At 43.2% G+C, this 1,026,920-nt stretch overlaps 2 protein-coding genes and 2 long non-coding RNA genes across 18 annotated transcripts; 2 read left to right on the top strand and 2 right to left on the bottom strand.

The window, feature by feature from the left end:
- Nucleotides 1-217,503: 217,503 nt before the first annotated feature.
- Nucleotides 217,504-768,910, top strand: LOC130283012 (tenascin-R-like). 4 transcript variants are annotated; one of them, XM_056532114.1, is made up of 22 exons: nucleotides 217,504-217,780; nucleotides 491,694-492,213; nucleotides 507,371-507,841; nucleotides 590,478-590,753; nucleotides 592,870-592,985; nucleotides 608,875-609,025; nucleotides 609,430-609,699; nucleotides 622,973-623,158; nucleotides 664,565-664,654; nucleotides 672,548-672,811; nucleotides 688,369-688,635; nucleotides 688,759-688,878; nucleotides 689,589-689,732; nucleotides 694,498-694,617; nucleotides 694,860-695,003; nucleotides 719,060-719,190; nucleotides 720,836-720,968; nucleotides 722,286-722,437; nucleotides 725,594-725,690; nucleotides 729,938-730,099; nucleotides 732,481-732,644; nucleotides 738,371-738,614. In XM_056532114.1, exons 2-22 carry the CDS (start codon nucleotides 491,733-491,735, stop codon nucleotides 738,380-738,382), a joined length of 3,951 nt encoding a protein of 1,316 aa, XP_056388089.1. In that variant the 5' UTR covers nucleotides 217,504-217,780; nucleotides 491,694-491,732; the 3' UTR covers nucleotides 738,383-738,614. The 4 variants fall into 4 exon arrangements, with proteins under 4 accessions (XP_056388089.1, XP_056388090.1, XP_056388087.1 ...); XM_056532115.1 differs by lacking the exon at nucleotides 738,371-738,614 and adding an exon at nucleotides 737,637-738,316; XM_056532112.1 differs by lacking the exon at nucleotides 738,371-738,614 and adding an exon at nucleotides 766,154-768,910 and having other exon boundaries at nucleotides 217,506-217,780.
- On the bottom strand, nucleotides 364,123-463,459 carry LOC130283014 (uncharacterized). The gene is made up of 4 exons (XR_008846591.1): nucleotides 463,388-463,459; nucleotides 369,259-369,327; nucleotides 368,374-368,512; nucleotides 364,123-364,377 (listed from the first exon to the last, which is right to left on the bottom strand). It is a non-coding gene; the product is annotated as an uncharacterized LOC130283014 (long non-coding RNA).
- Nucleotides 527,792-530,017, bottom strand: LOC130283013 (uncharacterized). Its single transcript, XR_008846590.1, has 3 exons — nucleotides 529,774-530,017; nucleotides 528,923-529,013; nucleotides 527,792-527,906 (listed from the first exon to the last, which is right to left on the bottom strand). It is a non-coding gene; the product is annotated as an uncharacterized LOC130283013 (long non-coding RNA).
- A 114,813-nt stretch (nucleotides 768,911-883,723) lies between the features above and the next one.
- Nucleotides 883,724-982,846, top strand: KIAA0040 (KIAA0040 ortholog). Of its 12 annotated transcripts, XR_008846586.1 has the most exons (6): nucleotides 907,816-908,006; nucleotides 921,570-921,696; nucleotides 922,860-922,984; nucleotides 944,959-945,015; nucleotides 976,875-977,543; nucleotides 982,602-982,846. XR_008846586.1 is itself a non-coding variant. In XM_056532103.1 (5 exons), the coding sequence occupies exon 5, from the start codon at nucleotides 977,021-977,023 to the stop codon at nucleotides 977,315-977,317; it is 297 nt and encodes a 98-aa protein (XP_056388078.1). In that variant the 5' UTR covers nucleotides 883,724-883,801; nucleotides 921,636-921,696; nucleotides 922,860-922,984; nucleotides 944,959-945,015; nucleotides 976,875-977,020; the 3' UTR covers nucleotides 977,318-979,143. The 12 variants fall into 12 exon arrangements, 11 of the variants coding, with proteins under 11 accessions (XP_056388078.1, XP_056388086.1, XP_056388079.1 ...); XM_056532103.1 differs by lacking the exons at nucleotides 907,816-908,006; nucleotides 982,602-982,846 and adding an exon at nucleotides 883,724-883,801 and having other exon boundaries at nucleotides 921,636-921,696; nucleotides 976,875-979,143; XM_056532102.1 differs by lacking the exon at nucleotides 982,602-982,846 and having other exon boundaries at nucleotides 976,875-979,143.
- Nucleotides 982,847-1,026,920: the final 44,074 nt, after the last annotated feature.

The raw sequence follows: 1,026,920 nt of genomic DNA, 5'->3' as shown, positions 1-1,026,920 counted from the left end.
TGAGCTGTGTATCTAATCCCCCTATGTCTGATACTGGTTGCTGAGCCCCTGTATCTAATCCTATAATGTGTGATACTGTCTCTATCTAATACTGTTACACTGTCTGCTAAACAGTGTGTCACCCCAGTTGTAAGGAGATTACATGAGGAGGAGATTTGTTACAGTATGTCACCCCAGTAGTAAGGAGATTACATGAGGAGGAGGTTTGTTACTGTGTGTCACCCCAGTATTAAGGAGATTACATGAGTAGGAGGCTTGTTACAGTGTGTCACCCCAGTAGTAAGGAGATTACATGAGTAGGAGGTTTGTTACAGTGTGTCACCCCAGTAGTAAGGAGATTACATGAGTAGGAGGTTTGTTACAGTGTGTCACCCCAGTAGTAAGGTTGGGCGAGTCAAAGGGCAGAGCCAATGTGTGGGGTCAAGGGCGGCAAAATTAGCTTTCGCCCAGGGTGCCAAAAGTCCTTGCACCTAATGTGGGGGAACTGTACTACTAACCTAATGTGGGGGAACTGTACTACTAACCTAATGTGGGGGAACTATACTGCACCTAATGTGGGGGAACTATACTGCCAACCTAAAGTGGGGGAAATATATTTCCATCCTAATGTGGGAGATTTATACTGCCAACCTAATGTGGGGGAACTATGCTGCCAACCTAATGTGGGGGAACTATGCTGTCAACCTAATGTGAATACAAAAATATAAAATTGTACTATTCTGATCCCTATAGCACTTTTATTTTTCTGTATATGGGGATGTATGAGGGTCATTTTTAGCGCTGTGATTTATAGTTTTTATCGGTACCATTTTTTTTTGCTTTTTAGATATTTGTTATGGTATTTGAAGTGACCAAAAATGTGCGTGCGCGGAGTGAGTTTGTGCTTTAGGGTGCGCACCCTAATGCAATAGGCTGCGCACGCCTATGACTGCACCTAATGTGGGGAACTATACTGCACGTAATGTGGGGGAACTATATTGAAAACAGTACAGGAAACTGTACTGCACAGTCTTGTGCAGGGGGGCAGGGTCTTGTGCAGGGGGCAGGGTCTTGTGCAGGGGGGCATGGTATCTTGTGCAAAGGGGGGCATGGGGTCTTGTGCAAAGGGGGCATGGAGTGTTGAACGAAAGGGGCATGGGTTCTTGTGAAGGGGGTCATGAGGTGTTGTGCAGGGGGGGCATGGGGTCTTGTGTAGGGGGCATGGGGTCTTGTGCAAAGGGGCATGGGGTCTTGTGGAAGGAGGGCATGGGGTCTTGTGCAGGGGGCATGGGGTCTTGTGCAGGGGGGGCATGGGGTCTTGTGCAGGGGGGCATGGGTTATTGTGCAAAGGGGACATGGGGTGTTGTGCAGGGAGGGCATATTTTTTTTTTTTTTTTTAATGCGGCCCATATAAACTTAAACCTTGTTTTTTTGGCCCATGTTAGCCTTAGAGTTTGACATGCTTGCTGTACAGTGTATGGAGGGGGAGCAGTGACAAGTACAGAGGGAGCTGTCAGGTGTTACACTTGTGACCACTTGTGAACCCTCTATCTGCAATCTGATTTGCGCTTAGTAAACCAAGGTGCAGATTCTTAGGGCGATCTTGATATTCACCATTTAACCCCTGGGCTTCACTGCAGGCAGTGCTGAGGTTGTAGCATTTATAGCAGTATTAGAGGAAGTGCAATGGTAATGTAGTATGTATACATAGATTTTGGTCTACTATACATCAGTGGTCTCCAAACTGCCGCCCTCCAGATGTTGAAAACAGCTGTTAGCTGTCCGGGCAAGCTGGGGTTGTATTTATCCAACAATCATGGTTTTGAGGCTATTGGCCTAGGTCACTTCCAGAGACCGACCACAAGTACCGTGCAGCCAGTCCAAAGGAGAAGGCAGCCAGAAAATAATACAAGCATGCAAAGTAGCTTTCCTTCAAAAGAAAGAAAAAAAAAGAAAAGGCTTGTTCTATTTTTCCTCACTGCCAACTTTTTAAGGTAGGATCCGCCCCTAGACATCTTATCTCCTATCCAAAGGGGACCCCTGCAATCTCCCTGCTGCACCCGGCATTCGTTTAGAGCATCAGGGGCAGCGCAGAAGGCTTGTGATGTCACGGCCAAGCCACCTCAATGCAAGCCTTGCATTGAGGGGTCGTGACCGTGACATCACGAGCCTTCGCCCCGCATTCCCAGTCATCCGGCATGTAGCGAAGTGCACTGGATGCCAGGGGTACCGCAGCCAAGATCGCAGAGGTCTCCAGCGGTGGGACCCCCGCGATCAGACATCTTTTCCCATATTGGATAGGGGATAAGATGTCTAGGGGTGGAGTACCCCTTTAAAAGAGTGCTAAGCTGATAAGGAGCCTTGACATATGACTGGGGATTGTTTACCAATTCAGAAAGGGAAAGTTACTTCTCTGTAGACAGCTGTTTTGGAGTTTTCCCCATATCCGTACAGTGAAGGCTGCTAGGTGAGAGGCCTATGATGTACAGTTGAATCGGGTTTTCTCAAGGACACTCATTGCCCCCTCAGTCCCAATTGCGAATAAATGTTTTGCAAAATTACCCAGGAGCAAGGCCAGGAACTGGTTCTGAAGCATTCGCAAACAAATTAGATAAACATGCAAGGAAGGAACCAGAAATAATTACCGTATTTTTTGCCATATAAGACGCACTTTTTCTTCCCCAAAACTGGGGGGGAAAAAGTCAGTGCGTCTTATACGGCGAATACACCCCTATCTCGGCGGTCCCTGCGGCCATCAACGGCCGGGAGCCGCGGCTAATACAGGACATCACCGATTGCGGTGATGCCCTGTATTAACCCTTCAGACGCGGCGATCAAAGCTGACCGCCGCGTCTGAAGGGAAAGTGACACTAACCCGGCTGTTCAGTCGGGCTGTTCGGGACCGCCGCGATTTCACCGCGACGGTCCCGAACAGCCTGACTGAATAGCCGGGTTAGTGCTTACAGGACACCGGGAGGGACCTTACCTGCCTCCTCGGTGTCTTCTCCGTTCAGGGATCCCCTGTATCGCCGGCGCTCTCCTTCCTCGTCATCACGTCGTCGCGTACGTGCGTCGGCGTGCATAACGACGTGATGACGGCGACGGAGAGCGAGGATACCCGGCCGGCAGCAGAGACATTCTGGAGCGACGGGGACACGGCGACAGCGATGGAGCGACATCCAGGGCAGCGGTGACGGGTCCGGAGCGGCGGGGACACGTGAGTATTAAATCCTATGCAGTGGTCTTCAATCTGAGGACCTCCAGATGTTGCAAAACTACAACTCCCAGCATGCCCGGACAGCCAACAGCTGTCCGGGCATGCTGGGAGTTGTAGTTTTGCAACATCTGGAGATCCGCAGGTTGAAGACCACTATTGGGTTCAAAATCTTAATTTTTTTAAGATTTTGCACCTATAAATTGGGTGCGTCTTATACGCCGGTGCGTCCTATAGGGTGAAAAATGCGGTAACCATTGCTCTGTTGCAGAAGAAATTATGGACCTACACAGAAACCTGGACAGGCCTATTCAACAGCTGGTCTGTAGAGATGGAGATTGGGCTGTAGCTCCATTGAATCTGTAACTTGGCCGGCAATCATCTTTTTAAAGGGGTACAGATGAGATACTGTTGGGTACACTTTATGTACTACTGAAAATCTAGGATTAAATGACAGGAGTTTATGCAGAAAAAGAGTAACAGGAAATGGGATTTATTAATGACCTGCATTTTAGATGTAGTTATGATCGGTAGATGTGTAGGCTTTAGCACTAGCAAATCCTAGCGCCTCTGCCGTGAACAATGAAAATCTAAAGTGTAGTCGTGTCCTGGATAAAATAAACATGTACAACGCTAAAGGTTGTATAGGCACCACCAACATTTCCGCTGATCAGGTCACATTGTAGTAAAATTAGTGTTGCTCGCGAATATTCGCAATGCGAATTTTATTCGCGTATATCGCATATTCGCGAATTCGCAAATATTCGCGAATATAGCACTATATATTCGTAATTACGAATATTCGTTTTCATTTATTTATTTTTTTTCAATCACAGTACACATCACAGTGATCATCCCTCTCTGCTTCCAGCTTGTGTGGTGTAATAAAGGCTCTAATACTACTGTGTGAGACTGGCATATGCGAAAATTTGCACAATTTTCGCATATGCGAAAAAAATTGCATATGCTAATTTTCGCATATGCGTGTTTTCGGTTATGTTAATTTTTTATATGCTGATTTTCGCATACGCGAATTTTCGCATATGCAAAAATAAAACGCGAATATTACGAATATCTGAATATTCGCGAATATATGCCGAATATTCGTCCATATATTTGCGAATATTCGCGAATTCGAATATGGCCTATGCCGCTCAACACTAAGTAAAATGTGGCAGTAAATATTCCTTAATGGCCAGTAAAGGTTCTCAAATCTGAACCAAAATCTTTTTTGGGGTGTTATAACCACCATATAATATGCAAAAGGGCAATGGGGGAGATTTATCCAAACCTGTCCAGAGGAAAAGTTGCTGAGTTGCCCATAGCAACCAATCAGATCACTTCTTTCTTTTTTGAAAAGGCCTCTAAAAAATGAAAGTTGCTATGGGCAAGTCAGCAACTGTTCCTCTGGACAGGTTTTGATAAATCTTCCCCAATGTGTTGTAATGTCAACATCAGCATCACACAATCTTTAGAACAGGGTTCGGACTCTCCCAGCTAAATGTAGCAGTGGCTTGGCAAGTGCTCTATTCACTATGTATGGGAGCGTCTGCAGTGATTGGATGAAGAGACTCAGCACAGCAGACTCAGGGAGGAAGTGAATGTATGCCTCGGACACGCCCCTTCCTGAGCAGTGGATGCCCCGACCATGTCAGAGAGCACCATATTTTAACATTGCATAACTCGGAAAATGTGTTCTTCCTTGAAATGAAGCAAAGAAATAGTGACCAGTCCAGGAACGTGGGAACGGAATGCTTCTTTATTGCAGGAAATTCACATGGAATCACAGGGACATACAAGCCAGGACATATGACACGTTTCGGCACATCAATTTGCTCTTACTCATACCTTGAAACAGACATATTGCTTTACAATTGAAGATTTTAAGATCAAATTGTTGTATTTGCTGTCACTTGCACGCCAAGTAGCGAGCCACAAGTAAAGGCTGTATCTGCATCCACTACAATGACTACATATTAACTACATATTAACACAAAAGTCATCGTGGCTCAACTCCTCAACATGGGGGATTGTAAACTCTGATGAACTTATAAGCACGTTCCGCACAGAGTTGACATTGAAATGGATCTAACGTCCCATTCGTCTATGCCGTGTTAATTTTCTGCAGAATACGTACAATGTGGAGTCTTGAGATTGTGATTTATTTACGAATTAATTAAATTTCTTTCCGTCCTGACCTTAGGTATCACTGGTGTAAGTTTAGTATTAATTGAAATTCCCGATGTTTACTTTCCACTTAAGGTTCCTCATGCATGGCATTTTGTAATGATCTAACTGCCCGTTTCCATACGTTTCTATGGAGACCTGTATTAATGAATAAAGTGTCAAAATAAACACAGAGCAAAAAACTATTTTCTAATTTATTTGCATAATGAAATATTTAAGGGGAAACTGACAGCAGGATAGAAGAATCTAACCTGCTCATATGGGCGGGGGACACTCATAAACCGCACTATAATTGCTAGTTTGGTTCTGTGTGTTCGGTGCACTGGGGGCGTTACCTTATGTGCACCGATCCACCCCCTGATGCTGTACCACCGCCTCCTTGAATATTCATCCAGTCCTTTTGGTACGAGTCTGGTATGTACTGTAGATAAGTATACATGAGTAAAATATTAAATTCATGCGTTCCTTATTTCTACATTTACATATGTCAGAGCTGTCTATACAGTATTGATAACAAGTGGCTTTACAGATGCAGATCTCTGTTTAGGAGCTCTAGATACAAAACAATAAAGAAAATTAATTAAGGTTTTTTTTTTCATTGTCTCAATGGAATAGTTAAAAAAAATGGCTTGGAAAATGGACATGTTAAACCCTTAAGAACACAGACACTTTTGGCCTTAAAACAAATGGTGGAAAACAAATGTTTTCAAATCAACTGGTGCCAGAAAATTCTACAGATTTGTAAATGACTTATTTTTTTAAAATTGTAATCCTTCCAGTACTTATCAGCTGCTGTATACTCCAGAGAAGGTTGTGTAGTTCTTCCCAGTCTGACCACAGTGCCCTCTGCTGCCACCTCTGTCCTCCTGTTCTGGGCAGTTCCTGACATGGACAGAGGTTTCAGCAGAGAGCTCTGTGGTCAGACAGAAAAGAACAACTCAACTTGCCCTGTAGTATACAGCAGCTGATAAGTACTGGAAGGATTACAATTTTAAAAAAGAAGTCCTTTACAAATCTGTTTAACTTTCTTGCACCAGTTGACTTAAAAACATTTGTTTTCCACTGAGGTACCCCTTTTAAGGAAGCAACCAATTTCATTTTTGCATTTTTGTTTTTTTTTCCTACTCGCCTTCTAAGACCCATAATGTTTTTTTCCTCCACAGACCCCTATGAGGCTTGTTTTCGCACAACCTCACTCATTTTACCATGAAAGTATAGTAACTTAAAAAATGTTATTGGGAAATTGGGAAAATTGAAAAAATTTCATTTTTACGCTGTTGAATTATTGTTTTGCTTTAAGAAAAAGATGGATCTTTTTAACAAACTTAGTATTTTAAAATTGCATTTTCTGATTCCTGTAACTTTCTCATTTTTCCTTATATGGGGCTGTGTAAGGGCTAATTTTTGGGGCCGTGATCTGTAGTTTTGTGATCTGTGGATAAATGTGCGTATACATTCTATTAAATTTTTCTGGATGTGATCTAACCAAAAAAGTCTCAATTTTGGACTTCATTTTTTATTTTATTTTTTTAACGAATGAACATTTTCGAGGCCTTCTTTAGGGGGCTACTGCCTGTCACGATTCGGCTTACAGGTTGTGGATCCACTGTGTCAGCGAGGGATTGGCGTGGACCGTGCTGGTGGACCGGTTCTAAGAGGCTACTGGTGTTCACCAGAGCCCGCCGCAAAGTGGGATGGTCTTGCTGCGGCAGTAGCAACCAGGTCGTATCCACTAGGAACGGCTCAACCTCGCTGACTGCTGAGAAGGCGTGGGACAGAAGGACTAGGCAGAGGCAAGGTCAGACGTAGCAGAAGGTCGGGGCAGGCGGCAAGGTTCGTAGTCAAGATGGATAGCAAGAGTTCAGGTAACACAGGCTTGGACAACACTAAACGCTTTCACTGGCACAAGGCAACAAGATCCGGCCAGGGAGTGCAGGGGCAGTGAGCAGATATAGTCAGGGAGCAGGTGGAAGCCAATTAAGCTAATTGGGCCAGGCACCAATCATTGGTGCACTGGCCCTTTAAGTCTCAGAGAGCTGGCGCGCACGCGTCCTAGAGAGCGGAGCCGCGCGCGCCAGCACATGACAGCAGGGGACCGGGACGGGTAAGTGACTTGGGATGCGATTCGCGAGCGGGCGCGTCCCGCTGTGCGAATCGCATCCCCGACGGCCATGTCAGTGCAGCGCTCTCGGTCAGCGGGACTGACCGGGGCGCTGCAGGGAGAGAGACGCCGTGAGCGCTCCGGGGAGGAGCAGGGACCTGGAGCGCTCGGCGTAACACTGCCTATGGAATGACATGCCTGCCTTCACATAAAAGAAGAAAGGGGAGAATTTCCTGATCACCAGTCCAGTTTCTGATAACTTCGTTCTCACATTCTGGCACATGCGCTGCGCCCTGTCCAGGGATCACGCTGCCCCCTCTTTGGCATCGCTCAATGATGTGGACGCACACAGACACTTACAGGCGCATGGAGAAGACTACTGGACTGTTCAGACACAGAGCATGTATACTAAGAGAACAGAGTTGCTCTAGTAGCATATTTTTGGGTTTCTTCTAAATACCTATATATATATATATATATATATATATATATATATATCTAGCTGTTTTTATTGTTTAAAGGGGTTGTCCAGGAATTGAAAAACAGATCCATTTCCTTTCAAAGACCGACCCCTGTCTGTCTCCACTTTGGGTGTGGTATTACAACTTGGATCCGTTCACTTCAATGGAACTGAGCTGCAGAACCACTTCCAACCTGGAGACAGACAGGGAGCGGTCTTTGAAATAAATGATCTCTGTTTTTAGATTCCTGGATAACCCCTTTAAAATAAGGTTGTCATTTTATTTTATCATGAGAGACTCAATGTCTTTTTGGTATACAATGGGGGATATTTATCAAAGCTATTTATCCCGCATCAATATAGACCAACCTACAGAGGGTTAGGCCGGTCTATTGTGCGCCTAATTTATCAAAAGGCGCACGGCTCTTGATAAATTCTGTGCACAGACTTCGGGATCTATGCTTTAGACTGTATTTAAACCTGCTCCAGTATGGTCTGACATTTCGGCGTACTTTCAGCCGATGCGACTTGTCGCTTAAAAGTCGCTTTTGATAAATTCAGCACCAATGCATTTTCCAATGCATTTCCGTCTAAAATAGACTAGAATGCATCATGTTCTAAAAATCCTCTAGAGCAAAAGTCGCAGAAAAGCCGCACATATTTAGACTGCGACTTTCTGTGCGCCAAATTTAGACAGGAAAAAACAAATCCTTTGATAAATATCCCCCAATATGTATAAATAAGGTCTAATCTGCAAAAAAAGTAAACAAAGTAGACCTTAAAATTGCGGGAACGGATACAACAGAACATGTTTTCTCTTGAACAGGAGCAGATGTCAGGACACATTGCCTAACTACAAGTGATGGTTGTATTTATGTGTCCTCTATAACTCTGACTAACATCTTTATTGCTTGGAAAACTGTACCTGTCAGCATCCCTCTAAGCTATTGTTGAGCTGGATGCACTGGTGTGAACTGAGACAATAATGCTTTCTCCCAATAGCTTCCTTCTGGGCCATATAAACTGCACTGTACATTAGAATCCATGTATAGTTTGGAACGTGTGCACATAATCACTTCTATATTCATGTCTGGTATATTACTAGCCTATTAGTATAAAATTCATACAGGGAATTATTTTTATTTTCATTGACAAATATAATTTTCCATCGGTCGGTCTAACAATAATTTTTTATTAGCGGGATCTCTAAGAATAACAATGTTATCCTGCTGATGTGACCCATAGCTGTAATCTGGGGGGGGGGGATATTACGAATATGCGAATATTTGCGAATATATGATGAATATTCGTCCATATATTCGCGAATATTCATGAATTCGAATATGGCCTATGCCTCTCAACACTACTGAGTATTACATACACATATTACATACTCTGGAGGTTATAAATGGAGGACTCCCAAAACCCCTCTTTGCCATTTTGCATCTGAGGAAGAGGCAACGCTTAGTTTTGAAACGCGTTATGTTATGGCTTTCTAATGGTTAATAAAGCAGCACATTTAAAGTAAAAAGCTTGCATTCCCTAACAGGGTATTTGAGAAAAGGTTTTATGAAGTTCACAGAGTTGGACACAGATTGAAGGGAGAGACAATTGTAGGTGGTACCTGTTGGGATGTCAACATACGATGGTAATCCGTTCCAAATGGACCATCGTTTGTTGAAACCATTGCATGTTGAGGGATCCGTGCAATGTAAAGTATAGGACAGTGGTCTACAACCTGCGGACCTCCAGATGTTGCAAAACTACAACAACCAGCATGCCCGGACAGCCGTTGGCTGTCTGGAGGTCCGCAGGTTGCAGACCACTGTTAGACAAAGTTGTACTCACCTGTCCCCGCCGCTCCGGACCGTCACCGCTGCCCTGGATGTCACCGTCCATCGCTGTCGCCGCGTCCCCGATGCTCCGGCAAGGCCTCTGCTTCCCCGACATCCGCGCTCTCCGTCGCCGCCATCACGTCGCTACGCACGCCGCTCCTATTGGATGACAGGACAGCGTGCGCAGCGACGTGATGACGTCGATGGAGATCGCTGACGATGCAGAGGATCCCGAACAGGACGCGCTGGAGCCCCGAGGACAGGTAAGTGACCATCACCGGAGCTCACGGGCACCGTAAACGGCTATCCGGCGGCAGGTGAAGAAGTCTGCGCTGCCGGATAGCCGTTTATGCGATGGCCCCGACATTAAAAAGCATCGTATGTTGATGCTGCCTTCAACATGCGATGGCCTCTGAGAGGCCATCGCATGTTAAAATTATCGTATGTCGGGGCCATCGTAGGTCAAGGGGTCTCTTTAGTGCCATTGATTTGCCTATTTCTTGCAATAGTTGATATATCCTTTACCATGGCCTAATATGGGTCTTAAAGAGGTTATCTGGCCATTTACACATTTGTGCTCAGGAAGATAAAAAAAAAACATACTTACCCTGCTTGCGCCCCAGCCATCACCACTGTTAAGGAGCACTGGCCCTCAATGAGCCACAATTTCATAACCAGGTTTAGAACGACAGTAGCCCATTCAGCCAATCAGTAGCCACAGAAGTGTACCAATGGCTCATGAAAACCCTGATCCCAGAAGCTTTGTGCATCTTGGACCAGTAGTCTATGACAGCAGCGGTAGCATGGGAGCGAGGAGTGTAAGTATGTTTTGTTTTTTTACACCTGCCTGAACACAAATGTGTTAAAAAGTTAATTATCATATAGCCCTCTTTATTAAAGGGGTTATCCAGGAATGGAAAAACAGAGCAAATTATTTTTAGAAACAGCTCCCTGTCTGTCACCAGGTTTGATGTGGTTTTACAACTTTTCTCCATTCACTTCAATGGAACTGAAATGCAGAACTACACCAACCTGGAGACAGACCGGGAGCATTTTTTTTTAGATTCCTGAATAACCCCTTTAACCCCTTAAGGACTGAGCCCTTTTTCACCTTAAGGACTCGGCCATTTTTTGCAAATCTGACCACTGTCACTTTAAACATTAATAACTCTGGGATGCTTTTAGTTATCATTCTGATTCCGAAATTGTTTTTTCGTGACATATTCTACTTTAACGTAGTGGTAAAATTTTTTGGTAACTTGCATCCTTTCTTGGTGACAAATCCCAAAATTTGATGAAAAATTTGAAAATTTTGCATTTTTCTAACTTTGAAGCTCTCTGCTTGTAAGGAAAATGGATATTCAAAATATTTTTTTTTTTATTCACATATACAATATGTCTACTTTATATTTGCATCATAAAATTGACGAGTTTTTACTTTTGGAAGACACCAGAGGGCTTCAAAGTTCCGCAGCAATTTTCCAATTTTTCACAAAATTTTGAAACTCGCTTTTTTTCAGGGACCAGTTCAGGTTTGAAGTGGATTTGAAGGGTCTTCATATTAGAAATACCCCATAAATGACCCCATTATAAAAACTGCACCCCTGAAAGTATTCAAAATGACATTCAGTAAGCGTTTTAACCCTTTACGGGTTTCACAGGAATAGCAGCAAAGTGAAGGAGAAAATACACAATCTTCATTTTTTACACTCGCTTGTTCTTGTAGACCCAATTTTTGAATTTTTGCAAGGGGTAAAAAGAGAAAATTTTTACTTGTATTTGAAACCCAATTTCTCTCGAGTAAGCACATACCTCATATGTCCATGTTAATTGTTCAGCGGGCGCAGTAGAGGGCTCAGAAGGGAAGGAGCGTCAAATGGTTTTTGGGGGGCATGTCACCTTTAGGAAGCCCCTATGGTGCCAGAACTGCAAAAAACCCCACATGGCATACCATTTTGGAAACTAGACCCCTCAGGGAACGTAACAAGGGGTAATGTGAACCTTAATACCCCACAGGTGATTCACGACTTTTGCATATGTAAAAAAAAAAAAATATTTTTACCTAAAATGCTTGGTTTCCCTAAAGTTTTACATTTTTAAAAAGGGTAATAGCAGAAAATACACCCCAAAATTTGAAGCCCAATTTCTCCCGATTCAGAAAACACCCCATATGGGGGTGAAAAGTGCTCTTCTGGCGCACTACAGGTCTCAGAAGAGAAGGAGTCACATTTGGCTTTTTTGAAAGAAATTTTGCTCTGGGGGCATGCCGCATTTAGGAAGCCCCTATGGTGCCAGGACAGCAAAAAAAACCACATGGCATACCATTTTGGAAACTAGACCCCTCGGGGAACGTAACAAGGGGTAAAGTGAACCTTAATACCCTACAGGTGTTTCACGACTTTTGCATATGTAAAAAAAAATACAAACATTTACCTAAAATGCTTGGTTTCCCAAAAAATTTACATTTATACAAAGGGTTAAAGCAGAAAATACCCCCCAAAATTTGAAGCCCAATTTCTCCCGATTTAGAAAACACCCCATATGGGGGTGAAAAGTGCTCTGTTGGCGCACTACAGGTCTCAGAAGAGAAGGAGTCACATTTGGCTTTTTGAAAGCAATTTTTCTCTGGGGGCATGCCGCATTTAGGATGCCCCTATGGTGCCAGGACCGCAAAAAATACCCACATGGCATACCATTTTGGAAACTAGAGCCCTCGGGGAATGTAACAAGGGGTTAAGTGAACCTTAATACCCCACAGGCGTTTCACGACTATTGCATATGTAAAAAAAATTAAAAAAATTTTACCTAAAATGCTTCTTTTCCCCAAAACTTTACATTTTTAAAAAGGGTAAAAGCAGAAAATACCCCCCAAAATTTGAAGCCCAATTTCTCCCGAGTACGGCGATACCCCATATGTGACCCTTAACTGTTGCCTTGAAATACGACAGGGCTCCAAAGTGAGAGCGCCATGCGCATTTGAGGCCTAAATTAGGGATTGCATAGGGGTGGACATAGGGGTATTCTACGCCAGTGATTCCCAAACAGGGTGCCTCCAGCTGTTGCAAAACTCCCAGCATGCCTGGACAGTCAACGGCTGTCCGACAATACTGGGAGTTGTTGTTTTGCAACAGCTGGAGGCTCCGTTTTGGAAACCATGGCGTGTAGGGGTATGTGTATATGTAGTGTTTTTTACTTTTTATTTTATTTTTTGTGTTAGTGTAGTGTAGTGTTTTTAGGGTACAGTTGCACTGGCGGGGGGTTCACAGTAGTTTCTCGCTGGCAGTTTGAGCTGTTGCAGAAAATTTGCTGCAGCTCAAACTTGCAGCCCGATACCTACTGTAAGCCTCCGCCCATGTGAGTGTACCCTGTACATTCACATTGGGGGGGACATCCAGCTGTTGCATAACTACAACTCCCAGCATGCGCTGACAGACTGTACATGCTGAGAGTTTTAGTTTTGCAACAGCTGTAGGCACACTGGTTATGTATCACGGAGTTTGTGACCTTACTCAGTGTTTCAAAACCAGTGTGCCTCCAGCTGTTGCAAAACTACAACTCCCAGCATGTACGGTGCATGGTGTAAGGTGACTGCTGGGAGTTGTAGTTTGCAACAGCTGGAGGCACACCGGTCGTGAAACACTGAGTTAGGTAAAAAAAAAAACTCTAAGTTTCACAACCAGTGTGCCTTCAGCTGTTGCAAAACTACAACTCTCAGCAGTCACCGACAGCCAACGGGCATGCTGGGAGTTGTAGTTATGCAACCAGCAGATGCACCACTACAACTTCCAGCATGCACTTTAGCTGTTTGTGCAAGCTGGGAGTTGTAGTTATACAACAGCTGAAGGTACACTTTTCCATAGAAATAATGTGCCTCCAGCTGTTGCAAAACCATAAGTCCCAGCATGCCCATAAGGGAATGCTGGGAGTTGTGGTGGTCTGCCTCCTGCTGTTGCATAACTACAGCTCCCAGCATGCCCTTTTTGCATGCTGGGAGCTGTTGCTAAGCAACAGCAGGAGGCTGTAACTCACCTCCTGCTGCTGCTCCATCGCAGGCTGTCCCTCGCAGCCGCCGTCGCTCCTAGGGCCCCGATCCCAACATTGACGCCGGGGATCGGGGTCCCCAGCACCGGGGGTCGTCTTTCCGCACCCGCTCACGTCCTCCGGAAGAGGGGCGGAGCGGGTGCGGGAGTGACGGCCGCAGCAGGCGCCCTGATTGGTCGGCCGGTAATCCGGCCGACGAATCAGGGCGATCGTGAGGTGGCACCAGTGGAGACGGCCCCGAACAGCCAGTAATTCCGGGTCACCGGGTCACTGGAGACCCGATTGACCCGGAATCGCCGCAGATCGCTGGACTGAATTGTCCAGCGATCTGCGGCGATCGCCGACATGGGGGGGCATAATGACCCCCCTGGGCGATATGCCGGGATGCCTGCTGAACGATTTCAGCAGGCATCCGGCTCCGGTCCCCAACCGGCTAGCGGTGGGGGCCGGAATTCCCACGGGCGTATGGATACGCCCTGCGTCCTTGTATACTGTTATTATTATTAATATTGGTCAGTATACAGAATTTGGCCAGTAATAGTATGATGGTAATATGTATGGTGATAATAGTCCTCCATATACACTGGTATTATTGTTAATATTTGTCTCAGTATACAGGATTTGGTCAGTAACAGTATGATGGTAATATGTATGGTGATAATATATCTCCTTGTATACTGGTATTATTGGTAATATTGGTCTCAGTATAGTGGTATACCGGATTTGGTCACAGTATAGTGGTAATATTTATGGTGATATTTCCTCCTTGTATACCCATGTTATTTTTCATGACAAACTACACCGCATGTGTCTATCACCCCAAGTAGACACTACCGTTGCCTTTCGGGCTTTCGTGTTGAACGCTGGCTCAGGTTAGAACAGGGAACGAGCTCACCGAATACAACCGTGCTAGGAATGTAGTGATCCTTATTGGCCGGTGCCCTGTGTTCTCTGTCAGCAACGGGCGGTCACCTGACACTGGTCTGAACCCGCACCCGCCAATAAGTCTACCCCCCACCCCCCTAAACCTGGGTTAAATTTGGAGCTAAATTTTGCAACGTTACGCAACACTGAGTGGTTCTGCCACTTGTTATATATCAAAGGGGATTTGCGGTGCTGGATACCTCCGCTGTGCAGTATCGACTGATTGTATCTCGGTGTCCACGGCTTTCAATCCCTAATAATACTTTCCGAAAGGTTTCTGAGGTTTCTTGTCACTCGGGCGTTGATTCCTGTTTATCTGCCATGCTTCTTCTTTTCCCCGCAGTGATCTACTTAATATTTTACCGAGCGATAGATAAAATGTCTGACAAGCCTCTGATCTGCTCCTCATTCAGGTTTGCAGTGTCGCTGCTGCCAGCTGTCTGCTTTATCTATTGTAAGGAACGCTCATGTCTGTTTACTGAAGGATGCCACCAATCCCTTTTTATTTACCGTCTGTCAGTGTTTTCCAACCAGGGTGCCTCCAGCTGTTGCAAAACTACAGCTTCCAGCATGCCCGGACAGCCGAAGGCTGTCCGGCCATACTGGGAGTTGTAGTTTTGCAACAGCTGGAGGCGCCCTGGTTGAGAAACACTGTTCTATGTCAATATTAACAGTGGCAAAGCTCTATCTATCCCGGTGTCATAGCCCATCTACACACAGTACATGACAATGGGATTGCTTCTAAGTGGCCTTGGTGAGTATGAAGGGTCTCTGTAGAGTTCCTCACATTTTCTATAGACCTGGCTTTGATTAACGGCCTCTCTGCTGCATTATGAATAGGAGTGAGTATCGACAGGGCAGCCGCACTGCAATCATAGCATCTTGACTTTTTTTTTCTACCTATTGATTACCGGCTGCCTGCACAGTCGCGCGCGCTTCCTACTCTCCATGTTGATCAATACCCTAAACGACCTTTACACGGGACCCCAGGACTTCAGGAAACTGAAATATCACTGCTGAAATCCAAAGGTCGCCCAATCCTTTAATAGCAAACAAATACATCTCAATTAGAAAGACCCATAGATCAGCATGACCTAGCGAGGACTGTTTTATTAAATCCTTTGTACAGTAAAGCTGCCATACAGAGCAGCAAATCCTGAAATTATAAGTCCTTGTTGTAGTGAGCTGTATATTTTGTGTACGATGTGTCAGTTTTATCTTATACAGTACTAGCAGAGTACCCAGTGTTGCCTGATCTTCCTACCCAAACCTTGTGGGAGAGGAAAAGCAACAATGACGATGTTGTCTTTATATCCTGTCCCCATATCTCGACCTCACATCCAGTCCTCATATTCTGACCCCTATATCCTGACCTCATATCCTGTCCTCATATCCCGACCTCATATCCAGTCCTCATGTTCTGACCCCTATATCCTGACCTCATATCCTGTCCTCATATCCGGACCTCATATCCCATCCTCATATTCCGAGTCCTCAATACCTTCCTCTGATCCCCACCTCATGCCCCGTCCTCATACCCCGTCCTCATACCCCGTTCTCATATCCTGTCCTCATGTCTCGTTCTCATATCCCAACCTCATATCCTGTCATCATATCCCGACCTCATATCCAGTCCTCATATTCCGACCCCTATATCCTGACCTCATATCCCATCCTCATATCCCGACCTCATATCCTAGTCATCAATACCTTCCTCTGATCCCCACCTCATACCCCATACTCATACCCCGTTCTCATATGCTGTCCTCATATCTCGTTCTCATATCCCAACCTCATATCCTGTCCTCATATCCCGACCTCATATTCTGACCTCTGTTTCCCAGCCTCATATCCTAGTCCTCATATCCCATCCTCATATCCCGACCACATATCCTAGTCCTCATATACCGTTTTTATATTTCGACCTCATATACCATCCTCATATCCCGACCCCTATTTTCCGACCTCATATCCTAGTCCTCATATTCTAACCACATATCCTAGTCCTTATATCCCGTTCTCATATTCCGTTTTTATACTCCGACCTCATAACCCGTCCTCATATCCCAACCTTATATCCTGTCCTCATATCCCGACCTCATATCCCGTCCTCTTATTCCGACCCCTATTTCCCGACCTCATATCCTAGTCCTCATATCCTGTCATCATATCGAATCCTCGTATCCAGTCCTCATATCCCGCCCACATATCCTAGTCCTTATATCCCGCCCTCATATCCTGTTTTTATATTCCGACCTCATATCCCGTCCTCATATCCTAATCTCATATGCTAGTCTTCATATCCCATCCTCATATCCCAACCTCATATCCTGTCCTCATATCCCGTGCTCATATCCTAGTCTTCATATCCCGACCTCATATACCGTCCTCAAATTCTGTCCTCAGGTGGGACTGAGCTGTTATAAGGAAATTGTAGGTGGAAAATAGAAGAGGGCGTGGCTTTTAGGAGGGGGTGTGGCATGCAAGCCAGACTGACATATTGCTGTGCTTTTAGAGTAATGAGAAATGATATCAGGCAAAAGTGATGTTTTTGGAAGTGATGTTGTTTGAGGGAGTTTGTGGAGGAAGGTTTTGGAAGTCCCAGCCGATGGCTGTCCAGGCATGCTGAGAGTTGTAGTTTTGCAACAACTAGAGGTCAACAGTTTGGAGACTACTGCTTTAAAGCATACCTGAATTTTACAAAAACCTGCATGGTTGTGCTACATGAACCCTTCGAAGAGGTGACAAGGTGATTTTATTGCTCTCACTTCGGTTATTGAGCGCATAAGAGTCCTCTTAAAGGGGTACCCTGGCGCTAAGACATCTTATCCCCTATCCAAAGGATAGGGGATAAGATGCCTGATCGCGGGGGTCCCGCAGCTGGGGACCCCGTGATCTTTCACGCAGCACCCCGTTACCATCAACCCCCGGAGCATGTTTGCTCTGGGTCTGATGAGTACCGATCAGGGGGCCGGAGTATTGTGACGTCATGGCTCCACCCCTGTGTGACGTCACGCTCCACCCCTTCAATGCAAGCCTATGGGAGGGGGCGTGGTGGCTGTAATTTATATACTATTTATCATAATGTTATGTATTTGTTTCTTTCGTATTTCCCTTTTTGAAACAAGCCTCAGTACTATAAATAAAATGTTCTCACACTTCCAGAATTTCAGGTTCCAGCATAGGAGGAGTGCGGCAGGTTGCCTGTCTTCCCTTATACTTTCTTCCTACATACTGTATTTTTCGCCGTATAAGACGCACTTTTTCTTCCCCAAAACTGGGGGGAAAAGTCAGTGCGTCTTATACGGCGAATACACCCCCTATCGCGGCGGTCCCTGCGGCCATCAACGGCCGGGACCCGCGGCTAATTCAGGCCATCACCGATCGCGGTGATGCCCTGTATTAACCCTTCAAATGCGACGATCAAAGCTGACCGCCGCATCTGAAGGGAAAGTGACACTAACCCGGCTGTTCAGTCGGGCTGTTCGGGACCGCCGCGATTTCACCGCGGCGGTCCCGAACAGCCCGACTGAATAGCCGGGTTAGTGCTTACAGGACACCGGGAGGGACCTTACCTGCCTCCTCGGTGTCTTCTCCGTTCAGGGATCCCCCTGTATGGCCGGCGCTCTCCTTCCTCGTCATCACGTCGTCGCGTACGTGCGTCGGCGTGCGTAATGACGACGACGGAGAGCGAGGATACCCGGCCGGCAGCAGAGACGTTCCAGAGCGACGGGGACACGGCGACAGCGATGGAGCGACATCCAGGGCAGCGGTGACGGGTCCGGAGCGGCGGGGACACGTGAGTATTACCTCCTATGCAGTGGTCTTCAATCTGCGGACCTCCAGATGTTGCAAAACTACAACTCCCAGCCAACGGCTGTCCGGGCATGCTGGGAGTTGTAGTTTTGCAACATCTGGAGGTCCGCAGGTTGAAGACCACTATTGGGTTAAAAATCTTTATTTTTTTAGATTTTGCACCTATAAATTGGGTGCGTCTTATACGCCGGTGCGTCCTATAGGGCGAAAAATACGGTATGCAAAAAATAGAAACTTTAGTGAACTTTTTTCCCTCTGTCGAGCGAAGTGACTGATTGAATTGCAATTTCAAAATGAAGATGGATATTAGTCTCACGGAGCAAAGAAATTGGAAGCAATCATAGGCGGTGGTTACAAAGTCAGAAGCTAAGTGGAGGGAATCGATAGTATCATGAATTAATGCTGAGTTCTACTGTACGTGTGTGGTGATCTATCCGTCCATCAACAATAAAAACATTACTACCGCCCTTGTAGGACTGCTTTGTGGTAATTGTAACATGGATATTGTAATGTGTGAGATACATACGGCTGTGTGTGGGTGTCAGATATTATCCAGTAGACTGCCGCCGGCCAATTATGTCTGAACAGTCAATAAAGATTTAATATTTCCAAGTGATTTATCTTATTAAAATCAATGTTCTGATACAGTGGGGGAGATTTATCAAAACCTGTGAAGAGGAAAAGTTGCCCAGTTGCCCATAGCAACCAATCAGATCGCTTCTTTCATTTTGTAGAGGCCTTGATAATAATGAAAGAAGCGATCTGATTGGTTGCTATGGGCAACTGGGCAACTTTTCCTCTTCACAGGTTTTGATAAATCTCCCCCAGTATGTCTATTTATAAGCATGTTACACGAGGACAAAGGTCTCAAACTTGTAAAGATTTTTCAATCCCTAGAGTGATTCCTTGGCCTTGCAAAGCGGTTACATTTTTCATTTTTTAGAGAAGTTGTCCCCAACCCAGTCCTTAGGGCCCACCAGCTGTCCAAGATTAAATTTTTATCCTGTTCTACTCCAATGGAGTAACTACTGAAGGACTGAATTGGGGACCAATGTTTTATAGAGCACTTCTGTTCTAGAAGTCAGGGGTTGTCTGGGTCTTTAAAAAAAAAATAGTTTCTCTTGTGCACATCCCTGCACTTTTTTTTTTTTTTGAGATCTTAAAGGGTTTTTCCAAGACAGGAACTCACTAACTTCCCCTTCTGGTAAATATTGTGGCTTGGCATATAATCCCCAGTCATGTTACAAGTCTCTTTAAAGGGGTACTCTGCCCCTAGCCATCTTATCCCCTATCCAAAAGATAGGGGACAAGATGTCTGATCGCGGAGGTCCCGCAGCTGGGACCCCCGTGATCTCTGTGCAGCACCCGATGTTCATTTAGAATGCTGGGTGTGGGCGGCGGGGGTCGTGACGTCACGGCCACACCCCTCGTGATGTCACCACGCCCCCTCCCTTAGACTTGCATTGAGGAGGCATGGCCATGACATCACGACCCCCGCCTCCTGCTCCAAGGTGAAATATTGATTTAAGGGTGAAATATTGATTTAAAAGGGATGCTACCTTCAGTAGGTGGCACTGCAGCAAAACTTATTTTCCATCTTGAGCTGCTTTGCATATTTTTTTCCCATGAAGCATTGCACAGGTTGTAAGACTCCATACACCGTTCCACTACTGCCATTTTTGGTCTGTGAAAGTTCTTGCTCTGAATAATAATGCCGTAGGCTACAACAATACACTCACTGACAACTGCGAGATCCATCTTTGCATTGCTTGTGACCTGGGTTGAGGTCATGACGCAAACCATTCGAACATGCCAATCCACGGTGTACATCTGGTCATGAAAAGGTTGATTTTGACATGTTGCCCCGAGTTTTGATCGCACCGGCTCTCACACCTGAGACTAGCTGTGATTGCTAGTTATGAGGTTGGGGAAGTTTGTGGCAGCGTGCGTCTGTCAATCAAATCTCACCATTTCGTTATGTGATGTCCCAGTACAGGATATAGTCCCGTACAGTACTTGGGCCCTGTCAGGTTGAGTCCCTCTGTGTCCTAGGGGCTCTCCTGCAGTGTCTCCCCCATAGTGATATATATTATGTATAGTGTTATGTGTGTTATGTATTAAGGACATTTGAGTTAGTCACATGATAATGTGTTCACCTGATGTGTTTGTTACCCAAAGAGCACCAGGTGACCTGCAGCTTGACCTATGGGCTTCTGGCTCAGCCCCCCTTTATAAGAGGGGGAGCCATTACAATCTCTCTCTTCCAACACTCTTAGATCCTGAGGCACAGTAAAGACCAGACATCTCAGAGCTAGTGCCCAGCACTAGAGATGAGCGAACTTACAGTAAATTCGATTTGTCACGAACTTCTCGGCTCGGCAGTTGATGACTTATCCTGCGTAAATTAGTGCAGCTTTCCGGTGCTCCAGTGGGCTGGAAAAGGTGGATACAGTCCTAGGAAAGAGTCTCCTAGGACTGTATCCACCTTTTCCAGCCCACGGGAGCACCTGAAAGCTGAACTAATTTATGCAGGATAAGTCATCAACTGCTAGAGCCGAGAAGTTCGCGACGAATCGAATTTACTGTAAGTTCGCTCATCTCTACCCAGCACACCTGGAGGCCTCAAGCCTAACCTACAGCCATATGCCAGTAAGTCAAGTCATCTATGTCTGCTGTCACTACCTACAGTCAAGTAAAGTCAAGTCTATTATAGTCAGTGTGGCTGTCCTAAAGTCTTTCAAAGTCACTACAAGTCCCAGCAAGCTATGAAGTCCTTCTGTGTTACTGGCCACCTCCCTGGGATCCTGGCCTAGCTGTAAAGACTGTACCATCTGTCTACCTCAGTAAAGCTACTGTTAACCCTAACCTGGTCTTGGACTATTGTTGCCCTGCCTTACCTTGGGATAGTGGTTCTACCGTTCGGGTGGTTACCGGGAAAACCATGCACTGGCGTCACGAACATTTAGGGGTTGATAACATCTGCCCCTGGGCTACAACCTTTGCCCCATACACCTCACCTTCACACCCTGTGGTGCACCACAGCTATATAAGTCTAGGCAGCAAAAAAGGTCAGATCTGGAGGCCGGGCAGGGAAAATTGAGCGTGATACAGGAGTGAGATCCAGTGTGAGCAGCACGTAAAAAGTTTCTTTTAAATGATAGGAAAGCTTTAAGTTGGCAGAACTTTTTCACAGATACCTGCCGTCAGTCATCGCAAAATGGTCTAAATCGGATTTTACAGCCGTCTAAAGTCTGTAGTGAACGCCCAGGTTTTAATATATAGTGCGGCATAAATCAGAGAGTCTTTTGTGGCGGTCTTCAGCAAATGCAGATAAAGGTACATGCCAAACAAGATCACAGCACCACGCGGAAGGCCTGTCACTCCGGGATACACAGAAAAAAAACGTCCTTTATAGAAGAAGATAAGGTTTAGATAAGACACTATGCTGACCTGCAGAGCTTTTTAATAGCTTATTTTTCTCTTCTGTGGAGCCTTTAATGTGTCCTGATCATCGTATGCGATTGGATGGAAATTCTTCCATAGCCGCTAATTAGTGTTACTATTCCGCATCTCAAATAAGTTCAAAGAGCAAGTAAAGATTTTCGGTGTCTTCAGGTACAGTATCTGCAGGATGTCTCTTTACTGATCCTTAGCAATAGGTGCATGCTGCATGGTAGTGGTTTCAAACTGTTGCCCTCCAGATGTTGCAAAACTTCAACTTCCAGCATGCCCGGACAGCCGTTGGCTGTCCGGGCATTCTGGAAGTGAAGTTTTGCAACATCTGGAGGGCCACAGTTTGAGACTAGTGTTGAGCGGCATAAGCCATATTCGAATTCGCGATATTTCGCAAATATATGGACCAATATTCGTCATATATTCGCTAAATTTGCATATCTGTAATATTCGCGTTTTAGCATATGCGAAGATTAGCATATAGAAAAGTTGGAAAATGCTAAAATTTGCATATGCGAATTTTCGCATATGCGAAAATTCGCATGCCAGTCTGACAGTAGAATTAGAGCCTTCTTTACACCACACAAGCTGGAAGCAGAGAGGGGTGATCACTGTGATGTGTACTGTGAAAAAAACAAAAAAACAAAAAAAAAAAAGAATATTCGTAATTGCGAATATATAGTGCTATATTCGCGAATATGCGATATTCACGAATAAAATTAGCATTGAGAATATTCGCGAGCAACACTATTTGAGACCACTGCTATATAGGCTGATATGTCATCTCTGGGACTGGTCCATAAACGATGTTCCTTCAAGATAGAGGTGCAACATGGGAATTTACACCAAGACTGCAATACCAATCTTGGCATCTAAATGTATTATTGCTCTGGCAACATTGGTGGCTTTGAATATGGCTGAAATTATAGGCCCATCAAAGTATCGGGTTGTCTCCGCATGATGAGGACGTTGCACCATGCCATCTTGAGCCCAAGACTGCTGTTCAGCTCTTACAGTCTACAATCTATCTGTTCGGTTTCTATCCAATTGTAAAATTAATTTATCAGTTTTGGGGTTTCTTACTTTCTGGTTAAAGGGGTATTCCCTTTAACAGAAAATTGTATTCACTTAACTATCACTACAAGATATATGACTTTCCAATATAGTGTTATTAGATTTATTTTTTTAAACATCCCAGAATGGAAGTTGTGTAGTCCTCTCATTGTCAGCATGGTGTTGTCTCGGCAGCTCCCCCTTCTCTCCCGAGACAACACATCATCCTTTATTGTCTCAGGTGATATGGCTGTATCTTGCCTCTGAGCTGAAGCCCCGCCCTCTGAGTGATGTAATCTTCTCTGACCAGCCCCTACATCACCATCTCCCTGTCATACATATATATATATATATATATATATATATATATATATATATATATATATATATATCTTTGCTGAGACATTTAGGGAACAATGGGGTGGGTTTTTACCATGCTGTCAAACAAGTTTCGATGTTAGCCTTACTCATGGTCTATGATTAAGGCTAACGCTGAAACACGTCGGCATCTTTTATGGCTTTCTTTATGGATGTTATATATTGCTTTTAAACTTATAAAATAAAGCAACACTTTTATTGGAATCCAACATTGCTGGAACTATTCTGTATCTGTTATCCTGTATATAAGTGTAAAAGAGTCTCAATACTAAACAAATGGGATATGTCTGTTCCGTGCTTCTCTGCAAATGTTCCCGATGTGTTCATACTGGACTTTACAAGTGGTGAGCTGACTCCACGCATAGTCTTTTTTATAAGCCTATGTTCATACTGGACTTTACAAGTGGTGAGCTGACTCCACGCATAGTCTTTTTTATAAGCCTATGTTCATACTGGACTTTACAAGTGGTGAGCTGACTCCACGCATAGTCTTTTTTATAAGCCTATGTTCATACTGGACTTTACAAGTGGTGAGCTGACTCCACGCATAGTCTTTTTTATAAGCCTATGTTCCTACTGGACTTTACAAGTGGTGAGCTGACTCCACGCATAGTCTTTTTTATAAGCCTATGTTCATACTGGACTTTACAAGTGGTGAGCTGACTTAACGCATAGTCTTTTTTATAAGCCTATACTGTGGTTACCAATCGTTCCTTGTTCTAAGTCTCATCCCGAATGTTTAGTTTGTGAGCTGTGGGCTTGCAGGAGTTAATTTATTCATGCCATTTGTCTACAGTATTTATGAAGGTTTTATCTCCGGGAGAAGATGATAGATGACAAGATGTAAGATGAACTGAAAGGTCTAGTGACATTCTTCACCATAGAAGAGAGGTTACGAAACAGACAGAAGACAAGTGCGTCAAAGTGGAAGAGCTAAATACCAGTGAAATATAGAAGTCTTATGGGGAAATGTTAATGGTCTTGGCTTGTGTCCTCCTTCCATCCCCAGTAATCACAGTGTAATGTCTGCTCGGTAGTGAGGAGCTGAATCATAGGTCACAGGATGGAAGTTTCCATGTCCCACTATGGGCCTCATTTACTAAGAGTGTCGGATATTTACTAGTGAGAAATGTTGTTTCAAACTTGCAGGATTCCACCTTATTTACTATGTGGATACAGATTTACAAGTCGGGAAAATTTTCGGACCAGTTTTTTCTATGTGGAAATTTCCAGCCATTTATCCACAGGATTTTCTGTGAATTCAATAGTAAATAGGTCGAGTTGTTAAACCACACCCCTTTGCGACAGGCCGTGCTCCCTTTTCGGCTTTTCACATACATTCTGCACCAAAATAACCCGACAAAAACTGGTCAGTTTCAGCTTAGTAAATGAGGCCCAATGTTTTTCTATAATGTCACAATGACCTTCACATCAAATAGAGAGATCCTGAAATCAAGGTTCATAATCAGGTTGTTAAGTCCTGCGCTCAGGCCAGACACGCTGGCCGTGAGTGCTCCGCTGCTTTGTCTTCATCTGCCGGCAGGGCTGGGATTCGCATTGCGGGGCGTGCCTGCATGTGAATCTCAGCCCGTCACTCACCTTCCCAATCTGTTGTCCCTCCCTCCTCGGGCACGCGCACACCGGAGCTCTTAGATTTAAAGGGCCAGTGTGCCTGGAATTATCACTTACACCAGCACCTTTTCTATAAGTATCTGCACCTCCCACTAACACCTGCCGGATCTTTGTTTGCCATTTGTGCCTTAGAGAAAGCATTTTGTCCTGGCCTTGCCATGTTCCAGACCACTTTGTTCCGTGACCTGACCTTGCTCCTGTGCCGCCTGCCTTCTGACTTACTGCCACGTTCCAGACCTTGCACCTGTGCCACCAGCCCTGACCTTCTGCTATCCTGACCACGACTTTCTTTATCCCTCCTGTGCCTCGTACCTCCCCAGCCGTGTGTGGTCAAGTCGTGCCAGGGGTAGCGACCTGGGTGCCGCCTGCCGCAACAAGACCATCCCGCGGAAAACCAGCTCCACCTTAAACTCTGCTCCCTGGCATGGCCCACATCATCTACCACACAGGTCCAGTGAATCCACGACTATCGCGTGTGTTCCAGCCTACTGCCGTGAGTCTTACACAGGTGAGATATTGTTAAGTCTAACTTTACTCACAAAACCACATTTCTTTTAATAATCTTCTGATTCATGTTTTTTAATCTTTGATGGAATCTTTCAGATCTTAAAGAGATTCTCTGCCTTGGCCAATGCCTACTTGTTAGAAGATTTCCTGACAATTATCGTATCACATGGTGTCCCCCTCGGTGACCAAAATATAGGTAAAAATGACTCTGTAAATTGATTGAAAGTGTCCTGGAGGTTGGGCCAGCGGGCAGGGCTGCCATGAGAAATTTTGGGACCCCTTACACAGCTCAAGGCCTGGGCCCTCACCCCCGTGGCCCGCCTGCTATCTTCCCCATTGTCTATGAAAAAAATATTTTAAAACACAGGACAAGAAAAACAAGAGTCCTTTAGTTTAGTAAGGAAGAAAGAAAGAAATAATATTGCCCCCATACATATAACCACCCTACTGTTACTGACCTAGTAGGTAAGTAGTAGGTAATGACCCAAGTATGTAGGTAGTCGGTTATGCCCCCAGTGGGTAGGTTGTAGGGGATGCCCCCTGGTAGGTCGTAAGTAATGACCCAAACAGGTAGAAAGTAGGTAATGCCCCAGTAAGTAGTGCCCCAAGGTAGGTAGTTCCCCCAGGTAGTTAATATCCCCAGTAGGTAGTAGGTAATGCCCCGAGGTAGGTAATGCACCCAGTAGATAGTGCCCCCCCAGATAGGTAATGCCCTTTAGTAGGTAGTTCCCTTAATAGGTAGTGCCCTAGGTATGTAATGGCGCCAGAAGATAGTGTCCATAGGTAGATCATGCCTCCAGATGCAGCCTGGGCGCATGCTGGAAACAATGCATGGGTGCACGTGCAGACTTCAGAGATGGGGCTGCTGGCAGCCAGATAGCGTGGGATGTCAATCACTTGGCTGTGATGTGGTACTGAGAGGTGGGACAGATTTCACTGGCCCAGACTAGCTGGCCCCACCTCCAGGACTCTCTCAAATGATTTTCAAAGTCCTTTTTTTTGACCACCAGAAAAGATAATAAAAGTATATAAGGAAATTGGACATTTAGGCAGATGTCTTTATGGGGAGAGTTGGTACCGTGCAATTTAGGTGACAGATGCGTTATCTCGTCAGCATCGTGAAGGAACGCTGCTTTGTCTATGTACTCATGCATGCTACTGCGCATGCACATGATTCTGCTACAGCATCTTGGTATCATCACTAAGGTTTGGCTCATTATTCTTCAACAGGAGACAGTGTCTCTAGGCTTAAAGACAGTCACGTACCAAGGGGGGGGGGGGGGGCGTCCCTCCTTGGGTGCCACTCACAAGGGGGGTGCCAGGGGCGGACTGACCTGCCGCCACCACTACTGAGGATCTGGGACACTCGTCCCAGATCCCAGTAGACAGCGCTGCCTTCTCCTGTATGCACGATACACGAACATACAGGAGAAGGCATCCCCTCTGTGTGAGCCGCATCTACAGCTACACAGAGTAGACGTGACCTCCGGGCCCACGCAGCACGCAGTACAGATGCTGATGACGTCACTCATCGGCGCCTGTACTGTGGAGGGGAGAAGACACGGCCCCCTGCTGCTGAGGAGATCGCTGCGTGGGATATCAGATGAGCATCACTTTTAAAATTTTTTTCTCAACTCTGCCTATACCTATGGGGAAGAGTGTGGGGGGGGGGGGTTACTCTGCATATACCTATGGGGTAGAGGGGGGGTTATTCTGCATATACTTATGGGGAAAAAGGGGGGGGTTACTCTGCATATACCTATGGGGAAAAGGGGGGGGTTTACTCCGCATATACCTTTGAGGAAGAGGGGCGGGGGTTACTCTGCATATACCTATGGGGAAGATGGGCGATTATTCTGCACATACCTATGGGGAAGAGGGGGGGTTATTCTGCATATACCTATGGGGAAGAGGGGGGAGGGGTTATTCTGCATATACCTATGGGGAAGAGGGGGGGGGTTACTCTGCATATACCTATGGGGAAAAGGGGGGGTTACTCCGCATATACCTTTGAAGAAGAGGGGCGGGGGTTACTCTGCATATACCTATGGGGAAGATGGGGGATTATTCTGCACATACCTATGGGGAAGAGGGGGGGTTATTCTGCATATACCTATGGGGAAAAGGGGGGGGGGTTATTCTGCATATACCTATGGGGAAGAGGGGGAGGGAGTTACTCTGCATATACCTATGGGGAAAAGGGGGGGGGGGGTTACTCCGCATATACCTTTGAGGAAGAGGGGCGGGGGTTACTCTGCATATACCTATGGGAAAGATTGGGGATTATTCTGCACATACCTATGGGGAAGAGGGGGGGTTATTCTGCATATACCTATGGGGAAGAGGGGGGAGGGTTACTCTGCATATACCTATGGGGAAGAGGGGGGGTTACTCTGCATATACCTATGGGAAAGAGGGGGGTTACTCTGCATATACCTATGGGGAAAAGGGGGGGGGGTTACTCTGCATATACCTATGGGGAAGAGGGAGGGTTACTCTGCATATACCTATGGGGAAGAGGGGGGTGGGGGGTTACTTTGCATATACCTATGGGGAGGAGGCGGGGTTACTCTGCATATACCTATTGGAAAGAGGGGGGGTTACTCTGCATATACCTATGGGGAAAAGGGGGGGGGGTTACGCTGCATATACCTATGGGGGGTTACTCTGCATATACCTATGGGGAAGAGGGGGGTTACTTTGCATATACCAATGGGGAAGAAGGGGGGGTTACTCTGCATATACTTATGGGGAAGAGGGGGGTTACTCTGCATATACCTATGGGGAAGAGGGGGGGGGATTACTCTGCATATACCTATGGGAGGGTTACTCTGCATATACCTATGGGAAAGAGGGGGGGTGTAACTGAATATACCTATTGGAAAGGGGGGGTGTAATTGCATATACCTATGGAAAAGAGGGGGGTTGTAATTGCATATACCTATGGGAAAGAGGGGGGGGGGTGTAACTGCATATACCTATGGGAAAGGGGGGGTTATAACTGCATATACCTATGGGAAAGGGGGGGGGGTGTAACTGCATATACCTATGGGAAAGAGGGGAGGTGTAACTGCATATACCTATGGGAGAGAGGGGGGTGTAACTGCATATATCTATGGGAAAGAGGGAGGTGTAACTGCATATACCTATCGGAAAGAGGAGGAAAGGGGGGGTGGGGTAACTCCGCCTATACCAATGGGGAAGAGGGGGGGGGTAACTATGCCTATACCAATGGGGAAGGGGGGGTAACTATGCCTAGTGCGGGTGGGGGTGCGGGTGGGGGGGTGCCAAACAAAGGGTCCGCCCCGGGTGCCAAATGCTCTAGGTATGCCCCTGCTTAAAGAGTGCCAAATAAAGCTTTTAATATGGTGATCCTAGTGTAATTAACGTACACACTTTCCCATTCACTTGATTTTAAAATTATCAACATAAATATGTTTAAAATATATTTGAAAAAATGGCCACTAGGTGGCGCTGTTCTGATCCTGGCCACAATTAATACAGTCAGTTTGGTCTCCTCCCGGCCTGGCAGGAGACCAAACTCAGGAAGTGCTTCTGGCTTCACTGAGCTTGATTGACAACTGCTCAGAGCCTCACTGAAATCTCCACAGACTGAAAGCTGCACAGAGCCTGAGGTGTTCTATTTATCACAGCACTGCAACCATGTGAGGGCAGAAGTGGTCCCCTGGCAGGCTTCAGTGATGTCATGCCTGCTGGGAAACGCCCACTTTCTCCTGCTGGGAGATTGCACTTACCAGTCTGAGTTAATTTAGAAAAGTTTGGTGACAGGTACTTTTTAAAGAGACAGCAAGAGATCAGAAAATGTTTTGGTTCTGTCTACCACAGATGGTGCAGCAGATCTATGGGCTGTGTCTACTAGCAAATGAATAGAGCTGCAATACCAGACACACCCTATGGATGAGTGGAGCCAATTCTGTAGGAAAGCAGACATGTTTATTTATTAAATTTTTTTTAACACATACAGAGCAAGTAAAATCAATATTGTTTTCCTATAAAAAGCATACTGACCTATACCAGTCTAACAAGGGTCTACAGGAATCTTTTATGCCATCTGTCGTTTGAATGGAGGCCTATGGTTATGTTTACAGTGTTCAGATAAGGTAAGAGAATGAACTATACTCACAGATAATATGATTCAGTTAATGTGGGTGGAGATGAGTATAAAAGGCTTTAACTTTCACCTAGTATGGAGGAAATTGTAGACATTTATATTGATTTGCTTAGAAAACTGTTTCTCTAACTTTGTTTCCATTGTAACAGCATCATCTTACGTTAAAGTAGGAAACGTTTTTGGGAAACAAATAAGCTGTAAAATAGATCATATAGAACAATGGGATGAGCTAAACATGGATTATACATATTCCCCTTCTATCTAATCTATGTAATTTATATCTATCTATATATCTGTCATTAGCATGAAGACAAGAAAGATGACAAATAGAGCATCTCCTGAGGGATGTGGATGTGGTGCCCATGAGGATGATGCAGGTTAGCTGAAAGTAGTAGTCCTGAGTATATTCCCTTTGGCAGGGTGATGTGGCTATCCAAATGTTCCCCTGTGAACCCCACTTACTAGTTGTCAATTGAGTTGGTAATGTAAAGTAGAGAAAAGAGACACAAAGACTTCGAGAAACAACTTTAACACTTTACTCAAACTTCTTGTGCTAACCAATATAACGTAGTTACTTTAGCACAGCTTGGAATGTTACAGCTTTTAGCTCAGATTAATGAGTATTTGGTCACTGTCCCTTTAAAGATTGCTAAGCATGAGTAAGTGTAGTATAGTACACAGTTCAACTAGCCTTTTCTCTTCTGACGAGTAGTAGAATTAGAAACACAGTCGGCACTGCTCCTATTCCCAATATACACAATTCCTCGTGCGGAGACAGTCCCACTAATGCACCAAATGGGCATCCAAACATCCGGTGCTCAGTGATACAACGATATAGACTCAAAGTCCCAAAGCATGTAAACATAGAAGGAACTCACGGCACTCGGTGAAGATGCAGCATAAAAATGCAGCATAATTCCTGATAGAGGCAAACACAGGCGTCGGGAGGGGGAGAAGAGATGGGACAACGTCCGTTTTGAAGCCTACGCCGCTTCCACGGTCCCTACTTCTCCTTCCTCTATACATTTAACACATACGTTTTCGTATGTCCACATTTTTCATTTAAAGTTACATGACATTTTATGACATAAAAATCTTTTATATATATATATATATATATATATATATATATATATATATATATATATACACACACACAAGTATTAGTGTCTATTCGCTTCAGGACCTGATGAATATCGTAATTGCTTTAAATACTAAACACATTAATATCCTTTCGATCATTTAGTCCCAGTTGTCCTAAAATTGTCCTTAAAGGGGTACTCCACCCCAAGACATCTTATAAGATGTCTGATCGTGGTCCCCACCGCTGGGGACCCCCGCAATATAGCATGCAGCACCCACCTGCATCTGCTTCCGGCAGCGCTGGAGGTTCTGGCTCCCGACCACGGGAACGGAAGATCGTGGCGTCACGCCTCGCCCCCTAGGGAGCCAGAACCTCCAGCGCTGCCGAAAGCAGATACAGGTGGGTGCTGCATGCTATATTGCAGGGGTCCCCAGCGGCGGGACCTCCGTGATCAGACATCTTATCCCCTATCCTTTGGATAGGGGATAAGATGTCTAGGGGTGGAGTACCCCTTTAAATTGGAAGGAATTGCATTTTAGCACCAAGGAGAGACGTTCACAAATAAAATCCGTCATGCCAGTACCCATCTCTGGGATGTACTTCAGTTGTCTCCGGATTGCCAGCACACCCGCATCCTGTGGGATGCGGGTGTAAAGTCTCTCAACATCTATACTGGCAAGGTGGAACGTTTCCTCCCAGGAAAAAATCCTCCAACTGACGAAGGAGGTCCCCTGTGTCCTGTAAATAGGAAGGGATATTCTCAAGTAAGGGCCGTAGATACCAATCTAGGTATTTGGATACCAATTCCGTCACCGATCCCCGTCCTGCAACAATAGGTCTGCCGGACGGGCGGTCAAGTGACTTATGGATTTTTGGCAGCCAATACCAATAGCTCACCATTAGATAAATTAGGTTTATCTTTGGGGTATATGAGGGACAACACTTCTCTTGTGACTGCTTCCATGTATTGATCTAATGCACTACTGGTTGGCAAGGGACTGGTTGAATTTAGAAGGGTTACTATCTGAAAAAATATCGTTGGACAAATCTACATCCTGCTCTCAGGATCCCGCAAGTTCACACAATGTAGCTAGTGTGATCCAGTATTGTTCGTTGAAATAAGAACTTAGGCTAAAACCTAGAGGGCCTAAATATGGATGTGTCTCCCCTTCACTTGTAGGGCCACCCCCAGTACTACTGACAGAGGACTGAAAGAAGCAAAACAAGTTAATTTTTCTAATGGCCTTCCCAAGATCTATCTCGAACCTGACCGGATCGAACTCCTTAGTTAGACAAAAATGTAACCCTCTACTTAACATTGCTACACAATCGTCACTTAGAGTCACTGATGTTACATTGACCATGTTAGATATAGAAGAAGGAGGACTGGTACTCACATTTGTGGTGGTGATGGGGACAGAATCCCCTACTGGTGCCAGGTGACCTGTTTCCTCGTCCGCCTCCTAAAGGGGAACTTCTCTCCTTGGTGCTAAGATTGCAATTCCTTCCAGTTTGATCGAAGGTGGTATAAGCAATCGTCAGGGACGGCGATGGGGACCCCAGTCGCCCTGACTTTTGCAAACCTATATCTGTCCAATTTTGAGGAGAACAAGATATACACTGGTAGGAATCCATTTATATGTAATATTACATTTAGGTAATACAATGAACAAACTGTTTTCCAAGAAAACTGACAGCCACCCAAACACATTTATGTTGTTTTCAGAAAGTTTTCTCACAGCCACAAAAATGTGTATTTTTCAGAAAATCTTGTCAGCACTGACACTTGCATTCCTGCTACATATTAACCTGTGGATCTGCACATGGATTAGCCCCATTGCTAATCCCGGCATTTTCATGTGAAATCTGCAGGAATAATGTATAAATTGTCAACATATTCAGGGGGAATTTTTTTCCCTGGTGTGGAAATGGGGTATATCTATCTAACCTATGGGGAAACTTGGCAGTAAGTGTTAAAGGAGTAGTCCAGTGGTGAACCCAGTGGTGAACAACTTATCCCCTATCCTAAGGATAGGGGATAAGTTTGAGATCGAGGGGGTCCGACCGCTGGGACAGCCCGCGGGAAGGGGGCATGTCGACCTCCGCACGAAGCGGCGACCGACACGCCCCCTCAATACAACTCTATGGCAGAGCCGAAGCGCTGCCTTTCGGCAATCTCCAGCTCTGCCATAGAGATGTATTGAGGGGGCGTGTCGACCGCCGCTTCGTGCGGAGGTCGACACCCGCTATCTGGCCGGAGAGCCTGGCCCCCGTACAGAGAGATAGCAGGGGGCCCCAGCGGTCGGACCCCCTGCAATCTCAAACTTATCCCCTATCCTTAGAATAGGGGATAAGTTTTTCCCCACTGGACTACCCCTTTAATATTCCCTGCAGTGCCACCACACAGGAAATTCAGTATTACACAGCGTCCATTTAAGTCATTGGTTAGTGTGTAATGCAGGACAGGACAGGTCCTCCAGATCAAGTGACGCTCTTTGTGACCATTAAAGTGTACCTGTCGTCAACAAAAACATTTTATATAATATAGATAATACCATTATATGTATATTTGTGATATACATTGGTTAAAAAACTGTGTATACCTTTGGGTGAAAAAGTGCTGTCCCTGCAGCTATTGCCTGTGTGTCTCTATGAGGAGACCAAATACAGGAAGTGAGGGCAGGACAAGCAGGGATCTGTGCAGGCTCCTGGCTTGTCAATCCTCCTCATGTTTGAGCCTGTAGCATTTCACAGAGCCTCACTTCACAGAACCCTGCTTGTCCTCACTGCACAGAGCCCTGCTTTTCCTCAGTGTACAGAGCCCTGCTTGTCCTCAGTGTACAGAGCCCTGCTTGTCCTCAGTGTACAGAGCCCTGCTTGTCCTCAGTGTACAGAGCCCTGCTTGTCCTCAGTGTACAGCGCCCTGCTTGTCCTCAGTGTACAGAGCCTTGCATGTCCTCAGTGTACAGAGCCCTGCTTGTCCTCATTGTACAGAACCCTGCTTGTCCTGAGTGTACAGAGCCCTGCTTGTCCTCAGTTTACAGAGCCCTGCTTGTCATCAGTGTACAGAGCCCTGCTTGTGCTCACTGCACAAAGCCCTGCTTGTCACCAGTGTACAGAGCCCTGCATTTCAGTGTACAGAGCCCTGCTTGTCACCAGTGTACAGAGCCCTGCATGTCCTCAGTGTACAGAGCCTTGCATGTCCTCAGTGTACAGAGCCCAGCTTATCCTCAGTGCACACTGTCCTGCTTGTCCTCAGTGTACAGAGCCCTGCTTGTCCTCAGTGTACAGAGCCCTGCTTGTCCTCAGTGTACAGAGCCCTGCTTGTCCTCAGTGTACAGAGCCCTGCTTGTCCTCAGTGTACAGCGCCCTGCTTGTCCTCAGTGTACAGAGCCTTGCATGTCCTCAGTGTACAGAGCCCTGCTTGTCCTCATTGTACAGAACCCTGCTTGTCCTGAGTGTACAGAGCCCTGCTTGTCCTCAGTTTACAGAGCCCTGCTTGTCATCAGTGTACAGAGCCCTGCTTGTGCTCACTGCACAAAGCCCTGCTTGTCACCAGTGTACAGAGCCCTGTATTTCAGTGTACAGAGCCCTGCTTGTCCTCAGTGTACAGAGCCCTGCATGTCCTCAGTGTACAGAGCCCTGCTTGTCCTCAGTGTACAGACCCCTGCTTGTGCTCACTGCACAAAGCCCTGCTTGTCACCAGTGTACAGAGCCCTGCATTTCAGTGTACAGAGCCCTGCTTGTCCTCAGTGTACAGAGCCCTGCATGTCCTCAGTGTACAGAGCCCTGCATGTCCTCAGTGTACAGAGCCCAGCTTATCCTCAGTGCACACTGTCCTGCTTGTCCTCAGTGTACAGAGCCCTGCTTGTCCTCAGTGTACAGAGCCCTGCTTGTCCTCAGTGTACAGAGCCCTGCTTGTCCTCACTGCACAGAGCCCTGCTTGTCCTCAGTGTACAGACCCCTGCTTGTGCTCACTGCACAAAGCCCTGCTTGTCACCAGTGTACAGAGCCCTGCATGTCCTCAGTGTACAGAGCCCTGCATGTCCTCAGTGTACAGAGCCCAGCTTATCCTCAGTGCACACTGTCCTGCTTGTCCTCAGTGTACAGAGCCCTGCTTGTCCTCAGTGTACAGAGCCCTGCTTGTCCACTCTCACTTCCTGTATTTGGAGTCCTCATAGAGACACACAGGCAATAGCTTCAGAGACAATTATACATATTTAACCAATGTATATTACAAAAATTCATTTAATGGTATTATCTACATTGTATAAAACGTTTTTGTTGATGACAGGTACGCTTTGACCATTGCCAAACAATGAACAGAGGACTCCTTTTATAAAATGTCCTTACAGCCTATATGAAAATGACTTTTTTTTTAAACTGGACAAACCCCTTTTAAGTAATTTAGCAAGAAGGGGAGAACAACCACCCACATCATCTTCATGCATTACACACAATATATGCAGCACGTAGTCATGGAGCAGAGTAAGAATAGTAGGATTACCTCCTAAACACTCATCCATATCTAATTTTAGTTAAAAAAAAATGACAGAATGAGTCAATACTAATTTTACTCCTACATATAGAAGACTGTCTTCCCACCTACTATCTTACCTGACAACTTGACAATTTGTCACAGCCACAAAATCCTCTGCCTCTTGTGAGAGATTAGTTCCGTAGAACCAGTCAAATAGCGGCAAATAGCAGTTAGAGACTGGGGCATGGAATTAACGTTTAAACGGGGCTTTTCCTGTTTTTACTTTTCTGTAATAAAACTTACAGTCTTCTAATTTATGGACACAAAAATATGTGGTAGGCCTCTGGGGTAGTGGTAGTGTAGTCAGGGTATTGCTTTAGTATATCAGGGGTTAAGGTTAACCCAATTGTTCGTGACGCCAGGCTGAGGGCTAGTATGCTGCGGTAATTCTACGGCATATCGCCGCCCTTCCCAGTAACGATAGGTGCATGCATAAAATGACTGAAGGTCCACAAAGTAGTTGAAGTTGAACTTACATAAACTTTACTTAAAGACTTGCGGTACATCCAATGAACAGTAACAGTCTCATTCAAACAGTCTCCATACACCGCAGTGACTGACAGTTGTTGCGGACCTTGACTTTTGTTATAAGTCTCTGAATTTAGGGTAATTTGCGAAGATCCGTCCGGATTTAGGGGATAGATATGGTCCGATTATCTTGCAGAGTGCTAAGGGATTGATTACACTCACAGTTTTGTAATGATCAGCCGTCGCCGCAAAGCTCGGGCCTAAACTCACGGATGACAGCAGCGCAGATCCTTCTCTAACAACAGCCCACGAGGAAAGAGAGCTAACAATGGCCGCCGCTCCCTTATATGGGCAGGGCCGCTTTGATTGGTCCGAGTAACTGTCACTCACCGTTACAAGGAATGATGGGTGAAATACATCATAGGGACCTCCAAAGGTCCTTAAGCAAAAACCATAGAGTTTACCTGACCATGTGACCCGCAGGTCCTGCCACAGGTAATCAACCAATTATATACATTTGTACAATTATATTTATATAAATCCTGAATAAACTGTTAGATAACTAATACCTAGATGAGAGGTGACAAGGGGCGGACTAGATAAGAAGGACCTCGACGTCCTAGGGACTCTGGCTATGGGGACCTCTATACAGGTACCGTATAGGATGAAGTATCGGGACACCACAAACCCCCTTACTTAAGATAAGTCGACCTCAACGCCTGTCCCCTAAGGCAGAGGAACTAGGACTAGACCAGGATGATACTTATAAATTTGCTATACATCCTAAGTAAACATTGAACACATTTACATTCTCTGATACCCTTACTAGTATCTGGACTAGACAATAGAAATCTAACTAGACATTGGTACTATCTAGACATTAATGCTATCTAGACATTAATGAAGCTATCTAATCTTAAGTTTCTAGCTTCTTAGACATTATTATTAGCTCTCTACACATTTTACGAGGCTAACTAGACATTAGTACAGCTCTATATACCTTTAGCGTCAAGCAGACTAGACATTTTTATTATCTCACACATTTTTTTCTTTTTGCCAACAATAAGTTACCTGTTAATACATGAAAGTTAGACTGGCTAGCCGGAAGCTAGGTCACAGTAAGGTTGGCTGCTAGGGTCTATCGGCTACACACTACTTACCCCTAGATCACTTCAAAATAACCCAACTAGGTTACCCTTAGAAATACGTGTCTAATTCTATATTCGCAAGAGCACCTACTGGCAGAGCATCTCACACACGTAATACAGAGAAAAGAAGTATGAGTGTACCTAACAGTGGCAGGAATTGGGTATCAATATGCTACAATTCCTAAGTGTTACTTGAATGTGAGAAATATTTTGTTTTTCTGTTTGTACTAGAGAAACTTGAAGTAGTACATTTAAGTCAGTTAGTTTAGAGTACTATGTGTGCAAGTACTATTTTAAGGGTAATCTTCCCTAACATCTTTGTCAAGACAGGTGCTAGCAATTGGCAGCAGCAATAATACTACCCTCGGAGAAGCCGGGGTGTCACCTGTTTAGCAACTACTAAACACCTTTAGCATTCTATACATTTGTATGTACAAGAATCATTTAAGTTTTTAGTGTTGAGTGTACACGTGCAGCACATCGACATTTTCTGTGTACAGCTCTGACTCATTTTTTATGTACATAGACATTAGACTACCTTTCTATGTACAACCCTTACCTATTTTTTTTATGTACACAGACACGAGGATACCTTCCTGTGTAGAGAACCATATACATATTTACTACACAATTTACACAATTATCAACATTCCAACATGGTTCAGGTGCATTCACCTGATAAGTGCAACATTTAGCATAAGAGTTCTTATGAAGCTGCTGGTACATACATAAAACAGACGTGTAAGGATCAGCAGTCCACCTACACTAGGAGTCAAATTAAAGGGAAATATACAAAGTGGCATGTAAGGATCAGCGGTCCACCTACACTAAGAGTTCATGGAAGGGAAAGGTAAACACGGCCTTAACCACAACTCAGCATGGTACAGTCCTTAATGAATCTCCTACAGGCTAGGAGTCTCTTGACTTAATAGTCAGGCACAAGCTTAGTGGTTACATTGTTGAACTTTGTACTGGAACAATCTTAGCACAGTCCTGCTAGGCACAATTCTTGAACTTGGTTGCTGCAAAATAAAAGTGGTTAACATAAGAAACAATCTGACATTACTTTAAAGTCTCTTCAGAGAATATTCTTCTTTACTCTTGTTGTGCCTCTCTTGGTTCCTCCATACCTTACAACAACAGGGGCAGGTGTAGAATTGACATAGCTTTGCCACACCACATTGGTGAGGATGGAATGGTGGATGGAAGCATTAGAAGGGGACACAGGCTTTCTAGCCGGGATCAAAGTGGGGCAATAGGGCTTGAGCACCATCTCCAAATAAGGATGGACCCATGACTCTTTCGTTGGTACCCTGGAAGCAGGCAAACTCTCCATGTCAGAAGAGGGCCTTGGTACATACGTTGGTACCTGTGCAGGAGGCAAACTCTCATTGCTCCGAGAGGGCCTAGGTACATGCGTTGGTACCTCTGGAACAGACAAACTCTCATTGCTCCGAGAGGGTCTAGGTACGGTCTTTGGTGCCCGCAATTTGGGCTTACTTTCCTGAACTTGAGCAGGACTGGACTCTCGATGGTATGCTGAAAATGAAAAACTCTGCTCTTTGCTGTACATAGAAGATGATGAACTTGACTCTTTGCTGTACATAGAGGATGATTAACTTGGCTGTTGAAGCTCCTCCTCCTTGGGTACACTGGTGGAGGATTTAGGAGGAGACCTTTTCGGCCTCAAGTTGAAGGGATCGGACTCCCAATCCGTTGACGGAAAATACTTGAAGGGAAGCTGTGTTGGGGCTGTTGGCCTAGTGACCGCTGCAGCCCATTCTCCACGAAGGCTCTGGACGGGGGTGTACTCCACAATTTCACCCACCTTCAAGGTGTAGAACTTCTTATGGAGATATGACCTTTGCACTGCTCGCCGGTTTACGAGGATGGTCTGCCCAGTGTGGCAGTCAAGGAGTGTCCCATAACCTCTGACCTTGTCGAACTTGGCCACAGTTGCTCTTCTTCTTTCTAATGGCTCCTCCCCTTCTCGGGGGTGATCCCATTTACGAATGTACAATGCCTCCATTTCTTTGGTGTTTTCTTGCCACCGTATTTTCTCTTCATGAGGCAAATGCATGTTGTTACGCCGAGCGCTCCGGGTCCCCGCTCCTCCCCGGAGCTCGCTTCACTCTCCCCGCTGCAGCGCTCCGGTCACATCCTCTGACCCGGGGCGCTGCGATTCCGCTGCCAGCCGGGATGCGATTCGCGATGCGGGTAGCGCCCGCTCGCGATGCGCACCCCGGCTCCCGTACCTGACTCGCTCTCCGTCTGTTCTGTCCCGGCGCGCGCGGCCCCGCTCCCTAGGGCGCGCGCGCGCCGGGTCTCTGCGATTTAAAGGGCCACTGCGCCGCTGATTGGCGCAGTGGTTCCAATTAGTGTGTTCACCTGTGCACTTCCCTATATCACCTCACTTCCCCTGCACTCCCTTGCCGGATCTTGTTGCCATTGTGCCAGTGAAAGCGTTCCTTGTGTGTTCCTAGCCTGTGTTCCAGACCTTCTGCCGTTGCCCCTGACTACGATCCTTGCTGCCTGCCCCGACCTTCTGCTACGTCCGACCTTGCTTCTGCCTACTCCCTTGTACCGCGCCTATCTTCAGCAGCCAGAGAGGTGAGCCGTTGCTAGTGGATACGACCTGGTCACTACCGCCGCAGCAAGACCATCCCGCTTTGCGGCGGGCTCTGGTGAAAACCAGTAGTGGCTTAGAACCGGTCCACTAGCACGGTCCACGCCAATCCCTCTCTGGCACAGAGGATCCACTACCTGCCAGCCGGCATCGTGACAGTAGATCCGGCCATGGATCCCGCTGAAGTTCCTCTGCCAGTTGTCGCTGACCTCACCACGGTGGTCGCCCAGCAGTCACAACAGATAGCGCAACAAGGCCAACAGCTGTCTCAACTGACCTTTATGCTACAACAGTTACTACCACAGCTTCAGCAGTCATCTCCTCCGCCAGCTCCTGCACCTCCTCCGCAGCGAGTGGCCGCTCCTGGGCTACGCCTATCCTTGCCGGATAAATTTGATGGGGACTCTAAGTTTTGCCGTGGCTTTCTTTCCCAATGTTCCCTGCATCTGGAGATGATGTCGGACCTGTTTCCCACTGAAAGGTCTAAGGTGGCTTTCGTAGTCAGCCTTCTGTCCGGAAAAGCCCTGTCATGGGCCACACCGCTCTGGGACCGCAATGACCCCGTCACTGCCTCTGTACACTCCTTCTTCTCGGAAATCCGAAGTGTCTTTGAGGAACCTGCCCGAGCCTCTTCTGCTGAGACTGCCCTGTTGAACCTGGTCCAGGGTAATTCTTCCGTTGGCGAGTATGCCGTACAATTCCGTACTCTTGCTTCAGAATTGTCCTGGAATAATGAGGCCCTCTGCGCGACCTTCAAAAAAGGCCTATCCAGCAACATTAAAGATGTTCTGGCCGCACGAGAAATTCCTGCTAATCTACATGAACTTATTCACCTAGCCACTCGCATTGACATGCGTTTTTCCGAAAGGCGTCAGGAACTCCGCCAAGATATGGACTCTGTTCGCACGAGGCGTTTCTCCTCCTCGGCTCCTCTCTCCTCTGGTCCCCTGCAATCTGTTCCTGTGCCTCCCGCCGTGGAGGCTATGCAGGTCGACCGGTCTCGCCTGACACCTCAAGAGAGGACACGACGCCGTATGGAGAACCTCTGCCTGTACTGTGCTAGTACCGAACACTTCCTGAGGGATTGTCCTATCCGTCCTCCCCGCCTGGAAAGACGTACGCTGACTCCGCACAAAGGTGAGACAGTCCTTGATGTCTACTCTGCTTCTCCACGTCTTACTGTGCCTGTGCGGATGTCTGCCTCTGCCTTCTCCTTCTCTACTGTGGCCTTCTTGGACTCTGGATCTGCAGGAAATTTTATTTTGGCCTCTCTCGTCAACAGGTTCAACATCCCGGTGACCAGTCTCGCCAGACCCCTCTACATCAATTGTGTAAATAATGAAAGATTGGACTGTACCATACGTTTCCGCACGGAGCCCCTTCTTATGAGCATCGGATCTCATCATGAGAGGATTGAACTTTTGGTCCTCCCCAATTGCACCTCGGAAATTCTCCTTGGACTTCCCTGGCTTCAACTTCATTCCCCAACCCTGGATTGGTCCACTGGGGAGATCAAGAGTTGGGGGTCCTCTTGTTCCAAGAACTGTCTAAAACCGGTTCCCAGTAACCCTTGCCGTAACTCTGTGGTTCCTCCAGTAACCGGTCTCCCTAAGGCCTATATGGACTTCGCGGATGTTTTCTGCAAAAAACAAGCTGAGACTCTACCTCCTCACAGGCCTTATGATTGTCCTATCGACCTCCTCCCGGGCACTACTCCACCCCGGGGCAGAATTTATCCTCTCTCTGCCCCAGAGACTCTTGCCATGTCTGAATACGTCCAGGAGAATCTAAAAAAGGGCTTTATCCGTAAATCCTCCTCTCCTGCCGGAGCCGGATTTTTCTTTGTGTCCAAAAAAGATGGCTCCCTACGTCCTTGCATTGACTACCGCGGTCTTAATAAAATCACGGTTAAGAACCGCTACCCCTTACCCCTCATCTCTGAACTCTTTGATCGCCTCCAAGGTGCCCACATCTTTACTAAATTGGACTTAAGAGGCGCCTATAACCTCATCCGCATCAGAGAGGGGGATGAGTGGAAAACGGCATTTAACACCAGAGATGGACACTTTGAGTATCTGGTCATGCCCTTTGGCCTGTGCAACGCCCCTGCCGTCTTCCAAGACTTTGTCAATGAAATTTTTCGTGATCTGTTATACTCCTGTGTTGTTGTATATCTGGACGATATCCTAATTTTTTCTGCCAATCTAGAAGAACACCGCCAGCATGTCCGTATGGTTCTTCAGAGACTTCGTGACAATCAACTCTATGCCAAAATTGAGAAATGTCTGTTTGAATGCCAATCTCTTCCTTTTCTAGGATATTTGGTCTCTGGCCAGGGACTACAGATGGATCCAGACAAACTCTCTGCCGTCTTAGATTGGCCACGCCCCTCCGGACTCCGTGCTATCCAACGCTTTTTGGGGTTCGCCAATTATTACAGGCAATTTATTCCACATTTTTCTACCATTGTGGCTCCTATCGTGGCTTTAACCAAAAAAAATGCTGATCCCAAGTCCTGGCCTCCTCAAGCAGAAGACGCCTTTAAACGACTCAAGTCTGCCTTTTCTTCGGCTCCCGTCCTCTCCAGACCTGACCCTTCCAAACCCTTCCTATTGGAGGTTGATGCCTCCTCAGTGGGAGCTGGAGCTGTTCTTCTACAAAAAAATTCTTCCGGGCATGCTGTCACTTGTGGTTTTTTCTCTAGGACCTTCTCTCCAGCGGAGAGGAACTACTCCATCGGGGATCGAGAGCTTCTAGCCATTAAATTAGCACTTGAGGAATGGAGGCATCTGCTGGAGGGATCAAGTTTTCCTGTTATTATCTACACCGACCACAAGAACCTCTCCTACCTCCAGTCTGCCCAACGGCTGAATCCTCGCCAGGCCCGGTGGTCTCTGTTCTTTGCCCGATTTAATTTTGAGATTCACTTTCGTCCTGCCGATAAGAACATTAGGGCCGATGCTCTCTCTCGTTCCTCGGATGCCTCAGAAGTTGAACTCTCTCCGCAACACATCATTCCACCTGACTGCCTGATCTCCACTTCTCCTGCCTCCATCAGGCAGACTCCTCCAGGAAAGACCTTTGTTTCTCCACGCCAACGCCTCGGAATCCTCAAATGGGGTCACTCCTCCCATCTCGCAGGTCATGCGGGCATCAAGAAATCTGTGCAACTCATCTCCCGCTTCTATTGGTGGCCGACTCTGGAGACGGATGTTGTGGACTTTGTGCGAGCCTGCACTATCTGTGCCCGGGATAAGACTCCTCGCCAGAAGCCCGCTGGTTTTCTTCATCCTCTGCCTGTCCCCGAACAGCCTTGGTCTCTGATTGGTATGGATTTTATTACTGATTTACCCCCTTCCCGTGGCAACACTGTTATTTGGGTGGTCGTTGATCGATTCTCCAAAATGGCACATTTCATCCCTCTTCCTGGTCTTCCTTCTGCGCCTCAGTTGGCTAAACAATTTTTTGTACACATTTTTCGTCTTCACGGGTTGCCTACGCAGATTGTCTCGGATAGAGGCGTCCAATTCGTGTCTAAATTCTGGAGGGCTCTCTGTAAACAACTCAAGATTAAATTAAATTTTTCTTCTGCATATCATCCCCAGTCCAATGGACAAGTAGAAAGAATTAACCAGATCTTGGGTGATTATTTGCGACATTTTGTTTCCTCCCGCCAGGATGACTGGGCAGATCTCCTCCCATGGGCCGAATTCTCGTATAACTTCAGGGTCTCTGAATCTTCCTCCAAATCCCCATTTTTCGTGGTGTACGGCCGTCACCCTCTTCCCCCCCTCCCTACTCCCTTGCCCTCTGGTCTGCCCGCTGTGGATGAAATTTCTCGTGACCTTTCCATCATATGGAGAGAGACCCAAAATTCTCTCTTACAGGCTTCATCACGCATGAAGAAGTTCGCGGATAAGAAAAGAAGAGCTCCTCCCGTTTTTTCCCCTGGAGACAAGGTATGGCTCTCCGCTAAATATGTCCGCTTCCGTGTCCCTAGCTACAAGTTGGGACCACGCTATCTTGGTCCTTTCAAAATTTTGTGTCAAATTAATCCTGTCTCTTATAAACTTCTTCTTCCTCCTTCTCTTCGTATCCCTAATGCCTTTCACGTCTCTCTTCTCAAACCACTCATCCTCAACCGTTTTTCTCCCAAATCTGTTCCCCCCACTCCTGTTTCCGGCTCCTCGGACATCTTCTCTGTCAAAGAGATCTTAGCTTCCAAAAAGGTCAGAGGGAAAACTTTTTTTTTAGTGGACTGGGAGGGTTGTGGTCCTGAAGAGAGATCCTGGGAACCTGAGGACAACATCCTAGACAAAAGTCTGCTCCTCAGGTTCTCAGGCTCTAAGAAGAGGGGGAGACCCAAGGGGGGGGTACTGTTACGCCGAGCGCTCCGGGTCCCCGCTCCTCCCCGGAGCGCTCGCTTCACTCTCCCCGCTGCAGCGCTCCGGTCACATCCTCTGACCCGGGGCGCTGCGATTCCGCTGCCAGCCGGGATGCGATTCGCGATGCGGGTAGCGCCCGCTCGCGATGCGCACCCCGGCTCCCGTACCTGACTCGCTCTCCGTCTGTTCTGTCCCGGCGCGCGCGGCCCCGCTCCCTAGGGCGCGCGCGCGCCGGGTCTCTGCGATTTAAAGGGCCACTGCGCCGCTGATTGGCGCAGTGGTTCCAATTAGTGTGTTCACCTGTGCACTTCCCTATATCACCTCACTTCCCCTGCACTCCCTTGCCGGATCTTGTTGCCATTGTGCCAGTGAAAGCGTTCCTTGTGTGTTCCTAGCCTGTGTTCCAGACCTTCTGCCGTTGCCCCTGACTACGATCCTTGCTGCCTGCCCCGACCTTCTGCTACGTCCGACCTTGCTTCTGCCTACTCCCTTGTACCGCGCCTATCTTCAGCAGCCAGAGAGGTGAGCCGTTGCTAGTGGATACGACCTGGTCACTACCGCCGCAGCAAGACCATCCCGCTTTGCGGCGGGCTCTGGTGAAAACCAGTAGTGGCTTAGAACCGGTCCACTAGCACGGTCCACGCCAATCCCTCTCTGGCACAGAGGATCCACTACCTGCCAGCCGGCATCGTGACACACGTGCTCGGGGGCTTAGAGTTCTTTGTGTCGGGCCTTTAGCTTTTCCATCAATTCGGCCAGCTCGGCTTCTTGACGGGCCCTTTCTTTTTCTGCAGTTGGGATTGGTGGGAGTACTCGTACATGTACTCGATCAGCTCCAGCTCATCTCCGAACACCCATTGCGGCAATTTTGGTGAGCACGGTCGTGCACTTGGCAAGCTTGATCGAGGTATGACCTCAGGGCTGGAGGAGGAAGAATAGGCTGCCTCTGGCGGGGTACTCACTGCAGACTCCTCCGATGGGATCTCGGCCCACGAGCCCCAAGTTCTGTGGTGAGGGGACAATCTCACCGGCGATGCACCTCCAGGTGTCCCTGCGCTCTCCGCTGGAGGTGTCTCTGGCCAATCGTCGTCGTCATCAGGCAGTGGGGGAAGATTGCAGGCCCCCTCTTCGTCTAACGACAACCCCTGCAGACGGTCAGCAAGTTCTTGGAAAAGTCGGGCTGCGACTGCCACAACTTTCCGCTTTTCTGGCGCCATTTTGCTAACTTCACCACGTGGAGCGCTGCTCTCCGCCATGTCTGTACTCTTCGGCTCTTTGTGCAGACTGAAGAGCTTGCTGTGCGTGGTGTCTTTTATAGTGGGCTTCCGCAAAATGGTGCCCGGCAGGAAGGACGTTATCGGTGCAGCCCCGACTTCCGGTCCTTCCAGAGACGACTCCTGTGTCTCCAAGTTCCCTTTCGGCTGTGACACAGCAACTTGGCCGCCACACCCAGGGGCGGGGCGTGGAGCAGCGTGGGCTTTCTTTGCGTGCTTTTCCAGCAGCAGCCGTTGGCTGTCCGGGCATGCTGGGAGTTTTAGTTTTGCAACTAAAGCACACTGGGAGAAAAGCACTCTTCTATAGCTTTGCCATATAACACGAGAAGCCAGCTACGTCGTATCCGTAAATGCAGCATAACTTCTACCATTTTTCTACTTCTATCAGATTGTATTTTGGGGATGTGAATAAATTCCCAGTATTCGAGCAGCCGCCGTATATTAATAGTAACTTAAATTCCTATAGATCAAGCGAATGTGTATGCGAGAAGCTGTTCGCCGCCGTCTCCCTTGCACATAACTTCCTGCCCCTCTCACCACTTTATATCACTTATCGTAGGTTTCAAAGCCTTTGAGAAGCACAATAAATATGTTTTTTTTGGTACTTAGACGAGAAGCGATGGGCAGTAAAAGACATAACACCGGCATTAAGATCCCTAACTAGATTAAAAAACAGGGATATCTCAGGGCGGTGTGAGCTGAAAGTTAAGGAGCTCCAGTAAGTCTCGGAGAAAGGAACTTCTGAGATGGATCTGCGTCTTGCTGGGCAGAGCTGTTTTTCTTCTTATTTCCCTGCAGAAACCAATCTTTGTGGCCATACATAATATTCTGCGATACAATAGAGGGCTTACAGCTTTTTGTTAGGAGCTGGAACACCGGGATTAGCGCAAATGATTATTTTCTCTTCATGCATTTGCTGAGCAAAACCACAGATTTTACTACCCCTTAAGGACCAGGGGACCAGGGGTTTTAAGGACCAGGGGTTTTTCCCTTTTTGGACTTTCGTTTTTTTCCTCCTTACCTTTAAAAAATCATAACCCTTTCAATTTTGCACCTAAAAATCCATATGATGGCTTATTTTTCGCACCACCAATTCTACTTTGTAATGACATCAGTCATTTTACCCAAAAATTTATGGCGAAATGGAGAAAAAAAATCATTGTGAGACGCAATTTTGTAACTTTTGGGGGCTTCTATTTCTATATTTCTATTTTCGATAAAAATGACACCTTCTCTTTATTCTGTAGCTCCATACGATTAAAATGATACCCTACTTATATAGGTTGGATATTGTCGTACTTCTGGAAAAAATCCTAACTACATGCAGGAAAATGTATATGTTTAAAATTGTCATTTTCTGACCCCTATAACTTTTTTATTTTTACGCCTATGGGGCGGTATGAGGACTCATCTTTTGCGCCGTGATCTGAAGTTTTTAGCGGCTACCATTTTTGTATTGGTCGTACATTTTGATCGCTTTTTATTCATTTTTTTATTATATAAAAAGTGACCAAAAATACGCTATCTTGGACTTTGGAATATTTTTGTGCGTACATCATTGACCGTGCGGTTTAATTAGCAATATATTTTTATAATTTGGACATTTCTGCACACGGCGATACCACTTATGCTTATTTTTATTTTCACTTTTTTTTCTACTGGGAAAAGGGCGGTGATTCAAACTTTTATTAGGGAAGGGGTAAAATGATCTTTATTAACTTTTTTTTCCACTTTTTTTTTGCAGTGTTATAGCTCCCATAGAGGGCTATAGCACTGCAAAAAAAAAGTGGAAAAAAGGACAGAGGTGTCAGCAGAGAGCACTGTGGTCAGACAGAAATTTAAAAAAAGAACTTCCTGTGGAGCATACAGCAGCTGAAAAGTACTGGAAGGATTAAGAAGTTTAAATTAAAGTAAAATAGAGATCTGTTTAACTTTCTGGCATCAGTTGATTTAATAAAAAAAAAAAAAAAGTTTTCCTCCAGAGTACCACTTTAAATGCTTCATGTGTAATGCCAAGAACTTGGAAGGGGGGGTGGGGGGTGGGGGGGGGGGTGAGTCTGGAAGTTAACAGGCAAATTGAGTATGTGAACATCTCAAAGGGATTTGTGACCATTGTACATGGAACATGGAACATAGAACCTGTGACCATGAAGATTAGAATAATGGGATCGCCCCTCCTGTCCATAGGCTGTGTTTGGTATTACAGCTTAGGGATGAGCTGCAATACTAAACACAAGTTATTGGCCAAATTTGTACTGTGTTTAACAAAAATAAAACCTATTTTTCTTATGTTGTAAAACCCCTATCAAACTTGGGTTGACTGGTAAAAGGAACATCTTGTGAATGGTGTCAAAACATATAATAAAGCAACTTAATTTTATTAGCCATAGTGCAGGGAACTTCCATATTTGCTGCGCTCTCTCTCCCTCTCTCTAAGCTGTGACATAACATCGCAGGTACTGAATTCAGAGAGCTCTTTCTCTCCTTCCTTTTCCCCTAGTGTCAGCTCAGGACCAGACAAATTATGTCAAGGGGGAATTGGTATTACTGCTCATTAGATTTATGACTTATTAGATAAGGCAGCAGTAAGCCTTTTTCAGTCTCAATAGTTTCTGTAAAAATGGGCTCCCTGATGCCTTATGAAATAATCTAATAGGCAGTCGTACCAGCTGACTGCTTTCGCAGCCTGTGAAGTGACGTCACAGGTTACAAGTTACTTAATTATACTTTTTGACACCATTCACAGGTTGCATCTTTTGGTGGACAACCCCTTGAAGGCTACTTGGACAATGAAAAAGCTTTGCTAGGGCCATCCCAGCTATAATGTCCTACATATAGTTTTGGTGTTCTTATTATTATACTATACTAACATTACAACCTGTCACCTATCCACATAGGGGATTAGTGTTGGATTGATGGTGGTCCAACCACTGGGACCTTTATCAATCACAAAAAGGGGTTCCTTTGTCTTGCACACATGGACTGGCAGGGGAGTATGTGTGCTGCTGTCATGGGTCTAGTAATAATATTTGATATACCAGGCAGTCTGATTTAGGTGCATGCGTAGTGAGTCAGTGAGGACACTGCCTAAGCAGAGGAGCTCACCGCACATGCACTTGAACCAGAACCAGACTACTCAGCACATTGGATCTTAACAGGGCTTGGTGCTGAAAGCCGAGTCCTATCTATCAAACTGTGGGAATCCACAAAACATAAAAAGTAAACTGACATTGTGCTGGACTTTTAAACCAATATGAGCATTTGCGGTCCAAGTGAAGGGTCCTCAGTTCCTGAAACCAGACTCTAGGTCTAAAACAGGTAAATCCAAAATAGCAAAATTGAAAGGGTCTATTGTTGAATTCGAAACATCGCCATTTATCGCTTGATGAGTGAATAAACCTTCTTGCTTCATAACTTAAACAGTGGAGTGCCGTTTCTCTCCTTTTTGCTATTTTGGATTTATCAAGGGCCCACATCAACAGCACACTAAAAAGATTCAAATTTACTAGTCAGCCAGACTAAAAATAGGAAAACTAGTCAGCCAGAAAATAGGAAAACATTATCTGTGATGGAGGACATTATCTGTAACATTATCTGTGATGGAGGACATTATCTGTAACATTATCTGTGATGGGGGAGAACATTATCTTTAATGGGGAGAACCCTATCTGTGATGGGGGAAGAACATTATCTGTGATGGGGAGGAGAACATTATCTGTGATGGGGAGAACATTTACTGTGTTGGGAAGATTATTATCTCTGTTAAGGGCGAACATTATCTCTGATGGGGAGAATATTATCAGTAACATTATCTGTGATGGGGAGAAGAACATTATCTATAATGGGGAGAAGAACATTATCTGTAATGGGGAGAAGAACATTATCTGTAATGGGGAGAAGAACATTATCTGTAATGGGGAGAGAACATTATCTGTGATGAGGAGGAGAACGTTATATGTGTTGGGGAGGAAAACGTTATCTGTGATGGGGAGGAAAACGTTATCTGTGATGGGGAGAAGAACATTATCTATAATGGGGAGAAGAACATTATCTGTGATGGGTAGAGAGCATTATCTGTGATGGGGAGAAGAACATTATCTGTAAAGGGGAGAGAACATTATCTGTGATAGGGAGAGAACATTATCTGTGATGGAGAGAACATTATTTCTGATTGAGAAGAACATTATCTGTGATGGGGGAAACATTAATAGGAATCACATAGATTAATGGATAGAAACAATAAACTGCTATAATTCCAACAAGATTCCAACATATTCGAATTCGCGATATTTCGCGAATATATGGATGAATATTTGTCATATATTCGCTAAATTTGCATATTCGTAATATTCGCATTTTATTTTAGCATATGCGAATATTAGCATAAATGAAAAATCGTAAATGTGAAAATTAGCATATGCAAAAATTTGCATACGCGATAATTTGCAAATACGAAAATTAGCATATGCAAATTTTCGCATATGCGAAAAATTGAGCACCAGTCTCACACAGTAGTATTAGAGCCTTCTTTAGACCACACAAGCTGGAAGCAGAGAGGGATGATCACTGTGATGTGTACTGTGAAAAAAAAAACAAAAAAAAAAACGAATATTCGTAATTACAAATATATAGTGCTATATTCGCGAATATTCGCAAATTCGCGAATATGCGATATTCGCGAATAAAATTCGCATTGCGAATATTCGCGAGCAACACTAATGGGGAGAACATTTACTGTGCTGGGGATATTATTATCTCTGTTAACCTCTTCAGGATACAGGGCGTATGGATACGCCCTGCATTCCGAGTCCTTAAGGACCGAGGGCGTATCCATATGCCCGTGGGAAATCCGATCCCCACCGCTAGCCGGTTGGGGACCGGAGCCGGATGCCTGGTGAAATCATTCAGCAGGCACCCTGGCACATCGCCCAGGGGGGTCCTGAGACCCCCCCATGTCGGCGATCGGAGAAAATCGCATGTCAATTCAGACATGCGATTTTCTCCAATTCCGGGCTGATCGGGTCTCTGGTGACCCGATCACCCGGAAAATAGGGCTGATCGGAGTTGTCAGCAACAGCCCCGATCAGCCTAAAGGATAGGAGTGAGGTCGCAAAGCTGCAATCTACTCCTATCCCCTGCCATTACTCAGAACAGAGTTCTGACCAATGGCAGCGCAGGACAGGGGGTTGCCATGGCAATCCCCCGTTCTGCCCGCCCCTGGATGTCGAGGGGCTCTGGGAAGAAGATGGAGGCCGTACCTGCAGGAAAAGATGCCTGGGGACCTGGGATCTTCGCTGGAGCCTGCATGATCTTGATCAGGTAGGGAATCGACAGTGGGGGGGGGGTAATTGAAAGTGAAAGTAAATCGATCTTTACTGTGGCAACCACTAGGGGGGCCAAACTGCAACTCCCAGCATGCCCAGACAGCCAAAGGCTGTCTGGGCATGCTGGGAGTTGTAGTTTTGCAACATCTGGAGGGTCACAGTTTGGAGACCACTGTTACAGTGGTGCCCAAACGGTAGCCCTCCAGATGTTGCCAAACTACAACTCTCAGCATGCCTAGACTGCCCAGGCATGCTGGGAGTTGTAGTTCTGTAACATCTGTCCCTTCAGATTTAGCAATTTTCATGAAATTTTTCTCAGAATCAGAATATTCGGTAAAAGCGTTTTCGCGTTATTAATTCGTAAAGTGACGGTGGTCAAAATTGCGAAAAAGGGCTCAGTCCTTAAGGTGAAAAAGAGCTGCGTCCTTAAGGCGTTAAGGGCGAACATTATCTCTGATGGGGAGAATATTATCAGTAACATTATCTGTGATCGAGAGAAGAACATTACCTGTGATGGGGAGAAGAACATTATCTATAATGGGGAGAAGAACATTATCTGTGATGGGGAGAAGAACATTATCTGTAATGGGGAGAGAACATTATCTGTGATGGGGAGAAGAACATTATCTGTAATGGGGAGAGAACATTATCTGTGATGGGGAGAAGAACATTATCTGTAATGGGGAGAGAACATTATTTGTGATGGGGAGAAGAACATTATCTGTAATGGGGAGAGAACATTATCTGTGATGGGGAGAAGAACATTATCTGTAATGGGGAGAGAACATTATCTGTGATGGGGAGAAGAACATTATCTGTAATGGGGAGAAGAACATTATCTGTGATGGGGAGGAGAACATTATCTGTAATGGGGAGAAGAACATTATCTGTAATGGGGAGAAGTACATTATCTGTAATGGGGAGAGAACATTATCTGTAACGGGGAGAGAACATTATCTGTAATGGGGAGAGAACATTATCTGTGATGAGGAGGAGAACGTTATATGTGTTGGGGAGGAAAATGTTATCTGTGATGGGGAGAAGAACATTATCTATAATGGGGAGAAGAACATTATCTGTGATGGGGAGAAGAACATTATCTGTGATGGGGAGAGAGCATTATCTGTGATGGGGAGAAAAACATTATCTGTAAAGGGGAGAGAACATTATCTGTGATGGGGAGGAGAACATTATCTGTAATGGGGAGAAGAACATTATCTGTAATGGGGAGGAGAACATTATCTGTAATGGGGAGAAGAACATTATCTGTGATGGGGAGAAGAACATTATCTGTGATGGGGAGAGAGCATTATCTGTGATGGGGAGAAAAACATTATCTGTAAAGGGGAGAGAACATTATCTGTGATAGGAAGAGAACATTATCTGCGATAGGGAGAGAACATTATCTGCGATAGGGAGAGAACATTATCTGCGATAGGGAGAGAACATTATCTGTGATAGGGAGAGAACATTATTTCTGATTGAGAAGAACATTATCTTTGATGGGGGAAAACATTAATAGGAATCACATATATTAATGGATAGAAACAATAAACTGCTATAATTCCAACAATATAGAGTCCAGCACAAAACTAACCTGAAACCTTTTTCCTGTAGCTCCCCCACAGACAGAAATGTATATTGCTCTTCTTTAATAATTGCATTCTCAGTATGAGACTAAAGAATTTACAAAGATTCTCAGAGGTCTAATTGTTATGTAATTTGAATACCACGTTAAGAATATATTATATATTATAATTATTAATCATATTATTATTATTATTAATACAATAAAACATATGCCTAACTCCTTTTTGTTTTGTTTTTAAATGTTTCCAGATAAAAAAAGGTGGATCTTCAGATGAAAGATTTACAGGAATTTCACTGTATATAGAAAGCCTTAAAACCTCTGCATAGCTGCATCTATTACTTAAAGTCTTTGTAATGAAAGGGTTAACAGAGGATCTTTGCACAGGCAGATATTGTACAAGACTGGAGGAGTCCTATTAATATTTACTCCATCTGGTTATTACATGGATGTAACTAAAATTGTTTTTAAATGATTGAAACCTGGATCCTTGACCTATGCAAAGCAGACGTGAAATTGATGTCCTTTCTGCTACATGTCCGTATATATTCTGATTCCCTGGATGTATAAATCACATTTACACATGCAGCGTCTGATGCATTTATCAGAGGCCGGGCATCGCTGCACCTATTACATGTATATTATATTTATGCAGAAGGTGTACCGGCTATACTGATAAATCCCTAGTAAAAACATTTATAAGAGCTCGGCAACAGGGGGATCTGATTTATACATACAGTAAGGAAGTCATCAAAATTTTATGCATTCAGTAAGTGAATCATCAATCGTGCTGCCCGAAAAGAAGCTACAAGACAACGATGAACAAATGAAATCATGAATGCAATATCTCTCTCCAGTATACAACAAAATTAAGGAACATAGAGCGACCATGACAGTCATTCATTGGTCAGACTTTTAGGCTTATGGAAGACAAAAAATCTGCATCCATTCGCTTCCACTAGGAAATCCTCTTTAGAGGCAACCGGTGCTGTCCAGATGTTGCTGGGACTATTGGAGAATGCATGGGTGATGTCCTTCAGCGAGGTCTTGTATGTTACGAGACCCAATCAGAAGATGTAATGACTAGTGTTGCTCGCGAATATTCGCAATGCAAATTTTATTCGCGAATATCGCATATTCGCGAATATAGCACTATATATTCGTAATTACGAATATTCGTTTTTTTTTTTTTTTTTTTTTTTTTTTTTTTCACAGTACACATCACAGTGATCATCCCTCTCTGCTTCCAGCTTGTGTGGTGTAAAGAAGGCTCTAATACTACTGTGTGAGACTGGTGAGCGAATTTGCGCATATACGAAAATGTGTATATGCAAAGTTTCGCATATGCAAATTTTCCCTTATACCAATTTTATGTATGCTAATTTTCGCATATGTTAATTTTCGCATTCGCAAATTTTCACTTATGCGAAAATAAAACGAACGTATTACGAATATGCGAATATTCGCGAATATATGACGAATATTCGTCCATATATTCGCGAATATTCGCGAATTCGAATATGGCCTATGCCGCTCAACACTAGTAATTAGTGTTGAGCGGCATAGGCCACATTCGAATTCGCGAATATTCGCGAATATATGGACGAATATTCGTCATATATTCGCGAATATTCGCATAATCGTTATATTCCCGTTTTATTTCCGCATATGCAAAACATTCGCGTATGCGAAACTTAACATATGTGAAAATTAGCATATACAAAATTAACATGCACGGAAATTCGCATATACGAAAATTATCATATGCTAATTTTCGCATATGCGAATTTTTGCACGCCAGTCTCACACAGTAGTATTACAACCTTCTTTACACCACACAAGCTGGAAGCAGAGAGGGGTGATCACTGTGATGTGTACTGTGAAGAAAAAAAAAATGAAAAAAATAATAAAAACGAATATTCGTAATTACGAATATATAGCGCTATATTCGCGAAATTCGCGAATTCGCGAATATGCGATATTCGCAAATAATATTCGAATTGCGAATATTCGTGAGCAACACTACTAGTAATGAACACTAAACCTCAACTAGAAACTGAACTCCTATAGAAAGGAGCCTTGTAATATAAAATAGCACATGGATCTGATAGGTTTCCTATCTCCTCTAGACCTTCTGCTTATGTCGCAAAGACACTTATGAACATCTATACTGTTCCTCTGAGATCTTCAACACATGTCTTTATATATTGCTTTGGATCAAGATCTTCATAAACAAGCAGAATAAGAGTCAAAGACAACCCTTTCCATATGCACTTTTATGCATATTAGTGAGAAGGTCCCCTGCCTGGAATCCCCCTTGTAAAAAAAATAGAAAATCCTCCTCTTAGCATTTCAGGAGAAAGCTTTGAGATGAATCAATACCATTCCTAATACATAAAGTACAGTATGCTTACCTGCCGATCCCACGCTGCTGCAGTTCCACTGGTACCTGGTCCCCCGCAGATCAGCGCTTCCTGGTCCATGTTTGAAACACTAGAACTTCCTGCTCAGCCAATAGCTGTCCATGGTGGTGATCCACTCTTAGCTAGTGATTGGCTGTGTGTGTGTGTTGAGAAGATGTGAAGTAGAAAGTGCTCTGTAGTAAGCAGTGGGCACTGTTGAGTGGTTGGGGATTGGGCCGGCGAGTATAACATTGTTTAAGCCAACCATTTTCTAGTGTCGGGCAATTTTCATCATCTGTCTGGATGGTTAAGACAATTTTTGTAACACTCACGTTTCTGCAGACAGGAACTCCGGTGTAAGTGGATCTGCTGGACCTGTGTGGCAGATGACTCGGACCTTACCAGGAAGCAGAGTCTAAGGTGCCACTGGTCTTCACCAGAGCCTGCCGCAAAGCAGGATGGGCTTGCAGCTGCAGGCGACACCCAGGTCTCTACCCCTGGCACGGCTCGACCACACAGGCGGCTGAGGAGAAGCGGGGCACAGGAGGGATAAGGCAAATCGTAGTCTGGATAGAAGTAGGTCAGGGCAGGCGGCACAGTAGCGTAGTCAGGACGTAGCAGGAGTTCAGTAGGCAGGCGGCTGAGGAGCAAGGTCAAGTCACAAGAGCAGGAGATCTGGTACACGGCAAGGCAATACAATAGAACACTTTCTCTAGGGCACAAGGCAACAAAGATCTGGCAAAGAACTGAGGAGGGTGGAGGAATTTATAAACAAGCCACAGGTGGTTACACTAATGAGCGTACTGGCCCTTTAAATCTTAAAGCTCCGGTGCGTACGCCCTAAGGGATGGGGACACATGCACCGGAGCAGAAAGGTGGAGGCAGAGGCAGGAGAAACACCCAGAGAGTGACGGACTGGGGCTTGTATGCGGGTGCGTCCCGCGATGCGAATCCCAGCCCCGTCGGCAGCAGAAGGTAAGGGGACCATGCGTGTGAGGCCGGAGCGCATAGTGTAACAATTTTAAAGACAATTTTATTTTAAGTCAAATGAAGGTGCACTTTTCAGTCTCAGAGGACCATAGGGCACAGGAGGGTAAAGGAAGGGAATTTTTTTAATTTTCTGAAAAGCATCAAGGCGTCTACTATTCCTCCCTATAAATGTGTTTCCCCTGACCCTTTAGTAGCCAGATTAAAAACAGTAACTTTGTTCTGATGGACCGAGGCCCACCTATTTATTACATTTCAATGTATGCAATGAATACACATGTATATAATTTCTCCTTTAGAGGCCTATGATCCCAGGATCCAGTAAAAAGCATTAGAAACAAGGTCACTTACACTATATAACTGTTTAATTAGATTAGAGACACTTCTGTTGGTTTCCCTTTAAATGGGTATTTCATAAAGTAATGCTAATCCTTAACATTTGCTATCACCACTTTATGATTAGTGAGGGTCCAACCACTGGGACCCTCACTTATCGTAAGAACAAAGTGAACGCAATTTAAGGACACAAACCTGTGTAATAAACTGCATCTGGCCTGTGTTACCGTTTCCTATACAGTAGGGGTGGGCAGGGCTCGCTGTGTAGCAAAAACCATCAAAAGGAAACAGTGCTACCCCAGTGCTGCATCCTCTTTGTTCTTACGATTGGTTGGGGTCCCAGAAATCTCTAGAACAGCTAATGCAAATGTTTTCTTCATCCAGGTGTCCCAAATCTCCATTTGATGCCACCTGAAGGATGTGTGTAAATGTCTTTATTGCTTAGTCTTGATGCTAAAAATATTCTCTGTTACCATAACATTCTTCTGCCTGTACCCTATAAACTTATATTGAGGCATGTAATCTAAAGTAAGACGGTAAATTGCTTATTAACAGCTATTTCACAGGGACATGCATTTTACATTTACTTTATACAAGGCTTGTAAAATAAACTGTATATAAAAAGGCATTTAGACTTTTCTCTTTATACTGAATGTAAAGTGGAACTTCACTGCACCTATCAAAATACAAGTTTGTAAATGTAGCAATGTTACTGAAATTTACTGAAATTCCCTGTCAATAACAAGCCCTTGTCCCTGTTCACACACTATAGAGTGCTACATGTAGGAGCCTTTTGTTTGCTAATAAATTTGCAGTGTTATTGGATTTCACTGATTACATTTGGGGTCTCATAGGCGACCTCCATATTTTAGCTAAACATACTCTAACATAGCTGTTAAAAAAAACACCTCTTTTTTTAACAAAATTGTACTGATTTAACACAGTTGAAATAAAAACAAAACAAAAAAAATTTACAGTTAGTCTTGATTAGAGATCTCTTTTAGAGATCATTTTGTGTGTCTTATGCAGACATATGTGTATCCATGGTAACAGACTACAAATAAACCCTATGTAGTCAGATTCCTGTAGTCATACAGTACTGTCCTTTATCTGATTCTTCCCTTACAAAATATATGCAGGGGACTCTAGGGGAAAGATAAAAGGAAGTTTGACTATATTATTGTCACATCTGGGGTAAGGAACAAATGCAATAAGGATCTGACCCCAACCCCCGTACCTATCTATTTGGGCAATCTGTTCTAAAAAAAGAGGCCCCCAACTGGGCAATGGAACCTACACTGACCTAAGTGGAGGGGCACCAGAGTAGTCAGACAAACCAAGTCAGCAACACATTGGCAAAGCACAAACAAAATTCAGCAAACAAGGGCTTAATCATCAAACAGGCTGGAAGTTAAAAACCAAGAGAGAAATGCAGTGCAATATCACATACCAGGGCAGAGTCAAGACAGGCAATGGGTCAAACCTAGATAACCACGTAGTACAAAATCAGCAGACTGGTAAATGGTCAAGGCCTAGGTGAAGGTTTGGTCACAGGAGGACAACAAGGTACAGAATGGAAGACAAAAGAATTATAAGGCAAAGCAGAAGTCATATCCACAGAAGCAAAACAGGAAAGCAAACACTGTTGAGGGTAGAAGCCCCAATCACTAGCACAGGCTGGAGGTAATACAGGGATTTAAATATACTACTTTTGAGAAGTGTGAAGTGCTGGGGACGATGCTGACAGCCAACAATTGGCCCTGTTACTTGCAGGGCCATTTTCACAGTTAACCAAGATGCCGTTGAGCACCAGAAGAGGTGGCACAAAGGTGCTGGAAACAGTGTTGGAGCCTGGACAAGTAAGTTTGTTACAATGATCTGACTCCCCAGAGTTTGTGGTCTGTTACATTGGAGAAACCTGTATCTACATAGGAGCTGTATGTTGAGACTTATTGAAAAGTTGCTTTATTTCATTAGATGCACTGGAACATTGGTTGCGATGGTGAACACAGTAGGTACAATCACAATTGGTCTAACAACATATTAGAACCCCATATAGTTTTCATCCCCCTACATGTAGTTTGCCATTTTAAAATGTAGTGATGGAGGAATGAAAAACTAGAATTGATAAAACCAGAGGAGATTTGTCAGGTTGTAAAATTAGAGAGAAATAGTGTTAACTTTTCATGATGTAATGAGATCTCACATCGATAGGTGTTAACTGTACTCCTACTGCGGTGATAAGGTCATTGGTGTAGACACGGGGTGATATCGCCTGCCAGAAATACTGTATAGGAAATCAAGTACTAGAATATGTATAATCAAATCTTCTCCAAAGCAGCACAATGTTAAAAGTATATGTACAGCAGAATCTTTATTGAGACCAATCAATGCTTAATGTATCAAGTTGTGATGCAGGAAGATTCACACTCCACCCTGATACAACCTTCACACATTTAATGAGGATCGCCAGTTTTCATTATGTATGTCACCAGAAGGGCTCCGAACAACAGTCAGAATCCAAACGCCCTATTAACACGTCTTATCCTCTTTTCTGGGTTAAGAAAAAAAAAAAGTCAAGTAGCATTGACGTCAACGAATCTTTCTTTGGATTTATGACCATAAGGCTTTAATGGGATAATGCTGTAAAAAAAAAAAGTAAAGGCAAGGGCACATGAACGATGAAGACTGGAGATGAGCAAGATTTTCAAACGTTTGGCTTGTAGGGCTCACCGACCTTTTGAAAATGCGGTTTGCGGTGAACTTTTTGCCGCAAACCAGCAATTAAATGGTTAAGTTGCGCGCCTCAGACCTCAGTCTCACCCCTTAGACCCAGTGCAATCCTAAATTACAGGCTGGGGAAAGGGGTGGCATTGCCGCCTCAATTACAGGCCCGGGGAAAGGGGCGGCATTGCCGCCCGCATTGCCAGGTTTGACTCAGCCAAACCTGGCAATGTTTGAAACTCTAATGAAGACTGCATCTACTAGGTGACATATGGAGAGAAGAATCACAGTTTTAGAAGGTCCCACATCTTGGTGGTGTTTTTTCCTCCTCTTCATGAACAAAGGAATGTTATCACTTGGGAATGAGTCCCCATATCATTGGTCTAGCAAGGAAGTATGAGAGACAGGGTACAGTTACGTGCCAGTTTGTCCTATCCTATTTTATGGGTGGGTGGATTTTGTAAGCAATGTTGACTTTTGCTATGAAGTCACCTCCCTTGCTCAAATGTTAACGTCTATTGTTCATCTATATAGATATCCACTATATACAGGTCTATATAGATAACCACTATATATAGATTTTAGAGATATCTAATTTATTTCTACAAGTCCTCAAATCACTTTTGTCAACTTTTTCAATAAGATCAGCAGGGTTAGCATGTCCTTGTATGTACAAATAATAGAAATCATTCTTTTTGGTTGCCCCAGTTGTGCTTATTTTCCTTTTTGTTCCTGCCTTGCTTTGGATCCTGTTCAGTTGACCTTTTCTTATGTATGTTCTTTGGCTGACATTATCACCTGTTTTCTTTAACTAATTTTCTTTGCAATAATGGGAATCCAACATAGAGAAGGCAAAATGGATGGAGAAAAACTAAAGGCAATATTGATAGTAAACCAAGCCTTTTGCTGACTATTGTACTTCAGAACTCTTTATCTGTCCAATAGCATTCCGGCTTCACCATTTAATACTATGATCTCTTCATCTTGAGAAGAACTCACCAAGTCTAAACTAGGGCTCATTCTTTTCAATTATTCTGGCATCTGCATCCTGGGTATGTTTGAGTATGGTATATGCTAGTGAGGTTAATTTTGGGCTACAATAGGGGTCTAATAGGTAACCATGGGGCCCCATTGCTAAATGGGGAATAGGAACTGACTTCACCACAACCACCTAAGCAAGTAAGTGTAGGACATGAACATCTTGGAGAAGATTTATCAAAACCTGTCCAGAGGCAAATTTGCCCAGTTGCCCATAGCAACCAATCAGCTCGCTTCTTTCATTTTTAACAAGGCCTCTGCAAAATGAAAGAATTGATCTGATTGGTTGCTATTGGCAACTGGGCAACTTTTCCTTTACATAGGTTTGATAAATCCCCCCCCCCTTGTGATTACTATGGACTACAGTCTACCCCCTGGGTATTTCTTTCTCTTGGTCTACCAATGAGCTGCATTCAGATATTGACTGCCCTTATGCTCTTCCATCACCCATAGTGATCCATAACTGCTGCTTACCTCTGAATTGATATGGGCCTTTTCTTAGATGTTGGACCCCACAGTAACAAAAAGGCAGAAGCGGCACTCCAGAAATAGGTGAAAATAGGTGTATATTTATTCACGCATCTGTAAATCAAGCAACGTTTTGGCTCAACAATAGAGCCTTTTTCAAGCATCTATTGGTGAGCCGAAACGTTGCTTGATTAACAGATGCGTGAATAAATATCCACCTATTTTCACTTATTTCTGGAGTGCTACTTTTGCCTTTTTTGTTACTTTGACTTTTGGATCCGGGTCTGGTCCTGGAGCTGAGCACCTAGACAGATCAAGAATCCTGAGTGTTAGCCATCCACGATGCTTCTCCATTTTGGATTGGTTGGACCTCATAGTAGATGTCATTAGTGTTGCTCGCGAATATTCGCAATGCAAATTTTATTCGCGAATATCGCATATTCACGAATTCGCGAATATTCGCGAATATAGCACTATATATTCGTAATTACGAATATTCGTTTTTTTTTTTTTCTCCACAGTACACATCACAGTGATCACCCCTCTCTGTTTCCAGCTTGTGTGGTGTAAAGAAGGCTCTAATACTACTGTGTGAGACTGGCGTGCAAATTTTCGCATATGCGGAAATTTGTGTACACAAATCTTCGCATATGCGAATTTCCGTTTATGCGAATTTTTGCATATGCGAAAATTTGCGAAAATATTGCGAATATCCGCGAATATATGACGAATATTCCTCCATATATTTGCGAATATTCGCGAATTCGAATATGGCCTATGCGGCTCAACACTAGATGTCATGCCTTCTATCCTTGTAGGCACTTCCATAGGTCACAACCTTCCATGCAGACTTCACACCGCATTCTGTCTTCCACATCTACTGTATGATCAAAACACCATCATTATCTTTCTGCTCCAATTTCAATAGAATATATTTAATCTATAATGAGGTTTCAAAAAAGATTATTTCATCTCATTTGGAATCTTGAACCACACGTTGCAAACTCTTAATTCACAGAATATCAGGAGAGCAAAGGTTCTTTCTTCTTTGAAATAGATGATATATTGGCATTATGGTAATTTTTTGAGAAATACGTAACTTTTCTGTACTTTGTAAAAGCTATAAAGACAATTATGGTGGTAATGATGGCCATTTCTTTAACTCTATAGCAGTCAAAAGTTTGGCTACTTAAAGGAGTTGTCTCATTTCAAACAGCTGACTTTGCTAGGGAAGCCATGTCTATCTGGACATTTATGTAAGATCACATGATGGTCAATCAGGGGAATACGTACCTGAGTAATCCAAAATGTAAACTACTCTCACAGAGTATGTTCACACACAGGCTGTATTTGAGGCTGTTTTACATTTCAAAAATGTCCCAAAAAGGACATTTTCTTTTCTATTATTATTTAGTTCTATTGAAATCAATGGAAACTAGCTGGTAATTCACAATAAATGTATGTATGGCTGTCAAAAAATGTGCAATGGTCTTTTTTTCAACCATGTATGTTTTTTTTGTTTTTGTTTTTTGCACATTTGTTGGGATTTTCTTTGCCTAAATAGCTGGTTTGCAAATTTTTAGAAATCTGAACTGATGGATGAAAAACCAAGTGTACAAACAGCATCATTTAAGTGGAAGCCCTGAATATTATGACCCCCCCCCCCCCCCACTATAACCTCTATATGATCTAATGGGGCCCATGGACAGAGGTTGATGCCACTAGGAAACTCCTTTGGCTGTGTTTACGAAAAGTATTTTGGCAAGTATCTTGTTCTCATTTTGAAAGTCATTGTGGTCCATATATTTTTAGCTAGAATCAAGAGTGGGTCCAAAACACAGGAAAAAGGTACAAATCATTCCATTACAGTTTTTCTCTGTGTTGGTTTCATACATCTCAACAAATACTGACCAAAATTCTACCGTGAACCCAAACTGAGCCTTAAAGGGGTACTCCGCCCCTAGACATCTTATCCCCTATCCAAAGGATATTGGATAAGATGTCTGATCACGGGGGTCTCACAGCTGGGGACCCTGCAATCTCAGCTACAGAACCCGAGACATCTGGTGCACGGAGCAAACTTTGCTCCATGACGGATGACTGGCAATGCAGGGCGGAGGCTCGTGACATCACAGCCATGCCCCCTCAATTCAAGCTTATTGGAGGGGGCGTGATGGCCGTCACGCCCCCTCCCATAGACTTGTATTGAGGGGGCGTGGCCGTGACATCACGAACCTTCCCAACGCGCTCTAAACAAACGCCGGGTGCAGCAGGGAGATCACGGGGGTCCCCAGTTCTTTGTCTCTAGACACATCTGTAAATAATTATATTCACTATAATAGAACAATTTTGCCCCATTATTCTAGAATGTTGTGTTGTGCTGTTTCTCTGTCATTTCTAGAAGAAATGTATAACTACCAGTGATACCAGTTGGGGGCGTGTCACACACGATGACAATGTCAAACTGCGAAAAGTGACACTTAGTTGCCAATTTATTAGTATATTTCTGAGAGAAATAACAAAATAATGGCTTCAGGAAAAATGCTGTAGAACTGTGATCTCATGGGGATTCCAAGTGTTTCTTAAAAACAAATTGGGTGAACTCTTTCCTTAAAGAGGTGCTCTGGAGAAAAAATAGTTTTTTTCAAATTAACTGGTGCCAGAAAGTTACACAGATATGTAAATTACTTCTATTTGAAAATCATAATCTTTCTAGTACTTATTAGCTGCTGTAAGCTCTAGAGGAAGTTGTGTAGTTATTTCCAGTCTGACCACAGTGCTCTCTGCTGACACCTCTGTCCGTGTCAGGAACTGTCCAGAGCAGGAAAGGTTTGATATGGGAATCTGCTCCTGCTCCGGACAATTCCTGACACAGACAGAGGTGGCAGCAGAGAGCACTGTGGTTTGATAAAGCTACAAAATATATCAGATAATTGTTTAACAAGAGATATTTCAGCGAATTCCAACCGATGGCACTTCCATGAATCTCAAGAGCAATTCTAGACCCAATATGGCTAGGTATGAAAGGGTATTAGCAGTAATAAAACTTTCTGTAACTACCACAAGTTTAAAGGGGTACTCCGGCGCTTAGACATCTTATCCACTATCCAAAGGATCCCCGGAGCGTGTTCGCTCCGGGTCTGATTACTGTCGATCACGGGGCCGGAGCATTGTGACATCACGTCACAACGCTCCGGCCTCCTGATCGACAGTAATCAGACCCGGAGTGAACACGCTCTGGGGACTGATTTTAACGGTGTGCGGTGTGCAAGATCACGGGGGTCCCCAGCGGCAGGACCCCCGCGATCAGGCATCTTATCCCCTATCCTTTGGATAGGGGATAAGAGGTCTAAGTGCCAGAGTACCCCTTTAAGAGGACTAGAATTGTCCTTATTAACACATCTAGCTGCAGTGAAGTTAAAGAAGAAAGACTTGTTGGAGCGAAGGTCTGTCATGAGCTACCTGGAAGTGTAGTTTTCTACATTTTGGAGAAAAAGGAACTCTGCAATATACCCATTTTCTGTCAAAGACAAATAGAGATGAGAAAACTTCGGAGTGTGATAAATAGCTGTGTATAGGTTAATTGTATCCAGTTTAAAGGGGTACTCTGGTGGAAAACATTTTTCATATCAACTGGCCCCATATTTGACCAAACAGATTTGTAAATGACTTCTATTAATAAATCTTAATCCTTCCAGCACTTATCACCTGCTGTATGCTCAAGAGGAAGTTTAACTTTCTGGAGCCAGTTGATATGAAAAAAATTGTTTTTCACTGGAGATCCCCTTTAAGAAATAAGTTTTAAGGGATGACCGTGAGGAGAAGAGGATTCCATCCAACTTCAGCCAGGAGGTTGGCATGGATCTGTTGGGCTAACTGAAGATGGCGTTACCAAAAGACCAACATTAGGAGCCTCAGGCTTTGAGATTTAAGAATGTAATTTTTAGAGATCATTAGGATATTGTCTTTGGGGTCATCAGACCTGCTGCCAGAACATGTATTACAATTGTCTGTATAGAATCTTAATGTAAAAGATAATGCATAGACACTTTCAGAAGTGTCTTTCTGACAAACCCTGAAATGAAGACCAGGTTTAATAGGCGCTAACACATTTAAATGTTTTCTATAAAATCAAGCAATAATTGTTTAAAGCACATCCACTTAAAATGTACCAAATCTCTGCTGTCTTGTGGCTGTGATTTTCTAAATGACTAACACTTATTTCTATTCTTAGTTACAGTGGAATGAATGGTTTCTGGAGAAAGAAAGTTGTGAGACGTGTATATTTGTCTGACTACTGGGGGATACAGGGACAAGTAAGTCAGTGCATATTGTGGTTATTTTCCCATTTGACATGTTGTAGCTTAAAGCTTATAACAACGCATGAATAGCAAATGATACCATGACAAAGAGCTTGGAATATATGATTACATGACTAAGCATATTTGCTGTTCGCATCTCGTTTCAAGCTTGAAGACCACTTCATTAGGCGCTTAAATAGAAAACATATGTTTTTTTTTATATTTTGGAGGAAATTGACTTTACTATATTGCAATCCTATACAATCCTATATTCTTCTTAATATATTCACTAATACTGCATAAGATTATTGGGGTTGATTCTTCAGGTACGTATGTAAAATCAGAGATAAAGAAATAAGTGCTGTTCTTCTTGAGGGAGGGCAGGGGCGGACTGACACCACTCAGGGCCCCCGGACCATATAAACCAAGGGCCCCCAGCAAGACTCCACCCCTGGCCCCACCTCTGCCCCGTCTCTATTCCCACCCAGTATGTATATGAATATTTGCCATAGAAAGGAATAGGGGGTTCAGTGCGCTTGAGGCTATGGTGTACTATGAGGGATGGCAATTAGTGATGAGCGGCATTGCCCATATTCGAATTCGCGATATTTCGTGAATATACAGACAAATATTCATCTTATATTCGGGAATTTCACGTATTCGTTATATTCGCATATTATAGGAAGAAACTTTACTATTGGTTGCTTGGGATGTTGTTGATAACCTCTGACAAGTGTATTTGATTCATTCTAATTGGCCCACAAGTGAAAAGAAGGAATATGCAAATATTTGCATATGCGGAAAAAAGTGAATATTCATAATTTCTAATATATATATAGCGAATATATTCCTAATATTCGCGAATTTTCAAATTTGCGATATTCGTGATAAAAATTTGAAATGCGAATATTCGCGACCAACACTAATGGCAATGCCAATCACCTTAACTGAACTAGCCTCCTACTTTTTATGCCAACTTGGGATCTCTGTTTGTGATACCCAGTCCAACTGGGCTCCAGCCTCCACTCAGCTTAAAGGGGTACTCCGGTGGAAAACTTTTTTTTAAATCAACTGGTGCCAGAAAGTTAAATGGGTTTTCCAGGAAAAAAACTTTTTTTTATATATCAACTGGCTCTAGAAAATTAAACAGATTTATAAATTACTTCTATTAAAAAATCTTAATCCTTTCAGTACTTATGAGCTTCTGAAGTTAAGGTTGTTCTTTTCTTTCTAAGTGCTCTCTGATGACACGTGTCTCAGGAACCGCCCAGTTTAGAAGCAAATCCCCATAGCAAACCTCTTCTAAATTGGGCGGTTCCCGAGACAGGTGTCACCAGAGAGCACTTAGACAGAAAAGAACAACCTTAACTTCAGAAGCTCATAAGTACTGAAAGGATTAAGATTTTTTTATTGAAGTAATTAAAAATCTGTTTAACTTTCTGGAGCCAGTTGATATATAAAAAAAAGTTTTTTTTTCCTGGAATACCCCTTTAAACAGATTTGTAAATAACTTCTATTTAAAAATCTTAATCCTTCCAGTACTTATTAGACAGTCTGCCTCACTACAGTTCCCTCCAGAAATACTCTGTGCTGCTGTGCTATTTCTGCAATAAATCTAAGAGGCCTCAGCCTCACCCAAGCAGGGGGCAAAAAAGGTGAAGTGTGTGGCTTATGAATGGTTGCTATTGACTAGTTGCTATTTTCTACCTGCCTTCCACCGCCCCCTACATGTTGGCACAGTCAGAGATATCTATCTATATAAAACTCAATGGGGAAGATTTCTCAAAGTTGTCTATGTCCCGCATCATTATAGACCAACCTACAGAGGGTTAGGCCGGTCTATTGTGCTCTTAATTTATCAAAAGGCGCACGGCTCTTGATAAATTCTGTGCACGGACTTCGGGATCCATGGTTTAGACTGTATTTAAACCCATGTGACCGAAAAGTCGCTTTTGATAAATTCAGCACCAATGCATTTTTCTGTCTAAAACAGACTAGAATGCATCATGTTCTAAAAACCCTCTAAAGCAAAAGTTGCAAAAAAGTCACACATATTTAGACTGCGACTTTCTGTGCAACAAATTTAGACAGGAAAAACCTGTATGTTCCAGTATCACATCCAAACGGCTAAAGATATTAACATGAAACTTGGCACACATGTTACTTATATGTCAACAACAAACATAGGATAGGTGATTTAACCCTTACTCGCCCCCATTTGCCAGTATCGAGGTTTTTGCTTAAAGTCCCATGCAAGTCTATGGGAAATAACATCTAAACGGCTGGAGATATTTCAATAATACTTGGTCACATGTTACTTATATGTCCACTTAAAATATAGGATAGTTCATTTAACCCTTAACTACCCCCATTTGTGAGGGTCGGAGTTTTTGTTTAAATTGCCATGGAAATCAATGGGAAATGTATGTTCCCACATAACTTCCGTATGGCTGAAGAAATTTCAATAATACCTGGTACACATATTACTCATATGTCAAATTAAAAGATAAAATAGTTAAATTAACCCTTACCTACACCCTTATATAAAAGATGGGTTTTGGTTTCAAGTCCCATGCAAGTATATGGGACTTCCAGTACCTTACTACACAAACTCCGCTCTGTATCTCCTGGTGAATATGTCACTCCGGCTTGCAAGCCACACCCCATCTCACAAAGACACACCCACAGTCTAAGCCCCACCCTTTTAATATCTACCCTTTTTGTGCATCGGTCTGGCTTGAAAATCACGCCCAGTCACACAAAGCCACGTCCCCTTCTATTTTCAGCTTACAATATCTTCATCACAATTCAGTCCCACCTGAGAACAGGATATAAGGATGGGACATAAGGATGGGATATGAGGTTGGGATATGAGGATGGAATATGAGGACAGGATATGAGGTCGCAATATGAGGTCGGGATATGAGGACAGGATATGAGGATGGGATATAAGGACAGTATATAAGATCAAGATGTGAGGACAGGATATGAGGACGGGATATGAGGTTGGGATATGAGGTCGGGATATGAGGTTGAGATAAGAGGACGGGAAATGAGGTTGAGATATGAGGATGGGATAGGAGGTCGGAATAGGAGGTTGAGATATGAGGATGGGATATGAGGTCGAGATATGAGGACGAGATATGAGGTCGAGATAGGAGGACAGGATAGGAAGTCAGGATATGAGGACGGGATAGGAGGTCGGGATAGGAGGACAGGATATGAGGTCGAGGTAGGAGGACGGGATAGGAGGTCAGGATATGAGGTAGAGATGATGGCGGGATATGAGGTCAGGATATGAGGACGGGATATGAGGTTGAGATATGAAGACGGGAAATGGGGTTGGGATATGACAACAATATATATGAAAATGGCATGTGAGGTCAAAAGCTTCCTCCTTTGTTGATTTTCCTCCCCAAGAAGGATTAGGAAGGAAAAACCGGGCAATGCCGGGTACTCAGCTAGTAAGTTATATTTCACATATAACATATCTCAGACTGTGCCATCATGTAGGGAGCGGTTCAAGGCATGTAGCAAATATATGCAACTATACAATTCATAAGCCATCCACCCACCTGGCCAGGCTGGCCTGTTTTTGGGTCCATGCAGATGTCCACTGAGAAAGCCGGCAGAGAGATAAGGGCACTTCTTCAGCAGGGCTCTGTACACTGAGGACAAGCAGGGCTCTGTATACTGAGGACAAGCAGGGCTCTGTACACTGAGGACAAGCAGGGCACTGTGCACTGAGGACAAGCATGGATCTGTACACCAAGGACAAGCAGGGCTCTGTACACCGAGGACTAGCAGGGCTCTGTACACTGAGGACAAGCAGGACTCTGTACACTGAGGACAAGCAGGGCACTGTGCACTGAAGACAAGCAGGGATCTGTACACCAAGGACAAGCCAGGCTCTGTACAGTGAGGACAAGCAGGGCTCTGTCCTCCGGGGACAAGCAAGGATCTGTCCCCGTGGACAAGCAGGGCTCTGTACACTGAGGACAAGCAGGACTCTGTACACTGAGGACAAGCAGGGGTCAGGGCTTTGTACACTGATGATAAGCAGGGCTCCATACACTGAGGACAAGCAGGGCTCCGTACACTGAGAACAAGCAGGGCTCTATGCACTCAGGGGAAAACTTTTTTTTTTTAAATCAACTGGTGCATGAAAGTTAAACAAATTTGTAAATTACTTCTAATAAAAATGTTTAATCCTTCCATTACTTATTAGCGGTTTTAAGCTACAGAGGAAATTCTTTTCTTTTGGGATTTCAGAAAAGAAATCCAAAAAGAAAAGAAAAGATTTTTTATAGACCTAATTTAAAAATCTGTTTTCTGGCATAAGTTGTTTAAAAAAAAAATTAAAAAAATAAAAGGTTTTCCACTGGAGTACTCCTTTAACCATAACCTGACATCGGTGTGTTTATTTGCTCATTGTTTCTGGCCAAGGAAGACTACCTCGGACCGTGGATCAGATAAACGGTGTCCTGGCATCACGAAGTGAACAAGGTACATCTACTAACACCCAGTGGCCACCACAATTGCACTTTAGCGCAGAAAGGGACCGGCGCCCAGTTGTCGGTCCATTCATTTAGGGTGGATTGGCAAGTAGGCAGGGAGAGTGTTTCCAGCTTTAGGCTCACTTCTCCCTGCCCAAACCCTATTCATGACAGTAATTCTCCAATCTGTCTCCATTTTAAATGTAAGTCTGTGTTCTTTACATGTGTGTGCCATAACATACAGTGGGGCAAAAAGTATTTAATCAGCCACCAATTGTGCAAGTTCTCCCACTTAAAAAGAGGAGAGAGGCCTGTAATTTTCATCATAGGTATAGCACAACTATGAGAGACATAAAGAAAAAAAATCCTTAGAATCCCATTGTCTGATTTTTAAAGAATTTATTTGCTCTCACAGACCTGTAACTTCTTCTTTAAGTCTCCTCTGTCCTCCACTCGTTACCTTTATCAATGGCCCCTGTTTGAACTTGTTATCAGTATAAAAGACACCTGTCTACAACCTCAAACAGTCACACTCCAAACTCCACTATGGCCAAGACAAAAGAGCTGTTGAAGGACACCAGAAACAAAATTGTAGACCTGCACCAGGCTGGGAAGACTGAATCTGCAATAGGCAAGCAGCTTGGTGTTAAGAAATCAACTGTGGGAGCAATTATTAGAAAATTGAAGAAATACAAGACCACTGAAAATCTCCCTCGATCTGGGGCTCCACACAAGATCTCACCCATAGTGTCAAAATGATCACTAGAACCTTGAGCAAAAATACCACATGGGGGGACCTAGTGAATGACCTGCAGAGAGCTGGGACCAAAAAAAAAAAACAAAGCCTACCATCCGTCACACTATGCCGCCAGGGACTCAAATCATGGAGTGCCAGACGTGTCCTCCTGCTTAAGCCAGTACATGTCCGTGCCTGTCTGAAGTTTTCTAGAGAGCATTTGGATGATCCAGAAGAGGATTGGGAGATTGGTTTCATCTGACCATATGACAAAGTAGAACTTTTTGGTAAAAACTCAACTCGATGTGTTTTGAGGAGAAAAGAACCCATCCAAAGAACCCTATACCTACTGTTAAGCATATGGGTGGAAACATCATGCTTTGGGGATGTTTTTCTGCAAAGGGACCAGGACGACTGATCCTAGTAAAGGAAAGAATGAATGGGGCCATGTATCGTGAGATTTTGAGTGAAAACCTCCTTCCATCAGCAAGGGCATTGAAGATTAAACTTGGCTGGGTCTTTCAGCATGACAATGATCCAAAACAGACTGTCCGGGCAACAAATGAGTGGCTTCATATGAAGCATTTCAAGGTCCTGAAGTGGCCTAGCCAGTCTCCAGATCTTAATCCCATAGAAAACCTTTGGAGGGAGTTGAAAGTCCGTGTTGCTCAGCCACAGTCCCCAAACATCACTGCTCTAGAGGAGATCTGCATGGAGGAATTGGCCAAAATACCAGCAACAGTGTGTAAAAAGACTTCTGTCATTGCCAACAAAGGGTATATAACAAAGTATTGAGATGAACTTTTGTTATTGACCAAATACTTATTGTCCACCATAATTTGCAAATAAATTCTTTAAAAATCAGACAATGTGATTTTATGGATTTTTTTTCTCATTATGTCTCTCATAGTTGAGGTATACCTATGATGAAAATTACAGGCCTCTCTCATCTTTTTAAGTGGGAGAACTTGCACAATTGGTGGCTGACTAAATTCTTTTTTGCCTTACTGTTGCTGAGGAAGGGGTGTTTTATACCCAGAAACCCATTATGTATGTGGTCTAGGTATTATTTTTAATAAATACTCTTTAAGTATTGGTACTGTGACTGCAAGATTTTTGAACAGTTTTGCACCAGGACATTGGTAATTCTTCTATCATACTTTTTACATCACAGAGATAGGTGATGTTCTGCCAGAAAGAACGGTACAGAGGGCAGCGATGTGCTATAATATGTAGGGATTGTGAAGTACAGTAGATGTGCTGCCAGAGAAAAGGATACAGAAGGCAAAGATAGACTGTCAGAGCAAAAGATAGGGAAGGAAGTGTGCTGCCAGAGATAGGGAAGAAGATATGCTGCCAGAGAAAGGGATAGGGAAGAAGATATGCTGCCAGAGAAAGGGATAGGGAAGAAGATATGCTGCAGAGACAGGGAAAGGGAAGAACATGTGCTGCCAGAGGAAAGGGTACAGAAGGTAAAGATGGCTGTCAGGTAAAGATAGAGAAGGAGATGTGCTGCCAGAGATATAAATAGTGAATAAGATGTCCTACGGCGAAATGGAAAAAAAAATCATTGTGAGACAAAATTGAAAAAAAAAACAGTTTTTTCACTTTTGGGGGCTTCCGTTTCTACGTAGTACATTTTTCTTTAAAAATGAAACCTTATCTTTATTCTGCAGGTCCATACGATTAAAATGATACCCTACTTATATAGGTTTGATTTTTCGTACTTCTGAAAAAAATCATAACTACATGCAGGAAAATTTATAAGTTTAAAATTGTCATCTTCTGACCCCTATAACTTTTTTATTTTTGCGCATATGGGGCGGTATGGGGCTCATTTTTTGCGCCGTGACCTGAAGTTTTTAGCGGTACCATTTTTGCATTGATAGGACTTATTGATCGCTTTTTATTCATTTTTTCATGATATAAAAAGTGACCAAAAATGTTGGACTATTTTGGACTTTGGAATTTTTTTGCGCGTACGCCATTGACCATGCGGTTTAATTAACGATACATTTTTATAATTCGGACATTTCCGCACACGGCGATACCATATATGTTTATTTTTATTTGTATTTACACTGTGGTTTTTTTTATGGGAAAAGGGGGGTGATTCAAACTTTTAATAGGGGAGGGGTTAAATGATCTTTATTCACTTTTTTTTCACTTTTTTTTGCAGTGTTATAGCTCCCATAGGGACCTATAACACTGCACACACTGATCTATTACATTGATCACTGGTTTCTCATAGGAAACCAGTGATCGATGATTCTGCCGCTTGATTGCTCATGCCTGGATCTCAGGCACTGAGCAGTCATTCGGCGATCGGACAGCGAGGAGGCAGGTAGGGACCCTCCTGCTGTCCTGTAAGCTGTTCGGGATGCCGCGATTTTGCTGCGGCTATCCCGAACAGCCCACTGAGCTAACCGGCATACTTTCACATTCACTTTAGACGCGGCGTTCAACTTTGAACGCCGCGTCTAAAGGGTTAATAGCACGAGGCACCGCGATCAATGCCACGCCGGCCGTGGCCCCGCGTTATAGATTAGGAGCGGACACATGACGTTCCAGTACGTCATGTGTCCTTAAGGAGCTAAAGAGAGACATCGCCCTGTGGCTCCTGGGATGTATCAGACCATAAAGAAAATGCTCGTGGAAATGAAGGAGGCCGATGTCATCCAGGAAAGCCAGACTCCTTGGGCTGCACCTTTTGTCCTGGTGAAGAAAAAAGATGGGACTATCCGCTTTTGCGTGGATTACCGGAAGTTGAATAGCATAACTCATAAGGATGCCTATACTCTCCCTCGCATCGAAGAATCCTTGACTGCATTGGGGTCGGCCGCCTACTTTTCCACACTGGATCTGACGAGCGGTCTCTTCGAGTTCAAAAGTATGCCCTTTGGACTGTGCAATTCACCAACTACTTTCCAACGCCTAATGGAGCGATGCTTGGGGCATCTTAACTTCCAGAGTGTTCTGTTGTATTTAGATGATGTCATCGTCTATTCTCGGACATATCAGGAACACCTAGATCACCTGAAAGAAGTTTTCCAAGTCCTTATCCAACATGGACTCAAGGTTAAACCTTCCAAATGTCACTTGCTAAAGCCACAAGTACACTATCTGGGACATGTCGTCAGTGCTCAAGGAGTCCAGCCTGATCCAGACAAAGTGAGTGCTGTGAAAGAGTGGCCTACACCCAGGACGGTGCGAGACGTCTGAAGTTTCCTGGGATTTGCTGGATATTACCGGCGCTCCATCCCCCATTTTGATCAAATTGCTGGACCCTTAACCGAATTACTGAGAGGGACTGTCCGGGATAATTATAATGGGAGGCTCCCCATACAGTGGGCTGAAGAACAAGAAGATGCCTTTCGAGCCCTGAAATACCTCCTCAAAGAACCCCCCATTTTGGCGTATCCTGATTACAGCCTGCCGTTCCGTTTATACACAGACGCTAGCTTTGAAGGTCTGGGGGCGGTCTTATCTCAAGTGCAAGATGGCAAAGAGAGGGTGATTGTCTATGCCAGCCGGCATCTCTGAGGTGCTGAGAAGAATGATGCCAACTATAGCTCCTTCAAGCTGGAGCTCCTGGCCCTGGTCTGGGCCATTACTGAAAAGTTTAAGGACTATCTGGCTGCTACCCCCTTCACGGTCTACTCTGATAACAACCCCTTGGCCCATTTGAACACTGCTAAGTTGGGAGCTCTGGAACAGCGTTGGGCCTCTCGGTTGGCCAACTATGATTTCAACATTAAGGATTGCAGCGGAAAAACCAATGTTAATGCGGATGTACTTTCTCGCATGGCCCCGGGAGAAGCACCTCCTGCTGAGGATGTGTGGGAAGATGTGGAAATGCCTCCCTTCTACCCAAGGTTCATGAGCCAGAGTGTTCTAACTGCCCAGGCGGGTGACGGACTTGAATCTCCCAAAGTCCCTGAAGATCTGTCCACCTGGAAGACACTTCAGGATGAAAGCCGGGTTATCAGGGACCTCCTAGACTATTGCCTCCACAAGAAAGTGCCCACTCGGGTGAGCAAGGCCCACGGGGACTTTAAATTGAAGTGGCTGTGGCGGCAGAGGAATCGCCTGTTCCTGCACAAGGGGCTGGTCTACCGAAATTCCCTGGACCCCGTTTCCGGAGACTGCATACACCAGATTGTGGTTCCCAGAAGAGATGCAGCCATGGTCCTGAATGCCTATCATGATCAATCCGGGCACTTCGGGGTCCATAAGACAGAGATCACCGTCAGAAGGAGATTTTACTGGATTGGGATGCAGGGAGACATCGAGAAATGGTGTGCTAAAGTGATAAAGAACCCCCGAAGGGACGCAAGAGCCCCTTTACATCCCATCTGTACAGAAAGGCCGAATCAAATTGTTGCCTTGGATCATGTGAAGCTGGCCCCCACTAGATCTGGCTATTGTCATGCTCTAACCATGGTGGATCATTATTACAAGTGGGTGGTCGTGGTCCCTGTCAAGGATCTTACCTCCAAGACTGCTGCTCAGCTCTTCTATCGACATTGGATCCAACCTCTGGGGTGTCCCGAATCGGTCCTCACGGAGCGGGGAACCACCTTTGAAGCCCAGTTGTTCCAGGAACTTTGCCGGTTGCGTCATTGCAAGAAGCTCCGGACGACGGCCTACCATCCCCAAGGGAATGGGCTCTGCAAGAGGATCAATCAAGTATTCATCCAAATGCTTAGAGCTGCCTCTGTTTCAAAGCAGGAAGAGTGGCCTCAGTTGTTGCCTGAACTCCTAGAAATTTACAACAACACTGTGCCTTTTTTCCGGATGATGGGCCGACACGGCCAATTGCCAAAGGATCGAACCTTCGGGCTACAGGCCCCTTTCAACAATTCTCCTCACGTTTCCCAAGGTTGGGTGTCAGAGCATCAATGAAGAATTGAGGAAGCCAAGGACATTGTTGAGAAGAAAATGGGTGAAGTTCATGAACGCCAGCAGAAAGATTATAATCGACATGCTTCAGCTCAGCCCTTACAGCTTGGAGATAAAGTGTGGCTCAGAAAATTTCCTAGAACCCATAAATTGGACTCCTTGTGGGAAACGGAGCCATACACCTTAACTGCAGTCCCTTATCCTGAAACGGACGTGTACAAGATACAGAAAGACGGGTTCGAGTCGCAGGTGGTCCGCAGGAATAGGATAAAAGTGTGCCTGAAAGAAGATGTGCTTGGCCCATCTCCTCTTACTCCTTCTGCTCCTCCTGCTATTTCTACTCCACCTCCAACAAGGCCAGCAAGAGAATACGTGACGGGAGAAGGAATTCATCCCACTATGGACATTTCTTTGTTCCCATCTCAGCAGCCAGCCATGTATTGGAGTATACCGTTCCCAGCTCCATCCAGCCAGCCGCCACTGGTTGCTCCTCCCAAACAGTTGCCGGTAGTCGTTCCGCCTAGTCAGTTGCCAGTAGGTGTTGCTCCCTGTCAACCACCATTGGTTGCTACACCCAGCATCAGTCCTGCTCCAGTGACTGCTCCAAGTATTGATGCCACTACTCCACCTGTCTTCAGAGAACCCCCCCAGTCCAACCGAAGATGTTGACTCTGTTTCCAGCCCTCCAGCTGGTCCCTCAGGGACTGAAGTTCTTGAAGAATCCCCAAGCGAAGGAACTCCTGGTGACTCGGAGGTGGTGTTGCGGTGGTCTCAAAGGACTACACAGGGCAAACTACCCGTAAGGTACCAGGACTCACATTTAGTACCTACACACATAGTACCTTAAATGTACTACTTTAAGTTTCTCTAGTACATACACCAAAGTAAATATCTCACTTAAGAAAACACTTAGGAATTGTAGCATATTGATACCCAATTCCTGCCACTGTTAGGTACATTCATACTTTCTCTGTGTTACGTGTGTGAGATGCTCTGCCTGGCCAGTAGGTGCTCTTGTGAATATAGAATTAAACAGGTAATTCTTAAAGTAACCTAGGTAGGTTATGTGAAGTGCTCTAGGGGTAGTAGCGTGTAGCCGATAGACCCTAGCAGCCAACCTTACTGTGACCTAGCTTCTGGCTAGCCAGTATAACCTTTTGTGTGCTAACAGGTAACTTATAGTGGCAAAAGAGTGAAATTTGTGAGATAATAAAAATGTCTAGTAAGCTTGATGCTAAAGGTATATAGAGCTGTACTAATGTCTAGTTAGCCTCATAAAATGTGTAGAGAGCTAATAAAAATGTCTTAGGAGCTAGTAACTAGATGTCCGTTGGCTTCCTAATTGTATAGTAAGTTTAATAAAATGTCTAAGAAGCTAGAAGCTAAAGGTTAGATAGCTTCCTTAAATGTCTAGATAGCACCAATGTCTAGATAGATTTCTATTGTCTAGTCCAGATACTAGTAAGAGTATCAGAGAATGTAAATGTGTTCCATGTTTACTTAGAATGTATAGCAAATTTATAGATCATCCTGTTCTAGTCCTAGTCCCTCTGTCTTAGAGGACAGGCGTCAAGGTCGACTTATCTTAAGTAAGGGGGTTTGTGGTGTCCCGGTACCGCATCCTATCTGGTACCTGTGTGTATAGGTACCCATAGCCAGAGTCCCTAGGACGTGGGGGTCCTTATTGTCTAGTCCACCCCTAGTCACCTCTCATCTAGGTATTAGTTATCTAGTAATTATTTAGGATTTATATATAAAGGATTGTACAAATGTATATAAATGGTTAATTACAGGCACGAAGTTTAGCAGGACATGCGGATCACATGATCAGGTGAACTCTATGTTTTTTTGTGCTTGAGGACCTTTGGAGGTCCCTGTGACGTATTTCACCCATCACTCCCTGTGACGGTGAGTGATGGTTGCTTGGACCAGTAAAAGGCGGCCCTGCCCCTGCCCATATAAGGGAGCGGCGGCCATTACTCTCTCTCTTGTTCCCGGGCTTTCAAACGAGCAGGATCTGCGCAGCTGTCTTCCACAGTGAGTTAGGCCCAAGCCTTGCGGCAACGGCTGATCTATTCAGAATCGTGAGTGTATCAATCCCCAAGCACTCTGCAAGATCACCGGACCTTATCTATCCCCTAAATCCGGACTGATCTTCGCAAACTACCCTAAATTCTTAAACCATATCAGAAGTCAAGGTCCACAACAACTGTCAGTCATTGAACTATATACAGACTGAATTCCTGAGACTGTTACTGTTCATTGGATGTACCGCAAGCATTTAAGTAAAGTTATCCAAGTTCAAGTTCAACTACCTTGTGGACCTTCAGTCATTTTATGCATGCACCTATCCTTACTGGGAAGGGCGGCGATAGGCTGGAGAATAACCTCAGAATACTAGCCCTCAGCCTGGCGTCACGAACTATAGGGTTGAACTTAACCCCTCATCTACCAAAACAACACTCCAACTACCATACACCCCCCAAGGGCTACCACAAAGGTATAGGGAAGGTGATGACTGCCAGAGAGAAGGGTACAGAAGGCAGCAATGTGCTATGAGACGTAGGGATTGTGAAGTCCAGTAGATGTGCTGCCAGAGGAAAGTTTACAGAAGGCAAAGACAGGCTGTCAGAGGAAAAGAAAAGGGAAGAAGTGTGCTACTAGTGATAGGGTACCGTAGGCAAGCATTGACTGTCCAATGTAAAGATAGGGAAGGAGATATGCTGTCATAAGTAGGAATAGGAAGGAGATGTGCTGTCTGAGATAGGGATAAGGAAGGAAATGTTCTGCAAGAGGTAGAGATAGCGAAGATGTGATGCCAGAGGTAGGGACAGGGAGGGAGATGTGTTGCCAGAGGTAGAAATAGGTAATGAGATATGCTGCCAGAGGTAGGGATAAGGAAGAAGATGTGCTGCCAGAGGAACGGATAAAAAGGAAATATGCTTCCAGAGGAAGGAATATGGAAGGAGATGTGCTGCCAGAGGTACGGATAGGGAAGGAGATGTGCTGACAGATGTAGGGATAGGGACAGAGATGTTCTGCCAGAGGGAATTTAACAGAAGGTGGAGATGTGCTATAGAGGAGGAGGATGTGCACTGCCAAAAGGAATGGTACAGAAGGATTTGGGATAGAGAAGGATATTTGCTGCTAAAGTACAGCAAATCTCTTTTCCTATTCCAAAGAAAAATAAAATAAACAATGCACCATTCTACATTTAAGAATGGTCTGAAAATAAGTTTGAGAGATGATGGTAAGTGATACAAGGTGCAGCAATCCATAGAAGGCACGTAAGGTCAGCAAACTTTGAGCAGCAATCACTAAGTACAATTAGCTTTTATGTAAGTGCCTTGTACTGCTGTGAGCTTGGGAACACTTTTTCGAAGGTTGATACGTTTCTCTGTACGACCTTTACAAATAACCATCATGTACGGTCAGACTGGAGGTGGAAGTGTCCTTTGGCGTTTCTAAGTGACTCAATTGTATGCACGTTTCACGTGTACAAAAACTGAATATCTCATATACAGGCACACAGGTAGCATGGTTACATTCACTGTATCGTTGTCTTTTTTGGACTGTATGATTAGTCTAATAATAGTGTGTCATAGTTACATGTTATCTTTTTGTTCACAGTTAATATGTTCTTTGATGGATAATCAACCCCCTGTCAATTCAAAGTGAAGTTTTTCTTCTTCTGATATAAGTGTTTGCTGCAGAAGTTAGTTTAGTGTATAAGGTGATGGTAAGTAGTAGCAAGAGTTTCTTTAGCTTCACATACACAGATAAGGGGGATAAGTAAGTTAAGTTGTAACCGATTAGGTGAATGTGATTTATTTGCTGATTGGGGCTTAGGGTTGTGCTGTGATTTCCTGCTGGGAGAGGGAGAGAAACTGCTTAGTCTGGACACATCGCTGTCTCTCTGCCTACTAGAGGTCACACAGTGAGTAGTTCTAATATGTTTTACAGGCACTGGTATTTTTTAAGAGCTTTTTTGCGTTTCCAACACCAGAAATATTAGTTAGATTAGTATGTATCTGTAGTTTAAACAGAAGACATGTCAAAAGTTTTGATCAGTCGGGGTCTAAGTGTTCAGAACCCCTACAATTTTTAGAACGAGGGGGAGAAAAGCGGGGCTGAACGAGACAATCCCATGGACTTATATTGCAAATTTGTCTCACTTAGCTAGCTCTTCTACCAGCTAGTTCTACCTATCGGTTGCTTTTTAAACACTTGTGGTGTCCCAGCACCGCATGCTGTCCTGTCGGCTAAAGATTGCCTGGGGCATGCCTGCTGTCTCTGGGCTGGGTTCACTGCTCCATAGTATAATTTATTATATTGTGTTGTATTCCTGTGCTATTTTGTGTTGAATTATGTACTGTACTCTTAAGGGAATGCTGCAGAGTGAACAGGTGACCCTGACCCCCCCCCCCCAATAAGAGCCCCAAGCATTGACCTTTGTGCAGTGTTGGGGGGCGGGTGAGCTGTTGGGTCTAAGTTTAGTTCAGTCTGAGTGCTTAGCTCAATGTGAGCTTAAGTGCAGTTAGTGTGTGGAGAAGAGTGTGAAGAAGTCAGAGGAGGCCTAAGGAAACAGAAATCCAAAATCTACAGCCATGCCAATCTCAGGACACCCCCTTGCTCAGGTGAAAGTCAAAGCATAAAATTTTGGGGGGAAACATTCTCATCAGTCAGTCTAAAGTCTCCAAGTCAGCTCGGGCTGCCATTTAATCTCAAGTCTCAGCAACTACAAATCCTAGCAAGGCGACAGGCTATGCTAGTTCACTTTGCACTTCCCTCTGCACCAAAGTCTGTACTGTCACAGATTTACTAATTCCTGTTACATTAAATATATTTATCCTTAACCTTGTATCGGTGTAATCCTTGTACCCACGCTTGGCCCAGGGGAAGCTATCTCAACCTCTGTAGGTTAATGGTGCCCTGGTGTCATGAAAAGTATATTCTACCTTCCTTCCACCCGTGGTGTCACCACACACTCTCACCCAACCTGATCAAAACTTTTTACATGTCTCTACGACAAGTCAAAAGTTTTTTGACCCGAAGCAATGTGATTCTGCGGCACAGGGGCTTGCACTGGAAATGGGTGTTGTGCAGAGAAAGAGGTAAGTTTTATCTGCTATCACATTGTTATTTATGGTGGGAAAAGGGGAAAATGGTACCAGGCATTTGGGCACCAAATTAAAAATGAATGTAATATAATTGCTTTAATTAATTTTTTCTGTGCCATTCAGTAACCGTTTGATTTTGTTACAAACTTTTCCAAGAAGTACAGCTATTAGAATGAAAGCACTCATATGAACTCACAGGAAATTAGATTATTGATGCGCTTATTGGAACAAATTTACCTACAGACTCCCCATTTGGCGGCCATGAAATTTTTAGCGAATTTTTTTTTAACCAAAAAAAATAAAAATTTTCCTGCTACTCTTTTTTCTTTTGTTCTCAGCTAAAAAAGGATGCATTCCCACCTATCAGTCCATGGATCAGATGGATTAATGAACCTTGTAGACAAAGTTGGCTAGTGATTATGATGCCAAAATTGATATAGTGATTTGGTACAAGGTTAGGACATAGCAATTTTAAGTATAGGAAACAAGAATAGTTGCTGCAATATAAGGAGTTTCCTTTTCAAGAGCAGAAGGTGCGCCATATCTGGCGCACATTCTGATCTTGAGCTGGGCTCCTGGCTATATACCTGTGGGTCCAGCTAGATCCTTCCCACTCAAATAAGTGGCGATGCACAGCATGCTCACCGAACTGCTTTGGACATATAGCAGTTTTTCGTCACCTGCAATACACATACCCAGGTTGTCATGCAACTCTTGCTAGCTGGGTACCCCTTATTGTCAGTCAATGTTTTTGTCTAAATGAGTTAAATATTATTGGCTTTATTGGAAATTAATACTGCCAAATATTCTGGCTAAAGAGTGCATTAATAATGTCCTTAGGGGATTAATATTGGCCAACAGGGGCAATAATATCGGCTATAGATGGTCATTATTATGGGAACAGGGGGCATTATTATACGCTACAAGATGTCATTATTACAGGTTATAGAGAAAGTCATCCTGGCATTAATATTGACCAGAAACGGTAATTAAGTGATTAAACACCATTAATAAATCTGTCCGGAATAGTGTACTGGAAACACCACCTGTATAAATCCGACAGTATCGGTAAATTGCCCCATTGTATTTACCATTGAAGACTTTTCTTATAAGTGATTTTTCTACAAAATATTTCTTCTAGCATCATAAAAAAGAGGCAGATGTGTATGTGTGTGTGTGTGCTTGCGCGCAGAGCCGTATCCTCTGACAATCCCACTAAATTAATATTACCAGCTGCTTGAATCTGGGCTAAAAGCCACAGAGAAGCATTTCAATGAGACCTGATGTATTGAAGATTCTTCATCTTGTTATATTTACCTGTTAGCAAAGATTCTATCGCTATTCACTGCCATTCCGTATCTGATCTGTGACTTCAGCACCCTACAGGACCATGCAATTTTTAGTAATAAAGATTGCTTTTCTTGGAAGAGATATCTTATGAGCCAGATGTATGAGAAACAGAAATCACCGGCAGCACTTCTTTGCTTTAACTCCTTCATATCACGTAACGCAACGTGGACTAGAATGAAATTCTCTCAGGCACTGTGGAGGTAGTTAAAGGTATTATACAAAACGCTAAGAGTTATGTTTTGACTCGTCTAAGGAGATAAAACTTGGATGAAAGGCATCATGGGTGATTATTAATACACAGTATTCTTAAAGGTATCTGAAGCCCTAAGGACCTTTTAAAATAAAAAAATTAATGAAAAGATTTCAGCGGGTCTACCAATACCTAGTAAATAAAGAATCTTCCAAGATTTGTTTCAGATTAATACTGTCATGGAGACCTATGTGACTAAAGGGAAATGCATCTATTATTTTGTCACCAGACTACCAAATAACACCAAAACATAACCTTTATTTTTATTTGTAGCCTTTAACTGATAAAAACCCAGAAGGGGTGAGTATATTTAGCTATTTAAATTCCATTCATGCTCTTCATTCAGGTGCCCAAAAACACATGATAGCGCCTCTAATTAAACTCTTTGCTAAAGATGTAAATATAACGCAAAGCCCTCCCAACATGATTCATCAAGTCAGAATGGTGTCCTCAGGGAGCAACAGGGCAAGGTCACCATGTCATACTGTAAAGGGTAGTAGTTGGGCAATGAGTTATCAAAGTGTACAGTAGTCCCATCTAAGGACAATGCCACTTTAAGATACTGGATGGATCACAAAACAGACTGGACACTTTATATGTCTAAAGCAGCCCAGGCCAAGTATATCGGTTGTGCTATGATCTTGGCTTATATGCCTCTAGGATGGATGATATTTGGGATGGCATGCACAGGGAGAATTTGGGAGGTTATTTAAAGAAAGTAAATCTTTGATGTCTCATTTTATCTGTGCCCCAGGAGAGCAAGATATGAAACTGGTGGCCTGATCCATGGCTTTATCTACTGCAGGATGCAGTGCGATGGGAATTAAAAGCCTAGGCAGCATGGCACCTTATATGCCATGAAGTGGTAATCCGGTAGTTTACATGTCTCCCATTTTGAACAAAATAATCATAAATCTATCATACAAGAAGGGCACATCAATTTTGTATGTCTTCCAGACATAAAAGGCCTAATTTTTGGATCAATATGGTTCCACCCTCTTTCAAGGCTTCCATAGTATCCACCAGGGGATACTCCTATTAGGCTACATATTTGCAATATCAGCTTTTTAGGTGGCCCTTGGCTAGTGACATTTGTGGTTGCCATTCAGGAACTGTCCTTGTTTTGATTTGCCAATACAATTGGTCTGGCTTCAAGGAGAACGCCGGCTCCACGTGGCGCAGGATACAAAAGGAATGGAGATCAGATAAAATAGAGATAATTTATTTCCCATATTTATCTCTTATCACACCAAGAAGCGCTCTCCTTTTTCTCCCCTTTTGATTTGCCAATGGCTAAGAAGTTTGTGTGAAAATCTGTTTAAGCCCTGCGGGCAAAGTAGGTTTCCTTGGTGTATATTAACCAAATGAGTGAGTTACAAGACTTAGCTTCCAAAGCACCATGCCTTACAATTCCTGCCCATAAGTATTAAAAGGGTACTCTGGCCCTAATAAATCTTATCCCCTATCTAAATGATAGGTGATAAGATGTCTGATCGCAGGGGTCCTGCCACTGGGGACCCCCGCAATCTGTCATTCAGCACCCACCTTTGCGAGCTCTCTGCAGCTAGAGGCTCCGAGTGTGCAGCATGACAACCACAAGGCTGGAGTATTGTGATGTCACAACCCCACCCCCGTGTGACATCATGCCTCCTCAATGGAAGTCTATGGGAGGGGGCGTGACGGCGTAACAATACTGGATGTATGACTATAGAATATTAAACGTATGCAGTCGGATAGTCCGGCACCTGATTTATTAGTCCCGTTACGGAGCAGATGGTTGAAATGCACTTGATAAATAATACAGAATCAGACTCCAGATAGTCAGTGAATTAGATGATAGAGATATTAAAGGAACATTAATAATTGTATTTCTCACCGCCTGCAGCCGCCTGGTTCTCACTGGCATTGACCAATGAAATGCGGCTGTTGGAAGCTCTCCCGTGTAGCCACAAGATGGTAAGTGGCAGCCTCACGCTGGGTTAGCAACCCCGGTGGCAATGGGGTCCGACGCGATGGTTCGAGCAGTCCCTTGCAGCGGCTCCGCGCTCCACGGCTGCAAGGGACTGCTCGGATTACAGGGGCCTCGTCCGGCTGGAATACAGGAGCACCCAGTTTTCGCTCCCCCCAGCCGTATCCGGTTTCCGTATTGCTAAATCGTATTGTGGACAGGCCCTAATGTCTGTGATTTCATTTGATTTCATTCTGAGTCTGGGACACACCTGGCATCGGATGTACCTTGAAGTATTGGCCTGCATTAGGCATAATTTAATATATACTGTTTTTGGTGTTGCGCTCATAGCAAAACCTGACAAAGGGCAGCCTCCTTAACCTAGATTTCTGGCTACACTGCCTGTGAGGTATCGATACCATGGTGGTCTTGTTCTGCTTTTTATAATCCTGCCATAGGTTTATAGTAGGAGATTTATCAAAACATGTGCGGAGGAAAAGTTGCCCATAGCAACCAATCAGATCGCTGCTTTCATTTTGCAGAGGCCTTGTTAAAAATTTATGAAGAGATCTGATTGGTTGCTATGGGCAACTTTTCCTCTGCACATGTTTTGATAAATCTCCCCCATAGTTTTTAGCCCATCGTCCCAGTATATAGCAGGGGGAATAAATATACACATATATGTGCTACAGCAGTGGTCTCCAAACTGCTGTCCTCCAGATGTTGCAAAACACCAACTCCCAGCAAGCCAGGCCATCCTGAGAGTTGTAGCTTTGCAATACCTGAAGGGTCGCAGTTTGGAGACCACTAAACTACAGGAAAAAAGAAGATTCTTTTTTTTTGTTACTGCTTGATGTCAAGGGAAATTCTTGAATTTAACAACCAATAAATATATTACACACATGTGGTGTCCCGGTACTGTACGCGTACTTTACCTTGTGTTATAAGTCCCCAAAGTCAGAGTTCCTCCGTACTAATAGGATGCTCTTAGTGGGATAACCCCTAGTCACCTCTTCCTTCTTAAATTTTATGTGTTTATTTTATATATAATGTATAGTATCAATATTGCTTCCAGGACCTTAGGTCACATGATTAATAAATATATTGTTTTGCTAAGGTTAAGGACCTTCCAGGTCAGGTGCTCATGTCACGTGTTGTACCGCAATGCTTTGTATTAGGACTGACAGGTCTGGGGGACCAATAAGCTTGAAGCCCGCCCCTTTAGATATAAGGGCGCTGTTTCCACTCATTGCTCTCTTGTTTCCTGGCTGCAAAGCAAGTAGCAACTCTCTTGGGTTCCGGACTAGAGTTCAATCTAACTCAATCCTAATCCTATGTGACTGCTGGACCTAAACAATACCCCTAAATCCAGTGGAACAGCGTAAAGCAAATCCTTCAAGCTTATTCCCTACAAGGTACCAACCAAACCTGTGAGTAGCTGTGATAGCCTGGGGGAGTTGGGTGTAGGGAGTGTAGCTGTGTGGTGATTAAAAGGTGCTTGTTAACCCTTGCTATTCGTGACGCCAGGGTGAGGGCTCCTCAGTAATGCTTATCCTACCGCCACCCTTCGCAAGAGCGATAGGGAGGTAGATAATAATAGAATGTCCACAACCGGAGAGTTTTCTGAAACAGGTATAACTTTTACTGAAGATTTTCTGCAAACTTCATAAATGGAACAGTCTCTATACATACAACTGCTTTCTTTGGAGATTGACAAAGGTTGGGACTTCAGCAATTTAGAGTCTTTAAGGTATTATGCGCTGTTCCACTGGATTTAGGGGATTTAGTTGCGGTCCAGTAGTCACGCTAGCTTTAGCGGGGGTAGTTTGGAACTCACAGTTTTAGTTCAGCTGAGGCTGGTAGGTTTTCAGGCCTAGCGTGTCTTTGCAAGTTGCGCAGATCCGTCCTGCTAGTCCGGTATCCACGAGAGCAGCAACCCAAGAGAGCGATAATTGGCTACAGCTCCCTTATATGGGCAGGGGCTGGACTAGTACTAATCGGTCCATACTTGTGTCAATCACCATTACAAAGGCTTGTGGGCAACACGTGACCCAAGGACCTCCAAAGGTCCTCCAACATACCATAGAGCATATTAACATGGTCACTTGACCGAAGGTCCTACGATGCCAAACAAGGTAAGTACTATACATTATATTAGATATACATTATTATTAAATATATACATGTATTAACATTAGAGAATTAGAATTGAGGAGAGACGACTAGGGGCTGTCCCACCTGAGGGACCCTACCTGAGCGTAGTTACTCTGACTTTGGGGACCCCTACACTATGTACGGTGTGCAATACGGTACCGGGACACCACAGAGCCTAATGTCCGGTCCTCTGTAAAGACTATTACTACGTTTAACCTGCATAAAATCTGCAGTAAAGTTATCTTCAGTTTACTAAAATTCCGGTTGTGGACAATCCATTATTCCTCCCCATCGTTCCTGGGATGGGTGGCGGTAGGATACATATACAGAGAGGAACCTTCACCCTGGCGTCACGACAGTTAAGGGTTAATCCAACACCCTTTCATCACTGCACAGCTACACCCTACCTACCCTACACCCCCAAGCTGCCACATAGCTTTTTAGCGTCTTACGAACAGGATACGGGTGTGTGCCTACAGCTGTTGCCACCGTTTAAAGTGTACTCCCCCATATAAAGAACTATATTAATGTACTGTGAAAAGATTTTGCAAGCCGCAAATAACTGTGCACACACAAGTGTACGGGACTGTGCTTATGTTGCTGTGTGTAAGAAGTGCGCTCGAAAAGTAAGGGGGAAGGCAAAAATGTATTTGCTGCGAAGATGTGTAAAGTGCGTAGCGAAGCCATGCTACAATCCTCTGGGCCATTCAGTACTGCAGGGGTTAACTGCGAAGAAAGCCTGCGCTGCTCCATGACACGCCCCTGGACGTGGCCACCAAGTACATGTGTCGCAGCCGAAAGGGAACTTAAATTCGTTGAGGATGTTTGCCGGGGGACCGGAAGTTGGGGCTGCACCGATGACGTCCTTCCGGTCGGCAGCCATTTTGGAGAAACCCATTATAAAAGGAGCCCTGCACAGCGACCTCTTCAGTCTGCACGAGGAAGAGGAGAGTACAGACATGGCGGAGAGCAGCGTTCCATGTGGGGAGAGTCCAAAATTGGCGCCGGAGCAGCGGAAAGTTGTGGCGGTCGCAGCCCAACTATTCCAAGAACTTGCTGACCGTCTGCAGCAGTTGTCACTGAACACGGAGGGGTCTGTGAATTAACTCCATTGCCCGATGATGATGACTGGCCAGCCACCCCTCCGGGGGAATCTTCAGGGACATCAAGAGCGGCATCACCTGTGAGACTGTCCCCTCACCACCGGACATGGGGATCCTGGGCCGAGATTCCGACAGAGGAGTCTTCTGTGTGTGCGCTGCGTGTGTTGAGACTCCTCCTCCCCCCGTAAGGTACACTACCACACTAAACAACACTTATATTTATTTACTTTATATGTATAATATTCATGTTTGAGTTATAGCACCAGTTTCATTTCATAGGCTACGGACATCCCATGTATATGTAGTGTTTATAATTTGTCTGTATGCCTATGATCATATTGTCACGTTTTCCTTTCTGTTTTGTAAACATATTGACGTCACCAATCACGTCACTAATTGTATCACACCTGATGTATATATATCTTGCACCATGTACTTACTATTGCTTGACAAAGGCCTTGTGAGAAGGCTGAAACGGCGCTATCTTGATGTTTTGTGAATAAAGCCACACATTATTCACCTATATCCAGTGAGTGCTGCTGCCTTCTCTGCATATCTACCTGGGACTTGGGACCGAGTCAACCAGCTAGCACCAACCTTCACTCCGTAGTGCTGCCCGCTTCTCTTTACTATATATATATATATATATATATATATATATATATATATATATAGATACATAGATAGATAGATAGATAGAGATATTTTTTTTTGTTTTAATATTGTAGAAAATATAAAGAAGCAGAAATGTGAAAGAAAGAGTCTCTAATCTTCAATGTGGTCTTGTTGCTGTTACTATAATGAACAAACCTTCTTATTCTCTTGCATTTATACATCAATTAATATTAAAGATTGCTGGGAGAATACAAAAACAAATGGAATAACTGATTTCAGTGCGCACAATGCAATGGGGATTGCAGCCTTTGAATTTCTACTTTGACTATACTTTGTGTGACATGTTGTGATGCTCTTGTTAACAGCCAGAAAATCTCTAAATTGCTGCATCAATTACATAAGTGAGTCAAAGACTGAGAGTGGCATTACAGCCCTCAGTGGAACACCGAATTTTTCCTTCACTAAGATTGAATTCTTTAGATCTAAGCAGTAGTGATGAGCATCAGGGGCCAAATTCGAATTCGCAATATTTCGCAAATAAATGGATGAATATTCGTCCTATGTTCGCGAAATTCGCATATTCGCTATGTTCGTTCACTTTTTTCCATCCGAAAATCGTTATGAAATTCATATAGTGCGCATACGCGATTATATCTTTCAACTACCGTATTTTTCGCCCTATAGGATGCACCGGCGTATAAGACGCACCCAATTTATAGGTGCAAAATCTAAAAAAATAAAGATTTTGAACCCAATAGTGGTCTTCAACCTGCGGACCTCCAGATGTTGCAAAACTACAACTCCCAGCATGCCCGGACAGCCAACGGCTGTCCGGGCATGATGGGAGTTGTAGTTTTGCAACATCTGGAGGTCCGCAGATTGAAGACCACTGCATAGGAGGTAATACTCACGTGTCCCCACTGCTCCGGACCCGTCACCGCTGCCCTGGATGTCGCTCCATCGCTGTCGCCGTGTCCCCGTCGCTCCGGAACGTCTCTGCTGCCGGCCGGGTATCCTCGCTCTCCGTCGCCGCCATCACGTCGACGTGATGACGAGGAAGGAGAGCGCCGGCCATACAGGGGATCCCTGAACGGAGAAGACACCAAGGAGGCAGGTAAGGTCCCTCCCGGTGTCCTGTAAGCACTAACCCGGCTATTCAATCGGGCTGTTCGGGACCGCCGCAATTTCATCGCCCGAACAGCCCGACTGTACAGCCGGGTTAGTGTCACTTCCCCTTCAGACGCGGCGGTCAGCTTTGATTGCCGCGTCTGAAGGGTTAATACGGGGCATCACCGCGATCGGTGATGTCCTGTATTAGCCGCGGGTCCCGGCCGTTGATGGCCGCAGGGACCGCCGCAATAGGGGTGTATTCGCTGTATAAGACGCACCAACTTTTTCCCCCCAGTTTTGGGGAAGAAAAAGTGCGTCTTATGCGGCGAAAAATACAGTAACTAACACAATACCATACACTAGAACCTATCTGCTAAACTAAACTGCCCTGTATAACACTATCAATTCAGTAAATAATTTGATTTGCTTTTAAAAAAAAAAAAACACAGCACAGCACAGACAGTGTTCAATCTCCTCTCACAATCACATGAAACTGCAAAAAAAACGCTGCTGGGAATAATCTTATCTAGTGAAAGGGGGGGCAACCTTCCTATTGGTTGCTAGGGATGTTGCAAACCTCTGACAACTGTATTTGCATCCTTCTTATTGGCCCACAAGGTAAAAGAAGGGAGGGGTCAGTGTCCTCTAGAAGTGCCGATATTCGCAAATATTTGCATATTCACATACACAAAATATTCGCGCGCCACACCGATTCACACAGTAAATAATAATCATTTTTTTTACACAGTCCACGTCATTGTTGTGAAATCGCGATATTCACGGTAAAAATTTGCACTTCGAATATTCGTGCTCAACACTACTAAGCAGATGTGTATAATACATACCACACGATAATCTAGCTATGAATGCTCCACATATTGCCTGTGACCCTGGAGTGGTTCCTGGTGTTAAACAATGTCCTCAAAAGGATCATATAGAAGACTAGGCATTAACCAATAGAAAGACCTCCAAATTGTTTTGTGAGTTTTTTGTGCAAAAGACCTTGAATGGGTGAGAGTAGACAACAATGAACATTGCCATGTCCATGCATTACATGGACAGCTTTTATTTGAATGGGGCAGCAGGTTCCGATTATTTATACTTTATTCTTACTTGTGGTAAGGCTACTGAAGAGTTGGGCTTTAGAGGCTAGCTAAGAAACAAGGTGCTAGCTGGAACCTACAAGTTGTGAGGTGATATGCTTTTCCCATAACTGTAGGAAGGAGCATCTGAGGGAAGAGAAATTAGGAGGTTTTCCACCAATCTGGGAGTGTGCAGATGATCTCTTAGGGTCCATTCACACTACGGAATCTCAGCCTGGAGAAATTCCGGGCAGAGGTTCTGTCTGTATCGGCAATGCATTTCAGAGCTGATTCTGCCAAAAGAGTCAACATGTTCATTCTGTCAGCGAAGTCTGGGATCTGGAAATTCCTTGGGGGGGAAATGCTCCACAGAAATATTTTTACAGTGTGATTGGTGCAGCAGAATCCTATTGAAAACAATAGGAGGCTGCCACCCTGGAATTTCGGAAATTCAGTGGCGTGAATGAGCCCTTAGAAGTGTCAGACAGAGTGCAGTCATCTCCTTGTTATAGAAATCATGACTTATAAAAAAAAAAAACCACTAAAGGACCCCATACCATCCAGAACATAATCCTGTCTGGCTGCAGCATCATCTTTGTTCCAGTTGAAGTACAGGCAGGGACAAAGTCCGGAAGTGAGGGCAGGACTAGTACTCCTCAGTGCTCACTCTTATCCTATCAGACTCCTGTCTAAAAACAGAGAGGAGGGGGTTACAGAGCAGCGATTGGATGAAGAGACCCAGCACAGCACAACAGTCTCAGGGAGGAAGTGAATGCATAGTGAGTGAGGACAGGCTCAGTGCTTGTCTCGAACACGCCCCTCCCTAAGCAGTGGATGTCAGAATGAGTGAGCAGCAGAACAGAGGGATTTGTGGACCAAATACAGAAGGTAGACACATAAAAAAGACATGTAAAGAATCTGCATGACCTAGTGAGTAACATATATTAGCATTATTTCTATATGACAGGTATGCTTAAATCTTTCAAGTCTCATTTTAGAAAAGTAGCCATCAAGAGTGCTCTGTTAGGTAGTTAACCTGTTAGTATCACTCTGGCCTGTGATTACCTTGATCTAAATAGGACCCACTAGAGAGACATACCCCATGTTACAATCTTGCCCAAAGAGAACTAAAAGCAAACTAATGCTACGTGATTAGCTATCGCTATAGTCCTGGGAATAGAAACATTTTTGATGACCTTGGCTAGATAACTTTCCACATGAATTAATTTTTTGACAAGTTATTCAAATAAGAAATAATTTAACAATATCAAAGTGGTGAAGAGAGAACAAAATACTACAAGGATGGTTACTGCAGCCTAAACCTAATTATAGACAATTAAAACATCCTGTAGAAGCTCATGTAAGCTGATGTATAAAAGCTCTTGAGAATCTTCAAGTCTGCGTCCGTGAACCAAGTAGCAGATGCCTCCAGCATAAACATACGCTCCAACTTATTTGAGATCCTGAAATATTAACTGGTTTTTATGAGCCTGTTTTCTATTATTTACAGAGAAGCAGTGTTTTCTCACATCTGGACTAGAGATGAGCGAATTTTTTAAAAATTTGATTCGGTCGATTCGCCGAATGTTCCAAAAAAAGGTCATTTCGATCCGCATTTTTTCACGGCGAATATTAAAAAAGGCTATTTCTAGTCTACAGACAGCCTCAATAGGGGTATAGAACACTTTGCTGTGTTCTAAAACGCAAGTGGAGTGTACTAGGGTAGTGAAATAATACTTTTATTCAGAATAACATGCAGATTACCGGCATCACTTATAGAATCACTGCCACACAGCAACACAATGACAGAGCCTGGTGGTGGCATCAGTGTCAGGAGACCATATAGTGACTGAATGACACAGCGTGGAGATGTTGGCAGCATGAGGAGACCATTTAGTGGCTGAATGGCACAGCGTGGAGGTGTTGGCAGCATGAGGAGACCATATAGTGGCTGAATGGCACAGCGTGGAGGTGTTGGCAGCATGAGGACACCATATAGTGGCTGAATGGCACAGCGTGGAGGTGTTGGCAGCATGAGGACACCATTTAGTGGCTGAATGGCACAGCGTGGAGGTGTTGGCAGCATGAGGACACCATATAGTGGCTGAATGGCACAGCGTGGAGGTGTTGGCAGCATGAGAAGACCATATAGTGACTGAATGGCACAGCATGGATGAGGCTGAAGCATGAGGACACCATATAGTGGCTGAATGACACAGTGTGGAGGTGTTGGCAGCATGAGGACACCATATAGTGGCTGAATGACACAGTGTGGAGGTGTTGGCAGCATGAGTAGGCACTAGGCCTTCACAATCCCTAAGATTAAAAGATGAGTTTAGAAATGTAACCCCTTAAGGACTGAGCCCTTTTTCACCTTAAGGACCAGAGCATTTTTTGAACATCTGACCACTGTCACTTTAAACATTAATAACTCTGGAAAGCTTTTACTTATCATTCTAATTCCAAGATAGTTTTTTCTACTTTAACACAGTGGTAAAATTTTGTGGTAACTTGCATCCTTTCTTGGTGAAAAATCCCCAAATTTGATCAAAAAAATGAAAATTTTGCATTTTTCTAAATTTGAAGCTCTCTGCTTGTAAGGAAAATGGATATTCAAATAAAAAATTTTTTGGTTCACATATACAATATGTCTACTTTATGTTTGCATCATAAAATTTATGAGTTTTTACTTTTGGAAGACACCAGAGGGTTTCAAAGTTCAGCAGCAATTTTGACATTTTTCACAAAATTTTCAAACTCACTATTTTTCAGTGACCAGTTCAGTTTTGAAGAGGATTTGAAGGGTCTTCATATTAGAAATACCCCACAAATGACCCCATTATAAAAACTGCACCCCCAAAGTATTCAAAATGACATTCAGTAAGTGTTTTAACCCTTTAGGTGTTTCACAGGAATAGCAGCAAAGTGAAGGAGAAAATTCAAAATCTTCATTTTTTACACTCGCATGTTCTTGTAGACCCAATTTTAACATTTTTGCAAGGGGTAAAAAGGAGAAAATTTTTACTCATATTTGAAACCCAATTTCTCTTGAGTAAGCACATACCTCATATGTCCATTTAAAGTGTTCGGCGGGTGCAGTAGAGGGCTCAGAAGGGAAGGAGCGACAAATAGTTTTTGGGGGGCATGTCACCTTTAGGAAGCCCTTATGGTGCCAGAACAGCAAAAAAAAAAAACCACATGGCATACCATTTTGGAAACTAGACCCCTCGGGGAACATAACATGGGATAAAGTGAACCTTAATACCCCACAGGTGATTCACGACTAATGTATATGTAAAAAAACATTTTTTTTTACCTAAAATGCTTGGTTTCACAAAAATGTTAAATTTTTAAAAAGGGTAATAGCAGAAAATACCTCCCAAAATTGGAAGCCCAATTTCTCCCGATTCAGAAAAGACCCCATATGGGGGTGAAAAGTGCTCTGCTGGTGCACTACAGGTCTCAGAAGAGAAGGAGTCACATTTGGCTTTTTGGAAGCAAATTTTGCTCTAGGGGCATGCCGCATTTAGGAAGCCCTTATGGTGCCAGGACAGCAAAAAAAAAACACATGGCATACCATTTTGGAAAATAGACCCCTCAGGGAACATAACAAGGGGTAAAGTGAACCTTAATACCCCACAGGTGATTCACGACTTTTGCATATGTGAAAAAAAAAAAAAATTTCACCAAAAATGCTTGGTTTCCCAAAAATTTTACATTTTTAAAAAGGGTAATAGCAGAAAATAACCCCCAAAATTTGAAGCCTAATTTCTCCCGATTCAGAAAATACCCCATATGGGGGTGAAAAGTGCTCTGCTGGCGCACTACAGGTCTCAGAAGAGAAGGAGTCACATTTGGCTTTTTGAAAGCAAATTTTGCTCTGGGGGCATGCCGCATTTAGGAAGCCCCTATGGTGCCAGGACAGCAAAAAAAAACCCACATGGCATACCATTTTGGAAACTAGACCCCTCGGGGAACGTAACAAGGGGTAATGTGAACCTTAATACCCCACACGTGATTCACAACTTTTGCATATGTAAAAAAAAAATAATTTTAAATACATTTTTAAAAAGGGTAATAGCAGAAAATACCCCCCAAAATTTGTAACACAATTTCTCCCGAGTACGGCGATACCCCATATGTGACCCTAAACTGTTGCCTTGAAATATGACAAGGCTCCAAAGTGAGAGCGCCATGCGCATTTGAGGCCTAAATTAGGGATTTGCATAGGGGTGGACATAGGGATATTCTACGCCAGTGATTCCCAAACAAGGGGCCTCCAGCTGTTGCAAAACTCCCAGCATGCATGGACAGTCAGTGGCTATCTGGCAATACTGGGAGTAGTTGTTTTGCAACAGCTGGAGGCTCTGTTTTGGAAACAGTGGCGTACCAGACGTTTTTCATTTATATTGGGGAAGGGGGCTGTGTAGAGGTATGTGTATATATAGTGTTTTTTACTTTTTATTTAATTTTGTGTTAGTGTAGTGTTTTTAGGGTACAGTCGCATGGGCGGGGGTTCACAGTAGTTTCTCGCTGGCAGTTTGAGCTGCGGCAGAAAATTTGTCGCAGCTCAAACTTGCAGCCGGATACTTACTGTAAACCTCTGCCCATGTGAGTGTACCCTGTACGTTCACATTGGGGGGGGGGGGGGGGGGGAGAAATACCTCCAGCTGTTGCAAAGCTACAACTACCAGCATGTACGGTCTATCAGTGCATGCTGGGAGTTGTAGTTTTGCAACAGCTGGAGGCACACTGGTTGTGAAACACAGAGTTTGGTAACCTTCAGCTGTTGAAAAATCTACAACCCCAAGCATGTACGGACAGCGGAAGGGCATGCTGGGACTTGTAGTTATGCAACAGCTGGAGGCATACTACTTTGGCTGGGGATTGTATTTATGCAACAGCTGGAGACACACTGGTTTGCTACTTAACTCAGTGTTTCACAACCAGTGTGCCTCCAGCTGTTGCAAAACTACAACTGCCGGCAGTCACCGACAGCCAACAGGCATGCTGGGAGTTGTAGTTATGCAACCAGCAGATGCACCACTACAACTCCCAGCATGCACTTTAGCTGATTGTGCAAACTGGGAGTTTTAGTTATACAACAGCTGAAGGTACACTTTTCCATAGAAAAAATGTGCCTCCAGCTGTTGCAAAACTATAAGTCCCAGCATGCCCATAAGGGAATGCTGGGAGTTGTGGTGGTCTGCCTCCTGCTGTTGCATAACTACAGCTGCCAGCATACCCTTTTTGCATGCTGGGAGCTGTTGCTAAGCAACAGCAGGAGGCTGTCACTCACCTCCAACTGCTGCTCCACGCTGCAGGTCAGTCCCGCTGCCGCTGCCGCTCCTGGGGCCCCGATCCCAACAGGGACGCCGGGGATCGGGGTCCCCAGCTCCCGGGGTCTTCTTCCCGCACCCGCTCACGTCCTCCGGAAGAGGGGCGGAGCGGGTTGCGGGAGTGAAACCCGCAGCAGGTGCCCTGATTGGTCGGCCGGGAAATCAGCCGACGAATCAGGGCGATCGTGAGGTGGCACCAGTGCCACCTCACCACTGCTGGCTATGGCTGTTCGGGGCCATCGGAGACGGCCCCGATCAGTCAGTAATTCCGGGTCACCGGGTCACTGGAGACCCGATTGACCCGGAATCCGCCGCAGATCGCTGGACTGAATTGTCTAGCGATCTGCGGCCATCACCGACATGGGGGGACATAATGACCCCCCTGGGCGATATGCCGGGATGCCTGCTGAACGATTTCAGCAGGCATCCAGCACCGGCTCCCCTCTGGCTAGCGGCGGGGGCCGGAAATGCGCAGGGCGTATCCATACTTGGAAATGGAACTTGGAAATGGGGGCGTATGGATACGCCCTGTGTCCATAAGGGGTTAAACCGAAGATTTTGGATAGCGGGTGCTACCTATGATAAAATTTTAATTTCCCAGACCAGGCCCAGCAGCGGCATCGGTAAACCATTTATTGCCTGAATGACACAGCCTGGAGTTGGCTGATGCATGAGTACACACCAGGGCTTCACAATCCCCCCAAAAAAACACAACAATTTTAGAAATTTTTGAAGAAGATTTTGGATAGCTGGTGCTACCTATGAGAAAATTTGAAATTCCCAGACCAAGGCCCAGCAGCGCCATCAGTAAACCATATAGCCTGAATGACACAGCCTGGAGTTGGCTGATGCATGAGGAGACCATTGAAATGTCTGATTTTTTTATTTGAAATTTAAATCAAACTTTGAGTGTCACGGACCCCAGCGTGTGGGTACGAAGGACCAAATCTAACAAGCCCCCACAGCAGCATCAGTAAACAATATATTGCCTGAATGACACAGCCGGGAGTTGGCTGATGCTTGAATACACACCAGGGCTTCACAATCCCCCCCAAAAAACGCAACAATTTTACAAATTTTTTAAGAAGATTTAGGACATCCTTGAGGTGGCTGAAGCAACTGGAATCCATTATGGCTCACACACATAGGAAATGCGTGCATCCAAAGAAGCAACAAGTAAATTATTTGAGGATATTAATTATTTAACTCAAGATCACCTGATAGCAGATTCTAGACTTGACGGTGTCTGAATGACAAAGCCTGGAGTAAGAAGATTTAGGACAGCGGGTGCTACATATATATTGCCTGAATGACACAGCCTGGAGTTGGCTGATGCATGAGTACACACCAGGGCTTCACAATCACCAAAAAAAAACACAACAATTTTTGACATTTTTGAAGTTTGCCACTATATTATAGTTCATGAAAGACACAGGAGCAGTCAGGAGTAGGCATCACCAGTACCCAAGAGGCTTTCATAACCACTTACATTGCACGATCAATCGCGAGATCGAGCAATAACAGGTGTGTGATGCCCTCAGATGTCTGGGGCTGCACGCGCACTACACCTAACGGACCAGCGTGTGTCTATCCTTCACCGACAGGTGCGGGTAAACCGCTGAACCCCGTTCATGATAGGGATCAGGGATTGCAATTATTTGCCATGAAAGAAGAATTCCAACTAAGTGCATGTCAGAAGCTCGGGTTCATTAAGTCCCTGCCCTTTGTACCCACCACCTGTCTCTACTACTGATTGGATGGTTTAGTGAGGTCCTCGGATTGGCCCCGGCGGGCTAGGCAGCTGCCCTGGCAGAGCGCCGAGAATTTAAAGATCATTGTTGAAATTTGCATTAAGCATGTATTAGCTACTGCTAAACTTCCAAAAATTTAAGGCCCAAGGCCAGAAGCATCAGTGAGGTGAAAAGTTCCTGAAAGACACATGATGAGTCAGGAGCAAGCATTCACAGTACCCAAGAGGGTTTAATAACCCCTTCAATAAAGATTAATGTTGAAATTTGCATTAAGCATGTACTTAGCTATTGCTAAACATCCAAAAATTAAAGGCCCAAGGCCAGAAGCAACAGTGAGGCAAGTAGTTCCTGAAAGACACAGGATGAGTCAGGAGCAAGCATTCGCAGTACTCAAGAGGGTTTCATAACCCCTTCAATAAAGATCAATGTTGAAATTTGCATGAAGCATCTATTTAGCTACTGCTAAACATCCAAAAATCAAAGGCCCAAGGCCAGAAGCATCAGTGAGGCAAGTAGTTACGGAAAGACACAAGATGATTCAGGAGCAGGCATTCGCAGTACCCAAGAGGGTTTCATAACCCCTTACATTTAAAGATCAATGTTGAAATATGCATTAAGCATGTATTTAGCTACTGCTAAACATCAAAAAATTAAAGGCCCAAGGCCCGAGGCATCGGGGAGGCAATGAGTTCTGGAAAGACACAGGATGAGTCAGGAGAAGGCATTCGCAGTACACAAGAGGGTTTCATAACCCTACTTGATAACCCAAGAGGGTTTCATAACAATAATTGGGAAGTGTAGGTATAGCAGCATGGTCAATCTACTCTGAGGCATCTGGCATTGGTGGCTGGAAATCCTGGCTGATCCATCCCTGATTCATCTTGACAAAGGTCAGTCTCTCCACATTTTTCGTGGACAGACGAGTTCGCCTTGGGGTGACTATGGCCCCGGCCGCACTAAACACCCGCTCGGATGGCACACTACTGGCTGGGCAGGACAGCTTTTCCAGGGCAAACTCTGCTAGTTGCGGCCATAAATCAAGTTTGGCTGCCCATAAGCCCAGCGGATCTTCAATGTTTGTTGGCCTGGCCATGTCAAGGTATACCACCACCTGCTGGTTCAGGTCCTGCTCCATGTCTACCTGCTGCTGAATTGCTTCACTATGCGGATGAAGAAAGCTACTCATCAGCGACTGTAGACTCAGGCTGCTACTGATTGAGCTGGTACTGCTCTTGCCACCCCTCCCCACCAGCCATAGCAGTGGAAGGTGAGCGCAGAGGGCCCCCCGAGTCAGACCTGAAAGTGGATGGACCATGTCGCCGATAGGCATCAGCCAACTGACTACGTAGGATCTCTCTGTAGTAGGTCAGTTTGTCCTCCCTCTCAATGGGTGTAAAAAAGGTCCCCTTTCTGGGACGATAGCGAGGGTCAAATAAGGTGGAGAGCCAGAAGTCATCCTGCTGATGAATTTTGACAATTCAGGGGTCACTACACAAGCAACTGTGCATGCATCGTTCCATTTGCGGCAGTGACTCGGAGGGACTACCTGCCTCCATCTCCACTGCATACTGCCACGGTGTGTCTGGGTCCTCTGTCTCGCCTTCCTCATAACCCTCTAGCTCCTCTGGCTGCTCCTGCTCCTCCTCTCATGTCCGATGACTAGAAACACCGGCCATCTCATCCAATCTAAACTGTGATCCATTCTTCCCCTCATCCTCCTCCTCCAGTTCACCCCCACAGGGCTCATGTAGCCTTGAGATGTAGGCGCAACGTCTCCATTGCCGTGACCAGCCATCGTTTCAATCATATATTTTAGAAAATGTAGGAGTGGAATTATGTCGTTCATGCCACAATCCAGGCGACTTGCAAATAATGTGGCTTCTTCAAAAGGCCTCAGCAAACGTCAGGTGTCACGTATGAGCTGCCACTGGTTCACATTGAAGTTACACAGGGGAGTACTCCTGTCTGCTTGGATCATCAGGAAATCGTTGATGGCTTTTCTTTGTTCGTATAGTCTGTGCAACATATGGAGGATGGAATTCCAATGTGTGGCAACTTCACAAATAAGACTATGTTGTGGGATACCGTTCTGACGCTGCAGCTTAAGGAGGGTGTGCTTTGCGGTGTACGAGTGGCTGAAGTGCTTGCACAGTTTCCTTGCCATTGTCAGGATGTTTTGCAAATGGGGTGAAGAATTCAGGAACTGCTTCACAACCAGATTCAACAGGTGTGCCATGCAGGGCGCATGTTTCACACTCCCTTGTCGCATTGTGGACACAATGTTCTTCCCATTGTCGGCCAACATGGTTCCCATTTCCAGATTTCGTGGAGTAAGCCACACTCCGATTTCTTGACAAATGAATTTTAGCAGTTCCTCCCCTGTGTGACTCCGTTCACCAAGGCAAACCATGTGAAGAACAGCGTGACACCGCCGTGCCCTACAAGCATGGTACAATGAAGGGTCACAGATTTGTACGTGCAGTGGAGACCGAGGACACGGTGGAGGATGAGGAGGCGGAGTCGCACACTGTCAAAGGACCAACTGCCTCAGAGCGAGAGCATGGTGGAGGAAGCCGTGTGACCTGTCCAAGTTGCTGTTGTGGCTGTCTAGGAACCACATTTACCCCCTAGTTACAGCTCCACACGTCGGCGCTGCCGTACACTTTTGAACACACCGACAGGCTCAAGGATTGGCCCACCTTCTCTTGTACAAAATTATGCAGGGCTGGCACTGCCTTCTTCACAAAGAAATGACGGCTTTGGACTCTCCACCTTGGCTTGGCACAAGCCATCAATTCCCTGAAAGGTGCAGAGTCCACCACTTGAAAAGGGAGGGACTGCAGCACCAGCAACTTAGACAGGAGCACATTCAACTTCTGCGCTGTTGGATGAGTGGGCGCATACTGTTGTCTCTTGGACATGGCTTCGCCGATGGATTGTTGGCGGAATGGCTGACTAAAAGTGGGAGAAGCAGGAGCATCTTTAGTGACAGAAGGAGGGTTTGACACACAGCTCCCTTCGCCTGAGGTGGTGGAGCCTTGGCTGGCTGAAGGAGGGAGCGGAGTGCCACTGGGGAATGCAGCAGGCTGGACCACTACATCGGAGCCACTGTTCTCCCAGGCAGCTTTATGGTGGCGAAGCATGTGTTGACACAGGGCCGTGGTGCTGACATTGGGACCCTGGCCACGCTTCACCTTCTGACGACATATCTTGCATGTGGCTACGTGAACCTCCTCCGGATGGTTGATGAAAAGCTGCCACACCGCCGAGTAGCTGATTTTCCCACCTACAGTCCGCACTAATTGACTGCTACTGGTGCCTTCTCCAGGAACTCCTGTTCCACTACCACCCGGAAAGGTAGGCTGCCGTGAAGCAGGTGGTCTCCCCCGGGCATGTTTGGCTCCAGAATTTCCACTTCTGCCACCATGCTGACTGCCAACCATGCTACCGCCTTGATGGCTCAGCTGCTGCCTCAAGGGCAACCTGCAACTCTCTTCTCCTGATGATGATGAAGCCCCTTCGGCCCCCGGCTCCCAATTGCGATCGGCTTCATCATCAACAAGTGTCTGCTTGTCACTGATGTCCTCCTCAGGTTCCCCAACAGTGTCTGCTTCAGGACTCTGAACCCTGGCAACACCGCCTCCCACGTCACTCTCCTCATCACTACTTGGCCGCCTAGAGGAGCAAGCGGTGCATGTCTCCTCCCTTTCTTGGCTGGGCAGTAGCTGCTGAATGTCCTCTATTACATAGTCCTTAGTGAATAGTGGAGCTGAACCCACAGCATAAGATACTTCTGTAGGAGAGGGAACAGCATAGGACAGAGGCAATGGGAGGAGAGGGACTGCTCCCGGGCCATGCCAACTGAGGGTTTTGTCTGAGGAACCCACCGACTGTTGACTGGGGGTGTCAGATGTCACTTGTGATGAAGTGGATGAGCATGTTAACCAATCGACAATGGCAGATGGGTTGCTGGTCGAGACACGACCGCTAGCTGATAATGGGAGCTCAGGCCTCTCGCTGCGACTCCTGCTGCCACTCGCCCCTAGTGTGCTGCGACATCTGCCTGAAGTATTTAGGCTTCTGCCACTCCTATCTGCACGTCCTGGTACTTCTCTGCCTGACATACTTAGTGCGTATATGAGGGTATTACAATACGCTTCACTACTCTTTAACCCCTTAAGGACCCGGGGTTTTTCCATTTTTGCATTTTAGTTTTTTCCTCCTTACCTTTAAAAAATCATAACTCTTTCAATTTTGCACCTAAAAATCCATATGATGGCTTATTTTTTGCGCCACCAATTCTACTTTGTAATGACTTCAGTCATTTCACTAAAAAATCTACGGCGAAACGGGAAAAAAGTCATTGTGGGACAAAATTGAAACAAAAACGCCATTTTGTAAATTTTGGGGGCTTCTGTTCCTACACAGTAAATTTTTAGGTAAAAATAACACCTTATCTTTATTATGTAGTTCCATACAATATAGGTTTTATTTTGTCATACTTCTGGAAAAAAATCATAACTACATGCAGGAAAATTTATACGTTTAAAATTGTCATCTTCTGACCCCTATAACTTTTTTATTTTTCCGTGTATGGGGCGGTATGGGGCTAATTTTTTGCGCCGTGATAAGAAGTTTTTGGCGCTACCATTTTTACATTGATAGGACTTATTGATTGCTTTTTTTTGAATTTTTTTTACGCGTACTCCATTGACCGTGCGGTTTAATTAACAATATATTTTTATCATTCGGACATTTCCGCATACGGCGATACCAGATATGTTTATTTTTATTAACACTGTTTTTTTTTTTTTTTTTTATGGGAAAAGGGGGGTGATTCAAACTTTTATTGAGGGAGGTGTTAAATGATCTTTATTCACTTTTTTCCCCCCCCTTTTTTTTTGCAATGTTATAGCTCCTATAGGGACCTATAACACTGCAGACACTGATCTTTTACATTTTACATTTCTCATAAGAAACCACTGATTGATGATACGTCATGCAGCGGGAAGGGGTTAAAGGGTTACTCCGGCCTTAGACATCTTATCCCCTATAGAAAGGATAGGGGTAAGATGTCTGATCGCAGGGGTCCCGCCGCTGGGGACCCCCGCATTCTCTCATGCAGCACCCCCGATCATCAGCCTCAAGGAGTGTAGATCCCTCCATGTCTGATGGATCACAATCACGGGGCTCGAGTATCGTGATGGCATGGCTCTGCCCCCTTGTGATGTCACACCCCACCCCCTCAATGCAAGTCTATGGGAGGGGGCGTGGCGGCCATCCAAACTCAGGAAATGCAGTCTGGAGTCCTGGGGGGGGGGGGGGTGTAGCCTCAGCCAATCATAGCTCATCTCACACTGAACTGCTTTGGGATGTGTGTAGCACAGTAAGGGAGGAAGTTCTCCCCTGTATGGCTTCAGATGATGTCACGCCTGCTCGGGGAACGCCCCTTCCCATTCTGTGAATCTCACTGAGTCGGAGCAGAAAATACAGAGCAATATCAAGGTAGAAAACTTACAAATAATAAAAATAAAGGTTTGGAGAAGTCTGAAGTGAGTCTGTGAGGTGTTCTGAGGAGGCCTCAAGTCTAATCCTGCAACCACACATCTTTTACAGTTTATCCCCAGTGCTCAGATAAAAAAAAGTCAAGCTTAGCGGTAAGCACTAAAGTCCCGGGGATCCAAGTCAGTAAAACAAGTCAGTAATATAAGTCATTAAAGTCAAGCATGGGTTGCCATACAGCAAGTCAGTCAGACACATCACAATCAACTATAAGTCCCAGCAAGCCGATGAGCTTCCGAGGTTCATCTTGCACTTCTCTTTATACCAATCTGAGCTGTAACAGATTTTACCATCTATCCTGCCTCAGTAAAGTCAGTTTTTCCGTAACCTTGCGTCGGAGTACTTATTGCCCCGTGCCTGGCCCAGGAGAAGCTGGCTCAACTTCGGGTGGTGTATTGGTTAACCACACCCTGGCGTCACAAAAAGGTTAATATGCACATTACCCTCACTTGACACCACAAAGCTGTACACCCCAAGAGGCAGGGTCAGAGGGATACAGGATTTAGCGATAGGGTGCTCTTCATCCTTCCTCCCCCTGCCACCCCGACATACACCCCCAATATATTCCCCAAACCATTGATTCGGTGGGATGACTAGGAGGATACAGTGGCCCCCTCTTTTATAAACACGGGTAGTGTTTTTTTGTGATTCTTCCATTTTATTTAATTTTTTTTATGTATTGATGTTTTAAAAAGCAGAAATGAAGATTAAGGTTTAATTATATCTGTAGGTCACCGGTTGGTAGTCGGTGATCTGCCCAAGTCTACACAGCAAATCTGAAAAGTAAAATGCAAAACAGTAAGAAATAATCAGAGTAATAAATTAACGCAACACAAAGTCCCAACTGTTTTTTTTTTTAAATCAATGGTCTCTAAACTTTGGCCCTCCAGATGTTGCAAAACTACAACTCCCAGCATGCCCGGACAGCCGCTGGCTGTCCGGGCATGCTGGAAGTTGTAGTTTTGCAACATCTGGAGGGCCAAAGTTTGGAGACCGCATATCTAGATCAATGGCTAAGACTATTGTACTACACCAGTCCTTTCTGAACAGCATGCTAAAAGAGAATACTTTGCGTTGAATAATAAATATCCACATGAATGACAGTGGCCTTTGGAGACATTTAAAAGGTATTATTTTGTTCTTTTCTAAGGGTAGTTATTAAAATGATCTCCGTCCCATCAGTCTAACTCCAGTATTTATAGCCAGTGAATAATATTCAGGATTGGTGACCTCTCGTGTGCAGTAAGAACCTTTGTACCTTGTCCTGTCAGAACATTAGTACTTACATCAAACCACAGCATCATTATTCTTCTTTATTACTTATAAGCTGCTGTGAATTCTGCCTGTTGGTCTCAGATCCATCCGCAGAAAGACCCGAGGCCAGATTAACTTACATTTTCCAAACGTGGAGACCTGTGACCTATTTTAAAAAAAATGATATATCTGCTTTTATTTACCAGAGCTTTTAAATTTACGATGTGTGAAGAAAGTACATTGTAGATTAATTACTGCCTTACCTGCTCCGCTATACGCTGGGGAGTTAGTAGATTAGAGTTTCTTATGGTTTGGCTCTTTGTAATGTATATATACCTATGGTAACACATTTTTTGTTAGTTTTAGATTTTTATATGTACCGTAGCTGGTAAAACATTTTTTGTTAGTTTTAGTTTTCTATGTACAGTAGCTGATTGCCATATAGTAAATATCAAATATACACCAGGGATCACATTGGCGCACTAAAGGAATCCTCTGGTGGGCACAAGCTATGAAAAATTAATTGACCTTAAAGGGGTTCTCCACCATAAGGTGATTTTAGTACGTACCTGGCAGACAGTAATGGACATGCTTAGGAAGGATCTGCGCTTGTCCTGGGGCTAAATGGCTATGTTGTGAGATTACCATAACACTGTGGCTAGCTATTTGTGAACTGGTATTTCCTGTTTGAGTTTTCTTCTTTGCCTACAAATCCCATAATTTAAATTTCCTCCCTCCCACCCACTAAAACATAAATGAGCTGTATCCATTCAAAAGACCTGTGGTTTTCAATCAGGGTGCCTACAGCTGTTGCATTAGTTGCAGATTGATTCCTCCACCCAATGACGCAGACAGGCTCCCTGTCATCAGCTGACTAGTGAATCAGGTCTCGGCCGCATTGCAACCTGGGAAAAATCTGAGACAACAGTAATTTTGTATGCTGTAAAAAAATAAATATTGGGGTGAAAATCACAGAAGAATTGTGAAAAAACCGTCACACACAGGTACAGACACTATATTATGAACTACACTAACTTTACAGCCCCTGTAGCATAGTCAAATTTAAAAAAAAATCCTGGAATACCCCTTTAAAGGAGTACTCCAGAGGAAAATAAGAATGGTTTCAAATCAACTTATGCCAGAAAGTTATACAGATTTGTAAATCACTTCTGTTTAAAAATCTTAAGCCTTCCAGTACTTATCAGCTGCTGTATACTACAGAGGAAGTTTTGTTGTTCTCTTCAGTCTGACCACAGTGCTCTCTACTGCCACCTCTGCTCCTGTCAGGAACTGTCCAGAGCAGGAGCAAATTCTCATAGCAAAACTCTCCTCTGGAGCATACAGCAGCTGATAAGTACTGGAAGGATTAAGATTTTTTTTTTTATAGAAGTAATTTACAAATCTACAACATTGGAAAACATCCCCCCCCCCCCCCTTTTTTTTTTTTTTTTCCAACGGAGTGCCCTTTTAAGAGTTCAGGTTTAACTTCTGTTTTTTACTTAGAACTAATTCCCCACCAAACTTCCAACGGTTGACAGATCCCATGGCTTGTGTAAATACCCAGAGGAACCAGGCTCATTAACCTATGAATAACTGATGCATAGTTACATATGCATATCTACATACAGCTTATTTTCTTTTGCATTGAGTATACATGTAAAGGCTGTAGTCATAATAAAAAAATGATGCATCCCACTTTAGTAGCTGTTTTCCGCAAGGATGAGTTCTACATGGAACCCCGGGCAATTACCGTAGCTATTATAATTGGGGAAAGAAACTGCTCAAAAGTGTACCTGCCATTTTAGGTGACTTTTCAGGGTAAGCTGTGCTTTATGGGGGAGATTTATCAAAACCTGTGCAGAGGAAGAGTGGTGCAGTTGCCCATAGCAACCAATCAGATTGCTTCTTTCATTTTCCACAGGCCTCTTTAGAGGCCTGTGGAAAATGAAAGAAGCAATCTGATTGGTTGTTATGTGCAACTGCACCACTCTTCCTCTGCACAGGTTTTGATAAATCTCCCCCTATGTGTGTACATAAGGAACAGCACTATTTCTGGCATTATCTAACTTGTATATGGTATTTATCAGCAGATTTCTGCTCTGCAGGCACCATCTCTAATTTGCCGTTTTCCCAGAGTTTGACGGAGCTCCCTCCTCCCCCTCTATAGACTTGTATTTCTTGTCTTGTAGACACAGGAGAACGCTTAGCTGATTTTATGAAGGAAAATATGAGCAACAGTAAGGGGGGGATTGATAACTGGAGAAAGAAGCATTTTTGTCTAATAAGATACATTACTATTGATATATGCCAAATTTGTTGAAATGACTATGCTTATTTAAAGGGGTACTCCGGTGAAAAACTTTATTTTTTTTTTTTAAATCAACTGGTGCCAGAAAGTTAAGCAGATTTGTAAATTACTTCTATTAAAAAAAATCTTAATCCTTCCTCTACTTATTAGCTGCAGAATACTACAGCGGAAATTATTTTCTTTTTGAAACACAGAACTGTCTGCTGACATCACGAGCACAGTGCTCTCAGCTGACATCTCTGACCATTGTAGGAACTGTCCAGAACAGCATATGTTTGCTATGGGGATTTCCTTTTACTCTGGACAGTTCCTAAAATGGACAGAGATGTCAGCAGAGAGCACTGTGCTCATGATATCAGCAGACAGCTCTGTGTTTCAAACGGAAAAGAATTTCCACTGTAGTATTCAGCAGCTAATAAGTACAGGAAGGATTAAGATTTTTTAATAGAAGTAATTTACAAATCTGTTCAACTTTCTGGCACCAGTTGATTTAAAAAAAAAAGTTTTTCACCGGAGTACCCCTTTAACCCCTTAAGGACCAGGGTTTTTTTTTCCATTTTTGCACTTTCATTTTTTCCTCCTCACCTTTAAAAAATCAACTCTTTCAATTTTGCACCTAAAAATACATATGATGGCTTATTTTTTGCACCACCAATTCTGCTTTGTTTCTACGCAGTACATTTTTCTGTAAAAATGACACATTCTCTTTATTCTGTAGGTCCATACGATTAAAATGACACCCTACGTATATAGGTTTGATTTTGTCGTACGTCTGAAAAAAATCCTAACTATATGCAAGAAAATTTATATGTTTAAAATTATCATTTTCTGACCCCTATAACTTTTTTACTTTTCTGCATATGGGGCGGTATGAGGGCTAATTTTTTGCACCGTGATCTGAAGTTTTTAGCGGTATCATTTTTGTATTGATCGGACTTGTTGATCGCTTTTTATAAATTTTTTCATTATATAAAAAGTGACCAAAAATACACTATTTTGGACTTTTGGAATTTTTTTGCGCGTACGCCATTGACTGTGCGGTTTAATTAATGATATATTTTTATAATTCGGACATTTCTGCACGCGGCGATACCACGTATGTTTATTTTTATTTACACAGTATTTTTTTTTAATGGGAATAGGGGGGTGATTCAAACTTTTATTAGGGGAGGGGTTAAATGATTTTTATTCACTTTTTTTTTGCAATGTTATAGCTCCCATAGGGACCTATAACCCTGCACACACTGATGTTTTACATTGATCAGTGGTTTCTCATAGGAAACCAGTGATCAATGATTCTGCCACTTGACTGCTCATGCCTGGATCTCAGGCACTGAGCAGTCATTCGGCGATCGGACACCAGGAGGCAAGGTAGGAGATCCTCCTTGTGACCCAGATCTGTTTGGGATGCTGCGATTTCACCGCGGACATCCTGAACAGCCCCCTGAGCTAACCGGCAGTGATTTACTTTCACTTTAGATGCGGCTTTAAACTTTGAACGCCGTGTCTAAAGGGTTAATAGGGTGCAGCACCGCGATGATTGCCGCGCGCTATTAGCCACGGGTCCCGGCCGTTGTTAGAAACCAGGCCCGACCCGCTATGATGCGGGGCCACGTCGTGGCCCCGCGTTGTGGAAAGGGAAAGGACTCAGGACGTACCGGTGCATCCTTGGTCCTTAAGAGGTTAAAAAGCTTTTCCAGTCTTTACAAATAAATTACCTTCAAGATTATATCAAGATTTTTTAATAGAAGTAATTTACAAATCTGTTTAACTTTCTGGGACCAGTTGATTTAAAAATGTTTTCCAGTGGAGTACTCTTTTAAGATCTTATCAGTCCCTTAATGCTTAATTAGATATTTAGAGGGTCATTTTCATAATGGAATTCCATAAATAGAAATAATTGAACCTCCAGAAATGTATTTCAGGTGGTGTTGCTTAAATAGGCATTGTCAGATATGCATTGTCAATAGGTTTTGCAATTGCTTTCATTAGAAAATGTACAGTATTTCATACTGAAAGAGCTAGTCAAACAACTGCCCCCCCTCCCCACCCCCGCCTGCTTGGACACATACTAGTCCTGCTGTGTCTATGCAGCATCACCTATGTCATGGACACACTTCCTTGATTGACAGCTGTGAGAGCTCAGGGCTGGAGGAAAAATAATCCCACTCTCAGCTTGTGTCCCACTACTGTCAGTGAGAACAAGCTGGGAGTTGTAGTTTTGCTAATCCTAGGGGAGATTTGAGCAGACAGCATACTGAGGGAGGGGGCGGAGACCTGCACAATGAGGCCACGCCCCCTCCCTTTGAGAGGAATTCAGACAAGTGTGCTAAATAAAAGAGTAATAAAAAAATAAATAAAGGTGCTAGACACATAAAAATGTTATGTACGTGGTCAGGATTAGGTACTGAGTGATATATTTAAAAAAAAAAGTCACAGCTTTATGAGTCAAGTCAAGTCAGTCCCTGTCATCTGTCAAGTCAGCGTGGTCTGCATTCAATTGTTCAGTCCTACTACAAGTCCCAGCAAGCCCTTAAGGTCTCTGCATCACTGGTCACCTCCAAGGGCCCTGGCTGAACTATCTAGACTTTACCATCTGTCTACCCTCAGTAAAGCTACCGTTGTCTGTAACTTGGCATCGGAGTCTTTATTGCCCCCGTGCCTAGCCCAGGATCCAGAGGTATACCTTTGGGTGGTTTTAGACTAAACCACGCCCTGGCATCACGAATACAAGGGGTTAATGCCATCTCCCCCTAAGGTAACAACATCTGATCTCATCCCACCCCGCTACCACAACATAAACAGCAATTCAATTCATAGACATACTTCAATCTCCTCAGTAAACTGTGGCTCGTACTTCCTAGGATCCCTGTAGTATACATTTATTGCAGCAAATATCCAAAACCAACTCTAGATAAGATAGATAGGAGCCATTCACCTCTTTCTTTGCCTGCAAGCGTTGTTTGATGTTAGGATTGCAATTACTTGTCTGCCCCTTTCATGTATTATATGTCAGGTATCCTTATAGGATCATAAAGTCATTTTATCTATTGCTTCTGGAGTAGTAACATGTGAGCTTGGCATGCTTGGAAATAAGTTACTCATATTGTAGCTTTTTGTTAAAAGAAACATCACTTTAATGTTAAATATTTTTTCTTTCTTCTAATTTGTGTGCGATTTCATATAAAATTACATTTAAGTATATGTACACCATACATATGTGTGTACAAATACCCTAAAACCATACACAGTTCCTATTACATCTAATTAAATAAAATCAGGGGTCTAGTCCTGGGAAAAAAGGTGTGGAAACTCACCCAAGATTTCCACGTTCTTGCCCTGCAGGACTCCTGCTAATGGGAAAGGAGTTCCTGCTGTGGGAAAGGTGCAGGAACTCAGTTCCCACACGTTCCTGCAGGACTTGAGCCCTGCATACAATGCAGCGTTAATTCATTCCACAGTCTCAGAGTATACATTAATTATTAAATTTATGGAAGTAGGGACAGTCAATTCACCAACTATGAGACCAACATACAGACATAATGGAGAGAGTTAACGTAGACAAAAAACAACCGTGCGTGTGCACATCAGTGCATTGCATAATAGAATTGTGTAGGAGAGAGAGTCCCCAGCCAATAGTCATTTAGAGTAATAGTGTCCCTGGTTACCGGACAACGGTAACTTGTACAGGCGGAGTACCGAGGCAGCAGCTTTATGTTAGAAATGGGAAATCCGATCTTAGCCATCAGCGCTCATGGCACTTTACCTAGACTGTTCAGTTCTGTCTCTGGTTACAACTATCCCCTCCTCTCACTCTATTTTTATGTCTGGTCACTAGCTCCTCTTGGTACCCCTTCTCACGAAAGTCCCTATTCATCTTATCCAATGCACATGCAAGTTTATCATCAGTGTCCACATTGCATTTAGCACATAACATTTGGCTATAGGGTGAGGACTTTACCATTGCCCTCAGATGTTCTCTTTAACACGAAGATCTGTAGAGAGTCACACATCAATCACTGTCCCTTTCACATCAAGAAAATGAATAGTTTGTTTGCATAGGTTAACATAAATTGTAAATCATCAACAGAATTTTAAAAATAGTGGAACGCCTTTAATTTACCCTCTGTTCCATTTCAAATGAGAAACATGTAATCTATGTATCTCCACCACCTCAGGACATGCCTGAAGTGGTGGGGTACATAGAGGAACACCTCCTCTAGATATGAAATGTAGCTGTTGGCATAGGTGGGGGCAACATTGCTCCCCATCGCAGTACCTCCTTATTGCAAATAAAAAAACATCATTAAACAGAAAATAATTACTCTCCAAAACCAATTTGAGCAAAGACAATAGAAACTCAATATTCATAAGGGGTATTCGCTATTCCAAAATCAGCCCCCCTAATGCACACTCTACTGCTGTAATACCCTTATGGTGTTGAATTGATGTATACAGACTCACTACATCAAATGATGCAATGAAGGCTTGATTAGATATTGACAATAATTGTATTTTTCTGTAAAGTTTTCTGTAAAGTATTCTTAAAATACGACCAAGTACTTATAGCATATACTTCAAAGATAAAGCAAATCAATTACCCTGCTAGAAATAATGGTTCACAGAAGGGGTAAAAACATTTAAAACATAACGTTTAATTGTGCTGTTTAAAACAACAGAATCCCCACTGACATACAAACAACAAGATAAGTCAAGGAGGCCCAGAGGCCACAACTAGCAATGATAGTCGGAGTCAGACAATTCAATGGCCTGAATAATGACACTGTGGGGTGACAGGGATAAGTATGGAGACCAGGTAGGGTGGGGCTAAAGCCCTGATATACCCTGACAGGGGAGATGTTGTGCCCACTTACCCTGCTCACTCAGGGAGCTGTCGGGGCACTCGTCCTTGAAAGGACGACCCCTGCCCCGGTCTATCCCTTGGTCAGCCCCTAGAACAGTTGCATGGCCCGCCCAACGTTTCCCCCAAGTTAATGGGTTCATCAGGGGCTACAGGGCAAACAAGAAATCAGGTCAGTAATGCGTTACCCAATGTAAACAATAATACATAAAGTGCAACGAGAAAACAAGGTGCAAATAAAGTTCATAGGCCAATAAGGTGCAACAATAATGATGGTAAAGTGCACCAATTAAAACCAACACATAAACAAAGTCCAAAAAATTAAACACATTTCCCTTAGAAGATAACCAAGGGACAAAGTGATAAAAGGTGTGCTAGTTACCCAGAGCAGAGCCCTGCTACTGGGTTTGACTCACGTAACCACAGTGGCGGTCGGCGAGATATCGGGAACTGCAGTGGCAGAGTGCGCGGGATACAGACGCCATAACCGCGCACTCTGCCACTGCAGTTCCCTATGTCTCGCAGACCGCCACTGTGGTTACGTGAGTCAAACCCAGTAGCAGGGCTCTGCTTTGGGTAACCAGCACACCTTTTATCACTTTGTCCCTTGGTTATCTTCTAAGGGAAATGTGTTTAATTTTTGGGACTTTTATGTGTTGGTTTTAATTGGTGCACTTTACCATCATTATTGTTGCACCTTATTGGCCTATGAACTTTGTTTGCACCTTGTTTTCTCGTTGCACTTTATGTATTATTGTTTACATTGGGTAACACATTACTGACCTGATTTCTTGTTTGCCCTGTAGCCCCTGATGAACCCATTAACTTGGGGGAAACGTTGGGCGGGCCATGCAACTGTTCTAGGGGCTGACCAAGGGATAGACCGGGGCAGGGGTCGTCCTTTCAAGGACGAGTGCCCCGACAGCTCCCTGAGCGAGCAGGGTAAGTGGGCACAACATCTCCCCTGACAGGGTATATCAGGGCTTTTTGCCCCACCCTACCTGGTCTCCATACTTATCCCTGTCACCCCACAGTGTCATTATTCAGGCCATTGAATTGTCTGACTCCGACTATCATTGCTAGTTGTGCCCTCTGGGCCTCCTTGACTTATCTTGTTGTTTGTATGTCAGTGGGGATTCTGTTGTTTTAAACAGCACAATTAAACTTATAGCATATGGTCTAAGTATTTTGTCAAGAAAAATGGAGATGTGTGAAGCTATGGAATTACGGCCTGAAACTATGGGCCTACCTGGCGGGTTTTCAAATATTTGTGCATTTTAGGCAAAAAAAACAGCATGGGAGTTATTGGAAAATCCACAACCAAAAATTCTTTAAATCATAGTCAATCAAGCCTTCATTACCACCACCACCCACAATAGTTTTAATTTTTATCTCAGTTTCTTATTTTGGATCTCGGCAGGCAGCGACGCCCCCTCCGCTTCATTGATGGGCCGCGTCATCGTTCCGCTCACTGAACAGACAGAGCAGAGTGATGACGCGGCCCATCAATCAAGCGGAGGGGGCGTCGCTGCCAGCCGAAGAACGGGAGTTGGTGAGAAGAGCTCCCCGCCCAGGTGACTACTTATGGCCGCGGCGGTGACTAGTTTATAACTTCATATCTTCACCATCCCTGGGGGCAGGAGCGTTCCCCGGGAATGGTGAAAATAAAGATTTTACCCTATATAACGCTTTGCCAAGCGTTATATAGGGTAAAATCTGATGATTGGTTCCCTTTAAGTCCTAGTAGAGCTGGATCCATCCATATTGTAAAATCAGATGCATGTTCATAAACCCACAAATAGCCTTTTTCAAAGAACAGCGCACTAACAAAAGAAGACAATTGCTGAGGGTGCACACAAACATGCAAATTCTACTCAGAGACTCTCCCTAAACATCCAAGGATAACTGCAGCACACCAAAATTGCGGTGAAAAAAAGTAACATTTAAATCCTGCCAAGCATTGTTACAGACCTAAGTTTCAGCAACCTCTCGCCGCCTTTGTCAAGCATAAACTAGTGATTTTAGTGCCGCTTTGAATACATCTCTTTACATGAATCAATAAATACAGTATCCAAAACTACATATAAGTACATCTTCATCATACATATATATAGTGCAAAATAGTGAATTCAAATACCCTACATCCATATACAGTTCCTATCACATATGATTACATACAATTCAGCGTTAATTGAGTGTATTCATAGTCATAGAGTAGTGCAACCTCAGGTATTGGGCAGGACACTTCAAGCTATTAAATCCCACAATGGAAGATAAGGTCCAGCACTCATCCTTGAAGACCAAGAATTTGTTCTTGTTGTGCAGCATCTTTTTAAGCGGTACTCTGGTGGAAAACTATTTATTTTAAATGAACTGGTGCCAGAAAGTTATGCAGATTTGTAAATTACTTCTATTAAAAATCTCAATCCTTCCAGTACTAATCAGCTGCTGTATACTAAAAGTTATTTTCTCTATGAATTTCTTCTCTGTCAGTCCACAGTGTTCTCTGCTGCCATCTCTTTGCTATGGGGATTTCCTCCTGCTCTGGACAGTTCCTGTCATGGACAGAGGTGTCAGCAGAGAGCACTGTGGTCAGGCAGAAAGGAAATTCAAAAAGGAAAGAACTTTCTCTGTAGCATATGTCACGTACCTGGATGCGGATGTCATGGAGCAGGTAGTGGATCCTCTACCTGTGTGGCTGCTGACTCGGACCGTATCGAGGAGCGGAGTCTAAGGTGGCTACCCCCGATACGGCTCGACCACACAGGTACTGGGTAAGGCGAGGTACAAGAGGATTAGACAGAGGCGTAGTCAATGTAGCAGAAGGTCAAGGCAGGCGGCAAAGGTTCGTAGTAAAAAAACGTAGCAAGGAAGTCTGGTAGCACAGGTAGGCAAAACAGGCAATGGGAACCCTTTCTCTTAGGCAATGAGCACTGAAGATCCGGCAGGGATGTGTGGGAGGTGCAGGGATTTATAATGTAGTGTTCATGTGCACTTAATAATTATGGGCCCACGCACACCCTAAGGGACGGGGACGCGCACACCGAGGCTGAGACGAAGCAGCAGCAGGAGTGGACGTGGGTAAGTGACAGGCCTGGATTCGCATGCCGGCGCGTCCCGCAATGCGAATCCCGGCCCCGCCAGTGACCGGGGACACGGGGCTACTGCGCTCACGGCCTGTGCTGTATGTAACAGTACTCTCTCCCTCCTTTTATGACTCAAGAATCTTTTGAGAAGATCCTGATCCAGAATGTTATCGTGTGGCTCCCAGGACCTCTCCTCAGGACCGAATCCCTCTCAATCTACCAGGAGAAACGTTTACCTCTGATAAGTTTGGAGTCCAGACTCTCTTTGACGGAATAAACATCTGAGGTACCAGAGATGGGAGTGGGAAAAAAGTCCTTCTTAGTAAAGCGATTATAGATAACTGGTTTCAGGAGGGAGACGTGGAAAGAATTTGGGATCCGGAGGGAGGAAGGCAGATGTAGTGAATAAGCCACCGGGTTTAAACATCTCTTGACCTTGAAAGGCCCCAAAAAGCGTGGGCCCAGTTTGTAGGAGGGTACTCTGAAGTGGATGAATTTTGAAGACAACCACACTTTGTCTCCAGGGGAAAATTCAGGAGGAGGACGCCTTTTCTTTGTCGCTTGACAGTTCATTCGCGTTGTGGCACGAAGAAGGGAGAGCCGAGTCTTCTTCCAGATGGTGGTAAAGTTCCATACTAGCTCAACTGCCATAGGGACACCGGAGGGAGTTGACAAGGGCAGGGCCGCAGTATGTAACAGCATCTGATAAGTAATTGAAGGATTCATATTTTTTTAATAAACGTAATTTACAAATCTTATACCTCAAGGGCCTCACCAATCTAAGTGCATAATGATATGGGTGGAAATGAATATAACAAACAGCATTTATCTACTGAGGAAAAGGTCGGAGGACTACTATTCCCAGCACCACGAAACACGTCTAGGTTTTGGCACTGTTCACACATCTTACTCATACCAGTGTCCATACCTAACTGTGAAAGTCCCAGCATCTGAGGAGTTAATCCACTCTCTCTCCGCCTTGCCTCACCTCCTAATACCTTCCGCAGTCCAGGTCTCCACGTGGGACGCCGCTCCCGTTCTCACCGTCACTCCTGCCAGAGTGTCGGCATCATACCACCAGCAAGCAGCTAGAGAGCGTCCGCAGTCTGTTGCACGGAACATCACGTTGCACCCCACTGCCACCGGGATTGCGAGCCACAGCGTGCGATCGCTATTAACCATCTGAGAACATACGGGAGAGGACTCTATAGCCACCATACATCGGTCCACATAGTGAGAACCAGGCGGCCATAGACGAGCCATATGCCACAGAGTCTGCAACCTGTCCTGCTGCCCAGAAACTTGCTGGGGTAACAGATCGTTTTCATAGTTATCTGAAATGTTATTGCTTTTGTCACATTTCAGATTGAGACTTCATTGTTCTTGTCCCATAAAACTAAAGAGGAGTCAGGAACTTGCACTTCTGGCCAGATGATTGAGATCACGATCCTTTTGAAAGCTTAATCATTTGGGGAATGTTCCGAATAAGAATGGAGTCTTAAAAACTCTCAGCTGTTGGCTCTGGAAATCAGAAATCAACATTGTAATCACACAGTGCCTGGGCTGCCTCTATATCTGGGATGGGAAATGGCAGCTATATTTTACTGGCAGAAAGAATAGAGAAAACCTCCAGACTGCAACGTAATAAAAATCTAATATATTACCACACAAAGCGTAAAACAAGACTGTACATATTGTGCATCACTAAAAATCTCGGTTATTTTATACCCCCTTACAAGACAACTCTATGCGGTAGATCACTATGGGGCTTATAATCAAACTCCTCTGTCATGCATATGGATGTATTATATATTATAGGAGAAATATTTACAGTGAACCACACAGCGTTATACCTCACATATAACCAGTGAGCAATGAACACTATAGCACTATACAGAGGAAAGTTACATTAGGCTGCTCAGTTTTCTTAGCCACTTCAGGTCTGATACCTGATTACGTTTAATAGCAAGCCGTCAATTCCCCGAACCAGGTTGCCTTGGCCAACTAGACCCTACTGATGTGACTATATTTCCCATTGACATATTTCCTATTGACATATTTTATGTAAGGGATGTCCCCTTTGTCATCAATAGGAATAAGCACCGAGCATGTTGTTTCAGAAACACTTTTGAATATGCATGGATAAGTGACATGTCATTTATTTTAAGCATACCCTTGAAGAGGTACTCCGGTGGGAAAAAAAAAAATGTTTTAAATCTACTGGTGCCAGAAATTTATACATATTTGTAAATTACTTCTATTTAAAAATCTTGATCCTTCCAGTACTCATTAGCTGCTGTATGCTCCTCAGGAAGTTATTTTCTTTTTGGATTTCTTTTCTGTCTGACCACAGTGCTCTCTCCTGACACTTCTGTCCGTGTAAGGAGCTGTTCCGAGCAGGAACAAATCCCCATAGAAAACCTATTCTGCTTTGGACAGTTCCTGACATGGACAGAGGTGTCAGCAGAGAGCACTATGGTCAGACAGAAAAAAAAAATGCAAAAAGAAAAGAACTTCCTCTGTAGTACTACAGTAGCTGATAAGTACTGGAAGGTTTAACATAGTTAAAAGGGTACTCCGTTGCCCCCTGTGTGTGACCTGCCCCCTCCTCTCCGGCGTCTTCCACTTGCGGGCACAGTTATCTATGAGCCCCTACCGATTATCTGGCCTTAGGCAGCACAAAACTAAAAGCCACTGATTGGGGAGTGTGCTTTATATTTCTGCAACAGGTTTTGCAGCTACGTGAACTTTCTCTTTGAAATAAAATAAGTATGCAACTATTTTCAATTTTGTACTGCTAATGGAACAGAAAAGTGGTCAGAAAAGGCAGGAGGTCATGGCCTTCTGCAAACAAGCAAATTTACTATAATGCTAGAATAGTAAATTGTCATAATTTGGTTCAAGGTCACACAGACAGCCACAGATGCAACAAAGTTGTTTCACTTAAAGCATACCTTTTATTTAAAGGGGTACTCCACTGGAAAACAATTGTGTGGTGCAGTTGCCCATAGCAATGAATAAAATAGCTTTTTTCATTTTTAACAGGCCGCTTTAAAAATTAAAGAAGCAATCTGATTGGTTGCTACATATGTGATGTTGTGATGTATCTCCCCCACAGTGTGTGTGCAGCCAAACACTTCTGGTCCATTATTTTAGTGACCAATATGGGTCTCAGCACCTGGAAACCCACTGATCAAAACTATCACGAACATATTACTATGACATGTAAAAAGTTTGATATAATGATGGTACAAATGTAAACCGGAATATGAAATGCCAGCATTAGTACCTTCTACCACCATATTTTCAATTTCAGGACATTTCTTCCCCTTCTTATTTCACCCATATTATTTAAAATAGGTTCACACCCATCTGACTTTTCCCCTGAATTGTCAGACCAACTATAAAATCTTCATATCTCAGGAATGGGTGGACATATAAAAAAAAAAAGACAAAAGTGTGAATTCAGGGCACGTCAAGTTATTTAGTGATAGGGATGTCTAATTTTTTGGGGGTTGGCCCAGGTCTTCTTAACCAGGTGTTGCAGCAAGCTATTTTGCGTGCAGAGCTGTACATGTACAGAGTGGCTATGAAGCGAGCTCAGAAGCTACCAGCAGCTGAAGATTCACCACTATTGGCAGACATCAGCAACTGGTCTTTTAAATGATTTTGAGAGGGTTAAATGGCCGCGAGAGGTCTCTTACCCTCCTTTGGCATAAGGGGCGGACACAGACAGCAGATGGCCCCTGTGCAAAGAATGTGCCTGCCCCCCCCCTCTTACGTCAATTGTTCAGGAACCCCCCCTTTCATGTGTCACTTACTCAGGTGAACCCCTATATGTCACATGCTCAAGGGGGCCCCCACCCATATCAGTTGCTCAGGAGGACCCCCCTCCTAATTTCAGTTGGTGTTTATTAAGGCCCCCCATATGCCGCAGTTCATTCAGGCCCCCCACATTGGGTAGCATAGTTTCCTCACATTAGGTAGCATAGTTTCCCCACATTAGGTAGCAGTTTCCCCACTTTAGGTAGCAGTTTCCCCACATTAGGTAGCATAGATTCCCTACATTAGGTAGCAGTTTCACCACATTAGATAGCATAGCCCCCCCCCCCACCAACACACAGACAGGCACAAACACACAGACACACAAACACACAGACACACACACAGACACACACAAACAGACACACACATAGACACACTTACCTGGCCTGTACACACCTCACACGCTGGGCCCTTGTGCTGCTGAACCGGCTGCACAGGCGATATGTCTGCCCCTGTTTGGCATGCAGGATCGTCAGTCTTATTGTGTGTTCTGCCTAGGTAGGCTGTACAGGAAGATCACTGATAGTACTGATCAGTACTGTGTTATTACAAAGTACTAAACAGTACATTACAATCTAATGATTGCATATTAAAGTCTCCTAGGGGGATTTAAAACGTGTAATATATATATTTTTTTAATAATATATAAAATAACATTCTTGGTATTGCAGCATGTGGAAAAATAAAGTGGCTCTGTCTTTTAAAAGGCAAGGAGGAAAAATGAAAATGCAAAATGAAAATTGGCTTGGTGCTCTCCGTCTCTCCCATAGAGATATATGGAGGGGGAATGTCGGCCACGGCTTTGTGTGGGGTCAACATTCCTGGGGAGAGCTGGGGTGCCTGTGCAGGAGATCACAGGAGGTCCCAGTGGTCGGACCCTCCAAATTTATCCCCTGTCCTTTGGATAGGGGATAAATTGTCCTGCACGATAATACTCCTTTAGGGTGTTTTCAGACCTCGCATATTCGCAGCGTATTTCACGCTGCGCAAAATATGCGGCAGCAGTCGGAAATATGCTGAGTATTCCTAGCTCACTATACACACAGGGCTTTCCGGCGGCAGCCCTATGCAGTGAGTTTTGGAAGCGGAGCCCCGTGTCACAGTCACGCCGGCACATGGCTCCGCCTCCAAAACTCACTACACGCATAGGGCTGCCGCCGGAAAGCCCTGTGTGTATAGTGAGCGAGGAATACTCAGTGTATTTCCTGCTGCTGCCGCAAATTTTGCGCAGCGTCAAATACGCTGCGTATACGCCAGGTGAGAACGTACCCTTAAGCTAAGACTTCCTGTTCTCTAGAGATCACTTTCCAGCAGTGTTATCCTAATGATCATAGACAGGAGAACGGTGAAAGGTAACACCAGTAGAAAGATGAGACAGTAGCAGCTCAGCCTCCCATCCCTGTTGAGTAACCTTTGCATAGGTCACAGAGCATGTTTTGAAACCTGTTTAATGTGAATAGTATTCCCTCCAGTCTATTGTGCCTATATCCATGGGGCTTGCTGTAAAGTGTATCTCAATGCTAATAAAACAGCTCAGGAAAGATGACTATTATAATGGGCTAAAATAAAAAAAATTTAAAAATTGCGATCAGAAAATGAAAAATAATAAGAAAAAAAGAACATGCTTCAGTTTCTGTCTCTAATCAGTAAAAACAAAAAAAAAAAAACAATATCTAGGGGACAAATTTAAGCCCTTAAGGACCGGAGTTTTTTCCGTTTTTGCATTTTCGTTTTTTCCTCCTTACTTTTAAAAAATCATAACTCTTTCAATTTTGCACTTAAAAATCCATATGATGCCCACCAATTCTACTTTGTAATGACATCAGTCATTTTACCCAAAAATCTACGGCGAAACAGAAAAAAAAATCATTGCGAGACAAAATTGAAAAAAAAACAAAAAAACGCAGTTTTGTAATTTTGGGGGGCTTCTGTTTCTACACAGTATATTTTTCGGTACAAATGACACCTTATCTTTATTTTCTAGGTCCATAAGATTAAAATAATACCCTACTTATATAGGTTTGATTTTGTCGTACTTCTGGAAAAAATCATAACTACATGCAGGAAAATTTATACGTTTAAAATTGTGACCCCTATAACTTTTTTATTTTTCCACGGGCGGTATGAGGGCTCATTTATTGCGCCGTGATCTGAAGTTTTTAGTGATAGAATTTTTGTATTTATCAGACTTTTTGATCGCTTTTTATTCAGTTTTTCATGATCTAAAAAGTGACAAAAAATACACTATTTTGGACTTTTTAAAATTTTTTTTGCTTACGCCATTGACCGTGCGGTTTAATTATTGATATATTTTTATAATTCGGACATTTCCGCATGCGGCGATACCACATATGTTTATTTTTATTTATACAGTTTTTTTTTTTAAATGGGAAAAGGGGGGTGATTCAAACTTTTATTAGGGAAGGGGTTAAATGATCTTTATTCAATTTTTTTCACTTTTTTTTGCAATGTTATAGCTCCCATAGGGACCTATAACACTGCACACACTGATCTTTTACATCGTTCAATGGTTTCTCATAGGAAACCATTGATCGATGATTCTGCCGCTTGGCTGCTCATGCCTGGATCTCAGGCACTGAGCAGTCATTCGGTGATCGGACACCAGGAGGCAAGGTAGGAGACTCTCCTCGTGTCTAACAGCTGTTCGGGATGCCGCAATTTTGCACGGCGATCCCGAACAGCTCCCAGAGCTAACCGGCAACGTTTTAGTTTCACTTTAGACGAGGCGATCGACTTTGAACGCCACGTATAAAGGGTTAATAACGCGCGGCACTGCGATCAGTGCTGCGCGCTATTAGCCCCGGGCCCCGGACGTTGTTAGAGGCCGGGCCCGACCCGCTATGCCCGAGTTATAGAACGAGAGTGGACTCATGACGTACATGTACGTCATGGGTCCTTAAGAGGTTAATATAATCTGTATAATCTATTTTAGTGGACACTTAACATAAAACTACATACTCTGTTCCTCGACTCTGGAGATCTACAATCCCCCCTACCCTCTTGTCCTGGCCCGTTTGCATAGGATGGAGGAGCTACTTGCGGACTCCCGCAACACTGTGGAAAAACACTTTGCTATTTGGTCACCGTGGCTGAGCTTGATTTCCTCACCAGACTTACCACCTCCTCTCCACCTTCAGCTCCCAATTGATCCTGACATGGTGTGTGTTGACCATTTTCCTTTTATATGGCGGCGGTCGGAGGAGCTCTGGGCTGGGATCACCACACGAGGTATGCAGTTCATCTTTTTCTTTTGTGCTTGTGCTGTGGAAAATCTATTCTTATCTTTTTTCCTCTTCTCTTCCCTTTCCCTTTTTCTTCATTCTCTATTCCTTCCTCTTCCCTTTTTCCTTCTACGGTTTCCTCTTCCCCCCTTCTCTTCTTGAGGAGGTTCCCCCCCTCCCCTTTTCCTTCCCAGTCATCCTCTTAGACGTTCCTGCCCTGATTATTTCTCCTGACTCTTGTTGCCCTTCCCCACCTCGCCCACACTCCCCCCCCCACCCCACCCAGACACCCTCCTTCCCTCCCCCCCCCCCTCCCTTCCTTCCGATTATAACAGAGGATATTGATTGTTTTTGCTCCCAGATAAATAAAATGCTTTTTCAGATATGTACATGTTTTTGTTGTTCCGGGTGATGAAGTGAGTTTTACATGCAGTCCTCTACTAATATTATTATTTTCTTGGTCAGTATTGTTGTAACTGTCTTCATTTTTGAAAATAAAATCCTTATTGTGTAAAAAAAAATATTCAAGCTCAGTCAATGTTGTGGTCATTCCAAGATCATTGAAGCCCTTGCGGATAAGGCTGGATGATACCTGGCCCCAGTAACAATTTCTATCATAGTAGCCGAAAAATTGATATGCTTCAAAAAAGGTGTTGAAAACAAAACAAACCAAAAAAAAAAAAACCCTGCATACTCTATAGATAAAAAAAACATATGTAAAAACTTGATGTCAGTAATAAAAAATGATTTAAATAAAAAAAAAAAAAAAAGCAATGGAAAGTAAAGAATACTACACAATAAATAAAAAAAATGAATAAGAAACAATAAACAATTACTCATAAAATACTGAATCCATGATGGGAAAAAAATGCTAAATTATAATAAATACATAAAAACATCATAATTCATAACAAATACATTCAAATTATCAGTATCACTGTACTTTGTGGCACCTTACTATGGGTCAGTATGGTCTTTATATGTGAATGAACGTTGGTACAGAACTTGGATCCAATTGATATGTTTTTGGGACGTGCTCTAGCCAGCCATCTGTTTGCCATGGTATATTAATGCTTGGTAATACATTAAATATTCATCTGAATTTTATGCACTTAATATTTGTTATTATTAATACATTTTAATGCCTTGCATTTGTGTGTATCTGTATTCATTTCACCATATAACCAGTGATGCTGCTTTGCAATTGTTGTATGATTTTATCTATAAATATTATGATTATGTGACCTGAATGAATGTATCTGTAGATATTCTGATATATGTGAATTGATCATATAGATGCATTCTTACAGTCGAGATCACCTTCCTTTTTGTAGGTGCGTTGTATGCAGTGGTGAATAGTGAGATGAGTATAAGTGAAGGACACCTGGAACAGCCATAGGCTATTAAGTTCACGTTTAAAGACCATAGAGAAAAAAAATGTGACCAAATGGTGAGTGACGTGAATTTCTTGCTATAAAACTGGCCCCATTCCTTGACCCAAATTGATGTTAAAAATCAATGAGAATTTCGAGCTTCACTGCAGAAAATTTGGTCAGACATTGATGACCCCATAGGGCCGTGTATACAATCAATAGCCGGCTGCCATAAAGTCTGGAATTCTCTAGACAATCAATACGACTACTGACTCAAATCTGGGGATCCTAATATAGGGCAACCTTCCCCTACCACCCCCCTCCCCAGTGTATATTCATCATTTCTGGGACCGCAAATACATTTTTACTGACAGTTATCAAGTGGGACATTAATACTAAATATTTCATGCAAAATGTAACTGAAAATGTATAAACTGGATATTAAATTGCGTAGTGAGCCTCATCTGCATCTCTATATTTTCTGATATTACTGTAACATAAAAGTAAATATGCAGTAATTGTTACTTTCTATTACCGAATAAATACTGAACAGACCAGCTCACTGCCTTATTGCCACTGTAAATCAGAGGACCTCTTGATGGTCAGGAAGCACGGAACGAAGATAGGTGAATTAAAAGCATAGCAGAAATGCAGACACATTTCGAACCATCAGGTTCTTAACCTGTTCAGGACCCATGTTGTACTGGTACATCACGGGACCCTGGTAGTTAAGGACCCATGGCGTACATGTACGTCCGTGGGAATTTCGGGCAGCAGGCGGGGACCGGACCGTGGTGACTGCTGATATCGATCAGGAGGCACCCAGCGCAAATGCTCAGGGGGGGGGTCATCAGACCCCCCCCATGAATTCACACCAGCGCTTTGCGCAATTCCGGGTCATACGGGTCTATGGTGACCCGGAAAATAAGGGGGATCGAGTTTGTCCAAGACACCCACAATCCCCCTGAAGGGATAGGAGTGAGGTGGCAGGGGTGCCACCCCTCCTATCCCTGCTATTGGTCGTATAGAAGCGACAACCAATAGCAGATCGGGGGCGGGGGGGGGGTTAACTTTCGGTTTCCCCATTCTGCCCACCCACAATAGGCAGGGAAGAACGGGGAAACCGAGGAGGACCGGCGCCGAAGTCTACTTACCCATTCGTGGAAGCGGAGGCGACGATCGGCTGTGGTGATCTGCGGGCGGCAATGACGTGCGGCTGGCTTCCTGGATCCTATGGAAAATGGTGAGTTGCCTAGCAACATCTGGAGGGCTACAGTTTGAGACCACTATACAGTGGTCTCTAAACTGTAGCCCTCCAGATGTTGCAAAACTACAACTCCCAGCATGCCCAGACAGCTGTTTGGGCATGCTGGGATTTGTAGTTTTGCAACATCTGGTGGGCCACAGTTTGGAGATCACTGTGCAGTGGTCTCTAAACTGTAGCTCTCCAGAGGTTGCAAAACTGCAAACCCCAGCATGCCCAAACAGCAAACAGCTGTCTAGGCATGCTGGGAGTTGTAGTTGTGTACCTCCAGCTGTTGCATAACTACATCTCCCAGCATGCCCTTTGGCGATCAGTACATGTTGGAAGTTGTAGTTTTGCAACAGCTGGAGGCACACTGGTTGGAAAATACTGAGTTAGGTAACAACCAGTTTTCCAACCAGTGTGCCTCCAGCTGTTGCAAAAGTACAACTCCCAGCATGCACGGTCTCTCAGTGCATGCTGGGAGTTGTAGTTTTGAAACAGCTGGAGGTTTGCCCCCCATGTAAATGTACAGGGTACATTCACATGGGCGAGTTTACAGTAAGCTTCGTGCTTGAAGTTTGAGCTGCGGCAAACTCCTAATGGGAAACTCACTGTAAACCTCCTCCAGTACGAATGTACCCTAAAAACACTACACTACACAAACACATAATAAAGGGTAAAATGCTACATATACACCCCTTACACTGTCCCCCCCAATAAAAATGAAAAACGTATTGTACGGCAGTGTTTCCAAAACGGAGCCTCCAGCTAATGCAAAAAAAACAACTCCCAGCATTTCCGGACAGCCACTGACTGTCCAGGCATGCTGGGAGTTTAGCAACAGCTGGAGGCACCCTGTTTGGGAATCACTGGAGAAGAATACCCCTATGTCCACCCCTATGCAATCAATAATTTAGTCCTCAAATGCGCATGGCTCTTTCTCATTTCGGAGCCCTGTCGTATTTCAAGGAAACAGTTTAGGGCCACATATGGGGTATTTCAGTACTCAGGAGACATTGCACTACAAATTTTGGGGGGCTTTTCTCCTTTTACCCCTTATGAAAAGGAAAAGTTGGGGGCTACACCAGCCTGTTAGTGTAAAAAAAAAAAAAAAAAAAATTGCACTAACCTCAGGTGTTGCCCCATACTTTTTATTTTCACAAGTGGTAAAAGGAAAAAAAAAAAATAATAATAATTTGTAACGGAAATACCCCATATGTGGGCGTAAAATGCTCTACGGGCACACAACATGGCTCAGGAGTGAGAGCGCACCATGTGACCCCATTTTGGAAAGTACACCCCTCACGGATTGTAACAAGGGGTATAGTGAGCCTTAACACCCCACAGGTGTTTGACAAATTAAAGTTGATGGGAAAATGAAAAAAATAATGTTTTCACAAAAATGCTGGTGTTACCCTAAATTTTTCATTTTCACAAGGGAAAATAGGTAAAATGCCCCCCAAAATTTGTAACCCCATTTCTTCTGTGTAAGAACATACCCCATATGTGGATGTAAAGTGCTCTGCGGGCGAACTGCAATGCTCGGGAAGAGAAGGAGCGCCATTGGGCTTTTGAAGAGAAAATTAGTCAGGAATTGAAGGAATTTTGGAAACTACACCCCTCACATAATGTAATAATGGGTACAGTGAGCATTTACCCTCCACAGGTGTCTGACAGATTTTTGGAACAGTGGTCCGTGAAAATTAAAAATGTAATTTTTCCTTTGCACAGCCACTGTTCCAAAGATCTGTCAAATGCCAGTGGGGTGTAAATACTCACTGCATCCCTTATTAAATTCTGTGAGGGGTGTAGTTTCCAAAATAGGGTCACATATGGGGGGGTCCACTGTTCTGGCACCACGGGAGGGCTTTGTAAACGCACATGGCCCCTGACTTCCATTCCAAACAAATTCACTCTCCAAAAGCTCAATTCTCTTCTGAGCATTGTAGTTTGCCAGCAGAGCCCTTGACGTCCACATATGGGGTATTTCCACACTCAGAAGAAATGGGGTTACAAATTTTGGGGGTCATTTTCTCCTATTACCCCTTGTAAAAATTTTAAATTTGGGGAAAATCCAGCATTTTAGTGAATTTTTTTCATTTACACATCCAACTTTAACAAAAAGTCGTAAAACACCTGTGAGGTGTTAAGGCTCACTGTATCCCTTGTTATGTTCCTTGAGGGGTGTAGTTTCCAAAATACTATGCCATGTAGGTTGTTTTTTGCTGTGCTGGCACCATAGGGTCTTACTAAATGCGAAATGCCCACCAAAAACCATTTCAGCAAAATTTGCTTTCCAAAAGCCAAATGTGACTCCTTCTCTTCTGAGCATTGTAGCTTGCCCGCAGAGCATTTTACGTCCTAACATGGGGTATTTCCATACTCAGAAGAGATGGGGTTACACATTTTGTGGGGCATTTTCTCCCATTATCTTTTGTAAAAATGGTAAATTTGGGAAAAAAAACTGAACTTTAGTGAAAAAATTCTTTTTTTTCATTTACACATCTGAGTTTAACGAAAAGTTGTCAAACACCTGTGGGGTGTTAAGGCTCACCGTACCCCTTGTTATGTGCCTTGAGGGGTGTAGTTTCCAAACTGGTATGCCATGTGGGGGGTTTTCTGCTGTTCTGGCACCGTAGGGGCTTCCTAAATGTGACATGCCCACCAAAAACCATTTCATCAAAATTCACTCTCCAAAATCCCATTGTTGCTCCTTTCCTTCTGAGCCCTCTACTGCGCCCGCCGAACACTTGACATACACATATAAGGTATTTCCTTACTCGAGAGAAATTGGGTTACACATTTTGGGGGACTTTTTCTCCTATTACCCCTTGCAAAAATTCAAAAACTGGGTCTGCAAGAACATGCGAGTGTAAAAAAATGAAGATTTGGAATTTTCTCCTTCACTTTGCTGCTATTCCTGTGAAACACCTAAAGGGTTAATACACTTACTGAATGTCATTTTGAATACTTTGAGGGGTGCAGTTTTTATAATGGGGTCATTTGTGGGGTATTTCTAATATGAAGGCCCTACAAATCCACTTCAAAACTGAACTGGTCCCTGAAAAATTCCGATTTTGAAAATTTTGTGAAAAATTGGAAAATTGCTGCTGAACTTTGAAGCCCTCTGATGTCTTCCAAATGTAATAAACATGTCAACTTTATGATGCCAACATAAAGTAGACATATTGTTCATGAGAATCCATATATAATCTATTTGGTATGTCTATTTTCCTTACAAGCAGAGAGCTTCAAATAAAATTTTAAAAAAAGCAAAATTTTCTATTTTTTCATCAAATTTGGGAATTTTTCACCAAGAAATGATGCAAGTATCGACAAAAATTTACCACTAACATAAAGTAGAATATGTCACAAAAAAAATATCTTGGAATCAGAATGAAAGGTAAAAGCATCCCAGAGTTATTGATGCTTAAATTGACAGTGGTCAGATGTGCAAAAAATGGCCGGGTCCAACATTGAAAATTGGCTGGGTCCTTAAGGGGTTAATCATGGCACAATGTGCCATGATTGAGAACCTGATGGTTCGAAACACGTCAGCGTTTCTGCTATGCTTTTAATTCACCTATTTTTGGTTTTCATTTTGAACTATGTGAAATAAATTTTGGACTTTACATTTTTCCTGGGTGCTGGAATCTGCATGTTTTTCGTTATGGATTTGCAAAATACAATGTGACATTTTTACCACGATTTCAGAAAACCATTGCAAAACAGATTGTTATAAGGTAAATTGTGTTAAAATCAGGGTCTCCCATACTATTACCCTGCATATTCAGGTTAGTTTGGATGATGCTGCTGTCAATTTTACTTTTAAAATACTATAGGTGGTTTATCTGTAGCGTGTGGAAACAGATCCTCCCTGCGTGACAGCAGCCTCATACCACTAAATAACCTTGCAGACATCTATTTACAGCTAGTCATCCAGAAGATGTTTTCCTGTTAGGCAGGACTGGTTGTACTGTTCAGACCCCTTGGTGCTGCCAGTGCAGTAACCGTTTTCTTATTTTTCCAGACAAAAATAAATATAATTGCCAAGATCTCTCTGTAAATCGTCAGTGATTCTGCAGCACAATTTGTGCTTTATGTGGATTTTGCTGTGGAACATGCTGCAAATTCATTGTGGATTTTACCCTACGAGGGTGAATTTATCAACTGCACCTGGAAAATTGCGCGCACAGGGGCCCTCATTTAAAAAGACTGGAGTGTCGGTTAGGTATTTTTTTTCAGTGTACCCGTCTTTTTTTTCCATGTGATTTACTAATCTGTCGCATGTGTCGTTTTTTTTTTTTTTGTGTCACACGATATTAAATTCTGTCGCACGGGAATAAAAAGTGTTGCACTGGAAAAATAAAAATTGAACCAAATAAAGTAAAGTTACTCTGCACAAGGATGTAACTTTACATTCATGATTGTTAATGGGTTAACAACCCAAAAGTTTATAAAAAAATGAAAAAAAATGAAAAAAAAAAAAATTATATATATATATATATATATATATATATATATATAATCTATTACATAATTTAATCATAAAAGCATTGAGGGGTTAAAAATGCTTTTAAAGTATAAAACAAGTACCGTATTTTTCGCCCTATAGGACGCACCGGCGTATAAGACGCACCCAATTTATAGGTGCAAAATCTAAAAAATTAAAGATTTTGAACCCAATAGTGGTCTTCAACCTGCGGACCTCCAAATGTTGCAAAACTACAACTCCCAGCATGCCCGGACAGCCGTTGGCTGTCCGGGCATGCTGGGAGTTGTAGTTTTGCAACATCTGGAGGTCCGCAGATTGAAGACCACTGCATAGGAGGTAATACTCACATGTCCCCGCCGCTCCGGACCCGTCACCGCTGCCCTGGATGTCGCTCCATCGCTTTCGCCGTGTCCCCGTCGCTCCGGAACGTCTCTGCTGCCGGCCGGGTATCCTCGCTCTCCGTCGCCGCCATCACATCGTTACGGACGCCGACGCACGTATGCAACGACGTGATGACGAGGAAGGAGAGCGCCGGCCATACAGGGGATCCCTGAACGGAGAAGACACTGAGGAGGCAGGTAAGGTCCCTCCCGGTGTCCTGTAAGCACTAACCCGGCTATTCAGTCGGGCTGTTCGGGACCGGTGAAATCGCGGCGGTCCCGAACAGCCCGACTGAACAGCCGGGTTAGTGTCACTTTCCCTTCAGACGCGGCGGTCAGCTTTGATCGCCGCGTCTGAAGGGTTAATACAGGGCATCACCGCGATCGGTGATGTCCTGTATTAGCCGCGGGTCCCGGCCTTTGATGGCCACAGGGACCGCCGCGATAGGGGTGTATTCGCCATATAAGACGCACCGACTTTTTCCCCCCAGTTTTGGGGAAGAAAAAGTGCGTCTTATACGGCGAAAAATACGGTAATTTAATCATGAACCACAATGGTCAGCTGTCCCTTCCTCAAAAACACTCCATTTTTCCATTTTCACTCGACCCCTGGGCTGTCGGTTTTTCAGAGTTGAGAAATCACACTTTTTTCTGAGTGATTTCACAATTACTCCGAATGATTTTTCCATTTTGGCGGGTTAACGCCCATTTTTTGAGTAAACCACGCCCATTTTATAGGTTAAATTAAACTCCCCGAAAGTTTTTGTGAAAACTTAGGTTGTGCGCCTAAATTTTGGGCGCAGATTTGGTCGCATGCGGGATGTGCCCAAAAAATTTGGGCGCAATAACCGAGAAAAAACATTGGTTCTCCTTTAGTAAATGAGGGCCAGTGTGTGTTTGAATTATCTTCTAGTTTTGTGCTATTTTTATGTTGTCGGGGCTGGCTTCGTCATTTTACTTTTGTGTGTTTCTAGGGGCCATGGTTAGCAGATGCACTGGTTGGTGCGCTGAATTTATCCCATGCGCAAATTTTTTTTTTCCGTAAATCCAGAACATCTGGATTTTTCCACATATCCAAAACACTCCAGTGATCAGCTGGCATAGGAATGAGTGTGGGCTTTTGCGCCCCTTTTTTGCACTATTCTAGAGCTTCCTGTCATTTATGCAAATGTATGAAGAGACCCCACAGATCAGAGCATGTGTACAAAAGCAAAATATAGGGAAAAGTTCAAAATATAGGGAGACCTACATTTTGAAACTACACTCTACTCTTAGTAAATCAAGGCCATTCTCTTCAGGAGACTGGCAAAGCTGGTTTGCAGTACACAGTGCAGGGCTCACAGTACTTCCCAGCTTTCCCAGTCTTCTGAAGAATGAAATTAAATGTATTTTATTTCTAATGCAGACATGCAGTATTTCCCCCCTGCTCCTTCCGATGGACTGATCATCAGAGCTCCCTGAGCTCCCTAATATAATGTAAACGAGCCCGTAGAGAGGTTGCCCAAAGGCCTTGCAGCTTACTTGACTAGACAGTTGGCACATGCACGATACTTGCTGCATATGAGATGGTTGCTGCGGCATCTATCAGTGAGAAAGGAGGAGGACAAGCCTTAAAGGGGTGCTCCGCTGCACACATCTTATCCCCTATGCAAAGGAGAGGGGATAAAATGTTAGATCATGAGGGATCCCCGCAATCTCCAGACCAGCACCCCTGTCACTCCACTCCGTGCCTGATGAGTGACGGTGGTAAGCTTGTGGGGGTATAGGGTATATGGGGTGTAGCTGTGCAGTGATGAAAGGGTGCTGGTTTAACCCTTAACTGTCATGACACCAGGGTGAGAGCTCCTCTGTATATACTTGTCCTATCACCACCCGTCCCAAGAGCGATAGGGAGGTATAATAAATGATTGTCCACGACCGGAGGTTTCCGAAAACTGTTGGAACTTTTACTGCAGGTTTTATGCAGAATTAAACAGGAACAGTCTTTGTACAGAGTCTATGAGGATCCTGACAGTTGGTTGGGACCTTGTGAGTTTTAAGCTCAGGAGATTTATGTGCGCTTTTCCGCTGGATTTAGGGGATTGAGATTAGGTCCAGCAGTCACGCGGACTTTAGCGGGGAGTTGTATTGTAACTCACGGTTTGGTATTATCAGGCTTCAGCCTGGTCTTGTCTTTGTAAGTTGCACGAATCTCTACTCTCTACTAGTCCTGAACCCAAGAGAGCGAGGATTGGCTGGCAGCTCCCTTATATGGGCAGGGGCTGGCCTTGAGCTCATTGGTCCATACCATCTGTCAATCACTTTACAAGGAATTTTGGTCTAAACATGTGACCACCCATGTGATCTAGGAAGGTCCTTCAACATACCCTAAGAGAATTAACATTAGTCACATGACTTAAGGTCCTGCGACACTATATAGACAATTAAATATACAATTAAATATACACACACAAACATCACAAAATTAATGAAGGAAGAGGTGACTAGGGGCTATCCCACCAGGAGGACCCTACTGGAACGAAGTAACTCTGACTTTGGGGACCACCATACAAGATACGGTATACTATACGATATCGGGACACCACATGACTATGCAGGCCGCCACGCCCCCTCCATTTAAGTCTATGGGAGGAGGCGTGGTGGCTTTGTACTAGCCATCACACCCCTCCCATAGGCAGGAATAGAGGGGGAGTGGCTCTGCAGCTGCTGGCCCGGAGATTGCAGGGGTCCCCAGTGGTGGGACCCCCTCGATCTAACATCTTATCCCCTATCCTTTGGCTAGGGGATAAGCTGAATGCAGCTGAGTACCCCTTTAAGATTGTACTGTAGGTTCCATATAAGCAAGATGTTGGGAGGGGAAATTGATTATATTCTAGCAACAAATACATTTTTAATTGTTGCCTGAGGTTATACTTTGATCATGTGGTTCCCCTTTTCCCCATAAAGTTCTGCCCCCTATATCTGTGGAAGAGATGATAATGTTAGAGACGACAGCAGCTATAACTTTGGCTCAGAACAGTGTTTCCCCACCAGGGTGCCTCCAGCTGTTGCAAAACTACAACTCCCAGCCTGCCCAGAGAGCCTTTGGCTGTCCGAGCAGGCTGGGAGTTGCAGTTTTGCAACAGGCCGGGGCTGTCCAGGCAGGCTGGGAGTTGTAGTTTTGAAACAGGCTTCGGCTGTCTGGGCATGCTGGGAGTTGTAGTTTTGCAACAGCTGGAGGCAGCCTGGTCGGGAAACGCTGCCCTAGGGACTTGTGCACACACGCTTGTGTTTTTTTCTCTCAGGCCCTCTCAATGGCTGCCCGGGCATGTTGGGAATTGTAGTTTTGCAACAGCTGGAGGCACCCTGGTTGGCACACACTGTCCTAGGGACTTGTACACACACACACACTTGTATTTTTTTCTCACAGGCTGTCCCAAAGGCTGTCCGGGCATGCTGGGAATTGTAGTTTTGCAACAGCTGGAGGCACCCTGGTTGGGAAACACTGATCTAGCAAAAGACAAGTATTTCATGATCAATGTGGAATAACAATTTTCCGTAAAGTAAAAACCTTTATCCAATGGAAACGAACACATCAGCGAGACTTATCGTCAGGAGACGGTGGGGTGACCAGTGACTGTGACAGGACTTCTGTAGACTTTATAAAGTCGAATGATCCATATGGCAGAACACTGACTGACAGCGTTGCTTTCCAACAAATTCCGCATCGCCAAGGTCACGCTGAACTTCTAGTCTCCACCAGCTATAGAGCTGTGTGCTTGAAAAGTGCCAGAGTCACAGATGTTCAAATACTGTGTCCGCTAGAATCAATGTTCCCCCTTCTGTGTGATAAGCAGCTGTCACTTTAGCTTCCAATGACTAAGGCTTTTAACTAGAAAACTCTTCTCCCTTTTGATCATTGCAAGCAGTGGGTTAATTGTGCTGCACCAGACTTCAATATTTGCATCGTGCAAATAGATGGAACTGCTGTGCATTCTTGTAGGACCAAGAACTGTCTGGATTGCCGAGCCGGGGTATTGCTAGCGGTGACACCCTGCATTTAAGGGTGTCAGTTTGATAGAAGCGGGAGAAGCGGAATTCACAGGCCCCATCTGTCTCCCATCTACCTGTCAGAAAAACTGCTGCTATTGCCGGGGCCCAGCAAAATAAGAAACCTCAATGAAGACAAGAACAAAATGAGACAAATGCGTGAGAAGGGAGGGGTGGTGGGGTTCACAGGAGGACAAAGTTTAGAGCAGTGTCTTCAAAACAGTGCGGCCGACATTTATCATGGTCTTTAGACAGATTTTCGCAAGCAGGGTTTATTTACGCCTTTTTGTTGACACATTTTTGCTGATTTTGAGTTGCAATCCACTGATTTTGGCATTACACATGATACAGAAGGGATTTATGAACTGCGCCTTTTTGTAAAAAGGCGCAAAAAAGGCGCAAAGCCACTGAAAAGTCTCTAAAACTACACCAGCCCAGACCTGGCGTAGCTTTTTGGTGTATGTGAAGAGAGAAATTTCAGAAAATGTGACCTGCACAAAATTTATCAAATGCTCTGTGAACATTTAATAAATCTGGTTCTCCTCCACATTACCGGAACACACAAAAAAGGTGTAAACAAATGCTTCACTTACACCTACAATGATAAATGTGGGCCTGTGTCTCCAGCCTTTGCAAAACTACAACTCCCAGTATGCTGGGAGTTGTAGTTTTGCAACAGCTGAAGACACACTGTTTAGAAAACACTGGTTTAGAGGATGGAGACAATGGTCTTAAAGGGGTACTCCGGTGGAAAACTTTTTTTTTTTTTTTAAATCAACTGGTGCCAGAAAGGTAAACAGATTTGTAAATTACTCCTATTAAAAAACATAATCCTTTCAGTGCTTATTAGCTGCTGAATACTACAGAGGAAATTATTTTCTTTTTGGAACACAGAGCTCTCTGCTGACATCACAAGCACAGTGCTCTCAGCTGGCATCTCTGTCCATTTTAGGAACTGTCCAGAGCAGCATATGTTTGCTATGGGGATTTTCTCCTACTCTGGACAGTTCTTAAAATGGACAGAGATGCCAGCAGAGAGCACTGTGCCCGTGATGTCAGCAGAGAGCTCTGTGTTCCAAAAAGTTAATAATTTCCTCTGTAGTATTGAGCAGCTAATAAGTTCTGGAAGGATTAAGATTTTTAATAGAAGTGATTTACAAATCTGAGAAGCAATTGGATCATTGTGCAAGACTGTAGATGTGCACCATGTCTGTTTTCTACTTGATTTACAAATCTGTTTAACTTTCTGGCACCAGTTGATTTAAAAAAAAATAATTAAATTTCCACTGGAGTACCCCTTTAAAACAGAGGCATAGCTAAAGTCTCATGGGCCCTGGTGCAAAAGTTTAGCCTGGACCCACCCGCCATCTTCAACAAAATAAAAATACACACACACACACACACGTAAGAAATATGGGCATATTACACATTAATAATGCAGCTATACACTGTACATATACATAATGGCGCTATAATAATGTAAACAGGATAGGGGAGAAGATGTTTGATCGCGGGGGGCCCACCACTGGGGACCCCCGCGATTCCCCTTGCAGGAGCCCGGTACCTCAGCAGCGCGGAGCTAAGTTTTCTCAGAGGCTGATGATGAGCGGTGCAGGGGGCAGGGCATCGTGACGTCACGCCCCTTCCATAGACTTGCATTGAGGGGGCGGACGTGACATCACCAGGGGATGGGGCCGTGATGTCACAATGCCCCACCCCCTACACCGCCCATCCTCAGCCTCGGAGAAAACTTAGCTCCGGGCTCCTGAGGTATCGGGCTACTGTAGGGGGGATCGTGGGGGTCCCCAGCGGCGCCCCCCCCCCCCCCCCCCCCCGCGATCAGACATCTTATCACCTATCCTTTGTATAGGGGATAAGATGTCTAGGGGCAGAATACCCCTTTAAATATTCTGTGTACTGGACACACTGTAGTAGAGCCCTACATCAGGATTAAGCACATGTGGTAATAAGGTTGTTGTAGGTGGCAGTAGGCAGCCACACGCTATGCCTGCGGGTACCACAAATCCCGCACCATTGACATGGCCTCTATAAGTTATGTCCCACACAGAGCTTATCCTCAGCAGGCGTCATGCTGTGTGCACTGCGCATGCTCAGCCTCTTGACCTGCTGTCTACTCCCCCCATCATATGGTATTAGTATGGCACCGCCTAAGGGCTGGAGGTGGTATGCAACGTAGTATGTTGCGTATGTACAATAGCCACTGGATTTCCGTCCCAGAGTCTGCCCTGGGGGACCTGTCACCTGTCAACTTACCAGGGGGTACATATACAGACATATTGTAATACAATACAAAGTTAACTACTAACTAAGTATGGTGTCCCGGTACCGCATCCTATATGGTACCTTTGTAGAAGTCCCCATAGCCAGAGTCCCTAGGATGTCGGGGTTCTTAGTATCTAGTCCACCCCTTGTCACCTCTCATCTAGGTATTACTTATCTAGCAGTTATTTAGGATTTATATAAATATAATTGTACAAATGTATATAAATGGTTAATTACCTGTGCGGAGTGTACCAGGACCTGCGGGTCACGTGGTCAGGTGAACTCTATGGTTTTTATGCTTAAGGACCTTTTGGAGGTCCCTGTGACGATGAGTGACAGTTGCTTGGACCAGTAAAAGGCGGCCCTACCCCTGCCCATATAAGTGAGCGGTGGCCATTATTCGCTCTCTTGTTCCCGGGCTGTCAAACGAGCAGGATCTGCGCAGCTGTCTTCCGCAGTTAGTTAGGCCCGAGCCTTGCGGCAACAGCTGATCTATTCAGAATTGTGAGTGTATCAATCCCTGAGCACTCTGCAAGATCACCGGACCTTATCTATCCCCTAAATCCAGACGGATCTTCGCAAATTACCCTAAATTCTCAGACTATATCAGAAGTCAAGGTCCGCAACAGCTGTCAGTCATTGAACTATATAGAGACTGTATTCCTGATAAGTAAAGTTATCCCAGTTCAAGTTCAACTACTTTGTGGACCTTCAGTCATTTTATGCACACACCTATCGTTGCTGGGAAGGGCGGAGATAGGCCGGAGAATTACCTCAGCATACTAGCCCTCAGCCTGGCGTCAAGAACTATAGGGTTAACCTTAACCCCTCATCTACCGAAACAACACCCCAACTACCATACACCCCCCAAGGGCTACCACATAAGTATACTACTCATTTTACTTAGCTGCCTTAGTGCCTATGTGCCCACCAGACCAATGACTGCAGTGACATTTCCGTAGTGGTGCAGATTTGCCATGCAGAAATTGTCTCGCCCAGCTTTTCCAGGCTCCTAAATGGCAAATCTGCCAATAGCTGTGTGTGACAGTCAGACCTTGTAATGATATCAGAGTCAAGAGTCACACACAGCTTTCCAAGGCTCCAGAATGGCACATCAGCTTAGTACAGCAACCACTTGAAGTTTTCCCTGTGCATAAAGTGATAGATGTGCCATTCAGGATCCTGGGAAAACTGTAAGTGACAGTCCCTGTAATGACTTATGGTCCTGTAATGATTACAGGACCATGAGTCATTATATGGTCTGTCATACAGTTTTCTGGGCTCCTGAACAGCCAAAAAATTTGTTAGTACTAAGCAGACCCTGTTATGTGCAGACCTTGTTATGGCTCATGGCTAACTGTCACACACAGATTTCCCAGTCTTCTGAATGGCACATGCTCTGCTTAGTCCTGACACATTTATGGCCATTCAGGAGCATGGGAAAGCTTTTTCCTGATCTGCCGGTCCTAGCACTGTGTTCTCCCTGGTGGCTGGGGGTCAGGGAGGGAGGGAGTGGACAGGGATGGTATTGGGGAAGGGGTTTGGGGTCTTTCTAACATTGCTTCTTTTACCCTATTTCGTGCAGTCGTTTAAAAGATATGCAGCAAATTGTATATCTGCTATTCCTAAGAATCTAGCTATGGGGGCGTTCCCATTGGTCTACTAATGTCTCAGATGTTCCTTCCCCCCTTCATTAACATTTACAGTTCCTTGCCCCCACCCCTTCATTAATATTTACTGCTTCTGCAGCACTACTGATGACTTGGCTCTTGGCTTGGCTGCTGAGACATACGTCATTGTTATGTATCGGTCAGGAGGCAGGTGGTGGATCCACTGGACCAGAGGGGCGATGACGTGGGCCGTACCAGGGGAACGGAGTCTAAGGGGCTATTGGTCTTCACCAGGGCCCGCCGCAAAGTGAGATGGTCTTGCTGCGGCAGATAGCCCCCAGGTCGTTCCACCCGATAGCGACTCAACCCCTCTGGTTGCTGAGATGGACGCGGCACAGGAGGAGCAGGCAAAAGTGTAGTCAGACGTAGCAAAGGTCAGGGAGGTCAGCACAGGTTCACAGGCGATAGTCAGGCAACAGGTCAGGGCAGGCAGCAAAGGTTCACAAGGCGGTTGTCAAGGGCAACGGGTCGGCAACGGGCAAGGGCAAACACAGAACTATGGGAACGCTTTCACTAGGCACAAGGCACTAAAGATCCGGCGAGGGCAGGAAGGGGCTTGGAAACTTTACAGAACAGTGAGGGCCAGGCACCAATCAATGGTGCGCTGGTCCTTTAAATTTCATGAAGCCAGTGCGCGCCGGGGGACAGAGGCAGCGCAGGAGGACGGAGCCGGGGGTAAGGAGATACGGGGTGTGCGGGGACTGGCTGCCACGCCAACCGCATCCCCGACGGAGGAGACCCTGCTCTCGCAGTCAGCGTGTGTGACCGGGACGCGCAGGGACAACGGAGACTGGGGCAGGAACGGCGAGCGCACCTGTCCAGAGGAGGGGACCGGAGCGCTCACCGTTACAGTCATCAGAAGAGCAGTGAATATTAATGAAGGGGATGAGGCTGAAGGGCTGGGAGTGAAGACGTTAGTGTTGCTAAAAGACCAATGTGAATGCCCCCATTCAGGAATTGCATGAATATATATCTTTTGAACGACTGCATGGAAGGGGGTAAGAGAAGCATAGTTAGAAAGAGGGTCACCCACACTATAAGATTGGGTTAGTGCACATGACCCTGCTGTCTGTATAGTGTAGTGGCAAAGTGGCCTTGTTGCAACTGCGTCTTATGTGAACTCAATAACTACGCCAGTGTCTAAAAGACAGATATGTTAAATTGGTGTCACGTCTAGGCAGGGAAGGAGTGCAACCCTGAGCTCACCCACAGTCTCTCTCCCTGCCTACTTATGTACCTGTCCTAGGCATCGAGTGCGTAACCATGGTGCCAGTCCCTTCCTATGTAAGTGATGGTCATAACAGTCAACACAATAACCTACAAAAACAGGAGGAGTAAGGAGGTACACAAACTAACATAAATATACTAAACAATCACACAATAAAGTCAAAGTCAACTAGCCAAGTCTGTAACAGGAAATATCAAGGTACCAAGATGCTAACATGGAAGAGAAGTCAGAAAGGCAAGCTGAGATCAAATAACAGACAGGAATCACAGGATGTAAATGCTAGTTACTGGAGTCAAAACTCTTTCTCAGGAAAAACCTGGATATGAAAGGCTTCCTTAAATACACCCGTGATTCTGCAGGAGCACTCTGATAGACAGCAACTGACCATACCCAGAAGCACAGATGTGTAGCCCTAGCAAAGAAAATTAACAAAAACTCTGAGGGAAGCCCCTAGCACACTCAGACAGGACACCAGGGTCATTTCTTTATATGCTGACGAGGTCATTTTGACTTTGTCTGATCCACCTCATTCCTTGCCAGCAGTGTTAGGGCTGGTTCACATCACGTTTTCTCCCATACGGGAGCGCATACGGCAGGGTGGAGCTAAAACCTTGCGCTCCCGTATGCTTTCGTATGCGCTCCCGTATGTAATTCCTTTCAATGAGCTGGCCGGAGTGAAACGTTCGGTCCGGTCGGCTCATTTTTGCGCTGTATGAGCTTTTGCAACCGTACCTAAAACCGTGGTTGACCACAGTTTTAAGACCGGGGGAAAAGCGCATACAGCGCAAAAATGAGCAGACAGGACTGAACGTTTCACACCGGCCGGCTTATTGAAATGAATTACATATGGGAGCGCATAGAGAGCGAGGTTTTAGCTCCCCCCTGCTGTATGCGCTCCCGTATGGGAGAAAAGGTGATGTGAACCCAGCCTTAGACAATATAGAACTTTTTGGACATTTATCCTAATCTCACGCAACCACTCTTAGAGTCCCTTAATTCTTCCTTCTCATTCGATTGGAAAACCTCCTCTATAGACTACTTAGGCATACAATTATCGTACCCACACAATTCCCTATACCCGTCAAATTTCTTACTACTTCTACACTCCTTATCTCTGGAAGCTGATTCATACTTAAAATATGAAACCTCCTGGGTGGGTTGAGTGGCTACTTTCAAATTGTTTCTACTCCCCAAACTATTATATCATTTTTGTACACTCCCTATCCCCCTTCCAAACTCCTTCTTTACTAAAGCTCAACACATTCTCATACACTTTATTTGGTCAGGAAGAAAGGCTAGATTATCCCCTGCTATTCTCTCCAAATCTAAACTATCCGGAGGGCTAGGCTCCCCTAATATCAAAACCTATTGTCTAGCTACTTTAATCTCTTCCCTTAGGCATTGGTGGCGGACCTCCCCAACTTCACCCTGGGCAAAAATAGAAAACCACCCATCATCCCCGTATTCTACCAGAGATCTTCTTTATCTTCCGCTGTGGAACCTCCCTGCCCCCAAACTGGACAACCCCATTCTTACACATTTGTTTCCTGGGGCCTCTATCTCTCCAAATCAAACCACACGAAAGAGGCGCAAATTGAGCACCTCCCCCTCTCCCTCCTCCAAGCCTCTATCCCAAACCTAGACCTCTCCCAATGGCTGCAGTCAGGGATTAAAGGAGCCCAACAGCTATCTGTAAATCAAGTCCTTGTTACTTTCCAATAATTGCGTTCTACTTATCAGATTCCTAGGGAGGATTTTTATAAATACCTTCAAGTGAGACACTTCCTTAATTCCCTCAAACCCTCACATTTACGCTCTGACCCATGCAACCTCCGATATCTCGCAAGTAACACCCATGGCCTTAAAACCCCCTATAATATGTACTCCTAGGCGGATGTCTGCTCCCGATCATACCCAATGAGACTATGGGAAAGAGAACTTAAATTAGAACCAGACTCATCGACTTGGTGTAGGACCATTTCCATATCCCTCCTCTGCGCTACCCATGTTGAGTCAGCTTACAAAACTATTCTCAGGTGGTATTTTACCCCCAATAAACTCGCCCAGGCCTACATGGGTACCTTGGATGAATGCTGGAGAGGCTGCAGATGTCGAGGCACACTACTTCATATTCTATGGGAATGTCCCCAGATACAGCAATTTTGGAGAGGATGCTTTAAGTTACTGAATGAAGTTCTTCATTTACGCCTATCGTGGATGCTGCAAATGGTCCTACTGTTCCTAGACCTACACCAACTCCCTCCATCTCTACGAGCTATCTTCTGTATAATCTGCGTCATTGCCAAAACTACGCTTATGAGACTCTGGAAGTCAGCTGTTGTCCCTCCAATTTCGCAGATCATACAAAAAGTTAACACTACAAATGCATTCCAAAGTGTGAGAGCCAGGGGCGCAGGCACTTATACGTCTTTCTTTAGGAAATTACAGTGTTGGATTGCTTCTTCACATTGCACACCTACTTCTTAGGTTTCTCCATCTATCCATTTCGGGATCAAAGAGACCGTACCACCTGCATACCCTTTCTCTTGTAACCTTATAATGCCAGTAACGCAATTTAGGGTTAGAAGATTAACTTTCTCACGCGTAAATATTTGTGCTATATTACTGGCTGTTGTTAGGCTTGATTCTTTTCATGTGCTAACTTTGTTTGTTACACAGTTTTCTTTTCTGCTGTTTCTATTGGACTATGGTAGTCAACTGTTAATGTTCTATTGTATAAAATTTGATAATGCTTCAATAAAAAACTATTGAAAGTAGAAACTCTCAGGGATGTTTGAACCCCTCTGGTTCTTACAATAAGGACATGGATGAAATGCTAGGGCTACTCAATGAGACAGGTTTCACGACAGGAAATCACGTCTAAGTCATATGGTCAAAAACACACCAAATGTACCAATTTTTTTGGTATTTTACTTCTCTTGCACAAAAAATTCAGGGGTTATGCAGAAATAGAAAAACTAATTTATTTAAAAAACAATGGTCCAATAACAATAGTCCTCACTAGAGATGAGCGAATCGAAGTTGACGAACCCAAATTCGTTACGAATTTCATGAAAAATTCGAATTGCAACGAATGCGAATATCGACGCGATTCGATTAGGCAAATCGCTTAATTAAACTCCATTTTACAGTGTTCCAGGCTATTAGAGACCTAAGATGGCGGATCCACATGTGAGTACATGGGGCAGGGGATTATGGGAGGGTGGGAAACAGCGGCGGGAATGAAGGTAGGCGGGCTGACCCTGAATCATATGTGAGATGCAGCCTATCAGTGTTCACTGACCCCTGTGATGTCACAGCCCCTATATAATCGGCGGCCATCTTGCCTCTCTTCATTTCATCTATGCACTCAGATAGAGAGGACGGGACTGTGTGTGTGTGAATAGCTCATACCACAGCGTTACACTGCAACTACTAGTCACATCAGCATTAGGGAAAGGCAGGAGTGCAGAGTGCTGTGCTGTTACACTGAGAAGGATCATTGATAGCTAAACCTCCTATTCACGTTATTGAGCATTGCAGCAGAGAGGGGCAGATAGCTGTCAGCTGCCTCATACAAATCTCCAAGCTGCCTGAACTTTCTGAAGCATCTTATCTCCTCATTTCTAAGCCCAAATGAGTTTTTTTTTTTTGCTCCAATTCTGCTGCTCAGAATTGTGTGACAGAGTGCAATTTAGGGTTTAATCCCTGGATTTTTTTTGTGGTGCTGCACTGTTGGGTCCTGCTGCTGTTCAGAAATACGTGATTTTTCAGTGGACTGTAGTGCATTTGTACCATTTTGTACCTGTTAATCTGTCAAGGGGCTACATACTGTGCAAGTCCAAACAATAGTATTCACCGGCTGTTTTTTTTTTTTATAGTTTTTTCTGCGTGTAATTACGCATATATATATAACTGCCCTCATCAGTGCATACCGCATAGGTACATCCAAGTATTGTACCATTTAGTACCTGTTAAGCTGTCAACGTGCTCCATATCGTCAAAGTCCAAACAATTGTATCCACCGGCTGGTGTTTTACAAAAATACAGATTTTTTTCTGCAAATAGTTAGGCATATTACTGCCCTCATCAGTGCATACCGCATACATACATCCAAGTATTGTACCATTTAGTATCTGTTAATCTGTCAAGGTGCTCCAAACCGTCAAAGTCCAAACAATTGTATCCACCGGCTGGTGTTTTACAAAAAAACCTGTTAATCTGTCAAGGGCCTACATACTGTGAAAGGACAGCCGTAAGTAATCACCTGCTGCTGTTCTAGACAAATACTGTTTAAAAAGAGTAGTGTAGCGTATTGTAATACCCTCATAAATGCACTAAGTATGTCAGGCAGAGAAGTGCCTGGACGTGCACAGAGGAGTGGCAGAGGCCTCAATACTTCAGGCAGAGTTGGCAGCGGACTTGGGGCAGCAGGAGTCGCAGCGAGAGGCCTGAGCTCCCGTTATCAGCCAGCGGTCGTGTCTCCACCAGCAACCCATCTGCCGTCGTCGATTGGTTAACTTGCTCATTCACATCATCACAAGTGACATCTGACACCCCCAGTCAACACTCGGTGGGTTCCTCAGACACAACCCTCCGTTGGCATGGCCTGGGAGCAGTCCTTGTCCTCCTATTGCCTTTGTCCTATGCTGTTCCCTCTCCTAAAGAAGTATCTTATGCTGTGGGTTCAGCTCCACTATTTACTGAGGACGATCTAATAGAGGACAGTCAGCAGCTACTGGACAGCGAAGAAGGGGAGGAGATATGCACAGCTTGCTCCGCTAGGCGGCCAAGTAGTTATGCGGAGAGTGATGTGGGTGGCGGTGTTGCAAGGGTTCAGGGTCCAGAAACAGACACTGTTGGGGAACCTGAGGAGGACATCAGTGACGTGCACACACCTGTGGATGATGATGAGGCTGATCGCAATTGGAAGCTGGGTGCAGAAGGGGCTTCATCATCATCAGGAGAAGAGAGTTGCAGGTTGCCCTTGAGGCAGCAAGGCGGTAGCACGGTTGGCAGTCAGCATGGTGGCAGTAGTGGAAATTCAGGAGCCCGTGGGAGACCACCTGCATTGCGGCAGCCTACCTTTCTGGGAGGTAGTGGAACAGGGGTTCCTGGAGACGGCGCCAGTAGCAGTCAATTAGTGTGGACTGCAGGTGGGAAAATCAGCTACTCGGCGGTGTGGAAGTTTTTCATAAGGCATCCGGAGGAGGTTCACGTAGCCACATGCAAGATCTGTCGGCAGAAGGTGAAGCGTGGCCAGGGTCCCAATGTCGGCACCACGGCCCTGCGCCAACGTATGCTTCGCCACCATAAAGCGGCCTGGGAGAACCGTGGCTCCGATGTAGTGGTCCAGCCTGCTGCATCACCCAGTGGCCATCCGCTCCCTCCTTCATCCAGCCAAGGCTCCACCACCTCAGCCGAAGGGAGCTATGTGTCAAACCCTCCTACTGTCGCTCCTGCTTCTCCCACTTTTAGTCAGCCATTCCGCCAACAATCCATCAGCGAAGCAATGTCCAAGAGACAACAGTATGCGCCCACTCATCCAACGGCGCAGAAGTTGAATGTGCTCCTGTCCAAGTTGCTGGTGTTGCAGTCCCTCTCTTTTCAAGTGGTGGACTCTGCACCTTTCAGAGAATTGATGGCTTGTGCCGAGCCGAGGTGGAGAGAGTCCCAAGCCGTCATTTCTTTGCGAAGAAGGCAGTACCAGCCCTGCATAAGTTTGTACAAGAGAAGGTGGGCCAGTCCTTGAGCCTGTTGTTGTGTTCAAAAGTGCACGGCAGCACCGACGTGTGGAGCTGTAACTACGAGCAGGGACAATACTTGTCTTTTACGGCCCACTGGGTAAATGTGGTTCCTGCACAGCCACAACAGCAACTTGGACAGGTCGCACCACTTCCTCCTCCACGCTCTCGCTCCCAGGTAGTTGGTCCTGTTACAGTGTGCGACGCCGCCTCCTCATGCTCCACCGTGTCCTCAGCCTCCAATGCACGAACAAATCTCGGTGGCCCTTCATCCTACCATGTGTGTAGGGCACGGCGGTGTCAAGCTGTTCTTCACATGGTTTGCCTTGGCGAACAGAGTCACACAGGGGAGGAATTGCTAAAGTTCAGTCATAAAGAAATCCGACTATGGCTTACTCCACGAAATCTGGAAATGGGAACCATGGGGACCGACAACGGTGAGAACATCATGTCCGCGCTGCGACAAGGAAGTGTGAAACATGCGCCCCCTGCATGGCACACATGTTGAATCTGGTTGTCAAGCACTTCCTCAAGTCTTCACCCCATTTGCAAAACATCCTGAAAATGGCAAGGAAACTGTGCATGCACTTCAGCCACTCGTACACCACCAAGCACACCTTCCTTGAACTGCAGCGTCAGAACGGTATCCCACAACATAGTCGTATTTGTGACGTTGCCACACGTTGGAATTCCACCCTCCATATGTTGGACAGACTATACGAACAAAGAAAAGCCATCACCGATTTCTTGATGATCCAAGCAGATAGGAGTACTCCCCTGTGTAACTTCAATGTGAACCAGTGGCAGCTCATACGTTCCTTTGAGGAAGCCACATTATTTGTGAGTCACCTGGATTACGCCATGAACAACATAATTCCACTCCTACATTTCCTGCAACAAATGATTGAAACCATGGCTGGTCACGACAACGGAGACGTTGCGCCTACATCACAAGGCTACATGAGCCCTGTGTGGGCTGAACTGGAGGAGGAGGATGATGAGGGGCAGAGCCGAGCACAGTTTAGGTTGGATGAGATGGCCGGTGTTTCTAGTCATTGGACAGGAGAGGAGGAGCAGGAGCAGCCAGAGGAGCTGGAGGGTTATAAGGAAGTTGAGACAGAGGACCCAGACACACCGTGGCAGTATGCAGTGGAGATGGAGGCAGGTAGTCCCTCCGAGTCACTGGCGCAAATGGCACGATGCATGCTCAGTTGCTTGCGTAGTGACCCCTGTATTGTCAAAATTCGTCAGCAGGATGACTTCTGGATCTCCACCTTATTAGACCCTCGCTACCGTCCCAAAATGGGGGCCTTTTTTACACCCACTGAGAGGGAGGACAAACTGACCTACTACAGAGAGATTCTACGTAGTCAGTTGGCTGACTGGTCCATCCACATGGTCCATCCACTAGCAGGTCTGACTCGGGGGGCCCTCTGTGATCACCTTCCACTGCCATGGCTGCTGGGGAGGGGAGGGGTGGCAGGAGCAGTACCAGCTCAATCAGCAGCAGCCTGAGTCTACAGTTGCTGATGAGTAGCTTTCTTCACCCGCATAGTGAAGCAACTCATCAGCAGCAGGTAGACATGGAGCAGGACCTGAACCAGCAGGTGGTGGCATACCTTGACATGGCCATGCCAACAACCATTGAAGATCCGCTGGACTTCTGGGCAGCCAAACTTGATTTATGGCCACAACTAGCAGAGTTTGCCCTGGAAAAGCTGTCCTGCCCGGCCAGTAGTGTGCCATCAGAGCGGGTGTTTAGTGCGGCCGGGGCCATAGTCACCCCAAGGCGAACTCGTCTGTCCACTAAAAATGTGGAGAGACTGACGTTTGTCAAGATGAATCAGGGATGGATCAGCCAGGATTTCCAGCCACCAATGCCAGATGCCTCAGTGTAGATTGACCATGCTGCTACTCCAACATTTCCCAATTATGGTTGGTTATGAAACCCTCTTGGGTTATCAATTAGGGTTGGTTATGAAACCCTCTTGGGTTATCAATTAGGGTTATGAAACCCTCTTTGGTACTGCGATTGCCTGCTCCTGGCTCATCCTGTGTCTTTCAGGAACTACTTGCCTCACTGATGCTTCTGGCCTTGGGCCTTTAATTTTTGGATGTTTAGCAGTAGCTAAATATATGCTTAATGCAAATGTCACCATTGATCTTTAAATGTAAGGGGTTATGAAACCCTCTTGGGTACTGCTAATTCCTTCTCCTGACTCATTCCCAGTCTTTCAGGAACTACTTGCCTCCCTGCCCTCAGGCCTTGGGCCTTCAATTTTTGGATGTTTAGCAGTAGCTAAATACATGCTTAATGCAAATTTCAACATTGATCTTTAAATGTAAGGGGTTGGTTATGAAATCCTCTTGGGTACTGCTCCTGACTGCTCCTGACTTATTCTGTGTCTTTCAGGAACTACTTGCCTCCCTGATGCCTCAGGCCTTGGGCCTTCAATTTTTGGATGTTTAGCAGTAGCTAAATACATGCTTAATGCAAATTTCAACAATGATCTTTAAATTCTCGGCGCTCTGCTAGGGCCTTCTCTTACCTCGCCGGGGCCGATCCGAGGACCTCACTAAACCATCCAATCGGTAGTAGAGACATGCAGTGTGTACAAAGGGCAGGGACTTAATGAACCTGAGCTTATGACCCGTGCTTAGTTGTGATTCTTCTTTCCTGGCAAATAATTGCAATCCCTGATCCCTATCGCGAACGGGGTTCAGCGGGTTACCTGCACCAGTCGGTGAAGGATAGACACACGCTGGTCCATTCAGTGTAGCGCGCGTGCAGCCCCGGACATCTGAGGGCATAACACACCTTTTATTGCTCGATCTCGCGAGTGATCGTGCAATGTAAGGGGTTATTAAAGCCTCTTGGGTACTGCTGATGCCTACTCCTGACTGCTCCTGTGTCTTTCAGGAACTACTTGACTTTATGATGCTTCTGGGCTTGGGCCTTTAATTTTAGGATTTTTGAAATACATACATACATGCTTAATTTAAATTTCAACATTTATGGTACAATGTATGGGGTTATTAAACACTCTTGGGTAGTGTTTTTTTAAAAATATTTTCTGATAATAAACTAGAATTTTCCACAATAATAACCATTACACCATTGAACGATTGTTGCGTGTGATTTTTTAAAGTAAAATTTTCAAATAAAATACGCAGAGGGATGAACTCTGCTTCTTTATTTCATAAAAATTTTTTTACAGAAGAATGTCTTTTGGTGGTCCACCGTCCTGCATTATAGAGTCTTCTGGACTCTTGCATATGCGCTTGTTCTTAAACAAAGGTACAAAAACCAAAAATGGCCGGTCAGGGCTATGGAGACGTTGCGCCTACATCTTAAGGCCACATGAGCCCTGTGGGTGCTTGTGAGATTAGGTCCTTTGTACCCACACGGCGTGGTTCGGGACACAAATTTTTATTTAAATTTCAAGTAAAAAAATAACACATTTCAATGGTCTCCTCATGCTGCAGCCAACTCCAGGCTGCATCATTCTGGTAATATATAGAGAGCACTCGCTGTCCTAAATTTTCATTAACATTTTTTGTCAAAAATGTTCATCTTTTTTATTAGGGATTGTGAAGCTTTGGTGCGTACTCATGCATCAGCCAGCTCCAGCCTGTGTCATTCAGGCAATATACGGTTTACTGATGGTGCTGCTGGGCCTGGGTCTGGGAATTTCAAATTTTCTCATAGGTAGCACCCGCTATCCAAAAGTCTTCTTCATAAATTTCAACAATTGTTGTGTTTTTTTGGAGGCATTGTGAAGCCCTAGTGTGTACTCATGCATCAACTAACTCCAGGCTGTGTCATTCAGGCAATATATAGGTAGCACCCGCTGTCCTAAATATTCTTAAAATTATTTTAAAAATGGTTGTTTTTTTCTTTGGGATTCTGAAGCCCTGGTGTGTACTCAACGCTGCTTCCTGCTACACTCTGTCAGCCCGTTGGTCCTGCGACAGTGTGCTACTCCGCCTCCACATCCTCCACTGTGTCTTAAGCCTCCACTACCCGGACAAGTCTCAGTGGCCCTTCAGCATACCATTTGTGCAGGTCACGGCGGTGTCACGCTGTTCTTCACATGGTTTGCCTTGGCGAGAAGTCTTGGAAACAATGGCCGGCCAGGGCAATGGAGACGTTGCGCCTAAATCTCACGGCCACATGAGCCCTGTGGGGGCTTGTTGGATTTGGTCCTTCTTACCCACACGCTGGGGTCCGGGACACGCAAAGGTTGTTTTAAATTTCAAATCAAAAAATGATGGCACTGTTGGGCCTGGGTCTGGGAATTTCAAATTTTCTCATAGGTAGCACCCGCTATCCAAAATGTTTTTCAAAAATTTCTAAAGTTGTGTTTTTTTTTTTTTTTGGGGGGGGGGGGGGGGGGGATTGTGAAGCTCTGGTGTGTACTCGTGCATCAGCCAACTCCAGGCTGTGTCATTCAGGCAATATATGGGTTACTGATGCCGCTGTGGGGCCTGGGTCTGGGAATTTCAAATTTTCTCATAGCTAGCACCCGCTATCCAAAATCTTTTTCAAAAATTTCTAAAATTGCCGTGTTTTTTGGGGGGGATTGTGAAGCCCTGGTGTGTACTTGTGCATCAGCCAACTCAAGGCTGTGTCATTCAGGCAATATATTGGTTACTGATGCCGCTGTTGGGCCTGGGTCTGGGAATTTCAAATTTTCTCATAGGTAGCACCCGCTATCCAAAATCTTCGGTTTAAATTTCTTAATTCATCTTTTAATCTTAGGGATTGTGAAGGCCTAGTGCCTACTCATGCTCCTGGCAACTCCGGGCTGTGCCATTCATCCACTATATGGTCTCCTCATGCTGCCAACACCTCCATGCTGTGTCATTCAGCCACTATATGGTCTCCTCATGCTGACAACATGTCCATGCTGTGTCAGCCACTATATGGTGTCCTCATGCTGCCAACACTTCCACGTTGTGCCATTCAGCCACTATATGGTCTCCTCATGCTGCCAACACCTCTACGCTGTGCCATTCAGCCACTATATGGTCTCATGCTGCCAACACCTCCACGCTGTGCCATTCAGCCACTATATGGTCTCCTCATGCTGCCAACACCTTCACGCTGTGTCATTCAGTCACTATATGGTCTCCTGACACTGATGCCACCACCATGCTCTGTAATTGTGCTGCTGTGTGGCAGTGATTCTAAAAGCAATGCCGGTAATCTGCATGTTATTCTGAATAACAGTATTATTTCACTAACCCAGCACACTCCATATGGGTTTTAGAACACAGCAAAGTGTTCTATACCCCTATAGAGGCTGTATATAGGCTAGAAATAGCCTTTTTTAATATAGATTTGCTGCCAAAAAATTCAGATCGGAACAAACTTTATCGGAAAATTCGGCCGACTGGAATTTCTGAAAAGTTTGCTCATCTCTAGTCTGCATGACCAAATCGGAGGATATGGCTGCATTTATTAAAAACTCTAATTGTGCTGTAGTGACTTTCTGGAGGTCCACCTTTCCGTAAGTCCCCAGGTAAAGGGGCAGTGAATGAGTGTGCGTAGAAATCTGAATAATATTTGCCCATATAGGCCACGGTGTGTGTGGGGTTGGTGATGAGGGTTCCATTAGAAGACCTAAGGGACATTATGGAGGCAGGGGCCTTCTGTCCTCTGGCCAGTGAGGCCAGTAAATGGCCTGACTTATTACCAAACTTATGCAGAAGTGCTTGAAACTCTGTATGGTAGAACTGTTGCCTCTTTGCCAACCAGCCATCAAACTCCTCCTTCGCCGCAACCCAGGCCTGTTTAAGTGTTGGGGAGGGATCGATCATAAAAGCTGTGTGTGCTTTTTGTAAAAAGTCACTGGCAGCAGAGTATTTGGCAGCCAATTCTCTCTTTCTCCCTGCTACATATGATATGTCCTCTCAAGACTGCCTTAGCTGTATTCCAGAAGAGGGCCAAGTCGGCCGCATGCCCCTGGTTGTCCACCACATATTCCAGCCACCATCCCTGCAGCAGGGCGGCAAAGGCGTCATCCTTATACAATGCTGCCGGGAAACACCACAATATTTCAGCGCCACGGGGATGACGGTCTGCCAAATGGAGGACAACCGGCGCATGGTCTGAGATCACCATGTCCTCTATGTGCGCCTCAAGGATAGAGGGGTCAAGGGAAGCATGAACAAATAAGTTGTCAATATGGGAGCAGGTTGACTGAGCATGGGAGAAAAAGGAGAACTGTCGTTCTGCTGGGTTGTGCAATCTCCAGGAATCTATAAGAGAGGCGTGCTCCATGAAGGGGAGGAGGACATGGTCTCGCCTGGACTCTAATCTAGCGGTGGTATAAGATCTGTCTTCCTGAGGATGGACAACTGAATTCAAATCACCTCCTATTATCTTTGCGGGTACCGGATCTTCCAGAACGCGAGCCTCCAGAGAGGTAAAGTATGTTTCATTGGTGTCGTTTGGGCCATACACATTGTATTTTCTATAAGTGCCATTAGGCGAGTCAAGAATCAAGGTATGGAGACTACCCTCACTGTCTGACTGGGATTGTAGGATTTTATGTCGGAAATGTTTACTGATCAGAGTGATGACTCCAGCTTTGCGATCATTTGAGGCTGATCCCAATACAGTTCCCACCCATAGTTTCCGTAATTGGGTAAAATCCGATTCTGGCAGATGCGTTTCCTGCAGTAGAGCCATGTCCGCTTTCAACTTGCGGAGGTGCCTGAGTATCATCATACGCTTTTGAGGGGAGCGCAGCCCCTTAACATTCCAATATATCACTCTCATAAAGGAGAATGTTATACAGGATCATACCTTTGATGACTTTCGGGTGGAGTGTAGATCCGTGGGCCCGGGGTGGTCATCGATGACAGACAGCGGAACATAAAACATATAACACGTAAGAAAAAAGAGCATACAGTATAGTTAAGCTGTCCGTTGTCAAAAGAACAGAAATTGATAAATGAGAAATACCTTTCACTGCACACCAAAGACAGCTCGTCCTATTTCGGGGAGAGTACCAACTCCCAACTGTGCTTCATAACCAAAGAACAACATCCTAATGGAAACAGGTATGAGACATAGGTAATTGTGCAGTGGAATCTGAGCATGTGATCCTGTCACCTAAATTTTAACACCAGAAAGTAGGAGGGGGGGAAAGCCAAGGGGGGAAAGGAGAAAGAGGGAGAGGGAGGGGGAGGTAGGGAGAAGGTGAAAGGGGGGGAGGGAAGGATGGAAGGCGGTAAAGGTAATACAAGTAAACAGCTCTTACACGGAAATCGATTCTACATAGGTACTACTAGGCATAGGCAGCAATTTAGCCCAGGATATGGACCAGTGTTGCAATGTCATTTTATGTAATATATGTAATATAAACTAAGAGAATCAACCAGTAGCAACAATTACAGTCATGTGGAGCTATATTCGTAAAGTCCTCTGAACATGTAGAGAGTATAATTTGTAGTGGAATAATGTTTCCCAGCTATGTTCGTATCTAGTATACTGTATAGGAGGTAAAAGAGCACAAGAAAATTACAGCAGTCTACACGGAATAACGAGTAGTGTTGCTCGCGAATATTCGCAATTCGAATTTTATTCGCGAATATCGCATATTCGCGAATTCGCGAATATTCGCGAATATAGCGCTATATATTCGTAATTACGAATATTCGTTTTTTTTTTTATTTTTTTATTTTTTTTTCTCACAGTACACATCACAGTGATCATCCCTCTCTGCTTCCAGCTTATGTGGTGTAAGAAGGCTCTAATACTACTGTGTGAGACTGGTGTGCGAATTTCCGCATATGCGAAAATTTGCATATGATAAGTTTCGCATATGCGAAGTTTAGCTTATGTTAATTTTTGTATATGCAAATTTTCGCATATGTTAATTTTCGCATATGCGAATATTCGCATGTGTTAATTTTCGTATACGTGAATATTCGCATATGCGAAAATAAAAAGATAACATTACGAATATGCGAATATTCGCGAATATGACGAATATTCGTCCATATATTCGCGAATATTCGCGAATTCGAATATGGCCTATGCCGCTCAACACTAATAACGAGCAGAAAGATGTCCCCAGAATTATCAGGATGGGAATCATGTCTGAGTGTCCAGGAAATGGCTATCTTTTTCAGCAACATTTGGTGAAGGTAGAGCCGCCATTGTTGTCTCCGTCGTGTTCCCTGAGGATCATTGGAAGGGGAGAGTCTCTGAGGCAATCCGGTGTGGTTGCCACTTGCGTCTTTTTTTTATCAGGGCTTTCAAAAGAATTTGCAGTTATGTGATTCGGAAAGGATACAGTTGTTTCAGAGCTAAAATTCCACATTCTGCAAATTATCTTTTTTTGCAGAAATCGACTGCAAAATCCCATTAAAGTGAATGGAATTTTTTTTTTCTGCTATAGGTGCATTTCGTCTGAATTTTGTGTGGAATTCATGCATAAAATTTTACTTTTGTTATAAATACTTTTTTTTTATAATGCAGACAGGACACCACTGACCAGGTCAGCACTCACCACTCCTGCCTGCCAGGATTCTGTTACAGCAAGCCGGACGCAGTGCCATGCCACCTAACACCAGGATAAGTCAGCATCCCCCTGCAGTTCGTGGAGCCAGTGCACCGTAAGGACACCTCTAGCGATGATCTGCATCTGAAAACAGGTACACTGTACATACAGGCTGTGCCAACCTGTATCGCATACCGCACTTCCCGATAATGGGACAGTGTGCAATTATACTTTTGCATCATCCAGCGCTCACATCACAACTCTTCTTAGTTTAATTACTGGCACACAGGATTATTTTGGGGAATTTTTTGCATCATTGGATCTAATCATATGTGTCTATAAGGATCTATACAATACAAAGGTGGCATACTGTGAAAATGTAATTGCTATAATAATTATTACAAATACTGGCATTGATACCATGTTTTAATTTTATTTTAACTAATGTTACTGGGTCTGTAGGAAGGGCCCTGCACAGAAACCAGACTAAGTGTATATTATTGATATTTATTTAATAAATCACATATCTTATTTCTCTGCATTTCCATAATTGGAAGGTTACATTTTAATAAGTAATAAGTTTACACCTTGAGGTCTGAATTCCTTCTGTTTTGGTTATTATAAATTTTTTGGCACTTTTGGGTATAGTACAACTCAGTACCTCGGTCTAGACTCAACCTATTTATATTAGTGTGCAGCCACCAAATTAATATTTTTCCTCTCAAGTGGAAACATAGCCATAGGCTTAGTCTCCACTTGTTTATTTTATTTAATTTTTTTACACCAGCAAAAAACTGAAAAACCGTCACAGCTTTTTCCTGCGTTTTGGCAATTTTTCCGATGTTTTTTCTGTCATTTTTACTGGTGTGTGTAAACTGCCAATTTTGTACCCTGTGACAGTTTTTTTTTACTGCCTTTAAGGTACTATTCCATGGGCTGGATGCAGTGCACCCAACCATAGAGTGTAAGGAGGTAAGTAATGATGCATAACATTATTACTTACCTCCCCTGGTGCTCCCTGCTGTCAGAGGGGATGAGCTGTGCCAGGGGCTATACAGCCCCAAGCACAGCTGATATTGTGAATATATCTCCTGCCCAGCAAGAATTTATAGTGAACCAGCCATATGTATACATCAGCGGTTGACTGTAACCCTTTGCTAGGCTAAGCGCTATGAGCCGGCCCAGCAAGGAAAGAGTTAAGTAGCACTGGTGATCAGCGCTGGTTAACCTTTTGGGTTATACAGAATATTCAGCAATCTATAAATTGATGGATATACTTGTAAACAGAAGCCGACATCCATTTACCAAGTCCTGTGATAACATCATTAAAGGGGTTATCCAGGAATAGAAAAACAATTGCTTTCAAAAACAGCTCTCCGTCTGTCCCCAGATTGTGTTTGGAATTACAACTTGGCTCTATTCACTTCAATGGAACTGAGCTGTAGAACCACACCCAACCCGGAGATAGACAGGGGCGTTTTTTTTGTAAAATTAGTGATATCCTTACAAAGTACAATTCATTATGCATGAAACAAGCCTCATTTGGGTCTGTAAGTGGAGAACTGAGATATGGCTATTAGATGGGGAAGAGGGTAAAGGTTTGCCACCTTTTATTCAGATTTTTGGTAAATTTGGCATACAGACAGCTTCCTCTGTGGTCTTGTTCTCTGGTAATATCAGGTTGCTGCTGCTTTTTTGGTATCTAGACGATCTGGAAAATAAGGGGAACCCTAAAAATTTAGTTACTTTTTTTTTTTTATGAAAAAAATGTGTCAGGTTTTCCGTATTTTCCAAACCAGCCAGATACCAACAAAGCAGCCAAAGCAGGCCTGTTGGTACCTGACTCTTCCCAGTCACCTTGATGGGGGGGGGGGGGGACTGCTGTTTTTGAGGCTACTGCTAAGCCCCGACTTATTAATAGACAATGTCAATCAGACAGCTTCCGCTAATAAGCATAAAAAATACACAATTAATTATTGGAAAACAACATTTTTATTACAAAAACTACACCCCACACAACCTTCGTTAACCATTTTATGGGGGGAAAAAAGGTGATCATCAACGTAGTCCATTGATCACCTGCCATAATCATCCGCATATACTGTATGTATCAGAATAGAGAAAAAACACAAACATTTTGACGGACATTTCTGATCAAAATCAACATTTATATGGAAAAATGAGCAACATAAGGAGTGTGTATGCTGAGGAGGCGTATAGGAGGAATAAAGGAGGCTTGAAAGGGGTTCGGTCTCACATGGAGTGGGTGTGCTGGGGCGCGTCCTCCTTACTTTCAGGAGTCTCTGGGCAAAATTTAAAGAAACCAACCCTCCCAGGGATGTGTATTAGTGGTCTCTTACACTCCCAAATACTACTGATTCACTATCGTAAATTGGTATTCTTCTTAACTATGTCAGGATCAATGTCCTACTTACTAGTATGGGTATTCCATTCTTATTAAAGGGTAGAGGATAAGATGTCTGATTGCGATCCCGGCTGTGGCACCCCCGCTCGTGACCTCATGGCCATACCCTCTCAATGCAAGTCTATGAGAGGGGGCGTGACAGTGACATCACAAGCCTCCGGCGCTGCACCCAACCGTCTAAACAAACGTGTGGTGCAGCAGGGAGATCGCGGGGGTCCCCAGCTCCGGGACCCCGGTGATCAGATATCTTATACTCTATCCTTTGGATAGGGGATAAGATGTCTAGGGACGGAGTACCCCCTTCAAGCCGCCAGTGCCATTCACTTTGGGGAAAAAGCTACCTTCAACTGTCGGTCAAGCACTGTTGGCAGCAGACATTCTAAGTAGTGTTGAGCGGCATAGGCCATATTCGAATTCGCGATATTTCGCAAATATGGACGAATATTCGTCATATATTCACAAAATTCGCATATTTGTAATATCTGCGCTTTATTTTGGCATATGCGAAAATACGCATATACAAAATTTGCTTGTGCAAAAAATAGCATATAAAAAAATTTGCATATGCGATAATTTACATATGCAAATGTTCGCATATGAGATAATTAACATATGCAAATGTAAGCATTTGCGAAAGTTAGCATATGCAAAATTTTTGCATATGCGAAAATTCACACGCCAGTCTCACACAGTAGTATTAGAGCCTTCTTTACACCACACAAGCTGGAAGCACAGAAGGATGATCACTGTGAAAAAAAATAAAAAACGAATATTCGTAATTGCGAATATATAGTGCTATATGTGATATTCTCAAATAAATTTGCATTGCGAATATTCGCGAGCAACACTAATTCTAAGTGAACATTGTACTAAAAGCGTCATGCAGCCTCCCGACTTTTCACTAGAGACCCAGCTTTGTCAAGGGTTGCGAGGCTAGTCTAGTTGAGCTAAGGCTCCCCTGAGGGGTTGGTTTCTATTATGGTTGGTTTCTATTCTATTGGTTTCTTCCTTACTTTCAGGCAAACTTGCGACATGGAAAGTCGCGGAAACATACACCATCTTCTGGCACAAGGTCAGCCGCAGCATTGCTAGATTTGCTAAGAGGTGACTCTGAAATGGGTGTAGCGTCACTAACATGTGGCCTACCAAAACGCTGCAGTCAGTAAATGTCCCCCTTTATCTTAGCTCCTCGCAAGTTTATACTTACAACTAAAGTCCACACTGAGGCAATGATTTGTGCCTATCTGACAACAAAGAATATTTTACATTTGCTGGATAACTGGAATTCTACTCTCATACTGTATATAGGCATCAAAATTTCTACCCGTAAATAGAGCCAAATCATTACCGTATGATCTATAATATGCAAGCCATGAAATGGTTAAACTGTACGAGATAATGGAAAGATAGGAGAATAAGAAATTCAGCTGGAACGTGCTGGAATAAAGGGCGAGGAAGCGGTGAGAGATAAGCGCGCATTGTTATACGGTGATTAGATCGAAAGACAATCTGAACGCAGGCAGAGAAAGAGACGTATTAAGTAGCTGCTGCTCAGTATATTGTGAATGGGTCTTCACGTTGGAATGGGCTTTTCAATGGGGATAAGATCTTCCTTATCAGATGAATGGTGAGTTAGTAGCATGCGTGTGGAGGGAGGCAGGAAAAACAGTGGAGACAATATAATCCAGGCAAGCAGTCTAAACGGTAATCAAAGTCTATTGCCGTACTTCTGTCCAGAATCGTGTAACTGTATCTGTACACTATAAACCCGCTGATTCTATTTATTACCGCTATTTTCCTGCAGGCACAGAAATCTACATTCCTATAGAAAATATTACAAAAATCAATACTCAATGTTGTATGTAAACAGTGTGCACCCATTAATCCTGATATGGTTGATTATATACAGGATGGAAACGTATCTGCAATACAGAACTGGGTCATTTATAAAATACCGGAGGAGTCAATATAATGTAATAGGAACGGTGCAGAGGCCATATATATATATATATATATATATATATATATATATATATATATATTATATATAATTACTGGCGTTGCCCGTTTTTTTCTTCCTAATCCTTGTTGTGAAGGAAAATCAACAGAGGAAACTTGACTTCATATCCCATCCTCATATGTTGTTGTCATATCCCAACCCCATATCCCGTCCTCATATCCCATCCTCATATCCCGAGCTCCTATCCTGACCTCCTATCCCAACCTCCTATCCCGTCCTCCTATCCCGTCCTCCTATCTCGACCTCCTATCCCATCCTCATATCCCGTCCTCCTATCTTGACCTCCTATCCCGTCCTTCTATCTTGACCTCCTATCCCGACCTCCTATCCCGACCTCCTATCCCGTCCTCCTATCCCGTCCTCCTATCCCGTCCTCCTATCCCGTCCTCCTATCCCGTCCTCCTATCTCGACCTCCTATCTCGACCTCCTATCTCGACCTCCTATCCCGACCTCCTATCCCGACCTCCTATCTCGACCTCCTATCCTGTCCTCCTATCCCGTCCTCCTATCTCGACCTCCTATCTCGACCTCCTATCTCGACCTCCTATCTCGACCTCCTATCTCGACCTCCTATCCCGACCTCCTATCCCGACCTCCTATCTCGACCTCCTATCCTGTCCTCCTATCCCGTCCTCCTATCTCGACCTCCTATCTCGACCTCCTATCTCGACCTCCTATCCCGTCCTCATATCCCGTCATCATATCCCGTCCTCCTATCTGGACCTCCTATCTTGACATCCTTTCTCGACCTCCTATCCAGTCCTCCTATCCCGACCTCCTATCCCGACCTCCTATCCCGACCTCCTATCCCGACCTCCTATCCCGACCTCCTATCCCGACCTCCTATCCCGACCATCCCATCCTCCTATCTCGACCTCCTACCTCCACCTCCTATCTCGACCTCCTATCCTGACCTCCTACCTCCACCTCCTATCTCGACCTCCTATACCGACCTTCCCTCCCGTCCTCCTATACCGACCTCCTATCCCGACCTCCCATACCGACCTCCCATACCGACCTCCCATCCCGTCCTCCTATCCCGACCTCCCATACCGACCTCCTATATCGACCTCCCATCCCGTCCTCATATCCCGACCTGTAATATGTGTACCAGGTATTGAAATATCTCCAGCCGTACGGAAGTTATGTGGGTAAATACATTTCACATTGATTTGCATGGGACTTTAAACAAAAACCCTGACCCTCAAAATGGGGTTAGATAAGCGTTAAATTAACTATCCTATATTTTAAGTGGACATATAAGTAACATGTGACCAAGTATTATCGAAATATCTCCAGCCATTTGGAAGTTATGCAGTAACATATATTTCCCATAGACTTGTACGTGGCTTCAAACAAAAACCACAACCCTGGCAAATGGGGGTGAGTAAGGGTTAAATTACCAATCCTATGTTTGTTGTTGACATATAAGTAACATGTGTGCCAAGTTTCATGTTAATATCTTTAGCTGTTTGGACGTGATTGTTGAACATACACACATACATACATACACACACACACCCACACACTGGCCCTCATTTACTATTGCAAACCCGACATGTTTTGTCGGGTTGTGCACCAGACTCTGTCGAATTGCGCCAGAAATTCTGTCTGCGCCAGATTTCGCGCCAGAATTGAAAAAAAAACGTGGTCTCCGAAAAGGGGCGACTTCCCGACATTTTCACAAAAATCCAACATATTTACTAAGGTTTCCAGATAAAATTTGATGGATTTCAGCTGAGGAAAACCCACAGATCAGAGCATGTGCACAAAAAGCAAAGTGTAGGGAAAGTGGAAAATGTAGGGAAACCTTAGTAAATACCGTGGAAAATAAATTGTAGGGAATTAAAACCCACAAAGAAACCTACACAACACTTAGTAAATGAGGGCCATTGAGATTTATATATATTTACTAGCTGAATACCCGGCATTGCCCGTTTTTGCCTTCCTAATCCTTGTTGGGGAGGAAAGTTAACAAAGGAGGAAGCTTGTGACTTCATAAGCTTCATATCCCGACCTCATATCCCGACCTCCTATCCCGTCTTTATATCCCGTCCTCATATCCCGTCCTTATATCCCATCCTCCTATCCCGTCCTCCTATCCCAACCTCCTATCCCGACCTCCTATCTCGTCCTCCTATCTCAACCTCCTATCCTGACCTCCTATCCTGACCTCCTATCCTGACCTCCTATCCTGACCTCCTATCCTGATCTCCTATCCTGATCTCCTATCCCGACCTCCTATCCCGACCTCCTATCCCGACCTCCTATCCCGACCTCCTATCCATCCTCCTATCTCGTCCTCCTATCTCGATCTCGTCCTCCTATCTCGACCTCCTATCCTGACCTCCTATCTCGACCTCCTATCCTGACCTCCTATCCTGACCTCCTATCTAATCGTCCTATCCAGTCCATCTATCCTGACCTCCTATCCCGTCCTCCTATCCCGTCTTCCTATCCCGTCCTCCTATCCCGTCCTCCTATCCCGACCTCCTATCCCGACCTCCTATCCCGACCTCCTATCCCGACCTCCTATCCCGACCTCCTATCCCGACCTCCTATCCCGACCTCCTATCCCGTCCTCCTATCCCGTCCTCATATCCCGTCCTCATATCCTGACCCGTAATATGTGTACCAGGTATTGAAATATCTCCAGCCATACGGAAGTTATGTGGAAACATACATTTCACATTGATTTGCATGGGACTTTAACCTGTTGGGGACGAAGGGCGTATGCATACGCCCTTGCGTCCTGGTACATAAGGACGAAGGGCGTATCCGGGCGGGGACCGGGCCGGGGTGACTGCTGATATCTATCAACAGGCACCCTGTGCAAATGCCCAGGGGGGTCATTAGACCCCCCCATGTCGGCGATCGGCGCAAATCGCAAGTGAATTCACACTTGCGATTTGCGCCGATTCCGGGACATTCCGGGTCTATGGTGACCCGGAATAGAAGGGGGATCGCGGGTGTCTTACTTTCGTTTTCCCCGTCCTGCCCTCCCACAATAGGCGGGGCAGAACGGGGAAAACGAAGAGGAGCGGCGCCGGAGTCCACTTACCCCTCCAGAGGCAGCGGAGCAACGGGGATCGGCGGGCGGCGACGGAGATCTGCGGCGGCGTGCGGCAGAAGAGGACGGCTCCCGGATGCGACGGAAGCCGGCGAGTAGTTGTCTAGCAACATCTAGAGGGCTACAGTCTGAGGCCACTATAGTGGTCTCTAGACTGTAGCCCTCCAGATGTTGCAAAACTACAACTCCCAGATTGCCCAGACAGCTGTTTGCTGTGTAGGCATGCTGGAATTTGTAGTTTTGCAACAGCTGGAGGTCTGCAGTTTAGAGACCACTGCACAGTGATCTCTATACTGCCCTCTAGATCTTGCAAAACTACAACTCCTAGCATGCCCACACAGCTGTTTGCTGTCTGGGCATGCTGGGAGTTGTAGTTTTGCAAGATCTGGAGGTCCACAGTTTGGAGATCACTGTTCAGTGGTCTCTAAATTGTAGCACTCCAGATGTTGCAAAACTACAAATTCCAGCATGCCCACACAGAAAACAGCTGTCTCGGCATGCTGGGAGTTGTAGTTGCGTACCTCCAGCTGTTGCATAACTACATCTTCCAGCATGCCCTTCTGTGATCAGTCATGCTGGGAATTGTAGTTTTGCAACAGCTGGAGGCACACTGGTTGGAAAATACTGAGTTAGGTAACAGAACCTAACTGAAGGTTTTCCAACCAGTGTGCCTCCAGCTGTTGCAAAACTACAACTCCCAGCATGTACTGACAGACCGTGCATGCTGGGAGTTGTAGTTTTGAAACAGCTGTAGGTTTGACCCCCCCCCCCCCCCATGTGAACGTACAGGGTACACTCACACTGGCGGGTTTACAGCAAGTTCCCTGCTTCAAGTATGAGCTGCGGCAAATTTTTCGCCGCAGCGCAAATTCCTAGTGGGAAACTCACCTTAACCCGCCAGTGCGAATGTACCCTAAAAACACTACACTACACTACACTAACACCTAATAAAGAATAAAACACTACATATACACCCCCTTACACTGTCCCCCCCAATAAAAATGAAAAACGTATTGTACAGCAGTGTTTCCAAAACGGAGCCACTGACTGTCCAGGCATGCTGGGAGTTTAGCAACAGCAGGAGGCACCCTGTTTGGGAATCACTGGCGTAGAATACCCCTATGTCCACCCCTATGCAATCCCTAATTTAGTCCTCAAATGCGCATGGCGCTCTCTCACTTTGGAGCCCTGTCGTATTTCAAGGAAACAGTTTAGGGACACATATGGGGTATCGCCGTACTCGGGAGAAATTGCACTACAAATTTTGGGGGCTTTTTCTCCTTTTACCCCTTATGAAAAGGAAAAGTTGGGGTCTACACCAGCCTGTTAGTGTAAAAAAAAAAATTACACTAACATGCTGGTGTTACCCTTTACTTTTTATTTTCACAAGAGGTAAAAGGAAAAAAAGACCCCCAAGATTTGTAAGGCAATTTCTCCTGAGTACAGAAATACCCCATATGTGGGCGTAAAATGCTTTGCGGGCGCACAACAAGGCTCAGGAGTGAGAGCGCACTATGTACATTTGAGGCCTAAATTGGTGATTTGCACAGGGGTGGCTGATTTTACAGCGGTTCTGACATAAACCCAAAAAAATAAATACCCAAATGTGACCCCATTTTGGAAACTACACCCCTCACGGAATGTAATAAGGGGTACAGTGAGCATTTACGCCCCACAGGGGTCTGACAGATTTTTGGAACAGTGGTACGTGAAAATGAAAAATGTAATTTTTTTGTTTGCACAGCCCACTGTTCCAAAGATCTGTCAAACGCCAGTGGGTTGTAAATGCTCACTGTACCCCTTATTACATTCCGTGAGGGGTGTAGTTTCCACAATGGGGTCACATGTAGGGGGGTTCACTTTTCTGGCACCACGGGGGGATTTGTAAATGCACATGGCCCCCGACTTCCATTCCAAACAAATTATCTCTCTAAAAGCTCAATGGCGCTCCTCCTCTTCTGAGCATTGTAGTTCACTCGCAGTGCACTTGACGTCCAAACATGGGGTATTTCCATACTCAGAAGAAATGGGGTTACAAATTTTGGGGGGCATTTTCTCCTATTACCCTTTGTAAAAAAGTAACATTTGGGGAAAAACCAGCATTTTAGTGGAAAAATATATTTTTTCATTTACACATCCGACTTTAACAAAAAGTTGTCAAACACCTGTGGGGTGTTAAGGCTCACCGTACCCCTTGTTACGTTCCTTGAGGGGTGTCGTTTCCATAATAGTGTGCGATGTGGGGTTTTTTGCTGTCCTGGCACCATAGGGGGTTCCTAAATGGGACATGCCCCCCAAAAACCATTTCAGAAAAACTCACTCTCCTAAATCCCATTGTTGCTCCTTCGCTTCTGAGCCCTCTAGTGCACCCGCCGAACACTTGACATACACATATGAGGTATTTTCTTACTCGAGAGAAATTGGGTTACAAATTTTGAGAGGATTTTTTTCCTTTTACCTTGTAAAAATTCAAAAACTGGGTCTACAAGAACATGCCAGTGTAAAAAATGGAAGATTTTGAATTTTCTCCTTCACTTTGCTGCTATTCCTGTGAAACACCTAAAGGGTTAACACACTGAATGTCATTTTGAATACTTTGAGGGGTGCAGTTTTTATAATGGGGTCATTTATCGGGTATTTCTAACCAGAAGACCCTTCAAATCCACTTCAAATCTGAACTGGTCGCTGAAAAATTCCGATTTTGAAAATTTTGCGAAAAATTGGAAAATTGTTGCTGAACTTTGAAGCCCTCTGATGTTTTCCAAAAATAAAAACTCATTAATTTTATGATGCAAACATAAAGTAGACATATTGTATATGTGAATCAATATATAATTTATTTGGAATATCCATATTCCTTATAAGCAGAGAGCTTCAAAGTTAGAAAAATGCAAAATTTTCTAATTTTTCATGAAATTTTTGAATTTTTCACCAAGAAAGGATGCAAGTATCGCCGAAAATTTACCACTAACATAAAGTAGAATATGTTACGAAAAAACAATCTCAGAATCAAATTTATAAGTAAAAGCATCCCAGAGTTATTAATGCTTAAAGTGACAGTGGTCAGATTTGCAAAAAATGCTCCTGTCCTTAGGGTTATAATGGGCTCCGTCCCCAAGGGGTTAAATGGAGGTAGTTAAGCGTTAAATTAACTATACTATATTTTAAGTGGACATATAAGTAACATGTGACTAAGTATTATCGAAACATCTCCAGCCGTTTGGAAGTTATGCAGTAACATATATTTCCCATTGACTTGTATGGGACTTTAAACATAAACTCCGACCCAGGCAAATGGGGGTGAGTAAGGGTTAAATCACCTATCCTATGTTTGTTGTTGACATATAAGTAACATGTGTGCCAAGTTTCATATTAATATCTTTAGCCGTTTGGACGTGATACATACACACATACACACATTGAGTTATATATATATATATATATATATATAGATATATATATATATATATATATATATATATATATATATATATATATATGTATATATATATATATATAATATATGGGCCCCTCCTGGAGAAAGATAGATTGGAGTAATAAATATTCCCTCTATGCAGCAGCATTATAGTATTGGTTTTCTCTTGTGCATGCTGTATAGGAAATAAAATATAATTTTTATGTATTGAATTTGCAAGGTTCAATAAATCTTTTAGACTTAGGAAGATGTGTAGAGTAGTCCATGGCAGCTGAGGGTAGTAATCCCTTGGGGAAAGTCTATTGTGTTGATATGGATGGTTTTGTGTCCTGCGATAGGGGATAAGATGTCTAGGGGCATAGTACCCCTTTAACTTTACAGGCTTTAACATATAGCATTGTGTGTGTTTGAAAACTGTGTCTGTCTGAATCATTTATTTTATCACTAGCTGAATACCCAGCGTTGCCCAGATTTTCCTTCCTAATCCTTGTTGGGTAGGAAAATAAACAAAGGAGGAAGCTTTTGACTTCATATCCCGTCCTCATATATTGTTGTCATATCCCAACCCCATATCCTGTCCTCCTATCCCGTCATCATATCTCTACCTCATATCCAGTCCTCATATACAGTCCTCATATCTTGTCCACATATCCTGACATCCTATCCCATCCTCCTATCTTGACCTCCTATCCTGACCTCCTATCTCGACCTCTTATCCCGACCTCTAATCCCGACCTCTAATCCCGTCCTCCTAACTCGTCCTCCTATCCCGACCTCCTATCCCGTCCTCCTATCCCTTCCTCCTATCCCGATCTCCTATCCCGTCCTCCTATCCTTGTCCTCCTCTCCCGACCCATAATATGTGTATAAGGTATTGAAATATCTCCAGCCGTACGGAAGTTATGTTGGAACATACATTTCCCATTGATTTGCATGGGACTTTAAACAAAAACCCCAACACTCACAAATGGGGGTAGTTAAGGGTTAAATTAACTATCCTTTATTTTAAGTGGACATATAAGTAACATGTGACCAAGTATTATCGAAATATCTCCAGCCGTTTGGAAGTTATGCAGTAACATATATTTCCCATTGACTTGTATGGGACTTTAAACAAAAACCCCGCCCCTGGCAAATGGGGGTGAGTAAGGGTTAAATCACCTATCCTATGTTTGTTGCTGACATATAAGTAACATGTGTGCCAAGTTTCATGTTAATATCTTTAGCCGTTTGGACGTGATGCTGGAACATACACACATACATGCACAAACACACACATACACACACACATATACACATACACGTTGAGTTCTATATATACAGATAACATCGCATTGAGGTTAATAAATTTGGCGCACATTTGCCAAAAAACAGAAATCACTTCAAAACATCCCTTTGTATGGTTTCTCCTCTGCGACTTTACTGCAATATTTTACCCCGCTGCACAAATATGTGCCTTTTTTTTTTTTTTTTTAAATGCTCTCCAGTTTTGTAAGCCAGGTCAGGGCCTATGTAGATTTGTGACAAATTAACCCCTTAAAGGGGTATTCCAAGCAAAACCATCTTATATATATATATCTCAACTGGCTCCGGAAAGTTAAACAGGTTTGTAAATTACTTCTATTAAAAAATCTTAATCCTTCCAATAGTTATTAGCTTCTGAAGTTTTCTATCTAACTGCTCAATGATGATGTCACGTCCTACAACCTTAAGGACTCGGGATGCAGGGCGTATGCATAAGCCGTGCGTCCTTAACAGGTTAAGGGCTTTGTAACAAACTTGAGACTTTAGGAAAAGTCACACTTTATAAAGCAGCATGGGCACATTCACAGTTCCCTTTAAGTTGTAAGCAGTTGCACTGACAAAAAAAGTCACTAGATACACTTTTAGCAATTTAGTGTTGCTTTTAGAGAAATATGAACAGTCCAATTAGGTGCTTATGTACTGTAGAGGGCCACAAAGGTTGGCTAACTTTGATGTAGATACTAAAGTAGGAGTACAGATGTGGGAGGTGGAAATCCTGGCAGGGGTTTCCTTTTCCTTCCAGTGAAGATCCCTTCTGCCCTGCTTGCTGCAAGATCCCCATAGACCACAATGGGCCTATTGGTTTCAATGGGCAAAAAAAACACAATGTTATAGATCCAGCCTATTCATTCCTATACACCAAAAGGACCTGTACAACAGACGTACACTGAGCCAGGGGCGGACACAGACAGCAGAGGGCCCCTGTGCAAAGAATGTGCCTGCCCCCCCCAGCACTGTGCCCCCTCATGTACCTGGACCCGACCTGAGTGCCCCATTTACCTTGCGTGTGAAATGTCGCCACCTGCCTTGTCCAGCACAGATCTGGGTGCAGCAGCCCACAGGTGGATGGAATGACTCCTGAGGTGGGCTCTGGGGGGCCCCTATCCCTCTAAGTGTGCGGCCCAGGCCCGGGGAGTATCCCCCTTAAACTCGCACCCTTGGATTTAGCATGACACCCCTCGGCGCCCCGCTCGAGCTACCCGGGCAGCTCCCTGGCTCCATAGTGATAGAAGTGACATACAGGCAGGGCTGGACTGGGACCGGAAATAGGCCCAGGTATTTTAAAATAAGCAGATATTTTTATGGTGGGGGTTTGACTCATGGAACCCCCACCAATCACCTCAGTTCAAGTGCCTCCCCAGATGTTGGAAATCTGCAACTCCCATCACGTCTGAAGAGCCTCAGGAATCATGGAAGTTGCCGTTTTGCAACAGCTTGAGAGCCACAGATTGGGTTACAGCATCTCCCATCATAACTACAGAATTTACTGTGACTACAGCTGATGGGACAGTCAGGAAAATGCACAATGATATCAGTGACTACAGCTGATGGGACAGTCAGGTAAATACACAATGATATCAGTGACTACAGCTGATGGGACAGTCAGGAGAATACACAATGATATCAATGACTACAGCTGATGGGACAGTCAGGAAAATACACAATGATATCAGTGACTACAGCCGATGGGACAGTCAGGAGAATACACAATGATATCAGTTACCTGAGTGACGTCTTCTCTGTTGTCTTTACTTTTCTTCCTCGTCTGGTCCAGACACCAGGATGTCCTGCATCTTCTCTGCAGTGTCTGACACCTGGACATCAATGCTTCCTTAATTTGTCAGTAGATCCTCATCCTCTGTATGAAGGCAATAAGCATTATATTTCAGCCAACCACTGTACCCCCTGAATATAATACGGCCAACTACTGTACCCCCTGAATACTGCCACATACTGTACCCTCTTAATATAATACTGCCACCCACTGTACCCCTGAATATAATACTGCCAACCCCTGTACCCCTGAATATAACACTGTCACATACTGTACACCTGAATATAATACTGCCAACCACTGTACCCCCTGAATACAAGATCTATCATACATACACACAAACACACATATCTATCATACATATACACACATCTCTCCCTCTTCCTCGCTTTCCTTATCACGCATACTCCTCATCCCATCCTCGGTCTCCTCCCCCACTCCATCACTCGTCTTCTCATCACCTCAAACCCTATCCTCTGTCTCCTTATCACCCCTACACTCCATCCTTGGTCTCCTCATCACCCCATACACTCCATCCTCAGTCTCATCACCCCATATACCCCAAGCTGGGTACTATATGCCAACCAAATCTGGTGATCAGTCTGATCCCGCCCACTACCACCCCACAGACCCCCCCCCCCCAAAAAAAAAAAAAAAAAAAAAACAGTCCTCGGTCTCATCATCATCTTTACACCGCTGACCATCAAAAAATTTGATGTATATGATCAGGATTAGGTACTGAGTAGCATATATATATATATATATATATATATATATATATATATATATATATATAAAACTCAATGTGTGTGTATGTATGTATGTATGTATGTATGTAGGTTTCAGCATCACGTCCAAACGGCTAAAGATATTAACATGAAACTTGGCACACATGTTACTTATATGTCAACAACAAACATAGGATAGGTATTTTAACCCTTACTCACTCCCATCTGCCAGGGTCGGGGTTTTTGTTTAAAGTCCCATACAAGTCTTTGGGAAATATATGTTACTTCATAACTTCCAAACGGCTGGAGATATTTTGATACTACTTGGTCACATGTTACTTATATGTCCACTTAAAATATAGGATAGTTAATTTAACCCTTAACTACCCCCATTTGTGAGGGTCAGGGTTTTTGTATAAAGTCCCATGCAAATCAATGGGAAATGTATGTTCCCACATAACTTCCGTACGGCTGGAGATATTTCAAGACCTGGTACACATATTTCATGTTGGGATATGAGGACGGGATGGGAGGTCGGGATAGGAGGTCGGGATAGGAGGTCGGGATAGGAGGTCGGGATAGGAGGTCGGGATAGGAGGTCGGGATAGGAGGTCGAGATCGGAGGACGGAATGGTCGGGATAGGAGGTCTGGATAGGAGATAGAGATAGGAGGTCGGGATATGAGGACAGGATAGGAGGTCGAAATAGGAGGTCCAGATAAGAGGACGGGATAGAAGGTTGAAATAGGAGGTCCAGATAGGAGGTAGAGATAGGAGGACGGGATATGAGGACGGGATAGGAGGTCAGGATAGGAGGTCGGGATAGGAGGTCGGGATAGGAGGTGTAGATAGGAGGATGGGATATGGGGACGGGATAGGAGGTCGAAATAGGAGATTCAGATAGGAGGTCGAGATAGGAGGATGAGATAGGAGGTTGGGATAGGAGGTGTAGATAGGAGGATGAGATAGGAGGAGGGGATAGAAGGTTGAGATAGGAGGACGAGTTAGGAGGTCGGGATAGGAGGACGGGATAGGAGGACAGGATAGGAAGTCGGGATAGGAGGACGGGATAGGAGGATGAGATAGGAGGACGAGATAGGAGGACGAGATAGGAGGTCGAGATAGGAGGACGGGATAGGAGGACGGGATAGGAGGACAGGATAGGAGGACAGGATAGGAAGTCGGGAAAGGAAGTCGGGATAGGAAGTCGGGATAGGAAGTCGGGATGGGAGGTCGGGATAGGAGGTCGGCATAGGAGGTCTGAATAGGAGGACGGGATAGGAGGACGGGATAGGAGGTCGGGATAGGAGGTCGAGATAGGAGGTCGAGATAGGAGGTCAAGATAGGAGGTCGAGATAGGAGGTCAAGATAGGAGGTCAAGATAGGAGGTCAAGATAGGAGGTCAAGATAGGAGGTCAAGATCGGAGGACGGGATGGTCGGGAGAGGAGGACGGGATATGAGGACGGGATAGGAGGACAGGATATGAGGTTGAGTTAGGAGGTTGAGATATGAGGACAGGATATGAGGTTGAGATATGAGGATGGAATAGGAGGTCGAGATAGGAGGTCGGGATATGAGGTCGGGATAGGAGGACAGGATATGAGGTCGAGATAGGAGGACAGGATAGGAGGTCGAGATAGGAGGACAGGATAGGAGGTCGAGATATGAGGACAGGATATGAGGTTGAAATAGGAGGACGGGATATGAGGATGGGATATGAGGTCAAGATATGATGATGGGATATGAGGTCGGGATATTAGGATGGCATATGAAGTTGAGATATGAGGACGGGATATGGGGATGGAATATGGGGTTGGGATATGACAACAATATATGAGGACGGGATATGAAGTGAAAAGCTTTGTCCTTTGTTGATTTTCCTCCACAACAAAGATTAGGAAGGAAAAACCGGGCAACGTCAGTTACTCAGTTAATATATATATATGTGGTGGCGGATGAGAGGATACTGTCTTGTGGGGATGTAGGGTAGTTAGGGTGTTGCTGTTCTGAATAATTAAGGGCGCTGTTAACCCTTGTTACTCGTGACGCCAGGGTGAGGGTTAAATGCTGTATTCTTGATAGGCCTATTGCCTCCCTTCCCAAGAGCAATAGGTGATGCAGAAATAAAGGATTGTCCACAACCGCTGTTAACTGAAAACTTGCAGGAACTTTTACTGATGAATTTCTGTTTGTGCAGTAATAGTAACAGTCCAGATAACAGAGTCTCTTTACATATAGCTGAGCAGCGATTGACAGTCGGTTGGGATCAGGTAAGCCCAATTTAGCTTCTGAAGGATTGTATAGCAGAGATCCGCTGGATTTAGGGGAGTAATTAGGTCCAGTGATCTTGCGATGAGTAGCGGGGAATTGCTTAGTCTATCCGCTATGTTAGAGGCCAAGGCTTTAGTCTAGTAAATCGTCTTGTAAGCTGCGGAGGTCCTACCTCTTGCAGAGTCAGCAACCAAAGAGAGAAGAGACCGATCAAGATGGCGAAGGTCCCTTATATGGGCAGGGGCCGACAGTTTTGGATTGGTCCGTAACGACTGTCACTCACCGTTACAGTGCATTGTGGGTGAACACGTCATGGGAACCTCCAAAGGTCCTGTAGCAAAACCTAATCACCTAATCACGTGACCCGCAGGTCCTGCTACGCTCCGAACAGGTAGACAACTAAATATGTACATATTTATACTTATATTAATAAGAACTGCTATATAGTCATCGACTAAGTGAGAGGTAACAAGGGGAAAACTACAAAAGAGGGACCCCGACGTCCTAGGGACTCTGACTATGAGGACCTCTATATAGGTAACGTATACAATACGGTACCGGGACACCACACACATATATATATATATAAATAACTCAATGTGTGTGTGTGTCTATGTATGTTCCACAATCATGTCCAATCACGTCCAAATATAAAGATATTAACATGAAACTTGGCACACATGTTACTTATATGTCTACAACAATCATAGGATAGGTGATTTAACCCTTACTCACCCCCATTTGCCAGGGTCAAGGTTTTTGTTTAAAGTTCCATACAAGTCTATGGGAAATATATGTTACTGCATAACTTCCAAAACGGCTGGAGATATTTCGATAATACTTGGTCATATGTTACAAATTTGTCCACCTAAAATATAGGATAGGTCATTTACCACTTAACTACCCCCATTTGTGAGTGTCGGCGTTTTTGCTTTCAAAAAAGTCCACCACTTAGATGTAGCTATGTGGCATGCACATATGATAGAAAAAAAGGCTCTTGGAAAACTTATTTTCATAAAACACCAACCGGTGATTACTTTTGACTGGACTTTCCCAGTATCTAGACTTGTTACAGATTCACAGATACAACATAGTAGACTGCTTTGATGTAGGTGTGTGGTATGCACTTATGAGGGCAGAAAAATGCGCTACAGTACGCCTAAAAACTCAGTCTTTTTGTAAAACATCAGCCGGTGAGTAATTTTGCTTGGACTTTCACAGTATGTAGGCCATTGACAGATTAACCGGTACAAAATGGTACACTACTTAGATGTATGTATGTGGTAAACACTGATGAGGGCTGAAAAATGCGCAACAATATGCCAAAACACTCTGTATTTTTGTAAAACACCAGCCGGTAAGTACTGTTGCTTGGACTTTCACAGTATGTAGGCCCTTGACAAATTAACAGGTACAAAATGGTACACTTATTAGATGTACGTGTGTGGTATGCACTGATGAGAGCAGAAAAATGCGCTACAATACGCCAAAAAACTCTTTTTTTTTTAAACACCAGCCTGTGAGTAACTCTGTGTTTTTAAAACACAATCGAACCACATATTTTCAATAGTTTCTCAGTTTGCTGTATGCTATAATATATTACAACTTGTACTGAAAAAAATCAAGCCTTTTTACAACTACCACTGATAGACAGGACAGGAGTGAGCACAGAGGAGTGCTAGTCCCGCCCTCACTTCCTGAATTTTGTTACAGCCTGTGCTTCAGCTGGGACAAAGATGATATTCAACCCACCAGAATTATATTCTGGATGGTATTGAGACCCCTAGTGATCATTTTTATAAGCCATGATTTCTATAAAAAGGAGATACTATTTTTTTTTTTAGCAGAGGAGGTTGTGTAATTTTTTTTGTGTAGTTCTTTTAAGTCTTTTAAGTCTGACCATGGTGTCTCTGCTGACACCTCTGTCCGTGTCAGGAACTGTCCAGAGCAGGAGAGGTTTGCTATGGGAATTTGTTCTTACTCTGGACAGTTCCTGACATGGACAGAGGTGTCAGCAGAGAGCACTGTGGACAGACTGAAAAGAACTACACAACTTCCTCTGTAGTATAGAGCAGCTGATAAGTACTGGAAGTATTAAGATTAAAAGAATAGAATTAATTTTCAAATCTGTCAGGATTTTTTTTGGACTATGCTACATGGGCTGCAAAGGTAGTGTAGTTCATAATAGATTGTGCCATGTTGGGTTTTGGTCCCGCAATTCTTATGTGATCTTTGCCCCCCCCCGATGTTTATTTTCAATAGCATACAAATTTAATGTTGTCCCAGGTTTTCCCAAGTTGCAGTGTAGCCCAAGACATTACATCACTAGTCAGTTGTTCAAAGGGGCCTGTCTGCATCAATGGTTGGAGCGACCACTTGGGGGGGGGGGGGGGGAATTAGATAGTTTTACAGGAAATTGTAGTTGTGCAATAGCTGGAGGCACCCTGGCCTATTGTTTACAGCATAGTATGGTAGGCAGCTCAGGTGTGCTTCAATGGTTGTGGTGGCTGATGTGTGGAAGGGAGAAAAGTGACCTCACACTTACAAACTAGGAATCCTGGGACTTGAAGTTGGAGGGAGGGAACTACCAACAGGAAATAGCCATTTCACAAAATGCAGCCACATTATAATAGACTCACAACACAGCCATTTAGCGCCAAGACAGGTACAAATCCTTCCTAGGCATATCTTTACTGTCTGGCAGGTAAGTACTAAAGTCTCCTTATTGTGGATAACCCATTTAACTTTTTGGCACCAGTTCATTTGTTTTCTTGCGCAGTAGCCCTTTAAAAGGTCAAAGAGGTTGCCCACTTATACAAGCCCTATGTCTTTAAAGGGGTATTCCGCTGGAAATTTTTTTTTTTTTTAAATCAAGTGGTGCCAGAAAGATATACAGATTTGTAAATGACTTTACTATTTAAAAATCTTAACCCTTCCAGCACTTATCTGCTGCTGTATGTTCCAGAGGAAGTTTTTATTTTATTTTATTTTTTTATTTCCTTTCTGTCTGACCACAGTACTCTCTGCTGACACCTCTGTCCATTTTAGGAACTGTCCAGAGTAGGAGCAAATTCCCATAGAAAATAACTTCCTGTGGAACATACAGCTGATAAGTACTGGAAGGAATAAGATTTTTGAATAGAAGTAATTTACAAATCTGTTTAAAGGGGTATTCCAGGAAAAAACTTTTTTTTTATATATATATATATCAACTGGTTCCAGAAAGTTAAACAGATTTGTAAATTACTTCTATTAAAAAATCTTAATCCTTTCAGTACTTATGAGCTTCTGAAGTTAAGGTTGTGCTTTTCTGTCTAAGTGCTCTCTGATGACACCTGTCTCGGGAAACGCCCAGTTTAGAAGCAAATTCCCATAGCAAACCTCTTCTAAACTGGGCAGTTCCCAAGACAGGTATCATCAGAGAGCACTTAGACAGAAAAGAACAACCTAAACTTCAGAAGCTCATAAGTACTGAAAGGATTAAGATTTTTTAATAGAAGTAATTTACAAATCTGTTTAACTTTCTGGAGCCAGTTGATATATAAAAAAAAGTTTTTTCCTGGATAACCCCTTTAACTTTCTGGCACCAGTTGATTAAAAAAAAAAATAATAGTTTTCCACCAGAGTCGTCTTTAAACTGTGGACCTCCAGCTGTTGCAAAACCACAACTCCCAGCATGCCGTTGGCATGCTGGGAGTTGTAGTTTTGCAACAGCTGGAGGTCTACAGTTTGAAGACCACTGGCCGAAACCAGCAATCTTCAGCAAGCAGCTACCTTCTCCATCAGCATCGAGTTTTGAATTCCCCTACAGCGCCTCCACAGGGGAAGCGAAGTATTGCACAATTTACACCTTCTCTAATGATCTCCCTATGCACTGAAATAATCAATACTATGCCTGTGTAATCCACGGATCTCACCTTATACACCACAGACTCACCTTATACACCATCAAAGCCTTTTTTTTTTCCTTTTCAAGCTATAAATCCGAGCTCAATACCCCATTTGATCCCCGTCAGCTGTATTTGTCAAGCGGATTGTTAATATACATAACGTAATGTGCTTCTCTCATCACAATTTCCAGGAGTTGGCAACTCTTCGCCTTAAAAGTGACATTATTCTAAAGCCGCGAAAAGAAAAACATTTCGTTTTGCAGTTATTCAACGCAGCCATTTCAGCTGCTTGGCCTGTTTTACTGTAATATAACTTATAAAGCCCATGGCATATGTGTGTTCATAAATCCTATTTACGAGTTCACGTATGCCTCTCCCTACTTAGTGTTTCCTACAACAGTAAAAAAAAAAAAGCAAACATTATTCTAGATAAATAATCTGTAGCCTTACAATAAATAGACGTTGCTATTAATCTCAGCGTCGATGATTTCTTTTTCTTTTTTCTTCCCTCTAATGCATTTTATTAGAAGTCTCATAAATCCAACGTGGGCAGTTTCCAAACTTCCGATAACCCATTAGGTTAGAGACGAGAAAGAAACTGTTTGTTTTGCAGATATGATTTATTTTATATATGTAAAATATTGGAAGTCGTTATTTTTTTATTTTATTTTTTTTACCTTTCCGAATGCTATTTAAAGGGGTACTCCGGTGGAAAACTTTTATTTTTGCTTTTGTTTTTTTTAATCAACTGGCGGTGCCAGAAAGTTAAACAGATTTGTAAATGACTTCTATTAAAAAAAATCTTAATCCTTCCCGTACTTATTAGTAGTGTTGAGCGACATAGGCCATATTCGAATTCGTGATATTTCACGAATATATGGACGAATGTTCGGCATATATTTGCTAAATTCGCATATTCGGTGTATATTTCCGCATATGCGAAAATATGTGGGGTGGTTTTTTCGAAAATTCGCATATGGGAAAAATAAAATCGCATATGGGAAAATTCGCAAAGCAAAATTAGTATATGCAAAAATTTGAATATACGAAAATATGCATATACTAATTTTCGCATATGAATATATATTCGCGCTTTTGCGAATATGCACTATACTCGAATAAAATATTTGGATTGCGAATATTCGCGTATAGTGCATATACGCAAAAGCGCGAATATATATTCGCAATTACGGATATTTGTTGTGTTTATATCTCTGGCGTTCACATTTTGTATATACGAAAATTAGCATATGCATATTTTCGCATATTCGAATTTGTTTGCATATACCAATTTTACTTTGCAAATTTTCCCATATGCGATTTTATTTTTCCCATATGCGAATTTTCAAAAAAATTTTTTTTTAATATTTACGTATATGCGAAAATATACAACGAATATGCGAATTTAGCGAATATATGCCGAATATTCGTCCATATATTCGTGGAATATCACAAATTCGAATATGGCCTATGCCGCTCAACACTACTAAGTACTACATAGGAAATTATTTTCTTTTTGTATTTCTCTGATGTCACAACCACAGTGCTCTCTGCTGACCTCTGTTGTCCATTTTTAGAATTGTCCAGAGCAGGAGAAAATCCCCATAGCAAACATATGCTGCTCTGGACAGTTCCTAAAATGGACAGCAGAGGTCAGCAGAGAGCACTGTGTGGTCATGATGTCAGCAGAGAGCACTGTGGTCGTGACATCAGAGAAATCCAAAAAGAAAAACATTTCCTCTGTAAGATGTATTGGAAGGATTAAGATTTCCACCGGAGTACCCCTTTAAAGAGAGAGATACTTCATCAAATACAAACATACCTGTTATACAGGCAAAAAACAAAACAAAACATGAAGGTACATATACAGGTGGTGATGATGCTATAAAGGGGTACTCTTGTGGAATTTTTTATTTTTAAACAACTGGTGGCAGAAAGTTAAACAGATTTGTAGATTACTGCTGTATAAAAAGTTAATCCTTCCAGTATTTATAAGCTGCTGTATGCTCCACATGAAGTTGTATATAGTGACCCCCCAACTTACGATGGCCCCGACATACGATAATTTCAACATGCGATGGCCTAGGCCATCGCATGTTGAAGGCAGCATCAACATACGATGCTTTTGTATGTTGGGGCCATCGCATAAACGGCTATCTGGCAGTGCAGACTGCTTCAGCTGCCACCGGATAGCCGTTTAAGGTTGCCCCGTGAGGTCCGGTGGGTGTCACTCACCTGTACCGGCGCTCCGGACCATCCTCTTCAGGATCCCCTGCATCGCCGGCGCTCTCCATCGTCGTCATCACGTCATCGAGCACGCCGTCCCGTCATCCAATAGGAGCGGCGTGCGCAGCGACGTGATGACGGCGATGAAGGGACGCAGCAGAGACGGTCCGATGACGCGGCGACAGCGATTGAGGGCGACATCCAGGGCAGCGGTGAGCGGCAGGGACAGGTGAGTACTGTATAACCTCCTATACCAGTGGTCTTCAACCTGCGGACCTCCAGATGTTGCAAAACTACAACTCCCAGCATGCCCGGACAGCCGTTGGTTGTCTGGGCATGCTGAGAGTTGTAGTTTTGCAACATCTGGAGGTCCGCAGGTTGGAGACCACTGTCCTATACTTTACATTGCACGGATCCCTGAACATGCGATGGTTTCAACAAACGATGGTCCGTTTGGAACGGATTACCATCGTATATTGAGGGACCACTGTAGTTCTTTTCTGTCTGATCACAGTGCTCTCTGCTGCCACCTCTGTCCATGTCAGGAACAGTCCAGAGCAGGAGCAAATCCCCATAGAAAACCTCTCCTGCTCTGGACAGTTCCTGACATGGACAGAGGTGTCAGCAGAGAGCACTGTGGTCAAACTGAAAATAAATTCTAAAGAAAACAACTTCCTCTGGAGCATACAGCAGCTGATAAGTACTGGAAGGATTAAGATTTTTAAAGAGAAGTAATTTACAAATCTGTTAAACTTTCTGGAGCTAGTTGATTTTAAAGAAATTGTTTTCCATTGGAGTACTCCTTTAAATATATTTTCCCAACACGGGCAAATGACCGCAGGGAAAAATTGCGCATGGACATTCTCCCGACAGCGGAGGACAGCTCGGAAATGCGCCATCTCATAATTGGCAATGCATTTCTGTGCGGACTCCGCAAAAAGGATATACTTGTATATTCTTTCTGTGGACCCCGGAATCGGGATTTCCGCCCCGGAAGCATCTGTTGCAGAAATGTTGCCGTGTGCAGGGTGTAGCAGAATCCCATTGAAATCGATGGGACTCTGCTGCAGCAGAATGTTTGTGTGAAATTCTTATGCGGAATTCTGCACGGAAATTCCATTGTGTGAACATGGCCTAAGGCTATGTTCGCACTGTAGAATTTCAGAAATGCATTGTTGTCTATGGAGACTGCATGTTTCCGAGAGGTCCTAGCGCCGGTATGGTCTGCGGAATGTCCAACCAGAAATTTTCTGGATGGACATTCTGCCACGTGAACATAGCCTAGCTGCGGCCAAAATCCAAAGCAAATCTGCAACAAAACACTGACACAATATAATTTTCATGGTAATAAGATAAAAGGGTTGTATTTGTATGAGATTAAAAAACATGGCTATTTTCTTCCAGCAAAAAACGTGGTCTCAAATGGCTGGAGGTGCTCAACCCCAAATGCGGTTGTGCATTTATACTGGGGGAGCAGATCCTGCCCTTGTAGTCCGTTGCTAGGGGCGATCCCCAGCATAAAAATGCATACAATGGAGGACTAGTGTTGAGTAGTGTTGAGTGGCATAGGCCATACTCGAATTCGCGAATATTCGCGAATATATGGACGAATATTCGTCATATATTCGCGAATATTCGCATATTCGTAACATTCTCGTTTTATTTCCACACATGCGAAACTTCGCATATGCGAAAATTTGCATATCCAAAATTAACATAAGCACAAATTCGCATATGCGAAAATATATATGGACAAATATTTGTCATATATTCGTTAAATTCGCATATTCGTAATATTTGCGGTATATTTTCGAATATGCGAAAATGTACATTTTGTGAAAATTCGCATATGAAAAAATCGCATGTGGGAAATTTCGCAATACAAAAATTAGCTTATGTAAACAATTGAATATGCGAAAATTTGCACAGTAGTATTAGAAAATCTAACACAGTAGTATTAGAGCCTTCTTTACACCACACAAGCTGGAAGCAGAGAGGGGGGGTCACTGTGATGTGTACTGTGAAAAAAATAGATATATAAAAAAAAGCGAATATTCGTAATTGCGAATATATAGTGCTATATTCGCGAATTCGCGAATATGCGATATTCTCGAATAAAATTCGCATTGCGAATATTCGCGAGCAACACTATGGAGGACGCCTGCAGTGGACTACAAGTGCCACAATAGAATCCTACACCAGATAGACGGTGTGGATGTGTAACAATACAGGAATTTAGGTGCACTACTGTGGTAGATGTATACAATGACATTGGCTAATCCCTCAACACTGATGTTAAAATTGAGACATTCGCCAGTATATCCTTATATGAAGGACACACCAGAGCCCGCACACCAACGCCAAGGTTTCTCAAATGGCGCGGGACCTAACGCTAACCTACCTGTGCTTGATAAGCAAAACAGCGGCCAGTGGGCAATTACGGTAGGGTTCGGTCGACTCACATAGTCCTCCCAGGTACCCTCCAGTGTGGCTAAACACACATACAATGGGAGGAGGGAGGCAAACTGCAAGCCCCACCTAAGTTGGCTAATATGGGTGCCTGGCTTCACAGGTGCTACCTTAATGCTGCCTTGAAGATATTCGAGGCGCATACATTTTGGAGTTTACACACCTCCAAGAATAAAATTTAAACAACAACAAAAAAACGTTGTCTCAAATGGCTGGAGGTGCTCAACCCCAAATGCGGTTGTGCATTTATACTGGGGGAGCAGATCCTGCCCTTGTAGTCCGTTGCTAGGGGCGATCCCCAGCATAAAAATGCATACAATGGAGGATGCCTGCAGTGGACTACAAGTGCCACAATAATGCGGGCTCTGGTGTGTCCTTCACATAAGGATACACTGGCGAATGTCTCAATTTTAACATCAGTGTTGAGGGATTAGCCAATGTCATGGTATACATCTACCACAGTAGTGCACCCATATTCCTGTATTGTACTACTTTCTTCCAGATCAGATATATTATCCAGTACAACATCTGAATGGTAAAGTTTTACATACTGAGCTATGTCGTAGCCCATTTCAGTTGAGTGGGATTGAGCTCCTATACCAAGCACTGCCTATGGACAAGAGTGGCGCTGTTCCATAATGAAATAGCGCCTTAAGATTTGTTTTTATTATACATACATGACATATTGTTATATGAATGCAAGCTGGGTAAGCATAGCTAGCACACTTGCTGTAATTTTTCCATACACAGACACACGGGGAGTTTCACAGTCAATCCAGTGAGAAAAGGCATGTACTGTGACATCTAGCATGGATATTGTGATAAAATGTCAATCCTCTTTATTTCTCTATATTCGAAGAGTACCTGTCACCAAACAAATTTTTTTATATATTGTAATCATAAGACACTTTGCTATTTATGTGCTGTTAAAATTCTCAACCTATGTTTTTTATGTGATTGAAAAAATGGCCACTAGGTGGCTCTGTCCGGTTCCCTGCACAAGTCCAACGGTTAGTTATGTCTCCTCCCGGCCTGGCAGTAGACCAAACTCAGGAAGTACGTGCGGAGCATGGGAAAGCACAGCTCTCATAGGCTTCAGTGACGTCGCGCCTGCTGGGGAACGCACACTTTCTGCTGCCAGATACAGCAAGGGGTTGATACAATTGCTTTGATACAGAGCTTTTTAAAGCTTGGAAGATTTCTTTTAAGGGCAGGAGGGATGTTAGGAGTAGTTTGGGAATATATTCTGAGTTAGTTTAGTAAATATGGTTTCATGACAGGTACTCTTTAAAAGAATAATTCCAGTTATCAAAAACAATACAATTCTTGACGTGTTTTGACATATATACGCTAAATCACCAATGATTAAGAACGTATAGGTCGAAACTCGTCTAGCATTTTATTGTTTTTGTCTGCAAGAATAATGCTTTTAAAGAAAGGAGATCGGCATTTTATCACAATATCCGTGCTGGATGTTTACTTGTTTCTTCTGATATATTTTTAGTTGAGGCATTGGAAGAGGATGCAGGTTAGCCATGTTCAATGGGGCTAATGCACATGTCTCTACAACATGGTTCCTGCACTGAATTCATATGGATTCCACGTCAAGATGGAAACAGTGGAAGGAAAGGAAAAGGGGGGTTGTTAACGAGCGCTACTGTTTTAAGAAAATAATTCAGGACGCCACTGTAGCATAGGACAGTTTATTATGGTTCAGAGCGTTAGGACAACGCGTTTCGGCACCAGCATGTGCCTTCTTCAGGTTCACAAAACAATTAATTTCAGACGTCCTGTAGCCTGTGTTGTGCTAGGATGGCGTGCGCCATCCTAGCACAACACAGGCTACAGGACGTCTAAAAATTAATTGTTTTGTGGACCTGAAGATGGCACATGCTGATGCCAAAACGTGTTGTTGTTACGCCGAGCGCTCCGGGTCCCCGCTCCTCCCCGGAGCGCTCGCTTCACTCTCCCCGCGGCAGCGCTCCGGTCACGTCCTCTGACCCGGGGCGCTGCGATTCCGCTGCCAGCCGGGATGCGATTCGCGATGCGGGTAGCGCCCGCTCGCGATGCGCACCCCGGCTCCCCTACCTGACTCGCTCTCCGTCTGTTCTGTCCCGGCGCGCGCGGCCCCGCTCCCTAGGGCGCGCGCGCGCCGGGTCTCTGCGATTTAAAGGGCCACTGCGCCGCTGATTGGCGCAGTGGTTCCAATTAGTGTGTTCACCTGTGCACTTCCCTATATCACCTCACTTCCCCTGCACTCCCTTGCCGGATCTTGTTGCCTTAGTGCCAGTGAAAGCGTTCCTTGTGTGTTCCTTGCCTGTGTTTCCAGACCTTCTGCCGTTGCCCCTGACTACGATCCTTGCTGCCTGCCCCGACCTTCTGCTACGTCCGACCTTGCTTTTGCCTACTCCCTTGTACCGCGCCTATCTTCAGCAGCCAGAGAGGTGAGCCGTTGCTAGTGGATACGACCTGGTCACTACCGCCGCAGCAAGACCATCCCGCTTTGCGGCGGGCTCTGGTGAAAACCAGTAGTGGCTTAGAACCGGTCCACTAGCACGGTCCACGCCAATCCCTCTCTGGCACAGAGGATCCACTACCTGCCAGCCGGCATCGTGACAGTAGATCCGGCCATGGATCCCGCTGAAGTTCCTCTGCCAGTTGTCGCTGACCTCACCACGGTGGTCGCCCAGCAGTCACAACAGATAGCGCAACAAGGCCAACAGCTGTCTCAACTGACCGTTATGCTACAACAGTTACTACCACAGCTTCAGCAGTCATCTCCTCCGCCAGCTCCTGCACCTCCTCCGCAGCGAGTGGCCGCTCCTGGGATACGCTTATCCTTGCCGGATAAATTTGATGGGGACTCTAAGTTTTGCCGTGGCTTTCTTTCCCAATGTTCCCTGCATCTGGAGATGATGTCGGACCTGTTTCCCACTGAAAGGTCTAAGGTGGCTTTCGTAGTCAGCCTTCTGTCCGGAAAAGCCCTGTCATGGGCCACACCGCTCTGGGACCGCAATGACCCCGTCACTGCCTCTGTACACTCCTTCTTCTCGGAAATCCGAAGTGTCTTTGAGGAACCTGCCCGAGCCTCTTCTGCTGAGACTGCCCTGTTGAACCTGGTCCAGGGTAATTCTTCCGTTGGCGAGTATGCCGTACAATTCCGTACTCTTGCTTCAGAATTGTCCTGGAATAATGAGGCCCTCTGCGCGACCTTCAAAAAAGGCCTATCCAGCAACATTAAAGATGTTCTGGCCGCACGAGAAATTCCTGCTAATCTACATGAACTTATTCACCTAGCCACTCGCATTGACATGCGTTTTTCCGAAAGGCGTCAGGAACTCCGCCAAGATATGGACTCTGTTCGCACGAGGCGTTTCTTCTCCTCGGCTCCTCTCTCCTCTGGTCCCCTGCAATCTGTTCCTGTGCCTCCCGCCGTGGAGGCTATGCAGGTCGACCGGTCTCGCCTGACACCTCAAGAGAGGACACGACGCCGTATGGAGAACCTCTGCCTGTACTGTGCTAGTACCGAACACTTCCTGAGAGATTGTCCTATCCGTCCTCCCCGCCTGGAAAGACGTACGCTGACTCCGCACAAAGGTGAGACAGTCCTTGATGTCTACTCTGCTTCTCCACGTCTTACTGTGCCTGTGCGGATGTCTGCCTCTGCCTTCTCCTTCTCTACAGTGGCCTTCTTGGACTCTGGATCTGCAGGAAATTTTATTTTGGCCTCTCTCGTCAACAGGTTCAACATCCCGGTGACCAGTCTCGCCAGACCCCTCTACATCAATTGTGTAAATAATGAAAGATTGGACTGTACCATACGTTTCCGCACGGAGCCCCTTCTTATGAGCATCGGATCTCATCATGAGAGGATTGAACTTTTGGTCCTCCCCAATTGCACCTCGGAAATTCTCCTTGGACTTCCCTGGCTTCAACTTCATTCCCCTACCCTGGATTGGTCCACTGGGGAGATCAAGAGTTGGGGGTCCTCTTGTTCCAAGAACTGTCTAAAACCGGTTCCCAGTAACCCTTGCCGTAACTCTGTGGTTCCTCCAGTAACCGGTCTCCCTAAGGCCTATATGGACTTCGCGGATGTTTTCTGCAAAAAACAAGCTGAGACTCTACCTCCTCACAGGCCTTATGATTGCCCTATCGACCTCCTCCCGGGCACTACTCCACCCCGGGGCAGAATTTATCCTCTCTCTGCCCCAGAGACTCTTGCCATGTCCGAATACGTCCAGGAGAATCTAAAAAAGGGCTTTATCCGTAAATCCTCCTCTCCTGCCGGAGCCGGATTTTTCTTTGTGTCCAAAAAAGATGGCTCCCTACGTCCTTGCATTGACTACCGCGGTCTTAATAAAATCACGGTTAAGAACCGCTACCCCTTACCCCTCATCTCTGAACTCTTTGATCGCCTCCAAGGTGCCCACATCTTCACTAAATTGGACTTAAGAGGCGCCTATAACCTCATCCGCATCAGAGAGGGGGACGAGTGGAAAACGGCATTTAACACCAGAGATGGACACTTTGAGTATCTGGTCATGCCCTTTGGACTGTGCAACGCCCCTGCCGTCTTCCAAGACTTTGTCAATGAAATTTTTCGTGATCTGTTATACTCCTGTGTTGTTGTATATCTGGACGATATCCTAATTTTTTCTGCCAATCTAGAAGAACACCGCCAGCATGTCCGTATGGTTCTTCAGAGACTTCGTGACAACCAACTCTATGCCAAAATTGAGAAATGTCTGTTTGAATGCCAATCTCTTCCTTTTCTAGGATATTTGGTCTCTGGCCAGGGACTACAGATGGATCCAGACAAACTCTCTGCCGTCTTAGATTGGCCACGCCCCTCCGGACTCCGTGCTATCCAACGCTTTTTGGGGTTCGCCAATTATTACAGGCAATTTATTCCACATTTTTCTACCATTGTGGCTCCTATCGTGGCTTTAACCAAAAAAAATGCTGATCCCAAGTCCTGGCCTCCTCAAGCAGAAGACGCCTTTAAACGACTCAAGTCTGCCTTTTCTTCGGCTCCCGTCCTCTCCAGACCTGACCCTTCCAAACCCTTCCTATTGGAGGTTGATGCCTCCTCAGTGGGAGCTGGAGCTGTTCTTCTACAAAAAAATTCTTCCGGGCATGCTGTCACTTGTGGTTTTTTCTCTAGGACCTTCTCTCCAGCGGAGAGGAACTACTCCATCGGGGATCGAGAGCTTCTAGCCATTAAATTAGCACTTGAGGAATGGAGGCATCTGCTGGAGGGATCAAGTTCTCCTGTTATTATCTACACCGACCACAAGAACCTCTCCTACCTCCAGTCTGCCCAACGGCTGAATCCTCGCCAGGCCCGGTGGTCTCTGTTCTTTGCCCGATTTAATTTTGAGATTCACTTTCGTCCTGCCGATAAGAACATTAGGGCCGATGCTCTCTCTCGTTCCTCGGATGCCTCAGAAGTTGAACTCTCTCCGCAACACATCATTCCACCTGACTGCCTGATCTCCACTTCTCCTGCCTCCATCAGGCAGACTCCTCCAGGAAAGACCTTTGTTTCTCCTCGCCAACGCCTCGGAATCCTCAAATGGGGTCACTCCTCCCATCTCGCAGGTCATGCGGGTATCAAGAAATCTGTGCAACTCATCTCCCGCTTCTATTGGTGGCCGACTCTGGAGACGGATGTTGTGGACTTTGTGCGAGCCTGCACTATCTGTGCCCGGGATAAGACTCCTCGCCAGAAGCCCGCTGGTTTTCTTCATCCTCTGCCTGTCCCCGAACAGCCTTGGTCTCTGATTGGTATGGATTTTATTACTGATTTACCCCCTTCCCGTGGCAACACTGTTATTTGGGTGGTCGTTGATCGATTCTCCAAAATGGCACATTTCATCCCTCTTCCTGGTCTTCCTTCTGCGCCTCAGTTGGCTAAACAATTTTTTGTACACATTTTTCGTCTTCACGGGTTGCCTACGCAGATTGTCTCGGATAGAGGCGTCCAATTCGTGTCTAAATTCTGGAGGGCTCTCTGTAAACAACTCAAGATTAAATTAAATTTTTCTTCTGCATATCATCCCCAGTCCAATGGACAAGTAGAAAGGATTAACCAGATCTTGGGTGATTATTTGCGACATTTTGTTTCCTCCCGCCAGGATGACTGGGCAGATCTCCTCCCATGGGCCGAATTCTCGTATAACTTCAGGGTCTCTGAGTCTTCCTCCAAATCCCCATTTTTCGTGGTGTACGGCCGTCACCCTCTTCCCCCCCTCCCTACTCCCTTGCCCTCTGGTCTGCCCGCTGTGGATGAAATTTCTCGTGACCTTTCCATCATATGGAGAGAGACCCAAAATTCTCTCTTACAGGCTTCATCACGCATGAAGAAGTTCGCGGATAAGAAAAGAAGAGCTCCCCCCGTTTTTTCCCCTGGAGACAAGGTATGGCTCTCCGCTAAATATGTCCGCTTCCGTGTCCCTAGCTACAAGTTGGGACCACGCTATCTTGGTCCTTTCAAAATTTTGTGTCAAATTAATCCTGTCTCTTATAAACTTCTTCTTCCTCCCTCTCTTCGTATCCCTAATGCCTTTCACGTCTCTCTTCTCAAACCACTCATCCTCAACCGTTTTTCTCCCAAATCTGTTCCTCCCACTCCTGTTTCCGGCTCCTCGGACATCTTCTCGGTCAAAGAAATTTTAGCTGCCAAAAAGGTCAGAGGGAAAAATTTTTTTTTAGTGGACTGGGAGGGTTGTGGTCCTGAAGAGAGATCCTGGGAACCTGAGGACAACATCCTAGACAAAAGTCTGCTCCTCAGGTTCTCAGGCTCTAAGAAGAGGGGGAGACCCAAGGGGGGGGGTACTGTTACGCCGAGCGCTCCGGGTCCCCGCTCCTCCCCGGAGCGCTCGCTTCACTCTCCCCGCGGCAGCGCTCCGGTCACGTCCTCTGACCCGGGGCGCTGCGATTCCGCTGCCAGCCGGGATGCGATTCGCGATGCGGGTAGCGCCCGCTCGCGATGCGCACCCCGGCTCCCCTACCTGACTCGCTCTCCGTCTGTTCTGTCCCGGCGCGCGCGGCCCCGCTCCCTAGGGCGCGCGCGCGCCGGGTCTCTGCGATTTAAAGGGCCACTGCGCCGCTGATTGGCGCAGTGGTTCCAATTAGTGTGTTCACCTGTGCACTTCCCTATATCACCTCACTTCCCCTGCACTCCCTTGCCGGATCTTGTTGCCTTAGTGCCAGTGAAAGCGTTCCTTGTGTGTTCCTTGCCTGTGTTTCCAGACCTTCTGCCGTTGCCCCTGACTACGATCCTTGCTGCCTGCCCCGACCTTCTGCTACGTCCGACCTTGCTTTTGCCTACTCCCTTGTACCGCGCCTATCTTCAGCAGCCAGAGAGGTGAGCCGTTGCTAGTGGATACGACCTGGTCACTACCGCCGCAGCAAGACCATCCCGCTTTGCGGCGGGCTCTGGTGAAAACCAGTAGTGGCTTAGAACCGGTCCACTAGCACGGTCCACGCCAATCCCTCTCTGGCACAGAGGATCCACTACCTGCCAGCCGGCATCGTGACAGTTGTCCTATCGCTCTGAACCATAATAAACTGTCCTATGCTACAGTGGCGTCCTGAATTATTTTCTTAAAACAGTAGCGCTCGTTAACAACCCCCCTTTTCCTTTCCTTCCACTGTTTCCATCTTAATAAACTGTCCTATGCTACAGTGGCGTCCTGAATTCTTTTCTCAAAACAGTAGCACTCGTTAACAACCCCCCTTTTCCTTTCCTTCCACTGTTTCCATTGTTTCCGTACCCTTTGCGGATACGGATAGGGGTCTCGAGCTGCGTAACTATCACCTTCCACTTTACCCACTCCCCAGGTGAGGTGTTGCCGCTGCTGATAACCTCAGCGGGGCATCACATTACCTTGAGTCTAGTGGTTCCCACGTTTCAACTACACATGAGAGAGCGCCCCTACCTTTTTTACTTTTCTTTCACACGCCAAGATGGGTGACTTCTTTTCTTACTGTTACATAGTTTCAAATAAATGTTGGAAAAGATCTGTGCTAATTAATGTACTGTTCCAAATTTTGCACTGGAGCCCAGGAAGCATCACGTTCCGCCTCTGTTAGTTGTTATAACACACTGTACTGTACTATTGTCATACCATACACAGCCCATAATTTATTCTGTATTATTTTATTTATTTACCATCATTAGATCTTCCTTTTATTGTTGCCATACGAGAAGGCGTTGTTACTGGAAATCAATGACGGATTGTAGAGAGTATTGAGCTGCTGTTGCTCCCCAGACATCTCGGATAGAGAACTTATGTGTTTTACGTCAATGAAAATGTTTACGCAGAATGAGAACTTCAGGATAATGTTATGACTTTAATCACCAGGAAAGAAGAGGAGACTTTTCATTATTGGTTTTAAGTGTAATCTGCATATTTTAGACTAAATCTTCTTCATAGGCTTAAAGGGGTACTCCGGTGGAAAAGTTTTTTTTTTTTTGTTTTAAATCAACTGGTGCCAGAAAATTAAACGGATTTGTAAATTACTTCTGTTAAAAAATCTTAATCATTCCAGGACTTATTAGCTGCTGAATACTACAGAGGAAATTATTTTCTTTTTGAAACACAGAGCTCTCTGCTGAATCATGAGCACAGTGCTCTCTGCTGACCTCTCTGTCCATTTTAAGAACTTTCCAGAGAAGGAGAAAATTCTCATAGCAAGCATATGCTGCTCTGGACAGTTCCTAAAATGGACAGAGATGTCAGCAGAGAGCTCTGTGCACGTGATGTCAGCAGAGAGCACTGTGTTCCAAAAATAAAATAATTTCCTCTGTAGTATTCAGCAGCTAATAAGTAATGGAAGGATTAAGATTTTTTAATAGAAGTAGTTTACAAATCTGTTTAACTTTCTGGCACCAGTTGATTTAAAAAAAAAAAAGTTTTCCACCAGAGTACCCCTTTAAATGGGTACTTTGCCCCTAAACATCTTATCCTCTAGCCAAACGATAGGGGGTAAGATGTCTGATCGTGGGGGATCTGGCTTCTGGGACTCCCGTGAATGCCGGGCCGCCAACATAATGTTCAGAATGCTGGCTTCCGGCAGCTGTGGTCATGATGTCACACCACACCCCCTCCATTCCTCTGTCTAAGGGAGGGGGTGTGATGTCCGACATTGAGGGGGCTTGGCACGACATTGAGGGGGCTTGGCGCAACATCATGAACATAGCTGCCCGAAGCCAGCATGTGTCGGGCAAGCGATTGCTGGGGTCCAGTCACTGGGATGTCTTGGGGCGGATACCCCTTTAAACAAATTATTGGTTAGCAAATCATTGCCCATTTAAGGCTGCATTCACATCTCGTTTTTACATTACGGGTGCCGGATCCTGCTGGGGGAGGGATAAACCGTGCTCTCCCGTACCCCAACCGGACCAGTACTGAACTCCATTTACTTTAATGAGATGACCAGAGTCAAATGGTGACTCCGGTCAGCTCATTTTTTACCCATATGCGGTTTCCTGACCGGACCTAAAACCGTAGTACACTATGGTTTTAGGTCCAGTCACAAAACTGCATACGAGTCAAAAATGAGCCGACTGGAGTCACCGTTTGACTCCGGTCGGCTCATTAAAGTAAATGGAGTTCAGGCTGGTCCAGCTGGGGTACGGGAGAGCCCGGTTTGCCCCTCCCCCAGCTGGATCCGGAACCCGTAATGTAAAAACGATATGTGAATGCAGCCTAAGACTGTGAGAAATTGAGAGCTTTTCGGTTCCATACATGACATACAACTTTTAGGACACGTTTGGTTCATTGCATGAAAGTCCCATTTTATATGCATTTCTATTTCCCTGAATAGGTTTGAATTAGAATATTATTACACAATTCATCTGAATATTACACATTTAGGGTCCAGATTGCACCGGATGATGGAATAATATGCAAGTAAGGAGCCAAACAGATTCTGGTGCAATGTAGAAAGTTTATTGTAACGGGTAACAGGTGCTGTGCTACTAAACTGGTTTGATTTTGGGACACGTCCGGGAGCGTAGTCTAAGTACAAAGACAGTCTTACAATTATTATACAGTTTTCAGAATAGAGGCCCAATCATTTTGTTTTTATTTGATTGTTGCTTTTGGGAACTTGTTATTTTCAAACTGATGAGGGTAAGAACCAGTGATAGATGCGGGAGACGCTTGTCACTCATTGTACAGTCTTCCAGAGGACGAGATATAAACATATGTTCAGAAACCATCTCTGCTCTTCTCTTGTATAATCCTTTATAAAAAAAAAAAACTGACACCAATTTTGTTGTCACTTCAATTTTTAGTTCTTTTTATATTTTTTTTTTTTGTGCTGAAAGTTTTCAATCTACTATAATCTATACAATAATTGTTCTGGCTTTTTGGTATCTTGCCTCTCAGTGTTCTGATACCTCTGAGGATTCCATGTTCTTGGTGAAACATGTCGGGGGGCATGCTAACATTTTTAAGTGTAATGGTCACTGTGTCAATTATTACACACACATGTTTTTAATCAAGTGCTAAAAAAAAGGGATTTTTTTATGTCGCTAGGCAAATTGCAGTTTGAATGAAACTATTGAGCCTCCAGCTGTTAAGGGTCATTATAAAGATCTTACTGTAAGGGCTGAGTATTTGTAGTGGATCCTGTGTGGACTATGACTGGACCATTCCAGGAAGAGGAGTCTAAGGTGCCGCTGGTTTTCACTAGAGCCCGCCGCAAAGCAGGATGGGCTTGCTGCTGCAGGCGGCACTCAGGTCGCTACCCCTGGCACGATCTGTCCACACAGGTTGCCCAGGTGATACTTGGCACAGAAGAAGGCTGAGTCAGATGAAGCACGGGTCAGAAGGTAGGTGGCAAGAAAGCACAGTCAGTTCACAGGCACAAGGCCAGGAGGCAGGCGGCAAAGGAGCAAGGTCAGGTCACTAGTGAGAGGTCAGGAACACTATATGGAACACAAAACAGTAAGCTTTCTCTTAGGCACAAAGATCCAGCACCACATTAGGGAGGTGCCGGACTAATATAGGGTCCGCCCAGCAGGACACCAATTAAGGGTGTAATGGCCCTATAAATCTAGCAACTGTCGGCGAGACAAGAAAGAAGAGAGGCCGGAACGGAGGAATGTAAGGGGATGCCCGGGGCTCGGATGCGGGAGCGCTCCGCATAGCAAGTCCCGGAGCCAACAGTACAGGCAGAAGGGGTGTTCTCACGGCCAGATAACAAGGCCGGAGCGTTGCTCTTCGTAATGCCCAGGACAAGCATGCGGGTGTGTCCTGCACCGCAAGTCCCGGAGCCAGGAAAGTTAGGAAGGGGGGAGCGCTCACGGCTAGAATGAATGGCCGGAGCGCTGCCGCTGACAGTCATATTCATGTGAAAAGTGTTTTTCAATAGTGTTGAGCGGCATAGGCCATATTCGAATTCGCAAATATTCGCGAATATATGGACGAATATTCGTCATATATTCGCGTATATTCGCATATTCGTAATATTCGTAAGATTTATTCTCGCAAATGCGAATATTCGCGCATATGAAAATTAGTATAGGAGAAAATTCGTATATGTGAAAATTAGCATATGTATATTTTCACATATGCGAAAATTCGCGCCCCCAGTCTCACACTGTAGTATTACAGCCTTCTTTACACCACATAAGCTGGAAGCAGAGAGGGATGATCACTGTGATGTGTACTGTGAAAAAACAAAAACAAAAAAAAAAAAAGAATATTCGTAATTACGAATATATAGTGCTATATTCGCGAATATTCGTGAAATCGCGAATATATTATATTCGTAAATAAAATTCGCATTGCGGATATTCGTGGGCAACACTATTTTTCAATACTGCATATAAAAAATCCTGCTTAGCTGGGATGACAACTAGTGTTGCTCGCGAATATTCGCAAATCGAATTTTATTTGCGAATATCGCATATTCGCGAATATCGCATATTCGCGAATATTCGCAAATATAGCGCTATATATTCGTAATTACGAATATTCTTTTTTTTTTTTTTCTTTTTCACAGTAAAAATCACAGTGATCATCCCTCTCTGCTTCCAGCTTATGTGGTGTAAGAAGGCTCTAATACTACTGTGTGAGACTGGTGTGCGAATTTTCGCATATGCGAATTTCGCTTATGCAAATTTTTGTATATTCAAATTTTCGCATGTTAATTTTTGCACACGCGAATATATGCGAAAATAATGCGCAAATTTTCGCATATGTTAATTTTCGCACACGCGCATATGCGAAAATAAAACGAGAATATTACGAATATGCGAATATTCGTGAATATGACGAATATTCGTCCATATATTCGCGAATATTCGCGAATTCGAATATGGCCTATGCCGCTCAACACTAATGACAACATGGATTCCCATCTACAACTATGGGATTTGGTTTGGGAGCAGAATTTCCATTGTTTTTTGCAAAGAATGCATGCATATTACACGCAAAGATCTGGGTGAAAGTTGACTGGGTGCATGGGATCTCAGAATACGTCTCCATGTAGAAATGTCTCCTTCTAGCTGAGTGCACAAATTGGCCATAGATAAAATCCACCCCTGCTGCTGTAGAAGACAACACTAGATTTTGATTTCAATGTCCAAACTTCAAAAGTTAAAAGTAATGAGGTAACTACATGAACCATTAGGGTTTTTCCAGAAGATATTGCACTATTTTATCAACTGGTGCCAGAAAGTTAAACAGATTTGTAAATGACTTCTATTGAAAAATCTTTACCCTTCCAGTACTTTTTAGCAGCTGTATGCTACAGAGGAAATTATTTTCTTTTTGAATGTATTTTTTGTCTTGCCCACAGTGCTCTCTGCTGACACCTGATGCCTGTATCAGGAACTGTCCAGAGTAGGAGAAAATCCCCATTGCAAACCTATGCAGCTCTGGACAGTTCCTGACATGGACCGAGGTGTCAGCAGAGAGCACTGTGGACAAGATAAAAAAGGAATTAAAAAAGAAAAGAATTTAATCTGTAATATACAGCTGCTAAAAAGTACTGGAAGGGTAAATATTTTTTAATAGAAGTAATTTATAAATCTAAACTTCTTAATCCAAGGATAATGAAGAAAAACCGGCACTCACCAATTTTCTCTCTAAAATTCTTTCTTTATTGCAGGATACTCGCAACATTTAAAACGTAGAGGGGAGAGAGGGATCGACGTGGGGGGGGGGTACACAAACAGGTGACAGATTCTGTTTCACTCGGCTAGCAAGCTTCCTCCGGCCATGAAAGTCAGGGAACTGTGCTGGTTCTTATACAGGTGAAAGGTGGACCCAGAATTGATCTGGACCGCCTACCTGCTCGGACGTGACATGTGTGAACTCAATGGCTCACACTATTGGCTATAAGTCGCCATTTATAAACTCGTCAAAAGAACTCAGTACAAAGATATAAATACTACATATTAACTAAGTATTTAAAAACACGGTGCATAATCCACTTTCTCATTTAACCCCAGCGGGCCCGCAGCGGCAGTATGTATAATCCAAGACGTTTCTCGTAGTAATAAGTACTTATCTAGGTTTATTCCTGGCCTAGGACGCACTCTCTCTACTCCTGAAAACTTTAACTGATCAGTGTGTCCCCTGTGGGCTTCTAATACATGGGCGATCAGGCGCGGGGCTCCTTTCAAAGTGCGGAAAGACTACATATGTTCTCTGATTCGCGCACTCAATTGCCTGATCATTTTCCCTATGTAAAAAAAACAAACCACAGGGGCAGAAAATGACATAATCCACGTATTTTGTTCGGCACGTAATACTATCTGTAACAGTATGTGTAATAGCGCCCATACGCATCGTCCTCAATTCGGCATTGTACCTACAGAAATTGCAAGACTTACATGCAAAATTCCCTTTCGGGGTGGACTTCTCAAGCCATGTCATTTTACTGGGGTCAACTTCTCTTTTTTTCAGAGTGTCTCCCAGCATCTTGTTTTTTTCTGTAGGAATTGAGGGGTTTCCTTATTGCGACCTCTTTTAACTCGGGGTCGCATTCTAACAAGTACCAATTTTTTCTTCTTGCTCTTTTGATTATTGGATTGTTTGGGGAGTTCTCAAATGTGAAGGTAAAATGTTTATTATCTGTTGTCAAACCTTTTCTCTTTTTACTCTTTTAATAACGCCTCTCTTTGAATTTTACTTGCTTTTTCTCGTCCTTCTACAATTAGTTATATTGGGTACTGTCTCTCAATTAGCCTCTTATGCAGCTCGTCTGCCTGGGTTTCGAAAGTAATATCTGATGCATTATTTCTTCTCAGACGTATAAATTGGCCATAAGGGACACCCTTCTTCACTGAATGGGGGTGTGAGCTTGCATAGTGAAGAAGGGTGTTCCTGGCCATCTCTTTCCTGTATCCCTCACTGACAATCTTATTGTGTTCTACGTTAAGTCTGACATCAAGGAATTCAATTTAGGACCCACCATACTGAAAAGTAAACGACAAATTCATTTTGTTAACCTCATTCAAGTAATTAACGAAATCGCTAAACTGACTCTCTGTGCCTGCCCATGCTATTAAGACATCGTCTATGTATCTTGCATAAAACTTCACCGGACATATAAGGGTTGGTAGATGAGTATATGTATTGGCTCTCCAAGTCTGCTAAGAACAGATTGGCATATGTGCAGGACACCGGGGTCCCCACTGGGGTCCCGGTGTCCTGCCTATACCACTGCTCCCCGAACTTAAATGTGCTATTAGTCAGCACAAATTCGAGTGCCTCTGTCACAAAATGAAAAGTGTGTCGTCTTATTTGAGCCAGCTAGGCTCGCTCCTACAGCCTGTACACCCGTATCATGTGGGATACGTGTGTACAGGCTGACAACGTCAATTGAGCATAACTTCCAACTACCCTCCCAGGTGAGATCATTTGTCATTTGCAGTAGATGTAATGTATCTTTTATGTATGCTGGTATACATTGTAACATAGGGGACAGATGCTCTGTGACAGATCCCACCCCCGAGACGATGGGTCGTCCCGGGGGTGGGATCTGCCCCTTATGAACCTTAGGTAGATAATACCATGTCGCCGGGCGTGGAGCATCAGGGATGAGACGTTCGGCATTTTTTTGGGAAATGACTCCCTTACTGACTGAGTTATGGAGAAATGTAACTAGATTAGACAAGATCTTTTTGGTTGGGTCTGTTTTAAGGGGTGTATACATGGATCTGTCTCCTAGTTGCCTTTCGGCTTCGGACAAGTACATTTCTTTGTACATATATACCACGCTCCCTCACTACTATTATATCTTCTCTCTTCCTCAGTTTAGTTAAAGCCTCGGACTCACTTGTGGACAGATTGGACGGTAACTGATGGTACAATATTGATTTTACATAATTGAGAACTACATTTTGGAACAAATCCAGACTACTCCCCGAGAATATAGGAGGGTTGAATTTCGATCTCTTTCCCTTAGAGAATCGCACTTCTTTTTTAAAAGGTTCCCCTAACGCGTCACCAAAATCGCTGGCCAGCATATCTATACATTCTGACTCCAATAATGTGCACTCTTTAGGAAAGAAACCGAGACTAATTGTAGAAGGACGAGAAAAAGTGAGTAAAATTCAAAGAGAGGCGTTATTAAAGAGTAAAAAGAGAAAAGGTTTGACAACAGACAATAAACGTTTTACCTTCACATTTTAGAACTCCCCAAATAATCCAATGATCGAAAGAGCAATAAGAAAAAATTGGTTCTTGTTAGAATGCGACCCCGAGTTAAAATAGGTCGCAATAAGGAAACCCCTCATTTCCTACAGAAAAAACAAGACGCTGGGAGACACTCTGAAAAAAAGAGAAGTTGACCCCAGTAAAATGACATGGCTTGAGAAGTCCACCCCGAAAGGGAATTTTGCATGTAAGTCTTGCAATTTCTCAAGGTACAATGCCAAATTGAGGACGATGCGTATGGGCGCTATTACACATACTGTTACAGATATTTTTATGTGCCGAACAAAATACGTGGTTTATGTCATTTTCTGCCCCTGTGGGGTTTTTGCATAGGGAAAATGATCAGGCAATTGAGTGCGCGAATCCGAGAACATATGTACTCTTTCCGCACTTTGAAAGGAGCCCCGCGCCTGATCGCCCATGTATTAGAAGCCCACAGGGGACAGACTGATCAGTTAAAGTTTTCAGGAGTAGAGAGAGTGCGTCCTAGGCCAGGAATAAACCTAGATAAGTACTTATTACAACGAGAAACGTCTTGTATTATACATACTGCCGCAGCGGGCCCGCTGGGGTTAAATGAGAAAGTGGATTATGCGCCGTGTTTTTAAATACTGTTAATATGTAGTATTTATATCTTTGTACTGAGTTCTTTTGATGAGTTTATAAATGGCGACTTATAGCCAATAGTGTGAGCCATTGAGTTCACACAAGTCACGTCCGAGCAGGTAGGCGGTCCAGATTAATTCTGGGTCCACCTTTCACCTGTATAAGAACCAGCACAGTTCCCTGATTTTCATGGCCGGAGGAAGGTCGCTAGCTGAGTGAAACAGAATCTGTTGCCTGTTTGTGTACCCCCCCCCCCCCCCCCCCACATCGATCCCTCTCTCCCCTCTATGTTTTAAATGTTGTGAGTATTCTGCAATAAAGAAATAATTTTAGAGAGAAGATTGGTGAGTGCCGGTTTTTCTTCATTATCCTTGGATTAAGAAGTTTGGAATATTGCTGTTTACAGCGAACCAGAGCACAACCATATCTCTACACTGTTCTCTTACATGACCTATTACATCCCTAGTCCCAACAAGTTTACCCCAGCAGTGCCGGACACTGTTGCTTTCTTTTGTGTTTTAATTTACAAATCTGTTTAACTTTCTGGCACCAGTTGATTAAAAAAAAAATCTTTTCCCCGGAGTACCCCTTTAAGGTATGTTTACACCTACTATGTGCAGTGCGCCGACCTGGGGAATCTATTACAGTAAGCTGGGGATGCACAAAGTGAACCGACCATTTTTGATCTTTGTGCCGAAGCAGCATTCCTGAAAAATATGGCCAAACCTGGGTTCTAGTTTGGTTCCCACAACTCTTGTCATAACCTAACATATTGGTTACTAACTTTATTTACACAAAATCACTCCTTACCCAGGAAAAACAGCTGGGTAACCTAGGTGTCACTACGTGTCACATTTCTGCAATCTGCTGTCAATTGCCTGTTGTTAGTCTCATAGAGACAGATATGGAATATAGGAAGTGGGGGTGGGGAATAGCTACAGTATGCTATGTGCAACAGAGAGAGTCTGGACTGTGTATCTGCAATCTGTAAGCTTTTCTGCCTTCTCTAGAGGATCTACACTATGAAAGGTAAATCAAGGCTTCCCTCTCATCTTTGACCACTCATAAAGTTGTGGGCAACTTGTGTAAATATTTGACTATTGTATGTACTTAATACTACCTCCAGAATGTAATCCCCCACCCCCTCACTTTAGCTTGCTATTATGAACATTAGCAGTAGCAGCAGCCACAGCAGCAGTAGCAGCAGTTTAGTTCTTAGGCTACTTTCACATTGCCGTTAGCACACGTCAGTCGGCGGAGCCCGGGGGAATAGCGGGAGAAAAATTACTGCAAGAGCCGTCTTTTTCTCCCACTATTCCGATAAAAAAAATAACAAGTCCCGGTGGCCCCTATAATAGTAAATGGGAGCTACCGGCATGAGAACGGCTGTTAGAGTGACCAAAAAAAAAAATTGACTTTAACCGCTGTTCTGAACAGGGAGCAACAGCAGTGTGAAAGGGGCCCTAGAGTAACCTTTTCCTTGCTGTGCTGATGTTCCTTTCATTTCTGCTCACATAACACCTTTCAAACCCAGTGTATTAGTAACCCCTTCTCCCTTCACATGATACCTATAGTAGTGTAATGTAAACCATCCTCAGCACAGTGACAAGAATAGTATATCTGAGCCAATGATTTATGTTTTTTATTTTTTTTTATCTCATATACTTTGTTGCTCCAAAATGTTGCAGATTTCCCGCTGTGTTTATAAGGGTGCATGAATTTTCATGGAAATCCACAACCAAAATGTAACATTTCTGCTGTGGGTTTGCAACTTTATTCACACAGATTTTTAGTGCCTAGGAATTTTGCTACTTTGCAGTAAAGAAACCACATGAGAAATCATTATAAAATGTGTTTATTATTGTGTACAGATTTGTTTCCATAGCATATAAATGGGGAGTAAAAACCCTTTCGCATGTGCTGGCAGCAGATCTGTATTGGAATCTATCCAGCTTTACCTGCGGATACCACAAATCTGGACAGAATCCTGAATGTGCAAACATGACCTTGGAAAAATACACATTAAATCAATAGATAGTTATGATACAGATGTGAGTTAGATAGATATGGGACAAATAGATAGATAGATAGATAGATAGATAGACAGATAGATATGAGAGAGATGAGATAGATAGATAGATAGATAGATAGATATGAGATAGATAGACAGATAGATAGATATGAGAAAGATATGAGATAGATATGAGATATATAGATAGATAGATAGATAGATAGATAGATAGATAGATAGATAGATAGACAGGATATATATTAGATAGTTTACACTAATTAATCTGGACAGAATCCTAGAAGTGTGAACATGACTTTGGACAATGGCAAATATAGTGGATCAATAGATAAATATGAGCTTTACAGATCGATAGGTAATAGTTTTCTAGATATAATATAACTAGACAGATCAATGATAGATGATAGGTAGATAGATAGAAAATTAGTTATTATCTATCGATCTTATTTATATTAGTACACATGCAATAGTTGATAAACAAGTTAATAATATATATGAGATATATAACCGCAGCACACAGAAGGTGTCTTCAGTGCAAAAAAGTGATATTGATTCCATCTTTAGCAAGATATACAAAAAGAAGATGAAGATAGAATAAATATAAGTTTTTTGCACTGAAGACACCTTCTGTGTGCTGCATTTTTTTCTATTTTATTGAAGTTGGGGTCCCTGTCTAAGTCTCATATGACTGGGTGCACCTATACATTTTTTTATTGCTACCTGGCGGATGTGCTGCTTCTTTGGAATTCTAGATGGATAGATAGATAGAAATGAGAAAGATAGATATAAGATAGATAGATATGAGATATGATATAGATAGATAGATATAAGATAAATAGATAGATAGAAATGAGAAAGATAGATAAATATATATATATATATATATATATATATATAGATAAATAGATATGAGATAGATAGATATGAGATAGATAGATATGAGATAGATAGATAGATAGATAGATATGAGATAGATAGATAGATAGATATGAGATATGATATAGATAGATAGATATAAGATAGATAGATAGATAGATAGAAATGAGAAAGATATATATATATATATATATATATATATATATATATATATAGATAAATAGATATGAGATAGATAGATAGATAGATAGATATGAGATAGATAGATATGAGATAGATAGATAAATAGATAGATAGATAGATAGATAGATATGAGATAGGTGGATAGATAGATTTGAGATAGATATGAGATAGATAGATAGATAGATATGAGATAGATAGATAGATATGAGATAGATATGAGATAGATAGATATGAGATAGATAGATATGAGATAAATAGATAGATAGATATGAGATAAATAGATAGATAGATATGAGATAGATAGATAAATAGATAGATATGAGATAGATAGATATGAGATAGATAGATAGATATGAGATAGATAGATAAATAGATATGAGATAGATAGATAGATAGATATGAGATAGATCGATAGATAGATATAAGATAGATATGAGATAGATAGATAGATAGATTGATAGACATGAGATAGATATGAGATAGATAGATATGAGATAGATAGATATGAGATAGATAGATATGAGATAGATAGATATGAGATAGATAGATAGATAGATAGATAGATAGATAGATAGATATGAGATAGATAGATAGATAGAAAGATAGATATGAGATAGATAGATAGATAGATATGAGATAGATAGATATGAGATAGATATGAGATATATTAGATAGATAGATAGATAGATATGAGATAGATCGATAGATAGATATGAGATAGATATGAGATAGATAGATAGATAGATATGAGATAGATTGATAGATAGATATGAGATAGATATTAGATAGATAGATAGACATGAGATAGATATGAGATAGATAGATATGAGATAGATAGATATGAGATATATTAGATAGATAGATAGATAGACATGAGATAGATATGAGATAGATAGATAGATATGAGATAGATAGATATGAGATAGATAGATATTGTATATATAGATAGATATTAGATAGATAGATATGCAATAGATAGATAGATAGATAGATATTAGATAGATAGATAGATAGATATGCAATAGATAGATAGGTAGATAGATAGATATGAGATAGATATGTGATAGATAGATAGATAGATAGATATGTGATAGATAGATAGATATGAGATAGATACTACTACATGTCCATGTTATCAGACTTATTCCATTACAGGAGAATGACCTTTGTACAGCTTTACCTGCAGATTACTCATAAATCTGAGAAGAATCATGTGAACATGACCTTGGAGAATCACATACATGTTGGTTGGTTCGATAGATTGATCATATTTTATGTACATGTCATGGGAAATATTTCATGAGAATGATCTTGAATTAGAGTTAGCAGCTGGGAAATAAAATGTCTGCTCTGTTCCCCTATATATGACAGCCCCTACCTGCCGCTCCATGAACATTATGCTAATGGATTTATAAGAAACAATGAGAAGCCTGAACTCCCTTCTCTATTTATCTGATCCCTCAGATTGGAAGGGGGCTGGTGCGTTCTAATAATAGAAGGAATTAGGAAATTGCTGTACGTTTAATTCTCCAATAACATAAATAAGGGGAGATTTATCATTGCTTTTAGAGCATTTTTTTTGTCTATGTTTTGGCGCAGTTCAGGCACAAGCAGCATATTTAGAGACTTTTATGCGCCTTTTGATATAGACAGTTTCACTTTTTTTTTTTCCTACCCGTAGAATTTTTTCTTTTTCACCCTGCAGTGGTCACGTATTTATTATTTTCGACTTTTGTCAAAAGTCGCTATTTTGTGCGCAAAGGTACTTTTTTAGGCGCAAAGCTACACCCCCTACCAGTAGGCGTGAGAATAATTTCTACCTTCTACAATTCAACCTTTAACCTCTTGTGGACGACAACGTCCCACTCCCCTTCTATGACACGTGCTCAGGAGCTGAGCGTGGGTCATAGCTGGGTGGTCCTGGCCGCTATCTGTCACCAGGACCCATCTCTAATGCCAGACATCAGCGATCATGGTGATGCCCGGCTTTAACCCCTTAGACACTGCAATCAAATTTGATTGTAGCGTCTAAAATGCAAGTAAAAATGTCCCGGCAGCTCTGTGAGATTAAGTAAAAACACCAAACCTGCCAAATTCAGGACCCGGGAAAGTGTCTACTTCCCTCCCTCACAAGCGTCTAGAAGAAGTGTATGTGGTAGAGCTTTTCCCACCACAGCAGAGCTGCGCAAAATTCATCATCCTGCTGCACCTTCTTGATAAATAAGATCCACGCTAGTCAAACCCACCACCCAAATAAACGTGGGAAAATAGCTCTACCGTAGACATTCTTTGCTAAATCTGGGCCATAAAGTTTATTACATTGTTAAGTATTGTTACTTGATGACTAAGGACCAAACGCTGGAGCTAAAAATGATACAGTGTTACAATGTGGACATTCAGTTACACATATATAAACGGCAATCTGAATCCGTCCTTACTGGACCAAACTAAACAAGTTACCAACGCACATTTCACGTATGGGCTTCGTCAGGGGGCGTCCCGCCCCCTGACAAAGCCCATGCGTGAAACGTGCATTGGGGGTGTAGGTTCTCTGATGTCCATTTGGGTACATGGCAGGTATATTGCGGAGCTTTGACCTTGTACTATTATATTTTTTCTGTTATATGCTGCTATTTGCACATTTCCTGACTTTGCATTGCTACCTTAGCATTTACCGTTGTACTTAATTGGGATTGTGCAATTTGTATACTGTTCTGCTCTGTATCACTGCATTTTAATTGTACTTATTGATACCAACACCTTTTCTCTGTAACTTTCCTTACCTTTAATATTCTATTTTTAGTGGTTTTAAATGTATTTTTATTTATTTCAAAACAGTTTATTCCCTTTTGATTGCATAGTGTTAATGTGGACATTCACTTTATTGTACTCTCACATGCATACAGCACGGTACATGATTCATACTTTATTACTGTATACCCGGTGTTGCCCGGTTCTTCCTTCCTAACCCTTGTTGGGGAGGAAAATAAACAAAGGAGGAAGCTTTTGACTTCATATCCCGTCCTCATATATTGTTGTCATATCCCAACCTCCTATCCCATCATCCTATCCTGTCATCCTATCCCGTCCTCCTATCCCATCCTCCTATCCCGTCCTCCTATCCCGTCCTCCTTTCCTGTCCTCATATCTCGACCTCATTTCCTGTCCTCCTCTCCCGTCCTACTTTCCCGTCCTCTTATCTCGACCTCCTTTCCCATCCTCCTATCCCATCCTCCTATCCCATCCTCCTATCCCATCCTCCTATCCCGTCCTCCTATCCCTCCTCCTATCCCGTCCTCCTATCTTGTCTTCCTATCCTGTCCTCCTTTCCCGTTCTCCTTTCCCGTCCTCCTATCCCGTCCTCCTATCCCGACCTCCTATCTCGACCTCCTATCCCAACCTCCTATCCTGACCTCCTATCCCCACCTCCTATTCAGTCCTCCTATCCCGTCCTCCTATCCCGTCCTCCTATCCCGACCTCCTATTCCGGTCCTCCTATCCCGCTCCTCCTATCCCGGTCCTCCTATCCCGCTCCTCATATCGCGTCCTCCTATCCCGCTCCTCCTATCCCATTCCTCCTATCCCGACCTCCTATCCCATCCTCCTATCCCGACCTCCTATCCCGGTCCTCCTATTGCGTCCTCCTATCCTGTCCTCCTATTGCATCCTCCTATCCTGTCCTCCTATCCCGACCTCCTATCCCGTCCTCCTATCCCGACCTCCTATCCCGTCCTCCTATCCCGACCTCCTATCCAGGTCCTCCTATTGCGTCCTCCTATCCTGTCCTCCTTTCCCGTCCTCCTATCCCGACCTCCTATACCGTCCTCCTATCTCGACCTCCTATCTCGACCTCCTATCCCGATCTCCTATCCAGTCCTCCTATCTCGACCTCCTATCCCGGTCCTCCTATCGCATCCTCCTATCCCGTCCTACTATCCCGACCCGTAATATGTGTACCAGGTATTGAAATATCTCCAGCCGTACGGAAGTTATGTGGGAACATACATTTCCTATTGATTTGCACGGGACTTTAAACAAAAACCCCGACCCTCACAAATGGGGGTAGTTAAGGGTTAAATTAACTATCCTATATTTTAAGTGGACATATAAGTAACATGTGACCAAGTATTATCGAAATATCTCCAGCCGTTTGGAAGTTATGCAGTAACATATATTTCCCATTGATTTGTATGGGACTTTAAACATAATCCCCGCCCCTGGCAAATGGGGGTGAGTAAGGGTTAAATCACCTATCCTATGTTTGTTGTTGGCATATAAGTAACATGTGTGCCAAGTTTCATGTTAATATCTTTAGCCGTTTGGACGTGATGCTGGAACATACACACACATTCATACACATACACACATATATACATACACACACACACACACACACACACACATTGGGGGAGATTTATCAAAACCTGTGCAGAGGAAGAGTGGTGCAGTTGCCCATAGCAACCAATCAGATCGCTTCTTTCATTTTCCACAGGCCTCTAAAGAGGCCTGTGGAAAATGAAAGAAGCAATCTGATTGGTTGCTATGGGCAACTGCACCACTCTTACTCTGCACAGGTTTTGATAAATCTCCCCCATTGAGTTTTATATATATAGATTTACTTCTCAGAGCTAAAAGAAGATTACTCCTGAATAACATATGGCTGATACCTGGAGGTTACTAGAGGTTCAGTCCTGCAAAGCTGGACATATTCTGTATTTATGAGTTCCAAAACAATATAATTTTATCTTTTTTTCTATCTCAAATGTTTCAGCCCAGTGGCCACTTTATAAAGAAAAATGATGGGACTCCATATGTGGTAAATGGAAGCAACAGAGCCCCATCAGAGCCCATAACCATAGAACACAAGACTTTCTGCCTCATCGGTTCAGAGTCTTGGCTCCTGTTGACCCTTCTCTAGGTGCAGATGCTGCAATGAACTCTTCATGTAGGGAGAGGTAAGTCTGGGTCAATTGCTTCCATTCCTTGTGCTTATAAGACATGACATGAAATACTATATGTACACAGTGATAAATGCATTGGGAGTTAGCATTGGTATGGATTCCTGGTTTCCTTCCATTCTCCATGTGCTGAATCAATAAACATACTGTTAAAGGGGTACTCTGCCCCTAGACATTGTATCCCCTATCCAAAGGAAAGGTGGATGAGATATCTGATTGCTGGAGGTTCCCCCACCATTTCTGAGCTGGCACCCCCTTGTTCTAACATTTATATTCAGAATGTCAACTTCAGTGACCGTAGTCGTGACATCATGCCATGCCCCTTCCATTCATGTCTATGGGAGGGGGCTGTGGTCGGAGGTGGCATGGCATAACATCATGACCACGGATATCCGAAGCCGGGGTTTTGAACATAAATGTTCGGTGCCGTCCCGCAGATCACAGCGGGTTCCCAGCAGCCGGCCCCCAGCGATCAGACATCTTATACCCTATGCTTTGGATAGGGGATAATATGTCTAGGTTTGGAGTACTCCTTTAAGTTGTTTCTAAAGCAACTACCAGCAGACCACACCCTGGAGACCACTTCTCTAGACCATGCACCCACCACTTGTAATCCAGGAGGTGTCTGCAGCAGGTTCAGAGGGTGCACAGATGTGACAGAGGGAAGGACACCAGTGACATGGTCGGGAGTGGTGCACAGCCTTGTCACGGTTGTTTTCAGGTTGACACAAGGGTTTTGATAAGGATTCCCATCTTCTAAAGACTGGTGTATGAAATGAGTGTAATGTTTGTAATGTGAGGTGCCCTTCATGATGAGATGCAGGGACAAGACCGAGACTGGAGAGTAAAAGAGTAATGCAACAGTGTAACCGTCTTTAGTAGAACAGTCTTTAGTGTAGTGCAGTTTTGCGTATTTGATGCTCTTCCTGGCCTGTAAAAATGTTGACGCATTACTGACATGTATTCCACTCCTCAGACTGTAAAAAACAAGATTATCTAGTCTGATGAAACCAAAATAAAAAGAATGGCAGAAAACCCCCAAATCCAGGTGAGAAAACTGTGGTGTCCCGGTACAGGACATGTCCTGTTTCTTTTGTCTGGAGTCCCCTCAGCCAGAGTTCCTTTATGCTAATGGGGTCTTCTGAAGGGCTAACCGCTAGTCACCTCTTAATATTAATGTAATTAATAGTAATGTTTAATGTATATATTTATATATGTAATTAATCTAGGATACCTCTGTGTAGGACCTTAGAGGTCACGTGCCTGTAATTTATGTTCTGCTAGGGTTTAAGGACCTTTGGGTCATGTGATATACCCAGAGTTCCAGAGGTCAGGACCTACAGGTTTGGCTTTCCAATGAGTTTTGTCCCACCCCCTTAATATATAAGGGGCTGCTGACACTAAAGTCTCTCTCTTCCTGCCGGACTATCAGAGAAAGCACATCTCAAATCTCATCATCAATTCAAGCTAGGCCTGAAGCCTCATCTTCCGCAGCCACTAAACCGTGAGGTATCCAGCTCAAAACTACTAAAATCCTGTGTGACTACTGCAACTCAATTATCCTAAATTCAGTAGCACAGTGGCTAGCAATCAAAGCTCATTGATATCTAAGAAGTCCCAGCAAACATGTGAGAAGCCTGTACCACGGTCCTCTTCTAAAGACTGTTCTGTTTCCTGCAGTTGCATAAAATATGCAGTAAAGTTTAGTCCAGTTTTCATCAATATCTGCTGTGGACATTCAATTATTTCTCCCTACCGTTTTTGGGAGGTTTGGCGGTAGGACCATTACCCTAAGGAAACCGCATCCTGGCATCACGACAACAAAGGGTTAATACCAACATACCCTACACTATTACCTGCACCACCCAGTTACCACAAAACTGTGTGGCCTTATCCCCAAGAAGACTGGAGGCTGGAGTCACTGTCAAAGGGGATTCAACTTAGTCCTTGGTAAGGGGTGTGATTACTTATGCCAATGCAATATTTAAGTTTTTTCCTTTTTCATCCATGTGTTAACTTTTTTTTCTAATTCTGTTTTCACTTTGTCATTATGGAGTATTGAGTGCAGATTGCTGAGGCAAAACAAGGGTTTTGTTATTTTTGCACGAGGCTGCAACATAAAAAGTGAAAGGGTCTAAAGACTTTCCAAATGCACTGCAAGATAGTCAAAGTCACTGAAGAAAGGTCCAAGAAGGACCAGAAACACGTCTAGCTATCATTTACAAGTTACCCAATACACTGTTTTATTTATATAAACATTTTATTCATATTTTGCACTTCCACTTTTTTTTTTATTGAACTCCTCTCATGTGCCTATCACCATCTAGACCAGTTGTCTCTAAACTGTGGCCCTCCAGATGTTGCAAAACTACAACTCCCAGCATGCCCGGACAGCTGTTGCCGTGCCAGAAAGTTAAACAGATTTGTAAATGACTTCTATTTAAAATCTTAATCCTTTCAGTACTTATCAGCTGTTGTATACTACAGAGGAAGTTAATTTCTTTTTTAAAGGGGTACTCCTGTGGAAATCTTTTTTTTTCTAAATCAACTGGTGCCAGAAAGCTAAACAGATTTGTAAATTACTTTTATTAAAAAATCTTAATCTTTCCAGTACTTTTTAGGGTCTGTTTATTACAGAGGAAATGGTTTTCTTTTTGGAACACAGAGCTCTCTGCTGACATCTCTGTCCATTTTAGGAACTGTCCAGAGCAGCATATGTTTGCAATGGGGATTTTCTCCTACTCTGGACAGTTCTAAAAATGGACAGAAATGTCAGCAGAGAGCACTGTGCTCGTGATGTCAGCAGAGAGCTCTGTGTTCCAAAAAGAAAACCATTTCCTCTGTAGTATTCAGCAGCTAATAAGTACTGAAAGGATTAAGATTTTTTAATAGAAGTAATTTACAAATCTAGTACAAAAAGAAGCACGTATGTGTACCCACCACAAAGCAGAAACAGTCAGATGTGAAGATCTGGTGATGGGGTGCCGGGTCTCGGCATCGGCGCTGGCACCACACATCAGCGCCGATGCCGAGACCCGTCACCCCGTCACCGGATCTTCACATCTGACTGTCTCTGCTTTGCGGTGAGTGCACGTATGTGCTTCTTTTTGTACTTACTCTGGATACTTCATACTGTTGTATGTGCACCCCGCAGGAGATGCTGACATAGGTCACCGAGAACCGTTCTACTGACATAAGGTGATATTGTTCTTAAGAGTGCTCTCCCCTTCTTTGTTGCGTTTGTGGATATTCTTAATTTACAAATCTGTTTATCTTTCTGGCACCAGTTGATTAAAAAAAAAATAATTCCACGGGAGTACCCCTTTAATTTCTTTTCTGTCTGTCCACATTGCTTTCTGCTGCCACCTCTGTCCATGTCAGGAACTGCCCGGAGCAGGAAAGGTTTGCTATATGGATTGGCTCCTACTCTGGACAGTTCCTGACATAGGCAGTAGTGTTGAGCGGCATAGGCCATATTCATATTCGCGAATATTCGCATATTCGTAATAGTCTTGTTTTATTTTCGCATATACGAATATTCGCGTGTGCGAAAATTAACATATGCGAAAATTTTCATGTACAAAAATTAGCATAGGCGAAAATTCGCACGCCTGTCTCACACAGTAGTATTAGAGCCTTCTTACACCACATAAGCTGGAAGCAGAGAGGGATGATCACTGTGATGTGTACTGTGAAAAAAAAAAAAAAAATACCCGAATATTCGTAATTACGAATATATAGCGCTATATAAAATTCGAATTGCGAATATTCGCGAGCAACACTAATAGGCAGAGGTGTCAGCAGAGAAAAAACTTCCTCTGTAGTATAAAGCAGCTGATAAATACTGGAAGGATTAAGAATTCTTAATAGAAGTAATTTACAAATCTGTTTAACTTTCCGGCACCAGTTGATAAAAAAAAAAAAAAAATTCTACTGGTGTGCCCCTTTAATCTGCCAGGGGGCTAATTTAAAGACTTTACTACGCATGTGCCAACAACACATAGTTACATAGTTAGTACGGTCGAAAAAAGACATATGTCCATCAAGTTCAACCAGGGAATTAAGGGGTAGTGGTGTGGCGCGATATTGGGGAAGGGATGGGATTTTATATTTCTTCATAAACATTAATGTTATTTTGTTCCATGAATGTATCTAATCCTGTTTTAAAGCTGTTAATTGTTCCTGCTGTGACCAGTTCCTGTGGTAGACCGTTCCATAAATTCACAGTCCTCACGGTAAAGAAGGCGTGTCGCCCCTTGAGACTAAACATTGCTCAGAGAATCCCTCTACCATACTGTGCAAGCGCCGGTATGGTCACCACCTCTCTATACAGCCACTAAACTGCCAAACAGGTAAGCCCGTATGCTGCCTATCCACCTTTAGTGCAGACATAAGTACTCAACCAACATCCACAGAAGGAACATTAATGTAGTGTTGAGCGGCATAAGCCATATTCGAATTCGCGATATTTCACGAATATTCGTCATATATTCACTAATTTCTTATATTCTTAATATTCGCTTTTTATTTTCGCATATGCGAAAATTCTCTTATGCGAAAATTAGCATATACAAAAATTTGCTAATGTTAAAATTTGCATATGCACAATTCCGCATATGCGAAAATTCGCACGCCAGTCTCACACAGTAGTATTAGAGCCTTCTTTACACCACACAAGCTGGAAGCAGAGAGGGATGATCACTGTGATGTGTACTGTGAAAAAAATAAAAAGGAAAAAAAATGAATATTCGTCATTGCGAATATATAGTCCTATAGTGAGGACAAGCAGGGCTCTGTACACTGAGGACAAGCAGGGCTCTGTACACTGAGGACAAGCAGGGCTCTGTACAGTGAGGATAAGCAGGGCTCTGTACACTGAGGGCAAGCAGGGCTTTGTACACTGAGGACAAGCGGGGCTCTGTACACTGAGGACAAGCGGGGCTCTGTACACTGAGGACAAGCGGGGCTCTGTACACTGAGGACAAGCAGGGCTCTGTACACTGAGGACAAGCAGGGCTCTGTACACTGAGGACAAGCAGGACTCTGTACAGTGAGGACAAGCAGGGCTCTGTATACTGAGGACAAGCAGGGCTCTGTACACTGAGGGCAAGCAGGGCTCTGTACACTGAGGACAAGCAGGGCTCTGTATACTGAGGACAAGCAGGGCTCTGTACACTGAGGACAAGCAGGGCTCTGCACACTGAGGAAAAGCAGGGCTTTGTACATTGAGGACAAGCAGGGCTCTGTACACTGAGGACAAGCAGGGCTCTGTACACTGAGGACAAGCAGGGGTCTGTACATTGAGGACTAGCAGGGCTCTGTACCTGAGGACAAGCAGGGCTCTGTACACTGAGGACTAGCAGGGCTCTGTATACTGAGGACAAGCAGGGCTCTGTACACTGAGGACAAGCAGGGCTCTGTACACTGAGGACAAGCAGGGCTCTGTACACTGAGGACAAGCAGGGATCTGTACACTGAGGACAAGCAGGGCTCTGTACACTGAGCACAAGCAGGGATCTGTACACTGAGGACAAGCAGGGCTCCGTACACTGAGGACAAGCAGTGATCTGTACACTGAGGACAAGCAGGGCTCTGTGCAGTGAGGACAAGCAGGGCTCTGTACACTGAGGACAAGCAGGGATCTGTACACTGAGGACAAGCGGGGCTCTGTACACTGAGGACAAGCAGGGCTCTGTACACTGAGGACAAGCAGGGATCTGTACACTGAGGACAAGCGGGGCTCTGTACACTGAGGACAAGCAGGGCTCTGTACACTGAGGACAAGCAGGGCTCTGTACACTGAGGACAAGCAGGGCTCTGTACACCGAGGACTAGAAGGGCTCTGTACACTGAGGCTCTATAACATGCTCCTGACTCATACATCAGAATGATTTACAAGCCAGGAGCCTGCACAGATCCCTGCTTGTCCTGCCCTCACTTCCTGTATTTGGACTCCTCGTAGAGACACACAGACAATAGCTGCAGGAACAGCATTTTTTCACCCAAAAATATCCACAATTTTTAACCAATGTATATTACAATTATACATATAATGGTATTATCTACATTATATAAAAAGTTTTTGTTGACGACAGGTACACTTTAACATTGCTCCTCAATTACTGGAACCAAGGTAGATATAAATTAATAATAATAATCTCTGGTACATTATGATATTCTATCACAACACATTGCTATGTTGGGTTAAGGCATTCAAGATAACCATGGCTACATCTGTATATAGGGGGTCCTTCTTACTCCATTATGTGACTTCTGCGTGAATAAGACTATCTATGAATGTTTAATGCACATGTTACATCTTTATTATGAATCTTTGTCATTATATCCATATTGGAATCATTGGTTGTCTATGATATAGATTTATATCAATTACCCCCCAGGGTAGAAATCTAACATACTGTTACTTGTCAGGCCAGCAAGGGATAGATAGTAGGATAGTTTTTATTAGTTGTTTCATTTTCTTTTTATATTAACTACATACGTTATAATAAATTATATCTGGTGGATATAAGTGTCGAGTTTGGAGAGCGGTGTATTTACCGTATGTGTAATGTAGATAATTAGAAATCAGGAAATAAAATTAGCTGTATACCATTGCATTTTGCATGAAGTCTAATGTGCAGCCCGATATATGACATTACTGTCCTCTGATAATTTGTGTCTGATGACTTCAGTGTGCAATGTGGAATAACTGTAATACAAATAATAGAAATGTATAGGATTAAATGACACAAATAAAAAGTTAAATATATTAAAACTAACAGAGTAACCAGTATTTTCTGGTCTTCTTATCTACACTTCCTGAGAGGAAAAGCAACAATGATGCACTTGTCCTCATATCCTGTCCTCCTGTCATATGTCTTCATCATATCCTGTCCTCATATTCCATCTTTAATCTCAACCTCATATACCAACCCCTTACCCGTTCGCATATCCCAACCCAATATCCTGTCCTCATATCCCTTCCTCTTATCCCAGCCTCATATCCCAACCTCATATTCCATTCTCCTATCCTGACCTCATATCTCAGCCTCATATCTTATTCTCATATCCCGTCCTCATATCCCAACCTCATATCCCGTCCTCATATCCCGACCTCATATCCCGTCCTCATATCCCGACCTCATTTCCTGACCTCATATCCCGTCCTCATATCCCGTCCTCATATCCCGGCCTCATATCCCGACCTCATATCGCGACCTCATATCACATCCTCATATCCCATCCTCATATTCCATCCTCATATCCCCTCCTCATATCCTGACCTCCCATCCTGACCTCATATCCCGTCCTCATATCCCGACCTCATATCCCATCCTCCTATCCCAACCTCACATCCCGTCCTCATATCCTGACCTCATATCCCATCCTCATATCCCGTCCTCGTATACTGACCTCATATCCCGTCTTCATATCCCGACCTTATATCCCATCCTCATATCCCGTCTTCATATCCCGACCTCATATCCCTTCCTCATATCCCGTCCTCATATCCCATCCTCATATTCAGTCCTCATATCCCAACCTCATATCCTGTCCTCATATCCCAACCTCTTATCCCATTCTCATCTCCCATCCTCATATCCTGACCTCATAGCCGGTCCTCATATCACAACCTCATATCCCATCCTCATATTCCGTCCTCATATCCCAACCTCATATCCGGTCTTCATATCCCGACTTCATATCCCGTCCTCATATCCCGACCTCATATCCCATCCTCATATCCCGCCCTCATATCCTGACCTCATATCCCGTCTTCATATCCCGTCCTCATATCCCGTCCTCATATCCCGTCCTCATATCCCATCCTCATATCCCATCCTCATATCCCATTCTCATATCCTGTCCTCATATCCTGACCTCATATCCCGTCCTCATATCCCGACCTCATATCCCGACCTCATATTCCATCCTCATATTCTGTCCTCATATCCCAACCTCATATCCCGTCCTCATATACCAACCTCATATCCCGTCCTCATATCCCATTCTCGTCTCCCATCCTCATATCCTGACCTCATATCCCGTCCTCATATCCCGACCTCATATCCCTTCTCATCTCCCATCCTCATATCCTGACCTCATAGCCCGTCCTCATATCCCAACCTCATATCCCATCCTCATATTCCGTCTTCATATCCCGACCTCATATCCTGTCCTCACATCCCATCCTCATATCCCGTCCTCATATCCTGACCTCATATCCCGTCCTCATATCCCGACCTCATATCCCATCCTCATATTCCATCCTCATATCCCAACCTCATATCCTGTCCTCATATCCCAACCTCATATCCCAACCTCATATCCCATTCTCATCTCCCATCCTCATATCCTGACCTCATATCCCGTCCTCATATCCCGACCTCATATCCCATTCTCATATTCCGTCCTCATATCCCAACCTCATATCTCGTCCTCATATCCTTTGCCCAAATGTCATCCTCATATCCCATCCTCATATCCCAACCTCATATCCCGTCCTCATATCCCAACCTCATATCCCTTCTCATCTCCCATCCTCATATCCTGACCTCATACCCTGTCCTCATATCCCAACCTCATATCCCATCCTCATATTCCGTCTTCATATCCCGACCTCATATCCCGTCCTCATATCCCGTCCTCATATCCTGACCTCATATCCTGTCCTCATATCCCGACCTCATATCCCATCCTCATATTCCGTCCTCATATCCCAACCTCATATCCCGTCCTCATATCCCATTCTCATCTCCTATCCTCATATCCTGACCTCATATCCCGTCCTCATATCCCGACCTCATATCCCATCCTCATATTCCGTCCTCATATCCCGTCCTCATTTCCCGTCCTCATATCCCATTCTCAACTCCCATCCTCATATCCTTACCTCATATCCCATTCTCATATTCCGTCCTCATTAGTGTTGCTCGCGAATATTCGCAATTCGAATATTATTCGCGAATATTGCATATTCGCAAATTCGCGAATTTCGCGAATATAGCGTTATATATTCGTAATTACGAATATTCGTTTTTTTTTTTTTTTGTTTTTTTTTTCTTCACAGTACACATCACAGTGATCATCCCTCTCTGCTTCCAGCTTGTGTGGTGTAAAGAAGGCTGTAATACTACTGTGTGAGACTGGCGTGCGAAAATTCGCATATGCGAAAATTAGTATATGCTAATTTTCGTATATGCGAATTTCCACATATGCTAATTTTCGCATGCGCGAATTTTCGCATACGCGAAAATAAAACGAGACTATAACGAATATGTGAATATTCGCGAATATATGACGAATATTCGTCCATATATTCGCGAATATTCGCGAATTCGAATATGGCCTATGCCGCTCAACACTAGTCCTCATATCCAAACCGCATATCTCGTCCTCATATCCTGTGCCCATATGTCATCCTCATATCCTGTCCTCATATCCCATCCTCATATCCCAACCTCATTTCCCGTCCTCATATCCCAACCTCATATCCCTTCTCATCTCCCATCCTCATATCCTGACCTCATAGCCCGTCCTCATATCCCAACCTCATATCCCATGCTCATATCCCGTCCTCATATCCCGACCTCATATCCCGTCCTCATATCCCATCCTCATATCCCGTCCTCATATCCCGACCTCATATCCCGTCCTCATATCCCGACCTCATATCCCATCCTCATATTACGTCCTCATATTACGTCCTCATATCCCAACCTCATATCCCGTCCTCATATCCCAACCTCATATCCCGTCCTCATATCCCATTCTCATCTCCCATCCTCATATCCTGACCTGATATCCCATCCTCATATCCCGACCTCATATTCTGTTCTCATATCCCGTCCTCATATTTCATTTTCATCTCCCATCCTCATATCCTGACCTCATATCCCGTCCTCATATCCTGACCTCATATCCCATTCTCATATTCCGTCCTCATATCCCAACCTCATATCTCGTCCTCATATCCTGTGCTCATATGTCATCCTCATATCCTGTCCTCATATCCCATCCTCATATCCTGTGCTCATATATCGTCCTCATTCTGTCCTTATATCTCATCCTCATATCTAATCCTTATATCTAACCGAGTTTTCTGCACCTGCCTGCTGGACAGTCGGCAGTATGTTTAAAAATATGTTTAAAAAACTTTGAGTATAAAGGGGTGGGAGGGGTTAAATATACAAATCTCTTCCCACAAACACGAGTAATTGATTAAATTAAAACAATATGGGGGAGATTTATCATTGCTTTTAGAGCATTTATTTTGTCCATGTTTTGGCGCAGTTCAGACGCAAGCAGCATATTTAGAGACTTTTATGTGTCTTTTCATATAGACAGTTTCACTCTTTTTGCCTACCCGTAGAACTCTTTTCTTTATTTTTTTTCTGACCGTGCAGTGGTCACGTATTTATAATTTGCAACTTTTGTCAAAAGTCGCTATTTTGTGCGCAAAGGTACTTTTTAGATGCAAAGCTACACCACCTACCAGTAGGCGTGAGAATCACTTCTACCTTCCACAATTCAACCTTTAACCCCTTGTGGACGACAGCGTCTAGAACAGTGGTTCTTAACCTGGGTTCGATCGAACCCCAGGGGTTCGGTGAGTCAGTCTCGGGGGTTTGTTGGGGGAGGCCCACCAGGTGTTTTTGCCTCAGCACATCCCTGTGTTCCGAAAGATGCTTTCGAAACACAGGGACGCCTCTGTTGAAAACCCTGTGGCCCCACATTTACTTTAAAAACGCGGGGACCACCGGGAACTGGCGCACGCAGGGACGTCACTCACATCAGTAGTGTTGCTCGTGAATATTCGCAATGCGAATTTTATTCGCGAATATCAAATATTCGCGAAATCGCGAATATTCGCGAATATAGCACTATTTATTCGTAATTACCAATATTCTTTTATTTTTACTTTTTTCACAGTACACATCACAGTGATCATCCCTCTCTGCTTCCAGCTTGTGTGGTGTAAAGAAGGTTCGAATACTACAGTGTGAGACTGGCGTGCGAATTTTCGCATATGTGAATTTTGGCTTATAGTAATTTTCACGGGTGCTATTTGTTCGCATATGCGAATCTTATCCATTACTTATGGTTTATGCGAATTTTCGCATGAGCGAATTATGGTTTATAAGAATTTTCGCATTTGCTAATTTCCGCATGCATGAATTTTATTTTTAAATAATTTTCGCATTGTTGCTAATTTTCGCAAAATGCGAATAGTTTTTGTTTACATTGATTTTTGCTTATGCTAATGTTCGCATAAATGAATTTTGGTTTATTTGAATTTTTCGCATTTGCTAATTTTCGCATATGTACATTTTTTCCCGTATTTGTAAATTTTTGTATATGCGAGTTTTTGTTTATGCTAATTACGATGTATGTTAATCTTCGCATATGCAAATTTTCCCATATGCGAAAATAAAATGCGAATATTACGAATATGCGAATGTAGCGAATATATGACGAATATTCGACCATATATTCGCGAAATATCGCGAATTCGAATATGGCCTATGCCGCTCAACACTATTTACCAGTGGCGCATCAGCTTCGGTGTTCCGACCAGTGATCCTCCGGTCCTGCTATGGCCACACCCAAGGAGCGGTGGTCGGAACACTGAAGTGGGGCAGTATACAGGCATACAGCCTCCAGCCATACTGTATGGCTTGAGGCTGTATGTCTGTGGGGGAACATACTGCACCCAATGTGGAGGAAAATACTGCCAACGTAATGTGGGGGACTATACTGCCAGCCTAATGTGGGGGAACATACCGCCAGCTTAATGTGGGGGGACTATATTGCACCTAATGTGGGGGAACATACTGCCGGCCTAATGTGGGGGGACTATATTGCACCTAATGTGGGGGAACATACTGCCAACCTAATGTGGGGGACTATATTGCACCTAATGTGGGGTAACTCTGTCTGCCTAATGTGGAGGAACACTGCCTGCCTAATGTGGGGGAACACTGCCTGCCTAATGTGGGGGAACACTGTCTACCTAATGTGGGGGAACACTGCCTGCCTAATGTGGGGGAACACTGCCTGCCTAATGAGGGGGAACTCTGCCTGCCTAATATGGGGGAACTCTGCCTGCCTAATGTGGGGGAACACTGCCTGCCTAATGTGGGGAAACTCTGCCTGCCTAATATGGGTGAACACTGCCTGCCTAATGTGGGGGAATTCTGTCTGCCTAATGTGGGGGAACACTGCCTGTCTAATGTGGGGGAACACTGCCTGTCTAATGTGGGGGAACAAAGTCTGCCTAATGTGGGGGAACACTGCCTGCCTAATGTGGGGGAACTCTGCCTGCCTAATGTGGGGCACTCAGACGAATCCCTCCAAGGAACCGCCCAGGATAAAAGCAGCGCACAAGACTTCAAAGGTAAAATGGTTTATTTACCCGGCATGCAACGCGTTTCGCTGGATGACCAGCTTCATCAGGCTGCCGTTCTTCGCCCGTTGAGGGGTTATTCTACGCTTTCACCATAGTTGTACTTGGTCGCAGTACAACTATACTCGGTGAGCATTTCTGCTTGTTTTCCATCTCCTCTTTACAATACGTTATCACACTAGGAGCGCTCTCCTTGTTTGTATTTGCCTAATGTGGGGGAACTCTGCCTGCCTAATGTGGGGGAACACTGCCTGCCTAATGTGGGGGAACACTGCCTGCCTAATGTGTAAAGCTGGTCTTTGATAGACAACAGCAGAAGTCAGTAAATATTGCAGTAAATATTCATTATGTTTTTGTTTTTGTGTGAATATCATGTTTTCATGGTTTTGTTCTTTGTTCTTAATGGTTTTGTTCATTTTGTGCACCCATGTATAAATATATACTTAAATATATACCTCCTATGTTTTGAATTTGAAAAAAATCACATTTTATTGTTGCAATTAAGAGGGGCTCGGTGAATGCGCATATGAAACTGGTTGGGTTCAGTACCTTCAACAAGGTTAAGAACCACTGGTCTAGAAGAAGTGTATGTGGTAGAGCTTTTCCCACCACAGCAGAGCTGCGCAAAATTCATCATCCTGCTGCACCTTCTGATTAATAAGATGCACGCTAGTCAAACCCACCACCAAAATAAAAGTGGGAAAATAGCTCTACTGTAGACATTCTTTAATAAATCTGGACATATATATATATATATATATATATATATATATATATATACATATATATATATATATATATATATATATATATATATAAATATATATATATATATGTTTTTTTTTGTACTCTTTTAGATAGGATAGATATAAATAATACATACATTTCCACATATACCTAAATGTCCCCTGTAAATAACTTCTTCTAACATCAGAGGACCCTCACCTCCCCCAGAGCTGTGCTCAGCAGGCCACATTTATCATTGTCTTTAGACAGTTTTTTGTGTCTAAAAAAGGGCCAAAAAAAGCACAAGCAGGGTTTTTTGCGCCTTTTTTGCCCCTTTTTGTTTACACATTTTTGCTGATTTTGAGTTGCAATCCCCTGATATTGGCAATACACATGATATGGAAGGGTTTTATCAACTGCGTCTTTTTGTGAAAAGGAGCAAAAAAAAGGCGCAAAGCCACTGAAAAGTCTCTAAAACTAAACCAGCCCAGACACGGCGTAGCTTTTTGGTGTATGTGAAGAGAGAAATTTCAGAAAAAATGTGACCTGCACAAAATTTCTCAAATGCTCTTTGACTATTTAATAAATCTGTTGCTCCTACACATTACCAACACACAAAAAAGGTGTAAAAAAAATGCTTCACTTACACTACAATGATAAATGTGGGTGAGTGTGTCTAGATCTCCGCACTGTGTGGATTCACACCTTGATTTTTCTATAAAATTTTTGGATACTTTTTTTTTTATGTATGCAACCGTACAGCAAACCGTGGCCATAGACTTTCCATTCAAAACCGTATGCGCCATATTGTATACGGTTGTCTCCATTTTTCAAACCACATGGTTTTTAACATTTTTTTTCTGGACAGAAAACCGTGACCTACCATGGTTTTTGGTCCGGGTGTAAAACCGTATTAAACCGTATATATATATATATATATATATATATATATATATATATATATATATTTTTAACATGGGAGTCAATGGGAACCGTACAGAACTGTATGTGTGTACGGTTCCACACGGTTTTCACCATACGGTTTTTGACTTTGCACATTTTTTTTTTCTTGGAATTTCAATCAAACAAGTGAAACTTTATTCATAATGGAGTGAAAAGTTCAAAACGTATACGTTTTTTTTTTCTTAAAAAACGGATGCAACCGGACATCATTTTTCAAACCGTATACAGATAAAACTTTGTCCAACAAAGAAGAAAACAAAACAGTGGCACCGGAACTTCTAGCCCTCACAACCACGAGATGGAAAATACTCACTCTAGGCAGGAAACCAGATATAACCTTGCACGGTGGTGCTAGGACAATAAACAGATATCAGTAAGTTGTAAACTGAAGAAAAGGACAGGCGTCCTGCACTCACCGCTTAGGATCTGGTCATACGACTCCCATCTCGGGTTGTTCCTCCGATGGGGATTTCAGGATGGCGTGGGGCGCTCAGAGGCGACTGCCGGTGGTTTCACGCATATCAATGCACCGGACGAAGCGCATTGATATGCGTGAAACCGCCAGCAGTCGCCTCTGAGCGCCCCACGCCGTCCTGATATCCCCAACGGAGGAACAACCCGAGATGGGAGTCGTATGACCAGATCCTAAGCGGTGAGTGCAGGACGCCTGTCCTTTTCTTCAGTTTACAGATAAAACTTTGTACACACGTTTTGATACAGTTTAGGCTGGGTTCACATCACGTTTTTCAAATACGGTTTCTAGAGATGAGCGAACTTACAGTAAATTCGATACGTCACGAACTTCTCAGCTCGGCGGTTGCTGACTTTTCCTGCATAAATTAGTTCAGCTTTCCGTTGCTCCAGTGGGCTGGAAAAGGTGGATACAGTCCTAGGAAAGAGTCTCCTAGGACTGTATCCACCTTTTCCAGCCCACGGGAGCACCTGAAGGCTGAACTAATTCATGCAGGAAAAGTCATCAACTGCCGAGCCGAGAAGTTCGTGACGAATCAAATTTACTGTAAGTTCGCTCATCTCTAACGGTTACCTTATACGGTTTTCCGCTAAAAAACGTATGGCAAAAACTGTATGCAACCGTATACAACCGTATGACTCCATAAAACATATACGGTTTTCCCCCGTATACGGTTCCAAAACGTATGTACAGTTCTATCCGTTTGCATCCATTTTTGCCAACGGTTTTGCTATTTTGTTGGAATTCGTTTTCCAGCAATTTAATAAAGTTACTATTGTTCTATTGAAATTCCAAAGGATGTGGGAGTGGGATGTCTGGGACGAATTCTTAAAAAGATCTGCGCATGTGTCAACTCCAAAAACGGATTAGAAAAACCGTGTGCAACCGTATTCTGAAATTCTGTGTACGGTTCTCATAGACAACAATGGGGGAGATTTATCAAAACCTGTGCAGAGGAAGAGTGGTGTAGTTGCCCATAGCAACCAATCAGCTTGCTTCTTTCATTTTCAAAGAGTCCTCTGAAAAATGAAAGAAGCAATCTGATTGGTTGCTATTAGCAACTGCACCACTCTTCCTCTACACAGGTTTTGATAAATCTCCCCAATGTTAAAAGAACCGCATACGGTTCGCATACGGTTTTCCAACCAGAGGCAAAAAAAGTGGTCGACAGCGTTCTTGCCTACGGTTGAAAAATCGGCAAAACCGTATCCGAGGCAAAACGCATGCAACCGCACACAACATTTGGAATACGGTTTACAATGCATTCTCTATGCATACGGTTTCGGATACGGTCGTATACGTTTTTTTTTTTTTTTGCGTAAAACCGTAACCCAGCCTTGGTCAGGTTTGAGGAATCCGTTTTTGTTTTTTTTTAAATCAAAAACCTGATAAAAAAAAAAAACCTGTATTGCAAAAACCTCCAGCCTCACTGGCTTCATCTCTCCAGCCGCGTCCTTCTGACTTTGTCCACTAGGGGGCCATGCTAGACTGAGCACAGTTTAAAGGGCTAAGAGGTAGCAGGAATATGACAGTGCTGGGATTCTGCACTCTAATAAACCCCAGCAGGATCATCTACGGGTGCACAGTGTATATTAAGGCAGTGTGTGATAGGAGAAAGCCTGCAACAGATACCCAGTCCTACAGACCTTGGCTGTCCCCTGCAAGGAGCCTGGAGAGGGGGGGACACTGAGAGACCCTATTACTGCTGGATTGTGTAGAAGCTGCTGAACAAGACCCTCATCCCTCCAACCTGAACCTGAGCTTCATCCATCCCAGATCAACCTGCCTACCCGGGTGAGTTTCTCTCAATACTTCTCAATCTGCCTGTGCTGAGCTGATCCTATTTCAGCACCTTAGACAGCTCTCCTTGTAAACTGTCCATTGCTTTCTATACCAAAAAACATGCATCCCTATAGACAGAATGGGATTTCCTATTGCAAAGCAATTATTAAAGCTGACATTCCAAGTGCACATCTCTGCCAAGTAGCACTGGGATGCATTATTATTATTATTATTATTAATATTATTTTTAGGTTGCAATGTAGAACTGTTCTACCAGCTTTGCTGCAATGTTTAGGCTGGAGAGGAATAGATACTTGGCTGCAAAACATAAAGACTGCTGCCGCCTATATAGCCTCGTATCATTTACACTAGATCAGTGTTATCCAACCAGGGTGCCTCCAGCTGTTGCAAAACTACAACTTCCAGCATGCCCGGACAGCCGTAGGCTGTCCGGGCATGCTGGGAGTTGTAGTTTTGCAACAGCTGGAGGCACACTGGTTGAAATTGGGATTATTCACATGTCCCTTCTTCGTTATGGAGTACAGGTTAACCTATGAACACAGTATATAGCAGTGTTGGGAGTTTTAGTTTAGCAACAGCTGGAGGCACACTGGTTGGGGACACTACTCTGTATAGCATGCAGGTCATTTATTTGCTTTTACGTTAAAACTGCTGTAATGTCACCTATACATTGATTTATGTAAAGGTTTCCTTGCTGCTGATATATTGTTGCTGATATAACTGTTTACTCCAGTACATCGAAGCTTTCGGCTGTCCGGGCATGCTGGGAGTTGTAGTTTTGCAACAGCTGAAGGCACACTGGTTGAAATTGGGATTATTCACATGTCCCTTCTTCGTTATGGAGTACAGGTTAACCTATGAACACAGTATATAGCAGTGTTGGGAGTTTTAGTTTAGCAACAGCTGGAGGCACACTGGTTGAAATGGGGAAAAAGGAGGGGGTCCTTCACTGTTAGGGAGTACATCTTAATCTGTGAATACAGTATATAGCAGTGTGCCTCCAGCTGTTGCAAAACTACAGCTCCCAACATGCCCGGACAGCCAATGGCTGTCTGGGCATGCTGGGACTTGTAGTTTTGCAACAGCTGGAGGCACACTGGTTGAAATTGGGATTATTCACATGTCCCTTCTTCGTTATGGAGTACAGGTTAACCTATGAACACAGCATATAGCAGTGTTGGGAGTTTTAGTTTAGCAACAGCTGGAGGCACACTGGTTGGGGACACTACTCTGTATAGCATACAGGTCATTTATTTGCTTTTACGTTAAAACTGCTGTAATGTCACCTATACATTGATTTATGTAAAGGGGTCCTTGTTGTTGTTATATTGTTGCTGATATATTGTTGCTGATATAACTGTTTACTCCAGTACATCGATGCTTTCGGCTGTCCGGGCATGCTGGGAGTTGTAGTTTTGCAACAGCTGGAGGCACACTGGTTGAAATTGGGATTATTCACATGTTCCTTCTTCGTTATGGAGTACAGGTTAACCTATGAACACAGTATATAGCAGTGTTTCCCCTAATAGTGTGCCTCCAGCTGTTGCAAAAATACAGAAGCTGTCTGGGCATTCTGGGAGTTGCAGTTTTGCAACAGCTGGAGGCACACTGGTTGAAATGGGGAAAGGGAGAGGGTCCTTCACTGTTAGGGAGTACATCTTAATCTGTGAATACAGTATATAGCATTGATTTATGTAAAGGGGTCCTTGCTGCTGATATATTGTTGCTGATATAACTGTTTACTCTAGTACATCAAAGCTTTCGGCTGTCCGGGCATGCTGGGAGTTGTAGTTTGCTACAGCTGGAGGCACCCTGGTTGGGAAACGCTGCACTCGAGCAAGATGTGTGGCAATGCAAGAGTTAAGATGTAAGGCACGCAGCCGAGACTTTATAATCAGATCTTATCAAAATATTATTACTTATTACAATTTTTTTTATTTTTATATATAATATATTTTTGTTTTATAATATTTAGATTTTTAAGGTTTGTGGAAGTTTAGTAAATAGGCACAAGGTTGTTAACCTCTTCTCATAGCGGGATACACTGTATTTAGGTTTCTATTAGGCAGTAGAATATATGAGACGGGTGTAAAGAGCGATTTAATATAGAGATAGCTTGCAGCAGCAGTCGGAGGAGTGTTTAATATTGATCCGATCTGGTACAAAATGCTGTTCTGGTAGAGAGGTAGAGGGGGGAGGGGGGAATTGCGCTTTGCACTGCGACTTAGTTTTAGACTTATGTGTGGATATACTTAGTTGTCTTATATAGGGGTTAAAATGATTTGGGGGAATGGGGGGGATCGCTGACGGGTTACCTACTCCGCTATGGAGTACAGGTTAAATTGTGAATAGGGTATATAGCTGTGTTTCTCAACCAGTGTGCCTCCAGCTGTTGCCAAAGGTTGTGCTGGCATGCTGGGAGTGATAGTTTAGCAACAGTTGGAGGCACACTGGTTTATAAACACCGAACTGAGGCTTTTATACAGTTTATGCAGCTGTCCGGGCATGCTGGGAGTTGTAGTCTTTCAACAGCTGGAGACACTGGTTGCAAAAACACTGCTATATAGCATGCAGGTCATTTGCTTGCCCTGAAGTTAAAGCACGATAAAGCAATGGAGTACAGGGAGGGAGCTGTGGTCTTGCCACAGCCGGAGGCACACTGGTTGGGAAACACTGATCTAAGGCTTATAGGCAGTTTATTACAGTGTTTCAAAACTGGTGTGCCTCCAGCTATTGCAGAACAACAGCTCCCAGCCAACGGGGGTTCGGACAAGCTGGGAGTTGTAGTTTTGCCACAGCCGGAAGCACACTTGTTAAAAATGGGGAAAGGGGGGAAATCACAGCTCCCTTCTCTGCTATATAGTTTAGCAACAGCTGGAGGCACACTGGTTCAAAAACACTGCTATGTAGTATGCAGGTCATTTGCTTGCTCCGGAGTTAAAACATGATAAAGCAATGAAGTACAGGTTAACCTGTAAAAAGAGTATATAACAGTGATTCCCAACCAGTGTGCCTTCAGCTGTTGCAAAATTACAACTCCCAGCATGCCCAGACAGCCAACGGCTGTCCGGGCATGCTGGAAGTGTAGTTTTGCAACAACTGGAGGCACACTGGTTAAAATGGGAGAAGGGGGGGGATCAATTACAGGTCCCTTCCCTACTGTATACAGTATATAGCAGTGTTAGGATCTGTAGTTTAGCAACAGCTGAAGGCACACTGGTTGGAAAACACTACTATGTATAGCATGCAGGTCCTTTTATTGCTCCAAAGTTAAAACATGATAAAGCAGTGAAGTACAGGTTAACCCTTAAATAGAGTATATAACAGTGTTTCGCAACCAGTGTGCCCCCAGCTGTTGCAAAACTACAACTACCAGCATGTTGGGAGTTGTCATTTTGCAACAGCTGGAGACACACTGTCAGAAATGCGGGAAGGGGGGGGGGAGTAATTTACAGGTCCCTTCTCTGCTGTGGAGTACAGTTTAACCTATAAATACAGTATATAGCAGTGTTGGAACTTGTAGCTTAGCAACAGCTGGGGGCACACTGGTTGAGAAACAATGCGAGCATACAGGTTATTTGCTTGCTCTGAAGTTAAATCACAATAAAGCAATGGAGTACAGGTTACCCTGTCAGTACAGTATATAGCAGTGTTTCCCCTACCAGTGTGCCTCCAGCTGTCGCAAAAATGCAAAAGCTGTCTGGGCAATGGGGAAAAGGAAGGGGGTCCTTCACTGTTAGGGAGTACATCTTAAACTGTGACTACAGTATACAGCAGTGTGCCTCCAGCTGTTGCAAAACTACAACTCCCAACATCCCTACAGGTTAACCTATGAACACAGTATATAGCAGTGTTGGGAGTTTTAGTTTTGCAACAGCTGGAGGCACACTGGTTGAACTTGGGATTATTCACAAGTCCCTTCTTCGTTATGGAGTACAGGTTAACCTATGAACACAGTATACAGCAGTGTTTCCCCTACCAGTGTGCCTCCAGCTGTTGCAAAAAATGCAAAAGCTGTCTGGGCATTCTGGGAGTTGCAGTTTTGCAACAGCTGGTGGCACACTGGTTGAAATGGCGAAAAGGGAGGGGGTCCTTCACTGTTAGGGAGTACATCTTAATCTGTGAATACAGTATATAGCAGTGTGCCTCCAGCTGTTGCAAAACTACAACTCCCAACATGCCCGGACAGCCAACGGCTGTCCGGGCATGTTGGGAGTTGTAGTTTTGCAACAGCTGGAGGCACACTGCTTGAACTTGGGGTTATTTACATGTCCCTTCTTCATTATGGAGTACAGGTTAACCTATGAACACAGTATATAGCAGTGCTGGGAGTTGTAGTTTCGCAACAGCTGGAGGCACACTGGTTGGGGACACTACTCTACATAGCATGCAGATCATTTATTTGCTTTTACGTTAAAACTGCTGTAATGTCACCTATACATTGATTTATGTAAAGGGGTCCTTGTTGTTGATACATTATTGCTGATACCTTTTTGCTGATACATTATTGCTGATACCTTTTTGCTGATACATTGTTGCTGATACATTGTTGCTGATACATTGATGCTGATACATTGTTGCTGATACATTGTTGCTGATACATTGTTGCTGATACATTGTTGCTGATACATTGATGCTGATACATTGTTGCTGATACATTGTTGCTGATATATTGTTGCTGATACATTGTTGCTGATATATTGCTGCTGATATAACTGTTTACTCCAGTACATCGATGCTGAGGTTGGTTTCATCCTTAATATTTTCTAAATGGCAAATCGCTGGCTCGGTGTCACCAGACTTGGCTGTGCAGATAATGATTCCGCATCTGAATATTCATCAGGTCATCTTTCAGGCCCCTATTCATTACCATGACAATGTAACATACCTCCATCTTTAACTAGTTTTGAAGGTTACATGCTATGATATACGGTATATGTATCACTCGTTCTGCATTCTCCATTGTCAGGCTTTTTTTAAGGAAACAGCAGGGAACCACTAGGAACCTCTTCTGACTAATTGCACGAGATAATGCGAGAGATGTATCGTAATATTAAGATTACATACATATTCAAGTGTTTAGAGGTAGAGGATCTGATGTTGTATAAAATGATTTTTTAAATTTAATTTCCTGCACCTTTTGATAAAGATAGCTTGTCTGTCGTTCTGTGCACTTAAAGGGGTACTCCGGTGGAAAACTTTTTTTTTTTTTAATCAACTGGTGGCAGAAAGTTAAACAGATTTATAAATTACTTCTATTAAAAAATCTTAATCCTTCCAGTACTTATTAGCTGCTGAATACTACAGAGGAAATTCTTTTCTTTTTGAAACACAGAGCTCTCTGCTGACATCACGAGCACAGTGCTTTCTGCTGACATTTCTGTCCATTTTAAGTACTGTCCAGAGTAGGAGAAAATCCCCATAGAAAACATATGCTGCTCTGGACAGTTCCTAAAATGGACAGAGATGTCAGCAGAGAGCTCTGTGTTCCAAAAAGAAAATAATTTCCTATGTAGTATTCAGCAGCTAAAAAGTACTGGAAAGATTAAGATATTTTTAATGGAAGTAATTTACAAATCTGTTTAACTTTTTGGCACCAGTTGATTTAAGAAAAAGTTTTCCACCGGAGTACCCCTTTAGGGTGCGTTCACACGTAGTAAATCAAGAGTAATTCACGACGACAAATTTACGGGCGGAAATTTTTTTTATTTTTGTGCGCAATTCGTGCAGAATTGCACACGGAAATGGGGGAGAAAGAAGTGGAGGGTTTTTCAGCCATTTCCGCACAAATTCCATGCAAATTGCGAGCGAATTCCGCGCAAAAACAATTTTGGGCGGAATTTTTTTTTACCATTGACTTCTATCGATTTCTGCTTGCGGATTCTGCTTGAAGAATGAGCATGCTTATTCTTCAAACAGAACGGAATTCAGCATTGGAATTCCCCTAGCAGAATTTCCGCAGTGTGAACAGGACAGCGGACAAAACATTAAAGTCAATGGGAAGAGGAGATGGGCATTAATTTGGAGCGGAGAATTCAATAGGAATTACTCGAGTAAATTCCTCTTGAATTACTCAGTGTGAACACAAAAGAGTATCTGTCATGTGCTTGATACATTTTATAATCCTCCCAGTTCACTGCCTCCATCATGATAAACCACCCCCTGCCTTTATTTTTTATTATTTGTAAGTTTTCTACCTTGATATTGCTCTGTATTTTCTGCCAGTCAGTCAGATTCACAGACTGGGAAGGGATATTCCCCAGCAGACGTAACATCATCTGAAGCCATACAGGGGAGAACTTCTTCCCTCACTCTGCTACACAAAGCCTAAAGCAGTTCAGTGTGAGATGGACAGTGATTGGCTGTGGCTGCACACACCCCATTCAGCTCTGGACACTGAACTCTACTGTGTGCTCAGCTCTGCCCAGCAGCTGCAAAGGGGAGCTGAACTATTCAGCACAATGTTTATCACTATATTCAGCACTATGCACTGAAGGAAAGGGAACAGAAATATCCAGAACAATATTTAGCCCAATATCTAGCACTATGCACTGAAGGCAACATGACTCTACTACAGTGTTTGCCAACCAGTGTTTCCCAACCAGCAAAACTATAACTCCCAGCCTTTGGCTGTCCAGGCTTGCTGGAAGTTGTAGTTTTGCAACAGATGGAGGCACCCTGGTTGGGAAACACAGCTCTACAGTCTAGTTCAGCTCAAAGGGAAAGGGAGCTGAAATATTCAGCTCTACGCACTTTATTCACTGTGCTTTGCCAGGCTGCTGCAGGAGACAATGGGGGATATATCTATCAAAGGATTTAGACTGGTTTTTCCTGTCTAAATTTGTCGCACAGAAAGTCGCAGTCTAAATATGTGCGACTTTTTTGCGACTTTTGCTTTAGAGGATTTTTAGAACATTATGCATTGGTGCTGAATTTATCAAAAGCGACTTTTCGGCGAAAAGTACGCTGAAATGTCAGACCATACTGGAGCAGGTTTAAATACAGTCTAAAAGCATAGATCCCGAAGTCTGTGCGCAGAATTTATCAAGGGCCGTGCGCCTTTTTATAAATTAAGCGCACAATAGACCGGCCCAACCCTTTGTAGTTTGGTCTATGATAATGCGGGAAATAGACAGCTTTGATAAATGCCCCCCAATCTGTTAGGTGGACTGCAGGCAGGACCAGAAGGAGGACCCCTGGTGGACAAACTTTTAGGGGTTAATTCAACAAATAAAGTTAAACATTTTTATTAAGAATTATATTAGAAAAGTAATTCAAATAGGCTAATCTATAATATAGTGATTTTTTTTTTTTTACTAATGACCATTTAAGTCATGTATTGGGGAAGGTTTGTTTATTGTTACCATATGAGCAATAGTGATATTTGTAAATAGAGATGTATCTCATGTTCAGTGAATGAGGGAACCATATCTCCTATCAAAGAGGTATATATAGTTCCTTCTCACATAGATTATTATACACACTCGGTCCTTCTATAGGCATTTGGTAGCAAATAAAAACAACGGTAGTTCACATAGCCTTTAATAAATTAAAATCCAACTCTGAATATATTTTTAGATAATAACACCTGTAGTTTACTGATCCTTCTATATTAATCTATATATTATTATTCTACATTACTCTAAATATTTTCATGTTTGGAGATGCTAAATATGATTTTTTTTTATAAATATATACACTAGCTGAGTGCCCGGCGTTGCCCGTTTTTTTCCTTCCTAATCCTTGTTATGGAGGAAAATCAACAAAGGAGGAAGTTTTTGACTTCATATCCCGTCCTCATAAATTGTTGTCATATCCCGACCCCATATCCCGTCCTCATACCCTGACCTCCTATCCAGCCCTCCTATCCCGTCCTCCTATCTCGACCTCCTATCTTGACTTACTATCCCGACCTCCTTTCCTGACCTCCTATCCCGACCTTCTATCCCGATCTCCTATCCCGACCTCCTATCCAGTCCTCCTATCCCGTCCTTGTATCCCGACCTCCTATCTTGATTTATTATCCCGACCTCCTATCCCGACCTTCTATCCCGATCTCCTATCCCGACCTCCTATGCAGTCCTCCTATCCCGTCCTCATATCCCGTCCTCCTATCTCGACCTCCTATCTTGACTTACTATCCCGACCTTCTATCTCGACCTCCTATCCCGACCTCCTTTCCTGACATCCTATCCCGATCTCCTATGTCGACCTTCTATCCCGTCCTCCTATCTCAACCTCCTATTCCGTCCTCATATCCTGTCCTCACATTCCATCCTCATATCTCGACCTCCTATCCCGTCCTCCTATCTCGACCTCCTATCCCGACCTCCTATCCTGACCTCTTATCTCGACCACTCATCCCGACCTCCTATCCCATCCCATCCACTTTTCCCGTCCTCCTATTTCAACCTCCTATCTCGACCTCCTATCCCGACCTCCTATGCCGACCACCTATCCCGTCCTCCTATCCCGTCCTCCTATCTTGAACTCCTATCTCGACCTCCTATCCCAAATATGCGAATATAACGAATACACGAAATTCGTGAATATAGGGCGAATATTTGTCTATATATTTGCGAAATATCACAAATTCGAATATGGCCAATGCCGCTCATCACTACTATCTATCTCATATCTATCTATCTCTGTCTACCCATCCCCCTGTAATAATCCTGTAATATATCCTTACTCTCTATTATACATGATTTTCTATAAGATTCTAAGTAAATTTATCCCATTTTCTAACCCCACGATCCTCTTATTCCCTGGATAGTTCTGCCTTTCTGTATCTTTACCTTCCTATCCCCAGTGGATACAGTAACCACTTGATAATAGTGAACGCAGTTTATCCTTATGATTGTCTTATGTATTTATGTATTTTTTTTTTATTGCATCTGTAGGTATAAGAGACTTACAGTAGATCTCTTTGTCACCTTCCTCCGACCAAACCTCAACCACCATAATCTTTAGTTATAGACTTCTTTGTCCCGGCTTTATTTGGCCTATTAATAAATCTTTTATTTAGGAGCATTGATGGAAACTTTCCTCCGCAGGGCCGTCTCTTTTTTTCTTTCTCCTTTTCCCTTTGTCCACAGTTCATTAATTCCGGAGTAGATTAAGAGCATAAAATAATATAGTTACAAGCTCCTTTTCTTGCCTTTGCAGATTTATTTTTGCTTTAACCGCGGCTCTTAAATTTGGAATAAATATTATGCTCTGAACTGGAACTCGGCAGACCTGGTTCTCTGCTCCATAGCAAAACCACATAGCAAAACTACAACTCCTAGCATACCCGGACAGCCAAAGGCCATGCTGGGTGTTGTAGTTTTGCAACAGCTGGAGGCACGCTGAGTTGGGAAACATTGCTATATTGCATCCAGGTCATTTGCTTGCCTTTGGCTGTCCGGGCATGCTGGGCAAGTGGGCATTGTAGTTTTGCAACAGCTGGAGGCACGCTGAGTTGGGAAACATTGCTATGTAGCATCCAGGTCATTTGCTTGCCTTTGGCTGTCCGGGCATGCTGGGCAAGTGGGCATTGTAGTTTTGCAACAGCTGGAGGCACGCTGAGTTGGGAAACATTGCTATGTAGCATCCAGGTCATTTCATTGCCTTTGGCTGTCCGGGCATGCTGGGAGTTGTAGTTTTGCATCAGCTGAAGGCACGCTGAGTTGGGAAACATTGCTATGTAGCATCCAGGTCATTTCCTTGCCTTTGGCTGTCCGGGCATGCTGGGAGTTGTAGTTATGCAGATAAATTTGTGTGTTAACTGCGGCTCTTAAATGTGGAATAAATATTATGCTCTGAACTGGAACTCGGCAAACCTATTTCCCTGCTACATAGCAAAACCACATTGCAAAACTACAACACCCAGCATGTCCGGACAGCCTTTGGTTGTCTGGGCATGCTGGGAGTTGTAGTTTTGCATCAGCTGAAGGCACGCTGAGTTGGGAAACATTGCTATATAGCATCCATGTCATTTCCTTGCCTTTGGCTGTCCGGACATGTTGGGAGTTGTAGTTTTGCAACAGCTGGAGGCACGCTGAGTTGGGAAACATTGCTATATAGCATCCATGTCATTTCCTTGCCTTTGGCTGTCCGGGCATGCTGGGAGTTGTAGTTTTACAACAGCTGGAGGCACGCTGAGTTGGGAAACATTGTTATATAGCATCCATGTCATTTCCTTGCCTTTGGCTGTCCGGGCATGCTGGGAGTTGTAGTTTTGCAGAAACATTTTTGTGTTAACTGCGGCTCTTAAATGTGGAATGAATATTATGCTCTTAACTGGAACACGGCAAACCTATTCCCCTGCCACATAGCGAAACCACATTGCAAAACTACAACTCCCAGCATGCCCGGACAGCCTTTGGCTGTCCGGGCATGCTGGGAGTTGTAGTTTTGCAACAGCTGAAGGCACACTGAGTTGGGAAACATTGATATATCGCATGCAGGTCATTTCCTTGCCTTTGGCTGTCCGGGCATGCTGGGAGTTGTAGTTTTGCAGATTTATTTTTGTGTTAACCGTGGTTCACTGCTAGATTTGGCATTCATTACGTTTCTTCCCTTTGATATGATGTGAGTCAGAGGAGGGAAGGTCCCGGCGCTTGGAAATATGGGTTATTCGTCCTCTCTTCAAAAGCGATAAACAAAAATAGATTTGTATGTGCTTTATTGTTTTGTATAATAGCAGATGTACAGCGAATGTCTGAATGTTTTTTGGTAGGGAAAATGTTGGGATGGATATCCTCAGCAAAGGGTTCATTACTGGGTCCCTAAAATACAATGAACCTGAAGCTGCCGTCAGCTGTCTGGGCATGCTGGGAGTTGTAGTTTTGCAACAGCTGGAGGCACACTGGTTGAGAAACATTGCTGCATAGTTAAACTACAACTCCCAGCATGCCCAGACCGCCATTGTCAACTTTCTTAACCCATTCCCACTCCAGGGTGTATGGGTAAGTCCTGAGGGGGGACCAGCTTTGAAGCAGTCCGCTCTTCATTTAAGGATTGGCTGCATATTTAACTTCAATGGGAAGCAAAATCAGCTGCAGAAAATATGCAGCAAAAATATGCACCAGATCCTGTACGTGTGAACGTACCCTAAGGGTACGTTCACACAGGCGGTTTACCTGCGGAATTTCCACAGCGTATTTGCTGCAGAAAATCCGCAAAGAATTTTACAACCATTGACTTCAATGGGTCCGAAGGAAAATCTGCAAATCTGTCTGACCTGCTGCAGATTTCCTGCAGATACATTGCAGAAATTCCACAGGTAATCCGCCCGTGGGAACGTATTTTATGCTGCAGATCTGCCGCTGAAGGACCCTGAGGCTAAGTTTCCACTTGGTTTCTTTTCTGGCAGTTTTTGGAAAACTGCCACTACAGTTTTTGAGCCAAAGCCAGAAGTGTATTCAAAAGGAATAGGACATATAAGTAGAAACTTACGCCGCTACGAGTAGACACACTGCTGCGATTTGGGAGTCACATCGCTGCCACTCCCCCAGCTCCCGGAGCTATGCCGAGAGCAGCCACGATGTGCGAGTATACTGCGTATGTGCACAGGGAGGCACGTCTAAAGGCACCATGTAGTGGCCCTTTGGTGGCGGATCCACAGTGTAAAATACGCTGTGGATCCGCTCGTCGGAACTTACCCTTAGGGTACATTCCCACACGGCGTATTTGCTGCGTATTTGCTGCTGCGTATGTTATTTTCTCTGTTGAAGTCAATGGGTAGGAAAATACGCAGCACCAAATACACAGCAAATACGCAGCAAAATACGCCGTGTGGGAACGTACCCTTAGGGTACGTTCACACATGCGTATTTTCTGCTTCAGATCTGCTGCAGATTTGCTTTAGCAGATTATGCTCCCCATTGAAGTCAATGGGCATCAAATTCTGCAGCAGCAGATCTGCAGCATAAATTTGCACGTGTGAACGCACCCTAAGGGTACATTCACACGGGCGGATTTTTTTGCGGGTTTTCTGCTGTGTATTTGAAAGGGGGTGGGCTCTTCTCGGCTGTCCGCTACAGATTTTCCACGGCGGAATTAACGATGTGGAAAATCCACCAAAGAAACTACTGACTTCAATGGGGTTTGCGGCGGATTTTCCGCGGAAAATCTGCTGCAGACAGCCGAGAAGAGCCCACCCCCTTTCAAATACACAGCAGAAAACCCGCAAAAAAATCTGCCCATGTGAACGTACCCTTAGGGTGTGTTCACGCGTGCAGATTTTTGCTGCAGATTTGCTGCAGAAAACATGAAAGCAACAAAATCTGCTAAAGCAAATCTGCAACAGATCTGCAGCAGAAAACATGAAAGTGTGAACGCATCCTAAGGGTCAGTTCACACGTGTGTATTTTCTGCTGCAGATTTGCTGTGGTAGATTTTGCTACCCACTGAAGTCAATGGGCAGCAAAATCTGCTGAAGCAAATCTGCAGCAGACCTGCAGCAAAAATACACATGAATGAACACACCCTAAGGGTACGTTCACACGAGCGGACCCTCAGCGTATTTTACACTGTGGATCTGCCACCGAAGGACCGCTGCATGGTGGCATTACATGTGCCTGCTCGGAATGGCAATACGATGCTCCGAGCAGACACACTACGATGTGCGAGTTGCCGCGCATGTGCAGTGTACTCGCACACATTGCGGCCGCTCCCCCTGCTCTATGAGCTAGGCCGAGAGCTGCTGCGATATGCGAGAATACTGCGCATGCGTGCTGCGACTCACACATCACAGTGTGTCCACTTGTAGCAGCGTATTGCCGCACCGAGCAGGCACATGTAAAGCCACCATGCAGGGGTCCTTCAGTGGCGGATCTGCAGCATAAAATACGCTGTGGGTCCGCTCGTGTGTATGTAACCTAAGGGTAGGTTTACAGGTGCTTATTTGTGCTGCAGATTTACTACTGCAGATTTTGATGCCCATTGACCTCAATAGGTAGCAAAATCTGCTACAGCAAATCTGCTGCAGATCGAAAAGAAAATAAGCACTTGTACACATACCCTTAGGGTACGTTCACATGGGCATTACTTGCAACATTTCCGCAGTGTATTAGCTGAAAATCTGCAGCAGATTTTGCTATCATTGACTTCAATGAGTCCAAAGGAAATCTGCGAGTTTGCTTCTATTGCTAATTTTCTGCTCATCCATTGAAGTCTATCGTAGCAAAATCTGCTGCAGAAATTCCGTAGGTAATCTGTCCAGGTAAATGTACCCTTATAGAGTAGGGGAAGCCCAGGGCTCGAGTCCTGCAGGAACGACGTTCCTTTGTTTTTTCCACAGGAGGAACGCCGTCCCTGTTACATTAGTCCTGCAGGACCGACCTCTCTGTTCTTACTCTCTCTCCGTCTCCTCCCCTGGCCCGGACTGCTAAATGCTGGAGGTGTACGACCTGTGATGATGTCACCATCACATGTGGGGGCGGAGCTTAGCTGTGGAGGAGAGAAAAGATCGTGGTTGAAGGACCTGTGTGATGCTGTGGAGGAGGCGGGGCTGAGCTGGAGGAGAGGTCACATGTCAGCCCAGTAAGGTAATTACATGGAAGGAGATTTGTTACAGTGTGTCACCCCAGTAGCAAGGAGATTACTTGTGGACAAGGTTTGTTACAGTGTGTCACCCCAGTAGTATGGAGATTACATGGGGAGGAGGTTTGTTACAGTGTGTCACCCCAGTAGTAAGGAGATTACATGATGATGAGGATGTTTGTTACAGTGTGTCACCCCAGTAGTAAGGAGATTACATGAGGAGGAGGTTTGTTACAGTGTGTCACCCAAGTAGTAAGGAGATTACATGAGGAGGAGGTTTGTTACAGTGTGTCACCCCAGTAGTAAAGAGATTACATGGATGGAGATTTGTTACAGCGTGTCACCCCATTAGTAAGGAGATTACATGAGGAGAGGGTTTGTTACAGTGTGTCACCCCAGTAGTAAGGAGATTACATGAGGAGGAGGTTTGTTACAGTGTGTCACCCAAGTAGTAAGGAGATTACATGAGGAGGAGGTTTGTTACAGTGTGTCATCCCAGCAGTGAGGTAATTACATGGAAGGAGATTTGTTACAGTGTGTCACCCCAGTAGTAAGGTAACTACATGAGAAGCTTTGTTACAGTGTGTCACCCCAGTAGTAAAGAGATTACATGAGGAGGAGGTTTGTTACAGTGTGTCACCCCAGTAGTAAGGAGATTACATAAAGAGGAGGTTTGTTACAGTGTGTCACCACAGTAGTAAGGTGATTACATAAGGAGGAGGTTTGTTACAGTGTGTCACTACTATAGTAAGGTAATTAAGTGAGGAGGAAGTTTGTTACAGTGTGTCACCACAGTAGTAAGGAGATTATATGAGGAGGGGGTTTGTTACAGTGTGTCACCCCAGTATTAAGGAGATTACATGAGAAGGAGGTTTGTTACAGTGTTTCACCCAAGTAGTAACGATATTACATGAGGAGGAGGTTTGTTACAGTGTGTCATCCCAGTAGTAAGGAGATTAAATTATTAGGAGATTTGTTACAGCGTGTCACCCCAGTATTAAGGAGATTACATGAGAAGGAGGTTTGTAACAGTGTTTCACCCAAGTAGGAACGATATTACATGAGGAGGAGGTTTGTTACAGTGTGTCATCCCAGTAGTAAGGAGATTAAATTATTAGGAGATTTGTTACAGCGTGTCACCCCAGTAGAAAGGAGATTACATGTGGAGGAGGTTTGTTACAGTGTGTCACTCTTATACTCCGTAGACAGCTGTATGCCTGTGGCCTGTAAGAATCCTGGAACTGTGCAGGATGTCAAGTCAAGGATGCAGGATGTAAGGGGTTAAATAGTAGCATGGTCTGTAAGGCTTAAAAAAGACTACTCAGCCTATTATCCGACAATGTTGATCTAAAGGAAAGCAAAAACTCCCATGAGGCCAAAGGCAATTTTCCTTGTCTTAAGGAAAAAACGACTTCCATCCGTCTGACAATCACAATAAAGCCCCGGATCAATGACCCTTCTCCGGAATCTTGTCTCTATGACTTGTAATATTAGGACCCGACAGAAGAAATGGAGCAACTACAAAATACATATACGAAATAAAAAAACTTTACTCAATCGGGAATGACAAACAGTAAAACCCAGTATTAAAAAAGGAGAAATAAGCAACAGAGGAAGTGACAGGCCCAGACCTCTCCACTAGGAGTGTGACATGTACAATCATGTAAGGTATGCGGCGGGATAGCGAGAAGTAACTGCAACATTTACAGACAGAAATTCTGCAGATAGCGGACGCCAGCACAACATGCCGGCGCTAGAAACCCTTGGATATGCACCGTCTCCATGCACTTCCGACAGATTCCGCAAAAAGAGACCAGAATTGGAGTTTCTGCGGCAGATGTTTCAGCCACCAAAATTCCGCTGTGTGCACGGTTGAAAACAAGGCAAATACATTTTTTCACCGGGTTCTGCTCGGAAATTTGGCCATGTGAACACTAAGGGTATGTTCACACTGAGGAATTCTGCGCACAAATTTCACTCCAATTCCTCCCTAACTCCAATGGTCTTTCTTGCGCTCTGTTCACACTGAGGAACTTTAGAGGCAGAATTTCTGACAAAACATGTTTAGTCTTCTGGCGAAATCTCTTGGGGATAAAAGAGACATCTTATCCCTTGTCGAAAGGGTAGGGGATAAGATGTATGATCGCAGGGGTCTCGCCGCTGGGGACCTCCGCAATCTCGGGGCAGCCCCCGACTTGACGTCATGACCACGCCCCCTAGTGACATCCCAACACGCCCCCTCCATTCATGTCTATGGGGGGGGGCGTGACGATGTCACGCCCCCTCCCATAGACATGAATGGAGGGGGCGTGACTAGAAGTCCCCGTCTTGGAGACAGCGCCGGACACAGAATGACGGGGCTGCACCGAGATCGCAGGGGTCCCCAACGGCGAGACCCCTGCATCATACATCTTATCCCTCCTTTGGATAGGGGATAAGAGGTATAAACCCGGAATACCCCTTTAAAACCCCATTGAACAAATTGAATAGGACTTTATATTTCCTGACTAAGGGACTATTCACACGTACAGTATCCGATAGGATTTAAAGCTGATGATTTTATGCCGCAGAGTTCAGTCTAAACTAAATGACTGAACGCAGCATCAAATATGCACAGGACACCGTACGCGTGAATGCACCCTAAATCAGTCTTGAATGAAATGGGTGCAGAATTTACACACTGAACTTCCCAATCAGCATTTGTTGATTACACCTCCTAAACGGCGCCCTAAAAATAGGCACAGAATTCCACTCCAAGTCCGCCCAATTTTACGTCAACTAAAAGGAGAGCACAAATTGGCTGAAAATAATTATTCATCAATTCCTTATTGTGAACATACCCTGAAGATAGTATAAATACTCCAGCCGTAGGTATAGGTCGTCATAGGAACAACCATAAAGTGATAAGTGCAGTAGCTCATACATAAAAGGTAGAAAGGATCACACTCCTAACATAGTCAAACCAACCACAGTAAAAGAGGTTACAGTGTGGATCCTGGGATACCACCACCCCCGACACGAGTTTCAGTCCTTAAAAACCTTCATCAGGGGGTTATTATTACTCCATCCAGGAAGGTATCAGGCAACATTTGAACTCTTTTAGTTAGTTCCCCATGACAACTTCGCTTTTATCATAGTAAAGAAAAGAATCATCTTCTATGTTTGTGCAGGAACCTTCTTTCCTCTAGATGTGGAGGATGTTCTCTTGTTATAGATATAGAGGGGAATGCCATGTGTTGTCTGACTAGTGATCATTATGCGTAGACTATGAATGAGCGAATCGAATCTGACAAATCTGATTTGATCCGTAACAAATCCGAATATTTCGATAAAACAAATTGCTTCATTAAACTCCATTTAGTGCGGTCCAGGCTCCAGGGCATCTAAAATGGCGGCTCCACATGAGAGGACATGGGGCAAGGAACTCTGAGAAGGCGGGTAGGCGGGATCACCCTGAATTACAGCAGTCAGCCAGCCCTGTGATGTCACAGCCCGATATAATCGGCAGCCATCGCTGCAGCCTGCCATTTCAGAGTTTTAGTTCAGAGAGAGCGTTTTATTGCTGAAAGACAGAGCAGTGTGTGTGTGTTGCACAGAAAAACAGCTGTTTTACAGCAGCGATTCACCACAAACCAAAATCAATGCAGAAAAGCACTGACAGGGAAGGGAGAGAGAGAAAGTACACTTTTGGGTGTACTACTCAGCGACTCTGTACTGCTGCACTGGGGTGTACTGCTGCATGTCATACTGAATAACAGTATTATATCACTACCCCAGCACACACCCTATGCGTGTTACCACAAGGCAAAGTGTTCTACATTCCTATTGAGGCTCTCTGTAGCCCGGAAATAGCTGTTTTTTAATAGTGATTTGCCGCAAATAAATTCAGATCTAACCAAATTTTTTCGGAAAATCAAATTTTTCTAAAAATTTGATCATCGCAGTTGTGTTCTAAGTGTGACGTGATTACTTTTGTGCAACTTTTTTTTATGACTTTTCAAGTAGGTGATTTTTTCATGGTTGTTTAGGTTGTGTAGGCATGTAGGCTGTGTTGTTTCTCTGCAGTGGTCATGAATTTATCATGTGCAATGCCCTCAAATTGTCGCAAATCTACACCAACTCAGACCTGGCTTACAAAACTGTCTGTGGACAGCATTTGTCAAAACTCGCACATTTTGGCGCAACAAGTAAGAAAGTTGCAAATTTGTCGCAGCAGATGGACCATACAAAGTGGGGTCTTAAAGTGTTCTTCCAAAATGTCTACTAGCAACATAGTTATCCCATGACATGTAACCATTTAATACATTTGTAGCCAGCACCTAAACCCAATACACAGGTGCACGCTGCTGTGGCAAGTACAAAACATGTAAAAAAAGAAAATGGCAGCAGCACACTTGGTCAACAAAATGGAGGCTCTTAGTGCACTTTTTGATCAAAACGTGTCCCCCCATCCACCACGTGGAGGTGGCCTCATATCGGATGGGACCCTAACATTCACTCACCTCAGGCTGGGCGACATGCTGGATCCACTAACAATCCAAACCACCTCCTGTGAAATAGGGGAGGGGATGCACGGCTACAGAGGGAGCCACTCCCCCCAAATTGCACACCAAAAACAAAAAAAAAAAAAAATGTAGCCAGCATCTAAACCCAATACACGGGTGCACGCTGCTGTGGCAAGTAAAAAAAGAAAATGGCAGCATCACCTTTGGGCAACAAAATGGAGGCTCTTAGTGCGCTAAGAGCCTCCATTTTGTTGACCAAGTGTGCTGCTGCCATTTTCTTTTCTTTTTTTACATTTAATAAATTTGGCACATGTACACCAAAATACATAAAATAAATAAAATAAAAAGTAATAAATGGTTTACCCACGTAAACATTGATAAATCTATTGATGCCCCCCAACATTTTTTTTTTTGCCTTTACAGCAGCTGCCTGACACGGGTTACTACAGTTAGTGTCTAAGCCAGTGTTTCCCAACCAGTGTGCCTCCAGCTGTTCCAAAACTACAAATCCCAGCACACTGGGAGTTGTAGTTTTGCAACAGCTGAGGGCACAGTGGTTTAATCCATAGCAGGTTGCAATGAGAATGTGTGTCCCCGTTTATTGCTGCCCATAGTTCAGGCAGTGTAAATCTGATAATCTCCCTTTAAAATTTGCAGGCTTATAATTTCAGGCTCCCTTTTGACTATTGGCACCCTATTCTCTATGTGTCAGTCCTCGTCCCTATATAGTTCTTAATGCTTCAAAATATCTAATAGTTATCATTGTATTAAGCTCCCTTAGAACACAGGGGTGTATGCAAGGATTTTTGCCACCTTAGGTGAAAGCTAATTTTGCCGTCCCTTGACCTCGCCCATTGACTCCTTCCGATGTATGGAGGCACGCACAATGTTAGGATGTCGTATGGGCCTGACCTAAGTGATCTCCCCTGTCTGCACTGCACTGTGCTCCTCCAACAGGCTGAAAAATGCCGATTATTGTAGTACAGGTGGGGTGGGGGTAGTGTGGCAGGGTTTTGCTTGATGGACAGGTGCTTCAGATGGGCGGGGGCTTTTGATGCTGGCTAACTTTATTGCAGTGGACAGAGCGGCACCCCCATCAAAAGGACACTCTAGGCGGCTGCCTATCTTGCCTAAAGGCAGAGCCGGCCCTGGGTGTATACAATCCGGTGAATCATCTGTCGTAATATAGTAAGGTGGGGCTGCATATGTTCTTTGGTTCAACGGCAACACTCAATAAAGAGTTTACTTGATCCTTCTGCATTTTATCTGACATTTATTTTTTCTGTGAATAAAATAGAGACAAATCATATTTCAAAAAATTCCCTTTCTCCTCATCCTCCCCCACAGTTTCTCCCTCATTACTTTGTGCGGGGCCAACCTATCAGTTCTAACATTTTTTTCTTTACCATTCCTATAATTGTTGAACATTTTAGGGATTGTTTTAACGTCTTTAGCTGTCTCCAGTTTTGCTGCCTTTATCTATTTTTCACATAATTTATTTATTCATTTTTTTTTTTTTGTTTCTTATAGCTTGAGGGTTGAGGGGACTGGTTTAATACATTAAACTACAAAAGTTTTAGGAATTTTAGATGTGAAAAGCTAAAAATCCCATGATTTTGAAAGCCAAAGGGAAAGATGACGGTGAACCTCAGATGAAGAACAGTACAAGGATAGCCTTGGATCTGTGCTGGATGAGTGACCTTCTAGAATATTGGAAAGGACTTCAAAAGGGCGGATGATGATTAGACAAAGCCAGTAACGTATTTAGGGTTCTTTAGGGAATACGAGTCAATCGTGTAATTTATTGTCCATAGACGCGGCCGTATTGAATCCCAGTTCCTATTAAAAGAAGGTTGCAAATTAGGCAGACAGACAGGCTTATTGACAAAGTTTTTGAAACCTGATTCCCATGGATGTTTTTTTTAATTCTAGTTAGAAAGTACTGGTAAAAAGATGAGCCGGATGTATTGAGAGCAAAAATATGGCGCATTTTTCTCATCCCCTGTGCGCCAGATTTTAAAAATATTTAGAAAGTTTGTGGCACAACTTATGTAAATTTAGTCATATTAAATCCGCAGGGATTCTGAAGGCCACGCCCTTCCAGCTAAGCCCCGTCCTCTTTTCCACATTTTTGTGCAAACTATGCAACCTTTGTGTGCCCGAAAACTGGCGTGCAAGAATAAAAAAATTCCTCCAATGACCTGTTTATGTTTGTTTTTAAAGAATTAATATCTAGATCAGTGTTTCCCAGAGTTTTCTAGATGGCATACACCCCTGTGTTCTAAGGGAGCTTAGTACAGTTATAGCTATTAGATATTTTGAATAGTTAAGAACTATATAGAAAGGTGGAGCGGATGATCCGATCACAAAAAAATGGAACATCTGAAGGAGCGCAGACCTCTTAGATGGACTCCGAGGTGAGGACAACCGCTTGTCAATCTGTCACTTTTTTTCCTTTGCCATTTTCTACTCATCTTTGGTGTTTTCTGCAATTTTAGGCTCAGTGGCAGTTTTCCAAAATGACAGCATGTTGAGACTATGGCATATTTTTGGGCAAAATCTTCTCGTCTATAGAAGCCGCCTGCCGGTAAATTAGACACGACTCACACACCCCCCACAGGTACAATTAAGCATTACACGGCGCCTATTAAAAAATCATCTTAGGGGAGCGATTTGATCACAATTTACAAATATATGAACAGACAGTACAGATCTTTCTAGTGGAATTTTTATACCTAGGCTGGTAACTATGACAAGGGAGTATCTTCTACGTTTAGAGGAATGAAGGTTTCACTATCATCACAGACAGAGATTCTTTACTGTAAGAGCAGTGAGACTATGGAACTCTCTGCCACATGATGATGTGACTAACATCTGACTCACTAAACAAGTTTAAGGGGGGCCTGGGTGATTTTCTGGATAAATATGATATTACAGGTTATGGATAGTAGATTTATGTGGATAGAACATATATCCAGGGGTTTATTCTGATGCCATATTGGAGTCGGGAAGGAATTTTACTTCTTTTGTGGAGCAATCTTTTTGTGGAACAATTGCCTTCCTCTGGATCAACACAGTAGGGTTGTAGGTTTAACTATATATTATACAGTTACATAGTTTATAAGGTTGAACAAAGACAAGAGTCTTTCAAGTTTAATCCAAAACCCCTAAATAAACCCCATGAGGCTGATGCCAATTGCCCCATGACAGAGGCAACCAAAATATATCCCTGGATCAACGTTCTATCCACAAAACTTCATGGACTCTTGTCTTTTTTTTCTAGTTGGCTGGCTGTGTAACATATAGACATTTGAGGTTCTCCAGATAGCGAAAGGTACTCTATGTTTGCCCTCTTCACCTATGAAGGACTCTGTTCTATTTACTCAGAATTTGACCTAATAAGATATTCCTGGAGATATGTTTAAATTGAGTAGCTAATCCTTTTGAGTGCAGCCATATGCCAATAATATATGACAGCTTGAAACTGACAACTGCCTGCCACCCCATTATCTTGATGGACATCTGACTAGTCTTCACCCCTCCCCATCGATGTAGCCTGCTATGAAACATACGCTGCTCAGTAGGGTTCCGTGCGTCCTCTAAATTATAATCAAGATAGAAATCCATCCTCCTGTCAACCACAGATCAAGAACTGACCTTCATATACTGGGAGTGAACCATGGTTGGCTATCTCCTATCTCAACATAAAATGAAGGGTTGAAGGTATCTAGTTAAAATATTTTACCATATGTTTTTGCAGCTTATTCGGCATATGGTACAGAGGATTTACATAGTGTAGTTGGGAGTTCAGCAGTTTTATTGTCACATAACAGTAGATTCCCTCTGCACAGAACCCGACCATAAAATAGAGGTTAACATACGATGATGCTGCCCTCCGCTGTGTGGTCTTCATTTCCTGTACTCTGGCAGCTGCCGCCCCTCCTCCCCATTAACCCTGCGGCATTTGGTTTGAAGTTAACGAAGCCCTGGCAAGCGAGAACATCCCTGATTGATCAGCTGATCGATGCCTCCCTCTGCTCATTTAATTTAATCAGCGATCAATTAGCGCCGGTGCAGTAATTGTGGGAATACTCCAATGTCCAGCACAGACAGCACAAACAAGAGCAAAGCTCTTGAGTTGGTGCCAAGCAGAACATGTAAGGACATTTGCCAACCTCTGCCAGTTCAATCTGGCTGCAGAATTGCTTCATATTGTAGAAAATGGCTTAAAAAGCAAAATGTCCCTAGTACCAGAGTCCTAAATTAGATGTTAATGCTGAGAATAAGTCTTTGCTTTACATTGATCACCGGAGATTAATTTGCACATTGGGGAAGCACCCAATGCACTCCATGCGTGTCCATGGGGATTCCTTTTCAGATGGAGCCCAAAAGAGTGTTATTTCAGGCTCTTTCTGGATAATATGTCAGCATACTACAAAACTTAAAGCAGAAAATGATGTAGAAGACCACGATTTTTCACCCATTGGGGTCCTTCAACAAAACAAATTTGTAAAATGGTTAACTGGGTGGGGGTTAGTGTATCTCCTTCAGTAGAGCGCCAAACTGGTGTATAGTGGCTAATAAGCCATGCAATGCTTTATGGGAAAATATGAAAAGTAGCTCTCCTCTGGAAGGAAAAGAGCTTGCTCTCTGCTGCCATCTTATGGAGGCAGCAAACCTTCAAGTCAATGTTTGACCATTAAAGAGTCTTGGAACATAATTCTCTCCCAGAAAGGAAATGGATAGATGGGTAAGACTCATGTGGCAAATCTCTTTTAAAGAAATCTTTCACCACCCATTAGCATTTCAAAGATCTTTGTTTTCGTGTCCGTGTAGCAAAAACACCAAAGAAGACCTTTATCTAATCTTTCTAAACAGTCAGAGAGATGGCGCCCATCTTCAGTGACAATAGGGGCTCACCTTTGGTGCTGAGGCCCTGATCTGAAATCCTGTGTATGCGCCATGTTTCTAAAGATTTAAAATCACGGCGCATGTACACGATTTCAAGTCTGGACTGAAGCAGACAGAGCAGTAACGCAGTTGGAAATATTCTATATATTCAATATCTCTTGTTACCTTGTATCACATTGTTAAATGGATACCATATTAGTCTATGGGTGATGAGTATAGCATCCATTAAACAGATTTGCCACTAGCATTCAGTTGCCATTATAGCCTGTGAGTGACAAATTCATTCAACAGATGCCCACGTATGATGTCCCAAGGTACTGATTAAACAGATGGCACATATTCTGGGTGACGGATGCCAATATCAGGCATTCATCCCAGCCTCCTTTTACCATACGTCAGAAGCATTTCCAGGGTATACGCTAAAAGGAGGTGAAAAAACACAATGATCATTCCCTAAATATGTTCATAGAAAGAGTTTCATGTCTTATATTAACTAAAAGGAATCTTACTTGCATGCTTCCGTAGAAGCTAATAAGTCAACTCCAGACTATAGTTTCCGTTTTTGGAAAGTTATCCCTTATACTCTTTTCTGGGGCCCCTAGTGATCTAAAAGGGGTATTCATCCAAAGTATAGGGGATAAGATGTATGATCGCAACGGACCCGCTGCTGGGGACCTCAGTTATCTCGGTGAGATGGGGACGTGACATCACAGCCATGCCTCCTAGTGACGTCAGGCCACACCCCCTCCATTCATGTCTATGGAGAGGGCGTGGCGTGACGTCACTAGGTGCCGTGGCCATGATGTGACTTCCCCGTCTTGGAGATAGTGCCCGGCACAGAACGCACCGGGATTGCAGGGGTCCCCAGCGGTGGGACCCCTGCGATCGTACATCTTATCCCCTAACCTTTGGATAGGGGATAAGTTGTATATAGCCAGAAGACCCCTTTAAGAACAGGGATCTGAGTCTCACATTAGAATTGAGTGGAAGGTCACGTATGTGTGCCGCCACTCTATTTATTGTCTATAGTAGCTGTAGAGATGTCCGTACTCAGCAGCTCCCATAGAGAAGAAAGAGTTAGAGAGTTATCCCTATCTATTAAAGTGACAGAATATCTCAAGAATTTAGACCCTCACTGATCCTGAGAATGGGGCTACCAGTCACTTGAATAGGGATGGGCTTCTGTTCTGTGCTCAGTGGGTGCCTGAGAGAACTGCCGTTCATGAAACAACAGTGACAGGAACTATATCAGTGCTGTTGCCCCTGATCATAAAGTTTATGAAATAGAAATAACCCCTTGACCTGTCTTGACGGTCTGGCCAAAAGGATTTAATGAGGAGGCGAAAACAGCATTCACATATGGGGTACACTTAATTCTAAACCCATGATTGAAAGTGTGTAGATAGTGTGCACTGGCTTACATACATTAGACTTTAACAGATGCATTAACTGGTTAGGACAGCCACATACATTACATAAATGTTGGTTAATCTAGTTGTTTTATACGCCATCTAATGTGTATCGGGACAATCCAGCTGTCCCGTAATATCTTTCTTGAGAGAAAAGATGCATGTTTATAGAAAAACTCCAGCCAAACTAACTTATCCCCTATCCCCCACAGGATAGAGAGTAAGTAGCTGATCGTGGGGGGACCAACCACTGGGACCGCCCACTATCTCCGGAATGGGACCCGACTCACAGAGAGGAGCATGGGCCCATAGTCTACATTTCTATGGGAGCGCCAAAGAGACCTGCTTACAGCACTCGGGCATCTCCGGCTCTCCCATAGAAAGGAATGAAGTACATGTGTTTCTTACTGACAGCCGGGGTCCCATTCCGAAAATTGCTGGGGGTCCCATCTGTAGTTCCCTCTGAAATCAGCTACTTGTTATCTATGTGAAAGAAAATATGCAAAGCAGCTCTACCCTGGAAGGAAAAGAGCTTGTTCTCTGCTGACACCTTATGGAGGCAGCATACTTTCAAGCCAATGTTTGACCATTAAAGAGGTACTCCACTGGCCAGCCTTTGGAACATTTAGTTGAGTGTGATGTGCGGGTGTCGGCCACGCTCCCTCGTAACGCTACGCCACCTCAATGCAAGTCTATGGGAGGGTGTGTGGTTGCCACTTCTCCCATAGACTTCCAGTGAGTGGCGTGGCATGACGTCATGAGGGGGCGTGACCAACCCCTGCATCGCACATAGCGTTCGGAACTAAATGTTCCGATCTCTGGGCAATGTGTTGTCTCTAGTAGCCTGGTCATGCCCCCTCCATTAGATTTAAATTGAGGGGGCATGGCCGTGACGTCACAAGCGGGGCACCTCTGGCTCTGCACCCGATGAACGCCGGGTGCAGCAGGGAGATTGCAGTGGTCCCCAGCAGCGGGACCCTTGCGATCAGACATCTTATCCCCTATCCTTTAGAAAGGGGATAAGATGTCTAGGGGCATCTGTTTAATTTGTTCTCCATAGAAATAAGCACCATCATGGGTGGACAACTTGGCCAATCTATAGCTTTCTTATGTGTGTGGAAACTTAGAATTCATGACTTTCTAGCTAACTCTGTTTACCATCTCATCCTTGCAACTCTTTACCTCTTGAACCAGAAATCCATTACTAGTCACCCCAAACTAGAGTCGAGCAAATATTTATAAATTATATTCTCCATTGACTTTTTAGAGTACGATTCATTACGATTCACTCAATTGATTCCCATAATTCTATTCTACTCTACTCCAAACCTATTATTCGCATTCTACTGTTTCGAACCTTCACATCATTGGCCTTCTACCAAACATCTGCCTGACAAGCACTATTAGAGAGTTCATTCCTCGGCAATGAATAATTCAATTATCTCTATTATAGTAAAGGAAATATGTTTGCCATTTCTGCAGAAGGTTCTGATGCGACTGAATCTATATATATAAAACTCAATGTATGTGTGTATGTATATATGTATGTATGTGTGTATGTGTGTATGTTCCAGCATCACGTCCAAACGGCTAAAGATATTAACATGAAACCTGGCACACATATTACGTATATGTCAACAACAAACAGTAATGGGGCCCATGTCTACCATTTGCCAGTCATACTATTGGTGTCTTTTTATAGGGTCCTGGGGCCCCCTCAATCACAGGGCCCAGGTGCAACTGACACCTCTGCACCCCATATAGTTATGCCTCTGGTGCCAGTCATACATTTCAACCAGGAAATTCCTCTAATCTCATCATGGATGCTATCCTGAAGGGCCTGATACACATGATCCATTGTTAGACTTGGCTTCCTCACCATATCATATGCAGCAGGAGAGCTGATAGCCTTTGTCCTAGGTCTTATCTGGAATAGGGCTTTCCAAGCTTTATCTTCTGGGGCCTCAGCTGCCAAACAGTGGTGACACCCAGACTTTACCAGCAGGGAACATTCATGCCAAAAGAGGTACCTAGAGAAGTGGCATGCATAGTGTGATACAGTAAAGACTTCAATGTCCACATCATTAGTGTTGAGCGGCATAGGCCATATTCGAATTCGCGAATATATGGACGAATATTCGCATATTCGTACTATTTCGTAATATTTCGTATGCGAAAAGTAGCATATACAAAAAGTAGCATAAGCAAAAATTTGCATATGCGAGGAGACATCTGCCGCTTCCTCCGCTAGGTGGGCAAGTAGTGATGAGGAGAGTGGCATAGGAGGTGGTGTTGTGAGCATTCAGGCTCATGAAGCAGACACTGTAGAGGAACCTGAGGAGGACATCAGTGACGTGCAGACACAACTTGATTATCATGAAGCCGATCGTACTTGGGAGCTGGGTGCAGAAGAGGCTTCATCATCATCATCATCATCATCAGAAGAGGGTTGCAGTTTGCCCGTGAGGCAGCAGCTGTGCCAGCAAGGCGGTAGCATGGTTGTCAGTCCGCATGGTGGCAGAAGTGGAAAGTCTGGAGCCAAACGTGCCCAGGGTAGACCACCTGCTTCATAGTGGAACAGGGGTTCCCGGAGTCAGCGGCAGTAGCAGGCAATCAGTGCAGACTGTTGGTGGGAATATCAGCTATTCGGCAGTGTGACAGTTTTTCATCAAGTATCCGGAGGATGTTAACTTGGCCACATGCAAGATGTGTCAGCAGAAGCAGCTTCACTGTAAAGCGGCCTTGGAGAACCAAGGCTCCGATGTGGTGATCCAGCTTGCTGCATCACCCAGTGGCATGCCTCTCCCTGTTTCAACCAGCCAACGCTCCACCACCACAGCCAAAGGGAGCTGTGTGTCACACCCATCTTCTGTCGCTCCAGCTGCTCCTGCTCCTCCTACTTTGAGTTAGTCATTCCGCCAGCAATCCATCGGCAAAGCCATGTCCAAGAGACAACAGTATGCACCTTCTCATCCAACGGCACAGAAGCTGAATGTGTTCCTGTCCAATTAGCTGGTGCTGCAGTCCCTCCGAGGTGGAGAGTTCCGAGTCATCATTTCTTTGCGAAAAAGGCAGTACCAGCCCTGCACTATTTTGTGGAACAGAAGGTGGGCCAGTCCTTGGTCCTCGGTGTGTACCAAAGTGCACTGCTGCACCAACGTGTGGAGCTGTAACTATGGTCAGGGACAATACATGTCCTTTATGGCCCACTGGGTGAATGTGGTTCCTGCACAGCCACAACAGCAACTAGGACATGTCACGCCGCTTCTGCCTCCATGCTGTCAGACCATTGGTCCTGTGACAGTTTGCCCTCGGAAAGCTGTCCTGCCCGGCCAGTAGTGTGCCATCAGAGTGGGTGTTTAGTGCGGCGGGGTCAATAGTCACCCCAAGGCGAACTCGTCTGCCCACGAAAAATATGGAGGGACTGACCTTTGTGAAGATGAATCAGGCATGGATCAGCCAGGATTTCCCCCCACTAATGCCTGATACATCAGAGTAGATTGACCATGGTGCCACACTAACACTTCACAAATATGGATAGTGCTAAATATATTTAAGACGCTGCTCCCCAGTTACAGACATTCCTCGCCATCAGACCACAAGTAAGTAATGAGGATATGCATTACATAAATCTTAACTTTCAATAATATTCTTCAGGATAAAATATATGTACCCCAAATTTTTTTGAAATCAAACAAAGGTGTGCAAATTGTTTTTGAAATCAAGGAAAGGTGTGCAAAAAACACCATGTGCCACCAACACCACCAAGTGTTGATGTGATGCAAAGACCTCTAAAAGGTGGAAGGGTACAGCATATGGTGCATTGTAACCGGTGGGTGTAAAAAGTTCCCCTGTAAGGCCCTACTCTCGCATTATTTATTCCCTTCTTTGCAGGTGTTACTCGCCCTAAAAAGAACAGCCCCACACAGAAACCTCTCCCTATTTCCTCCTACAAACACTGCCATTTCCCAGGGTTTTTAGGTGGAAATAGAGAGAGTTTCCTGTGTGGGGCTGCCCTTTTTAGGGTGAGTAACACATGTCAAGAAGGGAATGAATAGGGCGAGAGTAGGGCCATACAGGGGAAGTTTTTACCCCCACCTGCTACAATGGACAATACATAATTTCCTTTATCCTTTTCGAGGAAAGTGTTACTCGTCTTAAAAAGGGCGGCTCCACACAGGAACCAATCCCAATTTCCACCTAAAAACCCTGGAAAATGGCAGTGTTTGTATGTGGAAATAGGGAGAGGTTCCTGTGTAGGGCCGCCTTTTTATAGGGCGAGTAACATTTGGCAAGAAGGGAATTAATAATACGAGAGTAGGGCCTTACAGGGGAAGTTTTTACCCCCACCGGTTATAATGGACAATACGTTGTTCCCTTTAATCTTTTAGAGTTCTTTGCATCACATCAATACTTGGTGGTCTAATTGGCACATGGTGATTTTTGCACAACTTTCCATTTTTTTTTTATTTAAAAAAAAAATTCAGCCCATATATTTTATCCTATGCATATTATTAAAAGTTACATTTTACATATCCTCAATACTTACTTATGCACACTAACACTTTACAAAAGAGACCGTTTTCTTTTGCCCACCTACCTCGGCTACTATTTCGATCCTGCCACCCCCTGATGCCATGCATCTGATGCCAAGTTCTCCTTTTTCACTCACCTTCATCACCGGGTACTGGTATTGCCACCCATCGCACCACTCTGTCACCAGGTCACTTTCAGGACTCCTAATGCTGCTGATGCCACCTCCAGGCTGTCTCATTCTGGCACCATATGTTCTCATGCTGATGCCAGCTCCACGCTGTCTCATTCTGCCACCATATGTTCTCCTCATGCTGATGCTAGCTCCAGGCTGTCTCAGTCTGCCACCATATGTTTTCCTCATACTGATGCCAGCTTCAAGCTGTCTCATATTGCCACCATATGTTATCCTCATGCTGCTGAGCTGTGTTATTCAGCCACTATATGGTCTCCTCATGCTTCTGCCACCTCCAGGCAGTGTCATTCAGCCACTATGGCCCTAATTTACTATTTTAAACCCGACATGTTTTGTCAGGTTGTGTGCCAGATTCTGTCGCATTGCGCAAGAAATTCTGTCTGCGTCAGATTTTGCTCCAAAATTTGCGCCAGAATTGAAAAACCCTGACTAGCTCTCCATTTTGCTAAGTAAACCCGAAAAAGGGGCGTGACCACCGGGAAAAGGGGGGGGGGGTGGTCTCCGAAAAGGTGTGTGTTCCCGACATTTTCACAAAAAAACAACATATTTACTAAAGTTCCCACATAAAATGTGGTGGATTTCAGCTGAGGAAAACCCTACAGATCAGAGCATGTGTAAAAAAAGCAAAGTGTAGGGAAAGTGGAAAATTTAGGGAAACCTTAGTAAATACTGTGGGAAAAAATTGTAGGGAAATAAAACCCACAAAGAAACCTACACTCCACTTTTAGTAAATGAGGGCCTATATGTTTTCCTAATGCAGCTGCCAACTCCAGGCTGTGTCATTAGGCCACTATATGGTCTCTTCATGCTGCCACCAACTCCAGGCTGTGTCATTCAGCCACTATATGTTCTCGTTATTCTGCTGCCACCAATACGCTGTGTCATTCAGCCACTATAAGGTCTCCTCATGCTTTCGCCACCTCCAGGCTGTGTCATTCAGCCACTATATGTTCTCTTCATGCTGCTGCAAACTCCAGGCTGTGTCATTCAGCCACTATATGCTGCCGCCAACTCCAGGCTGTGTTGTTCAGCCACTATATGGTCTCCTCATGTTGCCACCACCTCCACGCTGTGTCATTCAGCCACTATATGGTCTCCTCATGCTGCCGCCACCTCCACGATGTGTCGTTCAGCCACTATATGGTCTCCTCATGCTGCCACCACCTCCACGCTGTATCATTCAGCCACTATATGGTCTCCTCAGTGATTCTAATAGCGATTCCTCTGATCTGCATGTCATACTGAATAACAGTATTATTTCACAAATCCAGCACACAGCCTATGCGTGTAAACAACAAGGCAAAATGTTCTACACCCTTATTGAGGCTCTCTGTAGGCCATAAATAGACATTTTTAAAAGTGATTCACCCCAAAAAAATTCTGGACAAAACACATTTTTGGGCAAAATTCGGCTAATTGGCCGAATCAAATTTTTCAAAAATTTGCTCATCTCTATCACTGTATGTCCTCCTTATTCTGCTGCCACCACTACGCTGTGTCATTCAGCCACTATATGGTCTCCTCATGCTTTTGCCACCTCCAGGCTGTGTCATTCAGCCACATTCTGCTTGGACAGAAGAGTCATGTTCTGTGAAAGCAGGACTATTCTACTTAGTTTGAGGTATCGTGGAGACATTTTGCGCCATATCAAGAACTATGGGATACCTAAGCAGGAAGACTTCACAGTTTGAAATTCACTGGTCAAAAGCTATGTTCTCACTGAATTAATGCTATATGTTGGAGCCATGCATTGAGAACACAAGTACAAGGCTATGTTTACATTGTGCTAATATTGTAGTTTGGAGGCATAAATGAGGCATGCTTGACTAAGGCTTCGTTCATTCAGTATTAAAGTTAATACTCTACTTTGTAGGTACGTGCCAGACGCATTCATTTTAGGTAGAGTCCACAACACTTTAATACTCTTCATTTTAGGGATATGTCTGGTAATTCGACCATTAGCTACAATGTGGAAATAAAAAGTATATTGTACGGTATTCGCTTTTTTAATGTTGGCCCATTGTATAGCTAAGTAAAGACTATTGTACTTTCCTCTACATACCACCATGACACTTTTTTAGACACTCCCTATCCCATGATAATAAGTTATTGTCTTATGATCCTACAGTTTTACTCTCCTCATTGTGTCAAGTCATAGTGGATGAAGAATGAAATATAAATTTTAAAAAATTGCTGCAATAGAAAAATTTGCAACATGATCTACACTACAATGCTCCCAATTTTCCGCTAATAACAGCGCGGTATTAAAATGTTTTCACTTAGAACTCAATGCTTTGCAAAATAGAACAGTGCCTCAAAGCAAACATTTACTCCTATTGACGAATAGACATGTATATTTCCTCCAAGAATTGCATTTATTTATATGATAGCCTTGTTTAATGTCTAACATGCGTCTGGCTGTTTTTTTTTTGTTTGTTTTTTGTTTGTTTTTTCCATAACTTGATGGCTCAATTTGAAATCCTTAGTTGTCGGATTGTAGCTAAATGTTTTGCTAATATTAGTTACTTACTATACAATGAAATCCTGGTATGTGCAATCTTTCAGTATTAGACAATATGGATGGCCCAATCTTGATATCAGAAAGCCTTTTAATTGCTTTCTTTGCATAATCCTCATTTGCCGTCTCACAGGGGACAGGCTTATACAGAGAATGGCGTGACATGGATTTAGGGGATTACAATTTGGGAAAACACGTGGTAATGTAGTTAATACATTAAATAGCAGTATAGCTGTACATTTACAGTTGAACATATATAGGTTACAGTCTACTTTTATCTATGTCTTGGATATGTTTCTGCAATGTCATTTACCATTGCGCCCGAATTTCTGTCTGCGCCAGAATTTGCGCCCAAAAAAACAAATCCAGTTTACTGAGAAAACCCCAAAAAGGGGTGTGGCCATTGGGAAAAGGGAGCATGGTCACAGAAAAGTGAGCGTTTCCAAGACAATTTAGGAAAATCTCAACATATTTATTAAGATTTCCACAAAAAATGCTGTGGATTTGAGCTCTGGAAAACCCAACAGATCAGAGCATGTGTAAAAAAAGGCAAAATGTAGGAAAAAGTGCAAAATCTTTGTAAATACTGTGGAAAAATATCTGTTATGAAAATCCCACAAAGAAAACTACATTGCACTCTTAGTAAATCAAGGCCATTATGTTTGACCTTTGAGACGGATGTTGTCAAAATTCCGATATGAATTTTAAAGGTGCTTCCCATGTTTATGGTGTTCTCATCGCCCTCCAGAACCCATCAGGGGGGTTTCTGAGTAAGTTGTATGTCATCCAAAGCTTCTCCAGCAAAGCTTTTATGTAAGAGCAGCTTTGGGCGTTGAATGGTTATCTTGGAAACAGTAAAATCCAAGGTGTCTCCCACCATTAGATTTAAAGGGGTTCCGAACGCTGGTTGATGCAAATATCAGCAACAATGGAAAGACAATTTTATAGGAAATGTTACCAGAAGGGCTATGATATCCTTAAAGGATAAGTCGAAGGGGAGGCCACCACATCCCCTCCATAATGCTCTATGGGAGAGCCGTTCGGCAGTCTTTGGCTCTCCCTTAGAGCTTTATGGGGTGTGCGTGGTGGCCACTGCTTTGGGCGGGGGTTGTGACGCGCTCCTGTGCTGGAGAACCGGGGCTCCAAACAGGAGATCATGGGAGGACTCCCGCAATCTAAAACTCCTTCAGATAGGGGATAAGTTTTTCTTCATGATATTTATCTTTTAACTTAGAGTTTTTCTTACCCAGGCAAACATTAAAGGGCATGGCTTCCTTTAGCCGAACAGATTACCAATATTGTATGCCAAACTTGGAGTCAATTATAGCTCAAATCTACTTCAGAACAGTTCAGTAGTGTGCACATGGATCGATGCTCTGGTGTGGAGTTTCACCCAGTTCCACTTCACAAGTACTAACAGGTAAGCCAGAGATATACACATCTTATAAAGGCAGCAACATTTCAGACAAACATAGAGCAACTCACTGTTTTCGTGATATCGCCAATACTTTGCAAATTTAAGTAGATGCAGCATATAAAAAGTCTACAGACTCCATATCCCACACAAACGAGGTCCATCTCCTTCAGTGACAGGTCAGGATCTGCCGTAACGTTTCACGGTCCACCCCCTCATATGTGAAGCACAGTACTGCACACTTCAGCCGAATATACCTAGATATCTGTAGGAGTCTGAACATTCAAACTCCAACGAATCAAAACTGTCCTTGCAACATGTCAAAAGTTTAATTTAATGGCAGGGACACTAACTACTAGAGCACCTGTCACCAAAGGAAACTTTTAATATATTGTTCCTTATGTAATTATAAGACACTTTGCTATTTACTTGCTGTTAAAGTTCTCAACCTTTACATATCTTTAATATGGTTGAAAAAATGGCCACTAGGTGGCTCTGTTCTGTTCCCTGCGGCAAATCAAACAGTTAGTTTGGTCTCCTCCTGGCCTGTCAGGAGACCAAACTCAGGAAGTGTGTGTGGGGCATGGTGAGGCACAGCTCTCGCAGGTTTCAGTGACATTGCGCATGCTGGGGAACGCCCATTTTCTACTGCCGGGTGCTCACACAATGTGAGCAAGGGGAAAGGTTTGATACAGAGCTTTTCAAAGGTTGAAAAAAAATTTTAAGGGCAGGAGGGGTGTTAGAAGTAGTTAGTGAATATAATCTGAGTTAGTTTAGAAAATATGGTTTGATGACAGGTACTCTTTAAACTCAATAATAAATCTGCACACAAAAAGCTCTTAAAGGGGTACTTAACAAAAAAATATATATATATATATGTTTCCAAATCAATTGATGCCAGAAAGTTATGCAGATTTTTTAATTTCTTCTGTTTAAAAATCTTAATCATTCCAGTACTTATCAGCTGTACTTATCTGTATGCTCCAAAGGAAATTGTGTAGTTCTTTCCAGTCTGACCATAGTGCTCTCTGTTGCCAACTTAATATAAAGAAATCCTCATACCAAACCTTTATAAAACAAAAGGATGTTTGGATGTTTCCTTTAAAGTTCTTAAAACCTTTGTTTTGATTATAGAGAATGACAAGCAGATCTTTTGCTAACAGGAAACGTGGCCTGCTATTTCTATTAGAGGGAGGTTCCATTAATTATTATAATAGGAAGCCAGGGCTGTGCATTATTTCTTTAGTAAGCCAGGTATCATTATTGATTGAGAGCTAATTCCTGAATAAATCACCTGTCTATAGAATTATGAACATGGACAATCTGCAGTGAGAATTTAAGGTGGAGCAGTATCTCATTACTGCAATTCACTCTCCTCAGATCATTCTATACCGCCATTCTCTTTTGTATTATAGCAGTGTGCACTACCTACATGCTGACTGTTATAGGGGGTTTAGATTGGTTTGGGTATTTCACTAATAAAATATTATTGATGCTTATTTAATCTGAACATGTCTTAAAGAGCAAGTATTAGAAGTTCATCACATTCAAGACACCTTAATAATTATTTGCTATACATTGGATAGAGCTATATGGTAGTGGCATGCAGGGTTATGTAGTAGTGAACAACAGAGATATGTGGTAGTGGATTACAGGTGTATGTGGTAGTGGATAACAGAGGTATGTGGTAGTGGATTACAGGTGTATGTGATAGTGGATAACAGAGGTATGTGGTAGTGGATTACAGAGGTATATGGTAGTGGCTTACAGAGGTATGTGGAAGTGGATAACAGGTATGTGGTAGTGGATTACAGAGGTATGTGGTAGTGGTTTACAGAGGTATATGGTAGTGGGTTACAGGGGTATGTAGTAGTAGATTACAGAGGTATATGGTAGTAGATTACAGAGGTATATGGTAGTGGAGAACAGAGGTATGTGGTAGGGGATTACAGAGGTATATGGTAGTGGATTACAGAGGTATGTGGTAGTGGATTACAGAGGAATATGGTAGTGGATTACAGAGGAATATGGTAGTGGATTACAGAGGTATGTGGTAGTGGATTACAGAGGTATGTGGTAGTGGATAACAGAGGTATATTGTAGTGGATAACAGAGGTATATGGTAGTGGATTACAGAGGTATATGGTAGTGGATTACAGAGGTATGTGGTAGTGGATTACAGAGGTATGTGGTAGTGGATTACAGAGGAATATGGTAGTGGCTTACAGAGGTATGTGGTAGCGGATTACAGAGGTATGTGGTAGTGGCTTACAGAGGTATGTGGTAGTGGATTACAGAGGTATGTGTTAGTGGATAACAGAGGTATATGGTAGTGGATTACAGAGGTATGTGGTAGTGGATTACAGAGGTATATGGTAGTGGATTACAGAGGTATATGGTAGTGGATTACAGAGGAATATGGTAGTGGCTTACAGAGGTATGTGGTAGTGGATAACAGAGGTATATTGTAGTGGATAACAGAGGTATATGGTAGTGGCTTGCAGAGGTATGTGGTAGTGGATTACAGAGGTATATGGTAGTGGTTTACAGAGGTATGTGGTAGTGAATTACAGAGGTATGTGGTAGTGGATTACTGAGGTATATGGTAGTGGATAACAGAGGTATATGGTAGTGGATTACAGAGATATATGGTAGTGATTTACAGAGGTATATGATAGTGGCTTACAGAGGTATATGGTAGTGGATAACAGAGGTATGTGGAAGTGGATAACAGAGGTATGTGGTAGTGGATTACAGAGGTATGTGGTAGTGGATTACAGAGGTATGTGGTAGTGGATTACAGAGGTATATGGTAGTGGATTACAGAGGAATATAGTAGTGGATTACAGAGGTATGTGGTAGTGGATTACAGAGGTATGTGGTAGTGGATTACAGAGGTATATGGTAGTGGATTACAGAGGTATGTGGTAGTGGATTACAGAGGTATGTGGTAGTGGATTACAGAGGTATGTGGTTGTGGCATTCAGAGGTATATGGTAGTGGCTTACAAAGGTATTTGGTAGTGGTTTACAGAGGTGTATGGTAGTGGCTTAAAGAGGTATATGATAGTGGTTTACACAGGTATGTGGTAGTGGCTTGCAGAGGTATATGGTAGTGGATTACAGAGGTATGTGGTAGTGTCTTACAGAGGTATGTGGTAGTGGCTTACAGAGGTATGTGGTAGTGGATTACAGAGGTATGTGGTAGTGTCTTATAGAGGTATAAGGTAGGGGATTACAGAGGTATGTGGTGGTGGATTACAGAGGTATGTGGTAGTGGTTTATAGAGGTATATGTTAGTGGATTACAGAGGTATATGGTAGTGGATAACAGAGGTATGTGGTAGTGGATAATAGAGGTATGTGGTAATGGCTTATAGATGTATATGGTAGTGGATAACAGAGGTATATGGTAATGGATAACAGAGGTATATGGTAGTGGATAACAGAGGTATGTGGTAGTGGATAACAGAGGTATGTGGTAGTGGCTTATAGAGGTACATGGTATTGGATAACAGAGGTATATGGTAGTGGATAACAGAGGTATGTGGTAGTGGATAACAGAGGTATGTGGTAGTGGCTTATAGAGGTATATGGTAGTGGATTACAGAGGTATGTGGTAGTGGCTTATAGAGGTACATGGTATTGGATAACAGAGGTATGTGGTAGTGGATAACAGAGGTATGTGGTAGTGGCTTATAGAGGTATATGGTAGTGGATTACAGAGGTATGTGGTAGTGGATAACAGAGGTATATGGTAGTGGCTTATAGTGTTCGCAATATGAATTTTATTCGCGAATATCGCATATTCGCGAATATAGCACTATATATTCGTAATTACGAATATTCGTTTTTTTATTTTTATTTTTTTCAGTACACATCACAGTGATCATCCCTCTCTGCTTCCAGCTTGTGTGGTGTAGAGAAGGCTCCAATGCTACTGTGTGAGACTGGCGTGCGCATTTTCGCATATGCGGAAATTTACATATGCAAATTTTCGAATATGCTCATTTTTGTATATGCGAAAATAAAACGCGATTATTACGAATATGCAAATTTAGCGAATATATGACGAATATTTGTCAATATATTCGCGAATTCGAATATGGCCTATGCCGCTCAACACTAGTGGCTTATAGAGGTATATGGTAGTGGATAACAGAGGTATGTGGTAGTGGATAACAGAGGTATGTGGTAGTGGATAGTGTTGCTCGCGAATATTCGCAATACGAATTTTATTCGCGAATATCGCATATTCGCGAATTCGCGAATATGGCACTATATATTCGTAATTACGAATATTCTTTTTTTTTTCTTTTTTTTCACAGTACACATAACAGTGATCATCCCTCTCTGCTTCCAGCCTGTGTGGTGTAAAGAAGGCTCTAAAACTACTGTGTGAGACTGGTGCGCGAATTTTCGCATATGCGAATTGTTGCTTGCACAGGTTTTCTTATATGCAAATTTTCGCATATGTTAATTTTCGCAAACGCGAATATTTGCATATGCGAAAATAAAACACGAATATTCGTGAATATATGACGAATATTCGTCCATTTATTCACGAATATTCGCGAATTCGAATATGGCCTATGCCGCTCAACACTAGTAGTGGATAACAGAGGTATGTGGTAATGGCTTATAGAGGTATATGGTAGTGGATTACAGAGATATATGGTAGTGGATAACAGAGGTATATGGTAGTGGCTTACAGAGGTATGTAGTAGTGAATAACAGAGGTATGTGGTGGTGGATTACAGAGGTATGTGGTAGTGGATAACAGAGGTATGTGGTAGGGAATTACAGGGGTATGTAGTAGTGGATAACAGAGGTATGTAGTGGTGGATAACAGAGGTATGTGGTGGTGGATTACAGAGGTATGTGGTAGTGGATAACAGAGGTATATTGTAGTGGATAACAGAGGTATATGGTAGTGGCTTGCAGAGGTATGTGGTAGTGGATTACAGAGGTATGTGGTAGTGGCTTGCAGAGGTATATGGTAGTGGCTTACAGAGGTATGTGGTAGTGAATTACAGAGGTATATGGTAGTGGATTACAGAGGTATATGGTAGTGGATTACAGAGGAATATGGTAGTGGATTACAGAGTGTCACGATTCGGTTTACAGGTTGTGGATCCACTGTGTCAGCGAGGGATTGACGTGGACCGTGCTGGTGGACCGGTTCTAAGAGGCTACTGGTGTTCACCAGAGCCCGCCGCAAAGCGGGATGGTCTTGCTGCGGCAGTAGCAACCAGGTCGTATCCACTAGCAACGGCTCAACCTCGCTGACTGCTGAGAAGGCGTGGGACAGAAGGACTAGGCAGAGGCAAGGTCAGACGTAGCAGAAGGTCGGGGCAGGCGGCAAGGTTCGTAGTCAAGATGGATAGCAGGAGTTCAGGTAACTCAGGCTTTGGACAACACTAAATGCTTTCACTGGCACAAGGCAACAAGATCCGGCAAGGGAGTGCAGGGGCAGTGAGTAGATATAGCCATGGAGCAGGTGGAAGCTAATTAAGCTAATTGGGCCAGGCACCAATCATTGGTGCACTGGCCCTTTAAGTCTCAGAGAGCTGGCGCGCGCGCGCCCTAGAGAGCGGAGCCGCGCGCGCCAGCACATGACAGCCGGGGACCGGGATGGGTAAGTGACTTGGGATGCGATTCGCGAGCGGGCGCGTCCCGCTGTGCGAATCGCATCCCCGCCGGCAATGTCAGTGCAGCGCTCCCGGTCAGCGGGTCAGACCGGGGCGCTGCAGGGAGAGAGACGCCGTGAGCGCTCCGGGGAGGAGCAGGGACCCGGAGCGCTTGGCGTAACACAGAGGTATGTGGTAGTGGATAACAGAGGTATGTGGTAGTGGATTACAGGTATGTGGTAGTGGATTACAGAGGTATGTGGTTGTGGCATTCAGAGGTATATGGTAGTGGCTTACAAAGGTATGTGGTAGTGGTTTACAGAGGTGTATGGTAGTGGCTTAAAGAGGTATATGATAGTGGTTTACACAGGTATGAGGTAGTGGCTTACAGAGGTATATTGTAGTGGATTACAGAGGTATGTGGTAGTGGCTTACAGAGGTATGTGGTAGTGGCTTACAGAGGTATGCGGTAGTGGATTACAGAGGTATGTGGTAGTGTTTTATAGAGGTATATGGTAGGGGATTACAGAGGTATGTGTTAGTGGATAACAGAGGTATGTGGTAGTGGATTACAGAGGTATGTGGTGTTGGATTACAGAGGTATGTGGTAGTGGTTTATAGAGGTATATGGTAGTGGATTACAGAGGTATGTGGTAGTGGTTTACAGAGGTATGTGGTAGTGGCTTACAGAGGTATGTGGTAGGGGATTATAGAGGTATGTGGTAGTGGGTTACAGAGGTATGTGGTAGTGTTTTATAGAGGTATATGGTAGGGGATTACAGAGGTATGTGGTAGTGGATAACAGAGGTATGTGGTAGTGGATTACAGAGGTATGTGGTGGTGGATTACAGAGGTATGTGGTAGTGGTTTATAGAGGTATATGGTAGTGGATTACAGAGGTATGTGGTAGTGGATTACAGAGGTATGTGGTAGTGGCTTACAGAGGTATGTGATAGTGGCTTACAGAGGTATGTGGTAGTGGCTTACAGAGGTATGTGGTAGTGGATTATAGAGGTATGTGGTAGTGGGTTACAGAGGTATGTGGTAGTGGCTTACAGAGGTATGTGGTAGGGAATAACAGAGGTATATGGTAATGGATTACAGAGGTATATGGTAGTGGCTTATAGAGGTATATGGTAGTGGATAACAGAGGTATGTGGTAGTGGATAACAGAGGTATGTGGTAGTAGATAACAGAGGTATGTGGTAGTGGCTTACAGAGGTATGTGGTAGTGGCTTACAGAGGTATGTGGTAGTGGCTTACAGAGGTATGTGGTAGTGGCTTACAGAGGTATGTGGTAGTGGATTACAGAGGTATGTGGTAGTGGTTAACAGAGGTATGTGGTAGTGGCTTACAGAGGTATGTGGTAGTGGTTAACAGAGGTATGTGGTAGTGGTTAACAGAGGTATGTGGTAGTGGCTTACAGAGGTATGTGGTAATGGTTAACAGAGGTATGTGGTAGGGCCTTACACTCCTGTTCCCATTGAGAACTGCCCAACCAAGCATGTCTGCATATGGTGCATTTAGTTGGAATAGCTGGCGTCCCACAGCTATAGAAAGTGTATTAGCCATGAAGCTATTCTAACACCTACTTGAGCTGTATGCTTCAATTGTACCATGCAGGACCCCAATGCATTGTTCCAAATATAGGCTTTGCCACTTAAAAACTGATTTAGTCTTATAATGGTCCCTTTCTGGCATGCCCATGGTTCATCATGATAAGTGTTACTTGGTTCCTTTTTTATTTATTCCATAAAAACTAAATTCCAGGTGGACCACCCTGCACCAAAGTCCTCGATCCTGCAGAGTACTGAGATGCATACTAAAGTCATGGGAAAGAATAAAACTAGTGGGAAATCCAGAAATCTTTTTGGCTTCTTTTTCTGGATTTGCCTGGTTCTAGGGTCATCCAACTTTGGTTTTAGAAATTGTCATTTTAATAACATATCTTCACTGACTTTCCAAACTAATGATGACATTTGGAAAATAAAAAACACATTTCAGCTGTGGGAATACGAGTAAGTAAAAGGTCAGTCCAACAAACAGAGTTCCACAAACATTATGGTTATCTACACACATATATTTCAGCTGCATAATTTCACTTTAACCTCCACAGATGCATCGTGACTACTGTAAGTGCATATACTTTGGGTTGTTTAATATGGATTGCACTTGTAGAATACTTTTACAAAGAATCTGTAATTTTCAACATTCATTTCTTTTCCCTTAGTCCCAACAGCAGCACACATGGGATTAACCATCCCTGTGGACAGGTAAGATGGTGGAATTTTTAATGAGCCCAAGTAATTAAAATATCATACATCAATTTAGTTCCCCCAATAAAGAGGGAGATCACCCATAGCCCACTGTGTTATAACAAGCAACACAGTAACTAGAGTGGAATATTTTTTTTATGTTGAGTGCGAATATTAAGGCAAATTTTTGCCGCAAATATCGGCAATGCGCAATTTCACTTATATTTATAATATAGTGATACATATTCGGAATGATGAATACTCGTTTGTTTTTTATGCAAATTTATGCAAATATTTATGCGAATATCAGCACTTCCAGACTGGACACTGATCCCTCCGTTCTTTTAGTGCATGCGCACTATGCAAATTTCATGAAAAATTTTCGCATGGAAAAAAAAGAGAGAACGAACATAGAGAATATGTGAATTTCGCAAACATAGGATGAATATTCGTCCATATATTCGCAAAATATTGTGAAATAGAATATGGCCCCTGCCCCTCATCACTAATATTTTTGTGCTGCTGTTAGGACAAAGGGGGAAAAATTATCATTAGAAATTAACAATTCCCTTATGTCTTACCAGCAGCGAAGATGGGGAGTTAACAAGAAGATGACCCTATGGAAGGGTTCTCCTACCTGGCAGAGTTCAGTTATTCTGCCCAAAGGTAGAGAATTCTGATATTCTGGAATATAACCTAAAGTAGGTGGTTAAAGTAGATTCAGTGCTCTAGGAGGCTGTAAGCTCCTCTCAGCACAAGAGGTTACCACAGCCCTAGTGGAAAGTAGTTTCAAAAATCACCGAGGGCCTAAAGACTGAAAAGCAAATGACAATCTGATAGCATCCTTAATCCATCGACTGATGGTGAGTTTAGGTTCCTTGCGAACTTTGTGAATACCTGCAAATAGGATTATGACATTTAACTCTATAGATCTATCCATATAGATTGGGAGACATCTTGAGACATCCAGATAACGTAGGCTATGTTCCTCAGAGGGGGCACGAAGGTTGGGAAAAACCTCAAGAGGACCTAACCTTAAAGAGTACTTGTCATCAAACCATATTTTCTAAACTAACTCAGATTATATTCTCTAACTACTCCTAACACCCCTCCTGCCTTTAAAAATTATTCCCAAGGTTTAAAAAGCTGTGTATCATACCTTTCCTCTTGCTCACATTGTGTGAACCTCTGGCAGGAGAAAGTGGGCGTTCCCCAGCAGGTGTGACATCACTGAAGCCTATGAGAGCTGTGCCTCACTATGCCCCGCACCCACTTCCTTAGTTTGGTCTCCTGCCAGGCTGGGAGGAGACCAAACTAACTATTTGACTTGTGGCAGGGAACAGAACAGAGCCACCTAGTGGCTGTTTTTCCAATCACATTAAAATCATATGAAGGGTGAGAATTTTAATAGCAAGTAAATAGCAAAGTGTGTTATAATTGCATAAAGAACAATATGTTAAACGTTTAGTTTGGTGACAGGTACTCTTTAAAGAAACTTGGTACAAGGTTCACTCACTGTCTAGGAGGCTAGAAAAAAACACAGTGGGCAGGGGGTGATCTCCCCTTTTAGTGGGGGGAACTAAATTTTTTTATTATATTATAATTACTTGGGCTCATTAAAAATTCTGCTGTCCTACCAGTCCATAACTCCATCTGTGTTGCTGGTAGGACGTTAGGGAAATGGCATATATGACGTGTACCGTTTATTATGCTCTTTAGATGATTTTTACGCCTTCCTTTATTAACATAAGAACAATCGTGTACTAGACAGTTTTTATTGATTCCCATATTTAAATGTTTTTTGTGTTTTTATTTTTTTTTGTTCTTTTGTACTTCAAACAATTTGAATAAGAACTAAAAAAAAGATACTAACTAGTAAGCAAAATATGGTGAATTTACCAAAGTCAGTCGCCAGCTTTGAACATTTATTTGTTAAAATTCCATTCATTTTGAGGGTATGGCAATGGGGGTCTAGAAAACATAATTTCTCCAATGGAACTCTTTAAAAGATGCATTGGGTATTTCTATTCTATAACACCTTTCAACGGTCCAGCGGGAAGGTTGTTCATGTGTGTAATAAAGTGGTTTATGAAGCTTTGTGCTGCAATAATTTCACAATCAAGACTCCTAAAGCGGACTTCAATCAGGAAATATTAAAGAGCGCCGGGTGAGGAACTTGACATAAGTGAGGAGAGAACACAGAATAAATAGATATAGGGAGCATATGTTTTAGTCTTCAAATGAAGCAAGATTGTAAGTGTAATTGTTAACAGAGGTAGAGCAAAGAGTTCAGGAGGCTTAAAATAGACCTTGTGCGAGAAAAGTGATGGATCAAGAGCGCGATGATGCAGTATAAGCAGCTCCATTTACCTGAGGTAGAGAAGTGTGAAGAGGCAGCCAATGGAAAATAGGATTGGTCATTATTTGGCATTTTCTGTCATTTTTGTGCATCATATAAAGGCCATAAAGTCTTATTGTGACGGGCTATGATAACATCAAGGTTCATTAGGGGAAGCTTTTTTTTTTTTTTTTAACCTAAATAAATCAGAAATTATGGAATTATCGAATGCAGACCTCTAAATCTCCGCAATAACAGCAGCATTAAAGGATACTATACCCCTTGCCAATATGGGGAGTTTAGGGGCTTATGGAAAACACATGTTTTATGGAAGGGAATCTGTCTCTATGGGTGTTATGGCTAGATAGGTGAAGGGACCCTGACTCACAATATGTCATTATTATCTCAACACTTAGGCTGGGTCCACACTGTGGAATCTTTGGGCAGAATTTCTGCCGGAGATCAAGTAGGCGGCCCTAGGACCGTGCGGACTGCAATGTTGTCTCCATAGATGTAAATGCATTTCTGAGTAGATCTCCCAAAAGATCGACCCAGAAATGCATTTCTGTCTATGGGGAAGGCAATGCAGTCTGCACAGTCTTAGTGCCGCCGGCTTGATCTCCGGCAGAAATTCTGCCAAGAGATTCTGTAGTGTGAACCCAGCCTTAGGCTGGGTTCACACTGCAGAATCTCTGGGCAGAATTACTGCCATAGATCGTCCCCATAGACGGCAATGCATTTCTGGGTCGATCTTTTGGGAGAGCTGCTCGAAAATGTATTGTGAATGGGAGTGCAGAATCCCATTGAAGTCTATTGGGCTTTCATTTGAGGCGGAATTCCGTATGAGGAAATTCTGCCTTGTGAATAGACCCTTACTGCCCCTTGGCTAGTCTGCAAAGAGTGCATGCACTGAGGCACATATTAGTAGTCTCCCTTATATTTTGCTCAGCTTAATAGTCCTCAGTATGCAAACTATTTATGGGAGGTTATTGCTCCTGAGTACATGGAATACAAATAACATATTCGGAATCAGCATTGGTTCATCTGTCCAGCAATTTATGGGCATTAAACATAATGAAAACATTCAAGACAGGACAAATGGCCTAGATGGGCGTATCTTTTTATTTTTTTATATATTTTTTTTATTTTTATTAATTTACAAGTAAGCATACAACTAAAACAGTTCAGTAGAGTACGGAAAAGGGGCATGACCTGTAATCCGCGTGTAAAATAGCAATATATCTAGCACAGGAGTCAGTAAGACATTGGCCCTGATTTACTAAGAGTGTTGTGTAGTTTTCCTTGGGGGGGGGGGGGGGGGGGTGTTTCTGGACGAAATAAACCCCTCTCAGTGAAGTAAGTGGAAAACGTAAATCACTGTATGTTTCGGCATGTAAATTCGATCTGGTCCGCTCTCCAATTTTTAGTATTTTTTTCTTTTGCTTTTATTTTTATTTTTTTATACCTGTCAAAGTTGGTATAATCAGATATGTGCCACCTACATATATGTGTGAAGGAGAACAATTGTACTGTATTTGGGTATGTTCACACTAAGGAAATTCATTCTTCTGTGGATCTATGATCATCCTCCTCCATGGTAAATGAACAATTATGTCTATGGCCGATCACCTTTGTAAAACAGGACTTCTCTGGTGAATTGAACATGTTGATCCTCTAGATGTAAAACCATGCCAGATTTTAACCTATGGAGTGCTAAAAAGGATGCCGGGTGCAATGCATACAGCTTGTTTCATCTGGCATTCCCATTGAGGGTGGCTTTGGTTCTCACCAAAGGACGACATCTGCAAGGAGTTTGTATGTTCTCCTCGTGTTCACATGGGTTTCCTCCGGATACTTCAGCTTCCTCCCACACTCAAAAACATACTGATAGGTGAATATTGATTTTGAGCCCCAACGGAGACAGGGACCAATTTGAGTGATGATCGCACGAAGCGTTGTGGAATATTTCTGCGCTATACAAAGAATTATTTTTCTTCTTCATCTCCTTCCTATTAATATTATCAATCATTATTATTTTTGTTATTGTTAGTAATGAGACAATCTAGCCCAAGGAAGTACTTTTTGGATACTGCATATTATTGACCATAACAAAAAAATTATAATTTTTGGGCAAAATTTTGGGCGGACTGTGTCGTGAAAGGGGCATGACCTTTGGCAGTGAACTGGCATAAATTGTGGCAGAAATCTTAGGCCAGCTCAGCGTTGCCATAGATTTTTTTCTGCGGTGCACTGGCAGCGGTGGATATATTAAGGGGCAAGTGCCGCTTAAAGCGATTCCGAATGCTTAGGAGGGGGCAGCAGGGATGTGAAGTCACGGCCACGCCCCTCTTGGTGCCTCAATGCAAGTCTATGGGAGGGGGTGTGGCAGCCGCAAAGCCCCCTCCAATAGATTTTCATTGAGGGGGCGTGACATCACGAGGGGGCATGGCAGTGACATCACGACCCCACCGACCGCAACCCGCCGGTCTAATTGAATGCCGTGTGCTGTGCAGAGATCTCCGTGGTCCAATCGGCGGGCCCACAATCAGAACTCTTATCCCCTGTCCTTTGGATAGAGGATAAGATGTCTAGGGGCGGAGTACTGCTTTAAAGGGGTACTCCGCCCCTAGAAATCTTATCCCCTATCCAAAGGATAGGGGATAAGATGTCAGGTCGCGGAGGTCCCGCCGCTGGGGACCCCCGCCATCTACCATGCAGCATCTACCTTTAGCGGCTTATGGAACTGCTGGTGTTCCTCAGGCTGAGTCCATCTCAACCACGAGGACGGCGCATAGTGACGTCACGGCTCCGCCCCATGTGATGTCATGCTCCGCCCCCTCAATGCAAGCCTATGGGAGGGGGCGGCGTGACAGCTGTCACGCCCCTCCAATAGACTTGCATTGAGGTGGTGGAGCATGACGTCACACGGGACGGAGCCGTGACGTCATCTACCATGCAGCATCTACCTTTAGCGGCTTCCGGAACTGCTGGAGGTCCTCAGGCTGAGTCCATCTCGACCATGAGGACTGAGCATAGTGACGTCACGGTTCCGCCATCACACTCCGCCCCCTCAATGCAAGTCTATTGGAGGGGCGTGAGCAGCTGTCACGCCGCCCCCTCCCATAGCCTTGCATTGAGGGGGCGGAGCATGACATCACCATGCTCTGTCCCCATGATCGCCAGTAATGAGACCTTGAGCGAACATGCTCCGGGGACTGTTTCTAACGGGGTGCGGCGTGGAAGATCACGGGAGTCCCCAGCGGCGGGATCCTCGCGATCAGGCATCTTATCCCCTATCCTTTGGATAGGGGATAAGATGTCTTAGCGCCGGAGTACCCCTTTAAAAAAAAAAAAAAAGGCAATGGAAATTTACACGTCATTTGCCGGTTTTATTGTACCGGTTTTAGCATTGTCTTTGCACTATATGATGGTATGACGGTATTATGCTTATTGAAATGATAAAAATAAGGCTTTGGTTTTTATAATAGTTTATTGTATCAGCCCTGAACACTATATAACAATATGTTTCAATATAAATTACTGTGACCTTCTACATCTGTTTATTTAATACATGTAACAATGCATACTCTTTGTATTTAACATTGCTCTGAAATATAGTGTTCCTCCAGTATTATATAGGTTGCCAGGCACTTTTGATAATGTATCAAGCCTTCTTTTGACATTTTGCCGCCGTTGCACCTTCATACCTTTTCATCTCTGGTTATATCTCTATGCTAATATATATGCCCGTGTGGAATAAATCTCCGTTAGTCAAATGTACACATAATTCATCAGTTTCTTACCAGTGGCACTAAATAATGTTGGCATTATGCAGCCTCTGGGCCTGTCCATGTCTTTCATAAATTTTATGTCAAATGGAGCCTTATACATTATACCAGGGTGCCTCCAGCTGTTGCAAAACTACAACTCCCAGCATGCCCGGACAGCCAAAGGCTGTCCGGTCATGCTGGGAGTTGTAGTTTTGCAACGGCCACAGGCACCCTGGTTGGGAAACACTGCATTACAGGTACAGAATTGTTCCCATACAGTATTTATAAGTAATAGAAGATTGTTAAAGGGTACCTCTCATCAAAAAAACTTTTGATATATTATAGATTAATGTATGCAGAATAACTTTACCATTGCATGTTATTAAAAAATATGCTTCTTTCTATTTAATTTTCCACTTTGAAGAAATGACCACTAGGGGTCTCCCTACCAGTCCTGGCAGCAAGCATTTCAGACTCATGCTGGAGTCCTAAACACTACCAGCTGCCAGTCTGCTTTGTTCACAAAGGAGAACACTCAGAGCTGCCAGCCTGCTTTGTTCACAGCCTGTTTGGCTGTGAACAAAGCAGGCTGGCAGCTCTGAGTTTTTAGGACTCCAGCATGAGTCAGAAATGCTTGCTGACAGGACTGATCGGGAAAAATACAATAGAAAGAAGCATATTTTTCATTAACATGCTATTGGAAAGTTATTCAATATTCATTAATCTAAAATATATCAAAAGTTTATTTGATGAGAGGTACCCTTTAATATTGACAGAGCCATGTTTCATTTTGTTATATAAATACTGTAAAAAGGACAATATCTTATTATTTACAGGGGTACTTCAGTGGAAAATATTTTTTTTAAATCAATTGGTGCCAGAAATGTAAACAGATTTGTAAATTACTTCTATTTAAAAAATCTTAATCCTTCCAGTACTTATCAGCTGCTGTATGCTCCACAGGAAGTTCTTTTATTTTTGATTTTTTTTCTGTCTGACCACAGTGCTCTCTGCTGACACCTTTGTCCATTTCAGGAACTGTCCAGAGCAGGAGAGGTTTGCTATGGAGATTTTCTCTTGCTCTGGACAGTTCCTGACATGGACAGAGGTGTCAGCAGAGAGCACTGTGGTCAGACAGGAAATAAATTAAAAAAGAAAAGAACTTCCTGTGAAGCATGCAGCAGCTGATAAGTACTGAAAGGATTAGGATTTTTAAATAGAAGTCATTTACAAATCAGTTTATTTTTCTGGCACCAGTTGATTAAAAAAAAAAAAAAAAAAGTTTTCTACCGGAGTACCCCTTTAATCATTTTGATCAGTGGGAACCTGTAAGGCACTGTTCACATCTGTGCCAGAGGCTCTGTTTGGAACTTTCATCACAGATTCTGGCATATTTGGTAGGAAAAAATTGCTTTGCATGCAGTTTTTTTCCATTACAATGATGAATGTCTACTGGCTTGAGTTGGTTGAGGTGCCCTTAAAGAGGTACTCCGGTACTTTTTTTTTTTTAAATCAACTGGTGCCAGAAAGTTAAACAGATTTGTAAATTACTTCTATTTAAAAATCTTAATCCTTCCAGTACGTTTTAGGGGCTATATACTGCAGAGGAAATGCTTTTCTTTTTAGATTTCTCTGATGTCATGACCACAGTGCTCTCTGCTGACTTCTGCTGTCTATTTTAGGTACTATCCGGAGCAACATATGTTTGCTTTGAGGATTTTCTCCTGTTCTAGACATTTCTTAAAATGGACAGCAGAGGTCAGTAGAGAGCACTGTGGTCATGGCATCAGAGAAATCTAAAAAGATAAGCATTTCCTCTGTAGTATACAGCCCCTAAAAAGTCCGGGAAGGATTAAGATTTCTTTATTAGAAGTAATTTACAAATCTGTTTAACTTTCTGGCACCAGTTGATTTAAAAAAAAAAGTTTTCCACGGTAGTACCCCTTTAATTAGAACCAGATAAAATCTGCAAAGCAAGCAGTACAGCCAGTATAAAACACAACAGCAGGAGAGACAGCGTGGACGCGTTTCGGATAAGACCCTTATTTACCTTTGTAAATTACTTTTATCAAAAAAATCTTAATCCTTCCAGTACTTATTAGCAGCTGTATACTACAGAGGAAATTATTTTCTTTTTGGATTTCTTTTACAACCACAGTGCTCTCTGCTGACACCTCTTTCCATGTCAGGAACTGTCCAGAGCAGGAGAAAATTCAATAGAAAACATATGTTGCCCTGGACAGTTCCTGACATGGACAAAGGTGTCAGCAGAGAGCACTGTGGTCATGACGGAAAAGAAATTCCAAAAGAAAAGAATTTCCTCCGTAGTATACAGCCGCTAATAAATACTGGAAGGATTCAGATTTTTTTTAATAGAAGTAATTTACAGATCTGTTTAACTTTCTGGCACCAGTTGATAAAAAAAAATTAAAAAATTAAAAATTGCACCGGAGTACCCCTTTAACCCCTTAACGACCATGGACGTGTATACACGTCCAATGGCCGTTACCGAGGTATGACGCGGGCTCCCGACTCGAGCCCGCGTCATACCGGCCGGCCCCCAGCTGATTCTTGTAGCTAGGGGCCGGCGTTAATAGTCGACATGGGGCGATCACCGCGGCCGGCTATTAACCCTTTAGATCGCCGCTGTCAAAGCTGAAAGTCTGAAGGCGTCTAAAGGTGCCTGTATCCAGTCCCTGGTGGTCCAGTGGTCTGGATCGCTCCCCCGCAGCGCGATCGCGGGGGACCGATCCACTACTGATGTAGCCTGAGGGCTTACCTCTCCTCCTGTGTCGGCTCCAGCTCTCTGAATGACACAGCCTGGCAGGACCAGGCTTTATCAATCGAGCGCAGAGCACACAGATGAATGGGATTGTATGTAATCCCATTCATCTGTATGAGGAATCAAACGATTTCTCCTAAAAGTCCCCTAAGGGGACTAAAAGTGTAAAAGAAAAAAAGGTAAAAAAAAAGTTTAACACACACACATTAACCCCTTCCTTATTAAAAGTTTAAATCACTAGTGTTGAGCGGCATAGGCCATATTCGAATTCGCGAATATTCGCGAATATTCGCGAATATATGGGCGAATATTCGTCATATATTCGCGCATATTCGTTATATTCCCGTTTTATTTTCGCATATGCGCACATTCGCATATGCGAAAATTAACATATGTGAATATTAGCATGTGCAAAATTAGCATACGCGGAAATTCGAATATGCGAATTTTCGCATATACAAATTTTCGCACGCCAGTCTCACACAGTAGTAGTACAGCCTTCTTTACACCACACAAGCTGGAAGCAGAGAGGGATGATCACTGTGATGTGTACTGTGAAAAAAAACAAAAACGAATATTCGTAATTACGAATATATAGTGCTATATTCGCGAAATTCGCGAATTCGCAACACTATAAATCACCCCCCTTTTCCCAAATTCCATATAAATAATATATAAACATAATAAAAATAAACATATGTGGTATCGCCGCGTGCGTAAATGTCCGAACTATAAAAATATATCATTATTTAAACCGCACGGTCAATGGCGTACGCGCAAAAAAATTCCAAAATCCCAAATAGCATATTTTTGGTCACTTTTTATATAATGAAAAAGTAAATAAAAAAGTCCGATCAATACAAAAATGATACTGATAAACACTTCAGATCACGTCACAAAAATTGAGCCCTCATACTGCCCCATATGTGAAAAAATAAAAAAGTTATAGGGGTCAGAAAATGACAATTTTAAACGTATACATTTTCCTGCATGTAGTTATGATTTTTTCCAGAAGTACAACAAAATCAAACCTATATAAGTAGGGGATCATTTTAACCGTATGGACCTACAGAATAAAGAGAAGGTGTCATTTTTACCGAAAAATGTACTGCGTAGAAATGGAAGCCCCCAAAAGTTACAAAATGGCATTTTTTCTTCAATTTTGTCGCACAATGATTTTTTTTTCCGTTTCGCCGTAGATTTTTGGGTAAAATGACTTATCTCACTGCAAAGTAGAATTGGTGGCGCAAAAAATTTTTAAAAGGTGAGGAGGAAAAAATGAAAGTGCAAAAATGGAAAAACCTGTGGTCCTTAAGGGGTTAAATAAGTAGCCAAAGACAATAAAATGATAACTTACACAATTCCAAACATCATTGTCCACTCTCTTTCCAGCACCTTCCAACCTATTCCCCATCCTCTTCAGAAACTTTCTATTCTATTGACTCTTTGTTAGCGTCTACCCAGTGCTATCACCAGTAGTGTTGCTCGCGAATATTCGCAATGCAAATTTTATTCGCGAATATCGCATATTCACGAATTCGCGAATATTAGCGAATAAAGCACTATATATTTGTAATTACGAATATTTTTTATTTATTTTTTTCTTCACAGTACACATCACAGTGATCCTCCCTCTCTGCTTCCAGCTTGTGTGGTGTAAAGAAGGTTCTAATACTACTGTGTGAGACTGGTGTACAAATTTTCGCATATACAAAAATGTGCATATGCTATTTTTTCGCATTTGCCAATTTTCGCTTATGCATTTTCTTTTTTCATATGTTAATTTTCGCATTTGCGAAATTTAACCTATGCTAATTTTCGCATTTGCGAAATTTAATTTGTGCTAATGTTCGCATTTGCGAAATTTAGTTTGTGCTAATTTTCGCATACGTGTGTTTTTATACATATGCGAAAATAAAACGCGCATATTACGAATATGCGAATTTAGTGAATATATGACGAATATTTGTCCATATATTCGCGAAATATCGCAAATTCGAATATGGCCTATGCCACTCAACACTAATCACCAGTACTGTGAGTGTTGCTGTCCCTAGAGCCGTAATATCTATAGTTATCCCCCATTATAGTTTTAAAAAGTAACAGTGCCCCACACAATAATGCCCTATTTGTGTCCCACACAGCAATATTATGAAGTCACATAATCACAGTAATAGCGACAGTGTCTCCTGTTGAGTAGTGTTGAGCGGCATAGGCCATATTCGAATTCACGATATTTTGCGAATATATGGACGAATATTCGTCATATATTCGCTAAATTTGCATATTCGTAATATGAGCGTTTTATTTTCGCATATACGAAAAACCGCGTATGCGAAATTTAGTATATGCGAAAATTAGCATATTCAAAAGTTTACACAAGCGAAAATTCGCAAATGCGAAAATTAGCACATGCGAAAATTTTCGTATATGCGAAAATTCGATCACCAGTCTCACACAGTAGTATTAGAGCCTTCTTTACACCACACAAGCTGGAAGCAGAGAGGGGGGGGTCACTATGATGTTTTCTGTGAAGAAAAAAAAAGAATATTCTTAATTACGAATATATAGTGCTATATTCGCGAATATTCGCGAGCAACACTACTGTTGAGTCCTCACACAGTAACAGCATCGCCAACAGAGTAATAGTGCCCTATATAAAAGTACCTCCTTAGTACCCCTTGCAAAGTAATAGTGCATCCTGGGACCCTCAAAACTATAATTTCTCCCCCAAAATGGTGCCAGAGAGCGTTCCAAATGATCATAATGTCCCATGAACAATATTGTCTTTTCATAGTCTCCACACAGTAAGGCTGGGTCCACACTACGTTTTGTCCCATACGGGAGCGCATACGGCAGGAGGGAGCTAAAACCTCGCGCTCCCGTATGTTACCGTATGCGCTCCCGTATGCCATTCACTTCAATGAGCCGACCGGAGTGAAACGTTCGGTCCGGTCGGCTCATTTTTGCGCCGTATGCGCTTTTACAACCGGACCTAAAACCGTGGTCAACCACGGTTTTAGGTCCGGTTGTAAAAGCGCATACGGCGCAAAAATGAGCCGACCGGACCGAACGTTTCACTCCGGTCGGCTCATTGAAGTGAATGGCATACGGGAGCGCATACGGTCACATACGGGAGCGCGAGGTTTTAGCTCCCTCCTGCCGTATGCGCTCCCGTATGGGACAAAACGTAGTGTGAACCCACCCTAACAGTGTCCCCTTTGTGTTCACACAAAGTAATAGTGACTTCAGCACAGTGCCCCCTGAATGCCATCACCCCCCCCCCCCCCCGAAAATTGTCTCTAAAGTGCCCTCCTCAAATTGCCCCTTACACATTGGCCCGATTGCCCCGCACACATTAGTATTGCTCGTTTAGTGCCTTCCATTCTTTAATAATGCCTCCTTTCTGTCCCTACATAGCAGTGTTTCCCAACCAGGGTGCCTCCAGCTGTTGCAAAACTACAACTCCCAGCATGCCCGGACAGCCAAAGGCTGTCCGGGCATGCTGGGAGTTGTAGTTTTGCAACAGCTGGAGGCACCCTGGTTGGGAAACACTGCTACTTAGTGAAAGTGTCCCCAAACACTTAAGTCTCCTTTTAGTGTCTCCACACATTAAATTTTCCTCCACCCTAAAAAAAATGTATTTTACATGAGCACTAGAGATGAGCGAACTTACAGTAAATTTGATTCGTCACGAACTTCTCGGCTCTGCGGTTGCTGACTTTTCCTGCATAAATTATTTCAGCTTTCCGGTGCTCTAGTGGGCTGGAAAAGGTGGATACAGTCCTAGGAAAAAGTCTCCTAGGACTGTATCCACCTTTTCCAGCCCACGGGAGCACCTGAAAGCTGAACTAATTTATGCAGGAAAAGTCATCAACTGCCGAGCCGAGAAGTTCGTGATGAATCGAATTTACTGTAAGTTCGCTCATCTCTAATGAGCACTCCTGAGCTCCGCAGCTAACCCTGTTCCCATACTGAATAGAGAAGCTCAGGCCTGCATTGGCTCCGCACAGAAGGCAGGATGATGTTGCTGCATTGCCTGTGTTGAGTTTTTTGCTCCCTTTTTTGCCATGATTTTCAACTCTGGTGGCCCAGTACAGAAGTTGCACCCCTGTACCATAGCCGCCCTGTCTGGCAGACTCCATTCTGTGACCCCTGGGCCTCCCCTTCACCTATGTGCCCTGAATAGTTAAAGGGGTTATCTAGGAAAAAACTTTTTTTTATATATCAACTGGCTCTAGAAAGTTAAACAGATTTGTAAATTACTTCTATAATTTTTTTTTTAATCCTTTCAGTACTTATGAACTGCTGAAGTTGAGTTGTTCTTTTCTGTCTAAGTGCTCTCTGATGACACCTGTCTCGGGAACTGTCCAGAGTAGAAGCAAATCCCCATAGCAAACCTCTTCTACTCTGTGCAGTTCCCAAGACAAGCAGAGATGTCAGCAGAGAGCACTGTTGCCAGACAGAAAAGAACAACTCAACTTCAGCAGCTGATAATCATTAGAAGGATTAAGATTTTTTTAATAGAAGTAATTTACAAATCTGTTTAACTTTCTGCAGCCAGTTGATATATATATATATATATATATATATATATATATATATATATATTGTTTTTCCTGGAATACCCCTTTAAACAATGTATATGTTATCCAATGCAATGTACATAATTTGTTCTATACCTTTAAGTACTGTTGCCATGTGATTGTAATCAGGGAAGGTACCAGTGACCATGTAACTTACAGGGTGACCTATGGGACCCCTCCCGAGTCTCCCCCATATAAACCCTGGGAGGAGCTAGTTCAGTTTCTTTAGTGCTGAGTTGCAGTGAGGTCAAGTCTGTAGAGAGCATCTGGTGTCTGGAGGCCTAAAGTCTACCACGCAGCCGGGGTGAAGTCCGTCATAGTTAGTCTCAGTCAAGTCAGTCGAAGTCTATTTGTCTCAGGTCAGCTTGGCCCTGCATCAAATTGTTCAAGTCAACTATAAGTCCCAGTAAGCCCTGTGGTCTCTGAAGTCAATGGTCAACCCCCTTGGGCCTAGCCAAGCTGTGTAGACTGTTACACCTGTTTGACTCCATAAAGCTGCTGTTGTTCCATAACCTGGCGTCGGAGTCATTATTTGCCCCATGCCTAGCCCAGGATCCAGCGGTATACCTTCGGGTGGTGTAGAGGTAAAACCACACCCTGGCATCACGAACACAAGGGGTTAATGCCATCTGCCCCTAGGGTAATTATATCTGCCCTCATCACACCCTCACTACACAACTGTATCTGCGTCCTGAGGATATGAATACAGTTGAAAGCTGCTATGTTTATGCTATGCGGAGCATTTTTTCTTTTCCATTGATGCTCAATCCTCATTCAAGTGAATGTTGCTAAACTGCAATACCAGAAACAGCCTGTGAAGAAGGGTGGCTCTATTTTTGTAAAAATAAATAAGTAAATAAATAAATGCACAACTAGCCCATAAAATCTGAACACTCTTTAGTATTACACATAAAGTCATCTGGGCAGCTGATAATATTGTGGAAGAGCTAGTTCCAGCTGAAGCTCTTGCATAGATTGGCCTCAGTGCATATTGGCAGATGAGTTGTGTTTGTGACGCCAGGGTGAGGTTTATCCTCAATACCACCTGAAGGTATACCACTGGATTATGGGCTAGGCACAGGGCCAATAATGATTCCAATGCCAAGTTAAGGACAACAGTAGCTTTACTGAGTGACAGATGGAACAGTCTATACAGTTCAGCCAGGTCCACAGAGACCAGTGACTTCAGAGACCTTAAGGACTTGCTGGGACTTGCAGTGGATTTGGACAATTTTAGTGCCGGCCACTCTGACTTGACAATAGATGACTGTGACTGACTTGACTTGAGACTGACTAACCTGTAAATGTAGCTTACTTGTAGACTTGAAGGCTTGTGGCTGCAGGACAGACTTGAGGCCTTCTATGGACTCCAGACACACTCTAGGACTTAGTAACACAATTTTAACCATATACCTCAAGGGGAATACCAGGGTTACTGGTACATGATATCACTTAGATATTAATATATTAGACCGTGCTTCAATTATTCGATTTTATTAAAATTGGCATATGTATAAAATTTGCACCCCCTGACACAGGGCTCTTGTGGCAGGAATAAATGCACAATTATAAAGATATTAAAAATAAAATGACAAATAAAAAGGAAAAGGACATATAAAAAAATATCATGGACAGTAATTTCTTTAAATCCAGCATATGTATAAGGATATAGAGTTCTGTAGAGATGATCTCAATATACAGTTTGTATGCGGGGATTTCCCCTATAGATGATGATAGATGATATCAATAAATATCTGACGGTATCACCTGCAATGTTGGACGCCCAGTATGGAGTGATATTGCTCATGATTTAGTCAGGCACGCTGCATGAATAGCGCTGGCAGGCGCAGCTGCTGTTGGTCCGTATGCACCGGACCCTGTATAAACCGCAGATAGTTGGAATAGATGAAGTTGTGCAAGGCGTGAGGAGTGCGGGAAGGCACTGGTGTTCCGGCTGGGTCCTTTAATAGATATGATGCAGATGGTAGAGGGCGCTGGCAGGCGCTGACACTCTGGCTGGGTCCCGTAGCTGAAGCATTTGGAAGGATTGAGAAACCCAGGAGAATCCTCGTGGCTGGGCGTCTGACGTCAACGATAGTTTGCAGGTTTCCGGAAAGTTTTGGATATAGTCCCAAAATGTCAATAACTGGACTATTTAGACTGATGATGACCTTATACCTACTGAAGAAAGGGTCATTGTATATCCTTAAGTACCCTGAAAGCGTCTAGGAATATTATTTTTGGACACTGCATCATCCTTATTTACCCAGCAAATATCAGTCTAAATAGTCCAGTTATCAACATTTTGGGACTATATCCAAAACTTTCCGGAAACCTGCAAACTATCGTTGACGTCAGACGCCCAGCCACGAGGATTCTCCTGGGTTTCTCAATCCTTCCAAGTGCTGCAGCAACGGGACCCAGCCGGAGTGTCAGCGCCTGCCAGCGCCCTCTACCATCTGCATCATATCTATTATGGGACCCAGCCGGAACACCAGTGCCTGCCCACGCTCCTCACGCCTTGCACAATTCCATCTATTCCAACTATCTGCGGTTTATACAGGATCTGGAGCATACGGACCAAGCGCAGCTGCGCCTGCCAGCGCTTTTCATGCAGCGTGCCTGACTAAATCATGAGCAATATCACTCCATACTGGGCGTCCGACTTTGCAGGTGATACCAGCAGATATTTATTGATATCCTCTATAGGGGAAATCCCTGCATACGAACTGTATATTGAGATAATCTCTACAGAACTCTATATCCTTATACATATGCTGGATTTAAAGAAATGACTGTCCATTATATTTTTTATATGTCCTTTTCATTTTTATTTGTCATTTTATTTATAATATCTTTATAATTGTGGGGTGCAAATTTAATACATATGCCAATTTTAATCAAATCTAATAATTGAAGCACGGTCTAATATATTAATATCTACATTATATCATTTACCAGTAACCCTGGTATTCCCCTTGAGGTATATGGTTACAATTGTGTTACTATTTTCTATTTAACACCTAAGATATAGGTGTAAAACCATAGTACACCTCGGGGCATTAATTGTGAGCTGCACTTTCTACACTTTAGGACTTGACTGCACTGGACCTCAGCAAAGGCTCAGAGTTGAGCTCAAAAAGGGAGATGAGACTCCTCCCAGGGCTTATATAGAGAAAACTCTGGTGGGGTCCCATAGGTCCCCCTTAGGTCACATGGTCACTGATACCTCACTGGGTTACACTCACATGACAACTGGTGATCACATGTTAACATTTCTTAAAGCAATTCTTACATGCAATTCTTGTATACATTTTACAGTATAACACAAGGAAGAAAATATATATACATAAAGGGACAGGTGTCGGGGGCCCAGGGGACACTGCAGGGAGACTGCCTGACAGAGCAGCAAGGGTACAGGGGTATAACTCACTGTACTGGGCCACCACACTCTCATTATTGAACACTGGCCCAATCAATGCTCGGTATCACAAAGCTGAAAATTGATTGATGGTTGGGTTATCCAAGGGGTTCTGTAGCTGCCACCGCATAAACAAGTCACTTTAATAATGCTAAAAATCAAAGTAGCATTGTGTCTCAAGATGCCCAATGTATGCAGCGTCCTGCTGCTAGCCCACTTAGAACTTTATAGAAATATCTAATGTTTTTCTGAAAAACTATGGAAATGAATGGGAAAAAAAAGAGGAGAGAGATGAGGGACTGGAGGAGACAAGTGGCAGAAAAACCCATAGAGGAATCAAGGCTTAGAAACCCTTCAGTATTCTGCTTGTCATTAGGACAGTCAATGAGACTGCACCTGGGGAGCTGCGGAGCAGTAATCAGCCGGCAGACGAATCTGTGCGAATGTCTCTGACCGACGCAGCGGGAGGTTGATATCTTCACCATTTTAACATAGAGAGTGAGAAATATACTATCCAGGTGAAAGCGCACTGCCAGCCCGGAGCAGATGAGGGGCGGAGGACGGGAAAAGCACATTGTTAAAATTATTTATCACCCTTCATAGATTCTCATCCTTTTAATCACAGCCATTTTATTTCTATTCCTCTCCAATCCACTCCGCCATTTCTCCTCCACTTGTCTTTTACCTTGAATTTCTAATGTTCAGTTTCCATTTATTTCCCCCCCCCCCCCCCCCATACAACATCTTGTCTTGTTCGGTTACGGCTTCTCTCTCTCTCTCCCTCTCTCATGGTAAAGGTTATACATCCTAATGCCTCTGACATTCACAATAAGGCACCATCCATTACACTATTCTGCTACCATTCTTTTTACTCTATATAAATGTCTCTTTCCCTTTCCCCAGCACAGCTGCGTTGGCTGTCGGATGCTCGGATCAATGCACGAACCGTGGATGGCGGTCAATTGAAAAAAAAAAATGGAAAGTTTCAAGCGTATTTATAATAGCGACAAACTTTTATTATTGTTCTTTATTTTTAGTCGAAGGAAAGGATTGTCCAGCACAGCAGTCCTTTGAGAAGATGCAAAATGTATTGATAAGACACCGTTTACATAAGGCAAGGAGAAAAGGGTTGTGTTTCGATTGTCCAAGGAACCTAAATTGTACTATACATATTCGTTTTTATGTTTTACATATTCTTTTTTTTATGTTTTAGGATTTACTTAGTCTTTCACAGGTGATATAATTATGGTCAGTGAATCAGGCATCACCACAATGATATCACCTGTGAAAGACTATGGAAATCATGACCCATTGGGGGTACTTGAGGACCGCACTTGTGAAACACTTTTCTAAGATGATAAACCAGTCAAGGTTTAGCTTTCTTAGGTGCTCATTTCTTCCACAGCCAGGCCCTAAGTGTGCATCATTGTTGGTGCTAAATTAGGGTACAGGGATAAAAAAAAGTTGTCTTGGTACTGAAGCACCCCATGGTACCCACACCACCCCCCAACTCTATTCTCTTAACAGATATGTAATGTAGGTATCATGAACGGGGGACAGGGAGAAGTGAGCCCTAATCTCTCCCAGCCTACTTGCCTAAACAACCTAGCAGTGACAACTTGGAGTCAGTCCCTTCCTTGCGCTAAAGTGCATTGGCATTGAAGTCAACAAAACAAACGTAACTGTACATAGTCGGGGAACAGGTCAGGAACAAAACGGCATTCAATAACCAACTAACAGATACTGTATATAATTACAGACAAGACAGATCAAGAAATGAAGAGCACTGTTCACACTGGACTCAGAACAAGGAACACACTAGACACCTCACTCCAAACATGGAGGAACAACATTACCAAAGCCAAATAGACTCCTAGCCAGCGGGCACTCTCCACCGAGTGATCAGGATACTGGCCTAGAAGGAAATAGAAATACTAAATACAAACAAACACGGGTACATACACAAGACTCACTCACTCCTAAATAGACAGATTACCACAAGGCTCAGGAATTCTGTCCTAGGAGTAGCAGGTTAACAAGGTCAAAACAGGACTGACAAAACACAAAGTGTGAATACAGACTAAGGCAATACACAGAAAATGTTGGGATGTCACAGTCCCACCCCCTCATGAAATCAAGTCCCACCCATCATTGATGCCACGCCCCCATAGGCTTGCATAGAGGGGGCGGGGCATAAAATCACAAGGGGCGGAGCCATGCCATCACAATACCCCGTCCCCTGCATCACCTGTCATCAGCCATGGAGCAAACATAGCTCCAGGCTGCTGATGTATGGGGGTGCAGCAGGAGAGATCGCGGGGGTCCCCAGCGCCGGGACCCCCGTGATCAAACATCTTATCGCCTATCCTTTGGATAGGGGATAAGATGTCTAGGGATGGAGTACCCCTTTAAATACAGCTTCGAATAGTACAGCTTAGGAGTCAGAAGATTGTAGATTTGTTCACTTGAAATAGGGCTTTGGAAATCTTGAAATGCTCCAGCATCTGTACGTGAGAATAACTTCTGCAGATATGTGTGCAGTATAGTAAGGTTTTCAAGCTCTATAGTTCTCAAGTTTAAACTATTGAAACTACTGGCCGAGGATCTTTATGCATGGTTAACCATGGTGTAAGGTGCAATATAGGACTCCACTTCACTTGTTCTTTTTTGGTGGCACTCTTATACATCACTTTAAAAGGTGCCTCAGGGAAGTCCACCGTGATTTGGCAGACAGACTAGCACTGATCCAACCACTGATCAAAATTTAGAAAGGCCCTTGCTCAGCTCTGTTCTTTCTGGAAGATGTATCGGAACTGGAACTATACTTAAGGACAACAACTTATATTGAATGTGGCACTGACTGGAGCTAGATAAAGTACGTGTGGCTTAGGCAAAGGCTAAGCCCTAACTACTGTAGAACTGGTTTGTTCCATCTCTTTCCCTAGGAGAGTAAGGTAGGACTTGGGTCTGGCTCCAGCAATGATTGGCTAGGAGAACATATGTGACCAAATCAACCAATACAGTGTACAATATAATGCAAGACATGTAAAAACATTAACCCTTTGCACTTCCTTAAGCATATGCATGAATATAAAGTATAATACAAAGACGTACACTTCTCCAGTAAAACCTGTACCAACAAATCTAATGGGAGCAATTAAACTACAGTACTAGGACACCACATTTAAAAAGCTATTTTTTTTTTGTATCATAGAGAAATGGGTCCCTAATGAGACTATCCCTTATAATTCCAATGTGCCCTATATTGTGATAGCGTGGCAGTCCCTTTAAGACAATGCAGCAAAGAGAATAAAAATTCCCTTTAATGTCTGTAGGTTTTAATTTTTAAGCGGATGGTTTACTTGTCAGAACCCCTGCGCCTCACATACAAGGAGGAAAATCATTGTGGAGATGTCATCAATCACATACTCCTCTGAGCTACTGTAGGGAACTCGGCTGTGTAGATCTGAGCCAGAAAAATTAGAAATGCGACTTATTCTTCATTAAACATGAGACATTTCACAAATATGTCTCAGATCCCCTGTCTTATCCTCATGTCATCCTTAAGAAGCACAGTACATCACTAATGGGTTTAGCATTCCTGTGCCCTTATTATAGATGGGGCAGATTAAGATTTATACTTGTTTGGAGATATCTTGTTTGTTTTCTATCTGTATGGAATATACCCGTATTTTTCGCCATATAAGACGCTCCGGCATATAAGATGCACCCAATTTTAAAGGCTGAAAATCTAGGAAAAAAAGATTCTGAACCTTCAACCTGCGGACCTCCAGATGTTGCAAAACTACAACCCCGGGCATGCCGGGAGTTGCAGTTTTGTAACATCTGGAGGTCCTCAGGTTGAAGACCACTGGATAGAAGGCAATACTCACGTGTCCCCGCCGCTCCGGACCCGTCATCGCTGCCCTGGATGTCACCCTCCATTGCTGTCGCCGCGTCCCTGGGATGTCCCCGTTGCTCCGCAACGTCTCTGCTGCCCGGTATCCTCGCTGTCTTTTGCCGCCATCACGTCCATACGCACGCCGCTCCTATTGGATGATGGGACGGCATGCACGACAACGTGATGACGACAAAAGAGAGCGCCGGCCATGCAGGGGATCACGGCACGGAGCAGACACCACAGAGGCAGGTAAGGTCCCTCCCGGTGTCCTATAAGCTGTTCGGGTCACCGCGGCGGTCCCGAACAGCCCGACTGAGCAGCTGGGTTAGTGTCACTTTCGCTTCAGACGCGGCGGTCAGCTTTGATCACCACATCTGAAGGGTTAATACAGGGCATCACCGCGATCGTTGATGTCCTGTATTAGCCGCGGATCCCGGCCGTTGATGGCCGCAGGGACCGCTGCGATAGGACAGGGTTTTAATGTGTATTCGCCGTATAAGACGCACCAACTCCCCCCCAGTTTTGGGGAAGAAAAAGAGCGTCTTATACGGCGAAAAATACACATTTTCTAGGCTGGGTGTAGTGCATCCGACACGGTGAATGTAGTGAGTGTAGGTTGAGAAAACATTGTTGCTTACCTCCAAGCCATTCAGTTTACAGGAACAGGGACTCCTGCCCTTGACAGGAGTCCTTTCACTTGTATCAGTAAATTGTCCAAAACAAATCTAAATTTTCTTTGACCAAATCAATTCACTCATTTCTGCTCACTATTGTTTGTGCTTTCCTTTTTTGTAAGCATGATTGATAGGAATTATGTTTTTCATTTACATGTAAACCTTATTGTTAATTTACAATATCTGTAAAAATAATTCTCTGAGCATTTTTCTGTACAAAACCCCAAAAATAATGGCAGCGCTGAAAAGCATCACATGACGGAAACCAGATGTACCCAGATGTACAGTCAATGGAAATTATTGGGTTTCCATCATTTTGCTATAAATAATGTTCTGCATTCTGCACTATTTGTTTTGTCTTTTCTTTCTTTTTTTTATGGAATCTGCTAATGGAGCCTCTGACGCAGATGTGAACTTAGCCGAAGACACTTAGACATTGCATAGTTATTGACTATCACTAGGCAGTCCATTACTAGTCATTGGCACAAACACATTAGTATAATTCTTAATAGCTACGTAAATATAGGTGTAAACTATAGAATCATATTCAGCATTAGCCCTGCCTGGTTGTACCTGTGGATGTGGATTTGCTGACTTGTTTCTTTTCTTATTCTCTTTCTTTTGCTTGCAGGCTCCTTCACACATGATTTACATCTTTATTAGGTGCTCTCAAGACGTATAAATAATCCCCCTGTTTAGATTTCTAGCACTGGAGGCAAAAGAATGAAATACTCTTTATGCAAAGCTCTGATCTATACTTGCTGCCTGCTCAATTTTTTATATGAATTTTTTGTTGCTTGTTTCAGGAATTTGTTGTGTGTAGAAATACTTATTGACTTGTGCAGCAGTCAAAATGGAGAATCCTTAAATGGGCACTGTCAGAATTTAAAAATGGTTTATATGTTGTACATTTGGCAAAACATTAACCTTTCTAATATACTTCATAAAAAAACGTAATTTCCTTTTTATAGAAATTATGGTTTAAAAAAAAAAAAAAAAAAGAAGTACAACTAGGGGTCCCCATACCATCCAGAACATAATCCTGACCCGCTTCAGAATTATCTTTGTCCCTGCTGAAGCACAGGCTGGGATAAAGTACAGGAAGTGAGGGCAGGATTAGCACTCCTTTGTGCTCACTTCTGTCCTATCAGACTGCAGCATAAAAACAGAGAGGAGGGGGTTACAGAGCAGCCTGCAGTGACTGGATGAAGAGACACAGCACAGTAGACTCATGGAGAAAGTGAATCCATGGTGAGTGAGGTCGAGCACAGTGTTTGCCTCGGACAAGATCCTTTCCGAGCAGTGGATGTCAGAATGTGTAAGCAGCAGAACAGAGGGATTTGTCAGCCAAATACACAAGCTTGATGTAATGTCTGGGGGCCGAATGTAAGATTGCGGGGGTCCCCAGCGGTGGGACCCCCGCGTTCAGACATTTTATCCCCTATCCTTTGGAGGGATCACTGCTAGAATTTTAACCCCTTAAGGACTCAGGGTTTTTCCGCTTTTGCACTTTCGTTTTTTCCTCCTTACCTTTTAAAAATCATAACCCTTTCAATTTTCCCCCTAAAAATCCATATTATGGCTTATTTTTTGCGTCGCCAATTCTACTTTGCAGTGACATTAGTCATTTTACCCAAAAATGCACGGCGAAACGGAAAAAAAAATTATTGTGCGACAAAATCGAAAAAAAACGCCATTTTGTAACTTTTGGGGGCTTCCGTTTCTACGCAGTGCATATTTCAGTAAAAATTACACCTTATCATTATTCTGTAGGTCCATACGGTTAAAAAGATACCCTACTTATATAGGTTTGATTTTGTCACACTTCTGGAAAAAATCATAACTACATGCAGGAAAATTTATACGTTTAAAAATGTCATCTTCTGACCCCTATAACTTTTTTATTTTTCCACGTACGGGGCGGTATGAGGACTCATTTTTTGCGCCATGATCTGAAGTTTTTATCGGTATGATCTGACTTTTTGATCACTTTTTATTCATTTTTTAATGTTATAAAAAGTGACCAAAATACGCTTTTTTGGACTTTGGAATTTTTTTGCGCATACGCCATTGACCGTACGGTTTAATTAATGATATATTTTTATAGTTCGGACATTTACGCACGCGGTGATACCACATATTTATTTATTTATTTTTTTACAGTGTTTTATTTTTTTTATGGGAAAAGGGGGGTGATTCAAACTTTTATTAGGGAAGGGGTTAAATGACCTTTATTAACACTTTTTTTTAGGGACCTATAACACTGCACACACTGATCGCTCATCCTGATCACAGTCGTGTATTAACAGGCCTGTGATCAGCATTATCGGCGCTTGACTGCTCCTGCCTGGATCTCAGGCACGGAGCAGTCATTCGTCGATCGGACACCGAGGAGGCAGGTAAGAGCCCTCCCGGTGTCCGATCAGCTATTCGGGACGCCGCAATTTCACCGCGGCGGTCCCGAACAGCCTGACTGAGCAGCCGGGATACTTTCAGTTTCACTTTAGAAGTGGCGGTCAGCTTTGACCGCCACTTCTAAAGGGTTAATACCGCACATCGCCGCGATCGGCGATGTGTGGTATTAGCCGCGGGTCCCGGCCGTTGATTAGCGCCGGGACCGACGCGATATGATGCGGGATCGCGGCGCGATCCCGCTTCATATCGCGGGAGCCGGCGCAGGACGTAAATATACGTCCTGCGTCGTTAAGGGATTAAACAGCCTTTTTCACCTTTTTTTTTTTTTACTCCACTCCACCTCTAGGGGGAGGGGTAGATTGGTCACACACAGGTGCTAAATCTTAGTTTGGGACTCAGTCTGAGCATGCTCTGTCTGATTGGGCTTTGGAAAGAGAGGCACTTGTAAGAGAGTTAGAAAACCTGAGAGATTGAAATCAGGAGTTTGAGATCGCTGTGAATGTTACTTTGCTTACACTGTAGAGACTTTAACTCACAAGGTCTCCATAACTAGATGGCCTCCATATTGTAAAATACAGTCCGGTGTACAACCTGTTCAATGTATGTAATCCTTGAAAAGCAGTTTGAGGGTGCATATTGTTGTGCAGGATGTGCGCAAGTTGTTCATTTGGAAGCCCAGATCCTGGATCTAGAGGAGCAACTGGCAACACTGAGATGCATTGACAACTTGAGAGGAGTCTCCTGCTCATTGAGCAAGCACTCTTTGGGGTAGAGGGGGGGGGGGGAGGATAGTGGGACGGAGGTGCAGGACAGTCAGGCAGCTAGCTGGGTTACAGTTAGAAAACGGGGTAGAGGGAAAAGTGTCAGGGAGGCTAGTCCTGAACTGGCACACCCCAACAAGTTTGCCCGGTTGGCAGATGAGGGGGATGCCATTTCAGAGCTAGCAGTACTGCAGCAAGATACCGCCTTTGACCGCCAGGGGGTGTCTGCTCCAGTAAGGAGGGAGGGAGGAGTGCAGGGCAGGCCAGACAGGTTCTGGTAGTGGGGGACTCAATTTTTAGGGGTACAGACCGGGTGATCTGTCACAAAGACCAGAATCGCTGCACAGTGTGTCGTCTTCCTGGCTCTCGAGTTCAGCACATCACGGATCGGGTTGACAGGTTACTGGGTGGGGCTGGAGAGGACCCAGCAGTCATGGTACATATTGGCACCAATGACAAAGTAAGAGGTAGGGGGAGTGTCCTTAAAAATGATTTCAGGGACTTAGACCGAAAGCTTAACGCAAGGATCTCCAAGGTAGTATTTTCTGAAATATTACCTGTACCACGAGCCGCACCAGAGAGGCAGCTGGAGATCAGGGAGGTAAACAAGTGGCTCAGAAGCTGGTGTAGGAAGGAGGGGTTTGGGTTCATGAAGAACTGGGCCGACTTCGCTGTCGGTTACTGGCTCTACCGTAGGGACGGACTGCACCTCAATGGGGAGGGTGCAGCTGTGCTTGGGGAGAAGATGGCTAGAAGGGTGGAGGGGTATTTAAACTAGCGACGGGGGGGGGGGGGGGAAACCTGCAACATAGAGGGGGAAGATGGTGTAGATAGAGAGGGGGGACTTATTAATGTACCTGGGGGGCGGGGGCGAAGGGAGGGGTTAGAATAGTTAATAGGGATAGGCTTCATAGAAAAAAAAACATACACCATTGAATTGCATGTTGACTAATGCCAGAAGTCTGTCCAATAAAACTGATGTACCTGAGTGGTTGATGTCTGAGAAGGATTATGACATAGCGGGTATAACAGAGACTTGGTTGGACAATAGCTGTGACTGGGCGGACAACATACAGGGTTATAGTATATTCAGGAAGGATTGGACAAAACGGAAAGGGGAGGAATTTGTCTTTATGCAAAGTCCAGTCTGAAGGCCGCACTGCGGGAAGATATACGAGAGGGAAACGATAAAGTGGAGTCATTATGGGTAGAAATATATGGAGATAAGAATAAAAAAAATTCTGATAGGGGTTCGCTGTAAGCCACCAAACATAATGGTAGAGGCAGAAGATCCTTTACTGAGGCAAATAAACAAGGCAGCAAATCAGAATGCGGTGATAATAATGGGGGGACTTTAACTATCCTGATATAAACTGGGAGACTGAAATCTTATAAAGGAAACAGGTTTCTGACTATAGCTAAAGACAATTATCTGTCCCAAATGGTGCAGAGCCCGACCAGAGGGGGCGCCCTACTGGACTTAATATTAACCAACAGACCTGACAGAGTAACTAATGTGCAGGTAGAAGGACATCTAGGAAATAGTGATCATAATATAATACATTATAACTTGTTCTTCAGTAAGGGAATCTCGCGAGGGGCCACAAAAACAATGAACTTTAGGAAGGCAAAGTTTGACCAACTCAGAGAATCCCTTAACAATATAAAATGGGATAATGTCCTCAAAAACAAGAATACTGACACTAAATGGGAGACTTTTTAAAATATCTTAAATTCTCACTATAAGATGTTTTTACCTTATGGGAATAAAAGGATCAGGAATAAAAGAAAACCAATGTGGATACATAAAAACATTAAGGGGGCAATGAATGACAAAAATAAAGCATTTAAACTACTAAAAGAGGACGGCAGTGAAGAAGCATTAAATAGCTGTAAAGAAAAATGTAAAATATGTAAAAAAAACTGATAAAAGCCGCAAAAATAACGACAGAAAGACTCATTGCCAAAGAGAGTAAGACTAACCCCAAAATGTCACAATAGCGGGAGAAAAGAAAAGTAGCCGTCATGCAAGGCAACAAATAGTACCACTCCGTATGTTAAATTGTATCTGCTGCCAAGTTTGATAACTTGTTGCTAAAATGGGTGGTGCGGTTTCAATAGCTGCATCATATTCCGTGGTATAAAGGATTTCATTACCTGGGACATCTAACGTGGTGAGTGTGATTCATTTTCATCTTATGATTGTTACGCTATGCGCTCCGGCCTCATACTCTGGCCGTGAGCGCATGGTCCCCTTACCTTCTGTTGCCAACGGGGCTGGGACTCGCACTGCGGGACGCACCCACATGCGAGCCTCAGTCCGTCACTCTCCGGGTGTTTCCCCTGCCTTTGCTTCCACCTCTCTGCTTCGGAGCATGTGTCCCCGTCCCTTAGGGCGTGTGCGAGCCGGAGCTTTAAGGTTTAAAGGGCCAGTATGCTCATAGTGTAATCACCTGTGTCTTGTTGATAAATTCCTCCACCCTCCTCAGTTCTCTGCCGGATCTTTGTTGCCTTGTGCCCTAGAGAAAGCGTTCCTTTGTATTGCCTTGCCGTGTACCAGATCTCCTGCTCTTGTGACCTTGACCTTGCTTCTCTGCTGCCTGCCTACTGAACTTCTGCTACGTCCCGACTACGCTACTGTGCTGCCTGCCCTGACCCACAGCTATCCTGACTATGAGTTGTCTTATCCCTTCTGTGCTTCGCATCTCCATAGCCGCCTGTGTGGTCGAGCTGTTGCCGGGGGGTTACGACCTGGGTGTCGCCTGCAGAAGCAAGCCCATCCTGCTTTGCGGCGGGCTCTGGTGAAGACCAGCGGCACCTTAGACTCCATTCCCTGGCACGGTCCGAGTCATCTGCCACGCAGGTCCAGCGGATCCAAATGCACCGGAGTTCCTGTCTTCAGAAACGTGAGTGACAATGATCTTCCTAACCCCAAAATGTTCTTTAACTATATAAATAGCAAAAAGGTCAAAAATGAAAGTGTTGGCCCTTTAAAAAATGATGAGGAAGAAATTATAAACGGGGATAGGAAAAAGCAAATATATTATAAAAAATTCAGGAAAATGAAATGTCAGGTGAAATACAGCAAGATAAGGTAAACTCCCCAGTACAGGTCACCTGTTTAACCCAGGAAGAAGTACAGTGCCGCCTACAAAAAATCAAAATAGACAAATCACCAGGTCCAGATGGCATTCACCCTCGTGTTCTAAAGGAATCAAGTAATGTAATAGACAGACCCCTATTTTTAATATTCAGGGACTCTAGTAACAGGGACTGTACCCCAGGACTGGCGCATGGCAAATGCGGTGCCAATATTTAAAAAGTGGACAAAAGGTGACTCCAGGAATTATAGACCTGTTAGTTTAACCTCTGTTGTATGTAAATTGTTAGAGAGTTTCCTAAGAGATGCTATTTTGGAGTATCTTGATAAAAATAAATGTATGACCCCATATCAGCATGGATTTATGAGGAATCGGTCCAGTCAAACTAACCTGATCAGCTTTTATGAGGAGGTGAGCTCCAGACTGCACCAAGGGAATCGCTGGATGTCGTATATCTGGATTTTTACAAAGCATTTGATACAGTTCCACATAAAAGGTTGGTGCATAAAATGAGAAGGATCGGGCTGGGGGAGAATGTGTGTAATAGTGTTGAGCGGCATAGGCCATATTGGAATCCGCGAATATTCGCGAATATATGGACCAATATTCATCATATATTCGCGAATATTCGCATATTCGTAATATTCTCGTTTTATTTTCGCATATGTGAAACTTCGCGTATGCGAAAATAACATGCGAAAATTAGCATATACAAAATTAACATAAGCAAAAATTCGCATATGCGAAAATCCGCACACCGGTCTCACACAGTAGTATTAACGTGCTCAGTGATAGGAAACAGAGGGTGGTTATTAATGGTACTTATTCTGATTGGGTGACTGTTACTAGTGGGGTATCACAGGGGTACGTCTTGGATCCTGTCCTATTTAATATATTCATGAATGACCTTGTAGAGGGGTTGAATAGTAAAGTAGCAATCTTTGCAGGACAGTGCACTGTTACAAATGGATCTGGATACGTTGGAGGTTTGGGCTGGGAAGTGGCAGATGAGGTTCAACACTGATAAATGTAAGGTAATGCACATGGGTAGGAAAAATGCGGGCTGGGATTATGTATTAAATGGAAGAACGCTTGGGATGACTGACATGGAAAAGAATTTAGGAGTCTTAGTTAATAGTAAATTTTTCTGTAGTGACCAGTGTCGGGCAGCTGCTGCCAAGGCAAATAAAATCATGGGGTGCATCAATAGGGGCATAGATGCCCACAACAAGGAAATAATTCTACCGCTGTACAAATCACTAGTCAGACCACACATGGAATACTGTGTACAGTACCGGGCACCAGTGTACAAGAAAAATACACTGGAGCTGGAGAGGGTTCAAAGACGAGCAACCAGGGTAATATGAGGAATGGGAGGATTACAGTACCCAGAAAGGTCATCAGAATTAGAGTTATTTAGTTTAGAAAAAAGAAGGCTTAGGGGCGACCTAATAACTATGTTTAAACATATTAGGGGACATACAGAGATCTCTCCCATGATCTATTTATACCCAGGACTGTATCTATAACAAGGGGGCATCCTCTACGTCTAGAGGAAAGAAGGTTTCTACACCAGCACAGACAGGGGTTCTTTACTGTAAGAGCAGTGAGACTGTGGAATTATCTGCCTGAGGAGGTGGTCATGGTGAACTCTGTAAAAGAGTTCAAAAGGGATGCATTTTTGGAGAATAAAAACATTACAGGTTATGGATACTAGATTTATAGGTACAGAGCGTTGATCCAGGAATTTATTCTGATGCCATATTTGGAGTCAGGAAGGAATTTTTACCTCAAGTATGAGGGTTTTTTGCCTTCCTCTGGATCAACTCAGTAGGGACTCATTAGGGATATAGGTTGAACTTGATGGACTCTGGTCTTTTTTCCACCTTATAAACTATGTTACTATGTTACAATGTCAAAAGCAGCCATACCTTTCATTCCAATTAAAATGTAATCCTCTCGGCATTACCGGTATCCTATCGGCATTGACTATTAACTATTTATTTATTTATTTTTTTGGTAGTTTTAATCTTGTTCTGCATAGTGGCGGTTGCTAGAATCCAGTAACACAGTGCATCCATTGTTGTGTCTCAAGGCTAAAAATAACCTCCACACATGTGTATTAATAGCCCGGCTTCACCCATGGCACTCGTGCCTACAGCTGGGATTTTCACTGGGTTCTATAGAAAACATTAAACAATCTTAACGCTGGTGTAATAGAGTGGCCTTCTGTTCATGTAGACTATGCACACAGTGTAAGTTAAGTCTTCCTTCTTTCCCATTAATAGTCTTATAAACATTGGTGTTTGAGTCACTTCAGCATTTTACCAATAGTTAATTTTTCTCCTTTAGAATACGCTTCCCGAGACAGCTGCTGTATTATGCCTTTTTATAAAAACATCCCTAATCGAGAACCATGGGGTAATTCGGGGGCAATTCCCTAAGTAGACGGAACAGAGCAATGACGTGGGCCATGCCTGGACTGTCAATCACGATGAGGGGGCATGATTGCAGCCGGAGCAGCAGGAGTAAGTAAGTATAGAGCCCCGCCCAGGGGACTACTTTTAAAGGGTACTCCACTACTCCAGCGTTTGGAACATTTTGTTCTGAACACTTCGAGTGGGCGGCAGGGGGTGGTGACATCACGACCATGCCCCTCGTGACCTCACCCCCCCTCAATGCAAGTCTATAGGAGGGGGCGTGGTGGCCACCACGCCCCCTCCCATAGACTTGCATTGAGGGGGTGTGGTGTGACGTCACGAGGGGTGGGGCCATGACGTTACAACCCCAGCCACCTGCATCCAGTGTTCTAAAAGAACACTGGGTGTTGCACAGAGATCGCGGACGTCACAACCCCAGCCAGCTGGACACAGTGTTCTAAAAGAACACTAGGTGTTGCACAGAGATCGAGTGGCGGGACCCCCGTGATCAGACATCTTATCCCCTATCCTTTAGATAAGGGATAAGATATCTAAGGGTGGAGTACCCCTTCAAACTACATATCCTCACCATTCCTGCAGGCAGGAACGTCTCCAGGAGATGTAAGGAAGAAGATTTCACCATATATAATGCATTGCCACACATTATATATGGTAAAATCTGAAGACAGGTTCCTTTTAATACTGGGGACAGTTTGTTGACTACAACCACTATTGATTTTTCACATAGAACATACAGAGTCATACATCATCTTCTTTCTGTCGGATTCTATACATATCTAACAGAAAGTAATGTGGCATGCTCCACTGGGTTTTGTTTGTACAGAAGTATTCTCCCTTACCATAATACATTCTCTACAGGAGAAGATCTAAGTAAAGATGGCACCCAATGGAGCCCCCATCCCAGCACACAGAGGCTGTGTAAGGCTGGGTCCACACTACGTTTTGTCCCATACGGGAGCGCATACGGCAGGAGGGAGCTAAAACCTCGCGCTCCCGTATGTGACCGTATGCGCTCCCGTATGTCATTCACTTCAATGAGCCGACCGGAGTGAAACGTTCGGTCCGGTCGGCTCATTTTTGCGCCGTATGCGCTTTTACAACCGGACCTAAAACCGTGGTTGACCACGGTTTTAGGTCCGGTTGTAAAAGCGCATACGGCGCAAAAATGAGCCGACCGGACCGAACGTTTCACTCCGGTCGGCTCATTGAAGTGAATGACATACGGGAGCGCATACGGTCACATACGGGAGCGCGAGGTTTTAGCTCCCTCCTGCCGTATGCGCTCCCGTATGGGACAAAACGTAGTGTGGACCCAGCCTAATACAGGCTTTATCCATGTCTCGGCCTTACAGCCAAGAACTACGCTAGAATAAAGGACTGCAGGGGTCCTAATAGAATAAAACTAGACTACAGTGCTATAAAAAAAAGCATTTGCCCCTTTTCTGATTTCTTTTTTTTTTTTTTTAAATGCTTTTTATTAGTTTTAAACACAACAATACAAGAAAGCGATGTTATTGGAGTAAAGCTTTACATAAACATGAGTGTAATCTATCAGAGTTTGTCAATTAGTGGTATAAGCAATCACGAAAATCAAGCAATAACATAATGTTACAAAATGTAAGCAAATTTAATGTATGCAAAATACAACAAGTCATCTATACATATTAAAGAAATACTCTGGGATAAGTTTCACATTGCGCGGAGTCCGGCCACTCTGTCCCCCCGCCATCTCCTGTACGGGACTCCGCCAGTTAGCGGCCAGGGGGTGTGTTCGACCACCGCATGATACGACAGCCGACACAACCCCTCAACACATCTCTATGGAAGAGCCGGAGCCCTGCTTTCGTCAGTCTTCGCCTCTGCCATAGAAATGTATTGAGGGGTCATGCGGTGGTCGACACGTGCTATTTTGGCAAAGAGTCGAGGGCCCCGTACGGGAGATCGTGGAGGGCTCCAGCAGTTGGGTTCCCCGCGATCTGCAACTTATGCCCAATCCTTAGGATAGGGGATAAGTTTCATATCCCGGAGTACTCCTTTAAAGGGCTATCTCCATCTCTGCTTGCTATCAGTGTCTGGCTTAAATTTCTATCTCACCAAGGAGAGGTAGTGTTGTATGAGACTTTACTCATCATTTTCTATGTCTGCAGATCCACCTTCAGTATTGTGTTCCAGTCCATCCTGTAGACACTCCTCATGTCTCATCCTCCTATACAATGTGCAAAATTATAGTATATTGGCCCTCATTTACTATTCTAAACCCGACCTCTTTTGTCGGGTTTTTTTGTCGCATCTTTGTCTGCGCCATGTCGCAGACATCCTGCGCCAGTCTGCGACACGATGCAACATTTTTTCCCGACGGACCCGATGTGGATTCTCCCAAACCCGAAAAAGGGGCGTTACCCGACATTTCTGAGCTTTCCCACGTATTTATTAAGGTTTCCAACCCGAATTTGTTGAATTGTTGTGGATTTTTTCCCCGACAGCTCAGAGGAGTTGGAAACCAAAACCAACAAAACCCACGTGCGACAAACAGGATGCGACATAATAATAAATACCAGGGGGAAAAAGCAGTCGGGTAAGAAAGTAACATAGACTTACAACCCGATTTTCTTAGTAAATGAGGGCCATTGTCTGTGGTATCCGTGCAACAAGGTGAAAGAACATAACATGTATCTTAATAATGTCTACAATCTCCAGATCTGTATCTTGCGTTTCTGATTTAGATGGGGTTTATACCGATTTAATGTCTATTCATATAATGTTGTTCTAACCTTAGTTGTGACTTTATAGCCTTTTTTGGGGGGGACAGTGGAGGAGCCAACATTCCCATAAGACTTTGCATTTGTTGTCATTTTTCCAGGTGAACGCTACCTCATAGATTTGTACTGTCGATACCCTTTTGGTAATTTCTGCAATGGTAGAAACTTCATCTGACTTCCAGTTTTTGGCAATGCAGGCTTTAGTGCCGATTGCGATGTGACACACAGAGACGATGTACAGTAGTCCCCCAAGTTACAATATTAATTGGTTCCAGGATGACCATTGTATGTTGAAACCATTGTATGTTGAGACCAGAACTCTATGGAAACCTGGTAATTGGTTCTGAAGCCACCAAAATGTCATCCAAAAATAGGAAAAAAGTGAGGATTAAAGAAAAATAAGTAGATAAGTAATACAGTTAAAGCAAGTTCTTATATATAAAAGTAAGAAAGATCTGCTGGGAGCTGTAAATCACTGTCTATGTCAGTGTTTCCCAACCAAGGTGCCTCCAGCTGTTGCAAAACTACAACTCCCAGCATGCCCGGACAGCCGAAGGCTGTCCGGGCATGCTGGGAGTTGTAGTTTTGCAACAGCTGGAGGCACCCTAGTTGGGTAACACTGGTCTATGTAGAGGACAGGAGCTTCTTCAGGGTCCTCTACAGTACACCCAATGCCCCCAAAAAAGTTAAATGGAGCTGCCCAAACCATGGCATAGGTTAAAAGTAGTACAGAACATGTAATACCTCCCTGTATTGTAGGGGGTGCTACCAGATACCAGTCAGTGCATGCACTTCAGTAATACAGGTAAAGAGTCCAGAACATGTAATACCTCCCTGTACTGTAGGGGGTGCTACCAGACACCAGTCAGTGCATGCACTTCAGTAATACAGGTAAAGAGTCCAGAACATGTAATACCTCCCTGTACTGTAGGGGGTGCTACCAGACACCAGTCAGTGCATGCACTTCAGTAATACAGGTAAAGAGTCCAGAACATGTAATACCTCCCTGTACTGTAGGGGGCGCTACCAGACACCAGTCAGTGCATGCACTTTAGGAATACAGTGGTTTTACCAGTGAAATATCCATTCTGATTGGTCGGTTCTTCCAGCCATTGACATATTTTGCAGATTCCATAGCATTGTATGTTGAGTCTGGTTTCAAGTTACAATGGTCCAGAAAAGACCATTGTATGTTGAAACTATTGTATGTTGAGGCCATTGTAGGTTGAGGGATCACTGTATTCGAATGTACAAAATGTAGGAAAGTATTTAGGTCTTTCTGAGCTTATATAATTTTGGGCAGTCCCAGAATACAGTACTAGAATATGTGTTTAAGAGACCCTTTTCCTCCGCATTTCTGCCAGCATATGAGAGGGGAATCTGGGTACATGTTGTGTAAACAAGTGGGTGTATAATTCCAACGTGACACGGTTTTAAAGTATTGTTCCTTGTGAGTAGTGCACTTAGTAGTGCGTTTAAATTGGACTGATGCTTTAACCCACATATCCTGAGATAATGTTTTATCTAATTCTTTCTCCCATTTTGTACCATAATCTATAGCAGTGTCTTTGTTGAAAAAAAAACTTGTATAGGTGCTTTGTTTGTGTTTTTTCCAGTCAAACTGTGGCCATAGACTTTCCCTTCAAAACCATATGCACCATATTGTATACGGTTTTTTACTTTTTTTTTTCTAAACAGAAAACCGTGGCCTACCATGGTTTTTGGTCCGGGTGAAAAACCGGATTGACCCGTATACGTTTTTTTTAATTTTTTACATGGGAGTCAATGGGAACCGTACAGACTTGTATGTGTGTACAGTTCCATCCAGTTTTTACCATACAGTTTTTGACTTTGCACAGTTTTTTTTTCTTGGAATTTCAATCAAACAATTTAAACTTTATTCCTAATGGAGTGAAAAGTTCAAAAAGTATAAGTTTTTTTTCTTAAAAAACAGATGCAACCGGACATCATTTTTCAAACCGTATATGTTTTCAGCCGTATGCAGATAAAACTTTGTACACACACGTTTTGATACAGTTTAGTCAGGTTTTGAGGAATCCGTTTTTTTTTATCAAAAACCTGATAAAAAACTGTATTGCAAAAACGTGGTGTGAACCTACCCTAAATTGGGGAATCTTGGATTTTGTGGCAGGGAATTTGCGGAGATGTGCTTTGGTACTGTTGTATGTATTCCTATCTGTAATAGGGATATGGTACTTTTGGCAAAGTGTTTCAAAAGGGACCATGGTGTTACCAATCATTAAAGGTGTACTCCGCCCCTAGACATCTTATCCCCTATCCAAATGATAGGGGATAAGATGTCTGATTGCAGGGGTCTGCAGCTGGGACCCCCGTAATCTCTGTACAGCACCCGGCATTTGTTTAGAACGCTAGGTGCGGACGGAGGGGTCATGATGTCACAGCCACTCCCATCGTGATTTTACACCACGTATCCTCAATGCAAGCCTATGGGAGGGGGTATGGCAGCCACCACACCCCCTCCCATAGACTTGCATTGAGGGGGTGTGGCGTGAGGTCACGAGGGGCATGGCGTGACCTCATAAGGAGTGTGGCAGTGCAGCCACAACCCCCGCCGCCCGCTTCAAGCATTTAGAATAAAGTGTTCTGAATGTTAGGGCAGCGGAGTACCCCTTTAAGTCTGAGACAAACTGTATATTATGTCCGCTCCACTGTTTTACAATTCCTGGTCTTGTGAACCATTTTATGGAGTTGAACGGAATGTCAGTTTCAGTGTATATTTCCTCTCTACCACTTTCTTTTGTATGCGTGCTCCACACCTTTAAGGCTGCATGAACTATAGGGTTAGGTTTAAAGTTGATATTTTTGGGCCTATTTGTGTTCACCACAATATCCCGCCAATCCGAGATGGCATATAAGTCACTTTTCTAAGGTCACCCAGTTTTTCTCTCTCCACTAGTGTTGAGCGGCATAGGCCATATTGGAATTCGCGAATATTCGCGAATATATGGACGAATATTCGTCATATATTCACGAATATTCGCATTTTATTTTCGCATATACAAATATTCGCGTGCGAGAAAAATGAACATATACGAAAATTCGGCCAAGTACAAATTCGCATACACGAAAAATTAATATGCGCAAATATTCACATATGCGAAAATTCACACGCCAGTCTCACACAGTAGTATTAGAGCCTTCTTTACACTACACAAGCTGGAAGCAAAGAGGGGTGATCACTGTGATGTGTACTGTGAAGTAGTGTTGCTCGCGAATATTCGCAATTCGAATTTTTATTCGCGAATATCGCATATTCGCGAATTCGCGAATATTCGCGAATATAGCGCTATATATTCGTAATTACGAATATTTTTTTTTTTTTTTTTTTCACAGTACACATCACAGTGATCATCCCTCTCTGCTTCCAGCTTATGTGGTGTAAGAAGGCTCTAATACTACTGTATGAGACAGGTGTGCTAATTTTCGCATATGCGAATTGTAGCTTATGTTAATTTTGTGTATGCAAATTTCCGCATATGTTAATTTTTTGCACACGAATATTCGCATATGCGGAAATAAAACGGGGCCATTAAGAATATGCGAATATTCGCGAATATGATGAATATTCGTCCATATATTCGCGAATTCGAATATGGCCTATGCCGCTCAACACTACTGTGAAGAAAAAAAAAATTTATTAAAAAAAATAAATAAATCGTAATTACCAATATATAGTGCTATATTCGCGAATATGCGATATTCGCGAATAAAATTCGTATTGCGAATATTCGCGAGCAACACTACTCTCCACATGGTTTCATCCACTCCAATGACTGTTTAAACACATTGGTCTTATCATAAGCCAATAAGTTGGGTATGGCTAACCCGCCATAGGTCAGTTTTTTTGAGTCACTCTGGAAATTCTGGATGTGCCCCATATGAATTTGGTCATTTGTGATTACAGTTTAATGATATATGACTTAGAGATGCTTATCGGGATGGTTCCAAACATAAAGTATTTTTTGGGAAGCTGAAAATTAGTGTTGAGCGGCATATGCCATATTCGAATTCGCGAATATATGGACGAATATTCGTCATATATTCGCATATCCGTTATATGCGTTTTATTTTCGTATATGCGAATATTCGCATTTGCGAAAATAACATGGGAAAATTAACATTCGCTAAAAGTTCACATATGCGAAAATTAGCATATGCGAATTTTCGCACGTCAGTCTCACACAGGGTGATCACTGTGATGTGTACTGTGAAAAAAACAAACAAAAAAAACGAATATATATAGCGCTACATTCGCGAAATTCGCGAATTCGCGAATATGCGATATTCGCATATCGCGAATTCGCGAATATGCGATATTCGCGAATAATATTCGAATTGCGAATATTCGTGAGCAAAACTATTAGTGACAATACTGCCATAAAATACTTCTCTGGGAGGTAGAAGGCATTCTTTTTCCACCGGTCCACCACACCAAGTTCAAAACCCTCCTCGTTCCGTCAACTGACTGCCGTCCCGTTGGGAATCCTACCTGATCTCTTTGAGCTTATTTTGGGATAAGGTGTCAAAGGCGTGAAGCCAATATCTTTGCATACATGTTTATATCTTGGTTTTAAAGGGATATGGGGCAGAGGTTAGATGGCTGGTCAGGGACTTTCTCTGGTTTCATTAACGTTATTTTTGTAGCGTTCAGCATCTCCTGAGGGATGTCGCTGTATGTTTGGAAGTATTCAGCTGTATATCCATTGGGGCCTGGTGATTTATCTTTCTTTAGGTTCTTAATTGCTAGTATAATTTCCAATTCTCTTATTGGTTTAGACAGGTCTTGAAGTTCTTCTATTTCTGCAGTACTTGTGGGAGTTGGCATGATGTTAGGTACAATACAATATTGGGCGGGTCAGGTTGGAGAGTACTAGGGTCTTCCTTTAAGTTATACAATTTTTTATAATATGTGTCTATTTCGTCCGCTATTTCTGTAGGGTGGAAAATTTTAGAATTGTTTGTTTTGTTTATAATGGGGAATCCTGCATTTCATTGTGTGTCCCTTTGCTTTTTGGGACGTAAGTTTAGTTGGTTTATTAAACTGAGCAAAGTAATCTAACCTCATTCTCCTGGTCGATTTGCCAAATTCTCCCGTAGTTAAGTTATGAAGTATGAGACGTTTTTCTCGTAGTCTTTGTAATGTTATTAAAGAATTATAATTTTTCATGTTGTGTGTAGTGTTGCCGCGAATATTCACAATGCGAATTTTATTCGCGAATATCGCACTATATATTCGTAATTACGAATATTCATTTTTTTTTTTTCACAGTACACATCACAGTGATCATCCCTTTCTGCTTCCAGCTTGTGTGGTGTAAAGAAGGCTCTAATACTACTGTGTGAGACCGGTGTGGAAATTCGCATATACAAAAATTTAGCATACACGAATATTCGCATATTCGAATTTTCACGTATGTTAATTTATATATGTTGATTTTCGCATACGCGTATTTTCGCATATGTGAAAATAAATCAAGAACATTACGAATATACGAATATTCGCGAATATATGACGAATATTCGTCCATATATTCGCGAATATTCGCGAATTCGAATATGGCCTATGCCGCTCAACACTAGTTGTGTTTCTGATTTCTTGTTTTTTGCTAATTTGTCACACTGAAATGTTACAGATCGTCATTTTGAATATAACACAAAGGTAACCCAAGTAAACACAAAATACAGTTTTCAAGTGATAGTTTCATTTAATATTGGGGAAAAAGCTATCTGAACCTTTAAGACGAACTTCAGCAAATATTAACTTGTCTCCTATCCACAGGATGGCGATTAAGTAGCTTATCATGGGGGAAACTGACTGCTGGGACCCCTCGTAATTAGTGTTGCTCGCGAATATTCGCAATGCAAATTTTATTCGCGAAATATTCGCATATACAAAAAATAGCATATACGAATATTCGCGCATATGCGCATTTTTACTCATGCTGATTTTTGTATATGCTAATTTTCGCATATGCGAAAATAAAACGATAAAGTTACGAATATGCGAATATTCGCGAATATATGACGAATATTCGTCCATATATTCGCGAATATTCGCGAATTCGAATATGGCCTATGCCGCTCAACACTACTCGTAATCTCCGGAACGGGACCCCGGCTCTCTTACTGAAGAGCGCGTGTAGTCTTCCGGCAGACGGCACATGCTCCATTCATTTCTATGGGAGCACCGATGATGCCCGAGAGCTGTACTCAGGTCTTTTCGGCGCTCCCATAGAATTGAATGGAGCATGTGCAGGCCGCAGCACATGCTCCTCACTGAGAGCCGGGGTCCGTTCAGGAGTTTGCGATGGGTCCCAGCAGTCTGATCCCCCATGATCAGTTTTGTTTCCCCTTTCCTGTTTATAGGGGATAAATGAATTTTTAACGGCTATCTCCTGTAGTGACCCTATGTGAAAAAGTAATTGCCCACTAAACCTTAGGACTGGTTGTGCCACCCTCGGCATCAACAATTGCAATTAAAGGAGTAGTCCAGTGGTGACTCAGTGGTGAGCAACTTATCCCCTATCCTAAGCATAGGGGATAAGTTGCAGATCGCGGGGGTCCGACAGCTGGGGCCCCCTGTGATCTCCTGTACGGAGCCCCGACAGCCCGCGGGAAGGGGGCGTGTCGACCTCCGCACGAGGCAGCGGCCGACACGCCCCCTCAATACAACTCTATGGCAGAGCCGAAGCTCTGCCTTCGGCAATCTCCGGCTCTGCCATTGAGATGTATTGAGGGGGCGTTTCGGCCGCCGCTTTGTGCGGGGGTCGACACCCACTATCTGGGCGGAGAGCCGGGGCCCCGTACAGAGAGATAGCAGGGGGCCCCAGCGGTCGGACCCCCTGCGATCTCAAACTTATCCCCTATCCTTAGGATAGGGGTTAAGTTTTTCACCACTGGACTACCCCTTTAAGCGTTTGCAATAACTAGTAATGAGTCTTTGGGTATGTTCACAATATGGAATCTCCAGGAAGGAATTCTGCTCAGAGATTCCACTGCAATCATCTAGCATTGGAGTCTGCTTACCCATTCACACCATGGAATTTAAGTGGCAGCATCACGGTCACGTTGGCTCGCTGGACCCGCCTGCAAATCACACTGCCCACAAAGGGCTGCCACATGGAAGCCCTGTTTCTCTGCTCATAGGATAAATCAGAGTGTATTTTCCACTTCACAGGAATTACCAGAAAGTCAGGAAAGGGGAAAATACTTTTTCACAGCACTGTATATGGGGATCTTTTACGTTTAGTAGGTGAACCAAACATTTTGGTTTCTAGCAGTATTCAGATATAACAGATGCCAACGGTACAGCTGATGCTTCTCGTCTTTGTTGACAATCTGCCAGCACTTTGCTGCTAGATGATGTTGTGTTACATTACTATCTGGCAGGTATGTTTCGATGTGACAAATATCATTTTACCATTAGCCTATAGATGTGATGTTTTGCAATAACACGTCCAAACAAAATTCTGGGTGGATGTCACCAGGTGCCAGCTGTGAAGTTGGTGGCTGCTACACATTTGAAATGATGTATTGAGAGAAATGCCAAACAAGCTAAAAATATAATACTGTCTACTGAAAACTGGTATTTGGGCAGGAGGATTCCTAGTTGGTGCAAGTCACCCAATGGGCTTGGTTGGGCCCATCCACACGGCAATGGAGTTTTGGTGCAACATTCAACAATTATTTTGCTAAATTTTCAGTGTGGCCAGAATGATAAATTCCAGCTAACAGTGCCACATTAAGTTGCAGTTTGGTGCCCAAAACTGTGCAAATGGCTCACAAAACTGTGCAACTGGTGCGTATGCTACATTTACCAATGAGAGACCTATGGGTGATAGACTTTGGAGGTGGAGATGGTGTTGAAGCCCCAGAGCTCGATTTTGGAAGCTGCAACAGCACCAAGCTAAGATCATGTTACCAAACTCACAGAATAAGGTTACTGAGGAATTCTCACTTTAGCCCCTTTAAAGGCTGTGTTCACACGGGGCTTTTTATTTATTTATTTATTTTTTTAACCAGTACCACCACTAAGTACCCTGCAATTTATGCTTATTTACCAATTTAGAAAAATTAAGTAAAAATTGCTCAATTTTACAGGAAGTAAACACATCCTCAAAAGGATTATCCAGCACTCAAGAACTTCTCCCTTTTTTCAAAAAACAGTGGGGGAGAAATGGAAAAACTACAGTAATTTCTCTTCCAGCGATATCGATTACACCTTTTTTTTCTCCTCACATTTTCAAAGGTCTCTTGTGCTGTTTTGAAAATATGAAAATATGTGAAAGCTCATTTTTGCATCAATATTGTTTTTTTCCGCACTAAAATTGCCGAGTGTGTCAGCAAAAAAATAAATAAAAGAATAATTTTTTTGCCCCCAAAATTTGCTGTGTTTGGTGCCAATTGTATATCCTGGAAAATTCTCGCAGAAACATCTCATGTAATATTCCATTATTACTAGTGCCTAGATATGCAATAACTGTATGGATAAAACATGTCCATGGGTTAATAACGCATGCAGGCACAGTGGCCATGAAAAGAAAAATGAATTAACATTAGCCAATAATTAATATTTTTTTTTTCAATAACTGATTAAATAACACTTTAACCCTTTGACAATATCATGTAAAACATTATATTTACATAACCACGCCCACTTTTTGAAAACTGTCGTGACTAGTGTAAACCTTGGATCATTTCGGTGCAAATGCGAAATTTTTGACATGAAGAGTTTTGAATATATCACCCATTGTGTCTCCAGCTTTTGCAAAACTGCAACTCCCAACATGCCCGGACAGCCTTTGGCCCAAAACAGCTCCATAGGTGGAAAAATAAAAAAGCTATAGGTCAGAACATGGTAATGAATCAGTTTTTTATTTTTAAGTTTTCAATTTATTTTTTCTTAACCATAAGAGGAAACATAAATTATCCAAGTTTGGTATAATTGGAACCGTACTGATCCATGGATTAAAGTTTACATGTGAGCTTTACCATACTGTAAAAAAAAAAAAAATACCCCACAAAATTGCGCAATTCCCTTTTTTTATTTTTACTTTGCCTTACTAATAAGTTTTTTTTCTGGTGTCATAATACATTATATGCTAAAAGGAAGTCCTGAAAAAATAAAATGCCCAAAAACAACTTTTTCAGTGGAAAAATAAAAAAATTAAAGGGGTACTCCGCCCCTAGACATCTCATCCTCTATCCAAAGGATAGGGGATGAGATGTCTGATCGCGGGGGTCCCGCCGCTGGGGTCCCTCGGGATCTCGGCTGCAGCACCTCTCATCACCCCTGTCATTACTGCACAGAGCAAACTCCCTCTGTGAGTAATGACGGGCGATACAGGGGCCGAAGCATCGTGACATCACGGCTCTGCCCCTCATGATGTCACGGCCCGCCCCGTCCCTCAATACAAGTCTATGGAGGGAGGTGTGACAGCCTTAAGGGGGTGGGTCATGATGTCACGATGCTCAGCCCCTGTATCGCCCGTCGTTGCGCACAGAGGGAGTTTGCTATGTGCAGTAATGACAGAAGGGTGATGCAGCCGAGATCCCGTTGGTCCCCAGCGGCGGGACCCCTGTGATCAGACATCTTATCCCCTATAAGGGGGATCTTAAGGAGATAAGATGTCTAGGGGCAGAGTACGCCTTTAAAGGAAAAAAAAACGAAAGCCACAAATCAAAATTCCAGGGGTCCTGAAGGGCTTAAAGAAAACAAACATGTTTTTTATAATCAATGACAATCCTCTTAATGTAGATGTCTTGAAGTTAGTAACTTGTAGCATGAGCCTATAATGAAGGGAAGAGGAGTAAAGGGCGGGTCATAGAGGCACTTCTGCATTACCAGTATATAATCGACCACTGGCGATGCACAGGACAAATCAATTATACAATGTGTTTCAGTACGCTCTTGTGACTTCTTCAGGTTCACCAGATAAAACTGGTCGAGTCCGTGACAGTAAGCGAGTGCATCTGTAGTGCTGGGTTACAGGGGTTATCCAGGAATAGAAAACAGAGCTACTTTCTTTCGAAAACAGCTCCACGTCTGTCTCCAGTTTGGGTGTGGTTCTGCTGCTCAGTTTCATTGAAGTGAATGGAGCCAAGTTGTAAAACCACACCCAACCTGGGGACAGACGTGGAGCTGTTTTTGAAAGAAATTAGCTGTGTTTTTCTATTCCTGGATAACCCCTTTAAGGTTGCAATGGGCATTAAAGGGGTACTCCGGTGGAAAACTATTTATTTAAAATAAACTGGTGCCAGAAAGTTAAACAGATTTGTAAATTACTTCTATTTAAAAATCTTAAAGGGGTACTCCGCTGATTAGCATTTGGAACAAACTGTTTTGAGCGCTGGAGCCGGCGCCGGGAGCTTGTGATGTCATAGCCCCGCCCCCTCATGGCATGGCAAATGCTGAGCAGCGGAGTACCCCTTTAATCCTTCCAGTGCTTATCAGCTGCTGTATACTACAGAGGAAGTTATTTTCTGTCTGACCACAGTGCTCTCTGCTGACACCTCTGTCTGTCTCAGGAACTGTCCAGAGCAGGATAGGTTTGCTATGGGGATTTGCTCCTACTCTGGACAGTTCCTGACATGGACAGAGGTGTCAGCAGAGAGCACTGTGGTCAGACAAAAGAAACTCAAAAATAAAAAAAAATGTATGTGGAGCATACAGAAGCTGATAAGTACTGGAAGGATTAAGATTTTTGAATAGAAGTAATTTACAAATCTGTTTAACTTTCTGGCACCAGTTGATTTAAAACATTTTTTTTCCATCAGAGTACCCCTTTAAGTGTGTCATGGAGCAATGACCTTGATGCGTAAAAGCAATCCATAGACGTCTATATATGAGGAAGGAAGAGTGCGATTTACCCAAATGTAAAGAGAAAAAAGGGAAAATCGACAAGGACTCGACAGCGCAGCCTCTACATTGCATAAACTTTCCTAAAGTTTGCAAAACACTTTTGGATAATTTTCTGATATCAGACGGGAAGCATAAAATGAGTTCCAGCTATTACTCAGTATTCTGCATAAATATATATACGGGCCATCATCAGCTCAGGTAATGAATAGCTCCCCTGGCCAGTGAGTAAATTGACTGGAAAAAAAATAGAGATGTCTCTAAGGGAGATACGAGTAAAGAGAACTGCAGCCAGATCCATTTTATTAGTGTAAATTGAAGCGCTCGCTGAACAGTTAAGTGATAAGAAAAAGTTTCATGGCCGTCCACTTATCTCATAGTCTGTAAACTGTTATTTGTGAGAAATCTATAAAATGGAGGTGTTTACATTAAAATGTAAATTGAGCCCATTGAGGAATTATTACTGCTCTGAAAAGGCAGAGGAAGCTTATAAGCCGCAGAGTATTGGGAACGCTCAGCGAGAGGATTGTGAGGAAGAAAATGATGTATTCAAAAGTAATACCTTAAAGGGGCACTCTGGTGGAAAACTTTTTTTTTTTTTTTTTTTTTTAATCAACAGGTGCCAGAAAGTTAAACAGATTTAATTAACAAATGTACTTCTATTGAAAAATCTTAATCCTTCTAGTGCTTATTAGCTGCTGAATACTTCAGAGTAAATTCTTTTCTTTTTGAAACACAGAGCTCTCTGCTGACATCACGAAGAAAGTGCTCTCTGCTAACACCTCTGTCCATTTTAGGAACTGTCCGGAACAGCATATGTTTATTATGGGGATTTTCTTCTACTCTGGACAGTTCTTAAAATGGACAGAGATGTCAGCAGAGAGCACTGTGGTCGTGATGTCAGCAGAGAGCTCTGTGTTCCAAAAAGAAAATAATTTCCTCTGTAGTATTCAGCAGCTAATAAATACTAGGATTAATATTTTTTAATAGAAGTAATTTACAAATCTGTTTAACTTTCTGGCACCAGTTGATTAAAAAAAAAAAAAAGTTTTCCACTAGAGTAACTAGAGTAGACTAGAGAAAATACAGTGCCATATAGTGCCACTGAGACAATGTATAACCATGGACTCAAAAGTGGACACTCTTTAAAGGGGTACTCCAGTGCTCCAGCATTCTGAACATTTTGTTCAGAACACTCAGAGCCAGAGGCTATTATCGTGATGTCACGACCACGCCCCCTTGTAACACCACACCCCCTCCATTCATGTCAATGGGAGGGGACGTTTTGGCAGAAACGGCCCCTCCAATAGACATGAATGGAGGGGGTGTGGTGTAATGTCACGAGGGGGCATGGCCGTGACATCACGACCACTGCTGCAGGAACCCGCCATTTGTTTAGAACGCTGGGTGTTGCGGGAGATCGTTGGGGCCCAAACAGCTGTACCCCCTGCAATCAGACATCTTATCCCCTATCCTTTGGATAGGGGATAGGATGTCTAGCAGCGGAGTACCCCTTTAAAATGTAAATCATTACATCACCGAATGGAGACCCTTATACGTGCTTCAAGAGTCAACCAAATAATGCCAAAGGGAAAATTCACTGAAACAAAATTACCAATTGGGCAAGAATAACAATATAAAATATAACATTTAACCCACCTCAGTAAAATGTTAAAATTGCCAAAAGTAATATAAATACACACTATCTGCCTTATGTGTCGTGTTAGTCACAGCTTTAATTGGACTGTCAACAACAAAAATTGGGGAAGGAGGGGGAGGGGGTATGGCTTAAATTCAGAAAAAAAAGTGCCTACCCTAATCTAACCCCCCCCCTTATGTATATGAATCTAACCCTGCCTCTTGGAGTTCCCACCCCACCTATCAGGATGGCCACAAACAACGGTAACAGTTTATTTCCTGATGTATTTATTGTGAGGGGAAAAAATATTAAACAATTAGGAAAAGGGAAGTGTAGCTGGAATAAAAATCACAAGTAAATCCAACATCTTATGTTTATTTTAAACAAAATACTGTAGGGGCATTTGTAAATTCCCACTATGTCTATGGAGAATTAGGCTGGGTTCTCGAGCAGAATTCTTTTTGAAAATTCAGCTTAGAAATTCTGGTGCAGCAGAATCCCATTGTTGTCAATTGAATTCCATTGCACGGTCTACACTTCGGAATTTTAGCAGCTGATATTCCACAGCTGAAATTCGGCCCCCAAAATAATTATCTCTGTCGTTCTTTAGGCGGAATTCACCCAAAAGACATTGCCATCTATGGGGATTCAGTTGGCTTTGGCTTAAATTTCTACTGACAATATCATGGGATTCTATCTATGAGCATCACTGCTTGTTGACATTCAATTAAAGGGGTACTCTGGTGAAAACCTTTTTTCTTTCAAATCAACTGGTGGCAGAAAGTTAAACATATTTGTAAATTACTTCTATTAAAAATTCTTAATCCTTCCTGTACTTATTAGCTGATGAATACTACAGTGGAAATGATTTTCTTTTTGGAATGCTCTCTGAAGACATTACAAGCACAGTTCTCTCTGCTGATGTTATTATAATAATAATAACACTTTATTTATTGTTGTCCTTAGTGGGATTTGAACCCAATCCCCCAGCTCTGCAGGGCAGCAGTGCTAACCACTGAGCCACCAGGCTGCCCTTAGCATACATCTGCTATGCATCTGCTATGCATGGTTGCTAAAATGGACAGAGATGTCAGCAGAGAGCACTGTGCTCGTGATGTCATCAGTGTTCCAAAAAGAAAGGAATTTCCTCTGTAGCATTCAGCAGCTAATAAGTACTGAAAGGATTAAGATTTTTTAAAAGAAGTAATTTACAAATATGTTTAACTTTCTGCCATCAGTTAATTTAAAAGAAAAAAGGTTTTCACTGGAGTACCCCTTTAAATTAATTAATTGCTGGGGGTCTGGCCAATGGGATGCCCCCCCAGGGACTTCAGCTACCTACAAGTCCTCGGAGTAGAGCAGCCTCCTACCTTCCTGGACAAAGGCAAGTGACGGCTCACTCAGCCAATCACCGGCCGCAGCGATGTCAGTCGGTGATTGGCTGAGCAGGCCGACACTTTCATTCGCCCAGAAAGGAAGGGGCTGGAGTGCGCAGAGGACATGTAAGTAGCCGGGGCCCCATACAGGAGATTGTGGGGGGTCCCAGTGGTCGCACACTTATCCCTTATCCTATGGATAGGGTATAAGTGTCTAAAAAGTTTACTTTCCTGGACTACTCCTTTAATACTCTTGAGCCACATATTGGGGATTAATAATGTCTCATACACAGGCATGGTGCATTTAAGCATTGGCAGTATCTGTATCCCATTCTATAAAATAGCTTGTGACCTGAAAAATGTTTCTATCATTAAGTAACAATTTAAGTCTTGTTTTATTTATATCTATCTATCTATCTATCTATCTATCTATCTATCTATCTATATATATATATATATATATATATATATATATAGCGTTATATAATCCAATATATAGCGTTATATAAATCCAATAAACAAACCTATTTTTCATGATTGATCCTCTTCAAAGACAAATAAAAATGTATAATCCACTTGCGGCAAGTATCAGGAACCATTGATCATTTTGCCCCCAGTGTTGAAGATCGATTAGTTGAGGGTAAATAAAGCTCTAATGGTCATTCACCTTCTTGTTTCTAAGCAACATGACCAGAATAGTGGTCCTCCTGGAAATCAGATGTTCTCGGATTGAGCTATGTTATTTTTTCTCCTATCTTGTCTATGTATGAACGTATTAGAAAGCTCCTGAAGAACGCACGTAATTGTTATCATAGGGTCGGGATTGTGGACTGAGATTCTACATTACATACAACTGGCTTAGTACCGTCACTGGTGTATTCACAATACTAATACTCCAACATAAATACAGAGAGACAAGACAATAGTTATCACAAAAGACAGGCAATATTTAGAGCTGGTGGAGAATAAGAGCACCTACTCATTAAATTGGCAGAGACAAAATATAATTTTTATATATCTAGGGACTGTCAAACCTCTTTTAGTTCATAATCCATCATGGATTTTTTTTCCAGCTTTCTTAGCAATGTTATGGACAGATCCTCCAGGTTCTGGACTGAATAGAAGAGAACTAAACGGGGCAAATACCAATGCCATTTTCTGACTAGCTTCCTCTGACTCTGCCCATTTCATTTACTTTTTAAAGGGGTACCCCGCTCCTGGAATTCTGATCGCAGGAGTCAGCTGCTGGGGACCCCCCGCGATCTTCCTGCTGCACCCGCCGTTTGTTTAGAGTGTCGGGTATAGCGCCGGTGGCTCATGACGTCAGGGTCAAACAGCTTATGATGTCATGGCCACGCCCTCTCAATGCAAGTCTATGGGAGGGGGCATGACGACCTCCCATACACTTGCATTGAGGGGGCATGGCCGTGACATCACAACCAGGGCATGACTGTGATGTCATGAGCCTCCGCCAGTCATCGGGCAAGGAGCGAAGTTCGCTCTGTGCACCGGATGTCTGGGGTGCTGTAGCCAAGTTCACGGGGTCTCCAGTATAGGACGGGGGATAAGATGTCTAGGGGGCGGAGTACCCCTTTAATGTTGTTGGCTTGTTGGACTACAGTGATGGAGATCGAGTGACTGATTTAATAAAACAATGGTGACATTGCTTGACTAAGATGCATTTGTCTACAGCCTGGGATTTCGGAGTCCAAATCCAGTAGTAAATAGTTTTTGGACATCATTGGACAGGTGAAGACCATTTGACGGTAACTAAATGACCTTCAAGATATCAAAATCAGTTGCTACATTTTTCAACCAGGTACACAGATTTTTGTTTTGTTTTTGGCTTCTATTAAGTGTCTACAAGAGTTAAATTATAAGAAATATATTGTTTCCCAGCCACAACTAGAATATACTTGGGAACTTCCTGCATACTGTTTATATTCTAAGCTTAAAGAATAGATGATGATAAACGTATGAGCTGGGGGTCTGACTGCTGGGACCCTCAGTGATCAGGACAATTGCAGTCCCCACTTTTTATGGGACTGACAGCAATTGCATAATGCTGTTCTCAGCATCATTAGCCCCATTGATGGTGAATGAAGCAATGGGTTTGCAGATGCACTTCAAGTCCTCTTTTATGGGACACTAAGGGACTAGTGTTGCTCGCGAATATTCGCAATTCGAATTTTATTCGCAAATAACGCATATTCGTGGATTTGCGAATATTCGCGAATATAGAGGTATATATTCGTAATTACGAATATTAGTTTTTTTTTTTTTTTTTCTTTCTTCACAGTACACATCACAGTGATCATCCCTCTCTGCTTCCAGCTTATGTGGTGTAAGAAGGCTCTAATACTACTGTGTGAGACTGGTGTGCAAATTTTCGCATATGTAATTTTTCGCACATGTGAATATTCGCATGTGCGAAAATAAAATGAGAATATTACGAATATGCGAATATTCGCGAATGTGCGAGTATTCGTCCATATATTCGCGAATATTCACGAATTCGAATATGGCCTATGCCGCTCAACACTATAAGGGACCTCTGTTCTCTTGATCGTTCATATGTTAATAACCTATCCTGTAGTACATGCTGGTACTGGGCCAACCCCTTTAGTAGTGAAATAGTCCATATACATATAGGCCCAGATTTATCAAACTGTTTGAGGGTAAAAATGTAGTGATTTTTCCACAGCATCCAATCACAGCTCAGCTTTCACTTTACCAGAACTGGTTAGCTGAGCTGTGATTGGTTGCTGTGGGAAAATCCCTCCACTTTTTCTCTCACACAGTTTGATAAATCTGGGCCATAATCTCACACACCACTTTATTAGGTATGCCTGTTCAGTTGCTTGTTAACACAAATAAAATAACTAATCAGCCAATCACAAGGAAGATACTTGATGCATTTTGGCATTAGATGCGGTCAAGACAACTTGCTCAAGTGTAAACCGAGCATCAGAATGGAGAAAAAAGGGGATTTAAGTGACTTTGAGCATGGCATGGTTGTTGATGTCAGACAGGCTGGTCTGAGTGTTTCAGAAACTGCTGATCTACTGGGATTTTCACGCACAACCATGTCTAGGGTTTACAGAGAATGGTCCAAAAAGAGAAAAAATCCAGTGAGCAGCAGTTCTGTGGAGGAAAATGCCTTGTTGATGTCAGAGGAAAATGGGCAAACTAGTCCGAGATGACAGAAAGGCAACAGCAACAAAAATAACCACTTGTTACAACCAAGATATGCAATATGCAATCTCCGAATCCACCACATGTCCAACTTTGAAGCAGATGGGCTACAGCAGCATAAGACCATTCCAGGTGCCATTCGAAGCAGATGGGCTACAGCAACACATAAGACCATTCCAGGTGCCATTCCTTTCATCTAAGAACAATAAACAGAGGCTACAATTCACATAGGCTCACCAAAATTGGACCAGAAGAATTTTGCTTCATCCAATCAGTCTCCATTACAGCTGCAACATTCTGGTGGCAGGGTCAGAGTTTGGCAAAAACAACATTAAAGGACAACTTGCAGATATTTTCTCCCACACTGTCCACTGGTACTGATGGATAGTGTGGGTTGACGCTGATTCCAACGAGCCCTACCTTACCCGGATCCGCCCGGCCGTTCGCCCGCAATTGTAGTTTTATTACATGTGGAAGTCTGGCTGTAACTGGCACAGGCGGGGCTTCTGCAGCTTAACTGGCACTGATGTCAGCGCCGCTTATGAATATTCATCCCCCCTCCCTTTAGGACGGATCCGGGCAAGGTAGGGCTTGTTGGAATCAACGTCTCCCGCACTATCCATCAATACCTGTGGATAGTGCGGGAGAAAATATCTGACAGTTTTCCTTTAAAGCATGGAAACATCCTGTCTTGTATCAGCAGTTCAGGCTGGGGGTGGTTTAATGGTGTGGGGGAAATTTTCTTGGCAAACTATGGGTCACTGAGTACCAATTGTGCATGTTTTAAATGCAACATCTTTCCTAAGTAGTGTTGCTGACCATGTCCATCCCTTTATGACCACAGTGGACCCATCTTCTGATGGCTTCTTCCAGCAGGATAATGCACCATGTCAAAAAGCTCATTTAATCTCAAACTAGTTTCTTGAACATGACAATGAGTTCACTGTATTGGCCTCCACAGTCTAACAAATCATGAGCAAAGAATGTTGGACTTTTAAATGACGTACTATGGATTTTCAACAAAAAAAAAAAAATGCCTATAATTTCCCATGTAAATTCTGCTTGAAGTTTAAACAATGACATTACTATACATGTATATTCCCTGAAAAGCATACATATCTGTAATACAGTGTTTTATGTAGGCACCATATGGTGGCACAGAACTGTAAGAACCCTGCATGCTGCCTCATAGAAGAAAGCTGCACTAGATAAATATATTGATTAAATAATACCATAAAAAGCTTCTACAGGCGGATCTATAAATAAAATGAGGATAAAACTGGAAAAAAAATTGGAGGAAGGGTCTGAGTGAAAGAAAATGACAGAAGGTGGGTGTAAGACAAACTCAAGATAGATAACATTATGCAGGGGGGGGGGGGGAAGAAGAAGAAAGAATGTGTCTGTTCACCTTCACTTCTGCTCTGTCACATTCACTCCCACCCCACTCCTGCCGCCTTCACCTCAAAAACATTTCTTGAGTCTGCTCATTCCTCAACTTTGACTCAACTAAACTACTAGTACATGCCCTCACCATCTCTCTCATGGACTATTATAACATTCTCCTCTGTGGCCTTTAGTTAAAAATTCTTGCTCCCCTCTATTCTCAACTCTTCTGATTGACTAATCCACCTGTCTCTTGCTTTTCTTTGATGTTCTTGAAATTGTAAGGGGTCTGATCACCGAGGTCTCCATTGTCCCCTTCTGTGGAAAGGAGAAGTTTTTATTAACCAGATAAACCCTTGAACCACAACACACTACTTTCAGCTATGGACTGAGATATCCAATTCCATGTCAAGTTTTTGACTTCATGGCTGGATTGACTTGATTCTGCCTAAGATCCTGTATTTTTTTGTAATTTTCCAACAAATGTCCCCATGAAGTTTCTGAACCCTTTGCAGACTATATTTAGGCAAGGGACAAAAGGCAAAAGCATCCCAAACATTCTTATGCTTATCTATATTAGAAAGGTCCACTAGGAAGACCTTGTATCAAAACCTACTAGACCAGTTAAAGCATTGGTTGCTTCAGAACTCTAATAAACAATTAATTAATATAGAAACCCATATGTCTGGGCAATTAAGCCTCTAAAATATTGGCTATAGCAACCAATCAGATCTCTTCAATATATAAAAAGGCCTCTAAAAAGTAACAAAGCAGTCTGATTGGTTGCTATGGGAAACTGGTCATCTTTTCTTCTGCACAAGTTTTAATTAGTGTTGCTCACGAATATTCGCAATTCGAATATTATTTGCGAATATCGCATATTCGCGAATTCGCGAATTTCACGAATATAGCGCTATATATTCGTAATTACGAATATTCTTTATTTTTTTTTTTTTTCTTCACAGTACACATCACAGTGATCACCCCTCTCTGCTTCCAGCTTGTGTGGTGTAAAGAAGGCTGTAATACTACTGTGTGAGACTGGCGTGCGAAAATTCGCATATGCGAACATTAGCATATACTAATTTACGCATATGCGAATCTTTGCGTATGTTAATTTTCATATATGGTAATTGTCGCATACGTGGAATATTCGCATATGCGAAAATAAAATGAAAATATAACGAATATACGAATATTCGTCCATATATTCGCGAATATTCGCGAATTCGAATATGGCCTATGACGCTCAACACTAGTTTTAATAACTCTCCCCTTCATCTCTATCAAAGACATCTATTAGCTCTTACATACTGTTACTCTTACTGATTAATAGGAAGGGCCTGCGAGTGTGGCGCCAAGTGACAAGGCTAACTAGAAATATCCGTCTTGTCAAAATATTAGATCTCCTTTTGGAAGTTATTAAAGCTCAGATACCAGGATGAGATTTTTTGTGAAATCCTTCAGATCCAAACCTTCTACAAATTTTTCCACAATTATAATCTTTCCTATAAAGAATTTTATAAATACTTAAAAATACAACATTTTGCCACAACTCTCCCTATTTCGATCTCTTGTGGTTTATCTACCTACTTGCTTATTTTAGTCAAGAAAGGATTTACTCCAGAGGGGCCTCTAGAGCCTACTCAGCTATGTTGTTGGAAACTAAGGTAAGTTTACCTTTCAAGTATAAATGGGAACTGGACTTAGGTAGCTCCTTTGAACAGGAGCAATGGGAAGAAGCCTTTAGCATAGCTCAATCTACCTCCCAATGGTTAAACCATTCGGAATGCTTCAGTACCTTATAAATGGTACCTAACTCCATACTGACAGATTTGCCCAGATACAGATAGTGTTGAGCGGCATAGGCCATATTCGAATTCGCGAATATTCGCGAATATGTGGACGAATATTCGCAATAATCTCGTTTAATTTTCGCATATGCGAAAATTCGCACATACGAAAATTTACATATACAAAAATGCTTAAATCAAAAAATCGCATATGCGAACATTCACATCTACAAATTTTCGTAAATGCGAAAATTCGCACACCGGTCTCACACAGTAGTATTAGAGCCTTCTTTACACCACACAAGCTGGAAGCAGAGAGGGATGATCACTGTGAAGTTTACTGTGAAAAAAAAAAAAATGAAAAAAAAAATATTCGTAATTGCGAATGTATAGCGCTATATCCGCGAATATTCGTGAATATGCGATATTCGCGAATAAAATTCGAATTGCGAATATTCGCGAGCAACACTAGATACGACAAACGTGTTGCCATTGTAAAAAAATACGTGTGCACCTTGTTCCAGATCTAATGGACATGTCCCCCCCCCCCCCAACAGACCCTTGGTGGAACAGAGCACTATGGCAATGTGAACTTAGCCTTAGCGTTAAAATAGCTCAGAACTGGAAATAGGAAGACCATTTCACACCAGGGGTCATCCATACACTATGAGTCAAAGAGTGTAAGATGCAATATCCTTGGACAGTTCTCTTCCTCTGGAAAATAACACTGATATAGGTTTATTTCATGTCGACACAACGTCTTGCTTCCAACTGTTGGATTATATATATACATTGTGTATCATACTGTTAAATTGCTATTAAAATGCCTATAAATATTTCTATAAAATCACAATCTGATGGGAACCTGACGATTATATTAAAGCCACTACAGGATACCTCAAGCATAAAGGTGCAGCTCAACATAGCATATTTTTGAGTGTAAAATCTGCAGTATTTTATTATAATTTTTTTTAAATAACGTATTTTTCTATTAAAAAAGAAACAAAAGCAGAATTTTTTTTTTACAGAAAGTAAAAATTGAAGGAAGTTTTTTTAGCCCGAGTAAAGTAAGCCAACATTATGCACTAATTACAGTTACCTTTTCTGTTTTAGTGTTGCTTGCGAATATTCGCAATGCAAATTTTATTCGCGAATATCATATATTCGCGAATTCGCGGATATTCACGAGTATAGCACTATTTATTCGTAATTACGAATATTCTTTTTTTTTATTTTTTTTCCACAGTAATCATCAGAGTGATCATACCTCTCTGCTTCCAGCTTGTGTGGTGTAAAGAAGGTTCTAATACTACAGTTTGAGACTGGCGCGTGAATTTTCGCATATGTGAATTTTCGCATATGTGAATGTTCGCATATGTGAATGTTCGCATATGTGAATTTTAGTGTATAGTAATTTCGTATATGCGCATATTTACTCAACTATGGTTTATACGAATTTCCGCACATGCGATTTTTAAGTTTATAAAGATTTTCGCATATGCGAAGTTTATTATTTGATATTTTTCGCGCTTGTATATTTTCGCATATGGGAATTTTTCCCTCATACTGATTATGACTTATGTAAATGTTCGCATAAGCGAATTTAGGTTTATGAGAATTTCGCACTTACTAATTTTCACATGTATGAATTTTATCTTTGAATTTTTTTTAAGCATTTGCTAATTTTCGCAAATGCGAATTTCTTTGCTTATACTGATTGTGGCTTTAGATAATTTTCGCACAAGCGAATATTGGTCTACGACAATTTTCACATTTACTAATTTCGTAAGTTACTAACATAAGCTAATTTTCGCATATTCGAATTTTCACGTACACTAATTTTGTATAAGCTAATTTCCACATATGCTAATTTTCGTATATTTGAATTTCCGCATATGCGAAAATAAAAAGAGTATGACGAATATACGGATATTCGCGAATATATGCCGAATATTCGCGAATTCGAATATGGCCTATGCCGCTCAACACTATATATATATATATATATATATATATATATATATATATATATTGTCACGATGCCGGCTGGCAGGAGGTGGATCCTCTGTGCCAGAGAGGGATTGGCGTGGACCGTGCTAGTGGACCGGTTCTAAGTCACTACTGGTATTCACCAGAGCCCGCCGCAAAGCGGGATGGTCTTGCTGCGGCGGTAGTGACCAGGTCGTATCCACTAGCAACGGCTCAACCTCTCTGACTGCTGAAGATAGGCGCGGTACAAGGGAGTAGACAAAGGCAAGGTCGGACGTAGCAGAAGGTCGGGGCAGGCAGCAAGGATCGTAGTCAGGGGCAACGGCAGGAGGTCTGGAACACAGGCTAGGAACAAACAAGGGAACGCTTTCACTAGGCACAAGGGCAACAAGATCCGGCGAGGGAGTGCAGGGGAAGTGAGGTATATATAAGGAGTTCACAGGTGAACACACTAATTAGAACCACTGCGCCAATCAGCGGCGCAGTGGCCCTTTAAATCGCAGAGACCCGGCGCGCGCGCGCCCTAGGGAGCGGGGCCGCGCGCGCCGGGACAGGACCGACGGAGAGCGAGTCAGGTACGGGAGCCGGGGTGCGCATCGCGAGCGGGCGCCACCCACATCGCGAATCGCATCCCGGCTGGAGGCGGTACCGCAGCGCACCCGGTCAGTGGATCTGACCGGGGCGCTGCAGCAACGAGGATGAGGCGAGCGATCCGGGGAGGAACGGGGATCCGGAGCGCTCGGCGTAACAGTACCCCCCCCCCTTGGGTCTCCCCCTCTTCTTGGGTCCAAAGAACCTGAGGATCAAAAACTCAATTCTTTCGTGATGAGGTCCGATGCACATTAGGAGGGGTTCCGTGCGGTAACGCACGGCACAGTCCAATCTTTCATTGTTAACACAATTGATGTAGAGGGGTCTGGCGAGACTGGTCACAGGGATGTTGAACCTGTTGATAAGAGAGGCCAAAAAAAAATTTCCTGCAGATCCGGAATCCAAGAAGGCCATAGTAGAGAAGGAGAAGGTAGAGGCAGATATCCGCACAGGCACAGTAAGGCGTGGAGAAGCAGAGTTGACATCAAGAACTGTGTCACCTTTGTGCGGAGTCAGCGTACGTCTTTCCAGGCGGGGAGGACGGATAGGACAATCCTTCAGGAAGTGTTCGGTACCGGCATAGTACAGGCAAAGATTCTCCATGCGGCGTCGTGTCCTCTCTTGAGGTGTCAAGCGAGACCGGTCAACTTGCATAGCCTCCACGGCGGGAGGCACAGGAACGGATTGCAGAGGACCAGAGGAGAGAGGAGCCGGGGAGAAAAAACGCCTCGTGCGAACAAAGTCCATATCCAGGCGGAGCTCCAGACGCCATCCGGAAAAACGCATGTCAATGCGAGTGGCAAGATGAATGAGTTCATGTAGGTTAGCAGGAGTTTCTCGTGCGGCCAGAACATCTTTAATGTTGCTGGATAGGCCTTTTTTAAAGGTCGCGCAGAGAGCCTCACTATTCCAGGACAACTCGGAAGCAAGAGCACGGAACTGAATGGCGTACTCGCCAACGGAAGAAACACCCTGGGCCAGGTTCAGCAGGGCAGTCTCGGCAGAAGAAGCTCGGGCAGGCTCCTCGAAGACACCACGGACCTCAGCGAAGAAGGACTGGACTGTGGCTGTGGCAGGATCATTGCGGTCCCAGAGCGGTGTGGCCCCAGACAAGGCCTTTCCAGAAAGGAGACCACGGCAGAGTCTAGAGTCCTCATCAAATTTGTCCGGCAGGGACAAGCAGGGGTTAGGAGCGGCCGGTTGCTGCGGAGGAGTTGCAGGAGCCGGCGGAGGAGATGGTTGTTGCAGCTGCTGTGTCTGTGACTGAAGTTGCTGTATCTGCGGCAGCAGCTGCTGTATCTGTGACTGAAGTTGCAGTGTCACGGTGGTCAAGTATGCCAGCTGGTGATTTCGTTGGGTGATCTTTAGGGCTTGCTGGGCGATCACCGTGGAAATGTCGGCAAGACTTGACAGCGGCACCTCAGCGGAATCCATGGCCGGATCTACTGTCACGATGCTGGCTGGCAGGAGGTGGATCCTCTGTGCCAGAGAGGGATTGGCGTGGACCGTGCTAGTGGACCGGTTCTAAGTCACTACTGGTATTCACCAGAGCCCGCCGCAAAGCGGGATGGTCTTGCTGCGGCGGTAGTGACCAGGTCGTATCCACTAGCAACGGCTCAACCTCTCTGACTGCTGAAGATAGGCGCGGTACAAGGGAGTAGACAAAGGCAAGGTCGGACGTAGCAGAAGGTCGGGGCAGGCAGCAAGGATCGTAGTCAGGGGCAACGGCAGGAGGTCTGGAACACAGGCTAGGAACAAACAAGGGAACGCTTTCACTAGGCACAAGGGCAACAAGATCCGGCGAGGCAGTGCAGGGGAAGTGAGGTATATATAAGGAGTGCACAGGTGAACACACTAATTAGAACCACTGCGCCAATCAGCGGCGCAGTGGCCCTTTAAATCGCAGAGACCCGGCGCGCGCGCCCTAGGGAGCGGGGCCGCGCGCGCCGGGACAGGACCGACGGAGAGCGAGTCAGGTACGGGAGCCGGGGTGCGCATCGCGAGCGGGCGCCACCCGCATCGCGAATCGCATCCCGGCTGGAGGCGGTACCGCAGCGCACCCGGTCAGTGGATCTGACCGGGGCGCTGCAGCAACGAGGATGAGGCGAGCGCTCCGGGGAGGAACGGGGACCCGGAGCGCTCGGCGTAACATATATATATATATATATATATATATATATATATATATATATAGTGTTGAGCGGCATAGGCCATATTTGAATTCGCGAATAATCGCGAATATCCGCATATTCGTTATATTCGTTTTTCGTATATATGCGAAATTTGCCTATGCAAAAACATTCGCGTATACGAAAATTTGCATATGTGGAAATTAGCTTATACAAAATTTGTGTATGCGAAAATACGTATATACGAAAATTAGCTCATGTTGATTTTTGCACGCCGGTGTCACACAGTAGTGTTGCTCGCGAATATTCGCAATACGAGTTTTTAATCGCGAATATTGCATATTCGCGAATATTCGCGAATATAGCGCTATATATTCGTAATTACGAATATTCGTTTTTTTTTTGTTTTTTTTTCACAGTACACATCACAGTGATCACCCCTCTCTGCTTCCAGCTTGTGTGGTGTAAAGAAGGCTCTATACTACTGTGTGACACTGGTGTGCGAATTTTCGCATATACGAAAATCAGCATATGATACTTTGCGCATATACGAATTTTTGTGTATGTTAATTTTCGTATATGCGAATTCTTTACATATGCGAAAATAGTTCGAGAATATTACGAATATGCAAATATTCGTGAATATATGACAAATATTCCGCCATATATTCGCGAATATTCGCGAATTCGAATATGGCCTATGCCACTCAACACTATCACACAGTAGTATTACAGCCTTCTTTACACCACACAAGCTGGAAGCAGAGATCACTGTGATGTTTACTGTGTGGAAAAAAAAAAAGAATATTCGTAATTACGAATATATAGTGCTTTATCCGCGAATATTCGCGAATTGACGAATATGCGATATTCGCGAATAAAATTTGAATTGCGAATATTCGCGAGCAACACTATATATATATATATATATATATATATATATATATATATATATATTGTTTTCAAACAAGTTTTATTTAAAGAAGTTTGGAATATTCAAGGTTTACTGAGTAATATGTAAGGCTCGGTTGAACAAGAAGTTTGTTCTGGAACTATAAATAGGTATATCCCCAACTATGTATAATACACCTCAACAGAATAAGTAACTGTAATGAGTGCAGAATGTTGGCTTACTTTGCACGGGCTAAAATACTTCCTTAAATGTTTACTTTCTGTAAAAAAAATGTCTGCTTTTGTTTCTTTTTTTTTAATAGAAAAATTAGTTATTTAAAACTAAATAAATAGATTAAAAGAATAAAATATAATAATAACAACAAAATACTGCAGATTTTACACTCAGAAATATGCTATGTTGAGCTGCACCTTTATGCTTGAGGTATCCTGTAGTGGCTTTAATATAATCGTCAGGTTCCCATCAGATTGTGATTTTATAGAAATATTTATAGGCATTTTAATAGCAATTTAACTGTATGATACACAATATATATATATATAATCAGTTGGAAGCTGGACCTTGTGTCGACATGAAATAAACCTATATCAGTGTTATTTTCCAGAGGAAGAGAACCGTCCAAGGATGTACAGGACACAGGGATATTGCATCTCACACTCTTTGACTCTTATTTTATGGATGACTCCTGGTGTGAAATGGTCTTCACATCGATGTGAGTTAAACCAAGTCTGTGATACGATATCTCACTTAGGACGTGGGTGTTGATCCTAGAGACAGACAGTGACAAATGAATACAGGTGTAAAAATGGACAAAGGAGGAAAGTGATTCAATAGGATATCAATAAACCAATAGATGTGTAAGGAGAGAGACAGAGAATCAGTAAGAGAAAGCGAAGAGATAGCGCTGTGTCTATTCATTACATGCCACCGCTACTAATGAAAAATCTCACTGTGCAGCAGTACGGAAGTTCCTCTCAGGGGGATTATATTTGTCTATACCACTGGGTTAGTGATCTGAAATTACACGTGCAGGTCTTTTGGGGTCCCATTAGGTAGGGCTGGGCGGTTTACAGATTCATACCGAATACCGACATTTTTTCCCTGCACGATATGAATTTTTCCCATACCGCAATACCGGTCGGGCCCCTCCCCCTAAAATGAATGAATTATCAGTTGCAGCGGCTGTCTTCACATTGGGGAAATAATCATCATCATAATCCTGTGAGCCGACCGCGCTTTAAATTAATGAGATGCCGGCCGCGGTGCTATAAATGGTTAAGATGCCGGCATGCGGTGCTATAAATGGTTAAGATGCCAGATGCGGTGCTATAAATGGTTAAGATGCCAGATGCGGTGCTATAAATGGTTAAGATGCCGTCCGCCTGCGCTATAAATGGTTAAGATGCCGGCCGCCTGCGCTATAAATGAATAAAAGCCTGGCTTTTAGCGCTTGCATGGGGAGCTGACAGCTTTCCGCTCGCAACTTAAAGGAAAACTGTCAGATATTTTCTCCAGCACTATCCACAGGTACTGTTGGACAGTGCGGGAGACGCTGATTAAAACGAGCCCTATCGTGCCCGGATCCTCCCGACCGTTCGCCCACAATTGTAGTTTTATTCTATGTGTATATCTTGCTGTAACTGGCACGGGCGGGGCTTCTGCAGATTAACTGGCACTGACGTCAGCGCCGCTTATGAATATTCAACCCCCCTCCCTCCAGTTAGCAGCGGCAAAGAGAGGGAGAACTGGAGGGAGGGGGAATGAATATTCATAAGCGGCGCTGACGTCAGTGCAAGTTATTTTGCAGAAGCACCGCCTGTGCCAGTTACAGCAAGATATACACATAGAATAAAACTACAATTGCAGGCGAACGGCCGGGCGGATCCGGACAAGGTAGGGCTCTTTTTAATCAGTGTCTCCCACGCTATCCACTAGGATAGTGCGGGAGAAAATATCTGACAGTTTTCCTTTAATCGTTTCCAGTGCCGCGAACGCATCTTATTCATTTAAAGCGCATGCGGCCGCATCTTAACCATTTATAGCGCATGCGGCCGGCATCTTAACCATTTATAGCGCATGTGGCCAGCATCTTAACCATTTATAGCGCATGCGGCTGGCATCTTAACCATTTACAGCACCGCGGCCGGCATCTTAACCATTTATAGTGCAGCGGTGGCATCTCAGAACAGCGCCAGAGTCACACATGATTAGTTCCCCAGGGAGGAGGAGGAGGGGATACCGTTAAATACAATGGAACCATCATAACTTACAAAAATACTATAAAATATTCATTTTTGGTCATACCGCCCAGCACTACCATTAGGTTCTAAGAACAGTATGTTGCAGCATTAATGGTGGATGCCAAATTACTCTCCCCAGATAATCTATATTTATATAAAACTCAGTGTATGTATGTATGCATGTCTGTATGTTCCAGAAAAACTTCCAAATGACTTCAGATATTTGGATAAGGGATAAGATGTCTAGGAACGGTATACCCCTTTAAGTAAAGCCAAAAAGTAGGACACCACTGGACTATGGAAAACTAGATGCACAATGAAAGATAAAATTGGCAGTGACAACATCTTCTATTAATGTTTCTTTATTATTCCCAGAAAGGCATGTAGTTAAGTGACATTGTGATCCTTTGAGTGGTCGGGTTTTTTCGATCTCCCGCTCAGCTCGAAGCTGCTTGACTGACTGTATGTATTTCTGGGAACCGTAAGGGAACATTTATAGAGCATTCTGTCACTCCCAGTCTTCTTTTAATAATAGTTAAGTGTTTTCTTCTAAGACATAGAAACACTCCTCTCCTTCTAATAGCTCAGACCTTGATGAGGAATCGTTGAAGTGTTGGGTATGTAAATAGCGCTCTCCAGTGCCAGAAGACGGAAGTTTTTTCAAAAAAGTTTAACTACCAGGTCAAGATGTTCTCCTATAACTGATCATTAGTGTTGCTCGCGAATATTCGCAATTCGAATATTATTCGCGAATATCGCATATTTGCGAATTCGCAAATTTCGCGAATATAGCGCTATATATTCGTAATTACGAATATTCTTTTTTTTTTTTTTTTTTCTTTTCTTCACAGTACACATCACAGTGATCATCCCTCTCTGCTTCCAGCTTGTGTGGTGTAAAGAAGGCTGTAATACTACTGTGTGAGACTGGCGTGCAAAAATTCGTATATACGAAAATTAACATATGCTAATTTTCGCATATACGAATTTTCGCATATGTTAATTTTGTATATGCTTATTTTCACATATGTTGATTTTCGCATACGCGAATTTTTGCATATGCGAAAATAAAACGAGAATATAACGAGTATGCGAATATCCGCGTATATATGACGAATATTCGCCCATATATTCGCGAATATTCGCAAATTCGAATATGGCCTATGCCGCTCAACACTACTGATCATGTCTCCGTTATGCTAGATCAGTGATTCCCAACCAGGTTGCCTCCAGCTGTTGAAAAACTAAAACTCCCAGCATGCCATAATATTCAGAACACCGGGTGCTTCATGGACATCAAGCAGATCCCAGCGCCGGGATCCCCGTAATCAGACATCTTATCGTCTATCCTTTTGATGGGGCATAAGATGTCTAGGGGTGGAATACCTCTTTAAGTACATGCACTATTTATTCTCTAAGTATAGTACAGAACTAAATATGTAGTGTCAGATCTGCAACAAATCTGCCCTAAAATTAGAAAACATGGGTGAGGCTTTGCTGCTGTGAATTTACATGAAAAAAAGCTGCAGATTTGTATCCCATGTGACTCCACCCTAATGCATAAGTTGGTCTTCTGTTCTTCTGTGTCTTTTAAAAGCCAAAAAAAAATTTGCATTAATAAAAAAAAAATACAGAATGAATAACATTTCATTGTAAAGGAATTGTGCTAAGGTTGTCATTGTCTTATTTTAATTGGGGAACGGCAGTACACTAAAGATACTGGCACATTGGTGCCAGAATTAAGTTAGCCAAAAATATAAGAGCCTGACAAATTCTTGTTGAGATGACAGCTGTCTCCCCTGATGGATTCTGAATGGGAAGAGAGGAGAAAACTGCAGTTAGTCTCCCCTGGTGGCGGTCTATCTCCCCGAGAACAAAATGATCAGTGAGTTTAAATGTAACATAGATGATCCTTCTCTCCCCCCAACATCTCCAATCTCTGGGGACACCCACTCATATAAAATGGTTGTCCAGTCTTGACAATATTGCCGGGTGACATTTGTTCTATAGCCAGCTGTAGCACGGGGTTATGTGCGGGGCTCTATGATGGTCACCTCAGTCGTGCTACAATATATTAACTGTTGGACAGCAAAGGATGTATTGTCTAGGTCCTCCTGTGTAACTATTGATATGTGACCAGCAAGTCAATGACCAGCAAGTGCAATATTTTTATTAATATTTTGTAAAGCAGAACACATTTATACAGGATAACACCTCCATTTTTGATTTGTAGAACTTCAATACCGTATTTATCGCCGTATAATACGCACTTTTTCTTCCCCAAAACTGGGGGGGGAAAAGTTGGTGCGTCTTATACGGCGAATACACCCCTATCGGGTTAGTCCCTGCTGCCATCAATGGCTGGGACCCGCGGCTAATACAGGACATCACCGATCGCGGTGATGCCCTGTGTTAACCCTTCAGACGCGGCGATCAAAGCTGACCACAGCGTCTGATGCGAAAGTCAGGCTGTTCCGGACCGCCGCGGTGAAATCACGGCATCTCGAACAGCTTACAGGACACCGGGAGGGACCTTACCTGCCTCCTCGGTGTCTGCTCCATGCCGGGATCCCCTGCATGGCGGCGCTCTCCTTCGACGTCATCACGTCGTCGTGCACGCCGTCCCGTCATCCAATAGGAGCGGCGTGCGTAGCGACGTGATGACGGCGACATGATGACGGCAACGGAGAGCGTGGAGCCTGGGGAAGAAGACGTCCGGAGCGTCGGGGAGACTCCGGGGACGCGGCGACAGCGATGGAGCGGCATCCAGGGCAGCGGTGACAGGTCCGGAGCGGCGGGGACACGTGAGTACTACCTCCTATCCAGTGGTCTTCAACCTGCAGACCTCCAGATGTTGCAAAACTATAACTTCCAGTATGCCCGGACCGCCAACGGCTGTCCGGACATGCTGGGAGTTGTAGTTTTGCAACATCTGGAGGTACGCAGGTTGAAGATCACTGTTGGGTGCAGAATCTTTTTTTTCTAGATTTTGCACCTTTAAAATTGGGTGCGTCTTATATGCCGGCGCGTCCAATGGAGGGAAAAATATGGTAGCCATCGGCTTTTAAAACATTTCAGAAAGGAAAGATAAGACCCATTTAAAAGCAACCTGTTGATTCCAAAAAGGGTTTAGCTGGTACATTTGGCCAACAAACCACAGTTGGAAAGCTTATTATATACAGTCAAATCTCAAATACACTCACGATAATACTCTTAGTAATATATCTAGAAACTTATGAAGAATACATTGTATTATTGCCTATGCAACCAACCAGGTGCACCGCTGTTCAGTCAATTATTTCATAAGAAGCAGCAAATACCTGTATAACAAAATAATCTTTTGAGTGTCTAAAACCAGTCGTGCCTTAGTGTACCATGCAGGCTTTCAACAAAAAGCGCAAACCTCATATGTGAGATTTGCGGACTCTTAAGGAGCTTAATGGATTCGGTGAGGCATAAAAATGTGTGACGTTGCACTCATTTCTCCGAAATGCATTAAAAGTCTGGCTTTATAAATTATTCTTTCAAATGAGAGCCGAGAAGGAGAAGAAGAAGGACAAGGATAGGTGGAAGGAAGGAGAGTGAGGTATGATACATTGCCAACCAGAAAGAAGGTGTGAGAGCGAGAGATAACCAGAAGGAAAATTGCTAGCAGTTAAAGAAGTAAGAGTTGAGGGATGGGGGAAGAAATGTAATGGAAAGTTAGTGGGAAAAAATAAATAAATGAAAAAATAATATATAGACCATAAGGATGAAGGATTGGTATGGACAAACGACTTTGAACCGGCGGAGAAATGTGTGAAGTATATAGAAAGAAGCTACAACTTTATAAACGGTAAAATCTGTAGAGAAAAGAAAAGAAAGGACCGACGGACGGCGCCTCGTGTATTTACCCTCAATAGATCGGGTGGTGGGTGGGGGGGCAACCCCACGGGGCTTATAGTTGGCCGCTCACCTTGAGATCTATGCAAAAAAGCATATCACCCACGATATAATCTGGGTACTGTAGTGCGAGTCGCTGCTATGCCGATGGGTTGCAGGAGGAAACAGGATCCTGATCTGAGGAAGGGAGGGATCCTCCCGAAACGCATAATCTTGTCCATTTTATTGTTTTTTTTTTTAATAAAATGTCCTGCTGAGGACTTTCCTATTACCTTTGGCATCCGCCTCATCTGTCTACAAGAGTCTGCAGCGCCATACCTGAGGGTTTTTTCCTGCTCTACTTCTAATATAAACGGTAAAAGGATGGCTCTGGCAAATAAACGGGTAAAATATGCAAAAACAAAAACAAAAAAAAATCATGATAATAATGCTATAAAAAGAAGAAAAAAGCAATAACGGATGATAGAGCAATCATATGTGTTACTACAACAGGTGTTGTATAAATTACTAAACTAAAATTGCGAAACTAAATTTCAATGGAAATAAATGAAAAGTGGTCTCCTGTAATATATAATGTCCTAATCTACACTGCTCAAAAGATTTAAGGGAACACTAAGATAACACATCCTACTTTCGTCTTTACATGGTTGAATGTGCTGCCAACAAAATCAGACAAAAATGATCAATGGAAATCAACTTTATCAACCAATGGAGGTCTGGATATGGAGTCACACTCAAAATCAAAGTGGAAAACCATACTATAGGCTGTTCCAACTTTGATGTAATGTCCTTAAATGGGTACTCCGGTGGAAACCTTTTTTTTTTTTTTTTTTATTAAATCAACTGGTGCCAGAAAGTTAAACAGATTTGTAAATTACTTCTATTAAAAAAATCTTAATCCTTCCAGTACTCATTAGCTGCTGAATACTACAGAAGAAATTATTTTCGTTTTGGAACTCAGTGTTCTCTGCTGACATCTCTGTCCATTTTAAGAACTGTCCAGATTAGAAGAAAATCCAAACAGAAAACATATGCTGCTCTGGACAGTTCCTAAAATGGACAGAGATGTCAGCAGAGAGCACTGTGCTTGTGATGTCAGCAGAGAGCTCTGTGTTCCAAAAAGAAAACAATTTCCTCTGTAGTACTCAGCAGCTAATAAGTACTGGAAAGATTAAGGTTTTTTAACAGAAGTAATTTACAAATCTGTTTAACTTTCTGGCATTGCCATCATGGTCTCTGTTATAATGGAAACCATGACACCACTGTGAACAGAGCGTTATATGGTAATGTAGAAGAAAATAAAATTGTGAAAGTATTTTATGTATTATTTAGCTATAATATAAACCTGTTGAGCATGTTACCTTAATAGTTAATGTAAAAAGACATTTTCCGCTGACTGGTTATTGTATTCCAGAAATTATTTTGGTTTATACCATTCTCATCTCTTTGCTCTTTATACCTAAATACCAACTTAAAAGCTTCCTTGACAAAGATTACTCTGATAAAAGGCACGTCAAAGAAAAAGTTCACAAAATTGTATCTCAGGGTTATTTTTTTAGGAACTTCTTCCCTCAGTGAAATGTACAGTATATCATTATATTACACTCTCAAAACCAAACCAATTTTGTAATATCCACGGGTATGGTTTACCGAATAACAGTACATTCATTCTTATAGATAGAAGGATAACAAACAACAAAAAAACAAAACAAAAAAACCCTCATCACCTTAAAGGGATGCTTCAGAGCTCAGAGATGCAGACATAATCAGATAGCTGATAGGGAGATGAAACAAATGACCTCTCTCTCAGCTGATGGTTGTTTGCACAGTTATAAAATGCTGTTTTCCTTCTAAGCTCAAGTGCCATATAAGCTTTGCTAAGCTGCAGCATACATAGCTTCTCCCTTCCTTACCCCCTTACTGTCCTGCTTGATTGGTTTACAGGATTTGGCTTCTAGCACTGAGCCCTGTATATCAATCGTGCAGAACATGGAAGAGTGGGGGAAGGAGGAGGCATGCAGGCTGTAGCTTAGACCGTCCTCTACTACTCTTGAGCTTGGAAGGAAAGCATGATTTTATAGCTTTCTATTTCTTTTATTTTTTTTTCCCTAATTCAGATTTTATTGAATGTTTTCTTACAGAAGAAGAAAAGATAAAGACAAACAATGTCTAAAATAACAACTTTATAACTTTCATAACTTAAAACTATCATCTTTCCATTAGCAATCTGTCCATGTCTGCAGCTCTGAGCATGATATAGAGCCAGCAGATTCCCTTTAAAGGCAGAAGCTTAGAATTATGGCTTGATTTATAACTATCTTCTGACTCCCCCATACATAAGCCTGGCATTGCTCCTTAAAAGGCCACTATACAAAGTTGGGAGGTAGTTGGTCATCATTTATCGAATATTTATGGCCAGCTTTAGCCATACACATTAGATAGCCAATAATCTAACAGAAGAAAGAAGATCCAGCATTTCCAAGTTCCTTAAAAACTTTGCTTTTATTCTTGCCCCATTAATAGCATAGTCTCAAGAAGAAAACAGCATGATTTTACGTGTTTTGAGGTTCCTGATGAAGAGGTTATCCTTGAGACACCTTAATTCATGCAGTTTTCTGCTTGAGACTATGGCCTTTCCATGCTTTTAATTGGCCAAGAATAAAGGAATATTTCTTAAGGGCCTTGGAAATGCTGGATATTGTTCCTATTGTGTGGAAGTAGTTGTACTTGTGGGATTTCCATGTGTTCCAGACGATGGTGAGATGATGGAGTTTACTTTTGTGCTTGAATATCTAACATGGGTATGGCCAACCCAACAGGAGGAGGGCTGGATTTAATCTATCCTATCCTTCCTATGCCTTACAAATAAACAGAACAACGCTTATCTTGTCTTATTTCTAGACCAGAATAGTTACGGGAGGAGGACGGTAAATTAGCTGTGAGACAAGTGATTGTTCAGCCGGTAGCAATCTCTTGTCTATACCAGCTTAAATAGAGTTTTCCCACAAAAGACTTTTATGGCTCATACTCTTCCCTCTTCCTTTTCTATGAATTTCTTATCTCGGACTCACACACACATATACATCTAGTGTAATTTCATAGAAAACCAATTGGTCTCTCAGTATGATTGCAAAGTGTGAGAGGAAAAAAAAACCCATAAGGACATGGGGAAAAAACTCCATTCACATAATTCCCTAGTTAGATTAACTACTGCCTCTAGCATCTCTGCCCTCCCAGTTACTGCGAGCTGCCATGGGACTACATTATCCTTATTACCATGCTGCGATACACCCCAAAATTTTCACCAAATAACCCGGTGTACAATGGACTTGTTATTTATTTTTCTTTTCGTCTAGTAAATTTTATACAAGATTTTCTGTCTGCATCTTTGATTTATATGCCCTGAGGAAAAGGATATTGTACGAGAGTAACAAGTTGGCACCGAGAAATCAAAATAAGCAGTGAAATGTACAGAAATTCATGGAGGGACGGGTAAAAAAAAAAATCTCCAGTCTCCAGACCCTGTTTCTGTTTGTTTATAACATCCGTTGGGAATGTGAGTGGAATACAGATTCGGCAGCTGATTTTGCGACTCTCTTTAAAGCCATGAATTGTCAGGTGTTTGCAGCCATACTGCTGTGCCTTTTATTAAATAGCTTCCTGCAATGGTCGTCCTTGCCTAGACGTGTGCGTGTTCCTCCATTTGTCAGGAAATGCAGGAAAGCAACTGCTCAATTACCACCAACGTACTGATCTTTATATAACGCTATTGTTCGTGCTCGGTGTCGTGGAGAAGTATCGCGAATATCTGGAAATCACATAAACAATGGCAGACTGTCAGGTTAAGAATTGTAACATAACTAAGCTGAAGCTTTCCAGGCAAGGTGCTGGAGGAAAGGTCCTCTGAATACCTCGAGGGCTTTTGTTTCTATGAATACATGTTTGTTAATATAGGCAAATGATATTCAGATCGGAATACCGTATGTGCATAAAGCAATTTACTATGTACGCCTCATGGGGCCTACACGTGTATGGAGTTGTCCTGTATCTTCTCTCATGAAAACTGTTGAAAAATAAATCCAAATCCTGAATACTGAGAGGAGAAAGGTCATGACAGCAAACTCAACTTTAGAGACTAGTGTCAGGCAGCTGCTGCCAAGGTCAACAAGATCATAGGAAGCATCAAGATTTGCACTGATACAAACGAAGATTACAAAGGTTAAAAATCATTTGTTAGTGTTTTCCAACCAGGTGGCCTCAAGCTTTTGTAAAACTACAACTCCCAGCATGCCCAGGCAGCCTTTGGCTGTATTCAGTATTTTTAACATAGAAGAGAGAAGAGAAAAAAAAAATAAGCCCCCTCATCTGCCCGTCCATTGGAGGAGGGTATCACTGTGTACAGGAGATGTCTAGGGGTAAACAGGGGATGCGTGGAGGTAAAAAAAAGGTAGTCTGGGGTATACAGGGGATGTCTGGGGGTATACAGGGGCTGTATGGATATATGAAAAGGTAGGCTGTGGTATACAAGGGATGTCTGGGGGTATACAGAGGATGTATGGAGGTGTCTGGGGTATACAGGGGATGTGTGTGGGGTATACAAGAGCAGTCTGGGGGTATACAGGGGACCTCTAGGGGTATACAGGGTATGTATGGGGTATACAAGGGCAGTCTAGGGTATACAGAGGATGTCGCGGGGGTATACAATGCAGATTGGAGTTTACAGGGAATTTTTGGGGTATACAGGGGATGTATGAGGGTATACAGGTTGGATGGGGAAAAAAGGCATTTTCGGTTTCAGTTTCGGTTTTTCGGCCAAGCACATCCATCATTTTCTCTTTTAGTTTCAGCCTACAATTTTTCATTTTGGTACACCACTATTTGGAATGATGGACATTATTTTGAGATATACAAAGAGTTAGCACAGAAATCTGTCTCATGGTCTTTTCTACTCAGGACTGTAAGGCTGGGTTCACTTATGTTCGGCATCCGGCATAGGTGAACTCAGCCTAGATCTTGACACAACTGATGCCACAACTTATGACAAGTTGTCATCAGTTGTATGGCATCCAGGCATCCATTGTTTGTGCATGGCGGACAGGGGAACGCAGTAAGCTGTCGGGTGCCCTCCGGCGTATCCAACCATCCGGCATCAACATTGAGACGCTGGATGATTATGAACTGTCCCATTCAAATGAATGGGATCAGTTCTAGCATCATTTTCCCTCCGGTGCACGCCAGAGGGAAACTATGCCGGACGCCAGATATATGTAAACCCAGTCTAACCATGTCAAGAAAAAAGAAATTTTCCACGTTAAGATAGAAGAGGATTCTTTACTTTATGAGCAGACTATGGAACCCTTTATTACTGATACAATGCTATAACTATGAGGCCTCTGTCATTTCTAAGGGGAGTGATATTATTTACTGTGGCAGTCTGTATTCAATCTGCAGTACTAAATGCCATCACCATAGACATCGATACAACAACAAAGATGTTATTTAGGTGCAGAAAAAGATTTACTGTTACTTACTGAAAAAAATAATAATGGCCTCGACCATCATGGAGAAAGGGGCTGCTGAGGCGAGTGATTGGCTGTGGGAGCAAATGCATGGATCGGTAAAGGTATCTTCTGTTTTAGGCACTTTTTTTTTTTTTTTGCACTCCCAAAGTGCTTTTTTTTTTTTGGCACAATTTTTCAAAAACATAGTGGCTTTTGTGGCTTTTATTTTTGCCATTTTTTTCCCCTGCGTTTCTATCATGACAAGGAATCAAGGATTTATATTTTAGAAATAGGGGGGAGGGGGGGGGGGGGACAAAACAAAACACCAGAAAAAAACGCCAATGCTTATAACACATGTCAATTGTTGTGGCTTTTTTTTCTCCCATAGACTCCCATGGGAGAGAAACGCCAAGATTTTGTTTAAAAAATAAATATAAAAAAATGTCATAGTCTCATCATGCTGCAATTTTGGATAACTGCCACTGAGCCCAAAACTGCAGAACAACACCAGGGATTTGGTGTTTCATAAATCCCTATCCACTTTCAGCTAACATCTGGCTGCTGTGATTTTACACCAAAAAAACGCAATGCGGTATTTGTGGTACTTTTTTCCCCCAGTGCGGTATTTGTGGCACTTATTTCAGATGGTCACATTTGTAGTCTGACTGTCAGATTTGTTTCAAATTTAGACCCCAATTTGGTTTTAGAAGTGCCCCGACTGCTCTACGTTTGGCCAAGCAAAGTACGGACTGGAGCATGGACTCCTGTCAAAGGCAATAGTCCCTGCTCCTGTACAGTACACTGAGCAGCTGTGCCAAGTGCAGCCCACATGGCCCAACAAATATAGTATCTGAAAGCTACAATGCATATAACATTGCCGCTTATCTCCTAATATACAGGAAGAGACAAAACAAATAACAAATGAATCACAAAAATTAGATTTTTTTTATCTGACTTTTTTTTATGTGTCTAGCTTCTGTATTTAGCTTACAAGCCCCTCTGTTCTGCTGATCTCTCATTCTGACATCCACTGCTTAGGAAGGGTCCGAGGAAAGCACTGAGCTCGCCCTCACTTATCATGCATTTACTTCCTCCCTGAGACTTCTGTGCTGTGCTGGGTCTCTTCCTCAAATCACTGCAGGCTGGTCTGTAACCTCTCCTCTCTGTTTTTATGCTGCAATCTGATAGACAGGATAGGAGTGAGCACAGAGGAGTGAGTACTAGTCCCGCCGGGACTTCCGGGACTTTGCCCCAGCCTGTGCTTCAGCTAATACAAAGATAATGCTGCAGCCGGGATTATGCTCTGGATGGTATGGGGACGGGTCTTTTCATTATTATTATTATTATATTTACTATATTTTCCATTTAAAAAATTTTTTTTATGAACTATATAGAAAATGTCATGTTTTGCCAAGATGTACAACATATACATTTTTGGGGATTCTGATAGTGCCATTATTATTCCCTAGACAAATGCTCTTTGATCAATATAGTACAGTGTTTTCCAAATCGTGGACCCCAAGATGTTGCAAAACTACAACACATGCTGAGAGTTGTAGTTTTGCAACTTTTGGAGGTCGTCGGTTTGGAAACAACTGGTGTAGTAAATCTTTCTTAGATTTTTTTTTTGTATTTGTGTGTTATCTTATAAACTGTATCATGAGGAATTGTTATCATTTAAAAACAAAAAAAAAATGGTACTATTGTTTCCTGTTTTCGGAACTTTGAAGTTAATGAGCTTCTGTAGTAGAAAAATTCAAGCCGTAGTTTGATCCAAATCTAGGTTTATTTTTGTATCTCTGGTAACTGTGAGGATGTGATAACATTTTGCTGCCGAAGTGTTGAAGCGGGAAGTATTGTCGTGGGCACACAGGCACAGAAGCTCTTATCCTGTAAAATGAGTTTTGTAATTTTATGTAGTTACTGTACAGTAAACTTTTAGCACTGAATAAATGAGAAAAGTTCTACAACTTTGCACTGTATTTGAGAGGGGTAATGGTAAGCGCATGACCTTAGCAACCTGCCAGAAATTGTCGTAAAGTGTAGTGAGTTCCAAATCAAGATTGGGGATCACATGATTTAATATAGCGTATAATATCATGTGCTCAACTCTAATATTATATTATGTAATGATAATGCTACGTTAAACTAGATCAACTGAAAGCGGTACTCTGGTGATTTTTTTATTTTTATTTTTTTAAATCAACTGGTGCCAGAAAGTTATACAGATTTGTAAATCACTTATATTTAAAAATCTTAGTCCATCCAGTACTTATCAGCTGCTGTATTGTCCACAGGAAGTTCTTTTCTTCTTACATTTCTTTGCTGTCTGACCACAGTGCTCTCTGCTGACTCCTCTGTCTGTCTCAGGAACTGTCCTGAGCAGGATAGGTTTGCTATGTGGATTTGCTCCTGCTCTGGACAGTTCCTGACATGGACAGAGGTGTCAGCAGAGAGCATTGTGGTCAGACAGAAAGGAAATTCAAAAAGAAAAGAACTTCCTGTGGAGCATACAGCAGCTGATAAGTACTGGAAGGGTTATGATTTTTAAATAGAAGTAATTTACAAATCTGTTTAACGTTCTGGCAGCAGTTAATTTAAAACAAAATAGTTTTACCCCTTTAATGTTTGGTACTGTGTCTGTGTAATATATATATATATATATATATATATATATATATATATATATATATTTAATTTTTTTTTTTTTTTTCAATTACCGTCAGATACTGAACATGTTTTTTCTCCCTCTCGTGCAAAATGTATTAGAGACAGAAATGGAGCATTGGGGAGCAAAATAGATAAAACCTTTTCCTTGTCCAAAATGTATTAGCTGCAGTACTCATTATCTCACAAATGGGGTTTTAGAAATTTTGCAACAAATGTATCCAAGAAAACCAGGGTAAATTGCTTTACTTAGCTTAAACTTACCTTTGTTTTTCCTTGATTCTGTTCATATTTTAGCACAAATAGTCTTAGTTAAAAAAAAAAAAAAAAAAATGAAGTGACAACTAAACCAAATGACACTACCTGGCATATGTATAATTGGATGTGAACTACACCACCACTATGTACTTTGTGTTTGACACAATCCAATTAAAAATCTTATTAGTAGTTGACACTGCCACGACCTATTCTTCTGATCCCTGTCATAAATGGCATTTTTAAGGGATAACTCTTTAAGATTTTATTTCAAGGAGTTATTTACCATTTTTTAGCAATTTTTTTTTTGTCTTAAAGAAAAATCGCAGCAAATTGCTGGAAAAAAATAATAATACCTCTGTATAGTTCACTCTGTAGGTCATGCAGAACCTTGACATGTTTTTATTTATTTATAAAAAATTTTTTTTTATAGTTCCTAGCTTCGGTATTTGGCTCACAAATCCCTCTGTTCTGCTGCTTATTCATTCTGACATTCTCTGCTCAGGAAAGGGTGTGTCCAGGGCAAGCATTGAGCCTGCCCTCACTGACCATACATTCATTTACTCCCTTAGCTTGCTGTGCTGGGTCTATTCATCCAATCACTCCTCTGTAACCCTCTACTCTCTGTTTTCATGATAAAACAGAAGATTCCTCCAGATGGATGATAGGATTGCAATGGGTGCCAAGAGAGCTTCCACATCAAAGTAGTTAGAAACAACAGGTTTATTACCCAGCATGCAACGCGTTTCACGGCATCAGTGGCTTCCTCAGGCGTCATGTTGTTGCATTTCATGCTCAGCCTTTTTGATTTATAAAGAAATCAATTTGCCCTGTGGTGGCGCTGTAGTGGGATTAAACACTTGTTGGTAGGTTCTCCTGAAGATTACATTTGATCACTAAAGGCCTTAGGTGCAGGATACCCAATTATCTAACAAAAGTAGATACTCCAAAAATTCAAGTCCAATTCTCTCCCATATATATATATATATATATATATATATATATATATATATATATATATTTTTTTCCCCCTTCTTTAAAACATCAGCTGCCGTGATAACTTTTTATATCTTTGTTAGTTTATTTGCCTCTTCCCTGTGGATCAAAACTGTGGAGACCTTTTTTTCTTGGCTGACGCTGACTCGTTTCTCTTAGGCTGCAGTTATTTTATTTTCTTTACTGCTGTTTTCGTATTCTTTTATGCCTTTTCTGTGTATTTTTATGTGTTTTTCTATGTCCACCTATAAAATAGTTTCTACAGGAGAATTTTTGGCAGCTTAACTGCAACCTATATAATGAGTTTGATTTAAAGTCTTCTCACTTGTTGCATCATATATATATATATAACTGATTTCTAAAATCCCTGTTACACTCCCCCCCCCCCCCCCCCCAAAAAAAAAAAAAAAAGTTTATTAGACATCAGCAGGAAAGAAATAAAATCGCAAATGTGCAAATAGAGATTCAGAATTGCAAGGAGTAAATAAAAAGGCAAAAGTATGAAAATTTTATATAACTAAATCAATTATGTTTGTAATAAAAAAAAACTTTTAAATCCTGTGATAGATTAAGGTTTGTATGGATCTCACCGACATTACATGGCAATTATTAAATCAATTATACAATATGGAAGACTATAACAAGTGGACTTTGGTAAAGATTTTTTTCTAAAACAAGAGGGGAAAGGAAATATGTTGTAAACTGTTTAATGGAAAAGTAATAGGTGTTGTCTAGTCATTAGCACAAATTGTATTTTTCTTTATATAGTCACGTCTTTCTTTATAGACTTGATGGAGGTTTACTGCATCTCTCGGCATGTTACTTAATAGGCTGATCCAAGAGGGGTTGTCTGGGGATATGAACACAGTAAAGCACAAACAGTAAACTGCTGCAAAAAAAAACAAAAATGCTGAAAAAGACTCAACTTACAGAAGTACATTTTTGGGGGTATGTCTGGCAGTAAGGTGGTTAGGATACCATGTGGACTGATCTTTTTCTAATTATATTTTTCCTGTTCGGATTTTTTTTAATCTCCCCCGGAATGCTTACTTGACAATTTATTTATTTATTTCTTGAGCAGGGGGACCTTGTAGGAACTTCAGGAGTTCAGTCCTTCCCCTCATAGTGTGTTACCAATAGTTTTCTTGATGACTATTAGGGATGAGCGAATCGAATCTGACAAATCCAAATTCATTATGAATTTCAGGAAAAATTAGATTAGTAACAAATGAGAATATCGCCGCGATTCGGTTGTGTGAATCGCTTCATTAAACTCCATTTAATGCCGTCCAGGCTCCAGGGGCCGGGCATCTAAAATGGTGGATCCACATGTGAGGACATGGGGCAAGGAATCCTGGGAAGGCGGGTGAAGCGGGAATCCTGGGAAGCGGGGTGACCCTGAATCACATGCATCACAGCCCTGTATAATCTGCAGCCATCTTGCCAGTCACATCAGCATTCTATTACAGAGAGAGAGGGACAGACAGCAGTGTGTCTTGCACCGAAAAACATTTTAGCAGCGATTCACCTCCCAGGCACACCAGCATTCTATTGCAGGCAGAGAGGGACAGAGAGCAGTGTGTTGTACAGAAAATATTTTTTACAGCCCAAATCTAGCCTAGTAGCACTGATAGGGAAGGGAGTGAGATTGAGAGAGAAAGTGCAATTTTGGGTGTAGTAAACAGCAACTGTGTGCTGCAGCACTGGTGTGTACAATAACTGAAAAGCTAATAGTAGCCAGCCAGTTAGGGTGAGCAAAGCACTAAAGCATATTGTCCTCTATTAAGTGTAACCTGTGCGTACATCTAAGTGGTGTACCATTTTGTTCCTGTTAAATTCTTAAGGGCCTAGATACTGTGAAAGGCCAGGCAAAGGTACACACCTGCTGGTGTAGACAAATACTGATTTAAGCATACTTGTCACGATGCCGGCTGGCAGGTAGTGGATCCTCTGTGCCAGAGAGGGATTGGCGTGGACCGTGCTAGAGGATCGGTTCTAAGTCACTACTGGTTTTCACCAGAGCCCGCCGCAAAGCGGGATGGTCTTGCTGCGGCGGTAGTGACCAGGTCGTATCCCCTAGCAACGGCTCAACCTCTCTGGCTGCTGAAGATAGGCGCGGTACAAGGGAGTAGACAGAAGCAAGGTCGGACGTAGCAGAAGGTCGGGGCAGGCAGCAAGGATCGTAGTCAGGGGCAACGGCAGAAGGTCTGGAATCACAGGCAAGGAACACACAAGGAACGCTTTCACTGGCACTAGGGCAACAAGATCCGGCGAGGGAGTGAAGGGGAAGTGAGGTGATATAGGGAAGTGCACAGGTGTAAACACTAATTGGAACCACTGCACCAATCAGCGGTGCAGTGGCCCTTTAAATCGCAAAGACCCGGCGCGCGCGCGCCCTAGGGAGCGGGGCCGCGCGCGCCGGGACAGAACTGACGGGGAGCGAGTAAGGTACGGGAGCCGGGGTGCGCATCGCGAGCGGGCGCTACCCGCATCGCGAATCGCATCCCGGCCGGAGGTGGTAACGCAGCGCCCCGGGTCCGTGGAACCGACCGGGGCGCTGCAGTGAGGGAAGTGTAGCGAGCGCTCCGGGGAGGAGCGGGGACCCGGAGCGCTCGGCGTAACAGTACCCCCCCCCTTGGGTCTCCCCCTCTTCTTGGGGCCTGAGAACCTGAGGATCAGACTTTTGTCCAGGATATTGTCCTCAGGTTCCCAGGACCTCTCTTCTGGACCACAACCCTCCCAATCCACTAAAAAAAAAGTTCTTCCCCTGACCTTTTTAGAGGCCAAAATCTCTTTGACAGAGAAGATGTCCGAGGAGCCGGAAACAGGAGTGGGAGGAACAGATTTAGGAGAAAAACGGTTGAGGATGAGAGGTTTAAGAAGAGAGACGTGAAAGGCATTAGGGATACGAAGAGAAGGAGGAAGAAGAAGTTTGTAAGAGACAGGATTAATTTGACACAAAACTTTAAAAGGACCAAGATAGCGTGGTCCCAACTTATAGCTCGGGACACGGAAACGGACATATTTAGCGGAGAGCCATACCTTGTCTCCAGGGGAAAAAATGGGAGGAGCTCTTCTTTTCTTATCTGCGAATCTCTTCATGCGAGAAGAAGCCTGTAAGAGAGAATTTTGGGTCTCTTTCCATATGGTGGAAAGATCACGAGAAATTTCATCCACAGCGGGCAGACCAGAGGGCAAGGGGGTAGGGAGGGGGGGAAGAGGGTGACGGCCGTACACCACGAAAAACGGAGATTTGGAGGAAGATTCAGAGATTCTGAAATTATACGAGAATTCGGCCCAAGGTAGAAGATCTGCCCAGTCATCCTGGCGGGAGGAAACAAAATGTCGTAAATAGTCACCCAAGATCTGGTTAATTCTCTCTACTTGTCCATTGGATTGAGGATGGTATGCAGAAGAAAAATTTAATTTAATCTTGAGTTGTTTACAGAGAGCCCTCCAGAATTTAGACACAAATTGGACGCCTCTATCCGAGACGATCTGTGTAGGCAACCCGTGAAGACGAAAAATGTGTACAAAAAATTGTTTAGCCAACTGAGGCGCTGAAGGAAGGCCAGGAAGAGGGATGAAATGTGCCATTTTGGAGAATCGATCAACGACCACCCAAATAACAGTGTTGCCATGGGATGGGGGTAAGTCAGTAATAAAATCCATACCAATCAGAGACCAAGGTTGTTCGGGGACAGGTAGAGGATGAAGAAAACCAGCGGGCTTCTGGCGAGGAGTCTTATCCCGGGCACAGATAGTGCAGGCTCGCACAAAGTCCACCACATCAGTCTCTAGAGTCGGCCACCAATAGAAGCGAGAGATGAGTTGCACAGATTTCTTGATGCCCGCATGACCTGCGAGATGGGAGGAGTGACCCCATTTGAGGATCCCAAGGCGTTGGCGTGGAGAAACAAAGGTCTTTCCTGGAGGAGTTTGCCTGATGGAGGCTGGAGAAGTGGAAATCAGGCAGTCAGGAGGAATGATGTGTTGAGGAGAGAGTTCAATTTCAGAGGCATCTGAGGAACGAGAGAGAGCATCGGCCCTAATGTTTTTATCAGCAGGCCGAAAGTGAATTTCAAAATTAAATCGGGCAAAGAACAGAGACCACCTGGCCTGACGAGGATTCAGCCGTTGGGCAGACTGGAGGTAGGAGAGGTTCTTGTGATCGGTGTAAATAATAACTGGAAATCTTGATCCCTCCAGCAGATGCCTCCATTCCTCAAGTGCTAATTTAATGGCTAGAAGCTCTCGATCCCCGATGGAGTAGTTCCTCTCCGCCGGAGAGAAGGTCCTGGAAAAAAAACCACAAGTAACAGCATGCCCGGAAGAGTTTTTTTGTAGAAGGACAGCTCCAGCTCCCACTGAGGAGGCATCAACCTCCAATAGGAAGGGTTTAGATGGGTCAGGTCTGGAGAGCACGGGAGCCGAAGAAAAGGCAGACTTGAGTCGTTTAAAGGCGTCTTCCGCTTGAGGAGGCCAGGACTTGGGATCGGCATTTTTTTTTGTTAAAGCCACAATAGGAGCCACAATGGTAGAAAAATGTGGAATAAATTGCCTGTAATAATTGGCGAACCCCAAAAAACGTTGGATGGCACGGAGTCCGGAGGGGCGTGGCCAATCTAAGACGGCAGAGAGTTTATCTGGGTCCATTTGTAGTCCCTGGCCAGAGACCAAGTATCCTAGAAAAGGAAGAGATTGGCATTCAAACAGACATTTCTCTATTTTGGCATAGAGTTGATTATCACGAAGTCTCTGAAGAACCATACGGACATGCTGGCGGTGTTCTTCTAGATTGGCAGAAAAAATCAGGATATCGTCCAGATATACAACAACACAGGAGTATAGTAGATCACGAAAAATTTCATTAACAAAGTCTTGGAAGACGGCAGGGGCGTTGCATAGACCAAAGGGCATGACCAGATACTCAAAGTGTCCATCTCTGGTGTTAAATGCCGTTTTCCATTCATCCCCCTCTCTGATGCGGATGAGATTATAAGCACCTCTTAAGTCCAGTTTGGTAAAAATATGGGCACCTTGGAGACGATCAAAGAGTTCAGAGATGAGGGGTAGGGGGTAGCGGTTCTTAACCGTGATTTTATTAAGACCGCGGTAGTCAATGCAAGGACGTAGAGAGCCATCTTTTTTGGACACAAAGAAAAATCCGGCTCCGGCAGGAGAGGAGGATTTACGGATAAAGCCCTTTTTTAAATTTTCTTGGACGTATTCAGACATGGCAAGAGTCTCTGGGACGGACAGAGGATAGATTCTGCCCCGGGGTGGAGTAGTGCCCGGGAGGAGGTCAATGGGACAATCATAAGGCCTGTGAGGAGGTAGAGTCTCAGCTTGTTTTTTGCAAAAAACGTCCGCAAAGTCCATATAGGCCTTAGGGAGACCGGTTACATGAGGAAGCACAGGGACACGGCAAGGTTTACTGGGAACCGGTTTTAAGCAGTCCTTGGAACAAGAGGGCCCCCAACTCTTGATCTCCCCAGTGGACCAATCCAGGATTGGGGAATGGAGTTGAAGCCAGGGAAGTCCAAGAAGGATTTCAGAAGTGCAATTGGGGAGGACCAACAGTTCAATCCTCTCGTGATGAGATCCGATGCACATTAGAAGGGGCTCCGTGCGGAAACGTATAGTACAGTCCAATCTTTCATTGTTTACACAATTGATGTAGAGGGGTCTGGCGAGACTGGTCACCGGGATGTTGAACTTGCTGACGAGAGAGGCTAAGATGAAATTTCCTGCAGATCCAGAGTCCAAGAAGGCCACAGCAGAGAAGGAGAAGGCAGAGGCAGACATCCGCACAGGCACAGTAAGACGTGGAGAAGCAGAGTAGACATCAAGGACTGTCTCACCTTTGTGCGGAGTCAGCGGACGTCTTTCCAGGCGGGGAGGACGGATAGGACAATCCTTCAGGAAGTGTTCGGTACTAGCACAGTACAGGCAGAGATTCTCCATGCGGCGTCGTGTCCTCTCTTGGGGTGTCAGGCGAGACCGGTCGACCTGCATAGCCTCCACGGCGGGAGGCACAGGAACAGATTGCAGGGGACCAGAGGAGAGAGGAGCCGGGGAGAAGAAACGCCTCGTGCGAACAGAGTCCATATCCTGGCGGAGCTCCTGACGCCGTTCGGAAAAACGCATGTCAATGCGAGTGGCAAGATGGATGAGTTCATGTAGGTTAGCAGGGATTTCTCGTGCGGCCAGAACATCTTTAATGTTGCTGGATAGGCCTTTTTTAAAGGTCGCGCAGAGTGCCTCATTATTCCAGGATAATTCTGAAGCAAGGGTACGGAACTGTACGGCATACTCGCCAACGGAAGAATTACCCTGGACCAGGTTCAACAGGGCAGTCTCAGCAGAAGAGGCTCGGGCAGGTTCCTCAAAGACACTTCGAATTTCCGAGAAGAAGGAGTGTACAGAGGCAGTGACGGGGTCATTGCGGTCCCAGAGCGGTGTGGCCCAAGCCAGGGCTTTTCCAGACAGCAGGCTGACTACGAAAGCCACCTTAGACCTTTCAGTGGGGAACTGGTCCGACATCATCTCCAAGTGTAATGAACATTGGGAAAGAAAGCCACGGCAAAACTTAGAGTCCCCATCAAATTTATCCGGCAAGGATAGTCGTATTCCAGAAGCGGCCACTCGCTGCGGAGGAGGTACAGGAGCTGGCGGAGGAGATGATTGCTGGAGCTGTGGTAGTAACTGTTGTAGCATAACAGTCAGTTGAGACAGCTGTTGGCCTTGTTGCGCAATCTGTTGTGACTGCTGGGCGACCACCGTGGTGAGGTCAGCGACAACTGGCAGAGGAACTTCAGCGGGATCCATGGCCGGATCTACTGTCACGATGCCGGCTGGCAGGTAGTGGATCCTCTGTGCCAGAGAGGGATTGGCGTGGACCGTGCTAGAGGATCGGTTCTAAGTCACTACTGGTTTTCACCAGAGCCCGCCGCAAAGCGGGATGGTCTTGCTGCGGCGGTAGTGACCAGGTCGTATCCCCTAGCAACGGCTCAACCTCTCTGGCTGCTGAAGATAGGCGCGGTACAAGGGAGTAGACAGAAGCAAGGTCGGACGTAGCAGAAGGTCGGGGCAGGCAGCAAGGATCGTAGTCAGGGGCAACGGCAGAAGGTCTGGAATCACAGGCAAGGAACACACAAGGAACGCTTTCACTGGCACTAGGGCAACAAGATCCGGCGAGGGAGTGAAGGGGAAGTGAGGTGATATAGGGAAGTGCACAGGTGTAAACACTAATTGGAACCACTGCACCAATCAGCGGTGCAGTGGCCCTTTAAATCGCAAAGACCCGGCGCGCGCGCGCCCTAGGGAGCGGGGCCGCGCGCGCCGGGACAGAACTGACGGGGAGCGAGTAAGGTACGGGAGCCGGGGTGCGCATCGCGAGCGGGCGCTACCCGCATCGCGAATCGCATCCCGGCCGGAGGTGGTAACGCAGCGCCCCGGGTCCGTGGAACCGACCGGGGCGCTGCAGTGAGGGAAGTGTAGCGAGCGCTCCGGGGAGGAGCGGGGACCCGGAGCGCTCGGCGTAACAATACTGAAGCACATTGTCCTCCCCTCATAAGTGTATACCACATATATACATGTAAGTGGTGTACCATTTTGTTCCTGTTAAAGTCTTAAGGGCCTAGATACTATGAAAGGCCAGCCAAAAGTACACACCTGCTGGTGTTGTAGACAAATACTGTTTTAAGCGTACTGAAGCACATTGTCCTTCCCGCATAAGTGCATACCACATACATACATCTAAGTGGTGTACCATTTTGTTCCTGTTAAAGTCTTAAGGGTCTAGATACTGTGAAAGGCCAGCCAAAAGTAAACACCTGCCGGTGTTGTAGAGAAATACTGTTTTAAGCATAGTGGAGCGTATTGTACTCCCCTCATATACGCACTAAGTATGTCAGGCAGAGAAGTGCTAGGACGTGCAAAGAGGAGTGGCAGATGTTGCAGCAGACTAGGGGCGAGTGGCCACAGGAGTTGCAGCAAGAGGCCTGAGCTCTCGGTATCAGGTAGCGGTCGTGTTTCGACCAGCAACCCATCTATGGTCATCGATTGGTTAATACGGTCATCCAATTCCTCACAAGGGACATCTAACACCCCCAGTCAACAGTCGGTGGGCTCCTCAGACACAACCCTCAGTTGGCATGGCCAGGGAGCAGCCTCTGTCCTCCCATTGCCTCTGTCCTATGCTGTTCCCTCCCCGCAGAAGTATCTTATGCTGTGGGTTCAGCTCCATTATTTAGTTAGGACGATCTAGAGGAGAGTCAGAAGCTACTGCCCAGCCAAGAAGTGTAGGAAACATCCGCTGCTTCCTCCGCTAGGTGGACAAGTAGTGATGAAGAGAGTAACATGGGAGGTGGTGTTGCATGCGTTTAGGCTCTTTAAGCAGACACTGTTGAGGAACCTGAGGAGGACATCAGTGACTTGCAAACACAACCAATGAGGATGAAGCCAATCACACTTGGGAGCTGGGTGCAAAAGGGGCTTCATCATCATCAGGAGAAGAGGGCTTCAAGTTGCCCGTGAGGCAGCAGCTGAGCCAGCAAGGTGGTAGCATGGATGGCAGTCAGCATGGTGGCAGAAGTGGAAAGTTTGGAGCCATACATGCCCGGGGTAGACCACCTGCTTTGCGGCAGCCTACCTTCCCGGGAGGTAGTGGAACAGGGGTTCCTGGAGTCGGCGGCAGTAGCAGTCAATCAGTGCAGACTGTTGGTGGGAAAATCAGCTACTCGGTGGTGTTGCAGTTTTTCATCAAGGATGTCAACCTGGCCACATGCAAGATGTGTCGGCAGAAGGTGAAGCGTGGCCAGGGTCCCAATGTTGGCACCACGCCCTGCGTCAACATATGCAGCGTCATCATAAAGCGGCCTGGGAGAACCGTGGCTCCAATGTGGTGGTCCAGCCTGCTTCATCACCCAGTGGCACGACGCTCCCTGTTTCATCCAGCCAAGGCTCCACACCTCAGCTGAAGGGAGCTATATGTCATACACATTTTCTGTCACTCCAGATGCTCCTGCTCCTCCAACTTCGAGTCAATCCATCGGTGAACCCATGTCCAAGAGACAACAGTATGCGCCCACTCATCCAATGGCGCAGAAGCCGAATGTGCTCCTGTCCAAGTTGCTGGTGCTGCAGTCCCTCCCTTTTCAAGTGGGGAACTCTGCACCTTTCAGAGAACTGATGGCTTGTGCCGAGCCGAGGTGGAGAGTTCCGAGCTGTCATTTCTTTGCAAAGAAGGCAGTACCAGCCCTGCACAATTTTGTGGAACAGAAGGTGGGAAGTCCTTGAGGCTGTCGGTGTGTACCTAACTGCACGGCAGCGCCGACATGTGGAGCTGTAACTACAGTCAGGGACAATACATGTCCTTTTACGGCCCACTGGGTAAATGTGGTTCCTGCACAGCCACAACAGCAACTTGGACAGGTCACGCCGCTTCCGCCTCAACGCTCTCAGGCCTTTGGTCCTGTTACAGTGTGAGACTCCACCTCCTCATCCTCCACCGTGTACTCAGCCTCCACTGCACGGACAAGTCTCAGTGCCACTCCAGCATACCATGTGTGCACGGTGTCACGCTGTTCTTCACATGGTTTGGCTTGGTAAACTGAGTCACACAGGGGAGGAACTGCTAAAAGTCATTCATCAAGAAATTGAATCATGGCTTACTCCACGAAAACTGGAAATGGGAACCATGGTGACCGACAACGAGAAGAACATCTTGTCTGCGCTTCGACAAGGAAGCCTGAGACATGCGCCCTGCTGGTTGTGAAGCAGTTCCTGAAGTGTTCCCCCATCTGCAAGACATCCTAACAATGGGAAGAAAACATTGCATGCACTTCAGCCACTCGTACACCGCAAGGCACACCTTCCTTGAGCTGCAACATCAGAACGGTGTCCCCCAGCATAGTCTGATTTGGACCAACTATACGAACAGAGAAAAGCCATCACCGATTTCTTGATGATCAAAGCAAATAGAGGGACTCCCTTGCGTAACTTCAATGTCAACCAGTGGCAGCTCATACGAGACACCTGCCGTTTGCTCAGGCCCTTTGAGGAAACCACATTATTAGTCAGTCGCCAGGATTACGGGATGAATAACGTCATTCCACTGTTTCATTTACTACAACACGTGTTAGAAACGATGGCTGGTCAGGGCACTGGAGATGTGGTGCCTACATCTCACGGCCACATGAACCATGTGGGGGCTGAACTGGAGGAGTAGGAGGAGGAGGGGGAAGGGCACAGTGGAGCACAGATTAGGTTTTGCGAGATGGGCGTTTTTCTAGTCATCTGACAGGAGAGGAGGAGCAGGAGTTACTAGATGAGCTAGAGGATTATGAGGAAGGCGAGACAGAGGAACCCAGACACATCGTAGCAGTATGCAGTGGAGATGGAGGCAGGGAGTCCCTCCAAGGTCACTTGCACAAATGTCACGATGCATGCTCACTTGCTTGTGTAGTGACTGCCAAATTGTCACCATTCGGCAGTGGGATGACTTCTGGCTCTCCACCTTATTGGACCCTCGCTACCGGCACAAATGGGAGCCTTTTTTACACCCACTGAAAGGGAGGACAAACTGACCTACTACAGAGACATCCTACGTAGCCAGTTGGCCGATGCCTATCTGTGCCATCGTCCATCCTCCCGCAGGTCTGACTCAGGGGGCCCTCTGTGCTCACCTTCCACTGCCAAGGATGCTTGGGAGGAGTGGGATGGCAGGAGCAGTACCAGCTCCATTAGCAGCAGCCTGAGTCTACAGTCACTGATGAACAGCTTTCTTCACCTGCATAATGAAACAATTAATCAGCAGCAGGTAGACCTGGAGCAGGACCTGAAACAGCAAGTGGTGGCATACCTTGACGTGACTATGCCAACCCACCTTAAATATCCGCTGGACTTCTGGGCAGCCAAACTTGATTTGTGGCCGCAACTAGCAGAGTTTGCCCTGGGAAAGCTGTCCTGCCCAGCCAGTAGTATGCCATCAGGGCGGGTGTTTAGTATGGCGGGGGCTATAGTAACCCCAAAGAGAACTCGTCTGTCCACGAAAAATGTGGAGAGAATGACCTTTGTGAAGATGAATCAGGCATGGATCAGCCAGGATTTCCACCCACTAATGCCTGATGCATGAGAGTAGATTGACCATGGTGCCACACCAACACTTCACAAATATAGATAGTGCTAAATAGTGTTGCTCGCGAATATTCGCAATTCGAATATTATTCGCGAATATCGCATATTCGCGAATTCGCGAATTTCGCGAATATAGCGCTGTATATTCGTAATTACGAATATTATTATTATTATTTTTTTTTCTTCACAGTACACATCACAGTGATCACCCCTCTCTGCTTCCAGCTTGTGTGGTGTAAAGAAGGCTGTAATACTACTGTGTGAGACTGGCGTGCGAAAATTCGCATATGCAAATTTTCGCATATGCGTATTTTCGCACACGCGAAAATAAAACGAGAATATTACGAATATGCGAATATTCGCGAATATATGACGAATATTCGTCCATATATTCGCGAATATTCGCGAATTCGAATATGGCCTATGCCGCTCAACACTAGTGCTAAACATATTTAAGGTGCTGCTCCCCACTTACAGACATTCCTTCGCATCAGACCACAAGTAAGTATTGAGGATATGCATTAGCTAATACTTAACTTTTCTTAGGATAAAATATATGCACCCAACATTTTTTTTAAATCAAGCAAAAGGAAAAGTGTGCAAAAAGCACCATGTGCCACCTACACTACCAAGTATTGATGTGATGCAAAGACCTCTAAAAGGTGGAAGGGAATAATGTATGGTCCATTGTAACCATTGGGGGTAAAATTTCCCCTAAAAACTTACATTAAAAAGGGTGGCCCCATGCAGGAACCTCTCCCTATTTCCACCTACAAACACTGCCATTTCCCAGGGTTTTTAGGTGGAAGTAGGGAGAGTTTCCTGTGTGGGGCTGCCCTTTTCAGGGCGAGTAACATATATCAAGAAGGGAATTAATAGGGCGAGAGTAGGGCCTTAGAGGGGATTTTTTCCGAAGAATATTAATAAAAGTTAAGTTTTACATAATGCATATCCTCAATACTTATTTGGGCACACTAACACTTTGAGAAAAGAGACCGTTTTTTCTGCCTACCTGTCTCAGCTACTATTCTGACCCTGCCACCTGCCTGATGCCACACATCTGATGCCAAACTTTCCTTTTTTCACCCACCTTTGTCCCCGGGTACTGGTATTGCCACCCACCGCCCCACAATATCACCGGGTCACTTTTAATGTTGAGCAGCATAGGCCATATTCGAATTTGCGATATTTCGCGAATATATGGACGAATATTCGTCATATATTCGCTAAATTCGCATATTCATAATATTCGCGTTTTATTTTCGCATATGCGAAAATTCGCGTATGCAGAAATTTGCATATGCAAAAATTAGCGAATACAAAATTAACATAAGCGAAAATTCGCAAATGCGAAAATTAGCATATGCAAATGTTCGCATATTCGAAAATTCACATACCAGTCACATACAGTAGTATTAGAGCCTTCTTTACACCACACAAGCTGGAAGCAGAGAGGGATGATCACTGAGATGTGTACTGTGAAAAAAGGAAAAAAAAAAAACAATATTCGTGATTACGAATATATAGTGCTATATTCGCGAATAAAATTCGCATTGCGAATATTCGCGAGCAACACTAGTCACTTTCAGGACTTCTGATGCTGCTGATGCCACTTCCAGGCTGTCTCATACTGCCACCATATGTTCTCCTCATGCTGATGTCAGCTCCAGGCTGTCTCATTTTGCCACCATATGTTCTACTCATGCTGCTGCTACCTCCAGACTGTCTAATTCTGCAACTATATGGTCTCCTCTTGCTTCTGCCATCTCCAGGCTGTGTCATTCAGCCACTATATGGTCTCATGCTGCCGCCAACTCCAGGCTGTCATTCAGCCACTATATAGTCTCCTCATGCTGCTGCAAACTCCAGGCTGTGTCATTCAGCCACTATATGGTCTCCTCTTGCTGCTGAAAACTCCAGGCTGTATCATTCAGCCGCTATATGGTCTCATCATGCTTCCGCCACCTCCAGGTTGTGTCACTGTACCGCCATGTTGTCTCCTCATGCTGTTTGCACATTAAACTTTTTAGGTTCATCTATTTTAAATCTTCAGTTTAAATGTTAAAAATATCTTTAATCTTTTCAATTGTGTGGCACTATGCAGGCCCTGACTGAGGGAGATTGACATTAATTTTGTGTTTCTAACATTTGTGTATCATTGCTGAACTGTTGTAAAACTTCTCTTCAAGCTGCATTGCCATGTTATTGTAGCCCATTCCAGACTTGTGTAGGTCTACAGTCTTGTCCCTGACATCCTTAGACAGCTCTTTGGCCTTGACCATGGGGGAGAGTTTGAAATCTGATTGATTGCTCCTGTAGACAGGTGTCTTTTATACAAGTAACAAGCTCCCCTTGAGATAGTGTTCCCAATCTCAGCTCATTACCTGTATCAAAGAAACATGGGAGACAGAAATCTTGCTGATTGATAGGGGATCAGATACTTACTTATGTAAAATACAAAGTATTGCATAGCTTATTTAAAATGCCTTTTTCCAGATTTTTTTGTTTGTTGTTATGTTGTCTCTAAGTATTCAAATAAACTAACTATTAAAATGACAGGCTGACCAGTTCTTTGTCAGTGGGCAAAGATACAAAATTAGCAGGGGATCAAATAATTTTCTTCTTCACTGTTGAGTAGCTGAGTAGATTGATATATAGCTTTGTAGGGAAAAATTCTGTGTAACTTTCATTCTATTGATCTAGATCCCTGCCCATTCTAGTCTTAGGAGTCCAGTGGGCGGTCCTACTCAGAGAGATTCAGTTTTTTCTGTTTTAGTTTACATACAAAGATAACTGTCTATAATTATTTAGGACTGCGCCCACTAGACTCCTAAGCTCAGAATTAGTTTTTTCCACCTTTTTTTCTTATTACTTCTTTAAATTTTTTACTTAATAAAATTTTAAACCATAAATACCAAATTATACTATTACAGTAAACCCAGAAAAGAAGAAAGAGACAAAGATCACAAAAGAATATGTATATAACAATGTGAACTTAAAGTCAGATTCTTTCCAAACTACTTGGCCAAGATCTTATCATATTGGATCACATCTTTATTCCTAATTCTTTCTTGATTTATTTCATGGATTCATTATCTACTGGAAGGAAGTTTATTAGACCTCCAAACCCTTGTAGTTAACAGTCTTGCATAGAACAGAAGCCTAGTCACAGTTAGTCCACTTTCCTTTAATCCTGATACATCTCCCAGCATTACTAAAAATACATTGATTCAAATCAATAACCCAAGATTTTTGAATTTCAAATGTATAAAGTTAGGAAATCAGGAAATGACATCTAGGACACTTCAGATAATTCCTGCATGCTGTTTTGTAAAGATTAAACAGAAAATAATACAAACTGTAAATATTTTCAAATTGAATAAATTAAAGGGATTATCCATCATAAGGTGATTTTAGTACGTACCTGGCAGACAGTAATGGACATGCTTAGGAAGGATCTGCGCTTGTCTTAGGGCTAAATGGCTATGTTGTGAGATTACCATAACACTGTGGCTAGCTTTTTGTGAACTGGCATTTCCTTTTTGAGTTTTCTTTTTTTTGCCTACAAATCCCAGAATTCAATTTTTCTCCCAACCACACATCAGCCCCCTCCCCCATTGAAACATAAATGAGCAGCATCCATTCAAAAGACCTGTGGTTTTCAATCAGGGTGCCTATAGCTGTTGCATTAGTTGCAGAGTGATCTTTCTCTCACTAAGCGATCCCTCCACCCACTGAAGCAGAAAGGCTCCCTCAGCTGACTCGGCCGCATTACAACCTGGGAAAAATCTGGACTCAGGAAGCACAGGTCCTGCAGAAGAGCTGTGTACACGATTCGGTAGAATATTTTAACTAAAATAATTTCCCAAATTATTTTATAAGGCTTTATAATAGAGCACAAAACCTTAAAGGGGTACTCCGGTGCTTAGACATCTTATCCCCTATGATCTTGCTCACCACACCCCGTTAAAATCAGTCCCTGGAGCGTGTTCACTCCGGGTCTGATTACTGTCGATCACGGGGCCGGAGCGTTGTGACGTCACAGTCCCTCCCCGTGTGATGTCACGCTCCGCCCCCTCAATGCAAGCCTATGGGAGGGGGCGTGATGGCCATCATGCCCCCTCCCATAGACTTGCATTGAGGGGCAGGGCGTGACATCACACATGGTCGCGTGGTCAGGATTCGAAGCCTCCAGCGTTGCTGGAAGCCGTTGAGGTGGGTGCTGCAGCCGAGATCCCGGGGGTCATTGTTCATTTCTTGCAATTTAATGCCCTGGCATATCAATAGCATTTACGATAGAAATACAGGTAAATCTGCTGAGCCCGCACAGTAGCCAATAGCTGATAAAGTGATAAAAGTTGTTGTGAATGGCACAAACAGTAAAAGCAATGCAAGCTTTAAAAGGTCTTAGCATCAATGTGTCTTACAGACTTCCTCCTATTCAGCATTACTTAAAGTAAAGTACAGTCCCGCCCCGTGTGACGTCACGCTCCGCCCCCTCAATGCAAGCCTATGGGAGGGGGAGTGACGGCCATCATGCCCCCTTCCATAGACTAGCATTGAGGGGCAGGGCGTGACATCACACATGGTCGCGTGGTCAGGATTCGAAGCCTCCAGCATTGCTGGAAGCCGTTGAGGTGGGTGCTGCAGCCGAGATCCCGGGGGTCCCCAGCGGTGGGACTCCCGCGATCAGGCATCTTATCCCCTATCCTTTGGATAGGGGATAAGATGTCTAAATGCCGGAATACCCCTTTAAGTCATTGATTACAGAAGTTGTGTTAAAAGTTCATTGTTCATTTCTTGCAATTTAATGCCCTGGCATATCAATAGCATTTACGATAGAAATACAGGTGAATCTGCTGAGCCCGCACAGTAGCCAATAGCTGATAAAGTGATAAAAGTTGTTGCGAATGGCACAAACAGTAAAAGCAATGCAAGCTTTAAAAGGTCTTAGTAGCAATGTGTCTTACAGACTTCCTATTCAGCATTACTTAAAGTAAAGCAAATGGCTCTTCATGCTTTGAATTACACTTAAATTTTACCACTGCTCTCCTTGTCTGAAGAAGAGTGCACTGTACATTTGTTCCTCCTGTTTTTTTCTATGGTACAGCATCAAAGGTATGTATGTATTGGCTGTCGTGACCAAAGTAAATGAGGATCAATAATGGGCCCCAATGGCAGAAGCCAACACTATTTTGCACCGGAATTGTTGCCGGTCACTTGCCACTAAGATCTATTTTTATTGGTTGTTCCATAAATATCCTAATAGATCCGGTGAAGAAAAAAAAATGTTGATCCCCTGCTGATTTTGTATATTTAACCACTGATAAAGAAATGATCAGTCTATAATTTTAAAGGACGGTTTATTTGAACAGTGAGAGACAGAATAACAGATTTCAAATAAGTTATGAATTGATTTGCATTTAACTGAGTGAAATAAGTATTTGATCCCTTATCATTCAGCCAGATTTCTGGCTCCAAAGTTTTTTTTACTCTTGAAGAGAGTGCTCCTAATCTCAGCTTGTTACCTGTATAAATGACACCTGTCCACAGAAGCAATCAATCAATCAGATTGCAAGTTCAAAATGGACAAGACAAAAGAGCTCTCCAAGGATGTGAGGGACAAGATTGTAGACCTATACAAGGCTGAAATGGGCTACAAGACCATCGCCAAGCAGCTTGGTGAGAAATGCACCACAGTTCGTAAATGGAGGACACACACAAAATAAGTGTCAATTTCCCTTGGTTAAAGGTTCTATGCAGAATTTGACCTTATTGAGTTTCAATGATCATGAGGATAGCTAAACATAGGTCCATAACCAATTGTAACAACCAGAAAAAAAGAAAAACGCTGAGGGGAATTTGTCACTGTTATAAATGCAGCATTGATAGTATACGGACAGTAGATGGAGAGGAAGTATGTATATCCCAAAACGGAGCACTCACCCAGAATGTATGCCTAAGGGTAGGCTGGTCCTCAAATGGGGTCTTCGTCAGGGAGGAGATAGATGGAACGGGGGGAGCTCAGAGGCCAGCCACGGTCCGTATCGCGCCAATGGGCGCTTTGTGAGGCCTTGCACCACACGGGAGGAACTTGTCAAAGCTGGGACCAAAATCACCAAAAAAACAATCGGTAAGACACTATGCCGTGAAGGACTGGAGTCCCACATGTATACAATTAGCACAACAAAGATAACAGTACGATCTAAGGGCTTGTCTGGTACTGAAAAAATGTATGGGATTTTATATAAGAAATAAGTGATACTCGCCTACCCAATGCCCCAGTACATCCTAGTCCCTGCTAATCAGTACTTCGTGGTGCAGGTCTTGACACACAGCCCACTGAGCCAATCACTGGGACATTGGTGACCTACCATTAATACTTGGCTAAGCTGATATTTCCTGTGTGTCGTGGCCTCATCAAGAGGTGCTGCTCAGCAGGGCATGCAGCAACACAGGAATGGGTAGTTGTGCATTGTTAAACCAGCCTTAGCCCTTACCAAAATTTACCAAAGCATTGTTTGCCAACCACTCTAAAATTGTATAGGGACTAATAAACCAATGGACAGAGAAAATGTTATAAGTCCAACACTTGGTTGTGATTCATATCTGTATCAGCAGAATACAGGTCACTGAATTAGGCATTCTTTTTTTTTTTTTGGGGGGGGGGTAGGTAGGTTAGGGGGGTAGGTAGGTTAGGGGGTGTAAGTAGGTTGGGCGGGTAGGTAGGTTAGGGTGCAGAATGGTAGGTTGGGGGAAAGACTCACTGGAATCACTTGCTGAAAGTACAAAATATTGCTCATTGTTGATAATTAGGATATGGATAACAGGATTACTTATGGATTTACAGGACTACTTCATCCAATGTACATCAAATTTGGAAGTCAGCAGTACTAAGAATATATATTCTACATAGTTACAGAGTGACCTGCCAGCCCATGGAACAGAGTAGACAGATCAGTACACCCAAGCAAAACTTCAATGGATAGATCAATTTGCCTACTGTATAGAAATGCCAGGTGGGTGAAGCAGTTTGTGAGTTGGCGAAAATGATTTCGGTTTAGATGTAAGTTACAACAAATCAAGAAGAAATACAATTCCAGTCCACCCCGTAATTCTATCAATCTGGGAGTGAAATGCATACGATTATTAAATGCCAGGAGCAAAAGTAATAAAGGTGAGTATCATTACACCCCAGATGCCCTATGATAAGTGACAGTGGTGTCACCCATTATAGTCACCGATCGGAAGGCAGCTGCCACACACGCACACAACACTTACAGAACAATCCATTATAGAGTATTTGGATGCTGAGAAATAAGGAAAATTCAATGTTTAGTTCAGAAATTTCCTGTTTCCCTTGAGGCAGAATTAGCATTTGTCCTCCATGCACACATAAGGGGTGTGATCTACAGCGGTCTATGTCCACACCACCATACTGAGTTGCAATGTTATGCTATGTTTTGGCTCAATGTCAATAAATGTGTTTTGTTCCTTTATTTGTGATGAAAGAATAGTTAAGACTGCCTTATAATGTTGATGCCATTATGCCCAAGTACCAGAGTAAGAGCTGGTGTACCATTGTTTCACCATTTCTGTGCCAGTCAGAAAGGACCATTTTGGGGGGGGCACTGTGTCTAACTAGGTGATGGACGTTGCTGAGAAAGATGCCTGTAGGTGGGGGTGAGATGCATGTTCAGAAAACATATCAGAAAGTGAGATCCGCTGTAAGACTGAAAGGAGGTCTGGGTCTAGACAGCCAAGTAGAACAATGGTGCGCTGGGAGAAACAGTAAAAGGCCAAAGGAAGGATTGGGAGCCCAAGGAGGAGCATCGTTTCGAGACTGTGAGAAAGCTGAGGAGGCTTTTCGGTCTAAGAGGATCATTTGAAAGAGACATGGTTAAAGGGGTACTTCACTGGCCAGCGTCACGATCCCTCCCATAGACCCCCGCAGCGTGAAAACAGTGTTTGAAAAATTGACTTCCGAACGCTGGCCAGTGGAGTATCCCTTTAAGTGTTGTCCAAAACCTAGTTGAAGCCCCAACAACAAAAGGTCAGAAACTTCCTCCAAGTATAGTGGGATATGTAGGCAGTGCACACTTCAGGTAGGTTGGCAAAATGACTTATTACCCACAATGCTTAGCGGCGCACCTGGAATGTGCAGTGCCTGATTAACCCACTATACTGGAAGGAAGTTTCTGATATATAGTTGCATTCCAGTGGGAAGGCTGCAGCCATTAACTTCATACTCTGTCCAAAGTTGTGTTTGTTTTTGCACAACCATTTCCGGTAAGCAGCACCATATTTGTGTTCGGTTTTATCCCTCAGTATCACACAGAGTGCTGCTCTCTCCTTTCTTTTCCAACAACAAAAGGGACATGGTGCCTCAAAAAGGGCATTGATGCACATGATAAAGAAATAGTTTTACCACAGTACAAATCACTAGTCAGACCACACATAGAATACTGTGTACAGTACTGGGCACCAGTGTACGAGAAATATATAGTGGAGCTCAAAGACGGGCAACTAGAGTAATACGGGGAATGGGAGGACGACAGTACCTAGGAAGATTATCAGGGTTATTAGGTTTAGAAATATGACTATATCATAGGCAGTACAGAGAGGTCTTCTGTGATCTATTTGGGCCCAGTACTATATCTAAAACAAGAGGGCATCTTGTACGCCTGGAGGAAAAAGATTCCTACACCAGCACAAACAGGGTGTTCTTTACTATAAGGGCAGTGAGACTATGGAAGTTGTCATGGTAGACCCAATAAAAGAGTTCAATATGTGGAGTTAGGGTGTTGATCCAGGGATTTATTGCCTAAAATGAGCTTTTACCTCATGGGGAGTTTTGTTCTCCTCTCGATCAACACTACAGTGGTCCCTCAACATATGATATTAATTGGTTCCAGGAGAACCATCATATGTTGAAACCATCATATGTCGAGTACATATGTCTATGTAAAAATAGTAATTGGTTCTGGGGCCTCGGAACCATTGTATGTTGAATACATATCTCTATGGGAAACTGCCAATTGGTTCTGGGATGACCATTGTATGTGGAGTGTATGGGGAGTGTTTAACAAACCAGGGTGCCTCCAGCTGTTGCACAACTACAACTCCCAGCATGCATGTACAGCCATTGACTGTCTGGGCATGCTGGGAGTTATAGTTTTGCAACATCTGGAGGCACACTGATAGGGAAACATTGATCTATGGGGTGTATAGTGTGTCTATGTATTGTATGTGATGTGTGACATCGCATACAGTACTGTACAGTTCTTTAAATACCTTCAGGGGGGGACAAAATGTCCTCCATTACGATCCTGCCGACTACAGCTCTATAGGAAAGGAAGGTGAGCAGCTCATTGGATGCCTGCAGCAAGATGCTGGCTATGGCTATTGGCTATGGCTGCACTGGGGGGGGGCTTACACGGAGCTCACAGTGGAAGCCTCCGTGAGTTAGCAGGACAGCGAGTGAGTAACAGGAGGCAGAACGGGGCACACGGGGCACATTATACAACTATCTGTCATTTGCTGAAGTTGTCAGCGCTGTCAGATAGCTGTTTGTACGATGGCCCCGACACACAGCAGCATCATATGTCGAGGCTGCCTTCAACATACGTTGGGCTCTGAGAGGCCATCATATGTTGAAATGATCATATGTCGGGGCCATCATAAGTCGGGGGATCACTGTATAGGGTACAAGGCAGAGGCGTAGCTATAGAGGTAGCAGAGGTAGCAGTCACACCGGGGACCCAAAGCACATCTGCCCCATTAGTGACCAGTAATGTATATGGCATATCAGGGTCCAGAAGCTACAAGCTACGCCTCTGGTACAAGGTGTAATACTTTGGGGTCATATGCTGAACTTGATGGATTGTTTTAAGCTTTTAAACTACGACACTATATTACAAGATGACAAGAGACTTGGTTATCCTGTGGCAGAGGTCTATGTAGAGAGATTCAGTCTCAGATTCAGAGTAACAAGGGATTGTGTCCACCACTACCACCACTACGAGACTGCAAGGGGACACAAGTCTGTAGGTATTCTCCTCCTACTAATAGGGAATGGTTCAAGTGGAACAAGAGACAAGTAACTTGCTGTCTAGTTTGAACAGGATACCCAATAAAATAGTAACCACTGATAGTACCTGTAGATTTGGACTGTGTTGAAGGTTGAAGGGACCATTCCCTGTGTATCTGCAAGTGTGATTGGTATAGAAGCCAATGCAACTGGGTTAGTAAAGATGCTTTTGGGAACGGTTAATGACTTAGCTGTCAAACTTAAAGGGGTACACCGGTGGAAAACAAATTGTTTTAAATCAACGGGTGCCAAAAAGTTAAACAGATTTGTACATGACTTCTGTTTAAAAAATTTTTAATCCTTCCAGTGCTTATCAGCTGCTGTATACTACAAAGAAAGTTGTATAATTCATTTCTGCCTGACCACAGTGCTCTCTGCTGACACCTCTCTCTGTGTCAGGAACTGTCCAGAGTAGGAGTGGTTTGCTATGGGGATTTGCTTCTACTCTGGACAGGTCCTGACATGGACAGAGGTGTCAGCAGAGAGCACTGTGGTCAGACCGAAAAGAAATTCAAAAAGTAAAGAACTTCCTCTGTAGTATACAGCAGCTGATATGTACTGGAAGGATTAAGATTTTTAAATAGAAGTTATTTACAAATCTGTTTAACTTTCTGGAGCCAGTTGATTTAAAGAAAAAAATATTTTCCACTGGAGTACCCCTTTAAGGTGCCAGGCCAGCTTATACAAGTGGCTGGTAAAGTCCTGCAAACAACTCCTAGGAAGGTCATGCTGTGAGGGGGTCGCTTCCCTTAGATCTGAAGGTTTTAACAAATGCCATAAGGCACCTTGGGGCACAACCAAAGGACCAAAAAGAGACTTCACAGGCAGCGTCTACTGCTCTTCTGTTCTGTTATTCACAAGATTGTGCCAGTCAGACACTATACACAAAACCTGTCCAGAGGAAAAGTTGCCGAGTTGCCCATAGCAACCAATCAGATCGCTTCTTTCACTTTGGAAAAGGCCCCTGAAAAATGAAAGAAGCGATCTGATTGGTTGCTATGGGCAACACAGCAACTTTTCCTCTGGGTAGATTTTGATAATTCTCCCCCATTATGATTGTGTGCACCCTGAGTTTGTTCTAACCACTAAGAGGGTTGTGCCTCTATGTGTATGTTTTCTGTTTGCGCAAAACGTTTTGTCGGGGTAAAAAAAAAAAAAAAATGTACAATAAAAAGTGTAAAGATTTAGAGAACAACAGCAAAGTAATCACTACTAGGAATATGTTATACTCTCCGTGTTTGGAACCAAGTAAAAGGCTGGTGGCTTAATGCTGTCAGAAGCGAATGGAAGTCTGAAGTGGCACTTCTAAACTGGTGAGGCGTATCATCTTGAGTGTAGAGATAGTTGAAGCACAGTATGGCAGACAAGAACAGCTGGTACTCTAGAAGGGCACTCAAGGACTGGGGAGGAATACCAGCTAAAGAGCAGAGAGAGAGCTGTTCAGTGGGATGAGCAATGTCCGGCTGGGTCAGTAATAGTCAACTATCCAAATACAGTGGTCCCTCAACATACGATGGTAATCCGATCCAAATGGACCATCGTTTGTTGAAACCATCGTACGTTGAGGGATCCGTGCAATGTAAAGTATAGGACAGTGGTCTACAACCTGCGGACCTCCAGATGTTGCAAAACTACAACACCCAGCATGCCCGGACAGCCAACGGCTGTCCGGGCATGCTGGGAGTTGTAGTTTTGCAACATCTGGAGGTCCGCAGGTTGAAGACCACTGGTATAGGAAGTTGTACTCACCTGTCCCCGCCGCTCTGGACCGTCACCGCTCGTCACCGCTGGATGTCGCCTTCCATCGCTGTTGGCGCTCCGGCAAGGCCTCTGCTTCCCCGGCATCCTCGCTCTCCGTCGCTGCCATCACGTCACTACGCACGCCGCTCCTATTGGATGACGGGACGGCATGCGCAGCGATGTGATGACGATGATGGAGAGCGCCGACGATGCAGGGGATCCCGAAGAGGACGCTCCGGAGCCCCGAGGACAGGTAAGTGATCGTCAGCGGACCACACGGGGCACCGTAAACGGCTATCTTGTGGCAGCTGAAGAAGTCTGCGCTGCCGGATAGCCGTTTATGCGATGGCGCCGACATACAAAAGCATTGTATGTTGATGCTGCCTTCAACATGCGATGGCCTCTGAGAGGCCATCGTATGTTGAAATGATCGTATGTCGGGGCCATCGTAGGTTGGGGGAGGGGGTCACTGTACTCCAGAAGGACTGACACACAAGGCCCGGGTGCTGCATCTAGATGTGATGGAGGTGGAGATGCATTGGCTACTGTAAGTATTATAACACAAAGTCAGCCAAACTGCGACCTCATAATGGCAATAAGACAAGAAGACATTATCATATACCGAAAACAAGATTTCTATCAATATTGTAAATATCCCACTTCTCACATAATAATAATACCCCCTTCTGTCCTATAATGGCCGTTCACTGGTTATCTGAGATACATAAGAGCTTCATAAAGACCCAGGGGAGCCATCTTCCTTCACATAGGTCATAAACAACACAGTAATGAACGTTATTAAAGAAAAAATATTCCCACATATTCTCTACCGATGCGCAAATTAGAAATAATAGGATCCTAATGAACGTGACCACTGTTATTCAATTCTGTGCCAGCTTTGAGAGGGGTCACTTCATTTATTTTTATTCCCTTTCTGGAATAAGGGATTAATATTAACCTGTGATGTGATAAGAAACAGCAAAGATTATCTTCTCATTATCCAAAGTAAACGTCTTGGTTCGTGCAAATACTACTTTTTACCTCTATGTGCGTTTTATGCGATAATCTCCTGGATAACCAGGCATCCTGCACCAGAACGGTTTTATAAAAAGGAATCAGCAAATGACATTAGTATTTAAATATGCGGCATTAACAATTCCTTTCACACCTTCTGCTTGTTAATAATCTAACACAGTGATTTGCATGCCAAAATATTTGCTTCTGTGCACTTTCATACACAGGAATTTGAATGAGAACTAAGGTCTTAGATTTCGGCATAACAATGTTATATTTTTTGGAGATATTCCTCTCGGCTCAAATAATAAGGGTTTACATAAGCTTTTGAATGTTCTACTTTTCAGTCTGCTAAGTACTTCACAGCAGTTTACGCTTCTTTTACTGGTTCTTTTTTTTTCTGCTGTAGATAGTTGTGACTATTTCTTGCCAAGGGGAACTCAACTTATTCACGGGGTGGGGTGGGGGGGGGGTCAAACACTGGCCCCCCCCCCCGTGATCTTCTGAACAGGGCCCATCCTACTTACCGATCCTCGGCGCGCTCAATCACCAGCTGAGGAAGGACATCACTGTGGCTGGTGACTGGCTGAGCAGGCCATTACTTGCCCACGTCCAGAAAGGTGGGGTCATAGTGCACAACCGACGGGTAAGTAGGACTGGCCCCGTACAGGAGATCGCAGGAGGCCCAAGAAGTTGGAACTCCTGTAATCAGACACATCCCCTAACCTGTGGATAGCGGATAAGTCCAGTCCCCCGGACCACCCCTTTAAATGGGCATTGTCAGATCCAAAAACTATATGTTGTTACTGATGAAAATACTTTTTGTAATATGGGTGTTTAAAATTGTTTGAATATTTAATAAAGAAAATGGCTCCTGAACCCTATACCTATTCAGACACACCATTCACCTCCCACCACCACAAGGAAGGGACGCGCCCCCTTCTCCTGAGAGGATTTCTAACACTGCGAGCTAATGAAAAGAGGGATTTTTATGATAAATATAGGGGAGAGAGGAATTAAAATTACATGTACATGGTCAGGATTAGGTACTAAGTAACAGTTGTTTTTTTTTTGTTTGTTTTTTGTGGGATCTGACAGGTACACTTTAACTTACCTGGCCATCCAGTTGCTATACCACTGATATTGCCATGTCACTTTAATCCAAATGTCTGGGAATCCCGTACACATACACAAACAACCATATATATGTGTGTGTATATATATATATATATATATATATATATATATATATAGCAAAAAATTGAAGAGATCGGCACTCCAGCATTCAGTGAAAACCCAGTGAGGGTGTACTTATTCACACATCTGCAATACACGCAACGTTTCGGCCCGTCAATAGAGCCTTTCTCAAATACACCCTCACTGGGTTTTTACTGAATGCTGGAGTGCCCCTCTCTTCCATTTTTTGGTACATTTACTCGGGGCCTGGGTCTGACCCTGGAGCTGAGCACCCATGTGGATCTTAGAATCCTTGGCTACAGCCACGCATGGTGCTCCTTCTTCTTCACTTTTTTCTATCTATCTATCTATCTATCTCTCTATCTATCTATCTATCTATCTATCTATATATATATATATATATATACACCCAACATGGCCCCAAGCCCATCTAACAGTGGTCCAAGCAGACAATACATACATAGATCAGTGAGTCATGGCTTATTTTATATAAAGCATTAGCTATCACTAATGGACAATTATTCTATATATAAATAAGACTTGATCGTCTGTTGAACTGTTCTTTGACCATAAGCTTATGTGAATAAGGAGTATACAGTAAGCAGATCTAATAAATGAACTTTACCACATAATCTGTACTTAGGAATAAAAGCACATATATAACAGTGGGTCGGGAGTTGCATTGATCAGACTGGAGTACAAAGAGGCTCTTAAAAGTAAGCTGGCTGCACCCACAGAGACCTAAACAATCAATTGAAAGTGTCACCGCTGTGTCTTACAGGAGTGTGTTACTAAGTACTTTACACACGACGGGAGGGGGAAATAGAAAAGCATTGAGTTAAAATTCTTTGCAGTAACACAAACACATACTTATTCCATACCAACAAAAAAAAAATTGAGGTCAGATTAAATATTAGTTTGTTGTAATCCAGAACGCGCGAGGAGCTTTTTCCTCTTTGCATTACATATTGTGAGGGTAATTGACTTCTATTCTCTAAGAATAATAATCATGCACCATATTTATGAGGCCAGAATCGTGGCTCTGTGAATTTCTTTCACGAAATGGTTACAGCTGCATTTGGCTGAAATTGTACTATTTGTTTCAGGTGACTTTTCGTGTTAAGCTGTTTTGTGTGTGTACATGAGGTGCAGCACTATTTCTGGCCATTATGTAACCTTTATGTGCCATTTTTTCACCAGTTTTTCCTCTTCAAGCTCCATCTTTAATCTTCAGTTTTCTCTGAGCTAGTGGTAGGAGCCGAAACTCTAGAATGCCTCTCATACACACATTCATACACACAAACACAGAAGAGGGGGTCTTGCACCCTAAATCTGTATAGCACGCTATGCAGCATGTGTGACATTACAGAGCAGTACTGAGCAGTGTAAGCAGTAAATAAAGCCCTGGGGTGATGGTCTAATACTGTAAACTCCTGTATTCTCTCAGCCGTCTCAGTGTTAGCACCTGGCTATCAATCTACTCTTTCATCTACTCCATCTTCCCCCTTTCTGACTCAAAAGACTTCTATATAAGTTTAGGACAAAGGGGAAGTTGGAAAGAAAATATTTTTTATTCTGATAAGATATATTACGTTTCTTACATTCACTTTTACTATTGACTTATGCAAACTTTGTTGAAATGACAGTGACCATATCAATGTGGTTCAGCACAGGCCAGAAGCCTCCTTATGTATCTTAAGGGTCCCATAAAATAGGCTGGAAAACTTTTTTCTTTTAAATCAACTGGTGCCAGAAAGTTAAACAGATTTGTAAATTACTTCTATTAAAAAATCTTAATCCTTCCAGTACTTTTTAGGGGCTGTATACTAAAGAGAAATCCAAAAACGAAATGCATTTCCTCTGATGTCATGACCACAGTGCTCTCTGCTGACCTCTGTCCACCATAGCAAATAGCAAGGGGAAAAGATGTCAGATCGCCAGGGTCCCGCTGCTGGGGACCCCGGGGATCGCTGCTGTAGCCCCCCCCCCATCATTACTGCGCAGAGCGAAATCACTCTGCACGTAATGACGGGCAATACAGGGGCCGGAGCATCGTTACGTCACGGCTCCGCCCCTCGTGACGCCACGGCCCGCCCCGTCAATACAAGTCTATGGGAGGGGGCATGTCGGTCGTCACGCCCCCTGCCATAGACTTGCATTAAGGGGACGGGCCGTGATGTCATGAGAGGTGGAGCCATGACGTAACGCTGCTCCGGACCCTGTATCGCCCGTTATTACGCACAGAGCGAACTCGCTCTGCGCAGTAATGATAGCGGGGTGCCGCAGCAGCGATCCCAGGGGTCCACAGCAGCGGGACCGAGGCGATCTAACATCTTATCCCCTATCCTTTGGATAGGGGATAAGATGCCAGGGGCAGAGTACCCCTTTAAGCTTATCTGTGTCTACCCTTCTTCCCCAGATGGCTGTTCAAGTGTCAGACCACTCACCTAAGAACCACATATATGCAAAGAACTTAGGCTACCATCACTTTAAAGGGGTACTCCGGTGAAAAACTTTTTTTTTATTATTTAAATCAACTGGTGCCAGAAAGTTAAACAGATTTGTAAATTAAAAGAAAAGAAAAAAGTGTAAGTGAAGCTCACAATTAATATATATATCACTAAACGAGGTCAACAGGGCATGCAATGCCACTATACCACAGTTGCAAATACTAGAAAATATGTGTAGAAAAAATATTGCCCGGACCTTCCAAGGTAGTGTGATCAATTAGATATAGAGTATGAATAACTGGGTCGTACTCCAATAATAATTCAAAATAATTATTTATTTAAAATGTATTCTAATACAGTGCATTACTCCTCACAAGGCCCATGTGAGAAGAACACATATAGTAAATATACAAAGTCAGACAATCTTAAAATATAAAAATATGCAAATATTAAAATATAGCACTGGCATATGAAATAGCTCTATATAGACATATTGATCTTATATCCTCGCAGTATTAGAATGATGCGATATAATTCTTAATTGTCCTTTTATATGACAGTTATATATCAAGTTAGATACTATGTTACCGGTCCTGTGATGGAATGGATGATGTGGCTCTGACAGCTCTCGCTGAGGCAATTAAAGTTGTTCCTGTGCCTAGGTACTGCAGTCAGCAGTCTCAGATGGTGCTGTGGCTTTAGCTCTCAGGGTCCAGGTGTTTCGCGGTGGTGGTCGTCACAGGCTGGTGGCGCTGGCAGGCGCCGATGGTATATTTGCCGGGAGACCAAGCGCTGGCAGGCGCTTATGATGTCGGTTTCCTCACCGCTGGACTTGGAAGAAGCCGGAGACCGCACGCTGAGTAGATGGAACTTGCCTCGTGTAGATGGCGTGTGACGTCAGCTGAGCCAGAGCTGGACAGGTAAAATCAGGACCGGACACTAGTCTGAATCGACTAATGCGTAGAGAATCCACAGTAAGTGATCAGCTTACTCCATGGATCTTGGACACAGTTCATAAAGAGCATAAGTGCCAGTGAGAAAGACTAGACGCGTTTCAGGGTTCTCAAATACGACCCTTTCCTCAATTGGGGCTCAATTGGGCCAATTCCTAATTTCAAGATTGCATATGCCATGTATGTATGCAAATAAACTTACCAATGTGTGATTTGTAAATTCTGTATGTGCAGAACTGCTATTCCACTGTGGAGTTTGTCCCTGAATATGTGACTCTTGTTCCTGCAAACAGTTAAAAAGCTAATAATACAAGAACATTTATTAAATCTCCACATTCTGTTTGCAAACAATTATCTATTCCGAGCAGGGCTTAGCTCTAAAAAAGTAATTTCAATGAGACTCAAATCAATATCCTTACGAGAAATACCAGACCATTCTAAATATTTCCAATGAGAGACGGTAGTGAAATGTTTAGCAGATAGGAATAAATATTAGTTGGTTGTTAAATCTCATATAGCTGGAAAATAACACCAGGAATTTTTATATCCCCCAGAGGAAAAAAACTTCCTACGGAGAACATCCAATCTATCACATGATGACACCTTCAAGCAGGAGATTTTTATAAAGTATGAGATATCTATCTTTAGTGTATCGGAAGACCATTTTAGCTCCATTTTAGAAAAAGTACTCAAGAGTTGCAATAAATAAAGCAGGGATATTTGCGTCGGGTAGACTTGTGGGACAATAGACCGCTCACGCCTTTCTCCATAAATAGGGCACACAGTGTGTAAATTGTAGAGACAGATTGTGATTAAGAAATAACCTTGTCTGGGGATGGAGAGAATCCTAGGAAAAGTATTTCTTTGTGACTATTCCAGCTACCGTTTACAGAGTAAATATTATTCTTACATAGAATGATACGCATAGAACCTAAATATTGCCACCTACTCAACAATGTGGAATGAATCGAGACTAAGCTTTGACCTTGTGTTCATTGTCTATTCATTTGTGATCATTTTTTATGGCAGGTGTAGGCTTGTATTTGCTTATTTTTTTGCATGAAAAAAGCTTACTTCATGGCATCCGTTATTAACAGGATAAGGGATAAGTGTCTGATTTGGGGGAGGAAGGGGGATTTCCAACAGTGGGGATCCCCCAAAGACCTTCAGAACAAGACCAATCGCTGGGGACTGCACCTCAAAACTTATGGGAAATAATTGGTGTCAAATATCCAAATATCTCAAGACAAGTCTTGTGGACTCCATGCCTCAAGGATTCTCCTCAAGTGAAGTTGGCAACAGCTTGGATCCCCTGCGATCTTCAGAATGTGGCACCAGCTCTTCCTGTGCATTAGGCAGTGAGGTCCATGAACTGTCTTGCCTATCTCTGTTGCACACATAAACAGCACATGGAGCGCATGCCAATCCCACCGCTCAATGCACAGGGAGAACTGGGGCCACATTCTGGAGATCTCAGTGGTCTGACCCCCACAATCAGACCCTTTCCCCTATCTTGCAGATGGGGGATCTTTTTTGAAGTACTGGAATCCCCTTTAATACTTATTTTATGTTCTATCTGTCTAATTGTTTGGGACAACTCCACCGACAACAGTTAAGACATGACATATATATATACACATAAATCTATTCACACATATACAGTAAACCAATAACAATTATTACACGGTGTAACTATCTGTGTGTGTGTTTACATCACAGTAAAATATATACACTAATAAGCCATGACATTACAACCACCTGCCTAATATTGTTCTTACCCTCATGCCACCAAAACAACTCTTAATCCTTTGGGCATGGACTCTACGAAACCTGTAAAGGTGGCCTATGGTAATTGGCACCAAGACATTATCAGCAGCTCCATTATATCCTGTAAATTGTTAGATGCCGTCTCTATGGATTTGTCTTGTTTTTTCAGAACATCCCACAAGTGCTTGATCAATTAAGATTTGGGAAATTTGGAGGCCAAGTCACCACCTTAATCTCTTGTTCCTCAACCAATTCCTGAACATTTATTTGAAGTGTGGCAAGCAACATTATCATACTGAAATAGACCACTGCCATAAGGAAATACTTTTGTCATGAGGGAGGGGGGGTTACTTCATTTGTACAATGTTGGCTCCCCGTCGTAAGATAGCTTACAAGTTAGTTGCTTATGGTTTTGTGCTGCAGTGCCCTATTGCAGGGTATTGAGCAATGAGTTTGTGGCATAAGAGTCAACTAGCACTGGCTCCGGACAAAGGCCCACAAGGAATTCAATAAATGCAGAAGAGCCCTTATTCATCTTATCCCTTCTGGCTTGTACAGTAGATGTGTTTTCAGCATAGACTGGAAGCAGCTAAGACCTACCTACCTAAAATCAGCCAGAGGTAGCAGCTGAGACAATGTATGTAGATGACAAGCAATATAATGCAATACAATACATGCTCTGACAACACTGTGACACATTTACTGCATTTGTGTAGGTGATATGTGTTTACCAATATCCACATTAAAGCAAGGATCCAAGGTATTCCAGCAGAACATTGCCCAGTGCATCACAATACTCCTGTCTTCTTCCCATAGTATATCCTGGACTGGTGCACACACATACAGCCATCCACATGATGTAAAAGAAACTGTGACTAATCAGACAAGGTCAGCTTCTTCTAATGGTTCGTGGTCCAGTTCTGATGTCGACGTGCCCACTGTAGGTAGTAGACATGGGTCAGTCACTGATTTTTCTTCCAATACATCATCTTTAAAGGGGTACTACCGTGGAAAACTTTTTTTTTTTTTATCAACTGGTGCCAGAAAGTTAAACTGATTTGTAAATTACTTCTATTAAAAAATCTTAATCCTTCCAGTACTTTTTAGTGGCCGTATACTACAGAGGAAATGTTTTTTTTTTTTTTTGCATTTCTCTTATGTCACAACCATGGTGCTCACTCCTGACCTCTGCTGTTCATTTTAGGAACTGTCCAGAGCAGGAGAAAATCTCCATAGCAAACATATGCTGCTCTGGACAGTTCCTAAAATGGGCAGCAGAGGTCAGCAGAGAGCACTGTGGTCGTGACATAAGAGAAATCCAAAAAGATGAACATTTCCTCTGTAGTATACAGCTCCACTGGAAGTACTTATCAGCTGCTGTAATGATCCACAGAAACCTCTTTTCTTTTTTAATTTCCTTTCTACCTGACCACAGTGCTCTCTGCTGACACCTCTGGCCATGTCAGGAACTGTCCAGAGCAGGATAGGTTTGCTGTGAGGATTTGCTCCTGCTCTAGACAGTTCCTGACATGGACAGAGGTGTCAGCAGAGAGGTGGTCAGACAGAAAATAAATTCAAAAAGAAAAGAACTTCCTGTGGAGCATACAGCAGCTGATAAGTACTGGAAGGATTACGATTTTCAAATAGAAGTCATTTACAAATCTGTTTAACTTTCTAGCACCAGTTGATTAAAAAAATTGTTTTCCACCCCTTTAAGTAAAATATCCCTTCAAATAACATTTATACAGTAAATGTTCTGCTTTTGTCTCCTTTAGCAGATTATAATGCTTATCAACCTGCAAAATAGATAATGGTATCTGTATGTTCTACAGATCACCCATAAGTGTCTTTATCTCATAAAAAGTACATGAATAGACATGCTCATGAAGGTGATAGTTTAAATAAAATGGTGAAGAAAAAGAAATTGCCTCACTGCAAAGCATAGCACACATTACCATAGATATAATACAATACAATCAAGAATGAAAAAAACATTGTGCTTGGATACACTAGAAGCAAAGAAATTACTGACAAGTGGGATTTTCGGGAAGAACAAGGCTTTTACAGGGAAAAGTAGACTTCTTACATCTTGTGCAAGTCCCAGATGTCCAGACAAAGAATCTTCTGACAAGACAAATTAAATAGGATTGGTAGAGCCTCAATATAATCTTTTCCTTTAGGCGATTTGTTACCAGTAATTCCTATTTTATTCACGACTAACTGAGTACCCGGCGTTGCCCGGTTTTTCCTTCCTAATCCTTGTTGGGGAGGAAAATATACAAAGAAGGAAGCTTTTGAATTTATATCTCATCCTCATATATTGTTGTCATATCCCAACCCCATATCCCATCCCCATATCCTGACCTCCTGTCCCATCTTCATGTTCCATCCTCATGTCCCGTCCTCATGTCCCAACCTCATGCCCCGACCTCATGTCCCGACCTCATGTCCCGACCTCATATCCCAACCTCATATCCCGTCCTCATATCCCTTCCTCATGTCCCATCCTCATATCCCGTCCTCAGGTGGGACTGATTTGTGATGAAGATATTGTAAGCTGAAAATTGAAAGGGACGTGGCTTTGTGGGACTGGGCCTGATTTGAAAGCCAGACCAATGCCCAAAAAGGGTAGAGAATAAAAGGGGTGGGGCTTAAAAAGTGGGTGTGCCTTTGTGAGATGGGGTGTGGCTTGCAAGCCAGACTGACACATTCACCAGGAGATGCAGAGCGGAGCTTGTGGAGTAAGGTACTGGAAGTCCCATAGACTTGCATGGCACTTGAAACAAAAACCCATCTTTTATATAAGGGTGTAGGTAAGGGTTAATTTAACTATCATATATTTTTATTTGACTTATAAGTAATATGTGGACCAGGTATTATTGAAATATCTCCAGCCGTATGGACGTTATGCGGGAACATATATTTCTCATAGATTTGAATGGGACTTCAAACAAAAACCCCAACCCTCACAAATGGGGGTAGTTAAGGGTTAAATTAACTATCCTATATTTTTAGTGGACACATAAGTAACATGTGACCGATTATTTTTGAAATATCTCCAACCGTTTGGAAGTTATGCAGTAACATATATTTCCCATAGACTGGTATGGGATTTAAACAAAAACCCCGACCCTGGCAAATGGGGTTGAGTAAGGGTTACATCACCTATCCTATGTTTGTTGTTGACATATAAGTAACATGTGTGCCAAGTTTCATGTTAATATCTTTAACCGTTTGGACGTGATGCTGGAACATACACACATACATACATACACACACACATATGGTCCTCATTTACTATTGCAAACCTGACATGTTTTTTGTCGGGTTGTGCACCAGATTCTGTCGCATTGCGCCAGAAATTCTGTCTTCGCCAGATTTTGCACCAGATTTTGTGCCAGAATTGAAAAAACCCTGACTAAGGCTGGGTTCACACTACGATTTTCTATACAGTTTTTTTTTTTATCAGGTTTTTGATAAAAAAAACGGATTCCTCAAAACCTGACTAAACTGTATCAAAACGTGTGTACAAAGTTTTATCTGTATACGGTTTGAAAAATGATGTCTGGTTGCATCCGTTTTTTAAGAAAAAAACGTATACGTTTTGAACTTTTCACTCCATTATGAATAAAGTTTCACTTGTTTGATTGAAATTCCAAGAAAAAAAACTGTGCAAAGTCAAAAACCGTATGGTAAAAACTGGATGGAACCGTTTGCACATACAGGTCTGTACGGTTCCCATTGACTCCCATGTTAAAAAAAAAAACGTATACGTGTCAATACGGTTTTTCATCTGGACCAAAAACCGTGGTAGGCCACGGTTTTCTGTCCAGAAAAAAGTAAAAAATCGTGTGGTGTGAAAAACGGAGACAACCGTATGCAATATGGTGCATACGGTTTTGAATGGAAAGTCTATGGGCACGGTTTTCTGTACGGTTGCATATGATTTTTTGAACAAAAAAACGAATCCAAAAACTGTATAGAAAATCGTAGTGTGAACGCAGCCTTACTCTCCATTTTTCTAAGAAAACCCACAAAGGGGCGTGTTCCCGACATTTTCACAAAACACTGACACATTAACTAAGGTTTCCACATAAAATGTGGTGGAGGAAAACCAGACAGATCAGAGCATGTGTAAAAAAAAGCAAAGTGTAGGGAAAGTTGAAAATTTTGGGAAACCTTAGTAAATACCGTGGAAAATAAATTGTAGGGAATTAAACCCACAAAAAAAACGACACTCCACTCTTAGTAAATAAGGGCCATTGAGTTTTATATATATATATATGTATACACTGCTCAAAAAAAATTAAGGGACCACTTAAACAACAACAAGGAAGGTCATACATTACATAAAGTTGGATCAGCCTGTAGTGTGGTTTTCCACTTTGATTTTGAGTGTGACTCCATATCCAGACCTCCATGGGTTGAAATATTTGATTTCCATTAATAATTTTTGTGTGATTTTGTTGTCAGCACACTCAACTATGTAAAGACGAAAGTATTTCATACGATTAGTTCATTCATTCAGATCTAGGATGTGTTATCTTAGTGCTCCCTTTATTTTTTTGAGCAGTGTAAATTGGACTGTTTAAATTCCTACGAAGATCCACACTCTACAGAAATTCTATCAAATGTAAAACCAGTGGGATAGTCCCTTGGCTTACATGAATGCCCTAGGAATTGGAGAAATGTTATGTTCAAGATTCAAATTTAAGGAAAATAATTGTTTTTAATGCCATATTTATTGGGGGGTAAAAATCCAACAACTGCCCCATTCATCAGAAAAAGGATTAGCAAAATCTATGTTCTTGCCTCCATATAGAGGACTGGAGTGTTAATTTTAACCAGTAAAAATGTTGGCAACAAATATGAGAATATGTGAATATTTTGGGTTTTCCAAGATGTTATAACACAACAAACCATCCATTACTTACCTGATAGCTTCTCTGCCACTCCAGCAATACTGCATTGCGACCACTTTGATAGTCATTAGATGCAATGTTGCAATGTGTCATATAGCCAGTTAACAGCCAGTCACATTCATTGTTGCACATTGTGCATTGTCCACTGAACCTGAAGGCCAGAAAGAAATAACAGAGGGTTTAATGTCCATCAAATCAAGTCTAACCAAGGCAACACTGATACCTTTGATGAGCCTTTGGCCATTTATTTGTTAGCTCAGCTTTCCCTATTAGAGAATGTGAATGTCTAATCTAGACCACGCCAAGGCCATCTTAAAGGTGTTGATCCATAAGTAAATATTAATTTACTCTCTTGAATGACAAATAATATAGCAGTTTATTTATAATGCTCTTACATACTTGTAATGACACCCCCTGGCGTCATTACATCCACCTAATGTCTCCATTGCCAGTGACCACAGATGTTCTGTAGATTAGTTCCACTACCCAGATCCTCTTGTACACAGAGTAGGTATCACTCTATTGTGCAGGCCAGACAATAAGAATTGGTGGACTAGATGTCACCTCTTTTCACCTGCACTATAAACATTAGCAAAATAGATAATAAAAACTACAATAGGGGGCACCATAACAAGTATGTAAAAGCAATAGCTAGAGACGAGAACATTTTTTAACATAAATCTAATGAACTGGTTATGTTTTGGGTGATTTCAAAAAGTTAATCAATGTTCAATCATGGAACAAACTCTTGGAATTTTACAGATATTTTTACAGACCAACATTATTATAAATCTGTGGCCAGCTTCAGATACTGAATCTTAAAACTTGAGGATCAATATCCCATGCTAGTAAATCAAATAATAATGACATTTTTTTTAATTGATTTAGTCAATTTACCTCCCTCTGGTTGAAAGTACTTTTTCGCATTTCTGCATGGCAAGACTTGGATGGAGTGTCTAGCATTTCCTAGAGACAGTAAATCATCATGTGGAATTTATATAACATTTACAGAACAAACAAATAAACCACATATGTTCCTTACCGGCATGTTGGGTAGCGAAGGTATAAAGAAAAATGATGACCTTTTGCGTATATGAGAGCTGAGCAGAAGTACAATAGTCACAAGTGCGGTGCTAAGACTGATCTGGTTTAATATATTTTTATTAGTGCTATAAGACATTCCTTAGACATGAAGGCTTGACTTTTTCAGATGGCATAAAGGTCTATGAGACTGTTGCCTTTTCTAGATGACGAATGACTTAGGTAAATTAGAGGAATAGACAAAATGTGACAATTTCAGCTTAATGCCAAAATTGTGCAAAATAATGCACCAGGTCTACAAAAATCCAAAGGCAAGTTAGAGGATTAATGGAACGATAATGTCAACTTCTCGAGAGGAATGGAGCCTGGGAGCTATCATTTCAGATGACTTAGGAGGTAGTCAGGCTCCATAACTGAGCTGTTGGAGAGCCGGCAGAATGTGAAGATAGGTAGGAAGAGATAATAGAGGCAAACGAGAAAAATGGTGATAAATATTTATAGACCACTAGGAAGACCTCACCTGGAGTGCTGTGCTTAATGTGGTGGACCATATTTTCTGATGAGGATCATAAAACCCTCTCTATAACGTAACGCCATAGACCTTAAGAGCTCAGAAAAAAAGGGAAATGCTAAGAATATTTCAGAGTTGTTCCTAGGAAGAACAATTCCTTCAAGTAAAATCAGTAGAATATGAGATTATTTCCTTTAAAGGGGTACTCCGCCCCTAGACATTTTATCCCCTATCCAAAGGATAGGGGATAAGATGTCTGATCGTGGGGTCCCGCCGCTGGGGACCCCTGTGATCTCAGCTGCAGCACCCCAGACATCCGGTGCACGGAGTAAACTTTGCTCCGTGCTGGATGACTGGCGCTGCGGGGCGGAGGCTCATGACCTGACGTCACGCCCCGCTCCCCGCTCGTGACTTCACGGCAATGACCCTCAATGCAAGTCTATAGGAGGGGCCCCGTTCCATAGACTTGCATTGAGGGGGTGGGGCCATGACATCACGAGCGTGGCGTGGCCGTGATGTCACAAGCCTCCGGCACTCTAAATGAATGCTGGGTGCAGCAGGGAGATCGCGGGGGCCCCCAGACATCTTATCCCCTATCCTACCCCTTTAACAAATTTGTATATAACAGTCAACTTTTTAACTTTTTTATTTTTTTATTTAGATCTTTCATGTGTTCCACCACAAGTCTCCTGGCATTTAACGATTTCTAACAAGTTGTTTGCAGTTGGCCAGTAGTTAACATATTTCTCATGGCATCCATGCAACCCTTCTTGGCACATACTAATAACTGAAGTGTTGGTGATAGACCTTTTCTTTCTCAGCTCTTCTGTGGCCCAGCAATTACCCCTTCCCTTTTAAGAGCTCCCCTGAGTTCAAAAAGGACCCATAGCTGCATTGTCATTATTTAGTTGTAGTTGCCACTCCTCAGTTTAACATGCTTTTTAATTATTTTTTTTAGGGCCCCCATTCCCTAGAAATCAGTGGTGTTAGCAGTGGCACCCAATATACTCATAAGAGCCTAGTCTGCCTACGGGGCAGTTACCACTATTTTGTTGTCAATGGGGAGGAAGCTCAATGAGCAATGGTGACCACTCCTTTGACTGTCTGGGCATCGTTTTAGTATGTGGATTGTAAAGGGGGGGGGGGGGAGCCACCACTTGAAAGGTGTGTTCCCTTTTATCCCATTGAGACCAGAGAAGTGGTGACTGCCCAGTTTACAGATATGTGGCTACTTAGTATCTGGGGCCAAATCTAATAGCATTTATTGCTTGTGAACAGGAGCCTAAGAAAACTGGGTGCCCTTTTCGTAGTCACAGCTTTAGTAGTAGAGCAACTGTGCAACACCACTACATTACTTGGCGCTTACAGAACAGCACCCACATGGCGAGGTTCTCCCATGAATCATAGTTAGTTAAATCAGATGTGTGCCACATACATATATGTAAAGGAGTACAAATGTGCTGTTTGTAAGTAAATTAGGTAAAGTAAAGAATTGTTCTGTTCTTCTCCCATGGATCTAATAATTTCCTGGTTTCTCTCTAAACTGGAATGCTGAAGATGTCCTGTATCAGAGCAGATGCTTTCCCATGACTCCCCTTGCTTACATGCACAAAAGAGAAGAATCTCCAATACATTTAAGAGACTTTATTTAAACTGAGCATGTGTGACCATGTTAGGGCACGTTCACATGGCCGTTGTGCTCTGGTATTGGGAGATCCATCGGGCAGTCCATTGGAAGGACAAGAGTTAAGTGGAAAACAATACTTAATGTCTTATTTCTTCTCCGTTTAAGTCCTGTAAAATACCGGACACCCAACGGACCCATTTAAATGAATGGGATCCGAGGGGACCCGGGAGTGTCAGTTGTGCTCAGGCTCATTCAGGGTCCGTTTGACGCCCAAAAAAAAAGAGCCAAACAGATTGCGAATGGGTTGGAAAACAACACCAGTGTGAACCTAGCCTAAGTGCGTCATAAAAAGCAGGTCATCAAAACAATGCAGGCTCATTGAGGATTAGTAAGTTTACACCTCTTTAAAGGGGTACTCCACTGGCAAACATTTTTTTTTTTTAAATCAACTGGTGCCAGAAAGTTAAACAGATTTGTAAATTACTTGTATTAAAAAATCCTAATCCTTCCAATACTTATCAGCTAGTGTTATGATCCACAGGAAGTTCTTTTCTTTTTGAATTTCCTTTCTGCTTGACCACAGTGCTCTCTGCTGACACCTCTGTCCATTTTAGGAACTGTCCAGAGCAGGATAGGTTTTCTATGGGGATTTGCTCATACTCTGGACAGTTCCTGACATGAAAAGAGGTGTCAGCAGAGACCACTGTGGTCAAGCAGAAAGGAAATTCAAAAATCATGTGGATCATACAGCAGCTGAAAAGTACTGAAAGAATTGAGCTTTTTTAATAGAGAATTAATTTACAAATCTGTTTAACTCTCTGGCACCAGTTGATAAAAAAAAAATTCCAGTGGAGTAACCCTTTAATGTTACATTTTCAGAAATGCTTGCATTTGAAATAAGTTTCATTTCACATTATGCATCGGCTTAGATTTATTATTCTTAAATGGTGAACTGAACTTATCAGACGCTTTTTAGTCCGGGGAACTGAACTTATCAAACACGTATCCCTTATTGAAAGGATGTGGTATAAGTGTCTGATCGCAGTGGGTCCAATCGCCGGGACCCCCCCCAGCGATCTCCTGTATGGGGCCTTGTCTACTTACCCATTATCAGTGGGTCATCACCCAGAGCCGGGCCAAGTGAAGAATAATGCTAGTGATTAAGAAGACTTGAGCTCCAGAGTAGAGAAAGGGCAGATGTAGTGGGCAAAGTGACTTGTTTCCTTCCCTAAAAGTCAATTTTTCTAAGAAAGAACATAGACTTACTTAAAATCTCTAGTCCGCTTGAGAATTCACAGAATTATAAATTATTCGTTCGCAGCAATTATCGCAGAGTAATAAAAAATACACGTCACTTTCCAGAATCATTATTTTAAATATATATATATATATATATATATATATATATATATGCTGTATAAAGCTAGGATTGTCATGTAATCTTTTTCTAAATCAAATTGTTTAAAGCAGTGTTTTCTAACCTGTGTGCCTCCAGCTGTTACAAAACTACAACTCCCAGCATGCCTGGACTGCCTTCCACTGTCCGGACATGCTGAGAGTTGTAGTCTTGCAACAGCTGGCGGCACACTGCTTGGAATAGGAATTGCAAGAAGCATTATTGAGATTTTTGAGATACATATATATTATATATACCGTATATATATATATATATATATATATATATATATATATATATACACTTTGTTACTGTATGCCAAAGTGGTGATGCTGGTGTAGGTCAAAAGTTCACAATAACTTAAGGTCATCACTTCATGGAAACCAAATATGATTTTTGTTTTTGTTTTTAATCAAGGCTTTATCATAATCATAATAATAAATATATTTGAGTAGTTGACACTGTCTATTTCCATTATCAGCATTTATGGGATGTCTCACTAGATGGTGGTATTTTAAAGTGGAATTATCTAGTTACTTTATAAAATAATGTCCCAAGGGAACTGGTAAAAAATGAATCCTAACCCCAGAAAATTGGCCGCTAGGTGTCTCACTTTCCTGCTGTCTGCTGTCTACTGCCTGTTGTCAGAGGAAATCTGTCTCTAGTAACAGCTAGATCCAGACAGATTACAGGACGCAGAGGAGGGCTTTTTCAGCTTCTTAAGCTGAAACCAGGCTGGAGGAATCTGGGGGCCCTCAATCTCAAGATATATGCAGGTCCCAGAGATGGGATACACCATTAAAATAGCCCTTTTTTAATTCTACACCAGAAAAACTCATAGTGTAAATTGACTCCATAATTTGTGTCAATAACTGGTGTATGTTATTGTAAATCTGCTAGTCCAATTGAGGCCATGCCCCCTGATATAAACTCTGCATACTTTTCTGGTCACTTTATAAAGTGCAAAAACTTGCACATTCTTGTGCAGCCATTTATTTTCAATGTGTTAAAATGGGGGTACATGGGTACCTCTTCTATTCTTTTAGAATCTGTAAGGCCAGCATCTGTAAGGTATTGTCTAACAGGTTCTGTTAATAAATCTGATCAAGGAGGCTGTAAGTAATAAAAATTATCTTAACTTCTTCGCTCCCACGCCTCCGCAGGTATAACGGAGCTCCGGTCCCTGCTGTCCGGCACTTTGGGGTTCAGGGATTTGATGTCCCATGCCTGCTCAGCCAATCAGTGGCTGAGATTGGACTCAGCTGTGGAAGCTATTTGGATGAGCAGGTGTGTGACATCATGTGCCCAAACCCGAACACATCAGATAGTGGTAAGATGAGCACCATTATACTTCCAGCACCGAGAGAGCTAAAAGAGTGTTTTTTTTTTTACTTACCCCATAGCTGAACTTTTTGACCAGAAAACATCTTTAACAAAAACTTATATGCCAAATGTGTGAATATGCCTCACCACCAGCATGTAAAATGGAAACATTTCAGCACCATCTAGGTTGACCCTCTTGCATACGGGTGCCGTCATATACGTTGAGGAAATAAGATGTACACCGTTGTCTTGGGAATCGGGAAATTTTTGTCTCACAATTCCTAGAACGCCACCAGCTCTTTCTAAATAAGTATGAGAATCTCGAAAATTTTAGTTTGGCTCAAATTCCCACCACGGTGTGAACAGTTCTGCCTCAGAGCACAAACCAATAACTGTGTCCCCTTTGTTCATTCTCCTGTAGTAAGATGGATTACCATTGCTGCATATTCGCAAATGTAATTGCGTAATTGTACCAGCCCTCGAAAACAAATTGCAGTTCATCTTCAAGTTAACACTGCAACGTTTTGTCACCTTTAATATTCTTCCATCTGGTGCACACTCCTCTCTGCTTAAAAAGATACTCCGCTGCCCCAGTGTTTGGAACATTTTGTTCTGAAGGCTTGGAGCGGACGTCGGGGGTCGTGACGCCCGGTCATGCCCCCTGTTGACGTCACGCCACACCCCCTCAATGCAAGTCTATGGGAGGGGGCGTGGCACGCCCCCTCCCATAGACTTGCATTGAGGGGGTGTGGTGTGACCTCACAAGGGGTGTGGCCGTGGCGTCGAGACCTCCGCCGCCGACACCCAGCATTTGAAACGAACAGAGATCGCGCGGATCCCATCTGTGGGACCCTGCGATTAGACATCCTATCTCCTATCCCTTGGATAGGGAATAAGATGTTTAGGGGCGGAGTACCCCTTTAAGTGGTTATAAATAATACATGCGAGAGACTTGGAAAAACTCCCCAAAAATTATTTTCTCAGCAACACACAGTTAATGTTACTAATTTGTTAAATTATGTTAACCAGCGAGGCAATATTGTTTCCATTTCCATATGAGGGCACAGAAAAGGCGCTGAAGCTGGGCACCCTCTACGGAAAGAATGCCAATATTTGTTACCAAGACAGAACAGCACTCCAAGCCAGGATTTTCTGGATGGAACTCACTATGCACATCAAGGGATAACAAAGCACCTTGATTCTTTGAAAAACAGACACAAGTATGGAAATCGGTATCATGCAGAGATTTGTAGAGTGGTTTGGCTCAAAGCCCCAAGTACATTTACCCTTTATTCTCAGGTTTGAAAAAGACAAAAAATCTGTTATCCATTTGTCTTCCAGTTACCCAAAAATCATGTTGTGGCCTTGAGGAATTTTCTAAAAAGATGTCTAGATGGGTCACCTCAAGTCAAAGAATCATAAATTCTAATGCACATTGCTTTAGCAGCAGTTCACTAATATAAGGCTATTATGAGAATGTCTCTGATCTGATAATACTACCGAAGGCTGCCAAGGAAATTAATATTCTCAATAGTCTCCCTTCTTGACTTGACATTGTAGTGTGTAAGGGCACCCAGATCACCAGACCGAGCTTAGCTCAAATGGCAACATTTTGGTCATACTATGGCCAAATTCCACTAAAATCATGTAGGATACATAGTTTCTATGACATTTTTTTTAATGCCAATTTTTGTGGGTTAAAGGGGTACTACCGTGCTGAAAACTTATCCCCTATCTAAAGGATAGGGGATGAGTTGCCGGATCGTGCGGGGACCCCCGCGATCTCACACGCAACACCCCGCTCTCATCAGGCCCTGGAGTGAACATCCGCTCCGGGTCTGATGACTGACGATCACGGGGCCGGAGCATAGTGATATCACAGCTCCGCCCCATGTGACGTCATGCTCCCCCCCTCAATGTAAGTCTATGGCAGGGGGCGAGACAGCTGTCTCGCCCCCTGCCATAGACTTGCATTGAGAGGCAGAGCTTGACGTCACACGGGGGCGGAGCTGTGACATCACGAGGACCGGCCCCGTCATCAGACCCGGAGAGGATGTTCGCTCCGGGGCCTGATGAGAGCGGGGTGCTGCATGCAAGATCGTGGGGGTCCCCAGCGGCGAGACCAACCGCGATCAGGCAATTTATCCCCTATCCTTTAGATAGGGGATAAGTTGTCAACATGGTAGTACCCCTTTAAAGCTCATCGTCAGTCTCTATCAGTTCCTCCTGTTCTAATATATTCCAGTTACAGATTAGAGTACAGATAAGTACACTATTTATAAACCTCATGTGTAGATCAGCATCACACATACCAGAAAAAAAAATAGAAATCACCCAAAATGCAAAAATAAAAATAATTGGGGGAAAGTTATCAAAGTCTGGGCCTGGCGAAGAATGGCAAATAGTTGCACATGTTTGCACAAACCTCAGGCTTGTGCAAAAATTTTCAGTTCTTGCATTCAAAATTGGTGGGGCTTAATGTAAGGTGATGTAAACTTATTCATAGCCCATTAGAAGCCACTAGGAACATCATTAGAATGTCACAGAGTAAATTAGTTCCCTTTTCTTTCTGAAGAGTCTAGGTCTTCCACTGTGGATCTCACTGGTGTGTCATGGAGTGGGGTGTCTACTTCCTGTAGAGCCTTGGTCTTTAAAGGGGCATTCCAGGATCTTTTTTTATTTGACTATGCTACAGCAGCTGTAAAGTTAGTGTAGGTCATAATATAGTGTCTGTACCTGTGTATGATGGTTTTCTCACAATTCTTCTGTGATTTTCACTCCAATATTAGTTTTTACCAGCATACAAAATGACTGTTGTCTCAGATTTTTCCCAGGTTGCTGCAATGCGGCCGAGACCTGACTCACTAGTCAGCTGATGACAGGGAGCCTGTCTGCTTCAATGGGTGGAGCAATCGCTTGGTGGGAGAGAGATCAATCTGCAACTAATGCAACAGCTGAAGGCAGCCTGATTGAAAACCATAGGTCTTTGAATGGATGCAGCTCATTTATGTTTCAATGGGTGGGGTGGTTGATGTGTGGGAGGGAGGAAAATGGAATTGTGGGATTTGTAATAAAAAAAAGAAAAGTCAAACAGGAAATACCAGTTCACAAAAAGCTAGCCACAGTGTTATGGTAATCTCATGACATAGCCATTTATCCCCAAGACAAGCGCAGATCCTTCCTAAGCATGTCCATTACTGTCTGCCAGGTATGCACTAAAATCCCCTTATGGTGGAAAACCCTTTAAACTGTGGACCTCATTGGGGTGTAATGGAGTGGGGTGCCAACTTCCTGTAGAGCCTTGGTCTTCAAACTGTGGACCTCACCTGGCTGTCGTCGAGTAATTTAATTCCCTTTTCTGCCTGTAAAGCCTAGATCTTCAAAGTGTGGACCTCACTGGGGTGTCATGGAGTAAATCGGTTCCCTTTACTTCCTCTAAAGCTTAGGTCTTCAAAGTGCGGACCTCACTGTTGTGTCATGGAGTAAATTGGTTCCCTTTACTTCCTCTAAAGCCTAGGTCTTCAAACTGTGGACCTTACAGGTGTGTCATGGAGTAAATTGATTTCCTTTACTTTCTGTAGAGCGTAGAGCTTCAAACTTTGGACCTTACTGGGGTGTTATGGAGTAAATTGGTTTCCTTTACTTCCTGTAGAGCTTAGGTCTTCAAACTGTGGATCCCACTGGGGTATTATGGAGTAAACTGGTTCCCTTTACTTCCTGTAGAGCTTAGGTCTTCAAACTGTGGATCCCACTGGGCTATTGTGAAGTAATTTAATTCCCTTTACTTCCTGTAGAACCTAGGTCTTTAAACTGTGGACTTCAAGCTGTTGCAGGCATACAATTCCCAGCATGCCCAGACAGCCATTGCCAGCATGCTTGGAATTGTAGGTTTGCAACAGCTGGAGGTCTACAGTTTGAAGACCACTTGAATCCCCAATTTCATCAATGATTATTTTCCTATCCGGAACCAGATTTGTGTAGACCCTGCACAACGAGACCATGAATCACTATCAGTGGAGGAGAGCCATCAAACAGCAGGCACTTCAATGGATAAATAGCCTCCCAGGTTTACTTAAATCACTAGGCTCCCCTGGGGCCACGGAAGCAACGTGTCGCATTCTTCGTCCAGCATTTGGCATCCTCCAATGAATGGTAAAGCAGCGACGGCGCGCTTTTGTTTTGCCGCCTCCCCAGTATGTTCTTAATCAAACCTGCTTGTGATTTAGCAGTTTTTTATGCAAATGAGCTCATTTGCATTTGCTAACTTGATAACATTTTGGAATCTAATGACTTGAGTTGATGCTTGATTGAATCAGCTCCGATTACCAGGAACCGCCTAATTAAATGATTTAACTACAAACTGCTTAATTGATTCCATCTCATAACCTGATGGACTCGGGGGTTGCAGGCATCATCCTTCACGGTTGACTAAGCTGAAGGGTTCGGTGAAACAGCTAAGCTGCGGGGACCGCTGTATTATCTAGAAGCTCCGAGTACATATGTAACCTGAACCATTGGCAAGCCAGCCGTGAAATCTTGTAATACACCGAAATACACTATGACAACTTTGAATTATTGGGAACATCTGGGTTCTTCTACTTTGCGCTATAATAAGCTTTGTGTTCCGTGGTCTGATCACATCTGTGTGCCGGAGGAATTCTTACACAATGACATTCGATGCTTGAATGGTGTTTTTATTTTTTAACATTTTTTTTTTATTTTAAGAAGAAAACGGGGTCTAAGTGTGTAGGTGGAGATATGTCATCTCTGTTGTACCGGGGCCGATTAGAGAAATACATAAGGAGATGCTCCGCTGCATTTAGATAATGACAGTGGGAATCAAATAGTTCTCCTGAGATATGCAGAACGGATTCGTGATTTCAAGCTTACCTGCCATGTCAGATAACATTTCAGGATAAGCTGTTATGTGTGCATTTACACCAAGAGTAGCTCTATTTCTGGACATTGACTAATATATGGATTTTTATTTCACCAGTTTTCCACCTATGCGCTCTACATCTCTAATTGTTCAGTTGTTTCTAATCTAGTGGATGAAGCCATGCCTCTATTAGGCTCCCACACAATGCATACACAGAGCAGGTGAAACTGATCTTTTATGTCTCTATACATATTCTGAAAAAGAACAGCAGCAGCATGGAGAGAATTATAGAGCAGTACTAAGCAATCTAAGCTTGAATAGTCTCCTTACAGTCATTCTGTATTTCTCTTTCTGCCTCTGCTCTTCGATATAACTTCCCTTTCCATCTCACTCCTTAATCCTTCCTTCTCCATATACTAGTATAGGCAGGATGTAATCTAATCTCTCAGTGAGCTGCTAGTCTGTATTGTAAACACAGGAGAGAATTGCGAGCTGAATACAATTTTAGAAGGAGCCTGGGCTTGATAAAAGGACAAAGAAGCATTTTTCTTTCATAAGATATCTTAGAAAAATTTCTTATTTCCCTTGTACTACAAAATTTGTACAACGTTTGTGGTAACAATGGTGATGATTTAAAGGAAAACTGTCACTTGTTTTCTCCCGCACTATCCACTCTCCAGTGCTCTACGCTACGCCCCGATGTTCCCTGACAGTCCTACAGTGACAATATTATGTCTATAATTTACATTACGCTGCATCCAATCACTGGTCTGGACTTGTAAGCGGATCATTTGGCGAGTAAAGGTTATTATTTTTATATGACATTTAAAGCAATTTTAAAGCGATTAAAAAAAAAATCCTTTTTAACCCCTTTATTATTACTTGCAGCTTCTTATGTGGCATAAGGGTCCTTAAAGGGGTACTCTGACCCTAGACATGTTATCCCCTATTCAAAGGATCTCCGGGCCGGCACTGTCTAGCCACATAGACAGTACAGTACATAGCTGTCACGCTATCCTTTAGAGAGGGGATAACATGTCTAGCGGCAGAGTACCCCTTTAAGTCCCATGAAGGACCAGAACCTGGTTGTGACAGCTACCCCTACATCCCCTATATCTAGACCTCTAGAGTAGAACCAGAGGTTCCTAATAGACAATTTTCTTCCTCTACCTAAACAGCATCCATAGATGTTTAGCCAAACCAAATGTCTTTGTCAATGGATGGAATTACAGGAATCTCAGGATTGGTTGATCTTCATAGGTTGGTTGGCTGATCTTGGAGATTGTATTGCCTAAGATCCAGGGCTCAAGTCCAGCAGGAACTCATGGGAATGGAGTTCCTGTACTTTTTCCTAGAGCAGGAACACAGTTCCTCTTAGTAGGAGTCTTAGGACCAGCCATTGAGTGGACATCTTGGGTGAGTTCCCACGCTTTTTTTCCCCAGGGCTTGGCCCCTGCTAAGATCCTAAGTAGTGTTGCTCGCGAATATTCGCAATTCGAATATTATTCGCGAATATTGCATATTCGCGAATTCGCGAATTTCGCGAATATAGCGCTATATATTCGTAATTACGAATATTCGTTTTTTTTTTCACAGTACACATCACAGTGATCACCCTGTGTGAGACTGGCGTTCGAAACTTCGCATATGCGAAAATTAGCATGTGCTAATTTTCGCATATACGAATTTTCGCATACACTAATTTTCCCATATGTTTATTTTCGCATATGCGAAGTTTTGCATATGCGAAAATAAAACGAGCATATAACGAATATGCGAATATTCGCGAATATATGCCGAATATTCGTCCATATATTCGCGAATATTCGCGAATTCGAATATGGCCTATGCCGCTCAACACTAATCCTAAGCAACTTAATTGATTTGTTGATATAATAAAGATTAGAACTATTGTAATATTTGCATTTCACTTATGGTTCGTTGTCAATAACATCCTATATGATCTATAGGAAAAGCTATTATGTGCTTTAAATGAAGTGAAAAGTTTAAGAAAAATATGTTAACCAAAAAGTATAAAGAGAATGTTTTCCCTTTTAGTATCATTCATTACATCGAGTATTTAGTGCTTGGCTGTCATTATTCTTGTGTACGCTCCAATTGCATTTACCTGCACAGAATTCATTATGGCAGAGGATATTGTATTTTTTAAGACGTCAATTAAAGTTTAGCTCGTTTTTCATTTTCTCTTTTAATTTAATTTACTTCTGTCGGTCTACAAATAAAATGGCCTTTACTTCCCGTGTCTAGCTAGAGTTTTTTTTCCCGTTCCCCGGTAAAATACTGTATGTAATTAAGTTATATACTGGGATGTAATTGCCAAATTAAAGGGGTACTCCACTGGAAACATTTTTTTTAACCTCTTCAGGACACAGGGCGTATCCATACGCCCTGCATCCTGAGTCCTTAAGGACGCAGGGCGTATGGATACGCCCGTGGGAATTCCGGTCCCCGCCGCTAGCCGGTTGGGGACCGGATCGGGATGCCTGCTGAAATCATTCAGCAGGCACCCCGGCACATCGCCCCGGGGGGTCCTGAGACCCCCCCATTTTGGCGATCGGAGAAAATCGCATGTCAATTCAGACATGCGATTTTCTCCAATTCCGGGCTGATTGGGTCTCTGCATGAAGGCCCTACAACTCCCAGCATGCCTGGGCAGTCTCAGCATGCTTGCAACATCTGGAGGGCTACAGTTTTGAGACCACTGTATAATGGTCTCCATTCTGTACTCTTCCAGATGTTGCAAAACTACAACTCCCAACATGCCCTTCAGCTGTCTGGGCATGCTGGGAGTTGTAGTTTCACAACAACTGGAGAGACACTGGTTGGGAAACATTGTCTGTTTCCTAACTCAGTGTTTCCCAACCTGTGTGCCTCTAGCTGTTGCAAAACTATAACTCCCAGCATGCACTGAAAGACCATGCATGCTGGGAGTTGTAGTTTTGCAGCAGCTGGAGTTCCAACTACAACTCCCAGCATGCCCTTGGGTAGTCTGATCATGCTAGGAGTTGTAGCTTTGCAACAGCTGGATGCACATTTTTTCATAGAAAAAAATGTTCCAAAGATCTGTCAAACACCAGTGGGGTGTAAATGCCCACTGTACCGCTTGTAACGTTCCCCAAGGGGACTAGTTTCCAAAATGGTATGCCATGTGTTTTTTTTTTTGCTGTTCTGGCACCATAGGGGCTTCCTAAATGCGACATGCCCCCCAAGCAAAATTTTCTCTCCAAAAGCCAAATGTGACTACTTCTCTTCTGAGCATTGTAGTTCGCCCGCAGTGCACTTCAGGTCCATTCATGGGTTACCGCTATACTCAGAAGAGATGGGGTTACAAATTTTGGGGGGTCTTTTCTGCTATTAACCCTTGCAAAAATGTGACATTTGGGGGAAAACCAACATTTTAGTGTAAAAAAAAATTATTTTTTACATATGCAAAAGTCGTGAAACCCCTGTGGGGTATTAAGGCTCACTTTATTCCTTGTTACGTTCCTCAAGGGGTCTAGTTTCCAAAATGGTATGCCATGTGTTTTTTTTTTTTTTGCTGCTCTGGCACCATAGGGGCTTCCTAAATTAAACATGCCCCCAAAAAAACATTTCAGAAAAACATACTCTCCAAAATCCCCTTGTCGCTCCTTCGCTTCTGAGCCCTCTACTGCGCCTGCCGAACACTTTACACAGACATATGAGGTATGTGCTTACTCGAGAGAAATTGGGCTAGAAATATAAGTATAAATTTTCTCCGTTTACCCTTTGTAAAAATTCTAAAATTGGGTCTACAAGAACATGCAAGTGTAAAAAATGAAGATTCACTTTGCTGCTATTCCTGTGAAACACCTAAAGGGTTAAAACGCTGACTGAATGTCATTTTGAATACTTTGGGGGGGGGGGGGTGCAGTTTTTATAATGGGGTCTTTTATGGGGTATTTCTAATATGAAGACCCTTCAAATTCACTTCAAAACTGAACTGGTCCCTAAAAAATAGTGAGTTTGAAAATGTTGTGAAAAATTGGAAAATTTCTGCTGAACTTTGAAGCCCTCTGGTGTCTTCCAAAAGTAAAAACTCATCAATTTTATGATGCAAACATAAAGTAGACATATTGTATATGTGACTAAAAAAAATGTATGTGGAATATCCATTTTCCTTACAGCAGAGAGTTTCAAAGTTAGAAAAATGCTAAATTTTCTCATTTTTCATCAAATTTGGGGATTTTTCACCAAGAAAGGATGCAAGTTACCACAAAATTTTACCACTATGTTAAAGTAGAATATGTCACGAAAAAACAATCTCGGAATCAGAATGATAAGTAAAAGCATTCCAGAGTTATTAATGTTTAAAGTGACAGTGGTCAGATGTGCAAAAAACGCTCTGGTCCTTAGGGTCATAATGGGCTCGGTCCCCAAGGGGTTAAGGTGAAAAAGGTCTGTGTCCTTAAGGGGTTAAATCTACTGGTGCCAGAAAGTTAAACAGATTTGTAAATTACATCTAGTAAAAAATCTTAATCCTTCCAATTTATCGGCTGCTGTTATGATCCACAGGAAGTTTTTTTTCTTTTTGAAATTCCTTTCAGTCTGACCACAGTGCTCTCTGCTGACACCTCTGTCCATTTTAGCAGGAGAGGTTTGCTATGGGGATTTGCTACTACTCTGGACAGTTCCTAAAATGGACAGAGGTGTCAGCAGAGAGCACTGTGGTCAGGCAGAAAGGAGATTCAAAAAGAAAAGAACTTCCTGTGAATCATAACAGCAGCTGATAAGTACTGGAAGGATTAAGATTTTTTTTATAGAAGTAATTTACAAATCTGTTTAACTTTCTGGCACCAGTTGATTAAGAAAAAATGTTTTCCAGTGGAGTACCCCTTTAAGGGTATAATACACTGGCCAGCAAAAATGCAGTGTCCAAAAACTTGGAAGTACCTGTACCCTTAGAAGTATCCGTGGGTCCCAAAAAGAGTGCAGTTTTGCATTTGCAGTGACCCGGTGGGGGTGTAATAGAGGATGTAACCTGGGTGCTTGTCACGGTCATGGTCACAGTCAAGTTGACATGATAGCTTACACTGGCCTGGTGCAGGGCAGTGTGTCCCAACCAGTGTACCTCCAGCTGTTGCAAAACTACAACACCCAGCATGCCCAGACAGCCAAAGGCTGCAGTTTTCAGAAGCTGATAGTGGATGCCTAATTACCTTTTTATTTGCCTTTTTATTGCCTTTTTTATTTTTCTGTCAAGTGTCAAGGAGGCGGGGCAGAGCAGCTCAATGGCCACAGCCTGGCACACCTCCTCAATCAACCTCACCTCCCAGTCCCTCCTTAAAGGGGTTATCCAGGAAAAAAACTTTATATATATATATATATATATATATATATATATATATATATATATATATATATATATAAATATATATATTAACTGGCTCCAGAAAGTTATACAGATTTGTAAATTACTTCTATCAAAAAAATCTTAATCCTTCCAATAATTATCAGCTGCTGAAGTTGAGTTGTTCTTTCCTGTCTGGCAACAGTGCTCTCTGCTGACATCTCTGCTTGTCTCGGGAACTGCACAGAGTAGAAGAGGTTTGCTATGGGGAATTGTTTCTACTCTGGACAGTTCCCGAGACAGGTGTCATCAGAGAGCACTCAGACAGAAAAGAACAACTCAACTTCAGAAGCTCATAAGTACTGAAAGGATTAAGATTTTTTAATAGGCTTTGGCGCTTTATCCGATCTTCTCTTCCTCCACTTGGCAGAGAAATAAAAATGCAATTTTATAAGTCTGGCTGCCACCATTAGCTCCAGGAAAGGAACAGTTTGTATTTATACCGTAACAGATACACAACAGAGTTTTCAACTCTGAGGGTAGGGTCACATGTGCCGTATTTTGCTGCGTATTTTCCTACCCCTTGAAGTCAATGGGTAGCAAAATCAGCTACAGAAAATATGCAGCACAATACGGCACGTGTGACCCTACCCTTCCAGCTTACAGATTTCAGACATAGTGGCCCCGATTAATTATTATAAACCCGACCTGTTTTGTCAGGCTGTGCGCCAAAATATGCGTCAGAATAAAAAAAAATTAAAAATAAATGAAAAACCCAACCAACTCTCCATTTTACTGAGAGAACCTGAAGAGGGGCGTGGTAGGTGGCAAAGAGGGCGTGGTCGGCAAAAGTGGCGTGTCCTCGACATATTTACTAAGGTTTCCACAGAAAATGTGATGGATTTGAGTTGAGGAAAACCCTACAGGTCAGAGCATGTGTAAAAAAAAGGAAAATAGGGCAAAATGTAGGGAAACATTAGTTAATATGTGGAAAAATATCTGTTGGGGAAAAAAAAAACCCACAAAGAAAACTACACTGCACTCTTAAGAAATCAGGACCAGTGTGTTGAGGCCCCTAAAAAGTCTATGCTCCACACTATAGCCCTTTTTTAAGAATAGCACTATGTGGTCACTAGGTGGTGCAGGTAATAGTGTAGGGTATTTTGATGTTAACACTATGTTGTCGTGACGCCAGGATGCGGTTTTCCTGAGATTAATGGTCCTACCGCCAACCGTCCCAGAAACGGTAGCGAGAAATAATTAAATGTCCACAGCAGATATTTGAAGAAAACCGGAATAAACTTTTCTGCATATTTTATGCAACTGCAGGTAACAAAACAGTCTTTGTATAGAGGACCGTGGTACAGGCTCCTCACAGGTTTGCTGGGACTTGCTAGATATCAATGAGCTTTGGTTTGCTAGCCACTGTGCTACTGATTTGAGGATAATTGAGTTGCAGTAGTCACACAGGATTTTAGTAGTTTTGAGCTGGATACCTCACGGTTTAGTGGCTGCGGAAGAGAAGGCTTCAGGCCTAGCTTGAATTGATGATTTGTGCTGAGATTAGTGCTGCTTAATAGTCCGGAACTAAGAGAGAGAATTTAGTGGCAGCAGCCCCTTATATAATAAGAGGGCGGGACAAAGCTCATTGGATAGCCAAACCAATCAGTCCTGACCTCTGAAACTCTGGGTATATCACATGACCCAAAGGTCCTTAAACCCTAGCATAACATAAATCAAAGGCACGTGACCTCTAAGGTCCTATACAGAGATATCCTAGATTAATTACATATAGAAATATATACATTAAATATTACAATATTAAGAGGCGACTAAGGGTTAGCCCTTCAGGAGAGCCCATTAGCATTGAGGGACTCTGGCTGAGGGGACTCCAGACAAAAGGGACAGGACATGTCCTGTACTGGGACACCGCAGCTAGTCCACTCATTCTCTTCTGAGGAGTACAGATTGGTTGCCCCCCCCCCGTGGCTATATTCAGAAATACTAGTACTGACTGATATGAGCTGTAATTCCCACTGTGGATTGTAGGTCCTTGCTAAATCTGCAGCTTGGTTACCACAAAGTATCTAGGCCCAACCCGAAGCCCTGAAAGGTCCTAAACATAATAAGGGTTTCCTCTACAACATCTCCCCACAGACTCTGTCTCTTTTCTCTCTCTCTCTGGTTTTATTGACTTGAAATGTAGGATATAGAATCTTTACTTTGCATAGACTTATGAACCCCAAGCAATGGTAGGCAAGAACTGTATGCTTGCTGGTCCTCTTCAGCATTAAAAACACTGAAAAAATAGAAAAGGACACTGGTCCTCTCAGAGGCCACAAATGCAGACTACATTCAGCACAAACTCAGCACTAAATAAATTAAAGCAAATATATGAAAGTTATATGATAAAGAAAATACATTAAACAGTACAAGTACAATTCTGGATTATAAATAATTAGAATATATTTATTTAGAAAAAGACTCTAAATAAATATAATCAAATTAATCATAAAACAGAACGGTACTGTTTAATATATTTCTTCATATATATCTTTGAGGCCTGATATTTCGTATATATATATATATATATATATATATATATATATATATATATATTGTTTTCACTCCTTAGGGATGGGAGATTTTTCAGTAACCTCAATTATAAGAAGAATTTATGAATAAATTAGCCCAAATTAGTTTCCCTCTCTGTAAGGATAGTAAGGCTCCCTCACAGCTAGTACAAAAGTTCATAACAGTATAATAGAGCACGATGCAGGATAATCACACATGGATTGTACAAAACAGTGCGAAAACATCAAAACTCATTTGTAGAGGCAAATGTCCAACAACCTATTCTTCTTTCCCACAGGAACCCGTAGTGGGACACTGCACATTGTTTGCTTATCATGACAGGCCTATGAGAATACATTTTAAAATTACACAGATGAAGTTTGGGCCCATAGAATTATGCTCTCTTTTGGGACCTGATCTGATGCTGTCCTGGAGCATTGCCCTTAAGTTGAATGATCGGTCTCCCACGGGTTTATATTTACTCACCTACTGATGTATCCTACTAATGTTATCATAATAGGAGAGATGTAGATTATGTATAGAAAGCACATAGTGTTATTTTACACTCATTGTACTTCTATCTAACCTAGGGTCCAATCTATTCTCAATAAATGGTGAATACGTCATCTATGCAATGTCTTCCTGACCCATAGAACAGTTCAATCTTACTTTTCACTCTTTGCAGCTAAGGAAACATTCTTGTCAGTCAAGAACCCCAGAGTGGAGCTATTAAGTAAAATATACTATTGATATCTTGCTGTAATAACACCTCCTGGGCCCCTAATTGTTTGCTCTATTTGGTAACTATAAAGTAGGCTTCATTCTGATGGGAGGAAACATGCTAAATGTATACATCGTCTATAATTATGCCCCTTTATAGAAATCCCCTACTGTTATAAGGCACAGGCTCCACAGGGAAACATCAGATACTCGTGCTGCGTTTACTGCCCAATTCCATCATTATACAGCATCCCGGATATCTATTAATACATGCTTACAGGCAAGTCTGCAGAGCCACAGTGCTTTACATGGAAAATGTTCTGTGATAAGATTGTGGGATATCGGAATATTAAATAACTCAATAACATTCACCGGTCATGAATGACGAATGACTCTGAATCTCTATCATATAGCTACAAGTTCTTCCAGAAGACCAACATTCACAGCATTTACCTTTGCAAGTGAAGAATTGGAGAGCAAACAATGGAAATAATTGAATGTGTAAACAGACGCTGTTAGTTTTATTCAACACTCTCTCCTTGGATTGGTGTTTTATCTTGTCGCATTACAGACACCAGAATGAGCCGTAGCTTCAGAGCTGGAGTTGAAATATCACTTGCCAACATTGTGTTCTCCTGTCTTTATCATGTTCATTTCAATATGCATCGCGGTGAGATGCTGGTACACTGCCACGTCTTGCAATGACTGCACTTCAAGATTTGTAGCAAAACAGACCCAGCTCATTGTGTGTACTGCGTGCCATGAAAATCAATGGAGCTAAGGACATACTTTAGAATTTTGACCATTGCTCAAGGAGATACTACCAAAGAAAATCCTCCATGTTGCTTCGGGGTCTTTTGCAGCAGACATTTAGTATGTATAGAGTAGTGTGTATATAGTGTGTATAGAGTAGGGTGTATAGAGTAGTGTGTATAGAGTAGTGTGTATAGAGTAGTATGTATAGAGTAGTATGTATAGAGTTGTGTGTATAGAGTAGTATGTATAGAGTAGTGTGTATAGAGTAGTATGTATAGAGTAGTGTGTATAGAGTAGTGTGTATAGAGTAGTATGTATAGAGTAGTATGTATAGAGTTGTGTGTATAGAGTAGTATGTATAGAGTTGTGTGTATAGAGTAGTGTGTATAGAGTAGTGTGTATAGAGTAGTATGTATAGAGTTGTGTGTATAGAGTAGTGTGTATAGAGTAGTGTGTATAGAGTAGTGTGTATAGAGTAGTATGTATAGAGTAGTGTGTATAGAGTTGTGTGTATAGAGTAGTATGTATAGAGTAGTATGTATAGAGTAGTGTATATAGAGTAGTGTGTATAGAGTTGTGTGTATAGAGTAGTATGTATAGAGTAGTATGTATAGAGTAGTGTATATAGAGTAGTGTGTATAGAGTAGTGTGTATAGAGTAGTGTGTATAGAGTAGTGTGTATAGAGTAGTGTGTATAGAGTAGTGTGTATAGAGTAGTGTATATAGAGTAGTGTGTATAGAGTAGTGTGTATAGAGTAGTGTGTATAGAGTAGTGTGTATAGAGTAGTGTGTATAGAGTTGTGTGTATAGAGTAGTGTATATAGAGTAGTGTATATAGAGTAGTGTGTATAGAGTAGTGTGTATAGTGTAGTACATCTTGGCAACACATTAACCTTTCTAATATAATTTTTTTTTTTAATTGATCTCTTTTTCATAGAAATTATGGCTTATAAGAAAGAACAGGAGGGGTTCCCATACCATTCAGATCATAATCCTGTCCGGCTGCAGCATCAGGTTTATCCCAGCTGAGGCACAGGTAGGGACAAGGTCCAGTAAGTGAGGGCGAGAGTAGCACTCTTCTGTGCTCACTCCTGTCCAATGAGACTCCTGCCTGAAAGCAGAGAGGAAGGGGTTGCAAAGCAGCCTGCAGTAATTAGAAGAAGAAAACCAGCACAGCTGACTCAGGGACGGAGATAAGTTATGTGAGTGAGACGGACATAGAGCACAGGATAATAAAAAAAACAAGTGAGCAACAGAAAGATGGTATTGGTGAGAAAAATATAGGTGCTAAACACATAAATTATATATGTGCATGATCAGGATTAGGTACTGAGTGACATATAACATTTCTTCAGCTCACACTTAACTGAACTGAACTACTCCTCCCTACACTATATAAGGATTTGCCTAGGGGGCATCCCATGGGGGAATAAGGATAACATGGTTTACTCTGCATGACTTCCCTTAAACATACAGTAACACCGATAAACATATGTATAACACAAAATTTCAAGATAACACAACACAATATACCCTGGCGTAGTAAGCCCAGAACAGTGATGCTGGAAGTGCCTGAGGCAACATTCACCTGACAGGACAACATCCTGTACTGGGTCACCACACCCCATTCTGCAGCACACCTTCCTCACAGAGAGCTGTGTCCCTTTCTGGAAATTGTAGGAGGGTCCTAGTGGTTGGACACCTCCATGATCAGCTACTTATCCCCTATCTTGTATGTGGCGTCAGTTATGGGTGTACTGTGTGCAGGTTGTTTGGATCTGATCGTGATGCCAGGACACCATTAACCTACACAGTCCGAGGATAGGACAGCTTCTCCTGGGCCAGGAACGAGATAATAAATACACCAATGCCAGGTTACGGATAACTGTCTTTACGGAGTCAGGAGCAGATGTTACAATCCTCACAGCGCAGATTAGAGTAGAAGAGATGCAGAGTAACCCTTGGGAGCCCAGCAGACTTGCTGTGACTTGCAGTATTGTACACCCACTTGACTTTACTTGTTGCAGGCTTGAGACTTTAGACTTAATGGTGAGGCCTCCAACGCTGACTAGGGTTCTTCCCCTAAAGGGTTGGATGGAAACGTCAATGTGAATCTAGCCTAATATAAGAAGATCATAAAATTAAAGCTGTCACATGGTAGTGGGAGGCATTGTTGCACATTTTGCTTTAGGACCCAGGAGCTTGAAACTATTCTTGAAACCATAGAACTTTTTGTTTCTGCATTGCAGGCTGTAACCAATTCTGTTTTCATACGGGGATCACTGACCCACAGGCTAAGATATTCTGCTTTGCATGAAATTAGAAGAAGTGCATACCGATCCACACACCAGTGTATTATGGGAGTATATAATGTATTTCTTTTCAAGGTATAGGCCAGAGAATGACAATGTGCGCTCCTCTAATTACTGTAAGTCGAATTCTTAGTCAGCAGGAAGCTTGTGTGGCCCAGGTCTTTGTGAAGTACATTGGCGCTCCGGCTCAGCTTGGAGCTGTTATCTGGCAGCCCGACATAATAATGCACCTGTCTGTTCATTCATTTCATAGCTCACTAATTTATCAAATATTGACATCATTTTAATCATTCATGAAATTACAATCTAATTACTTAATGAAATGATTTTCTGTGCATTATGATAGATTGTGGAATGAAAAGAGCCGCAATTTGCAAACATCACAGTTTTCATTGTTCTCTGAATTGGCTTCTGCTGAATATTTATACTTTGCGTCTCATGTTGAAGGCCAACGTGTCTCAATATCTGAGGGGAGCGGGTGATAGGGGAAAGCATGGTTGCAAATAATTACCCAGTCTCTCTCCTCATACCTGAGATTTGGCCTTAAAGTGCATCTGACAGCTAATATAGGCATGCGCAGTAGGGCTTCACAAGCCTATTACAGCCATACCTGTCTTGATAATGTAAGTTGTGCTATGTATTCACAAAAAAACGCATTAGTAAAATTTCAGGAAGTCGGCTGAACATTTTGGGAGTTGGGGAACGGGGCCACTACGCTCCAGGGTCCCACTGCCTCTCTTCGCTTACATCGTACCATTGATTGAAAGCTGTCCCGTGTGCAGGAGAACTACACATGCCGCTGAGGGCAGGAGAGCCCTGTATGTCAATCAACAGCGTGAATTAGATGGATGCAGAGAGGTGTCACAGGCCCGAAGCATTGTGGACCCTGTGTATGTGGTGTATACTTGTATTCCCTCTGCACTGATATATCTCCCTGCTCCCATAGTCCTTGCCTGGCAGATACAGACAGATTTATACCAACTTGGGAGGCCTCTGTAATCCTTTACTGACTGCCCAAGAGACTTGGTAGTGACATGGAAGCTTCATAGCCTTATCTCTGTGCAAAGCTTTGCTGTCCTGTCTCATCCAGGCCTACAGCTGCTCACCTGTTTTTTAATCCTTCATCTTCTAATGATACTTGTTACGTTATGGGCTCCGGCCACACACGCTGGCCGTGAGTGCATGGTCCCCTTATCTTCTGCAGCCGATGGGACTGGGACTCGCATCGCGATAAAGTCACCACTGAAGAAGGGGTTCTGACTTTATCTCTAATACCCCGAAACGCGTTTGGTGACACTTATTTGCAGCATCTACTGATTTGAACATTGTTCACATTGAGCATTTTCATGCTGGTCGGCGGGAGCCGTGAGACGCCGGGAGCCGCGCGGCTGTTTGCAAACCAACTACTAGTTGGTTAGAGCTCCATTACAAGATCTGCCACTCCGACGTTGAGTGGTGAGTGGCACATAGTGCCAAGACTGTATCATTCTTGTCTATAGACTTGTAGTTCTCTCTCCATCTATACAGCGAGTGGAATAGTGGTCACTGGTCTGGTTCCTCCAATTTAATGTTATCAATACAGGACTGAATACTGTAACAACTCCTGACAACTTGATATTATAACAACTCCTGCTAATCTGTAACTTGCTACGGACACAACCTGTTATTGCAATTGGAGAACTCTGTTTCATACAACCTGCTATTTTCCATTGAGAAACTTTGTTTCAGAAAATCTGCTTCATAGACTTGAGACATTTACTCTTAGGTGGACGACTCCAGCTGTTTTCCTTTTAAGTGCAATTTTCTCTTTTAGGTGGACACATTATATCCACATTTTCTGTGTGGACACCTTGAATGTACATTTTTTTATATTTTATGTTTATGGCTATATTGTTACATTGTTTTATTATGCAAGGGCCCTGTGTAAACTATATTATATGCTTATCTAGGTGATTGAATTCTATAGGAGAGTAAATAAATATTTTCCTTTTTTATACCATACTCTTGCATTGATATCCATCATTTAACACTGAGGACTGTGAATTTTTCCCCACACCTCCACAATGCCCTGGCTTCTCTGTGGTCCAGCAGCATAAATCTACTTTAAAGCATGGAGCCTGCATCTAACACTTAAAGGGGTTACTCCGCCCCTAGACATCTTATCCCCTATCCAAAGGATAGGGGATAAGATATCTCATCACGTGGGTCCCGCTGCTGGGGATCCCCTCGATCTCGGCTGTGGCACCCCAGACATTCAGTGCACGGAGAGAACTTTGCTCCGTGCCGGATGACTGGTAATGCGGGGCGGAGGCTCGTGATGTCATAGTCACGCCCCGCTTGTGACATGACGGCCACGCCGTCACACCCCCTCCTATAGACTTGCATTGAGGGGGCGGGGCTGTGACATCACGAGCAGGGCATGGCCATGACTAAATGAGCCCCCTGTGCTGCACCCGGCACTTAAACTAACCCCAGCTGCAGCGGGGATATCCCGTACTGGGGACCCCCGCGATCAGACATCCTATCTCCTATCCTTTGGATAGGGGATAAGATGTCTAGGGGCAGAGTACCCCTTCAAACCCCATGTGATGTGCATATTTAACAATAAAACTCTGGCAAAACGTTTGTCATAGAGTGACACTTATTTCCTAATCTGAACAGTCAGACATAGAATGACGGGTCTATGAACATCGGATTAGCAGGTGTTATGGATGTGTCTATATAAACACCTGGGCCTATAATTAATGATTATCTGGTTTATATCACATCAGGCTGAATGTTCTTTAACCTGGGATGAGGTGTCAGACATGTTTCTGCAGGGACTAAATTGGCAAATCCTGTCTTGCTTGGATAAAAGGCCTCTTCCTCCTTAAGAAGTGACAAGAAGAGGCTAGTACAGTGAGAATCAGCTCGGAATTATAAAACTCAAGGAGCCCAGAGATAATCATATTAGCAAAGCTTAAGATGCAAGCGGCTACTCATTAGTTTTACAATTTGCTTCTTCATTTTTCAGCCTAATGGAGAAAAAAAAAACATACGAGATAATTTTTCTAAATGTCTAAATATTTTAATAAGGGAAGAACAAAAACAAACATCAGACTATGCTCTGTTCACACTGGCCTTATGATGTTTTCATCAATGCCCATCCCAACAAAACCCTAACCGATCAGTCGATGGGGCGCATCAACATTACTCAAGATCCAATTGACAATAGTTCGTGCATAGCTGCCATATTCTACCAAACAATATATATTTCTTGCTTTTCCTAGTAAGGCTGGGTTCACATATGTCCGGTGTGAACCCAGCCTCAAACTCAACGCAACTTGTGCTACAACTGATGACAACATGCATCAATTGTCATCAGTAGTGTTGAGCGGCATAGGCCATATTCGAATTTGCGAATATTCGCGAATATATGGACGAATATTCGTGATATTCGCGAATATTCGCATATTCGTAATATTCTCATTTTATTTTCGCATATACGAATATTCGAGTGTTCGAAAATTAACATATGCAAAAATTTGCATATACAAAAATTAGCTTATGCTAAAATTCGCATATGCAAACATTCGCACACCGGTCTCACACAGTAGTATTAGAGCCTTCTTACACCACATAAGCTGGAAGCAGAGAGGGGTGATCACTGTGATGTGTACTGTGAAAAAAAAAAACTAAAAAAAAAACTAAAAACGAACATTCGTAATTACGAATATATAGCGCTATATTCGCGAATATTCGCGAATATGCGATATTCCCGAATAAAATTTGAATTGCGAATATTCGCGAGCAACACTAATCATCAGTTGTTTAGCATCCGGCATCCATTATTTCTGAATGACGGATGGGGGAATGCATCAAGTTATGTTCCACTGTCCAGTGCCAGTCCGGTGGGTCCAAACATCCAGCATCCAAACAGAGACACCGGATGAATGTGAACTGTTCCTTTCAAATGAATAGAATCAGTTCTAGCCTTAATTTCAAAGCAAGCAACGAAGAAAAAATATGACTGATGCCGGACATATGTGAACAAACCTTAAAGCGTTACTGACGTTATAAACTACTTTTTTCCATTTAATACTTCCTTAAAAACTAAGCATGTTCCTTACATAATTCATTAAAAATGTGATTGAAAGATGTGAAAAACAGGTTTTTAAAAATGGCCACTAGGGGTCTCTGTCTTTTTTAATTTTGCAAACGAACCCCGAAAATTCATCCTTTTTTGGCCCTTTTTTAAAAAGGACCAAAATCTCTGAGGGGAGGGAGGTTTGATTATCTCCATGCTGTTCCTCAGAGCACAGACAAGATCCAGACAGCCTGCAGTCTTTAAGAAGAGAAGCATTCACATCCACAGTTACAAGCAATACAAGGTGCTAAACTATTATTTATTAGCAAAATGGTTTCTCTGGTCATTTAATGAACTTAGGGGGAGATTTATCAAAACCTGTGCAAAAGTAAAGTTGCCTAGTTGCCCATGGCAACCAATCAGCTCACTTCTTTCATTTTGCAGAGGCCTTGTTAAAAATGAAAGAACTGAGCTAATTGGTTGCTATGGGCAACTGGGCAACTTTTCCTTTGCCCAGGTATTGAGAAATATCCCCCTTATTTCTTGTGTATTTGCACCATATAGGTTCCACATGGCTGCTTTAGGGTTATAAAAAGCATGTACTTTACTTACAAAGCTGTGAAAATGTAAAAATCTTAGTTTTTTTGGCAGGTTTTTATTCTGTCCTTGCACCATATGGTTTCACATGGCTGCATTAGAATTATATAGAGCATGCATGGCTGCATTAGAGTTATATAGAACATGCATTCAGCCAATATGCTTTGCAAATGTAAAAATGTTTGTGCAGACCTCATGACGGGGAGAGGGGAGGGGGGGGGGGAAGAGCTCATCATGCTCCATGGAAAACACCCCCCATCCTCTGAAAGAAATTCAGAAGACTGATCACAGATATACATAGATCAAAAGGTATAAATATTAACACATGCATATTATGGTGCATACAGGTCTTAGGGCACATTGCTACACTGATTTGAGTATTATTTTTTGTAATTTTCTTACTAATGACAGTAACACTTTAACACACCCTTCCCACTTTGCTTTCAAAAAGACTTTGGGGAAGATTTACCAAAACCTGTACAGAGGAAAAGTTGCTGAGTTGCCCATAGCAACCAATTAGATCACTTCTTTCATTTTTCAGAGGCATTTCCAAAAATGAAAGCAGCGATCTGATTGGTTGCTATGGGCAACTCAGCAACTTTTCCTCTAGACATGTTTTGATAACTCTCCCCTTTTGCCTTGAACTTATGGCCTTATGTATGACAGCATGGTATGGGGAGACATCAGAATAAAAGATCTTGGTGGCCATATTGTTTGCAATATGGCCACCAAGATCTAAAAAACAAAACCTAAAAAACAATGTAGTTGGAAATACAGTTATTTTAGTAGTGTCACCCAAAGGCTTAATTTGTATGGAAGTTGCACAGGTAACAGTTGTACCAGTGCCCACAAATACCAAGTTTTCAATGGAGTACCCCTTTAAGTAATTCCATTGGAATAGAACAGGGAAAAAATTAAATGCCGGACTGTTGGTGGGCCTTGAGGACTGGGCTGGGGACCTTAGTGTAAGGGGTAAGCGTTAAGAAATAAGTATTGGGTGTTGGATTTCAAGTATGTATATTTGGTTGGTGACCAGGAAACATGATTATTAGCCAGACAAATTTTATAAGGTAGCAATACACCTCCAAAAGTTGTTGGTCAACATTCATTCAGCCAGTCATTATCTCTCCATACAGATGGATGTTCAGTTCAAAAGATAGGTGAGGGGTAGGCTGCTGAGAGACAACTCTAGCAGGGACTTATCTTTATTAGAATAAAGGTTTGGAATTGGGAAGTTCTACCTCCCAAACGTATCTGTCGCTGTCGGTGGAATAGGGAGGCCTCCTTACACTTTAGACCAATGATCTCAAACCATGGCCCTCCAGATGTTGCGAAACTTCAACTCCCTGCATGCCCGGACAGCCAACGGCTGTCTGGGCATGCTGGGAGTTGAAGTTTTGCAACATCTGGAGGGCCACAGTTTGAGACCACTGCTTTAAACTTTTTTGCTAAAGTTGACAGGTTAGGTTAACTGTTGATTTAAAGGGGTATTATGGATTTTTCTTTATTTGACTATGCTACAGCGCCTGTAAAGTTATTGTAGTTCATATTATAGTGTCTTTAACTGTGTTTCCTGATGGTCTTGCAATTCTTCTGGGATTTTTGCCCCAATGATTATTTTTAACAGCATCCAAAATTAGGTCGTCTTAGGTTTTCCCAGGTTTAGTGCTGCCCAAGACATTACATCACTAGTCCGGTGATCAGAGGGAGCCTGGCTTTGCTTCAATGGATGGAGCTACCGCTGGGTGGGAGGGAAATCATTCTGCAAGAATTCTAGTTTTGCAACAGTCGGATCAGAAAACATTGGTCTATTGCATGGAAAGGATCACAGGTGTAATTCAATGGGAGGGGTGGCTGATGTGTGGGAGGGAGAAAAGTGACCTCAGATTACAAACAAGGAATCATGGGGCTTGCAGGTTTAAGGGAACAAACTCCAGCAGAAAATAGCCAGTTACCCTAAAAATAGCCTCAGCTTTATGGTAATCTCACAACATAGCCATTTACCTCCAAGACAAGCACGGATCCTTCCTAGGCATGTCCATAACTGTCTTGCAGGTACATACTTAAGGGGTATTCCAGGATTTTTTTTATTTGACTATGCTACAGGGGCTGTAAAGTTAGTGTAGTCCATAATATAGTGCCTGTACCTGTGTGTGATGGTTTTCTCACAATTCTGGGATTTTTGCCCCAATATTTATTTTTAAAAGCATACAAAATGACTGCTGTTTCAGGTTTTTCTCAGGTTGCAATGGGGCCGAGACCTGACTCACTAGTCAGCTGATGACAGGGAGCCTGTCTGCTTCAATGGGTGGAGCGATCGCTTGGTGGGAGAGAGATCAATCTGCAACTAATTGTATTTTTGCAACAGCTGAAGGCACCCTGGTCGAAAAACACAGGTCTTTTGAATGGAGATGCAGCTCATTTATGTTTCAATGGGTGGGGTGGCTGATGTGTGGGAGGAATTATGGGATTTGTAGGCAAAGAAGGAAACTCAAACGGGAGATACCAGTTCACCAAAAGTTAGCCACAGTGTTATGGTAATCTCACAACATAGCCATTTAGCACCAAGACAAGCGCAGATCCTTCTTAAAGGGGTACTCCGCCCCTAGACATCTTATCCCCTATCCAAAGGATAGGGGATAAGATGTCAGATCGCCACGGTCCCGCTCTGCACGTAATGAGGGGTGATACGGGGGGACGGAGCAACGTGACGTCATGGTGCCACCCCTCGTGACATCACGGGCCCGTCCCCTTAATGCAAGTCTCTGGGAGGGGGTGTGACGACCACCACGCCCCCTCCCATAGACTTGTATTGAAAGGGGCGGGCTGTGACGTAACGATGCTCCGGCCCCTGTACTGCCCATCATTACATGCAGAGCGAACTCGCTCTGTGCTGTAATGATAGCGCGGTGCCGCAGCGGGGATCCCAGGGGCGTCGATCTGACATCTTATCCCCTATCCTTTGGATAGGGGATAAGATGTCTAGGGGCGGAATACCCCTTTAAGCATGTCCATTACTGTCTGCCAGGTACATACTAAAATCACCTTATGGTGGAGAACCCCTTTAAATCACCTTATGGTGGATAACCGCTTTAAGAGTTTGGGGACCCTTTAGTCTTAGGGCTAGTTTGTTTTGCTGGGATTCATTTTTCGAAAAAGTGAATGGTAACTTTTAGTGTTATCCAGCCCTAAAATATTATTTAAAACCGTTCTGGAATATTCTCCTGTATAGTTTCCTATTAAGTGACTCGGCATCAGGTGACATAATGATTTTCTTGCTGGGTTTTAAACATGTTTTATCTCAGCGGGTCTGTTCATTAGGAGAGCTAGCGGAAGACAAAGGAATTATTAGCACATTTCGAAGCGAGGGTTTATGATTTTCTGTCAATCTTCAGCTAAGGCATAAAACTCTTTTTGATTGAATAAATTACAGAGTGTGATTTAATCTTCCATTGCAACATTTGAGTGGTTAGTGCATCTTAAATCGAGTATGGATATGTCGGAGTAAAATGAAGTCACTGACACAATGATTTGCCTGTTTGAGGAGGAAGAATCGGGTCAATGATACTGTGTTCAGCGAACACACAGAGCAGCAAGTCATTGATAAAGTGCTCCGCAAGCACAAGTCATCTACACATTTTCCCCGTGACTTCATTTTTCGGCAGTAAATGTTGACATACATTATGTAAGATATTACAATTTCTATTTAAAGAGAACAGATGTTGGTGAATATTGAACAGGGAAGCAGGAGAGTCATTTAACACTTCGGAAGATGCTTCAATATTAAAGAGCACCAATAAATTTTCGGATAGAAGGGCGAGGGAGCATGCCAAACGTTACAGCTCCTCATGTCTTCCTATCAGCTTCAATCTCTTAAAGGTTAATCCCGTTTCCTAAATACGATCAGATAACGGAGAAGTATGACTTACAGGTTTAACGCCTTATGGTTAGGATAAGACTTAAAGGGGTAGTCCAGTGGTGAAAAACTTATCCCCTATCCTAAGGATAGGGGATAAGTTTGAGATCGCGGGGGGTCCGACCGCTGGGGCCCCCTGTGATCTCTCTGTATGGGGCCCCGGCTCTCGGCCCAGATAGCGGGTGTCGACCCCCGCACGAGGCGGCGGCCGACACGCCCCCTCAAAACATCTCAATGGCAGAGCCGGAGATTGCCGAAGGCAGCGCTTCGGCTCTGCCATAGAGTTGTATTGAGGGGGCGTGTCAGCCGCTGCTTCGTGCGGAGGTCGACACGCCCCCTTCCCGCGGGCTGTCGGGGCCCCTTACAGTAGATCGCAGGGGGCCCCAGCGGTCGGACCCCCCGCGATCTGCAACTTATCCCCTATCCTTAGGATAGGGGATAAGTTGCTCACCACTGAACACCACTGGACTACTCCTTTAAGTGACTGAAATCGCTCATCGAGAAACAATGAAATCATTTATCATTATATAGTACAGTGGTCCCTCAAGTTACAATATTAATCGGTTCTGGGACGACCATTGTATGTTGAAACCATTGTATGTTGAGACCAGAACTCTATGGAAACCTGGTAATTGGTTCTAAAGGCCCAAAATGTCATCCAAAAATAGGAAACAGTGAGGATTAAAGAAAAATAAGCAGATAACTAATATAGATAAAGCAAATCCTTACATATAAAAGTAAGAAAGATCTGCTGGGAGCTGTAATCACTGTCTATGTCAGTGTTTCCCAAGCAGGGAGCCTCAAGCTGTTGCAAAACTACAACTCCCAGCATGCCCGGACAGCCAAAGGCTGTCCGGGCATGCTGGGAGTTGTAGTTTTGCAACAGCTGGAGCCACCCTGCTTGGGAAACACTGGTCTATGTAGAGGACAGGAGCTTCTTCGGGGTCCTGTACAGAACACAGTGTCCCAAAAAAGTAATGGAGTCGCCCGCACCTGGAGCAGCTAACCCTGGTACAGGTAAAGTGTACAGAACATGTAATACCAGACACCAGTCAGTGCATACGCTTCAGTAATACAGGGGTTTTACCAGTGAATGCCCATTTTGATTGGTCGGTTCTTCCAGCCATTTACACGTTTCACAGATCTGGACTGTCAGTAGCATTGTATGTTGAGTCTGGTTTCAACTTCCGATGGTCCAGCAAAGAAACTATTGTATGTTGAGGCCATTGTAAGTTGAGGGATCACTGTATACATATTGCGTTATGTGCACGTATAATATTATAGGGGTTGATTTACCGATTACACACCATGAACATATGTCTATCTTTGAACGCCATGATCCATCTTCATCCATGCTGACGGAGCTGTATATTTATAGTTTAGTTATTTGAAGTAGAATATTATATTTATTTTAAGGCTATACCAGCACTTATATAATACATTTCTCGTACATGGTTCCTTAGTGGTATTCCTAGAATGACAACTTCTTAAAAAGTTACTATTGATTTGGCCAGCAGTATGATACAGGTGAAACTTAAAGGGGTACTCCGGTGAAAACCTTTTTTCTTTTAAATCAACTGGTGGCAGAAAGTTAAACATATTTGTAAATTACTTCTATTAAAAAATCTTAATCCTTCCTGTACTTATTAGCTGCGGAATACTACAGAGGAAATTATTTTCTTTTTGGAATGCTCTCTGATGACATCATGAGCACAGTTCTCTCTGCTGACGTTATTATAATAATAATAACGCTTTATTTATTGTTGTCCTTAGTGGGATTTGAACCCAAGTCCCCAGCACTGCAAGGCAGCAGTGCTAACCACTGAGCCACCATGCTGCCCTTAGCATACATCTGCTATGCATGGTTGCTAAAATGGACAGAGATGTCAGCAGAGAGCACTGTGCTCGTGATGTCATCAGTGTTCCAAAAAGAAAGGAATTTCCTCTGTAGCATTCAGCAGCTAATAAGTACTGGAAGGATTAAGATTTTTTAATAGAAGTAATTTACAAATATGTTTAACTTTCTGCCACCAGTTGATTTAAAAGAAAAAAAGGTTTTCACCAGAGTAACCCTTTAAAGAAAATCTGTTATCAGTGTCACTTGCACTAACCGGTCTTTACAGACAGGTAGTGCAGGTGACACTGATAACAACCATACTTACCTGGTCCCGTTCGGTGCTCTGGCTATCTTCCTCTGTTGTTTCTGTACCTGTGCTTACTTATGTCACCGCTGCTTCTCTGCTGGGTCCCGCTGCTAGCAAAGTAGTCAGCTAGCTCCGCTCATGCTCCAAGTCTGCCCTGGAACAAAAACAACAGAGAAAGATGGTGGAAGAACCAGAGCACAGAACGGGAACAGGCAAGCATGATTGTCATCAGTGTCGCCAGCACTACCTGTCTGTACCGACAGGTTAGTGCAGGTGACACTGATGACAGATTTACTTTAAAGCACTATCCAATTGCTAAAGACTAGCGCCGATACTCACGTCATCAGACGGACATTAGGCAGGCCATTTGCTGAAGTGAGTATCACCACGAGTCTCTGGCAATGGGATATCGCTTTTAGTTTCACCCAATATCCTGCCGCCAACTGAAAAGGTAGTAACGCTTTAACATCATGTCAATTGTAAATTCTGAAAGATGCTGTCCAGTTTAGAACATTTTATTATATTTTCATATACAGTGACCCCTCGACATACGATGGCCGCGACATACGATAATTTTAACACACGATGGCCTCTCAGAGGCCATCGCATGTTGAAGGCAGCATCAACATACGATGCTTTTGTATGTCGGGGCCATCGCATAAACGGCTATCCGGCAGCGCAGACTGCTTCAGCTGCCACCGGATAGCCGTTTACGGTGCCCCGTGTACTCCAGTGATGGTCACTTTCCTGTCCTTGGGGCTCCGGCGTGTCCTTTTCGGGATCCCCTGCATCGTCGGCGCTCTCCATCGTCGTCATCACGTCGCTGCGCACGCCGTCCCGTCATCCAATAGGAGCGGCGTGCGGAGCGGCGTGCGGAGCGACGTGATGGCGGCGACGGAGAGAGCGGTTGCCGGGGAAGCAGAGGCCTTGCCGGAGCATCGGGGACACCTCGGGGACGCGGCGACAGCGATGGACGGCGACATCCCGGGCAGCGGTGACGGTCCGGAGCGGCGGGGACAGGTGAGTTCAACTTCTCTAACAGTGGTCTACAACCTGCGGACCTCCAACGGCTGTCCGGTCATGCTGGATGTTGTAATTTTGCAACATCTGGAGGTCCGCAGGTTGTAGACCACTGTCCTATACTTTGCATTGCACGGATCCCTCAACATACGATGGTTTCCACAAACAATGGTCCGTTTGGAACGGATTACCATCGTATGTTGAGGGACCACTTAAGGTATTAGGGATTTCTGAGTTAGATACTGTATATAAGAAGGACCTAAATTCAACTTTTAGCCAGCAGTGACAAAGAGGATTTCTCACTCTGGAGGACCCTCCCCTCTCTTGCATTATACAAGTAGCTCACTGATTTGAATGCGCTGTGAGTAATGCTTCATCTTTCCTGTGGTGGCACTGTTGGGAAATTGAACACTTGCTGCAAGTTTTCCTCACAAATCACAGCTAAATCTAATGTAATCACATTGTAAACAGCTCATTTTAAAGGGACCTTTCAAAAAAGTAACAGTGGCCCAAGGTGGAAAACCCCTTCAAAAGATCTTTCTACAGGTCAAGCTTCTGCTTTTCTGATACAGGCATTTAAAGCTGCTGCTAAGACATAAATTAAAATTAAGAAATGATATCCACCTGAAGCTGCCACTAGGGACAGCATAACATTTGCGCATATAGCTCGACATGTCTTCTACCTCTGCTGAACCTATAAACAATCGTGTTTAGAGGAACCTAAGGTACCCTTTGACCTTATTCCATCGTCTAATGACCAAGCTGGCAGGGCCTGTATTGTACAAGTCATCTTTATCCTCTCCTTGGTGATTTCTTCAGGACAAGTGGCTACTTGTTTCCTATGACCTCCGGCTCCGCAGCTACTTGGACACCAGAAAGTACCCCTACATGGGGTGATATGTGCTATTCTCTATTTATTTAGGTGGGCAGTAGTGTTGAGCGGCATAGGCCATATTCGAATTTGTGAATATTCGTGAATATATGGACGAATATTCGTCATATATATTCGCGAATATTTGCATATTCGTAATATTCCCGTTTTATTTTCGCATGTGTGAAAATTTGCATATGCGAAAATTAACGTAGGTGAAAATTCGCATATACGAAATTAGCATAAGCAAATATTCGCATATGCGAAAATTCGCACACCAGTCTCACACAGTAGTATAAGAGCCTTCTTTACACCACACAAGCTGGAAGCAGAGAGGGGTGATCACTGTGATGTGTACTGTGAAAAAAAAAACAAAAACGAATATTCGTAATTACGAATATATAGTGCTATATTCGCGAATTCGCGAATATGCGATATTCGCGAATAAAATTCGTATTGCGAATATTCGCGAGCAACACTAGTGAGCAGCCACCTTTATTCCTCATTTATCAAGGGTAAAACACGAGTCGACGATCTCTGTCTTTTTTTCCTTCCACTTCTTTCATAATACAAATCCGACAACCATCTTTCCAAAAAATTACAATAATTGATAATAATGATAATTTGCCACATATTGCAACACAGTGGAGTTTCTATCATCTGGCACTAGGAGCCCATGCTCTAGGTCTTATGCCCAGTGATCTAGGAGATCATCATATTTAATTGTACCTTCACCTACTCCCTTTGCCAGTCTCCCATGGTGGGTCCAGGATCTAAACCCCTGTTACTATATATAAATTGGAATTCATGGTTTAGCAGTTCCGGAAAGTGTTGACTTCTGAGATAGTTTAATCCGAAATTCTGTACAATGGTGAAGAAAATTGCTTGAGTCAATCAGCACAGAGCAACCCCAAGTGCCAGACGGAGCTGACAACCACAGGCTTGAGCCCTGTTGATAAATGTCGCCCCATTATGGAATGATTGACATTTGAGACGGCTAGAAGTCAGTACACCGGCAAGTATCCTGATCCCTTCATCTCCACACAGAAACTTAGCAGATGTCATTACCTTGGCTCAGGCGGGAAAGTGGAATATGTAATGTGGGTACAAGATTGATACTGATTTTTGGAAAGCTATAATCCATAGGGGTTTAAAAGTGAAGAGAATTATGTAAATTTTTGCACCACAGGGATAATGAAATGCAACAAGGCCTAACCTCCTATCATCGAACTCTGAAGGCAATGTGAATAAGTACTGGTAAATAATGAGAAGGACAATGCTTGGATGGGAATAGTTGTGCCAAGAAGATTATTGTGCTTTGCAACTATATAGTTGTAGGGAAAAAAACTTTGTCTAGAGAACCCAAATTTCAGAAAGATGGATAACATCTTGTGTAATGTGACAATTTAACTCTAGAACTGGCTAACATAGTCATTTTCTAACAATGTTCTCATTATAAACTGCACCTTTAGCCCCAGGAAGGATTTACTAACAACCTGCATGTACCTTTTTGATGAAAGAATGTTCCAGAATGTCAAATCTTTGTGGTTGCCAGGCAGACCTGGCTACGAGTGACAAGAGGTGACCTCCAGGCCACAAGCTGTTAGAGAACACAACAGTTTGCCTCTATATATTTGCAGACACCGTAGTAGGACAGGGGTCAGCTGGTTCTCGTAGCCCCACATTATCAGCAGACGAGGTGTCATGGTGGCTGAAGTGGCATTTGAACTCCGAGGACGATCCTGGGAGTCACTTCAAATGTAAAAGGCTGCACTATACATGCCAAGTTCCCATCCACTGGAGCTCTTCATAGTTAACAATGTCCTGGCTGATTCTAAACAGAAGGCCCATGATAATATGTGTAAAGTTAATAACCAATACAACAGGACTCAAGGTGTTGCATCAAGATGGGAAACTTTATTCACAAAATGGAGCGTAAACAGCTTCAACAGCAGTATGTACCATCTGCCAATATATGGTAATAGACAAAAGTGCAATGAAACAACAGAAAAAAGCAATATACACATACAAAACAATAATAACACAGGTGATGCTTCGCCAAACCATAAGGACACGTGTGGTGGGACACTTCATGATGGTCTGTAGCGAAAATGATAATGTTTATGAATGCAGTCAATTCTAGTAATACAGATAAGCTATCTCACCTGTTTCCGCCATACACATGAGTATTTCAGCATATTGATATGGTTGAAATTCTTCTTTATAAATGGCTACATTTTTTTTATCTACTCTGTAAGCATTGATGTCAAGCACAAGTCACAATAATGCCACTATTTTATTTAAAGATTTTTTTTTTGCCACAATTTGGTGAAAGGGTACTTCTCCCATCATAAAAAAAATATTTCTCCCCTAAATGAAAGTAATTTGTCTCTCTGATGTCAACTCTTGGGAGTAGCTACCCTGTAAGTCAATATTCGACCCTTAGAGAGTATCTCTCATGATTTTATTACATTTTATAATCCTCCCAGGTCACTGCCCCCATCATGATAAACCACCCCCTGCCTTTATTTTTATTATTTTTTAGTTTTCTACCTTGATATTGCTCTGTAATTTTTCACAGACTGAGAAGGGGCGCTCCCCAGCAGGCGTGACATCATCTGAAGCCATACAGGGGAGAACTTCCTCACTCATTCTGCTACAAACAGCCCAGAGCAGTTCAGTGTGAGATGAACTGTGATTGGCTAAGGCTGCACCTCCTCCCCCCTCAGCACTCCAGACTGCATTTCCTGATTTTGGACTTTAGGCCAGCAGGAGTCCAAAGTCTATGCAAGAGTCGGGGGGAAATGTGCTCTGGACAAGTAAGGAGATACCTACATAACACACATAACACATGGAAAACGTCATTATTTTTTTTTAAACAAAGTACAATACAAAGATTTTTAATTTCCCATAATGAGTGCAATAGCAAGAAATAGTTTTAATGAGAGTGCCCATTTAAAGCAGTCTTCAAACTTCAAGGATCATCAGTCACTTTTTTGGACACTTGTCAGTACAGAGAGGGGTGCACGTTGGCTGGATTAACAGCCATTGACATACATTTGGTGTGGTATTGTTTCTCCTAGTAGAAAGCTGGCATAGAAAGTCTTTTAGCCAACTAGTAGCCTGCTCTGTACTGTTGAGGAGCAAGAACCTCCAAAATGGTACAGATAGGGTGTCTTTTTGAGAAGACTCTGGTTAGGGCTGTGATCCCTAGTAAAGCTTTTAGGCTCCTTCATGGATCAAATATTGACAACTAGGGTAGCTACTTTCATTAGGTGACACTCAACTGCCAGATTTCTTCCTTCTGAAGGACCAGGAAGAGGAGAGTAGAAAATGGGGATACTGGACGAGCGCTACTGCTGAAATAAAAAGGATGCGGAACACCAATAAAGCACAGGACAGTTTATTATGATTTCGGCGTCCTGAGGCCTATGGTGTGCTGTGGTGGCATGCACCATAGGCTTCAGGACGCCGAAATCAATTATTTTAAGGACCTGAAGAAGGTACATGCTGGTGCCGAAACGCGTTGTCCGTTTGTTCTAAACCACAATAAACTGTCCTGTGCTTTATTGGCGTTCCACATCCTTTTTATTTCAGCAGTAGCACTCGTCCAGTATCCCCATTTTCTACTCTCCTCTTCCTGGTTATAATAATTCCGTACACCCTCGCGGTCACGGACAGGGGATCTCGAGCAGCACAACTGCCGTTATTACTCTCCACTTTACACTCGCCTGGTGAGGTGCTGTCCCCGTTGATAACCTCGGCGGGACATCACACCACCCAGAGTGTAGTGGTTCTTGACAAGTTCATCACGCCCCCATCATCCACGAGAGAGCGCCCCAACCTTTTTACTGCTTCACACTTCCTTCTGAAGGAGATATCATTCTATACCTTTTAACCAAGGAACATTATCTGACTCTTTACACAAGTTTGGTGGTCTACAGAAGTAGACGCTTTACTCCTTCAGACTTTTCCGACCAAGCATTCTGCAAAAAAAGAAAAATCAGAATGCTGATTAGAATGGGCAAATATTTTTACTTCTATGTCTATCCCTTTGGGTTTCACTTTAATTTCAATTCCCTAGAATTATGTTATTATTATCTGAATGGTATTTTATGACTGGCTCAGTTTAGCAGCATGGCCATTATACTACACAAAGCTGTAGAGAATTATTCACTCTCTGCACACATCTGGCAGCCAGTCTATCAATAGATAAGACTTGTAAAAATTTGCTAACAGTCTAATGTGTATGGGGGGCCCCCCGCCTATTCCTCAAGAGCAGAAAGAAGGATTGGCCATGATGGGTTCCAACACGCCTGATTCTTTGTTTCAGCAAGAGATAATAGAATTTCTTGTTACTTTATTTACAGAAACCCATTTTCTCGCAAAGAAAAATCAAAGGCAGAATATCAGAACAGTACATATCATTTTCACAGTTTACTAAAAAAAAATGTAGATGAATGAAATTGTAATTTTCAAGTCTCTTTTAATGTTCGGCTGTTTCTGGCATGAATCCAGAAGTAGAGACCCGGTGACCATTACATCTTTATATCAGCTTGAGCCTTAGGAATTATTCATGGGTAGATCAGATACTGCGGGCCGGGCTGTGCCAGGACTACCAATCCCTCTTATTTTTCACCCTGCAATGTCTATAGAGGCAAAAGGTGAATGGTCACTGCCCTTGTAGGAACCGAGTGGTAAACTCAGCTTGATGGTGAAAAGAAACAAAGAGAAAGACGCCCATCATGTTACATGAGCGCAGAAACGTAATGTTCTCTGTGTTCTGTAGTTTTCTATTATTTAAAGGGGTACTCCGGTGGAAAACTAAATTATTTTTTTTTAAATCAAGATTTGTAAATTGCTTCTGTTAAAAAACCTTAATCCTTCCAGTACTTATTAGCTGCTGAATACTACAGAGGAAACTCTTTTCTTTTTAGAACACAGAGCTCTCTGCTGAATCACGAGCACAGTGCTCTCTGCTGGCATCTCTGGCCATATTAAGAACTGTCCAGAGTAGGAGAAAATCCCCATAGCAAACATATGCTGCTCTGGACAGTTCCTAAAATGGACAGAGATGTCAGCAGAGAGCACTGTGCTCGTGATGTCAGCAGAGAGCTCTGTGTTCCAAAAAGAAAACGCTGCAGTATTCAGCAGCTAATAAATACTGGAAGGATTACAATTTTTTATAGATAGAAGTAATTTACAAATCTGTTTAACTTTCTGGCACCAGTTGATTTAAAAAAAAAAAAAAAAAAAAAAAGTTTTCCACCGGAGTATCCCTTTAATAGTTGTACAATCCTGACATGTATAGATATTCTTTATTTATATAGCAAGGAAATACAATCTATGACATATGCTGCAGTAAATGTTATCGGGCTACTAATGACTCCATTCGGGCTTAAACCTAGTCTTACAGTTCTCGGTTATACTTACACAGTAACATTGGGTGCATTACATGTATAATCTATATACCGGTCAGCCATAACATTAATGTGACTGTTTAGTCTTATACTTAATTATTGTTGATAATTAATACAATGCAACAGCATATGTATTTTACTGGTCAAACAAAATAAAGACTGAACAGGAAACCAAAGAGATTTTTACATAATAGACAAACAAGATAAATAGCTGACATTGCTATACAATTACAGAGACTCTCAGCTACAGAGACATCTAGTGGCACTAGACATGCATAACAGATAATACATAACAGTGACTAACATTGAATATCTCATGACAATTGCTCTAGTTTGCCCCCTTCTTATCCACATGGCACAAGGTAATAAATATGGCAGGGCTAGGTTCTCTAGTGCTCTTTCACTAGTGCCATTTTATTTTCTATTATGTTTTTAATGTTCCCTTTGTCTATGTCAGTGTCATCACCTTTACTCATTGATAGTGTTGAGCACGAATATTCCTAATGCCAATTTTTTTTATCACGAATGTTTAGAATATAACGCTATATATTCGTAACGACGATTATTCATTTTTTTTTGTCTTTTTTTCACATGCAAATTTGTTATGTGAATTTTATGCAAATTTTTATGTGAATTTTCGCATGGGGAAAAAAAAGTGAACGAACATAGCAAATATGCGAATTTCGCGAACAAAGGATGAATAATCGTCAATATATTCGCAAAATATTGCAACTTCGAATATGGCCCCTGCCTCTCATCACTACTCATTGAGGGCTGAGACACCCACTGATTATTAGAATAAATAGTGAAGAGCACGTGGTGGCAAGGTTCACACCCCGGTTTGCAGCACCAGTATAAGCCTTTGGGTTGCCTGGCTGCAACATCATAACATCATAACACCTCCCACCCACCACCAATACGTTCTTATTCACTATTCAACTTTAGATAGCCATCATTTGAATAGTTAATTGAAATCAACTGCATATGAAATTTTGCTAGACATTTGCTTCTATATTCAATTCTACAGATTTCTTTTCTTTATGTCAACTCTCTTGAGCTGGAGGAATGATGTTAAATAAATGAATGCCCAGGGATTTTATTGGGCTCCCAGAAATGTCTTTTTTTTGCTATACCATGTCTGGGAAAACTATAGTCTAAAATTCCGAAGCATCTTTTAAGATACTTTTTCTGGTACTTAGGTTTATAGGTGCAAAGCAATGAGCTTTCCCTGTGCTAGTTGCTGGTCGTGCATGCCCCAGATCTATTTCTTGCCCAATAAACCACATTGGACGCCAGAAGCTTTGTAGAACAAAAACAACAACTTTTCATTTAGCAGTCATTCAAAACACTCGATTTAATTACAAAGCCTGGCTTCTCCGACATCCATCGATTTATGAGCCCGGGCTCTTTGCTTTTTATATAGGTTCTTTTATTACATGTTTTGCTGGATTCACCTTTATGAATGTGTTGTGTGTGAAATGAGCAATGAAAAGAGCCCATGACTCACCACAAATAAGATCAAAGTGGTAGTGATAGCCCTTAAAGGGGTACTTTGGTGGAAAACAATTTTTTTTTTTTAATGAACTGGTGCCAGAAAGTTAAACAGATTTGTAAATTACTTCTATTTAAAAATATTAATCCTTCCAGTACTTATCAGCTGCTGTGTACTCCAGAGGAAGTTGTGTAGTTCTTTCCTGTCCTACCACAGTGCTCTCTGCTGACACCTCTGTCCATGTCAGGAACTGTCCAGAGCAGAAGAGGTTTGCAATGGGAATTTGTTCCTACTCCATTCCTGACATGGACAGAGGTGTCAGCAGAGAGCACTGTAGTCAGAATAGAAAGAACTACTCAACTTCCTCTGGAGCATAGAGCAGCTGATAAGTACTGGAAGGATTAAGATTTTTTTACAAATCTGTTTTACTTTCTGGAGCCTGGTGATATGAAAATGTTTTTTTTTTTTTTTTTTTTTAACCAGAGCACCCTATTAAAGCATGCATGGGATAGACATGAGGCTATCCCTCACATAAGATAGGGACCCTAACTGTTCATAGTATTCAGAATATTGGGCAGACTAGAGGGGCCAAATGGTTCTTATCTGCCAACACATTCTATGTCTCCTAAGTGAGGTTCTCCAGTTTCCGAATTTTCTGACGTTTCATGTTAACAATTTGCATCATGGATTCCTATTAAAATACATTACTAGATCTGTCATATGATGGACACTAGCAGTGCCTGACAAACCCAGTGGGGGGCAGTGGGGTCCATTGGGTCTTGTTGTGATGACCACTCTTTTGCTCAGCATGCTTTGCTTTTCTTGATGCCAAATTTAATAGAATGCAACAAATCTGAGTCTTCCATGCAGATGTGAATATAGCCGTATATGTAAGAATATCTCCATTAAATAAAGGGGGTTTGGGGCATTTTACAGAATCAAGAGAGATGTCATGATAGGTTGGGAGTAGTGCAGACCTATACCAAACCACTCTCCCTACCTACTTGCACGATCTACATTAAATGACTGCCCAGAACTGGGTAATGGTCCCTGCACATGCAATTGTAATAGGGAGGTCAGATAGGTCAGGGCAGCAACACATGGGCACAACAAGATACAAATCAAAATAACCAGAAGGATAACCACAGACAGGCTAGAGGGTCAAAACTAGGAGGACAACACAGTACAAAATCTGACCCATGATCAAAACACAGTACTAACAAGGAAGTCAAAGATCAGGTCCAAATCGTCAGACAGCAGACATCAGACAGCAGAGAGTCCAAAAAGTCAGGTCAGAAACACAGGCAGCAAGCAAAGAATGCTAGTGATGGGTGGGACCACAATCATGGACATCTAAGCTAGGCAGACAACCTTTCCAATTTCCTACCACTGGGAGGTGTGAGCGCCTGTATCGCAGCTCAATGCCCCCATGCTTCCCCCTATTAATAGGCCAAGCCAGCCACTTCCCAGTGTGACAAGAGGCCCTGCGCCAAGCAGGGCTGGTCGACTATAGATGACGAATACCTGTAAGTTGACATCTGATCGTTGCAGAGGGTTGTATAAGATTATAAAAACATGGCTTTCTTTTAAAGTCAGAATTACGCCTGTTCATGGGCTGCATCTGATTTGATGGCTTTTCTCTTTAAAGTGAGTAGGACGGAGCTACAATACTAGATACAACCTGTGTACAAGAGTGGGGCTCTGTTAGAAGAAAGTAGCCATGTTGTTCTATTCTGTACAACCTGTACATGTCTCTGTGAGAGATGTTGTATGTACGGCTTCTCAGGGACCAATGGATTCTTCTTCTGAGGGTTAAATATTTAGCCTACTCCCAGGGAGTGTTGCCCTAATGACTTCCTACCATCTGGATCTCTCCAAGGCGAATCAAGACTTTCTGAAAGTTTTTTGTGAGAGTTTTACTTTGAAATAAACCTAAAGTTCTTCATATATTTTAATACAATGAAATCCCAGTACTTTTCTCTACCACACGCAGGTAGCCAACTCAGCAGATGTGCAGCTGCCACACTTTGGCCTCCCTGTGTCTTTGCCTTGAGAGAGATGCCTACACAGCATAAATCCTAAAACTGGTGTCCTATAAATCATTTTAAAAGATGGAGATTCTCACTTCTACTCAATGCCATAAAAACAATGCAAGCGATATTGTCATCTCTAGTGATTTGTGCTCTGCCCTTCTCCAGAGGTAAATCATTTAATTGTCCATACCCTACAAGTCTGATCGAAATTCCTCATTCCTGACATGCCCTCGTGACATTCTGTACCGCAACTGAATTTTTGTATTTTTGTTTGTTACAGAACCTACACAGCACAACATGACTTCAATATTCCAAGGTCTTTATAAGCAGTGATCTTAACTAGAATGTATATGGGTTGTCCGTTTTGGAAAACTTATTTTGAGATAACCTATTAGGGAATGCGGAGTTAATGGGGGGGGGGTATTTCATTCAGAGTGGAGAGCACCTTAAAAGGAAATCTGTCATCAGTTTCACCTGAACTAACTGGTCGGTGCAGACAGGTAGTGTAGATGACACTGATGACAATGATACTTACCTGGTCCCGGTCTATGCTCCGGTTCTCCTGTTATTTTCTTCCCTATCTTCTGTTCCAGGGCTGACTTGGAGCATGGGTGGAGCTTCGTGACTTCACTGCTGCTGTTTGCTAGTGGTGGGACCCAGCAGAGAAGCAGGAGCGGTGACGACATGAAGCTCCGCCCATGCTCCTAGTAAGCCCCGGAACAGAAGATACAGAAGAAGATAGCGGGAGAACCGGAACACTGAACGGGACAGGGTAAGTATCATTGTCATCAGTGTCACCTCCACTACCTGTCTGTACTGACAGCTTAATGCAGGTTAAACCGATGACAGATTTCCATTACAAGATCATTTCTTGCAATAGAAAACTCAGTAGGTCCTTGTACCACATGGCTAGCTAATCGTCTTGATTGGAAACTGTGATAGTTCCCTTCTCCTGTTGGGGCACTGCAGGGAAAGTAAACATTTTCTTACAGGTTCCCCCAAAGATTACATCTGTTCACTATAGAAATAGACATGGAAATAGCATGACACTATATTATCATAAAAGGGATTGTAACAAAAAGGGATTTCCAAAGTGGAGGCTATACCATAATAAGTAGGATGATGTGTTTAACACTTTCTACCAAAAATCCCTTCATAATAATTCCCAGTCTTGTATTTATATGGACACATAGATAGAAATATAGCACTTGTCAGTAATATAATAAAATAATGATCTTTTACTATAAAACTATGCCAGACTATTTTGCTATTCTCATGATATTTATAAGCACAACAAGTTATAAAACTGTCCGGTTTACAATCTGCTTGTAAAATAGATTTTTTTTTTTTTTTTTCTTAAATAAAGAAAGATTAATCGCTACCTAACAAAAAGTTCTATAACTTTCTGAGATACAGAACCACCCTCCATTTCCCTACTGTAACATATATAAAGGTTCCCACCATGCCCCCCATTTACCTACTGTAACACACATAGAGGTTCCCACCTAACCACCCTCCATTTCCCTACTGTAACATATGTAAAGGTTCCCACCATGCCCCCCATTTACCTACTGTAACACACATAGAGGTTCCCACCTAACCACCCTCCATTTCCCTACTGTAACATATGTAAAGGTTCCCACCATGCCCCCCCATTTACCTACTGTAACACACATAGAGGTTCCCACCTAACCACCCATAATGATCTTTTACTATAAAACTATGCCAGACTATTTTGCTATTCTCATGATATTTATAAGCACAACAAGTTATAAAACTGTCCGGTTTACAATCTGCTTGTAAAATAGATTTTCTTTTTTCTTAAATAAAGAAAGATTAATCACTACCTAACAAAAAGTTCTATAACTTTCTGAGATACAGAACCACCCTCCATTTCCCTACTGTAACATATATAAAGGTTCCCACCATGCCCCCCATTTACCTACTGTAACACACATAGAGGTTCCCACCTAACCACCCTCCATTTCCCTACTGTAACATATGTAAAGGTTCCCACCATGCCCCCCATTTACCTACTGTAACACACATAGAGGTTCCCACCTAACCACCCTCCATTTCCCTACTGTAACATATGTAAAGGTTCCCACCATGCCCCCCCCATTTACCTACTGTAACACACATAGAGGTTCCCACCTAACCACCCTCCATTTCCCTACTGTAACATATGTAAAGGTTCCCACCATGCCCCCCCATTTACTTACTGTAACACACATAGAGGTTCCCACCTAACCACCCTCCATTTCCCTACTGTAACATATGTAAAGGTTCCCACCATGCCCCCCATTTCCCTACTGTAACACACATAGAGGTTCCCACCTAACCACCCTCCATTTCCCTACTGTAACATATGTAAAGGTGCCCACTATGTCCCCTCTTTCCTACTGTAACTCATAAAAAGGTTCCCACCATGCCCCCCAATTTCCCTACTGTAACACATATAAAGGTTCCCACCATGCCCCTCCCCCCCATTTCCCTACTTTAAGGTTCCCACCATGCCCCCCCCCCCCCACTCCCACATTTCCCTTACTGTAACGTATGTCCCTTTTCCCTTCTTTCTCCAGGCTGAACAAATAAAGTCCCTCCCTATAAGTTGCACCTTGTCCCAGCTCTGTTTTTGTTCCCTCTCAGACCCTTGTAGACAAAGCATTGTGCAGAAATCTCGATGCCTCATAGCTTGCTGATAAAAATAGTCCTTAAACGCCGGCTTGCTTATTTCACATGCTGACACTATACATTTCACACAGAGAATTGGGTGTCTGTGACAGCGCCGTAAATAGTTTTATCCTAAATCTTCGCAAGCGGCCCCGTATATCCTGTGCTGTCAGTGTAAACATCCCCCCATGGCTCCGAATGAGCAATAGCCAAGTGAAGAAAGGCGACCACGACTGTGCCCAACATAAGGAATGCCAACTGTCCTTGATAATAGGACAGGAATGTCATTGTAACAGATAGTTGGCATCCCATCCCCCCGACCAGGGAAACAATATTTATATCCCCATTCCCTCTGCTGATATTTGTTCTGATGTTATTTCAGGACAGCCGTATGCGAAGAATGATGGTAGCAGATAATGAAGAAAGAACTAGTGGCCCTTTTACAAAATTAAATTGGCATCAGCCCCTTAGAAATGGCAGAATTGTAATGTAATTCTCCTGGCAGACCAATTACACGGAGTGCGAGGAGATTATTGAACAGGTTGCGCCGTCGTGTCACAAGACACTATATATATATATATATATATATATATATATATATATATATATATATATTTTATTATTTAATTAAGAATTTAGTAACCGCCAAGATACATTGATATGCAAATCATGTTTTTTAAGCCTGTCCAGGAATACAGTACAAAGAGCCTGGAAAAGCTATGAACATAATCAACAGATAGAACGGAGACTAAACAGAGGCAGGGGAGGGAGCGGAATTTTTTCACAGGGCTCCGCTGCCTTTGAATTAATCAATTCAATCATCCCGGAGCGGAAGTACATATGGAAAAGAAGAATATACATTCTGTTCAAAGCCTCCAACTAAATAATGGGTGTCTGCTGAATAGTCTTAACCCATCTCCTTCCACCGAATAGGGGAGATGTGCAAATCCATTCAGGCTGTTGTTAAATTGGTTTTATTTTTTTTGGGGGGTAGACTTTGAAAACGCATTCTATCCCTTTGTTCATTTTTTTTGTGTGTGTTGCTGAGATACCGAGCTTCAGGGCTAAAATAAATTGGTCACCAAGGATAGACATCTTACAAATACAAATCAATGTATTTTGCCAATAGGATTTTTTTTTCTGCCTGTACGGTAACAATTGTATTTATATATTATGGCATAATGATGGTAAAAGGGGCTGCAGATTATTATAGATTTTTCTCTGCCAATAACAAAGGAAAGGAATGAAAGGACAGGTTCATCAACAAAGTGTTATTTTTAGAAAGACATCATGGCAGCTCAGATGCTCACCTCTTCACCTAGGTCTGTCCGCTATAGCATGAGGATCTGTGTCCTATTCATCATTAAAGGGGTACTCCGGTGAAAACCTTTTTTCTTTTAAATCAACTGGTGGCAGAAAGTTAAACATATTTGTAAATTACTTCTATAAAAAATCTTAATCCTTCCTGTACTTATTAGCTGCTGTATACTACAGAGGAAATTCTTTTCTTTTTGGAACTCTCTCTGATGACATCATGAGCACAGTTCTCTCTGCTGACGTCATTATAATAATAACAATAACAGTTTATTTGTTGTTGTCCTTAGTGGGATTTGAACCCAAGTCCCCAGCACTGCAAGGCAGCAGTGCTAACCACTGAGCCACCATGCTGCCCTTAGCATACATCTGCTATGCATCTGCTATGCATGGTTGCTAAAATGGACAGAGATGTCAGCAGAGAGCACTGTGCTCGTGATGTCATCAGTGTTCCAAAAAGAAAGGAATTTCCTCTGTAGCATTCAGTAGCTAATAAGTACTGGAAGGATTAAGATTTTTTAATAGAAGTAATTTACAAATATGTTTAACTTTCTGCCACCAGTTGATTTAAAAGAAAAAAGGTTTTCACCGGAGTACCCCTTTAATAGCAATAACTGTAATCTATAGCTTGCAACTAATGGCTTCAGAGATACAAGTAACAAGAATATAGAAACATTGGGGGAGATTTATCATTGCTTTTAGAGCTTTTTTTTTCTATGTTTTGGCGCAGTTCAGACGCACGCAGCATATTTAGCGACTTTTATGCGTCTATTTATATAGACAGTTTCACTCTTTTTGCCTACCCGTAAAACTTTTTCTTTTTGACCATGCAGTGGTCACGTATTTATCATTTGCGACTTTTGTCAAAAGTCGCTATTTTGTGCGCAAAGGTACTTTTTTTAGACGCAAAGCTTCACCACCTACCAGAAGGCGTGAGAATCACTTCTACCTTCCACAATTCAATCTTTAACCTCTGGTGGACGACAGCGTCCCCCTCCCCTTCTATGAGACGCACTCAGGAGCTGAGCGTGGGTCATAGCTGGGTGGCACCAGGACCCATCTCTAATGCCAGACATAACCGATCACGGAGATGCCAGGCTTTAACCCCTTAGACACCGCAATCAAATTTGATTGTAGTGTCTAAAATGCAAATAAAAATGTCCCGGCAGCTCTGTGAGATTAAGTAAAAACACCTAACCTGCCAAATTCAGGACCTGGGAAAGTGTCTACTGCCCTCCCTCACAAGCGTCTAGAAGAAGTGTATGTGGTAAAGCTTTTCCCACCACAGCAGAGCTGCGCAAAATTCATCACCCTGCTGCACCTTCTTGATAAATAAGATGCACGCTAGTAAAAACCCACCACCCAAATAAACTTGGGAAAATAGCTCTACCATAGACATTATTCCATAAATCTGGGCCATAGAATCTGTCAGTAGATAAGAACCATTGGGCCCATTTAGTTTCCCAACTGAACACTATGAATAGTCCCTGGCCCTATCTTATATGAAGGATGGCCTTATGCCTAGCCAATGCATGCTTGAACTCCTTCACTGTATTTGTAGCTACCACTTCTACAGGAAGGCTATTCCATGCATCCACTACTCTCTCAGTAAAGTAATACTTCTTGATATTACTGCACAAACTTTTTGCCTATAATATAAAACTATATCCTCTTGACTTAGTTTTTCTTCTTTTAAATTTCCTCTCCTCATTTACCGTGTTGATTCCCTTGTATTTAGAACTTTCTATTATATCCCCTCTGACTTGTCTTATCTGCACAGATATCTCACGGCGCCACAAGATTAAAAACATACCTATCATTCTAGGTGTACATGAGGACTATTTCTGCCCATTTTATTACTTGTACATGGTATTTTTCAGCATATTTCTGCTCTGTAGGATTCATCTATAATTTGCAGTTCTCCCAGAGCTGGTGGGCGGAGCTCCCTACTCCCCTGTCCAGCTGATTTTTCAATGTGGAATACAGTCTTACAGGAGGGAGGGGGAGAGTAAAGAAGTGCAAAAATGGGAGAAATATAATTTTTTGTCTATTAAGATATCTTAAAAAGTTTTATATATTGGCCTGAATAATATAGCTATGCAAAAAGTGTTCAAATAACAGTGTCTATTTTACAAAGAATTGTTCTTATATAACGACTAAATAAGATAAGTGACTGTTTCCCTGAATTACATACCCTATATATAGGTCAATTACATACCCTATATCTCAGGAACGGATCGGGGTATCAAGAAACTGTGAAATGGTGTGCGATCAAAGCACCCTAGGCTATTAAATGACAATATCTCAATATTTCGAGGTTGGCACAAGGGCCCTTTTAAAGTCAATAGGGCCCATACTAGCATATTTGAAGTGTATTGCAGAATCGTGATGTGAATGTTGCCTGAGCTGATCACAACATGTTCTCCCACCGAGACTGCCAAAAATCTGTTTTAATCTGTAGGTCAACCTTGCAGTGAGATTTTACTGCAGCGCCGCCACAGGGGGAATCAAGCATTACACCATGTCTATTCAAGTCAGTGGGTTGTCTGTGTAAGGCTGCATTCACACCTCGTTTTTTACATACGGGTGCCGGATCCGGCTGGGGGAGGGGAAAACCGGGCGCTCCCGTACCCCAGCCGGATCAGCCCGTGACTCCATTTACTTTAATGAGCCGACCGGAGTCAAACGGTGACTCAGATCGGCTCAGTTTTGACCGGTATGCGGTTTCCTGACCGGACCTAAAACCGTAGTATACTACGGTTTTTAGGTCTGGTCCAAAACCGCATACGGGTCAAAACTGAGCCGATCTGAGTCACCGTTTGACTCCGGTTGGCTCATTAAAGTAAATGGAGTCACGGGATGATCCGCCTGGGGTACGGGAGCGCCCGGTTTTCCCCTCCCCCAGCTAGGTGTGAATGCAGCCTAATACAGGACAGATCCATCAGAGCAGCGGCGTCTAAACTTTGGCCCTCCAGCTGTTTCAAAACGACAACTCCCAGCATGCCCGGATAGCCGTTGGCTGTCCGGGCATGCTGGGAGTTGTCGTTTTGCAACAGCTGGAGGGCCACAGTTTGGACACCACTCCTCCAGTTTTTGCACCGCAGCACATAACAAGCACCAGTATATCTGTCTCTGTCCGTGGTGCTGAAGTTGAACTCCGTTCCGGCCGAGGTTTATTGCTGGCCACAGTAGGTCTACGCCTTTAGCTTTCATTCAAGTGGCTGACAGCTAATTCCTTGCACAGTTTGCTTTTTCGAGCTTATTTTCTTCTTTATTAATAATAAACCAGAGATGGCAGGGACAGCCTTACGTAACCTTTTTTATGCTCTGAAATCGCAGAGAAAGGGGATAATCTTTGCAGCTTTAAAATAGGAAAATATTATTTCTTCGATAAATCGAATTTCACGAACAAATGCCTTTTGTTATCCATTCTTTGGCCTTGATTTACTAAGAGTGTTGTGTAGGTTTCTTTGTTGGTTTTAACTCCCTACAATAATTTTTCCACCGTGTTTACTAAGCTTTCCCTACATTTTGCTTTTTTTTTTTTTTTTACACATGCTCTGATCTGTAGTTTTTTTTTTTCCTCAGCTCAAATCCATCACATTTTCTATGGAAACCTTGGTAAATATGTTGGGTTTTTGTGAAAATGTCGGGAACACGCCCCTTTTCTGTGACCATGCCCAATTTTCTGACAGACACGCCCCCTTTTCAGGTTTTCTCGGTAAAATGGAATGTTGGTCGGGTTTTACATTTCCGGCACAGACAGAATTCTGGCACAGACAGAATTTCGGTACAAATTTTGACGCGGACAGAATCTGGCGGACAACCCGACAAAGCATGTCGGGTTTACAATAGTAAATCAGGGCCATTGTCCTCATGAAATAGAATGCGCGCTATCTTCAGGTATTACCAAAAGGCTCTGTCATCTAAATGGAATATTATGTGAATAGATGTTGAAGGCTGTAAGCCTTTCCGTCCAGATTGGATTCGCTTTTGTATTTGAAATGTGTAATTGTGTTTTTTCTGTATTGTTAGAGGAAAGTTTCAATACTGTCAGCATCTATAGCTTATTAATACCCTCAAATAATAATTGTACTTTATAGAAATGTGCTAAATCGGCCAACGCATTCACCCTGTTCTGTACTGTTAAATTGAATGACGCTAGTCTAGTTTAAAAGACTGAAGTAATTGGAGTAAAAGATGGGGGTCAACTATTTAAAGGGGTTCTCCGGGGGAAAAAAATACATGTTTTCAAATCAACTGGTGCCAGAAAGTTATATAGATTTGTAAAATAATTGTATTTAAAAATATTAATCCTTCCAGTACTTATCTGCCGCTGTATGAGTAGAGGAAGTTGTGTAGTTCTTTTCAGTCTGACCACAGTTTTCTCTGCTGACACCTCTGTCCATGTCAGGAACTGTCCAGAGCAGAAGAGGGATTTGCTCCTGCTCTGGACAGTTCCTGACATGGACAGAGGTGTCAGCAGAGAGCACTGTGGTCAGACAGAAAATAATTTAAAAAATAATAAAACTTCCTCTGCAGCATACAGCAGCTGCTAAGTACTGGAAGGATTAAGATTTTTAAAAGGGAACTCTGGTTGAAAAAAAAATGTTCAAGGACACCAGGCAAATGATGGACAATCATCCTGGTAATGTTCTCAGAAGGTTCTTCCCTGAAAGTTAAATTTTGGATAAAGAGTGTTTCCTGAGCAAAATATTCTGATCAAATGGAAATTTTGAACATGGCTGACCTGTCTCCAGATGACAAGAGTCTAGATCGAAAACAAATAGCACTCCAGCACTCCGTAATATATCAAGATTGGGTAAACAGAAAAAGTGCAGTCATGTTTACCCAATATGGTTGCACAAACCATGCACAACAATGGTGTGAGTGTACAGTGGTTAAGCTGGTCCTTCTGCAGCCTGAGGCGTAGCTTGTAGCTTCTGGGCCCTGAGGCAAAATCTGCAACAGGTGCCCCATAAGCCAATTGCAATACTATTCTAAGGATAGGGGATAAGTTATAGATCGCGGGGGACACCCCACGATCTCCTAAACATTGCCCAAGCTGTCTGCTGGAAGGGGGTTGGCCGACCCCTGCACAAAGCGGTAGCCAACACGCGCCCTCTCGATGTATTCCATAGAGATACATGGAGGGAGCGTGTTGGCCACAGCTTCCTGAGGAGGTTAGAACGGCCTCTTCCGACTGCCGGGGCCCTGTTCAGGAGATTGGGGGAGGGGGGGGGGGATCCCAGCGCTCTGACCCCTCCCCCCCCCATCCCCCCTTGATCTATAACTTATCCCACTTCTCCTTTAACCCAAAGAGGACCCATGATGTAAATGTACATTATGGTGCCCTAGGACTTAGGCACCATGAGGTACATTTCCACCATGAACATGAAGCGAACGCAGAAGCTGCTAGTGGTGAACATCAGGGATCATTCTGATGTCCCTCATTAACCTTATAGATGCCGTGATCAATGCCGATCACAGCATCTACAGGCAAAATGGAGGTGCCAGTGGGTTCGGGTGAGCTCATTGTACCCCCGCAATGCCATAAATCCCGATAATTTAATTTCTAGTAATTAGAATAATGTTAAAAAAAACTAAACAATGACTGTCCCTTGCTTTGTAGTATAACAGTCTCCCATGTGTGACTATAGGTACATAAAACAGGTAATGTAGTTTTCGTTGTCAGGGATAGGTCAACCAGAGTATTTACATAGACCTGAACTCTCTTTGTGTTTGTCATAGTGTCATAAATTGACTCAGGTACTAGGTATTTAGAAGACATTCACTACCGCTGGAAATTCGAACAGACATTGTTGTCAAAAAATCTTTTCCTATTGTCACATTAAAGTTTTTCTTAAATAGATTTCTTCAAAGGAGCTCAGCAGCTTTCCGGCATTTCCAAAACATCACACAATTCCCTCTGAAGTCCTTTTTGGCAGAGCAGTATACATTAAAATTCCAGAAAGAAACCTTTTTAAAGAGAATCTTTAGAACAAAGACGAAAAGAAGACCGTGGCTTACAACCTGTTGAAAATTTGGCTGAAGTGACATCTTAACAACAACTCTTCAAGCGTAATTGAATGAGATCTCATATTCAGCAGGCAAGAGACGTGTCATATAAGCGAGTGAAACAGAGCGGATCGGCCTTTGTTTCATAGGGTTGATCAAACTTGCCGAAGAAAGAAAGGTTGAAAATAAAGCCTATTGTAAAGTAACCACATAGTCTGTTCTACGCTGCTCAATAGCTTTTTAGTTTTAAGAGCATGCTTGTATGAATAAAGCGTAGGAAGAAGTAAGGAATACCTGAGGTACTGAGTCAGACAGTTTCTTGCCTAGTTGAGTGTTCCGACCTGATAGAAGTTTATTTTTTCCCTTAGATTTTCTTGTAAAATAGGCAAATTGGCACATAGAACCTATAGTGGTTTCTCATCGCAGTAGACCAAGGATTCCTTAAAGGGGTACTCCGCCCCTAGATACCTTATCCCCTATCCCCTATAAGTCTACCATGTTTGATTTGTTATGTGGGTGTCTGCTCATTTGGCAGAGGCCTGTGCGGTCCCGGTGCACTTTCTATAGATATATCTCTGGCTAACCGAGTCAATTTAGGACAGATGTCCAACAGTTTATATTTCAGCATGGTCTTGCAACAGGCAGTTTTGATAGTTGGGAACCGACGTTCTTGTGACATTTTTTACTTATCCTACAGATAGGTGATAAACGTTGTTGGTGGGATGACCCCTCTAACATTATACAAACATTGCAGACACACTTTCTTTCTTATTTTTTGACAGATTAGTATTATTTTATTATAACTGCTCCAAACACTCCCTATCTAAGCCCTCTTCTCCCAGCAAGCTTCTTGTCCGCGAGGGTGCTTGAATTTGTGACAATGCTTCTAGTTTACGACAAGCCCATTGTACTGTGTTTGTCAGTCAGCCTGATCCGAGCTGATTACTTGTGACAGCCCATACCCACGGATATATTCCCAGATCCTTTCTTATCTGGACTGTGCCTGAAGCCACTGGAAATTCCTCTACCGACCCTGAGAAGAATTCAACACTCGCTTATACATATTGTATCAACCTAACATTAGGAAGCAGAATGAAAAGATATTGTGGGGGTAGGTGGGCTAGGACTGTTCTCTAGGTATATAAAACATCTCTAACAAAATGTATCAGTAACAGCTGTATAACGTAGAGCATGTCAGATAGATAGTTCAGACATCGCAATCTTGGAGGCCTGTGTGAATCCATACACCCCCAATGCGAGTTCCATCAATGGTGCACCGGGTGCTACTGCTTTACCATCCTTATCCTTCCACATTCCATCAGAAGCTGGTGTACACTCATTCTGTTCCCCGTTGGACACTTTCTGTGAAGAACAATATTTTTACATAATCATTAACTGATCATTATCAAAAGTCCAGGAAGTGAGGGTGGAAATAGCATCCTCTGTGCTTACTCCTGATCAGACTGCAGCATGAAAACAGAGCAGCCTGCAATCTTTTTACATAATCATTAATTAAATTAGCAAAAATGCACTTGTAATATTTTTATTTACTTTGTATACTTCTATACCTTGTATATTATTTATACACCTATATACAAAGAAGTGTCAGCACTTGGACCTTCAGTCTTTCTGCAAGTCTCCAACCAGCGTGCCAATGCTGGATTCAATACATTTTATTCCAGCTAAGAACACAGCAAAAGGTGACGGCATTGAGGGTGAAAAATGGCATCACCTTTTGCTGTGTTCTTATTTCTACACCATTTATTATATTTTACTATATATATATATATATATATATATATATATATATATATATATATATATACATATACAAAGAGGTTCCGCAACACTCCAGGTAAATTAAAAAAAGGTGATTTATTTAACCCATGCAGAAAAAAGGTGATACAACGTTTCACCGGTCTCACACTGGCTTTCTCAAGCGTGTTTGAGAAAGTCGGTGTGGGACCGGTGAAACGTTGTATCACCTTTTTTCTGCATGGGTTAAATAAATCACCTTTTTTTTTATTTACCTGGAGTGCTGCGGAACCTCTTTGTATCCATCTATAGACAGACCGTAACCAGGTCTGCTCTGACGGCACCCACCTTACCTTCTCACCTTCGGGTTGTGCTGCTTTTTGTTGCTTTGTGTGTATATATATATATATATATATATATATATATATATATATATAATTTTGTTTTTATTTTTGACTATTTTTGACTACATTTTTATTGTCATTTCTCTTCATCTGTTCATACACTATACACCTTGACCTACATTGTGTACATGGCAAAATACTTGCATGTTACACAGAATGTTTATCTGCTAGTGGATATACTAAATGTCTTTAGGAAAATTTTCAAAGGAAATATGTTTAAAAAAAAAAGACAACTTTACAACCCATACATAAAGTAATAAACTGATTTTTTTTACTTAATCATGTTTGCTCTAGTTATAACCTCTAGAGACTAGAAATGTAATAATAAAAAATATATATATAGAAAACTCCATGCTATATGCTTTCTAGGCTCATCTGATAATCCAGAACATCTGGTCTTCCTACAGCTATCAGGTCCTATGAATGCTGCAATAAAGGGGTACTCTGCCTCAAGACATGTTATCCCATATCCAAAGGATCTCCGCTGAGGCACCCCAGTCATCCGGTGCACGGAATGATCTTCGCTCTGTGCCGGATGACTGGCGATCACAGCCGCAACGACCCCTCCATTCATGCTATCACATCCTCCTCCCATAGACATAAATGGAGGGGACGTGGCGTGATTGTAATGCCACAGCATCGGCAAGGAGATCTCTGGGGGTCCCAGCAGCTGGACCCCACTACGATCAGACACATTATCCCCTATCCTTTGGATAGGGGATAACATGTCTAGGGGCGGAGTACCCCTTTAATACCAAAAATCTGGAAAATTATCTATAGCCAATGTTATGGTAAAATTTAACTCATACTCCTATCTTACACGAGTTTCCAGCTCTGGGACCATTTACTAAAAATCCTAGGCACCTGAAAGGGTTACATTCTAAGAAAATGATGACTGTTCTGTATATTTACCAACTTGTATGACTCAAAAATGAAAAATGGAAACAGATGACAATTTACTTAAAGCATCCCTAAACTTTCAGGTATTTTTTCAGGATAAGTGTCCTGTGTGTGTACATGAGGAGTTGCATCATTAAATAATTTGTATATGGCATTAGTTACCAGCTTTCTCTCCTGCAGGCTCCTCCTCAAATTTTTAGGTGTCCCAGAGCCTGTGGAAGAAGATTAGCTGCTATGATATTTCCCATTCTCTCATACATTGTACCTCAAGGAAGAAAGAATCCTGCCCCCTAGAATTTATAGTGCACCCTCAGAAGCAGCAGCAGCATGGAGGGCATTGTAGATAAACAGTGTAAGCTGGGAGTCATGGACACCTTTCTGTCTAAATCTGCAGATTCATTGTTTTTTTTGTTTTTTTTACTATATCCGCTAGGAGTGTATGGAAACATATGAGATGTTTTCAGAGTTAAATGTATTTATCTCACCCACCTCTTTCATACTTTTTTTTTCCCTCTGCTGGGATCTCATTCTGGCTGCAAAGATATGTTGTGTCTCGATTTCAAAACCATTACCCACGGGGGCTCCCTACTTTCTGTGGATAGTGTCTCTGCTTATTCATGATCACAATAGTCCTCTATCACAAAGACCTATCTTTCTTTCTTATTAATATCGTCATCTAGTTCTAAATAACTTGGACCTTGAAATAGTTTTTCTCTTTCAAAACTTAGATCTTCATAGTCTATTCTATTTTGAGGCACTTTTGTTTCAGGCACTTTTGTGTCTCACTCATCTCTTTTTTTTAGTATTTGCTAATAGTTTTAAAAATTTTGGGTTATCATACTCTGCTTTCTGTTATTTATAGAGGTCGCACCCGCCATCATGTGCCTGGTGATACTACAATACCACGGTACCACAGCGTGCGCTCACCCAAATCCTCTTGGTATTGGTCAGGTTTGATTCAGGTCAGTTTATGTAAGTATTGCGCATATAGTGTATATTTGGCAGGCTGAGGGAGTTTACAGTGAGTGGCAAAGCATACAGTACTGCACAGTACTTACAGGAGCAGAGCGACCAGCGATTGACAGGAGTCCCCTGCTCCTGTATGTACATTCCATTGTGCACTATAGTAGTATGCCCACAGATGTACTTTGCGGCCACTATTCTGTCCCCAAATTAGTCTTTCCCATAGATTGTACTACCTACCTTTTTTTAAATCATGCCCAGGCTACCATCATTTAGAAAAAAAAAATAAAACCCCAGATTTAGCTCCCGCCACTCCCTTGATGGCTCAGGTATCGTGGCCCCAGCTACCACTGCCATCCTCTTCCTGGTTAATGGGGTTGACGCGTCAGGCTGCAACTTAGCTTAGTGCTGGCTACAGCGGAGTCCTACTTCAGTCAGTAATCGCCTGAATGGCAGTGTGCTGTATTGAGCACTGGCACCTGGAAGAAGACCAGGGTGGGGAAGAGGATTGCAGTGGATTCTGGGAGCAGGGTATCGGAAGCACCGGGGGAGCAATGCAATTTAAAGTAAGTCCAGGGTTTTTCTTTTTTTTTTTTTTTTTTTTATGGCAGCAGACTGGGCAGAATAAAAAAAAAAAAATTCACATTGTTTGGTACCGGAGTACCCCTTTAACACTGTCAGGGCAAGGTGAAGAAAACATTTCTCTCTTTAACCAAAATAAAAATAGTGCATCCACACCTATTAACTTAGAAACCTTTACATCAAAGATTCCCTCTGGAGGTCTGGCGCTTTCTTTATCTCATTATTCTATTCTTTTACAGTTTATTTCCCATCACAGCAAGAGAGCTGGTTCCCAGTACATCTGAGAATGCAGCTATCACCACTTTAACCCATTGTACTTAAAGTGTACCTGTCTTCAACAAAAACTTTTTATATGTAGAAAACACCATTATATGTATATTTGTAATATACATTGTTTAAAAAAATTGTATATTTTTGTCCCTGCAGCTGTTGCCCGTGTCTCTCTATGAGGAGTCCAAATACAGGAAGTGAGGGTGGAAAAGCAGGGCTCTGTACACTGAGGACAAGCAAGTCTCTGTACACTGAGGACAAGCAGAGCTCTGTACACTGAGGACAAGCAGGTCTCTGTACACTGAGGACAAGCAGGGCTCTGTGCAGTGAGGACTAGCAGGGCTCTGTACACTGAGGACAAGCAGGGCTCTGTACACTGAGGACAAGCAGGGCTCTGTACACTGAGGACAAGCAGAGCTCTGTACACTGAGGACAAGCAGGGCTCTGTGCAGTGAGGACAAGCATTGCTCTGTACACTGAGGACAAGCAGGTCTCTGTACACTGAGGACAAGCAGGGCTCTGTGCAGTGAGGACAAGCAGAGCTCTGTACACTGAGGACAAGCAGGGCTCTGTGCAGTGAGGACAAGCATTGCTCTGTACACTGAGGACAAGCAGGGCTCTGTACACTGAGGACAAGCAGGGCTCTGTACACTGAGGACAAGCAGGGCTCTGTACACTGAGGACAAGCATTGCTCTGTACACTGAGGACAAGCAGGGCTCTGTGCAGTGAGGACAAGCAGGGCTCTGTGCAGTGAAGCTCTGTGACATGCTACGGGCTCACACAGGAGGATGATTGACAGGTCAGGAGCCGGCACAGAGACCTGCTTGTCCTGCCCTCACTTCCTGTATTTGGACTCCTCATAGAGACACATAGACAACAGATGCAGGGACAGCATTTTTTCACCCAAAAATATACACATTTTTTAACCAATGTATAATACAAATATACATATAATGGTGTTATCTATATTATGTGAAAAGTTTTTGTTGACGACAGGTACAATTTAAATGGGCACTCTCATTAAACATAATTTTTGCTATTTCTCCCCTTATGGTAAATAAAAAATCTTTCTAATGTACTTTGTTTTTTTTTTAAATATAGTTTTCTATGTTTTAGAAAAAAGCTGCCACTAGATGTTTCCCTACTTGTCCAGAGCACATTTCCCCCCATCTCTTGCACAGACTTTGGACTCCTGCTGGCCTGGCAGAAGTCCAAACTCATGAAATGCTGAGGGGTGTGTGTACAGCCTTATCCAATCATAGCTCACCTCACACAGTTCCCTGCTCTGGGCTGTGTGTAGCAGAGTGAGGGAGGAAGTTTTCCCCTGTATGGCTTCTGATGATGTCACACCTGCTGGGGAACGCCCCTTCCCAGTCTGTGAATCTGACTGAGACTGAGCAGAAAATACAGAGCAATATCAAGGTAGAAAACTAAAAAATAATAAGAATAAAGGAAGGGGGTGGTTTATCAGGATTAGGGGCAGTGAACTGGGAGGATTATTAAATTTAACAAGATCATGACAGGTACTCTTTAAAATCTGTGTATCTCAGAGCCCACGAACCCTGTTCCCAAAACTGGTTCATACTGCCCTCAGTGGTCAATGGAACATACTGTAATTTGTAGAGGGTGTCCCTTATTAAAAAATACGGCCAGTTTTACTATGCCTTAAGCTGTGTACTTAGCATAAACACTGGGACAGCACTGTGGACAAAAAAGATAAATGAGGCCATGACACATCTCTGCAGTAGCGAAGAAAGATGATAAGTATAAGTATGAACAGTAACCTTATGCTGTGGTCACTTTGTATCCCATGCCTTTCTACCCCTGCATCTTGTGGGCGATATTCAGATGGCTTTCTGAGTCATAGCACTAAATCAAAAAATCTGCTTCAAATATTGGATATGCATTGTAACCTATTACTAAAGCCAAGTTGCATTCCTTAAAAGGTTATTCTGGGCAAAAACATTTTATCCCCTATCCAAAGGATAGGGGATAAGATGTCTGATCACAGGGGGCCCGCAGCTGGGACCCCCCGCAATCTCCCTGCAGCACCTACATGCTATGTGGGAGCTGTATCTTCAGTTTCGGAAACCTCTGGGTTTCCGGGACTGGGGACGTGACGTCACGCCACGCCCCCTCCATTCATGTTTATAGACATGAATGGAGGGGGTGTGACGTCACGTCCCCAGTCCCGGAAACCCGGAGGTTTCCAAAACTGGAGACGCAGCTCCCGCATAGAATGTGGGTGGTGCACGGAGATCGCGGGGGGTCCCAGCAGCAGGCCCCCCATGATCAGACATCTTATCCCCTATCCTTTGGCTAGGGGATAAAATGTTTTTGCCCGGAATACCCCTTTAAAGCATCAAACCCTTAGTATTATCTCATAAATGTTAAAGGGGTTGTCCAGGGATTAAAAAAAAAAAAAGTAAATAATTATATTTAGCCGGTGGCGCTATAAAAAATCCCCTGAAGCTGCCATTTGGTCATCACTGCTCCGTGATCTCAGCAGGCTGCATCCCCCCCCATGGAGTAATGCATACCATGTGCAGCGTGAGCTATTACGTAGCAGCTAGCTGCATGTGGTCCCTACGGGCAAAAGTGTGCAGAATTTGCCATGGTCACAAATCAAGTGTGAGTCAAACTTTTTTATGCCTGTGAAACCATGCCCATAACACCCCCAACCGTCCCATGAGGCGCAGAAAGGCTTCTGCGCCAACAAAAAGCCCATCATACATGTCCAATATAAATTTTGGCCTTGATACATGACCCCAATAGTTCTCTCAATGTACAGGTAGAGTGCATTATGAGCACTCTTTGTAATCATTAAAGCATAATTGTCATATCACAGAAAAAGTTCTGCTTATATACGTTACTCACTAGGTCATGCAAATGCTTTAGATGTCTCTTTTATGTGCCTAACTCTTGTATTTGGCTCACAAATTCTTTTGTTCTGCTGCTCACTCATTCTGTTATCCTCTGCTCAGAAGGTGCATGTTCGAGGTGTGGTGTCCCGGTTCCGTATTACATACCGTACCTTGGTAGGGGTCCCCAAAGTCAGAGTTCCAAGGAACCATGGGGTCCTCAGGTCTAGTCCTCCCCTAGTCACCCCTTAAATAGTTAACATATTATAAAGTAAATGTAAATAAATGTGTATAAAATGTATACTTACCTTGTGCTAGCGCCGCAGGACCTGCGGGTCACGTGACGATGTTCTAGTCTCTATGGTAGTTCAAAAGGACCTTTGGAGGTTCATGGGACATGTGATACCCACAATGCCTTGTAAAGCTGATTGACAGATGGCGTGGACCAATCCACAAACGGCCAGCCCCTGCCCATATAAGGGAGCTGCGGCCATTATTCTCTCTCTTTGGTTGCTGTCACTGAATGAGGTAGGACCTCCACAACTTTCTACGACAATTACTAGGCCAAAGCCTTGCGGCCTCGGCTGAATTACACAGTGAGTTCTTCTAAAGTCCCTGCTAATGTTGGCAAAGACCCTGGACTTAAACATAACCCTAAATCCAGCGGATGTGCACATACTAAATTTCTACAAGCTAAAGAACTCACTAAAAGTCCCAACCAATGGTCAATCTAAGCTATAGACTCTGTTACAAAGACTGTTTGTATGTTCGCATGTTACAGAAAATCTTCAGTAAAGTTTACGCAAGTTTTCATCGAAGCTCTGGTTGTGAACAATACTTTATTCTGCAAACACCTATTGTCCTTGGGAAGGGTGATGATAGGCCAAGTCATACAGCATTTAACCCTCACCCTGGCGGCACGACTGACAAGGGTTAATAGCACCCTTTATAACCTGCACAGCAACATCCCGATCACCATTCACACCCACAAGGCACCACAGAGGCAATCAGTGAGTCCGCCCTCACTCACTGTGAATTCACTTCCTCCCTGAGTCTTCTGTGATGTGCTGGGTTTCTTCATCCAACCACTGCTGGCTGCTCTGTAGCCCCCTCCTCTCTGTTTTCAGACAGGATCTGATAGACAGGACAGGAGTGAGCACAGAGGAGTGCTAGTCCCACCCTCATTTCCTAGACTTCATCCCATGCCTGTGCTTCAGCTGGGACAAAGATGATGTTGCAGCCGGACATGATTATGTTCTGGATGATATGGGGAGGATCCCTAGTGGTCTTTTTTATAAGCTATGATTTCTATATAAAAAAAAAAAGATTACAATCTTTATGAAGTACCGTATTTTTCGTCCTATAGGACGCACCGGCGTATAAGACGCACCCAATTTTTAGGGGCAAAATCTAAAAAAATTAAGATTTTGAACCCAATAGTGGTCTTCAACCTGCGGACCTCCAGATGTTGCAAAACTACAACTCCCAGCATGCCCGGACAGCCGTTGTAGTTTTGCAACATCTGGAGGTCCGCAGATTGAAGACCACTGCATAGGAGGTAATACTCACGTGTCCCCGCCGCTCCGGACCCGTCACCGCTGCCCTGGATGTCGCTCCATCGATGTCGCCGTGTCCCCGTCGCTCCGGAACGTCTCTGCTGCCGGCCGGGTATCCTCGCTCTCCGTCGCCGCCATCACGTCGTTACGCACGCCGACGCACGTACGCGACGACGTGATGACGAGGAAGGAGAGCGCCGGCCACACAGGGGATCCCTGAATGGAGAAGACACCGAGGAGGCAGGTAAGGTCCCTCCCGGTGTCCTGTAGGCACTAACCTGGCTATTCAGTCGGGCTGTTCGGGACCGCCGTGGTGAAATAGCGGCGGTGTCGAACAGCCCGACTGAACAGCCGCGTTAGTGTCACTTTCCCTTCAGACGCGGCGGCCAGTTTTGATCGCCATGTCTGAAGGGTTAATACAGGGCATCACCGCGTTGATGGCCGCAGGGACCGCCGCGATAGGGGTGTATTCACCGTATAAGACGCACCGACTTTTTCCCCCCAGTTTTGGGGAAGAAAAAGTGCGTCTTATACGGCGAAAAATACGGTATATTAGAAAGGTTAATGTTTTGTCAAAAAGTACAATATAAAATAAGTTTTTGATTCTGACAGTGCCCATTTAAGCAAGTGGTTTGGGGCTCTGGTGTTGATATTCCTTCCTGACTGCGAACTATAATATGCAAGGACATTTTTTTAGCAAGGTATATGCCAAACTGTATCACTGCACCGCCTCCTTTGTATCACTACTCACCCCTTCCCCAGTTCACCTCCTGCAGGGTCACACTTTTTGCCAAAGCTTCTATTACAGCTATGTCATTGGCAGGGTATTTAAAATTCCAGGAAGCACTACAGGGTTATTATGCACTTCAGTGTGGATCTCCAGCTTTGCCTCCCCATGCTAATGCTAATAGGCTTGTCCTCTAATGGATTTTCTGTTTCATTTATAAATATCAATGCTTCCCAACATTTTTATTGCTTAAAGTGGAACATGCATGGTTCATCTACTTTTTCATGCATGATCATGCTCAACTGGCTTTCATTTATGAAAAAAAATTACCGAATTTTGGAATGTATAAGCAGCAAATGGCATTAAATGATCAGATTACGGTGAGTTTTTGCATCAATATGCCATTAAGAATCAGACTGACTCGTTCTGTAGAACTAATGTAAATCTATTCCTCAGAAATGAAATAAAAATACAAATCAGTAAATAAATAAAGATCATGCCCTTGAGTTTTCCCCTTTTGTTAAAGGAGTACTCAGTTGCAAAACATATTTTTTTTTTTAATCAACTGGTGCCAGTTTTAAAAATCTTAATCCTTCCAGTGCTTATCAGCTGATGTATGCTCCACAGGAAGTTCTTTTCTTTTTGAATTTATTTTCTGTCTTACCACAGTGCTCTCTGCTGACAACTCTATCCATGTCAGGAACTGTCCAGAGCAGGATAGGTTTTCTATGGGGATTTGGACAGTTCCTGACATGGACAGAGGTGTCAGCAGAGAGCACTGTAAAGAACTTCCTGTGGAATATACAGCATCTTATAAATACTGAAAGGATTAATTTTTTTTTCTTTTATAGAAGTAATATACAAATCTAATTTAAAAATCTGGCACCAGTTGATTTGAAAAAAATAGAAAAATGTTTTCCACCGGAGTACCCCTTTAAATTCTAAGGGTTTATTCACTAGGTAGAATTGTGGAATTCTGCCTCAAATTAAAGCCCATAGACTTCTATGGGATTCCGCATCCCTAGTCACACTTCTAAATTTGAAATGTGAATGGGGGTGCGGAATCTCATGGAAGTCTATAAACTTTAATTTAAGGCGGGATTTCGCAAGTGGAAATTTTGCCGTGTGAGTAGACCCTTATGGGGTTGTATGAGATTAGAATAAGAAGGTCCATTTGTGGAGGGTGTACTGTAATCGGCACTGTCCCTTTAAACAGCTCATACCTTTTCAGCATTTCACAGTCCTCTGTAGTGCTCAGCAATAAGAAAGCGTTCCAAATAGATGCAAATACACTCAACATTCTTAAAATGCTTAAATTCTTTCTTCACATGGTGCTGGGCGCAGATCAAGGTAGGAAAAGCACAAATGGCTTATGGCCCTTTTGCACGCAAACACGCTTCCTCAAGGCTTTCTCAATAGTAAGTTCTGCATTTTATTTTCATCTTTGGAGTCATAAAAAAAGATCTGCTTTTTTCCCCTGTTCTAGCATATAGATTATGTCTTATATTCGGCTGAGTTTAATTCAAGTGGAAGTTTAGGGCCATTTCTGGGAAACTAGACCCCTTGTTTCAATCCTATAGCATCTATATATTGTACCTGTCTCAAAAGATGCTTTATATGCCTTTTTTTTTATTGTGTTTAGCTTCTATATTTGGCTCCGTTCTGCTGCTCACTCATTCTGACATCCATTGCTTAGGAAGGGGCATGCCCAAGGCAAGCACTGAGCCTGCCCTCACTCACCATGCATTCACTTCCCCCCTGAGTCTGCTGTGCTGAGTCTCTTCATCCAATTACTGCATGCTGCTCTTTACCCCCCTCTTCCCTGTTTTCAGACAGGAGTCTAGTCCTGCCCTCTCAAATACATCAAGGTCTGCTATAAGTGCCATACAGTAATAATGCTCCCCCTGCACCCCCAATCTTCTTTAAGCACCAGGTCAGTAATATAGTAATATTGTCATATCCTCTTTGGACTACCAAACACTAATTAATTTTACCCACTTTATAAAAAAAAAAAAAAAAAAACGGGAAACCAGGAGAGGATAGCGGGAGAAAAAATACATCATACAATGCATTTTTCTCCCACTACTTCAATCAAAAAACAACGGCACCTGACGGACCCCATAATAATTGTTGCCCATTGTTGCCCATTGTGCCCTGTCCGGATAAACGGCTGCTAAAGGCACAAAAAAAAAGTGAAAGTAGCCTTACCCTGTCTTCTCTGTTTTGGACCTCTAACGTCATCAGTGCGCTTTCACTGTCTATTAGACTGCAGGTGTTAACCAGCTTGTGACTTATGATAGTACCCAGCTAAGCAGAGTCAATAGCTCTCTACTTGACATAACTTTCAACTGTATCTGGTCTCTTAAGAATGCAGATAGATTTGAAGGAGGTGGGCATCTGGGTAACAGTGCCGGGTGACCTGTAGAGCCCGAGTTCCTCTGTGGCCGCTGGTCCCTATACACCTCTACCCCCTAGCACATTAGATGGTCTGCCAGTTTTAGCAGAATCAGCAAATTCGGCTGACCTATATCTAATATGTATAGCCAGCATGAACTATTAATCCTTACCCTAATGATATCTCCGTAGGAAGCTAATAAGAGTAAGCATGTTAATTATGAAGTTTGCTAAAATACTGGACAAGTTGAATGATACTCATAAAAACATAAGTAGAACAGAATACTCCATGCAATTGATGCTCTGGTCAGTGCGGTAGGCCATCCTTATGACCCATTGTGCCTCCTCAGCATATTGTTATCAATGTGTCTTTTGTAATAAAGATTTGTTATTAAGAATTCTATGTTACTGCGTACACAAGAGACATTTCCAGGAAATGGTTTTTCCGATGACTACTAATAATGAAAGAAATCAATATCGATTTAGTGTCATCCTGATTGTCACTTCATTTGAAGGAAATTCTAAGTTTCTGAAGGAAAACAAAAGTAATTACCGTACTCCAGAAAACCAAATAAACTGGACGACCTGAAGAATCGTGATGATTAAGGAAAAAAATTAAAAAAAAATTCCTTTTGAACATATGTTAAAAGTAAACAGAGCCACGAAGGTGTAAAATATAGCCATGGTAAGCTCAGTATACATGGGGATATCTGTGTTTGAGCTTGCTAAGCTTGTTAAGTAGATTTTAGTGGATTCAGCTAACCTTTTCAGTGCCCCCCAGAGATTTTCACGTCAGATAAAAAGGTTACATAAAAGAAATTGAAGACATGGATAGAGAATGAACCAAAGTAATAGAACAGTACAGCTTATTATCTTTTTTTTTTTATTGGAAATTATGAATGACAATGTGTGAACACACATATACCACAGGTCCTATTGTTCGTTCTACCCCCTTTCCATGACACTTGAGCCAATACCCCTCCCCCTTTGCTTGCAATGCAGGCAGTTCCTCTTGAGAGTCCTTCGCAGGTATAAGAAATAAGTTTACCTCCAAGGGTTAAAGCTAATTCACATCAAGTGTGCAATACCTTTTATAGCACATATTGAGCTGCTGGACATGTCAGTGTAAATAAATAATAATTTAAAGAACTTTGCACCCAAGAAGGAGCTGGGATTATTTCTATGAAACTCACATTGGGATGTCATCCAGGCAAAAAGGTAGAGAAAGATTGTATCCACCAGGGACAGATAGGGTACACATTAGACTTTACGCATGCACCCAATCCGTGAAGCTCAATGAAGTGTATCCCAACTGGAGCAAAGGAAGTTAAGAGACTATGGAAGGCACACAACTTTAAAAATACTATCTGTCCCAATCCACCAAAATAACAGAGGTTTGACCAGGAAGGTTGTTGCTAAAACATCTAATAGATGGAGATCCCATTGCTGCAGGTAGACAAGAAGCCAGGAACTGTCAAACAGGTTATTTTATGATGACAATAAAATATTAACACTACTAATTTTGAAAGCATTCTTACTTTGCAGCATTTTTCCACACCTGACAAAACCTTTGCACAGTCCAGTGCTAAAGGGATTGTCTGGCGACAGAAACAATCTCTGCATGGTGTCAAATTGTATAAGAAGGCAACTTACTAGTGTTATTACCCAAAGTTAACAGATCACCCATTTCAGCTGTGATTTCTTCCTGTAAGCTATTATGTCATGTCACAGCCTGAGCAGAGCTTCATCCCTCCTCCCTTCTCACTTTCCCTAGTGTGAGCACAGAACCAGGAGAGGGCTGGTTTAACTGCTGATTAGATAAGGCAGCAGGAAACCCATTCTCACAGCAGTGTCTATGACTCTCATCAGGCAAGAGAGGCACAGACCCACGCAACTTATAAACAGACAGCTGAAAACAGGGCTCTCATCTGCGTTACTAGGGAAAGGGAGGGGGAGGAGGGACAGAGTTCTGCTTAGGCTGTGACGTGACGTCACAGCTTACAGGAAGAAAGCCCAACTGAAATGGTAAATCTGTTCACTTTGGATAATAATACTACAGCAGTAAGTTGCTTTATTATATATTTTGACACAATACACGGGTTGTTTCTCTCACCAGACAACCCCTTTAATGCCAACCTTGGCATACCCTAGCTCCTTTGTGTTTTCCTGGTTAAGTTTTATGTCATACAGTACCATTGATAAAAATAAGCTCAGAAATATTGATAACCTATCAATTTAGTTGATAGGGACATGCTGCAAGAGAGCTATATTCTACAGACTGTGGTTGTCAAACTAGTAGAAAAAAGTTACATCCATCCAGGTTTATAGAAATGCAAATGCAAAAAAAAGTTTGATTCTCCATATAACAAAATGCAACATTTCAACCCACACAAGGTTCATTGTCAAACATGCTTGACAAAGACCCTTGTGTGGGGTAAAATGTTGCATTTTGTTCTACAAAGGAATAACAAATTTTGGATTTTTTTTCATCATAAGTCTGGATGGATGATTCTACTTTCTGATTGGCACAATGACAGGGGGAGTGCACTGATGATGGTGGTATCAGAAGTCTCCTGGGGCACACCTGTGTGTCATGTCTGGTTGAAAAGTAGGGTACCCTTGGTGCTATAAACATAGCAGTCTTTTATTTAGAAAACTTGGCAATAAATCATCCACGAGAATTGGTATTACATTCTCTTGAAGATGTTACAGCACTTTAGACTGTAAAACAAGGAGTTACCCCTTAGGAAAGCATATTTTAATATGCATAGAGTCTAAGACAGCTTATCCTCTCCTCTCTAACCTAAAGTGTATGTAAAATTCCTAAAATTACCTCACTCTGGCTTGACTTTAGTGAGTCACACACACAATGTTAAACATACTATACTTGAGCTATAGTGTCCTATTCAGAATGTAGGTCTTATAACATGATGGCCACAAAGTCTCTAGGCCTGGCCTTAAAGGGGGTACTCCGGCGCTAAGACATCTTATCCCCTATCCAAAGCATAGGGGGTAAGATGCGTGATCGCAGGGGTCCTGCCACTGGGGACCCCCGTGATCTTGCACGCAGCACCCCGTTACAATCAGTCCCTCAATTACTGGCGATCATGGGGGCTGGAGCATTTTGATGTCACGGGTCTGCCCCTGTGTGACATCAAGCCCCGCCCCCTCAATGCAAGCCTATGGGAGGGGGCATGACAGCTGTGCTATTAACAGAGTTGATAACCCCTCCCTGAACTGGGACGGATATTGTGCCAATTGGCACCATTTTCAAATAAATTTAGGCCGGCATATTTGTTGCATGCAGTATACACACCTGTTCATCTGACAAAGAGGTACCAAAACCAAACCGTGGTAAAGTCAAAGCACGATTTAATGAATCATCCATGGTCTTGTGGATCGCACCAGTCCAGATGTTTTACTTCTGGAAGGCTGCACCAGCTAATATAAACCTGCTTAGTGGTTGTGTCTTCCTACACAACCCCGGAAGGTGAGCAAGTTGCCCTTAAGGGGATCCCATCACCAGTCTACACACTTAGTGTCCATTTCATACTGTCCTATGAGAAGCACTGCTTTCTTTGTATCTTTTTTATTGTATATTGGGATAATTTTGGAATAATCTTGACTTTATAAATTCTACATGCCTAGATCTGACATTGCGAGTTCAGGATTTTTAGAAAATAAGGTTTGGAATCCAATCTCAAGGTTTGGAATTAAATCTTAACCCATGAGCACTGCAGAAATGTTGACCTGTCTATGAAATGCCTCTCCAAGTGTCAGATTAGAATATATAAGTGTAGGATTTCTAGGAAGTCTAACCATGCATGTGGTACACTAATGGATTCCATCAGAGCTGTGATTAGTGTCCAGCATAAGGAACATACTAATGATTTTAGCCATAGACTCATGGTCATCATCAAGGTTATAAACATAGCTATGTCTTTATATTGCTCGCTGATGCTGGTGCAGGCCTGAGGAGCATTAATGATCTATTTTTGTTATTCTGTTTGAGTGGTCATCAATGAAGTGTAAATCAATGGTGTGAATGTATTATTAAAATGTATATGCTGTAGTTATTGTGAAAATAGAATCCAACATGTGAAAATAGAATCCAACATGTGAGAATTAAAGTGTTGAATAGTTACTCCAGTTATAACATGACAAGATCTACATTGTATCATACAAGAGTAAATAATTGTACATGTTCTATACCATCCTTATAGTAGATGTAAGATGAGGCCAGAGACTATTCAGAATATTGGGCAGACTAGTTGGGCCGAATGGTCCTTATTTGTTGACACATTCTATACAAAATGTTCATTGCATGTTTCATTCTATGGCTAAAAACTAAAATAGCAATGGGATCATATCTTTTGCAGAAACAAAAATCAACCTTATCCTTCTGCTACATGACCTGTGATTTGCCACAAGTGCCAATGCATTCAACAGGGCAGAAGAGTTCTAAGGCAGTGCAGGACTACATGCAAACACTACATGGTAAATGATGGTTGATAGTATAGGATCAACAATGCAGCCAAAGGATTGGAAGAAGGTAGGGCACAACTGTATGGAATACATTCTAGTGCAGAAAGTGAACACATTTTTAAAGGCGATATCTTTATTCGCTGACCATTAACCCCTTAAATGGGCACTATCATTAAAGGGGTACTCCACTGGCCAGTGTTCCGGCTGCTTCGGAACATTTAGTTGCGAATGCTGTGTGCGCGCCCCTCATGACGTCAGGCCATGCCCCCTTAATGCAAGTCTATGGCCGATCCCCACAGCACGCGCACAGCGTTCAGAACCAAATGTTCCGAATTCAGCTGGAACATTGGCCAGTGGAGTACCCCTTAAAAAATAAAATTGATATTGCATTCATTATGGTAAATAAAAAATATTTCTATTGTACTTTGATTGAAAAAAATTAAGTTTTCTAAGTTTTTTTGTGTTTAAAAAAGTTGCCACTAGGTGTCTCCCTACTTGTCCAGAGCACTTGCTGGAGTGCTGAGAGGTGTGTGTGTGTGTGCAGCCTTAGCCAATCATAGCTCATCTGTCACAGTTCACTGCTCTGGGCTGTGTGTAGCAGAGTGAGGTAGGAAGTTCTCCCCTGTACGGCTTCAGATGATGTCACGCCTGCTGTGGAACGCCCCTTCCCAGTCTGTGAATCTGACTGAGACTGAGCAGAAAATACAGAGTAATATCAAGGTAGAAAACTAACAAATAATAAAAATAAAGGCAGGGGGTGGTTTATCATCATGGGGGCAGTGAACTGGGAGGATTATGAAATTTAACAAGATCATGAGAGGTACTCTTTAACAACCCATGATGTATATGAATGTCATGGGAGCGCTAGAGGACTTTAAAACGAGTTTGCAAACTAAGCTCATTTCACACGCTATCAACAGCCTGGGCTCACCGCTAATGTCGGACATCAGTGATCATGCTGACATTTATCCTTTAGATCCCACAATCAATGTTGATTACAGGATTTGAAATAGGTAAAATACAGGAGCTTTAGGGGAGCTGATCAGGACATCTGTAGTGCGATTGCGGGGTCCCAATCAGCTGACATGACAGCCTCCTGATAGCTCTCTGCAGAGCGCTGATTACACTGATCAATGCTATGCTATGGCATAGAATTGAAAAGTGTTTGCAATCATGAGATTGCAGGCAATAATCCCCTATCAAGATTAAAGAATAGTGAATAATTTAAACAAATAATAATAAATAAATATAAATTAGCCTCTCCCCTAATAAAAGTTAATATCACTCCCATTTGCCTATTTTTCAAATAAAATTACGTAAGCAAAAATAATTGGTATTGCTGCGTGCTGAAATGTCTAAACTATTAAAATATAATGTTGATGAAACCACACAGTGAATTGGGTAAATATAAGAAATACAAGAATTGCTGATTTTTTGCTGCTTCATATATAAAAAAAAACGAAATAAAAATCAATCAAAAGTCCCATCAAAACAAAAATGGTACCAATAAAAACTACAGATCATGATGCAAAAATGAGCCATAATACATCCCCGTATACAGAAAAATACAAAACGTTACAGGGAAGAATTAATCAAGGTTGGTGTAGAGGAATGATTTTTCTACACCTTTAATTTGTGTAATGGTAATGTGTACATGAGCAAAATGTATGAAAGGGTTTATCCAGGAATAGAAAAACACAGGTAATTTATTTCCAAAACCGCTCCCTGTCTGTCTCCAGGTTGGGTGTGGTATTACAACTATGTTCCATTCACTTCAATGGAACTGAGCTTCAGAACCACACCTAACCTGGAGACAGACAAGGAAAGGTTTTGAAAATAAATTACCTGTGTTTTTCTATTCCTGGATAATCGCTTTAAATGGTCGCAGTGTGTGTGATAAATATTGTGCTAGTACACATTTTGTTTTCAATTACACTTCTGTACACAGGGCTGCCTCTGCCTACAGGCAAATTAGGCAGCCGCCTAGGGCGCCCTGTTTATGAGGGCGCCAATCTGCTGCAATAAAGTTAGCAAGCATCCGAAGTACCTGTCTACTCTACCTATAGGCAGAGAATTCACTACTGTTGTGTTGTGTGTGGAGAAATCTGCACCTCAGTGTTACCCCAGAAGTAGGGTGACTACATGAGGAGGAGGTTTGTTACAGTGTATCACCCCAGTAGTAAGGTGATTACATGAGGAGGAGGTTTGTTACAGTGTGTCACCCCAGTAGTAAGGTGATTACATGAGGAGGAGGTTTGTTACAGTGTGTTACCCCAGAAGTAGGGGGACTACATGAGGAGGAGGTTTGTTACAGTGTATCACCCCAGTAGTAAGGTGATTACATGAGGAGGAGGTTTGTTACAGTGTGTCACCCCACTAGCAAGAAGATTACATGAGTAGGGGGTTATTACAGTTTGTCACCCCAGTAGTAAGTTGGGGCGTGTTAAAGGGTGGAACCAATGGGCAGCAAAATTAGCTTTCGCATAGGGTGGCAAAAATCCTTGCACCAGGCCTGTCTGTACACCACTTTGTATGTTATCTCTAATGCTGAACAACTCCTTTAAATTAAATTAGACACAAATGAAACAGGACCACATTGGCATTTACCAAGGGAACTTTCATTTTGAGGAAAATACTTTTTAGTTTAGTATTGGTCTGTCATATTTTACTATTGTGTTTATTTCCCTGTAAACCACAGGCAAATGATATGCAGGAATCTCCAGGTTTGATTCTGTATTCCGAAGACATAAAACTTTATGAAGTCGCAGTTATGCCAAAATACTTTATTACTGTCTGGGTAGATGTATATATTTAGATCTGAAAATTCCTACTTGTAAATTCCTTGTTATTACTGAACGGCACCGTCTCAGTCAGTCAGGTTATACTGATAAAACCAAACAAATCAAAAGTCTTCATCTTTTCTTTATTGTATGGTATTTTATAGTCGTCGGTGTTCAGGGAGATGGAATTAAAGAATTTAAGGTAACAGAACTAAGGCTGAACAGATCTGAAAGTAAGAAAACATCAGAAAAATATTTTCCTAGAGTAATTGAAATAATGTTTGTCCTCCTGGAGTCATCAGCAGAATATACTTGTTAGTAACTTGATCTGAATGGTTTAACACAGTACAATGCTGTCAAAGAAGATCTGTCGGCTCTCTGGGTCGTGTAATAGAAAGGAACTGTCCTGTGTTGTTTAATATAGAGGATCTCTCCTGTGTGGTGTAGTATAGAGGATCTATTCTGTGTGGTGTAGTATAGAGGATCTGTCCTGTGTGGTGTAGTATAGAGGATCTGTCCTGTGTGGTGTAGTATAGAGGATCTGTCCTGTGTGGTGTAGTATAGAGGATCTCTCCTGTGTGGTGTAGTATAGAGGATCTATCCTGTGTGGTGTAGTATAGATGATCTCTCCTGTGTGGTGTAGTAAAGAGGATCTCTCCTGTGTGGTGTAGTATAGAGGATCTGTCCTGTGTGGTGTAGTATAGAGGATCTCTCCTGTGTGGTGTAGTATAGAGGATCTGTCCTGTGTGGTGTAGTATAGAGGATCTGTCCTGTGTGGTGTAGTATAGAGGATCTCTCCTGTGTGGTGTAGTATAGAGGATCTATCCTGTGTGGTGTAGTATAGAGGATCTCTCCTGTGTGATGTAGTGTAGAGGATCTGTCCTGTGTGGTGTAGTATAGAGGATCTCTCCTGTGTGGTGTAGTATAGAGGATCTATCCTGTGTGGTGTAGTATAGAGGATCTGTCCTGTGTGGTGTAGTATAGAGGATTTGTCCTGTGTGGTGTAGTATAGAGGATCTGTCCTGTGTGGTGTAGTATAGAAGATCTCTCCTGTGTGGTGTAGTATAGAGGATCTGTCCTGTGTGGTGTAGTATAGAGGATCTCTCCTGTGTGGTGTAGTATAGAAGATCTCTCCTGTGTGGTGTAGTATAGAGGATCTGTCCTGTGTGGTGTAGTATAGAGGATCTATCCTGTGTGGTGTAGTATAGAGGATCTGTCCTGTGTGGTGTAGTATAGAGGATCTGTCCTGTGTGGTGTAGTATAGAGGATCTCTCCTGTGTGGTGTAGTATAGAGGATCTATCCTGTGTGGTGTAGTATAGAGGATCTCTCCTGTGTGATGTAGTGTAGAGGATCTGTCCTGTGTGGTGTAGTATAGAGGATCTCTCCTGTGTGGTGTAGTATAGAGGATCTATCCTGTGTGGTGTAGTATAGAGGATCTGTCCTGTGTGGTGTAGTATAGAGGATTTGTCCTGTGTGGTGTAGTATAGAGGATCTGTCCTGTGTGGTGTAGTATAGAAGATCTCTCCTGTGTGGTGTAGTATAGAGGATCTGTCCTGTGTGGTGTAGTATAGAGGATCTCTCCTGTGTGGTGTAGTATAGAAGATCTCTCCTGTGTGGTGTAGTATAGAGGATCTGTCCTGTGTGGTGTAGTATAGAGGATCTATCCTGTGTGGTGTAGTATAGAGGATCTGTCCTGTGTGGTGTAGTATAGAGGATCTGTCCTGTGTGGTGTAGTATAGAGGATCTGTCCTGTGTGGTGTAGTATAGAGGATCTGTCCTGTGTGGTGTAGTATAGAGGATCTCTCCTGTGTGGTGTAGTATAGAAGATCTCTCCTGTGTGGTGTAGTATAGAGGATCTCTCCTGTGTGGTGTAGTATAGAAGATCTCTCCTGTGTGGTGTAGTATAGAGGATCTCTCCTGTGTGGTGTAGTATAGAAGATCTCTCCTGTGTGGTGTAGTATAGAGGATCTCTCCTGTGTGGTGTAGTATAGAAGTTCTCTCCTGTGTGGTGTAGTATAGAGGATCTCTCCTGTGTGGTGTAGTATAGAGGATCTGTCCTGTGTGGTGTAGTATAGAGGATCTCTCCTGTGTGGTGTAGTATAGAGGATCTGTCTTGTTTGGTGTAGTATAGAGGATCTCTCCTGTGTGGTGTAGTATAGAGGATCTGTCCTGTGTGGTGTAGTATAGAGGATCTCTCCTGTGTGGTGTAGTATAGAGGATCTCTCCTGTGTAGTGTAGTATAGAGGATCTCTCCTGTGTGGTGTAATATAGAGGATCTGTCCTGTGTGGTGTAGTATAGCATATATCTCCTGTGTGGTGTAGTATAGAGGATCTCTCCTGTGTGGTGTAGAATAGAGGATCTCTCCTGTGTGGTGTAGTATAGAGGATCTGTCCTGTGTGGTGTAGTATAGAGGATCTGTCCTGTGTGGTGTAGTATAGAGGATCTGTCCTGTGTGGTGTAGTATAGAGGATCTCTCCTGTGTGGTGTAGTATAGAGGATCTCTCCTGTGTGGTGTAGTATAGAGGATCTCTCCTGTGTGGTGTAGTATAGAGGATCTCTCCTGTGTGGTGTAGTATAGAGGATCTCTCCTGTGTGGTGTAGTATAGTTGATCTCTCCTGTGAGGTGTAATATAGAGGATCTCTCCTGTGTGGTATAGTATAGTTGATCTCTCCTATGTGGTGTAGTATAGAGGATCTGTCCTGTGTGGTGTAGTATAGTTGATCTCTCCTATGTGGTGTAGTATAGAGGATCTCTTCTATGTGTTGTGTGATAGTGGATCTGTTGGCTCTACGGTGTGGTGTAGTATAGAGGATCTGTCAGCTCTCCGGTGTGGTGTAGTATAGAGGATCTGTCAGCTCTCCGGTGTGGTGTAGTATAGAGGATCTGTCAGCTCTCCAGTGTGGTGTAGTATAGAGGATCTGTCAGCTCTCCGGTGTGGTGTAGTATAGAGGATCTGTCAGCTCTCCGGTGTGGTGTAGTATAGAGGATCTGTCAGCTCTCCAGTGTGGTGTAGTATAATGGATCTTTCAGCTCTCCGGTGTGGTGTAGTATAGAGGATCAGTCAGCTCTCCGGTGTGGTGTAGTATAGAGGATCTGTCCTGTGTGGTGTAGTATAGAGGATCTCTCCTGTGTGGTGTAGTATAGAGGATCTCTCCTGTGTGGTGTAGTATAGAGGATCTCTCCTGTGTGGTGTAGTATAGAGGATCTCTCCTGTGTGGTGTAGTATAGAGGATCTCTCCTGTGTGGTGTAGTATAGAGGATCTCTCCTGTGTGGTGTAGTATAGAGGATCTCTCCTGTGTGGTGTAGTATAGTTGATCTCTCCTGTGAGGTGTAGTATAGAGGATCTCTCCTGTGTGGTGTAGTATAGTTGATCTCTCCTATGTGGTGTAGAATAGAGGATCTGTCCTGTGTGGTGTAGTATAGTTGATCTCTCCTATGTGGTGTAGTATAGAGGATCTCTTCTATGTGTTGTATGATAGTGGATCTGTTGGCTCTCCGGTGTGGTGTAGTATAGAGGATCTGTCAGCTCTCTGGTGTGGTATAGTATAGAGGATCTGTCAGCTCTCCGGTGTGGTGTAGTATAGAGGATCTGTCAGCTCTCCAGTGTGGTGTAGTATAGAGGATCTGTCAGCTCTCCGGTGTGGTGTAGTATAGAGGATCTGTCAGCTCTCCGGTGTGGTGTAGTATAGAGGATCTGTCAGCTCTCCAGTGTGTTGTAGTATAATGGATCTGTCAGCTCTCCGGTGTGGTGTAGTATAGAGGATCAGTCAGCTCTCCGGTGTGGTGTAGTATAATGGATCTGTCAGCTCTCCGGTGTGGTGTAGTATAATGGATCTGTCAGCTCTCCGGTGTGGTGTAGTATAGAGGATCTGTCAGCTCTCCGGTGTGGTGTAGTATAATGGATCTGTCAGCTCTCCGGTGTGGTGTAGTATAGAGGATCAGTCAGCTCTGCGGTGTGGTGTAGTATAATGGATCTGTCAGCTCTCCGGTGTGGTGTAGTACAATGGATCTGTCAGCTCTCCGGTGTGGTGTAGTATAGAGGATCTGTCAGCTCTCCAGTGTGGTGTAGTATAATGGATCTGTCAGCTCTCCGGTGTGGTATAGTATAGAGGATCTGTCAGCTCTCCGGTGTGGTGTAGTATAATGGATCTGTCAGCTCTCCGGTGTGGTATAGTATAGAGGATCTGTCAGCTCTCCGGTGTGGTGTAGTATAATGGATCTGTTGGCTCTCTGGTGTTGTGTAGTATAATGGATCTGTTGGCTCTCCGGTGTGGTGTAACATAGAGCCTCTGTTGGCTCTCATATGTGGTTTAGTATAGAGCAGGGGTACTCAACTGGCGGACCGCGGTCCAGATCCGGACCACGGCCACCAGTCATCCGGACCTCCGGCTGGATCTCCCATCATTCCTTTGTATCGGTGTCTTTAAGACATCGATACAAATGAATAGTTGCGGCCCTGAGCGAGGGAGTGCTGTGTTCCCTGCCCGGCGCTTCTTCTATGATGCAGGCAGCACTATTAGCACTGCCTGCATCATCTGCTCTGGCCAGGCCTGACTAGAAGAGACCAGAGCAGCGGAGCAGCGCGGGACCTGGGAGGGGAGCCAAGATCTCGGATACAAATTTATGTTTCCCCACCTTCGACTCTCCAGTTGTTGTAGAACTACAGCTCCCATCATGACCTTCTGTCTGTGCATGTTGGGCGTTGTAGTTTGCAACAGCTGGAGAGTAACAGTGGCAAAGTTCATGCTAGGGGCATAGTGGCATCCTTCATTCTGGGGGCACAGTGGCATAATTAATTCTGGGGACACAGTGGCATAAATAACTCTGGGGCACAGTGGCATCATTAATTCTGGGAGCACAGCGGCATCATAAATTGTGGAGGCACAGCGGCATAATTAATTCTGGGGGCACAGCGGCATCATCCATTCTGGGGGCACAGTGGCATCATTAATTCCGAGGGGCACAGTGGCATCATTAATTCTGGGGTCACAGCGGCATAATTAATTCTGGGGCACAGTGGCATCATTAAATTTGTGCAGCACAGTGGCATCACTAATTCTGGGGGCACAGCGGCATCATTAATTTTGTGCGGCACAGTGGCATCATTAGTTCTGGGGGCACAGTGGCATCATAAATTCTGGGGCACAGTGGCATCATTAATTCTGTGTGGCACAGTGGGACCATTAATTCTGGGGGCATAGTGGCATCACTAATTCTGGGGGCACAGGGGCATCATTCATTTTGGGGGCACAGTAGGATCATTAATTCTGGGGGCACAGTGGCATCTTTAATTCTGGGGGCACAGTGGCATCATTAATTTTGAGGGCATAGCAGCATCATTATTTCTGGGGGCACAGTGGCATTGCTAATTCTGGGGGCACAGCAGTATTATTAATTCTGTGTGGCACAGCAGCATCATTAATTCTGGGGGCACAATGGCATCACTAATTCTGGGGGCACAGTGGCATCATAAATTTTGTGTAGCACAGTGGCGTCATTAATTCTGGGGACACAGTGGCATAAATAACTCTGGGACACAGGGGCATCATTAATTCTGGGGGCACAGTGGCATCAATTATTTGGGGCACAGAGGTACAATTAGTCTGTATAGGGCACAGTGTTTGTCGAAAATGTATTTGGGGGCATAGCGTGTGGCAGTAATATTGCAGGAGAATAGCGTGTGGCAGCAATATTGCAGGGGAATAGTGAGTGGCAGTAATATACTAGGGGCATAGTATGTGGCAGTAATATACCAGGGGCCCAGTGTGTGGCAGTATTATATTCAGGGGGTACAGTGTGTGGCAGAATTATTTTCAGTGTTACAGTGTGTGGCAGTAATATACCAAGGGTACAGTAGGTTGCAGTTTTATATTCAGGGGTACAGTGTGTGGCAGTTTTATATTCAGGGGTACAGTGTGTGGCAGTTTTATATTCAGGGGTACAGTGTGTGGCCGTATTATATTCAGGGGGTACAGTGTGTGGCAGAATTATTTTCAGTGTTACAGTGTGTGGCAGTAATATACCAGGGGAACAGTGTGTGGCAGTAATATACAAGGGGTACAGTGTGTTGCAGTTTTATATTCAGGGGTACAGTGTGTGGCAGCAATATACCAGGGGTACAGTGTGTTGCAGTTTTATATTCAGGGGTACAGTGTGTGGCAGTAATATACCAGGGGTACAGTATGTTGCAGTTTTATATTCAGGGGTACAGTGTGTGGCAGTATTCAGGTCATACATCCTCCACACTACAGTTGCTCGTTTGCTCTTTCCTTTATGGCACTGAGGCCGCTATTTGTGAACCAGGCCTTAGCATTCAGCTTGGACCATCACCGGATGGCAGACCTGGATAAGTGTACCCTCACTAAAAATATGGACCACTGTATTTCTCAGTCCCTGTATAAACTACACATTTACAATAGACAGTACTAGAATAACATTTATGTTATGTTTTTTGATGGCCCAAAAAGAAAGCAAAATGACCCCACTCAACAATTTGCTTGTATAGATTACAAAGAACCCAACAACAACCATGGAGATTAAAACCTTTTTGTTAATTCAGACTTTTTTTGCTTTTGTAATTTTAGGAAGTGAATTGTCTGTAGTCGCTTTGAAAAGTCAAAATGAGTAGACAGGTAACCATGGTTTCTAAAAACAAGAAGAGTATTTTTTTTTATTGTTCTCATCAGTGCATGAAAAGCCTCGGTCAATGACAGTGAAAACCGTAACCTGTACTGAAGCGTAATGGAACAAAAGACTGCGGCTGCATTAAAAGGGGCCTCTTCATTAACTGTTGTAAAGTAATTGCAGCTTCTGAATATTTTTCTATGGAACATTTTCCATTAACATATGCATGGACTCATCCCCTTATTACATTGTTTCAGATGATAATTGAAAAGCAGAATACAGCCGTAGATTCCATAATATGCACATTCTGTATTCAGCTCCAATGATTCTCTCAAGATATAGTGGGGTTAAGAAAGTGGGGAAAGGCATCACCAGTTAGGTACTGTGTTAGGGTCCAATCACACAGAAGAATTTCCTCTTGTGGAATTACACCTTAAAGGGGTTATCCAGGAAAAAACTTTTTTTTTATATATATCAACTGGCAACTGGCTCCAGAAAGTTAAACAGATTTGTAAATTACTTCTATTAAAAAATCTTAATCCTTTCAGTACTTATGAGCTTCTGAAGTTGAGTTGTTCTTTTCTGTCTAAGTGCTCTCTGATGACATGTGTCTCGGGAACCGCCCAGTTTAGAAGAGGTTTGCTATGGGGATTTTTTTCTAAACTGGGCGGTTCCCGAGACACGTGTCATCAGAGAGCACTTAGACAGAAAAGAACAACTCAACTTCAGAAGCTCCTAAGTACTGAAAGGATTAAGATTTTTTTAATAGAAGTAATTTAAAAATCTGTTTAACTTTCTGGATTCAGTTGATATATAAAAAAAAAATTTTTTTCCAGGATAACCCCTTTAAATTAAAGCCCGTAGACTTTATGGGATTCTGCACTCCCATTCACACTTCTGAATTCCCGCTTGCGGAATTCCGCAAGCGGAAATTCAGAAGTGTGAATGGGTGTGCGGAATCCCATAGACTCTAAGTCTATGGGCTTTAATTTGAGGCAAAATACCGCAAGCGGAAATTCTTCCGTTTGAATAGACCTTTGGGCTTGGTTCACACTGCAGAATTTCTGGGCAGAATTTCTGCCGGAGATCGAGCCGGCGGCGCTAGGACCGAGCGGACTGCATTGCTGCCCCCATAGACTGCAATGCATTTCTGGGTGGATCTTTTGGGAGATCTGCTCAGAAATGCATTACCATCTATGGGGACGGTAATGTTGTCTGCGCGGTCCTAGTGCCGCCGGCTCGATCTCCGGCAGAAATTCTGCCCAGAAATTACCCAGTGTGAACCCAGCCTTAGGTTGGCTTCCCACTATTAAAATTCCAGTGTGAATGTCACAGTAAAACGTTGTAAATCAGTATTCTGGAGATATGGCTAAGTGTACAATATTTATTATACATAAAATAAAATGGTAATCCGCTACTATCCAAGCAGGGCCCTTGGTATGGAAGTAGTAAGATAATAAAAATGACAAATAAATATGACGACAAGTGTTAAATGGAATAAAACAGAAATTGAATATAATAAAACCACCTATAAGGAATCAAATGTTCATAATCAAAGGCCTCAGTCTGTTATTAAATTCACTCAAGATAAGTGTGGAAGAAGTCCCTTTAAAAGCGATTAGAAGTTTGATGCACAGCACCACTCACCACTTGCAGGTTGGCACAGAGCTGCGTCCAGCCTCCGGTTAGTGGATTTGATGATGTCGGAGTACTGGAAGTCCCAGTCTCTGCGCTCGCTGTGCATAGATGGACGGACTGGCTGCTGATGGCTATAATCAGTTTAGACCATAATCAGTTTAGACCATAATCAGTTGAGACCAATTTATTGGACAACCCCTTTAAGGGACAGCCCTAGGCCCAATAAAGGTTCCTAATGCTGTCCTGTTGATCCGGCCATTTGTAAGGTATCAACTGGGCATTTTACATACTTGTTATAGTAAAAGTAAAATCCCTTGTGAGTGAAGTTCAATAAAAAAAAAATAACTCAGTTATTTAAAATCAGTTTTGTGGTGCTTGGTTACCTAAGGCTAGGTTCACACTTACAAAGGTTCGGACTGAAAAATTCCGTCCTCAGCCTCCAAGTGCGGTCAGTGCCGACCAAATCAGTTGGCACTAGGACCGTGTGGACATTGCTGTCCCCATCAACGGCATTGCCTGTGGAGCGGATTCCAACTAAAGAATGGATAAGACCATTCTTTGGCGTAAGGATTTCAGCGACGGAAATATCCGCTGCTAAAATTCCGCAGTGTGCACTGTGCAGCTGAATCCCATTGCCAGCAAAGGGACTGTGCTGCACCAAAATTTCCACGCAGAATTGCAAAAAAGAATTATCATGTGAACCCCACTTAATAGTTTTAAAGGGGTTCTTCTGTGGAAAACAACATTTTTTTTTAAAATAAACTGGTGCCAGAAAGTTAAACAGATTTATAAATTGCTTTTATTAAAAAATCTTAATCCTTCCAGTAATTATCAGCTGCTGTATTATCCACAGGAAGTTGTGTAGTTCTTTTCAGTCTGACCACAGTGCTCTCTGCTGACACCTCTGTCTGTTTCAGGAACTGTCCAGAGTAGGAGCAAGGAAAGAACTACACAACTTCCACTGGGGCATACAGCAGCTGATAAGTACTGGGTTAAGATTTTTTTAATAGAACTAATTTACAAATCTATTTAACTTTCTGGCATCAGTTAATATTATTTTTTCCCCCTCCAGAGTATCACTTTAAGGTGTTAAGATAGCACATCTGTAAAGCTACACAAAAATAAATACATTCTGAAATGCAAAAATGTATAAATAAATACATGCATATATAAATAACTTTATAACTAGATATATACATAAATAATGTAATAAATACATACATACATGAATTAATAAATAAATATATACATGAATAAATAATGTCATAAATAAATAAATACATACATACATACGTAAAAAATAAAGAAATGATTACATAAATTAAAAAGAATTTTAAAAGTATTGGCTCTTTAAAGGGGTACTCTGGTGAAAACCTTTTTTCTTTTAAATCAACTGGTGGCAGAAAGTTAAACATATTTGTAAATTACTTCTATTAAAAAAATCTTAATCCTTCCAGTACTTATTAGCTGCTGAATGCTACAGAGGAAATTCCTTTCTTTTTGGAACACTGATGACATCACGAGCACAGTGCTCTCTGCTGACATATCTGTCCATTTTAGCAACCATGCATAGCAGATGCATAGCAGATGTATGCTAAGGGTAGCATGGTGGCTCAGTGGTTAGCACTGCTGCCATGCAGTGCTGGGGATTTGGGTTCAAATCCCACTAAGGATAACAATAAATAAAGCGTTATTATTATAATAACGTCAGCAGAGAGAACTGTGCTCGTGATGTCATCAGAGAGCATTCCAAAAAGAAAATAATTTCCTCTGTAGTATTCAGCAGCTAATAGGTACAGGAAGGATTAAGATTTTTTAATAGAAGTAATTTACAAGTATGTTTAACTTACTGCCACCAGTTGATTTACAAGAAAAAAGGTTTTCACCGGAGTACCCCTTTAATACAGTGAGACAAAATAGGAGCAGAAAAAAACCCAGCCTAACAATAAACCAGAGGTCGTCATAAAATGCTAAAAATGTATTATAGCCTGATGACATCAAACTTTACCATGTTTCTCCATCACAAAATCAAGCCCATGAATTTAGTTTGTATAATACAGCACTCAAGGTTCTTAGTAGATTTATTTGGTTATTTTTCTCCTAATAAATCACCGGATTGCAATTACAGTAAAGGCTTTGTTATAAATCTTGCCAGGAGAGAACCATTCATTTTAAAGGTGTTTTTTACCACTTTGTCAATTTAATAATAGGCACAGCTATTAAACTTGTTCATCTCGCCACTTACCAAAGTCCATTCTTCTTATTCTTCTTCCCCCCAATGAGGAGACCATAAAATTCAAAGTGCTTTTATTATTTTGCAAACATGGAAAAAGCGGTTTACGAGAAAAATGTAAAATGGCTTTTTTTTCCCCTTTTTTTTCTCTCAACACAATAATCATAAAAATGAGCAATATGAAATGGACCTGCCATTCGGTCTTGAAAAATGTAACATTAATAGTTTGGCTGGTGTAAACGTCTATTAGTTTTGTACCTATCATTCTTGTGCCTATTTTTTTATTCATAATATTACTATTATTCTATTTATTTTAAAGAACACATATTAGAAGGCCTGCTTTCTCTAGCCCTTAGAGATGAGCTGTCATCTATTAGGCCAATGAAATCCACTACATCAGATCAATGGGCATAGGATCGAAATGATAGTTGGCCAACACAGAGAGATGGTGAGGGTGCCCGAAGCATGCCAAAGGTATCATGAGTAAAGAGGGTCACTATTAATTTTAGTAGTGACACTATTTCATGTATGCTTTATGACTATCCTATCATCAATCAGGTGTTGGTGTAAGTGGGAAGCTGTCATTTGATACATGAAAACCATAGAAAACCAGCTTTGGCCACCTTACTACCTTTTTTGGGTGAATCGAACCCTTCAATCTCATAAAAGACTAGTAATGATCAGGTTTTATTAAGAAAGAATTGTAGTATATAAATCCCTTATCTTTTTATTTATGTCACATGATACATCATTTCCTGCCTGCATGAGAAAAAACGGGGATAGCAAACAATATCTGCTACAACGTAGAAACCATACTGTAATAGTCAATATAGTGCAATCCCTTCAGTGTACATTAAGAGAAAATGGAGATATGGGAATTGATAGTGTGGATTTAACATTTTCATCTGTGTATTCTATTATATTGGTATTGAAAGAAACAGAAATACGTTTATTAAAAAAAAAAAAATTTTCCAATGGCCTCTGGAAATCACTTTTTTCCTGAATTATCAGTCCAAATCTATTCTACATAATTTATATGTTATGGTATCAGGTAGATGACAAGTCAGTAAATAATGAATGAGCACAATTCTATACGGTGCAGTATGGTACAGCGGTAATATAATGTTACATCAAAGCTGATCAACGAAAACATGAGCTTTACGGGCGCTGCGGATGAAGATAAGAGGAACCACTTTACTGTAGTGAGAGGTAGAATCATTCTTGGTATGCAGGGATATAAAGAAATTCATTCGGAGGAGCCATCTTTTAGTACAGAGTTTAGAATGTGTGTGGGGGTGGTCTCAAACTGTGGCCCTCCAGATGTTGCAAAACTTCAACTCCCAGCATGCCCGGACAGCCAACGGCCACTGGTGTAGAGTATATTAGAAATTGCTAATACTGTTCTTTTGGGGAACTTGCTCATGCGAAAATATGGAGTTTCTGGGCAGATCCATACAAAAACATACAGTAGATAAAATGGTTATAAAATAGGGATTTTCAACAAAATTGTCACTTGGAAGGAAGCATAAACTTGTTTATGCTTCTGTTTACACTAAATAGAGGGCCTGAACAGATAATGGGGGAGATTTACCAAAACCTGTCCAGAGGAAAAGTTGCTGCGTTGCCCAAAGCAACCAATCAGATCGTTTCTTTCATTTTTCAGAGGCCTTTTCAAAAATGAAAGAATCTGATTGGTTGCTATGGGCAACATAGGAGAATGGATAAATAAAAATGGGGAATTGTGTAGAGCGCTTCTTCTGGCAGGGAACGGACTCAAGACGCCACGGTTAACACAGGAAAATTTATTGAGATTTTTTCGGACAATCACTAATAGTGTTGCTCGTGATTATTCGCAATGCGAATTTTATTCGCGAATATCGCATATTTGCGAATATTCGCGAATATAGCACTATATATTCGTAATTACAAATATTCCCTTTTTTTTTTTCACAGTACACATCACAGTGATCATCCCTCTCTGCTTCCAGCTTGTGTGGTGTAAAGAAGGCTCTAATACTACTGTGTGAGACTGGCGTGCGAATTTTCGCATATGCAAAAAGTGAATTTTCGCTTATGCTAATTTTTTTATATGCTAATTTTCGCACATGTTAATTTTCGCATACGCAAAGTTTCGCATATGCGAAAATGAAATGAGAATATTACGAATATGCGAATTTAGCGAATATATGATGAATATTCATCCATATATTCGTGAATATTCTCAAATTCGAATATGGCCTATGCCGCTCAGCACTAATCCCTAAGCCACTCATGCACAGGAAGCACCGCAGGACGCATCTAATTTATTTGTTTGTGGACCTGATGAAGGAGCATGTGAGCGCTGAAACGCGTTGTCCGAAAAAATCTCAATAAATTGTCCTGTGTTAACCGTGGCTTCTTGAGTCCGTTCCCTGCCAGCAGAAGCGCTCTACACAATTCCCCATTTTTATCTATTCATTCTCGTTCCATTAATCCGTATTCCAGAGGATACGGATAGGGGATTTAGAGCTGCATGCTGCATTCTCCGACCTCCACCCATAACCTCCACTAGTGTTGGACTAGCACCGTTTCATCAATCCAGCAGGTCGGTACGACACATTAGGTAAGGTGGTGGGTCTCCCCCTTTCCTACCCTACTTCTTGTATATGACAATACCACACGAGAGAGCGCCCCGTTTTTTCTTTTCTTTTTTCTCTTCTTCTATGGGCAACATAGAAACTTTTCCTCCAGCCTGTGCTTCTTTTTATTGGACCCAAGGATAGTGCAATCTTGGGGATAGTGAATAAGAGTCTAAGTTGGTAAACTAACTTTTTATTATCTATTTAGATATGTGTAAATTATATTTTTCAGGCTTTTGGTGTGACTGCTTAACAATCTACTTTAACTACATTTCTTTTAAGGGTTGCAAATTAGTTTTAGCATACTGAGCCAACCTAAATATGTCAAATTTGAAGCGCTTCAATAAATAGTGTTTTATAGACGGCACCTGCGGTTATCACCGTGTAACCAGCTACATGAATGGCTCCCTAGTGGTAATTTATTACTCTGCATTGCTAGAAAATAATCCCCAGAGTTGTGTGGTCTGGACTCAAACTCTATTGATAGCAGCTCAGAAAAAAAAATTAAATAAAATAGCTTCTACCGGTCCAGCAGCATAATAGAATGTAGAATTGGCTATGAAGAAAAAGCCATTATTTTATGAATGGATTTTGTTTACCGATTCCTGCTGCTATTTCCAGCTCCGGTATTGCAGATAACCCCACGGTGTAGTGACACACTCATTATTTCTGAATTCTGTTTCCAGCCTGTAATAGCGGTGACACTATCTTGCACGATGGCCTCGCTCAAAGCCGCTCTGGCGTGGTGTGCGCACATCAGGACTGGTTAAACCCAGAGGTTTATAGCTTTATCTGTCTATATTGCTTTTATTTAAATTCGACGCGGAAGGTTATGATCTCATTAAGTATCAATTTGACCTTTTGACTATCAGATAGACCTGCATCTACTCTGAATGCCTGGCTCTCTGTAGCTCAGCTCTTCCGTGATAGAGTGTAGAAAAACGGATACCTCCCAGCGTTTCAGAGGACTAAAAAGGGACACCAGGTATTTGTTGTACATTCGGCAAACCTTCTGTTAAAGGGGCTATCAAGGGTAAATCATCAAGGGCTGACCATTTTACTGTATATCCTTGCATCGCTGTACTGTTAGTAGCGGTGATGCAAGGTAACACCTGATGGAGCTGCAGACTTGAGCTGCAAAACACGCCGAGTCATCTGTTCCTTGGGGTTGCTTTAAGGCCCCACTTAAATCTGATCATCATTTATGTTTTCTCTCTAGGGAAGACTCTACACCAGTATTTTCCAACCAGTGTTCCTCCAGCTGTTGCAAAATTACAACTCCTCAGGGGTTGACTGTTTACTGCTGTTTATCCTTGCAGCATTGTACTATTAGTAGTGGCGATGCAAGGAAATTCCTGATGAAGCTGCAAACATAAGTAGCAAAACACGCCAAGCTGTCTGTTCCCTGTGTATGCTATCAGGTTCCCCCTAAATCTGACCATCTTTCTATGGACTTCTCAACACCACTGTTTCCCAACCAGTATGCCTCCAGCTGTTGCAAAACTACAACTCCCAGCATGCTGTCCGAGCATGTTGGGAGTTGTAGTTTTGCAACAGCTAGAGGTCCTTAAAAAACTTGATCCTCCTCAGGACAGGCTATGAAGAGTAGATCATCAGGTTTAAACCTGTTCAAAGTACTGCTGCCCATCCTTGCATCGCTGTACTATAAGAAGCAGTGGTGCAAGGTAACACCCGATGAAGCTGCAGACGCGAGTCATCTTAATACGGTTGCATTAAGGTTCCCCTTAAATCTGCCCATTGGTTATGTTTTCGCTCTAGGGAAGTCTCTACACCAGTGTTTCCCAACCAGTGTGTCTCCAGCTGTTGCAAAACTACTACTCCCAGCATGCCCGGACAGCCGAAGTCTAGAGGTCCGCAGTTTGTAGACTACCGTCCTAGTATCTAAGGGACTCACTGCCATCCTGATACCAACATGATAGTAGCATACTGTCTATACAGTTATACGGTACATTATGTAAGGAACTGAGCCAATGAATTATATAGCTAATTGTTAGGGAGACTGAAGGAGCAGAGGTGGGGGAGTCTATAATGAGCTATTAGTGCCCCTGGTGTCTGTGTCTACCCCTGTCTCGTATGGGTTAACAAACATGAACCTGTACATTAAACATGCAGGGATATGCATGAGCAACCATTCATAAAATGATCAGTATGCATGGGAAAGGCTGGAAAACAATACAAAGAATAGCTTGTTCTATATTATTTGCTTGATGAGCCATGTAGTTTCTCAACCTGTGGTTAGGTTTATCCTTATTATTTTAGATCCTAAAGAAAAGGCAATTGATCAAGAGAGGAGTCCAGGAGTGCAACGATATTCCACAAGTGTAGCGGCTCCAAACAAAAGCAGAAAAAGGATCCAGCTTTCCAAGGGTACCATAAAACTGTATTTAATCCATATAAAAGTCCAAATGAACCTATAAACCTGCGAAACTATCTCAAGACAGGAACACAGAGGACTTGACACGTTTCGTGGCGAACCCCTTAATCATGCCTTATGGTGCTGTTAATTCCGTCAAATCCTCTGTGTTCCTGTCTTGAGACTGTTTGTATGTTCATTTGGACTTTAGTATGGATTACCATATTTTTTGCCGTATAGGACGCACTTTTTCTTCAACAAAACTGGGGGGTGGGGGTAAAGTTGGTGCGTCTTATAAGGCGAATACACACCTATCGTGGTGGTTCCTGAGGCCATCAACGGCCGGGACCCGCGGCTAATACAGGACATCACCGATCGCGGTGATGCCCTGTCTTAACCCTTCAGACGCGGCGATCAGAGCTGACCGCCGCGTCTGAGGTGAAAATAACACAAACCCGGCTGTTCAGTCGGGCTGTTCGGGACCGCCGCGGTGAAATTGCGGCGTCCCGAACAGCTTACAGGACACCGGGAGGGACCTTACCTGTCTCCTCGGTGTCTGCCGCGTGCCGGGATCCCCTGCATGTCCGGCGCTCTCCTTCGTCGTCGCGCGTAGCGACGACGTGATGGCGACAACAGAGAGCGAGGATACCGGGCAGCAGAGACGTGGACACCCCTCGGACGACGTGGACACCCCTCGGACGCAGCAACAGCGATGGCGGGGGACATCCAGGGCAGCGGTGACGGGTCTGGAGCGGCGGGGACACGTGAGTATTACCTCCTATACTAGTGTTCTTCAACCAGCGCACCTCCAGATGTTGCAAAACTACAACTCCCAGCATGCCCGGACAGCCAACGGCTGTCCGGGCCTGCTGGGAGTTGTAGTTTTGCAACATCTGAAGGTCTGCAGGTTGAAGATCACTGTCCTATACTTTACATTGTATTTGGTTCAGAATCCTTATTTTCTAGATTTTTATCCTATAAAATTAGGTGCGTCTTATATGCCGGAGCGTCTTATATGACAAAAAATACGGTAAATAAAGCTTCACGTTTCACAGTACCCTTGGATTGCTGGATCCTTTTTTTTAGTTCAAAAGTTGTACATTTGCACAAAAATTTAGCAGATTTTCAGGTAAACTCAGTTATAAAAAAAAAACTATTTGAATGTGGTGTGGCAGGGATAGCTTTATCAAGGGGTCGGTGGTTTATCCAAGTGAAATTTTAATTGCTAAATTTTTTGCAAACATTAGCTAGTTATAAAAAATGAGCACCCTTTTGATAAATTTGAGGGAAGTATCCATGATGTACGCCCAGGCAAACAGGGATAAAAATAGCTGGATTTACCCAATCATAAATTCCCCCCTATGTCTCTGAGGGGGTACTTGCATGGGCCTCATTCTGCTCTTTTAATGTACTACACAGTATATGATGATGGTCTTAGGGTTACATGAATGTAATTTCTCTTGCGCAGTAGGTACATGGCTTAGATACATTAAAGTGATATTTCAGTGAAAAAAAATTTTTTTTTCATATCAACTGGCTCCAGAAAGTTAAACAGGTTTGTAAATGACTTCTATTTAAAAAAAATCTTAATCCTTCCAGTACTTCAGCTGCTGCTGAAGTTGAGTTGTTCTTTTCTGTCTGACCACAGTGCTCTCTGATGACACCTCTGTCTGTCTCAGGAACTGTCCAGAGTACAAGAAAATCCCTATAGTAAACCTCTCCTGCTCTGTACAGTTAGTGAGACAGACAAAAGTGTCAGCAGAGAGCACTGTGGTCAGACAGAAAAGAACAAAAAAATTTTTTTGACCGGAATACCCCTATAAGAACCATTGTCCCAAGGTATTGGAGTTAAAGAGGTACCCCAGTAAAAAACTTTTTTTTTTTTTTCCATATTAACTGGCTCCAGAAAGTTAAACAGTAATTTGTAAATTACTTCTATTAAAAAGACTTAATCCGTCCAGTACTTATCAGCTGCTGTATGCTATAGAGGAAGTTGAGTTGAGTAGGAGCAAACCTCCATTGCAAACCTTTCCTGCTCCGGACAGTTCCTGATATGGACAGAGATGTCCGCAGAGAGCACTGTGGTCAGAAAGAAAATAATTACTCAACTTCCTCTGTAGTATAGAGCAGCTGGTAAGTACTGGAAGGATTAAGATTTTTTTAATAGAAGTCATTTTCAAATCTGTTAAACTTTCTGGAATTATTTGATTTGAAAAAAAAGTTTTCCACTGGAGTACCCCTTTAACAGAGGGGATCATAACCACTATCAATTAGCCAGAGAAGATACCAGGTACGAAGTGCACCTCTAATGGACAGACCATGTCACTGCATTACACAGAGAGGTGCCATGTAATTCCTCATTAATCCTGTGGTGGCGCTGCAGTAAAATAAAACACTTCTTACAGCTGATTGCTGAGGCCACTCTGTAATCACCCTAATGTCATGGGAGCTTTCTGATTAAAAGGAATTGAACTAATCCTTTTAAGCTTTATTCATGGCTTCAGATAATGATAAAAATGTATCACTAATACATTAACGAACAAGTTACCTAATTATATAATGAACCAGTCAATTATTTTATTAAAATTCGATGCTGTTCGCTTTTGACCAATCAATTAATTTCTACAAATTTAAGAAAGGTTTTTTTTTTCTGACACAGGAGAGCATTTTATGTATTTTATGAGCTTTTAATACATTTCCTGAGATATTTCCTTTTTAAGCAAATGTCACCTTTGGGGCTCAATATGTTTTATGAGTGGGCCCATACAAACACAGGGAGAGTATATAAACTCCTTGCAGATGTTGTTGTGATGGGATTTGGACCCAGCAACCCAGTGATGCAACAGTGTCCCTTGGTGTGCACCATTTTGTTGACTTGCCAGACTTCTGGTTCACTATAATTTTTGCAGTAGATCTCCAGAAATTCCCATTGAGCTTAGAACTGGTATCTCAGGTAACCATGGAATTGGCACAGGTGCAATACTCATACCAGGCTCCATCCTAGTGGAGATACTATGCAGCCTATGCACTAAGCATGGATGGAGGAAACCCATTGGCTTAGATTTTCTGTGGATATTGTGCCAGAATTTCGTCTCCAACTGTGGTGCCCGGCAACCACTAAACAATTTCTATTCATAATGCCACAAATAGAATAATAAAATGTGTCTCTTTTGTCAAGAAAAAGGGACTTGGGTGAAAATTGCATGTGGCTTGGCCAAAATGGTATAGCTTAAAATGTGCAGCTTTGAACCAAAATTTGACAACATTTTAGCATACCATTTTGGTATAAGGCACAGTTAAAAGTTGGTCTAAGCTTAGATTAGACAGTTTAAAATGTATAACACATTGCAGAGTTTTCAAAGGAGGACTGGGCATTTATTGCCCTCCATGGAGTTGAACTTACTGGGCTCACCGACCTTTTGGAAAGTGTTGTGAAAGGTAGTGAAAGGGTTAAGTAGTGCTGCTGCCCAGCAAGGAAGGCACTGACACTTCTGTTAGCATTTCATCCACTAAGTGAGAATAGGGACCGTCGTCCAGTTGAGGGGCTTCCACTTAGGATGGATCATCCAAGTATGTAGGGTAGTGTTTGGGGTGAGTACAGGGCTGCACTGTTCCCCATGTACCATGACACCTCTGCTTTCAGTATCTTACAGACACATTTTTCATCATTATCGCCTACAAAGCGAGAAGCGCTTGTGATGTTTCAAAGTCTTATCCCTTTAAGTTATGTTGTAATTATAGGACAGATTCAACAATGCGATGGTAAAGCTGTCTGATATAACAATGGCATTAAGGGGAAGCATAGAGGCTGCTTCTCTACAGGCTGTCTACTTTCAAAAGCAAAAACAGAATTTTCATGAAAGCTGCCAGAATGATAAGGTAGAACTCAATACGATAAACATAGCGCATCTACAGTCTCAAACTGTGGATATAAAATTGACCATGCGTTCTTGCCTTAAAGCAGTGTTCTCCAATCTGTGGCTTTGCAGCAATTGCCCTGACATCATGACCTGACATCATGGCCTTCGGCTGTCAGAGCATGATGGGCATTGGAATTTTGCAATTGCTGCAAAGCCAAAGACTGGAGAACATTGCCTTTAAAAAGCATTACGGGAAATGTTTCTTTGTTTTGTTTTTATGTTTGTTTTTTATACGATGCAGCATAAGCTTTTATTAGAGAATAATTGTGTATGCGTTTTGCTTACCTCTATTGCCTGATTTGGCAGGCATGAATAGACTTTATTTTGATTTACAAATGCATAACAATATGGGTTCTGTAATGCAGACTTCATATCCCATAAATCCTGTGGCTAAGGATCAGGTGTATGATCACTACAACTGGCCATCTTATTATTAAGCTGGGGTCTGTTTACACTCTGCATGTCATGTGACATGTCTTACTTACTGTTTACCCATGTGTTTACTTACTGTTTTTAGAGAATTATTGCCATGGGGCAAAAGAGATTTGACCTACAACCGCAACTGAGGTGCTTTGGAAAGATTTCATGTCTTTAGGCTATGTTCCCAAGTCAAATTATAACTGCATTTTCCCCAAATTTTTACAGCATTTTAGATATTTTTGCAGCGATTTTCCAAAATTGTGGTGAAACTTAAACATTTTTAACATATTTTGCATAACTGTGGTACAATATCTATATTTTTTCCATAATTTGGGGAAGATCACAGCAAAAACTGAAAAAAAAAGCAGCAAGAAACACATTGAGGGAGAATTATCACAACCTGTCTAGAGGAAAAGTGGTGCATTTGCCCATAGCAACCAATCAGATTGCTTCTTTCATTTTTCCCAAGCTTTTTAAAAAAAAATAAAAGTAGTAATCTGATTGGTTTTTATGGGCAACTGCACCACTCTTCCTCTGCACAGGTTTTGATAAATCTCCCCCATTAGCCCTGATTTACTAAGAATGCAGTGTAGTAAATTTAAGGTGCTCCAACCTTTTCTATAGATACCAGTCAAACCTTGGTCCACCAATAGCTATTTCTCTCCCCCAAACACGTACATGCTCACTTCAGCAAAGGGTATATGTGTTTTCATTAAGAATAGTTAAAGGAGAACTCCAGCCAAAATTAACTTATCTCCTATGCACAGGATGGGGGATAAGTAGCTGATTGCGGGGGTTTCAATCGCAGGGATCCCCCGCTATCTCCGGAACAGGACCCCGACTCTCTCAGTGAGGAGCATGTGTTGTCTACCAGTAGACGGCACACGCTTCATTCATTTCTAAGGGAGCGCCAATGATGTCTGAGTTCTATACTTGGGTCTCTTCGGTAATCCGATAGAAATGAATAGAGCGTGTGCCGTCTACCGCAAGTGCGGTACGTCCCGTTCTGGAGATCGAGGGAGGTCCCAGCAGTCGGTCCCACCATGAACAGCTATTTATCTCCTATCCAGTGGATATGGGATGAGTTCATTTTGGCTGGAGTTCTGCTTTAAGAAACTTCTGGTGGTGGCTACGCATCACTGAAAACAAAAGGATCTGGCATTGAAATTAGACATTGAAATTAGTCCTTCTTTATACAATATCTGTTTGGTTAGAGTCAGCAACCCCCCCATACACGATAGATAGGCTGGTGCTACCATCAAATTTGGTTAATTTTTCTCTAATGTGTATAGGGCCTTAAATCTCAGGGTCATCTAAAAAAGATTTGGCCAACTTAGACCATCCCTTTAGTTGCTCTTACACCAAAGGCCTGTTTCGGTAAGGCAAAAAGAGAAGTCCCCGCCAGATTTTGACGCAATGAAGCTGACCATGCACACTAGATAAATGTCGGCCGACAATTTCTACAGGACCGGTCGGCTGTCTTACCTGTATGCCGGCCTCCTATTTTTTCCCTGATGGTAGATATCTGGGGAGATAAGGATCAGGCAAGGATCCTTTCTTCATGGAAACACATGCACTAGCATGTGTATAGGGCAGTTGAGCAATGTGCATGTGCATAGGGCAGTAGGGCAATGTGCATGTGTATAGGGCACTTGGGCAATATATTTGTGTATAGGGCAGTTGGGCAATGTGATTGTGTATACAGCAGTTGGGCAATGTGCTTGTGTATAGGACAGTTGGGCAATATGCTTGTGTATAGGGCAGTTGGGCAGTGTGCTTGTGTATAGGGCAGTTGGGCAATGTGCATGTGTAAATGGCAGTAGGGCAATGTGCTTGTGTATAGGACAGTAGGGCAATGTGCTTGTGAATAGGGCAGTTGGGCAATGTGCATTTGATTAGGGCAGTAGGGCAATGTGCATGTGTATACAGCAGTTGGGCAATGTGCATGTGTATAGGGCAGTAGGGCAATGTGCTTGTGTATAGGGCAGTTGAGCAATGTGCTTGTGTATAGGAAAGTTGGGCAATGTGCCTGTGTATAGGGCAGTTGGGCAGTGTGCTTGTGTATAGGGCAGTAGGGCAATGTGCTTGTGTATAGGAAAGTTGGGCAATGTGCTTGTGTATAGGGCATTTGGGCAGTGTGCTTATGTATAAAGCAGTAGGGCAATGTGGTTGTGTATAGGAAAGTTGGGCAATGTGCTTGTGTATAGGGCAGTTGGGCAGTGCGCTTGTGTATAGGGCAGTAGGGCAATGTGCTTGTGTATAGGAAAGTTGGGCAATGTGCTTGTGTATAGGGCAGTGTGCTTGTGTATAGGGCAGTAGGGCAATGTGCTTGTGTATAGGAAAGTTGGGCAATGTGCTTGTGTATAGAGCAGTTGGTCAAGATAATCTTTGGCCACAAGCTGTATAAAATCTAACACCAAAGTTGGGAAGCTGACTTGGGGTCTTTCACATTTTCACTCTGCTTAATGTTTTACAATATTCCTGGTCCGTGGGACCCCCGGTTATTCACCATCTCCAATAGGTCATTAGCTGAACATGTCGTAGACCCAGCAGGGAATGATCACTGTTGTTACATAATACAGCATACACACTGAATGCAGCTACGCTGTGACAACTGACTTTTCCCTGTCATATACAATTCTAAGTCGCAGTATTTGGGGAGATATATATGAGTGAATTTTGCAGCCAATTAGTGACACCAGGTATGTAGCGCCACCTTCATCACATCCACCCTGTCACCTCATACAGCCGAGCTCTGATCATGTCACCGCTATGACAGCTTGGAGTCAAACTAACATGGTGTTCCATTTGTCAGAAATTGCAATTAGATATTATATCAAGCATCAGAGAGCATTTCCCAACAAAAATCCCCAAAGAAATAAGTCAACTCTTCTGTCAAGTTGATACAAAGCTCTGTATGTTATATATTCCCCAGAAGTACTGCAAGATGTTTAACATGGTGGACTTGCCATTCAACCATTGAAGGAAGTTAGGTGACAATCCTGAAGGAAGCTGTGACTACTGTATATTGGTCCTTATACTGGGAAACAGATGAATCGAATTTTTAGCATTGTCTCTGTGCTGCTGTCATGATATAAATGCAAGGACCACAGATAAGGGGGGCTACAGGGAGGCACCCACAAGCCACTCTGCCGTGTCCACGATATTTATACAGGGCTGGGGCAGTACCAGGTTATATCTATTCTTCACCATTGTGGAGCAAAGTTGATCTTTTATTTTTCCTACGAATTACGTAAGGCAGTGGTCTTAAACTGTGGCCATCTAGATGTTGCAAAACTTCAACTTCCAGCATGTTCAGTCAGCCGTTAGCTGTCCGGGCATGCGACGAGTTGAAGTTTTGCAACATCTGGAGTGCCACAGTTTGAAACCACTGGTCTAAGGCTACTGGCTATTGGAAAACATCTTCACCATACCATTACATGGCATCGTGTTAAAGGGGTTATCCAGGAATAGAAAAACACAGCTACCTCCTATCAAAAACCGTTCCTCATCTGTCTCCAGGTTGGGTGTAGTTCTGCAGCTCAGTTCCATTGAAGTGAATGGAGCTAAATTGTGAAACCACACCCAACCTGGAGACAGACGTGGAGCTGTTTTTTATTTTAAAGAAATTAGTTGTGTTTTTCTATTCCTGGATAACCCCTTTTAGTCAACATTCACATTCATTCCTACAGCCTAGGGTTCCCAGAATCTGTGAAAGGTTGTGTTAGCACCCAGAAATGAGTGAATTGATCAGAACAAATCCAATTCATCCCGAATTAAAAAAAAAAAAAAAAAAATTGTTTAAAAGGGTACTCCACTGGCCAGACTTGCATTGAGGGGGCATGGCCGACCCACGCAGCTCGGACACAACGTTCAAAACTAAATGTTACGAACGCTGGCCAGTGGAGTACCCCTTTAAAACATTTTGGGACTTTGGGGTAAGACAGGAGTCTCTGCTCCTGTACTTACTGCACATCATGGCATACATTGCATGCCTGTTGTTCAGTACATATTCCCTGGGCCAGGTGCAGAGCACCCAACCTAATGAATGTGTGCTGCCTGGTAAGTTGGTTGCTGGGTCTAGCTGCATCAGTCCCAATGAGTGTTTACTGAGCAGTGTATGCCTCCTGATTAGTACATAGTTAGACTGGTGCCCCAGTTTAGGGTCCTGTGAAAGCTATGTTGAGGCACAGGGCCTTTTGTTATTTTGACAGGAGTCCGTGCTCTTGTATACTGTGCAGTGAGACATATGCAGCATGCCTTGCTGCTTAGTTAAATAGTTTGGAGGGATTTAGGCCTATTTGCATCCCAGCTTATCACTTTCACTTACTGGAAGCTGTACATAACCACTTATCATTTTCACTTACTGGGAGCTGTGCATGGCGACTTATCACGTATACTCAATGGGCCTGGCACTTTGCTCCCAAGCCAGCAAGTGTAGTGACAAATCCAAATTGGCAGGGCCGGCTCCACCTATAGGCAGAATAGGCAGCTGCCTAGAGCACCGCTCTTTCCACTGCAAAGAAAGTTACTGCACACTGTCTCCAGGTCCTGATAGCAACCGCTCACCCCAATAGTAATGTGATTACATGAGGAGGAGGTTAGTTTGTTAATGTGTCACTCCTGTAGTAAGGTGGAGCAGGAAAAGGACAGAGCAAGGGGGCCGGCAGAAATAGCTTTTGCCTAGGGTGACAAAAATCCTTGCACCAGTCCTGTAAATTAGCTGTCAAATCTGAGACAAATTTCCCGATGATCTGCTTAAAGGGGTACTCCCACCCTAGACATCTTATCCCCTATCCAAAGCATAAAGGATAAGATGTCTGATCGCGGGGGTTCCGCCGCTGGGGACCCCCGCAGTATAGCATGCGGCACCCACCTGTCTCTTGTCCGGAAGTGCTGGATGGGTCTGGGTCGCGACCACGATAACGGAAGTCCGTGACGTCAGGACTCTGCCCCCGTGGGACGTCATGCCCCGTCCCCTCAATGCAAGTCTATGGGAGGGGGCGTGACGGCCGTCACGCTTCCTCCCATAGACTTGCATTGAAGGGACAGGGCGTGACGTCACACGGGGGCGGAGTCCTGACGTCACGGACTTCCGTTCCCATGGTCGTTACCCAGACCCTCCAGTGCTTCCGGACAAGAAACAGGTGGGTGCCGCATGCTATGCTGGGGACCCCCGCGATCAGACATCCTATCCCCTATCCTTTGGATAGGGGATAAGATGTCTAGGGTGGGAGTACCCCTTTAAAATACCCCGAAAATGAATATTGAGACTAGTGACAGTGATTCTCTGCTAAATGACTGGTGCAACTTTTAAAGTTAGATATACTGTAGGTGCATCAGGCTGTGATGGAGAGTTGGTTCTGAAAATGTTCTGGTTCAGTGTCTGTATCATTCTGAGGATCCCCTATTGCATATTACATCATTGTGCAATTACTACACCCCTGCAGCACTTGCAGAGTATCTCTTTCATATGTGCCAGGAGAACCTGCAAGCCTCCCAGGTATAAATGAAAACTTGAACTTGTAAATTCTTTAACGCCCTTTAGCTAGACTGCAGCATGGTCGTCTATACATACATCATATGAGAGCTCACAGTGACATGTTCACACAGTGCTACTACCTCCAATGTGTCTATCCTGTCCCCTGTGTGACCGGTGAGTCTACCTTCTCATATATCTCTACCGTCACTGTCTTCGTTTCTGTCATTATCTCCTTGGTATCTGTGAGAATCTCTTCTCATTAGCCTGAGTTTGCCCCTGGCCTCTTCCTCTGGAGCCGGATCCTCTAGAGATTAGAAGGAACTAATTATTCTTCGCAGCAGAGCATCGCTCCCTCGGGCGCCCAGTAATGAGGATCTCTGCTCCCGTTATTCTCTGTGCCAGCTTGCACTGGCAGTCTGTAGCCATCTTGTTCCGGCCATTTGTCTGGAGTAAGTGTAAGGAAGCGGAGAGTCTCTGCCATCCTGCATTGCACAGCTGCCATGCCTGTGTATGGGTAGCTGAGCAAACAGCTGTATGGGTTGGCACCAGTTTGCTATGAGCACTAGGCATGTAGTTCAGGGCTAGGGGAGAAGTACATGTTACTGAGAGAGTAAACAGTACCATTGTGCCTACTCCAGATAACAGACGGATTGTAAAAGCACTTAGGGCCATATTTAAGTCATATTTTTTCACTAGTCCTTCTGGCTAAGGTAAAAGCTATTTAATTTGTGTTATGTTAGAAATGGTACAGTACATCGCAAGAAAAAACTTACACAAGGCTTTCAGAGGTTAAGAAAAGTTCACTAATTCTGTATACCCAGGGGCAACGCTTGTGGCTGTGTAAGTGATTATTACAGTAATACTTAGGGGAGTAAAATGCCCCCTACAGAGCTTATTGACTAATAGAAGTCCTAACATGCCACTTGTTTTGGTCTAAATGCCTAGCTTAAAGGGGTATTCCAGGCCAAAACTTTTTCTTTATATATCAACTGGCTCCGGAAAGTTAAACAGATTTGTAAATTACTTCTATTAAAAAATCTTAATCCTTCCAATAGTTATTAGCTTCTGAAGTTGAGTTGTTGTTTTCTGTCTAACTGCTCTCTGATGACTCACGTCCCAGGAGCTGTGCAGTTCCTATGGGGATATTCTCCCATCATGCACAGCTCCCGGGACGTGACATCATCATTGAACAGTTAGACAGAAAACTTCAGAAGCTAATAACTATTGGAAAGATTAAGATTTTTTAATAGAAGTAATTTACAAATCTGTTTAACTTTCCGGAGCCAGTTGATATATATATATATAAAAAAAAGGTTTTGCCTGGAATACCCCTTTAATGATCTACCTAGATGTGCAGTAACATGGGAGAAAAGAAGGTAAGAGGAACATATAAACACATGATCACGTGCACAGGGACAGGCCTGGAAAGATGTATGTTACTACTATTCAAGCATTAATATTACCAATATTACCCCTATATAGAAACTATATAGTGATTTTAGTGCAGTTACATCTAGTAAATTACAGTTGATGTCTTCTCTCGTCAGAGTTATTTTTTTTTTCATCTCTAAATGGCCCAGACCGCCATGAAGGCTTCTTCAAGTCAAGACTTGTCTCTGTAAGATCTGTCAGACAAACATCTTATATATAAAAGAAAAAATAACAAGAGGTGCGCCCCTAGTGAAGACCGTTAACCACGAGTAGTAGATGGGTTCTTACCCTTAGGTGTGAAGATTGTTAACCACGAGTAGTAGATGGGTTCTTACCCTCAGGGCACAACACCTACAGTAGCATCTGGAGAAAGACAGGTGGACCGTTGCCACGAGGAACTTCCTGGTGGGACATCAGTCGGACCGGTGGAGATATATAGGCAGGAATAAAATGGAAGTGCGTTCCTCTTAAGAAAGGACGCTGGTCCCAAGGGGTATTTCTTTATTTGTGTAGTGATATAGTGATTTTAGTGCAGTTACATCTAGTAAATTACAGGTGATGTCTTCTTTCTTCAGAGTTATTTTTTTTTCCATCTGTAAATGGCCCAGACCGCCATGAAGACTTCTAGTCAAGACTTGTCTCTGTAAGATCTGTCAGACAAACATTTTAGGTTCTGCACTTTTCTTGCACTCTCCCCACCTTCTCCTCCCCTTTAGTTCCCCACACAGTAATAATGCAAAATATAATAATGCTCCAACACTAATAGTGCCCCCTTTTTTACCCCTTACAGTAATGTTCACCCTTTGTGCCCTCATATAGTTGTAGACTTCTTTTTTGTCCCCAAACATTAGTTAGGTAGACTCCCTATGTAGTAGGTAGGTAGACCCCCACTTGATACGATAGTTACATGGAAATATAAGAAGAAAAATTCCAGCTCCCGAAAAAGTTGCAAAAAATTCAAAGTCCAAAATGTAATCAGTCCAAGTTAAAACCAAAAATCAAGACACCCAGTGTGGATAAAACCCCCACTCCGACGCATTTCGGACTGGTTAGTCCTTAGTCATGGCTATTTAGTCACGATAGCTATTTCCCCTATGTAATAGGTAGCAAGGCCCCATCAGGTAGGTAGCTCCAAATTTTAGGTTTGTGGCCCCTGTTTTACCTAGGTTTCTAGGAAACTCGCTATTAGCTATTAGATAGGTAGCCCTATTCATCATATAGGCTATATAGGTAGCTAGGTAGGTAGTAAGTAGTCCTCCATATTAGCTGGGCAGGTAGGTAATAGGAAGCCTCTCTCCTTCATATTAACTAGCAGCTAGGTAGAGAATAGGTAGCCCCCAAATATTAGTTAGGTAGCACCCAGAATCTTGTAGGTCATGGGCCTGCAGCTCAAGGGACAGAGAGTGGGGAACCCACATAGCAGGCTGCCCACACAGAATGTCCTGATGTTAGCGAGCATCATGCCCTTTTTTGTGTACCCCTGCAGCTGCACACAAGGTTCTTATTCTAATGTCAAGACTGTGTGATAATATAAGATGGTGGGCGGCCTGGAAGACCAGAGAGGCCCAGGAGATCGCCCCCAGAGAGGAGACTGGTCCATCTGGCAGAAATACCAGACCTGGTCTTCCGGACCTATTATCCTTAACCGTTTGTAAAAATTATTCACAATTTGGCACAAAGGCCCATGGCTATCTCCTGTACCATGTTTGTTAAAGCTAGTCCGTGCACATAATTAATATGGTCACCGCACGTCAATCACTGCAAACCAATATTTATATTTAAATGCTTATAACAAGCTCACCGTTAATCAAAAATGTATGAAACTTGGCACAATGGTTGAGTTCTATATTGTGCCTAATCTTTTTTTATATTAAGGTCCTAGATCACAAGATATGGCAGTCATCTTGCTTTATGTGACAATATTCAGTGCACTACACAAAAACCTGAAATGAAAGCTACAAATGTAAAAACTGTTGTGTAAGTTTACACTGTGACCTAGAATCCTATTAGTTAGTTTCAAGCTATTCATTCACAAGATATCAAAACTTATAGTGTCCTAGAAAATGAGAAAGAAGAAGCAAACACAAATCATGTGGACATATATAGGGAGATGCTTTTTTTCAAGAAGACAGTTGATCACATGGTTTGGCAGCCATATTGGATTGCACGATTCAAAGTTTTCCCTGAAGTTGTTGGTTGGAATAATGTGAAAAATAGCACATAAACAGTCAAAACAATCATGTGTTATAATTAAGCTCTGCTGCTTGGCCACCTGAATTGCTGCTTGCAGCTATAATTACTATTAGCTTTATTAGTATTCTTAACTTTCTTCCAAAAAGAAGAACATTACTCTATCTCATACTAGCCAAACCAGAGTTTCCTCCAAAAGTAAATGTCTACCATTGATTCCCTTGAAGCAGACTCAGGATTGGTTAGTATGAGATAGGTTTCTTCCTTCTATATGAGAGCGAATGTGTACCGTATATACTCGAGTATAAGCCGAGTTTTTCAGCACGATTTTTCGGCTTATACTCGAGTGAACTCTCCACCCGCAGTGGTCTTTAACCTGCGGACCTCCAGAGGTTTCAAAACTACAACTCCCAGCAAGCCCGGGCAGCCATCGGCTGTCCGGGCTTGCTTGGAGTTGTAGTTTTGAAACCTCCCTCCGGAGGTCCGCAGGTTGAAGACCACTGCGGCCTTCGACATCATCCAGCCCCCTCTCACCCCCTTTAGTTCTCTACAGTACTCACCTCCGCTCGGCGCTGGTCCGGTGCTGCAGGACTGTCCGGAGAGAAGGTGGTCCGGTGGGATAGTGGTTCCGGGCTGCTATCTTCACCGGGGAGGCCTCTTCTAAGCGCTTCGGGCCCGGCCCCAGAATAGTCATGTTGCCTTGACAACGACGCAGAGGTACTTTCATTGCCAACCGTACTTCTGCATCATTGTCAAGGCAACGCCTCTATTCCAGGCCGGAAGCGCGGAGAAGAGGCGCCCCCAGTGAAGATAGCAGCCCGGAATCACTATCCCACCAGACCACCTCCTCTCCGGACAGCCCTGCAGCACCGGACCAGCGCCGAGCGGAGGTGAGTACTGTACAGAACTAAAGGGGGGTGAGAGGGGGCTGGATGATGTCGAAGGCCGCAGTGGTCTTCAACCTGCGGACCTCCGGAGGTTTCAAAACTACAACTCCCTGGGAGTTGTAGTTTTGAAACCTCTGGAGGTCCGCAGGTTGAAGACCACTGAGGGCGGATTATGAGAAGAGGATGATGAAGGGGGGGCGTGGGATGATGACAAAAGGACGATGAAGGGGGGGGAGGTGGGATGATGAAGGGGGGTGGGGATGATGAAGGGGGGTGGGGATGATGACAAGGGGATGATGAAGGGGGGTGTGTGGGATGATTACAAGGGGATGATGAAGGGGGGTGGGGATGATGACAAGGGGATGATGAAGGGGGGATGTGTGGGATGATGACAAGGGGATGATGACAGGTGATGATGATGAGGGTCTGGATGATGACAGGCGGTGATGATGATGAGGATGTTAATGACGGGTCTGGATGATGACAGGGGGGGATGATGTATTTCCCACCCTAGGCTTATACTCGAGTCAATAACTTTTCCTGGGATTTTGGGTTTAAATTAGTGGTCTCGGCTTATACTCGGGTCGGCTTATACTCGAGTATATACAGTACTTTTTTTTTTTTTTTTTTTTTTTTTTTTTACCAATTAAACATTTCAGAGCAACTCAGGACTATGTTGGTTACCACAGAAGCAAAGATTTAGAGCATATGAAATAGTGCTGACTGTACTGCCATAAAAAGCACATTGCTTTATAATTATTTTAACATAATTAACTTATCATTTTACCTACAGGAAATTTTTTTATGTCTCATCTTCAATATCCCACACGCAGTAAATTCAGGTATAAACACATTAGGTATAAGTGCTATTAGTTTTTCAATTTTGAAGTTTAAAATTTTTTATACTAAATACTTTTTCCTTGAGACATCAGTACATGCTAACTCCAGGTCTTTTTGAAGCTCTCCACAAGTGTCTTGGACAAGTCTTCTGATTATTCTTTTTACTCCACTGTTAGAAATCTTTTGAGGAGCACCTGTTCATGGCAAATTTATAGTGAATGTCTCATAGGGGCAGAGATACAGTGCTCTCTAGTTCTCACCAGAAACTTCTGTTTATGTCTATTGCGTAGTCGCCCTAAATGGAGACTCCACAACTAGAAGACGATCCCTACTCTGAATAAGTGCAGAGTCATCACAGGTCAAAACAACAAACCACAGCAATACAGTAAAGTCAGGAAAAAAAGTGAGAACACAATATACCTTACTAACAGGGAGACAAACAGAAAGGATGGTCTGCAAGGCGAATCAGAAAGCCAAGAGGACAGCAAAAGTACAAAATTGAGTATTAAAGAGTTAACCAAATTCATAGTCGAAGTCACAAAACCAGGAAAACAGAATCAGGTGCAGATGTAGGTAAATGCTAACTTCAGAGACAAGCTCTTTTCACAAGCAATGTCAGATAGAACACTACAGGCTTAAATAGGCAGAGCTATCAGGGTGTGGTCACACAAGGCACCTAATTGGCCAAAGAAACAGAAGACAGGATAGACTAGGGTGTAACCACAGCAACCACAGGCTCTGCAAACAACCAGGGAAGCTCTAACAGATACATCTCTTACAGTGAAATGATTATCTTCCTCTTCCGTATTATGGCCCTAACAGTGCTCACTGGAACATCTAGAAGCTTAGAAATACGCCTGTAACCAACGCCATTGTTATGTTTTACAACAATTAGGTTGTGAAGGTCTTTGCTTTTACCCATCATAAGAAGTGTCTTGTGTGAGACACTTTTTTGTAGCCATTATTTGGGACTGAACCAGCTGACATTAATTTGCACTAAAAACGGCTGGACTGCTTTTTAATTGCTGATAGATTTCAGACATTGTCTTGGCTTTCCATGCCTTTTTGTATCTTCCTTTCTTCATGTGTTCAACTTTTTCCCTGTCAGATTATAACACATAACTCAATTTCTGAACTTATTTGTTTTAGTCTCTTTGTACGTATGGATTACTTATAGGTACGTATGGGTTGTTTCCAACATCTGGTGAAAATTTCCTGTCAATAGCACCTGTGGAAATATAGTGTATTTATTGGCGACATGTTTAATACTTATTTCACCTCTTTGGCGGCTATGTTGTTTTTTTATGAAGAGAATCTGCAGCATGAATCTGACATTGACATTTAGACTTCTGCCAAGGATGTGTCGGTTTTGTGCCATAGATCTGCATGAGGATTACCACCATTGTCTGGCAATGGGCATCTAGTGACCATGCTCATTGTTTTTGCAAATTATTATTTTTCACAACATAGATAAAATCCCTTTCACATTAAAAAAAAAAATTTTTTTCACCATTTGAATGGGATGAAAAATCTCCATTTACTTATATAACAGTGTTTTCCAAACAGAGTGCATCCAGCTGTTTCAAAACTACAACTTCCAGCATGCCTGGACATCCAAAGGCTTTCCGGGCATCGGTATTGGATGAGGATGAGGACTCGAAATTCAGAATCTCAGAATCATGAGCGTATGAACTCAAATTTGCAAAACAACAACTCCCAGCATGCCTGGACAGCCAAAGGCACGCTGGGAGGTGTAGTTTTTCAACAGATGGAGGCCCTCTGTTTGGACTAGAGAGTCGGTATAAGTATGGAGATTGAGTAGATATAAGTATGGAGGGGTTATTGTAAGTTCCTGATAACAAAATGCCCCTTGGACATACCCCAGTGGGAGTTGTTGCCCCCCGGGAGGAAGATACGCACATTACTTTTTATACATGACAGGATGGATACAAAGTGCAGATGGGTTACAAAGTGCAAGCAAGCGGCATTTATTTTTACTGTTTGGAAAAGCAGGTTGGCATTTCGGATATCTAAGTGTCTGTTCCACTCAAGCAGAAGATAGTGAAAGAAAGGGCACCGAAAATTAGCATAGTGCACATTAAAAGCAACAATGCCTCTTAAATTCTAAATCAAAGCGTATAATACCAAGTGCAAAACCCTGCAGTCCAGATTTCTCAAGATAGCTACTGAAGTTGTTAAAAAATCGATTTGAGCCTGTACTGACCTTTAAAAATATAACACTCACTTTCCACCATGTTGCAAATAACAGTGATTATCCTGCTATATGTCTTCTCCTGCCTATTAGATTGTTTGGGGCAGTTGCAACTGTGTCACAGCTGATCTATGACTCTTTTTTTAGCTGGTGATGACTGTAATTTTCTGAGTGGAGTTCCTGATTGCCTAGGCTCTCTTTAAATATCCCTAGCTCTTGCATTGTGGTGCGGATTATAGAGTAAACTTTGTTTGTTTGTTTCCAGTATTTGTTCAGTGTTCCTGTAATGCAGAACGCTGTACAGAGGTGAAGAAAGAAAACCCTTCTGATGTCAGGCGCTGCTTATCACAATGAAAATGGATGCCAAGTCAGAAGTAATGTTCGAATCCAAAGTCAATTCTTTATTTTGCAGTGTAATAAAATAATAGAAGAACCATTGATGCATTTCAGGGTGCACTCACTCCTTCCTCAGATGGCCCAATCTGAGGAAGGAGTGAGTGCACCCCAAAAAATGTTTCATTGGTCCTTTTATTGTACTGCAAATGAAAGAGTCAACTTTGTATTTGAACATTACTCCAGCGCCTGACATCAGAAGGGTTTTAGTTTCTTCACCTCTGTACCACATTGTACAGGACAGGTTGCCCCTCTTCTATGACCCCGGGACTGAACAGTTCTTCCACAGCATTAAAGGAGTAGTGCAGTGAAAAATAACGTATCCCCTATCCTTTGGATAGGGAATGTGTTATAGATCGTAGGGGGTCTGACCACTGGGAACCCCCCCCCCCCACGATCTCCTAAACGGGGCCTCGCCAGTCTGTCGGAAGCAGCCATTCCAACCCCCACAGGAAGCCACGGTCGACACGTCCCGTCCATGTATCTTGATGGGATACATGGAGGGTGTGTGTCGGCCGCAGCTCTGTGCAGGGGTCAGCACGCCCCCTTCCAGCAGGTGATCAGCCCTGTTCAGGTGATCGCGGGGGGGTCCCAGCAGTCGGACCCTCGCGATCTATAACTTATCCCCTATCCTTTGGTTAGGGAATAAGTTATCTTTTACTACAGAAATCCCCAAAAAAGAAAACTTTAAACAGGGGTGATAGGCTTCTATTTGTGTCAACCCCCGAGCAGGGTCATTGAATCCCAGGGTAATACAAGAGGCAGTCCTCCAGTCTTTCTTTCTGTATTTTTTATACAGAACCAGCAACAGATGTTAGGGGGAGACCAGACAGTTGTACCTCACCAGGCTTAATCAATTTATTTTCAGGAAAAATAAGACAGCACCAGTGTAGTCTGGCTGTAACTCTCTTCACTCTCTCCATTCAGAACACATGTCTGCCGACAACAGCTGTTTAATATGTATGGCCAGCCTGAGCAGTTTAGCCAAAAAAAGAGATTGTTCCTAGTTGACAACCCCTTTGAACTTCTACTTTACTATGGATAAACACAAACATTAAAGCATCTCAAAGGTTTCTATTCATCACAAAATATTTTTGACCTATACAGTATTGATATGAGCATTAATTATCTGTACAACCAGCTTATTCCTAAAGATTTTTTTCTTCCTTTTTTGTGACCCTCTAAAGTGATAACCTCCATATAAATATATTCAATACTCCAAAGTTCTTCCCTGCTGTCACCACATTCAGCAATAGAAGAAATGAGGGTTGAGCTGAACAGATTTCATCTGACATGCTGTACAATGGTCTATTACAATATCATCCTCCTAACCCTCCCTGTCCGTCTCTTATCAGCCCGGCAATACTCAATCTACTGGGACTCCCATAGGGAGGTTACAGGTAGTGCTGCTTCCAGCAATAATGGAAAAAACTTTATTAACATTACCTTTCCAGCACTCAAAATAAATGTATATCCTTATCTCAACCAAATAAAAGTGCAACCTAAAAGGTCTGGTGTCTAATTCCTGGCGCCAGGTCTTAATCTCTGAAGTGTATGGTTCTGCCCAGATCTGAGCTGTATTATCGTATTCATTATATCTCCCATTATACAGCTTGTATCTGAAAACAGACGTAGGAAACATTGAGTTACAAGTCAATTTTATCATAATATGATCACTCATGGAAGTATGTCAGCCATGTACATACAAGAGAACATTTTGTGGTGGCCCAGTACGGGAGGTGTTACCCCGTGCTCCTGCTGTCCTTTCAGGCAGCCTCCTTCAATATCCTCAAGGCCCCCTGCACTTGTTTCCCCATTGTAAATATGTTTTACCATGTAAAGTGTTATAAAATATAATTTTACTTTAAGAGTTATACCATGTGCTATGTCTTGTGATTGTTACCCAGGAGGTGCCAGTGACCAGGTGATCCCAAGAATGACCTATGGTCTCCCTGATAGTCTCCCCCATATAAGCCCTGGGTGGAGCTAGCTTCCCTCTCTTTGAGCTTTGCTCTTCTGCTAAGCCCATATAAACCCTGGGCTGTGACCAAAAAGTTCAAAGACTACTTGGCTGCCACACCATTTACTGTCTACACCGATAGTAACCCATTGGCCCACCTGAACACCACCAAGTTAGGTGCCATCGAACAACGTTGGGCTTCAAGATTAGCCAATTACAGTTTCACCATCAAGTACAGAAGCGGCAAGTCGAATGTCAATGCCAATGTACTGTCTCGGATGACACCTGGCAAAGAACCACCTGTCGAAGACATGTGGGAGGACGTGGAGATGCTCCCATTTTATCAACGGTTTATGAACCAGATGTATGGTGAACTCAGGTCCGAAAAGGTTAAAGAAGACCTGTACACCTGGAAGACTCTTCAAGATGAAGAGTCCCCATGACACTGCAAAAAAAAAGTGGAAAAAAAAGTTAATAAAGATAATTTAACCCCTTCCCTAATAAAAGTTTGAGTCCCCCCCTTTAAACATATGTGGTATTGCCGTGTGCGGAAATGTCTGAATTATAACAATATATTGTTGATTAAACCTCACGGTCAATGACTTTTGCGCAAAAAGATTCCAAAGTCCAAAATAGCGTATTTTTGGTCACTTTTTATATCATGAAAAAATAATGAATAAAAAGAGATCAAAAAGTACAATCAATACAAAAATGGAACCGCTAAAAACTTCAGATCATTGCACAAAAAATGAGCCCTCATATTGCCGCGTAAGTGGAAAAATAAAAAAGTTATAGGGGTCAGAAAATGACAATTTTAAATGTATAAATTATCGTGCATGTAGTTATGATTTTTTTTACAATATGATGTAGATGACCATAGGGCCTCAGTCTTGAAAAGATTACATCGATTTTTTTAAATTAAAATTTAAGATTTGACATGACACAGCATGGAATTGGAGGCAGCACGAGGAGACCATATAGTGGCAGAACGACCCAGTCTGGAGGTGGCGACAGCCTGACAAGACCATAGGGCCTCACAATAGAGAAGATTAAATATATTTTTGAAATTTTAAATTGAAGATTTTAGATATATTAAAATGTTTAAAGTTTAATTCAAGGTGCCAACAGCATAAGGAAACCATATGGTGGCACAATGACACAGCCTGGAGCTGGTGGCAGCATGAGTAGACAATTGGGCTTCACAATCCTAAGATTAAAAGATGAATTTTAAAATTGAAAGTGAAGATGTATGGTAGCTATTGCTACCATAAAATATTTTTAAGTAATGTTCCAGGCCTAGCAGCATCAGTAAACCATATAGTGTCTGGTGGTTGAATGGCACAGCCTGGAGCTGGCAGCAGCATGAGTAGACAATGGGTCTTCACAATCCCTAAGATTAAAAGATGAATTTTAAAATTGAAATTGAAGATGCAAGTTGCAAGTTGCAAGTGCTACCATAAAATATTTTAGGTAATGTCCCAGGCCCAGCAGCATCAGTAAACCATGTAGTGGCTGAATGGCACAGCCTGGGGGTGGCTGAAGCATTAGGATACCATATAGTGGCTGAATGGCACAGCCTGGAGTTGGCTGAAGCATGAGGAGACCATATAGTGGATGAAGAGCACAGCCTGGAGTTGGCTGAAGCATGAGGAGACCATATAGTCACTGAAGGGCACAGCCTGGAGTTGGCTGAAGCATGAGGAGACCATATAGTATCTGAATGGCACAGCCTGGAGTTGGTGGCAGCATGAGTAGAACATATAGTGGATGAATGGCACAGCATGGAGGTGACGAAGCATGAGGAGACCATATAGTGGCTGAATGGCACAGCCTGGAGTTGGCTGAAGCATGAGAAAACCATATAGTGGCTAAATGAGACAGCCTGGAGGTGGCAGCAGCAGCATCAGGAGTCCTGAAAGTTACCAGGTGACAGAGTGGTGCGTTGGGTGGCAATACCAGTACCCGGTGACGAAGGTGGGTGAAAGAAGGAGAACTTGGCATCAGATGTGTGGCATCAGGCGGGTGGAAGGATCAGAATAGTAGGTGAGGCAGGTAGGCGTGTATTGGTGTGCACAAGAAAGTATTGAGGATATGCATTACATAAAACCCAACTTTTCTTAGGATAATATGTATGGACCCAAATATATATTTTTTAAATCTAACAAAAGGAAAGGTGTGCAAAAAACACCATGTGCCACCAATACCACCAAGTATTTATGCAATGCAAAGACCTCTAAAAGGTGGAAGGGAACAACGTATGGTCCATTGTAACAGGTGGGGGTAAAAACTTCCCCTCTACGGCTCTATTCTCGCACTATTAATTCCCTTCTTGGCAAGTGTTACTCGTCCTAAAAAGGGCGAACCCACACAGGAACCTCTCCCTATTTCTACCTAAAAACACTGCCATTTCCCATGGTTTTTAGTTGGAAATAGGGAGAGGTTCCTGTGTGGGGCCACCCTTTTGGCTGCCAATTATATAGCGCTGACTGGCGGCTGATAGGCTGCCTCTTGCATGTGATTCAGGGTCATCCCGCCTACCTGCCTTCCCACCTTGCGTTCCTACCTTAATAGAGTTCCTTGCTCTATGTCCTCACATGTGGATCTGCCATTTTAGATTCCCAGGAGAATGGACCGCACTTAATAAAGTTTAATGAAGCAATTAATGAAGCAATATATGAAGCAATAAGTGATATTTGCATTAGTTGCAAATCAAATTTTTCATGTAATTCGTAACGAATTCGGATTTGTCAGCTTCGATTCGCTCATCTTTACATACCATGATCAGTCCAGACACTTTGGAGTCCACAAGACCAAAGCTTCCCTCTCTTTGAGCTCTGCTCTTTTGCTAAGCTGAGGTCCAGTGCAGTTGTGCCTAGTATGTGTGCAAAGAATGTTGAAGACCTCAAAGTCCAGTCCTGCAGCCACCATCAATTCAAGTAAGCTAAAGTCACAGCTTTATTAGTCAAGTCAAGTCAGTCCCTGTCATCTGTCAAGTCAGCGTGGTCTGCATTCAATTGTCCAGTCCCAGCAAACCCTTAAGGTCTCTGTGTCACTAGTCACCTCCTTTGGCCCTGGCTGAACTGTATAGACTTTACAAACTGTCTACCCTCAGTAAAGCTAAGTTTTTATATTTGTAAAATGTAAACATTTGGAAAATGTAATAAGTTTACCACAGTCTTATTTCTTGTAGAAGTTTTTTTTTTTACATCCCATACATAGATAATGATAAATGATGTTAACATTTCATTGTATACTTTTTATTTTATTGTATTTTTCTATACTTTTTTAAATTTAATTTATTTTATTTGACTTTGAAGGGGATTTTAAATTAAGATTTTTTTTAATTATGTTATTACAATGAACTGGCATAAATCTGAATGCCCGTACACCTTTAATAGTTGTTGATCAAACGAACGTTTGGCAAACAGTTATTTCTCCCAATCTCCCCATACATATTAACATTTAGTGCAGCTTAACATTCCTATGTTCTCAATTGAAATCCAACATGACCAATCCTTCTCTCCTCTGACATCATCTATCAGGGGGGTGTCAGGAGCAGGGCTGCCTCTGCCTATATGCAAAATAATCCAAGAAAACTCCTACAACAATCGGCAGGATCAATCAGGTGCTGAGACCAAGGAAGGATAATTTATTATAATAATATTGTAATAAATTCCCTTATCCTTACCTTGGTCTCAGCGCCTGATTGATCCTGCCGGTTGTTGGAGGAGTTTTCTTGGATTTCAATGGAATGTTAGCGTGGAGTAGCTGCAGAGACCTACTATCAGATATACTCTACCCCATTGTTGTACTTGGATGAAGTACAATTTGCCTTGGTAAGCGGAGTTCACATTCAGCATTCTTGCATATCCCGAGGTATCACACTACAGAGCGCATCCTTTTGTTTTTTATCTTTATAGGCAAAATAGGCAGCCACCTAGAGTGCCCTTTTGATAGGGGCACTGCTTTGCCTACTGCAATAAAGTTAGCCATCATCCGTAGCACCTGCCCATCAAGCAAAACCCCGCCACACTACCCCCACCCCACCTGCATTATAATAATTGGCATTTTTCAGCCTGCTGGAGGAGTGCAGCTCCACCTCCGAGGCAGACAGGGGCAATCACTAAGGTCCGCCCAACATCCTGACATAGCGCGCGCCTCCATAATTTCTGGAGAAAACAATGGGTGGGATCAAGGTACGGCTAAATTATCTTTCTCCTTGGGTGGCAACAATTCTTGCACCAAGCATGGTCAGGAGGTCCACATACACTTTACATAGTTGGCTGTTTCTTCCAAAGTCGGTGGATTTGGTAGATTATGATTAACCCCTTAAGTACCAAGCCCATTTTCACCTTAAGGACCAGAGCATTTTTTGCTCATCTGACCACTGTCACTTGAAGAATTAATAACTCTGGTATGCTTTTACTAATGAATTTGATACTTGCATCATTTCTTGGTGAAAAATTCCAAAATTTCATGAAAAATTTGAACATTTTGTATTTTTCTAACTTTGAAGCTCTCTGCTTGAAAGGAAAATAGACATTCCAAATAAATTTTATATTCATTCACATATACAATATGTTTACTTTATGTTTGCATCATAAAGTTGACATGTTTTAACTTTTGCAAGACATCAGAGTGCTTCAAAATTCAGCAGCAATTTTCAATTTTTTCTCAAAATTTTCAAAATCCTAATTTTTCAGGGACCAGTTCAGTTTTGAAGTGGATTTGAAGGGCCTTCATATTAGAAATACCCCATAAATTACCCCATCATAGAAATTGCACCCCTCCAGGTATCAAAATGACATTCGGAAAGTGTGTTAACCCTTTAGGTGTTTCACAGGAATAGCAGCAAAGTGAAGGAGAAAATTCAAAATCTTCATTTTTTACACTTGCATGTTCTTGTAGACCCAGTTTTTGAATTTTTACAAGGGGTAATAGGAGAAAAAGCCCCCTAAAATGTGTAACCCAATTTCTCTCCAGTAAGGAAATACCTCATATGTGTATGTGAAGTGTTCGGCGGGCGCAATAGAGGGCTCAGAAGGGAAGGAGCGACAATGAAATTTTGGAGAGTGAATTTTGCTGAAATGGTTTTTGGGGGCATATCGCATTTAGGAAGCCCCTATGGTGCCAGAACAGCAAAAAAAACACTGGCATACTGTTTTGGAAACTACAACCCTCAAGGCACATAAAAGGGGTCCAGTGAGCCTTAACACCCCATGGTTGTTTGATGTTTGAAGTCGGATGTGTAAACGAAATTTTTTTTCCACTAAAGTGCTGTTTTTTCTCCCACATTTACCATTTTTACAAAGTGTAATGGGAGAAAATGCCCCCCAAAAGTTGTGACCCCATCTCTTCTGAGTATGGAAATACCCCATGTTAGGATTTAAAATGCTCAAAATGCTCTGCGGGCAAACTACAATGCTCAGAAGAGAAGGAGTCACATTTGGCTTTTAGAAAGCAAATTTTGCTGAAATGGTTTTTGGGGGGCATGTCGCATTTACGAAGCCCCTATGATGCCAGAACAGCAAAAAAAAAAAATATTGGGGTTTGTGGCATCCGGAACAGCTTACATGACAGCCAGAGGATCCCTACCTGCCTCCATGCTGTCCGATCGCCGAATGACTGCTCAGTGCCTGAGATCCAGGCACGAGCAGTCAAGCGGCAGAATCATCAATCAGTGGTTTCTTATGAGAAACCACTGATCAATGTAAAAGATCAGTGTGTGCAGTGTTATAGCCCCCTATGGGAGCTATAATATTGCAAAAAAAAAAGTGAATAAAGATCATTTAACCCCTCCCCTAATAAAAGTTTGAATCACCCCCCTTTTCCCATAAAAAAAACTGTGTAAATAAATATAAAAATAAACATATGTGGTATCGCCGCATGCATAAATGTCCAAATTATAAAAATATATCGTTAATTAAACCGCACGGTCAATGGCATATGCGCAAAAAAATTCCAAAGTCCAAAATAGTGCATATTTGGTCACTTTTTATATCATGAAAAAATAAGTCAATAATCAATAAGTCCTATCAATGCAAAAATGATACCGCTAAAAACTTCAGATCACGGCGCAAAAAATGAGCCCTCATACCGCCCCATATGCTGAAAAATAAAAAAGTTATAGGGGTCAGAAGATGACAATTTTAAACGTGTAAATTTTCCTGTATGTAGTTATGATTTTTTCCAGAAGTACGAGAAAATCAAGCCTATATAAGTAGGGTATCATTTTAATCGTATGGACCTACAGAATAAAGAAAAGGTGTCATTTTTACCAAAAGATTTACTTTGTAGAAACGGAAGCCCACAAAAATTACAAAATGGCGTTTTTTTTTTTCAATTTTGTCTCACAATTATTTTTTTTTCCATTTTGCCATAGATTTTTGGGTAAAATCACTGATGTCATTACAAAGTAGAATTGGTGGTGCAAAAAATAAGCCATCATATGGATTTTTAGTTGCAAAATTGAAAGAGTCATGATTTTTTAAAGGTAAGGAGGAAAAAACGAAAATGCAAAAACGGAAAAACCCCAGGTCCTTAAGGGGTTAATGGCCAAAGGGCCAGAAACACAACAGTTTCACATTTCTCCTGATTCTAACATGCCTTTTTAATGTGATATGATTTTTACGCATACCAATAAACAAGTTTTATCGACCTTGTGCTCTGAATACATTACGTTTTGTACTTTGTTTGGTTGACTTTTGGCTAATGTGTATGGAGACCTGTGTACTCATCCGAGACCTGCGTACTCATCCACACATGAGGTGTTAGGGCATATCTAAGTATACTCTAACAACATGTAATATTGCCAGAAACTCTTCTCTTCTTCTTCAGTGTCTAAATGGTATGGTACCAATTGAGTATGCTTATCTTCTACTACCCATTTAGGACATTGTGCCATTTTTACAATTAGGTGCCATCATGATAATTTTCAATATACGATTTGTCACAGCAATATAGAATGTGTATTGTCAAGATTGCTCTAGAAAAACTTTTTCTAAGTTTAATCCCGAAAGTTATGGCCCCATGGCACCACGGACTAATGTGTCCTGGAGACTACACTATAAGCCCCTCAGTGTCAGAAGGAAACCTGTTTTGCTGTGGTTTATAACAAGACATATCCTTTTACCAGCTGTATAGAGATAAATAAAGTGAAGCGCTTCTTCTGTAGTCTTCACACGATCACTGTTGGGATTTACAGTATATTGTGATCTTTACTTTACAGGTTTGGGGATGAGTCAAGGGATCAACTACTTGACCTGTCAGGATGTTCTGTAATGATGTCAAGTTTTAAAGCTTCAGATATATTTCTAGAGACCTCTCAGAGACATTTCTGCTATCTCATCGAGACATTAACACATGTGGTAGGAAAGCAGTAGATGGAGGAGATTATGTTGGTTTATAAGAAAATTAATTTTTTTGTATTGTTAATCTCATGTAGCATCGATATATCCTATGATGTTGTACCTGTATTGTATAAAAACGTGGCCCTTAACACAGGTTAGTTGTCAGCCAAATACTTGATTGACTAGTTATCTCTCCTATTTCCCAATACACGTGTATGCTCGGCCAAATGTGCATGTCTTCTAAATAGGGACAGGGAAGGCAAGCTACAATATAAATTCTGTGGCTTATCTACCCAACAGCAAAAGAATTGAGCAATTGAAATTTAGCATGCCTGATCTTTCTCTTCTTTGACATGTACAGATGGGATGGGGGTGGGGGGGGCTGGGTTTGGGGGTTTGGAGTTAGGAGGCCATGATACACATTAAGAGCACCTTAAAACTGTCCCTTGGGCACTCTCATTCAAACTAATTTTTTTCTATTGCACTGCTTATGATAAAGGAGAAGTCCAAAATCGGGGGTGCAGCCTTAGCCAATCAGAGCTCATCTCACACATTGAACTGCTATGAGCTGTGTGAAGCAGAGTGAGGGAGGAAGTTCTCTGTATGGCTTCAGATGATGTCATGCCTGCTGGGGAACGCCCCTTCCCAGTCTGTGAATCTGACTGAGACTGAGCAGAAAATACAGAGCAATATTAAAGTAGAAAACTACCGATCAGGGAGAGTAAAACGTTGTCTTACTCATGTTCACCCTCACTATAACCCTGTGTATGCGGTATTTTGTGGGTGAACAAGCTGTCAGATTCTCTTTATAGGTGGGTCAAACCAAATGGCAAAGTTTATGACAAAATAAAAATTATCAAATCAGACCTTTTCTTGTCAAAATCGCCTCATTGACTGTGCATAGGCAACTTAGGGGAATCTCACCAACAAGACCCACCTAACAGTTTGAGGAGCAATGCATTATTAAGGTCCTATTACAGTCCAAACAAGTAAACAAGTGGATATTGCCTTGTGTAACAGGCCATGCATTCAGCTGACATATGCTGGACACATCTTTTAAGCTGGTTTAAAAACCATTGTTCATCGGCTGTACATTTTGTATCATAGGGTAAATGTGGCTGACAAATAAAGGGGGGGGGGGCCTGCATGATCGATTAAGCAACTTTGTCCACATGATACTTGAGCCGTGTAATAGGCTCCTTCTACTTGATTGGTGCCACATAGGGCATTTATGGCTTCTTTAGAAGCACGGTTCGTCTGCATTGGCCAAAACATACCTCAGGGTACACATAAAATATAGTATCAGATGTGAAGATGAAGGTTCTTCATACTTGATAATGATAGTAGTAGATCTGTCGACCTAAAAGCTTGTTTATTGCCTGTAAACATCATGTACCATTTTAGTTTCTACCTGGTATTATTTTATGTTTCATGTTTCATTGTTTTGTAACTGGAAGGGACCACGAACATTCCAGTTCATTATATCTGAAGTGTTCTAGCCACGTAAAAGTCATTTCATAGAAGTGCCCCCAAGGCTAGGATCAGTCAAGGTTTTGTACCAAGTTCACTTGATAACGTAAAAAGCAACTATATGGCATTGTAACCTTCTCAGAACAAATACATGAGACTTACTGATAATATGGAGTTGTCGGTGGCTTTGCAGAACAACCGCTCATTATAGGTATAAAATTTGGGAGATAAGAGGTGCACACAGATATTTGGAAGCTACAAGTGAATTTTCACAATTTTTTACATAAATTGATAAAAAATGTTGTTCTTATCAACTTCTTCGAAATCCTGATTGCTTTATTTTCCTGATACAGAGCTGCAAATCACCTGCATAGACAAAAATTACATAATACATAATATTCTGGCAGCTTGCAGCTGCCACTACAGGGAGCATTGGGAGATTTCTGAATGCTGTTAGACATTGAACTCAATAATGAGACAAGATGTAGTAAGCTTCCCTAGTGCTGATGGCAGCCAGCTAGAACATTAGCTTTTAAAACTATGCCTATGCAGGGATTTTGGAGCTTTGTATCAGAAAAACAAAGCTTTGGCCACTACAAACGTATTTTAAGGAATTTGACAGCAGTTAAAGGGGTAGTCTAATCTTAGGGGGCTTTGACCGATGGGACGGCAAGTGACGCCCACTCAGCCAATCAGCGGCCACAGCGATGTCTCTCCTCAGACAATGATTGGCTGAGCGGGCGGTCACCAGCGTTCCTCCAGGGAGGAGGGGGCCTCTGTGCCCTGAGGACTTGTAAGTAGCTGGGCCTCATACAGGAGATCGCATGGGGCAGCAGTTGGACCCCTATATTCAGACACATCCCTTATCGGAACGGACTCTCCATTTAACCTGAGTCCCGAGATCATGGGGGGCTCCAACAGCCGAACTGCAATCAGATAATTATCTCCTATCCTGTGGAAAGGGGATAACCTTAAAAATAAGTAAACATTAAGGTAAGGTTCAAAAGTATAGTATTTAGCCAAAACTGGGTGCAGCACCGGAGGCTCGTGACATCAAGGCCCCGCCCCGCTCGTGACGTCACGGCCATGCCACCTCAATGCAACTCTATGGAAGGGGGCGTGCCGGCCTCCCATAGACTTGCATTGAGGTGGCATGGGTGTGACGTCACGAGTGGGGCGTGGCCGTGATGTCAAAAGCCTCCATCCTGCATCGCCAGTCATCTGGCATGGATGGAAGGTCGTTTAGTGCACCGATTGTCTGGGGTGCCGAGATTGCAGGGGTCCCCAGCAGCGGGACCCTCGCGATCAGACATCTTATGTTTTGAACCAGGAGATGAATCAGGGAAGCACTGCTTGTGCCCTCAGACAAGTGGTACATACTCCTCGGGGTGGGCACCTGACCCGTTAGGAAATGTTACCCTACTTGTTCTCATTTATTGCCAGCAGTGAAAGATTCCATGTAAATTGGATTTAATAGGAGCCAACACCAGCTGTTATCGAATCCCATGGAGACATAATTATACCGACATGCAGAGATGTCTGGAAGCAAACAGCATGCTTCCTGATCAGTAAACAGGACATTCATCTGGCATACGTGCAACAGGTACTCGTCCATTATTGTACTAGATCCGTAAGATATTAATGCGTGAACTTTAAAGTGCATCAATATTTTTCTGGCAAACACCTCCAGTACTTTGCAAAGTCATTAAATTGCATCTATAACACATACCAACTGGAATATATTTTTCTGAACCTACCATAACATGGTTATAATAAGGATATTCTGTAATACCTGTTAACAATAAATTTTGCCCCCAGATTAAATAATTAAACTTTGAATCTAATTGGTTTCGATGGGCAATTTCATCATTGTTCTCTTGTGCAATGTTTGATAAATCTCCCCTTTAGTGTGTGCATTGGGTAAGTCCTTTAGGGACACAACTAACCATGTCCATAGGGATTAATTGTCAGATAAAGACCAAAATTGTATCCTAGGCTGACATACATCAGTATTCTGCAAAAACTTCAAAAAATAATGATGTATCTGTAAGAGGGTTTTGAGGGTCTCCACCTATATCCTGTGGCCCCTTACCTTTGTTATCTGTCTGCGCTAGGGAGGCTGATCCTGACCTTCCGCTAAATGGGAGCTGGGGTACATATCTACGGCAGTGCCTCCACTCAACAGATCATTTGGGGTATGGATGTGGGATACCATTGGGGACATTTAGGAGAAAATAATATGACTAGCACAAGCCAAATTTGACAGTAACTTTGTATGGCATAAAGAAAAACAACCATGTATCGCATAACAAACAGTAAGGTATTTTATAGGACAGAATCAGACAAATGCAGTGTATTTATAGGTCTCAACACACACAAGCACATTTGTGGCCTACCCTAATCTTGGTCCTAGCGGCTGATGGGTACCCTTAGTTTGTGCACATTGCATAGATGGGGCCCAAACAAAGTCCTGCTAAACAGCATTACTTAGAGTAGGCTGAAACTCTCTAAATGTCTGCAAACGGATCATAAAGGGGTACTCCGCTGAAAACATCTTATGCCAGCCGCCACACCCCCTCCATTCACGTCTATGGGAGGAGGCATGTCGGTTATGTACTAGCCGTCATTCCCCCCCCTCCCCCCATAGACATGAATGGAGTGTGTGTGGCATGACGTCTCAAACGTGGAAGCTGCAGGCTTCAGGCTTACCCTTACACAAGCAGTAAATAAGGTCAGTCCAGCTTTAAAGGGGTACTCCGCTTCTCAGCGTTTGGAACAAACTGTACTGATTGCTGGAGTCGGCACCAGGACCTTGTGACATCATAGCCCCGCCCCATCAATGCAAGTCTATGGGAGGGGGCGTGACGGCTGTCCAGGCATGCTGGTGGTTGTAGTTTAACAACTTCTGGAGGTCCACAGATTGGAGACCACTGTCCCATATGTATATATATGAATGTATATAGTAAATTTGAGTAGCCGTATTAGTCCAGTGATGCAGATGCAAATCAAAAAATTTTGCAGTATCTTGTAATATGTTTTTTATTGGACTAACAGAATTTTGTAGAGAAGCTTTCGGGATTCCTCCCTTTATCAAGTCCAAAGCAAATCGAAGCTCACAAGCAGAAGACACAGGTTACATCTCACAAATATGCAGGGGTTAACTTAAGACAATAGATACTAAGATGGGCCATAAATTGTCGTACTATAGGAACATAGGCTAAATAGATGAGGATGAGAAAAAGGGGGAGGGAGGGACTGTAATTAAGCAGGACAAAGAGATACAAAAGAGAATCCAGTATAGCACAGGTTATAAGAAATTTTGATAATGAGATAAAAAGCTCAAATCCACATTGAGTCCCCTATTTTTGGAATAAAAAAAACAGTATAATTTTAGCTTCAAATGTCTTTCTCTCTTGTGTGTTTTTGAAGTTCAGTATCCTGATTGTAAGGTCATGTATGGAGGGGCCTGTTTTGGTAAAATGGTGTCCAACTGGGGTGCAGTAGTCATTTTCTTTATGGCGGTTGATGGAATGTCTGTGTAGATTCATCCTTTCGTTGAGTTTCCTTCCGGTTTCACCAATGTAGCATCCCATGTCATACTTGGTACATTGTATCATTTAGACCACATTTGGCGATAAGCAGGAGTATAGTCCCTGAATGTTATTTTCTATTTAGTCTATGTTCCTATAGCAGGACAATTTATGGCCCATGTTAGTGTGAATTCTCCACATCTATTATCTTAACCCCTGCGTATTTGTGAGATGTAACCTGTGTCTTCTGCTTGTGAGCTTAGATTTGCTTTGGACTTGATAAAGGGAGGAATCCCGAAAGCTTCTCCACAAAATTCTGTTAGTCCAATAAAAAAGGTATTACAAGATACTGCAACATTTTATGATTTGCATATCTATCTATCTACGGTGGTCCCTCAACATATGATGGTAATTCGTACCAAATGGACCATCGTTTGTTGAAACCATCGTATGTTGAGGGATCCGTGCAATGTAAAGTATAGGACAGTGGTCTACAACCTGTGGACCTCCAGATGTTGCAAAACTACAACTCCCAGCATGCCCGGACAGCCAACGGCTGTCCGGGCATGCTGAGAGTTGTACTTTTGCAAGATCTGGAGGTCTGCAGGTTGAAGACCACTTGCATTAAAGGTTGTACTCGCCGCAGCTCCGGACCTTCACTGCTCATCACCGCTGCCCTGGATGTCGCCTTCCATTGCTGTCGCCGCGTCCCCGGGGTGTCCCTGACACTCTGGCAAGGCCTCTGTTTCCCCGATATCCTCGCTCTCCGTCTCCGCTATCACGTTGTTACGCATGCCGCTCCTATTGGATGATGGGACGGCGTGCGCAGTAACGTGATGACGTTGGAGGAGAGCGCAGACGATGCAGGAATCCTGAAGAGGACGCTCCAGAGCCCCGAGGACAGGTGAGAGATCGTCAGCGGACCACACAGGGCACCGTAAACGGCTATCCGGTGGCAACTGAAGCAGTCTGCGCTGCCGGATAGCCGTTTATGCAACGGCTCCGACATACAAAAGCATCGTATGTTGATGCTGCCTGTATCTTGAAATGATCGTATGTCGGGGCCATCGTAGGTCGGGGGGTCACTGTATCTATCTATCTATCTATATATGTGTATATATATATATATATATATATATATATATACAGAGGAAAAGTTGCCCAGTTGTCCATAGCAACCAATCAGATCATTTCTTCCATTTTTCAGAGGCCTTGTTTAGAATGTAAGAAGCGATTTGATTAGTTGCTATGGGCAACTGGGAAACTTTGCCTCTGCAAATGTTTTGATAAATCTCCCCCCATATTCTTACAAAGGCACCAATACCAAGGTAGATCCACATTATCCAAATATAGAGACAGGCAATAGACATCATCTAACTTTTCAGACTTGATAGTGTATGTCTTATTTAAAATGGAAAAACAAACACTATCTACTGTACTTCTTCATCTAGTAGTAGTACTATGTCACATCTGGTTCTAGTCATTTCTAGAAGAAACTAAATAGGAAGCAATGGAGTTTGTTTAGAAACTTTTGATTTTGGCTTAGAACCTGACAATTTTTTGGTCTGCATTTAAAATCTGGACTCAGTTACTGTCTCGGGCAGGTATGGGGGGAATTTATCAAAATCTGTCCAGATGAACAGTTGCCTAGTTGCCCTTAGCAACCAATCAGCTTGCTACTTTCATTTTTAACAAGGCCTCTACAAATTGAAAGAAGCAATCGGATTGGTTGCTATGGGCAACTTGGCAACATTTTCTCTGCACAGGTTTTGATAACTCACCCCCAGGCACTGCAGATGTTTTGGACTACATCTCTCATGATGGTTTTACCAAGAAAGCCATTAGGTAAGAACCGGAAGAAGCAAGTTGGGTGTCCCAGCAGACAGAACCAAGAACCAAGAAAGCCATTAGGCAAAACAGCTCTAAGTCCAGTTTATTTTTAAGTTTCTACTGTACTACAAGTAGCTACTACTTGAGATACTACTATGAATAATTCTCATAAGTCATCATGGTCTAATATATATTTCTATTCCATATTTTTTGACAGACCTTTGGTCCGTGGCTGTGTTACTCTTGACTGGAGAAGATGGGGAACGATGGAGCAAGGGGTGCCCTTGGTCCACTACAGGCCGGAGTACACCTCATCGTTCTTCTTTGTACACTCAGACACTCGAAATGCTTGGCTGAAGTGGCCACCAGCCAGACTCCAGGGACACACCTTTCCACCAGAGATGGGGCTAATATGACAGGATCTGGGATCAGGCACCAGCCTCTAGTTTTTAATCATGTCTACAATTTCAATGTTCCCCTGGGATTTCCATGTGCAATGGAACCAGAGTCACCAGAAGAAGCAAGTTGGGTGTCCCAACAGACAGAGAATACGCCAGAAGCTGGGAGCCAGATTACCTTTACCCACAGCATTCGTGTCCCACAGAGGTTATGTCAATGTTACATGGCTCCGCAGTCTGTGCAGCACCTCCTTAGCAGGATTGAAGCCCTGGAAAGGGAGGTGATGTTACTCCGGGAGCGTTGCAATGAGAGAGGATGTCAAGATGCAGAGGCCACAGGTAAGAACATTTTCTTGAGATCTCACCTTAAAGGGGTACTTTGGTGGAAAAAAAATGCTTTCAAATCAACTAGTGACAGAGAGCTATACAGATTTGTAAATTACTTCTATTTCAAAATTTCTACCCTTCCAGCACTTTTCAGCTGCTGTATGCTCCAGAGGAAGTTGTGTAGTTTTTTCCAGATTGACCGCAGTGCTCTGTGCTGACACCTCTGTTCATATCAGGAACTGTCCAGAGCAGGAGAGATTTGCTATAGGAATTTGCCCCAACTTTAGACAGATCCTGACCCGAACAGAGGTGTCAGCAGAGAGCACTGTGGTCAGGCAGGGAAGAACTACACAACTTCCTCTGTAGTATACAGCAGCTGATAAGTACTGGAAGGAAAAGGATTTTTAAATCAAAGTAATTTACAAATCTGTGAAACTTTCTGTCACCAGTTGATTTGAAAAATTTTTTGTTCCACCGGAGTACCCCTTCAACCTCAGGTTACAATAAATATTACATTGTTGATGCGTTTGGACTTGATGTGTTTGGTGAGGTGTTTCTTGTTGGGGCGTAACTAGAATCCCATGGTCCCAAAAGCAAATTTTTAACCTTCCTCACCCCTAATATTAGTCTTGCCTCCCACCCCTCAACTTTTTCAGCCACAACTCTTTTTCTGCACAATATGCCAGAAAAACATCTTAGACTCCTCAGCATGAATCCCACCTCTATATGATCCCCCCATCTATAGTCCCACAAATGGTAACAATCTCCCCTTGGTGCCCCACACAGTAAAAGTGGGTAGTTAAGTAGGTCTTCTAATGGGTAGACAGGTTCCCCTTAAGTATGTAAGTCCCCAACAACAGTTAGGTAATTTCCCCATTAGGCAGGCTTAGTCTCCCCAGTAGATAAGTAGTCCCTTCCATTTAACAGGTGCCCCCCCCCCCTCCAGTATGCAGGTAGGGCCCAGATTATCCAAGTAGTCCTCCCCCTAGTAGGTTGTCCCTCCCAGGAGGAAGGTAGTGCCCCCCAGTAAAAGGTAGTATTTAGATGAGCCAGGTAGCCCCTCCCAGTAGGAAGGTAGTCCCCAGATGAGCCAGATAGCACTCCCCCAGTAAGACGATAGTCCTTAGATGAGCCAGGTTGTCTCCTGCAGTAGTCAGGTAGTACCCAGATGAGATAGTTTCCTCCCCCCACGGTAGGCAGGTAGTCCCCCCTACCTGCTAAAATAAATAAATAATACATTAATAATACTTACCTCCTCTTCAGTGCAGGACAGCAGCAGCTGGCTGGGTTCCTCCTCCTCTGCCCTAGTGCTGCCTGCACCAGGGCAGAGGTCACACTTTTCTAACGCTGAAGGCCGCAGTTTGAAGTTGTCTGAGGCCTACACCTACAACTTGGTGACGCTCGCTGGACTGGGGATACAGACTATTTACTTTGTTTGTTAAATAATAATTGAATTTTTACCTGTGAATAAAAATTAAAGGTGTGTTTCAGACATTTAGGTTTCAACATAATAAAGGGGTTGCCCAGTAAAATTTTAAAAGGGGTACACTAGGCTGAAAAAATTAAAAAAGGCAACTTAATTGATCCCCCTCTGCTGCCATAACAATGCTTACCATGTCCTTACCGATCTCCTCAGCCTGGTTCTGCATACTGGTTGAGGAGGTCACACAGGAAATGGAAGAAAATGCCCACTCAGCCACTCACTGGCCACCACATGAGAAGTAATCAGAAAGTTGAGATAAGTGGGAACATGATGAGCGTTGGAGCAGGAAGTAGAGGAGGAATGAGGAAATTAGTATTACTTATTTTATTACTTCTTTAACCCAATGATTTACTACTGTAATCTGCAGGACAGCCCTTTAAAGGTGTATTCCAGGGAGTATTTGTTTTAATTAGTTCTGTAAAATGACACAAAAATACTACCTATACTCACCTTCACTACGCTCCCACTGCAACCGCTGTGCAGCGCTTCTTGGTGTCAGCAAAACAGAACAAGAACTTATTGTTCACTTGCTGCCTTATATATCCTTGTATAACCTTGTCTGTCGCCATTGTCACAAAAGCAAGTTATGCACTTTGCCTGTTAGAAGTACGACTGATCGGTATATATACGAAGAATCCCAGTCACAAATACAAGAATAGATCAGCTGCTGAGATGACATGACATCTGGACAGATCATTTTAGGCACCTGCTGTCATCTGCACTCTTATGGGTTAACTATAGACTTTACCCACACTACATACAGTATACAGTGTGTTTTAAGGTGTCAAGTGTTTTTCTATTCACTCAGGTGATGCCATTGTATGATGCTAGAAGAAGAAGAAGAGATACTTACTCATCTATTTCAGTACATCTCTTTTTTTTTTCAAAGCCTGCATAGCCCATTCACTGAACATTTCTAACAGTAACCCAATATTTATCCAATTCCCGCAGCTGACACATTGTTCAGGAACAATCCCAGTTGTGTACAATAAATTTATGGATCAATAGCGTATGGCCCACAATCCATTAGCTATTTTCTCCCTGTGAACAGTGAACACTCAACTTACAAAAACAGATATTTATTCTACATATATATATATTTCTCTTTGTTCTAGATATTTCAAAAGTTTCCTGTTTGCTAAACCTAGTAAAACATGGAGTAACTTATTAAAGACTATTCACTAGCATGGGGTTGGTCAGGCTGTTGTAGCAGTAGAAGAAATACCCTATAGAATAATGAAAACTGAGATTTTTGACATAAAAATTACAGTCATTTACCCATATGGCAAAGCAAAGTTTGCTATTTCTAACAATGGATTAACCAGGATTGAACCTGCAGGCCAGATTCACGTGTGCAGTGATAAGTGACATAGATGACAATTACTCCACTTTATACCTATTCTTTTTTCAGGTGAATTACATGTCACTAAGATGCCTACAATACATCATGACAGCCAATCATATGTTATTATCCCTCGAAGAATACTTCAGTGTCCATCTGGTCACTACATATCTACGGCCACTCTTTCATAGACAATTGACTCTGAAAAATAGACCTCAAGTTCCAAAATTAATTGGTTCCAGGACAACCATTGTATGTGGGAATCATAACTCTATGGAAACCTGGTAATTGGTTCTGAAGCCACCAAAATGTTATCCAAAAATAGGAAAAAAGTAAAGATCAAAGAAAAATAAGTAGATAACTAATACAAATAAAGCAAATCCTTACATATAAAAGTAAGAAAGATCTGCTGGGAGCTGTAATCACTGTCTATGTAGAGGACAGGAGTTTCTTAAGGGTCCTGTACAGTACACAATGTCCTAAAAAAGTAATAGAGCCGCCCTCACCTGGTGTCCAAAGGAGCAGCTAACCCTGGCACAGGTAAAGAGTACAGAACATGTAATACCTCCCAGTACTTTAGAGGGTGCTACCAGACACCAGTCAGTGCATGCACTTCAGTAATACCGGTGTTCCACCAGTGATGCCCATTCTGATTGGTCATTTCTTCCAGCCATTGCCCAGTTTTGCAGTTCGGGACTGTCCATAGAATTGGATATTGAGTCTGGTTTCAAGTAACAATGATCCAGAAAAGACCATTGTTTGTTGAAAATATTGTAACCTCTGGCCATTGTAAGTTTAGAGATCACTGTAAAAAGAAGAGTCCTCAAGTTACTTTTGCCCGTTGAACACCATATTGTATAAAAAAAAAAAAAAAAAAATCAGTTCTGTCCTGTTTATTTCTGTATTTCTTAAAGGGGTACTCCACCCTTGGCATCTTATCCCCTATCCAAAGGATAGGGGATAAGATGTTAGATCACCGTGGTCCCACTGCTGGGGACCCGGGGGATCGCCGCTGCGGCACCCCGCCATCATTGCTGCACAGAGCGAGTTGCTCTGTGCGTAATGACGGGCGATACAGGGGCCGGAGCAGCGTGACGTCATGGCTCCGCCCCTCATGACATCACGGCCCGTCCCCTTAATACAAGTCTATGGCAGGGTGCGTGATGACCGCCACGCCCCCTCCCATAGACTTGTATTGACGGGGGCGGGCCGTGACGTCACGAAGGGGCGGAGACGTGATGTAACGATGCTACGGCCCCTGTATTGCCCGTCATTACGTGCAGAGCGATCTCGCTCTGCGCAGTAATGATAGCGGGGTGCTGCAGCAGCGATCCCCGGGGTCCCAGCAGCGGGACCCCGGCGATCTGACATCTTATCCCCTTTCCTTTGGATAGGGGATAAGATGTCTAGGGGCGGAGTACCCCTTTAAGGCAGTTAAAGAGTACCTGTAATGATTTTTAGTTTTCTACCTTAATAAATATAAATAAAATATATACTGGTGCAATAAATAGGATAAAAAAATATAATGGTTTATATAAATAAACTGCCTGCTGGGGAACACCCCTTCCTATTCGGTAGAGCAATATCAAGGTAAAAAATTATAATAGGTGATTCACTAGCGCTCTCATGGACTGGGGAAGGTGAATGTCTAGATGGTAACAATGATGATTAATGAATGCACTCCGGTGATGTATTAAATGCTGCCTTGTATATTAATGGGTTCTTGCTATCCCCATAGAGTAGGTAAAATACCGTAATAAATATAAATAAAATATATACTGGCGCAATAAATAGGATAAAAAATATATAATGGTTTAATTAAATATTTCGAATAAAATATTGCACAAGACCCGAATATATGATCTCCACTCGATGGTAGGGTGGTGGGCCGATTAGTCGGAAGAACCCTGTGTGTTCAAGAAAATAAATAGTGTAAGGAATATTTTAAGAAGATAGATGCAAACATCAATGGCTGTGTAGTATATTGAACAAGTGTAATTTACGCACCTACTATAGCTGTGCTGATAATGGTATGTTGTGTTTCCTGAATTAAACCATAAATGAGGTAATATGCGTTAGATAAAGTGCATCTAAATAGAAAACGGGAAACAGATGGTTACTATTTGCAACTGCAGGAGAAGGATATAATTGGGCAAATGAGCCGTATCTCACCCTATATGTTCAGTGGTTATATCCACTTGCGTAGAAGATACTGTTAGTTTTAAAACACCTGCCACGTTCTATTTGTGCGTTGGATGAGAATCAGATGCCGCAAGAATATATACTGTTAAATAAACATAGATTGCACAAGAATCCAATGTTAGTTCCATGCGTATTTCCACTATGGTCCAGTATTACATAAGGCACCTGCATACATGAAGATGTTGTATGTTCCCGTCTCAGGTACTTCTAGTTTCATGCGGATTCGTTCAGGGATGTCCTCGTGTGGTTCGTAGTACTGGGATCAGGCGGAAGACTGCCCCGGCCGGTGGCATCTCTACCGTCTCTGATTCCGCTTTGCTGCACGTTAGGCGAATGTCACTACGGGAATGTGGATAGTCCAAAAAGTATTCCGACACGTTTCATAGGCAGTATCGGCCTCCTTTGTCTGGGAGAATTACATGATGGATGCTCCGCTGTCCTTAAATGTGCTGCTGACTTTGATTGCCATCCCTCCCGTTCCGCTGGTTTGTGTTTTATTTTTGTTTCTGGTATTTTAGTTTAGTTTATTGCGTTCATAGTTGCTAATATATCCGTTTAATTGATACAATGTTTGGCATTTTTTTTATTGTTATTTAGAAGGATATCGTTGGTGTTAAAGGGGTTATCCACGAAAAAACTTTTTTTTTAAATATCAACTGTCTCCAGAAAGTTAAACAGATTTGTAAATTACTTCTATTAAAAAAATCTTAATCATTTCAGTACTTATGAGCTTCTGATGTTAAGGTTGTTCTTTTCTGTCTAAGTAATCTCTGATGACATGTGTCTCGGGAACCGCCCAGTTTAGAAGAGGTTTGCTATGGGAATTTGCTTCTAAACTGGGCATTTCCCGAGACACGTGTCATTAGAGATTACTCTTAACTTCAGAAGCTCATAAGTACTGAAAGGATTAAGATTTTTTTAATAGAAATAATTTACAAATCTGTTGAACTTTCTGGAGCCAGTTTAAATATAAAAAAAAGTTTTTTCCTGGAAAACCCCTTTAATCTTCAAAAAATCCGAAGATTTCAAAGTCAGAATTCAGACCGTGCGGTATTCCTGTTTTAAACTCAAAAATCCATTTAGCTTCTGCTCTAGACATAAGTGCGATGTAATTATCCCCTCACCAATGTGGGGTAATTTTCTCAATCCCACCGAATGTAGAACCCTTCATAGTCGAGTTATGTTTATCCTTATAATGTGTTGATGAAGGATGCCCTTCGTATCCTCTGTTAACATTATACAAATGTTCTGATATTCTTTGTGATAATAGTCCTTTTGTTCTCCAGATGTACCACTTGTTACAGGGGCATTTAATTCCATAAATTACTCCTTTTGATTTACAATGAATATGGCTTTCTATTTTTCTCTTTATACCTCCATTTTCTATATGTAGAGTTGGTGTAGTATTATTCATACTTCAACATGCCCTAGATTTGAGGCACGGAAAAAAAAAACTTTCAGTTGTTTCTGAGGGGCTAAGATGTTCATAATATTGATTTGTTTGTGATTATCATTTTTTACTGTTTGTGCTATTATATTTCCTAAATTATTAGCTTTTTTAAAGATGAAGGTAGGCACATTAGGTATTTTTTCTCCGATTATCTTATCATTTTTTTTAAATATCCCAATGTTTCCAAATTATCCATTTGAATAGGTAACTTTGATTGTAGTATGTGGTAATAATTGGAATTTCAATTTTTTCTTCTTTTTTTAACATTCCTTCATTTTCTTCCTGTTTGTCTTTTTGTCTTTATTCTTTAATAAGTTTTCTCTATTTATTTAGGCTACTTCCTTACTGGTTTGATTAAGTGTTTCTTCTTCATATCCTCTGTTTAGAAATTTTTTCTTTAGATTATTTGCCTCATGAGTGATTGTTACCATCTAGACACTCACCTTCCCCAGTCCAAGAGAGCACTAGTGAATCACCTATTTATATACGTCCATATACTTTTTCCTGCACTTCACACAGGCAGCACTTATGGATTTGTGGGAAGACCGCAGAGACAGATTTATTAACATCCAAAACTTCTTTAATTATACAAATAAACCCTCTATATCTTCAATACACCAACAAAATGAAACAACCATAGAGGAGATACAAAAAGCTAAAACAGACCTTAAAAAATTGGAAAGACTCCTTCTCTCAGAGATGAGAGGTTTGTGGGAAGTAGCTACTCTAGAAAAATATTTGGAATGGGATAAAATACCTAAGGGACTTACAGTACAAAAATCACTCTCTGGGGATTTAGGTGACCCAGACACGCTTGATGAATGGGACCAAATGTTTCATGCATTTTCTGGACAAGCGGTGTCTTTTATCATTAATAAATGGAAGATAAGTTTATTAAAAACTAAAAATACAATAGCACAACTCTTTAAGGACATTCACAAATATAGAAATTTACCAGAAATAAAAAGTTTAGCGACAAGTATTAAATATGGAATACACCAGAAAAAAGAGGAAATAAAACAGAAGAAACAGAGGAAATTCAATAAAGATGAAGTCTTAAACCCCCAAGGTAATAATATCATAACAGATATTATGGAGGAACATCAAACCATAGATGAGATAGGAGAAGAATCCATAATAGAGTCACCTACACACCAAAATCTACTTCAATTATCCACATAGGAAGAAATAGTGGAGTCTGACATTCCAATCCCTCTTGCCCCGCACATTGTCATACAAAACACCACAGAACATCATAAGAATAGTGGGCAATGTGAGAGAGTGGAAAGACAAGCGACATTTGTGGTGGCTACCACAAATTGATATGCACTACTTGAGAGACCAGGAACGCATTGAGATGGAATGAGGGACCGTTGCGAAAAAGAAAAAAAGAGTGAAACCAGTAGAGAACACCAATTTCAGAATTCAAATTACAATAAAGGACAGGAAAACACACAAAGCGTGAGAAGAAAAAGCACTAGTTATGATTTTTTTTTCAAAAAAGAGTAAAAAAAAACGCAAAAGAAGGCGAAGGGGTGGGAAATGCACCCAAAAAAAGGACAAAGAAAATAAACCAACTTAAAAAGAAAGAGGAGGGGGACCAGAAGATTTTCAACCTGAGTGACTATAGTTTGTCATCTGAGGAAGAAAGTCTCCTACGGAAGGGATTTAAATTCGCCCCCACAAATACACTCAATTAATTTGACACATTCATTGGAATAAAAAAAATTATGAAAAACTTAACTCTAAAGAAACACTTTCTAAAAAATATTCCCAAAACAACAGAAACTTCTATGTCCACATGTAAGCATATGGACCTAAAGAAACGCTCGCGCTTTTTTCCACAATATGAGTACTCGGAATCTCTGCATGCTTTTGAACATATGGTAGTTAAGGACCTACAAAAATTAAATATTCAACATAAACCACACCGGAGAAATTTAGGCATAGCAGAACAGAAAGCCATCAAATCACTTCAGACCAATAATTATATAATTTTAAGGCCGGACGATAAGGGGGGCAGGCAGCATAGTGGTCTTGAATCCTCTTCAATATCATGATGAATGCATGCGCTTGCTGGGGGATACACGTACATATAAAAAATTAAAGGTAGACCCCACACAACAATATAAAAAATAACTGAAACAACTATTACAAAGAGGATTGGAAAAAGGTATCATCAGTAAAAAAGAGGAAGAATTCCTAATGGTAGAGGATCCTAAAATACCAATATTTTATCAAATCCCTAAAGTCCACAAAGATGTGCACAACCCCCCTGGAAGACCTATTGTGTCAGGCATAAAATGCCTAACAGTAAATGTATCCCATTATGTGGATATTATGCTACAGGAATGTGTGCTTAAACTATCGGCATACCTTAAGGATACCACACACATACTGGAAATCATGAACGGCATAGAATGGAAAGAATATTACATCTTGGGAACATTAGATGTGACATCCCTTTACACAATTATACAGCATGATAAGGGGAGAATGGCAGCGGAACATTTTTTAAATGAAAGACCAGACATACCAAAGGAGCAAGTAACATTTATAGGGGATTGCATTATCTTCATTTAACAACACAATTATTTTAAATACAGTCATGATTTTTATAATCATACATGGGGCACAGCTATGGGGACCAAATTCGCACCCAGTTATTCTAATTGATACATTGGCTACTGGGAAAATCAAACCATCTACCCCGGTGGCAAACTGAGTGCAAATTTGGTCCTGTGCAAACGCTTCATTGTTGATGTCATATTTATTTGAGGAGGAGGAGAATCCCTTTAAAACAGTTTTTAAATGATATAAATAAAAATAAATAATTTTTTAATTTTTCTGCCACATACAGTACAACCAATATAATTTTTTGGGATTTGAACATCTATCAGGAATAACATGATTGAAACAAAAACATTTCATAAACCTACAGACAGTAATAGCTTTATTAAAATAAAAAACGAGCTGTCACCTACCAGTATGGCTGGCAAACATCCCACAGAGCCAATTCATTCGAACACGGCGAAACTGCACAAGAATGGAGGAATATGAATTTGAGGCAAATAATCTAAAGAAAACATTTCTAAACAGAGGGTATGATGAAGAAACACTTAATCAAACCAGTAAGGAAGTTGCCTGAATAAAGAGAAAAAACTTGTTAAAGAATAAAGACAAAAAAAGACAAACGGGAAGAAAAGGAAGGAATGTTAAAAAAAGAATAAAAAATAGAAATTCCAATTATTTCAACCAAACCGTGTATACGTAGGACCACACAGAAGGTCCAAAATTATAATCTTAATTCCCAGCACATTATATAAACAAAATAGAAATTAGGGAAGTGCATATTAAAACGTAACTTTTACTGTAAATTGCATAAAATTACACCTCTATAGTGAACCCTGTGATATCATGGCACTAGTTAGTGCCTCTTGTACAGATATCCTATTGTATGCTACAATTATATGTAGACAACCCAACGCGTTTCCACCGCTTACAGTGGTTTCATCAGGGGTAGTTAATGACAGTACCTCAGTACAAGACAAAATATAATGTGTAAATAATATAGAAACAGGTCCCCAGTATTCAGGATATGTGCATTACATTTGTGCACCAAAGACCTGATACTTAAGTTGCATAACTACACACGGACTTCCAGAGATTCATAGGCACCTAGCCTTCTCCTGTGGTACGTTTCTGAAGTCCGGGTACGATATGAGAGCAGGGATCAGAGCGCACCTGCAATGACAGGGAGCCAGACTTAAGGCTACTGGCGCTTAAGTCTGGCTCCCTGCCATTGCAGGTGCGCTCTGATCCCCGCTCTCATATCGTACCCGGACTTCCGAAACGTACCACAGGGGAAAGCTACCCCTGATGAAACCGCTGTAAGCAGTGGAAATGCGTTTGGTTGTCTACATATAATTGTAGCATACAATAGGATATCTGTACAAGAGGCACTAACTAGTGCCATGATATCACAGGGTTCACTATAGTGGTGTAATTTATGCAATTTACAGTAAAAGTTACGTTTTAATATGCACTTCCCTAATTTCTATTTTGTAAATTCCAATTATTACCACATACTCCAATCAAAGTTACCTATTCAAACGAATAATTAGGAAACATTGGGATATTTTACAAAATAATAAGACAATCAGAGAAAAAATACCTAATGTGCCTACCTTCATATTTAAAAAAGCTAATAATTTAGGAAATATAATAGCACAAACAGTAAAAAATCATAATCACAAACAAAACAATATTATGAACATCTTATCCCCTCAGAAACAACTGAAAGGTTTTTTTCCGTGCCGCAAATGTAGGGCATGTTGCAGTATGAATAATACTACACGACTCTCCATATAGAAAATGGAGATATAAAGAGAAAAATAGAAAGCCATATTCATTGTAAATCAAAAGGAGTAATTTATGGAATTAAATGCCCGTGTAACAAGTGGTACATCTGGAGAACAAAAGGACTATTATCACAAAGAATATCAGAACATTTGTATAATGTTAACAGAGGATACAAAGGGCATCCTTCATCAACACATTATAAGGATAAACATAACTCGACTATGAAGGGTTCCACAATCTGTGGGGTTGAGAAAATTACCCCACATTGGCGAGGGGGTAATTACATCGCGCTTATGTCTAGAGTGGAGGCTAAATGGATTTTTGAGTTTAAAACAGGAATATCCACGGTCTGAATTCTGACTTTGAAATCTTCGGATTTTTAGAAGATTAACACCAACAATATCATTCTAAATAACAAAAAAGAAAAAACATTACCAAACATTATAACAATTAAACGGATATATTAGCAACTATGAATGCAATAAACTAAAATACCAGAAACAAAAATAAAACACAAACCAGCGGAACGGGAGGGATGCCAATCAAAGTCAGCAGCACATTTAAGGACAGCGGAGCATCCATCAAGTAATTCTCCCAGACGAAGGAGGCCGATACTGCCTCCAAAACGTGTCGGAATACTTTTTGGACTATCCGCATTCTCATAGTGGCGTCACTCACGGCAAACAATTCGCCTAACGTGCAGCACAGCGGAATCAGAGACGGTAGAGATGCCAACGGCCGGGGAAGTCTCCCGCCCGATCCCAGTACTACGAACCACACGAGGACATGCCAGAATGAATCCGCACAGAACTAGAAGTACCTGAGCCGGGAACATACAATATCTTCATGTATGCAGGTGCCTTATGTAATACCGGACCATAGTGAAAATACGCGGAACAAACATTGGATTCTTGTGCAATCTATGTTTATTTAACAGTATATATTCTTGTGGCATCTGATTCTCATCCAACGCACAAATAGAACGTGGCAGGTGTTTTAAAACTAACAGTATCTTCTACGCAAATGGATATAACCACCGAACATATAGGGTGAGATACGGCTCATATGCCCAATTATATCCTTTTCCTGCAGTTGCAAATAGTAACCATCTGTTTCCCGTTTTCTATTTAGATGCACTTTATCTGAAGCATATTTCCTCATTTATGGTATAATTCAGGAAACACAACATACCATTATCAGCACAGCTATAGTAGGTGCGTGAATTACACTTGTTCAATATACTGCACAGCCATTGATGTTTGCATCTATCTTCTTAAAATATTCCTTACACTATTTTCTTGAACACACAGGGTTCTTCCGACTAATCGGCCCACCACCCTACCATCGAGTGGAGGTCATGTATTCGGGTCTTGTGCAATATTTTATTCAAAATATTTAAATAAACCATTCTATTTTTTATCCTATTTATTGCGCCAGTATATATTTTATTTATATTTATCACAGTATTTTACCTACTCTATGGGGATAGCAAGAACCCATTAATATACAAGGCAGCATTTAATACATCACCGGAGTGCATTCATTAATTATCATTGTTACCATCTAGACACTCACCTTCCCCAGTAAGTGATAGCGTTAGCGAATCACCTATTATAGTTTTCTACCTTGATATTGACTCTACCGAATAGGAAGGGGTGTTCCCCAGCAGGCATGACATCATCTGAAGTCCTGCTGAATAGAACTTCCTCCCTCAGTTTGCTACACATAGCGAGAGCAGTTCAGTGTGAGATGGGCTGTGATTGGCTGAGACCGCACACACCACCTTCATCCCTCTGTGAGCTAAAAATTCTCTGCATAGTCATACTAGTAAATAGGCATTACACTTTCCAAATACTTTGTTTAAGTGAACATAAAAAAACTTTATCTTATAGGAAAATTTTATTTGTACTCCACTTATTAGGCTACTTTTCTGCCTTTTATCTATTTATGTAACATTTTACATATATGTGTTTGTTTGTGTGTATATACATATGTTCCAGAATAACTTCCAAATGACTGGAGATATTTTAATTAAATCCTCCCAGATTTCTTATATATCAATTATAAATATAGTAGACTGTCTCAATATCTACAATCTCTGCAGCATGAGATTAAAGGGGTTGTTCACCATAAGTTGATTTTAGTACATACCTGCCAGGATATCTTTTTGTGAACTGGGTATTTCCTGTTTGAGTTTGGTCTCTTAAACTACATATCCCATAGTTCCATGCTTGTAGGTGTGAAGTCACATTCCTCCCTCCCACACATCAGCCACCCCACCCATTGCAGCACAAATCAGCTCAAAAGATCAGTGTTTTCTAATCAGGGTGTGTACAGCTGTTGCAAAATTATCTTTCTCCCACCCAGTGGTTGCTCCAACCATTGAAGCAAGATTGGTTCCCTTTGCACAACTGACTGGTGATGTAAGGTCTTGTTGCACTGCAACCTGGGAAATCCTGAGACCTGAGAAATGTTGTATGCTGTTAAGAATAAATATTGGGGCAAAAAAATCACATAAGAATTGCAAGACCACCGTCACACACAGATTCAGACACTATATTATGAACTACACTTACTTTACAACCCCTGTAGCATAGTCAAATAAAAAAATCCTGGAATACTCCTTTAAAACAGTAACATCCCATACAAGTCTATGGGACTTTTGGTAAATCTCCTGACACGTGACTATTGGGCTGCGGAGATTACCCAGAAGATTTTAACATCCTGCCACTGGACTAATGTCATGGTAAATATAATTTAACTGTCCAGCAGGCGGGTGTTCAGAATATTTAGAGCAGGGAGAGGGAATGGGCAGGTGGGGACAGAAGCTTTATTGCTGGCTGAGGGAAGAGAGGAGAGAGTGAAGGGGAAGAGTGTACATCAGGGTATGGCAGCACTACTGCAGTTAGGAGTGCATGGGAGGACAAGCAGCCTACCACTGCTGGGGCTTCAGGAGACTTGGAAAGCTGGGTGCGTTTCAGCATAAAAGGCAGTCTGAGGCTTTACTTCTGCAACTCCTGTTTTGAAACTCTCAGCATGCCCACAGCCAGACAGGTGGAGACTTGGAGACAACTGTTCTACTTAATATGAATACACTGTTTGAAGTAAATAACATATTCCCAGCTCCGTTTGTCTTTGTTCTTTCACCTAATAGGAGGTGATAGAACACTTGGTACTTGGCAAACGTCCAGTAACCTTAGTGAGGGTAGACAAGTTATTTGAGGTGCAAGAGGATGGAGGTAGAACATTGGGTCAAACTCTGCTCGAAGAAACATGTTCTGAGAGAATGCAAGTCTCTAATGAAAGGGTGATGGATGTGTAGTACAGATTTGTAGCTAAATTTACATGAAGACAGCAACAAATGCATAAAAAAAAAAAAAAAAAAGCACAGAAAACACCCGGGAGAGCTCTACAAGGTAACAAAGTGAGGAAACATAACAACAGCCAATTAATACTTATCTGACAATTATTTATGAGGAATGAAGCCTCCGCAATCTCATTACGCATCAGTCCCATTGCAGCTGGAGCAGAAGGTCGGCAGGTCGATGCGATGGTCAGTGAGAAAAGTGCGTTGTTAAGTAGCAAAGGAAGTAACAGTCGGATGTATTGATGAACATCCCAGGCAGAGAGGAGAGGATGAAGCATCATGAACTGAGAGGAATCAATGTGGAAGGTGATGAAAGGGCAAACTGGAGGAAATGATGGGACGTGATTCCTTTGATTAGGATGTCATAGATGTATAAAGAGCAGAGGCAAAACCGGCAGTCATAAGAATTCGCTGTTGGCCGATGAAGTAGTCATTTACAAAGAAGGAGGCAGCAGGCCAATAACATATATACATATATATTTATTTAGCTAAAAACTGTCAGCCATAAGATGATGGAAGAAATGTGCGGAAAAAAATTGTGCATAAACTGAGGCCGGAGTTTTACTTTTATTTGTGCGCCATCTGATGTGACAGTGTAATACAGAGTTGCATTTGATGAGGGCAAAGTCATGGAATTAAAAAAGGGGATATATTAAAGCAAAAAGTCACAAATATCACGTTAGGGGGGAGATAGTAACTGAACTGAGACCCAAAGATGTTAATTTCTATCACATATAGAAACAATGGGGGTCCTGCCATAAAGCATCCCCATGGACCAATTATGGTTTTCTGGAGAATAAGGTTCAGTCCTGTTGGTGTCATGTCCTTGGGGTAGAATATTGGCCTAAACGTAGTGGTGGGCCTACCTCTATTCTGTATATGCCACTGTATAGAATATGTATTCTAATGATATATTGTCCTGACATTGTAACTAAATAGGGTTATTGTTTCCCGTCACTACAGGTCTCACAGAGTTTGCACCTCCTTGCAGTGGACATGGAAACTTCAGTCTGGACTCTTGCGTTTGCAGCCAAGGTTGGGGAGGTGAAAACTGTTCCGAACCTCTGTGCCCCCTCGGCTGTTCTGGAAGAGGTACCTGCATAGAGGGCATCTGTGTTTGTGAACCGGATTACACAGGGGATTGGTGCACAGATCTGCTATGCCCTGAGGAATGCAGCCCACATGGGCACTGTCAAGATGGCCAATGTGTTTGCCAAGAACCATACACTGGTATCGGTTGTACAGAGCTCCGCTGTCCAGGTGACTGTTTGGGAAAAGGACGTTGTGCCAATGGGACCTGCGTATGCCAAGATGGTTATGCCGGAGAGGACTGCGGACGCATGTGGTGTGTGAATGCCTGCAGTGGGCGAGGGCAATGCCAGGATGGTGTCTGTGAGTGCGAGGAGGGTTACAGTGGGCAGGATTGTTCTGAAGGTAAGAAAAAAAGTATTAAGTATTAACACAGAATAAATATCATTTATAATCCATATTAGGTTTTCTAGAGTGTCAAGGACTACAATATAACAGGAACTATAGGTAGATTTTGTGATGCCCAGGGTCTGTTAAGCACCTGTCATATACATATGTATTTCCTATCCTTAAAGCAAATCTTCACCTTTTATCTTGTTTATCATATTGTTTACCGGTCCAAAATTCTGTGCTGATTAACTTCTTAATATACTCTATCGAGATGCAAGCTCCAGTTTTTCAAAACTGTTCTTCAAACCCTCAATATGAAGCAATAACATGGTGGCTGCCTACAGACACCACTATAGGAAGCATGGGGTACAACAGTATTGTTATACAATAGTATGTAGTTTGTGCCTGAGCTCCATTTAGAAGTAATGCAAGTGTCTTCCAAAAGTCCTTTCAAGGGGTACTCCGTCCCTAGACATCTTATCCCCTATCCAAAGGATAGGGGATAAGATGTCTGATCGCAGGGGTCCCACAACTGGGGACCCCAGACATCTTGGCTGCTGCACCCCAGACATCCAGTGTAGGGAGCAAACTTCGCTCCGTGCCAGATGACTGGCGATGTGCAGAGGCTCGTGACATCATGGTCATGCCTTCCTTGTGACCTCTCGGCCATGCCCCCCTCCCATGGACTTGCATTGAGGGTGTGTGGCCGTGACATCATGAGTGGGGTGTGACCTTGATGTTACGAGCCTCTGACACTGCACCAGACGCTCTAAATCAACGCCGGGTGCAGCAGAGAGATCGTGGGGGGTCCCCAGTGGCGGAACCCCCGTGATCAGACATCTTATTCCCTACCCTTTGGATAGGAGAACAGATGTCCAGGGGCATAGTACCCCTTTCAGGCTAGAGGCTAGGCACGTTATTCAGTCCCAAAGTTCTAGTTCTGCAAGCTGTATTGTATTAGGATTTGTCTCAGGCCGGCTCATTTTTCGACTGTATGCAGATTGTGAACTGGACTGAAAAGTGCAGCAGACAAAGGACTGAAAAGTGCAGCAGACAAAGCTTTTCAGTCTGGTTCAAAAACCGGATGCATTGGGAAATAAATGGGGTACGATGTGAATCCAGCAGGGACTGAAATTCTTGAAATTCTTCTGCTGCCGAAGAGTGAATCCGTGTTGCGAATGCACCGTAACATTGGATCCACCACCAGCAGAGATCAGCTTCCCCCTTCCGGTAGAATGACCTCTAAAAAGGTCACAAAGAATGCCCAGTAGTGTTTCTAATTAATCTGAATAGGACAGGTCCTGCCCATTATTGTCTATGTCCATGGTTCCTGCCAGAAGGCATATCACTGAATGCTGTTAAAACAGCTCAGGCAAGATGGCAGCCCCCTTAAATATGCACAGAAAAACCTTAATAAAAAAAATTACAGTTAGAAAATAGAATCAGATTAGAAAAAAATACCTACAGTATTTCGAGTATCTGGAAACACTGTCCAATCAAATAAAATGTTTGTGTCTGGCACAAAAATAATTCAATAATTCATCTCTTTGTCATCTATCTTGAAGCCTGATTAAAAGAAAAGTAATTAAATAGAAAATAATCAAATACATTTTAAGTTTAACACGTTTCCATGTAAGTTTTTTTTTTTTTTTTTTTACTGAGGGCGGAGGGGTTCTCAGTGCATAGAGGTTTTGTTTCTTCTCCAATTCCAATACAAAATGTAACAAAAAAGTACAAGGGTGAAGACGACTGAAAAGATAATTATTCTTCCTAAATGAATGTAGATGAATTTCTAAGACTTCTGCCAAAAATCTGCCATACTATTGTAGTCAGCATTGTTATCAACATAAGAAGAAATAAAAAAAACTGAAAATGAACAAAACCATTGACAAATATAACAAAGTTTTAAGCCATTCACGAGCTGAATGTGAATTATTATTCAACTCTGACAACTTTTCAATATCCACAGAACAGAGATGTTTTTATTCCAACTCCTATATGTCAGCGCGTGCAAACACATTTCAATACAGCATCAGAGGCGCCAAACAACTTCTGAAAGGCTTAGCGGGGGGTGGTGGAGTTGAAAGGATGGCACCTGCAGTATTAGAACGCTCTCCTACAGCGAGACCCAGTTCATTCACGCAACATTATCCAACTAGCTGCTTATTGGAAAAAAACGTGTTTTTTTTAAACGATACTTGATGTATGTTTTCTGTAGAGCTGAAAAGCAGCATCCCATAGGGTAGTGCATCCATAGAAGAATGCAATGAAAGGATATAACAAGAGAAGGGTTTTCTGGCTTTGTGTTAAGGGGAATGGTGTTTGAAGGCTATAAGTATGAAGGTCACTAACACTTAAAGGAGTAGTCCAGTGGTGACCCAGTGGTGAACAACTTATCCCCTATCCTAAGGATACGGGATAAGTTTGAGATCGTAGGGGGTCCGACCGCTGGGGCCCCCTGCAATCTTCTGTACGGAGCCCCGACAGCCCGCGGGAAGGGGGCGTGTTGACCTCCGCACGAAGCGGCGGCCGACACGCCCCCTCAATACAACTCTATGGCAGAGCCGAAGCGCTGCCTTCGGCAATCTCCGGCTCTGCCAAAGAGATGTATTGAGGGGGCGTGTCGGCCGCCGCTTCGTGCGGAGGTCTACACTCGCTATCTGGCCGGAGAGCCTGGCCCCCGTACAGAGAGATCGCAGGGGGTCCCAGCGGTCGGACCCCCTGCGATCTCAAACTTATCCCCTATCCTTAGGATAGGGGATACGTTTTTCACCACTGGACTACCCCTTTAAGTGAATCTGCTTTACGAAAGTTTTCCTGCATTTTTCGAGTTGGTAGTGAACTTTCCAAGCACAACCATTGTTCAGTAGCCTACAACATATACCACAGCATAGATTTCCAGGTTAGGAGACATATGATAGTCTACCATGAATGTGCTGACTGGCTTACTGTGGAGTAGGATTTAAAGGGGTACTTCGACGAAAAACATCTTATCCCCTATCCGAAGGATAGGGAATAAGATGTTTTTCACTGGAGTACTCCTTTAAAGAGGACCGATGGCCAACCCAAAAACTTGAGATTGCATTATCATTAAAAAGCTTAGCTTGCCCTGATCACACATCTTTTTATAGTTTCTTGATACACCCTTTTGTTCCTGAGATATGTGGGTCCATAGTTTGTCTGACAATTCAGGGAATCAATCAGATGGGTGTGAGCTAAATTTTAACAATGGAGTGACTATCAGGTGATGGGAGGGATTATAGTCAGGTGGTGTGTATTAGTCATACACACCCCTCAGTGTACAACATTCACACCCCCTGACTATATAATCCCGCCCATCATCACCTTATATCCACTCTCATTATTAATATTAAGTTTATGTCCATCTGACTGATTCCCTGAATTGTCAGAAAAATTATAAACCCTTATATCTCAGGAACAAAAGGGTGTGTCAAGAAACTGCACAAATATATTTGATCAATGCATCCTAGGCTATTTGATGACTTTATATTTTTCGTTGTCCACATGTCCTCTTTAATTAAAAGGGTACTCCAGTGAAAAACTTTTTTTTTAAATCAACTGGTGCCAGAAAAATAAAAAGATTTGTAAATTACTTCTATTAAAAAATCTTAATCCTTCCTGTACTTATTAGCTGCTGAATACTACAGTGGAAATTCTTTTCTGTTTGAAACACAGAGCTCTCTGCTGACATCATGAGCACAGTGCTCGTTGCTGACATCTCTGTCCATTTTAGGTACTGTCCAAGGTAAAAGGAAATCCCCATAGCAAACATATGCTGTTCTGGACAGTTCCTAAAATGGACAGAGATGTCAGCAGAGAGCACTGTGCTCGTGATGTCAGCAGACAGTTCTGTGTTTCAAAAAGAAAAGAATTTCCGCTGTAGTATTCAGCAGCTAATAAGTATAGGAAGGATTAAGATTTTTTAATAGAAGTAATTTACAAATCTGTTTAAGTTTCTAGCACCAGTTGATTTAAAAAAAAAAAAAGTTTTTCACCGGAGTACCCCTTTAACCCCTTAAGGACACATGACGTACTGGAACATCATGTGTCCGCTCCCGATCTATAGCGTCATAGCGGGTCTGGCCGGGACCTGTGGCTAATAGCGCGCGGCATTGATCGCGGTGCCGCGCGCTATTAACCCTTTAGACACAGTGTAAATAAAAATAAAAATAAACATATATGGTATCGCCGCATGCGGAAATGTCCAAATTATAAAAATATATCGTTAATTAAACCGCACTGTCAATGGTGTACGCGCAAAAAAATTCCAAAGTCCAAAATAGGGCATTTTTGGTCTATAAGTCCTATGACTTCAGATCACGGCGCAAAAAATGAGCCCTCATACCGCCCCATACGCGGAAAAATAAAAAAGTTATAGGGGTCAGAAGATGACAATTTTAAATGTATTAATTTTCCTGCATGAAGTTATGATTTTTTCCAGAAGTATGACCACGGTCGACCACGTTTTTGCCTGCGGTCGGGAAACCGCATACGGCCGAAAACGAAGCCGACCGGAGGCTGCGGTTCACTCCGGTTGGCTCATAGACATACATTAAATACGGTTCCCGAATATGGCTGAGTGCGGGCGCCGCGATTAAGCCCCGCCCACCCCTCCTCCCAGCCGTATACGGGAGCCGTATTTAACAAAACGTGGTGTGAACCCAGCCTAACTGCTCTTCATCCTGACTGGGAGATGTAAAACCCTAACAGAGGACCCTCTTCTAACTCAGAATTTCCTAACAGGGTGTATGACTATGGGTTTTCAAGACAACCCATTTAAATCTTTACAAAGTACCTCCCTGGTTCCTTTGCAGTTGAAGAACAGCATTAAAGGGGTACTCCGGATGGAATTTTTTTTTTCTTTTTAAATCAACTGGTGCCAGGAAGTTAAACAGATTTGTAAATTACTTCCATTTAAAAATCCTAATGCTTCCAGTACTTATAAGCTGCTGCATGCTCCACAGGAAGTTCTTTTCTTTTTGAATTTCCTTTCTGTCTGACCACAGTGCTCTCTGCTGACACCTCCGTCCATGTCAGGAACTGTCCAGAGCAGAAGCAAATCCCCATAGTAAACCTATCCTGCTCTGGACAGTTCCTGACATGGACGGAGGTGTCAGCAGAGAGCACTGTGGTCAGACAGAAAGGAAATTCAAAAAGAAAAGAACTTCCTCTGTAGTATACAGCAGCTGATAAGTACTGGAAGGATTAAGATTTTTAAATAGAAGTAATTTACAAATCTGTTTTACTTTCTGGCAACAGTTGATTTAAAAAAAAAAATCAAAGCAATCATGCATCTACTTCAAGTACATGTATCCTCAGAGTTAAAGTGTAAGTCCATCATGGGTTTCCCGTCTGTTCTGCAAATATTTGTGTTGAGAGACGCAGTTCACGCTAGGCAGTACAGTTGCCAAGGCAACTTTACAATGTCCAGAAAGTTCTGTGCACAATCACTTTTATGATTAACAGGACTTGTACATTTGTGAACTCTTTCTGCACCGATCTTTACAGGATGGTGGGAAGTTCAACAATGGACCAAAATATGGACAAACGGAAAGATTTATCATTAGCTGTGCTTTGGTACGCTGCACATATGTAAAGCTCTGTGCATTTTTAGCTCACTGAATTTACTAAAAAGCACACACCTCTTTAGTAAATCCAATGGCTCTGCTGCCGATGCCCCTGACGCACAAATATATATCACCTATTGAGTGCATATTTCTGCAATTTTAGGTGTGACAAATTGGCCTGAAAGAACACCCCCCATAAGCCCCCTCGATGTGAGGCTGAGCCCCCATCCAGTTTTTTATGCCTCCTACACACCGACTTGGAGCACTAAGCACAAATCCTCTAAAGTCTAAGTTTTTGTGCAGAAATGGCTTCTTTTTTTTTTTTTTTTAGCAAGCATCAGCATTTCCACTACTGATTTGCACCACTGGCACATCTTGATAAATGTTTCCCAAAATGTCTGTATTTTAGTGCATGGCTGAAGCTGGTGGGATATTCCTAATATTAACACACCTACTTGCATTGTATGTCCCCGTATCAGTTTGCATCGGTTGCATGTTATGTAATGATTAGATATTTCGCAAATATATGGACGAATATTCGTTATATATTCGCTAAATTCGCATATTTGTAATATTAGCGTTTTATTTTTGCATATGCGAAAATTCACGTATGCGAAAACTAGCATATACGAACATTTGCATAAACAAAAATTAACATAAGCGAAAATTCGCATATGCGAAAATTACCATATACGAAAATTAGCCTATGCAAATTTTCGCATGCGCTAAAATTCGCACGCCAGTCTCAAACAGTAGTATTAGAGCCTTCTTTACATCACACAAGCTGGAAGCAGATATGGGTGATCACTAGTGTTGAGCGGCATAGGCCATATTCGAATTTGCGATATTTCGCGAATATATGGACGAATATTCGTCATATATTCGGTAAATTCGCATACTCGTAACATTCGCATAGATTTTCGCATATGCGAAACTCCGTATATGCGAAAATTTACAAAAGTCAAAATTCGCATATGTGAAAATTTGCATATGTGAAAATTAGCATAGGCGAAAATTAACATAGGCGAAAATTAACATAGGCGAAAATTCGTACGCCAGTCTAGCACAGTAGTATTAGAGCCTTCTTTACACCACATAAGCTGGAAGCAGAGAGGGGTGATCACTGTGATGTGTACTGTGAAAAAAAAGAAAAATTATAAAAAAAAGAATATTCGTAATATGTGATATTCGCGAATAAAATTCGAATTGCGAATATTCGCGAGCAACACTAGTGATCACTGTGATGTGTACTGTGAAAAAAAAAACAATATTCGTAATTATCAATATATAGCACTATATTCGCGAATATTCGCGAATTCGCGAATATGCGATATTCGGGAATAAAATTCGCATTGCGAATATTCGCGAGCAGCACTAGTAATGATCAGGGATTTTTTAACAGGATCACTGAGGATTGAATTTTTCTTTCTCCTTTTTTCTTATCACTGAGATCGGTGGGTGCTGCGGTTGATGGATTGATTTTCGTCATTCATTTTTCAAAAATGTTTCAGGGATTGTCTGGCCTCGAAAGCTCATTTCAGCGACTCTATTAGGACAATGTGAGTTAATAGAGAGGAGTTGTTCGAGATCTTCATCAATTAGCTTGAAGTGAGAACAACTACATAGAGCATCTCTCCCAGCACGTCCATACATTACATGGACAGACTATTGATTTCACTCCGCACTATCTAACATTTCATTTTCACTCTGGTGACGTTGGACGAGAATGAAAGAGTCCCTGAGTTTTCAGCCTAAATGAACATAGAGGCTATTACCTATTATTTTTTCCTGAATTTTATGACATCATAGCTACAATCCAATCTCAGTACTGTACTAGCTGGGACTTCTGAAACTCAAACTTCTGAATATCAAAAATATGTTGCGCTTCTCTTAATGTTGCTAAGATACGGTGGCTGGAAGCTCTATGAGACTAAAGGAGAAATGTTTCTCTTTACACCACTTTTCCAAGTAGCTTTTCATTAAAGGACAATTATCATGAAAAAAAAACGTATAAGGATAAGGATAATTTTAGATTGCGGGGGTGGGGGTGGGTCCGAGCGCTCGGCCCCCCTGTGGTCTCCTGTTTAGAGCCCCAGCTCTCCTTTACAGCGGGCCGTCACGACCCCTGCCCAAAGCGGGGGCCACCACGCCTCCTCTATATAGTTCTATGGGAGAGCTGAAGATTGCTGCATGGCTTGCCCATAGAGCTATATGGAGGGGGCGGGGGTCATGATGCTCCATTGTGAAAGAGAGCTGGGGCTCTAAACAGGAGATCGCGGGGGGACGACAGCGATCGGAACCCCCGCGATCTATAACTTATCCCCTATCCTTTAGATATAAGTTTTTTTTCATGATACTTGCGCTTTAAAGTCAATGTTTTTCTCTAATTAGAAGTCTTGGAAACTGACTGGGCCTGTACACCAAGCCAGAGATCTCTACAGAAGGAGTACAAAAGAAAAGAATAACCATCTACAGACAGCTCTTTAAGGGTTATTACTAGTGTTGCTCGCAAATATTCGCAATGCGAATTTTATTCGCGAATATCGCATATTCGCGAATTTAGCACTATATTCGTAATTACGAATATTCGTTTATTTTTTTTAATTTTTTTTCACAGTACACATCACAGTGATCATCCCTCTCGGCTTCCAGCTTGTGTGGTGTAAAGAAGGCTCTAATACTACTGTGTGAGACTAGTGTGCGAATTTTCGCATATGCGAACATTTACATATGTTAATTTTCGCATATGCTAATTTTCATTTACATTAATTTTTGCATATGCTAATTTTCACATATGTTAATTTTTGCAAAACCGCGAATATTACGAATATGCGAATTTAGCGAATATATGACGAATATTCGTCCATATATTCGCGATATTAATAATTAGTTATTACCCTTAATCAGTACAGAGTGCCCAAAGATGTGTGGAGACTTATAGGCCATTTATGCTCTCCTGGGAATTCTGGGAACAAAGGATATGCAAATCAGCTCTCACACATACTTTTTTCCAAGTGGGATTCCCTTAAAGTCAGTGTTCTATTATAACTAGAAGTCTTGGAAACTGACTGGGAATGTTAGCCAGGCCAGAGATCTCTCCAGAAGGAAAGAATACCCATCTGCAGACTATGTGGAAAAAATGGTGTTAGAGCTGCTTTGCAGATCCTTTCTTCCTAAATTCCTAGAGGAGTGTAAATAACCTATATGTCATCATACATCTTTAGAAAACTCCATTCCCACAATGATAGACCTCCTGCTATGTACTGTTGAGCAGTAATAGCCCCTAAAGGGCTGTCTGCAGAGAAACTAAACAAGTTTTTGAATATGTCCCCTTTTATCAAATGAGAACAAGATGTCTGACCATGTAAGCACTTCCTTCCGGGATTCTCTGAAGATTAGAGTTGAGGCTGTGATACTTACAACAGGACAACACATGATCTGTATAACAAAATGAGAACCTCTTGATGCCCCAATACAGATTATTAAAGGTCTGCCACAACCACTATTTTCAGCGGGACTGGCAAACTTTCTAATGTGTTTAATGGCCCCCAACTCCACCCCCCTCCCGACGCATGATGTTGAGGGAGAAAAGGATCAGACATGTTGGATTTTAAGTTAAGAAATTGGCAGAGACAGTAATGGCCGTAAATGTTGGCACCCCTGAAATTTTTCAAGAAAATGAAGTATTTCTTACAGAAAAGGATTGCAGTAACACATGTTTTGCTATACACATGTTTATTCCCTTTGTGTGTATTTGAACTAAACCAAAAAAGGGAGGAAAAAAAGCAAATTGGACATAATGTCCCACCAAACTCCAAAAATGGTCTGGACAAAATTATTGGCACCCTTTTAAAATTGTGGAAAAATAAGATTGTTTCAAGCATGTGATGCTCCTTTAAACTCACCTGGGGCAAATAACAGGTATGGCCAATATAAATATTACACCTGAAAGCAGATAAAAAGGAGAGAAGTTCACTTAGTATTTGCATTGTGTGTCTGTGTGTGCCACACTAAGCATGGACAACAGAAAGAGAAGAGAACTGCCAAAATGAACTTGATTAAGACAAATTCCTTCTGGGAAAACGTCTTGTGGACAGATGAGAGCAAAAGAGCTTTTTGGTAAAGCACATCATTCCACTGTTTACCGAAAACAGAATATAAGGCCTACAAAGAAAAGAACACAGTACCTACAGTGAAATATGGTGGAGGTTCAGTGATGTTTTGGGGTTGTTTTGCTGCCTCTGGCACTGGGTGCCTTGAATGTGTGCAAGACATCATGAAATCTGAGGATTACCAACGGATTTTGGGTCGCACTGTACAGCCCAGTGTCAGAAAGCTGGGTTTGCGTCCGAGATCTTGGGTCTTCCAGCAGGACAATGACCCCAAACTTATCTAAAAAAGGACCAGGAAATGGATGGCAACAAAGTGCTGAAGAGTTCTGAAGTGGCAGCATTGAGTCCAGATCTAAATCCCATTGAACACCTGTGGAAAGATCTTAAAATTGCTGTTGGAAAAATGCATCTTTCCAATAAGAGAGACCTGGAGCAGTTTGTAAAGGAAGAGCGGTCCAACATTCCGGCTGAGAGGTGTAAGAAGCTTATTGATGGTTATAGGCAGCCACTGATTTCAGTTATTTTTTTCCAAAGGGTGTGGAACCAAATATTAAGTTAAGGGTGCCAATAATGTTTTCCAGACCATTTTTGTAGTTTGGTGTGACGTTATGTCCAATTTGCATTTTTTCCTCCCTTTTTTGGTTTAGTTCCAATACACACAAAGGGAATAAAAATGTGTTTAGCAAAACATGTATTACTGCAATCCTTTTCTGTGAGAAATACTTCATTTTCTTGAAAACTTTCAGTGGTGCCAACATTTACAGCCATGAGTGTATGTATATATATATATATATATATATATATATATATATATACACATGTATTCATTTTTCTTTTATAGTTTAATCCCTCCATCTACCTAAAAACATGTCCTATCAGTGACTGTCAAAAAGCAATCTTTGCTGTAAATATGGATAAATGGAATGAGAATACTATTTGACTAAATAATGGCATGTCACACATTGGATAGAGTTTACTACCGCTATAGCCTGTTAGAGACAAATGAGTCTTAAAAAAATTCTGTTCCCTATTAAGTCTCCAAAATGTAAATCGCTCTTGTTCCCTGCAAAACCTCGAGCTGCCAAATCAATTCACCCGTCTCTCCTTGTGTCATCTGGACAGTGCAAGAAGGTTTCATGGCATCAATTAAAGAATAATGAGAAATCCTTCTAGAGCTATAGAAGCTTCCCTTCTAGTCTTTAAATTTTGGATAGAACTCTCTTCAGATTTAAAGGGGTACTCCACCCCTAGGATAGGGAATAACATGTCTGATGGAGGGGGGTCCGGAGGTTGGACCCCCTGCGATCCTTTGGATAAGGGATAACATCTCTAGGGGCGGAGCACCCATTTAAACTTGATCGATCATGAGAAAAATCCTATGAAAACTGTATTGATAAGCTAATGAGCTAATATTGCAGGTGAATCGGAATAAAATAAGGTATAACTTACCTGGATCCGAAGTCAAGTTCTGGAGATAGACCTATTGTTAGCCGGCATTGCTAATGAAGGCGGGAAAACAGCTTTGTGCAATAAAGGTGGGAACCGGCATACCCAGCATCCCTGCCTCCATACGGTTCCCGCCTCCATTGTGCATCACTGGTGAATAACATACTGTATTAGCAATGGCAGCTAAATAACGGGCCTGTCTCCAGAACCGAACCACAGATCCAAGTTAGTTATACCTCATTTAGTACACCCGCAATATCATCTTGAGTATTGGGTTAAGTGGGTTTATATGACAATCACATTCGGGGACATTTATCATCCTTGCTTTAGTAAGCAAGTTCTGTAGGCATTTTTTTCTTCCTTTTGGTTCTGCTTATGTGTGACATATTTATCATGCTATCACAGGGGGTTGATAAATTTGGCTTACATAAGCAAAAACCAATAAATCACTTTTGAATACCATTTTTTTAGCACACATAAGCAAAAACCAACAAATGACTCCAGAACCCCACTTTGTAACCCCACCTCCTCTCCTCTGTAAAAAATGTGTTATATATGTATATATATATATATATATATATATATATATATACACAGTGGGACAAAAAAGTATTTAGTCAGCCACCACCAGTTTTGCAAGTTCTCCCACTTAAAAGATGAGAGGCCTGTAATTTTCATCATAGGTATACCTCAACTATGAGAGACATAATGAGAAGAAAAAATCCATAAAATCACATTGTCTGATTTTTTAAGAATTTATTTGTAAATTATGGTGGAAATAAGTATTTGGTAAATAACAAAAGTTTATCTCAATACTTTGTTATATACCCTTTGTTGGCAATGACAGAGGTCAAATGTTTTCTGTCAGTCTTCACAAGGTTTTCACACACTGTTGTTGGTATTTTGGCCCATTCCTCCATGCAGATCTCCTCTAGAGCAGTGATGTTTTGGGGCTGTCGCTGGGCAACACAGACTTTCAACTCCCTCCAAAGGTTTTCTATGGGGTTGAGATCTGGAGACTGGCTAGGCCACTCCAGGACCTTGAAATGCCTCTTACCAAGCCACTCCTTCGTTGCTTGGGCTCTCTAGCAAACTTCACACGGTCCCGGACATGTACTGGCTTAAGTAGGGGGACACAACTGGAAATGCATGACTTGAGTCCCTGTCGGTGTAGTGTATGTTACTGATGATAGCCTTTGTTATTTTGGTCCCAGCTCTCTGCAATTCATTCACTAGGTCCCCCCGGTGTGGTTCTGGGTTTTTTGCTCACCGTTCTTGTGATCATTTTGACACCACGGGATAAGATCTTGCGTGGAGCCCCAGATCGAGGGAGATTATCAGTGGTCTTGTATGTCATTTTTTTTCTGGGGTCCTTCAACAGCACTTTGGTCTTGGCCATAGTGGAGTTTGGAGTGTGACTGTTTGAGGTTGTATACAGGTGTTTTTTATACTGATAACAAGTTCAAACAGGTGTCATTAATACAGGTTACAAGTGGAGGACAGAGGAGACTCTTAAAGAAGAAGTTACAGATCTGTGAGAGCCAGAAATCTTGCTTGTTTGTAGGTGACCAAATGCTTATTTTCCCCCATAATTTTTAAATAAATTCTAAAGTATACCTATGATGAAAATTACAGGCCTCTCATCTTTTTAAGTGGGAGAACTTGCCCATTGGTGGCTGACTAAATACTTTTTTGCCCCACTGTAAATATATATATATATATATAGATAGATAGATAGATAGGTAGATATATATATATATATATATATATATATATATATATATATATCAATGGCCCTCATTTACTAAGAGTGGAGTGTAGGTTTCTTTGTGGGTTTTAATTCCCTACAATTTATTTTCCATGGTATTTACTAAGGTTTCCCTACATTTTTCACTACACTTTCCCTACACTTTGCTTTTTTTTTACACATGCTCTCATCTGTAGGGTTTTCCTCAGCTCAAATCCACCACATTTTATGTTGAAACCTTAGTAAATATGTTGGGTTTTTGTGAAAATGTCGAGAACACTCCCCTTTTCGGAGACCAGTCCCCCTTTTTCCCGGCAGCAACACCCCTTTTTTGGGTTTTCTTAGCAAAATGGAGAGTTAGTCGGGGTTTTTTCAATTCTGGCGCAAATTCTGGCATAGACAGAATCTGGCGCACAACCCGACAAAACATGTTGGGTTTGCAATAGTAAATGAGGGCCAATGTGTGTATGTATGTGTGTATGTGTATGTTCCAGCATCACGTCCAAACGGCTAAAGATATTACCATGAAACTTGGTCACATGTTACTTATATGTCCACTTAAAATATAGGATAACTAATTTCATCCTTAACTACCCCCATTTGTGAGGGTCAGTGTTTTCTTTAAAGTTCCATGCAAATCAATGGGAAATGTATGTTCCCACATAACTTCCGTATGGCTGGAGATATTTCAATACCTGGTACACATATTACGGGTCAGGATATGAGGACGGGATAGGAGGACGGGATAGGAGGTCGGGATAGGAGGTCGGGATAGGAGGTCGAGATAGGAGGTCGAGATATGAGGTCGGGATAGGAGGACGGGATAGGAGGTCAGGATAGGAGGTTGGGATAGGAGGTCAAGATAGGAGGGTGGGATAGGAGGTCAAGATAGGAGGTCGGGATAGGAGGTCGGGATAGGAGGTCGAGATAGGAGGACGCAATAGGAGGACGGGATAGGAGGACGGAATAGGAGGACGGGATAGAAGGATGGGATAGGAGGTCGGGATAGGAGGTCGAGATAGGAGGTCGATATATGAGGACGGGATAGGAGGACCGAATAGGAAGTCGGGATAGGAGGTCGAGATAGGAGGATGGATAGGAGAATGGGATAGGAAGTCAGAACAGGAGGTTGAGATAGGAGGATGGGATAGGAGGACGGGATAGGAGGACTGGATAGAAGGACAGGATAGGAGGTCGGGATAGGAGGTCGGGATAGGAGGTCAGGATTAGTGTTGCTCACGAATATTCGCAATTCGAATATTATTCGCGAATATCGCATATTCGCTAATTTTCGTATATGCGAATTTTCGTGTATGTTAATTTTGTATATGCTAATTTTCACATATGTTAATTTTCGCAAACGTGGATTATTCGCATATGCGAAAATAAAACGGGAATATAACGAATATGCGAATATTCGCGAATATATGACGAATATTCGTCCATATATTCGCGAATATTTGCGAATTCGAATATGGCCTATGCCGCTCAACACTAGTCAGGATGAGAGAACGAGATATGGGGTTGGGATATGACAACAATATATTTGGACGGGATATGAAGTCAAAAGCTTCCTCTGTTGATTTTCCTTCACAACAAGGATTAGGATCAGCTAGTATATATATATCTCGGATTTTGATGTTTAGATATAGTTCAAAGTGCTTATTTCGGTAAATATGTATCTCTAAACCAATATGAATATCGGTACATACGATAAATCTTGAATTGTCGCAAATTATAGGGGGTTGTTCACATGGAGTGATACACACCATGCGGTTATCGATTTATATATAAAAATATCTCGGATTTTTTGATGTGTAGATATAGTTTAAATTGCTTATTGCGGTTAAATATGCACCCCTAAATAAATATGAATATCGGTAGTATTGGTAGATTAGTCTTTGGACCATTCAAGTTTTAAATTTTACTTAAAATGTGAAAGCCGCATTGATTGCATCCTGGTGTGAACTCTCTTTGAACGATTAAATGTGATCATGATTCCCAATGCCATGTTTTGTAACCAACTGTTTTTAATTAAGATCCATGTGGTCATGTGACCAAACTCATGTGTATTTTAACCTGCATTATTGAATGTATGTCTATCTACGATTAAGCACCTGAGGGTGCGAAACGCGTCAGATTTTGTCCTGCCTAAGCGTGTGAATAAAGCCATTGACAAGTTTTACCTGCATCTTCTCGAGTGCCGGACGTTTTCTTTTCTGTGAGAGTTCTACTAAGCCGGGAGCGGTACCGGTGTCCGCAGCACGAGATAGTGCAGCAAACGCAAGAGTGGTGAGCAGCCTGACCTTATCTGCATCAAACAGTTCCCGCATTGGAGTGCTCCCACCGCGTGGATTAACATGGCTGAATCTAATTTGGAAACGCCAAGGCTAGGACTGGGGGAACCTGTAACCGCTGATGTGAGTAATATGGACAAATATGGTCCGAGCAGAGATGCGAAAGCTCAAACAGTATTCAATGATTTTGTTACAACCACGGTTAATGTGGTTCCCCCTGACATGCTTGCTATTACAAGACAGTTGGAGAATCTCATGATCAAGGAGACGAAGACTTGGTGGGATAATAAAACTCTCACTACATATTTAGAAAAGAACATTGTGCCAAGGGGACTGAAAAAAAGACCCATAAAAACATACTCACAGGGATTCATTACCAAATGGGACTCCGCATTGCTGGAATGTTCAGCCAAACTTATGACATATATTGTGGAGGAGGAATCCCTGGAACTAGCCAGTATGCAGCAAGAAATGGAGGGCCTTAGGACCCAGCTGGCTATGTACAAAGAGCACAAGGATTTTGCCAGTATGGAACAAGCAGCATTGGAGAAACTGGACAGTGTGGAAAACTCCATAATGGACATTAAAAAAAGTAAATTCCAAAGAGATATTTTGGATTACAACAAAGATCAAGTGTTCTCGTGGCATCTTAATAAAGGGGACAATCCAGACACACCGCGCTCCATTTTACGCACACCACGATCCAGATCCAAACGCAGAAATCATCCAAGGTCCAGATCTGCAAGGAAAGTGAGCTTTTCAGACCCTGAAAGTTCCCAAGAGGAAAACACAGGTGCACAATACTCATCAGTACAACAACAGAAAAAGAAATTAACATCGATCGCCGCACCATCCAAAGAACTTGGAGCTGTTCCAAAAAACCGTCTGGGCCAGACCGACAGCCTAAAGGGTCAAAAACAAGGAGAGCTGGACGCAAACATAGAAGAAAGAAGATATCCCCTGCGCTCGCTACTGGTTCCGAGATAAATCCGGTAATGAACTTATCTGCATGCATCTTATCTGCTGACCAAATTACTGTACTTGGTAAAGGACTGAATTTTGTGCCGACAAGTAAGTTTGAACTTTTTAATACCATATTAGATGTTAATAAATTGGCAAGAGGACTCACTCTCAAAAGACATTTTCACAAGGGGGTTATGAGTCATGAGGAGGGAGAATCCTCAGGTGTAGTTGTGGGAGGATCAGTAGCGAACGTTGGTGATGAAATTAATGTTAATGTTACTAATTTCAAGGATCAAAATGTATTATTACAGCTTACCTGCTTGCAGAAAGAAAATGCAGTTGTCGATGATAGTAGGAACAATAACTACCGCTCGGCCAACCCTGGTTTCTATCCTGTTGCCTCCCGTTCGGAGGCGCTGGATAGATTCCAGGAGTTGGTCGAGCGAGACCTAGTGAAACTCAATGAACAGGTGTCTCGGAATAATGCTTATGACAATTTAAATAAAAATGAACGTATAGCATTGAAGGAATTATCTGAGAATAAATCTATCGTAATTCGTAATGCTGATAAAGGTGGAAATATTATTGTTCTGGATTCAGGGTTATACAAACAACTTAATGAGGATATGTTATTAGACACATCTACTTACTGTAAATTAAGAAATGACCCTACTAAAATGTACCAAATGGAACTTAAGAAAATATTGGAAGAGGGTGTAGCACTGGGGGCAATTAACAAAAAACTGGAAGAATATCTATTTGTAGAGAATCCAGTTACTCCAGTGTTCCACTCACTCCCCAAGGTACATAAAGGCGTATTTCCACCTCCCCTTCGACCAATAGTTGCTGGCATTGGGTCGCTGGGTGAACGCCTTGGAGAATGGGTGGATCACCATCTCCAACCCCTGACTAAAATCACCCCCACATTCACACAAGACACTAAGCATGTGATTAATATCTTAGAAAAAATCGTGTGGGATGAGCAGTTGTCATGGGCAACGTGTGATGTTATAGGCTTATATCCATGCATTCCCTGGTCTAAAGGCCTCGAGGCCCTGTCCATTCATATGGAAAAGTTCAGCACATACTCCCCTGGTCTGCGGGAATTCATCACCATCGCCACGGAGTTTTTGCTCAAACACAACTACTTCGTGTTCGATGGTGGTTTTTACCTGCAGACCAGGGGAGCATCAATGGGTGCCAAATATTCCCCGTCTTTTGCAAATATCTACATGTTTCACTGGGAGCAACTTTTTATTTTCAGTGACAAAAACCCATATTATGATAATATACACTGGATCAGTCGCTACATAGACGATTTATTGATAATTTGGAGGGGTACAGAAACACTATTTTCAGAATTTGTCAAGTATATTGGAAATAACAACCTAAATTTGGGGTTTACCTCACATTTCGATAAAAATACAATTAATTTTTTGGACATTTCGTTGATTAGTGGGAGTGATGGCATAGAAATTCGCCCCTATAGAAAAGATACAGCCTCTAACTCCATTCTGCTAGCCTCTTCCTGCCATCCACGACATGTCCTGGATAATATTCCCTATGGCGAATTATGTAGAATAAAACGTAATTGCTCTAGTGAGATACAATTTAAAATTGCAGCAGAGGAACTTCATACTAGATTGGAACAGAGGGGTTATAGTGAAAAAATATTAAAAAAAGCAGAAACAAGAATAGAAGGACGGGGACGTGAGGAACTAGTATCCTATTCCAGCAGGCATCAGAATAGAAGAGACTCACATAAGGTTGGAGACATATCAGCCATAAATACAAATGAAAATGTAAATTCGAGTAAAGATAGACCACCATTTTTCGTGACCTCATATAGTACTCAATTTGGACAAATTAAGAAAATAATAAATAGATATATCCCGGTATTAGAAACAGACCCAATATTAAGAGACTTATTATCAGAAGGTATTTCTATTGTGTCCAGGAGAGGCCTCACTATTGGAACCAGGGTCTCACCCAGTCTATTTATTAGTCAAAAGGAAAGTGTAAAGGATCGGGACTGGTTGAGGAATATAGGTAATCGCAAATGTGGTCATACCAGATGCATCACATGTACACATATGGTGAATACAAATACTGTAACGTCTTGCACAACAAATAGAACATACAATATACATCAATACATCAATTGTAATACTAAATCCATCATATATGTAGCCACATGCATTGCGTGTAACTTGCAATATGTAGGATGCTCGGGGAATTCATTAAAAGTGAGGTTTAGGAAACATATTACGGATGCTAAAAGTAGTTTGGCAAACATGTCCATGCTATCACGTCACTTTAGAGAGTCCCATTCAGGAGACACTACCCATTTACGAGTATTGGGAGTAGAAAAAGTCACCTTAGGACCTAGGGGAGGCGACCTCAGAAAGAAATTATACAATAGAGAGGCACATTGGATGTTCCTCTTAGGAACAAGATTCCCGCAAGGATTAAATAAAAGATTGGATTTAATGTTAACGTGTACATAAATTGAATAAGTAAATATGGGGGATGTATACAATTTATCATTAATCACGTAAGTCTAGTCCCCGGATTAATATTCATTCTTCGTTTCCTGTGCATATATAATAAATTTTGAATTGTTGTAAATTATAGGGGGATGTTCACACGACGTGATGCATATCATGCGGTTATCGATTTATATATACAAATATCTCGGATTTTGATGTTTAGATATAGTTCAAAGTGCTTATTTCGGTAAATATGTATCTCTAAACCAATATGAATATCGGTACATACGATAAATCTTGAATTGTCGCAAATTATAGGGGGTTGTTCACATGGAGTGATACACACCATGCGGTTATCGATTTATATATAAAAATATCTCGGATTTTTTGATGTGTAGATATAGTTTAAATTGCTTATTGCGGTTAAATATGCACCCCTAAATAAATATGAATATCGGTAGTATTGGTAGATTAGTCTTTGGACCATTCAAGTTTGAAATTTTACTTAAAATGTGAAAGCCGCATTGATTGCATCCTGGTGTGAACTCTCTTTGAACGATTAAATGTGATCATGATTCCCAATGCCATGTTTTGTAACCAACTGTTTTTAATTAAGATCCATGTGGTCATGTGACCAAACTCATGTGTATTTTAACCTGCATTATTGAATGTATGTCTATCTACGATTAAGCACCTGAGGGTGCGAAACGCGTCAGATTTTGTCCTGCCTAAGCGTGTGAATAAAGCTATTGACAAGTTTTACCTGCATCTTCTCGAGTGCCGGACGTTTTCTTTTCTGTGAGAGTTCTACTAAGCCGGGAGCGGTACCGGTGTCCGCAGCACGAGATAGTGCAGCAAACGCAAGAGTGGTGAGCAGCCTGACCTTATCTGCATCAAATATATATATATATATATATATATATATATATATAAAACCCCTTAAGGACACAGGGTTTTTAATTTTTTAGGCAGTTGCAGCTTGGTTGGTATCTGGCTACACATATTTTGCATAATAATAAAACGCATAGGGTTCCCCCTATTTTTATTCTCAGCCAAATACCAACCAAGCAACAACAGCCTGACGTTACCAGGGTGGGCCAAGTGCATTATTACTGGCCCTCCCCAGCCTAGGCCCAGGAGTGCCATTTTTGATGCTCCCAGCCTGTTGGTATTACCCCTTCCCGGCATCCCTGTGGCAGTGGGTACAGGGGTAGTAATTGGGGGTTAGCGCTAGCTGTTTTTGTGGCTAACGCTAATCCCTGACTTAGTAAAGGACTATCAGACCGCTTCCACTACTAAGCTTGTAAAGTAAATTAAAAAAAAAACTTTTAAAAACTTTTATTCCAAAAAACACTCCTTGACAAGCCCTTAAACAATAAAAAATGCTGGTCATCGACATAGTCCATCAATTCTGAAGAAGTCCTCTGCATACACGGGTCTGAAATGAGAAGAAATAAAACATAAAAAATTGGTTAGTACATTTATGTTGCCCTCCTTTAGGGAAAATGCTCATAAACCAGCATTTCCAAGCAGGGAGCCTCCAGCTGTTGCTAAACCACAACGCCCATATTTTCCATACAGCCTTTGGCTGTCTGGGAAAGATATAACTTGTAATTTAACAATAATTTGAGTCTCGCTGTTTCTAAACTACATGTCATGGGAGTTGTAGTTTAGCAACAGCTGGAGGCATCAGCCACTCACCGGCCACCTGCCCGCACCTACAACCTGCCCGCTAGCTGTTGCAAGACTACAACCCCAGCTCTAACAGTGAGGACATGCTGGGAATTGTAGTCGCAATGGCTAGGGGGCTGGTGGTAGTTGCAGGCGGGTGGCCGGGTTGCGGAGCCGGTAGGCTCCCAGGAATATAGAACCACACTGTAATTTCATATTTCCCAGGCTGTGCCGTGATTGGCCGGTTGGTCTCAGCCAATCACGGCAGTGCCCAGGAACTATGAAATTACAGTGTAGTTTAGTATTTCTCCGCTGTCCTGGTCCCTCATCTCCCCCCCCCTCTCCGCTCATGTCCCCCGACGCGCCCCCCCCCCCCCCCCCCTTCGCTTTCCACATCTCCCACCCTCCGGCTACCTCAGCTGTTACAGGACTACAACTCCCAGCATGCCCTTTCAGTGAGGAATTGCTGGGAGTTGTAGTTGCAACGGCTGGTAGTTGAGGGTAGCCGAGGAGCGGAGCCGGCCATCTCCCAGATATATGAAACTACACTGTAATTTCATATATTCCTGCCTGTGCTGTGATTGGCTGGTCGGTCTTGGCCAATCACAGCTCAGGCCAGGAAATATGAAATTACAGTGTTGGTGCTGTGGTTTTGGACTTTGTTGCAGGACCTGAATACCATATAAGTGATTGTATACAGGACCTGTAAAGGTAGATACCAGCTGTACACAGGATCTGTATACCATACACTGTAAGTGATTATAGTTACTTCTAGAAACTCACAGGTACGGTCATTTCTGATCAGCAATGTCCTCTTTCCTTTTCTTCTGCATCTGGATCAACTTCTTCCAGCCAAAAACCATCTCTTTAGCATCTGTAGGAAAAACATGTTAGACTCTGCATTGTTCCAGTGCACTGCCCTCCCATAATTAGGATAGTAGGTCCCCCATTAAGTAGGCCTATCCCCCACTGTAGATCTCCCCCAGTAGGTAAATACATCAGAAAGTAGGTAGGTTGTTAGCTAGGTAGATGACGTAGGTAGTTAGCTACATGTGTAGGTTGCTGGCTACGTAGGTAGCTAGGTATGTCCAAAGTTAGGTTGGTTGTTAGCTAGATAGGTAGGTAAGTGGATTGCTACAGATTCCTGTGAGAAATTATATTTCTCACAGGAATCATCAGTCAGCTTTCCTTCTAAGAAAGCTGAGTGATTATTCCTGTGAGAAATATAATTGCAGCCATCCAGCTTTCCTAGACTTCAAAACAGCAAAGTGTGCATAGATATGTGGTAACACCTAAATATAAATATAATTTCACAAATATAATTACAGCCATAGGAAAGCTGAGTGAGAAATCTAATTGCAGCCATCTTTTTTTCACCCAGCTTTCCTAGACTTCAAAACAGCAAAGTTTGCCTACATATGTGGTAACACAAAAGTAGGCAAACTTTGCTGTTTTGAAGTCTAGGAAAGCTGGGTGAAAAAAATATGACTGCAATTATATTTCTCACTGGAATCATCACTCATCTTTCCTAGTAGGAAAGCTGAATGCTGATTCCTATTATTTCTCACAGGAATCATCATTCAGCTTTACTAATAGGAAATATAATTGCAACCATAGATTAAGCTGGAGCTTACCTTGCAGGAGACCTTCTCTTCAGCAGGCTCTTTTACAACTGCGACAAATAGAGCTACGCTGTAGTAACGTAGCTGCGCACAGGCACATCACCTCATCCCCCAGAATTCCACACTGTCTTAAAGGCCAAGTAATGAATTAAAACGTGCAGGCCGCAGGCATCAGCTCCTGCCGAAGGAGGTATATTTCTTCTATACCGAGTGAGTGACAGTCCTTATTGAAAGTAGTTGCGGTGGCGGCCGGCATGGGTGGGGGGGATAAAACCATTATTGGTCCCTCACCCTGAATTCCTGGGGGAGAGATTATGGAACACAACGGCACAGTTATACACACCTAAGAGAAACACAACCTAAACACACGGGGTTAATATGAGATCACTATTGCACTTTAATATAATACGTACATGTTGTCTGTTGGTATAAAATCACATTTATGTTTATGTATGTACATTTTGTATATATTTATTTATGTACTGTATGTTCATTATTAGATTAAGCAATTATGTAATTAACTGCACATATATGACTGCACAGGGATCTATTCAGTTGAGCTTGAGAATGGCGACGAGAGGTCGCTGAAACGTCGCTTCCTTTGTACACTGGGATTATGCAATAAATTTTTCACCTTTTTTGCAACTTATTTCTGTGTGCTGCTGGTCTCTTGTTTTTCTCTAGTATATGTGAACCTCTCACCAGGGTACACACCCAGCGTGCACCATTGCATTGTTTTTTCTTAAATTTGTTGTGCTGCTCTTCTGGAATTTTTATATATATATATATATATATATATATATATATATATATATATATATAAGGGGTCAGGGTCAGTACTTTCCTCAGGGAGAGGACACCTCTTCAGGTGTAACGGAGATTCAGGTTAGGCCATTTAGCACTCCGCAGGCATTCTGGGTAGGGGAATATGCAAAGCAGCTCATTACACAACCTTTTCAGGTAGTGTTCCCTGGTATCAGCTCAGCTCCTGTTAAGGAGGAGGAGCTAAGCTGATACCAGGGAACACTACCTGAAAAGGTTGTGTAATGAGCTGCTTTGCATATTCCCCTATATATATATATATATATATATATATATATATATATATATATATATAAAGACTGTGGCCCAAAGACTCATTGGGGGAGATTTATCAAAACCTGTGCAGAGGAAAAGTTGTCCAGTTGCCTGTAGCAGCCAATCAGATCACTTCTTTCATTTTGCAGAGGCCTTGTTAAAAATGAAAGAAGCGCTCTGATTGGTTGCTATGGGCAACTGGGCAACTTTTCCTCTGCACAGGTTTTGATAAATCTCCCCTATTGTCATCTTAATAATTTTCTATACGGAAACTTAAAGCAAACAATCTACAAGATGTAAGTCATTTGCAAATAGTATGTGACTTTGCCACTGACCCATAACTGAAGTGGGAAAAAACCCTCCACAACAAATTCTTTTACTTACTATGTGGTTAACCCCCCTCAGTGAAGAACACATAGAGTGAGCATAGCTTTAGGGCAGAATTGCTTAAAGGGGTACTCCACTGGCCAGAGTTCGGAAGTAAATGCTCCAAACGCTGTTTTCGCGCTGCGCGGGGTTGGTCACGCCCCATCATGACGTCATTGCCACGCCCCCTCAATGCAAATCAATGGGAGGGGGCGTGACGGATGTCACGCCCCCTCCCATTGATTTGCATTGAAGGGGCGTGGCCATGATTTCACGAAGTGGGGGCGTGGCCAACCACCGCAGCGCAAAAACAGCGTTCGGAGCATTTACTTCCGAACTCTGGCCAGTGGAGTACCCCTTTAAGATTCCCATTCCGTCATTATTATTCACCTTCTCTCTTATTTTATTTTTTTCGCCCTGTTTCCAGGCTGGCAGATTAGCAAGGGAGCACTTCTGTCTTTGGTATCAAAATGTTAGCGATGTATAAATTATGCAGCGCTGCTTTGTGCCTATTTATAAAGCACACATGTAAAGTTATTGTTATAGGAGTGGAGCAGGCATCTCAGAGCATCCGCTGGGAGCCTATGAGGGAACTAAGAAGTTTAGGTCACAGCAAAGCATGGTTTTTGTCTTAATGTATCCACAATTTTTTATTCTTTGGTGCCCATCAGGTGAAAAGTTCTTCCCATCATCCTACAGTAAATCTGCGATAATTATGCCCTATGCCTAACGTTTATACACTGTGGAGATACATATAGGGGGAGATTTATCAAAACCTGTGCAGAGGAAGAGTGGTGCAGTTGCCCATAGCAACCAATCCGATTGCTTCTTTCATTTTCCACAGGCCTCTAAAGAGGCCTGTGGAAAATGAAAGAAGCAATCTGATTGGTTGCTATGGGCAACTGCACCACTCTTCCTCGGCACAGGTTTTGATAAATCTCCCCCATAGAAACCATATTGTTAAAGCATAAATCTAAGGATATGTCTTATTTTTACATTGAAATAGGTGTGGAAAAATGAGCACAAAAACATTCAAATTTTGGCTGCTTTCTCGTACAGGCACATTTTACTTTCTACATTAGGCTGCATTCACACCACATTTTTTACATACGGGGGAGGGGCAAACCAGGGGCTCCCGTACCCCAGCCGGATCAGCTCTGTTACGCCGAGCGCTCCGGGTCCCCGTTCCTCCCCGGAGCGCTCGCCTCATCTTCGTTGTTGCAGCGCCCCGGTCAGATCCACTGACCGGGTGCGCTGCGGTCCCGCCTTCAGCCGGGATGCGATTCGCGATGCGGATAGCGCCCGCTCGCGATGCGCACCCCGGCCCCCGTACCTGACTCGCTCTCCCTCGGTCCTGTCCCGGCGCGCGCGGCCCCGCTCCCTAGGGCGCGCGCGCGCCGGGTCTCTGCGATTTAAAGGGCCAGTGCACCAATGATGGTGCCTGGCCCAATCTTCCCAATTAGCTTAATTGGCTCCCACCTGTGCACTCCCCTATATCACCTCACTTCCCCTGCACTCCCTTGCCGGATCTTGTTGCACTTGTGCCTAGTGAAAGCGTTCCCTTGTCTGTTCCTAGTCCGTGTTCCTGACCTCCTGCCGTTGCCCCTGACTACGATCCTTGCCGCCTGCCCCCGACCTTCTGCTACGTCCGACCTTGCTTCTGCCTACTCCCTTGTACCGCGCCTGTCATCAGCAGTCAGAGAGGTGAGCCGTTGCTAGTGGATACGACCTGGTCACTACCGCCGCAGCAAGACCATCCCGCTTTGCGGCGGGCTCTGGTGAAAACCAGTAGTGACTTAGAACCGGTCCACTAGCGCGGTCCTCGCCAATCCCTCTCTGACACAGAGGATCCACTACCTGCCAGCCGGCATCGTGACAGTAGATCCGGCCATGGATCCCGCTGAAGTTCCTCTGCCAGTTGTCGCTGACCTCACCACGGTGGCCGCCCAGCAAGCCCGACAGATCGCCCTTCTAACCCGTCAGCTGTCGGAAATGTCCACCATTTCGCACCAACTTCAGTCGCAACTTCTCCAGCAATCTTCTCCTCCGCCAGCTCCTGCACCTCCTCCGCAGCGAGTGGCCACTCCTAGCCTCCGCCTGTCCTTGCCGGACAAATTTAATGGGGACTCTAAGTATTGCCGTGGCTTTCTTTCGCAATGTTCCCAGCACTTGGAGATGATGTCGGACCAGTTTCCTACTGAAAGGTCTAAGGTGGCTTTCGTGTTCTGCCTTCTGTCTGGAAAAGCCCTGTCATGGGCCGCACCGCTCTGGGACCGCAATTACCCCGTCACTGCCTCTGTACACTCCTTCTTCTCGGAAATTCGAAGTGTCTTTGAGGAACCTGCCCGAGCTTCTTCAGCCGAGATTGCCCTGCTGAACCTGGCCCAGGGTGTTTCTTCCGTTGGCGAGTACGCCATTCAGTTCCGTGCTCTTGCTTACGAGTTGTCCTGGAATAGTGAGGTTCTCTGCGCGACCTTTAAAAAAGGCCTATCCAGCAACATTAAAGATGTTCTGGCCGCACGAGAGACTCCTGCTGACCTACATGAACTCATTCATCTAGCCACTCGCATTGACATGCGTTCTTCCGGATGGCGTCTGGAGCTCCGCCTGGATATGGACTTTGTTCGCACGAAGCGTTTTTTCTCTCCGGCTCCTCTCTCCTCTGGTCCTCTGCAATCTGTTCCTGTGCTTCCCGCCGCGGAGGCTATGCAGGTTGACCGGTCTTGCTTGACACCTCAAGAGAGGACACGACGCCGCATGGAGAATCTTTGCCTGTACTATGCCGGTACCGAACACTTCCTGAAGGATTGTCCTATCCGTCCTCCCCGCCTGGAAAGACGTACGCTGACTCCGCACAAAGGTGACACAGTTCTTGATGTCAACTCTGCTTCTCCACGCCTTACTGTGCCTGTGCGGATATCTGCCTCTACCTTCTCCTTCTCTACTATGCTCTTCTTGGATTCCGGATCTGCAGGAAAATTTTTTTTGGCCTCTCTCATCAACAGGTTCTACGTTCCTGTGACCAGTCTCGCCAGACCCCTCTACATCTATTGTTTTTACAATAAAAGATTGGACTGTCTCGTACGTTTCCACACAGAACCCCTCCTAATGTGCATCGGACCTCATCACGGAAAAATTGAGTTTTTTTTCCTCAGGTTCTTTGGCCCCAAGAAGAGGGGGAGACCCAAGGGGGGGGGTACTGTTACGCCGAGCGCTCCGGGTCCCCGTTCCTCCCCGGAGCGCTCGCCTCATCTTCGTTGTTGCAGCGCCCCGGTCAGATCCACTGACCGGGTGCGCTGCGGTCCCGCCTTCAGCCGGGATGCGATTCGCGATGCGGATAGCGCCCGCTCGCGATGCGCACCGCGGCCCCCGTACCTGACTCGCTCTCCCTCGGTCCTGTCCCGGCGCGCGCGCGCCGGGTCTCTGCGATTTAAAGGGCCAGTGCACCAATGATGGTGCCTGGCCCAATCTTCCCAATTAGCTTAATTGGCTCCCACCTGTGCACTCCCCTATATCACCTCACTTCCCCTGCACTCCCTTGCCGGATCTTGTTGCACTTGTGCCTAGTGAAAGCGTTCCCTTGTCTGTTCCTAGTCCGTGTTCCTGACCTCCTGCCGTTGCCCCTGACTACGATCCTTGCCGCCTGCCCCCGACCTTCTGCTACGTCCGACCTTGCTTCTGCCTACTCCCTTGTACCGCGCCTGTCATCAGCAGTCAGAGAGGTGAGCCGTTGCTAGTGGATACGACCTGGTCACTACCGCCGCAGCAAGACCATCCCGCTTTGCGGCGGGCTCTGGTGAAAACCAGTAGTGACTTAGAACCGGTCCACTAGCGCGGTCCTCGCCAATCCCTCTCTGACACAGAGGATCCACTACCTGCCAGCCGGCATCGTGACAAGCTCGTGACTCCATTTACTTTAATGAGCCGATTGGAGTCAAACGGTGACTCCGGTCGGCTCAGTTTTGACCCGTATGCAGTTTCCTGACCGGACCTAAAACCGTAGTATACTAAACTGAGCCGACCGGGGTCACCGTTTGACTCCAATCGGCTCATTAAAGTAAATGGAGTCACGAGCTGATCCGGCTGGGGTACGGGAGTGCCCGCTTTTCCCCTCCCCCTGCTGGATCCGGCACCCGTATGTAAAAAACGTGGTGTGAATGCAGCCTTACAGTGGCAAATAACAATTCCTTTGTTTACATTGCACTGACATATTCAATAGCGCTGTACAGAGCTTGTCATCACTCACTGTCCCCACTGGGACTTTAATTTCAATTATCAGTATATGTTTTGGAGGAAATCCACACACCATCTATACACGTCAGGGCCATAAAACAATGGAAAGTCCAGATATAATGGCTGTTAAAGACATATTTCTATTTTGATATTGATGCTATACCTTTGGAATATCCTATAAGTACCCAATCGATGCAAGACCCACATACAACATGTTTGCAGGTGTTGACTACACTGGGATTTGAACCTAGGACCCCAGTGCTGAAAGGCAACAGTGCTACTAACCACTGAGCCACCCAACCTTCTGATTTTATGTAATCTATGTCAGGGCCAGTAAACAATGGGAAGTAGAGATATAATGGCTGTAATATGGATGTTAAAGGTGTACTCTGGTGGAAAACATTTTTTTTTTATTATTCAACTGGTGCCAAAAAGTTAAACAGATTTGTAAATTATTTTTATTCAAAAAAAATCTTAATCCTTCCAGTACTTACCAGCTGCTGTATGCTCCACAGGAAGTTCTTTTCCTTTTGACTTTCTTTCCTGTCTGACCACAGTGCTCTCCGCTGACAACTCTGTCCATGTCAGGAACTGTCCAGAGTAGGATAGGTTTGCAATGGAGATTTCCTTCTACTCTGGACAGTTCCTCCGGCGCGGTACCCTAGTCATCTGTGCACGAAGCGAACTCCGCACCATACCGGATGACTGGTGACTACAACCGCCAAGCCCCCTCCATTCCTGTCTAGGGGAGGAGGCGTGAAGGCTACTACATAGCAGTCACGCCCCCTCCCATAGACATGAATGGAGGGGTTGTGGTGTGACGTTACGAACACAGAAGCTCCAAGCTTCCAAAGGGGATAAGATGTTTTTCGGTGAAGTACCCCTTTAATTCTGTTAGCCATGCTCTTGTGATAAAAGTAAACCAATCTGCCCAATTTCAAAAGATTTCAAAAGATCGATATATTAGAAACGTATGTACATGAATTGGGATTAGTTTGTGATATTGATGGTCTATCCTCAGGTCTGATCGGTGCCAGGGGTCTGATTCGGGGAACTTTGACAATCAGCTGATTGAAGGGTCTTGGGGGATTCCTCAGACACGGTACCATTCATTGGTTGTGCCATTGCCTGGTACTGCAGATCTCAAGTGATCGGAATGAAGGCACAGCCTGATGTGTGCCACTTGGGTGATGCAGAGTTTGGAGAAGCACTATGGCCCCTTTATTAACCTAATCGTTAGGGTTGCCAGTAGATGGATCCTCCGTATTAACCACTTTAAAATACAATATCTAAAATATAATTGAAATGATATGCAGGCTTATAGCACGGTAGTATAAATGGAAAGAAATGCAAAATACAAATGATGGGATTATTACTCTTGTTCTTTTTCTGTTTTATCATTGTATAATTAGCCTGTGGTGAGCAAATTGGAGTTAATGAAGTCTGAATTTTATAGTCTCCCAAGGGCTTGGAAAGCTTAAATCATACTTTACACAAATGGCCGTATGCATGACTAAAGCCTAACATGGAGAAGGTTTATTTAATATTTTGTTTGCCGTAAAACACGGACATACTTGTACCTTGCTGTCATTATGCATAAAACGTTATGTTTACGTGCTAGTTTGCCTTGCGCTTTTTGCAGGGTCCACTATTATACTGTCAGTGTGCAATTATGTAGTAAAAACTCTCCAATATCCAATAACATTGTGCAGCCAAAAGCATTGAAAGGGAATCTGTCAGCAGTTTGTAGCCTTTAGAACTGCTGACAGCCCTTTACAGAGGACAGGCAGAGGAGTGCCACATACCATGTGCTTCATCATGGAATCCGTATGACAACAAAAAGAGCATTGATGTCTCATTTGTGATAATGGCAAGTGCCATAAGGTCTCTATATAAAGAGCTTCCAGACTTCTCCTCTTACCTAGTGTCCAATCTGTAGACCATCAGAGCTGACAGAATACAAAACACTCTGGACACCTTAGATTAAAGGGGTACTCCGGTTGAGATTGTTCTTTTTTTAACTCAGCTGGTGCCAAAAAGTTAAACGTATTTGTAAATTACTTCTGTTTAAAAATCTTAATCCTTCCTGTACTTACCAGCTGCTGTATGCTCCACAGGAAGTTATTTTATTTTTGAATTTATTTTCTGTCTCACCACAGTGCTCTCTGCTGACACCTCTGTCTATGTCAGGAACTGTCCAGAGCAGGATAGGTTTGCTATGGGGATTAGTTCCTGCGCTGGACAGTTCCTGACACGGACAGAGGTGTCAGCAGAAAAGAAATTCAAAAAGAAAATAACTTCCTCTGGAGCATACAGCAGCTGATAAATCCTGGAAGGATAAAGATTTTTAAATAGAAGTAATTTACAAATCTGTATAACTTTCTGACACCACTTGATTTAAAAAAAAAATTACCATCAGAGTACCCTTTTAAGAGCCCAGCTCCTGGGCACTTGCCGTAGTGGTGGCCACAATATCAGACAATGTTTCCTGGTTGTGTAATCTACATGATTAAAACACAAATGTCCAAATAAAGAAAGCAGAGAGGCAAATTGCCGGGACTGGTAGTCCAGTGGGTTCTCAGCTTTCAAAAACCTGACAACCGGTTGGAAAAAAAATTCTAATTCAAAAAAATATAATACGTCACTAAAAATGAAGGTCGTGAATTTACTCACCCATAAAGTGTCAGCAACGTTTCAATTCCACCATGGAGTCTTGAAAAAGATTCCGTGGTGAAGCTGAAACATCCATTTAAATAGAATGTCATTGGTTTTAATTTCTTTAAACAGCAACAAAAAACGTGGTCTCAAATGGCTGGAGGTGCTCAACCCCAAATGCAGTTGTGCATATATACTGGGGGAGCAGATCCTGCCCTTGTAGTCTGTTGCTAAGGACGATCCCCAGCATAAAAATGCATACAATGGAGGATGCCTGCAGTGGACTACAAGTGCCACAATGGCATACTCCACCAGATAAATGGTGTGGATGTGTAACAATTAGAATAATACAATACAGAAATTTAGGTGCACTATTGTGGTAGATGTATACAATGACATTGGCTATCCCTCAACACTGATGTTAAAATTGAGACATTCGCCAGTATATCCTTATATGAAGGACACACCAGAGCCCGCACACCAACGCCAAGGTTTCTCAAATGGCACGGGACCTAATGCTAACCTACCTGTGCGTGATAAGCAAAGACCAGGGGCCAGTGGGCAATTACAGCAGCATTAGGCCGACATGCAGCCTGCTCCCAGTTGCCTCCAGTGTGACTGAGCACTCATACAATGGGAGGAGGGAGAGACAGGCTACAAGCCCCACCTAAGTTGGCTGATATAGGTGCATGGCCTCACAGGTGCAACCTTAATGCTGCCTGGAAAATGTTCAAGGCGCATTAACATATGTAGTTTACACACCTCCAAGTATAAATTTTTAAACAGCAACAAAAAACGTGGTCTCAAATGGCTGGAGGTGCTCAACCCCAAATGCAGTTGTGCATTTATACTGGGGGAGTGGATCCTGCCCTTGTAGTCCGTTGCTAGGGGCGATCCCTAGCATAGAAATGCATACAATGGAGGATGCCTGCAGTGGACTACAAGTGCCACAATAAAATCCTACACCAGATAAACGGTGTGGATGTGTAACAATTAGAATAATACAATACAGAAATTTAGGTGCACTACTGTGGTAGATGTATACAATGACATTGGCTATCCCTCAACAGGCTTCTAGCCTGTCTCTCCCTCCTCCCATTGTATGTGTGCTCATTCACACTGGAGGCAACTGGGAGCAGGCTGCATATCAGCCTATTGCTGCTGTAATTGCCCACTGGCCCCTGGTCTTTGCTTATCACGCACTGTTAGGTTAGCGTTAGGTCCTGTGCCACTTGAGAAACCTTGGCATTGGTGTGCGGGCTCTGGTGTGTCCTTCATATAAGGATACACTGGCGAATGTCTCAATTTTAACATCAGTTTTAATTTCTTTAGCTGCAGGAGTCACCTGAGGATTACTTGCATGCAGTGCCATGACACGTTGTTGGCAAAGTTGCCAATAAAGGTGCTCCTAAAGGAGTTCTCCCACACCACATAAGTTACCCAGTCCTGGTTGAGTTGCTGAAGGTGTTGAAATACTGAGAAGGAACCATAAGTGGGAAATTAACCAGCTGGCCTGGTTTTGTGAAGGGGATACGGTTGGAGGAACATGGAAAGAGTCCATCATAAATGAGAGCACTATGGAACGGTAGAGTGTGACCGTCCATAGACACTTTAATGTAGGTAAAATAATTTTCCATGACCAATAATACCAGTATACAAGGAGGAAATATATACCACCACACAATAACTGGATAATACCGCCATACTGTACTGAATAAAACCACTATACACAGACCAGTATACTATAAAGGATTAGTATCCTATATAAGTGATTATATACATGACCATATGGTGGTAGATATCAGCTGTACACAGGATCTGTATACCATAGAAGTGAATACAGTTAAATCTAGGGACTCACAATTATGTTTTCTGATCGGCGGTGTCCTCTTTCCTTTTCTTCTCTGTCTGAATCAGACTGTCATGTCAATCTCTTAACATCTGCAGGACAAACATGTTAGATTTTTCCAGTGCCCTCCCCTACTGTAAACAATCTTCCCATCTACAGGCCCACAAACTGTAATAATGCCCTCCTTGGTGTCATGCCCCCTGTAGGAAAATCCTCCAGATATAGGTAGTAGGTATCCCCCCTATTAGTTTGGTAGTTTTTCTGCCAGTTAGGCAGAAAGTCCCAATGTTAGCTAGGCAGCAGAAGTCCTCCAAATTCGGTTAGCAGCAGTTCCCCCACATTAGGTATAGGCAGCAGAGTTCCCCGAAGTAGGTGTAGGCAGCAGAGTTCCCACAGTGGGCCTAGGCAGCAGAGTTCCCCCACATTAGGTATAGGCAGCAGAGCTCCCCACAATAGGTTTAGGCAGAGTTTCCCCGCATTGGGTATGAGTGATGTCATCGGTGCATGCTCTGCGCAGCTATCACAGAGAGGAGACTTTCTGCTGTATGTGCGTGAGCTGCGCATGCTTTAAAGCAAATCTCTCATGGATTACCCAGGGTTATCTTGAGTTTACAATTCCAATTCCCTTCAGGGCATAAAGCCCTTCCAGGACTAAGACCCTAAAGCTAGGGTTACCCCTAAAATTTCACTTTTATTTCGTTATTTTAAAATTCCCCAAAAATGTAGTGCTCAAAATAATACAAAAATTGTGTATTAAAAACACAATCCGGAATAGGATAATGGTTCAAAGGACCTATTGCTTGCTATAAATGTTTTTACATTGGTTTTTATTCAGTATTTCTATTATTGAGGTTATTTATTTATTCCCTCTGATATAACCAATGTATATTTCTTATTTTCCTTTCCAGATTGCAATTAGTTAAAATACAATCCCTAGCATCCTCCCGACGTTTCGCTGATATGAACCGGCTTTATCAAGGTATAGGATACTAATTAGTATCCTATACCTTGATAAAGCCGGTTCATATCGGCAAAACGTCGGGAGGATGCTAGGGAATTGGAATTGTGAGCTGCGCATGCAGCAGAAAGCAGCGTTGTCTGCCTGGGGTTCCGGGACAAGTGTCCTTGATCCTCAGCAGCAGTGGCAGCAGGCCCTTTACCGGGCCAGGCCCTCAAGTCAGTTCACCCCGGGTACTGAGAGAACTTGTTCTATGGTTATCTGTGCAAAACGTCAAATTCACTGGCTTTACCTAAAGGCTGGTTACTTGGTGCACAACCACATACTATGTATTTTTAAGTCATGTGGCCAGTAAATAATTGATATGAAGGGGATTATTTCCAGGCATGGAGGACATGTTGAGATAATCTACAATGGACTAGGTAGCCATTATACTGCCAATGCCAGTAGTACGATACATGTGTAACTGTATCCATACAGATCTTGAGGATAAAACAAAAAGACAACAAATGCCCAACAATGTGCCGTTACTCTGGTATAGAAGTAGGAAAAAGGCAGGTGATTAGATCTGCTCACCTGATAGTGTTATGCTTAGAGCACAACATCTATTGTTGCATATCGCCCAATCTGTGGGCAGGAAGCCGGGGTGCAGCCAGGTGCTATCCTTTCCGAGAATCGTCCCAGGAATTGATCCACAAGAGTGGACTAAAGAAAGATGCTCCAGTCGGCGCTTCACCGTAGTATTTGCGGCAGGTGCCGGATCAATGGAAGAGATTCGTACCACGAGAGGTCTGAAATAAAATATGGTTTATTGGATGCAGCGCTAGGACTACGCCTTTCAAGGGGTTGGGCCCCCTTGATCGGAATTGACGAAGAGCAATGGCGTTGGTTACAGGCGTATTTCTAAGCTTCTGAATGTTCCAGTGAGCACTGTTAGAGCCATAATACAGAAGTGGAAAGACATTTCACCATCAATTTCCCTTGACCAGGTGCTCCTCATAAGATCTCTAACAGAGGAGAAAGAGGAACAATCACAAGAGTTGTCCAAGAGCCAAGGACAATTGTGGAAAGCTTCAAAAAGACCTGGAATTAGCAAGTACTGTCTCGAAAAAAGATTATTTAGTGAGGGAAAAAAAAAAAAGGGTGACGTGTTTAATGCTTATTTGACCCGCTGGTGTATATTAGGTATCAGAAGACTCAGACAACTAGATTGAGATGCAAATATCAGCTGAGAATAATTTCATATCAGACATTAAGACGAGATTGAGGAAGGAAAAAAGAAAAAGAGAATTCTGTGGGTGTCGTCTGCGGGAATAATGAAAAATTAACAAGAAAAGATAGCTGAAGTAACTGAATTACCAGGAATACAGTCATTTATCAAAGTCTCTGCACTGCAGAACTGGGGCCTCACTCTAGTAAACAAAGGTAACCCACTTAAGTGATGGTTGTTTGTCTTAGGCTACATATGGGAGTCTTCCGGCCGGCCGCTGTGCAGGCTAATATTTCCACCTCAAAGGCACATCCCATTACGCTGAAAAATCCCATTGTTAAATGATTATTAGAGCTAATCTGCTATTTGCTGTTAAGGTTTTTTTTTTCTTTAGAAAAACATTGATTAATAGACCCCAAAGTCTCTGAGCTGCGTAATTTCATAAAATGACTGAACGCGAAAAACAATGCATTTGTCACAGAAGAAAATTGTATTTGTTTTATAGGGAGTCATTTTGTGGGTTTATAGATTTTTTTCTTGTGTAAAAAGAGTGCGTGACTTAAAAAATAGATTGACATAAAGAAAAAGAGAGATTTCCAAAAGTTTTGAGCCCCCTGGAACTAACTTGCCATCTAAAATTCTTATGCCTGATGGTTAATCTCCTACTATGATGATATACATTGTAGGAGGTATAGACAGAGATTAAAGGGGTACTCCGGAGGAATACACTGTTTTCAAATCAACTGGTGCTGGAAAGTTATATATATTTGTAAATTACTTCTATTTAAAAATCTTAATCCTTCCAGTACTTATCAGCTGTGTATACTACAGAGGAAGTTGTGTAGTTCTTTCCAGTCTGAACACAGTGCTCTCTGCTGACACCTCTGTCCATATCAGGAACTGTCCAGAGTAAAAGCAAATACCCAGTGCAAACTTCTCCTGCTCTGGACAGTTCCCGACATGGACAGAGGTGGCAGCAGAGAGCACTGTGGCCAGACTGGAAAGAAGTACACAACTTCCTCCGAAAGGAAGGCTACTGGAAGGCTTAAGATTTTTAAATAGAAGTAATTTGCAAATTTGCTTAATTTTCTGCCACCAGTTGATTTGCATTTGTTTCCCCTCTGGAGTACCCCTTTAACACCACGAAAAACCTTAAAGACTGGATGTAACCACAATATATATCCCTTTATTATGCTTATAAAGGGTAAACAATCTGAGAAGAGAGCAATTGTGTGATAGGGTCGTCAGCTGGACTTGGGCTTAGAATGAAATGGGTTTAGAATGAACATTATTTTTTTGGAAAAGAATATTAACAAACCATCATCAAAACAACATGTATCTCCTGTAGCTTCCTGAACCTCTGTGCAGTCACAGTCACACCTAATTTTAAAGGAAAACGATCATACTGTCACCCACACTAAACCCAATAAACTGAGTTAAAGTGTGGGTGAACAGGAGACCGATTAGGGGTCAATGAATTAAATACGTACCTGTAGTTCGGAGCAGGTGTCCCTCTGAAGATCTTGTTCTATCCCTGCTAACTTTCGCATAGGAGGCGGGCCTGCCATTTGAATTTGAATATTCATTGGCGCTGGTCACGTAAGCGCTTGCGCCTACTGAGCGCTCACATGAGCAGCAACAATGAATATTCAAATTCACATGGTGGGCCGGCCTACTGTGCGCCATTCAGAGGGGATAGAAAGGGACACAGCTCTGGACTACAGGTACGTATTTAACTCATTGACCCCTCATCTGTCTTCATTTTACACACACTATAACTCAGTTTGGTGTGGCTGAACAGGATGATCGTTTTCCTTTAATTCCACTCATGAGTGTTATTCATGAAAAAAAAATTCATCATATGTGCCCAGAGTGTGTGATAACATAAAACAGCCTGTACTTACCTCCATCGCTCCCCTGCAGCCTTGTTGTCACTGCAGCCAATCCCTTGACTTGACTTCCCGGAGTTACAGGCAGTACGTCACATTTCCTATTAGCCAATAATTAGCTGAGGTAGGACACAACTGCAGCCAGTAATTTTCTGATCTACAATGTGACATATGGTCTGTTTCACCAGGAAGCAAAGTTCACCCGAGACCGGGCACAGTGATAACAAGGCTGCAGGGGAGCGGTGGAGGTAAATATAGGCTTTTTTTTTTTATGTTATCACACTTTTTGCTGGATAACCCCTTTTAGGGAATAATAAATGTAGAGAGAAGATAATCTTGCTCAGAGTATCTGTCAGTCTGTAGGACTTTCTGCATGTTTCTGGAACAAATAGTATTGAAGAAGTCTTGCAAAGTATCCTGGAGTTTTCTCCTGATCCTCTCTCATGGGAGGAGCAATAGCCAAGGGGGTAAGGTAACTGTTCTCTGTTTTAGTAAACAGTTCAAACTCACCTCCTAGTATTCCAGTCCACCAATCCCCACTGGTGGGGTGAGACACATAGGGGGTGATTTATCAAAACCTGTGTAGAGGAACTGTTGACTAGTTGCTCATAGCAACCAATCACATTGCTCCTTTCATTTTTGAGAGACCCACTCTTGGTAAAATGACTTTGACTGTATTTCACAACTTAAAAGATGTCTTCACACAGTGCTGGGGAACAGAGACCTCTGAACACGTTTCGGGCGCGTTTGCACGAAACGTGTCCAGAGGTCTCTGTTCCCCAGCTCTGTGTGATGTTATCTTTTAAGTTGGAAAATACAGTCAGAGTAATTTTACCAAGAGTGCTGAGTCAAACTTCTTTAGTTTGCAACTGTTCTCAGTTTCCTATTGCAGACAAAGAAGAGGGGGGAAGGTCCTGATGCAGTCAGTTATTTTAAAGCTAGTGACAAAATTGTGAGAAGAAGGAAGAGGAGTGGGTGGGGGATAGTTGGCTGACCTACTGGGATGTATAGAGAAGCTATTCAGGATTAATTGCCCTGCTTTATCAATTTGTCCAAGACAAAAACTGGAAGGATTTGCCTATAGCAACCAATCACAGCTCAGCTTTCATATCTAAACAAGCTCTGAAAAAATCTGAGCTGTCATTAGTTCTTGCATGGCGTGTATGTAGACTTGTGGGTGTTGCGACTGTAATCAGAGTTTGTGACGCCAGAAGTGTTAACCACCATGCTCCAAGGATGAAGCGGTTGCCAGTGCCAAGCACCCGGTAAGGAATGCCACAAATGCAAGGTTAGGGAAACCACTTGTGAACTTTACTTTAATGGCACTAATACTTCACACAGGAAGGTTCAGTATTAGTGCCATTTTGCTAAAGGATACAATAGGGAACCACAATTCTCGACTAAGATGTGACTTGATGGGTGAATTTGATGTGGACAGACTTTACTGAGCTAGCCTTGGCGTGATTAGACTGACTGGCTGAGACTTGACTGAATTTAGGCTTAACTTGACTTGGGAGCTGACTCTTGCAACTTCACTTGTGGAATCCAATGTAAGGGCTTACCGCCAGGGTGGACCTGTATGGACCAAAGTGGCTGGAGGATCTTTACTCACTTTATCCTCTTTGGCTATGGGGCCCGACGGCTCTCTTTGCACTTGTCCCCAAAGCTGACTTGAACTTGACAGACGGACAACCTGATCGGCGGGATCCTGGTGAAGGGTGATATGGCTCAGGAACTGGAATCTTTGGAGCATTTTGGGTCTTTGGGTCTGACCTCATATGGTGAGGAACAGGCCCCACAGCAGAGGTCTGGACTGTACCTGCACTCATTCTCCTCTCCAGACTCACACTACTACTGATTTACTAACTCCTGCCTATCTAGACAGACCTGGGAGAGCAGGGCAGGAGGCCCTGATTGGCCAAAGTGCTCATGTGATCCCTTATGCATCCTCCTTCACAATTAAAGTTAACTCTTTCATGACAATAGAAAATATAAAGACATGGAATGGAGAAAAATACATTGGCATAAATCAAAAATTACATAGCATTCAAACCTGGAGCTGTGGGCCAAAGCAGACACCATGAAGTAACATCCACCTGACAGGACAGGTGGGTAAGTGTGTTCTGCATCGGGATACCACAAGTATTTTTAGCCAAAACGAAGTAACAAAATCAATAGGAAAAGGGGCAAATCTTTCAATTTTTATTTTTCTATAGGCTTCATATTAGAGGAGAGAGACTTTAATTAAAAAAATAGTAATAAAAATAATAAAATGTATTTTAATTAAATGATTCTCCGCAGTGAGCGCCGTGTAGTGTTTGGATGAGTTTAGGTAATAATAGTAACTTCACTTGAGACAGAAATGATGTCTGCACACACCGGTCCTTCTCCATGCAACCTTTCACCCTCTTAATAACATGCCTCATCTCCATCCTAAAACTTTATGAAGCATAAACAAGCCTCCTCTGATCGAGTTCTATCTCGGGGTGTTTTTTCTGCCAATCACGTTCTTTCCCATTCTTCCATGATGGCTGTAAATTTAAGGGGAGTTTCACAGTAATTAGGTTAATTACGTTTTCAGCTCAGCGCTAATAAAGAGTGAAAATCCGGGGTTAATTACTGGAATGAGCCGTATGAGATGGCTGCTGTGAAAAATACGGTTAACTATTTCAAGGCTCTCCAGTCCCATATAAGCTGAACAAATGAACTTATACTCACCCTCTCATGGATCCTGCATGGATGGCCTCATGAGACCAGACTGCTCTATGTGTACAGCTATACAGTGATGATGTAAGCGATGATGTACTATAACGGAACAAGGAAACTCAATTGCCGGCCTCAGTGGTAAAGTCTGCAGCGTTACACATATACAAGTGTGGTTGCCCAGTACAGGAGTTGCTCTCCAGTACCCTTTCTGTCCTGTGTGGCGGACTCTATTTCAGAGCCCCCTGAGTCCAATTTTGTATGTGCCCTAAAGGGTTAAGTGACCTATGTTATTTATTCATTTGTATGTATAATTTTCATATGCCTTTAAATGTTGTTACCAAGTTCTGTGTAATTAGTGAAGGTGTCAGTGACCAGGTGACTTGTGTGGTGACCTATGGGAATCAGCCAAATTGCTCCCATATATACTTGGGAGGAGCTAGCCAGTTCAGTTGTGTCTTAGTGTGTGCTGAGTACAGAGCAGTCAAGACCTTAGAGTGTCTGGTGTCCTGAAGAGACCCAAGGCTTAACCACGCAGCCACACTTCCACCAGAGATCTACACCGAGGAGAAGGATGTGAGTACCCCTGCTGAGGACGCTTTTTCTACCCCTCCATCCACTTCTAGTCCAGAGTCTAAACCCCAGGCCCAGAAGGCCACAGCACGCTCCCGGTCACCACCGCTGCCCCGGTGGATATTTGGCAACAAGCCTCAATTAATCCAGTACATGAGGCAGTACCTCCTACCGCTGCCAGGGAAGACTCTTCCCCTCGTCCGACAGCCCAGTCCGAGAGGGCTAAGCAAGAGGTCCAGATGGCTGCCATAGTGGAGGAGATGAGAGCACAGAGGAGGAAAGAGTATGGCTCTAAGCAGTTGTCTTATGAAGTGTTTCAAGTGCAACAACAGGACACTAAAAGTCTTGAAAACCAGTATATCAGGAAGCCGAAACACCCCAGAGAGGGAGAGCCACCCCTAGAGAGCCACCCCACTGTCATCAAATTTGATAAAGTATGGGGGCATGGCACCCTAATGGACTGCCGCCATGGAGGTACTATTCTTGTGAATCAGAGGGCCGTCAAGAGTCGACCACGTTTTTGCCTGCGGTCGGGAAACCGCATACGGCCGAAAACGAAGCCGACCGGAGGCTGCGGTTCACTCCGGTCGGCTCATAGACTTGCATTAAATACGGTTCCCGAATACGGCTGAGTGCGGGCGCCGCGATTAAGCCCCGCCCCCCTCCTCCAAACCGTATACGGGAACCGTATTTAAGAAAACGTGGTGTGAACCCAGCCTTAGTGGGAACTTCCTTGAGTTCCATGAGATCAAGAAGTGCAGATCAGCAGGGAATGGATCACCGTGCGAACGGCAGCAGTATAGACTTTTAGACTTTTATTTTAACCACTTTCAGACTACCTGCAGACTTTACAGTGGGGATCATAAGTTTGGGCACAACAGGTAAAAATTTGTATTAATGTGCATAAAGAAGCCAAGGAAAGATGGAAAAATCTCCAAAAGGCATCAAATTACAGATTAGACATTCTTATAATATGTCAACAAAAGTTCAATTTTATTTCCTTCATTTAGACTTTCAAAATAACAGAAAACAAAAACATGGCATCTGCAAAAGTTTGGGCACCCTGCAGAGTTAATATCTTGTACTGCCCCCTTTGGCAAGTATCACAGCTTGTAAATGCTTGTTGTAGCCAGCCAAGAGTCTTTCAATTCTTGTTTGAGGTATCTTTGCCCATTCATCCTTACAAAAGTCCTCCAGTTCTTTGAGATTTCTGGGCTGTCTGTCACGCACTACTCTTTTAAGGTCTATCCATAGATTTTCAATTATGTTGAGGTCAGGAGATTGTGAAGGCCATGGCTAAACCTTCAGTTTACGCCTCTTGATGTAATCCCCCATGGATTTCTATGTGTGTTTAGGATCATTATCCATTTGTAGAAGCCATCCTCTCTTTAACTTCAGCTTTTTCACAGATGGCATCAAGTCAAATTTTATTGAGTCCATTTTTCCTTCTACTTGTGAGATGTTCCCTGTGCCACTGGCTGCAATACAATCCCAAAGCATGATTGATCCACCCCCATGCTTAACAGTTGGACAGAGGTTCTTTTCATTAAATTCTGTTCCCCTTCTCCAAACGTATCCTTTGGATAGGGGATAAGATGCCAGGGGCGGAGTACCTCTTTAAGGAAAGTATGCCTGGCACAAGCTTTTTAACCCCTAGTGCAATGAGTCGTCAGTTTAACAAGTATATATGACGTGACAGATGCACTTTAATCCCTGCACATGCCATATGATAAGAACCAGTCAAGGGGGAGGAGATAAGTCACTTTTTAACACAGCATCTGTTTTGGTTAGTAAGAATACCTATAGAAAGCCCTGCTTGTCCTCAGTGCACAGAGCCCCGCTTGTCCTCAGTGCACAGAGCCCCGCTTGTCCTCAGTGTACAGTGCCCATCTTGTCCTCAGTGTACAGAGCCCTGCTTGTCCTCAGTGTACAGAGCCCTGCTTGTCCTCAGTGTACAAAGCCCTGTTTGTCCTCAGTGTACAGAGCCTTGCTTGTCTTTAGTGTACAAAGCCCTGCTTGTCCTCAGTGTACAGAACCCTGCTTCTCCTCAGTGTACAGGACCGTGCTTGTCCTCTGGGGCACAGAGCCCTGCTTGTCCTCAGTGTACAGAGCCCTGCTTGTCCTCAGTGCACAGTGCCCTGCTTGTCCTCAGTGCACAGTGCCCTGCTTGTCCTCAGTGTACAGAGCCCTGCTTGTCTTCAGTGTACAGAGCCCTGCTTGTCCTCAGTGTACAGAGCCTTGCTTGTCTTTAGTGTACAAAGCCCTGCTTGTCCTCAGTGTACAGAACCCTGCTTCTCCTCAGTGTACAGGACCGTGCTTGTCCTCTGGGGCACAGAGCCCTGCTTGTCCTCAGTGTACAGAGCCCTGCTTGTCCTCAGTGCACAGTGCCCTGCTTGTCCTCAGTGCACAGTGCCCTGCTTGTCCTCAGTGTACAGAGCCCTGCTTGTCTTCAGTGTACAGAGCCCTGCTTGTCCTCACTGCACAGAGCCCTGCTTGTCCTCAGTGTACAGAGCCCTGCTTGTCCTCAGTGCACAGTGCCCTGCTTGTCCTCAGTGTACAGAGCCCTGCTTGTCCTCAGTGTACAGAGCTCTGCTTGTCCTCACTGCACAGAGTCCTGCTTTTCCTCAGTGTACAGTGCCCTGCTTGTCCTCAGTGTACAGAGCCCTGCTTGTCCTCACTGCACAGAGCCCTGCTTTTCCTCAGTGTACAGTGCCCTGCTTGTCCTCACTGCACAGAGCCCCGCTTGTCCTCAATGTACAGTGCCCTGCTGGTCCTCACTGCACAGAGCCCTGCTGGTCCTCACTGCACAGAGCCCTGGTTGTCCTCAATGTACAGAGCCCTGCTTGTCCTCAGTGTACAGAGCCCTACTTGTTCTCATTGCATTGCACAGGGCTCTGCTTGCCAATAAACAAATTTTTTAACCAATTTACCAATGTATATTACACACACACACACACACATATATATATATATATATATATATATATATATATATAATGGTGTTTTCTGCATTATATAGCAAGTTTTTGTTAAGAACAGGTATACTTTAATAAAAATAGTAAAATACATCATGTTGTACAAATTTCACAATGGCAGATCCATTGCACTAATAGCAAATACGCAATACCTACTTCAGCGCATTAACAGTTAATCCATATGTATGTGAGTGGGAGACGTGCTGCAGTGTGGGTGTGTAGGAGGAAAGGAAATCCAGTTGGCACGACAGGAGATACTTTGAGATGATTTTCCATTCTGCAGCGTTCCTAACGCTAAAGTCATATTATGAGTATGGATTTTGCCACCAAGCACTTACACTAGTAGGGATAGTTGCACATATGGACACCTCCATAGATGTTTAAATACATTAGTTGACTTGATAGTGACAGGTTAACCCAGTGTTTCCTAACCAGCATGCCTCTAGCTGTTGCAAAACTACAACTCCCAGCATGTCCGGACAGCCGAAGGCTGTCCGAGCATTCTTGATTTTGAAGTTTTGCAACAGCTGGAGGCACACTGGTTGGCTGGGTTAGCCAGACACAAATTATGTATCAAAAATTTTCTGCATATAACAATAGACTTTTAGCTTTTAATTTATGGGTCATGCGCAGCAAAATTGTTTATTACTTATATACTTAGGTTTAGCTGTAGGTGATAATCATATCTAGGCACTTAAAGGCACATAAATCAACTGGTGCCAAAAAGTAAACCAGATTTGTAAATTACTTCTATTGAAAAATCCTATTCCTTCCAGTATTTATCAGCTGCTGTATGCAGTTGTGTAGTTCTGACCACAGTGCTCTCTGCTGGCACCTCTGTCCATGTCAGGAACTGTCCAGATTAGGAACAAATCCCCATAGCAAATCTATCCTGCTCTGGACAGTTCCTGACACAGACAGAGGTGTCAGCAGAGAGCACTGTTATCAGACAGAAAATAACTACACAACTTCCTTTTGGAGCATACAGCAGCTGATAAGTACTAGAAGGATTAAGATTTTGAAATAAAAGTAATTTACACATTTCTGGCACCAGCTAATTAGAAAAAAAATAATGTTTTCCGCCAAAGTACCCCTTTAAACGTTAGGTTAGGGTCTAATGGTCCCTCTGTTACATAAGAAGACACTGACCTGGCGGCTTATATTTTTAATTCCTTACCTTTTAAGACCCATAAAGTTTTTATTTTTCCCTTTACAGAGCCATATGGGGACCTAAGTTGTTCTTCTCGCTTGCACTTTTTACCATAAAACCTATTGCAAAGCCAGGAAATAATATATTTGTGGGATGAAAAAGAAAATGAAATGCAACTTTACAATTTTTTTAATTTACCAATTTACCGTGCAGTAAACCTGAAACTATAACTGTGTTCCATGGGTCACTGCGATTACAACGATACCATCAATTTGTATACTTTTTGTTTTGTTTTACTGCATAAAAAATCCCTTATAACATTTATATATATTTTTTTGCATTAATTGGACTTTCTAGTTGCTTTTTAGTCAATGTCACTGTGTAACGCTTAAATGGGGGGGGCGTGGCCTGGGTAAGGAGCCTGCTGCAAGCATGTAGCTGAGCTCCTGTGACTGAGAATTCCTAAAAGCGTCACAAAACTGGCATTTTAACTCGGATTCACTCCAAATTTGTTCTGGGGACCCAGGATCAGCTCAGGACCTTTCCTGCCAACTTTGGGCTACATTGACTGAATAATAAAAGCAAGCACTGCAGACCGACCCAGGCTGAGGGCTCAGGCATAGCTCCTAAGAACAGGAGCTGTGAGACACCAGCACTACATTGACAGAGGAGAAAGTAAGGGAGCAGCTGAGGAAAAGAAGCACAGCAAACACAGGAGACCAACTTAAGAACTGTGAGTTTACCTATATTCTTCCTGTACTATACCTGTTGAGTGCTTTGCTGCACAGTGGTGTTCTTCTGCGGGAGCCATTTTACCTAGGGAGCTCCAGGCACGTGTGAGATAGTGCTGAAGCACCACACAGCACTCCGTCTACTGAGATCAGAGGCAGTGTCTCTCACACACAACACGGAGCTGTTCTGCCTGCCAGCAGAGTAGATAACAACAACTCCACTAAGTGCCTCCATTAACCTCTGAACCCTCCTGTGATCTCCCACCTCACTATAGCTGGTTACACTGAACAGATAACAGTACAGCTGACATTAACCAGCTCCATTCAGACCTCCTTTACAGCCACCATTTGTTTATCTAAGAAGCATATATACAGCAGCTCCCTTCCTCCCTGCAGCGTGAGTCTGCTCTATTTCCAGTTATTCATGATATAATAACTACTGCCTATATATAACGAATCCCCTGCACATCACAGTATTTCTGCAAGAGACTGTCATACTTTTAAGATATTCGCAAACAGCTCAATTCCAGCACTACCCTTACCCAACTAAAAGACAAACTACCTGAGAATACTGTTCTGTGGAAATCTCACCTGTCGTGCGGTTGTTCCATAATTGCATTACACAGAACAACCAATAACTCTTGCAGACAATTTAATGCATTTCTGCTTCTGCATAAGTCTCCTGTAAAAGCATATAGGATTACTATCTATTCAAGTCATTTCCAAGCACGCTTAAACTCACTGTAAATTATACAAGTCAACACACTCTACTGGTGTCTAAAGAGCAGTGTTACTTTAAAAAATTTAATATATTGCGGGACATTCTACCTTCTACAATTGTATGACAGAGAACTAGGAATAATACTTACCTTCGACTTAATACCAACAGTGAGCATTTCAAGTCTGAAAACAGCTGCAGTCCCCTGGAAAGTGACCACCACAATTTAACATTTATTCTATCTCAAAGTTAAGCAAAAACGTACTGCTTTATTAAACACAAATAACACCGGGAATCTTCCCTATTCTGATTCTATCAAGTCTTTTCTACCATTCCTCTGCTAAATTAAACAAGAAATATGTCAAATACAAGAAACGCAAAGAAAATTGAAGCTTCCAAAAAAATGGAACAAATAGAACAAGACGGAGTATTCCAAACCACTTCATACAAAAGAAGAAACTCCACTAACAGATACGGCAACAAATCCCAACCTTCAAGATATCTCAACACACCACTATCACAGAGGATAAGAGTTACTCACATTGAACAGCCTGAAGATACAAACCTTCCTCTGTCAAACAGATACTCTCCACTACAAGAAAATGAAAATTCGTCAATTACCTCTTCCCCATCGGGGAGTCCAGAAAAACAAAAACAAAAGTTTTCCTCCCAAGAAAACTTATCTGAAAACATCCATTTAGATACAGAACCGGACGACCAATTACAAAACATGCCAGCATCTTCGGACACTGCCACAGAAGTAAAAAATATGCTGCTGTTGCTAAGACGTCAGATCCAGAAAGATACAAAATCCACAATGGCAGAAATAAATAAAAATGTAGAAGCCTTAGGAGAAAGGGTTGATCACACCGAAAAGAAAATGGGAGAATGTGTGGCAGCCCATAACAAACTAGCAGACGCCCAAGATCTACTTTGCGATGAAGTAGAATCCCTGAGAGCCAAACTCATCGACTTAGAAGACAGAAACAGACGAAATAACCTAAAGTTCAGAGGAGTTCCAGAAAGTATCTCAAGCCCTGAAATAGTCCCATACCTACAAAAGATGTTCAAATGTTTGGTTCCAGAATGCTCAGATATTGAGCTCACCATAGACAGGGCACATCGATTGCCCAAACCAAAAAACCTACCTGATTCAGTCCCAAGAGATGTAATAGCGAGACTATTATTTTTTCAAACAAAGGAGAAAATCCTGATAGCAAACAGGAAAGCGGGTTCCCTTCCAGACCAATACAAGGGAATATCGATATTCATAGACTTATCACCATCTACCTTAGCGGCAAGAAGAAATTTCACCCCTGTAACTACAGCTTTGAGAAAAAATGGCTTCAAATACAGATGGGGATTCCCGACTAAAATCATTGTGATGAGAAACGGCATCAATCATATCCTCACCTGTCCCATCAAAGCCAAAGAGACATTGGAACAATGGAACATAACGGTTGAGCCCTTCCCATTCCCACCACTGAAAGAAAACCAATCCCTGGAACGAACTGTAACACCAACTTGAACCATCTATCCGAGGTGGTGATGCTCTGTTGATTATCTATTCTAGGAAGTCACTACCCATGTCAAATTTATTTTCTCTCTGGATGCAAGCTCTCCCCAACTTGCACATGTTAAATCAGCTCTGTATTGTTATCTATTTTTTCATTCTAGTTATCACATTCTATTGGTTTAATAACAACTACTGTATTTATGTTGTTCACACTCTATTTTCTCCATACTTATTTAGGACATTATGGTATGATGTCTACATACTGTGGTCCAAGGTGCTCAGCCGTCTACAACTGAAATGCTACACTCCACGTTCCCTAAGGTATTATCTACTACTCAGAACCTCCTCTACGCAAATCATTTTCTTACACAGATAGATGACGCTTAAATTTTATAGCCATAATGTTAGGGGCCTAAATTCACATAAACGTAGAACTTTCCTATGGAACGACATTAAGGAATCTAATGCAGATATTATTTGTATACAAGAAACACACATTAGGGATCAAGATAGCAACAAATTTAAATATAAGCATTTTCCAAATATATTCATGTCCTGTGCTCCGACGAAGAAAGCTGGTTCCATGATTTTGGTTAGAGACACTGTGACATTCCATAAGAAACAAATAGAAACAGATCCACTAGGACGCTTTATTATCGTATCCTGCACAATCAATAATAAGGACTACACAATTGCATCAGTATATGCCCCGAACTCAGGCCAGATAAGGTTCTTAAATAAACTAATGAAAAAAATAAATAAGATTAAACAAGGAAAACTAATTATATGCGGTGACCTAAACTTAACAAACGACTTTAAACTAGACTCTAATTCTCAGAGTTCAAGAAAAGTTCTAACACTCAACAAATGGTTATTCACTGAAGGTCTATTCGACATTTGGAGATGTAAACACGGAATTGAGAGGGATTACACATTCTACTCTCAGACACACAAGTCTTACTCGAGAATAGATTATTTTCTAACTACAATTCATACAATCTCTGATGTTGAATTATGCACTATTGGCAATATAACGTGGGCCGATCATGCCCCTTTGTCCTTAACTATCTCCACACCTGATTTTCCAAAGAATAAATTTATTTGGAGGAATAATTCTTACATTATGAACCTACCAGAGGTCAAAAACAGACTCTATAAAAACTTAACTGAATACTTTAAGCTTAATGTAAACTCCACTACGAAGTGCTCAACCCTCTGGAATGCACATAAAGCTTATGCAAGAGGGCTATTAATCCAAGAGACTGCTAGATACAATAGAAACACGAAAGAAAACATCAAAAAAGTTCTCCAATCCATAGCAACCCTAGAATCCCAAGATAAATCGAACCACTCTCAGAACTTGGAGATAAACACAAAACTAAAAGCAGTTAGGATAAAATTAGCTGAGTTATTGTCCGCAAAGTTTGATAAACAGATTAAAAGACTTAAATACAATTATTATTGTAATTACAATAAAGCATCTTCATTGATGGCCATGAGAGTGAAGGGTATCAACACTAAAGCTAGAATCCCCCACCTGATTAACCCACAGACAAAAGAAAAAATACAAAACCCACAAAGTATAGCAGATTCCTTTAGTAAGTATTATGAATCCTTATATAACTTATCAAATGACCCCTTAACAACACAACCAGACCCTGACAAAATAGACCTCTTTTTGAAAAAATGCAACCTCCCTCAACTACCACAGAATTGCATTACAGAACTAAACAACCCTATCTCTCCAAAAGAAATATCAGAAGCCATTACCTCCATGAAACTAAATAAATCCCCTGGGCCAGATGGTTTTACGTCAGAATATTACAAAACGTTTGAGTCCATACTTCTCCCCTATTTGGAACAATTCTTCAATGAATCAAAATTGAATGGACATTTCCCTAACGAATCTTTAGAGGCGACTATAGTGACTCTTCCGAAACCAGGGAAAGATCCGTCATGGCCATCTAATTTTAGACCCATATCCTTACTAAATAATGATGTGAAAATTTATGCTAGGATATTAGCTAATAGAATTTCGCTAGTCCTGTCCCACATTATACACGATGACCAAGTAGGATTTATGATTAATAGACAAGCAAATGATGGAGTCAGGAAAATAATTGATTTAATTCACTGGTCAAACAAAAATAAACATCCATCCATATATTTATCATTAGATGCAGAGAAAGCTTTCGATAGGATCCACTGGACTTATGCGTCTAAAGCAATGAAATCATTCGGCTTTCCTGATGAAATTATAAAATCCGTCTTTGCCCTATACAGCAACCCGAGCGCCTCAGTCCTGGTCAATGGCATTCTTTCAGTCCCTTTTCAGATAACAAATGGAACTAGGCAAGGTTGCCCCCTATCTCCATTATTATTCCTTATCTCATTAGAACCATTAGCAAAAATGATAAGAGACAATCTTTCCATCAAAGGCATCCCTATATCTAAAGAAAGCCAGAAAATAGGATTATTCGCAGATGACATAATCTTATCTCTATCTGAACCTCTCACTTCTCTCCCGATAGTACAAAATATTCTACACAGATTCGGCGAACTCACATATTACAAAGTCAATGAACCTAAATCTAATATTTTAAGCATTCATATTGACCCACCCACCAAGGAGCAATTAATGAGACGCTTCTTATACCAATGGGACCCGCCGAAAATGAAATATTTAGGCATAATCTTAAACAAAAACATTTCGTGCATGGTGAAAACAAATTTCTCCACCCTAAAGTCAGATCTCCAATCCTCTCTAGATAAATATACGAAAGGTGAATGGAGTTGGATGGGTCGTTCCATCATATACAAAATGTTTATTATGCCCAGGGTTTTATATGTTATGCGATCCCTTCCAGTTTACGTGCCAGCCAACATACTAAACAGTCTTAATAAACAAATGACATCATTTATATGGGGTCAGTCTAAACCCAGAGTCTCCCTAGTGGCATTACAAAAATCTTTTAAACATGGAGGAATGGGACTACCCAATTATCATGCCTATTATAAATCTATTATTATCAGGCAATCCCTGGAATGGCTAATACCCCTAGAACAACAGAAACCATGGGTTAAGCTTGAATCAAATATTACTAAAATAGAGAACTGGAGCACTACCCTATTAAATAAATCACGCTTCCAATTACTTAATAGACCTGGAATTCCCCCAACCCTCTCAATAGCGGGAAAAGTGTGGAGTTCGAGTATTATAAACATTGACAAAATTGAGGGTACCATGGACTCCCCGATACCACTCCAATCTCTCCAGCTCTTTCTCCCTAAACTGAACATTCTACATTGGGAGGATCTGGGCATTAAATACATCTCTGATGTACTTAGGAACAACAAAATGCTATCATTTGATGAATTACAGTCAAACTACAAAATACCCGAATCCGATAAAAAATATTACAACATTCTACAGAAGCACTTGCAAAAATTCCCTGAATCCTATTCTTCGCTCCCAAAAAGCCTCCATACTTGGTTCCTTGATCCTGTAAAGGAGAAAGAAAAGGGACTTAAAAACTTTTATTCCTATTTTAATGAAGACAAATGGTTAAACAAAAATTCGGGGATGGTACGATGGGAATCCGACTTGGGACAATCCTTCTCTGAATCTAAATGGCTGAATACATCCTTAAAGATAAAAAAAGCAACAGTATGTGCTAATTTATGGGAACATCATTGCAAGTTTGTCAATAGATGGTACTACACACCTAAAAAATTATCTTTGATTTTTCCTCACCTGTCGCCACTATGTTGGAGGGATTGTGGGGAACAAGGCTCCCTAAAACATATCTTCCTCACTTGTCCGGCCATAGTTACCTTTGTTTCAGAAGTAAAAAGTATGATTTTGAAATTGATCCCTCATTGCTCACAACCTAAAGATGAATTACTTCTATTACTTCTGGGTCTGGAAGATCTCCCAAAAAACATACAAACTCCGATTGTACACATATGTTTGTCATATAAAATGTTACTAGCCTCCAAATGGAAATCAAAAGAGATTCCACACATTAACGAATTAATAAATACACTGCTATCTCATTATAACTATGAGCTAATATTTTTTGGTCAAAAGGGAAAAAGAGATGAGTGTACAGCCTCATGGGAATCCTGGATTAAGCTTTATAAACCCCCATAGACCCTTACTATCTAAACTAAGTTATGATACAATTTAGCTTACTACACACAAAAGAGCGGTTCTTCGAGTGTATAAGACGGCTGACCCTTGTGACACCTCGATTCTGAATTCTACCAAATACCAGACAACTGCCTGATTCAGCAATTTTGATTGATTTTGTAGAAGTTATGGAGACTCACTATTTTATTGTTTTATTGTTTTCCTTCTTATTGTTATTTTCTTGCTCTCAAATTTCAATTAAGGTCCCTTTGGACCTGATAGATCCTTTGTGAATATGCATGACACTGTTTGGATGAACAATTATGCTCCACCGGTCAAGGTTGTTATGCATGTTCATATGTAAACTCTGACACATCTGATGTCATAATATGTTATATGTTACATTTCTTATGTTTATAAAATTCAATAAAAACATTGTGAAACACGCTTAAATGGGCACTGTCAGATACAAAAAATTTTGATATGTTGTAAAGCATGTATAACCAATAGGTTTTGTAATTGCTTTCATTAGAAAATGTTCAGTATTTCATACTGAAAAAGCCAAAGAACTGCCCCCCTGCCTGCTTGGGCACATACTAGTCCTGCTGTGTCCATGCATCATCACCTACGTCATGGACACACTTCCTTGATTGACAGCTGTGAACGCAGGGCTCATAGCTGGAGGAAATCCTCCCACTGTCAGCTTGTGTCCTACTACTGTCAGTGAGGACAAGCTGGGAGTTGTAGTTCTGCTAATGCTAGGGGAGATGTGAGCAGACAGCATACTGAGAGAGGGGGCGGAGACCTGCACAGTGAGGCCACGCCCCCTCTCTTTGAGAGGAATTCAAACTAGTGAGCTAAATTAGAAGTGTAATAAATAAATAAATAAAGGTGCTAGATGCATAAAAAATTGATGTACATGGTCGGGATTAGGTACTGAGTGATATATAAAAAACGTTATTTTTTTTGGTTGGATCTTACGATTTTGTATTTTGTATTGCTGTTATTTTACGCTGCGGATCCGCTGCCGAAGGACCGCTACAGGGGGCCTTTAGATGTGCTTGCTTGAAGTGGCAATACGCAGTTACGAGCAGACACACTGCGATGTGTGAGTCGCCGTGTGCCTGCGCAGTATACTCGCACATTGCGGCTGCTCTCGGTCTAGCTGGTGGAGCTGGGGGAGTGGCCGCGATGTGTGCGAGTACACTGCGCATGCGCGGCGACTCACACATCGCAGCAGTGTGTCTGCTCGTAGCGGTGTAGTGCTGCTCCGAGGAGGCACATCTAAAAGCACCCTGTGGATCTGCTCATCTGAGCGTTCCCTAAGGCTATGTTCACACAGAGAAATATCTGCAGAATGTCTTCCTGGAGAATTTGGCCAGACATTGCGCAAAAGGCAAGGTGCTGGTAGAACATACGGACGCTACGAGCGCTCTAAAATGCGCTGTCTCCACAGACGCTGACTCCATAGAAGGCTGGAATCAGAATTTTCGTGGGGAAAACTTTCCCGCATGCATGATGCAGCAGAATCCCAATAGAACCACAAAGAAGTTCTACAGAACCTAAACTCCTTAGAAATTTATAGTAATTTAAAGGGGTATTCTGCTGAAAACATCTTATCCCCTATCCAAAGGATATCAAATGTGATCTCCGCTGCAGCACCACTGTCATTCGATGACTGGCAATGCCAGCCGCCACGCCCCCTCCATTCACGTCTATGGTAGACATGAATGGAAGGGGCATGGCGTGAGATCACAAACGCGGAAGCTGTAAGCTTCCGTGTATCAGACGCTGCTGCTGTCGGCCCCCCGGTGGGACCCCTGCGATCGGACATCTTACCCCTTATCATTTGGATAGGGGATTAGATGTTTAGAGCGGAGTACCCCTTTAAGTACAGGAACTGTAGGAGAGTAGTAGGGTATAATGGGTGTCTAAAACCAGCCTGATGGACAAATTGCAAACTCCAAAGCTCCATAGTCCTGTCAATAAAAAAAACTCCTTCAAATCACTGATAACATTACATATCAACAATATTTACAGTGAAAAACAGTAAAAAATAAACGTTAATAAAATATACAGTCTTGCACTGTAAAAACTTGTCGATGACTCATTTTACAGTAGCGTTACTATGTAGTTTAACTTGATCATAATATCGCCCACAGTATGTTTGTTTGAATCCTAGGAGACGCTTTCATAAGAAGTGATATTTCAGTATAACCTCTACTAATTTGATTCATGCATTATTTATATAACGCACATAAAGTACTCTATACAAGCTTAATGTGTTGATAAGACCTAAGGCGATCAATATATTATTTATTTCACTAATAACACAGAGATTATTTCAAAGTTAGCGTCCTTCTTCCCCAAGTAAGTATGATGTTGTGGTTTAGCTTGGAAATATAATTTAATAGGAACAAATGTTGGATGACTGATCAGTAATTTGTCCATTTTTTTTTTTTCCACATTGTTAAACGGGTACTCTGGTGGAAAACTATTTTTTTCTCATCAGCTGGTGCCAGAAAGTTAAACAAATTGATAAATTACTTCTATTAAAAAAAATCTTAATCCTTCCAGTACTTTTCAGCTGCTGTATGCTCCAGAGGAAGTTGTATAGTTTTTTTCTGTCTGGCCACAGTGCTCTCTGCTGACACCTCTGTCCATGTCAGGAACTGTCCATAGCAGGAGAAGTTTTCTATGGGGATTTGCTCCTACTTTGGACAGTTCCTGCCATGGACAGAGGTGTCAGCAGAGAGCACTGTGATCAGACAGAAAAGATCTATACAACTTCCTCTGTAGTATATAACAGCTGATAAGTACAGGAAGTATTAAGATTTTTTAATAGAAGTTATTTACAAATCTTTCTGGCACCAGTAGATTTGTACAAAATTGATTTCCATCGGAGTACCCCTTTAGATGTGTTTTCTGCTATAGAAAACCCGAAGTCATATACTCTATACATGAACGTCATCGCTTAGGGCAGCGAGAACATACAAAGGGTAACTCTGTAATACTGGAGGACCAATCCAGCAGAGACAGCAAAATACTTTGAATTGGCACTGTGTAACACTTAAGGAAGCACTGTAGCAAATATTGTTTTTAAGCTTATACAGTGGGGATCAAAAGTTTGGGCACCCCAGGTAAACATTTGCATTCATGTTGATAAAGAAGCCAAGGAAAGATGGAAAAATCTCCAAAAGCCATCAAATTACAGATTATAGAAAGAGATAGCTTCAGGAGAGACGCCGGTTCAACATGATGCTGGACACAGACAGCGAAGGTAGGTAAAAGCAAGGATATTTTATTTTCCCAGAATGCAACGCGTTTCACTGCATCAGCAGCTTCATCAGGCATAGGTGAGAACAGCAAGGAGGTGCATTTATCCAAGCACCAATTAGTCAATAGCTGGAGGGAAATTCCGCGGACCAATAGGTGCTGGATAAATGCATTTACAAAGAGACTAAAAGATATATATATATATATATATATATATATATATATATATAGAAAACGAAAGGCAACCGCACTCCCATATGTTGCAAAAAAAAGGGGGTCTTTATTCACACAAACGTGAAGGTGGCGACGTTTCGGCTAGCTCACCTAGCCATTATCAAGCTAGCTAGCCGAAACGTCGCCACCTCCACGTTTGTGTGAATAAAGACCCCCTTTTTTTTGCAACATATGGGAGTGCGGTTGTCTTTCGTTTTCTATTTGGAGGGATTCGTAACCGGGATCTGTAGCAACTGGACGCACCCTGTCATCACTGCATTGACCCTAGTGCTGCTCTCTTGGAGTTTTATATATATATATATATATATATATATATATATAAAAATGTAATGACCTAACTATATATAAAATTAGCAAACATATGTTAGAACGATTGAAAAAATTACGAACAAGAAAAATAATAAAAGTATATGAATATATACTGTAAAAAATAAATAAATACTGCAACATCGAAAAAAAGTTAAAAAGAATATGATATGAAATGAAACAATAGAAATAAGACATGAGACCAGAGGGAATGGTCGGTGTAATTAACGAGCATTCTCTATGGTCTCATTCAGACCATGCGGTGTCAAAGTGGAAAGTGTGAATATCCAATAAGACTCTCTATTTATTAAATATTGGAAACAATTAGATCTTTCAACTGGAATCGATTCGAGAATCACTAGACATAAGGATGAAATGTAATTCTTATGAACCATGGTGAAATGCTCCGAGACACTATGTAGTGTGAATTGATTCTTAATATTAGATCGGTGTTTTGACATGCGACACCGCATGGTCTGAATAGTATGTCCAACCTATTGGAACTTACAACTGCAAGACAACAGATATATTGCATACTGAGTACTACACTTTAAAATTTGATTAATAGTGAATGATTTTTTAGTGCAAGTAGAAGTAAACTGATTCGTAAAGGGGTCCATCATGTTGCAGAATAAACATCTATTTTTCCCACAGGGTGAACAACCAGGATTTACAATTGACTGGGAAGTATTATCAATACCAATATTTTTTAACCTATTTGGGGCTATCATGTTTTGTAAATTTTTGGATCTCCTATAGGTAATACCAGATTTCGTGGGGACTACATCTTTGAGAATAGGGTCATTCAGAACTATATGCCAGTTATGTTTAAAAATATTATGTATCTGTGATGCTATTCTGTTGTAATAAGTTATGAAGTTATATTTAAATTGGTTATTAACTTTTTTATCTTTATTTTTTGCTTTTTCCATAACCAAAGTGATTTGTTTTTTTTTTATTTTTGACACGGTGGTAAGCCTGTGTCAATAAAGGGACCGGGTACCCCTTCGACACAAAACGCTTTTTTAATAATAATGCTTGTGTGGAAAAATCTGAATCTTTCGTGCAGTTTTTACGAACTCTCAGATATTGTCCATAAGGGACCCCCTTAATCTCTTAAGGACCCAGGACGTATTGGTACGTCCTGGGTCCCGGTCCTGTGATATAACGCGGGTTCACACGGTGACATAGTGAAGCCGGGACGCGCCGCTAATAGCATGCGGCACTGATCAACGGTGCCGCACGCTATTAACCCTAAAAACTAAAGTAAAAGTGCCCGGCTAGCTCAGGGAGCTGTTCGGGATCGCCGTGGTATAATCGCATAATTCTTACCTTCTCCTGCGCTTTCTGATCGCTGAATGAATGCTTCAAGCCTGAGATCCAGGCTTGAGCATTCAATCGCCGAAAACACTGATTGATCCATTCCTATGGAGATGCATCAATCAGTGTTAAAGATCAGTAAATGCAATGTTATAGCCCCCTATAGGAGCTATAATATTGCATAAGAAAAGTGTAAAAAAAATCATTAACCCTTTCAATTATCCCTTTGTTTGAATCACCCAGCATTTCCAAGAATAAAAAAAACACAGTGTAAATAAAAATAAAAATAAACATATGGGATATCGCTGCATGCGGAAATGTCCGAATTATAAAAATATACCACTTTTTAAACCGCAAGTTCAATAGCGTACGCGCAAAAAAATTCCAAAGTCCAAAATAGCGCATTTTTGATCACTTTTTATACCACAAAAAAGTGAATGAAAAGTGATCAAAAAGTCTGATCAGAACAAAAATGGTACCGCTAAAAACTTCAGATCACAGCTCAAAAAATAAGCCCCCATAGCGCCCTGAACACAGAAAAATAAAAAAGTTAGAGGGGTCAGAAGATGACCATTTTAAACGTATACATTTTCCTGCATGTATTCATGATTTTTTTATGAAGTGATACAAAATCAAACCTATACAAGTAGGATATAATTTTAACCGTATGGACTTACAGAATAAAAATAAGGTGTAATTTTTGCCGAAAAATGTACTGTGTAAAAACGGAAGCCCCCAAAACGTACAAAATAGTGTTTTTTCATCAATTTTGTCACACATTGATTTTTTTTCCCGTTTCACCATAGATTTTTGGGTAAAATGACTAATGTCATTACAAAGTAGAATTAGTGACGCAAAAAATAAGCCATCATATAGAATTTTAGGTGAAAATTTTAAAGAGTTATGATTTTTTAAAGCTAAGGAGGAAAAATTGAAAATGAAAAAAAACGGAAAAAGCCCGGGTCCTTAAGGGGTTAAGCCAGCTAGGGTAATGGGCACTGTTGTAATCTAAAAAACTGTTCACATCTACTGACTTGAAATGTGTTTTTGTGCATATTTGTCGGGCTCGATTCGTGATTTCGAGATCCAAAAAACTAATATTATCTGAAGCAAAATTTTATGTAAACTGTAACTCCCATTTGTTAGAATTTAGGGTATCAACAAATTCATGTGCCTGTTCTTCCGTCCCTGTCCAGAGAATAAATAAGTAATCTATATATCTACGAAAACAAAATACATAAGGTGCATAGATCAGGGACTGTGCTATGTGGAGGGCTTCAAACGCCCCCATAAACAAATTAGCATAACTGGGGGCGAAGTGCGTCCCCATAGCACAGCCCCTTATCTGTTTATAAATAATATAATTGAATGAAAAATTATTATGTTTGAGAATAAATGATAAGGATTGCAACAAAAATGTGGCTTGATCTATATGTAAAGAAATATTGCCGAAAAGGAGATCCTGAATGACCATCAGACCTAGGTTGGTATCAATATTAGAATATAATGAGCAAAAATCCAGAGTAAGGAAAGAAAAAAATGGGGGTAAATTGATTTGTTGAAGTTCAAAAATTTATTGTGAAGAATCTTTAAGATAAGATGGTAAACGTAAGACATAAGGTTAAAGAAATAAATCCACAAAATGTGATAAATTAGCAGTAAGGGAAGAAACACCCGAAATAATCGGGTGCCCAGGAGGATTAACGGAACTTTTGTGAAGTTTTGGTAAATAATACATTTTTCTTTTCCAATAGAGCACGTCAGTTCAATGAAGTGGAGTAAAGACGCAGGACTAGATACTGCTGGGGCAGCACATACATTAAAGTCGGTCCACCAGTAATAAGCAAGCAACTGAGATAATGTAAAAACACAACAATACTGAACCAGTAAATAACAAGGATAGGGAGGAGGGATGAAAGGGGAAAAGGGAAAAAGGAAAACATGAGAAAGGAGATAGCGAGGGGGGGGGGTTGAGGGAAGCAAAGGCAGGGAAGGGGGATGGGAGAGGGGGATCAAGAAGGGTAAAGAGGAGGATAAGAAGGGAGAAGACAGAAAGCGGATCCAAACAAGAGGGAATGGGTTACCTCGCAAGCATGGGTTATGTCAGACCTCCATGGCATCCAAACACATCTGGCATATTTTTTTTTGTATATATCTATATATATATATATATATATATATATATATATATATATATATATCTTTTAGTCTCTTTGTAAATGCAGTTGTCCAGCACCTATTGGTCTGCGGAATTTCCCTCCAGCTGTTGACTAATTGGTGCTTGGATAAATGCACCTCCTTGCTGTTCTCACCTAAGCCTGATGAAGCTGCTGATGCAGTGAAACGCGTTGCATTCTGGGAAAAGAAAATATCCTTGCTTTTACCTACCTTCGCTGTCTGTGTCCAGCGCCATGTTGAGCCGGCGTCTCTCCTGAAGCTATCTCTTTCTATTACTGCTATATGCCGGAGGGCTGCGGACACTCCAACACTATACGCTCACCATTGTTGTGTATGTGGCTACACAAGCACACCAGGTGAGCAGCATATACAGTTTTTAACTATTCGTTATTGTCCTCTTTTATTACACCATGGAGCGCTGTTACTTCCTTTTTTAGATAAATTACAGATTAGACATTCTTATAATATGTCAACAAAAGATAGATTTTATTTCCATCATTTACACTTTCAAAATAATAGAAAACAAAAAAATGGCATGTGCAAAAGTTTGGGCACCCTGCAGAGTTAATATCTTGCCCCCTTTGGCAAATATCACAGCTTGTAAACGCTTTTTTGCAGCCAGCCAATAGTCTTTCAATTCTTCTTTGAGGTATCATTGCCCATTCATCCTCACAAAAGTCTTCCAGTTCTTTGAGATTTCTGGGCTGTCTGTCACGCACTGCTCTTTTAAGGTCTATCCATAGATTTTCAATTATGTTGAGGTCAGGAGATTGTGAAGGTCATGGCAAAACCTTCAGTTTACGCCTCTTGATGTAATCCCCCGTGGATTTCGAGGTGTGTTTAGGATCATTATCCATTTGTAGAAGTCATCCTCTCTTTAACTTCAGCTTTTTCACAGATGGCATCAAGTTAGCATCCAAAATTTGCTGAAATTTAATTGAATCCATTTTCCTTCTATTCGTGAGATGTTCCCTGTGGCACTAGCTGCTATACAACCCCAAAGCATGATTGATCCACCTCCATGCTTAACAGTTGGACAGAGGTTTTTTTCATTATATTATGTTCCCCTTCTTCTCCAAACGTAACTTTGCTCATTCCGGCCAAAAAGTTCAATCTTAACCTCATCGGTCCACAGAACCTGTTTCCAAAATGCATCAGGCTTGTCTATATGTTCATTTTCAAAGTTCAAACTCTGATTTTTGGGGTGAGGACGTAGAAGAGGTTTTCTTCTGATGTCTCTTCCATGAAAACCATATTTGTACAAGTATCTCTTTATAGTGGAATAGTGTACCACAACTCCAGTATCTGCCAGATCTTTCTGGAGGGATTGTGCAGTCAAACGTGGGTTTTGAATTGTTTTTCTCACAATCCTGCGAGCTGTTTTGTCAGATTTTTTTCTTGGTCTTCCAGATCTTCCACTGTTCCTGATGACTGCCATTTCTTAATTACATTCCAAACAGAGGATATTGACATCTAAAAACATTTTGCTATCTTCTTATAGCCTTCTCCAGCGTTGTGAGCGTCAACTATTTTCAGTTTCAGATTTCTAGACAACTGCTTGGAATAACCCATGGTGCTGATTGTTGGGGCAAGGTCAGATGAGTCTGGGCATTTAAAACCTTTGAGATTGACATAATCTGGTCTTCCCAGATGATGATTGAGAACAATCCATGACACTGGCAGGTCTCGGCTTTGCAAAGGGGGCAGTGCATGCTATAAATTCTGCAGGGTGCCCAAACTTTTGCAGACGCCATTTTTTTTCCTGTTATTTTGAAAGTGTAAATGATGGAAATAAAATCTAACTTTTGTTGACATATTATAAGAATGTCTAATCTGTAATTTGATGCCTTTTGGAGATTTTTCCATCTTTCCTTGGCTTCTTTATGCACATTAATACAAATTTTTACCTGGGGTGCCCAAACTTTTGATCCCCACTGTATAGTGCAGTATAAATTATCATTAGAGAATTATGTAGAGGTTCTTGTGTGTGTGATGCATATCCGTTATTGTGTGACATCTTGCTTTTTTGCCATCTGATATGCTTATCTTAATGCAACCTACATTCCCCACAATGCCTCTGGCTTTTCATAGCACTTGCTTTGAGTCCTATCTAGGAGCAGCAAGTGACAGATCAGTGACAGAAAATTTGTCTCCCCTGACTCACACTATAATCTCAGCATATTCCTATTAAATGCAGCTTCAGTCTGTTACTTTGCAATGGGTTTCTCGCTGTCAACCCCTACAAGCAACAGACAGAAGAGAGCAGTGGCAAGAAGCATCTTATAGTTTACACCTGAGATGTAGCAAACAGCAAATGGTATAGAGAGTGTGAAACAGGGGAGGTCAACTTTGATCTGGTTATAAATCAGCTGAGATCGATCAGGAGAGGACAACTGGAGATCAAGATATCAGGCAGTTCTTCTAGTGGATTTCACCGTAAACTAGACTCAGCAGCCTCCACTATATGTGAAACAAGGAGGCAGTGGAAGAGAAACTAAGCAAACTTTTTAATAAAGACCTATAGAGGAAATGTTTTTTGTACCACAATATGTACAAAGCAAAAAAAAATAAAAAATACTTTCAAAGGTGTCTTTAGTCTTTGAAGATTTTTACCACCACTAATGATCAGCTGATTGGAGTGGCAGTGCTACAAACACTTTATTGCTTGTTTTCTACTTGTAGTAGTAGCTTTGCCTGATGATACATCTCATTGATGCTCAATCCCATTCAACCAGGCACATCCACTATTAAAATTACACAGCTGTGCCTGGTAAACAGTGAGGGGGACAGAGTGCGTGCTGGAGTGCCACAGCTCCTTTAAACAGCCAATCACTGCCAAGAGTCTGGCCTCCATCGTCTGATATTGAAGGGGTACTACCGTGGAAAACTTTTTTTTTTAAATCAACTGGTGCCAGAAAGTTAAACAGATTTGTAAATCACTTCTATTAAAAAATGTTAATCCTTCCAGTACTTTTTAGGGGCTGTATACTAAAGAGAAATAAAAAAAAAATGCATTTCCTGTGATGTCCTGACCACAGTGCTCTATGCTGACCCCTGCTGTCCATTTTAGGAACTGGAGAAAATCACCATAGCAAACATATGCTTCTCTGGACAGTTCCTAAAATGGACAGCAGAGGTTAGCAGAGAGCACTGTGGTCAGGACATCACAGGAAATGCATTTCTTTTTGGATTTCTCTTTAGTATACAGCCCCTAAAAAGTACTGGAAGGATTAAGATTTTTTAATACAAGTGATTTACAAATCTGTTTAACTTTCTGGCACCAGTTGATTTAAAAAAAAAAAAAAAAAAAGTTTTCCACGGTAGTACCTCTTTAATGACTTGTCTTGATAGGCCATCAATTGTGTAATCCTGAAGACCCTCTTTATTTTACAATATAAGAAAATCAAACACTACCTTTCAGGTTTTCTTACGGATCACAGCTAAATAGCTGGATAGAGTTAGTTGTTTGTCCTGTCTTGTGCTTATTTATTCTCTGTCTTGTTCCTGGATTTGTTTTTCTGTACTGCCTTCTGATGGAAACTGTTTGGCAAATGTTTTTGTTTGTAAGACCCCCTAGCCCCCTACCATTTTTGCTTTCTGTTCCCATGCCTATCCCTTCTGTTTATTCTATGTTTTAGGCATGATATGTTGTATACATAAAAATAGGGGAATTTTATCTGTACAGATTAGATAATGGTAATTATAATTATAATAGTAAATGCTACTGGTGCATTCATATCAGTATTATGGGCTGTGGACATACAGTATATCACTTTTATCACTAGTGATGAGCAGTAGGGGCCATATTCGAATTTGCGATATTTCGCAAATATATGGAGGAATATTTGTCCTATGTTCTCGAAATTTGCATATTCACTATGTTCGTTCCCTTTTCTTCTATGCAAAATGCGTGATGAAATTTGTATAGTGCGCATGCATGATTATATCTTTCACCTAAAAGAAGGGAGGAATCAGTGTCCTCCGGAAGTGCCGATATTCGCGAATATTTGCATATTAGCATATACAAATATTCGCGCTCCACTCCGGCCCACACAGTAAATAACATTGGAGCCTTCTTTGGACCACAAGCTGGAAGCAGGGAGGGATGATCACTTTTTTTTTTTTTTACACAGTACACAAACTACACCTCATTGTTGTGATGTGTACTGTGAAGAGAAAAAAAGAAAACAAATATTCGTCATTACGAATATATATCACTATATTCTAAATATTCGCGAAATCACGAAGTGACGATATTCGCTGTAAAAATTAGCATTTAGAATATTCGCGCTCAACACTATTTATAACCATGATTTTTGGATAAATTATCCATAAAAGAATAAAATCAGGTTCCTAAGCCTGGCTTTAGTTGAAACTGTTTCTGTAAGTTTGGAGATAACTGAAATGGTTTCCATTACAGCTTCCACAGGGACTGTCACTTAGTTGTCCCAGACTTCAGATCTGCCTAGTTATAGAGTTATAAATCACCCATGTGTGACTGTGTAACCAGAGAGATTTGCAATTCGGGAAACAACCCCTGTGGGAGCTGTAATGGTAGACACTTTGGGCATCAGCCAACATTCCTAAAAACAGATTTAACTACTGTCTAAGAGTCTGCTGATTACATTTGGGGAGCTAAATTACTTCCATGTATTAGTAATCATCAGAGGGGTTTATACTCTTGTTCTTGTGTTTTCCAGCCTGCAGGCTACTAACTGGTGTCCATGGCAGGCTTAGAAATTGAAAACTCACCTGCAGCACTGCAGACTGCAAACATCACAAGGAGAAGTTTACTTAGTTAAATCCACTCCAATGTGCCCTTTTCAACTGTATTCACATCCTCAGGACACACATACAGTTAAATACAACAGTGGAGCTGAGAGCCATGAGACTTGATACTACCAATGGCAGGATATAAATAGAGACAAATTTGGGCTACTACGGCACAACTGGTGAGCAGAAAAAGCACATCAATGGCACTTATCAAGAGGCAATGGAATGATAAATGCCGCGCACAGCACGCACCAGCAGGACACAGGTCTTTACACAGCTCTTGGCTGGTGCAGGCTGTGCAAATTTTCAAGCACTTTTCAAAAGACACACATAATACATCCTGACGTAAATGATATGCTGGAATGAAAGTGCCCCCTTCCCAGCCAAAATGGGAAATGGAGGCAATTTACATTTTTATTAGGAAAGGGGTTTATTTTTATCTATAAGTGTTAAGCCTATCATGCTGTATTTGTGGAAGGGGTGTTGGATATTTAACATATGCCGCCCTTCCCACAGGTGCGTACGTTGCGTTTGGCGGTGCTTTCAGTTCACTGAGGCATCGCTGTGAGCTTGTGCGCTCTGGAGGAGTGGAGTGTGTTGCGGTTCTGTGGCTGGCGTGTTCTATACTTCCCGTTCTGCGGTCTGTTAAGTGCCGGTCTCCGGCTGCAAGTTTTATTTATGCCCACGTTTGTTACCCCCATGTGAGTGTTCCCACATGTTATCGATAGCGTTAGTTCAGGGGCTGGGAACTTGGCACCGGCGGTTGCACAGTCTGGTCTGCGGCCTTATTCTCTGCAGGGCTTGGCAGGCGCATTGTCTAGGACATGTTTCTTGCTGTAAGGCGATATGTGTTGCCCGCAGTCCACTTAACGGGATCGCCGGTGGTGTGTGCATTTCTTCCGCAGCCGGCATTCTCGTGGTGGAGTCAGAGCTGTGCTCTGCTGTGGTGCTCCTGTTTGCTTGTAGTGCTGGGGCGCCACCGCTAGAGGGCAGTGGACAGCCACATGACGTTCAGGCTGGCCACTGTTGATAAAGGTGAAAGTTAGCCCTGGACAAGCCAACCGCTACTACATTCAAGACCCCAGGTATATGCCGGTAGAGAAAATTGAAACTATGCTGGAGTGAAAAGACAAGAACACCAATTTCCTTATAAAACGCATGACCCGTGCATTCTTGTATCTACCTTTGTTTACAATTCCCACCGTAGCTTCATTGTCACAATAGAACAGTACTGTTTGCTTATACCAACTATGCCCCCAAAAACATGCAGCTTCTATGATGGGATAAACTTCAAACAATGCTGAGGTACTGTCAAAACCTACCAAACTCTGCACCTCAGGTGACCAGCAGCCCACCAACCAATGTGATCCATACACGGCACCAAAACCTACCGAGAGGAGGCATCTGTAAATATGGTAGGTGATTGATTCATGACCTCTGGGACAAACATAGATATGCTGTTCCATTCATCAATATACTTGTCCCACATGACGTGGTCAGTCATGGCATCTGCATCCAAGGAAATGCGACTATCTTGAGGAGGGACAGAATGCAGTAACACCAACAATCGTGATACAAACACCAACAACCTGCCCGGAGAAATTATCTGCATTGCGAAAGTTAGCATACCAAGCAGGCTTTGTAACTTGACCTTCGTAGTGACCTGCGTAATGATAAACCTGTGTATTATCTCTTTGATTCTGGTTAGATTTTCTAATTGTAGACTAGCCTGCATGCTAACCATGTCCAAGACTACACCAAGAAATGTCATCTGCATGGTGGGACCTTCAGTTTTCTTGGGGGGACACTGGCACACCAATTTCAGCAAATAGATTTAGCAATTCTCTCAGACTTACAGGCTCTGCATCAGGTGGCTCCAGAACCAGGAAGTCATCTAAGTGATGGATGACATGCGGGCAACCGACAACATTAACGAGTGCCATATGCAGAGCTTGAGCAAGCTGGTGGAAAAGCCAAGGGCTGCTCTTAGAACCAAACGTTAATTTAGTTATAAACCATTCCACTTAAAGATCCTGCCACATGGGTAACAGCTTGAAAGCATCCGTAATGTCAGCATTTGCCAACCATGATCTAATGATGGACTGAACTACTATGCTCAAGTGGCCAATAACCTTATCAGAGACTCCCATTCACCTAGCACTAAGAGAGCCTAAGACAATGTCTTTCACTCTTACACTGCTTACCTTCGTCACCTCAATATTCCTTTTTTCCTTTGACACCTCTGTTATCCTATCATTTATTGGGTTTTGCCACTCAGCACAACATCTGTCACATAACACAATTAAAACATATTTATTTGGTCTACAACATTTCATTTCACTATCTTTCCCGGACAGACCTTCAATCCTTCCTGTCCATGCTGTTAAAACGACACTTAGGGGTATTCAGGTACACAGCACCCCAATGTCTCCTTCCTGGCAACCTATATCAGGGGAAATGTTCATGTCCATGACGAATGCATTAGACTGACGTCCGTTTGGTTATGTGCCTAGCTTAGTCATCAAAGCTGCCATGTACTTAGCCTGTTGTGTTCATACAAGCAGCTCCAAAGGTGACATTATATTTCCCACAATATCCAGTAGATTAGTTGCTGCTGTGAATTGTTGGAGAAAAAGTTCCCTGGATATCATTAGAAACACATTCTTCTTTCTTAGATGTAACATGTTATCAGAAGAAGAAAAAAACACACTGAGGGTTTTTTGTCTAATTTATTCAAAGAAAATCATTTAAGTAAATATACTCTTTTGCTGAATTTAGTCCTAATACATTTTTAATTTGCATTGCAAATGAGTGCATTCCAGATAATTGTAGAAAATGATTAGCGCATAAGCAGTCTGCTTTTTTTACGCTTGGGGACTAAAAATTTAAGACAAATTGAAGAAAAGAGTTAAAACTGTAGCCATGGAAATACAGCCATAAATTGCAGGGATTTTGAAGTTGCATAATTGGAATTAAGGCAGAAGCTTTTGAACCTGATATATCACTTACCTTTATTATCTGATGTTAAAGAGCAAAAAGTTACCGTTTTTGTTTGAGTTGTTGTTCTTTTAAAAATCCTTATACTGTTTATTTTGTCTACTGTTTATGGAAACAGATACAGGGTCTCTAAAGGTGCACAAGTAAGGAATCACAGAAAATACCCCAGGTTGGGTAATCCCTGGGATTCGTGTTACAAATAGCAGAGATCATCTAGCTATTTAAAGGGGTATTCTGGGATTTTTTTTATTTTATTTGTGTGGTGTCTGGGAGAGTGTAAACAGTGACTGGGGTGTTGCGGTAATAGAATAGGGTATATGGGTATTAACCCTTAATTGTTGTGACGCCAGGGTGCAGTTTCCTCAATGTAATAGTCCTACCGCCAACCGTCCCAAGCGGCAAGGAGAAATAACGCAACATCCACAGCAGATTTTATGAAGTAAACTTGAAGTAACTTTATTGTATATTTCATGCAACGGCATGGAACACAACAGTCTTTGCAAGAGAGAACCGTGGTACAGGCTCACAGGTTTGCTTGGACTCCGGGATCAATGAGCTTTTGATGCTAGCCACTGTGCTACTATTTTTACGAGATTTGAGTTTTAGTAGTCACACAGAATTCAGTAGTTTGAGCTTTGGTAACTCACGGTTTTGTGGCTGCTGGACTTTAGGCTTGAGACCTAGCTTGAATCGATATTTGTGCTGAGATGTTTGTGCTTCTATAGTGCAGGAACAAGAGAGAGAATTTAGTGTCTGGAGCCCCTTATATATTAAGGGGGTGGGGCAAAGCTCATTAGTCAGCAGACCTGTAAATCCTGACCCAGTGAACTCTGGGTATCACATGACCTAAAGGTCCTTAAACCATAGTACATTTAATTAATGGCACTTGACCTCTAAGGTCCTATACAGAGATATTCCTATATAACATATTAAATAAATATATAAATACATTAAATACCATTTATATGAGACTAATAGTGGTTAGTCCTACAGGAGAGCCCTATTAACAGGGAGGGACTCTGGCTGAGGGGACTTTAGACAAAGGGACAGGACCAGGTCCTGTACCGGGACACCACATTTGACTATGCTACAGGAGATGTAAAGTTAGTGTAGTTCATTTTGCCCCAATGTTTATTTTTAACAGCATACAAAATGAGTGTCATCTCAGGTTTTCCCAGGTTGCAGTGAGGACTGAGGCATTACATGCCCAGTCAGGTGTTCATAGGAGCCTGCCTGCTTCAATAGGTGGAGCAACCACTGAGTTGGAGGGAGATCACTCTGCAAGAATTGTAGTTTTGCAACAACTGGAGGCACCCTGGTTAGAAAACACTGGTCTATTGCATTGAAGGCAGCACAGGTGTGTTTCAATGGGTGGGATGGCTGATGTGTGGGAGGGAGAAAAATGACCTCTCACTTACAAATAAGGAATCATGGGACTTGTAGTTGGAGGGAGGAAGCTCCAACAGGAAATCAGTTCACAAAAAGAAAGCCACAGTGTTTTGGTTGACTCAAAATATAGCCGTTTAGCTCCAAGAGAAGCAGGGATTGCATGTCCATTACTGTCTGGCAGGTAAGTACTAAAATCACTTTTTTGTGGATAACCCCTTTAATCTTCTCCTATTATTATTGGTTTGAGGCATTTGCTATGTAACTGCATCACAGCTGATCGATTAGTGTTGGTCAACAGATTATGCGGCTCAGTACCGGGCTCCTATGGAGTAGGAGTTTCTGATTAGTAAGCCTCTTTCCAAAGATCCATGACTTTTCAAGCATGGTGCGGATTATAGCATATTATCTGTGCATCCAAACTAAGTATGCCTTATATCCCTCTAGCATCTTGTTGTAACTTAGTTTTGTCAGTACGGTTGGTTCTTGGATTACTCTCGTATAGTCCTTGTTTCTGTTTCTTGCAGTTGCTACTGTTTTTTTTGCATTCATAGTTTGCAAGCTGGTCAGCTTTGGTTTTCTTTCTGAATCCTTGCGACATCTTATTGTTTGTGTTATGGTCTGTTTTTTCATGAGGGATATTTTCAGGAACAATTAGGGTTAATGTTGTCAGGGTTCAGTTGTGTTAGGATCAGTGTTCAGGGATAGCTAGGGTCAGGTTTTATTTTAGTTTATGTGTGTTCTTCATCTATCTGCTTTAATTCCTTACTGCCATCTTCATCATTTACTTGTGCGTTTATCTGTTCCCATATTATTTAGTTTCTATAATTCATTAGTGAGTTCCTATTGTTGTATTTGTTACCAAGTACTGGGAAGTGGGACCCACTGATAGCACCCAGGAAAGTCGACTACTTTAAATTATCTGTTAAACAAACTCAGGCTGGGACTGCTGCAATGCCACTGCCACAGAGGACCCCTAGAAATGGCAGATGGGTTACTGTAGATTCTGGAAGACTTAGCCTTAGTTGTGGATAGAAGACATGTCCCACAGTCTGTGGTTCTCCATAATTAATTTGCAGAACTCTGTTGCTGGGGGATTCAATCATAAGAAGTGTGGCGCTTAAGGAAAATGGTTTCGTGAGATGTCTCCCTAGAGCTACTGCTAGAAGAGATAGAAGACGTATTCTTAATATTGTTAAGCAAGCAAAGCAGGAAGGGGACGTGGATGTTCTTGGCCATCTAGGGACAAATGACCTGGCTTGCAATGAAGTTTCAGAGGTAAAGGAATTCTGTATCACACTTGGTAATGATGTACAGGATTTTGCATCCACTGTTTCATTTTCTTAAGTTCTGCCTGTGCATAATGTACAGAATGATAGGCAGAGGCGAATTAAGGAGTTCAACTTATGGCTTAGTAAATGGTGTCAAGAGCAAGGATTTGGCTGTGTCTCATGATAGCTCTGCTTGGAATAGAAAGGAACTGTACAAAAAGATGGTTTGCATATTTCTCTTAAAGGAACGAATGTACTCAGTGAACAATTCCAAGAATTAGCCAAGGAGTATTTAAACTTGGAAGGGGGGGGGGGGCAAAAGAGTGAAAATCCATGAGTCCAATTGCCCCCCAAAACAATGCCAGAACATGTCAGTAGTATAGTGGTTAAGAAATGACAAGCTCAGAGTCCTGTCTACAAATGCTTGCAGTTTAGGTAATAAAATCAATGAACTTGAGAGTGTAGATTTAGTGGCTGTTACTGAGACATGGCAAGTGATGACTGGGACATAACCATACCAGGGTACTCTTTATACAGAAGAGACAGAGAAGGCAAGAAAGGAGGAGGAGTGGCCCTGTATGTGAAAGATAACATAAAATCTAACCTAATACAAGTAAGTGAGGCCAACATAGAAACAGTTTCGGTTATGTTGCAGTTTGGTAATCATGCAGTAACTCGTGTAGGTGTGATATATAGACCACCTGGCCAAGTTAAAGAATTAAATGATCTACTAGTTGAAGAAATAGCTAAAATGGCAATGAAAGGAGAAGTTATCATTATGGGAGACTTCAATCTTCTGGATATAAACTGGAAAACCAAAATAGCTAGTTCTGTCAGGAGTACAGATATTCTAAATTCCCTACTGGGATTACCTCTACAACAAGTGGCTGAGGAGCCAACCCGGAGGGAGGCCATTTTGGATTTGGTATTCACAAATGGGCATATGGTATATGATGTTATTGTAGGCAAAAGCTTGGTATCTAGTGATCACCAGAGTGATTTAATATAAGAACAGTGAAGGAGTCACACCACACCACAAAAGTTTTAGATTTTAGAAAAACAGACTTTTCAAAAATGAGATTAGTCAGTCCCTATCAGACTGGAATGGATTACATGGAGTCCAGGAAAAATGGGACTACTTAAAAGATGCATTATTGAAGGCAACAGAAAATTGCATTAGACTTGTCAGTAGAAAAAGGAAGAGACCACTGTGGTACTCAGCAAAAGTGACAACAATTATATAAAACAAAAAGCTAGCATTTAGTAATTATAAAAAAAAAAAAAAAAACAGAGCAATGAAGATAGGGAAATCTACAAGATTAGGCAGAAAGAGGCCAAGCAAGTTATAAGAACTTCTAAAGCGCAGGCAGAAGAAAAACTAGCTCAGTCTGTGAAAAAAGGGGATAAAACATTCTTCATTTATAAAAAATGAACTGCCTGTTGGAATGTTCCTATTGCTTTGCATTACTTTGGTAACTACCATGCTTCCCATTGCTTTGCCTGTGTCATCCAAAGCCTTTCTGGCAATTCTGTGGTTCCATAGTTATATTCAGTGCAGAACTTTCATAGTGTGAACATACCCTAAGTTCTCTGTGTGGCATACCTCTATACTATGATTATTCATCCTATGTTCGTGAAATTCGCATATTCGCTATGTTCGTTCACTTTTTTTTCACATTAAAAATTTGCATGTGAAAAAAAAAGAATATTCGTAATTACGAATATATAGCACTATATTCTAAATATCCGTGACATTGCGAAGTGCCGATATTCGTGATAAGAATTCACATTATGAATATTTGTGCTCAACACTAGGATCCTATGGGTCCCATTAATTCTGCATGAATTTATGAGAGGTACATAGGTACAGACAATGGGGGAGATTTATCAAAACCAGTGCCGAGGAAAAAATGCCCAGTTGCCCATAGCAACCAATCAGCTCACTTCTTTCATTAACTCATTTCTCTTTAACCTCTTAAGGATGCAGGGCGTACTTGTACACCCTGCGCCGGACGGGCATATAGCACGGGGTCCCGCCGTGACCCCGCATCATACCGGGTCGGTCCCAGCGGCTAATGATAGCCGAGACCCGGGGCTAATAGCGTGCGGCACCGATCATTGTGCTGTATGCTATTAACCCTTTAACCCGTCTAAAATAAAAGTAAAAGCTTCCCGGCAGCTCAGTCGGGCTGATCGGGACCATCGCGATAAAATCGCGATGTCCCAATCAGCTAGCATGCAAGCGGAGGTTCCTTCACTTGTCTCTGTCACTTCCAATCAGTGATTGATTGCTCCAAGCCTGAGATTCAGGCTTGAGCAATCGACCGCCTATAACACTGATCAATGCAAAGCTATGGCTTTGCAGTGAATACTGTAAAAGATCAATGTGTGCAGTGTTATAGCCCCCTATGGGAGCTATAGCACTGCAAAAAAAAAGTGAAAAAAAAAGTTAATAAAGGTCATTTAACCCTTTCCCTAATAAAAGTTTGAATCACCCTCCTTTTCCCATAAAAAAAAAATAAACTGTGTAAAAAAAATAAATAAACATATGTGGTATCGCCACGTGCGGAATTGTCCAAATTATAAAAATATATTGTTAATAAAACCGCATGGTCAATGGCGTGCGCGCAAAAAAGTTCCAAAATAGTGTATTTTTGGTCACTTTTTATATCATGAAAAAATTTATAAAAAGCGATCAAAAAGTTCGATCAATACATGGTACCGATAAAAACTTCAGATCACGGCGCAAAAAATGAGCCCTCATACCGCCCCATACGCAGAAAAATAAAAAGTTTTAGGGGTCAGGAGATGAGAATTTTGAACGTATAAATTTTCCTGCATGTAGTTATGATTTTTTTCAGAAGTACGACAAAATCAAACCTATATAAGTAGGGTATCATTTTAATCGTATGGATCTACAGAATAATGATAAGGGGTTAAAAATGAAAGAAGCGAGTTGATTGATTGCTATGGGCAACTGGGCAACTTTTCTCTGCACAGGTTTTGATAAATCTCGCCCAATATTCTGTACACTTGGCCTGAAGCTGGCCACATTAGATAACATGTATGGTAACAGTAGATGTCAGGGGTTAAAGGGGTAGAGCATGTGGGATATCCCCTTATGTTCTCTAGGATATACGTCAGCACTAGAGGTGTCCAGCAGTGGCTTTCTCTCATTTCTCCATTGAGAACACATACACCAGTGTTTCTCAACTAGGGTGCCTCCAGCTGTTGCAAAACTACAAGTCCCAGCATGCCCGGACAGCCAAAGGCTGTCCGGGCATGCTGGGAGTTGTAGTTTTGCAACAGCTGGAGGCACCCTAGTTGAGAAACACTGACATACACGCTTGGAAAAACATGCCTGTGTACTGGAGATCAAGCTTTTGGCTGACAACTATCTTGTATGTATGGCCAGTTATAGATCCATCATTTTAGTTGAAAAAGTAGTCTGAACAAGTTAATTTTCTTCATTAAAGGGGTTTTTCTTTATTAAAGGGATACTTCGGTGGAAAACTTTTTTATTTTATTTTTTTTAATCAACTTATGCCAGAAAGTTAAACAGATTTGTAAATTACTTCTAATAAAAAATCTTAATCCTTCCAGTACTTATTAGCTGCTGAATACTATAGAGGAAAATCTTTTCTTTTTGGAACACAGAGCTCTCTGCGGACATCTCTGTCCATTTTAAGAACTGTCCAGAGAAGGCGAAAATCCCCATAACAAACATATGCTGCTCTGGACAGTTCCTAAAATGGACAGAGGTGTCAGTAGAGAGCACTGTGCTTGTGATGTCAGCAGAGAGCACTGTGTTCCAAAAATAAAAGAATTTCCTCTGTAGTATTCAGCAGCTAATAAGTACTGGAAGGATTAAGATTTTTTTATAGAAATAATTTACAAATCTGTTTAACTTTCTGGCACCAGTTGATTAAAAAAAAAAGTTTTCCATCGGAGTACTCCTTTAACCCCTTAAGGACCAAGGACGTACCGGTACGTCCTTGGTCCTGCTCTTCTGATATAACGCGGGGTTACACAGTAACCCCGCGTCATATCATGGCGGGCCCGGCGTCATAGTGAAGCCGGGACCCGCCTCTAATAGCGTGCAGCGCCGATCGCTAAAAGTGAAAGTGAAAGTTCCCGGCTAGCTCAGTCGGGCTGTTCGGGATAGCCGCGGCTAATCGCGGCATCCCGAACAGCTGACAGGACAGCGGGAGGGCCCCTACCTGCCTCCTCGCTGTCCGATCGCCGAATGACTGCTCAGTGCCTGAGATCCAGGCATGAGCAGTCATCCGGCAGAATCGTTGATCACTGGTTTCTTATGAGAAACCAGTGATCAACATAGAAGATCAGTGTGTGCAGTGTTATAGGTCCCTATGGGACCTATAACACTGCAAAAAAAAAGTGAAAAAAAAAGTGAATAAACATCATTTAACTCCTCCCCTATTAAAAGTTTGAATCACCCCCCTTTTCCAATAAAAAAAAAAAAACACAGTGTAAATAAAAATAAAAATAAACATATGTGGTATCACCGCGTGCGGAAATGTCCGAATTATAAAAATATATCATTAATTAAACCGCTCGGTCAATGGCGTGCGCGCAAAAAAATTCCAAAGTCCAAAATAGTGCATTTTTGGTCACTTTTTATATCATTTAAAAATGAATAAAAAGTGATCAATAAGTCCTATCAATGCAAAAATGGTACCGTTAAAAACTTCAGATCACGGCGCAAAAAATGAGCGCTCATTCCGCCCCATACACGGAAAAATAAAAAAGTTATAGGGGTCAGAAGATGACAATTTTAAACGTATTAATTTTCCTGCATGTAGTTATGATTTTTTCCAGAAGTCCGACAAAATCAAACCTATATAAGTAGGGTATCATTTTAATCATATGGACCTACAGAATACATATCAGGTGTCATTTTTAACGAAAAATGTACTACGTAGAAACGGAAGCCCCCAAAAGTTACAAAACAGCATTTTTTTTTCAATTTTGTCGCACAATGATTTTTTTTCCTGCTTCACCATAGATTTTTGGGCAAAATGACTAACGTCATTACAAAGTAGAATTGGTGGCGCAAAAAATAAGCCATCATATGGATTTTTAGGTGTAAATTTGAAAGAGTTATGATTTTTTAAAGGCAAGGAGCAAAAAACGAAAATGCAAAAACGGAAAAACCTCCGGTCCTTAAGGGGTTAAGCAAAAAGGTCTTTGTAAAATGTTCCCGTCCACTACATAAACCTGCTTATTCTTATTAATAAAAAAGTTATCCAGTAAGATTTTTTTAATTCTTCAGCTATTTTATGTCTTGGCCCCTGGTCTATGTAAGTGACCCTTGGCTTTCTTACACGGAGTTTTAAAGGTTGTTATTGGCAGATCTGCCGGCCTTTCCATCTTTAGTTCATTATCAAACTTTTCATTTTTTGTTTTATATCCATTTGTCTATGTAATTATTTATGAGGCCACAGACTGTGCTACAGCGTTCTTGGTTTTATGAGTTTATGAAATAGATGATAATTATGTAGAGCCGCAGCAGACAGGCCGGACAGCTGCCCCATGTAGTGACCCTGCTGTCAGTGGGCAGTCAATCATCTGCCACTTCTAGGAGGTAATGGTCGGGAGAAATGAAAAGGTTTAAGACATAAACACATTAGTTTGCTGTTTTTATTTGTTCAAGACACTATTTCTTGACAAAACACTTACATGTCTTGAAAAAGAACAAAAGGCTCATAAGTTTTTTGTGTAAATATATTTTTTCCTGACATTCTACAAATGGTCATGGGAGGTGAAGAACTTTAAAGTTCCCTTAACTGGTTAGGTTCTTCTCCAAATTCCATGTTCTCCTCTTTAACAACTGAACACAGATATTGATGATATTGTAGCTTGTAGCTTCTGGGCCCCGATGCAATATCTGCAACAGGGCCCTATATTCCAATTATAATACTGATCTCTTATGGTGCAGCTGTGCTTTGGGGCCCTCTAAGGCACCAGGGCCCAGGTGCGACTGCTACCTCTGCAAACCCTATAGCTATGCCTTTGGTGACATGTTGTAGGTCGGAACGGCGGAATCCAGCTGCTCTGGTCAATCACGGCAGCAAAGTAGTGTTAGGTAGGTGTGGTACGCCTCGGGGGTTGTAGGGTAGTTGGGGTGTTGCTGTTCTGAATAATAAAGGGCGCTGTTAATCCTTGTCACTCGTGACGCCAGGGTAAGGGTTAAATACTGTAATGGTGCTGGGCCTATCGCCACCCTTCCCAAGAGCAGTAGGTGAGTGCGTAATAAGTGGATTCTCCACAACCACTGTTAACTGAAAACTTGAAGAACTTTTACTGAAGATTTTCTGTAGCAGGCAATAGCAATAACAGTCCAGATAACAGAGTCTATTTACAGTTGAGCAGCGATTGATGGTTGGGATCAGATAAGCTCAATTTAGCTTTTAAAAGATTTCGTAGCATAGGTCCGCTGGATTTAGGGGTGCATTTAGGTCCAGTGATCTTGCGGAGAGTAGCGGGGAATTGTAGATGTACAACAGCTTTGGTATAGGCCGAGGCCGCAAGGCTTTGGCCTAGTAAACGTACTTGGAAGTTGCGGAGGTCCTACCTCGTTCAGTGACAGCAACCCAAGAGAGAGATTAATGGCCACAGCTCCCTTATATGGGCAGGGGCTGGGCGTTTTGGATTGGCCCATAACAATTGTCACCCACCGTTACATGGCATTGTGGGTGAACACGTGATACAAGAACCACCTAAGGTCCTTCAACATACCATAGAGTTCTGAGTAACGGGTCACATGACCTAAGGTCCTGCGACGCCAAACAAGTGAGTAATGAAATATACATATTTACAATGATAATTTTTATAAATATTAACTTACTAAGGGGTGACTAGGGGCTAACTAGGGAAGTGGACCCCCACAGTCCTAGGGACTCTGACTTTGGGGACCCCCCCACCAAGGCACGGTATGAAATACGGTGCCGGGACACCACATAGGCACTAGATACAACAAACAAGATAAGTACATGGAGGATGATTCAATAAAATTATAGCCATATTTTAACAAAAAGGCAATTTAAAAAAATGTCTACTTCTCATTTACCTAAAAATAGTAAACTTTATTGTCACCAACACACAAGTTTTTTTTACGAGCTAAACGGTTATATGCTATACCATGTTTGCTACAATGTGATATCAAAGAACTGGGCCAGCCAGCCTCACAGCATCACAATATTAGCATGTGCCTGCAGAACACACTTGTTTGTTATGGGATATTCGCATATCAAAAACAATTTACTCGGGCCCCCAGAACTAGCTGTGGCCACCATTCCAACTGGATATTAAAACTTACCTGTCATGTCACAGAAAAAAAATAATGCATATATGTAAATATATATATATATATATATACATATGTTACTCACCAGGTCATGCAGATGCAGCACAGTCTATCTTCTGCATTTGGTTCACAAATCCCACTGCTCTGCTCAGGAAGGGGCGTGTCCAAGGCGAGCACTGAGCTCAAAATGCATTCAATTTCTCCCTGAGTCTGCTGTGCTGGGTCTCTTCATTTAATCACTTCAGGCTGCTCTGTAACCCCCTCCTCTCTGTTTTCATACTGCAGTCTGATAGACAAGAGTGAGCACAGAGAAGTGTTATTCATGCCATCACTTCCTAAACTTTGTCCCAGCTTATGCTTCAGCTGGGACAAAGATGATGCTGCAGCCGGGCAGGACCATGTGCTGGTTGGTATGGGGACCCCTATTGGTCTTTTTGTAAGCCATGATTTCTATAAAAAGGAGAAAACCTTTTTTTTATGAAATACAGTATATTAGAAAAGTTAAAGGGGTACTCTGGTGCTTACACATCTTATCCCCTATCCAAAGGATAGGGGATAAGATGCCTGAGCGGGAGTCCCGCAGCTGGGGACGCCAGGGATCATGCATGCAGCACCCCGTTTGTAATCAGTCCCCGGAGCGTGTTCGCTCCGGGTCTGATTACGGTCGGCCGCAGGGCCGGCAGCACGTGACATCACGCCCCCGCCCCGTGTGATGTCACATCACGCCCCCTCCCGTAGGCTTGCATTGAGGGGCGGAGCGTGACATCACACGGGGGCGGGGGCGTGACGTCACACGCCGCCGGCCCTTCGGTCTACCCTAATCAGACCCGGAGCGAACACGCTGATTACAAATGGGGTGCCACGTGCATGATCCCGGGCGTTCCCAGCTGCGGGACTCCCGCGATCAGGCATCTTATCCCCTATCCTTTGGATAGGGGATAAGATGTGTAAGCACCGGAGTACCCCTTTAATGTGTTGCCAAGATGTACAACATATAATAAGTTTTGGATTTTGACAGTGCCCATTGAAGCAATGACGTGCTTTATGCCAAGCTTAATTGAGCATTAGAAAGTAAATTTTTCTTCTTAATATTATTCTTCGTTCAGGAGATAATCGCTTGGAAACATATACCGTATTTTTGGCCTATAAGACGCACTTTTTCTTCCCCAAAAATTGGGGTAAAAGTTGGTTTGTCTTATACGGCGAATACACACCTATCGCGGCGGTCCCTGCGGTCATCAAAGGCCGGGACCCGCGGCTAATACAGGACATCACCGATCGCGGCGATCAAAGCGAAAGTGACACTAACCCGGCTGCAACGGGAGGGACCTTACCTGCCTCCTCGGTGTCTGCTCCGTGCCGGTATCCCCTGCATGGCCGGCACTCTCCTTCATCGTAATCACATCGCCGTGTCCCCGGGGTGTCCCCGTCGCTCCGGAACGTCTCTGCTGCCCGGTATCCTCACTCTCCATCGTCGCCATCACGTCGCTACGCACGCCGCTACGCACGCCGCTCCTATTGGATGATGGAGCGGCGTGCGGAGCGGCATGCGGAGCGGTATGTGAAACGGTGTGCGTAGCGACGTGATGGCGATGACGGAGAGCGACGATACCGGGCAGCAGAGACGTTTCGGAGCGACGGGGACACCCCGGGGACGCAGCGACAGCGAAGGAGGCTACATCCAGGGCAGCGGTGACGAGCGGTGAAGGGTCCGGAGCGGCGGGGACACGTATTACCTTATATACCAGTAGTCTTTAACCTGCGGACCTCCCGATGTTGCAAAACTACAACTCCCCGCATGCCCGGACAGCCAACGGCTGTCCGGGCATGCCGGGAGTTGTAGTTTTCAACATCGGGAGGTCCGCTGTTTGAAGATCACAGTGACCTATACTTTACATTGTATTCTAGATTTTCCTCATTTAAAATTGGGTGCGTCTTATATGCCAGAGCGTCCTATAGGGCGAAAAATACGGGTACATTTGCAGATCTCAAATCCTTTCTATTACTCTGTCAACTTTATTCCATTTTAGCGTACTTATATTTTGAAAGTTTTTTTAAAAGAACTTCATGAAAGCATTCAGGTTTTAATATTGGTTCTCACTGGTTCCCAAGGTATGATTCTTGCCACCATTCTGTATACCTCCTGTCTTTCACAGTAAAATCTTGTATTTCTTAAGTGTAACCATAGGCACCGCCACATTATAGTTGCTACAAAGTTGTTTTGAGGGCAGACAGGCATAAGGCAACAGAATGCAGATCAAAAACGTAGCATTGAAAGTTGAATTTTATACAATCTGACATGAGTATGTGATTTTCCCCACACAAATGCCTATATTTTGAAAGTAAATAGGCTTATACATCTGACTGACACATTGCCTTAAAATTAGTCATAGGATTCATCGCAGTACAGGAGAGGTGGTGGTGGTGGGGGGGCTCCCGGTGGAGCCCGGGTATAGAACTAAAAAGCCATGCCAATTGTCCACGGTATTTTGCCTGACTTTTACAGCTAGAAGACTTTGGTACTGGGATTTTAAAGCAATCTTTGAGAAAATTGACAGAAGCAGTCATTTCTATCCTTCCCTCTGATCATCAAAGAATGGAAACACTTTGCCTCGGTTTTTCACGCAGTGCTTCATTCTTCAGTCAAAGATGGTTTAAAAGGAAAGGTTGAATCGTTCACTTGTCATAGCGATCAGGGGGGTTTTCAATTTTTTGTCCTCCAGTCTTCGATTCAACAATGCAAATGTGAATGTTCATGGCATCACGCACTGATGTTAACCTGGAGAACAGTGTTCCCCAACCAGGGTGCCTTCAGCTGTTGCAAAACTACAGCTACTAGCATGCCCAGACATCCTGGTGACAAAATGTTTCACAGTTTTGCAAATTACATCTCTTACTATCATCTATTAGCTGCTGTATGCTCCAGATGAAATTGTGTAGTTCTGACCACAGTGCTCTTTGCCGACACCTCTGTCCATGTCAGGAACTGTCCAGAGCAGGAGCAAATCACCATAGATAACCTATCCTGCTCTGGACAGTTCCTGACACTGACAGAGGTGTCAGCAGAGAGCACTGTGTTCAGACTGAAAAGAGCTACACAACTTCCTCTGTAGCATACAGCAGCTGATAAGTACTGGAAGGTTTAATATTTTTAAATAGAAATTATGTACAAAGCTGTACAGATTTTTGACACCAGTTGATTTCAAAACAATCTGGGGGGCGGGGGGAGATATTCAAAGAATTTAGCACCATTTTTATTATTTTTTTTGCTTTAGTTGTGACACATTTTCTTAAAATGTGGAACATGCTATTAGCGCCAAATATTCTGATATTTTGCACACAATTTAGCACCCTGTTAGCCAATTAGGTATGCTTTTTGTGCTGTTTGCACCCTATTTTCAAAGGTTTAGCACCACTTTATGGTGCACAAAGTGTCACAGCTAATACTAAGTATACCTGGTGTTAAATAATTTGCTACTAGTACTAATTGCCCCAAATTTGTAAAAGACCAAACACACTTCTGAAAATGAGATGCAGATAGCATTCTTTGAGGCGCAAAATAAAGAGCCCCAATAACACAAGTCTTTTTTATATGTGATGTCCCAGTAGAGGACATGGTCCTGTACTACCCTTAGGCCCTGTCAGGTTGAGTCCCTCAGTGACCTGGGGGCTCCCCTGCAAGGTCTCCCCCTGTTTGTTTTATAAAGGTGTGTGTGTCACTTTAATGCTTAGACAGGATCCCTATGTATAGGTAGTATACAGCAGTGTTTCCCAACCAGGATGCCTACAGAGGTTGCAAAACTACAACTACCAGCATGCCCATACAGCCTTTTACTGTCTGGGCATGCTGGGAGTTGTAGTTTTGCAACAACTGGAGGCACCCTGGTTGGGAAACACTGGTACAGAGGACCTGTGGGAGGTCTCAAGGACCTGTGTGAAGCTGTCACATGTTATGTTATGCAGTCACATGATTTGATGTCACATGTTCTCCCAGAGAGCACCAGCTTAACCTATGACCCGCAGCTTGACCAATGGGCTTTAGTCCAGCCCCCCACTATATAAAGGGGCGGCCATTACAATTCACGCTCTTGTACCATCAGCCTTTCCTGAGACAGCAACCACCAGAGATCTCAGTGAGAGTGATCAGCATCTGGAAGACCCCAAAAGCTACAGTCATTCCAGTAAGTCTCAAGTCTATGTCTGCTGTAACTACAAGTAGTCAAGTCCTGCACATAGTCAAGTCAAGTCTAATTTCAAGTCAAGTTAACTACAAGTATATTGGTCCAGCAAGCTGCGAGGTCCTCTGGGTTCTGGCCACCTCTCTGGGAATTCTGGCCTTAGCTGTGAATATCATTACACCTGTCTTCTATTCAGTAAAGCTTTTGTTTGACTGGTTGTGGACTCTCATTTCACTTCTAGCAATTGGGATAGCGGAGAATCTGGCCGTGTGGTGTTCTGGAACCTGAAAACCACACTGGCGTCACGAACACTAGGGGCTAATACCATCCATCCCCCAGGGTTAATACCATCTGATCCCACCGCTCACACCGCTACACCCGTGGTCCCGCCATTTCACCCTGTGGTCCACCACATATATTTTCCCCCATTGTTTTCTCCAGAGTACCCCTTTATAGTTTCTACACTAGAGTCCTAAATACAGAGGCATTATATGAAGTTGTTGAATTTAAATGGATAGTCCTCATAAAGTGTTTGTGTACCCAATTGCATTGCATACCAATGACAATACATAAAAAGTTTTAAGGCCAATTTATTAGTTCAGGTTATAGAACGATAGACATTTGAATTAGGTATTCTAACTATAGAAGTTAAATGAGCCTATAACTATTATTGTCTAGGGTGGTGTTGCCTCCAGCTGTTGCAAATCTACAGTTCACAGCATGCCAATGGCTTTCCAGAATAGCTGGGTGTTATAATTCTGCAACAGCTGGAGGAGCATTGGTTGAGAAACACTGGTCTAGGGTACAAAAGCAGTAAACCTTGTTGATGGTTTCCTGGAAGCAGAATGATTATGGATTGCTAACAGTATGTTTAACATGATAGTAATTGTACATGTTTAACTATTGTGACAGTGTGGCAAGGAAAGGGTGTATTTCCCTATCTAACAATGGAGAAACCTCCACATGTGGCCTAATTAATGAGGTAGAAGAAGGTGAAGTATGCTTTAAAGGGGTTCTCCGCTGCCCTGCCTTCCGGAGCTCCGCTCGCAGCATCTGGAAGTTTATTACTCCGAACTCTGTGTGCGGGCTTCCCTGTTTGAGGCCGCCCCCTCGTGACATCACGCCCGCCCCCTCAACGAAAGTCTATGGGAAGGGGGTGCGACCGCTGTCAGTGGAGAACCCCTTTAAAGGAAGTCAAACAGAATAATCTGGGCTTTCCCTAGAGGACAGCAAGGTGGCTGTAGGGAGAGGCAGGGATCCTGCTGAGGAACACACAGCCCAAGATGTTAGTGGCCCCAAGAAGTGGTGTGGACGAGACACACAGCAAGACATTGCAAAAGCTGTGTGTGAACAGTCAGTAGAAGGTTGCAGGAGGCATAAGTTTAACTGGCCAGGAAAAGCCCACCAGTTGATAGACAGGGAATGCTGGATTGTGTAGTTAGTGAGTAGATGATCTAGGGTTTTGTTTGTCCCTGTGTTATGTTTATTATTTATCCTGCAACCTATCTAATAAAGCTGGCGAGGAGCTGGACTTGCATAAAGGGCTACTGTTTGCCTGCTGACTGAAGTGGAAACGTGTCCTGTGGTGGTGTCAAGGACGATCCCAGAGCTATCCCCAGGGAGAAATCCTTACAATTGGTGGAGGATGCGGGCATCACATTGCTAAGAGCAACCAGCAGTCGAGTTGCAGTGAAGTTGTTGCCAGGAGCAACCCACCCTGCATGTTGCAAGTGGGACAAGCCCAGCTGTTGAGTGCAGGAACAAGACTGAGCCTGTGGCGAAAGCGTTGCTAGGGGCAATGGATCGCGTCAAGCGAGTGAGCACTCTCTCAGCTAAGGAGACAGGTGCCACCTGTGCAACGCAACAGCAGTAAGCCGTGTTGTTTGTTTTTGCAAAGAAGGGTCGACGTCGAAATGCCGTTGCTAGGAGCAATCGATGTGGACAGCAACCGGTTGTCACCAAGAAGGATGCTATGGTGAGCACCTTGATTAAATTGGCTGCAGCTCAGCAAGAGAACGTCTTCGCACCTAATGATCCTCTGGTCAGGAGGCCAGAAAAGATGGATGTGAGGATCTGTGAGTTACTGGTGGGTGGTATCCCGCTGTACGTGGAACTGGACTGTCACCAGGCTGTATCCAGAGACACACAGCAAGATGTTGCAAATGCTGTGTGTGAACAGTGAGTAGAAGGCATAAGTTTAACTGGCCAGGAAAAGCCCACCAGTTGTTAGACAGGACATGCTGGATTGTGATTGTGTAGTTAGTGACTAGACGGTCTAGGGTTTTGTTTGTTCCTGTGTTATGTTTTTTTTTATCCTGCAACCTATCTAATAAAGCTGGCGAGGGGCCGGATTTGCATGAAGTACTGTTGTTTGTCTGCTGATTGAAGTGGAAACGTGTGCTGTGGTGGTGCCAAGGATGATCCAAGAGCTATCCCGAGGAAGAAATCCTTACACTATGGTTGGGCCAATAGTACAGTACACTGTGATAAGTATTATGAAATGGTACTATGATGATCACTGATGGTGCTATAGGTCTATGTGTTTAATGACTCCAAGATGGCTATGAATGCACCTTTAGTAGTCCTGGGAGCTATGTAGTGATGTTTTATCCATTTCAATTAAAAGTTGTTTCATGCACTGCCTCCATTTTTTTGTGTTCCAGTATTCTGTATTACTAACAATATTTTTTTGATTAAAAATCTTACTTATATTTTCCCTCTTTATCTCCCCCTAGTGGCCCCACCAGTGGATTTCAGTGTAACGGCTGTGGGAGACCACTGGATAGACTTGGTATGGGAAGGAACGTCGGCCGTGACAGAGTATGTCATCTCATACCAGCCGGCAGTGCCAGGAGAGTGGGGTCCACAACAGAAGCTGCAGCAAAGGGTACCTGGAGATTGGAGTGCCGTCACCATAAGAGAACTGGAGCCGGGTACAACGTACAATATAAGTGTATGCACCGTTATTAGTGATGTCACCAGCGAGCCGGCCAGTATCACCACATCCACCCGTGAGTATCTATCTTTACATTTATAACATATCAATAATGTGTTAAAATGATCAATAATTACAATTATTAGGGATCTTAGATGTGTTTAGAGTAGTCTCCTCGCTGTCTTTAGTAACTGCAAACCGCAAAACTCATTTTATGACAAAAGGATCCATCAGGACTTCTTTTAAAAATGATCTATTCCAGCTTTCATGGCCCCATTAATAACAGGAAGCCGTGGCAATAATATAAATAGAGCCCGATACTCAATGCTTCTATAACATTCTATTTATTACAGTGAAACCATTGTTGTCTATGGACAAGGAAACAATTCACTTTACAGTTTAGAGCCAGGTGATATCTTTTACCTAAATACTGTACAGACATTTATGTGGCGGTGGCGCCTTTATGTAGAATGTTCAATACCTGTGAATCGGATCAGTCGTCCCTTTTGATTACCTTTCAGCCTTTGATATCCAATGTCCTGCCGAGGCGATGATCAGGTAGAAAGGGAAGCGCCACCTTTGATTTACATGAGATATATAGCTGTGACGCAAGTAACTGTGATAGAACTAGTTTTTTTTGGCTGTTTTCATATTTGAATTTTTTTTTTTTTTTTGCTGGAAAAACATTTATCGCTAATGACCAGGGCCAGATTAAGGCTGCCTGGAAGACGGAGCACTTCATTATGTTGGTCCCCCGATAGTTCCCCCCCCCCCGATAGTTCCCCCACATTAGGTGCAGTATAGTTCCCCACATTAGGTGCAGTACAGTTCCCCAACATTATGTGCATTATAGCTCCCCACATTGTGTGCAGTATAGTTCCCCACATTGTGTGCAGTATAGTTCCCCACATTAGGTGCAGTATAGTCTCCCACATTAGGTGCAGTATAGTTTCCCACATTAGGTGCAGTATAGTTCCCCACATTAGGTGCAGTATAGTTCCCCACATTAGGTGCAGTAAAGCTCCCCACATTAGGTGCAGTATAGCTCCCAACATTAGGTGCAGTATAGCTCCACACATTAGGTGGAGTATAGTTCCCCCACATTAGGTGCAGTATAGTTCCCCCACATTAGGTGCAGTACAGTTCTCCACATTACGTGCAGTATAGCTCCCCACATTAGGTGCAGTACAGTTCCCCCACATTAGGTACAGTATAGCTCCCCATATTAGGTACAGTACAGTTCCCCCACATTAGGTGCAGTATAGTTCTCCTCACATTAGGTGCAGTATAGTTCCCCACAATAGGTGCAGTATAGTTCCCCACATTAGGTGCAGTATAGCTCCCCACATTAGGTGCAGTATAGTTCCTCACATTAGGTGCAGTATAGTTCCCCACGTTAGGTGCAGTATAGTTCCCCACATTAGGTGCAGTATAGTTCCCCACATTAGGTGCAGTATGTTCCCCCACAGACATACAGCCTGAAGCCTTATACAGTGTATGGCTGGAGGCTGTATGGCTGTGTACTGCCCCACTTCAGTGTTCTGACCACCGCTCATATGGTCCAGGGACCCCGGGGACCGGGGTCACGATCTACTGCTATGGCCTATGGGCCATAGCAGTAGGTCCCGGGAGTGGAGGTCGGAACATTGAAGATGACGTGCCGCTGGTAACTTACCATGCGTGCGTCCTCCTCACCGCACCACTCTGCTTTTCTTCTAGGGGCGCACGCAGGGGACGTCAGTGACGTTCCTGCGTGCGCGACCTCCCGGCGACCCCTGCGTTTTTAAAGTTAACGCGGGGGCCGCTGCAGAGACGTGCGGCCTCCGCTTTGTGCACAGATTACTGTTGACCACCCCATGATGCGGTGACCAACAACCCCCCCCCCCCCCCCGCCCCCTTCATGTATCTCTATGGGAGAGCCGTAGATACAGCGCTCATGTACCGGAGTTCCCCTTTAGTTTTATGTCTGTAACGAGCGCTGATGTAAAATTCAACCGAATGTGAACTGGCAAACATTTTACCATTGAGTTAAAAGCAACAAAATAGTAACAAAAAAAAAATATTTAAAAAAAAATGTACCAAAATGCTACATGTGCACAAAGCCTTTATTTTATTTTGTTTTTTAAGTGGTTTGTTGGGTTGTTGTGTAGCGCAATTTAACCAATTACATAAATCACCATATTTCTTTCCAGATATCTCCCCACCGAGAGGACTTCAATTTAAAAATGTGACTCAAACCTCTGTGGAGGTGCAGTGGGAACCCCCTCAGTTTCCTATTGACGGCTGGGAGATAAGTTTCACCCCTAAGGTGCGTCAGCAACTAACACATATGTCTGGTGTCTAAACCCCCCTTGTTGTGAGATTGTTTTACCCAATGAGTGTAAAAAGGAGGAGTAAACCTGATGTTGGCTAAACTTAACATAAATAGGATATTATTTGATCCCATTAATGAATGTTTTTTTTTTATTTAGTCTAAGTTTTCACTGTGTAATGACAATGTTAAACCTGCATTTCCTTGTAATTTAATTTTTCCTATTGAAGTCTATGTGAGAAAAAACTAAATACTCCATAGTATCAGCTTGCTGCTATTTTTGAAAACTGCAACTTAGCCAAAAAACACTTAAAGAAGTACTATGGTGCTTTTTTTTTTATTAACCCTCCGTGCCCGGGCTACAAAATGAAACAAAACAAACTTTAACTCACCTGCCTGCGTTCCCACATTGCTCCGATGTCGGTGTCCCATTCTCCGGTCCCTGTCTTCTTCCACTTCCTGCAGATCGGTGAGTCACGCTGCTCTCAGTGTATCACCGGCCGCAGCAATGTCCCGATGTGGCTGGTGATACACTGAGAGCAGCGTAACTCACTGACCTGCAGGAAGCAGGAGAAGACAGGGACCGGAAAACGGGATACCGACATCGGAGCAACGTGGGAACGTAGGCAGGTGAGTTAAAGTTTGTTTTGTTTCACATGACAGCCCTGGCACGTTGAGTTAATAGAAGAAAAAAAGCGCCAAAGTACTCCTTTAACCCCTTAAGGACCGTTTTTTTTCCCGTTTTTGCATTTTCGTTTTTTGCTCCTTGCCTTTAAAAAATCATAACTCTTTCAATTTGCACCTAAAAATCCATATGATTGCTTATTTTTTGCGCCACCAATTCTACTTTGTAATGACGTCAGTCATTTTGCCCAAAAATCTACGGTGAAACGGGAAAAAAAAAATCATTGTGCGACAAAATAAAAAAAAAAAGGCAGTTTTGTAACTTTTGGGGGCTTCCGTTTCTATGCAGTATATTTTTCGGTAAAAATGACACCTTATCTTTATTCTGTAGGTACATACGATTAAAATGATACCCTACTTATATAGGTTTGATTTTGTCGTACTTCTGGAAAAAATCATAACTACATGCAGGAAAATTAATATGTTTAAAATTATCATCTTCTGACCCCTATAACTTTTTTATTTTTCCGTGTATGGGGCGGTATGAGAGCCCATTTTTTGCGCCGTGATCTGAAGTTTTTAACGGTACCATTTTTGCATTGATAGGACTTATTGATCGCTTTTTATTCATTTTTAAATTATATAAAAAGTGACCAAAAATGCACAATTTTGGACTTTGGAATTTTTTTGCGCGTACGCCATTGACAGAGCGGTTTAATTAAGGATATATTTTTATAATTCGGACATTTCCGAACACGGTGATACCATATATGCTTATTTTTATTTTTATTTACACTGTGTTTTTTTTTATGGGAAAAGGGGGGTGATTCAAACTTTTAATAGGGGAGGGGTTAAATGATCTTTATTCACTTTTTTTTCACTTTTTTTTTTGCAGTGTTATAGCTCCCATAGGGACCTATAACACTGCACACACTGATCATTGTTATCCCATAGGGGGCTATAACACTGCAAACACTGATCTTTATCATTGATCACTGGTTTCTCCTGCTGTCCTGTAAGCTGTTCGGGATGCCGCGATTTCGCCGCAGCTATCCCGAACAGCCCACTGAGCTAACCGGCAGTTTTTACTTTCACTTTTAGCCACGTGGCTCAGCTCTGAGCGCGCGGCTAAAGGGTTAATAGCGCGCGGCGCCGCGATTGGCGCTGCGCGCTGTTAGCGGCGGGTCCCGGCTTCACTATGACGCCGGGCCCGCCGTGATATGATGCGGGGTTACTGTGTAACCCTGCGTTATATCACGGAAGCAGGACCAAGGACATACCGGTACGTCCTTGGTCCTTAAGGGGTTAAGGGGGTACTCCCCTGGATTTTTTCTTTAAATCAACTGGTGCCAGTAAGTTAAACAGATATGTAAATGATTTCTATTTAAGCATCTTAACCCTTCCAGTACTTATCAGCTGCTATATGCTTCACAGGAAATACTTCTCTTTTTTAATTTCCTTTCTGTCTGACCACAGTTCTCTCTGCTGACACCTCTGTCCATTTTAGGAACTGTCAAGAGCAGGAGAGGTTTGCTATGGGGATTTGCTCCTACTCTGGACAGTTCTTAAAATAAGCACAGGTGTCAGCAGAGAGCACTGTGGTCAGACAGAAAGGAAATTCAATAATAAAAGAACATCATCTGGATCTTCATCTGGATCTTACAGCAGCTGATAAGTACTGGAAGGGTTAAGATTTTAGATGTATTAGTAATTTACAAATACATTTAACTTTCAGGCAACAGTTGATTTAAAAAAAAAAAGTTTTCTAGTTGATTACCCCTTTAAGGGGAGATTTATCAGAGGAGATGTCCAGAGAAAAAATTGCTGAGTCATCCATAGCAACCAATCAACTCGCTTCTTTCATTTTTCTGAGGTCTTTTCAAAAATGAAAGAAGCGATGAGATTGGTTGCTATGGGCACCTCAGCAACTTTTCCTCTGGACATCTCCTCTGATAAATCTCCCCCTTAATGTTTACACGGCAAAATGTCCACCCAGAAATTTCTGGAATTTCCACAGACAGCGGGAACACCAGCAGAACCCGCCGACGCTAGGACCGCTTGGAAATGCAATGTCTCCATAGATGACAATGTATTTCTGAGAGGATTCTGCAAGTCAATTCATTCTGCGGTGGACAGAATTTGAATTTCAGCACCAGATGTTTCCGGCGTGGGAGTTCTGAAGTGTACACGGTGCAGCAGAATTCCGTTGAAGACAATGCTGCTACGGAATATTCAAGCAGAATTTTTTCACCGTATTCCACAAAAAAATTCCACTGTGTGAACACGGCCTAATGAAAAGGGAAATTATAGCAAGGGAAAAATTGTCAAGTGGGTTTTTGGCATTTCATATTGCCCTCCTCATTGACCTCTATATAACATCTGGCCTCTGGTAAGTTTGGCGTTTTTTTTTTTTGGGGGGGGGGGGGGGGGGGGACTTTTTGCTGAAACAAAAAAAGAAAAAAATCCAGCTTTATCGTCTTTTATGATACTGACAGGTAAAGAAGGCCTCTCATTTTAAAACACTGCAAACAACTCTTAGTAGGCCGTTGCCTGTAGCCTGGAGGTGCAGTTTTACAATAGCTGGAGGCACCCTGTCCGGGTGAACACTGCTTTTAGGGATGCCCAGAATCAGAGGCGTAACTTGTAGTGTGGTGTCCTGGCACCGTATTTCATACTGTGCCTTGGTGGGGGGGTCCCCAAAGCCAGAGTACCTAGGACTGTCGGGGTCCACTTCCCTATTTATTCCCTAGTCACCCCTTAGTAACTTGTAAATATGTATATTGTGTTACTCACTTGTCATGTGACTTGGTTCAGAACTCTATGGTATGTTGAAGGACCTTGGGTGGTTCTTGAGTCATGTGTTCTCCCATAATGCCGTGTAACGGTGAGTGACAGTTGTTTTGGACCAATCCAAAACGGCCAGCCCCTGCCCATATAAGGGAGCTGTGGCCATTGATCATGCTCTTCTCTCTGGGGTTGCTGACTCTGAACGAGGTAGGACCTCCGCAACTTTCAAGTACATTTACTAGGCCAAAGCCTTGCGGCCTCGGCCTATACCACAGCGGATAGATAGCTATAATTCCCCGTTACTCTCCGCAAGATCACTGGACCTAAATGCACCCCTAAATCCAGCGGATCTATGCAACAGAATCTTCTAACAGCTAAATTGAGCTTATCTGATCCCAACCAACTGTCAATCGCTGCTCAACTAGAAATAGATTCTGTTATGTGGACTGTTATTGCTATTGCCTGCTACAGAAAATCTTCAGTAAAAGTTCCTGCAAGATTTCAGTTGAACAGTGGTTGTGGACAATCCATTTATTACGCATTCACCTACCGCTCTTGGGAAGGGTGGCGATAGGCCCAGCATCATTACAGTATTTAACCCTCACCCTGGCGTCATGAGTGACAAGGGTTAACAGCACCCTTTATTATCCAGAACAGCAACACCCCAATTACCCTACATACCCCCGAGGCTACCACAAAGCGTTTTTGGCGTCACAAACAGGATTTGGGTGTTCCTGCTGCTGTTGCCACTAGTGAAATTGTACTCCCCCAATATAACGGACTTTATTAATGTGCTGTAAACTGCATTATATTGTACAAGATGTGGTGCGCAATACAAGAGGGCCACGCGAAAAGTAAGGGGGAGGCGAAGATTTATTCGCAGCAAGAATGTGCAAACTGCGAAATGAATTCATGCTACGATCCTCTGGTCTGGTCAGCACAGGAAGAGTTAACCTGCTGCCAGAGAAGCGCGCGAAAAAGTCCCGTGCTGTGCCACGTCCCGCCCCTGGGCGTGGCTGCCAAGTTGCTGTATCGCAGCCGAAAGGGAACTTGGAAACGGAGGAGTCGTTTCTGGGAGGACTGGAAGTCGGGGCTGCACCGATGACGTCCTTCCTACCGGCCGCCATTTTTAGGAAGCCCAATATAAAAGACACCCTGCACAGTGACCTCTTCAGTCTGCGCAAGGAGCCGGAGAGTACAGACATGGAGGAGAGCAGCGTTCCACGTGGTGAGAACATCAAAATGGCGCCGGAGCAACGGAAAGTTGTGGAGGTCGCAGCCCAACTATTCCAGGATATTGCCGACCGTCTGTCATTAGACGGTTGTCATTGGACGAAGAGGGGGACTCCACTGGGACACCCGAAGTAGCATGGGACACCCGAAGTAGCATCGCCGGTGAGATTGTCCCCTCACCACAGGACTTGGGGCTCGTGGGCCGAAATCCCATCGGAGGAGTCTGCAGTGAGTACCCCGCCAGAGGCGGCCTTTTCTTCCTCCTCCAGCCCTGAGCCTGAAATATCACTGTCCAGCTTGCCGGGTGCACGACCGTGCTCACCAGATTTGCCCCAGTGGATTTTTGGGGACGAGCCGGGACTCATCGAGTATATGCACGCAGTTCTACAACCTATACCTGGGAAGCCACTCCCACCAATCCCAATTGCACAAAAAGAAAGGGCCCGTCAGGAAGCCGAGCTGGCTGAGTTGATGGACAAATTAAAGGCCTGACACAGACAACTGTACGCCCCTAAGCATTTGCATTTGCCTCCTGAGGAGAGAATTCGTTATCAGAACACTGAAGAGATGGAAGCACTGTTCATCCGCAAGTGGGATTATCCCCGAGAAGGGGAGGAGCCTTTGGAAGAATGAAGAGCAACTGTGGCCAAGTTCTACAAGGTCAGAGGTTATGGGACAGTCCTAGATTGCCATACAGGCCAAACCATTCTCGTAAACTGGCGAGCAGTACAGAGGCCATATCTTCATAAAAAGTTCTACTCTCTGAAGGTGGGTGAGATAGTGGAGTAAACCCCCGTCCAAGGCCTGCGTGGAGAATGGGCTGCTGCGGTCACCAGAACAACAGCCCCAACACAGCTTCCCTTCAAATACTTTCCATCTACAGATTGGGAATCGGATCCCTTCAACCTGAGGCCGAAATGGTCTGCTCCTGATGCCTCCACCACCAAACTCAAGGAAGAGGAGCCTCCCCAACAACAGTCATCTTCTTCGTACAGCAAAGTGCCAAGGCCTGCTCAAGACCAAGAAAGTAGGCCCAAATTGCGGGCGCCAATGACCGTACCTAGACCCTCTGGGAGCAATGAGAGTTTGTCTGTTTCCAGGGTACCAGCGTATGTACCTAGGCCCTCTCAGAGCAATAAGGGTTTGCCTCCTGCAAGGGAACCAACGAAAGTGCTTTGGCCCACTCCTGGCATTGAGATGGGGCTAAAACCTTATGCACCAACCTTGATCCCGACCAGTAAACCCCTGGTCACTTTTAATCCTACTGTTACCCATTCTATTCTCACCAATTTGGAGTGGGAGAGTTACATTAAGTACCAGCCAGCCCCTGATATTGGAAGGGATAGGGGGTCTACAAGAGGCACAAGAAGAGTTCGGAAGAATGTTTTCTGAAGGACTGTAAAGTAATGACTGTTGTTTTCTTTTCTAACCACTTTTGTTTTTCAGTAACCAAGTTCAAGAGATTGTGCCTAGCCAGGACTGTGCTAAGATTGTTCCAGTTCCAAGTTCAGCAACGTAACCATTAAGCTTTGTGCCTGACCATCAGGTCAAGAGACTCCTAGCCAGTAGGAGATTCAAAAGTTTTGTGCCCAGCTTATTGTGGTAAAGCCGTGTTTCCCATAGACTCCTAGTGTAGGTTGACTGCAGATCCTTACACGCAAGTTTTTGTATATACCTCTATATTCATAGGACTTTCTTGCTAAAAATGGCACTTGTCAGGTGTATGCGCCTGAACCTTGTTGGAGAGTAAATAAATGCGTAAACTTGTATAATAAAAATGTATATGGTTCTTGTACACGGAAAAGATAGCTTTGTGTCTGTGTACATAAAAAGTAAGTAAGTGTTGTACACGGAAAAAATGTGCGCTAGATGCACGTGTACACTAAAGACAAAAAACGTAAATAATTCTTGTACACATGTACATACAAATGTATAAAAATACTAAAAAGGTGTTTTAGTAGTTGCTAAATAGGTGACTCTCCCGGCTCCTCCGAGAGTAGCATTCCAGTCGCCAATCGCTAGCACCTGTCACAAAATAAACTGCCCTTAAGATACCAAGACTAACTTTTAAGCAGTACTTGCACACATAGTATCTTAAATTGCTCACTTAAATGTACTGCCTCAGTCTTCTTCAGTACATACACAAAATAAAAATATATCTCACTCTCAAGAAACACTTTAGGAATTGTAGCCTATTGATATTCAATGCCTGCCACTGTTAGATACACTAACTTATCTTTTCTCTTTATTACGTGTGTGAGATGCTCTACCTGGCCAGTAGATGCTCTTGCGAGCTAAAGTTAAACACGTATTTCTAAAGATAATCTAGGTAAGGTTATACTGTTGTGTTCTAGGGGTGAGAAGCGTGTAGCCAATAGACCCTAGTAGCTAACCTTATTGGTAGATAGCCTCAGGCAAGCCAATATAACTGTTGTGTACTAACAGGTAACTCACCGTGGCAAAACAAAAGTAAATGTGGTGAGATTTCAAAAATGTTTAGTCAGCTTGAAACTAAAGGTATAGAGAGCTGAATAAAAAAATTTCTAGTTAGCCTAATAAATGTATAGAGAGCTATAAAAAAGTCTAAGGAGCTAGAAACTAATGTCTAGATAGCTTCATAATGTCTAGTAAGCTTCAAAGTTGTCTAGTAAGGATACTAGTCAGACTAAAAGAAAATTTTGTCAGAATGCATAGAATGTTTTAATAAATCTGTCCTTGTCCTAGTCCCTCTGCCTTAGGGGACAGGCGTCGGGGTCGACTTGTTTTAAGTAAGGGGGTTTGTGGTGACCCGGCACCATATTTCATACGGTGCCTTGGTGGGGGGGTCCTCAAAGCCAGAGTCCCTAGGACTGTCGGGGTCCGCTTCCCTAGTTAGCCCCTAGTCATCCCTTAGTAACGTGATATTTATAAAAATTATCAGTGTAAATATGTATATTGTGTTACTAACTTGTTTAGGGTTGCAGTACCTGCGGGTCATGTGACTTGGTTCAGAACTCTATGGTATGTAGAAGGACCTTGGGTGGTTCTTGAGTCACGTGTTCTCCCATAATGCTGTGTAACGGTGAGTGACAGTTGTTTTGGACCAATCCAAAATGGCCAGCCCCTGCCCAGATAAGGGAGCTGCAGCCATTGATCGCGTTCTTCTCTCTGGGGTTGCTGACTCTGAACGAGGTAGGACCTCTGCAACTTTCAAGTATGTTTACAAGGCCAAAGCCTTGCGGCCTCGGCCTATACCACAGCGGATAGATATCTATAATTCCCCGCTACTCTCCGCAAGATCACTGGACCTAAATGCACCCCTAAATCCAGCGGATCTATGCAACAGAATCTTCTAACAGCTAAATTGAGCTTATCTGATCCCAACCAACTGTCAATCGCTGCTCAACTAGAAATAGACTCTGTTATCTGGACTGTTGTTGCTATTGCCTGCTACAGAAAATCTTCAGTAAAAGTTCTTGCAAGTTTTCAGTTAATAGTGGTTGTGGAGAATCCATTTATTACGCACTCACCTATCGCTCTTGGGAAAGGTGGCGATAGGCCCAGCACCATTACAGTATTTAACCCTCACCCTGGCATCACGAGTAACAAGGGTTTACAGCGCCATTTATTATCCAGAACAGCAACACCCCAATTACCCTACATACCCCCGAGGCTACCACAGTAGCTTCTGGGCCTCAGTACAAAATCTGTTACAGGGCCCCATGTGCCATTAATAATACTGGTCTCTTATGGGGCAGATTTGCCTTTGGGCCCTTAATCAGTATATGCTAACTCTTGCGACTGCTACCTCTGCACCCCCTATAGTTATAGCCTTGCCCAGGAAAGCGGGTAGAAACAAAGGAGTACCGCTAAGTGCTTTAACCCCTTCAGTTTCATCATTCAGTGGGAGCCTCTGCCCCTGGTTGCCTACTGACCAAAACAGTGGGGCTGAGGCACCCACTGAATGATTAAATTAAAGGGGTTAAAATGCTCATCTGCACCTCTTAGATAATTGCTTCCTAACTAGTGTGCCCCCAACAGACCACAATGCTCTCTGCTGACACCTCTGTCCATTTTAGGAACTGTCAAGAGCAGGAGAGGTGACAGCTGTCCAGGTATGCTAGTAGTTGTAGTTTTGCAACAGCTGGAGGCATACTGGTTGGAAAATCCTGCCTTAGAGGCCGAGAAAGTTGTATACAGATTAACAGAAAGTCTGTAAGACTTTTCACGATTCCCTATACTGAAAGCTTGGCTCTACTTGCAGAGTCGATTAGAATCAAAGAGTCACAGTGCTCTGCTCCTTTGTTTTAGAAACCAGCGGTGGATCCGGGGTGCTGAGACACAACAACACGTCGGCCCGCCTCGATTTAGGCTTACGGTTGTTTGATCCCAAAGGCCTCAGCCAAAATCCCTTTGGACCCTTTCCCAGATTTAATCCACCCCCCCCCCCCCCCACCCCACACACACACACACATACACACGAGTCGCATTGCGTGCTTTTGTTTGACTCGTTTTGTTTTCCACTTTTTTTTTCTCTCTCTCTCTCTTTCAAGTTTTCATTACACTAAATAACACCGGCATTCATGGTCTGTCAATTCCAGGCATTTTTCGTGCCGATAAATTCATGTTTCATATGACCCCTTTTGTCTCTTGCCTGCAGGACCTGGGCTTAGGCCAAACATGACTGCATGGGGTTCTTTTTTTCTTTTTTTTTTTTCCACCTGCGTTATTCATTTCCTGACAACAACGGAGGAGCGTGTCCTTGTATTCATCCACGTGACGGGGCATAAAAAGATCTTTGGGAGTCATGACACGTGTGATTGAGCTAATGTTCCTCACCTTTTATGAGGAGAAAAAGAAGGCGATCTTTTTAGAAGTGCTTCTCGATGGTGTTTGATGGGGTTGAGAGGAGTGTGTGGGCGAGAGAGATCAACTCTCATCCAGACAAGAAAACCCTGGACAAGGATTGAATACACCGAGGCTTTTGTTTGTTACTGTGAAAGAAAATGTCACGTTCTGGTGAATGATTTGATGTCACAGGATGCTCATAAGCCGCACGCTTCGCTGGTCAGTTGAATGGAGCAGACATCAACGATAATGGAAAATATAAGGGAAGGATGCGAGATAAGGAGCTTGACATGCCGTCTTCCCAGGCGCTAAGTAAAAGCGATACTTCTGTGGAATATGAGGCACTCAATTACGTCTGGGTCATGGAGGGTCTAGGCATGATCTGATGTTCAGGTCGCACGTAGGTGCAAAGGTGTCACTTGAAGCTTCTGGCCTCTATTGGAAAATCGATAACAGGGCCCCAAAAACTGCCGTGTGCCACTGATGATACTAGGGTCTTCTTATGTGACACTTATGGTATTTGACACGTCAGAATTCCCGTAATTACGCACAAATTCCATCCAGCAAAGCTTGCTGGATGGAATTGCGGCGGAACTTCTGCATTCTCAGAACATAGAAATCTGCAGAAATTCAAGCCCTATTGACTTTAATGGGATTCCGCCACTGAAGTTCGCAAAATTTAAGACTGGTCTTATATTTTTGTGGAAAGCAGAATTTTCGCTATCTAGATTAGACAGCGGAATCCCATTACAATCAATGTGCAGTAAATTCCGCATGAAAATTTCGTCATATGAACATAGCCTTATTGTATGGGGTCGTCTCATATGCTATGTTTTCATACCCCCATAACACCATAGACCTCATAGAAATACCAATTGAGCTCTATTTTATCATGGCCATTGCCAACACACAGATGTCCTTCTGCTTAGTCACCCAAAAAATATACACTCTGATCTAAGGGCAATAAAAATATTGGGAAACATTAACTAAGGCTTGTGCGCCGGTAAACATAGCGCAAATGGCTAATGTAGACTGAGAATCTGTGTTTTCTGCGTTTATTCTGTGACTTTCCTCCGGCGCACATGCTACCAGTGCTGTTTATAACAATAATTCTTTATTTATGTAGTGCGCACTCAAATTGGTCCCTGTCCCCATTGGGGCTCACAATCTAAAATTAGTAGTGTGGGAGATTTAACAAAACCAGTGTAGAGGAATAGTGGAGCAGTTGCCCATAGCAACCAATCAGATTGCTTCTTTAATTTTTCACAGGCCTCTTTAAAAATAAAAGACGCAAACTGACTGGTTGCTATGGACAACTATATCTCTCTTCCTCGGCACAGGTTTTGATAAATCTCCCCGAGTGTAGGAGTAAACCCACTTGAACACAGGGAGAACATACAAACTCTTTGCAGATGTCGTCCTGGGTGGGATTTGAGCAAGATAACAGCACTAACCACATTTTACATAAACAAAGTGGGCATGGTTTGACCCGTGTATTTTTGCGGCTTATTTATAATCTGCGACTTTTGAAAAATCGTTAAAAATTTGAGCCACCCCTGTACCTTACTGTGTAATGTTTACCTTAAAGAGGAACTCTGTCCCTAGACATCTTATCCCCCTACCCAAAGGATATCCCCGCAATCTCTGGTACGGCACCGCAGCATTCTGAACAAGGAAGCTTAGAGCGTTCGTGTTTGTGACGTCACTCCACACCCCTCCATTCATGTCTATGGGAGGGGGCGTGACGGCTAGTACACAGCCATCACGCCCCCTCCCTTAGGCATGAATGGAGGGGGTGTGATGGCTGTGGTCACCCATCATCTGGCACAGAGCAGAGTTCGCTCCATGCATTTCTGGGTGCCGTGTCGGAAATTGCAGGGGTTACCAGAAGCCGGATTCCTGCGATCAGACATCTAATCCCCAATCCTTTAGATAGGGGATAAGATGTCTAGGGGTGGAGTACTTCTTAAAGTAAACAATCCTGTTAGCAAAGAGAATATGTGACGTCTGGTTAAAATTGCGACTCCGCTGACTATTGCAATCTGATTGGTTGCTATAGGCAACTGTTCCTTTGCACACAAAAAAGTATACGATTGTGACCTCAAGCTAAAATATTAGCTTACATTTTTTTTTATTGAATATAAACTGTTTATGACGGGGTAATAGTTGTTTGCCAGACACATAACAGTTCGGCTATTTTCACGATAAGCAGTAAAACTAAGCAATCACAGGTAAGTTTCATCCTGTCAGCGCTCGACAAAGAGCATCAGAAACATTGAAAAATGGCCTGTTGCTATGGATACCTTGCGGAGGAATGCGTTTTTCTGAGCCAGCACTCTGTATGAGGTCCAGCTGCTCTGGTCAGACAGAAGTGTAAAAAAATAGATATATATTAGCCCCAAGCAGGCGACGAGCGTCATGGCGAGATGTATATATTGTGTGAATAGCAAATGAATATTTCATGGTTATCTTTTACCTTCCCCCAGTTTAGAGGTCATACTGTACATTGCCATCCAAAATAAGGCCTTATTGCAAAACTACAACTCCCAGCATGCCCGGACAGCCAAAGGCTGGGAGTTATAGTTTTGCATCAGCTGGAAGCATACCAGGAGGGTAATACTAAGCCGAAATATAGCTTCCATTAAAATCCTTAAAGGGGTATTCCAGTGGAAAACTTTTTTTTTTTTTTTTTTAAATCAACTGGTGCCAGAAAGTTAAACAGATTTGTAAATTACTTCTATTAAAAAATCTTAATCCTTCCTGTACTTATTAGTTGCTGAATACTACAGAGGAAATTCATTTCTTTTTGGAACACAGACCTCTCTGCTGACATCACAAGCACAGTGCTCTCTACTGACATCTTTGGCCATTTTAGGAACTGTCCAGAGTAGGAGAAAATCCCCAAAGAAAACATATGCTGCTCTGGACAGTTCCTAAAATGGACAGAGATGTCAGCAGAGAGCACTGTGCTTGTGATGTCAGCAGAGAGCTCTGTGTTCCAAAAAGAATTTCCTCTGTGGTATTCAGCAGCTAATAAGTACTGGAAGGATTAAGATATTTTTTAAGTAATATACAAATCTGTTTAACTTTCTGGCACCAGTTGATTTAAAAAAAAAAAAAAAAAAGTTTTCCACCGGAGTACCCCTTTAAAGGAGTTCTGTAGTAAAACATAACTTATTCCCTATCCAAAGGATAGAGGATAAGTTATAGATCATGGAGGGGGTCCGACCACTGGGACTCCCCCACAATCTCCTGAACGAGGCCCTGGCAGTCTGCTGAATGGGGGGGGGGGGGTGCTGACCCCTGCACTGAGCGGAGGCAAACGTGCCCCCTCCATGTATGAAAGAAGCGATCTGATTGGTTGCTATCGGCAACATTTCCTTTGCACAGGTTTTGATAATTCTCCCACTTTGAGTGGAATCTCTTCGGAAATGCATTGCCATCTATGGAGACTATGGGGTTTCCGAGCTGTCTTAGCGCCAGCAGTACTGTCTGCAGAATGTCCATCCGGAACTTTTTCAGGTGGACATTCAGCTGTGTTAACATACCCTGAGGGTATGTACACGCTGAAGAACTGACAAGAAATTTACTTGCATTATTCTGTGTCAGTATTCTGCTCCAATTACTTCTTGAATTAAAAAGTTCCGTTGACTTTTTAATAATTTTTCCACAGCTCTGTTCGGATAAAAATACCAATGCAAAATCATATTCCGCTATAAAATATTCATTCTTTTGGCGGAATCCGCAAGTAAAAGCCCATTGAACTCAATGGGACCTTTTTTTCTCCAACAAAATGAGTTTGGTGGAATTGAGGGGGAATTGATGCAGAATTTTTGCGCTGAATTTTCTAAAGAAGAGTTGAGGAGCCAGCCCATTGGTGGTTGTGGTACTGATCCTCCTCCAGATTTCCTCTTTCCTCTTCCTCTATGTTCACACTGTATAATTCCTGCAGAATTCCGCCACTGAATTTGTTCTGCGCAAAGAAAGAACATGTTCATCCTTTGCACGGAAGTCCGCAAGCACTGCAGAGCCGTCAATGGTGAATCCACCAGAATTTCTCCGGTGGATTCTGCCGGAACCAAATTTCTCATCAGAATTTCTATTGCGGAACTTTAAACATGTGAACTTTTCTGAATTTTCATAGTGTGAATGTGCCCTTAGGAGGGAGTGTGCATGAACTTGGGAATCTGAAGGGGTGGTGTTTCCCCTTGTGGAGACCACAAGCTGGCATAGGGAGTCTTATAGGCCAGGCAATGCTCCCTGGGAAAAAGGTATGCAAATCAGCTCTCCTTTATTAGCAAAAAAAGATGTCTCTTTAATGTCACACTTTTTTACATACTTATTATGATTGAAAAAAGACATACGTCCATCCAGTTCAACCAAGGAATTGAAGGGAAGGGGTATGGAAGGATGAAGGGGTAACCAATGTCCATCCCATAAAAGAGCTTTAAAACATAACTGGGAATTTTCAGCCATGGGCCTTCTTGCTTTTGGAAATGGATGACAATCCCAAATCATGTTATATATGTAGCTGCTTTGAATAGGTGGCGCTAGAGAGCCACCTGCTTCCTTCTGGAGGAGGACTCATTTACTGAACTAGTGGGTGAAATGCAGATAAGTAAAAGCAGGAAAAGTGCATAGAGCTAAAGGGGTATATTTTGGAATTAGTCTGAGAATTTGTAAAACAGTTCCACATGTCCACATAGGACCTAACTTCAGATTTAACTGTGGTAGCCCTTGGGGGGGTGTATGGTAGTTGGGGTGTTGTTTCGGTAGATGAGGGGTTAAAGTTAACCCTATAGTTCGTGAGTATGTATAGTATGCTGAAGTAATTCTCCGGCCTATCGCCGCCCTTCCCAGTAACGATAGGCATAAAATGACTGAAGGTCCACAAGGTAGTTGAAATTGAACTTGGATAACTTTACTTAAATGCTTGCGGTACATCCAATGAGCAGTAACAGTCTCAGGAATACAGTCTCTATATAGTTCAATGACTGACAGTTGTTGCGGACCTTGACTTCTGATATAGTCTGAGAATTTAGAGTAATTTGCGAAGATCCGTCCGGATTTAGGGGATAGATAAGGTCCGGTGATCTTGCAGAGTGCTTAGGGATTGATACACTCACGATTCTGAATAGATCAGCCATTGCCGCAAGGCTCGGGCCTAACTCACTGCGATAGACAGCTGCGCAGATCCTGCTCGTTTGACAGCCCGGGAACAAGAGAGTGAGCAATGGCCGCCGCTCCCTTATATGGGTAGGGAGTGATGGGAAGAATACGTCAAAGGGACCTCCAAAGGTCCTTAAGCAAAAAAACATAGAGTTTACCTAATCACGTGACCCCCAGGTCCTGCTACATTTATATACATTTGTACAATTATATATATATATATATATATATATATATATATATATATATAAATCCTAAATAACTACTAGACAAGCAATACCTAGATGAGAGGTGACCAAAGGCGGACTGGTTAAGAAGGACCCCAACGTCCTAGGGACTCTGGCAATGGGGACTTATACATAGGTACCGTATAGGATGCGGTACCGGGACACCACATAACTTATTCATATTATTGCACTAACATCTGACTTTGTATGCTACAAGTGTGACCTGAACACCAAATAAAATGTCCACCAGTCTCTTGCATAACAAATATATTTAGTGTTCCGGTCTATGATATCTTTGACCACCACTCTTCTCCACAGCAACATACCCAATAAATTATGAGACTTTTTTTAAAGGGGGTTATCCAGGAAAAAACTTTTTATATATATATATATATATATATCAACTGGCTCCAGAAAGTTAAACAGATTTGTAAATTACTTCTATTAAAAAATCTTAATCCTTTCAGTACTTATGAGCTGCTGAAGTTGAGTTGTTCTTTTCTGTCTAAGTGCTCTCTGATGACAAGTGTCGCGGGAACCGCCCAGTTTAGAAGCAAATCCCCATAGCAAACCTCTTCTACTATGTGCAGTTCCCAAGACAAGCAGAGATGTCAGCAGAGAGCACTCTTGCCAGACAGAAAACAACAACTCAACTTCAGCAGCTGATAATTATTGAAAGGATTAAGATTTTTTTAATAGAAGTAATTTACAAATCTGTTTAATTTTTTGTAGCGAGTTGAGATATATATATATATATATATATATATATATATATATATATATAAAGTTTTTTCCTGGAATACCCCTTTAAGTTTTCGAATACAATGACAAATATTTAAAAGACGTAATCTCCAATTTAATTTCAATGGTGACATAATCCTTTGTTCTTTACAGCACTACAAAATCTTTCACTGCGGTGACAAATGCCTCCGCATTAATCATATATTACAAAGTTGACGTTTTATTATTATTATGTCTTTGTAAACCTTCTATTTATCACATGATTTTGTCATTGACAGAATAATGAGGGAGGGCTAACCGTCCAGCTCCCCAGCAGCGTCACTTCGTATAACCAGACGGGATTGAAACCTGGGGAGGAGTACACCATCAGTATCATATCCCTGAAGGAGCAGGCGAGGAGCCCACCAACATCGGGCAGTGTTTCAACGGGTAAGAAGAGCGGCAAAATAAGATAGGCAGCTGACCGGCAACTCGATGCTGGAGTAGTTGTAATTGCCGAGAGGACTTGGTCTATATTTTACAAAATGATGACAATCCCCTCTCAGCAGCTTTAATTCACTGCAAAAACTAACAGATAGTAGAGAGAAGATGAATACAACGACAAAAAGCAAAAGATGTAGGGAAGATTTATGGTGACAGTGCATCAAGTACATTGGTCATCTCAGGAAGTAAGCAATACCTTAGACGTATATTGGCTTATGTCTACAATAATGAATCGTTGCTCACACATACGGTAATGGTTGAAGGTCTGATCAAGGACAGCGATACAGTAATACAGAGAAAAGCAAATTCACTTGAAAATCCAGTTAAATAGTGGTTTGTGTCCTCCACAGCCATTGACGGCCCTTCTAACATCCTGGTTCGAGATGTTTCTGATACGGTAGCCTTCGTGGAATGGACTCCGGCTAGAGCAAAACTGGACTTCATCCAGCTGCAGTATGGACCAGTCAATGGAGAAGGAGAGAAGACCACCTTCCGTCTGCAGCCCCCTTTGAGTCAGTACTCCATGCAGGTTCTGCGGCCTGGGTCTCAGTACGAGGTGTCAGTGTCTGGAATCAGAGGTGACATTCGCAGTGACCCCGTCAATACCACCTTCACAACAGGTACTTATTTGCAGCCACTTGACATTCTTTAAGCTTTGAGTATCCATATTTAATTGCTGATGGGGATTTTATTAGGAAACTGTCATTGTCTTCAATCCTATTGGAAGAATTTATAGAGACTGGAGTTGGTCCTAATGTTTTCCATCTGCAGGATGCTACAACCCCTGTATGGTCAGACCCACTCACTTTTACAGAGGGCAACTAACATTAAGCAAAAACACAGTGAAAAGTAGCACTTTTATATTTTCATAAATGTGACTTACACAAACATTTTCATAGTAAGATAAATTCCCACCTATAATAAAGGCTAGCACACAGTTTAAAGCTGCACTCCAGTCCTGTGTCTGGGACAGTGGATCCTCATTCACCGAACGCTCTAGGCTTGCAACTACTTTGCCTATAGAGGGTGCCGGGCCTGCATATAGGAGTATCCTAAATAACAGCTTCAGTTGTTGAAGTTTAAAGAGAGTTTTAGAGAGTATTCTATTACTGGAACTGTATAGCAAAGAATAGCCAAAATAGCCAGAATGTACATAATAAACTGTATATGTAAAACTGCTGAGCTAGCGCTGTAAATTCATCACCCTACACTAAGCAAAAATGAACTGAATTAAGAGATCTGTTTTTCGTGAACCGCCCTCCCTTTAGTCTACATCAAGACTGAATGGCATCAGTCAGAGCATTAAACATAATAGCTTCAGCCTTCAGGAGAATGGAGAGAAGCCTCAGTCTTTGTAGGGTCAGTAGCTTAGCATTACTATGGTTTTAAAGGGGTTCTCTGGTGCTTAGACATCTTATCCCCTATCCAAAGGATAGGGGATAAGATGCCTGATCGCGGGAGTCTCGCCACTGGGGACCCCCGTGATCTTGCACGCGGCACTCCGTTTATAATCAGTCCCTGGAGCGTGTTTGCTCCGGGTCTGATTACCAGCGACCACACGGCCGACGGCGTGTTACGTCATGCCTCCACCCCCGTGTGATGTCACGCTCCGCCCCTCAATGCAAGCCTATGGGGGTGGGGGTGGGATAGCTGTCATGCCCCCTCCTGATTATACTGATTATAAACGGGGTGCCGCATGCAAGATCACGGGGGTCCCCAGCGGCGGGACTCCCGCGATCAGGCATCTTATCCCCTATCCTTTGGATAGGGGATAAGATGTCTAAGCACCGGAGAATCCCTTTAATGAATCTTGTTATCTGGTCAAGGGTTATGAGCACATCTTGAGGTCTGTTCCAGAGCGGTTTTGATTCTTTGGGCATCAAAAGATATAGAAGGAGATTTATCATTATTTTCAAACTTATGGTTTTATATGACTTTTTTTTTAACTTACTTTTGCTTACGTGCGACCTATTTATCAAATAGTCACACGACCTTGAGAAATCACACGTATGCAAAACCCGGGAAACCTGCTTACAAAAGCATTTTTTAAAGCAGAAAAGTTTTCCCTTATGTTAATAGACGAAGTTCTTTATCTACCCTTTATTACCACTAGCGTTGCTAGAGAGTGATGGGGAGGGGGGCTTTACCGCATTGGGTGACACTCTGCTGGCCTGCCTGACACTAAATAGCTGAACTCCAACTATCCCGCAACAACCCCTCCACCCTCCTCAGAAATAAAAAAATATTAAAAACATACTATGCCGCACCATGAATATCCGTACTCTGGAGGCTTTTTTGCTTAATTTTGAGCTCGAATTTTGTGGCGTTGGTGGGCGGAGTCTTGCATCAATAGTTTACATCAGGGAGGAAGACAGCGCAGCACCAACAGGCACATAAACAATAGTCAAGCAACAAAAAAAAAAAAACTGCTCGGTACGTTACCCACCCTAAAATGTGCATGAAGCTGTATTACTATAGATGATTTATTTACGTCTGTAAAAATTCTTACACAATTATTTTGTGCATCATTCTTTTTTAATACAGCATTAATTTTAAAATGTAGTGGGTACGCCAGCATGTACGTATCCTAAAATTAACGAGGTGTGCAGTGTGTATTTTTTACCTAAAAATTAAGAGTTATTAGTTATATAATAATATTTTTCTTTAATTAGCATTAATGTAGTAGCTTTGTTTCATGATGCAGGACAAGAACAGTTGTTAGAGTTGGTGTTAATGTTCTTTTCTGCAGATGTATGCAATTTCTGTAAGCCAGGTTGGACCTGGAGTACATTTGCGACTTTTACATGGAGATGTAACTTTTTTTCTTCATAAATGGTGACTATCGCATTTGAAAAACACATGACAACTGCAAAGTAAAAAAAAAATAATTCTACATGAGCAGATTTTAGAAATGTAGTATGTGCAACATATTTACGCAAAAAAAATCTACTACGGTACTACGGAGCTTGATAAATCTCCTTCATAGTGTTAGTGAATTTCACTTACATTTAGAATAATTCAATGGAACCGCTTGCATAAAGATGTGCTGAAAGACAATACAAATTTCTCAAGCTTTCAAATAAGGCAAGAAAGTAATGAATCTTAAAAATATTTTCCTAATGATTAGATTCAAGTATATTCTCGAAATATAAACTATACACCACTGAAATTTTTCTAGAAAATGAAATTTTCTCACAGAAAAGGATTGCAGTAACACATGTTTTGCTATACACGTTTGTTCCCTTTTGGAACTAAACCAAAAAAGGGAGGAAAAAAAGCAAATTGGACATAATGTCACACCAAACTCCAAAAATGGGATGGACAAAATTATTGGCACACTTAGGTTAATATTTGGTTGCACAACCTTTGGAAAAAAATAACTGAAATCAGTCGCTTCCTATAACCATCAATAAGCTTCTTACACCTCTCAGCCGGAATGTTGGACCACTCTTCCTTTACAAACTGCTCCAGGTCTCTCTTATTGGAAGGCGCCTTTTCCCAAAAGCAATTTTATAATCTCTCCACAGGTGAGCAATGGGATTTAGATCTGGACTCATTGCTACCACTTCAGAACTCTCCACGCTTTGTTCCCTTCCATTTCTTGGTCCTTTTTGACGTATATTTGGGGTCATTGTCCTGCTGGAAGACCCAAGATCTCGAATGCAAACCCAGCTTTCTGACACTGGGCTGTACAGTGCAACCCAAAATCTGTTGATAATCTTCAGATTTCATGATGCTTTGCACACATTCAAGGCACCCAGTGCCAGGGGCAGCAAAACAACCCCAAAACATCATTGAATCATCACCCTATTTCACTGTAGGTACTGTGTTCCTTTCTTTGTAGGCCTCATTCCTCAATCGTTTAGCCTTGACAAAGGCTAACGAAACGCGTCGGTTTTTATCGTATTTTCCTGCCTTCTATGCATGTTTTTTTACCTCCACGGAGATTGAATACATTCTATACTTTTTTAACCACTCTGGAAGTGCTGGAGTTTTTCACTATGGATTTTTTCAAGTGATCTCTTCCTGTATTGTTGCCTCGTGGAGCGGCCACGTTTCCCGTGCACCCAGACTGGATGAGCAGCAGAGACCGAACACTACGAGGGTGAGCTGTATATATTTTCCAGTTTCTCTAGTAGAATAATGTGCTTTACCAAAAAGCGCTATCTTGGTCTCATCTGTCCACAGGACGTTTTCCCAGAAGGATTTTGGCTTACTCAAAGTCATTTTGGCAAAATGTAGTCTTGCTTTTTATGTCTGTGTCAGCAGTGGGGTCCTCCTGGGTCTCCTGCCATAGCATTTAATTTCATTTAAATGTTGACGGATAGTGATAGTGACAGTGATGCTCCCTGAGCCTGCAAGACATCTCGAACATCTTTGGAATTTGTTTGGGGCTGCTTATCCACCAGCCGGACTATCCTGCGTCCAATTTTTCTCTTCCGCCCACGCCCAGGGAGATTAGCTACAGTGCCATGGGTTGCAAACTTCTTGATAATGTTGCGCACTGTGGACAAAGGCAAATCTAGATCTCTGGAGATGGACTTGTAACCTTGAGATTGTTGATATTTTTCCACAACTTTGCTTCTCAAGTCCTCAGACAGTTCTCTTCTCTTCTTTCTGTTGTCCATGCTTAGTGTGGTACACACAGACACACAATGCAAAGACTAAGTGAACTTCTCTCCTTTTTATCTGCTTTCAGGTATGATTTTTATATTGCCCACACCTGTTACTTACACCAGGTAAGTTTAAATGAGCATCACTTGCTTGAAACAATCTCATTTTTCCACAATTTTGAAAGGGTGCCAATAATTTTGTCCAGCCCATTTTTGGAGTTTGGTGTGACGTTATGTCCAATTTGCTTTTTTTCCTCCCTTTTTTGGTTTAATTCCAATACACACAAAAGGAATAAACATGTGTATAGCAAAACATGTGTTACTGCAATCCTTTTCTGTGAGAAATACTTCATTTTCTAGAAAAATTTCAGGGGGGCCAATATTTACAGCCATGACTGTACTTAGGAGCATGTTTGCCATTAGCCACCCATGGGCCCTAAACAAATAGTGCTTGTACATTTTCCTCACTAGGTCATTCAGATGCTTTACATGCCTTTTTTATTTGTCTAGCTTCTGTATTTGGCTCACATATCCCCCTGTTCTGCTGCTTATTCATTCTAACAGCCACTGCTCAGGAAGGGGTGTGTCTGAGGCAAGAACTGAGCCCACCCTCACTCACCATGCAGTTACTTCCTCCCTGAGTCTGCTGTGTTGGATCTCTTCATCCAATCACTGCATGCTGCTTTGCAACCCCCCTACTTTCTGTTTTAATTCTGCAGTCTGATAGACAGGACAGGAGTACAGAGCAGTGCTAGTCCCGCCCTCACTTCCTGGACTTTGTTCCTGCCTGTGCTTCAGCAGGGACAAGGATGATGCTATAGCCAGACAGGATTATGTTCTGGATGGTATGGGGACACCTAGTGGTCTATTTTATAAGCTATGATTTCTAGAAAAAGGAGTTGGTCGTTAGGTCATGGATTTGTGATTGATTTCTGCATCTTGTAGTGACACCCACAATAAATCTGCAACAAATTGCACATTTGTTGCGGCATATTTGTGACAGACCAGAATGACAAATTTCGACACACATGGAATTATCATAAGGGGGTGTATTCAGTCCGAGTAATTGTGGATATAGCTCAGAATATACTAGAATCAGATCATAATGAGGGTACAATTTATATCAAATCTCACCACTGAGACCTAGAGGTATTATGCAAGCATACATTCAGAATTTTTGGAAGGTCATAGAAATGTACAATTTGCCCCTGTAGAGCATTTATTAACACAGTCAAATCAAGATAAAACTCAAAATGTAGATGTTTCAGCCATACCTCATGCAAACAGTTGCATAAAATCAACCAGACAGCCATGCAGTCACCTTAGACAAATAATTGTAGTAGTTTAAAAGGGGTACTCCGGTTGGAAAAAAAATAAAAATAAGTTCAAACCAACTGGTGCCAAAAAGTTATACATATTTGTAAATCACTTCTATTTAAAAAAACGTAATCCTTCCAGTACTTATGAGCTGCTGTATACCACAGAGAAAGTTGTGTAGTTATTTCCAGTCTGACCACAGTGCTCTCTGCTGACACCTCTGTCCATGTCAGGAACTGTCCAGAGCAGGATTAAATCCCCATAGCAAACCTATCTTGCACCTGAAAATTCCTGACACCGACAGAGGTGGCAGCAGAGCACTGTGGTCAGACTGGAATGAACTACACAACTTCTTCTGTAGTTTACAGCAGCTGATAAGTACTGGAAGGCATAAGATCTTTAAAGTGTACATGTTGTTTGCAAAAACTTTTTATATAATGTAGACAGTAACATTATATGTATATCTGTAATATATACTGTCTCTGTACGAAGACAGAATACAGGAAGTGTGGGTGGGACAAGCAGAGCTTTGTGCAGGCTCCTGGCTTGTCAATCATCCTGCTGTGTGACCCGGGGCATGTCACAGAGCCTCAGTGCACAGAGCCCTGTTTGTCCTCAGTGTACAGAGCCCTGCTTGTCCTTAGTGTACAGAGCCCTGTTTGTCCTCAGTGTACAGAGCCCTGCTTGTCCTCAGTGTACAGAGCCCTGCTTGTCCTCAGTGCACAGAGCCCCATTTGTCCTCAGTGCACAGAGCCCTGCTTGTCCTCAGTGGACAGAGCCCTGCTTGTCCTCAGTGGACAGAGCCCTGCTTGTCCTCAGTGGACAGAACCCTGCTTGTCCTCAGTGGACAGAGCCCTGCTTCTCCTCAGTGGACAGAGCCCTGCTTGTCCTCAGTGGACAGAGCTCTGCTTGTCCTCAGTGGACAGAGCCCTGCTTGTCCTGAGTGGACAGAGCCCTGCTTGTCCTCAGTGGACAGAGCCCTGCTTGTCCTCAGTGGACAGAGCCCTGCTTGTCCTCAGTGGACAGAGCCCTGCTTGTCCTCAGTGGACAGAGCCCTGCTTGTCCTCAGTGGACAGAGCCCTGCTTGTCCTCAGTGGACAGAGCCCTGCTTGTCCTCAGTGGACAGAGCCCTGCTTGTCCTCAGTGGACAGCGCCCTGCTTCTCCTCAGTGGACAGAGCCCTGCTTCTCCTCAGTGGACAGAGCCCTGCTTCTCCTCAGTGGACAGAGCCCTGCTTCTCCTCAGTGGAAAGAGCCCTGCTTCTCCTCAGTGGAAAGAGCCCTGCTTCTCCTCAGTGCACAGAGCCCAGCTTGTCCTCAGTGTACAGAGCCCTGCTTGTCCTCAGTGTACAGAGTTCTGCTTGTCCTCAGTGTACAGAGCCCTGCTTGTCCTCAGTGTACAGAGCCCTGCTTCTCCTCAGTGTACAGAGCCCTGCTTGTCCTTAGTGCACAAAGCCCTGCTTGTTTGCACATCGGTAGAACTTTTTGGCACCAGTTCTGTTGGGGGACAGTTTGGAGGCCACCTTACATATATGGTAAACCAGTCACCTAAAATCAGTGAGTTTGGCTACATATCTACTGTGTATGGTCAGCTTTAAATTTGGCATTGTCCTAGTCAATTTGTTATATTGCCGATCTGCTTGATCTATCCCAGTACTGTTATTGTGAAGTTGAAGTATCTAGTAATGACAGCCCAGCCACACAGCAGTAAAGCCGTGAACTTACAAATTCTCAGAGTGGGGCTGGCAAGTGCTAAAGCATGTAGAACATGAAAGTCCTTTGTCCCTTGTTGCTTTACTCAGTTCCAAACTGCCTCTGGAATTACATCAATGTCATAAAATGTATTTCCACACACACATCTACACACAAGCCAAAGCTCATCATATACAACGCTAAGCGCCAGCTGGAGTGGTTTACAGGATGCTGCCACTGGACTCTGGAGGGGAAATTCTCTGCAGTCATGAATCATATTTCACTATTTATCAGTGGATGCCCAGAGAACTTGACCTCCTGATGTAGGCTAAGTACCCTGTCCCAGCATGACTGTGCTCCCGTGTACAAAGAAAGAACCATAGATCCGAGACATGATTTGACACGTTTGGTATGAAGGAACCCAAGAGATCTGCACATAGTCATGACATGAACCCCTTCAAAGACTTTTAGGATAAATGCTCTCTTGTGAGATAGACCTTCTCATCCAAAATCAGTGCCAGACAAATGCTCTTCAAGTCCTAGGCTGATGGGTCACAAATTCTTAAAAGTGAAATTGTGTGAGGCTGTTATAGGTACAAAAAGAGGCCCAAATGGGATTATATGGCATGTCGAAGAGAGAAGAGCTCACCCATCAAGAGACATGTCATAAGTTTTGAGCTTCACTCCCTGCCTTGCAGCCATCTTCATCCAGCTGAAGGAGATGAACTCCTTAGTAAGTCTTTGGTGTCTTCTCCAGCAACTGGCTGCAGATCGCTTGAATACGGTGGGGCGCGAACACTTAGACTTTTAAATGTCTCTGTGACAATAGTTTTGTTTAAATGGCCAAGACACTTGGCCATTTAATGTGAACTACGTGAGTTCACCCTAGCCGGCAGCTCTGTTATACTGTTTGCAAATCTTCACCAACCTCTTTGAGGAACCACAATGTTTACAGTACAGTATAGGGTGTAAACAATGTGGTGACAGAGCTTCTGGAGGGGCAGAATGTTTGACATATCTCTACAGATGCCTTCAAGCTGTTATATGAAGCCATCACACTAGTGCCTTCACACCTTACAGTACTTCCTGTACAGTATTGTAGTTCGGAGGTGCTGCTAGACAACCAGGGAATCACTCTGCGATTGGCATCTAGACATGCAGTGTTAATTCAACACGGTGCCAACAGCATGATGTGTCGCCAGTATACAGTGGTCCCTCAAGTTACAATATTAATTGGTTCCAGGACGACCATTGTATGTTGGAACCATAACTCTATGGAAACCTGGTAATGATTCTGAAGACTCCAAAATGTCATTCAAAAATAGGAAAAAGTGAGGATTAAATAAAAATAATTAGATAACTAATATAGATAAAGCATGTCCTTACATATGAAAGTAAGAAAGATCTGCTGGGAGCTGTAATCACTGTCTATGTAGAGGACAGGAGCTTCTTCAGGGTCCTGTACAGTACACGCAATGTCCTAAAAAAGTAAAATAGAGCCGCCCTCACCTGGTGTAAAAAAGGAGCAGCTAACCCTGGTACAGGTAAAGAGTAGTACAGAACATGTATTACCTCCCTGTACTGTAGGGAGGCGCTACCAGACAGTAATTCAGTTCATGCACTTCAGTAATACAGGGGTTTTACCAGTGAATGCCAATTCTAATTGGTCAGTTCTTTGAGCCTTTCACATGTTTCACAGATCTGGACTGTCCGTAGCATTAAATGTTGAGTCTGGTTTCAAGTTACAATGATCCAGAAAAGACCATTGTATGTTTCAATTGTTGTATGTTGAGGCCATTGTAAGTTGAGGGATCCCTGTAGTCGACGGCTGTTATAAAGTTCCATATACTTTTGGCTATATATATATATATATATATATATATATATATATGAATAAGGGAACCGACACTGTAAAATAGGACTTAAAGTCCAAATCGGGTGCTCAGCTTTCACAGGTTCAAACTCCAAACCCTTCTTCAAACACCTCCAAAAAAGAAAAGCGGCACTCCAATGGCAAAAAAAAGGTGTATTTATTCACCCATCAATACAATGCGACGTTTCAGCCTCACAATGACTTGAGAAATGGCTTCATTGTGAGGCTGACACGTCGCATTGACTTGATGGGTGAATAAATACACACTTTTTTTGCCATTGGAGTGCAGCTTTTCTTTTTTGGAGGTATATATATATATATAAATATATATATATATATATATATATATATATATACAGTAAACACAGTATATAGTAATTTCTTTTCCAACAAACTAATATATTTCCCCATAAGTCAGGCTAAGACCTGAGCCTTCTGATACGCAATGTAATCACTGCCATGTTTTTTCCGCTTAGCTCTAAGAGGCTGTAAGCTTCTAAAATGTTATCTGCCCTCTGTGTTTTTAGGTTACCAAGTTGGGAAACAATACAAACTTTTCTATGTACTTATTTTAAGCTCATCTCCTTGGCGTTTGGCAAAGGGCTTTATATCATAGCGGGGTTTTTTTGCAACCCACTGAGCTTTAAATCACTCATCACAGTTGTCTCGGTTTTGATTTCTGTAACTAAAATCCACAGAACATATTTCAAACACAATTAATTAAATGTACAAGGGTTTTTAAAGGACAAGTGTGATCGCCACTCGAAATTAGGGAAGTTTTTCACAAAATAACACTTAGAAATGTGAGTCCTTGAGTTGACCTCTTCCGTTAGAGGAGATACTGGATGGAGACAACCTCTAACCATGTGACCTATTATTAAAGCATGTAGACATCAAAGACAGGTCCCCACCAACTAAGTTTTCCACAATTAAATTTGCATTGTTTTTCCTTAGAATCCAGGCCATCGTCTACATCTTAGGTCTCTGAATAGTGGACCTCCAACTTCCAGCATGCCAGCACAAGTGTGATCACAGCTCGAAAGCAGCAAATTTTTCCCCAAAATAACACCTAGAAATGTGAGTCCTTCAGTTGTCCTCTTCCATTAGAGGAGATACCTAATGGATACAACCTCTTACCATGTGTCCTATAATTACAGCACGTGGACGTCAAGAGCAGGTTCCCCCACTAAGTTGTCCACAATGAAATCTGTGTTGCTTTCCCTTTGGAAAACTGCCATTATCTTTCCTGAGAATCCAGACCATAGTCTACATCCTAAGTCTCTAAACTGTGGACCTCCAGTTGTCACAAAACTACAACTTGTCTTCATAGTGTAGATCAGTGGTTCCCAACCTTTTTTTGCCAGAGTACCCCTTAACAGCTCATTCCCAAAAAATGTTACCCCCATATTAGAGACATTTTTGTAATGAATATAGAATAATTCATATTCTATTTTCTTTTCTCTACATTTTCTTTACTTCATATACTCTCCCTAGACCCTCTGCTCCTCTCCGTCTCCCCAGCCCCCCTATTCACAGGTTACATCTTCTCTGATCAGAGTTGTTTTCCTTTTCTTCACTGTCTGCCCTAGACCGGCATTAAAGTTTCTCCTGGCCAAGACTTGTCTCCACAGAATCAGCCAAACAAACATTTTAGGCTCCATTCTCCAATACAATACCCACTTCTTTACAAACTTCTCATGTGTATTGCCCCATATAGTAATAGTGCCCACTGTGTGTCACCATATAGTAGTTAGGCCAACTGTGCCCCCAAATATACCTGTGGGTCCCAAAAATGCACCCACATATAGCTGTAGGCCCCCATACTGCCCTGCTTTGGTGTTCCGCTGCTCCTCGGGTCTGGGGACCTACTGCTATGGCTCATAGCAGAAGGTCCCTGGTCCGCAAGAGAACACCTAAGCTGATGGTAGTTACTGCCACAGAAACCCGGTAGCCGTGTTTCTCCTCTGCTGTCCTTCTCTGCCCCTCGGTGCAGTGACATCATCCTACCAACAGCCATAGCTTGTTTCTTTCAAAGTGGTCCTGGCCACTTTAGAAGCAGTGACCAGTGGCTGTGGCTGCCATTATAATTTTTTTAAAGTACCCCCTGAAGAACTGCTTAGTACCCCTGTGTGTATTTGTACCCCAGGCTAGAGATCACTGGTGTAGATGTTTCCTCAGATTTCTAAGTTTGTGTGTTGTGGAAAAATAAGTCACCTCTCACTTTTTTTTATCCATTTCCATGCAGAAATTAGATCCATTGTATCTAGTCAGTAATGAACATCATGTAATACAATATTTTACCAATGGCTGAGGCATCTGTTGGGGCCATCACCTGTCACGCCATGCTTGAAGTTGTTTGCCAACCGCTCAAAATACTCACTATGTACCATACCTAATATCATTGGGGTCAATAAATAAGCCACATGATAAGCCTTCACAATTTTCTGCCTGTATGTTATGTGTACAGTTGCAAATATTATGTGCCGTAATCTATTGTCAATGCCAGTTATGGTAGCATACATATTAGGTGGAACCTAAGAAGCGTCAATTATTGAAAAATAAAGGAGAAATTGCCCAATCCTTTCCAGACTTGACATCTGCTCGAGGCCCCATTACAAGAGAACCACGCTTAGATTATTTCCCTGAAAATCTTGCAAATGAATCACCTGCTCTATACAGACCGTACACCGATGCTCCTACAGCCATTGATATAGTCATTAGCCGCCTCGAATTTCCTCTTAAAAATTTGCGAACCGTTCTCTTGCACACGTTCACGATTACTATTATTATGATGATAATCATTATTACTGGTATAATCTGATGCATAAAACCATTGAGGTATGCAACAAGGACAACTGACAGACGAAGTGCTATAAAGCTTCTTTAACATTTTTTATTATAATGATTATTATTTTTATTATTATTAGTTTTCTCTTGTGTATTTTCTTGTTTATTTCTATTGGTCTTAATCCATACTTGACTTAAGTTGCAACTGAATTTTTCTTTCTGCGTAAGGCTAAATTTGGGTCCCAATTACCAAACTGTAAACTGACCTACACCATGATAAAAAAAAACAAAAAAAACAAGCAAACATTTAACCCCATTTAAGTCAGTAGGGTCCTTCAGGCATCATTGATGTCTGGCATGCAGCTTACAGGGCAGGACAGGAAAGTTAAGTGCTGGTTTGAACGTAGCATAAACACTGCTAAAAATGACTGGTTAGGTTCATACCAAAGCTAAACTGCCTCCATCAATTGTGCTATCAGAATGCTACCGCCAGCAAAGTGCTCCCCAATAAACAGCCCTACCAGAAAAATGCCTCACATGGACATTGGCTCTAATGCAGCCATAGAATAAAAAATAAAAAAAAGGCAACAAGAGTGTCATAAGAAAAGGCAATTTTCAGCTCACCTCTTCATTCGTGTGCTCGGATTCTTGCCTCAGATCCAGCACTACTAAAAGGAATCCATTAAAACATGAACAATGTACAAGACATCACACCGCTGTGCTGCAAAGCAATCAGACAAGTCAGACGTGTTTCAAGAGCATGTGTGCTCTTGACCACTAGTGACCAAGAGAGCGCATCACTCGAAAAGCGTCCAACTTGTCTGATTGCTTTGCAGCACAGCGGTGCGATGTATTGTACATTGTACATGTTTTAATGGATTCTAATGAACAGTCTTGCTTTTAGCAGTGCCGGATCAAATTTTCTTTTTTGCAGGTAATAGCACAGAAACAACGCATTTTTGGGACCCTTTGTCAATACAGTCACCCGATGAAGGGCCCCCCATCAGAGTCGAAATGCGTTATAGAAAATGTATTTAGCTTAACTGTGTCTATATGGGGATTGCTCCATCACTGGCGTCCATTTTTCTTATGAAGTAAGTACATAGTGATTTTCTGATTGGTCAATGACCTGTCCAACCTGTAGTGGGCTGCATGCAGCAACCACTTACCAGTTTGGCAGCAAGTTAACTTTAAAAACCTGAATCTAGGGCATTGTACTCTATGCACAACACCATCCAGTGAGTGTGTTTTTAGCACCACACACACACCTTTATGTGAAGGAGTAACTTGTAGCTTTTGGGCCCCAATGCTAAATCTGCAACAGGACCCCATGACCCAATTATAATACTGGTCTCTTATGGGGCAGATGTGCTTTGGGGGTCCTCTAAGGCACCAGGGCCCTGATGCGACTGCTACCTCTGCACCCCAATTAGTTACGCGCCAGCCTGCACAGGCTCTTACCATTATTCTTTATTGTAATATTACAGAATAGTAGCGAGAATAAGTCGAGGCATTTCCATGCCCTTGTAGGTTTCTAAGAATCTATAAGCATAACCTCCCCATAAAACGATATATAGTATACTCCATAGTTACCAATTTTTTTTCTTCCACAGAGCTTGACGCTCCCAAAAACCTACGTGTTACCTCTCGTGCATCATCAACTTTAGAACTGGAGTGGGATAACAGCGATGCTGAGGGCGAGGGTTACCTTGTGGTATTCAGCACCTTAGCCGGAGATCAGTACCATGAACTGAGGGTACCACGGAATGTCGGGCAGACCACAAGAGCCACGCTTACAGGTGAGCATAGAAACATTGGCAATAAGGTGCATCGGCAAAACATCGAACTTTCCAGATAAATCTGACACACTGTTGTTATTCCTAGTGCGGCACTGCAGGGGGCGCTGCAGGACACAGAAAATAAGTGTCCTGCATCACCCCTATAGGCATAACACCATATACAGTTTACCTAAAGCAATTCTGGAACTGCAAAGGGTTCAGTGTTATTCATAGTAATAACTATGGTCAATATGGTATGTATAAAACTTTGTACTCCATTATTTTGGCTGTAGTTTGTCTATTTTTTTGGTGCAGTTGTTTTAAGAGACAAAGTTTTGCGACAAATTAAGGGGGACATTTTTTTCAAAGTGACGTTGGGAGTTGTGATTTTAGCTGAAATCATACAATGGTCAGAAATTTATGTTTTGCGACTTTTCAGTTTGTTGCATATTTTGGCGCAACTACGCTTATTTAGGTGCAATTCTACACCAGACCTGACATGCCTTAGAAACTGGTGTAGGTGCACAGTTTTCACCATGGGCTTGCTGGGAATTGTAGTTTTGCAACAGCTGGAGGCATACTGGTTGGAAAACACTGCAGTCATCTGTTATCTTGTAATCTGTCAGAATGCAGAACTATTAAGCCCTCTATAGTTCCTTAACACTGGGCAGCCTCCATCCATATTGTTATCTTGGAAGCCATCCAGTGCAAACTTTCCATTACCTCATCAGGTGAAAACCAACCATTAAAGGGGTACTCCTGTGGAAAACATTTTTTTTAATCAACTGGTGCCAGAAAGTTAAATAGATTTGTAAATAACTTCTATTTAAAAAATCTTAATCCTTCCAGTACTTATCAGCTGCTGTATGTTCCAGAGGAAGTTGTATTGTTCTTTCCAGTCTGACCACCGTGCTCTCTGCTGACACCTCTGTCCAAGTCAGGAACTGTCCAGAGCAGGAGAGGTTTGTAATGGGGATTTGTTCCTGCTCTGGACAGTTCCAGATATGGACAGGTGTCAGCAGAGAGCACTGTGGTCAGACAGAAAAGAAATCCAAAAAAGAAAATAACTTCCTCTGTAGTATACAGCAGCTGATAAGTACTGGAAGGGTAAGATTTTTAAATAGAAGTCATTCATAAATCTAGGAAAAAGAAATGTGGATGTGTGCAGCTCACAACTATTACGCACCGAGGTCAAACAGGGCAAGCAACTATACCTTAATTGCTAAAAAGGGAAACCAGAAAAATACAATGTAGCCCGGACCTTCTAGGTGAGTAAAAAATGGATATACAAGGATCGTGCTTCAATAATAATTATCATTTATTTATAAAAATAAAATTTCAACACTTCTCACAGGGCCCTTGTGAGAAGAGCATACATAATAAAAAGGCAACCTAACAAGATATTAGGCAATGGTATTAAAATTAAAATTCTACACTTGGCATAGAGTATAGAATAATAGAATAAAATAGCAAAATAAGAGCTGTACCATACAAATATATTAGAAAATTGCTCTTCTAGATGTTTAGGGTAAATATGTCCCTTTTTTTTGGATACAGTGACAAACAGTCTGTATTGATGGCAATTATTACCGGTCTGTTGATTGTGGCTCAGGCGGTGGATGTTGCTCCCGCAATAGCTAAGTGTCCGTAATGTACAGTCCACTGTGTGGTGCCTCCGATCATAAGCCTGGTCCAGTCGGGTCTAAGCGTGGTGGCAGTCGCTGTCGGATAAGGCGCTGGCAGGCGCCAAAGATCGTGATGGTGTCCGGGGACTGCTGGCGCTGGCGTGCGTTAAAGCTGATATTCCTCACCGCTTCATTAGTTGGAAAGCAGGACCATATACTGGAAGGCTGGAGGTTCACCTCGTGGTGCCGGCGTCTGACGTCAGAGCCGGAATGGTTACAGCAAAGTAGTTGCACCGGGATGACTGTGCCGGAATGGATCCGAACCGCTGGACCGGGTAAACAGCAAAGCGTGAGCACAAATGGTGGTACAGTTCATAGAATGTAACTGGCCATAGAATTTGGGCACAGTTTTGATACTACTATGCCAGTAGATGAAGACTAGACGCGTTTCAGGGTTGTATGGTATAACCCTTTCCTCAGTAGTCATAATGGTTGCCATAGATCATCAGTTATTTTATATGGGCACAAATCCCACCCCTTAACACATTGATAGATAATAATGAAAAGCATGAATGGATTTAATGGATCGGTTCACCTAGAGAGCAATACTAGATATAGAGTAGTGTGTCAATTTTGTTGGAAAATTGTAGCGATGCGTTTTCAAAATAAATGAGTTTTTCTTGTATAGTAAAAGAACATAGTATTGTATAACAAAGTGTTGGAAATAAATAAATGAAGGAATGCAATGAAATTAAAATAAAACAATATAGTGAGACAAAGTGAAATAAAACAGGAAGACATAAATGAAAAATTAAATTAAAAATAAAAATAAAAATAAAAATGAAAATAAAAATAAAAATAAAAATAAAAATAAGATAAAAACAGATAAAATAACATGAAAATAAAAATAAAATAGAGATGAAAATGCATATGAAAATGAAAATAAAAATAGAAATAAAAATGAAAATAAAAATAAAAATAAAAATAATAATAATAAAAGTAAAATAAAAATAAAAATAAAAATAAAAATAAATTAAGAATAAACTAAGATAAAATAAAATAAAATAAAATAAAGATAAAAATGAAAGATAAAAAATGAAAACAGAAAATGAATAATTACATATAAAGATAATGATAACCCAAAAATAATAATAATAATAGGACGTCATTGTAGATGAATCTATAGGGGATAAGGTCAGCCCATGGGATAACCCCTTGATGACCAAATAGGGGTGTTCCGATGGGCCGAGTAAATCCCCTATAGAAATCCAAAGAGTTCAAAGTTGGAGTTGAGTCCGCCAGGTTCTAATGTTGCGAATTCAAATATTTTCTTACTTTCCGCTTTGGACATTTTCAATAGGAAACTGCCCCCACGCCAATCTTTCTTGATTAGCTGGAGACCGGTGAAGGAGAGGGAGGACATGTCACTATTATGGACTGTGGAAAAATGTGCAGACAGTGGGTGTTTCAGGTTTTTATTTTTAATATTATTAAGATGTTCAGCTATCCTCATTTTGAGGGCCCTTTTGGTTCGGCCAATATATTGCTTCTTACATCCACATTCTATGATGTACAAGACACCTTTTGAATTGCAAGTTATTAGATCTTCAATTTTCCATTTAAAAGTGTTGGTTTGAGAACATATTTCTACAACTTTTTTGGGGCCCTTTATTTTTGTACAGTTGGCACATGTTCCACACCTAATAAATCCTTTGGTGGTTAGCCAGGAGTTGTTTAGTTTTTTTGGGGGTGGTTTTATGGATGGAGCTATAGTCAAGCCTAAATTTGGGGCTCGGGTGTATACTATTGGGGGACGTGACGGTAGTAATGGGCCCACCTCTCGGTCTTGTTGTAATAGATACCAATGTTTTTTAATTATTCCTTCTATTTTTTTATATGATCTATTGAAAGGAATCACCAATTTACCTCCAAAGGTATCAGCATTAGTGGTTTTTTCTCTTTTTGAAAAAAAGGTGGTCCTATCTAATGTTCTCACATGATCCAGAGACTGTTGGAGTAGCTGATCGGGATAATCTTTCTCTTTGAATTGATTGGTGAGTTGTTGTGCCTCTTCCAAAAATTGATCGTCTGAGGTACAATTTCTTTTTAACCTCCGATATTGTCCTTTTGGGACATTAGTTAACCATCTAGGAAGATGGCAACTAGTATAGCCTATAAAGCAGTTCTTGGCTGTTGGTTTGTAATATGTCTTACATATAAGGTTATCCCGATCAGCACCTACAACAATATCTAAAAATTCGATACTGGTTTTACTGATAGTGGATGTGAAGTGGAGATTGTGATCATTAGTGTTTAAATTAATTATAAAGTGTTCTAAATCAACCATATCCCCCTCCCAAATTAAAATGATATCGTCAATGTACCGCTTCCAGAGCACCAGGCCCGCGCCAAGCCGAGGCAAGATGGTACTCTCCTCCCATTTTGCCATAAATAAATTAGCGTAACTTGGCGCAAACCTGGTGCCCATCGCGGTACCAATTAACTGCAAATAAAAATCCCCTTCAAAATAAAAATAGTTGTGAGTTAAAATAAAACGAATAGCTGATGTGATAAAATTAATCTGAGGTGATTTGATATGACCTTGTTGGAGAAAGTGTGTAACTGCTGCTATTCCTAAATCGTGTTTAATAATGGTGTACAATGATGATACATCTAAAGTGGCTAATATGTGTTTGTTAGTCCATTTGAATTTTTCCAAAATTTCTATGATCTGAGTGGTATCCTTTAAATACGTATGAGTTTTTTGAACAAATGGCTGGAGAAACCTATCCACGTACTGGGACAGGTTCGAAGTAATCGAACCTATCCCAGACACGATAGGTCTCCCCGGGGGGTCGATTAATGATTTGTGTGTCTTTGGGAGACAGTAAAAAACTGGGATTCGATCTGGAGTCCCAAGTATAAAAAGGTGTTCCCTTTCATTTAAGATTTCCTCTGCCGCTGCCTCTTTACACAATTGTTGTAATGTTTGAGAATATTCATGGGTGGGGTCTGATTTTAACTTCTGATAGACAGTTGTGTCTCCCAACTGTCTATTGCATTCTTGTATATAATTAATAGTATTTAATATAACCACCCCACCCCCTTTATCAGCGGGGCGAATGGTGATACCTTCCAATGTTTGGAGTTCTTTTATTGCCAATTTTTCTTTATGAGAGATGTTATTTTTATAATACTTAGTATCTTGGATACCCCTCAGATCATTTTCCACTAATTTTTTAAAAGTGGTAATATCAGGCCCCATTAGGTGTTTCGGGTAAAACCATGACTTTGGTTTACATTCAGTATGGATATATTCTGTTTCACTTGTTATACGTTCAAATGGAGTTTTCTGAAAGTGTTTTTTTAAACAAATATTGCGAATGTATTTTTCTACACCCACATATGTCTGAAATTTATCTAGTGGGTGTGATGGGGCATATTTTAAACCTTTATTTAACAGTTTTTCTTGTGCTGGTGTCAAAATGTGATTACTTAAATTTATAATAGATGTGTTCTCTAATGAGGTTTGACTATTTTTGGTGGAGGCTGTGTTGTGTGGTCGAGCTCGATATCTTCTGCGTAGCCTCTTTTTTTGTTTGGTGTTCCTAATAACTGTTGGGGAGGGGGGGCCGAGTGTATCTCTGCTGATATCATGTGGGTTTTTGGTGGGACTGTGGATAATAAGACTTCCCTGTATGTTGGTTGGTTGTGTTGGTATTTTGGTTGGGATTTGTTCTGATAAGATTGGTTTTTGGAATTTTTGTAATGGAAAATTGAAGATCTAATAACTTGCAATTCAAAAGGTGTCTTGTACATCATAGAATGTGGATGTAAGAAGCAATATATTGGCCGAACCAAAAGGGCCCTCAAAATGAGGATAGCTGAACATCTTAATAATATTAAAAATAAAAACCTGAAACACCCACTGTCTGCACATTTTTCCACAGTCCATAATAGTGACATGTCCTCCCTCTCCTTCACCGGTCTCCAGCTAATCAAGAAAGATTGGCGTGGGGGCAGTTTCCTATTGAAAATGTCCAAAGCGGAAAGTAAGAAAATATTTGAATTCGCAACATTAGAACCTGGCGGACTCAACTCCAACTTTGAACTCTTTGGATTTCTATAGGGGATTTACTCGGCCCATCGGAACACCCCTATTTGGTCATCAAGGGGTTATCCCATGGGCTGACCTTATCCCCTATAGATTCATCTACAATGACGTCCTATTATTATTATTATTATTTTTGGGTTATCATTATCTTTATATGTAATTATTCATTTTCTGTTTTCATTTTTTATCTTTCATTTTTATCTTTATTTTATTTTATTTTATTTTATTTTATCTTAGTTTATTCTTAATTTATTTTTATTTTTATTTTTATTTTACTTTTATTATTATTATTTTTATTTTTATTTTTATTTTTATTTTTATTTTCATTTTTATTTCTATTTTTATTTTCATTTTCATATGCATTTTCATCTCTATTTTATTTTTATTTTCATGTTATTTTATCTGTTTTTATCTTATTTTTATTTTTATTTTTATTTTCATTTTTATTTTTATTTTTAATTTTATTTTTCATTTATGTCTTCCTGTTTTATTTCACTTTGTCTCACTATATTGTTTTATTTTAATTTCATTGCATTCCTTCATTTATTTATTTCCAACACTTTGTTATACAATACTATGTTCTTTTACTATACAAGAAAAACTCATTTATTTTGAAAACGCATCGCTACAATTTTCCAACAAAATTGACACACTACTCTATATCTAGTATTGCTCTCTAGGTGAACCGATCCATTAAATCCATTCATGCTTTTCATTATTATCTATCAATGTGTTAAGGGGTGGGATTTGTGCCCATATAAAATAACTGATGATCTATGGCAACCATTATGACTACTGAGGAAAGGGTTATACCATACAACCCTGAAACGCGTCTAGTCTTCATCTACTGGCATAGTAGTATCAAAACTGTGCCCAAATTCTATGGCCAGTTACATTCTATGAACTGTACCACCATTTGTGCTCACGCTTTGCTGTTTACCCGGTCCAGCGGTTCGGATCCATTCCGGCACAGTCATCCCGGTGCAACTACTTTGCTGTAACCATTCCGGCTCTGACGTCAGACGCCGGCACCACGAGGTGAACCTCCAGCCTTCCAGTATATGGTCCTGCTTTCCAACTAATGAAGCGGTGAGGAATATCAGCTTTAGCGCACGCCAGCGCCAGCAGTCCCCGGACACCATCACGATCTTTGGCGCCTGCCAGCGCCTTATCCGACAGCGACTGCCACCACGCTTAGACCCGACTGGACCAGGCTTATGATCGGAGGCACCACACAGTGGACTGTACATTACGGACACTTAGCTATTGCGGGAGCAACATCCACCGCCTGAGCCACAATCAACAGACCGGTAATAATTGCCATCAATACAGACTGTTTGTCACTGTATCCAAAAAAAAGGGACATATTTACCCTAAACATCTAGAAGAGCAATTTTCTAATATATTTGTATGGTACAGCTCTTATTTTGCTATTTTATTCTATTATTCTATACTCTATGCCAAGTGTAGAATTTTAATTTTAATACCATTGCCTAATATCTTGTTAGGTTGCCTTTTTATTATGTATGCTCTTCTCACAAGGGCCCTGTGAGAAGTGTTGAAATTTTATTTTTATAAATAAATGATAATTATTATTGAAGCACGATCCTTGTATATCCATTTTTTACTCACCTAGAAGGTCCGGGCTACATTGTATTTTTCATTCATAAATCTGTTTAACTTTCTGGCACCAGTTGATTAAAAAAAAAGAAAATAGTTTTTCACCGGAGTACCCCTTGGCACCAGATGCACGCTGTAGTACTTAAAATTTTTGTATGTTGGTTCTAACTGTGGTGTTTCTATGTTTTTTTTGCAGTATACTAACAAAAAAGAAAATACGAAGCATACTCTTGAGTTAGATCTAAAAATTGCTTTAGCTGCTGTAAAATTACATTTGCAGGAAGACAAACATGAATTGCAGCCAGCGTTCATAGACGGTTGTCATGCAGATGTCTGCAGACCAATAATGCAATATTCATATTACTATAAAGGCTAATTTAACAAGAAAAAGAGGGCAGAGTCACTTTTTATTATAAAACATTAAACATTAAAAGACATAGTATAAAATCTCACATAGAGGGGAAAACTCCACTGGAAAAAAGGTGACACTCCAGATGGTCCATACAACAACAAATCACATGTATAGTAGTGTTGCTCGCGAATATTCGCAATTCGAATATTATTCGCGAATATCGCATATTCGCGAATTCGCGAATTTCGCGAATATAGCGCTATATATTCGTAATTACGAATATTCGTTTTTATTTTAATTTTTTTTTTTTCTTCACAGTACACATCACAGTGATCACCCCTCTCTGCTTCCAGCTTGTGTGGTGTAAAGAAGGCTGTAATACTACTGTGTGAGACTGGCGTGCGAATATTCGCATATGCGAAAATTAACATATACCAATTTTCTCATATGCGAAATTTTCACATATGTTAATTTCCGCATACGTGAATATTCACGCATGCGAAAATAAAACAACGAATGTGCGAATATTCGCGAATATATGACGAATATTCGTCCATATATTCGCGAATATTCGCGAATTCGAATATGGCCTATGCCGCTCAACACTAATGTATAGTATAAAATCCCACTAAATATAAGGCGCAAACATAGAAAGAACAAATACATACCAATGCAATGTAACAATACACAGAGGACCACTGAAGAGACGCCACGCCAACGCACGTTTCGAGATGTCCTTCACCCTGGGGGTGGCTTCCTCTCAGCAGTAGGGGCATCTTATACCAGGACCGGCCAATAGAAACCTAATTAAAATGATTCCCACCTGATTAAGTCTGTTTCCATTGGCGCATGTAGCTAGGAATGCGCGGACGCTGCTGCTTCCGGTACCTGCGTCACCAGCCAGGTCACGTGAGCGGTCACATGACCGCATCACATGATCGGCTGTACGCGAAACAGACCCGGAAGAGCGTTGCCTCGCAGACCCGCTCATTCGGACTATAGACTATCTGTCAGTGGCTGCTGAGGAATACTCTCTGACACTGCACCCGGATCTGGTGATAGACCATACACAGTATTAAATGGAAAATAACATGATAGCAATTTGTTTAAAAAAAACAAAGAAGTGCATATATAATTATTGAGTGAACCTGGGGTGATGTTATTATTAATAATAATTCATGGACCAACGATTACTATGTGCATGTGTAAGAATTTCATATATATACAGTGACCCCCCGACTTATGATGGCCCCGACATATGATCATTTCAACATATGATGGCCTCTCAGAGCCCATCGTATGTTGAAGGCAGCATCGACATATGATGCTGCTGTGTGTCGGGGCCATCATACAAACAGCTATCTGACAGCGCTGACAACTTCAGCAACTGACAGATAGTTGTATAATGTGCCCCGTGTGCCCCGTTCTGCCTCCTGTTACTCAGATGCTGTCCTGCTAACTCACGCAGGCTTCCACTGTGAGCTCCGTGTAAGCCCCACCCCCCCAGTGCAGCCATAGCCAATAGCCTGCAGCATCTTGCTGCAGGCATTTAATGAGCTGCTGGCTGCCCTCCCCTTCCTTTCCTATAGAGCTGTAGTCGGCAGGATGGTAATGGAGGACATTCTGTCCCCCCTGAAGGTATTTAAAGAACTGTACAGTACTGTATGCGATGTCACACATCACATACAATATATATACACACTATGCACCCCATACATCAATGTTTCCCTATCAGTGTGCCTCCAGCTGTTGCAAAACTATAACTCCCAGCATGCCCAGACAGTCAATGGCTGTACATGCATGCTGGGAGTTGTAGTTGTGCAACAGCTGGAGGCACCCTGGTTTGTTAAACACTCCCCATACACTCCACATACAATGGTCATCCCAGAACCAATTGGCAGTTTCCCATAGAGATATGTATTCAACATACAATGGTTCCGAGGCCCCAGAACCAATTACCATTTTTGCATAGACATATGTACTCGACATATGATGGTTTCAACATATGATGGTTCTCCTGGAACCAATTAATATCATATGTTGAGGGACCACTGTGTAGACACAATAATATTCATAACCCATCATATATTATATATATTTGTATTGGATTGTTTTATATGTGTACATATGATAGTGTTTACATATAAATATAATTCATTGTGTGTATATAAAGTGCAACCTAATAAAAAAATTTGCTGATACAAGAATAAATATAAATAAGTAAAAATTTGCAATTCATGAGATTATTATGCAAAAAATGTTATACTCAAGTATAAAATGTGCTAAATAAGGTGCAAATGTGTGATCTATACGAATATATATATATATATATATATATATATATATATATATACATATATATATATATATATATATATATATATATATATATATTTTTTATTTTATTTTTTTTTAAAGAAAAAAAAAAGTAAAAACCACAAAAACTTATGTGATTATTATGGGCAACATTATATAATACGTGCAAGTTGTTAACTATGTGGATTGTGATAAATAGTGTTGGAAAACAAACACAGGAAATGGAAGATGGGGGAGGGTGGGGAGGGTAGGGGACAAAAGAGGGGGGGAAGGAGGAAGGAAAAGGGGAACAGGGGAAAGAAAACACAGGTGGAAAGGCGAATGGGGGCAGGAAAGGATAAGAGGGAGAGGTGGGGAAAAAGCAGGTGCAATTAGCCACCAGGTTACAGTCCGTCCTATACTGTAGTTAATAATGGTCAAATTATTGAGAAGTCTCTTTCACTCCAATATCCGGATATAATCTGTCAATCCAAGAGAAGGGCACAGTCTGGTTCTATGAGACAAAAAATACAGAGAAATACATTAATATACTTAGAGATTAAAAGCAATAAAAACAACATAAAAAGCAAAGCTGCTGAAAAAAGTCATATGATCAGAGAAAAGGGGCGAATGGTAATACCTCATTAAGTGCATGGGGTTGTAATATATGAAGCCGCCATATCCATCTACTTTCATGTTGAGCAAGAACTTTTGGTACATGTATCCCCAAATCCACTCGATCAATGGCCTTCATTGTCAAAAAGTGTTGCGCGATCGGTTTTAATTCATCAGTGTTCAGACATGTGGAAGCTTGTCTAATGTTTTGCATGCGTTCTTATACTCTGACTTTTAGGGCTCTGATGTTAATCCGATAAAAATCTTCGGACATGGACAGTAAGCGTAATATATAACTGCTTTAGAATTGCATGTTATGTGATGTCTAATTTCAAAAGTTTTTTGTCCAGTAGAGTCCACAAAATTACTACTTCTTTCAATGTTGGGATATGCAACACATATCCCGCAAGGGAAGCAGCCATTTTTAGGGCCAACAGAACCAAAAACATTAATGGTAGTAGAAGTAGTGTACTCACTTTTTACCAAGATATCCTTCAAATTTCTTGATCGTCTTGCTGTCATCTGTAGTCTGGATGGTACATAGTGTTGAAGGATAGGGTCAGTCTTCAGAATGGGAAGATGTTTTTAATGCAATTCTGATGTCATCCCAATGTGCATTATAATCCGAAATATATCTCACAGTGTCATCTGGTTTTTTTTCATTCTTCCTCTGTAGAAGTTGGTGTATTGATGTTTCTTTTGCACGTTTATATGCTTTATTCAGGCATCTTTGGCTATACCTCCTTTCCCTGAATGTTCTTTGCAGAATTTTTGCCTGCTCTTCAAACATTTCGTCCGAAAAACAGATCTTTCGAATACTCAGGTATTGGCCAATAGGGACTGCATTTATCACATGTTTTGGGTGGGCTGATGTGGCATGAAGGTAAGTATTGGTGGCTGTAGGTTTACGGTGAACATTGGTTTGAATAAATCCCTCTTGATCCCTGAGCAGAGTGACATGTAAAAATGGAAAGGAGAATGTATCAAATGAATATGGGACTTTAATGTTTTTGTTATTATGATTTATTTAGACATGAAGGTCTCCAATTCAGTGGCCATTCCCTGCCAGATCATGAGGACGTCATTGATGTACCATGCCCAAAAAAGGACACGTTCCCCATGATCTGACAGGAATAGATCCCTCTCAGACAGCTCCAGGAACAGATTGGCATACAAGGGTGCACAAGGCGCCCCCATAGCCGTGCCCTGGAGCTGCAGGTAGAGGGATCCGTGAAAGGTGAAAAGATTATGCGTTAACACAAATTTGAGTAGTTGGCACAAAAAAATAGACATATCATTTTTGATGTAACTACTTCTCAGGAAAAAAACTCAGTTGCAGCCAGTTCATCATCATGTCCTATACACATACCGTATATAAAGATTCCATATCAATTTCCACCAATAGTGTGTTTTCCCCAAGATGGAGTCCCTCAATGCGACCCAGTAAATCATTTGTATCCCTCACAAAGGAGGGAAGGCATTCATCTAATGGTTTTCATTTTTGATCAATAAACCTCGAGATGTTTTGTGTTAGGTTGCCATTACCTGAGGTGATCGGTCTTCCAGGTGGTTTAGTGATGTTCTTGTGCACGTTTGGTAATAAATACAGTGTTGGCCTTCTGGGATGTGGTACAGACAAAGCACGATGAAGTTCAGTTGAAATGATGAGTTCAGATTCTGCTCATTCAGGGATTTCTTCCAGGATATTTTTGTAGGAAATCAATGGGTTAAATGTAAATTTTTTATAACATGTATTATCACGTAGCTTTCTACGTGCTTCAGCCTCGTACATATCTCTTGGCCACACAACAATATTTCTACCTTTATCGGCTGGTTTAAAAATAACTCCTTCCAACTGCTTCAGTTTCCCTAAACTTAATCTTTGTTCGTCAGTTAAGTTATCATGTGGGACCCGTTTATCAATCTTCTTTATTTCCTTATCCACCATATTAGCAAAGATCTCAACAACTGGACAAACTGACAAAGAAGGAAAGTTCTTTGATTTAGGTTTTATACATGTTGGTACCGGGTCATCACGTCATACTTCTTGTTCCATTAAAAATTCATCCAAAGTACGTATGGCTTGTCTTTCAGCAGGTGTAATGAAAATCGTAATTTTTTTTTTTATGATACCACTTCTTGAAAATCAATGAACGAGCAAAAATGTGTAGGTCCTTTAAGGCTGTAAAATGATCAAAGGGAGTAATCGGTGAGAATATCACACCTTTGGCAAGCACCTCTTTGTCAGTCTCAGACAGATGGTATTGAGAAAAATTAATTACCTTGGGCTTTTCATCACGTGGTGCAGACGTCTCTCAGGGTTTGAATCTCTGCTTGTTATTGTCTTGCTAGAAATCCCTCTTTCACTTTTGTCTGTTATTGAAATTATTAGGACGATATGATGGTCCACTGTATTCACTGCTTGGTGAGATAAATGAAACCGACATAGTCTTCGTTGTTGAGGTAAATTATTGATCATCTTCCTTTGCCATTTATAGACAGTATTTTGTTGAAAGTCATGTATATCATGTGACAATTTTTTACTTTTTTCTCTGAAATATCTTTCTGCCATGCTGTATTCTGTTTTTCCATTTTCATTTTGAAGCTCTCCGTTTCCTCATATGTGACCACAGTTGTGTTTGTACATTAGCAATTTCAGCTTCTACTTCTAAGTCCTTTTATGGAGACCTACAAGAAGTTCCATAAATTGGAGCGATGCTTGAGTACATACCTCAGCCCATATCGTGGTAAAGGTTTCATCGTTCACAGGAAAAGATGGAAACACTTGGATGCGGAGACCTCTCAGGATTAATTTCTTCAAAATATAGCTTTCTAAAAATGATTTGTTCCAGCAGATGCATAATTTTCTGTGCAATAAAGTGCTCATTAAGTGCTGTAAAGAAGCTACATTTCTCTGATCACCATCTCCACCAGTGGTTGCTTCTCCCTTGAAAACATTATCCAGTTGTGAGAGCCAGGTTTATTCTCTGATTCTATAATCCATGGCCAGTTATTGCCCAGACCCACATATAATAATACAGAAAACTTAAGTATACAACCAAAGGCAATTAATACAGTAAAGTTGATGTAATGCGTAACTGCAAGTGCTTTTATATTATACTAAATCTACGGCCCATGTGCACTCCATTGTATGCAAATGTGACAAAAAAAGAGGGTGGAGTAACTTTTTATTACAAAACATATATATTTTATTGATATCCATTAAAACACATAGTATAATATCTCTCATAGAGGGGAGAACTCCACTGATTGGAGAAAAAAGGCGTCACACCAGATGGTCCATATAACAACAAATCATATTTATAGTATAAAATGGCTGTTCCTCATATTGTAACATCCCATGTGGAAAATCTCACTATATGTAAGGTGCAAACATAGAAAGAACAAATTCATACCAATGCAATGTAACAATATACAGAGGACCGCTGGAGAGATGCCACCTCAACGCACGTTTCAGGATGTCCTTCGTCCTGTGGGTGGTGTCCTCTCACCAGTAGGGGCATCTTATACCAGGACCGGCCAATAGAAACTTAATTAAAATGATTTCCACCTGATTGTCTGTTTCCATTGATGCATGTAGTTAGGAATGCGTGGACGCCGCTGCTTCCCGAACCTGCGACACTAGCCAGGTCACATGAGCGCTCACATGACTGCATCACATGATCGGCTGTACGTGATACAGACCTGGAAGAGCGCTGTCTCACAGATCCGCTCATGCACACTACAGACTGTCAGTGCAGCGTCAGAGATCCCAACAGCAGTCACCCTTCCGGAGGGGGCAGGGCTGCTGAGGAATACTCTCTGACACTGCACTGATCCTGACCTGGAGATAGACCTACCTGATAGTCTGTAGTGCACATGAGCATGTCTGCAAGACGGTGCTCTTCCGGGTCTGTATCACGTACAGCCAATCATGTGATGCGGTCATGCGACCGCTTACCTGACCTGGCTGTTGACGCAGGTCCCGGAAGCAATGGCATCAGCGCATTCCTAGCTACATGCATCAATGGAAACAGACTTATTCAGATGGGAATAATTTTAATTAGGTTTCTATTGGCCGGTCCTGGTAAAGATGCCCTTACTGCTGAGAGGACGCCGCCCCCAGCACTAAGGACATCCCGAAATGTGCGTTGGCGTGGCGTCTCTCTAGTGGTCCTCTGTGTATTGTTACATTGCATTGGTATGTATTTGTTCTTTCTTTGTTTGCACCTTATATATAGTGGGATTTTCCACATGGGATATTGCAATATGGGAAACAGCCATTTTATACTATACATGTGATTTGTTGTTAAATGGACCATGTGGTGTGACGCCTTTTTTCTCCAATCAGTGGAGTTCTCCCCTCTATGTGAGATTTTGTACTATGTGTTTTAATGTACAGTATATCAATAAAATATATGTTTTAGAATAAAAATTATTCTTGTTACATTTGCATACAATGGTGTGCACATGGGCCGTAGAGTTAGTGTAATATAAAAGCACTTGCAGTTACGCATTACATCAAATTTACTTTATTAATTGCCTTTGGTTGTATATTTTCGTTTTCTGTATTATTATATGTGGGTCTGGGCAATAACTGGCGATGGATTTTAGAACCAGAGAACAAACCTGGCTCTCACAACTGGATAATGTTTTCAAGGGAGAAGCAACCCCTGGTGGAGATGGTGATCAGAGGAATGTGTCTTCTTTACAGCACTTAATGAGCACTTTATTGCACAGAAAATTACGCATCTGGTGAAACGTATTTTTGAAAGCTATGTTTTGAGGAAATTGAACCCAAAAGGCCTCCGCATCCAAGTGTTTCCATCTTTTCCTGTGAATGATAAAACCTTTACCACAAGATGGGCTGAGGTATGTACTCAAGCATCGCTCCAAATTATGGAACTTCTTGTAGGTCTCCATAAAAAATCTTTGGAAGAAGTAGAAGCTGAAATCGCTAATGTACAGACACAACTCAACAATGTGGTCACATCTGAGGAAACGGAGAGCTTCAAAATGAAAATGGAAAAACAGCATACGGTAAGGGAGAAAGATATTTCCGAGAAAAAAAGTAAAAAATTGTCACGAGATATACATGACTTTCAACAAAATACTGTCTATAAATGGCAAAGGAAGATGACCAATGATTTACCTCAACAACGAAGACACGCTATGTCGGTTTCATCTATCTCACCAAGCAGTGAATACAGTGGACCATCATATCGTCCTGATTATTTCAATAACAGACAAAAGCAAAAGAGGAATTTCCAGCGAGACAATAACAAGCGGAGATTCGGACCCCGAAAGACGTCTGCACCACGCAATGAAAAGCCCAAGGTAATTAAATTTTCGCAATACCTTCTGTCTGAGACAGACATAGAGGTGCTTGCTAGAGATGTGATATTCTCACCAATTACTCCCTTTGATCATTTTACAGCCTTAAAGGACCTACACATTTTTTCTCGTTGGTTGATTGATTTTCAAGAAGTAATATCATAAAAAAGAAAATGTTACGTTATTTTCGCTTCACCAGCTGAAAGACAAGCCATACGTACTTTGGATGAACTATTAATGAAACAAGAAGTATGACGTGATGACCAGGTACCAACATGTATAAAACCTAAATTAAAGAACTTTCCTTCTTTGTCAGTTTGTCCAATTGTTGAGATCTTTGTTAATACGGTGGATAATGAATTCAAGAAGATTGATAAACGGGTCCCACATGATAACTTAACTGATGAACAAAGATTAAGTTTAGAGAAACTGAAGCAGTTAGACGGAGTTATTTTTAAAGGGGTACTCCGGTGAAAACCTTTTTTCTTTTAAATCAACTGGTGGCAGAAAGTTAAACATATTTGTAAATTACTTCTATTAAAAATCTTAATCCTTCCAGTACTTATTAGCTGCTGAATGCTACAGAGGAAATTCCTTTAATTTTGGAACAATGATGACATCACGAACACAGTGCTCTCTGCTGACATCTCTGTCCATTTTAGCAACCATGCATAGCAGATGTATGCTAAGGGCAGCATGGTGGCTCAGTGGTTAGCACTGCTGCCTTGCAGTGTTGGGGACTTGGGTTCAAATCCCACTAAGGGCAACAAAAAATAATTGTTATTACTATTATAATAACATCAGCAGAGAGAACTGTGCTCGTGATGTCATCAGAGAGCATTCCAAAAAGAAAAGAATTTCCTCTGTAATATTCAGCAGCTAATAAGTACAGGAAGGATTACGATTTTTTAATAGAAGTAATTTACAAATATGTTTAACTTTCTGCCCCCAGTTGATTTAAAAGAAAAAAAGTGCCTATTTAAACCAGCCGATAAAGGCGGAAATATTGTTGTGTGGCCAAGAGATATGTATGAGGCTGAAGCACGTAGAAAGCTACGTGATAATACATGTCATTAAAAATTTACATTTAATCCATTGATTTCCTACAAAAATAGCCTGGAAGAATTCCTTGAATCTGAACTCATCATTTCATCCGAACTTCATCGTGCTTTGTCTGTACCACATCCCAGAATACCAACACTGTATTTACTACCAAAAGTGCACAAGAACATCACTAAACGACCTGGAAGACCGATCATCTCAGGTAATGGCAACCTAACAGAAAACATCTCGAGGTTTATTGATCAAAAATTAAAACCATTAGATGAATGCCTTCCCTCCTGTGTAAGGGATGCAAATGATTTATCGGGTCGCATTGAGGGACTCCATCTTGGGAAAGACACACTACTGGTGGCAATTGAAATGGAATCTATAGATTCGTTTATACGATATAATGATGGACTGGCTGCAACAGAGTTTTTCCTGAGAAGTAGTGACATCAAACCTGATATGTCTATTATTTAGTATCAAATACCCAAATTTGTGTTAACACATAATTTTTTCACCTTTCACGGATCCCTCTACCTGCAGCTCCAGGGCTATGGGGGCGCCTTGTGCTCGTATGCCAATCTGTTCCTGGGGCTGTCTGAGAGGGATCTATTCCTGTCAGATCATGGGAACGTCTTGATGGAACGTGTCCTTTTTTGGGTACGGTACATCGATGACTTCCTCATGATCTGGCTGGGAATGGCTGTTGAATTGGAGACCTTCATGTCTAAATTAAATCATAATAACAAAAACATTAAAGTCACATATTCATTTGACACATTCTCCTTTCCATTTTTACATGTCACTCTGCTCAGGGATCAAGATAGATTTATTCAAACCAATGTTCACCGTAAACCTACAGCCGCCAATACTTACCTTCATGCCACATCAACCCATGTGATATGTGATAACTGCAGTCCCTATTGGCCAATACCTGAGAATTTAAAATATCTGCTTTTCGGACATAATTGTTTGAAGAGCAGGCAAAAATTCTGTAAAAAAGATTAAGGGGAAAGGTGTATAGCCAAAGATGCCTGAAGAAAGCATATAATCGTGCAAAAGAAACATCAAGACACCAACTTCTACACAGGAAAAAAAAAAAAAAAAACAGATGACACTGTGAGATATATTTTGGATTATGATGCACATTGGGATGACATCAGAAAGTGCATTGAAAAACATCTTCCCATTCTGAAGACTGACCCTATCCTTCAACACTATGTACCATCCAGACTACAGATGACAGCAAGACGATCAAGAAATTTGAAGGATATCTTGGTAAAAAAAATGAGTACACTACTTCTACTACCATTAATGTTTTTTGGTTCTGTTGGCCCTAAAATGGCTGCTTCCCTTGCGGGATATGTGTTGCATATCCCAACATTGAAAGAATTAGTAATTTTGTGGACTCTACTGGACAAAAAACTTTTGAAATTAGACATCACATAACATGCAATTCTAAAGCAGTTATATATTACACTTACTGTCCATGTCCGAAGATTTATATCGTATTAACATCAAGAGCCCTAAAATTCAGAGTACGGGAACGCATGCAAGACAGTAGACAAGCTTCCACATGTCTGAACACTGATGAATTAAAACCGATTGCGGAACACTTTTTGACTGAACATGGATGTGACCCCAAATTTTTGAAAGTGAAGGGTATTGATCGAGTGGATTTGGGAATACATGGAGGAGATGTACCAAAAGTTCTTGCTCAACATGCAAGTAGATGGATATGGCGGCTTCATACATTACAACCTAATGGACTTAATGAGGTATTACCATTCACCCCATTTCTCTGATCACCGGACGTTTTTTCAGCAGCTTTGTTTTTTATGTAGTTTTTATTGCTTTTAATCTCTATGTATATTAATGTATTTCTCTGTATTATTTGTCTCATAGAACCAGACTGTGCCCTTCTATTATCGCCCTTGGATTGACAGCTTATATTCGGATCCCAATATTTTGACCACTATTATCTACAGTATAGATACAATAATATACAATATTATTGTGTATATATATGAAATGGGTTATAACACATGCACATAGTAATCGTTGGTCCATGAATTATTATTAATAACATCACCCCAGGTTCGCTCAATAATTATATATGCACTACTTTGTTTTTTAAACAAATTGCTATCATGTTATTTTCCATGTAATAATGTGTATGGTCTATCTCTGTCACGATGCCGGCTGGCAGGAGGTGGATCCTCTGTGCCAGAGAGGGATGGCGAGGACCGTGCTAGTGGACCGGTTCTAAGACACTACTGGTTTTCACCAGAGCCCGCCGCAAAGCGGGATGGTCTTGCTGCGGCGGTAGTGACCAGGTCGTATCCACTAGCAACGGCACCTCTCTGGCTGCTGAAGATAGGCGAGGTACAAGGGAGTAGGCAGAAGCAAAGTCGGACGTAGCAGAAGGTCGGGGGCAGGCGGCAAGGTTCGTAGTCAGGGGAGATAGCAGTAGTTCTGGTACACAGGGTATAAACACACAAAGAACGCTTTCACTGGCACTAAGGCAACAAGATCCGGCAAGGGAGTGCAAGGGAGGAGACTAGATATAAGCAGGGAACAGGTGGGAACCAATTAAGCTAATTGGGCCAGGCACCAATCATTGGTGCACTGGCCCTTTAAGTCTCAGGGAGCTGGCGCGCGCGCGCCCTAGAGAGCGGAGCCGCGCGCGCCAGCACATGACCGCAGGAGACGGGAACGGGTAAGTGACCTGGGATGCGATTCGCGAGCGGGCGCGTCCCGCTGTGCGAATCGCATCCCCAACGGCCATGAGAGAGCAGCGCTCCCGGTCAGCGGGACTGACCGGGGAGCTGCAGGGAAAGAGACGCCGTGAGCGCTCCGGGGAGGAGCGGGGACCCGGAGCGCTAGGCGTAACAGTACCCCCCCCCTTAGGTCTCCCCTTCTCTTTATCGGGTAACTGCCTCCCCTGGGATGAGGACACCGGGAAAGGATGGAGGGATTCCTCAACGGCAGGCAGAACCGCAGGAGTAGGAATGGGGAGAGAGGGCAGAGGGCGGGACCTGGCACGGGGCAGTGTGACACCAGGACGAGGGCCATGAGGGGACACAGAAGCTTGCCTGATGGAACTGGGAGGGGGGGAGGGGCATTTCCTGTGGCAGGCAGAGTCCTTAATGACCTTAGGGGGACCAGATACAGGAGGAACCACAGAGTTACGGCAAGGGTTACTGGGAACCGGTTTTAGACAGTTCTTGGAACAAGAGGACCCCCAACTCTTGATCTCCCCAGTGGACCAATCCAGGGTTGGGGAATGAAGTTGAAGCCAGGGAAGTCCAAGGAGAATTTCCGAGGTGCAATTGGGGAGGACCAAAAGTTCAATCCTCTCGTGGTGAGATCCGATGCTCATAAGAAGGGGCTCCGTGCGGAAACGTATGGTACAGTCCAACCTGGCTCCGTTGACCGCGGAAATGTGGAGTGGCTTGACAAGACGGGTCACCGGAATCCGGAATTTATTCACAAAGGAGTCCCGAATAAAATTCCCAGAAGCTCCAGAGTCCAGGCAGGCCACGGCTGAGAGGGGAGAGCTGGCTGAAGTGGAAATCCGAACAGGTACCGTGAGACGTGGAGAAGCCGACTTGGCATCAAGAGACGCCACACCCACGAGAGCTGGGTGCGAGCGTGCGTTTCCCAGACGTGGAGGACGGATTGGGCAATCCACCAGAAAATGTTCAGTACTGGCACAGTACAAACAAAGATTCTCTTCCTTACGGCGATTCCTCTCTTCCAGGGTCAGGCGAGACCGATCCACTTGCATGGCCTCCTCGGCGGGAGGCCTAGGCGCAGATTGCAGTGGAGACTGTGGGAGAGGTGTCCAGAAATCTAAGTCTTTTTCCTGGCGGAGCTCTTGATGCCTCTCAGAAAAACGCATGTCAATGCGAGTGGCTAGATGAATGAGTTCATGTAGGTTAGCAGGAGTCTCTCGTGCGGCCAGAACATCTTTAATGTTGCTGGATAGGCCTTTTTTAAAGGTCGCGCAGAGAGCCTCATTATTCCAGGATAGTTCAGAAGCAAGAGTACGGAATTGTATGGCGTACTCGCCAACGGAGGAATTACCCTGGACCAGGTTCAGCAGGGCAGTCTCAGCAGAAGAGGCTCGGGCAGGTTCCTCAAAGACGCTTCGAATTTCCGAGAAGAAGGAGTGTACAGAGGCAGTGACGGGGTCATCGCGGTCCCAGAGCGGTGTGGCCCATGACAGGGCCTTTCCAGACAGAAGGCTGACCACGAAAGCCACCCTAGACCTTTCAGTAGGAAACTGATCCGACATCATCTCCAAGTGCAAGGAACATTGCGAAAGAAAGCCACGGCAAAACTTAGAGTCCCCATTAAATTTGTCCGGCAAGGACAGGCGGAGGCTAGGAGCGGCCACTCGCTGCGGAAGGGGTGCAGGAGGTGGCGGAGGAGATGATTGCTGCTGCAGTTGCGACTGAAGTTGGTGCACAATGGTGGACATTTCCGACAGCCGGTGGGATAGATGGGCGATCTGTCGGGATTGCTGGGCGACCACCGTGGTGAGATCAGAGATGGACTGCTGGGGAACCTCAGCGGGATCCATGGCCGGATCTACTGTCACGATGCCGGCTGGCAGGAGGTGGATCCTCTGTGCCAGAGAGGGATGGCGAGGACCGTGCTAGTGGACCGGTTCTAAGACACTACTGGTTTTCACCAGAGCCCGCCGCAAAGCGGGATGGTCTTGCTGCGGCGGTAGTGACCAGGTCGTATCCACTAGCAACGGCACCTCTCTGGCTGCTGAAGATAGGCGAGGTACAAGGGAGTAGGCAGAAGCAAAGTCGGACGTAGCAGAAGGTCGGGGGCAGGCGGCAAGGTTCGTAGTCAGGGGAGATAGCAGTAGTTCTGGTACACAGGGTATAAACACACAAAGAACGCTTTCACTGGCACTAAGGCAACAAGATCCGGCAAGGGAGTGCAAGGGAGGAGACTAGATATAAGCAGGGAACAGGTGGGAACCAATTAAGCTAATTGGGCCAGGCACCAATCATTGGTGCACTGGCCCTTTAAGTCTCAGGGAGCTGGCGCGCGCGCGCCCTAGAGAGCGGAGCCGCGCGCGCCAGCACATGACCGCAGGAGACGGGAACGGGTAAGTGACCTGGGATGCGATTCGCGAGCGGGCGCGTCCCGCTGTGCGAATCGCATCCCCAACGGCCATGAGAGAGCAGCGCTCCCGGTCAGCGGGACTGACCGGGGAGCTGCAGGGAAAGAGACGCCGTGAGCGCTCCGGGGAGGAGCGGGGACCCGGAGCGCTAGGCGTAACAATCTCCAGGTCCGGGATCAGTGCAGTGTCAGAGAATATTCCTCAGCAGCCCTGCCCCCTCTGGTCGGGTGACTGCTGTTGAGATAGTCTGTAGTGCGCATGAGCGGGTCTGCGAGACGGTGTTCTTCCAGGTCTGTATCGCGTACAACCGATCATGTGACCGCTCACGTGACCTGACTGATGACACAGGTTCTGGAAGCAGCGGCGTCCGTGTATTCCTAGCTAAATGCGCTAATGGTAACAGACTTATTCAGGTGGGAATCATTTTAATTAGGTTTCTATTTGCCAGTCCTGGTATAAGATGCCCCTACTGCTGACTGTCTCTCTAGCGGTCCTCTGTGTATTGTTACATTGCATTGGTATGTATTTGTTCTTTCTATGTTTGCACCTTATATTTAGTGGGATTTTCCACATGGGATGTTGCAATATGAGGAACAGCCATTTTTTACTATACATGTGATTTGTTGTTATATGGACCATCTGGAGTGATGCCTTTTTTCTCCAATCAGTGGAGTTCTCCCCTCTATGTGAGATATTATACTATGTCTTTTAATGTATATCAATAAAATATATATGTTTTGTAATAAAAAGTTACTCCGCCCTCTTTTTTGTGTTAGTTTTGCATACCATTGAGTGCACATGGGCCGTAGATTTAACATAATATAAAAGCACTTGCAGTTACGCATTACATCAACTTTACTGTATTAATTGCCTTTGGTTGTATATTATAAAAGTTATACCTCTCAGACAATTTCTCTTACTTAAAGATCTAAAAAAAAAACTCAGTACCTAATCCGATCATTTACATATAATGTATACATGTCTAGCACCTATATTTCTCTCACAAATACCTTCTTTCCATTGCTCACTTGGTTTTTCATTCTGCGCTAGAGAGGGGGAGTGTCCCTCACTCACCATGCATTCTCTTCCTCCCCGAGTCTGCTGTGCTGAGTCTCTTCATCCAATCACTGCAGGCTGCTCTGTAACCCCCTCCTCTCTGTTTTCATGCTTCAGCTTAATAGGACAGGAGTGAGCCCATTTAAATGGGGTCCAAAGATATCATCTGGTGTGGCCTACTTTGAATTGGAGGCTCCTTCGTGGCACTGTCACCTTGTGCATTTTTGCCACAAATAGCAACGAAAATGACGAGTTTTACAGCAATTTCCATAATCACAGTAAATTTGCACAATTTTTTGAGTGATTTCAGAACATTGTAGTAAATAACATGACAGTACTGTGACTGCACCACAGCAGCCCTGAAAATAAAATGAAACACTTTTTTTCACTTACTTTCACAACAAATATTTGCTTTATCAGCATGTAAAAATCTTTTTGTGGGTGGGATTTTAACTTTTTACTTTTTCTTTTTTTTTTTGGGGGGGGGGGGGGTTATTAGTTGAGTTCTCACTCATGGAAAAATGCCACTGAGCTAAAAACAGCAGAAAAATACGAAAAGTTTGTAAAAAAAAATGCAGAAGGAAAAAAACATTGAGTGGGTTTTACATTTCATAAATCCATTTTGACTTTCAGCAAACATCTGGCCGTGGCATTTTACACAGCAACATTTTTGGTGTTTTTACAACATAAACAAGAGGAAGCCTAGCCTTACAGGGGTATTCCGCCCCTTAACATCTAACCCCCTATCCATAGGGGATAAGATGTCCGATGGCACCCCAGTCTTATGGTTCACGGAGCGAACTCTGCTCTGTGCCAGATGACTGGCGACCACAACCGCCACTCCCCCACGATTCATGTCTATGCAAGGAGGCATGACGGCTATGTACTAGCCCTCATGCCCCCTCCTATAGACATGAATAGAGGGGCCGTGGCGTGACATTACGAACACAGAAGCCCCAGGCTTCCGTGTTCAGAACACCGCTTGCCCGGAGATCACGGGGGGTCACAGACGCCAGCCTTTGGATAGGGGATAAGATGTCTAGGGGCTGAGTACTCCTTTTATAGTATACATGAACATATGACTTAATGGACAAAGTCAGTCCCTCAATGGCTTCTAGGATGTTAGGAAATGAGTGTTAAGTTATATTATTATTACTATTATTATTTATATTAATATTTATATTATATAATATTATAACTTTAAGTTTTTTTAAAAGAAAAGAAAACTACAAATATTACACGTAATGTTTAACCTGACATATATACCCTTGAAATCTCTGGAGCATTCACCACAGGGCAGCACTCATTCACAGCTTGGTTGCCATTTTATTTTGTTGAGGGGTCTGAGTACCCGTTATTTGGGTCAGCAGGTATAATTGTGGAATTGCTGGGTCACGTTGCGGTGCTACATTTTGGAGTGTTCCTATATCCTACACCGATGGCTCTTAAAAATCAGCTTTTTCTGCTGCTTATATCTCTGATTTTTTGGCCATCTTGTATCTTGATATATGGTCTGGGGGCTATGGCACAAGTAATGCCATTATATTTTTAGGCAAAACATTTAAAGGGGTATTGCAGGATTTTTTTTTTATTTGACTATGTTACAGGGGCTGTAAAGTTTGTGTAGTTCATAATATAGTGTCTGTACCTGGGTGCTACGGTTTTTTCACCCCAATATTTATTTTTAACAGCATACAAAATGACTGTTGTCTCAGATTTTTCCCAGCTTGCAATGCAGCCGAGACCTGACCTTACTAGTCAGCTGATGACAGGGAGCCTGTCTACTTCAATGGGTGGAGTTATCACTTGGTGGGAGAGAGATCCATCTGCAACTAATGCCACAGCTTTAGGCACCCTATTTGGACACCACAGATCTTTGAATGGATGCAGCTCATTTATATTTCAATGGGTGGGGTGGCTGATGTGTGGGAGGGAGGAAGCTGGAATTGTGGGATTTGTAGTCAAAAAAAATAAAAGTCAAACAGGAAATACAAGTTCACAAATAGCTAGCCCCAGTGTTATGGCAATCTCACAACATAGCCATTTAGCCCCAAGACAAGCGCAGATCCTTCCTAAGCATGTCCATTACTGTCTGCCAGGTATGTACTAAAATCACCTTATGGTGGATAACCCCTTTAATAGTTACAAACTTTACAAATGAGAATATAAAACTTATTTAATATATAAGAAACTGCAATCACCTTAAAATGCTCCAAGCAGAATAGTAAAGGATGAAAAGCAGCATAAAACTTTAAAGGGGGGGATCATGGCATCTATAGGGAAAATGTAGGTGCCAGTGGCTAATCGGACCACCGCAGTGCAATCGCAGCAGTACGATGAGCGCTAATGGCCGCCGGAGGTCTCTTACCTTACAGTATGGCTAATTTTCTGCTGTAGCCTGCCGAGCCAGGTTGTTGAATAAAAGTGAATATGTAATTACAAACCATCATCAACCTATTGTTTACTTTTTTTTGCTAAACATATTTTTAAGATTTTTTGGGTGATTTTTTAATCTCTGCATTACTGTATATAAAAAAAGATCTGAAATCTTGTAGCTCCCAATATTTCCATTAAAGGGGTTCTCCGGTGCTTAAACATCTTATCCCCTATCCAAAGGATAGGGGATAAGATGCCTGATCGCGGGAGTGCCTCCGCTGGGGACCCCCGGGATCATGCACGCGGCACCCCATTTGTAATCAGTCCCCGGAGCGTCACACGCCGCCGGCCCAGTGGTCGTCGGTAATCAGACCCGGAGCGAACACGCTCCGGGGACTGATTACAAACGGGGTGCCTCGTGCAAGATCCCGGGGGTCCTCAGCGGCGGGACTCCCGCGATCAGGCATCTTATCCCCTATCCTTTGGAAAGGGGATAAGATGTGTAAGCACCGGAATACCCCTTTAAGCTTTATAATAGACTGACACTTCTGTAGAGGTCATTGTGTCAGAAAGGGTGAGGAAGGGAGCTTTGACCATTACCTATTGTAAATGTGGATCCTGTCCTATCTATTTACTGGTGTTACCTTTCATTCTGATCATAGTAAAGGTGATGGTCACAGCTCCCCTCCTCCCCTTCTCTTACACAATGACCTCTGCACAGGTCATAGATCATGCCTAAAACACACTCCCACATAAGTCCTTGAACATCTCCAGGCTACAGGTTCCTATGGTCCATGTGACTGCGGTAAAGTATATCTCTAAATGCTGTTAGTTCAGGCAAGATGGCTGCCCCAGATTCGGCTACAGAAGATAGCGTAAAAAAAAATCAAACAATTTAAAAAAGAAAACAATATAATTTAATTTGTGAAATAATAGGTGATTCATTCCCTTCAAGCGGAGACACTAATGGATGTTATTTTTAAAAAGGTTCCTCTATTTTGAAAATGACAAAATCTTCTGTAACTGTTAACCCTTCATTTATTCTCATATGTCAGCCTAACCAAAATTGAACTACACATATAGAAATTCCAATTAAATAAACTACAATACAATTAGGCATGGTTTTATGTTTTTTTTCCACATATGTTTACAGTATATCATGCATTCAGAAAGTCTTCATACCCCTTAACTTTTTTTTTAACAATTCATTAAATCACTTCATTCTGCACTCAATGCCCCATAATTGCAAAGTACCACTATTCTCTTCAGATTCTCTCAAGCTCTATCAGGTTGGATGGGGACTGTCGGTGGAAGCCATTTTGAGGTCTCTCAAATTTTTTTTTCCATTGGCTCCAAGTCAGGGCTCTGGCTGGGCCATTTAAAGGGGTACTCCGGCGCTAAGACATCTTATCCCCTATCCAAAGGATAGGGGATAAGATGCCTGATCGCGGGGGTCCCGCCGCTGGTCTGATTACTGGTGATCACGAGGATGGAGCATAGTGAGGTCTCGGCTCTGCCCTCTTGTGATGTCACGATCCGCCCCCTCAATGCAAGCCTATGGAGGGGGTGTGGCAGCCGTCACGCCCCCTCCATAGACTTGCATTGAGGGGGCGGAGCGTGACATCACACGGGGGCGGAGCCGTGACGTTACTATGCTCCGTCCCCGTGATCACCAGTAATCAGACCCCGAGCGAGCATGCTCCAGGGGCTGATTCTAACGGGGTGCGGCGTGCAAGATCATGGGGGTCCCCAGTGGCGGGACCCCCCGATCAGGCATCTTATCCCCTATCCTTTGGATAGGGGATAAGATGTCTTAGCACCGGAGTACCCCTTTAAGGACATTCACAGAGATGTCCCTAAACTGTTCCTGTGATGTCTTGGCTGTGTGCTTAGGGTCATTGTCTTATTTGAAGGTCAACCTTTGGCCCAGTCTGTGGTCCAGAGCACTCTGGATACGATTTGTATTAGGAAAATGCATTATCAAGTTTTTTCTTGACCAGAATCAGTCTCCTTGTCTAATGGAAAATACCTACAGAGCATGATGCTGCCATCACCACCAGGCTTTACTGTAGGGATGGTATTGGGCAGGTGATGGGCAGTGCCTGGTTTCCTTCACACATGATGCATAGAATTCAGACCAAAAGTTCAATCTTGGTTTCATCAGACCAAATAATCTTGTTTAATTCTTGAGTCTGAAAGGGCTTTAGGTGCTTTTTTTTTGTGCAAACTCCAGGACGCTTTTATGTGTCTTTTACTTAGGAGAGACTTTTTTTCTGGCTATATTGCAATAACCCTGAGACTGGTGGAGTGCTGCATTTGCACATAGGATCAACAGTTTGTGCAGGACATCCTACAGCCATATGTGTCCTCTCATTGTATGGCCTCCAATTGGAATTTTTCAGCAGGATAATGCTCTTTCACACACAGCAAATGTTTCCCAGGATGTCTCTGCTAGATTGCAGCGCTTCCTTGGCTGCTCGGTCAACAGATTTATCGCCAATCAGGCATTCATAGTGATCTAGCTTCAGCAACCTATGAGCGTGCAGGATCTACAGCCCCAGCTGCACATGCCTTAATGTCCAAGAGGGTACTAGAGCCTTCTTTTAATCATGCAGTTTTCCCAATCAACTATGCTACCATATAAAGTTTGTTTATTTCAACAATTCCTTCTTGGTGTGTTATTTTTATTTCAATTAAATTAGTATATGTAGGAGGACTTGCCAACTCTAACCACTCTCTTCCCAGAGGGCTGAGCCTAAAAGTCAGTTTAGTTTGGCTCAGGCCAGTTAAGTGTACCTATCTAGTGAGAGTTTATCCTGCTAGGCCCTGTCAGGAAAGTTGAGGCCTAGACTACAGCCTGTTCCAGCTAAAGCCTGTTGCAAGCAAGATAACTTAGCATTGTCTGTATCAGAGAACCAAGTCCAGTCCTAGTTGTTAGAAACTTCGAATGTGAGGCAGATCGGGGTCGGGATTGCAATGATCATGGCTCCATGTGGAGTTCCTGTATATTTGCTCCCAAAATTGTCTACAGTCCATGCTGAGCGGACATTTGTTTACAAGTATCCTGTTTTCTTCTCTGAGAGAATAAACGAGTGAAAAGTGGGAGAACAAGCTGAGCAAGGACCCTTCTGCAAACACTAATCTCTTTATGGAAGACCAGCCGGAGTTAGTGCTGCGTAGCTGTCCCATTTGTTTGGCATACTCGCTGTGGTAGGATATAGTGGCGCAAACTGTCAGTTAAGTCTTCAAGTTTTTGCACCACAGTTAAGCAACCTGTGTACGCCCTCCACAGAGGAGCTTAAAGGGGTACTCTGGTGGAAAACAATTTCTTTTTAGTGCCAGGAAGTTAAACAGATTTGTAAATGACTTCTATTAAAAAAGCTTAACCCTTCCAGTACTTATTGGCTGCTCTATATTACAGAGGAGGTTCTTTTCTTTTTGAATTTCTTTTCTGTCTGATCACAGTGCTCTTTGCTTACAACTCTGTCCATGTCAGGAACTGTCCAGAGCAGGAGCAAATCTCCATAGCAGAAAAAAAAATTCTAAAAGAAAAGAATTTCCTCTGTAGTATACAGGAGCTGCTAAGTACTTGAAGGGTTAAGATTTTTTTTTTTTAATAGAAGTAATTTACAAATCTGTTTAACTTTCTGGAGCCAGTTGATTTAAAATTGTTTTCCACCGGAATACCCCTTTATAGGAAAGTGGTCACCCGTTCACCTGCACTAAACCTGATAAACCGGGTTATAGTATCGGTGAACAGGAGACCAATGTGGGGTTTCTGACCTATATATGTACTTGCTGTCCAGCGCCTGGTCCCTCTGAATTTCATCTTCTTCCATCGCCTAATTGAACGCTGGAGGCGGGCCTACCGGCTGGATTTAAATATTTATCAGCTTGTGCCTACTGAGTGCTCACATGACCGTGGCCGATAAATAATCAAATCCAGTCGGCGGGCCCGCTTCCAGCACGCAATTCAGCACTAGAAGAAGACAAACTTCAGAGGGACCAGGCGCTGGACAGCAGGTACGTTTATAGGTCAGAAACCCCACATTGGTCTCCTGTTCACCCACACTATAACCCGGTTTATCAGGTTTAGTGCAGGTGAACGGGTGACCGGTTTCCTATAAAGGGGTATTCCGGTGGAAAACAAATTTTTTTAAATCAACTGGCTCCAGAAAGCTAAACAGATTTGTAAATTACTTCTATTAAAAAAAAATCTTAACCCTTCAAGTACTTATCAGCTCCTGTATACTACAGAGGAAATTCTTTTCTTTTTGAATTTCATATAGGTTAATTATTTATTATTAATTATTTATTAATAATTATTAATTAATAATAATAATAATTTAATAAAATAGGTCAGAAACCCCACATTGGTCTCCTGTTAACCCACACTATAACCTTTGGTGTATTGGTTTTAGTGTGAGTGAACGGGTGACTGTTTTCCTTTAATCTATTTGGACTGTATAATTAATTTATATAATATTTATATTAATCTAAATGTATCTGTACATTATCACTAGCAATCCAAGAGCAAGAAGCACATTAGAAACAGTATGGCTGCTTCCAAAAACCTCTTAAAGGGAACAGATCTCCCATAGAGAATGCATGGAGCGCATGTTGACATGCCTCTCCATGCACACAATGAGACGAGGACCCATTCTAGAGACCCCCCCCCCCCTCCCTGCAATCAGAAACATTTTAAAGATACGTTTTAAAGTACTTGAGTACCCCTTCAGAACCATGGGTGCAACCTCAGATACTACACTACTTGTTCCTCAAGGACTGTGTATTTAGTTCCCGGCCCTCAATTGACAGAAGTGTTGCACAGGATCCCAAGGGAATTCGTCATGCTTGTCAGGCCACCCTGCCAAATAAGACATTACCATCTATTGCACTAGAGGGTCTACAGCCCCCAGTTATTTAGTACTACTACTCTCAGCCTTATCATGGGCACCACACCTTCAGGGGTCAGAACTGCTTTAGCGGCCCAGGGAAAACCTACACAATGTTAGGCGGATGGTATTAATGTTATGGCTGATCTGTGTTTTCCCTGAAAAACGTTATAGTTTCAAGAAAACGCCTCTATCTTGCTGAGGTACCCAGAGGTACCAGAACACCAGACAGTGGGAATAGATTTAGAATTCCGAAAACATATAATTTAAATCAGTCTGGGGAGCAACAGGTCAATGTGAGACTGGAGAAACAAGAGGGATTTAAAGTGCAGGTTTTTCAGGGCTTTCTGCTAGACAGCCTTTACCAAGACATTGCTTATGGGAATCTCATATGTGCATGTATGCCTCAGTGACCAGGAGAATGTGTCTCCAGCAACGCGAATGAAAAAGACACGTAAGTGAGGAAGATAAGAAACTCTTATTACATCCGCTGTACATCCAAGTGGATAGCATCACTGGTTAGATGAGCAGGGGAAGAGTAAGCTGGGATATTGCCTGTCTCCATGTGATATAGGAAGATAGAAGAGTCTTATACCTGGCTATTTTGTCTTATAAAGATTAATGGGGTTGTCAGTCCTCCATTGAGACTGAGAATTGGCATCAGATAATCTACTTCAATAAACACGTTTCTGCTTTCTTGGCTTTACCAGCATTTATGTTGGAATTCTGTGCTCAACATTTCATTATGAGATTAATACAGAAACTCTAAATCGCAGACTGCAACCAGCAAAGTTGCAGACAGTCTTCTGTTTGTCCTATGTTAAAGGTGTATTCCATTAAAATAACTTTTTTTTTTCATATCAACTGGCTCTAGAAAGATAAACAGATTTGAAAATGACTTCTATTTAAAAATCTTAATCCTTCCAGTGTTTGTCAGCTGCTGAAGTTGAGTTGCTCTTTTCTGTCTGACAACAGTGCTCTTTGCTGACACCTATGTCTGTCTCAGGAACTGTCCAGAGTAGAAGCAAATCCCCATAGCAAACCTCTCCTGCTCTAGACAGTTCCAGAGACAGACAGAGGTGTCAGTAGAGAGGGGTGAAAAATTCCAAAATTTGATGAAAAATTTGAAAGTTTTGCATTTTTTTAACTTTGAAACTCTCTGCTTATTAGGAAAATGGACATCCCAAATAAATTATTTATTGATTCACATATACAATATGTCTACTTTATGTTGGCGTCATAAAGTTAACATGTTTTTGCTTTTGAAAGACACCAGAGGACTTCAAAGTATAGCAGCAATTTTCCAATTTTTCACCAAATTTTCTAAATCGGAATTTTTCAGGGACCAGTTCAGATTTTAAGTGGATTTGAGGGGCCTTCATATTAGAAATACCCCATAAATTGCCCGATTATAAAAACTGCACCCCTCAAAGTATTCAAAATGACATTCAGAAAGTATGTTAACCCTTTAGGTGTTTCACAGGAATAGCAGCAAAGTGAAAGAGAAAATTCTAAATCTAAATTTTTTACACTTGTATGTTCTTGTAGACCCATTTTTTGAATTTTTACAAGGGGTAAAAGGAGATAAATCACCCTAAAATTTGTAACCCAATTTCTCTCGAGTAAGGAAATATCTCATATGTGTATGTCAAGTTCTCTGTGGGTGCATTAGAGGGCTCAGAAGGGAAGGAGCGATTATGGGATTTTGGAGAGTGAGTTTTTCTGAAATGGTTTTTGGGGGGCATGTCACATTTAGGAAGCCCGTATGGTGCCATAACAGCAAAAAAAAAAAAAAAAACACATGGCTTACTATTTTGGAAACTAAACCCCTCAAGAAATGTAACAAGGGGACCAGTGAGTCTTAAAACCCCACATGTGTTTGACGAATTTTCGTTAAAGTTGGATGTGTAAGTGAATTTTTTTTCACTAAAATGCTGTTTTTGATACCTCTCAAGGAACGTAACAAGGGGTACAGTGAGCCTTAACACCCCAAAGATGTTTGACAACTTTTCGTTAAAGTCGGATGTGTAAATGAAAAAAAAAAATGTTTTTACTAAAATGCAGGTTTTTCCCCAAATTTTTTATTTTTACAAGGGGTAATAGGAGAAAAGGCCCCCCAAAATGTGTAACCCCATTTCTTCTGAGTATGGAAATACCCCATGTGTGGACGTCAAGTGCTCTGCTGGCGCACTTCAATGCTCAGAAGAAAAGGAGCGCCATTGAGCTTTTGGAGAGAGAATTTGGTTGGAATAGACGTCGGGGGCCTTGTGCATTTACAATGCCCCCCGTGGTGCCAGAACAGTGGACCCCCCCACATGTGACCCCATTTTGGAAATTACATCCCTCACAGAATTTAATAAGGGGTGCAGTGAGCATTTACAACCCACTGGCGTTTGACAGATCTTTGGAACAGTGGGCTGTTAAAATGAAAAATTACATTTTTCATTTTCACGGACCACTCTTCCAAAAATCTGTCAGACATCTGTGGGTCGTAAATGCTCACTGTACCCCTTATTACATTACATGAGGGGTGTAGTTTCCAAAATGGGGTCATATGTGGGGTGGTCCATTGTTCTGGCACTATGGGGGCTTTGTAAACACATGTGGCCTTTAATTCCAGACAAATTTTCTCTCCAAAATTCAAAAAAAGTAGTTCGCCTGCAGAGCACTTTACATCCACATATGGGGTATGTTCTTACTCAAAAGAAATTTAGGATAACACCAGCATTTTAGTTAAAACATTTTTTTTTCATTTTCCCATCCAACTTTAACGAAAATTCACCTGTGGGGTGTTAAGGCTCTCTATACCCCTTGTTACATTCCGCGAGGGGTGTAGTTTCCAAAATGGGGTTACATGCAGGACTGGATCATCATTGGCGCTCCTGGAGTGCCTGCTCCGGGCCCCGTGCACGCAGGGGGCCCCCGTCACATTCGGGACATCCCTGTGCCCCGAAAAATCTTTTCAGGACACATGGATGCCCCGGTTACCTCTCTGCGGCCCCGCATTAACTTTAAAATCGAAGGGGGCGACCGGGAGGTAGCACACGCAGGGATGTCACTGACGTCCCGTGCATCCGCCCATAGAAGAGTGGAGCGCAGCAGTGAGGAGGACGCGCGCATGGTAAGTCACCAGCGGCACGTCATCTTCAGTGTTCCGACCACCGCTCCTCTCCGGTCCCGTGACCTACTGCTATGGCCCATAGGCCATAGCAGTAGACCGTGACCCCGGACCGGAGAAGTGGTGGTCGGAACACTGAAGTGGGGCAGTAAACAGGCATACAGCCTCCAGCCATACACTGTATATGGCTGAAGGCTGTATGTCTGTGGGGAGAACCATACTGCACCTAATGTGGGGAACTATAATGCACCTAATGTGGGGAACTATACTGCACCTAATGTGGGGAGCTGTACTGAACCTAATGTGGGGAACTATACTGCACCTAATGTGGGGAACTATACTGCACCTAATGTGGGGGAACTATACTGCACCTAATGTGGGGGACTATACTGCACCTAATGTGGGGAACTATACTGCACCTATTGTGAGGAACTATACTGCACCTAATGTGGGGGACTATACTGCATCTAATGTGGGGGAACTATACTGCACCTAATGTGGGGAACTATACTGCACCTAATGTGGGGAACTATACTGCGCCCAATGTGGGGGAACTATACTGCACCTAATGGGGGGAACGATACTACACCTAATGTGGGGAACTGTACTGCACCTAATGTGTTGAACTGTACTGCACTTAATGCGGGGGAACTGTACTGCACCTAATGTGGGGAACTATACTGCCACCTAATATGGGGAACTATACTGCCACCTAATGTGGGGGAACTGTAGTGCCACCTAATGTGGGGGAACTGTACTGCACCTAATGTGGGGGAACTGTACTGCACCCCTAATGTGGGGGAACTTTACTGCACCCCTAATGTGGCGGAACTGTACTGCACCCCTAATGCGGGGGAACTGTACTGCACCCCTAATGTGGGGGAACTGCACTGCACCCCTAATGTGGGGGAACTGTACTGCCAACCAAAAGTGGGGGAACTGTACTGCCAACCTAATGTGCAGGGACTGATACTGCACCTAATGTGGGGGAACTACAAACTAATGTGGGGGAACTGTACTGCCAACCTACTGCGCTCTCACTCCTGAGCCACTCCACTACTGCGCTCTCACTCCTGAGCCTTGTTGTGCGTCCGCAGAGCATTTTTCGCCCACATATGGGGTATTTCCGTACTCAGGAGAAATTGCGTTACACATTTTGGGGATCTTTTTTTCCTTTTACCTCTTGTGAAAATAAAAGGTATGGGGTAACACCAGCATGTTTTTGTAAATTTGTAACACAATTGCTCCCATGTAGGGAAATACCCCATATGTGGCCCTAAACTGTTTCCTTGAAATACAACAGGGCTCCGAAACTACATCTCCCAGTATGCACTGATATCTACCAGCTGGAGGCACACTGGTAGGAAAACCTTCAGTTAGGTTCTGTTACCTTACTTAGAATTTTCCAACCAGTGTGCCTCCAGCTGTTGCAAAACTACAACTCCCAGAATTTACCGATCGCCGAAGGGTACGCTGGAAGATGTAGTTATAAAACAGCTGGAGGTACGCAACTACAACTCCCAGCGTGGTGAGACAGCCTTTTCCTGTTCGTGTATGCTGGGAGTTGTAGTTTTGCAAGATTTAGAAGGCCACGGTTTAGAAACCACCGCACAGTGATCTCTAAACTGTGGCTTAGATGTTGTAAAACTACAAATCCCAGCATGTCCAGACATCAAATTGCTGTGTGGGCATGGTGGGAGTTGTAGTTTTGCAAGATCTAGAGGGCCACAGTTTAGAGACCACTGCACAGTGATCTCAAAACTGTAACCCTCTAAATCTTGATAAACTACAGATCCCAGCATGCCCAAACAGCTGTCTGGGCATGCTGGGAGTTGTAGTTTTGCAACTGCTGCCGGTCACAGGACAGTTCCCCCGTTCTGCCTGGATTACTGTGGGTGGTCGGTTGTTCCTGACCGACCAATAGCAGGGATAGGAGGGGTGGCACCCCTGCCACCTCACTCCTATCCCTTCAGGGGGACTGGGGAAGTCTTGGATACCCCTGATCCCCCTTATTTTCTGGGACACCGGGTCACCGGAGACCAGTATGACCCGGAATCACCATGTGATTTGCGGTGATCACCGACATGGGGAAGTCTCAGGACCCCCCTGAGCGATGTGCCAGGATGCCTGCTGAATGATTTCAGCAGGCATCCCAGACCGGTCCCCGTTCGGCTAGCGGCGGGGATCGGAATTCCCACGGGCGTACGTGTACCTGATTTTTTTTTCTCATTATGTCTCTCACAGTTGAGGCATACCTATGATAAAAATTACAAGCCTCTCTTATATTTTTAATTGGGAGAACTTGCACAATTGGTGGCTGACTAAATACTTTTTTGACACACTGTACCATTAGTGTTGCTGATTGACATTAGCTGGCGCTGAGTGGTAGCATCATGCCTCTTCCCACCCTACTCCTTTCTGCTTGGCTTCCAGCACTGAGCCCAGTACATCAATCATGTTGGACAGGAAGGAGTGGGGGAGAGAGTAGGCATGCATGCTACCACTCATGCTTCATTTGTCTCAGAGATGGTTACAAAGAGGGCAATTTTATCAGTTTAGAAATGGTGATCAGTAACAATAAATGCACTATCATTTATATCTCCCTAGCACCTATCTGTTGCTATCCACAGCTCCACACCTAGTATATTCTCTTTTACAAATAGAATAGTGCTGGGATTGGACTGAAAGGCCTGCCTACATGTTGCATGTTATTTCATCATTATCGTATTTCAACAGGCAGCAGCTAATCAAATTTCCCAATTTCCATCTATCCACTTCATGCATCAAATTATTCTCCAGGCAACTTCCAGAGAATATCTTATATCTTTCAAAGGTTTCTTAACGAATAATTTCAGATACTAATCTTAATCTAGCTCCGAGATATGACAGCCCTGCTAAATAACATTATCCAAATTTTTAATATTGTACACCACTGTGCAGGAGTCACAGGCCATAATTTTGTTAATTTCCAGTCAAAACGACCATTAAGTACAAGTTATTAATCCAAAAACTTCAGAAAAAAGCAGGACACAAATATTTAACAAGAAAATGCAGAGAACCGTCAGCAACCAAACCTTGTATGCACTCTTTCTTACTTACAATTTTTTTTTTTTTTGTGGGCTTTTCTATATTTTTTTTTTTTTACAAGGAAATCTCCAAAGAGATGTTTTAGGTTTTAAACTAGGTGTTAAACTTCATTGTCTATAAGTCTAAGAACACCAACAGCTTCTAGATTAAGTTCCCCTTTAAAGGGGTACTCTGGAGGAAATAAAAATGTTTTAAAATCTTAATCCTTCCATGAACTGCTTAATGCTCCATAGGAAGTTGTGTAGTCCTTTCCAGTCTGACCTCAGGGCTTTCTGCTGCCTCCTCTGTCCATGTCAGAAACGGTCCAAAGGGGAAGTATACCCCCATAGCAAACCTCTCCTGTTCATGACAGTTCCTAACATGGCCAGAGGTGGGAGCAGAGAGCACTGTGGTTAGACAGTAAAAAGCTTCACAACTTCCTCTGTAATATACAGCATCTGATAAGTACTGGAAGGATTCATATTTTTAAATAGAAGTAATTTACAAATCTGTTTAACTTTTTGGCCCCAGTTGATTTAAAAAAAATTCCACTGGAGTACCCCTTTATTGGAAGCTATTAAGATGTTTAAATGGAAATAATTCCTTGTTCCAGCTATATATACTATATGTAAATATAGGTCTAATACATGGCCGAAGCGAATCCTATATTAAGAAGCAGCTGAAAGTGTTGACCTGATTATATGATGTGTTATTGTATTCCCGACAACCATGACCAGTTTTGATGGCGCGGTATTGTAAGGAATGAAGGTGTTGGTATAAATTGTCTTTATTGCAATATACAAGCGTATAAAGCACTTTCGGAGAGACCTGAGGAGAACAGGAGAGAGAAAGCCATTTATCAAGGTCCAGGATCAGATTCCTTGTTACAGTACACAGTACATTGGCTCACGTTGCGAACATCTTCTGGTATGATTAATGACCTTGTGGCGTAAAGGCTGCTCACCCAGATTGTCAGCGAAAGATTTATCTGGAAATCTAACAGGACTTTAATTTGTTTTCAGCAGTTTTTTAACTACTCTTGATATTTCAACTTTCTAGAAATATATCCGTTTTCACATTACAAAGGGTTCGACTACAGTATCGCAAAGTATCGCCGGGCACGGAGCGACAAGCCAGTGATATAAATCAATGTGACAGAATTCATTAGCTTTCCTGATATCACCGTCTGTAATTCATAAACTGCATCCAATGACATCACTGTATTTCATCTCACCTGTTTAAGGCATACTTTACAGATTACTTATGTCTGTGTCTCGGATATTTAAAAGAGGATGTCTTGGAAAGTCATCCCATACTTTAGCTGATCACGACAAATCTTACCTATTTAATCGATCGGTATCTGCCTAGGCATTTTCCCTGCAGTGGCCACTACAGGTGAAATGTAGCATTGCAGTGCAAGTATTTAAATGAATGGAGATATATAGGGGGAGATTTATCAAAACCTGTGTAGAGGAAAGGTTGACCAGTTGCCCATAGCAACCAATCAGATCCCTTCTTTCATTTCTCAGAGGCTTATTCAAAAATAAAAGAAGTCATCTGATTGGTTGCTATGGGCAGCTCAGCAACTTTTCCTCTGGACAGGATTTGATAAATCTCCCCCATAGACATGTCGGGTCCTCCAGATCAGAAGCTGATCTTATAAAGGGGCTCTCTATTCTGCCTCCTAATGACATGAGCAGCCTTGGACTTCATTTTTGCTTTTTCATACAACCATTTTTTGTGCCTAAATGCTAAATGTGAATTTAATCCTAAATGCTAAATGTGAATTTCAGAGCTATTGTCCTGCAAATTGTACATCTGCAGTCCGGGCATGCTGGGAGTTGTAGTTTTGCAACAACTGGAGGCACACTGGTTGGAAAACACTGCCTTTAAGGAGAACTTTGGTGAAAATTAACTTATCCCCTATCCACAAGAGGGAACGGGACCCCGGTTCTCTAAGTGAGGAGCGTGTGTCATCTGCAGGTAGACAGCACACACTGTTCATTTCTATGGGAGCACCCATGATGCTCGAGTGCTGTACTTAGGTCTTTTTGGTGCTCCAATGGAAATTATTGGAGTGCATGCCAGCTGCAGCATGCGCTTCTCACTGATCAAAGGGTCCCATCCTGGAGATCGCGGGGTGTCCCAGTGGTCAGACTCCCTGCGATCATCTGCTTATCCCCTATCCTATGGATAGGGGATAAGTAAATTTTTGCCGGATATCTCCTTTAAGACAATGGGGCATGGGCAGGAGTAACATACTGAAGATTAATATGCAGAACAACCCTGTTACAAAAGGAAGAGAACTTACTCTCTGGTGCCACTTTGGTGTAAAGTAGCATCGTTGCAATTTAATGACCCTTCCCAGGGGCTGAACATTGGTTTGTAGGAATTCAAAATTTAATAGGTGGCAGAAAAAGGCAAGGTCTCCCTTTTGGAGGAAAGCCACTCTGCATTGCATGGCCATTAAAGGGGTATTCCAGGGAAAAATAAATTTATATCAACTGGCTCCAGAAAGTTAAACATATTTGTAAATTAATTCTATTAAAAAATCTTAATCCTTTCAATAATTATCAGCTGCTGAAGTTGAGTTGTTGTTTTCTGTCTGGCAACAGTGCTCTCTGCTGACATCTCTGCTTGTCTCGGGAACTGCTCAGAGTAGAAGAGGTTTGCTATGGGGATTTGCTTCTACTCTGGACAGTTCCCGAGACAGGTGTCATCAGAGAGCACTTAGACAGAAAAGAACAACTCAAATTCAGCAGCTTATAAGTACTGAAAGGATTAGGATTTTTTAATTGAAGTAATTTACAAATCTGTTCAACTTTCTGGAGCCAGTCGATATATATAAAAAAAAGTTTTTTCCTGGATAACCCCTTTAAGACTTCACATGCCTTTTGCAGCTCCCCTAAAAAAGAATCATTACCCCTGTAAGGATAACAAACAGGGGTGCATAAAAGAAAGTAAGTCTGGAAATCAGCCCATAATCTATAACTAGGTCTAGGCGACTGCGGAGAAAGACATGTCCTGACTCCAACTCGTCACTAACCTTGACATGGATGACTGATTTTGGTAAAAATGGTTGAATTTACACATTTTATGTAAAGATTGTTATCTATTTGAATAATGAATAAAACATTTAAAATGGTAAACAAAATATACAAATGTTTAATGCACAAAGAGGGAAAGGCAGAGTCCAAGAAGGAAAAGGTATGGCATAAAGAGGGCAGGTTAGGCCAAAAGAGGAAGAGGTGGAATTTACAGATGAATGGGGTTGGTCTTAAACAGAAAAAGGTGTGGTCTTGATAAAAAGCGGAGGGCAAATTTAGATTACAGGGGTGTATGAGTTTAGTCAGGCCTAGGGCAGCACCAAACATAAATATACTACTGTTGAGAATATTGATCCATACTCCAAAAATTATTGACAACGGTCAGAATATAATTTTCTCTAGTAGCACTAGAGAGAACAGCTCTGGAGAACAAACTGCTGCTTTAGCAAGTGAAAAATATTGGTATAAAGAAAGATTGGTATGGAGAAAAGCTTTCTGACAGCGGAAGCATTCATGTGTGGCTCCCTATTCATATACAAGCTTGCAAGGAAGATATGGAGCTACAAAGGGTCTATTCACATGGCAAAATTTGCGCTTGCAGAATTCCACCTCAAATTAAAGCCCATAGACTTCTATGGGATTCCACACTCCCATTCACACTTCTGAATTTCTGCTTGCAGAATTCCGCAAGCAGAAATTCAGAAGTGTGAATGGGAGTGTGGAATCCCATAGAAGTCGATGGGCTTTAATTTGAGGTGGAATTCCGCAAACGCAAATTTTGCAAGCGGAATTCCGCAAGCAGAAATTCAGAAGTGTGAATGGCAGTGTGGAATCCCATAGAAGTCGATGGGCTTTAATTTGAGGTGGAATTCCGCAAGCGCAAATTTTGTAAGCGGAATTCGGCAAGCAGAAATTCAGAAGTGTGAATGGGAGTGTGGAATCCAGTAGAAATCGATGGGCTTTAATATGAGGCGGAATTCCGCAAGCGCAAATTCTGCCATGTGAATAGACCCTTAGTCTCTCTGGTAACAAGTATGCCAAGTATCATAGTGGAAACAATAGGTTATAATTCAACCTGTCCAACGTCTGTTTCCCTTGATGGATGACTTTGGGAAACAGTCAGGTCCTCATTGTAGTGCGACAGCACTGTAAATGCAAATATTCATAAAAGAGATGATAGAAGTCTGTTCTTGTCTTTTTATTATTAAATACCAGATCAATTTTTGAGTATAAAAAAAATTATAATAATTCTGTATACATCAAACAGGCTATGGAGGCGCAGCTCTGTGATGCCACTTTCACAGCATCAAAGAGAAGCAATTTTTCGTGATTCTTTTGCCTTTGTACAAGAAAGTGCATGTATCCATCTAGGCATCAGGAGTTAAGTGACACAGATCGTATAGGGAGACATATTAATATCTTAATCTGGGGGTGTCACCGCACTCGTGTTATGTGCTCGAAAGTGCATCAGTTTAGAACCAAGCTGACAAAAATTTAATTAAAACTTGATTAATTCGCTTCCTGCTCTTAACATGACACAGCGAGAATGATAAGAGGAATTACAGGAGTATAAGACGTGTAGAGGGTTCAGTCTGTGAGAGATGGATTTGATGATGAGAACGTCATGTGAAGGCACGGCGGCGTGCGGCAGCGGTCGCTATGATGGACAGTGGATGAGTCCTCATCCTTCTAATCATTCTGTGTCCTTCTCTTTCCCCAAGATTTGATCCCGGGAACAGAATACGGAATTGGAATATCTGCCATCCGAGATAATCTTCAGAGCGCGCCGGCAACAATGAATGCGCGGACTGGTGAGTGATCCACCGCATGAAAAATGGCCTTGTGGCTGACAGTTTGTTAATTCTACATCATCACGGCTTATGTACTATTCATATGGCAAATCCAGAGCTTACTACCCAGCACTACAGCACCTGACTTGACTTTATTGTGTTTTATGAAATGCTGGAAGCAAAGTATTAGCTGGAATAACGGTTTATTAAAGAAGCCCTAAAGAGAGGATTTATTATGAGTGTATATCATAAATGTGGGCAAGCCCCTGGATAGCTAAAAAAAAATGGAGAAAAGCTTACACACAGTCATACGCCAACCGGTCACTGAGGAACATTTGTGCAAAAAAAATACATCTTTTTTTTTACAAAAATGATAAATTCTGCACACCAACAGACTACATGAAAATAGTACAAAATTAGGTGATGACTGTGGCGCAAGTCAATGGGCAAAATAAAAGCACAGCACACACTTTTGCCATTTCACTTTAGAAAGACTTTTTTGTTGCCTTGGTCACTGATGGCATTATCAACCTTAGTATGCTAATACAATGGGCCCTATAGTCGCCAGTATGGCTGCTGCAATGGAGTTAAAGTACTAACTGTGCATACAAGCATACATATTAGCTCTATAGCATGTTTTATTTCTCTTTTACGGGTGAGACCCATGCTGAGTTATGTTATAGGGTACCCTGGAAGTCAACATTCAACCGGACCCCCATCTGTAGAGAGCCCTTTTGGGGGGTTTGTCTCTTGCCAGTACAGAGCAGGTTACTGTTTGGCTAGATTGGATTGATGCAGCTCTTTGGGGTAACTTGTTCCTACTGAGATGATCCAGCTGGGTCTTTGGCTATGTTCACATGTAAGAATTTCTGCATGGAATTCTGCACGAAAATTCTATAGTAAATTCCACAGAAAATTTCTGCAGCAGAAATTCTGTTGTGTGAATGGGACAGTGGAATTCCATTGAAGTATATTGGCTATAAATTCATGCAGAATTCAATGCAGAAATGCTGGCATGTGAACATAGACTAACAAGTAATGCTCTATGGAGGATAGCTAATTTGCATACTTTTCCCATAGAGCATTGCTTGTAAGAACCAAAAGCTCCAGTTATAAGGCCTTTCTGTACATGTCCATGGTATAATTCTTTAATTATTAAAAGAAGACATTATCAAGAACATTTGCTATTCCTAAATTTTGTTTTGTCAGAGAGTACCTGATCTTTATCGCGATATGTTAATGTGAAATTGATTGTTACATATATGATAGAAAGGGTGGGTTGTGGAACGTGTCATTCAGCTGACCATATGTGATTGCCCAGTTTGGGAGGTGTTACCCCGTGCTCCTGCTGTCCTGTCAGGCAGCCTCCTTCAGTGTCTCCAAGGTCCCCTGCACTTGTTTCCCCATTGTAAATATGTTTTACCATGTAAAGTGCTATAAAATGTAATGTTGCTTTAAGAGTTATACTATGTGATATGTCATGTGATTGCTACCCAGGAGGTACCAGTGACCAGGTGATTCCAAGAGTGACCTATGGGCTCCCTGCTAGTCTCCCCCATATAAGCCCTGGGTGGAGCTAGCCTCTCTCTCTTTTGAGCTCTGCTCTTCTGCTAAGCTGAGGTCCAGTGCAGACATGCCTAGTGTGTGTTGGAGACCTCAAAGTCCAATCCTGCAGCCACCACTGCTGCAGGAGTCAAGTAAGCTAAAGTCACAGCTTTATGAGTCAAGTCAGTCCCTGTCGTCTGTCAAGTCAGCGTGGTCTTCAATTGTCCAGTCCTACTACAAGTCCCAGCAAGCCATTAAGGTCTCTGCATTACTAGTCACCTCCTCGGGCCCTGGCTGAACTGTATAGACAATACCAACTGTCTACCCTCAGTAAAGCTACCGTTGTCCGTAACTTGGCATCGGAGTCTTCATTGCCCCCGTGCCTAGCTCAGAATCCAGCGGTGTACCTTCGGGTGGTTATAGGCTAAACCACACCCATGCTTCACGAATACAAGGGGTTAATGCCATCTGCCTCTAGCGTAACAACATCTGTCCTACACCTCACACCCCGCCACCACACATTCACATTAGATACATGTCTGCTAAAGCTGACAATTTCATTGGAGCCAGCCAACCATCAGATGTGCATAGTGGCCTTTTGATTCTCTCCCAATGGCTGATATTGGAGGAAAAACGGATTTAGCATGTTGAATTTTAACTGATAATCTTTTTAATGTCTAGAATATAAAATGTGCCTGTAAGTGCCTTTATTTTCTCCCTATATTCACAACACATGCATGTGTCACTTCAGGTTGGGATATGTGTTGACCTGAGCTCACCCCTAACCACCCCTACCTATTTTAAATATCTGCCCAAAACGGTGGCCCCCAGCTAGGCAACAGTCACAATGCTGAACTATGCAGGGAGGTTAGGCAAGTAAGACAGGCCTGGTTAGCAACAAAAAGGCAGAATCAGTACAAAATCAGCAGATAGGGGGCTAACCAGGGAGAAGCCAAAAAGTCAAAACCAAGCGGGTAGCACAGTACAAAACAAAACAATTATCAGAGTCAGAGCATTCAAGGGTCAAACCAGGAGGGTAGCATGCTACAAAATCAGCAGGCAAAGGCAAGGTCACAAGCTGAAGTAAGATCAGGTCAAAGGGAACAGCACAAGGTAACAGAGTCAGAAAAGCTAGTGAAGGGAAAAATCCACAATCAGGGGCAACTAGAAAAGCTAGAAACATCAATTTAAATATTCCACCACTGGTGAGTGCCAGTGCAGCAGCTGATTTGCCCTGCACTACCGCTTCCTGACAGATGTCATACAGTGACGAGTGGCCGCACAGAAGTAGGCGGTACTTAAATCGGGCGAGGTACATATGTTACAGCTTGCTGATCCGAACTGAACATTCATTTTTATGGGGAAATGGGGAAAGATAGCTGTCAGCTGAACGAGAATTTAGCTGGCAGCCTAAATGTCCTTACATAATAGCATCTACCAATTTCGAAACCTGAAAGTGTGCACATAATACAATCGTAGATAACACCAGTTGCGTGTAAATTAGCTGTCTTGATTTTGCAATGAAAGTTCCTAGGCTAAAGCTCAGTAGCAGCGACGCAGACACAGAGATGTCATTGTTTGTGTTTGTATCTGGCTGAAGCCTCATTAAACTATAGTAAGCTGTAAGTCTGTCTGTCTCCCGTACATCCACTTAATTCTCTCAGCAGATATCATCAGATTTTTTAATGTGAGACCTGTCATTGGAAGTTTAAAGCATCAAGCTTCAGTGATATCTCCGCCAAAGCTACTGACTGCCGGCGCATCAACTGTTTTATTTATTTATTTAAATAAATTGTTTAAAGATTTACTTGAATGTTATAAAATATATATAAATATATCTTTTTTTATCATTTGCCGGCATACCAGATGTGACGCCTGATGTTGACAGCCTTGATTTAACACAATAACCTTGCCCCAAGACACGATGCAACATCAACAAATTATATCAAATTGATAACACTTACCTCAAGGGATGACGCTTTGTAAAACACTCATGAGGCAGATCCTTCTGTGCCATGAACCATAATTCATGAGGTTCTGGGGGTTTTGCAAATTACTAGACACTATGGGCAATGAGGAGGTGGAGGTATACTGGTGTATCACAGCTTCTTTTTCTTTGTCAGATTATTTAACTAGAAAATAGTACAAATTTATACAATTTCTACCATTAACGCAATACAAGTGCTGCCAAAACACTTTGTATTACTAGATAACAGTCTAAAATATAGTGTGCTGCAGGATAGTTGGGTTTCCCAGAAGTCCATTCTATTGATGTTTTGCTTTGGCACTGCATCTTCTCCTAAAGCTGTTTACACATATGAAAGTTGTTGGCCAACCAAACACTCACCATGCAGATATCTTATCTTGCCAAGCAATTTATGCATTTTCCATAGAGAGAGAGGGGGGGGGGGGGGCATAAGCTGCTACCAGACACCCCTGGTGGTGACTTATCTCCTTGATAAGAAGAATATCTAGAATATTGAAATCCATCTGTCTGATCTTTATCCCTCCCTGATATCTACCATTGGAGGTAGTCAGGATATCATACATATTGAATGGTTGGCTGGTCCTGATGCAATCGGCGGGTTTGACTGCCACTTGTCAAATGCGTACTACCGGTTTGAAGCACTACTATCACTCTGCTCTGGCGGCAGGATACACTTGACCAGACAGATTTCCTATGCCAAAGGTCCCATGCATGTATATAGGACCTCCAAGTTTTGGGTATCCATCTGATAACATGATTCTCAGAACAAGTCTCGGGCTATGAGATTGACTGGGAAGTTTGAATGTATCCTGCCGCCGCAGAGAAGTGATTGTAACACTCTAAATTTATCCTGCACACGACCCTCCTGTCTACCAAGAAAATGTGAATTACCCAATTTTCTGAGCAGCAGGTGGCAAGGGTACCATTGGACAGTAAAAAAAAAAATTGAGGACACTGCACTACAACAGAACTACAGCCCATTCATGCTCATGATGGGTCAGGGTCGTAGCGATGTAGTTACCTAAAGACAGAAATAACATTCTCATACACAGCACACTCTAGTCAATTTTAATAAGTGCCAACAACCCTATCAATATGTTTTCAGAATGTTAGAAGAACCTGAAGAACTTGGTAGTGTTGAGCAAATTGTAAGTTTGGCCAAACCCGATCCTGGCGGTTCAGCTGTTGTTTGCTTTAGTCTGCATAAATTAGTTCTGTTTTTAAAGTGTTTTCCAGTTGCCTGGAAAAGTTTGGGATAAGAGATGAACGAACCAAACCTGTAGAATCCGAATTCAGCCAGAAAAATTTGAATGGGTCACCACTCGAACTTAAAATAACATCAGAACCTACTAAAATAACATCAGTCACATGGTAGCAAGGAGAAGGAGGAAGAATCATGTGGCCTCAGGATATTTCATAATGTCTTTCAAACAACTCTTCCAGCCAATCAGAAGGCAGTATAGAGGTGATGTCTAAGCATCTAGCATCTACTATAGCCTATGCACATAGCTTCAGCAGCCATTTTTTAGATAGCAGGTGTTAGGTGAAGATCTCTGTGAGGGACACTAAGCAGTGAACAACACAGATAAGAGTAGGACCACACATAAAGTATAATTGTAGTAACAGGGTAGTAAAAAAACTGGGATAAAAAAAACAACTCCGTACAGATGATTGCCAGATCGGATTCATCCTGGTGGTATCAACAATGTACTAACAACTGAAAACAAATGCTGACTCATTTTAACAATTCAATATTTAGTACTTGCCAGCTGCTTAAACAGATGGATTACAAATGCAAACATGGTGTATAAGATTAGATACCCCATAACACCCCAGTCTGCTGCTCATGTGAAAAGGTCAACATCTGTTGACATGGTATAGGTGATCTGACCACACTATGGGAAAACAAAGGCCTGCTCATAAATCAAGGACACTCAAGGACAGGGGTACTCAACTGGTGGACCGTGGCACAGATCCAGAACACAGCCGCCAGTCATCCGGACCATCCGCCGTATCTCCCCTCATTCATTTGTATAGGTGTATTTAAAATGAATGAATAGCCGAGGCCGAACACTGTGTCCCTGCCCACCCGGAGCTTCTTTTGTGATGCAGGCTGCGTGATTAGCGCTGCCTGCATCATCTGCTCTGGCCAGGCCACCATTATTGCCACCGCTGCTTTATACAGCGATGGCTTTTCGGAAGTAGCATGGCGCGGCACAGAGTAACATGCCACGCTGACTGAATACAGGGAGATGGAGCGGGGAGGCTGCTAGGAACAGACATGGCCTACGCAGTCACGCACTTCTGTTCTGAGCCCTGACTACATCTTCCATCATGCGCTGAGTGAGGGGGGAAAAGTGAATGACCAGCCCGGTAGAATGGTGTCCTGTCATAGTCGGCTGTGAGGGCTGCTGACCCGCGCTACATCCCCTGCCACTGAAGCTGCTGAATGATGCTAATCTCCTGTCAGAAAGGTGAGAGGGGGTGGGGGGCTTAAAAGGGGCACAGCGGCATCATTCATTGTGGGGGCACACGGGCATCATTCAATGTGGGGGCACAGTGGCATCATTCATTGTGGGGGCACAGCGGCATCATTTATTGTGGGGGCACAGCGGCATCATTCTTTGTGGGGGCACAGTGACATAATTCATTGTGGGGATACAGCGGCATCATTCATTGTCGGGGCACAGCGACATCATTCATTATGGGGATACAGTGGCATCATTCATTGCGGGGCACAGTGATATAATTGATTGTGGGGGCACAGCGACATCATTCATTGTGGAGGCACAGTGATATCATTCATTGTGGGGACACAGTGATATCATTCTTTGTGGGGGCACAGTGATATCAGTCATTGTGGGGGCACAGTAGCATCATCCATTGTGGGGACACAGTGGCATCATTCATTGTGGGGTCACAGTGGCATCATTCATTGTGGGGTCACAGTGGCATCATTCATTCTGAGACACAGCAGCATCATTCATTGTGGGGGCACAGTGGCATCATTTATTGTGGAGGCACATGGGCATCATTCATTGTGGGGGCACAGTGGCATCATTCTTTATGGGGGCACAGTGGCATCATTTATTGTGGGGACACAGCGGTATCATTCATTGTGGGGTCACAGCGACATCATTCATTGCGGGGGCACAGTGACATCATTTATTGTGGGGATACAGTGGCATCATTCACTGTGAGGGCACAGTGATATCATTCATTGTGGGGACACAGCGACATCATTCATTGTGGGGGCACAGTGATATTATTCATTGTGGGGGCACAGCGACATCATTCATTGTGGGGGCACAGCAGCATCATTGATTTTGGGGGCACAGTGGCATCATTCATTGTGGGGGCACAATGGCATCATTCATTGTGGGGGCACAGCGACATCATTCATTGTGGGGGCACAACGATATCATTCATTGTGCAGGAAGTAATATATCCGGGGACACAGCATGCAAGCAGTAATATATCCAGGGGCACAGCGTGCAGGCAGTAATATATCCAGGGGCACAGCGTGCAGGCAGTAATATATCCAGGGGCACAGTGTGCAGGCAGTAATATATCCTGGGACACAGCATGCAAGCAGTAATATATCCAGGGGCACAGCGTGCAGGCAGTATAGCGTGTGGCAGTAATATACCAGGGGCACAGCATGCGGCAGTAATATATGCAGCGGTATAATATATGACAGTATTATATTCAGGGGGTACAGTGTGTGGCAGTAATATATTTAGGGGGTACAGTGTGTGGCAGTATTATATTCAGGGATACAGCATGTGGCAGTATTATATTCAGGGGTACAACATGTGGCAGCCTTTTCATGGGTGCTGCGTGCAACAGTTTTATATTAAGACCTGGGTGAGCAGGCCTGGATGAGCAGACCCTCACAAAAAATAGTTGAGTACCCCTGCTCTACCAAAAGTAACTCAGATTTAGGAACATGGCCATTCGGACACCTCTGAAGAATGTTCAGTCATTAAACGTGATACTTTGAGATAGTTTTGTTTTTTATTGGTCAGATATCTTCCAACTTTGCTAAAAGAATGATGGCTATGAGATATTGGACTCTTCAAAATTTTATTACAACCAGGAGTTTATCTTCAAGATGTTTTGTATGTAAGGAACAAAGGTCCAAAAACTGTCGTAAATGGGTAAAAGTATGGTCTAAGGTGTGATCATTTGATTGGATATCCTATAGGTTCTGCCTAAATAGTCTTCTTGTTGCAGATAGTCTTCTAGCATTAGGCCAAGCATTATCACCCTTTATATTGATATGAAGGGTTTGGCAATAGCATTCTAACCATCTCACAACCTGTCTTTATTACCCAAACAAAACACAATGAAAATTTCTTACATCTGTTTTTCTGTTCTAGACTTGGACAACCCAACTGACCTAATGGTCACAGGCTCAACTGACAAGACCATTTCCCTAGTCTGGACCAAAGCTCAGGGTCCTATTGACCATTACCGCATTTCTTTCACCCCGTCATCTGGAATGGCTTCTGAAATCACCGTTCCCCCAGAAATCTCCCAGTACGACCTAACAGATCTAGACCCAGGAACTGAATATACTATTACAATTATTGCAGAAAGGGGGCGACAGCAGAGCCGGGAGACCACTGTGGATGCCTATACAGGTACGCATTAAAGCTTTTACGTTTTTAATATGCAAACTATTGTGGTGTTTAATCCCTTATAATAAGGTTTCATCATTTCTCCTGCATACAATTCCAACCATAAACTTACTCCCACATTCCACCTGGTTAGAGCCTCGGTGATTTGTTTTATGGCTACCTCACTGCTTAATAAATTAGGTCATAAATTTTACTTAAAGATCACCGCATATTTGTAACAATAAAATAAGTAAAGCAAATTATTTATAGGAGCCTATTCATTATTCTGACAATGACTGGACTTGCATTGCGGCGTATCTATTAATTAATTATCGCCTGTCCGGGAGAAAACAATGTTTTAGAGTCAAATTGTTTCTGGCGTTTCTAGACAATATGCAAATCATGTATGCTAATGTAGGAAGACTCATTTCTCTCCTCTTTCAAACCTTTTTTGCACTTTTACGTATTAAATATACTGTAAAGGGATGTTGTTCTTTTGTGGACCAAAATGACTGGGACTTGTGAGTTTCAAAACGATCCAGGCCATGATCAATACCGATGAAGTTGCGGTGCTTGCATTCTCTCATTGGACCACTCGCAGAATGATTGCGGGGGGTCCGATGAGAGAAAAATCTGAACAGGAGTCTCCCCACCTGCTTACTGCCTTTCCTGTATTTATCACTGCCTGTCGGATTTCACGCAGCATGACATACACTGTGTATGCGCGGTATGTGACCCTACCCTAAAAATTATACTTTGCTAAAGCACCTTTGGATGTTATTACAGCAATCAATGTTTTGGGTCTGAGTATATTAGTGTGGAACATCTTGACGTGGCAATATTTGCCCACTCTTCCTTCCAAAATGCTCCAAATGTGAGAACATCTCCCTATTCAGATTACCCCACAGATGTTAAATTGGATCAAGGTCTGGGCTCTGACTGGGCCATTCCTACATGTTAATCTTCTTGTGGTTAAGCCATGCTTTTGTGGATTTGGATGTGTATTTCAGGTCACTGTTGTGCTGAACTTCCTCTTTATCTTCAGCTTTCTAACAGACTCCTGAAACTTTTGTGCTACAATTGCCTGGTATTTGAAACTGTCCATGATTCCCCTCACCCTAACTAAGTCCTGGTTCCCGCTGAAAAAAAAACAGCCCTTAAACAGTACCTGTCATCAAACCATATTTTCTAAACTAACTTAGATTATGTTCCCCAACTAGTCTTAACACTCCTCCTGCCCTTTAAAATCTTTTTTCCAAGCTTTAAAGAGCTTTGCCTTATACCTTTCCCCTTGCTCACATTGTGTGAGCACCCGGCAGGAGAAAGTGGGTATTCCTCAGCAGGCACAATGTCACTGAAGCCTGCGAGAGCTGTGCCATACCCCGTACCCACTTCCTTAGTTTGGTCTTCTGCCAGACCGGGAGGAGACCAAACTAACTGTTTGACTTGTGGCAGGGAACAGGACAGAGCCACCTAGAGGCCGTTTTTTCAATCACATTAAAAACATATAAAGGTTGAGAATTTTAACAGCAAGTAAATAGCAAAGTGTCTTATTATTACATAAGGAACAACATATTAAAAGTTTAGTTTGGTGACTGGTACTCTTCAACCCCTTAAGGACGCAGGACGTAAATGTACGTCCTGGAGAGGTGGTACTTAACGCACCAGGACATACATTTACGTCCTGTGCATAACCGCGGGCATCGGAGCGATGCCCGTGTCATGCGCGGCTGATCCCGGCTGCTGATCGCAGCCAGGGACCCGCTGGCAATGGCCGACGCCCGCGATCTCGCGGGCGTCCGCCATTAACCCCTCAGGTGCCGGGATCAATACAGATCCCGGCATCTGCCGCAGTGCGCGATTTGAATGAATGATCGGATCGCCCGCAGCGCTGCTGCGGGGATCCGATTATTCATAACGCCGCACGGAGGTCCCCTCTCCTCCCTCCGTCCGGCTCCCGGCGTCTCCTGCTCTGGTCTGTGATCGAGCAGACCAGAGCAGAACATCGCCGATAACACTGATCTGTTCTATGTCCTATACATAGAACAGATCAGTATTAGCAATCATGGTATTGCCATGAATAGTCCCCTATGGGGACTATTCAAGTGTAAAAAAAATTTTTTAAAAATTTAAAAGTAAAAGTAAAAAAAGTGAAAAATCCCCTCCCCCCAATAAAAAAGTAAAACGGCCGCTTTTTCCTATTTTACCCCCAAAAAGCGTAAACATTTTTTTTATAGACATATTTGGTATCGCCGTGTGCGTAAATGTCCGAAATATTAAAATAAAATGTTAACTATCCCGTACGGTGAACGGCGTGAACGAAAAAAAAAAAAGTACAAAATTCCTACTTTTTTAATACATTTTATTTAAAAAAATTATAAAAAATGTATTAAAAGTTTTTTATATGCAAATGTGGTATAAAAAAAAGTAAAGATCATGGCGCAAAAAATGAGCCCCCATACCGCCGCTTATACGGAAAAATAAAAAAGTTAGAGGTCATCAAAATAAAGGGATTATAAACGTACTAATTTGGTTAAAAAGTTTGTGATTTTTTTTAAGCGCAACAACAATATAAAAGTATGTAATAATGGGTATCATTTTAATTGTATTGACCCTCAGAATAAAGAACACACGTCATTTTTACCATAAATTGTACGGCGTGAAAACAAAACCTTCCAAAATTAGCAAAATTGCGTTTTTCGTTTTAATTTCCCCACAAAAATAGTGTTTTTTGGTTGCGCCATACATTTTATGATATAATGAGTGATGTCATTACAAAGGACAACTGGTCGCGCAAAAAACAAGCCCTCATACTAGTCTGTGGATTAAAATATAAAAGAGTTATGATTTTTAGAAGGCGAGGAGGAAAAAATGAAAACGTACAAATTAAATTGTCTGAGTCCTTAAGGCCAAAATGGGCTGAGTCCTTAAGGGGTTAAGCATAATTCTGTCACCTAATGCTGCCACCACAATGCTTCACTGTATGGGTATGGTGATCTTTGGGTGATATGCAGTGTTGCTTTTGAGCCAAGCATACCATTTGGAATTATGACCAAAAAGTTCAACCTTGGTTTCATCAGACCATAACACATTTTCTGACATGCTTTTAGAGGACATAAAGTTTGTTTTCGCAAAACTCAGCTGGGCTTGGATAGCTTTACTTGTAGGAAAAGGCCTCCATCTTGCCACCCTACCCCATAGCCCAATCCCATGAAGAATGTGGGAGATTGTTGTCACATGTAGCACACAGCCAGTATTTGCCAGAAATTCCTGCAGTTCCTTTAAAGTTGCAGTAAGTCTCTTGGAAGCTTCCCTGACCAGTTTTCTTCTTATGTTTTGATACATTTTGGAAGGACGTCCAGTTCTTAGTAATGTCTCTGTTGTGCCATATTCTTTCCCATTGATGATAACTTTCTTCATTGTGTTCCATGGTATATCTGATGCTTAGGGAATTTTTGTGTACCCTTCTCCTGACTGATACCTTTAACAATGAGACCTTTCTGGTGGTTTGGAAGCTCTTTGCGGACCATGCCTATTGCTCAAAGCAAATGGCAGGAAAGTTCCACTAGAACAGCTAAACTTTCTTTGTGATTTTTGAGAGTCACTTTAAATGATGGCCGATCTGTAATGATTTATTTTTACCATAAGTTTGAATGTAATTGGTGAATTCTAAACACAGCCACATCCCCAATTATAAGAGGGTGTGCACACTTATGCAACCAGGTTATAATGTGTTCTTTTTTTTTCTCCTTCAAAGATTTCAGTTTGTTTTGCAATTGAATTGTTCCTATTATAGGTCACATTAAAAGGTGGAAAAAGTTCTGATGTAATTTATCTTTTTCTCATTCTTTAACATCACAAAAGCCTGGCATTTTAAAAGGGTGTGTAGAGTTTTTATATCCACTGTATATATTATGACCTGGTTGAAGAGTACATGTACCGAGGTGTAAGGATAGAAATAGAGATTTCTCATTCCTTTTTTTTTTTTTTTTTACCATTTTTTTTGTCTTTTCTTGTAATGCTTGAAAAGTACTACAATGCTAACATTATAGGGATACACTGGTGAAAAACATTTTTTTGTCTGCAGAGAGCACTGTGGACAGACAGAAAAAAATACAAAAAGAAATGAATTTCCTCTATATTATACAGCAGCTGATAAGTACTGGAAGGATTACAATTTTTAAATAGAAGTAATTTACAAATCTGGTTAACTTTCTGGTACCAGTTGATTTAAAAAAAAAAAAAAAAAGTTTCCACCGGAGTACTCCTTTAAATGATAAAGCTGCTGAGGGCTAGGTAAACATTAAAAAAAAAAAAGCTATACAGTGTTCAAGGTGATAGTTTGTTTCATAGAGAGCTGCCTACTTCAGGATCACATTAATATACTCCCCAGTAAATGGATTGTATGTCATTTCAACTTGACCTACTCCAGTTTTGCTAAAAGTGTAAGGGCAAATTCCCATGTAGTTCTCCACGTGTGAAAGCTGCATGGATTCTGCATCCAATACATTTTTATAGCAATCTGTACTGTAGTTCACAGGGTAACAATTTTTTTACAGAACACTGATTTAAAATCTGTTTTGTGCAAATAGAAAGAACGTGTCAGTTCTTTGAGATTGCAGATTATATATCTAGAAGTCCGGACGTGTTTAAGCCCCATTTAAATGGGGCTAAATCTCATCCAAAACAGTTTCTGCCCTGTAAAAACTGCCAATGTGTGGCATTTGGTATGTCCAATAGAAAAATCCATCATGTGAACATCCTAAGGGTCTTACTTTATCACAGTATAAACGTTCATCAACAAAAAAAGTGTCTTTATTTGATTTGGAGGCGAAACACAGCTGTAATGTCCGTTTATTTGTTTTTGTATTTTTCTGTTTAGGTGTGTATTCACACACTAGTATGTGTAGAACAGTTTGCTATTCTCCCTGGATAGGGAATGGTTAATGCTCTGAACTAATGAGAACTCGGGTGGGGTTATTTAACCAGAGTTTTTCTGCATTCTGGCCCTGGTTATTTTGTGCAATAATGTTACTATGATGTCTGCTTGTGCAATACACTTCCAAGTCTGCTTGAACATGCACCTTGTATTCATTCTGTGATATTATCTGAGTTTTAGCCATGGTTTAGCCATGTGTTAAATCAGTCATTTTTTGGGGATTGTATGTCCTTTTTGCTTAGTCTGTGTTCACACTGTCGGAGTCTAGTCTAGTTTTACCTGTGCTCTGTATGTAATAATCCCTGTTTGGTATCCTGCAGTCTGTTTAGACTCATCTGGTTCTGGTCTAGAGTTTCATGTATTAAACACTGCTCAAAAAATAAAGGGAACACTAAGATAACACATCCTAGATCTGAATGAAAGAACTAATCATATTAAATACTATAATCTTTACATAGTTGAATGTGCTGACAACAAAATCACACAAAAATGATCAATGGAAATCAAATTTATCAACCCATGGAGGTCTGGATATGGAGTCACACTCAAAATCAAAGTGGAAAACCACACTACAGGCTGATCCAACTTTGATGTAATGTCCTTAAAGGACAACTGTAGTGGTCAAAAATCCCTGCCCAAATGTTCCCCAAACAAAAGTTATACAATTCAGTCAATTAGTCCTATTTACCTATATGCAGCCGTTTCTGAGATATTAGAGTCGCCAGCATAGCCCAGTAGTCCTGCGTCCGTCCCCTATTCATTACATTGCAGCCGCCATCTTGGGGACGGAGATCTCTTCCTCCCAGCAGTGTTTGTGCTCCCCCTAGCCTCTGTCAGCTCCTCCCTGCTTATGCATATGCATGAGTGGGTGCTTTGTGAGGCAGCCATAGGCTCATCCTCAGAAACGCCCCTATCTGTAAGATTGAAGCAGGGGGAGAATGAGGACGTCCACAGCTCCTCCCCCTCCCCTGCTCTGTCTACATAGGACCTCACTTATCACCGGGAGGATTCAAGTTTTCATGGGGGAAACACAGAGCAAACCACAGAGGGGGGAGGGGAGGACGTGTGTGTGAAGGAGACATATTACACTGCAGGGGCTGGTGGTGTATAGACTACAGGGAATAAATATCATACTGGAGATGATTCTGTGTGTGAGAGGGGGGGGGGGACTACTGAATGACTCATGCTGGGAGTTGTAGTCCCTGTTATGTGTGTGTGTATGCCAGTGTTTCCCAACCAGGGAATGCTGGGAGTAGTAGTTTTGCAACATCTGGAGGCACCCTGGTTGGGAAACACTGGTGTATGGACTACAACTCCCAGGAGACTACAGAGATACAATACAGGTGTTGGTGAACTACAACCCCCAGGAAACTACAGAGATACAATAGAGGTGTTGGTGACATACAACTCCCAGGAGACTACAGAGATACAATAGAGGTGTTGGTGAACTACAACTCCCAGCCAGGAGACTACAGAGATACAATATAGGTGTTGGTGAACTATAACTCCCAGGAGACTACAGAGATACAATAGAGGTGTTGGTGAACTACAACTCCCAGGAGACTACAGAGATACAATATAGGTGTTGGTGAACTACAACTCCCAGGAGTCTCCTGATACAGTAGAGGTGTTGGTGAACTACAACTCCTTTATACACTCAAACAGCAGAAAGCTGTCACGGCATGCTTGGATGTATAGTCTTACAACAGCTGGAGTCACCTCTGCAACTCCAAGCATGCACATACAGCAGAAAGCTGACAGGGCATGCTGGGATTTGTAGTCTTGCAACAGCTGGAGGCACCACTGGAATTCCCAGCATGCCCGAACAGCATATAAAATAACTGGGCATGCTTGGAGTTGTAGTTGTGAAAAAGATGGAGGGACCCCTATCAGGACAGTTTTATAGACAAACAATTATGTGTTTTTTTTTACCATTTTTACTTTCACTCTCCACTCTCCAGTGCCCACACTACAGTGAGCACAGAGGCAGCTGCTTCATCACTGGACAGGAGCCGGCATGGGGAGGGGGAGATGAGCAGAAGGGGAGGGTGTATGCATAGGGAAGGGAGATGTGGGCGTTACAATATAATAATTTGCTCGGGGGGATAGAACAGGGGGAGGGCAGTAGCTTACAGGAAGTAAGCACAAGGCATGATGGGAGATGTAGTTTTACTTTCACTTCTCCTCCGTAATTCGTGTGCTGATAACGGGAGAAAGACTGGGCCAATTTTGATGGGGGAGACATCGTTGGAAAGGTCTTTCAAAGACCTATTAAATGAGGTAAAAAAAAAGTTTTTTTGCCCAGCACTGCAGATGTCCTTTAAAACAAGTCAAAATGAGGCTCAGTAGTGTGTGTGGCCTCCACATGCCTGTATGACCTCCCTACAATGCTTGGGCATGCTCCTGATGAGGTGGCAGTCCTGGACAGTCTGTGGTGCAATGTGGCGTTGGTGGATGAAGCGAGACATGATGTCCCAGATGTGCTCAATCGGATTCAGGATCTGGGGAACGGGCGGGCCAGTCTATAACATCAAGGCCTTCCTGTTGCAGGAACTGCTTACGCACTCCAGCCACATGAGGTCTAGCATTGTCTTGTATTAGGAGGAACCCAGGGCCAACCGCACCAGCATATGGTCTCACAAGGGGTCTGAGGATTTCATCTCGGTACCTAATGGCAGTCAGGCTACCTCTGGCAAGCACATGGAGCGCTGTGCGGCCCCACAAAAGAAATGCCACTCCACACCATTACTGACCCACCGCCAAACCAGTCATGCTGGAGAATGTTGCAGGCAGCAGAACGTTCTCCACTGCGTCTCCAGACTCTGTCACGTCTGTCACATGTGCTCAGTGTGAACCTGCTTTCATCTGTGAAGAGCACAGGGCACCAGTGGAGAATTTGCCAATCTTGGTGTTCTCTGGCAAATTCCAAACATCCTGCACGGTGTTGGACTGTGAGCACAACCCCCACCTGTGGACGTCGGGCCCTCATACCACCCTCATCGAGTCTGTTTCTGACCAGTTGAGTGGACACATGCACATTTGTGGCCTGCTGGAGGTCATTTGGCAGGGCTCTGACAGTGCTCCTCCTGCTCCTCCTTGCACAAAGGCGGAGGTTGCGGTCCTGCTGCTGGGTTGTTGCCCTCCTACGGCCTCCTCCATGTCTCCTGATGTACTGGCCTGTCTTCTGGTAGCGCCTCCATGCTCTGGACACTACGCTGACAGACACAGCAAACCTTCTTGTGACAGCTCGCATTGATGTGCCATCCTGGATGAGCTGCACTACCTGAGCCACTTGTGTGGGTTGTAGACTCCGTCTCATACTACCACTAGAGTGAAAGCACCGCCAGCATTCAAAAGTGACCAAAACATCAGCCATGAAGCATAGGAACTGATAAGTGGTCACCACCTGCAGAACCACTCCTTTATTGTGAGTGTCTTGCTAATTGCCTATAATTTACACCTGTTGTCTGTTCCATTTGCACAACAGCATGTGAAATTGATTGTCAATCAGTGTTGCTTCCTGAGTGGACAGTGTAATATCACAGAAGTGTGATTGACTTGGAGTTACATTGTGCTGTTTAAGTGTTCCCTTTATTTTCTTTGAGCAGTGTATTTCTGTTTCATTCTGGGTCAGCATCCTGGTCACACGGTGGAGTGTGCCTGCTAAGCACATGGTGGCTTTATTATAATGGCTACTCCTTTTGTGGAGTGGGGTGTCCAGTGTGTTAGTTCTGTGTCCCAGTGTGAACAGTGTCCTATGTTCCTGATCACTTTAGTGTCTAGAACTGGGAAGAGGGAACAGTCCTCAATGCTCTCTATAGGGATATGCTGAGGCACAACGAGAGTAGTGATACTGATAATGGTATTGCCGTAATGATGGTGATAGTGAAGTGATAAATTAATCTTAAAATAAATATGAATAGAGATATAGTTGGGAATTTGTGAAGGGCAGGGCGGGGGGTAGAGTCAACGGAAGTGGGGAAAAGAGGTAAAGAGAGTGAACAGTGAATAAAGGAATGAAGTAAAATGGTAGAAAGGAATGATCTAACCACTACTACCTGTGATTAATAAAATAAACAATATATTTATAGTGGATAGGGTTGTCGCAGGGACCTTGCTTCTACATAAAACGATAAAATGATTTAAAAAAAGGTATATAGGCTATAAAAACAATAAATAGAAAGTATTACAATCCCCTATTGTGCAAATAGTGCAAAGGTCCTTCAGATATATATATGCACAGTGATCACTGCTCCTGTGAGGACAAACAATGGTAAAAAAATATGTCCACTCCTGTAAATCAAACAATCCTGTAGAGAGATATATACCAATTCTTATAATGGTAAGTGGATGTGCTGATCCTTTGTGCTGGATAGAGAAAACTGTAATCACAATAGCATAATCTTAACAGAAGTTCATGTATATTTGCAGTATTGGCTGCTATGCAGCTAGCGTTCCTATTGAAAGAAGATGTTGGGACTGTGTCCCGCTCACCCGTTCCTGCTGGGCTCTGTACTGGTATGCTGCTCCCTCTGCTCTTACTGCTCCCGGCAACTCGAGCTGTGCGGGGCAGTCGCTGGGCAGGCAAACAGCGCCTCTCAGTGAGCGCTTCAGAGCAGGTGCAGTGTCTTGATGAGCAGAGGCAGTGTCCTCGTGTTGGGGCTCGGGAGCAGCGTCCTCATTTGCGCTATGCGCTGTCTGTTGTTTCCTGATGGTGCTGATAGCGCTCAGGTGGTGAACAAAATGCTGAGTTTGAATGATGGTCAAACAAAAAGTGATAGTGCACTTGTAAATGTTGATCTCTGTAGGGGAAAAAAGTCACTTGGTGTGGGATAGGGGTTGTAATAAACGGCTAGACGTATTTCAGGAGCCTCCTCATTTCCTCAGTAGCAGTGATAGGTGTAGTAGGTCAGGACAGCTGAGGGTAGAAGTTTTTTTTTTTTTGTAGTCACAGTAGCTTTAGTCTGGCTGTACCCTGTATGTAGTACTGTGGACCAGACCCGTGCAACTTTTGTAACTGGGGGGTTTGCGTTAGGGAAGAGTCCTTGACCCCAGGAAACACTATAGTGAAGAGTCTGGCTGGTGTACTTGTAATGGTATGTGCAAATGATTGAATCCAGACATGTGTGTAACTTTCAAAGCAGGAATGACTTTATTCAATATCCTCTATGCACACTGATACAAACTAAACTTGTACAGTACAGGCTAGTGAGATGTTACAGTATTTACAGTCTAAATTTCATGTATACATAAAATTTAGATACAGTTCCCTTTATTTACTTTAGTAACAGTAATAATGAAGGAAAGACTCTTTAATGATAAAAGCACTTTTAGTGTTGCTATCCTGTACAGACACAGTCCAGTAAGGAACACTCTACTGAGGAGGGTCTTCATAGCTTGGCTCTCTGTGCTTAATATACATAGGAGACTTTTACTCATGGTTAGTAGTGTTGCTCGCGAATATTCGCAATTCGAATATTATTCGCGAATATTGCATATTCGCGAATTCGCGAATTTCGCAAATATAGCGCTATATATTCGTAATTACGAATATTCGTTTTTTTTTTTTTACTTCACAGTACACATCACAGTGATCATCCCTCTCTGCTTCCAGCTTGTGTGGTGTAAAGAAGGCTGTAATACTACTGTGAGAGACTGGCGTGCGAAAATTCGCATACACGAACATTCGCATATGCGAAAATTAGCAGATACTAATTTTCGCATATGCGAATTTACGCGCGTGTTAATTTTGCATATGCCAATATCCACTTATGCTAATTTTCGCATACACGAATATTCGCATATGCGAAAATAAAACGAGAATATAACGAATATGCGAATATTCGCGAATATATGACGAATATTCGTCCATATATTCGCGAATATTCGCGAATTCGAATATGGCCTATGCCGCTCAACACTAATGGTTAGTGGCGTTACAATTACCGAATGGCATAAGGTGAAAAGATTGTGACTTGTGAGCTAGGCAGCACTGACTCTGGCCGGAAGCCCACAAAGCATCCAGTGTTGGCAGAGGAGCCCTTGTACAGTTATTATCTCTTCTTGCTAGACAATTTTCCCTCTCAGAGCGGGGACAGGATTGTATGTAAAGAGGCCTTTTCAGCATGAACTGGAGACTGTTCTTGGGTAAAGCCTTCTGAAACGCCATACAGTGATCTGTGATCAAGGTAATGGACCCAGTGCTGGGAACTTGGAACTGGATTAGAGATTTTTTTGGGAAAAAGCCAGGGCTAAGATAGCTTAGTGCACAACACGTTTTGTTGGCAGGGAAACACACTAGACTAGATCTAGCCATGATACAGACTAAACTAAACGTTGTCTGGTGTAAACTGGTTTCAGCTCTCTGTAGAGAGAGGGTTGAAGTTGTGAGACTGCTCCCTCAGAACATACTAGTGGCTTCTAGAAGCCTGTCTGAAGGAAGGTCATGTGACCCAAACCTCACGCTTTCTTAAAGGGGTACTCCACTGCCCCAGCGTCCAGAACATTTTGTTCCGAATGCTGGGTGCGGGCTGCGAGGGTCGTGATGTAACGGCTACACCCCTAGTGATGTCACACCACACCCCTTCCCATAGACTTGCATTGAGGGGGTGTGGTGTGACATCATGAGGGGGCATGGCTGTGATATCAGGAGCCCCGAAGCCTGTACCCAGCGTTCGGAACAAAATGTTCCAGATGCAGGGGCAGTGGAGTACCCCTTTAAATGTTTCCCCTAGTGGTGGTAGTAGGCAGAAACATGACCAGGAGGATAGCTATACAGGGTGCAGAGGTATTAGTTGCTTTGGTACCCTGGTGCCTAAGGGAACCCTAAAGCACATCTACGTCATAACAGACCAGTATTATAGTATATATAGGCACATGGGGCCCTGTTGTAGATTTTGCATCGGGGCCCAAAAGCTACAAGTTACTAGTGTTGCTCGCGAATATTCGCAATTCGAATATTATTCGCGAATATCGTATATTCGCGAATTCGCGAATTTCGCGAATATAGCGCTATATATTCGTAATTACGAATATTCGTGTTTTTTTTTTTTTTTTTTTTCTTCACAGTACACATCACAGTGATCACCCCTCTCTGCTTCCAGCTTGTGTGGTGTAAAGAAGGCTATAATACTACTGTGTGAGACTGGCGTGCCAAAATTCGCATATGCGAACATTCACATATGTAAATTTTCGCATATGCGAATTTTCACGTATGTTAATCTTGCATATGTTAATATTCGCATGTGCAAATTTTTGTATGCGCGAATATTCGCATATGCGAAAATAAAACGAGGATATAACGAATATGCGAATATTCGCGAATATAAGACGAATATTCGTCCATATATTCGCGAATATTCGCGAATTCGAATATGGCCTATGCCGCTCAACACTACAAGTTACGCCTCTGCCTTTAGCTATGTACAATAATGTAATACATTTAGAAAAGCAAAATTTGTTTGTCTGGATATGCTCTACAGCCATACAACAACATTAAGACTGCAGTATCTGGCAGACGAGTACAGGGACAGTGCAAAATCCTTCGCTACCCCGACATCTACCATTGGAAGAGCGCTGGGGGGCCACGATATACATTAAATGGTTGGCCTGTCCTGAGAAATCATTGGGTTTGGCTGACATTAGCCGAATGTACATGGGCAGCTGCACAGTTGCCATCTTATCTCAACATGGATATGTCCTTTGAGACATCTACAGATAAAAAAAAGTTCTGTGCGTATTTAAAGTCAATGAAAATATTGTAATCCATGCAACAGCGAGAAGGTGAGAATTTTTTGGGTCAATATTATTTTGCTCTAGAGCTAAATATCTTTTGCGCAAGGGGACACAGTTTTTTAGTGGTGCATAGGTTATATGTTACAGCACCAAGTTTATGTGAGGTGGAGAAAATAAAAAGTAACACTGTAGAGAGAATATATAGAGAGAAGGTTTAGAGAATGCAGATTTAGATCACGAATATTGGTTTTGTAGGACACTGAGGTCATATTGAAGTGAAAGGTTGATAAGGTGAAAGTCATCTATAGAGTAGAGGTTAATGATAAACTTGATTGTGCGATATTTGGATATTTTACAGAGTAAATCCCCATAGCACATTTCTCCTTCTCTGGACAGTTCCTGAGACGGACAGAGGTGTCAGCAGAGAGTACTGTGGTCAGACTGGAAAGAACTACACAACTTTCCCTGAATCATACAGCAGACAATAAGTACTGGAAGGGATAAGATTTTTAAATAGAAGTAATTTACAAATCTGTATAACTTTTTGTCCCCAGTTGATTTAAAAAAAAAAAATCCCTCTGGAATACTGCTTTACAGTATTGAAACTTCCCCAGCCATCAACTATCACTGCAGACTTGTAGAAAATAAACCTTATCAGCGGGCGCTGCTCAGAACTCCAGAAGCACCAAAGTGGAAGCCAAGATAGGATAAATGTGCTAGGAAGCACTATGTTTATTAAATAACCAATAGTGGTATGCCATTCTGAGGAAGAAGGATTGACCCTCCGAAACGCGTCTATTGGTTATTTAATAGACATAGTGCTTCCTAGCACTTTTATCCTATCTTGGCTTCCACTTTGATCCTTCTGGAGTTCTGAGCAGCGCCCGCTGATAATGTTTATTTTCTACTAGTCTGCAGGTTAGTACTAAAGTCACCTTATGGTAGATAACCCCTTTAACTAAATACTCCCCTATGGACCAAACACTGGATCATCTGCCTAGCTAGTGGGAGCAGCAGCAGCTGTCCCACTGCTCATCTATTACCAACATTGTGCCTGGCTTGAGTAATTCACCTCCAGGTCAGTGTATTACCGTGCAAAGTATGGTATCAACCAATATATCACCATGCTTTACTTTTTCTTTTTTTTTACTAAGTACCACAAATCGGAGAGAAAAATGACTCGAAAATTAGACTCTCACACATCACAGTACAAAAAAATCACCTTGAATAATAGAGATATGCATAGAAAATTTGCTGTTTGAACCCAATTGCTACCAGGGAATAAAGGCGTGTGTCTAATGTACTGCTTGTTCCGCTAACAAATCTCTGACATTTAGATTGGGCGAACCATGGGTAGTCCATCCTTAATTTAATCAGAGCCATTAAATTGATATAACATATGAAAGGCCCATTGCCCGAAAATATTAGTTGATTATTTTCACCTTTAAAATAGTAAAGGCCATCATGGCATGCTACAGACGTAATAGCATGTGGCAGCCAAAGCATTGAAAGTTTATTTTAGTTCATATATTATTACATTTAGTATAATGCTGCTCTATACTTTATTGTGTAATTGTTAATGCTCATTTCTATTTACCAGGAATAGTGTCGTTCACCCGTTGAATCTTCATAGTTTATTTCAAATGTGCAGCGGGACAAAGAACATCCGAACTGCGGGGGAGCGAAAATTTATGGCAACTACCATTTCCTGCATTAAAGCACACTTGCTCAGGCCGCCGGCGCCCCGAGGAGGTGTGCTTTGATGCAGGGAACAGTCATTGCCATAAGGTATTGCCCCCGCAGTTCGGATGTGCTTTATCCTGCTGCACATGTTAAAGGGTTACTCCGGTCGAAAATAAATGTTTTCCAAGCAACTGACGTCAGAAATTTATACAGATTTGTAAATTACTTCTATATAAAAAACCTTCATCCTTCCAGTACTTATCAGCTGCTGCATGCTCTAGAGGAAGTTTTGTAGTTCTTTCCAGTCTGATCTCATTGCTCTCTGCTGCCTCCTCTGTCTGTGTCAGGAACTGTCCAGAGCAGCAGCAGAACTGTCCATAGGTTTGCTATGGGAATTTGCTCCTGTTCTAGACACCAATAAAGGTAGCAGCAGAGAGCACTATGGTCAGACTGTAAAGAACTACACAACTTCCTCTGGAGCATACAGAGTAGGAGGAGTGAAAAATGGGGGGGGGGGTATGTTGAGAGCGCTGCTGTCAGATGGCGAAGGTTGAAGTCAAGAAACGGTATGAGCCAGCACTTATGCAGGACTAACTTTTATTGAAAAAAGAAGTCAAGACAGTAAAAACAGGTCAACGCGTTTCGGCGCTCGCTGGCGCCTTCCTCAGGTCCACAATTATAAACTTGTGCAGTCCTAGAGGAGTTCTGCACAGTTTCTTACCAATAGAAAAAGGAATAGGACCAATCAGGCCAGGGCTCCCTCTCTCTCCAAAGGCCCCATAGCAGCCGCATGGTCTAACACTATGGTACATACACCATTGCTTTAAGGATAACTATTATTTCACCAAGTCACCCAGCTCCCAAAGCTGAATCCATTAATTTCCATCCCACTAAAGCGAGCGGTATACTGACTCTCATAGACCTACATTGCAATGCAAGTCAAAGGGAGTTCTGGCAATTCTATATAAACTGCTTACTATAGCTTAGCAGAACGGATGTGAATGGACTCAAGGGGCCATAAACTTGCCTTATCTGCAGACACGACAGGAGAGGTTTTGGTCACCCAATAACAATGAAGTTTGGATTTGCTTAGCTGCCATGTATGCTGTCTGTAGGGTACATAGCCTTTGTACAGTATGTGTTCATAAATGAGAGAAGAATTACACAACAGTTCTAATATTAAAACTATATTGCAGCTGCATTTATTCCTCTCTTTTGTCCACAGGTTTTCGGCCAATCACACAACTGTATTTCTCCGGCATCTCAGCATTTAGTGTCAATGTTTCATGGACTGATCCGTCTCCACCAGCTGACCGGTTCATTCTCAGCTATACCCCGATAGGGGGTGATGAACCCATAGAACTTTCTCTTGATGCTTCAACACGCCAAACACATCTATCGGACCTGCTGCCAAGCACAGAGTATCTGGTTACTCTGCTACCCATCCATGGGACCTTGAGGGCAGAACTAGTGGAGGGGACAGTAACAACAGGTCAGTAAGAAGCTTTTCACATCTCCAAAATCCCTGGATATGTCTGTTTATAGAAGTCTCTGTTAATGTCACATATCATGGCAGTTTTGAGACTAAAAGGTTTCTTAAATGTATCTACTACAGGGGTTGGTCCTCCTATGGACGTATCAGTGATAAACGTAACTGAAGACTCAATGGCAGTGGTTTGGAGACCCCCACCTTCATCTTTCCACCACTACAGGCTGTCTTACCAGTCTACTAAAGGTAGGAAAGTCACAGCTAGAATATTTGTTATATATATATATATATATATATATATATATATGTGTGTGTGTGTGTGTGTGTGTGTGTGTGTGTGTGTGTGTGTGTGTGTGTTTTATTGTAAAAGAGGGACTATTTACCAAGTATAAATGTATTCATAATTCAGAAGCTTGAACATTTTTCTTAAAAATGAACAGTATTATGGCTCCATATTCTTTAGGTGTAAAGGCCCAATCTGTACATCAAAGACATTATCCTAAAATGAAAATGGATCCACTATCTACTGGATAGGGAATAACTAGTAGATTGGTGAGTGTGTCCACTGATCACAAGAACAGAGTTCTAGTGTCCCCTTAATGAATGGACTTGAGCTTGGCTATGTTCAGAAGCCCCATAGAAAATGAATGGAGTGCACACTGCCTGCCCCTCATTTGGGAGAGATTGGTTCTCGTGGTTGGTTGAGGTCCCAGCGGTCTAGCCCTCATGATCCACTGGTTATCCCCAATCCTACAGATAGGGGATAACATTTGATCTTAGGCTTACTCCTTTAAAGGATGAGAAAAATCAATGTAGATTACCACAACTATGATTTATCTGGGATGAGAAGGTTTGTCTACCTTGAAAAGCCATGGTCTTCATTACTGTAAGAATTTTAATGAATTTTACACATTGTCATGAAACATTTATGGATATGCTCTGTTTACTTTTTGCAGGGAGGATGGACAGTGTAGTAATTGCCAATGACCAGACTCAGTTTACACTAACCAATCTCCAACCAAGTACTGAGTACAGGATCAGTCTGAGCAGTGTCTGGGGCCGAGAAGAAAGTGAAAGAGTAATTGTCACAGCCGAAACAGGTTGGTATAAAATGAATGGATGGAATGTATCTAACAATATAAATCTCAAAAAGAAACGGAAACATCCAGCGTCCAACTCAGGAAACATTCATTTATTGATAAGCCAAGTAGACATACAGGAACATGGTAAAAGTGATGGGTTTCAGCTTATATTAGAAAGCCTTAGTCATACAAAGATAAAACACATGAGGATCTCTTTATGTATGGGGAGAGCAGGTGGCGCACACCTGAAAATCAGGACGCACCCACACACAATTACATCAAGAACATACAAATGCAAGTACAAAAATAAGTTTGTGTTCAGACATGACATTGTAAGAATGTACCGAAAAATATAAAAAACAAACATGTGAAAGACACTAACTGCTCATGCAATTCTATTGCACAAATAAGAAAAAGAAAAAATATATAGGCAAATATAGAACCATAAGAAAACATGAGAAGAAAGAAAAAGGGGGCTATGAGAAATTTGTAATGCACAAGATGCATATATATATATATATATATATATATATATATATATAAATAAGCTACACATAGGCGTGCGCACGGGGTGTGCCGGGTGTGCCCAGGCACACCCTAATCAAGCCCAGGGAGGCATCCGAGGCCACCACCGAGCAGCCCGCAGAGGACCCCCCCCCCCCCCCCCGTCACATTCGGGACATCCCTGTGTCTTGAAAGATCTTTTCGGGACACAAGGATGTCCCGGTTACCTTTCTACAGCCGCCCCCGTGTTAACTTTCAAAACACAGGGGCTGCCGGGAACTAGCGCACGCAGGGACGTCACCTAATGTGGGGGAACTGAACTGCACCTAATGTGGGGGAACTGTACTGCCAACCAAATGTGGGGGAACTGTACTGCCAACCTAATGTGGGGGAACTGTACTGCCAACCTAATGTGGGGGAACTGTACTGCCAACCTAATGTGGGGGAACTGTACTGCCAACCTAATGTGGGGGAACTGTACTGCCAACCTAATGTGGGGGAACTGTACTGCCAACCTAATGTGCGGGACTCATACTGCCAACCTAATGTGGTGGGACTTATACTGCACCTAATGTGGGGGAACTATACTGCACCTAATGTGGCGGGACTTATACTGCACCCAATGTGCGGGGACTTATACTGCCAACCTAATGTGTTGGGACTTATACTGCACCTAATGTGGTGGAACTATACTGCACCTAATGTGGGGGAACTATACTAACTGTGTGTATGTGTGCATATATATATATATATATATATATATATATATGCACGCGCGTGGCGTGAGTTTGTCCTTTAGGGTGCACACCCTAATGCAATAGGCTGCGCACGCCTATGCTCTTATCACTGTGTATGTTCACACCACATCTCTAGCAAACAGCTGATCGGTGAGGAGGTCTGGTGTTGGATTTTCACATCAGATATTGATGACCTATCCTGAGGATAGTCCATTAAAGGTTTATTTCCATCTCCTTAATCATGTGTCTATATGTAGAGCATGGAAGCATAAACAGGTTGAAATTGGCTTCATTTAGCAAACTTGCTTACTTCTGTAAATATTTCTTCATATCTCCCCTTTTGTTAACGGCTGGTAGTCATGGTTCTCGTCCACCAGCTCTGCTTTTGAAGCAGCAGTGATGTCACTGTCTAGAGTAGCCCGAGTTCCTGAACTGAGTGCATATCAGGCTCTCTCTTCGGGCTTACCTAAGCACATTCATCATGTCTGACAGCTGCAGGCAGAGTGCTTTTGCTTGGGAGCTGTCACACACAGAAGCAGATGACCTGTCTCTGACCCCAGCCACGTCCACCAGCAATCCAAGGAGAAAGAGCAGATGGCAGCAGAAAGTGAGAGAGGTAATCAGGGGAGATGGGACAACACCTGTTATAAAAAAAAAAAAGTTCTACTGTGAACAAGATCTACTATGAGGTTCAAAGTATCTTACGTTTCCAAACAACATGTAATCTTGGACACGTGAGACAAAGTGTGCTTTCCAAAGAGTTTGAATATATTTAAGGAGTTCTTAAACCTATCACAGTGCCAGAGCAGCTTTTTACTTTATACAACAATTCTAGGATAGACCAGCAATCGAAAATAGAAATCCAAGAAGAAATAGCTTCAACATTCGAAAAGGTATGAGAGGCACTCACCATTCGATGTGCTTCATACTTATTGACATCTTTTCTGCAGATAAAATTGCAGCATGATGTGCACAAATGCCACAACGGAACAGTAATTTTCACACTATCAACATGTTTCTTTAAACTACCAGAAGAAGAAGACGCATACAGCAGTTGAAATCAATGCCTGCTGAAAATTAAACTTTCTTGATGTCAAAGGTGTTAAAGCTATAGAGGAAGGCCAGGTATCGACTATAAGGCTTATGGAAAAAGGAAACCAGTCCTCTTTTCTCTTGGCTAGTATGAACTGTTGTGCTTGTCCATTAGACATTTAAGAAAAATTGTGCTTTATAGGGCCTTATAGGAGTAAAATATTGATGGTCTATCCTTAGATAGGAGTAAAATATTGATGGTCTATCCTCTTTCATAGTCCATTAACATCAGATAGGTGGGGGGTCTGACTCCGTACATCTTCCAGATGGGGCCATGTGTTTTCATCTTTGTTTAGTTTTCAGTATGTATGTGCCTGGTATTGCAGTCTAACCCCTATTTGCATTCACTGAGCTGTAATACCTGTCACAGCCTATATGGAGCTGTGCCTGGAAAACAGTAAACAGAACATGGTGCTTGGCAGAGCAGACCACTGCCCTGAGAATCAACTGATCGGCAAAAGTGCCAGGAATACCCACAATCTGATTTTGATGAACTATCCTAAGGATAGCACATCAATATTCTATCCCTGGAAAACCCCTTTAAAGTCATCCCATCTATTTGTGCAACATACGATGGAAAGAATGAGCGATGAAGACAAGTGTCAACCTTAAAATGGTTTGTTGTGAGCGGTGGTAGCATCGACCAGTATATAAACATGGAGCAGTATCAATTTTGCTCTAGGGCTCCACTCCCCCATGTACAGGGCTTGTGCAAGGAATTTTCCCACCTTAGGTGAAAACTAATTTTGCCGCCCTTTGACCCCATTGGCTCTGCCCTTTGACACAACTTCCTCCTCATGGGGTGGATGTATGGAGGTGTGCACGATGTTAGGACCTGCTTGTCTGGCCTCAGAGGTGGCACTGTGCTCCTCCAGCAGGCTGAAGAATGCAGAATATTATGGTACCAGTGGGGGGGTTGCTTGCTGGGCGGGTGCTTTGGATGAGCGGTGAGTGCTTTGGATGCTTGCTGGCTAATAGCTTTCACACAGTGGGCAGAGTGGCAGTGCCCCCATCAAGAGGGCACTCTAGGTGGCTGCCTATTTTGCCTATAGGCAGAACAAGCCTTGCCAATGTACCTCCATGCCATGATCTTTTTAAGAGTGCATAGGTAGGAATTGCATATACAACACGCTTCCTCTAAAAGAAAGATCAATACTGGAGCGCAACCGGCTATCTTTCTAATCATGATGTAGTGGTGCTATATGGAGCTACATCATTATATAAATGAATAATTCATTTTACAGTGTTTACGTATCCCATGCACTGTAAAAACACCACATATGGTACAACGCTAGTTTTACGGTACGCCTGGGTATAGCATCTGCTGTTGAGCCCATGAGCGTCAAGTTTACTCCTCTGAGCAGAAATGAGCTGAACATATGATATCATGATATATGACTTCTGGAATCATAGACAACAGTGTTTCTCAATGTTGCTAAGCCAAGTATTTAAATAAATTGTATCAAAGTAAACACATGGCTATGATCTTACAATACGATTCAAAACATTAGCTGGTTGTGAGTTCCCCCTAGACCAGTTTCCCCAACCGGTGGGGCTCCAGCTGTTACAAAACTTCAACTCCCGGCATGCCTGGACAGCCTTTGGCTATGCGGGCATGCTGGGAGTTGAAGTTTTGCAACAGCTGGAGGCACACTGGTTGGGAAACGCTACCCTAGACACATGGTATATATCCCCAGTGGTACACACATCCCAGGGTTAGAACCTACTGTACAGAACAATTGTTTTTAGAATGCAGTCCCAACCAGTTAGCCCATCCATAGCCCATCCTTTCCTTCTCACCAACCTATTTAATTGTCTAAATATCATTCATTAGCTATGTAAAGTGGTTTCCACTCTTTTAGTTGTCACTTACATGCAGGGAGTGAGGAAAATACGTAATCTAGCCATCCTCTGTGTCTCTGTCCAAATCTCTCTTTGAAAGCAGCCCCCACCCTCTAGAAAGACACAGACCATGTGGTTTCTGCCCTGCACTGATGAGTCATGCTCCCTTTAGCTGGAAGTTGTGTGCAGACTTAGCCAATCACACACTGAATCTCTCTGCTCACAAAGCAGGAGAGTGGGGACTGCTCTCAGAGAGAGAGAGCTGTAGGAAGCTGGACGACAATGAGGGTGAGGCTGGGAAATGTAGTATTCATGCTGAAGAGGAGAAAAGGATGACAAAGAATATCAAGCAGCCTGAGAAGACAACAGGGACCACAGGAGCCATGCATATCAGGCAGAATCATTTACAAGGAACAAGTTTATATATATATATATATATATATATATATATATATATATATATATATTTATTTATAATTTCAGTTTTGTTGCATCGATATGTCTAATGCCTACATCTGTCTGCACAAAATGATACATCTCCCGATCTGTCATCCACCATGATACTCATCTTTGGGTTTTTATATTGATCTTTTTTTTTCTTGCTGTAGCCTTGGATCCTCCATTTGGCCTGAGGACCAGTAACATCACTGATTCGGGAGCCGTTCTGCAGTGGGAGCCACCGAGGGCAGAAGTGGAGAGTTATATAATCACACTGACACACCACACAGGTCAGTAAAGATCACACACAAACCACATGTTTACAGACGTCAATGGAACATTAAACCACATGCTTGCCTTGGGGAACAATATAAGCAGCGCGCATATCTACGGATGCATTGCTGGTGACAGCTGGTCATTCTATACAAGCATTAACCTCCACACAGGGGAGAGCCATTGGCGCCCGCACTATTACACAGCTGTATGTGCTACCTTTATGATGCCTGAATGTATTTTATGTCCTATAATTCAGTTTCAGGGGAGACAATTCTCATCGACGGGGACAGCCAAGAGTTTCAGCTGCAGAACCTCCTGCCTCGTACCCATTATTCAGTGTCTCTGGCAGCCAGCGTTGGGCCCCAGGCCAGCCGGAGTGCTGGCATCAGCTTCACCACATGTAGGTACAAATTATGGCTTCCCTTTATGAAATAAAAATATAATATTCATTGTGTAAGAGCGGTAACAAATACATTGGGGCAGATTTACTCATCAGGCTGAGCCAGACTTCTGGTGTATAATATGCATTCGAAAAGTCTTCAGAACCATCAATTTTACATTTATTGTTATGTTGCAGCCGTGTGCTAAAATAAAAAACAAAAATCAGGAGCCCCCTCCCCCCACCATTCTGCTTTCAATACCCCATAATGAGCAAGGGAAAACTGAATGTTATAAATCTTCGCAAATGTATTAAAAAAGAAGAAAAACAAACTATAATCTTGCAGTGATTTCAGCCTCCAGTCTTCTTGGGGATGGGGCCAAAAGGTTTATACACATGGATATGGTTTTTTTTTTCCCATTAGTCTCTGCAGAAGAATCTTCTCAAGCTCTGTCAGGTTTGTTATAAAAGGAGGTAGGTGAAACAAGTAACACAAATCCAGACCTCTGGTAACAACCTACATGAGACCAGAAGGACCTGCAGCTTGGGAAGTACTTTGAAGGTTCTAAACAGGAATGTATGTGCTTTGCATTGCTCTACATAATGTTACTCTCTGGTGGGGTCTTTTGAGTTATTGACATTAAGGCTCGGTTCAGACTACGACATTTCTGCCTGCAATTCCGCTTTGAAATTGCAGGCAGAAATTCTGCTCACTAAAATATACATGCTAGTGAATGGGTTTTCCGTTCACCAATTCTCACTTTGGAATTTTTGAAGTGGAATTTGTGAACGGAAAATTTGCTTTCAAATTTCAGACTGAAGAATGGCGGTGTTCATCCTCCAGGCGGATCTACTCGCGGAACATATTGCAGTCTATTGGGGATAGGGGATAAGATGCCTGATCGCGGGAGACCCCTGGGATCATGCACGCGGCACCCCATTTGTAATCAGTCCCCGGAGCGTGTTCGCTCCGGGTCTGATTACCGACGACCACAAGGCCGGCGGCATGTGACGTCACGCCTCTACCCCCATGTGACGTCACGCCTCAGGCCTTCAGGCCTCTCTTTTGTATAATGTCCATATGTTTGAATGCGACAAATGGACAGGGTTTGTTCTGATAGCTCTTTAAGTCAATAATTTTATACCCCTAGTATATATGGTGCTGTCCTTGGCTAAGTCTATTTTCTCATTAAAAGTTGCCATATCCTATACAAAGTATTATTGTGATTCCTCCAGGATAAATTGCACCTTCATCTCTCAGTGTTGTATCCCCGTATTATCTCATTTAGAGAGATGTGTTCCCAGATAGATATTGATGCCTGCACACGAATGACCTATTAAACTATGAATAGGGCTCTAAACTCAATTTGTTCTATGACTGGTAGCAAACGAAGTTCTTAAGGGCCCCGTGATCAAATCTCTGATAGATCCTGTGCTAGTAAATTGAATTTATTCTGCACCAAAAATATGTAAATTGTATCAATTCTGCTGCACATTTTTGGTAGGATAAAGACTATTTTTTCATGATTTATTACAGTATTGATGTCCACGCAATCTATGGCCTGCGTTTGAGAATTTACATAAAACACAATAGCACACATGAATAATAAAAGCTGTCAGATACCTAAGTTATTTATATTAAGGGGAGATGGTGCGACTGAAATGAGACCAAAATGGTAAATCTCAGACACTGCATTTGAAGAGTGGTTAGAATAGAAACGAATAAGGATATTGGCAGAAATATTTGTGGTAGCCCTTGGGGGGGTACAGTGTAGTTGGGGGTGTTGCTTCAGAATATAAGGGGTTAATGTAACCCCTGTCACTCGTGACGCCAGGGTGAGGGTTAATACGCTGATGTAAATCTCTGGCCTATCGCCACCCTTCCCAGGAACGATAGGTGCGTGCTTAAATGAATGAAGGACCACAATGGAGATGAACTTGAACTTGTATAAACTTTACTGAAGTACTTGCGGTACATCCAATTAACAGCAACAGTCTCAGTAATACAGTCTCTATATAGCACGGCAGTGATTGACAGATGCTGAGGACCATTGACTTATCCAAAGAGTTATTAGATTTAGGATTTTTGCAGCGATCCGTCCGGATTTAGGGGAATATTTAGGTCTGGTGATCTTGCTGAGGTAATAGGGATTGAAGTAACTCACAGTTTTTAGAGATGACTGTTGCTGCAAGGCTTAGGCCTGGTTACTGCTGATGACAGCTGCGCAGATCCGTCCTCATCAGCAGCCCACGAGGAAAGACAGCTAGTAATGTCCGCCGCTCCCTTATATGGGCAGGGGCAGGGCCTTTTGGATTGGTCCGTGTCAGCTGTCACTCACCGTTACAAGGCATGGTGGGTGAACACGTCACGGGGACCTCCAAAGGACCTTAAGCAAAACCATAGAGTTTCTACCTGATCACGTGACCCGCGGGTCCTGCTATGCTCCGTACAGGTAAATAACCAAATATATACAGTTTCTATACCTATAGCTATATAAATATCAACTAGAATTACTATATATCTACTGACTAAGTGAGAGGTGACAAGGAGAAGACTAGACAAGAGGGACCCCTACGTCCTAGGGACTCTGGCTATGGGGACATCTATACAGGTAACGTATAGGATACGGTACCGGAACACTGCATATTATAATGATAAAAGATTATAAACCCCAACCCTAAAAAATATAACAATTATTTTTTAGTTCCGAAAAGCTGGGTATTGGACTATTGGACATGACATCACGACAGCAGTGTAAAAAATGGGTCATGACAGCAGAAACAGTTGAAAAATGTAATATATTTAAAATATTTTAATTTTCCAACATCCAGGATTTTAAAACCTATTGAATGCATAATCTGGCACTGAGCAGAACATTCCAAAATTTTGTTGCAGCAGAGTCCCATTGTTTTCAATGGGATACTGCTGCACCATGCACACAGTGAAATTTCCACAGCAAATGTTTCCGCCACGGAAATTCAGATTCTGGATTTCGGCCAAAGAATTGACATGTTAATTCTTTTGTCAGAATCTGCTTGGAAATGCATTGCTATCTGTGAAGACGGCACATTCATGAGCAGTCCTAATGCTGGTGGAACATGCAAATTTGCGTAATGTCTGCCTGTGTTTTCTGCAAATTTTCAGCTGTGTGAACATGCTTTAACTACTGAGGAATCAGACTCTAAGGGCCCAGGCACACCAAGTAAATTCATTCTGGACATTCTGAGCGGAATCTTGCAGCAGTCTACCATTGTTTTAATTGGAATTCTGTAGCGGAATGTGTGGCACAGATTAACCATCTGCTGAGGAAGTGATTAAGCAATCCCAAAACATGTTAAAGGGGTACTCCGGCCCTAGACATCTTATTCCTATCCAAAGGATAGGGGATAAGATGTCTGATCGCGGGGGTCCCGCCACTGGGAACCCCCACAATCTCTCCTGCAGTACCCACCTGTCATCAGCCTCACGGAGCGACGATCGCTCCGTGTCTGATGACTAACGATACAGGGGCCGGAGTATCATGACGTCACGGCTCTGCCCCTCAATGCAAGACTATGGGAGGGGGTGTGGCGATAGGGGATAAGATGTCTAGGGCCGGATTACCCTTTAAGTTCTAATGGGATTGACGGAGCGGCAATATGACATGTTGGGTCTTGCCCTGGTTTTCTTCTTGGTGCCTGAGCACAATATCTCATATTGCTGCTCAGTCAATCACTCATTAAGGTTGTTCTTTTTTGTCTAAGTCCTCTCTGATGACACCTGTCTGGGGATCCGCCCAGTTTAGAAGCAAATCCCCATAGCAAACCTCTTCTAAACTGGGCGGTTCCCAAGACACGTGTCATCAGTGAGCACTTAGACAGAAAAGAACAACCTTAACTTCAGAAGCTCATAAGTACTGAAAGGATTAAGTTTTTTTAATAGAAGTAATTTACAAATCTGTTTAACTTTCTGGAGCCAGATGATATATATATATATATATATATATATAAAAAAAAAAATTTTTTCCTGGAATACCACTTTAACTCAAGCTTTACTTTACAAACTAGGTACCGTAATTCTAGACTAATGTAATGTGCAACAGTTCATCCTTTACCACGTGCAAATGATACAACTTCTGCCAGCACGTTTTACTGTTAATCTGAACCTTAAAATTCAACAGATTACATTTTTTTTGCACCAAAAATAATCCTTTGGTGGCAGATCATAAAGCTCTGAAGTACTCCTTTATCTTGGCTTATGAAAAAAGCAGGTTGAAAAAAAATCTGTTTGACCAGCGCGTTTCTTGGCAACCATGCCATTTCATCGGAAGAACAGGAAATGAGGCCTTTATGTCCGTATTGTATCTGTAGCTTCATTAATGTGTCAGTTCTTTCTGCTGTCCGTGTCCTAAATCCTCTTATGTGTCACAAAAGGGCAAAGAAATCAGTTTGATAGTTGTGTATAAACAGTTGAAGAGAAGATGTGTTACTAAACATCACACGTATGAAACTAGAAATACCGTATTTTTCGCCATATAAGACGCACCCAATTTTAAAGTAGTAAAATCTAGAAAAAAAATATTCTGCACCAAATACAATGTAAAGTATAGGACAGTGATCTTCAACCTGCGGACCTCCAGATGTTGCAAAACTACAACTCCCAGCATGCCCGGACAGCCGTTGGCTGTCCGGCAATGCCAGGAGTTGTAGTCTTGCAACATCTGGAGGTCCGCAGGTTGAAGACCACTGGTATAGGAGGTAATACTCACGTGTCCCCCCCGCTCCGGACCCGTCACCGCTCGTCAGCGCTGCGCTGGATGTGGCCCTCCATCGCTGTCGCCGCGTCCCCGGGGTGTTCCCGTCACTCCGGAATTTCTCTGCTGCCAGGTATCCTCGCTCTCCGTCGCCGCCATCACGTCGCTACACGCGCCGCTCCTATTGGATGACGGGACGGCGTGCGCGACGACGTGATGACGACGAAGGAGAGCGCCGGCCATGCAGGGGATCCCGGCACAGAGCAGACACCAAGGAGGCAGGTAAGGTCCCTCCCAGTGTCCTGTAAGCTGTTCGGGACACCGCGATTTCACCGCGGTGGTCCCGAACAGCCCGACTGAACAGCCGGGTTAGTGTCACTTTCGCTTCAGACGCGGTGGTCAGCTTTGATCGCCGCGTCTGACCGGTTAATACAGGGCATCACCGCGATCGGTGATGTCCTGTATTAGCCGCGGGTCCCGGCCGTTGATGGCTGCAGGGACCGCCGCGATAGGACAGGGTTTTAATGTGTATTTGCCGTTTAAGACGCACCAACTCCCCCCCCCCCCCAGTTTTGGGGAAGAAAAAGTGTGTCTTATACGGCGAAAAATACGGTACCTGGGGTGCAATGAAGTGGGGTGTTGGCTTCAAGTCCCGATCCCTTGTCCTTGATTGGTAGGTGTCAACGGACACTTTTCCCTTGATCTCTTATTTTGGCCTTCATGGTTATTCTGTATGTGACCTGCATTTCCTGACAGTCAGTACTCTGACAAAGGAAGCTGCAGACTACAAAAGTCCTGTGGCCTGTGCATCTGAGTGAAGACCTGTCAGGTCGAGGCTATCAAACAAGCAGTGCTAAAGCACCATGTGCAATTTTATCCCGGACTAGCTGACTACAGTGTTGTCCAGCCTTACTACATAAATGTTATGGGAGAGGAAAAGCAATGCTTTTTAGGAAACTGGAAAAGTAGGGTGGCATGCTCTAGGCCTGGTGAATTAAAACTTCTTCCATTTGAGAATAATGAAGGCCACTGTGCTTTTAAGGAACTTTCCTGCAAATGAAAGATCTCCAGATCTGTGGCTCCACACAATCCTGTCTCTGAGCTCTACAGGCAGTTCTTTCCATCTCATGGCTCATCTCATTTTTGCTCTGAAATGCAATGTCAGCTCTGAGACCTTATAAAGAGAGGACTGTGTCTTTCCAAATCCTTTCCCATCAGCTAAATTCACCCCCAGGTGAAGAAGCATCTCAAAGGCTTTGTTCATACATTCAGGTTTTGAATACTAAGCCAGAAATGGATCTGAATAGAGAAATCTCAGTGTTTTCCTTTGCATGTGTCCTCCATTTATGATCTGTCCCATGCTTGAATTAAAACTATTGGCTAATAGTTTTTCCTTTTTTTAAAAAAATTGGCAAAATTCATAAAATGTATTTACTGTGTTATTATGGGATATTGAGTGCAACCTGATATCTTGATAGCTGTGTAAACCTGATAGCTTGATAGCTGTGTAAAATTAAAAAATAAATAAAATAAAATAAATAAATAAAGTTTCCCACAAAGTGGGAAACTTTATTTATTTATTTACTTTTTAATTCTACACAATGTCGTAATATATCAAAATGTAAAAAATTGAAGGCCTGAAAATAGGGAAGATGGAACACAACTCCAATTACATTATTTTAAGAACAGACTGTACATACAGGTGAAGATTGTGCATCCGGCGTGTTGCTTGCCATAAAGATCTAGTAACGTTATCAATAGGATTCTTTAACGCTCAGCATGAGACGAGATGTTTGTCTGCATTGTGAGTGAACAAAATGTTTTTTCCAGACTCTTTATCCTGCACACAGCAAAAGTTTTCCTCGAGGGATGAGTATGAAAAGCATTTTTAAGAGCGTGTCGCCTAAAGTGAAGCTTCTCTTCTATTGAGATCTATAATATTATGCAGAACTAACTGAAATGTTATGTGTTAAAGATCAGGGCTACGGAGGGTTTATAAGCGTTAACAAGCAAATCAGATCCAATGACCAGTCACTGGGCTCAAAATACAGAGACGCATAATATACAAAACGGATCTGTCAACAGCATCTTGTCTGAGGCTTCCTGATAACAGTATTCTCATCTACAACTGTGCGGCGGTATAAAACAGATTGTACAGGGGTCCCTCAAGTTACAATATTAATTGGTTCCAGGACGACCATTGTATGTTTCGGCCATAACTCCATAACCTGCTAATTGGTTTTGAAGCCACCAAAATGTCATCCAAAAATAGGAAAAAGTGAGGAATAAACAAAAATAAGTAGGTAACTAATATACAGTAGATACCGTATTAATCGGGGTATACCACGCACCGGCCTATAACACGCACCCTCATTTTACCAAGGATATTTGGGTAAAAACGTTTTTTACCCAAATATCCATGGTAAAATGAGGGTGCGTGTGTGCGCGTGTATACCCCGATACACCCCCAGGAAAGGCAGGGGGAGAGAGGCCGTCGCTGCCGGCTTCTCTCCCCCTGCCTTTCCTGGGGTCTAGTAGTGTTGAGCGGCATAGGCCATATTCGAATTCGCGAATATTCACGAATATATGGACGAATATTCGTCATATATTCGCATATTCCTAATATTTTCGTTTTATTTTCGCATATGTGAAAATTTGCGTATGCGAAAATTAACATATACAAAAATTAGCATAAGCAAAAATTCACATGTGCGGAAATTAGCATATGATAATTTTCGTATATGCAAAAATTAGCATCGTTGCTATGAACTGCACGGCGCGGCGCTCTGACGTCATGCGCCGTGCAGCGCATAGCAACAACGCAGGGGACGCACGCCGGAGGCCTGAAGCAGCGCAGACCCGACCCCAGCAACAGGTAATTATGCAACCGGGGATGGGGGGAGGCAACGGGGCAGCGGCGCCGGCAATGGGTGCCGCTGCCCCTTCTCTCCCCCTGGCTGTTGGCGCCGGCACCGATAGCCAGGAGGACAGAACGGGCAGCGGCGCCGATAGCCAGGGGGAGAGAAGGGCCGGCAGCAAGGCTCTAGACCCCAGGAAAGGTAGGGGGAGAGAAGCCGGCAGCGACGGCCTCTCTCCCCCTGCCTTTCCTGGGGGTGTATCGGCGTATAACACGCACATAGACTTTAGGCTAAAAAATTTTGCCTAAAAGTGCGTGTTATACACCGATAAATACGGTAAGTCCTTATAGATCTGCTGGGAGCTGTAATCACTGTCTATGTAGAGGACAGGAGCTTCTTCAGTACACGCAATGTCCTAAAAAAGTAACATGGAGCCGCCCTCACCTGGTGTCCAAAGGAGCAGCTAACCCTGGTACAGGTAAAGAGTAGTGCAGAACATGTAATACCTCCCTGTACTGTAGAGGGCACTACCAGACAGGAATTCAGTGCATATACTTCAGTAATACAGGGGTTTTACCAGTGAATATCTGATTGGTCAGTTTTTCCAGCCATTGACATGTTTCACAGATCTGGACTGTCCGTAGCATTGTATGTTGAGTCTGGTTTCAAGTTGCAATGGTCCAGAAAAGACCATTGTGTGTTGAATGTGGGGGAACTATACAAAAATATAAAATTGTACTATCCTGATCCCTATAACTCTTTTATTTTTCTGTATATGGGATGTATGAGGGTCATTTTTTGCGCTTTGATTTGCACGTAATGTGAGGGAACTATACTGCACCTAATGTGGGGAACTATACTGCACCTAATGTGGGGAACTGTACTGCACACCTAATGTAGGGGGAACTGTACTGCACACCTAATATGGGGGGAACTGTACTGCACACCTAATGTGGAGGGAACTGTACTGCACACCTAATGTGGGGGGAACTGTACTGCACACCTAATGTGGGGGAACTGTACTGCACACCTAATGTGGGGGGAACTGTACTGCACACCTAATGTGGGGGAACTGTACTGCACACCTAATGTGGGGGAACTGTACTGCCAACCTAATGTCGGGGAACTATACAAAAATATAAAATTGTACTATTCTGATCCCTATAACTCTTTTATCTTTCTGTATATGGAAATGTATGAGGGTCATTTTTTGCGCTTTGATTTGTAGTTTTTATCGGTACCATTTTTGTTTTAATGGGACTTTTCAATTGCTTTTTAGATATTTTTTATGGTATTTGAAGTGACAAAAAATGTGCACCTCTGGTTAGTGCACTATTACGACTTTTGGGGCCCCACTTTTCATTTTACCTAGGGCCCCGCTAAGCCAGCCCTGCGCCCCGGTGAGAGCCGACGTGCAAGCGTAGCACCTGTGAACTCAACAGGATTAGAATGTGACGTCTGTGTTGATAAATAGCTATGGATGCTGGGGCTCAGTCGTAGTGATACCAAATATGTGTATTTTTATTTTACATTTTTATGAATTTACGTATAAAGAGGCATATAAAGGGAGGGATTTTTTGTTATTCTTTATTGTATGTACAGGCAATATACCCGGTCATGCTGCACAGCACGGCCGGGTACACAGACACCCATGGCAATCCTGGGGGCCTTCACTAGACCCTGCAGTGGCATAACTATAGAGAGTGCTGAGGAAGTAGTCACACCAGGGCCCTGGTGCCTAAGGGGGCCACATGGCACATCTGCCCTATAAGAGACCAATATTATAAATGACATATGGGGCCCTGTTGCAGATTTCGCATTGGGGCCCAGAGCCCAGAAACTACAAGTTACGACTCTGAGACCCTGACTACCATGAAAACCAGGGCTGAGAATTGCAGGAGCCGGGGCCAATACTGGAGGTAAGCGGCAATCTTCACATGCAGAGGTCATGGTCGCGGCATGTGAAGGATTCAACTACCCAATACTGGCACTTATTTCAGGAGCCTGGCTATCATACTGATGGCTGAGCCCCTGCATGTCCTGCACAGGAGAGCCACATAAGCTTATTCTAGCCTCGCCACAGGCTAGAATAAGTAGCCATACTGACCATTGTAACTCATCCCACAGCCTTTCTGGAAGTTTCTGCAAATAAACTAGCTGGGGAGCATGTCATGTGACCAATGATTCACTTATCTGATAATTAACCCTTACACTCATACAGAAAGGTAATTTACAGCTAGGCAGGTCAACTTACACTATCCCATTCACAGATTTTAATGAGAGGAGAACCAAAAAAGTAGGACTTGCTTGGCCCTTGACCATGACTGTCTAATGAAATTATAGAGAATGATGACATCTGCAATCTATTAGTTACTTGTGTAGAGACCATCATGGGGGGAGATTTATCAAAACCCGTGGAGAGGCAAAGTTGCCCAGTTGCCCATAGCAACCAATCAGCTTGCTTCTTTCATTTTTCATAGGCCTCGTTAAGAATATAAGAAGCGAGCTGATTGGTTGCTATGGGCAACTGGGCAACTTTGCCTCTCCACGGGTTTTGATAAATCTCCCCCCATGATGGTCTCTACACAAGTAACTAATAGATTGCAGATGTCATCATTCTCTATAGTTTCATTAGACAGTCATGGATGGCCAGTCGGTCAGTGGTAGACATTTTTGGGCTGTTCTCTAGTGGAAGAGATCAGTCACAGCATGTGGATAACATGGCTGTCATTGTTATGGAGACGCTGTCAGTATTCTGTCATTCTGGGGGGAACTTTGGCCGACTCTATTATCGAGGCGTGTCGGTTGCCATAGGGAAAAGCTGGCCAGGAAGGATGTGGTAAAATATTTGTGGACTTTTGTATGAAGCTATTGCTGCTGTATGCAAGATATACTTTCTCCCCGAAGACGAATCGTAAAAGTTGGCAAAAAAGGAATAACATTTATATTTTTCAATTGCTTCCTGTAAGATTCAATGAAACATATTTCCATTAGTCATAAATAGTCCTTTTTCTGGCACAGAGGATTAGATTATGGATGCAAAAACTTGTTACAGGTCATGTCACGCGTACACCATAAAAAGATAATCTGCGCAGTGACAGTCCAGGGCCGCCATGCTGGAGATCGAATTGCGCAAGTTCGGGATCTCACAGCAAGTAACAGCTACATTGCTGCAAATTAAGTATATGCATAAATAGGAGGTTTATGCATATTTTGGGAGTGTTCCCTAGCCCCTATGCGCTCCGCTACGCCCGCAAGGCGGGCACATAGGGGCTATGGAACACCTCTGTTGCACAAAACATATTCCTACTTTTGTCCATATCTCCAAAATAGTTCAACATAATAGGAAAAAGGACAACACCATTGAGATCAACCTCACCTAGTGCCAGCAGGTTAGTATGGGCGACCCTGCTGACTGATTCCCTTAAAAAAAATCCCTTAAAGGCGTACTCCGGTGGAAAACAATTTGTTTAAAATCAACTGGTGCCAGAAAGTTCAACAGATTTGTAAATTACTTCTATGTAAAAATCTTAATCCTTCCAGTACTTATCTGCTGCTGTATGCTCCAGAGGAAGTTCTTTTCTTTTTCACTGTCTTTCCAGTCTGACCACAGTGCTCTCTGCTGACACCTCTGTCCAGAGCAGGAACTGTCCAGAGCAGGATAGGTTTGCTATGGGGATTTGTTCTTGCTCTGGACAGTTCCTGACATAAACAGAGGTGTCAGCAGAGAGCACTGTGGTCAGACGGAAAAAGAAATAAAAAAAAAAAAAGAACTTCCTGTGGAACATACAGCAGTAGATAAGTCCTGGAAGGAATAAGATTTTTAAATAGAAGTAATTTACAAATCTTTTTAACTTTCTGGCACCAGTTGATTTAAAAAAAATGTTTTCCACTGGAGTAGCCCTTTAAGATATTTAGGGTTAAAGGGGTAGTCCAGTGGTGAAAAGTGTATCCCCTATCCTAAGGATAGGGGATACGTTTCAGATCACAGGGGGTCCAACCGCTGGGGCCCCCCGTGATCTCCTGTACGGGGCCCCGACATCCCACGGGAAGGGGGCATGTTTACCACCGCACGAAGCGGCGGCTGACACGCCCCCTCAATACAACTTTATTGCTGAGCTGGAGAGCTGCTTTCGGCAATCCTCGGCTCTTCCATAGCGATGTATTGAGGGGGCGTGTCAGCCGCCGCTTCGTGCGGTGGTAGATGCCCGCCATCTGGCCAGTGAGCCGGGGCCCCGTACAGGAGATCGCGGGGGGGACCCCAGCGGTCAGACCCCCCGCGATCTGAAACTTATCCCCTATCCTTAGGATAGGGGATAAGTTTTTCAGCACTGGACTACTCCTTTAAGACATGTTCACCGTGCCGGCCGGAGTCTTCTAACGTAGTAGAGTTGTGCTGGGAAGGTCTGCCAAATGTCTGCGTCTGTGCACACTTTCCTCTGCGGCGCTGATGCCTTTGTTTGTTTTATTTATGTCATGCCCTGCGTTAATTAAATCCTTTTTCTCTAAAAATCAGGGTCCTGCAAGATTGTAAGACTGGGTTAAAAATAAGCCTCATTTGTGCCGTAGAGTTCCCCTTTTATCTGGTGCCCCAGGAGTGTCTTTTGTGATTTGCAGATGGTCTGTGACAATCTGTGAACCCTGGGCTTTTACAAGCTGTTGAGATATGCGTGCCTCAAAGGCAATGAGGGACTGCGGGAGTCCATCATTGTTATAAAGCTGTCATCGTGCAGCAGTGCAGCAGCTCAAGAGCGCCATCTGCTGTGCACACCGGGCTAGCATGCAGCACTGTAGGCCGCCACTTGGCACAGGATTGTAATGCACTTAAGTGCAGTGTGAGATTACAAATAGCTCTTGGCAGTTTCCTTTAAGTTAAATAATTCTTTATGTCTTCATTTCGAATGGATTTGGATTTGCCTGGTATAAGATATAAAGAGCTCATCCCATAAGTGGGCATTAAATGGTGTAATTATTTTGTTAAAATATCCCAATAGTCTGGAAGCTACAACACAGATTTCTACATTGTAGATGAGCTTCACATATTTTATTTCCATATTCTGTACAATGTCATGATCAGACTTAGTTTATGATTTTATGATCAATTACCCTCGTTACTAACTTTTTATGGAGAAAAAAAACAAAAAAAAAACTTTTTTAGGCTAAGTGGCACTATTACTGGCCATTATACAACTTGCATATGGAATTTATCACCCTTTTTTGGACTAGGGGATAAGATGTTAGATCGCCGCGGTCCCGCTGCTGGGGACCCCGGGGATCACCGCTGCGGCACCGCTCTATCATTACAGCACAGAGCGAGTCCACTCTGTGCGTAATGACGGGCGATACAGGGGCCGGAGCAGCGTGACGTCATGGCTCCGCCCCTCATGACATCATGGCCCGTCCCCTTAATGCAAGTCTATGGCAGGGGGTGTGACGACCGCCACGCCCCCTCCCATAGACTTATATTGACGGGGGCGGTCCGTGACATCACGAGGGGCGGAGCCGTGTCGTAACGATGCTCCGGCCCCTGTATTGCCCGTCATTACGTGCAGAGCGATCTCTCTCTGCGCAGTAATGGTAGCGGGGTGCTGCAGCAGCGATCCCCGGGGTCCCCTGAAGCGGGACCCTGGGGATCTGACATCTTATCCCCTATCCTTCGGATAAGGGATAAGATGTCTAGGGGTGGAGTACCCCTTTAAAGGGGTACTCCGGTGGAAAACTTATTTTTTTTTTTTTTTAAATCAACTGGCGCAAGATTCTTTTCTTTTTGGAACACAGTGCTCTCTGCTGACATCTCTGTCCCTTTTAGGAACTGTCCAGAGCAGCATATGTTTGCTATGGGGATTTTCTCCTTCTCTGGTCAGTTCCTAAAATGGGCAGAGATGTCAGCAAAGAGCACTGTGCTCGTGATTCAGCAGAGAGCTCTGTATTCCAAAAAGAAAATAATTTTTCTGTAGTATTCAGCAGCTAATAAGTACTGGAAGGATTAAGATTTTATAATAGAAGTAATTTATAAATCTGTTTAACTTTCTGGCACCTGTTGATTTAAAAAAAATAAGTTTTCCACCAGAGTACCCCTTTCATATGTAGTCATCCTTCAGCTAATGGGTAAATTGTAGCTGCAATGATTTCTGTCATACACTACGCATACAGATCCTGATCCCTTTACCTTAATAGCCCGCCATCAGAAGCAGCCGCATGGAGAACAATATAGAGCAGTACAGAGCAGTTTAACCTGTGAATCCAGCACTGGGGGAAATAGAACACTTAATATATGCTCATACAGTCCTCTCTCTTTGTCTATGTCTCTCCTCAGCCGCTGCCTCTCTCCCCATCATTTCTCCATTGACTTCTATGAGCAGCATGTAAGCTGATTTCTTAGGGATTTCACCCATTTCCTTTATCAAGACAGACTTGCAGCTTTAGTGAGTTTAGAAATATTGTGGTTTTAATGTAGCAAAGATGTGGGTTCCTGGTCTGCTATCCTGTATCTGAACTATGCCTGTATACCTGACATGCCTCTGCCTGACCCTCGGGTACCTCACTGACTCTGTTTTGCATGATCTTGACCAGTGGTCTTCAAACTATGGCCCTCCAGCTGTTGCAAAACTACAGCTCCCAGCATGCCAGGACAGCCAACGGCTGTCCGGGCATGCTGGAAGTTGTAGTTTTGCAACAGCTGGAGGGCCATAGTTTGGAGACCACTGATCTTGACTGTCGGCTCAGGACCTGAGCTTGCATCTAGCTGAGCTTGCTACTGAGCTCTGCTACATTTGCACCTTGAGGCTGCTTTACTCACACTGGGTTACATTTTCTGCTGTTGAGTAGTACCCACCTATCGGAGCTTTTTTCAGGATTAACCCCCTCTACCTTTTGTCATGGTGTAACCACAAATTCATATTTCATTGCGATTTTATGTAATGGACAACACAACATAATCCATCATTTGGATAAGGGTTAAAATATTACATGGATTTTAAAGTTCTTTACAAATAAAAACCTAAAAGTGCATATGTATTCACCCCCAGAAACTCTGGACAAAAATCAGGTACAACCAATTTCCTTCACATATAGTAATTACGGTAGTAAATAGGTTTCACTTAGAGATGAGCAAACTTACAGTAAATTCGATTCGTCACGAACTTCTCGGCTCGGCGGTTGCTGACTTATCCTGCATAAATTAGTTCAGCTTTACGGTGCTCCGGTGGGCTGGAAAAGGTGGATACAGTCCTAGGAAAGAGTCTCCTAAGACTGTATCCACCTTTTCCAGCCCACCGGAGCACCGGAAAGCTGAACTAATTTATGCAGGAAAAGTCATCAACTGCCGAGCCGAGAAGTTCATGACGAATCGAATTTACTGTAAGTTCGCTCATCTCTAGTTTCACTTGTCCAACCTCACTTCCTGTATTTGGACTCCTCACAGAGACACACAGACAATAGCTGTAGGGACAAAAAAATACATATTTTTTTTAATATTTTAATTTTTTACAAATATAATTATAATGGTATTATCTACGTTATATAAAAAGTTTTTAGTGATGACAGGTACACTTTAACTTTTTGGCCTGTGCTGAGGAAAAGTCAACCAGTTGCCCATAGCAACCAATTAGATCACTTTTTTTTTTTCCAGTGGCCTTTACAAAAATGAAAGAAGCAATCTGATTGGTTGCTATGGGCAACTGGTCGACTTTTCCTCTGCGCATGTTTTGATGAATCTCCCCCTATGTGTGGAAGAAGCCCATCACCCTAAGCACAACATCCCCACAGTGAAACATGGTGGTGGTAGCATCATGCTGTGGGAAGGCCTCTCTTCAGCAGGTACAGGGAAACTGTTCACAAATGATAAAAAAAAAAATGGATGGATGGAGCCAAATACAGTGGTCCCTCAAGTTACAATATTAATTGGTTCCAGGACGACCATTGTATGTTGAAACCATTGTATGTTGAGACCAGAACTCTTTGGAAACCTGGTAATTGGTTCTGAAGCCAGCAAAATGTCATCCAAAAATAGGTATAAGTGAGGATTAAAGAAAAATAAGTAGATAACTAATACAGATAAAGCAAATCCTTACATATAAAAGTAATAAAGATCTGCCGGGAGCTGTAAATCACTGTCTATGTCAGTGTTTCTTAACCAGGGTGCCTCCAGCTGTTGCAAAACTACAACTCCCAGCATGCCTGGACAGCCGAAGGCTGTCCGGGCATGCTGGGAGTTGTAGTTTTGCAACAGCTGGAGGCACCCTCTTTGGGAAACACTGGTCTATGTAGAGGACAGAAGCTTCTTCAGGGTCCTGTACAGAACACGCAGTGTCCTAAAAAAAAAGTAAAATGGAGCCGCCATTACCTGGTGTCCAAAGGAGCAGCTAACTCTGGCACAGGTAAAGAGTACAGAACATGTAATACCTCCCTGTACTGTAGGGGGTGCTACCAGACACCAGTAAATGCATGCACTTCAGTAATACAGGTAAAGAGTACAGAACATGTAATACCTCTCTGTACTGTAGGGGGCGCTACCAGACACCAGTAAATGCATGCACTTCAGTAATACAGGTAAAGAGTACAGAACATGTAATACCTCTCTGTACTGTAGGGGGCGCTACCAGACACCAGTAAATGCATGCACTTCAGTAATACAGGTAAAGAGTACAGAACATGTAATACCTCTCTGTACTGTAGGGGTCGCTACCAGACACCAGTAAATGCATGCACTTCAGTAATACAGGTAAAGAGTACAGAACATGTAATACCTCTCTGTACTGTAGGGGGCGCTACCAGACACCAGTACATGCATGCACTTCAGTAATACAGGTAAAGAGTAGTACAGAACATGTAATACCTCCCTGTACTGTAGGAGGTGCTACCAGACACCAGTCAGTGCATACACTTCAGTAATACAGGTAAAGAGTACAGAACATGTAATATCTCCCTGTACTGTAGGAGGTGCTACCAGACACTAGTCAGTGCATACACTTCAGTAATACAGGTAAAGAGTACAGAACATGTAATACCTGTCTGTACTGTAGGGGGCGCTACCAGACACCAGTCAGTGCATGCACTTTATGACTACAGGGGTTTTACCAGTGAAATGTCCATTCTGATTGGTCGGTTCTTCCAGCCATTGACACGTTTCGCAGATTCCATAGCATTGTATGTTGAGTCTGGTTTCAAGTTACAATGGTCCAGAAAAGACCATTGTATGTTGAAACTATTGTATGTTGAGGCCATTGTAAGTTGAGGGATCACTGTACAGGCAACTCTTAAAGGAAGAATGCAGCCTGCTAAAGACTTGAGACTGGGATGGAGGTTCAATATTCAGCAGGATAATGACCATAAACATACAGCCACAACTACAATGGAATATTAGGCCAGTTATAGCCGAGACCTGAATCCAATCGAATATTTGGGGCAAGACATGAAAATTGCTGTTGACAGACGTTCTATGTCCAGTCTGACTGAGCTTCAGCTTTTTTTGGCAAGAAGAATTGGCAAACATTTCCATGTCTAGATAGGGACCATAGGCTGCCATGTTAGTCATAGATTGGGGGCCCTCAATCTATGACTTACACAATGCTTTAACCCACACAGGGGTCTTTATTAAAAGCATAGATGTGGTAGCATGTGAGAACATCTCTGCTATTAATAAAGACTCTTGTGTGGGTTGAAGCATTGTGTATTTTTTTTATTTTTTATTTTTGTACCATAGAGGAGTACAACTTTTTATATTGTTCTATAAGGCCCCTTTTTTTGGAGGCTTTTACCTTGCTTTGTATATTCCAGGTACACATATTCCAAGCCCAGTAAATACATGAGAACTGCAATAATGTGATACAGTATGTGACTGATGGTATTTAAAGGGGTACTCCATTGGAAAGCTGGTGCCAAAAAGTTAATCAGATTTGTAAATTACTTCTATTTAAAAATCTTAACCCTTCCAATACTTGTCAGCTGCTGTATGCCCCACAGGGATTATCCAGGAATTAAAAAAAAAACAGATAATTTCTTTCAAAGACTGCTCTCTGTCTGTCTGCAGGTTGGGTGTGGTTTTGCAGCTCAGTTCCATTGAAGTGAATGGATCCAAGTTGTAATACCACACCCAGCCTGAAGACTGGCCAGACATGAACAACCCCTACAACCCGCAACACCCCCTATCCCTTTAAAAAAAAAGACCAGGACACTCTTAAATTTTTGAATGGGTGGGGGTTGGCCACAGCATTTATTTATTTATAAATAACTTTAGATAAGGCACTGTAACTGTAAACATAGGATTCTGGCGGAATGCTACACCGGCTCCGGTAAGCATGAACGTTCCCAAGAACGTGCAAATAACTTACAGACCGCTCGCTGTGACTTGGAATCAGGAACCGACACACTGTAAAATAAGCAGCAAAAACACAGCACACCAACAAATAACACAACAATAGGGAGGGAGTGAGGATGGGACAACTTCCGGGTCACTATATGGGAATGGTGCCAAAAACCTTGCTTGCCAGCTATAAGGTAAGGAGGAGGGGCTACAAAAATGTGGGAAAAATGCGGGACCCTCAAGATTGGAGGAAAACCCAGGGGGATACCATGTTGTCTGAGAAGAGGAGGAAAGGGAAGGAAAACTGAGTGAAGCCAAGGGACAGGGGGAGGATGGAAAAACACATGATACTATGGGGGCTGGCAACTCAGGGGGCCCTATTGCTATTCGCCACCGGACCCCTGCAGACAGACAGGGAGCGATCTTTGGAAGAAAATAGGTATGTTTTTCGATTCCTGGATAACCCCTTTAATCGGAATATGTGACATAGCTTGCACTGACATGTCATTTATTGACACATTTCTGCATGTCGATACATGTCAAAAACGCGTTGGTGGCCAGGATGTGGGTTACATATTTTGCACTTGGGGCCAGAGTGCTTTATGTCCTATCTGTATCTCTTCTCATAGGCTTCACTATTTTAAGGTGTCCTCCTAAGGTTAATGGCCTTTTAAGTATTAATGATACGACATGCTATGACTTGAAGGAACAGAGATTACATCAGTTAAGTAGTGAACTTTCTTTGTATCAGTTTGACCCTCTCACAATTTACAATACGGGTTCACTTAGATAAAGTCGAAGCGGTAAAAGAACAGGAAAGATCCTCAATAGTGAAATCCAGCAATCGGAGAGAAGTCGGCTTCACTTCTGAATAATGCAGGGAATTTAGCAACCGGGGGAATTGTAGACCTGTCAGAATTCATAATACCTTGTAATGGACCAAGGAAGTTCTACTGCACCCGCACAAGAATCTATCTCACATATGTGGGAAAGACACCTCTGAGAAATCTGCGAGTTACTGCTGAGATACACACTATTAATGCTATGCTAATCCATTCAATGTACCGTAGCACATTGCTTTTCATTGCGCTGGCAATAAGGCGGCTAAGAAATGGGCTCCTATCACATCACTCCTTTTCAATGGGGCAAAAAGAAAGCGATAAATTGGGCAATTATCGAAGGCTTTATACAATGTGATGAGGGCAATTTTTCAAGTAATGTCAGGTGAAAAATAAGGATGACGTTAATCAGGATTATTCCTGCAGAAATAGCCAGGAAAAGTTTGCTGAGCTCCGGCCACGGAAAAGATTTCTGTAAACGCAGAAGAATTTTTTCCCCCCTCCGCTCTCTTCTGACTCCTGCCAGTTTTCTGACACATAACAGATGAAAAATTGACAATATATACATAGATAGACTGATGATAAGCGACACTTAATCTACCTTGTTTTGCCATGATTGACAGCAAAATGACATATGTTCTGCATAAATACATCAGGACCGCGCTGTGATTGTGGAGAGTGGCATTGAAACTAATGGCATCAGATGACTACCGGTTAGATTGGTTGGGCTAAATGGCTGGGAATACTGTTTCCGTGTATTTTAGACAGAAAGCAAATCAACTCTTTAAAATGTGCATTGTATTACTGATGTCGAAAAAAAAAATCTTTGCAGACCATAAGGAAATTATTTTGACAGCACCTGCCTAATACATTAGAAGGTACTTTAAAGCCTATGGTGAAAAATACGATTTTCCTGTCTGTAGGCCCCAGCAGACTAGTAAGGTAATGCCTAAGGGCTTGACACATGGGTGCCCATACCGTAAATGCTATCCAAAACACAAAGAAAGCGCTCTGTTGTGTAAACATCACAATGCAGGGAAGCAATCGCTTCTTTGCATCAAACGGGTCTGGACACAGCCTCTACTGGCTGAAGTTTTCCATACTCAATACAGAAACATTCTACCAACCACCAGTATATCATGGCGCTGACCGGATAGGAAACGTTGGAGCGTCTGCGGTATTGTATTGGTGCCCCACAGCAGGCTGTGTAGTGAATAAACTAAATCCCAGCATAAATTCAAAAATGTAATAAGGTAATGGGAAATTGCTCTTAAAACATAACTTTTAACAATTTTGTACTAAAATACACCAAAAACTAGTGTACCCATTAGGAACAAATGTCCAATCATCGGAGCAAATTTAATAGAAACAAATGTACCACAACACACACCTGATAATCATCCCAACACGTTTCTGCTGTGTATAGCAACTTCCTCAGTGGATAAATTAGTGATACAGTAGAGATACCTTATAGCCTATCTTTTTAGACACTCGCCAGTATATCATAAGATAGAGTAAATAACAACTGATAATGAGTTTGCAACGCCTGATATAAAGATCCCTCTTGTATAAATGGTTCACGATGCTAATAAGGGTTATATACAGCAGATGATGCATGGTATAATGTATGTTATAAGATCACTAATAGTTTCATGCACTAGCCCAATAATAACTGCACGCAATAACCAAGAGAGATACAAAAATACCAGACCACCTCCAAGACCTGAGGGGAAACTGCGGCCCTTTGGGAAGAACAGTTAAGGTCTGGTAGTTAGGTGAGAGAGCGATGCGGAGCTTCACCTGCAATTACAGGGAGCCATCTCTTATGGGCGCCAGTAGTGGAATAAATCTTTTTACATTTTGCTATAAAGCCCCTTTTTGGATGCTGTTATCTTGCTCTGTATATTCCAGGTACATGTATTCAAAGCCAGAATATGCGTGAGAACCGTAATAATGTAATATAGTATGTAAATTTGTGTATTTCATTGGAATATGTGCCATCGTTTACACTGACATGTCATTTATTGACGCAGGTCTGCATGTATTACATGCAAAAAACGAGTTTGTAGCCAGGATATAGATTAGCTTTAGTGAATGTGACTCTATTGAATGCAGCAACATTAATAGCAATGGAGGGTGAAAAATGCAGCATTAATCCGAGGGGGGAACGTGTGCTTATTGCAATGAGTGGTAAAAACCTGTGTGGGGATCCTTTCTCCAAAGACCCTACAGTGTTAACAAATCCCAGAATCGGAAAGTGCTTGGATGACTTGCTGGCTCACAAAATAAATCCATTCATAAAAATGAATAAATTGTATCACCAACTCATGGATCAGGACAACAAGCACCAAATACGCTTTTCTCCGTAGGGTAAGGACATGGTAGTGTTGATCCTTGTATTGAGACCATTTTTCTCTACCTATGCCAGACCTACATGCTGGACCTCAGATTTATAATGACTGTTCTTTCTAAAATGTAGACAAAATTGACTATGTTGGTTGAATTACCACTTCTTTAAAGGGGTACTCTGCCCCTAGACATCTCATCCCCTATCCAAAGGATGGGGCTAAGATGTCTGATCGCGGGGGTCCCCCAGCTAGTACCCCCCACGATCTCTGTTCAGCACCCGGCCACCACGCCCCCTCCCATAGAATTGCATTGAGTGAGCGAGGCGTGACGTCACTAGGGGCGTGTCTATGATGTTACAACCTCCTGCCTCCCGCTCCAATCGTTTGCAACAAAATGTTCCGAATGCTGGGGCAGCGGAGTTCCTTTAGTTGAAGGGGTTATCCACCATAAGGTGATTTTAGTACATTCCTGGCAGACAGTAATGGACATGCTTAGGAAGGATCTGCGCTTGTCTTGGGGCTAAATGACTATGTTGTGAGATTACCATAACACTGTGGCTAGCTGTTTGTGAACCAGTATTTCCTGTTTGACTTTTCTTTTTTTAACTACAAATCCCACAATTCCATCTTCCTCCCTCCCACACATCAGCCTCCCCACCAATTGAAACATAAATGAGCTGCATCCATTCAAAAGCTGTGCTTTTCGATCAGGGTGCCTACAGCTGTTGCATTAGTTGCAGATTGATCTCTCTCCCACCAAGCGATCCCTCCACCCATTGAAGCAGACAGGCTCCCTGTCATCAGATGACTAGTGAGTCAGGTCTCGGCCGCATTGCAAGCTGGGAAAAATCTGAGACAACAGTCATTTTTTGTATGCTGGTGAGAATAAATATTGGAGTGAAAATCACAGAATAATTGTGAGAAAACCGTCACACACAGGTACAGATACTATGTTATGAACTACACTAACTTTACAGCCCCTGTAGCATAGTCAATAAAAAAAAAATCCTGGAATACCCCTTTAATGTTGGTGGAATTGGAAATGACAATGCTTACTGTGGTGGCCCAGTACAGGAGTTGCACCCCTGTACCCTTGCTGCCCTGTCAGGCAGACTCCATTCAGACCCTGCCCCCCTTTACCTATGTTCCATAAATTTTATTAAATGCCTATATTATACAATGTAATGTGCATATATTGTTATATATGCAGTGCCCTGCAGTTCGGAGCTCCGCTCACAGCGTTCGGAAGTTCATTACTCCGAACGCTGTGTGCGGGCTTCCGTGTTCGCGGCCGGCGGGCGTGACGTCACGCCCAGCCCCTTTGTGACGTCTCACCCGCCCCCTCGTGACGTCTCGCCCGCCCCCTCAACGAAAGTCTATGGGAAGGGGGCGCGACCGCTGTCACGCCCCCTTCCCATAGACTTTGGTAGAAGGGGCGGGCGTGACGTCCCGAGGGGGCGGACGAGACGTCACGAAGGGGCCGGGCGTGACGCCATGCACGCTGGCCGCGAACACGGAAGCCCGCACACAGCGTTCGGAGTAATGAACTTCCGGATGCTGTGAGCGGAGCTCCGAACTGCAGGGCAGCGCACAACCCTTTTAAGTAATGTTGCTATGTGTTGTAACCAAGGAACGTACCAGTGACCAAGTGACCTACAGGGTGATCTATGGGACCCCTCCAGAGTCTCCCCCATATAAACCCTGGGAGGATCTAGTTCAGTCTCTTGTCTCTTAGTCTCTTCTCTAGTCTCTTGAGTGCTGAGTACAGTGAGGTCAAGTCTAGAGAGCGTGTCTAGTGTCCTGAGGAGGCCTAAAGCCTACCACGCAGACATGCATCCACAAGTCCACTACGCCACAGGTGAACATCAAAACCTGGTGAGCTACAAACGGGGTGAAGTCTGTCTAGTCAGTCCCAGTTGTCAGTCAACATTTATCTGTCAACAGGTGAGGACTTCCAAGGGGCGGTGGGGGATATTGGCGCTGGCCAAGATCGGACACGTCCGGTGAGTAAAAGATTTTTTATTCAAATGCACTCACCGGATGTGTCCGATCTTGGCCAGCGCCAATATCCCCCACCGCCCCTTGGAAGTCCTCACCTGTTGAATATTGCCTAGGTCGGGGAGGCTGCAGACCAGATGTACTTTCTCATCCACGCAGACCATTGTTGTGTGTGAGTCCACACAACCGCCTTTGGTAAGGGTTTTTACCACTTTAAATTGGACCCTGGAGTGGCGCTTTTACGCTATGGAGCCCTCTTCTTTCCTGTTTTAAGATTTATCTGTGTCAAGTCAGTGTGGCCCTGCAGCAAATTGTCCAAATCCATTATAAGTCCCAGCGAGCCCTGAGGTCTCTGAAGTCACTGGTCACCTCCTTGAGCCTGGCTAACCTGTTAAGACTGTTATACCTGTCTAACTCAGTAAAGCTGCCGTTGTTCTGTAACTTGGCATCTGAGTCATTATTTGCCCCCGTGCCTTGCCCAGAATACAGCAGTATACCTTCAGATGGTGAAGAAGTTAAACCACGCCCTGGCATCACGGACACAAGGGGTTAATGCCATCTGCCCCTAGGGTAATTCCATCTGCCCTCATCACACCCTCACCACATTACCATATAAAGTCCCCATACCCACCCTTTTTATATGTCTTTATTGTTGTTGTTGTTGTTGTTGTTGTTGTGTTTTTTTTTTTTTTTTTTTTGCAAACAAAATATTTTTGTGACAGCCCAAAAAAGTCCATGTTTTTTGAATTGTAAATAGCCAAAATGGGTTTGGGTTCAATAATCAAAAAATGGCTCACAATACTTTCTCATTTATTTGGGATGGGGTCTTCTTATTTTAATATTATTTTTTACTATTCTGAATGTTCACAAGGATGCCTATATCAATGAAATACTAAGTCTCCTACAGCTCAATAAAGTATTTAGATATAAAACTGCTATAACCTTATAACTTGCTCTGCGAAGAAAATTACCGACATTGTCATTTCCTCTCACTTCAGATCTGGATCCCCCTTTAAACTTTACAGCCAGCGAGGTGTCCAGGACAAGTGCTCTAATATCATGGCAGCCTCCTGTGTCTCCTATTGAAAATTACATTCTGACTTACAAATCTACAAATGGGTCCAGAAAGGTAAGTGGCCGCTCAGTTGGTCTGTAATTGAACAGCATACCGTGGGAGTTATCCAGGCTGCCGTAAAAAAATATATATATATAAAAATAAAAACAAACTGTCAGACAATAATGCTATGAAATACTATGTATGATCTACTACAGAGACAAATAAGTTTAATACGTTTAATTTTGATTATTTATTTAATGGTTCACATTAAAAAAATAAACAAATTAACTAAAATTATCACAAAGGAGAAAAAAAAAGAATAATGCACAAAAAAACGATGGTTGAAGTTGCTATTTTTTCTTTGCATTCCTGTCATCAAATATTGGTAGATAGCTCAATAAATTGTTGGCACCCTAAAGTGGTGCCAATAAAAAATGTTAACCTGAAAAAAGATGGAGGAATAACTGATATGATATTGCAGCGTTTGTATTTATCTAGAGAAGGAAACTTCTTTTACTCCACAATAAACAAAAATGAACAGAATGAAGTAATGGTAAATTTACAGTTTTTTATGTATTTTTTGCACCCCCAATAAAAAAAAAGAAAAAAGAAAAAGAAAAGATGTACCCTAAAATGATGCTATTAAAAATCTAGCTAGTCCTGCAAAATACAAGCCGTCTTATAACTATAGCAAAGAGGTTATAAAACATATCCTCACACACACAGCAGATATAGTCAGCTCACCACTTGAATTTCCAACCATGAGTACTTAGATGAAGAGCCAATATGAAGACAAGAGAATAAGTTCATCACTCCGTGAATCCACAAAATTCTTGTTTTTATAATTAAACTTAATTAAAAGCAGGAAATACTCATGTTTCAATAAAAAAAAATCTACAGCTTGGCACATTTTGGAGAGGGTTGCTTATGACTAAGGGATAATTACCCCAATACATGCCAAGCTGTACCCTTCTCGACTTGAGATCTGTGTATTCCCTGCTTTAAAGTACATAATAAATAAAGCAAGAATTTTATGGATTTCTGGAGTGCTGGACTTCTTCTAGTTGTCATAAAAAGCGTATAGCTCTTCAAATGTGACAATGAAAAAAAAAAATAGCTTGGTCCTTAAAGGGGTACACCGCCCCTAGACATCTTATGTGGATAGAGGCTAAGATGTCTGATAGCCAAGGTCCCGACGGTGGGCACCCCCGCGATCTCCCTGCTGCACCTGACGTTCGTTTAGAGCAACGGGTGCAGCACCGGAGGCTCGTGACGTCACGGCCATGCCCCGCTCATGACGTCACGGCCATGCCCCCTCAATGCAAGTCTATGGGAGGGGCGTGACAGCTGTCATGCCCCCTCCCATAGACTTGCATTGAGGGGGCATGGCCGTGACGTCATGAGCGGGGCGTGGTCAGGATGTCACGAGCCTCAACCCCGCATTGCCAGTTATCCGGCATGGAGCAAAGTTCCTGAGATTGCGGTGGTCCCCAGCGGTGGGACCCCCGCAATCAGACATCTTATCTCCTATCCTTTGGACAGGGGATAAGATGTCTAGGGGCAAAGTACCCCTTTAAGGCCAAAAAAATCTGCGGTATTAAGGAATTAAGTCGGCAAAGTCTTTCTGCTACTTCTTTGTCTTTCCATCCAGTTCCAGTCATATGTGACTCTTGAAATGAACCCAATGTATGGTGGTGTTTATCTGTCATTGTGTTAGGAACTGATTGTGGATGCAGAAGACACATGGATCCGCCTGGAGGGTCTTCTGGAGAGCACGGAATACAATGTCACTATCCTGTCAGTTCAGGATGGAGAACGAAGCGCCATCGTTCATACAATGTTCACCACAGGTCAGTGGCACAAAAGATAAATCATCAGTCTAACGTATACTTGTATAATGTTGCTGTCAAGTTTGTTCTTAAGAACCTTCCCTACGGAGAGCTCTTCTTAAGTACAAAGACATGGAAGGGATTTTCAGTCACTTTCAAGCATATTGGTAAATTTTGCCTTCTAAAGCGTTTTTTTTTTTTTTTTGTCTGGTAAAAGAGCGAAATGTACAGCTTATTAGCATTATTATTGATGTTATAATGATTTTTGTTGCATTGATTGATATGTTGTATGCATAAGTGATATCAAGGTCTAACAATTTGCTCTTTGACTTGGTTCTTTTTGGAAGGACAGAATTTATGGGGGAGGAAATTTATTTAAACCCTCGTTTCACACCCCCTCCAATGTACACTCAATGTACACTTTTTTGTTTTGCTTATTATGTTGCCATCTGAGCTTTCTGCATAGCATTTAGACTATGCTTTACAGTAAGCCCCATGGACATAGGAAACAATAGACTAAAGCTGACCCTATTGAGTTCTATTGTAAAGGCATGCTCTATGACCTGTGCAGGGATCATTGTGCAAGAAGGAGGAGAGGGGGATGTGTGACCATTGCTCATTGTAAATGTCACGATCCCGTCTTATCTTTATACTGGTGTCACATTTCACTGTAAACAGAACTTGACTTAAACAATAGGTAATTTTCTGATGACACATTTGCTTTAAAGGGGTACTCCGGTGGAAAACATTTTTTTTTTAAATCAACTTGGGCTAGAAAGGTAAACAGATTTGTAAATTACTTCTATTATAAATCTTCTATTGTAAATCTTAATCCTTCCAGTACTGATCAGCTGCTGTATACTACAGAGGTATTTCTTTTTTATTTTTTTTCCTGTCTGACCACAGTCCTCTCAGCTGACACCTCTGTCCACCTCAGGAACTGTCCAGAGTAGGAGAAAATCCCCCTAGCAAACCTATGCTGCTCTGGACAGTTCCTGACATGGACAGTAGTGTCAGCAGAGAGCACTGTAGTCAGACAGAAAATAAATTAAAAAAAGAAAAAAACTTCCTCTGTAGTAACAGCAGCTCATAAGTACTGGAAAGATTAAGATTTTTTTTTTTTAATAGAAGTAATTTACAAATTAGTTTTACTTTCTGGCACCAGTTGATTAAAATTATAATTTTTTTTTTTTATCGGAGTACCCCTTTAAAGGGATATTCAGGATTCAGCATGTTTTTAAAATGTCATGTAGATGTTCTATACTTTCAGTAATGTCTTTATACATCTGGAGGCTATTTTTGCAGACATACGGTAATTCTTCCTTTATCTGTGCTCAGGAGGAAGAGTGTTTGCCTACCCACAAGACTGTGCCCAGCATCTACTAAATGGAGATACCCAGAGTGGTGTATACACCGTTTACATAAATGGTGACCAGAGTCAGAGCGTGCCAGTGTTCTGTGACATGACCACTGATGACGGAGGATGGATTGTGAGTTATAAGTCTTGAGAAACCATTAAATTGCCATTTATTTTTTTTACACTTTCGGAAATGAAAAAAAAAATCATGAATCTTTCTCTTTAAAGGGGTACTCCACCCCTAGACATCTTATCCCCTATCCAAAGGATAGGGGATAAGATGTCTGATTGCGGGGGTCCCCGCAATATAGCATGCAGCACCCACCTGTATCTGCTTCTGGCAGCGCTGGAGGTTCTGGCTCCCGACCACGGGAACGGAAGATTGTGACGTCACGACTCCGCCCCGTGTGATGTCACGCCCTGCCCCTTCAATGCAAGTCTATGGGAGGGGGTGTGACAGATGTCACGCCCCCTCCCATAGGCTTCCATTGAGGGGGCGGGACGTGACGTCACACGGGGTGGAGCCGTGACATCACAATGCTCCGGCCCCATGATCGACAGTAATCAGATCCGAAACGAACACACTCCGGGGACTGATTTTAACTGGGTGCGGCATGCAAGATCACGGGGGTCCCCAGCGGTGGGACTCCTGCAATCAGGCATCTTATCCCCTACCCTTTGGATAGGGGATAAGATGTCTAAGCGCCGGAGTACCCCTTTAATAAAGAACCTGTCATTATTTTCATGCTGCCCAAACCAGGAACAGAGTGAAACCCCGACAAACTTCCTTATCACAACATCTATAATCCACTGTGAACAGCTGTGTAAAAAAGGGATCATAGATGTATCTTCATATGGGTAGGTGCTCCATGTCATAAGGTGGACTCTGGTCCTGATTGACAGATGCCTGCCTATGTTCATATACCGAGAGGTCTGTATAGCGGAAGATCTGTGCATCAAGCCCAGGGATTGCCCCGAAGTCCTGTACCTGGCCATAGAAAAGATAATGATTACCCTAAAATGGTGTGTCATTCAGAATGAATCATAGATGTTGTGATAAGACAGTCCTTGGTTTGGACAGCATGAAACTAGGGACCCTTTAAGAGAGACACAATGCTTAAGTGTCTAAAGACATAAAGTGCCTGGCAATAGAGGTTGTCCACAGCCATGCCAATGTCCCAAAATGTAACGAAAGACACAAGAAAAATAGGGGGAGATTTATCAAAGGATTTAGACTGGTTTTTCCTGTCTAAATTTGTCGCACAGAAAGTCGCAGTCTAAATATGTGCAACTTTTCTGCAACTTTTCCTTTAGAGGATTTTTAGACCATGATGCATTCTAGTCTATTTTAGACAGAAAAATGCATTGGTGCTGAATTTATCAAAAGCGACTTTTCAGCGACAAGTCGCATCGGCTGAGAGTACGCCGAAATGTCAGACCGTGTTGGAGCAGGTTTGAATACAGTCTAAAGCATAGATCTCAAAGTCCGTGCACAGAATTTATCAAGGGTCTTGCGCCTTTTGATACATTAGGCGCACAATAGACCGGCCTAACCCTCTGTAGTTTGGTCTATATTGATGCGGGACATAGACAACTTTGATAAATCTCCTCCATAGTGTGCAAGCATAATGGGGGAGATTTATCAAAACCTGTGCAGAGGAAGAGTGGTGCAGTTGCCCATAGCAACCAATCAGATTGCTTCTTTCATTTTCCACAGGCCTCTAAAGAGGCCTGTGGAAAATGAAAGTAGCAATCTGATTGGTTGCTATGGGCAACTACACCACTCTTCCTCTGCACAGGTTTTGATAAATCTCCCCAAATATGTGTATTATGTAAAATATGACACAAAATACTGCCATATGGCATGCATATAGAACATTTTCAGTTTGCACATTAGAACCATCCATAGTTCCTCTACATAACTTCAAGCTTAGAGCCTATATAATAGAACATATAGCAGTGTCCAAGCCCTAGTGCTTGTCATAGTGCCCATATATTTTCTCACACATGGCTATGCTCCTGTAGTGATGAATTAGAAGTAGTAATACAGTGGGCTATGCTGCCACTCCCTCTTCCTATACCATCCTGCACCCGGCGTTCATTTAGAGTGTCAGGTGCAGCACCGGAGGCTCCTGATGTCACTGCCACTCCCCCTCAATGTAAGTCTAAGGGAGGGGGGGTGACGGATGTCATTCCCCCTCCCATAGACTTGCCCTTGAGGGGGCATGGCCGTGACATCACAAGCGGGGTTTGACCATGACATCACGCGCCTCTGCCCCGCATCGCCAGTCATCCGGCATGGATAGGGAGCAGAGTACCCCTTAAAGTACCTGTTCCTGTAATGTCAGAATCCCATTGTGGACAGGAGCCTTTTCATTATCTTACAAGTATGGTAATGTGTGAGGTGCAAGGCAGATGTTATTACCCTAGGGGCAGATTATATTAACCCCTTGTGTTTGTGACGCCAGGCGTGGTTAAGCCTTAACCACCCGAAGGTATACAGCTTGATCCTGGGCTCGGCACAGGGGCAATGAAGACACCGACGCCAAGTTACAGAACAATGGTAGCTTTACTGAGGGTAGACAGTTATTATAGTCTATGCAGTACAGCCAGGGCCCAAGGAGGTGACCAGAGATCTCACAGGATTGCTGGGACTTGTAGTGGATGGGGGAATTTAGTGCAGGCCATGCTGGATAGACAACAGACTTGACTTGACTGACAGGGCTTAGCACACTGTGCACTTGACTTGTGGCTGCAGGACTTGACTTGTGGCAAACAATGCTCTAGACACACACACTAAGACGTCTTGACTGAACTGGACCTCAGGAACAAGAGAGTGAGGCTAGCTTCACCCTGGGCTTATATGGGGGAGACTAGCGGGGAGCCCATAGGTCACCTTTGGGGTCAGCTGGTCACTAGTACCTCCTGGGTAACAATCACATGCTGAATTTTTTAAAGGTACATCACACAATATAGTATACAACTTAAATACATGGGGGATACAACTGAAGGGGGCCCTGGGGACACTGAGGGACACTGTCTGACAGGGCAGGAGGGTACGGGGAACAGCATCCTGTACTGGGCCACCAAACGAGAAATAGCCAACTAAATGAGACACCTTGGCATGGTGTTCATCAACATTTGCAAAGTTTTGGTAAAACTGTTTACACAAAGTGATAGCAGTCCTTGTATAACCAATACACTATGTACTAGTAATACTTCATAAGAGCATTCTATGCCATGTACAAAAATTTTGCATAATTGTAAATGTGGGTTCCATTTCTTTCAGGTTTTTCAAAGGCGTCAGAATGGACTTACAGATTTCTTCCGTAAGTGGGCTGACTATCGAGTCGGTTTTGGGAACCTTGAGGATGAGTTTTGGTTGGGTAAGTAACATGACAGTGATGAGAACCTAAGTAGTTCAAAAAACAATGTTACAATATTACAGGGTTTAGATACATAAATAACTAGGTTTAAATAGCTCCTCACACCAGTAATGGTGAAGTCCTCATGGAGATAACTTATTTAAGGTGCCTAAAGACATAAAATGCTTCGATGCATTATTTGATGTAAGACAACAACCTCTGGCTGCAATAAGCAAGCAAAAGAAAATGGCTTGAACCGCTGAGAATCCTACGTGAATCAGAATTATTGCCTGCTCCTCTTCTATAGAACCGTGAGACTAAATGCCTTCCTAAAGGTGTAAGTGTTAAGAGATGATAGATTATTCCCTGCTGTGGAATCATCATAACCATCGTGACAATATCCTCACCACATGGAGGATTACAGCATTGTATTAACTCCAGAATGTTCTCACTGGTCACCCCCATCTATACCTTCTTTACCTTTTGTGAAGTCATTACAACTAAATTGTTCATTATATACATTCTGTTGCCATCATGAGTAATTTAAAAGATATTGAGCAATTTTCTAAATTTCACACTTCTTACGGCTTTAAAAGTACTAGAGATATTCCTCTTCTCACTCCTGTGGGTAAAGGTATACGGAGGATTACTTTAGATACTGGGGAGGTCTTACCATTTATGTGCTGCCTGTTTTTAACTGCACTGAGGCCCTGGGGATAAAGGGGCCCACCACCACGTTGACCATCCTCATGAACATAATAATGGGTCAACCTTCTGTCTACTGGATTGCATGTAAAGAACTGTTAGTTATTGCTGACACTTGTGATTACTGCTATAGTATTATAAAGTTTAAAAAGACCTTTGGCCCCTTTAACTTCGGCCGTCATCAACCATATGAAGCTTCCGCTCCACAGATTTCTGCTCTTTTCGTTTTTTTTTCTCTTCTAACAACCCCCCCCCCCCAATCCACTATCGATCGATGCTGTTAGTTCCAGCAACCAATATTCAAATTAGCTATACTGTCAACTAGGAGGTTTATTTATGAATAAAAACAGAGCTAAATTCTTTCAAAAACTGCAACACCTTGTCCTTGTGGTATTAGAACTTAGCTCCATTCACTTTAAAGGGGTACTCCGGTGGAAACCTTTTTTTTTTTTATTTTTTTTTTATGAACTGGTGCCAGAAAGTTAAACAGATTTGTAAATTACTTCTATTAAAAAATCTTAATCCTTTCAGTACTTTTTAGCAGCTGTATGCTACAGAGGAAATTCTTTACTTTTTGCATTTTTTTTTTTGTTTTGTCCACAGTGCTCTCTGCTGACGCCTCTGTTTGCTATGGGGATTTTCTCCTGTTCTAGACAGTTCCTGATACGGGCATCAGGTGTCAGCAGAGAGCACTGTGGAGAACACAAAAAAGATTTTCCTCTGTAGCAAACATCTGCAAAAAAGTACTGAAAGGATTCAGATTTTTTAATAGAAGTAATTAACAAATCTGTTTAAAATTCTGGCACCAGTTCATTTACAAAAAAAAAGTTTTCCACCGGTGTACCCCTTTAATGCAACTGATCTGCAATAACACACACAACCTGAGAAAAGAAAGAAGTAATTTACAAACAATATGTAGCGATCATCTACTGTCCCTATTTTTAGTAACTAAATTGTTTATACACAGACTGACCTGGTGTACGCGGAGGGTCACTGGGCTATACCCGTTAAAGGGTACCTTTCATCAAAAAAACTTTTGATATATTACAGATTAATGTATGCAGAATAACTTTCCAATAGCATGTCATTAAAAAATATGCTTCTTTCTATTTAATTTTCCACTTGACAAAATGACCACTAGGGGTCTCCCTAGCAGTCCTTTTTTTTTTTAGATTTCAGACTTATGCTGGAGTCCTAAATCTTAGACTGCAGTCGGGACACAGACAAGCTCAGCACTGCTCCCTGCCAGGGAATTTGTCTGTGTCCCGGCTGCAGTCTGAGATTTAGGACTCCGGCATGAGTCTGAAATCTATATTAAAAAAAAAGGACTGGTAGGGAGACCCCTAGTGGTCATTTCTTCAAAGTGGAAAATTAAATAGAAAGAAGCATATTTTTTTAATAACATGCAATTGGAAAGTTATTCTGCATACATTAATCTATAATATATCAAAAGTTTTTTTGATGAAAGGTATCCTTTAACACTCCATGACACCCGAGCCAAAACAGCACCACACAGCAAAATACTACTTCCTCCACTTATCCACTCAATGAAGGGTGGAGAGCATGGTTGTAACCCCAGATTCCTCAAAATTCTGTCCAGGCATCAGAACAGTAAATGAGAAGAGAAAAAAAAATATGTGGAGTAGCAGCTCCATATGGCTGATGGCGGCTGTTGTATAATAATAAATAAATCTCTGTGAGAACAAAGGATTGTGCAGTTAAAATCCCACATGCCCAATCATTCTTGACCCTTATATCATATGTCATTTGATAGTTTCCACATACACATTAGGCAGCCAGATAGTTCTGCCAAAATCTGCAGGTGTGCATGACTCTTTCTTCAAGTTGTATGAGGACCTTAAAGGGGTACTCCGCTGCTCAGCGTTTGGAACAAACTGTTCCGAACGCTGGAGCCGGCGCTGGGAGCTCGTGATGTCATAGCCCTGCCCCCTCATGACATCACACCCCGCCCCCTCAATGCAAGTCTATGGGAGCTGACGGCTCCAGCGTTCAGAACAGTTTGTTACGAACGCTGAGCAGTGGAGTACCCCTTTAAGAGCATCCCAAGGCACAATAATAGGTAAAATAATATAAAGGTATCCAATGCGTGGACCATTGAAATCCAGGATCTCCATCACTGCATGTCATTGTCTTCTAGCATACTAATAGTTTTGCTCGTGAATATTCGCAATGCGAATTTTATTCGCGAATATCGCATATTCGCGAATTCGTGAATATTCGCAAATATAGCACTATATATTCATAATGACGAATATTCGTTTTTGTTTTTTTACAGTACACATCACTGTGATCATCCCTCTCTGCTTCCAACTTGTGTGGTGTACAGAAGGCTCTAATATTACTGTGTGAGACTGGCGTGCGAATTTTCGTATATGCGAATATTTGCATATGCTAGTTTCGCATATGCGAATTTCAGTTTATTCAAATTTTTTATGTATGTTAATTTTCGCATGCGCGAATTTTAGCTCATGTTAATGTTTGAATATGCTAATTTTCGCATATGTTAATTTTCGCATACACGAATTTCTGCTTATGCTAATTTTCGCATATGTTAATTTTCTCATACGCGAATTTTCGCTTAGGTTAATTTTTGTATATGCTAATTTTCGCATATGAAAATTTTTGCATACGCGAATTTTCGCATATGCGCAAATAAAATGAGAATATTACGAATATGCAAATTTATTGAATATATGACGAATATTTGTCCATATATTCGCAAATATTCGCGAATTCGAATATGGCCTATGCCGCTCATCACTACATACTAATATGTTCCATCAACAATGGACGTTAAGTAATGGTTGGTGGTTGGGTGGTTGATTAGTTGGTTGGTTGATTGGTTGGTTTGTAGAGTGATTGGGAGGTTGGTTGGTTGGTGTGTTTGTTAAGTGGTTGGTACCTGTCAATTTCCTGAACACAATGCACATTCCCCCTGTAATTCTAAGCTCAGACTAAACAATATCTTACAGAAACAGAATAAAATGGTGACCAAATGTGAACAACGTATCTGATGAGTAAAACTGGGCCCCATCAATATTAATTGTGACCTTTCTTTATCCAGAAGAGATAAAGATGAATTATTTTCAGAGGCGCATCTCCCCTTGAAGGCATTTTTTCACCACCAAGTTTGTACTAACCTTATATGAAATATACATCTCGGAAGGAGTACAGGGAAAAGGGAATATTATTCCCCTGCAAGTGACGAGAATGAGACAGTCAGATGCCACATCAGCTATAATTACTTTCCCTCTTTGAAAGCCGGCAACGGTAAAGCCTAAGACGGCTATTATGAATATTACTATTCTGCAGAGAGATGCTCCCTCACATCAGGCTTAATAATAATACAATTTTATTATTCTGAGACATTTCTGAGCAAAATTACTTCTCTATTATGATGAATATATCTCACATTTTTTTTTAAATATTCTAATAATAGATGCAAATGCAATAGATATGAACAAATACATTTGAAAAAAAAACAGTGCAGAGGCTTGTATGAACATCGGAAGGAGAATAATTCCACGTCTCTCCTTGTTCAGGGCTGGATACCCTCCACCAGATAACTTCACAGGGCCGCTATGAGCTCCGGATCGACATGAGAGATGGACAAGAGTCCGTATATGCATACTACAACAAGTTTTATGTGGGGGACCCACGAAGCATGTACAAACTGCGCATTGGGGACTACAACGGAACGTCAGGTATAAAAACGGCGCCCTGTATAAGTAGTGGGGGCTTTTAGATGTGATAGGTTGTTTCATTGTTTTGAGATTGGAAATAAATATCTGCTTATTTTGCTAAACCAGCAACAGTCATGTCTGATATTGAAGATTAAAGGGTACCTTTCATGAAAAAAACTTTGGATATATTATAGATTAATGTATGCAGAATAACTTTCCAATAGCATGTTATTAAAAAAATATGCTTCTTTCTATTTAATTTTCCACTTTAAAAAATGACCACTAGGGGTCTCCCTACCAGTCCTTTTTCATAGATTTCAGACTCATGCTAGAGTCCCAAATCTCAGAATGCAGCCGGGACACAGACAAACTCAGCACTGCTCACTGCCAGGGAGCAGTGTTGAGCTTGTCTGTGTCCCGGCTGCAGTCTGAGTCAAAAGTTTTTTTAATGAAAGGTACCCTTTAAGAGAAAAATGTTTTAAAATCAACTGGTGGCAAAAAGTTATACAGATTGGTAAATGACTTCTATACAAAAATCTTAAATCTTCTAGTACAGTGATCTCCATCCTGCAGACCTCCAGATGTTGCAAAACTACAACTCCCAGCATGCCCGGACAGCCAATGGCTGTCCGGGCACGCTGGGAGTCGTAGCTTTGCAACATCTGGAGGTCTGCAGGTTGGAGACCACTGTTCTAGTATTTATCAGCTGGAGAAAGTCATGTAGTCTTTTCGGTCAGACACGTTGCTCCCCAGTACCAGAAACAGCAATGCAATTTCTGTAAAAAGAAGGAGACCCTATCCCCTAATCTCTGCTAATTTACCTAAAATTTTCAAAATGGTCGGAAACCTTTTGCAATTTTGTAAGCAAGGTGCAATATTTTCCATACATGTAAAATAACTTTGAGGTACAATTTGTCCAACTTAAAGGGGTACTCTGGTGGAAAACTGGTGCCAAAATGTTAAACAGATTTGTAAATTACTCCTATTTAAAAAATCTTACTCCTTCCAGTACTTATCAGCTGCTGTGTGCTCCAGAGGAAGTTGTATAGTTCTGAACTTTTTTTCTGCCTGACCACAGTGCTCTCTGCTGGCACCTCTGTCCATGTCAGGAACTGTCCAGAGCAGGAACAAATCCCCATAGCAAACCTCTCCTGCTCTGGACAGTTCCTGACATGGACAGAGGTGTCAGCAGAGAGCACTGTGATCAGACTGAAAAGAATAATACAACTTCCTCTGGAGCCTACAGCAGCTGATAAGTACTAGAAGGATTATGATTTTTAAATAGAAGTAATTTATAAATCTGTTTCAATTTCTGGCCCCAGTTTTCCACCGGAGCACCCTGGGTACTCCGCCCCTAGACATCTTATTTCCTATCCAAAGGGTATGGGATAAGATGTCTGATCGTGGGGGTCCTGCCGCTGGGACCCCCGCGATCTCTGTGGAGCACCCAACATTCGTTTAGAACACTGGGTCGTGACGTCACACCATGCCCCCTCAATGAAAGTATATCGAAGGGGACGTGGTGTGAAGGCACGAGGGGTGTGACCATGACATCAAGACCCCTGCCTCCTGCTTCAAGCGTTCGGAACAAAATGTTCCAAACGCTGGGGCAGCGGAGTACCCCTTTAACTAACTGCTGGCTTTTAGTTACATCATCATTGTCAAATGTCCACCTATTTATGGCTATATGCAGTGCAGCTGCAAGATAAAAGGAGTTGTATGGAAAACACAGGTGCTTCCTTGCAGAAACAGCAACACCTATATATGGGTTTTGTCTGCTATTTTTGCAGAGAGCCATGGAGGTTTATGGGGTTAAACTGCAATACCATCCAAAACCTGTGGACATATGTGTCACTGTTTCTCGGAAGTAAGCAAATCTAGTAAAATCCCTTTAAAAAGACAAGTACACATTAATTTTACAGGAGAAATGCCCAGAGTTATTAGTAGAGATGAGCGAACTTACAGTAAATTTGATTTGTCACGAACTTCTCGGCTCGGCAGTTGATGTCTTTTCCTGCATAAATTATTTCAGCGTTCCGGTGCTCCGGTGGGCTGGAAAAGGTGGATACAGTCCTAGGAGACTCTTTCCTAGGAATGTATCCACCTTTTCCAGCCCACCGGAGCACCTGAAGGCTGAACTAATTTACGCAGGAAAAGTCATCAACTGCCGAGCCGAGAAGTTCGTGACGAATCGAATTTACTGTAAGTTCGCTCATCTCTAGTTATTAGGTAGACATACAGCTAGATGTGCACTAGAAAGCCAAAAGTGTGGTTTGCTTTTATCCAAGTTAACTTTGGCACAAACGTGCATATTGTATGACCTGTTAACAACTTTCATTTATTAGAAACACCCTGGATTTGCTTTGTAACAAAATTCTTGGTAACATTTTTGTCTTCCAAAGGGGATTCCCTTACCTACCACCAGGGGCGCCCCTTCTCTACCAAGGACAGAGATAACGATGTTGCTGTAACAAATTGTGCCTCATCATATAAAGGAGCATGGTGGTATAAGAACTGTCACCGTACTAACCTCAACGGCAAATATGGAGAGTCAAGACACAGCCAGGTAGGTGGCCACCAGGATTGCAAAACATGTGATGGGCTATAAGATCCTCTGTAATCTAAAAAAATATATATATATGGAATAACAGGCGTAGATAATATTGTTGGTCCCCTAAAAGACAGAAAAACCCACAATGCTCCCTGAAATAACTTGAAACTGACAAAGCTAATAAAAAATATAAAGTTGCTAAAAATGAGCTGCTGAAAATCAGACATTGCTTGTGAATTGTGGTCCAGCTAAATCATTTTGAAAAACAAATTAATGAACCTGACCTGGACAAAAAATGAGCTTAAAGGGGTACTCCGGTGGAAAACTGTTTATTTCAAATCAACTGGTGGCAGAAAGTTAAACAGATTTGTAAATTACTTCTCTCAAAAAAATCTAAATCCTTCCAGTACTAATCAGCTGCTGTATACTACAGAGGAAGTTCCTTTATTTTTGAATTTATTTTCTGTCTGACCACAGTGCTCTCTGCTGACACCTCTGTCCATGTCAGGAACTGTTATGGGGATTTGCTCCTGCTCAGGACAGTTCCTGACATAGACAGAGGTGTCAGCAGAGAGCACTGTGGTCAAACAGAAAAGAACTACACAACTTCCTCTGGAGCATACAGCAGCTGATAAGTACTGCAAGGATTAAACATTTTAGATAGAAGTAATTTACAAATCTTTAATTTTAACTTTCTGGCACCAATTCACTTAAATAAATTTCCACTGGAGTACCCCTTTAATATTTTGTTGCACAATCTATTGAGGCAGTCACTACAATCCAGAGATTTCTGTAACGCTCAATGATATAAGGGTACAAGGAAAGAAAAAGATAGGAGGACAGCGCCTCGTGTAATTCCGATTGGTTTCTTGGTCCTAGAGTGGACAAGTAGTCTGCTCACCTGGGGTGAACCTTGGGTTCATGCATGTAACCCCTCCGTGTTGGGGTACTGAAATGGATTGTCCGGAGCTGCAACTTGCAGGTTGTGGCCGATGTCGTCTCTGGGGTCGGCAGGAATCTGGAACAGGATACGTGAAGAAAAAAATAACCCTTTTTTGCCAGCGCTGCTCGGACTGCTGATTGAAGAGTAGGACCAAATGTATAACAATCTTTTATTGAAACACATACATCTGGGGGTTTCTAAGACAAGACATGTTTCGGGAGCGAGCCCTCCCTTTCTCAATTGTGGACATATGCAGCCATACGTCCACAATTGAGAAAGGGAGGGCTTGCTCCCGAAACGCGTCTTGTCTTAGAAACCCCCAGATGTATGTGTTTCAATAAAAGATTGTTATATCATACATTTGGTCTTATGCTTCAATCAGCAGTCCGAGTAGCGCCGGCGAAAAAGGGTTCCTTTTTTCTTCACGTATCCTGTAACGCTCAATGAGACTTTTGCACTTGTCTCCATGTATCTTGGCCCACTCCTCATAAGATCCTGCTCCAGCTTTATTAGGTTTGAAAGTATTTTCTCAAGACTTATATAAAGAAAGTCCAGCTCACTTCCCTTGGTTACTTCTCGCATGGACCTGCACTCAGACTCCAATGTACAATCAATGAATAAAGAAAAATGGATGATCCAGCACTAGAAGAATGGCAGCTTTATTGTAAATCCTCAGGTTAAAACAGCATACAAACACTTCAACTCATCATATTCATCCTGACGCATTTCGAGCGCATGCGCACTTTGTCAAAATATACACAGATCGGCCCTTTTGTGTTTAAATAACCCATAATAAGTCCATAGTTGAACATGATAATCTAAAAATAGCACACAGCTACGCTATAGAACAACACACACTATAGAACAATACTATCTAAAACCAAAGTGTGATGCAAGTAGCCAAATACCGACATAGATATAAATATGCAAAACAAGTTATGTGTATTGAATGTCGGAACAAACAGGAAGGTTCATACCATAATGCAATGTCTACATGTCAAAAATGAAAACAAATTATAAAAGGTGAAAAAACCTAATAACTATTGTGTATGATCGCTAAGAAAATGCATTATGGTGTGAACACAGTGGAAAGCACATGAGACATGCTTATAAAAATACACTCTATATATAACAATGAATACATTTTTAAGGTAATGTTACAAGTGTAAATATAAGCCTTTGTGATAACAAAATTGTAGAGTACAGATGATAAATATTATTCACAAATAGGGTTCTAAATATCAAATGATACCCAGAACAGGCTAAAAATATGAATGTAAGTAACTAAATTAGTCAGGAATCTAAAATTAGATCTTATTGAATAAAGACTATTTTAGTTTTTTACTTTTGTTTTGATTCTGTAACCCAGCTTGTTGTGTAAGAAATATATGTAAGTGATCATATCATAAGAGAGAGTAGGGGGGAAAAGGGGAGGTAATGGGGGGGGAAAAGCGTCTCTGTAATACATAACAAAAGATGATTTAATAATGGAATAAAAGTTCCCCACGTAAATTCAATCCATTTGGGATTCCACTCTTCATGAGATCCTGCTCCAGCTGTCTCAGGTGTGAAGGTGTCTTCTCCAGACTGCAGGTATCTTGGACCACTCCTCATAAGATCCTGCTCCAGCTGTCTCAGGTGTAAAGGTATATATTTCCAGACTGCAGGTATCTTGTCCCACTCCTCATAAGATCCTGCACCAGCTGTCTCAGGTATGAAGCTGTCTTCTCCAGACTGCAGGTATCTTGGCCCACTCCTCATAAGATCCTGCTCCAGCTGTCTCAGGTGTAAAGGTGTCTTCTTCAGACGGCAGGTATCTTGTCCCACTCCTCATAAGATCCTGCACCAGCTGTCTCAGGTATGAAGGTGTCTTCTCCAGACTGCAGGTATCTTGGCTCACTCCTCATAAGATCCTGCTCCAGCTGTCTCAGGTGTGAAGGTGTCTTCTTTATACTGCAGGTATCTTGGTCCACTCCTCATCAGATCCTGCTAGAGGTGCCTCAGGTGTAAAGGTGTCTTCTCCAGACTGCAGGTATCTTGGCCCACTCTTCATAAGATCCTGTTCCAGCTGTCTCAGGTGTAAAGGTGCCTTTTCCAGACTGCAGGTATCTTGGCCCACTCCTCATAAGACACCTTCACACCTGATACAGCTGGAGCAGGATCTTATGAGGAGTTGGCCAAGATACCTGCAGTCTGAAAAAGACACCTTTACACCTGAGACAGCTGGGACAGGATCTTATGAGGAGTGGGCCAAGATGCCTGGAGACAAGTGCAGAAGTCTCATTGAAAGTAATAGAAATTGCTGGATTGCAGTGACTGCCTCAAACGGGTTGTGCAACAAAATATTAAGTTCAGTTCATCATTTTTGTCCAGGACAGTTTCATTATTTTCTTTTCACAATGATTCTGGTGAACCACAATTCAGGAGCAATGTCAGATTTCTATCAGTTCAGTTTATTTTAGGGATCAGCATTGTGGTCTTTATTTTTTAAGTTTTAACGGAAGGTACCAACAATTTTGTCCACATCTGTATTTGTATACGTATATATATATATATATATATATATAACAAATAAAACTGATTATATCGGATTAGAAAATGTATATCAATTATCTGGAGCAGGGCATTTCGCTTTCTCTGGAGGACCTGTTCATGTTCATGACAGTCCATTGATTTTAATGTGAACTGTGCAATGCATCACTTTACCTGTGGTGGCGCTGTAGGGAAAATAAACATTTACTGTCAGGTTCCAGTGAAAATGATAAGTGATAGTTGAGGCTCTGCTTATCTTTGGATGACCATTCTTACAAATATATATAAAACAGAGGACCCCTTTAAAGGATAGGGGACAAGATGTCTGATCGCGGGGGTCCCACCGCTGCGGACCCCAGCGATCTCGGCTGCAGCACCCCAGACATCTGGTGCACGGAGCAAACTTCGCTCCGTGCCGGATGAATGGTTATGTGGGACAGAGGCCCGTGACGTCACAGTCATGCCCCCACTCGTGATGTCATGGCCATGCCCCCTCAATGCAAGTCTGTGGGACTCCCATAGACTTGCATTGAGGGAGGCGTGGCCGTGACATCACGAGCGGGGCGTGGCCGAGACATCATGAGTCTTCGGCGCTGCACCCAATGCTCTAAACGAATGCCGGGTGCAGCAGGGAGATCGCGGGGGTCACCAGCGGTGGGACCCCCTTGATCAGACATCCTATCCTCTATCCTTTGGATAGGGGATAAAATATCTAGGGGCGTTTTTCCCATTTAAATTCATCTCTTTAGAAAATGTACCCTAGCACCTAAGAGAGTTTGTAACATATTACTAGCTAACTAAAACACATGAATATACTGCATTCATGTGCTGGCGCACATGAATGCAGTATATCCATGTGTTTTAGTTAGTGCGGACCCGGCTGGAGGTATCACATGATACTTCGCCGCAGTTCAGTAAGTTCTGCAGTGTGTTGAAGAGTCCTTTATGACTTTTAAAATCAGACGGTCAGTGTTAAAGCAAACAAAAAATACCTGTTTGGTCACCAAACCCAGAATACAAATAGGATAAAATATCTGCAGCCAGATCAAGACAAGAAGATTGAAAAAGCCGAATCTTATGAATAGTTTGCTTCTTGGTGGGGAGCCAGGACTGCAGACTGAAGACTTAAAAGAACTGATTAAAATTTCAGGTCTTAGAATTTTCTTGGCCTACATCTATGCAATCTTCTACATCGCAGAGCAGAAATATTGTTTGCTTCAGATTCATATCCTGCATTAGGGTAACAAATATATTTTCTAAATAGATACAAAAACCAAAATGATATTAGATATTTTAAAGAGATATGTTTTCATTAAAAGATAACACTACATAAAATAAAAAAGGGAAACATCTAGATGGTACTGCCATCTGTTGCTCTATATCTGCCCACGTGTCCCGTGTAATTGGGTTTACAGTCAGAGGGAAAATATGGCAGATGAGTTATGCTATAATTTGATATGTACTATTATAAGAATAACATTGGACTATGACAACACTTTTCACTTTTTTGTTTCTTCTCCAAAATATTCAAGATGTGGTATTAGTTTGTTTATGGTGCCGAATAGCAGTGCAGAATATAAGTGCAGCACGGAGGGACAGCTAGAGAACAAGCAGAAGAAAATAAGGGGAAAAAAAGTCTTAAAGGAGAACTCCAACATCCAAATTAATTTACCTTTATATTACTGCACATCATAATGTTATATAACTTTGCAATGTGAAGTTTAATATTTTCTGAGCACATACCATTTTTTTCTCCGGGCAGGAAGTCCAGGAGATCTTATCACACTGATGACTAGACTTCATTCTGAAGCTGACAGCTTCAGTATGCCGTGTTTTAGTGTGCCTGATTGACTAGAGGGCCACATACCCCCCTCACTGCTCACTCTCACAGCAGCTCCTCCCTGCAGCTCACACAGGAAACAAGCCTAGTGTGCATAGTTTTTTGCTGACTCAGCAGGATTTTCCAAGGCTGTTTATGGGGGTTATGAGGGTCTAATTTTGTAACATATCAGCTGGGATGCCTTCTGGAGTCATGGCGAGCATATATGTATGTATTATTATTATAATTGAATGCTAAGCATTGAGATGCACAACTTTATTTTAGGCTATACACAAGGTTAATGTATGGCAGATGATGTCAGCATTAAAAATAGCAACACTAGTAACTATATTTTTAATGGACTGAAACAGCATTCATTTTATTATAATTATTCCAATGTTAAAACAGCCAATTCAGAAAAGAATAAAAAAGTTTTTACATTTACAGCCTGTCCTTTAAATATGCAAAAGAGTAACTGATGGAGTAAGACGCTAGGAATCCACATGATCGGTAGACAAGAGGAGTGATGATACAATATTTATCCTTGCAAATGTCCCTGGTATGGGGTACCACAGCTCATCCTAAGCTCGGGCTCTGCTAGTTGATTTGGGCTACGGGCAGTACCAAGCATGGTCCTGTGTATGGAAGAACCATTGTTTTAGATGCAACAATAAAAAAGTTTCTCAGTCTTTTTGGCTTCAAGTGAATATATAAATATGAAGTTGCACATGTGTACCAGGGCATTCTGGGGTTGGCCCATCTGCTACCTGCTGGCTGTCCTGGAGCGACCTGGCCCTCCGGATCTGGCCTTTAGTTCTCAGTAGGGTAAGAGCTGAGGTACTGTGCCCCAGGGAGTGGTGACCGTGAGATGCCAGAAATCACTGGGTGGTGGTAAGCTCACTAAGTGGAGGCACGGGCACTTAACCCACTCATACCCATCTTGGCACTTCAAATCTTGATTTCTGAAACCTCTGGCTGTTGGTCTCAGAAAAATGTTATAGATCCAGCCAGATGTCCAAGCCATTTTTACAGCACATCACTTTATTTATTTATTTATTTTTGTTGTCATTATGCCACTTTTCACTTGGGTCTTTGTTCACCAGAATTGGTATGGATGCAGTGCTGTTTTGGGTGTCCCTCCTGGCAGTCTAGGTGACGGCCCAGATTGATGTTGGGAGCAAGTTGGTTCTCCCTTAGTGCCGGGAATGTGTGCTCCTCCCCAGAAGGGAAGAGAAAGGTTTGTGGGGACCTCAAGGGCTGGTGATTGACCACATCCTCGTGGGCTTTGTGTGACACATTTGCACTTTGGTGACAGATGATTTGTCTCGGCTTATAAAAATGAATAACTAATTAAAAAAATGCAAGTGAGTTTTAGCACTTTCATTCCTTTATTCTGCTGATCAGATCCTGTCCATGGGACCTAATCCCCACTGACCACGTATTTCTGGACATTCCTGATATTAGGTTGTCAATGTTAATTCCTGGAATATCTAAATAAAAACTAGTTGAGATAAAGGTTACTAAGATGTACACGTCATTGGAGGACAGGGCCATGTGATGGAAGGAAATATAAATATTACCAGGAAATGTGAGAAAAAGCGAAAGATTGGCAAGAAATTCTTTCTGATAACAGAAAATAAGACTAATTCTAAGTTTTAAATGTGCATGAACATTTTGTAGTGTTCAAATGGTTTTCTCCAGTCACTTCTGTTTTCAGAGTTGCTAAATATGATGTAAAATTAATACAATCCAATTCCCCACTACTTCTGTTTTGAACCCACAAGGTTCTTCTGGTCTGTTCTCTTCCAAGTCCTTCTCAGCAAACATGTGACTGCTGCAACCAATCACTGGCCACTCCAGTGACCAGTTATAGTGGGCACACTGCATACACTGCATACATTAAACTCAGTGAGAAAACAGTATGCAGTAAGCTCCTATGCTCCCCCTGGAGGTGCATGCAGGCAGACAGAATTTTATAATATCATGATATATCATGAAATAAATCAGCACGAAATGTGGGCGCTTAAGGCAACATTGTGTGATAAGGTAGACATTTGCTTGAGGGTTTAATATTACCTTGTAAGAATAGTTGGTAAGAAGCAAGACATAGCCATAATTATTTAGTATTGCACTCTCTTTACATGTTCCCTGCAGCATTATGAAAAGCATTGTAATCTTGATGCCGAGTTCCTACCTATGTACAGTAAATAATGACATTTTTTTAATTAAATTACATGTTCCATTTATTTTCAATTTATTTCTATTTATTGTGATCAATTAACCCTTATGGTAAGGAAGCATGAGAAGTCTGGCAAAAAGAGCTTGATTTTTTGTACAATTTGTCATTAGATTAAAAATCATATACTGCAGAATGTAATACTTCCAGAAGCAGCTTATACATGTAGGCAAATGCTTAACACTCTAACCAGCTTATTTTAGTGCTCTTGATGCTGTAAACAGCTATATTTCATTTTCTGAATTTCACTGAGTAAGACCAGAGCTATGCTGTTTGCCAGTACTTACAACTAGACTTCCTGTTCATTACTGTCCTGGCCAATTACAGGACTGCTCCTACTCCTCTCTGCTATGCCATGACATAGTGCTGGAGAAAGTGCACTGTGTGTGCCACTGAGCTGACAGGTGATTAACAGTACACTATAGAGATGGCATGTGGGCATAGAAAAGGATTATTGATGCACTGTTTTGGAAGGTGCCACATGGGAAAAAAGGAAAACAACAACAGCATCATGGCAAGGCATTGGGTTACATCACAAATTTTGCCCTGGTAAGAGCAGTGAAATGCTGCTGCTGCTGATGATGATGATAGCAAGCTAAAGTGAGGGTTGGAGAAGATTACAGTAAGGAAGTGGTGACATCTCAAAGCAGCCATGGACTAAGCAATAAACTGCTGATGATGAGGACAATAATGATGATGACAATGACAAGCTACAAAATAGACAGAAGCACCAAACTTTATGGATAACCAAGAGAGAAGACTTGATTTTACATTTTTAGACACAGTGTGGATTCTCTGATGGAGGCAGATTGCATTCACACAATCCAGGGTCTTTTCTGCACATGAAGTAACCTAGGCCCTGACCACACTTCCTGTGTTCCATCTTTGTCACTCTGCTGCTAGAGATGGAATTCCCTTAATAGACAGTGGATAGTAGTTTGCAGAGAAGTGATACACTTTAGAGCTTTTTTCTGTGGTAAGGGCTAATCTATATATATAAAACTCAATGTGTGTGTGTATGTATGTGTGTGTATATGTGTGTTACGCCGAGCGCTCCGGGTCCCCGCTCCTCCCCGGAGCGCTCGCAACATCCTCGCTACTGCAGCGCCCCGGTCAGATCTACTGACCGGGTGCGCTGCGATACCGCCCCCAGCCGGGATGCGATTCGCGATGCGGGTGGCGCCCGCTCGCGATGCGCACCCCGGCTCCCGTACCTGACTCGCTCTCCGTCGGTCCTGTCCCGGCGCGCGCGGCCCCGCTCCCTAGGGCGCGCGCGCGCCGGGTCTCTGCGATTTAAAGGGCCACTGCGCCGCTGATTGGCGCAGTTGGTCTAATTAGTGTGTTCACCTGTGCACTCCCTATGTATACCTCACTTCCCCTGCACTCCCTCGCCGGATCTTGTTGCCATCGTGCCAGTGAAAGCGTTCCCTTGTGTGTTCCTAGCCTGTGTTCCAGACCTCCTGCCGTTGCCCCTGACTACGATCCTTGCTGCCTGCCCCGACCTTCTGCTACGTCCGATCTTGCTCTTGTCTACTCCCTTGTACCGCGCCTATCTTCAGCAGTCAGAGAGGTTGAGCCGTTGCTAGTGGATACGACCTGGTTACTACCGCCGCTGCAAGACCATCCCGCTTTGCGGCGGGCTCTGGTGAAAACCAGTAGTAACTTAGAACCGGTCCACTAGCACGGTCCACGCCAATCCCTCTCTGGCACAGAGGATCCACCTCCTGCCAGCCAAATCGTGACAGTAGATCCGGCCATGGATCCCGCTGAAGTTCCACTGCCAGTTGTCGCCGACCTCACCACGGTGGTCGCCCAGCAGTCGCAACAGATAGCGCAACAAGGCCACCAGCTGTCTCAACTGACCGTGATGCTACAGCAGCTACTACCACAGCTTCAGCAATCATCTCCTCCGCCAGCTCCTGCACCTCCTCCGCAGCGAGTGGCCGCTTCCGGCCTACGACTTTCCTTGCCGGATAAATTTGATGGGGACTCTAAGTTTTGCCGTGGCTTTCTTTCACAATGTTCCCTGCACTTGGAGATGATGTCGGACCAGTTTCCTACTGAAAGGTCTAAGGTGGCTTTCGTAGTCAGCCTTCTGTCTGGGAAAGCTCTGTCATGGGCCACACCGCTCTGGGACCGCAATGACCCCGTCACTGCCTCTGTACACTCCTTCTTCTAGGAAATTCGAAGTGTCTTTGAGGAACCTGCCCGAGCCTCTTCTGCTGAGACTGCCCTGCTGAACCTGGTCCAGGGTAATTCTTCCGTTGGCGAGTACGCCATCCAATTCCGTACTCTTGCTTCCGAATTATCCTGGAATAATGAGGCCCTCTGCGCGACCTTTAAAAAAGGCCTATCCAGCAACATTAAAGATGTTCTGGCCGCACGAGAAATTCCTGCTAACCTACATGAACTCATTCATCTTGCCACTCGCATTGACATGCGTTTTTCCGAAAGGCGTCAGGAGCTCCGCCAGGATATGGACTTTGTTCGCACGAGGCGTTTTTTCTCCCCGGCTCCTCTCTCCTCTGGTCCTCTGCAATACGTTCCTGTGCCTCCCGCCGTGGAGGCTATGCAAGTTGACCGGTCTCGCTTGACACCTCAAGAGAGGACACGACGCCGCATGGAGAATCTTTGCCTGTACTGTGCCGGTACCGAACACTTCCTGAAGGATTGTCCTATCCGTCCTCCCCGCCTGGAAAGACGTACGCTGACTCCGCACAAAGGTGACACAGTTCTTGATGTCAACTCTGCTTCTCCACGCCTTACTGTGCCTGTGCGGATATCTGCCTCTACCTTCTCCTTCTCTACTAAGGCCTTCTTGGATTCCGGATCTGCAGGAAATTTTATTTTGGCCTCTCTCATCAACAGGTTCAACATCCCTGTGACCAGTCTCGCCAGACCCCTCTACATCAATTGTGTTAACAATGAAAGATTGGACTGTGCCATGCGTTACCGCACGGAACCCCTCCTAATGTGCATCGGACCTCATCACGAAAAAATTGAGTTTTTGGTCCTCTCCAATTGCACTTCCGAAATTCTCCTTGGACTACCGTGGCTTCAACGCCATTCCCCAACCCTTGATTGGTCCACAGGAGAGATCAAGAGCTGGGGTACTTCTTGTTTCAAGGACTGTCTTAAACCGGTTCCCAGTACTCCCTGCCGTGACCCTGTGGTTCCTCCTGTAACCGGTCTCCCTAAGGCTTATATGGACTATGCTGACGTATTTTGCAAAAAGCAAGCTGAGACTTTACCCCCTCACAGGCCTTTTGACTGTCCTATTGACCTCCTCCCGGGCACTACTCCACCCCGGGGCAGAATTTACCCTCTGTCCGCCCCAGAGACTCTTGCTATGTCTGAATACATCCAGGAAAATTTAAAAAAGGGGTTTATCCGCAAATCCTCCTCTCCTGCTGGAGCTGGTCCTTGCATTGATTACCGCGGACTTAATAAAATCACGGTAAAGAACCGCTACCCCCTACCTCTTATCTCTGAACTCTTTGATCGCCTTCAAGGTGCCCACATCTTTACCAAACTGGACTTAAGAGGTGCATATAATCTCATCCGCATCAGGGAGGGGGACGAATGGAAAACTGCATTTAACACCAGAGATGGACACTTTGAGTATCTGGTCATGCCCTTTGGCCTGTGCAACGCCCCTGCCGTCTTCCAAGACTTTGTTAATGAAATTTTTCGTGATCTCTTATATTCCTGTGTTGTTGTGTATCTGGACGATATTCTGATTTTTTCTGCCAACTTAGAAGAACATCGCCAGCATGTCCGCATGGTTCTTCAGAGACTTCGAGACAATCAACTTTATGCCAAAATGGAGAAATGTCTGTTTGAATGTCAATCTCTTCCTTTCCTAGGATACTTGGTCTCTGGCCAGGGACTACAAATGGACCCAGATAAACTCTCTGCCGTCTTAGATTGGCCACGCCCCTCCGGACTCCGTGCTATCCAACGTTTTTTGGGGTTCGCCAATTATTACAGACAATTTATTCCACATTTTTCCACTATTGTGGCTCCTATCGTGGCTTTAACCAAGAAGAATGCCAATCCTAAGTCCTGGTCTCCTCAAGCGGAAGACGCATTTAAACGGCTCAAGTCTGCCTTTTCTTCTGCTCCCGTGCTCTCCAGACCTGACCCATCTAAACCCTTCCTATTGGAGGTTGATGCCTCCTCAGTGGGAGCTGGAGCGGTCCTTCTACAAAAAAATTCTTCCGGGCATGCTGTTACTTGTGGTTTTTTTTCTAGGACCTTCTCTCCGGCGGAGAGGAACTACTCCATCGGGGATCGAGAACTACTGGCCATTAAATTGGCACTTGAGGAATGGAGGCATCTGCTGGAGGGATCAAAATTTCCAGTTATCATTTTCACCGATCACAAGAATCTCTCCTATCTCCAGTCTGCCCAACGGCTGAATCCTCGCCAGGCCAGGTGGTCGTTGTTCTTTGCCCGTTTTAACTTTGAAATTCATTTTCGCCCTGCCGACAAGAACATTAGGGCTGATGCTCTCTCTCGTTCCTCGGATGCCTCGGAAGTAGAGGTCTCTCCGCAACACATCATTCCTCCTGACTGTCTGATCTCCTCTTCTCCAGCCTCCATCAGGCAAACTCCTCCAGGGAAGACCTTTGTTTCTCCACGCCAGCGTCTCGGGATTCTCAAATGGGGTCACTCCTCCCACCTCGCAGGCCATGCGGGCATCAAAAAGTCCTTGCAACTCATCTCTCGTTTCTATTGGTGGCCGACTCTGGAAACAGATGTTGTTGATTTTGTGCGGGCCTGTACTGTCTGTGCCCGGGATAAGACTCCTCGCCAGAAGCCTGCTGGTCTCCTTCACCCTCTGCCTGTCCCCGAACAGCCTTGGTCTCTGATTGGTATGGACTTTATTACAGACCTACCCCCATCCCGTGGCAACACTGTTGTTTGGGTGGTCGTTGATCGATTTTCCAAGATGGCACATTTTATTCCTCTTCCTGGTCTTCCTTCAGCGCCTCAGTTGGCAAAACAATTTTTTGTACACATTTTTCGTCTTCACGGTTTGCCCACGCAGATTGTCTCGGATAGAGGTGTCCAATTCGTGTCAAAATTCTGGAGGGCTCTCTGTAAACAACTCAAGATTAAATTAAACTTCTCTTCTGCTTATCATCCTCAATCCAATGGGCAAGTAGAAAGAATTAACCAGGTCCTGGGTGACTATTTACGGCATTTTGTTTCCTCCCGCCAGGATGACTGGGCAGATCTTCTACCTTGGGCCGAATTCTCGTACAACTTTAGAGTCTCTGAATCTTCTGCTAAATCCCCATTTTTCGTGGTGTACGGCCGTCACCCTCTTCCCCCCCCTCCCTATTCCCTTGTCCTCTGGTTTGCCCGCTGTAGATGAAGTGACTCGTGATCTTTCCACCATATGGAAAGAGACCCAAAATTCTCTTTTACAGGCTTCATCTCGCATGAAAAAGTTTGCCGATAAGAAAAGAAGAGCTCCCCCCATTTTTGCTCCAGGAGACAAGGTTTGGCTCTCCGCTAAATATGTCCGCTTTCGTGTCCCCAGTTACAAACTGGGACCACGCTATCTTGGTCCTTTCAAAGTCTTGTGCCAAATTAATCCCGTCTCTTACAAACTTCTTCTTCCTCCTTCTCTTCGTATTCCCAATGCCTTTCATGTCTCTCTCCTTAAACCACTCATCATCAACCGTTTCTCTCCCAAACTTGTTTCTCCCACTCCTGTTTCCGGTTCTTCTGACATCTTCTCAGTGAAGGAGATACTGGCCTCCAAGACGGTCAGAGGAAAAAAATTCTTTTTGGTTGATTGGGAGGGCTGTGGACCTGAAGAGAGATCCTGGGAACCTGAGGACAACATCCTAGACAAAAGTCTGGTCCTCAGGTTCTCAGGCTCCAAGAAGAGGGGGAGACCCAAGGGGGGGGGTACTGTTACGCCGAGCGCTCCGGGTCCCCGCTCCTCCCCGGAGCGCTCGCAACATCCTCGCTACTGCAGCGCCCCGGTCAGATCTACTGACCGGGTGCGCTGCGATACCGCCCCCAGCCGGGATGCGATTCGCGATGCGGGTGGCGCCCGCTCGCGATGCGCACCCCGGCTCCCGTACCTGACTCGCTCTCCGTCGGTCCTGTCCCGGCGCGCGCGGCCCCGCTCCCTAGGGCGCGCGCGCGCCGGGTCTCTGCGATTTAAAGGGCCACTGCGCCGCTGATTGGCGCAGTTGGTCTAATTAGTGTGTTCACCTGTGCACTCCCTATGTATACCTCACTTCCCCTGCACTCCCTCGCCGGATCTTGTTGCCATCGTGCCAGTGAAAGCGTTCCCTTGTGTGTTCCTAGCCTGTGTTCCAGACCTCCTGCCGTTGCCCCTGACTACGATCCTTGCTGCCTGCCCCGACCTTCTGCTACGTCCGATCTTGCTCTTGTCTACTCCCTTGTACCGCGCCTATCTTCAGCAGTCAGAGAGGTTGAGCCGTTGCTAGTGGATACGACCTGGTTACTACCGCCGCTGCAAGACCATCCCGCTCTGGTGAAAACCAGTAGTAACTTAGAACCGGTCCACTAGCACGGTCCACGCCAATCCCTCTCTGGCACAGAGGATCCACCTCCTGCCAGCCGAATCGTGACAATGTGTGTGTATGTATGTGTGTATGTTCCAGCATCACGTCTAAACGGCTAAAGATATTAACATGAAACTTGGCACACATGTTACTTATATGTCAACAACAAACATAGGATAGGTGATTTAACCCTTACTCACCCCCATTTGCCAGGGGCGGGGTTTATGTTTAAAGTCCCATACAAGTCAATGGGAAATATATGTTACTGCATAACTTCCAAACGGCTGGAGATATTTCGAAAATACCTGGTCACATGTTACTTATGTCCACTTAAAATATAGGATAGTTAATTTAACCCTTAACTTCCCCCATTTGTGAGGGTCGGGGTTTTTGTTTAAAGTCCCATGCAAATCAATGGGAAATGTATTTTCCCACATAACTTCCGTACAGCTGGAGATATTTCAATAACTGGTACACATATTACGGGTTGGGATAGGAGGACCGGGATAGGAGGACTGGGATAGGAGGACGCGATAGGAGGACAGGGATAGGAGGTCAGGATAGGAGGACCGGGATAGGAGGACCGGGATAGGAGGTCGGGATAGGAGGACCGGGAAAGGAGGACGGGAAAGGAGGACGGGAAAGGAGGACAGGATAGGAGGACGGGATAGGAGGTCGGGATAGGAGGTCGGGATATGACAACAATTTATGAGGACGGGATATGAAGTCAAAAGCTTCCTCCTTTGTTTATTTTCCTCCCCAACAAGGATTAGGAAGGAAAAACCGGGCAACGCCGGGTACTCAGCTAGTTTATGATAAATTAAGTGATCACACCTATCAAATTGAAGGAAGTTGTTTAAAGTGCAATCATACTTTAGGTATTTGTAATGCAACTTGCATGCAACAAAATAATTGCTGTTCTATGCCCTGACTGCCACCACTGCAAGAGTCAAAGAAGTGGGCTCTTCCATGCACAGGGCTCCCTGCATTGAGAGTTTTCTGTCTCAATCTCTCTTGTATGATTAACATCTCTAGCATCCAATCAGAAAACCACTAGCACTGTCAATCATAGCTTAGAGGAGGGGCCTAGCCAGCTTTCAATTAAGAGAGTTCAGTGCACAGAAAAGAGCCCCCATCTTGAACACACAGGTGGCACAGGGCGTACCCCTGGTTCCAAATGCATCCCACTGATGTTCACCATTACCCCCTGAGTGCCGCAATCAATAATGATCACCTCACCTAAGAGCCTTAAGACAGTGCCCCTGCTCAAACAACAGCGCGTTCGATTGGTCTACTGGAGGTCTCCTCAGCTGCCTTAGGTAGACTAGATTGCCGATAGCATTATCCAGTAAAAACATTGGTAAGAAAAGTCTCCTATAGGGAACAAATATATACAGTGGAGAACTTGTGCAAGTTCTCCCACTTAAAAATATGAGGTAGGCCTGTAATTTTCATCATAGGTATACCTCAACTATGAGAGACATAATGAGGAAAAAAAAATCACATTGACTGATTTTTAAAGAATTTATTTGCTAATTATGGTGGAAAATAAGTATTTGGTCACCTACAAACAAGAAAGATGTCTGGCTCTCACATACCTGTAACTTCTTCTTTAAGAGTCTCCTCTGTCCTCCACTCGTTACTTGTATTAATGGCACCTGTTTGAACTTATCAGGATAAAAGACACCTGTCCACAACCTCAAACAGTCACACTCCAAACTCCACTATGGCCAAGACCAAAGAGCTGTTGAAGGACACCAGAAATAAAATTGTAGACTTGCACCAGGTTGTGAAGACTGAATCTGCAATAGGCAAGCAGCTTGGTGTGAAGAAACCAACTGTGGGAGCAATTATTAGAAAAACGGAAGACATACAAGATCACTTATAATCTCCCTCGATCTGGGACTTCACGCAAGATCTCACCCCTTGGTGTCAAAATGATCACAAGAAGGGTGAGCAAAAATCCCAGAACCACATGGGGGGACCTTTAGTCCCAGAGAGCTGGGACCAAAAAGCTGGGACCAAAGTAACAAAGGCTACCATCAGTAACACATTACGCCACCAGGGACTCAAATCATGCAGTGCCAGACATGTGCCCTTGCTTAAGCCAGTACATGTCCGGGCCCATCTGAAGTTTGCTAGAGAGCATTTGGATGATCCAGAAGAGAATTGGGAGAATGTCATATGGTCAGATAAAACCAAAGTAGAACTTTTTGGTAAAAACTCAACTCGTCATGTTGGGAGGAGAAAGAATGCTGAGTTGCATCCAAAGAACACCATATTTACTGTGAAGTATGGGGATGAAAACATCATGCTTTGGGGCTGTTTTTCTGCAAAGGGACCAGGACGACTTATCTGTGTAAAAGAAAGAATGAACGGGACCATGTATCATGAAATTTTGAGTGAAAACCTCCTTCCATCAGCAAGGGCATTAAAGATGAAACGTGGCTGGGCCTTTAAGCATGACAGTGATCCCAAACACACCACCCGAGCAATGAAGGAGTGGCTTTGTAAGAAGCATTTCAAGGTCCTGGAGTAGCCTAGCCAGTCTCCAAATCTCAACCCCATAGAAAACCTTTGGAGGGAGTTGAAAGTCTGTGTTGCCCAGCGACAGCCCCAAAACATCACTGCTCTAGAGGAGATCTGCATGGAGTAATGGGCCAAAATACCAGCAACAGTATGTGAAGACTTACAGAAAACGTTTGACCTCTGTAACCACTTAAGGACTCAGGGTTTTCCATTTTTGCATTTTCGTTTTTTCCTCCTTACCTTTAAAAAATCATAACTCTTTCAATTTTTCACCTAAAAATCCATATGATGGCTTATTTTTTGTGCCACAAATTCTAGTTTGTAATGACATCAGTCATTTTACCCAAAAAACTACGGCAAAATGAAAAAAAAAATCATTGTGAGACAAAATTAAAAAAAAATGCCATTTTGTAAATTTTGGGGGCTTCCGTTTCTACACAGTACATTTTTCAGTAAAAATGACACCTTCTCTTTATTCTGTAGGTCCATATGGTTAAAATGATACCCTACTTATGTAGGTTTGATTTTGTCGTACTTCTGGAAAAAATCAAAACTACATGCAGGAAAATTTTATACGTTTAAAATTGTCATCTTCTGACCCCTATAACTTTTTTATTTTTCCGTGTTCAGGGTGCTGTGAGGGTTCATTTTTTGCGCCGTGATCTGAAGTTTTTAGCGGTACCATTTTGCACTTATTGATCGCTTTTTATTCATTCTTTCATGATATAAAAAGTGACCAAAAATGCACTATTTTGGACTTTGGAATTGTTTTGCGCGTACGCCATTGACTGTGCGGTTTAATTAACAATATATTTTTATAATTCGGACATTTCCGCACGCGGCGATACCACATATGTTTATTTTAATTTTTATTTACACAGTTTAGTTTTTTTTATGGGAAAAGGGGGGTGATTCAAACTTTTATTAGGGAAGGGGTTGATGAACTTTTTTTTTTTGCAGTGTTATAGCTCCCATAGGGACCTATAACACTGCACACACTGATATTTTACATTGATCAGTGGTTTCTCATAAGAAACCACTGATGGATGATTCTGCCGCTTGACTGCTCATGCCTGGATCTCAGGCACTGAGCAGTCATTCGGCGATCGGACAGCATGGAGGCAGGTTGGGATACTGCGGCTGTCATGTAAGCTGTTCGGGATGCCGCGACGATCCCGAACAGCTCCCTGAGCTAACAGGCATGGTTTCACTTTCATTTTAGACGCGGCGTTCAACTTTGAACGCCACGTCTAGAGGGTTAATAGCGCGCAGCACTGCGATCAATGGCGCGCGCTATTTGCCACGGGCCACGGGCCGGGCCCGACTCGCTATGACGCGGGGCCACGCCGTGGCCCCCCGTTATAGAACGGGAGCGGACTCAGAACGTACAGGTACGCCCTGGGTCTTCAACAGGGTAATTGCCAACAAAAGGTATATAACAAAGTATTGAGATGAACTTTTGTTATTGACCAAATACTTATTTTCCACCATAATTTGCAAATACGGTACATTCTTAAAAAATCAGACAATATAATTTTATGGATTTTTTTTTCTCATTATGTCTCTCATAGATGAGGTATACCTATAATAAAAATTACAGGCCTCTCTCATCTTTTTAAGTGGGAGAACTTGCATAATTGGTGACTGACTAAATACTTTTTTTCCCTACTATATATATAATATATGCCTTTTTTTTTTTTAATAAAAATGTAAACTACCTCCTTTAACAAACAATTACATGGGTATTGCCGCATTGCACAAAACTCTGAACTATTAAAATATATTGTTTATGATCCCATACGGTGAGTATGGGAAAAACCGACCCCCATAAAAAATATCAAACCCCAGAGTTGCTGATTTATGGTCACATCACATGTTATTAAAAAATATGTATTAGAAGTGACAAAAAAGTCCCATCTAAACAAAAATGGTACCGATCAAAACTACAGATTACATCGCAAAAAAAGTGAGCCCTTAGTGAGCCCTTATACTGCCCGTATATGGAAAAATAAAAAATAAAGTTTGTTAAAAAAAAAGTTGTTTTGTTAACAAAAAAATAGTACAATAAGAGAAAAGTATGTAACCATGGGTATCATTTTAATTGTATTGACTCACAGAATAATGAAACTTGACTGTTGTACCATAACATGCACTGTGTAAAAACGAAATTCCCTAGTTAAAAACATTTTTTTTGTTTTTACTGTCAATTTTAGGGTAAAATGAAAGCTGTCACTACAAAGCACAATTGTTTTTGCAAAAAGTAAGCCCTCATATGGGTCTGTGTATGAAAACATAAAAGGTATGTCTCTTAAAGGGGTATTCCAGTAAAAAAACATTTTTTCCCACATCAACTGGCTCCAGAAAGTTAACCAGATTTGTAAATTACTTCTATTAAGAAATCTTCCAGTACTTATGAGCTGCTGAAGTTGAGTTGTTCTTTTCTGTCTGACAACAGTGCTGTCTCCTGACACCTGTGTCTGTCTCTGGAACTGTGCAGAGCAGGAGAGGTTTGCTATGGGGATTTGTTCCTGAGACAGACAGAGATGTCAGCAGAGAGCACTGTTGTTAGATTGAAAAGAACAACTTAACTTCAGCAGCTAATAAGTACTGGAAAAATTAAGATGTCTTAATAGAAGTAATTTACAAATCTGTTTAACTTTCTGGAGCCAGTTGATATGAAAAATATTGTTTTTAACTGGGTAACCCCTTTAAAGAGCGAGGAAGAAGAAAAAAATTGTCTGTGTCCGGCCAAAACAGGGGTTAAGACTTGCAGTGGAGCTTTGCACTGCGTTTTTTATTTTTTATTTTGGTCATGTAAGTTTCGATAGCCCCAAACTGCTCATAGATTCCCTGTGTTTACATCTCTGGCCGTAAACTCAACCTTAGCTGCAGCCATATGTCATAATGCTCTGAAGAACTGGATGGGTATTTGCTATCACTTCACTAGTCTTGATACATCTTCCAGGGTTTAACTTGATTTATTTTATCTGGATAAACCGGTTATAGAAAATAAACATTGCCGCAACACTGCACAGCTAATCCAATACCAGTGCATTACTGAGGTGTAGGATGGGAGTTGTTGGCAGGAATCATATATCAACAACCAGCAGTAAATCTATTAACACGGACAAATATAGCAATATACTCTCAGGATGATTTTATTTTCTTTTTATTACAATGTTGTTTGTTAGTCAGTGACCAAAATAAACAACAGAAACTTATTCTCTGGCCCCAATGTTCTAAGATACTGCTCGGTCTTCATTTCTACGGCCCAACATCCTTAGGCTATATTGACATAGTGGATTCCGCTCAAATTCTGTTCTGCAAAGCTTGCTGCAAAATGTTTGCAGTTTTACAGAATGTAAAGGAAATCTGCAGAGTTAAGACACGTATCCCCTATCCACAAGATAGGGGATAAGTGTCTGATCATGGGGGGGGTCCTAAAACTGGGACCCCCTGCGATTTCCTGCATGGGGCTCTGGCTCTGCCGCGGTTCTCCTGTGCAGGAGGCGTGTCGGCCGCAGTATGACCCCCTCCATGTATCTCTATGGGAGAGGCGGAGAGGCAGCGTTCGTGCCTCCCTTCCTCTCCCATAGAGCTGTATGGGAAGGGGGTGTACTGCCGACCTCAGTGATGTCAACGCTAAGCGCATTAGCCAGCGCGGCAATGCCGGACCCCATTTGTGATATTGCGAGGCGTCCCAGCGGTCAGACCCCCCCCCCCCCCCTTGCGATCAGACACTTATCCCTTATCCTGTGGGTAGGGGTTAAAGGGGTACTCCACCCCTAGACATCTTATCCCCTATTAAGATGTCATATCACCGCGGTCCCGCTGCTGGGGACCCCCGGGATCGCCACTGCGGCACTGCGCTATCATTGCTGTACAGAGCGAGTTCGCTCTGTGCGTAATGACAGGTGATACACGGGACAGAGCAGCGTGACGTCATGGCTCCGCCCCTTGTGACATCGCGGCTCGTCTCCTTAATGCAAGTCTATTGCAGGGGGCATGACGACCGCCACGCACCCTCCCATAGACTTGTATTGAGGGGGGCGGAGCCGGGATGTAACGATGCTCCGGCCCCTGTATCGGCCATCATTATATGCAGAGGGAACTTGCTCTGTGCAGTAATGATAGCGCAGTGCCGCAGCGGTAATCCCAGGGGTCCCCAGCAGTGGGACCACGGCAAACTGAAATCTTAAGCCCTATCCTTTGGATAGGGGATAAGATGTCTAGGGGCGGAATACCCCTTTAAGTGTCTTAACGCTGCAGATGTCCTTTAAGCGAAATTGGAGCAGAATTTCTGAATTCTGCTGAAATTCAAAGCCCCATTGACCGCCATGAAATCTGCAAAATGTAAAGACATGTTCAATGTTTTTGGAGAATCGGGAAAGCAAAATTTCTGCTGCAGAATTTCCACAGTGGAAATTCTGATATGTCAATAGGATAGCGGAATCCCCATTCAATACAATGTGCAGTAAATTTAGCAGAAGTTATTGCTCCACGCGTAGTTCGACACGCCCTGTTCCTGGGGACTTCCAGGGATAAGTGTCTGATTGTGGGGGGTCCACTGACCACTAGGACCCCCCCCCCCCCCCCCGCGATTAGATCCTTTGAATAGGGGATAAGTGTTCCAGCACCAGAGTACTCCTTTATTCAGTTTCAAAGAATGAACCTCTAATGGCTCATATATATATATATATATATATATATATATATATAAGTATATATAGATATATATATATATATATATATGTGTGTGTGTGTGTGTGTGTGCGCGTGTGTGTACAAACAACAGTAGTTACCTGACACCATCAAAGTTCTTAGACTGTTTTATGGTCTCTTTGTAGTCTGATGTGGATGGCTTCTGATAAGAACAAGAATGCTGGTCAAAGTTCCATTAAAGCTTTGTGTCATTTCTTTGACATCCGGAGATGTTGTCTCTTTCCAAGAGATTGGTGAGCTATCGAGTCAGTAACATTTCGGAGGACATGTCTCCTTCCTCAGACACCAGTTGATGGTGTTAAAGTAATTACTGTTATTTGTATATATGAAAATAAAACATAAGGTTTGAATTGAAAATGAGAATGGTGTTTCATAATCTATTGGAATATTCTACGGGCTGGATGCCTCCGGTGATGAAGTTTAGTATAGTGTGTGATGGAAGCAAGACATATAGGTGACCATATAACTGCAACAGTGTGCCTGCGCTGCATTAGGCCTTATCCATTCCTGTGAAAGGCTGGTCAAGGACAAGGACAGTCAAGCCTGGATACATCTAAGCAGCTAAATGAACATATCTATTCAAATGGGACAATGTATAGTTAAGTTTGTGATGCCAGGGCACTGTTAACCTACACGGTCCAAGATTGAGATAGCTTCTCCAGGGCCAGGCACAGGGACAATGATGACACCGATGAAAGGAAACAGATAACTATCTTTACTGAGTCAGGAATTGTTAAATCCGTCCCAGTACAGACTTTGGTGCAGAGGGAAGTGCAGTGTAAACTGGGATGTCCTGTCGCATTTCTGGGATTTGTAGTTGCCGAAACTTGAGATTTAATAGCAGCCCACGCTGATTTGAAGACTTCAGATTGACTAACTAACTGAAGAGAATGTTCAGGCTTTGACTTTCACCTGAGCAAGGGGTTTTTCCTAAGATTAGTGTGGCTGCATATTTTGGATTTCTCCTCCTTAGGCTTCTTCTTACTTCTTCACGCACTTCTCCACACAGCACTGACTCGACTGTACTGCTCCTCACTCTCTAACTGAACAGCTCCAACCCCCCTACACTATAGTACAGTAACATAATTTACCACAACATAACACAGCGCCATATAACCAAATATAAGATAGAGTAGTGGGTCCAGCTCAATAGCAGCCAGAATGCCAGAGGCGATCTTTAGCCCACAGGATGACATCTTGTGCTGGCACAAAACACACATAGTAGAGGAGCAGCACATCAAAAGTGAGGGTTAGTGTAGGGTGCCAGCTATGCAAGGCTTCAGTCCACAAGCCTGTATTACATCCACAACAAAAGGTCATAGAAGCACATCCATATAGCAAAGAAGTGAGTGCGGCTTTATTTCAATGCCACAGTGCCATAGTAGCAACATTTTGACCGTCTCTCACTGTCTTTGTCAAGTGCATTGTAGATAGTTATAAAGATAGATATATACTGTATATATATATATATATATATCTTAAAGACATGAACCAGTTGTATATATATATATATATAATGTAGAGTAGAGCAGCACAACCCCAGGGGAAAAAGTAGATGGTGCAGGCGGTCTCATGTACCCGGTCCTGAGTTCTATACATAGATACAGGATAAAGGCAACTGCAGCAACCCAAAGTAGTAAAGAAGGGTAGCTTTATTCCAGAAAAATACACATGCTTTCTGTGGTGTCACATCACCTTTTCCAAGCAACAAGTAAGTGATCCCAGAGCCTTATATATACACACACACATGTAAGGATCAATTCATTAATTGTCAATAAAGTGCAAAGTGCAAATAAATAGTACAAAATTGTAATAAGAGGACAATCTTAAATATCCAAAAGCATAATAGTTATGTAAAGGTGCTACTGTGAACACAGTGAAGCAACCAGTGCTTTAAAAAAACATGTAATTCATACAAATAAGAAAATGAAAAACAGGTGGTATGCATAATCAACATAAACTAACCAGGAGGGGCTTGGGCAGGGCTTACCAGCAGGAGGAGGGTATTGGCAGTCACCTACCTATATATATAAAACTGTGTGTGTGTGTGTGTGTGTGTGTGTGTTGTGTGTGTGTTGTGTGTGTGTGTGTGTGTGTGTGTGTGTGTGTGTGTGTGTGTGTGTGTGTGTGTGTGTGTGTGTTCCACAAAAACGTCCAAAAGATATTAACATGAAACTTGGCACACATGTTACTTATATGTCAACAACAAACATAGCATAGGTGATTTAACCCTTACTCACCCCCATTTGCCAGGGGCGGGGTTTATGTTTAAAGTCCCATACAAGTCTATGGGAAATATATGTTACTGCATAACTTCCAAACGGCTGGAGATAATTCGATAATACTTGGTCACATGTTACTTATATGTCCACTTAAAATATAGGATAGTTCATTTAACCCTTAACTACCCCCATTTGTGAGGGTCGGGGTTTTTGTTTAACCCCTTAAGGACAAAGGTCGTACCGGTACGTCCTTGGTCCTGCTCTTCTGATATAACGCGGGGTTACACAGTAACCCCGCATCATATCACGGCGGGCCCGGCGTCATAGTGAAGCCGGGACCCGCCTCTAATAGCGCGCAGCGCCGATCGCGGCGCCGCGCACTCAGAGCTGAGCCGCGCGGCTAAAACCGAAAGTGAAAGTTCCCGGCTAGCTCAGTCGGGCTGTTCGGGATAGCCTCGGCTAATCGCGGCATCCTGAACAGCTGACAGGACTTCCTGCCTCCTCGCTGTCCGATCGCCGAATGACTGCTCAGTGCCTGAGATCCAGGCATGAGCAGTCATGCGGCAGAATCGTTGATCACTGGTTTCTTATGAGAAACCAGTGATCAGCATAGAAGATGAGTGTGTGCAGTGTTATAGGTCCCTATGGGACCTATAACACTGCAAAAAAAAGTGAAAAAAAAAAGTGAATAAAGATCATTTAACTCCTCCCCTATTAAAAGTTTGAATCACCCCCCTTTTCCAATAAAAAAAAAAAAACACAGTGTAAATAAAAATAAAAATAAACATATATGGTATCGCCGCGTGCGGAAATGTCCGAATTATAAAAATATATCATTAATTAAACCGCTCGGTGAATGGCGTGCGCGCAAAAAAATTCCAATAAGACCAATAAGTCCTATCAATGCAAAAATGGTACTGTTAAAAACTTCAGATCATGGCGCAAAAAATGAGCCCTCATACCGCCCCATACATGGAAAAATAAAAAAGTTATAGGGGTCAGAAGATGACAATTTTAAACGTATTAATTTTCCTGCATGTAGTTATGATTTTTTCCAGAAGTTCGACAAAATCAAACCTATATAAGTAGGGTATCATTTTAATCGTATAGACCTACAGAATAAATATTAGGTGTCATTTTTACCGAAAAATTTACTACGTAGAAACGGAAGCCCCCAAAATTACAAAACAGCGTTTGTTTTTTTTTCAATTTTGTCGCACAATGATTTTTTCCCCCGTTTCACCGTCGATTTTCGGCCAAAATGACTGACATCATTACAAAGTAGAATTGGTGGCGCAAAAAATAAGCCATCATATGGATTTTTAGGTGCAAAATTGAAAGAGTCATTATTTTTTAAAGGCAAGGAGCAAAAAACGAAAATGCAAAAACGGAAAACCCCCCGGTCCTTAAGGGGTTAAAGTCCAATGCAAATCAATGGGAAATGTATGTTCCCACATAACTTCCGTACGGCTGGAGATATTTCAATACCTGGTACACATATTACAGGTCGGGATAGGAGGTCGGGATAGGAGATCAGGATAGGAGGTCGAGATAGGAGGTCGGGATAGGAGGTCGGGATAGGAGGACGGGATAGGAGGACGGGATGGGAGGTCGAGATGGGAGGTCAGGATGGGAGGTCGGGATGGAAGGTCGGAATGGGAGGACGGGATAGGAGGACGGGATGGGAGGACGGGATAGGAGGACGGGATAGGAGGACAGGATAGGAGGTCGAGATAGGAGGTCGAGATAGGAGGTCGAGATAGGAGGTCGACATAGGAGGTCGGGATAGGAGGTTGGGATAGGAGGTCGGGATAGGAGGATGGGATAGAAGGTCAAGATAGAAGGTCGGGATAGAAGGACGGGATAGGAGGATGAGATAGAAGGTCGAGATAGGAGGTTGGGATAGATGGCCTGGATAGGAGGACAAGATAGGAGGTCAGCAAAGGAGGACGGGATAGGAGGTCGAGATAGGAGGTCGGGATAGGTGGTAGGGATACGAGGTCGGGATATGAGGTCGGGATAGAAAGTCGGGATATGAGGACGGGATATGGGGTTGGGATATGACAACAATATATGAGGACGGGATATGAAGTCAAAAGCTTCCTCCTTTGTTCATTTTCCTCTGCAACAAGGATTAGGAAGGAAAAACCGGGCAACGCCGGGTACTCAGCTAGTATACATATATATATATATATATATATATATATATATATAACTCAATGTGTGTGTGTGTGTGTGTGTATGTATGTTATGTGTGTATGTATGTATGTATGTTCCACAAAAACGTCCAAACGGCTAAAGATATTAACATGAAATTTGGCACACATGTTACTCATATGTCAACAACAAACATAGGATAGGTGATTTAACCCTTACTCACCCCCATTTGCCAGGGGCGGGGTTTATGTTGAAAGTCCCATACAAGTCAATGGGAAATATATGTTACTGCATAACTTCCAAACGGCTGGAAATATTTCGATAATACTTGGTCACATGTTACTTATATGTCCACTTAAAATATAGGATAGTTAATTTAACCCTTAACTACCCCCATTTGTGAGGGTCAGGGTTTTTGTTTAAAGTCCCATGCAAATCAATGGTAAATGTATGTTCCCACATAACTTCCGTACGGCTGGAGATATTTCAATACCTGGTACACATATTACAGGTCGGGATAGGAGGTCAGGATAGGAGGTCGGGATAGGAGGTCGGGATAGGAGGTCGGGATAGGAGGTCGAGATAGGAGGTGGGGATAGGAGGACGGGATAGGAGGATCGGGATAGGAGGACCGGGTTAGGAGGACGGGATAGGAGGACGGGAAAGGAGGTTGGGATAGGAGGTCAGGATAGGAGGACGGATTAGGAGGACAGGATAGGAGGTCGAGATAGGAGGTTGGGATAGATGGACTGGATAGGAGGACGAGATAGGAGGTCGAGATATAAGGAATGGATAGGAGGACGGGATAGGAGGTCGGGATAGGAGGACGGGATAGGGGGTTGGGATAGGAGGTCGGGATAGGAGGTCAGGATAGGAGGTCGAGATAGGAGGACGGGACATGAGGCCGGGAGAGGAGGTCAAGATAGGAGATCGGGATAGGAGGACAGGATAGGAGGTCGGGATAGGAGGTCGGGATATGAGGACAGGATATGGGGTTGGGATATGACAACAATATATGAGGATGGGTTATGAAGTCAAAAGCTTCCTCCTTTGTTTATTTTTCTCCCCAACAAGGATTAGGAAGGGAAAACCGGGCAACGCCGGGTACTCAGCTAGTATTTGTAGAAAGTACAGTGCACAGTGGCTTTCCCGCTGTCCACTTCTCTGACTAATCCTCGCCGGCCTGTCGGTCTGACGTGTAGGACCCCGTCCGCTGACGCAGGTGGTCACATGGTCCAGCATTGGGCCTAACAAACGGGCGCTTGTGCCCACATATTCTGGGTTACTAACGGCCAAATTAGATAAGGGCAAAATGTATAGATAACTAATATCCATGAATTGAGTGAGGGCAAAGAGATATACAAGTACTTCAATGTGTAATACTAATACAGTGCCAGTATGCCAAACTGGACAAACTGCATGGCCATATGGATCCCGAACATAAAAGAAGTCCGGTCAGACATAATGGTAAATAGCAGGGGCCACAGACAAAGTGGACAGTAAGAAAAAGTAATAGCATAGTAGAATATGGTAACAGTCTGTGGCTCCCGAACCATCCACCATTCATAGTCAAACATACATAGACACATGTTACCCCAACCCTGCCACAGTAATGTACCCATCTCACAAACCAGGACTGGGCTGTGATAGGATACAAATATATGTATTGTGACAGTGTGGCAAGGAAAGGGTGTATTTCCCTTGCTAACTAGTGTTGCTCGCGAATATTCGCAATTTGAATTTTATTCGCAAATATCGCATATTCGCGAATTCGCGAATATTCACGAATATAGCACTATATATTCGAAATTACGAATATTTGCTTTTTTTCACAGTACACATCAGAGTGATCATCCCTCTCTGCTTCCAGCTTGTCTAAAGAAGGCTCTAATACTACTGTGTAAGACCGCTGAGCGAATATTCGCAAATGCGAATATTCGCGAATATTGATCCCTCCCTTCTGCTGCTTCTATCAAGTTACACTGGTTCATACATTTTTCACATGTGCGAATGTTCGCATATGCGAATATTACGAATATGCGAATTTAGCGAATATATGACGAATATTCGTCCATATATTCACGAAATATCGCAAATTCAAATATGGCCTATGCCGCTCAACACTATAGCTAACACTGGAGAATTCTCCACCTGTGGCCTAATTAATGAGGTAGCAGAAAAGGAAAGTGTGTTTAAAAAGAAGTTCGACACAATAGTTGGGGCTCTCCCTAGAAGACAGCAAGATGGCTGTAGGGGAGAGGCAGGGGTCTTGGTGAGGAACACACAGCCTGAGCTGTGAGTGGTCCCAACAGTGAAGTGTGGATGAGAACACAGCAAGACGTTGCGAACGCTGTGTGTGAATAGTGAGTAGAAGGTTGCAGGAGGCATAAGTTTAACTGGCCAAGAAAAGCCCACCAGTTGATAGACAGGGCATGCTGGATTGTTTAGTTAGTGACTGGACAGTCTAGGGTTTTGTTTTGTTCCTGTGTTATGTTTTTATTTTGTCTAATAAAGCTGGCGAGGGGCTGGACTTGCAGAAAGAACTGTTGTTTGCCTGCTGATTGAAGTGGAAACGTGTCCTGTGGCAGTGTCAAGGATGATCCCAGAGCTATCCCCAGGGAGAAATCCTTACAATATATATATATATATATATATATATATATATATATATATATATATATACACACACCTTAATGTGGTCTCTAAAATTTCTAGTGAATTGCTCAATTGTGATTAATTCATGAATCCATGCATCCTACCACACTACCTTCCCCTAATGTGTCCCTTATGGTTTCCTAAAGGGCTGTAGGTACAGCTATTAAAGGGGTATTCCAGTGGGGGGGGATGTTCATATCAACTGGCTCCAGAAAGATCAACAAATTTGTAAATTACTTCTATTAAAAAATCTTAATCCTTCCAGTTCTTATCAGCTGCTGAAGTTGAGGTTGTTCTTTTCTGTCTAAATCCTCTCTGATGACACCTGTCTCGGGAAATGCCCAGTTTAGAAGCAAATCTGTCTGACAACAGTGCTCTCTGCTGACACCTCTATCTGTCTCAGGAATTGTTAAGCGTAGGAGTACATCCCCACAGCAAACCTTTGCTGCTTTGGACAGTTCCTGAGACAGACAGAGGTATCAGCAGAGAGCACTGTTTTCAGACAGAAAAGAACAACTCAACTTCAGCAGCTGATAAGTATTGGAAGGATTAATATAGAAGTGATTTACAATTCTGTACACTTTCTGGAGCCAGTTGATCTAAAAAAAATTGTTTTTCACTGGAATACCTCTTTAATTTTTGACAGTGAGAAAAGCTCTGTCTGCAGATAGAAGCTCTTGTCAAAAATACCAGTACCCCAGCGTCTCTTACTAAAGGCAACCGGGGGTGGGGGGGGGCGGGTGTCTTACAACTCACCACTATGCAAAATAGTTGTCATGGCTTCTTTATAAAAGTCAGTGACACTAGTGTGAACATCTGTAGACGTAAGATACAGTTAGTTTATTATAATGGCAATGACGAAACATCCTTATTTCTTATACAGTTGATGCTTTTCTATTTTTCAGCTATAGCCCCACTAGGAATATTGCAAAGTCAAAAGGCTCTGAATTGCTATGACTGTTGCTGACATATAAATCCCCTCTAGCAGGCCTTAGCTTTCTGAGCATTGCTATTGATTGTGAATGAAAAATGATGGCTGTAAGAAAACATACATATCTAGAGGAGGCTTCGGAGTTTAAATTACATCTCAATTACCCTGAAGAAATCAATGAAAATAATGTACTGTGTACTAGAGCTGTGGACTGCGTGCCGGCCCGGCCTCTTGATGAGGAACACTTAATTACACATTAAAACACTTACACTGCCAAGGTCATTTGTGATTCACTTTAATGATTTATTTATTTTTTTAAATAGCATTAGATATGATTTTACATTTCCCTGGAATAGAAAATCAGAGTATGAAATGGTAATATGTCACTGTATGGCATATACCATACATACAAAATAATACACAGCATGTTATAAGGGTATATTGTAAGGCCTGGATTAACCCTTCAGAGTAATGACAAGATGATTCTAGTGTTCTCACGGTTGTTAATGAGTCCCTGCATTATCATTTTCTCCATTTCAGGGGGAGTTGTTTGCCAGTAGTACACGCACAGGGACTTCCTCCCTTAGTTGCCTAGACAGTAACAGCACAGAACAATACTTATTACTACTGTGTCTCAATATAGTGCTAATGAAGGTGCTTCAAGCATCCTGATTCTGTGCTGTGAGTAATTTACACAGTACAGTACTATAGATAGCATGGGGGGGGGGGAGGGGTAATGATACACTGGGTTTGCAATGGGCTATGCAATCAGACATGAAAGAAACTGCAGCAGCAGTAAAGGGGTTACACTAAATTGAGCTTCTGCTGGTGCTGCTACAATACTATAGAATACTATATGACAGTAGTAGGTACACTGATATTTACAGAATTTACAGTGTAAATCATCTTCAGTAGACAGAAAACCCGAGCTCTCTCCCTCTCCTGCACAGAGGACACGCTAAAGCCTGTCCCTACAATATGTGTTTAATCCTTGGCATGTCTATATCAAATAGGGGAAAGCTGTATCAAATGGCAGTCAGCAATGATTTAAAACTGGGTCAGGAATGGCCAAACTCTGCTTTTAAAGGTAGGGATGTGAAAGAAAGTGTTGTGTCATAGGTCATCCACAATGGCAAAACTGAGCATAGCAACAACATACAAGATAGTTATCCTGCATCTGCACGGTCTCTTCTAGGGCAATTTTTTTAAGCAGACTGATGTTTTAAGATGTGCTGCACAAGCTATTTTGAATAAGCACAAAAAAAGACAATATTGAGGACAATAAAAGTAGTGGTTGACCAAGAACAGTGAAGCAGATTAAAGACACATCATGCACCTATCTTCTCTACGGGTTGTTTATCTGGCCCAACAACAGTTTATTTGCATGCCCCCACATAGCCACTGCTCCCAATAGTTCCTAACAGCTTGGTCAGAACGGCCTAAAAGGCCGCAAATTAGTCAAAATTACCATCTTGTTTCTCTCAGTCCATGTTCCCCCTCTCAAAGTGTGTCAGCTGGGCAAAATATCTTAAGGTGCATCATAGAGGCATGTCTAGCAATCATCTTTCTCCAGGAGGAACACTACCCAAAAGTAGCCCCTGGGAGTCTTATGATAGGGCAGCAAGGTAAATGAGTGTGTTGTGTGGTCCCCTCTCCCCTCTCACAGTAGAGTCTTGCAATAGGCAAAGATAGAGAGGCTGCAGCATGCTCCCCTCCTCCCCTTCCTCTTCTCTATGTCTATTCATTTACTGTTACTGAAGACAAGCTTATTCTGACTGAAAAGGTTTCTGAACATTCACAGGTAAGAAAAGGAAAAGTTTAGGTTCAGGAATATGCTTCCCATGATAAAGATATATTACAGTTTCATAAGTTAACATGTATTACGGATGTATGAAAAGTACATTTTAACAGCAGATACAGTTTAAATGTATAGGGTTTAAAGGTATACAGTATATACTATAAAGTAAAAGTGGATTAAATGCTATAAAATCCCTTGCAACCCTTCATACAACACATCCACATCGTGGTTTCACAGAAGGGAAATAGTTTAGCTCGCTTAAAACATCACTTTTAATAGTGTTTAGTAGTAAGATAAATGGTCCTCAAAGTGCAAAACTAATTGGTAATAAGTATAGGTGAAGAGGAGCTCAGATAAATGTTATAGGGCTCAAAACTTCCCCCATTAAAGCACAAAATCCTACAGAAAATCAACTGTGTCAATATACACAAATATAACGTAATTAATCCTGACACGTTTCCCCCCTCCAAATAGATAGTAGGAGTAATGCAGGGTTCATCAGGGGATACAAATGTAGGAAAGAAAATAAATCAACAAGGATATGCAGCTGTGATACAATAACCGCCAGTTAGTGTGGACAATAAGATGTCCGGTCCGGTGGGGACCACTCACTCAGACCATAGGATACCGTCCTTGATGTGGGATGAATAACCTGGGTGGCCGTATGATGTCGGCTAGTCCCCTCCTGGCAGCAGCAGCAGCACATCCACATCATGGAAAGAAAACAAGTGGCACAGTTTCTGCGCAGATTCCTCAATACAACTGAAAAACTGAATTGGGTAGCCTGGATGGGAATTTGTATCATATCCGAAACCATGGCCAAATCCACTGCATAGAAAGTGAAAATCCATGGCAGAAATTAGATGGTATGCCTCAGAATTCTGCCACAGATTTCACAATAGCGGAGGAAAAAAAGACTCTCTTTCCGGGTCATCTAAAGATAAAAATACAGATCTGAGGAGAGCATCCATGAGTAGCACCACAACCTACAATGTTATAGAAAAAATGGAGCTTGTGGTGTAAAAAAAGCTAAACAAAAAATGGGCAGCTATTTTTTTTGCTTCCCGACTACCTCCGGCCACTGCAAAGGAGGGGGGGGGGGGGGGTAGGTCTCAGAGGTTGGGCCTATATCTATATTGGACATGAATGGCATACCTGGTTAGTTTACCAGAAATATCCCAAATGTCTAGAGGAAAGAAGGTTTCTACACCAGCACAGACGGGGGTTCTTTACTGTAAGAGCAGTGAGACTATGGGACATTCTGCCAGAGGAAGTGGTCATAGTGAACTCAATAAAAGAGATCAAAAGGGGCCTGGATGCATTTCTAGAGAGTAATAATATTACAGGTTAAAGGGGTCCTACACTGCCCCAGCATCCGTAAAATTTAGTTTCGAACGCAGGCTGCGGGGGTTGTGACATCACGGTCACGCCTCTCAATGCAAGTCTATGGGAGGGGGCGTGACGGACGTCACGCCCCCTCCCATAGACTTGCATTGAGGGGCGTGACCGTGACGTCACGAAGCCCACACCCAGCGTTCAGAATTAAATATCCCGGTCGCTGTGGCAGTGGAGTACCCCTTTAAGGATAATAGATTTATGGGGACAGAGCGTTGATTCAGAAATTAATCCTGATGCCATATTTGGAGGCGGAAGGGCGTTTTTCCCCCTGATGAGGGACAATTGGCATCTGGCTCATAAGTATTTGTTTTCTTCCTCTGGATCAACACAGTAGGGACACAGTAGTGATAAAGATTGAACTTGATGGACTCTTGTAACTGACTGAAGTTTACAGGAGCACTAGAGACCCCCTGACTGACCCTAAAGGCACTGTGACTGACATTGTGGGCAAGGGCAACAATCAGGAGCCTTGTAGCGGGCACTTGAAACACTTGATTTTGCTATTGTGATTAGGGGTCTTTGGGATTTCAAATGTTTGCACTGACTTGATGATTTTGCATGTCTTTCATTGACATCGGAGAACTTTGGCAGATATAGATGTCATAACACAGTAATGAAGTAATGAAGTGTTGTCATGGTGACATAATTAAAGTAATAGTTTTAAGACTATGTTTCTGCTTCTGGCTTCATAAACACGGAGTCAAATGAGTTAATTTGTCATTTAAATATCTCACCTACTGGGCTTTTCTAATTCATCCGACTGTATATGCAAAATATATAAGAAATGACTTATTTTTCAAAGCATTTAACATGAAATTTGCTACTAAATTAATGAAAGAAAATACGCCTACCTGCCCATTAACACATAATAGCTGCTTACCACAGGATGCCCTAGATGTTTATCACCTCCGTGGCTTTAAGACATATGCCCATTGAGTACAATATAATTGCATTTACTTTATAGCCTATTTTCCATGCTAGTGATAATTTTTTTGACTTATCTGTTGTTTCCTTGTTTTCCTTTATAGGGAATAAACTGGTATCACTGGAAAGGCCATGAGTTCTCCATTCCATTCGTGGAGATGAAGATGAGACCGTACAACCAGCGTACAATGAAGAAGCGTTCCCTTCACCTCTGATTTTAGTTGACCCATCGATAGACATATTTTTCCCCACATCAGACTAGTGCTGCCCTCCACCACACTATTGGACCTGCACAGACATATATTCACAATACTCTTCTCTCCTCCGGTGTGGGCAATATAACATTTTTTTGTGACCTTGGCAACAACTCAACTACTATTCCAAAATTTTTAAAGGTAACCTGTGAAGTTAGAAATGCAGCGCGTACTGTCGGCATCAAGTTATAAAGTGTGAATAGCTGAGCAAATGATAAACATGTTTGTGGGGAAAAACTTGGTATAACTAATAATTTATTCAGCGAAACTTCTGCTCATTCTGGGCTTAGGAGTCCAGTGGGTTGTCCTAATCGGTGATTGACAGCTTTTCCTGTATATGTCACTTATCACTTATTAAGGCAACCCACTGGACTCCAAAATCCAGAACGAGTAGAGGTTTAGATGAATAAATTTTAAGTTATTATATACAAAAGAAGAGAACAAGTGGCACCGATACCTTTATGGCCGCAGCTCCTTAAGATGGACAGTGTGGCACCTAGGCAGGTAACCAGATACATCCAGCGGCGGCGGTGCTAGGACAAAATGAATAGCGATCAATGATATGAATACATGAGAAAAGACAGGTGTCCTGCACTCACCACATAAATGCTGGCTAATCGGGCTGCTCCTCCGGCACGGTTCTCAAGGTTGCGTGGGGCGCTCAGAGGCGACTGCAGGCGGTTTCATGCATAGGTGTGCGCTTCTTCCGGTCTCGTTTCACGTCATCGCGCTGTGCAATGAAATAGTGCAGCTGGGAAGTCATGTGATCTCAGGTGCATTCACACCGGAGGTTATACTGAAACTTTCCCCAGAAATCTATCTATCAATCAGCTCAGCTCTTCCTGCTCTATAACAAGATGCCTGCAGACTAGATTGTATTTTCAATGTGACAGGTTCCCTTTAAAGGGGTACTCCGCCCCTAGACATCTTATCCCCTTTCCAAAGGATAAGGGATAAGATGCCTGATCACGGGGGTCCCGCCGCTGGGGACCCCTGCGATCTCCCTTCTGCACCCGGCATTCATTTGGAGCGTTGGGTGCAGCGCCGAAGGCTCGTGACTTCATGGTCACGCCCCCTCAATGCAAGTCCATGGGAGGGGGCGTGACAGATGTCATGCCCCCCTCCCATTGACTTGCATTGAGGGGGAGTGGTCATGATTTTACAAGCAGGGCGTGACCGTGACGTCACGAGCCTCCGCATCGCCAGTCATCTGGCACAGTTTGCTCCGTGCAACGGATGTCTGGGGTGCCACAGCCGAGATCTTTTGGATAGGGGATAAGATGTCTAGGGGCGGAGTACCTTTTAACCACACATAGAATTATTATCATGGATGCAAGAAAGAGTATTCAACATTGCGAATAGCAACTAGATCTATGTTTGGCCGGACAAACTGGTCACTGTAGGGTCCTTGTCACCTATTCATGGATTACATTATTAGTTTATATGAATATAGCCAGCTAATGATAGGATAGTTGTATCACCAATCGTCACATAGACTGGTAATGGTATGTTGCCTACCACTGTTTCATTCCATGCCCCTCACATTGATACATCATCTTGCGAAGCTTTGATGTTATCCAATGTACCTTTGGCCCTGTACTTTAGAAATTCTTCATTGTACAGAACTTTTTCCCCTGTTCTCCATCATCATATATTGGAAATATTTTGCCACACCACCTCAGCCTTTCAGAGACTTCTCATTTATCCAGTACTAACACTTTTTCCCTTGTCCAGACAACTGGCCTCCACCCGGCCAGCTGTCCTTTATCCTGTCCATAGGGGCATGGTGCTGTATATTTGTCTATATACCTTGCTCTCTACGGAACCTCAGACCCTTTTAACACCCAACAAAACTTTTTTCTGCGGTCAAGAGTTATTGTCTTGCTAATGGTTGATGTGCCAAATCTCCGGCCCCTATCTCTTGCACTTCTGAGTATTTTTGATTTCTAGAGATCTCTTTTTAAAGAATTGCCTGACGTGTGCAAGAGGAGGAGTCTTCCCTCCAGTATCTCTGAAGACACAGGAGCAACCCAGGAACCCATATATCCTTTCCCAGACTCCATCTGTGACAGCATCTGTTATCTTGGTTATGTAGGAGACCCAGTACGTCTCGTATATTGGCAAAATTTCATTAATAATTTGCATTGGCCAAAAAAAGCACATGAGTGCTTTATTGCCTTACAGGATAGTTTGATGACCACATGGTTAATCTTTTTCTTACCGATACCCAAATTAAGTTCGTTTTGGTTTTATTTATTTATTTTGGGGGGGAGGGGGGGTTGTTTTATTTTTTCTTTCTTTTTAATTTTGCATCAGATTTAATCTGTCTCCTACATTAGAGCCAGTTCACACACTGATGCTGGTTCTATACACTGGAGATCATAGTGCTCCGCAAAGGTGCCACTTTCTGTAAAGATATAGGATGCATTAGGGTAACAGAAGTTTTGGGAGCAGGTGCTAACTGCCAAACAAAAGACTACTGAGAGGTGCCTGCCAAAGGGTTAATGGCCCAATATAATCTTGTATCTCTAGTCCTGGATGCTGTTAGCTGATGTATAGATCCTTTTTTAATGCATTTTCTATACGTTAATAAAAGATTCTTATGGGATGATATTATGCGTGTCTGAATCTTTCATGAGAACGTGTAGAGCGTCGAGGAGCTCTCGTGAGATCTGGAGAACATAATTTCACTGAACAGTTCTAATTCAGAGGATCTTCCCCCTGAGGTCTTCATCATGCACAATGAGAAACACTCCACTGACTTTTCTTCTACATGTTCCATTTACTTTTAATTCAAAAAAGCATTATTTTGTGAATTCCATTAGAATGGTCTTTCAATAGAACGATGCACTAGATTATAGATTGAAGGGCCGTGTTTTGTGGGTTAAGATAAGTCTTCAGCAACTTTTCGGTTGCGTTCATCATTTTTCCTCATTTTTCATAGTCTTTTGTGTGTGAATTTTAGACTTTATGGGTATATTTGATGTCTTATCTGTCAAGTGAAAGGTCAACTTTGAAACTATTTCTTTTTTAAGTTTTAGAACTAGTCAGATAACTTTAAAGGTGTGGTACAGAAAAAAATATTATGACTATTTCTTCTCAAACAGCGCCACATCAGTATTAGTAAGGGGTTTTGCCTGTGGAGCTTCAATACCAGACATGACCCATGGACAAGTGTGGCGCTGTTCCTAGATCAAAGCAACAACTTGAATCGTCTAAAAATAATTCAATATAGGTCTGTTATAAGTTAATGGGCTCTTTTTTATAATCAATATTTCTTAGTAGTGCTTCCTCACAATAATTGGTGGCCCCCAGAGATCAACATGGGATTTTAAAAGGGTTCACCTCCAAAAGACCTCTGGGGCCTATCCGACAACAAGAAAAGCAGTCCTGTGTCTCTCCCAGTTGAATGGTGTGGTGCTCAGACAGGTGTGCTGCTGCTCCATTCAACTCTATAAGCCAGATTAAAGGGGTTATCTGGCCAAAGACATCTTATCCCCTATCCTGGGACCCCCCGCGACCTCTGTGCAGCACCTGCATTCTATGTGAAGCTGCATCTCCAGTCTCGGAAAGCTGTTTGTTTGCGGAACTGGAGACGTGACATCACGGCCCCTCCCATAGACATGAATGGAGGGGGTATGGCGTGATGTCACGTCTCCAGTCCAAGAAACAAAGAGCTTTCAGAGACTGGAGATGCGGCCTTGCATAGAATGCTGGTGCTGCATGGAGATCACCAGCCGCAAGCTCCCCCCCCCCCCCCTGATCAGACATCTTATCCTCTATCCTTTGGATAGGGGATAGGATGTCTTTGACAGGAATACCGCTTTAAGATAGTCCATCCAGCCTATAGAGTTGAATATAGCGGCAGTGAACATGTTCAACCAACTCACCATTTAACCAGAGAGACACAGTAACCATGTTCTTGTGATGGGTGGGGGTCCCAGTGGCAGGGTGCCTACTTAACAGATACTTATCACCTTCTAGAAGGTGTTTGTCTGCAGCACCACCATAGGGGAAATGAGGTATGTCCACATACATTTATTGTATTGAAAAATTGAGTATTTCAACCATAATAAATGTTTCTTTGGGCGAAATTAAACAATAAACAATCGTATCAGGAAACCAATGAAACACTGTCATCTTAAAATAAGTCAACCATGCATGTCATGTTATAGCCAGACTAAAGATGTTATCTAAGAAAAGAACGTTCTCAGAAGGATCATTGGTTGTTCTCTCTGAGAAGGGTTTTCTAAACCAGATTAAAGTGCTGTTTCATCTTTATTTCTGTACTTTACCAGTCCTGAATTGACATTGTAAGAGCTTATGGGGCCTCATTTACCAAGGATTTTCCCACTAGATTTTGTATATATATATATATATATATATATATTATTTTTTTTTTGCATATGTGGTGTGCTAGAATTTCCGACAAAAAAAATTCAAAAAACCCTACTAACTCTCCACTTTACTCAGAAAATGCTACAAAGGGATGTGACCATTAGGGGAAAGGGGTGCATCTCCCAAAAAAAATGTAAAAATTTACTAATGTTTCCACCTAAAATGTGGTGGATTTGAGCTTTGGAAAACCCAACAGCTTAGAGCATGAATAAAAAAAGTAAATACAGTAGTAAATACCATGGAAAAATACCTGTTGAAAACAAAAACTCCCAATGAAAACTACACTCTACTCTTATTAAATGAGCCCATAATGTTTTGGACCTAAGCTCTTTCCCATTACGGTAAGGCACACCCAAGCTAAATACCTTATTTAAATAAAGAATTAAAGGGGTTATCCACCATAAGGTGATTTTAGTATGTACCTGGCAGACAGTAATGGACATGCTTAGGAAGGATCTGTGCTTGTCTTGGGGCTAAATGGCTATGTTGTGAGATTACCATAACACTGTAGCTAGCTTTTTGTGAACTTGTATTTCCTGTTTGACTTTACTTTTTTTGACTACAAATCCCACAATTCCATTTTTCTTCCTCCCACACATCAGCCACCCCACCCATTGAAACAAAAGACCTGTTCTTTTCAATCAGGGTGCCTCCAACTGTTGCATTAGTTACAGATTGATCCCTCTCCCACCAAGCGATCGCTCCACCCATTGAAGCAGACAGGCTCCCTGTCATCAGCTTACTAGTGAGTCAGGTCTCGGCCACATTGCAAGCTGGGAGAAATCTGAGACAGCAGTCATTTTGTCTGCTGTTAAAAATTAATAGTGGGGTGAAAATCACAGAAGAATTGTGAGAAAACCGTCACACACAGGTACAGATACTATATTATGAACTACACTAACTTTACAGCCCCTGTAGCATAGTCAAATAAAAAAAAATCCTGGAATACCCCTTTAACCTTAATCCAGCATTCACCATACAAAGTCACCACACATAACTACACGTGGCCATGTGTAGTACAACAGGTATACTGTGTGGTTACAGCACATAACTATATCACATGTATTAAAGTACATACTAGAGACTGCTACACCTACTTTATTTACATGTGATATAATCCAGCACTAACCTTGAAGAACAGGTTCCTATATAGATATATTGATCGATCAACATATATACATATAGATAGATAGAATTTCTAAATATAAAACGGTGGAGGTGGAAACAAACCTATGATAATATGGTAGGGGGACCTATTTGATGTTTGCTATTGCCCTTCCCCACTCTTCAATTGTCTGGTGATATGCTCCTGAATTTTAGATACATACCTTATAAGTTCTCACTTACGGTATCATATAAGTAATCTTTCCACGTGTGCAGTATCTTAGCTTACTGGTGTACCATGCAGGTAGCTTATTGGTGCTCAGTCCTGCTAAGAAAGGTGAATGGTACTTTAGGGTTTCATGGAGCGGCATAAAGTAGAAAAAGTATATACCTATATTCAAGTCCACTGGAGGAGATAATAACCTGCAGTGTTTATGGGTTTTCTACTATTTAGCTCGGCCCGGTAAATCATCGATTCCCAGAGCTGGGATGATAATTTACAAGATATTGAAAAAGCAATGAAATACTAGATATTGTATATGTCAAACCCAGAACCTGGTGTTCTCATATGTAACTAAATCTTTTCAACATTAAATCTGCTTACTGGCCCTCTGGAGGACATGGTCCAAGAAAAAAAAAAAAAAAAAAAAAAAAAACGAAGCTTAATAACCTCCCTCCTGCTCCTTACCTCAAAATCCATAATATACATAAGGATGGTAGAAGCAAAGATATAGACTGCTGTATGCATTTGTTGCAATGAAGGACTATGTAAAGTGTCAAATAGCAAACAATCAAAAGAACAATAGCATGCACTCACCGCTCCAAAGGTGTCTAGGCGTCCGGAGGTCCGGGGTCAGGGGGCAGCATGTGAGGAATCGACGAAGCGCTCAGAGGCTACTCCGGTCGTTTCACGCGACAATGCGCGCTTCTTCCGGCCTCTCCGGCCGGAAGAAGCGCGCATTGTCGCGTGAAATAACCGGCATAGCCTCTGAGCGCTTCGGCGATTCCTCACATGCTGCCCCATGACCCCGGACCTCCGGACGCCTAGACACCGTTGGAGCGGTGAGTGCATGCTATTGTTCTTTTGTTTGTTTGCTATTTGATACTTCAACTGTTTTGCATGCACCCCGCAGGTGTTATCTGCTTCACTGGATCCATATACAGCTCTGCATACAAATCCTTTTGCTCAAGTTGTGTCTACATAGAAGTGCTCTCCCCTACATCCTTTTCTCCATTATACACTATGTAAAGTGTCCCTATGCCTGCTGTAACTTATAGGTTAATAAAATAACCATTACGATATTATTTTTCACTTTAGTAAACAAATAGATTTACAAATTAGTGAACTACAACTTTACTTTGTTTGTAAGGGAAATATATTGACTGCAGGCTATCTCCTTCTCTCTCTGTTAGTTCTCCAGGAAAAAGGACAACTTAAAGGGTTTATCCAGTGTTTAAAAAAAATAAAAATAATAATAATAATAGTGTTCTGGGGTGGAAAATTTACTTACCTAGTTCTGGTCCCCGCTGGTCCCACGTAGCTCAGATTCTTCTCCGTATAGTCTCCCGATCGTCTCTTTACTTCCTGCTTGTTGCAGGACCTGTGGTTTTCCATCTTGGCCAGTGATTGGCTGACCCTGCAGGTCCAGCAACAAGTACTCTTCTTGGAAGAAGGAAAAAGAAAGAAGATATGAAGACCAGAAAAAGGCTAACACAAGCAGCGAAGGAACAGGGGGAGGGGGACCAAGAATAAGTAAGTATCCCTTTTTTTCTATTCTTCCACACCCAAGCTCCATATTACAAAACACTAAATAATCCATTTGAATGGGTTCTACAGTACCAGAAAAACATGTCCACTTTCCTCTCAAAACAGCACCATACCTGTTCATGGCTTGTGTCTGGTATTTCATTTCAGCACCCAGTACCACTCTTCTACATAGGTCATGTTTGGTATTGCAGCTCAGCCCCATTTGTTAAAATGGGCACTGTCAGAATCAAAAACTTTTTATATGTTGTACATCTTGGCAAAACATTATCCTTTCTAATATACTTCATACAAAATATTTATCCTTTTATAGAAATCATGAGTTATGATGAGAAAGACCACTAGGGGTCTCCATACCATCCAGAACATAATCCTTTCCAGCTGCAGCATCATCTTTTTCCCAGCTGATGCACAGGCTGGGACAAAATCCAGTAAGTGAGGGCGGGACAAGCACTCCTCTGTGCGCACTCCTGTCCTATCAGACTACAGCGAGAAAACAGAGAGGAGGGGGTTACAGAAAACCCTAAAGTTATTGGCTGAAGAGTCCCAGCGCAGCACAGCAGACTCAGGGAGAAAGTGAATACATAGTGAGTGAGGGTGGACTCAGTGCTTGCCTGGGACAAACCCCTTCCTGAGCAGTGGATGTCAGAATAAGGTGGCAGCAGAACAGAGGAACAGAGGGATTTGTGAGCCAAATACAGAAGGTAGACACATATAAAAGACATGTAAAGTATCTATATGAACTAGTGATTAACTTATATAAGATACATTTTTTCTGTGCTATGAAAGGTACTCTTTAAAGGCATTATCCAGGATTAGAAAAAAAACATGGTTGGTTTCTTTAAAAAAATCACACTAGTTTAGTCCTCAGCATTGCCTATTCCATTAGTCAGGGCCGGATTAGCGTAAGGGCGGATGGAGCTACCGCTCCAGGCCCCTATGTTAAAATAGGCCCACCGGCCAGTACAGGCGGCCCACATAGGCTGCCCGAAAGGGCCCCCATCACATTACGGATATCCATGTGTTCCGAAAGATCTTTTAAGGACACAAGGATATCCCAGCAGTTACCTCTCTGCGGCGGCCCCCGCGTTTGCTTTAAAAACGCAGGAGCCGCTGGGAGGTAGCGCATGCAGGGACATCACTGACGTCCCATGTGTGCGCCTATGGCAACAGCAGAGCGGAGTGGAGCAGCGAGGAAGAGGACGTACACACGCATGGTAAGTTACCTGTATGTTGTATGTCATCTTCAGTGTTCTGACCACCACTCCTCCAGTGGGGGGACTATACTGCACCTAATGTGGGGGAACTATACTGTACCTAATGTGGGGAGCTATACTGCACCTAATGTGGAGGAACTATACTGCACCTAATGTGGAGGAACTATACTGCACCTAATGTGGGGGAAACGATACTGCACCTAATGTGGGGTAACTGTACTGCACCTAATGTGGGGGAACTATACTGCACCTATTGTGGGGGAGCTATACTACACCTAATGTGGGTGACTATACTACACCTAATGTGGGGGAGCTATACTGCACCTAATGTGGGGGACTATACTACACCTAATGTGGGGGAACTATACTGCACCTAATGTGGGGAGCTATACTGTACCTAATGTGGGGAGCTATACTGCAACTAATGTGGGGTAGCTATACTGCACCTAATGTGGGGGAGCTATACTGCACCTAATGTGGGGGAGCTATACTGCACCTAATGTGGGGGAGCTATACTGCACCTAATGTGGGGAACTATACTGCGCCTAATGTGGGGAGCTATAATGCACTTAATGTAGGGAGCTATACTGCACTTAATGTGGGGGAACTATATCTTACCTAATGTGGGGGAACTATATCTTACCTAATGTGGGGGAACTATACCTTACCTAATGTGGGGGAACTATACTGTACCTAATGTGGGGAAACTATACTGTACCTAATGTGGGGGAACTATACTGCACCTAATGTGGGGGAACTATACTGTATCTAATGTGGGGGACTATACTGTACCTAATGTGGGGGACTATTGTACCTTATGTGGGGACTATACTGCACCTAATGTGGGGAACTATACTGCATCTAATGTGGGGAACTATACTGCACCTAATGTGGGGGAACTATACTGCACCTAATGTGGGGGAACTATACTGCACCTAATGTGGGGAGCTACTATATAAGGATAGGAGTTATACCGTACAACCATGAGTGTCCGGATCACTATATAAGGATAGGAGTGATACATTTTATAAAAAGGCCCAGAAAAATTCTCAGCACCAGGCCCATGATGCTCTTAATCCGGCCCAGCCATTAGTATAGTCAAGTTGTAATACTACACATGAAGACCAGGGAGACGCTGTTTATGGATTAAAGCTGCCATTTTTAAATCCCAGATAAGCCTTAACAAAGTTTTCACTTCCTTATATCTTTGCTGCAGTTTTAATAGGACAGTCTTTATTTATCTTGCATTACTTGTGGCAGGAGCGGCTCACAATCCATTGCTCAGATGGGGACATCCTGCTGTGCAATACAAGTCCTTAAAAAAAAATATGGAGCTTTCAATCTAATGACCATTTAATGAAAGCGCAGTCGTTTACAACATCGGGGCAAATACTACAATTCCTGAAATTGCCAAACCCAGTGGCATATAATCTAACTGCAGATCTCCCCACGACTCTTATCTTTAAAAACTGAAGAATAAAATTAATATTTAACACTAAATTTCAAGACAAGGCAGGGTAAACTGAAATTAATTCATCTCCAGTAAAGAAAAAGATTACTTCATGTTCAGTAAACAGCAACTTCACCGAAACCAATTGTTAAATGTCATTTTGTTGTGTTACAACATTCCTGGGGTGATATAATCACCTCTGTCTTAGTCGCTCTGAAAGTGAAAACGTATTTTATTATTTGATACAGTATTACGCTATGAATGCCAAACTACAAGCAGCTTGAATATAAATAGATAAATAGATTGGTAGATATACATGTAGAAATGAATCTTTGATGGGTGTATCTTAAAGGGGTACTCCGGTGGTAAAATTTTTTTTATCAATTGGTGCCATAAATCAAACAGATTTGTTAATTACTTCTATTAAAAAATCTTAATCCAGAGTAGGAGCAACTCCCCATAGCAAACCTCTCCGGCTCCAGACAGTTCCTGATACAGACAGAGGTATCAGCAGAGAGCTCAGTGGTCAGACAGAAAGGAAATTAACTAGGGCGTGCGTGCGCTGGAGCTCTTACATTTAAAGGGCCAGTACTCATTTAATTAAGCGTCTACACCTGCAACCTGTCTTTAAGTATCAGCTCCTCCCTTTGTTCCCGGACGGATCTTTGTTGCCTTGTGCCCTAGTGAAAGCATACTGTGTTCCTGATATCATGTTCCTTATCCTTGTTCCTTTACATGACCCTATACCTGTGCCACCTGCCCTGACCTACTGCTACCTTGACCTCATCTTGCCAGTTTCCTTTTGTGCCTCGCCTCATCCCAGCAACCTGTGTGGATGAGTCATGCAAGGGGTAGTGACCTGAGTGCCGCCCGCCGCAGCAAGACCATCCCACTTTGCGGCGGGCTATGGTGAAAATCAGCGGCACCTTAGACTCTGCTCCCTGGCATGGCTCACGTCATCATCCACACAAGCCCAGAGGATCCACCACATCCCCTGACCCGTTACAGTAATTTACAAATCTGTTTAACTTTCTGGCACCAGTAGATTTAAAATAAAAATGGTTTCTACCAGAGTACCCCTTTAAGATACATATAATCGCTTCAGGCTTCCTAAGTGGACCCTCCCTATCTGAATTATATGCGACTACTTGAGTTAAAATGGGAAAAATGGGAACGCCACTCCTAAATACCTTATCCCCTATCCAAAGGGATAAGATGTCTGATCGTGGGGGTCAGGCCTCTGGGATTCCCTGCAATACGTACCGGCACCCCGATGTTCTGAACATTATGTTCAGAACGCTGGCTTTAGGTGGCTGTGGTTGTGTTGTCACGTTACGCCTCCTCCATTCATGTCTATGGGAGGTCGCGTGACTACCGTCCCACAGACATGAATAGAGGGGGTGTGGTGTGACTTCACGACCATAGACGCCCGTAGCATTCAGAACACAGAGATCAGACATCCGTTAGGTAGGGAATAAGATATCTGGGGGCGGATTACCCCTTTAAAGCAGGGCTTCTCAACCAGGGGTACGTGTACCCCTAAGGGTACACCAAGGGTTATGAAGGGTACGGCAATTCGCTGACAATTGGCCAGAGTGGGTATTGGACGCCACTGTCCCCACGGCAGCTCACTATATTGTACCACGGCCGGAGCTGCGGCGGTAGCCGCTTTACATGAACTGCAGTGGCTGCCAGGCCTGACAAGTGATGTCAACCGTCATAAGGAAGTCACCAGTCAGTGCAGCCCTCTGACTCCCACTGAACAGGACAGACACAGGCCTGGTAAGCATGTTAAACTAAGTGCAACACCGCATTATGGGAGGGTGGTATTGTATGTATCTCATATATATTGGCCCAGGGGGAATGGAGGGGGGAATAATGGCACAAGGGGATTAAGATGGCGGGGGTAATGGCAAAAAGGGGATTAAGATGGTGGGGTTAATGGCAAAAGGGGATCAGAGGGAGGGGGAATAATGGCACAAGTGGATTAAGTATCGCATTAGTTTCGCATTTGAAAGATAAACACACTATGAAATTAAGTACTTTTATGACTTATTTTTTCCAAAGGTAAAACTTACTTACGCACATGGGGTACACGTGGACATACTTTCTAGTGTTGAGCGGCATAGGCCATATTCGAATTCGCTAATATTCGCGAATATATGGACGAATATTCGCCATATTCGCATATTCGTTAGTCTTATTTTATTTTCGCATATGCGAATATTCGCGCACGCGAAAATTAACATATGCGAAAAGTTACATATACAAAATTAACATATGTGAACATTCGCATGTGCGAAAATTCATATACACAAATTTTCGCATATGCGAAGATTCGCACACCAGTCTTACACAGTAGTATTAGAGCCTTCTTACACCACATAAGCTGGAAGCAGAGAGGGGGTGATCACTGTGATGTGTACTGTGAAAAAAAAAAAAAAAAAAAAAAGAATATTCGTAATTACGAATATATAGCGCTATATTCGCGAATATTCTCGAATTCGCGAATATGTGATATTCACGAATAATATTCGAATTGCGAATATTCACAATTCGAATATTATTCGCGAATATCACATATTCGCGAATTCGAGAATATTCGCGAATATAGCGCTATATATTCGTAATTACGAATATTCGTTTTTTTTTTTTCTTCACAGTACACATCACAGTGATCATCCCTCTCTGCTTCCAGCTTGTGTGGTGTAAAGAAGGCTCTAATACTACTGTGTGAGACTGGCGTGCGAAAATTAGCATATGCGAAAATTAGTATATGCTAATTTTCGCATATGCGAATTTCCACACGCCTTAATTTTCGCATACGCGTATTTTCGCATACGCGTATTTTCGCATACGTGGAACTAGAACGAGGATATAACGAATATGCGAATATTCGTCCATATATTCGCGAATATTCGCGAATTCGAATATGGCCTATGCCGCTCAACACTAAGCAACACTAATACTTTCACACTTTGGTGGTACAGTCGGAAAAAAGGTTGAGAACCACTGCTTTAAAGAGTTATTGCTACTTCGAAAAACTTTTAATATGTTGACCAGACATGAAACACGCAGCAATTGCAAGTTACAACCCTATGCACGACAGCATGCTTTACTGCCTGGCCGACCAGCCCATCCATAGTCATTCACTGCACTAGAGTCTATGTGAATGAGTTGGGTTTGAGTGACAGCTGCTGCACACTTAATGCGGCTGTAACTAGCGGTCGCGGTCATTAGTATTATGCTGCTCGAACTATGAGCAGCATGAAACAGGGACAAGCTCTTTTATACCAATGTTATATATTTCAGTCTGAACATATGAGAAATAGAGCTTCCATCCCATAACTCACACTGGGGAGTCCCACTGAAATCATATGGCTTGCGGTTTTAGCCTTTGCCCTTCTGAGAGGTTTCTCCCTGTCAGTTTATACAAGCAGCAGGCAGAGAGATCTATATTTAGCTTCATCCCATAGGACATCATCTCATCTGGAGATTCTGCACAGGTGTTTTATAAATGCAAATAATTATTGTATGAGCTCACCTACTATATTACTTTACTCCTGATCTCTTTAGATAAGGCAGCGCTCTATACTTTGTAAATGCAAATGATTATTGTATGGGCTCACCTACTATATTACTGCACTCTTGGTCTCTTTAGATAAGGCAGCGCTCTATACACTGAGGGGCATACATATAGAGCTGGGTGTGAAGGGGAGATTTCTGAGAGTGCCAGGAGGGATTTCATAGGAGATAATGTCATACTAAAGTGCACAGAGTGGCTAAATATAATTTACTGGGGGCACATGACCCAGCTACTTATAAAAAGGGTTCACTATAAAAATGAGATGGGGCTAGAATGAAGCAAATTGCATGGCAGGAAAATTGCTCCTGAATAAGCATTATGTGTAAAAAGAAAAAATGGAGTAAAAAGAAAAAAATTGGAGTGCTTCTTAAAAGGGAAAAAGGATGACAACTATCCAAATCATTGGATATCAGATATAAAGAACATAGCATAGTAAATTAAATGGAAGAAAGTAAAATATAACCTCTAACCATGAGGCAAGATCAAATACATCAGGTGGTGATTGACCTATTAAAGGGGTACTCCGGCGCTTAGACATCTTATCCCCTATCCAAAGGATAGGGGATAAGATGCCTCATCGCGGGGGTCCCGCCTCTGGGGACCCCTGTGATCTTGCACGCCGCACCCCGTTAAAATCAGTCCCCGGAGCGTGTTCGCTCTGGGTCTGATTACTGCCGATCACGGGGCCGGAGCATTGTGGAACATCACTCCCCTCCCATAGGCTTGCATTGAGGGGGTGGAGCGTGACGTCACACAGGGCGGAGCCTTGACGTCACAACGCTCCGGCGAAAACGGTCCGGGGACTGGCTTTTAACGAGGTACGGCGTGCAAGATCACGGGGGTCCCCAGCGGCGGGACCCCTGCAATCAGGCATCCTATCACCTATCCTTTGGATAGGGGATAAGATGTCTAAGCGCTGGAGTACCCCTTTAAAGGGGTAATTTGGAAAACATTTTTTTTTAAATCAGCTGGTGCCAGTAAGTTAAACAGATTTGTAAATTACTTCTATTTAAAAATCGTAATCCTTCCAGTACTTGTCAGCTGCTGTATGCTTTTTTGTTTGACCACAGTGCTCTCTGCTGACACCTCTGTCCATGTCAGGAACTGTTCAGAGCAGGGACAAATCCCCATAACAATCCTATCCTACTCTGGACAGTTCCTGATATGGACAGAGGTGTCAGCAGAGAGCACTGTGGTCAGACAGAAAAGAAATTCAAAAAGAAAAGAACTTCCTGTGGAGCATACAGCAGCTGATAAGTACTGGAAGGGTTAAGATTTTGAAATAGAAGTAATTTACAAATCTGTTTAACTTTCTGGTACCAGTTGATATAAAAATAATTATCTTCTATGGGAGTACACCTTTAATGTTATGATCATGTGATAAAGGCAATGATATACAGAAGTTTTCAATCAGGTACTAAGATTTAGTAAAATTATGACTTCCCTAGTGCGCAATAGAATTTGGAGCTGCCAATAGCTGTGGAGTCACATGTAGCTCCCATGCCACTGGTTAGGGGACTCTGTTCTAGAGAATCACTCTTTATTACATGCAAATGCAATGTCCCAGTGCAGTATATTTTGTGCAGATTGATGACTGATCATCTTTTTCGTACTGTATATATAATGCGCTTTAAATTGTCAAATTGAGCTTTTCTAATGTTACCAGGTAAAAGCAGAAAAGTACTTTCATTCATTCACATTTGTTTCTGCTCTCTGCTGCCATCTCTGGTGAAACAGCATTACTGTGATTTAACCTTCAAATAGTCTCTGGTGTTCTCCAGAATTCACCAGAATGTTCCAGAAAATAAGTCAGGCTACTATGATTAGGTCCCTTTCCAGACATCATAGTTAGAGCAAGTTAATAAAGTTTTCCATGATCGTACGTACGTACCGCTTATAGGCTACTATGCAGAGGACGACAATAACCTGTGTACAGTCGTTATCCTGAGGGGGGAATTTATCAAGGTTTAGGTGAATGATTTTTGCACACCTTTAAAGGGGTACTCCACTGGAAAACATTTTTTTTGGTACCAGAAAGTTAAACAGATTTGTAAAGTGCTTCTATTAAAAAATCTTAATCCTTCTAGTACCTATCAGCTTCTTTTCTTTTTGAATTTCCATTCTGCCTGACCACAGTGCTCTCTGCAGACATCTCTGTCCATTTTAGGAACTGTCCAGAGCAGGATAGGTTTTCTATGGGGATTTTCTCCTACTCTGGACAGTTACTAAAATGGAGCCAACATGTGTGACTTTTTACCACTTCTGTCCACAGTCAATTTTGAAAGCCAGGTCTGGGCTAGGGTAGATTTGTGCCAAATTGTACGACAAGGTGCACATGAGAAATTCCTGACCACTGCAAAAAGTTAACCAGACTTTGGCACAGCTACACAATATGAGAAAAAGCATCTGAAGCAAAAGTTGCAATGACAAACCAACACCACAAAAACAGGGTAAAACCAATGTCAAATCCCCCCCCCCCCCTCCTTACTTCTGTTGAACTTTTCTTACTTGTCTGAGGGGAGAATAGATGAACAAGAGCCCCGTAACAAATGTGTGTCTTTGTGGACCTATGGCCTAGGCCAGATACATGTTTCCTATTGGTAGCCAACCTAAAGAATTTTCCAAAGTCTTCAGGGATATACCAACTCAGGAACTGCTCAAAACAACATCTACACTCCACAAGGGTTAACTCCTTCAGTGCCATCTACCATCTTCCATCATTTACCCCAGGTACTGATTTAGTTGGAACTGTTCAAGATCTGTGCCTCTTCTATGTGAAAAATGTTCGGTAAAGGTTACTCATTATGCTGCAACACCCTTTGAGTCCCGGCGTCTTGTTTCAAACTGTGGGCGTAACATTATGGGCCTTCCACATGCCATCAGTCCTAGGATATATAGGCTATGTGACATCGGTGCAGCCCTGCAGTCATTTGTAGTTACTCTGGGTCAAATTATCCACATTAGCCATCTGTGACATCTGCAACTTAAAGGGGTACACTGGTGGAAAACATTTTTTTTTTTTTAAATCAACCGGTGCCAGAAAGGTAAACAGATTTGTAAAATTACTTCTATTTAAAAATCCTAATCCTTCCAGTACTTACCAGCTGCTGTATATTACAGAGAAAGTTATATATGTTTGCTATGGAGATTTGCTCCTGCTCTGGACAGTTCCTGACATGGACAGAAGTGTTGGCAGAGAGCACTGTGGTCCAAGAGAAAAGAAAATAACTTCCTGTGGCGCATACAGCAGCTGATAAGTACTGGAAAGTTTAAAGGGGTACTCCCCTGGAAAAATATATATATAACAACTGTTGCCAGAAAGTTAAACAGATTTGTAAATTACTTTTATTTAAAAATCTTAATCTTTCCAGTACTTATCAGCTGTTATATGCTCCACAGGATGTTCTTTTTTTTTCTGTCTGACCACAGTGCTCTCTGCTGACACTTCTGTCCATTTTAGGAACTGTCCAGAGCAGGCAAGGTTTGCTATGGGGATTTGCTCCTACTCTGGACAGTTCCTAAAATGGACAGAGGTGTCAGCAGAGAGCACTGTGGTCAGACAGAAAGGAAATTAAAAAAGAAAAGAACTTCCTCTGGAACATACAGCAGCTGATAAGTACCGGAAGGATTAAGGTTTTTAAATAGAAGTAATTTACAAATCTGTTTAACTCTCTGGCAACAGTAGATTTTTAGAAAAAAAATTCCGCCGGAGTACCCCTTTAAACTGTGACTTTCTCCACTGTGGGATGAGTGGGACTACTAGTATCAGCAGACCTTGGTCCATCACCGTGTCCTCCCCAGGTCACTGCACAAAGGATAGGAAGTTTTGTCCAGCTTCATCTAAAAATTCAAACTAAAATCTTATAACCCAGGAGATTCTTATAATCATTGTACCGTGACAGAACATGGAGAAACTTCTACGGACAATAAACCCTGCAGCTGTCTCAGGGCCTGCTAGAAGTATTGAAGAAGATAGAATTAAAGACGATTCTAGAAATAAATGACAGATCAAGATCGAGAATCATCGTACTACATTCAGGGTTAATGACCTTGTATCCTACATTACTGTATATGTCATTTACATGAACTCAGTATTATGCTATATACAACTTTGGCTAAATTTGTACAATTGAGTTTTCACTGATGTTCATAAAGAAGACAAAACCTGAGGTTATACTGGGTTACATAGTTACATAGTTAGTACGGTCGAAAAAAGACATATGTCCATCAAGTTCAACCAGGGAATTAAGGGGTAGGGGTGTGGCGCGATATTGGGGAAGGTATGGGATTTTATATTTCTTCATAAGCATTAATGTTATTTTGTTCCAGGAATGTATCTAATCCTGTTTTAAAGCTGTTAATTGTTCCTGCTGTGACCAGTTCCTGAGGTAGACCGTTCCATAAATTCACAGTTCTCATGGTAAAGAAGGCGTGTCGCCCTTTGAGACTAAACTTTTTCTTCTCCAGATGGAGGGAGTGCCCCCTCGTCCTTTGGGGGGGTTTAACCTGGAACAGTTTTTCTCCATATTTTTTGTATGGGCCATTTATATACTTATATACGTTTATCATATCCCCCCTTAAACGTCTCTTCTCAAGACTAAACAATTGTAACTCCTTTAATCGCTCCTCATAGCTAAGATGTTCCATGCCGCATATTTTTTTAGTCGCGCGTCTCTGCACCCTTTCCAGCTCCACAGTGTCCCTTTTATGGACAGGTTGTTAAAATGTATTTTATTTTTCTATTTCTGCATGGTTGTAAACTTGAATAATTGAATGTCTCAGATAATAAAACTTTGAGTATTAGGTTAAGAAAATACAAACAGACTAAAAAAAAAAAAAAATTTTTTAAATGATGGGAAAATGCTGTTCAGCCCTACATGGCCCTATGTGAAAAAAATTATTGCCACCTTGCAACTGGCTTGGTTTTCCCAGCCAAACCCAGGTATGTTTCCTGGCAAACGTGTTTAATATAAACATAATTTAAAACAGAACCAGAATCAGTAGAAAAAGGAATCGAAAAACATACCGTATTTTTCGCCATATAAGACGAACTTATAAGGCGAATACACACCTATTGCGGCGGTCCCTGCGGACCTGCAGCTAATACAGGACATCACCGATCGCGGTGATGCACTGTATTAACCCTTCAGATGCGGCGGGCAGCTTTGATCGCCGCGTCTGAAGGGTTAATACAGGGCATCACCGCGAAGCGAAAATACCACTAACCCGGCTGTTGAGTCGGGCTGTTCGGGACCGCCGCTGCCGCGCGTCCCGAACTGCTTACAGGACACCGGGAGGGACCTTACCTGCCTCCTCGGTGTCAGCTCCGTGCCGGGATCCCTGCATGGCCGGTGCTCTAATTCGTTGTCATCACGTCATCGCGCATCCCGTCCTGTCATCCAATAGGAGCGGCGTGCGGAGCGGCGTGCGTAGCGGCGTGCGAAGCGACATCATGGCGCCGATGGAGAGCGAGGATACCGGACAGCAGAGACGTTCCGGAGCGACGGGGACACCCCCGGGACGCGGCGACAGCGAAGAAGGGCGACATCTAGGGCAGCGGTAACGGGTCTGGAGCGGCGGGGACACGTGAGTACTACCTCCTATACCAGTGGTCTTCAACCTGCGGACCTCCAGATGTTGCAAAACTACAACTCCCAGCATGCCCGGACAGCTAACGGCTGTCCGAGCATGCTGGGAGTTGTAGTTTTGCAACATCTGAAGGTCCCCAGGTTGAAGATCACTGTCCTATACTTTACATTGTATTTGGTTCAGAATCTTTATTTTCTAGATTTTTATCCTATAAAATTAGGTGCGTCTTATATGCCGGAGCGTCTTATATTCTAAAAAATACGGTAGCTAATTTCTTTCAAAAACTACTCCCTGTCTAGACACAACATATCTCACAACTTTTGCTGAGAGCACGGAACGACAAGCCATACCCCTAACACACCCTAATCATGCCCTTAGCAACCACACCCTAACCACGCCCACATATTCAAAATGGGAATACCTCTTTAACAGCAATAATGTTGGGAGGCTTTAACCTGAGCTTACAAGGACCTCCTATACACAGGTGACAAACTGGCAATCATTATCATTACCACAACAGACCATATAAGTGATTACAGTGCAGTTACATCGAGTGACTCACAGGTGATGTCTTCTCTGATTAGAGCTGTTAACTTTCCTTTTTCTTTTCCAACTAGCTCAGAACGTCATGATGATTTCTTCCAGCTATGACTCGACTCTATAGTGCCTGAACAGTAATAATATCCCCTAGGTGTCCCACACAGAGTTGGTAGATAAGTGGGTGGGTTGGAACCAATTCATAGCTTCCCCTCTGTAGGAAGAAACCCCTACATGGTTGCCCCCTTTAGGTAGGAGTCCCCCTGTAGATAGCTGCCCCCATGTAAGTAGCAGCCACCCTGTAGGTAGCAGATTCCCTAATAATGGTTACCCCTCTGTAGGAAGAACCCCCTAGATAGTTGCCCCCCTGTTGGTAGCAGCTATGCTTTTCTGTTTTCCACTGGTTGTTCAGTCCAGGGTTAAGACCTACTGCTTTGGGTATTAAGCAGTAGGTCCCCCATCCAGAGGAGCAGTGGAGCACAGAAGCAGTAGAGATTGATCTGGAAAAACATCCACTTACAGGTCACCTGTGGGGGTCCAAATTAGGATGAGAGGTAAAATGTGGCCAAATGAGAAAAGCTACATTAATGAATATAAAGACAAGCTTCTACGAAGACAATAATGTGCTCATCTGTTTATTAGGCAGAGCTACCCACTTCTTATACACTGGGTATATACTAAGTGTACGTCTCAGGTTTTGCAATTATACATAGCAATTAGAGATGAGCAAATTTTTGAAAAATGTTGTTCAATCTGAATTTATTTGTGGCGAATCACTATTAAAAACTATTTCTGGCCTACAGAGAGCCTCAATAGGGGTTTAGAACACTTTGCTTTGCTGTAACACGCATAGGGTGTGTGCTGGGTTAGTTAAATAATACTGTTATTCAGTATGACATGCAGATAGAGGCGTCGCTATTAGAATCACTGTCGCAGAGTGGCACGAGTATGAGGAGATCATATAGTGGCTGAATGACATAGCGTGGAGGTGGCAGAAGCATGAGGAGACCATATAGTGGCTGAATGACACAGCCTGGAGTTGGCGGCCACATATAGTGGCTGAATGACACAGTCTGGATTTTAAGGCAGCATGAGGAGAACATATAGTGGCTTAATGACACAGTGTAGAGGTGGCAGAAGCATGAGGAGACCATACAGTGGCTGAATTACACAGCCTGGAGTTGGCGGCAGCATCTCCTGGCTGAATGACACAGCCTGGAGTTTGCTGCAGCATGAGGAGAACATATAGTGGCTGAAGGACACAGCGTGGGGGTGGCGACAGCATGAGGAGGACATATAGTGGCTGATTAACACAGCGTGGAGGTGGCAGCAGCATGTGGAGACCATATAGTGGCTGAATGACACAGCATGGAGGTGGCTGCAGCATGAGGATAACATATAATGGCTGAATGACACTGCGTAAAGGTGGCGGCACCATGAGGAGACCATATAGTGGCTGGATGACACAGCGTGGAGGTGGCAACAGTATGAGGAGACCACATAGTGGCTGAATGACAAAGCCTGGAGTTGGCGGCAGCATATAGTGCATGAATGACACAGCCTGGAGTTTGCGGCAGCATGAGGAAACCATGTAGGGACTGAGTGACACATCCTGGAGGTGGCGGAAGCATGAGGAGACCATATAGCCTCAATAGGGGGTGTAGAACACTTTGCCTTGCCCTAACACGCATAGGGAGTATGCTGTGTTAGTGAAATAATACTGTTATTCAGTATGACATGCAGATTACAGGCATCGCTGTTAGAATCACTGCCACAGAGCGTCTGGATGTGGCAGAAGGTAGACCATGTGCCGTCAAAATTGAAGAGAATAAAGAGATTTTTTATGTAATTTTTACTAAATTTACCCATTCTGGTGAGTATCGAGCTGGCATTCCTCCGCCAGGCAAGTTAACACCTGTTCCAGCCCCTGCCTCTCAGCACCCCCCTGACTGTGAAAGTAAGAATGTTTCATTTAATCAGTTATGGTTCATTGTTATCGCTCCAAGCTGTTTCATTGGATTCTTGTGTTGGTTCCACAGGTAATATGACATCGACGACCTTAGGGCCTCAGTCAAGATTACATCGATTTTTTTTTATTTTAATTTAAGATTTATATTAAATTCACAAGTTTAATGTCCCGTCTTTTACTTTGAACTAACACTGTCTGACCACAAAACCCAATCTAACAAGGAGTCAGATAGTGGTACAATGACAGAGCCTAAACGTGGCAGCTAGAGATGAGCAAACTTTTGAAAAATTTGATTTGGCCGATTCGCCAAAATTTCCGAAAAAATTAGTTTTGGTCCGAAATTACTCGTGGCGAATCTGTATTAAAAACAGCTATTTCTGGCCTACAGAGAGCATCATTAGGGGTGTAGAGCACTTTGCCTTGCCCTAACACACATAGGGAGTGCGCTGTATTAGTGAAATAATACTGTTATTCAGTATGACATGCAGATTACAGGCATTGCTATTAGAATCACTGCTGCAGAGCGTCGATGTGGAAGCAGGAAGACCATATGTTGTCAACATTGAAGAGAATATAGAGATTTTTTATGTAATTTTAATTTAATTAGAATTTATTTACATTTTTGGAGTACTCATTTTGGTGAGCATCGAGCTGGCGGTCCTCTGCCAGGCAAGATACTACCTGTTGTATGAAAGTGCGAATGTTTCATTTAATCAGTTATGGTTCATTGTTATCGCTCCAAGCTGTTTCATTGGATTCTTGCGAAAATTCCACCGATTATATGACGTAGAGAACCATAGGGCCTAGTTATGAAAAGATTACATCAATTTTTTTTTTATTTAAAATTTATATTAGATTCCCAAGTTTAATGTCCCGGTGTTTATTTTGAACTAATACTATATGACTACAAAACCTAATCTAACAAGGAGTCACATGGCGGCACAATGATAAAGCCTAGAGGTGGCAGCAGCATTAGGAGACCATAATCTGGCAGAATGACAGAGCCTTGAATTGGCGGCAGCACGAGGAGACCATAAAGTGGCAGAATGACCCAGTCTGGGGGTGGTAACAGCCTTACAAGACCATAGGGCCTCAAAAAAGAGAAGATTAAAGATATTTTTGAAATTTTAAATTGAAGATTTTAGATATATAAAAAATTTTAAAGTTTAATTTAAGATGCCAACGGCATAAGGAGACCATATGGTGGCACAATGACACAGCCTGGAGTTGGCGGCAGCATGAGTAGACAATAGGGCTTCACAATCCCTAAGATTAAAAGATGAATTTTAAAATTGAAATAGAAGATTTTGAAATTGAACTTTAAGATTACACTCCCAAGTTTTAATGTCCCGGCGTGGGGTTACAAAGGACAGAATCTAACAAGGAGTCACGTGTCACAAGGCGGCACAATGACAGAGCCTGGAGGTGGCATCAGTATGAGGAGACCATATAGTGGCTGAATGACCGCCTGGAGTTTGTGGCAGCATGAGGAAACCATAGAGTGGCTGAATGGCACAGCCTCGAGTTGGCGGCAGCATGAGTAGAACATATAGTGGCTGAATGGCACAGCCTCGAGTTGGCGGCAGCATGAGGAGAGCATATAGTGGCTGAATGGCACAGCCTGGAGCTGGCGGTAGCATGAGTAGACAATAGGGCTTCACAATCCCTAAGATTGAAAGATGAATTTTTAATTGAAATTGAAGATTTTGAAATTGAAATTTAAGATTACACTCCCAAGTTTTAATGTCCCGGCATGTTGTTACAAAGGGCCAAATCTAACAATGAGTCACATGGCGGCACAATGACAGAGCCTGGAGGTGGCATCAGTATAAGGAGACCATATAGTGGCTGAATGGCACAGCCTGGAGTTGGCGGCAGCATGAGTAGAACATATAGTGGCTGACTGGAACAGCCTGGAGTTTGTGGCAGCATGAGGAGACCATATAGTGTCTGAATGGCACAGCCTGGATGTGGCTGAAGCATGAGAAGATCATAAAGCGGTTGAATAGCTCAGCCTGGAGTTTGTGGCAAAAGCATGAGAAGACCATATAGTGGCCAATTGGCAGAGCCTGGAGTTCGCTGAAACATGAGGAGACAATATAGTGGCTGAATGAGACAGCCTGGAGGTGGCAGCAGCAGCATCAGGAGTCCTGAAAGTGACCCGGTGGCAGAGTGGTGTGGTGGGTGGCAATACCAGTATCCAGTGACGAAGGTGGGTGAAAAAAGATCTGATGCGGAGGAATGTTTGTAACTGGGGAGCAGTGCCTTAAATCTGTTTGGCACTCTGAGGAGGCAGAGTTGCACACTGTCACAGGACCAAAGGCCTGAGAGCGTGGAGGCGGAAGCAGTGTGACCTGTCCAAGTTGCTGTTCTGGCTGTACAGGAACCACATTCACCCAGTAGGCCGTAAAGGACATGTATTATCCTTGACCATAGTTGCAGCTCCACATGTCGGTGCTGCCGTGCACTTTGGTACACTTTGGTAGAGTAGGGTGGTGGGGGTTAATACCAATACCCGGTGACAAAGGTGGGTGAAAGAAGGAGAACTTGGCATCAGATGTGTGGCGTCAAGTGGGTGGAAGGCTCAGAATAGTAGCTGAGGCAGGTAGGCAGAAGAAAACGGTCATTTTTGTGAAAATATTGAGGTATTGAGTATATGCATTACCTAAAACTTAACTTTTCTTAGGATACGATATATCAACCCCCAATAATTTTTTAATCTAACAAAAGGAAAGATGTGCAAAAAACACCATGTGCTACCAATACCACCAAGTATTTATGCAATGCAAAGACCTCTTAAAGGTGGAAGGGAACAATGTATGGTCCATTGTAACAGGTGTGGGTGAAATTTTCCCCTGTAAGGCCCTACTCTTGCACTATTAATTCCTATATTGGCAAGTGTTACTCGTCCTAAAAAGGGCGGCACCACACAGGACAATATCCCTATTTCTAACCTAAAAACACTGCCATTTCCCATGGTTTTTTATTCGGAAGTAGGGAGAGGTTCCTGTGTGGGGCTGCCCTTTTTAGGAAGAGTAACACTTGCCAAGAAGGGAATTAATAGTGTGAGAGTAGGGCCTTACATGGGAGGTTTTTACCACCATATGTTGTTCCTTCCACCTTTTAGAGGTCTTTGCGTCGCATAAATACTTGGTGGTATTGGTGGCACATGTTTTTTTTTGCATACCTTTCCTTTTGTTAGATTTTCAAAAAAATTGGGTCCATATATTTTATCCTAAGAAAAGTAAAGTTTTAGCTAATGCATATCCTCAATACTTACTTGTGGTCTAATGCAGATGAATTTCTGAAACTGGAGACCAGCACCTTAATTATGTTTTCCAGTATCCAACTCTCATGGAGTTGGTAGCATCAGCATGAGGAGACCATAGAGCAGCACAATGAGAGAGCCTGGAGGTGGCAGCATCAGCATGAGGAGACCATAGAGCAGCAGAATTAGAGAGACTGGAGGTGGCAGCATCACCATGAGGAGACCATATGGCGGCACAATGACAGTGCCTGGAGGTGGTAGCATCAGCATGAGGAGACCATATGGCAGCACAATGACATTGCCTGGAGGTGGTAGCATCAGCTTGAGGAGACCATATGGTGGCATGATGACAGAGAATGGAGGTGGTAGCATCAGCATGAGGAAACCATAGAGCAGCACAATGAGAGAGCCTGGAGGTGGCAGCATCAGCATGAAGAGATCATAGAGCAGCACAATTAGAGAGCCTGGAGGTTGCAGCATAAACACGAGGAGACCATATGGTGGCACAATGACACAGCTTGGAGGTGGTAGCATCAGCATGAGAAGACCATATGGTGGCACAATGACAGAGCGTGGAGGTGGTAGCATTAGCATGAGGAGTCCATAGAGCATCACAATGAGAGAGCCTGGAGGTGGAAGCATTAGCATGAGGAAACCATATGGCGACACAATGACAGAGCCTGGAGGTGGTAGCATTAGCATGAGGAGACCATAGAGCAACACAATGACAGAGCCTGGAGGTGGCAGCAGCAGTATGAGTGCGATGCCAACTGAGAGTTGAGTCTGAGGAACCCAACGACTGTTGACTGGGGATGTCAGATGTCACTTGGGATGAAGTGGATGACTGAGTGAACTGATAAATCTCGGCTGCTGGGTTGCCTGTCGAGACATGACTGCTAGCTGACACCGGGAGCTCAGACCTCTCGCTGCAACTCCGGCTGCCACATGCCCCTACTCTGCTGTGACCTCTGCCTTCGCCAGATGAATTTAAGCCTCTGCCACTCCTCTGTGCACATCCTGGCACTTCTCTGCCTGACATACTTATTGCGTATATGAGGGGAATACAATACGCTTCACTATGCTTAAAACAGTGTTGTCTAGAACAGCAGCAGGTGTGTACTATTTGCTGTCCTTTCACAGTACTGTATCTAGGCCCTTGACAGATTAACAGGTACAAAATAGTACACTACTTAGATGTGTGTATGTGGTATGCTGGGGAGCCCCGGGATCCCCGCTGCGGGATGCCCCGGGATCATTACTGTACAGAGCGAGTTCACTCTGCACGTAATGGCGCGCAATACAGGGGCCGGAGCATCGTTACGTCACGGCTCCGCCCCTCGCGATGTCACGGCACGCCCCCCTCAATACATGTCTATGGGAGGGGGCGAGGCTTGCATTAAGGGGACGGGCCGTGATGTCACGAGGGGCGGAGCCATGACGTCATGCTGCTCCGTCCCATGTATCGCCCGTCATTACGCACAGAGCGAACTGGGGCTAAGATGTCTGGGGCGGAGTACCCCTTTAAGGTTCATCAAGATGAGCCAGCTTGTATGAGGCAACAAACAGCTCTCTGCCCCTCTCTGTAATACACTGCTGTAGAAAGTGACTGGGAGGTTAGGCATCACATAGTTAGATCCCCCCTTTAGGCAGCACATAGATTCCCCCATGTTAGGCAGCACATAGTTAGAGGCCCTTTTAGGAAGCACAGAGAGCCCCCCTTTAGGCAGCACATAGATTCCCCCATATTAGGCAGCACATAGATTCCCCCACATTAGGCAGCACATAGTTAGAGCCTCCCTTTAGGCAGCACATAGAGCCCCCTTTAGGCAGCACATATTTAGATCCCCTTTTTAGGCAGCACATAGATTCCCCCATATTAGGATGTGATTTGCACTTGTGTGACAATGAGCAAAAAAGGCTGCCAGCGGAGTTCCCCTTTTAAGCAGAGGTCCCCAACCAGGGTGCCTCCAGCAGTTGCAAAACACACAGACTGAACTTATAGCCCTTTTAATACTGTAGTTAGTTGCTTGAATGAACTTAGGTTTTACACTGGAGTACCCCTTTTAACCAGCTTTACCTCTCAACCAGGGGGCCTCCAGCTGTTGCAAGACACACGGACTGATATTTGAGCCCTAAAAAGGGCTTTTTTGGGTGCTGTCCTTAAAGCAGATGTTAGACTAGTGCTTTAGGAGTAAAGTGGACCGTGAATACACCACCTAGCAGCAACCTAGCTATCGCTTTCCCTATTACAGCAGGAGCAGCTTCCATGTCCCTCCACTTTCTAAGCCTGCAGCATGCCAAATGAAGGTAAAATGGCGTCCATGCAGGAGGTAGGAGGGTCTGGAAGGGAGGGACTGCTGCTGATTGGCTGTAATGTGTCTGCTGACCAGAGGAGTATAAGGGGAAAAAAGGAGAGAACGGTGCACACCTCGTGCAGGTAAAACAAGGTATCATGGTGTGCAAACAAATATGTGGTCGGGCCAGCAGGATGGTCCCTTACCTTGGGGTGTTATGCTCAGAGCATAACACCTACAGTGGCTTTGGAGAAGTAGAAGGTCGCAGCATCCAGGTTCCTCTAGGCTCTTGGTAGTGGAGTCCAGTATATCGAAGTGAAAAAAGGAACGGATAATCCGAACTTGGAAAATTGGAACGTCTAAAGGAGCGCAGACCTCTGAAGCTTGGTAAAAAGGTTTCTTTATTTTGTGGTGCAACGCAAAGTAAAAACAGCGTTTTTAGCCCGTACCGGGCTCTTCGTCAGGCAGTGATAACAACAGTGTTTGACACGTATACATTTAAAACCGATTGATGTTTCACTTCCGGGTTCGGCATCAGAGGAGCCGAACCGGATCCGAAAATTACAGTACATGGGTACCCACTTCTTATACACTGGGTATATACTAAGTGTACATCACAGGTTATACAATTATATATAGCAATTAAGCAGAGGACACCTGCATACTATCTTAGCCCTTGGCCAATCTCCCAGAAACTCCTCTGTTATCAGCTTGGTCATTCCTTCCTGAGAACTCATACACTGATACAAAGTAGAGCCAACTTCTTAGCCTTACTCAAATTCAGCTTATTTTCTAACAAATTCTGTACTTTAAGGATATTAACTGTTTAGTTTTCATAACAAGATCAATGGCAGACGAGATGGCCAGGCCAGCCAGACCCACTCCTCACGGTCCAGTCCTCCAGGCGGGATTTATTGTGATGATGTAGTGTTGGAGGTGCCTTAGCGCAGCACATCCCGCTACACTACCTCCTGGCAGCCTATGCTCTTATAAAGTGGCAGCAATGCCAGCCCTAGCAGACTCCTTGTAGCAAGACTGCTTCACGGCTCTTCAAGCAAAGTATGAATAGCCAGGAAGTTTAAATATAAAGCGGGACATAAGGGGGCCATTCCAGGACGGCAGAACTAGACCCCAAAAGCGGCAACATCCAACCGGATCCAGGGCATTCGGGAGCTACGAGCCAGAATGTTCAGCTATTGTTTTGTGACATATCTGTCATTTGAGTATTTGTTACAAAGTAAAAAACTGGGTAAAGATCTCTTTCCACAACTTTTTGCCAGGGGTCATATTTGCATATTACAAAAACCTGAATGCTTACTTTTTAATCTTGGAGGATTATGTTAACATGTACTATTTGTTCGTTCCATGATGCAATATTATTGTCTGTGTATTGTCTGATACACCACTACATTGTGTTTGAAGCCACAGCTATGCATATATGATAAAACATAAAGTAAGCTATGCACATTAGTTAGAAAGAAAATTACCTTGTACAATATGACTTTACATTTTTTAGTTGCCGCTAGGGGACCGAGCAATGGGACGCCATGTTATTAGCTAATTGTTTGGATACCCTTTAAACTAAAGTTATTCTTAAATCCTGATGTACTGTAGGCACTGATGGCACTATGGAGACCAATCTGCATTTTATTTTCTGTACATACCAGCAGAATTTAAAAAGTTCTATACATACGTAGGTTATCTTTATATCACTGACAAAAAAAGAGACTCTGAGCAGCCATGGAAGTGTGTAGGATAGGATTAATAAAAAAAAAAAAAAATAGATAAAGAGAATGAAATCAGCATCCAAGTATTGAGTCAGGAAGAAAGCAAGGTCAAAAGGAAATTAATGTAGCAAGTTATAAAGCTGAATCAGAATATCAATCATGGGCCAAAGCCAAGGAAGAAATACATCTCACAGTCACTGATAGTGGGATACACAGGATTTTGCCAAAGAGGGATAATAACCATAAATACAATGCATTTGGAAAGTTTTCAGACCCTAAAATAAGAAAAAAAAAATACCCATCGTTCTGCACTCAATACCCCATAATGACAAAAGGGGAAAATTTTATATTTTGCATGGACATAAGTATTCAGACTTTTTGCTGTTACAAATGTAGCTCTAGGGGCCTACCACAGCTTACAATACCTATCTGAGCAACAACTAAAAACAAGCCATGAGGTAGAAATAACTGCCTGTAGAGCTCAGAGACAGGACTGCGCGGATGTACAGATCTGGAGAAGGGTACGAAAACATTTCTACTGGAATGGATGTTCCCAAGAGTAGCATACATAACAAAATGTGAATAAAGTGCAAGGGTCTGAAAACTTTCCACATGCATTGTATACATTCACATACATCTATACAGTGTAACACACACATCTATACACTATGACTTACACATATACATACATTGACAACCATATACACCCTTTGAAACACACATGCATAGGTATTTACTTTTTGGCTGTATTTTTATTTTTAGAAGATATCCTCCTAACGTAGGGTCCGCTATTACCTTCTGCCCTCTCTCAGTGTAAATGAGGACATACTATTTGATTGTCAGTAAACATTAATGCTGGAGTTTTATTAAAAGTATTCCTCCCCCTCCCCATCCTCTCTGACCCGACTGCTGCCTGTATGTAATGGTCCCATGTGATGTTCTTCTTATACCAGCAGATAGCAGGGAATATTATATACAGGAGGATGAATAGCAGGAGGGAGGCGCAAATGGAGGAGAGTTGTCAGTAGGAACAGGGAAGCATTAATAGGGTTTTCTGCAGATGATTTTGTTATGTTCACAAGTGCTCAGTAAGAAAGCCCCCATATCAGACAGCATGGGAGAAAAGGGGGCCCATCACAAGGGGCTGTATGGGAGCTAGAGAAGTGGGGTGGGAGTTAAGGGGTCAAGCCAGGGGACTGTGGCCTTAGAGAAGGGGTTAAAAGAAGGGGCTGGGGAGGCCGGAACTGCCAGTGAGGCATGCAGAGGGATAATTGCCCACCTACCTATCCTGTTTGGTTTCGCAGGTTTTTATTCATGATATGAATATAAGGGGACTTGGAGGGACTAAAGAGAAGGAGTCTGAGGAGCAGAGACATTAGTATGGTAGAGTTGGGACTGTACCACCCTGTTGGGGTAAATCCCTGTGGGTAAGGTCCCAAAGGGAAGGTAGGCTCTGAATTGGTGCCCTTGGGTCAGGTGTGGGACAACCAAGGACAAAGTAGGAGACCTGAAGAAGCTGAGCTGCCTTTAAGTCCCCCTCCTGCTAGATAATTGTTACATTGTTATTGCACTTTAAATGGTATAACTGGTTATTTATGATATGTTTAATATGGTATATTTTATTGTTATATTTTTATTTAATAAAATTGAGTCCACTGTGGCCTTTACACCGCAAATCGAGTCAGTGTTCTTTTTATGGTTAAAATAGGGTGGAGGTGATTGGAACTGTGTCACAGCGAACCTATATGGCCCCCTGGTCAAGGAAGGAAAAACAAATAAAACCACATGTACTCACCTTCTGCTGATCCCCCAACGATCCATACTGCTCAGTGCTTCCTGTTCTCTGTCATATAGGCAATTAATTCCTGCTCGGCCCAACAATAGTCTGGTCACTGCTGTGAGGTGAGGACATGATCAGGAGGTTTTAACCCCATAATCCTCCCTTTTGTATGGCTCTGGTCTGTAAAAAACTAGGTCAAAATCCTTACATGATTTAAAGAACAAAGCTGTAAACAAGAAGGACATCAATGAACGTGACAGTCAGGGACGTTATGATGAGTTTATAAAGAACTGTCTGAACAACAAGATGGCTATTGTTCCCACATTGTTCCTTTCATGATGTAACAACATGAAAGCATAACAGACGGCAATCAGCAAAGTGTCACAAAGCGATAGTTAACAAAGTGCAATCTGCAATCATATACGTTTTGTAAAATTCCAATTTGTATCTCATCTCAGTATTTATCTCCTAAGAGGCTTGTCACACCTGAGTATCGGCAGGTCAGAGGAGTAAACATAGTTCATCTTTGTTGTGTTATTCTATAAAAAAGTGGTCTCCAAACTGTGGACCTTCAAAACTCCCAGGAGAATGAGATTCTACCCTTAATTGTAAATATCAACCTAAACTTACCCCAGGCCTTCTGAATTTTAGTACATATTGAAACTTACAGCCCCTGTACCCATTTCTCATAGTTCCAAAATATTTAGTTATACAATTGCGGTAGCCCTTGGGGGGTGTATGGTAGTTGGAGTGTTGTTTCGGTAGATGAGGGGTTCATTTTAACCCTATAGTTCGTGACGCCAGGCTGCGGGCTAGTATGCTGAGGTAATTCTCCGGCCTATCGCCGCCCTTCCCAGTAACGATAGGTGCATGTATAAAATGACTGAAGGTCCACAAGGTACTTGAACTTGGATAAACTTTACTGAAAGGCTTGCGGTACATCCAATGCACAATAACAGTCTCATGCAAACAGTCTCTCTATAGCTCAGTGACTGACAGTTGTTGCGGACCTTGAATTGTAATACAAGTCTCTGAATTTAGGGTAATTTGCGAAGATCCATACGGATTTAGGGGATAGATAAGGTCCGGTGATCTTGCAGAGTGCTTAGGGATTGATACACTCACGATTCTGAATAGATCAGCCGTTGTCGCAAGGCTTGGGCCTAACTCACTGCGGAAGATAGCTGCGCAGATCCTGCTCGTTTGACAGCCCGGGAACAAGAGAGCGAACAATGGCCGCCGCGCCCTTATATGGGCAGGGGCGGGGTTATTCTGATTGGTCCGAATATCTGTAATTCACCGTCACAAAGAATGATGGGTGCAATACGTCACAGGGACCTCCAAAGGTCCTTAAGCAAAAAACCATAGAGTTTACCTGATCACGAGACCCGCAGGTCCTGCTACGCTCCGGACAGGTAATTAACTAATTATATACATTAGTACTATTATATTTACATAAATCCTGAATAAACTATTAGTTTAATGACTATCTAGATGAGAGGTGACAAGGGGCAGACTAGACAAAAAGGACCCCGACGTCCTAGGGACTCTGGCTATGGGGACCTTTATACACAGGTACCGGCTAGGATGCGGTACCGGGACACCACACAATCATAACTTCTGTATAACAAAATAATTCAAATAAACCCTTCCTGAGCCAGAAATGTACCACAATTGTGCTGCAATTTAGTAATCCCTAAAGTTTGGCACTGGCAGGCCACCCGCCTCCCTAGACATATAAAAAAAATTATTCTTTATCTCACCCTTTTCCTTTCTTATATCAGTTATTCAACAATGTATCAAATTTTTTTGAACCATTTTTCCAAAAGATAGATAGAGGAAGTGTTTTAAAAAATTCAAAATTTGAGGTAGAATAGACATCTTTGTCAAAGCAATTTGATCCACCATTAAGATCGGGAGTCACAACCAAACAGGGAGCTAAATTAAAATGGACCAAAATCCCGGGGCCAGCCAAGATCTTTAGCCCTGAGTATTAAAAAAGAAAAAAAACCTTTATTAAGAGGCTTAAAAGGGGTACTCCACCCCTAGACATTTTATCCCCTATCCAAAGGATAGGATATAAGATGTCTGATCATGGGGGATCCCTGCTGGGACCCCTCCCCCCCACGATCTCTGGTGCGGCACCCAAGTCATCCATGCATGAAGGGAACTCTGCTACGTACCGGAGGACAGACAACCACAGCGGTCACATCCCCTCCATTCATGTCTATGGGAGGAGGCTCCTGTCACTCCTCTTCTTCCTTTCTCCTCTTCCAGGCAGCAGTGACAGCACGAAGCCACTGGCTCCTTCCTGTCTCGTCAACCTCCGTTGCGCACGTTCACCTCTGTGTGCGTCTAATGTACCCTCAGTGTTAAGATTTGGGTTTACTCAGGGATTCAGGACAGGTGTCCTGAATCTGCTAGCAACCCTCCCCCCCCTTCACCTGTGGGCCCAGTCACAAAGGGTGCGATGGGGCCTGCAGGTAAAGGGACTGGTTATGCCACTGCAGGAAACATACTGCCATCAGTCCCAGCATGGCAATTACCGGCCGTGTGGCAGTCCTAGGGCCCAGGGCCCACCTGGGGGCCAAAGCTCCTTACTGGGATACTGGCTGTACCCCTCCGATGGTAGCCTTGTCAGTTTTATTTATCTTTGGTATAAAACCTATCCCCTAGTCCCAGGATAGGGGATAAGTGTCTAATCGCGGGGGGCCTGACTGCTGCTTCCCCCATGATCAGATATCCCCATAGGATAGAGTATAGATTTAATTCCTCAGATAAGCTAGCTACATACAGTATGTAGAGCTGTAAATGCATTATTTCGTTACTTCCTTGTATCTCTCTACCCTATCATGTATACTAGTATAAACAGAATGTACTATAATAGGACATGAATATATTATTACTCTGGGGGTCCCATCTGCTTGTACCAAATGTGCCTCCAGTACAAGATTAAACATGTTTTACTGACAAGTGTCCCAGAATCGCCAGGAGACTGCGGCCATTCGCTCTACTGACGTGTGACGCTTCTGCTGAGCAGCATTCATGCAAACCCGCCGAGGGGAATATTACTGTACGTGCGAATTGAAATTGGTCAATACATAAAAGCAGATCCCATCCCGAGCTTAAGGAACATCTGTCTATTGCCCAGGAGGTCTCACAGCTGTCAAAAACTGGTGTGGTAGAAATGACTAAGGCCTGGCGCTTTAGAACAAATTATGTCATTTTAATGGAATAAATCTGCAGGACAGTCCATTACCAAGCCGGCTATTAATTATAGGAATGTCAGAGCGTCACTTCTAATAGCACCCCCTGAACGAATGAGATCTCCTAAGACCGGGAGGGTATTGACTCCTTCCAGTGCTCCCTACTTAGCCCAAGGAGGGGCTATTAGGCCGCAGTGTGTACAGACCCCAAACAAAGACAGATTCCACTGAGATGGAGTGTGAAAGCAGCGCTATCAATCACTCAACTTTTTAACCAGTTTCCTGCCAGAAAGGGACGCACATGGGTGGCAGCGAGAGATAAATGTTATTTATAATGATATTTTAATTGAAGTGTCACAGATATGTTCATTACCATAATTAGCGTGCGATCTTCAGGCGGGAACTAGAGTGTAATGAATAGCGAGAATAATATTAGCTTGGGACACAGTCAGCCTGAGCGGTGTGCCAGCAGTAAATTGGGCAATTTGCATAAAGAGATGGCAGACTTGTTAGAAGAACCGCAGGGCTGCATGATATGACAACCTCTTCTGAACGCGGACCGTGCAAAGAGACAGAAAGAGATCCTTCAGAGTGCTTTTTACAAGCCAAATAATCGTCCCTATGTAACAGGGACTCCTCATTTGCAGAAGCACATAGGGGCTGCCATACAAAGATAACCTGCGCTGTGTTATTCCAATAAAAGTAATCATTTGGCACCTTCAGACGGAAATTCTTCTGTTGTAAGGAGATACATTCGGTTCATGTCTGGCATTGCTTTAGATCAATGGGCCAGAATTATTAAAGAATAGTGTTGCTCGCGAATATTCGCAATGCAAATTTTATTCGCGAGTATCGCATATTCTCGAATTCGTGATGACGAATATTCTTTTTTTTTTTTTATTTTTTTTTTTCACAGTACACATCACAGTGATCATCCCTCTCTGCTTCCAGCTTGTGTGGTGTAAAGAAGGTTCTAATACTACAGTGTGAGACTGGCGTACAAATTTTCGTATATGCGAAAAGTAGCGTATGCAAAGTTTCACATATGCGAATTTCCACTTATGCCAATTTTTAGTTATGTTAATTTTCGCATATGCGAAAATAACACGAGAATATTACAAATATGCGAATTTATCGAATATATGACGAATATTCGTCCATATATTCGCGAATATTCGTGAATTCAAATATGGCCAATGCCGCTCATCACTAGTGTTGAGCGGCATAGGCCATATTCGAATTCGCGAATATTCGCGAATATATGGATGAATATTCGTCATATATTCACGCATATTCGTAATATTCTCGTTTTTTCGCATATGTTAATTTTTCGCGTATGCGAAAATGAACATATATGAAAAATAGCAATTTCAAAATTTGCATATGCAAAAATTTGCATATGCCAACATTAGCATATGCAAATTATCACATATGTGAAAATTCGCACACCAGTCTCGCACAGTAGTATTAGAGCCTTCTTTACACCACTGTGATGTGTACTGTGAAAAAAAAACTAATATTCGTAATTACGAATATATAGTGCTATATTCGCGAATATGCGATATTCGCGAATAAAATTCACATTGCGAATATTCGCGAGCAACACTACTCATCACTGTGATGTTTACTGTGAAAAAAAATTACTAAAAAATAAATTACAAAAAAACGAATATTCGTAATTACGAATATATAGTGCTATATTCGCGAATTTGCGAATATTCGCGAATATAATTAGCATTGCGAATATTCGCGAGCAACACTACTCATCCCTATTAAAGAATATAAAGCATAAGATTGTGTTATATTTTAAAAAGTTCAACAGTAACCTTGGACCATCAGCAGTTTTTCCCATTCACCCACACACATGAATATTAGGCTCAATCAAGTCTTCATGTGAATAAGGGACAAGTGGAGGTAAGTAGCTTCCGCTACGATGGGGGCTTATTACCCCAAAAAGCAACCCAACATGACATATGATGGGAGTGGAGAGTTAGATGACTTCCATACCTATAAGATATTTAGCCGTTCCCACTGACATCAAAGGGTCCATCCAACTTAAAGGGGTACTCTGCCCCTAGACATCTTATCCCCTATCCAAAGTATAGGGGATAAGATGTCTGATTGCGGGGGTCCTGCTTTGCCAGTCATCCGGCAGAGAGTGAAGTTCACTTCATGCACTGGATGTCTGGGATGCCGCAGCCGAGATTGCGGGGTCCCCAGCGGCGGAACCCCCGCGATCAGACATCTTATCCCCTAGCCATAAGATGTATAGGGCGGAGTACCCCTTTAAGATCTCTCTATAGTTCTTGAAGCAGGCCATGGACATGAGTCTGTGCCTCTTTTGATACATGACAATATTCTGCTGGCCTTAGATTCAGCTGCTTGGCATTCAAAAGAGGTGGGACAGGAACATAATACTCCCCCTTTATAAAACATTGGTACGGCCTCACCTGGAATATGCTGTTCAGTTTAGGGCACAGGTTCATAAAAGGGACGTTACAGAGCTGGAACGGGTACTGAGGTGCGCAACTAATTTAATAAGGGGCATGGAACATTTTAGTTATGAGGAAAGATTAAAAGAATTTATTTAGTCTTCAGAAGAGACAACGGTTCCAGGTAAAAACCCCTCTAAAAACAAAGGGGTGCCCCCCTCCATCTGGAGAAAAAAGGTTTAGTCTCAAGGGACGACAAAGCTTTCTTTACCATGGAACTGTGAATTTATGGAACAGTCTACCTCAGGAACTGATCACATTAAGAACAGTTGAAAGCTTCAAAACAGGGTCAGATACATTCCTAGAATAAAATGACAGTAATGCATATGGAGGAACATAGAATCCCCTTCCCTTCACCTCCTTGGTTGAACTTGATGGACTGTACTAACGTTGCATGCTATTCTGTAGTCTATGATCTGCAATTTAACTCAAATCCTTCTCTACCAGTGATTTTCACAGTTTTATTCCTCTTAGGACATATGCTGCATGCAGGTTATTAGTACCCAGATGCATAACTTTACATTTTTCTATGTTGAACGTCATGTGCCAAGTGGTTTGTAATTTATACTTGTCTCCTATAGACTGTGCTGCAAAGCTTGGTGTCGTCTGCAAAATAGAAACAGAGCTGTTCAGGGGAATAATTATAGGGGATGCAGAGGAAGTCGCCTCGGGGCCATGATGCCTAAGAAGGCACCTCTGTCCCATAAGAAAACACCAGTATTATAAATGGTGCACAGTAGACACGGGACCCTATTACAGATTTTACATTTGGGCCTTGAAGCTACCAGTTGCACCTCTGGAGCTCTTAATCCCATCCTCCAGATCAATAATGAGTATGTTATATTAAAGTGGGTCCAGTACTGAATCTTGGCATCAGGGCCAGTTTTAGGCTTTGCATGGCCCTGGGCAAAATCAAAAGTGGGGCCCCAAAAGTCGTAATAGTGCACTAACAAATTTGCACTTTTTGGTCATTTCAAATACCATAAAAAAATATCTTAAAAGCAATTGAAAAGTCCGATCAAAGCAAAAATGGTACAAATCAGAGTGCAAAAAATGAGACCTCATACATCCCCATATACATAAAAAATGTTGAGTTATAGCAATCAGAATAGTACATTTTATATTTTTGTATAGTTCCCCCACATTAGGATGGCAGCATAGTTCCCCCACATTAGGTTGTAGTTCCCCCACATTAGGTTGTCAATATAGTCCCCCCACATTTGGTTGGCAGTATAGTTCCCCCACATTAGGCTGGCAGTATAGTCCCCCCACATTAGGTTGGCAGTATAAGTTCCCCCACATTAGGTTGGCAGTATAGTCCCCCCACATTAGGTTGGCAGTATAGTCCCCCCAGATTTGGTAGGAAGTATAGTTCCCCCACATTAGGTTGTAGTTCCCCCACATTTGGTTGGCAGTATAGTTCCCCCACATTAGGCTGGCAGTATAGTTCCCCTCACTTTAGGTTGGCAGTATAAGTCCCCCCACATTAGGTTGGCAGTATAGTCCCCCCACATTAGGTTGGCAGTATAGTCCCCCCAGATTTGGTAGGCAGTATAGTTCCCCCACATTAGGTGCAGTATAGTTCCCCCACATTAGGTGCAGTATAGTTCTCCCACATTAGTTGCAGTATAGTTCCCCCACATTAGGTGCAGTATAGTTCCCCACATTAGGTTCAGTATAAGTCCCCCCACATTAGGTGCAGTATAGTTCCCCACATTAGGTGCAGTATAGCTCCAACACAGACATACAGCCTTCAGCCATATACAGTGTATAGCTGGAGGCTGTATGCCTGTGTACTTCCCCACTTCATTGCTCCGTCTACCGCTCCTCCGGTCAGGGGTCACAATCTACTGCTATGGCCTATAGGCCATAGCAGTAGGTCCCGGGACCCGAGGAGCGGTGGTCGGAGCACTGAAGAGGACATGCAGTGTAACTTACCATGCACATGCCCGTCCTCCTCCTCGATGCTCCAATGCTCCGCTCCTCCGTTCCTATGGGCGCATGCATTGGAAGTCAGTGACATTCCTGCATGCGCTACCTCCCGGCGCCCCTGTGTTTTTAAAGGGATGTCCCGAATGTGACGGGGCCCCCTGTGGGCTTCTCAGTGGCAGTTTCTCCCCTGCATCCGCCACTGAGCAGCCCGCAGGGGGTTCCCTGGGGGATGGGGTCCCTGGGCAATTGCCCCACCCTAACACCAGCCCTGCTTGACGTACACCATAACTGAGGTCCAATTAGAGTAGAAATCATTCACCACCACTCTCTACATACAGTCCTTAAATGGGTACTCTGGTAGAAAACATTTTTTGTTCATATCAACTGGTTCCAGATTGTTAAAGATATTTGTAAAGTTACTTTTACTAAAAAATCTTAAACCTTCCAGTACTTATCAACTGCTGTATACTACAGAGGAAGTTGAGCTTTTCATTTCTGTCTAACCAAAGTGCTCTCTGCTGACACCTCTGTCCATGTCAGGAACTGTCCAGAGTAGGAGCAAATTCCCATAGGAAACCTCTCCTGCTCTGGACAGTTACTGAGATGGACAAAGATGTCAACTTCCTGTGGAGCATGCAGCAGCTGATAAGTACTGGAAGGGTTAAGTTTTTTTAATTGCAGTAATTTACAAATATGTATAACTTCCTGGCACAAGTTGATTTAAAAAAAAAGAAATCTTTGACGATCTTAAAAAAAGAATTGTTGCTTTACATAAAGATGGCCTAGAACATTGAAAAGACCCTGAAACTGAGCTGCAGCATGGTGGGCAAAACCTTACAGAGGTTTCACAGAACAGGTTCCATTCAAAACCTAACTATGGTCGACCAAAGAAGTTGAGTGCACATGCTCAGCGCCATATCCAGAGGTTGTCATTGGGAAATAGCTTCACGAATGCTGCCATCATTGCTGCAGAGGTTGAAAGGGTGGAGGGTCAGCCTGTCAGTGCTCAGACCATATGCACACGCTACATCAAATTGGTTTGCATGGCTGTCTTCCCATAAAGAAGCCTCTTCTCAAAATGATGGATAAGAAAGCCCACAAACATTTTGATGAAGACAAGCAAACTAAGGACATGGATTACTGGAACTGTGGTGACCGAGTGCAGAATATAGCATACTGCTCATCCTGTGTGGCAGATGTTGCCTTCAGTGTCTGTCTTGGGACCACACTACTCACGACCCTATATCTACTAATGTTATACTACGGTTAATGTGTTGTGATTTATTGTACACCTGTTGCTTTAATCCCTGTTCTTAGAGACCTTGTTGTTAGGGGAGCGTGCAAGAGGTGAACCATGTGACTTATCTGCCCAATAGGGACCCTCAAAATCTGCCCCTTATATAGTGTGGTAGGAGTTCAGAGTTCAGCTGAGGTACAATTTGGAGAAAGTCTGAAGTTAGTCTGTGAGGTGATTCTGAGGAGGCCTCAAGTCTAATCATGCAACCACGTATCTGCTATAGAATATCCCCTGTGCCCAGGTGAATGTCAAGCCTAGCGGTAAGCACTAAAGTCCCGGGGATTCAAGTCAGTCTAGTCAGTCATACAAGTCACTAAAGGCAAGCGTGGGTTGCCATACAGCAAGTCAGTCATACACAGCACTATCAACTACAAGTCCCAGCAAGCCGTCATTACCGTCACCCGACACCCAAGAAAACAATTCCTGTGGTCCCATAAAACCAAGATAAACTTGTTTGGTTCAGTTGGTGTCAAGCGTGTGTCACAGCAACCAGGTGAGGAGTAGTGTTGCTCGCGAATATTCGCCATTCGAATATTATTTGCGAATATCGCATATTCGCGAATTCGCGAATTTCGCGAATATAGCGCTATATATTCGGAATTACGAATATTCGTTTTTTTCTTTATTTTTTTCTTCACAGTACACATCACAGTGATCATCCCTCTCTGCTTCCAGCTTGTGTGGTGTAAAGAAGGCTGTAATACTACTGTGTGAGACTGGCGTGCGAAAATTTGCATATACGAATATTAGCATATGCTAATTTCCGCATATGCAAATTTTCACGTATACGAATTTTGTATATGCTAATTTCCACATATGTAAATTTTCGCATACGCGAATATTCGCATATGCGAATATTCGCATATGCGAAAAGAGAATATAACGAACATGCGAATATTCGCGAATATATGACGAATATTCGTCCATATATTCACGAATATTCGCGAATTCGAATATGGCCTATGCCGCTCAACACTAGTGAGGAGTACAAAAACAAGAGTGTCTTGCCTACAGTCAAGCATGGTGGTGGGGGTGTCATGGTCTGGGGCTGCATGAGTGCTGCTGGCACTGGGGAGCTACAGTTCATTGAAGGAACCATGAATGTCAACATGCCCTGTGACATACTAAAGCAGAGCATGATCCACCTCCCTTACGAGACTGGGCCACAGGGTAGAATTCTAACATGATAATGACGCCAAGCACCTCCAAGGCGACCGTTACCTTATGTACTGGCCGAGCATATCTCCAGTCCTAAACCCTATTGAGCATCTGTGGGACATCCTCAAATGGAAGGTGGAGGAGCGCAAGGTCTCTAACATCCACCGGCCACGTCACCATGGAGGACTCCTGTAGCAACCTGTGAAGCTCTGGTGCAGTCCATGCCCAAAAGGCTTAAGGCGGTGCTGAAAAATAATGGTATTTACACTTTGGGCCCAATTTGTGTGAGGGGTGGACTCACTTATGTGAGCAACTGTATTTTGCTATATAACATGTCGTGTCACTAATATTATTTACTGCAGATTTCCATTACACTTTTAGTTTATCGTTCCCACTTAATGGCTCTTACCACATATTGCTCTGTATGCGCACACCGCTCTACCTTAAGCAGCGTTGGTCTTAGCCGGTGAAATATACCGACATTTTCTCTGGAAGCTAAAACATGAAGCGTGCAATAAAGTTGAACCATCTGCCTTCAGAAGATATAGATCATATTGACAACATATTCTTGTCAGTATAATTATGCATCGGATGTAAAAATACGGTATAATAAGAATTCCTGATCTACACAACCTGCATAATGCATATTGTTATCGTCATATTGTCAGCGCGGCGCAGGCACGGGGCTACAAGTCTTTCTTAGAGATAACAGTTATCGCTTGCTATTTGCTCAGCAGAAATACAGTTTACAACAGTAAGCATAAAATTATCCGTGTTGTAAGAGAGAGTTACTGCAACATAAAGAAAAACAAGCAGGGCCGTTTCATTGATATACATTTCAATATAACTCTCAGGAATTCTTACTTGCAATATCCCAATGGAGCATTCAAGTTAATTTACAGGCCGCATATTTTACCGAAAAGTGAAAGCTTTAAATAGAAAAACAGACAATTGCGCTTGAGGTGCTGGAGGGATAGTATTTATATGTATAAAAGCCATTTACATCTTACCTTGCTTTGCATGTTAAGAATTAATAACGCTTCCAAGTTTCCTTCTAACTATGCCTCATGACTTTGTTTATGATGTACTTCAGGTTTGCTTTGTTTTTTGTCTTTTAATTTTTATACCGGAAAGTTTGAAGAAAGTTCTTTTTTATAAAAAAAATTATTTTGCAAGGCAAAAAAAATATATACCGTATTTTTCGTCCTATAGGACGCACCGGCGTATAAGACGCATCCAATTTTTAGGGGCAAAATCTAAAAAAAATAAAGATTTTGAACCCAATAGTGGTCTTCAACCTGCGGACCTCCAGATGTTGCAAAACTACAACTTCCAGCATGCCCGGACAGCCGTTGGCTGTCCGGGCATGCTGGGAGTTGTAGTTTTGCAACATCTGGAGGTCCGCAGATTGAAGACCACTGCAGGAGGAGGTAATACTCACGTGTCCCCACCGCTCCGGACCCGTCACCGCTGCCCTGGATGTCGCTCCATCGTTGTCGCCGTGTCCCCGTCGCTCCGGAACATCTCTGCTGCCGGCCGGGTATCCTGGCTCTCCGTCGCCGCCATCACGTCGTTACGCACGCCGACGCACGTACGCGACGACGTGATGACGAGGAAGGAGAGCGCCGGCCATACAGGGGATCCCTGAACGGAGAAGACACCGAGGAGGCAGGTAAGTTCCCCCCTGGTGTCCTGTAAGCACTAACCCGGCTATTCTGTCGGCCTGTTCGGGACCGGTGAAATCGCGGCGGTCCCGAACAGCCCGACTGAACAACCGGGTTAGTGTCACTTTCCCTTCAGACGCGGCGGTCAGCTTTGATCGCCGCGTCTGAAGGGTTAATACAGGGCATCACCGCGATCGGTGATGTCCTGTATTAGCCGCGGGTCCCGGCCGTTGATGGCCGCAGGGACCGCCGCGATAGGGGTGTATTCGTCGCATAAGACGCACCGACTTTTTCCCCCCAGTTTTGGGGAAGAAAAAGTGCGTCTTATACGGCGAAAAATACGGTAGTTTTTTTTCCATCTATTACTGTACGTCTTTGTTTAATTCTAGAGATGAGCGTACTTACAGTAAATTCGATTCGTCACAAACTTCTCGGCTCGGCAGTTGATAACTTTTCCTGCATAAATTAGTTCAGCTTTCAGGTGCTCCGGTGGGCTGGAAAAGGTGGATACAGTCCTAGGAGACTCTTTCCTAGGACTGTATCCACCTTTTCCAGCCCACCGGAGCACCTGAAGGCTGAACTAATTTACGCAGGATAACTCATCAACTGCCGAGCCGAGAAGTTTGTGACGAATCAAATTTACTGTAAGTTCGCTCATCTCTATTTAATTCCTCAATGTGGCTTTAAGGACATCATTGTTTTTGCTACATAATAAACTCCGACTGCCATCTGTTCTGCTTGTTATATAATTGTGTTTTATCTCATCATTTCAAAGAGCTAAATTACACTTTGTTGCTATCTCTTTCCCTGTAATTCAGAAGGAAAGTTTTGTATGGAGTGCATTTAAGCAAATTCTCATCTTTTGTGTCCTTGAATATAGATGATTTTTTTAATTTGGTGATCAATTATGTTTTTTTTTAAAGGACTCCTTACATGGGGTATTCCACAGGAGGTCCGGCCGCTGGGACCCTTTGCGATATCGGGGCCAGCACTGTGGCGTTCTGAACACTGAAACTTCGCTTCGGCCGGATGACCACAGCCGTCACGCCCCCTTCATTCATTCATCACTATGTACTAGCCGTCACGCCCCAACTCCCATAGACATGAATGGAGGCGGTGTGACGGCTGTGGTCACCCGTTATCTGGCACAGAGCAAATGTCGCAACAGAGATCATGGGGGGGGGGGGAGAGTGTCCCAGTGGCCAGACCCCACTATCAGACATCTTGTCTTATCCCCCTATCCCCCCATCGTTTGGATATGGGACAAGATATTTAGGGGTGGAACACCCCTTTAAAATACCCTCGAACCCTGTGAACAGTGGAAAGTGTAATTTGGGGGCTTTGTGTTTTTTGGTTACTGGCTGAGTACCCGGAGTTGCCCTACCTAAACCTTGTCATTTTCCGCAAACATGTCAATGATGAACTCGTGGAATGATTGCCTGTAGTTTTATACGTAGTTCTGTTCAGTTTCTCAAACCATTTGTCTATAAGTACAGAAATCCATCGATTAAACCTTTTTTGGATGTTTTACTTGTTGCTGGGTTGACCTGCCTTAAAGGACATCTTATCCCAAGATGCAATAGACAACTTATCCCATATCCACAGGATAAGGGATAAGTGTCTGATCGCGAGGGGTCCGACCGCTGGGTCCCCCCGCCATCTCCCAAACATTGCTGCTCTATGTGAGCAGATAATGCACGTAGCGTTGACCTCTCTGAGGTCGATGGTACGCCCCATCCCTATAAAGTTCTACATGGAGGAGGTGTGTCCGCCGCAACATCACGCTGTGGCCAGCACGCCTCCTGCACGGGAGAGCCGCGGCCCTGTGCAGGAGATTGCGGGGGTCCCAGCGGTCAGAATAGGGGATAGGGGATAAGTTGTCTTTTGCTGCAGATGTCCTTTAAGTTAGTATCAATCACAAGAAGAAAAGAAACAGAGTCGCGACTCACCGCACTGTACTGTAAAACTTCAGGCTTTAATGCAACATGCCACAGGGTCCATGAACAAAGACGTCCGACTTCGGGAGAAAACGGGGAGGGTGCAGGGGAAAAACAGAGTAGACAACAGACTGTTTCACATCTAGTGATGCTTCATCCGGTCTCAAAAACTCAGGTGATCCTGTGTGCTTAAATCACCTGAAGTCACGTGATACAGGTAAAACCAATACAAAACACATACCTCCAAAAAACACCTAAATAGTGAAAATAAGGTAAAAGATAGGATCTAACCTAGCGTACATGCTATTATATGAACGATGAAAGGTCATTCCTTTCATTGAGTCCCATTGGACCTATCGCGTTCAGTCTACTTATCCAGTAGATTTCTCGCTGTGCGAGCCGTAGCTCCTTATTCACATCGCTCATATTATCATACATGCGTTCTATGCCCGCAAAGTGAAGTGCTCTCGGGTCATTATTGTGTACAGTACGCATGTGTGCAATAAAACGGGATGCTCCTACTCCTGTTTTTAAAGAGTACAAGTGTTCTCTAATGCGTTTAAACAAATGTCTTTTTGTTTTACCCACGTAGTATAATCCGCAGTTGCAAATTATGCAGTATACCACGTGGGTGCTGCGGCAAGTTATAAACTGTTTTACATATATATTATAACCACCTAGATTGAAAGTATTTTTAGCTAAATTTAGGTTACATTGGGAACAATTTCTACATGGGTAGTTACCATTTGGGGCTAAATTGCTCAACCAATTCTTTTTTTTCCATTCATTATTTCTTTGTCTTCTTTTAATAAATCCTCCTATAGTGTTGTTTCTTTTATAGGTAACAATAGGTTTACGCTCAGCTACTTCTTGTAAATCTACATCATGTTCTAACAAAAACCAATTTTTATGTATAGCATTACGTATCGCATTGTTCATGTTAGTGTTTTGAAAGGAGAAGATAAATTTTTTATTTTCTACAGAATTAATAGCTTTTTTCTTTGGACTTTGTACAATTTCTTCTCGCGACTCTGTTTCTTTTCTTCTTGTGATTGATATTATCTAGTACTACATGGTTTTCACATAGAGTCAGCACCCCGCCACCCACAGACGCCGACCCTGAGGCTATCTCCCGAGTAACTCACTACACCTGCTGTGCCATAGCTTCTCTTGGTTTGAACTATTTGTACTATGGATACTGCTACTGCAGCTTTGAGCACGCAGGAACTGACTACTATGCTTATGTCTATGGACACGGGAGCACATACCAGCTTCAATGAACAATATTTTAACGGGAGAGAGGAGGCAGGGGAATTTTTCCTAGCGTGCAATGCTAAGGATGAACTACAGCTCCTGAGCCAGAAAGCATTGGAGTCCAAAATACTAACTCTAGCCGAAAAGGAGTTGAGGAGTTTCTGGACGATCAAATCGCTGATGGCATACACAGATTGTGGAAGAGTACCGAGGGGTCTGCGGCCCTACAAACCACCTTCCCAATTTTTGGAAGATGATGCGTTTATTAAGGAGTGGGACACAGCACATTTAATACATGCCAAAAATCTACAAATGATAGTACTCAACAAAAACCGCAAAGAACATGAAAGTATTGCTAATGCCCTTACCAAGGCAAGAGTAGAACTTAAAGAACGGATACCTGATAAACAGTATGAGGATTTCCTAAAATTGATGGATCACAAAATGATGCATTTACAGAAAGAGATTAAGGACATTAAACGAGACAAGTTTGTCCGAGATAAGAATGATTTTGACAACAACAGGATCTTCTCATGGGCAAAAAAACCTACCACAAATATAAATAAAGGAAAAAAACGCAACCAATCAAGGAAAAAACGCACCACCGATTTCTTGACCACAGAGTCTGACAGTAGTGCATCAGAAGATTCTCAAAATAAAAAAGGAGAAACAGATAAAGCTTCTAATTTCGTCCATACCCCTTTAGGAGGCGAACGAGAAGGGGGAGAAGGAGGAACAAATCTAGGCAAAAGATCCAAAAAGAGGAAATATGTAACCTGGCAGAGACGCTGAATGTGGACAATGTCGTTAACCTTACTAACACCACACTGACAAAGGACTGTATCACGGCACTTTCTAAGGGACTTAATTTTGGACTTAATGAAAAGTTCACCTATGAACAATTTGAGGTGGATTTATATAAAGCACTACGCAAGATTAATTTGTTTAAATTTTTTTCCAAAATTCCTCCTCAACAGGTCACTAGTAAGAGAGAGGGGGAAATCCCCTGTAAAGCCACAGATATCCCTTCTCAAAACCATAATGATTTTTTTCAGGGTGGGAATCCCTCTAAATTCAATCCCCCCATACAACCTGGCAGCGCTCTGGACATGTTCCAGAGCGCGGTACTCAGAGACATGAAAGCCCTCATATACCCCCCCATTAATCATAACATTACTTATACAGAAAAGAAGGCTCTATTGTGGCTGGCGGACAAACCCGACTTAATAGTCACGAAGTCAGATAAAGGAGGAGCCATAGTTGTTTGGAGCAAAGAGGATCATGATAGAGAGGCTCACAAACAATTGAATAACAACACTGTGTATGAGCTTTTGAAAGAAAATCCCACCAGACATATTATGGAAAAAATGAGATCTATGTTGTGGAAATATATTAATAAGAGGGTCATCACAGAAAAAATAGTTGATAAATTAATACCCCTAGTTCCAAAACCTGCCAAATGGTACATAGTCCCCAAAATACATAAGACCCTCAAACAACCTCCGGGGAGACCAATTGTGGCGGGGATAGGTGCTGTTACGGAGGCACTATCTGCCTATATTGAGTGGCTTATCTCCCCCCTCTTACCTAGCATTCCTTCGTACTTGAAAAATACAGGAGAGTTGATAACCATGCTAGAGTCCTTTGTATGGCAGGACGGCTATGCATTAGTATCCATTGATATCGAAAGCTTATACACACGCATCCCGAACGAAGCGGGAGTACAAGCAGTTCGCAACCTCCTCATGAAGACAGATAAATCGGCTGATTTTATCGACTTCATTGTAGAAGCTATGACATTTATTTTGGAGAATAATACTTTCTCCCATGGTGGCAAGTGGTACAAACAATTATATGGGACAGCGATGGGGAGCCCAGTATCATGCTCCTACGCTAACATTTTTTTGGCTGCTTTTGAAAATTATTTTATCCTATCCCATCGAAATCCTTACCTCCACCATGTGAAAAAGTATTTAAGATATGTGGATGATATCCTCATCGTATGGGAGGGTTCAAAAGAAACCTTTGCCCATTTTGTGGAACACCTTAATCAAACGAACAATGTGAACATGTTCTTGACACATCAATGGGGAGGTAATACCCTAGAATTTCTAGATGTCAAAATCTTAATAGAACAGGACAAAATTATTACCACAGGACACAAGAAAGATATTGCAAAAAATTCAGTATTACACTATAACAGCTCTCATCCCCCACATGTTCGTAACAGTATTCCGTACAGTCAATTAATCCGTTTGAAAAGAATTAATAATGATCCCATAAAATTTGAAACCCAAGCAGAGACTATGCTCAAAGATTTTAGAGCCAGGGGATATCCAGAAAAAGTTCTTAAAAATGCCATGGTAAGAGTTAATAATAAAAGTAGAGAAGAAATTGTACAAAGTCCAAAGAAAAAAGCTATTAATTCTGTAGAAAATAAAAAAGTTATCTTCTCCTTTCAAAACACTAACATGAACAATGCGATACGTAATGCTATACATAAAAATTGGTCTTTGTTAGAACATGATGTAGATTTACAAGAAGTAGCTGAGCGTAAACCTATTGTTACCTATAAAAGAAACAACACTATAGGAGGATTTATTAAAAGAAGACAAAGAAATAATGAATGGAAAAAAAAGAATTGGTTGAGCAATTTAGCCCCAAATGGTAACTACCCATGTAGAAATTGTTCCCAATGTAACCTAAATTTAGCTAAAAATACTTTCAATCTAGGTGGTTATAATATATATGTAAAACAGTTTATAACTTGCCGCAGCACCCACGTGGTATACTGCATAATTTGCAACTGCGGATTATACTACGTGGGTAAAACAAAAAGACATTTGTTTAAACGCATTAGAGAACACTTGTACTCTTTAAAAACAGGAGTAGGAGCATCCCGTTTTATTGCACACATGCGTACTGTACACAATAATGACCCGAGAGCACTTCACTTTGCGGGCATAGAACGCATGTATGATAATATGAGCGATGTGAATAAGGAGCTACGGCTCGCACAGCGAGAAATCTACTGGATAAGTAGACTGAACGCGATAGGTCCAATGGGACTCAATGAAAGGAATGACCTTTCATCGTTCATATAATAGCATGTACGCTAGGTTAGATCCTATCTTTTACCTTATTTTCACTATTTAGGTGTTTTTTGGAGGTATGTGTTTTGTATTGGTTTTACCTGTATCACGTGACTTCAGGTGATTTAAGCACACAGGATCACCTGAGTTTTTGAGACCGGATGAAGCATCACTAGATGTGAAACAGTCTGTTGTCTACTCTGTTTTTCCCCTGCACCCTCCCCGTTTTCTCCCGAAGTCGGACGTCTTTGTTCATGGACCCTGTGGCATGTTGCATTAAAGCCTGAAGTTTTACAGTACAGTGCGGTGAGTCGCGACTCTGTTTCTTTTCTTCTTGTGATTGATATTATCTAGTACTACATGGTTTTCACATAGAGTCAGCACCCCGCCACCCACAGACGCCGACCCTGAGGCTATCTCCCGAGTAACTCACTACACCTGCTGTGCCATAGCTTCTCTTGGTTTGAACTATTTGTCCTTTAAGTTAGACTGAGACCCATCTTCACCTTCGTCCTTGACTTTCATGGGGCTCAGCTGTTTTACTCTCAGACTGTGGAGATTGTCGGTATCAGGACACTCCTAAACTATACTATATTTTTATTTTAAATATAAGAAATATATGTACAGAGTTTAATTAAAATATATCTAGCCATTCCGAAGTTATGCTGGAACATACTTATAGACACATACGTTGAGTTTATTTTCATATAAATAGATAAATAAGAGATAGATAGATAGATGTAAGGTATCAAGCACTGTCAGAATCAAAAACTTTTTATATGTTGTACATCTTAGCAAAACCTTTTCTAATATACTTCATAAAAAAAAAAAAAAAAGTATAATCTTTGCTTATAAAAAAAAGACCACTAGGGGTCCCCATACCATCAAGAACATAATCCTGTCCGGCTACAACATCATCTTTGTCTTGCACATCATTTTTCCCATGATCTTAAATGACTATGTTGCTTGCTCAAGCACAGTGGACTCCAAACTATGTAGAAATGGTAGGGAGTCGGTACTCGTATAGGTGGTGGTGCGCGTGGACCAGAGGTGCAAGTAGTAGATAAAAGAAATCCCGGCACTCACTGGATATGCTGAATCATAAATGTTTATTTATCCATATGCAAGGTAATGCAAAATAGCGACTCGCAGGACGCGTTTCGGCCAAGTGGCCTTTGTCAACTGATCAGTTGACAAAGGCCACTTGGCCGAAACGCGTCCTGCGAGTCGCTATTTTGCATTACCTTGCATATGGATAAATAAACATTTGTGATTCAGCATATCCAGTGAGTGCCGGGATTTTTTCTACCTACGACTCCAAACTATGGACCTCCAGCTGTTGCAAAACTACAGCCCCCAGCCAGCCAATGGCTGGAGCTCCACAGTTTGAAAACTACTGCTCTAGCAGAATGAATCCAGCCATGTGTGTACTGCAGAGATTTGATGGGGAAGTTAACTGTGGTAGTATTTTGGTGATACTGCAGGTTTTCTAGTGCGCAGTATGTCCGTTTTAGAGGGATTACATGAAGAAATCTGTAGTCTATTAAAAACATACACAGTCTGCCATGAAATATACTATCATAATAAAGCAAGATTTTCTCTTTGAGATAGTGATATCTAGTATCATACTGAAGAGGATTGGTCTCACTTTAAAAAATAAACTTTGGGCTTATCCCTTCAGTTATATTGAATGCATGTTTTAGTGCCATTCAGTCTATTCTGTATAACCGATACTGTGTCATAACTGCATGAAAAAAATCTATGACGTGACGTTCTCTACAGATAGTACTTTTCCTCTCCTGAACCTCATGGGCAGGGCTTGATTTACCTGTTGGCACAGTAGACTCCTCAGCAGTGAGTATTAAAGGGGTTATCAAGGAATCGGAAAACAGAAATAATTTCTTTCAAAATCAGCTCCCTTTCTGTCCTCAGGTTGTGTGTGGTATTACAACGTGGCTCTATTCATTTCAATGGAACTGAGCTGCAGAACAACACGCAACCTGGAGACAAAAGGGAGCTTTTATGAAAGACACTGGCTCTGTTTTTCAATTCCTAGATAATCCCTTTAATATGTGTAATACATGTTAAAGTGTTACTACTCTGGTAATCAATGTTAAATTTAGTAGTACATGCTCGCTAGGAATAATTCCCTTGGGATGTGACATGGCTGGGTGGTCTTGCTAACTTGATGATCCCTGTGGACCCATGTACTCTTTTGTCAAATGAGTTGTTCAGAATACAGGAATGAGAAGTCCAGACACTTGATTAATGTGGAAACAACTTGAAACTTTAAACTTTCCATGTAAATCCACAGACACTTACTTACACTTACTTATGGGTTTTGTGGCACAATTACCTACCTGCAGAGCATAAGCGGAAGAACTTCTGTAACGCGTTGAGCTACACAGCACTAATTCTGACCATAGGCCAGTAAAAATTTATGTACGCGGAGGGGTCCTTGTTCAGTTTTCCCTCCTCTGACTAGTAGATACTCCTTCGTGGAGCTAGAAACTGAAGCACAATGCCCCCACACCATGGACTGGAGACAATTTTTGTGCAAATTTTCCAAATTCTGGGATCACTGCACATGCGAACTAGATCTGTCTCAGATAGTACTTGCAACTGGTACAGGCTTGGGACTTGCTTGAAGCAGACTTTGACTTGAACAACATACAGGACAAGATAGAAATGAGCTTATATGGACCTAGTAGGAATAGGCATATATTGCTCTGACCTTAGCCATACTAGACCTAGTTTTTAGAGCCCAGCCCACTGAGGAGAGTGGATTGGACTAGGGATTCTGGAATAGAACCGGAATGGGGAGCATGTTATGTGATTAATAAATCACTCATCTGACACCCTTACACCCTAAATAAATCACTAATCTTTAACCCTTACACTCAGAATACCTTAGAGTATGCTAGAATGGCAATGTAATATACAAACAGTTATGTGAACTCACAATACCCCTTACACAGATTTAAAGGGGTACTCCACTGTGTAAGGGGTATTCCACTGCCCCAGCATTTGGAACATTTAGTTCCGAAGGCTGGGTGCGAGCTTCGGGGGATCATCATGCTCCTTGTGACGTCATGATGTCAGCCATGATGTCAGCAGAGAGCTCTGTGTTCCAAAAAAAAAAAGAATTTCCTCTGTAGTATTCAGCAGCTAACAAGTGCTGGAAGGATTAAGATTTTTTAACAGAAGTAATTTACAAATCTGTTTAACTTTCTGGCACCAGTTGATAAAAAAAAAAATTCCACTGAAGTACCCCTTTAAGCAGTTAGAAGTAGGTTTCCTCAACCATGCGACCACTTCTTATACTTTGTAGCTGGGACACGGGTACCAGGACATTGCTCTATAATTTCACAAAATGTTTCACAGAGACATAGTCAAAGTTTTGATCAGTCAGAGTCTCGGTGCCGTTTCCTCTTATTTCTCGTGAGCTTCTCGCGCATATCAGAACCTGGGCCTACCAGATTACCCCTTTATCAATTCACTTAGTCCAATCCTACAAAGTAAAATGGCAAAAACTGCGGTCTGGGCCTTATCTACATGTTTATTGCCTAATTTTTTTTTCTCTAAGCGCAATATCAGACTTTTAGCGCCTTATATAAGTGGGATCTTAAAAGCAATGTTTTTATCCCACATCATCCAGGTTATGTGTAGGGCTTCAGAAAACAAACCTAAATGTAGTTAATGTAGTGATTACATATACCCTACTCTGTGGGATAGCGGAAATCAGATATCTACACTAAGCTCTCCAGGCTTGTACATGTAAACCTATTACACGTAATCCCTCCCCGCAGGCCAGCATGATGTACTGTACAGGAAGTCTCTCCCTATGGAAGCAGCAGGATTTAGCAGAAGTCCAATTACTTTTTCTAACACAGATTACCACCTACCGGCTTCAGCATCACAATCAGTTTTTAAGTAGTTTTATGGACAGGTAAAAATAACCCACGCTGACAAAGCTAAGCACAATAACACAAAATGCTCAAAAGTAGAAAAAAAACAAAAAAAAACACGATTTTTCTTTGTAACTTTCCCAGTAAAAATGATTATTATTTAAAAGGGTACTCCGGTGGAACTGGTTGCAGAAAGTTAAACAGATTTGTAAATTACTTCTTTAAAAAAAAAAATATTAATTCTTCCAGTACTTATCAGCTGCTGTATGCTCCAGAGGAAGTTTGTTTCTTTTTTAATTTGCTTTCTGTCTGACCACAGTGTTCTCTGCTGACACTCTTTTTATTAGAAAAATACAAAACTTATCAAATACAAAACACAAAGCAAGCTTAACCAGCTATAACATAAATAAGAAATACTCTAGAACCAAAAACAACACCTCATAAACAAAACCCTGCCTAACCGGCCAGCCCAGCTTTACTGAGATACTAAAATACTAAGATATTAAAGTATGCCCAAAATATCTAATCAAACACTCACACACTTACCGAAAATGAACATAAGAAAAATAAATAAATAAAATAGCACAACTTGGCTTGTCAAAATATAAACATAAAAGTTATCATTATCCGACTATAACTCAAAACCATCCATACTTGGGAACACGCAACAAGAAAACTAAACAGAAACGTAGCAAGCACACCTCAAAAAAAATAAATAAATAAATAAAATAAAAATTATTATATTTTTTGTACATATACATACATACAAACAAAAACTATAATAGTAATAATAATAATCATCAAAATAATCATATCACACATACATTCACTTACAAAACGTCCAAATTAACTGGATCCTCTATCCGGGACTAATGAAAATACCAAAGAAAACATAAAACAGACCAAATAACTGAAATAAACTAAATAAACCACATATCAACACAGCAACTGGTCCGGCTACCATAACGCTGAAACAATATGAAACAATATAGATATAACACAATATAGGTACAAAATTACTAAATATACTATATAAATAAAATATAATATAAACAAAATATATGCACTACGGAAAACCCCTACAAAATCAATAGAAAACCCTAGGAAAAACCCTACACTAAAACTGTACCCTCACCCACACCACCCCTCCTGTACATGGGTCAGAGTCCATACCGTTCTTACAGTTCACAAAGTCCAGTCCTTAACTGACCCATGTCAGGTCCCCCAAAGATGAACACCACCACCCACAAGCACACCCTCCCCACCTAGCACTCCTCCCAACCAACTTATACACAAACTTATACAAACTGAACCACAACCCACTTTAGGCCCAAGTTTGGTCGCCTGTAAGCCCTTCATACCATATCAGCTTAAAAACAAAACAAAAAACTAGCGTGCACATGCATCAGCCCACCACCAGGGAGAAGGATGGCAGACTTGATACATTCAAAATAATTTTACACTCTTTCCCTAACTCCCCCTACAATTCTCCCTAATCCTATCCCTTCATTCAAACTAACCCTGTTCTCATCCTATCTCTGTCCCTCTGACACTGTCCCCAACCAAAATAAAGGTACTCTACCCAAAAGGTCTAGTACCTAGGGCACATGAAAAGAAAACCCTCTCCATAGGAGAGAAGCCCTACTGGTACCAAGACTGCCATACTCCAAAGACCTGATCTTCCCAAGGTCACCGGTGATGTTCCTACAGACCTCCACCTCGGAGAGGATTTTCTGTTGGGTCGACACTAAACACCGTGCATTCCACGTGTAGTACCTAACCACTAAACTGACTAAGAATAAAGTGCCCCGATCTCGGCCACCCAGGTTCCTGAATGCCCCATAAGCCCACTCCTGATAGGTAAGGCCGGCAAGTTGACTCCAGCCGATGGAAGCGCCCACCCGGTTGTAAACCCCTATATTAAAGGGACAATGAAGCAGGAAGTGGTCCATGCTTTCCAGCGTGTCCCCACACTCTTCTCGGGGACATCCCCGGTCATCAGAGTTCCTACACTTCAAATTGTCCCTCACATATAGCTTCCCCTGAAAGCAGCGCCAGGCCAAGTCCCAAAACTTCTGGGGGATCCTTTTCATGTTTAAAAGGTGCAACCCCACCCTCAGATCCCGACCTGGGCAGTCCCTGAGCGCCAGAGGCTTCTGGAAGTGGGTCAACAGAACCCGTTTGTCAAGGAACTGCCTTGACTGGGTCCTGATCTCCCACACTCCCAGACCCCACCGACGTATCGCCTTCAGAGTCGGGGTAGCGTAAGCCGGAAGATATCCATGGGGCGTACGGAGGTCCTTCACTTGCCCTCCTGTCTCCCATTCCTGGAAGAAAGGCCGAAACCATTCCCTACAGGAGAGTACCCACGGAGAAGCCCTCTCTGACCAGAGGTTTGAGATGTTAGCTTTCAAGAAGGTGTTGGTTAAGAACACCACAGGGTTTACCATAGATAAACCCCCTAGTCTCCTCGTGCGGTACGTAACCTCCCTCTTGACTAGGTTCATCCTGTTCCCCCATAACAGTTGGAAAAACAGGCTGTAGACCCTAGTGTAGTAAGCCTCTGGCCAGATAGATAAACAAGGGGAGCAGGTACGATTTGATCAGGTGTACCCTTTCCCTGAGGGTCATAGACCAACCCTTCCACTGGTCCACCCTCTGAGTGGCATCCTGGAGCTTACCATCCCAGTTTTTGGTGGGATAATCATCCTGGCCGAATATGATGCCCAACACTTTTGCTGACTCTTGGGGCCCTGGAAGGGTGTCCGGGAGATCAAACGTGGGATCTCCCCCTCCCAGCCAGAGACTCTCACACTTATCCCGGTTGATCTTAGACCCGGATGCCTCCGAGTAGCGGTCCACTTCCGACATCACCACATCGACCTCCTCTCGCGAGGACACGAAAATGGTGACATCGTCAGCGTACGCCACCACTCTCTGGGCGACATCCAGCTCCGCCAGGTTCATCCCGACTCCCGCCAACGGCCCACAATCTACCCTCCGGACGAAGGGATCGATTGCGAACACGTATAATAGCGGGCTCAAAGGACAACCCTGACGGACTCCGGACCCCACCTCAAAAGAGCGGCCAGACCAACCGTTCACCAGTGGGAAACTCTCTGCCCCTGCATACAAGATCTTAAGCCAATTCACAAAAGTACTCGGTAAGCCATATCTCAGGAGGACGGACCAGAGGTACTCGTGGTTCACCCGATCAAACGCTTTGGCCTGATCCAGGGACAGCAAGTACCCCTTCCAGAAACCCGCACTACTCCTCTCCACTGCCTCCCTGACACTAAGGACCGCACTTAAGGTGCTTCGGCCTGGAACAGAGCAGTGCTGAGCTCCTGAAAGGAGCCGGGGTGCAAACTTCACCAGCCGATTAAACAGTATCTTGGCCAGAAGCTTCCTGTCCGTATTGAGAAGAGCTATGGGCCTCCAATTCTCAATACGGCTGGGATCTTTACCCTTTGATAGAAGAATCAGGGCTGACCTCCTCATTGACTTCGGCAGAGTGCCCGAGGAGAGACACTCATTGAATACCTCAGTCAAGAGGGGAGCTAAAGACTCCTTAAAGGTCCTGTACCACTCGGATGTTAAGCCATCCGGACCCGGCGACTTCTTAGGGGCGAGCCCCTCGATCGCCAGTCTCACTTCCTCTTCCCTGATTCCTTCTGCCAAAACATCAAGAGAGGGGTCTACCCCTGGCTCAGGAATGGTTTCAGCCAGGAAAGCCGACATCTTGTCTCGATCTAGATCCTTCCTCCCCAAGAGGTGCGAGTAGAAGGATCTGACGACCTCCAAGATCCCTGATCTGGACCGATTCAGAGATCCTGTACTATCAATCAGTCCTGAAATGACTTTACTACTCACTGACATCTTACAGTTTCTGTAAGGGTCGGGCGAGCGGTACTTCCCGAAATCCCTCTCAAAAACCAAAGATGCGTGCCTATCGTACTGACACCTCATCAGCAAGGATTTCACTCTGGAGATATCCTCTCGGGTACCTCCAGTCGAGACGAGAAGCTCGAGTTTCCTCCTCAGACCCTGATACAGGCGATACCTGTTCAGGGACCTGAGGCTCGAGAGCTGGCGGAAGAACCCCGCAACCCGCTTCTTGAATATCTCCCACCACTCTGACTTACTACTACATAGGCCCAGTAAAGGTACCTGACTCTGAAGAAAATCCTCAAAGGACTGTCTTATCTCCGCTTCCTCCAGGAGGGACGAATTCAGCTTCCAATAACCTTTTCCCATCCGGGGGGTCTCTGAAACATTCAGGGAAAACAAAATCATACAGTGGTCGGAGAACTCCACCTCAACCACGGACACTGCGGAAGAGACGGCTTCCTCCTTTAAATAAAACCTATCTATCCTAGACCTGCGACTACCTTGATGATAGGTGAAACCCGTGTGGCCTGAGGGGCTCCGGATGTGGGCGTCCTCTAGGCGAGCTTCTCTAGCTATGCTAATCAGTGCCACACTATCGCAAGTCAGCGGACCATTGGAGCCTCTCCTATCTTGGGACCTCGTGACATTATTGAAATCCCCTCCAAAGATCACTTGCCGACTCGTAAAAAGAAAGGGCTTAATCCTCATAAAGAGATCTTTACGGCCCCGCTTAGTTTGTGGGGCGTAGATGTTAATGAGCCGGAGCTCTTGTCCCTTCATGAAGACATCTAAGATCAGGCACCTCCCCATTTCTAACTCAATAACCCGTCTGCATTCAACAGGAGCGGTAAAAAGGACCGCCACCCCACTATACGGCTCAGCCGCAAGAGACCAGTGGGAGGGACCGCGCCTCCACTCTCTTCTGGCTTTTACCAGGGAGGCTAAATCTGACAACCTGGTCTCTTGCAGATACAAAATGTCGGCTTCAACACGGCCAAGAAAATCAAAGGCTGCGAATCTAGCCGTATCAGACTTTATGCTGGCACAGTTAATAGATGCCAGTGTCAGTGGGGTGAGTGCCGCCATCCTGGGTGATTGAGTTAGATGGCCTCACCCTTTAAACCTTCTTCCTCTCCTTCCCTCCACCCCCATCTGAATCGGAGGAAGACCCTTTGCCTCTTTTTAAACTCAGGGATATATCCATCCCAGGATCTTTACCTCCAGCATCTGGTGTTACCTCTCCCCCTGAGGAAACTGCCCCAGAGGAAGGAGGCTCGGCACCTCCTGGAGGCCGAACTGCCTCCGGACCCTCGAGAAGAGGAGGGGAGATGGTATCCCCAAGGGCCTCATATCGATTTGAAAGGACGATCAGAGGGTCAGAGACTGAGTTGTTCCTTCTATGGTCTGAAGCTACAACTGAAGAGGAGGACGGCGCTGCCTTACTCTTACCCTTCTTCCTCCTCTTCTTCTTTTCCTGGCCACCATTTACTGTCTGCCCCTCCTTCTCCTCCTCATCCACAGTTTCGGATTCAGAGGCATGACTGGAGGAAGGAGCATCTTGACATTCTTCCCTACGCAGTCTCCCTATCTCCTCATCCAGTTCGGCCCCACCCAAAGCCTCAGAATTATTCTGACCTCCTTCTGAGCCAGTGTCTGGAGTGGGACCCCGAGCCACCCCTGGCACCTGGGCATTCTCAAGGGCCCTCTCCAACCTGCGCTTCTCCTCTCGCCTCCGCATAGAGGGGGTCTTATGTTTTTCCTTCACTGGCTTTGGTGCCCCCTCTCCTCCACTAGTCCCCTCCCCCGCTGGGGCAACCGTTAGGCTCTCCCCAGCTGGGGCGGTCACAGTGTTGGAGAACGAGCGTGGACACCGGCTGAACGGGTGACCTAAGTCACCACACAAGTTACACCGAATCTGCCCACAGGTGGCCGCCAGATGACCCACCCCACAGCAGAGGGCGCATATCTGCTGAGTGCAGTTGGCACTAAAGTGGTTTGGGTCACCACACCTGTGACACAGCCTCGGCTGCCCCTGGTAGAAGATCTGAATCCTGTCGCGTCCCAGAAAGGCGGCCGAAGGGATGTGGGTGACCGTGTTCCCTGAACGCCTGAGACGAACGGAAAACGTCCAGGCCCCAGACCATATATTGTGCTCGTCAAAGTTCTTCCGGGGGACGTCCGTCACCTCCCCGTACCTGCCCAGCCAGGTCATAATGTCATAACAAGAAAGTGACTCGTTACGGGTCAAAACGGTCACTTTCTTTACCATACTTTGGCGAGATACCGCTTTTACAGCGAAATCTCGCCATCCGGGCTCGTTTTCATCAGCTCATAATTAGACCAAAAGAGATCTAGTCCTTCCGGCCTAACAAAGCTGACGTCAAACTCGGAGGAGCCGAAGGGGTGAATCAGGGCAAAGATGTCCCCAGCCCTGAAACCCATCTGGAAAAGAAGCTCCACCACCTTGCCCCTTTGGGGGCACGCATCTTCGCCTTTCCAAACCAAACGGGCCACATTCCTGCGACCTACCTCCTGCCCGTGTGTCTGGAGGGACCATACGGTCTCCCCATTCCTCTCTCGGAACGCTCCCAGACCATGTCTCTCCACCCAAAAAGACAGGTCCATCTCCTTTCCCTCTACCTGGAGCGTCCTTTCTCCTCTCTTTAGTGCCTCCAGGAGACGCCGTTGCAACTGACCTTCACCAGATGCAGGAGGTAAAGATCCTACTGAACCCCCAGCCGCCACACTTGCATAACTCCTGACGACCGGGGGGGCAGCCGGACCAGACACCGTCCCTACATCCCCGCCTAGGCCACCTGTACTGCCACAAAAGCCACTCTTATTCCTACCATCCACACCACTACTACTACTACTCTCATTCACACAACTACTCCTCCCATCTGCACCACTACCACTCCTCTCATTTACACCACTACCACCCCTCCTATTCACTCCACTATCACCACTCTTAATCACTTCACTGCCACTCCTCCCGATCACTCCACTACCACTCCTCCCATCTGCACCACTACCACTCCTCTCATTCACTCCACTATCACCACTCTCATTCACACCACTACCACTCCTCCCATCTGCACCACTACCACTCCTCCCATCTGCACCACTACCACTCCTCTCATTCACTCCACTATCACCACTCTCATTCACACCACTACCACTCCTCCCATCTGCACCACTACCACTCCTCCCATCTGCACCACTACCACTGCCACATACACCCCTCTCATCCACAGCACTACCACTCCCATCTTTCACACACCTTGTTTTAACATTGCTTTTATTGACAGTATTTTTGGGATCAGCAGCTGCTTCACCCACTACCTCTGGGCTGGCCTGGACATGCTTTAGCTTGGCCTTTTTGTACATTCTCAGGTCGCCGGCGGCTGCCATTGTCGGCGACGCTGACTCCTCCTCCATTCGAGATGTCACCGCCGACATCACCTCCCGAAGCTGAGGCTGCCCCTCCAGGCGCACCTCCACCACTCCTCCTGCCACTGATGTGCAGGGACTCCCCTCTCTCACAGGGGAGATCCCTGCAGTGCCTGCGCCACACACTGTGCCCAACCGCACAGGCTCAGCAGCAGGTTCTGACACCTGGACGCTCCCCCCCCTCTCAGGGGAGTGCCCCGCAGCACCGACACTACTAGCAGCGCCCAGGGGACCGCCCCCCAAGCAGAAGATCTCACCACACACCTCAGGCGCCTGGACACTCCCCCCCCTCTCAGGGAAGTGCCCCGCAGGGCTAGTAACATTGCCCACAATACTCGGGGAACCGCTCCCCTTGCAAACTGCCGCATAACTATTGCCCACTATTAGCCTGTCCTGCTCTTCCCTACCAGCAGGACGCGTGACTGTAGCACCCGCGGCCATGTTGGATGCAGCACTGTACCCCCCGTGCTGGTCCCGTTCCACAGCAGAAGCGGGATCTGGCAGGGTGGGGGGCCCAGCAGCCTGAACCAACTTTTCAGGTGGCCCAGACTGCTGGATAGGAGAGAAAACAAACTTTATCTGCTCCTCAGCCTTTTTCTTCTTCTTCTTCTTCCTCTTCCTCTCCTCAGGGCCCAGGTCCTGGCCAAAACTGAAATTTTCCAGACGGGTGGGTGACTCCTGCATCACTATGGCCCGCAGGAGCCCCCCACAGACCAGTCCACTGTCACCGCCATCATTACTGTCACTTTCCTCAGAGGTGGCTGGTAGGGCGACTTGGGCAGGGTTGATGTAATCCGCACTCGGGGTGACAGAGGTCTTAGGGGTACACGGGGTATCACACACATCCCCCTCACTCTCATCACCCTCACTGCCGCCATCTCCCTCACCACCTTCCTCCATCTTCTCCTCCGTGACACACAAGCACTCTTCCTCCCCCTGACTATCCTCTTCCTCCTTCACAGGGGTCCGCATGGTTTTATAGCGGTCTTCATTCTTTAATTTTTCTTTAAACATGCCTGCTCCCTCTACAATCAGCATTCGGGCTCTCACCACCTCCTGCTCCTCTGCCTTCAGCTCACACACCCTGGCAGCAAACTTAGCCCTCATAGCCTTGGCAGAGTTATCTGTTTGGTAGCGAGCAAACTTCAGGTCTTCCCTTATGATTTTCAGCTTTTTCCCCAGCTGCTCATATTCTACAAGATTTGCCTGCATGCGGGAACCGAAAGTAGCTAGCGACTCCCTGGGACCCTTCACCCCCCATTGCTGGGGTTCCATAGTATCAGACACAGTCCCCGAAGACATAACCATAAGCTTCTTACCGGACGCCTTGCGGTTTCCAGCGAAGGACGGGGGAGTGGGCTCCACATTACTGCGGAGCCTGCTGGATCTTCTCACCCTGTCCTTGGAATCGGCCGTAGCTCTCTCACTCCCACCCCCCTCCGGCCTAGTTCGAGGGGTGGAAGTCTGGGGCTCCATAGCAGGAGGCTCTCCCAAGGAAGCTGCCACCCTCCTGGGGAAAAGGCTGTAGGAAACACTGCTTCAATCCTCTCTCTCTGGAAGTCAGACACACCCAACAGCTGCTGTGTTCCACAGGAAGTGCTCACTGCTGACACCTCTGTCCATGTCAGGAACTGTACAGAGCAGCATAGGTTTGCTATGGGGATTTTCTCCTGCTCTGGACAGTTCCTGGTACGGGCATCAGGTGTCAGCATAGAGCACTGTGAAGCAAGAGCAAATTTCCATAGCAAACCTATCCTGCTCTGGACAGTTCCTGACATGGAAAGATGTGTCAGCAGAGAGCACTGTGGTCAGACAGAAAATAAATTCAAAAAGAAAAGAACTTCCTCTGGACATACAGCAGCTGATAAGTACTGGAAGGATTAAGATTTTTAAATAGAAGTAATTTGCAAATCTGTTTAACTTTCTGGCACCAGGTGATTTAAAAAAAATGTTTTCCACCAGAGTACCCCTTTAAAGAGGTTACATTACATAAGGTGTTGCAAGTAACCATGTGGCCCTTAAAAAAATAAAAATGGAATGTAGGAATGGGGCCCCACTGGACCATGACCATGACCATATTCAGCAGCAAGCTAAAAATGTGATGACATCACAGAAAAACATACCCAAAACAATGACAGTGCACATGGTGACGTCATAACACAAATTAGGATGTCACCATGCTGGTATAATGTACACATAAAAGTTGCAGTGTCACAGTACAAGAAGTCATGTCACAGCATTGGAATAGTATTAGAAATCTGCCACAGAAAATGAATACAGCATCAGCAAAACAAATAACCAATTTCACTACCCACTACCCATCCGCCATCTTTCAACTGTACATCCTTGACTGCTGAGACTTGTCTCCGTGCTTGTGTCTACCTTAGGTCAATGTGATAAAGTAAAGATATTTAGAAGTCTCAGATCCCTCAAATTAGTGAAGGTTAAAACTTGCCCTGATTTCCCAAAGTCTATCACAAAACCATGGCCAAAAATGTTATCAAAATTAGGTAAACACTCCCTTCACAGAGTCCCTTGCACAATATACTATGTCACAAGTAGCAGAGATGCAGGACCTATATGAACTTACACAACTCTCCTAATGGAGCTGACCTTGCATTGTATCCATATACTTTTGCCAAATATGTCTTTAAAAGGTCCAATTTTTTCTTGGGACCACAAATCGAAATCTGTACATGAGATATTATGACTATACTGTACATATAAGTTGTTAGTCGAGGGTTTCCTTTCTAAAGGCACAGTCGCTAACCAATGTAACTTTAAAGGGGTATTCCAGGAATTTTTTTTTATTTGACTATGCTACAGGGGCTGTAAAGTTAGTGCAGTTCATAATATAGTGTCTGTACCTGTGTGTGACGGTTTTCTCACAATTCTTATGTGATTTTCACCCCAATATTTATTTTTACCAGCATACAAAATGACTGTTGTCTCCGATTTTTCCCAGGTTGCAATGCGGCCGAGACCTGACATCACTAGTCAGCTGATGACAGGGAGCCTGTCTGCTCCAATGGGTGGAGCGATTGCATGGTGGGAAAGAGATCAATCTGCAACTAATGCCACAGCTGTAGGCACCCTGATTGAAAACCACAGATCTTTTGATGGATGCAGCTCATTTATGTTTCAATGGCTGATGTGTGGGAGGGAGGAAAATGGAATTGTGGGATTTGTAGTCAGAAAAAGAAAAGTCAAACAGGAAATACAAGTTCACAAAAAGCTAGCCACAGTGTTATGGTCAGGGCCGGCCTTAGGTGTTCAGGCGCCATGTGAACCTTGTGTTGCGCAGATTTGTAAATTACTTCTATTTAAAAATCTTAACCCTTCCAGTACTTATCAGTTGCTGTATGCTCCACAGGAAGTTCTTTTCTTTTTGAATTTCCTTTCTGTCTGACCACAGTGCTCTCTGATGACACCTCTGTCCGTATCAGGAACTGTCCAGAGCAGGATAGGTTTTCTATTGGGATTTGCTCCTGCTCTGGACAGTTGTTAAAATGGACAGAGGTGTCAGCAGAGAGCACTGTGGTGAGACAGAAAGGAAATTCAAAAGGAAAAGAACTTCCTGTGGAGCATATAGCAGCTGATAAGTACTGAAAGGTTTAAGATTTTTTAATAGAAGTAATTTACAAATCTGTTTAACTTTCTGGCACCAGTTGATATATAAAAAAAAAGAAAGAAAGAAAATGTTCTCCATTCAAGTCTCAGGGTAGCCAACCTTTCTCAATTAAGTAGACCTAAATTCTTTTATAGACTCTTCTCATACTCAGCTTTTCCCTGTGCTATCTTTAGCCAGTCTCCACAGTTGATGCCTCCTTCAACCCAAGCTTCCTCAAGACTCACAATCTCTCCCAGCACTGAACAGACTTTCTAAAAATGACGCCTTCCCAAGACTCACAGCCCATGCTGCTTCAGTGACCGCCCACATAGAGATCTACAATTTCAATCTTACCATAGCTTGGCTATTTTAGCCACTATTCTAAAGAAACAATAGTTCATAGTGATGATCTTTAGGCCTCTCTAGGCGATATATTAATGGTCTATCACCAGGTGTGAGGCGCGCAGGAGCGGGCGCAGGGTGCAAATGTATGCCCTGCATTCTTATGGTGTTAAAGTGAAACCTACAGTCATTTTACCTTAAAGGGCTACTCCGGTGGGAAACTTTTTTTTTTAAATGAACTGGTGCTAGAATGTTAAAAAAAATTCTAAATTACTTCTATTATAAAATCTTTACCCTTCCAGTACTTATTAGCAGCTGTATGCTACGGAGGAAATTCTACTCTTTTTGAATTTCTTTTTTTGTCTTGTCCACAGTGCTCTCTGCTGACACTTCTGTCCGTGTCAGGAACTGTCCAGAGCAGCATAGGTTTGCTATGGAGATTTTCTCCTGCTCTGGACAGTTCCTGGTACGGGCATCAGGTGTCAGCAGAGAGCACAGTGGACAAGACAAAAAAGAAATTCACCTTTAAGGAGGACAGGGTAACATTTATACCCCTTTGCAAATATCAATGTGCTTGCATCAATACATAACCTGTCAAACCATATATTTATACAGGGCTTATATTACATCATTGCATATTAAGTCTCTATTCACACTGCCATCGGATGCTCCATTCAGAGTCTTCGTCGGCAGTCTCGGCACATTCGAAGAGAAGAAACGGATGATGCTGTTCTTAAATTACAATGGAATAACCCATCCAAGTATATGTCCTTCTGTTATAACCAGAATCCACAACATCGGTGTTAAATGAGTCTTTCAAAGAAGCAGGAAAATAATCGGCAACTCACCGCAACCAGCTGAATAAATCTTCTTTTATTTCATAACCACAAATATGTTACATGGGAAGAGGGTAGTGGGGGGACACAGGATGGCGACCAAGCTCCGTTTCGCACGGTGATCGTGCTTCCTCCGGCCGAACGGCCGGAGGAAGCACGATCACCGTGCGAAACGGAGCTTCTTTGAAACGTTTTCATGTACTATTGTCAATCAGAGCGCCACCTCCAGCATTCCTAGTCCAAGTCTGCCATTTCATCATTGTTCTACACTCAAATAGGGAATCAGTGCCGTGCTGGCTATCTACGAACTGTGTTAAATGAGGTTACACTCTGAGGTTCAGGACATAGTGCAGCCGGTTGAAGGTGTTATCTTGTTATCCAACTCTTCTCAAGTCCTCAGGCCGGGACATGCGTCACAAATCACCTTGGTGAACTAATTTCTTAATGTTTCAGCACATAATAAACTATTGGTATTTTATTGGAAGGATTAAATCAGAAGACTGCACTGGATTCTGAAACACATAAAAGCATACAGGTAAAATGACTGTGCAAACCACTAGCAGACATGGAAACTGTTCCTTCTGACGGGTTTCCACCCTACTGGGCTTAGGCCATAGATGGGTTGGGTTATAAAAAGTAATCTTACATAAAACATGTGATACAAAATCTGCCAAACAATGTAATGTGGATGGGCACCCATGTGTTTGGAGAGGGGATTGTTGCTACAGTGTGTCGCTATTGTTCCGAATTGGGAAGACCTGTCTACATACCCACACCAACCCAAACCACCTACCCCTCTTCTTAACCCACTTTCCTACTCACTTCTTATATGCAGTGCAGACCACCAAGGGAAGCATTATTTTGGGCACTACGGGTAGGGAAAAGGTGAGGAGGAGTGTAGAAAAGTAAAGAGCCTAAGATGTTTGTCCAGTAAATTCCACAAAGACAAATATTGATTTAAAGAAGTCTTCATAGCCGTCAGATAAAAAAGGAAAGAGATCAACTCCAAAAAGACATCACTGAATATAACCGCAGAGTCTATGTAGAGCAAACTACTATATGTTCAAAAGGGGTGAAATTGGTTTGTGTATAATGTTTTTTATTTAGTATTAGTATGGTAGTATTACCCAGTCATGGTGTGGGGGTATGATTAGGGAGGTATTATCGCACCACACGCAGCACACACACCAATAAAGTTTCCCCCCCACATTTATACATTTCACCCCCCATTAGAGTAGGGAAATGGCCCACAGGGCGCTTTCAGCGGAAGAGGCATATGCCATACTTGCCTCCGAATCTGAAAGCATCTCAGAGAACGAGGAAGACCCCACCTTCCTTATTTCCTTGTCCTCCTCATCATCTTCTGTTGATGAGCCACCAAGGCAGCAGAGATGCCGCCAATCGAGGCCGCAAACCTCCTCTGCTCCTGACCCTGTGCCCCATGCTAGTATGAGTCCCCCTGGCGCTCATACTAGTCAAGCCCCCCCAGCCAAGTTCACTGGTGCCTGGTACCGAAGGACAAGAGGGATGTCCTTATGCTCACCACTATTCATGGTAACAGCAGCTCACCTGTCCCTGTGCGAGGTACCGTGGGACCGGTCCTCAAGCCCGATTGTATTCTGGACTACAATCAGTATATGGGGGGAGTTGATCTTTCTGATCAAGTCTTCAAGCCATATGATGCCATGCGGAAAACACGGGTATGGTACAAAAAAGTTGTGGTCTACATGGTACAGGTTGCCATGTACTACTCTTTTGTACTGTCTCAGTACGCTGGCAACACAGGGACATTACTGCATTTTCAAGAGGTAGTTCTAAAGTCCCTCATCTTTGGTGACCGCCAAGGAGCGTGTCAGAGCACCTCTGGAACTTCAGTGCCCCGGATCGTCCACGGCCAACACTTTCCAGGTGAGGTCCCCCACACTGAAAAGAATGGACAATCCCAGAAAAAATGCAGAGTGTGTCACAGGAAGGGGATTCGGAAGGAAACCACCACTCAGTGTGACACATGCCCCGATCATCCAGGTCTCTGAATTATTGAATCATACTCCAATGAATTATACTCCAATGTACCAGTCCAGAGTACATTGTCCTCCAAATTTTAAAACCAACCCCCCCCCCCCCAAAAAAAAAAACCTTTATCCCAATATCCCTGATAAAAAGGGTCATGGGACACAGAGTCAACAGCATTGGGGGTTTGCAGTTGCCTCAAATGCACAACGCTTTCTCCCCACCTGAGCGGGGTGCACATTTGAGGTAACAGAATAGGGACAGCCATCACATTCCCAGAATGATGATTCAGAGCATAGGGTTTGGGGCGGGCATCGTTTTTACTTTTGGCTGTACTCTGGGTCATCATTCTGGGAATTGGCATATCAGTATTAAAATTGCTATTTTCATTCCCCCCATAGTACACTTCATCCATTCCTGGAAAATAAATTTAGGGAACATCCGTCTGTTTCAAATCTCCACTTCACTTCACCCCTATACACCTTCCCTAGGGGGAAGGTGTTTGTAATAAGCTCCCATGTGGGTGTTCCTTTCATGTATTTTTCTCTGAACGTATGTAACTGTTAGGTCCATAAAAAACATCAGCCTCAAATGCGAAGAGTTCTCGCTCATAAGCTCTGTCGTATTTCCAGGCGACAATTTGGAGTTAGTTGTTCCCAGAACGATGAAGCAGAGCATAGGTTGAAAATTTTAATTTTCTCTCATACACCCCCAGTACAAATTAACAAATGACTCCACGACAGCGAATTGTTGGACGTGTGGAGATGTATACACGACAATGAGAGAGATTATACTTACTATTCTACTCCCCATAATGTCTATACAAGAATTGATTATTTTGTTACAAACATTTGATCGATCTCAGACATAATTAGCTGGGAAATTGGATCAATCTCATGGTCGGACCATGCGCCCCTACACATGACCATAAATACACCCGATTTCCCATCAAATATGTATCAATGGAAAGTTAACCCTTTCATCTTAAATAACCCAAACACTCTAAAATCCTTAGACAAGGAATTAACTGAGTTCTTTCAAATTAACCAAAACTCGGTCTCGGACCCTGCAATGCTTTGGTGCTCACACAAAGCCTTTGCTAGAGACATACAACATAATTCCAGGGTGAAAAAACTCTTTCAAAAAGAACTCACCCTTACCCTAGCAAACATAAAATCTCTTGAAACCGCTCTTAAAAAAGATACTAACAAACTAGACTCCCTACTTTCTCTAAGGAAAGAACTACTTAAACTTGCCAAAATTCTACAAGAAAAATTTGACAAACACTCTCGAAAATCAAGAACAAATTTTTAGCAAAACCTCAATAAGCCTTCGAGTCTGATGGCAAAATTAGCAAAAAATAGGAAAACGAGAAACAGGATTCTATTTCTTAAGCCTCCGGATGGCTCTCCTAAAATTACCCATCCACAGAAAATCGCAGATAAAATCAGTGAATACTATAGCAACTCATACAATTTAAAAGACAAAACAGATATACCGGTACATCACCCTGACAGATCCCAAATAATAAATTATCTACACTCCTGTGTGGTCCACACCGCTCCACCTGAAGCCACAGATTTACTATCACAGCCTTTTACTTCTGATGAAATTCAAAAAGCCATCACCTCTCTAAAAAAGAATAAGTCCCCAGGTCCAGACAAATTTAGCGCAGAATATTATAAACTTTTGTCACCAATATTATTGCCTGGTTTGGTCTCAGTGTTCAATAGTGTACTACAGGGAGGTAAGTTCCCTCCTGAAATGGTCAAAGCCACAATTGTCACCCTGCCTAAGCCAGGAAAGTCCCCTGACTGGCCCACTAACCTGAGGCCTATTTCGCTGTTGAACGTGGACATCGAGCTCTACGCAAAAATTTTGGCAAATAGACTTTCCCAATTTCTCCCAGATCTAATAACAGGGACCATGTCGGATTTATCAAAGGAAGATTAGCCGAAGATGGTATACGCAAGGTGGTTGACCTGGTGTCTTGGGCCAATGTGAATCGAATGCCTTCTCTGCTCCTCTCTCTGGACGGGGAGAAGGTGTTAAATCGTATTCACTGGGGATTTGCGGAGGAAACTCTCAGAAGATTTGGCCTTCTTGTGACGTTCATCCACGCGACATGGGCTCTATATCAAGAACCGTCAGCTAATGTCTTTGTTATCGAAGTAATTTCCTCCACATTCAAAATCAATGACAGCACTAGACAGGGCTGCCCTCTATCGCCCTTAATTTTTATCAGGATCATGGAGATTTTGGCTTCTAAGATCAGATCCGATCCCAACATAGAGGGCATCACTGTTCAAGGCTCCCAACACAAAATCAGTCTCTATGCAGACGAGGTCCTATTAACGCTAATGAATCCCCTTCATTCCTTAGTCTCAGTAAAAATGCACATTCTTGAATTTGGAGAAATGTCTTATTATAAATTTAATAAAGCTAAGTCTAGCCTCCTCGGTATGAATCTCTCCTCACACATGACCTCTCAAATTAAATCCATGTTCTCATATAAATGGGCTGGATCTTCTATTCCATATTTGGGCATAAATATCACTAATTCTCACTCTACATTAGTTCAGGCTAATTTGCCCCCCTTTATCCAAAAACTACAAACAGATTTAACAGACCTATCTAAAGGTGATTGGAGTTGGCTGGGAAGAAGAACTCTATGTAAAATGATACACCTAGCAAAAATGTTATAGATGTTCAGGACCATACCTATAACTATTCCAAAAAATGTAATTACAAAACTACAACAAGTAGCCTCTAAATTCATATGGTGCGATAAACGCCCTAGGGTAGCGGCAATGATCCTCTACAAGTCTACTGCTCACGGGGGCTCGGGCGTCCCCAACTTAATGGCTTATAGGCAAGCAATATTCGTCAAACAATCCCTAAAGTGGATTGAAGATAATTCTGTCAGACCTGTATGGACCGATATTGAATCCTCCACCTCTGGCGTCTCTAATTGGAGCCATCTTTGGCTAAACCCTCATAGACATAACTCAACGATGAAATCCTTACTCCCCCCCCCCCCCCCATCAAACATTCACTAGAAGTTTGGTACTCCGCAATATCCATGAATGATCCAGATATTATACATGTAAGGTATGATATCCCTTTCCAATCTTTGAATAATTACATCAGGGATCTTCCGCCGAACATTTGGGCTAATTATGGTATCAAATACATAAAAGATGTTCTGGACAAGGACGATGTCAGTCCCTTTAAATGTCTACAACATTCATTCCGATTGCCAAGCTCTGATTTAAACATATAATAAAATTGCTTCACATCTTAAAAGTTTTAATCCCAGGAGTGCAAAATCCCTCAATGCCTCTCAGACCTAACATCCAATGCAACTCTGAGGCAAAAACCTGGCCTAAACACGCTTTATCCCTTTTTTAACCACGACACACATATGAAGAAAACTAAATACATGCTGAAATGGGAGGAGGAGCTGGGCACACAATTCCCGCCCTCGACATGGCAATTCCACATAGGTACACACTTTTCACACTGCTCTAACCATAGACAACAGCTGGAAAAAATGTATTATAGATGGTACTACACTCCCAAACGACTAGCTACCATGTATAAAGAACGGGATCCGTCTTGTTGGAGACGTTGTGGAATGATTGGCTCTCTTTCCCATACTATATCGAGGAGGTGCTGCATGGGGTCTGGAGATTATTTTATATATAAACAGGTATTTTGCTATATGATTTTCTTTGGTTTTTCTTTCATCACATAAGCTTATTCCAACGATATTTGTTTTATGTTATTTTTGTTTTGAATATGTTTTGGATAGATATGTTTCCTCGAATACTATAATTTTATTTTATCCTGTCAGAGATACTCCTATGAAGATCGTTGCAACCAATGTATTCTACACATCTACCATGATGTTCCTATAATACACAAAGGGCTGCCACCAGGAATTTTGGGGCACCTTACATAGCTGTAGGCCTGGGCCCCCCCCTCCCCCCGCACGCGTGGTTGCCCGCCCCAACTCTGCACATAAGCCACTGACTCCACCCCTAGACCTCTCCTACGACCCACCCCCAATTTTTTTTATTTCTTTTTAGTACTACAAATACAGTAAAAAGTGAGACAGACCCTCATTAGTGATTTCAGTAAGGAATTATGTTTTGACCAAAGAATATGAAGCCTGCCACCACGACAATGTAGACTCTTTTGAGCAGGACCCTACACTAACACTAATTACTCTACCTTTTCTAATCTACTCTAGCAATCCTCCCCTGGCACATTTAAGAAAAAACACCTTAAAAGCAAAAGGATTACTCTTTTAAATCGGATTCTACACTAACGTTAACTACACTACCTTTTTTCTTATGACCAGATATATATATAAAAAAAAAAAAACAGACACCCATTAGCGATTCAACATTGAAAACCCTGATTCGTTGCGCTGTTTCAGTGATACTGCCCTCAAGACAAATTTGTAAATAATCTTCTTTCGTTCCCTAGCCCCAAGTGCACTGGTACACTAACAAACCATCTAGGGCATACCAGTGAACTCAGGGTAAGGGAGCGCACTATGCATTGTTAGAATCAGGGTTGCCCATACTATTACTGTGTACCATCCAGTTAGTGTGGGTGACCTGCTGTCAGTGTCCCAATTAAGTCAGTATGTTCTATGTTCATACATACAAAGACTAATAATCCTCCAATACAGCGACCATATGGTGGTAGCTACCACTGTACACAAGTGCTCTGCAGACCATATAAATGTTTACAGTGTTGTTTTGTTTCAGGACTCACAAGAGACGTCTTCACAGGGGGCGTCTTCTCTAATCAGAGTTGTCCACTTTTTATTTTCTTCGCTATCCAGCTTCGACCAAAATGAAGATTTTTCCAGGGTTTCTTCTGGCCCAAACAGAACCTGCCAGACAAACATTTTAGGCTCCTTTCTTCAGCACAATTAAACCAACCTCTTTACAAACTTCCCATATGTATTGCTCCACATAGTAATAGTGCCTACTGTGTGCCTCACATATAGTTGTAGGCCCATTCTGTGCCCCCATATAGTTGTTGTAGGGCCCTCTATTAATAGGTGCCACCAAAAAGTTGTAGTAGGCCCCAATGTTAAAGGTGTTATCCAGCTCTAAGGGACCTTTGGCAATTGCATATGATCTAACAGACCTTCACCTCCAGCCTTTCTATGGAGCCTCCGGTGTCCCATTCCCGTCCAGCTGGGGACCAGAGCAAGACAACGGGGGCACCGCGGGAACGCTGGAGGTGAGTAAAGATCTGTTAGATCATTTGCAATGGCCAAATGTCCCTTAGCACTGGATACCCCCTTCAATAGTAGCCCCATATAGTTTGGGTAACCAACAACAACAGGTATTTGCCCAACGGTTAAGGAAGGGTACCGCCCAAATCAAACAATACATATATCCATCGGGCATTAATACTCTTAAAGGACTAGTCCGTACTGGAATATTCCTTTAACCCCTTAAAGGGGTAGTCCAGTGGTGAAAAACGCATCCCCTATCCTAAGGATAGGGGATAAGTTTGAGATCACGGGGGGTCCGACCGCTGGGGCCCTCTGCGATCTCTCTGTACGGGGGCCAGGCTCTCCGGCCAGATAGCGGGTGTCGACTTCCGCACGAAGCGGCGGCCGACACGCCCCCTCAATACATCTTTATGGCAGAGCCGGAGATTGCCAAAGGCAGCGCTTTGGCTCTGCCATAGAGTTGTATTGAGGGGGCGTGTCGGCCGCCGCTTCGTGCAGGGGTCGACACGCCCCCTTCGCGTGGGCTGTCGGGGCCCCGTACAGGAGATCTCAGGGGCCCCAGCATTCGGACCCCCCGCGATCTGCAACTTATCCCCTATCCTTAGGATAGGGGATAAGTTGTTCACCACTGGATATCTCCTTTAAGGACGCAGGATTTTTCAGTTTTTGCATTTTCGTTTTTTCCTCCTTACCTTTTAAAAATCATAACCCTTTCAATTTTCCACCTAAAAATCCATATTATGGCTTATTTTTTGCGTCACCAATTCTACTTTGCAGTGACATTAGTCATTTTACCCAAAAATCCACGGCGAAAGGGAAAAAAATCATTGTGCGACAAAATCGAAGAAAAAATGCCATTTTGTAACTTTTGGGGGCTTCCGTTTCTATGTAGTGCATATTTTGGTAAAAAATGACACCTTATCATTATTCTGTAGGTCCATACGGTTAAAATGATACCCTACTTATATAGGTTTCATTTTGTCGTACTTCTGGAAAAAATCATAACTACATGCAGGAAAATTTATACGTTTAAAAATGTCCCCAAAAGGATAGGGGATAAGATGCCTGATCGCGGGAGTCCCGCCGCTGGGGACCCCCGGGATCATGCACGCGGCACCCCGTTTGTAATCAGTCCCCAGAGCGCGTTCGCTCCGGGACTGATTACTGGCGACTACAGAGCGGGCGACGTGTGATGTCACGCCCCCGCCCCGCGTGTGAAGTCACGCTCCGCCCCTCAATGCAAGCTTACGGGAGGGGGCGTGACTCATTTTTTGCGCCATGTTCTGAAGTTCTTATCGGTACCATTTTTGTATTGATCGGACTTTTTGATTGCTTTTTATTCATTTTTTCATTATATAAAAAGTGACCAAAAATACACTATTTTGGACTTTGGAATTTTTTTGCGTGCACGCCATTGACCGTGCAATTTAACTAACGATATATTTTTATAGTTCGGACATTTTCGCACGCGGCGATACCACATTATTTTTTATTTTTTTTATGGGAAAAGGGGGGTGATTCAAACTTTTAATAGGTAAGGGGTTAAATGACCTTTGTTAACTTTTTTTTCACTTTTTTTTGCAGTGCTATAGCTCCCATAGGGACCTATAACACTGCACACACTGATCTCTTATGCTGATCCCTGCAAAGCCATAGCTTTGCAGGGATCGGTCAGATAGGGGCTCGATTGCTCAAGCCTGTAGATCAGGCTTGGAGCAATCAATCCCTGATCGGACGCCGCGGAGACAGATAAGTAGTGTTGAGCAGCATAGGCCATATTCGAATTCGCGAATATTCGCGAATATATGGACGAATATTCGTCATATATTCGCAAATATTCGCATATTCGTAATATCCTCGTTTTATTTTCGCATGCGCGAAAAATCGCGTATGCAAAAATTTGCATAAAAAATTACATAAACGAAAATTAGCTTATGCTAATATTCGCATGTGCGAAAATTCGCACACCAGTTTCACACAGTACTATTAGAGCCTTCTTTACACCAAACAAGCTAGAAGGAGAGAGGGATAATCACTGTGATGTGTACTGTGAAAAAAAAAAAAACACGAATATTCATAATTACGAATATATAGTGCTATATTCGTGAATATTCGCAAATATGCGATATTCGTGAATAAAATTCGCTTTGCGAATATTCGCGAGCAACACTACAGATAAGGAGACCTCTGTCTGCGTCCCAGCTGATCGGAACATCGCAATTTTATCGCGATGTGCCGATCAGCCCAACTGAGCTGGCGGGAACCGTTTACTTTCGTTTTCAGACGCGGCGTTCAACTCTGATCGCCACATCTGAAGGGTTAACAGCGCACAGCACAACGATCGATGCCGCGCGCTGTTAGCCCAGGGTCCCGGCTATCGTTAGCAGCCGGGACCGACCCGGTGTGATGCGGGGTCACGGCGTGACCCCGTTTTTCACACCGGGACGGGGCTTAGGGCGTACAGGTATGCCCTAAGTCCTTAAGAGGTTAAAAATCATAACCCTTTCAATTTTGGACCTAAAAATCCATATGATGGCTTATTTTTTGTGCCGCCAATTCTACTTTGTAATGACATCAGTTATTTTACCCAAAAATCTACAGCAAAATGAGGCGGGCGGTATGAGGGCTAATTTTTGCGCCATAATCTGAAGTTTTTATTGGTACCATTTTTGTTTTGATCGGACTTTTGTTATTGCTTTTTATTCATTTTTATGCTATAAAAAGTGACCAAAAATACACTATTTTGGAATTTGGAATTTTTTTGAGCGTACACCATTGACCGTGCGGTTTAATTAATTATATATTTTTAAAGGACATTTACGCACGTGGTGATACCACATATGTTTATTTACACTGTTTTTGTTTTTTAAGGGGAAAAGGGGGGTGATTCAAACTTTTATTAGGGCAAGGGTTAAATGATGTTTATTAACTTTTTTAAGGAGTTCAAGGAGTAGTCCAGTGCTGAAAAACTTATCCCCTTTCCTTAAGATAGGGGATAAATTTCAGATTGCGGGGGGTCCAACCGCTGGGGGCCCCCGCAATCTCCTGTACGGGGCCCCAGCAGCCTGAGGGAAGGGAGTGTGTCGACCACCGCACGAAGCAGTACAATACAACTCTATGGCAGAGCCAAAGATTGCCGAAGGCAGCGCCCCGACTCTGTCATAGAGTTGTATTGATGGGGCGTGCCAGCCGTCGCTTCGTGCAGTGGTCAACACGCCCCCTTCCTAAGTGCTGCCGGGGCCCCATACAGGAGATTGCGGTCGGCCCCAGCGGTCGGACACCCCGCGATCTGAAACTTATCCCCTATCCTTAGGATAGGGGATAAGTATTTCACCACTGGATATCTCCTTTAAGGGGTTATGCAATAAACGCTTTATAGAGGGGTTTAAGGATATGTGTTTCATATAGTTGGAGTAGGTCCCTTTGTTAGTAGTTTTACTCCCATATAGTTGTCAGCCTCTCTGACAGGGGCCTGGGCCTACAACAACTATATGGAAGCCACTATTAAAGGATAGTGTTGCTCGCGAATATTCGCAATGCAAATTTTATGTGCGAATATAGCATATTCGCGAATTCGCGAATATAGCACTATATATTCGTAATTACGAATATTCTTTTTTTTTTTTTTTTTGTTTTTTTTCACAGTACACATCACAGTGATCATCCCTCTCTGCTTCCAGCTTGTGTGTGGAATGAAGGCTCTAATACTACTGTGTGAGACTGGCGTTCACATTTTCGCATACGCGAAAATAAGCACACGTTATTTTTCGCATATGCGAATTTTCACTGTTTACTATTTTATATGCGAATTTTAACACATGCTAATTTTCACGTACGTGAATTTTTCACATATGCGAAAATAAAATGCGAATATTACAAATATGCTAATTTAGCGAATATATGACGAATATTCGTCCATATATTCGCGAAATATCGCAAATTCGAATATGGCCTATGCCGCTCAACACTAGTGATCACTAGTAGTGTTGAGCGGCATAGGCCATATTCGAATTCGCGAATATTCGCAAATATATTTGCGAACATTCGCGAATCTTCGTAATATCGTCGTTTTATTTTCGTATACAAAATCTACACATACGAAAATTTTCATATGCGAAAATTTGGCGTATACGAAAAATAGCATAAACAAAAATGCGCATATGCGAACATTAGCATATGTTAATTTTCGTATATGCGAAACTTCGCACACCTGTCTCACACAGTAGTATTAGAGCCTTCTTTACACCACACAAGCTGGAAGCAGAGAGGAATGATCACTGTGATGTGTACTGTGAGAAAAAAAAAAAAAAAAGAATATTCGTAATTACGAATATATAGCGCTATATTCGCGAATATGCGCAAATATGCGATATTCGCGAATAAAATTCGTATTGCGAATATTCGCGAGCAACACTAATCACTAGTTTTGAGTGGCATAGGCCATATTCGATTTCGCGAATTCGTCATATATTCGCTAAATTAGCATATTTGTAATATTCGCATTTTATTTTCGCATATGATCACCCCTCTCTGCTTCCAGCTTGTGTGGTGTGAAGAAGGCAGTAATACTACTGTGTGAGACTGGCGCGAGAAGTTTCGCAGGCGCGTGAATTTTCGTACATACGAAAATTACCATATGCTATTTTCGCATATGCGAATTTTCACTTATACTAATTTTTGTTTAGGTTAATTTACGTATATGCAAATTTCCACTTATGCTAATTTTGGTTGCTGCTCATTTTTGTATATGCTAATTTTCGCATACGTGAATTTGCGCACATGCGAAAATAAAACACGAATATTAGGATTGTGCGAATATATGTCGAATATTCGTCCATATATTCGCGAAATATCGCAAATTCGAATATGGCCTATGCCGCTCAACACTATTAAAGGAGTTGTCTGGTAAAAAATAACTTATCCCCTTTCCAAGGATAGGGGAAAAGTTATAGATTGCGGGGGGTCCGAGCATTGGGGCCCCCTGCTATCTCCTTCTGCATGGGGTCCCAGCAGTCGGCTGGAAGGAGGGTGTGCCGTACTCCGCACGGAACGCAAGCCGACACGCCCCTCCATGTACCCCTCAGAGATACATGGATGGGGTGTGCCGGCAGCGGCTTCATGTGGGGTACAGACGTCAGCTTCCGGCAAACTTCAGCTTCCGGGGCCCGGTGCAGGAGATCAGGGGGGACCACAGTGCTCAGACCACCCCCCGCGATCTATAACTTATCCCCTATACTTGGATAGGGGATAAGTTATTTTTCACCAGACTACTCCTTTAATAGAGGGGCCTACCCAAACTATATTTAAGCAACTATGAACAGAGGGGCCTACCCAAACTATATAGGGGGCTCCATATAGGTATCCCTTGTTACCTTCCTTGAGGGGTGTAGTTTCAAAATTGTGGTCACTTACCGGGTTTTTTTTTTTTTTTTTCATTTTACGTCAGAACCTTAACCATTGCAGTGCAATGCACCACTTTAGGCCTCAAATCTCATTGGTGCTGTCTCACTCCTAAGCCCTGTTTTGCACCCGCATAGTGCTTTACCGCCATATATGGGGTATATCCTTATTTTGGAGAAATTGGGCTACAAATTTTGGAGGAGCTTTTTTTCTCTTACTACTTTTAAAATTGTGGTTAATACCAGCAATTTAGTATTAAAAATCAAATTTTTCACTTTTACGGCCCACTGTTCAAAAAACCTGTGAGGTGTAAGTACTCACTGTAACCCTTGTTACGTTCCTGGAGGGGACTAGTTTCAAAAATGGTGTCACGTGTGGGGGGTTTCTGCTGTTATGGCACTATGGGAGGTTTGAAAATGCACATGACCCCCAACTTCAATTTCAGCAAAGTTCTCTCTCAGAAAGACTAATGGCGCTCCTTTTGTTCTGAGACCTGTAGTACGCCAGCAGAGCACTTAACATCCACATATGGGGCATTTTCTTAATTAGGAGAAATTGGGCTTCAAATTTTGGGGTCTGTTTTCTCCAATTACCCCTTGTGAAAAAGAAAAATTTGGGGTAACACCATCATTTTAGTGTTAAAATCTAATTTTCCATTTTCACGTCCAATTTCAACGCAAAGTAGTCAAACACCTGTGAGGTGTTAAGGCTCACTATACCCCTTGTTATGTTCTTTGAGGGGTGTAGTTTCCAAAATAGTATGCCATGTGTTTGTTTTTTTTTGGCTGTTCTGGCACCATGGAGGCTTCCTAAATGCAACATGGCCCCCAAAAACCATGACCAAAATTTTTTTCAAAAATTCCACAGTTGCTCTTTCCCTCTTGAGTCATGAGTCCTTAAGGGGTTAAACATTGTCATAACATCAACTTTTATGAACATCATACAACTGTAATTACATAACCCAACTATGACACTTCCTAACTCGATAAGAAGAATCTGGAGGCTTCGTCCCTTTTTTTTGGACACCAAGCAAACCAAAGTAGCAAGCCTCCTACAGTGGGGATCAAAAGTTTGGGCACCCCAGGTAAAAATTTGTATTAATGTGCATAAAGAAGCCAAGGAAAGATGGAAAAATCTCCAAAAGGCATCAAATTACAGATTAGACATTCTTATAATATGTCAACAAAATTTAGATTTTCTTTCCATCATTTACACTTTCAAAATAACAGAAAACCAAAAATGGCGTCTGCAAAAGTTTGGGCACCCTGCAGAGTTAATATCTTGTACTGCCCCCTTTGGCAAGTATCACAGCTTGTAAACGCTTTTTGTAGACAGCCAAGAGTCTTTCAATTCTTGTTTGAGGTATTTTTGCCCATTCTTCCTTACAAAAGTCTTCCAGTTCTTTGAGATTTCTGGGCTGTCTGTCACGCACTGCTCTTTTAAAGGGGTTCTCCGGTGCTTAGACATCTTGTCCCCTATCCAAAGGATAGGGGATAAGATGCCTGATCGCGGGAGTCCCGCCGCTGGATCATTGTCCATATGTAGAAGCCATCCTCTCTTTAACTTGATTTTTGTGGTGAGGACGTAGAAGAGGTTTTCTTCTGATGACTCTTCCATGAAGACCATATTTGTACAAGTATCTCTTTATAATGGAATAGTGTACCACAACTCCAGTGTCTGCCAAATCTTTCTGGAGGGATTGTGCAGTCAAACGTGGGTTTTGAATTGTTTTTCTCACAATCCTGTGAGCTGTTCTGTCTGATATTTTTCTTGGTCTCCCAGATCTTGCTTTAACTTCCACTGTTCCTGATGACTGCCATTTCTTAATTACATTCCGAACCGAGGATATTGACATCTGAAAGCATTTTACTAACTTCTTATAGCCTTCTCCAGCTTTGTGAGCATCAACTATTTTCAGTTTCAGATTTCTAGACAACTGCTTAGAAGAACCCATGGTGCTGATTGTTGGGGCAAGGTCAGATGAGTCTAGGCATTTAAAACCATTGAGATTGACATCACCTGGTCTTCTCAGATGACGATTGAGAACAATCCATGACACTGGCAGGTCTCAGCTATGCAAAGGGGGCAGTGCATGCTATAAATTCTGCAGGGTGCCCAAACTTTTGCAGACGCCATTTTTTTGTTTTCTGTTATTTTGAAAGTGTAAAGGATGGGACACCGTTTCAGAGGCCCAAACATCTCCCTGGGGCCCATGCCCACAGAGAATTGTTCACCAGGCTGAGTACCGTCCCCTGCCTCACTTCCAAAACACCCCCTCAAACCACCATAATTGCCACTCATGCCTCCAAATCCTTCTTCCGCTACTACTAACGTGACAAGCAGAAGCCTCAATTAGGGCAGGTAGGAACTTCTCTGGCTTCGTGCCGACTGACCCCCCTTACCCAGCCCCCTCCATCTTAAACGCCCTCCTAGCTCCTCCCCTCACGTGACCATCCCATTCTCTAGCTGTCCAGCCCAGTCTCCCCCTGTCATGTGCCCCTCCACTCCGATACTCTCTACTACAGGGCTTCCTTGACTAGGGAATATCCTAGCTGCTTCCCTTTGACCACCCCCAAAAGAACTTTCACCCAAATATCGACTGACACATGGTAAGTGGTACAAAAGGCCACAGCAGCCCATATTTATTAACACATAACAATTTAAACATTAAACGGATTAAACAATATCTATTAAAAATTAATTAGTTAATGTGTGTTTGTTGAAAAAATTTTGTGAAACCACATACTGTTAAAAAAAATTTACAAAAATGTTTCAACAAACACACATTAACTAATTCATTTTTAATAGATATTGTTTGTTGATTCATATTTATCCTCATTTTTAATATATTCATTTTTAATATATTAATTCTCACAAAAATCATATTTATCAAACCATATTAACTCATTTCTATTTTTTTCATATATTTTTTTATGTATTCATCCAATTTTATGCATCCTTATTCTACACCCTCCCCCTGCAATGTGTATATATATGTATGTATATATATATATATATATATATATATATATCTGTGTATACATATATCTATATGCATATCCTCTACCATTCCAACCTTCCACATTCTACTATTGATTTTCTATTGATTTCCATTGAACATCATCAATATATATATACAAGTTTAAAGGGGTATTCCAGGAAAAAACTTTATATATGTATATATATATATATATATATATATATATATATATATATATTATCAACTGGCTCCAGAAAGTTAAACAGATTTGTAAATTTCTTCTATTAAAAAATCTTAATCCTTTCAGTACTTATGAGCTTCTGAAGTTAAGGTTGTTCTTTTCTGTCTAAGTGCTCTCTAATGACACGTGTCTCGGGAACCGCCCAGTTTAGAAGAGGTTTGCCATGGGGATTTGCTTCTAAACTGTGCGGTTTCTGAGACACGTGTCATCAGAGAGGACTTAGACAGAAAAGTACAACCTTAACTTCAGAAGCTCATAAGTACTGAAAGGATTAAGATTTTTTAATAGAAGTAATTTACAAATCTGTTTAACTTTCTGGAGCCAGTTGATATATAAAAAAAAGTTTTTTCCTGGATAACCCCTTTAACATCTTCTTACTCTTTTTTCATCTATAGACTAGCTGCATGTATTTATTAGTGATGTCGCAAACACAAAATTTTCAGTTCGCGTACGGCGAACGCGAACTTCCGCAAATGTTCGCGAACTGGCGAACCTGGCGAACCACCATTGACTTCAATGGGCAGGCAAATTTCAAAACCCACAGGGACTCTTTCTGGCCACAATAGTGATTTAAAATTTGTTTCAAGGGGACTAATACCTGGACTGTGGCGTGCCGGAGGGGGATCCATGGCAAAACTCCCATGGGAAATTACATAGTTGATGCAGAGTCTGGTTTTAATCCATAAAGGGCATAAATCACCTATTATTCCTAAATTCTTTGGAATAACGTGCTTTAGCCCCCTTTAGGCCGCACATAGAGCCCCCCTTTAGGCACCACATAGTTAGATCCCCCCTTTAGGCAGCACATAGATTCCCCCATATTAGGCAGCACATAGTTAGAGCCCCCCTTTAGGCAGCATATGAATAGAGCCTCCCTTTAGGCAGCACATAGAGCCCCCTTTAGGCATCACATAGTTAGATCCCCCTTTAGGCAGCACATAGATTCCCCCATATTAGGCAGCACATAGTTAGAGCCCCCCTTTAGGCAGCACATAGTTAGAGCCTCCCTTTAGGCAGCACATAGAGCCCCTTTAGGCAGCACATAGTTAGATCCCCCCTTTAGGCATCACATAATTAGATCCTCCCTTTAGGCAGCACATAGATTCCCCCATATTAGGCAGAACATAGGTAGAGCCCCCCTTTAGGCAGCACATAGTTAGAGCCTCCCTTTAGGCAGCACATAGTGCCCCCTTTAGGCATCACATAGTTAGATCCCCCTTTAGGCAGCACATAGATTCCCCCATATTAGGCAGCACATAGTTAGAGCCCCCCTTTAGGCAGCACATAGTTAGAGCCTCCCTTTAGGCAGCACATAGAGCCCCTTTAGGCAGCACATAGTTAGATCCCCCCTTTAGGCATCACATAATTAGATCCTCCCTTTAGGCAGCACATAGATTCCCCCATATTAGGCAGAACATAGGTAGAGCCCCCCTTTAGGCAGCACATAGGTAGAGCCTCCCTTTAGGCATCACATAGAGCCCCCTTTAGGCAGCACATAGTTAGATCCCCCCTTTAGGCATCACATAGTTAGATCCCCCTTTAGGCAGCACATAGATTCCCCCATGTTAGGCAGCACATAGTTAGAGTCGCCCTTTAGGCAGCACATAGATTCCCCCATATTAGGCAACACATAGTTAGAGCCTCGCTTTAGGCAGCACGTAGAGCCCCCTTTAGGCAGCACATATTTAGATCCCCCCCTTTAGACAGCACATAGATTCCTCCATATTAGGCAGCACATAGTTAGAGCCCCCCTTTAGGTAGCACTGGTTTTATTTCCCAGCCAAAAAAGGTATTTTTTATTTTTTTATTTGAACAACTGTCACACCAAATGTGATTTGTACTAGTGTGACAATGAGCAAAAAAGGTTGCCAGCGGAGTTCCCCTTTTAAGCAGAGGTCCCCAACCAGGGTGCCTCCAGCAGTTGCAAGACACACGGACTGAACTTATAGCCCTTTTAATACTGTAGTTAGTTGCTTGAAGGAAATTAAGTTTTACACCAGAGTACCCCTTTTAACCAGCGGTTCCCTCCCAACCAGGGTGCCTCCAGCTGTTGCAAGACACATGGACTGATATTTGAGCCCTAAAAAGGGCTTTTTTGGGTGCTGTCCTTAAAGCAGATGTTACACTGGTGCTTTAGAAGTAAAGTGGACCCTGAATACACCACCTAGCAGCAACCTAGCTATCGCTTTCCCTATTACAACAGGAGCAGCTTCTCTGTCCCTCCACTTCCTAAGCCTGCAGCATGCCGAATGAAGATAAAATGGCGTCCATGCAGGAGGTAGGAGGGTCTGGAAGGGAGGGACTGCTGCTGATTGGCTGTAATGTGTCTGCTGACTCTGACTCACAGGGTCAAAGTTTACCGCAATGTTAAAGTATAGGGGGCAAATCGAACTTCACATATGTTCGCCCGGCAATGCGAACGTGAACATGCTAAATTCGCCGGGAACTGTTCGCCGGTGAACAATTCGCGACATCTCTAGTTTATTTATTTATTTATTCTATCAGTTGCATTTTGTATAATCCAGTTCACGTTTTACCACGATCTGGAATTCAGTCCACAGTTTACAATGAACTTTGAATTGCCGCCAAATTACACTGAAATGGACTATAAAAAAAATGCAACAATAGGGGGCACATTATAGCTATTGATAAAGGGGTCTCCCCGAAAGGCGTCTAGCTCTTCACCTTACCACACTAACCACCTATAGCTGAAATAGGGACCACTGTTTTGAGGCGAACCACGACTTACGCTCTCTGCCACGAGAACGCCGTTTATACACTTCATTTGGATCACCACTCCCTGCACACTCACCGCAGCTGCTTGCCGCAGCATCCCCAGCACAGTCGGACCTTCTCTGCGTCCCCACATTACACCGGAGGAATCCCGAGAAGTAATCATACAGAGACACTGAGCCGGCCGCCGAGCGGAGCCAGTCTGTGTTACGGAGCCTGGAACACCAGGGGCTGCCACCCGAGGACTCCTCCAGGACGGAGCGGTGAGCGGTGCAGAAGCACCAACAACTATTTACTTTCACTGTTGCAATTGAAAAACTTTGCTACTATTCGAACTTGCTACTTTATCTAAAAACTATGAACAAAGTTTGCTGACACCCGGTCAGCTTCATTTTACTACCTTCCAATCATCCAATAGGTGGCTATTGTATGGACTTATTTTATCGATATATCTATTTATTTTAATACTTTAGCAATACTACTGTACTGTCTACCAACTAGTCCACAGCAAGGGCCCTGCTTGGACTATTTTGTACATATTAATTTTATACCAATTTAATAAAATACAGTTTTGTATGCAACTAGTCTTATCTTCACTTTATACACCTTATTTTCACATATACACCCAACCCACATCTATACACCTAGAAGTCTGTATCATTCATTATATATTATAAGGAAAAAAAACTGCATTTATAGCTGTGAGAGTGAAAGTTGACTAAGCCTTTCACACAAAGTTGCATGTATTTTCTGGCTTTACCCAAAAACAGTGCATTTCTTACTGTGTCTAACAAAATGGGGCTAAAAAAAGTAAAGTGAAAAGAAAAGAAATATGATTTAGAACAAAAACTAGAAAAAAAAATTATGAAATGCACTCCTCATTCATTTGCCCGCTCCCAAAAATTGAAAGACAAAAAAAATTTTTTTTTAATTTTAAACAGGGATCAATTTATGTTGGCGGGCAGGGACCTAAACAACAATAAAAATTTAGAAAGGAGCAATTTTTATGTAAGATTAATATATTTTTTATAATTATTATTATTATTATTTTTTTTGTTAGTAATGTATTTTAATATTGTGTTTAATAAAGTGTGTGTATGTATGTTTCAGTTTTTTTCTCAATTTTTCTCAATTTTTTAGGTAATACTACTACTCCCAACATGGAACAGACTGTTCGATGATGGGAGCTGTAGTACTTGTACTAATAGACAGATCGCCCCGGGCGTCACTCCTGACACCTGATGCGATTGTCCTTTCTATTGCAGAGCTATAGCTGCTTTCTCCTGTGCTCGCATCTCTAAGCTATACACCGGCCAGCCAGTGATGTGAATAGAATTTACATCACGTATTCATATTTCCCGCAGAGAGCTGTGATTGGCCAGATGGCTTGAACCAATTACAGCTCTCTGTGGGAAATATGAATAATGGGTAATATATATATATATATATATATATATATATATATATATATATATATACATATATATATACGGCATATACTTATACTACAATGGGACCAGAGAAGAGCAGCCAGCCACCCGCATCTATACATTATACAGGACGGTCGCATCGGGTGTCAGAAGTGACACCCACTGCGATCTGTCTATTAATACAGGTACTACAACTCCCAGCATGGAGCAGAGTGTGCGTCATGTTGAGAGCAGTAGTACCTGCAGTTGAGGACAGATCACAGCGGGTGTCACTCCTGACACCAGATGCACTCGTTCTATCTAGATGTGAGAAAAAGCTGTCCGAATCTATACATTTAATAGGACGATCGCAGCGAGTGTCAGGAGTGACACCCGGCGCGATCTGTCTATTAGCACAGGTACTACTACTCCCATCATGGAACAGTCTGTTCCATGCTGGGAGTAGTAGTACTACCTAAAAAATTTAAAAAAAAATTCAGAGAAAAAAGTGAAACACATTTATTAAACACATTAATAAAATACATTACTAATAAAAATTCACTGAGAATTTATTTGTATCGAATCGATTTTTTTTTTTAATCCAGTGAATTGGCCAAATCAACTTTTTCAAAAAATTTGCTAATCTCTACTTAACACCTCTTCTATAGAAGTGAAATTTTCCCTGTTAATCCAGTCCAGACCCATTGTGCTTCATTATCATACATACCCAATGACATGACTTTTAAGCAGTGTTATTTTGGAAGAAAATTACAGCTAATTCCAGAAAATGATTTACATCTAAATCAATGTTCCTGGAAGTCATTTTTGCAGAATGGCTTTATTGTGGCTGTAGTGACCAGACTTTATCTCTGACTATTTCCTGTTGTTGTGCATTATTTGAGTTTGTGTGCGTTCTGGGAGATTTCAAGCTGAACAGCCTGTGTTTTGTACTTAAATGGGCACTGTCAGAATCAAAAACTTTTTATATGTTGTACATCTTGGGAAAACATTAACCTTTCTAATATGCTTCATAAAAAAATATGTAACTCCTTTTTATAGAAATGAACAAATAATGAATGCCAGATCTTTAAAGTTGTACTTCACTGGAAAACATTTTTTTTTTTTAAAGGGGTACTCCGGTGAAAACCTTTTTTCTTTTAAATCAACTAATGGCAGAAAGTTAAACATATTTGTAAATTACTTCTATTAAAAAATCTTAATCCTTCCTGTACTTATTAGCTGCTGAATACTACAGAGGAAATTCTTTTCTTTTTGGAATGCTCTCTGATGACATCACGAGCACAGTTCTCTCTGCTGACGTTATTATAATAATAATAACGCTTTATTTATTGTTGTCCTTAGAGGGATTTTAACCCAAGTCCCCAGCACTGCAAGGCAGCAGTGCTAACCACTGAGCCACCATGCTGCCCTTAGCAGACATCTGCTATGCATGGTTGCTAAAATGGACAGAGATGTCAGCAGAGAGCACTGTGCTCGTGATGTCATCAGTGTTCCAAAAAGAAAGGAATTTCCTCTGTCATATTCAGCAGCTAATAAGTACAGGAAGGATTAAGATTTTTTAATAGAAGTAATTTACAAATATGTTTAACTTTCTGCCACCAGTTGATTTAAAAGAAAAAAGGTTTTCACCGGAGTACCCCTTTAATCAACTGGTGCCAGAAAGTTAAACAGATTTGTAAATGAATTCAGGTGCTGTATGCTCCACAGGAAGTTCTTTTCTTTTTGAATTTCCTTTTTGTCTGACCACAGAGCTCTCTGCTTACATCTCTGTCCATGTCAGGTATTGTTCAGAGCAGGATAGGTTTTCTATGGGAACCTGTGAATCATACAGCAGCTGAAAAGTATTGGAAGGATTAAGATGTTTAAATAGAAGTAATTTACAAATCTGTTTAACTCTCTGTCACCAGTTCATACATTTTTATTTTTTTCCAGTGGAGTACCCTTTTAAAAGGATCTCTCCCACAAAAAATAGCTTATCCCCTATCCACAAGATAGGGGAAAAGTAGCTGATCACAGGGGGATAGGGGAGAAGTAGCTGATCACAGGGGGTCTGACCACTGGGACCCCCGCGATGGGACCCGGCGTTCAGTGAGGAGCACGTGCTGCAGCCGGAATGGGCTCAATTAATTTCTTTTTGAGTGCCACAAAGACAGGAAGAACAGCTCTCGGGGCTCCCATAGAAATGAATGGAGCGCTTGCCGTCTACTGGTAGATGACACACATTCCTCACTGAGAGCGCCAGGGTCACAGTGATGGCGAAGGGTCTGACCGCTACTTATGGATAGGGGATGAGTTATTTTTTGCCGGAGTACTCCTTTAACAACTGATGCCAACTGATCCACTTTTCTCATTACCTGCAGTGAGTTGTAGGCTGGGTTCACAGAGCTGGACACCAGACATATGTGAACTCAGCCTTATTCAAGTAAACATCTAAACTTACCTCAAAGGTGTTTTCCCAATTGAAAAAGTTATCCCTTATCTACAGGATAACTATCTGATCACAGGGCTCCCCCATGATATCGAGAACGGGAACTCAAGTCTACCATTGGAATGGAAAGGCAGAGCTTGCACGCAGGCCGCCATTCCATTCATTCTAATTGGGAGTCGCAGAGACAGCCTAATGCTGAACTTGGCTATATCCGGCAGCTCCCAAAGAGAATGAATGGAGGACTTGGTCCCTATTCTCGAGACTGCAAAGGGGCCCTAAAAGGCCAAACCCCTGCAATCAGATAGTTACCGTATCCTGTATACTATAAATAACTTTGCCAGTTGGGAAAACCCCATTAATCCCTTAAGGACCCAGCCATTTTACACCTTAGGACCCGGCTATTTTTTGCACATTTGACCACTCACTTTAAACATTAATAACTCTGGAATGCATTTACTTATCATTGTGATTCCGAGATAGTTTTTTCGTGACATATTGTACTTTAACATAGTGGTAAAATTTTGGGGTAACTTGCATCCTTTCTTGGTGAAAAATCCCAAAATTTGATGAAAAATTTGAACATTTTGCATTTTTCTAACTTTGAAGCTCTCTGCTTGTAAGGAAAATGGATATTCCAAATATTTTTTTTTTATTCAAATACACAATATGTCAACTTTATGTTTGCATCATAAAATTGACGTCTTTTTACTTTTGGAAGACACCAGAGGGCTTCAAAGTTCAGCAGCAATTTTCCAATTTTTCACAACATTTCCAAACTCACAATTTTTCAGGGACCAGTTCAGTTTTGAAGTGGATTTGAAGGGTCTTCATCTTTGAAATACCCCACAAATGACCCCATTATAAAAACTGCACCACCCAAAGTATTCAAAGTGACATTCAGTCAGAGTTTTAACCCTTTAGGTGTTTCACAGGAATAGCAGCAAAGTGAAGGAGAAAATTTACAATCTTCATTTTTTTACACTCGCATGTTCTTGTAGACCCAATTTTTGAATTTTTACAAGGGGTAAAAGGAGAAAATGTATACTTATATTTGTATCCCAATTTCTCTAGAGTAAGCACATACCTCATACGTCTATGTAAAGTGTTCAGCGGGCGCAGTAGAGGGCTCAGAAGCGAAGGAGTGACAAGGGGATTTTGGAGAGTATGTTTTTCTGAAATGGTTTTTGGGGGGCATGTTGCATTTAGGAAGCCCCTATGGTGCCAGAACAGCAAAAAAAAAAAAAAAACACATGGCATACCATTTTGAAAACTAGACCCCTTGAGGAACGTAACAAGGAATAAAGTGAGCCTTAATACCCCACAGGTGTTTCACGACTTTTGCATATGTAAAAAAATAAATAAAAAAATTCACTAAAATGTGTGTTTCCCCCCAAATTTCACATTTTTGCAAAGGTTAATAGCAGAAAATACCCACCAAAATTTGTAACCCCATCTCTTCTGAATATGGAGGTACCCCATAAGTTGACCTGAAGTGCACTACGGGCAAACTACAATGCTCAGAAGAGAAGGAGCCATATTTGGCTTTTTGAGAGAAAATTTTGCTCGGGGGCATGTCGCATTTAGGAAGCCCCTATGGTGCCAGGACAGCAAAAAATACCCACATGGCATACCATTTTGGAAACTAGACATCTTGAGGAATGTAACAAGGAATAAAGTAAGCCTTAATACCCCACAGGGGTTTCACGACTTTTGCATACATAAAAAAAAAATATATAATTTTCACTAAAATGTGTTTCCCCCCCAAATTTCACATTTTTGCAAGGGTTAATAGCAGAAAATACCCCCCAAAATTTGTAACCCCATCTCTTCTGAGTATGGAGGTACCCCATAAGTTGACCTGAAATGCACTACGGGCGAACTACAATGCTCAGAAGAGAAGGAGTCATATTTGGCTTTTTGAGAGCAAATTTTGCTCGGGGGGCATGTCGCATTTAGGAAGCCCCTATGGTGCCAGGACAGCAAAATAACCCCAACATGGCATACCATTTTGGAAACTAGACCTCTTGAGGAACGTAACAAGGGGTACAGGGAGCAATTACCCCCCACTGGTGTCTGTCAGATCTTTGGAACAGTGGTATGTACAAAAAATTTTATTTGCACAGCCCACTGTTTCAAAGATCTGTCAGACACCAGTGGGGGGTAAATTCTCACTGCACCCCTCATTACATTCCGTGAGGGGTGTAGTTTCCGAAATGGAATGGAATGTAATTGTGTTTGTCAAAACCTCTGTAACAATCAGCCACCCCTGTGCAAATCACCTCAAATGTACATGGCGCACTCTCCCTTCTGGGCCTTGTTGTGCGCCCCCAGAGCACTTTGCGCCCACATCTGGGGTATCTCCGTAGTCGGGAGAAATTGCTTACAAGTTTTGGGGGTCGTTTTTCCCTTTTACCTCTTGTCAAAATGAAAAGTATAGGGCAACACCAGCATGTTAGTGTAAAAAATGAATTTTTAAACTGTTGCCTTGAAATACGACAGGGCTCCAAAGTGAGAGCGCCATGCGCATTTGAGGCCTGAATTAGGGATTTGCATAGGGGTGGACATAGGGGTATTCTACGCCAGTGATTCCCAAACAGGGTGTCTCCAGCTGTTGCAAAACTCCCAGCATGCTTGGACAGTCAACAGCTGTCCGGCAATACTGGGAGTTGTTGTTTTGCAACAGCTGGAGGCTCCATTTTGGAAACAGTTGCGTACCAGACGTTTTTCATTTTTATTGGAGAGGGGAGGGGGGCTGTGTAGGGGTATGTGTATATGTAGTATTTTTTACTTTTTATTTTATTATGTGTTAGTGTAGTGTAGTATAGTGTTTTTAGGGTACAGTTACACGGGCGGGGGATTACAGCGAGTTTCCCGCTGCAAGTTTGAGCTGCCGCGCAAAATTTGCTGCATCGCAAACTTGCAGCTTGATACTCACTGTAAGCCCCCTGCCCATGTGTACATTCACAGGGGGGGGGGGGGGCCTCCAGCTGTTGCAAAACTACAACTCCCAGCATGCATAGTCTATCAGTGCATGCTGGTAGTTATAGTTTTGCAACAGCTGGAGGCACACGGGTTGGGAAACACTGAGTTAGGAAACAGACAATGTTTCCCAACCAGTGTGCCTCCAGTTGTTGCAAAACCACAACTCCCAAACATTCTCAGGCATGCTGGAAGTAGTAGTTCGGCAACATCTTTAGAGCCAGATGTTGCCGAACTACAACTCCCAGCATGCTTGGAGTTGTAGTTTTGCAACATCTGGAGGATGCAGACCACTAATACAGTGGTTCCCAATCTGTGCCGTTCCAGATGTTGCAAAACTACAACTCCCAGTATGCCAAAACTGTCCAGGCATGCTGGGAGTTGTAGTTCTGCAACATCTGAAGGGCCAGATGTTACAGAACTACAACTCCCAGCATTCCTGGACAGTAAGGGCATGCTGAGGACGTGTAGTTTTGCAACATCTGGAATGGTACAGTGGTCTCCAAACTGTGGACCTCCAGATGTTGCAAAACTGCAACTCCCAGCATGCCCAGACGCCAAGGGCTGTCTGGGCCTGCTGGGAGTTGTAGTGCAAGGGGACCAGATGGAGCAGTGGAGCAGTCCAGATTGCTTTACGGCGGTCTGGACTGCTGCAAAGGTCCCGCGCCGCCGCCGAAGATCCCCTCACCTGTCGTCACGGCCGCAGTCTCCGCCGCCGGGATCCGGGTCTTCAGGGATGAAGTAAGTACCAGGGCCGGGCCCCAGCACTCCCCCGTCCCCCACCACGTCCTCCGGTCTTCCTCCCGTTCTCTCCGGACTTCCAGGGGCCGGGCAGGGCGGGAGGAAGCAACCACCCCCCCCTCCCCTGCGATTGGTCGGTTAGCTAACTGAGGAATCACAGGGGATAGGAGGAGGTGGCTGGCTTGCCACCTCGCTTCTATACTTCAGCATGGTCCTGGCTGTCTGTGACAACCGGAATCATGCAAAATTACCGGGCGGTCGGGTCCCAGAGACCCGATCAGCCCGGTATCGCCTCAGATCGCGGGGACGATTTCCTTCGCGATTTGCGACGATCGCCGACATGGGGGGCCTACATGGCCCCCCTTGGCGTTTGCCTTGGATGCCTGCTGAAGCATTTCAGCAGGCATCCGCTTCCGATCCCTGCTCGACGCACGGCAGGGACCGGAAACCGACAGGACGTCCGGGGACGTCCTTGGTCCTTAAAGCACAGGGTGCCAGGACATCCCCTGATGTCCTGGGTCCTTAAGGGGTTAAAGGGGGTACTCCTCCCCTAGACATGTTATCCCCTACCAAAGGATAGGGGATAACATGTCTGATTGCGCTCTCGGCTGCAGCACCCCAGACATCTTGTGAATGGAGAGAAATTTGGATGACTGGCGATGCGGGGTGAAGCTTGTGACATCATGGTCATGCCCCGCTCATGACATCAAGGCCAAGCCCCCTTAATGCAAGTCTATGGGAGGGGGCGTGATGGCGGGACCCTGTGATTAGAAATCTTATCCCCTATCTTTTGGATAGGAGATAAGATGTCTAGGGGCGGAGTAACCTTTTAATGCTGCCATTCACTCACTACCTGCCGGTATCTGTTGCAAATTCTGAAACTGAAGCAAAAAAAAAAATAGTTGCCCTCTAGTAGGAAATATAGGCCGAATGAGCAGGGTATTAACCTGTTAGGTCCCATGCATATTATGGTTTCAGTGTCCGCTTGCAGCAGAATTTTGTTGATCTCAATGAATACACAGGAACAGGGGCTACTACCATGAGCCAGACTCCCTGCTCCTGTACACTGAGCAGCAATGAATACGGCATCAGTGCTTACCTCAAAGCTGATATATACATTTGCTGGAGCAGATGCAAGACTTTCCAGCCCTGCAAATGTAGTGAGTGGGCCGGGAATGGTGTCAGTGAGTATAAAACAGTTTTGTCCTTTATCTATGATTGGTACCTGTCATTTGTAATAAAAATAAATATGTTTGAATTACCTTCCTAATATACATCTTCATAAAATGTTGTAACTTCAAGTGTTAAATTAACACCTAAAAGTTCAGCCACCAGGTGTCCTCGTTCTGGTCCTGCCTGCGGTCCTTCTTGCAGATTGTCTCCTGCAGCAGCCTGGCAGAGATAAAAGTCAGAAAATGCAGGTGGGACCTCAGCTCAGCACAGTGTATAGAGTGTATAGGGCTGAATATTACAGCTCCCTTTGAAAGCTACTGGGCAGAGCTGAAACACTGTAGAGTTCAGTGCAGAGAGCTGGGGGGTTGTGTGCCATCTCAGCAAATAACAGCCCATCTCACACTGAACTACTCTCAGCTGTGGGTAGCAGAGTGAGGGAAGAAGTTCTCCCCTGTATGGCTTCAGATGATGTCACACCTGCTGGGGAACATCCCTTCCCAGTCTGTGGAGCTAACTAAGACGGAGCAGGAGATACAGAACATTTTCAAGGTAGAAAACGAAAAAATAATAAAAAATGAAGGCAGGGGTGGTTTATTATGAAGGGGGAGTGAACTGGGAAGGTTATAAAATGTATCAAGCACATGACAGGTACTCTTTAACTATTAGTGACTTGAGAGCCAAAAGCTATATCCTCTCCAAATTGGACTTTGGAGCAACCCCTTGCATTTTGTCCCACGGTAACAATGCTCCAGTCCATAAAACCACCTGCGGCCTGTGAGAAGTAGGTTGTATCTGTATGCCGACTGCACCGATAGCTCTTTGTGTAGACTTGATTATGTTAAGATGCCGTCTTTCATTTTAATGTGTTTCTTCATTACACTTATGCAATGTTCTTGGCTGGTTCTCCTATCTGAAAGAATGTTATTTCACATTGTATGACACATTGCACGGTTTATGACCCTTTGGTCATTGTCATTGTTCACAATCACTATTGTAACCAAGAATTAGCAAACTTGACAGGTTTGGCAACAAGACAGATTAAAGAAACAAACTTTGACAAAAGAAACTTAGTCACTTTGTGTAATAGATCTAGGATGTTATACAGGTGTTGGTGTGTTCTTTCAAATGTCAATTAGATCAGTGTTTCCCATCCAGGGTGCCTCCAGCTGTTGCAAACCAACAACTCCCAGCATGCCCGGACAGCCATTGGCTGCTGGGAATTGTAGTTTTGCAACAGCTGGAGGCACCCTGATTGGGAAACACTGAACCAGAGTGAATGGCTATATTCCTACACAGATTTACACAGAAAGGATAGAAACAGCAACAGCAATACAGCAACGCCTTTGTATAGGGGTTACATCACAAAAGCAGCTCTGGTCTAAGCAGTGCACTCTTGCTGATGATGATAACAAGCTATATAAGGTAAAGCTGCTTTAAACTTAATGGTGCAGCTTGGACACTCTTGAGGAGGCAAACAGGCCCAAAATTTCATGTACACAGTCCTGGCTCTAAAGCAAACCCAGACCGGGCCCTGGTTACGCGAGAGTCGGAAGGACAGAAGAAATCCAAGTCCTGTGACATGCACGAGATTACCAGGGAACGAGATCGCGCGAGACATGTGACCAGATACGTAATCTGGTCACATGACAGCAACAAAGCTCAAAAGGAGAAACTGATTGGAGCACAAGTCACGCGATGGGGGAGATTATGATGTGGCGTTAATTCATTGGAGGGGGATGGCATGGAAGTGAGGAGGATACGAGGTTATATAAAGAAGTGATGGGCGTTCCAGAGCTCAGTAGCCTCGCAACCCTTGACAAAGCGGATTCATCCGCGAAACGTCGGGGAGGCTTTTGTCTTAGTTTTAACCAGCGGCAGACACAAAAACAGTAACAGGACTGGTAGTCTATGGCTAGGTGATGCAGGTGTATCCAGCACACCAATCACATATATAGATATTTAGATACCATAGCTCCAGTGATACCTGATTCAGTAGGGGGTTATCATAATACCCCCACTGCAAGTACAAGTTACTGCATCGCTGACAATTTTAAAACGTGTGAAGGGGTTAATAGGAATTTTAATACAAATGCAAATAAAGTCTGTTTTTAGGGGAGGGTATCTAGTAAGGGTTTATCCCCGAGAGGGGGCAACCCCCTAAAGTAAAGCCCACAACACCCCCCCACTCCCTGTGTTCGTTTTGGTCTCCCTGCTGCTAGAGATGGTTTTCCTCTAACAGGCAGTGGACAGCAGTTTGCAGTCTAGTGGTCAATACTATAGAGTGTTTTTCTGGGGTAAGGAGTCATTTTTGGTAAATAATCTCTAAATGGAAGACAGATGCTAGAAGTTGGTCACAGCAAAAATAGTTAAGAGTTCAAAACAGGCCATTTCACACTGTCGTGGATCCCCATCGAGAACGGCCGTCAAAGTCTCTCTTTATTTCTGACCTTAACGGCTGTTCCCAGTAGAACAAGTGCATGGCCGAGATAATCCCGTATACTTACATTGGGAGTCTGTCTAGGTCAGGTGGCTCAGAGTCGGGAGAGAATGTGTTTATCCCCTCCCTTGGTTAAAATAAATGAACATGTATATTTTCAATGATACTTACAATGCAACTATATAAATTTTCTACCCCATATATGTTACGTAAATACAGTATATACTCGAGTATAAGCCGACCCGAATATAAGCCGAGGCCCCTAATTTCACCCCAAAAACCCAGGAAAAGTTATTGACTCGACTATAAGCCTAGGGTGGGAAATACATCAACCCCCCCATGTCATCATCCAGACCCTCGTCATCATCCAGACCCCCGTCATCATCACCCTCCTTCATCATCACCGCCTGTCAATCCCTTCCTCAGTGGTCTTCAACCTGCGGACCTCCAGATGTTGCAAAACTACAACTCCCAGCATGCTCAGACAGCCATCGGGACGTTCATGCGCATCCCTGTGCGTCGTCGTCAAGGCAACATCACTAGTCCGGGGCCGGGCCCGGAGCGTGGAGAAGAGGGCCTCCTGGTGAAAATGGACAGCCCGGAACGACTAACCCTCCCCACCGGACGGTCCCTGCAGCATAGATGGCCCGGACCAGCTCACCCTTCCTTCCCACCCAGGGGAGGTGAGTAGAAAACTAAAGGGGGTGTCTGGATGATGACGAAGGCCGCAGTGGTCTTCAACCTGCGGACCTCCAGAGGTTTCAAAACTACAACTCAGAGCATGCCCGGACAGCTGATGGCTGTCCGGGCATGCTGGGAGTTGTAGTTTTGCAACATCTGGAGGTCCGCAGGTTGAAGAGCACTGAGAAGGGATTGACAGGCGGAGAGTTCACTCGAGTATAAGCCGAGGGAGCCGTTCTCAGAAAAACTCGGCTTACACTCGAGTATATACGGTATGTATTAACCTTAAAATGATGATGAATTTTTATTCAATAAAAATACATTCCTGATGTGTACGTTTCAAGTTACATTATCATATTCTGAAGACTTGAGGATCAGTTTTCCAAATGGGCCCCATGTGTACCTCAAAGCCCATCTGACATGTGTGGATCCAGCTCTAATGTTCCGTTCATGAGTCACAATCACATTATCTAAAAGGTGCCCATAACTACAAAGATGTAGTATATGGGGCTGTTTTATATAATTCTTAAAGGGGTATTCTGGTCTTAGACATCTAATCCCCTATTAAAAGGATAGCAAATAAAATGTCTGATCACGGGGGGCCCCCGCGATCTCCGTGCAGCTCCTGGCATTCTGTCACGCCCCCACGGCCGTCACGCCCCCTCCCCTAGACATGAATGGAGGGGGCGTGGCATCTCGAGGGGGGCATTGTGTGGCGTCACATTTCCATCTCAGGAGCAGCGCCCAGCACAGAATGCCAGGAGCTGCACGGAGCTTGGTACCCCCCGTACCAGCGGCGAGACCTCCACGATCAGATAGGGGAATAAGATGTCTAAGGCCGGAATACCCCTTTAATTGTATTCCAAGTGTCTTTGTCCCCCTCGTTTTACTTCTTTCCCGTCTTCTAAGTCACATGTCCTTAGTTCTTCCGTTCAACAATTCCATTATGCATGAAGTTTACACGGTGATGTCCTCAGTACAGTTTCCGGGCTCACTTTAGTAGAAGTGGCTCCGGGGTGTACTGTATTGTTCCCAATCGTCTCTCTGACACTTTGTTTCCCATTAGCAAATGTTTTTTTATGCTTCAGATGTGCGTTTCGCTCACACTCACAGTGTCACATTGATCAACACGTGTTACCTTCCCATCACTGCTGTTAAAATTGTCTCTATCTTTAGTGAGAATGCAAAGGAAAGACATTCGGCACTACCCAGGAGACCTCCTCTCTGCTTGTCCTCGGAGGCAACCAGCAGTCTGTCTGAAAATAGATACAGGAGCATCCATGAGGATTATAAAGTAATTGAAACAAAGTGAGATCCATGAGAAGGCGCTGACCATCGCAGATGGCCTCAAATACACAGTAATTCCTAATGAGATGCTCTTTTTACTTAAGCCAAGCAGTGTTCTCTTAAAGTGGACGCCTTGTATCTTCATGATGCAAACTTTCTCAACCACTGGACCATAGCAGTGACCAAGATGGGTGAACTTTTTAAAGGGGTACTCCCCTGGAAAACATTTTTTTTAATCAACTGGTGCCAGAAAGTTAAACAGATTTGTAAATTACTTCTATTAAAAAATCTTATTCCTTCATTTACTTATCAGCTGTTGTATGCTCCACAGGAAGTTCTTTTCTTTTTGAATTTCATTTCTGTCTGACCACAGTGCTCTCTGCTGACTCCTCTGTCAATTTTAGGGACTGTCCAGAGCAGGATAGGTTTGCTATGGGGCTTTGCTCCTACTCTAGACAATTCCTAAAATGGACAGAGGTGTCAGCAGAGAGCACTGTGGTGAGACAAATCTGTTTAACATTCTGGAACCAGTTCATTTAAAAAAAAAATGTTTTCTAGCGGCGTACCCCTTTAAGGCCTTGTTCAGATATTGAAATTAACAGGCATACAATGCAATTTCTGATTGTGGATTCTCACCTTGCAACACATATTACCCCCCCCCCCCCCACACACACACACACACACACACAATGGGGCCAACCTGCAGTCTAGAAGTTGATTACTTAAAGGGGTACTCCGGTGGAAAGCTTTTTTTTTTTTTTTAAATCAACTGGTGCCAGAAAGTTAAACAGATTTGTAAATTACGTCTATTAAAAAATCTTAATCCTTCCAGTACTTATTAGCTGCATACTACATAGGAAATTATTTTCTTTTTGGAACACAGAGCTCTCGGCTGACATCATGACCACAGTGCTCTCTGCTGATATCTCTGTCCATTTTAGGAACTGTCCAGAGCAGCATATGTTTTCTATGGGGATTTTCTCCTACTCTGGACAGTTCTTAAAATGGACAGAGATGTCAGCAGAGAGCACTGTGGTCATGATGTCAGCAGAGAGCTCTATGTTTCAAATGGAAAATAATTTCCTCCATAGTATTCAGCAGCTAGTGAGTACTGGAAGGATTAAGATTTTTTTAATAGAAGTAATTTACAAATCTGTTTAACTTTCTGGCACCAGTTGATTTTAAAAAAATAAATAATTTCCCTTCAATGTAGTGGACAGAGGTCTTCTAAAGGCCTCCATGCTGGCCATATTGGTTCTGCTTATACAGTCGGTCTCAAGCAGAATGTAATTGCAGTGCCGATTTAATTAATTAATGCTCTACAATTGGATTGATCAGTTTAACCTCTTAAGGACCAAGGACATAGTTACATAGTTAATACATTTGAAAAAAGACATACGTCCATCAAGTTCAACGTCCGGGGACGTCCTGGCACCCTGTGCCTTAAGGACCAAGGACGTCCCCGGACATCCAGGTGTTTCCCCGGTCTCTGCCGCCCGCCAGGCAGAGATCGGAACGGCATTCCTGCTGAAATCCTGTAACCCTCCAGATGTTGCAAAACTACAACTTCCAGCATGCCCAGAGAGCTTTTAAGGCATACTGGGATTTGCAGTTTTGCAACAGCTGGAGGTCTACAGTTTGAGACCACTGCACAGTGATCTCTATACTGTGCACCTCCAGATCTTGCAAAACTACAACTGATAGCATGCCCACACAGCAGTTTGCTGTCCGGGCATGCTGGGATTAGTAGTTTTGCAACATCTGGAGGTCCACAGTTTGGAGACCACTGTGCAGGGTTAAGGGCCTACATACTGTGAAAGTCCAAGCAACAGTACTCACCGGCTGGTGTTTTACAAAAATACAGAGTTTTTAGGCGTATTGTAGAGCATTTGTCTGCCCCAAGTAGTGCATACCGCATACCTAAATCTAAGTAGTGTACAATTTTTACTTGCTAATCTGTCCATTGCCTAGATAATGTGATAGTACACACCTCTTCTAGACAAATACTGTTTTAAGTGTAGTGAAGCGTATTGTACTCCCCTCATATACGCAATAAGTATGTCGGGAAGTTTATTGCCAGGATGTGCACAGAGGAGTGGCAGAGGTCTAAATTCATCAGAGGTCGCAGCAGAGTAGGGGTGTGTGCCAGCCGGAGTCGCAGCGAGAGGTCTGAGCTCCCGGTGTCAGCTAGCAGTCATGTCGCAACCAGCAACCCAGCAGCCGTGATTGATCGGTTCACTCAGTCATCCACTTCCTCTCAAGTGACATCCGACACCCCCAGTCAACAGTCGGTGGGTTCCTCCCACTCAACCCTCAGTTGGCATGGCCCTAATGCTGCTGCTGCCACCTCCAGGCTCTGTCATTGTGCTGTTCTATGGTCTCCTCATCCTATTGCTACCACCTCCAGGATCTGTCATTGTGCCGCAATATGGTCTCCTCATGCTGATGCTACCACCTCCAGGCTTTGTTGTTGTGCCGCTATATGGTCTCCTCATGCTGATGCTGCCACCTTCAGCCTCTATAATCGTGCTGCTCTATGGTCTCCTCATGCTGATACTGCCACCTGCAGGCTCTCTCATTGTGCTGCCATGGATACTGCAAAACATAATTAAGGTGCTGGTCCCCAGTTTCAGAAATTCCTTGCATTAGGGTCACTTTCAGGACTCCTGATGCCACCTCCAGGATGTGCCATTCAGCCACTATATGGTATCCTCATGCTTCAGCCACCTCCAGGCTGTGCCATTCAAACACTATATAGGCTCCTTATGCTTTCCCCACCTCCAGGCTGTGTCATTAAGCCAATATATCGTTTTCTTAAGCTGCTGGGACTGTCTTGGATATTACCTACAATTTTTTTTATGGTAGCCCTAGAAAACATACATGCTCAATAAAGATTTCAACATTGATCTTTTAATGTTAGGGGTTGTGAAGCCCTCTTATATACACATCCTGCTGCCTGATCTAGGCTGTGTGTTTCAGGAACTACTTGGCTTACTGATGCTGCTGGGCCTGTGCCTAAATTTTTGGGATGTTAGCACTAGCTAACATACATGTTCTATACAGATTTCAAGATTCACCTTTTAATGTTAGGGGTTATTAAGCCCTCTTGTGTACTTCTGCTGCTGCCTGATCCAGGCTGTGTGTTTCAGCAACTATATGGTTTAGTGATGCTGCTGGGCCTGTGCCTAAAAATTTTTGATGTTAGCACTAGCTAACATAAATCTTCTATACAGATTTCATCATTAACATAATGTTAGGGGTTGTGAAGCCCTCTTGTAAACTTATGCTGATGCTTGCTCCAGGCTGTGTGTTTCAGGAACTACTTGGCTTAGTGATGCTGCTGGGCTTGGGCCTTAAATTTTCTGATGTTAGCACTAGATTACATACATGCTTAATTGAGATTTCAACATTGATCTTTCAATTTTAGGGGTTATGAAACCCTCCTGTGCACTCCTGCTGCTAAGTGCTCCTGTCTGTGTCATTCATCAACTACATGGTTTAGTGATTCTGCTGGGCCTAGGACATTACCTATATATGTTCATGGTAGCTCTAGGTACCATACATCTTCAATGGAAATTTCAAAATTCATATTTTATTCTGCGATATTGTGAGGCCCTATTGTCTCCTCATCTGCCGCCAACTCCAGGGTGTGCCATTCAGACACTATATGTTCTCCTCATGCTTCAGCCACCTTCAGGCTGTGCCATTCAGACACTATATGGTCTCCATATATTGACTGTGTATTGTAGGAAACATGTGGCTATCCTTGAGTTACTCTCCCAGCATTATTGCTATGTTGATACAAGATCACTAAAAAAAGGAATATTGCCACGGACTGGCAGAAACAGGGAACTGTAGATATTGATCTCCGGCTGTTGAAATTGACTATCCCAGGTGGTAGATTTACAATTTTGATATTCCTCAGTTCCAGTAGGCTTTAAGTCGTTCATTCTTTGTTGTGGTTCTTCAGTTGCAGAATTAAGTTGTATCATCTTTTCCTGTTCCTCTGATGAGCTATTGTCACTGGAATACACAATACTCATATTGTCATCTAATGAAGGATCCTTTTCTTCAGAGGACATATTTATCATTTTATTATTTTGAATGTCAGGTGGTATTCTGACACTTTTTGTGAAGCCCTGGGGTCTCCTCATGCTTCAGCCAACTCCAGGCTGTGCCATTCAAACACTATATGGTCTCTTCTTACTGATGCCACCTCCAGGCTCTGTCATTGTGCTGACATGTGACTCCTTGTTAGATTAGGTCCTTTGTACCCACACGTTGGGGCCCGGGCCACTAAAACTTGGGAGTTATATACATAGTTACATAGTTAGTATGGTTGAAAAAAGACATACGTCCATCAAGTTTAACCAGGGCAGTGATTCTAAAAATAATCTGTAATCTGCATGTTATTCTGAATAGCAGTAGTATTTCACTTCCCCAGCACACTCCATATGTGTGTTAGAACACAGCAAAGTGTTCTATACCCCTTATGAGGCTCTATGTAGGCCAGAAATAGCCATTTTAATATAGATTCACCACAAATAATTTCGGATCAAAACAAATTTTTTTCTAAAAATTTGCTAATCGGCCGAATCAAATTTTTTGAAAAGTTTGCTCATCTCTATTTGTGGTATTGACACTTCCAGGTCGCAACAGTTCATTTTAGTCTTGTGCAAAATCCACATGCCCACAAGAACACTATTTATATGACATCGCACCCATAAGGACAAAATGTGCAGATAACAGGTGTCTTTGCTGTGTGAGTTTAAAGTCATATCTTGGGTATTATTTGTCAGTTGCCGAGGCAGCTGACTTCTTACTCATTTACATGTATGTAAACCTAGTCATAAACCGCAGGGAGAAACCAAGGTATTCAGCAGCCACCTGCCGCTTGACCACTTCCTGTTCCTCCCTGCACTCACCCCTGGGACTCATCGCCCACATTATCACAAGAATGAGACACTCCACCTTTCATATCTCTCAATACCTACTTCTGCTTCCTACACTTCTGCTTTCTATTTTAAAAACAAATTTAGTTTCCCAGTATATAGACAAATAATATGCCTAAAGAGTCATTTCAGACCTTAACTGATCAGAAGGAGGAGTCGGGAGGAGATGGCACTCAAAGCGTTCTCTCCTGGCTCTGTGTCACATGATTGAGACACACTCTCCCACAATCATGTGACACAGAGTCGGAAGAGAACACTCTGAGCGTGGACTCCTTCCGACTCCTTCTTCTGATCGGTGAAGCACTAATCCCCCCTGATCCAAACTTTTGACACCTCACTCAACCACACAGGTAGCTGGGCGAGGCGAGGTACTATAAGGATAAGGCAGTAGCATAGTCAAACGTAGCAGAAGGTCAAGCCAGGCGGCAAAGGTGCAAAGCCAAATAACATAGCGGAAGGTCTGGTTACATGGGTAAGACAACAGGCAATATGGAACGCTTAATCTCAGGCTAGGGGCACTGAAGATCCGGCAGGGAAGTGTGGGAGGTGCAGGGACTTATAGAGTAGTGTCAGGTGTTACACATAATTATGGGCATCTTGCCCTTTAAATTTCAGAACTCCGGTGTGCGCGCGCCCTAGGAGATGGGGACACAATGGAGGAGGTGGCAGAGGACCATGGTAAGTGACGGTCTGGGATTCACATGCGGGTGCGTCCCGTGATGCGGATCCAAGCCCCACCGGCTGCAGCAGGAGACGAGGCCATAGCGGAGGCCGGCGAGAAGTGGAGAGGTGAGTGCTCACGGTCGGAGTGCAAGACCGGAGCGCTCTACATAACAGTGTGTCTGTTTATAGAAGAATACGCAGTGAAATACGTTGCATACACGCTATTTGTGAACCTACCCTAAAACACAAGGAGGGAAAACAAAAATGTAAAAATGAAATCTGGCTGTGTCCTCATGGCCAAAATGGACTGTGTCCTTAAGGAGCTAAGGATGCGCCTTATTTATCATGAGCCACATGATAAACATGGTGATCCTACAATTACTCTTTCTGAACACTGGATAGTAAACCTTCCTCATTGTCCATGTCGCTTCAGAAAATATTTTTTGAAGAATGAGGTATATATCCCAGAGACCAAGTATCAAAATATTCACTACAAATCCTTAGAAAAATGACTGTATCTGTAACTTCTAGTGTTTCATTTGAGGACACTAGAACAATTGTGAAACATTCCCACCAACCATTTACCCCACAGACAGGTTTTATGGATGACTTTCTTTTCTATACTTTATGTCACATTTTTAAGTAACTCTGTTTCGCCGTCAGCTTTATTGATCTGTATGAAAATTCAATAAAAAGCTGGTACAAGTTTTATATAGAGAGCGCCAGTCCCCAAGTGTCTCCTATAATTAGGACTATTGTGTTCTTCTGTGTGAGGCTCTTTTTTTTCACTAAAACTTGAAACTGCCTTAAATGGTATAAAAGAAATATTAGGGAAGAGAAGTAACAACTACTTTCTGGCTCCTAAAAGTGTCTCGTTCAGTCGAAGGTTAAGCAAACTATTTTAGCATTAGATCAGTTGGAGAGAAGGTACAAGCCTGCACCACTCACATATAATTTAGGACAATATTGGCAGTAAGAGGCTATATCCACGTACCCGTGCTCAGTAGAAAAGGCAGAAAGTCCACAATTGTAAATGAAGAAATGAAGCCACGGCACTGGGTACGTTTTGCAGTTAAAAGTTCTTCTTTATTGCAGCATAGCAGGTCAGTATGGCAGTTCTGGTCCCACTCCCATACTGACCTGCTATGCTGCAATAAAGAAGAACTTTTAACTGCAACACGTACCCAGTTCCGTGGCTTCATTTCTTCATTTACTATTTTAGCATTAGGCCAGTTCTATGGCGAGAAGAGGAGCCACAGCCTGCAAGATGTATAAAACATCATATACTTTGTGTATTTATAAATGTGGCATCTCGTAGACGGCAGTGCATTTCCTTGCAGACTCTGCTGAAAGAATAGACATCTCTATTCTTTCTTCAGCTGCAGGAATTAGAATTGAAGTCAATGGGACAAGTTCCGTATGAATGTGTGTGATAGGTTAATCAAGGTGTGAGCCTCATTGGGTACCAGCACTAATGGGATTGATGATAATAATACTCTGTTGCAGAATTTGTACATGCAATAGAAAATAAGTACATACAGACTTGAATACAGATATTTATGTAACATATTTTTTCCAGTAGAACATCTGGTTACATCTCCTCGATCAGTTTAATGGGAAGGATGTAACGGTAAAATTTCCCAGGATATGGAATAACCACATTCATTTTGTGTTGCTTCACTCAGGCAAACAGGCCTCCATCCCCAGTCATCTACAGACTTACAACAACATACACACCGCAAACAAGAGGAAGGAAGACAAATTTGAGAACAAGGCCATAAAATACATCTAGGTCATTTGTGGTTAATCTACATGTAGATCAAAGGCTTACATAGGGTAACACAGTGTTTGCCTTAGGTTTTCAGGTTAGGTTTTCAGACAGTAGTTCAGAGTCAGCCGGATATCTAGAATAAGGACTCAAGGGAAAGAATAAGGTAGAATTGGGCAATTGGGGAGTTGAAGTTCACAGTCTTGGAGAGACAATTGTCAAAATAAAGATTAACAAATAATTTGACCCTGGTAGTTTTTGTATGTAACTTTTTTTTCATTGGAAAACATTGAAGTTGTGCATGTGTAGTACCATCATAAAATGTTGCCAAGTGTGAATTTATTCATATAAATAAGAGGGGAGAAATTGTTTTAATCTCCCGAAAAACAAAAGGATCAGATCTAGAAATCAAACATGCTCATGCCATAGTCGAGAGTCTTTGGCCAACATATATCTAATGTTTAGGGCTTTTCATTTATTCCTATATTATTTGATGGATCCAATCCCATTTTTAAGGAAAGAAAATCATGTAAAATTTGACTTCCTTGCACGTAAAAGTGTTGCGCACATGGCGGCATTAGAGATCTGCTGTTGGCTCATACTGAACCTCTATGGGTCTCCAATTTTATTCTGAGACTATCAGATTTTATTGATGGGGAGAATACAGAGCTCCATGTGTGGTGTCACAGCACCAATGGGTGTCCTGTGGCTTTGGACTGTCTCGGGTAGCTTGGTAGGTGGTGTTGGGCCCACTAAAAGACTTTCTGTTGTATTCATTAGGATTTCATTCTATTGCAAAGTAATATATTTTTCTAAATCAATTATATTCTTGCTATATGTACAGTATGTTATATCCCAGTACAGGACATGGACCAGAACTACCCATAGGCCCTGTCAGGTTAAGCCCCTCAGTGACCTGGGGGCTCTCCTGCAAGGTCTCCCCCTGTTGGTTTTATAAAGGTGTGTATATCACTTTAATTCCTAGACAGTCTCCTAATGTATAGATAGAGCAGATTTGCTGTGGGAGGTCTCAAGGACCTGTGTGAAGCTGTCACATGTTATGTTATGCAGTCACATGATTTGTTGTCACATGTTCTCCCAGAGAGCACCAGCTTAACCTATGACCCGCAGCTTGACCAATGGTCTTTAGTCCAGCCCCCCCACTATATAAAGGGGCGGCCATTGCAATTCTCTCTCTTTGCTACCAGCTCTGCTTCTGCAGGTATCAAGTCTTTGCTGAGCACAGCAACCACCAGAGATCTCAGTGCAAGTCATCAGCAACTGGAAGACCCCAAAAGCTACAGTCATTCCAGTAAGTCTCAAGTCTGTCTGCTGTCACTGAAACTAGTCAAGTCCTACATATAGTCCAGTCAAGTCTAATTTCAAGTCAAGTTAACTACAAGTATATTGGTCCAGCAAGCTGTGAGGTTCTCTGGGTCCTGGCCACCTCTTTGGGGAATTCTGCCTTAGCTGTGAAGATAATTACATCTGTCTTCTACTCCAGTAAAGCCTCTGTTTGACCATAACTGGTTGTGGACTCTCATTTCACTTCTAGCAATTGGGATAGCGGAGAATCTGGGTGTGTGGTGTTCTGGAACCCGAAAACCACACTGGCGTCACGAACACTAGGGGTTAATACCATCCAGCCCCCAGGGATAATACCATCTGATCCAACCACTCACACCGCTACACCGGTGGTCACGCCATACACTGGTGGTTCACCACATGTATATATGTTTTATATGTTATTGTACCCTTAAGGAAAACACCAGCAATGCAAATATCAATTTATCTGTGGGTATGTAGATTACAGTGATGCTTTATACAGCAACTCACATGTGACATCTTCTAAAATCAGCGTTGTTCCATTTTCTTCTCCATCTGGTCCGGGCCATCATGACGATTTCTTCAAGCCACAATTCTTCACCGTTAAACCTGCAAAACAAACCTATTAGGCTCCGCACTTTTCCAGCATCAGCCTCCAGATTCCCCTTTTACAAGTGAGGAGGAATACAGGGTCGTATACATGGGTGACAGGTGTGTAGAGGGGTGTTGGGAGGGTGTAGAGGAGTGTACATGGGTGACAGTGGGGTGTAGGGTGTGACAGAGGGGTGTACATGGATGACAGATGGTTGTAGAATAGTGCACATGGGTGACAGGGGGGTGTAGGGGGTGAAAGAGGGGTGGACAGGAGTAACAAGGTGGCACCATACAGTGGTACATAGGAGTATTTACATGTGGGCTGCCACAAAAGACACATTATTTCAGTATTGGATTTATAGAAGCTGTCAGACATTTTACACTCTGGCCCTCAGGTAGGCCAATAGCCTACATGTGATTTTTTAAATGTTTGTTCTTACAAAATAATATGCACCGAGAAGGGTAATCTGCATCCAGGAAAATTGGACCCTTAGGGATGGCACTCAACCTTTTAAAGTAGCAGTGCTCGGATGATGATAAGAAGTGTCATCTGCTTTGGAAGGGTGAGTGCCATCCCTAAGGGTCAACTTTCCTAGATGTCTGGAATAATGTGAACCAAAGGCCTGGGACACATAAAAGGAGGACTGGGTTCCGGGCGCTTCCCCTCCTAGTAGAGTACTGAATCTTAGGCAGGTAGATCCATAGAATAAAAAGGGAGTTTATTCGCAACAATAGTTTCGAGTCTTGTGCCAGACTCTTCTTCAGGCATATCGCCTGCCTGAAGAAGAGTCTGGCACAAGACTCGAAACTATTGTTGCGAATAAACTCCCTTTTTATTCTATGGATCTGCCTGCCTAAGATTCAGTACTCTACTAGGAGGGGAAGCGCCCGGAACCCAGTCCTCCTTTTATGTGTCCCAGGCCTTTGGTTCACATTATTCCAGACTGTATCAGAAATGCTGAGTGACTAGCTCACTCAGAGAGGACTTCAGGAGCTGCTGACCTCATCTTCACCGAGCGATACTACATGCAGATATAGGTGTTGTGCCCTGAGCATGACCACTTCTGGTAAGCCTAACTAATTATCCTAAGGGGCTCACCTGTCTGAACCATCCGCACTAGGAGCGCACCTCTCTTTTTGTCTTTTTCTCAACTTTCCTAGATGTGGCTTACTCTCCTCTGTGCATCTTGGCTTCATATCAACCAACTTTTGAGAGGGATCGGTTGAAGAACAGGAGGCAGCTTCCCTAGACAGAAGGTATTGGTGGGTGTTGTGTTCCATGCCAAACACTATCTGGTGAATGCGTTTCTACCTTTTAGGTAGCATTCAGGTCCTGCTTTCCTACACATTAAAGATATGTATCACTTAGATTTTTTACTGACTAAAGCCTGAAACATTTTTTGTACATTGTTATATTTATTGTATTACACTTCTAAGTGTCAGTCTGTGAATTTGCATGAAGAAAAATTTAGGGGAAAAAAGTTTTTCCAAGCGCTCAGAGAAGTGATAAATGATCTTACACAATATATTATGGATAGGAACTTACTCCACAGTGGGGGGAAATGTAATTAAACGTATCCCCCCTCCTAGTAGGCACATCAAGCAGATACAGGACCAATGGCAGTCACAGGTTTCCACCCAGGGTACTGACCGATTCCGGACCGAGGTGAGCAGACCAATAAGTCGGCAGGTAGTAGATTCTTAAAAGTTTATTTAACACATGCGACGCGTTTCTGAGGTATTTTTATGGCTTGCGCCATCTCCTTCATCAGGCATATAATATATATAGTACAAACAGTTTAAATACCTTCACTCCAGGTCTTCGCATGTAGCGTCTTCCGGGCGGTCCCGCTTGACATGTGACGGACTTCCGGTCGGCGTCTGGTCACATGACTCGGCTATGCGTTCCAAGGAACGTCATTTCCTATGGGTGGTGGAACGCAACCGGAAGCAAAACATTATAGAAGACCTAAAGATCGGGTAAAAATAAAATTTACACTTTTAAAATATCATGCTACCATCATCAAAGATAAGAAGCTGTATACAAACATACAAATATACCAAAGTACATAAAAATATTATTTAGAAAAATAAAATAACATAATAATATGAATACAAAAATATATTAAAATATGTATTATTTATAAAAAAGATATATATTAGTAAACCTGTTCTAGACTCTCATTGAGACCATGGGGAAAAAGAGTGTTAAGATGGAAAATCCAATACATCTCCTTATTGCAGAGTGTTTTATAATCTCGAGGTTTAATTTTCTCTACGGGGGAAACTTTCATGACTCCAGCATTTTTATTATGATGGGTAAGGAAATGTCTCGATACGCTATGTAAAGCATATCCATTTTTAATGTTGGACCTATGTTTATTGATTCTAACTCTAAGACTATTAATAGTCCTCCCTATATATCTTAGGCCACAGGGGCACTCTATCATATATATAATAAAATCACTACTATAATTTAAGAATTCTTTAATGAAATATGGTTCAGATTCCCCTTCAATAGTTATTTCTGTCCTCTTATTACAAATATGTGTACAACATTGGCACCTATTTATACCACACTTAAATATTCCCCTGGTCTCCTGCAACATTCCTTCTTTATATAATGTTAATTTAAATTGTTGTTTACGGGGTACAGTCTGTGAATTTGAGAGCTAAAGTCTCTTCAGATCTGTTGACCATTATGAATCTTTTCAACTATACAAGAATAAAAATCTTAGTAAGAAAAAAGTAGTAAATCCAGCAGGGCTCTGTGCACTGAGGACAAACAGGGCTCTGTACACCGAGGACAAACAGAGCTCTGTGCACTGAGGACAAACAGAGCTCTGTGCACTGAGGACAAGCAGGGCTCTGTGCACTGAGGACAAACAGAGCTCTGTGCACTGAGGACAAACAGAGCTCTGTGCACTGAGGACAAGCAGGGCTCTGTACACTGAGGGCAAGCAGGGCTCTGTACACTGAGGACAAGCAGGACAATGTGATCTGATTGGTTGCTATGGGCAACTGGGCAACTTTTCCTATGCACAGGTTTTGATAAATCTCCCCCATAATGTTATTATCTATATTATATAAAAAGTTTTTGCAAACGACAGGTACACTTTCTTTACTTATGATTAGCCCCTTGAGTATGACTAAGTGCGGCATACACCTGAAACACACACCACTTGTATCCATTATATCTATTCATGGCATCTCTTCAAGTCTACAGGGAGCTGCCCAGCACCATCCATGACATGGAGGAGACTTCTCTTGGGTCAGCTGACTACCATTATCTGCTTATGACTATTCTGATATTCGGTTTTTAATTGTGTGAATATTTTTTTATTTTTCTGAGCAAGTTTGTCAAGAATAAAAAATCCTAATACAGACACAAAACACCACATGCACCAAACGGATAAGGTACTCAAATGACGTGTTAACTTTTCGGGGTCACCAAAGTTAATAGTATATTATAGCGCGTTCGCGGTCTTACGCTCCATCTGCGGAGCTGTTTAAATATCACTGACCCAATATACACCTGTTCCGGCCCATAGACTGCCTTAATATTCTCCTCGTGACCCTGTTCTTACACCTTAACTGGCCTTGCGGAACCCCGTAATATATCTGTAATATTCCCAGTAATGAACCCTACTCTTCACAGATGTGTCACTGCATCTTAATCCTGCCCTGGAGACCTGCTATTCATTCCTTTCGGTCTTTCTCCCTTATCCACTTCAATTTTATCCTTTAAAAGAAAAAAAAAAAAAAAATTGAGGGAATGAGACAAGTTCTATTTTTAGGTCCCGCTCAGTGTTTTCTTCCAGTGGGGAATGTAAAAAGACATTTGAATGGAGCAGACTTTCCGTGACTCAGGCCCCCAAAGCTGGAGCAACAGAGAAATTCGTGTCTGGATGAACCGTCTTGCACACCGAGCTCATTGAGAACCTGTTTCCCCCACCAGGGTGCCTCCAGCTGTTACAAAACTACAACTCCCAGCATGCCTGCTGTCTGAGCATGCTGGGAGTTGTAGCTTTACAACATAGAAATTGTGTCTGAATGAACTTGTAACCCCCTGTTCAATGATAACCTGTTAGGCCAGTGTTTCCCCCACCAGGGTGCCTCCAGCTGTTGCAAAACTTCAACTCCCAGCATGCCCGGACAGCCAAAGGCAGTCTGGGATTTGTAGTTTTGCAACAGAGAAATTTGTGTCTGAATGAAATGTCTTATACACCCTGATCATTGAGGGCCTGTGAAGTCGGTGTTTCCCCACCAGGGTGCCTCCAGCTGTTGCAAAACTACAACTCCCAGCATGCCCAGACAGCCAAAGACTGTCTGGTCATGCTGATAGTTGTAGTTTTGCAACAGAGAAATTTGCGTCTGGATGAAACGTCTTATACACCCTATTCATTGAGAACTTTTTGGCCGGCATTTTCCCATGAGGGCACTTGTAGCTTATGCAGAACTACAACTCCCAGCATGCCCGAACAGCCTTTGTTAGGAGCGGAAGTTTTGCAGCAGAGAAAGTTGCATTTGGATGAAACGACTTATACACCCTGTATGTTGAGAACCTGTTAGGCCGGAGTTTCCCCACGGCGTACCTTCAGCTGTTGAAAAACTACAACTCCCAGCATGCCGGACAGCCTTCGGCTGTCCAAGCATGCTGGGAGTTGTAGTTTTGCAATAGAAAAATTAGACTGTACGCGCATGCTGGGAGTAGTAGCTTTACAACAGAGAAATTTGTGTCTGAATGAACTTGTAACCCCCTGTTCAATGATAACCTGTTAGGCCAGTGTTTCCCCCACCAGGGTGCCTCCAGCTGTTGCAAAACTTCAACTCCCAGCATGCCCGGACAGCCAAAGGCAGTCTGGGATTTGTAGTTTTGCAACAGAGAAATTTGTGTCTGAATGAAATGTCTTATACACCCTGATCATTGAGAGCCTGTGAAGTCGGTGTTTCCCCACCAGGGTGACTCCAGCTGTTGCAAAACTACAACTCCCAGCATGCCCAGACAGCCAAAGGCTGTCTGGTCATGCTGATAGTTGTAGTTTTGCAACAGAGAAATTTGCATCTGGATGAAACGTCTTATACACCCCATACATTGAGAACTGTTAGGCCGGTATTTCCCCATGAGGGCGCTTCTAGCTTATGCAGAACTACAACGCCCAGCATGCCCGAACAGCCTTTGCTAAGAGCGGAAGTTTTGCAGCAGAGAAAGTTGCATCTGGATGAAACGACTTATACACCCTGTATGTTGAGAACCTGTTAGGCCGGTGTTTCCCCACGGCGTACCTTCAGCTGTTGAAAAACTACAACTCCCAGCATGCCGGACAGCCTTCGGCTGTCCAAGCATGCTGGGAGTTGTAGTTTTGCAATAGAAAAATTAGACTGTACGCACGTGCTGGGAGTCGTAGTTTTGCAACAGCCGGCGGCACCCTGGTGGGGATACACTGTGTTAGGCACACGGGCCCTTCTTTCTGCCGGACCATAACCATAACACAATCAGTCAAACGTCTCGTCATAAAATGAAGCTGTAATAAAAAGTGTGTGAATATTTCATGGTATAATAAAACAATAATTGAATCTTTTCAAATATTTATAGCACAAGTGAAATCATACATTCCAACGAGTGACAAGTTTATTTTTATGCCGACTCTTTGGAAAGATATCCACAGGAAGCCTTATAAAAAAAAAGGGTTTTTGTTTCCCGATAACATAAATAAATATACATAATAACTTCTCAGTTGATTAATTCATTACCACTGCATAAGACTAACCTTAACAGCTGGTCTGTACACACTTAAAAAAGGGTAAATCAAAAAGGCACAAAAATAGCCTGAGGTGCCAAATGTCTGTCACATTTACAGTGGTCCCTCAAGTTACAATATTAATTGGTTCCAGGACGACCATTGTATGTTGAAACCATCGTATGCTGAGACCAGAACTCTATGGAAACCTGGTAATTGGTTCTGAAGCCCCAAAATGTCATCCAAAAATAGGCAAAAGTGAGGATTAAAGAGTAATAAGTAGATAACTAATATAGATAAAGCTAATCCTTACATATAAAAGTGATGAAGATCTGCTGGGAGCTGTAATCACTGCCTATGTAGAGGACAGGAGCTTCTTCAGGGTCACGTAATGTCCTAAAAAAGTAACACGGAGCCGCCCTCACCTGGTGTCCAAAGGTGTAGCTAACCCTGGTACAGGTAAAGAGTACAGAACATGTAATACCTCCCTGTACTGTAGGGGGCACTAGCAGACACCAGTCAGTGCATACACTTCAGTAATACAGGTAAAGAGTATAGAACATGTAATACCTCCCTGTACTGTAGGGGGCACTTCCAGACATCCAGTCAGTGCATACACTTCAGTAATACAGGTAAAGAGTATAGAACATGTAATACCTCCCTGTACTGTAGGGGGCACTTCCAGACATCCAGTCAGTGCATGCACTTCAGTAATACAGGTAAAGAGTAGGACAGAACGTGTAATACCTCCCGGTACTGTAGGGGGCGCTACCAGACAGGAATTCAGTTCATGCACTTCAGTAATACAGATGTTTTTACCAGTGAATGCCCATTCTGATTGGTCTGTTCTTCCAGCCATTGACATGTTTCGCAGATCTGGACTGTCCGTACATTGTATGTTGAGTCTGTTTTCAAGTTACCATGGTCCAGAAAAGAGCATTGTATGTTAAAAATATTGTATGTTGAGGCCATTGTAAGTTGAGGGATCACTGTACACACAAAAACAGCAGTTCCAAAGACAATGATAAATGCCCCCCAAAGTCCAGGAAGTGAGGGCAGGACTAGCACTCATCTGTGCTCACACCTGTCCTGTCTATCAGACTGCTGTATGAAAACAGAGAGGAGGGGGTTACAGAGCAGCCTGCAGTGATTGGGTGAAGAGACCCAGCACAGCAGACTCAAGGATGAAGTGAATGCATGGTGAGTGAGGGCGGGCTTAGTGCTTGCCTTGGACATGCCCCTTCCTGAGCAATGAATGTCAGAAAGAGTGAGCTGCAGAACAGGATTTTTGAGCAAAATACAGAAGCTAGACACAGAGAAAGACATGACCTAGTGAGTAACATATATTAGCATTATTATTTTTTCTCTGACATGACAGGTACGCTTTATGCAATCATGTAGTTATGACAACATACTGTATACAAGTATTATTTTCTTCCATATATAACTACCAGGTATTGAACATTCTTGAACGTTCTCCCCAGGTTACTGTATATCCCCATTCGGACTTGTTATACGAATGTTAACAAACCTTGTGTTTTACATTACAGCCTCTGACACCATGCAAGTGCCCCCCATGACTACTGCAGATTTTACCGTCAGTATTTAACAATTATGGCTTCTCCGCGCTCTATAATAACATCTGGATGTGGACTTTTTTATGTTTAGCAGGGATTAAATCTGTAGTCGCAAGATCTCTCTTTACTTATACGTAAAAAAGTGCGTTAATGCAGTGTCCTCCGGTGTTATTATAGTGTTCTTATCAAAGGATTTATACCAGGATAGAGCGGCGTGTAATTACTGTATTATCACGTATTTCCCTCCCGCTCCTGGCTCAGCTGAATAATAACCTGCAACGGCGATTACCTCAGATATGCAGCGTGAGGTTAAAAAATAAAATATGCCAAACATTTCAAGCTAAAAGACAAGAAAAGCACTTAACATTAAAGCTTGGCGCTCGGCGTACAAGCGACCCCTCCCATCAGTAATCTATTAGGCCTGGACTTGGTGATAATTGAATATTAAGCAAAAAAAAGTCTTCCAGTGGTTTCCAAATGGTGGAGCTCCAGCTGTTGCAAAACTGCAACTCCCAGTATGCCTGGACAGCTATTCTACTATTGTTGCTATATACTTTTACATGGGACTGTTGTTTGTGATTAGTGAGCACCACCTGCTATGCTGAGACGTATTAGACTGCACCTTATGGGATTTACCTGAGAACTTCATTTGGATATTTGTATTTAGTAGTGTTGAGCGGCATAGGCCATATTCGAATTTGCGAATATTCGCGAATATATGGACGAATATTCGTCATATATTCGCGAATATTCGCATATCTGTAATATTCTCGATTTATTTTCGCATATGCGAAACTTCGCGCATGCGAAAATTAACATATGCGAAAATTTGCATATACATTAATTAACATAAACGAGAATTTGCATATACGAAAATTTGCACATACATATTTTCGCATATGCGAACATTCGCACACCGATCTCACACAGTAGTATTAGAGCTTTCTTTACACCACACAAGCTGGAAGCAGAGAGGGATGATCACTGTGATGTTTACTGTGAAAAAAAAAATAAAGTAAAAAAAATAAAATAATTACGAATATTCGTAATTACGAATATATAGTGCTATATTCGCGAATATTCGCAAATTCGCGAATATGCGATATTCGCGAATAAAATTTGCATTGCGAATATTCGCGAGCAACACTAGTATTTAGTACAGTGCCAAATCCTATATTCTTTTCTGATGATTAGAGATTTGTAAATTACTTCAATAAAAAATCTTAATCCTTCCAGTACTTATCAGCTGCCGAAGTTGAGCAGTTCTTTTCTGTATGACCACAGTGCTCTCTGCTGACACCTCTGTTTATCTCAAGAACTGTTTGGAGCAGGAGAGGTTTGCTATGGGGCTTTGCTCCTACCCTAGACAGTTCCTGTGACAGACAGAGTTGTCAGCAGAGAGAAGTGTGGTCAGACAGAAAATAATAACTCAACTTCAACAGCTAATAAGTACTGGTAGGATTAAGATTTTTTTTATAGAAGTAATTTACAAATCTGTTTAACTTTCTGGAGCCAGTTGATATGAAATAAATTGTTTTTCACTGGATAAACCCTTAACCACTTAGGGACCCAGGGCGAACAGATACGCCCCGACGCCCTGGTACTTGGGAATTTCGGTCCCCCGCCGCGTGCCGGGCAGGGACCGGACCGGGATAACTGCTGATATCTATCAGCAGGCACCCCATGCAAACCCCTGGGGGGGGTCCTGAGACCCCCCCCATGTCGAGACAGCCCCATTCACCCTTACCCAGCAGGAGTGAGGTGGCACGGGTGCCACTTCACAATCACATGATTGATCGGTCGGAATGACTGAACAATCACCGCCCTGCTGGTTGGCGATTGGGGTGGCGATCGGGGTGGCAATTGGGGCTGGCGGCCGTCTCCTACCTCTCCCTGGTCCGGCGGGGGTCCCCCCCAGAAGCAGGAGCGGTGGCAGCAGCGGTCCCGGCGGCAGGATACAGCAGGAGGCCTGTTCACCTCCTGTTGTTGCTTAGCAACAACTCTCAGCAGCTGGAGTTCCAACTACAACTCCCAGAATGCCCTTTGGTAGTCTGTGCATGCTGGGGGTTGTAATTATGCAACAGCTGGAGGCACATTTTTTCTATGAAAAAGTGTGCATCCAGCTGTTGCATAACTACAACTCCCAGCATGCACAGAATACAAAAGGGCATTCTGGGAGTTGTAGCAGTGTGCCTCAAGCTGTTGCAAAACTACAACTCTCAGCATGCCCTTTGACTGTCAATGCATGCTGAGTGTTGCAGTTTTGCAACAGCTGGAGACACATTGGTTGTGAAACAGAGTTTGTGTCCTAACTCAGTGCTTCGCAACCAGTGTGTCTCCAACTGTTGCACAACTACAACTCCCAGCATGCACTGAGAGACTGTAAATGCTGGGAGTTGTAGCTTTGCAACAGCTGGAGGCATACTGGATGCGAAACACTGAGTTAAGTAATAAACTCTGTGTTGTGCAACCAATGTGCCTCCAGCTGTTGCATAACTACAACTCCCAGCATGTACGGTTTGTCAGTGCATGCTGGGAGTCGAATTTTTGCAACAGCTGAAGGTTTGAAGGCTCACTGTACCCCTTGTTACGTTCCTTGAGGGGTGTAGTTTCCAAAATAGTATGCCATGTTGAGTTTTTTGCTGCTCTGCAACCATAGGGGCTTCCTAAATGGGACATGCACCCCCCCCCCCCCCCGCCAAAAAAAAAAAAAAAACATTTCAGAAAAACTCACTCTCCAAAACCCCATTGTCGCTCCTTCCCTTCTGAGCCCCCTACTGCGCCCGCAGAACACTTGACATACACATATGAGGTATTTCCTTACTTAAGATAAATTGGGTTACAAATTTGGGGGGGGGGGGCTTTTTCCTCCTTTTACCCCTTGTAAATTTTCAAAAACTGGGTCTACAAGAACATGTGAGTTAAAAAAAATGAAGATTTTGAATTTTCTCCTTCACTTTGCTGCTATTCCTGTGAAACACCTAAAGGGTTAATGGGGTATTCCGGGTAAAAACATCTTATCCCCTATCGAAAGGAAGATAAGATGTCTGATCGCTGGGCTTCCGAGACAGTACGCAGTACATTTTTCGGTAGAAAATTACACGTTCTCTTTATTCTGTTGGTTCATATGATTAAAATGATATATAGGTTTGATTTTGTCGCACTTCTGGAAAAAAATCATAACTACATGCAGGAAAATGTATACGTTTAAAATTGTCATCTTCTGACCCCTATAACTTTTTGATCGATTTTTATTTATTTTTTCATGATAGAAAAAGTGACTAAAAATACGCTATTTTGGATTTTGGAATTTTTTTGCACGTACGTCATTGGCCATGTGGTTTAATTAACGATATATTTTTATAATTCGGACATTTCCACACGCGGCGATACCATATATGTTTATTTTTATTTACACTGTTTTTCTTTTTTAAATGGGAAAAGGGGGGTGATTCAAACTTTTATTAGGGAAGGGGTTAAATGATCTTTATAAACTTTTTTTTTTTGCAATGTTATAGCTCCCATAGGATAACATAGATCAATGATGCCCAGGCACAGAGCAGTCATTCGGCGATCGGACACCAGGAGGCAGGAAGGGGGACCCTCCTCTTGTCCTCCAGCTGTTCGGGATGCCGTGATTTCACTGCAGTGGTCCAGAACAACCCACTGAGCTAGCCGGGGGTAGTTTAGTTTCACTATAGACGCCGCAATCAACTTTGAACGCTGCGTCTAAAGGGTTAATAGCAAGCGGCACGGGTCCCGGCCTCTTTTAGAGGCCGGGCCCGACCCGCTATGATGCAGGGCCACACCATGGCCCTGCGTTATAGAAAGGGAGGAGACTCAGGGCGTACAGGTACGCCCTAGGTCCTTAACAGGTTAATAAATTGATGGCCTTAGGAAAATGCGCCAGACATGTCTATTCTTTTTGTGGATGCCGGAATCAGAATTTCCACAGCAAAAACATCTGCCAGAGAAATGCCACCATTTGCACAGTGCAGCAAAATCTCCTTGAAATCAAGTAGACTCTGCAGCAGCGGAATTTCCCACAGAATTATGCTTGGAAATTCCACTGTGTGAACATAGCCTAAGTCAGTTTGATTTTGTACTATTTTTAGAGGCTGAACAAGACACTACAGCATTGCCCGGCAGTCTGCTGTAAGAGGCTGTTCCGACCCCAGTAGGAACCCGCGGCCGACACGCCCCCTTCCGGCAGACTGCCGAGGCCCCGTTCAGGAGATCGTGGGGGGTTATGTTTCACTACAGAACTCCTTTAAGAAAATGGAGCAATACCGCAATAACTTCCGCCACCACTAGTGGAAGCATGGCATCTGCAAGTATAAAGTATGAATGTAGTTTTGTAACATCTGGAGGGCCACAATGTAGAGACACTGATCTAGATCATTGAAACTTTCGGTAGAAAGGGTAGAAACCACCAAGTCAAAAAAACTATGGGGGAGATTTATCAAAACCTGGGGAGAGGCATAGTGGTGCAGTTGACCATATAAACCAATCAGATTACTGCTTTCTCTTTCAAAGAGGCCTCTGAAAAATTAAAGAAGCCTTCTCATTGGTTGCTATAGGCAACTGCACCACCTTTCCTCTACACAGGTTTTGACAAATCTCCCGTGTTCATCCATCAAAGTTCTGTAAGGATATAGGTGTTGGTTCTGCATCGAAATCTATGCTGTTTTTGTAGCAGTCTTATTTTTCCAAAATGACATGTATTAGTATAGACATTTTTTATTTGGTGTTTTATCCTGTGCATTTTTCTTATTACAAGTCATTTGTCAGTTTTATCATGTGTCTTCAGGATTTCTATTAAAGAAGTGGGGGAAAAAATGGCAAAAAATGCCTGAAACACACATACACCCATGGGGGAGATTTATCAAAACCTATGTAGAGGAAGAGTGGTGCAGTTGCCCATAGCAACCAATCAGATTGCTTCTTTCATTTTCCACAGGCCTCTTTAAACATAAAAAAAGCAATCGGATTGGTTGCTATGGGCAACTGTACCACTGTGCATAGGTTTTGATAAATCCCCCCCATGGCGTTTTTGGGGGTGTCTTTTTTGAACCTATAAAAGTCTATGGGAGGAAAACAATGCCACAATTTGTTGAAAACAATGCCACATGTATGCTGAACATGCTGAAAACTGCCACTAGGCTAAAAAAAACAAACAAAAAAAACACATAATTAAAGGTGAAAAAAAGGCCATTAGAGTATGGTGTTTCAGAATAACTTATTGACTCCCAGCGCACACAAATAACTGCACTGTTTTAGGCCCAAAAAACACCATGCAGAAAGTATTTTTATTTTTTATACAACAGAGGAAGTTGTGTAGTTCTTTCCAGTCTGACCACAGTGCTCTCTGCTGCCACCTCTGTCCATGTCAGGAAGTGCCCAGAGCAGGAGAGGTTTGTTATGGGGATTTACTCAAGTCAAGTCCTAAGAGTGTGTCTGGAGTCCATAGAAGGCCTTAAGTCAGTCAAGCAGCCACAAGTCTACAAGTAAGCTACAGTCGGGGTATAGTCAGTCCCAGTCAGTAAAGTCAAAGTCATCTGTCTTCAGTCAGCGAGGCCTGCATCAATATTGTCCCAGTCCACTACAAGTCCCAGCAAGCCCTGAGGTCTCTGAAGTCACTGGTCACCTCCGTGGGCCTGGCAAAGCTGTATAGACTGTTCCATCTGTCACTCAATAAAGCTACCACTGTCGGTGCCTAGCCCAGGTTCCAACGGTATACCTTCGGGTGGTATTGAGGATAAACCACGCCCTGGCGTCACGAATACAAGTGGTTAATGCCATCTGCCCCTAGGACAAATGAGGAAAAAGAAGGAGAAAGAAAACAGCCCCTTGCGTACTTCTGTGAGGTATCGGTCCCCAGGTTCCCTTGTGGAGGTGTTGTGCTCACCTAAGATGACCCTTGGGTCCATACATATAACCCCTCCGTATGGGGTACAGACGTGGGATCTCGAGCTGCAGCCTGCAAATTTCTGGACCGGTCTCCTCGTGGCAGCCGGGAGTCCGGTAAAGTGAAGACAACTTGTAGATCAGGAAAAAATCCTTTGCATTGGCGCTGCTCTCTATAAAACTATTTCACCTTGACCTTTGACCTTTGTATTTTGGTGCCAGAAACAACTGTATTTAAAAGAGCCACTGCATGACAATCAGTAGAAAGCCTTTTCTTGCAACTGAAAAAGGGAGAACTTGCTCCCGAAACGCGTTTTGCTTCACTGTCCATTATACTTTATTGTTTTTAATGTGTCAATAAAATAAATTTTGATACATATTACTGGACTGATGCCTGAAAGTGATCGCTAGAGAGCAGCGCCAATGCAAAGGAAGTTATCTGCCCCTAGGGTAATACCATCTGCCCTGCATCACACGCTCTACCGACAGACGATCAGGTCGTTGTCAGATCCCGGCCAAGTAAAGTTTTGAAAATGGAGAAAATTGGCCCAGGCCCAGGCAAAAGTTGACTTTTTTAACTTTTTTTTTGGAGTTTTACTTTAAATGATCTTAATTTAAGCAAGATACAGTCTCGGGATAAAAGCTATCATGAAGCAAGAATATGATCAATCTCAAATTGTAGAACAGTAAATGAGAATTTTTGCCCTTTTAACTTGTAATATTCTGTTTGTACGGAGAAAGTATTGATTATTTCTATAGTCAGCCTGAACCTCACCGCGCAGAGTTGCTGAGGTAGAGCTGGAAGTGACCCTTGAGACACCCAAAATGGCAAAAAAGAACGACAAAAGAGAACACAAGTGCAAATGTCCAGTTTTCTTCGCGGCATAAATCGGAGGAGATGTTTTTTTTTTTTGTTTTTTTCTCCCCTAAATTGCTTCAGTTGGGCTAAGCTTATAAAATTGGTATTTTTTTTATTTTTTATAGCTATTATATTTCCTGACTCTGCTCGGGTTGACAGACGGTCACAATAGCTGTCACTTTTAATCTGCCCCCTGTGCTGTCCCCTGTATGCAGAATGAATTGTGATATTATCCGAGATATCTATAATTAATGCAAATATTTTTTATTTTATTATTTGACACTTGAAAGGGGATTGTTGGATGTAAATCAATGAGATTGTATCTAAATAAATGCAATGTATTGATTCCTAACCAGGGTGCCTCCAGCTGCTGCAAAACTACAACTCCCAGCATGCCCGGACAGCCTTCGGCTGTCCGGGCATGCTGGGAGTTGTAGTATTGCAACAGTTGGAGGCACCCTGCTTGGGAAACACTGGATTAGAGATGAGCGAACTTACATTAAATTCGATTCGTCACGAACTTCTCGGCTCGGCAGTTGATGACTTTTCCTGCATAAATTAGTTCAGCTTTCAGGTGCTCCGATGGGCTGGAAAAGGTGGATACAGTCCTAGGAGACTCTTTCCTAGGAATGTATCCACCTTTTCCAGCCCACCGGAGCACCTGAAGGCTGAACTAATTTACGCAGGAAAAGTCATCAACTGCCGAGCCGAGAAGTTCGTGACGAATCGAATTTACTGTAAGTTCGCTCATCTCTACACGGGATCACAGGGGGATATCATACAACCATGGGTAAGTGAAAGGGTGAATGATTAGATATAATGCAATATATTGATCACAGCAGGGGGAGATTTATCAAAACCTGTGCAAAGGAAAAGTTGCCCAGTTGCCCAGAGCAACCAATCAGATTGCTTCTTTCATTTTACAAAGGCCTTGTTAAAAATGAAAGCAGTGATCTGATTGGTTGCTATGGGCAACTGGGCAACTTTTCCCCTGGACAGGTTTTGATAAATCTGCCCCAGTAGTGTTTTGCGACCAGGCTGCCCCCGGCTGTTTCAAAACTACAAATCCCAGCATGTTGTAGTTTTGCAACAGCTGGAGGCACCTTGGTTGGGAAACACTGGATCACAGGGTGATACTGTGATAGCCTGGGGGAGTTGGGTGTAGGGAGTATAGCTGTGCGGTTACTAAAGGGTGCTTGTTAACCCTTGCTATTTGTGACGCCAGGGTGAGGGCTCCTCTGTAATGCTTGTCCTACCGCCACCCTTCCCAAGAGCGATAGGGAGGTAGTGAATTATTGAATGTCCACAACCGGAGAGTTTTGCAGAAACTTGTCGGAACTTTACTGAAGATTTCATGCAAGCTTTACAACCGGAACAGTCTCTATATATATGCAAAGTCTCTTAGGAGATTGACAAAGGTTGGGACCTTAAGCAATTTTGAGTCCGTAGACTGACTTGCGCTGTTCCACTGGATTTAGGGGTTCTAGTTGCAGTCCAGTAGTCACGCTAGCTTTAGCGGGGATTAGTTTAGAACTCACGGTTTAGTCTTGTGCTGAGGCCGGCAGGCTTCAGGCCTAGCTTGTCTTTGAAAGTTGCGCAGATCCATCCTGCTAGTCCGGCATCTACAGGAGCAGCAACAGAGAGCGATAATTGGCTACAGCTCCCTTACATGGGCAGGGGCTGGACTAGAGCTGATTGGTCCAATACTAGTGTTGCTCGCAAATATTCGCAATACAAATTTTATTCGCGAATATCGCATATTCGCGAATTCGGGAATATTCGCGAATATAGCGCTATATATTCGTAATTAGGAATATTCGTTTTTGTTTTTTTTTGTTTTTTTTCACAGTACACATTCACATTGATCACCCCTCTCTGCTTCCAGCTTGTGTGGTGTAAAGAAGGCTCTAATACTACTGTGTGAGACTGGCGTGCGAATTTTCGCACGTGCGAAAATTAGCATATGCTAATTTTCACATATGCAAATTTTTGTTTATGCTAATTTTGTATATGCTAATTTTCGCATATGTTATTTTCGCATACGTGAATTTTTCGCATATGAAAATAAAATGAGATTACGAATATGCGAATATTCGCGAATATATGACGAATATTCGTCCATATATTCGCGAATATTCGCGAATTCGAATATAGCCTATGCCGCTCAACACTATCCAATACTTCTGTCAATCAACACACAATATTGTGGGTAACATGTGATCCAAGGACCTCCAAAGGTCCTCCAACATACCATAGAGGATTTATATATGGTCACATGACCGAAGGTCCTGCGACGCTAACAAGGTAAGCATACTATACATTATATTAAATATACACATATATCAAATATGTACATATAAACATCACAGAATTAGAATAGAAGAGAGGCGACTAGGGGCTGTCCCACCTGGGGGACCCTACCTGAACGTAGGAACTCTGACTTTGGGGACTTATACACAAGGTACGGTATGCAATACGGTACCGGGACACCACAATACCATACAACTATAGGCAAGTGAAAGGGTAGGATGAAGAAGAAGATGCTTAGTGAACCAATGTTGGGGCAATTTATGGAACAAAAGCTTCTTTTTACATCCAGGTAAACATGGTGTCCTAATGTTCTTATAGCTACTGGAGCCCAGTTTGACAGTAAAAGCTTCCCCAAACTAATGAAAAGTGCTTACCGGTATAGAAATAGTGTGTGTCGCACAGGAATAGACTGTTGCAGTGCGACAAAGGAACTAGCACTATCCTGTAAAAACAAATGAGCTGATAGAAAAGAGTACACATTGGCGCTGATCGGGCGGGCGAGAACATAGAAAGGCCATGTTCCCACAGCGTAAAATGTGCGGAATGTCCGCCCGGAAAAAAAAACAGGGCCGGATATTCCACACATTTGCCCGATCCGGCGAGCACTAGGACAACTTGAAAATGTGCTGTCTCATAGACGGCAATGCATTTCGGAGCAAAATCTGCAGAAAGAATACACATGCCTATTCTTTCTTTGGATGCCAGAATCGTGATTTCCCCGGCAGATACATCCGCCACGGAAATCCACCGTGTGAACAGTGCAGCAGAATCCCATTGAAACCTGTAGCCAACGCCATTGTTATGATTTGTAACAAATAGGTTGTGAAGTTCTTGAGACAGCTCTTTGCTTTTACCCATCATGAGATGTGTCTTGTGTGACCCCTCGGCAATGAGACCTTTTTGTAGCCATCAGTTGAGACTGAACCAGCTGATATTAATTAGTAGTAATGAGCGGCATTGTCCATATTTGAATTCACGATATTTCGTGAATATATAGACGAATATTTGTCCTATATTCGCAAATTTCGTGTTTTCGTTATATTTGCGTATTCGAGGAACAAAACAGTGAGGGGTGGGCAACTTTACTATTGGTTGCTAGGGATGTTGTTGATAACCTCTGACAAGTCTATTTGCATCATTCTAATTGGCCCACAAGTGCAAAGAAGGAATATGCGAATATGCGCATATTCGCAATTCTTAATTTCGAATATATAGCGAATATATTCGCAATATTCCCAAACTAGCGAATATGCGATATTCGTGATAAAAATTTGAAATGCGAATATTCGTGCCCCACACTATTAATTAGTACTGACAAGGGGCTGAATAGCTTTTTAATTACTGGTAGATTTCAGCTGTTGTCTTGTCTTTCCATGCCTTTCTGCACCTCCCTTTCTCTATGTGTTCAATACTTTCTCACTGTGTAATTTCACATTATTACACATAACTTAATTTCTGAGCTTATTTTTTATGGATTCTTTGTAGGTATGGATTAGGGATCGACCGACTATCGGTTTGGCCGATATTATCGGCCGATATTCACGATTTTGGATTTTATCGCTATCGGCAAATACCTTGCCGATAATCCGATAATGCCCCACCCCCCGCACCTCCCCCACTGCACTGCCGAGACCCCCGCACCGCACCCCCCACCACCGCGCCGCACCGCCCCGGCCAGAGACCGCCGCCGCCGCCCCATCGCCTCCCCCATCCCCGGTTTTATAATTACCTGTTCCCGGGGTCCACGCTACTTCTGGCTCCTGCGGGGTCCTGTGTTACGCTGTGCTGCGCAATGACGAGTGACGTCCTCAACGCAACTTGACCGTCAGTGCGCACAGTGACAGCGCAGGAGGACGCCGCCGGAGCCAGAAGTAGTGCGGACCCCGGGAACAGGTAATTATAAAACTGGGAATGGGGGAGGCAATGGGGCGGCGGCGGCGGTCTCTGGCCGGGGCAGTGCGGTGGGGGGGTCGGTGATAAGACTCAGGAGGACCCCAGGACAGGCAGGGGTAGAGAAGCGGGCGGCGGCGGTCTCTGGCCAGAGGATAGGTTGGACTCAGGACCCCAGGACAGGCAGGGGGAGAGAAGCGTGTGGCGGCGGGGGTCTCTGGCACCGCAAAAGCCGCTGCAGTTAATTGATTTAAAGCGAGCACTTTAAATCAATGAACTGCAGTGGTGTCACCGCCTGTCAATCTCTTCATCAGTGGTCTTCAACCTGCGGACCTCCAGATGTTGCAAAACTACAACTTCCAGCATGCCGGGAGTTGTAGTTTTGAAACCTCTGGAGGTCCACAGGTTGAAGACCACTGCGGCCTTCGTCATCATCCAGACCCCCCCTTTAGTTTTCTACTCACCTCCCCTCGGTAGGAAGGAAGGGTGAGCTGGTCCGGGCCATCTATGCTGCAGGGACCGTCCGGTGGGGAGGGTTGCGCATGAACGTCCCTGTAGGTCGTCATCAAGGCAACGTCACTAGTCCGGGGCAGGCGCGGAGAAGAGGTTCCCCCCCCCCCCGGTGAAAATGGACAGCCCGGGACGACTAACCCTCTCCACCGGACGGTCCCTGCAGCATAGATGGCCCAGACCAGCTCACCCTTCCTTCCCACCGAGGGGAGGCGAGTAGAAAACTAAAAGGGGGGGGGGGTCTGGATGATGATGAAGGCCGCAGTGGTCTTCATCCTGCGGACCTCCAGATGTTTCAAAACTACAACTCCCGGCATGCTGGAAGTTGTAGTTTTGCAACATCTGGAGGTCCGCAGGTTGAAGACCACTGATGAAGAGATTGACAGGCGGTGACACCACTGCAGTTCATTGATTTAAAGTGCTCGCTTTAAATCAATTAACTGCAGCGGCTTTTGCGGTGCCAGAGACCCCCGCCGCCACCCGCTTCTCTCCCCCTGCCTGTCCTGGGGTCCTGAGTCCAACCACCACCGCTGCCCCCCCCCCCCCCCCCTGCCTATCCTCTGGCATGCTGGGAGTTGTAGTTTTGCAACATTGAGAAGGGATTGACAGGCGGAGAGTTCACTTGAGTATAAGCCGAGGGGGGCGTTTTCAGCACGAAAAAATCGTGCTGAAAAACTCGGCTTATACTCGAGTATATACGGTAAATATAAATATATATATATATATATATATATATATATAAAACTCAATGTGTGTGTGTATGTTCCAGCATCACTTCCAAAAGGCTGTAGATATTAACATGAAACTTGGCCACATGTTACTTATATGTCAACAACAAACATAGGATAGGTGATTTAACCCTAACCTACCCACATTTGCCAGGGTCGGGGTTTTTGTTTAAAGTCCAATGCAAATCTATGTAAGATCCAGCATAACTTCCGTATGGCTGGAAATATTGTGATAATACTTGGTCACATATTACTTATATGTCAAACAAAAATATATAATAGTTTAATTAACCCCTAACCTACCATCCCATGCAAATATATAGGACTTCTGGTACCTTACTCCACAAGCTTTACTTTGCTTCTCCTGGGGAATGCGTCGGTCTGGCTGGTAAGCCACACCCTCCCCGCATGCCATGCCCCATCCCTAACAAATACATGCCCACCCTTTAAGCCACACCCCTTTTATTGTCAGATTACAATATGCTTACCACAACACAGCCCCACCTGAGGACAGGATATGAAGATTAGAAATGAGGATTAGCTATGGGGACGGGATATGAGGCCGGGATATGAAGATGGGATATGAGGACGGGATATGAGGATGGGATATGAAGATGGGATATGAGGATGGGATATGAGGATGGGATATGAAGATGGGATATGAGGATGGGATATGAGGACGGGATATGAGGACGGGATATGAGGTAGGAATATGAGGACGAGATATGAGAGTCAGGATATGAGGACGGGATATGAGGTCGGGATATGAGGACAGGACATGAAGACGGGATATGAGGTCGGGATATGAGGTCGGGATATGAGGTCGGAATATGAGGACAGGACATGAGGTCAGGATACGAGGTCGGGATATGAGGACGGGATATGAGAGTCAGGATATGAGGACGGGATATCAGGACGGGATATGAGGTCGGGATATGAGGACAGGACATGAGGTCAGGATACGAGGTCGGGATATGAGGACGGGATATGAGAGTCAGGATATGAGGACGGGATATGAGGACAGGATATAAGTACGGGATATGGGGTTGGGATATGAGGTCGTGATATGGGGTTGGGATATGAGGTCGGGATATGGGGACGGGATATGGGGATGGGATATGGGGACGGCATATGGGGATGGATATGGGGATGGAGTATGGAGACGGGATATAGGGATGGGATATGAGGTCAGGATATGGGGACGGGATATGAGGATGGGATATGAGGTCAAGATATAAGGACGGGATATGAAAACAGGATATGAGGTCGGAATATGAGGAGGGGATTTGGGGTCAGGATATCAGGAGGGGATATTGGGTCAGGATTTAAGGACGGCATATGAGCACAAAAGCTTCCTCCTTTGTTGCTTTTCCTCCCCCACAAGGACATGGTAGGAAAAAACAGGCAGCGCCGGGTACTCAGCTAGTGTGCATGTATATATATACACACACACACTAGCTGAGTCACACCCCCTCCCATAGACATGAGTGGCGGGGTGTGGCGGGATGTGGCGTGACGTTACGAACGTGGAAGCGCCAAGCTTCCATGTTCCGGCCGCCGCCGCTGCAGGCCTGGAGATCGCAGGTATCCCCAGTGGTGGGACTCCCACGATCAGACATGTTATCCCCTATCCTTTGGATAGGGGATAACATGTTTTTTGGTGTAGTACCCCTTTAAAGAAAAAAAGTAGTCCAAGCCCAATCATTTCGAAGGAATCAGCCATCTGTATAATGTGTTATATAGCTCCTGACTCTCTCCCAACAGATGATTTTAGAAGAGAGAAGAATAGGGTATGTTAGATTTGAGCTGCCCAGACCTTTTGGTCCCATAGAGAAAAGCCTCTGCCAGATCTACCTGATAGCTATTTAAAGGGGTACTCCGCTGGAAAACTTTATTTTTTATTAAATCAACTGGTGCCAGAAAGTTATACAGATTTGTAAATTACTTCTATATAAAAATCTTAATTCTTCCAGTACTTATCAGCTGCTGTATGCTACAGAGGAAGGTGTTTTCTTTTTGAATTTCCTTTCTTTCTGACCACAGTGCTCTCTGACACCCCTGTCCATTTTAGGAACTGTCCAGAGTAGGAGCAAATCCCCATAGCAAACCTATCTGCTCTGGATAGTTTCCGACATGGACAGAGGTGTCAGCAGAGAGCACTGTGGTCAGACAGGAAGGAAATTCAAAAAGAAAAGAACTTTCACTGTAGTATAGCTGATAAGTACTGGAAAGATTAAGATTTTTAAATAGAAGAAATTTACAAATCTGTTTAACTTTCTGGCAACAGTTGATTTAAGAAAAAAATGTTTTCCAGCGGAGTACCCCTTTAACCTTTTCTCTGTATTCAGAAGACATTACGCTCAGCTGAGCCAAATGTTTATGTGCATGGGAGGATCAAAACTGTTGGCTGAGCAGGTATGACAAGTGTATGGTTACCCAAAAAACATTTAGGTTTCTACATCTTCGAGTAAGTGTTCTAACATGTGGCAAAGATACACTGTATAATCCGCCATATGGTGCCTTTTATATATTACAGATCATTACACTGAAGATCAGTAACACTACAATTACTACGGTATAAGGCTAGGTTCACACACTGGGATCGAGTCCTGCAGGAACGGCGTTCCTTTGCTTTTTCCACAGGAGGAACGCAGTCCCTGTTACATTAGTCCTGCAGACCGACCGACTGCTAGATGCTGGAGGTGTAGGACCTGTGATGATGTCACCATCACATGTGGGGGCGGAGCCTAGCTGTGGAGGAGAGAAAAGATCGTGGTTGAAGGACCTGTGTGATGCTGTGGAGGAGGCGGGGCTGAGCTGGAGGAGAGGTCACATGTCAGCCCAGTAAGGTAATTACATGGAAGGAGATTTGTTACAGTGTGTCACGGTGTCACCCCAGTAGTAAGGAGATTACATAATGTGGGGGTTTGTTACAGTGTGTCACCCCAGTTGTGAGGAGATTACATAATGTGGGGGTTTGTTACAATGTGTCACCCCAGTAGTAAGGAGATTACATGAGGAGGAGGTTTGTTACAGTGTGTCACCCCAGTAGTAAGGAGATTACATGAGGAGGAGGTTTGTTACAGTGTGTCACCACAGTAGAAAGGAGATTACATGAGGAGGTTTGTTACAGTGTGTCATCCCAGCCAGGGACGTGCACACATAGACTCAAAAGGGGGCTTGAGCCCCTGCCCTTTTAATGCACCTGCCCTATGATGCCCTCACTGATTGGGACCTCTGTGGAGTTATGCGGGGGCCCTTTCAGCTGACATGACTGCCGGAGGTCCCTTACTTCAGGATTGTGTTGTGGTAGCATATGTAAAATTTTTTTTTTTACAAACTTTTTTTTAATATTGAAAAGAGCCCTTTTACCAACTGGAGCCCCTGCCCCCAAAAAAGTCTGTGCACGTGCCTGATCCCAGCAGTGAGGTAATTATATGGAAGGAGATTTGTTACAGTGTGTCACCCCAGTAGTAAGGAGATTACACGAGAAGGAGCATTGTTACAGTGTGTCACTCCAGTAGTAAGTAGATAACAGGGGGAGGAGGTTTGTTACAGTGTGTCACACCAGTAGTTAAGGAGATTACATGAAGATGGGGTTTGTTACAGTGTGTCACCCCAGTAGCAAGGAGATTATATGGGGAGGAGGTTTGTTACAGTGTGTCACCCAAGTAGTAAGGAGATTACATGAGGAGGAGGTTTGTTACAGTGTGTCACCCCAGTAGCAAGGAGATTACATGTGGAGGAGGTTTGTTACAGTGTGTCACCCCAGTAGTAAGGAGATTACATGAGGAGGAGGTTTGTTACAGTGTGTCACCCCAGTAGCAAGGAGATTACATGTGGAGGAGGTTTGTTACAGTGTGTCACCCCAGTAGTAAGGTGATTACATGAGGAGGAGGTTTGTTACAGTGTGTCACCCCAGTAGTAAGGAGATTACATGAGGAGGAGGTTTGTTACAGTGTGTCACTCTTATACTCTGTAGGCAGCTGTATGCCTGTGGCCTGTAAGAATCCTGGAACTGTGCAGGATGTTAAGTTTTAGTGTGGACATTTTCTTCTGTTTGTTTTTTGCGCAAACTGGGGGTGGGGGGTGGGTGGGGGGAGGGTGTATTAGAAATTGGGTGAGTTCACACACTTTTTTTTCCAGGACTTGCCCCCTGTTCACACGGCAATGTGGACACGGAAATTTGTCAGGGGCAATGGGGGAGATTTATCAAAACCTTGTGCAGAGGAAAAGTTGTGCTTGCCTCTTTACAAATGAAAGAAGCAATCTGATTGGTTGCTATGGGCAACTGCACAACTTTTCCTCTGCACAGGTTTTGATAAATCTCCCCATTGACCCTGACAGCGGAGCACTCACGAATGCGCCGTCTCATAGATGGCAATGCATTCCGTGAAGACTTTGCGAAAAAATAGACATGTCTATTCTTTCTGCAGAAACCGGAATTTGAATTTCCGCGCCAGATGTTTTCGGCCCGGAAATTCTTCTATGTGAACATGGCCTAAAAGTTTTAGTGTATACACAGTAGGGTTATAGGGTGAACTTGAAGGACTCTTGTCTTTTATTCCACTTTATGAACTAAAGAAGAAGCCATGGTTATCTTGATCGAATTAACACAACGCATTAACCTTAACGCGTTGGGATATCCTAGTGCACCAGAAAGTTTTATTATTTTATTAATTTGTTTGTTTGTTTGGCCTTGGCTCCAGTCATTGAGGAGTAATGTAAAATTAGGTTTGTACAATGTGTTTGGATTATTTCTCAACTTCAGAAGTGCAGTAAAAATATCTTAATGCATCAGGGATCAGTATGGCACAGGCATCTGTATGTACCTATGTATGTGTAATTAGACCAGAGACTGATGTGATAATCACTATGGGGGTGATTTATTATGCCGGTACGTCTGCTTTATAGGTGTAGCAAAGTCACACATTTTTGTGCCAGGCCTTGTTTGCTCAAAAATGTGCAACTTCTTACATCACTCCCGTTTGGTTTTTTAAAAGAGGGTGTGGTGGTCAAAAATGGCGTGTTGTAGTGTTAGTACTGGGGTGCAGTGACAGACAGACAATCACTTGTGACACCAAGGTAGGGTAACTCAGCTCGCTTCAAGGTGAAGCAGTTCTCCTGGGCCAGGCGCTGGGCAATAAAGACACCAGATGCAAGGTTATGGCAGGGTAGGACAGAGAGTTGCAGAGGTAGTCAGTAGTGAAATGGCTGGGCACGCTGGGACTTTTAGTATGCTCCACTTTTATGTAACTTGATTTGACTGGATTTAAAGGGGTACTCCGCTGCTCAGCGTTTGAAACAAACTGTTCCGAAAGCTGGAGCCGGCATCGGGAGCTCATGATGTCATAGCCATGCCCCCTCATGATGTAACGCCCCACCCCCTCAATGCAAGTCTATGGGAGGATGCTTGACAGCCGCCACGTCCCCTCCCATTGACTTGCATTGAGGGAGCGGGGTGTGACATCATGTGGGGGCGGGACTATGATGCCACGAGCTCCCGGCGCCGGTTCCAGCGTTCGGAGACTTTAGACTTTACATGTTAGACTTGAGACAACTGACACTGACTTGAGATTGATTACAGTGCATCCATGTAATTCGCTCCCGCCAGGCTTGGACTTCAGACTTTTCGGACCAGAGCTGCCTGAAGCTCTCTACTCTGATTCCATACTGTCCGCAAGTTTGCTTCTTCTCCCCGCAACTTAGGACTTGGACTTTTCCTGGACTTTTTTTACGCCCTTAGGTAATGTTGTTGCTCACTTGCAGAACTTTGACTCAGACGCCACAACTCCTCTTCCCACTCCAGCACTCCACTAGCTGACTTTTTTTCCACACTCACTCCACTGAACTGACCTCCTTCTCCCAACTCCTTGCAACGGTGACTCCTCCATGCCTAAACAGGTCTCTAAACCCAGTCAGGAGATCCCTATTGGCCACAGCTGATCACATGACTCCTTTGCAGCTCCCTCTTAAAGGTACAGCAGCATAATAAAACATTATTGATACAGAGGCATAATAAACATAAATTAATGATACAAAGGCATAAATAATATAAATCAAACCAGAATCAATACATCTTTACAAAGCATTCCCCTTTCTGAAGATGAGGGCTGGAACGGACACCTGCGGCAACGTGTGCCAGACAGGACGGGCAGTGTAATGTGTTCTGGACCGGGACACCACATGGGCATGGTCTGATGTAAAATGCGGCATGGCCTAACCCCATGTCTAACCTATTACAATATACACCTGGGACCTGAGGCTTTATTAAAGATTGGCAAGCGCCATTTTATCATTCCAGTTGTCAGTACATTTTCTAACTATAGTAACTGATAGAAAAGGGGTCTTCTAAAACCTATTAAAAGGGTAATGAGGACTAATAGTTCAGGAACAAAGCCTTAAAGGGTACCTCTCATCAAATAAACTTTTGATATATTTTAGATTAATGAATGTTGAATAACTTTCCAATAGCATGTTATTAAAAAATATGCTTCTTTCTATTTAATTTTCCACTTTGAAGAAATGACCACTAGGGGTCTCCCTACCAGTCCTGGCAGCAAGCATTTCAGACTCATGCTGGAGTCCTAAACACTACGAGCTGCCAGTCTGCTTTGTTCACAAAGGAGAACACTCAGAGCTGCCAGCCTGCTTTGTTCACAGCCTGTTTGGCTGTGAACAAAGCAGGCTGGCAGCTCTGAGTGTTTAGGACTCCAGCATGAGACAGAAATGCTTGCTGACAGGACTGATCGGGAAAAATACAATAGAAAGAAGCATATTTTTCATTAACATGCTATTGGAAAGTTATTCAACATTCATTAATCTAAAATATATCAAAAGTTTATTTGATGAGAGGTACCCTTTAAAAGACTGCCCAGTGGCTTCAAGGTATCCAAAGTCTGGAGCTATGTAAATATCTTCCATTACAGAAAAAAACTGCAGTCGTGTGATTATAAATAGTGGTTACAGGACAGTATTTAACCCTAAGGTGTTTGGGATTTAAAAAAAATTTCACCTTGATATCTAGGCAGCATTTTTATGTGTTGTATGAGGTCTTGTTTTATAGCAGGGATTGTATTTTAAATCTGCTACCTTTTAGGCTACATATATATTAGCCTTTTACCTTCGTGACATTAAGTTTGGGAGGAAAAGCAGAAAAACTCTCATTTCAGCTATTTGTTTCTAATGACATGCTCTGTACAGTGCTGCGGAATGTGTTGGCGCTTTATCAATAAAGGAATAATCATTATCATTACTACTAAATCTGTTCATATAGTGCATGATGTCACAGTTATGGAAATACCAAATATATGGGGGTTACTTTATTCATATAGTTACTTCTAACTCCTTCCTGACTACAGACATACATGGATGTCAATTGTGACCATGGCATCTAGATGGTTAGACCGGATGGCCCTCATCTTCTTCCCAGTACAACATGATCACAGAATGCTAAACAGCTTTGATGGCATCTACAATATAGTGACATTTATACAACATGATTGGTAATGCTAATCTGTTCCGGTGGCCCCAAGGCACCTCTGCCTAATAAGAGACCAATATTATAAATGGCACATGGAGCCCTGTTGCACATTTTGCATTGGGACCCAGAAGCTACAAGTTATGCCTCTGGTGGTGATGAAATAAAATACTGTGTATGTATTACTGTTCACACACACACTTGTCCATAATGCACAGTGCTGAGAGTCACCAGGTAGTTGTGGGGCCTACAGCACACTAAAGTGATGTCGTGCCATAGTGATGCACTATTGTGGAAGCTCCAATTGTACATTAGACAGGCCTGGGGACCTCTGTTAGCTCTTAGGCTCTTCAGCAATCACCGGTACAAAGGGGGTCTGCCCTTTTCCATGATCGGACAGATTATGGCATTATAACCACTTATTGTAATGATCACCCTGTAAGGGTTTTAGAAATTTCTGTGACTAATCATCAGTTCCATTCATCTGATTTGGGTTTGTTTTGGGGCAGAAAACACATGGATCTCGGCAGGTTACATGGGATAGTCAAGGAAATTTCTTGTTTGCGTTTCAAACCCAATACTGCCAGGACTTCCTCGGGCCATCAAAGTACATTTATGTCCAGATGTAGAAAAGGTTTGAATGTCTTATGGGAGAGTCGCTTTGTTCCAATATGTCAGTCATAATGTGACTGCATGGACCACCTAACCTGTAAGGGGGGTAAAAGAAGGGGGGGGGGGAGCAGGTCGACCCTCCCGGTATACCCAGTAAAAACATGCACAAACAGGTTTCTTTGCTGGACTGTAGGGGTCGGTCACAGCTTTTATTGAAGTATTTATCTAACACTATAAAATGTTAACCACAAAAAACCTGTATAACTCTTGCTCGTTGTGATATTGGTGGTAGGTGCGGTATTCCAGCCGTCATTCCCTCAGACGGGCATGTCTGCCCTAAACCTTATATCCTCCATTTCTCAATCTCTACCGCCAGCTGTGACTTGCAACAAGGGAGAACAACAACAACATGACCACCAAGAAGAAAAAACAACCCACAGGAAAGCCACAAGCAAACCCATTTCAGAAGCAACCACCCTCTTCCACGTAACACTCAAAATCCCTGATACAAGGAAAACAGGAAAAGTCCAGAAACACTCAGTTCCTTTTTTTTTTTTTTTTTTTTTTTTTTTAAATTAACCCTTTTTTTTTTTTTTTTTTTTTAAGTACAAAAGTACGAAGAGAAGAAAATATAAATTACAACAAAGTGCAAAAAAGAACTTACAATTGCGTGGTCTGCAATGGCAAGAGATACTCAACCCCAAGTGCAGTTGTGCACCTATATTAGGGTGGAGCTCCTGCACTTGTGGTCCGTTGCTATGGGCGATCCCCAGCATGAAAATATGCATACAATGGAGGATGCCTGCAAACAGTCACATGTACCACAAGGGCATCCTACACATGATAAACGTGTGGATGCATGACTTTTAAACATTAGACAAATTCACCGATGTGAATTCAGACCACATCGGTGAAAGTGCAAAAAAGGCAGCATGACAGGAAAAAGATGAGAGAAAAAAAAATAAAGTGCAAAACAACCCAAAACAAACTGGAATGGGCGGGAAGCTTCACAGGGACCAGTGAGGAAAGAGGAAGGAAGGGGGAGGGAACATAAAGTTCATAAAGTAACAAAACGAAGGAAGCGACAACGGTCAGAACCCCCAGGGGCAACAAACAAAAAATCGTCCAAGTAATGAATAATGGACTGACAACCCGTCTCAAAACGAACAACCAACTCGAGAAAAGTACTAAATAACTCAAAGAAATGACAGGAAATCAAACAACCCATCGGCAAACAGGTGTCATAGTAAAAAAGGCCATCGACATGGTACCCCAGCAAATGATAGCATTCCGGGTGAATCGGGAGGAGACAAAAAGCTGACTCAACGTCAGTCTTAGCCATAAGGGCGCCACTACCAGCCTGGCTGACCAAGGTGATGACCTGTTGAACAAAACATTGGACACCGAGGCGTCCTCCTTGGAGATGCCATTATTTACTGATGAACCGCGTGGATACGACAAATGGTGAATCAGACAGAACTTGCCCACCTCCCTCTTACGTACAACACCCAGCAGAGAGACACGCAAGTTCCGAAAAGGAGGGGAATCAAAAGGACCTTCAAACCTACCCAAATCCACTTCTTCCGCACCTTCTCCCGCAATGCCTCCGGAAACTCAGAGGCAGATTTCAAATTAAAAGACAATTGGAAGGAAGGAGAGGGAATAAAGGGGATGAAAAAACCATAACCAAAACCGTCCAACAGCAATTCAGCAGCTTCCCTATTGGGGTACTTGTCTAGCCACGAGAACATCTCGTCCACGTCCACTGGCATCTTTCCCCTCAGCTGCACCCGAAGGTCCAGGGGCCTGCCGCAGCGCCCTGGAGCATCTAACGGCAGCATGGGCCCCTTCACAGGAGGAGCATTCATGCTTGTACTTACACAAGCCGAAAAACTTGCAGTGGCCCTCATTAAAGAGCCAGCACGCTCCAGGACGTCACATGGCCACTGCCTCGGCTTAGCCAGACTGAGAGGAAGTGGCCCCAGACTGAAAGGGGGACGTCTTCTGCGCCATCATAAGGTGCAGCCACACATCAATGGCCTTAACCCCCCAACCCACCTCAGGCTGAAGGGACAACCCGTGTCGAAATTCTTCGTCATAGCGCCACCAAGCACTACCCTCAAGGGACTTATGGGTGCTACAAATGGAGTCCATATAGACAAACAGCTCAGAGCAACTCTCAGGATGCTGCTGTCTCATAATGGAACCCAAAACCGCAAAAGCCTGCACCAATTACCCATGGTCTTATCAATTCTGGGTTTCCTGTCCGCAGGCTTGTTGGAAAAAGACCTACGTTCCTTGTCCACAGTATGTTTATCCACGGACAGCAAAGACCAAAGTTCATTATACTGATTCCGCCAAATTTTTTGCTTGATCTTATCATCTACATGTGCACCCGGGGGGGGGGGGGGGGGGGGGGGCATACCGCAGAAAAAAGCGTCCTTATACACACCCGCCCGAGGATGGGAAGGAACCTGCTTAGCAGGGGGCATGCTGACAGGGTGGAGGGTCCAGGCTCCAAGTGAGCCAACAAGGCCTTAAGGGCGGGCAACAACTCTCCCTGCCCCTCACCCGATCCCCAAGACCCCACAAATTCTAACTTACCGGGTGCAACCTATGCAGACGTGGAGGGAGACAAAACTTCAGCTGAAACACCCGCCTCAATGGCCGCTCCCAGCAAAGCCACCACCAGAGGGGCACCTCAACCGCGCCAGACTGACTACCTGTGCAGGAGGACCGGCCAGCCGACTGAGACAGCTCCTGCCTCATTCTGCTCTGGATTGGCGATCTGGGGTGGAAGAAGTCCAGGAACTGCTGCCCGAGGAAGAAGCGGACCTCCAGCAGGAGGGCCTGGACCGCCTGGAACTTCCCCGGCTACGAATATCACGATGTCCACGATGCCTACTGCGTCGACAGCCCGAGTAAATGGATGAGCCACCACGTTGACCCCGGCCCGAGCCCCGAGAGGAGGACAGGGAATGGGACCTGTGATCACGGCCCCAGGACCTCCGTGCGTGATGAACAACAGGGGGACAAGCTGCACCACACTGTAAGGCATCCACAAAAGGGAGGTCAGCAGCTGCAGCCCCAGGGGTCTGCACTGGGACAACAGACCCCGCAACTGCAGGGGCCACAGACAAGGGGGAAGACAGGCCACCAGGTAAGGGAGAGCCTGAGAGGTCAGTGTCCTCAGCTGCATATGAACTAGAGGACACAGCAGGGGCATTACCCATGGTGGAAGGGAGAGGGGAGCTCGGAGGATGAGGAGCAGATGCTGGGGAGACCTGCACAGACAACACAGCTGCAGGAGCACACGAGGAAGGGGGAGGAGTTAGCGAAACACAAGGCCCACAGCCACCTCGCACCCCCTCCCCCCGCACTGCATCACTTCCCAGTGGCTACCGTCGACGGGGATTAGAAGCCGGGGGGCTAGGGCTGAGCCTTGTAGGAGGCCTAGTGCGATGGGAAAAACGCTGGCTACCAGAGACTGAGGACGCGCCGCCCGTCACAGCAGAAGTAGAAGAGGAGGAAACTAAACCTGCCAGGAGGCGGCGACAAAGCCCTCCTCTGCCTTCTCCCACGCCTGGACAAACTCCAGCACTTTGTCGGCAATCCCTGGAGAGGAGAGCAAGCTTGCAGGGGCCATTGAGGAAAGAGGAAGAGGAAGGAAGGGGGAGGAAACATCTAAGTTCGGGGGGGGGGGGGGGGCGTGCTGTCCGCCCCACACTTCTCTCCCCCCCCCCCCCACACCAGACCACCCGAAACCGCCCCCCACTAAACCTAGGTCGGGTGTTGACCCACCCCCCCATGCTGCCAGAAAACCCCTAGCTTCCCAGGCCCTTCAGTCAGCAATACCTTCGCCTATGTGGCCAGGTATTCCGCAGATATATATGAGTTCTGTGGGTCTCATGATCCTCAGACCAAACGAGTTGTCAGTGATAAGTGTCTGTAACTGGTCTAGAGTGTTTCTTTTAGGTCCAGTAATGTCACAGGCCACAACAAAAAGGACCCCAATTTGAGTGTACCTCCTGTGACAAGTTCATGCCTCCTCAGTCTTCTGTATCCTGTTCAAATGAAAGCCTGCTTAAAGCAAGTCACAGCTCCTGTTCCAGGTGCAAGCAACATCACCTGACAGTTCTGGGGTGCATGCGCAGTGATTATGGCACTGTACAAAGTTTGGAGGGTTTGTACACGAGTTCATCTCCAGTCCATACTGTAAGGGCAAAGTGCTTCCTGTTTCCAGCTCCAAGAAGGACTATCATCAAGCCAGAGGAGGCAAAAACTAAACTAGGTCCTCTCTGCATACACTATTCTTTTTTATGACCTAAGGTTACAATTAGGGCTCTGTGGCTAAGCAGGTCACAAAGTTTTTCAGTATACTCCCTATGCATAGGGTAGGTAAGTATTCGCACTACAGTAAGCCAACCTGTATAGGCCTATTACAGTAGAGTTTAAGCTCATAAGACTGTATCTTATCTGTATCCTGTCTGCAATTGCATCTACATTAGTATCCTCCACAGCAGCACATGCCAAGCAAGTCAGGATGCCAGACATTGTTTTTATACTGGACCTGAGTAAGGTGTAGGCAAGCACCGAAATGCGTTGTTCATTGTTGTACTTTTCAAGTCATTGATAAAATCCATGTCGCTACAACTATCCGATACAACTGTGGTGGCTAAGAATTTTTGTATAAACCAAGTAGCAGCGCTGCACTATACCTACCTCCAGATCTGCACCTAGAGTATGCGGACTGGGTCCTCGAACAGCACACTGCAAAAACCTCATGCTTTTTATAGAGTTGTGCCTATCACATAGCACAACTCGACAAGATTAGTATAGCACTATAGGCGCAGTGGTTGGCATACACCTCTTTTAATTTACTACATAAAGGTGCACCCCTGTGTTTCTGTTTTTTTCCCTTCCTGAAAACACACTAGAGACTTCTTAGTCTGTCTGCCGAAAAAGCAAGAGGATATTTTGCAGATAGTGGGCACTGGCAGAACATGCCAGCACTAGGACTGTTTACAGAATGACCCCTCTCCATATACCATTAAAGTCCATAGGACATTGCGGACATTCTGCCATGTGAACATGGCCTTAAGCTTAGTTCACACTTGGTAAAGTTTCCTGATGTATTTTATTTTAGGTGCTCATTTTCACAAGTAATCTAAAAAAAAAATTAATTTACGGTAATTTCTTTGTGGACAAAAATGTGCATGTACATTAAATGGAAGGAAATTAAAAGGAAATTTTACTCAGCGTTGACTTTAGCCTTTAAGGGACAGTGACCAAACTATTCACCCATCTGCTTTAATAAAATGTAACATTCTACCCTTCATGAAAAAAAGACATAAAGTTTCAAGTTGTTTTCACGTTATCCGAATGTCTGGAGTTATTATTCCTGCATTTAACACTACAGGGAACAACCATTTGACGATAGGGTTGCTGGGCTTACAGAAGGCCTTCAGGTTAGGCCCACACATTAGGTTAGGTTCACACTGCCATTGCTATCTTGAGTTCCCTCGGCAATTCAGTACAGGCATTTTATTTTTCTTTGCTAAACTTTGTTAAACTACCGGATCCCTGACAGACCCTATTCAAGTGAATGGGGTCCATCAGGACCTGGCAGTGTCCTTTCTGTTTCGACTCCTTTCCAGGTTCGTTCTACTCAAGAAAGAAAAAAAAAGAGCTGGACAGACCCTGAATAGGACGGAAGACAATGTCAATTTGAATCTATCCTAAGCTATACCACCCTGCTACACAAGGCTGGTGCAAGGATTTTTGCCACCCAAGGCAAAAGTAAATTTTGCCACCCACTTGACTCCGACTGTGATGGTATGTTAAAGGATCTTCCAGGTCACGTGGGTAGTCACATGTTCTACCATAATCCTTTGTGTAAAGGACTGACAGTTAGGATGAACCAATCAGCTCAAGGCCAGCCCCTGTCCATTTAAGGGAGCTGCCAGACAATCCTCGCTCTCTTGCTCCTGAGCTGCAAAGCAAGCAGCATCTCTTGGGTTCCGGACTAGCAAAGAGAGGAGATCCGTGCCACTTACAAGACAAAACCAGGCCTGAAGCCTGACAATCCCGCAGCTTACTAATCGTGAGTTACTAAATGAAATCCCCGCTAAAGCTTGCATGACTGCTGGACCTAAAACAAATCCCCTAAATCCAGCGGAACAGCGTAAATCAATCTCCAGAGCTTATACTCACAAGGTCCCAACCAACTGTCAGGATCCTCATAGACTGTACATACGTGTGGCAAGCTTGTGGGGGTGTAGGGTATGTGGGGTGTAGCTGTGCAGTGACTAAAGGGTATCTGGTTAACCCTTAACACTCGTGACGCCAGGGTGCGGGCTCCTCTGTATATACTTGTCCTATCGCCACCCGTCCCAAGAGCGATAGAGAGGGATAATAAATGATTGTCCACAACCGGAGGTTTCAGAAAACTGTGGGAACTTTTACTGCAGGTTTTATGCAGAATTAAACAGGAACAGTCTTTGTACAAGAAGAGTCTATTAGGATCCCGACAGTTCGTTGGGACCTTGTGAGTTTTCCACTCAGGAGATTTATATGCGCTGTTCCGCTGGATTTAGGGGATTGAGTTTAGGTCCAGCAGTCACGCAGACTTTAGCGGGGAGTTGTATTGTAACTCACAAGTTGGTAACTTGCGATATTATCAGGCTTCGGCCTGGTCTTGTCTTTGAAAGTTGCACGGATCTCTTCTCTCTACTAGTCCGGAACCGAAGAGAGCGAGGATTGGCTGGCAGCTCCCTTATATGGGCAGGGGCTGGCCTTGAGCTCATTGGTCCATACCATCTGTCAATCACTTTACACAAGGGATTATGGTCTAAACATGTGACCACACACGTGACCTAGGAAGGTCCTATAACATACCCTAAAGTTTCCTACAGTTTTCTGAATCTCCGGTTGTGGACAATCATTTATTCCTCCCTATCGTTCTTGGGACGGGTGGCAATAGGACAAGTATATATTGAGGAGCCCTCACCCTGGTGTCACGACAGTTAAAGGAGAACTCCAGAACATAAAAATTGTCCCCCATAGTGTCGGCAGTAAAAAAATAAAGATATACATACCTTCCTCCGCTCCCCCGGGGCCTCCAGTAACCGGCTCCGGTCTCCGCCGCAATCCACTTCCTGGTTGCCGGTGGTCAGATGAGTCATACTGCGCTCAGCCAATCACCGGCCGCAATGAAGTCCCGACTCGGCCGATGATAGGCTGAGCGACAGTGTGACGTTTTCGGCCCCGGCCGCAGGTGCCGGTGTAGTGAAGAATTTTTTGTCCTGAAGCGTTTTCACACTGCCGCTCAGCCTATCGCCGGTCGAGTCTGACTTCGCTGCGGCTGGTGATTGGCTGAGCGCAGTATGACTCATCCGACCACCGGCAACCAGGAAGTGGATCGCGGCGGAGACCGGAGACAGTTACCGGAGGCCCCGGGGGAGTGGAGGAAGGTATGTACATACGTATGGGTCACATTTTTTATATTCCAGAGTTCTCCTTTAAGGGTTAACCAAGCACCCTTTCATCACTGCACAGCTACACCCCATATACCCTATACCCCCACAAGCTTACCACACATGTAATTAGCTTACTACTGGAGCGACACACTGTTACAAACCTTCTCCTCAAGCTGCTGGCTGAGCGAGTTGTTCAGATGCTGGTTGTCTAACTTTCTAGTGGCAGGCAGAGTGGAGCTCCTCATCAACAGGGAGCTCTAGGCGGCTGTCTATTTTGCCTATAGGTAGAGCCGTCCCTGCTGCTTCGTGACATCTCCTCCTAAGGGGCTATAATTCCCACTTATCCTGTACTACAACACCTAACATCCCCTTGAGTACCATATAACCACTGCGAGTGTCTGTATCACGACAAACCCTGTAAACCGAGGCTGGTTACATCAGTTAAAGACTCCTTGGCTGGCAGCCATCTACAGATATGCGACGGCATGCACAAGCATGAGAAATACACACAGAGAGTAGAAGGAAGCTTCAGACAGGGGAGAATTACTCACAAGAACCCACAGGTACCAGTGAGGGAGGGGAGCGAAGCTCTGAAGGAAATGTAACAGGGGAGAGGCAAGGGAGGGGAACCCAGCAGACCTATGAGAAGTCTGACAGCCGGGGAGAAGAAAATACAGCCTACTTGCTATTTCCTTGACGTATCCACAGAGCTGAAGAAAAGTTAATTTTACAAAGTTTTCTGTATCGTATGGATCTAACCTTCACAGGCAAGGTAAGTCCTGTGGCCTACAGCTTTGAGACAGCTTTATTTGGGTACTACAGTAGATCATATATAACTTTCTGGCTGTCATTGCCATCATTCATAGTCACCTCTTCTACGACAAATGGAACACGTTGCGATCAGTCTTTTCTCTGCGTTTTGTGACTTTCAATTGTTCGGAGAAGGTTGTACTGTTACAAACTAGGACAAAAATGACCATTTCATTTTTTTTCTCTGTTTGTTATCTGTGTTGGGTTTATGTTGTTTTATACTGTTTTAAGCTTGTGTATGTTGTGCTTGTGTATGCTGTTATACTTACAATTGTAGCATGCCTGGTCAGGAATGGGGCATGTTATGTCATTGTAAGTGTAACAGCGTGGCAGCTTGTTACCCTATGTGCACACAGTAGATGTCGGTTTACATAGGTGACTGTATGTGATATGGGCGCTGGGACTAATTCAGGTAAGTGCCGTAGGGTGACACCTGTAGGATGGCAACATACATCTAAAACCAGTGTTTGCCAACCAGAGTGCCTTCAGCTGTTGCAAAACTACAACTCTCAGCATGCCCGCATGGATATCAACTTCCTGATCCTTTTGTTCTCGGGCAGATAAGACACCTTTAGGGTACGTTCACACGAGCGGATCCTCAGCGCGGATTGCTCTGCGGATCCGCCACTGAAGGACGGCTGTATGCTGCCTTTACAGGTGCCTGCTCTGAGTGGCAATCAGCCGCTACTCGCAGACACACTGCAATGTGCGAGTCACCGCGCGCATGCACAGTGTACTCGCACATTGCGGATGCTCTCGGCCTAGCTCAGAGAGCATGGGGAGGGGCCGCGATGTGTGCGAGTACACCACGCATGCGCGACAACTCGCACATCGCAGCAGTGTCTGCTCCTAGCAGCGGATTGGCGCTCCGAGAAGGTCCTTCAACGGCGGATCTGCAACGTAAAATGCGCTGTGGATCCGCTCGTCTGAAAGTACCCTTAGAGGCGTCTGGCAGCAGCTTTCTCGCCTTATTTCATATGGGGGAGGGGGGATTAGTCATCTGAACAAGTATTTGGCTGACAGCTGTCTTATGTGCGTGGTGAGCTATATAAAAAGTTGGGGGGTTATTCTCATGATGCATTAGATATGCCCAACCTGCCGATCTTGGCAGAACCAAAATTGGCCAGCTTATGTGTCTTTCGGCCTTCTGATTCTCAGATGACGGTAGATGTTGGGGGAAAAAGGAATCGGGGAATTTTGGATGTCAACTGTCTGATCCTTTTGCTCTTGGTCAGATAAAGCACCTCCAGAGGTGTCTGGCAGCGGTTTTCATGACTCATTTGATATGTGTCAGCCAAACCTTCTGACCTTGACAGGACCAAATTGCCCATTTTTTGTGTCAGGTGGCCTTCTGATCCTCCCTCGATGATAGAGGTTGGGGGAAAGAAGGATTGGGGGGATTTTGGATATCAACTGCCAGATCCTTTTGCTCCCGGGCAGGTAAGGCACCTCCAGAGGCGTCTGGCAGGGGTTTTCCAGACTTATTCAATATGCGTCAGCCAAACCTTCTGATCTTGATGGGACCAAATTGGCCATTGTGTCCGACGACCCCCTGATTCTACCCCATTGGGGAGAAAAAAGGATTAGAAATTTTGGATATCAACTGCCCACTGCTTTTGTTCTTGGGTAGATAAGGCATCTCCAGAGGTGTCTGGCAGCGGTTTTATTACCTCTTTTTATTAAAATCATAGACATGCTTTGCCAAGTTTGGAGGTCATGTGTATGGGTGGCGAAATTGGGAAAGGTAGCTGTCACCTGAATTCTGATTTCTCGCAAAAACAGCTCCACACCTGTCCTCAGGTTGTGTGTGGTATTGCAGCTCAGTTCCATTGAAGTGAATGGTGGTTTCTAGATACAAATCCTCAGTTGTATTACCGTAGGTCAGTGGTCTCCAACCTGTGGACCTCCAGCTGTTGTAAAACTACAACTCCCAGCATGCCCGGACATCTGGGAGTTGTAGTTTTGCAACAACTGGACATTAACAGATTGGAGACCACTATTGTAGCTTATGATGCAACTTCACCGGTGGTCTGACATTGCCCCCTTATCTCGTGGTATAAGCGCGCCGCAGCAGACGCTTACCTAACCTACAGGGTTAATATTTACATACTGCTCGGTCACATTGCGCTGTGTATACACGACAGCAGAAAATTCCCATGGATAGGGATGTGGAGGCGGAGGATCCCTCTTGTTGAGACTTCTTTTTTTTCCTGGCATCCGTCGGAGGTTCGCTCTCAGTATGGTATAATCCGTACGCCTCCTTGTATACAATGCCTGCGTATGTGAAGGAAAAACAGACGCCCGTGCTTGTTTCGCTAACATCTTGCATGACAAACAACTCCTGTTTCCCTTCTTCTCTACAAAGACACAGGAGGCATTGAACTCGCGCTCTCCCCCTGGGGCTTCTTCGCAGCCCTGTGATAACAATTTGGAGGAAAAAATCTTCTACGCCCCCTCTCATTAAAGACGAAAATTCCACTAATCCCAAATATGGGCAATCTGAGCGCCAAAGCCAAAAATAAAATGGGTCGCTTGTGCCCAGGAGTTAACACTATGGCTGCCGGTGAGTGAGGAAAAAAACTCTAGAAGTATTATTTAAAACAAGTGCGCCCTGTGTAGACGCTGGAATGGATTCTGGCTGGAGGCTGGACGACTATATTTAGTACAGCGCACATCATAAACCAGAAAAGTACACATTACCTAGTCAGTGTGCACCGGAACACGTCACATATCCTGTACTTATAGTACGTAGGAAGGTAGACACAGAAAGAAAGAGATGGATATGAGATAGATAGATATGAGATAGATAGATAGATAGATAGATAGATATGAGATACATAGATAGATATGAGATAGATAGATAGATAGATAGATATGAGATAGATAGATAGATATGAGATAGATAGATAGATATGAGATAGATAGATATGAGATAGATAGATAGATAGATATGAGATAGATAGATATGAGATAGATAGATATGAGATAGATATGAGATAGATAGATATGAGATAGATAGATATGAGATAGATAGATAAATAGATAGATATGAGATGGATATGAGATAGATGGATATGAGATAGATATGAGATAGATAGATAGATATGAGATATATAGATAGATATGAGATAGATAGATAGATATGAGATAGATGATAGATAGATAGATAGATAGATAGATAGATAGATAGATAGATAGATAGATAGATAAACTCAATAAAAGCAGCACATCCAAAGAAGAAACTAGATAAAGCTGGGTGCAGGCAAAATGGAACCTCGGTGTCCTGGATCACAACTTGTATAGATTAGAGAAAATGCAGCACTCACGTTTTAGTGATGAAAAAAACTTGTGGTTTATTCCATGATGCAGACAACGTTTCGGCGATCTCTCATCACCCTTGAAAATGGCACTTGAAATTGGCGGTGAGAGATCGCCGAAACGTTGTCTGAATCATGGAATAAACCATACGTTTTATTTCATCACTAAAACGGGAATGCTGCATTTTCTCTAATCTCTCTAGATAGATAGATAGATAGATATGAGATAGATAGATATGAGATAGATAGATATGAGATAGATAGATAGATAGATAGATATGAGATAGATCAATATGAGATAGATAGATAGATAGATATGAGATAGATAGATATGAGATAGATAGATATGAGATATGAGCCGGGTCACTTTCACTTTCCCTTTAGAAGCGGCGGTCAGCTTTGACCGCCGCTTCTAAAGGGTTAATACCGCACATCGCCGCGATCGGCGATGTGGTAATAGCCGCGGGTCCCAGCCGTTGATGAGCGCCGGGACCGACGCGATATGATGCGGGATCGCGGCGCGATCCCGCTTCATATCGCGGGAGCCGCCGCAGGACGTAAATATACGTCCTGTGTCGTTAAGGAGTTAATAACTCTGGGATGCTTTTACCTTTCATTCTGATTCCGAGATTGTTTTTTTGTGAAATATTCTACTTTATGTTAGTGGTAAAATTTTGTCGATACTTGCATCATTTCTTGGTGAAAAATTCCAAAATTTGATGAAAAAAATTTAAAATTTAGCATTTTTTTTTACTTTGAAGCTCTCTGCTTATAAGGAAAATTAATATTCCAAATAAATTATATATTGATTCACATATACAATATGTCTACTTTATGTTGGCATCATAAAGTTGACATGTTTTTACTTTTGGAAGACATTAGAGGGCTTCAAAGTATAGCAGCAATTTTCCAATTTTTCACAACATTTTCAAAATCGAAATTTTTCAGGGACCAGTTCTGTTTTGAAGTGGATTTGAAGGGCCTTCTTATAAGAAATACAACTTAAATGACCCCATTATAAAAGCTGCACCCCTCAAAGTATTCAAAATGACATTCAAAAGGTTTGTTAACCCTCTAGGTGTTTCACAGGAATAGCAGCAAATTGAAGGAGAAAATTCAAAATCTTCATTTTTACACTGGCATGTTCTTGTACATCCAGTTTTTGAATTTTTACAAGGGGTAAAAGGAGAGAAATCTTCCTAAAATGTGTAACCCAATTTCTCTCAAGTAAGGAAACACCTCATATGTGTATGTCAAGTGTTCGGCGGGTGCACTAGAGGGCTCAGAAGGGAAGGAGCGACAGTGTGATTTTTTTTTTTACTAAAATGCTATTTTTTTTTACAAGGGATAATAGGACAAAATGCCTCCCAAAATTTGTTACCCCATCTCTTCTGAATATGGAAATACCCCATGTTAAGATTTAAAATTTTCTGCAGGCGAACTACAATGCTCAGAAGAGAAGGAGTCACATTTGGCTTTTGAAAAGCAAGTTTAGCTGAAATGTTTTTTGGGGGGCATGTCACATTTAAGAGGCCCCTATGGTGCTAGAACAGCACTCCCCCCCCCACATGGCCTTCTATTTTGGAAACTACACCCCTCAAGGCACGTAACAAGGGGTCCATTGAGCCTTAACACCCCACAGGTGTTTGACGACTTTTCGTTAAAGTTGGATGTGTAAATGATTTATTTTCACTAAAATGCTAGTTTTCCCTCAAATTAAATTTTTTTTTTACAAGGGATAATAGGACAAAATGCCCGCCAATATTTGTAACCCCATTTTTTCTGAGTATGGAGATACCCCATGTGTGGATGTCAAGTGCTCTGCTGGCTACAATGCTCAGAAGAAAAGGAGCGACATTGAGCTTTTTGAAAGAGAATTTGTTTGGAATGGCCATGTGCGTTTACAAAGCTCCCCGTGGTGCCAGAACAGTGGACCCCCCCCCACCTGTGACCCCATTTTGGAAACTACACCCCTCACAGAATTTAATAAGGGGTGCAATGAGTATTTACACCCCACTAGTGTTTGACAGATCTTTCGAACAGTGGGCTGTGCAAATGAAAAATTACGTATTTTTCATTTTCACGGATCACTGTTCCAAAAATCTGTCAGACACCAGTGGGGCGTAAATGCTCACTGTACCCCTTATTACATTACCTGAGGGATGTAGTTTCCAAAATGGGGTCTCATGTGGGAGGGGTCCATTGTTCTGGCACTATGGGGGCTTTGTAAACACATGTGGCCTTCAATTCTGGACAATTTTTCTCTTCAAAATCCCAATGGCGCTCCTTCTCTTCTGAGCATTGTAGTGCGCCTGCAGAGCACTTTACATCCACATATGGGGGGTACGTGCTTACTCAGAAGAAATGGGGTTACAAATTTTTAGAGGCTTTTTTCCTATTTTCCCATGTGAAAATGAAAAATTTAGGGTAACACAAGCATTTTTGTGAAAATAATTTTTTAGTTTTTCATTTTCCCATCCAACTTTAATGAAAATTCGTCAAACACCTGTGGGGTGTTAAGGCTCACTATACCCCTTGTTACGTTCCGTGAAGGGTGTAGTTTCCAAAATGGGGTAATGTAAAATCAGCCACCCCTGTGCAAATCACCAATTTAGGCCTCAAATGTACATAGTGCACTCTCACTCATGAGCCTTGTTGTGCCCCCGTAGAGCATTTTACGCCTACATATGGGGTATTTCCATATTCAGGAGAAATTGTGTTACAAATTTTTGGGGTCTTTTTTTTGCTTTTACAGCTTGTGAAAACAAAAAGTATGGGGCAACACCAGCATGTTAGTGTAAATTTTTAGGCTGGTGTAGCCCCCAACTTTTCCTCTTCATAAGGGGTAAAAGGAGGAAAAGCCCCCCAAAATTTGTAGTGCAATTTCTCCCGAGTACGGAAATACCCCATATGTGGCCCTAAACTGTTTCCTTTAAATACGACAGGGCTCTGAAGTGAGAGAGCGCATTTGAGGACTACATAGGGATTGCATAGGGGTGGACATAGGGGTATTCTACGCCAGTGATTCCCAAAGAGGGTGCCTCCAGCTGTTGCTAAACTACCAGCATGCCTATACAGTCAGTGGCTGTTCAGAAATGCTGGGAGTTGTTGTTTTGCAACAGCTGGAGGCTCAGTTTTGGAAACACTGCCGTATAATACGTTTTTCATTTTTATTGGGGGAGGGGGGGAGCAGTGTAAGGGGTTGTAGATGTTGTGTTTTACCCTTTATTATGTGTTAGTGTAGTGTTTTTTGGGTACCTTCGCACGGGCGGGTTACGGTGAGTCTCCCACTAGGAGTTTGCGCTGCGGTGAAAAATTTGCGAAAGCTCAAACTTCAAGCAGGAAACTTACTGTAAACCTGCCCGTGTGAATGTACCTGTACATTCACATGGGGGGGGGGGGGAACCTCCAGCTGTTGCAAAACTACAACTCCCAGCATGTACTGATCGCCAAAGGGCATGCTGGGAGATGTAGTTATACAACAGCTGGAGGTACGCAACTACAACTCCCAGCATGACAAGACAGCTGTTTGAGCATGCTGGGATTTGCAGTTTTGCAACACCTGGCTGGAGGGCTAGGGTTTAGAGACCACTGCACAGTGATCTCCAAACTGTGGCCCTCCAGATGATGCAAAACTACAAATCCCAGCATGCACAGACAGAAAGCTGCTGTGTGGGCATGCTAGGAGTTGTAGTTTTGAAAGATCTAGAGGGCTACAGTTTGCAGATCACTGTGCAGTGGTCTCTAAATTGTAGACCTCCAGCTGTTGCAAAACTACAACTCCCAGCATGCCCAAACAGCTGTCTGGGCATGCTGGTAGTTGTAGTTTTGCAACATCTGGAGGGCTATAGTTATACAGTCAGGGGGTGTGAATGGTGTAAACTGAGGGGTGTGTCTGCCTAATACACACCCCCTGACTGTATAATCCCACTCATCACCTGATTCATTATTAAAATTAAGTTCACACCCATCTGGCTGATTCCCTGAATTGTCAGATAAACTATAAACCCTCATATCCCGGAAAGGTGTATCAAGAAACGGTAAAAAGATGTTTGATCAGTACACTCCAAGCTATCCCCTTAAGGACGTAAATGGACGTAAATGGACGTCATGGTGCAGTGGTACTTAACGCACCTTGACGTTCATTTACGTCATGGACATGACCACGAGCACCGCTCGTCATGCGCGGCAGGTCCCGGCTGCTATCAGCCAGGTACCCGCCGGTAATGGCGGACATCCGCGATCGTGCGGACATCCGCCATTAACCCCTCAGATGCCATGCTCAATACAGATCACGGCACATGCCACAGTGCGGTACTTTAAATGGATGACTGGAACGCCCGCAGCGCTGCCGATCATCCATAATGGCGGACAGAGGTCCCCTCACCTGCATCCATCCGTCTCCAGGGGTCTTCTGCTCTGGTCTGAGATCGAGCAGACCAGAGCAGAAGACGACCGATAGCACTGATCAGTGCTATGCCCTATGCATAGAACAGAACAGTATTAGCAATCAAATGATTGCTATAAATAGTCCCCTATGGGGACTACTAAGGTGTAAAAAAAAAAATAAAAAAAATAAAAAAAAGTTAAAAAAAATTGAATAATCCCTTCCCCCAATGAAAATGTAAATCATCCCTTTTTTCCATTTTACCCCCAAAAAAGCGTAAAAAAATAATAATTAATAAGCATATTTGGTATTGCCGCATGTGTAAAAGTCTGAACTTTATTCCAAAAAAATGTATACAAAATTCATAAAAAGTAAAACCTAAGTCCCAGTGGTACCAATAAAAACTACAGATCACGGTGCAAAAAAATGAGTGCTCATACCGCCCTGTATACAGAAAAATGAGAACGTTATAGGTGGTCAAAATAGGGCATTTTCAAACATATGTATTTTGTTAAAATAGTTTGAGATTTTTTTAAAGCAGTACAGTTATAGAAAAGCATATATTATGGGTATCATTTTAATCGTATTGACCCACAGAATAAAGAAAATATGTCATTTTCACCGTAAAGTGTAAAGCGTGAAAACAAAACCTTCCAAAATTTGCTAAATTGCGGTTTTCTTTTCAATTTTTCCACATAAATAAGATTTTTCTGGTTGCACCATACATTTTATGGTAAAATAAGTGATGTTATTACAAGCTGCAATTGGTGACGCAAAAAAAAGCCCCATATGGGTCTGTGGATGGAAATATAAAAGAGTTATGATTTTTAGAAGGCGAGGAGGAAAAAACGAAAATGCAAAAATAAAATTGGCCTGGTCCTTAACCCCTTAAGGACCAGGCACGTATGAGTACGTCCCTGAGCCTTGGGTCTTAAGGACCAGGCACGTACTCATACGTCCTGGCGAATTTTGCATCCCGCCGCCCGCCGGGCGGGTTGCGAAACCGGACGCCTGCTGAAATAGTTCAGCAGGTGTCCGAGGCAAACGCCGTGGGGGGTCCTAGGACCCCCACATTTCTGCACATGCCACGGGTCGTCCGCGAAATCGTGCGGGCGATCTGCGGTGATTCCAGTCATTCGGGTCAGTGGTGACCTGATGACCCGGAACTAGATGGTGATCGGCGGTGTACGATACACCGCCAATCACCTGCCATTGCTGGTTGTCACCTCCCCAGCAACGCTACTTTTGGCCGGCGATCGTCTGACCAATAGTAGCGCGGCAGAGGAGGGGTTAACGGTCCCTTCCCGCTGCTGCACCCGCTCTCTGTGTTCAGTCAGCGGGTGCAGCAGTGAGGAGAAGACCGTGGATCCTCCCTCGGAGCTCGGGAGCCCCCTCACCAGCCTTAGAATAGGGACAGCGGATTGCAGGGAAAGGTAGGAGTTAAAAAAGTAAAAAAAGTTTTTAAAAAGTTTAAAAAAAGGGTCTGATCCCTGATTTATTAGGGTCTGATCCCTGACCCCGGGTCCTATTAGGGGTTCAGGGAGCTGCGTTCGACACACCTTTTTTGGGGGGGGCCGCAGCTTTTTTTTTTCTTTTCTATTACTGTTGTACACTTTTTTACATTTTCGGCAGCGGAGGCTTACGCTTTTTTAGCCTCCGACTCCGAATCTGCCAGTGAGGACGAGGAAGATCCTACATTTTTGTGTTCTTTCTCGTCCTCCTCATCATCTAGTAGTGATGATGAGTCCCCTGTACGGCGACGGAGACGCCACCAGGCGAGGCCACGCACCCCCGTTGAGAGTGACCCAGTGGCCGACATGCCCCCCGTGCAAAATTTGCTCTCAAGAAGTCAAATATGACTCCTTCTCTTCTGAGCATTGTAGTTCGCCCGTAGTGCACTTCAGGTCAACTTATGGGGTACCTCCATACTCAGAAGAGATGGGGTTACTAATTTTGGGGGGGATTTTTTGCTATTAACCCTAGCAAAAATTTGAAATTTTGGGGGAAACACACATTTTAGTGAAAAAAAAAACATATGCAAAAGTCGAGAAACACCTGTGGGGTATTAAGGCTCACTTAATTCCTTGTTACGTTCCTCAAGGGGTCTAGTTTCCAAAATGGTATGCCATGTGTTTTTTTTTTGCTGTTCTGGCACAATAGGGGCTTCCTAAATGCAACATGCCCCCCAAAAACTATTTCAGAAAAACGTACTCTCCAAAATCCCCTTGTCGCTCCTTCGCTTCTGAGCCCCCTACTGCACCCGCCGAACAATTTACATAGACACATGAGGTATGTGCTTACTTGCGAGTAATTGGGCTACAAAAACAAGTATACATTTTCTCCTTTTACCCCTTGTAAAAATTCAAAAATTGGGTCTACAAGAACATGCAAGTGTAAAAAATGAAGATTGTGAATTTTCTCCTTCACTTTACTGCTATTCCTGACTGAATGTCATTTTGAATACTTTGGGGGGTACAGTTTTTATAATGGGGTCATTTGTGGGGTATTTCTAATATGAAGACCTTTCAAATCCCCTTCAAACCTGAACTGGTCCCCAAATATAGAGAGTTTGAAAATTTTGAGAAAAATTGGAAAATTGCTGCTGAACTTTGAAGCCCTCTGGTGTCTTCCAAAAGTAAAAACTCATCAATTTTATGATGCAAACATAAAGTAGACATATTGTATATGTGAACCCAAAAAAAAATGATTTGTAATATCCATTTTCCTTACAAGCAGAGAGCTTCAAAGTTAGAAAAATGCTAAATTTTAAAATTTTTCATCAAATTTGGGGATTTTTCACCAAGAAAGGATGCAAGTTACCATAAAAATTTACTACTATGTTAAAGTAGAATATGTCACGAAAAAACAGTCTCGGAATCAGAATGATAACTAAAAGCATTCCAGAGTTATTAATGTTTAAAGTGACAGTGGTCAGATGTGCTCTGGTCCTTAAGGCCAAAATGGGCTTGGTCCTTAAGGGGTTAAGGCCAAAATGGGCCTGGTCCTTAAAGAGTTGATTTAGAATAAAGATGTCTTGCAAACCAAGTGTTAAAGTAAACTTACAAAATTAGCAAAACATGGCTGCCTTCTTCCAAAAACAGTGCCACACCTGTCCACAAAATATTTGTTGTATTGCAGCTTCGCCACTTTCATTTTAAAGGAGCTGAACTGCAATACTAGACAAAACCCATGGACAGGAGTGGCACTGTTTTTGGAAAAAAAAAACTGCAGCCATGTTTTTTTTTTGTTAAACATGATCATAGATGATGACTAGAAAGTATTCAAAAAAAATAAATAAAACTTGCTGCGAGTCTGAGTCTGGCGCGACAATGATTATTTGGAGAGGATATCACTCTACATAACAGGTTCTATGCCAGTGTTTCTCATCAGGGTGCCCACCTTAGTTGTATTACTGTAGCTCAGTGGTCTCCAAATTGTGGACTCCCAGCTGTTGCAAAACTACAACTCCCAGCATGCCCGGACAGCCGTTGGCTGTCCGGGAATGCTGGGAGTTGTAGTTTTGCAACAGCTGGAGGCCCCCATTATTCTATACTATAATAACCCTTGTAGTTTGTCATCCAAAAGGGTCATATGAGGAAATCCTCCGAACCCTCCTGACTAGGGTGTGAAATTGAACATGATCATCCATATGAGTATTCAACCGAATGAGTAATAGGCTTCCCAATTTCCTTTGGTGTCTGGTATATTCTCAGTAGTCTCAGCTACACAGGGCCATGTGCGAAAACAGATGTTTGATGACTAAAAAAAAAATAGGGATACAAATCGGAGTCACGAACATCTGCCGCTTGGCCGCGGTGCTGAAATTTTGGAAAACCTCCGCACGTCTGTCACCTAAGTCACAACGCGTTGGTTTTTACAGCACTGGTGGATTTACTGCAGGTTGATTCTCTATAAAACAACCTGTACATTGGCATTTGCGGCTTCAGAATTGTCCGACTAGTAAGTGCATTTCAGTTTTCATGAAGGTCACCTGGTTTTCGGGGGCGCTGTCCGCCGCATAGATCGAGGTAATTGTTGTAATTCCATCAATATGAGAAGCAAGCAGCGTTAAATTGGTATTTCTGCACTGAATACAAAGGGAAGTACAGATTGCTTTACTTCTGACTTATTCAACCTGGGGAAGATAAAGGGGGCTTCCAGGATTAGAATACTGATAGGCAAATATTAGCTGACTTAAAGGTGTACTCCACCCCTAGACATGTTATCCCTATCCAAAGGATAGGGGATAACATGTCTGATCGCGGGGGTCAGGCTAATGGGGACCCCCGCGATCTTTGCCGCGGCACCTCAATCACCCTGTGCACGGAGCGATCATCCGTGCAGGATGACTGGCGATCACAGCCACCACGCCCCCTCCATTCATGTCTGGGACTACATGAGATTGCGCTGCTGACTATGGAACAGGCGGGGGCTCAGAAGCCCTTGTGGATCACATTCTTTTAGGAGCCTCTATCGCAGATTCTGGCATCAATCTCAAACAAAATAGCACAGCATGCAGCACTATTTTACCAGCTAAAATGCCAACACCATGAGGATGCCCAACGTACCCTATTATTGTCAATAGGATCTGTTGGCGCCAGGTTTTTCAGTCACAAAACAAATTGTGCACCATCATTATTTTCATAGGAGCAGAAATGCTAAAATTGGTACTCCGCCGCTAGACTTGTTCCTTTGGATAGGGGATAACATGCCTGACCGGGGGGGTGGTGGGTCCGGCTGCTGGAGACCCCCACGATCTTCCCCGCGGCACTCCTGTCATCTGGTGTACAGAGCAAACTCTACTCTGTGCTGGATGACTGGCAATCACAGCCGCCACACCCCCTCCATTCATGTCTACGGTAGGAGGCATGACGGCTGTGTACTGTCTTTTGCAAAAACTTTTTATATAATGTACATAATAACATTCTATGTATATTTATGTACATTGGTCAAAAAATGTGTATATTTTTGAGTGACAACATTTTCCATACTTCTTACCCCATGAGGTCCTTCCCAGAGTCTTGTCCTTGCAGAAATTGCCTGTGTGTTTCGGCTGGGACAAAATACAGACAGTGGACAAGCAGGGCTCTGTGCAGGCTCTTGGTTGGTCAATAAGCCTGCTGTGTGAGCCGGGGGCATGCATAACACAGAGCCTTGCTTGTCCGCCCACACTTTCTGTACTTTGTCCCAGCTGAGACACACAGGCAACATCTGCAGGGACAAGACAGCATTTTGTTCACCTCAAAGATATATATATATATATATATATATATATATATATTTTTTTTTTTTAACCAATGTATATTACACTATATATATATATATATATATATATATATATATATATATATATAAAGCAAAAATAAACAGTGGCACACCAAATGAAAAAAAGAAAGGTGATTTATTTCAAAAAAACGTGTTAGGCAACGTTTCAGCTGGCTCACCCAGCCATTTTCAAGCCATTTTGGCTTGAAAATGGCTGGGTGAGCCAGCTGAAACATTGCCTAACACGTTTTTTTTTAAATAAATCACCTTTCTTTTTTTCATTTGGTGTGCCACTGTTTATTTTTGCTTTGTGTCTTGGAGGGGTCCCTAACCTGGACCTGACACAGTAGGCACCCGTGCACCTTTTTTCCTCTGGAGTGCTGCTTTCCTGTTCCTTATATACACTGTACATATATAATGTTATTACCCACATTATATTAAACGCTTTTCAAAATGATAATGCCCATTTAATGTTTATGTGGACAAGACACTACAGACTTTGTGGCTTTTATTTATATACTAAAGGCTAGACTCACATCTCCACTGTTATTTCCAGTTTACTGTTTTGACATAGAAAAAGAAAACTGAAAGTAACTTCAATGCTTGATGCTTTACATGCCAGACTACACCAATGGTGCCCAAAGGACCCCACTGACTTTGACACCATGATGGAAACCTGACAGGTAATATTAAACATTTTATTAGACAGAATAGCACTGCATGCAGCGCTATTTTGTCCAGTAGTTTCAGTGGACTCTGTGATAGAGTCTGCGACACAGACATGAACCCAGCCAGATTTATTTTTAAGGAGACCTTACAGCTTTACAGACATGTCTGTTTAGTAACTATTTGTATTCATTATAAAATAGCAAATCTGGAAAAGACAATTGAGCACTGCCATTCCACTTGTATGCCCCCAGTCCCCCACATGTGTGTTCGGATCATTCACACTCTGTTCCATGACCCCTGAAGAAGCAATTTTTTTATGGTGAAACATATTGGGGGAGCATTGTTTTGGATGAAAGAAACTGTTTTTTTTTTTTATAATACTGGAACAGTTGTTTAATAACAAAAGTGGTTTGGGATCCAGATACAAACACAACATTTAATATTAAGTGCTTATAGTTCACCAATAACATGTATAGTGGCAATGATACAGTTTTGAAACCAGTTTTGTCCTGTTGTTATACCCACAGTATAACACTTGATATGAAGGGCTGGGTCTTTATAGGGGCCATATGGCCCTTTTTGTAAAGTGTTGATTTCCAGTAGTACATTTCCCCTACCAAGTGCATCCGTTCCTGATGTATATGTTGTTATTATATTCCTACACAGTCTACACACTCATTCAGTTTTTTAATATTATCATTATGTTAAATAAACCTATTTAGAAACATCTTTTCCTCATGCCTTGTTAGATAGATAGAAAGATAGATAGATATGACGTAGGTAGATAGATAGATATGACGTAGGTAGATCGATATGACGTAGGTAGATCGATATGACGTAGGTAGATAGACAGACAGATAGATAGATATGAAGAAGGTAGGTAAATAGAGAGATAGATATGAGATAGATAGATATTAGATAGATAGATAGATATGAGATAGATAGATAGATAGATATGAGATATCTATGTGATGTCCCAGTACAGTATATAGTCCCGTACAGTACTTAGGCCCTGTCAGGTTGAGTCCCTCTGTGTCCAAGGGGCCCTCCTGCAGTGTCTCCCTCATAGTCATATATATAATGTATCGTGTTATGTGTGTTATGCCTTAAGGACCTTTAAGGTTACCGTTGAGTTAGTCACATGATAATGTGTTCACATGATGTGTTTGTTACCCAGAGAGCACCAGCTAACCAGGTGACCTGCAGCTTGACCTCTTCCACCACACTCCTGCTGACCAGACGTCTCAGAGCTAGTGCCCAGCATACCTGGAGGCCTCAAGCCTAACCTACAGCCATACGCCAGTAAGTCAAGTCATCTATTTCTGCTGTCGCTACCTACAGTCAAGTCAAGTCTATTATAGTCAGTGTGGCTGTCCTAAAGTCTGTGAAAGTCACTACGAGTCCCAGCAAGCTGTGAGGTCCTTCTTTGTTACTGGCAACCTCTCTGGGATCCTGGCCTAGCTGTAAAGACTATAACAACTGTCTGACCACAGTAAAGCTACCGTTAACCCTAACCTGGTCTTGGACTATTATTGCCATGCCTAACCTTGGGATAGCGGTGCTTCCATTCGGGTAGTTACCGGGAAAACCACACCCTGGTGTCACGAACATTTAAGGGTTAATAACACCTTTCCCCTGGGCTACAACATCTGCCACATACACCTCACCATCGCACCCCATCGACACCTTGTGGCTTCGCCACATCTAGATAGATTGATAGATAGATATGAGATAGATAGATATTAGATAGATAGATAGATATGAGATAGATAGATATTAGATAGATAGATAGATAGATATTAGATAGATAGACAGATAAGGCCGCCATTGATTAGATATTGAGTAGTGTCACCAATATTACACCAGCTCCGGCTGTAAAGCCTCAGTCTATCAGGGGACCTGTCATGAAAGCTTTCCAAGCAGGACACGAGGATTATCTTTTTAAATTGGAATTGTTCCTATATTCAGGCACCTGTCAGATAAATTGATATATATGAATATAATAAATTGCACAACATTGAGTACATGTCTGAATATATTGCACAACTATGTAATACGAGTCCCTTTGACTACTACTGTACAGGGTTATATGAGGAATCAGAATTTTCAGCTTTTGACCCCATTTCTTCTTCCTGTAGATGGGCATTACAGCACACACCTGGCATGAAAGTAGAAATGGCAACGGGGGAGACTCTGTTTAATTCGGCTGTATTAATGTGATTACTCATTGCCCAATTTTGTGATCTCCTCCACACATTCCTCTGCTCGGTGTTACATGGAATGGGCTCGTAAACTTCTCAAAGCACATACATCTCCCTCCTGCTGAGCCGAGCCGCCTGCTCTACACTCTGATAGCTCTGCCAATTCCTAATTCCTGCAATAACAATGACTATTTCTTCATCAGCCACACACATAAAATGCCAGCGCACCTCCATTCTGCCCTGCAGTATGACTTCTTCCACTATAAATTCCCAATCACGGATCCATGCCAATAACAATGCCAACCTGCCCCATAGCACAGTGTGTCATCCCTATGTAATCTTCGCACAGCTCTTCCAGTCTATTAGATTTTTTACCTCTTTCCAAATTCACGACGTGTACTTCGTTCTTGGAGTGTGAGAATAAGAATTTATCAGAAACATATTACACTGTATGTCATGTCTATGTGCCAAAGTAAATGAAATAGAAAGAATGCTACTACGGCACTGCGATTACATAGATGAAGAGCCGGGCCACAGACTAGAGTGGTATTTGCAAATTATTCACGGTGGTGCGCTGGTGTTATAGACAGTCTGATTAACAATCATATGAAGAAAGGATAAACCAGCCACTCACCGTGTTCGTCTTCTTGCTTTATTGCATGAAAAAATACTCACATACCTAGGGAGAGGGAAGGTGCGGGGGTTACAAAAGAAAACAAGCTCCGTTTCGCACCTCACAAAGTGCTTTTTCCAACCGGAAAAAGGACTTTGTGAAGTGCGAAACGGAGCTTGGTGACGAACATGGCGAGTGGCTGTTTTTTCCTTTCTTCATATGATTGTCTATGTGCCAAAGGCTGAACTATACACCAGCCCCACCCCTTTACACTTATGCCCACCTAAAGGATAGGGGATAAGATGTCTGATCGCTGGGGCCCCCGCCGCTGGGGACCCCCACGATCATGGCCGCGGCACCCCAGACATCCGGAGCATGGAGCGAACTTCGTTCCATGCCAGATGACTAGCGATGCAGGGTGGAGGCTCGTGACGTCACGCCCTGCCCGTGACATCATGGCCATGCCCCCTCAATGGAAGTCTATCGGAGTGATTTTTTTTTTCTCCAATAAATTCCTGTAAAACAACTGATACCTAATAGAAACGACTTATCCTATTCAAAGTCAATGGGACCTGGCGGGACCAAGTGGTGTCCATTTTTGTTGTGACCCGTTCGGCGCAAAAATAAAAACTAAAAAAAAACGGACCCTGAATGGATCAGAGCACAATGCTGATGTAAACTCAACCTCATCTGAATAAAAGAAGTCACGATTTATGGATACGAGTGCTGTGGTTTACTGAACCTATGATTGAGTGGTTGCCTATTCCTACCACAAGAACACCACAACTCGCTTGTTGACTGATTGTCCTTCCTTGGAAAACTTTTGGAAGGCATTCACCATTCTACTCCGTTAAATGAAGCTTCGTTGGCTAGTTTGTCGGAAAACAGGAGTTTAGCAGAGAAAAAAAAATAATGCATGTTCAATTTTTTTTCTCCGCTTAAGGGTGCGTTCATACTACGGAAATCTCGCTAAATCTTTGCTCACAGAATTCAGCGAGCGGAGATTCACATCTGACAACCGCCAACGAAATTCTTCAGCAGCTATGCAGAGCTCACAGAATTGTCTGCAGCTGAAATTCCGCAGTGTGAACGGGTCTCACGAAAGACCCATTCACACTAATGTTAAAGTACACTGCGGGAATTCCGTAGTATAAACGGACCCTAAAGGTGATTTTAGTACTTAGTACTTTAGTATTGCCAGACAGTAATGGACATGTTTAGGAAGATTGTACTTGCCTTGGGGCTAAATGGCTATGTTGTGAGTCCACCATTATGCTGATGATCTCTAATTTTATGAAAATGGCCTGTTGGAGTTCCTCCCTCAAACTACAAGTCCCTTGTTTATAAGTGTGAGGTCACTTTTCTCCCTCCCACACATCAACCACCCCACAAATTGAAGCACACCTGGGACAATTCTCTGCAGCCCTGTGGAGAATGATCTCCCCTCCCACCCAGTGGTTGCTCTACCCATTAAAGCAGGCAGGCTCCCGTTGAAAACCTGACTAGTGATTTAATGTCTTGGTCCGCACTGCAACCTGGAAAAATCTGAGATGACACTCATTTTGTATACTGTTAAAAATAAACATCAGGGCAAATATTAAATAAGAATTGCGAGACCACCTATCACACACAGGTACAGACACTATATTATGAACTACACTAACTTTACAGCCCCTGTAGCATAGTCAAATAAAAAAACAAAAATCCTGAAATATCCTTTTAACTCAAAATACGGGATCCCGGATGAACCCTTATTCAAGTAAATGGGATCCTTCGACTGGCCCAGCATGCTGGAAGGTGTAGTTTTGCAACAGCTGGAGGTACGCTGTTTGAAAAACACTATAGTAAGTATGTACATAATTCATAACTTCTCACTTACTAATATGCATGCTCTTTTACACTTAGGGCGTAATTTCCCTTTAAGTTCCGAACCATTGATTGCCTGTGTAGTTTTCTTTATTTCACACAGTGTCATCTTTATATGTCTTTGACTATAATCTTGACTAAACATGACTAAACCTAATGGCAGCTATTTACTCAGAATAATGTAATTGTATTCCTTACATGTGTATAAAGGAAAATACAAGATGTATCGTAAGGAGTCACGTAATGAGTCAGACTTGAACACCATCGAGGACCTCTTATGGCATGTTTTGGCACTTAGTATCTTTTTTTTTTTTTTTGTATTATACAATAGGCAGTGTTTGCGCTGTGAAAAACTTCATCACCCACATGTTACACAAATTAAAAGATTGGGGTGCAAACTTACAGTACCGTATATCACACATGCATACAATCTCAAGGGCAGACTTGGCATGTTCTATTCCTGGAATTTTTTAACACCCAAAAAAAAATGTACCTTTTAGATAGTGATGAGCGGCATTGCCCATATTTGAATTTGCGATATTTCGCAAATATATAGATGTATATTCGTCCTATATTCGCGAATTTCGCATGTTCGTTATATTCACATAATCCCGTATTTGAGGAAGAAAACAGTGAGGGGGTGGGCAACTTTACTATTGGTTGCTAGGGATGTTGTTGATAACCTCTGACAAGTGTATTTGCATCATTCTAATTGGCCCAAAAGTGAAAAGAAGGAACATGCGAATATTCACATATGCGGGAAAAAAAGCAAATATTCGTAATTTCGAATATATAGCGAATATATTCGCAATATTCGTGAATTTGCGATATTCGCAATAAAAATTCGAAATGCGAATATTCGTGCCCAACACTACTTTTAGATACAGTATAATAACTATGAAAGAAAGAGATGAAAAGAAAAAAATTATACAACCACCAATGTACAGTGGGTGAAATAAGTATTGAACACGTCACCATTTTTCTCACTAAATTCTGTTTCTTTGAGACATTACCTGATAATTCCAGGTCTTTTGAAGCTCTCACAAGTGTCCTTGGCTCTTGGACAACTCTTCTGATTACTCTCCTCTCTCTTCTGTCAGAACTCTTGTGAGAAGAAGTTTATGGTGAATTTATTGTCTTTCCCCTTTCGTATAATAGCCCCAACTGTGCTCACCAGAACATTCAGAAGCTTAGAAATACGCCTGTAACCAACGCCATTGTTATGTTTTACAACAATTAGATTGCGAAGGTCTTGAGACAGCTCTTTCCTTATCCCCATCATAAGGTGTGTCTTGTGTGACACTTTGGCAATGAGACCTTTTTGTAGCCATTAGTTGGGTCCGAACCAGTTGATATTAATTTGCACTGTAGGGCTCTGTACACTGAGGACAAGCAGGGCTCTGTACACTGAGGAAAAGCAGGGCTCTGTACACTGAGGACAAGCAGGGCTCTGTACACTGAGGACAAGCAGGGATATGTACACTGAGGACAAGCAGTGCTCTGTGCACTGAGGACAAGCAGGGCTCTGTGCACTGAGGACCAGCAGGGCTCTGTGCACTGAGGACAAGCAGGGCTCTGTGCACTGAGGACCAGCAGGGCTCTGTGCACTGAGGACAAGCAGGGCTCTGTACACTGATGACAAGCAGGGCTCTGTGCACTGAGGACAAGCAGGGCTCTGTGCACTGAGGACAAGCAGGGCCCTGTACACTGAGGACAAGCAGAGCTCTGTACACTGAGGACAAGCGGGGCTCTGTACACTGAGGACAAGCGGGGCTCTGTACACTGAGGACAAGCGGGGCTCTGTACACTGAGGACAAGCGGGGGCTCTGTACACTGAGGACAAGCGGGGCTCTGTACACTGAGGACAAGCAGGGGCTCTGTACACTGAGGACAAGCGGGGGCTCTGTACACTGAGGACAAGCGGGGGCTCTGTACACTGAGGACAAGCGGGGATTTGTACACTGAGGACAAGCAGGGCTTCGTACACTGAGGACAAGCAGGGCTCTGTGCACTGAGGACACGCAGGGCTCTGTACACTGAGACCCTATGACACTTCCTGGCTCATCAGGATGATTGATAAGCTAGGAGCCTGCACAGATCCCTGCTTGTCCTGCCCTCACTTCCTGTAGTTTGACTCCTCATGGAGACACATAGGCAATAGCTGCAGGAACAGCATTTTTTCACCCAAATATATACACATGTTCTAATCAATGTATATTAACCTCTTCAGGACACAGGGCGTATGGATACGCCCTGCATTCTGAGTCCTTAAGGACCAAGGGCGTATCCATATGCCCGTGGGAAATCCGGTCTGCTGACCGGAGCCGGACCCCCCCCCCCCCCCATGTCGGCGATCGGAGAAAATCACATGTCAATTCAGACATGCGATTTTTTTCCAGTTCCGGGTCTCTGGTGACCCGATCACCCGGAAAATAGAGCTGATCGGAGCTGTCAGCAACAGCCCCGATCAGCCTAAAGGATAGGAGTGAGGTCGCAAAGCTGCGATCTCCTCCTATCCCCTGCCATTACTCAGAACGGAGTTCTGACCAATGGCAGCGCAGGACTGTCTGGGCATGCTGGGAGTTGTAGTTTTGCAACATCTGGAGGGTCACAGTTTGGAGACCGCTGTTACAGTGGTGCCCAAACAGTAGCCCTCCAGATGTTGCCAAACTACAACTCTCAGGATGCCTCGACTGCCCAGGCATGCTGGGAGTTGTAGTTCTGTAACATCTGTCCCTTCAGATTTAGCAATTTTCATGAAATTTTTGAAAATTGCTGCTCTACTTTGAAGCCCTCAATTTTTTTCAAAAAGCTAAAGTATGTCCATTTTATGATGCCAACATAAAGTGGACATATTGTATTTGTAAAGAAAAATTAAATTTTTTTGGAATATCCATTTTCCTTACAATTAGAGAGCTTCAAAATTAGAAAAATGCTAAATTTTCAAAATTTTCATAAAATTTGGGGATTTTTCACCAAAAAAGGATGCAATTAACGCCGAAAATTTAGAAGTAGAATATGTCACGAAAAAACAATCTCAGAATCAGAATATTCGGTAAAAGCGTTTTCGCGTTATTAATTCGTAAAGTGACGGTGGTCATAATTTCGAAAAAGGGCTCAGTCCTTAAGGTGAAAAAGGGCTGCGTCCTTAAGGGGTTAAAACCATACATACAAGGGTATTATCTACTGTAAGGATTCCTCCCTGGGGATAGCTCTTGGATTGTCCTGGACACCGCCATGGGACACGTTTCCACTCAATAACCGGCAGACAACAATTCTTAATGCAAGTCTGGCACCTTGCCAGCTTTATTTAGACAGGTCGCAGGAAAAAATAAACATAAAGCAGGAACAAAATAAAATCCTAGACCTTCTGGTCACTAACTACACAGATCAGCATGCCCTGACTAATAACTGGTGAGCTACCCTCAGCCAGTTAAACATATGCCTCCTGCAACCTTCTACTCACAGTTCACACCACTCTTTGGGCCACTTACAGCTCGGGCTGTGTGTTCCTCAGCAGGACCCGTGTCTCACCCCTACAGCCAGCTTGTTGTTTCCTAGGGAGAGAAAAGACTACACTGTTTATTTTCCTTATATGCACACCTCCCTTCTCTGCTGCCTCATTAACTAGGCCACAGGTGGAGGTTTCTCCAGGGTGAGCCAAGAAAACACACCCTTTCCTTGCCACAGTATCACACTACATTATATAAAAAGTTTTTGTTAAAAACAGGTACACCTTAAAGGGGTATTCCAGGAATTTTTATTTTATTTGACTATGCAACAGGGGCTGTAAAGTTAGTGTAGTCCATAATATAGTGTCTGTACCTGTGTGTGATGGTTTTCTCACAATTCTTCTGTGATTTTCACTCCAATATAATTTTTTATCAGCATACAAAATTACTGTTGTCTCAGATTTTTCCCAGGTTGCAATGCGGCCGAGACCTGACTCACTAGTCAGCTGATGACAGGGAGCCTGTCTGCTTCAATGGGTGGAGGGATCAATCTGCAACTAATGCAACAGCTGTAGGCACCCTGATTGAAAACCACAGGTCTTTTCATAGATGCAGCTCATTTATGTTTTAATGGGTGGGGTAGCTGATGTGTGGAAGAGAGGAAAATGGAATTGTGGAATTTGTAGTCAAAAAAAGAAAAGTCAAACAGGAAATACCAGTTAACAAAAGGCTAGCCACAGTGTTATAGTAATCTCACAACATAGCCATTTAGCCCCAAGACAAGTGCAGATCCTTCCTCAGAATGTCCAATACTGTCTTTAAAGGGGTACTCCCACCCTAGACATCTTATCCCCTATCCAAAGGATAGGGGATAAGATGTCTGATCTCGGGGGTCCCGCCGCTTGGCCCCCTCCCGTGACGGCCCCCTCCCATAGACTTGCATTGAGGAGACGGGCGTGACGTCACACGGGGGCGGAGTCCTGACGTTACAGACTTTCGTTCCCGTAGTCGCGGCTCAGACCCTCCAGCGCTTCCGCACAAAAAACAGGTGGGTGCCGCATGCAATACTGCGGGGGTCCCCAGCGGCGGGACCCCCGAGATCAGACATCTTATCCCCTATCCTTTGGATAGGGGATAAGATGTCTAGGGTGGGAGTACCCCTTTAACCCCTTAAGGACGCAGGACGTAAATGTACGTCCTGGTGAGGTGGTACTTAACGCACCAGGACGCACATTTACGTCCTGTGCATAACCGCGGGCATCGGAGCGATGCCCGTGTCATGCACGGCTGATCCCGACTGCTGATCGCAGCCAGGGACCCGCCGGCAATGGCCGACGCCCGCGATCTCGCGGGCGTCCGCCATTAACCCCTCAGGTGCCGGGATCAATACAGATCCCGGCATCTGCGGCAGTGCGCGATTTGAATGAATGATCGGATCGCCCGCAGCGCTGCTGCGGGGATCCGATCATTCATAACGCCGCACGGAGGTCCCCTCTCCTTCCTCCGTCCGACTCCCGGCGTCTCCTGCTATGGTCTGTGATCGAGCAGACCAGAGCAGAAGATCACCGAAAACACTGATCTGTTCTATGTCCTATACATAGAACAGATCAGTATTAGCAATCATGGTATTGCTATGAATAGTCCCCTTTACACTATTCAAGTGTAAAAAAAAATGTAAAAAAATGTAAAAGTAAAAGTTAAAAAAAATCCCCTCCCCCAATAAAAAAGTAAAACGTCCGTTTTTTCCTTTTTTACCCCCAAAAAGTGTAAAAAAAAATTTTTATAGACATATTTGGTATCGCCGCGTGCGTAAATGTCCGAACTATTAAAATAAAATGTTAATGATCCCGTACGGTGAACGGCGTGAACGAAAAAAAAAAAAGTCCCAAATTCCTACTTTTTTAACACATTTTATTAAAAAAAAAATTATAAAAAATTAATTAAACGTTTTTTAATATGCAAATGTGGTATAAAAAAAGTACAGATCATGGCACAAAAAATGAGCCCCCATACCGCCACTTATACGGAAAAATAAAAAAGTTAGAGGTCATCAAAATAAAGGTATTATAAACGTACTAATTTGGTTAAAAAGTTTGTGATTTTTTTTAAGCGCAACAATAATATAAAAGTTCATAATAATGGGTATCATTTTAATCGTATTGACCCTCAGAATAAAGAACATATGTCATTTTTACCATAAATTGTACGGCGTGAAAACGAAACCTTCCAAAATTAGAAAAATTGCGTTTTTCGTTTTCATTTCCCCACAAAAATAGTGTTTTTTGGTTGCGCCATACATTTTATGATATAATGAGTTATGTCATTACAAAGGACAACTAGTCGCGCAAAAAACAAGCCCTCATACTAGTCTGTGGATGAAAATATAAAAGAGTTATGATTTTTAGAAGGCGAGGAGGAAAAAATGAAAACGTAAAAATTAAATTGTGTCTAATTAAATTAAAAGAGTCCTTAAGGCCAAAATGGGCTGAGTCCTTAAGGGGTTAAGCATAGTGATTGTCAATTTGAGGAATCAATAAGTAGTTACAATAAATACTCTCAATAAAATATGAATAATAGTAATATTTATTATGGGAATTATTTACATATGCTAGAAAAAGATTATTTATTAGCAATAGCTGCTGTTATGTTTTATTACAAGCTGGAAATATCTGTTACAATTTCTGAGAAAATAATATTATAAACCATCTTATATTGAATTAGATGGAAAAACATGTCAGATTATCTACTGAAATCTTCATGTTTTTGAAAAGGTTACTTCCTTTGTTGCTATTACTCGGCATTATTAACAAAGCTGTCTATTAACTGCACTGCTCAGGGTTTTCCAGACAAAAGAGTATTATATGCAGTTGGAAGCATCAGCCTTAAACTATTATCTAAAAATTACTTTTATTTCCCCACAATGTGCAATATTCAGATAAATTCTCCCATTAAGACCTATTTCCACCTAGCAATATTTGTTATTACAAGTTGTTTTCTAAGCAATCATTACGATTGTCGCAATGTCAAAATGCACAAAACAACCAACAATAAATATAATAACTTGTTGATCGAAACCAATTGTACATGCATGGAAAGCTTCTTTTATATTGCGGGCATATGAATGGTATTATGATTATAATGATGATTGTATTGAAAGAAATGTCTGTAGGAGTAATAACAGCATAATAGCAACCCAAGATAACTAGAGCTCTGCTTAGGATCATCACTTCTGACTTCTTTCCTTATAAGCAAGGATTCAGCACCACATTCATGAAGCGACAGATACCGAAAGCACTTGACAAATCCTATTGACTTACAGTAGGATTCAATCATATGTGTTTACAGAGTAGAGGGGAAGGGGGGAGGCTCCTGCTGAAGCCAGTTGCCTTAATGCTTGTCACATTGCGGTCGGACTCCATTTTACGGAGCTCCGTCGGCAAGTCTGTTGGAATGACGGGAGTTTAGCGTAGAAAAAAAGTGTGCATGCATTATTTTTTTCTTAGCTAAACTCTGCTGATTTACTGGTTCCACGACGGAGGATCCGGTGGAGTCCCTTGTGCTCTGACCCATTTTTGGGGCCCTTAACGTGACGGAGCACAACAGCAATGTAAAGTTATCTTTAAAGGGGTACTATGCCCCTAGACATCTTATCCCCTATCTCAAGACGTCTGATCACGGGTGTCCCGCCACCGGGGACCCCGGTGATTACCCTGCTGCACCCGGCATTCGTTAAGAGCATCGGGTGCAGCACCGAAGGCTCATGATGTCACAGCCGTGCCCCACTCGTGACATTATGCCCCCTTCCATAGACTTGCATTGAGGGGGCATGGCCATGACGTAATGAGCAGGCCATGGCCGTGACGTCACGAGCCTCTGCCCCGCATCGCCAGTCATCTGGCACAAAGCAAAGTTCGCTCCATGCAGCCGAGATTGTGGGGGTCCCCAACAGCGGTACCCCCGCGATCAGACATCTTAGATGTCTAGAGGCAGAGTACCCCTTTAAAGCCAGACAGATGTCAGTGAGAAGGGGGAGGGGTTCATTGTTGATCTCCTGGTACATATAGAGGAGATAGAACATAATTTAAACTATAATATTTGACCGGAGCTGGACTGAAAATGAAAAATAAAAAAATAAACTTTTGCTCACCGGCCTAGATCTGTACCGTGTACATCCCATGGTGCCCAGTCCCAGTTCAGCACTTACTGCCTTAGTTTCAAAATGCCTCTCAGCCTAGGTGAATAATCTAAAAGGAAAGCAGAAGGCGCTCCATGTGCGGGATCAGCAGGTCAGGCCCATAGGGAAAGGGAATAGATCTATCCCACGCCGCTTACCAGAGTTGGTTGTGTGCACACACACAACAATGGAAAGCGCCTGTAAGTACTTGTGTCCTCATCCGCAGCCCTCCTCGGAGGCAATAGACAGGCAATTTGACCGTATGGTAGGAGATGTTGGCGCTGGATGAAGGAACCAGGAGGAGTGCAGCATAAAATCAAGCTGGGTTTATTAGATGCAACGCGTTTCGTTGCACATGCGCAGCTTCATCAGGCAAGATGAAGCTGATGAAGCTGCGCATGCGCAGCGAAACGCGTTGCATCTAATAAACCCAGCTTGATTTTATGCTGCACTCCTCCTGGTTCCTTCATCCAGCGCCGACATCTCCTACCATATGGTCAAATTGCCTGTCTCAGCCTAGGTGAGAAGAGCAGCTCAGCTGGAATCGGGCACTATGGGCAATATGAAAAACATGAAGCAGGCAATTGGACAGGTAAGTAAAATGTTTTTGTTTTTCTTTCATTTCTAGCCAAATTTCCCCCATTTGAAGAGCACTTCTAATGCAGATGTGAACACCGTCTTACACCCCTACCAATTACTTTGACTATACAGTGCATTTCCATTATCAGAATGGTCACTCCACAGACTTATGAATTATTCAATAACATCAACTGATATCATCATAATGTACCATGAACCATAACCTACCCTCTTATGTAAGGGTGCTGGGATTTTTTGGGGAGTCTCATCTCAAATTCAACTATTTTTATTTTCACGGTATTAGTAATGAATGAGCATGTGGAATGAGTTCAATGAGATCTTTTCCCTCCCACTTAGATTATTTCAAACATTTGTGGGTTAATACTAGTTAAAAGTGTCCTTCATGATACCATTACCACAATCCTGCCTTGAAATTCTCAAGAACTGAGATTACGTTTTACAAAGGAACCTTAAACAAAAGCAAATACCCAGGCATCTAACTGTACTAAAAGTCAGAGGAGAAACTATGGTGGGTGCAAAGGTCCTTGGAGCTTGGATCTTCCGAGGTCAATCTGACCATGTGAGGAGACCAATATGATAAAAACCATATGGTAGTTTGCATTGGGTAAATGTCATATGATCATTTTACGCCTCCTTTACATATATCAGGCTTCTGACATTGTTTACCTCGGGCGTGCACTGGAGGTAAAATGATAGCAGAACTGATCCCATTCATTTGAAGTTTGGATGCCGGATTATTGGACTTGCCTGACCGGCACCATACAGGGGAACGTATCTTGCTGCGTTCCCCTATCCGGTGTTCAGAAACACTGGATGCCGGATGCTACACAACTGATGACAACTGATACTTGTTGTCATCAGTTGTGGCATCAGTTGTGTTGAGATTTAGGATAGAATTTCACATGGAAGACGCCGGACATATATAATCCTAGTCTTATATTGAGGCCTAGGAGCCTAAAGGGGTACACCAGTAGAATTTTTTTTTAAATCAACTGGTGCCAGAAAGTTAAACAGATTTGCATTTACTTCTATCTAAAAATATTATTCCTTCCAGTACTTATCAGCTGCTGTATGCTACAGATGACGTTCTTTTCAAATTTATTTTCTGTCTGACCACAGTTCTCTCTGCTGACACCTCTGTCCATGTAAGAAACTGTCCAGAACATGATTGGTTTGCTGCTACTCTGGACAGTTCCTGAGACATATAGAGGTGTCAACAGAGAGCACTCTGGCCAGACAGAAAAGAATATCAAAAAGAAAAGAACTTTCTCTGTAGTATACAACAGCTGATAAGTACTGTAAGGATTAAGATTTTTAAATTGAAGTAATTTATAAATCTGTTTAACTTTTTGGTACCAGCTGATTTTAAAATAATTGTTTTCCACCTGAGTACCCCTTTAAAGAATACCTGTTATATCCCACAAGAAATATAATATGTTACTCAGTACCTAATCCTATCATCTATATTTATTATAAAGATACCTCTTTTCATTATCCTCTCAGGGGAAGGGGGCGTGTCCATCTCTTGTGGTGGTAGGAGGTGATTGGTGTGTCTGCTCATGCAACCTTGTTTATCTCTTGCCCATGACTCATGGACAAGCCTGATGCTGCTGCATGACTGGTCAGTGTGCCAGTAGGTATGGGGACCCCTAGTGGTGGAATTTTCAGGAGCTACTTTCTTTATTAAGTATTCAATAAAAAAATAAAAAAATAAAAACTATTATAAAAGGTCTTTAATTTTCATCACTGACAACATATAAAAAGTTTTTGGATCTGGCAGTGCCCATGTAAGTTACGCATCTGAATAAAATGTAATAGTTCCTGAATTACATATGATCCCCCTTCTATGGGTGGCTTGTGTCTACTGCAGCCCATTGTATGGATACAGTTGTTCATAACATGCTTTATTGCTCAGTGATTAGATAGTTATGTGTGTGGGAAGAAGTCTTATTGTGAGTTATTTATTCTACAAGGTTCCTCGTATCTACTAGAACATACAACATTAAATGATATCACTAGGAGCTCAGACATAATATACAGCTATCACAGACTCATTGTGACCTTGCAGCTGCACCAAATGTATTGAAATCTCTTTCGCACCTGCCTCATTGCCAAGTAGAATATACTATTGTTTGCTAAGAACTACACTGGCAAAATGTGCTCAGCCTCATCAATGATAAGGAAACCCTTTGTATGTGCAGATATGTGTTAAAGCAGTTCTCTGATCATCTATTTTATGATCTGTCAATAAGATATGACATAAGAATCAGGTCATTTTAACTGGGGTCAATTACCTGGGACTCCCCTATTGTCAACAATGAGAAGATCCTATTTCCAAATTTTATCTGGAAACCTAGGTATGCAAGGCCAGTGTAGAGGGCAAAAATGGGAACCTCTAAACCTGAGGATCCGTGTCTTGTTGGTGGCGATTGGCAACTCTTTGTGTGCTGTCCCAGAAAAGAGGCCGATTATTTGTTTTAAAGGGGTACTCCTCCCCTAGATAGCTCATCTTCTATCCTTTGGATAGAGGATAAGATATCTGATCACGGGGGTCCCTTCGCTGGGGACCCCCACGATCTAGGCTGCGGCACCCCAGACATCCGGTGCACAGAGCGAACTTCGATCCATGCTGGATGACTGGGGATGCGGGGTGGAGGCTCATGATGTCAAGGTCACGCCCCACTCGTGACGTCATGGCCATGTCCCCTCAATGCAAGTCTATGGGAGGGGGCGTGATTGCCGTCACTCCCCTCCCATAGACTTGCATTGAGGGGGCAGGGCCATGACATCACGAGTGAGGCAGGACCGTGATGTCACGAGCCTCTGGTGCTGAACCTGATGCTCTAAACGAACGACGGGTGCAACATGGGTGCCTTTGGATAGGGTATAAGATGTCTAGGGGCGGAGTACCCCTTTAATTTCTCTTGTGGTGGTTGACCTGTAAGTTTATTGGCTGCGTTCCTCCCCTTGGGTTCCCTGTAGCTTGCATTGTCCAAAAATGTAGTTCACGTAAACAAACTATGTGTTTTTGGTAATGTAAACTTAAGGATGATAACTGGGTATAAAGCCCAAACTATACTAACTTTACACAGGGGCATCTCTCCCCATTAACCGGGCCCTATAGATACAATCTGAAAACCAAAACTGTGAGCTCCACTATCTCTACATCAGTCGAGATTCCATCTTCTGTGTCCCCATGAATTTGACCTTAAAGGGGTACTCCGGCGCTAAGACATCTTATCCCCTATCCAAAGGATAGGGGATAAGATGCCTAATCGCGGGGGTCCCACCGCTGGGGACCCCCGTAATCTTCCGCACCCCGTTAGAATGCTCCGCCCCCTCAATGTAAGCCTATGGAGGGGGCGTGAGAGCTGTCACGCCCCCTCCCATAGGCTTGCATTGAGTCACTATGCTCTGTCCCCGTGATTGCCAGTAATCAGACTGGCTGATTCTAACGGGGTGCGGCGTGGAAGATCACGGGGGATCCCCAGCGGCAGGACCCCCACGATCAGGCATCTTACCCCCTATCCTTTGGATAGGGATAAGATGTCTTAGCACCGGAGTACCCCTTTAATGGCTTGCCTAACATTTTATATGAATTATTTCTATTAGAATTCTTTAACAGGTTTTCCATGTTGTGAAAGTGAATCTGTAAGCTCTATATCATACTCAGAGCTGCAGACATGGGCAGATAGGGAGATAAAATAAATGATACCTGTCATCTTAATGGATGGCTGTTTGCAAAGTTTTAAAATCATCTTTTCCTTCCAAGTTTAAGTGTCATAGAGGCCTAGCTGAGCTGCAGCATGCATGGTTTCTCACTCCTCCACCCCTCCCTGTTGTGCTTGATTGATGTACATGGCTCACTGTTGGAAGCCGAACCCTGTACATCAATGAAGCATGGCAGTAAGGGGTGGGGGAGTGAGGAGGCATGCATGCTGCAGCTCAGCATGGCCTTTATAACACGAGGAAGAAAATCAAGTTTTTTTTTCTCAACTTCATCAGCTAAGAAACAGGTATAATTTTTCTTACCTTCTATCAGCTATCTGCCTATGATATAGAGCTGATAGATATTCTTTATCCTTTATCAATCAAGAATGGCAGTAAGGGGTGGGAGAGTGAGGAGGCATGCATGCAGCAGCTCAGCATGGCCTTCATAGCACGAGGAAGAAAATTTGATTTTTTTTAACTTCATCAGCTAAGAAACAGGTAAAATTTGTTTTACCTTATATCAGCTATCTGCCTATGTTATAGAGCTGATAGATATCCTTTAAGGTCTCTCAACAATAATATGATCGCTATGATGCCAGCGATTAATCTCTATGGTAACTTGACAGCGAGTGTTCAGCTTCCCTGCAGCGCCAACACATTAGACAAGAGATGTTACATAGTGGAAGTCAATTGGCTGTAATTTTTGGGCATGCTGAGTCCTCTAGGGTGAGTGACACTTTGTAATTAGACTCCAGATGAAGTGACCCCAGGCAACCCCAGCTTTGCCTATAGTTTAGCATTCAGCATAGCCTATATCAATATATAACAATGGTATTTAGTGTTTCTTTATAGGAACAAAGAACAAACTTGTATAGATAGAAGTTCTGCCTTTTAGAACTGTGTATTTAAGCCTGGACAAATCTTCAGATAAAAGCTGACGTTCATACAATACAAGGTAAGCTAAGCAAATACTAGGCACAAATCACCATTCAGGTAAATAGCAATACAATTGTACAGCTTGTGTGCACTTTCATGGCCACAAGTATAATACTAGAGACAGATTGGGTTCGCAAACAAAACACACAAGGTAAAGCTACATAACCTATATACATTGTTAGAACTTAAACACAATGAGCTGTACAATGGGTACGTTTTCTATTGCTGTTTTAATAAGTGAAACTTTAACCTTTGTTCATGCTTGGGCTTCTCCGCACCATCAGTTCAGAAATGTGCCTTTTTACAGCCTGGCATAGCTATTAGATTCCTCTTAAAAGAACCACAGCATTAAAGGGATCTGCAGAAAATGTAAGATCGCATCTACCAGGGTAACAGACACAGCAACTGCTATGGAGCCCAACAACGCTAGGGGCCCAAAACCCAAGAGGTAAGGTTAGTAATGTGTATTAAAGATGCAAAAAAGCTTAAAACACTTAAATGGGACCCCATTCCAAAATGTATTATGGAACCTCATAGTTTATTATGTTCCTACTATGTGCATGATTCCTGTACTGTGACATCATGATTTTTTTTCCCTGCTGTGATGTCACTTTATGCATTATCCTTGATCTCTGAAATCACTATGTGAAGTATGTTTGTGACATCATTGTGTGCGTTATCTCTGTACTGTGATGTCACTATGTGTATTATTCGACTACTATGTACCGGATTTTTTGCCGTATAAGACGCACTTTTTCTTTTTCTCACTTTTTGTTTTTGGGGGGGGGGGGGGGGGAAAGTTGGTGCTTCTTATAAGACGAATACACACCTATCGCGGCGGTCCCTGCGGCCATCAACGGCCGGGACCCGCGGCTAATACAGGACTTCACTGATCACGGTGATGCCCTGTATTAACCCTTCAGATGCGGCTATCAAAGCTGACCGCCGCGTCTGAAGCGAAAATAACACTAACCTGGCTGTTCAGTCGGGCTGTTCGGGACCACCGCGGTGAAATCGTGGCGTCCCGAACAGCTTACAGGACACCGGGGGGTGGGGAACCTTACCTGCCTCCTCTGTGTCCGATCGGCGAATGACTGCTCCGTGCCAGGATCCCCTGCATGGCCAGCCCTCTCCTTCGTCGTCATCACGTCGTCACACACGCCGTCCCGTCATCCAATAGAAGCGGCGTCATGGCGGCGACGGAGAGCGAGGATACCGGGCAGCAGAGATGCTCCGGAGCGACAGCGACACCCGGGGATGCGGCGACAGCGATGTCCAGGGCAGCGGTGATGAGCGATGACGGGTCCGGAGCGGCGGGGACACGTGAGTACTACCTCCTATACCAGTGGTCTTCAACCTGCAGACCTCCAGATGTTGCAAAACTACAACTCCCTGCATGCTGGGAGTTGTAGTTTTGCAACATCTGAAGGTCCGCAGGTTGAAGATCACGGTCCTATAATTTACATTGTATTTGGTTCAGAATCTTTATTTTTTAGAGTTTTATCCTATAAAATTAGGTGCGTCTTATATGCCGGAGCGTCTTATATTACGAAAAATACGGTACATTATTTCACTATACTACATCATCCCGTGTATAATCCTTGTTCTCTGATTATGTCACTGTGCACATGATTCCATTACTCTGACTTACTTACTTATTTTTGATCCAGTAACTATACAATGACTATGGGGGGAGATTTATCAAAACTTGTGTAGAGAAAGAGCGGTGCAGTTGCCCATAGCAACCAATCAGATCGCTTCTTTCATTTTTCACAGGCCTTTTTAAAAAAAAATGAAAGAAGCGATCTGATTGGTTGCTATGGGCAACTCAGCAACTTTTCCTCTGGTCAAGTTTTGATAAATCTCCCCCTATATGAGCAGCTTTTGGTCACCAAATTGCAGATTGTGCAGTCACAGACATGAAGCTCTTGGCCACTGTAGATTATGAAAGGAAGAGTAAAAGGTTCGGGAAATTGAATAAAGATCATTGGCAAATACAGGTGAAGACAAAGGACCTTGGTGTATACCAAATATTCACGTTCTGAGCTCATTCGAGGCTAAGGTGTTTGAGGTGATGTGAATTGCTGGTCAAAGTTTGGCCATTGAGCCCCATTGTTACAGGTTATTGGTGTAAAAGTAGTTATGTATGCTAAGGAGCCTCCAAGGTATTAAAGAGGTTCTCCACCTCTACACATCTTATCCCCTATCCAAAAGGATAGGGGATAAGTTGTCTGATCGCAGGGGTCCCACCGCTGGGGACCCTCTCGAATCTCCCTGTTGCACCCGGCATTTGTTTAGAGCGTTGGGTGCAGCGCCAGAGGCTCATGATGTCACGGCCACGCCCCCTCCCATAGACTTGCATTGAGGGGCGTGGCTGTGAAGTCACGAGCGGGGCATGCAGTGACCTTACGAGCCTGCGGCCCGCATCGACAGTCATCCGGCACAGAGCGAAGTTCGCTCCGTGCACCGGATGTCTGGGCTACCGCAGCCAAGATCACAGGGATCCCGGGCAGCTAGACCGCTGCGATCAGACATCTGATAAGATGTCTAGGGGCGGAGTACCCCTTTAAGGCTTAGAAGTAATGACTACCTCTCCACTTCTATAACTGTGAACCTACACTGACCCTGATAGATAGCAAGGTGTAAACTGGGATCAGGAGATACATTGCCATATGCAGGGGCATAGCTATAGAGGTAGCAGAGGCAGTCGCACGGGGGCCCAGGTGTCTAAGGCCCCAAAGCACATCTGCCCCATAAGAGAGCAGTATTAGAAGTGGCATATGGGGCCCTTTTGCAGATTTTGCATTGGGGCCCAGCAGCTACAAGCTACGTCTCTGGCCATATGGGTGTCCATGCAGTATAGCCCTTGTGAACTCAACACATAAACCACAAATAGTAGTTGTTATGTCTTCAGTCATTGCCCTGAGTTTGATTCAGCTACAATATCGCCCCCTACAGACAGTAAGTTAAGCTATGTTCACATGGCAGAATTTCCATGCGGAATTCTGCTGGAATATTCCGCTCAGAAATTCTGCTGCTGCAGAGTCCAGTTGATTTCAATGAGATTCTGCTGCACTGTGCACATGGCAGAAAAATCTCTGCTGCGGAAATCCAGATTCTGGTGTCCATGTGTACGTGTCTATTCTTTCTGCGGATTTCATGTGGAAATGCGTTGCCATTTATGAGACAGCACGTCACTGAGCGGGCCTAGTGCCCGCTGTAACATTCAAATGTGCAAAATGTCCGTCCGTGTTTTCCGTGCGGACATTCTCGCAGATTTTCGGCCATGTGAACATGGCCTTAGAAATCTGATTGGACAGTAGAATTTTTTCCCATGTCACTAAATGTATAGTATGCCGAAGTTTATTATACGTCCGCGAGATGTGATACCTAGGGACGCACTGTCATCCGTCTCCTGTCCTGCCACCTTACTTTCAGGATTTGTCAATTTTACAGCAAGTTTTGACATTTATTAAGTTTTCTCCATGTTGCATGCCAACATTTGAAATCTACTTGTCAAAATGCTGTCATATTGGGGGATTAAGTAGGTAAACAAAACGGATTTGTGTAATAAAAGAGAATAATTTTTAGTTGGAAGCTCAGTTTTGGACAATCTCTCACCCCTTGTTCTGAAAATACTAAATAAATTCAGGGATCCTATAAGACATTAGCTTTAGTAACATAATGCATAATCAATAACAGGCCCCCCACTTCCATGTGCTGTATACAATACTAGTCTCTTCTTATGTGGTAGAGGGTGGTATTGAGGACCTCTGGAGGCCTTTGGATGGCTAGTCATCCACTTTTCTGCATTCCTTATAGCAAAGTGAATATTTTTTTCTCTATCCACAGTACGGCACTTGGCAATCTCTTGCGGCCCCCATAAACAATGAAAGGAACTGCTGCGCTCATTCACATGACAGCCACTCCACTGCAACAGGAGACTAGTGACTTCAGTTCCTGAGTTCAGGGGGGGTCCCAATGGATTGACCCCACCACAATTATGAACGAAAGGAATTTAAAGGGGCACTCCGCTGCTAGGCATATCATCCCCTATCCAAAGGATAGGGAATAAGATGTCTAATCGTGGGGGTCCCAGTGATCTCCGCACAGCACCCAGCGTTCTGAATGAACGCATGGTTTAGGCGGCAGTGGGCGTGACGTCAAGCCAACGCCCCCTGGTGATGTCATGTCACTATATGTTACTCAATAGGTCATGCAGATGCTTTATATGTATTTTTAATGTGTCTAGCTTTTGTATTTGGCTCACACATCCCTCTGTTCTGCTGCTCTCTCATTCTGACATCCTATGCTCAGGAAGGGACATGTCTGAGGCAAGCACTGAGCCCGCCCTCACTCACCATGCATTCACTTCCTCCCTGAGTCTGCTGTGCTGCATCTCTTCATCACTGTAATCACTCCAATCACTGCAGACTGCTCTGTAACTCCGCCCCTCTCTGTTTTCATGCTGCACTCTGATAGACATAACAGGAGATAGCACAGAGGAGTGCTAGTCCTGCCCTCACATCATGGACTTTGTCCCAGCCTGTGCTTCAGCTCGGACAAAGATGAAGTGGAAATTGTACAGGATTAGGATCTGGGTGGTGTGGGGACCCCTAGTGGTCTTTTTTAAGACATGATTACTAAAAAAAAATAAAAATTAAAAATAAAAGGCTTATGAATATAAAATACCCAGAAATACTGAATACTGAAGTAGAGCAGTTGCCCATAGCAACCATTCAGATCGCTTCTTTCATTTTTAAAGAGGCCTGTGAATAATAAAAGAAGCGATCTGAATGGTTGCTATGGGCAACTGCTCCACTAGTCCTCTTCCTTCCTCCGATGGGCTATTATATTTGTGACTGACATAAATAAGATCTGTGTTTTATATTCAGCTAAAACTACTATTGACTCAGCTTGTGCTAGTGTTTCCCAACTAGTGTGCCTCCAGCTGTTGCAAAACTACAACTCCCAGTATGCTCAGACAGCCAAAGGCTGTCTGAGCATGCTGGGAGTTGTAGTTTTGCAACAGCTGGAGGCACACTGGTTGGGAAACACAGGCTTATGCATTAGCAGAAGCTATTAGGCCCCAATGCAAAATCTCTAACACGCTCCTTACCTACTATGTGCCATTTATTATAGCGATGACTTCTAATGTGACATAAGGGACATTGGCTCTCCCTTACACCCCCTATAGTGCCCCTGCTCTTGCATACACCAGTGATTCCCAACCAGAGTGCCTCCAGCTGTTGCAAAACTACAGCATTCCCAGACAGCCTTTGACTGAGAGTTGTAGTTTTGTAACAGCTGGAGGCACCTCGGTTGGGAAACACTGGTATACACAAACTGTATATACAAATACATGCACTGCATATCTACTCAGGAACCGGATTAACTTAGTAATTAAACAAAAAATGTCAGACGCACCTGCTCGAATGTTTGAGGTGGCTTTGTGATTAGGCTGCATTCACACAGGACACATTTCTGCCATTTTTTGTGCCATCTCCAGGTGTGCAGTGCTAATAAATGGAAATGAATGGAAATCTCACTTACCTATTCCTTTTTTTTCTGCACTTTTCAAAATTGTATAGTTCGCAGCGGAATAAAAAATTGGGAGTGTGTTTTGTAAAGCTGTTTTTCTGCTTCCCCATAAAAATACATAAAAATAGCAATTTTTCCAATTATCAATGTCTAACTTTATTTTTCATATTTTTATTTGACAGCACCGATACAGCACCCTTATGCCTCGCTGAATGCCATCCTGAAATTGTCAGATATAGGTAAGTGAACAACAAGGCCCATTGCAACATATAGGACCTTATAAAATCCTGAAAGGCTAGGCTGGTGTTTCCCAACCAGGGTGCCTCCAGCTGTTGCTAGAACTCCCAGCGTGCCCAGACATTTCCATATGCCATGATACCATTTATGTTTTGGGATTTTTTTTGTTTGTTTTGTCTTTCTTTTTGTTTAGACTTCTTTAAAAAAAAAAAAAGAAGAAAGAAAGAAAAGAGTGGATTTTTGTAACATTCTTTTTCTACAAGCAATAGTTTGATCACTTATACAGTACACTGCAATATTAACGTATTGCACTGAACTGTCATATCTGCATTCCCCTAGTAATGCCTACAGACCCTGAGAAGCCCATTGTTGCTAATACCTGTAACTGATCAGAACCCAAAAATGTATTGGAGTGGGTGGTCAGGGGTGCAATAGGAGGCACTTGTGACACAGTCAGTATTGATAGCAGTGTCTATTGCTATGTTATATGACCTGCATTTAAAGGGGTACTCTGGTGGAAAAAATAATTAAATCAACTTGTGCCAGAAAGTTATACAGATTTGTAAATTGCTTTTATCAAAAAATCTTAATCCTTCCAGTACTTATCAGCTGCTGTATGCTCCACGGGAAGTTGTGTAGTTCTTTCCAGTCTGTCCACAGTGCCCTCTGTTGACACCTCTGTCCATGTCAGGAACTGTCCAGAGCAGGAGAGGTTTGCTATGGGGATTTGCTCCTAGATGGCAGCTCATTTCCAAGCGGAATCCGCAGAAAGAAAAGACAAGTCTGTTCCTTCTGCAGACACCGGAATTGGGATTTCCGCAAATTTCTGCGGAAATTCCACCGTGTGCACAGTGCAGCCGAATCCTATTGACATCAATGGGACTCTGCAGCAACAGAATGTCCGTGCGGAATATACTGCCATGTGAACATATCCTTAAAGGTAGGGTCACACGTAACAGATCTGCAGAGTATTTTACGCAGCAGATCCACTGATGACTGACCCTATAATGTGCAATCCACCTCTACGAGCAGACATACAGGATCTTGCGAGTTTCAGCGGGCACACACTGTGTACTCAGAGATTGCGGCTGCTCTCGGCCTGGCTCAGGGAGCAGGGTGTTCGACCTCGTTGTCTGTGAGTACACTGCGCGCAGCGACTCTCAGGTCCCTGTGTGTCTGCTCATAGCGGCGGTTTACTGCCTCAAGCAGACAAAGCAAGCACAATAGGAGGTCCACTATAGGGTCATCGGCAGATCTGCAGCGTAAAATACACTGCGGATCCGTTACGCGTGACCCTACCCTAAAGGCTTAGAAAAATCATCCACCTACACCACCAGTACGGAAGATGTTGCCTATTACCCTTGTTGCCCTGTCAGGCAGCCTCCTTCAGGGTCCCCGGGGCCCCTTGCACCTGTTTCCCCCTGTACATATGTTCTGCAGTGCATTGTATTATAAAATGCGTTGTATCTTTAAGAGTCATGTCATGTGATTGTTACCCAGGAGGTACCAGTGACCATGTGACCCCAAGAGTGACCTATGGGCTCCCTGCTAGTCTCCCCCATATAAGCCCTGGGTGGAGATAGCCTCTTTCTCTCTTGGAGCTTCTCTCTCTCTTCCTGCTGAGGTCCAGTGCAGTCTTGTCTAGTGTCTGTGTCCAGAGTGCTTGAGGCCCCAAAGTCAAGTCTTGCAGCCACCATCAAGTCAAGTAAGATAAAGTCACAGCTTTATGAATCAAGTCAAGTCAGTCCCTGTCATCTGTCAAGTCAGCGTGGTCTGCACTCAATTTGCCAGTCCTACTACAAGTCCCAGCAAGCCCTTAAGGTCTCTGCGTCACTGGTCACCTCCTTGGGCCCTGGCTGAACTGTATAGACTTTACCATCTGTCTACCCTGTTACGCCTAGCGCTCCGGGTCCCCGCTCCTCCCCGGAGCGCTCACGGCGTCTTTCTCCTTGCAGCTTCCCGGTCAGTCCCGCTGACCGGGAGTGCTGCTCTGCCATGGCCGTTGGGGATGCGATTCGCACAGCGGGACGCGCCCGCTCGCGAATCGCATCCCAGGTCACTTACCCGTTCCCGTCTCCTGCGGTCATGTGCTGGCGCGCGCGGCTCCGCTCTCTAGGGCGCGCGCGCGCCAGCTCCCTGAGACTTAAAGGGCCAGTGCACCAATGATTGGTGCCTGGCCCAATTAGCTTAATTGGCTCCCACCTGGTCCCTGACTATATCTAACCTCCTCCTATGCACTTCCTTGCCGGATCTTGTTGCCCTTGTGCCTAGTGAAAGCGTTTTGTGTGTTTATACCCTGTGTACCAGAACTACTGCTATCTCCCCTGACTACGAACCTTGCCGCCTGCCCCCGACCTTCTGCTACGTCCGACTTTGCTTCTGCCTACTCCCTTGTACCTCGCCTATCTTCAGCAGCCAGAGAGGTGAGCCGTTGCTAGTGGATACGACCTGGTCACTACCGCCGCAGCAAGACCATCCCGCTTTGCGGCGGGCTCTGGTGAAAACCAGTAGTGTCTTAGAACCGGTCCACTAGCACGGTCCTCGCCATCCCTCTCTGGCACAGAGGATCCACCTCCTGCCAGCCGGCATCGTGACAGTAGATCCGGCCATGGATCCCGCTGAGGTTCCCCAGCATTCCATCTCTGATCTCACCACGGTGGTCGCCCAGCAATCCCGACAGATCGCCCATCTATCCCACCGGCTGTCGGAAATGTCCACCATTGTGCACCAACTTCAGTCGCAACTGCAGCAGCAATCATCTCCTCCGCCACCTCCTGCACCCCTTCCGCAGCGAGTGGCCACTCCTAGCCTCCGCCTGTCCTTGCCGGACAAATTTAATGGGGACTCTAAGTTTTGCCGTGGCTTTCTTTCGCAATGTTCCTTGCACTTGGAGATGATGTCGGATCAGTTTCCTACTGAAAGGTCTAAGGTGGCTTTCGTAGTCAGCCTTCTGTCTGGAAAAGCCCTGTCATGGGCCACACCGCTCTGGGACCGCGATGACCCCGTCACTGCCTCTGTACACTCCTTCTTCTCGGAAATTCGAAGCGTCTTTGAGGAACCTGCCCGAGCCTCTTCTGCTGAGACTGCCCTGCTGAACCTGGTCCAGGGTAATTCCTCCGTTGGCGAGTACGCCATACAATTCCGTACTCTTGCTTCTGAACTATCCTGGAATAATGAGGCTCTCTGCGCGACCTTTAAAAAAGGCCTATCCAGCAACATTAAAGATGTTCTGGCCGCACGAGAGACTCCTGCTAACCTGCATGAACTCATTCATCTAGCCACTCGCATTGACATGCGTTTTTCTGAGAGGCATCAAGAGCTCCGTCAGGAAAAAGACTTAGATCTCTGGACACCTCTCCCACAGTCTCCACTGCAATCTGCGCCTAGGCCTCCCGCCGAGGAGGCCATGCAAGTGGATCGGTCTCGCCTGACCCTGGAAGAGAGGAATCGCCGTAAGGAAGAGAATCTTTGTCTATACTGTGCCAGTACTGAACATTTTTTGGTGGATTGCCCAATCCGTCCTCCACGTCTGGGAAACGCACGCTCGCACCCAGCTCTCGTGGGTGTGGCGTCTCTTGATGCCAAGTCGGCTTCTCCACGTCTCACGGTACCTGTTCGGATTTCCACTTCAGCCAGCTCTCCCCTCTCAGCCGTGGCCTGCCTGGACTCTGGAGCTTCTGGGAATTTTATTCGGGAATCCTTAGTGAATAAATTCCGCATTCCGGTGACCCGTCTTGTCAAGCCACTCCACGTTTCCGCGGTCAACGGAGCCAGGTTGGATTGTACCATACGCTTCCGCACGGAGCCCCTTCTAATGAGCATCGGATCTCATCACGAGAGGATTGAACTTTTGGTCCTCCCCAATTGCACCTCGGAAATTCTCCTTGGACTTCCCTGGCTTCAACTTCATTCCCCAACCCTGGATTGGTCCACTGGGGAGATCAAGCGTTGGGGGCCCTCTTGTTCCAAGGACTGTCTAAGACCGGTTCCCAGTAACCCTTGCCGTGACTCTGTGGTTCCCTCAGTATCCGGTCCCCCTAAGGTCATTAAGGACTCTGCCTGCCACAGGAAATGCCCCTCCCCCCCTCCCAGTTCCATCAGGCAAGCTTCTGTGTCCCCTCATGGCCCTCGTCCTGGTGTCACACTGCCCCGTGCCAGGTCTCGCCCTCTGCCCTCTCTCCCCATTCCCACTCCTGCGGTTCTGCCTGCCGTTGAGGAATCCCTCCATCCTTTCCCGGTGTCCTCATCCCAGGGGAGGCAGTTACCCGATAAAGAGAAGGGGAGACCTAAGGGGGGGGGTACTGTTACGCCTAGCGCTCCGGGTCCCCGCTCCTCCCCGGAGCGCTCACGGCGTCTTTCTCCCTGCAGCTTCCCGGTCAGTCCCGCTGACCGGGAGTGCTGCTCTGCCATGGCCGTTGGGGATGCGATTCGCACAGCGGGACGCGCCCGCTCGTGAATCGCATCCCAGGTCACTTACCCGTTCCCGTCTCCTGCGGTCATGTGCTGGCGCGCGCGGCTCCGCTCTCTAGGGCGCGCGCGCGCCAGCTCCCTGAGACTTAAAGGGCCAGTGCACCAATGATTGGTGCCTGGCCCAATTAGCTTAATTGGCTCCCACCTGGTCCCTGACTATATCTAACCTCCTCCTATGCACTTCCTTGCCGGATCTTGTTGCCCTTGTGCCTAGTGAAAGCGTTTTGTGTGTTTATACCCTGTGTACCAGAACTACTGCTATCTCCCCTGACTACGAACCTTGCCGCCTGCCCCCGACCTTCTGCTACGTCCGACTTTGCTTCTGCCTACTCCCTTGTACCTCGCCTATCTTCAGCAGCCAGAGAGGTGAGCCGTTGCTAGTGGATACGACCTGGTCACTACCGCCGCAGCAAGACCATCCCGCTTTGCGGCGGGCTCTGGTGAAAACCAGTAGTGTCTTAGAACCGGTCCACTAGCACGGTCCTCGCCATCCCTCTCTGGCACAGAGGATCCACCTCCTGCCAGCCGGCATCGTGACATACCCTCAGTAAAGCTACCATTGTCCGTAAATTGGCGTTGGAGTCTTTATTGCCCCCCTGCCCCCTGGCATCACGAATAAAAGGGGTTAATGCCATCTGCCCCTATGGTAACAACATCTGCTCTCATCACACCCCGCTACATATATATATATATATATATATATATATATATATGCAGTGGGGCAAAAAAGTATTTAGTCAGCCACCAATTGTGCAAGTTCTCTCACTTAAAAAGATGAGAGAGACCTGTAATTTTCATCATAAGTATACCTCAACTATGAGAGATATAATGAGAAAAAAAATCCACAAAATCACATTGGCCCTCATTTACTATTGCAAACCCGACATGTGTTGTCGGGTTGTGCGCCAGATTCTGTCGCATTGCGGCAGAAATTCTGTATGCGCCAGGTTTTGCGCCAGAATTTGCACCAGAATTGAAAAAAACCCCGACTAACTCTCCATTTAGCTAAGAAAGCCCGAAAAGGGGGTTTGGTCACTGGGGAAAGGGGCGTGGTCTCCAAAAGGGGGCGTGTCTAGACATTTTCACAAAAAAACCAACATATTTACTAAGGTTTTTACATAAAATGTGGTGGATTTGAGCTGAGGAAAACCCCACAGATCAGAGCTTGTGTAGGTAAAGTGGAAAATGTAGGGAAACCTTAGTAAAAACCATGGAAAATAAATTGTAGGGAATTAAAACCAACAAAGAAACCTCCACTCCACTCTTAGTAAATAAAGGCCATTGTCTTTTAAAGAAATTATTTGCAAATTATGGTGGAAAATAAGTATTTGGTCACCTGTCCACAACCTCAAACAGTCACAAACAAGACACCTGTCCACAACCTCAAACAGTCACACTCCAAACTCCACTATGGCCAAGACCAAAGAGCTGTTGAAGGACACCAGAAACAAAATTGTAGACCTGCACCAGGCTGGGGAGACTGAATCTGCAATAGGCAAGCAGCTTGGTGTGAAGAAATCAACTGTGGGAGAAATTATTAGAAAATGGAAGACATACAAGACCACTGATAATCTCCCTCGATCTGGGCTCCACGAAAGATCTCCCCGTGGTGTCAAAATGATCACAAGAACGGTGAGCAAAAATTCCAGAACCACACAGGGGGACCTAGGGAATGACCTGCAGAGAGCTGGGACCAAAGTAACAAAGGCTACCATCAGTAACACACTATGCCGCCAAGGACTCAAATCATGCAGTGCCAGATGTGTCAACATGCTTAAGCCAGTACATGTCCAGGCCCATTGGAAGTTTGCTAGAGAGTATTTAGATGATCCAGAAGAGGATTGGGAGAATGTCATATGGTCAGATGAAACCAAAGTAGAACTTTTTGGTAAAAACTCAACTCGTCGTGTTTGGAGGAGAAACAATGCTGAATTGCATCCAAAGAACACCATACCTACTGTGAAGCATGGGGGTGGAAACATCATGCTTTGGGCTGTTTTTCTGCTAAGGGACCAGGACGACTGATCCGTGTAAAGGAAAGAATGAATGGGGCCATGCATTGTGACATTTTGAGTAAAAACCTCCTTCCATCAGCAAGAGGCTGGGTCTTTCAGCATGACAATGATCCCAAAAACACCGTCCGGGCAATGAAAGAGGGGCTTCGTAAGAAGCATTTCAAGGTCCTTGAGTGGCCTAGCCAGTCTCCAGATCTCAACCCCATAGAAAACCTTTGGAGGGAGTTGAAAGTCTGTGTTGCCCAGCGACAGCCCCAAAACATCACTGCTCTAGAGGAGATCTGCATAGAGGAATGGGCCAAAATACCAGCAACAGTGTTTGAAAACCTTGTGAAGACTTGCAGAAAACATTTGACCTCTGTCATTGGCAACAAAGGGTTTATAACAAAGTATTGAGATAAACTTTTGTTATTGACCAAATACTTATTTTCAACCATAATTTGCAAATAAATTCTTTAAAAATCAGAGAACTTAAATCGGTGGCTGACTAAATACTTTTTTGCCCCACTGTATATATGTTCATCTAAACTACTAGTTTAGTGTTTTCCAAACAGTGTCCCTCCAGTTGTTGCAAAACTACAACTGCCAGCATGTCTGGACAGCCAAAGGCTGTCCGAGCATGCCAGGAATTGTGGTTTTGCAACAGCTGGAGGCACACTGTTTGGAAAACACTGTGCTAGTTGATGTCTTGTATCTTGGTAACACATGCAGATGCAGACAGCACATTCCAGGGCAGGGCTGCGGCGGTGATTCAGGCCGCTGCTATTTACCAGTTGACTGCACTGGCAGCTTAGACAATGTTCTTTCCGAGGTGGTAATTGTCACATAGTTTCATTTTTTAATCTTGTTTGCTCATGTTTCTCCCTCTGTCCTCATTCCCCTGGTTAGTACAGGATTGTCGTCACCAGTTGGGAAATCCTTGTTATACTGTCTGCAAGTTTTATTCCATTTACATTAACCCTTTTCACTCAGTCTCAGTTAAAGGAGTACTCTGGAGCACTGGTACTTAAAATTTTTTTTACCTCATCTGATAGCTCTTTCAAAGACCTTTCCAACGATAGCTCATTTGTCAAATTTGGCCCAGCCATTCTCTTTTAATTGCCACCTGTAGCAGTAAGCAGCCATGTCATAAAGACTACATTTCCCATAACTCCCTGCGCCAGCTTCCTGTTAGCTGCTGCTCTCTCCCCCTCCTCTCCCTCCCCCCCCCCCAGGAAATTATACTAAATTATAATAAAGTTCCTTCCCTCCTTCCATGTGCCCACTAGCACAGTGTTTCCCAATTAGGGTGCCTCCAGCTGTTGCGAAACTACAACTCTCAGCATGCCCGGACAGCCGAAGGCTGTCCGGGCATGCTGGGAGTTGTAGTTTCGCAACAGCTGGAGGCACCCTGATTGGGAAACACTGCACTAGCGGTGTCACAAGAATGCCTCCCATCCCTACCATCACCGCTAGCGGGGTTGCGCGCGGCTATTATAGTGTTGAGCGGCATAGGCCATATTCGAATTCGCGATATTTAGCGAATATATGGACGAATATTCGTCATATATTCGCTAAATTAGCATATTTGTAATTTTCGCATATACAAAAATGCGCATATACGAAAATTAACATAGGTAAAAATTCGCATATGAGAAAATTTGCATAGGAAATTAATGTGTCTAAATGAAAAGGCGCAAATAAAACACACTGCGCCAAATTTTTGCACCAAATCAACCCCAGAAAACAAGGGTAAAGTGCTTCATAAATACCCCCCAATGTGTCTACAGCGGGAAATCTGCTGCTACAAGCGGACACACAGGGCTACCCAGCTGCAGCAGAGAGCTCGCTTTTGTGACTCTCACTGGCTCATTTGCAGCCATGTGACCGTTACCCTACCCTAAAAGAGGATTTGTCACCACACCTGACCTGTAAGTTTTAGTAAATACTTGTATTCCCCAATAAAATAACAATTCTGGATTAGCTCTGTGTTGTGTCATTTCTATGTTATGCACACTAGAAATGCATATTAGTATGTGTGAGTAATGGGTGTTTCCAGTAGGGTATGTCTCTACACTGCCTGGCACTAGTAGCTTTGATTGGATAGTTTCGAGACGTGCAGGGATACACCCCCTTTATTGGTAACACCCAGTTGACTATTAAGCGATACATATATTCATTGATAGCCAGGGCATGCTGCAATTTTAAAAAGCTTCAACTGAACCAAAAATCATTACTGCAAAGTGAAAAATAAAAACATTTAAAAAAAAAAGAAAACATACTGCAGCATTAAAGGGGTACTCCGGTGAAAAACTATTTTTTATTAAATCAACTGGTGCCAGAAAGTTAAAAAGATTTGTAAATGACTTCTACTTAAAAATCTCAATCCTTCCATTACTTATCAGCTGCTTTATGCTCCACAGGAAGTTGTATTTCTTTCTGGAGTTCTTTTCTGTCTGACCACAGTACTCTCTGCTGACACCTCTGTCCATATCAGGAACTATCCAGAACAGAAGGGATTTGCTATGGGGATTTGCTTGTACTCTGTGCAGTTCCTGACATGGACAGAGGTGTCAGCAGAGAGCACTGTGGTCAGACTGAAAAGAACTCCAAAAAGAAATACAACTTCCTGTGGAGCATACAGCAGCTGATAAGTACTGGAAGGATTAAGATTTTTAAGCAGAAGTAATTTACAAATTGGTTTAACTTTCTGGCACCAGTTGAGCTTTTAAAAAATTGTTTTCCAGTGGAGTGCCTCTTTAAATGATAAAAAAGAAAATCTGTCTGAAGGCGTCAATAGGGGGAATTTGCTATATACTGTTTATTCATAGTACTAAAAAATATATCTAATAAAAAGAAATGTATGCTGCAGACAGCCAAACTGTTATTAGTTAGTGCTATACCTTAGCTGGGAATTTGGAGCTATGTGTCAGAAAAATGATTCGACCCCTAGATATAGTAGCACATTGATCCTTCAAGCACTTTAGGCCTATTTAGTAGAAGAAGAAAAAAAAGCTTCCATTATTGGGGTGCACCTTATTAGTTGCAGTATGAACATTAAAAGGGTATTCCAGGAATTTTTGTTTTATTTGACTATGCTACAGGGGCTGTAAAGTTAGTGTAGTCCATAATATTGTGTCTGTACCTGTGTGTGACGGTTTTCTCACAATTCTTATGTGATTTTGACCCCAATATTTATTTTTAACAGCATACAAAATGACTGTTGTCTCAGATTTTTCCCAGGTTGCAATGCGGCTGAGACCTGACTCACTAGTCAGCTGATGACAGGGAGCCTGTCTGCTTCAATGGGTGGAGCGATCGCTTGGTAGGAGAGAGATCAAACTGCAACTAATCCAAAAGCTGAAGGCACCCTGATTGAAAACCACAGGTCTTTTGAATGGATGCAGCTCATTTATGTTTCCATGGGTGGGGTGGCTGATGTGTGGGAGGGAGGAAAATGGAATTATGGGATTTGTAGGCAAAGAAGAAAACTCAAAAAGGAAATACCAGTTCACAAAAAGCTAGCCACAGTATTATGGTAATCTCACAGCATAGCCATTCAGCCCCAAGACAAGCGCAGATCCTTCCTAAGCATGTCCATTACTGTCTGCCAGGTACATAATAAAATCACATTATAGTAGATAACCCCTTTAAGCATAACTTTAATATGGCATTGTGGAAGAATACATAACTCCTTTATACTTGCCTTGTCATTTTAGAATAGTAATAAGACTTCTTCTTAGTTAATAATAAAGCAGTCACTGTCAGTACCTGTGGTGCATGCTGCCCGAGGCAACAGAAAGCGGGGGGAATTTATTAAAAGTAAATACATTTCAACTTTTTAAAATCATTAACTTTTAATAATAATCTGTAACTTTTCTTATTTCCTTCATAAATTCTCTGCCTGGTCATATTATTGTTTTCAATACATAGACAGGAGAGTCCATCTCTGATATTAATCCTCAATTAATGGCTCTGACCGCTATTTATCAGTCGGAGCAATAACCTTCATGTATTTGGTGACAGTCCGGCTGTGAGTGGGTTAAACTGTAGAGAGGGAAGAAAGAATAGCAGCCTGGAAGGTAAGAAATAGAATTATTCCTCCACTGACTTCCTATGATGAATGAGCCAGGTGAAGCAGGACCAGAGCAAGGAGCCTCGAAACCCAAGGCAAGGGCAGGTTGTATTTGCTATTACACTGGCTCCCACAATATAATCAAGGGATAAGAAAACATGGTGCACATTGTTACTGAGGTTAGATAAAGTAGGTTAAATATGTTTTGAAGGGTATCCTTACACTGTTGGGAAGTCTGTTGCAAAGAAAACTCAGCTCCTACTTTTCCCCTTTTCTTATTTAAAAGAGCACTCCAGCGCAAAATAACTTATCCCCTATCCAAAGGCTAGGGGATAAGTTCTAGATCGCGGGTGGTCCGAGCGCTGGGGCCCCCCGGGATCTCCTGGACGTGGACGCGGCAGTCTGCCGGAAGTTAAGTTTCGTCCCTAGCAGAAAGCTGCGGCAGACATGGAGGGGGCGAGTCGGCCACCGCGTCATGCAGGGACGGAACGCCCCCTTTCCTGTATATTGCCGCGGCCCCGTACCGAAGATCGCGGGGGGCCCCAGCGCTCAGACCCCCGCAATCTATAACGGATAAGTTATTTTGCACTATAGATCTCCTTTAAGTGAATGAGAGCTGAGCTGCAGTAATCCAGCATGGCCACTACACGGTGTATGGAGCTGTCTGCTTCCAGCTCAGTTCACTGTGTATTGTGGGTACGGGGATATACCCAACTGATAGAGTGCCAGGTGTCTAACTGATTTATTAATAAAAAATAAACAGATTTTCCTAATTGAGTAAAAAAAAAAGAACTTATAGCTGCATATAATCTCTGTTTGCACATGGCCTTCCCTTCTTTCACTGTCTGCACAATGTATTAGAAACTCATATATTGCACTGAATGGGTGTCCTTGTTGTGGCAGGAAATCTGCAGCCACAGCTAAGACAATGTGGGACTATGTGGCTTCTAGCAGGTTTACCAATAGGCACAAAGACCTGGCATGGATGTCTGTTCAGGAGGGCCTTCCCCTTAATACTTTCATGCATGCCTGCAGACTTTGCAACATCAGGTATTACCTGAGGTTCCTATTCCTTGAGGAAACAACTTTGCACCTTTTTTGGTTAGTGTCCTGTAAAGGTGTTCTGTTGTCTGTTAATCTGTTTTGACCCTGACTTGTTTACTGACCTTGTCTATGTCTGCTGCCCTGTACTCTGCTGTATACCTATGTCTCTCTTTAAAGGGGTTCTCCGGTGCTTAGACATGTTATCCCCTTTCCAAAGGATAGGGGATAAGATGCCTGATCGCGGGAGTCCCGCCACTGGGGACCCCCGTGATCTTACACGCGGCACCCCATTTGTAATCAGTCCCCGGAGCGTGTTCGCTCCGGGACTGATCACCGGCGACCACAGGGTGGGCGGCGTGTGACGTCACGCCTCCGCCCCCGTGTGATGTCACGCTCAATCACGCCCCCTCCCATAGGCTTGCATTGAGGGTGACGTCACACGGGGGCGGAGACGTGACGTCACACGCCGTCGGCCCTGTGCTCTCCGGTAATCAGACCCGGAGCGAACACGCTCCGGGGACTGATTACAAACGGGGTGCCACATGCAAGATCACGGGGGTCCCCAGTGGCGGGACTCCCGCGATCAGGCATCTTATCCCCTATCCTTTGGATAGGGGATAAGATGTCTAAGCACTGGAGTACCCCTTTAACCTCTTTATGACCACTGGACCTGTTGTAACTGCCCTGACATACCTATCCACTAATTACGCATGCCCTTTGTAACTTGCCCTACATGCAGACTTCTCTTCTGCCTGACCCCTTGGTGCTTTGCACCAGTGTCTCTCAGTGTCATCAGTTTGGTGACACTGTGGGTCTACACTCGTTGGTTGTTACATGAATAGAAAGAAATAGCCCTTTCATGATATGATCTATGTATGGTAAAGGAGGTTTCTTGCACAATTAGCTGACTGATAGGACTGTGGCACTCTTGCAATATCTAGTGTTGAGCGCGAATATCCGCAATTCGATTATTTATCGCGAATTTTGCATATTTGCGAATATGGCGAATATAGCGCATATATTCGGAATTATGAATATTCATAATTTTTTTTTTCACACAGAACACATCACAGTGATCATCCCTCCCTGCTTCCAGCTTGTGTTTTAAAGAAGGCTCCTATACTATTTACTGTATTAGACTGGAGAGCGAATATTCGCAAATATCGTCACTAAAATTATATAGGTAGATAGATAGTGACAATATTCACGAATATGACAATATTCAAAATGAAAAATGTTATAGACCCATTATCACTTCTGTATAGACCAAGAATAGACCAAGAATTAGGAGATAAATAGATATGAAATAGATAACATAGATAATATAAATAGATAGGTACATAGTTATCTGCATGTGCATGCGCGCATTCGAATACGTGCATGCATATTTACGCAAAGGAAAAATAACCGAGAATATTTTGAATATGCAAATTTCGCGAATATAGGAAGAATATTCGTCTATATATTCACGAAATATCGTGAATTTGAATATGGGCAATGCCGCTCATCACTTTTGCTTACCAAACACTAAGCCGTATATTCGGTATTGGCTGTACATGTTATGGCAACCCCTTTAACACCACCGTTTCCTCTCTATTGGGCCCAAGGTATATAGGTCCGTGATTGGTAATGGATTAAGATGCAACACGGCTTTTGGAACATCTAATAGGAGGATCTTTCTGGTGGCATTTAGGTTTTACAGCTTCTAAGGAAAGCTAGTGTTTGTCTCCTTTAAATAATAAAGGAATTTACAAAAGACATTTCAAGTATGCGTGTTGCGTTACACGCACTTTACCTCCTTCTAATTGCAGCCTGTCTTTATCTACTGATCTGTAGATTCTAATAAAGGGACCTCTAGTCTGACTTGTTTTACATTGATACCATAAAATGACCGTTACTATTGAACGGCAATTAAAATACACAGAAAAGCAATTATTTCTTGCAGGGTTGATGTCAGCCCGGCCAGCATTCTATATTGGTTTTCTAGAAAAATTGATCAAATACCACAATGTTTCATTTATGACCTTTTATTGCACCATTCCCCAAACATAATCATTTCAAAACTTTGAGTTTATTACGACTGAAAGCAAAACATCGAAAAGTTTTAACCTTTCTGCTGTAGAGGATAAACGGGATTCAGTTCTCAGCGCCAAGAAGATTTTGCATATGACATGGTGACCTTCGGCAAGAATGAATCGCTCTCTGTAAAGTCTTGTAGTAAAATACACATAGTCTAAGGCTAGGTTCAGACTGTAGAATTTCTGGGCAGAATTTCTGCCTGAGATTTAGCCGGCAGCGCTAAGACCGCACCGACTGCATTGCCGTCCCCATAGATGTCAATGCATTTCTGAGCAGATCTCCGAAAAGATCCACCCAGAAATGCATTGCTGTCTATGGGGACAGCAATACAGTCCGTGCGGTCTTAGTGCCGCTGGTTAAATCTCAGGCAGAAATTCTGCCCAGAGATTCCGTAGTGTGAACCTAGCCTAAGGGTCTATTCACTCGGCAGAATTTCCACTTGCAGAATTCTGCCTCAAAATAAAGCCCATAGACTTCTATTGGATTCCGCACTCCCATTGAACTTCTGAATTTCCGCTTGCGGAATTCCGCAAGCGGAAATTCAGAAGTGTGAATGGGAGTGCGAAATCCCATAGAAGTCTATGGGCTTTAATTTGAAGCAGAATTCGCAAGCGGACATTCTGCCGTGTGATTAGAACCTTAATCTGCCCATACATTAGGGACTTCAAGGGCTACATACCTGACAACAACCAAAAAAATCCAACACAACAGATCAACTTTTTTACAGATATTTGTCTTTGGTCAGGATCTGTCATGTTCAATCATGTCACAAGAAGGAGGAGATGGTTAGCAGAAAATGGTCTGAATAGACTTATTTTACTATCCACAATCTAAAATACTGTATATGACCAGTTTTAGTGCAGCCTATAAGCCAAGCAAAAAGTGGTAGAGTGTGTTCATGTGTGTAAATTCCTTGCGTTAAATCTCCTAGCCACACTCGTGTTTTTATTGTATTGTATTGCTGTGCTTCTGACTCTTCATTTGTGACGTGGATAACCCCATCTGCCTTTTCATTTTGGACGTTACTGGATTTTGACCCTCGGACCTTGTTCTTACCATCCCTCTGGGTGCTGATTTTGACCTTATTACGGCATCCTAGCACTGACCCTGCTTTGCTGACCTTGAGCTTACTGTCTTCCCTCTTCCTTGCACTTAGTGAAGAGGGGGCCTCCACCCAGTTGAAGCCACTATCTAGGGCAGGTCGTCCAAGAAGGAAGGGACAGGGGTGAAGATAAAGATTAGGGCTGTACATCCTTACCCCTGTCCTGACAGGGTCTCATGGGATCACTAAGAAGGTACATTCTACCTTGGCTATCAGGTATGAGCAAGTAGAATGTTGGTCTCTGATCAGGAACAGGGTCTATATGGCACCAAAATGGCTTCACTTACAAGGTCAGTAACAGCAATGCAGATTCAAGGGTACAAGAAGGTGAAGTCAGAACATTAGAATTTAGATTGACATTTATACTGAAATCCTTCTGAAGCTTGTGGTGACTTCAAACAGTGACTACTATGGTTTGACTGGTCATAAAGCACACTGCATTACATCATGGCTTTAAATGAGATGATCCAGGAGACATTTATTAAAATCCCATTAATATAGATAAGATATGTAAACATAATTGGTGCTGTGTTATGGCTCTGTAGACTCAAGGGTTGTATGGTGCTGAAATACAATCCAAACCCAGTCCTCGAGGCCCACCATAATTCTGGTTTCGTTTAGTTACTCCATTGCAATAGAATCAAATCCTGGATGGTTGGTGGGCCTTGAGGACGGGGTTGGAGACTTGTGCATTAAAGGGGTACACCGTTGGAAACATCTTATACCCTATCCAAAGGATAGGGGATAAGATGTTAGATCACGGAGGTCCTGCTGCAGGGGACCCCTGCAATCTCCGCTGTGGCACCCGTCATTCGGTGACCAAGCGAACTTCGCTCCATGCCTGATGACTGGTGATGCAAGCCGCCACGCCCCCTCCATTCACTTCTATTGAGGAGGCGTAGTGGCAATGTACGAGTGTGGCGTGATGTCACGAACAAGGAAGCTGCAAGCTTCCATGTACCGGACCCAAGCCATCTAACTTCTTACTCCCATCTTGAAATTGGAAAATAAAGATATAGAAACCCTTAATGGATATCTAAACTGTAGACTGTTACTTAAAGAAGAACTCTGCCTATTATTGGCAGTCATTTAACCAGTATGAACACCTTCTATGACTATGGCTTTGGCGTAACACATCAGTATCACTGTCCACATTCATGCAGCAGAAACCACATCATTTTTGCTGAAATATCCCTGAAGGTGGAGATTTCCTTTTTAGTTATTTGCCAATCCCTGTTGCCCAATAGTTAAATGTTATTTCCATATGTTCTGCCCTTTTGTGACACTAAGCCCCATAGCAGTCAAACCAAGATTTAAGCACAGGTTTACATGCCCAAGGCTGGGAAAGCACAACATAAATTTTTATTTGCGGCAATGCGGAGCCCCGTGCTTTACATTTTATTTTTCTTTATATTGTGCCTGAATAACGTGTTATTTACACTCTGTAAGTATTGAAGCATTGACTTAATAAGAGCTGAATCACTTCCCTGTATCTTATTTATATTGGTTGTTACAAGTTTAGAACCACAGAGACACATTAATGTTTTATAACTACCCCCGAGACGCATCAAAAGGCAGCACAGTGTTGGTGGACCGGCACATGTGAAAACTATACGGCAAAGCTCCATAGATCTTTATTGTTTTCTTTCTAATGTTCTGCAAAACTAAACTTCTTTTCTGCAGCATTGTTGCAGGGAAATTGAGCGCCATATAATGGACTGTCACCTGCACATAGAAGAGGGAACATTTGATTTGTAAATGGACATCTAAAAAGATAAATTTATAGCAAGGAACATTATGCCGTGTTTATTGTACATCCACATTATACCAGCAACTCCAGATAGGGAAATCCACGCAACACGTGATGGAGATTACAATATCCTTATTTATTATTTGCTGTTAAATGGGTATTCCCATCTGCAAACGTTATCCCCTATCCTCAGGATAGGAACCACTGGGACCCCTACTGATCACAAGAACAAAGAAAAATTGTAAGGCTAGGTTCAGACTACGGAATTTCCGCCTGCAATTTCGCTTTGAAATTGCAGGCGGAAATTCCGCTTGCTAAAATGTCTAGTGTAGTGAATGGTTTTCCGTTCACAAATTCACACTTCGGAATTTGTGAAGCGGAATTTGTGAACGGAAAATCCGCTTGGAAATTTCCGCCTGAAGAAAGGCGTTGCTCTTTCTTCAGGCGGAAATCCGCGTGGAACACATTGCAGTCTATTGGAGACTGCAGTGTCCGCGCGGTCCTAGCGCCGACTGATTCAGTCAGCGCTGGCCGCACTCGGAATCTCTGGGCAGAAATTTTCTGCCCGGAGATTCTGTAGTCTGAACCTAGCTTAACCCTGAATGAATGAAGTCTATCAGAGTGTACAGCTTGTTCTCTATGGGGCGTTTGAATGGTTCCCGAACTCAGCACTCATTCAGGGGTACAATTTTCTTTGAATCCCGCTATCGGTGGGTATCCCATCGGATAGGCCCCCACTTATTAGCTTGTCAAGATGGAAAAAAAATTCAAGTAAAAAGAACACTCCCCACCCACATCTCCCCCCAACCCCCCAAAAAATAAATATATAAAACTTTAGCATAAATAAATGCATAAATAAATGAATATATACAAAAATAAATAACAGATATATTGTTACGCCGAGCGCTCCGGGTTCCCGCTCCTCCCCGGAGCGCTCGCTACACTCTCGCTCCCGCAGCGCCCAGGTCAGATCCACTGACCGGGTGCGCTGCGATACCGCCTCCAGCCGGGATGCGATTCGCGATGCGGGTGGCGCCCGCTCGCGATGCGCACCCCGGCTCCCGTACCTGACTCGCTCTCCGTCGGTCCTGTCCCGGCGCGCGCGGCCCCGCTCCCTAGGGCGCGCGCGCGCCGGGTCTCTGCGATTTAAAGGGCCACTGCGCCGCTGATTGGCGCAGTGGTTCTAATCAGTGTGTTCACCTGTGCACTCCCTATGTATACCTCACTTCCCCTGCACTCCCTCGCCGGATCTTGTTGCCATTGTGCCAGTGAAAGCGTTCCCTTGTGTGTTCCTAGCCTGTGTTCCAGACCTCCTGCCGTTGCCCCTGACTACGATCCTTGCTGCCTGCCCCGACCTTCTGCTACGTCCGACCTTGCTTCTGTCTACTCCCTTGTACCGCGCCTATCTTCAGCAGTCAGAGAGGTTGAGCCGTTGCTAGTGGATACGACCTGGTCACTACCGCCGCAGCAAGACCATCCCGCTTTGCGGCGGGCTCTGGTGAATACCTGTTACGCCGAGCGCTCCGGGTCCCCGCTCCTCCCCGGAGCGCTCGCTTCTCTCTCGCTACCGCAGCGCTCCGGGCAGCTCCACTGACCCGGTGCGCTGCGATACCGTCTCCAGCCGGGATGCGATTCGCGATGCGGGTAGCGCCCGCTCGCGATGCGCATCCCGGCTCCCGTACCTGACTCGCTCTCCGTCTGTCCTGTCCCGGCGCGCGCGGCCCCGCTCCCTAGGGCGCGCGCGCGCCGGGTCTCTGCGATTTAAAGGGCCACTGCGCCGCTGATTGGCGCAGTGGTTCCAATTAGTGTGTTCATCTGTGCACTCCCTATTTATACCTCACTTCCCCTTCACTCCCTCGCCGGATCTTGTTGCCATTGTGCCAGTGAAAGCGTTTCCTTGTGTGTTCCTAGCCTGTGTTCCAGACCTCCTGCCGTTGCCCCTGACTACGATCCTTGCTGCCTGCCCCGACCTTCTGCTACGTCCGACCTTGCTTCTGTCTACTCCCTTGTACCGCGCCTATCTTCAGCAGTCAGAGAGGTTGAGCCGTTGCTAGTGGATACGACCTGGTCACTACCGCCGCAGCAAGACCATCCCGCTTTGCGGCGGGCTCTGGTGAAAACCAGTAGTGACTTAGAACCGATCCACTAGCACGGTCCACGCCAATCCCTCTCTGGCACAGAGGATCCACTACCTGCCAGCCGGCATCGTGACAGTAGATCCGGCCATGGATCCCGCTGAAGTTCCTCTGCCAGTTGTCGCCGACCTCACCACGGTGGTCGTCCAGCAGTCACAACAGATAGCGCAACAAGGCCAACAGCTGTCTCAACTGACCGTGATGCTACAGCAGCTACTACCACAGCTTCAGCAATCATCTCCTCCGCCAGCTCCTGCACCTCCTCCGCAGCGAGTGGCCGCTTCTGGTCTACGACTATCCTTGCCGGATAAATTTGATGGGGACTCTAAATTCTGCCGTGGCTTTCTTTCCCAATGTTCCCTGCACTTGGAGATGATGTCGGACCAGTTTCCTACTGAAAGGTCTAAGGTGGCTTTCGTAGTCAGCCTTTTGTCTGGAAAAGCTCTGTCATGGGCCACACCGCTCTGGGACCGCAATGACCCCGTCACTGCCTCTATACACTCCTTCTTCTCGGAAATTCGAAGTGTCTTTGAGGAACCTGCCCGAGCCTCTTCTGCTGAGACTGCCCTGTTGAACCTGGTCCAGGGTAATTCTTCCGTTGGCGAGTACGCCGTACAATTCCGTACTCTTGCTTCAGAATTATCCTGGAATAACGAGGCCCTCTGCGCGACCTTTAAAAAAGGCCTATCCAGCAACATTAAAGATGTTCTGGCCGCACGAGAAATCCCTGCTAACCTACATGAACTCATCCATCTTGCCACTCGCATTGACATGCGTTTTTCCGAAAGGCGTCAGGAGCTCCGCCAGGATATGGACTTTGTTCGCACAAGGCGTTTTTTCTCCCCGGCTCCTCTCTCCTCTGGTCCCCTGCAATCCGTTCCTGTGCCTCCCGCCGTGGAGGCTATGCAGGTCGACCGGTCTCGCCTGACACCTCAAGAGAGGACACGACGCCGCATGGAGAATCTCTGCCTGTACTGTGCCAGTACCGAACACTTCCTGAAGGATTGTCCTATCCGTCCTCCCCGCCTGGAAAGACGTACGCTGACTCCGCACAAGGGTGAGACAGTCCTTGATGTCTACTCTGCTTCTCCACGTCTCACTGTGCCTGTGCGGATATCTGCCTCTGCCTTCTCCTTCTCTACTATGGCCTTCTTGGATTCCGGATCTGCAGGAAATTTTATTTTGGCCTCTCTCGTCAACAGGTTCAACATCCCAGTGACCAGTCTCGCCAGACCCCTCTACATCAATTGTGTAAACAATGAAAGATTGGACTGTACCATACGTCTCCGCACGGAGCCCCTTCTAATGTGCATCGGACCTCATCACGAGAAGATTGAATTTTTGGTCCTCCCCAATTGCACTTCCGAAATCCTCCTTGGACTACCCTGGCTTCAACTCCATTCCCCAACCCTGGATTGGTCCACTGGGGAGATCAAGAGTTGGGGGCCCTCTTGTTTCAAGGACTGCCTAAAACCGGTTCCCAGTACCCCTTGCCGTGACTCTGTGGTTCCCCCTGTAACCGGTCTCCCTAAGGCCTATATGGACTTTGCGGATGTTTTTTGCAAAAAACAAGCTGAGACTCTACCTCCTCACAGGCCTTATGATTGTCCTATTGACCTCCTCCCGGGCACTACTCCACCCCGGGGCAGAATCTATCCTCTGTCCACCCCAGAGACTCTTGCTATGTCGGAGTACATCCAGGAAAATTTAAAAAAAGGCTTTATCCGTAAATCCTCCTCTCCTGCCGGAGCCGGATTTTTCTTTGTGTCCAAAAAAGATGGCTCTCTACGTCCTTGCATTGACTACCGCGGTCTTAATAAAATCACGGTAAAGAACCGCTACCCCCTACCCCTCATCTCTGAACTCTTTGATCGCCTCCAAGGTGCCCACATCTTTACCAAACTGGACTTAAGAGGTGCTTATAATCTCATCCGCATCAGAGAGGGGGATGAATGGAAAACGGCATTTAACACTAGAGATGGACACTTTGAGTATCTGGTCATGCCCTTTGGCCTGTGCAACGCCCCTGCCGTCTTCCAAGACTTTGTTAATGAAATTTTTCGTGATCTCTTATACTCCTGTGTTGTTGTATATCTGGACGATATCCTGATTTTTTCTGCCAATCTAGAAGAACACCGCCAGCATGTCCGTATGGTTCTTCAGAGACTTCGTGACAATCAACTTTATGCCAAGATAGAGAAATGTCTGTTTGAATGCCAATCTCTTCCTTTCCTAGGATACTTGGTCTCTGGCCAAGGACTACAAATGGATCCAGACAAACTCTCTGCCGTCTTAGATTGGCCACGCCCCTCCGGACTCCGTGCTATCCAACGTTTTTTGGGGTTCGCCAATTATTACAGGCAATTTATTCCACATTTTTCTACCGTTGTGGCCCCTATCGTGGCTTTAACCAAAAAAAATGCCAATCCCAAGTCTTGGCCTCCTCAAGCGGAAGACGCCTTTAAACGGCTCAAGTCTGCCTTTTCTTCGGCTCCTGTGCTCTCCAGACCTGACCCATCTAAACCCTTCCTATTGGAGGTTGATGCCTCCTCTGTAGGAGCTGGAGCGGTCCTTCTACAAAAAAATTCTTCCGGGCATGCTGTTACTTGTGGTTTTTTTTCTAGGACCTTCTCTCCGGCGGAGAGGAACTACTCCATCGGGGATCGAGAGCTTCTAGCCATTAAATTAGCACTTGAGGAATGGAGGCATCTGCTGGAGGGATCAAGATTTCCAGTTATTATTTACACCGATCACAAGAACCTCTCCTATCTCCAGTCTGCCCAACGGCTGAATCCTCGCCAGGCCAGGTGGTCTCTGTTCTTTGCCCGATTTAATTTTGAAATTCACTTTCGGCCTGCCGATAAGAACATTAGGGCCGATGCTCTCTCTCGTTCCTCGGATGCCTCGGAAGTTGAACTCTCTCCGCAACACATCATTCCTCCTGACTGCCTGATTTCCACTTCTCCAGCCTCCATCAGGCAAACTCCTCCAGGGAAGACCTTCGTCACTCCACGCCAACGCCTCGGAATCCTCAAATGGGGTCACTCCTCCCATCTCGCAGGCCATGCGGGCATCAAGAAATCTGTGCAACTCATCTCTCGCTTCTATTGGTGGCCGACTCTGGAGACGGATGTCGTGGACTTTGTGCGAGCCTGCACTGTCTGTGCCCGGGATAAGACTCCTCGCCAGAAGCCCGCTGGTTTTCTTCATCCTCTGCCTGTCCCCGAACAGCCTTGGTCTCTGATTGGTATGGATTTTATTACAGACCTACCCCCATCCCGTGGCAACACTGTTGTTTGGGTGGTCGTCGATCGATTCTCCAAGATGGCACATTTCATCCCTCTTCCTGGTCTTCCTTCAGCGCCTCAGTTGGCTAAACAATTTTTTGTACACATTTTTCGTCTTCACGGGTTGCCCACACAGATAGTCTCGGATAGAGGCGTCCAATTCGTGTCAAAATTCTGGAGGGCTCTCTGTAAACAACTCAAGATTAAATTAAACTTTTCTTCTGCATATCATCCTCAATCCAATGGACAAGTAGAAAGAATTAACCAGGTCTTGGGTGATTATTTACGACATTTTGTTTCCTCCCGCCAGGATGATTGGGCAGATCTTCTACCATGGGCCGAATTCTCGTATAACTTTAGAGTCTCTGAATCCTCCTCCAAATCCCCATTTTTCGTGGTGTACGGCCGTCACCCTCTTCCCCCCCTCCCTACTCCCTTGCCCTCTGGTTTGCCCGCTGTAGATGAAGTGACTCGTGATCTTTCCACCATATGGAAAGAGACCCAAGATTCTCTTTTACAGGCTTCATCTCGCATGAAAAAGTTTGCCGATAAGAAAAGAAGAGCTCCCCCCATTTTTGCTCCCGGAGACAAGGTATGGCTCTCCGCTAAATATGTCCGCTTTCGTGTCCCCAGTTACAAACTGGGTCCACGCTATCTTGGTCCTTTCAAAGTCTTGTGCCAAATTAATCCTGTCTCTTACAAACTTCTTCTTCCTCCTTCTCTCCGTATTCCTAATGCCTTTCATGTCTCTCTTCTTAAACCACTCATCATCAACCGTTTCTCTCCCAAGTTAGTTTCTCCCACTCCTGTCTCCGGTTCTTCTGACGTCTTCTCAGTGAAAGAGATACTGGCCTCCAAGACGGTCAGAGGAAAAAGGTTCTTTTTAGTGGATTGGGAGGGCTGTGGACCTGAAGAGAGATCCTGGGAACCTGAGGACAACATCCTAGACAAAAGTCTGCTCCTCAGGTTCTCAGGCTCTAAGAAGAGGGGGAGACCCAAGGGGGGGGGTACTGTTACGCCGAGCGCTCCGGGTCCCTGCTCCTCCCCGGAGCGCTCGCTTCTCTCTCGCTACCGCAGCGCTCCGGGCAGCTCCACTGACCCGGTGCGCTGCGATACCGTCTCCAGCCGGGATGCGATTCGCGATGCGGGTAGCGCCCGCTCGCGATGCGCATCCCGGCTCCCGTACCTGACTCGCTCTCCGTCTGTCCTGTCCCGGCGCGCGCGGCCCCGCTCCCTAGGGCGCGCGCGCGCCAGGTCTCTGCGATTTAAAGGGCCACTGCGCCGCTGATTGGCGCAGTGGTTCCAATTAGTGTGTTCACCTGTGCACTCCCTATTTATACCTCACTTCCCCTTCACTCCCTCGCCGGATCTTGTTGCCATTGTGCCAGTGAAAGCGTTTCCTTGTGTGTTCCTAGCCTGTGTTCCAGACCTCCTGCCGTTGCCCCTGACTACGATCCTTGCTGCCTGCCCCGACCTTCTGCTACGTCCGACCTTGCTTCTGTCTACTCCCTTGTACCGCGCCTATCTTCAGCAGTCAGAGAGGTTGAGCCGTTGCTAGTGGATACGACCTGGTCACTACCGCCGCAGCAAGACCATCCCGCTTTGCGGCGGGCTCTGGTGAAAACCAGTAGTGACTTAGAACCGATCCACTAGCACGGTCCACGCCAATCCCTCTCTGGCACAGAGGATCCACTACCTGCCAGCCGGCATCGTGACAATACCAGTAGTGACTTAGAACCGGTCCACTAGCACGGTCCACGCCAATCCCTCTCTGGCACAGAGGATCCACCTCCTGCCAGCCGGCATCGTGACAGTAGATCCGGCCATGGATCCCGCTGAAGTTCCTCTGCCAGTTGTCGCCGACCTCACCACGGTGGTCGCCCAGCAGTCACAACAGATAGCGCAACAAGGCCACCAGCTGTCTCAACTGACCGTGATGCTACAGCAGCTACTACCACAGCTTCAGCAATCATCTCCTCCGCCAGCTCCTGCACCTCCTCCGCAGCGAGTGGCCGCCTCAGGCCTACGACTATCCTTGCCGGATAAATTTGATGGGGACTCTAAGTTTTGCCGTGGCTTTCTTTCGCAATGTTCCCTGCACTTGGAGATGATGTCGGACCAGTTTCCTACTGAAAGGTCTAAGGTGGCTTTCGTAGTCAGCCTTCTGTCTGGAAAAGCTCTGTCATGGGCCACACCGCTCTGGGACCGCAATGACCCCGTCACTGCCTCTGTACACTCCTTCTTCTCGGAAATTCGAAGTGTCTTTGAGGAACCTGCCCGAGCCTCTTCTGCTGAGACTGCCCTGCTGAACCTGGTCCAGGGTAATTCTTCCGTTGGCGAGTACGCCGTGCAATTCCGTACTCTTGCTTCAGAACTTTCCTGGAATAATGAGGCCCTCTGCGCGACCTTTAAAAAAGGCCTATCCAGCAACATTAAAGATGTTCTGGCCGCACGAGAAATTCCTGCTAACCTACATGAACTCATTCATCTAGCCACTCGCATTGACATGCGTTTTTCCGAAAGGCGTCAGGAGCTCCGCCAGGATATGGACTTTGTTCGCACGAGGCGTTTTTTCTCCCCGGCTCCTCTCTCCTCTGGTCCTCTGCAATCCGTTCCTGTGCCTTCCGCCGTGGAGGCTATGCAAGTTGACCGGTCTCGCCTGACACCTCAAGAGAGGACACGACGCCGCATGGAGAATCTCTGCCTGTACTGTGCCGGTACCGAACACTTCCTGAAGGATTGTCCTACCCGTCCTCCCCGCCTGGAAAGACGTACGCTGACTCCGCACAAAGGTGAAACAGTCCTTGATGTCAACTCTGCTTCTCCACGTCTTACTGTGCCTGTGCGGATATCTGCCTCTACCTTCTCCTTCTCCACTAAGGCCTTCTTGGACTCCGGATCTGCAGGAAACTTTATTTTGGCCTCTCTCATCAACAGGTTCAACATCCCAGTGACCAGTCTCGCCAGACCTCTCTACATCAATTGCGTTAACAATGAAAGATTGGACTGTGCCGTGCGTTACCGCATGGAACCCCTCCTAATGTGCATCGGACCTCACCACGAAAAAATTGAGTTTTTGGTCCTCTCCAATTGCACTTCCGAAATTCTCCTTGGACTACCCTGGCTTCAACACCATTCCCCAACCCTGGATTGGTCCACAGGGGAGATCAAGAGTTGGGGTCCCTCTTGTTTCAAGGACTGCCTTAAACCGGTTACCAGTACTCCTTGCCGTGACCCTGTGGTTCCCCCTGTAACCGGTCTCCCTAAGGCCTATATGGACTTTGCGGATGTTTTTTGCAAAAAACAAGCTGAGACTCTACCTCCTCACAGGCCTTATGACTGTCCTATTGACCTCCTCCCGGGCACTACTCCACCCCGGGGCAGAATTTATCCTCTCTCTGCCCCAGAGACTCTTGCTATGTCTGAGTACATCCAGGAAAATTTAAAAAAGGGCTTTATCCGCAAATCCTCCTCTCCTGCCGTAGCCGGATTTTTCTTTGTGTCCAAAAAAGATGGCTCCCTACGTCCTTGCATTGACTACCGCGGTCTTAATAAAATCACGGTAAAGAACCGCTACCCTCTACCTCTCATCTCTGAACTCTTTGATCGCCTCCAAGGTGCCCACATCTTTACCAAACTGGACTTAAGAGGTGCTTATAATCTCATCCGCATCAGAGAGGGGGATGAATGGAAAACGGCATTTAACACTAGAGATGGACACTTTGAGTATCTGGTCATGCCCTTTGGCCTGTGCAACGCCCCTGCCGTCTTCCAAGACTTTGTTAATGAAATTTTTCGTGATCTCTTATATTCCTGTGTTGTTGTGTATCTGGACGATATCCTGATTTTTTCTGCCAACCTAGAAGAACACCGCCAGCATGTCCGCATGGTTCTTCAGAGACTTCGTGACAATCAACTTTATGCCAAAATGGAGAAATGTCTGTTTGAATGTCAATCTCTTCCTTTCCTAGGATACTTGGTCTCTGGCCAGGGACTACAAATGGATCCAGACAAACTCTCTGCCGTCTTAGATTGGCCACGCCCCTCCGGACTCCGTGCTATCCAACGTTTTTTGGGGTTCGCCAATTATTACAGACAATTTATTCCACATTTTTCCACCATTGTGGCTCCTATCGTGGCTTTAACCAAAAAAAATGCCAATCCTAAGTCATGGCCTCCTCAAGCGGAAGACGCCTTTAAACAGCTCAAGTCTGCCTTTTCTTCAGCTCCCGTGCTCTCCAGACCTGACCCATCTAAACCCTTCCTATTGGAGGTTGATGCCTCCTCAGTAGGAGCTGGAGCGGTCCTTCTACAAAAAAATTCTTCCGGGCATGCTGTTACTTGTGGTTTTTTTTCTAAGACCTTCTCTCCGGCGGAGAGGAACTACTCCATCGGGGATCGAGAGCTACTAGCCATTAAATTAGCACTTGAGGAATGGAGGCATCTGCTGGAGGGATCAAGATTTCCCGTTATTATTTACACCGATCACAAGAACCTCTCCTATCTCCAGTCTGCCCAACGGCTGAATCCTCGCCAGGCCAGGTGGTCTCTGTTCTTTGCCCGATTTAATTTTGAAATTCACTTTCGGCCTGCCGATAAGAACATTAGGGCCGATGCTCTCTCTCGTTCCTCGGATGCCTCGGAAGTAGAGCTCTCTCCGCAACACATCATTCCTCCTGACTGCCTGATCTCCACTTCTCCAGCCTCCATCAGGCAAACTCCTCCAGGGAAGACCTTCGTCTCCCCACGCCAACGCCTCGGAATCCTCAAATGGGGTCACTCCTCCCATCTCGCAGGTCATGCGGGCATCAAGAAATCCGTGCAACTCATCTCTCGTTTCTATTGGTGGCCGACTCTGGAGACGGATGTTGTGGATTTTGTGCGAGCCTGCACTGTCTGTGCCCGGGATAAGACTCCTCGCCAGAAGCCCGCTGGTCTTCTTCATCCTCTGCCTGTTCCCGAACAGCCTTGGTCTCTGATTGGTATGGACTTTATTACAGACTTACCCTCATCCCGTGGCAACACTGTTGTTTGGGTGGTCGTTGATCGATTCTCCAAGATGGCACATTTCATCCCTCTTCCTGGTCTTCCTTCTGCGCCTCAGTTGGCAAAACAATTTTTTGTACACATTTTTCGTCTTCACGGGTTGCCCACGCAGATCGTCTCGGATAGAGGCGTCCAATTCGTGTCTAAATTCTGGAGGGCTCTCTGTAAACAACTCAAGATTAAATTAAACTTTTCTTCTGCTTATCATCCTCAATCCAATGGGCAAGTAGAAAGAATTAACCAGGTCCTGGGTGATTATTTACGGCATTTTGTTTCCTCCCGCCAGGATGACTGGGCAGATCTTCTACCATGGGCCGAATTCTCGTATAACTTCAGAGTTTCTGAATCTTCTTCCAAATCCCCATTTTTCGTGGTGTACGGCCGTCACCCTCTTCCCCCCCTCCCTACTCCCTTGCCCTCTGGTGTACCCGCTGTGGATGAAATATCTCGTGATCTTTCCACCATATGGAAAGAGACCCAAAATTCTCTCTTACAGGCTTCATCACGCATGAAGAAGTTTGCTGATAAGAAAAGAAGAGCTCCCCCCATTTTTTCTCCCGGAGACAAGGTATGGCTCTCCGCTAAATATGTCCGCTTCCGTGTTCCCAGCTACAAATTGGGACCACGCTATCTTGGTCCTTTCAAAATTTTGTGCCAGATTAATCCTGTCTCTTATAAACTTCTTCTCCCTCCTTCTCTTCGTATTCCTAATGCCTTTCACGTTTCTCTTCTTAAAGCACTCATCATCAACCGTTTCTCTCCTAAACTTATCTCTCCCACTCCTGTCTCCGGTTCTTCTGACATCTTTCCCTTAAAGGAGATACTGGCCTCCAAAAAGGTCAGAGGAAAAACCTTCTTTTTGGTTGACTGGGAGGGCTGTGGTCCTGAAGAGAGATCCTGGGAACCTGAGGACAATATCCTAGATAAAAATCTGGTCCTCAGGTTCTCAGGCTCCAAGAAGAGGGGGAGACCCAAGGGGGGGGTACTGTTACGCCGAGCGCTCCGGGTTCCCGCTCCTCCCCGGAGCGCTCGCTACACTCTCGCTCCCGCAGCACCCCGGTCAGATCCACTGACCGGGTGCGCTGCGATACCGCCTCCAGCCGGGATGCGATTCGCGATGCGGGTGGCGCCCGCTCGCGATGCGCACCCCGGCTCCCGTACCTGACTCGCTCTCCGTCGGTCCTGTCCCGGCGCGCGCGGCCCCGCTCCCTAGGGCGCGCGCACGCCGGGTCTCTGCGATTTAAAGGGCCACTGCGCCGCTGATTGGCGCAAGTGGTTCTAATCAGTGTGTTCACCTGTGCACTCCCTATGTATACCTCACTTCCCCTGCACTCCCTCGCCGGATCTTGTTGCCATTGTGCCAGTGAAAGCGTTCCTTGTGTGTTCCTAGCCTGTGTTCCAGACCTCCTGCCGTTGCCCCTGACTACGATCCTTGCTGCCTGCCCCGACCTTCTGCTACGTCCGACCTTGCTTCTGTCTACTCCCTTGTACCGCGCCTATCTTCAGCAGTCAGAGAGGTTGAGCCGTTGCTAGTGGATACGACCTGGTCACTACCGCCGCAGCAAGACCATCCCGCTTTGCGGCGGGCTCTGGTGAAAACCAGTAGTGACTTAGAACCGGTCCACTAGCACGGTCCACGCCAATCCCTCTCTGGCACAGAGGATCCACCTCCTGCCAGCCGGCATCGTGACATATATGATGCTGCCAGGATTGTAACAACTTAGGGCAAAACATATCACATTATATTATGATACAGTGTAAATATCATATGAAATTATTATATTGTATTAGATAAAGAAATTATTTTTCAAGTATCTCCCATAAAATGTATAATTGTTAACCAGTAAGTTATATGTCACTAAAATGGTCCAATAAAAAATTTAAACATGTCCCAAAAAATGAATAAATAAATAAAATAACTAAAAAAACAAGCCATTATACAGCTTTTTTAAAGGAAATATAAAAGAAAGATATTCAGCCCTAAGACCCAAAAGCCGTAAATTTTTAACCATGAACTTATATCACACCCACAACTACATGTCAACATTTTTTTCTGTACACCAAGATAGTAAAAGCAAAAAAAATCTGCAAAAATAATGAACAAATTGTACAAAAATGCTAGTATTCATACACGCCTGCTATAAAACTAATGCTAATCTCAGGCATTTTCACCTTATCACTTTTTATTCTCTAGGAATGCATGTGTGGTGATCCAGTATGGGAGATGTTGCCCTGTGCCCTTGTTGTCCTGTCAGGCAGCCTCCTTCAGTGTCCCCAGGGCCCCTTGCACCTGTTTTCCCCTGTACAGATGTTCTGCAGTGCATTGTATTATAAAATGTGTTGTATCTTTAAGAGTTATGTCATGTGATTGTTACCCAGGAGGTATCAGTGACCAGGTGATCCCAAGAGTTACCTATGGGTTCCCTTCTAGTCTCCCCCATATAAGCCCTGGGTGGAGCTTCTCTCTCTTGCTTGTTGCTGAGGTCCAGTGCAGTCGCCTAGTGTGTGTGTCCAGAGTGTTGGAGGTCCAGTCCTGCAGCCACCATCAAGTCAAGTAAGCTAAAGTCACAGCTTTATGAGTCAAGTCAAGTCAGTCCCTGTCATCTGTCAGCGTGGTCTGCATTCAATTGTTCAATCCTACCACAAGTCCCAGCAAACCCTTAAATGGGCACTGTCAGATACAAAAACTTTTGATATGTTACAATGCATGTATAACCAATAGGTTTTGCAATTGCTTTCAGTAGAAAATTTTCAGTATTTCATACTGAAAAAGCCAGTCAAACAACTGCCCCCCCCCCCTGCTTGGAACACATACTAGTCCTGCTGTGTCCCTGCATTATCACCTATGTCATGGACACACTTCCTTGATTGACAGCTGTGAGCTCAGGCTTCACAGCTGGAGGAAAAATCCTCCCACTGTCATCTTGTGTCCTGCTACTGTCAGTGAGGACAAGCTGGGAGTTGTAATTTTGCTAATGCTAGGGGAGATGTGAGCAGACAGCATACTGAGGGAGGGGGCGGAGACCTGCACAGTGAGGCCACGCCCCCTCCCTTTGAGAGGAATTCAGACTAATGAGCTAAATTAAAAGTGTAATAAAAAAAAAAATAAAGACGCTAGACACATAAAAATTAGATGTACATGGTCAGGATTAGGTACTGAGTGATATATAAAAAAAAATGTTTTTTTTGTTGGATCTGACGGGTACGCCTTAAGGTCTCTGGTCACTGGTCACCTCCTTGGGCCCTGGCTACACTGTATAGACTTTACCAACTGTCTACCCTCAGTAAAGCTACCATTGTCCGTAACTTGGCATTGGAGTCCATATTGCCCCAGTGCCTAGCCCAGGATGCAGTGGTATAACTTCGAGTGGTTTTAGGCTAAACCATGCCCTGGCGTCACGAATACAAGGGGTTAATGCCATGTGCCCCTAGGGTAACAACATCTGCCCTCATCACACCCTCTACCACACATGCACTTGATGTATTTTTTTTTCTTTATAGACAGATTCCAGCTGGTGCGTTTCTCCCTAGGAGTAAACATGAGAACCCTGGATCTCTGCCTGGATCTCTGCCTGGATCTCTGCCTGGATCTCTGCCTGGATCTCTGCCAGGCCTAACACAAACAGGATGTGTAATGCTCCGAGACCTTAGTACAAGTGGTGAACACTTATAAACAGGAAGTGCGCTGCACTACAAATGGTGAACACTTATAAACAGGAAGTGCGCTGCACTACAAATGGTGAACACTTATAAACAGGAAGTGCGCTGCACATTACACAGAGTGAGTGCCCGCTATCACTGGGGAACTTCACAAGTACCTACTAGAAGGTCCCGGCTGCGATTACAATAGTGTATTTAGTTATCTTTTTATAATATAATTACAGAATGTTAAGGGGGGTTTCTGATGACGAAACCCACCCAGCGTTACCATTGACACTGTAATGTAGTTTGTTTTAATAGGCAATACAACAAAACAGATTTTTCTGCATGCTATTTAATGTGATATTCCTGTTAGCAAAATGCCTCAATGGCTTTTTGTGTAAAAAGACATTGAGGCCTTATTCACACAGAGAAATTTCACCATGTGCACGGTGCTGCAGAATCCCATTAAAAATAATGGTACTCTGCTGCAACATAATTTCCGAGTGGAATTTTTCCGTCAGATTCTGCTCAGAAACTCCATTGCAGTAGAATCCTATTTAAAGGGGTACTCTGCCCCCAGACTCCTCCAGTTATGTTTATGGGAGGGGGCTTGATGGCTGTACATAGCTGTCACACCCCCTCCGATAGACATGAATGGAGGTGGAGTGGCATGACGTTACAAACACGGAAGTCTGAAGAACAAAAATGTTCAGAATGCTGGGGTGCAGGCCTGGAAATCACCGTGGGTCCCAGTGACCTGACCCCCAGCAATCAGACATCTTATCCCCTATCCTTTTTATAGGGGATAAGATGTCTAGGGGCTGAGAACCTTTTTACCCTCCTAGGAACTGCCCTCTAACTGAATTATAGAATTAATTTAAATGCCGGCAAACTTAAAGGAGAAGTATCATAAAAACGTATCACCTATCTGCAGCATAGGGGATCCCTTTTAGATCACAGGGGGTCCGACAGCTGGAACCACCCGCAATCTCCTGTATGGGACCTCTCCTGTGTGTGTGATCTAAAACTTAAAGTTTTTGTGAATGTTATTATGTTTTTTCTGTGTAGAATGGGTTTTGAAAAACAGACCTAGAGAAATATAGATGTGTAATAATATTGTTGTATTTTGGACCTTTACTATACATCAATATCCAGTACATGCACAGTCTCAACCTCTTCGAATACCAGTTGTTCATTTTCACTTAAAATGAATACATTTCTCCTTTTTATTACTTAGGGTGAAGTCAACCGTGTGGCCCAATACCTGGACTACCCCTTAGAAATGACCACATGCCTGCCGTTGCTTGCCTTGCCTGCCTACTGACTTCTTAGGCAGTTTAGAGACTCTCAGGAATTGGGGTTCCAGAAACATTAACTCTTACAATGGAGCCAGTCAATGTTTTCTTCCAAAGGATCTATGAGATGATAAAATATAAACACGAACAGGGGATCTACAATTCCATCTGTCTGGGGATACTGCTCGCCCTTCCGTTTCTTGTTTTACTCATTACCAGCATTATTTGTTGTCACTTCTGCTGTTGCCGGACCAGAAAAAGTAACACGCTGAAACCTGCACCAAGCAAGAAGAAAAAGAAGAAAAATGAAGAGGAGGACTTATGGATACCAAATCCACAGGCCAAGACCATCATGTTGGAAAAAGTGCCTTCATTTTCTGTATAGCCTTGGGTGACATTGGACTACAGTCTGCTTGTCTATTACAGACGAATGCAAATTGTCCATTAACTGCTCTGCCACAAGCTATATTACTGTGTATAGTACCCTCTACACGAGGATGGATTATATCCAGAGGTTTTATCCATCCAAGACTCAAAGAGCAGAAATTAATGCACATTTCCTTTACTATGCCAAGAAAAAACAGGGAGGAGCACAACCAAATATTATGAAGGTGTGAGAGCTGCTCAGGCTTGTTACACTCCCATAATGCTTTGGAATAACAGGAGTATGGTGAAGCTTCAACAAATGTCTCCAGTTGGCAGTAGACATCCCAATGCATTTAGATGCCATAAGGTCTAGGGTAAAAGCTTCAAAGCAATAAGGGCTCTTGAACATTGTATTAAGACTGTGTTGTTCAGTGTTGTCCTCAATAATGTTCATTTCACTTTTATACTAATTTTGTGATGCCCAAGCCCCAATGCTCACTTCTTCTTGGTGACGTGCCTACATGCAGGAAGTTCCAACTCAGCCAATCACTGGCGAAGGTAAGTCACTGCTGCAGACAGTGACTGGCTGATCAGGCATTTCCTGCCCACTGTATTGTCAAAAAAGTAGCGTTGAGAAATTGGGCAGGTGAGTATGCAAAATATTAAACTTTTAAGGTACCCAGTTAAAAAAAAAGAAAAAAGAGGAAAAAAAAGAAACTTAAAGTGGTATTCTGGCCATAGACATTTTATCCCAGAGGCGGGCCCCCGACGATCTCCATGCAGCACCCAGCATTCTCTCTTGGGCTGCTGCTCCAGTCTCGGAAACCTCTGTGTTTCCGGGACGGGAGACGTGATGTCACGCCACACCTCCTCGTGACATCACACCACATCTCCTCGTGACATCACACCACACCTCCTCCATTCATGTCTATTCTCGCCACGCCCCCTCCCATAGACATGGGAGGCATAGAATGACATAGAATGTCTATCAGTCCCAGAAACACAGGCGTATCCGAGACTGGAGCAGCAGCCAGACAGAGAATGCCGGGTGCTGCACGGAGATCGCGGGTGGTCCCAGCGGCAGGCCCCCACCATCAGACATCTTATCCATGGCTGGAATACCCCTTTAAGTTCTATAAACCAAAAGCAAAATGTAATATCAGTATTTTCACACTGTAAAAAATTAAGTTTACACAATGGGACACAGATTATAATTAGAATTGGAAAGTGATGGCCCTTTGACATGGGTCAAATTTTGGACGAATGAATAGGTAGGAACACTTATTCACAATATTCACAATAACCGTCCCTGTTTAAGTGCCAGGGATCAGCTGACGAACAAGTAAAAATGCTTGTTTTGTTGACTGATCAGATGTTTTGTGCGGCTAAATCATCTTTATTACCCTTTGTATGCGGGGTTTGTGCAGTCGACAATGATGAAACGAAAGGGCTGCGCAAATGATCCTGTGATCGTTCATGTAGCCATGCTTTTACAGTCATCAAGTCTTTGTAAACGGGTGCTGATCAATAAGAACCGCGCCCTTCATTGTGCAAAACTTAAAGGGAAATTTTACCAGATATAACGCATGACAACCCATAATCCCTGATTTACTAAGAGTGTTGTGTAGGTATCTTTGTGGGTTCTAATTCCCTACAATTTTTTTTCCACGGTATTTACTAAGGTTTCCCTACATTTTGCACTTTTCCCTACATTTTGCTTTTTTTACACATGCTCTGATCTGTCGGGTTTTCCTCAGCTCAAATACACCACATTTTCTGTGGAAACCTTAGTAAATATGTTGGATTTTTGTGAAAATGTCAGGGACACGCCCCCTTTTGGTGGCCACACCCACATTTCCAATGGCCGCTCCCCCTTTTTGGGTTTTCTCAGTCTAATGGAGAGTTGGTCAGGTTTCTTTCCAATTTTGATGAAAATTCTGGCCAGAATCTGGCCCACAACCTGACGAAACATGTCGGATTTACAATAGTAAATCAGGGCCAATATGTATGGTAAAATCTTCTTCCTCACCATCCCCAGGAGAGGTATCTACCAGCAAGGATGGTGAGGATATATAGTTTATAAGTGGCCTCCGCCAGCCCATAAGTAGTTCCCTGGACGGGGACCTAGTCCCGCTGAAATCACGCCCCCCCCCCCCCTCAGCATGATTGAAGCTCGAGCACAGCTCATGTCATCGCTCTGCACTGTTCAGCTTATGAAGTAGAGTGATGACGAGGGCTGTCAATCACACTAGGGGGGGGGGGGGGCGTGATTACACTGGGACTAGGTGAGTATAGCTCCCAGGGGGCTACTTACAAAGTCAGTCGGGGACACCTTTCAACTATATATCCTTACCAGAAATGTTTCCCGGGGATGGTAAGTAAGAACATTTTTACTATACTGTATATAACACATTCCCACAAGATCCCTTTAACAATACAAATGGTCAATTGAAAATTTCGGGGAAAATATGCTAGATGGTACTGTCATGTACTTGTTATGGTGCACAATGGTGATCTTTTTCATTTTCTTGCACACGGGACGGTTGTGATCCCTCCTTGCACTAGTAGCTGCTTTTTCTTACCGTAAGTGGAAACTTCAGCTGGACAATCTGAGAAAGAAACAAAAGGACAGCAGGGCTTATCATAGTAAGTATGTAACGCAATGTTTTCCAAATGGTGTGTCTCCAGCTGTTGCAAAACTACGAATCCCAGCATGCCCAGACAGCCTTTGGCTGTCCGGGCATGCTGGGAGTCGTAGTTTTTCAACAGCCGGAGACACGCTTTTTGAAAAGTTTTGTCAACAAGTTAAAAAAATTTAGGCAGGGGTGTAGCTAAATGGGGTGCAGAGGTAGCAGTGGCACCAGGGCCCTGGTGTCTAAGGGGACCCCAAAACACATCTGCCCTATAAGACACCAGTATTATAATTGGCAAATGGGGCCCTGTTGCAGATTTTGCATTGGGGCCCCGAAGCCGCAAGTTACGCCTTTGCTCATAGGAGAACTAAGGCAAAAAGTCAGTTTTTTTTACCTAGTAAATAATAAAAGTATGCTGTCACTCTTGGATCTAAGGCCACAATTCATTCATCACATTTTTGGGGTATGATGCCATATGTAATACACTGTGCCCCAAAATAAGTCAAGATTCCAGAAAGGTAGCCCACCACATATTTCTGTGAACCCGTGGTTAGCTTATTGTCTTTAAAGGGGTACTCCGGTGAACAACATTTTTTTTTCATATCAACTGGCTCCAGAAAGTTAAACAGATTTGTAAATTACTTCTATTGAAAAATCTTAATCCTTCCAGTATGTATCAGCTGCTGAAGTTGAGTTGTTCTTTTTCTGTCTGACAACAGAGCTCTCTGCTGACACCTCGGTTTGCTATGGGTATTTGCTCCTACTCTGGACAGTTCCTGAGACAGACAGATGTGTCAGCAGAGAGCACTGTGGACAGACGGAAATGAACAATTCAACTTCAGCAGCTGATAAGTACTGGTAGGATTAAGATTTTTTAATAGAAATAATTTACAAATCTGTTTATTTTTTTCATATCAACTGGCTCCAGAAAGTTAAACAGATTTGTAAATTACTTCTATTAAAAAAATCTTAATCCTTCCAGTACTTATGAGCTGCTGAAGTTGAGTTGTTATTTTTCTGTCTGACAACAGTGCTCTCTGCTGACACCTCGGTTTGCTATGGGTATTTGCACCTACTCTGGACAGTTCCTGAGACAGACAGGAAATAATTTACAAATCTGTTTAACTTTCTGGAGCCAGTTGATATGAAAAAAAATAGTTTTTCACTGGAATACTCCTTTAATGGACAAACATTGCCTATTAGTGACTACATTGTATAAGAATGAATTCAAGGATAGGTACATGCAAGACATAGGAAGTGTGTGAGTTATGTGGTAGAAGGTATTGTGTGCGGAGCAGCATCATAGGTGTGCACTTTTTAAGGTAGGGGGGATAGCGTTTTGACACTGATGTTATGTGAACTGACAAGTTTTCGTATCTGACACAGAAGCTGTGAAGCCACAAGGTGGTTTCAGATTCATTAGGCAGTCACAGAGGAATAGTTTTCTTAAAGTAACTTTCCCATCGTATAAAGGGATAGTACAATGTTAGAAAAAGCAATCACTTAAAGGGGTACTCTGGTGGATTTTTTATTATTATTTTTTTTAATCAACTGGTGCCAGAAAGTTATACAGATTTGTAAATTACTTCTATTTAAAAATGTTTATTCTTCCAGTACTTATCAGCTGCTGTATGCTCTACAGAAAGTTGTGTAGTCCTTTCCAGTCTGGCCACAGTGCTCTCTGCTGCCACCTCTGTCCATGTCAGGAGCTGGCCAGAACTGGATAGGTTTGCTATGGGGATTTGCTCCTACTCTGGACAGTTGACATGGACAACTGACATGGACAGAGGTGGCAGCAGAGAGCACTGTGGTCACACTGGAAAGAACTACACAACTTCCTCTGTAGTATACAGCAGCTGATGAGTACTGGAAGGATTAAAGGAGATATCCAGTGCTGGAAAACTTATCCCCTATCCTGAGGATAGGGGATAAGTTTCAGATTGCGAGGGGTCCGTCCCCACGGGAAGCAGCCCACGGGAAGGGGGTGCGTTGACCACCGAACAAAGGTGCGGCTGACACGCCCCCTCAATACAACTCTATGGCAGAGCCGGAGCGCTGTCTTCGGCAATCTCTGGCTCTCCCATAGCGATGTATTGAGGGGGCGTGTCAGGCACCGCTTCGTGCGGTGGTCGACACCCGCTATCTGGCCAGCAAGCCTGGGCCCCATACAGGAGATCGCAAAACTTAGGATAGGAGAGACGAAGTGCTTTTGCACAAAATCAACCGGTTAATCGCCTCCTGAGCTTCCCGCACTTACCTCTGCCCCATGGACGGACGTCAAGCCGATTAGCAGCTAGCGTCTAACTGTGAGTTGCCGGACCCCCTTTTCTTCGTTACTAGTATTGTCTTGTTTGCATTGGTTCTGTCCTGGCACCACTGTTACGCAGGACATTTAGAATGTACATGGACTACCACTATAGTTTGCTATTTGTGGGACCTCTGTTATAGACATTGTTGCATTTTTCAATATACCGTTAGGTGCCACTGCCACTATCTATTTCTACTTTACATAATTTACAAATCTGTTTAACTTTCTGGCATCAGTTGATTTAAAAAAAAAAAAGTTTTCCACTTGAGTACCCCTTTAAGACATTTAAATCACTGCTCCTCCTCCTGTTTAGCATGGGACTCAGCAATGCAAGTGTTACATCTAATACTTTGTAAATACAGGATACAACGCATCCAACCAGGATTTCCTGACGTCCTTCAGTTCCACAAGGATTCACCTGGATGGTGCTGCATGAACTTAATCTGAAGTGCACTTTTCTTTTGCTGTATTTGTGATGTAATCGGCAGTGTTATTATTGTACTGAATTTGCACTGAGAGATTTCTGTACAGTTTCTATTATCTGCATTATTTGGGGACTAAAAGCGATATGCAAAAATTCTATCACCAGTATAAAAGTGTAAAAAGATTACAGAGTTTACTTTTTGATGCAAATTTTTTTGTGGCTTTGTTTTATTTATTTATTTATTTTTTTTGCACTAGGATTTTCTGAATTCTGCAGCTTTGAACTATGTGAAAAAAAGAAAAGAAATCATGTTCAAATGTCTTAACATAATCTATATGCAAAGTGGAACAAATGTGAGGAAAGACATACTTATCTAGTACAGCCGGCATTGTATTCTGATCACATCCAGAGCTGCATTCACAGTTCTGCATCCCCTTAAATGGGCACTGTCACCAACTTTATTTTTTGATATGTTGTAGTACTTATGTACTACAACATATCTCTAATATACTTTTATTATTTATTTTTTCATTAAAAAGGTTTAATTTACATTTAAAAACCGGCCACTGAAAAAGGACTGATTTTGGAGTGGCAATCAGTCCTTTTTCATTTAGGCTGCACTCGCTCCCTGCCTGTCAATCAGACAAGCGGGAGCGAGCGCATTGGCTCCCCGGCCACTGGCTGGGAGGCCACTCCTCCCGCACATCGCTGCCGCCGCCTCGTTGCCGCCGCTGTCCCTGCACGCCTGCTGTCGGACTCTGCAGTAACTGCAAGTGTAATGAGGGAACGGGGTATGCGGGGCGTGGTTGGAGGAGGGAACGGGCTAGTGGCGTAGTGGGGGGGGGGGGACGGGGACGGGCTAGCAAAAAAAAAAAATAGGGTGGTGGGAGCTACCCATTAAAGGGCTACTCCGCCCCCAAGACATCTTATTCCCTATCCAAATGATAGGGGACAAGATGTCTAATTGTTGGGGTCCCGCCGCTGGGTATCTTCCTGCTGCACACTGCGTTCGTTTAGAGTGTCGGGTGCAGCGCCGGAGGCTCATGACGTCACGGCCACGCCCCCTCAATGCAAGTCTATGGGAGACTTGCATTGAGGGGGCAGGACCGTGACATCACGAGTGAGGCAGGACCGTGACATCACGAGCTTAGACTTGCATTGAGGCAGCGTGGCTGTGACGTCATGAGCAGGGCATGACTGTGACGTCACAAGTCTCCACCCCGCATCGCCAGTCATCTGGCATGGAGTGACGTTCACCTGTGCACCGGTTGTCCAGCAGCGGGACCCCCACGATCAGGCATCTTATCCCCTATCCTTTGGATATCTTTTCGATAAGTGATAAGATGTCTAGGGGCGGAGTACCCCTTTAACGCTGAAACCTTTTATTGCTTGTTTTTTTTTTTTTTTTTTTTCATTGTGGGAATTGTAGCCTTCACACCAGTTGCTGTACAGTGATTTGAGGTTGAAGAAAGAATTTCCCCAGAATGCAGAACAGCACAGATCAACCAGTGTAAACCATGGGCTGCCATTACTACAGGTGGTACTGCTATCGGGAACCTGGAGTCTGAAAAAGGGGCCCACGTTCTCTTGTCAACTGCAGTCTTCCTCCCACTGCGCTGTACTGAACAGAGTGATGTCTGCGGATGTCGCTCCCAAAAATCGACTAGGGGGAATTTCCATAGTGTGACCGAGGCCTAATACAAACCGTAAGGCTGAGATCATACATTAGGAAAGGTTTATTCATTACTCCAGCTTTCTGTTGTTATAAAAAGGTGCACATTGTGGTGTAAGAAATGGACAGGGTTTGTAAATGTGTCCAAAAATCGAACCTGGTTCAGGTGCCTAGAAAAGGCAGTCCCCCTAAGGTTGTCATCCTGGACTCTTCCAGAGCACTTTGAAAGCAGCACAATTTTATGTAGACTAAAGGCTCGTTCACACTGCGGACAGCTCCATCGGTATAAGGTGTAAGTAGCAGCAGTATGTGTTCTATTACAGTCTAGAGAAAAGCAACAGTGCAGTATTTTAAAACATACATGTGTGCATTGACAGGCGCTTTTCCATATACAGTGGTCCCTCAACATACGATGGTAATCCGTTCCAAACGGACCATCGTTTGTTGAAACCATCGCATGTTGAGGGATCCGTGCAATGTAAAGTATAGGACAGTGGTCTACAACCTGCGGACCTCCGGATGTTGCAAAACTACAACACCCAGCATGCAACACCAGTGATGAAGTCGCTGGAGAGCGACGACGATGGAGGGGATCCCGAAGAGGACGCTCCGGGGCCCCGAGGACAGGTAAGTGACATCACCAGAGCTCACGGGGCACCGTAAACGGCTATCCGGTGTCAGCTGAAGCAGTCTGCGCTGCCGGATAGCCGTTTATGCGATGGCCCCGACTTAAAAAAGCATCGTATGTTGATGCTGCCTTCAACATGCGATGGCATCTGAGAGGTCATCGCTAGTGTTGAGTAGTGTTGAGCGGCATAGGCCATATTCGAATTCGCGAATATTCGCAAATATATGGACGAAAAGTCGTCATATATTCGCAAATATTCGCATATTGGTAATATGCTCGTTTTTTTCGCATACACGAAAAATTAACGTATGCGAAAATTACCATATACGAAAATTCACATTAAAAAATGTACATAAAGCGAATATTCGCTTATGCGAACATTTAGCATATGCGACTTTTCGCATATGCGAATATTCGCGCCCCAGTCCCCAGTCTCACACAGTAGTATTAGAGCCTTCTTTACACCACACAAGCTGGAAGCAGAGAGGGGGGATCACTGTGATGTGTACTGTGAAGAGAAAGAAAAGGTCATATTCAAATTCGCGAATATATGAACGAATATTCGTCATATATTCGCGAATATTCGCATAATAGTAATAATTTCGTTTTATTTCGCATATGGGAAAATTTGCGTATTCGAAAATCCGCAATAACCATAAATTCGTATATACGAACATTTATATGTGCTAATTTTCGCACATGCGAATTTTCGGTTGCGGATTTCCGTATACGCGAATTTTCCCATATGCGAAATAAAACGAAATTATTCCTATTATGCGAATATTCGCGAATATATGATGAATATTCGTTCATATATTCGCGAATATTCGCGAATTTGAATATGGCCTTTTCTTTCTCTTCACAGTACACATCACAGTGATCACCCCCCTCTCTGCTTCCAGCTTGTGTGGTGTAAAGAAGGCTCTAATACTACTGTGTGAGACTGGGGCGCGAATACTCGCATATGCGAAAAGTGGCATATGCTAAAGTTTCGCATATGCGAATATTCGCTTATGTACATTTTTAAATGTAAATTTTCGTATATGGTAATTTTCGCATGCGTTTATTTTTTTTTATATGTGAAAATAAAACGAGCATATTACGAATATGCGAATATATGACGACTATTCGTCCATATATTCGCGAATATTCGCGAATTCGAATATGGCCTATGCCGCTCAACACTGTTCTTTACACCACACAAGCTGGAAGCAGAGAGGGATGATCACTGTGACGTAAATAAAAAAAAAAAAAAAAAAAAAAAACCAATATTCATAATTACGAATATATAGTGCTATATTCGCGAATTTGCGAATATTCGATATTCGCAAATAAAATTTGCATTGCGAATATTCGCGAGCAACACTATTCGCATGTTGAAATTATCGTATGTCGGGGCCATCGTAGGTCGGGGGGTTACTGTATTTTATAGAGCACATTTTGTTTTAAAAACTGATGTTTTTTTATATTTGTTTAAATGTGTTTTTTTTATTTTATTTTTTTTTTATTTATACTCTATGGGGAAGATTGATCAAAACTAGTGTTGCTCGCGAATATTCGCAATTCGAATATTATTCGCGAATATCGCATATTCGCGAATTCGCGAATTTCGCGAATATAGCGCTATATATTCGTAATTACGAATATTCGTTTTTTTTTTTTTCTTTTCTTCACAGTACACATCACAGTGATCACCCCTCTCTGCTTCCATCTTGTGTGGTGTAAAGAAGGCTGTAATACTACTGTGTGAGACTGGCGTGTGAAAAATCGCATATGCGAAAATAAACGAGGATATAACGAATATGCGAATATTCGCGAATATATGACGTTCTACAAAGGCTATTCATGGCGGCAGATTTTATCAAAACTGTCTGAGACATAAGCTGTTATATTTGCCCATAGCAACTGTTCACTGCCCAGCTTTTATTTTTCCCCAGCAATGTGATTGGTTGCTATGGAAAAATGAGGGCATTTTGACAAGGCTAATAGCCACATGGTGTTTCCCTTGGGGACCATGCTGATTTCCATGGCAAAACCCACACATCTGAAACCTTGCTCCTACTGACATTAATGTGCGGTAAGGAACCACGCAGAAAAGAAGTCACGTCACTTATTTTATGCACGGTTACGGACTAAAGCTCTTTGAAGTCAATGGGAGCTTCAACCCCTTCATCAGCACCCTCTCCCCATAACTGCCACACTACCCCGGACCCTAAGGCTACGTTTAGTGCCTTTTTATCTTTTTTGGGGGGGCGTTTTTGGCAAGAAAAACCAGTGGAAACTTAGCCTAAGACAGTTTAGGTCTAAGGGTACATTCACACCACATTTTGACAATACGGCAGCCGGATCTGGTTTTGTTGCTGTACTGAAAACCATGGTATGCCATGGTTTTTATTCCGGCAACAAAACTGATACGGTTCAAAAATGAGCCGACTGGAGTCACTATCTGACTCTATCGGGCTCATTCAAATGGATGGGTTTCGGTGCGGCATCGGCAGGGATACGGCAACGTCCGGTTTTCAAATTCTACGGCTGCCATTTCCCCAAAAAAGTGGTGTGAATGCTCCCTCAGACAGTTTCAATGTCCCATATGCTGGGACTTTTACGTCAGATTCCGCCAGGAGATTGAACATGTTCATGGCATCCAATTCCGCGTCTGAAGTTTTGCTTCAGAATTTCCACAGTGTGGCCCTTAAAAATCTTTGGGCCTCAATTATCTAAACTGTCTGTCAGAAATACTAACCTTGTCGCCTGTAACAACCAATCACAGTGCACCTTTCCTTTTCCTAGAACAGTTTAAGGTAAAATAGCTGCACTTCAAGTGGTTGCCGAAGGCAACAAGGCCAGATTTTCTGCCAGTTTTGAAGTAAGGGAGGCCTATATTAACTTCTTCTGTTGTTTTGCCCATAGAAATACATATTCTAATACTTTACCACCTCCACTTCACTAGAAATGTGTCATTTAGTAGCAGACTCAAGCTTTGGCGTCCCTGACACATTAGAAGTGTCCACAATGTGGAAATTTTGTCATTAAAAAGATCATTTGAAAATGTAGAAAATATATATATATATATATATATATATATATATATATATATAATCACTTTACATTTTCCCCATGTTGCGCACAGATATTTATTCATTCCTATTTTTAATTCTTTGGTTTTCTTGAGGAAATTCCCAAAAATGAATTCATTTTTTTTTTTGGTTGCGTTTTCTTGCAATAGATAAATAAAACATGTAATAAAGTGTTCCCAGTGTTATTCCCTGACTGTTGTTATTTATCATGTCCATGTCACAAATACTGACTCAAGATTATTTCTTCACAAAGAGCCAGAGTGCTGTGTAACCCATGGAAGCCACAGACAGGGCTAAGTGAATTATTCATTGCTAGTGGTAGTTTTACGGATTACCATAATTTATTATTATTACCTAGCAGAGTACCCGGCATTGCCCGATCTTCCTCCCTAAACCATGTAGGAGAGGTAAAGAAATAATGATGCTCTTGTCCTTCTATTTTTTCCTCATATTCCATCCTTATATCCCGACCTCGCATCTCATCCTTATATCTCGACCTCATATCCCATCCTCATGCCCCGTATTCATATTCCCAGCTCATATCCTGACCTCATATCAGATCCTCATATCCCGTCCTCATATCCAGTCCTTCCATCCAGACCTCACATACTGACCTCATATTCCATCCTTATATCCCAACCTCACATCTCATCCTTATATCCCGATCTCATATCCCATCCTCATATTCAGTCCTTCCATCCAGACCTCACATACTGACCTCATATTCCATCCTTATATCCCAACCTCACATCTCATCCTTATATCCCGATCTCATATCCCATCCTCATATTCAGTCCTTCCATCCAGACCTCACATACTGACCTCATATCCCGTGCTTATATCCCAACCTCATATCCGTGCTCGCATCTCGTCCTCATATCCTATCATGTCTTTATATCCCAACCCCATATGCCAATCTCAAATCCGGACCCCATATCTCATCCTTATATCTCAAACCTCATATCCTGTCCTCATACCCCGTCTTCATATCCCTGCCTCATATGCAGTCTTTCCATCTAAACCTCACATACTGACCTCATATCCCGTCCATATATCCTGACCTTATATTTGTTCTCGCATCCTGTCTAATATCTCGTCTTTATATCCGGACTTCATATCCGTGCTCGCATCCCGTCCTCATATCCTGACCTCATATCCGTGCTCGCATCCCATCCTCATATCCCATCCTTATATCCCGACCTCATATGCCATCCTCCTATCCGGACCTCACATCCTGACTTCATATCCTGATCTCATATCCCATCCTCATATCCCGACCTTATATCCCGTGCTCATATCCCGACCTTATATACCGTCCTCATGTCCTGACCTCATATCCGACCTTATATCCCGTGCTCATATCACAACCTTTTATCCCATCCTCATATCCCGACCTTATATCCCGTGCTCATATCCCAACCTTATGTCCCATCCTCCTATCCCGTCCTCACATCCTGACCTCATATACTGACCTCATATCCCGTTCTTATAAAGCAACATCATAACCTCATATGCCAGCCTCATATCTGGACCTCACATCCCGACCTCATATGCCATCCTCATTTTCCTGGAGATGCGAAACTTGTGTAAGGTGGGGCTGAACTGTGATGAAGAGATTGTGGTCAAAGAACCTGTGATGTGGGTGTATTGGCTGAAAATTGTGTTTTTGGTCTTTAGACGAAACAAAAAATAAAAGGGGTGTTGCTTGTGGGTGGCGTGGCTTACAAGCTGGACCAACACACCCACCAGGAAATGCAGAGCAGAATTTGTGGAGTAAGGTACCGGAAGTCCCATAGACTTGCATGGAACATTAGACAAAAAATCCTAACCCTAGCAAATGGGGATGGGTTAGGGTTAATTTACCTACATGTGTACCAAGTTTTATCGAAATATCTCCAGCCATTTGGAACATACATGCTCGAACACACATACACACACACACGCACACATACAGTACATACACACATACATATATATATATATATATATATATATATATAGATGCAAATCAAAAAATGTTGCAGTATCTTGTAATACCTTTTTTATTGGACTAACAGAATATTGTAGAGACAAGCTTTCGGGATTCCTCCCTTCATCAAAGCAAATCTAAACTCACAAGCAGAAGACACAGGTTACATCTTCTGTGTCTTCTACTTGTGAGCTTAGATTTTCTTTAGACTTGATAAAGGGAGGAATCCCGAAAGCTTGTCTCTACAATATTCTGTTCAGGGCTGGCCTTTGGGGTGTGCGAGCTGTGCGGCCGCACTGGGCGCCATAGCAACAGGGGCGCCCGGCGGCCGACACAGCTCGCTCTTTTTTTTTTAACTGGCTTGTCAGTGAGTGACTGCGACTGTCACTCACTGACCGCTGGCGCTGGGTGCCCGCAAAGACTATGGCCTCATAATCCGGGGGACCCGCACATTTCTATTAATTTACCTACTTCCTACTTCTAGGGCGCGGGCCCCTTAAGAATCATTGCAGGGCCTGAATTTTTCACCTCACACCGGACAGGCCAAGGGCTGATTGGAGTAGAGACGTCACGTGCCCTGCGCAGGCACGCACGTCTACTCCAATCACCTGACCTGTCCCTGCCTACGTCCTGCGCGATCTTCTTCATCCTCCCCCGTGCAGTGACAGGAGCAGCAGCCTCACGCTGATGCATCGATCCCTGGCAGAGTAAGTAAACTTGCAGGGGTGGGGGATGGTTGTGGAGGTGATGGGGGAGTTATGGGGGTGATGAGAGGTGCGGGGGGGGGGGGTGAGAGGTGCAGGGGGGTGACGAGAGGTGCATGGGGGTTATGGGGGTGATGAGATGTGCATGGGAGTAATGGGGGTGATGAGAGGTGCGTTTTTTTTGGGGGGTGATGAGAGGTGCATGGGGGTTATGGGGGTGATGAGAGGTGCATGGGAGTAATGGGGGTGATGAGAGGTGCATGGGAGTTATGGGGGTGATGAGAGGTGCATGGGAGTAATGGGGGTGATGAGAGGTGCGGGGGGGGGGGTTTGGGGGTGATGAGAGGTGCATGGGGGTTATGGGGGTGATGAGAGGTGCATGGGAGTTATGGGGGTGACGAGACGTGCAGGGGGGTTATGGGGTTGATGAGAGGTGCAGGGGGGTTATGGGGGTGATGAGAGGTGCAGGGGGGTTATGGGGGTGATGAGAGGTGCAGGGGGGTTATGGGGGTGATGAGAGGTGCATGGGGGTTATAGGGGTGATGAGAGGTGCATGGGGGTTATGAGGTAATGAGACGTGCAGGGGGGGTTATGGGGGTGATGAGAGGTGCAGGGGGTGTTATGGGGGTGATGAGAGGTGCATGGGGGTGATGAGAGGTGCAGGGGGGTTATGGGGGTGATGAAAGGTGCAGGGGGGTTATGGGGGTGATGAGAGGTGCATGGGGGTGATGAGAGGTGCTGGGGGGTTATGGGGGTGATGAGAGGTGCAGGGGGGTTGTGGGCGTGATGAGAGGTGCATGGGGGTTATGGGGGTGCTGAGAGGTGCAGGGGGGTTATGGGGGTGATGAGAGGTGCAGGGGGTGTTATGGGGGTGATGAGAGGTGCATGGGGGTGATGAGAGGTGCAGGGGGGTTATGGGGGTGATGAGAGGTGCAGGGGGGTTATGGGGGTGATGAGAGGTGCAGGGGGGGTTATGGGGGAGATGAGAGGTGCAGGGGGGTTATGGGGATGATTAGAGGTGCAGGGGGAGTTATGGGGGTGATGAGAGGTACATGGGGGTTATGGGGGTGATGAGAGGTGCAGGGGGGTTATGGGGGTGAAGAGAGGTTCAGGGGGGTTATGGGGGTGATGAGAGGTGCAGGGGGTGATAAGAGGTGCAGGGGGGTTATGAGGGTGATGAGAGGTACAGGGGGGTGATGAGAGGTGTAGGGGGGCTATGGGGGTGATGAGACGTGCAGGGGGTGATAAGAGGTGCAGGGGGGTTATGAGGGTGATGAGAGGTACAGGGGGGTGATGACAGGTGCAGTGGGGTTATGGGGGTGATGAGGTGCAGGAGGGTAATAAAAGGTGCAGGGGGGGATATGGTAGTGATAAGAGGTGCATGGGGGTAATGAGAGGTGCAGGGGTGTTATGGAGTGGATGAGAGGTGCAGGGGGCGTTATGGGGGTGATGAGGAGAGGGGGTAATATTAGTGATGAGGAGGGGTTTGAGGGGTTTTTGGGGGTGATGAGGACACAGAGGATAAGATGGGGTGTATATGTATATATGATGTGTATGCATGTATGTCAGAATTATATTCAGGGGGTACAGTGTATAACAGTATTATATTCAGTGGATACAGTGTGGGGCAGCATTATATTGAGGGTACAGTGTGTGGCAGTATTATATTCAGGGTACAGTGTGTGACAGAATTATATTTAGTGGGTACTGTGTATAGCAGTATTATATTCAGGGTACAGTGTGGGTCAGTATTTTCTTTAGGGTACAGTGTATAGCAGTATTATATTCAGGGTACAGTGTGGGTCAGTATTTTCCTTAGGGTACAGTGTATAGCAGTATTATATTCAGGGTACCGTGTTTGGCAGGATTATATTCAGTGGGTACAGTGTATAGCAGTATTATATTCAGGGTACAGTGTGTGGAAGGATTATATTTAGTGGGTACAGTGTATAGCAGTATTATATTCAGGGTACAGTGTGGGGCAGCATTATATTCAGGTTACAGTGTATTACAGTATTATATTCAGGGTACAGTGTGTGGCAGTATTATATTCAGTGGGTACAGTGTGTAGCAGTATTATATTCAGGGTACAGTGTGGGGCAGCATTATATTCAGGTTACAGTGTATTACAGTATTATATTCAGTGGGTACAGTGTGTAGCAGTAGTATATTCAGGGTACAGTGTGTAGCAGTATTATATTCAGGGTACAGTGTGTGGCAGGATTATATTTAGTGGGTACAGTGCATAGTAATATTTTATTTAGGGTACAGTGTACAGCAGTATTATATTAAGGGTACAGTGTGGGGCAGCATTATATTCAGGTTACAGTGTATTACAGTATTATATTCAGTGGGTACAGTGTGTAGCAGTAGTATATTCAGGGTACAGTGTGTAGCAGTATTATATTCAGGGTACAGTGTGTGGCAGGATTATATTTAGTGGGTACAGTGCATAGTAGTATTTTATTTAGGGTACAGTGTACAGCAGTATTATATTCAGGGTACAGTGTGGGGCAGTATTTTATTTTGGGTACACTTTCTGGCAAGGTTATAATGATTACTGTCTTCATGCAGAGGATGAGGATCTGCTGACAAAGTGAGGAGCCAATGATGTCTGGATGTCAGACTCTGCAGAGAAGATGGAACTGGAGGAAGACCTGGTCTCTGGACCAGATGAAGAAGAAAAGATAACAGAGAAGACGTCACTCAGGTCACTGATATCATTGTGTATTCTCCTGACTGTCCCATCAGAGATGTAGTCACTTGTAAGTTCTGCAGTGATGATGGGTAAAACTGTGTCCAATCTGCGTCTCTCCAGCTGTTACAAAACTATAACTCCCATAATGCCAGAGGCTCTTCATACATGATGGGAGTTTTAGCTTTCCAACAGCTGGAGAACCACTTCAACTGAGGTGATCGTGGGGTTCTCACCAGTTCTCACCCACTCCCCCCCCGCGATCTTCTGCACAGGCCCCGGCAGTTTGCTGGAAGCTGATGTCTGTACCCCGCAGGAAGCCGCATCCGGCACACCCCCTCCATGTATCTCTATGGGGTACATGGAGGGCCGTGTCGGCCGGCGCTCAGTGTGGGGTACGGCATGCCCCCCCCTTCCAGCCGACTATAAAAAAGTATGACAAGATACTGCAACATTTTTTGATTTGCATCTGCATCATTGGACTAATACGGCTACTCAAATTTACTACATTATATATATATATATATATATATATATACATACAGGGGGGAATTTATCATTATGTGTCTACTGTAGACACAGTTCTACCCCTTTACACTCTTGTCTATTGTACACTTCTTTGAAAAATCTTGTGCAAATATAGAAATGCCCCCCCCCCCCCCTCGCTCTACCTCACAGGAAAAGTGGACATAGGGATTTTGTTCTATTGCTTTGTGGCTCGGATTACATTGAGGTTTTTTGTCCATCAGCAAAAATGCCAGAAAAACTGTCCCAGCTTTTTCCTGCGTTTTGTCAGTTTTTCTTGCATTTCTTTCTTGCGTTTTTGCTGGTGTTTGGAAACAAAAAAAATTTACTAAACTTTTTGTTGTTTTTTTTCTTCGAAGTTTAGATACGTGAATGCGGAGGACTATGTCAGATTTGGTGGATTGCGACGATGAACAGCGTTTTTTTTTTAAAATGTCAATAAAAGGGTTAACGAGGGCTGTGGGGGATGTTTTTTTTTATAAAAAATGTTTTCAATGTGTTGTGTTTTTTATAATTGAATTTTCAGGCTTAGTAGTGGAAGGCTTCTTGTAGACGGAATCCATTACTGAGCTGGGGCTTAGCATTAGCCCCCAAATTAGCTAGCACTAACCCCCAATTATTACCCCGATACCCACCACCACAGGGGTGCCGGGAAGAGCCGGTACCAACAGGCCCGGAGCGTTAAAAATGGCGCTCCTACGCCTAGGCAGTAACAGGCTGGCTTTATTTAGGCTGGGTAGGGCCAGTAACAATGGTCCTCACCCACCCTGGTAACATCAGGCTGTTGCTGCTTGGTTGGTATCTGGCTGATACTGAAAAAATGAGGGAACCACACACTTTTATTTATTTATTTATTTATAAAAAGAAAAAAAAATGCATAGGGTTCCCCCTATTTTCAGTATCAGCCAGATACCAACCAACAACAAAAAGCGTGGTCTCAAATGGTTGGAGGTGCTCAACCCCAAAATGCGGTTGTGCATTTACACTGGGGGAGCAGATCCTGCCCTTGTAGTCCGTTGCTAGGGGCGATCCCCAGCATAAAAATGCATACAATGGAGGATGCCTGCAGCGGACTACAAGTGCCACAATAGAATCCTACACCAGATAGACGGTGTGGATGTGTAACAATACAGGAATTTAGGTGCACTACTGTGGTAGATGTATACAGTGACATTGGCTATCCCTCAACACTGATGTTAAAATTGAGACATTCGCCAGTATATCTTTATATGAAGGACACACCAGAGCCCGCACACCAACGCCAAGGTTTCTCAAATGGCACGGGACCTAGCGCTAAACCTACCTGTGCGTGATAAGCAAAACAGCGGCCAGTGGGCAATTACGGTAGCATTCGGTCGGCTCACAGAGTCCTCCCAGGCACCCTCCAGTGTGGCTAAACACACATACAATGGGAGGAGGGAGGCAAACTGCAAGCCCCACCTGAGTTGGCTAATATAGGTGCATGGCCTCACAGGGGCTACCATAATGCTGCCTTGAAAATGTTAAAGGTGCATTACATATAGAGTTTACACACCTCCAAGTATAAAATTTAAACAACAACAAAAAACGTGGTCTCAAATGGCTGGAGGTGCTCAACCCCAAATGCGGTTGTGCATTTATACTGGGGAGCAGATCCTGCCCTTGTAGTCCGTTTCTAGGTTTAGCGCTAGGTCCCGCGCCATTTGAGAAACCTTGGCGTTGGTGTGCGGGCTCTGGTGTGTCCTTCATATAAGGACATACTGGCGAATGTCTCAATTTTAACATCAGTGTTGAGGGATTAGCCAATGTCATTGTATACATCTACCACAGTAGTGCACCTACATTTCTGTATTGTATTCTAATTGTTACACATCCACACCGTTTATCTGGTGTAGGATTCTATTGTGGCACTTGTAGTCCGCTGCAGGCATCCTCCATTGTATGCATTTCTATGCTGGGGTTCGTCCTTAGCAACGGACTACAAGGGCAGGATCTGCTCCCCCAGTATAAATGCACAACTGCATTTGGGGTTGAGCACCTCCAGCCATTTGAGACCACATTTTTTGTTGTTGTTTACATTTTATACTTGGAGGTGTGTAAACTCCATATGTAATGCGCGGGAGTTATAGTTTTGCAACAGCTGGAGGCACACAGGTAGGGAAACACTGAGTTAGGAAACAGACAATGTTTCCCAACCAGTGTGCCTCCAGTTGTTGCAAAAATACAATTCCCATCATGCCCAGACAGCCGAAGGCAGCTGAGAGTTGTAGTTTTGCAACAACTGGAGGAGAACAGTTTGGAGACCACAGTGTAGTGGTGTCCAAACTGTAGCCCTCTAGATGTTGCAAAACTACAACTCTCAGCATGCCCAGACTACCAAGGCATGCTGGTGAATTGTAGTTCGACAATATCGGAAGGGCCAGATGTTACAGAACTACAACTCCCAGCATGCCTGGACTGTCTGGGCATGCTGGGAGTTGTAGTTTTGCAACATCTTGAAGAACACAGATTGGAGACCACTGCACAGCCTTTGGCTGTCTGGGCATGCTGGGAGTTGTAGTTTTGAAACTACCAGAAGCAGTCGCTGCTGCCTCTGATGCAGATGCCGCCGCCTCCACTTACCGGCTGCCGCCAACCCGTGTGCCTCCAGCTGTTGAGAGCCTGCCGCCGGTCCCCACTGTCACGCCGGTACTTGGTAAGTGCCGTGGTCCCCGCGGCAGCTCGCGGCGTCATCTTCCCCTGCTCTGCCCGGACTTCTAGCGGTGGGCAGAGCAGGGGAAATGATCTTTACCCCTCAGTCAGCTCATTCACTATGATTGGTCCACAGGGACCAATCACAGTGATCACTGACCAGGACCATCCACATATGGTCCTGGGGGGTTTCGCAGAAGTTGTCCCTTGCTGGAAACAGCAGGACTTCTGCCATTTAACCCGTGCAATGCCGCGCATCGCCAGGTTAACTGAATGCCGTTTATAAATGGCGGAATGCGCAAAGGACCTGCGCAATCCGCCGTCAACGGCATTATGCAATGCGGATCACAGCAGATCTCTAGAATGATCTGCTGCAATCCACATTTAAATTAAAAAGGCGGTGGTACATGCGGCTACATCTCGCTGCCGCTGGCTTCTATACACAGCTGTCATAATTCATATTCCCCGCCAGGAGACGGGGGCTCTGATTGGTGGATAGCTATTGACCAATCAGAGCTCCTCTCTCCCGGCAGCGGATTATGAATTATGACAGTGTATATAGTAGCCGCATGTACCGCTGACTTTTACAGTTAATAAATGCGGATCGCAGCGGGTCTCTGCAGAATAACCCGGTGCGATCTGCACCTCAGCCCCTGGACTACAACTCCCATCATGGGCTGAGTCTGTCTATGATGGGAGTAGTAGTTCTAAATGTCCCGCAGCCGGGGGATGTGCAAGTGCCATCCCTCAGCAGCACCGTGGTACTATAACTACTCCCATCATGGGACAGACTCTGTCCCATGATGGGAGTAGTAGTCCAAGGGCAGAGGGGCAGATCGCAGCAGTTCATTCTCCAGAGACCTGCTGCAATCTGCATTTCTTAACTATACAAGCCGGCGGTACATGTGGCTACACTGCGCTGCCCGCCGGCTCCTATATACAGTTCTTATAATTCATAATCCCCGCCGGGAGACGGGAGCTCTGATTGGTCAATAGCTTTTCACCAATCAGAGCTCCCCTCTCCCGGCGGTGGGGATTATGAATTATGACAGTGTATACAGGAGTCGGTGGCAGCGCAGTGTAGCCGCATATAGTGCCGGCTTGTATAGTTAAGAAATGCAGATCGCAGCAGGTCTCTGGATAATGACCTGCTGCGATCTGCACCTCAGCCCCTGGACTACAACTCCCATCATGGGCAGTGTCTGTCCATGATGGGAGTAGACGTCCTTGCTGTGCCAAAATAGACACTTTGGTGTCCTCCTAGGTGGTGTATATTTGCGCAAGAAAATGCTGTTTCCGCATTTTTTCCCCCCAAAAAAACCGCAGTTAGTAAATTGATTCTACAGTAGAAAATGCTCTATGGTAAACTTAACCGTAATAAAGGTGATGAAGAATTCAATAATAATTTGCGGGGAAAAAAGACGCAAAAAAACACTTGACACAAAACAGCTCTATATACAATGATAAATTCCCCCCACAGTGTATGTGTGTATATATATATATATATATATATATATATATATATATATATATATATATATATATATATATTGCTATTTATCCTTACCCGGAGTCATGTGATCTGCCATCCATGTATTGTATGGGTCTCATCTCTTAATGATAAAACAGGAGTCCTAGAAAATTAGAAGAAGTGGCCTCTAGCAACCCATGAAATTACTGCCATTATTTTCTAGAGTAACGTAGAGAAATGACAAGGGCACGTCAGATTGGTTGATGTGGACATAACATTACCGCTATCTTCATTTGTACCCGTTTTTATAATGGATGCTTAACAAGTATAATAGAATTATGGGTTTATTGCTATAATGAATAAAGGAGCATATTATGCGCGCTCCCGCGGCCAGACAGCAAATGTTATTTTAGGATAGGCACCCTGGTTGAGAAACACTGATATAGACACATTAAAGGGGTACTTTGGTGCTTAGACATCTTATCCCCTATCCAAAGGATAGTGGATAAGATGCCTGAACGCGGGGGTCCCGCTGCTGGGGACCCCCGTGATCTTGCACGCCGCAGCCCGTTTAAAATCAGTCCCCGGAGCGTGTTCGCTCCGGGTCTGATTACTGTCGATCACGGGGCCGGAGTGTTGTGATGTCAAGGCTCCGCCCTGTGTGACCTCTCGCTCTGCCCCCCTCAATGCAAGCCTATGCGAGGGGCGTGACAGCTGTTTGGCTAATTGGCTAAAAAATAGAAGTAAGATGGTTGAGAAATTCGTATTTAAAGGATATACCGTATTTTTCGCCCTATAGGACGCACCGGCGTATAAGACGCACGCAATTTTTAGGGGCAAAATCTAAAAAAATAAAGATTTTGAACCCAATAGTGGTCTTCAACCTGCGGACCTCCAGATGTTGCAAAACTACAACTCCCAGCATGCCCGGACAGCCGTTGGCTGTCCGGGCATGCTGGGAGTTGTAGTTTTGCAACATCTGGAGGTCCGCAGATTGAAGACCACTGCATAGGATTTAATACTCACGTGTCCCCGCCGCTCCGGACCCGTCACCGCTGCCCTGGATGTCGCTCCATTGCTGTTCCCGTTGCTCCGGAACGTCTCTGCTGCCAGCCGGGTATCCTCGCTCTCCGTCGCCGTCATCACGTTGTTACGCACGCCGACGCACGTACGCGACGACGTGATGACGAGGAAGGAGAGCGCCGGCCATACAGGGGATCCCTGAACGGAGAAGACACCGAGGAGGCAGGTAAGGTCCCTTCCGGTGTCCTGTAAGCACTAATCCGGCTATTCAGTCGGGCTGTTCGGGACCACCGCGGTGAAATCGTGGCGGTCCCGAACAGCCCGACTGAACAGCCGGGTTAGTGTCACTTTCCCTTCAGACGCGGCGGTCAGCTTTGATCGCCGCGTCTGAAGGGTTAATACAGGGCATCACCGCGATCGGTGATGTCCTGTATTAGCCGCGGGTCCCGGCCATTGATGGCCGCAGGGACCGCCGCAATAGGTGTGTATTCGCCATATAAGACGCACCGACTTTTTCCCCCCAGTTTTGGGGAAGAAAAAGTGCGTCTTATACGGCGAAAAATACAGTAATTAAAAAATAGTGGAAAAGATGGGGATTGAAGTTGGAAAAACTAGTAGAGAGGAATTAAGACAGAGTAAAAGCAGTGGTGTCAACAAACGAAAAAACAAATGTGTTATGTATGCTGGGAAATATGATAAACGTTCGTCTATCATCCAACATACTATTAGGAAGTATTGGAAGTTGTTATATACAGACAAAAAGTATGGATTATTGTTTCTAGATTCCCCCATGTTTACATATAAAAAAGGTAAAAGTATAGGAGATAAACTGGTGAGAAATGACATTATGAAAAAACGTAAAGACAAACAAACATTTATGGCAGCTTGAAAAAATGGCACTTTTTCATGTCTCTCTTGTACTCATTATAAAAGGTGGTGATATGTTAAATCCGACTAAGGGCCACAAAATCCTGATTAGAGGTTATCACACAGGCAACAGCACTAATGTGATTTATCTTCTAAAATGTCTGTGCGGTTTTGTCTATGTAGGACAGAGCGCACGGATGATTAAATGGTGAACATAAGTCTGCATAAGATGTTATACACATGAAGAATCTGGAGCATGTGTGGTACCGCAATATTGAGGGACAACTGTGGTCAGTATGCCATTTTTTGGGGGGGTGTTTTTTACAAAAATTCAGTATTTCTTTTCAGCCTAATGATTATTGCAGGGCTTCAGTGTAGTAAAAGGTTTTATAGACTACAGATCCCTGTGCAAGATAAGGCATGGTCCGCAATGTGACTTTTTGTAGAATTGATACTGGACATTTGCACAATAGGGTCAGGATATATGGACGATATGTGAGGACCGCAAGTGAGGATGGGATATGAGGTAGAAATATGAGGTTGGGATATGAGGACGAGATATGAGGACGGGATATGAGGACGGGATATGAGGACGAGATATGAGGACAGGGTATGAGGTCAGGATATGAGGACAGGATATGAGGACGAGATATGAGGACAGGATATGAGGACGAGATATGAGGACAGGATATGAGGACGGGATATGAGGACGGGATATGAGGACAGGATATGAGGACGAGATATGAGGACATGATATGAGGACGAGATATGAGGACAGGGTATGAGGATGAGATATGAGGACAGGACATGAGGACGAGATATGAGGACAGGATATGAGGACGAGATATGAGGACAAGATATGACAACGAGATATGAGGATAGGGTATGAGGATGAGATATGAGGACGAGATATGAGGATAGGGTATGAGGATGAGATATGAGGATCAGATATGAGGACGGGATATCAGGATGACATATGAGGACAGGATAGGAGGACGGGATTAGGGTTGCCACCTTGCTGGTATTTTACTGGCACAGCTGGTATTTTGGCCACCCTGCCAGTATTTTTATTGTGATAGCATGGGGGATGTAGGGTATGGGGAGTGTAGCTGTGCGGTTATTAAAGGGTGCTTGTTAACCCTTGCTATTCGTGACGCCAGGGTGAGGGCTCCTCAGTAATGCTTGCCCTACCGCCAGCCTTCCCAAGAGCGATAGGGAGGTAAATAATAATAGATTGTCCACAACCGGAGAGTTTTCTGAAACAGTATTAACTTTTACTGAAGGTTTTCTGCAAGCTTCAATAACACAACAGTCTCTAAGCATAACAACGGCTTTCCTTGGAGATTGACAAAGGTTGGGACTTTAGCATTTAGAGTCTTTTAGTACTGTGCATTGTTCTACTGTATTTAGGGGATTAGTTGCAGTCCAGTAGTCACGCTAGCGGGGATTTAGATTTGAACTCACGGTTTTGGTTCAGCTGAGGCCGGCAGGTTTTTGAGGTCTAGTGTGTCTTTGAAAGTTGCGTAGCACCGCCCTGTTAGTCCGGCTTCCACGAGAGCAGCAACCCAAGAGAGCGATAATTGGACGCAGCTCCCTTATATCGGCAGGGGCTGGACTAATGCTAATTGGTCCATACTGATGTCAATCACCATTACAAAGATTTGTGGGTAACACATGACCCAAGGACCTCCAAATGTCCTCCAACATACCATAGATGTTATTAGCATGGTCACATGACCGAAGGTCCTGCGACGCTGAACAAGGTAAGCACTATACATTACTAAAACATATATAATTATTAAATATATACATATATTATCACTAGAGATAGACTTGAGGAGAGGCAACTAGGTGTTGTCCCACCTGAGGAACCCTACCTGAACGTACTTACTCTGATTTTGGGGACCTCTACACTAGGTACGGTATGCAATACTATACCGGGACACCACGAACCCCCTTACTTAAGATAAGTCGGCCTCGACCTCAGTCCCCTAAGACAGAGGGACGAAGTGAAGGTAGCGTACAACACTATAAAGCTACTTAACATTTTATTTGATGTACATACATAGGTTTGGGTAAACTCACAAACAATATTGTTGGTTCATGAATTTAGTAACAGGATGATATTATTCACATGAGATGCATCCTACTTAACATTTTTCCTAAGCGCACTAGACAATTTAAATTTCACTATACATTTTTGCCATGTTAGCTACCTGTTTAGTACACTGAGAGTATATTGGCTTGCCTGAGGCTTTCTACCAATAAGACTGGCTACTAGGGTCTATTGGCCCTAGGGTCTATTGGTTCTTATCCCTAGAACACAACAGATAAACCTTACCTAGGTTACCTTTAATTACGTGTATTACTTTTAGCTTGCAAGAGCACCTACTGGCCAGGCAGGACATCTTGCGCACGTATAAGAAAAGAGAGAATTAGTGTACATAACAGTGGCAGGAATTGGAAAATGAAATTAGCTACAATTCCCAAGGCATTTACTTTAATGTGAGACATTTTTGTTTGTTTATTTTTGGGTGAACTCGGCTTAAGTGAGGTAAGTACACTTAAGTGATTGTTTTTATTTTTAGGCACTATGTGTGTAGTATTATGTGTAAGGTCAGTCTTGATACCTTAGGGGTAGTTTCCCTTGAGTGGACCTTTGAGAAGATGTTAGTGATGGGTGACAAAATTGTTATTCCTCAGAGGAGCTGAAGAAGCCACCTACTAGCAACTACTAGCACCTATTATTTACATTTTTTATGTACACGTGTACAAGGCTAATTTTTCTGTGTACAATAACCATTTACATTTAGTTTCTCTAGCATAAACATTTATTAAACACTCCAACAGGGTTCAGGTGCATTCACCTGATAAGTGCAACTTTCAAAAATGTCACGTTACTATTGAGGTATATACACGTAAACAAGCGTGCAAGGATCAGCAGTCCACCTGCACTAAGAGTCTAAACGTCACGGCTACCAGCTCTAGCCGGGCACACACTTACGAATCTCCTACCGCGTAAGTGGCTGTTGGCTGTCCGGGCATGCTGGGAGTGGTAGCTTTGCAACAGCTGCAGGCACCCCTGGTTGGGAAACACTGATCTATACTATATGCTACTATATAGTGGAACATGCTGGAAGTTGTAGTTTTCATTTGGGGCAGCTGCTGAGCCAGGGGCTGTATCAGGGCATGCTGGGAGTTGTAGTTAGTAACTAACTGCAACTCCCGAATTTAATAAAAAAAAAAAGGATCAAAAAGTCACACAGCCCTGTATAAGGAGAGAAAAAAAAGTTATATGGGTCAAAATAGGACAAAATCCCCCCCCCCCCCCCCACATATGTGTATCCTGTGATGTCACGCATACATAATTAATTATGCAAATGAGCATGGCCGGTATTTTTTGGCAGGAAAGGTGGCAACCCTAGACGGGATATGAGGACGAGATATCAGGATGGAATATGAGGACAGGATATGAGGACGGGATAGCAGGATGAGAGCTTTATTGTTGCTTTTCTTCTCTCACAAGATTTAGGTACAACACCGGGTATTCTACTAGTTATCCTATATATAAAAGAAGACCTGACTCACTGACTCATCAACGCCCAGCCTAAACCCTTGGACCTAGAAACCAGAATTTTTGCACAGGTGTTGTTTTTAAGACGTAGACAAGGAATAAGAAAGGATTTTTCGAAATTCCACCCTTAAGGGGGTGAAAAAGGGGTTGTTGTTTTTTTTTTTGAAAGTCCCATACAAGTCTATGGGAAATATATGTTACTGCATAACTTCCAAACGGCTGGAGATATTTCGATAATACTTGGTCACATGTTACTTATATGTCCACTTAAAATATAGGATAGTTAATTTAACCCTTAACTACCACCTATTTGTGAGGGTCAGGGTTTTTGTTTAAAGTTCCATGTAAATCAATGGGAAATGTATGTTCCCAAATAACTTCCGTACAGCTCGAGATATTTCAATAATACTTGGTCACATGTTACTTATATGTCCACTTAAAAAGTAGGATAGTTAATTTAACCCGTAACTACCCCCATTTGTGAGTGTTGGGGTTTTTGTTTAAATTCCTGTGCAAATCAATGGGAAATGTATGTTCCCACATAACTTCCGTACGGCTGGAGATATTTTAATACCTGGTAGACATATTACGGGTCAGGATATGAGGATGGGATGGGAGGTTGGGATATGAGGTCGGGATAGGAGGTCGAGATAGCAGGTCGAAATAGGAGGTCGAGATAGGAGGATGAGATGATCGGGATAGGAGGTCGGGATAGAAGGTCAAGATAGGAGGTCGAGTTAGGAGGATGGGATATGAGGTCAAGATAGGAGGACAGGATAGGAGGTCGGGATAGGAGGTCGGGATAGGAGGTCGAGTTAGGAGGTCGATATAGGAGGACGGGATAGGAGGTCGGGATAAGAAGTCGAGATAGGAGGACGAGATGGTCGGGATAGGAGGTTGAGATAGGTCGGGATAGGAGGACGGGATAGGAGGACGGGATAGGAGGTCGGGATAGGAGGTAAAGATAGGAGGTCGAGATAGGAGGAAGTGATAGGAGGTCGGGATAGGAGGTCGGGATAGCAGGTCGGGATAGGAGGTCGAGATAGGAGGTCGTGATAGGAGGACTGGAGAGGAGGACAGGATAGGAGGACAGGATATGAGGACGGGATAGGAGGTCGGGATAGGAGGACGGGATAAGTGGTCGAGATAGGAGGTCGAGATAGGAGGACAGGACAGGAGGACGGGATATGAGGATGGGATATGAGGACTGTTGGCAGTATATAAGCAGCGCAAGAAGGCGGGTTCCCCTGTGCGCAGACTCGGAAAAAGTCCTCAAAGGATGTCGATCTTCAATTCCATGAAACAGCAGATGTAATGTTTCGGGTTGTTTGGATGCCTGTAGACTTTACCCAGAGCGGCCTCATTACTATAGGATCGTAAAAAGTAAATCTATGTTTCCCCAAATTACCCCAATCTATGTTACCCCAAGCTAGTTTTATATAATTTTAGGGAGCAATCCAAATATGTCACTTAGAAGCAATGAGTGGGTGACATGGCCAGATGTCCACACATGGAAACCAGTAGTGTCACACTACACCATACTGTACTACAGTTGCTGCTGTGTATTTCTTCATGCCCCCGGAATTTTAGATTTTAATGCCAATTTCGATGAGTGTCCAGGAGAGAACTGGCAAGAGATCCAAGTCCATGTTCATTCATGGCTCACTGGGCCAGCCTGGGGTACACGTCCGGCCGATGATTTTTAACTCATTCCTTCCTCCTTCTCTAACCCTGTGTATTTTTTCCCTATCCGAGAAATGCAGGGCTTTAATCAGCGCTAAGTAATCAAGTTCAATGAGGCGGGATATTTTACTACCAGGCGTCTGTTTTAAGATTATATTGGCCTACGCAGCGTGGCGAAACGTTCAAGGTAAAGCCACATGCGAAGAACAGAATGCACATTTTTTAAAGGTTAGGAGAAATTTATTTTCTTAACAAGTAGTGTGGATGCTGATTTCACACCTCATATCTCCCGAGAGCAATATAGACTACTCAAGGTAAAGTTGGAGATTTTAATGAGCGGCAGAATACATTCTCGCTGGGCGAAAAAATAAATAAAAAAATTAAATAATAAAAAAATGTATATTTATTAAAATATATATATTAGAGATGAGCGAACGTACAGTAAATTCGATTCGTCACGAACTTCTCGGCTCGGCAGTTACTGACTTTTCCTGCATAAATTAGTTCAGCTTTCAGGTGCTCCGGTGGGCTGGAAAAGGTGGATACAGTCCTAGGAAAGAGTCTCTATATATATATATTATTTTTTCTTTAACGAGCAGTTTCAATTACAGTTTTAATCAACTGTTTTGAATGACAAGGTCTTTGGAGCCCAAGATGCTAAATTGCAGATGTAAATGTGAAGTTTTAGATTTTAATGAGCGGTAGAATACATTTTTCGCTGTGCAAAAAATAAAAATTAATTAATAATAGAAAAATTATATATATTAATATATATATATATATATATATATATATATATATATATATATATAATTATTATTATTATATATATATATTTTTTTTTCTTAAACTTTTTTTTCAATTACAGTTTTAATCAACTGTTTTGTATGACAAGGTTTTTGGCACCCAAGATACTAAATTGCATTTTTTTAAATCTTTTACGCAGCCCCCACATTAATGGAATAATAATGACGTTTTTTGTTAAAAATCAATAGAAATGTATGCGCTACGCACTTTTCATTTGGACCAAAAAAGCCATCAGGGATGCATTATTGCTGAGAGATTGCATAGGAAACCATACGGCGCAGCAGTAGATATGTTTATGCTAATTTATATGTGTCACCAACATTTCCTTCCTGACATTGGATCTCAGAATCGCCTTTGGGGATTACGAAGCTGTTTTCTTAATTACAGTGAACAGCCTGTGCCGTGACTTAGGATCAGTGGCTGCTTGGTAGTACAAGGAGGTCTTCAGAATTCGAAAGATTTACTTACAAATATATAAAAATCCTGAATAGATATCTCTAGTACAGTGGTTTCCAAACTGGGGGCCTCCAGCTGTTGCAAAACTACGACTCCCAGCATGCCCGGACAGCCGTTGGCTGTCCGGGCATACTGAGAGTTGTAGTTTTGCAACAGCTGAAGGTCCACAGTTTGGAGACCACTGCTCTAGTCTCTGTAGTTGTTACTTTTAGGCTATGTTCACATGGTGGAATGTCCGCATGGAAAATCTCCGTAAAGCGGAGCACCGGCAGTACAACATGCCGGTGCTAGAACCGATCAAAAGAGCGCGGTCTCTTAGACGGCAATGCATTTCTGAGCCAAATCGACAAAATGAATAGTCAAGTCTGCGGAAAATTCCACCGTTTAAATAGTGCAGTAGAATCCTATTGCAATCAATAGGACTTCCGCTGCAGCTGAATATTATGGCGGGAATTCTGCACGGACATTCCGCAGTCTGTACATATCCTTTTAAGATAAAAACAATCCTGCTATAGCAGCATAAGGGTATGTTCACATGCTGGATTTTTTTGTAGAATATTCTCATGGAAAATTTTTCCCGAGCATTTTGCAGACAGCAGGGCAACCAGGACCTCTCCATTATGAGCCATGTCCATTGATGGCAATACGTTTCCAAGTGGATTCCGCAGAAAGAATTCACAGGCCAATTCTTTCTGCGGAAGCTGGAATAGAAATTTCCTTGATAGATGTTTCCGACACCGAAATTCTGCAGTGTGCGCGGCACAGCAGAATCTCATTGAAAACAAAAGGACTTTGCTGCAGCAATCTCTTAGCAGAATTCTTTCTGCCGTCTTCCACACAGGAATTCCGCTATGCGAATGAGGCCTTAAAGGGGTAATCCATAGTGTTGAGCGGCATAGGCCATATTCGAATTCGCGAATATTCGCGAATATATGGACGAATATTCGTCATATATTCGCGAATATTCGCATATTCGTAATATCGTTTTATTTCCGCATATGCGAACATTCACGTATGCGAAAATTAACATATGCGAAAATTAACATTAAAAATTAACATACGCGAAACTTTGCATATGCGAAGATTTGCATATGCGAAGATTTGCATATGCTAATTTTCGCATATGTTAATTTTCGCATATGCGCATTTTCGCCCGGCAGTCTCGCACAGTAGTATTAGAGCCTTCTTTACACCACACAAGCTGGAAGAAGAGAGGGATCATCACTGTGATGTGTACTGTGAAGAAAAAAAAAAAAAAAAAACGAATATTCGTAATTACGAATGTATAGCGCTATATTCGCGAAATTCGCGAATATGCGAAATTCGCGAATAATATTCGAATTGCGAATATTCGCGAGCAACACTAGTAATCCACTGGCAAGTGTTCGGAATATTTAGTGCACTGTAAGGGTCGGCCACGCCCTCTGGTGATGTCATGCCACTGACGGCCACCACACCCCCTCCCATAGACGTGCATTGAGGGGGCGTGGCGTGATGTCATGAGGGGGCATGGCCAACTCCAGCAGCACGCACGCACCGTTCTTAACTAAATGTTCTGACCGCTGGCCAGTGGAGTACCCCATTAAAGGGCAGGTCAACAAGAGATTTCTTTACTTTATACTACATGACCTATACTGATATCTCTGGACTAGTGTTCAGCAGCATAGGTCATATTCGAATTCGCAAAAATTTGCGAATATATGGACGAATATTCGTCATATATTCCCCAATATTCGCATATTCGTAAGTTTTATTTTCGCATATGCGAAAAGTCGCGTACGTGTAAATGAGCATATGCGAAAATTCGCATAAGCGAAAATTCGCATATATGAAAATTAGCACGCCAGTCTCACACAGTAGTAGTGTTGCTCGCGAATATTCGTAATGCGAATTTTATTCGCGCATATCGCATATTCGAGAATTCGCGAATATAGCACTATATATTCGTAATTACGAATATTGTTGTTGTTGTTTTTTTTGTTTTTTTTTCACAGTACTCATCACAGTGATCATCCCTCTCTGCTTCCAGCTTGTGTGGTGTAAAGAAGGCTCTAATACTACTGCGTGAGACTGGCGTGCGAATTTACGCATTTGTGTATGCAAATTTTCGCATTTGCGAATTTTCGATTATGCAAATTTTGGTTTATGTTAATTTTCGCATATGCAAATTTTCGCATACGCGAATTTGCACATATGCGAAAATAAACCGCAATTATTACGAATGTGCGAATTTAGCAAATATATGACGAATATTCGTCCATATATTCATGAAATATCGCGAATTTGAATATGGCCTATGCCGCTCAACACTACACAGTAGTATTAGAGCCTTCTTTACACCACACAAGCTGGAAGCAAAGAGGGGTGATCACTGTGATGTGTACTGTGAAAAAAAATATAAAAAAAAGAATATTCGTAATTTGCGTTGCGTTGCGAATATTCGCGAGCAACACTACTCTGGACCCACCTGAGGAAAAGTTTCTATAAAGAGTCTATGCATGTCAATGCAGGGCATATCAATAAAGTCTATTGAGTTCTTGACCCATAAGAAATTGGCCCTAGTAGAGGTGTAACTTGTAGCTTCGGGATCCAATTCAAAATCTGCAACAGGACCCCATGCGCCATTTATAATACTGATCTCTTATGTGGACATTCCGGACACTGCAGGTGCCAGCATAATACGCTGGCGCTAGGACCGTACAGGAATGCGGCATCTCATAGACGGCTATGCATTCTGTGCGGACTCTGCACAAAGAGTGAACTTTGTGCGAAAATGGAAAATGGAATTTCCGCGCCAGAAACATCTGGCAGGGAAATTCTGCTGTGTGCACAGCGAAGCAGAGTCCTGTTGAATTTAACAGGACTCTACTTAGCTGTGCACAAGATGCTGTGCAGAATTTCCCTGCCAGATGTTTCTGGCGCGGAAATTCCATTTTCCATTTTCGCACAAAGTTCAAACATTCCTGTGCGGTCCTATCGCCAGTGTATTATGCTGGCCCATGCAGTGTCCGGAATGTCCACACGGAGATTCTGCCGTACATTCTGTCGTATGAACATTGCCTTAGAGCCTAGATGTATGTGGGCCTAGCAAAGACCGGAGCAAAGTAAAGCACAAGCGGCTGTGGTAAAGATTAGTGTTGAGCGGCATAAGCCATATTCGAATTCGCGAATATTCGCGAATATATGGACGAATATTCGTCATATATTCGCGAATATTCGCATATTCGTTATATCCTCGTTTTATTTTCGCATATGCGAAAATTCGTGTGTGCGGAAATTTACATATGTGAAAATTAGCATATACAAAATTAGCATACGCGAAAATTCGCATATGCGAAAATGTGCATATGCTAATTTTCGTATATGCGAATTTTCGCACGCCAGTCTCACACAGTAGTATTAGAGCCTTCTTTACACCACACAAGCTGGAAGCAGAGAGGGGTGATCACTGTGATGTGTACTGTGAAGAAAAAAAAAAAAAAAAACGAATATTCGTAATTACGAATATATAGCGCTATATTCGCGAAATTCGCGAATTCGCGAATATGCGATATTCGTGAATAATATTCGAATTGCGAATATTCGCGAGCAACACTAGTAAAGATCAAGCCCAAAACTACTCTAGAATTGGTTCAGGTCCACCCATATCCCCAGGAGAGGAGGTTTGGTACTCTCTACTGTAATTATTTATTAGTAGATACTCACAGAGAATCCGGCCCTGTAAGAATGCTTCGATTTTTATTTACCACTTGGTGAGGTCCACCATACAATTATGGCAAACATGCACTCAAGGAGGCTGAGCTCATTCCATACATGGCAGATGCTGTTGTGGTATGGGGTGTGATATGCAGGGCAGATGGAATTACCATAGGGGCAGATGGCATTAACCCCTTGTATTTGTGATGCCAGGGCGTGGTTTATCCTCAATACCACCCAAAGGTATACCGCTGGATCCTGGGCTAGGCACGGGGGCAACAATGACACCAAGTTACGGACAACGGTAGCTTTACTGAGTGACAGATGGTAAAGTCTATACAGTGTAGCCAGGCCCACGGAGGAGACCAGTGACTTCAGAGACCTTAAGGGCTTGCTGGGACTTGCAGTAGATTTGGACAATTTTAGTACAGGCCACTCTGACTTGACAATAGATGACAGTGACTGACTTGACTTGAGACTGACTAAGCTGTGACTTTAGCTTACTTGTAGACTTGTAGACTTGTGGCTGCAGACTTGACTTGAGGCTCCTATGACTCCACACACACACTCGTAGGCTCGACTGCACCTCAGCAAAGACTCAGAAACTAAGAGAGAGAAGAGACTCCTTCCAGGACTTTTATGGGGAAGACTCTGGTGGGGTCCCATTGGTCACCCTTAAGTCACCTGGTCACTGATACCTCCTGGGTAACAATCACATGACAACTCACATGACAACTGGTGATCATATGTTAACCTTTCTTAAAGATACAACATTCTTATATACATAAAATAGGGGATAATATACAATTACAGTGACCCCCTCGACCTACGATGGCCCCGACATACGATCATTTCAACATAGGATGGCCTCTGAGAGGCCATCGCATGTTGAAGGCAGCATCAACATACGATGCTTTTGTATGTCGGGGCCATCGCATAAACGGCTATCCGGCAGCGCAGACTGCTTCAGCTGCCACCGGATAGCCGTTTACGGTGCCCCGTGTGGTCCGCTCACCATCACTTACTTGTCCTCGGGGCTCCGGCGCGTCCTCTTCGGGATCCCCTGCATCGTCGGCGCTCTCCACCGTCGTCATCATGTCGCTGCGCATGCCGTCCCGTCATCCAATAGTAGCAGCGTGCGTAACGACGTGATGGCGGCGACTGAGAGCGAGGATGCCGGGGAAGCAGAGGCCTTGCCGGAGCATCGGAGACATCCCGGGGACGCGGCGACAGCGATGGAAGGCGACATCCCGGGCAGCGGTGACGAGCGGTGATGGTCCGGAGCGGCGGGGACAGGTGAGTACAACTTCCTATACCAGTTGTCTTCAACCTGCGGACCTCCAGATGTTGCCAAACTACAACTCCCAGCATGCCCGATAACAACTCCCATACTGGGCCTTCACACTATTAGCAGCCAACACTCACCGTCAGTAACCAGCATCATAGATCTTCATGCTATCAAGGAGGTTATTTGACAGGTGCTGGTCCTGTCCCATGTAAAATACGTCTCATGCAATACTGTTAAAGGTGATGATCAGCTGCCATGACAGCCAGGGCCCTTCTGAATGCCGCTGTATTATAGATCTACTATATTAATGTTCTGTATACGGTAAGTCATCAAGGGATCCCATTATCGAGCTAGAAATATAATAAAAATAAACAATCTAAAAATAAATCCCACATATAAAAAAAAAAAACGGAATTTGTATCACTGCATGGAGAAAAGTCAAAACTATTAATATAGAATGTTCGATTTTCTCTGCGCATAAATGAAAAAAAAAAAAACAATGCTAGAATTGTCAACTTCTACTCTACAAAACATGGAATAAAAAGCGATCAGCAAGTCCAGTCTATCCCAAAAGTGTACCTATAAAAACTACTGATCACCAACAAAAAAAAATAGCAAATAGCTTTATAGACAATGAAATAACAAAAAGTTACAGGAGCCAGAATGTGATGCAAATAATAATAATTTTTTTTTTTAAATTAAACAACAGAAACTGTACACATTTTGTATTTCTGTAATCATTGACCTGCAGAATAAAGTTAACATGTCATTTTACTGCACAGTAAGAAAAAGTAGAAAAAAAATCTGTTGATAGAAAAATAGTAAATAAAAAAATAAAAATGGACTGTGCCCTTAAGTGGAAAAAGCTCTCTTTACCCCATCCCCTAAAATTTTCTTTAAGATACCTATGATGACAAAGCATGAAAAAAAAAAAGTCAGAGAGCATAAAAATGTTCCATAAAAAAACAGAGATGTTATAGAGTTATAATTTTATAGCGAGAGTAAAACGTAAGTGGATAAATAAAAGGCAGTATTGCTCTTCTTTATCATAAATAGTCATTAAACGTCTGTGACCTTTACAGAATGGTATTAAAAACCAGGCAGGAATCTCTCACCGAAATTGCTTTGAAACCAAGAAATTATTGCTAAGAAAAGCATCTTTAGGTACAAGGGACAACTATCACTATAGCTTTAGTGTTTTATCGCGCATTATGTCCTCTGAAAATGGCGCAATTTAATTGTTGCAAGGTTATTACTGTTCATAATGCGAAAAGTAATCTGTGATGTCAGCCAGATGCTTACGGAATATATCTGCTTATTGGATATTTTTTGTGTGTAAGGCTGGGTTCACACCACGTTTTGTTAAATACGGCTCTCGTATACGGCTGGGAGGAGGGGGGCGGGGCTTAATCGCGGCGCCCGCACTCAGCCGTAATCGGGAACCGTATTTAATGCATGTCTATGAGCCGACCGGAGTGAACCGCAGCCTCCGTTCGGCTTCGTTTTCGGCCGTATGCGGTTTCCCGACCGTAGGCAAAAACGCGGTCGACCACGTTTTTGCCTGTGGTCAGGAAACCACATACGGCCGAAAACGAAGCCGACCGGAGGCTGCGGTTCACTCCGGTCGGCTCATAGACATACATTAACTACGGTTCCCGAATACGGCTGAGTGCGGGCGCCGAGATTGAGCCCCGCCCCCCTCCTCCCAGCGGTATACGGGAACCGTATTTAACAAAACGTAGTGTGAACCCAGCCTAATACTGTTTTATTTATTTATTTTTATTTTTTTAATCTTGTTATTATTTATTTCAATTTACAAAAGAAGGGAAGTTAAAACATTTTCAACCAGGACATGTTGTATTTCAAGTTGTTTTACAATATCAATTTGCAAAATTCACATAAAAAAATGACATACAGCTGGTTCCCTGCATAGCCAGCTAGTAACAAAACCTCCCCCTCTCCTCCAATTAAAAATGTTTTTAATTGTTTGGTCCTTTCAGATCCAATAAATTTTAAAGTAAATTCAAAAAGAAAAGAACTTCCTGTGGAGTATACAGCAGCTGATAAGTACTGGAAGGATTAAGATTTTTAAATAGAATTAGTCATTTACAAATCTGTTTAACTTTCTGGCACCTTTTGATTAAAAAAAATAAAAAAAAATTCCAGTCGAGTACCCCTTTAAAGGGAACCTGCCATCACCTTCATACTGCCTGAACCACAAATCATCGGAGCGGTCCTTAGAGGCTTCTCCCCGCCCAACCAGGTTTGATTGATAAATCTCTCCCTATACCTAAACAGAGAGAGCTCTATCAATCAAGACAGGTGGGGGTGGGGAAAAGCAACATGGGACAACTGTGATGACTCTTGGTTCTGGCAGCATGAAGGTGATGATAGGTTCCCTTTAATCATCTTCTTTACTGCACAAATCTCATTCACCCATCGCTGGATTGATCAAGTAGACTAGACAGTCAAGATAATGCCGAGTAGTGAATGCCGGGGTGAAAAAATTTAAAGGCCCCCAAACACCTTACAAAAAAAAGTGGCCAAATTGGCCCATTTCAGCAAGACCGGACATCTGTCTTATGTGTATAGGGGCTCCAGTTTCCCCTGATTGTGTCAGGGGAGAGAAGAATCGGGCATGTTAAATTTTAACTGCTTGTTCCTTTTGTGTTCAGAGAGGTAAGAGCTGCCATACAGGGGCTAATTTGACTGTTCCGCACTCTGTTGTGTCCTTTGCCAATATACATGGCTGACAATGTAGGCCTGTGACATACAGAGGGATGTGTATCCTCACATGCTCTTCCATAACAAGGGATCTGCAATTATTTTTTTAAAAAGGTGGTCAACTTCTTTAAGGCGTCCCTGTCATACCACAGAAAAAAATACATGCTCTTCAATAGAAAGTCATATTATGGTTAAGGGAGCTGCAAAAATGTTTTTAAAAGGTGGTCAACCCTAGTGATGAACGGCATATGCCATATTGGAATTCGCGATATTTCACGAATATTTATCCTATATTCGCAGAATTTGCAAAATAACTCTCTGTTTAGATAACTATCTACCTATCTATGTATATTATCTATCTATCCATCTATCTATCTATCTATCTCCTAATTCTTGGTCTATACAGAAGTGATAATGGGTCTATGACATTTTGTCATATTCGCGAATATCGTCACTATCTATCTACCTAATTTTAGTGATGATATGCGCGAATATTCGCATATTCTCATATGTCCAAGGCAAGCACTGAGCCCGCCCTCAATCACCATGCTTTCACTTCTTCCCTGAGTCTTCTGTGATGTGCTGGGTCTCTTCATCCAATCACTGCAGGCAGCTGTATAACCCCCTCCTCTCTGTTTTCATGCTGCAGTCTGATAGATCAGACAGGAGTGAGCACAGAAGAGAGCAATTCCCGCCCTCACTTCCTGGACTTTGTCAATGCCTGTGCTTTAGCTGGGAAAAAGATGATGCTGCAGCCAGACAGGATTATGTTCTGGATGGTGTGGGGACCCCTATTGGTCTTTTTTATAAGCCATGATTCCCATAAGGGTGCATTCACACCACGATTATGCCATATGGCTGCCGGATCTGACGGGAACATTTTAAAACTAGCCACTGCTGTACCCCCGCCGGACCCATGCCACATCCCATTCATTTGAATGAACTGACCGGTGTCAGCTAGTCGGCTTCTTTTTTGACCGTTTCGGTTTTATTGCTGGACTAAAAAAAAAAAAAACATTGCCGTTGGGATCATATTTGATCTTACAATAATCTTTTGTGGTAAGGGGATCACTATTGATCTTACGATAACCTTGCCTGCTATATAAACAGCATCATGTAAGTTATCTTAGCTTTGTCTTGTAGCAATGCCTTTATAGATGATGTTATTATTACATCATTCTGCTAATTATCCAGCAGTGATTTACCTAACGATATACACAGACAATTCATTTTATAAGATGCTAATGGTTATGTTAGTGACTATTAGTGTCATTCTGTAGAAAATATCCTGCGCTGTGCTCATAAAGAAGTCATAGGATAAAATTAAAACTGGTGATAATTTAAAGGGGTTGTCTAGGTTGGTCGGTTATCACAGAGCAAAACGGCTGGTGAGGGCTCATTTACCAGGCAATGACAATGCAGGGTCATTTACAGGCAAGAAAAGAAGAATTCTATCCCCATAACATCCACGCGCCATAGAAGACCCCAACAGTGAGTACAGAATAAGGTTGTCAAAAAAAAAAAAAGTATTCATTTCAGCTTGTTATACTAATGACTTTACATAGGATATTACCGATTATTGAATGTGTAATGTGTACATCATGTACATTATTTATGTGTATTCTGTGCTGCCAGTAATCAGGTACAGTCATACTTGTATAGTACAGAAGACAAGTTTTGCGTAATGCGCGCGAAACATGTCGCCACTTCCGTACCACCCCCAGCCTCACCTGTTTTATCCCCAGCTCCCTTTGTACCTGTCGTGTTGGTTTATGCATTTTAACTACGAATAAAGCCTGACATTTTCTACAAAGTCCACGGTGAGTGCTTCATTACTACTTTCTTACGAGTAAATGATTTTCAAATTATTTACAATAGCTGTTTGTCAAGATGTCCTACACATTTACCACCTATGATGCTCCACCTACCATAGGACACCTGTGCCAGGCTACCATCTCCCTGCCTAAAAAGTTTAAAGGGGATAAGATGTCTGATCGTGGGGGTCACGCCGCTGGGGACCCCCGCGATCTCGGCTGCGGCACCGCAAACATCCGGTGCAGTAAGCGAACTTCGCTCTGTGGCGGGTAACTGGCAATGCAGGGTGGAGGCTCTTGATGTTACGGTCATGCCCCGCTCGTGATGTCATGGCCATGCCCCCTCAATACAAGTCTATGGGAGGAGGCATGACGACCATCACGCCCCCTCCCATAGACTTGCATTTAGGGGAAATGGCCATGACATCATGAGCGGGCCACAGCCTTGACGTCACAAGCCTCCAGAGCTGCACCCAACACTCTAAACAAACGCTGGGTGCAGCAGGGAGATCGTGGGGGTACCCAGCGGCGATCCGACATCTTATTCTCTACCCTTTGGATAGGGGATAAGATGTCTAGGGGCAGAGTACCCCTTTAAGGAACATAAAAGAAAACTGACAGAATGGTCATTTGCACTAACCTGAATATACAAGTGTGTGACATTCATTCTAACAATGTTTACCTCATCCAAATACATCCAGTTGTTCAGTAGATATGAGCAAAAATGAATTTATTGCAGAAACTAGCAACGGAGCGTTACTATGGATGTATTAACAATGATAACACTGCCAACTTCCTCCCGTCCAGCCCGCCCTTTCATCAATATTCACCTCTCCTGACAGAGGAGGCATTAGGAGGAGAGGTGAATATTGATGAAGGGGTGGAGGGAAACACCCCCATTACGAGTGACTGCTGAAAAAAGGCATCATGGTAGTCACTAAGGGGTTAACGTTGAACAGTCTACAGATCCCTTCTGCTTTGTCCATAGAAAACACTATTGGGGGAATTTATCATTGCTGATCTAAGGGAATACATTTTGTCCACCTTTATTTTGGTGGTGCATTTGAAAAATTTTGCGCATGTACAATCTTTCTTAAATTTTACTCTAGTACACAATTTTATATTGTTTACCAAACAATTGCAACTTTGTTCTCCTGAGAAAGAGGTAGCATTACACTCTAAACGCGTCATCTGAATGTATGTATGTGTTGCCATAAATTCTTTTTAATTAAGAAAATACTTCTCCTGACACAACTAATTCCTCAATCAGACATTGTGGTGAGTGCCGATCTGAAGGCATCCTTTTTTCAAGCCAAAGGCTGTTGGGGCATGCTGGGAGTTGTAGATTTGCAAAAGCATGAGACACCCTGTATGGGAAACACTGGATTACACAGTACCGCAACAGTTCTGCAATATGTGAACACAGCCATATAGGGTGACCTGAGGGTTCTTCAACACAAATTTTTTTTTTTTAAACAGGACAAAAGCAACAATATGAGCAGCCGTAGTTATAAACCATGTTCATAAGTATTCATATACATGAGGTAAAGGCTAGATCTACTTTTCAGCATGTGACACACAATTCCACTTAGCAGCATAATGCAAGAAACTGTTTCTCCCAGTAATCTCATGCTCTCTCCATCAAATTAGATCTGGATCTCATGTGACTTTTTAATAACTCTGAAAAGGATAAAAATAATAGCGCCACTGTTTCCATTCACAGGAAGATTATTTTCTACATAGATGTTAGTATTTAATCACAGCTGTATTTATAGGGGTTATCCTAAGATGAACAGTTATCCTGTAACCACATAGAAAGTTGGGGTTCATTTGCTAAACCCTTTGGCTAAGTTTCCACTTGTTTTTTTTCTGGCAGTTTTTGGATTTCTGCCACTGCAGTTTTTGAGCCAAAGTCAGAAGTGGATCCATAGGGGAGGAGAAGTGTAAATCCTTCCTTTACATGTCCTATTCCTTTTGAATACATTTCCGGCTTTGGCTCAAAAACTGCAGTGGCAGATCTCCAAAAACTGTGAGAGAAAAAACCAAGTGGAAACCTAGTCTTCACCAATACCAAGAACAGGTCAACTGTCCCTAGAATGAATTAAGAAGCTGAGCACATGAACGGGCCACGGGTCATTCATATGCTCTGACTCTTAATTCATTTTGGGGTCTAAAGGGGGATGCTGCTGTTTTACTACCTAAAGGGGGCTACTGCTGTTTTTATTACCTAAAGGGGGCTACTATTGCCACTTAAAGGGGGTTCCTATTACTACCACCTAAAGGGGGCTACTATTACTACCTAAATGGGGCTGCTGCTACTACCTCAAGGGGGGCCACTTCTACTACTATATTTGGGGGGCTGCAGCTATCTACAGGAGGACCTATCTACAGGTGGTACCTACCTATTCGGGGCACCTGTGCTATGGGGGAAACAATGTGAAGGAACCTGACTACCTACTAAAGCGACCTAACTACCAAATGTGGGGGCCCTGCCTATTCTTCCCCAACCCACTTATCTACCCACTCTACTGTGTGAGACACTAAGCGGGTTGTTATTATTACTGTTTGGAATATAGGTGCCTAAAATGTTTGTATAGTGGCGTTATTGGTGAAACTGGTCTGTGTATAATGGTTTTATTCGCTATCAGTATGGTAATATTATCCAGTTAATATATGTGGTAATGGTAGTGGTTATGATGTTGCACTATTATTTGTCCCTTATATGGCGGTGTTATTGATCTCTGTAAAGTGTTTTTATATAATAACATATGAGAGTATCAGTCATTGTAGTAGTGTTACTGTCTTCCTGGGGTGGAGGTATTATTTTATGTTTCTAAACCCTAACCCTTGAGAAACTCCTGCGTGCTCCCCGGATTAGTGTCGATGCATACACTGTATACACCGCCATTCTCTGAAATTCACAGGCCCAGTTGTGGTGGGGCCTCATGATCAAGTTTCGCCTAAGGCCTCACAGTCTAGAGCCGCCTCTGCTCATAAAAAATGAATTGAGCGATGGATAAGCATGCATGCTTTTGCTGACTTGTTTTGAAGGACAATTGACCTTGGGTCTTAGGATAAGTGTATGTCCCACAGCAATATCCTTCAAAGCATGTCTGTATTATCACAGAAGAAATAATGCTTATTTATGTTACTCTTTAGGTCATGCAGATGCTTTACGTGTGTGTTTATGTGTCTAGCTTCTGTATTTGACACACAAAATCCTCTGTTCTGCTGCTCACTCATTCTGACATCCACTGCTCAGAAAGGGGCGTGTCCAAGACAAGCACTGAGCCCGCCAGTTACCATGCATTCACTTCCTCCTTAAAAGGGTAGCTCCCACCATCATGATTTTTTTTCTGTCCCTGCCTATTGCCCTTCTATCCCTAACTCCCTCCCTGCCTTTTTTTTTTTTTTTACTATTTTTAAAATAGCATTTAGTCTGCCTGGTAGTGTGCTCACTACCAGGCAGACTTCCCCAGCAGGCACCACGTCACTGATGCCTGCTGGGGCCGGCACTTCCGCCCTTAGTTCTCCTAACAGGGTGCCTCCAGCTGTTTCACCACTACAACTCCCTGCATGCCCTTACATCTATTGGCTGTCAGGGCATGCTGGGAGTTGTAGTGGTAAAACAACTGGAGGCACCTAGGACAGGAGTTTCATGGGGGAAGGAGTGAGCCAGGAGCTGATGCGGGAGGGACGGGTGCGGGGGAGCCTCTTCCTGCCGTTCGGTAAGTAACACCCAAACACCCCCCCCCCCCCGCCCCCCGTACCTTGCAGCAGTGCCCCCCATCCCCCCCCCCCGTACCTTGCAGCAGCGCCCCCGGTACCTTGCAGCAGCGCCCCCCATCCCCCCCGCACCTTGCAGCAGCGCCCCCCGTACCTTCCAGCAGCACCCCCTCCGCAGCTTGCAGGAGCAGCCAACCCCCCGCGCCCCCCGTACCTTGCAGCAGCACCCCCCCCCCCCCGCACCTTGCAGGAGCAGCCAACCCCCCGCGCCCCCCGTACCTTGCAGGAGCAGCCCCCCCTTGCCACCCGCACCTTGCAGCAGGGCCATCGGCGAGTGCGGGAAGCCGATGCGCAGGCCTGGCTGTTACTGCGCCTGCGCAAAATTTCGACTGATGCCCTGCAGGAATCAGTCGGAATTTTGCAGTGACGTCACTCCGCACTGCATTCGGCCACCAGGAGGGCGCCCCCTAGTGGCCGAATTTCAAATTGCTTTTAAAATGTTTTAAAAGCATTTTTTTTTAAATGAAAGTATATTAGAGATATGTTGTAGTACTTAAGTACTACAACATATCAAAAATAATTTTTCATGACCGTGCCCATTTAAGTCTGCTGTGCTGTTCTGGGTCTCTTCATCTAATCACGGCAGGCTGCTCTGCTGCAGGAGTGAGCACAGAGGTGTGCCAGTCCTGCCCTCCTTCCTGGATTTGTCCCAAGACAAAGATGATTCTTCAGCTGGACAGGATTATGTTCTGGACATTATGGAGACCCCTAGTGGTCTTTTTTTATAAGCCCTATTTTTATAAAAAGGAGATCATTTTTTTTATGAAGTATTTTTAGAAAATTTTATGTTTTGCCAGGATGTACAACATAGGAAAAGGTTGAATCTGATAGTCCCCATTTAAGGGTGGACTTTGCTGCATTCTTGCGGCCCAGTGAAATAACATTAGGATCAGACAATAGTGCAGTCAGTGCTACATTGTAAAGTTAGTGTAGTTTATAATACAGTGTCTGTACCAGTTTGATGGCTGCTCTCATAATTCTCAAGTGATATTTGCCCTGATGTTCATTGTAAGCAGCATACAAAATGAGTGTTGTCTCAGCTTTTCCCAGGTTGCAGTGCGCACGAGACATTGCATCATTGGCCAGGTGTTGAAAGGGAGTGTGTCTGTGTTTTAATGGGTGGAGCAACTGCTGGGTGGGAAGGAGATCATTCTCCTCAGGGCTGCAGGGGATTGTAGTTTCAAGCACAGCAAAGAATGCAAGGCAGCTTAGCTGTGCTGCAATGGGTGAGGTGGCTGATGTGTGGAAGGAAGAAACGTGATCTTACACAAAAAAGGGATCCTGGGACTTGTAGTGTGAGGGAAGGAACTCCAAAAGGAAATAGCCATTTCACAAAAAGTAAACAGCAGTGTTATGGTAGATCACAACACAGCCATTTAGCCCCAAGACTAGCAGTGATCTTTCCCAAGCATGTACATTACTGTCTGGCAGGTAAGTACTAAAGTATTAAAGCCTTTTTAATATGAATGACTAAAAAAAATGGTGGTCTGTCTCTCCAACATCCCATGCAGCTGGCATTAGCCGTATACTCATTTGGGGAGATTTATCAAAAACAGTGGAGAGTAAAAGTTTACCAGTTGTCTATATCAACCAATCAGATCGCTTATTTTATTTTTCAGAAGCCTTACTAAAAATAAAAGGAGCAATCTAATTGGTTACTATGGGCAACTGCACCACTCTTCCTCTGCAGCGGTTTTGATAAATCTCCCCCATTGACACAGCATTTGACGTGTGTGTGTGTGTGTGTGTGTGTGTGAAATGTTAAGAAGAGGTTAATAAGGTTAAAGGGGTTATCAAGGAAAAACATTTATATATATATGTGTGTATATATATATATATATATATATATATATATATATATATATAATCTCAACTGACTCCAGCCAATTAAACAGATATGTAAATGACTTCAATTAAAAAATATTAATCCTTTCAGGACTTATGAGCTGCTTAAGTTGAGTTGTTCTTTTCTGTCTAAGTGCTGTCTGATGACACGTGTCTCGGGAACAGCCCAGTTTAGAAGCAAATCCCCATAGCAAACTTCTTCTACTCTGTGCAGTTTCCGAGACGAGCAGAGATGTCAGCAGAGAGCACTGTTGCCAGACAGAAAAAAAAACTCAACTTCAGCAGCTGATAATTATTGAAAGGATTAAGATTTTTTAATAGAAGTAATTTACCAATCTGTTTAACTTTCTGGAACCAGTTGATATAAAAAAAAAAGTTTTTTGATGGAATACCCCTTTAACCTCTTAAGGACCAAGGACGTACCGGTACGTCCTGAGTCCTTTCCCTTTATATAACGCGTGGCCACGACGGCCGGGACCAGGTGGCTAATAGTGCCCGGCAATGATCGCAGTGCCGCTCGCTATTAACCCTTTAGACTTTGAACGCCACGTCTAAAGTGAAAGTAAATCGCTGCCGGCTAGCTCAGGGGGCTGTTCAGGATTTCCGCGGCGAAATCGCGGCATCCCAAACAGCTCTGGAACAAGAGGAGGGTCTCCTGCCTTGCATCCTGGTGTCCGATTGCCAAATGACTGCTCAGTGCCTGAGATCCAGGCATGAGCAGTCAAGTGGCAGAATCATTGATCACTGGTTTCCTATGAGAAATGATCCTATGATCAGTGTGTGCAGTGTTATAGGTCCCTATGGGAGCTATAACACTGAAAAAAAAAAAAGGGAAAAAAAAAAAAGGGAATAAAGATCATTTAACTGCATAAGAAGGAGAGAGCACACCATACAGCTAAACATGCAAATATACGATATCGCTGGTAATCACTGGCAGCATCCAGACCCGATGTGTAACATATGCAGCACCTGCGGGGTGCATACACTAGATAAAGTATCAAGCAATACAATAAGAAAGGGTAGCGTGCACTCCCCTCAGGTATACTGCTGCAGGCCCGAGGTCCGGGATCACCGTGGCATGGACAAGGACGGTAAGGGGCGCTCAGAGCCGGTAGTTTCGGACGTAGGAACATCCTTCTTCAGGCCTCAAAGATCATTTAACCCCTCTCCTAATAAAAGTTTCGATCACCCCCCTTTTCCCATTAAAAAAAAACACAGTGTAAATAAAAATAAACATATGTGGTATCGCCACGTGTGGAAATGTCCGAATTATAAAAATATATCATTAATTAAACCGCACGGTCAATGGCGCAAAAGTCCAAAATAGTGTATTTTGGTGACTTTTAATATCATGAAAAAATGAATAAAAAGTGATCAACAAGTCCGATCAATACAAAAATGGTACCGCTAAAAACTTCAGATCATGGCGCAGAAAATGAGCCCCATATGCGGAAACAAAAAAAGTTATAGGGGTCAGAAGATGACAATTTAAAATATATACATTTTCCTGCATGTAGTTATGATTTTTTTCAGAAGTGCGACAAAATCAAACCTATATAAGTAGGGGATCATTTTAATTATATGGACCTACAGAATAAAGATAAGGTGTCATTTTTACCAAAAAATGTACGGTGAAGAAACAGAAGCCCCCAAAAGTTACGAAATGGCATTTTGTTTTTGTTTTTTAAATTTTTTCTCACAATGATTTTTTTTTCTGTTTCGCCATAGATTTTTGGGTAAAATGACTAATGTCATTACAAAGTAAAATTGGTGGCGCAAAAAATAAGCCATCATATGGATTTTTAGGTGCAAAATTGAAATGATGAGTTATGATTTTTTAAAGGTAAGGAGGAAAAAATGAAAGTGCAAAAATGGAAAAAAAAAAACTGGTCCTTAAGGGGTTAAAGGGTTGCAGGACTGATGGCAATAATAACACTCCTAGAGTGGGTTTCCATGGGCACAAAACCAAGTCCCACATCGCAGTTATTTCTAAGAAGCGGGCAATGTGAGAAAATGGGGAGCAGCCCTGAAGCTCAAATTGACCTCAACTTAAGCTTTAGCGCTAAACCGTGCGGAAAAAAAGCTACAGGTCACTTCTTCTCAGAAAATGTCTCCTACTCCCATTATAAATGTTTTTAATCGAGATACTGCGCTGTTTTGAATGCAGAAATCGCTGTGTTTGCCGCATCCAAAATAACATTTTGGGGGAGATTTATCAAAACCTGTGCTAAGGAAAAGTTGTCTAGTTACTCAGTTGCCCATAGCAACCGATCAGATTGCTACTTTCATTTTTCACAGGCCTTCCTAAAAATGAAAGAAGAAAGCTGATTGGTTGCTATGGGCAACTGGGCAAGTTTTGGTTTTGATAAATCTCCCCCCCCCCCCCCCCTTGTGCCTCTGTGAACGTAACCTTAGGGCAGTGCTTCCCAACCAGGGTGCCTCCAGTTGTGGCAAAGCTACAACTCGCAGCATGCCCGCACAGAATATCCCACACCCTTTCATATTCTCTGCCAATATATTCCTTGGTTTTGCAGCAAAAATCTAATGGCTTTACAGCAGGAAAAAAAAACATGTGAAGTTAAAGGGGTTCTCCACCATAAGGTGATTTTAGTACGTACCTGGCAGGCAGTAATGGACATGCTTAGGAAGGATCTGCGCTTGTCTTGGGGATAAATGGCTATGTTGTGAGATTACCATAACATTGTGGCTAACTTTTTGTGAATTGGTATTTCCTGTTTGACTTTTCTTTTTTTTTTTTTACTACAAATCCCACAATTCCATTTTCCTCCCTCCCACACATCATCCCCCCCCACCCATTGAAACATAAATGAGCTGCATCCATTCAAAAGACCTGTGGTTTTCAATCAGGGTGCCTACAGCTGTTGCATTAGTTGCAGATTTATTCCTCCACCCATTGGAGCAGACAGGCTCCCTGTCATCAGCTGACTAGTGAGTCAGGTCTCGACCACATTGCAACCTGGGAAAAATCTGAGACAACAGTCATTTTGTATGCTGTTAAAAATAAATATTGGGGTAAAAATCACAGAAAAATTGTGAGAAAACCGTCACACACAGGTACAGACACTATATTACAAACTACACTAACTTTACAGCCCCTGTAGCATAGTCACATAAAAAGAAATTCCTGGAATACCCCTTTAACTAAATAGTGGCTTCTTACTCCAGCTAACAGCTAGGTCCACCGCAGCCGACCCCCTCTATGACATTCACATATTTTATATATTCTCATTTAGAACAGGAAAATGTTCTTGTATAAGCATTTTATGTTTGCAATACTTTTTCTTCCACCTTGTATCTATTTTGTTTCGTCTTTTCTGTTATGACATTTTTTTTTATATTAACATTTGCTCAGAAAATAGTTTTCCCGAGCGCTGTAGGAGACCGCAGCTTCAAATAAAATTGGATTTGTTCATATTTTTCCACATAGATGCTTTTTCATTGTTGAATCACAAAGCTTGTGGCCAACTGTATGGACCACCACTCTGCAAAAAGGAAACTTTTATTTTCTTTGCCTAAACCGGCTCCCAGGGACCAAGTTTTAAAATCGCCTTTTAAAAGGGGTACTCCGGTGGAAAACTTTTTTTTTTTTTTTAAATCAACTGGTGCCAGAAAGTTAAACAGATTTGTAAATTACTTATATTAAAAAATCTTAATCCTTCTAGTACTTATTAGCTGCTGAATACTACAGAGGAAATTATTTTCTTTTTGGAACACAGTGCTCTCTGCTGACATCATGACCACAGTGCTCTCTGCTGACATCTCTGTCCATTTTAGGAACTCTCCAGAGCAGCAAATGTTTGATATGGGGATTTTCTCCTACTCTGGACAGTTCTTAAAATGGACAGAGATGTCAGCAGAGAGCACTGTGCTCGTGATGTCAGCAGAGAGTTCTGTGTTCCAAAAAGAAAATAATTTCCTCTGTAGCATTCAGCAGCTAATAAGTACTGGAAGAATTAAGATTTTTTTTTTATAAAAGTAATTTACAAATCTGTTTAACTTTCTGCCACCCCTTTAATGTTACGTTCCCACAACGTAATTTGCACGCTGAATCCTTCAGAAAAATTATACTTGAAAATTCCGTTGCAGCAGAATCCCATTGCTTTCAATGAGATTCTGCTGCACTGTGCACAAAGCGCAATTTCCGCGGCAGAAACGTTTGCCACAGAAATCCGGATTCCGGATTTGACTGAAAGAATTATCAAGTCACCTCTTTTGGAGGAATCTGCTCAGACATGCTTTGCCCTCTATTGAGACAGAACATTTCTAAACAGTCCTTTTTGTGGAATGTTGGCCCATGTTTTCCGCAAATGTTCCGTCGCGTGAACGAGGCCTTCGATGAAACTAGAGGATAAACTGACCGGAGGCATTTTGACTACCTGTCGCTCTGGTTTAGAAGATTGACTCATTGAAGACAAGTATTTGGGGAACATTTATCAAAACCTGTGCAAAGGAAAAGTTGCTGAGTTGCCCATAGCAACCAATTAGCTCACTTCTTTCATTTTGCAGAGGCCTTGTTAAAAATGAAAGAAGCGATCTGATTGGTTGCTATGGGCAACTGGGCAACTTTTCCTTTGCACAGGTTTTGATAAATCTCCCCAATGATTGAGCACAAATTGTACAGCTGAATTGCAATAGAAACTATTTAGATGTCTTTGAAAAATATTCATTATTTTAATCTATTTAATGTTAAATGTAAAATGTAATTATTCATTATTTTAACATATTTTTGCTCATTCATTTAAATCATGAAACCCTTATCTAAAAGTAATGACTCATTCACTTATTTATTGCATTAAAAAAAAATAAGTAAGGGTGCATTCACACCACGTTTTTGCAACATTGCCGTCGGATCCAGCGGGAGAATTTAAAAACTGTCCGCTGCCGTATCTCCGCCACACCTGTGCCCCACCCCATTCATTTGAATGAGCCGGATGGAGTCAGATAGTGACTCTGGTCGGCTGATTTTTGGACCATATGCAGTTTTGTTACTGTGGTGTCAGGAGAGAGTAATGGTGTCTGGGGTGTTGCGGTGATAGTGTAGGGTATATTGGTGTTAACCCTTAATTGTCGTGATGCCAGGGTGAGGTTTCCTCAATGTAATACTCCTACCGCCAAACGTCCAACAAACGGCAGGGAGAAATAACGGAATGTCCACAGCAGATTTTATGAAGCAAACTTGAAGTAACTTTACTGCATATTTTATGCAACGGCATGGAACATAACAGTCTTTGCGAGAGAGAGAACTGTGGTACAGGTTGCTCC

The sequence above is a fragment of the Hyla sarda genome, chromosome 7, assembly GCF_029499605.1.
Source record: "Hyla sarda isolate aHylSar1 chromosome 7, aHylSar1.hap1, whole genome shotgun sequence".
In the NCBI taxonomy this organism is placed as follows: domain Eukaryota; kingdom Metazoa; phylum Chordata; class Amphibia; order Anura; family Hylidae; genus Hyla; species Hyla sarda.
Note: the sequence above shows the minus strand (reverse complement) of the source record. Positions and strands in the feature narration are given on the sequence as shown.

Bases quoted from the DNA above. Each gene is read 5' to 3' on its own strand.
- LOC130283012 (XM_056532112.1), top strand. From the start codon at position 491,733: ATGGGGAACGATGGAGCAAGGGGTGCCCTTGGTCCACTACAGGCCGGA. The intron at 688,636-688,758 runs GTCAGTAAGAAG...TATCTACTACAG, and splicing joins GGAGGGGACAGTAACAACAG to GGGTTGGTCCTCCTATGGAC. The intron at 719,191-720,835 runs GTAAGTGGCCGC...TCATTGTGTTAG, and splicing joins CTACAAATGGGTCCAGAAAG to GAACTGATTGTGGATGCAGA.
- KIAA0040 (XM_056532103.1), top strand. From the start codon at position 977,021: ATGGAGCCAGTCAATGTTTTCTTCCAAAGGATCTATGAGATGATAAAA.